Raw genomic sequence first — 988,640 nt, 5'->3', positions numbered from 1 at the left:
GCTTTTTCATTCATGTTTGTTCTGTTTTCATTCACTTTCTGCTTAAAAATTTTGTGCTTTTAAACTTATTATTTTCATTCAAATATTGTGTTCTTCTCTGGCACTTGTGAATTATTGCGATGTGGTGGTGGAGTTGGGGAAGAGAATTAAATTTCCCTACCAGGTAGAAAAGTGAAATTGGGCTGACCGACCCTCTCATACAGTTCTGATCGCTGAGAAACAAACTTTGCTGTCGTTCAAAGTTGACCTAGTATCAGAGGACTGAGGAAAAACCAAGTAAACTAAACAAAGCAGTTGAGTGTTGAACCTTCCAGAGCTGTAGAAATGAACATGCCATTGGGTTTGCCACCCTCTAGGATTGGCCGGGAGTCTCCAAGAATTGAAGATCAATCTCCCAGGACACTGCTTTGTGCAAACCTGGAGAGAAACCAGCAGAACATTTTCTTTGAACATTTATCTTTACCAGACATAATAATATTGAAAATGGGGGGAGAGGGAAGGCTGTTTGGGTGACAGTCAAGCATCATCCAATTGGGAAATGAGTCCTGCTTTCAAATTGGCACTGGAAGGCAGTGTATTACAAGGATACGAGGATGGATGTGTTGCTGAAACCTCCAGCAATACATTTAATTACAGTCAGCAAACCTATACATAAACAATACCAGAATGCTATTTCAAATTAAATTTAGGATTACTATCAATAGATTCTTCACACATGGAATGAAATTTAGGGCAACAATACATATCAGAACCCCTGGAATAATTTTATTAATTGTACGCTATGCTGAGAGGGGAGGGGAATTTTTGGTTCGATTGGTGAAGCTAGGATAGTGTGATGATACTGTGCCTTTAAGAAATGCATTTATATCATGTTTCCTGTGTGGGGTATGTTTAAAATTAAGCTCTGATTTATATGGTGCTGATTTGTTTGCAAACCAGGCAGCTCACATGCAGAGAATGAAGGTTAATTGATTTTAGTTTAGGGATGTTTGTTTTAATCTGAGTTCATGCATTTTTTTAATTTGGGATTTCAGAGTAGGGTTTTGATTTGGCTGATTGACAGAGTCATGTGCTTAAGGGAAGGGTTTAAGCTTACAGGGAAACGCAGGAACTTATTGTTGGTTTCTGAAAGATGCAAGAGGTCCCTCTCTTTCTGTGAAGGCTGCTATTTGGGACTTGCCAGGAGAAATAGGTCTGTCTCTCTCTCTCTCTCTCTCCAAAGATGTTCTGGAGGCTCAAGGACTGGCAGCCCAAATACAAGCACTTAAGCCTGTGTGTTGCTAACTGATTTTGAAGAGCAGTTTTAAATCTATGTAAGGAATATTGCTTGAACTGGAACTCCTAGGGATAGGTTATCAGTTAACAATTGGACCTTGTCATGTTTAAGTATTGTTCAAATATTAAATGTTAAGCTGATTCATTTTGTTAGTTAAACTGTATTGTTAAATAAAGTTTGTTTTGATAAAAGTTTCCTATTGTGTCAATAGAATCACACCTGGAGTGAAACACCTTATCTTCACACTAATGCCAAAACAAAAAAAACTGTTGGGGTCTAGTTAGGCTTCATAACATACTTTGCTTTTTTTTAATCCATACCCTAATAAAATTGGGATTAAAATTTATAAAATAGTGAGTATTGAGGTCCTGTTATTTCTTCTCCGGTTTTGCATTCAATTAGTTTAAATAGGGAGTACCTTGTGGAATAATGGCTCTTTCAGTGGCTAAATATTTCCTGAGTGTGGAAGAGGTCACTTAGAGTGGTTTACAAAAGGTAGTTAAAACAAAGCTTTTGGAATTGGCAAACAAACTGCAGTTGACTTGCGTGAAGGGGCGAAGAAGGCAGAGATAATTGTAATGGTAGCTCAGCATTTAAAATTGCCAGACACACAGTCAGAAGCATTGGAATTGGCTAGAATTCAGCTTGAATTAAAAGCAAAAGAGAGAGAGAGTGGCAGAAATAAGAGAGTCAAATGCAGTGGAACAAAGAGAAAAAGAATTCAAACACTTTGAACAGGAAAAAGAATTGATACATTATGAATTGCAATTAAGAGCAGCGTAAAAATAGCCCTGGCAGAACAAAAAGAAAAGGAATAGCAATTGCAGAACAAAAAGAAAAAGAGAGTTTTTGACTTGGGAAAACAAACAGCAACTTAAACTGGTGGAGGCAAAGTAAAAAAAGTTGGGAGTAGTGATGAGGACAGTGAGGAAGAACAGATCCCTCGTAGTCAAAGGCCTGGTGGGGATCTGTTTAAATATGTTCACGCACTGCAAAGGATTGATGACAAGGATGCAGAAGCCTTTTTCATTTCATTTGAAAAAATAGCTAAACGAGTAAAATGGCCACAGACTTTGTGGGTATTGTTGGTTCAAACAAAATTGGTAGGTAGAGCTAGTGAGGTATTTGCATCACTATCAGAGAATGTATCAAGGGATTATGATGAGGTGAAAAAAGCCATCTTAAATACCTATGAACTAGTGCCAGAAGCCAACAGACAGAAGTTTAGAAATCTAAGGAAGAAACCAGGTCAAACGTATATAAAATCTGAAAGGATCAAACAAAGTAACTTCGATAGGTGGATATGAGCGTTGAAAATAGACCAGATGTATAACACTCTTAGGAAAACAGTTATCTTGGAGGAGTTTAAAAATTCACTTCCCACAGTAGTGAGAAGAGCAGGGGGTTAAAATGGCGTGATTAGCAGCAAAAATGGCAGATGATTTTGAAATGGTTCATGAATCAATCTTTGGTTTTCAACATCAATTTCAGCCTGTAAGGGATAGAAACTGGGGAGAAGAGAAATCCTTGGATGGTAAAGGCAAAGGAGATCTCGTTGAAGGTTGTAAGAATGGTTTGCCTCAGGTTAAAAAGGCAACATATGTATGTGGAAGAGACATAAGAAACCTTAAACGTTGCAGTGTTGGTGGCTTAAGAAAAGCACTGGGAAGACAGATATGGTGAAACAGGATAAGCCAATAGGGTTTACTAAAGTGGTAAAGGAAACCAGGATTAAAGCTAAAGAGGTGCAAAAGAATTACAGCCTGTTCAGGGGTTGGTTGATAAGCAAGTGCCAGATCTCTTTACAGAATTTACTCGTGTGGGTACAGTTTACTCGTGTACAAGGAGGAGTAGGTAAGAGATACGGGAGCAAATCAATCTTTAATGGTTAGAGATGAGGAGATATGTAGTTCAGAAGGGGTATTGCTAAAAAAGGTGGTAGTATGTGGAATTCATGGTAAAAGGAGTAGTGCTGCATTATGTAAGGTGAGTTTGGAGAATCTGGTGAAAAATGGTTAAGTGGTGGTAGGAGTAATAGAGAAATTACCTTTTTCAGGGATACAATTTATTCTGGATAACAATATAGCTGGATCACAGGTGGGAGTGATGCCTACTGTGATCGAAAAGTCAGTGGAAAATCAAACTACTGAGGTGTTGCAGGAAGCATATCCTGGGATATTTCCTAACTGTATGGTAACAACATCACAAAGCCACAGGTTGAGATAAGAGGAGAATCAAAGAGTAAATATAAGGGGACTGAGGTTCAGTTATCAGAAACAATTTTTGACCAAATGGTTGAGAAAGAATAAGAACAGGTGGAGGCTGAAGCAGATATCTTTAGTTGAGGGAAGTTGGCAGAATTACAACAGAAGTTAAAGCAGTTATATCAGAAAGTATACACAGAAGAGGAATCTGAGTGTATACTGGAGTATTATTACATTTTAAAAATCTTACTGAGAAAGTGGAGAACTTTACATATTCAGGTGGATGAAAAGTGGACAAATGTTTATCAAGATGCATTACTGGTGGGTTATAAAATGGAGCTGTTGCGGGTAGTGTATGAGGTACCAGTGGGAGGTCATTTAGGAGTAAAGAGAACTCGAGCAAAAATACAAAAACATTTTTATTGGTCTGGACTGCATAAGGATGCAATAGAATTTTGCCAAACATGTCATACATGTAGGTAATAGGAAAACCTCAAGCTGCAATCAAACCAACACCCTTAATACCCATTGCAGCATTTGAATAACCTTTTACAAGGGTCCAAATTGATTGTGCAGGACCCCTGCCTAAAATGAAAAGTGGGAATCAGTATTCGTTGACCATGATAGATGTGTCTACTAGATTTCCGGAGGCCATTCCATGACTTAATATTACAGCTAAAAGGATTGTAGTGAGTTGCTTAATTTTTTTTAACCAGATATGGACTACCCACAGAACAATCAGATCAAAGATCAAATTTTGCATCAAAATTCTTCAGAGAAGTTATGGTTAGCTTAGGAGTAAAGCAATTTAAATCAACTGTACCATTTAAATCAACTGTGTACCATCCAGAATCACACGGAATGTTGGAACGGTGGCATTAAACTTTAAAGACCATGTTGCGGACCCATAGTCAGGAATATCCAGAAGATTGGGATACAGCAATTCCATTTGTACTTTTTCCAATTAGGAATGCATCTAATGAATCAACTAAATTCAGTTCTTTGAATTGATTTTTGGTCGCTTAAATTGATCAAGTGGAAATTGGTGAGTCAGTGTTCTGAGACTACATTGTTGGGCTATGTGTCAAACTTTAGGGAAAGATTAACTAGGGCTGGTGAGTTGACCAGACAGCATTTAATGGTGGCACAGCATGTGATGAAAAAAGCAGATACAAAATCAAAAATTTGTATCTTTGCTAGTGGGGATAAAGTATTGGTATTATTACCAATGGTAGGTCAGAGTCAGAATCCCTACAATGCAGAAGGAAGCTATTCGACCCATCAAGTCTGCACTAACCACAATCCCATCCAGTCCCTATTCCCATAACCTCACACATTTACCTCCTGACACTAGGGTCAATTAAGCAAGGCCCATCAACCTAACCCGCACATCTTTTGACTGTGAGAGGAAACCCACACAGACAAGGGGAGAATGTGCAAACTCCGTGACCTGAGGCCAGAATTGAACCCGGGTCCCTGGCGCTCTGAGGCAGCAGTGCTAACCACTATGCCACTGTGCTGCCCAGGTGAACCATTAAAAGCAAGGTTTAGTGGCTCTTATCAATTTGAAAGGAAATTGAGTAAGATGAAGTATTTGATAAGAATGTCAGATAGAAGGAAAACTGTGTCATGTGAATATGCTCAAATGGTATTTTGATAGGGAAAGAAAGCAGAAGAGGGATGTGTTAGTTGTTGCGACTCCCAGAGTGAAGAAACAAATCCAGATTATTCTGAATTTGACATTCCTTAAATTAGATGAGGAAGTAATCATATATTGGAATAAATTACAGAGTTAGCCTCCGGGGGAAAATCCAAATGACCTGAAAGAGTTATTGCAATCACGTGAAGTTATATATGGGAACAAACTGGGAAGAACTAAGTAATTGTGCATGAGGTAGATGCAGAAAATGCTGTTCCAACTGAGTAAAATCTGTACAGGCTTAATTCACTGAAGTTCGCACAGCTTCAGAAAGAGAAGCTAATGTTTGCTCAGTGTGAGATGCAGTGGCCGAAAGTCTTGATCAAACAATGAAGGGCTGGTTGACAGTTCCAAATCTCAGTTACAGTTTATTTATTAGTCACAAGTAGGCTCACATTAACACTGCAATGAAGTTACTGTGAAATTCCCCTAGTCACCACATTTCGATGCCTGTTTGGGTCAATGCATCTAACCAGCACATCTTTCAGACTGTGGAAGGAACCAGAGCACCCGGAGGAAACCCATGCAGACACGGGGAGAACATGAAGACTCCACATACAGTGACCCAAGCTGGGAATCGAACCCGGGTCCTTGGCGCTGTGAGGCAGCAGTGCTAACCACTGTGCCGCCCCTTAATGAAGACGCAAATGGAGGCAGATGAGTGCAATGTGAAACTGGTGGAGGCAGAGAAAAAAATGTAGATCAATTCGCAGTCACTTGTGATCCAAAGATGGAGATTGAGGACAGAAGTATTTTACTATTGCAGACAGAAGAAAAGGGACAGCAATGTGAAATAAGATTGTTTGATGGAACTTGTTTTTGTGACAGCATGACTGCCACAACGATCGCCAAAACCATAATTACAACAAATCCTGACACCAACGAAGCCAATCTGCTATATAAATTTGCAAAATAATATGTAGAAAATGATGATGAAGATCCAGAACAAACAAATGAATTGATAAACTACTTTGGGACAGAAAGCTGTACAATTGGAGATGTTGGAAATAATTTTGAACGAATCGTTTTGCAACAGAAGGTGGGATTGGACTGCCTGACAGAGGAACTAAGACCAGTTAACACGAAAGGGGACAGAGATAAGGTGACCCTCCTGGATGGCCTTGAATACATATGAGGTTAAGAAAGTGTTCTGAGGGACAAGTTCTCTGTGACAAATTCTGTGAGCATCTCAACTTTCTGAAAAGGATTGCTTCATTTTTACATTTTGGGACTCTGAAAACCAAAAGAACTGGTTGGACTCGGGCAATTGAATAGCAAATCTGAAGTAGTTTGTGCCAGTTTTATCCTCCAGATCCTGCCCAGCTCTCTGAGGACATTACCAGAATTGATTTACAATCATGACAACTAAATCAAGTTCAACCTTGGAATTAAAGCAAGATCGAAAACAGATGTAGGCCTCTGCAAAAAAAGAGGAAGCAGCTGAACAACAGCAGTGTGTCGAGAAAAGCCAGAAGAGAGAGACGTGATTGCAGATACTTTATCCCAAATTTGATGAAAGAAGAAGGAAAGTTCAATGTTGGAAGAGAAAGACTTAACTGGATTATACTACTGTTATGCTTGTATGCTTAGATGTAATAAAATGTATATATATAAATATATATTATAGAGTACTAATAATGTGAAATTAGGTTTTGGAAAATGACACCACTTTTTCATATTCACTCATTTGTTAAGAGGGAAAGAGTGATGATAGTGTTCCTTTAAGAAATATACTTAAATGTTTCTTGTAGCGGATATGTTTAAAAGATAGCTCTGTTTTATACAGGGTCAATTTGTCTTCAAACTAGGTAGCAATTGAGCAAACTAGGTAGCTCAATTGCTGAGAATGCAGACTAGTGGTTGATTTTAGTTTGGGGATGTTTGTTTTAATCAGAATGTGGAAAAGCCAGTGTTGGACTGGGGTGGCACAGTAAGAAGTCTCACAACACCAGGTTAAAGTCCAACCGGTTTATTTGGAATCACAAGCTTTCAGAGCACTGCTACCTCCTCAGGTGAGTCCTCACCTGAGAAAGGAGCAGCGGTCCGAAATCTTGTGATTCCAATTAAACCTGTTGGACTTTAACCTGGTGTTGTGAGACTTCTTACTGTTTTAATCGGAGTTGGTGCATTTTTGTTTCTGTTTTTTCCCCCTGGGATTTCAGAGTAGGGTTTTGATTAGGTTGACTGGCAGAGTCATGTGCTTAAAGGGAGGAACTAAACTTACAAGGAAAAGCAGGCAGTTACTGTCGGATGCTGAAAGAGGCTTCTTTTTTTAAATTTCTAATTTACTTTTCTCTGTGTGCCTTGGTAGAAAGGGTGAAATATGAGTGTTAAGCTAGTGTGTTGTTCGCAGTGCAGTATGTAGGAGGTCCTGGAGGCATCTGGCCTCCCGGACATCCACATCTGTGAGGGGTGTGTCGAGCTGCGGTTCCTGAGGGCCCGTGTGAGGGAGCTGGAACTGCAGCTCGAGGATCTTGGGCTCTTAAGGGAGAATGAGGAGGTGATAGACAAGAGCTATCATCAGGTGGTCATACCAGGGCCATGGGAGGAGGCCAAGTGGGTGACGGCCAGGAAGGGTAAAGCTCGGGTGATTGAGAGCACCCCGGTGGGTGTGCCCCTACACAACAAGTACTCCTGCCTGAGTACTGTTGGGGGGGACAGCCCATCTGGGGGAAGCAGCAGTGGCCGTGTCTCCGGGGTGGAGTCCGGCCCTGTAACTCAGAGGGCTAAGGAAAAGAGGAGGAAGGCAGTATTAATCGGGGACTCGACAGTCAGGGGGACGGACAGGCGATTTTGCAGAGGCAGGCGGGAGTCTCGCATAGTGGTCTGCCTCCCTGGGGCTGAGATCCAGGATGTCGCTGGGCGAGTCCCAGAAATCCTGAGGTGGGAGGGAGAGGAGCCGGAGGTAGCGGTACATATTGGTACCGCTGATGTGGTTAGGAAGGGGGAAGGGGTCATGAAAAGAGAGTATAGGGAATTAGGGAGACAGTTGAGAAGGGGGAAAGCAAAGGTAGTAATCTCAGGATTGCTGCCTGTGCCACGGGAAGGTGAGGACAGGAATAGAGTGAGGTGGAGGATGAATGTGTGGCTGAGAGACTGGTGCAGGGGGCAGGGATTCAGGTTCCTGGATCATTGGGACCTCGTTAGGGGCAGGTGTGACCTGTACACAAAAAATGGGTGGCACTTGAATCCCAGGGGGACCAATATCCTGGCAGGAAGGTTGGCTAAGGCTACTGGGGAGAGTTTAAACTAGATAGGTTGGGGGGAGGGGATCAAAATGAGGTGACTGAGAGTGAGGAAGGTAGCTCGCAAACAGAGAAGGGTTATAGGCAGTGCAAGAGGGCAGATGGACAGTGAATAGAGAAGGGGGGAGGTCAGACCAAAGGATTGAGATGTGTCTACTTTAATGCCAGGAGTATAGTGAATAAAGGGGATGAACTCAGAGCGTGGATCGATGCCTGGAAGTCTGATGTGATGGCCATTACGGAGACTTGGATGTCTCAGGGACAGGACTGGATACTCCAGGTGCCGGGATTCAGATGTTTCAGGAAGGACAGGGAGGGAGGCAAGAGAGGGGGTGGAGTGGCACTGCTGATCAGGGATAGTGTCACAGCTGTAGAGAAGGTGTGTGCTGTGGAGGGATTGTCCACCGAGTCTCTGTGGGTGGAAGTTCAGAGTGGGAAGGGGCCAGTCACTTTGCTGGGAGTTTTCTATAGGCTGCCCAATAGTAACAGGGAGGTGGAGGAGCAGATAGGGAAACAGATCCTGGAGAGATGCAGTAATAGCAGAGTTGTTGTGATGGGAGACTTTAATTTCCCAAACATAGATTGGAATATCCCGAGGGTAAGGGGATTGGATGGGGAAGAGTTCGTTAGGTGTGTTCAGGAGGGTTTCCTGACACAGCATGTGGACAAGCCTACAAGAGGAGAGGCTGTACTTGATCTGATACTGACCAATGAACCTGGACAGGTGTCAGATCTCTCAGTGGGAGAGCATCTTGGGGATAGCGATCATAACTCTATCTCCTTTAGGCTTGCATTGGAAAAAGAGAGGATCAGGCAAGCTAGGAAAGTGTTTATATGGAGTAAGGGGAAATATGAAGACAGACAGCAAATTAGAGGAGTAAATTGGAAGGAGGTATTCTCGGGGAAATGTACTGAAGAGAGGTGGCAGTTTTTCAAGGAATGTCTGTCTAGAGTTCTACAGGACAATGTTCCGAGCAGACAGGGAGGTGTTGGTCGGTTAAAGGAACCGTGGTGCACGAAAGCTGTGCGGGACCTAGTCGAGAAGAAAAGGAAAGCGTACCAAAAGCTGAGAGAGCTTGGCGAAGATAGGGATTTTGAAGAGTATACGGCTTGTAGGAAGGGACTAAAGAAGGAAATTAGGAGAGTCAGAAGGGGTCACGAGAAGGCCTTGGCAGGTAGGATTAAGGAGAACCCTAAGGCGTTCAATAAGTATGTGAAGAGTAAAAGGATGAGACGTGACAGAATAGGGCCTATAAAAGGTGAAGGTGGGAAAGTCTGTACGGAACCAGTAGAAATGGCAGAGGTGTTCAATGAGTATTTTGCCTCAGTTTTCACAGAGGAGAAGGACCTGGGTGGATATACTGTGGGCATGCGGTGGACTGAAAGGATTGAGTATGTGGACTTTAAGAAAGAGGTTGTGCTGGAATCTTTGAATGGCATCAAGATAGATAAGTCGCCGGGTCTGGATGGGATGTACCCCAGGTTACTGTGGGAGGCGAGGGAAGAGATTGCAGAGCCTCTGGCGATGATCTTTGTGTCGTCGATGGAGACGGGAGAAGTGCCGGAGGATTGCGGATGTGGTTCCTATTTTCAAGAAGGGGAATAGGGATAGCCCAGGTAATTACCGACCGGTGAGTCTAACCTCAGTGGATGGTAAACTGATGGAGAAGATCCTGAGGGACAGGATATATGAGCATTTAGAGAGGTTTAGTATGCTCAAGAATACTCAGCATGGCTTTGTCAAGGGCAGATCGTGCCTTACGAGCCTGGTGGAGTTCTTCGAAAATGTGACTAAACACATTGACGAAGGGAAGGCGGTAGATGTGGTTTATATGGATTTTAGAAAGGCGTTCGATAAGGTCCTCCATGCAAGGCTTCTAGAAAAAGTGAGAGGGCATGGGATCCAAGGGGCTGCTGCTCGGTGGATCCAGAACTGGCTTGCCCAAAGGAGGCAGAGAGTGGGTATAGATGGGTCTTTTTCTAAATGGAGGTCGGTCGCCAGTGGTGTGCCCCAGGGATCTGTTCTGGGACCCTTGTTGTTTGTCATTTTCATAAATGACCTGGATGAGGAAGCGGAGGGATGGGTTGGTAAGTTTGCCGACGACACGAAGGTTGGTGGGGTTGTGGATAGTCTGGAGGGATGTCAGAAGTTACAGAGGGACATAGATAGGATGCAAGACTGGGCGGACAAGTGGCAGATGGACTTCAACCCAGATAAATGCGTTGTGGTCCATTTTGGTAGGTCAAATGGGATGAAGGAGTACAATATAAAGGGAAAGATTCTTAGTACTGTAGAGGATCAGAAGGACCTTGGGGTCCGGGTCCATAGGACTCTGAAATCGGCCCCGCAGGTGGAGGAGGTGGTTAAGAAGGCGTATGGTGTGCTGGCCTTTATCAATCGAGGGATTGAGTTTAGGAGTCCGGGGATAATGATGCAGCTATATAAGACCCTCGTCAGACCCCACTTGGAGTACTGTGCTCAGTTCTGGTCGCCTCACTATAGGAAGGATGTGGAAAAGATTGAAAGGGTGCAGAGGAGATTTACAAGGATGTTGCCTGGATTGAGTGGCATGCCTTATGAGGATGGGCTGAGGGAGCTCGGTCTTTTCTCCTTGGAGAGACGAAGGTTGAGAGGAGACCTAATAGAGGTGTATAAGATGTTGAGAGGCATAGATCGGGTGGACTCTCAGAGGCTTTTTCCCAGGGTGGAAATGTCTGCTACGAGAGGACACAGGTTTAGGGTGCTGGGGGGTATGTTAGGGGTAAGTTTTTCACACACAGAGGGTGGTGGGCGAGTGGAATCGGCTGCCGTCGGTGGTGGAGGCGAACTCAATAGGGTCTTTTAAGAGACTCCTGGATGAGTACATGGAGCGTAATAGGATGGAGGGTTATAGGTAGGTCTAGAAGGTAGGGATGTGTTCGGCACAACTTGTGGGCCGAAGGGGCTGTTTGTGCTGTAGTTTTTCTATGTTCTAAGCAAGAGGTCTCTCTCTCCAGAGACTGCTGTTTGGGACCTGCTTGGAGAAATGGGTCTCTCTGTCTCTCTCTTGCTCCAGAAGTGTTTTGGAGGCTCAAGGACTGGAAAGTTGAGATGCTCACACAGCATGTAAGCCTGTATGTTGCCAACTGATTTTGAAGAGTTTAAATCTATAAAAGGAATATTGCTTGATTTGGAACTCATAGGGACAGGTTAGCAGTTAAGAATTGTACCTTGTCATGTTTCAGTATTGTTCAAATGTTAAGCTGATTCATTTTGTCAGTTAAACTGTATCGTTAAATAAAAAGTTGTTTTGATAAAAGCTTCCTAGTGTGTCAATAGAATCACACCTGGAATGAAATAGGTGTGGGTGGACAGTGGCACAGTGATTAGCACTGCTGCCTCACAGGTTCGATTCCCAGCTTGGATCACTATCTGTGCAGACTCTGCGCGTTCTCCCCGTGTTGGTGTGTGTTTCCTCCGGGTTCTCCGGTTTCCTCCCACACTCCAAAAGACGTGCTGGTTAGGTGAATTGATCATGCTAAATTCTCCCTCAGTGTCCCGGAACAGGTGCCAGAATGTGGTGATGAGGGAATTTTCACAGTAACTTCAGTGCGGTGTTAATGTTAGTCTACTTGTGACACTAATTAATAAACTTAAACCTAACTTAAACAATTTATGCTCAGACTAATGCCAAAATAGCAAAATCGTTGGGGTCTAGTTGGGCTTCATAGCATACTTTGGGGTTTCTGATATATACCCTAACAGTAGGACAAATAGTTTTCCTGGTCGCCATTGTCTCCCTTTTTGAACTGGCTGCACTACAGGTTTCAGCGTTAAATTGTTCCATGTAATAGCTGATGGCAGCTGCTGAAAGTCACAGCATGGCAGCAACAATATTTTGCTGTGATGGACAGCTCCATGGCCCCATCCTCGGCTCTTAACGGTTCAGCCCACTACATTCATTCTGATACCCAAGTCGGAGAACACCGCCCTGTGGCGCAGGTTGGTGCCACAGTACCTTCAGCCTTTGAAAGAGATGACAAGACATTTTAGCCATCTTGTTGTGACTAACGACGATTTTGCAGCATTGTAAAATAATGTAGAGTGAGCGAGCAGCAGAATGGGAATCCTTGATCGTGCAGTGATTGAGAGTAGTACCTGGAGAGTCTAAATGCTCCAATGTTGCAGTGCAATCCCGCCGAGCTGCAAAGCCAGCAGCCCGGCCCGCGCGCCGCCGCCGCCGCCACCTGCACCCACGCGCAGAAACCGTTGGCACCTGCAGGCGCGCGGGGACTTGGACAGGTTCACCTGGCTGAACCTACCTGAGCATCATGGCGAGTCCACTCAGCAAACATTGCCCAGTCTGGAGAAGGAATAGATGGCAGTGTGACATTCAGGTGCAGTAGATCAGTCATTCTGCTATGTTTCTGCCGCTGTTCCATCGATTTTCACATTGCACATTCCTGGGCCTCGACATCCACACAGTTAGTGGGGGGGGGGGGGGGGGGTGGAGTTGAACGTTCCTGTTCAAGATCCGTGTGTGGAGCCTTTCTTTGCAGTTTCTTGCAAACAGATCGCGATTTTCGAGTGGCAATCCGTTTTCCTAATTCAGAATTTCTTCAAAGTTAATTTATTAGTATCACAAGTACGCTTACATAAACACTGCAATGAAGTTACTGTGATTTAAAGTTAAATTTACAGGGCACCGATGCAAACAAACAGCAGCAAAGGGGTTTTTAAAATGTTCTTTTCGGTGAACACTTCTTCATGGTTTATAAAAATATTGGAGAAGGTTTTTTTTTAAGAAAAGACTGTTTGACAGTGAAGAATCTTCCAAGTGAGTCTGTCTGCCTTCCAATTGTTTAAAGATTATTTATTAATGTCACATGTAGGCTTACATTAATATTGCAACAAAGTTACTGTGAATTAAAGTTAAATTTATAGGGCACTGCTGCAAACATACAAGCAGCAAAGGGGCTTTTTAAAATGTTCTTGTTTTCATTTTTGGTGAACACTTCTTCCTTGTTTATAAAAGTATTCGAGAAAGTTTTTTTTAAAAGCTGTTTGACAGTGAAGAATCTTCCAGTTGAGTCTGTTTGCCTTCCAATTGTTTAAAGCTTATTTATTACAAAGAACAAAGAAAATTACAGCACAGGGACAGGCCCTTCGGCCCTCCAAGCCTGCACCAACCATGCTGCCCAACTTAACTGAAACCCCCTACCCTTTCGGGGACCATATCCCTCTATTCCAATCCTATTCATGTACTTGTCAAGACACTCCTTAAAAGTCACTACCGTATCCGCTTCCACTACCTCCCCTGGCAACAAGTTCCAGGCACCCACTACTCTCTGTGTAAAAAATCTGCCTCGTACATCTCCTTTAAATCTTGCCCCTCGCACCTTAAACCTATGCCCCCTAGTAATTGACTCTTCCACCCTGGGAAAAAGCTTCTGAATATCCACTCTGTCCATGCTGTCATAATCTTATAGACTTCTATCAGGTCTCCCCTCAACCTCCGTCGCTCCAGTGAGAACAAACCAAGTTTCTCTGACCTCTCCTCATAGCTAATGCCCACCATACCAGGTAACATCCTGGTAAATCTTTTCTGTACCCTCTCCAAAGCCTCCACATCCTTCTGATAGCGTGGCGACCAAAATTGAACACTATATTCCAAGTGCGGCCTAACTAAGGATCTATAAAGCTACAACGTGACTTGCCAATTTTTAAACTCAATATCCCGGCCAATGAAGGCAAGCATGCCATATGCCTTCCTGACTACCTTCTCCACCTGCATTGCCACTTTCAGTGACCTGCGTACCTGTACACCCAGATCCCTTTGCCTATCAATACTCTTAAGGGTTCTGCCATTACTATCACAAGTAGGCTTACATAAACACTGCAATGAAGCTACTGTGAAAATCTCCTAGTCACCACACTCCAGCCCCTGTTTGGGTACACTGAGGGAGAATTTAGCATAGCCAATGCACCTAGCCAGCATGTCTTTTGGATTGTGGGAGGAAACCGGAGCACCCGGAGGAAATCCATGCCGACACGGAGAGAACGTGCAGACTCCGCACAGACAGTGACCCAAGCCGGGAATCAAACCCAGATCCCTGGCGCTGTGAGGCACCAGTGCTAACCATTGTGCCACCGTGAAATGTTTGTTTGCCGTTTCTTTCAAACAGTTGGCATTTTCGAATGACCATCCCATTTCCTAATTTGTATGCAAAGGGTTGCCAACACTCCAGAATTGTCCTGGTGAATTAAAGTTAAATTTACAGGACACTGCTGCAAACAAACCAACAGCAAAGGGGCTTTTAAAATGTTGTTTTCATTTTTGGTGAACACTTCTTCATTGTTTATAAAAATATTGGAGAAATTTTCTTTAAAATAAAGGCTGTTTGACAGTGAAGAATCTTCCAATTGAGGCTGTTTGCCTTCCAATTAGCATGGAGAGACAATGTCCTGTGAGGGTGGACGTGGGCTGACCAATGGTGGGAGCATTGTTTGGAGGTAAAAGTTATTGATGAAGCCAAAGCAATATGTCCAGCCAGAATTGGAAACCCTGTGTATGAGGCAACCCGTGGCTCAGTTTTCTTTTGTTGTTGATGAGTTCTGACATGTTTCCAAATAAGCAATGCATCCATTGGCCCCAGCACACCTGTGATGTACATGACAAGCTACCAAATGTAGAAAAGCTGACATCTTAAAAATATTCCCAAATAAGGTATATGACTGAGGATCATTCAAGCCAAAATAGAAAACAATGAAAATACGAAGCAAGTCTGGCAGCATCTGTGGAGAGAGAAACCTTTCAGATCAAGACCTTTCATCAGAAGTGTTTCTTTATTTTCTGTGTTGATTTCAGATTTTCAGCATCTGCAGTATTCTGCTTTTGAAGTTTTTATCATTAAAATCATGTTTTGCTGATTTCCATTGGAAATTAGTTGAAGGGTCAGTCATGAGGGGACATAGATTCAGGGTGAGGGGCAGGAGATTTAAGGGGGATGTGAGGAAAATCTTTTTTACCCAGAGAGTGACGGTCTGGAATGTGCTGCCTGGGAGGGTGGTGGAGACAGGTTGCTTCACACCCTTTAAAAAGTACCTGGATGAGCAGTTGGCACATCATAACATTCAAGGCCAAATGCTAGTAGATGGGAGTTCAGGTGTTTCTAATGTGTTGGTACAGGCTCGATGGGCCAAAGGGCCTCTTCTGCACTGTATGATTCTATGAAAAGGTCCTAGATTCTGTAAGGTGGTTGATTCTTAAAATTTGGATTTAAGAAGTTCCCAATTTTTTCAGACCAAAATTTGGGTCTGAAGATACATGCACGTCACTTCTGGTCACTATGCATGTTGTTTGCACGATGTGTCCCACTAATTTAATTTTTCTCAATATGGATATTGTTGGCAGACTGGCATTTGTTGTCCATTCCTAGTTGACATAAGCTACTGCAAACATGCTAGCATCTTAGGCTTTGCAAGACCACTCAGAGGGCACTTAAGAATCAAACATATTGGTGTGGTGTTGTAATCACAAAGAGTAGACAGGGTAAGGAGAGCAGGTTTCTTCCCTAAAGGACATTGGTGAAACAAGGATCTTTTTAATGAAAAGCTAGGTCACAATGGTGCTCCTGCTCAAACAATTTCTATTATCTGACTATTGTGGTGGCAGGTAAGTGGCTAGGAGTTATGTGAAAGTGCCATGAGGAGCCACATAAAAAGTGGTAAATAATTATTGGATGTTATTTAGCTTGATTGTTTTAGTGATTGAAAGGTTGTCAGCTTGGAAATCTGCGGTGGAAAGTAGCAGCAAGAATTTGTTCCTGTGAATCCAGAAGGTCGGGAGTTGGTGGAGCAGGCTCAGAGCACGTAGAGGGGGCTCAGGCGAGGCGGAAGGGAAGAAAAGAGAGCCCATGTGCTGGGGGAGTGTGAGGGGATAGGGGGATAGAAAATTGCCGAGAGTTAACGATGGCTTGCTTGAGGAGCTAGGCAAGCACTTCTGCAGTGCTGAAAAACACTTTCTTGCTGCATCTGGCACCTCCCACCTTTGTTTGGCTGCTGGGTTTCATGTGTCTTGGGAAACACATTCCACAGCCATTAAATTTAGATGGCTCCTAAAGTCAGACACAGAGCCCCCTACACAAATTAAATCATGAACGCACCTCTTCATATCGGGTTACTTGGCCAACCCCAAACCAGACATGGTTGAACTGGAAGTAGGCATATTCATGGCAGGTTGGAGTCAGGTTTCACATTTTTACCTATTTAAACCCCCAACCTGACTCTTTTCTACCCATCGTGGAGTGGTTAATATTATACCCAATACCTATTTCAGCCTGGATTATTCTGCAAATTGGTAACTTTCTGTTTTAATACAATGGAGTCATTAAGCTCACAGTATTATCCCCAGAGAACCTTGGTCAGACAAAATATCTTAATAAGATTGAGTAGTAATTATTATGAATAACAGACTGTTGGCACTCAGTAGGAAAACGTGAATTAGTGTTTCCTTTTACTGTCCTTTTTACAGCAAAATAAAACAATGTCAGGCTTACAGGAAGTCAGTACAGATGAGATGCCAGTAACGCTTTTCAGAAATTTCTTTTAAACATACATTGTGGATTTTCTATCATTCCATAGAAAAGTGCTCTGTAGGATATGACAGGCCAATTATTTCTCTTAAAGAAGCAAGCACAGCACAAAAACAAATTGAGCATTATTTTTTAATCATTGCGTTCTGTTCAAATTGTTTTGGCTCTTTAAAAGTAGCTTTACTCTCTCTTGTTTAGTCACCCCTGTTGACTCAGCTTGGTGTGATATGGAGTTAACAATTCCATGCTGGAAAGTGATTAATCGCATCAGTGAAACATCACTGAACATGTCTGAATGGGCTTCACATTGAGTTTGTCATAATATCTTGTCTTTTTGATTGGATTATTGTCCGGAGATTGAGATGTGTGCATGTACACCATTTATAAAAATATAATGAAGTGAAACTATGGAGAGGCTACATGGTGATTGGATTTTAATGCTCTATACCACTATTTCAACCTGCTTTCCCTAGTTATGTATTTAAGCAAAACATGTGGAATATCTATGCACAAAAATTCTCAAAGCAATAGTATTAATCTACTGGGCATTAGTCTAACAGAAACCCTTACGCAAGGTGAAAAGTGTTAAGACAGCATTATATTTTCATATTTAAACTGTAAGAATTTTTCTGTCACTGATGCAAGGATTGTTGACGTAAAAGCTTTTATGCTGTGTTTCCTGCTTTGATCCAATGTATGCAAAATCTACATTCTAGATTTATTTCATCCATAAGTGGATGAAACACTTTGAAAGATTTACATTGGTAAAGCTTATTAAGGAAGCATTAACACTTCTTTTTGATTACTTTAGTAACCGACATCTTTTGCATTGTGAATTTGTGTTCACGTTTGCTTCCTGTAGCTAATACAATATTAAGAAAATAAAGTAGGTTCTTATGGATTTTCTCTATCAATCCTTTGATTTCCATATTTAACTTGGTCTACGGTTATATTGCTAATACAATGTGTATTTATATGCTTAATGCAGTAATTGTACCCAAACACTTCATAGGCATAGGAACAGATGTTGAGCAATGGGAGAAGGACTGGAAGAGACATCTGAAGATTTGTAATAGAGATAGGTTTGAGGAGATTTTTGAAGTCAGATTATTAGGCTTTAGGAAGAGAATTCCAGAGTGTGAGGTGGGATAATAGAATTGTCGAAACTTACAGCACTGAAGGAGATCATTTAGTCTGCATGCCTAGGATAGCTCTTTGAAAGAGCAGTCATACCTAATCCACATCCCGTCTTTTCATTAAGTTCCTCATCCTCTAGCACCTGTCCTACTCCCTTTTAAAATTACCTGTGGAATTGGCTTTCATGACCTTTTCAATTGGAGTTTTCCACATCTGGCAACTCTGAATTAAAAATTCTACTCATCTCCCCTCTACATTTTTTTTAAATATATGGCTTCTAGTTATTGATCCTGCTAAGAATCTTAAACTTACCTGCGAAGTTGGGAACTCCAATTCCCGATGAACCCCAGGCAGTTGGTCATGTACTGGCTACACATGTGCAGTTTGGAAATTTCACGTCATTCAGACCAGGACAGGCACTGTGATTCTGCACATAGAGAAAAATGAAGAATGGCATGAAAACCCAGGTCAGGTGACCAGGTACTGTATGGCAGAGTCAAGTAAGCATCCTAGGAAGAGGGACAAGAGAGGAAGACCGGGAGCATGGAGAGGTTCCAAGAATTGTCCCAGATAGGAAACAGAACAGGTCCCAGTTGAGTTAAGAAAAGGAGAAACAGACTCCAATTAAAGAAAGCTCCTGATAGTCAGAGGAAAAGAAGAGAAGGCAGCCGCAGGTTGGTGACTCTATGCTGCAGACTGTTGCACACCTTTGGAGCAGCAGTGCTCTGCTTGGCATGGCCAAAGATTTGAAATTGTGCTTGTAAGTTATTGGATGAGTGTACTCTGGAATCCAGGGAAACAGAATCTTGGAAGGTGAGACTGAAACTCTGCTGAGTTGGCCATTGTTAAAACAGTCCCAAGTTTGAGCAATGTTTGGAGCGAATTCCCAGGTGAGATCTTAAAGGTGAAGATTGGAAACCTTCATGAGGAAAACAAGTTTCAGCAAGATTAGTTGGCTCACAGAGTAACAGATATCTGGGTGGGTTGCTGAGAAATCCATGCAATCTGTTTGGATTGCATCTATCATTTATTATGCAGTATGGTATGTTCAAGCACAGTTTGCCTTTTAATTTGCACCTACCTCACACCTTCTCTGAATGTTAGAATATAAGATGAATATTGTCAATAGTTCGAACTTTTTGTTTGTCCAAAACCCATAGAATCTTGTGGCTTCATTCTATTAACAAGTGTCTTGAATCTCAATCTTTGATTATCTTGACTAAACATTATTGATCCCTAACAGAATCTCACCAATAACTTGGGGTCTGGCCAACGATTACAACAATCCACTTGCCAGAAGGAATTTATTCCCCTCTATTTACTATGTTAAACCTCTCATCATCATAAAATACCTCAATTGGATCCCCTCTTAGCCTCCTCTGTTCTAAAGAGAATAATGCTAACTTTTCCAATCTCTCCTCATAACTAAAGTCCCTCATTTCTAGTAACATAGTGGTAAATTTCCTCTGTACATTTGCCAATCCGTTTATATCTTTTCTGAAGTGTGGTGCCCAGTTATCCACAATATCCCAGCTGAGATGTAACGAGTGATTTATAAAGTTCTGGCATGATCTCTATTTTTATATTGTATTCTTCTATCAATAAGCACAAGCAATCTACATTTTTGTAACCATCTTATCAACTTGAACTTATTTAAGGATTTGTTTATGTAAACACTAAGGTCACTCTGCTCAAAATCATGCCATTTATAATATACTGTTTTTCTATTTTAGTCTTCCCAAAGTGCATCATTCCACATTTCTCTACATTGAACTTCATCTGCTGTACTTTTGCCCATTTCGCTATCCTGTTTATGTCACTCTGAAGGCCATAGCTATCCTCATTACTACTACTTTGCCAAGTTTTCTATCATATACAAACTTCATTATTCTGCTTCCTATGCCCAAGTCATTAAAAAAAATTGCAATGAGTAAAGGATCTAAAGATTAACCTATCGGGAACATCACTGCAAACCAGCTCCCAGTCTGAAAACACCCATCCAGCAGCAACTTTGCTTACTGACACAGAAACAATTCTGTATCTTATCACTACTTCTCCTTAAAGCTGTGAGTTTTTCTTCTTAATATAAACCTCCTGTTTGCCACTTTGTTAAACACCTTTCAACAATATAGATATCTGTTACATTACTTTAAGCAACCATCTTTGTTACCTCATCAAATAATATAATGAAGTTAGACATAATTTATCTTCAACAAATCTGTGCTGGCTCTCCATGATTAACTCATAGCTTTCCAAATCCAGTTTTAATTTGTTTCTGATAATGGTTTTCAACATCACCCCCACCACCAATGTTGGGTTGATTCTGTGGGGGGCGTTCGTGGGTAAAGATTTCCAGTAGGGAGGAGCAAGCATTTACAGCTTTCATGGAAAAATGAATGGAAGGTCCAAAGTGAAATTCCAATAACGCTGGTAAAATACTGGAAATTCACCACAGAATAAATTTGAAATTGATTTACTTGGTCAGTGATAAATCAGTAACCTCAGTCGTAAGTGAATAGAACCAATAAACCTAATCCCTAAAATAAGAATTTCATGTAATTGAATAAGAATTGTATTTCAATTTAGTTGAACAGTTGTCCATGTACAAATACATGTTTCACCAACCTTACTTCAAAAAAGAAAGAGAAGGGTTTCTTAAAGAACGATAAAAAGCTTCAGCGAATGTAGTTAGCAGAGAGGAATATGTTGCTTTTCTGTGGACTACCAGGCAGAATGCAGGCAGGAAAATGATCTCTCATCAAAAATACATATCCCGTGGCAATCTAAAGACTCTGGAAATTTGTCCTCGCGTGGTGGGGAAAAGAATTGCCAGGAGTTGGCCTTATTGCTGGTAGTTGGTTTGGAAATTTGATGGAAACTGGGAAAAGTGTCTTTTGAAGATCACAGTGTTACAGTGGAACAGGGAGAAACAAGCCAGTTGACATTGGACTGGTTTGTATAGGCAGTGTAGTATAACTAGCATGCAGTAATTTTTTGTGTTAAAAATTTAAAGGGAGCATGTTTTATGTAGTTTAGAGTACTAGTTGCCTACTAAGTAATGTTCAGTCAATGTTGCCTTTAGTTCATTTGCTACAGCAAAAATCTTAAAACTTGATGTCTTGTCATGCAATTCCTTTAGGTTAGTCACTTCGAATTAAAGTATCTTTTTAAAAATTATCAGTCTCTAAGGGGATTATAACAAACTCCAGTTAAATGTCTGCATATAAGAGACAAATGTTAGATAACATCAGTGGACAATGCAGAGCTTCACAAGCAGCAAAGATGGTATAAAAGGCTATGGTTCTGGAATTGTGTGTGATGTTTGTGGATTGTTATTAAAAATTGAGGTGAAATTGCAGCAATTTTCGTATTCTTGGCATAAGGATTATCAACTCTTGCACTAATTTGGGTCTTTCAGTTAGAGGACTGATGACTCCATTAGATGTTGCAGAGGGCTACTTATAGTATGCAATAGACTAGGGCCTTTTGGTCCACTGAACTAAGTGGATTTGCAGTCTAATGAGTCCATAATGAGTTGGGTTTTCTTTACCAGTTGCCAGATAGGCTACAGTATTGCACCACTGAATAAATATAGGCTTTATAGAAAATAATGGTGATAATGTTGCCAAAGATAATATTAAATTTGATGGTCTCTGCCATGTCATTACTGAAGATAAGGAAGTTGCAGTATTGCCATTTTTAACAGAATACTGCATTCTGATGATCATCACCTGTTTATCCATCGGTTTTAAGGTAGTATTGATTAGAACTGTGGAGAAAGAAAGTAACAGGCCAATATATCTTTGTTGGCTGCCTGAAACATTGGCCCAGCACTTTTGGTTTTGCCAGCTTCATTGTGGAAATAGGCAGTTGAAGTCTCCCACAGTTTTAGTGTAATTGAGCCTCTTCTGTAATTAGACATAGTCCACGGCCTCTCATCGGGGGTGATGTCTAGTTTCAAGTGGGGAACAAAAAGAAAGTCACCTGCTCCTTGAATTCTTTCATTGACAGGCATTTAAATACAAGAAGAAAACATGTTTTTTTTGGCTAGAATTTTACTGGTATGCCCGCCCCAATTCCAGGGGTGGGCGAGTCTCGGAGAACGGCATTTTCCGTTGGCCTCGGGCGGGATCGTATGAACCTCGGGCGTATATGCCGGTAAAATTCCGTCCTTTGTTTCAATAAGTGGATACAGTATTGTAAGTTAGTTGTATTTTTACTGCAGAGATGGGGGTGGTATGGTGGCACAATGGTTAACACTGCTGCCTCAGTGCCAGGGACCTGGATTCGATTCCCGGTTTGGGTTACTGTCTGTGTGGAGTCTGCATGTTTTCCCTGTGTCTGCATGGGTTTCCTCCGGATGCTCCGGTTTCCTCCTGCAATCTGAAAGACTTGCTGGTTAGATGCATTGGCCATGCTAAATTCTCCTTCAGTGTACCCAAACTGGTGCTGGAGTGTGGCGACAAGGGGATTTTCACAGTAACTTCATTGCAGTGTTAATGTAAGCCTACTTGTGACACTAATAAATAAAAAGAGATTGATCATAGAGCTATGGCCTGCAAAGATAAATTGATCATACATTGATCAACATTGCGTACTGTTGAGATGCATTGGAGTACTTTGCCCAGTTGAAAAAAGTGCTGTGGTGCATTCAAAATGGAAGGAAACACTGCCTGAGATCTCTGGTGTAATAATTTGGAGTAATTTAAATTCCCAGGGCCCTTTTAAATTGAAGAGATGAAGGCTTTAGGTAAAGTAAGAAAATGCTCCTTGACTGCTTTGTTTGACAGGACATCTGGAGCATAATTTTAACAAATCGCCATGCTGATAAATTGGCATAACAAGTTGAAGGGAAAAGTCTGATTCGCACCCGGCCCTGTTTTGCCAATGAGAACAGCTTCACACCCAAAAAGGATGTGAAGCTTATTAAAATAAAGTTAAAAGCACTTACTTAGTCCGGCATGGCCTCATGACTGCTTCCCCTCCTAGCTGGCGTGATGTCATGCGGGCGAAAATCACTACTGCTCTGCAATCAATTTGAATTAGGCACTTAGATACCAAGGACCTATTAAATTTAAATCTGGTGGTTTTGGCAACCTAGGAGCAATCCTCTTGTGGGGGATATTGATATGTCATCATAGGTATAAAAGGAAGGGGCAGTGGGACAAGGAGAGACAGCAACATTGCCAGGGGGATTGGAGGCCATTGAAGCCCTCAGGTAGTCGGGGCATGGCTGTGCAGTGCCCACCTGGCACCCTGGCAGAGCTTGATTGGGCACTATAAGTGTGCCGGGGCAGAACCAAAGGGGTGGGGCCTGTGGGAATTGGGCCTGAGTGGAGGTGGGCTTGAGTAGTGGTTATAACAGGGGTTATGTACAATGATGGGGGGCTTATGCAGGGGGAATCTCTGAAATGAGGGTGAACAATATGGACCAAATGGCCATCTTCTGTGCTTGTAACCGTTCTATGGTTCTAAATCTCTCTGCTTCTATATCTTGTTTTCCTCCTTTAAGACACTCTTAAAAATCTACATCTTTGACCAATTCTTTGGTCACCTGCCCTAATATAGTTTGGTGTTGTATTTTTGTCTTACAATGCCTCTGTGAAGCGCCTTAGATGTCTGTTATGTTAAAGGTGCTATGCAGACCTTGCTGTGCATAAACTGTTTGCTAGGCCGTATTCAAATTATTCCATACCTATGTTTTCAGTGGAGAAAATAAACAATTAGGTTTAAGTTTTTGCAAACATTTCAGTTTGGGGATTGCTGTGTCTGCAAAACCAGATACTATAGCATAAACATTCAGCGTTTTGAGATTTGTCATGTCAGTTGTTTGCTGGTGGCAAAATATACTCATTAGTGTGTTTGCATGCTGTGTAGTAGAAGATGAGGATTGCTTGATTGAACCTGTTCTGTTCCAGAATTCTATAGACCTCCATTTCTCAGTTCAGGATTTCTGAAACTCTAACTGTGACCGAGCTTATTTTTCTGATGCCCGTCCTTGACCAGCTGGATTTGGAACAAATTGAGCTTGGACTGTTATAAATTCAATTATGATGTGGAGATGATGTGGAGATAATAAATTCAATTATGCAGCAGCAGCAGAGAATTTTTAAAAATAATAATTTTATGGGATGTGGGCATCGCTGGCTAGACCAATATTTATTGCCCACTGCTAGTTGCCCTTGAGAAAATGGTGGTGAGCTGTCTTCTTGAACTGCTGCAGTCCCTGAGGTGTAGGTACATCTACAGTGCTAGTTGGAAGGGACTTCCAGGATTTTGACCCTGTGACAGTGAAGGAATGGTGATATATTTCCAAGTCAGGATGGCGAGTGACTTGAAAGGGAACCTCCAGGTGTTGGTGTTCCCAGATATCTACTCTTCTTGATCTTCTAGATGTTAGTGGTGATGGGCTTTGAAGGTGCTGCCGAAGGAACCTTGGTGAGTCCCGGCAGTGCATCTTCTGGATGATAGCCACAGCTGCCCCTGTTTGTTTGTGGTGATGGGATTAAATGTTTGTGGAAGGGATAGTAATCAAGCGAGCTGCTTTGTGAATGTTATTGGAGCTGTACTCATCCAGGCAAGTGGAGACTATTACATTACACTCCTGACTTGTGCTGCATCGATGGTGGACAGTCGTTTGGGAATCAGGAGGTGAGTTAGTCGCCGCAGGGTTCCTAGCCTTTACCCTGCTCAGGTAGCCACAGTATTTATATTGTTACAAAGCAGAGAACTAATACCTAACCACTCAAAGAGGAGCACCTCACCCTGTAATCTGCAAAATGTGAGTGTGAAAAATTTAGTTACTCTCTAAATTGTAACCAGGTTTTGAGTCTTCTGGAATATTCTGGGCCTTCTCTGTTGATTCTTATTTCTTCTTTCTTTTTGGTACCGTTGCTATCTATGAGGCTTTGAACTAAGAACTGTGAGGTGACAGTTGCTCTCTCCCCTTGTCCCACTGCCCCTTTCTTTTATACCTATGATGACATATCAATATCCCCCACAATAGGACTGGTCCTAGGTTGCCAAAACCATCAGATTTAAATTTAATAGGTCCTTGGTATCTAAGTGCCTAATTCAAATTGATTGACTGAATTTAAAAAAATTCAAAAGCCTGTTGCCTTGGTAACCCTGCTGCTTGGCCTTTCGATACAAAAACCCCACCTTTTAACAGAACCATGCAATGCTTTCTCTCTAGCATTTTACAATTTTACAAACACCAATCTAAATTACTCTTCCCAACTTCGCAACACCTCCCCCTTATGAAAAAAATTAACTATCATAATGAAAAGATGGCTTTTGTTTTAAGCCTTAACTTCATTATATGTTTTTTTATTCGTGGGACATGAGCGTTGCTGGTTGGCCAGCATTTATTGCCCATCCCTAAATTGCCCTTGAGGAGATGGTGGTGAGCTGTCTTCTTGAATCACTACAGCCCATGTTCTGTGGGTTGACCCACAATGTTGTTAGGAAGAGAATTCCAGGATTTTGACCCAGTGACTGCGAAATAATGGCGATATATTTCCAAGTTAGAATGGTAAGTGGCTTGGAGGGGAACTTGCAGGTTGTGGTGTTCCCATTTTTCTGCTGCCCTTGTCCTCCTAGAAGGAAGCGGTCGTGGGTTTGGATCTTTGGTGAATTGCTGCAGTACATCTTGTAGATAGTACACATTGTTTCTACTGAGTGCCGATGGTGGAGGGATTGAATGTTTGTAGATGTTGAGCCAATCAAGCGGGCTGCTTTGTCCTGGATGGTGTCAAGCTTCTTGAGTGTTGTTGGAGCTGCACCCATCCAGGCAAGTGAGAGTATTCCATCACACTCCTGACTTGTACCTTGTAGATAGTAGATAGGCTCTGGGAAGTCAGGAGGTGATTTACTCGCTACAGTATTCCTAGCCCCTGACCTGCTCTTGTAACCACTGTGTTTATGTGGTGAGTCCAGTTGAGTTTCTGGTCAGTGGTAACCCCAAGGGTGTTGACAGTGGGGGATTCAGTGATGGTTACACCATTGAATGTCAAGGGGCGGTGCTTAGAGTGTCTCTTATTGGTGGTGGTCATTGCCTGGCATTTGTGTGACGCAAATGTTATTTGCCACTTGTCAGCCCAAGCCTGGATATTGTCCAGATCTTGTTGCATTTGAACATGGACTGCTTCAGTATCTGAGGAGTTGCGAATGGTGCTGAACATTGTGCAAGCATCAGCAGACATCCCCACTTATGACCTTATGATGGGGGGAAGGTTATTGATGAAGCAGCTGAAGATTGTTGGGCTCAGGACACTACCCTGAGGGAGTCCTGCAAAGATGTCGTGGAACTAAGATGGCTGACCCTCCACAACCACAACCATCTTCCTATGTACCAGCGGAGAGTTTTCCCCCTGATACCCATTGATTCCTGTTTCGTTAGGGCTCCTTGATGCTACACTCAGTCGAATGTGGCCTTGATGTTAAGGGCTGTCACACTCACCTCACCTCTGGAATTCAGCTCTTTTGTCCATGTTTGAACCAAGGTTGTAATGAGGTCAGGAGCTCAGTGACCCTGGCTAAACCCAAACTGGGCATCACTGAGCATGTTATTGCTGAGCAGGTGCTGCTTGATAGCACTGTTGATGACCCCTTCCATCACTTTACTGATGATCGAGAGTAGACTGATTGGGCGGTAATTTGCCTGCTTTTTGTGTACAGGATATACCTGGACAATTTTCCACATTGTTGGGTAGATCCCAGTGTTGTAACACTGAGCTTGGCTAGGGGAGCAGCAAGTTCTGGAGCACAAGTCTTCTGTACTATTGCCGGGATGTTATCAGGGCCCATTGCCTTTGCAGTATCTTGTGCCTCCAATCATTTCTTGATATCACGTGGAGTGAATCGAATTGGCTGGAGACTGGCATCTGAGATGCTGGGGACCACTGGAGGAGGCCGAGATGGATCATCCACTTGGCACTCCTGGCTGAAGATTGCTGCGAATACTTCAGCCTTATCTTTTGCACTGATGTGCTGGGCTTCTCCATCATTGAGATTGGGGATATTTGTGGAGCCTCCTCCTCCAGTGAGTTGTTTAATTGTCCACCACTATTCTCGACTGGATGTGGAAGGACTGCAGAGCTTAGATCTGATCCGTTGGTTGTGGGATCGCTTAGCTCTGTCTATCACTTGCTGTTTTTGTCATTTGGCTTGCAAGTAGTCCTGTTTGGTAGCTTCACCAGGTTGACGCCTCATTTTTAGGTATGCCTGGTGCTGCTCCTGGCATGCCCTCCTGCACTCTCCATTGAACCAGGGTTGATCCCCTGGTTTGATGGTAATGGTTGAGTGGGGGATATGCCGGGCCATGAGGTTGCAGATTGTGCTGGAGTACAATTCCGCTGCTGTTGATGGACCACAGCGCCTCATGGATGCTCAGTCTTGAGTTGCTAGATCGGTTCTAAGTTTGTCCTATTTGGCACAGGTGATAGTGCCACACAACACAATGGAGGTTATTCGCAATGTGAAGGCGGGACTTCATCTCCACAAGGACTGTGCGGTGGTCACTCTTACCAATACTGTCATGGACAGGTGCATCTGCAGCTGGCAGGTTGGTAAGGATGAGGTCAAGTATTTTATTTCCTCTTGTTGGTTCCTTCACCACCTGCTGCAGACCCAGTCTAACAGTTCTATCCTTTAGGACCTGACCAGCTCGATCAGCAGTGCTGTTGCCGAACCACTCTTGGTGATGGACCTTGAAATCCCACATCCTGAGTACATTTTGTGCCCTTGCCACCCTCAGTGCTTCCTCCAAGTGTTGTTCAACATGGAGGAGTACTGATTCATCAGCCGAAGGAGAATGGTACGTGGTATCCAGTAAGAGGTTTAACCTGAAGCATGAGACTTCATGGGGTCCAGAGTCAATGTTAAGGACTCCCAGGGCAACTCCCTCCCGATATATACCACTGTGCTGCCACTCTGCTGGGTCTGTCCTGCCGGTGGGACAGGACATATCCAGGGATGGTAATGGTGGTATCTGGGGTGTTATCTGTAAGGTATGATTCCGTGAGAATGACTAGTCTGTGAAACAGCTCATCCAATTTTGGCACTAGCCCCCAGATTTTAGTAAGGAGGACTTTGCAGGGTCGACAGGGCTTTTTGTTTTGCTATCAATTCCACAATCATCTTCCTGTAACAACACAGCTCCAACACCTACATCGCTTGCGTCGATGGTGACTTTGAAGGGTTTCAAAAAGTTTGGTGTAGTTAAAACAGGTGCGGTGGTTAATATTGCTTTTAAACTCTCAAAAGCCGCCTAGCATTGTTCTGTCCACCGAAATTTCATGATTTTTTTTACCAAATCCGTCAACGATGCCAGTATACTACTAACGTTTGGTACAAATTTCCTGTTGAATTCGTTCAATCCTAAAAATCGTAGCACTTCCTTCTTTGAGGTTGGTCTTGGAAATTCCTCGATGGCCTTCGTTTTCACGTTTCTCGGTGTCATCCGTCCATATCCAATGTTGTGCCCTAAGAATGTCACTTCCGCTTTCACAAATTCTGTTTTTGCCAAGTTTATGACCAACTTTGCCTCCCGTAGTCTTTCGAAGAGCTCTGCCAAATGCTCCATGTGATCTTTCTACGAATGGGTAAAGATTACTAAGTCATCTATCGAGACAGCACAATTCGTCAATCCTGTAACAACTCTATTCATAAGCCTTTGAAAAGTGGCTGGTGTGTTTTTCATCCCAAAGGGCAATACTTTAAATTGATGTGGCCTAGTTGGGGTTACAAAAGCAGAAACCTTTTTTGCTCTCTCCGACAAAGGTACTTGCCAGTAACTGCAAAGTAAGTCCAACTTTATGATGTAAGTGGCTTGTCCTACTTTTTCCACACAATCCTCCAGCCTTGGAATTGGGTATGAGTCAGATATATTCACAGCTTTGACCTTCCGATAATCTATGCAGAATCGTTGAGTATCATCAGGTTTGGGAACCAACACGATCGGCGACTTCCACTCACTTTGACTCGCCTCTATGATGTCTTCTTGTAGCATCGCTTCCACTTCCTTCTGAACCTGTGCTGCTTTAAGAGGATTGAGCCGATAGGGTTGTTGTTTTATCGGAACAGCATTCCCTATGTCAACCTCATGTACTATGTCATTAGTCCTCCCCATTCTATTTCAACATAGGCCCTCATTGCACTGTAACAAGTCTTTCAATTCAGCTCTCTGTTCCAGGGACAGATAGCTCACTACCCTATTCCATTCCTTAAGGACTTCATTATTCAACTTATTCTGAGGCACATCAAAATCCAAATCATCTGGATTTGATTCCTCACTCTGAGTAGCAGTAACTACTTCCTGTTTCTCCAGTTACTTTCCATCATAGTACTATTTCAGCATGTCCACATGGCATAGCCTATAATTGTTTCTCCTATCTGACATCTTTACCAGATAATTCACCTGACTTAACTTCTCAGTCTGATAGAGACCACCAAAACCTTGCTTTTAAGGGATCTCCTACCACTGGTAATAGCACCAATATCTTATACCCACGGACAAACGTATGAATTTTAGATTTCTTATCTGCTTCTTGCTTCACTAGGTGATGTGTCACCTTCAAATGTTGCCTAGCTAATTCTGTTTAATCTTTCTCTCACCTCAGATACATAATCCAACTGTGAGATCTCTGACTTCGGACCTACCAACTTTTCCTTAATTAATTTTAAAGGTCCTCTTACTTTGTGTCCAAATATCAATTTATATGGAGTAAACTGAGTCGATTAATTTGGAGCATCTTATAGCAAATAATATAAATTGGATACCTTTATCCCAATCTTTGGGTAATCCTTGCAATAAGCCCTCAACATGGTCTTACGGGTCTGATGCCACCTTTCCAATGCTTCCTGGGATTCAGGATGGTATGCACTCAGTGTAAAGTGTCTGATGCCTAAACTATCCATGACCTCCTTAAGTAATTTGGCAGTAAAATTGGACCCTTGGTCTGACTGAATGTCCCTGGGCAATCTATTATGGATAAAGAAAGCAAGCAACTCCTCCACTTTTTTTGCCTTAACATTCCGTAACAGAATTGCCTCTGGAAACCTGGTAGACACATCCATTACGGTTAACAAATACTGGTTCCCACTTTTGGTTTTAGGGAGGGGACCGACACAATCAATTATAACCCATGTAATAAGTTCTTCAAATGCGGGAATTGGCCTCAAAAGCGCTGGTTTTATCACTGCCTGTGGTTTTCCTACCATCTGACACGTATGGTACAGCAAAATTCAGCCACATCTTAATGTAATCTAGGCCAATAAAAATGCTTCTGTATCTTAGCCTGAGTCTTCCTCACTCCTAGGTGACCTTGTGTGCTACTCGCACACAATTGGTAATTTGTGTGCTACTTGCAATACGTCCTGTCTGTATTCTACTGGCAACACAATCTGATGAACTTCCGCCCATTTCTCATCTGCACTGACCTGCCAAGGTCTCCATTTCCGCCTTAAGATTTTATCCTTTAGGTAATAGCATTCTGGAATACACTCTGATTCCTTTTCCGTGTAGGCTTTATGATATAAATCCTTTATCATCTCACCTTTCTATTGTAACTCCATTAATCATTCAGAACTAAACACCTCTGCCTGATCCTTTACCTGCTTAGGTTTTCCCTTTACCATCTCATCAAACATGTCAGCTAATTGGACCTCAACTCCTTCATCTTTCGCTTGTGTTCTTCCTTTCTATCAAAGAACAGTACAGCACAGGAAACAGGCCCTTTGGCCCTCCAAGCCTGTGCCGCTCATTGGTCCAACTAGATCATTCGTTTGTATCCCTCCATTCCCAGACTGCTCATGTGACTATCCAGGTAAGTCTTAAACGATGCCAGCGTGTCTGCCTCCATCACCCTACTTGGCAGTGCATTCCAGGTCCCCACCACTCTCTGTGTAAAATACATTCCTCTGGTATCTGAGTTATACCTCGCCTCTCTCACCTTGAGCCCGTGACCCCTCGTGATCGTCACCTCCGACCTGGGAAAAAGCTTCCCACTGTTCACCCTATCTATACCCTTCATAATTTTGTACACCTCTATTAGGTCTCCCCTCATTCTCCGTCTTTCCAGGGAGAACAAGCCCAGTTTACCCAATCTCTCCTCATAGCTAAGACCCTCCATACCAGGCAACATCCTGGTAAACCTTCTCTGCACTCTCTCTAAAGCCTCCACGTCCTTCTGGTAGTGCGGCGACTAGAACTGGACGCAGTACTCCAAATGTGGCCTAACCAGCGTTCTATACAGCTGCAACATCAGACTCCAGCTTTTATACTCTATACCCCGTCCTATAAAGGCAAGTATACCATATGCCTTCTTCACCACCTTCTCCACCTGTGCTGCCACCTTCAAGGATTTGTGGACTTGCACATCTAGGTCCCTCTGTGTTTCTATACTCTTGATGGCTCTGCCATTTATTGTATAACTCCCCCCCTACATTAGTTCTTCCAAAATGCATCACTTCGCATTTATCCGGATTAAATTCCATCTGCCATTTCTCCACCCAATTTTCCAGCCTATCTATATCCTGCTGTATTGTCCGACAATGTTCATCGCTATCCGCAAGTCCAGCCATCTTCGTGTCATCCGCAAACTTGCTGTTAACACCAGTTACACCTCCTTCCAAATCATTTATATATATCACAAATAGCAGAGGTCCCAGTACAGAGCCCTGCGGAACACCACTGGTCACAGACCTCCAGCCGGAAAACGACCCTGTCTCCTGTGGCCAAGCAAGTTTTCTACCCATTTAGCCACCTCCCCTTGTATCCCATGAGCCTTAACCTTCTTAACCAACCTGCCATGAGGGACTTTGTCAAAAGTTTTAACTTTTTAACTATTAACTTATTTAAACTATTTAACTGTTTTAACTTATGGCTGTGAGATCTAGTCACCACACAGTCTGGAAAAAATTTTCTTTTAACTCCTCAGTTCCCTGGTTTTCCTTTGGCTTTTCCACTACACTACGCATCATTCCCACCTGTGATCCAGCTATATCTTTTCCAAGAATAAACTGTATTCCTGGAATAGCCAAGTTTTCCATCACTCCCACTATCATTTCCCCAGTCTTGATTGGATTTTCTAGCCTTTATTTTACACAGGGGAACATTACTCCTTTCTCATTTATTTCATAGATTACCACTCTCTTGGGCAATATTTCAGAAGGAGTGCAAATATTTTCATCTCTTACTATTAAAGACAGACTAACTTCCATATCTCTCACTATTTTAACTTCTTTACCAATCCTCCTATTCCACCTAAGTAAACCTTACCACACAGGTGAAGTCTTTGAAAAGATCGGGCGCTATCTTATCATCCAGCCCGTGCCTAGACTGTGCACTCACCTTCAGCTCCTCGGCTTCTCTCGGAATTTCCATCACTGCCTTAACTAATCCCACTGGTTGAGCCTCTTTTACCACACTCTTTTTCCCAGGACCTTTCTTAAGCCACCAGCACTGTGACTTTGTGTGTCCCACCTTATTACAGTGAAAACACCTGAGGTCTTTCACTTCTTTTCCACCCTCTTGGGTTTCTTTTTTCACATATGGTAAACTGTTCCCAGTGTGATCTACTTTTTGATTTTCATTGAAGGACCTCCCTCTCTCCCAATTTCCATCCCTCATGGAATGAAATTGCTGGAAGCTAGATTTCAATTTATGCACTAATGTATATTCATCTGCCATCTCTGCAGCTCTTCTCACTGTTTGAACTTTCTGTTCCTCAACATGAGTTCTTATCACTTCTGGAAGTGAGTTTTTAAACTCCTCCAGCAGAATAATATCTCTAATAGCCTCATATGTCTTTTCTATCTTTAATGCTCTTACCCATCTATTGAAGTTGCTCTGTTTAATTCTTTCAAAGTCGATATAAGTCTGACCTGGTTCCTTTCTTGCATTTCTGAACCGTTTTCTATATGTTTCTGGTACCAATTTGTAGATACTCAAAATAGCCTTTTTTACTTCTTCATATTTTTCTGACACCTCCTTTGACAGCACTGCAAACACCTCAGTAGCCCTGCGTACCAACTTGGTCTGAATTAACATTACCCACACCTCCTCTGGCCATTTCATCTATATAACCAATTTCTCAAAGGAAATGAAAAAGGCTTCTGCATCTTTTTCATTAAATTTCATTAAATATAACCAATTTCTCAAAGGAAATGAAAAAGGCTTCTGCATCTTTTTCATTAAATTTTGGTAATGCTTGGACATATTTGTATGTATCCCTACCAGGTGGTTGGCTATGATGCTTGCTCACCATCACTTCTATCTTGTACTTTTACTTCTGTCCTTTGAAGTCTTTGTGCTTCAAGTTCCAACTTCATCTTTTCTAACTCGAACAATCTTTCCCTTTCTTTCTCTTCTCTCTCTTTTTCTAACTCCAGCCTTTTAAGTTCACTTTCTAACTCCAATTGTCTCATTTGCAATTTAATTTTTTCTAACTCCACTGCACTTGACTGTTTCTCTGATATACCTAAATTCTTGGCTAACTCAGATACAATTTCAGCTTTCCTGTTATCCCTGGTTAAACCCAATTTTAGCCTGTTTGCTAATTCTATAAGTCATCTTTTTCTGCCTTTCTAAACTTTCTTAGCAAATTTGGGAAGCATCTTCAATCCTCAGAACCTCTTCAGCAATGCTAAGAGCCATTTCCCCACTTTTGATTTAACTGACAATAAGCCACTGCAATTAAACTGATTTTCCATTTCTCACTTAAGATTTATTTAAAGACCTAGGACTGTTCAGATCCTAAACCCGAGCCTCCAATCTGTTATAAAGCAGAAGTTGATCCCCCTTCTGAGAACTATCATCTAGCCACTCAAAGAGGAGCACCTCACCCTATAATGTGTAAAAAGTGAGTGTGATGTGGTATGATCTGCTCTTCAGCAACGTTTAGTGGTTAAATCAAACTAACTCCCTGACACTCTAAAATCAACAAATAACAATTTATTTATCTAATTAGCAGTGAACAAGTTAACTAAACAATTAACAAACCGAATAAAACACAGTTCTAATAGAATGCTGTTCCAACAAATACCATTCCCACTCATTAACAAAAAAAATTAGTTACTCTCTAAATTGCAACCAGGTTTTGTGTCTTTTGGAATATTCTGGTCTTCTCTGTTGATTCTTCTTTCTTCTTTGGTACCTTTGCTATCTCGGTGAGGCTTTGAGCTAAGAGCTGTGAACTGTGGCAGGTGGCAGTTGCTCTTTCCACTTGTCCCACTGACCCCTTCCTTTTATGCCTGTGATGACACATCAATATCCCCCACAATAAGATTGATCTTAAGTTGCGAAAGCCATCAGATTTAAATTTGATAGGTTCTTGGTATCTAAGTGCCTAATTCAAATGAATTGGCTGAATTCAAAAAAATTCAAAAGCCTGATTGCCTGTTGCCTTGGTAACACTGCTGCTTGGCCTTTCAATACAAATATTTCAGTCTGGGCACTCTATGTGCTTGCACTTTTAACCTCTAAGCACAAAAAACCCCACCTTTTAACAGAACCATGCAATGCTTTCTCTCTAGAATTTTATAATTTTACAAACACCAATCTACAATTACTCTTCCCAACTTCGCAACAATATGGCGAGCCCAGTTCAGTTTCTGGATGTTGATAGTGGGGGAATTCAGCATTGGGAATGTCATTAAATGTCCAGAGCGATAATTAGATCTTCTCTAGTTGGAGATGGTCTTTACCTGGCACTTGTGTGGCATGAATTCCAGTCCAATTTGTTAGGCATAGCACTGTTGAAGTGATTAATCCAAAATCCTTCAATCTTCCATCGGGTATAATGGATGATTTTAATGTTTTGATTGACTTGTAGCATTTTACGAGTATTATTTCAGAATGTTAATTGGAAAAATACTTTGTGGTGTGAATATTAGTATCTAAAAAAGCCTGTTGCAAATAACAATTGATAATTCTGTTACATTGTACCATTTTTAACCATTTGAAGCCATAAACTAGAATTGCTCTTCAGTAGCGTGCTGAGGGAGTACTGCACTAATGTTAAATATTCTTCTCCGTTCCATTGACCTGTTAGAGCTACATAAATTTTGCCATAGCCCTCACAATAAAATCACAGCCAATTTGATGAACAATTCAAATGAAGAATTGGAACAAATGTAAAACCCAAGATGTGTTTTCAGTTTCAGCTGAGCGTCAAAATAACAAATGACTATTCTAAAGCTGTTTTTAATCTCAACGTCTGATTATATCTCACAAATGAAGAACCTGCTCCCAATAATGGTAACCTGAAATCAAATAAGATCAATTCTTAGTCCTTGGATTGGAGCCATGCAAGAAATATATACAGTACCTCATTCAATTTCCAGCTGGAAAACTTCTCTGTATTGCATATTAGATGTGTAAAAGCCATTTTGTGTTCAAAGCCATTATGTGTAAAAGCTGTCAATAGAATAATAATTTATTCCCTGAGAAAGGAAAGATGCTAACTGTTCCAAAATGATAGAATCACATGTAGGGAATTGAAGGACTTACTGAGTGATGGAAAAAGCTAATTTTGTCCAGTGTTTTACTTACTTATCCAAAATGGCATTAAGAATTGAGTTAGGATAGTCAGCTGTAATTCTGTAGATGTAACAATGTGCTGTGTATGGAATAGTGAAGTGCAATATCTCAGCCCCCCTCCAATTCTCTCTTTTTCTTCTCCTTCATTCCCATGCTTTGATAGAAAGAAAGCTGAAATGGCATGGGAGGGTGGTGAGTCAACTGCGGTCCAGACTAAACAAACTTGTGACAGCTAATTTCAGAACAATTTTAATGGAGGCATTTGTGTAGGATGACTGCCGAGTCTCTTGTTTAGGAATGGTGAATGTTATTTCAAGCATTTAAAATAGAAGTTAAATTCCAATGTACCAGTAACAATCTCAGTGACAACCATATTAACAACTTGCATTTATGTAGCATCTTTAATATTGTAGAACATTCTAAGATGCTTGACAGAAGTCTATTAAATAAAAATTGACACTGGGTCACATAAAGATACATTAAAAGTTGCAGATTAAAAGTTTGGCCAAAGAGATTTTAGGGATAGTCTTTAAGGAGGGCAGAGAGGTAGGGAGGTAACGACGAGTAGGAGGGCCTTCCAGAATTTACAGCCTTGGTAGCTGAAGATAGGCGACTAATGGTGGAATAACTTAAATCAGAAATGCTCAAGAGGCCAGAATTGAAGGAGCACACATATCAGAGTTGGGAGGGGCAAAGCCATGGGAGGATTTAAAATTAAGAATGAGAAGTTTAATACAGAGACATTGCTTAAGCAGTAGCCAGTAGCCAGTGTAGATCACGAAGCATAGGGATGATGGATGAATGGAACTTGGTGTGAGTTAGGACATGGGCAGCAGTGATTTAGATTGTAGAAACATAGAAATTAGAAGCAGGAGTTGGCCATTTAATCCTTGGAGCCTGCTCTGCCAGTCATTCTGATCTTCAAATTCAATATCCTGATCCCCCCCCCCCCCATATCTCTTGATCCCTTTAGGCCAAGAGCAAGATCTAATTTATTCTTGAAATCAATCACACAATGTTTTGGCCTCAACTACTTTCTATGAGAGTGAATTCCACACATTCACCACCCTTTGGATGAAGACATTTCTCCTTGTCTCAGTTATAAAAGGTTTACTCCTTATCCTCAAACTATGACCCCTAGTTCTAGACTCCCACCATTGGGTACATTCTTTCTGAATCTAATCTACCCTGTCTAATCCTGTTAGAACTTTGTAAGTTTTTATGACATTCCCTCTCACTCTTCTAAACTCCAGTGACTATAATCGTAATGAACTTAGTCTCTCCTCATATGCCAGACTTGGCAAATCTTCAAGGACATCCTTCTTCAGATAAGGACACCAAAACTGCACACAGTTTTCCAGATGTGGCCTCACCAATGCCCTATACAATTGCAGCAAAACCTCGCTATTCCTATACTCAAATCCTCTCGCTATGAAGGACAACATACCATTTGCCTTCTTTACTGCCTGCTGTACCTGTGTGCTTACTTTCAGCGACTAATGCACAAGGACTCCAAGGTCTTGTTGATTATCTACCTCTCTCAATTTACGCCCATTCAAGTAATAATCTGTCTTCCTATTATTGCTACCAAAGTGGATAATGTCATGATTATGTCATGTTTATGGAGATTAGAATGTGGCAGGCTGACCTGAAGTGCCTTGGAATAATCAAATGACATGGATGAGTGTTTTAGCAGTGGATGAACAGAGGCAGGGTTGGAATGGGGTGATATGAGAGAGGTGGAAATAGGCGGTCTTAGTGATGGCATGCCTAAAGTCAGAAGCTCATATTGGGGTAAAATATGACATCAAAATTGCGAACAGTCTGGTTGAGTCTAAGACAGGATAGAGTTCGGAGCTCAGGAACAGAATTTGTGGAATGTATCAAAGGCACTGGCTTTTCTCTTCCCAATGTTTATTTGGAGAAAATTTCTATTCATCTAGTACTGGATGTCAATAAGCAGTCTGACAGTGGAGTAGTTGAGAGAGATAATGTTGAGGTGGAGTTGGCTGTTGTCAGCTCACATGTGGGACTCTGTTTTTACTATCACAGTGGAGCAGCATGTAGTTGAAATGTTGGGGTTCACCAGAGGTAAAGTGCAGGAGCTGAAAAAGAAACCTTTGCAGGTTATTCTATGGCTACAACTAGATAGATAAGAATGAAACCAGATGACTGCTAGTCACGTGGACAATGGTGACGAAGTTTTGAAGGAGATGATGCCTGCCGTCAAGTGTTTAAAAACTGCAAAACGTTTGAGAAGGATGAGGAGGGTTAGATTACTTTTATCATGGTCACATAGGATGTAATTTGTGGCTTTGATAAGAGCCATTTTAGTATTACAGTAAGCAATGGCTGTCTGACAGTAAAGTAACAATTACTAGTGACATGTTTGCCCACATCTTAGCACCATAACATGGGAATTAAAGCCAGAAAGGACAATGAAATTTGCTTTGTGTGGTTACTATAGCCCTGTAGTTATGTTTAGCATATATTTCATGTTTCCAAAATGTATTTGTTACACACTGAATGCAGTTGCTCTGGAAAACTGTATTCTATGATTATACATATGTGGTGAACACTGCATTAGGTTAATTGTTTAAGTTATAGGTGTTTGCATGTGGAGATGATACTAAAAATGCTTAGTTTATGGCATTATACAGTTGGCCAATGCTTGGAAAGTGAGAAAAAATGGCTTTAAAGAAGAAATACCATTTATTCTTGATGTTCTTTAAAATCTTATCAGCAGCTCTTCAAAAACATGCAGGATTGTGTGAGTTGTATTTGGTATTTCAGAAGGCGCCACCATCTGCTCAGAGTAGGGCTAGCTGTGATAGTACCCATTTTGCTTGGAGACTTCATTGAAACCTACGCTTGTTTTTTAAAAAATCTTTCTTTATTTACTTTAACGTCTACATCAAACCTGACAGGATCACACATGTCTTTTTACAAACCTGGTTGAACATAAGTCAAGGCACCTCCCTAACACCATTGCTTCTATTAGACTTATCATATTTACTGTTTTATTCCCAAACCAAGAATTGTGAAAAGTTTTAACTGTAGGAAAATGTTGATCGCCTTACATTTAAAAGCCATTGTGAAGGTGCTGTATTGAATTGTTGCCGTTGATCATGCTAGTGTTAACATTATGATTATACCATCAACTATCTATCCTCTGCCAATTAACAATTGGAATAAATTTGAATAGCAGTCACTGCATCAGACTTGCCTTTGTAAATATATGTTAATTGATCACTCATGACTGCTATTAAGTTATTTTCATCTACATGTTTCAATCTCAGAAAGCTGCACAAAAGAAAAGTTAAGTAGGATGGACACTATATTTTGTGAAAGAACTTCTCCCTACATAGTAGAAATTAATCAATTCCATCCGACCTATTCCTGAAACATTGCTTTATCCATGCATGTACATATTCTAGGTCTTAATATTCTCAGCTATTTGGCTAAGATCAAGTGTCGGATGAAGCCTAAGATGGGGTGCAATGCCTTATCTTGTCAACTTGGAACTTGTTTGTCTCCCTTGTTTGGACCATGAATTGGATTCAGTTGGATTTTGAATGGATTTGGATTTGTCCAGTCCATCCTGAGCATTGGCTTTGTAACTTTAAAGATAGAGTAAAAAAATTTAAAAATATATACTAAAAAAAATACTTACCTGGCCTTTTGGCTAAGATCGAACATCACATCAAGCCCAATATCAGGTGCAATGTCTTCTTGTCAGATTAGATGTTGTATGTGTCTCTTGTAGGGACCATGGATTAGATTCAATTTAAATTTGGTTTTTGGAGCAAGCAAGGAGATGAATTCGAGCTTGCCCGGTCCACTCTGTGCATTGGCTTTGTAACTTTAAGAAGGGAGTAAAAATGTAAAAAAAAATATATATATATTTACATGACAGGGGTGTGAAACCATGAATGGAGTAAAATCTTTGAAGAAAATTTTCACACGTGCATATGCACACACATACACACACATTTCACTGTGGCCATCCTTCTATAGCAGTATAGCTCCAATTCTTTTACCATCTGGTACCCTTTACTCACTAAAATCCATAGGTAGACTTATTCAAAGTAGTTACATCAACCTGATCGGTTTTGTCGCAATCCTTGAGTGGCCCAGAGAGTAAAGGCATTGCCTGGTGCAGCATTAAGTCACACAGATCTCAACCTAGCCTATCAAAAGAGAAGCACAATTGATTTCCTCATTTCTGTGCTCGTGAGTAGAAGAATCAAGTTGTTTGCCATTCCTATTGGTCATTTTAAAAATTTGTTCCTGGGATGCGGGCATCATTTACAAGGCCAGTATTTATTGCCCATCCCTAATTTATTGCCCATCCCTATGGGTCTGAAATCACATGTAGACTAGACTGTCTTCCCTTAAAGGACATTTGTAAACCAGTAGGATTTTACAACAATTTGATTATGATCATTATTACTGATTTTATTCCAGATTTGTTAATTGAATTCACATTTTTGCAGCTGTCGTGGTGGGATTTGAACTCATGTCTCCAGAGCATTAGTACTGACCCCTGGATTACTAATCCAGAAACGTTACCACTGTGCTACTATCTCTATTATCCTGTGATCTTTACTAGTATTTGTATGTACCTGAGCATTAGGTGAGGACATGGTACGGTTCAGCTGTGTTTCATTCTTTTCAGATTGAAAAGTCTGCATAAACTCAATGCCTAAGCTTACCCGTGGAGAATGACTACTTGGAGACATCCCAGAAAGTACCTTGCCTCTTAGAGAGGCTGGGAAAAGTGATTGTTTCTGAATTCTGTTCATAGTCATCTAGCAAAAAGCAACCTAGATTTAGAATACTGTTAATAAAACCCAATTATATGAAATAAGGAACTTGCAATTTATATAGTGTCCTCAGGACATTCTAAAGCACTCTATAGTCTATGAAGTACTTTAGACATGCAGTTACTTGCAATTATAGGGAAATACGCAGCCAATCTGCACACACACATCAACAAACAACAAATGATAAGTGACCAAATAATCCATTTTGGTGTTGTTGGTTGTGGGATAAATGTTGACAAGATTACCAGGCGTCACTTCTTCAAATTGTGTTTAACGATCTTATGCCGATCTAAAAAGGCAGATGGTTCCTTATTTAAACAAATCATCTAAAAGACATCAAAAGAATTTGGCCTATAATTACTCGGGTTATCCTTGCTACCCCTATTAAATAACGGGACAACATTGGTTATCCTCCAATCCGCTGGAACCTCACCTGTGGCCAACGTGGAAACAAAGATTTTTGTTAGAGGCCCAGCAATTTTCTCGTTTGTCTCCCTTAGTAATCTGGGATAGATGCCACCTAGCCTTGGGGATTTGTCTACCTTAATGGTTTTTAATACACCTAACACTTCCTCCCTCGTAATGGTGACTTGCTCTGAGGGTTTACATGCCCCTCCGAGATGACCTTGGGCTATATGATCTAAAAGACATCACTCTCTTACGATGCAATACTCCCTCAGCACTGTGCTGAAGAGCAATTCTAGTTTATGTGTTCAAATCTCTAAGAGTTGGGCTTGAAAGCAGATCTTCCTGACATAGAGGCATGAGTGTTACATCTGAGCCAAGGCTAACAGGATATGGGCCAGAGACTGTAAAATGAAATGAGTGCTATTATATCTGGCAGATTTAAGAAGGCAAATAGTTTTTTCAAGCTCATGACATTAATGCATCTATTTTTTAGTCCTGTAAAATATTAATGCCATTACAAAGAACAAAAAACAGGATAGTACATGTACTATATGGTAGGTTGTTGCATATGGTTAAATCTCACAGGATCCAAGGTGATGTAGCCAAATGGATACAAAATTGGCTTGATGATAGAAGACAGAGGGTGGTTGTAGAGAGTTGTTTTTCAAACTGGAAGCCTGTGACCAGTAGTGTGCCGCAGGAATCGGTGCTGGGTCCACTGTTATTTGTCATTTATATTAATGATTTGGATGAGAATTGAGGAGGCATAGTTAGTAAGTATACAGATGGCATCAAGATTGGTGGCATAGTGGAGAGTGAAGGTGGTTATCTAGGATTGCAACGGGATCTTGATCAATTGGGCCAGTGGGCTGAAGAATGGCAGATGGAGTTTAATTTAAATAAATGCGAGGTGATAAAACCAGGGCAGGACTTATTCAGTTAATGGTAGGATATTGGGAAGAGTTATAGAACAAAGAGATCTAGGGGTACAGATTCATAGCTCCTTGAAAATGGAGTCATAGGTGGATAGAGTGATGAAGAAGGCATTTAGCATGCTTGGTTTCATTGGTCAGAACATTGAATACAGAAGTTGGGACGTCTTGTTGAAGTTGTACAAGACATTGTTAAGGCCACACTTGGAATATTGTGTATAGTTCTGGTCAGCCGATTATAGAAAAGATATTATTAAACTAGAAAGAGTGCAGAAAAGATTTACTAGAATGCTACCAGGACTTGATGGTTTGAGTTATAAGGTGAGGCTGGATAGACTGGGACTTTTTTCCCTGGAGCGTAGGAAACTTCAGGGTGATCGTATAGAGGTCGATGAAATAATGAGGGGCATAGATCAGCTAGATAACCAACATCTTTTCCCAAAGGTAGGGGAGTCTAAAACTAGAGGGCATAGGTTTAAGGTGAGAGGGTAAAGATACAAAAGGCTCCAGAGGTGCAATTGTTTCACACAGAGGGTGGTGAGTGTCTGGAACAAGTTGCCAGAGGTAGTAGTAGAGGCAGGTACAATTTTGTCTTTTAACAAGCATTTAGACAGTTACATGGGTAAGATAGGTGTAGAGGGATATGGGCTAATGTGGGCAATTGGGACTGGCTTAGTGGTTAAAAAAATGGCGGCATGGAAATGGATTTATCCTCAAACAGCCTCTCCCAAACAACAGCCTCCAAATCCTGCTTAATCTGTCTGTAGTTAGCCTTTCCCTAGTTTAGCACCCTAACTCTCGGACAACACTTGGGTCCTTTTCCATGAGTATCTGAAAACTTACAGAATTGTGGTCACTGTTCGCCACATGTTCCCCCACTGCAACTTTGATGACCTGGCCACACTCATTCCCTAGTACCAGGTCCAGTATAGCCCCCTCTCTCATCGGACCATCTGCACATTGTTCCAAAAAACCTTCCTGGACACACTTAACAGATTCCTCACCATCCGGGCCCCTAGCCCTAAGGGATTTTCAGTCAATATGAGGAAAATTAAAGTCTCCCACTACAATAACCCTACTATTTCTACATCTGTCCAAAACCTACTTACATATCCATTCTTCAACTTCCTGTGGGCTGTTGGGAGATCTGTAATATATCCCCATCATAGTGACTGCCCCCTTCCTGTTTCTGAGCTTTACCCACGGTGCTTCGCTACATGATTCTTCCAAGGTGTCCTCTCTCTGTACAGCTGTAATATGTTCCCTCACCAGTATTGCAACTCCCCTACCTCTCTTGCCTTTCCCTCTGTCTCGCCTAAAACACCTATATCCTGGAACCTTTATAAGGGGTAAGCTTAAATAGCAGCTATGATATTGTGAAACCATTTCTCATTTCCTTCTTATCTTGTGTTCAGTAAAACCAAAGGCTTTGAAACTGAAAATGCAGTAAGGAGGAAATGACCCGAAGGGATTGATTACCGGATTTGGTAAGAGTAAGTAGTATTTATTCATCTCTTAATCGACAGTCTAATGCCTGTCAAACCTGGATTTCTTTCCTTATCAACAGAAGTGCTCATTGTTGCATCACAAATTGTACAGCTGAGTGTGTCTTCCATAAAATTTGTCCTGACAAGCATTTAACTGACAGCTGCTATGCTAAAAAAATTACTGATTATTTTAGTCTTGTATATTGATTGATAGGTAGCAAATATTGACAGTCACGAAATATACAGGTTTTAAGCACATCAACTCCTGAAATATATGCTATTGGCCCTGCTGTTGGTAATTCAGGAATGACTGTTTTATTTGGAAAACAACGGTATAGTTATTTTGTATTTTTCTTTATTATTTCCTTGGTCTAAAATAGAGCTCTGCTAGTTGTGATGCAAGGTCACTACCCAACTGGCTCACTATCCTTCCTTACAGGGAAAGTCCTGTCTCCTCAATGATATGATTGAGATCAGGAAGTTGCTGTGTGGGGAAATCATGGATTTGTAGCTGCATGCAGCCTAATTCTGCATTGCACTGCCATTTCTACATTCCCTGTTTTTTTAAAGTGCCATTGGCATCATATTAGATAACTTTCTAGCTGGTTTGGCTCCTGTAATAATGAAGGACGGACAGAGTTTTGCAAAATCCAGCCACAGTGACTAAAAGGAAAAACTCAAGTCACGTTTATATCTTTTGATTTTCTTATTCAAATTATTTAAATAAATATTTTACTAATGATATATATTCCTGGTACACACAAAGATCTTCAAACTGTGTGACTGGGTTGACAATGTAACTTTAAAAATTATATTCATTCAGTTAGTGTAAAGGTTGGAATGTTGCAGTAACAAATGTTGCAGTGAACTTGAGTTTAAACCTGACTTTCATTCTGAATTAGTGACTGACAATGAGTTTTATTTGTTCTGAGATGCTTGTCAGATGAAGTTTTCCAATGGTTGGGGAAGTGGAAATCAACTAAACTTGTTATCTTGATTCACCAAGTCTATTGGTTGAAATTTATCAGTATTTATGATGAATACAGAAGTGAGCGCTCTAAGTTGTGCCATCCTCCTAGTTGAAGCTTCAAAGGAAAAATTGCAAAAATAAGTTAAAACAAATGTTGGACCACATTGAAGGTATCTTTTACTTTGATTCACTTTGATTTTACTTTGATGCATAATCTAACCTGGAGATGACTTGATGCTGACACATGGGGCAAATTGTGTGAACTTACTCCATGCTGGAATGGCATGACCATTTTCAAATTGGGATCCTGATAAACTAATTTGTGCACTGTACAGTTGCTCTTTCCCAGAATAACATGATTATCACCCAGTCTCTGGGATTCCTGACCAATTCAAGAGGACAGGTGGGATCATGTACCCAATCAAACAGCGAAGGATCTCAATTTAAAGGGATTCCAGCAGAACTCACAATGGAAGCAGTGATATCAGCATACCGTCCAATGGAAAGGAACAAAAAACGTTTAATGAACCTGTGTCATCTGGGAAGCTGATTGCCCTGCAACTCTCAGCCAACAGCCATCACTCTCTCATCTCTCTATGATTTTCTTAGACATCAGTCCTCTGACAATGACACGTTATTGTCACACATATTCCATTTCTCCAGCCTACTCCTCAAAACTCCATCAAAATGTGAAGCACTCACATTCACCTTCATCTTGCATCCTTTCATGGTAATCAGCTTCCCCAAATGTTCGCTCTCCATCCTCATGAATCAGTGAACTTTCCACACTCCAAGTTCTTTGCTTTTTCTCATTCGAGCAGGAAAGAACCCACAGCTCCAAGGAGAGCCAGTGCTTCAGCATAATCACCCTGGCATCAATGGAAAAGAAAGTTCTGGACATCAGGGTGGCACCAATAGAGCCCATTGCTGATGGAGAGATCGTGGTGGCCCAGGGACACGGTGATAGCATTAGAAATCCCACCGTTATTTGGCACTTAACTGTCATTCATGTTGAATCAATGTTACCAATACATTAAATGTCATGTTCTATACTTACCTAACTTGGAGACCTATTTCACCTACATCTGGCACTAACTCACCTTACATAGGAGCATTGGCAATGCCAATAGAAGGGATGAGGGAGGAACCTAAGGAGTCATCAGAGGAGGATGAACAATCTGAGGATGTAATATCATATGACTCCCTCCCACCATCCACTGGTGCAAGTACACACACCTCAGTGGTCCAGTTTCTTGGTTAGACTGGATGGCACATGATAAGCAAATTGCATATGAGCAGGTGCTGGAGACAGGACAGCAGTGGAGTGACACTTAAAACTTTGCTCAACTGGACACAGGCTGAGCCTCAGGAGTCAGATATTGAAAAAGATCTGTCAAATTTCCAGAGACAGCACATTCCCTTGTGCAGAAAATGGAGAGGTCCATTGGTAAGTTGATGGAGAGGATCCTGAGAGACAGGATTTATGATCATCTAGAGAAGTTTAGTATGATCAAAAGTAGTCAGCACGGCTTTGTCAGGGGCAGGTCGTGCCTTACGAGCCTGGTTGAGTTCTTTGAAAATGTGACCAAGCACATTGACGAAGGAAGAGCGGTGGATGTGGTCTATATGGACTTCAGCAAAGCGTTCGATAAGGTCCCCCATGCAAGACTTCTTGAGAAAGTGAGAGGGCATGGGATCCAAGGGGCTGTTGCCTTGTGGATCCAGAACTGGCTTGCCTGCAGAAGGCAGAGAGTGGCTGTGGAGGGGTCTTTCTCTGCATGGAGGTCAGTGACCAGTGGAGTGCCCCAGGGATCTGTTCTGGGACCCTTGCTGTTTGTCATTTTCATAAATGACCTGGATGAGGAAGTGGAGGGATGGGTTGGTAAGTTTGCTGACGACACCAAGGTAGGTGGTGTTGTGGATAGTTTGGAGGGATGTCAGAAGTTGCAGCGAGACATAGATAGAATGCAAGACTGGGCGGAGAAGTGGCAGATGGACTTCAACCCGGATAAGTGTGTAGTGATCCATTTTGGCAGATCCAATGGGATGGAGCAGCAGTATAAAATGAAGGGTACCATTCTTAGCAGTGTAGAGGATCAGAAGGACCTTGGGGTCCGGGTCCATAGGACTCTTAAATCGGCCTCGCAGGTGGAGGATGCGGTCAAGAAGGCGTATGGCGTACTGGCCTTCATTAATCGAGGGATTGAGTTTAGGAGTCGGGAGATAATGCTGCAGCTTTATAGGACCCTGGTTAGACCCCACTTGGAGTACTGCGCGCAGTTCTGGTCACCTCATTACAGGAAAGATGTTGAAGCCATTGAAAGGGTGCAGAGGAGATTTACAAGGATGTTGCCTGGATTGGGGGGCATGCCTTATGAGGATAGGTTGAGGGAGCTTGGTCTCTTCTCCCTGGAGAGACGAAGGATGAGAGGTGACCTGATAGAGGTTTACAAGATGTTGAGGGGTCTGGATAGGGTGGACTCTCAGAGGCTATTTCCAAGGGCTGAAATGGTTGCTACGAGGGGACACAGGTTTAAGGTGCTGGGGGGTAGGTACAGGGGGGATGTCAGGGGTAAGTTTTTCACTCAGAGGGTGGTGGGTGAGTGGAATCGGCTGACGTCGGTGGTGGTGGAGGCAAACTCGTTGGGGTCTTTTAAGAGACTTCTGGATGAGTACATGGGATTTAATGGGATTGAGGGCTATAGATAGGCCTAGAGGTGGGGATGTGATCGGCGCAACTTGTGGGCCGAAGGGCCTGTTTGTGCTGTGGCTTTCTATGTTCTATGTTCTATGTTCTATCTCCAGTATGAATACTGTGGTGTCTCTGGCATTTGCATTGATAACCACGTTCATTTAAACTGTGGCCAACCTTATGAAGAATTACGTGTGACCAGCCACAGAGTATGTGCTGGTGTACACCAATGACCTACAACTATGACTGGCAATTTACACAGCACATCACCTTTGTGGTTGATCACCACACTCATATGCAGCCAAGTGCACTCCTGCTTTTGGTTAGTGAGGAAATGCAGGTGGCTGGGTGGGAAATGAAGAAAGAGCTGATGGCAGTGCTGAATTCTCCTCAGCCCTCCCCAACCTGATAGAGCTAGACATATTGAGCACGAGGATGGGCGGAACGAGCCGGTTAAACCACGCAAGAGCTAAGAAATCAGGATCACGCCAGATTTCTCGGCTCTCGCAACTTTATGAGAGCTGGATTTCCGGCGAGAGACTGATCTCACCGGAAACGGGGGGAGAGGCTGAATAATTTATTTAAATATATTTAAGTTTGAATTGCCATGCTCAATTGTCCGGGCTCACTTGCTTTTGTGGCCTCGCTAGGAGAGGTTCTCTCCGGCAAGGAAAACACCTGCTCCCCACGAATGGGGAACAGTCCTGTTGGCCTTGCCGGTGGAACCGGACGCCATTGAGGTCCCCAAGGGAGACCGAGGATGAGGGGGGTACCCCTTTGGCAGTGCCAGCCTGGAACCTTGGCAGTGCCACCCTGGCACCTTAGCAGTGCCACCCTGGCACCTTGGCACTGCCAGTCTGGCACCTGGGCAATGCCCAGTGGGCACCTTGGGCAGTGCCAGGGGACAGGGGTGATGGGGTGGGGGCTATGGGGACACGGCTTATGGGGGGCTTGTGGAGTGTGGGACCTGTGGGAAGTACGAAGGGGCGGCCCAGTCAGAGCAGGAGGGCCCGCTCCAATGGGTTCAGATCGGGGGTGTGTGGAAGAGGGGCCTGCTGCACACTCTGCAACAGGCGGGGGGGGGGGGGGGGGCAAGGGCGATGCCCATGCATTGTGGGGTACAGGTCCCTGTGATTGTGGGTGGGGGGTGGTGTAGCTGGCTAAGGCTGCCTGCAGTAGCAGGGGCCTAACAGCTCTCCCTGTTTGTCAGACCCCTGCTGTTGCTATTCTGCATGGCAGTATCAGAGGTCTGCACATGTGCAGTAGCTCCCTCTACAGGCTAGCTGCTGAATTAAGCCCAACCCACTGCCTGCAGCAGTTAGAAACACCATTTTTTCAATGACTAAGTGCATACGATTGGGCATGAAAACTCACCCAAAAAACAGATCAGGAACTCTCCCATTTTCATGCCAGCTGGACTTTTAGAATCAGTTTCGTAAAATTCCGCCGCCCACTGTATCCTGATATGATGATATGATCCATTGGTTATGGGATTGCTTTGAATGTCACATGCTTTTTCCATGTTTAACTGCTGTTACGCTTGTGTTGTAGCTCCATTAGGTTGGCACCTCATTTATTGGTATGCCTGGTGCTGCCCCTGGCATGCTCTGCTGCAAGCCTAATTGAATCATGGTTGATCCCCTAGCTATATTGGGTATATTGACCCTGGCGGAATACAGTGTAGACCAGGCTTGTCCAACCGATGGACCGTTGGCCAAAAGTTTGGCTTACGAAGCCCCTTCAGTGGCCCCTGGAGCCATTGTTCAAAATATTGAGGACAGAAAAGTGACATTCAAGATTTTGCAAGGAGCTACTCCTGCAATCACAGTGTGTACCTTTCCCATGTTTGCTGCTGATAGGCTTTCGAATAAGAGACTGAGTGTATGTGCAGGAGAGAGTGAGTGCGTGTTTTCATATGTTTGCGAGAGAATGTGTGTCTTATGTGTGTGGGAGTGAGGAGTGAGTATTTTATGTGTGCGTGAGAAAGTGAATCTGTGTATGTGTGTGGGAGAGAATTTTACCATTTTGATTCTAACTGATGGGCAGACTTGAAATTGGGAATGTTTCAGGTCCCACTTTTTGACCCGTTCTCAGGTGCCCTCATATGCACTCTGCCTTCAAAAATATCAGTGATTCCGAATCGCGCTGCACAAGCCTGTGGGCGGGACTTAATGCTCCCGAAATCCTACAGCTTCGATTTGCACCACCAACTGCGCATGCACAAAAGAAATGATAGAATGTGGCTCCCCGCCACATCACTCCCGGGCCTCCCCTTAGCCCCCACAGACATTGCCCCCCACGACATTACTGACTCCCTTATCCCTCCACTTCCTCCGCCACCCAGATCGATCACGGGCCCCTCCCCCCTATCACCCCCACTGATCTCAGGCAGAGTGGCTGCGGACACCACCCCCCGCCCCCCCCCCCCCCCCCCCCCCCCCCCCCACTGATCTCAAGCAGATAGCCGTTGGGCGCTAGGTACCTACCTCCTCACTAACTAGAGCACCCAAATTGGAGTTTTAAGAAGCATGTCTGTTTTGTGCCAATTCTGGATCCGTGAACGCGGTGGTAAAGGGGGAAGTGCCGGTAAGGTTGGGCGTGCAGCCCATTAAGTCAATTTAAATGCATGCAAATGTATTTAAATGGCCATTGCGCCTGTTTCGGACGCAGTCCCGATTGTGCCCATTTTCGAGCCTTGGTAAAGGGAGAACTGGCGCGGATTGTGCTACTCGCCGCACGCCCAACTTTACCAAGTTTCTGCACCCGGAAACAGGCGCAACTTGATGGTAAAATCGGGCCGTGTGTGTGTGAGGGAGAGTGAGAGTGTGTCTGCGTGTGTGTGTACAGGTACACTTTATTATTCAATGATACATCTTACTTTACTAGACATCTGTTTTACTTTTAGGCTATAGTTAGCTTAGGCTACTGTAACGTAAGTTTATGCACAGTATCCAAAAACCAAAATTATGTGAAATCTAATGGTTGTTGGATAAAGGATACTCAACATGTAGAAGGTTGAAATTCTCTTTGCCAATGGCAACTGATGCTGGATCAATTGTAAATTTTAAACCAAAGTTATTAAGGGAAGTGCAGCAAAGATTAAGTCACGGATCAGCCATGATCTCATTGAATAGCAGAGCAGACCTGAGGACCTAAATGAAATTCGTCCTGTTCCTGTTTTCCCATGGTCAGTTATGCAATCACCAAGCTTTGTTAGCTTTAGTTAGTGTGACAGGTGGAAGGATTTATTTATTTTGAAAGATTTGACACTAGGTCAGATTCACAAGAGTTTTACCTGGGATGCGCGGTATGTAAGGGAGGTGACGGGATCTCGCTCATCAGCACCTCTTTGGCACTTAATTCAGCAAGCCTTCTCAAGCAGGCACTTTACAGGGCAGTGATGGATCTATCCTGGGATCAAGGTCTCCGTGGCTGGAAGTCCTGCCTGCCAAGACCGACCAACAATCACCCCGTTTCTTATCAAAAATCTATCTACTTCAGCCTTAAAAATATTCAAAGACTGGGTGGAATATTTGGCAAAGTGTGGTTTGGCATTCAAAGAGAGAGCCCTCCAATTGGCCAGGGAAGAAGATGACTGCACTTGCACAAAAGGTGAGGTGGGTGTCAAAAAAAACAAATGAGGACCCAGAACATCATCATCCATCACACCAAGCTAATGTGAGTCCTGTCTTTTTGTGCTCCTGCCAAGCACAAATGACATCTCCCTTCTCTTGAAGGCACAATAATGGAGGAGCACGAAGCTTCCACCAGCCAGGCTGAGGTGGAGTCCACCTCAGACTCCAGCATGGATATGTTCTTTCATGTGGAGATCAAAGAAGCACCACAGCTTTCACCCACACCCTCCACCAGCACAGAGACACATACCTCAGTGAAATTTGATATTAGAGAGGCCTCAGGGTCAAAAACTGGTGAACAGCTTGCTCTGTCTGATCCACAGCAGGCAATAACAGGGACATCCAAGGGAACCAATGCTCAGAGGACTGCTGGCAGCCAGGAAATTGCTGAGGCCCAATTTGTTTGTACTTCAGTTGATGGAGCTACCAAGGCAAAGTCTGGAACATCAGGAAAGGATGTCAGCTACACTCCTCAGATTGAAAGGCTAAATGGGGGAGTCCCAACATCCTCTGTTCGAGGAGATCGTGCCAACTCTCCGAGGCAGCGAAGCAACCAAAGTGTGGATCTTGGTGCAAAACCTCTGTCCCGCACTGGAGGGCATGAACATTATGGTGCAGGGCTTACACTCCATACTACAGGCACTTGTGGGCATCTGTGAGTGCCAACACCAGAGTACAGCAGGGACTCTTGACGTCAATCCAGCTGCCCCTCTATTTTATGGGCCCTCGAGCACCCATAAGGAGAAAGAGAAGCTGGAGCACACCCAGAAGCCATCCACCCAGGACACCCCAGGAGTGTCCAGACCATTCGACTCCCCTCTTCCTGTGACTGAATCAGCTCTAGCCCCATAGGCCAAGGAAGGTGGCGCTGTCACGCAACACCCTGAAAGCTGACTGGAGCCCTCCAGATCTTGACCATCCAGAGGATGACCGCCAAGGTCATTACAGACAACAGGGTGTGGCAGATAGCATGCTGCCTCCATTTCTGCTGTGGATCCTGGGGATACCAAGATGTAGCAGGAGGGTTAGAAAGGTTAAAAAGGTCCAGTTGCACAGTGAAGGCATAGATGTTAGGCACTTGTAGATAGCAACTACATTCTAAGTAACACCCACTTCTGTAAATGAAATAAATCTCACTTATTGCAATCTCTCTATGCATCCCTGGTCACGTAAGATTTTTTCCGATAGTGCTGCTGAGACATGTTCCACAGAAACGCTGGATGCTCACTCCAGAGCCGCCTCCATCTGCTCTCTGCAAGGCTGAAAGCACATTGGTTAGTGTCCCTCCCAGTGACAATGCATCAGTCATGTCAGTTTCTCCTTGGAAATGAGAACTTCCCCACAATGTTCAAGGCCACCATCACTGAACCCAGTCTCTGCACATGGAACCCATGACAAGTGTTCATCTGCTTCCAGTGACACTGAACCTCAAGGGCATACCCATCTAAGGAAGGGCCTGAATCAGGAGAGATGGAACTTTTCATACGACATTGCCTCGTATGATCCTGGTCACTGAGAGTAAGCGAGCTGCCTTCAACCAGAGTCAGACATTCACAGTAGCTTTTTGAAGAACAATGCTCCTACTGCAAGTCTTGCATCATCCTCCTACAACGTAGGGATTATGGGCAACCGCTCCCTCCCATGACACGAGCCTTATCAGAGAGAGCATGCGCTGCTAGCAGTCAGATGGGAGAGCAGTGCACCTCAGAATCTGATTATTGGCCATAATCATCACCATCCATGAATCGGGTGGCTATATGTGCACCCTGAGCTTTTCTGCCCCTTCTGGCCATCTCCACCGCCTGATGGCCTACTTCCTCTCCCTCCAGTGCCTCCCCTTCGTCGTCAACTTTAACATCCCTTTCATCAGAGATGGGTGCTAACTTACATAGCTCCACCACCTCCTCCAGAGGCAGTTCCTCATTCCGCAGGTTATGAAGGGGGCAGCAGATGACAACAACGTGTGACATCCTTTGTAGGCTATATTTCAGGGCTCCACCAGACTGGTCCAGACGCCAGAACTGCATTTTTACCATACCAATAGCCTGCTCCACCAAAGTGCTAGAAGCAGCATGAACCTTGTTATATTTAGCCTCAGCTGCAATTTGTGGTTTCTGCACATGCTTCATGAGCCATGTCCTCAGGAGGTACCCTTTGATCCCAAGAAACCAACCTTGTAGCTGCTGCTCACCCCAAAAAACATCAGTTAATGGGCATAATTGACTTACCTGACAGACTGAAGGAATGTTAATAGCTTAAAAACTGAATGATCTAATATGCTAAGGTTTCTTTCATTGCTGTCTTGCCACTCTATTAGAGTGGGCTTGCTCAATCATAAACAGAGCACCCTAACCACTTGAACCTCTTCTGGTTGAACCCCCATGCCTAAAAACAATGCCTGGTTCCCCTCCTCTCTCCTCCTCCGCCCTGCCACCCTCAGAATTTCCAAGTGCCTTCTCTCCCCTCTAAGGAAGCATTGGCCCATGATGAACTGCGTGCTCATCTCCGAATTCCCTACTCTTGTATTCAATTCTCCTTGCAATAAACAAGAACATTTTATTAGCTTTCTTAATTATTTGCTGGTCCTGCATACTAACGCTTTGCAATTTATGCAGTAAGACATATACAGATTGCTCTGCATCCCACAGCTCTGCAATCTCTCACCATTAGCTAATATGCTTCTTTATTATTCGTCTTGTCAAAACGGATAACTTCACATTTTCCCACATCATGCTTCATTTGCCAGATCTTTGCCCTCTCAGCTATCCTTTCCATATCCTTTTGTAATCTCTTTATGACTTCATAACTTACTTTCCTATCTATCTTTGTGTCATCAGCAAATTTAGCAAACATACCATTGGTCCCTTCATCCAAGTAATTTCTATATTGTAAAGAGTTGAGACCTCAGTACAGCACTCGTTGAGCTGAGGCCCTGTGGCACACCAGTCATCTCATTATGCAAACCAGAAAATGACCCATTTATTAAGGTAGAATGGCTCCAGGGTCTGTCTACATTTTAGCTGAGTTGATTTTGAAAATAATTTAGATTAAATTCTTTGAGTCATTTGAGAAATATAGCTGATTGTATGATTGTTTTACGTGATAATCATGTATAGTAATACATGTACCAAAGTTACTTATTGTAGCAAAATGGAACTAATTCACAGGTCATGAACCAGTAGTACCGTAATGTTGCAGAATGTTTACACCCTTTTTGTTTTAATATTTTTGGAGTATTCATATTTCATTCAACTTAATGTGTCCCTGGTTTTATAGAAAGTTTGTTGATTTAATCATGCATTGTGCTCTTAAATGTACTGTTACTTTGGGAATTTAAGATACCAATAGTCCAAGCAGACATCAGTATCATTCTAATGATAATGACCTCATGTTTTTCTAGCTGTGCCTTATTTTCAAAGTGTTAGCCGAATGTACAAAAACTTTTATAACTGTAAAGCAACTGGAAATGCTTCATTCTGACAGAAATTTGTTAAGCTTTAATTGCAGTAAAGCTATCAATTGGAAGAGGAATGATTTTCAAATTGGTGATTTCGTAATTATCTGTTCTGGACAGAATATCTATCTGCACTGGCATTGTAATATTCAAGCTGATCTATTTAACATCATACATTTTTAAAATGGTGATGTAGCCCAAGGGTATTTCATTTCTACGTAGAGTGAGATTCCAAGTCTGAAGTGTGCTGCCATTTGAAATTGGATTTTTAAAGTGGTGAAGGTCAAACTGGCATTTAATATTCTTAGTCTCAGCATGAGATGCGCTTTCAATGAAGTTAACTTGTAATCACATTGAACATGTGTATGATGTTTTTCATGATAGAATAAGGTGGGTGTTGAAAACTGAAATGACAGCAGAAAATGCTGGATATACATAACTGGTCAGTCAGCATCTAAAAGAAGAAGTAACTGACTCTTTGGGTTCAAATCTTTATGGAGCTGCATTTCCCAATTTTGCAGTATTGATGTTATAATGGGAATATTGATCTACATGCATCTCCCAGATTCTGTTCAATTTATTGTGCATTTCTCCCATCTTCTGATTACCTTTCTACATTCATTTCCTTTGAATGTTGTACTTATTTTGTTGTGGTGAAGCATGATATTGTTGAAAGTCGTATTTACTTTGTTAAAGTGAAGCATGATATCAACAGTACAATCAAGAATGATATTTTTCCCTGAAATTTACTCTTTCATTCCTCTCTCAGCTTACTGACTGATCTTATTGACTGACTACTCATCTTTTCAATATTCATCTCAGCTCTCTTTGCTCTCTTTCCTCTGAATTCACTGTCCTCCTACCCTTATCGGGCCTCACTTGGTTCTGCTAAAACTACTCACTGTTCTGGGATTATCCTGGATAGCAAAACCCTAAACTATCTGTTCCTCAAACTCTTGAATCTTGTACAAACATCCTACCCTCCCTTTCCCACACTGTTAGCAGTTGTACCTTTGCTGCCTAAGCTCCAACTCTGTAATTCCCCCCATAACCCTTTCTTCTCCTCTATTAAGACCCTTCCTAAAACCAAGTCCTTTGACCAAACTTTCACCCTTCATCATTTCTTTGTCTCAATTTCCATTATTCATTTACATCTCTGTGAAGTTCTTTGGGACATTTCTCTATTAAAGTCAAAAAACTGTAAGTATTATCTACTAATTTTAACAGTGGGAGGAAACTAAATTGAAATCAGTCAATTACATTAGCTTTAGCTACATGATAAGTAACGACTGATTGTAAATGTTGTGCTCAGTAATATTTCCAAATGATTCTCCCCAAAAGTAGTCCCTGTAATTAATAGACAGAAATGTTTAAAAATGCATAGGCCAGAATCTTACTGGCCTGCCCGCCATGGGAATCGGAGCAGGCAAGGGGCGAAGCATGGGGAGGTCCGTTGACCTTGGGCACGAATTTACGGTTTCGGGATGAGCAAGGCTATTGGGCAGGATTTTTTGAATGGCAGGGTTTTCATCCTGCATACCTGAAAGGTCAGTGGGGATGCTGGCTGCCCTGCATACATTTAATGTTTGGTGGGCATTAATTGACTAAGGAAGAGATTTTAGGTGCCATATGGGGAGGAAGTCCCGCCTTGGAGAGCTGCTGACCAATTGGAATTGTCAGCAACATTGCCAGCTCAGCAGCACCAGGTTCGAGCATTGGCCATGACTGGGATGACAGCCAATCCAAAGAAGAGGAGCTAATGGAGACCAGATTGAAGGTGATGATTGCAAGACAAAAAGCTTCAACATTCTCTTTTTTCAACAATACTTAAGAATTAAACTTTTGCAAAATCACAATCCTCTTTCCTCAGCTTGGAAAATACCTTGGGCTTAATTTTGCCAGTGATGTTGCAGTCCCGCCATCGGGGCTGAAAATGGGACACGATCCCATTTTGGTATATTGCTGAGGAAAACCTTTGCTGTTGCCATGGCTGCCAAACAATTAAGGACAAGTATTGTCTGCCCAATTAAGGGGCTAGCAGGTCAGCAATGCCACGGGTGGGGGCCTAAGTGTTAACTCAGGTGGGTTGGAGATACCAGATTCATGCAGGCCCTGGTGGTGTGTGTGTGTTTGTGTGTGTGCAGGTGGTGGTGGTGGTGCGGTCAGGGTGGGGGTAATGTTATATTGTTGGGGGTGGCTCATCTGAGGCCACGTGCAATTCTTGATGATGGTACTCTCCCACCCCTGACCATGACCTCAACTCCACCTTCCTGCCTGGCTCCCCATAAACCCTTGACTCCCTTGTCGATCAAAACATGTCCTGATTGCTCTCCTTGTAGACATCTTAGCTGCTAGCTTTTCTGCTGCTGGCAATGTGGCATTGCTGTGGGAGGATGTTGGGCCCCCTTTTAATTCCTTTTCCCATCACCTTGCCAGCCCTCCCTCCTCCCAGCCCAACTGCAAAGACTGGGAGGTCCATTTTCCTAGATGATGAGTCGTTTGTTCAACAGATGATGGATTCACGTTCAGGTAGAACAGAAGGGGCATTAGCGAACAAAATATTCTATCAGATTTGTACCAACATCAGAAAAAATTCTTCCTCGAAATAATCTGTTTTGGAATCTTCTGTCATGTACTGCAGTACATGCAGGTTCATGATAGAGTGTCATTTCACGTTAGTACGTTCCTAAATATTTTAAGCTGATGCAGCAGCAATATTACTTAAATTCCAGTTTAAAAAATGCTGAGTTTAAGTTTGTGGGAACAAAGTTCCATATGCTTTAGTGGTGTTACTGCATGGGGATTTTATTTTTGAATAATGTGTCTTTTGGGGCATTTTTAAGAAGGACACAAAAGCACATGGCAGTAACTAAAAAGCAGTAACTTATGAAAGGTTTCACACAACATTGTAAACTATGTGTGTTTCCAACACACTAATGTGTGCTTAATGTGTTTACAAGACACTAAAGGACTATTGTCCTTGAGGGAAGGTTTTTCTTTTATTTATTAGTGTCACAAGTAGGCTTACATTAACACTGCAATGCAGTTACTATGAAAATCCCCTAGTTACCACACTCTGGCATCTGTTCGGGTAAACTGAGGGAGAATAACATTTGCAGTCCCTACCTGGTCTGGCATACATGTGACTCCAGATCCATAGCAATGTGGTTGACTCTGAAATGGAGGGCAGTTAGGGATGGGCAATAAAGTTACTCATGTACCGTAAAATTAATAATAAAAAAAATTCTCACACGTGGTTCATCTAGGGAAGACCATGATTGTCAAGTGAGAGCAAGCCACAAAGTTCCACAAGAAATAGGTTTGACATTAAATGACAAATATGAATTTGCAAAGCCTATGAAGAAATTCATAGGCTGCATTGTGCAAGCTTCGAGAATTACTGCTGACCCATAGAAAACCCAAGTTGATTAGAAAGTTCCCATAGCCTAAAAAAATCACAGAATTACAAAGATTCCTAGGGATGGTTGATCAAATAGGCAAGTTTGGTGGAAATCAATGAACCTTAGAACAGTTGTTGACACAACGTCAGCAGTGGTGCTGGACCATGGACCAGCAAAAAGGATTTTGACAAAATCACCAGCAATTCTAGCTCTCTATGATCCAGTTGCCAACATTGTAGCAGTGGACACATCACCTACCGGCTGAGACACAATGCTGTTTCAAGTTCAGAAAGACGGACAAGGAAAACAGTTTTATTATGACTCAAAATCATTTGATGGACACGGAAAAGAGGTATGCAACAGTTGAGAAAGAAGCACTAGCAGCTACATGGGCTTGCAAGAAGTCCTCTGATTATTCCATGGGATTATCACTTAACATTGAAACCAACCACAAATATTTGGTTTCTCTTCTTAATCTAAGGAAATTGAAAAAAATGCCACCTAGAATTCAACATTTTAGACCGAGACTCATGAGATACAATTCAGTCACCGAGTAAGTTCAAGAGAATGATCAGACAAGATCAGATGCAGTGTCAGGAATACCAGCGAAAGGAGTTACACTTGAAGATTTAAATTTTATTGAGTAAGTGGAAGCATATACTTAGCTTATTACCAAACACTCACCAGGTACTGAGAAAAGATTGCAACAAATTCAGTAAGCACAGCAACAGGATGATGAGTACATCAAAAAGAAAGAGTATTGCCAGACAGATGGTTGGATTACATTCCTAACAGCCCAGTACTTCACCTGTACTTTGAACAGATAAACATCTACAATCATCAATGGTTTAGTTTTCAATGACAGGTGAGTTATCTTAAAATCACTTTCACAGAAAATACATCATTGTTACTTGGGAATAGCAAAGTGCCAAACAAGGGCCCAGCAATCAATCTCGTGACCAGGCATCAGTCACTCTATTGATGACTTCATCACAAGTTGCCTTACCTGCTCAGTAAATGGCCAATATAGGAGCAAGCCACTTGGCACCCTCCACTTTTCCTTTGAAACCATAGCAGCACCTGGGAATGGATCGCTGGCCAACCCGGGACCCCCTGCAGTGCTGCCCCTCCAGCCGCCACCGCCCCCCCCCCCCCCCCCCCCCCCCCCCACGGCCCGATCGTGGCTCCCACAACAATTCCCGGACCAGCCCTGAACCCCTTCGCCCCGACATCCAGCCCCCCCCCACCCCCTCCCAGCATTGGCGATCCCCTCATTCGCATTACCCAGGCAGACCTCGGCCCCGGGTCAGACCGCCCCCTCCGCCCCTGCTGGCAGACCACCCCCTCCCCTAGCCCGCCCTAATCACTGGCCTCCCTCCATCCCAGACCAATCCTAATGCAGAGTGGCGGCAGGTTTCCCCCACCCCCGATCACCCCTAGGCCCCGCCCACAATAGACCCCACCCCCTTGGCACTGCCCATGCCCGATGGGCAGTGCCAAGGTGCCTCCTGGGCATGGGCATTTTGCCCTTTGGGCAGTGCCAGGGGGCACAGGCTGGCACTGCCAGGGTGTTCATGTCCAGGTGGCACCACTCCCTTCATTCTGGCGGGGTCTCCAGCTAGTTCCCCAAACGTGGGGAGCTAGTCTGAAACCCGCCGGAATGAAGTACTCCTGGCGGGGTGGGAGGTTTAATCGGGACCGGTAAGTAAAACTACATTTAAAACATATTAAAAAAAGATTCAAATTACTTATGTTGTAGGGAAATATCCCTTTACCAGTGCAGAATAGAAGTTGAGTCGCAAATCAAGGTTCAAAGCGTGTCTTTATTGTACAATTACTGGGATCCCAGGGAGACCCCCGTAGCCAGCTCAGAAACAGTGGCTTGGCCACGTTGATCTCAATCAAATCACATCAGCTCTGGATCTTTATAGGGATCCAAATTCGAGCGGGAACATTTGATTATGCATTTTTACAATATGTATAAAGTGGTCTGTCAGTTTAAAAAGTCCCTAGGAAGTTTCGTCGATTAGCATTTGTATGGTGTGTGTTCGTGTTAATGGGATTACTTGGTCCTGCCCCGGTGTCTAAATGCGTTTCCCATTATCTTCTCTATGTGTCCTCTTATCTGAATTGATCTTATTGTTTCGTGTCTGTGTTTCCTGCTTGTGAGATTGAGTGTTAATGTCATCCTGTCCTGTTGGATGTCTGGAGTATTTTATTCTAATCTTTTATTCTTATATCTTAGTTTATCAGATTTTTATGTCTGCCTTGGCCGAATTGGTAATATTTCAGTGATAGCTTGGTTTTGATAACCCACTCTATGTCTCGTTTCATAGGGATCTTGATCGTCCTTGGCCAGTTTAAAATGCAGCTGCGCGCTGTTGCTAGGCAGATTAGGGATCTTCCGTAGTCTTTGAAATTCGCGAGTCTCTCAGCTGTGCAGGGGGGGACCCGATCGAATATCCATCCGGGGGTGCCCCTCTGCATTGTTGGCCCGTTATGAGTGGTGCCAATTAGTCCAATAAGTAAATATGTTTGATGATGCAAAATATGGTTTTCTGGAAAATTTCCTCCTTCACTTACCTGCCATCTTGCCGGTTTCCAGCATGGTCTGGCCTGCGACTGTTCTCCGGCTCTGGAAGATGCGCATGCATTCCCAACGCATGTGCAAATACCGGAACAAGGCCAGCGACGCGCATCTCCCACCCCAACCTGCCAGAAAAGTTGCGGGTTGCGATGGGAGAATCGCGGCCATGGTTTCATGTATGCGACTAGAACGCTGAGATAGCCTCGGTTAAATGGAGAAGCGGAAAGAGGAGTTCAAACAATCAAGAATTGATAAAAAGGAACAAAGATATTAACTTAACCCTTCTTAATGACAGAACCTCACCCCAAAAAAACAAGTTCTCACCATTGGAACTATTGATAAGAAGATGGCTGTGAACACAACTTCAAGCTCTACAGCAAACACTACAACCTGACATTACCTCAGATAATCGTGAGAGATTTAGGAAGCGTGAGGAGCAACAAAGAGACTGACAAGATCACCATTTGAACTTCAGGGATAGAGCATGAGACTTAAAAGTGCTATAGCCGGGGGAGAGAATATGGATACGAGATCAACAAAAAGATTTTTTTAATAGAACTCCACAACCGAGATTTTATGGAATCGAGAAGGGCTAGGAAACAATCAGACATCATTGGGAAGAAAACCAATGGAACCCTGGATATCCTATTTCATCCCAGATGGAGACAAGAAACCAGAACAAATAGAAACATAACAACCAGCCAGGTGGAAAATACTGCTATCGAATGATGAGAGTGCAACTCATCCTTAACCTCGAAATCTATTCAGAATCAGATCAGGGTGATTGGCCAAGGTGCCACAGAGACTAACCCTATGAAGTCTGACTCTTGAGAGGGAGATGTGAAAGTAGGTATATAGTTGGGATAAAGACTTGGTGGGAAAAGTGGGGAGCTGATGTAGAGTAAACGATTAACATCAAGAGCACCTGATACTGATGTAACTGCTGGTATAACTATGATGCAATGTCACATGACTAAGAGACTGCAATCTGGTGGGAAGCAGAAATAGGACTTTGAGTAGAGTACTGAGATGTACCTGTAAATAAACAAGAATTGGTTTTATAAATAACAGCCTGCAGTAGCATTCTTAGAGTAGCAGGCAAACCCCATCTAGACCCCCGAACTCAAGATGAAACAAGAGCTCATGTCAAAGTTGTTGTTCTTCCTGCCTGTAGTAACTTTGAATGAACTCATCTTCCTAACTCATCCCAGACAGCAACAGAGGTAAAAAAAACGTGAAGAAACAGGAGTTAAAGGTTTAAAGCTTTTTAATTCACTTAAACCTTTCTTTAGGAGTTTAGAAATTTCAGTCACTGAGAAAAAAGGCAAATGAAAATGATTCTGAAAATATCTTGCGGGATTTGCAGAAAATTGATTTGATTTGATTTGATTTATTATTGTCACATGTATTAACATACAGTGAAAAGTACTGTTTATTGCGCGCTAGACAGACAAAACATGCCGTTCATAAAGAAGGAAATGAGAGAGTGCAGAATGTATGTTACATGTATTGTTTTCCTGAAGGAAGAAGGTGGAAGAGAGAATGTCGGGGGTGCGTAGGATCCTTAATTATGCTGGCTGCTTTGCCAAGGCAGCGGGAAGTGTAGACAGAGTCAATGGATGGGAGGCTGGTTTGCGTGATGGATTGGGCTACATTCACAATCTTTTGTAGTTCATTGTGGCCTTGGGCAGAGCAGGAGCCATACCAAGCTATGATACAACCAGAAAGAATGCTTTCCATGGTGCATCTGTAAAAGTTGGTGAGAGTCATAGTTGACATGCCAAATTTCCTTAGTCTTCTGAGAAAGTAGAGGCGTTGGTGGGCTTTCTTAACTATAGTGTCGGCATGGGGGGACCAGGACAGGTTGTTGGTGATCTGGACACCTAAAAACTTGAAGCTCTTGACCCTTTCTACTTTGTCCCCATTGATGTAGACAGGGGCATGTTCTCCTTTACGCTTCCTGAAGTCGATGACAATCTCCTTCGTTTTGTTGACATTGAGGGAGAGATTATTGTTGCCGCACCAGTTCATCAGATTCTCTATCTCATTTCTGTACTGTGTCTCGTCATTGTTTGAGATCCAACCCAGTACGGTGGTGTTGTCAGCAAACTTCTAAAATAAAGTTGGAGGGGAATTTAGCAACACAGTCATAGGTGTATAAGGAGTATAGTAGGGGGCTGAGCACACAGCCTTGTAGGGCACCGGTGATGAGGATGATCGTGGAGGAGGTGTTGTTGCCTATCCTTACTGATTGTGGTCTGTGAGTTAGGAAGTTCAGGATCCAATCACAGAGGGATGTGCCAAGGCCCAGGCCATTGGAGATGAGTTCCATGGGAACAGTAGTGTTGAAGGCTGAGCTGTAGTCAATAAATAGGAGTCTGACATAGGTGTCCTTGTTATCTAGGTGTTCCAGCGTTGAGTGCAGGGCCAGGGAAATGGGTCTGCTGTGGACTTGTTGTGGCGGTAGGCAAACTGTAGTGGATCCAGGTCGTCCGGGAGGCTGGGATTGATTCGTGCCATGACTAACCTTTCGAAGCATTTCATAATGATAGATGTCAGAGCCACCGGCCAATAGTCATTAAGGCATGCTGCTTGGTTTTTCTTAAGTACTGGGATGATGGTCGTTGTCTTGAAGCAGATAGGGACCTCAGATTGTTGTAAAGAGAGGTTGAAGATGTCTGTGAATATCTCCGCCACCTATCCACGCAGGATCTGAGTGGGTACCCCATCCGAGCCAGTTGCTTTCCGTGGGTTGACCTTCAAGAAAGTTGCTCTGACATCTGCAGTGGTGACCCCAGATACAGGTTCAAATTGGCAACCAGATTATAGGATATGCTCTTAACTGCACAAGTGTAGTTTTATGAGGATGAAATTCAGATCTGTGGTACAGCTGGAGATGGTGCTACTGCCTCACAGTTGCTTCTGACAGGTTGAGAAGAATGCTCAAATGGGAACCCTGCATGCGCTGGAAGCAACTGATCTGGTCCTTCAATACTTCACACAGCCCTACTGGCTGATATGATGCTCATTTTCTAAATTTGGATCACCCATGTCCATTGGATGAATTCATATTTCACTTACCAATAATAAAGTTTGTCTGCAAGAGGAGCCTCATACTGGTATTATTTGAAGGTCAGGCACTTAACTTGCACGTAAGGAAATTTTGAAAACTTATGCCATTGCAAAGTCCCTGGAAGTGCTCAGTAGTGTTTTGAACTGTTACGAACTCAGAAACTCAAACCCACAATAATCACATATCCGGAACAGGTATTAAATTTCTTCGAACACGTGCCTGCCCATTCCACCATTGGTTAGCTGAGTTGGCTGGGTGGCTGGTTTGTGATGCAGAGTGACTGCAACAGCACAGATTCAAATCCTGTACTGGCTGGGGTTATTCATGAAGACCTGCATTTTCAACCTTGCCCTCTCGTCTGTGGTGTGGTAATCCTCAGATTAAATCACCACCAGTCAGCTCTCCCCCTCAAAAGGGTGAACAGCCTATGGTCATCTGGGACTATGGCAACTTTACCATTACCTATTTCACCAGTCTGTATATGTCCTCTGGAAATCTCCTAATATACTTGCTACTTTTCAAATACTCTTGAGTAGATCTGTTTAATATGAAAAATTCAAAGTTGAACCGAGGTTTATATCTCAGACCAACTAGTCAGCATAATGACGAAGTCAGCTTGTTGAATGAGAAAATACAAAGGAAGTGTGAAAATAATCATTAGTAATCAATCAACCAAATATTAATTGGAAGAGGAAGAGTCTGTTAGAACACAAAATATTCTTGGTAAAAAATATCTTCAGTAACCTTAAATGTTAGTGATTCTAAATATAAGACAAAGAAAGTGGAATTTCTAACACTTGCACTCCGGTTATTAATCTCCTGATTATTCATTGGAATACTTGTGGAACAAAGCCTTGTGCCAGTTTCTATTACCTATCCATAGAGTGTCCATTTTAGCAGAAAATATATATTTTTGCTGTTTATGTAGCAAATATAGCTTTAACACAGTATTTGTAAGGAAGTGAACTAGGAGTCTTTCTTCCCTCAGTTCCCTCCCCACCTATGCACTGAGTAGTAACGTTAATAAGGTATATTGAAAGATCATTTCTCCTGTCGCTGCCCCTACAGGACCAATAATTATTCTTGCTACTCTCCTTTTTATATACCTGTAAAAGCTCCTGCAATTTGTTTTATATTCATTGCTAGTTTCTTCTCATTCTGTTTTTTACCCTTTTTATTAATTTGCTGGTTCTAAAACCTTCTCGGTGCTGAGGTTTACTCCTATTATTTGCAATATTGTAAGCCTCTTCTGTTAATCTACTATATTCTTAACTTCCCTAGTAAGCCACAGATGGATTTTTCTTGCTGAGATTTTTAATAGTTAATATTTTAAATACTTAATAATTAATATTTCTGTGAAATATTTTGAATTGTTTCTTTAAATGTTTCCCGCTGTTTATTTACTGCCATACCTTTTAGTCTATTTACTCAATCAACCTTAACCAACTCTCCCCACATACCGATGTTATTGACTTATTTTGTATGTTTTTAAGATTTTTGTATCAGACTAAAAGATGTTATTCACGAACTTAATATGAAATTGAATTATATTGTATATAATTATATTTCCCAGAGGATCTTTTCCTCTGAGATTACTAATTAAGCCTCCTTCAGTGCACAATACTCGATGTGAAATAGTTTCATCTCTAGTTGGTTTCTCAATGTATTGTTCCAGGAGACTGTTACCAAAGCATTCTATCAGCTCATCTTCCAGACAACTTTTGCCAAATTAATTGGTCCAATCTATATGAAAATTAAAGTCCCCAAGTTTTTTTTTACATTACCTTTGTTACAAGTTTTAATTATTTCTCGCTTAATGCTTTGTCCAACAGTATAATTAATGTTTGGGGACCTACACACTACTTCCACCAACGTTTTCTGACATCTGTTATTCCTAATCTCCACTCATACTGATTCTACTTCCTCATCTTCTGAGCAAAGCTCCTTTCTTATTACTGTCCTTAAGTCATCCTTTACCATCAGGAGTACTCTTCTTCCTTTTCCATTCTGTCTCTTTTCAAAATGTTGTCTACCCTGTAATATTTATTTCCATACCTTGGCTACCTGGGCCTGATTTTCCTTCTGGGATCAGGAAACCAACATTGGGACAATTTCTGGGGACTCCCATCCCACCCCACAATTATAGTCTCTGCTTTTCACAAAAAATTGGCTAGAATTTTGTTTGAGCGGTCGATTTGTGGTGGTGGGGCGAGAACAGAGGTGGAACTGAGAGAATGCAGGTCCCTTTTAAACAGGTCATAGCAACCATTAATTACTGTTGTTTTACTGTATGAATTGAAGCAACGATGATGCAAGATGCTGACTTTGAAGTCCTTCATGAGGCAATAAAGCACAGGAACTAGGTCCCCTTTCTGGACGATGGCAGGAGAAGGCCACACTCTGAAAGCAAGCAGGCATTGATCAAGATTGCCTAAAACGTTAGCGGACTAAGTATCGTGAGGTAGGCTGGGATCAGTGCCAGAAGAGGTTTAATTACTTTATTTTCTCTGGCAAGGTAAGTCCTAACCAGACTGCCATGACAATCTTCTGGGTATTCAACTTCCGGCATGGAAGATGGTGGCATAGTGGCTTTGTTGCTGGACTACTAAACCAGAGACCTAAGGTAATAAATACTCTGGGGACCCGGGTTCGAATCCCAACATGGCAGATGGTGAAATTTTAATTCACTAAAAACCTGGAATCAAAAGTCTAATGATGACCATAAAACTATTGTCACTTGTAAAAAGCTATCTCGTTCATCAGTGTCCTTTAGGAAAGGAAATCTGTTGTCCTTACCTGGTCTGGCCCACTCCACACCGTAAGAAGTCTCACAACACCAGGTTAAAGTCCAACAGGTTTATTTGGTAGCAAAAGCCACTAGCTTTCGGAGCGCTCGCTGCTCCTTCGTCAGGTGAGTGGGATTTCAGTTCGCAAACAGGGCATATAAAGACACAAACTCAATTTACAAAATAATGGTTGGAATGTGAGTCTTTACAGGTAATCAAGTCTTAAAGGTACAGATAAAGTGAATGGAGAGAGGGTTAAGCACAGGTTAAAGAGATGTGTATTGTCTCCAGCCGGGACAATTAGTGAGATTTTGCAAGCCCAGGCAAATCGTGGGGGTTACAGACAGTGTGACATGAACCCAAGATCCCGGTTGAGGCCATCCTCATGTGTGCGGAACTTGGCTATCAGTCTTTGCTCAGCGACTCTGTGCTGTCGTGTGTCGTGAAGGCCTCATCTTCTCGACACATGACAGTGCCTCATCATCACGACACACGACGGCGCAGAGTCGCTGAGCAGAGACTGATAGCCAAGTTCTGCACACATGAGGACGGCCTCAACCGGGATCTTGGGTTTATGTCACACTATCTGTAACCCCCATGACTTGCCCGGGCTTGCAAAATCTCACTAACTGTCCCGGCTGGAGACAATACATAAGAACATAAGAAATAGGAGCAGGAGTAGGCCATCTAGCCCCTCGAGCCTGCCCCGCCATTCAATAAGATCATGGCTGATCTGAAGTGGATCAGTTCCACTTACCCGCCTGATCCCTATAACCCCTAATTCCCTTACCGATCAGGAATCCATCTATCCGTGATTTAAACATATTCAACGAGGTAGCCTCCACCACTTCAGTGGGCAGAGAATTCCAGAGATTCACCACCCTCTGAGAGAAGAAGTACCTCCTCAACTCTGTCCTAAACTGACCCCCCTTTATCTTGAGGCTGTGCCCTCTAGTTCTAGTTTCCTTTCTAAGTGGAAAGAATCTCTCCATCTCTACCCTATCCAGCCCCTTCATTATCTTATAGGTCTCTATAAGATCCCCCCTCAGCCTTCTAAATTCCAACGAATACAAACCCAATCTGCTCAGTCTCTCCTCATAGTCAACACCCCTCATCTCTGGTATCAACCTGGTGAACCTTCTCTGCACTCCCTCCAAGGCCAATATATCCTTCCGCAAATAAGGGGACCAATACTGCACACAGTATTCCAGCTGCGGCCTCACCAATGCCCTGTACAGATGCAGCAAGACATCTCTGCTTTTATATTCTATCCCCCTTGCGATATAGGCCAACATCCCATTTGCCTTCTTGATCACCTGTTGCACCTGCAGACTGGGTTTTTGCGTCTCATGCACAAGGACCCCCAGGTCCCTCTGCACAGCAGCATGTTGTAATTTCTTTCCATTTAGATAATAATCCAATTTGCTATTATTTCTTCCAAAGTGAATAACCTCGCATTTGTTAACATTATACTCCATCTGCCAGATCCTCCACTCAGCCTGTCCAAATCTCTCTGCAGACCTTCTACGCCCTCCACACGATTCACTTTTCCACTTATCTTTGTGTCGTCTGCAAACTTTGTTACCCTACACTCAGTCCCCTCCTCCAGATCGTCTATATCAGATCGTAATACACATCTCTTTAACCTGTGCTTAACGCTCTCTCCACTCACATTGTCTGTATCTTTAAGACTTGATTACCTGTAAAGACTCGTATTCCAACCATTATTTTGTAAATTGAGTTTGTGTCTTTAGATGCCCTGTTTGTGAACTGAAATCCCACTCATCTGACGAAGGAGCAGCGAGCGCTCCGAAAGCTAGTGGCTTTTGCTACCAAATAAACCTCTTGGACTTTAACCTGGTGTTGTGAGACTTCTTACTGTGTTTACCCCAGTCCAACACTGGCATCTCCACATCATGGCTACTCCACACCCACAGCAATGTGGTTGACTCTTAAATGGTCCCAGGACTGGCAATAAATTCTGGCCCAGCCAGCGAAGCCCACATCCCATGAACGAATATTAAAAAGAAAATGGGACAGATGGTGTATGCAGTTTCTTATGTCTGCAAGCTGTTGGCAATTGCAGTCGACACCAGCACAAGGGCTTCCTGTATGTATGCACTTACTTTCCTGGCTGTTGCCATGACTCATTAATTCTCCTTATACCTCTCTAATGTTCTTGGGGAAGAAAAAGACTCATAACACCTGAGAAGGTGTTCTTCACCCCCATCTCCCCCCCCCCCCCCCCAACCCACCCACCCACCCACCCAGAGACTTTTGCTCTCAAAGACTTAAGGGCCATGTTGCACAGAGCGCAGCAGATCACCACAGTGTACAAGACCCTCGTAGGAGTGTATTGCAGGGCGCCAGCTAACCCAACTAAACGTCGGGATAACATCTCCAAAAGTCTGATGGTCAGTTAGATGGTAGTCCTTAGGAGCAGATGACTTTGGTAGTAGTAGATCTGTGGCTCCATCACGTGGTCACGTAAAGGGGTGAGTAGCCATCTCTTCAAGGGTATCCCATGTCCGCTAGAATTCAACTACATAATTTTGGTGGGTGAAATGAAAAGCTGCAGCGTCCTGGACAGCCAGTGAATGTGGGAATCATGGCAGTTGCCAGAAAAGCCTGTGTATATCAGCCCTTCCTATTATGCCTTTTCAATGCCAAGAGGATGACGACCTCCTATATGGCCTGATCATGTAGTGACCACTGTCTCGGCAATCTGTGCCTATCTGATGGCACTTGTGTGCCAATGGCTGAGTACCCTTTCAGTTGTCCTAACTTTTATGAGCCCGCCTAATTTCAGGGGACAGCCATGACTGGCTCCCCACTGTGTTTCTGGCTTTCTCACCTGATCTGCCCCAGATTTGGCATGCACCGCCACCAAAATCTGAAACTGACCCTTTACAAGCAAACAATGAGCAAAACTGGCCTGCTGCTGAATTGGGCAAGTTTCCTGTGCCGGCCTTCCCCTGTCTTGATGAAACTTGCCAAAGGCAGAATGGTGACTGGAAACTGGCATGCTTATTGGCAGCATTATTTTCAGTGCTCGCTGGCCTCTGTTCTTCTGTTCTTGTTCCTGGCTGGAAATCCTGCCCCCTGTCTCCAATGATGATTATACCTAAACTATTCACCGCTTTTTATGCCTGTAGTTCACACGTCTTTTTAAGAATGCTTCTCAGATTCAAATAACGAGCTTTCAATTTTATTTTACTGTTATCCTTTGAGTGAACCTGATTCACTGATGAATTATTCTTTTGTCAGTTCCTGTCCCACTCTACTTGTTTTTATCTGAAATGCTACTAGTGTTTTGACTATTCTCTTTAGATGTATGCATCCCCTTTACCTGACCCTTCCCTACTCGATTTTAGTTTAAAACCCTATCCACAATCCTAGTTATACAATTCACCAAGACATTAATTCCAGTGCCATTTGAGTGGAGTCCTTGCCAATTTAGCAGCTTCCTCTTTCACCAGTATTGCTGTCAGTGTCCCATGATTGAAATCCCTTCTTCCCATACCACTCTGAGCATGTGTTTAATTCTCTAATCTGCTTAACTTGTCATATGTTATGCGCACAAAATGCATTGAAGACTATCATCCTTTCACAATCTATCCCTGCTTACCCTGCAAAAAAGTCATATATTTTCTTGTGTATTTCTGGTTGCATTTATGATGAGATCCAGGCACACACTTCAGCTGCCTGCTGAGCTTTTGATAGTTGCGAGTCTCAGTGGTTGACATCAGCAGCAGCACAATTACCAATAAGAATTATAACGTGAATTACCTAGAGACTGTTGCATCAGCAACCAGTAATTACACTGCAAAATCAATGTAGAACTTTTAGAAAAGAAGCACTTGGAGCAGCATAATGTCAAATATTTTAAGGTAAACCTATACCTTATAACTCATATGTCTAACAGCCTGAGAGAATCTGTTTTGTAACAATTACTATATTTACTTTACATTTGAGAATATTCATACTGTTTACTGTATCTACGATCTGATCATTGAATTCCAATTTATCAGAACACTTCCCATTCAATTTTGTAGCAAAATTATTAACATTCTAGACAAAGATTAAGAATGTTGTTTATAATCAGGAAGTATGGCACAGACTGTCTGTACAGGCACAAAACACAAAGCTGTTGTTTGTCTTTTGAGTGCAAAAATGAAAATTCATCACATTTTTTAACTAAAATGAGTGCCTGTCAGTCCTAATAGAATCATAGAAATCATAGAAACCCTACAGTGCAGAAGGAGGCCATTCGGCCCATCGAGTCTGCACCGACCACAATCCCACCCAGGCCCTACCCCCACATATTTACCCACTAATCCCTCTAACCTAGAAGGCAGGATTCTAAGGGGCAATTTTTTTTTTTAACCTGGCCAATCAACCTAACCCGCACATCTTTGGACTGTGGGAGGAAACCCACGCAGACACAAGGAGAATATGCAAACTCCACACAGATGGTGACCCAAGCCGGGAATCGAACCCAGGTCCCTGGAGCTGTGAAGCAGCAGTGCTAACCACTGTGCTACCGTGCCGCCTCTGTAGAAGGACAATAGAAGGAGTTGGTAAATTTTCAATGATGAACAATGTCTGGAGCATCGATAATATTTCAATGCCGTATCCTAACTCACAAATAGATGCTCCACAGTGACTCTGTTTTATTAATGTACAGAAGGCCTAACTGCACCAGGTATCTGTCCATTTAATGCAAAAAATCTGACTTCTGGGTTTTTATAGTTTGCTGAATGATTAAAGAGTTGTAATAACCAAATTTGATTAAAGATTGCTCATTTTTCTCTGCACTTTATGGATGACTTGATCCATGTGTTTCATTACTAGGTGACTCATTTCTGCCTTCATTGGGACTTGACTATATAATTCTAGGTGACAGTCATTTAGATATGGCCTTATCTGACCTGACAAGATAACAAGAGGAGGATAAAAGAACAACTCAAAATAAGTAACTTTTATAATATAAAATGTGTGCAACTATATGTTGATTTGATCTGCCACTATGTGCACTTATTGGGCCATTCTTAAACATTTGCACAATTGGCAATTCCCTCTGTTATTGACTAACAAAATTGTAAACCAATTTATAAAGAATAGGATGATAAATTTAGTTCACCCAGCGTGAAATGTACAGGCAGAATTTAATTCCTCCCCTTTGGGGAGTTTGGTAACAGGAGTCATTTAATCAGGCTGGAGGGTGATGAGTGGGGACCCAGTTGCCTTCCTCCCTCCACACTGATTATGTGCATGGCCAGAAGGCCAGTGAAAGGCCTTCCTGCCCTGTTGCCAATTGGGGCTCTTAAGTGGGCAATAAATGCCCACTTCAGGGATTCATCTCACCCGTGCTGATAATAACCCAGTGATGGGCAGAGGCTCGCCATGCTGGGAACATGACAAACAAATCTGTGTAGGGTTGCTTGTGGGCACAACGTTGGGAGTCCCTCATTCAGAGACACTCAGTACCTGATCAAGGAACCCAGCATGAGGAAGGGGGTGGGTGAGAGGGGGTGGTTTGAGGGCTGGAGGCCTGCTGAGAATTAACTCGCTACCCTTACCACTGACCTTGTTCCCCACAGCCTCACCCTGTGATCATCCCTCCCACCATCATTTATATGTGGCCTGGCAATTATATTAGGCTTCGGGGGTGTTGTACTAGTTGCAGCTATTCCCTCCCTGGTTGTGTTGCTGTTCAATAAAGCTGCAAGTCTCCAATTGTCCCGCAGTTCTTTGCAGGCAGGACTCCCTCCCCGGAGGTCCTTGATCCAAAGGTAGGGTCTCCACTGTCCAGTTAAGTGCCAGAGTAGCACTTAATTCAATTGGCCTTCCTTAAAAGAGGTGATGGGATATCCCACCAGCTCTCTATCTGGTGGGAAAGACCCCTGTTTCCTCCATTAAATCCAGCACAACATGTCTTCTTCTCTTCTCCTAATTCCAACAAGAATTAGGTAAATAAGGCGGGGGAGGGGGGAATCAATTTTTTTACAGAACTCATTTAACAGTTTATTTAACTAATTTAACATTTATGAGCAACACAGTGCACAGTGGTTAGCACCAGTGACCCAGGGTCAATTCCACCTTTGGGCGATTGTCTGTGTGGAGTTTGCATGTTTTCCCTGTGTCTGCGTGGGTTTCCTCCCGGTGCTTTAGTTTCCTCTTACACTCCAAAGTTGTGCAGGTTAGGTGTATTGGCCATGCTAAATAAATTGCCCATTAGGTCAAGTGGTTTAGCCATAGTAAGTGCATGGAGTTACAGGGCGGGGGGTTGTAGGGTGGGCCTGGGTAAGTTGCTCTTTCAGAGAGTCGAGCAAGATTCAGTGGGCCAATTGGCTTCCTTTGGCACTATAGGTATTCTACAGGAACAGAAGGAAGTGGAGTGAATGTGCTGCAAAATCACTTTCAACATTGAGATGCTGATTTTATGGATAGGAGGGGGATTCATTTAAACAGCCATAATTTCTCTTCTCATTACCCATATGTAAATAGAAAGGTGTTTTTGATTTTGTAAGTGGTGGCATGTTTTCCCCAACCCCTAAATTTGAATTTTAAGATGATAAAATAAAAGGGTTAGTTTATTTTACACACAAAACATGGGAATGGAATTCACAATGTCTGCTCCTTTATTGCACTCATGCAATAAAAGAGGGCTAAGGAAAAGAAAAGGTACAGGACCAGACCACAACAAAATCCAAGTTATGGTTTCACTTCAGTCCAGAATCAAAAGTCAAATGGAGGATTTCTTCTGTGGATAGGTTGGTTGACTGTCGCAGGGTGATCTGTCTTTCTAGAAGTGAGACTTGCATGAGGGGAGAAGGCACATGGAGTTGATTTAAGCTTGAAGGCACAAGCTCCAATGTTCCAGTAGTTCACAGTGTAGATGAGGGCCAAACAATTTCACCTGCTACTTGTTTGATGTTAAGATAGTAGAAAGCACATGCTATGTTCTCTTCAGGGGTCAAACAGTAGCTGATGATATATTTCAACAGTTTTTTAATTAAAGGAATTCAGACAGCTCAAGTCTTGCTTTTGCGATAGTACGATTTCGGGTCAACTAATGAGGCCCCTCTGGTTGAAGCCAATTGTTTTTGGTAGCAGCTAAAGGTCAGGCCATTAACATCACATTGGATATTAGGAGTCACAAACAGATGCCATTGTTCATAGTTGACTGGGGCAGATATATCATCTCCAGGCTGGAATTCCACCTCAGAAATGAAAGGGTTGAAGCATTTTCAACATGGTGGCATAGTGGTTAGCACTGCTGCCGCACAGTGCCAGTGACCTGGGTTTGATTCCAGCCTTGGGTGACTGTGTGGAGTTTGCATGTTCTCCGTGTGTCTGCCTGGGTTTCCTCCGGGTGCTCTGGGTTCTTCCCACTGTTGAAAGATGTGCAGTTTAGGGGGATTGGCTGTGCTAAATTGCCCCTTAGTGTCCCAAAATGTTGGCCATGCTAAATTCTCCCTCAGTGTACCTGAACAGGCACCAGAGTGTGGCGACTAGGGTATTTTCACAATAACTTCATTGCAGTGTTAATGTAAGCCTACTTGTGACACTAATAAATAAACTTTAAAACTTTAAGATGTGTAGATTAAAGGTTTAGTAGGGTTGGGGTGAGCCTGGGTAAGATGCTCTGTTGTAGAGTCAGTACAGATTTGATGGGCCGAATGGCCTCTTCCTGCATTGCAGGGATTCTATGATTTTCCTTGGAATCTCTGATGGTTTGAAAGTCCGCTGTTATGAATCATAGCTAATCATGGAAAGTATTGCCCATGTAACTTCCATCCAAAGTTTATTTATTAGTCACAAGTAAGGCTTACCAGCGCTTGTTCAGGTACACCGAGGGAGAACTTAGCATGGCCAACATGGGAGGAAACCCATGCAGACACAGGAGAACACAGACAGTGACCCAAGCCAGGAATTGAACCCAGGTCCGTGGCACTGTGAAGCAGCAGTGCTAACCACTGTGCTACTGTGCCACCCCGCCTGTCCTACTGGAAATACAACTGCATCGACCTGCTCTGGGAAACCTTTTGCAAATATAATGAACAAAGGCTTTGCACTGACTGAAGCCATGACTAGTGCATTCTCTTTGCCGATGGCTCTACTGATCAGAGTCCACTTGCCAACCAATTATTGTTGAAAGGTGATTTTGAAATACTCATATTTTATAGCAAGCAGAATAAAAAATAAATGACCAATATTGTGCTGTGCCAAGAAGACATGAAAGCAAATATACATATCTATATCATCCTGGCCACTTTGTAAAATTATTTTTAAAAAATATATATACATAATGGGCAAAGTCTGACTGACTGAAGACATGACCAACTATGACTCCCACAAAAGGAATTTCAGAAAACCACAACAAACTTGTTGGGGGCAATTCTCCCATTCCAACCCGCTAATTTTTTGGTTGGGTTGGGAGACACGCACTTGCACCGATTCGTGGGATTCACACATGCGTTCCCGATGCATATGCATCTCCCACCGCTGGAGAGCAGGCACGGCCGGGACCACGCTGGAAACCGGCAGGAAGACCAGGTAAGTACTTTAAAATCCATTTTTAATGTAATTTAAATGTGATTATCGGGCCCGGGACTGAAATCTCCGGTAGCATCTCCCACCCCGTCAGTGCAATTTCACTCCTGCTGGGTAGAGTAGCTCCCCACTTTCGTGGAATTAGCGGGAGACTCCGCTGGAGTGAAGGGGGGCAATTGGGGCTCCCCAGGGGTCAGGTGGTGAGGGGTAGTGCTCCCTGGGCATGGGCACCCTGTGACCCCTGGCACTGCCCAAGGGACAAAGTGCCCATGCCCAGGGGGGACCTTGGCACTGCCCACCGGGAAGTGCCAAGGGGTTGGGGCCCAGGGGGTAGTGCCAAGGGGTGGGGCCTAGGTGCAGGGCCTAGGGGGCAGAGCTTATGGGCGATTAGTGGGGGTGGGGAGGTCCCACTGCCACTCTGCAAGGGGATCGGTTGGTGCTGGAGGGAGGCCAGCGATGGGGCGGGCAGGCGGGGACTGCCGGGGGGGGGGCGATCTGCCTCCCATGGAGGAATCTGACGGGGTGGGGGGCTCTGCCACCTTGGGGGGGGGGGTCTTCCACCCGTGGGGGAGAGGGGGGAGTCTGCAGGGGTTGGGGATTGGGGGGGATCGTCACTGCTGGTGGGAGGGGCTGGGGATCGGGGTGCTCCGGGACATGGGGGGGGGGGGTCGGGGCTGGCCCGGGAATGATTATGTGGGCCACAATTGGGCTGTGGGGTTGTTGGGAGTCAGCACTGCGGGGATCCCAGGCTGGCCAGCAATCGAGCTGGCCAGCAAACAGGAGGTTGACTGTTCGGGGCCACTGCGCCTGCGCAGAGTTCCAGAACTATCTGACTCCAACATGAATAGGTCCTGCCCCCAAGCTTTTAATGACATTCATGATTGTGACCTCTGTGCTCAGAGTGTGGGAAATTCGAGTCTGAACTCCCATTGAAAAAACAATCGTGAATTACACCATTTTCGCGCCAATTCAACACTTCGAACTTTTTTGGGAGAATCGCCCCTGTTATTTCTAAAGAGACCCTAATATCCCCTGCGGAGATCAAATTCCAAGGAAATGCACAGAGGCCCTTCTACATTTCTCAGGCAAAGTTCTGGCCAATGGAGATGGCCAGTCTGTGAGGACAAAGGACCCTGAAACCTGTGGTAAACTTATTATTTGATGAAGCATTAACCATCTCAGGAATCCAGACCAGGAATATACATCCTTTGTCCAAACCAAGGAAAAGAAGTCGGAGTTATGTCACATGATCTTCTCTGTAATATTGCTTTGTGAAACTAAAAGGGTCTGTCTGCCATCTTCCATCAACAAGCTCTGTCCTAGTTTAAATTACCTGGCCCTCATTTACACCGTTTCTACTGGAACATCTGAACTTCTATGCCAGTGCCCACTATAAGACTAATTCATCCCTACATGTTTCTCCCTTCGTGGAAGCTAGCACTACTGGAAAAGTGGATTACCATACTTCCACCTGCTAATCTCTCTGAAGGAATACACAATTGGACTTTTGATTCTGGGCTTTGGACTCATGTCTTGATTTGTCTGTGGTCTTTGCCCTGTACCTCCTTCTTTCCCTATCCCTCTTTTATTGTATGAAAGCAAAAAGTTGGTGGGGGAGTTGCGAACCCTCTTCCCTTGCTTTGAGTGCGTGTAAAATAAATTAGCCTTCGGATTTTACCTGATTTAAAGTTTGCTGTGGCTTGCTTAATAGAGGATAAGAGCAGTCCAAAACTGAAGTTTTGGGGAAAATACAGCATCACTTATAAAGGGGGAAATCAAGTACACCTTTCTATTTCCAGACAGGTGATAAGGGGAGAATTCAGGGTTGTTTTAAATTAAAACCCCTCCTGTCCATAACAATAGTAATTGAAAGTCAGTGACAAAACAAGGGCTCTCTGGGCTAGAGATTGTAGCACTTCTGCCTCTCCCATTCATTAGTTTGTTGTTTTAAACATTTACAATACATTCTAGGCAACAAATAAAAGAATATGCAAACAGAACAGGAATCAGTAATGTAATAATGAAAGATTCAGCTGGAGAGGTTGCCCAAAGAGAATGAGCCAGAAACAAAGGAGTATTCCAAGAATAAGCAGCGATTCTAGCTATCCCTTCAGATTTGGATTGCAATTGTAAATAAAAAACTAGGAGGCATTCTGAAGGGAAACAAGTAATCAATAAAGAGAAATTAATTTTATCTAATTTTGTCCAAATGCAATTAACATTGTCCAATTTCTTTCTACCATTCAGACTGAGAAAAGTAAATGGATACCATTGCTAACCTTTTAAGTACACGAGTCACAATTTCACTAAAAGCACATCTGATCGTATACATTTTGGATATCATGTTGTAGATACACATAGATGCAGGATATTTTCCATTCTCACCATTCTGTGGTAAGCACAGTAAGAGATGAATACTGAATATAATTATGCAGCAGATCTTTTAAGGCTCCCACCTGAAATGCAGATGAAGAACCAAGAGAATAAACAGACACAAGAAAAGACATTTTCAATTCTTCCATAAGTAGAAACAAATACAAGAGATTATTTGTTCTGAATAGATATAAAAAGGAATGCTGTGGGTCATTTTCTTCTCATTGCTAATTCTCTCAGTTGACACAATTGATTAGGAAGCAATCTCCCGCCTATCTCAGATGATGGTAAATTACTGTTTAATATATAGATGAGAGACTAAACAATATATATATGTTATATTCTATACACTCAATTGTCACCTGCTGCTCAACTATTGTGCATAAACTCACATTTCCTCTGACCAGATTCCTCTTTCACTGCTAATGTACCCGATAAATATACAGTCAATTGCTTTATTTGTTGTCAGCTTCTGGACTCAGAAGCCTGAGACTGACTTTGATTGTATCTCAGCTTCAACAATTATTCTTCCATTAGTGGCCAGGCTATTAAAAGAAGTGCCTCATGGTAACAATCTGTTTCATTTCTCAGGATATCGTACAATGATGTTTTCTATTGGCCAAAATGGTACAGTGACAATTGATGCCCCAACCCAGGATATTTGGGAGTTAAATGGAACAGAATAATGTGAAATAGATTTATTTTTAAATGCAATTCAAATATTTCATGAAGGGTGCTGAAATAGGTAATGATGAACTAGAGAAAGAACTAAGTGCTTTAATAGATTTGACACTCAAAATGCCTAATCAATGAACAGAACACATAAAGTGCTGAATTGCATAAGCAAAAAGGTAGTCTACAGTTCAAAGGATGTGTTGAACTTTATAATACTTTGGCTCAATTGTTACCTTGAGTAGAACATCTAGTGTCAGTCATTAGGACATAAAGGAAGTTATGTCCTAGTGGTGGGCAAGTGGTGGGCAAGTTATTGGAAGGTGTGATAAGGGATAGGATCTACAAATATTTGGATAGACAGGGACTTATTAGGGAGAGTCAACATGGCTTTGTGCGTGGTAGGTCATGTTTGACCAATCTATTAGAGTTTTTCGAGGAGGTTACCAGGAAAGTGGATGAAGGGAAGGCGGTGGATGTTGTCTACCTGGATTTCAGCAAGGCCTTTGACAAGGTCCCTCATGGGAGGTTAGTTAGGAAGGTTCAGTCGCTAGGTATACATGGGGAGGTAGTAAATTGGATAAGACACTGGCTCAATGGAAGAAGCCAGAGAGTGGTTGTGGAGAATTGCTTCTCTGAGTGGAGGCCTGTGACTAGTGGTGTGCCGCAGGGATCGGTGTTGGGTCCATTGTTGTTTGTCATCTATATCAATGATCTGGATGATAATGTGGTAAATTGGATCAGCAGGTTTGCTGATGATACAAAGATTGGAGGTGTAGTGGACAGTGAGGAAGGTTTTCAAAGCTTGCAGAGGGATTTGGACCAACTAGAAAAATGGGCTGAAAAATGGCAAATGGAATTTAACGCAGACAAGTGTGAGATATTGCACTTTGGAAGGACGAACCAAAGAAGAACGTACAGGGTAAATGGTAGGACTCTGAAGAGTGCAGTTGAACAGAGGGATCTGGGAATACAGGTACAGAATTCCCTAAAAGTGACGTCACAGGTGGATAGGGTCGTAAAGAGTGCCTTTGGTACATTGGCCTTTATAAATCGGAGTATCGAGTATGAAAGTTGGAGTGTTATGGTAAGGTTATATAAGGCATTGGTGAGGCCGAATTTGGAATATTGTGTACAGTTTTGGTCACCTAGTTACAGGAAGGATGTAAATAAGGTTGAAAGAGTGCAGAGAAGGTTCACAAGGATGTTGCCGGGACTTGAGAAGCTGAGTTACAGAGAGAGATCGAATAGGTTGGGACTTTATTCCCTGGAGCGTAGAAGATTGAGGGGAGATTTGATAGAGGCGTATAAGATTTTGATGGGTATAGATAGAGTGAATGCAAGCAGGCTTTTTCCGCTGAGGCTGGGGGAGAAGAAAACCAGAGGGCATGGGTTAAGGGTGAAAGGAGAAAAGTTTAAAGGGAATATTAGGGAGGGCTTCTTCACGCAGAGAGTGGTGGGAGTGTGGAATGAGCTGCCGGATAAAGTGGTAAATGCGGGGTTACTTTTAACATTTAAGAAAACCTTGGACGGGTTCATGGATGAGAGGGGTGTGGAGGGATATGGTCCAAGTGCTGGTCAGTGGGACTAGGCAAAAAATGGTTCGGCACAGACAAGAAGAGCCAAAAGGCCTGTTTCTGAGCTGTAATTTTCTATGGTTCTATGGAAACATTCAAATATTGGAAACAGTACAGAGAAGAGCCACAAGAGATCTGAAAAATGGGAATTATTGAAACTTGGGTTTTCTAACCATGAAAGAAAATGTCTCAGAGGTGATCTTATACAGAATATGATAGTAAACAGCATGGCAATTTTAAAAAGACCTTACAGGGGGACACAAGTTCAAATTACTAAAAAGCAAATTTAGGTCTGATAGCAGGAAATTGTCAGGTAAGTGATTAGTTATTGGAATAGATCTCTGGACAAAGCAGTCCAAGAAGCACTTAAAAAGCAATTCAGTGCCACAGTTGGTGGGTTTGTGGCTTGGCGCTGGAGACTAGAAGCTCTTTTTGGATAAGTAAATAAAAATAGACAGAAAGGCTTTTCTCATCTTCTGATCATCTTCTCTGCTACCCAATCAAAATGCTACATTATTTTAAAGACCTCACCAGGTTGCTTCTCACTCATCTCTTTTCTTGTCTTTTCAGTCTTTTCTGATACTTTTTTGATTCTCCTCAGAAGAAATTGCACTTTCTCGAGTGCTTAGGTGCCCTATTTGTAATATGGAGACCAGAACTGTGCATATTACACTAAGGGCCCGATTTTACCATCAAGTTGCGTCCGATTTTGGGCGCAAACTTGGTAAAGTCAGATGTGAAGCGAGTAGCGCAATCCACGCCCACCTCCACACCGGCTCCCCCTTTACCAAGGCCCGAAAATGGATGCAATCGGGACCGAGTCCGAAACAGGAGTGATGGCCGTTTAAATGCATTTGAATGCATTGAAATTGAATTAATGGGCTGCATGCCCAATTTTACCAACACTTCCCTCTTTACCACCGCGTTCGTCAATCCCGAATTGGCGCAAAACAGACATGCTCCATAAAAGTCCGATTCGGGGGCTCCATCAGTGAGGGTTAGTGAGGAAGTAAGTGCATAGCGTCCGATGGCTCTCTGCTGCTCACGGGTGTCCTTTCATTGCGGCCATTTTCTACCTTGGGTCGGGGGTGGCTCTGCAAGTGTGTGGGGAGTGGGGGGTTGTTGCTCAGCAGGGTCTCCGATGTTCGATTTGCAGCATGGACCCGGATCTCAGCACTGACCTCGGGTCTTGTGGTGCTGCTGGGTCAGAAAGCCTTTGCAAATTGCATTGCTGCAGCCTCTCAACCTTTCAAGAAGCTGTGATTGTAGGGAGCATGTGGCTGGGAGAATGGAGTGGGGGGGGCTGTGATTGTGGGGAGCATGTGGCTGGGGGAATTGGGGGGTATGGACAGTGACTGTTGATGTACAAGGGGCAAGCAGCATTCCTTAACCTCTACATGTGTTCCTCTCCATCTCCCCTCCCCCACCTTCAGAGTGACGAGATGGCTTTTACAATGCAACCGATCGATCTTGCTATTTTTTTGGTTGCTGCTGGAGCTGAGGACGAAGAGCTGGAGGAAGAATTGTGGGCATAGGAGGCCCAGGTCCTACCACTTGCAGGAGTAGAGGGAGATGACCATCAGAGGCAGGAGGTGGCCGTCATTCACCGGGGGTGGGGGGTGGGTGGGGAGCGGAGTGGGGGGGGGGGGGGGGGGGGGGTGGAGGGCGCAGGAGAAGGAGGGAGCAGAGACCCTGGCAGTTTCGTGCACAAGTGTCATTTGAACAGATGTCGGACACCGTGTGCCGCCAATGTCTCCGCCTCCAAAAAGAGACAGTGCAACACCTGTGCAACCTGTTGCATGACCTGGCACCTAAAGGCAGGGGGAGACACCCACTCTCGGTGGCTGTCAAATTGACGGCCGCTCTGAATTTTTATGCTCCTTCCAGACCCCTAGCGGAAATATCTGTGGTATCTCCCAGTCAGCTGTGCACATCTGTGTCAAGCAGGTCACAGATGCCCTGTATGCCCAGGCTGGGAAGTACATCAAATTTAACCTGGACCAGGCCTATCAGGAAGCCTGGGCTACAGGGTTCGCAGCCATTGCAGGGATGCCTAACGTACAGGGGACCGTCGACTGCACCCACGTCACCCTCAGGGCCCCCCTACAGAATCCGCAAAGATTCATCAACAGAAAGGGGTTCCACTCCCTGAATGCTCAACTCGTGTGTGAGCATAATATAAACATTATGCATGTCTGCGCAAGACACCCAGGGAGTGTGCACGACAGCTTCATTGTCAGCAGCTCAGACATCCCGGAGACATTTGAGGAGGAGCCCAGGCTGCGGGGGTGGCTTGTGGGTGATATGGCTTACCCGCTTCGGACATGGCTGATGACGCCTGTGCAGAGGCCTGTGATTGAGGCGGAAACCGGCTATAATGAGGCTCATGTAGCCACCCGCGTGATAGTGGAGGGACACATTGGGCTTCTCAAAATGTGATTCCGGTGCCTGGACCGATCTGGCAGGGCCCTCCAATACAGCCCAGTGGTCTCTTCCCGCGTAGTGGTCGTATGCTGTGCCTTGCACAATCTGGCTCTACAGAGAGGTGATATATTGTAGGAGGAGGAGGACATGGAGGCTGATCAGCCGGGCGTTGCAGGGGAGGATGACAAGCAGGAGGAGGAGGAAGAGGAGGAGGAGGAGGAAGAGCATGCCAAGGAACACCACTCAGGTGCAGGAACGCTGGCAGCTCAGATGAAGCATGCGAGGCCGGCAAGGGAGGCCCTGATCACCAGGCAGTTCAGTCACTAGGGGCTTGTATCTGTGGGTTCTATCCCACCACCCACCCCACCAAAATTCCTTCTATCTCCTGCAACATTGTCACACGAGCGTGGTGGGCCTGGGTACTCTGTGTTAGCGAGTTTTTTGGCAGGCAGGAAGGTGATGACGACTCGCTAAGCACCACTATGATGATGCCCTGGTACAAACTAGTCTGACTGCTACCTGAGCTCCGCGTGCACGCTGGCACCTGGGCCCACATGTGTGTAGTGGGTCAGGGATCTGAAACCCCCATACAGGACCCTGGGGCGGGTGGGAATCGCTCGTGCGTTCTGGGGAACCAATGGCTTCCTTTTCTCAGTGACACAGCATTGAGGGGCCTCCCTAACTGACATCAACATGAAGCATCCCTCCGGCGATCATCAAAGGAAGAGGATCCCTATTCAAGACAAATCTGAGACAAATTAGTTACAGGTGGATGGTGAAAAAACATTTAATTGCAATAAAGGTGTTTAAGTAAGATGTTCTAACATAAAAACTTGTGAACAGAAAACGTTAAGGTGCTTAAATATCTTTCTAACTACTGCAGCCCTTCACTCAAGCCATCTCAGTGTTACTACAACTTCCTAACCTTACGTGGCCTACCACTATGTCTCAGTAACTCCCCAGAATGTACATCGGAGGTGGAGGGGGCCAGCTGCCTACCTTGCCCTGTTGCCTGTGATGCGCGTGGCGGGCGTCCTCTGGAGGCCCTGGACCTTGAGGGCCCTGGCCTGCTTCCAGGTGTCTGGGATGTTTCCATGACACCCTCTTCATCCCACTGCCCCTGAGATGCCCCGGTGTCAGGAATGGGGGAGTCAGAAGATGTAGCTACAGCCACAGTCTCCTGGCTGGATGGCCCTGGCATGAGCTTGAGCCCTTCCTCCTCCCTTGGGGTTCCTGTGGGCCCCTGGGTCAGTCCATGGGATGGCGTGCTCCTGCAGTGAGCTCCAGAAGCTATCGGGCACACTTCCTGGGTGTCTTGCGCAGACATTCATAATGTTTATATTATGCTCACACACTAGTTGAGCATTCAGGGAGTGGAACCACTTTCTGTTGATGAATCTTTGCGGATTCCGTAGGGGGGCCTTGAGGGTGATGTGGGTGCAGTCGACGTTCCCCTGTATGTTAGGCATCCCCGAAACCTCCTCACAGCATCACCTGGCACTGCGAGTCCTGGAGGACCACCTGCATCCTACCCCTGGTACTCGAGCCCTCTGCGATGGCCACTTGAGTCGGGGGCCACCTCTCAATGGTCGCAGCAAGTACCCTCTGAGACTGGGCCATGCACTGCAACCTGTCAGCCATGACCCCCTGCGACTGGGCCATGTTCTCAAGGGCTGCTGCCATAGCCCACTGTGTCGCAGTGCTGTACTGCTGGGTCTCCTGCAAGCTCTCGAGCTTTTCAGCCATGGGCTGCAGAACCTCAAGAATCCTGTTCAGTCCCTCAGCTGTGGCCCACTGTGACTCAACCGCGGCCCTCTGGGACCCTGCTGTGGCCTGCTGTGACTCGGCCATTGCTTGGAGCCTGCCACTCAGGGTGAGAATCCCCTGCCCCAGGCTTTCCACTGCAGATCCCACCCATGCAGTGTTGGCCTGGGAGTCACGCAAGACAGGCAATAGCTGGTCCGCCTGAAAGTTTTGGGACTCCTCTCAACAGCCTCGCAGTTGGTCCAGTGTGGCCATCAGCCCCTCCTGCATTCCCTGGCTCTGTTGCTGCATCTCCAGCAGCTGAGGGAGAAGTGATCTCAGAGGCCCAGCATGTAGCCTGGGGCCAGCTGAATCCTCACCTCCAGCAGGCCCCCGCATTCCAGAGGCCTCGGACATTCCCTCCTCCAACCAATGTACATTATCAGATGTGTCGTGCTCACCAGAGAATGACCCAGAAGCCTCACCACTAACTGGACCCACCGACGTGTCAGTATCTGGGATGGTGAGTTGTGAGATGGAAACTGATGCCAAAACGGTGCCCTCTTGGAGGTCCTTTCACCCATATTCTCCGAGCTGTCTGGACCAGGATGAAGTTTAACAACACCAGGTTAAAGTCCAACAGGTTTATTTGGTAGCAAAAGCCACACACCTTTTGCTACCAAATAAACCTGTTGGACTTTAACCTGGTGTTGTTAAACTTCTTACTGTGTTTACCCCAGTCCAACGCCGGCATCTCCACATCATGGACCAGGATGGACAGGAGCTGCAGTACATGCCTGGAGTCCAGAAGGCCCTGGGGCGTCCAGATCTGTCCCTGCAACACAGGACACAAGTTTAAGGGCAAAGGGAGGGAAAGGAATCCAGGATGCCAAACACATGATTCACATTTCTCCATTGAACATAGAATAAAGCACCAAGAAAATTACATCACTGGAACAGTGCTTTCAGCTCCCCAAGCCTGTAGTGACCCGGCTGCCCATCTGATTTTTAACCCCCCACTCATCCGGGGACCATATGCCTCTATTCCCATCCCATTCACCTTGCTGTAAAGACGCCCCTTAAAGCTCACTATTGTATCTGCATTTGCGACCTCCCCTGGCAGTGAGTTCCAGGCACCTACTATCCTCTCTGTGCAAATAAACATGCTGCATACATCTCCTTTAAACCTTGCCCCTTGCACCCCGAAACTCGTGCCCCCGAGAAGTTGCCTCAAAGTGAGTGGAGAAATGACAGGTGCTCACTTCTTGACGGCAGCCCGACCATGCTGTCGCTGACAACCCGCATCTCCCCTTCTGTTGAGAGCTCCAGCACCCGCTCCTCAAAGGGGGTGAGGACCTGGAGGTCTGGCTCACCACCCCCTGTCTTTGCCCTCTCACGGGTGTTATGGTCGGTCTTCTCCTGTGGAGACAGAAGGAGCCATGAAATAAATGGTGGCGTGACTCCTGTAGAGTATCAGGTGGTGGTCCTTAGAGGGCAAGCGCGGTGGGACTCTTGGGGGGATAGGAAAGAGCTGCTTGGGTATCAGGAGCTGGGAGCATGCAGGGTGCTGGGGATGGGAGGATCTGGGGGAGATTTGGGGGAAGATGCAAGATAGGGTTCAGCACTCTCCCTTGCTGCACGGATGAGGTCATTGACTTTTTTCAGGCACTGCTTCCTGGTTCAGGGGGCCAGTACCCTGGCACTGACTGAGGCAGCGACTGCCTCCCAGGCTGCATTTCCATCCCCTGGGTTTGCATCCTCCTGGGGGGAAGAAGGTGTCCTGTCTCGCCTTTGCTGCATCCAGTAGCATCCCCAGGTTGTCCTCAGAAAATTGAGGGGCTGGTCGTGCACACGTTTTGTGTAGGAATGCCTGACTGCCTGTCCATTCTTGAGTTTTTAATGGAGCTTCCTCTCGTTAGGGCAGATCAGCTACAGGCAGTTTGGCAGAGCATTCCAGCAAGTTCCATGCAGTTTGCTTGTTAGCACTGAGGGGAAGGCAAGTGAGCACTTGCAGATGTGCTGATGGGGAGCGGGAGTGGTGGATCAGTGCCTCAATGATTGGGAACAGGGGAGAGAGAGAGAGGTGTCACACAGCCATTGGAGTCCGGAGGAGATGGGGACCTTGTGCAGGAGGATCCGGGGTGGGGATGAGGGGGATCACTCAGTCTGACATCTGTAGGGTGGAGGGGGGAGGGTGGATCTCTCTGCCAGAGAGTGGTGGGGGGGAAGGGGGGTCCGCTGCCACTCTGCCTAAGATCAGTGGGGAGAAGAGGGGTCTGCAGCCACTCAGCCTGAGATCGGTGGGGGGAAGGGGGGTCCGCTTCCCCTCTGCCTTAGATCAGTGGGGAGGAAGAGATGTCCACTGCCACTCTGCCTGAGATCGTGAGAGGGAAGAGGGGTCTGCTGCCACTCTGCCTGAGATCAGTGGGGGGAGGTCCGCTGCCACTCTGCCTGAGATCAGTGAGGGGGAAGGGGGGTCCGCAATCACTCTGCTTGAGATCAATGGGGGGGGGGGTAGGAGGGTCCACTGCTACTCTATCTGAGATCAGTGGAGGGAAGGGGAGGGGCCCACACTCGGTCTGGGTGGTGGGGGGGATAAGGGGGTCAGTAATGTGGGGGTTGGGGCAATGTTTCTGGGGGCCAGTGGGAGGCATTATTCGGCTCAGGAGGAATATGGCAGGGGAGCGTTATTCTATCAATTTTTTTGCGCATGCGCAGTTGGAGACACCAATCGGAGCTGCAGAGTTTTGGGTGCGTTAAGCCCCGTCCACAAGCTTGTGCAGCGCGATTCGGAATCGCTGATATTTTTGCAAGCAGAGTGCGATTGGGGGCGCCTGATAACAGGTCTAAAAGTCAGATCTGAAACTCTCCCAGTTTCAAGTCTCCCAGCATTTAGAATCAAAATGGTAAAATCGGGCCCTAAAGGTGTAATATGCAGTTACTTTATAGCAAAATTACTTTATAAATTTAACATATGTTTTCTGCTTTTGAATTCTATTCTGCTAGAAATGTACCTTGGTACTTCGTTTGGACTTTTTATGGTTATATTAAAAATGCACCAACATTGACACCACTATAACCTTAAGCCTTATTAAACCTTAGATGTGTGTTTACAGAAATGTTAATTTCTATAAGCACATCCAGTAGATACTGTGATGGTTTAAACAAAATTATCTGCAAAATTCTAGATTATTCTCATTTTTATTTATGAAGATGTGACTGAACAGCTACATTTCAATGATATTATTACTGCAGTAACTATTACAAGGCACAAGATGACATTATAACATAATACAAGCATGCAAAGAAAACCAATTAATGCATAGGTGAATGATAATCTCAGAATGGTGAATTTATAATCATTTTCCAAATACTTCCCTCTGTGAAAAGAAAGCTTTTTTGTGAGCCAAAATTATGTTTACTAGCAAGCTACAGAAGCTAGTCTTAATTAGGTTTTCCCAAGGATATGCGGCTGAATGAGGAACCATTCCCATAGCTAAATTTTTATGTCTGTGGCACAATCATTGCCAGGTTCCTGGAGTTCAACCTCCAATTAGGAGCCTGTAGGACTGCCCTGTGTGCTATGCGCATCAATTAATTGAAACGTAAAGGGTTTTATACCATTTTACAAATATGCTGTTGGAAATCATTCAGAAATGATTATTTGCACATACTTGGATCAGAATGATAAAACTATTTTGTTAGAAATAAAGTTTTATATAGAAAGGGTGGAAGTTTACTCATATACATAAATGGGGATAAGGAAGGAAAGAGACCCAGCTGGCCTACACACAACAAAGCCAGGTAATCTTGGAAAATTAGTTTTTGTTTGTCAGTGTATCAGCAAATGTATGCTTTGGCAATTACATTGTTAAGTTAATTGCCTTGTTAAAGACAGGTGATGATTATAGGCCCGACTGCCAAAAGAGTATAAATGGACACAACTGGAACAGGTGGGTGGAGAAAGGAAACTAGAAGGAGTTTATATTTTTACTGCGTTGTATGCAGAATCAACGTGTTGAAGGTAAAATTCAAGCTGCTGTATCATTTGTCCATCATATGCTATTATTGAATTTAACATTGTTGGCTATCTATGGTGCCAGGTGTTTGTCACTCAGTGTTTGTCATTCAGTGCCTATGATGTAATGATCATAATATAATACTATTAATGTCTGAACTTAGATATCTAAAGTCAATGATACTTCACAACTGTATTTATATATTAACCCCACATTATGAAAATGCATAAATAAGGTTTACCAGAGACAATTGCACACAAAAAACAAAGATTCAGGGACAAATCTTAGAATAATATCAGCTGTGTCATTCAAATTAATTGTACACATTTCTGTGGAGCAGGATGATTCAGTTAAAAAGATTTAGAGAGTTACTCAGTCATTTACCCAGTGCTGCTGTCAATTCAAATAAATCTACACAATACATTATACCTTCATGATGGCTGTCTGGGTTTATTGCTTTGCTTACTGACAAACAGAACAAAAAGACAGTCGAAGAGGGAGTAACTGATTAATTATTTAATATGAAAGGAACCTGCCCTTTGTGTGCAATGAGGGTGAGGATAGGGTTGTGTTTTTATAGATTTCCAAGAAATCTTCCTGCTTTGAAACTGCAGCAGGGAAGACAGATAAAATAATGTCTGCAGTCAGAGAAATAATTATATTAAAAGTCAGTCTGGGTTGCATATGAGACTCACTATTATATCCTTTGCATTCTTGTAATGATATAAAGCTACATTTTTGTGCTGATTGCTGCCAAAGATGTTTGCCCTTCAGACACTAATGCTAGAATTTGTACCACATATTTTGAATGGTTTTATGTTGCACTTTTATGCAAAGGTTCTGAGTTTTCTTTGTAATATTGGTAGGGATGCTTTTTACACTATCTTTAATCATATCAAGCTTTCTATTCTTGCACAAATCATTTTTAAAAGAAGAACCAACAAGAGTCTATTTTTGAGATAAGGGAAGGCAAAGTTTAATTTTAATTATTTTATCACATTAAAGGTAAAATATTGAGGAGAGGGTGGCAGTGATGCTGGATGCTCTTCTCTGAGGCAGATATCATGCAGATGGTGCCAGCAACATCAGATGATATTAAAAGAGTTCTTATCGAGTAAGATGCGTAAATATGTTTACATTTATGGAGAGGAGTGCAGAACAAAATAATGTATACACTAGTTTGCGATTGAGCCCTTCATTGTGCTGTCCTATATTACTGTCTTTTGCATTAACTTTTGCAGCCCTTTCAATGCACTTAATTTTAGACTAGTCTGGTTATGTATATCCAGTAGTATACCCGTCCGTATATGTGCATTCAAAGCTGTACCAGTCTGCTCATGTGTATTAAATGTTGTGTAGTCTCCCTGTGTGTGCCCCCTCTGATATCCATCTTCCCATGTAAATTGCATGTTATACTAGTCTGCTTGTATTTACTTAATGTTAGAATGCATACTGCATTATGCCAGCTTGTGCATGCGATATTTACATCAGTCTGCCTGTGTATACTCAGTGTGATACCAATTTGCCTCCATGCATTCAATGTTGTACAAGTTTGCTTGTATGCAAATATACCAGTTTTCCCATGTGCATTTAATACTATACCATTTCTCTTTGTGAATTACACATTGCACCAGTCTCCCTCCCTGTGTGTCTGAGTAGATGCTGGGATGCATAAAATCGCATTTTGGGAAAATATTTTGATTACTTCCCTTTTTGTCAATGAACGATACAATGAGCAATTGCAGTCTGGGCCTGTGTGGTAAGCGCCGAGCAGACTGCCAAATGGTATTGCTTTGTATACTATAAACAGAAAGAAAAATAAAGGGGGATTGTTAACTAAGAAAGTTCATCAGTAACTGGAACCAGTCTTGCAAAATTAACCTCAATGACTATTTGCTTTGTGCTCAAGCGTCTTGCCTTGATATCCAACCCTTCCTGGTGAATGAAGTTGGGGTGTTTTGGCATGTTTTTGATGGATTCGTTGTGCCTGTTTTTGGGTGAGAACTTGGCAAAGTCAGGTGTGAGGCGGGTAGCGCGATCTGCGCCCGCCTCCGTGCCAGTTCCCCCTTTACCAAGGCCCGAAAATGGCTGAAATCCATTTGCATGCATTTAAATTGACTTAATGGGCTGCACACCCAACCTTACCGGCACCTCCCCCTTTACCACCGTGTTTGCCCATCCAGAATCGGCGTGAAACAGACATGCTCCACAAAAATCCAATTCAGACGCTCCAGTTAGTGAGGAGGTAAGTGCCAAGCATCTGACGGCTCCCTGCTTGAAATCGGTGGGGGGGAGGTGGGTGTCTGCTGCCACTCTGCGTGAGATCAGTGGGAGGGAAGAGGGGGGTTTGCTGCCACACTGCCTGAGATCAGTGGGGGGCGAAGGGGGATCTGCTGCCAGTTTGCCTGAGATCAGTGGGGAGGGGGGAAGGGACGCTCTGCTGCCACTCCGCCTGTGATCAATGAGGGGAAAGGGGAAGTCCGCTGCCATCTGCCTGAGCTCAGTGGGGAAAAAAGGGAGGTCCGCTGCCACTCTGCCTGAGATCAGCGAGGAGAAGGGGGCTCTGCTGCCACTCTGCCTGAGATCAATGGGGAGGAAGGGGGAGTCCTCTGCCACTCTGCCTGGGATCGCTTGCGGGGAGGGGCCTGCGATCGGTCTGAATGGTGGAGGGAGTGGGGGATAAGGGGTCAGTAATGTTGGGGGGGGGGGTGAGGCAATGTCTGTGGGGCCAGGGGGAGGCATTATTTGGCCCAGGAACGATGTAGTAGGGGAGCCGCTTTCTATCTTTTTTTCTGTGCATGCGCCGTTGGAGGCGCCGATCGGAGCTGCAGGATTTCAGGCATGTTAAGCCCCACCCACTTCTGCAGCGCGATTCGGAATCGCTGATATTTTTGCAGGCAGAGTGCGTATGGGGGGGCCTGAGAACGGTCTAAAAGTCGGATCTGAAACACTCCCAATTTCAAGTCCGCCCAGCATTTAATCAAAATGGTAAAATAGGGCCCTTTGTGTGCTGTGAGCAGGTCCTGCGATGAAGAATGTTGTGATGAAGGGGGCGCTGCTGCATTTGATAAAATGTCCATTACTATTTCTCGATTTCACTTTGAATTTCAAGTTTTATATCTGCTCTTCCAACACCCGGTCAAAGACGGTCAGGCGTCTGGAGGAGTTAAACTATTAAACTGTGAACGCATGTGTATCCGGGATTGACACAGTAAGAAGTTTAACAACACCAGGTTAAAGTCCAACAGGTTTATTTGGTAGCAAAAGCCACACAAGCGAGGGTTGTTAAACTTCTTACTGTGTTTACCCCAGTCCAACGCCGGCATCTCCACATCATGACTACCATAGACTCCGGGATTGACACAAGGGACAAATTCTGATTGGGGCATGATTTCTGTTCTTGTTCCTGGGATCTTGAATTCATCGCAAGGCAGTTACAGAGGAATCAGCAAGATAAAGGAGAACGCGTGGATCTCGATCCTTGTTTCTTATGAAATGCAAAACTGTAATCGACCACGGTTTTAAATATGTACCTTTACATGAAGTCATTGCACGAAATCCGGGTACATTTCTTTGCTTCGTTTATTAAGTAACAGACGGAAAAAAAAAGGTTTAAAACCACGGCCATTAACTAGAAAGCAGAAATATCAAGGGTTTATCGGTGTAGTCTATCGCTAAATTAATGCCAAACAAAAGGATAAATGTATTAGTTCAGGTGTAAATGATATCACCAAGGCAATAACGGCACAGAACTGAACTGTTGAGCTCACTCCGTCAGGGGCAAGTTTATTTGCATTCATTTGGTGCAAGTGTTGTCAGTTGGATTTGGATTGGGAGTTAGTGGCTGCACTAGGCAATCCTTGTTTTCTTGAGTTTTGTAAATGAATAAGACGGAAGATAGAAATGAGATAAACATTACGTTGGCCTTGAAACGGACACTTTATTCTTTCTCAAAATGTACCATAAGGCGTTAAAATGTAAACCTAAGTATCTTCTTGACATTTCGAAGCGGGACGATAGAAATATTAACCAGAAGATGCTCGGGTTTGCATAACAATATAGCATTTGCAGCGCAGGAACAGGCTGGTGCTGATATTCCACACAAATTTCCGCTCAACCTAGACCTGGTCTCTCCCGCCTATTGATCAGCTTCCTTTAATCTCATCCTTTAAAAACGTGCAAGATTAGTACGGGAATAACACTTTTAAATACACCATCTTCATGAAGAAGTAATTGCCATTGGCCGAGATTGGAAGGACTAACGGTGTGATGCTATTACTTTGGACGCAAAGAAGTAACTAGAGAAAGATCCTCTTAACCTCTTTCAGAGCGAGATTCTTGTGGACTTTTACATGCTACATTTGTTATATCTTTCTATCGGTGCAAATGTGTTTTGAAAGCAGGTTCTTCAGTATAGGTTCAAATCTTCATTTTTTTACATGTTCCTATAACTGACGTAAGTCGTGTTTCAACATGTACGTGGCATTAGTTCATAATTGCGGAAGCAGGAAGTACATAAAATTATATGCAGACACATGGATAGACATGTTAATATCCCTACCCGTCAATCCCTTGCTGGTTAACATGGACAATAGATCAGAACCTATAAACTACACCTTGGAATCATTGAACCGAATATTGCGCACAATTCCAATGGAAAAATACAAGTTAATGGCCAATTCTGGTCTCCAGACAATCTATTGTGCGTAGAATTTGTGCACGCTGGTCACTAGGGAATCATCTCAGTATACGAATGTAGTTAACGCAACCGATGTGATAGATGCAGTGGAAAGTATAGATTAATTTGAAATCGGGAAGCTGTTTTAATTGGGAACTGGAGAACGCGGAAGTTGCAAATGAGAAATAAATATTTTCCAATGAAACAGTGAAAATGTGGAGAGAAAATACTCCCAGAGGAGGTAATTGATTCATTGGCACCTTTCAAATTGAGCTTCGGTATATCTGTTGAGAAGAGGTAATTAAAATAATGTGTCTTTACTTAAGGCCTTATGATCTAAGACCAAAACTTCACATCCAATGAACTATTTCTTTTGGTGTGTCACATCCAGTCGCTTCCATCAAGGTGTCAAAAACAACAAATAAGATGAATGACCAGGCGATCATTTTTTTCTTGAGGGCGTTTCTAATTTTGAACGGAGTTCGTCTCGTATCGGCACGAAGCCAAGGACCATGAATTTGATTGAACCTCTCCCCCGTTCTGTCCCCCTCAAATAACATTTACAGCAGCAAATGAGGCCGTTCGCCTCAAAACGTCAGTCAAGTCACCAGCCCTCGAATAAAACCATTTCGTAAATAATGGGTTATCCAAAACTTCGAGTTAGGAGAACGTTAATGCATATGTGAAAAATACAACTCATTGGTGTATTAAAGTTATCTTTACTCGGATGGTATTGGATTCAAGGGTGAACTGGCAGCTGTTTTTATATACCAGAAGTTCACTTGTAACTTCACAATACTGGATGACGCTGTTGTCACAGTAAGAAGTTTAACAACACCAGGTTAAAGTCCAACAGGTTTATTTGGTAGCAAAAGCCACACAAGCTTTCGGAGCTCCAAGCCCCTTCACATAACCTGGTGTTGTTAAACTTCTTACTGTGTTTACCCCAGTCTGACGCTGTTGTCCACAGTGAAGCAGTTTAGCCTGTATTGCTATATTTGAAAATGATTTGCTTTTAACTGATCCCTTTCCGATAACAACGTCAGAGAATCCAGATCTTGAATTACAGTGGGAAAAAAATCTCAGTCGACGATGTGTGTAACTTGCCCACGATGGAAGGGCAGACGTGGCGGCGGGGATGGATATTCTGGTAGCATTGGCAGAGATGAAAAAGCGGTCAATCGCACAGTGATAAAAAAAAGACACCTTTCACACCAGTGGCAAGGGGTTTAGATCCTAAAACCGTCTACAGTTAAACCAAGAAAGTAAGAGGGCTGTCTGGATGCCGTGTGCCACTGGCAATAGATTGACGCATGCCGCACATTGGCATGAAGTGGTTTCTCCCAAAGATAATAGTGCAAGAGCCCACGCTCATATCCACCACTCATTTGTTCACCCTGGGATTAGACATTATAAAACTGTCATTTGTTATACATGGGTGGAATAAATAAAATATTTAGTTCCATTTTTTAGCCGCGTCTTATTAGCGCTAGTTGTCATGTGTGTGACCAAGAACACCTCAGTATCCAAATCGGGCTAATGCATTTCAAGTGCTTTAATAAAAAGCGGTGTGCAATTTGGTTTGGTTTTCTTTATTTTACAGCCTCAATTACATTATTAATGCCTACGAGTGCCAGTGGAGCCACAGTAAAAATAAAGGGAAACTTCTATAAGGAATATTATTTCCTATCTCTTCGGTGTGGGAAAGTGATCGTGGGTACCAATAGCATTGATGCTAATAGTGGGATTATCAGCTCTGTCACCGTAATGCAATTTGTATTAACTAAGTTTGAGATGAATTACATGTAATAACTATTAAGTACTTTGCTGCACTTTCACCAGGAAGAAGCATTCAACTGTTTAATAAGAGATTTCTGCTTCTTAGTGAGATATTTGGGCAAAGCGCCCGTGTTTAGTTAAGAAAATATGTACGATCTTATATTTCACATTCCTTTACTCATGACGATGCTTTATTTTAAAACTAGTCATGAGTTAACATGCAAGAACATAACTTCTGAAACTCATGACATCTAGCATATTTTGATATTAACGTGCAGTCATTTTGAGATTAAATAGAATCCTGGTACTCCAATTTCAAGTGCGTTGTTATTGACTATTATTTCACAATCAGTCCTCTACTTATTTAGCAACTCTTGTGTTTACACAATCACCTCGTGAGAATGGAGTTGTGGAGAAAAGTGTAAGTAGAAATATAATTGACCAGAATGTAAACTGCTGTCCGATACTGAGGTACTCGTGTGTCGCATTTCATTGGCTTACAATGTCAAAACATCCACACAATCCAGGTTAAAACCGGTTTATAAATATTTATTACATTCAATAAATGAAATGGGTTATCTACACATGAGGCAAGGAAACATAGTGACAAATATTAAATAAGTAGCACTGATAACAGCATTTTAAAATGACATCTGAGGCTGGTACTCGTTGCCGTGAGGTACTTTTGCAGCTTTTAAGGTTCGTCCTGCTGGAGTGGATATCCCTGTGTATTGATGTTACCTGGGAACGGCTGCTGGCCCGAGGATCCTCCCCATCTTCTTGAACCCCTGCTACTCATGTGACACTGCATCTGCTTGGACAAAGCAAGCGCGTTGGAAGCAGTTTCTCTCTGCTCCGGCTAGCAGAAGAGAAGCGAAACAAGGCACAGACTGTAGCATCGCACGGTCGTACCTCGAATCCTTGACTCAAGCAGCAATACAAAGAAGCTGGAGTAAGCCGTTGGCTGAACTTGTGATCAACTTTTCGGCTTTGGTGGGTAAATTCGAAGAAAGAAGCAATGATCACTTCTGCTTGGCCAAAGTGTGCGAGTCAACACAAGTGCTCGGGTGCCTGGGGCTGACTCCTTGATATATATGTTAATAGACTTACGTATATATTATATTTCCCTACTGTTTAATCTCTTTTAATGGCTACGGCTGTTATTATCAGCACAAGAAAAGATGCCTGTCATGAAAGGGTTGCTTGCGCCTCAGAACACCTTTTTGGATACAATTGCAACACGATTCGACGGAACTCGTAAGTGTTTGAACTGCATGGATGTATGTCGTGAATAATGTTTGGTGCAGAAATCGGGGTGGGAGGAAGGAATGGATGTTTCCGAACTCGATTGTAGAAGCTTAATATTTGATGGAGGATATCCTAGGATTTTTATATTAAAAGTAAAAACTTTGTTTGCCAGCCCCGCGGTTTCTATGTAGAGAGATGGAGCAGGCTCTAAAATCGCAAGCAATGTCTAGTTGTAGTAGCACGCTTTCACTCCAACTTGGTGAAATCGTAACCGGAACATAGACCTTCCCTGTAGCTAAAAGACACAGGGGGTGTCTGGCATCGTAATTACAATGTTCAGTCTATTACACCGCCTGCTACTGAAAAAGAAAATGTGTTGGGTAACTGCTTTTTGTTATGTGGTAATTGACCAGCTGTGACATGACATCGTGCAGTGCTGTAATCCGACCCGTTTACAATAAGGCAGGACTGGTACATTGGAGTCTGCAGACCTCCAGAATCTCCCAGAGCGACCGAACTCGATTCCCTCCAACAATGCATTGCTTGGCTGAAATCTGGGAGCCGTTGAAATCGCCCAGCCCATTCCCATCTTTTAGTCTTATTTAATATCTAACAGTTACAATCCCGAATATTAGATTTTCTTTTGGGACCGCTGTGCCTATAGCCTCGTGGTTTCAGCACCATGGTCAGAGACAATAGTGTGATTCCGAAACAACCAGCAAGAAAGCTGTTCTGCTCTTAACCTAACCACCGGAAAGGCAGAATTCCCGATCAATGCTTCCTGGTCCTTTCATCCACTTCAGTTCTGAGCAATGATACAGCCAGATAAGTTTAAATAGTTTAAAAAACGAATAACTACGATTTGCAGTGTAAACATTCCTTATGAAAAAACGCCATACTTGAAACATTTGTCCGATTATTTAAAATCTCTTTTGACGGTCGCTCCTTTGGATTACTCGATTTTAATGTTATAAAAACGGATACTTTAAACGTTGGTTCCCTGTGATTATAATGATCAGAATTCCAGATACGGGCTTCAGATAGTTGTGAACATGTTACATGAACCTGACTAAAAATCTCAAAAACAACATCGTTTAATGAAAGATTTGGAAATCGCTTGACCTTTGGCATGGTCCTTTCCGACATTCGGGTTTGTATTTCACTAATGAATCAGGGTACTTGCGAATGTGAAATACAATGCTTTTCTTAAGTGTACAGGAAGCCCTTGAAGGTTCTACTTTCTCAGAGGCAACTCGCATCTGCTACAATATAGTCAAATAGAGTCGAAAGTGGGGGCTCTAGGATTGTTTGTATTCCACAGTCTGCTGCAACAATTGCCGTGAATGATGGATGCTTAATGTGGGAGAAAGCTGGATATTACTGACACCACAAAGTTATTAGTGCATAACAACACCTGGCATAGCTGGCAGTAAATCGAAGGCAGTGGGAAACCAATTGGGTCCATGATCACCACCCATTTTTAGATGAGATGAGTGTCCTTAGCTTCAAAATGACATTCGGTGGTGCATGTATATATAAACACACACACACTTGATGGGTGATCATTAATGGGTCCAGCCAGTGGGCGTTCGAAGGGGATCATCCGTTCTGACTGTTTGCCCCTCTGTGGCTATGTTCATTGTTGGGTGTCCCTGGAAAGGAAGCACATGGTGTCTGCCATCACCATCAAGACCTTCCATGCCCAGTGGGCACTGCAGGGACTGTGGTGTTTTATTGATCCCTTCAATCACATTTTGTTTTGATGCTTTAAGTTGCCTTTGAGATTCCATGTACTTTGACGCAGAATCCTTTTAAGGAGCTGCATTTTATCCATCAGTTTGTTGATTTTATTTCGTTAACCAAAAGAGTCTCACTTGTGGAGTGAATTGCACCTAACTAAGGCTTTATTAGTTGTAGGTGTTAGCACACATACAAATCATGTCCACTGGAAGCATGCAGAGCAGGCAAATCACAACATTTGTTCAGTGTGCAACACTGATTTAACATTAGCAATGTCATTTGGAGTTGAACACACCAGTCAATGCCCTCTTGTAAACTTGCACAGCTGAATATGCATTCAGTGGCTAGAAGGACCTCCCTCCCCACCAGTGCTATATTAAAGAATCATTAAATTCCAGACCTCTGGCTGGAGGTCTGACCAGTGGTGTTCCGCAGGGCTCTGTACTGGGACCTCTGCTATTTGTGATATATATAAATGATTTGGAAGAAGGTATAATTGGTGTTATCAGCAAGTTTGCGGATGACACAAAGATAGCTGGACTTGCGGATAGCGATGAGCATTGTCGGGCAATATAGCAGGATATAGATAGGCTGGAAAATTGGGCGAAGAGGTGGCAGATGGAATTTAATCTGGATAAATGCGAAATGATGCATTTTGGAAGAAATAATGTAGGGAAGAGTTATACAATAAATGGCAGAGCCATCAAGAGTATAGAAGCACAGAGGGACCTAGGTGTGCAAGTCCACAAATCCTTGAAGGTGGCAACACAGGTGGAGAAAGTGGCGAAGAAGGCATATGGTATGCTTGCCTTTATAGGACGGGGTATAGAGTATAAAAGCTGGAGTCTGATGATGCAGCTGTATAGAACGCTGGTTAGGCAACATTTGGAGTACTGCGTCCAGTTCTGGTCGCCGCACTACCAGAAGGACGTGGAGGCGTTAGAGAGAGTGCAGAGAAGGTTTACCAGGATGTTGCCTGGTATGGAGGGTCTTAGCTATGAGGAGAGATTGGGTAAACTGGGGTTGTTCTCCCTGGAAAGACGGAGAATGAGGGGAGATCTAATAGAGGTGTACAAGATTATGAAGGGGATAGATAGGGTGAACGGTGGGAAGCTTTTTCCCAGATCAGAAGTGACGATCACGAGGGGTCACGGGCTCAAGGTGAGAGGGGCGAAGTATAACTCAGATATTAGAGGGATGTCCTTTACAAAGAGGGTGGTGGGGGCCTGGAATGCACTGCCAAGGAGGGTGGTGGAGGCAGACACGCTGACATCGTTTAAGACTTACCTGGATAGTCACATGTGCAGCCTGGGAATGGAGGGATACAAACGATTGGTCTAGTTGGACCAATGAGCGGCACAGGCTTGGAGGGCCGAAGGGCCTGTTTCCTGTGCTGTACTGTTCTCTGTTCTTCCTTCTTTAAATGCTTGCAGATTAGTTATTAATTGATTTCTTTGGGCTGCTGTTATGATGCTACAAGTGTTTGGCACTTTCTGTAGTTGTTTAAAGTTGCAAACGTCTACACAGTGTGGTGTTGCAGGTGCTGAAGCAGTTTTAGATAAGCTCAAGGTTCTACACAAACTAATTGGCCTTTGATATGAGAATGCATTCCACTTGGAAAGCAGCATGATTTGGAGAATGAACAGAGGCTGCAAAAGACAGATTTTCTCCTGGAAAGGGAGAAGTTGGAGAGCTCTCGGCAATCTCAGAGCAGGGCAAGGACTACAGTGCGGTAGCTGAGAAAGTGATCATACCATATTTGTTTCTTTGTTCCTTTCAGGCTTGCTCCGGAGATATTAATAACATTTGACAGTTTGCTCTTTATTGTTGTGTAAGGCAGGTTACTAAGACACACTTTTATAAGACATGATGTGGAGTTGCCGGTGTTGGACTGGGGGAGGCACAGTAAGTAGTCTCACAACACCAGGTTCAAGTCCAATAGGTTTACTTGGTAGCATGAGCATTCAGAGTGCTGCCCCTTCATCACTCACCCGATAAAGGGGCAGCGCTCCAAAAGCTCATGCTACCAAATAAACCTGTTGGACTTTAACCTTTTATAAGACAACTAACTACATTTTATTTTTCTTGCTGGAGAAAAGCAGGGAGGAATCGCACATAAGGCTTGACTAGGATTGCAGATTTTCCCACAGTGCAGAGTGCCATTCATTGCATGCATATCACTTTATAGGTGCTGTATGCCAACTCTAGCCCATACCAGAGCCAAAAGGGATTCCACTCCCTCAACATCCAGCTGGTATGTGGCAAATTATGCAGGTCAATTCCTGGTATCTTAGCAGAAGTCACAGTATCTTCATTTCGTGGAAGTCTGCTATTGCAAAGGTTGTCTGCTGGGCAACATTGACTGCCTGCTGATGACATGACTGTTCACTCCAACGAGCAACCCATGCACACACATACAGCATGCATACAATGAGAGTCATACTGCCACACACAATGTGATGGAACAGGCCATCAGCATGCTGAAACAACAGTTCCACTTCCTGGACCATTCTGGAGAAGCCCTGCAGTCCACGGAACAATGGGTGTCAAATATTTGTGCTTGTTTGCTCTATGCTCTATATTCTCATTGTCACAAGGAGACTGAACATGCCACCAGCTGTACAGCAGAAGGATGAGGAGGTGGAAGAGAGGAGGCAACCTAGACAGCCCCTGTATGGCCAGCTATCCATGAAGAACCCACCTGAGTGCAATGCCAATAACACAAACCCCAATTCCCTATTCACCAGTCGTCTCAAACTTTACCTTCCTTCTTTCACTGACCATCACAACATCCACTGGACCTTAATGCAAAAAATGCAACCACTAAAAATAAATTTCAAAGTTTCATTTGCGTAAAAAAAAAAAAGGCCACCAAATCACACTTGCGAATTCCATTAGGGCCTGTGTGTCCTGTGCCGTTGCTTGTTCTAGTGCTCCAGGCAGTGCTACCCTAATGAAGGCTGGTGGAAAGTTGCTGTCTTTCAATGGAGAGGGGACATGATCTCACAGGTCAATCTTGATCAGCTCTGGGCTTAGAAGGACTGGTTGCCGACTGCACTGCCTCTGCATGGACTAAAGCTGGCTGACAGGTGACAGCAAGCGTACTGGTAGAGTGGCAATGGTCGGTGGATAATTGCTGACTTTCAGAGGACAGCAAATTTTCACTCCACGGTGTCACTGCAAGTCCCTTGGAGTGGCCCTTCAACAATCTTAGTGAGCTATTGGAGGACAGACTGTTGGCTTGCTGTGATGCCCTGCCAGCCCCTTTGCACACTATGACAGTCATGACAACATGTGTTATGCAATCTATTTGGGTGATGTGACGGTCATGGTAAAACTGTTGGTGTGTGCAGCCTGTGAGGTGTGAGTTTTGCAGTTGTGCTAGGTGTCTGGGAGTGATATGAAGCATTTGAATATCAGGTGTGAGGCCTGATTGACAAGAGATTTTTGTTAGGTAAGTGATGGGGATGTGGCAATGTGAACAGTATCTGAGGCTAGAAAGTGGAATGTGAAGATGCCTTGACCACTTGTATGAGCATATGTTTATATGAGCTTATTCATTAGAAGCAGGAGTTGGCCATTTGGCCCTTCACGCCTGCATTTCCATTCAGTAAGATCGTGGCTGATCTGATTATGGCCTCAACTTCACATTCTAACCCTCTTCCAAATGGACCTCTGAAAGCCTAAGAGCTTGGTCTCCTCCATGTTGTTCCATTCTTTACTGCGTTTCCCAGGCCATTTGCTCTTCAACTATGACTCCCAGCATCTGCCCCAGCCACAATATACTTAAGTTTATTTATTATTGTCACAAGTAGGCTTACATTAACACTGCAATGAAGTTACTGTGAAAATCCCCTAGTCGCCACACTCCAATCAGCATATTCGGGTACACTGAGGGAAAATTGAGCATGGTCAGTGCACCTAAACAGCATGTCTTTCAGACTGTGGGAGGAGGAAACTGGAGCACCCAGAGGAAACCTACGCAGAACGTGGAGACTCCGCACAGACAGTGATCCAAGCTGGGAATTGAACCTGGGTCCCCGGTGCTGTGAGGCAGCAGTGCTAACCACTGTGGCACCATGCCTTTAAACACCCTTTAAATGTTGCTGGCTTGGTTTAAGAGCTACTGTTGCCCCTTTGCTGATGCATTGGGTCCTGGAGGCCCAACTGCATCTGCCCCATGGTGTGCGAGCCCTCAGAGAGAGCCTTCTGAATTGGGCCATGCTCTTGAGGCCTGCAGCTACGCCCTCTGTGTCTCGAGCACGCTTTTCAGCCATGCCTTGGACCCTGCCACCCATGGCAACCACTTCTTGCCCCAGGCTTTCCACTGCGGTTGCCATTCTTGCAGTGTTGGCCTAGGTGCCACGCAATGCCGGCACCATCTCCTGTAATTGAAGGCTGTGGGACTCCTCAAAACAGAGTTTCAGTTGCTGAAATGTTGCTGACAGCTCCTCCTACAATTCCCCAACTCTGCCTTTGCATCTCCAGCAGCTTCGGGAGAAGTGATCCCAGCGGCCCGGCACCTGGCTGGGACCCAGCTTATTCCTTGGCTCCAGGAGACCTCCACATGCCTGAGCTCTCAGACATACCCACCTCCAACTGATGGCCATCAACAGCGGTGTGGTGCTCACCAGAGAGTGCCCCAGAAGCCTCAACACTAATGTGTCCCACTATGATGATCGTAACTGCATTGGTGGATGGTGCATGTGATGTCTGTGTTGAATATTGGGTGCTTTCCATAGAAACCATAGAACCATAGAAAATTACAGCTCAGAAACAGGCCTTTCTGCCCTTGTCTGTGCCGAACCATTTTTTGCCTAGTCCCACTGACCTGCACTTGGACCATATCCCTCCACACCCCTCTCATCCATGAACCCGTCCAAGTTTTTCTTAAATGTTAAGCATTTACCACTTTATCCGGCAGCTCATTCCACACTCCCACCACTCTCTGCGTGAAGAAGCCCTCCCTAATATTCCCTTTAAACTTTTCTCCTTTCACCCTTAACCCATGCCCTCTGGGTTTTTTCTCCCCTCGTCTCAGTGGAAAAAGCCTGCTTGCATTCACTCTATCTATACCCATCAAAATCTTATACACCTCTATCAAATCTCCCCTCATTCTTCTATGCTCCAGGGAATAAAGTCCCAACCTATTTAATCTCTGTCTGTAACTCAGCTTCTCATGTCCCGGCAACATCCTTGTGAACCTTCTCTGCTTTCTTTCAACCTTATTTACATCCTTCCTGTAACTAGGTGACAAACTGTACACAATACTCTAAATTCGGCCTCACCAATGCCTTGTATAACCTTACCATAACACCAACTTTTATACTCGATAGTCCGATTTATAAAGGCCAATGTACCAAAGGCACTCTTTACGACCCTATCCACCTGTGACGTCACTTTTAGGGAATTCTGTACCTGTATTCCCAGATCCCTCTGTTCAACTGCACTCTTCAGAGTCCTACCATTTACCCTGTACGTTCTACTTTGGTTTGCCCTTCCAAAGTGCAATATCTCTCACTTGTCTGCGTTAAATTCCATTTGCCATTTTTCAGCCCATTTTTCTAGTTGGTCCAAATCCCTCTGCAAGCTTTGAAAACCTTCCTCACTGTCCACTACACCTCCAATCTTTGTATCATCAGCAAACCTGCTGATCCAATTTACCACATTATCATCCAGATCATTGATATAGATGACAAACAACAATGGACCCAACACTGATCCCTGCGGCACACCACTAGTCACAGGCCTCCACTCAGAGAAGCAATCCTCCACAACCACTCTCTGGCTTCTTCCATTGAGCCAGTGTCTAATCCAATTTACTACCTCCAATTTACTACCTTTCCTCAAAGGTGCCGTTGAACAGGGGGGTCCTGAGTATGGAGCCGTGTTAACACTCCTTCGATTGGGGTGACAGCTGCCAGACCTGGTTCTTCTTATAGTTAGTGGGACCTTGGATGGAATGTCAGCAGGCAGCCACAGAGCCTGTCCAGAAGACAGATGGCAGGGTAACCAGTGCAACATCAGTGAGGTTGGGAGTTGACCTTATAAGCAACACCTCGGGGGTCATTCAGTAGCCAGGGCAATGCATGCAACACAAACGCCAAGCTAGTGGTGACACCCAACATGAGGATCCCCATACTGGCACAAGCTCCCCCAAACCCCTGTACCCATGTAAGCCCTCCACTTCACTCCTCACCATGGCAGTGGCTGAGGAAACCCCCTCCCCGCCCATCCCAGAACTCCAGGGGTTGGTGCTCAGTGATACTTACTACTTGGATCCCCTTCACTACTGCTGCACCTGAATCACATTTTTATAGAGCATTAGTGATTCACGCTGTCGTGATGTCACACCGGAGTGGTGGGAAGCATTCGAGGGTGGTGGTGGTGGCGCTAGCATCTGACATCGCTAATGATATTGAAATTCATGCTAATAATCTTGGTTTGTGCCTCTAAAAGGTGGCTAGAAAGGTAACAAACCTTTCCACGCCAAGCGCAAATCAGAGTTTTTGCATCTCATGCTATTTTCCCAGCTCATCATGCAGAGCTGGTAAGATTGTGTCCCATGTCTCCAATGTCTTCTTCAGCTTCCACTTCTGTCCAGTGCAGCACTGTCACTTCAGGAACTGGAGAGATGCTGGCCAATATGATTGGCTGGCAGTTCTCTAAGGCAGGACTTGTTCCAGGTGAGGCATGGAAATTCCTCCTGAAGCCAATCAATGCTCATTGGAACGAGGCAGTCGGAATGTATTACCCACCGATTCTTTGGATGGCCTTTGGGTTTTTAGTTCAAAAAAATGGAACAAACATTTGGGATTGCATGGTGTTCAACTGGATTCCCTAATCAATAAAAGAGATTTACTTGAACATTAGAATGTAGCGCAAGAAGTGAGTTGGTTAGAAGGTCATGGGAAACCTGCAATTTAGCATTCCCCCATGTATTGCTGTGGGGAATTTCTGATCAGAGGTTTCTCAAGCAGCACCTGGAATATGTGTGAAAGCAGTAACCTGCTGAAGCCACCAAGTCCATAACTCAGTGAAGTTACCGGGGTCCCTGGCACTCGGGAAGAGAGAGAAATTGGCTCATTTTGGCTGAGAAACAGATTCTACAGATTTTAATAATGCCCTGTCCTCCACCCAGATCCATCTTTTTTGGATTAAAAATCCATTTGTGGATTTTACCTTGACAAGGCGAAGTCATTTTGAAGAAAGCCTTTCTAAGGAATATTGCTAAATTAAAATCAAATGTATATAAAAGCAAAATGCTGCTGATATTGGAACTATGAAATAATAGCAGAAAATACTGGAAATATGCAGCAAGACTGGCAGCAGCTGTGGAGAGTGAAACTATTAACATTTCAGATATCAGAATATATACTTCCTGATTGTTGTATTTTCACATTACCTTTGTTAGTGACCATATCAGAAACTCCAAGGTATACTGTGAGGTTAGCCTCGACCCTAACTTTTCCTTTTGATTTTGGCATTAGAGTGAACATAAGGTATTTCACTCCAGGTATAATTCAACTTACCCACTAGGAAGCTTTTATCAACACAAACTTTATTTAAGAATACAATTAGAATATAACAAAAAGAATCAACATACCTTTTACCAATTAAAATACTTAAACATGACAAAATATAATTCTTAATAATTGTCTATCACTATAGTTCAAATTACAAGCATTATCCCCATAGACATAAATCCCTTTTTCAGAACCAGTAGCACCAAAAACCGATATGCTCACATATATGCTAGATTTCCATCCTTTTAACACCTCTGGACAGAGGTCCAGATAGCAGTTTCCAGGGAAAGATATATCCTCAAACAGCAGAATTTCAGAGAAATAAACCTTGTCTCTGGCAGATCCTAGTCTCCAGACTTCAGAGATTCAAAGCTACTTCTAATTTCCACAGCTTCTGAAAAGCAACGGAGCTTGATTTTTCTGTGTAAGCCTAGCTGCACCCAGTCATATGACCTCACCTGTCAATCAACGTAATCAAGTCCGACTCTGCAAAACCCCAGGGGAAAATACTAAAAACAACAGGACGGTATTAGTCCAGATTAAAATAAACATTCTAGCAATTAGGCACAATTATGCTGCTGCAGTAACAATGCGATACAGACAAAGCAGCACCAGTAATAAAAAATACTGCAAAAACAGATCCTGCACAAGGAATGTGACAAATACATTTCTTAAAGGCGCAGTATCATTACACATTGCACAAGTGACTGCAAGTACAAAGAACAGTACAGCACAGGAACAGGCCCTTCGGCCCACCAAGCCAAGCCTGCGCCGATCATGTTGTCCTATCGAGACCAACCGTTTATATCCCTCTATTCCTCCCCTGTTCATGTGTCTATCCAGATGTCTTAAATGTTGTTAACATATGTGCCTCAACCACCTGACTTGGTAGTGCATTCCAGGCCCTCATCATCCTCTATGAAAAAAAACTTCCCTCGCACATCTCCGCTGAACCTTCCCCTCTTACCTTGAACTTGTGCCCCCTTGTAATTGTCATTTCTGCCCTGGGGAAAAACTTCCAACTGTTCACCCTATCTATATCCCTCATAATTTTATAAACTTCTATCAGGTCACCCCTCAGCCTCCGTCTTTCAAGGGAGAACAATACCAGTTTATTCAATCTCTCCTCATAGCTAAAATAACCTCTGAAAACAATAAACCCACAGTATTCTTAGAAAGGAAAACCTTGGTTCTAGCTCTCTAAAGTTAGTTGCTGATAGTTAGCTGACTTATGAGTTCCACAGTTCACCAACTGGCCAAGTAACCAACCATCACTACTACATCTAACTGGTTATGGAGGTGCTTGGACCCAAGGTTTATACAGCAGTTTACAGCTTATAAAGAATAAAACATATTGATCAAATGTACAGCAACAGCAGGTGTGTTAAAACATTGAACAGAATTAATTATCTTTTGCTATATTTTGCAGTTTGTCTTTTTCATTGTGCACAGCTGTGGCTCAGTGGGTAGCATTCTTGCTTTTTAGTTAAAATATCCTGTGTACAAGTTCTATAATCTGTGATTAATGTTGCAGGTGGTGCCTTTTGTTTGAGATGTTAAACTGATGTTCCATTTACCTTCTCAGGTGATGTAAACAATGGAGGTGCCTCCAATAGGAGGGCATCAGTGCTTGTCATTGTATTAGGTACAGCAATAAGAGTCTCCATAAGCTGACTTATGTTTGGGGATACATGAACATTGAGAATGATGCCGGCAAGAGATTGAAAAGTCTCAATTGTTACACAGCTTGCACATCCTGATGTGAAGCCACCTCTAATATGTTTCCAGGCCCCAACACAGCGGGTGGCTATTGCACCGCCCGACTCCTTCAAAAAAGATGCCTATTGATTGAGGTTGTTGCTATTCAGAGCCCACTTCTGAGAAAATCTCCTGGAAGTGGGAACAGGAGGGTTGGGGGAGCAGAAGGGGGGCGGAAACAGGATGGGGTGGGGAGGGGGAGAGAGGGAAGGGACAGAGGGAGGAAGAGGGTGGGGGGAGGGAGACAGAAACAGTGTGGGGAGGAGGGAAGGGAGGGAGGTGGCAACAGGGTCGATGAGGGAAGAGAGGGAGGCAGGAACAGGTTGAGGGGGGGAGGGAGGGGAAGGAGGTGGGATCAGGATGGGAGAAGGGGAGGGGGAGGTGGGAACAGGGTGGGGAGGAAAAAGGGAGGTGGGGACAGGCTAGGAGGAAGGGAGGCGGTGACAGGGTGGCAGAAGGAGTGAAGGAAGGGAGGTGGGGGCAGAGGAGGGAGGAAAGGAAGGGAGGTGGGGAGGGAATTGAATTGATCTATTATTGTCACATGAATTGGGATACAGTGAAAAATGTTTCTTGTGAGCCAAACAGACAAAACATACCGTTCATAGAATGCATAGGGAAGAAGGAAAGGATCGGGTTCAGAATATAGTGTTGCAGTTATCAATAGGGTGAAGAGAAAGATCAGCTTAATATGTGATAGGACTATTCAAAAGTATGATGACTGCATGGAAGAAACTGTTCTTGAGTCGGTTGGTACATGTTTTCAGAATTTTGTATCCTTTTCCCGACAGAAAAGGGGGAAGAGTCCAGGGTGTGATTATGCTGGCTACTTTCCCGAGGCAGCGGGAAGTATAGATGGAGTCAATGGATGGGAGGCTGGTTTGAATGATGGACTGGGCTACATTCACAACTCATTGTAGAATCTTGCAGTCTTGATCAGAGCAGGGGTCATATTAAGCTGTGATACATGCAGAAAGGATGCTTTCTATGGTGCATCTGTAAAAAGTGTTGAGAGTCAGAGTGGACATGTCGAATTTCCTTAGTCTTTTGAGAAGTAGAGGCATTGGTGGACTTTATTGACTATGGCGTCGGCGTGGAGGAACCAGAACAGATTGTTGGTGATCTGAACACCTAGTAACGTGAAGCTCTCACCCATCACCACTTAAACACCTTTGATGTAGACAAGGGCATGTCCTCCACTATGTTTCCTGAAATCGATGACTATCTCCTTTACTGACATTGAGGGAGATGGGAAAGGAAGGGAGGGTAAAACGGGATGGACAAGTGGGGAGGGAGAGGAGATGGGAACAGGGTGGAAGGTAGGGATGTGGGAACAGTACAGGCGAGTGGGGAGGAAGGGAAGGAAGGGATGCGGGCACACGGCAGGTGAGTGGGGAGGATTGGAAGGACGAGAGATGGGAACAGGCAGTGTGGGATAAAGAAGGAAAGGAGGTGGCAACCAGGCGTGGGGCTGGGGAACAGGGCAGGGGGATGGAAGGAAGGGAGGTGGGAACAGAGCAGGAGGTAGGGAGAGAAGGAAGGGAGTTGGGAACAGTGTGGGTGGGATTGTATGAGGGAGGAGTTGTCAAGGGTGAACTGGGAAAACAAGCTAAGATACAGGTCAGTCAATGAGCAGTGGCAGATATTCAAACAGCTGGTCCAAAACACTCAACAGGAGTTTGTTCCAATCAAAAAGTGGGATCACACGAGAATTGGGCAAAATCATTGTTAACGAAGGAAGTCAAAGATAATGTTAAATTGAAAAGCAGGATATACAAAGTGATAAGGAACAGTGCTAGACCAAATGAATTTTGAGGGAAAACTTGCATGTAGCATAAAACAAACAGTAAGAGTTTTTATGGATATATAATTAGGAAGCCGGCAGCTAAGGTAAGTGTGGGACCTGCACTGAATGAGGCTGGTGAATTGATAACAGCAATTAAGAAATGGTGGCTATATTAAATAAAGCTTTTGCATTAGTCTTCACTGTGGAAGACATTGCAAATATTCCTAAGATATCAGATGGATTGATTTCAAATAACAGGGTAGAACGTTGCCAGGGCATGATGAACTGCACTCTAGGGTTTTAACAGAAGTGGCTGCAGAGGTAGTGAACCCATTGGTTGAAAATTTTCATCAGTTGCTGAATTCCGCAAGGGTCCCAGAAGATTGAAAAACAGCCAATGTGACTTCCTTGTTCAAAAAAAGAGAAAGGCAGAAGGCAGGAAACTATAAACCAGTTAGTTTAATATCTATTATTGGCAAGATAATCAAAGAAGAAGTAGCTAACTGTTTAGGAAAACTGAATATAATCAAACCTAGTCAACATGGTTTTATGAAAGGTCAATCATGTTTTACAAATTTGTTTGAATTCTTTGAGGAGGGAACAGGACAACAAATAGAGGGAAACCTGTAGATGTATGTATTTAGATTTCCAAAAGGCATTTGACAAGGTGCCACATAAGAGGCTGGTGCATAAAGTAAAAGCCCATGGAATTGGAGGAAGCGTGTTAGCATGGATTGAAAGCTGGCTTCACATAGAAAACGGAGTTGGCCTGTAATTGTTCATTATTTACATTGATGAACTGGAGGAAAGAACAGAATTCAAGGTTTCCAAATTTGCCGATGATACAAAGATAGGTGGAAGAGCAAGTTGTGATAAGGATATTGTGGTTCTGCAATAAGATAGAGATAGATTGGGTGACTGGGTGAAAACCTGGCAAATAGAGTTTAATATAGGGAAGCGCGAGGTCATGCACTTTGGTAGAAGGAATCAAAAGGCAGAGTATTATCTAAATGGAGAGAGACTGCAAGTGAGTGAAGTAAAGAGGGATCTAGGTGTTCTTGTGCATGAATCACCAAAAGCTAGATGGGTGATCTAATTCAAACATATGATCCTGAGGGGGCTTAACAGGGTAGATAGTGAGATGTTTTCACGAGTGGGAGAGTCTCGAAAAAGGGGACATAACAAGATAAAGGACTGGTCATTTAAAATTGATGTATGTAAAAAAGGCTATGGAGAAATGGTACAGAAAAAAGTTGAGGCCAGCATAGATCAGCCATGAATGGTGGGGAAGGCTTGAGGGGCCTGGTTCTATTTCTATGCTTATATTTCTTCTTTCTATTTCTTGTGTTCTAGTGAAGGAGGGGAGGTGGAGACAGGGTGAGGGAGGGAGGTGAGAAAGGGCGAGGGGAGATGAAGTGGGAACAGGTTGGGAAGAGGAGGAGGGGGGAGGGAGGCAGGAACAGGTTGGGGGAAGGGGAGGTGGGAATAGGTTGGGGGGAGGGAGTGAAGGAAAGGCGGTGGGGATACGATGAGGGGAGGAAGAGGGGGGAGAGGAGGAGTGAATAGGTTGGGGAAGGGGATGGAGGGAGGTAGGAACAGGGTTGGGGGAGGGAAGGGAAGGAAAGGAGGTGGAAACAGGGCTGGTCGGAGGAAGGGAAGCAGGAACAGGGTCGGTGGGAGAGGAAGATGGGAACAGTTTGGAGGAGTGGAAGCAAGATGGGAACGGAGTGGGGTGGAGGGAGGAAGGCAGGAACAGGGTGGGGAGGGGAAGGAAGACAGAAACAGGGTGGTGAAAGCAGGAAATGGTGGGAGGGTAGAGGAAAGCAGGAACAGGAGGGGGAGTTGGAAGGCTGGAACAGCATTGGGGGAAGGGAGGGAGACAGGATCAGGGTGGGAGGGAGGGAGCAAGGCCGAAGCAGGGTGGGGATGTGGGATGGTGGGGGAGATGCAGGAACAGGATGGGAGGGGGGGGGGAAGGCGGGAATAGGATTGGGGGAAGGGAGGCGGGATCAGGATGGGGGAAGGGAGGGCGATGGGATCAGTGTGGGGGGGGGAGGGAGGGAGGCAGGATCAAGATCGGGCGCGGGGAGGGAGATGGGTACAGGGTAGGGGGAGGGGAGAGAGGCAGCATGGAGAGTATGAGGGGCCATGGGGAATGGCTGGAGACATGAGTACGATCTTTTGAACTTGACCTGCGAAAAATTCCCGAATCTGAACTATGGTTCATTACTCCTTTGAGGGACAGTGAATTAAGAGCCATAGACTGGATGGGTGAACTGCAATTGTGCAGGGTTAGAAGATGCCTATCCCCGCAATGGAGCCAGCCAGTTCTTGAATTCAGGGTGTAGCCTCGCTAGCATAGCACTTATCCCACACTGGCGAAATTGCGGGTGCTGGGAATGGGCGTGGGAATTTTGGATACACGTCCCAATTGCCATTTTTAAATGGCTCCATGAAAATCCAATCCATAATTTCAATTTTCCCAACCAGAGTCACTGCACTTTAGGCTGCATTCAAACCTTCCACCAGTCAAAGACAGTACCACACTAATGGTGGGTTAGAAGGTATCTGTGGCCTATACTTTCAAATTTGGGGTGACATTCTCCACTTAATGTTCACTATGTCTGGACATTCAAACACAAGGCATGATATTCCATTTTTATGCACTGCATTTCTACTTAATCTTTTCACTCTTAGCCTTTGAACTATTTTAACACATTTTCGCAGTTTTCCACTGACATAGAAGAACATTATGACCTCAAAATAACATTACTGTAAGATTATATACTAGACATGCTTAGAGCACATAACAATGTGGCCTTAGAATTAGTGGATGCATTAATGGTCATCTTCCAGGATTCTATAGACTTTGGAACAGTTCCTACAGATTGGAGGGTAGCTAATTAAGGGAGGGAAAGAGAAAACAGGGAATTATAGACCAGTAAGTCTGACATCAGTAGTGGGAAATGTTCTGGAGTCCATTGTCTGGGATTGTATAGCAGAGCACTTGGAAAACAGTGGCAGAGAATCAAACAGACAGAGCATGGATTTACAAAAGGGAAATCATGCTTGATAAATCTCATGGAATTCTTCAAGGATGTAACTAGTGGAGTGGATGTGGTTTATTTGGACCTTCAGAAGACTTTAGACAAAGTACCACAGAAGAGATTAGTTTGTAAAATTAAAGTATCTGGGATTGGTGCTAGTGTATTGAGATGGTTAGAAAACTGGTTGGCAGACAGGAAATAGATTAGGAATAAACGGGTCTTTTTTCAAATGGCAGGTAGTTTCGAGTGGAGTACCGCAGGGATCGGTGCTAGGATCCTAGCTATTCGCAATATATATTGATGCTTTCGATGAGGGAACTAAATGCAATATCTCTAAATTTGCAGATGACACAAAGCTGGGTGGGAGGGTGAGCTATGAGGAGGATGCAGAGATGCTTCAGTGTGATTTGGACAAGCTGAGCAGGTGAGCAAATGCATGATAGGTGTAGTATAATGTAGATAAATGTGAGTTTATCCATTTTGGTAGCAAGAACAGGGAGGCAGATTATTATCTGAATGACTATAAATTGAGGGAGGGGAATGTGCAATGAGTCCTGGGTGTCCTCGGACACCAGTTGCTGAAGGTAAGCATGTAGGTGTAGCAGGTGGCAAAGAAGGCAATTGGTACGTTGGCCTTCATAGCGAGAGGACCTGAGTACAGGAGCAGGAATGTCTTGCTGCAGTTATACAGTACCTTGGAATATCATGTGCAGTTTTGATCTCTTATCGGAGGAAGGATGTTCTTGCTATAGAGGGAGTGCAATGAAAGTTTATCAAACTGATTTCTGGAATGGTGGGACTGAAGCATGAGGAGCGATTGAGTCAGTTGGGATTATATTGGCTGGAGTTCATATGAATCACTCACTCTGAACCCAAGACCGCCCCCTTCACCTCCCCAAACTGATCTGACACAAAGGGCGATTTCATATAAAATTCTAACAGGACTAGAGGATAGATGCAGGAAAGTTGTTCTCAACAATGGGGGAATCCAAAAACAGGGGTTGTAGTCTAAGGATAAGGGGTAAAACTTTTAGGACTGAGATGAGGAGAAATTTCTCCATCCAGAGGGTGGTAGCTTGTGAAGTTCACTACCAGCAATTGAAGCCAAAGCATTGTATGTTTTCATGAAGGAGTTAGATATAGCTCTTGGGGTGAAAGGGATCAAAGGATATGGGGGAAAAGTGGGATCAGGCTGTTGAGTTGGATGATCAACCATGATCATACTGAATAGTGTGCAGGCTTGAAGGGTGGAATGGCCTACTTCTGCTCCTACTTTCTATGTAAAAACAGAAAGGAGGATAAAGACCAGAGGTTACATTTTACACACATCTTCTGTTCAGGGTCAGACCAAAAATTTACCAGATATTTCTGGGAGATCTTCCAATAACGGATTCTGAAGAATTCCCAGTCAGTGCAGGAAACTTCGGAGGGAACAATCGAGAGAATCCACACTGAAGGTACAACCCTTTGTTATGGCATTAGCTAATGTATTCTGGTATGTAAAAAGTTTAAATGTCCCAAATGGAGCTATGGAGAGATGTTAAGGCGATAGGATGGGGAAGGTGAGGGAGAGATGGTTAGGGTGGTCAGGTCAGGTCTTGAAGAATTGGGTGGGGGGGACTAGTTGGAATAGGATAATCAGATGAGTTGGGTGGTGGGGGATGGTTGGGTTGGGTGTCTGTTGGGGGAGTTGGATAGTGGGAATAGGCAGTTTGGGTTGGGGTAAGTGTGCAAGTCAGTGGGCTGCTGGGGACTACTCAGATCAGGTTGGGGAGGTGAAGGGAGGAGTCATGGGTTCAGAGGGAGTGATTGGGGGCTCGGTTGTATAATTACCCAGGTATTAGACTAGATTTGAATATGTCTAATATTCCCTGGATAACTAGGTAAGTCAGAACCAACCGTTCAAAATCTCTTCCTCTAACTCCGAGTTGGGGACTTTTTTGGAGGGTCTTTGGGAGCAGAGTAAGTCACCCATTCGAAGTTCAAACTTTCCAGGCTATTTTCACAGCACTGTTCCATTGGGAATTCTGAAGGCTGCAGGGCATAGCACAAGGGTTACAGGGTGATGGCGATGCTGTATGTCCAACTATCTGAAGACCAGAAGACCTGTGCCAAGGTGTTCATTTTCACTCAATTGTCCTCAACTCATTCAACATACACCTTTAGGATGAGTGGAAGGGATGGCTTAGAATTGTAAATTTTACCTCTTCCTTAAGTTCAGAGACCAAGAATTACAATTGATGCAATAGTGTTCTGGGACCCTTGCTGTTTGTCATTTTCATAAATGACCTGGATGAGGAAGTGGAGGGATGGGTTGGTAAGTTTGCTGACGACACCAAGGTAGGTGGTGTTGTGGATAGTTTGGAGGGATGTCAGAAGTTGCAGCGAGACATAGATAGAATGCAAGACTGGGCGGAGAAGTGGCAGATGGACTTCAACCCGGATAAGTGTGTAGTGATCCATTTTGGCAGATCCAATGGGATGAAGCAGCAGTATAATATGAAGGGTACCATTCTTAGCAGTGTAGAGGATCAGAAGGACCTTGGGGTCCGGGTCCATAGGACTCTTAAATCGGCCTCGCAGGTGGAGGATGCGGTCAAGAAGGCGTACGGTGTACTAGCCTTCATTAATCGAGGGATTGAGTTTAGGAGTCGGGAGATAATGCTGCAGCTTTATAGGACCCTGGTTAGACCCCACTTGGAGTACTGCGCGCAGTTCTGGTCACCTCATTACAGGAAAGATGTTGAAGCCATTGAAAGGGTGCAGAGGAGATTTACAAGGATGTTGCCTGGATTGGGGGGCATGCCTTATGAGGATAGGTTGAGGGAGCTTGGTCTCTTCTCCCTGGAGAGACGAAGGATGAGAGGTGACCTGATAGAGGTTTACAAGATGTTGAGAGGTGTGGATAGGGTAGACTCTCAGAGGCTATTTCCAAGGGCTGAAATGGTTGCTACGAGAGGACACAGGTTTAAGGTGCTGGGGGGTAGGTACAGAGGAGATGTCAGGGGTAAGTTTTTCACTCAGAGGGTGGTGGGTGAGTGGAATCGGCTGACGTCGGTGGTGGTGGAGGCAAACTCGTTGGGGTCTTTTAAGAGACTTCTGGATGAGTACATGGGATTTAATGGGATTGAGGGCTATAGATAGGCCTAGAGGTAGGGATATGATCAGCGCAACTTGTGGGCCGAAGGGCCTGTTTGTGCTGTGGCTTTCTATGTTCTATGTTCTATGTACTGAATCCAACACCTTTATTGAAAATTTCAAACAAAACAGTTTCAATTAAATCATACAGTTAACCCTCAGATGGTAAATCTGAGACATGTGTAGGTCATTTAGGAATGATTTTGGACCAAGATCTTACTGCTTGGTTAGTGGGACTCTATCCATCGATACGGTTCTTCTTTCTGGAGTGCTCTTGTTGGGACTTTTATAGGGGTTCACAGTTTTCTTAGGTTTACAGTTTGTAAAATAGCTCATGCTTCTGGACGCAAATAGGTTAGTTGGGTGCATAATTGACTGTTGGTTGGTTAGCATATTCCCAAGTTGTTTTCTATTGACTCAGCTGTCCCACTGATTATCTGTCTGGTTTCAATCAACCTCCCTCATTTCAAGCAGTTTGCTGCGATTAACAGTTCTATTCAATTCAGTAATATGACTGCGACTAACAAGTATTGATGTATTCAGCAAGTTTTACATCCAAACGGTTTCCACATAACAAACACGGCTCTGAACTCTTAGTCAGTCAGTTCCCCCTTTCCTTATAGGATTGAATGAATGGTCAGTGCAATTGATGTTCCTTGATTATCTGTTAGGCATCACAGTTCTACCAGGTAAGTCAGTTAGTTGCAATTTTTCTTTCTAACTCAGAAGGGCAGAATTTTTACCCAGTATGGGGAAGAGAATGGAGGCAGGCAGGTGCACAATGTTATGCTGTCGGCCAGCGTATTGGTTTGTCAGCACCATCCTGTTCTGAGCCATTTTGCTGGAGGTCAGTTTGAGTGTGGAAGAGCAACGTGCAGATAGGTGTCGGGTCGGGAGTTTGCTGAGATTTAGAGGCCAACCGGAAAGGGATCCTCATGTCATTGTGCACAGGCCAGATGCTTGGCAGCTATGGCCATTTTAAATTCAAATTTGTTAAAGTTGTTGAAAGGACATCTTAAGATTGAACTGCCCTCTCTCTCTCGCCCTTACCTGCACCAGCAGTCTACAGTTTTTTTCTATGCTGGAGGGCATCTAGATATTGATTGGTCAATCCAAGTGCAGGGGCAGAACCCCCAATTGACCCAGTAGACATAAAACACAGGAATCCTGTCCAGAGTTTCCAGTTCACAATTGGACAATATTCTTTAAATTGTAAAGTAACTTTTTATGACTATATGTGGAAATGTTTGAAAACAATGTTGAACATTCTGGTTTTAAGCACAATATATTTTAATGCAGTTGAGTTCAGTTTTCTATACTGTAATATTTTTGAACAGCTGTTTTTGAAGCAGAAGAACTTGGCCCATCGTGTATGAAGTTACATTAGTGGTTCCAAAGATAGAGGTAAATATTGGGGTGAATATCCAGAGACTTCTCCCACATCACTGTCTTATCTTGATAGAAACCTAATTTGTGCATGCAAATGACATTTCTAACGAAGATACAGTCCTGCTGCGGGTGATGTCCTAAGGAAATAAGTCGGCACAATTTATTTTGGGTTCAAAATCATTCAGCATTCTAGGTTAAGACCGTGGATCTTTGAACTTTCTTACCTGAAGAATCCTTTTTCAAATGCTCAGAAGGACATTGCAAGTAGACATTAAATAGCATATTTGCATATGCAAAGTGCCTAACACTTACTTCAGGTCTGGGTAAAGATACCTCTTGTTTGTCCATATCCAAAATGTGAGAAATCCATTTTTCACAGTTCTGATGAATCATTTACTCTGTTCCCCTCTCCAGATCTGGATGCTGTCAGACATGCTGTGCATCTCCACCATTTTCTATCTTTATTTCAGATTTCCAATATCTGTGGTGTTTTGCTCCTGTAATCTCTGAACCCTTTTCTATTTTATGCATGTGCACATGCATTCAGTGGCACCTTGGGTTTTTATGCATCCCTAAGATGGGGGTAATGTTGGCAATTATATTCTATTGAAAATTGCCCAGAATGATGGAGGCACACCATCCCCTTGAACTACAACAGTTCTAGTGTAAGACCATTCCAGAGCAGTGTTGCAGCAATGGTGAAGAAACACTGATACATGTTGATCAGTTTGGTATGTAACTTGGAGGGGAATTTGGAGGTGATGCCATCAATTTTTAGTCTTTACAATCAAGAAAATAATTATCAGGTTTCACAGGTTGAAGGGGCACATGCATGATAGATGATCCTATCCTATGTGTTGGTAATGACTATGCATTCTGCTTTTAGGCTGTGTTGCAGCTTTTTGAACATATGAATGTGTCAAGACTTCCAGTTGAGAATTATGGTTTTACTGTATGCTGGATTGTGGACATATATAGTTAGCAATGAAAATCTGCAAGGTTGTGTAAGCACTTGACAGGAGCCAGTGGTGAATGAACAACAAATTGCCTTTCTTTAGAATACTTTCTGTCATGCATCCGTGGGCCCTAACTTGGTAAATAGTACTATTTGTTATCTGAACTCAGCAGCATGGTCAAGGGTTTTTCTCCATCTACTGTATCTGTCCATATGCTGTGCACATTGTACTGAAACTGCCCACTATCTCTTGCCAGATATTTTGCAGTACTTTTCTCTCGGGTGAGTACTTCCACATACTACTTGCAGCAACTCTCCTCAAACCCATCTGGTACAGCAGCCCCTCCATTCCACTATCCATATGATTAGGAGGTGTGTTGGAGTGGGGAGGGGCTCAGATATCATACAACTCAATCAATTGCCAACAATCTCCATTTCCTCCCTTCACTTTTATTTTCACTATCATTTTTTGTCAATTACTTTATTTGTTTTATGCAGCCTTTGGAACAGTTGAAAAGTGCATTTTAAATATTTTTGTCTTATATAGGTTGGGACATTTTTTCTTGCATACATGTGGTCAGCTATTTCTTATTGTCTTTGCCTCTTTGAGATTTTACGGTCCTTTAAAGATAGCTGATGAATAATTTTGTAATTCCTCTCCTTCGGTGAGCCTGGAGCTCACCAAGCAAAATTAATTCAAGTCAATTATGAACTCAGCCTGGCCAGAACATTAACCTTGCTACACTCTAGTCACATCAGAAAATGTACACTGTTAACCGTGATAAACAGGCATATCAACTTTCTGACCTGATAGTCAAGCTGTAGCACTGCTGCAGGCAGGTGGGTGACATCCATATTATAACCACCTTTAGACAAAAGGTTGTAGAGAATGAAATAACACCCTGATTGAAAGCCATTACAATCGTACACATCACAAAGTAAAGGTTCATGTTATTAATGCATCAAATTGATTTTTAAAAATACTAAACTTTTTTTTGTTTATGGCAGCAGGCACTTCATTTAGCTGAAGTGAAGTTACTGTACTGCAGTACTGAACAGTGTAATAAGAAATTGTGAATGATCTTGGTGAATGTTGTTTTAACTCAGAGCCGGGCTATTACAAATATAAACAGTGGCAGCTGGTAACAGATCTGATTGACAGTATTGTGACACATTGAGAACCAGTAAGGTCCTGAGGTGGAGTAGCCGTCAACCAGTACAGTGGTTACTGTTTTATTTGTCTGCTGGTGTCATCTGCAAGCTTTTGATTGAAGGGTATGTGTTGCCAGCAATAAATGGGGGGGAAAACAAAGCAGTATGTCACTTCTGTATGAATAGGCAGTGTTTCTGTAATGCACTGGAAAACACTGCGGGTTAAAAGATCTTTATGCCAAAGACGATTAATCTCACTGCTCTGCTTTGCCCAGAATTCATGCATCAACCCGACATTCATTTCATCCATTCTGTTATATCGGTCCTTCAAAAGCCCCAACTCTTCTCTTTCTATTTGTGAGCATAATTATGTTCACCTCTGAAATACTTAGGGCATTTTAATGTAAAATTGTGTCACATAAAAGCAAGTTGTTCTTTGTGTGTTAGCGGTAACTTTGGATGAAATGAAAATGCTGCCGATTTATTATTTGGTGTCAATTACTTAAAGTTCTTATTTGCACCAGCAATCAACAATAGAAGATTCACACTCCAAAACATATCAAGGTGTTTACAGAAGGAACATTGGTCACCAAGTAAAAATTAGGAGAGGAGTTGGAAAAATGATCAAAGCGTGATCAAAAAGATGGGTTCTGAGAATGGGAGTCAGAAGGAAATTCCAGATTGCTGAAGTGTGAGATCTGAAAGCGCTGCTACTGATGGTTCAGAGGAGGAAGGGGGAGTGGGTAGAATGTTAGGGGCATGCAGGAAGCCAGAAGTGAAGGATGCAGTATTTCTACATTTCTCTCCTTTATCTTGTTGGGTTTGATTCTTGTAGTTGACATGATGTGTTGTAATACAAGACTGAAGATAAAGATTGACACTGGAGCAAAGTATTGCCCCCACAAATGTTACAGGAAATAGAACCAAATGCAACATCAAACCCCAGTGCCCAGGTAGACCTTGTGACTTATGCTGGATAAACAAACTGCACACAGGGCAGTTTCAAGATTCATATAGTTGACCAGAACATAAGACCACAATTAGGTCTTCAAGGCAGCATTAGATTGGGGCTCATTCAACTTGGTTGCTTTACGACACCAGGCCCCTGAAATGATAGCTTACAAAGACCTCTTTAACTGTGACACCATTGGTAAGCTACCAGTTGTATATCACATGAAACTAGATGATTGGGTACCACCAACAATTTGCACTCTGAGAAGAGTACCAATAGCCATGAAGCAGAAAGTAGTCAATGAACTACATTGGATGACAACACTAGATGTCATAACTCCCATAAACGAGGCCACAGAATGGGTTCAGCAATGATAGCCACAGTAAAGAAAGATGACACGGTCAGGATATGCATTAACCCCCCCCCCCCCCCCCCCCCCCCCCCCACCCAGTGCACTTGAACAAGCTGCTGCTCAGACTTCATCACGCTATGAAGGCAGTGGAATGATGATGGCAGACATGTCAAATGCTAAGCTGTTTGGCATCCCCAATACGAAATGCAGGTTCTGTTAGATGAACAATCTTCGAAACTAACCACATTCATGCCTGTAGGAGGCAGACATTATTTTCTTCATATGATCTATGGGATCTTCAATTGAAGTGAGGTCTTCCAGCAGTGCATGGAGCAGCACTTCGCAGGCCAAACTTGTGAGGTCATTGTTGATGACATCCAGATTTGAGATCATAAAATGCAAGAAGATGATGCACGCCTTTGCCTCGTCTCAACAGACTTAGGACCATACAACTGAAACTTAACCCTGTGAAAAGTAGATTCAGGTTCAACCAGGTTCCTTACATGGGCCATCTATTCACAGCTGATGAGATAAAGCCCGATCTAGACAAGGTGATGGCTATATGACAGATGGCCATTCCTGTGGCCAAGCACATCTTGCAGCACTTTCTTAGTATGACACATTATCTTTCCAAGTTCATTCTGTGTTATAGTGAGGTCGCTAGATCGCTTTATCAACTTCTCCACCACACAGAGATTTTCAACAGACTCAAACAAGCACTTGCAGCTCCACCAGTGCTACAATACGTTTGACTTTCAAGCACCCGTACTTACATCAGCAGATGCTGCCCGGCACGGACTTGGAGCAATCTGCATCCAGAATGGCAGACCAGCCTTTGCATTAAGGGCCCACTGACACTGAGACTCATTATGCACAAATTAAAAAGGAACTCCTTGCTTTAATCTTCACCTGTCAGAAATTTCATAACTTCATATTTGGTCATTCTGCAGCTGTTGAAATGGATTATCAGCCACTCATTTCCATCTTTAAAAAGCCTCTCCATACTTCTGCATGGCTGCAACGCATGACGCTAAAACTGCAAAATTACGATCACAACATTGACAAATTTGGTAAGGACTGATGCCATCTAAAGCCTTCTTACCCACTGGGCAGATCGTGAGGAAGACATAGACATCATGACAATAGAGGTGCTGTCCACTTGTAGAATTCCAGAGGCCGGGTGGGGGGTGCAACATGATGAGCAATGCACCAGCTGTAACAGCTTAATCTGTACCTCATTATATATGCAAATGGTTGTGCATTGTTAGCCTGTTTAACTTGTATGTTACAAGTTGGTCTGTACATAGTTTCTGATTATACACACTGTTGCATCTCATGCCACTGGTTGTTCCAACTAAACAAGGAAGATGTAGATCAAGTGGCCACATGATGACCCAGCTACAAAAGGGGTCACGTGTCAGAAGCGTTCGAGTTCTCCCTGGGAACCTGAGCAGAGTACAAGCATGAAGTAGCTGCTAATCTAGTGAATAAACTAGTTTGTTATAAGAATCATAGAATCTTACAGTGCAGGAGGAGGCCATTCGGCCCATTAAGTCTGCATCGATTACAATCCCACCCAGGCCCTATCCCCATAACCTCATGCTTTTGCCCTAGCTAGTCCCCCTGACACTAAGGGGCAATTTAGCATGGCCAATCCACCTAACCCAGACATCTTTGGACTGAGAGAGGAAATCGGAGCACCCCGAGGAAGTCCATGCAGACATGGGAAGAATGTGTAAACTCCACACAGACAGTGACCCAAACCGGCAATCGAACCCCGATCCCTGGCACTGTGAGGCAGCAGTGCTAATCACTTGAAGGACTCGCTGATATTCACAGCTGGATCTCATTGCAGTTTTATTCATTATAGGCTTACTTTATTACACTAAGGGTAAATTCGTGGCAGGATGCTGGAGCCGAGATCACTTTGGGATGATTCCTGGCAGTTGGGAGAAATCAGGGCTGGCAAGAGGAATGCGATTACTGCTGGATGGAGGGATGGGAGGGTGGGGGCAGGTCAGTGCCAACAGGAAGTTCAGATTGGAGCTTGTTGGGGTTGGGGGGGTGATCACTGATTACGGCAGTAGGAAATAACGCATTTGGAAGAAGGGAAGCTATGTGCTTCCTTGAGGGTTCAGGGCTGTGCATAGAGTGTGGTCTTTACTACTTCTCCTGGGCTCTAAAACACATTAATCTGCTGAAGCTTGCAGCTCCTGCCTCCATTTTGCTGCTAGGTTTCCTGAACCCTGGGAAACCTGTTCAGCTGCTGATGAATTTAAGTCAGGCTCCACACTGCTCTGGGGAGCTTCATTTTAATATGATAACTTGTCCCACCTTTCCAAGAGAGGATATGTGCACAGCATGCAATCCATGCCATAAAAATGGTAGCAGGTTGAGGACACATTTCCTGAATTTTAATCTGTCTCCAAACTATCCCCCACCCACCTTGGGAATTGATTTTGAGGCCTAAGGTGTTATTTTGCCCTTGAGATATGAGTTCAGCTATGTGATGAGGTAATAACTACCTTGTAATCATTCCTGGATGTCCATTATTCTTTTTGTTATTTCAAGTGGAATAATATTCCATCCACCCAGCTATAATTGTGCAGCATGTCACTATCCTAGCAGTTTGAATGTGCTCTTACAAATTGATGGCAGCTGAATGTTTCTGCCTGCTGACCAACTGTCAGCTTGTGGAATGTCCAACAGTCTCCTCAGCATATCTGTTATGCCAGCCATTTGAGTAGAAAGAAGGTGAGATAGTCAAGGAAGTTACTGTAAAGTGAATTCCTCCACAGATGAATTTACATTCAACTCACATTTACAAAATATTTGTTCTTGTGATGTGAACATCGTTGGCAAAGCCAACATTTATTGTCCAACCCTAATTGCCCTGAAGAAGGTGGTAATGAGCCACTTTTTTTGAACCGTTGTAGTCCATGTGGCATAGGTACACCCACAGTGCTATTAGAGAGGGAGGTCCAAGATGTTAACCAGTGACTGAAGGAACGGCAATATAGTTCCAAGTCAGGATGGTATGTAGTTTGAAGTGAAACTTGCAGGTAGCTGTATTCCCATGTACCTGCTTCTAAATGTTAGAGAACACAGGTTCAGAAGGAGCTGTCAAAGGAGCATTGGCGAGTTAATGGATTGTAGATGGTACACACTGCAACCATGATATGACTATGGTGGAGGGAGTGTATATTTAAGATGGTGAATTGAGCAGTGTTTCTTTTCTGGACAGTTTTGAGATTTTTGAATTTTGTTGGAGCTGCACTCATCCAGGCAAGTAAAAAGTAAAGTTTATTTATTAGTAACAAGTAGGCTTACACTGCAATGAAGTTACTGTAAAAATCCCCTAGTCGCCACATTCTGGCGTCTGTTTGGGTAGCATGTCTTTCGGACTGTGGGAGGAAACATGGAAAGTATTCCATCACATTGCTGACTTGTGCCCCAAGGATGGTGCAGCATGAGGCCTTTTTAGGAGTTGTGTTGCCAAGATGGCAGCCAGTGCTCCTGGGGGCATCTCCATGGGCCACAGAGTGCCAGATTAGGAGAACCCGCCCCCTTATCAAGGCCACAAGGAAGCTACCAAAGTTTACCAAGTAGTCTCTCCATGCAGTGGAGAGATCGCCCTCTGCTAATAAAATTCCAGTTGTAGCAGCAAAAGGCTCTTTTGGGCAGTGGGATGGCAATGGTCATTCCATCCCCTTGCCTTCCCTTGCCATTTATTGGGCTTCAAACTCCCCAGCCCATCCCTAGAGCTGTTAAAATTCAGCCTCTGATCTTATGCTGGAGGGAAGATCATCAATGAAGCAGCTGAAGATGGTTTGACTAGGATATCTCCCTTAGGAAATCTTACACCAATCTTGTGGGATGCAACCATCTTCCTTTGTGCTAGGAGTGTGTTCTCCCTAATCCCCAATAACTTCAAGTTTATTAGGGCTCCTGGTGCCGCACTTGATCAAGTGCTGTCATCCACATCTTGCCTCCAGAATTCAGCTCTTTTAGTCATATTTGGATCAAGGTTGTAAGGAGATCAGGAGCCAAGTGCCCCTGGCAGAATCTAAACTGAGCATTCGTGAGCAGGTTATTGATGAGTAAATGCCACTGCTCACACCTTCCATCACTTGTCCGATGATCAAGAGACTGATGGGACAGGAATTGGCAGGATCGGATTTGTCATGCTTCTTGTACACAGTAAGAGTTTTAACAACACCAGGTTAAAGTCCAACAGGTTTATTTGGTAGCAAATACCATTAGCTTTCGGAGCGCTGCTCCTTCGTCCGATGGAGTGGAAATGAGCTCTCAAACAGGGCACAGAGACACAAAATCAAGTTACAGAATACTGATTAGAATGCGAATCCCTACAACCAAACAGATCTTAAAGATACAGCCAATGTGGGTGGAGGGAGCATTAAGCACAGGTTAAAGAGATGTGTATTGTCTCCAGACAGGATAGCCCGCAAGTCCAGGAGGCAAGCTGTGGGGGTTACTGATAAGATCTGTAACTTGATTTTGTCTCTGTGCCCTGTTTGAGAGCACATTTCCACTCCATCTGATGAAGGAGCAGCGCTCCGAAAGCTAATGGTATTTGCTACCAGATAAACCTGTTGGACTTTAACCTGGTGTTGTTAAAACTCTTACTGTGTTCACCCCAGTCCAACACCGGCATCTCCACGTCATGCTTTTTGTAGACAGAATATATCTTTTTATTATTTTCATGGGATGTGGGCATCATTGGCAAGGGAGCGAGTTCCAGGATCTTAACCCAGCATAGATAATCATCGACTTTAGGAAGCGTAGTGGAGGGCATGGCCCTTTCTACATCAATGGGGACAAAGTAGAAATGGTTGAAAGCTTCAAGTTTTTAGGTGTCCAGATCACCAACAACCTGTCCTGGTCCCTCTATGCAGATGCTATAGTTACGAAAGCCCACCAATGCCTCTACTTTCTCAGGAGACTAAGGAAATTTGGCATGTCAGTTATAACTCTCATCAACTACAGATGCACCAGAGTAAACATTCTTTCCGGTTGTATCACAGCCTGGTATGGCTCCTGCTCTGTCCAAAACCACAAGAAACTACAAAGTGTTTCCAGTCCATCATTCAAACCAGCCTCCCATCCATTGACACGGTCTACACTTCCTGCTGCCTTGGAAAAGCAGCCAGCATACTCGAGGACCCCACACACCCCGGACATACTCTGTTCCACCTTCTTCCATCGAGAAAAAGATACACAAGTCTGAGATTACATACTAACCAACTCAAAAACAACTTTCTCCCTGCTGCCATCCAGCTTTTGAATGGACCTACCTCGCATTAAGTTGATCCTTCTCTACACTCTAGCTATGACTGTAACATACATTCTGCGCTCTCTCTTTTCCTTCTCTATATACGGTATGCTTTGTCTGTATAACGCGCAAGAAACAATACTTTTCACTGTATATTAATACATGTGACAATAATAAATCAAATCAAGTCGGCGGCATGGTGGCACAGTGGTTAGCACTGTTGCCTCTCAGCGCCAGGGACCTGGGTTCGACTCCCGGCTTGGGTCACTGTCTGTGTGGAGATTGCACATTCTCCCCGTGTCTGCGTGGGTTTCCTCCGGGTGCTCTGGTTTCCTTCCACAGTCCAATGATGTGCAGATTAGGTTGATTGGCCATGCTAAATTAACTCTAGTGTCAGCGGGATTAGCGGGGTAAATATGAGGGGTTACGGGAATAAGGCCTGGGTGGGATTGTGGCCGGTGCAGACTCGATGGGCCAAATGGTCTTCTGCACTGTAGGGATACTATGATTCTATGAAATCAAAATCAGCAATAGTGAAGGAATGGTGATCTTATTCCAAGTGAGGATGGTGTCATTTGGGGTGGAATTTGTAGGTGGTGGTGTTTCATGTATCTGCTGCCCTTGTGCTTCTTGGTGGTAGAGGTTGCAGATTTTGAAGGTGCTGCCAGATGAACGTTGGTGAGTTGCTGGAATGCATCTTGTAGATGGTATATACTGCTGCCACTGTGGCAGTAGTTAAAGGAGTGGAAGTTGAAGGTGATGGATGGGGTGCCAATCAAATGGATTGCTTTGTCCTGGATGGTGTTAAACTTCTTAGTGTTGTTGGAGCTGTACTCATCCAAGCAAGTGGAGACCATTCCATGATTTGTGCCTTTCAGATGGTGAACAGGCTTTGGGGAGTCACTTTCTGACTTTGTAGTTGAGGGAAGATCATTGATGAACCAGCTGAAGGTGGTTTGTCTTAGGACACTACCCTGAGAAATTCCTGCAGTGATGTTCTGGGACTAGGATGATTGATCTCCAACAACTACAACTATCTTCCTTTGCTCTAGGTATGATTCCATGGAGACTTTTCCCACTGGTTCTCATTGACTCTAATTTTGCTCGGGCTTCTTCATACAACACTTGGTCAAATGGTGCTTTGTTGTCAAGTGGAGTCATTCTCGCCTTGCCTCCTTGAGTTCAGCTCTTTTGTACAGATCTGGACCAAGTCTGTAATGAGATCAAGTGCTGAGTGGCTGTGGTGGAACCCAAACTGAGCATCCGCGAACAGGTTATTGCTGAGTAAGTGCTGCTTGATAGCGCTGTGGATGATCTCTCATCACTTTGCTGATGATCACGAGTACACTGATGAAGTAAGTGGTAACTGGCTGGATTACATTTGTCCTGCTTTTTGTGTACAGGACAAAATTGGGCAATTTTCCATATTGCTGGATTGTTGGCAGTGTTGTAGCTGTACTGGAACAGCTTGGCTAGGGCCGTGGCAAATTCTGGAGCACAAGTCTTCAGTACTATTGCCGGAATATTGTCAGACCTATAGTTTTTGTAATATTCAGTGCCTTCAGCTGTTTCTTGATATCACATGGAAAGAATTGAATTGGCTGAAGACTAGGTACCTGTGATACCGTGGATCTTCAGAGGAGGCCAAGATGGATCATCTGCTTGGTGCATCTGGCTGAAGACTGTTGCGAATGCTTCAGCTTTGTCATTTGCACTGATATGCTGGGCTCCCTCATCAATTTGAGGAGGGGGAATATGAGGATATTCAAGACTGGATTTGGCAAGACTGCAGAGCTTAGATCTGATTTATTGCTTGTGGAACCGCTTAGCTCTGTCTATTGCACGCTGATTTTGTTGCTTGACATGCAAGTTGTCCTGTATTGTAGGTTCACTAGGTTAGCATCTCATTTTCAGGTGTGCCTGGTGTTGCTCCTGGCATGCTCCTCTGCACTCTTCTTTGAACCAAGGTTGATTCCCAGCATGGTGATAATGGTAAAGTGGAGGTGTATTGAGCCATGAAGTTACAATTTGCGGCTGTTATTCTGCTGCTGATGGCCCACAGCACCTGGGGAATGTCCAATTTTGAGTTGCTAGATCTGTTCAAAATCTATCCCATTTAGCACAATGTTGGTGCCACACAGCCTGATGGAGGGTATCGTCAATGTGAAGACAGGAATTAATCTGCACAAGGATTGTGTAATGGCTATGCCTGCCAAAACTATCATGAACAGAATCATCTGCGATGGTCAGATTGAGGACGAGGCCTAGTAGGTTTTTTCCCTCTTGTAGGTTCCAGCATTTATGGGCAATTATCCACTTTGTCAGGTAGATGCCAGTGTTGTATCTGTATCGGAGCAGCTTGGCTTTAGGTAGAACTAGTTATGGATCACAAATCTTCAGTTCTATAGCCAGGATTTTGGCAGGGCACAGAGCCTTTGCTGTATCCATTGTGCTGAGGCATTTCATGCCATCTCCTGAAGTGAACTAAATTAGCTGAGGACTCTCATCTGTGATGGTGGATGTGGCAGAACTACCCATCCCTTCATTGTTTGAATAGTAGAGTTCTTATTAAAAACTCTCTTACAGAAAATTTTAAAGGTGGCTCACTACCACTTTGCCTGCTTTGTAGCTCAGACCAGTAACTGACAAGAGTGTGGCTTAAACCTACTTTCATCTCCCACGATGTGGCTTGAGCACTAATGTTCAGTGCAAGGAATTCCATTTGTACAGGAGGGATTAATAATGCATCATAATTGTACAGCGTAAATTATAAAATGTAATTGTTCAGATTTAAAAGGTTATTTGCTTTTGTATTATTCAGATGAAACAGTTGGACAGACAAGATAAGAGAATTTTAAAGGTTAATTATGAAAAGCCTTGCTATTGCAAACATTGCATTTTTCTTTGCTAACAGTGATGCATTCCTTAATCCCTACTGCACGCCGTGACGTTAAATGGTTCCATGCAAGAAGATGATCCATTTAACTAAACTACAATTACAGTCTCATACATCCTTTCACATAGTCATTTCTTGTTATTAGCACACATATTCCTTCACAAAATGAGCTGCATTCGTAATTGAAACAACGAAATAACTTGTCTATTGTAGTACCTTTCATGGCCTCAGGATGTTTCAAAGTGCTTTACAGCCAGTGAAGTACTTTTGACGTATAGTCACTTTTAACATAGGAAGCACAGTAGCCAATTTGCACAAAGCAAACTCCCACAAATAGCAATGTGACAATCAACAGATAATCTGTTTTAGTGATGTTGGTTGGGTAGATAAACATTGTTCTGTAAAATAATGTTATGAGACCTTCTATGTCTCAGTTTAATGTCACATCGGAGAGACAGCACTTCACAATGCTGCACCATCTGAGATTATTTTACATTATGTGGTCGAGTCTCTGAAGAGAGACTGCAACCCACAACTTTTGACTCTGGGGGGCTACCCAGTGTGACATTGTACCATAAAGATTTGCAAATCTAAAGTTTCAATTTCTATTCTGCACTGAGTTGGTGGGTGGAATTTTGATTGGTTTTTCTAAAGTGTTGGCTCGGGCAGAAAATCAGAGGGCAGCTCACCAGCTGCCTTGCCAGGTTTTCCCACTGTATTTTTAAACACTTAGGAAAAAGGGTCCCACAACTTCAGAGCCAACCTCGGCTCCATCTGGAAAATGCCCCTGGAGGGTTCTGTTTGCCAAGTTCACTTTTGTCAAGATCAGATGTAAACCCCACAGGTGTGATGTCACATCGGCAGGTCATGGAAATCCCAACATGGAGTGATGATGCAGCGGAAGACTGATAAAGCTAAAGCTAATTCCTTTCATGGTAGGAAACCCATTGGGGGTGATCTTAGCAAAATGATTCTAAGCCCAGAACGGGCGGGAAAATGGGAGTACTAGCCTTTATTGCTGCAATCAGCTCACCATTTCCCACCCCCCCCAGCTATCATGGGGGCCCGCGGCTAATTGTGAGTCCCACCCCGTCCAGAATATCACCCGCCCCGCCGCCCAGACCCAGCATTCCCCCCCCCCCCTTCCTCCCCCACTCATTCCCTGCAGAGTGGCAGCGGACCCTCCTCTCTCTCCCCCACCGATCACCTGCATGGTGGCAGCGGGCACTCCTCCCTCCCCCCCTACTGATCACGATGCAGAGTGGCAACAGGCCCCTCCTCCCTTTCCCCCACTGATTGTGATGTAGAATCGCAGCGGGCTCTCCTCCTTACCCAATCGGCCCATCGTGGCCTGGTTCCGCCTCCTTTGGGCCCTGCCAAAGAGGCTTCGCTCCCTGTAGGCCCCACCCAATGGCACTGCAGGATGAGGCTAGTACTGCCAGGATGGCACTGCCCAAGGGGCACCCCCACCCTTGCCCTCAATCTCCTGGGGGGGCCTCAATGGCCTTAGGTTCTACCGTTGCCATCACAACTGGTCCCCATTCGTGGGGATCCTTGCAGGGAAAAACCTCTCCTGATGAGACCACAAAGGCAAGTGAGCCCAGACGATTGAGTCCCAGGCTCACTAATTCTATTTAAATTTGATTTAAATAATTTATTCAGCCCCACTCCAGAAATGTGCACAAGGCTGATTGTACCAGATATCTGTGCTGGTAAGATTGCAAGAGGTGAGAAATTGGGCTGGTTTTTTGGCTCTCGTGCGATTTTCCCGGTAAGATCGCTTGCATTATGTCAATCGCAGGGGCAATCTCAATGTGAAATGCAATTGGATTCTCCACCCCTTTCGGCACCCTGCCCACTGAAAACAGGGCCAGAAAATCCCTCCTGTGATTCTAAGGCAGAACTGAAATAGGAGCACTATAAATGGCCTCATTGTCTGCAAGGCAAGATTTATCAGAATTCTTTCTGCTACTCACTATCCAGTGACGTATTGCAAAGTGTATTGCGTGCACATGTGTACGTGCCTGAGAAATCCAGTTCAATGGCTGCGAAGGAACCTAAAAGCTGTTGATCCCCAAAGAACAGTAGCTTTGTATGAGATCTTTAGGAGAGAAAAGGGAAGAAAATGAAACAACCTTGCCGACATTTCATACAGTACAATATGGAATTTGGCATTTAGATTGATAATTCAAATTATGGTTGATCATTTCAAAATAACACGTACAATTAATTAACATACAAGGGTAAAGTTTGTGAGGAACTGACAACAAGGCAAAACTCACAGGCATGCTCTATTAGCAGTATGAGGCCTTGGAATATTTACCCTATAAACTCAAAGTAGTGGTTTATGCATTGTATAACTTTAAACTGTTGAAATAGTGTATTAAATTTATTACCATATTTTAAGCCCCTTACTTTCCAGTCTGAGAGACTGGGGCCCACTGGTGTAGTTGAAAATTTTGAGGCACAAGAGCACTAATATAATGGCTGGGATTTTCCAATCACGCTTGCCCCAAGAGCCGAAATTCCCACCCGAGGTCAGTGGGCCTTTTTATGGTCCGCTGCATTTTCTGTCCCGTCTGCTACAATTCCCCTGGCAGGCGGGACGGGAAAACTCTGCCCAATGTGTTAGCAATATCATATCTAAATCTACTATTATGTTGTTTTCCTCTGTATTAATCATTTAAATCCCCAAACATCCATAAAACTATATTTTAAGTGAAATATATGAGTGCCACGAGGCATTTTATTTTGAATTGTATTTTGAAACATTAGTCTTTAGCGTAGCTAGACTTTCCATTACGCACCAGTTCAATTATTTATATCAATCCAGTTAAAAACTTACTTCTGACTGGGTGATTGTATATGGAGGGGTCACTGCTTTTCATGATTTATATTTATAACCTAGACCTGGGTATACAGGGCACAATTTCAAAATTTGGAGATGATGCAAGACTTGGAATTATTGTGAGCTGTGACTTCAATAAGATGTACATAGGCTGGTGGACTAGGTACACATAGCAGGTGAAATTTAATGTCGAAGTGTGAAGTGATACATTTTGGTCAGAAATGCAAGGAGAGGTGACATCAAAGAAAAGACAAAAGATTTTACTGGACTATAAGGAAAAGATGGAGGAGTGAGACAGTTGCTGTTGCAGAGGACTGAGACAAAGGCAATGGGTGAGATGCCCCATCTTCCACGGCGGCGTATTTTGTGGTGGTGGAGGTGACCCACTATTCATGGCAGGATCTTCTCATCCTTTTGTTGTCAACAGGGTTTCACATTGTTGACACCTGGACACCAGCAGCAGGACCCCAGAAGAACCCAACGGCAGGAATGGCTAGAAAATCTCACCCTACCTGCTGAATGATCTCTTTCTGTGCTGTAACCATTCTATGATTCTAATATAGATGCATTCAAACAAGTTGATACACACATGGAAAGATGCTGAAGGCTACCCTTATAGAGTGATCAAGAAGGGAGGAGGCGTCTGTGAAACATAAAGACCAAATTGTCGAGATGGGCCAAATGGCCTGTAAATTCCAGGTAAAGCTGCCAGCAGAGAATAAAACAGTTTAGCACATCTTACATCCTCAATCCATCACAGCTGAGAACTTAAAGTGAATTCCTCTCTCTACCCCATTTAACTGTCTCTGCCTCACAATTCTCTTTAGCCTGGCCACCCTTGCTCTCTCTCTCTTCCCCCTCCGCCCTCTCTTTCTCCCCCTCTCTTTCCCCTTCTCTCTCTCTTTCTTTCACCTTCTACTGCCCTCTCTCTTCCTCCCCCCCCCCCCCCCCCCCCACCCTTTCTTCCCCTCTGGCCCTCTCTTTTTCCCCCTGCTGCACTTTCTTCTCCCTCTGTATGTCCTCTCTCGTCCAAGCTCTCTCTCTCACACCCAGCTCTCTCTCGCTTCCCAAGTCTCTCTCTCTTTGATCTCCGATCTTTATCTCTTCCCCTCCCGCTCTCTGTCTTCCCCCACTACTGTCTCTTCCTCTGCTCCCTCTCTCTCTTCCTCTGCTCTCTCTCTCTCTCTCTCTCTCTCTTGTCCTCTGCTCTCTCTCGGCCTCCCCACTCTCTCTTCCCCCACTCTACTTCTTCCCCCACTCTACTTCTTCCCCGCTCTCCCTTCTTCCCCGCTCTCCCTTCTTCCCCGCTCTCCCTTCTTCCCCGCTCTCCCTTCTTCCCCGCTCTCCCTTCTTCCCCGCTCTCCCTTCTTCCCCGCTCTCCCTTCTTCCCCGCTCTCCCTTCTTCCCCGTTGGGGCGGCATGGTAGCACAGTGGTTAGCACTGCTGCTTCACAGCTCCAGGGACCTGGGTTCGATTCCCGGCTTGGGTCACTGTCTGTGTGGAGTTTGCACATTCTCCTCGTGTCTGCGTGGGTTTCCTCCCACAGTCCAAAGATGTGCGGGTTAGGTTGATTGGCCATGCTAAAATTGCCCTTAGTGTCCTAGGATGTGTAGATTAGAGGGATTAGTGGGTAAAATATGTAGGGATATGGGGGTAGGGCCTGGGTGGGATTGTGGTCGGTGCAGACTCGATGGGCCAAATGGCCTCTTTCTGTACTGTAGGGTTTCTATGATTTACTGTGTGTTCCCTTCCCCCAGCGCTCTCTCTCTCCTCCTCCGCTCTCTCTCTCTTCCTCCGCTCCCTCTCTCTCTTCCTCCGCTCCCTCTCTCTCTTCCTCCGCTCTCTCTCTCTCTCTTGTCCTCTGCTCTCTCTCGGCCTCCCCACTCTCTCTTCCCCCACTCTACCTCTTCCCCGCCCCTTTTCCCCTGCTCTCCCTTCTTCCCCGCTCTCCCTTCTTCCCCCGCTCTCCCTTCTTCCCCCCCGCTCTCCCTTCTTCCCCCCCGCTCTCCCTTCTTCCCCCGCGCTCTCCCTTCTTCCCCCGCCCTCTCCCTTCGTCCCCCGCCCATCTTCCCCTCGTCCCCCGCCCATCTTCCCCTCGTCCCCCGCCCATCTTCCCCTCGTCCCCCGCCCATCTTCCCCTCGTCCCCCGCCCATCTTCCCCTCGTCCCCCGCCCATCTTCCCCTCGTCCCCCGCCCATCTTCCCCTCGTCCCCCGCCCATCTTCCCCTCGTCCCCCGCCCATCTTCCCCTCGTCCCCCGCCCATCTTCCCCTCGTCCCCCGCCCATCTTCCCCTCGTCCCCCGCCCATCTTCCCCTCGTCCCCCGCCCATCTTCCCCTCGTCCCCCGCCCATCTTCCCCTCGTCCCCCGCCCATCTTCCCCTCGTCCCCCGCCCATCTTCCCCTCGTCCCCCGCCCATCTTCCCCTCGTCCCCCGCCCATCTTCCCCTCGTCCCCCGCCCATCTTCCCCTCGTCCCCCGCCCATCTTCCCCTCGTCCCCCGCCCATCTTCCCCTCGTCCCCCGCCCATCTTCCCCTCGTCCCCCGCCCATCTTCCCCTCGTCCCCCGCCCATCTTCCCCTCGTCCCCCGCCCATCTTCCCCTCGTCCCCCGCCCATCTTCCCCTCGTCCCCCGCCCATCTTCCCCTCGTCCCCCGCCCATCTTCCCCTCGTCCCCCGCCCATCTTCCCCTCGTCCCCCGCCCATCTTCCCCTCGTCCCCCGCCCATCTTCCCCTCGTCCCCCGCCCATCTTCCCCTCGTCCCCCGCCCATCTTCCCCTCGTCCCCCGCCCATCTTCCCCTCGTCCCCCGCCCATCTTCCCCTCGTCCCCCGCCCATCTTCCCCTCGTCCCCCGCCCATCTTCCCCTCGTCCCCCGCCCATCTTCCCCTCGTCCCCCGCCCATCTTCCCCTCGTCCCCCGCCCATCTTCCCCTCGTCCCCCGCCCATCTTCCCCTCGTCCCCCGCCCATCTTCCCCTCGTCCCCCGCCCATCTTCCCCTCGTCCCCCGCCCATCTTCCCCTCGTCCCCCGCCCATCTTCCCCTCGTCCCCCGCCCATCTTCCCCTCGTCCCCCGCCCATCTTCCCCTCGTCCCCCGCCCATCTTCCCCTCGTCCCCCGCCCATCTTCCCCTCGTCCCCCGCCCATCTTCCCCTCGTCCCCCGCCCATCTTCCCCTCGTCCCCCGCCCATCTTCCCCTCGTCCCCCGCCCATCTTCCCCTCGTCCCCCGCCCATCTTCCCCTCGTCCCCCGCCCATCTTCCCCTCGTCCCCCGCCCATCTTCCCCTCGTCCCCCGCCCATCTTCCCCTCGTCCCCCGCCCATCTTCCCCTCGTCCCCCGCCCATCTTCCCCTCGTCCCCCGCCCATCTTCCCCTCGTCCCCCGCCCATCTTCCCCTCGTCCCCCGCCCATCTTCCCCTCGTCCCCCGCCCATCTTCCCCTCGTCCCCCGCCCATCTTCCCCTCGTCCCCCGCCCATCTTCCCCTCGTCCCCCGCCCATCTTCCCCTCGTCCCCCGCCCATCTTCCCCTCGTCCCCCGCCCATCTTCCCCTCGTCCCCCGCCCATCTTCCCCTCGTCCCCCGCCCATCTTCCCCTCGTCCCCCGCCCATCTTCCCCTCGTCCCCCGCCCATCTTCCCCTCGTCCCCCGCCCATCTTCCCCTCGTCCCCCGCCCATCTTCCCCTCGTCCCCCGCCCATCTTCCCCTCGTCCCCCGCCCATCTTCCCCTCGTCCCCCGCCCATCTTCCCCTCGTCCCCCGCCCATCTTCCCCTCGTCCCCCGCCCATCTTCCCCTCGTCCCCCGCCCATCTTCCCCTCGTCCCCCGCCCATCTTCCCCTCGTCCCCCGCCCATCTTCCCCTCGTCCCCCGCCCATCTTCCCCTCGTCCCCCGCCCATCTTCCCCTCGTCCCCCGCCCATCTTCCCCTCGTCCCCCGCCCATCTTCCCCTCGTCCCCCGCCCATCTTCCCCTCGTCCCCCGCCCATCTTCCCCTCGGTCCCCCGCCCATCTTCCCCTCGGTCCCCCGCCCATCTTCCCCTCGGTCCCCCGCCCATCTTCCCCTCGGTCCCCCGCCCATCTTCCCCTCGGTCCCCCGCCCATCTTCCCCTCGGTCCCCCGCCCATCTTCCCCTCGGTCCCCCGCCCATCTTCCCCTCGGTCCCCCGCCCATCTTCCCCTCGGTCCCCCGCCCATCTTCCCCTCGGTCCCCCGCCCATCTTCCCCTCGGTCCCCCGCCCATCTTCCCCTCGGTCCCCCGCCCATCTTCCCCTCGGTCCCCCGCCCATCTTCCCCTCGGTCCCCCGCCCATCTTCCCCTCGGTCCCCCGCCCATCTTCCCCTCGGTCCCCCGCCCATCTTCCCCTCGGTCCCCCGCCCATCTTCCCCTCGGTCCCCCGCCCATCTTCCCCTCGGTCCCCCGCCCATCTTCCCCTCGGTCCCCCGCCCATCTTCCCCTCGGTCCCCCGCCCATCTTCCCCTCGGTCCCCCGCCCATCTTCCCCTCGGTCCCCCGCCCATCTTCCCCTCGGTCCCCCGCCCATCTTCCCCTCGGTCCCCCGCCCATCTTCCCCTCGGTCCCCCGCCCATCTTCCCCTCGGTCCCCCGCCCATCTTCCCCTCGGTCCCCCGCCCATCTTCCCCTCGGTCCCCCGCCCATCGGCCCCCGCCCATCTTCCCCCGCCCCGCCCATCTCCCCCCCCCCCCCCCCCCCCCCCCGCGCTCGCCCCTCCCCCCCCCCCCCCCCCCCCCCCCCGAGCTCGCTCGCCCCCTGCCCTGCACTCTCTTTCGCTCCTATGTTTTCTTTTGGTCCCTATGCTCTCTCTCTCATCCTCTGCTCTCTCTCTTCCGCCCCCCCACTCTCTTTCCTTCCCCCCCCCCGACTTTCTCTTTCCTTCCCCCTATTGCTCTCTCTCTCTTCTCTCTGCACTCTCTCCCCGTGCTCTTTCGCCCCTATTCTCTCTATCAGCGCCTGGGCTTTCTTTTGCCCGCCCCCCCCCCCCCCCCCATGCTCTCTTTCACCTCCTGCGCTCTTTTTTGCGCCCGGCACTCTCTTTTGCCCCACATGCTCTTCTTCGCCCCTCTACATTCTCTTTTTGCCTCGTGCTCTTTTTTCCCCCATGCTCTTTTTTTGCGCCCCACGCTCTATTTCGCCCCCCCCCATGCTCTTTTCCCCCATCCATCCCTATCAGCACTGTGGGTTTACCTACACCGAATGGACTGCAGCAGTCCAAGAAGGTAGCTCACAATCACTACATCAAGGACAATTAGTGATGGGCAATAAATGCTGGCCTAGCCAGCGACATCCATATCCCATGAATAATTTTTTTTAAATGCATGATGCCTTCGTGATAAACATTTTGCAGCCTGGAGTAAAAACGTCATTGCTGACAATTGGTCACTATTTAAGGTTTATCACCTTTATTGTTCATTTATTGAGTTTTTTAAAGGGGTAACCAAGAAGGTAGATGAGGGCAGTGCAGCTGATGTTGTCTACATGGACTTTAGCAAGGCCTTTGACAAGGTACCGCATGGTAGGTTGTTGCATAAAGTTAAATCTCACGGGATCCAGGGTGAGGTATCTAAATGGATACAAAATTGGCTTCTTGACAGAAGCTAGAGGGTGGTTGTAGAGAGTTGTTTTTCAAACTGGAGGCCTGTGACCAGCGGTGTGCCTCAGGGGTCAGTGCTGGACCCACTGTTATTTGTCATTTATATTAATGATTTGGATGAGAATATAGGGGGCATGGTTAGTAAGTTTGCAGATGACACCAAGATTGGTGGCATGGTGGACAGTGAGGAAGGTTATCTCCAATTGCAGCGGGATCTTGATCAATTGGACCAGTGGGCTGACGAATGGCAGATGGAGTTTAATTTAGACAAATGCGAGGTAATGCATTTTGGTAGATTGAACCAGGGCAGGACTTACTCAGTTAATGGTAGGGCGTTGGGGAGAATTACAGAACAAAGAGATCTAGGGGTACATGTTCATAGCTCCTTGAAAGTGGAGTCACAGGTGGACAGAGTGGTGAAGAAGGCATTCGGCATGCTTGGGTTCATCGGTCAGAACATCGAATACAGGAACTGGGACGTCTTGTTGAAGTTGTACAAGACATTGGTAAGGCCACACTTGGAATACTGTGTGCTATTCTGGTCACCCTATTATAGAAAGGATATTATTAAACTGGAAAGAGTGTAGAAAAGATTTGCTAGGATGCTACCGGGACTTGATGGATTGAGTTATAAGAAGAGGCTGAATAGACTGGGACTTTTTTCTCTGGAGCGTAGGAGGCTGAGGGGTGACCTTAGAGGTCTATAAAATAATGAGGGGCATAGACAAGGTAGATAGTCAATATCTTTTCCCAAAGGTAGGGGAGTCTAAAACTGGAGGGCATAGGTTTAAGGGGAGAGATTCGAAAGTGTCCAGAGGGGCATTTTTTTCACAGAGGGTGGTGAGTGTCTGGAACAAGCTGTCAGAGGTAGTAGTAGAGGCGGGTACAATTTTATCTTTTAAAAAGCATTTGGATAGTTACATGGGTACGATGGGACTAGAGGGATATGGGCTAATGCGGGCAATTGGGATTAGTTTACGGTTTAAAAAAAAAATAAGGGCGGCATGGACAAGTTGGGCCAAAGGGTCTGTTTCCATGCTGTAAACCTCTATGACTCTATTGCTGCATCTTTGAAGGGGACTTTTGAAACACATTGATAGACTTTTTGGGTCATTTTGTTAATACATCAACACTCTTATCAACATTTATTCTGGAAATTCTCCCCAAGGACTTCACCTAAAAAGAATTAATGGGGCTTAGTACTGTAACTTACAGGAGCTACCTGGAGCAAGCAAATGATTAGTCATTCTGCTACGAATCTCCCTTGGTCTGCAGGAGGAATGGGAGGAAGAGATAAGGTCAAAGTGAGAAGAGTGTGATGTGAACCCTTTCCTTCCCTGTGGGTACTAAACATCCTTCCTCCTCTGGACTCTTCCACCAGAGTCTCCAGTGACACATCTAAGCACTTGTGCCTACTCTCCCTTAGTTTCTGGGATGTCCTGAAACCAGTTGCTGAGGCACACCTTCATTAGAAGTGTATGCATTGAACTCAAATATATTGCTCCACAAACAGCGCATGGTTGCTAAATCTGAAGGTGTCTGACTTAGTGTCTCCAGGAAAATTCATGTTATGGTAATAAGCAATTAGGACCAAAATTACATGTTAAGACCAGTCTTTTAGCAAAGCATTTAGCATCTGTTTTCACCCTTTCATCAAAAATAATCCCCAAGTCTCAAACTAGTACTTAAACCCATGACCCTCTGAGCCAGATGTAAGAACCAAGAGGATAAAAGTTGCCATCAGTACCACATAAAAATTAACGGATCTCAAGCAACGTGATTGCTTTATTAGAATTATGGATAGGGAAATGGGAACCTGTCACTCTGAGGAACAGGAATATGTAAATTATGGCACAAGCACTGTGGGTGATTTATATTGTTGCTATAAACACAAAATAATTTGACATTAGAATATTCTGAATTAGAACTGTTCTTTGTTTACCCTACTAAAATTTTCAGAAATCTGTAAAAATAATTTTGGGACAGCTTTTGCTAATTGTAGTAAAAATGTAAATGTGAACAAGAGATTGCCAATTTTTATTGAAGTGACTTTCACCAAAGTTATTAGTGAATGTAGTAACCCTACATGGGGTGGGTAACCGCAGTGAATGTGGACCTCTGTGATTTGTGGATATAAGCAAAAATTTGAAAATAACAGCTGGAAGTGGAAATGCTGCCAGGTTAGTAAGGAATAGCCCAGGGCTTTGAAAATGTCATTATGAAAACTGAATATCTATTTCAAATGAATGTTTATTACACCTTGTACCATTTCCTTAGTCCTAAGAAGCACAATAAAAGGTTCAATGGATTGCCTTACCCAAAAGATACATCATCCTACAATTGGCATCTCTGCAAATTACATTTGCATAAATCAGATATGCAGGTATTTTTTATGTTGAAATCTGATATTGTTCTCTTGTGACATTTTTGGCTGTTGTATTGAGCATCATTCTGGGATCCTCATTACCTGTGCATTTCCTTCTGAGTTTAATTTCTCATTAATGAAAATAAGGACAGTGTTTGCTCCCTCTAATTTTCAGCTTGTCCTAAACCAACTGAGGTCCATATTTAACTGCTGTTAATCAGTTTACTTCAACATAAAGCAGGTGGTGCCATTCAAATCACAAATAGTGTGAGATTTTCTGTCTCCTATGAAGCCAAGTTTTAGAACTTTGTGGGTGGTCCATTGGACTGAGTAAGAAATTTTTAAACCTTTTAAAATCTTACTACTGACTGGACAGACATCTTTCAGCTTGCACTATAATTTAAATGGATTTCAGACTCTGGCAGGATTTTTTTTGAATGGTCTTTAACAGTTATAAAGACTTAATTTATTGAATTTATAGGGGTGATTCGCTGGGGCCTGCTGAATCAGGTGTGAGGGCCATAACGGGATTCTTGCTGGGCGTCCAACCTGTTGTCGGGTTTTCTGGCCCGCCGGCCGCGTTCAGCTTCTCACCCAAAGCAGCCGAGCACCTGATGAATATTCATGATAATTTAAATATTAGTAGGTTTGAGGCCAGATGCTCCGGCCTCCTGGTATGCTCCTCCCCCCAAAGCGGAACGTCAATGGGCACCAAACAGTACAGGTCCTGACAAGAGTGGGCCGGGTGCCTTGCACTCCGAGGCGAGCAAAGAAGTAAGTGCTGTGCCCATTTGCCAGGCTGCAGGGGTGGGAGGCTCCCCCAAGTGACCTGGGTTTTGGTTGGCTTGGGCTAAGGGAAGGGCTGATCTGGGGACTCTCCACCGGCAAGGAGGTCTCATGGCTGGACTTCCCCTTGTTGCCCTGGGAAACATAGAGATCACTCTTAGCATGTGATTTAAGGCAACTTGTTATAAATGTTTATTGCTACCTGTGTTCTATAAAACTTTTGAATTGGCCTGGTCAGTTACACATTTATGCCCCCCTGAACACCTGGAAGCCTTCAAAATAACAGCAGCATTCCATTCTACAAAAGGGATTGCCCTTGGTTGATTTTAGAAGCCCCAGGTGTGACCAGACCCCTTGGAAGTACTCTGATTGACAGAAGGGGGGGCAATTCTCCCACCCAACCGTGCTAATTTTCTAATGCAGCGGGGTGGGAGAATCTCGCGGCCGGGCATGCGCAGGATTCACGCTTGCGTTCCTGCTATGAGCGTGTCTCCCAGCGCTGGATTTCTGGCGCCATCAGATCTGCGCTGGAAACTGGTGGGAAGACCAGATAAGTGATTTTAATCTGTTTTTAATATAATTTAAATGTAATTAGCAGGCCCAGAACTGAATTATCTGGTCCTGCTAGCCTGTCACACCCGTAGGTCCCCACTTTCGGGGAACAATCGGGACGACCTATGGTCTCTATGTCTTTGTCTTTTAAAAAGCCTTTAGACAGTTACATGGATAAGATGGGTATAGAGGGATACGGGCCAAATGCGGGCAATTGGGATTAGCAAAGGGGTTTAAAAAAAGGGCGGCATGGACAAGTTGGGCCAAAGGGCCTGTTTTCATGCTGTAAACATCTATGACTCTTTGAGCTTACTGGAATGAAGGGGGAGCAATCCGGGCCCCTCCAGGGGGTTGGGTGGTGGATGGGTGCTGCCCCCTGGGCATGGGCACCCTGGTAGTGCCAACTTGTGCTTCCTGGCACTGCCCAAGGGGCAAAATGCCCATGCCCAGGGAAACCTTGGTACTTACTACACTGGGCATTCGGCAGTGGGGGAATAGGCCCCGCCCCCTGAAATTTAATGAGATGCACACTGGTGGCCTCTGCATTGCACAGAGTGTGGGAATTCTAGTGTGAACTCCCACTGAAAAAGAAACAGCGTGATTTACTCGTTTTCCCTCGAATTCAACACTTAGAATTTTTTGTGGAGATTTACGGCCAAGATGTCAGTTTCACTGGGGAGATTCCCCTTTGTAGCCTGAATGAGTTGCATTTTGAACTGCTTTGACTGACTGCTCCAGAGCAGATCAAACAGTTCATTGTTGATACAATCAGTTCATGCTCCAGTAAGCCACAAGTACTTCTTTTCACCACATCTGGTCAAACCTTTTTAAATAACTGCTGTGTTTTTTAAATATCTGACCATGCTGAGAAGCCCAAATGTTTTGTTTACATTCAATTTCACATTTCAGAACCTTTAACTACCCTTCTGATTGACAGGTCCAGGCTATTTCACAGCAGGCACTAGCTTTGTTTGTTTTTATTTCCTTTAATGGTTGTTTCAATCTAAGATGCTTCCTCTTTTCTAACCTCAGTGTTTTTATCAACAGGCTTTATATAGATCTCAGTGCCTACTCTTATCAGTAGCTGCTGGTTCTAACCATAGTTTTTTTTTAAAAACATGCAGGTTCTTTGTCCTGAAAACCTTGGATGACTTTTTTTTCCATAATGGGTCTTTGTCAAACCCTCATGCTGGAATAGCGTGCCTGCCCTGGAGGTAGCATTAAGCCAGAGAAGAGATTGACACCACTCCCCTTGCCACACTGGCTCTGACACCCTGGCAAGGACAGTGTCACAGTGACACACTGGAACTGACACAACACTGCCAGGGTGTCAGTACCAGGCGTCAGCGCCAGTGTGTAATGCCAGGAAGGCAGGGGGCATTGCCAGGGTGGCACTGCCAACGTGCAGGGCCTGAAAGGGGGTGGGGGGCTAGACTGGGGTGAAGCCTTTGGTGAACCATATGGCGGTGTCTGTCTTGTGGGGTAGAGATGGGGGTAAGGCCTCTGACTTGGGTGGGGCAGGTGATGCCTCTGACTGGCACTGCAGGCATGCGGGAGAGGGTGTGAGGGGGAGGGGTGGTGGAGGTGTGGTGACCCATACATTTAGTGGTGGAGCTGCGGTTGGCCCTCTTTAGTGATGATTTGTGGGTTCTCCCTTGGTCTGTGAGAAGTCGCCATTCCGTAGCTGATTTGGCAGGGGGGGGGGGGGCGCGGAGTTCGCTGTCACTGAAGGGTAGCCTTTAAAGGTGGTACCCAGATCTCTGTGAAACCAAACTTGCCAGGATATTTCCCATTGGGATGATTTTTCCCAACAAAAGGTGGTTAAATTCCATTTGGCAAGTGTTGAATTTGTGAAGAGCAAATTTGTACAAACAGAAACAAGTGTTGCCAGTGCCAGCAGGAAACACTCCAGTTTTCCCACTAGCGGCAGTACTTAGTTTATTTTTGGAGAATCGCGGTCAATGCCTTTCATGACCTCAGGTGGTTCCAAAATGTCCTGCCTCAAATGGAGTACTTTTGAAATGTAGTCATGGTTGAAATGTTTTTATAACCACGTGAGAGGGAAGACTGAGCCTCAGTGTAACTTCTCATCCATAGGATGGCACATCTGACAATGCAGCACTCCCTCAGTGCTGCACTGTAGTGTTAGTGCAGACTTTATGCTAAAATTTCTGGATTATGACTTGAACCCTCAACATTTCTGACTGAGAGATGAGACTGTCATCACGAAGCCACCCTGATAAGGTTGAGCCATGGAGCTGAAGTATAATAATTCTTCTTTCCTCACAATCCTTTCTGACCTCCTGCACATCCCGCTCCAATTTGTCAATTCCCCCACCCTCTCTTCAGGCCTCTGACCCCTTTCTTCCTTTTCCTGGGATTGTCAGCTCCCTGGGGCTTGTTCCCCTCTCCCAAAATCAAATCTCTCCCTCTCTACGATTACCCTGATCCAGGAGAGCTTCCAGCCCCCAGCTCTAATGTGGACCTATCTTGGACCTACCTCAGCCTCCAGCCTTCATGGACTGGCTTCCAACCCAATTAGAAACTAAGCTTGTCTGTCAGACTGACATCTGAGCAAATAACCAAATAGTGATGTCACAGTATGTAGTGGAATCTTAACCTAACTCTGTGTGCCTTTCTGACCACTTCCCAAACCCTCCTCTTCTGGCAGATCAAGTAAGTAAAATTCTATGGCACTCTGAGTGCAATCTCTATATTCATTATTCAGTGTGCTGTGTTTGTTTTAATGTTCAGCTGTCTTGAAATGTGACAAATCAGATATAACTGCCTGTCAGAACAGAAATATCGATGAAACATCCTGGTCTACTCTGCCTTTAATACCCCCAGTAAAGTCCAGCTCTTTGACCAACCTTTTGGTCATTGCTCTTGATGAACTGTGTGTGCTGAAAAAATAACAGTGCGGTAATGACACGGCCAATGCACAAATGGCTATCGGGTTCAGGAAATTAAGAAATACATTATGAATTGTAAATCTCCAGAACTTGCTGGTTAATTGATGTCACTATATTATTTGCATTGCACAAATGGCCTTAGCAATTTTTAGGAACTTGCTGCATTTGCAAATTAGGTGCCCATTGAACTTTCTGTCGTTTTTTTTTTAGCAATGTGAGACTGGTTAATGAAACCAAAAGAGAAAATGCTGGAAATTCTCAGCAGGTCTGGCAGCATCTGTAAGGCGAGATAAGAGCTGACATTTGGAGTACTAATGACTGCTAACCAACCTCCCAGGCCCAGAAAATGAGTAATTAGGGGCTTGGTTGGGCTAAATGGCCTGTTTCTACTTGCAAATTGCGTACGACTTGTATAATGCTAATTAAAGGTGGATCATATCAGAATTTTGAATGAAGGAGATGGGAACCTATGCAAGGAGTCAGAGGAGGGGGAATCAAGGACAAGAACAAAGTACAGAAAGGGGAATAAGAAAAGACAGAGAAAGCAAGGGCCAAGATAAAAATAGTGGTAATGGGGCAAGTAATGTTAAAAAGACAAGCCTAAGGCTTTGTGCCTTAATGTGCAGAGCACTCACAATAAAGTGGATGAATTATTCGCGTAAATAAATGGGTATGATATAGTTAGGATTTTGGAGAAATGACTGCAGGGTGACTAGGAATGGGAACTGAATATCTAGTGGCATTCTGTTTTTAGGAAAGACAAACAAAAAGGAAAAGACAGTGGAGTTAAATTGCTGGTTAAAGAGGAAATTAGTGCAATAGTGAGGGAAGGTATTAGCTCCAAGTATGTTGGATCTATGTGGGTACAGCTGAAAAACACCAAAGGGCAAAAAGTGTTAGTGGTGGTTGTATATAGACCTGTAAATTGTAGTGTTAATGTTGGGAATGGCAATAAACAGGAAATTAGAGACACATGCGATAAAGGAATATCTGTAATTATGGGTAACTTTAATCTACATATAGACTGAGCATAGAGTCCCTACAGTGCAGAAGGAGACTATTTGGCCCATCGAGTTTGCACTGGCTCTCTGACAGAGTATCTTACCCAGGTCCAGCCACTGCCCTATCCCCGTAACCCAATTCATTACCCCGCTACTCCCCCTAACCTACACATCTTGGAACACTAGGGGAAATTTAGCATGGTCTCTCCACCTAACCTGCTAATCTTTAGACTGAGAGGAATTTCAATCCAGAACTCTCATAAAACCTACCTCTTACAAATTTTCTAGTCACCTGTCCTCACATCTCCTTTGGCTCTGTTAATTTTTGTCTAATTACACCTCTGTGAGGCATCTTGGGCTCTTTCACATGTTTAAGGCACTATATAAATGTAAGCTGTTGTAAATATTTTAGAGTTCTTCTACACTTGTCATGATTTCAGTTTTTAAATGCATGCATCTTTAACAATATTCTATTTTTGAGAACTAGTTACAAACATGTTGTTTCATCATTCATCCTTTTCTCACAGATGCATGTGATTCACAAATGACCAAACGTTACTTATCCAATTGAAATTATGAAACATTTTAAGTATTACTTGCCCATTTCCAATAGTACGGATGAGTGCAGGCGACAGCAGAATCCATACTGGAACTAATGTTTGAGGAGAAAATCAAATTAGACATAATACCGTAGAGGAATTCCGAGAGTGTATCCAGGATGGTTTTTTCAACCAATACATTGAGGAACCAACTTGAGAAAAGGCTGCCGTAGACTGGGTATTGTCTAAGAAAGTAATAATTGGCAATCTAGTTGTGCGAGAGCCCTTGTGGATGAGTGAACAATATGATAGCATTTTCCAACAAGATGGAGAGTGACGTTGTTGATTCTGAGGTGAGGGTCCTGAATCATAATAAAGGAGGCTACGATGGTATGAGGCGCAAGTTGACTATGGTGGATTGGGAAACATTACTTCAAGGGATGACGGTGGATAGGCAATAGCAAAAATTCAAAGAGCACATGGGTGAACTGCAACAACTGTTTATTTCTCTTTGGTACAAAAGCAAAACGGAAAAGGTTGCCAACTCATGGCTTCGAAGGGAAATTAGACATAGTGTTAGATCCAAGGAAGATTGGAACAAATTGGCCAGAAAAAACAACAGACCTGATAATTGGGAGCAGTTTGGAATTCAGCAAAGGAGGACCAAGGGATTGATTTAAGAAGTGGAAAATAGAGCACAAGAGTTAGCTTGCAGGGAACATAACTGACTGTAAAACTTTCTGTAGGAGTATGAGGAGAAAAAGATTGATTTAGTCGAATGTAAGGTCTTTACAGTCAGAAAGAGGAGAATTTATAATGGGAATAAAGAAATGACTGACCAACGAAATATACATTTTGATTCTGTCTTTGCAAAGGAGGACACAAAAAACATATCGGAAATGTTGGGGAATACAGGGTTTAGTGAGAGGGTGGAACTGAAGGAAATCAGTATTACCCGCGAGAAAAATTATGTTGGGGAAATTGATGGGATTGAAGGCTGAAAAATCCCCAGGGCCAAATGATTTACATCACAAATCCTCAGGGCCAGATGATTTACATTACAGAGTACTTAAGGAAGTGGCCCTAGAAATAGATGCATTGGTAGTCTCTTTCCAAGATTCTATAGACTCTGGAACAGTTCCTACAGATTGGAGGATAGCTAATATAACCCCACTATTCAAAAAGAGAGATACAGAGAAAACAGGGAAATATAGACCTGTCAGTAGTGCTTTCATACCATATGATTTGTTTGATTTATTATTGTCACATGTATTAACATACAGTGAAAAGTATTGTTTCTTGCGTGCTATACAGACAAAACATACCGTTCATAGAGAAGGAAATGAGAGAGTGCAGAATGTAGTGTTACAGTCATAGCTAGGGTGTAGAGAAAGGTCAATTTAATGCAAGGTAAGTCCATTCAAAAGTCTAGCAGCAGCAGGGAAAAAACTGTTCTTGAGTCGGTTGGTATGTGACCTCAGACTTTTGTATCTTTTTCCCGAGGGAAGAAGGTGGAAAAGAGAATGTCCAGGGTGCGTGGGATCCTTAATTATGCTGGCTGCTTTGCTGAGGCAGCGGGAAATGTAGACAGAGTCAATGGATGGGAGGCTGGTTTGCATGATGGATTGGGCTACATTCACGACCTTTTGTAGTTCCTTGTGGTCTTGGGCTGAGCAGGAGCCATACCAAGCTGTGATACAACCAGAAAGAATGCTTCCTATGGTGCATCTGTAAAAGTTGCTGAGAGTCACAGCTGACATGCCAAATTTCCTTTGTCTTCTGAGAAAGTAGAGGCGTTGGTGGGCTTTCTTAACTATAATGTCGGCATGGGGGAACCAGGACAGGTTGTTGGTGATCTGGACACCTAAAAATTTGAAGCTCTCGACCCTTTCTACTTCGTCCCCATTGATGTAAACATCATAGCCTCCTTTATTATGATTCAGGACCCTCACCTCAGAATCAACGACATCACTCTCCATCTTGTTGAAAAATGCTATCATATTATGTTCACTCATCCACAAGGGATCTCGCACAATTAGATTGCCAATTATTCCTTTCTTAGACAATACCCATTCAAGTTGGTTCCTAATTCCAGAGTCTATTATCAAAGATTTTATAGTGAAGCACTTGCTAAACAGAGGTAAAATTGGACAGAGTCAGCATAGATTCAATAGAGGTTTACAGCATGGAAACAGCCCCTTCGGCCCAACTTGCCCATGCCGCCCTTTTTTTTTTTAAACCCCTAAGCTAATCCTAATTGCCCGCATTTGGTCCATATCCTCTATACCTGTCTTATCCATGTAACTATCTAAATGCTTTTTAAAAGACAAAATTGTACCCGCCTCTACTACTATCTCTGGTAGCTTGTTCCAGACACTCTCCACCCTCTGTGTGAAAATATTGCCTCTCTGGACACCTTTGTATCTCTCCCCCTCTCACCTTAAACCTATGCCCTCCAGTTTTAGACTCCCCTATCTTTTGGGAAAAGATATTGACTATCTACCTGATCTATGCCCCTTATTTTATAGACCTCTATAAGATCACCCCTCAGCCTCCTACGCTGCAGAGAATAAAGTCCCAGTCTATCCAGCCTCTCCTTATAACTCAAACCATCAAGTCCCGGTAGCATCCTAGTAAATCTTTTCTGCACTCTTTCTAATTTAATAATATCCTTTCTATAATAAGGTGACCAGAAGTAAAGTAAACATTGGTCCTTTAGAGGACGTGAAGGGGGATGTAATAACTGGGAAATGAGAAAATGGCTGAGGCATTGAACAGGTATTTTGTGTCTGTCTTCTCAGTGGAAGACACAAATAACATGCCAAAAATTGATGACAGGAAGGCTATGGCAGGTGAGAACCTAGAAACTATCATTATCACAAAAGAGGTAGTGTTGGGCAAGTTAATGGGGCTAAAGGTAGACAAGTTTCCTGGCCCTGATGGAATGCATCCCAGGGTACTAAAAGAGATGGCGGGAGAAATAGCAAATGCATTGGTTGCAATTTACCAAAATTCACTGGACTCTGGGGTGGTTCCCGCAGATTGGAAAACAGCAAATGTGATGCCACTGTTTAAAAAAGGAGGTAGATAAAAGGCAGGTAACTATAGGCCGGTTATGCTTGAATCTATCATCAAGGAAGAAATAGCGAGACATCTGGATATAAATTGTCCCATTGGTAATACGCAGCATGGGTTCATGAAGGGCAGGTCATGTTTGACTAATTTGGTGGAATTCTTTGAGGACGTTACATGTGCAGTGGACAATGGGGAACCTGTGGATGTGGTGTATCTGGATTTCCGGAAGGCATTTGACAAGGTGCCGCACCAAAGACTGCTACATAAGATAAAGGTGCACAGTGCTGCGGGTAATGTATTAGCATGGATAGAGGAATGGTTAACTAACAGAAAGCAAAATGGGGGTAAATGGGTGTTTTTCTGGTTGGCGATCAGTGACTAGTGGTGTGCCTCAGGGATCAGTGTTGGGACCGCAATTGTTTATGATTTACATAGATGATTTGGAGTTGGGGACCAAGTATAGTGTGTCAAAATTTGCAGATGACACAAGATGGGTGGAAGAGCAAAGTGTGCAGAGGACGCTGAAAGTCTGCAAAGGGATATAGATAGTCTAAGTGAGTGGGCGAAGGTCTGGCAGATGGAGTACAATGTTGGTAAATGTAAGGTCGTCCATTTTGGTAGGAATAACAGCAAAATGGACTATTATTTAAATGGTAATAAATTGCAGCATGCTGCTGTGCAGAGGGACCTGAGTGTCCTTGTGCAGGAATCTCAAGGAGGTGGTTTGCAGGTGCAGCAGGTAATTAAGAAAGCAAATGGAATTTTGTCCTTCATTGCTAGAGGGATGGAGTTTAAAAACAGCGAGATTATGTTGCAGCTGTGTCAGGTGCTGGTGAGGCCACACCTGGAGTGCAAAGGGACCTGGGGGTCCTTGTGCATGAGACGCAAAAGCCCAGTCTGCAGGTACAACAGGTGATCAAGAAGGCAAATGGGATGTTGGCCTATATTGCGAAGGGGATAGAATATAAAAGCAGGGATGTCTTGATGCACCTGTACAGGGCATTGGTGAGGCCGCAGCTGGAATACTGTGTGCAGTATTGGTCCCCTTATATGAGGAAGGATATATTGGCATTGGAGGGAGTGCAGAGAAGGTTCACCAGGTTGATACCGGAGATGAGGGGTTTGGATTATGAGGAGAGGCTGAGGAGATTGGGTTTGTACTCGTTGGAGTTTAGAAGGATGAGGGGGGATCTTATGGAGACTTATAAGATAATGCGGGGGCTGGATAGGGTGGAGGCGGAGAGATTCTTTCCACTTAGTAAGGAAGTTAAAACTAGAGGACACAGCCTCAAAATAAAGGGGGGTCGGTTTAAGACAGAGTTGAGGAGGAACTTCTTCTCCCAGAGGGTGGTGAATCTCTGGAATTCTCTGCCCACTGAGGTGGTGGAGGCTACCTCGCTGAATATGTTTAAAGCGCGGATGGATGGATTCCTGATCGGTAAGGGAATTAAGGGTTATGGGGATCAGGCGGGTAAGTGGTACTGATCCACGTCAGATCAGCCATGATCTTATTGAATGGCGGGGCAGGCTCGAGGGGCTAGATGGCCTACTCCTGCTCCTATTTCTTATGTTCTTATGTTCTTATGGAGTACTATGTACAGTTTTGGTCTCCTTATTTGAGAAAGGATATACTGGCACTGGAGGGGGTGCGAAGGAGATTCACTAGGTTGATTCCGGAGTTGAGAGGGTTGGCTTATGAGGAGAGACTGAGTAGACTGGGGCTATACTAATTGGAATTCAGAAGAATGAGGGAAGATCTTATAGAAACATACTATGAAGGGAATAGATAAGATAGAAGCAGGGAAGTTGTTTCCACTAGCGGGTGAAACGAGCTAGGGGGCGTAGCCTCAAAATAAGGGGAAGCAGATTTAGGACTGAGTTGAGGAGGAACTTCTTCACACAAAGGGTTGTGAATCTGTGGAATTCCCTGCCCAGTGAAGCAGTTGAGGCTACCTCATTGAATGTTTTTAAGGCAAGGATAGATAAATTTTTGAACAGTAAAGTAATTAAGGGTTATGGTGAGCGGGCAGGTAAGTGCAGCTGAGTCCACAAAAAGATCATCCATGCTCTTATTGAATGGCGGAGCAGGCTCGAGGGGCCAGATGGCCTACTCCTGCTCCTAGTTCTTATGTTCTTAGAACTGCACAGAGTATTCCAAGTGTGGCCTTGCCAATGTCTTGTAGAACTTCAACAAGACGTCCCAACTCCTGTATTCAATGTTCTGACCAATGAAACCAAGCATGCCGAATGCCTTCTTCACCACTCTGTCCATTTGTGAGTCCACTTTCAAGGAGCTATGAACATGTACCCCTAGATCTCTTTGTTCTGTAACTCTCCCCAACGCCCTACCATTAACTGAGTAAGTCCTGCCCTGGTTCAGTCTACCAAAATGCCTCACCTCGCATTTGTCTAAATTGAACTCCATCTGCCACCCATGGAAATGAGGAAGGAAAATCACGCTTGATAAACTTACTGGAATGCTTCGAGGATGTAATTAGCAGAGTTGATATGGGGAAGCCAATAGATGTGTCTTATTTGAACCTTCAGAAGGCTTTTGCCAAAGTCCCACAAGAGATTAGCATGTAAAATTAAAGCGCATGGTATTGGAGGTAGTGTATTGAGATGGATAGGGTTGGCAGTTTGGAAACAAAGGGGGCAATTTTACCATCGCGTTGCGTCCATTTGTGGGCGCGACATGATGGTAAAGTGGGTCGTAAAGCGCTGAGCATGATCGATGCTGGTTCTCGCAGTTGGCGCCATTTTATGAGCACCGGATATCCGGCGCGGTCAGCCTCTCGGCAGAAATGGGCAAGAGGCAGGTTAATATATTTAAATCTATTGAAATGAACATTTGCATCTGCTTACCGAGTCCCACGCTCAATTGTCCAGGCTCGGCCCCTCTTTATGATTTCTCCAGGAAATGTTTGCACCGACGAGGAATAGGCTTAGCCTTGCCGGTGGAACCGGAGACCATTGAGGCTCCCCGGGGAGGCCGAGGGCAAAGGGGGTGCCCCTTGGGCAGTGCCAGACTAGCAGTGGCACCCTGACACCTGGGCAATGACACCCTGGCACCCGTGCAGTGCCAGGGGTGGGGCTAATGGGGAGGGACTAATGGGGCAGGGCCAGTGGGGGCAGGGGTAATGGGGGATGGGGCTCAGTGCCACTCTGCAGGGATCAGTGGGAGGGAGGGAGAGGGGGGTCCTGTTCCTACTCTGCAGTCCACGAACAGTGGTGGGGGGAGAGAGAGGTGGGCCGCTGCCACTCTGCTGTCCACAATCGGTGGGGGAAGGGGGGAGAGAGGTGGCCCACTGCCACTCTGCGGTTCGTGATTGGTGGGCGGGGGGGCAGCGGGTCTGTGATCGGTGGGGGAGGGTGGTGTCCGTGATTGACCTGGGGGGCGGGGAGAGGGGGGTTCGACGGGGGCTGTATCTCGGGCTGCAGGGGGAGGGAGCTGCTTCAGGCAGCCTGCAGTAGCAGGGGCCTGAAAGCTCTCTCTTTTCTCTCTGCCCCTGCCACAGCTAATGCAGTGTGCAGCAAAGAGCCCTACACATGTGCACCTCCTCCCTCTGCAGTCTTTCGGGCACGCTAAGCCCCACCCACCGGTTTCTGCAGCATGAATCTGACACGCTCAAAATTTTGCAGGCAGCGTGCGTATGGGGGGGGGACTAAAGATGGGCCTAAAAGCCGGATCTGAAACACTCCCAGTTTCCAGTCTGCCCAGCACTTAGAATGAAAATGGTGAAAGGGTAGGAATAAATGGGTCATTTTCTGAATGGCAGACAGTGACTAGTATGATATAAATTTTATGTATATACATATATATAGGTTTTTTTTATCTTTCAGGAAAACGTTTTAAATTTCAGCTTCATGGTACAGGTAGTCAGTATGTTGGGAATGAATACAGCTCAGATCCTGGGACAGCAGTATAATTACTCACTTCAACCTTACAAGTGGCTATGTTAAGTAAAGTTAATGGACTTTTGTTTGCTTCAGGTAGTCTGGGATTTTGGATTAGAGTGATTGACAGGATCATGTGATGTGACTTATGTGCATTCCTGGGTTTATAGCGAAAAAGAAACAGTTTTTGCAGAAAGGAATTGGAGTTCTGGCTGGTGTTTGTTGAAAGACAAAGGTCTACAAGCAGCTCTCTCTCCACAAAATCTCTCTGAAAGCTTCAAGGCTATTTACAATCATTAATTGGTATATTTATGACTGCTAACTATATTTTAAGTGACTTTTAAGTCTGTAAGAGGAATGTTGCTTATTTGGAACTGAAACAGGGATAAGCTAAGAAGTAAAGTTGCTTTCTTTCATTATTAAGTATTGTTCAACTGTTAATAGTTAAGTTGCTTCATTTGTTCGAGACATATTTAAACTGTGTTATTAAATAAAGTTTGTCTTATAAAGGATCCCTAATTTGTCAGTGGAATCACTCTTGAAAGGAAGTATCCTTTCCTCATATTTATGCCAAAATAGAAAAATTGTTAGGGTCTAGTCGGGTGTCCTAAGATAGTTTTGGGTTCTGGTCCAGCACCCTGATACTAGTGGGGTACTGCAGGGATCGGTGCTAGGACCCCAGCTACTTACAATATATATTAATAATTTAGGTGAGGGAACTAAATGCAATATCTCCAAATTTGCAGATGAGACAAAGCTGGATAGGAGGCTGTGCTGTGAGGAGGATGCAGACATGCTTCAGTGTGATTTGGACAAGCTGAGTGAGTGGGCAAATTCATGGCAAATGCAGTATAATATGGATAAATGTGAGGTTGTCCACTTTTGTAGCAAAAACAGGAAGACATTATTATTTGAATGGTTATAAATTAACAGAGGGGAATATGCAGCGATACCTGGGTGCCCTTGTACAGCAGTCACTGAAGGTATGCATGCAGGTGCAGCAAACGGTAAAGAAGGCAAATGGTATGTTGGCTTTCATTAGTGAGAAGATTTGAGTACAGAAACAGGAATGTCTGCTGCTATTATACAGGGGCCTTGGTGAGCCACACCTGGAATATTGTGTGCAATTTTGGTCTCCTTATCTGAGGAAGGACGTTCTTGCTATAGAGGAAGTGCAGAGAAGGTTTACCAGACTGATTCCTGGAATGGCGCGACTGATGTATGAGGAGAGATTGAGACAGTTAGGATTATATTTGCTGGCATTTAGAAGAATGGGGATCTCATAGAAACCTCTAAGGTTCTAACACAACTAGACAAGGTAGATGCAGGAAGGATGTTCCTGATGATGATTCAAAACCAGAGGTCATAGTCTAAGGATATGGGGTCAACCTTTTAGGACTAAGATGAGGAGAAATGTTTTCACCCAGAGAGCGGTAAGCCTGTGGAATTTGCTACCACAGAATGCAGTTGAGGCTAAAATATTTTCACGAAGGAGTTCTTGAAGCAAAGGGGATCAAAGAATATTGCAGTGGGCAGGATCAGGCTTTTGAGTTGGATGATTAGCCATGATAATGAATGGTGGAGCAGGCTCAAAGGGCTGAATGGCTTATTCCTGCTCCTGCTTTCTATGTTTCTATTTTCATAAGACTGTACAAATAGGCTCAATGGCCCCAGGCTAAGGAGAGTAAAATGGTTGAAATTCTGACTCTTGCTCACTTTCTACTGCTAGAAACGTGTACCGATAATCTTTTATGTTCGGCCAAGATCAATTGGAAGGACTAAGTAATAAAAGCAATTCTTAAATTTGATTACGTAGCTGTTATATTACAACAATATTTGAAGATGAGACGCAGTCCCACTATCGTGCAAAAAAGCCACATTGCTTTGACTTTTCCTGATGCCAGAACTTAGTTGGAAAATCTAATTTAAGGCACATTTTTGTCTCTCAGATTTGCCATGAAGTCTTTGTAGAGAGGAAAATCCAGCAACATACTGACAGAAGGAGGCTATTTGAGCTTGTTCTGCCATTCAATGAGATCATAGCTGAGCTGTGATCTAACGACACATTTTGGCCCTTCTCTCTTAAAACGTTTGGCTAATAAAATATTATCAATCTCAGTTTTAAAATTAACAAATGGTCTGGCATCAATTGCTGTTGCAGAAGAGAATTCCAAATTTAGTGAAGAAGTATTTTCTTATGTCACTCCTGACAAGCCTGATTTTTAGACTATCTAAAAAGTTCGAGGGTAAGTCCACGTCTGGCATGTGGGAGTCTTTTAAGGAACAGTTGAGAAGGCTGCAGGATCGGCATGTGCCTGTAAAAAGGAAGGATAGGAAAGATAGGATTTGAGAGCCGTGGATAACCAGGGAAATTGAGGATCTGATCAAAAAGAAAAGAGAGGCGTACGTTAGGTCCAGGCAACTGAAAACAGATGGAGCTCTGGAGGAATACAGAGAGAGTAGGAAAGAACTCAAACGGGGAGTTAGAAGGGCAAAAAGAGGTCACGAAATGTTCTTGGCAGATAGGATTAAGGAGAATCCTAAGGCATTTTATTCATATGTTAGGAACAAAAGAGTTGTCAGGGAAAAAGTCGGACCTCTCAGGGACAAAGGAGAGGACTAATGCTTAGAACCCAAGGGAAGAGGGGAGCTCCTAAATGAATACTTTGCATTGGTATTCACAAAGGAGAGGGACTTGTTGACTGGGAGTTTCTCAGAGGGAGGTGTTGACCTGTTAGAGAGAATCTCCATTACAAGGGAGGAAGTGTTAGATTTTTTAGCTAACATTAAAACTGACAAATCCCCAGGGCCTGATGGCATCCATCCTAGACTGCTCAGGGAGACAAGAGATGTAATTGCTGGGCCTCTGACGGAAATCTTTGTCTCTTCATTGGACACAGGTGAGGTCCCTGAGGATTGGAGGATTGCGAATGTGGTACCGTTATTTAAGAAGGGTAGCAGGGATAACCCGGGTAATTATAGGTCAGTGAGCTTGACGTCCGTGGTTGGAGGTTGTTGGAGACGATTCACAGAGACAGGATATATGCGCATTTAGAACGGAACAATCTCATTAGTGACAGACAGCATGGTTTTGTAAGAGGGAGGTCGTGCCTTACAAATTTGGTGGAGTTTTTTGAGGAAGTGACAAAAACGGTTGACAAAGGAAGGGCCGTGGATGTCGTCGATATGGATTTCAGTAAGGCATTTGACAAAGTCCCACATGGCAGGTTGGTTAAGAAGGTTAAGGCTCATGGGATACAAGGAGAGGTGGCTGGATGGGTAGAAAACTGGCTTGGCCACAGGAGACAGAGGGTAGCAGTCGAAGGGTCTTTTTCCGGCTAGAGGTCTGTGACCAGTGGTGTTCCGCAGGGCTCTGTACTGGGACCTCTGCTATTTGTGATATATATAAATGATTTGGAAGAAGGTGTAACTGGTGTTATCAGCAAGTTTGCGGATGACACGAAGATGGCTAGACTTGCGGATAGCGATGAACATTGTCGGACAATACAGCAGGATATAGATGGGCTGGAAAATTGGGTGGAGAAATGGTAGATGGAATTTAATCCAGATAAATGCGTAGTGATGCATTTTGGAAGAACTAATGTAGGGGGGAGTTATACAATAAATGGCAGAGCCATCAAGAGTATAGAAACACAGGGACCTAGGTGTGCAAGTCCACAAATCCTTGAAGGTGGCAGCGCAGGTGGAGAAGGTGGTGAAGAAGGCATATGGTATGCTTGCCTTTATAGGACGGGGTATAGAGTATAAAAGCTGGAGTCTGATGTTGCAGCTGTATAGAACGCTGTTTAGGCCACATTTGGAGTACTGCGTCCAGTTCTGGTCGCCGCACTACCAGAAGGACGTGGAGGCTTTAGAGAGAATGCAGAGAAGGTTTACCAGGATGTTGCCTGGTATGGAGGGTTTTAGCTATGAGGAGAGATTGGGTAAACTGGGCTTGTTCTCTCTGGAAAGATGGAGAATGAGGGGAGACCTAATAGAGGTGTACAAAATTATGAAGGGTATAGATATGGATTTTAGTAAGGCGTTTGATAAGGTTCACCATGGTAGGCTTCTGCAGAAAATGCAGATGTATGGGATTGGGGGTGATCTAGGAAATTGGATCAGGAATTGGCTAGCGGATAGGAAACAGAGGGTGGTGGTTGATAGTAAATATTCATCATGGAGTGCGGTTACAAGTGGTGTACCTCAGGGATCTGTTTTGGGGCCACTGCTGTTTGTAATATTTATTAATGATCTGGATGAGGGTATAGTTGGGTGGATTAGCAAATTTGCTGATGACACCAAAGTCGGTGGTGTGGTAGACAGTGAGGAAGGGTGTCGTAGTTTGCAGGAAGACTTAGACAGGTTGCAAAGTTGGGCCGAGAGGTGGCGGATGGAGTTTAATGCGGAGAAGTGTGAGGTAATTCACTTTGGTAGGAATAACAGATGTGTTGAGTATAGGGCTAACGGGAGGACTTTGAATAGTGTGGAGGAGCAGAGGGATCTAGGTGTATGTGTGCATAGATCCCTGAAAGTTGGGAATCAAGTAGATAAGGTTGTTAAGAAGGCATATGGTGTCTTGGCGTTTATTGGTAGGGGGATTGAATTTAGGAGTCGTAGCGTTATGTTGCAACTGTACACAACTCTGGTGCGGCCGCACTTGGAGTACTGTGTGCAGTTCTGGTCCCCACATTACAGGAAGGATGTGGAGGCTTTGGAGAGGGTGCAGAGGAGGTTTACCAGGATGTTGCCTGGTATGGAGGGGAGATCCTATGAGGAGAGGCTGAGGGATTTGGGATTGTTTTCGCTGGAAAGGCGGCGGCTAAGAGGGGATCTTATTGAAACATATAAGATGATTAGAGGTTTAGATAGGGTGGATAGTGATAGCCTTTTTCCTCTGATGGAGAAATCCAGCACGAGGGGGCATGGCTTTAAATTGAGGGGGGGTAGTTATAGAACCGATGTCAGGGGTAGGTTCTTTACCCAGAGGGTGGTGAGGGATTGGAATGCCCTGCCAGCATCAGTAGTAAATGCGCCTAGTTTGGGGGCGTTTAAGAGATCCGTAGATAGGTTCATGGACGAAAAGAAATTGGTTTAGGTTGGAGGGTCACAGTTTTTTTTTTTAACTGGTCGGTGCAACATCGTGGGCCGAAGGGCCTGTTCTGCGCTGTAATGTTCTATGTTCTATGTTCTATAAGGTGAACAGTGGGAAGCTTTTTCCCAGGTCGGAGGTGACGATCACGAGGGGTCACGGGCTCAAGTTGAGAGGGGCGAGGTATAACTCAGATATCAGAGGAACGTTTTTTACACCGAGAGTGGTGGGGGCCTGGAATGCGCTGCCAAGTAGGGTGGTGGAGGCAGATACGCTGGCATCGTTTAAGACTTACCTGGATAGTCACATGAGCAGTCTGGGAATGGAGGGATACAAACGAATGGTCTCATTGGACCAATGAGCGGCACAGGCTTGGAGGGCCGAAGGGCCTGTTTCCTGTGCTGTACTGTTCTTTGTTCTTTGTTCATGTTTTGTAAAGCAAATAATAACATTTCTTAAAAAACAATTATTGTTCATTATACCAAAAAGTATTCCAAAAATAAAACTAGAAACTTTCAAAATCAATTTATTTTTTATTGCACTTGCACACTAGAGCTATTGCTCCATTGTATTAGACAACAGATATGTTTGTTTCTGAACATGATTTAAGGTTGACAATTAAAGTCTTTAATTTCAGATTTTATATATCCTTATGTTTACTCAACAACCCTGTGTACTTCTCATTTATTTATGTGCTGTGTAAACATATTAGATGCTTCTTATAAGTATTTTTATATGTTTAACATCTGTCAATTTCAGCTGTTTAATTTACTTTGACTATTTATTTTGCCATGGTTGCGACGAATGAAAATTAATGTAAGTCTTGTTTATGACTGGATTCTGCATGGGAGGTGATGGTGATTTTGGCAGAGGTCCTATTGAACTCTGCCAATGCATGCCCAAGGAGCGGTCTGGTTGTCTGTCAGGAGAAAATCGATTAACTCAGGTTGGTGGGGGTGGTGGTATTGTTGGGGAGTGCCTAGTGGTGTGAAGGAAATCCAGAAGTTACAGCTGCTACTGTATTTGCACCTGACTTTTGGGTTTCCAACTAATTAGGTGGAGAAGTATGATGAGAGCCTTCATGAATCAATCTGAGCTCCAGTAAGTACTTAAAAGGACACAGAAAAAATGATAGTTGATGGACTCTGGAGGTGGGAGATCAAAAGAAGGAACAATTAAAAATGGAGCCCAATGTTTTAATTCTGTGCCTTGCTTTAATGATGCTTCCTTGATGAGAGACTGAGGGCTTTAAGGGCTCTGAGGGAGATACTGTTCCCTACTGATCAGAATAAAGTAGGACAATGTGGCTAGCAATCATTCTAGAGATGGGCCGCAGGAGTGTGGTATCATGTTCCTGGATTCAGTCCTAAAAGGGTTTAATGAACTAATCAAGGTCGGAAAGGTGAGTACCATGGCATATTTAACTACATTCCGATCATCCCACGCTCTGCCTTCTGAAGCCGACAGCTCAGCAGTTCTGGCATCATCTTTGAGAGAAACAGAGTTAACGTTTCAAGTCTGCATGATGCTTCTTCAGGCCCCTTTATCCTGAGTAAGAATGTATTTGAACTGTGCCTTTTGCACCTCGGATAGCTGCCACAGGGTAGACTGACTGACTGACGTCTCTGTGATGGTAGTTGAAGATCTAAAGAATTTTATGAAAAACAAACTAAATTAGGCCTGACCAATTGATTTTTCTCAAGTTCCAGAATTTAAACTTAATGGGGATGATTCTCCCAAAACATACTTAGTGCCCACCCATTTTTTGGGTGAACTGAGTGGAATGAATTTCTGCGAATCTGTGCATCAGAGTCCGCTGAGGGTTTCACACTGGTGAGCAGGTGGGGGGTGCGGAACTTGAACCTGCCTGAGGCATCAGCATGTTGAGCAGGCCACTGTGCATGTGCCAATCTGTCAGTGGGCAGATTAGCGCATATGCACTGACCTCTCATTTCTGGCCTCACGATCGCTGACCTTACGATCACTGGCTTCCCAACACCGCCCCCCCCCAACAAATCGCCGGCTTCTGTGACACTCCTCCACCCCCGATCATCGGCTTCCATGATACCCCCTGCCTGAATTGCCGGCTTCCATGACCTCCCTCCCCCCCAATCGCCAGCCTCTGTGCACCTCCTAGCCCCATGTCCAGCCTGACCCCCGCCACCCCATGAAAAGCCCAACTACCCCCATGTGCAGCCCTGATCGCCCCCTCCCTCCAAATCCCACCAATCCCTAATGCAGCAGGTTCCCCCACCACCACCAATCAGCCCCGGTCCCTCTGGCTCACCCCCTTGGCACTCAGTGGTGGGCAATGCCAGGGTGCCCAGTGGGAAGTGCCACAGTGCCAGGCTGGCACTGCCCAAGGGCCAACCCCTGCCCCTATGCTCCCGGGTGAGCCTCAATGGCCTCTGTCCCAACCAGCAGGGTAATCATGCGTGCTCATTGTTGATGGGGACCAGCTTTAATCCCCGCTGGTGTGAACCTCTCCCGCCAGGGTAGGAGATATTAACGAGTCCGGAGGATACTGTCCTGGGCTCGCTAATGATATTGTAATGTCAATTTCAATATGGTAATCAGCCTTGCACTGATTTCCAGTGCAAGGCTGATTGCGACTCTCTCAGGCCAATTTTTTTTTACCGTAATCAGCTGAATGCCAGTTGTGAATCAATCTACTTGAACAGCACAGCGGGTTGGAAGAATCGTGCTGTTGCACCACATCGTCAACTGTTGCACCAAGGCTGGGTATGAGAAACAAATGGTTATCCCTTTGTGAATGACAAATGATGTCAATATGATGGGTGGGGTTGCCTAGTTTCCATTCTTTTAATATCTTTTGGCACTTGTCATTTCTTGTGGAAAATGGCTGTGTATTCAATGTTAGAAAATTTTGGTGGATAAGGAAATTTCAACACAAATTCCCAACCTATAAAAGCTGAAATGTAGAGGGAACACATCCCCAGCCCATTTTCTGCACACAGTCACTTCTGTTCTTCCCCAGAATTAGTGGAATGATATTAGAAAACTCCAGCCATTATTTCCAAAAAATAAATACTAATGACACTTTTGGCAAGATTCGCCAGCTCAGCTGATATTGGCAGAAGTACTATAATTGATTAATTGTTTCAGTGAATTCTCTACTTCAGATGCATGTTATCTCATGTTCCTCAGACTGCCAGATTGTAACCTTAATTCCAGTTCATCATGCAATGATAATAACAAGCAGTGATACAGGAAAAATAAATTAAAGGCTAGCATTATTCTTTAAAAAAAACATGAAATGCCGACAATACACTGGGGGTAATTTTTACTTTGGATGACATATAGATCAATGGAAAAGAAAATGAGAGATAGTTGTAACAAACGGTCGATCTGATACTGCCAGAGAAGAAGGGTTAATGTTTTAGGTGGAAATTCTTCAACTTGAAGTGGGGAAAATATACAGATGGGAACACATAAACAGTCACCTGGGAAAGAGACATTAAACAGGCACTGACTTTCAGTACAGACAGCCACCTGAGACTAAAACATAAAGGACAGACAGCTATTCAAAGTTAAACATGCAGGAATCGCATCCTACAGGAATCCAGCCAGGGCTTGAGTCACTCTTTAGGATAAGGACAATAGGGGTAGATAACGAGATTAGCTACAGGTGGGATCGGGAATACATAACTGCAGGAAAACCAATTACTGTAAATTACTATATGAATAGACTGAAACGAAAACCATTGATGCATCACTGAGGAAGGAAATATATCCATTCATAGAACAATGCAATGTTAACATGCTTATGTCTGTATCTGTCTATAACGACGATGTGTTAACAATCGATCACCTACTTGATTACAATGATGTGATAATGGCTAGATGTCCGGTCCATCTATTGTGTAAAGGGTATAAAGATGGACTACTCCTATTGTCTCATTGAGAGACGGTTTGCTGCTTGTTAGTGCCTTTTCTCCACGAAGCTTCATTAAAATAAAACTGTATTCTTGAAACCTTCATGCCTGACTCAGTGGTACATTTCCCACAACAATTGGCGTAGTTGGCAGGATCCTATTACTGGTGAGATTGATTGGCCACGATCGGAGCCGGGGTAGAGATCACTGAATCTGTGAGAGTCGGACAAGGTCAAGAATACAGTTTGCAAGGTGTTAAACCTAAGGGGTTAAACTTAAGGGGTATTTGTAGTAATTAGTATTGTTGTATATGATATAGTGATAAGTACTAACTGCTGATAGTGAGAAGTAACTGTTGCTTGTGCTGACCGACAAGAGGACAAGGTAGTGCCTGTCTCAAAACCCTGCCTTAGACAGGCTGTTAAGAGGAGGAACCTCCCACGTGAAGGCCAGGAGATTGAAGTGGGTAAAGAGACACCAAGGGCACTTAGGATTGTGAAGCACAAGTGGCAGAGGTTGGTTAACATCAAACTCTGCAGTGGCGAACAAACGCAGAGTTGCCATCTGTTTGCATGAAAGTTTGAAAAGTTGGGAACTGTACTGTCAATGTTGTGAAAAGCGGGGCGGAAAAGGAGCTTGATCAACTCTGACCTAAACCGGACTCCGGTGGAGAAGCACGTTGCCGAGGTGGTAATAGTGGAAGCCGTGAGTATAACTTGAAACCCTGTCACGGTAGTGAAACACGGTGCTAGAGTAGTAATAGTGGCCGGGGGTAGTGAAGTCCCTACGGTAGAGAGCACACTTTACGAGGGAGTAATCGTGGCCGGAGTTAGTGAAGTCTGCGAAATGGCAGATAATGAAGTTAAAAGGGGACCTGCAGGATCCCTCATTGAAATTTACATGACAGACAGGAACGAGTTAATAAAGAGAATGCAAAAGGATGGCTGGGACACTTCTCAGACCTTAGAGCAGCAGAGAAAGTGGATAGATAAGGAAAAGAGAAACAAGACAAAGAAGATGGGAGTAATGTTAATACATCAGTTAGCTGGTCTAATTGAGCAAGTAGTCGCCTCTACTAAGAAGTGGAGTGAAGATAAAGAAAGGATTAGAGAATTAGAATCCCGAGTGAGGGAACTGGAGAAGCAAAATCAGGTTTTAGAAGAAAAGCAATGGAGAGGGGAAACTGTTCCTCTACCTCCTTATGAGTCCACACAGCAGGGAGCAACCGCTCCTTCAGAGGAGTGGGAAGCGCGAGAACACAACTTAGCGCCAGTAACCCGAGGGGGAACAAATGTGCGACCAAAGGCAACTTATCAACCCTTCACCCCAGGTGAGAGACCGCAGATAATGGCTTCCCTGGGTAAATTACAACCGAGGAACACAAACACTAAATCCTGGAAAGAATTAGACACAATCAAGGTAGGACACCAATTACACCTGAGAGACATACACCAGCTTGTCAGGGCAGCCTGTCCAGCGGATAAGTGGAGGCAGGTAGCAGGTGGACCCGCCACTCCTCCAGCACGGGATTATAATGGGAGATGGTGGACACATGCAGTAGCCTTAACATCAGAGATAGATGCCCAACAGGCACCCTTCACCCAGTTTAAAGCAGAGATTCAGAGGGTATTAGGGAATGCTCCCACAACAAAACAGTTAAAAGGGGAAGGAGCTTCTGAATACGGGGAACGATTGTTCCGGGCATATCAAGAGTGCTCAGGACAAGGGAACTCGGGTCGAGGGGATTGAGCATTCATCCATGCTTTTAAGGATGGACTCTCTCACGCTCACCAGGTCATCCTAAAAATGGGAGTGATTATGCCCCAAGATTACAATGAATTGGTAGAGTGGGCTAGCGGAGTACTGGGAGAAGAGAAATCCCAGGCAAGAACAAGGCTAGAAAGAGTAGCAGCCTACAGTAATGGGAATGGAACAAAGTCTAAACTGACTTGCCACAATTGTGGCCGGCAAGGACACTTTGCGAGGGATTGCGGGACTCCACGGAACAGATTTGGGAACAGTGGGAAACATTGCAGCCACTGTAATAAATATAGACACACAGAAGCGGTGTGTTGGAATAAGCATGGGAAACCCCCGACCCGATCCATGACCACAGCAGAACCGGAGGAACCACAGGACCTCCGGGGTCAGCAAGATTGACGGTCTGCAGCCCCCATTCACAAGGGTAAGAAGGAGGGAAGGATTTGCGTGTCAGCACTAGTAGGGGGCAGGCAATGTGAGATGCTAGTGGACACAGGAACATCCATATCTGTCACTGACCTACCCTTACCCACTACAAATACAATGATTTACCTGACCGGGATAGTAGGGAACAAAACACCCGCCTACCTGAGCGAGACCACGTTAGTAGAGATAAATAATCTGTATATACCAATGAGGTTTTGTGTGCAAAAATAGCGAGGGTACAATAATGGGAAATGATCTGATGAAAGAATATGAGATTCTGATAGACTGTGGAAAGGGAGAATTAATCTGGCCAAGACAGGACAGTCGGAAAACGAGAATAGGGAAACTTAAAAGTCACCTCGAAACTATTAAGGTGGCCACAGTCACCACCAGAAATTGGGAATTAGAAACAGGAGGGTTCGGAGCCATCTGTATGGGCTAAAATGAAGTTGGATACCGGTTTGACTAAAACGGACCCAATAAAGGTACCGGGACCAGAGCATAAGCCATACCGACAATACCCAATCAAACCAGAGGCAGAGGAAGCTGTAGTGGAGATAGTTAAAGGGTTAGTGGAAAGGGTGATTCTGAGAGAAACCACAAGTACCACTTACTCCCCAACATGGCCAGTGAGCAAGCCTGACAGAAGCTATAGGCTCACGATAGATTACACCGTACTCAATAAAGTCACGTCCAAATTGCACCCCATTGTAGCAAGCCCTTCGACAATCCTGAATGGACTGTCACAGGAGCATAAAATATTCACAGTATTGGACATAGCCAACAGATTCTGGTCCTTACCATTGGATCCTGAATCCCAAGACAAATTCGCCTTTACAGTGGGAGACAAGCAGTACACTTGGACTCGTTTACCACAGGGATTCCACAACAGCCCCGCACTATTCCATCGAGCAATGAGTGACATCCTGAACAGAGTAGAACTGCCAGAGGGTAGTACAGTCCTACAATATGTATACGATATCCTGATAGCTTCAGAGTCCAAGTCAGGACATCAAGAAGCCTTATATTTAGTATTGAATGAATTAAAAGCCACAGGGTTAAAGGTGAGCCCCAAAAAGGCACAAATCGGGAAAACACAGGTCCTATACCAAGGACACCTTATATCCCAAGGACTTAAAGAAATGCCAACAGACCGAAAGAAGGCAATACAACAAATGCCACGACCCGTCACCGTAAGAGGGGTCAGAAAGGTGCGAGGACTATTCAACTATAGCCGGAGTTTCATCCCAGGGTTCGCAAAATTAGCAGAACCCATACAAAGACTAGTCAAAGGGGGAAAACCAGCTTTAGATCCCGTAAAATGGGGACCCGAGCAGGAAGAGGCTTACACTAAACTAAAAACAGAACTGATATCAGCCCCTGGACTAGGATTACTTGATTCTAATAAGGACTTCCATATCCATTGTAGTAATGAGGGAGGATTCTATTCCGCCGTGGTAACACAGGACCATGGCGACAAAGACACCCATAGGATATTATTCCACAGCAGAAGGGCCAGTAGTCACCAGACTGCCAAGGTGCATAGCCGCCTTGGATTGCGCTGCCTGGGCTGTAAAGGTTAGCGAGCCAGTAATCATGGCAGGGAATATAATCCTTCACACCAAACACACCTTGGTGGAAATGTTGAACACGGGAAAACTAAAGTCAGTCTCAAACATGAGAAGGGCTAAGTCGGAAGCTGTCCTCCTACCTCCAAGCAAGTCCGTGATAATAACAAGGGATACAGGGAATAAGCCAGTAGAAGGGATTTTGGATGGAGAGCCACACAATTGTGAAGATATAGATAGGGACGAAGAAGAGGGTAAGATAAAGGACATACCCTTAATAACAGCTGAGGAGACCCTTTTTGTGGATGGGTCACGCAAATATGTGAAAGGATCACCACGAACAGGGTGGGCAGTAGTGAATGACAAATTAGAGACCGTAAGGTCAAGAAGGATTGACGGAGGTCTATCCACGCAAGTGGCAGAACTAGTGGCACTCACACAGGCACTAGAGTTATCTGAAGATAAAACCGTGAACATCTATACAGTCGCTATGCATTCAGAGTCATACATGACTACATGACAGCATGGGGAAGAAGAGGGTTCATAACCACAGGAGGGACCCCTATTAAGTACCAACAAAGAATTGAGGCATTATTGAGAGCTAGCGAGAAACCTAGAAAAACCGCAGTAATCAAAATTAAAGCACACCAGGAAGAGCTAACCCGGACTGGTTAAATTTCAAAGGGAACCAAGCCGCAGACAGGGCGGCACAGTTAGCCTTAGGACAGGAGACAATTGGCGAGCTGCCAATAGCAGCAACAGAACAGACAGGAGACGAAATAGATATTCGGGACTTACATGAGGATACCCCAAAGGAGGAAAAGGGGAAATGGGAAGCACAAGGGAGCAGTCAAAGGGACTGATAACATTTGGAAATGGGAAGATAAGGTAATAGCACCGGAGTGCATACAAAACACCCTTTTGGAACTACACCATGGACTTTCACATGTGGGTAGAGAGGCCATGATAACTAGTATAGGAAAGGAATGGTGGTGGAAAGGAATGGGAAAAGATATAGCCTGACACTGTCACCAATGCGTGACGTGCGCGCAACACAACCCTGGTAGACCCATAAAAATTAAAATGGGACACCAGCCGAGACCAAAGGGACCCTGGGAACATCTGCAAATAGATTTTACAGGGCCACTACCACAATCCCATGGCAAAACTTATTGTCTGGTTATTATAGACCAGTTCACCAGGTGGGTAGAAGCGTTCTCTACTACAAATTGTACTGCTACCACGGTGGCTAGGATATTGGCAGAAGAGGTAATCCCTAGACGGGGTGTACCCCTACAAATCGATTCGGACCAAGGGACGCACTTCACCGGAAAGGTGGCAAAAACAGTATGCCAATTAATGGGGATAAAACAAAAATTTCATATCCCTTACCACCCACAGAGTTCTGGAATGGTGGAACGTATGAATAGAACACTGAAAAATGCATTAGCTAAAGCCATACAAACATCGGGAAAAATGTGGACAGAGGTATTGCCCACTATACTAATGAAATGAAGGGCTACCACAAACCGGATTAACCCCTTATGAGCTAATGACAGGACAGGCGATGCAATTACCCGAAAGCCGATGCAATTACCCGAAAGCATCATAACAGGTGGGACCGATGTAGGTCCACTAAAAGATAAAATCAGGAGATATGTTCTGGAACTAAGCAGCCAACTAAAAGGGATGCGCAAATTGGTAAAGGACAATCAGGAAATAAAAGACGCAGAGAGAGAGCTTGAAATGCTCCCTGACGTCCCAACAGCGGGCAGTCGAGTCCCAGTAAAAACATTACCTGACAAACCAGGGTTTGCACCAAAATGGAATGGGCCATATGAAGTTATAATTAGTGAAGACACCTGTGCCTGTATAGACATAAGAGGGAAAGGTGGCTGGGAACACTGGACACAGCTAAAATTACACAAGGGAACAAATAAGTAATTAAATTGATGAACTAACAGAACTGCTTTCCTCAACACAGGCAAAGACTGCAAGCAAGAACGACTGGCGCGCGCGGGTTGATAGATAATATAACTCGTAAAGATTATATGAATTATAGTGTTAGGTTTGATATTTGATCGTTGTGAATATGTATGTAATCGCGTATATAACTACTACTTTGCGTTGTCGGGACTGTAAATTTAACTGGATTGGAGGATAACTTGTTTTACAAAGTTCACATACACTTACACGGGAATCGAACTGTATGTTACCTGTTAGCACAATCGGTAGAAGCCCTACTTGTAGCCACCCCTGGGTGGACCCCTCGTGACTTATATACTATAGATACATCAGATACACCCTGTAAGGGACAAATTGGCAAATATAAAAGAGGTATTCAGGGGAGATGTGTGGGACTTGTAAACCCCACAGATCCTGTGTGCAGGGGGTTCCAACAGGTGGGAGTAAAAGCTTGTTCAGATACTGCAAGCTATCCACTTTGTTTTACGGGGCAGGGATGGGGATATGCCTATGCCTTGGTCCCTAAGATTGATTCCTGCGTACAGACGCAGTGTGTCCGTCAACATTGTCGGGTTAATAAGGGACAGTTTACTTGCACTTGTGATGAACAGAAATGTCTGAATATAACCGCGGGAAGACAGCTCATTTGTGGACAATGCAATGGAACTCATGTAAGCTCAGCCAAATGGATATACCCATTTGATACTTACCAGGTGGTGGGATCAAATGGGGAGTCAAGTAAACCGAACAATTGGCAATGTGAACAAACTCACAATCAAGACACTAAATGTTACCTGGGAATCTTACTTATTACATGGATTGGTCATACTCATTTCAATTGTAATTGTGAGATGAAGATCCCCGAAGACATCAGAAGAAACAAAGAAGGAGAGAAGAAGAACAAAGAATTATACATGTAAAAATTATTGGTCTAGGGATTAGTGAAACTCCTAATCCGACCAAAAGTGGGGACTGAAGTGGGGAAAAATATGCAGATGGGTACACATAAAATGGCTGCCTGGCACATAAACAGTCACCTGGGAAAGAGACATTAAACAGGCACTGACTTTCAGTACAGACAGCCACCTGAGACTAAAACATAAAGGACAGACAGCTATTCAAAGTTAAACATGCAGGAATCGCATCCTACAGGAAGCCAGCCAGGGCTTGAGGCACTCTTTAGGATAAGGACAATAGGGGTAGATAACGAGATTAGCTTCATAGAAACCCTACAGTACAGAAAGAGGCCATTCGGCCCATCGAGTCTGCACCGATCACAATCCCAACCAGGCCTTACCCCCATATCTACCCACTCATCCCTCTAACCTGCGCATCTCAAGACACCAAGGGGCAATTTTTTAGCATAGCCAATCAACCTAACCTGCACATCTTTGGACTGTGGGAAGAAACCGGAGCACCTGGAAGAAACCCACGCAGACACGAGGAGAATGTGCAAACTCCACACAGACAGTGACCCAAGCCGGGAATTGAACCCAGGTCCCTGGAGCTGTGAAGCAGCAGTGCTAACTACTGTGCTACCGTGCCGCCTACAGGTGGGATTGGGAATACATAACTGCAGGAAAACCAATTACTGTAAATTACTATATGAATAGACCGAAACTAAAACCATTGATGGTCACTGACGAAGGAAATGTATCCATTCATAGAACAATGCGATGTTAACATGCTTATGTCTGTATCTGTCTATTACGATGTGTTAACAATCGATCACCTACTTGATTACAACGATGTGATAATGGCTAGATGTCCGGTCCATCTATTATGTAAAGGTATAAAGATGGACTACTCCTATTGTCTCATTGAGAGACGGTTTGCTGCTTGTTAGTGCCTTTTCTCCACGAAGCTTCGTTAAAATAAAACTGTATTCTTGAAACCTTCAAGCCTGACTCAGTGGTACATTTTCCACAACAAACTAAACTTACAAAGGATCTTTGCCTGAAACGTGAACCTATTTTTTTCTCTACTGACAGACCTGTTATGTGTTTCCAGAACTTTGTGGCTTTTTTTAATTTCAAAATTTCCAGTAGTCCCAAGCTTTCTTTTTGTTTCCAGCATCCTTTTGAGCCATCTTTGAAATGGTCTCACTCCAAATATTCTAATCCCTGTGTAATTCAATTCTAATTGCATTTTTAAAGGGTTAATTTAATTATCTGTTAAACAGCATAATTTAAAATCTATCAATTTCAATCATTCATTTTAAAAGGGTTAATTGTATTAAGGACCAAATAGTATTTATAAAACCTGCAATAATTGCTCAGTAATTAGTAAATATTTTTAAAAAACATTATTAATATGTTAGCATTGTTATAATTTTCAAATGTGAACCTTGTACCTTTTTCCATATTAAACGTTGCATAAGGATTGAGTAGGGAAAAAGAACAAAAATATAGTTGAATGAAGCCTGATGCCTCATTACAATCTTGACACAGTAATGTACTATGTGAGCTGTGACACAACAGTTCAAGTGCTTATCATTAGTTATGAAATGCTGTTGGCTGACTTCAAACCCAAAGATCAAGCCTTGCATTAGTTTCCATAGTCCCCAACCCTTAAGGGGTTCAAAATTAAAGACAGTACAACAACAACCATCTTGTAACATTCCCTTAAGCATCATATGTACTTATGTCTACTTCAATAAATGTTTAACTGTAAAGCTATGCCTTTGAAAGCAGCATTAAGATGGAGTGCAGAAAAGCTGCAAAGACATTGTGTGAGGTGAGGTCTTGATTCTGTTTTCTCACCTCCACAGATTTGGATTTTGACAATATAGACTTTGTTTTGTTCTCAAAAACCTGTTTTACCTCTTCGGTAGAGTCACTTAATATTCCACGTCACCAAATTGATGGCCAAGCCTCACCATCATCAGGCTGATATAGGACTATTTTACAATCATTGCCAATTCTGTGGTTCCATGGCTATCTAGCTACAGTGCCAATTCATAGATGAACCTACTTGGTACCTAATTATCAGTATGTGTTTGAAAAAGTAGCCCCAGGATTTGACCCATAGCCTTATGATTGGGAGAGAGAGCCTTTATCAGGTCTGTTGCAGAGGTCACATGGCAACACATTTATAATAATAATTAAGATCAGATCACGATGCTAAATATATTTCTATTTAAGAGTTTCAGAATTCTGGAGACAGTTCCCTTACATTGGAACTGACACATAATCCTCCTAAATGGATCTACTCTACTGTATTTATTTTTGTTTTAATAAATCTTTTCTAGATACAGTATTGTACTCACTGGTAGAAGGCCACCAGAGAAGTACAACTTGAAAGCTTTGTGTCTTAACCAGTCTTTGTGTGATGATACTGTACCTTTAAGAAATGTATTTTAATCATGTTTCTCTGCAGCAAATTTCTGCAATCCTTGGCAATTTGTCGGCATCGTGTTGTCTGTAGCTGGTGTCCTTTATTGTTGCTGAGACAGTATAATTGAAATGATGATTTTAATCTGGACTAATGCACTGTTCTGTGGTTTTAATGGTCTGCTCGGATTGCAGAGTGGAGCTTGATTGGGGGTGATTGACAGGGTATGTCATGTGGCTAGGGACAGCTATGCTTCACAGAAAAATCCAGTTTTTAGTTTCATTTTCGGTAATAGCTTGAATTGGAGAGAAACAACAGTATTTATTCCCTCTCTCTGGAGTTGGAGTTTCTCTTCTCTGTGTGACTGTTTTTGGAAGCTGCATGAAATTAAGTTTACCTCTCTGAAGTTTGGCTGTGTGATGATTTCAGCCAGACTAATGAGGTTGGCTTGCTAGAGTATAAACCGGCCAGGTGTCTCTGGAGAGGGAGCATGCAGTGTCCACGGGCGCGGTTGACGCCTTCCGTGACCGCTGGGCACCGCAGAGGCTGGGGTGTATTATCGACCCTGATAATCAGCTTTTGGTTTGATGCATTAAGTTTCCTTTCGACTTTGTTTTTGGTTCGGGCTGTTCCCCCTTCCTTTTAGGGAGCTGCCCCCCTTTAATTTGTCCCTAAGTTAATTTGAGTTCGTTTACTTGATTGGTGTCGAAAGAGCTACCTGATGAGTCCTGTCCATCCTGATTGTCTGCCCCTCTACCGCGGCTATATTTGCGGCTCGGTGTCCCTGGAGAGGGAGCATGCGGTGTCCACGGGCGCAGTTGACGCCTTCCATGCCCGATGGGCACTGCAGGGGCTGGGGTGTATTATCGACCCCGATAATCACCTTTTGGTTTGACGTTTTAAGTTTCCTTTCGACTTTGTTTTTGGTTCGGGCTGTTCCCCCCTTCCTTTTGGGGAGCCGCCCCTTTTACTTTGTCCCTAAGTTAATTTGAGTTCGTTTACTTGATTGGTATCGAAAGAAATACCTGATGAGTCCTCCCTTAAAAGAGATACCTGATGAGTCCTATCTATCCCGACTGTCTGCCCCTCTACCGCGGCTACATTCGCGGCCAGGTGTCTCTGGAGAGGGAGCATGCGGTGTCCACGGGCGCGGTTGACGCCTTCCGCGACCGCTGGGCGCCGCAGGGGCTGGGGTGTATTATCGACCCCGATAATCACCTTTTGGTTTGACGTTTTAAGTTTCCTTTCGACTTTGATTTTGGTTCGGGCTGTTCCCCCCTTCCTTTTGGGGAGCCGCCCCTTTTACTTTGTCCCTAAGTTAATTTGAGTTCGTTTACTTGATTGGTGCCGAAAAAGCTACCTGATGCGTCCTAATTGATGGTTAAATCAGGGAGCCTCATGTTCCCTATTTAAAGCAGGTGTGTCAGTCTCCCAGTCTGTATTCAGCAGGGAGTAACTAGAGGGCTGGCTGTGTACAGATGTATGGTGTAAATGAAGTAACTTGGTGACAGGACTTTGGCCTCCATGGAGTTATTACAGGCTGTTTCGAGGATATCTTCTCTGCAAACAGTTGGCCTGGATTTCTGAGTATAGGCGTTACAAAGCTCAAGGTCTAGCATCTTGTGAGCATTCTTTCTTTTTGTGCTAAGTCTGAAGAAGGGTGTATGTCGGTGGGATGATGTTTTACTTGGAACAGCAGAGAAAGCCAGCTGTTAGGGGTTAGAATGTGTCATGTTGAAGTCTTTTAATTGGTAAAAGTTATGCTAATTCTTTTTGTTATATTTTAACTGTGTGCTTAAATAAACCTTGTTTGATAAAAGCTTCCTGGTGGGCCATTTGAATCATACCTGGAGTGAAGCACACCTTATGCTCACCCATACCAAAATCAAATGTAAAACATGGGGTCTAGACTAACTTTCATAAAACACTTTGGAGTATCTGGCCTGTGTATTTTTGTGAGATCTTCTTTGTATGACATTGTTCTGTATTACATCCAAAGGCTATGGGGAGAAGATAGGGGAGCCGGCGCAGAAATGACTGGATGAATGGCCTGTTTCTATGCTTTAACAATTCTGTCATTTGTCCATTTTTTGTATTGTACTTTGTCATTAGGTTGATGGCTAAAGGACACAACACAAATGCTAAAAATGCAGCTGAAAAAGAAAGTAGTGAATCTTCCTTCCCTCCAGTTTCCTATTTATTTATTATGTTCTTAATAACATTTTGGATTAGGTAATAATTAAGAAAAGTAAACTTTGACTGCAAAATTGAGCTCCATAGCACCCATAGTTTTGTTGCTACAGGTGCCAGTTTGATAACAAAATTGTATGCACGCTTTGCATGCACATCTCTAGTTCACCAGACATTGGGTGGAATCTTGTGGAGCTCTCAGGGTCTCAACCGCCGATGGAGAGTTAGTGAAAGTCATACATTGAAGACCAGCTACATACATGTTGTGCCACTCAGGCACATAACAGGGTAGCAGTGGGCCTTCCTGAAGGAAGTCTTGCCTGCTGAGTTTCTTGATGGTGGGATAAACCTTTGCAATTAAGAATTAAGTGGCCCCTCCAAGTTAAATTCTCCACCAGCGAGAACTTCAAATGTTCACATTTAAAATGACATATAATGGAAGCACATAGACATACTCCTGGACTTTGGACTGAATAGCTGGTGCTTTGTCCTTCTTGGGGGCTCCTTTAATTTCAGCCTCCTGATTGAGATCGGGTACCAGTAACCCAATGCTGTGTGGAGGAGGCAGGGTCAGTGGAGGGTTGGGGGACAGATGCAGGTACAGTGTCCAGGGAAGGAAGCCAGAGAGTCTGAAGCCATTTAGGAGGTTCTGGGGAAAGAAGCCATGTTGTCCGGGGTTTCCTTAGAAGGGTAAGCATACCACACATGCATTGGCCCTGTTGTAGGGTGGTGGATGGCGTCTCTGGGCAGTGAGCGTCATAGAGATATGAATCTAAAGCGTGGGATCATTGAGCTTAATATTTAAGTTCTAAGGGATTGAATGATGGTACTGGGAGGCAGAGGGTACAGTCACATTCAGAATGGGACATTGAATCAGGTAGGGTGGAAGTGCTGGTCTGTTTGGGGGGGTGCGGGGAGCACACGCAAAGTCAGGTTACGGCGAGCTTTGAGAACAGCAGGACTCGATGTCAGGAGGAAGAGTCAAGATAATTCTGAGTAATCATCCTCCGAGATGGGTTTGGGGATGAAGCTTTGAGTAGGCTGCCTTCTTTCCCTCATTTTCTTGCAGGCGCCTGCAATGGAGAAGAGACCGATTTAATGGATGCTGAAGCAGGCTTTATTATCTAAACAATGGCAGGAATTGTTCAGTCTCTCATGCTCCACTGCTGCCACCAACAAGAACGGAAAATTTGGAGCTTGGCCAAATCTCCGTACACAATAGCAGGACCAGAGAATCCCAGCCATGGACAAGTTTGGAGAATTCCGACCAATGTCTCACTTTGTCAGCGCATCTGACAACTGCAGCAGTAGACTCCAGGTATACTCACTGGCTGCCTAAGGGAGTCCTGTTTCCCCTTTGGTATAGGCATGGTCCCTGTCCCCTCCAGCTAGTTAGGCAGCTTCCTCTTCAAAGGTCTTGAGCACTCTGATGTCTGGAATGCCATCAGCAGTCTTGGCACACTCCCTTCTGGTTGTGTGCAATTTTGTTCTGCACACAAGGATTGAGTGCCATCCCCATGGGTGCATGAGCAGTTCGGGAGCATACATGTCTGTGATTGCTCCTGAGACTCCCCCAGTAAGTGATTAACAAACAGGATGTCCTGCAACTGAGAGCATGAAGTGGTTGCTACACTTTCAGTGGACATGTCCCATCTGCTGCTGAGTCCTGCAACCCAAACTCCTGCAAAGCACACTTGCATTGACTGATGTCATTGAGTGTCACTTTGCAGTGACTAAACAATGCCACTCACCCTAATAGAGACTATCAGATAATTCATCCCTTTTCTTGCACTGTTGGGTGCTTTTTGTGGGTCCCATGGATACTAACCTCCGCTACCATTTCCACCCAGGTGAGATGGGAGGGCCTCTGCTGCCATCCCTGGGAAACAGGACCTCCATCTTAACTGGAGCAGAATTTGCAGAGAAGCATTGCTGAACTGTAAGGTGAGAGACATTGTCTGCTCTGGGACATTCTGGACAAATAATCTAGAGCTTCTGGCTTGCAGTGAGTGAGTGGCAGTCCGGGTGCCCTTTAGATGTGTCACCAAGACCTTTGACCAAATAAGGTAATGGCGTGGATGGTGACTTCTTGCTTGCCCCTGCTGTGAGGTTCGCTGTGCTTCTTGCATATGCATATTTTAAAAAAACTGAACAACGTAAAATCATGCGTGGCCAACTGTCCCACCCCTGAGGAGAAGTCACACTCCATTTCAACATTTGTCACCCAACTTATGCTCCAGAATGGAAGATATCACTCAACCTTTAAGTTCAATGAACTTGCATCAATTTGGAGCTCCTTTCCAGTCAGGCTGCTCATGATCACCTCATCCGACTACAGTAGCAGTGAACACAACCCCATTTCTCCATTCTACAACAGTTCCAAACCTTATCCTTTTGATGCAGCCATTCATGTGTTTAGCATGTTGAGATCCTCAGAGGGGAAATGGTGGTGTAATGATAATTTCACTGATGTCACCACAACAGCTAGTGAAATTTAAATTCCATTAATAAATCTGAAATATAAAACAAACCATGAGATTATCATTGATTTTTCTCATTTTACTAATATTTTTTAGGGAAGCAAATCTGCATCCTTACCTAGTCTGTCCTACATGTGACTCCAGGCATGGTCCCTGTCCCCTCCAGCTAGTTAGGCAGCTTCCTCTTCAAAGGTCTTGAGCACTCTGATGTCTGGAATGCCATCAGCAGTCTTGGCACACTCCCTTCTGGTTGTGTGCAATTTTGTTCTGCACACAAGGATTGAGTGCCATCCCCATAGTAATGTGGTTGACTCTGAATCACTCTCCACCTAGCCAAGCAAGCATTTCAGTTCAAGGACAATTGGAGCTGGGCAACGAATGCTGGCTTTGCCAGTGACGCCTACATCTCATGGAAAAAAAGAAAAATGAGCAGGCATTAAATTAGCAGACATGAATTAATTGTGATCCTTGAGCCCATTTCATGCCTTATCCAAATTTTCCCCCTCCTTTGAAGTTGAGCAGTAGCTCTTTCTCTTTATCCTCCCACTATCTCAAGAATTATTTATAATGAGAGCAAATTAAATATAGCCTGTCATTTGATTATGATTGCAAGCTTGGAATGCTGACTGAATGGGAGCTTCTTCACTTGGAGGGCAAAAGAGTAACAAGGGAGAGAGTAGGGCCTCTTAAGGATCAACAAGGTAATCTTTGTGCTGATCCACAAGAGATGGGTGAGATCCTAAATGAATGTCCCTCATCAGTATTTACTGTTGAGAAAGGCATGGATGTTGGGTTACTTGAGGAAATAAACAGTGACGCCTTGAGAAGTGCATATGTTACAGAGAAGGAGGTGCTGGAAGTCTTAAAGCGCATCAAGGTAGATAAATGCCTGGGGCCTGATGAAGTGTATCCCAGGATGTTGTGGGAGGCTAGGGAGGAAATTACAGGTCCCCGAGCAGAGATATTTGAATCATCGACAACCACAGGTGAGGTGCCTAAAGATTAGAGGTGGCGAATGTGTATTTGTTTAAGAAGGGCTGCAGGGAAAAGCCTGGAAACTATAGCCGGTGAGCCTACAAGTTGCTTGAAGGTTTTCTGAGAGATAGGATCGACAAGCATTTAGAGAGGCAACTGATTAGGGACAGTCAGCATGGCTTTGAGAGTGGAAAATCATGTCTCTCAAATTTGATGGATTTTTTTTTTTTGAAGGGGTAACCAAGAAGGTAGATGAGGGCAGTGCAGTTGATGTTGTCTACATGGACTTTAGCAAGGCCTTTGATAAGGTACCACATGGTAGATTGTTGCATAAGGTTAAATCCCACCGGATCCAGGGTGAGGTAGTCAATTGGATACAAATTGGTTTGATGACAGAAGACGGGGTGGTTGTACAGGGTTGTTTTTTCAAACTGGAGGCCTGTGACCAGCAGTGTGCTTCAGGGATCCGTGCTGAGTCCACTGTTATTTATATTAATGATTTGGATGAGAATTTAGGAGGCATAATTAATAAGTTTGCAGGTGATACCAAGATTGCTGACATAGTGGACAGTGAAGATGGTTATCTAGGATTGCAATGGGATCTTGATCAATTGGGCCAGTGGGCTGATGAATGGCAGATGGAGTTTAATTTGGATCAATACGAGGTGATGCATTTTGGTAGATCGAACCAGGGCAGGACTTACTCAGTTAATGGTAGGGCGTTGGGGAGAGTTATAGAACAAAGAGATCTAGGGGTACAGCTTCATAGCTCTTTGAAAGTGGAGTCACAGGTGGACAGAGTGGTGAAGAAGGCATTTGGCATGCTTGGTTTCATTGGTCAGAACATTGAATACAGGAGTTGTGATGTCTTGTTGAAGTTGTACAAGGCCATACTTGGAATACTGTGTACAGTTCTGGTCACACTATGACAGAAAGGATATTATTAAACGAGAAAGAAAGCAGAACAAATTTACCAGGATGCTACTGGGGCTTGATGGTTTGAGTTATAAGGAGAGGCTGGATAGACTGGGACTTTTTTCCCTGGAGCGTATGAGACTTGGGGGTGATCTTAGAGGTCCATAAAATAATGAGGGGCATAGATAAGGGGATTAGTCAACATCTTTTCCCAAAGGTAGGGGAGTCTAAAACTAGAGGGCATAGGTTTAAGGGGAGAGGTACAAAAGGGTCCAGAGGGGCAATTTTTTCACTGGGTGGTGAGGTCTGGAACAAGCTGCCAGAGGTGGGTATAATTTTGTCTTTTAAAAAGCATTTAGACAGTTACATGGGTAAGATGGGTATAGAGGGATATGGACCAAACGCGAGCACTTGGGACTAGCTTAGTGGTTAAAATAAGGGTGACATGGACAAGTTGGGCCGAAGGGCCTATTTCCATGTTGTAAACCTCTATGACTCTATGGATACACCTTGATGTGAGTCACTGCAGGGAATGAGTTCGGTGCTGGCTGCCTCTAACATCCTCAGCTTCTAGCAGAAGTATTGCATTAGTCTGAGTTTTGAGTAATACTGAGATGTATTTCATCCCTGACTCACATAATGGGAGGAAATATCTTTTTTGCAGAGTATCCACTGAGGCATGAAAACTGGCTGCACAGCTGGCTTTTCTCACCACGTTGACACGCACAAGGGCAACCCACTTCCCCTGCCCCCCTCACCCATGGAGCTCTCCAGAGAGGCCCACTTGGTACTTCCCTGGGGCTATACTTCGCTGTGCAATCCTGGCAGCTTCCCTTCTCCTAGTTCATGTTTTAAAAAACCAGATGTAAACCTCGCCAGCATGAGGTCAAGATGGTGGGGGGGGGTTGTTCCTTATGTAGTGGGAAGATACCGTGGGGAAGTCCTTTAATAAGATGTTAATGTATTGAAATTAAGTTCCCAACCTTTCTGGGTGGAAATCTCATTACATGCCAGCGAGGGGCGGGAAACAAAATCAGGAATCGACATCTCACCGGCAAGTTTCGTGTTTTCTGGCATGCGTTTTTTTTTGCGCCCACGGTTCTATTTGCACTCATGGCGAACACCGGTGCAAAATTGCAGCCTACGGATTGGTTCATTCAAAGTAATTTTACAATAACTTGTGTGTTACACATATTTATGCACTTATTTTGTTTGAAGTGTAACATGGCAGAATTTAAAACTGTTGATGCTTGAACGTTTTTGCTGTTATTCATAGATCCTGCCTTCTGTCATAAGTATATATTGGCTGGAATTCTCTGGCCGTTCACATCCCGCTGCCCCTGCAAGGAGGATGGAGAATTTGGCACTCCCCCAAATCTCTTCACTGCAGCGTGACCAGAGAATCCTGCTGGTAAATTTTTGCTGCATCTGTCTTTAAGAGGTTTTGGCTTGGACTTTACTACACTTCATTATCAGTGGAGATCTCTGACTGTGAAATCTGTATAGCATCAGTGCCAAACCAAACAACAGGGTTTGTACAAAGAGGGAAGAAAAGTTAGGAAAGGAGAAAGGAAATAGCATAGCTCTTTCACACTAATGCACCTTTAGTCAACGGGCTTGCCTTTCATTTCACTGCTACCAAAATTCAATTAGATTTGGCTTACAACATATTATTCCTTCTGAACTCATTTAATCTTCCCTGTGTTGTGAAAGACACACAATTCTCGTAAAGAGTTATACTATATTGCTTGCTTGTCTTGAAGGCTAATTGGTCACAAAACAGAAAAGCCAAAGGCAATCTTATGAAACTGTTTCCCTCTTTTTTTACCCATGTCATTGTTACTGATGTATACCACGACCACTGGCTGTTCACCCTCCCACTCCAAAATGTCCGGTAACTGCTCCAAGACATCTTAGCACCAGGGAGGCAGTATACCATCCTAGAATCTCATTTGCAGCCACAGGAATGCTTATCTATTCCCCCTTACAGTTGAGCCTCCTAAACCATTACATTCTCACACTTTTTACTCCTTCCCTCTGCAGCAGAACCAACTCTGGTGCAACAAATTTGGCTGTTGCTACTTTCCCCTGAGAGCTCATTCCCTCAACAGTATCCAAAGTGGTATACAGGGGTATCTGGTTTTCAGGGGAATGGCCACAGGGTATTCCTGCACTGCCCACCTCATCCTATTGCTCTGCCTGGTGGTCACCCATTCTCTCCCTGCCTGGTAAATCTTAGCCTGCGGTGTGACCACCTCTCTGTGTTCTATCCATCATAAACTCCACCTCCCGGATGCTCCAGTGATTTGATTTATTATTGTCACATGTATTAGTATACAGTGAAAAGTATTGTTTCTTGCGCACTATACAAAGCATACCGTTCATGGAGAAGGAAATGAGAGAGAGTGCAGAATGTAGTGTTACAGTCATATAACTAGGGTGTAGAGAAAGATCAACTTAATGCAAGGTAGGTCCATTCAAAAGTCTGATGGCAGCAGGGAAGAAGCTGCTCTTGAGTCAGTTGGTATGTGTCCTCAGACTTTTGGGGTTTCTTTTTCCCAACAGAAGAAGGTGGAAGAGAGGATGTCCGGGGTGCGTGGGGTCCTTAATTATGCTGGCTGCTTTTCCGAGGCAGCAGGAAGTGTAGACAGAGTCAATGGATGGGAGACTGGTTTGCGTGATGGATTGGGTGACATTCACGACCTTTTGTAGTTTCTTGTGATCTTGGGCAGAGCAGGAGCCATACCAAGCTGTGATACAAGCAGAAAGGATGCTTTCTATGGTGCATCTGTAAAAGTTGGTGAGAGTCGTAGCTGATATGCCAAATTTCCTTAGTCTTCTGAGAAAGTAGAGGCGTTGGTGGGCTTTCTTAACTATAGTGTCAGCATGGACAGGTTGTTGGTGATCTGGACACCTAAAAACTTGAAGCTCTTGACCATTTCTACTTCATCCCCATTGATATAGACAGGGGCATGCTCTCCACTACACTTCCTGAAGTTGATGATCTCCTTCGTTTTGCTGACATTGAGGGAGAGATTATTGTCATCGCACCAGTTCACCAGTTTCTCTATCTCATTCCTGTATTCTGTCTCGTCACTGTTTGAGATCCGATCCACTACGGTGATGTCATCAGCAAACTTGAATATCGAGTTGGAGGGGAATTTGGTCACACACTCATAGGTGTATAAGGAGCATGGTAGGGGGCTGAGAACACAGACTTGTGGGGCACTGGTGTTGAGGATGATTGTGGAGGATGTGGTGTTGCCTATCCTTACTGATTGTGGTCTGTGGGTTAGAAGTATCCCCAGCCACTGCTCCGGCTCCAAAACCTGGGCTTCTAGGAGCTGCAGCTGGAGACATTTCTTGCACACACCCTGGCCCCAGGCACTGGAATTGTTCCCAACTTCCCACATGGAGCACAAGGAGCCTGTTGATCTCCTATCATGATGTCAGATTATATCCAATTCTCGAGGACTCTTTTCTGCTCCTCTTAACCTTACGAATAATAAATCACAAAAAAGACATCTGAAACTGTGATCAAAGCATGAAATATGTACCTGATCTTACACTTAGATGCATAAAAATTGAATCAAAAGAGTAGTCCCATCCAGTTGGATGACATTGGAGAGACATTGGTGGAAGATGAAGTGGCTCCAGACATGTCAAGAAGGATAAGGAGGGTTAGTTTACCTTTCCTGCAGTCACATCGTATGTCTTTTGTGACTTTGGTAAGAGCTGTTTCGGCATTGTGGTGGGGTGAAAACCTGATTGGAGGAATTCACATATGGAGTTCCAGGAAATATGAGCACAGATTTGGGAGGCGGAATCTAATTCAACATGTTTGAACATGTATTGGCATGACTGAGTACTCAAAGCAAGCTTCAACAATAAAACCAAACACCTTGGAAGAAAATAATGAGAAATAAAGATACATGCCCCAATTTTAATAAGAGGAATAATCAAATACTATAAAATGGATGGTCATCATATTCTATTGAAGACTTAATGTAGAAACTTTATGCTGAACCATCTATCCTTAATTCCTTTGTGAATACTTCCTCCGGGCTCTCCATGCCAGTCAATTTAACCTTTAGTGGTGCAAGAGCTTTTGGAAATGATAATACTGGACAAAATTAACAGTCACTTGGACAAAGGGTGAATTAATTATGGAAAGCCAACATAGATTTGCTAAAGGCAAATTGTGTTTCACTGGCTTAATTGATCTTTGGATAAGATGATAGAGAGGATTAATGAGGGTGATGCAGTGTACATGACTTCAAAAGGCATTTGATAAAGTGCCATATAATAGCCTGATTAGCAACGTTGAGGCCCATGGAATAACAGGAACAGTGGCATGAATACAAAATTGGCTGAATGATAACAAATACAAAATAGTGACGAATGATTGCTTTTCAGACTCGGGAGGTATACAGTGATGTTCTCCAAGGGCAATATCAGGACCACTGCTTTCCTGATTTATATTAATGATTGAGATTTAGGTGCAAAATTTGAAAATTTTTAGATAACACAAAATGCGGAAATATTGTGAACTATGAAGGCAATAGTAATTCAATATCACAGGACACAGACTGATGGAATGGGTGGCAAAGAGGGTGCAGAGCAGAGATAAAAGCAAATTTTATTGGAAACCAAAGCTTTGAGAAAGTGTCATCTGGACTCAATGTCAGCTCTTTTCTCTCCTTACAGATGCTGCCAGACCTGCTGAGATTTTCCAGCATTTTCTCTTTGGGTACAGAGCAAAGAACCTGGGGGTATATCTGAAAAAATTGAAGTTGGCAGGGCAGGTGAGAAAGTGGTTAAAACGACATATGATCCTGGACTTCATAAATCAAAGCATAGTGTACAAAAACAACGCCAGAGACCCAGGTTCAATTCTGGCCTTGGGTGATTGTGGGGAGTTTGCACATTCTCGCAGTGTCTGCGTGGGTTTCCTCCAGGTGCTCTGGTGTCAGAGCCAGTGCAGACTCGATGGGCTGAATGGCCTCTTTCTGCACTGTACCGATTCTGAGTTATGGTGAATCTCTATAAAACTCTGGATAGAATTTTCTGGCCTGCCTGCGGCATGTTTTTCGGCGGCAGAGATGGTTTGCCATTGGCTGCTGGCAGGATCTTCTGGTCCTGCTGATGTCTATGCCGATTTGCCATAGGTTCCACTGCCAGGAAACCTGCCACGGGGCTCACCTTCTGTGGGACTGGAAGACCCTGCAAGCAGTAAGAGCCAGAAAATCCCGCCCATTGATTCAATCTCAGCTGGGTTATTGGGTCCAGTTCTGGGCACAGCAATGTAGGGAGGATGTGTGAAGGCTTTAGAGTGGGTGCAGCAAATATTTACTAGAATGGTTCCAGGGAGGTGGGACTTCAGTTACATGGATAGATTGAAGAAACTGTGATCTCCTGCTTGGAGAAGTGAATATTTAGAGGAAACCTATAGAGGTGTTCAAAATCATGAAAGGTCTGGACAGGGTAAATAGGGAGAAACTGCTCCCATTAAAGAGCTGAAATCCAGAGGATACAGATTTGGGTGAATTGCAACAGGACCAAGGTGACAGGAGAAAAAACATTTTTATGCAACAAATGTTTATTACCTGGAATGCAGTACCAGAGGGTGGTGAAGGCAGATTCAATTCTAGCTTTCAAAAGCAAATTGAATATGCATCTGAACGGGAAAGAAAATGCACAGCTATGAGGAAAAGACGGAATTGTGGGAGTAACTAAATTGCTCTTTTAGACTGCTTGCACTTGAGTTGAGGCCAAATAGCCATTTTATGAATCTTTGATTCTATGTCTGATAGCTTCTGCTGAATAGATCTATCATTTTGTTTTTGCAGAGTAACCTTCCTGCAGTGACCTATTCAAGACCTGGCACAATGTGCTGGCATCATTCCACTCTGTTGTGATGCAGCTGCATTTTCATATTATGCTCTGTATTGTTTGAAGTCATGAAGAGGGCTTTTCTAACCTACTAAGTACTGTCATCACTTATGAGTCACATTGCTTCTTTTACTTAAGAATAAATTCTAGATTCCATTTTTGGACACTGCCAGCTGGTTTTCCTATTAAGAAAACATTTGCAACATTGAAACGATCCTTGAAAGGAATGGTATGTCATAGACATTGTCTGAGTAAGTCCTTATGAATAGCTGCAATATTTACATTCATCATTTTCTAGTAAGTAGCTGCTTGAACTTGTATTTTGAACCACTGTTGTAATTTTGTGAATAAAATGTAGGTTACTGTTGAACTTATCAAGAGGATGGTGGTTTAACTTGGCTCTTTGGGACCCTGGAACTGGATTTTCACAGCAGCAGTGAGCTTTCTTCCTGGACACCGACATTTATGAGGGTGGGGGGAGGGCTGGCCATGGAACGTGCCTGCATCAGTAAATAGGCCAATTACAATAGCTGAGGAACTAATTAGGAGCTCACATTCTGTACTGTTGTAATTTTCACAAAGGCAAGCAACCTTCAGCAGTTGTCTGCTTCTGACCAGCTCAACAAAGACGAGGGCAAGGTTAGTGCAAACTTACATGAGAAGATGCAGTTTGAGGAGGCTGAGCAGGGCAGAGGAATCATACCCCATCATATAAACAAAATTAATAATTTAAAATAATATGTCTGCAGCTTTCTCTGTTTCAGGTTCCAGACCTTCCAAAATTTTAACATTGTTAACTTTTGTCCTAAAAAAGTGAAGCCACAGCAATGGCTATCAAGTGAGTTAAAATATTGCCTTTTTTGACTGACTCACCTCCGTTTCATCCACAGCCTCCATTGGCAGCAAGCCCATCCCAAACTCAATTGACAAGTTGCCTCCATGAAAATTTCACAAAGTTTGAGCTTCCCATTGAATGCAAGTTAGTGACCTGGATTTGAACCCACTTCCTAATTCCTGCCTCCTGCAGAAAAATTCAATCCCTGATTTCAAAATGACAGCACTATCAAAGGGCAGGTCCAGTAAAATAGCTTGCTAATGGAACTATGTATAAAAATAAATAGTTTGCTGAGAAAAGACCTCAATGTCCTAAAAGATTAGCGGGTGAAACTTAATGTTCATGGCAGTGGGCCCATCTACTGCCTCGATAACCAGTGCAGGCATTCATTTAGTGCCAGTCAGGCATTTACCTGGTTGGCAATGGGATCTTCAGGGTGGATGTCCATGTCCGAGTGCTGTTTACCAATCAAAGGCCAGCAGATTTCTGATACTGGCATCATCACTGGGGCACTTGTCACTGCATTAGTGTAGGAAGTTCAGGCTGCAGAATCGTTGCTGTAACCTGGAGTGAAGGTAGTTAAGGCAAGATACTCCACCGAGTGAGATGAGAAGGGTGAAGATAAAGTTCAGCTTTAAGAGCAGAGCTCCTCTTCTGTGGGTGGCCCTCATCTTGAGTGGGTCTCTCCATTGAGCATGTGCTGCCTCCACCCTCCCCAACCAGGCCATAAACGTGACCCCTGGGGTTTACCTGATGGGGTGTCCACATGGTGTGGTCTCCGGCTGTTGCCAGATGAATACTAACAGCGCCGCATGAGGCCCATGTGGCCTGCACTTTTAGAGGTGTTTACTTTTAGGTGAGATGTGCACTCTTGGGTGGACGTGAAGGGTCACATGGCATTAACTTTGAAGATTGAGGAAGGGAGTTGCTCCTGGTGGTCTGTCCAACATTTTGCCTGAATCTGCTTTTGTGATTTTGATTATCTGGTCATTAGTACATCATTATTTGTAGGAACTTGCTGTACACAAATGTACTGGCTACTGCAGATCCTATGTTAACAGCGAACACACTTCAAAAGTACTTAATTGACTGTAAAGTGCTTTGGGACGTCCTGTGGTCATGAAAGGTGTGATATAAATGCATGTCTGTCTTTTAAATTTGCACAGGCTGACAAAAGTGAAATAAACAAACATCTGTGTTGAGCGTGATGACCTTCCAGACTTCCTACCTTTACACTGTTGTGGGCTAACTGTTAGAGGGAGAAACTTATCACTAAATTAGCTTTGGATTGTTTATGCAGATTGAGTCTAAATTCAAAACCAGATTGGAATACAGTGAATTTAAGTTGATGAAAAATTCTTAATTGTGGGTTCTAGTTGGTGCTGTCATTTCATCTGTGATTCCTCACACATTGAGCTTCTGCTCTGAACTGGGGCACCTGAGGGGAACACTGTGCGGAGATCAGGCACTTTGTCACAGAGGAAAACCAGGCATTAGGTGAGGTTCCCAACCTCCCAATTTTCCCTGGTATCTCTAGGAATTAACTTCGAGCTGCCAGAGCACTCCTGTGAGCACCCCAGGAGAAGAATCATAGGGGCATTCAAAACTCTGTTTTAAAATAAAATATTTGAACAATTCAGTTACACGATATAAAAATATTGAAAATAGGATTGGCAGTCCAGAATCACCCAATCTGGGTATGAAGAGTCTATTTTATTTTTTATTAGTGTAGGAAGCTATGCACCATGAGAATGGATTTATTGAGGGTACTGGAATCTCCGGAGCAGGGTTGTTGGAGTCAGGAAATCATATATCTCCAGGAATATGTACAACCAGAGTTGACAACACTTGCAGGAGGGAATGCACTCCTGGGTCAGGATTCTCCAAAGAAAAGTGTCCAACGGGCAGGAAAAGGGGAGAATTTCCCACCCATTTTTTGGGTGTACTTACCAGAACGAATCTCCAACTCCGAGCAATGCAAAGTGCCTCAGTGTGATTCACTCTGAAAAGCAGGGTTGGGGCCTATTCCACCCGCCTCCCGACGGCCAGCCCCATTTGCCCACTCACTCCCTCCCCCACTGATCCTATTGCAGAGTGGCAACAGGTCTACCTCCCACCACCGATCAGCCCCTCAATAGGCCCTGCCCCCCCTTGTATGCCCTTGACACTGCCCAGTGCCCCCTTGCCAGTGTCCAGTAGGTGATGCCAGACTGGCACCAACAATCTGGTACTGCCCAAGGGGCACCCCCCTGCCCCTTACCTCCCGGGAGAGCTCTGTGCCCACCAGTGGGGTGAGGACGCCTGTTCCCTGTTAGTGGGGAGCAGTTATAAACCCCGTGGTGGGAACCTCTCCTGGCAGGGGTGGATAGATGCTAACAGGCCCGCTAATCATATGGAAATTGCTATTTCTATATAGTAATCAGCTCCTTGCCGATTTCTGGCATGGAGCTGATTATCTTGGGGGGAAAAAAGGGTCTCGGAGACTCATGATTGGCCGGGCGCTACTTGCAAGTCCTGCTAAAGGCCCCCACACTACTCGAGCAATGCAGCAGACGGGGAGAATCCCGGCCAAGACCTAGGAGGGGAAAATTGGCCATGGTTTATTCTCCAAAGTGCTATTCAGTAACTACTTCTGGAAGTGGTCTCCGATCACTTAGCTGAGGGGAGGCAGTGGCGTAGTGACACTGTCACTGGACTAGAAATCCACAAACTCAGGGTAATGCTATCGGCATGTAGGTTCAAATCCCACCACGGCGGATGGTGTAATTTGAATTCAATAAAAATTTAAAATGTAACAATGACCATGAAATCATTGTCAAATTGTTGTAAAAATCCATTTTGTTCACTAATGTCCTTTTAAGGAAGGAAATCTGCCATCGTTACCTGGTCTGGCCTATATATGACTCCAGATCCACAGCAACTTGGTTGACTCTTAACTGTCCTCTGAAATGGCCTAGCAAGTCACTCAGTTCAAGGGCAATTAGGGATGGACAATAAATATTGGCCCAGCCAGTGATACCCACATCTCCTATATGAATGAAAAATAAATTGTGGGTGATTAACCTGCCAACATTCAATGGGTGAAATCTTCTCACACTAAGGGTCCATACAGCAGGGCCAGAAGTGTATGGCACTACTGCTTGGAGGAAGAGCAGCAGGCGATGCGTAATCAGCCAATTAGATTTGTAGAGGTGAGGTAACCCCACAGGGTCAAAAGCCTTGGTGCCACATTTAAACAGCAGTCAGACAGCATCTACTCCTTGCCATCCAGTGGCATCAGTTTGGCTCTTGTGAGAAGTTTGTAATTCCTGAATCTACAAGCATTTATACAGTGACATTTCAGGAGCTGTTCAGATGATCTTGCAGAGGCCTTATTCTGGTAGGAATCTGGATACAAGTAAGCATGATATAGGCCTGTCTAACACAGTACATCACCTTGGCATCTGGAGGTGAAGCTGGACCATCCACTCTCTTATGAACATCTTTTTTTTCCCCTTTCTTTCCTCATCTGAGGAGGCATCCACCTCCTCTACCTCCTTGTATGCAAATTTCTCACCGTTGGTTCTGCAGGGTGCAGCAGGCCACACTGATCCTGGAGACATTCTGTGGCAAGTACTAAAGTGCTCCACCTGAGTGGTCCAGGAAGTGGAACCTTATCTCCAGCAGTCCAATGATCTATTCTGTTGTTGCCTTTCTTGAGGCATCGGCAGTATTACACTTCTTCTGCTGGGTTTTGAGTTCTGAAAAGATGTTATGAGCCAGGTGTTCAGTAGATATCCCCAGTCCCCCACAAGCCTTTGTAGGGCTGTCATGTCCCTCCCCTGAGTCAGCCATGCCCCTTTCACAGCCACAATCTTAATGCATCAATGCTCCCTCTCCAAGGTTTAACAGAACTTCCCATAGAAGGAAAGCAGCTTCTACTCAGTCCAAATGCACCAGGAATACAACCTCACCTGCTGCACTCCATTGTTAACCAGTCGGGAATCTGAAGGCATGTGTACTTAATACCAAAGCTCCAAGTTAATCTGGCGAAGTTGTGCTTTAATGAGCATATGTGACTTTCTAATCTACTAAAAGAGAGTTCCTGCTGCTAACACTATCTGTCCTCAATCCACCTTCTGACTTAAAAACCAACTTTCACCTTGTTGTTGGGAAACTGACATTTTGCCTCCCGTTCACTTAAGTTCACCTTGTTTCTTGCTCCCAGAAGCTCCCCAAGGATCCCAAAGTGTGGGCTTGTACGTTTTTTAAAAAAAATGGGCATCTAGCATCTAATCCACATCCTAATAAGGGTCAATACTTTAAGGAGGAAAAGGGGAAAAAAATAAAATAAAATCAGGAGGATGAAAGAGAACTGCTTTCAAACTGAAAATGAATATCACTGTGCCATGCAAAACGGGCAGTTATGATACAAACCAGCACAGTATGATTCTGTTAAGCTTCTGTTAATTGAGTTGATCTTGATGGTTTCCCAATTTTTGTTTCAGTAGAATTACAGATGACATTTTAAAGTACAACTTGTTTATCTATCAGCACTTGCATATTATATAGGTAAACTGGAAGCATCAGATATTGATTGCCCTTTACTGTAAGCCTGAGTCAGAGCACCTCCATCCAACAATGAAGAAGGTATTTGATGAGAAATGATCTCCAAGTTACTTTAGGTCAGCAGAGTTGAATTCTAGGTTTGCTCTGGGTGATCTGCATTGCAAGCAAACATGCAGTAGCATTAATAGGTGACAGTTGTTTATGTAAGCACTGCCCAACTGTTAATTGCTGGATGTTTGTGTCTGGAATATTCTAATTAGTTTGTCACAAGTGGTACCCAGGCTATTAATAGCTTTTGCTGCTAATGTAGCTGAAAGCTCTAAGGACCACAGGAATGTTTCTGTACCAGAAGACAACATTTCTTCTGTATGAGGTTGTTGGAGTAACAATCTATGATATCACTAAATGTTGGTCATTCACCTTCCAAGACTTGGCGCTAGCTCAACTTACAAAGCCTATATGGGAAGAAAATGAGGATGGGAAAAGGAAGTATATTCATACCCCAGTACACCCATACACATGCTATATCAAATACTAAACTTTTAAAAATAAAGTTCTATCCATAGACTCCCTCAATTTTAAAATCTTCCATTATAAATTGTTTTGCATCTGTTTTATGATACCCAATGGGACAGATTCTGACTTTGTGTGGTGGTATAACAAGGATGATAGTGAGTTGACAGCCAGTTTTACATCTCTCCCAGTTCTTTTCCATTGAAGTGAACGTTTAATTAAAAAATTTTTTTTTTACTACATTCTTAAAGTTGCACAGAATGGACCGGGCAAGCTTGAATCCATCTCCTTGCTTGCTCCAAAAACCAAATTCTAATTGAATCCAACTTATTGACGCCACAAGAGAGACATACAAGATCCATACCTATCCCCATGTACAGATATTAATGGAGTACACGATCTGAGTACTCAGTGATTCACATGTATCTCACCCTACCATACTGCTGCTTATTCCAGTGCTGAATGAGAACTAGTTACTACTTTGCATAATTGAACCCAAGATGATAAGCTTAAATATAATTTGATTAAAATGCAGAGAAATAAGATTACAGCCGTAATGGTCGACTAACTGAATGGAGGCAGGGAATGCTCTGTGCATAGAAAAACAAGTCACACTATTTGTCCATTTCAATTGCTGAAATCCCCTGCATCTTTCTTTTCAACCTGATGGTAAAGAAATAACTTGTATTTATACAGAACACAACATTAGCATGTTTCAAAGTACATTGCAGCTAGTCAATGTGCACACAGCAAGCTCCCACAAACAGCAATGAGATAATGACCAGGAAATTTGTTTTAGTGATATTGGTTGGAGGACAAATATTGGCAAGGATATTGACAAATAGTGACTAGTTCTCATACAGTACTGCAATAAATAGGGCTATGGAAGGGTGAGACACACATGAATCATTGTGAATGCTGTGATCTAATACTGCATGAACAATATAGGAGTAATCCAATGACCCCCCCCCCGCCAACGCACACACACACAACAGGGTTCTATGATATATTAGCCAGTTCTCGATGCTTTCATGAAGCTCGACATTACAACTGTAAATGTTGTGGACACCAAATTTCAATTTGCATTGTCACGTGGCAATGACCCTTTATTTTTGAAAATACGCCTTTTCAACTTTCAAATGACTGGAAATTTTGCAATTTGAAATGAGACTGAACAAACTTTTTTAAAATGCAAAGTTAGTGCAAGAGGTGGACACCGGAACAGGCAGTCAGAAGCACCTAGTGACTAACATCACAGGAGAAACATAAGTTCATTGGTTGGTGGATAACTGCTGTTAGGGAGAGTTATCAAGTAGCTGAGAATTAGAGCAACACTTTTTTAAAAAGAAAGATGGGACAACGTGCATTTAAAAAAGAAGCACAAGCAATAGGGAAATAATTGGATTGTGATTTTAGCTCAGACTACATCTTAACTTTAAATATTTAATATTTTAGAACTTTAAACCTAAATTTCTTCACTTGATAAAATTAAGGGTTGTGGTTGATGTCTGACATAAACAAGAATAAGATTTTTCTCATTTATACTATTTAGTTATGTCTGGGGAACTCTGTGATTTGCACATCCTGCACTATGTGGGAAATATTAGACGCTCTTGGTGGTCTGGATGATCATGTATACAGGAGGTATCTCCAGCTGGAGCAAGCTCGGGTTTTTGGAGCTCGAGTGGCAGCTGGGAGCACTACGGTGCATCCATGAGGCTGTGTTTGTGGATAGCATGTTTCAGGATGTGATTGCCTCAGGGTTTAAGGAAGTTCGGGCAGTGAGGGAATGGGTGACCACCAGAGAGACGAAGGGTACCAAGCAGGTAGTGAGAGAATCTCCCAAGTGCATCCCCCTTTCTAATCATTTTCTGCCTTGGAAAACGGTGAAAGTGACGATTCTCTGACGAGGCCAACCAGAACCAAGGCCATGACAATGGGTGTCCAGTTGCTGAGGAAGAGGGAGGAAGTATGGAAGGCAATAGTGAGGGAAATAGACAGGTGCTTCTGAGGCTGTAGATGTGACTCCAGGATGGTGTGTTGTCTCCCGGATGCCAGGGTCAAGGATGTCACGGAACAGCTGCAGGGCATTCTGAAATGGGAGGATGAACAGCCAGACGTTGTGATCCATTTTGGGCCCAATAATCTAGGAAGAAAGAAAAATGGGTTCCTGCAAGCAGACTTCAGGGAATTAGGTAGGAAATTGAAAAGCAGGTAATAATCTCTGGATTACTGCCAGATGCTGGAAATCTGAAATAAAATGTATAGGAACAGAATGATGGAGCAGATGAATGTGTGACTGGAGAGATAGTGCAGGAGGGAAGGCTTTTGATTCCTGGGGCGTTAGAATTGTTTCCAGGGGAGGTGGACCTGAACAAGTTGGATGGGTTACATCAGAACAGGAACAGGACCAACATCCTCGTGAAGAGGCTTTCTCGTGCTGTTTGAGGCAGATTTAAACTAAATTGACGGGATGGGGTCTTGACAAGTAGTTCAAAGGAGAGAGAAGCTGAAATGGAATTAGAAATTAAAATGCCAGTAAATTAGTATTAAAGGCAGAAGGAATATAGGCTAAATAAGCAAGAAGTGAGTTTAACATGGCTAAATGGAATATGTAATATCATAGCTATGACCGAGGCTTGGCTGAAAGATGGGCAGGATTGGCAGCTCAACACTCCTGGTTATAGGGTATTCAGACAAGATAGGGGAATCGAAGAAGGAGGAGTAGTTGCAATATTGATCCAGGAATCAATTATAGCAGTGAGGAGAGTTGATATCCTGAAAGGGTCATCAAATGAGACCGTATAAAAACAGAAACTCAGCAGGTCTAGCTGCATCTGTGGAGAGAAACAGAGCGAACATTTTGGATCCAACTGAGCCTCTATAGTTTATCCAGCATTTTCTGTTTTTTTTATTTCAGTTTTCCACCATCTGCAGTATTTTGCTTTTAATCAAATGAGGCATGATGGGTAAAAGTAAAAAACACGAAAGGGCAAACACACTGTTGGGTGTGTACTGTGGGCCCCCAAATAGGGAGGAATAGAGGATCAAATATGGAATCACATTTCAGAAATGTGTGAGAATAATAAGGCAGTAATTGTAGGGGATTTTAACTACCCAAATATTAAGTAAGATAGTTTTAGTGTACAAGGGAGGGAGAGAGCAAGATTCTTAAATTGCATCCAGGAGAACCTTTTTAGCCCGTACGTAGAAAACCTAACAAGGGAGGGGGCAATTTTGGACCTAATATTTGAAAATGAGCCTGGGCAGGTGGAAGGCGTACCAGTAGGTTTTGATGATGGGGACCACAATTCAGTTAGATTTGGGATACTTGTGGAAAAGGATAAGGATGGGCAGAGAATAAAAGTTCGTAACTGGGGAGAGGCTAATTTTACTAAGATAAGATACAATAGGGCGACACGGTAGCACAGTGGTTAGCACTGCTGCTTCACAGCTCCAGGGACCCGGGTTCGATTCCTGGCTTGGGTCACTGTCTGTGTGGAGTTTGCACATTCTCCTCGTGTCTGCGTGGGTTTCCTCCGGGTGTTCCGGTTTCCTCCCACAGTCCAAAGATGTGCGGGTTAGGTTGATTGGGCCATACTAAAAATTGCCCCTTAGAGTCCTGAAATGCGTAGGGTAGAGGGATTAGGGGGTACATATGTAGGGGTATGGGGGTGGGGCCTGGGTGGGATTGTGGTCGGTGCAGACTCGATGGGCCAAATGGCCTCTTTCTGCACTGTAGGGTTTCTATGATTTTTTCCATGGCTCAAATGGACTGGAGACAGCTACCTGCAGATAAAACTTTGTCAGAGTAGGGGGAGGTCTTCAAGGATGAGATTGCGAGAGTATACGGTAAATATGTTCCCATAAAGACAAAGTGGCAATCTTACCACTTCGCCTCACTGGTCGATGGGTGGGGTAAACCAGTGAGATCACAAGGGAGCCAAAAAAAAAATCTGGTTCACACCCGATTTCTCGCCCCCTTGTGATCTTATCGGCACTGGATATCTGGCGAGATGAACCTCGCGCACGAAAAGAGCAATATTTAAATTTGATTTAAAGTGGAATTTAAATATTATAAGTGAACCCGGGATGCGGTTGTCTGGACTCAGTTGCCTTTGCAGCCTTGCTGGTGAAGGTCTTCACTGACAAGGATAACATATGGCCCCCATCAACGGGGACCTGTCGTGATGGCCTTGCCGATAGGACCTAAGACCATTGAGGCCTCCCCAGGAGGGCAGGGGCATGCCTGTTGGGCACTGCCAGCCTGGCATCCTGGCACTACCAACCTGGCATATTGGCAGTGTCCATTGGGCACCAGGCAGTGCCAAGGGGAGGGGCCTGAAGGGTGGTCCTACTGGGCGGAGCCTAAGGTAGAGGGAGAGATTGGCGTGGAGGGCAGCTATTGCACAGAACAGAGAGATCTGCACATGCGCAATGGTACCCTCTTGCAATCTGCTGGCTTTTGGGCGAGCTTCGGCCCTGCCCCTCTTCCTCCGCTGGTGGGAAACAGATCTTGCTTCATTTTTTTCTCTAATTGTGGTAAGATTTGTTTTTTTTTTAACTCACCTAAAAACAGTGTGATTCTCTCCCCTTTTCACACTCGTTTACCACTTAGAATGTTGCTGGTAAGATCGCTCCCAAAGGGTGGGACCAAGACCAGAGAACCCTGGATGTTAAGGAACATAAAGGTCATGATTAAGAAAAGAAAGCTTACGGCAGAGTGCCTAGAAGAATATAAAAGTGCAGGGGAGGTGAGGGGGGATCTTAAAAAGAAAATCAGGAAAGTTAAAATAGTGCATGAAAAAGCTTCGGTGGGTACAATAAAGGAAAGCCCAGAGAGCAAAAGAATAACTAGTAGTAGGGCCAATTAGGGGCCATATACATAACCTGTGTACAGACCTGGAAACGTGAATGCAGTCCTCAATTAATACTTTGTTTCAGCCTTCACAAAGGAAAAGGACAATACAGGTGTAGACATCAGGATGGAGGACTATGAAATATTGGGGAAATTAACCTAGATAGAGGAGATACCAGCAGGTTTAACAGCCTTAAAAATGGATAAATCGCGGGCCCAGTTGACATGTATCCCAGGCTGCTGAGGGAGGAGATATCAGCAGCATTGGCAGTAATTTTTAAATCCTCTCTGGCCACAAGTGAGATGATGTGGAGATGCCGGCGTTGGACTGGGGTGAACACAGTAAGAGTTTTAACAACACCAGGTTAAAGTCAACATAGCAAACACAAGTGAGATACCAGAGAATTGGAGAACTGCTAATATTGTCGCATATTTAAAAATAGAAGGTAGGGATAGACCAGGAAATCATAGGCCAGTTAGTCTCGCCTCAGTAGTGGGGAAGTTACTAGGAAGAATACTGAGGGACAAAATAAATCTGCACTTGGATTAATCAGGGATAGTCAGCATGGATTTGTTAAGGGAGGGTGGTTTTTGACAAATGTAATATTTTTTTGAGGAGGTAACCAGGGTAATAATGCATATGATGTGGTCTATATGGACTAGCAAGGCTTTGGTAAGGTTCTTCATAGTCATGGTCAAGAAAGTAAGGGCCCATGGGATTGAAGGCAAAGTGGCACATTGGATCCAAAATCGGCTGAGAAGCAGAAAGCAGAGGGATGTTTCTGCAACTGGAAGTCTGTTTCCAGTGGGGCTCTGCAGGACTCGGTGCTGGGACCGTTGCTATTTGTGGTGCACATTAATGATTTGGACGTAAATGTAGGGGTATGATCAAGAAGTTTGCGGATGACACAAATTGGTAGGGTGGTAAATAATGAGGAGGATATCAATAGACTGGTCAGGTGGGGAGAGCAGTGGCAAATTGAATTCAACCTGGCAAAATGTGAAGTAATGCAGAGGGGGAGGGCTAACAAGGCAAGGGATTACACTATGAATGGTAGGTCTCTGGAAAGTATTGAAGATCAGAGGAACCTTGGAGTGCATATCCACAGAACTTGAAGGTGGCAGGGCAGGTAGCTGAGGAGGTTAAGGCATATGAGATACTTACTTTTATTAGCCAAGGTATGAATACAAGAGCAGGGAGGCCATGCTGGAACTGTATAAAATGCTGGTTAGGCTACATCTGGAATATTGCATGCAGTTCTGGTCACCAAATTATAGGAAAGATGTGGTTGCACTGGAGAGAGTGCAAAGAAAATTACTAGGATGGTTCTCTGCTAGACAGTCTGAGCTGTGAGGGAAGATTGGATAGGTTGGGGCAGTTTATCTTGGAGCAGCAAAGATGGAGAAGGAACCTGATAGAGGTGCATAAGATTATGAAGGGTATAGATGGAGTGGATAGAAAGGCACATTTTCCATTAGGAAAGAGGTTAATAACTAGGGGCATAGATTTAAGGTAAGAGGTAGAAGGCTAAGAGGGGAGTTGAGGAGAACCTTTTTCACCCAGAGTCTGGAAATCACTGCCTGAAAGCGTAGTTGTGTTAGAAACTCTTGTAACATTTAAGAACTATTTAGATCATCACTTGCGTTGCCATAATCTCCAGCGCTATGGGCCCAGTGTTGGAAAATGGCATTAATGTAGTTAGATCTTCATGACCAACATAGACATGATGGGCCAAATGGGTTCTTTTTGTGCGTCTAAACGCCTATGAATCATTCCAATGTGAAAGTGAAAAAACAAGGAAGTCACCCTTGGGGGATTGTGAAAAGAGAAATATTCTCTCTAATTCAGAGACCTAAACTCGTCTATCTCATAAAGAGACATTAAAATGCAAACTACTGGGTATTGAAACAATAGCTGCCACAGATAGAGCCACTCGAAACCCTTTGGAAATGCACATTAGATGAAGTATAACAGGTCAGGCTGCAGCCACTGCAGCGAGATTGCAAGAAAGACTTCAGCAGAAGAGAGACGCTGAGAGCTCTTTCTCTTCCTCTCTTTTGGAACAAATGTATAAACTCGTTTGGAAGTCAACATCAGTAGATCTTATAATAATTGCAATATCTTCTACATCTGACCGCATCCTCAAAACCAGCTAATCCAAATCTGCTGCAACGTTAAAAAATCTACTCCTCAAGGATAAAGGAGTTCTGAATGCTTGACCTTGCATTTTTATGATTTTCCCTAAGGTTCAGATGATTAATACATTTACTCTTTCTCTAACTCAAGAAAACCTTGTTCGATTGACTCCCTATTGCCCAATGCATAAATAGTTAAATACATTCTGATTTGAAAAAGTGAAATCTTTGTGGGAAAAACAACTTAAATTCTCGTTGTGACCAACCGAGGAATAGAGGGAGCCACTTCAACTCTTCTCACCTGGTCATAACAACGTGTTAGTGTGTGGCGTTTAGTGCTTGACTTTTAAATTTGTTATGCGTTGTGGGCCAGATCAGGTGATTGTAAAGCTAAGCATGCAAGTCTGCACCCGTCCCATTATTCTGCTTAGCATTTACAGAAATTACTGAAACTATTAATCAATGTTGCAAAGAAAAAAAGATCTGAAACAATTTTACAGTTATGCAAATGAATTTGAGTGAAAAACTGAACTATAAAATCAACTTGGAAAAGTCGCACAATTTACATCTCGATTGTCAATTATTCCCAAAGAGGAAACTCTACCTCATAAACTTTGACAATAGAATTTTTGCTCCCCAGTTATTTCCATGGAAGTCTTGTTAATAAGTGAACAATAATTAGGATCATTTTTAGTTGAGTCCACAACTTTGTTTTTACACAACTTTAGTAGCAGGTTAATGAGTTCACTTTTCTTTATTTATCTAAATGGGTTATTTTAGCAGATAGTATCCACTCTTTAAACAAGAGTTAATAGCATTAAAGAACATAGTAGAAGGCCACCCTCCAAAAATGGGATCAAAATTGTGTCAGTTCAGTGTCACAATCTATTATAAGTTGCTGAATCTTCAAACACACTTTGGGAAGGAATAGGGTGATTTTAAAAAAGGCCAATTGTGCCTTCTACTTATCTGCTCTCTGTCTCCTCACCCAGCATAAGACTTAATAACATTGCCAATTTTGAAATGAGTTGAATGGGCTTTCAGATTTTTATCAGTGTAAAAAAAAAAGTAGCAACCTCAGATACATGATGTTTTGAGCTGACGCTCAAAAACATTACAGACAAATATCTTGTAAAATCCCTTCCAAAGGCCATCTCACAGTAATTTGAGTTAACACCTGCTGCAGTCTAACTCTAGCCTGGTTAAAACTGTAGCTCCATAGTGCTCAAAGTGATTCTCCAAGAACTTTTAATGGAATATTTTTGATATTAAATAAATAGGTTGTCTCTCTTGATGTCTACAATTTGCTAGCTGGAGATGGGCAAAGTTGGCAGGAGGATGGGGTGTGGAGATGAACTGGCACATGTGTTCCACGGTCACCACAATTTAGGTGATTATGTATTATAACAAGGGTAGGCTGACAACACATCAGAGCAACACTTATCAGTGCCAGATCGTAGCCACAATATAACAGTAGCAAAATTGCTAACTTGTACAGTTTAATAGGCATGAGCCAAATATGCAGGGTTCAATATAGACATCTGAAACTTGGGCCATGATTTAGTGGCTGCACTAGCCGTGGGTGCAAATCCCATAATGGCCGCTAAATCTAGTGAGGGGCCCAAAACAGGATTTGTGCCAGCGAGATTTTGGTTTGGGATCTTCCTCACCCCCCTCTCCATTGATGCGATCAGTTTCATGCCCAGGAAGGGCACGAGCCTGATTAGCGTATTTTATAATATGCCAATCTGGCAGTACCATCCTGGCACTGCCAGTGGTGAGCACTCTGGAGGGGGAGGGGGGGGGGTTCCCCTTATTTGTGTGTTGGGGACCTACATACCCTGATGCCTGTGTGGGAGGGAGGCCAATGCCTGTGAGGGGAGTGCCCCAATGCTTGTCTGGGTATTGCTCCGATGCATTGCATGTTGGGGAAGTGCACAGTTGCTCTGATGCTTTAATTAAGAAGTCTAGATGGGCCATGGATGATAGTGAACAACACCATCAATGTTACAGAGACAGAAAGGTGTATAATGTTGATGATCTCATGTTTTAGTTTTAAAAGTTTGAAGACTATATAAAAAAACAAGCAAGGAGTTCTGCAATTTTTCTGGGGCTAGAATGATCTAGAGGAACAGTGCAATTAGTCTTAGATTTATTCAACATAGCGAGACTGAATTGAGGAGGAAAAGTGCCTACTGAGGTATAGGAACAAAATCAGAGGAGCACTAAATGTTATTAAGAAAATTGGGAATTTCATGAAGGGTTACAACAGAGAGAAAAGGCACCGGGTGAGGGAAGAATTAATAATAAGCAGCTGTTTTTGTGTATTGCGTCCAGAAGCACAAGCCTAGTAATAATTGAGCTTCCTCTGAATTGAAACAGTCTTCGAGGTTTGAACAGTTTGGGGTTTTAGAGAGTTAAACTTTGAGGAAATGAAACATTTAGAGCAAGAAGTGAAAAATCTGTTTTTAGGAGGCAGCTGTTTTGTTAAATGAAATTTGAGTGATACTCAAAGCGCATACTTTGAGTAAAAGTACACTTAGCAGAAGTGCACTCCACTACTACAATAATTTGCTCCAGTTCCGGCAATTGACTTCTATCAGGAAACCTTTTAGGATGCTATGCAACCTCTAAAGCCATCTCAGCCTTCTGAATTCAAAAGAATAATGGTTTTCTATTGAATACCCTGAAGCACATTTAATGAAATGTTAAAAATGTATTCAGGCAAAATGACTTTAAATATTAGATTTCTGACCTGTCTGCAAACAATTTGTTACCTTGATTGAAAGCATTAAAACAATTTGTTGAATCATAATAGTGTTATTCACCTTTGATTTAAAGGGACTGAGGAGACTGAGAATCCACTTCCAGGTGTAATTGTGGTGTTCCTGAATGAACAAATCAGTTATATTGTGCTTTATAAATGTGGCAACAAATAACAGTTGAATATCAATAAATTGGTAGGTGGATCATTGGATCTGAAATTAAGTCCCATTCATTTTCTTAAGGGAACAACATTTGTATGTTTGACAGGATTGATCAGTCTCAACTTTTTTAGACACATAGTTAAAAAGACAATAGTGAATTCCCTTCCAGTCATCTGATAATTTCGTACTGTGAATGACAGTGGAGAAAACAAACTGGCAAAGCAGAACAAGGAGAGTGTTTATTTCCAAGGAACAAATTGACCACAGGTCTAGTTGGTGCAGTGCCTGCAATGACTAGGAGCTGTCATAATTTGTATAATCTCACAGACTGCAAGAAATAGGCTCAAGTACTCAAAGCTACCTTTTTGTTTTCATCAGTTGTGCAGTTTCTGTTCTCTCTCTCTCTCTCTCTCTTCATTTATGGAGTAATTTTAACTCCAGTGTTGGGTGAGTTGGGGTCAGATGGGAAGTCAAAATGTTAAAAATCTGAAACAGGAACCTAACCCACCTCAGATCCATCCAATTCTATATTGGAGTGAGTGGAGCAGGTGACTAATCCACTCCCAGGATGTGGGTCAGCCAATGAAACCTTTGAAAGAAAATCTGTGGTTCTATTTTTAAGCATAATCAGACAGTTTTGAGGCCTAGGGAAACCCATCAGATAAAAGGAAGCAAGCAAAACCCATTACAGCATTGCTTTTGAGGGAAGAGGAAATGGTGTGTATCCTTCAGGTCCAACAAGCTTACCTTTAAAACCAACCCACCTCTGCGAAGTTCCCCTATATTCCCAGAATCACCAACATCAGTCTGTGGTCACTGATCCCCTCCCTTGTGACTATCTCCTCTTTCCCCACCCACCACTTGTTCCTCCCTCCTATCTATTACCAAATCTCCTACCTCTGCTCTTGAACTCTGCCGATACCACCACTCTCAATCACCCACAACTCTTCAAATTATAATGTATAATTCCTCCCCTCATCACCCAATTCCCCAACCCTCCTATATTGTGACTTCTACCCTGAAGTCACCTACCTGTTTTTGGGCTGTTGCCTTTTCTGGAGTATTCCCCACCAAACTCCATCAGGACTGGCGACTCTTGCTGAACAGTTGTGAGTGCGCTAATAGTTACACTAACAACCAATTTAAGATAATCAGCTGAGCTTGTAATATGGCTCATTTATATCCTTTAGAATTGATATAGATTCACACATAGGAACCTTGTTCTCTGCGAACAAAAGAAATATGAAGCCTTGAGATTTAAAAAAATTTTTCAGGATCTTGGGGAGCCTATAGTTCCCTTGTCAGCTTCGACAAAGGGTCATCTGGACTCAAAATGTCAGTTCTTTTCTCTCCTTACAAATGCTGCCAGACCTGCTAAGATTTTCCAGCATTTTCTCTCTGTAGTTCTCTGTTGCTTTCTCTTTGGCAATGCCTCAGCCAATCAGAGTCAACTTGCCAACCAATCAGCACCATTTCCTCCTGTAGTCTGAATTGTTGTGATTGTTTGAAATTTGGCATTCTTGCATTTGCCCAAGGCGAAAAGGTTTGGAACCATCTCTCTCATCAACAATATTCAAACTAGAACCTATTTGATCAAAAACTAACAAACAATAATCCAAGCCTCCATGCATCTCTATGTAAGCCACTTCCTTATTTGATGCTATGAATTACATGCTCATTCATTTTTTTGATTAATATTCATGAATATATTTTCATCTACTATATACTCTATACTCACTGTAGTTTGGAAGATTGAGAAGTGCTCCTATTAAAATATAAGATTCTGAAGGGGCTTGACAGGATAACTATTTTTCCTCATGGTGGAATCTGGAACTAGGGTGCATAGTTTCAGAATAAGGAATCAACCATTTAAGATAGGGATGAGAAAGAATTTACTCTCTGTGGGTTGTGAACCTTTGGAATTCTCTATCACATCAGAATACAATAATCTCTGGTCGTGCATGAAACATATTACTGATAAGACAAGGTTGTCCAACTTTGTGCATTATAAGAGTATAAGAAACAAGAGGAGTTCACCATTCAGCCTTTTGAGCCTGCTGCATCATTCACTATGGTCTTGACTGATCATCTACATCAGGATTGTCCAATATTTTTGCGTGAGTTATATATTTTTTCTCACTCCTAGAGGCCAATGAGCAAATTTTGGAAAAGTGAGGTTTGGCACAATATTAAACATGACCTTCAAAAAAAATGTTGCAATATAAAAGAAATGAAACAACTTGATGTGCAAAGGAAAACAATGTCAAAACAATATATTGATAATTTTTAAAAAATGAGTAATTAATAAAAATGACCATCTGGAGACATGGTAGTGTAGTGGTATTATCATTGAATTAATAATCCAGAGACCCAGGTAATGCCCAGGGGACCTGGGCTCAAATTCCACAGTAAGAAGTTTAACAACACCAGGTTAAAGTCCAACAGGTTTATTTGGTAGCAAAAGCCACACGCTTTCGGAGCCTTAAGCTCCTTCTTTAGGTGAGTGGGAATTCTGTTCACAAACAGGGCATATAAGGACACAAACTCAATTTACAAAATAATGGTTGGAATGCGAATACTTACAGCTAATCAAGTCTTAAAGGTACAAACAATGTGTGTTTATATGCCCTGTTTGTGAACAGAATTCCCACTCACCTGAAGAAGGAGCTTAGGGCTCCGAAAGCTTGTGGCTTTTGCAACCAAATAAACCTGTTGGACTTTAACCTGGTGTTGTTAAACTTCTTACTGTGTTTACCCCAGTCAAACGCCAGCATCTCCACATCATGACTAAAATTCCACCACAGTGATGGTGTAATTAGAATTCAATAAAAATCTGAAATTAAAAGCTCTATGATCACCATCAAACCATTGTTGATTTCTTTCTGTAAAAACTCATCTGGTTCACTAACATCCTTTAGGGAAGGAAATCTGCCATCCATACCTGTTCTGCCTACATGTGACTCCAGAGCCACAGCAATGTAGTTGACTCTTAAATACCCTCTGAAAATAGCCTAGCAAGCCACTCAGTTCAAGGGCAATTAGGGACAGATAATAAATGCTGGCAATGTCCACATCCCATGAATGAATTTTTTAAAAAATGAAATTGAACGTGTGAGAGTTTGTGCTCAGCTTACTCCCAGTCTCAGTGTGCTCAGTGTATTGGTGCATGGGGGTAAGGGTGAATGAGAATCCTGAGACTGGGAGTGAGCTAGCCGCACTTACTCTCTCTCACTCCATCAATTGATTTTACCATCAATTTGCACCTGTTTTCAGGTGTGAAAATTTGGTAAAGTCAGACATGAGGTGAGTAGCGCAATCCGCTCCCGCCTCCGCGCCAGTTCCCCCTTTACCAAGGCAAGAAAATGGCTGCGATCAGGACCACGCTTGAAATGGGCATGACGGCCATTTAAATACATTTGCATGTATTTAAATTGACTTAATGGGCTGCACGCCCAACCTTACTGGCACTTCCCCTTTTACCACCTCGTTCGCCCATCCAGACATGCTCAACAAAAGTCTGATTCGGGCGCTCCAGTTACTGAGGAGGAGCTTCTGTTTGAGGTCGGTGGGGAAAGTGGGTCCGATGGCTCTCTGCTTGAGATCGGTGGGGGGGACAGAGGGGGTCCGCTGCCACTCTGCCTGATATCAGTGAGGGGCGAAGGGGAGGTCCACTGCCACTCTGCCTGAGATCGGTGAGAGGGAAGCAGGGGAAGGGCCCACGATCAGCCTGGGTGGTGGAGGGAGTTGGGGAATAAGGGAATAATGTTGTGGGGTGGGGCAATGTCTGTGGGGGCCAGGAGGGAAGCATTATCCAGCCCTGGAGCGATGTGGCAGGGGAGCCACATTCTATCTTTTTTTTTCTGCGCATGCGCGGTTGGAGGCGCCGATCGGAGCTGCAGGATTTCGGGTGCGTTAAGCCCCACCCACAGGCTTCTGCAGTGCGATTCGAGATTGCTGATATTTTTGCAGGCAGTGTGTGTATGGGGGTGCCTGAGAACGGGTCTAAAAGTTGGATCTGAAACACTCCCAGTTTCAAGTCGGCCCAGCATTTAGAATCAAAATGGTAAAATAAGGTCCATTCTCTCTCACTCTCCCACACACACTCACTCGTTTGCTTATCAGCAGCAACCACAGGAGAGAAATGACCTGTGATTGGAAGGTAACTTCTTAGATTTTTTCACTTCACTTACCTGTGTTTTGAATACTGGCTACATGAGACAGTGTTCCCTGAGTCTCCAAAAATCCATGGATCTCTCTCTTAATTATTTTGAGCATCCATAACACTCTGGCATAGAGAATTTCAAAGATCCACAAACCTTCGACAACCCAACCTGGGGAAACATGATCCCTGAATTCCTTTGCCAAGCTGTTTAAGAATTTTATGTTTCAGTGAGATTACCTATGAAGTCTTTGATATTCCAGTGAATGTAAAGAGTAATATTGAAGCAAGATATCAACGTCTGCTCATTTTGTAGTGCTGTAGTAAAGAATCACTATTTTTAATGCATTCTTACATTTATGACTATTGAACAATTTAAAAAAATCATTGAATTATTTTTGTTAGTATGGTATCATATTTCCATAAGTTGCCCCATCATCCTGTGACTGAAATTACCAATTCAGCTAAGCTGCCCCGCTTTCCTCCAGCTAGCACATTACCTTCCACATCAGGTCAGAAATCATTCAAAAAAATGCATCCTTCCTATTTTGGTTCCAATTCAACATTTCGTTAGTGGAGTTGGTCTAATTTGTTCAGTAAAAATGAAAATAATGCCTCATTGCTATTTACAAATTGGTGCAAAGCTTTTTGAAAAAAAGACACGCGCATCTCCCGGCCTGACCCGCCAGAAAAGTTGCGGGTCGCGATGGGAGAATCGTGGCCATAGTTTCAAATCAGGATGCAGACATGCATTCTAGCTATCAAAAAATATTCATTATTTTTCCCATCATGGGATCATTTCTGGTATGTCTCTGAACTTGAGAAACTGTCACAGGCAGATGATCTACTCATGAAATACAAAGAATATTCACAAAACTAGTTTGTGGCATCTGCCCAATAGGTAAAGGTAAGCATGATATTGCATCAGCATTAGCATGGCATTCTGATACTTTATGCCATAAGAGTGTACAGTTTAGATCAGTGACCATCTTTGCAATCGACTAGCAGCTAACAGTATGCCTTTATATGGCTCAAAAAATAGTAGTAAAGAATCAATGATCAATCAATGAAGTGAAATGATGACCATATAAATTATGATGAAACCTTTGTACACCAAAAATTATACTCAATGTTTCTTTTTCGAGCTGAACATAGTTAGATTCAGCACTAGACAGAGTATGTGAAGCAAAAGCTTTACCTAAAGGCATAATATGTGAAACTATTTCCCTTACTCCATAAGGTGAAGCATCACAGCAATAATAGCTTTGGATTGAAATGAACCAATACTTCAGACATGTGTAAAGCATCTTTGACATCCTATTATGCTTTCTCACATTCTGTTGTCCAGGCCCATGACTTTATCATACATAGTATATTATGGATACTGGACTGATGTCTGGCAAAAGTCACACTTTTCATTCTTGATACACAGACCATGTGCTTGAAGATGTTGCAATCTTGTTTCTAAATTATTCAAATGCTCTTGTTCACTGGACTCTATAATTCCAATATCATCCAGGTAACATTATACACCAGAGAGACCACTTAAAATCTGACTATCTTCTTTGGAATAGGGCTGGTGCAGATGTTATTCCAAAAGGCAATCTTTCATAATGAAAAAGTCCTTTATGAGTAACAATGGCAAATTATTATTTTGAAGTACACTAATGCGGTGTAATACTTTTGCATTTGTATCACTGCATTTGGGGAGGAAGATTAACTATTCTGCATTGATGTGAAGAGAATAAGGAAAGATTTCCCCCTCTGCTATCTTTTGCAAAATCATGGTGCATTCTTTATAAATGTGTTTACAACTTTGGGACATTTAATAAAGAGTAGAAATTCCCCCACCCCAATCTTTAACAAAAACTAAAGGAACCTTTGATTTTAAAAAAAATCAAACACCTACCCATGAGTGAGGTTCTAGCTATGTACAATTAATTTTTCAGTTTTCACTGAAAAGGTTTTCTACAGTAGAACTCAATCAATGAAGTTGTTCATCTGGCATTGGAACAACTTTCTAAGTGTCTGGTAATGATGTGTAACGTAAACCATTAGTAATTAACAGATCCTGGCCTCAAATCTTTACAGATACTCTATCACACACAGTGCAATCACATTGTGTTTTTCCATTATTCGAAGTAATTTCTTAGATATATAGATAGAAAGAGGATGGAGTTCTTGTGGCACAGTGGATAGCATCCCTGTCTCTGAGTCAGAAGCTCAGGGTTCAAGTGGCACTCCAGGACTTGATGGCAAAGGAATGTCATTCATAACGTGACCAAAGAGTATCAACTTGTAAATCCTTCCAACATATGCCAGGTGCAGGCAGCAAAAATATAAGAGATTCTTGCTCAGCCATGTGGTGAAAAGAAAATTGGAGCCTCTACCATCACTATCCATAGCTCTGGACTACTGCATGCATATAAAGGTGCATATTGCCACAGCAACTTGGACTCCTTGGGAATCCAATTGGCTTTGTTGACTGGACAGCTGATGGTTCAGATTGCTGTCAAGAGCACAAGGTCCGAACCCTGTTCCAGCTGGGGTGGAGTCAGGACGTATCTCCTTGTCCTACCCGTGGCAGAGACTGACATTGTGAGTCAGACCTACCTTTTAGATGGAGAACTCAAGAAGAAGCTATATAGACATAAGTTGAGCCTAATAACTAGATCAGCAATTCAGAAGACATGTAATCTAATAGGTCCACTTGTTTTTCAAAATAATAACCAAACTAAGCACTGTGCATAAGCAAAATACTGTGAATGCTAGAAATCTGAAATAATGACAGAAAATATTAGGAATATTCTGCAAGTTTGGCTGCATCTCTGAAGAAACAGAGTTAACTTTATGGGCAGAATTTTACAGCCTCGCTCGACCCGAGACCGGAAAATCCCACCCGAGGTCAACAGACCTTCCCATTGCCTGTCCCTCGCCTGCTCCAATTCCCATGGCAGGTGCAGTGGTAGAATTCTGGCATATAAGTCTGCAATCTTTCATCAGAACTCTGTAGAGTTGGAATTGTAAAAGATAAGTCATGCATAAGAAGACTAATTGATTTCCTTTTGAGGAGGTAACCAGTGGGGTAAATAAAAGAAAGTCAAAAGATGTTATTTTATGAACTTCCAGGAGACATTCGATAAAGTGTCATGAATGAGAACACAAGGAATTGGAGGCAACTTATTGACATAGGTGGAGAATTAGTTAGGAGGCAAGAGACACAGTAGAAATAATGGATATGTTGTTAAATTGGCAGGATGTGACTTATGGTGTCCCCCAGGGATCTGTAATGGGGCATCAGATCTTCACTATATTTATAAATGGAAAGATCTTAAACTGCCACAAATCCTGTTATGGTTCTCTCGCAAGAGTTTGTGGCCATAGCAGGATTTGCGCCCACGGTGAACAGACCCTGAAAATCCCCCTCTATTTTTCTAGAACAACCCTTAACCAAGCTGATTGAAGTACAGCTACAACATTGACAGCTACCCAACATTATGGAAAATTGCCCAAGTATATCTTGTGCACAAAAAATAGAAATATTCCTACCTGGTCAGTTTCCATTCTGTCAGTCTACTCTTCATCATCAGCAAATTGATGGAAGGTATTGGTGAGAGTGCTATCAAGCAGCGTTTACCAATGCTCAATTTACTGACGCTTAGTTTGGATTCCAGCAGGACCATTCGGCTCCAGACCTCCTTGAAAAACATTGCAAATATGGGCAAAAGAACTGAAATAGAGGTGAGTTGAAAGTGACTGCCCTTGACCTTGAGGCAGCATTTGTCCAAGTGTGGCATGGAGGAACCCAAACAAAACTGAAGTGAATGGGATCAGATTGAAAGGTTTCCATCAGCTATAGTAATACCTAGCACAAAGGTAAGATGGTTGCGGTTGTTGGAAGCCAATCATCTCAGCCCCAGGACGTCACTATAGGAGGTTCTCAGGGTATTGGAGTCCTAGACACAACCATCTTCAGCTGCTTCATCATTGACTTCCCTCCATCATAAAGTCAGCAATGCAGATGTTTGCTGATGATTACAGTGTTCAGTATGATTCACAATTCTCTAGATAATGAAGTAGTCTGTATCCACGTGCAGCAACATGTGGACAACATTCACAAGTGCAAGGCAGTAATTTTCTTAAATGCGACCTCCCCAGGGCATTAAATACCACTGAATTCCCACCATCAATATCCTGAGATTATCATAGACCAGAAACTCCAGCCATTTAAATACTGTGGCTACAAGAGCTGATAAGAGGCCAGGTAATCTGCAGCAAGTATCTTATTTCCTGAATCCCCCAAAGTGTATCCACTATCTACAAGGCACAAGTCAGAAATGTAATGGAATAATCTCCACTTTCTTGGATGAATGCAGTGCCAGAAGGGGTCCAGAAGCTCAACACCATCTAGGACAAAGTAGCCCCCTCAATCAGGACTCCATCCACTCGCTACCTTATAAAAACATTCACCCCTTTTACTACCATTGCACTAACGCCATGGTGTGTGTACTGTCTACAAGAGGCACTGTGGCAACTCACCAAGGCTTCTTTGACAGCACCTTCCAATCCTGTGACCGTGAGTGCCTAGAAAGACCAGGGCGGCAGATGCTTAGAAACATCACCAACTGAAATTTCCCCTCCAAGTAATTCATCATTCTGACTTGGACGTATTCATCATCGCTGAGCTTAAATCCTGGAACTTGCTAAGGTATGAATTGTAGTACCTTTTCCACACCGGGTACAACTGTTCAGGAAAGCAGCTCACTGCCATCATCTCAAGAGCAATTAGGGCAATGAATCCTGGCATTACCAATGCCACTCACATCCCATTTATGAATAAAAAATGACTCTACTTACAAATGGGTCCATTTTATCAGTATTTTCTATTTTTAGAACCACTGATGGAGTAATGTCAAAAAGGGTAGCTTGTGAATATTTAGATGATATTTTGATTGCATAAAAAACCACAATTCTGTGCTGCCTAGTACTTCATCAACCCCAAGGGATGCCATGTCTGCAGGAGTTGCAGATCTCACAATCTGTGACATTTTTGCTAATGTAATGCTTGTTAGTATTTTGTGCCTCTCTTATGGCATCCAATCTATCAACAGCATAAAATGATCCCTGGACAGGCATAAAAGAGTCCTAACATATGGCAGGGTTATTCCAAACAGAAGGCATTTTGGCATCACTTATTTGCACGATTGTATTGTATTTTTAGTTCTTTAGGAAAACGCTGTAACTCTGTTGGAAGTGGAGAATGTCCTGCCATGAAGATTTAGTTCATAATTTGTGATCCTGTCTGCAGAGTGCAAAAATAATACAGAACATTATGTCACATAGACTATGAATCCCTGGTGATACTGGTAGCTAAAAACAAGACAGCTAGAATTTAATGGAAGCAATCAACTGGAAATGGGAAGAGTTGTTTGAACTATGGCAATCTGTTCTGAAGTGTTGCCAGGGCTACCACTGGTCAATGGCTTCAGTTAACCTCTTGAGTACTAAATTTTCATTCCAGCAATCAAATCTGTTTCTGACTTATATAACCATGGTGAATTGAAGAGACACTTTTCTAAAAACGGCAGTGTTAAACTAGCAAAACATAAAAGAAAATGTTCTACACAAGACTTTTTAAGATATTACAGATATTTGTTACAAAGATCTTTGATGGAAAACATAAGAAAAGTTGAGGAGAAAAACAGTAATGACATTCTTTCAATAATCAAACCTAAATATTGTTTTATATATTGACACATTTTGATAAATAAATGCACTAGTTATAACCGATGGATGATTTTGAGGCTGTCTTCAACTGTATTGGATTCTCTTGAAATATAATTTTCGTCGGAATATCTACTAATGGGATCTCTATACTTTACTTTTCCCTCAATGTCTAGACTATTCCCCTCCTTGCTACCATCTCCATTCTTCCTAAAGCCTCTTGAATTTCGACAGCCATCTTACTGCTGCTATCATTATTAGTATACAATCAGTCTTAATTTCTCATTATCATCAATCCTTGTAGTTACTACTGAAAGATATATAAGAATACAAAGGTCTTCAAATTATCATATTCAAACATGAATGTACACTACTTAATGTGTGTGTGTGCCAATTTATTGTCTGCTATTTTGTTGTTGATGCAATTCTTTAAACAACAAAGGAATTGTATATGAACCTGTTAAGCATTTGCACATTGATATTTGGAGAGAGTATGTTCAAGATTAAAGAATGGAATAAACAGAAATCATTCACCCTATTTTTTTTTTTACAGACCATGCAGAATTTGTCCTGTCATCAATTATCTTAGTTGTTTTTCCGTCAGATCAAGCAAATTGAGTGAAAGTCCAAAATATATATCCATTTATACAACCATTCTCACTTATTCAACCTAGTTCAGAAGGAAAGAAAATATAAGAAATGCTCTAAATCTGATATGAATAAAAAAATGTAATTGGTGTACCCCAGTACACAAAAAGTAAAAAAATGTTAATATTCCCAAAACCAATAAAGGCAAAACATAAAACTAATACTTCCCAATACAGATGCTAATGGAAATGCTATTTATAGAGCACAGAATGACATGCCATAGTTAATGTTCCACTTGTGAAGTAACCTTAACCGCTTGTGGCTCATCCATTCGTGGATTACCTAGTTTGTCGTATTTGTGGTCGCAGTTCTCAACAGCGAGAACTTTGGATTTTCCTCGCCCCTTGCCGGCGTTATCATCAGTTCAGCACCATAATGGGCATGAACCTGATTTACATGGATGTGCAAGTATTTTCATATAATTAAGCACCCATCCCACTGGATCTTGACCCTTTGCCATATCTTCAAACTGGTTTACAACAGGTTCACAGAGACCTGAATCTGTCGTGGGTGTAGGCCCAGGGGCGCAAAGTATAGCCCTCGGGGGACGAGGGACATGATCAGGTAATGCCCTGGCACTGCCCCTTGGCACAGGTTGGCTTTGCCAGTTTGGCACCATGCCACCCTAGCAATGCCAACCTGTGCCAAGGGGCAGGCCCCACTGGGACTCTCATGGGGAGGGGCAGGGGGATTCATGCAAATGTGGTTGTGGGCAGGGAGCAGTCCGACAAGCAGAGGACGCTGGCGATGGTCACTTGGTGGGGAGGCGGGGGGAGAAGGAGCTGATGATTGTGGGGTTGGAGACCAGGGCAGGGGGCCGAGCGATGATCGCAAGTGGGGTGGGTGGGGATCAGTGCGAATGCTGTCTCCGATTGGAGGTGGGGAGAAGAGCCCCTAAGACCTCTGTGGCGGGGTGAGGGGAGGTTTATTGCAGTTCTGATCGGAGTGCGCTTTTTAAAGATGTTGACCCAATCGCTGAGCAGCTGGGTTTTGCTTGTGTATTTAGGCCCCACCTCCCTGTATGACAACGTGAATCACACCCCCTTGATTGTTTTTGGCAGAGTGTGGTAGAATCTGGAAAGAAAACCGATTGGTTTTTCTGGAGAGAAAAATGACGGTTTTCTCGCCAGAAACAACACTGCCATTTTTTTGTAAGATTTAGCCCATTGTCACTGTTAAATGCTGCAGCTAATTTGCAAGCTCCCATGAACAGAATTTGTTTTGTAATGCTGATTGAGGGATAAATATTGGTCAGTGATGCGCTATCAATTTGCCTAAAAAGAGGGCAAAAGACTACTTGTGTGCCAATACAACTGTAGGCTTTTCATAGAAATCATAGAAACTCTACAGTACAGAAAGAGGCCATTCGGCCCATCAAGTCTGCACCGACCACAATCCTACTCAGGCCCTACCCCCATATCCCTACATATTTTACTCGCTAATCCCTCTAATCTACACATCCCAGGCCACTAAGGGGCAATTTTAGCATGGCCAATCAACCTAACCCGCACATCTTTGGACTGTGGGAGGAAACCGGAGCACCCAGAGGAAACCCACGCAGACACGAGGAGAATGTGCAAACTCCTTTTATTCATAACAGTATCAGGAGCACATCCCAACAGATAACCGACCCGAACCGAACAAGGGGGAGGAGACAGCCACCTTTATACTAGGTGACAAGGGGAGGAGCCGAGCCGACAGGGGATGTGTCCAGGCATAACTGAAGTCCACCACAGTCAGAATATCCATCCTTCACAAAAGTGCCACAGGTCCACTTGAGATGGCAGACGGGACTTTGGTTTAAAATCTTATCTGAAAGATGATCCCTGCAACCATTCCCTCTGTGCAGCACTGGAGTGTCAACCTTGATTTATGGGCTCAAGTTCTAGAGTGTGACTTGAACCCATAACTTTCTGACTCAGATATCAGCATGCCAGCAACTGAGCCACAGTCCAGCACAGTGAGACATTAATAAAAACAATGCAGTCTTCTATCATCTGGGGACAGTTAGACAGTGATGAAGCAACAATGGAAATGAGACATCAGGACATGAGAATACTTGACTGTAGAGATAAATAGATTAGCACATTGTACCCTATGGGTGGTATTTTATCTGTGAAATGTCGTTCCCAACGGTGGAACCAGAAGTGAGAGGCACTTCCGCAGTTGTGTTGGGAGCCGACTCCCATGCGATTCTAATTAAAATTTAGTGTCGGCGGTGTGTACGGGAGATACGTGCAATCATATGGTGGAGATGGGTATTCACTAGTGAATCTCGCTGTCAACCTAGGCTGGGGCCTCAAAGTTCTGGGAGCTGTGAGTTATGCAAGATGTGAGAGTCATGAGAATGCCCTTGGAAACAAGAGCAGACCTGTGGTCACATGTTCAAAGAGTGAAGCCCTTGCGATTCACAAATACTGTTGATTGGTCACAGGGAACTCTAATGGCCACATGAGTACAGTCGATGACCCGTTGTACTTTAGTGAAACAAATTATGGGTGTCCTCATCTATGGGGTAATTGATGAATCTATTCACAGGATGGAAGAGGGCATTGGTCATCTCCTTTATGCACCTATGTAGCATCCTATGATATGCTACATATGTCACCGATGGAACCCAGGAAAGTTACGTTGAGGGTCATTGGAATAGGGTTCCCACTAAACCTAAGTGGCTGTCATTTTTGATGCACAGTTCCATATATTTCAATGACCACTTCCCAGGACAGCTCTGGCATTGCCTCTTCAACATCTCCAGATAGTTAATTCATGTCCAGAGAATGTTGTGATGTGCTTCTGCCTTTGTCCTCCAAAGCCAACCCTGGGTGCCTGCATCGTGACCAATGTCTTCTTCTGGTGATGCCTGCTCCTGGTTTTGTGTCCTCTGTTGGTGACCAATGAGAGGCCTTCTTTAGATCCTCCCCTGCTGTTCCTGATCCATCTCCCTTCCTATCTTGTATCCCTTTTCCACTCCTCCATGCCCCTGACTCCAATCTTAACTCTATTACCCTTGATCCCCCTTGCCAGTCCTGAGCCTCCATGCAAACTGCCATTCACCTTCTCCCCTTCCATGTACCGCAGAGTGCAATAAAGAAAACTGCTGACCTCAGACACAACTGCAAAAACCGACTATTGCATGACCACTTTAAATGAACATGAACCGGATGCAACGAGATTCCCAAGTGCCACTGACTTAATCTTGAAGGCAGGATTTAATAATAAAATTCACAGCTTGGAAACACATTACAAGTAGGAACATGCCATGGGATGGCGTGGGGCCCGTGTGGCATTACTACACCACTGACTTAATCTCTGCATCTTAACCTGCCATCAAGAAACTGAAATTATGCCTCCTGTTTAATTAAGTCACCCACCACATTTCCTGCCCTTTCAGGCCACATAAAATACAGCCCTTTAGCTCAGGAGTCTGATCCCAAACACTTGAGCACAAAATCCAGGCTGAAGTTCCAATGCAGTACTGAAGGAATCCTGCACTGTCAGAGTTGCTGGCTTTTGAATAATACTTTCAAATGAGCCCTGTCTGCATTCTTGTTTGGATGTAAAATATCTGATGGCACTATTCCAAGAAGAGTATCCTGTCCAATATTTGTTCCTTATCCAACATCACCAAAGCAGATTATCTGGTCGTTAGCTCATTGCTGTTTGTGAGATTTCACTGTGCCAAAATTGCTTACACATTCCCCACATTACAACTGTGGTACATTTCAAAGGTACTTCAATGGTTGCAAAGCACTTTGGAACATCCTGAGGTTGTGAAAGGCACAGTACAAACGCAGTTTCTTTTTTTTTCTAATGATCCGAAACAGGATGGATCCTCTGGGTCCATCACAGTTCCACAGAGATAATTTTATAATGAGTTCTGTTTAAAAGGGGTTTGCACCACTATTAGTCATCATTTTAGTAACATCAACATTAATCAAATGAAAATTAAGGTCACTAGCTGCCTGTAGCTATGTTGTAATCTGCAGGAAGCTGCTCAATCTATTGTTTCATTTGTCCTAATTCTTTAAATCCTCCTTCAATAAAAAAAAGTTCCACATCCAGGTCATTATAACAAGCAAAACATGCAGATATTTACATGTATTTACTATAGTAGCTGCTTGTTGTTTGTCTTTTTGGAAAATGTCGGAAAAAGGGAACAAATTTGCTGGGGATGAGTATGATATTTCCACCAATCATTCATGGGATTTAATGGGATACATCATATGTTTTCGGAAGAAAGAATGTTTGGAAGAGATAAGTGTAATTCTGAGTCTTGAATTAGCATGATGGCATTTCCTAACAAGGATGTTTTCATTGGATTAACAGGCATCATGTTGTACGTAATGGAAGAAATGTATTTTTCTATTATACTGAACTAACCGTGCTCGTTTTAAGACTAAGCAGTGTTCAGTTCTCAAGCTGTGTTACCAGAGCTGTAAATTAGCTTTTCCTGATACATCATATCAAAGAAGTGCCATTCATTGTATTTCACCCATTTCTTCACTCTTGGGCTGCTGAATCCCCGGCAGATTACAAAGGCTTCAGACTACATGATAAAGCAAGTGAACAAAGACCATGAGCTATTTTTACTCCCAAGAATAAGGGATTGCCTGGTTCAAAATCAGAAGTCAGACATGAGTGAAGAGGTTTCCGTGAAGGAGGTGCTTATGCATAAGACAAAAAAGAAAGCTCTTGAAAAGTTAAAATTTATTTATTAATAACGTTTATTTATTAGTATTTGTAAGGCTTACATTAATACTGCAATGAAGTTACTGCGAAATTCCCTTAGTCACCACAGTCCGGGTCAATACAACTAACCAGCAGATCTTTCAGAATGTGGGAGGAAAGCAGAGCACCCGGAGGAAACCCACGCAGACACAGGGAGAAAGTGCAAACTCCACGCAGACAGTGACCCAACCCGGGTCCCTGGCGCTGCGAAGCAACAGTGCTAACCACTGTGCTACCGTGCCACCCCTGAAGTAGGCTTTGGAGAAGTGGAACACAATGAGAAGTTCAAATAAGAAAGGGAGCTAGAGGAATGACGGTGAGGGAGTGGGGTGGATTGGAGTGAGATTTCGACAGAAGCATGATACCATCAGGAAAATGGGGAGACACAGTCCCACAGGTGAGGTGGCTTTATGAGGCAAAGGTGTCGTCAACTAAATTTTAGTCCTAGTTAGGTTCTTAAAATATTCCTTCAGAAGAAAGATCATGGATAGAAATGCATTTTTTTTATCCATGAGCAGAAATATTTCAGGCTGAGGTGGTTGGGGAGAATGGCTAGAGAAGTAGTGAACAGGAAGTTGACTGGAGACATTAAGGGAATCAGAAGGGTGTAGCAAAAAATAAGACAAGGAGAAAGGAGGTTGTTAGTGTGCTCACTGGAATTTGCAGTTAGCTTGGCAGAGGATGCACAGCTTGAGGAGTCTGACTATTAATCCAGGAGGGGAAAGAACCTGAAACGCAGAAACAAAAATAGCAAAAGGGAACTGAAGACAGGTGAGTGATAGTAGTCGAGAGTTGCAGTTATGCAGGAAGCGATGAAGGTGATGAAGGAATGTAAGTTGAGGAATTGGAGAAGGGGAGCAAGCAGGATCAATCCTTCTGTACACGCAGCAGAGTTATTACAGTATTGCCGAAATATTAGCTCAACTACAGTCAAGCTGCAAGAGGAAGGGACAGTACACTAAGGAGTTTGTTGTCCCAAAGTCTGGACCCACTTAGTAAAAAAATCATACCATAAAATTTTGAGATGGCTGCAGAAATAGGTCTTGGGATGCTATAGAACTCTAGGGCCTTAATATGGCAATTAGAATGCAGGATCCACATTTTGAAATTGCGACCGCGATTCTCCCATCCTGACCCGCAATCTTTCTGGCGGGTCGGGGTGGGAGATGCGTGTTCCGGGATTTGCACATATGTCGGGAACGCGTGTGCATCTCCCAGAGCCAGAGAACAATCGCAGGCCAGACCACATTGGAAAACGGAGGGAAGGCAGCTAAGTAATTTGAATCTGTTTTAATATGTTTTAAATGTATTTTGAACGTAATTATCGGGAACTTACTGGTCCCGATTGAATCTCCCACCCTGGCAGGAGTATTTCATTCTGGCAGGGTTTAGAGTAGCTCCCTACGTTTGGTGAACTAGCAGGAGACCCCACCGTGTGAAGGGAGCGCAATTGGGGCCCCCCAGGGGGTCGGGAGGTGGTGCCTGGGCACCCTGGCAATGCCAGCCTGTGCACCCTGGCACTACCCAAGGGGCAAAGTGCCCAAGCCCAGGGGGCACCTTGGCACTGCCCACCGAGCATTGGGCAGTGCCAAGGGGCAGGGCCTATTGTGGGCGGGGCCTAGGGGTGATCAGTGGGGGTGAGGGGGTCGCACTAACACTCTGCATTGGGATCGGTCTGGATGGAGGGAGGGCAGCAATTGTGGCAGGCTGGGCGGGGGTTGGTCTGCCAGGAGGGTCTGATCCCGGGCGGGGTCAGGGGGTTGGGGGGATTGCCAGTGCTGGACATCGTGACGCTCCGAGTCGAGGGGGTCAGCGTTGGCCTGGGAATTGGGAATTGTTGTAGGGGCCACAATCGAGCCGTGGGGTGGGGGGGCGGGCTAGAGGACCAGCACTACGGGGTTCCTGGGCTGGCCAGCGATTGAACTGGCCAGCAAATGGAGAGACTGACAGATCGGAGCCACTGCGCATGTGCAGAGTTCTGGAACTGTCAGACTCCCACGCGAATAGGCCCCGCCCCCCCTGAGATTCATGATTGGGACCTCTGCAGTGCACAGAGTGGGGAGATTTGGGTGAGAAATTGAACTACAAAACAGTCAGGATCTGGAACAGTTTTCCCGCCAATTCAACGCTTTTGGGAGAATCACGGCCCACATTTCATCACAAATTACGGTCAGGACAATTATCACAATCACTCTCACAGACAAGCTCATTGAGAAAGAGAAACATTTGGTACTCAATCCAAGTTCAATAAAAACAGAATATTACATTCAACAACATCTTGCCCAGCTTCTAAACCATACAGTAAAGATAATTTGCCACTGCTTAAATGAGGTTTGCAGACAGCGTCTTCTTCATTTAAGGGAAAGTCCCTGATGTGATGAAGTTTGATCTTTATATAGATACATTTCTCTGTTGCTCTGAATTTCTCGTTTATAACAGTTTTATATTCAGCAATAGTGCAACCTAGTAAAGTGAGGTGAATGTGCACCATTCGTCTGTAACTCTGTTACATTAATCATCTCTTGCAGTTACAGTTGTTTTAAGGAGTTGGGAATAAATTGAAGGGTCACCTTAAACAACCATTCACTTGATCTATTACTGACCAATGTAGGTGTAAATTGGCTGATCCGATTTACAGTGGGCTATAACTTCCAAGCTCCCCAGTGTTGGATTGTAGGGGTGACCTCCTCTCAGAACATCACAGGTAAGCGTTTGCACAGCAATTGCCCAGAAGTAGAAACTTCCTCTGGGCAATTGCCCTGCGATGGAAACCATCCAAAATGTGATTTCAATCACAAACCTTGGAGGGTTCCGACAGGGTTGCACCAATAGCTACTCAGAAAAAGTTAGAAGAATTAAAACCTCTTCTAACTTCTGGGTAACTATTGTAAAGACCCAGACTGATCCCAATGGACACCTTACACACCACTGATCCACCGTGAGGGACTCTTTCCCCCCCCCTCCCACCCCCCCAATCCTTCATGGGAGATCCACACCTCCAAAGGATTCCTTCACTCCTCCACCCCACAGGCCTGACTCTCATTCCCATGCTTCCCCGAGGCTCACTTTGCCATTCCCCACGCCCTGGTCCTTCGGCTCAACTGCCCCAATAACTTGACCAACCTGACAACCCTGACACAACCCAACTCCCACAGAAATGACCATCCACTGACCTGATTCAATCCAATCACTCTGTCCCCTCAAACCAATTGGACTTGGCCCTCTTTCCAGTCGGACCCAACTTATCCCGGCCCCACTCCTCCCTCACCACCTCATAAGTCCGACCCACTTCACCAAGGGCTCACCTCCCCACCAATCACCCCTCTCACGAGAGGCCTGACCATTTCCAACACTGTGCCACTCACCCCCCACCCCTCCCCACCCTGGACCTCCGTTCCCCCCCGTAGCCCCCCAAAATCCTATCCATTTACTTTAGATGCACTTAGCTTCTCCTTGGCCTGTCAGGGACTGTGAAACTTCAATGAGATTTTTAATTTATTATGGCAGCTCGTGTTAAAAATGCACAGGATGTGGCCTCCTTAACTTCGACAGAGCTGGACTTAGACACAGCATGGAGGACTGTCTGCTGTACCTGGATCTTGCTCAGCCTAAAGCAGAGGTTTGGGCGAGGCAAGCTTGTACAAAAATTGACGTAAGTAATTGAGCATGGAGTGCCAATCTGATGCTGATTCCAACTCTGAGGAGTTTACAGCCCATATGTTTTAATATCGCACTGTCTTTAATAGGATGGTCGGCTGAAAGTAGAAAAATCTCCTGTATTCATTGTCTACCTCTATCTGTGATCCTCCAGTAGTGTAGATACCTCTCCATGTGGTTTCCCCAAGTCGCCTACCTCCACATCACCAATGGCAAGCAGTTGCCAATAATGTTGTGAACACCGCCTGACATCATTGTTTTAGACCTACTGACTGCTGAGCCAAGCTTTGTGGGTAGGAAACTAGTACGTGCCCAGAAAATAAGCTAAACGTTTCACCAATCCAATATTTTTGTGTTGCTACTTGACAGCAGAACTGCATTGAAAAGAAATTGGACGAAGAATCAAAAGCCAACATGCCTCAATTTTGAAAGCTCCTGGGCAGTATCAATGATCAGGGGGATTGTCTACTGAAATGTCTCACCAACCTTTACTCTTGTGTTGAAGAAAATGATACATTGAAACATAGTGGTACAAATTAGACACAAATAAGTAATCAAAGATACACACATCATCAATCACAGACCCATGACATCAACCACACACATCACCAATCATTGACACGCATCAGAAATCACAGACTAAGTAAATCAATAAATCAGCGGCACACATCAACAATTATAGACACATGTCAAAAATCACAGACTTTCATCAATAAATCACGGACTCACTTGCCAATCACAGACACACCACCATTGACAGACACACCTTATCAATCACAGACATACGTCACGAATCACAGTCAGATCTCACTAATCAGACAGCCATCATAAGTCATAGAATCCCTACAGTACAGAAGGAGGCCATTCGGCTCATCGAGTCTGTACCAACCACGATCCCACACATTTACCCTGCTAAACCCCCTGATACTCGGGTCAATTTAGCATGGCCAATCAATCTAACCCACACACCACACCTGTCTATAATTGTTGATATGTGTCTCTGATTGATGATGTGTGTCGCTGATTTATTGGTAGGGTCTTGGACTAGAATCCCAAATTAAATTAGGAAGTTAGACGAGATCCCAACAATTTTTCTATTTTGGTATTAATGTGAAGATAGAATGCTTCATTCCAGGAGTGATTCCGCTGACAAATTAGGGATCTTTTCTGGTAAAACGAGTTTTATTTAACACATCAGTTTAAGTATAACTCTGACAAAATGAAGCAGTTTAACTCTTAACAGTTGAACAGTAGTTTTAAAAAAAATGAAAGGAAACAAATTTAATTTCTAACTTATCACTGTTTCAGTTTCAAATAAGCACCATTCTCTTACAAACTTAAAATTCCATTTTAAATACAGTTAACAACCATAAATACACTTCTATAAGGGGTGTGGACAGTCTTGAAATCATGAGAGATTTTGAGTTTCAGAGAAACTTGTAGACCTCCATCTTTAAACAAACTGTTTCTCTGCTACAAATCTAGCTCTTCTCATTGACCACATTATCACATGACCCTGTCAATCAACGTAATCACAATCCCCACAAGAAAACTTCACCTTTGGACAAAAATCCATCAGTTCTCTCATAAGTAAACACTACATCACTAAAATCAGTAATTATCCTGCTCTCCCAGCATCTGAACTTAATTCTTGCCAGACATACCAACTGTCTATAAAAAACTGAATTTTAAAATTTTCTTCTTAAACATATATATCTTTGGCAACTACTATCATCACTCATCACCTATCAAAGATCACCTCACCAATCATAGACACACGTCAAAAACCACACACCTTTCATCAATAAATCTGTTGTATATTTAAATGGTTGCATGATTGTTTTCAGAGATGATCACACAATTTGATGGTGATGTCATCAGGGTGGATCATGAGCTTTTGTTTCAGTTTCTACTTTATACAGGCAACAGCTCCTTCAATAATTCTGTTGTCATTTTGAAACTACAGCCGCGATTTTCCCATCGCGACCCGCAACTTTTCTGGCAGGTCGAGGTGGGAGATGCGCGTTGCTGCCCTTGAACCGGGAGTTGCGCTTGCGCCGGGAACGCATGTGCATCTCCCAGAGCCGGCGAACAGTTGCCGGTCAGACCACCGGCTGGAAACCGGCGGGAAGGCAGGTAAGTAATTTAAATCTTTTTAACATGAATTTTAAATATGTTTATCAGTTCATTATCGAGAACTTTCAGGTCCCAATTGAACCTCTCACCCCGCCAGGAGTACTTCATTCTGGTGGGGTACAGACTAGCTTCCCATGTTCGGGGAACTAGTGGGAGACCCCGCTGGAATGAAGGGGGGCAGTCAGGGCCCACCAGGGGGTCGGGCCATGGGAGGGGTGGTGCCCCCTGGGCATGGGCATCCTGGCAGTGCCAGCCTGTGCCCCCTGGCACTGCCAAAGGGGCAGAATGCCCATAACCAGGGGACACCTTGGCACTGCCCACCAGGCATTGGGCAGTGCCAAGGGGGCAGGATCTATTGTGGGCAGGGCCTCGGGGTGATCGGTGGGGGTGGGGGTCCCGCTGCCACTCTGCAGACAGGATCGGTTTGGGATGGAGGGAGGGCAGCGATTGGGATGGTCTGCCGGGGGGGGGGGGGGGGGGATGGAGCCTGCCTCCGGGGGGGGAGGGGGTCTGATCCCGGAGGAGTGGGGGGGGGGGGGGTCAGCGTGGAGCGGAGTCTGCTGGTGTGAAGGGGGTGGGGGGATTGCCACTGCTGGGGGGTTTGGGCTGTGCATCAAGGTGCTCCGAGACGGTAGGGGGCTCAGGGCTGGTCCAGGAATTGTTGGGGAGGGCGGGGGGGGGGGGGGGGGGGGGGGTTGCTGGAGGGGTAGCACTGCGGGGATCCCATGGTGGCCAGCGATTGGGCTGGCCAGCAAACAGGGAGTCTGACAGATCGGGACCACTGCGCATGCGCAGAGTTCCAGAACTGTCAAACTCTGGTGTGGGTAATCCCCGCCACCCTGGGTTTTTAATGATATTCAGGACTGGAACCTCTGCAGTGCAGAGTGCGGACATTCAGGTGAGAAGCTGAACGGAGAAAACATTTGGGATTTAGAACAGTTTTCCCGCCAATTCAGCACTTTTGGGAGAATGGCCCCCTATGTGTGCAATCTACATTTTTTTTCTTTTTGTTTAAAACCCACAACCCCTAACAGTGGAAGGACATTACAGAACCAGAGACACAAATCGCAGACACACATCACCAATCGCAAGTCCACATCATCAATCACAATTCGCATCTCCAATCACAATTCGCATCTCCAATCACAATTCGCATCTCCAATCACAATTCGCATCTCCAATCACAATTCGCATCTCCAATCACAATTCGCATCTCCAATCACAATTCGCATCTCCAATCACAATTCGCATCTCCAATCACAATTCGCATCTCCAATCACAATTCGCATCTCCAATCACAGACACAGAAGTGGAGTCACAGGTGGACAGAGTGGTGAAGAAGGTATTCGGCATGCTTGGTTTCATCGGTCAGAACATTGAATACAGGAGTTGGGATGTCTTGTTGAAGTTGTACAAGACATTGGTAAGACCCCACTTGGAATACTGTGTACAGTTCTGGTCACCCGATTATAGAAAGGATATTATTAAACTAGAAAGAGTGCAGAAAAGATTTACTAGGATGTTACCGGGACTTGATGGTTTGAGTTATAAGGAGAGGCTGGATAGACTGGGACTTTTTTCTGTGGAGCGTAGGAGGCTGAGGGGTAATCTGATAGAGGTCTATAAAATAATGAGGGGCTTGGATCAGTTAGTCAATATCTTTTCCCAAATTTAGGGGAGTCTAAAACTAGAGGGCATAGGTTTAAGGTGAGAGGGAAGAGATACAAAAGTGTCCAGAGGGGCAATTTTTTCACAGAGGGTGGTGAGTGTCTGGAACAAGCTGTCAGAGGTAGTAGTAGAGGCGGGTACAATTTTGTCTTTTAAAAAGCGTTTAGACAGTTACATGGGTAAGATGGGTATAGAGGGATATGGGCCAAATGTGGGCAATTGGGACTAGCTTAGGTGTTTAAAAAAAAAAGGCGGCATGGACAAGTTAGGCCAAAGGGTCCGTTTCCATGCTGTAAATCTCTATGAAACACATCACCAATCACAGACACACATCACCAATCGCAGACACACATCACCAATCACAGACACACATCACCAATCACAGACACACATCACCAATCACAGACACACATCACCAATCACAGACACACATCACCAATCACAGACACACATCAGCAATCATAGACAAATCTCACTATTCAGACACAGAACTATTGATCATATATCACCAATCACAGACACACATCAATCAAAGACCCAACAATCACACAGGCATATCATCAATCACTGTTGCATGTCACTAATCACAGACACACCCCAAATCACAGACACATCATCAATCACAGACACACTTAACGAGTAAACATTTATATCGTTTTTAAAAATTGACTAATGAACTTTAGTAGTAATGAGCTCTTTACTAATAATCTCTTGAATTGTAAATGTACAGTCCTAGCTGCAATCAGTTTATTTTGTCATCTGCTTCAGGTTTTTTCAGTATATTATGGGGAGTGACAATGGCAGGAATTAATTCTCGTACTGCACACTGAGAACCTTGTTGATGCAGATTGAGCATGACTTTGCAGGAGAGAAATTTGATTTAAAAAAAACTTCCTCAAGGAACAACAATTTACTGGTAAAGATAATAAAGTGGAAAGAGAAATTCCTTGACTGGTACTGGATTATAATGTGATCAACAACTTGATATCAATATCAGAAAATTAAAAGGATGCTGATTACTATTAGGTCATTTGAGGCACATGATGACTATTAAACCATAACTGATGCCAACTGAACACACTACTGAGTTAGAATACTGGGTTTCCACATTTATCATGGTGAAGATTTAAGTAATGAATTAATTATGGCACTCCAAGTTGTTAGGACTTCTGTGTTTAGCAGCTTGTGGACAAAGTGACCATGGCGAGTGAATACGTCTGCAGTAGATGGGGCAGAATTTTAAGAGAAAAATTCTAAGTGTCAAGCTAGCATGAAAATGGAGAGCCATTTTTGGGCGAGTCCAAAATCACAATCTTATGCATTTAGACAAGTAAAACATGGCTAGACCGTTTCTAGCCACTAGATGGAGTGGATGGGGCTTAAATTGGCAGCCAGCCTGCTGTCGCAGCACAGGGAGCTATTGCGCATGTGCAGACCTCTGTGCAACCAGCAGAGGGCTGATGGGTCTGAAAGAGAGACCTGTCAAGCCTCTGCTGCTGCAGCCAGCCTCGACCCAACCCCTGCTATCCCAGGGGCTCATGGCCAATCACGAGCCTCACACTGCCTGGAAATATTCCCCCAACCCCCCTCCACTGATCATCTGCTGAGTGGCAGCGGGCCCCCCTTGCCCTCAATGGACTCTGGTCCTACCGGCGAGGCCATCATGACTGGTCCCTGTTCATGGGGACCAGGTTTTTTCCTCACCAAAGGGAACTTCTCCGACGAGACCACAAAGGAAAGTGAGCCCTCCTTCCCTCCCACCGATCACGATGCAGAGTGGAAGCAAGCCCCCTCTCTCCCTCCCTACCCGATTAGCCCACTCCGTACTTGTCATGCCCCTTCAGACCCACCCCCTTCAGGTCCCTCACCTCTGCGCCCCACCCCTGAAATCCCACCCTGACACTGCCTGCTAGGCAGTGCCAAGGTGCCACACAGGCAGTGCCAAGCTGGCACTGCCAAGGGGCAACTCCTTGGCCCTCAATGGTCTGCGGTCCTACCGGCAAGGTCATCACAACTGGCCCCCATTTGTGGGGACCAGGTGTTTTCCCCACCAGAGAGAACTTCTCCCAGCAAGGCCCCAAAGGCAAGTGAGCCCAGACGATTGCATGCTGGGCTTATTAAACCCATGCAATTACTGCTTAAAATAAATTTAAATAATTTATTCAGCCTCTCACCAGAAATGAGTGGGAGGCTGAATGCGAAATGGATGGGAAGCTGCAATCAGACACGAAGCTGATTTCTCTGCTCTCGCCCCCAATGTCTCCATTTTGAATCTCTCCAGTTTATTCAACATCTCGCGTGTGAATTGGAGGCTCTACAAGGTATGTGTAGGGGAAGTGTGCATGTACAGTTTGCTCCAAACTTAAGTCACACCTTTTAGAGAGGTTGTGTCCAACAGGATGATGTGAGCCATCTATTGTGTGGTTGAAAAAAGTTAGCATGCTTTCTACTTTGCATGAGCTAGTTTGCTGCTCATTATCAGTCTTCACCACTGGCGAGCAACGATGTTGGATAGAGAGCTAACTTCATTAGGCGCTCCCTCTCAGTATGCAGTCTCCATTGGCAAGTGTTCTGTCGTGCCTCCTTGTGGCAACACATAAAAACAAAAACAGGGTACCTCTCAACACCAAGCTATAGCTCTAGAGGAACTGGGAGGCAGTTTGGCTTCCAGACATGCGGTGTGCAGGATTACTGGCATATGAATGTGCCCCTGGCACTTGTGAACCAAACTCCCAGCTATGCATGAATAGCTCCTCTACTTTTGTGGGTACTTCCTCAGCAGGTAAAAACAGAAAACTGGGGAAATACGAATATTGGTCTGAACTGGTTTTGTATAATTTAAAATGAAATATCTGGGTCAGGTGATTTGAAACTTAAGCCCTGAGAAAAATCCTGAATGGAGCTAAATAGTGAACTGTTGTCTAAGTAAGTCTTCTTTCTGTCAACTGCTACCACCAAGCCAGTGGTATTTTGTATTCCTTTGGATTCGTCCAAGGAAGTTGAGAGGTGTCCCTGTTGTTTAAGCAGCCCGGTATCACCATAAATTTTGCCGAGGCCTGCACCCTGCAGGGAACTCTCTACTTTTGCTGCAAAGCATTAACACAACATGGGAAACAGCTGTTTGATTTTTTGTCACATATATTAACATACAGTGAAAAGTATTGTTTCTTGCACGCTATACAGACAAAACATACCATTCATAGAGAAGGAAACGAGAGAGTGCAAAATGTAGTGTTACAATCATAGCGAGGATGTAGAGAAAGATCAACTTAATGTTTTGAAGTCCATTCAAAAGTCTGACAGCAGCAGGGAAGAAGCTGTTTTTGAGACGGTTGGAACGTGACCTCAGACTTTTGTATCTTTTTCCCGAAGGAAGAAGGTGGAAGAGAGAATGTCCGGGGTGAGTGGGGTCCTTAATTATGCTGGCTGCTTTGCCGAGGCAGCGGGAAGTGTAGACAGAGTCGATAGATGGAAGGCTGATTTGCGTGATGGATTGGGCTACATTCACAACCTTTTGTATTCCTTGTGGTCTTGGACAGAGCAGGAGCCATGCCAAGCTGTGATACAACCAGAAAGAATGCTTTCTATGGTGCATCTGTAAAAGTTGGTGAGAGTCGTAGCTGACATGCCAAATTTCCGTAGTCTTAGAAAGTAGAAGCATTGGTGGGCTTTCTTAACTATAGTGTTGGCATTGGGGGGGGGGGGGGATCAGGACAGGTTGTTGGTGACCTGGACACCTAAAAACTTGAAGCTCTCAACCCTTTCTGCTTCATCCCCGTTGATGTAGCCAGGGGCATGTTCTCCTTTACGCTTCCTGAAGTCGATGACAATCTCCTTTGTTTTGTTGGCATTGAGGGCGAGATTACTGTTGCTGCACCAGTTCACCAGATTCTCTATCTCATTCCTGTACTCTGTCTTGTCATTGTTTAAGATCCGACCCACTACCATGGTGTCGTCAGCAATCTTGAAAATCGAATTGGAGGGGAATTTGTCCACACAGTCATGGGCGTATAAGGAGTATAGTAGGGGGCTGAGAACACAGCCTTGTGGGGCACCGGTGTTGAGGATGATCATGGAGGAGGTGTTGTTGCCTATCCTTACTGATTGTGGTCTGTGAGTTAGGAAGTTCAGGATCCAGTCGCAGAGGGAGGTGCCGAGACCCAGGCCATGGAGTTTGGAGATGAGTTTCTTGGGAATAATAGTGTTGAAGGCTGAGCTGTAGTTAATAAGTAGGAGTCTGACATGCCTTGTTATCTAGGTGTTCCAGGGTTGAGTGCAGGGCCAGGTAAATGGTGTCTGCTGTGGACCTGTTGCAGCGATAGGTAAACTGTAGTGGATCCAGGTAGTCTGGGAGGCTGGAATTGATTCGTGCCATGACTAACCTTTCGAAGCACTTCAGAATGATGGATTTTAGAGCCACCGGTGATAGTCATTAAGGCACGCTGCTTGGTTTTTCTTAGGTACCAGGATGATGGTCGTCTTCTTGAAGCAGATAGGGACCTCAGATTGTTGTAAAGAGAGGTTGAAGATGTCTGTGAATACCCCCGCCTGCTGATCCGCGCACGATCTAAGTACACGTCCGGGTACTCCATCCGGGCCAGTCGCTTTCCTTGGGTTGACCTTCAAGAAAGCTGCTCTGACATCTGCAATGATGACCCCAGATACAGGTTCTTCCAGGGTGGAGGACATGCTTTCGCTGACCTCTTGCTCAAAACGAGTGTAGAATGCATTGAGCTCATCAGGGAGGGGTGCGTTGGAGCCGGTGATTTTATATGCCATCATCTTGTAGGCTGTTATCTCTTGCAGACCTTGCCATAGTCGGCGGGGGTCAGTGTGGCTAGCCTGGGACTCTCGATTGATGAATGATGAGCCTGATTTGATTGCTTTAGAGAATGGAAGGTGGAAGGGATAATTGTGTTCCACTAGTCAGCTACCACTACCTCATGTCAGGTTGAATATTCGCATAGCTTCCCTACTAGAGGCAAAGTTCGTCAAGAGTGGATGACTGAAAGAAAAGAACATTGCAGGTTCATTTGCTATCTTCATTGGACTTTCATATTACCTCCTTAAAACTTTCAGTGAAGTTAGGCAGACATGACCTTGCCCTAACAAATCTATGCTGTCAGTCCCTGATCAATCCGTGCCTTTCTAAAGGATGATTAATACTGTCATTGAATATTTTCCAATATTTTGCCCACCACTGAGGTTAGGTTGACTGGCTTGTGGTTACTGAATCTATCCTTTCTCCTTTTTTGATGGTCAGAGGCTTCACTATTTCCTCCTTTTCTAACAGCTTGAGATACATTTCAGCCAGTTCTGTTGATTTATCTACTTTCAAAGATACTAAACCTCTTGATATAAACTATTAATTAATATTAGTTATCCCCTTGTTCTTCATGTATTTTTAAAAACATCTTTGGGTTTTGCTTGATTTTACTTGCTGAGATTTTTCACACCCTCTCTTTTCTTTCCTAATTTCACCCCTCCACTTTCTAAATCAGAAGGTTACAGGTTTAAGGCCTTTTTTATATACATGAATGATCTTGGCTGACAATCCAGTTCAGTAATGAGATATTGCGCTCAATTTTCCTGTAGGCTTCAGGACCTGATGTCAAGGTGGAACAGGGGTCTCAATAAATATCCAGGTCTAGGATATTTATCCTAGGTGCCCTGGGTTGCTGTTGAGGCAACTGTGGAGACGCTCTGACCCAAATTTTCAATTCCTCTCTAGCCGGGGTGGGGTACCAGACAACTGGAGAACAACTAATGTGGGTCTGCTATTTAAGAATGGTTTATCTCTACAACCTGGGAACTACAGAGCAGTGAGTCTGACATCAGTGGTAGGGAAACTATTAGAGAAACTTCTGAAGGTGTGCATCTATCTCCACTTGGAGAGGCAAAAGGTAAAGCTTGATCAGGGATAGTCAGTATGGCTTCGTAAGAGAGAGGTTATGCCTAACAAATTTGTTTGAATTTTTTGAGGAGCTGACCAGGTGTGTAGATGAGGGTAGTGCAGTCGATGTACTTTATATGGCTTTCAGTAAAGCCTTTGACAAGGTCCCACATGGGATACAGCATAATTTGATAAAGTGGATTCAAAATTGGCTCATTTGTAAAAGAGAGGGTGATGACAGAAGGCTGCTTTAGTGACTGGAAGCCAATGCCCCGTGGCGCAACCACAGGGATCTATGTTGGGCCCCCTATTATTTGTCATTCATATAAATGACATTGATGACTATGTGGGGGGGTAGGATTAGTAAGTTTATGAATGACACCAAGATTGGACAGTGAGGCGGAGTGTCTTGGGCTACAAAAAGATATTGATGGAATGGTCAAATGGGCAGATAAGTGGCAGATGGAATTTAACCTGAAAAGTGTGAGGTGTTACACTTTGGAAGGAGTAATTTGCCAAGAAAGTGCTCAATGAATGGTAGGACACTCGGAAGTTCTGTGGAACAAAGGGACCTTGGCATGTTTGCCACAGATCTCTGAAGGCGGAAGGGCACGTTAGTAGGGTGGTGAAAAAGACATATGGGACACTTGCCTTTATCAATCGAGGCATAGATTACAAAAGCGGGGAAATCATATTGGAGTTGTATAGAATTTTGGTGAGGCCACAGCTAGAGCACTGTGTGCAGTTCTGGTCACCACATTATTGGAAGGATGTGACTGCACTGGAGGGGGTGCAGAGGAGATTCACCAGGATGCTGCCTGGGGTGGAACAATTAATGAAGAGAGGTTGTGTAGACTTGGGTTGTTTTCGTTAGAACAGAGAAGACTGAGGGGGTGACCTGATCAAAGTGTACAAGATTATGAGAGACATGGACAGAGTGGATAAGAGGCAATTGTTCCTCTTGGCTGAAGGGTCAGTCACAAAGGGACACTGGTTCAAGGTGAGGGGCAAGAGGTTTAGGAGGGATGTGAGGAAACACTTTTTTACCCAGAGGGTGGTGACGGTTTGGAATGCGCTGCCTGGGAGGATGGTGGAGGCGGGTTGCCTCACATCCTTTAATAGGTATCTGGATGAGCACTTGGCACATCATAACATTCAAGACTATGGGCCAAGTGCTGGTAGATGGGATTAGGTGGGAGTTCAGGTGTTTCTATTGTATCGGCGCGAACTCAATGGACTGAAGAGCCTCTTCTGCGCTGTATGATTCTATGAATCAATCTCACACTTGCAGGAATAAGACTGGTGGAGCATTATTCCTGGAGGTGGCCTCTCGCTTGGCCATGTCTGAGCTCACTGTCTTTCTCAAAGACAATGGGCAGATTTCCGAAACTGCCAGCCCAGTCAGAAAGCCAGCACTCCAGAGTACAATCAAGAGAGGTGGGCACTACTGAGACATGTCAATGACCACAAGGGTGCCTCAACATAGAGGACCACGAGAGGTAAAAACCTAAAGGTAAAATGTCAGAGAGGTCAGCTGGACCGAGGAGCAATCAGAAGCATTTGGGAGTGAGCTCAGCCTTTCTTGATGACGGCTACCGCTTTGGGGGATAGAGTCTCCCGCTCCAATAATCCCCAAACCTGCCGAAGGGAAGCCACCCTCCATGAAACTGTTAGTCTTTCCATGCCAAGTGAGGCCTGTTCTCAGCAAATTACCTGTGAGAGGCAAAGTTGCCACAATTGGAACCTTCTTGTAAATTGATTGCCCATCTCTGGTGAGTGAGCAGCTGATCTATTTCACAAGTTGCACTGGGAAAACTTTCCTGCTGGCAGAAATTAGTTATTGAGCATTCCTGACATCAATACTCACACTTTCCAGTGTCGCCCATCTCCATGTCACTGGGCCACGTAAAATTCAGCCGATTGTCAACCATATGAGATGTTGAACTGAGGCCCCATCAACCTATTGAGGTGAATGTAAAAGATCCCTGGTTTCTTTAAAGATGAGCAGGGAATTTTCCTGGCAACTTGGCCAACATTCATCCCTCAACCAATATCACCAAAGCAAATCTCCAGTCATTCATTGCATTGTTGTTTGCTGTGTGAACTTTGTCTGCTGTTTACTGATATATTAGTGACTACTTTAATACACAAGGTTAGTTCACGTGGGATTACGGGTAACTTAATAGCTTGACTAGAAGATTGGCTAACCAACAGAAAGCAGAGAGTCAGGATAAATGGGCCTTTTTCTGGTTGGCAAGATGTAACTAGTGGGGTGCCACAGGGTTCAGTCCTTGGGCTCTAATTATTTACAATCTATATTAATGACTTGAATGCAGGGATAGTAGGTACCATAGCCAAATTTATTGATGACACTAAAAAGGTAGGATAGTAAATTGCAATAACGAAATAAGAAAGTTACAAATGCATATGGATAGGTTAAGTGAATGGGACAATATGACGATAGTTTAACATGGATAAGTGTGAGTTATCCATTTTGGTAGAAAAAATACGAAGGCAAATTAATATCTAAATGGAGAGAAAGTTCGGAGTGCTTCAGTGTAGAGTGATCAGGGCGTCCTCATGCATGAATTGCAGAAAATTAATATGCAGGTACAGCAAGTAATAAGGAAGGCAAATGGAATCAGGGCATTCATTGCTAAAGGAACAGAATATAAAAGTAGTGTTGCTGCTACTGTATAAAGCATTAGTGAGACAGCACTTAGAATATTGTGTGCAGTTTTGGTCCCCTTACTTGAGGAGGAATATAGTTGCATTTGAGGCGGTTCAGAAGAGGTTCACTAGATCAGTTCCAGAGATGAGGGTTTTGTCTTACAAAGACTGGAGAATTTAGGCTTATATTCCCTAGAGTTTGGAAGAACAAGAGGAGATCTAATTGAGGTGTCCAAGATGCTAAAGGGAATTGACAGAGTAGACATTGAGAGGATGTTTCTTCTTGTGGGGCAATCTAGAACAGGAGGTCATAGTCTTAGAATAAGGGGTGGAAGATTTAAAACAGAGACGAGGAAAAATTACTTCTCTCAAAGGGTGGTAAGTCTATGGAATTCACTATCCCAGAGCATGGTGGATGCCGGAACATTGAGTAAATTTAAGGAAGAGGTGGACAGATTTTTAATTAGCAAGGGTTTGAAGGGCTATGGTGTGCAGGCAAGAAAGTAGAGTTGAGGCCAAGATGAGATCAGCCATGATCATATTTAATGACAGAGCGGGCTCGAGGGGTTAAATTGCCTACTCCTGCTCCTAGTTCTTACAATTCTTATGTTCTACGCAACCCAATTCATTAGTAAGACTTGGAAAGAAAAAGCTTCAGCTCCTTGGGGACCAACAATGAGCCATTTGGAAGCCATACAGAGGAAGAGCTGGTTTTTTTATTCTTTCATGGGACATGGACGTCGCTGACTGGCCCAGCATTTATTGTCCATTCCTAGTTGCCCTTGAACTGAATGGCTTGCTAGGCCATTTCAGAGGGTAGTTGAGAATCAATCACATTGATGTGGCTCTGGAGTCATATGTAGGCCAGACTGGGTAAGGACAGCAGATTTCCTTCCCTGAAGGACAATCGACAATGGTTTCATGGTCATCAGTAGAACCTTAATTCCAGATATTTTTTATTGAATTCAAATTCCACCATCTGCCATGGCGGGATTCGAACCCCGGTTCCCAGAACATCAGCTGAGCTTCTGGATTAATAGTCTAGCGATAATACCACCAGCCATCACCTCCACGAGTTTCAATTCTGTTTCTTCCATTCCTGAAACTGGGGGTTCAAGTATAGCCTAGACACCTATATCCATGTTTTTGTTGCCCTTTTCATTCTATTAAGGATCTCATATGAAGCTATGCAAATGTCTCTAGCTGGAAAGTCAGGGCATCAGGGGAAGTCAGGGCATCAGGGAAAATCAGCACCAGCAAAGGATAAAGCTTGATTTTTTTTCAAGTAGACAATCTAATGCACGCATCCAGAGTTCTGAGATTTACCCATCTGGAATGTCCATTCCAAATCCTAACAATTTCTCCAAGGTCAGAGAAAGTTCTTTCATTTCCCTCTTGCTGGTAAGCAATCGGCATGTCCTGTATGATGGACTACCAAGGTAATAAAATGCAGCAGCATTCCCACTAGTGTTGCTGAGGGGAGCACCAGAAGGTCCATGCATTTGTGATTCCAACATTTCTTGTACATGATAACAGGTATGCTAACAGGATACATTGTTTTCATTTTCCTAAGAACATAAGAGTGGAGAAGGATTAATAGATTGGTTCAAGTGTTTGTACTCTGACTATCACAAGCTGGAGTATTGGCTGTAACTACTGTTTACTATAGCAACCACAGTGAGCTATGTATAGGTGACCTTACTGCACCATGACAACAAACTCCAAAAAATCTTTGACCTTATACACTAACAATAGATTTCAACATGACTGAGCAGACAGCATTAATTAATACCTGCTAACACAGATGCTAATTACCATAAAGAAATCAATATAAATGACACTAACTGTACACCTTTAAAATACAGCAAAGTGGTTTCATCACTCTGCTAATCCTTTTAAAATGTAAACAGAAAATATGAAATAACTGTAAAGTAATGGGATCGGCAGTTCATTACATGTCTAGTAATATTTCTTCAGATTATTTTCCCTGCAGACTAAAAATTATTGTTACCAATATAAGGAAATGAACATTTAGCACATTCATACATCATTCCTCTGCTCTATGTGAAGGCATCAATCCAGTGGGCAAAGGAATATGCATTAAGCATCCTTCCACTTATGTCACCAGCTAATAACTTCTATCCACATGTCATTCATCTATTACTGTTCTAGTTTCTTATTATGAATTGCATTCTCTATCTAACATTTTCTGAGATGACTCTTGCCGATAATAGGAAATCGTGCCGATACCACCCACAAATTTATTGTATATTTGTAATTTTCACCCTGTGGTGCCTAACAATTATTAAACACGTTGTACAATTTTACCTAAATTGTCTTTGCTGCAAGTGAAGATAATTGTACAGTATAAATGAACTAATACAATCCAAAATTGCAGATTGTTCTAGCTAATAGTTTAATTTTATTCTATTCCTTGACTTACGTAGTTTAAACAAGTGTTTCCTTTCAGCAGTTGAGATATTCCACCATATTGACAATATCATTGGTACTTACATGGATTACGTAGACTTAAAAGCAGGAGCCCATCATTACATTGTCTAAAGATAAGCTAAACTTTCCCCTCCTTCTATCTTCTTGATTGACGCTCATTGAACTCTACTTTCTTGTAACTCTAGGCTGTAGTATGTTTTTACCCAGAATAGTTAGCAGAATTATCATTACCACTTCCACTTTGTCTAATGGAAGAGAAACAACTGTCAGAACCCTTTGGTGCTGTTTGATTTATCTTTATAACCCGACAGCAAGGTTAACAATGAGAAAGAACTCAGTACCAGCTTCCCTTGGTAATTCAATCTAAATAACTCTGCTATCACTCGGTCAGCATATTTTCTTAATATTCCATTTTTCATGATGCAGTTCAGTTACAACTTGTTCAAAATCTGATGGTTCAAGTTTTGCATCTCATTTATCTCTAACTAAATTAGAGCTGTTAAAACAATATTATTTCATTCTTCAAGCAGCTATTGTAGTTCTGTTAATTTCAACTTTCTATTTCTCCTATTTATAACCAGCTAAACAGTAAAATAACTTTGGAAAGTGCTGCTTTGATATTAGTTACTGAAGAAAGACATAATTTAACACTGGCAGAGAAGATGTTGATATGCACACAGCTGACCTTTCACTGCCTTTTCCTCCTTTTCTTTTTAAAACTGTGCTATGGATAACTGCAGTCATCTGGATCTTGTCCAAGTGACCATTCCTCATTGGTGAGTCTACATAGTGAGTGTTGGCAGTTATTCAATACTGAAAGAGTATTATAACTAAAGCACAAGCCCATGCTCATCTGGATTGATACACTTTTCAGCAGATGTTACTGGCTTTCAGGGACAAGGAACCTGATTGAAGTGCCTCCTCCTGAGCAAAGGAGCAGAGAAGAAAATTCTGGGGCAGAATTCTCCCCAAAATATTCTAAGTGTCAAATTCACATAAAAACTGGAGTAATTCATGCTAGTTTTTTCAGTGGGAGTTCAGAGAAGAATCTCTCACATTCTGTGCACTGCAGAGGCTACCAGCGTGAATATCTTAAAAACTAGGGGGCGGGGCCTTTCCCCACTGGAGAGGCTGAAATCAACGCGCTGAGCAGGCTACTGCGCATGCGCTAATCTGTCGGTGCCGAGACCGGAGCGTGCGCAGTGGCCCCACACTTATGGCCTCCCAATTGCTGGCCCCCTGACCATTCCTGGGCCAACCCTAAACCCCTCCCTCCCTCCCCGCCCGCCCCGCCCCGATCTCCACCCCCTCCCACCCTGATTTCCCCACTCCCATAGTCCTGATCCCCCCCCCGCAGTCCCAAACCCCCCCAGCCCAGCCCAATCGCTGCCCTCCCTCCCTCCCCCAATGATCCCTATGCAGAGTGGCAGCGGGACCCCCCACCCATCAGGCCCCACTGCCTTGGCACTGCCCCATGCCTGATGGGCAGTGTCAAGGTGCCCCCATTAACACTTGTCCCTTGGGCAATGCCAGGGCACAGGCTGGCACTGCCAGTGTGCTAATAACCAGGGGCACCCTCCCACTGCCCGATCTTCTTGGGGGTCCCGATTGCCCCCCTTTCACTCCAGCGGGGTTGGGTCACTAGTTCCCCATTAGTGGGGAGCTACTCCAAACCCTGCTGGAGTGAACCACTCTGGTGGTGGGGGAGATGCTAACAGGCCTGGAGACAAATCACACTTATGTAAGTGACCATTTAAATGGCCTTTGCACTGCACCGCCAGAAATCCAGTGCTGGGAGATGCTAGTAGGGCGCAAATGCGCATGCAATCCCTGCAAATCAGCCAGCTCGAGAATCTCCCGGCCTGTTGCACTAAAGATTTCGAGCAGCGGGATGGGAGAATTGCAGCCGTGATGTTCCAATTGGCACCCTCTCTGAGGCCAATTAATCAAGAAGACTGGAGATCGTGCCTGGAACCTTCCGGGGAGGGAATGGCTCAAGTACATGGCACCTAAGCAAAACTGATCAACAGCTTCAAAGATGCAATCTGAAAAGGTTGTAAACACAGGGCTGTGACATATAGTCACACCTAAAGTGTAGTAGCTGGGTGATTGTCAAAATTTACTCAGCATTCCATTATGTGCATAATGAATGCAAACTTCTTCCTTCCCTTCAGCTCTCAGTTGGTGCTGGCACTCTCCTTCACCCACCCCCTCCCTGCTCCCCTCCACATCTCATCAATTGCTCCCCAATAACAAAAGTGGAATTTAAGACAGTAAAGTCCTACTTAAATGAATACTCCAAAAGTTTAGTACACCCAATTATATTTTTGTGAATTAAAATAATCATACTTAGAACTATAGAAAGAGGCCATTTGGGCAAGATTGTACCAGCTCTCTGCAATAACAGTGCAGCCAGTTCTAACCTTGCCCTTCAATTCTATTCTTTTTAGGTGCTTATTCAATTTCCTTCAAAAGCCGCAATTAAATCCACCTTCACCATATTTTCAGGCATTCCAGATCATAACCATTTGCTGCATAAGAAGGCTTTTCTCATGTTGTCTTTGACGTTTTTGCCAATCGCCTTAAGTTGGTGTCTTTTCACCAAAGGGAACAGTTTCTCCATATCTACTCTGTCTAGACCACTCAATGAATTTGAATGCCTCTATCAAAACCTCTCTCACATTTATTTTCTCGAATGAGAATAATCTCAGCTTCTCCAATCTATCCACGTAGCTCAAGTGCCTTATCCCTGGAACAATTCTTATAAATCTTTCATACACGCACTCTAAAGCCTTAATATCCTTCCTAAATAGAATTGGACACAATACTCCAATTGAGGTCAAACTAGTGTTTTATAAATGGTTGCCATAATTTTCTTCTTTTTGTACTCTATGCCTCTCCTTATGAAGTAAGAAGTTTAACAACACCAGGTTAAAGTCCAACTCCTTATGAAGCCCAGGATTGTCTGTGGCTTTTTAGGCACTTTCTCAACTTGTCCTTCCACCTTTAACAATTTGTGCACATACACCCAGGGTGATGAGCTGTGCAGGGTGACCACCCATCCCAGATTTTCCAGAAAGCCCTGTAATTTATCCCACGTTCTGGATCAGAGCTTTCCTGAGATGCATGTTGTCTCAGATTTCTTCTTTTGCAGGAGACTTTGTTTTTGTGTATCGTTGGGCCCTGCACGTTCTGGTTAACCAACAGCTCTTGCAGTGTTATAAACAAATATTAGCCACTAATGGAACTACAACCAATCCCAAGAAGAAAATATCATATCTGGCAGAGTATGATGAGATTAGGCCTTTTGGGTGGGGAACCGAGGAATTAAAGAGCGAGGGTGGAGAGTCAAGTTCTGTAGGTTAGTGGGAGTGGCAAAGAGAGAGGGTGCTCTCTTGGTGGGGGGTGGTGTCCCCGATACGCACAACATACCCCCCTAAGGAAATACCTCCCCTTCCTTCCTGCTTTTTCACAAGAGTAGGCGAAAAAGTGGCCTGCTACTCTCCTCTCTTTTTATTGTCCTGTGTATTGTGTTGGTTCAGATGGATTGAGGCCCTTAAGTGGCCTTTAATTGACAACTTGAGGGCCTCAATAGGCCTAAGGGCAAGTAGACTAATGGGTGCCTTACCCACCCCCATCCCCTCCCATTCCCCATGTTATGGTACTGAGTCAGAGAGGAAGGCAGTTGGCTAGCCACCTGCCAGAATTTACACTGCACCCCCCCCCACTCTCAACAGAAATATGCTCAGTGAGGGGGCCGTAAAACCCAGCCCAAGTTTTCAGGTTGATTATTTATAGCACCATCCCTGTATGTAAATCAGTATAAGGCAAAAACCATATGTACATGAGCTCTACCAACATACTATCCATACATCAATATTGTCTATAAGGCTGCCGAATTTGCCAGTTAATATTTTTCATCTGGATATGGATTCTAAGATATTACATAGCCTCAGGTCCCTAGCAAAAAGCAGCAATTCACTTACTTGTGTCATGATCTAAAGACCTGCCAGGTCAGAAGGTTTGAAGGCCTGAATGCGTGTTTTACCATTTTAAATATGCTGTCTTGCTATTGTACTTGCGTAATATGGAATTATTGTTTAATTGGTAATAAACAAATTGTTATTCAGGAACTAATGAACTGAGTCTTTGAATTTATGGTTATTTCCTGATCCATTTGCTTTCATGTGCTATAACTCAGTGTTTTTCTCTCCAAATCTGTACACTTCATTTTACGTCCAGAGGCCAGAAATAATTGAGCTACATGTTTTGGTCATTATCTGTGTCGATGCAAAACTGTTCTACACCTTACAGTGGAGAGTCATTCTTAAGAGTCTAGTCAAAGTGAGATCAATAAAATCTCGAACAACACACGAGTATTTAACTTAGTCAATGTATTACATTGTCTTAATTTCAATTCTCTGGAGAGCCATCAGAGGCCATAGGCGCCAAAAGAGACATACATTAATTATAGACATACTTTACATTGGACTTTAAATCGGGTTCAAATCAAAATTTTTGTGCACTGTATTCACTGCCTGTTAAAAGATTCAGAATAGAAGACTGTTGCTACGTTTTAAATATTTTCAACAAATGTCGATTTCAGAGCCCACCACATATAGCATACAAGGCAATACATAACATCTTGGATTTTCCATTGTGCAGTTTTACCTTCAGAAGTAATCTGAGACTGAATCCCTCTCCATCAATGCAGCTCTGTGGTATTTTCCTGGTTGAACTTCATCTTAATCCTTGAGAAGATATGTCCCCACTATTTGGAACTTACCTTGGAAGGTGTGGGGCAGGGGTGCTGGAAGTTAACTCCAGCACTACTCTAGCTTTTCACTGACTACTGCAGCACATGGCAGCTAAGAAACTTGTCTGAATGTGTAATATCAGGGCACTGAAATCCCAGATTTCTGGGTAGATGTTTTATTGTACTTGTGAAGGAGTGATTTGGCACCAAAGCATCGAGATCAACCTAAAGCATGATGTAGATATGGTGAAGAAAATAGTCTTTGCAATCAGTGCATAGTCCATCTAGCCCTTCACATAGTCGCTCAGTGACCTTACAAGGGGAGACAAGATAAGAAGAGGCAAACACAATTTGAATGAACGAATGTTTGCAATTTCATCCACTTTGCCTTCATGCTAAACATTGCCTACTACGTACCTGAAATGTACCCAAGAGGTGCCATGACATATTTCATGCCTCCGTCCTGTTTAACAGAATTCTTTTTAAACTATCATATCCATGAATGAAAGATTACATATATCCAAATGCATGTTGTGTTTTGTGATAATGCCCTTGAGAAGGTTTTCTTTAATTGTTGTATATTGTGGAAGAGAATGATAAATGCCTGAACCAGAATGAATTGCTATTTCTGTCATGAATAAACATGATGACATGGCTACATATGCAGTGGGCACATGGGAATTTTAAAAATATCTTCCAGGACAGCTGGAAGAGAGGATATCTTACACATTTTTTAGTGCATTGGCAGACCTTTTTCTGCCCAAACACCCTTCTGGGGTTAAATTCATTTACTTTCCTCCTCTGAGGCGTCCTCTTCTTAGTACTAAATTATAAGACAATACTGAAGAGCTCTTGAAATATGGTTTTATTATCCCAATTATGAGTTCAGTGTAAAATTTTCATGGCAGTGTGAGGATCTTCATGTTGGTGCTCTCTTCCAGCATGAGGAAAGCTAGAGTCATCTGCCACCACTCCAAAGGACAGCCTCGATCTCAAATAAACTAATGAGAAACTATACCTACCTATCAGCAGTGAAGTGCAGTGACACAATGAATGAAGGAAAAGTAAAAGCTATCTTTACCCCAAATATTCATACACAACACAGTGTGATCATTAACCAGCTCAACATTTATCGACTGATTGGGTAATTGTTGGCACTTTGGAAAGGAACATTCAGTGACCCACTGCACCTACGGAAATCGAACCACAATAAAAATTGTACAGTCCTATCTCATCCATGTGATGAACTGGATGAATTGAAAAAATGATGAAGCAGTAACTTGTTTGGAGTGATGTACAGCTCATATACTGATAAAACAGTTCCTGATACAACCTAAATGACCCTTCGGCGTGAAAGTTAAAGACTATAGCTAGTTGTTCCACTGTGTTCAGTGTGTAGATGTGGGTTCCATTTCTGGAGCAAACATGTGGGTTCACTCGGTTATCACCTCCTGAGGGAGACAGAACCATCTCATGCATTACTCGTTGTTAAGCTTCAGATAGGAATATAATGGGAGGGTAGATGTGATGCATGGATACTTGTGGCTTGCCACAGTGTCTCCTCAGATAGCTAATGAGCCCCTACGCTTACAAAACTCCTCCTCCACCACTTCCTCATCACAAGAGAGATAAAGCAAATGCCTGGAGAACCACTGTGAATATTAGTAGCATTTCAATCCCAAACAAAGAAACACAGCAACAGCTGCAATGCTGAGATAAGCCTCAAATTGAACCTTGAAAAAGTGGCAAGACTATGGCGTTGACCTCAGCAGGTAGCCTTTAACAGTACTTCTGCTTGTTTGATTATCTGGTCATTATCATATAGCTGTATCTGGTCATTATAATATTTCTGTTTGTGGAAGTTTGCTGAGCACATATTGGTTGCTGTAGGAGGGATTTTCTGGTTGCATCCACCCCAAGACCGGAAATATCTGTGTGAGGTCAATGGACCTTTAAGTGGTCCATCAAATTTTCCTTCCCGCTCGTGACAATTCTTGCAGTGGGCGGGATCAGAAAATTTAGCCCCATGTTTCCTGCACTATGACAGTAACTACACTTCAAAAAGCATTTCATTGGTTGAAAGCACTTTGTGACATCCAGTGATCATGAAAAGCGCTATATAACTGCAAGTCTTTCTTTTTACATTGCTTTTTTCCTACAGACCTGTTTTAAAGTGGGCAATAGATGATTATGGAGGTAAATCCCAATAGGCTTCATCAAAGGAACATTTAAATCCAATTTTCATGCAATGACAGTATTATGTCAGGATTTTTGTGCATCAGAGGAAAATTGAAACTTGTTTATAGCTGTGGATTCGGCAAAAGTTCACCCATCCCATTTTCCTTCATCATCCACTCCAAATCTATCACAAAGCAGGTGACATTCAGAGGAAAATTTAGGCCAATATATTAAGTGGATATAGATTAGTGGTACAATGGGTTATTACAAAGCCCTGAACCACTGAACTCCTATTCTCCTCCACACCAATGTGAGCAGGTGCTAAGCATAGGCCAGGTGGCAAGTTAGACGGGGAGTCAATTCAGACTATTATCACATTGCTCCGACCAGATGGTTACATTGCTGCTTTGGCAGAGATCCAGCAGTAGGTTATCATTTGTGTAGAGCCACTTGAAGAGCAAAACACAAAAAGGGAAAGGGGAAAAAATATTTTTTGTACCTCCTGGCAGCATCGTTCTTTTCATGCTGGCTCCCCTTAAGTGCTCACTGGGTTAGGAAAATACTTGTCAGTCATTCTTTTATTTAATTTAGATATGAATGCTTGAATAAAGTTGGGAAATTGCCCTTTCTTTGCTAAATATTTTTGAGAGTATTTTGTAGGTTAGGTCTGTACACACCAGAAATCAGCTTTTTGTCACATCGTGCAAATACTTTCCACCCACATATTGTTTGCCTATCCTAGTAACATACTATTTAAACAAGGCACACTAGGTTGCTTGATGATGAGGGATAACAAAACCTTATTTAAATAATAGGCTGAATAAGCAAAGCATTTAGAGTTAGGCAATATGGGATGACTGATTTTTTTTATTTTTATCTTATTTCATTTCATGAAGATTTGCAGATTTGTGTACTCATGAAAAATGAACACGCTTTGCATTGCCTGTGAAATCATTATTTTTACCAATGAGGCATGTATTCAGTTTCATAAATCATACAAATGTACTTACGTTTTATTTTGGATATCCATTTCAGTCCTTCTTGAAAGCCATCCTTGCTACTAGGTGCCATTTTGTGCTGTTGGAGAAGCTTTAAATGAACAATAATCAAAGTGTAATGTTAATTCCAAAGACACGAGTGTAATAGAAAATTCTGTTTATATAGCAGCTTATCACATCTCAAAACACAATTAATTATTTTTAAAGTGCTTGACAGGTATGTATGCAAAGGTAACACAACCAACCTGCATCAGCAACATCACACAAACAACAACGATTTGAATGGCTAATTAATCTCGACACATCTCTCACAGTGAGAAGGACAATGCCGATATTCTATGGCCGGATTTCTGCAAAAAAAATCGAAGTGCCCAACGGGGAGGAAAACGGGAGAATTTCCCATCCATTTTTTGGGCATACTTACCTGAAAGAATCTCCAACACTTTGTGCATTCGAGTGTCTTAGCGAGATTCACGCCAGTAAAGGGGGGGCTCATCTCGCTCAAGAGTCCAAAATCGCTTCTTGGCCTTTTGGCTAAGATCAAGTGTGGTTATGCCGATGCTGCACTTGGTAGTGGCCATTGGGTTGCATTTAAGCTTCATATGTTTCATATGAAGCAATTTCTAAAAGCGGTATCTCGGCCTTTTGGCTGAGATGCAAATTAGATCAAGCCTTGGAGGAGGAAGACCTGCGCCTCCTCCAATCAGCTTGGCTCATGTAGATCAGGCCCAAGACAGGGTAGAGGCTTGCATGCCCTGTCTTGTCAGCCTGGATCGAAAATGTCTCAACTTGTTGAGACTATGATTCGGACTTGATTTGATTGAATTGGAAAAGTATTAAAAAAAAGAGTCCAAAATCAGCACACTGAATGGGCCACTGAACATGAGCCGATCTATTAGTGGGGAGATCAACGCATATGCCCAGTCAGTCCCCCCAATCGCCAGTTCCCGATCACTGGCCTTCCAATATTTTCTGAGGCCCCTTCTCAATTGCTGTCCTCCCCCTCCTGATCGCAGGTCTCCTCGATTTCCAGCACAGAGCTGATTACTCTATAAAAAGGACCTGGGAGACTCGGGATTGGCCGGTAGGGGGTTAGGAGAATCCCGACCTATATTTGGACTTGAGAATCAATATTGAAAGCAAGCCAGCAAAAAAGGGAAATAATTTCCCCAGCGTACTAAAAACTTCTGTGAATATTCAAAGCACAGAATCGTGGAGTGATTTGGCACAGAAGGAGATCATTTGACTCACTGTGCCAGTGCCAGTTCTTTGGAAGAACCATCTAATTATTCTCACTCCCATGCTCTTTTTCAATTGCCCTGCAAACTTTCCACTTCAAGTATCAATCCAATGCATGTTGAAAGGTTATTAATGAACCTGCTTCCATCACCGTTTCATTGTAGTGCATTGCAGATCCTAAGTGCCTACTGCTTTAAAAAAATGTTTTCTCATGTCACTGCTCATTCTTTAACCAGAGTTAAAGAACGAGCAGCGACATGAGAAAACATTTTATATCTGTATCTTCTGGTCAACAACCTTTCTGTCACAGGAAACAGGCTGATTTTACCATCACATTGCGCCCATTTTCGAGCGCAAAAACTTGGTAAAGTCGGGCATGAGATGAATAGCGCGATCGGCGCCTGCCTCAGCGCTGGTTCCCCCTTTACTAAGGCCCGAAAACGGCCGCGATCGGGACCGCGCCCGAAACGGGTACGACGGCCATTTAAATGCATTTGCATGCATTTAAATTGACTTAATGGGCTGCATGCCCAACCTGACCAGCACGCCCAACCTGACCAGCACTTCCCCTTTTACCACCGCGTTTGCCCATCCGGAATTGGCGCGAAACAGACATGCTCCAGTTAGTGAGGAGGTATGCGCCGAGCGTCCGATGGCTCTCTGCTTGAGATCGGCGGGGGGGTGGGGGGGGGGGGAGTTGGGTCCAACGGCTCTCTGCTTTAGATTGGTGGGTGTGGGGGGAAGGGAGGGTCCGCTGCCACTCTGCCTGTGATCAGTGAGGGGGAAGGGGCTCTGCCTGAGATCAATGAGGGGGAAGGGGGGTTTCCGCTGCCACTCTGCCTGAGATCAGCGAGAGAGAGGGGAGGATGGGGTCTGCTGCCTTTCTGCCTGTGATCAGTGAAAGGAAAGGGGGGTCCACTGCCACTCTGCCCAAGATCAGTGAGGGGAAAGATGCGGTCTGCTGTCACTCTGCCTGAGATCGGTGGGGAAAAGGGGAGTAGGGGTCCGGGATCAGCCTGGGTGGCGGAGGGGGTGGGGGGATAAGGGGGTCAGTAATGTTGGGGGGGGGTGGGGCAATATCTGTGGGGGCCAGGGGAAGGCATTTTCCGGCCCGGGAACGATGTGGCAGGGGAGCCGCATTCTATCATTTTTTTTCCCGCGCATGCGCAGTTGGAGGCGCCGATCAGAGCTGCAGGATTTCGGGACCGTTTAGTCCCACCCACAGGCTTCTGCAGCGCGATTCAGAATTGCTGATATTTTTCAGGCACAGTGTGTATGGGGGTGCCTGAGAACGGGTCTAAAAGTTGGATTTGAAACACTCCCAATTTCAAGTTCGCCCAGCACTTAGAATCAAAATGGTAAAATAGGGCCCAGTTTCTCCTTAATTACTCTGTGAAAACTCTTCATGGGTTTGAAAACCAATAACACCTCTTAACCTGCTCTGCTCTGAGGATAAGAACTCCAACATTTTTTTATTCATTCACAGGATGTGGGTGTCGCTGGCTGGGCCAGCATTTATTGCCCATTCCTTGGACTGACTGGCTTGTTAGGCCCTTTCAGAGGGCAGTTAAGAGTCAACCACATTGTTGTGGATCTGGAGTCACATATAGGCCAGACCGGGTAAGGACAGCAGATTTCCTTCCATAAAGAACATTAAAGTGAACCAGATGGAATTTTTATGACAATTGATAATTATTGAATTCAAATTTTACCATCTGTCATGGTGGGATTCGAACCCTGGGTCCCCAGAGCATTACACTGGGTCTCTTGCATTCTAGTCCCGTGACAATTCTACTACACTACTGTCTCCGCAACTTCTCTAATCTCTTCACATATGTAAAGATTTTCATCGCCCTCATCATCCTAGTAACTCTCCTCTGAATCCTCTCTACATTGTTGACATTTTTCATAAAATATGGTGTCCAGAATTGGACACAGAACTTCAGCTGGGGCCTAAACATTGTTTTACATAAGTCTAGCATAACTTTCTTGCTTTTAAAATCTATGCTTCTGTGTACAAGACCAAGGATCTCATGTGCCTTTTTAATTTGTTAACCAGGTTCAAACATTTGTTTACATAAACTTTCAAATCTCACTAGTTCTGCACCTTCTTTAAGATTGTACCATTTATTTTATACTGCCTCTTATTCTTTCTCCAAAAATAAATCACGCCATATTTTTCTATGTTTAATTGCATCTGCCATGTGTCTGCCCATTTTACTATTCTTTCTGCATCTGGCTGAAGTCCATTATATCTTCCTCACTGTTTACTACACTTCCAAGTTTTGTATCATCCGCAAACTTTGACATTTTGCCATATCTACCCAAACCAAGGTCATTAATATATATTAAAAAGAGCAGTGGTCCCAAAACTGCGCAGTTGGGTGGGCCGGGGGGCGAGGGCAGTTTTTGGGTCCACACATCATTTTGCTGGTGCGAAGCACCCCAAGCTTCAAAATAATGACTAAGGCCAGAATTCTCTATCGTTGTCTGCTGCTGGGATTCTCCAGTCCAACTGGCAACAGTGGCAAGGTGTATGACGTCAGAGAATTCCCGCATAAGTTTGGGAGAATTGCATGGGAATCTTTCCAAGCTCCAAAAAATTGACTAAGGGTGAGATTTCCTGGCCTACCCTAATTTCTTTTTTGGTGGCAGGAGCCAGTGCAACATTCGTTGGCAGTGGGATCCTCTGGACCCGCCACTGTCAATGGAACTTACCATTGAAGCCACCCCATGTCGCCAGGAAATCCGCAGCAAGGGTTGCGACACTGGCAGGACAAGAATCCCACTGGAATAAACGGCCAGAGAATTCTAGCCCAAGTGTGGATGAATTGCGACCTGGATCGTGCTGAGCCACTCGACGGAATTCTCACTGCTTTTCCTGCCAGAGATGACGCTGGAAACCTCCGACCTCATCTGTGGCTGGGATTCTCCAGTGCTGCTGCAATGAATGGCGTTTTGGCTAAGCGTCAAATTCTCTATTCTTGCTGGCAGTCGGGGTGGAACGAATGAGTTTGGAAAATCCCGTCTTTAGTTGACCGCATTCTCCCAAAAATAACTGTCTTGTAGTCTTCCAATCTTTCTCCTACCCATGTTATTGATTCCAACATACACCTCAACTTGTAGTTGTTTGTTTGCTCATCTGTAAAATGTTCTGATCCCATTCAGTGGTGTCCTATATATCCCCTGCAAGCTACCAAGCTGTCTCTTCAAGGGTGATTTATAAAATAGAGAAGCTTAGCTAGGGTTGTCAACCCTCCAGCAATGCCCTGAAGTTTAATCATCAAGACACTGCTGCAAGCAACCAAAGAAAAAAATCATAGGGACATTAAAAATTGTGGAAATGTCCATCTAAACTTTTGTTTATACATTACAAAAATATCAGAACGTGAGAAAAGGCCATTGATTGGCAGCAAAGAATAATCCAGTTTTGGATAATGAAGAATGTATTCACTTTGTGTATGATGTAGGAAGGCGGTATACTTCAAGCATAGGCAGACTGGCTCTTTCCGGCAGTTTATGCTGCAAATTCCACCAGTTTCATCTGGAACTGATAGCCAAGTTCCGCACACATGAGGACGGCCTCAACCAGGATATTGGGTTCATGTCACATTATCTGTAATCCCCACAGCTTGCCTGGACTTGCAGAGTCTCACTGGCTGTCCTGTCTGGAGACAATACACATCTCTTTAACCTGTCTTAATGCTCTCTCCACTCACATTGTTTGTACCTTTAAGACTTGATTAGCTGTAAGTATTCGCATTCCAACCATTATTCTGTAAATTGAGTTTGTGTCTTTATATGCCCTGTTTGTGAACAGAATTCTCACTCACCTGAAGAAGGAGCTTAAGGCTCCGAAAGCTTGTGGCTTTTGCTACCAAATAAACCCGTTGGACTTTAACCTGGTGTTGTTAAACTTCTTACTGTGTTTACCCCAGTCCAACGCCGGCATCCCCACATCAAAATGTCTGTCAATCAGTGAATTAATAACTAATAAAAGCAAGTTACTGCAGATGCTGGAATCTGAAACAAAAACAGAAAATGCTGGAAAATCTCAGCAAGTCTAACAGCATCTGTGGAGAGAGAACAGAGCCAACGTTTCGAGTCTGGATGACGTGAAGAATCATCCAGATTCGAAACGTTGGCTCTATTCTCTCTCCAAATAATGACCTTAATTGACTGCTGCCCTTTCAGTTATTTGAAAATATTCCGTGGCTTTGGGAACATGTCAGGCTACCCTCTCACTCCTTCCATCCCCATTTTACCACCCCTCCCATCTCCAAAGGGCTGATAAAATTTCAGCTTATGTCTAGGAAAGGAAAAGTGAGGCAGCTAAGTAACATTTTTACCACAAAATTGTCATGCACAAGCAACAGGCGCCTGTCACATTTCAATGCTATTTGTCCCCTTACACTGCAGTGTTTCACATATGTATAAAATAGGTTGCAGAAAGTTCCCTTAGAAAATAAGTGCTTCTTTAAGCTATTTCTTCTTTTAATTGTGTCCCTTACCTGCTTGAATCATCTAGCCCTTACTAATCCTTTGCTAATCAGTCTTATTCTGTGGTTTCCCTATACCTGTGACTTATTGCTCTTTTTCCTTAATTTATTTTGCTAACAATGTCACTCATATTGTGATTTGTCCTCTTTCGATAGTTACTCTTAATTATTCATAGATGACTTTGATATTGCAGTGATTGCTCCTGTCACTTGACTTTTTGCAATTGGTTTTGTCATCTTCCTGCAGTTTCTTCCTGTTAACCTACCACTTCTGTCCAGTATTGATTCACTGATCATTTTCATCGCGCAGATTCATTGTTAATAAGAAGCGATAGGTAGGAGCAAGAGCCTGTGTTGAGGAGCTCCAGGACAATCCTAAACCTTTAATTATAATTTAGAAAAAGCTGCAGGAAGGCAGTGCCACAGAAGTTGAGTTAGTGCCAAACTATGAAATAGAAATGAGAGCATTTGTAAAAAAATTGTGGGGTCAGAGCAATGAGAACTTGTGAAGAGTCAAGTGCAATTTTACAATCACGTGGCCCTCTGATTTGGTATTAAATAGAGCAAGATCTTGTTGCAATTTTTTAAAATTGGAAGTAAAATTGTAAGGGATGCTTGATCAAAACATGCTGCTAAACAGTGATATGTCACTTTGTTATTCTTTAAACCCAACTTAAAGAATCTTTTGTATTCACAACAGTCATGCTAGCCACTATTATTTCATTAGCAAACACGGGAATTCTTTCTAATTTTTTTTAGAACATAAGACGAGCTCATAACATTTACACTTGCTAGAAGGGACATACATTTGTTCACAGGAACCTGCTCTCTGAAAACAAAAGGCATATGTTCAAGCCTGATGCCTTTTTTGAATCACCCAGAAACATGGGGGCTGGAATTTTACTGCCTCGCACGCCCCGATTTCCCGGAATCGGGGCGGACGAGGCTCGCAGAACGGCATTCACCGTTTGTCTCGGGCGGGATACAAAGATATGTAGAGGGAGGTAGTATTGAGGAAGCAGGGGGACTGCAGAAGGACTTGGACAGGTTAGGAGAGTGGGCAAAGAAGTGGCAGATGGAATACAATGTGGGAAAGTGTGAGGTTATGCACTTTGGAAGGAGGAATGGAGGCATAGACTATTTTCTGAATGGGAAAATGCTTAGGAAATCAGAAAGACAAAAGGATTAGGAGTCATTGTTCAAGATTCTCTTAATGTTAACGTGCAGGTTCAGTTGGCAGTTAGGAACGCAAATGCAGTGTTAGCATTCATGTCGAGAGGGCTAGAATACAAGAGCAGGGATGTACTTCTGAAGCTGTATAAGGCACTGGTCAGACCCTTTTTGGAGAATTGTGAGCAGTTTTGGGCCCCATATCTAAGGAAGGATGTGCTGGCCTTGGAAAGGGTCCAGAGGAGGTTCACAAGAATGCTCCCTGGAATGAAGAGTTTGTCGTATGAGGAACGGTTGAGGACTCTGGGTCTGTACTCATTGGAGTTCAGAAGGATGAGGGGGGGGGATCTTATTGAAACTTACAGGATACTGCAACGCCTGGATAGAGTGGATGTGGAGAGGATGTTTCCACTAGTAGGAAAAACTACAAACAGAGGGCACAACCTCATGCTAAAGGGACGATCCTTTAAAACCGAGATGAGGAGGAATTTCTTCAGCCAGAGAGCGGTGATTCTGTGGAACTCTTTGCCACAAAAGGCTGTGGAGGCCAGGTCATTGAGTGTCTTTAAGACAGAGACAGATAAGTTCCTGATTAATAAGGGGATCGGTGGTTATGGGGAAAAGGCAGGAGAATGGGGATGAGAAAAATATCAGCCATGATTGAATGGCAGAGCAGACTCGATGGGTTGAGTGGCCTAATTCTGCTCCAATGTCTTATGGTCTTATGGGATCTTACGAGCCTCGGGCGGGCGAGGTTGTAAAATACCAGCAGCCAAGTGTCTGACAACAGTTCTCTGGCAACACCTCAACCAGGAAGGATTTACTTGCCAAGCAACCAGCACCCTTGTCTCCAAGCATACATTGCAATGATAATGTGAAATTTGGCATTTTTGTGTTTGTTGTGAAGAGTGCAGGATGAAAATATTTGGCTACATATTTCTTTTTTCAATAACTATTTGAATTCCTTTTGTAGTGCTGCAACAGTCCTGAATTTGGAGGAGGAAATGAAGGGTTTACTTTTCCTTCCACTGCCATCACTTTACTTATGCTATGCTCTTCACCGGATGTTCCCTCTTGATCTGATTATGAAGGATGTATCTGAGATGCAAAGTTCCTACAAATTGATGAAAGGAACAGATAAGCATAAGACATTGGAGACCATTCAACCCATCAAATCTGCTCCTGCAGTTTCTTCCTGTTAACCTACTGTTTCTGCCCAGTATTGATTCACTGATCATTTTCATCGCACATTCTTAATTGGAAATGATAGGCAGGAGCAAGAGTCTGTGTTGAGGAGCTCCAGGACAATCCTGAACCTTTAATTATAATTTGGAAATGGCTACAGGAAGGCAGTGCCACAGAAGTTGAGTTAGTGCCAAACTATGAAATGAAAATGAGACCATTTGCAAAAAATTGTGGGGTCAAAGCAATGAGAACTTGTGATGGGTCAAGTGCAGTTTTACAATCACGTGGCCCTCTGATTTGGTATTAAATTAAATAGAGCAAGATCTTGTTGCAATTTTTTAAAACTGGAAGTAAAATTGTAAGGGGTGCTTGGTCAAAACATGCTGCTAAATGAGATCATGACTGATCTGATATGACAATCCTCAACTGCATTTTCCTGCCTTATCCCCATAACCCTTGATTCCCTTACTGATTGAAAATCTGTCTGTCTCAGTTTTGAACATACTTAACTCATCCTCTACAGCTCTCTGCGGTAAAGAATTCTAGATTCATTACCCTCAGAGAAGAAATCCTTCCTCATCTCTGTCTTAAATGGGTGACCGCTTACTCTGAGATTATGTCCTCTGGTCCTAGACTCTCCCACAAAGGGAAACAACTCTCAGCATCTCCCCTGTCAAGCCCCCTGAGAATCTTGTATGTCTCAATAAGGTCACCTTCTAAACTCCTGTGAGCACAGGCCCAACCTACTCAATCTTTCCTCATGAGAAAATCCCTCCATACCCAGGATCAACCTTGTGAATCTCCTCTGGACTTCTACGGTATATCTTTCCTTAGGTACGGGACAGCACATCTAGAGGTATGCATGTAAGGCAAGGGTAAGTGCAATGAGCCGCATGCTGATTGTACACAACATTGACTGTGAAAACTGTGCGCTCTATCTGTGTCCAAAGTGTAAATATTTCTTTTGTTTTTACCATTTGAAATTGATAGTTCTATTAATATAAAAATGATTAAGCATTTTCTATAGCTCATTATGAAACTATTAAACGTGTATTAAACGTATTTAATCTTATTCATGGAGTCATGGTTAGTGAACCAGCCAGATTTCAATCATGCAGCCCACTCATGAGCTTAGGTTGTCCATCATTGTTCTAGATTCTCCCAGAAGAGGAAACATCCTTTATCTACCCATCAGGATCTCTCGGGATCTATATGTTTTAATCAAGTCACATCTTACATTTCTAAACTCCACTGGATACAAGCCTAGCCGGTCCAGCCTTTCCTCATAAGCCAGCTCTCCCATTCCAAGTATTAGTCCAGTAAACGTTCTCTGAACTGCTTCCACTGCATTTACATTGTTCCTTAAATAAGGAGACCAATACTCCAGTGCCCTGTATAACTGAAGAATAACCTCCCTACGTCTGTATTCAATCCCCTTCACAATAAATGACAACGTTCTATTAACTTACATAATTACTTACTGTACCTTCAGACTAACCTTTTGCAATTCAAGCATTTGGACACCCAGATCTCTCTGCCTCTCTGAGAGTTCCACAATCTCTCACCATTTAGACAAAAAGCTTCTTTTTTATCCTTCCTGCCAAAATGGACAATTTCACATTTTCCCACATTATACTCTATTTGCCAAATTTTTGCCCACTCACTTAATCAATTTATATCCATTTGTAGCCTCCTTGTGTTGTCTGCATGGCTCCTTAGTTGCTTTTAATGTTCTAGCAAGAATGTTTGGTATTCTTGTCTGATGTGTTCTTTAAACATTTTAAAATCTCTCAGCTTTTTCTGATTCCCGTCAGATCGGACTTTACTTAATTATCTTTGAGCAATATCAACAGCTTCTATGTTTTGAGTATTGACTTTCCTTTTAACCCATTGGGCAGGATTTTCCAGCCCTTCTTGTGGATGGGGAGAGGTGGGGGGGATCTTTTGGTTCCACTGAACAGGCGCTCTGGCGGCAGGATGGGCAAGTCATATAAAGTGACGTAGATTTTGGCGGGAATGGAAGATCCCCTCAGTGGCCAATGGCGCGCGGCTTCCGCCGCTAGAAAACACGCCACGGGGACCAGAAAATCCCCATCATTAAGTCTGCTGCTCAGTTCACAAATCAACTTATCCAGTCATGTTTTGAACTGGACTCAATGGCCTCTATGTCTGTTTCTGAATTTTGAGAATGATCTCTGACAAATGTGATCAGTTTCTGCTCTGTTAATTCAGTGTTAACCACCATTAATCCTTTAGAACCACAGAGCTCTCATTCCTTCCTATGGGGCATTTTGAGCTAGGAATTTGGTAGACCCCTTTTCTGCCTCCTTTAACTCATTTGGCTTGCTTCAGCCCTTTTAATACTCAAGTGACCTCCTTCAAGCTCTTCGACTAAGCCGAGCATCTCCCTCACTTCATCTGTTTGATTATTTCCCAGGTCCCTGTTTAATTCTGTGGCCTCTGGTTTCGCCATTTTAACCTTCATGCGTTGTATCACCTGTTGAAGGGATTATGAAACCTTTACACCTGTTTGCAACTTTATATGTTCCAGCTTCTGAAATTGTTCAGTTTGCTCAGCAGTCTCGCTGGACTGTTTTTGAATTTAGCGAGATAACATCTTTCAGCCTGCCAGGTCATTTCCTGATGTGGAGATGCCGGTGTTGGACTGGGGTAAACACAGTAAGAAGTCTCACAACACCAGGTTAAAGTCCAACAGGTTTATTTGTAGCAAACGCCACTAGCTTTCGGAACTGGCTGTTCCTTCGTCAGGTGGGTGGGAGTTCCGATCAGACTCGGTCATTTCCTGGCAGACGGTCGAACCTTTGTATGGGCAAGCTTGAGATTACACCCACCGTTCACAAACCAGTAACGAGTTCACTCTTGAAGTGAATTTTCATCAATGATACTTTGACACCTTGTCCAGTTAGACCTTTAACTATCACTTTGGAGTTTGTCCTGTTTTTGCATGGAGAAATCTTCAAATCAGCCCAATAGCAGTGCCAGCGAGCAACCAGTATCCCGGAGACAATTAATCTGCTTTCCAGGTTCTCTGAAACCACTAGGGGCCATTTCCCCATTACACACAAAATCCTGATAGGTTTCTTTGTATTGGCACAAAGGGCTAAGATTTTAGTGACCACAGATACTGCACGTAACAGATTGGAATACTGCATGTAACTTTCTTCTTGTTCTTCTTTCATCAGTGTTCTTTTTATATGGACCAGTTTGCCACAATTAAAACAGAGAGGCCAAGCAGCTCTGCTTTCTGCATTTCTTCTTTTCAAGCTTGGGGAGGGGTTTTCTTATCTTTCTCCACGCTCTTTCCCATTAGGAAATTTCCTTTCCTTCTGCCTCCCTTTTATCTTTTTCATGTTGACCCATGTTTCTATGATTCAGAGACCTATGAGTCAATTCATAATCCTCAGCCTTTTACAAACAGCTGTGCTTGGTGAAGTAACCTTTTGTTCTTCAAGATGCATTTTAATATTGCAAGGGAGACAATTTTTGAACTTCCTCTTACACCAAATTTCCAATTTCATCGTAAGTACTCCCTACCTTTACAGCACGCATCCATTGGGCACGTGCAATTTGTTTGATTCTTTCAAGTTCCAAATAGGCTTGTATGGCTTTTTAATGGAACTTGATGGTACACCTTAGGTACAAGTTCAGTAGCACTCAGGATTGCATCCTTAATCTGTTTGTAATCAGCAGTTGCTTCTGGGGCCAGTGTGGAAAAGATCTCTTGAGCTTTCCCTCTCAACTGACCCTGGTTCCTCAGTGTCCACACTCCTTGGGGTAAATGTAACTGCTCTGCTAACTTTCCGAAAGCAGTAAAGAAGGATTCTATGTTTCCCATTTTGAATTTGGGAACAAATTTGACCGATTTCAAGTCCTCCTGCATGTTTTGGGATTTTAGCTGTCATTAGGCAGAGTGAGATATTCCCCAACTGTTCAAAGCTGCCTTTGGTCATGATCTCTTTGCACTTACAGCTTCAATTCCATTCTGCAGCTGAAAATCATGTCCTTCCATTTTTCTCTCTTTGATCTTCCGGCTCCCGCTCCCCCACACCACAGGCCCCACCCCCCAAATCTGAACCATCCTGATAGCCATTCCCCCCACTCCCCCAGACTTCATCCCTGACCACCAGTTGTCAAGCACCTGGACTACAACTCATACTGCCTCAATGACTGCTCACCTCCTAGCCACTCAATTACTTTATCCGAGACTGCATCCTATTGGGTTGGTGGGCTGCACTCGAGCATCTACCCACTTGTGATGCGCTATCAATAAGGCGAAAGACTACCGATATGCCAATATAAGTGTAGGCTTTTATTCACAACAGAATCAGGAGCAGATCCCAACAATTAACCGACCTGGACTGAACAAGGGGGAGGAGACAGCCACCTTTATACTAGGTGCTGAGGGGAGGAACCAAACTGGAAGGGGATGTGTCCAGGTATGACAAACACACACAACGGTGGTCCATATAGGACAAAGGCACAACTGAGGTCCACCACAACTTGTACAATCACAACTTTGTAGCTATACTGAGCATCACCACAGACTTTTGTTTGCCCCAACTTTACTGAGTTGACAACTACTCACAGGCTTCTCCAAACCCCAACTCCCCATGGGATTCTCTGAGCTCCAGCTGCACACTGAACTTGAGCTGCCACCATCTCAGCTCCCAACTAATCCAAGCAACCACTGCTCGCCGTGAGCTTGCTCACAACTGCTCTACAATATCTCTTGAATTGATCTGTTAATATTTCCCAACAGGGTTTATCCCCTCCCACGAGGCAGGATCTGATGTATCAAGTTGATACATTCTGTACCTAAATGTTACAATCTTCAGAGGTCAACATACGGTCTTGCTGTCGTGTGGAATGACCATCGCTCCTCAGCAAAAACACAGGCAAAAATCCAAATTCATCGATTCCCTCACATACCTCCGCAATTATATAATCTAATGTAAAAACTGTTTATCACAGACACCTGATCAAACAAAGATTGGTTCTCACTTCTGATCTTAAAGCCAATGCCAAGGAAAATAATAATTATTGTGGTAACTTAAAGTAATAGGGGTAAAGCTTCTGCTTTTAGTGCAAACAATCCAGAGATAAACTGGGCTCAAAATTGTGCAGTAAATTTTTTTGCTCAAGTTTCTAATCAAATTCATTTTCATTTAAATCAGTGCAATCAGGCAGTGTTTTAGAACATTATTATTGACCTGAACCTTCCAACATTAGGAGGGTGAACGGCTCAATGGAAGCTGCTGATGCACATCAGGACCCTGAAGTCCCAAAGCACACACATTTGTGGTACTTACATGGGAACTTCCGATTGCCAAATTTACCCTGCCCAGATTGCTCTGTAGTTCCCTACGAACGTAAGGTGAGGTGGCCATAGCCACGCAGACTTGGGCTGCTTTCCCTTTACTTACTCAGGTTTTAACACTGATTTACTTAGAGCAGTTCCTAGCAGGTACATAAAGGTTGTTCAGGAGTGCAGTTCCAAGCAAATCGGCTGGAGCATCGTCACTCCAGCACCCACTGTGACCTTGAAACTACTAACCTTCTGCACCTCGACACTGCTCATCAACATCCCCCACACAGCTCACCCTCTCCTGACACTGCTCACCAACAATGTGCCCTCTATTTTTTTCCATCCATGTGTGGAAAGAATCTTCTGTACAACACTATCAAGGTGATATGTGGATGTGCGCCATCTGAGAAACAAAAAACCTATGTATATTATCTATTTCTAATTTGAATTTTAAAAGTTCAGAGGTATGGGAGGAAGAATATTAAAATAAGGGATAATTAAAAATGTACAGTTTAAGATGTTAATTTGATGAGAAATCAAATTAAAAACAAAATTATTACTTAATTTTCCAGTAACCTTTTAGAATCTTACATATATAGAAACAAAGAAACCCTAAAGTGCAGAAGGAGGCCATTCAGACCATCGAGTCTGCACAAGCCCTATCCCCATAATCCCTCATATTTACCCCACTAATCCCTCTAACCTATGCATCCTGAGACACTAAGGGGCAGTTTAGCATAGCCAATGCACCTAATCCGCACATCTTTGGACTGTGGGAGGAAACCTGGAGGAAACCCATGCAGACACGGGGAGAACGTGCAAACCCCACACAGACAGTGATCCAAGCCAGGAATCGAACCCGGGCCCCTGGAGCTGTGAGGCAGCAGTGCTCACCACTGTGCCACCGTGCTGCCCTTTGAGGCATAAAACAAAATTATTCATTTTCTTGACACAGAAAACAAAATATATTAGTATTAACGCATTAAATAAAATACTCTTCATGCTTGAAATGATCAATAACTGAAAAAATCTTAATAATTTACCTCCTGTTCACCGCTTCCTGCCTCCAGTTTGGAATCTCTCACGACTTTTTGAGACCCTCTGGTTTTAATTCCTTACACTCCAAATATAAAATGTTAAAAATCTCAAAAAAAACTCCCAGCTCGCCGCTTCCCTCCTGAATCTTCCTGCTTGCTGCTTCCCTCCTGAATCTTCCTGCTGGCTGCTTCCCTCCTGCTCACTGCTTGTCCCCCACTCGCCACCTCTCCTTTTCGCCTCCTGCTCACTTGTCTCTCTCTCCCCTCGCTGCTTCCCTCCTGAATCCTTCCACTCACCGCCTTACCAACACTCCTGCTCCACCGCTGACCAGAATATCTGGACCAATTTTAAAAAGGTTCTTCAATATATTTAAGGAGTTGTGTAGATTTATTAAAACAACTGAAAATGGATTTATCTAAACAAAATAAGTATTTGTTATTCAATTTTAAATAACTGAAGGTGAGTAAAAAAATATACAGAACCATTTACTCATTTCATTTGTGCATAGTGATGAGTTTCTTAAATCAAATATTTTATAATACTTAAAAGCTTGTAAAAGATGCCCAGTACTGCTCTTGCACCAAAAATAGCTTAATTTGAAGAGTCTTCCTGAAGGCTCACAAATTTAGAAGAACCTCACTAGAGTGATTAATTTGATCTAGGTCGGGGCCAACTTCTAGTATGGTATTAATTATATCAACGCAGAAGATTGCAGAAACTCAGTCTATGCTGAATCTAATTAGCACTTGAAATTCCTTGATCTTTCGAAGTAGTTTGGGTCAATTGCATTAAATAATCCAGTGTAAATTTGTGGTAACTACAACTTACAACCAACATATGACAGAATTGCCTGCAGGCTCCAGACTAATAGACCCACTTTGGTCTTTGTCCAGTTCCTATACATGTTTCATATATAGTTTCCCAGGCCCAGAAAGATGAGCTTGGCTTGAGGGAAAGAAAATTGAACTCGTGTCTAACTCTGCTAACTTGATCCAACAGACAACAATCAAAAACAAGGATATCTAAAAGTTTTTGGGTGGTATTTACGTTTCTGAGAAGGGTCCAGTTGTTGAAACCACAGCATTAACATAATGGATTAAAGCTGCTGTCATAGAGGTAGAGGCAAGTTGCCTCACATCCTTTAAAAAGTACCTCGTGACATTCAAGGCAATGGGCCAAATGCTGGTAAATGGGATTCGGTGGGAGGTCAGATGTTTCTCACATGTCGGCGTAGACTCAATGAGCCCGATGTCACCATCGCGTTGCGCCCATTTTCGGGCATGAAAACGTGGTAAAGTCGGGCCTGAGGCGAGTAGCGCAATCCACGCCTGCGTCCGTGCTGGTTCCCCCTTTACCAAGGCCCGAAAATGGCTGTGATCGGGACTGCACCCGAAACAGGCGCGACGGCCATTTAAATGCATTTGCATGCATTTAAATTGACTTAATGGGCTGCACGCCCAACTTTACCAGCACCTCCCCCTTTACCACCACGTTCGCCCATCTAGAATCGGCGCGAAACTGACATGCTCCATATAGTCTGATTCAGGCACTCCGTCAGTGAGGGTTAGCAAGGAGGTAAGCGCCGAGCGTCCGATGGCTCTCTGCTTGAGATCGATGGGAGGGGAAGTGCTGCTAAAGTTGGGCACTTTACCAGACCTGCCACTCTGCCTGTGATCAGTGGGGGGGAAGGGGGGTCCACTGCCACTCTGCCTGTGATTAGTGGAGGGGAAGGAGGGTCCGCTGCCACTCTGCATGAGATCAGTGGGGGTGAAAGGGGGTCCGCTGCCATTCTGCCTGTGATCAGTGGGGGGAAGGGGGGTCTGCTGCCACTCTGCCTGAGATCAGTGGGGGGGGGAAGGGAGGGGGGAAGGGCTCATGATTGGTCTGGGTGGCAGGGGTGTGGGGGGGATAAAGGGATCAGCAATGTTATGGAGGTGGGGCAATGTCTGTGGGGGCCAAGGGGAGGCATTATCAGGCCTGGGAGCGATGTGGCAGGGGTAGCATTCTATCATTTTCTTTCTGCGCGTGTGCAGTTGGAGGATCGATCGGAGCTGCAGGGTTTCGGGTGTGTTAAGTCCTGCCCACGGGCTTGTGCAGCGCGATTGAGACTCGCTGATATTTTTGCAGACAGAGTGCATATGGGGGGGCCCTGAGAACGGGCCTAAAAGTCGGATCTGAAACACTCCCAGTTTCATGTCCAGCACTTGGAATCAAAATGGTAAAATAGGGCCCAATGAGTTGAAGGGCCTCTTCTGCACTCTATGATTCATTCAACAAACCACAACAGTGAAAAAGAAGGACATTTGTAAATTCCTGGGTGGCATCTACATGAGCGAAAAGACCACTGTGGTTCCTCAGTTCACTGAATAACCTGGCACTCTCTCAGATAGAAACCATTGAATAAATTTTATGGACTAAAAGCTATAAATAAATATTGTGGGCAGCATTCATTGAGTTAAAGGACAGTTTGTTTAATACTTCTATCATTATGGTAAGACTCTGCTCTTGTCACTGAACATTTTATCTGTCCCTTTGTTACTCTATTATAAAGGCCATTGTAATTTGCATACAGCAAATCATGTTTGCATGAATGTACTGAAAATCTTCAAGGAGAAGGCCCACCACCTGAACATGGTTAGGGCTGGTAATAAATTGAACCTTGCCAGAATACCCCTACGTCTGAAGTTCGTATAAAAAGAATGAGTCAAATTACCTTGTTAATTTCAGAACCATTATTGAATTACACATTTTAAACTTGGGTTGCTGACCTGGGAGACTGCTGCTTTGTCCAGTGTAGAATTGTGTGTTGGCCAATCCATGGACTTGGCTGCTAATTAGCGGCTGCTATTTAGCAACTGCTAACCTAATTCAGCCTTCGCATCTGATAACAGATATATTATAGAGTGGAAATTGGATAAATTGTTGCTCTATTGTTGACAATTTTGTCATCATTAATAGGGGCATCTGCTTTAGTTTGGACTGATTCTTCTTTATTAAAGAACAAATGGATAAACATAAAGTTACTATAAAACTAAAGTTCATCTCAATTCCCATTTTTTCTAGGAAAAGTATTATTTTGTACATTTCAACATGAGATTTGTTGGCTCTGAGGAATTTGTTATGCGTTGGGCCAATGCCCATTATCCCAAATCATTTCATGTTGGACTTTTATGACTGTCAGAGAGAGTAGATTTTCATTCCGTAAGTCTGGGCTGGATTTGAATTATTTGCGAGTATAGACCTAAAGCATAATACTTCTCATAATTCAACTCAAGTTGTCTAATTTTTACTCAAAGGCCTCAATAATGCAGGACTTGGAAATAGTACACTTCAACATTGATGTTAATGATTGAACACCTGCTTCTCTTGATGTTTGAGACGTAGGCACATTAATTGGAAAAGCAGAGGGAGCTATACTCAGCAATTATTTTCTATATCTAACCTTGGAGAACAGCAAAGAACAAAGAAAATTACAGCACAGGAACAGACCCTTCGGCCCTCCAAGCCTGCACCGACCATGCTGCCCAACTTAACTAAAACTCCTACCCTTCCGGGGACCATATCCCTCTATTCCCATCCTATTCATGTATTTGTTGAGGCGTCCTTTAAAAGTCACTACCGTATCTGCTTCCACTATCTCCCCCGGCAACGAGTTCCAGGCCACCACCACCCTCTGTGTAAAAGGTCTGCCTCGTACATCTCCTTGTACCTTAAACCTGTGCCCCCTAGTAATCGACTCTTCCACCCTGGGAAAAAGCTTCTGACTATCCATGCCCCTCATAATCTTGTAGACTTCTATCAGGTCGCCCCTCAACCTCCGTCGTTCCAGTGAGAACAAACCAAGTTTCTCCAATCTCTCCTCATAACCAATGCCCTCCATACCAGGCAACATCCTGGTAAATCTTTTCTGTACCCACTCCAAAGCCTCCACATCCTCCTGGTAGTGTGGTGACCAGAATTGAACACTATATTCCACGTATGACCTAACTAAGGTTCTATAAAGCTGCAACATGACTTGTCAATTTTTAAACTCAATGCCCCGGCCGATGAACGCAAGTATGCTGTATGCTTTCTTGACTACCTTCTCCACCTGCATTGCCACTTTCAGTGACCTGTGTACCTGTACACCCAGATCCCTTTGCCTATCAATACTCTTAAGAGTTCTGCCATTTGCTGTATATTTCCTATCTGTATTAGACCTTCCAAAATGCATTACCTCACATTTGTCTGGATTAAACTCCATCTGCCATCTCTCTGCCCAAGTCTCCAACTGATCTATATCCTGCTGTATCCTCTGATGGTCCTCGTCGCTATCCGCAAATCCACGAACCTTTGTGTCGTCCGCAAACTTACTATTCAAACCAGTTACATTTTCCTCCAAATTATTTATATATATTACAAACAGAAATTGGTACTGACACTGGTGCCTGGATATAGAGTTTAATGGATACTATTCCAGTTCACACTGCTATACAGAGTTCAAATTAGCTCATCTCTACTGAAGCAACAGTGGAGTAGTGCCTTGGCTACAGAGACAAAAAACATAGCTACTGCTACTCCTTGTGATAATTGTCCATTAACTCCTGCTGAGATTGCGCTTGGCATGTGTGTTCAGGGCTTGACTGTAAGATCTTTTAAGATTAAATAATTAGCCCATACTCGCTGCCTAAACGTTCAAGAGTGAAGAACCATTTGAGCCAAGAAATGGCAGGGTACCGGTGCCTGGAACAGTATTGTAGCTTGAGCCCATTCCTTCAGGACAGGAGGAAGAAAATTTAATCTAACGAAAACTGAATAAAAATAATCAATTTGGCAAACAATTCAACTGATATAACAGAAGGCAATTATCATGACTTTCTAAGTTCTCATTCATAAAATAGTAATTCATACAAACAATTTCCAGATGAAGACAGAGATATAAGGATACACTTTTAATTGTAAGAGAATTGGGACAGTGTTCGGAGCTGCAGAAAAGAAAATAGTGTTAGATAAATAGCTGTCCTTAAACTTGTTTTGCATACAGTTACTGTAGGGGAATTCAGGAATATGATTGATGTGTTGATCAGTAATATATCGATTCAAACATGCTCCTGGATTTTGGGGTAAGAATAACGGTAAGGCCAGCAACATTGTTCACCATTATTAAGGAGTAAACTGGTCAGCAGCTTCTGGAATATGTATGCCTACAATTAAATGCAGAAATCAGAAAGTTGCGATCTGATTTGTTTTTCTCCTCCGCTTTCCTACATCAGTATCTCATCAAGAGACTCAGCATTCACATGTATGAAGGACATGAATTTACGGTAATCATTCACTAAATATGGTAGAACTATGGCAAGGACGTCACAGGTGGAGAAGGTGGTGAAGAAGGCATATGGCATGCTTGCCTTTATATGACGGGGCATAGAGTATAAAAGTTGGAGTCTGATGTTGCAGTTGTATAGAACGTTGGTTCGGCCGCATTTGGAATACTGCGTCCAGTTCTGGTCGCCACACTACCAGAAGGACGTGGAGGCTTTGGAGAGAGTACAGAGGAGGTTTACCAGGATGTTGCCTGGTATGGAAGGGCTTAGTTATGAGGAGAGATTGGGGAAACTGGGGTTGTTCTCCCTGGAAAGACGGAGGATGAGGGGAGACTTAATAGAGGTGTATAAAATTATGAAAGGCATAGATAGGGTGAACGGTGGGAAGCTTTTCCCCGGGTCGGTGGTGACGTTCACGAGGGGTCATAGGTTCAAGGTGAAGGGGGGGAGGTTTAACACAGATATCAGAAGGACATATTTTACACAGAGGGTGGTGGGGGCCTGGAATGCGCTGCCAGGCAAGGTGGTGGAGGCGGACACACTGGGAACGTTTAAGACTTATCTAGATAGCCATATGAACGGAGTGGGAATGGAGGGATACAAAAGAATGGTCTAGTTGGACCAGGGAGCGGCACGGGCTTGGAGGGCCGAAGGGCCTGTTCCTGTGCTGTATTGTTCTTTGTTCTTTTGTCTGCAAGGCATAAGAAAATGGCAAGGTCTGCAAAACATAACAAGCTACACGATTAAGGCATGTAAAATCATCGGTTCCAACGCACCTCTCCCTGATGAGCTCAATGCATTCTATGCCCGTTTTGAACAAGAGGTCAGCGAGAGCACGCCCTCCATTCTGGAAGCCTCAGATGAACCTGTATCTGAGGTCACCATTGCAGACGTCAGAGCAGCCTTTTTGAAGGTCAACCCACGGAAAGTGACTGGCCTGGGTGGGGTACCCGGACGAGCACTCAGATGCTGCGTGGATCAGCTGGCAGAGGTATTCACAGACTTCCTCAACCTCTCTTTACAACAATCTGAGGTCCCTATCTGCTTCAAGAGGACGACCATCATCCCAGTACCAAAGAAAAGCCAAGCCATGGTGGCTCTGACATACATCATTATGAAGTGCTTTGAAAGGTTAGTCATGGCACGAATCAATTCCAGCCTCCGGGATGCCTGGATCCATTACACTTCGCCTACCATCACAACAGGTCCACAGCAGCCGCCATCTCCCTGGCCCTGCGCTCAATCCTGGAACACTTAGATAGCAAAAGCACCTATGTCAGACTCCTATTTATTGACTACAGCTCAGCCTTCAACACCATTATTCCTATGAAACTCATCACCAAACTCCATGGCCTGGGCCTCGGCACCTCCCTCTGCGACTGGATCCTGAACTTCCTAACCCTCAGATCACAATCAGTAAGGATAGGCAATAACATCTCCTGCACGATCATCCTCAACACCGGTGCCCCACAAGGCTATGTTCTCAGCCCCCTACTATACTCCTTATACACCAATGACTGTGGCCAAACTCCTCTCCAACTCGATTTTCAAGTTTGCTGATGACACCACCGTTGTAGGTCGGATCTCAATCAATGACGAGCCAGAGTACAGGAATGAGATAGAGAATCTGGTGAACTGGTGCAATGACAATAATCTCTCCCTCAATGCCAACAAAACAAAGGGGATTGTCATCAACTTCAGGAAAATTAGTGGGAACATGCCTCTGTCTATATCAATGAGGATGAAGTAGAAATGATCGAAAGCTTCAAGTTTTCAGGTGTCCAGATCACCCACAACCTATTCTGGGCCCCCCATGCCGACACTATAGCTAAGAAAGCCCACCAACACCTCTACTTTCTCGGAGGAAATTTGGCATGTCAGCTACGACACTCACCAACTTTTGCAGATGAACCATAGAAAGCATTCTTTCTGGTTGTATCACAACTTGGTATGGATCTTGCTCTGCCCAAGACCGCATATAAAAGTCTCAGGTCACGTACCAACCGACTCAAGAACAGCTTCTTCCCTGCTGCCATCAGCCTTTTAAATGGACCTAGCTCGCATTAATTTGATCTTTCTTGACACTACATTCTGAACTCTCTCGTTTCCTTCTCTATGAACGGTATGCCTTGTCTGTGCAGCACTCAAGAAACAATACTTTTCACTGTATACTAATTCATGTGACAATAAATCAAATCAAATCAAAAAATTGGGGCATGTGAGTTCAAGTATGATGTATCTTAATTTCCTGCCAAAGAACCTCTCTGACAATGAAATTTTACTTTACAAATTTAGTGTTGCATTCCTTCAGATGCAATTATTGATGGAGGCTTCTAAAAAAACAAAGTACGTTTTTTAAAACTTTGCTTTTATCTCTCTCCTAATCCTATCTTTCTTTCAGAATTTTTATTTCTCTTTCTGTACATGAGGTCCATCTTGGTGACAAAGTCAGCTTATCTCAATCCCTCAACAAGGATCAATACTGGCACTGATACTTTTTATCAATTACACGAGCGACAAGCTGCGAACAAAGTCACACAAATTTGTATATATAGACGATTTTGCCCTGGCAACACGAGCAGCCACCTTCAACAATATTGAGTCCACTTTGAAAGGGACCTTAACATCTTGTCTGTGTAGTTCCTGAAATGGGGGCTCAAACCAAGCCCCACAAAATGACAGTCAGCGCATTTCATCTTGATAACAAGAATACTAAATGCACCCTGAATGTGACCGTCTGCAATAACCTTGCACGACATAACCCCTGACCGACTTACCTCGGACTGAAGCTGGACTGCTCGCTAACCTTCCACGATCACCTGATGAAGTAGCCACCAAGACGAAATCAAGAGACAACTTGATCCAGAAACTGGCAAACACCAGTTGGGGAGCCTAAGCACCAGTACTACGGACTTCAGTGATTGTTCTTGTGTACTCCGTAGCTGAGTACTGTGCACTGCTATGGAACAGAAGTAGCCACACTCGACTGGTTGACGTTCAACTGAACACTGCAATGAGGCATATCACTGGAGCCTTGAAGTCAACCCCTGGCTACCTGTGCTGGCACACATCATGCAACCTCAACCAACGGATCCGCCGTGATGTAGAGACCCTTCGTGAAGCTCAGTGAATTGAGGGAAATAAACACTTCCCACTTCACCATCCACCAGGTCCTCAATGATAACCCTTATTTCTGCCTGAAGTCATATTAGCCCTTTCGGATCCATGCACATAACCTCAGGCAATGCAATTTCAACCCTGAAGAACTTGGAAAAATGAATAGTCTTCATAAAATGTCACGAACCAAACCTTATGAAAGACTCGACAATGAAGGTCCCTGGTTTTGACCTCCTACGAATCTCATGGTTATTCTGTTGTGGGCTATCTTCTCACATGAAGATTAAGTGAGAGAATGTTAGATGAAAGAATAGAAGTTGTTAATTCTGTGACTGGTAATTCATCTCCTGAGTCCACAAAGCCTGTTCACCATCTATAAACCTGTAGTCAGGAGTATGATGAAATACTCTCCATTTGCCTGGATGAGTGCAGCTTCAACACACTCAAGAAGCTGGACATCATCCAGGACCAAGCTGTTTGATTCGCACCCTATCCACCACCTGCAACATCCACTCCATCCACCATCCACATACAGTGCCAACTGTGTGTACCATCCACAAGATGCATTGTAGCAACTCCCCAATGCTCTCTGATTGTACCAAAAAGCAGTGCTACTGTTCCATCTGATGATTGTGTGTTGCATCCATGTGGATTCTAACCATTAGGCTTATGACAGTGTGAGTTTGCAGTGTGTAGACATTTGACTTACCCTAGAGGAATGGATGAGATCATTCAACCCATTCCTGAACTACAGGGCTGTCCTCCTTTGGACCACACAGACATTGTGTGACCTACTCCCAGGCCATTGGTCAGATAGGCCTCTTGCTCCTATCTCTTAGAAAGAGGACTTCCCACCTTTCCTCAATAGCCTGGAGGAGAATCTTTAGGGAGGTATTACTGAATCATCGAGCTGAAGGTTGTCTATAAATAGACATTCTTTGCTGGAAACAAAGGGTCCTCGCTTGATGATTGAATGACTGCATGGGTGCCTTCTAAATATGGTACCCAGATACAACAGCAGGCCAGGGAAATTCCTGCCAACTTGCCTTGCTGTTCGATGTGATCCTCGTGACTGCATAATTAATCAGCCAAATAATGCAAGATTTAGCGTGTTCACCTGCCCTGCTGTCCAGCGGAATTCACTCCAACTTCCCGCTCCCACGAGCAGATGTAGTCCCAGAGTGTAAAATTCCACCCAGTGTATAAACTCACCGAAGTTCTTTGGACAAGTGTAAGTCTAATGAATGGTGAGTGCTATTTGTTTGTTGCTGAACACGAAGTCCCTGCCAATGTTCCATTTACCCTGTTAAAGTTTATGTTGGATTTTCAAAAGTGACGGCAACACTCAATCATCATGTTGGCTGCGTGATTTTACTGTGAATGACTGAAGTCACATTACTATAATGAACAGCGCTGACAAGTGAACTATATAGCTGGCTTGCACTGACATGTATATGTAGTTGGAAAAGCACAGACTTTAACATGAGGTCTTGGCATTTAAAGTTTTTTTTAGTTTCTATGAGTGAATTCTATTGCAGTAATATTTTCTGATTATTAACTATAATAAGAAGATAAATAATCTATCACTAATAGTAGTGAAACATGCGGACTACGGATAGATTTTGTAGATGTATAGTTGAGCCGTGAGTTTAATTTCAGGCTGATATTACATCTAATAGCTGTTCTAAGGCCTATTTATTGCTGGCAAAGTTACAACTGTGGCTTGAATATAGGCACTATGACAAACTTACACTCTAATACATTTTAAACATTGGTTGTAGACATTTGTACCTCATTGAATAAAACCACTTTTTTCTTCTCTGACCCTGGGAATTTAGAAAGCAACCTTGAAGAATTCAGGTTCTGAGAGAAAGAGACTAAGCTTGCATTGTCCAAAGCCAAGGTACTTGCGCAAAGCCAAGGTACTAGTGCCAATATAATTTGAATGTTTCAAAAAATACCTTGGTTAACTATAGAATGAGCTGAAAGTCCTTGGTTTTCATCTTTGCTCACATTTTGGTTTCCTGAGGGGTGGGTATGTGTTCCCATTTTCAGGGGGTGGGATCAGTAACAGGAGCGGGAAAATCCTGTAGGAGTCCCAAAACGTGGTTTACACTAGTGGGAGTTCTCATTCAGATTGTCTCTGTCCCCTGTACGGTATTGCTTGGGTGGATGTTCCATAGGGTGGGGAAATGTGTTCTGGAAGCGAGGGAGGGTTCCGGGGGCGGTGGGAGGGTGGAGAGAGATTGGGTGTTCCGGGTGGGGCAATCTATTTTTGATTTTTTGCATTAGGGTGCCTTAATCACCCGGTAGCTTTGACATCCATCATCATGAAGTGCTTTGGAAGGTTAGCCAAGGCACGGATCAATTCTAGACTCCCAGATTGCCTGGATCCATTACAGTTCACCTATCGCCACAACAGGTCCACAGCAGATGCCATCTCCCTAGCCCTACATTCACCGTAGAACACCTGGATAACAAAGGCACTTACATCAGACTCCGATTTATTGACTACAGCTCAGCCTTCAACACCATTATTCCTACAAAACTCATCTCCAAACTCCGTGGCTGAGGGCTTGGCTCCTCTCTCTGCGAGTGGATTCTAGACTTCCTAACATACAGACTGCAATCGGTAATGATAGTCAACAAAACCTCCTCCACGATTATTCTCAACAGCGGTGCCCTGCAAGGCTGTGTCCTCAGCCCCTTACTATACACCTTATATACCTATGACTGTGTGGCTAAATTCCCCTGCAACTTGATTTTCAAGTTTGCTGATGACACCAGTGGGTCAGATCTCAAACAATGATGAAATGGAGTACAGTAAAGAGATAGAGAACTTAGTAAACTGATGCAACGACAATAATCTTGCCCTCAATGTTAACAAAACAAAGGAGATTGTCATTGACCTCAGGAAGCATCTTCTTCAACAGAGATGAAGTGGAAATGGTTGACAACTTCAAGGTTCGTGTGTCCTGATCACCAACAATCTGTCCTGGTCCCCCCATGGCAACGCTGTAGTTAAGAAAGCCCACCAATGCCTCTACTTTCTCAGAAAACTAAGGAAATTTGGCATGTCTGCCAAGACTCTCACCAACTTTTACAGATGCACCATAGAAAGCATCCTTTCTGGATGTATCACAATGTGGTATGGCTCCTGCTCTGTCCAAGACCACAAGAAACTACAGTGAGCCATGAACGAAACCCAGTTCATCACACAAACCAGCCTCCCATCCATTGACTCTGGCTACACTTCCCGCTACCTTGGAAAAGCAGCCAACATAATCAACGACCCCACACACCCCGGGCATACTCTCTACCACCTTCCTCTGCTGGGAAAAAGATACAAAAGTCTGAGATCATGTCCCAACCGACTCAAGAACAGCTTCTTCCCTGCTGCCATCAGACTTTTGAATGGACCTACCTCATATTGAGTTGATCTTTCTCCACACCCTAGCTATGGCTGTAACACTATATTCTGCAACCTTGCCTTTACTTCTCAATGAATGGTATACTTTATCTGTATAGTGGGCAAGAAACAATACTTATCACTGTAAACTAATACATGTGACAATAATAAATCAAATCATTCTTTAAAAAACTCAGTTGATGTTGGGCGGCCTCATTCAGAGCCTTTCTTGCCAGTGTGATGTTGTGAGACTCATCACTGTTTTTTTACTAAGTCCCTACCAGTATGATGGAAGATGCCACCCTTGGGGCGGTCGGCTTCCACCTTGTTTTCCCACACTCTGCAAAAATTTAGAAATATGCTGCCCATAATGTTTTAGCTGTCAGTTGATGGAGCCATCAAATCACAATCAAGGCATCTTTTTTATATCCTTGCTAAACTGCACTCCCTGTATCTGTAGCTTAACAACTCAGCTTTTGCTATTGATGGCAAAGGAACAACACTTGCCAGTCAGCTTGCTAACAGCTGTCTATAGATTTTTCACAGGCTTGTCAGCAAAGATTTCAACTAATCCAGTATTGTGTAAAGGGCACCATACCCACAGGGGAGTTGCAATATCTACAAACAGGGGAAGCAAGACTCCCTCTTTACTCACAGAGTAGAATCTTAACTGTCAAGGGTGGGGAGTGTGGATTCAGGTGCACCCTCCTGTCAAGGTCCCTTTAAATTGAAAGCCTTTCATTATAAAGTACAGGGTGGCAGCATACCCACACTCTTTTGGATCAGGAAACTAGGCAGGCCACGTTTAACAGAAAGTCCATTGCTGGAACAAACAGTGCCCTGACCGGCTGCCCCCAATGCCACCACCCCCCGACAACCCCGCTGTGAGCAGATCAGTTTCAATGAAATTCCAAAATAAAGATTAAAGAAGAGAGATAAGAAAGAGACTTTTTTGGGGGGAACATCTCCAACATTAATTTTATTCTGAGGTATCGGGACTCCATTTGTAAAATTTATTTTCCAAGAACGGAAAGTTTGTTTAGAAGTAATAATTACTGCCACTCTACTAAAATCCTGAATTCATTGACTTTGGGAGTTACTGCTGACAAGAGGTATAACTGCAGAGTCATTGAGCTGGAGGCTGAGCTACAGATGCTGCCACATTTCAGGGAGGGAAAAAGTTACCTGGACACTTTGTACCAGGAGGTGATTACACTCTTTAGGATAGGGTCTTCCGATTTGGAAAGTGGTCGGGGCCGGATGGTGTGACTGCAACTGAGGCAAGTAAGGGCAGAGGGCAGGAGTGCAACAGTGCCAGCCTCTGCAATTGTCCAACAGGCCTGAGGTTCTTCCAGCCTGTTTGGATGAGAGTGGGGGTTGCGAGGTGGATGAGCTGACTGACCATGGCACTGTGGTACAGGAAGCCATTCAAGTGGGGGGAGCATAAAGGAATATAATGGTAGTAGGGGAGAGTATAGTGAGGAGGATTAACACAGTTCTCTGCAGCAAAGAGCAAGAGTCTAGAAGTCTGCCAGGGTTCTGAACATTGCTTAGGTCAAGAGAGGAACTTGCAGTGAGAGGGGGAAGATCCAGTTGTCGTGGTCCACGAAAGTACCAATGATATAGGCAAGACTAGGAAGGAGGTTCTGCATGGTCATTATGAGAAACCAGGTACTAAATTAAGAAGCAGTGCAAATTGGCTTAGGGCAAATATGACTGGAGAATTAATTGTGTGACTCCAAGATAGGTGTTGGAGAAGTGGGTTCATGGGTCACTGGCACCAGTATTGGGGAAAGTGGGGGCTATACCATTGGGACAGTGTACACCTGAACCCGACGGGGGCTGGTGTTCTAGTGAGCAGCATAACCAGGAACGTAGAGAGGGTTTTAAACTAAATAGTGGAAGCAAGGAATCAAATTTGGAAAGATGTGATAAACTAAAGAGTAGGGACAAGGCAAGAGAGGAAGGTAGTAGTAAGGATAATGATTAACAGAGCATGACAGGAAGGGATAGAGAGGACAAATCTAAAGGTAAAACAGCAGTCAAGGCTAGAGGCTACAAAAATAACAAAAGGTCTAAACTAAAGGCTCTGTATTTTAATATGTGTGACAATTGAAGCAAAATAAATGAACTAGAAATTAGAAATGAACTAGAATAAATCAACTAGAAATTATTAAGTATGATCTGGTAGCCATTATAGAAACGTGGCTGCAGGATGACATAAATTGGGACCTGAATTGTTAGGTATACGTGACATTTAGGAAGGCAAAGAAACTAGGAAAAATTGGAGATCTGGCCCTGTTAATTAATGATGGCACATTAGGGAGGGATAAGCTAAAAGGAGTTTAGAGGGCAGAGATGAGAATTTTTTTCTCTCATATTATCATGAAACTTTGAAACTCTCTGCCTCAGAAGGCAATGGAAGCATGGTTACTGTATATTTTTAAGGTGGGGGAGATAGATTCTTGTTAAGCAAGGGAATCAAACGTTATCAGGGATAGATGGAAGTGTGGAACTTAACACAAACAGATCAGCCATGACCTTATTGATTGACAGAGCAGGCTTGAAGGGCCGAATGGCCTATTCTACCCTTCTTTGTATGTTCGTGACAAGAAATATTTTGCATCTTACAGGAGTTCCATGGATAAACAGAATTAGGTAGGTGAGATTTTATTGACCAAAAAGCAGAGACAAAATAGAAACAAAGAAAATGTAACATTTGGAAGGATTTGAGTTTCAAAGAAGTGTGAGAATAATGAAATCTGAGCTGAAAGGGGGGTATTATAGAGTTACTGTGCAGAGCTTAGGGTTTGGATGTGTGAGGAAGATCTCCCAGGAGCAGCTCCGGGTTGGAGGAAGATGCAGTTTGAATCAGCCATGTTGTAAAACCAGAAAAGTCTTAGGCTGAAAAAAGCTATATTGTTTCTTGGATTTCTACAGCAGAGTGGAAAAGAGTTTGAGAAGTTATGTAGTATACCTTATTAAAACAACAGCAGCTTTGCCTTGGGTAACATTACTGGATTTTGATAGTTAAACATCCACATGGGAGTGTTACCTGGAAAGTGTTTACTTGAGGGTCTGACCAAGTGGAGAGTCTTTTGAGGGAATATTTTGTAGGATTAATTTTAACTGTGCAACTGTAATCTTGAATGCTTAAGTTTTCTTTTCTTCTTGTTAATATTTTGTTTTATTTTTAATGTTAAAATCCCAAAGTATCACTGGACTTATTACTGCTGAGATCAGTATGTTTCCTTCCCATTTTCAGAATACAAAAAAAGGGTATGACCCATAAGCCAAGTTTCCCTCTGGGATTTAGTTTGCTCATCATTTAACAGCTGCCATTGGTCATAATTGTGGCCAGTGAGATTGTTGATGCATCGATTTTAATTTTCCAAAATTCCCTAGATTCTGAGAAGGTTCTAATAGATTGGAAAATAGCAAATGTAGCAGTTTTATTCAAAAAAAGGAAGGAGACAATGGGAAACTTCAGGCCAGCTAACAACATCTGTGATAGGGAAAATGGTGGAAGCGAATATTAAATATGCTATGGCAGAGTACTTAGAAAAATTTAAGGCAACAGGTAGAGTGAACATGGTTTTGTGAAAGGTTAAAGATAAAATCGTCATTGTCCCAGATAACCATAGGCTGCTCTCCCCTTTGAGGGGAGGAGCTGACTGGTGGTGATTTAAGCTCACCACACCTCAGGCAAGGGCTAAGGTTGAGAAGGCGGGCCTTCATGAATAACCTCAACCAGTACTGGAAATGGACCCGCAGTGTTGGCATTGCTCCACATCACAAACCAGCTGTCTAAGCAACTGAGACATTGGCCGGGATTCTCCCAAAAAAATTTTGAAGTGTTGAATTTGCATGAAAACTGGAGTAAAGCCCACTGTTTTTTTTCAGCAGGAGTTTCAAAATGAATCTCCCACACTCTGTGCATTGCAGAGTGCACCAGCGAGAATCATGCAGAAATTCAGTGGGCTGAAATTCTATCCCCACTGGAGAGGCTGGCAGCATAGCACTGAGCAGGCCACTGCGCATGTGCCGATCTGTCAGTGCCGAGATCAGCGCATGCACTGTGGTCCCTGTCTCCCGGCTTCCCAATTGCTGGCCAGGCGATCGCTGGCAAGCACAGCAACCCCCATATCGCCAGCCCTCCAGCCCCCCCACGCTGCCCCCCACCCCCATGCCTGCCTGGACCCAGCCTCGACGCACCCCCTGCAGCCCTGATCTTCCGTCCCACCCCCCGTCCCTCCACAGGCAGTCCCAAACCCCCCACACAGTCCGGACTTCCCTCAGCAGACTACCCTCACACCCCCTCCCCCCGATGGCCAGCCCCAATTGCAGGCTTCTTTCCCTCCTCCACCAATCCCAAGTGTAGAGTGGCAGTAGGACCCCCATCAATCGCCCTGGGAGGCCCTGCCACCCATCAGGCCCTGCCCCTATTAGACCTTGCCCCCTTGGCACTGCCCTATGCTCAGTGGGCAGTGCCAAGGTGCACCCTGGGTATTGGCACTTTGCCCTTGGGCAGTGCCAGGGGACACAGGCTGGCACTGCCCAGGTGCAAATGCCCAGAGGGCATCCTCTTTCTCGGCACCCGACCTTCTGGGGGGGTCCCGATTGTCTTCCTTCACTCCAGCGGGGTCGGGCCCCAGCTTCCCGAAAGTGGGGAACTATAGTAATCCCTGCTGGAGTGAAATACTCCTGGCAGAGGGTGGGAGAGGCTAACGGGCCTGGAGACCACAGTGCTGGGCCCACTAATTTTATTTAAGTTGCATGGTAATACTTATTTGAATAATTTATACGGCTCCCCGCTGATTTCCGGTGCGGATATAACACCGCTGGCAATCCGGTGCTGGGAGACGCTATTGGGGCGGACACCCAGCGGATTGGGCGCTGCTTGAATCTCCTGGATGGGAGAATCATCCCCACCATGTTTAATCAACTTATTGGAGTTCTTTGAAGGAGTCACATCTTCTGTGGATAAAGGGGAACCAGTAGATCTATTGTACTTGGATTTCCAGAATGCATTTGATAAGGTATCTTAATCAAAGGTTATTGCTTAAAAATAACGTCATGGTGCAGTATAACATACTGACATAGGTAGAAGATTGGCCAGCTAAAAGGATGTGGAGATGCGGCGTTGGACTGGAGTAAACACAGTAAGGAGTCTAACGACACCAGGTTAAAGTCCAACAGGTTTATTTGGTAGCCCATAAGGATCTTATAAGGATCTTATAAGTGATATGCCACAGGGTTGGGCATCAATATTTTACAATTTATATGTATGACGTTGATAAAGGGATTGAAAGTATATTTGCTAAATTTGCTGATGACACAAACATAGGTAGGAAAGTAAGTTGTGAGGAGGATGTAAGGAGGCTACAAAGGGATATAAATAGGTTAAGTGAGTGGGGAAAGATCTGGCAAATGGAGTGTAATATGGGGAATTTGGAATTGTCCATTTTGGAAGAAGAATAAAAAAGAAGCATATTATGTAAATGGTGAGAGACTGCGGATCTCTGAGATGCAGATGCATTTGTGTGTCCTTGTGCATGATTCACAAAAGGCTAGCATGAATATACAGCAAGTATTCAATTTGATTTGATTTATTATTGTCACATGTATTAATATACAGTGAAAAGTATTGTTTCTTGCGCGCTATACAGACAAAACATACCGTTCATAGAGAAGGAAACGAGAAAGTGCAGAATGTAGTGTTACAGTCATAGCTAGGGAGTAGAGAAAGATCAACTTAATGCAAGGTAAGTCCATTCAAAAGTCTGACAGCAGCAGGGAAGGAAAGTTAATAGAATGTTATCATTTATTATGAGGGAAACTGAATATAAAAGTAGGAAGTTTGTGCTTCAGTTGTACAGGACACGGTGAGACCACATCTGGATTACTGTGTACAGTATTGGTCTCCTAGCTAAAGAAGGATGTAAATACATTAGAAGAAGTTCAGAGAAGGTTCACTAAACTAATACTTGGATTGGGCGGATTGTTCTATGCAGAAAAGTTGGATAAACTAGATTAGCATCTGCTGGAGTTTGGATGAGTATTAGGCAAATTGATTGAAACCTAGATCCTGAGGGGTCTTGCCAGGGTGGATGTGGAGAGGACTTTTACTCTCGTGGGAGAATCTAGAACTAGAGGTCACTGTTTAAAAATAAGGGGTTTCCATTTAAAATGGAGATGAGGAAAAATGCTTTCCTCTCAGAGGGCAGTGGGTCTTTGGAATTCTCTTCTCCAAAAGGCAGTGGAAGCAGAGTCTTTGAATATTTATAAGGCAAAAGTAGACAGATTGACAAACAAGATTATCAGGGGTAGGTGGGAGGTTACAATCAGGTCAGCCGCAATCTTATTGAATGGCAGAGCTGACTCCGGAAATGGAGTGGCCTACTCCTGCTCTTAATTCATATGTAGGTATGCTTGTAACTGGACCAGACATTTAAGTACCGTGGCTGAAAGCAAGTCAGTGGCTTGGAATTCTGCAAAGGGTAACTCACTTCTCAACTCATGAAAGTCCATTCACCCTCTACATGGCACAAGTCAGGAGTGTGATGGAATACTGTCCACTTGCCTGAATGAGTGCACCTACAACAACACTCAAGTGGCTTGACACAATCCAGGACAAAGCAGCCCAGTTGATTGACATCCCATTCACCACCTTAAAAATTGATTCCCACTTCTGGCAGTAGTTTTTGCCATCTATAGGATGCACTATAACAACTTGACAAGGATCCTTTAATATCACATTCCAAACTGTGATCTCTACAATGTAGAAGGTCGAGGGTAACAGGTGCATGGGAAAGCAAGCACATGCAACTTCTCCTGTAGATCAGACACCAACCTATATCACCATTCCTTCACTGTCACTGGATCAAAAATCCTGGAACTGCCTTCCTCATAGCACTACAGGTGTACCTACATAACATGGACTGCAGCAGTTCAGGAAGGCAGCTCACCACTACCCTCCCAAGGACAATTAGGGATGGGTGCTGACCTTGCCAGCTATATTCATATACCAAGAACAAACTTTTAAAAAGCCCAAACTTTTTCAGCTGTTTTTATTGCCGATGTAGCGGACATGCAACCTGAAGTTCATGCCACAGCAGTCATTGAGGTGTCAAGTCTATCACTGAAAACTTCACCAGCACAACCTGTAGAGAATCAGGATAATTTTTGACAGCAACTTCTGTATTTAAATGTGCATGTCCATATCTCAGAAGCTGCTGTCAGTTTTCCCCCATTGTAATGGTAAGTACTGATCATTTCAGCACAAATTCCAAGCCAATTCATTGCACCTAGTAGACTCTGGCAGGAATCTCAACAGCCCATTGAATCAAGTGTCAGGGCTAAAGCGGGATTCTCGTCAGGCTGCAAACCCGTTGCTAGTCTCGTCGCTGGTCCCAATCAGGTTCCCGCCCAGAGCGGGGGTCTTATTCATAATAATACATTGAAATGTTATTATCAGGTTTGAGGCCGGATGTTCCAGCCTGTGTGCTGCCCCCCACCACCCCCAGTAGAAAGTCCACCAAATTTGATTTGGTTCAGGTCCTGACAAACTGGACCTGAACTTGTTCTTGTTGCCCAGGAAAATGTCGTGTTCACTCTTAGGATGGTGATTTCAGACACCATTCTGGTAAAGATATTCATTATTGTCTCTGTCCTTTAAAACCTTTTAAATGACCTAGTCACATTAGAAACCATGCCCCTTGAACACCTGGAAGCCTTCAAAATCACCACAGCACTCCATTCCACAGTAGGGATTGGCCCTGGTTAATATCATAAGCATCAGGTATTAAATAATCTCTTTAAAGAGCTCTTTTAGAAAGGACCCATGAGGTTTACCAGGGTGATCCCTTTGCTTTCTCTCATAAGGCCCCGCTGTTCTGAAACCTCTTTGAAGTGCTCTGATGGACAGCAGGCTGGGGAGATCCCCTTTTAACGGGAAAGAGTTGCGCCTGCTGCTTAGTCCTTTTGCAGTGCTTTAATTAATGACAGGGATTGAGTTTTGCTGGGGGGGGTTCCCTTTTTCACTTGCAAAGTGTAGCATCTGGTGACTGGTCCCTTTGAAGTGCTTTGATTGGCAGGTTGGATCAATAACCCACCAGCCATGAGCTTCAAGGTTGAATGCATCTCAAGTGTTTTGGAAACATTGTTGTTACAAAACTGAAACCTCATGGCTAGTTGGTAATTGATCCAACCTGTTAATCAGAGGCAGAATGTTTCTAAACATTGTGGTTAGGAACAAAGGAAGTACTCCAGATTCATTCAACTGTGAAGGGAAAGAAAAACAAAGTTCCTGGCTAGCGGGTAATTGTTCAAACCTGAGAATCAAAGGCTAATTTGGCAGTCAAAGGGAATGGAGCATAAAACTGAATGAACACAAAGTTTTTCAAGATTTTTGAGCTTTCCAGGAAGGCTCAGAGAGCTGAAAAAAATACAAGTTAAAACAATGGGCCTGATTGAGCAGATTTGGTGGAATGAGGAAGTCCATGAAACTTACCGGACTGTGTCTACAACAAACTGTCTGATCTGCTCTGGAGCTGCCAATCAGAGCAGGCCAGGTGACACCTGCTGCTCATTCAAGCTACAAAAAGGAATCTTCCTACTGAAACTTGCATATCCTTACTGTCTGAGGACTTCAAAGGGACCTTCTCATACCTGAAAAGAGCAAGAGAATCCCTTCTGCTGCATGGAGTGCTGCTGTGATTTTGAAGGTTTCCAGGTGTCCATAGGGAATGGATATCAAAGTGATCAGGGCACTTCAGGTTTCACAGTACTGACAGGAATGAAGATTTTGAACTGAAATCTGCTTGAGATCACCGTACCAAGAGTGTGCGCACCTCCCCAGGGCTAGAAGGGGCACTTCAGCCACAAGACCCCATCCTGGGGAAGAGTACCGAAGTCAACCCCTTCGCCTTAAAGGTTATTTAGAGTACAGAAATGTTTACTGATCAAATGAATTATACATACATTGATTCTCAGAGTATGTGTCCTGAAATATGAAAACAAAGTGTTTCCATGATGAACCCAAGTTTACAAATATGTTTGTTCAATACTAACAGCTTGCTCTTTTCTTTCTTCACTGGAATTGTTTTAAATGCATGGTTTCTGGACATCAATGACTGGGCCAGCATTCATTGTAAGAAGTTTAACAACACCAGGTTAAAGTCCAACAGGTTTATTTGGTAGCAAAAGCCACACAAGCTTTTGAAGCTCTGAGCCCCTTCTTCAGGTGAGTGGGAATTCATTGCCCACCCCTAATTGCCCTTCAACTGAGTGGCTTGCTGGTCATTTCACAACCACATTGCTGTAGATCTGGAGTCACATGTAGTCCAGACAAGGGAAAGATGGCAGATTTCCTTCCCTAATGGACGTTAGTAAACGGACATGGTTTTGTTGTCATCATTAGACATTAAATTCCAGATTTTCTTTTTTATTGAATTCAAATATCACTATCTGACATAATGGGATTCAAACCCAGCCCCCCAGAGGATTGTTCACAGTTTCTGGATCACTAATCCAGTGTCAATACCACTACACCACCACCCCCCATTATAAGTGACTCCTGTCAAATACAATCTCTGGTAAAGTTAGTCAATTCAATAATAATTTCATACAGTGATGAGCAGGCCATTGAGATGGAATTTTCCTCTTAATTGGTATTGGGGGAAAATGTCACACTCATGTTCTGTATCCATTTTTTGTCGTTTTTGTTTGATTAAATATTAGAAAGCAATTGAAATTTATGTTGAAGTTTTTGTTATTATGCTTCCTTTGGAACTGTTGGTGGGAGACACCTCCAACAGTCCAGCAATCACTCACTGCATTGAAGTGTCAGCCTAGATTTAACACTCAGGTCTCTGGAGTGGGACTTGACCATACAAATTCCTGATTCAGGTGAGAGTTAGGGCTGACACTCAATTGTCTATCACTCATTTTTCTCACTAATGCTGTGGCCCTCAAATTCAAACTAAGGTAATCGGAAAACCTTCTTTCAAAAGCCGAGTTTCTTTATCTCCAACTTTTATTGGCATCATAATTAATTCAAACCATTGCTCAATTATAATACATTGCCAGTTGATGCCATTATTGACCTACGTTTCCACTTTGTCCTTTATGCAGCTATGCTAAGATGTGATAAGTCATGATGTGGAGATGCCGGCATTGGACTGGGGTAAACACAGTAAGAAGTTTAACAACACCAGGTTAAAGTCCAACAGGTTCTCACCTGAAGAAGGAGCTTAAGGCTCCGAAAGCTTGTGGCTTTTGCTACCAAATAAACCTGTTTGACTTTAACCTGATGTTGTTAAACTTCTTAAGATGTGATAAGACAGTAGTTGTCAGTTTCCCAGACAGCTCTTGTCTTGTCAGATCTTAGCAGCTATTGTACAGTTAACCACTTGTCTGATGCCTCTGGGGAAGACATTAGTTGTCCTCATCTGTGCTCTGAGCTCATTGTAACCCATTTGCTTGAGTTGGTAATAATGTTATCTAGTACTGCTATTTTAGACTCCATGTTGCACGTCTGTGTAATACTGGTGCAGCTTAATTAGCTATCTGTCTGGATAGTTTATCCAATGTCAGTCTTCAATGACATCTCATCAAATTTCAATATTTCCAGCAATTGATAATGAAGATTATCTTAAACACAATAAACCTTCTTTGGACTTGACTATTTGGCACTGCTGTCACCAGAGCAATGTCCACCAGCACAGATACACTCACCCCGGTGGGATATGTCAGTGGTCAAGATTCCGGGGCACTCTCTGGTGAGCACAACACATCTGGTGCTGCTCATAGGATGTAGATAAGAACTTCCAGGCGAGCTGACATTTGGAAGACTGCTGGATCCCAGGAAAAGCTGACCCCAAAGGCAAATGTTGATCCTCTGGAAAAGCTCATCCCATCACTGCTGCAGATGCAACATCAAAGCCAGGCTCTATAGGAGGAGGTGTCAACAACCTTCTAGTGCAAGGCCATCTGGAGGAGACAAGAAGCCTGATATCGCAAGAGATGGTGCCGGCAAAATGTGGCACCCAGGCCAACACTGAAAGAGCAGCCGCAGTGGAAAGCCTGGTGCAAGAGGTCCAAGTGATGTCTGAAGATGTCCAAGGCTGGCTCACTCAGCGCTGTCCGTTGCTGAGGCCCTGACAGCAGGTCCCAATATCACACGGACACCTCAAAGGCAAAATGAACATTGTTGCGCACTCCAGAGCTTGGCCCAGTAACACAGGACCATGGCTGAAAGCATCGACTGCTTGGCTCAGGTACAAGGGACCATGTCAAGCAATTTCGCCATCATTGCTGAGACTATGTCAGGACTCCAGGACTGACATTGCCAGTTGGAATGTGTGAAGTTTCACAGTGTTAATTAGGGAGAAGGGGCCACCAAATGTTAAATTTCACTATTAAAACCTGTTTCATTCTTAGCCTGAGTACAAAGAACAAAGAACAATACAGCACAGGAACAGGCCCTTCGGCCCTCCAAGCCCGCGCCGCTCCCCGGTCCAGGATTGAATCCTGAATCCAGGATCCCCGCCCAATTTTCCAGCCTATCTACATCCTAATATCCTATCCACCGAGCTGTCCCTCACAGCTACGATGCTTTGTTCATCACAACCTATTAACTCACCCCCACCCCCCCATTCCAGACCATGTGATCTCCAGGGAGAGGCGAAAACCCAGAGTGTAAACCCCAGGGCCAATATGGGGAAAAAGAAATCTGGGAAATTCCTCTCCGACCCCCTGAGGCGATCGAAACGAGTCCAGGAGATCACACTGGCCCTGATCAGAAAATGCTTCCCAACCCTATTCATTTCCACTTCTGCTTTACGAACACCATCTGAATTCCCTGCCCCCGAGACAGGTTCCCAACTATCCGCAGTCTCGCTCTGTACTGGCACCAGCAAGATGATCATAGAATGAAGCCTTGAAACAAGAAACAAGAGAACAATTAGCCCGCGCCGCTCCCTGGTCCAAACTAGACCACTCTTTTGTATCCCTCCATTCCCACTCCGTTCATATAGCTGTCTAGATAAGTCTTAAACGTTCCCAGTGTTTCCGCCTCCACCACCTTGCCCGGCAACACATTCCAGGCCCCCACGACCCTCTGTGTAAAATATGTCCTTCTGATATCTGTGTTAAACCTCCCCCCCTTCACCTTGAACCTATGACCCCTCGTGAACGTCACCACCGACCCGGGGAAAAGCTTCCCACCATTCACCCTATCTATGCCTTTCATAATTTTATACACCTCTATTAAGTCTCCCCTCATCCTCCGTCTTTCCAAGGAGAACAACCCCAGTTTCCCCAATCTCTCCTCATAACCAAGCCCCTCCATACCAGGCAACATCCTGGTAAACCTCCTCTGTACTCTCTCCAAAGCCTCCACGTCCTTCTGGTAGTGTGGCGACCAGAACTGGACGCAGTATTCCAAATGCGGCCGAACCAACGTTCTATACATCTGCAACATCAGACCCCAACTTTTATACTCTATGCCCCGTCCTATAAAGGCAAGCATGCCATATGCCTTCTTCACCACCTTCTCCACCTGTGACGTCACCTTCAAAGATCTGTGGACTTGCACACCCCGGTCCCTCTGCGTCTCTACACCCTTTATGGTTCTTCCATTTATCGTGTAGCTCCTCCCTACATTATTCCCACCAAAATGCATCACTTCGCATTTATCAGGATTGAACTCCATCTGCCATTTCTTTGCCCAAATTTCCAGCCTATCTATATCCTTCTGTAGCCTCTGACAATGTTCCTCACTATCTGCAAGTCCTGCCAGTTTTGTGTCGTCCGCAAACTTACTGATCACCCCAGTTACTCCTTCTTCCAGGTCATTTATATAAATCACAAACAGCAGAGGTCCCAATACAGAGTAGCCTTTCACTTTGTGCAATCACCTTTATCAGTGGGGGACAGTGGAATGGGGATGGGTGACTCCTTTTGTCCCCAGCTCCAACATCATCTTCCCACTGACTCTACAGATTTACACTTAAAGAGGCCATTCGAGAAGAGTTAGACATCCTGGTTGACAACTAAACCACTCAATCAACCAAATTCCCTCTCCCTTCCCTAAACCCCCAGCCCCCGGATTAACAGTGGCCCAAATGAAAGTGCCCCCATCGCACACTCAGGAATGCAAAGGAAGGTCAGTGGGACACCTTGAGATAAACAGGACTCAGATATCTCGTTATCATGAGGAGATCCACAGCTTTCTTCATAGCGAGTTATCAATACCTTCCTGCCTTGTGAGTAGACCCACTGAACCCAGGCTCATCACGCTGCGAGATGTAACAGTGACCCTTGGATAGGAGGAGGGGGAGCACACTTAGTGGGATGGGGGAAAGGGTTGAGAGGAATGGGGAAGATAGGGATGTGAGGAAGGGGGAAGATAAGGGTTAAGAGGAAGGGGAGACAAGGGTTAAGAGGAAGGGGGGAGGAAAGAGATGAGGAAGGGGGAAGATAAGGGTTGAGAGGAAGGGGGAAGATAAGGGTTAAGAGGAAGGGGGGAGACAAGGGTTGAGTGAAAGGGGGAAGGACATGACAAGAAAAGGTCTGAGGTTAAGGGGGTGGGGGTGAGCTCTTGGACATGATTCTCTCTGCAGCGAATCTCACAGCTTTGGGGGTCTCCCTGCTTCTGCATCCCAGTAGCATCCTGGTCACCACATATCCTCTGTCCTCGGGCTCGTCCTGTGCAGCTTCCTGGTCCTCATCCTCCTTCTTCTTGGAGACTGCTTATTCCTCCACCTGCTCCACCATGTCACTCCGCTGCTTTGAAAAGCATTAAGGTAGAATGTCCCAAGGACCGGATGGGATCTATCCCAGAATACTGAGGGAGGTGAGGGAGGAAATTAGTTGGGCTTTGTACAAAGTCTGTGTATCCTCTAGTCACAGTAGAGGGCCCAGAGGACTTGAGAATAACCAGTGTTGTTCCTTTGTTTAAGAAGGGCAACAGGGATAATTGGGAAATTGCAGGCCGGTGAAACTTACATCAGTGATAGGGAAATTATGAGAGAAGATTCTTGGGGACAGAATTTACTTATATTTGGAAAATTATGGACTTACTGATGATAGGCAGCATGGCTTTGTGTGGGCGAGCTTGTGTCTCACAAACTTGATTGAGTTTTTTGAGGAAATGACCAAGATGATTGATGAGGGCGAGGTGGTGGATGTTGTCTATATGGACTATCGGAAGGCCTTTGACAAGGTCCCTCATGGCAGGCTGATACAAAAGGTGAAGTCACGGTGAGTTGGTAAGGTGGATACAAAACTGGCTTGGTCGTAGAAGATGGAAAGTAGCAGTGGAAGGGTGTTTTTCTGACTGGAAATCTGTGATCAGTGGTGTTCCACAGTGATCAGTGCTGGGAACCCTGTTGTTTGTAATATATATAAATGGTTTGGAGGAGAATGTAGGTGGTCTGATTGGTAAGTTTGTGGACACGAAGATTGTGGGCACTGTGGATAGCAAGGAGGATTGCCAGAGGATACAGTAAGGGTGCAAATTTGGGCGGAGAAATGTCAGATGGAATTTAATCAGCCAAATGTGAGGTGATGCATTTTTGAAGGTCTAATGCAGGAGGGAAGTATATAGTAAATGGCAGCACCCTTAGAAGTATTAACATACAGAGGGATCTAGGTGTACAGGTCCACAGTTCCCTGAAAGGTGGTCAAGAAGGCACATGACATGCTTGCCTTCATCAGTCGGGGTATTGAGTATAAAAATTGGCAAGTCATGTTGCAGCGATATATAACTTTAGTTAGGCCACTTTAGGAACACTGCGTACTGTTCTAGTTGCCACACTACCAGAAGAATATGGAGGCTTTGGAAAGGGTACAGAAAAGGTTTAGCAGGACGTTGCCTGGTTTGGAGGGTATCAGCTATGAGGAGAGATTGGCCAAACTTGGTTTGTTTTGACTTGAATGTCAGAAGCTGAGGTGTGACCTGATAGAGGTTTACAAAATTATGAGGGGCATGAATAGAATGGATGGTAGGAGTCCTTTTGTGTTGTGGAGATGCCGGCGTTCCCTCTGCAAGACGTGCCGGATCATCGACACGGATGCCATCATCTCACGTGAGAACACCATCTACCAGGTACATGGTACCTACTCTTGCAACTCGGCCAACGTTGTCTACCTGATACGCTGCAGGAAAGGATGTCCCGAGGCATGGTACATTGGGGAAACCATGCAGACGCTACGACAATGGATGAATGAACACCGCTCGACAATCACCAGGCAAGACTGTTCTCTTCCTGTTGGGGAGCACTTCAGCGGTCACGGGCATTCGGCCTCTGATGTTCGGGTAAGCGTTCTCCAAGGCGGCCTTCACAACACACGACAGCGCAGAGTCGCTGAGCAGAAACTGATAGCCAAGTTCCGCACACATGAGGACGGCCTCAACCGGGATCTTGGGTTCATGTCTCACTCTCGGTAACCCCCACAGCTTGCCTGGACCTGCAGAATCTCACTGGCTGTCCTGTCTGGAGACAATACACATTTCTTTAACCTGTGCCTAATGCTCTCTCCACTCACATTGTCAGTATCTTTAAGGCTTGATTAGCTGTAAAGATTCGCATTCTAATCAGTATTCTATAACTTGAGTTTCATAGAAATCATAGAAACCCTACAGTGCAGAAGGAGGCCATTCGGCCCATCGAGTCTGCACCGACCACAATCCCACCCAGGCCCTACCCCCACATATTTTTACCCGCTAATCCCTCTAACCTACAGATCTCAGGACTCTAAGGGGCAATTTTTAACCTGGCCAATCAACCTAACCCGCACATCTTTGGACTGTGGGAGGAAACCGGAGCACCCGGAGGAAACCCACGCAAACACGAGGAGAATGTGCAAACTCCACACAGACAGTGACCCGAGCCGGGAATCGAACCCGGGACCCTGGAGCTGTGAAGCAGCAGTGCTAACCACTGTGCTACCGTGCCGCCCTATGATTTCTATGATTTCTATGATACCCCAGTCCAACGCCGGCATCTCCACATCATGCCTGTTTGAGAGCAGATTTCCACTCCATCTTATGAAGGAGTAGCACTCCGAAAGCTAATGGCATTTGCTACCAAATAAACCTGTTGGACTTTAACCTGGAGTTGTTAAAACTCTTACAGGAGTCCTTTTCCCAGGGTAGAAATGTCAATTACGAAGGGACATAAGTTTAAGGTAAAAGGAGGAAAGTTTAAAGGTCATTGTGAGAGGCAAGTTTTTTTTATACAAAGGGTGGTAAGTGCCTGGAATGCACTGCCAAAGGTGGTAGAAGCAAATACAAAAGCAACGTTTAAGAGGCATTTGACATACATGTATATAGGTAGGGAATAAAGAAATACGGACCGCGTAGAGGCAAAAGCTCTTTAGAAAGACATCATGTGTTGGTGCAGGTTTGGTGGGTCGAAGTTTGTTCTTTGCTGCTGCGCAATATTGAGGAGCGCACTGCAAGTAACAATGATCTTTGTGATCCTCATGGGGCTGTATTGAAGAGCCCATCCAGTGTGATCCAAAAAGCGGAACCAGATCTTTAGAAGGGCTATGTGCTGCCGCTGGTGGCAAAGTGGACCTCATTGCAAAGGTTCTCTGCCTTGATCAGGGGCTTTTGCACAGGCATCATTAGACATGACCTCAGTGGGTAACCCTTGTCCTGCACTAGCCAGCCCTTCATTCAAGAGTGATCCTGGAAGATGCCAGATACTTCTGAGTTTGCCAGGATTTAAGCGCATGCACGCTCCCAGGATAACATGCACAGACGTGCATGATGTTCATCTGGTGGTTGCACACCAGCTGTATGTTTAGGGAGTGGAACCCCCTCTGTTAATGAAGGTAACGCCATGTTGAGTTGGTGCTTTAAAGGCGACAAAGGTGCCATCAATTGTCCCCTGGACCTGGGGCATCTCGGTGATGGCACTGAATCCTGCAGCCTGGGCATCCTGGTTCACCTGGTCCAGGCTTAATAAGCCTGGGCGTTCATGACGTGGCGGATACACCTGTGCACGGAATATATCCCGCACAGGTCCCCACTCGAGCTGTGGAAAAGTTTCATGGCTAAATAGAACAGGGCAACCATGACTTTTACATCCTCTGAGAGCAGGTGTCCTCCTCCTCCTCTCGGTACCAGGTGTGCGAGAACCTGGCACAGGTGCTGCACTGTCTCCTTCTGAAGACATAGTTTTCTGTGGCACATTTTTTTTTTATTCGATCATGGGATGTGGGGGTCGCTGGCTGGGCCAGCATTTATTGCCCATCCCTAATTGCCTTTGAACTGAGTGGCTTGCTAGGCCATTTCAGAGGGCAGTTGAGAGTCAACCACATTGCTGTGGCTCTGGGGTCACATGTAGGCCAGATCAGGTAAGGACGGCAAATTTCCTTCCCTAAAGGACATTTGTGATCCAGATGGATTTTTACGATAATCGACAATGGTTTCATGGTCAAAAGTAGATTCTTAATTCAAGGTATTTTTATTTGAATTCAAATTCCACCATCTGCCATGGCGGGAGTCAAACCCGAGTCCCCAGAACATTAGCTGAGTTTCTGAATTAATAGTCTTTCTGAATTAATAGCGATATTACCATTAGGCCAGTGCCTCCCCTACATGTTGTCCAACAGCTCCTCAGTGCCAGTGCCTCCTGTCGGCCCGGGTTTACTTTCCCCCTTCTCGGCCTGATGGGCAGCTGCACCTGAACCTTTATGACAGCTCTATGATCTTCTGGCTCCGGTTCCTGTGGTGTGGGGTCATGCCTGGGCTGTTCCTGGGGCTCTACCCACCTCCTGCATGCGTTGGCGCCAGACAGCAACAATAAGGCAAGTTGGCCTTGCTTTAAACCAAAATTCATCTTCTATCTGTGAGGACATCGAAAAGAGAGAGACAGAGACAGAGAGACAGTCAGCGATGTTATCCATCTTTTTACTGTAGAATCCTCCCTCATCCCTGATTGATTGGAGGCTGAGCAACCCTGAGCATCCTCCCACCCCCATCTACAGCAATGCTTTACAGCAGCTGCTGTCCACACCAGCGAGCATGCAGGGTAAGGCTGATGCCCCATGTCCCCTCATCTTACTTCATGGCCTCATCTACTCATCATCATTCCTCCCTTCACAATACCTATGGAATGCTTCATGATCTGGTGAAAGTGGTGAGCACTCGATGGCCCAAGGCTGTCCACCTCATGGCCCTATTTGTGACTGCCTCTAGCCCTTGACTTGATGTTGTCCCTCGGGGATTGTGGTCTCCTCAAAGATGAGGGACAGTGCCAGGAGGATGAGAGATAGGACGAATGAGAGAGAGCACATCTTGGTCTCAGAAGCCAGGAAGGATGCCTGGTGAAACCTCTTGGGTGAGTTTCACTCCACCTTTCCTGGGGCAGTTTGGTTGATTGTAAGGAAGTGCCAAAAGTGCCAATCAACTGTATGACTTGGAAATTAACGTTCTATTGGTGATATTCTGTTCCTCCACTGTTTCCCCCTGACCCAAAACTTTGGCCCCTTCCAAGAACTACAGAAGACACTACAGCCCTGCACCCCTCAGGGAGTTGTCGGATGGTCCTTGGTTTGAAACACCTCAGTTCTCACAATCCCCTCACATAATAAGCATGGGGGTTCAACGTTGGGTGTTAGTGAAAATCGCTGTGTCCTTTCCCCAATGTCTCTTGAGGGATCCGTGAGGGGACGGGGTGCTTGCAGGCTCTTGTATGGCTGCGGCAGCTGAATGTGTGGACCGGGTATTTATTCTGTGCAGTCACACCTCTCCTCATGAAGACACTGCAATGAGGCCACAGATTGAAGGATTCCTTCAGAAAGAGATGTGAACCTCTGTGGTGAAAGCTGGGCTGCACTGAGTGATACAGTCGCTGGTTCAAATCCAAGTTTCATTTGAAATTTTGGCTAAGATCCAGTATGGTTCCAATCGTGTTAATGTTATCCAGTGTGATAAGGATGAAACCGGAGGGAGCAGCTGCTAGACAGGGGCAGAGAACACCATCTTTCATGGAGCATCCCCAGACTGTCTCTGTGATGAAGCTTTTTATGTGATATGGACTACCTGGCAGTACATTGTTAGTTGCTATTGGGCCACCTGACCCTGTGTGCATTAATCTTTCCAAGTCCCCTCTGGTGTGGCTCAGTCAATGAGGGGAGTTTCATGAAGTGTTCCAACTGGCTGCGCCCATGTTGGGTTTCAAATGAGAGAGGCCCTGGGTCACTGACACTTGCTGTTTATGGGGGGAGTTAAGGGAGGGCTGGCCTGAGTTCTGGTTTTTCGATGAGGCCAAAACTAGGCCAGACTAGTGGATAACTGGTACAAGTATGCAGGAGTCCACATGGCCTTGGTGCAGAGGTTTATATTGAACTTACTGTTCAGAACTGATAGAGGACACAAAGAAAACTGACATGGATGGTGTTACCTGCAACAACTCGGAAACTCTATGAAAGCGGTCTGCCAAGGCTTCCCTGTCCCGACCAAGATCATCCCCTTCCTTCCAACACAAACCCCACTTGCCCCAGTTGAGACACACAACCCTCACCCCCCACCAAGCAAAGCAAAGGAGTTTTAAAATGCTCACTTACCTCCTTGCTCCCCCTTGGATGACTTGCCGCCAGGTACCTGAGTTTGAAAATCAGCACCAAATTATGCTTGTGTGACTTCTGGCAGATAGGGCAGATGCATGGTGGGGGGTTGCTGAATGGGCCATCCAGCTCGCTAATGACATTGAAATTAGGGGTTTTGAATAATTATTGGGTTGCCACCACTTTGGGCGGGAACCAATTTGGAGAAGGCGGGATGGGTTGGGTGAATCCCGATTGCCTTGACGCCTGTCGGGAATCCCGAGTTTTGGCTCACAGCTCATTCAGTGGGGCATTGTGGGCCATCTGGCGAGACTGGAGAATTCTGTCCCTGCTTTCCAGAATCCAAAAACCAGCATAGATGGTGCTCATGCCTCGCTGACATACCATGTGGGAAATTTACTCATTAAACCACTGAAGAAACTAAGGCTGGAATCATATCACCATTCATGCCAGGGGGCTCCCATCCTGTTGCAGTGAACGGAGATTTGGCTGGCCACCAAATTCTCCAACCACACTGCAGTCGGGGTGTGGTGTGAATGACAAGTAAGGTCATACCCTAGATGAAAGGTCTGTTTGTGCTTATTGAAGTATAATTTCTCCCATCCAAACAGCGCAGCACAGCCTGTCTATACATAAAGCAATTGTCAACACCTTCAATCCTTTAATGGACAGATGAGATAAGAAGTGCTGTAAAGTGAAAAAGTAAGTACACTGATAGAGCAAAATACAACTGATCAAGTACATTTGACGATCCTTCTCTTGGTGAAATAAAGAATATGCATTTCACAGCAAAACATCTCTCATTTGCTTAAAAATAGATTATTGAGCACATGGCTAGTGACAGGTTAAATCAATTGATCCAACCTATAAAGATTACAGTTAACACACAGATTCTGAGAGCGAAAAAGAGGTTAACTTTGTGGGTCAGTCTTCACAAAAGTCCCACCTGAATTGTTAACCTCACTTTCTCTTTCAAATACTCTTCAACCTGTTGCATATTTTTAAAATTAATTTTTATGGTGTGTGGGCATCACTAACAGGGCCAGCATTTATTGTCCATCCCGAACTACCCTCCATTTTGGAGGGCATTTGAGGGTCAATCACATTGCCATAGATCTGGAGTCACATGTGGGCCAGATCAGATAAGGACTGCAGGTTTCCTTCCCTAAAGGACCATTAGTGAACCAGATGGGTTTTTACGACAATCGACAATGGTTTCATGGTATTCATTAGGCTTTTTAATTCCAATTTTTTTTTTTTTGAATTCAGATTTCATTATCTGCCATGGTGGGATTCAAACCCAGCCCCCAGAGCATTACCCTGGGTCTTTGGATTGCTAGTCCAGTGATAATTTCATTGTGCCACTGCCTCCCCTTACTTCCCGCATAATTTTACTTTTATTTCAGATTTCCAACACCTATGTTTTTCTTTTTTTCTTTTTGTCCTGTTGTAAAGCTCCCTCTGAAAGTGAAATGGGTGCACTAGATTAGTGAAGTAATGTTATTTTGAACATTTGCCATCTCAGATTCAGATAGCTGTTGACTTCCTTCCTTGCTTCTATTATGAAACATTTCCTTAGAAGTGAATAACATCTTTGTGGTGGTACTATTATGATTAATTTCAGTTGCACAATGCAGAATTTTAAATTAGGTGGGCCAATCCTCACGACAGAAGAAGAAGTGGGTGCCATCCGCTCTCTTGCTGATTCAATGCGATTACAATTATAATTTAAAGTGCCAGTGCTGTGCACGGGGAGACACTTGCAACCATCCGTCATCAGTTAGTAATGCAGCAAATACAGGTGGGCTATAAAAGAGCCTCCTGGACAAATAGGAAGGTTCTTCATCACTGCCACAACTTTCCTACCCAACTCCACTTTCATCGACAGAAGACTTATTGAGAATACAAAGGTGGCACGGGTGTTTTTCAAATTTAAATTTCACTTGTAAATATTTCACATTACATTGGCTTCATTTTATTCATGTGCGTATTATCATTATTTATTGAGATTAGCTTAATCAGAGATCGACGTGTACTGGCACGCCTCATGGTTGGCATGCATTGATGGTTACAAGCGAAGTAGGGACATTTCTTTATTGTGGAAGAAATTATGCTGTGTTTTTGAATTCACATCTTATTGAATATTCATGTTAGCATTCAAGGTCGCACTGGCAACTGTTTGGGATGTGGCTGAAGTTGCAGATTCGGCTGACCCTCCCTCCTGTGTATTGTAAAGGACAATAGCCAAGATTATTCTGAGTAGGGATAATTGATATGTTGTAGGTGTACTCAAAGTGCTGTAGGTGTTCTGCCAGCCTACACCCTGAGATGGACCAACATTTTCTTACTTTGACTAACTGTTCCTACCTACCCTGTCAGCGAAACTTACAAGCCTTGTTGTGAAGAAGACACTAAGACTTGAATGTTTTTGTGGAGAGTGTTCATCGCTCGCCATAGAGCTTGCTTCTCCACTCCAACACAATCCCCCAGTGCTGGCTGGCTCTTATTTATATGGCTCTTCTTTATATACATGCCTGAGTATAATTAACTGATCAATACCCAATGCCAGTTCACCTTATTGCCTTCAACAATGAGATATTTAACATCCATCAACAGAACCTATTAGATACTACAGATTGCCCTCTTTTCTTTAAATTAACATGCAAGCAAAAACTATTCTTAGATACAAAATGATAGGACATTTTTTGCTATATGTTATCTTATTATACAATCAATCTTTAACAGACTCCAAATTTCACCTCCCCACCTTGAAAACAAAATAAAATGATACGGTTAGTTTCTATGATCTTATAAGCCATTACAAACAAGGTGTTCCTCTTCAAAGATATCCACAATATCTTAACATAAACAATTTATTTTGTGAAACAATTGGTGACTTAGGTCAATGCATTTTATTTGAAAATTTCCTTCCTTTCCAACACGGCACGGTAGCATAGTGGTTAACATTGCTGCTTCAGAGCTCCAGGGACCTGGGTTTGATTCCTGGCTTGGGTCACTGTCTGTGTGGAGTTTGCACATTCTCCTCGTGTCTGCGTGGGTTTCCTCCAGGTGCTCCGGTTTCTTCCCACAGTCCAAAGATCTGCGGGTTAGGTTGATTGGCCATGCTAAAATTGCCCTTAGTGTCCTGAGATGCGTAGGTTAGAGGGGTTAGTGGGTAAATATGTAGGGATATGGGGTAGGGCCTGGGTAGGATTGTGGTCGGTGCAGACTCGATGGGCCAAATGGCCTCTTTCTGCACTGTAGGGTTTCTATGATGATTTTCTGTGATCTCTCTTTTATATTTGCGAGATCCGATCCTCAATCTCTTTTCAATGACATTCTTTGTTGAATGGACATTGTCCCAGAGTGAACAGTCATCTACATAGCATTCTACAGGCACATTTTTCCTCAGTTGCTCTTCATAGAGTCATAGAGGTTTACAGCATGGAAACAGGCCCTTCGGCCCAACTTGTCCATGCCACCCTTTTTTTTTAAAACCCCTAAGCTAATCCCAATTGCCCGCATTTGGCCCATATCCCTCTATATCCATCATACCCATATAACTATCTAAATGCTTTTTAAAAGACAAAATTGTACCCGCCTCTACTACTACCTCTGGCAGCTTGTTCCAGACACTCACCACCCTCTGTGTGAAAAAATTGCCCCTCTGGACACTTTTGTATCTCTCCCCTCTCACCTGAAACCTATGCCCTCTAGTTTTAGACTCCCCTACCTTTGGGAAAAGATATTGACTATCTAGTTGATCTGAGCCCCTCATTATTTTATAGACCTCTATAAGGTCACCCCTCAGCCTCCTACGCTCCAGAGAAAAAAGTCCCAGTCTATTCAGCCTCTCCTTATAACTCAATCCATCAAGTCCCGGTAGCATCCTAGTAAATCTTTTCTGCACTCTTTCTAGTTTAATAATATCCTTTCTATAATAGGGTGACCAGAATTGCACACGGTATTTCAAGTGTGGCCTCACCAATGTCTTGTACAACTTCAACAAGACATTCCAACTCCTGTATTCAATGTTCTGACCGATGAAACCAAGCATGCCGAATGCCTTCTTCACCACTCTGTCCACCTTTGACTCTACTTTCAAGGAGCTATGAACATGTATCCCTAGATCTCTTTGTTCTGTAACTCTCCCCAATGCCCTACCATTAACTGAGTAAGTCCTGCCCTGGTTCAATCTACCAAAATGCATCACCTCGCATTTGTCTAAATTAAACTCCATCTGCCATTCATCAGCCCACTGGCCCAATTGATCAAGATCCCGCTGCAATTGGAGATAACCTTCCTCACTGTCCACTATGCCACCAATCTTAGTGTCATCTGCAAACTTACGAACCATACTTCCTATATTCTCATCCAAATCATTAATATAATCATTATATAGCAGTTCCTTTAAAACATTGGCCATGCTAAATTCTCCCTCAGTGTACTCGAACAGGCGCCAGAGTGTGGCGACTAGGAGAATTTCACAGTAACTTCATTGCAGTGTTAATATAAGCTTGACCCCTCAAATCTCTCCCACATACCTACCTGGTCATACAGCTTCTTCTGCTGTCACTGCTCTTTGCCTGGAATGATGTTTGGTACGAGAAGAAATGTGAAATAAGTTACTGTGTATCAAGAACAATGCTGTTTAATTTTTTTCCAAGTTTAATATTCTATCAATCGTTTTATCATTCCATTTTAAAATTAATGAAATAACTATCAGTTGTCAGTTATCCTGTTGGAACTTGGTAGTTACATTATTCACTAATTTATCAGATTGAGTCGGAAAGCAAAGAAGCATTAATTTGCACATATTACATAGTCTATTGAGAGGAACAAAGATTCGATGCTTCCTTGGAGGGATTGAAAGAAAAATAACTGGAGGGAGCAAATAAAAAATTAAAAACATTACCATTGCACTTTTGAAATGTAACTGCGTGAACATTTAATGTTTCCACATGAAATTCTTTCTTCACTGCTTTAATAGAAGCCTAATGTGTTCACAGAATCACACAATGAGCAGTGGCTGGGTCCTTCGGTCCCGCTGCTTCCAATGGCTTTTCCCATTGTTCACATCCTCTGCTGCTGGGAAACTTGCAGTGTTGGGTCGCCATCAGCAGGACTGGAATATCCTGCCAGTGAGAACGGCCAGAACATTTCATCCCATATGTATGATTTAACAGTGAATTTCATAGAAACCCTACAGTGCAGAAGGAGGCCATTCGGCCCATCGAGTCTGCACCGACCACAATCCCACCCAGGCCCTACCCCCACATATTTTACCCGCTAATCCCTCTAACCTACACATCCCAGGACTCTAAGGGGCAATTTTTAACCTGGCCAATCAACCTAACCCGCACATCTTTGGACTGTGGGAGGAAACCGGAGCACCCGGAGGAAACCCACGCAGACACGAGGAGAATGTGCAAACTCCACACAGACAGTGACCCGAGCCAGGAATCGAACCCGGGACCCTGGAGCTGTGAAGCAGCAGTGCTAACCACTGTGCTACCGTGCCGCCCGTGTGCATTAAACTCTCTTTTTGCCCAGATTGTTCAACACTCACAAAATAATTCTGCTACTCCACTCCTCTACTTAATGACAAAGAAATTCACAGAATTTAATACAAACTAAAGGGTGGAGATCTGCCATTGTGGGACTGAAAATTGTATGAACTGTCAATTCCATTAATCTTAATGAAGAAGTTTCTGGGGGTGATTCTCTGGCCCCATACGCTCGTGCAGATCACACTGGGGCTGGAGAATCATGGGGGAAGAGCCATAAGTGCATTCATTGCCAGGAAGAACCCCATTTGGGATTTTCCCAGCCCCCGCATGCTGACATAATTTGGTCCATGCCCAGCGAGGGCATGAACCAGACGAGCATATGTAAATAATGATTCTCTGATCTTGTTCACCCCACCCCTGTTACCAGCATGAATGGAGAATTGGCCATTCAGCCAGAACTCCGTTCACTGCAGTGACACCAGAGAATCCCAGACGCGGATGAGTTTGGAGATTTCTGGTGGTTATGCCAGTTTGAAGCCAATTCTCTCTACCCTGGAACTCTCCAACCCTTAGGGGCAGCGGAAACTAGTTGTGATGGCCGTGTTGGTGGGGGCTTAGAGCCCATTGAAGACTCTGAGCGGTCGGGGAAATGGCTGGGTATTGTCTTGGCACTGCCCCCTGCCACTCTGGCAGTGCCAACCTGGCAGTACCCAAACCTGGGGGGGTGGGAGGTGAAGGAGGGCTTCAAAGGGCAGGTGACCTGAAGGCGGGGCCACAAAGGGGGGCCTTTGGTGATCCCATAGCGGGGTGTTGCTCACTTGATCGGGTTGCAGCTGAAATCAGCGAGTGAGGGGGTGGTCTTAGCTGGCGAGTGCAGGAGTTGTATGTTTGCCAATTTTTAAAGGGTTTGAGGAGCTGGTCTTGGCGTTTTTATATCTGCACTCCGAAAAAATTTCAAATGTTTTTTTCATTCATGGGACATGCCAGCATTTATTGCCCATTCCTAATTGCCTTTGAGGGGGCAAGTATGAGTCAACCGCATTGCTGTGGGTCTGGAGTCACATGTGGGCTAGAACAGGTAAGAATGATAGATTTCCTTCCTTAAAGGGAATTCGTGGACCATATGGGTTTTTACAACAATCAGCAGTGGTTTTATGGTCATCATTAGACTTTTATTTTGAGATTTTTTCAAAACTGAATTCAAATTTAATCATCTGCCTTGGTGGAATTTGAACCCAGGTTGCTAGATCTTGCTTTGGGTAGGGCTGTGAGGTATATGCCTCCAATGTGCACCCTCTGGAGAAATATAGAATCACTGACAGCAATTTCTTGATTTTTACATGTCACTGCACGTGCGAGAGCACCAAAAGTTTCTGTTAGTTTGAGTGTAATAATGATAGTGAAAACTCATAGTTCTGTCTTCATATACCTATGCAAAATCCAGGTGTTTGCCCATGACACCACAAGCAAGAGGATCAACTAGCTACACTAACGTGCCTCCACGTCGAATAAGACTTTGATGGAAAACCACTGATTCTATTTAAATTAAGTTATGACTGGGAATTTCTGATTACTGATTGGAGCAAATCTCTAAGAGGGGTACAGAGGAGAGACCCAGCAATGTGGAAAATTGTCCAGATATGTTGTGTACACAAAAAAAGGGCAAATCTAATCCAGCCAATTATCACCCCATCAGTCTACTCTCAATCATCAGTAAATTGATGGAAGGGGTCATTACTGTGCTATCAAACAGCACTTGCTTCGTAATAACCTGCTCACTGACACTCACTTTGGATTCCACCAGGGTAACTCAGCTCCTGACCTCATTACAGCCTTGGTTAAAATGTGAACAAAAGAGCTGAACTCCAGGGGTGAGGTGAGAGTGAATACCCTTGACATCAAGATAGCATTTGACTGAGTGTGGCATCAAAGAGCCCTCACAAAACTGGAATTAATGGGAATCACTGGGGAAACTCCCTGCTAGTTGGAGAGACACCTAGCACAAAAGAAGGTGGTTGTGGTTGTTGAAGGTCAATCATCTCAATTCCAAGAGATCACTGCAGAATTTCCTTGAGGTAGTGTCATAGACCCAGCCATCTTTGGCTGCTTCATCAATGACCTTCCTTCCATTATAAAGGCAGAAGTAAAGATGTTCACTAGTGACTGCGTAATGTTCAGCACCAAACGTGATTCCTCAGATACTGAAGCAATCCATGTTCTAATGCTGCAAGACCTGGACATTATCCAGGCTTGGGTTGACAAGTGGCAAGTAACATTTGTGTTACTTACTTAGCAAGTGCTAGGTAATGACCGTCTCCAACAAGAGATAATCTAACCATCGTCTTGACATTCAATGGCAATACATTCGCTGAATCACCCACTATCAACATCCTGGGGTTACTATTGACCAGAAACTGAACTGGACTAGCAATATAAAGACTGTGGAGTTTGCATGTTCTCCCCGTGTCTGTGTGGGTTTCCTCTGGGTGCTCCAGTTTCCTCCCACAGTCTAAAGATGTGCAGGTTTGCTGGATTGGTCATGCTAAATTGCCCCTTAATGTTCCAGATGTGTGGGTTATAGGTATTAGTGGGGTAAATATGTGGGGTTACAGGGATAGGGCAGGGCCTGGCTAAGATGCTCTATCAGAGAGTTGGTTCAGACTCGATGGGCCGAATCCTTCTGCGCTGTAGGGTTTTATGATTCTATGATAATTGTGAAGCCTCCTCCTCCAGTGAACTGGTTAATTGTCCACCGCCATTCACAACTGGATGTGGAAAGACTGCAGAGCTTATATCTGATTCATTGATTGCGGAATTGCTTAGCTCTATCACTTACTTCTTATGCTGTTTGAAATGCAAGTAGCTTGTTGTAGTTTCACCTCATTTTATTTATGTCTGGCACTGGTCCTGGCCTGCCGTCCTGCACTCTGCATTGAAGCAGGGTTGAACCCGTGGCTTGGTTATACTGGTAGAGTGGGGGATATGTTGGGCCATGAGATTATGCTTGAATACAATTTTGCTGATGGTGATGGCCCACAGCACCTCATGGTTTCCCAGTGTTGAGATGCTAAGTCTTTCCAAAATCTAACCCAGTTAGTACCACACAACCTGATGGAGGGTATTCCCAATGCAAGGACGTGACTTTGTCTCCACGAGAGCTATGCAGTAGTCACTCCTACCAATACTGTCATGGACAGATGCTTCTGCAGCAGACAGATTGGTGAGGATGTAAGTTCTCTCACTATCAGTTGCAGACCCAGTTTAGCCCTTTGGGACTCAGTCAGTAGTGGTGCTACCAAGTCACTCTTGGTGTTGGACATTGAAGTCCCCCACCCAGAGTATATTTTGCACACTTGCCACCCTCAGTGCTTCCTCATAAACTAAGGGTGTGGAGGTATGTGGCAATCAGCAGGAGGTTTCCTTGTCCATGTTTGACCTAATGCCATGAGACTTCATAGGATCTGGAGTTGATGTTAATGACTGCTGGAGCAACTCCTCCCAGCTGTATACCACTCTTCTGCCACCTCTGCTAGATCTGTCCTTCAGTGAGCAGATCATAGTCAGGGATGGTGATGATCATGTCTATAAGGCATGACTCTATGAGTGTGACTATGTCATGCTGTTGTTTGATGAGTCTATGCGACAGCTCTGCCAATTTTGACACTAGACTCCCATAAAGGATATTAGCTCTGACAACATGGAGTTTGTATGGGTAGAGTTGAGAAATACCAAGGGGCAAAAGCATTAGTGGGTGTCATATATAGACCCCCCAACTGCAGTGGTGATGTTGAGAATGGCATGAAACACAAAATTAGAGATGCATGTGATAAGGGAATATCAATGATCATGGGTGATTTTAATCTGCACATAGATTGGGCAAATCAAATTAGCCACAATGCCATTGAGTGTATACGGGATGGTTTTCTTGACCAATATGTGGAGGAACCAACTAGAGAGAAGGCCATCTTAGACTGGGTAATGTGCAATGAGAAAGGAATCATTGCCAATCTAGCTGTACGAGACCCCTTGGGAATGAGTGACCATAACATGATAGAATTTTTTATCAAGATGGAGGATGAAGTAGTTGATTTGGAGACTAAGGTGCTGAATCTTAATAAAGGAAACTATAAGGATATGGGGCGTGAGTTGGCCTTGATAGATTGGGGAGAGTTACTTAAAGAGATGACAGTGGATAGGCAATGGCAAACATTCAACGAACGCATGCAGGAACTGCAGCAACTGTTTATTCCTGTCTGGCACAAAAGCAAAATTTCCTTTGTAAACCAATCCATGGCTTACAAAGGAAATTAGAGAGAGTATCCGATCTAAGGAAGAAGCATACAGATTGGCCAAGAAAAATAATAGGTCTGAGGAATGGGAGCAGTTTAGTATTCAGCAAAGAAGGACCAAGGGATTGATTAAGAAGGGGAAAATACAGTATGAAAGTAAGCTGGCAGGGAACATAAAGACTGACACTAAGAGTTTCTATAGATATGTGAAGAGAAAGGGGTTGGTGAAGACAAATGTAGGCCCCCTACAGACAGAAATAGGAGAATGTATAATAAGGGACAAAGAAATGGCCAAGCAACTGAATACATACTTGAGTTCTGTTTTCACAAAAGACACAAATCAAATGCCAGAAATGTTGGCGAATGCAAGATTTAGTGAGAGGGAAGAACTGAAGGAGATTAATATTAGTAGAGAAATGGTGCTGGGAAAATTGATGGTATTGAAGGCGGATAAATCCCCAAGGCCTGATAATCTACATCCCAGAGTACTTTAGGAAATGGTTCTCAAAATAGTGGATGCATTGGTGGTCATCTTCCAGGATTCTATAGACTCTGGAACAGTCCCTGCAGATTGGAGGGTAGCTAATGTCACTCCAGTATTCAAAAAGGGAGGTAGAGAGAAAACAGAGAATTATAGACCAATTAGCTTAACATTGATAGTGGGGAAAATTCTCAAATTCATTATTAAGGACTTTATAGCAGAACATTTAGGAAGCAGTGGCAGGATCAGACAGAGTCAGCATGGATTTATGAAGGGGAAATCAGGCTTGACAAATCTGTTGGAATTCTTTGAAGATGTAACTAGTAGAGTTGACAAGGGGGAACCAGTAGATGTGGTACATTTGGACTTTCAGAAAGCGTTTGACAAAGTCCTACACAAGAGATTATCATGCAAGATTAAAGGTTTGGGGAAGTGTATTGAGCTGGATAGAAAACTGGTTGGCAGAGAGGGAACAAAGAATAGGAATTAATGGGTGCTTTTCAAATTGACAGGCAGTAACTGCTGGGGTGCCACAGGGATCAGTACTGGGACCCCAGCTATTCACAATATATATGAATGATTTGAATGAGGGAACAAAATGTAACATTTCAAAGTTTGCGATGATACCAAATTGGATGGAAGGGTGAACTGTGACGTGGATGCAGAGGTCCTTCGACATGATCTGGACAGGTTGGGTGAGGGCAAATCAATGGCAGATGCAGTATAATTTGGATAAGTGTGAGGTTATTTGGAAGCAGAAACAGGAAGGCCAATTACTACCTGAACGGCTGTAAATTGGGAGAGGGAAATATGCAGCGGGACCTGGGTGTCCTTGTGCACCAGTCACTGAAGTTAAGCATGCAGGTGCAGCAGGTGGTAAAGAAGGCAAATGGCATGTTGGCCTTCATTGCGAGAGGTTTCGAGTACAGGAGCAGGGATGTGTTGTTGCAATTATACAGGGCCTTGGTGAGGCCACATCTAGAGTATTGTGTGCAGTTTTGATCTCCTTTTCTGAGGAAGAATGTTCTTTTTCTCGAGGGAGTGCAGCGAAGGTTTACCAGGCTGATTCCAGGGATAACGGGACTGATGTATGCGGCGAAATTGACTAGGTTAGGATCGTTTTCATTGGAATTCAGTCGAATGAGGGGGAATCTCATAGAGATTTATAAAATTCTAACAGCACTAGGCAGGGTAGATGCAGGGAGGATGTTCCCGATGGAGGGCGGGGGGCGGGGGGGGGGGTGGTCCAGAACCAGGGGTCACAGTCTGAGGATTTAGGGTAGACCGTTTAGGACGGAGATGAGGAGACATTTCTTCACCAAAGAGTGGTGAGGCTGTGGAATTCATTATCACAGGAAGTGGTTGATGCCAAAACATTGAATATATTCAAAAGGTGGCTGGATATAGCACTTGGGACGAATGGGATTAAAGGCCATAGGGAAAAAGCAGGATTAGACTACCAAGTTGGATGATCAGCCATGATTGTAATAAATGGTGGAGCCAAATGGCCTCCTCCTGCTCCTACCTTCTATGTTTCTATATGTTACAAAGGAAGATTTTGGCTGAATTTGCTATTTCTGAATGGTATTAATTAGGCATTAATGAATGGCATCAATGAACCAGATGGGTTTTTTATGACAATGGTTTTATGGTCATCATTAAGCTTTTAATTCCAGATATTTATTGAATTCAATTTCCACTATCTACCATGGTGGGATTCAAACCTGGGCCCCCAGAGCATGACCCTGGGTTTCAGGTCCAGTAATGATACCACTACGCCATCAAATAACCTTAACAATTCAGGTAGTTAACCCTTTGTTAGAACTGTTCTGATGGAAGGTTGACCTGATACATTAATTCTGTTTCTTTCTCCACATATGTTTGCTGACTTGCTGTGTATTTCCAGCTTTTTCCATTCTTTGTCGGTAGTATGTAAATTCTTATATTCAGTCACCATCTGGTGCAGTGAGATAAGCGGATCTTATGTTTAACAGTAAAATGATTCTCTGTTTTCTTCACACAGATGATGCCTATTGATGGTGAAACCTAAGATGTGCATTTCCCCACTTTAGACAGAATCGCTGTATTTTTGGAATGATAGCTATCAGTATCCAATAGCTCCATGTTGGTTCAATTTAGCATAAGGAGTCGATTATTTAATGTTACTCGCTGGGCAGAATTTTCTCATTTTTTTGCAGTGGTGCAGCAGGCAGGAAAAACAGGGTGGAAGCCACTGGCCTCCAGGGTAGTGCCGGGGCATGACCCTCATGCCAATATAAATGGACAATTTAACATGGGGAGTCTATCAGGCATAAAGGCTTATAATTATTTTTAAATATATTCCAGTGGGGATCCCATATCTCTTATGACATTGGTGGGGGATGGGACAATTGTAACAAAAAATCCCACCAGCGTAAAGGTGTTGTTGGACACCGAGGAGATTGTTTGCCCCTGCCACTGATCCCACTCCTTGAAAACAGAAGCGGAAAATACCACCACTATTAATTTTTGTAGGGCTGGTAAAATGAATCAGGGTTGGAGCCATTGTAGCTGCAGCTTTATTTTTATAATGAGCTGTGTGAGCACTTTGTCAGTATTTTGCTGCAGTATATTAATGTGGAATATCTCCTCACAGCAATTAGAACTCAAACAGTTACAGTAAGGGCCTGATTTTACCATTTTCATTCCAAGTGCTGAATCTGGGCGTAATTCAGATCCGACCTGGAAATCTGCTTTCAGGCGCCCCCATACGCACTCAGCCTGAAAAAAAATTCACAAGTCCCACTCGCGCTGTGGGCGGGGCTTAGCGTGCCCAAAACGATCGGAGCTCTGAACTGCACATGCGCAATTGGAAAAAAATTTGAAAAAGCGCGCCCGTGTCAGATTGCTCCCGGGCCGCAGAAAGCAGAGAAAGGGGCCCGGGGGCGAAAGGCGGGAGCGATGGCCCCCACAGACATCACTGTCCCCCTTATCCACCCACCCCTCGCGCTACCCAGACCGATCGCGACCCTCTGCCCCCTTCCCCCCCACCGATCACCCGCAGAGTGTCAGCGGACCCCTCTGCCCCTCCAGAAGAGATCCATCTGCCCCGCCTCCCACCAGTGAGCGATCGGACCTCCCTGCCCCCCTGCCCCCCCCCCCCCCCCCCCCCCCCCCCCCACCAGAGATACATCTTACCCGCCTCCCTCCTCCCCCACCCTCTCAGAGAACGATCTGGCCTCACTCACCCCCCCCCTTCAGAGAACGATCTGGCCTTACTCCCCCGCCACCCCCCCCCCTCCCATCCCCCAGAGAATGGTCTAGCCTCACTCACCCCTCGCAGAGAATGATCTGGCCTCACTCACCTCCCCCCCGCCCCCCCAGAGGAACATCTGATCTGCCTCATCCTCCCTCCCCACCAGACAACGATCAGTCCTCCCCCCCCCACCACCAGAAAAAATGATCAGCCCTCCCCCCTGCCACCAGACAACGATCAGCCCTCCCTCCCCCCCACCAGACAACGATCGGGCCTCCCTTCCCCTCCCCTCCCCCCTCCCCACCGGAGATACATCTGACCCGCCTCCTCCTCCCTCTCCAACCAGATAACGATCTGGCCTCACTCCCCCCCCCCCCCCGCCCCACCAGAGAATGATCTTGCCCGCCTCCTATTGTATAATAGGAATCAATAGAAAAACTCCCAGTGGTTGGAGTTATACCTTGCACAAAGGAAGGTTGTTGTGATTATTGGGTTGTAATCCATGATAAGAGACAAGTAACATTCGCACCACACAAGTGCCAGACAGTGACCAATTCCAACAAGAAGGAATAACTATCGCCTCTTGACATTCAAAGATGGGCAAGTTAGGTGGATTGGCCATGCTAAATTGACCCTTAGTGTGTCCAAATGTATGTAGGTTAGATGTATTGACCATGTTAAATTGCCCCTTAGTGTCCAAATATGTGAAAGTTAGAGGGATTAGCGGGCCAAATACGTGGGGTTATGGGGATAGGACCTAGATAAGATGCTCTGCTGGAGAGTCGATGCAGACTCAATGGGCTGAATGGTCTCCTTCTGCACTGTAGAGATTCTATGATTTTATTCTATTCTATGATTACCCTCACTGAGTCACCACCATCCAATGTTTACCATTGAACTGGGACATCACCAACATACTTGTAATTTTACAAGCAAGTTTGGGTCCAAAGTATTTTGTGCATAAACATCTCTGAACATATCCATAGTTTATCCTGATGATTAGTTTATTAGGCAAAGTAGCATGGGGGATAGGGAGTCGCTTGGCACCCTTTAGTACCATAGTCCAGTACATCTGAAAGCAAATTGCTGCTTTGTAGCTTGGAATCCAAATACAGATTTGACAGGTGACTGGTCTTTCATTCCTTTGCTTGTTTTAGGACATTGCTATGTGCAAATTGACTGATCTGTTTGTCTGTTTAAGCATGACAACAATTCAAATATAGTTCTTTTTAACATCCTCCCTCCCTTCTTTCTTTAAAAAAGCTACAACAAAGTTTGTTGTAAATTGTACATTTAAACCAACAACAGTCTGTTGTGTCAAAAAAAGCACAAATGAAAGTAAAAATAATCAGAAAAATATTCCTCATTTCCTACCTTTTCACAAATGAGTTAATGCTGAGTTGTTCCTGGCCACTCTGCTAAGTGTATTCTTGTGTACATCAATACTCTTGAAATATTATACTTGAGTATTGAATTCTGTATATTTCTCCTGATGATGAAGGAATCTGTCAAAACCTGGAGAGTTATCCTGCAATGGGGTGTCATTTTCTCGCACTCTAGGTGAAAGATGCTTGAAATCTCTGTTTCCTGACTGTTTTCCTTGCTGATATCAAGGGAAAGAACACCATTCAAAAGAAATACGGTGCTACTTATTCTATTTGTGGATATGTAATGAGTATATTAGATATATTTTCTTGTAATCTGATTTTCCACAAGATCACAAAGTTCAGTGAATACTGATTTGAAAGGAATGGGCTAATAAAATAGCAGGTAGACTTCAATGTTAGTGAGTCTGAAAGGATGCAATTTCATTAAAAATAACAGTAGTAATTATACTCTGAATGGAAGTAGGCTTAGTGCTGAGGGATTTGGGGACAGTGGTTCACAGCACTTTAGGTTGGTAATGCTATAAAAAGGTAATGGAATTCTAGGTTTCATCACAAGGTATAGAATATAAAAGCCAAGAGATAAGTAATGAACCTATATAAGACTTTAATAAGACATTCCTTTGAATACAATATGCAGTGATTGGCTAAACTCGGTAGGGAGGATATTGACATAAATGAGTGGGATAAATGTAGATTGACTGATCATTGATCGTTGATACGAAGAAATTCAAATATGGAAATATTTATAGAGCCATAGATGTTTACAGCATGGAATCAGACCCTTTGGCCCAACTTGTCCATGCCACCCAGTTTTTACCATTAAGCTAGTCCCAATTGCCTGCGTTTGGCCCATATCCCTCTATACCAATCTTACCCATGTAAGTGTCTAAATGCTTTAAAAGCCAAAATTGTACCTGCCTCTATTACTACCTCTGGCAGCTTGTTCCAGACACTCACACCTCTGTGTGAAAACATTGCTCCTCCGGACTCTTTTGTATCTCTCCTGTCTCCCCTTAAACCTATGCCCTCTCGTTTTAGACTCCCCTACCATTGGGAAAAGATGTTGACTATCTATCTTATCTATGCCGCTCATTATTTTATAGACCTCTATAAGATCACCCCTAAGTCTCCAAATCTCCAGGGAAAGAAGTCCCAGTCTATCCAGCCTCTCCTTATAACTCAAACCATCAAGTCCCAGCAGCATCCTGGTAAATCTTTTCTGCACTCTTTCTAGTTTAATAATATCCTTTCTATAATAGGGTGACCAGAAGTGTACACAGTATTCCAAGTGTGGCCTTACCAGTGTCTTGTACAACTTCAATAAGACGCCCCAACTTCTGTATTCAATGTTCTGACCAATGAAACCAAACATGCCGAATGCCTTCTTCATCATCCTGTCCACCTGTGACTCCACTTTCAAGGAGTTATGAACCTGTACCCTTTGATCTCTTTGTTCTATAACTCTCCCCAACACCCTACCATTAACTGAATAAGTCCTGCCCTGGTTCAATCTACCAAAATGCATCAGCTCGCATTTATCTTAATTAAACTCCATCTGCCATTCATTAGCCCACTGGCCAAATTGATCAAGATCCTGTTGCAATCCTAGATAACCTTCTTCACTGTCCACTATGCCATCAATCTTGGTGTCATCTGCAAACTTACTAACCATGCCTCCTAAATTCCCATCCAAATCATTAATATAAATGACAAATAACAGTGGACCCAGCACCGATCCCTGAGGCACACCACTGATCACAGACCTCCAGTTTGAAAAACAACCCTCTGCAACCACCCACTGTCTTCTATCAAGCCAATTTTGTATCCAATTGGCTACCTCACTCTGGATCCTGTGAGATTTAACCTTATGCAACAACCTACCATGCAGTATCTTGTCAAAGACCTTGCTAAAGTCCATGTAGACAACGTCGACTGCACTGCCCTCATCTACCTTCTTGATTACCTCTTCAAAAATCTCAATCAAATTCGTGAGACATGATCTTCTACTCACAAAGCCATGCTGACTGTCCCATGCTTCTCTAAATGCCTGTAGATCCTGTCCCTCAGAATACCTTCTAACAACTTACCCACAACAGGCGTTAGGCTCACTAGCCTGTAGTTCCCAAACTTTTCCATGCAGCCTTTTTTAAACAAAGGCACAACATTTGCCAGCCTCCAAACTTCAGGCACCTCACCCGTGGCTGCTGATGATTCAAATATTTCTGCTAGGGGACCTGCAATTTCCTCCTTAGCGTCCCACAAAACTTTGTTTTTTTAAAGAACTGTGTAGAATGGAGAACAATGGAAGTGTTTCAAATCATGAAAGGATGAGATTTGGAAGAGACAGGCAACTTGTGTAAGGTATCTGATGGAGCTTGACCAGAACCAATGGGCATGATTAAATGTGAGAGATTTTGTGCATTGGACAGGAGAACCTTACACGGAGTTGAGACTGTTGAATACTGTGGTATTCACTTCCAAGGGTAGTGTTTGAAGCAGAAGCTAGGTCAATGTTCAAGATTATTTGGGGGCAGGGCTTTATCAAACTGCACTCCCAATGCATTTCCACCTCCCAAAATGTTTAAAGTGATTAAGGGATGTGGGAACAGGGCACGTCAATACGATCTGGACTATTTGCTGGCTGGACTAACTCAGGCTGGCTTAGGAGCCCCTTATAAATGTCGGGCATTCCCCGATTTCCAGATTCCCAACCCCATTTGCAGGTGTTGTAAACCATAGTCTGCAGAAACTTCTTCAAAGGTGAGCTAAAAGGTTCTCTTCACCCTCCCCCCATGCCAAACTATATTCCGCATCCACCTCCTAAGGCCCCATGCCAAGGTATGCCCAGCCCCCCCCCCATCCCCCCGAGCCAATCATATGTCTCTACATACCTATATATCAAGCTATAGTACTTACATGCCCATTCTCCCACTGACACTTTAAGGAACTAATGAATCCTCTTGTGAAATTAGGTTGTGCGAAAAAAAAATTTAAAATAGACATTCATTGGTAACTTTACATTTTCTTATTTTTTTACTACAGCCCAATGAGAATGTCAATCATCTAGATCCTTTAAAATAGCAATAGTAGAAATTGTAACCACTTGAAACCTCTTTATCTTGTGCAAATTAATATTGCGCAATTGACATCATCGATTAGAGAGCCAAAACTGTCAATCAAGAAATGTTTTCCCTGGGGCTCAGGTATTTCAATAGTGTAATGGATTTCTGGCTTTGAGCCTCATTGCATACTCTTGGCAGAAAGCCCAGACACCCATTAGAGTACTGAAACACCTGAGCCCAGGGAAAACATTGCTTTTTTGACAATTCTGGCTCGCTGTCCTGCTACTTTCAAGAATTTGTATACATACAATCCAAAGTCTATTTGTTCCTGTAGTCCCTTTAAAATTATACAATTTCATTTATATTGCCTTTTATTATTCTTTCTTCCAAAATGGGACCATTTCAAACATGTCTGCATTAGTCATCGGCCATGTCAATTTCACCAGTATGTTTATGTACTCCTGATGTCTGCTGCTATATTCATTGTTAGTTCTATTTCCAAGCTGTGTGTCATTTGCAAACTTTGAAATGATAGTCTTTTTACCTAAGTTCAACACCCTGTAAGCAATGTACAGCTGCTTGCATTGATTTGACCATCGCCTCCGCTTCAAGGCAACAACTAGCATATATCTTGCAGCAATCCTTTTTTGGCATAATGGTTTAGTACTATACAACCTGAAAAATCTTGTGAGCTGAACTACTAGATTATTGCTACCCAATATTGTGGTTAATTCCTACTGGAATTCTGAGAGATGGGCAGATACACTTGGAACTTCCAATCAATTTTTAAAAATATATACAACAAAAACAAAATGCTGGAAAATCTCAGGAGGTCTGATAGCATCTGTGGAGAGAGAATAGAACCAACGTTTTCAGTCAAGATGATCCTTCGTCAAAACTCTTTATATAGCTTGTCCTGAAACTATGTCTCATTTATCAGTCACCTTTGTGTTTCATTATTTGCTGATGTTTCTACTGAGAAAAGTTGTTTAGATAAGTATTCTGTAATATAAAATTTCCCAGCAATTCCATATATGACTTGTTGAGGTAATTCACATTAATGTCAATTGTCTACCTTTATATGTTTGAAAAGATTTTATTGCAGCTCTTCTATAGCCATTGGATATGTAACACCTTTGTTTTGTGTTTGGAACATTTGATGGTCATTTTCAATATTTGCATGCACCCTACGGATATTATTACATTCACTCCATAGCGTTTGTCCACTGGAGCTTACAAGGCCTTGCCACTGAAGCGTGTCTTTCTCTCTTGTTTTCTGTGCCCCAGTACCAAATACTTGATGTGCCTCATTAACGAATATTATTGTGCACTCCACAGCTGGCGTCACAAAATATTCCCATTTTAAACTATTTGAAATGTGCATTTGATATTTGATGAGTGGCCTAGTAGCTTTAATTAGGTGTGTCCTAATTGGCTCATCAGTGGTGTGTGCATTCTAGCAGCACTGATCTCTCAACAATTGTCCTGTTCAACATAGTTTACACCAATGATTTTATTACTAAAGCCTATGGGAGATAAAAACACCACAATAATACTTGAATGAACAATTCCACCTCGTGTATCAGTATTGTCAGAAGTTAAAAAGAATTGTTAGTGGAATTTTGATTACGGTAAAATTACTATGCCTTTCAATTGTTCACTTAAGACAGTGTAGGCTATTTTATTTCTCTCTGCTCCAGTTACAGGGTTCTGTCATACATTTTATTGTTGCTCTGATGTTTATTAATGTAATAGATCAAGTAATCTGACCTCTTTTACACGATTTTCATGCACAGTAGAGATCTACTAAATAATTTACATTCTTGTTTTCAAGCATCTCCAATCTATTAAATGACATTAGCACACAATAGATGCTTACATTCTACAGTTTATTTAAACACCACTGGGGCCATTGTATATCTTAACTGTGTAAACTTTAGGATATGATTATAATAGAGGGAATTCCGGCCTCGGGTAACTGTGTGGAGTTTGCACTTTTTCCCCGTGTCTGTGTGGAATTCCCCCAGGTGCTCTGGTTTCCTCCCACAGTCAAAAGATGTGCGGGTTAGGTTGATTGGCCAAGCTGAATTGACCCTAGTGTCAGGGGGGATTAGCAGGGTAAATGTGTGGGGTTATGGGAATAGGGCCTGGGTGGGATTGTGGTCGATACAGACTTGGTGGGCCGAATTACCTTCTTCGGTACAGTAGGGATTCTATGATTCAATGAAATCGTATTTATACTCTTCTGCTAGCTTCTGAACTGCATGTCAGTACTATCAGTTTCAAACAAGTGAAACCTACTTCTGTCTAATCAACACAAAGGTGAACCTATCAAATTAATTCATTAAAATGCAAATATGTTAACTCACCATTTTACTGGCAGAATGGCTAGCCTAAATTATCATAGGCTAAAGAATAATCCATTGGCTCTTTTGAGTGTTATTTTACGATTATTTCACACCACCATTTTTCACAGCAAGTTTGCATAATTCAGTACATTATGTGCAAGTTGCTATGGATTCATAATTAAAGACAACTGAACATTTGCTTCCTTGCCCAGGATGCTGGACCTATTCAGGCTTAGCCCCTTCCCTCCAGAGTCAGCAGGGAACACATACATTCTTGCTGGATCCAGCAGCCCTGAGGCCATTTTACATTCTGACAAACGCCGATTGCCAAAAGGCAGTGCATCCTTGGGACAGGGACAGGAATCCACCTGAGGCACAGCCCGCCCCAACATAAAACCATAACTAGGTCAGGTGGGCTGAAACACGGAGGGAATTCTGTTTATGCAATTTCATGCTTTTCCCCACCCCCCCCTTGCTCAGAACCCACTGGGGGGGGCGGTGGGGGGGTGGGGGGGGGAATAAAATTCTGGCACTGAATATTCACTGTTTTCAAACTAAAAAAATGTCTATTGGAACTCAGCTTTGAAACTGCAATGTGCTGAAAATTTGTTTTAAAATAAGCTGCTATCCTCTAAGAATTATGTTTGCAATGAAACATGTTAAGGAGATTTTGATTGAGCACTTTGAGGTAAATATTGAATTAATATGCAGTCAAGAGCAATTTCTGGGCACCAAATGCCTTCTTTCCCACCCTGTCTACCTGTGACGTTGCAATGTTTTCATCGAACACAAGTGGATCAATGTGGTGAAGTCCTTGTACTGTCGACTCCTGACACCATGATCTTGTGGGAAGCTAGGGAAGAGATTGCAGAGGCCCTTGCAGCGATATTTGCTTCATCTCTTTCCACTGGCAAAGTTCCGGAAGATTGGAGAGTGGCTAATGTTGTCCCGTTGTTTAAGAAGCGTAGCAAAGACAAACCAGGGAATTACAGGTGGTGAGTCTGACATCAGTGGTGGGTAAGGAATGAGCTGCCAGAGAAAGTGGTTGAGGCACATACACTAGCAACATGAAAAACATTTGGATAAGTACATGGATTGGAAAGGATTAGAGGGATAAGGGCCAAACGCGGGCAGTTGGGACTAGTATGCACGGCATGGACCGGTTGGGCCAAAAGCCCTGTTTCAATGGGGTATTGCTCTATGACTCTATGTAGGTTGTTCAGTTGCAATGACTAGTGATGAAGGACTTATAACAACAATAGTTTATTAATTAGAGCAGTTCTGACATGCTTCCACTCTGTCTGCGCTATGGGGAGAACTCAGGCGTTTCCGATGCATGACCCTTTAAGTAGCTACATTATCACGTGACCACTCAGTCTACACGCGACATGACACATGTTTTGGAACCCCATTGCCAAACTGGATCTTTCTCTCTCTCTAGCAGTCATTTTTAAAGTGAGGAGGATGCTTACCATATAGCCCATGACAAGAGTTTATGAATGGAAGTGTTTAACATGGGAAGCTGTTGTGCTGTTGCTACCACATAATTCTGCCTGGCCAGGAAACTGTCCCACTCTTACCGCCTGCCATTGGCATATCAGAAGGAATTACTGCTTGGCCCTGTCACAAATGTACTTTCCATGGCCATCCTGAAGTGGGACTTGAACCCAGGGCTTCTGGCTCAGAGGCAGGGGCACTACCACTTGTGCCACAAAACCTCCCTGCCAAATTGGATAAAAACTGAGTGCATTATTTGTCGCACCATACCTACCTAAACATGGATCACTCCTGCTGTTCTTCATTATTGCTGCTGGTCTGCACTCCCGCACCTCCCATTCGCTTCTTGCCAAAACCCACCAACCAACCTGTTTGAAGGTGACTGCTCGCTTCACAGGTAGTTCAAATTGGTGCTCTCCAATCCCAGAAATCTACTTTGAGACACTTGATTATTGATGAAATGCAGATACTACAGCTTGTCGGTTAAACGCAGATATCACCTGCCGTTGAATTTGCCAAGAGTCTCACAGTTACATGGAGCTACCTTACCATCTGCTTTGGGCATGTATCCAACTTATAGCCATTTGTTTTTGAATGACATTACACTCTGCTCTGCATGACCAAATCTGTCTGCAGGCAGGATTTTGAGCAGCATTACTTTAGATTTACATTGTAACCTGTGATGATGTTCAGTATTGATAATTTAGAACTGTTTCTGGTCTGTCCCAGTTCCACAAACACAATGGTGTCTGTGATGATTGTCCCTTTAAGGATCATTCTGCAGAGCAAGGGTCACATTACCTGAGGAACCAATCGGGGAACAAGGTGGGGGATCACTCTGGTAAGCAAAGGTTGCTGTTCCAGAACCTTCTTGGAAGCTGGTTGGAGCCAAAGGCTGGCACTGAATTTTCTGCATAGTTTTAACCTATAAATAAACATGTTGTTGTTTTTCCCTTGACTGGTGAACAAGAATTCTTACATTGGCAATGAGGGTAAAAGCAAGCCTTGAACTGTGAGGAAACAGTTTCTGCTGAAATTGAGAATAATTTCAAAAATGCTCCTATTTGGATGGATAGATCCTTTTGATGCCTCTGTGGAGGACTGGACACAATACATAGAGCGTTTGGGCTATTACTTTCAGGCTAATAAAATACAGGAGGAGGGGAAGAGAAAGGCAATTTTCCTGAATGCATTAGGGATTCATGCTTACAATTTGATTCGTGGCCCCACAATCCCAAGTGCGCCCAACTCATTCAGTGAGATCGTTGAATTGGTAAAGTCACATTTCCATCTGTTATATTGCAGAGATTTACATTTAATTCAAGGGGGAGAGCCCCAAGGGAAACTATTGCGACTAGAGTTGAAGCAACTCTCAGAGCACTGCACCTTTGGAGCTACTTTGTGTGACAAATATACTGTGGGACAAATTAGTCTGCATGGTTAATAATGAGGCTCTTCAATGGAAGTTACTAGCCAATGCAGATATAAATTTTAAGTGAGCATTGAAGATAACACTGGCAATGGAGAGCACTGAAAAGGGTGCGCAAGAGTTACAAAGAACACAAAAAGACACCATTCACCAGTTCGGGTGGGAATTGGCAGTCAGCAGTGTTGCCAAAATAGAAGATGTAGTCGTGAAGCGGGAAGCAAATTCAGCCACAAATAAAACAAGAAGGTTTAGAAGAGACAATCAGTCGGCAACTTGAGAGAAGGAACTCAGCCATTGAATTTAAAGAGTACCGAAGCAGAATGTTACCATTATGGGGGTAACCACTCCCCTGAATCCTGCAGGTATAAAGGGGCTGATTTTTTTTTTGTCACAGGAAAGGCCATTTAAGGCATTGGTGCAAAAGTAAATCAAGTCTACCCAGAAGCCAATTAAATAGAGCATCACAGTATATAATGTGGAAGAAACTAGCACCGACAATTTAGATGATCACTTCCTGTTTAATGAGAAAACGGTTAAGATAGCCCCATATTGTAATGCTCCTGGTAATGGAAAGCCTCTTAAGATGGAAGTAGACACTGAGGCATCTGTTACAGTGGCAAGTTAACGCATGTTTCAGTACTTGAGAGAAAGAGCCCAGCCATTGATTTAAATAGAGTTTGCAGCAAAGTTAACAACTTACACAGGAGAAGCCATAAAAATAATGGGCACAACAACAGTACCTGTAAGCTATAGGCAACAGTCTGCCCAGCTCCCAGTAATAATAGTGTCAAACAAAGGACAAAGCCTTCTGGGCTGCAATTGGCTTAAGGAAATCAAGTTAAATTGGACTGAGATTTTCCAAGTGAGGGAAGGAGGACTGTTCGAACTGATGAATAAATATCAGAGCATCTTCAGTAACAAGTTGATAAGATAAAGGGCCTGCAGGAGAAGATCTATGTGAATCCAGAGGCAATCCCTTCATTTCTTAGGGCAAGACCAGTACTGTATGCCTTATGGGAATGGTGGACATTGAATTAAAGAAATTGGAAGAACTAGGCATTATCTAGGCAGTTCAGTTCGTGGAATGAGCAGCACCGATAGTCCCTGTGTTGAAGCCAGACATGACCGTCCGCATTTGTGGGGACTACAACTTAACAGTTAATCAGGCTGCCAAGTTGGATAAATATCCAATCCTGGAGAATGAAGACCTGTATGCAAAGCTGGCCAGAGGTCAATCTTATTCAAAGCTGGATGTGAGTCATGCATATCAGCAACTTGAACCAGACAACACTTCCCGAGGATATATCATGATTAACACACAAAGATTTGTTCTAGTATATGCACCTGCCTTTTGGTGTGTCGTCAGCATATGGTATTTTCAGAGGTCAGTGAAAAGTCTGTTGAAAGGGCAGCCATGTGTTATTATTATGTACCTTGATGATGTTCTAATTGGATCGGCAGAAGCCAAGCACCTATTTAACTTAAAGGTGGTGCTAAAGCGATTTTTAGAGGTTTGCCTCAAGAAGGAGAAATGTAATTTTCAAGCTACCGAGGTAACCTACCTGGGGTTTCTGTGTAGATGCATAAGGATTACACCCCATGGAAGTTAAGGTCAAAGCCATTAAGGAGGCACCGGCCCCCCAAATGCACATCTGAGTTCAAACCATTTTTAGGAATGGTGAATTACAATGGGCAATTTTTTACCAAATTTGTCGATGTAATTGGTCCCCTTGCATACTTGCTGCTAAAGGAGCACCAGCATTGGTTTTGGAAGATGCCCCAGAAAGAAGTTATCAATAATAATATTTTTAAATGCTGTCGGATTGCGCTGGCTCATGTAGATCTTGCATTTGGTGGAATGCAAATAGGTTTTTAGGACAAAACGCAGGTGAAAGAGACACGTCTCCAAAACGGGCAAGAGAATTACTGATGGTTTCCAAAGTGAAAACTACCCGAAAGAGAAAAGCAAAATGTGAATAGCCAAGGCAAGAGATGCCAGTCTTCAGCAAAGTTGATTTATCCTATCAAGAGATGGCTGAGCACATTAGATAGAGCAAAGCCTATGGGCCTGACAACATGCCAGCTGTAATGCAGAAAAATTATGCTTCAGATTCAGAACTAACTCCCCCCCCACCCCCCGCCACCCCACCAACTCCCCCAGCCAAGCTGTTCAAATATAGCTTTAACATTGGCATCTATCTGACAATTTGGAGAATTGCCCAGGAACGTCTTCTCCACAAAAAGCAGTACAAATCTAATCGGTCAATTGCCGTGCCATCAGGCTATTCGCAATCATCAGCAAAATGTTGGAAGTTGCCGTCAACAAGGCAATAACCTGCTCATTGATGCTCAGTTTGGGTTCTGCCAGAACAAAAACTTGGCGCCAGACCTGAATCCAGCCCTGATCAAAACATAAACAAAATAGCTGAATTGAAGAGGTGAGGTGAAGGTGATTGCCCTTTGACATCAAGACAACATTTGACTGAATGTAGCACCAAGGAGCTCCAGTAAAAACAAAGTCAGTGGAAATCGGGTAAACTCTCCACCAGCTGAAGTCATTCTGAGCACAAAGAAAGATAGTTGTGGTTGCTGGAGACCAATCAGCGCAAGAGATCAATTCTTCATCAATTATCTTCCTTCAACCATAAGGTCAGAAGTGGGGATGTTCTCTGATCATTGCACAGAGTTCTCAAATTTTCTCCTGAGATAATGAAGCAGCCTGTATCCGCATGCAGTGATTTAAAGAGTTTGCAGCAAAGTAAAACGTGAGCAACATTCAGGCTCTGGGTGATAAGTGGCAAGTTCCTGCCAGGCAATTACCATCTCCAGCAAGGGAGAATCTAACCAGCATCTGGGGTGAGAGGAGTAGAGGATTAGTCATTGGGGACTCCATAGTTAAAGGGACAGATAGAAGATTCCCAGGAGCCAGAGTCCATGATGTCTCGGATCGTGTTTTCAAAATCCTTAAGGGGGACGGGGACCAGCCCCAAGTTGTGGTTCACATAGGCACTCAAGACACAGGCAGGAAAAGGGATGGGGATGTAAGGCAGAAATTCAGGGAGTTAGGGTGGAAGCTTAGGGCTAGAACAAACAAAGTTGTTATCTCTGGTTTGTTACCCGTGCCACGTGATAGTGAGGAGAGGAATAGGGAGAGAGAGCAGTTGAACACGTAGTTACAGGGATGGTGCAGACCTGGACAATTGGGGCGCTTTCTGGGGTAGGTGGGACCTCTACAAACAGGATGGTCTGCACCTGAACCAGAGGGGTACCAATATCCTGGGGGGGAAATTTGCTAATGCTCTTCGGGAGGGTTTAAACTAATTCAGCAGGGGGCTGGGTACCTGAATTGTAGCTCCAGTGTACAGGAGGTTGAGAGTAGTGAGGTCATGGATGAGGTTTCAGGGTCGTAGGAGTGTACTGGAAGGCAGGAAGGTGGTTTGAAGTGTGTATACTTCAACGCCAGGAGCATCCGGAATAAGGTGGGTGAGCTTGCAGCATGGGTTGGTACCTGGGATTTCGATGTTGTGGCCATCTCGGAGACATGGATAGAGCAGGGACAGGAATGGTTGTTGCAGGTTCCAGGGTTTAGATGTTTCAGTAAGTGCAGGGAAAGTGGTAAAAGAGGGGGAGGTGAGGCATTGTTAGTCAAGGACAGTATTACGGTGGCAGAAAGGACATTTGATGAGGACTCGTCTACTGAGGTAGTTTGGGCTGCGGTTAGAAACAGAAAAGGAGAGGTCACCCTGTTGGGAGTTTTTTATAGACCTCCGAAAAGTTCCAGAGATGTAGAGGAAAAGATTGCAAAGATGATTCTGGATAGGAGCGAAAGTAACAGGGTAGTTGTTATGAGGGACTTTAACTTTACAAATATTGACTGGAAAAGCTATAGTTCGAGTACTTTAGAGGGGTCAGTTTTTGTCCAATGTGTGCAGGAATGCTTCCTGACACATTATGTAGAAAGACCAACAAGAGGCGAGGCCAGATTGGATTTGGTACTGGGTAATGAACCAGGCCAGGTGTTAGATTTGGAGGTAGGTGAGCACTTTGGTGATAATGACCACAATTCGATTACGTTTACCTTAGCAATGGAAAGGGATAGTAAAGAGTTATAGCTGGGGGAAAGGAAATTATGATGCGATTAGGCGAGATTTAGGTGGCAAAGGTTGGGGAAGGAAACTGCAGGGGATGGGCACAATTGTAATGTGGAGCTTGTTCAAAGAACAGCTACTACGCGTCCTCGATAAATATGTACCTGTCAGGCAGGGAGGAAGCAGTCGTGTGAGGGAACCAGGGTTTACTAAAGAGGTTGAATCTCTTGTGAAGAGGAAGAAGGAGACTTATGTTGAGATGAGACGGGAAGGCTCAGTTAGGGCGCTTGAGAGTTACAAGTTAGCCAGGAAGGACCTAAAGAAAGAGTTAAGAAGAGCCAGGAGGGGACATGAGAAGTCTTTAGCAGGGAGGATCAAGGAAAACCCTAAAGCTTTCTATAGGTATGTCAGGAGTAAAAGAATGACTAGGGTAAGATTAGGGCCAGTTAAGGACAGTAGTGGGAAGTTGTGCGTGGAGTCTGAAGAGATAGGAGAGGCACTAAATGAATATTTTTCGTCGGTATTCACACAGGAGAGGGACAGTGTTGTCGAGGGGAGTACTGAGATGCAGGCTGTTGGACTGGACGGGATTGAGGTTCATAAGGAGGAGGTGTTAGCAATTCTGGAAAGGGTAAAAATAGATAAGTCCCCTGGGCCGGATGGGATTTATCCTAGGATTCTCTGGGAGGCTAGAGAGGAGATTGCAGAGCCTTTGGCTTTGATCTTTGTGTCGTCATTGTCTACAGGAACAGTGCCAGAAGACTGGAGGATAGCAAATGTTGTCCCCTTGTTCAAGAAGGGGAGTAGGGACAACCCTGGTAATTATAGACCAGTGAGCCTTACTTCTGTTGTGGGCAAAGTATTGGAAAGGATTATAAGAGATAGGATTTATAATCATCTAGAAAGGAATAATTTGATTAGGGATAGTCAGCACGGTTTTGTGAAGGGTAGGTCGTGCCTCACAAACCTTATTGAGTTCTTTGAGAAGGTGACCAAAGAGGTGGATGAGGGTAAAGCGGTTGATGTGGTGTATATGGATTTCAGCAAAGCGTTTGATAAGGTTCCCCATGATAAGCTATTGCAGAAAATACGGACACATGGGATTGAGGGTGATTTAGTGGTTTGGATCAGGAATTGGCTAGCTGTAAGAAAACAGAGGGTGGTGGTTGATGGGAAATATTCATCCTGGAGTTCAGTTACTAGTGGTGTACCGCAAGGATCTGTTTTGGGGCCACAGCAGTTTGTCATTTTTATAAATGACCTGGATGAGGGTGTAGAAGGATGGGTTAGTAAATTTGCGGTTGACACTAAAATCGGTGGAATTGTAGACAGTGTGGAGGGAAGTGGCAGGTTACAGAGGGACATAGATAAGCTGCAGCGCTGGGCTGAGAGATGGCAAATGGAGTTTAATGCGGAAAAGTGTGAGGTGATTCACTTTGGAAGGAGTAACAGGAATACAGAGTACTGGGCTAATGGTAAGATACTTGGTAGTGTGGATGAACAGAGGGATCTGGGTGTCCATGTGCATTGATCCCTGAAAGTTGGCACCCAGGTTGATAGGGTTGTTAAGAAGGCATACGGTGTGTTAGCTTTTATTGGTAGAGGCATTGAGTTTCGGAGCCATGAGGTCATGCTGCAACTGTACAAAACTCTGGTGCGGCCGCACTTGGAGTATTGCGTACAGTTCTGGTCGCCGCATTATAGGAAAGATGTGGAAGTGTTGGAAAGGGTGCAGAGGAGATTTACCAGGATGTTGCCTGGTATGGTGGGAAGATCGTATGAGGAAAGGCTGAGGGACTTGAGGTTGTTTTCGTTAGAGAGAAGAAGGTTAAGAGGTGACTTAATAGAGGCAGACAAGATGATCAAAGGATTAGATATATTAGATTAGGATTGGAAACGGTGGATAGTGAGAGCCTTTTTCCTCGGATGATGATGGCTAACACGAGGGGACATAGCTTTAAATTGAGGGGTGAGAGATATAGAACAGATGTTAGAGGTAGGTTCTTTACTCAGAGTAGTAAGGGCGTGGAATGCCCTGCCTGCAGCAGTAGTGGACTCGTCAACATTAAGAGCATTCAAATGGTTATTGGATAAACATATGGATGATATTGGAATAGTGTAGATTAGAGGGGCTTTAGATTGGTTTCACTGGTCGGCGCAACATCGAGGGCCAAAGGGCCTGTACTGCGCTGTTATGTTCTATGTTCTATGTTCTATCTCCCCATGACATTAAATTGAATTGCCATTGTTGAATACCTACCATCAGCATTCTGAGGATTGCCAGCAACAGAAACGTAGCTGGATCAGGCACTGATAAATACTGTGGTTACAAGAGTTGGGAATCAAAATTTGGGAATTCTGTGTTGAGTCACTCACTTGACTCCCCTAAGCCTGTCCAGCATCTGTAAGGCACAAGCCAGGAGAGTGATGGAATACTGACCACTTGTCTGGATGAGTACAGCTGCACAATATTTAAAAAGCTTGACACCATCCAGGACAAAACAGCTCACCTGATGGTCACTCTCTGCACCACTGGCTTACAACACATGGGACCAGTACCTACAAGTTCTCTTCCGAGTTACATCTTGATTTGAAATCATAATTTCTTCATTGTTGCTGGGTGAAAATCCTGGAACTCCCTAACACCACACAATACCGCATGGACTGTAGTGGTTCAAAAGGAGGTTCACCACCACTTTCCTGAGAGCAATTAGAGATGGACGATAAATACTAGCCTTGCCAGCAGTTCTCAAATCCCAGAGTGAATTATAAAAGTACATCTGGGTTTTGAAAGAGGAGAAGATGTCAAATCAGAAAAGGATCCTGCAGTTTGGGGATGAATAGCAGGACTAAGGCCTTGGATACAGACTCCTCTGTTAGCACGGGATGTCAGTAGAGGATTCCCCAAATGTCTCTTCAACTCCCAAAACACCACCATGTCTACTTTCACATGATTTCACATCTTTTCAACTAGCCTCCTTTAGAAGCCTCCAACATTTAAAAATTAGCTCCACTGAGAAAACAAATAGTGGTCATCCATATTGAAGTTTAGTTTATGAGAGCTAATTACATTGCAACCAATCATGTGTAACGCTCCTATGCTAACCAACTTTACTCGATCAAAAGTAATTTCAGACACCCTAGAGCTGGTGCTTTGTTTAATATGGGTTTCATTTAAATATTTAATATACTGTCAATCCAAACATAAAGCAAACCTATTTTTGTCTTCGCTAGATACCCCAGAGTGGTATAGAGTACGTGGCCATTAATTTGATGCATTTATTGAAATAAGTTTTTGATCGTACCCCTATTCATCTGCATCCATTTAGTGTTTGCTTAAAGGAAAATGTCATCAATGAATGTGAGAACATTGTGTACTTATCCATATACTCGGCTTTGTATGTCTTTTATTTAACAGTCCCCCTGTGGAATGCAGGACAATATTATTGGAGTGACTGAGAACAACTCTGAATTCTTAGTGTGTTGTTTCTTAACATCATAGGGTGATAGATCAATGTGTTAATGTGTAAAACTAATCTAATCTACCTGCCTCTTACCCTTTTGAGAAACCCTTTACTCCATATGGTGTCATACCATCAAAACTCTCAAACTATTGTCATCATCCATATCAGATTTTCATAGAGACATAGAAAAGATGTATGGAACATGCTATGAAGCCACAAAGGCTATGGGGGATCATCGATAGATCTCCCCGTGGGCTTCATAGAAAACGAGCTTCCTTAGAGCAAGCAGAGGCTCACCCAATGAGAAGGGTTCAGCATGGGCTTTTGAACCTGCCGCTCAAGCTTGACCAGTGTTGTAGGTCCCGAGGCATAGTCTAGCTGTAAGCTGTAGGCATGGCCCTTCTCTTTGGTACATAATAAAGAGTCTATGGTGATGGGAAATTGGCGTTAGGCTGAATTACTACACTGGCGGTGAGGAGAAAGTTTTTTTTTCTCTATCTCTCCCTCCGGAAAACTCCATAAGTCAAGAATCTTCTCCGATAAGAAAAGGCCATTTTGCCTCTTTTTGGGAAACCTGAACCCTATGGCACCACTGGGGAAGGTTGGCCCCAGTGTACAGAGTACATGCATTACTTCTTCTGTGCGAACAACAATGAAGGAGACGCATGCAGCGCCTCGACTTTCAGTGCAATAAAAAGTCTGATCTATCTGGATGCCCTGACTCAAAAACTTTCAATGAGCGAATAGACCTGGTGAAAAACTACTACAACTAGAAGCTCTCTGTAATCCTCCAGCGATATCACTTCAACATGGCTGGGAGAACTCCTTGGAACCTGTCATTGAGTTCTTGATTAGGTTGTGGAAATTGGCCGAATATTGCGAATTTGGACCGTTTCTTAATGAAACGTTGTGAGACAGATTGGTATGTGGCATGAATAACCTAAAAGAAACTGTCAGCAGAACCCAACTTGGACTTTAAAAAAGCCATTTAAATAGTCTTATCACTTGAGAATGCAGAAAAAGTGGCTGAGGAACCACAGGGTTCATCAGACAACGTTGTCTTCCAACAGGGGGAAGGGACCTCATGTAATCAGTCCTCCATGGAGAGTCTAAATCAGGTGTCAAAGGGCACCTTTCGATATAGGAACCCTAATGTCACCATCAGACAGTCAAGGAAAGGCACTGACGAGCCCGAGATTATTAAAGAACATACTCCAGAAAGGTGCCGTTGCCAGACGATGGATTATTGCAAATACTCTCAAAGGACACAGCCAAGGTGAAGTTTCAGAAACAGGTAAAATACATGTCGCCTAGTGAAAAAGATTGTACCTGAGCATACCATGCAGGTATCCCCTCTTCCAGAGACAGGGACATTACAACTGAATCATATCATCACAACAAAAGTTGCCCCAATAATGGTAGAATTACTGATGGATGGCCAATCCTTGAAAATGGAGGTGAACACGGAAGCTGCAGTCTCCGTTATCGGACAACAGACATATAAGCATCTCCAATCTGGCATCCAACTCCTGAGGTTGAAAGATACAAAGGTCCGACTAGCCACCTATATGTGGGACCTTTCCAAATAAAAGGCATCACAGTGGCCCCAGTAACTTGCAGGCAGCAATCAGCTCATCTCCCACTCATTGTTCTACGGGGGCATGGACCAAGCCTTATGGGGAGAGATTGGCCTCAGCAGATATGGCTAAACTGGTTGGAAATCTTCAGACAAGGTGTGGGGGACTGTACAAAATAAAAGGGATCAAGGCCAAGAGCTACATTGACCCCAATACTACACCTAGGTATTTCAGAACAAGCTCATCCTATACTCCATGCTGGAGAAGGTGGAAACTGAACTAGGGTGCTTTGAAAGGTTAGGTAAAATAAGGACCGAGCAACTTGCAGAGTACGCTGCGTCTGTTGTCCCTATACTTAAGCCCGACAAATCAGTTAATTTTTGTGGGGACTATAAACTAACAGTCAATCGGGCTCCAAGATCGATAAGTATCCCATGCCCTGAATCAAAGATTTGTATGTTAAGTTAACAGGAAGAAAGACATTCTCCAAGCTGGACATGAGTACGCCCATCTTCAGTTTGAATTGGACGAGCTCTCCCAGAAATATATGACGATCCACCCGCATAAAGGACTCTATCAATATACTCACTTGCCTTTTGGGTCTCGTCAGTGTGTGCCATCTTCCAAAGAGTTATGGAGACCATCGTTCAAGGGCTACCCAAGGTAGCAGTATGACATCTTGGTCATGGAGGCTTCAGAACAGGAACGCCTGGATAAAGTAGAGGAAGTCTTGCAGAGATTTTCTAGAGCGGAGGTCGCTTGAGAGGGAGAAATGCATTTTCCAAGTGGCTGAGGTGACCTATTTAGGCTATCGAATAGATGGGAAGGGGTTACATCCAGTAGACAATAAGGTAAAAGCCATCAAGGAAGCACCAACCTCAGAGAACACCATGGAGTTAAAATCCTTCCTAGGATTAGTAAATTATTACGGGAAGTTTATCACAAACTTGGCTTCCATGCTGTCCCCTTGCATGCCCTGCTATGAAAACATCAGAGATGGTCCTGGGAAGCTCCACAGACAGAGGCTTTTTCTAAAGTCAAACGTCAGCTACTGTCATCTAACTTACTGGCTCATTTTGACCCCAAGAAACACCTTATATTTAATTGTGATGCTTCCCCATATGGGGTGGAGTGGTGCTGTCACATCACTGCAAATGCAGGATGGAAAAGCCCATCGTGTATGCCTCCAGGAGCCTTTTGGACGTGGAGCGAAGGTATTCTCAGATAGAAAAAGAAGGGTTGGTGGTGGTATTTGATGAGAAAAGATTCCATCAATATGTCTGCGGTAGACATTTTTTTTATAGTTACTGACCATAAACCCTTATTGGGTCTCTTCAAAGAGGACAAGGCAATCCTCCCTATCCTCTCTGCTCAGATACACCGAAGAGCATTGTTATTAGCGACCTACCAATATCTTCTAAAACACCGTCCTGGATTGCTAATGTTGATGCACTAGTTGCCTCCCATTGCACACAAGCCTGGCTCCTTACCAGCATTGGAAGAGGTCATGATGACTCTGATTTTTTTGGAGACTTGCCAGTGTCAGCAAGGCAGATTAAGGCCTGGACCCAAAAAGATTCAACCTTACCTAAAATAAGGCACGTGGTCCTGCATGGTGGATTCTGAGGACGACCCTCCAAAGAAATTAAACCCTATCTTACTAAAAAAGACAAACTTAGTATTGATGACGGGATCATTCTTTGGGAGTCTCGAGTAATTGTTCCGCCTGTGGACAACATCCAATAATAACAGAACTATATAATGGTCACCCTGCGGTATCAAAAATTAAAATGCTGGCTAGGAGTTACATTTAGTGGCCTGGTCTTCACTCTGAAATCGCAGACTTGGTGACGCGCTGTAACCTGTGCCAGGAAAATCAAAAACTTCCTCCCTCACACCTCCCTCCACCAATGGGAGTGGCCTGACAGGCCTTGGGTGTGTGTACATGTGGACTTTGTGGAGCCCTTTATAGGTTCCATGTCTATATCGGGCGGCACGGTAGCACAGTGGTTAGCACTGCTGCTTCACAGCTCCAGGGACCTGGGTTCGATTCCCGGCTTGGGTCACTGTCTGTGTGGAGTTTGCATATTCTCCTCGTGTCTGCGTGGGTTTCCTCCGGGTGCTCTGGTTTCCTCACACAGTCCAAAGATGTGCGGGTTAGGTTGATTGGCCGTGCTAAAAATGCCCCTTAGTGTCCTGGGATGCGTAGGTTAGAGGGATTAGCGGGTAAAATATGTGGGGATAAGAGGGTAGGGCCTGGGTGGGATTGCGGTTGGTGCAGACTCGATGGGCCAAATGGCCTCTTTCTGCACTGTAGGGTTTCTATGATTTCTATGATATGTGATCCTTGCCGGTGAGGACTTTGGCCGGTGAGGAGATGGGTTCAAGTAAGCCCGGACAATAGCGTCTGGGATTGAAATTAGCTTTGCGGCCTTTCTGAGTACGAAGCCGATTTCACCAGCAAATCAGTGCTAGTAAGACCAGAAGAAGCGCAAAACCCGGTGCGACTTGGATTTTTTGCCTCTCGCCCAATCGTACCAGTTTGACTTGCAGACCGACCAGCGGGACGAGTCGTTAAGATCACAGCCTTCAGGTTTAAAGCTGCCAGGCTTATCGAACAGAGTTATCACCAATAGAACGAGATCTTGTCTTAGTTTGATACTTTTGTAGCTCTCTGGAACTGTGATCATGCCCAAAAACTAGAATAATTGAGTCATTGTAAGCTCAAAAGGGTCTGTAATAAGAGTGAGAGAAAGCTGTGAGAAATAATTGCAGTAGAATTTAACGCTCATTATGGATACCTTAACAACCATGTCAACACTGAAATGTTCATGATCTCAACTGCAACCTATAAAATCGTCCCCACGTATGACACCAGGCACTTTATTGTCAGCAATAGTATGTATATACCATATTTTGCTCTCAGAATAGATTCCTTTATTTATCAGTCTGATGCGGTTTTCTTCTTCGACAACCTAGCGTGTCTTAGTGAAGCGATATATCTTTTGAGAATGAGTTGCACCTTTTCCCCCTTGCTGGACATGGTATTGTGAATCCATGGGTAGCTCACAATTTGGGCGTATTTTTGAAAGTGCCTGGCCGTGATGGGCAAGCACTAATGAGCCTACTGAGTTCTCTTTGTCCATCGCCTTTGCACTTGAGCTGATTGGGCAAGTTGTGTCTGCAATCCTCAGCCTGAGGGTGCATCTTTGAATCTAACATGGAGAATTCGATTTGGATGGCAAAGATTATGGCTTTTTCAAAGTTCAAGCCATCATTCTCCATGTATTGAAGTTTCTTAATTCATTGAATTGAAGTTTTTTCAATTATTTGGTCATGGATTACATCACTAGTTAGTGTACCAAATTGACATGTAGAAACCAAAATGCCACATGCTGCCACATTCTGCTTGATGATTCCCTGACATCTCTGACATGTTTCATTGAATTATCACACTTTTTTTCAGGCCTAAGTATTTCTTAAGGCCATAATGTCATGTGTTAGCTGTTTGAATATTCACAGGCTCTCTGCTCCAAGGCAGTGCCTAAGTATTGGCATCTTGCAGGCTGTTGCAGCGTTTATACAGTCCATACTCATAGTGAACAAGTAGGTTTAAAACCCAGAAACTCGTCTGTCCCACAGAATGGGAGGATCCCTTGGCAATTATGGGAAGGGTGCTGGGACGGTAGCATTGAATTACTTGCCATCCTGGTCACCGAATGTTATGTTTTGTACCCCAAAACATGAAGAATCCAGGCTCCCAATTTCTGTGTACGCTGACCTTCATTCAATATGGCTGCATGCAGACTGAGCATGTGCAGCAGCTGTTCTGTTTACAATCTAGGACTCTGCACCCTCTAGATTGTGAGTAATTTCACAAACACAACACCGTCACCATTTTCTGGGTGAAAAGATTTACTCCTCAACTCCCCAATAATCTTTCCACTTATTACTTTAAATATATATGCCCCCTGGATATTGACATCAGAGATTCTAAGCTCCTCATAATTTTGCACATCTCAATTAAATCCCCCTTCAGCCTCCTCTGCTCCAAAGAACATAATCCCTATCCGATATTTCCTCACCACAAATATTCTCAACTGTTAACGAGATCTATGGGGTTAGCTCAGTTGGCTAAATGGCTAGAGTGGCTAGGTACAGAACATGCTAACAACATAGTTCAGTCTCTGTCCCGGCTATGATAGTTCACAAAGGCATGTCTTCTCGATGTGGAGTGCTGACCCTCAAGCTGTATAATCAATTGTCTCTCTCTAATGGGGAGAGATGCCTATGGTCTTTCATGCACTATGGCTAATTGCCCTGGTGTATATCCTCTCTGCTGTGATCACGTCTTTCTTGTACTGCAGTTATCAGAATTGTACATGTATTCTAGTTACAGTCTAATTAGCGTTTTATACAACTCCACCATAACTTCCCTGCTCTCATATTTTAGGCTTCAGCCAATTAATGAAGTTGTTCTTTAACCACCTTCTCTTTGAGTTCTGCTATTTTCAGGGATCTGTGGACATGCAGTCCAAGGTCCCTCAGTTCTAGATAACAATACCTCACTCAGTTGAGGGGAAAATGCCAGGATCAGATTGGTTGCCCATGTTATTGCTTGCCTCGTTTTTACTTTCCATTGATTTCCAAACAATGTACCTGATCCAATTCTTTCAATTACCTGCCGGATGGGTTAGGTTAACATGAATTCTTAAGTATCTATTTGAGTATTTATTGTTTCTTGCATCTCTTGCTCCTCACAGTCACCAGCTTCTCACTTACATTATCCTCCTGTCTTGAAGTGCCATGCACTGACTACCGTCTACAGTCCAGAAACCCCTCATCCCTTTTGATTGTGTGAAGTATCACCAGTTGTTGTTCAATTTTCCAAGACCTAGGGTGGAATTTTACATCTCCTCCCATGGGTGAGATTTTCTAGGTCTACAGAAGTCAATGGACTTTTGAACGGCTCGTTGTATTTTCTGGCCTGCCCCAGCCTCAACAGCATTGTAAAATTCCGGCCTTAGTGTATCTGGGGATCATTTTAATGGACTGAGAATTCATTATGTTTTCCACTCCAAGAACATCAAAACTGTTGCTCTACCTTCCTGCCCTGCAGTTGTTGTTTAACATAAGAGCATCTGCTTTTCTATTCCACTTGTTATCCTGCACATCTTTATAAAGTTCTCTTCCTCAACAACTGTAATGACTGTGTGTGAAGTTTGCTCTGCTCATTATGAGAGTGTCCTCATTTAGTTTTAGTATCTTGATCAATCTAGATTCAGACAATCAAGAGTATAAAGTTGTTGGGTTCTTCTGATTTATTTAAAATGCTTTGCTCACAGCTTTAACTATGTTCCTACCTCAAAAGAAAATCTGAATGGGTGAATGGAGTCTGATGATATAAGACATGAGCTGTTCAATAATCCTTCACTTTTCATAATGCTCTCAGTGTATCTAACTAACCTGATTTTTAACTGATCTGAAAATTGGCATCTGTTTGTTGGAACATTATATCATCTAGTTAGAGAAGGATTGTTTTATCTTGTTCAGATTTGACCTGGATTCTAATACATCTCTGGCACGTAGCTAATTCGTTGATTTAAAAATAAGACTTACATTTTGTTACATGTTTCACAACCACCAGAAAGCACTTTACAGCCAGTGATGTTCTTTTGAAGTGTAGTCACTGTTGTAGGAAGCATGGCAGCTAATGTGCATAATGCAAGCTCCCACAAACAGCAATGTGATAATGACTAGATAATCTGTTATTATTGTGATGCTGATTGAGTGATAAATATTAAACAGCACACCAGCTATAATTCCACTGCTCTTGTTTGAGATAGTGCCATGGGATCTTTTACATTAACCTTAGAGTACAGACAGGACTTTGGTTGGGCACCTCATCTGAAAGACATTCTGAGAGTACAGCACTCTCAGTACTGTACAGGGATGTCAGCTTCCAAGGTCTGGAGTGGGGACTTGAACCAGAATCTCCTGACTCAGAAGCAAGAACGCTCCCAACTGAACCACGACTGACATCTTATTGAAGAATGATGAAATTTATTGAAAAATAGCTCTTGTTCCTAAATGACATCAAACAAACTGGAAGAAGAAGAAACTGCACATTCCCAATCCAAAAATGGTTTCAACCCCTCCTCCTGCAGCAAAGTGTTTGCCCAGTTTACAAGACAAGTTGGTCTGGATTTGGAATAATCGCAAATAGTGACACCCATGATTTCAAGTGTCAGGTTATCACTAACGGCTCAGCTAAAAGGTAAATACCTCCAAATATATACCTGAACTATTGATCGAAGATACACTTTGCTGATGCACATCAAAGCCCTGGTAAATCAGTAGTGGGGTAAATGTTTTAGGACTGAAGTTAGTTCTTTATAAGCTTATGGGCAGATTTGTTCTTGCGAAAACCCAGATTGTTCAGGAAATGATTTCCAACCAAGAGCAACATTATAAGGACGTGAGATTTTGTTTCTGGGGTAGGTTTTTATTTATCCTGGAAATCCATAGAAATATCACATAATATGAAATATAATCTAATAACCATTTCTCATTCAAACTGATTGTCATTGAAATGTACAAAGTTCATTGTGGGAAGGGGGGCAAGGTTCAATACAGATATGCGGGGAATGTTTTTTACACAGAGTGGTAGGGGCCTGGAATGCACTACCAAGCAAGGTAGTTGAGGCAAACACGCTGGGATCATTTAAGACTTATCTAGATAGCCACATGAACAGACTGGGAATAGAGGGATACAAACGGATGGTCTAGTTAGGAACACACGATCGGTGCAGGCTTGGAGGGCCGAAGGGCCTGTTTCTGTGCTGTATTGTTCTTTATTCTTTGTTCAGTTCTGTTTACTCATTGGGCCTTCAAATCAAATCAAATCAAAAATTCCCTTGTGGTGCAATCCTGAAAGTTGCACCAGGATATTGTTCACCAGCACTCATCCTTTGTTTTGAGGGTCAAAACTTATATGGCGTGAGCAGTTTCAAATACCACTGTGATGTTTCCTGGCACCACCATCCCACATCTACCAGCAACTCTGGAACCTATCTGCTCTGGGGAAGCTCATAAAGTCATAGAGGTTTACAGCACGGAAACAGGCTCTTCGGCTCAACTTGTCCATGCCTCCTTTTTTTTAACCACCAAGCTAGTCCAATTGCCCGTGTTTGACCCATATCCCTCTACACCCATCTTATCCATATAACTGTCTAAATGCTTTTCTAAAAAAACAAAACTGTATCTGCTTCTACTACTACCTCTGGCAGCTTGTTCCAGACACTCACCACCCTCTGTGTTAGAAAATTGCCCCTCTGGACCCTTTTGTATCTCTCTCCTTTCATCTTAAACCTATGCCCTCTAGTTTTAGACTCCCATACCTTTGGGAAAAGGTGTTGACTATCTAGCTGATCTATGCCCCTCATTATTTTATCGGCCTCCATAAGATCACCCCTAAGCCACCCATGCTCCAGGGAAAAAAGTTCCAGTCTATCCAGCCGCTCCTTAAAACTCAAAACATCATGTTCTGGTAGCATCCTAGTAAATCCTTTCTGCACTCTTTCTAGTTTAATAATATCCTTTCTATAATAGGGTGACTAGAACTGTACACAATATTCCAAGTGTGGCCTTATCAATGTCTTGTGCAACTTCAACAAGACGTCCTAATTCCTGCTTTCAATGTTCTGACCAATGAAACCAAGCATGCCGAATGCCTTCTTCATCACTGTGTCCACCTGTGGTTCCACTTTCAAGGAGCTATGAACCTGCACCCCTAGATCTCTTTGTTCTATGACTCTCCCCAATGCCCTATAATTAAATGAACAAGTCCTGCCCTGGTTCGATCCACCAAAATGCGTCACTTCGCATTTATCTAAATTAAACTTCATCTGCCATTCATCAGCCCACTGGCCCAATTGATCAAGATCCTGATGCAATCCTAGATAACCTTCTTCACTGTCCACTATGCCACCAATCTTGGTATCATCTGCAAACTTACTAACCATGCCTCCTAAATTCTCATCCAGATCATTAATATAAATGACAAATAATAGTGGACCCAGCACCGATTCCTGAGGCACACCGCTGGTCACAAGTCTCCAGTTTCAAAAACAACCCCCTACCACCACCCTCTGTCTTTTGTCATCCAATTGGCTACCTCACTCTGGATCCTGTGAGATTTAACCTTGTGCAACAACCTACCATGCAGTACCTTGTCAGGCCTTGTCAAAGTCCATGTAGACAACATCAACTGCACTGCCCTCATCTACCTTCTTGGTTACCCCTTCAAAAAACTCAATCAAATTTGTGAGACATAATTTTCCACTCACAAAGCCGTGCTGACTGTCCCTAATCAGTCCTTGCCTCACTAAAGCCTGTAGATCCTGTCTCTCAGAATGTGAGGCTCACCGGCCTGTAGTCCCTGCTTTTCCCTGCAGCCGCCCTTAAAAAAAGGCACAACGTTTGCCACCCTCCAATCTTCAGGCATCTCACCTGTGGCTGTTGATGAATCAAATATCTCTGCGAGGGGAACCGCAATTTCCTCCCTAGCGTCCCACCACATCCTGGGATACACTTCATCAAGTCCCCGGGATTTATCTATCTTAATGCGCTTTAAGACTTCCAGCACCTCCTTCTCTATGTACACTCCTCAAGACATCACTATTTATTTCCCCAAGTTCCTTAATGTCCATGCCTTTCTCAACAGTAAATACCGATGAGAAATATTCATTTTGGATCTCACCCATCCCTTGTGGATCCATACATCGACGACCTTGTTGATCCTTAAGAGGCCCTACTCTCTCCCTAGCTTCTCTTTTGCCCTTTATGTATTTGTAGAAGCTCTTTGGATTCTCCTTTGCCTTATCTGCCAAAGCAATCTCGTGTCCCTTTTTGCCCTCCTGATTTCTCCCTTAACTCTACTCCTACACCCTCTATACTTTTCAAGGAATCCACTTGATCCCAGCTGCCTATGTATGTCATATGCCTCCTTCTTCTTCTTGACCAGGGCCTCAATATCCCAAGTCACCCAAGGTTCCCTACTTCTATCAGAAGAGCCTAACTCTTCACTCTAAAAGGAATATGCTTATCCTGAACCCTGGTTAACACACTTTTGAAAACCTCCCACTTACCAACCATCCCTTTACCTGCCAACAGGCTCCCCCAATCAACTTTTGAAAGTTTCTGTCTAATACCATCAAAATTGGCCTTGCCCCAATTTAGAATTTTAACTTTTGGGCCACACCTATCATTCTCCATAGCTATGTTAAAACTAATGGAATTATGGTCACTGGTCCCAAAGTGATCCCTCACTAACACTTCTGTCACCTGCCCTTCCTTATTTCCCAAGAGGATGTCAAGTTTTGTCCCCTCTCTAGTCGGGCCATCCACATGCTGAATGAGAAATTCCTCCTGAATACACTCAACAAATTTCTCTCCATTCAAGCCCCTAATACCATGGCTGTCCCAGTCAATGTTGGGAAAGTTAAAGTCCCATATCATTAACACACTATTTTTCTTGGAGCTATCTGTAATCTCCTTACATATTTGCTCCTCAATTTCCCGCTGTCTATTTGGGGGCCTATAATACAATCCTATCAAAATGATTTCCCCCTGCTTTTTCTCAGTTCTACTCATATAGGCTCCATGGGTGAATCCTCAGAAATATCCCCTCTCAGTACTGCCATGATGTTTTCCCTAATCAAAAACGCAACCCCACCTCCTCTTTTACCTCCTGTTTTATCTTTTCTATAGCATCTGTACCCTGGAACATTGAGCTGCCAGTCCTGTCCCTCCCTTAGCCATGTTTCAGTAATATCGACATATCCCAGTCCCATGTACTCATCCATGCCCTGAATTCATCTGCCTTGCCCGTCAGGCCTCTTGCATTGAAATCAATGCTGTTTAATCTGGACTGCCCTTGCTCTCTGCCCTGCTTTTGCCTGACCTGTCTAGTACTAGGATTACTGACACTGCCTTTACTATTTAATTCTCTTTAACTTCTGTGCTGTCCTCAACCTCCTTTTCTGTCTTCCTACTGCTTTGGATCCCATCCCCTTGCCAAACTAGGAAGGTGAGGGTGTTTGCCCTTTCCTGTGATCGCCCCCTCCTTACCCCACCCCCACCCATCTCCACCAAGGACTACATCCTCCTTGTTTACCTGAGCAAGGGAGCCAATTCCACGTAAATGAAAATAATAATTTGCAGCTTTCTTCAAGGATAAAGGCCACTTCCCTGGCCTGTTCCCCACTTACAGGATACACATATATCCAAATGGAATCTGGGTTGCCTCACTTCACTTAGCAGGTCAGCTTCCACTGATGTGTTGGGTCCTTTATGTGCAGGGAGCTCCTATTCATGGATCCACCATGTAGGCCCACATGGGGCAGAAGCCACAAATCTTTGCAATTTAGTATTTTTGCATTTTATTTCTGCTTTGCTCTTGCTGTTAAGCCTATGTTGACTACTATGTAGTCCTTGGTGGAGACGAGGGTGTGGGGGGGGGACGGGACGTGGTCACAGGAAAGGGCAAACACCCTCACCTTCCTAGTTTGGCAGGGGCGTGGGACCCAAAGCAGTAGGGAGACAGGAGAGAAGGTTGAGGACAGCACAGAAGTTAAAGAGAATTAAATAGTAAAGTTATTTTGTATTGAATCTTACTTTGTAGACATTGATTTAAACCTAAATGTCATTATCTACAATATAAAGTAAGCTCCACTCTGTGAAGGTCTTAGATGATTAGTTATAAGTGAGCCTAGAGATGTGTTCAGATATTGAAAGTAAAATGACAAATTGCAAAGGCTGAACCTGAGCTGTATCTTCTGGTCTGGTACTATGCAATATCAATACTGTTTACCATTCTGTTGCTGCTTACATTTCAAAGAGCTCCAAGTACAATGTCAGTAACATTTGCAATTTTGCTCCAGAGATTGTGCATCCTGTAAAAAGATTTATATAGCTCCTTTCACAGTTCATGACATCTCAAAGTGCTTTACAACCAATGAAGTACTTTTAAAGTGTGATTACTGTTGTAAAATGGAAAATATAGTCATAAATTTGTGCACAGAAAACTTTCATAACCAACAATGAAATAAGGACATGTTTTAGTGATGTTGTATGAGAGATAGCTTCCAGCTAGGACACTGGCAAGAAGTACGATCATTTATACTCAGCTGAAAGGGCAGATAGGGTTTTGGTTTAGCACCTCTGACAATGCAGCACTCCTTGCAATGGAGTGTCAGCCTATATTTTGTTCTTAAGTCCTCGAGTCCCAAATATCTAAACATAAGTTTGTTGGCAAGTGTTCTGCAAAAGCCTGACTTTTTAAATAAATGTATTTAGGAAATAGAAACTGACCACTGTGTACTCCACAAAACCAGACCTACTGTTTAATCTGTTCAAGATTCTCTCAGCCAAATGTAAAAATTCTAACAACATTTATTTTAACTATTAGTAGATGGGATAAGATTAATGACATTATGGGCAGGTTATTGCTTTTGGGTTGGGCCCATGACTTCGGGGTTGAATAGGAGTCCCAGCCTTGCACTGTGATAGCAAAAGCTACCCAAACCCAGGATTCTGCCTGAATTGACCAATTAGTGGCCAGAGGGCATTCTCGCTGCCCTATTGAGGAAAGTAGCAGGCTCTACAGCATTAAAAGAGCTATAGTCTACTTTTGGAGGTAAGGGAGAGGGCATCTCCATCTCAAGGCATCTTCTCAGCAACTTTGATAAATGTGAAGAAAAACAGCCTCAGCTCCAGGCCACCATTGTGGAGGAGCTGTGTTCAAATGGATAGAGAGGGCCTGAAAGGTATCCTGGAATGTTAACTGCTACTCTATTCCCGACACCAGCAGGGTTGCAAAAATCCAATTAACCTCTGATAATTGGTATGACAGTACTGCCACCCCAGGAATCAGCTTCGTAAACCTTTGCTGCATTCCCTCTATAGCAAGAACACCGCTCCTCAGATAAGGACACCAAAACTGCTCACAATGCTCCAGGTGTGGTCTCACCAATGCCCTATACAATTGGCGTATCTTTATTCCTATACTAATATCCTCTCGCTATGAAGACCAACACATCATTTGACTTCTTTACTGTCTGCGCTTACTTTCAGCGACTAATGCACGAGGAACCCAAGGTCTTACTGAGTATCCACCTCTCTCAATTTACATCCATTCAAATAATAATCTGCCATCCTATTATTGCTACTGAAGTGGATAACCTCACATTTATCCACATTATGCTGAAACATCTCTGCGTTCGAGTGAGTCCAAGTCCAATAAATGTGGCGTGGTTTTGTCTCTGACAGGATTCCATTCTTTGTCCTGGAAGAGAATTTCTGAAGGCCAGTCTTGAGAATAATGGGAGATGAGCTTTAAACGATCTGTATGTGACCAGTAACCATTATGTTAGACCAGCAAATGGTGATCTCATTTCAAAAAACAGAATTTAAACAAGAAAAGGGGACATGAGAAGACTTTGGCGGATAGGGTTAAAGAGAATCCTAAGGCGTTCTATAGGTATGTCAAGAACAGAAGGTTGGTTAGGGCAAGTTTAGGGCCAGTTATAGATGGCAGAGGGAAGTTATGTGTGGAACCGGAGGAGATTGGTGAAGCATTGAACCAATATTTCTCTTCGGTGTTCACGCAAGGGGACATGAATATAGCTGAGGAGGACACTGGGTTGCAAGGGAGTAGAATAGACAGTATTACAGTTGATAAGGAGGATGTGCAGGATATTCTGGAGGGTCTGAAAATAGATAAATCCCCTGGTCCGGATGGGATTTATCCAAGGATTCTCTGGGAGGCAAGAGAAGTGATTGCAGAGCCTCTGGCTCTGATCTTCAGGTCGTCGTTGGCCTCTGGTATAGTACCAGAAGATTGGAGGTTAGCGAATGTTGTCCCATTGTTTAAGAAGGGGAACAGAGACTTCCCCGGGAATTATAGACCGGTGAGTCTCACTTCTGTTGTCGGCAAGATGTTGGAAAAAATTATAAGGGATAGGATTTATAGTTATTTGGAGAGTAATGAATTGATAGGTGATAGTCAGCATGGTTTTGTGGCAGGTAGGTCGTGCCTTACTAACCTAATTGAGTTTTTTGAGAAAGTGACCAAGGAGGTGGATGGGGGCAAGGCAGTGGACGTGGTATATATGGATTTTAGTAAGGCGTTTGATAAGGTTCACCATGGTAGGCTTCTGCAGAAAATGCAGATGTATGGGATTGGGGGTGATCTAGGAAATTGGATCAGGAATTGGCTAGCGGATAGGAAACAGAGGGTGGTGGTTGATAGTAAATATTCATCATGGAGTGCGGTTACAAGTGGTGTACCTCAGGGATCTGTTTTGGGGCCACTGCTGTTTGTAATATTTATTAATGATCTGGATGAGGGTATAGTTGGGTGGATTAGCAAATTTGCTGATGACACCAAAGTCGGTGGTGTGGTAGACAGTGAGGAAGGGTGTCGTAGTTTGCAGGAAGACTTAGACAGGTTGCAAAGTTGGGCCGAGAGGTGGCGGATGGAGTTTAATGCGGAGAAGTGTGAGGTAATTCACTTTGGTAGGAATAACAGATGTGTTGAGTATAGGGCTAACGGGAGGACTTTGAATAGTGTGGAGGAGCAGAGGGATCTAGGTGTATGTGTGCATAGATCCCTGAAAGTTGGGAATCAAGTAGATAAGGTTGTTAAGAAGGCATATGGTGTCTTGGCGTTTATTGGCAGGGGGATTGAATTTAGGAGTCGTAGCGTTATGTTGCAACTGTACACAACTCTGGTGCGGCCGCACTTGGAGTACTGTGTGCAGTTCTGGTCCCCACATTACAGGAAGGATGTGGAGGCTTTGGAGAGGGTGCAGAGGAGGTTTACCAGGATGTTGCCTGGTATGGAGGGGAGATCCTATGAGGAGAGGCTGAGGGATTTGGGATTGTTTTCGCTGGAAAGGCGGCGGCTAAGAGGGGATCTTATTGAAACATATAAGATGATTAGAGGTTTAGATAGGGTGGATAGTGATAGCCTTTTTCCTCTGATGGAGAAATCCAGCACGAGGGGGCATGGCTTTAAATTGAGGGGGGGTAGTTATAGAACCGATGTCAGGGGTAGGTTCTTTACCCAGAGGGTGGTGAGGGATTGGAATGCCCTGCCAGCATCAGTAGTAAATGCGCCTAGTTTGGGGGTGTTTAAGAGATCCGTAGATAGGTTCATGGACGAAAAGAAATTGGTTTAGGTTGGAGGGTCACAGTTTTTTTTTTAACTGGTCGGTGCAACATCGTGGGCCGAAGGGCCTGTTCTGCGCTGTAATGTTCTATGTTCTATGTTCTATATGAAAAAGGGACATATTTTTAAGATTTTCTTGCTTCATCCCTTGTTGGCATGGCAATTTAGATAGCTTTTCTTCTGCACTTTTTCTTCATAAAATCATCAATTACATCATTGTAGGTAAAATTTTGTAAAGATGCACTTTCAATCGTCAATATCACCAAACTTGTCAAAAGTTCCTGAGTATTATACTTTGCAAATAATTTTTCACTCTTTTCAATACAGAGAAAGAACGTTCACTGGTTGACAGGTATTGTTAGAAATATTTTCAGAATGGTTTCCACATTTGGAAACGTTGCCTACAAACCATCATGTACAAATCTGTACAAATCAGATCTCAAAGCATGGAGCTCATCATTACTGATGAAATAAATGAATTGTTCCACTTCATCTGCAAAAAATATTTGTCTATGTCCTCCTGGTAGAATTCATTTAATTCCTTATTGCAGTAACTTTTAGCAACCTCATCCAAATTTCTGTTGAAAAGCTTGCAAAATAAATCAACAATTTTCTTCAGAGATTCACATCTACTCTGCAATTGCGCCATCATTATGTCACAAATAACATTAAGAACTCTCACAACACCAGGTTAAAGTCCAACAGGTTTATTTGGAATCATGAGCTTTCGGAGTGCTGTTCCTTCACCAGGTGACTCACACCTGATGAAGGAGCGGTGCTCCAAAAGCCCGTGATTCCAAATAAATTTCCTTTGTACCAACAAAGTTCAGTTTCGAACCAAAACAGCATTTGCATGAGTGGACCAGCTGGTGTCACAAATTCTTCTTACCTGTGTCTGCTCTGAGCATGATTGCAAAATATTCCACCGATACATGGAAAGGCGTACGGGTTTTGAACAAAGTCAAAAAAATGTACGACTGCCTCACATGATTCAGCTGCAGCATTACAGATTAAATTCAAGGAGTGACTGGATCATGGGATGAATAATGCACAGGGGCTTGCATTGTTTAGTCTTGCTTGTAGACCTGAATGTTTTCCTGCCATATTTGCGGCATTATCGAAGCTCTGTCCACGACAATTTTTGATTTCCAAACCTAAATTTGCAATGATTTCAAAAACTGTTGTTTCCAGACACTCAGAAATGTTGGATTGGACAAAACAGAGAAATCGCACTTCAACTTCACCATCGCTGGTCACATATCTCAAAATTAATGTGAATTGGTCCACATGACTCACATCTGGTATTGAATCAACTCTTATGGAATAGTATTTAGCATCTTTAACTTCATTAGTGAATTGGTTTCTGAGCTGCTCTGCCATTTTTGTGATGAAGTCATTGTAGGTTCTGTGCGTTAAAATGTTGGTCTTTCTTGAGCAACAATACCGAGAGCTTTTCAAATGCTCTTTGAGAAGCTCATCAAATTCACTGAAATATTCAAGGCAGACTAAAAAATTACCTCTTCGTCTTGACACCGATGACTCATCATCTGTTAGAGTTCTTTGAAGAGATAACAAATAGGTTAGACCAAGGAGAGCCAATGGATGTTATCTATCTTGACTTCCAAAAGGCCTTTGACAAGGTGCCTCACGGGAGACTGCTGAGTAAAATAAGGGCCCATGGTATTCGAGGCAAGGTACTAACATGGATTGACGATTGGCTGTCAGACAGAAGGCAGAGCGTTGGGATAAAAGGTTCTTTCTCAGAATGGCAACCGGTGACAAGTGGTGTCCCGCAGGGTTCAGTGTTGGGGCCACAGCTGTTCTCTTTATATATTAACGATCTAGATGACGGGACTGGGGGCATTCTGGCCAAGTTTGCCGATGATACAAAGATAGGTGGAGGGGCAGGTAGTATTGAGGAGGTGGGGAGGCTGCAGAAAGATTTAGACAGTTTAGGAGAGTGGTCCAAGAAGTGGCTGATGAAATTCAACGTGGGCAAGTGCGAGGTCTTGCACTTTGGAAAAAAGAATAGAGGCATGGACTATTTTCTAAACGGTGACAAAATTCATAATGCTAAAGTGCAAAGGGACTTGGGAGTCCTAGTCCAGGATTCTCTAAAGGTAAACTTGCAGGTTGAGTCCGTAATTAAGAAAGCAAATGTAATGTTGTCATTTATCTCAAGAGGCTTGGAATACAAAAGCAGGGATGTACTTCTGAGGCTTTATAAAGCACTGGTTAGGCCCCATTTGGAGTACTGTGAGCAATTTTGGGCCCCACACCTCAGGAAGGACATACTGGCACTGGAGCGGGTCCAGCGGAGATTCACACGGATGATCCCAGGAATGGTAGGCCTGACATACGATGAACGTCTGAGGATCGTGGGATTATATTCATTGGAGTTTAGGAGGTTGAGGGGAGATCTAATAGAAACTTACAAGATAATGAACGGCTTAGATAGGATGGACGTAGGGAAGTTGTTTCCATTAGCAGGGGAGACTAGGACGCGGGGGCACAGCCTTAGAATAAAAGGGAGTCACTTTAGAACAGAGATGAGGAGAAATTTCTTCAGCCAGAGAGTGGTAGGTCTGTGGAATTCATTGCCACAGAAGGCTGTGGAGGCCGAGACGTTGAGCGTCTTCAAGACAGAAATTGATAAATTCTTGATTTCTCGAGGAATTAAGGGCTATGGGGAGAGAGCGGGTAAATGGAGTTGAAATCAACCATGATTGAATGGTGGAGTGGACTCGAGGGGCCGAATGGCCTTACTTCCGCTCCTATGTCTTATGGTCTTATGTCTTATGGTCTTATGTCCCCTTAAAGGAAGTCCCAAAGAAGACAGCAGTTTGACTGTGGCCACAACACGTCTCAGTACTTTCTTCCAGTAAGAACACTCCTTTTCAAACAGCCAATAACGCAGAATCAATTCTTCCAGATAATTTACATCTTTGAACGAATGCACACATAGCTTTAACATGTACTTTGGAAGTTTCATGATCGGAAATATCTCTTCCAACATTTCTCCAGTTAGAGTATCTGTCAATGAATGCTTGTTTCCCTTTACTAGAGTCAGGGAATAATTTGCAACCTTAGAAGTTTCAGAAAATATCAAACAATTTTGAATTTTTTGTCATCTCATTTCTCTTTACCCTCAGAAAATGGGACTTATGAAGACTTCTAACCTAATTTTGGCCTTCAACCTCAAAATATTTTCTCAATTTTTCCATATCACTTACATTTTCTGGTTTATTTAGTATAAAATATTCTATCATTCCCAATGGAACAGATTTTGACCATAATGCAATGGCTTCAGGGTAGGTTTCTCCCTTCACTTCCGCTGCAGAAGATTCAGCTTGAGCAGTATCTTGTAGTTCCATTCCCATTTCAGAGTCCACTTCTTGTTCAATTTTTTTCAGGCGATGTGGTTTCTCCGGAAATCGGCAAACCTAAGTCATTACATAATTCACCCGTACTTTTGGTAAATGAGGATGAATGTGCGGTTTGTGCATTGCTAAAAGCTGCAAACTTTCTAAAGTAAAATGCCAAACTGTCTCTTTGACTAGCATCATCCTCTTGCCTTGCCTTCAATTTTCTGCACTTTTGACTGCCAGATTGATAGTGTCACTTCCTATTGACTGATCTTTCTTGATTTTAACAAATGAATTTTCTGAAAGAGCAGGCTTTTTTTGCCCTCCTCAGCTCTGGGGTTCAAGTTGCTGGTGCTCCTTGAAGAGTTTGTTGCTTTTCTGGCTCACTAGCTATGTATGACCTCAGCTTCATCCTCAGTCTTGGTCATAAATTGGCTTGCCTTTTTACAGTTAGGTTACCCACCTACCCTCCTCAGCTCTGGCCTGGGGGTCAAGGCTACTCCTTTCAACAACTGCCGGCATGCACCTGCCCTCCTCGCTTGCATTAGTTGCTGATAGGCTCATGAACTTATCAGCAAATCCAGGCTCAGGCTCTGGTTGATGCCCCAAAGTTCCCAGCCTGCATGGAGCCCCTCCCAGTGACAGGCTGGCCAGCAGTGTGAAATATGCGCTTAGCTGCCCAATCGTTTGGTGATTTTCTCAATACCCCCTCAAGATGAAAATCGTCTAACAGGAAACCACATTGTGGCTAATCAATCTAAGATCAGCACCATATTTGGAAAAGGAAACTGTGAGATGCCGCATTGAGGGCAGTCGTGTTGATCTGTCTTTTAATCTGTAAGAACTGTCCTCAGAAATGCATAGCAGCAGCAAAAAGGGACTGTAACTTCTATGCCCTAAGAATCAGAGACTGTAACATTACAAGGTCTCCAGGCCCATTTCTTTTTGGGTTCTTTTTGCGATTCTGAAGTCCAATTTCGGTGGATAGAGTGGAGTCGGAGTGTTTTCTTCTGGGGGGCTGTGGGACAGCTGATCATGCATGATCTTGCTCATTACTTGCATCCGGGCAGGAAATCTCCCTCCCTGCAATTACTGACTGTCCTTCATTAAGTGGAGATGCCGGCGTTGGACTGTCCTGTCTGGAGACAATACACATCTCTTTAACCTGTGCTTAATGCTCCCTCCACTCACATTGTCTGTATCTTTAAGACCTGGTTGGCTGTAGAGATTTGCATTCTAATCAGTATTCTGTAACTTGATTTTGTGTCTCTGTGCCCTGTTTGAGGGCAGATTTCCACTCCATCTGACGAAGGAGCAGCGCTCCAAAAGCTAATGGCATTTGCTACCAAATAAACCTGTTGGACTTTAACCTGGTGTTGTTAAAACTCTTACTGTGTCCTTCATTAATCCATGCCTTTCAAAATGATGATTTATACTATCTCTCAGAATATTTTTCAAATAATTCATTCATTACCTAAGTTAGGCTGACTAACCTGTGATTACTCAAGTAATTCCTTCCTCCCTTTTTAAACAACATTAGCCATCCTCCAACATGCGTAGCCAGGCGGCATTATGTTCCCATAGTAGCCTGGAATTCATTTCATTCAGGCTTGGTGATTTATTCACTTTCAAGTGAACATTTTATTATTTCCCTCTCATCACATTCATCTCATCTAGTAGCTCACACTCATAGAATCCCTAGTGTAGAAGGAGGCCATTTTTTACAGCAAAGCTGACCCAGTAGAGACAATGTTCATCTTCTGGTTTGCCTTTCCAGAAGAAGATCATCCACAATCTTGTTGTTTTTGTTGGTCTTCTCCTGCCAGTCATCTCTCGCTCAGCAGTGTCACTGTTATGGCAACAGAGCTCCCGGGCTATGATGGCAGTGTGACATTCAGATCTGTTGCTGTTGAGGTTGTCCATAAGGGTCCTGATCTTCCAGGTCCCAAACTTTATTTGGGTGGGTTTGGGGTGGAAGATGTCTGTGTATGGATTCTTTTAACATTTTAACATTGGGTAGTCATTTCACACCAATTACCACACAGTCCCAGTGGAGCAAGTTCTTGGCCCAGTGGCAGGGAAATCCAAGACGACTGGAACTAAATGCTGGTTGAAGAGCAAGGTGCGCTCTGGGGACTCCTGCACTACGTGCCTGACCCTCCTTGCCTGTATGGTGGTCACTAATTCCCTCTGTGCCTCCATACCCCTAATCTGTGGAGTGATCACACTCAGAAAAATATTATCCAAAGCTTATAGCCTTGCAGATGAACTGTAGTGATGCTATCTGCTTTCAAGCTCCAAAACCAGGAGCACAAACTCCTTTAACTGATGACACTCACTCCATATGTTCATTGTCCAGGACATGGGAAGTATCCTGGAGGCAGTCCCACATGTATCCTGAGTTCCCACATGCATCTCAAAGTTCCCAATGGCTTAGGATATGTCCCTTGCTTAAAAAGCAAAAATAAAATTACAATACACATCAGACAGTCACCTACTTGTGACAGCACTTCTTGATTTATTTTTACTGTTGCGTTCCAGCTGCTGGATTACCTGCAGGTCCTGGGAGCCTTTACCTCCTGCTGCTCCCCTCTCTCTCCCACAAGTCTGCTTCAGGGCCTGACTCTATCTCCCATCACCTTTGCTCTCCTGCAAGTCCGTTTCAGTGCCTGGCTCCATTTCGCGCTGCTCCTCTCACTCCCTTGTACATCTGCTCCAATTACTGGATCACTGATCGCATAGATGGAAGCGTTATCACTTTAGCACGATGCTGGGGGCATTTTGGACCAATAGAACTGTGGCCAGCATTGGCCAATGTATTCATAAGGAGGGAGAATTTTTGAATATGAAAACCATCAGGGCACTTTGCTCAAATTAGGATTATTAAATATAAACCAGATCATGTAAAAATTCAGGACAAACTAAATAAATTAATGATGTTTATTTGGGGAAAAATGTAACAATAGATCAAGAGTACAATTATTTCAATACATTTAATCAACTTGCTTCTCAGAAATTTCTTTAATTAACCTCAAAATTCATTGAATTCATAAATTCACTGAAGTGGAAGGAGATTGGCCTAATTGTTGCTGTCACATCCTGGTGCATACCAATAAACTACAAATGCTTGACCAGCTTCAAAGAAATGGTCGCTCAAAAACAACCCTGAATTTCAGCCTGTTGCCAAGGAGTTCACAAGATGTTTACGGATGAGGAAGGTTTTTTTTGGTTGTCCTTAGTTCATCATTCCAGCAAGACATTTCGTTCCCTTACAGAGCCTCTGCTCATGTATTAGCTAGTTGCAGGGGTTTGACCTCTGCTCTGATTTGTGAAGAGTTTCCTGGTATCAGTCCAACATGACGGGCGGAATTCTCCCAAAAAACTCTTGTTGAATTCGCAGGAAAACTGGAGTAATACACGCTGTTTTTTCAGTGGGAGTTCACACTAGAATCTCCCACACTCTGTGCAATGCAAAGGGCACCAGCGTGAGTATCATTAAAGACTAGGGGGCGGGGCCTATTCCCACCAGGAGGCTGAAACCAGCAGGCATGCGCAGTGGACCCGAACTGTCAGCCTCCTATTTGCTGGCCAGCTCAATCGCTGGCCAAACTGGGACCCCCGCAGTGCTGTCCCCCCTTCCAGGGTGCCCGTGCCCTGGGGGCACCACCCCCCACCACCCGACCTCCTGGGTATCCCGATTTTCCCCCCTTTCACTCCACTGGGGTGAAAGTGGGGACCTACTGTAAACCCCGCTGGAGTGAAATATTTCTGGTGGGGACGAGGGAGTGGGGGTGGCTAGCGTGCCCAGAAAATTCAGTCCCAGGCCCGCTTATTACATTAAAATTAGATTTAAAATATACTAAAATTACTTACCTGGTCTTCCCGTGAGATTCTCCCACCACGCTGCGCCAGAAAATTAGCCCCTGACTTTTCCAATAATATGAACCTAAGTCCCGTTGTTACGTTATCGCAATTTAACTTGAAGTATTATTCCAGATTTACTTTTTCCTTTCAACAATCTTATGTACCTTCACAAAATCACCTTAGACATGCACCTTTCCACTTTCTAAGCCCATTCTAACTGAAACAGAGGGAGCTGCCGACAATTTCTCTGCACTGCACTCCACGCTTGAACTGAATGCAATTTTAATGGTGTGATCTGAACAGAGCACTGAACAGTTTGGTTATTACCTGCTCTGATTTATATTCTATTGTTTTAAATGTAAATGAGAGTTTTGGGTCTTTTTTTGCCCAATTAGGTTTCTCTACTCATCTTCTGAAGACAAGAATAGAAGGATCAAATTACTTAATTGGGTGCTTCTGTTGCAGAACAACATTCTTGGGATGCACACAGCAGGAAATCATGGGCCTGTATTGTCTGATTTGCCAACTCTTTAAAATTAATGGTTAGAAATATCAGCAGTTGCGAGCCCACGATTTTCCGGACCAGTGCTCCCTATGTGTTCTGCTCCACACCTGTTAGGAGAATTGGCTCTCTGATTCCACAAAGATCAGGTAGAAGTTTAGGTTAGTGGATGAGGTTTCAATCAAGTGGGCTGCTTTGTCCTCAACAGTGTGGAACCTATTAACTGTTGTAGTTAAATCCATCTAGGTACGTGGGGCGTGTTCCATCATACTCTTAACTTGTGCCTTGTAAGTGATGGAAAGGCTTTATGAAGTGAAGTGTTGAGCAACACATCGCAGAATGCCCAAACTTTGGCCTGCTAAAGTTGCAAAGTCATGTATTTGGCTGTTCCAGTTCCATTTTTGGTCAGTGATTTGGTCAGTTGATGATGGGAGGATTCATCATAGTAATGCCAGTGAATACACAGGGAGATGGCTAGGCTCTCTCATTGAAAATGGCTATTGTCTAACATTTAAGTGGCAAATAACAATTACATCACACACCAACCCAAGCCTGGATGTTGTCCAGGCCAAGTTGCATGCAGGAATGATCTATTTCATTATCTGAGGAATTGTGAAGGGATCTGAGCTTTGTGAAATCATCAACAAACAGGCCCTTAGGATGGCGACAAGGTGTCTAGTGTATATATCTGTACACAAAGCAGACACTGTAAATGCGAATATATTTTGCAAACTACCATCATGTGGAACTTGTGTTCTCCTCAAATGGAACCTATTATCCCATGAGTTTATTTTCTTTAAATAAATTATTGGCATCAGCCATAGAGGATAATGAATGATGCTGGGTTTATGAAATGCATAAAGCTGCCAATATAGGGGAAATGTTGGGAGCAAATTTTAGCTGAATTATTATTGGCAGAATGATGCATGTATGATTTTACTGATGGGGTTTAATACAAGGTGTTGTTCAGTTTAGTTGTGGATCCTTAATATAAATTACCACACTAGTCAGTGACCACTTGACATAAAATGGTTTCTCGATGTGCTTTGCTTGTTGTTAAAATTGTAATATGGTGCAATCATTATCAACTCTCGCCTTTTCTATTGTTGCCAATTTAGCTAATGATTGAATTTCTTGTATTTGAATTTTTAATTTTATCTGTTAACACAGAGCATGATTCCCACAGTCCAAGATAATTTGAAACTAATTAGACAATTGTTTAGCAAAGAGACTGGCATGAAGGCTGAATGAGATTTACTGAATGGGTTAATGATGCTCTTTTCAGTAGCATATCAGTTCCATAAAATTATAGTCGTGCTTCTCCTTTAGATGTACAAAATTTCCCAAGATTCGTCTACAGTTATAATGAGCAAACGTGACTCCACTGCACATACATCACCCAAATCAGTGTACTGCAGCTTCCCAAAGGAACGCGCACTGTTCATTATATTAATGAGTTCCTCCCATAGTAAGCCAGGTTTGAAGCAAGACTGAAAGAGAATTTCAGAAGGTGTAATCAATGTCTGTTTACTAGGCAATGCTAATATTTTCAGATTAATATCTTGTAGAAATTATTTAGCATTCCTGTCACCAACTTTTTTTAACATTTGCCAAAAATTAAAAATCAGACTTTTTTGAAAATTATTTTAGCAGTTTTTATACAAGCAGAATGTAGGATCATTTACAAAATTACTTTCTAGGGGGTATTCTCTCTCACAGACTGGCTATACAAAAATTGTCAATACGATATTAATAAGAAAAATGTTGTTTGCATCCAAATTATGATGCAATTGACACTTTTCAGGGTATTTTCTCAATGAAATGCCTGTTCCCTGGTTGGTTCCAGAATATGTTTTTCTAAAAACTGTCAAAAATACACTTCATGAACTAATTCTCCATGCTCCCGTTGCCAATTTGATCTGTCTGATCTATCTGAAGGTTAAAATCTCCCGTGATTATTATAGTAACTTTATTACAAGCACCCCATTTTTCTTGATTTATACTCTGTCCTACAGTGCAGCGTAAAAAGTCCACTTCTTCCTTTTCGCTACTTCTAACCTCCACCCATTCACCATGATCCTCTGAGCCAAGATTATTTCTCGGGCCCGGGACTGATCTCATCCTTTATTCGCAGAGCTAACCCACTTCCTTTTCCTTAATTCCTGTCCTTCTGAAATGTTAAATACTCTGGAATATTCAGGTCCCATCCATGGTCACTTTGTAACTCTTTCTGTAATGGCAATCATATCACACAGTTATTTCTATTTGTACGATCAATTCAACTATCTTGAGGGCGATTCTCCCATCTGCTGCGCTAAAACATGTGCAGTGGACCGGGAGATATAAGCGGCACCTGATCCGCGGGATCTGCACTGGGTGTGCAGTCCCGAACGCATCTCCCAGCACCGGATTTCCGGTGCCACCAGCTCCACGCCAGAAATAGGCATAGAGCTGCATTATACATACAGGGGGCAATTTAAACATAATTTGAATGTTATTATTGGGCCTGCACTGAATTCTCCGGGCCCGCGAGTGTCTCCCTTCCCCCCCCCTCTCCCCACCCCGTGCCAATGGCCCCCCACCGCCGGCCTCCGGATCACTGGCCTTCCCGATCGCTGGCCTGCTGTTTATTCCTGAACCCCCTCCTGATCGCTGGCCTCCCAACATCCCACCCCCCTAATTGCTGACCTACCGGACCACCCCTTGGCCAGCCCCAATCTCCTCCCCCGATGGCCAGCCCGCCCCCCGCCCCAATCACCCGCCCTCCCCCATCGGCCCCAGTGCAGTGTGGCAGCGGATCCCCATACTCTACCATCAATTGCACCTCGTCCCCTTGGTACTGCCCAGTGGGCAATACCAGTTTGCCCCTTGGGCGGTGCTAGTGTGCCAGGCTGCCCAAGGGGCAGCCCTCTCCCTGTCCCCGACCTCCGGGGGGGGGGGGGGTGGCCTCAATAGCCTCTGTGCCCACCAGCGATGTGAGGACGCCATTTCTCGTCAGTGGGGAACAGTTGTAAACCCCGTTGCTGGGAACCTCTCATAGCAGGGGCAGGGACACTAGTGGGCCCGGAGGCTACCATCTTGGGCCTGTTAAATATATTGAAATTGATATTTACTCTGGGAAAAAAAGGACCTGGGAGAGGCACCAAATTCTCAGAGTTAAGCACTTGGCCACACTTCACTCAGGCAAAGATGCATCTTCAAACTAATTTCTTTATACGTCTGTTAAACCTTCTGTTCTTAAACTAGTGGGTATTCCAGTAATCTGAGTCAACTACTAGCTTGGGAACCCGTTCTAGTTAGCTACCGAATTAATTAACTCTGTAGCTGCCTCTCAGTAGGAAAATTTATTTTTCACGGATTGACACTGAAACTACAAATTACTACTCTACTATAGTCTGGTTAAATGCTAAATGCAAACTTGACTAGATTTTAGAAATAGATCAACCTTAAAATTCTCTCATTTACCAAATTCCCCAGAATAACGCATTTGGTCTCAATGCACTCAGACAAAGCTGTTCCTTTGTGCGACTTCTCACAACCATTTTATTGGCCTATTTGAGAAAATGTCTGCCTTTATAGCGAGAAACAGTTATTATTTAAGTTTCATGATCAGCAATGATGAAGGACTTCCAATCTGCATGGTATATGACTTGGAGGGTAACTTGGAGGTGTTGGTGTTCCTGTGCACCTGTTGAGTTTATCCTTCCAAGTTGTAGATATCACATTTTGGGACGTGCTGGCAAAGATGCTTTAATGAGTTGTTGCAGCGGATCTTGCAGATGGTACACGTTGCTGCTACTGTGCACCGGTGGTGATGGATGTGAATGTATCGAGTGTCAGTCAGATGGGCTGATTTGTCCTGGATGGCATTAAGATTCTTAAGTATTATTGGAGCTAATCATGGTCATGAGTATTTCATCATTTTCAGGAGGTGAATCTTGTAGAATAGACAGCCTCTGATTTACTCATGTATCCACAATATTCACCTGGCTGGTCCAATTAAGTTTCTGTTGAATGATGATACTCAGGCAGTAGATGATAGAAGAATTGAGAATGGCAATGGCATTAAATGTCAAGAGAAAGTGATTAGATTCCCTCACTGCTGACCACATGAGGTACGAATGCTACTTGCCACATAGCAGCCCAAACCTGAATATTATCTCGGTCTCACTGTATTTGAGTATGACCGCTGCAGTGTCTGAGAAGTTGCAAATGGAACTGAACGCTGTGCAATCATCTACAAACTTCCCCACTTCTGATCTTATGATGAAAGGAAGGTAATTGATAAAGCAACTGAAAATGGTTAGGCCTAGGGTATTACTCTGAGGAGTTCCTCCTGCAGCAACGTCATGGGAATGATATGATCGGCCTCCAACAACCACAACTATCTCCCTTTGTGTTAGGTATGACTCTACCTGGTGGAGCGCTTTCTCCCTGATTCCCATTGACTTCAGTTTAATTTGGCTCCCTGACTTTGCACTCAATCAAATGCTGCCTTGATGTCAAAGACAGTCATTCTCACCTCGCCACTGGAATTCATCTCTTTAGCCATGTTTAGACCAAGGCTATAATGAGGCTAAGAGCCAAATGGCCTTGGCAGATCCCTAACTGAACATTGGTGAGGAGACTATTGATGAGTAAGTGCATTATTGATGACACCTTCCAACACTTTATTGATGATCAAGAGTAAACTAAAAGGGCAGTAAATGGACAAGTAGAATTTGTCCTGCTTGTTGTGACAGGACAAACCTTGGCAATTTCACACTTTGTTGGGTACAACTTGGCTGAAGCGAAGGTCACTTTTGGTGGACCACATGTCTGCAGCCTTCACCACCACAGCCAGGATGTTGTTGGGGCTCATTGCCATTTGTGTTTTCGGTGTGCTCAGCCGTTACTTGATTTCACATGGACTGAATAGAATTGGCTGATAACTGGCTTCTGTGATGATGGGGACCACAGGAGTGCACAATGAGGTTACAGATTGTGGTGAAGTAAATTCTGCTGCTGATATCCCACAGTGCCTTGTAGATCTACAGTTTTGAGTTGTTATATCTGTCCTGAATTATCATTCTCAATAATTTGGCACAGTGGTCATGTCACACGCACCATGATGGAGGATATCTCCAGTGTGAAGAATGGACTTTGTCTCCCCAAAGACTGTGTGGTGGTTACTCCTACCACTGCTGTCATAGACAGTTGCAGTTGTGACCAGTAGATTGGTGAGCTTAAGGTCAAGTATGTTTTTCCCTCGTGTTGGTTCTCTCACCACCTGATGCAGGTCCAGTTTGGCACAAACTGAGGGCCTCTTAATAAGTCATACACTAAACATAATATATTCTCAGTCATTCGACAAAGTGGTGTTTGACATGGAAGAATACTGATTCATCAGCTGAGGGAGGTCAGTATGTGATAATCAAGAGGCCTTGAGACTTTATTGGATATGGAGCCAATGTTACAGATCCCCAGGGTCAGTGTCTCTTGACTGCTGCAGAACAGAACATATACAGGCCTGGTGTTGGAGGAATCTTGAACATAGGCATTTTCTTAGAACTGTACCTTACTGCCAATTTCAGATTGCTGCTTGACTAATCTTTGGGATAGCTCTCCCAATTTTGGCGCAGCTGCCCCGGTGTTTTGCAGCGTTGACAGAGTGTGTCTTTGTTATGAGAAAATCCATTGTTTATGTCAAACAATCCATCTGGTGTTAATTTCTTTACATTTTTGTAGCAGTTTCGTACAACTGAATGGCTAGGCCATTTAATCAGGCAATTAAAAATCAACAATAACTGTTTTTATGATATTCTTGACACTTAACATTGCTGTGAGTTAATTTCCTTAAACATTTTTAATTATCTTGAAAAAACAGTTAAAAACCATGTATCTTTTTCAATTCAACAGACAGCAACTTTGTTCTGGGAAATGCTCAGGTATTGAACGTCTATCCAATAGTATACTGCTCCGATGGATTCTGCGAACTGACTGGCTATGCCCGAGCTGAACTCATGCAGAAGAGCTGTGCTTGTAAATTTCTCTATGGAGTAGAAACAAACGAAGCCATGAAAATCCAGATCCAAAAAGCACTGGATGAGAAGCGTGAGTTCAAGACTGAACTGATCTTCTACAAGAAGAGTGGTGAGTAAACTAAAATAAATTCCGTTTCACTAAGCTTACTATTTTTATTTTAAACTATACTTCCATCTTCAAATTGCCTTTTGGCTCTTTTCCCTTTTCCCACTCAACTGTCACCTGTGCCAATGTCATTTCTCACTGAATAATGGCCCTAATTTTAATGGGAGATGCAGGGGAGCCTGAAATCTACCAAAGGATCAGTAAGGCCGAAGATGTGAACACTCAGACAATTTTAACATTAGGGCCTTGTTAACATAGTTAGCTCGACATCCCCATCGTCAATACAATGACCCTATTCTTGTTTCAGTGCCTTTGTGGAATGTCTAAAATCCTGTCATATCTGACCCTTCTGTATCTTATCCTGGGACAGTAAGAATGGAATATCCAACTTTTGGAATAAAATCCCAGTAGGAAGTCAGAGTTGCCATTGAATTGTACCAAGGAATTGAGTTGATTGTTCCTGTTTCATTCTTTTAAGCTGTCTGCGTTAACTCTGTTATTTTTTGTTGTTGGTTTCATATTTATCAACTGTCCAGAATTTGAATTAATATATCATCAACATACATTTCTTTGAGCTAATTTGTGTAACAGAATGACTCCTCAGAGTGCTGTGCAATGGATTGCGCAAGAAAACAGGATAAAAAGCAGAGAAGGGTTGGATAATTGGCATCACTGTTGGGTAGACATATCTTTAAAATGGTTTTGAAAGTAGAGAAAGGTATGACAAAGCAGACTTGTTAATGAAGTTACAGAAGGTGGGAACATGGTGTCTAAACGAACAGCTGCCAATGGTGAAGGGAGGTAACTGGAAACAAAGAATGAACCAATGCAGGAGCAGCAGGTCATGGAGGGAAAATGGGTGCAGAAGATGGCTTTGATTGGGCAAGGCATGAGGATGGATTTAAGCAAGTTTATTATCTGGAGCAAGGTGAGTACAGAGGTACTGAATTCACAGCTCAGAATGTTTAATTTTTAAAGTTTATTTATTAGTATCACAAATGGCTTACATTAACACTGCAATGAAGTTACTGTGAAAATCTCCCAGTTGCCATACACTGGCACCAGTTCGGGTATACTGTGGGAGAATTTAGCGTGGCCAGTACACCTAACCAGCACATCTTTTGGACTATGGGAGGAAACCAGAGCACCCGAAGGAAATCCACACTGACATGGGGAGAATGTGCAGACTCCACACAGACAGTGACCCAAACTGGAAATCGAACCCAGGTGCCTGGCACTGTGAGGCAGCAATGCTAACCACTGTGCCACCGTGCTGCCCGAATGTGGGCTACAACATTATTTATGAATTGTAGTCAAAGCAGGAAAGCTGGTAAGAAAGTGTGTAGAGAAATAAAATCTAAAGGGGATAGCAGCATTGAACTGCAAGTAGCAACACAGAGCAAGAGATAAGGATGGAGGTGGAAAGTATTTGAGAACTGGAAGAGGGTGATTTTGATACAAATTTTATTTTGGGCTGAGGAATGTGGTGAGAAAGCTGAGCTCGGATAGAGCAGCATTGCAGGGTTTTATATATTTTTTTGCCTTGGCCCGAATCGGCAGCCAGTGATTTATATAATCCCTACGGTGCAGGAGGGGGCCATTCGGCCCATTGAGTCTGCACTGACTCTCTGACAGAGGCCCTTCCCCCCACCTATCTCCATAACCCTACACATTTACCATGGTTAATCCATCTAACGTGCACATCTTTGGACTATGAAAGGAAACCAGAGCACCCCGAGGAAACACATGCAGATATGGAAAGAACGTGCAAACTCCACAGACAGTCACCCATGGCCAGAATTGAACCCTGGACCCCTGGCGCTGTGAGGCAGCAGAGCTAACCACTTGCCACCATGCCGCCCTTGTTTAGTTATGGGTAAGGCCAAAGAGGATGACTTCTGTTTTGTCAACATTAAGCTGGAGGAACTAGAAGTTATCAAATTCGTTGTCACTACAAATTACGTGATTTGGAAGATGGAACTAGATTCAAAACTGGCATTAGAGGCTATCAGAACCAGTCAGTTTGATTAGACAACGGGACTGAAGATTTTTAGAACCATTTAATTTTGTTTCATCAACTGTGATTGCTTGAAAACTTGGTGCAGAAAGGTTTAGGGTGAGCTGACAGTTTCTAAGAGTTGCAGTTATTTGACACTTGTCCTGAAAGAAGTTACATATAAATAAACAAGCAGCTAAAGAGTAATTTTTAAAAACTTATCATGCTTCTCAAAGGCTCTTTATGAGATGTCATGCCATTGTCATGTTATTTACTTTCTTCATGGCTGGCTGTAGTTGTTTATTTGAGATAAGAAGACTGTTCCCCAGTGCGGATTAATTGGAAAGTTTTACTTGAGCATTCGTGTAACTATACTTGTAGATTGTCAGGACATGGGAAGAACATAAGGAGTGGGTTGGAATGATAAGTTTGACTTTCATTCTGTAAATTATCTGCATTAGACTGTATTACACTTTTCCTTTGGCATACGTTCACATACATACATTGTTTTACCCTTTTTGGGCAATAGTGATGGAAGTATTCCCGAGCTGATTATCAGCCAACGGGAATGAACCACATTATGAATGATCCATCCATGACCAACAAATCCTGACGTTGGACTTGAACCCAGAGCTTCTAGTCCAGAGGTAGGGGTGCAACCATTGTGCCATAAGACCTCCTATTACATTGAATTGGTTGAGGGTGATTAGAGGGTGAGTTTGTCATTGAGCTCAGTTATGTCCTGTGGCTTTGAAAGTTTTTTACAAATTATGAAAGTGGTCCCTTTGTTACCATCAAATAATTGAGGAAATTGCATGCAATAACCTGAGTGGAGAGGTGACAGTGGACAGAATCCTGCTTTTCTTATCTGTTCCTGCATGTAGTAGTAAGCCATTTAGACAGAAAATGTGTGCACTTATTTTGTGCTGACTTATCAATCAGATGATTATTATTGATATGGTTACCTAGTGGTAAAGAGGCCTGGTGTGTTTTAAGGCTTGAAGTTGGGCACTGGATTGAAAGATTAATAATTTGGAGGTGGAAATATCTAGAGGAGTGGTGACTATATTAAACTACAGAGATGGCCTCAATCATTAGGTATGCTCTGATACCCCTTTGAACAGTCACTGAACAGTTTCTGGGTATCTGTCATTTTCGCAAACTCTGCCTTGTAGTCCGATTTCAAAAGCAGTTGGAACCACCTCCTCAGTAATATCCACTGTTACAAACACCCCCAGAAGAGGCTTTCCCAAAGTTTTTGTTCTGGGTGAGACCCCTCAATTTGTCGACATTCAGCTGTGTTATGATACTGTGCCTTTAAGAAAGGTATTTGCGCCATGTTTCTGATGGAAGTATTTTTTAGCAGTCCATTCTATTATCAATGCCACTTTGTCTATAACCGGCAAACCTACGTGTCGATTCTGCAGAAGCATAATCGATCTTAATAGCTGGAATGCTTGTTTAAATCTGGACTAATGCTGTTCTGTTATTTTAGTGTTTTCCCCTGGGGTTTCTCAGAGTAGGACTTGATTCGGTTGATCGACAAGTAAGGTCATGTGACTGGGCACGGCTTGGCTCACAGAGAAAAACCCAGTTCAATTGCTATTTGGGATCTGTCGAGAGCAGAAAAAGCTCTGTGTCTCTCTGGAGATTGGAGACAGGGACCTACAGGAAATAGCTCTATTTCTCTGAGATTCTGGTGTTTGAGATTATCTCTTTCTCTGGAGACTGCTGTATGGGAGCCAGAAGACAGGTGTCTTTCTGGATCTCTGTCCAGAGGTGTTAAATAGCTGGAAATCTAGCACCCATGTGAGCATATCTGTGCTTGGCGCTAACTGGTTCTGAAGAGGGATGTATGTCTATGGGGATATTGCCTAAATTGGAACTCAAGAGATAGTTAGCTGTTAAGAATTACAACTTGTTATGTTTAGGTATTTAAATTGGTAAACGTTATGATCATTCTTTTTGTTATATTCTAACTGTGTTCTTAAATGAACCTTTTTTAAAAATAAAAACTACCGAGTGGGTCAATAGAATCACACCTGGAGCTTTTTGCTCGCACTAATGCCAAAATCAAATAAAGTTGGGGTCTAGGATAACTTCATAATGTACTTTGGAGTTTCTGATCTGGTCCCTAACATCTGGATGACTCCTCCCCCTCCCCCCACCCTGCCAAATTGTTACGCCCTAGATGAGAAGGGATGAATTGATTCCTATCAAACAGTAAAAAATAGTGGGAATGGGACAAGTAATTGTAAAAAGACAAGTCTTCAGGCTTTGTGGAATTAAGCAAAAGTGAAAGAAAGTAGAAAGTAGTGAATTTTTGCTCCCCCCACCCCCCACTTCTGTTGTGCGAAAACGCGCTGCAGTGAAATTGGAAAGTGTCGGCAAGTATATTTAACCGTCGCTTGGTCGTATGGGACTTAAATATTACTGAGACGAGAGAACATGTTGCTGACGTTTTTGGTCTTACCAGGACAATTACAAGAATACCAAATTTCAAACAATCACAACAATTTATACCACAGAAGAAAAAGTGTACTGATTCATTGGAGTGTAAGAAGTGTATTTAATTATTACACAAAGTGTATTTATTTAGGGATGTTTTGTTAAGTGGAGTATATATTTCTCCAATTTTAAAAATGCGCCCAGCCTACCCCACCAACAGAAAATATTGGAAATAATTGTTCTGAAATATTTTCCTATATTGAGACACTTTTTAATTCCACCCTGAGAGAACTCTGGAGGATACTGGCCACGCTGTGAGAACTCTGGAGGATACTGGCCACCCTGAGAGAACTCTGGAGGATACTGGCCACCCTGAGAGAACTCTGGAGGATACTGGCCACGCTGAGAGAACTCTGGAGGATACTGGCCACGCTGTGAGAACTCTGGAGGATACTGGCCACGCTGAGAGAACTCTGGAGGATACTGGCCACGCTGAGAGAACTCTGGAGGATACTGGCCACGCTGAGAGAACTCTGGAGGATACTGGCCACGCTGAGAGAACTCTGGAGGATACTGGCCACGCTGAGAGAACTCTGGAGGATACTGGCCACGCTGAGAGAACTCTGGAGGATACTGGCCACGCTGAGGTTGAGGCTTAGAGAGGAATACAAAAAATACAATGTATGCATTTGTCCTTCCTTCTTTATCAGCAATCTGGAGAAACCTTCTGCTGCTGTAAAGGGGCAGGGATGAATTGCTGCATTTTATACATTAGGTGGCTCTGCAGCTCATTATGAGTCTAGGCCATCAAGGCAATCCCAGCAAGCATGGTAATTTCATAAAATGTTCAGTGTTCAATTAAGTCCACACAAGATTCCCCAGTGGAATTCAGTTATGGGCTATACATTGGGAACACAGATTCAGTCAGTTACCCTGAGGCTTGGTTCAAATAGGAGAACTACCAGTATCTGGTTGTGATATCACAGACCCTACACAATATACGACACCAGGTAATCTTCTCGTGTTAGACTTGCAGGCGAGTGTCATAAGCCCAGCAGCTTCCTTTCCACATTTCATGCCTATCACTCACATGCATTCTATTACTATCAGGTAATCCATTGCATCAAAGATCGGCAAAGGCTGATGTCGGGCAGGAAAAGCAGCTTTCAAACCGCCCAAGGCAATGGTAATGGATCTTTAAAATAAACTTCAAGTCATGGGTCCCATGACATATCGCTGGTGGGGGCAGCCTGTATTCTCCTGCCCTGCAATCAACTCAGACACTCGATGATCCGGGATGCCACTTTTAAAGGCTGCCGCAGTGCGTAGCAAGCAAACCTATTCACCCAAGTGCCCCCCCAGCACCACCTTGGCACTACCCAGGTATTTCCTGGGCATAAAATGGGCAACTCCTGCACACTGCCTGGGCATCAAAAGGGTAAACACAGTAAGGAGTCTAACAACACCAGGTTAAAGTCCAACAGGTTTATTTGGTAGCAAACGCCAGTAGCTTTCGGAGCGCTCGCTGCTCCTTCATCAGATGGAGTGGAAATCTGCTGCGAGCAGATTTCCACTCCATCTGACGAAGGAGCAGCGCTCCGAAAGCTAATGGTATTTGCTACCAAATAAACCTGTTGGACTTTAACCTGGTGTTGTTAGACTCCTTACTGTGTTTACCCCAGTCCAACGCCGACATCTCCACATCATCAAAAGGGTATACATAGGCACTGCCTGGACATCAAGTTGGACCCACCTGGGCACCATCCAGGTGTTGTTCAGGCAATGCCAGGGTAGTTTCCAGATAGGGCCAGGGTAGTGCCTGGGTAGTGCCTAGGCAGTAGCAGGGTATTGCCCAGATAATGCCATGGTAGTGCATGGGGGCTGCCAGGGTAGTGCTAGCCTAATGCCACTCTGCCATCGTTCTGCTATAGATGGATTTTTTGACACGGGGTGATTCTGGCGTTCAGGCCTGATAATGATCAGTAAAATTATTATAATGAAGTTCCTGACGTTGATCATCGGGAAATGCGACCCATTACCGACAGGGATAGGGAACAATCATTTCAACATAAAACTCGATTTTGCACTTCTCATGCTATTTTCCGTTCCCTCACCAAACCCACCCCTCATGAACAGGAGTGAAAACTCTTGGCCCCAGTTTTCTTGGATCTGATTTGCTTGTTCATTCTAAAGAATCTATATTAAGGTAGTAAGCTTAAAAATGTGATATCCTCATGAGAAATTTTTTTTATAACAAAAGCACCTTTTAAAATTATTTTCCAAAACAAATGTGAAGTGGAAATCACGGCCGTGATGCTCCCAAAAGCGCTGAATTGGTGGAAAAAACTGTTCTAGATCTAACTGTTTCTCGCTTGAATCTCCCCGCTCTGTGCTCTGCAGAGGTCCCAATCGTGAATCTTATTAAAAACCCAGGAGGGGCGGGGTCTATTCATGCCGGAGCCTGACATTTCTGGAACTCTGCGCATGAATAGTGGCTGCGATCTGTCAGTCTCCCCAAATACCCAGCTCAATCACTGGCCGGCCCGGGACCCCTGCAGTGCTGCCCCTCCAGCCCCCCGCCATTGCCCGATCGTGGCCCCCACAACAATTCCCGGGCCAGCCCTGACTCCTCCGACCCCCGTCCCAGAGTGCCCCAGTGTACAGCAGCCCCCCCCCTCTCCCCCCCCAGCAGTGGCAATCGCCCCACCCTCCTCATGCCGGCAGATCACCCCCCGCCCCCCCCAGCCCACTTCAATCGCTGCCTCCATCCCAGACCGACTGCCATGCAGAATGGCACCCCCACTGATCGCCCCTAGGTCCCATCCACAGTAGGCCCCACCCCCTTGGCACTGCCCGATGCCCAATGGGCAGTGCCAAGGTACCCCCTGGGCATGGGAACATAAGAATTAGGAGCAGGAGTAGGCCATTCGGCCCCTCGAGCCTGCTCCGCCATTCAATAAGATCATGGATGATCTTTTTGTGGACTCAGCTCCACTTACCCGCCCACTCACCATAACCCTTAATTCCTTTACTGTTCAAAAATGTATCTATCATTGCCTTAAAAGCATTCAATGAGGTAGCCTCAACTGCTTCACTGGGCAGGGAATTCCACAGATTCACAACCCTTTGTGTAAAGAAGTTCCTCCTCAACTCAGTCCTAAATCTGCTTCCCCTTATTTTGAGGCTATGCCCCCTAATTCTAGTTTCACCTGCCAGTGGAAACAACTTCCCTGCTTCTATCTTATCTATTCCCTTCATAATCTTATATGTTTCTATAAGATCTCCCCACATTCTTCTGAATTCCAATGAGTATAGTCCCTGTCTACTCAGTCTCTCCTCATAAGCCAACCCTCTCAACTCCAGAATCAACCTAGTGAATCTCCTCTGCACCCCCTCCAGTGCCAGTATATCCTTTCTCAAGTAAGGAGACCAAAACTGTACACAGTATTCCAGGTGTGGCCTCACCAGCACCTTATACAGCTGCAACATAATCTCGCTGCTTTTAAACTCCGACCCTCTCGTAATGAAGGACAAAATTCCATTTGCCTTCTTAATTACCTGCTGTACCTGCAAACCAGCTCCTTGAGATTCCTGCACAAGGACACCCAGGTCCCTCTGCACAGCAGCATGCTGCAATTTATTACCATTTAAATAATAGTCCATTTTGCTGTTATTCCTACCAAAATGGATGACCTCACATTTACCAACGTTGTACTCCATCTGCCAGACCCTCACCCACTCACTTAGACTATCTATATCCCTTTGCAGACTTTCAGCGTCCTCTGCACACTTTGCTCTTCCACCCATCTTAGTGTCATCTGCGAATTTTGACACACTACACTTGGTCCCCAACTCCAAATCATCTATGTAAATCGTAAACAATTGCGGTCCCAACACTGATCCCTGAGGCACACCACTAGTCACTGATCGCCAACCAGAAAAACACCCATTTACCCCCACTCTTTGCTTTCTGTTAGCTAACCAATCCTCTATCCATTACCCGTAACACAGTGCACCTTTATCTTATGTAGCAGTCTTTGGTGCAGCACCTTGTCAAATGCCTTCTGGAAATCCAGATACACCACATCCACAGGTTCCCCATTGTCCACTGCACATGTAATGTTCTCAAAGAATTCCACCAAATTAGTCAAACATGACCTGCCCTTCATGAACCCATGCTGCGTCTTACCAATAGGACAATTTATATCCAGATGTCTCGCTATTTCTTCCTTGATGATAGATTCAAGCATTTTCCCCTTGGGCAGTGGGCACTTTGCCCCTTGGGCAGTGCCGGGGGCACAGGGCTGGCACTGTCAGGGGGCCCATGCAAAGGAGGCACCACCCCATCTGCCGCCCGACCCCCTGGAGGGACCCCAATTGCCCCCCCCCCTTCATTCCAACGGGGTCTCCCGCTAATTCCCCTAACGTGGGGAGCTACTTTAAACCCCACCGGAATGAAGTACTCTGGCGGGGTGGGAGATTCAATCGGGATCGGTAAGTTCCTGATAATTACATTAAAAATAGATTTAAAATACATTTAAAACAGATTCAAATTACTTACCTGACTTCCCGCCAGTTTCCAGCATGGTCTGAACGATGACTGTTCTCCGGCTCTGGGTGATGCACATGCGCATGCGCAAATCCCAGAATAAGGCCGGCGAAGCGCACCTTCCAACTCAACCCGCCAGAAAAGTTGCGGGTTGGGATGGGAGAATCATGGCACATTCATCATGTGACTTGCATGGAAAGATATTATACTGAAAATGGCACGTGGAAATCTTTCTTCCCCACAAAGGTATTTGCTGAACACTTTTTCTCATTAAGCAGTGCTGCTTTGAGACGTGTTCACTTATTCCTTCAATCACTTTTTATGTGGTCATTCCACAAGCACATATTCAGTTAACTTTGGTTACCCAGAGGGACTGATCCAGAGGTTGTGTTTGTCTTTGAAAATTCTCAAATATGCAGTGAGAAGTATTCATCATTGATGGTGTCTGGTTGTGACTAGACAACCATGCTGTGACTTACTATAATACGTCGATTAATGGAAAGCATTCCTTTTTCAAGTCTTGCTTCTTTCTAAGCATAAGTATTGTCAGCTGCCTGGACTAAAGAATTACACCCCAGGCATTAAAATCCAAATGATACCATTGGATTTAAAGACATTAAAGATGGCACTTATGTTGAAATAATTTATCTGGAAGTCAAGTGGTGACCTTTTTTAAATATTTTAATAACTCAACACACTAGAGCAGAAGCAGGATCAAATGCAGTGTGATGTAACAGAGGCATTCTGTGAAATCTAAAAGATTAGCAAGAACAGTTTAGATCCTAAAATGCTTCCATAATTTTCTCTGCACAATGTGTATCTTTGCAGCACACCAGAGCTCTGACAATCAGCTGAAAGGACTACTGTTGCCACAATCGTGAAATTGCATTGCAGATGCTCCAATTTAGATTGGAGGCTCACAATGAATTGTTAACCATGACATCGAACAATCATTCCTTCCCCAGCCATATAACGAAAGGGGCTCACTGACAAATTTTGTCTGATGCCACTATTGGAAAGCACCTTGAAAAATTTTACTACATTAAAGGCACTATATAAATACAAAATGGTTTTTTTTGTACTCCTGGGTGGGATATGGGCGTCGCTGCCAAGGTGAATTTGTTGCTCATCCCAACTGACCTTGAGAATTAGCCTGATCGGATTTTTGTTGTCAGGATATATCTGTGCAATTTTCCGAATTGTCAGGTAGATGCTAGTGTTGCAACCATACTAGAACAGCTTGGTTAAGGATGTAGCTTGTCCTGGAGCACAAGTCTTCTGTACCACTGGCGGGATGTTGTCAGGGCCAATAACCTTTCCTGTTTCCGGAGTGCTCAGCCATTTCTTGATGTCATACAGAGTGAGTTCAATTGGCTCAACTCTGGCATCTGTGATGAAAGGCACCTCAGAAGGTGGCCATTATGGACCACACACTCAGCATTTCTGATTGAAGATGGTTTTGCATTGACACCTGGTGCTCCCCTATTATTGAGGATAAACTTGCTATATTAATCTTAAAATGAGAAATTACTGGAAATACTCAGCGGACATGGCAGCATCTGTGGATAAAGAAACAGAGTTAGCATTTTAAGTCAATAGCTGATTATCAGAACTGGGAAAAATAGAAATATAGATTTTACGTGGGTGAAATGGGAGAGAGTGGAAACAATAAAGAGAGGGTCTGTAATAGGATGGAAGACAGGAGAAATTAATGACAAAAGAGATTTTGGTGCAAGGCCAAAGGAAATGGGTCAAATAAAAAAACAAAAGCTGTATCTGGAAGAGATGTGAATTGCAGGATGATGAATAGCTGACAGCCAAAAAGCAGAAATAAGAGAAAAAAAAACAAGAGCAAGACTGAAACATGCAAAGAAAAGGAAATGAAATGGGGGCAAATCAGGGCATTGGAATTGTTGAATTCCGGAAGGTTGTAAAGTACCGAATTGAAATGTGAGATGGTATTCCTCCAGTCTACATTTAGCTTGACTGGAATATTGCAATAGGATGAGAATAGAGAGATCAGTTTGAGAGCAAGGTGAAGAATTAGAATGACAGTGCAAATTCCAAGTTGTGGTTTTTCAGACCTGAGGAAGAAATACAGGCAAATTTCTGGTTCCATCTGCCGTGGAAATCGCCGCAGGTGGGACGAACAATTTGACGAACCATTTAAAGGTCCAAAAACTTTGGGTAGGAATTTCCAGTCCTGGGGTGGGCGCAACCGGAAAATCAAGCCCAGAAAGTGGGGTTTCCCAGGAGTTAGTATTTTGTAAATCTATATTAGTGATCTATACTCAGATGTGTAGAGAATATTTCAAAATTTGCAGATGGCACAAAACTTGGAGGTATTATGAACTGTGATGATAGTGATAGACTTCAAACAGACATGGACAGGCAGGTGAAGTGGGCAAGCACATGGTAGATGAAGTTTAAATGCACATGGTAGATGAAGTTTAATGCAGAGAAGTGTGAAGTGATACACTCTTGTAGCAAGAACAAGGAAAGGCAATATAAAATAACAGATACTGTTGTGTATTGGAGAGGTGATACACGGGACAGACTTTGATTAAAAATGAATGGAGCTTTATTAATGGCTGCTTCTTTTCTCTCTGTTCCTGTGCTAGGTCTACTCCATCACTTCCAGTGCATACATTAATACAGCAGAGCTCCAGTGAGGGTTAGGGTTAGCAGCTGCCTTTTTATCAGAAGTAAGGCAGGAGAGTTCTCGGTTGTGGAACGGTTGGTATTCCGGTAGACTAGTCAGAATAAAAACAAATACATAACATTTCCTCTCCCCTTAAATTGAATGTCCCCAAACAAATTCAAAAAAAGTTCAACATGAATAATAGTGAATAAGTCAGTTACTATTAATAAGTCAGGAGGTTGTTGCTTTCAGAACGGTTGATGGCAAACCTTCGGTGTCTTCTTCACATTGACAGTATGTTTTGTCTGTTTAGCACGCAAAAAATAACACTTTTCACTATATACTAATACATGTGACAATGATAAATCAAATCAAAATTCTCTTGGAAAGCTGATGTATGCATTTCCATGCCCCCTTTTTACCATGTGGCCAATTTAAGAAACCAGCAGCAGACTTTCATGTGTTTAAATAAAGAAGATTATTCATTCATTCACACACATACTCGAGAAAGATATCATTAAAGAAAATATTGAATTTTTACAAATGATAAACAAAAGAAATCTCATAGTTCAAGTGTCTGACTCAATGTAGGACAACCATTGGTACAGGCCCGGTAAAGAAAGGAGTTTTTTCCATTCTTGAGTTGTAGTTGAAGAGATGAATGTTCAGCTGGGCACAGTTTTAGGCACTTCTGATTTTTGTATCAGGAGGTTGAATTTTTTTGCAGGTGGACTTGGAATTTTGGAATCAGGCTGTGAGGCTCTATTAAGTTGTATACACTCCAGGTTCGTAAGGCAAAGGTGACACAACCTTTTCCAGCAGCTGCTGTCACTTTTGGTGTTTCTGTGCGCTGCCCAATTCCTTTTGGTCCTTAGATTTAAAAAAGTTATCTCAAGCCAGTTTTGGTCACATGACCAAACCTGGTATTGTTCAACCAGGATGATTTCGAAGTATAAAACCATCAGTACATAATGGCAGATAGTTGGTTATATCTCACACTTGTAGATAATTGATCTTGTTAGCTTTCTTTTGTTACACCTTGACTTGCAGATAGGGAGTCTACCTGACTTCAGCAGTCACCTTAAAAAGTCTTGTCAGCGTCCATTTTTAAATGAAAGACAGTTCTGAGAAATTATGTACAAACTCAGTCCATGTTTGAAGTTGTGAATAGGACATACCTTCACTGGGCATCACACCACACTGTGCTTCAGTTACTTAGATGGTGAACAGCTTGACATATTAAATAAATATTAGGAGTGAAATTTATGAACAATCACAAATCAATTTAAGTGAGTCTCCAAATATAATTTGAGGAGGAATTCTTTCAATCATGTGCACACTACAGATTGAGAGGAATCTGAACTTGATGCAGCCTACAGCCCCATTTAACCACTTTTGTGTGAGTTTAGGTGCAAGCTCATTTCAAGATGTGACATCCTTCAAAATATTTTCTTTACTGCATTTTTTGAAATCATTGTTTTTATCAACTTGATTTTCCACAGGGAATAGCTACAATCATAATACTTCTCCCATTCCAGAAAATGATATCCTTGTTTGCGCTAAAAACTAGCCAGTATAAATATTGAACTCTAAGCATAAGTGATATTGAAAACCGATTTCAGAGAGCAAACTAATATCGTTTTGTTTAGCCAATGTCTAGGATTCATGATGGGAGCATGATCTCCACCTTAGTGGTGACAGATCCTGACATTGACATCAACACTTCTTAAAATGAGCAGCAAAGAATATCACAGAATCCATGCAGTGCAGAAGGAGGCCATTTGGCTCAGCACTGACTCTGCAACAGAGCATCTTATCTTGGCCCACCTCCCACACTATCCCCATAACCCCACATATTTAACCTGCTAATCCCCCTAACCTACACATTTTGGGACACTAAAGGGCACTTTAGCACAGTCAACCCACCTAATCTGCACATTTTTGGACTATGGGAGGAACCCGGAGCACCCAAAGGAAACCCACACAGACATGGGAAGAATGTGCAAACACCACGCAGACAACCACTCAAGGCTGGAATCAAGCCCGGGTCCCTGTCACTGTGAGGCAGCAGTGCTAAACACTGCCACCATGCCACCCTAAGGTTAAAAAGTCAAATGCATGGAACTCAACCCCAACCACTGCACATGCAGCTGTCTGTCTATCCCCCCGTCTCCCCCCAGCCATTAGCCAAACAAAAGAAACAACTTTATACTGTATGAGGAGAGAATACAGATCGGTTGGCAAATGGATTCTGATTGGTAGAGATGTTGCCATGGACAATGCACTAGTTGATGGTGATTGGCACTTAACTATCACTTAATTTGAAAATGTAGAAGAGGTAGCTTGACTCTGGTTTAAATTTTCACCCAGGAGATCAGCTCACCATAATCCTTAATTCCTTTACTGTTCAACAATTTATAGATTCTTGCCTTAAAAACGTTCAATGAGGTAGCCTCAACTGCTTCACTGGGCAGGGAATTCTACAGTTTCACATCCCTTTGGGTGAAGAAGTTCTTCTTCAACTCAATCCTAAATCTGCTCCCCCTTATTTTGAGGCTCTGCCCCCTTGTTCTAGTTTTACCCGCCAGTGGAAACAACCTCTCTGCTTCTATCTTACCTATTCCTTTCATAATTTTATATGCTTCTATAAGATCCCTTCCTCACTCTTCTAAATTCCAATGAGTATCGTCCCAGTCTACTCAGTCTCTCCTCATAAGCCAACCCTCTCAACTCCGGAATCAACCTAGTGAATCTCCTCTGCGCCCCCTCCAGTGTCAGTAGTTCCTTTCTCAAGTAAGGAGACCAAAACTGTACACAGTACTCCAGGTACAGCTGCAACATAACCTCCCTGTTTTTAAACTTCATCCCTCTAGCAATGAAGGACAAAATTCCATTTGCCGCCTTAATTACCTGCTGCACCTGCAAACCACTTTTTACTATTTTACAATTCATGTGCAAGGACACACCCCAGAGTCCAGTGAATTTTTGTAAATTACCACGAGTACATTTGCTATTTCTCCTGCCATCTCTGTTAGCATCCTGGGATGCAATCCATCAGGGCCAAGAGACTTGTCTACCTTAGCCCCATTAGCTTGCCCAACATTCCCTCTTTAGTGATAATGATCGTTTCTAGGTCTTCACCTGCCATAGCCTCCTTGTCATCAATTTCTGGCATATTATTTGTGTCTTCCACTGTGAAGACTGATACAAAATACCTGTATCGGCCATTTCCTCATTTCCCATTATTAAATCCCCCTTCTCATCCTCTAAAAGACCAATGTTTACATTAGCCACTCTTTTTCATTTTATATATTTATAGAAACCTTTGCTAACTGTTTTTATATTCTGAGCTAGTTTACTCTCATAATCTATTTTATTTTTCTTTATAGCTTTGTTCGTTGCTTTCTATTGACCTTTAAAGATTTCCCAATCCTCTAGTTTCCCACTAATCTTTGCCACTTTGTATACATTTTCTTTCAATTTGTTACCCTCCTTTATTTTCTTAGATATCCATGACTGATTATCTCTTTTTCTACAGTCCTTCCTTATCACTGGTATATACTTTTGCTGAGCACTGTGAAAGATCACTTTACAAGTCCTCCACTGCTCCTCAGTTGTCCCACCATAAAGCTTTTGCTCCTGTCTACCTTAGCCAATTCCTCCCTCATCTCATTGTAGTCTCCTTTGTTCAAGTACAAGACACTGGTATTTTATCTTCTCTCGCTCCATCTGTATTTTACATTTTAACTTCAACCATACTGTGATCGCTCCTTCCGAGAGGATCCCTAACTGTGAGATCATTAATTATTTCTGTCTCATTACACAGGACCCGATCTAGGATAGCTTGCTCCCTTGTAGGTTCCATTACATACTATTCGAGGAGACTATCGTGGATACATTCTATGAACTCCTCCTCAAGGCTGCCTTGACTGACCTGGTTTGACCAATCGACTTGTAGATTAAAATCCCCCATGATAATTGCCATACCATTTTTACATGCATCAGTTATTTCTTTGTTTATTGACTGTCCCACTGTGATATTATTTAGTAATCTATAGACTACGCCTATTTCTGATTTCCACCCAAATGGATTCAACCCTTTTCTCCACAGAACCTATATGTCCCTCACTACCGCCCTGATATCATCCTTAAGTATCAGAGCTACACCACCTCCCTTACCTTCCTGTCTGTCCTTCTGAAAGGTCTGACACAACTGGAAATTTAACTCCCTGTCGTAACCACCCTGCAGCCATGTCTCTGTAATGGCCACTAAATCATACTCATTCAGGATGATTTGTAGCAATCATTTAGGTAAAGTGTCCTTTTGCTAGTTTATATAACTCCATTTGAATCCTAACACCGCCATTAATAATATCTCTTGAGTTCTCCTTCCTTTTAACTTTTTTCATAATTTTCCATGTAGTTCCACCTTCCTCTGCACATGCTAACCTGATTCCTTGCTTCCCATTAACCAATATACTTCCTGTAGTTTTACCCTTTTCTTCCCCCCTACTTGCTAGTTTAAAGTCCTTGTGACGACCCTATTTATCCTTTCTGCTAGAACACTAGCCCCAGATCAGTTAAAGGGAAGACAAATCCATCCTGTTCCAATACTGATGCTAGTGCTCCATGCCCCTCTTTCCCGCATCACTACTTCAGCTACGTGTTTGCTTTCCTAATTTTCTCATCCCTATGCCAATTCACATGTGGCTCGGTTAATAATCCAGAGTTTATAACCCTTGAGAACCTGCTCTTTAATTTGGTTCCTAGTGCCTGATAATCCACAAATAGGTCCCCTTTCCTAGTCTTGCCTATGCTATTTGTCCAAACGTGGACCACAACAGCTGGATCCCACCCCCCCCCCCCCCCCACCCCCCACCCCCACACCCCCCAACTCCCACTCTAATATCATTTTCAAGCCAGTCAGAAATGTCCCTCACCCTGGCACCAGGCAGGCAACATACCATGTGGGACTCTCGATCCTGCTTACAAAGGACGCTATCAACCCCCTTAATTATAGAATCCCTTAAAACTAGCACTTGTCTTTTTTCTCCCCCCTCTTGAATGGACTCCTATACCGCGATGCAGTGGTCAGCTAGCTCATTTCTCCCGACAGCCCTTTTCCTCATCCATACAGGGAGCAAGTTCGTCATACCTGTTGGATAAGGAAGAGCTGAGACTCCTCCATTCCTGAATTCAGGATCCCTCCACCTGCCTCACTTGCAGTCACACCTTGTTATCCCTGACCACTCACTAAATTAGAGGTACTTAATCTACCAGGTGTGACCGCCTCCTGAAACAAAGGGTCCACATATCTCTCCCCTTCATGGATGTGCCGCAGTATCTGAAGCTCAGACTCCAGTTCATCAATTCTGAGCCGAAGTTCTTCGAGCAATCAGCACTTGCTGCAGAGGTGATTGCTGCACCTCGCAGTGGGATCTGCCAGCTCCCACATCATACAGCTGCAGCACTTTCCCTGCCCAGCCATCACTACTTAGTTAATTAATTTACTAATTTATTTTGCACTTTTTTTTAGAATTTAGAAAAGATTTCCAATGCGCCAATCAGGTCATAGTTTTCCTATGACATCAGTTTTTCTAGATTTTTTCAGCTACAATGTATACAACACTGCAGCTCCACCCCCCAACAGCTCCCTCAACCCAAACTGAGATTCAACCCAAACTAACTGAGATTAAACCCAAACAAACTGAGATTAAACCCAAAAGAACTGTGATTAACCCAAAAAAACTGAGATTAAACCCAAACAAACTGAGATTAAATCCAAATAAATAACTGTTGCTTTCTCATTTCTAATGATCCCGCTGTTCCTCTCCCATCATTACTGGCTCCACTGTTTCTGCCTCACCATTTACTGGTCCCACTGTTCCTCTCTCACTGTTACTGGTCCCACTGTTTTTCTCTCGCTGTTACTGGTCCCACTGTTTCTCTCTCGCTGTTACTGGTCCCGCTGTTTCTCCCTTGCTATTACTGGTCCCGCTGTTTCTCTCTCGCTGTTACTGGTCCCGCTGTTTCTCTCTCGCTGTTACTGGTCCCGCTGTTTCTCTTTCGCCATTACTGGTCCCACTGTTTCTCTCTCTCCGTCACTGGTCCCACTGTTTCTCTCTCACTGTTACTGGTCCCACTGTTTTTCTCTCGCTGTTACTGGTCCCACTGTTTCTCTCTCGCTGTTACTGGTCCCACTGTTTCTCTCTCTCCGTCACTGGTCCCACTGTTTCTCTCTCGCTGTTACTGGTCCTGCTGTTTCTCTCTCTCTGTCACTGGTCCCGCTGTTTCTCTCTCACTGTTACTGGTTCCGCTCCTGCTCTCTCGCCATTACTGGTTCCATTGTTTCTCTGTCACCATTACTGGCTGGATGCAGAAAGGCTTATCCCTCCTTCCCCTCTTGAAGGTGATTTGCACAAGCCAAATACTTGCCCACAGTAGAGGTGTGTCTATAATTGTTGCAATTGCTGTGGTCACCCTTTGGTTTATACAAGGTCACAATCATTGCATCTCCATGCGGCGGTATGATGGCACAATGGTTAGCACTACTGCCTCACAGCGCCAAGGACCCAGATTCAATTGCAGCTTTGGGTGACTGTGTGGAGTTTGCACATTCTCTCCACGTCTGCGTGAGTTTTCTCCGGGTGCCCCGGTTTCCTCCCAGAGTCCAAAGTTGAGCAGGTTAGGCGGATTGGCCAATTAAGTGTGGCCAATTAATTGCCCCTTAGTGTCCAAAGATGTATAGGTTAGAAGGATTCACCATGGTGAACGTGCGAGTTACGGGAATAGGGCAGGGGAGTGGGTCTGGGTAAGATGCTCTGTCAGAGAGTTGGCGCAAAGTTGATGGGCCAACTGGCCTCTCTGCACTGTAGGGATTCTATGATATCTTGGAGTACTGCTCCACTCTCCAGAAGCGACACAAAATTTTGTGCGGTTGCTTCAGGACTGTTGGTTTCTCTTGCTTGATGAGTTCAGCAGTATAGCATCAGTACCTAGAGTTTTGCCCATGGTAAATGAGTCAATAGCTTTGCCTAGTTCCTTTACTATTTTCAAAATCTAGTTCTCCCATGACAGGCAGACTTTCTATTCTGGCTGGAACTTCCTCGGGGACTGTGTTCTTCCTAGAGTACAACTCATGGTAATATTCCACCCATCCCTCCAACTATTTATTGCAATTGTTGATAAACTCCCCTGCTTTTGTTTTCAATTGAGCTGTTTTCTTTGTTGATGGACCTGATGCCATTTTGATCCCTTCATACATGCTCCAGAAATTCCCTATGTCGAAGGACACCTGAATATTGTGCAGAGTTGTAATTGGTAGTCATTGCTGCACCTGTCTAGCAATTTGTTGGGCTTTACTTTGTGACCCTTAGTTCATTCATAATTTTCTCACTTGAATCTCTCATAATTAGCATTCGTAACAATTTCCATCGCAATGATGTTCGCCTTGAATCAGTCAGCATTTTTCTGTTCTTGCTTCCCATATGTTGAGAGTGTGGTATCGTAGTCACAATTCTCCCAGTGCTCTCGCCAGCAGGAAAACCGGAATACTTCCTGTTGGAGTTAGCAGCAAATGTCAGGTGGGATTCACCCAACTTAAGCATTTAAATTTATGCATCGTGGAAATCTTGCTGGACAACCCGGCTTTATAGAGATCGGAATGCCGTTTTTAAAGGCCCCAGATCTCTGTGCTGACAGACAGGCCTCCCCTCTCCATCACAATGGATATGGTGACCCCTGCTGGAAAGGGGAGCACCCCAACCTACCAGGACAGAGGGGCATCCTCACCCACCCCCCAGCACTGAAAGAATGGGTCACCCCCCCCATAGCATGCAATCATGAGGGTGACCTGGATCTCCCCCCGCCCCCATCCATAAACCTCGACCTTCCCCCTCTCCCACCTCACAAGAAAAACACTCCCAGATGGGGTCCCTTCGAGCTCCCCCTCAGGACCCCCAGTGCCAATGTTGCACTGCCCCCTGGCACCCTGGCAGTGACTCCCTGATCTTGTACTCTGAAGGGGGACAAGAATGTAAGAGGTGTGCCCATGTGTCCCTCTGCCACTATCAAGCTGCCAAGGGAGGATCCCACAAGGAATCTGGTGGTTGGGTGGGCTCAGGCTCTGTGGAAGGGCTTGACCACGGGACACTCCCCGGGATAGGGATCCAGTGGTTGCACTTGTCCTGGAAAAGGTGATGTTCAGTTTCAAGTTGGTGAATTCAGACCCTTTGTCCTCAGAATCAAGCTAGTGAATCTCCTCTGAGCTGCCTGCAGTGCCACCACTTCCTTCCTCAAAATGGAGACCAAAACTGGACACAATGCTCCAGATGTGGTCTCACCAACACCCTGTACAATTGCAACAACACTTCTCTACTTTTATACTCCAGTCCTTTTGCAATAAATGCCAACATCCCATTTGCCTTTTTTATTATGTGCTACACCTGCTGACCAACTTTTTGCGATTCATGATCATAGACTCACAGATTCCTCTGCCTGATGTATTTTGAATCTGTTTTCAAAGGTAATAATTTGCCTTCCTATTTTTTCTGCCAAAATGGATAACCTCACACTTATCCACATTGAATTCCATCTGCCAAATTTTGGCCCATTCTCCTAGCTTATCTATATGCAACTGTGGAATCTTCGTATCCTCTTCACTGCCTGCTTTCCCACCTATTTTAGTATCATCTGCAAATTGTGCTATATTACACTCTGTCCCTGCTTGCAGATCATTTATACAGACTGTAAACAGTTGAGGTTTGAAGACTGACCTCTCTGGCACCCCACTAGTTACATTTCACCAGCCAGAGAAGCAATTATCCCGACGCTCTGTTTTCTATCAGCCACAGTAAGAAGTTTAACAACACCAGGTTAAAGTCCAACAGGTTTATTTGGTAGCAAAAGCCACACAAGCTTTCGAGGCTCTGAGCCCCTTCTTCAGGTGAGTGGGAATTCTGTTCACAAACAGAACTTATAAGACACAGACTCAATTTACATGAATAATGGTTGGAATGCGAATACTTACAACTAATCCAGTCTTTAAGAAACAAAACAATGGGAGTGGAGAGAGCATCAAGACAGGCTAAAAAGATGTGTATTGTCTCCAGACAAGACAGCCAGTGAAACTCTGCAGGTCCACGCAACTGTGGGAGTTACAAATAGTGTGACATAAATTCTGTTTACCCCAGTCCAACGCCGGCATCTCCACATCAGTTCTATCAGCTAGCCAATCCTCAATCAATCTAGTACTCTACCCCCAATCCCTGCAATCTCACCTTCTGGATCAGTCATTTATGTGGCACCTTTTCAAATGCCTTCTGGAAGTCTAGATATACCACATCCTTAGGCTTCCCACTATCCATCTTGCTGGTTACGTCCTGAAAGAACTCGAGCAAGTTTGTCAAGCATGGCTTTCCCTTCATAAAACCATGCTGACAATGGTGGATTGAGCTTTGTCTTTCCAAATGCTCAGTCATCTCCTCCTTAATGATTGTTTCCAGCAACTTCCCCACTACAGAGGTCAAGCTAACGGGCTTATACTTTCCTACTTTTTACCTCTCTCCCTTTTTGAATAGGGGCATCACATTAGCATGTTTCCAATCCACCGGGACCTTACCAGAATCCAGGGAATTTTGAAATATCACAATCAATGCATCCAGTATCTCTGCTGCCACCCCCTAGGGTGCAGGCCATCAGGTCCCAGAGACTTATCTGCCTTTAATCCCATTAGTTTATTCAATACCCTGTCCCTCATGATGGTTATTTCACCAAGTTGCTCTGCATTAACTACAGATTTTGGAAAATCTTCATTATTCTCTACTGTGAAGACAGAGACAAAATATTAATTTAGTGCCTCCGCCATCTCTGTGTTCCCCATTAATACCTCACCAATATTGCCTTCTAAAGGGCCAACATTTACTTTAGCTATTTTTTTCCTCTTTATATACTTGTAGACCTTTTGGTATGCGTGTTTATGTTTTCTACTAGTTTCCTTTCATAGTTCATCTTAGCTCTTTTGATTCTATTTTTAGTAGCCTTTTGCTGAACTTTAAATTTTTCCAAATCTCCAGCTTGCTATTTAAACATGTACAGTAAAGGGTACAGGTGAGCAGCAATCTCCATGCTTAGGCCTTAACTTGTCTCTGCTCAGTGTCACACTGACCACTGGGTTTTGTGCCTTCCTACAGCGCTGTGTATGCCAGACCCTTATATTACAACATCAGCCTCAATTCAGGGTCAGGAGCCGGGAAGTAGCCATCGCAGGACATCAGTCATGATCTTCCTGGAGATAGCCTATTCAGAATCTACCTCTGGGGACCCCACGTTAAGGACAATGGGTGAACCAGGGACACCCAATCAGAAGGCCACAGTGATGTTAGGTCAGCAGACCCACCAAGAGAGGTAGGCGCTGCTGAAGCAGCCAGGGGTCCAAAAGGCCACCCCAACTTGGAGGCATTCTCAACTGCTTGCATAGTAGCCAATGAATAAAGAGGCTCAAAGCTGGTGGGGGCTATTGAGCTGGAGGAGAAACCCCTCTGGAGGAGTGGTGACATATGAGGTTGCAGCCTTTGATCCTCGTGACCCTGTCATTGAGGCATGGATCCAGCAGTTTCATTGACCATCCAACCTACTGCCAGGAGGCCACCACCAATTAGCTGGTGGCTTCCCACACATTGAAATGGTGGGAAAATGCAGGCACTGTCACAAAATCATCCCTTAATGTGTTCTCAGTTGCCCTAATTGGCTGACTGCATCTGTGGGCCCTCATCTGAACGTGTCCCTGGAAGATTCCCCCAGAGGAATGTGTTGAGAAGCCTGCAATCTGCCTCTATGAGGTTGGGATAATTTAACCCCACTGTCAGTTGAAAAAGATAGTCAAATGTCTACAGGTATTCTTGCATCTCTGCATACTTTTAGGTGTCTATTGGACAGGATAATGAAGGAGAAATTTCTCTACCAGGCAATCTATCCCCACCTGTGGTCTTCTGGTCTGTTTCTACTAAAACCACAGCGGTTGATTGTTGGTTTAACTGAAGAGTTGCAAAAATGGTATTGAAGATACAAGAACAGAGGATGCTAGAAAATCTCAGGAGGTCTGGCAGCATCCGTAAGAAGAGAGAACATTTCAAGTACTTCAGAACTGAAGCGAGGGAGATGGTGTGAGAGCTGTGAGACACTGCAACAAAAACTAGCAACTTTAAGAACAAAAGACTGATGGCCTAGTGTGGAGGGGGAGGGGAGTTTACATTGAGGCAATACATGTATAGGATATTTTTTTAAAGAGGTTTAAGATGTTCACAATCTAAAGCTGCTGAACTCGACGTTGAGTCCCGCAGAGAGATTTTGTTATTTATCTCCCATTCTTTGAATCAGACAAATTTGCTTCAGATGACTTTTTAAATATTTGACTCAATAACAGATTGGGAATTAGATTTTACTTTATCATTCCTGCTTTTATCAACTGTGTTATTGCATCGCCTTTGCATAGGAAGCACTGGCAAATTGGTAATGTCACTGGACTAGTAATCCAAAAGTGCTTTGGGAATGGATTCTAATCCCACTGCAGCAGCTGGTGGAATTTTAATTTAGTTATTAACTCTTGAATATAAAGCCAGTCTCAGCAATGGTGATCATGATAACTATCATTGATGATTGTAAAAACTCATCTGGTTCACTAATGCCCTTTAGGGAAGGAAATCTACTGTGCTGACCTTGTCTGGCTTACATATGACTCCAGATCACAATAATGCAGCTGACTTTTAATTGCCCTCAGTTCAAGGGGGGTTCGGGATGGGCAATAAATGCCAATGACACCCACATCCCATGAAATACAAAATGCATATAACTGTTTGGCATTGTATTTGTTTCTTCTGCTCTTCTCAGTAGTCACTTCTGCATAGTTTTCCTTATTGTGGCCTTTACAAAATTGTGAATATTTTTGTTAGGGCTGCATATTACAAAGTGGAATCAGGCCAAGACAACTTGTGTGAATACCAAACTGAAAAAACAAGTAAAAATAACTATTAATACTTGTTTGCATTCTGTTAAGTATTTATTACTGCAATTCTTATATCGAACTCCTGTTCCTGGATTCTCCTTTTTCTATGATAGAAACATCTCTTTCATTGTTAAATAATATAGCTGTTCTGTTGCTCCCCTTGCACTGGCTCTTGGTAGGCAGAGTGCACCTGAACAGTTGTTCACATTTCCAGACTTCGATACATCTAGCTTTGGTTGGCCAGATATACACTTGGCCCAATCACACTTTCAATGGTTATCTTCTCTCTCTGTGCGCTGAGAAATGGATAGGAGCAGAAGCACAGGCTGAGATTTTCCAGTCCTATCCACGGTGGGAATCTTCAGGGCAGGGGCAGAAAATTTAATGGTTAAGGCTAAGGGCTGTTGACTTCGGGCAGCAAGTTTTGGTCCTGCAAATCCCAGCCACAGTTACGGGACTGTCCACCTACCTCTGGTCTAAGGTCTGCCATTGGAAAAAAGCAACCTTAAGGATACCAGACCAGATTTATATTGGGATGTTGCAAATGAAAGAGAGTACTTTGTGGTGTCTCTCATCTTGATGCCTATCCTCCAAACTCATGCTGACCATCCCATTGCCTTTTCTTTAGTCTAGTCTATTCCACTGAGCCAGCTATTTGAGTAAGCTCCATAAACCTCGCGGGAACATAAAGGGCGGCTAAGAACCAGTGCAAAGATTTCTACCCCCTCTTCCTCTCAGCAGAGTCTGGGAATTCATAAATCCCCAGGTGCTAAGAAGGTGGAGGGGTAGCACTGTTAATTAAAACTGGCATTGCTGCAATAGTTAGAAATAACCTTATTTCGGGAATCAGGATGTAGATTCACTTTGGGTGGAGATGAGGAACCATTGGGGAGAGAAGTCACTGGTGGTGGTCTACAGAGCCACTAGCCACAATGTAGGACAAAGCAATAACCGTGGGTGATTTTAATCTACATATAAACTAGTAAAACTCAGATTGGCAGTAGGAGCCTGGATGATGAGTACATGGAATGATTCTGAGATAGTTTCTTGGAGCAGCACCTTCTGGAACCAACCGGCAAGCAGGTTATATTAAACCTGGTATTGTGTAAAGTGACAGGATTAATCAATGGTCTCAAAGTAAAGGCATTTCTAGACAGCAGTGACCATAATATGATTAAATGTTACATCCAATATAAAAGGGAAAAGAGTGGATCCAAGGTGAGTATTTTAATCTTAAACAAGAGCAACTATGTGAGCATGAAAGCTGAGATAGCCAGAACTGACTGAGATGAGGCTAGAGGATAGATCAATGGGGAAGAAGTGACGGGCTTTTAAGGGAATATTTCAGAATAATTGGAATAAATGTATTTCTACTCTAAAGAAAAAATTCTAAGGGGTGGACCCACCATCCACGGTTAACTAAAGAAGTTAAGAAAAGCATCAAACTTAAGGAAAAAGCATATAACTGAACAAAGATGAATGGCAATTATAATATTTGGCCAGCATTTTAAGAACAACAGATAATAGGCGGAATGTTCTTGTCCCGCCCACCACGGGAATCGTAGCGGCTGGGAGCGAACCATGCATAAACCCATTGACCTCAGACGGCATTTTCCAGTCTTGGGGCAGGCGTGGCAGGAAAATCTCACCCAATAATTAAAAGGTTAATCAGGAGAAATAAATTGGACTTTAAGAGGAAGCTGGCTAGAAGTGCAAAAACCGATAGAAAGAGTTTTGACAGGTATTTAAAAAGGAAGAGGGTAAGTAAAATGAGTGTTGATCCTCGAGGGTGAGAATGGGAAGTTGATAGTAGATAATGTGGAAATGGCAGCTGAAATGAACAAATATTTTGCTTCTGTATTAACTATAAAAGGTACAAAAAATATTCCAGTAATAGCTATAAATCAGAAGCAGAAAGGAACTTTGGTGAAATTACAATTACTAGGAAAGCTGTATTGAGCAAACTGATGGAGTTACAGCTGACAAGTCTCCGAATTCTGATGGACTTCATCCTAGAGTCATAAAAGAGGTGGCTAATGAGGTAATAGATGCTTTAGTGTTAATTTTCCGAAATTCGCTAGATGCTGGAAAGGTTCCATCAGATTGGAATGTAGCAAATGTGATTCCTCTATTCAAGAAGGGAGGGAGGCAGAAAATAGGAATATATGGTCAGTGGGTTTGACATTTATTGTGGGGAAGTTATTGGAATTGATCATTAAGGAGGTTATAGTTGGACACTTAGCAAAACTCAAGGTAGTCAGGAAGAGTCAGCATGGTTTTGTGAAGGGGAAATCATGTTCAATCAATTTATTGGCATTCTTTGAAGGAGTAACATGCACTGTGGATAAAGGAAAGCCTGTAGACAAACTGGCCTTGGATTTCCAGAAGGCGTTTGATAAGGTGCCACAACAAATGTTATTGCAGGAAATAAAAGCTTATCGTGTAGGGAGTAACATATTAACCTGGATAGAAGAGACTGGGAGGTAGAAAACAGAACATATGCATAAATGGGTCCTTTTCTGATTGGCAGGATGTGACAAGTTGCTAAATTTACAAATGACACTAAGATAGATAGAAAAGTATGTTGTGAAGTGGACATAAGGAGGTTGAAGTTGGATATAGATAGGTTGAATGAGTGGAGAAAAATCTGGCAGATGGAGAATAATGTGGGGAAAATGTGAACTTGTTCACTTGGAAAGGAAAACCAAAAAGGCAGAACAATACTTCAATGGAAAATGGCTGCAGAATTCCGAAGTACAGAGGGATCTAGGTGTTCTCATGCATGAACCACCAAAGAAGATGGTATGCAGGTGTTACAGCGAGTAATTAAAAAGGCAAAATGGAATGCTTTCCTTTATACAAGAGGAATTGAACATAGAAGTAAGGATGTTATGCTCCAGTTATACAGGGCATTGGTGGGACCAAATCTTGAATACTGTGTGCAGTTTGGGCCTCCTTATTTAAGGGAGGATGTGAATGCATTGCAGAGGAGATTTACTAGATTGATACCTGGAATGAGTGGGTTTTCTTTTGAGGAAAGTTTGGACAGGTTGTGTTTGTTCCCACTGGAGTTTAGAAGAACATGGGGAGGGGTGTCAAATTCAGGTCATTGTTTAATGCAGCACTATCTAAGACAGAGCAGATCTGCCCAGGTTAATTTACAGCTTCACCACTCAGGTATTAAATCGGTAGAGGGGATCAGCCATCCATTACAGAACAAGCTCCACTTACAGTGACATCAATGAAAATGGAAATTGTGTAAGTTGGCATAGAATCATAGGCAGGAATTTTACCGGCACGCCAGCCTCAGGAATCGGGACAGACGAGGCTCACAGAACGGAATTCTCCGTTGGCCTGGGGCGGGATTTTACGAGCCTCGCCCGAGCGAGGTCATAAAATCCCGGCCCTTGAATCTCTACAGTGCGGAAGCAGGCCATTCGGCCCATTGAGTCTGCACTGACAACAATCCCACCCTGGCCCTAACCCCGCAACCCCACACACCTACCCTGCTGGTCCCACTGACACTAAGGGGCAATTTAGCCTGGCCAATCAACCTAACCCGCACATCTTTGGACTATGGGAGGAAACTGAAGCACCCGGAGGAAATCCATACAGACACGGGGAGAACATGAAAACTCCACACCAAGGCTGGAATTGAACCCGGGTCCCTTGCGCTATGAGGTAGCAGTGCTAACCACTGTGCTACTGTGCCGCACACTTTATATTTTATATTAAGTTGTACAAGGGAAGCGTGGTGGTACATGCCACCTGTTTATGCTAAGTAATGATGGCGAAAATTACCCTTCTGGAAAGTATCTCTCGGCACGAAAATAAGGCTCACACAGAGGGCCCGATTTTACCAGTTAGAGACTAAGTGCCGGGTGCGGGCGTCAAATAGATCCGAGCCCGGAGGCCGCACTCCAGCACGCCCATAAGCTTTTTTCCGGCGCCGGTCCAGTGGGCGAGGCTTAGCGCCGCCAGAACGACAGGAGCAATCTGACAGAACGCGCCCGGGCGTGAAAAAAAAAGCAGAGTGCAGAGAGCCTCTCTGCCATTCATCCTCTGGTCGGCGGGGGGCGGCTGGGGGGTGGGGGGGGGGTGTGACTTATCATCCCCTCGGGGGGTGGGAGGGGAGGGGGTGTGACTTATTAACCCCTGGGGGGGTGGGAGAGGAGGGGGTGTGGCGTCTCATTCCCTGGGGGGGGGGGGGAGGGGGAGACTTATCACCCCTGGGAGGGTGGAAGGGGAGGCGGTGTGACGTCTCATCCCCTGGGGGGGGCGGTGGAGAGGGGGTGTGGCATCTCATCCTCTGGTCGGGGGGGTTCCACTGCCTGTCTGTGGCCGATCCCTCCTGGCACCATCACTGGTACACTACCAGCCACAGATTATTCTTCCCTGCAGGTACAAGAGAGTGGGAGAGATGGCTGTGGCTGGTAGTGAACCAGTGATGGTGCCAGGAGGGATCGGCCGCAGACAGGCAGCGGAACCCCCCCCGACCAGAGGATGAGACGTCACACCCCCCCCCCCAACAACCCAGAGGATGAGACGTCACACACCCTCCCCTCCCACCCCCCACCCCCAAGAGGGCGACGTGGGCCCGTCCCCTCTCCTCATTCCACCCCCCCCCCCCACCACCAGAGTTCCAACTGGGCCCGCCCCCCTCCGCCAGCAGGTGCCAGCAGACCTGTGTGAAGCCCAGTCACTTCAGCCGTGGCTCGAAGTCAGTGTCCAGGAACGTGCTGCAGGCTGTCAAAGGACTGAAGGTGAACGGGAAGGATGGTGGAGGGAGACCACGATCGAGGTAGGTTAGGGGTGTGCTCTGCCGGGGGGGCCTGCCTCCCAGAGGGGTCCGATCCCGGGAGGGAGGGCCTGCCTCCCAGAGGGGTCCGATCCCCGGGGTGGGGGGGGCGCCTCCCAGAGGGGTCCGATCCCGGAGGGCGGGGGTTCTGTCGGGGTGGTTAGAGGGGGTGTCCGCAAAGGGTGGGCCTCGGCGATTCCCCTGCCGAATAAAAGTACAAGTTGGAATTTTATTTATCAGGTCGGCAAAGGCGCGGACGGGAATTGGGCCGAATGCTGGTAAAGGGGGAATTGATGCTAAAGTTGGGCGCACGCTTCATTAAGTCGATTTAAATGCATGCAAATGCATTTAAATCGTCGCGCCGGCCGATTGGGGCGCACACCGGAACGGCGCCCGAATCAGCTGTTGGTAAAGGCGCGATCCGCTAGGAATCGGGTGCGGATCGCGGCATAGGCCCGACGTCCAACTTTACCGCCATTTCGCACCTGTTTTCAGGCACAAAGTTTTGGTAAAATCGGGCCCAGAATGTTGGAATTTGGGTTACAGTGAGTCAATTAACCCTTTAACCCCCTTTTCCCAAACTCTGAAATGATGCAATACGCTTTTGGTTCTTCATCCTTTCAATACAAAAGGTTTCTCACTTCAGGAGAATGTGTCTTGTGACATATTCATTGCATTGTCTCTTTAAAGGTCATTGAGATTCTCTAAATGGCAGCCGAAAGACTACATGGAACACCATCTGACTGTGAAAGTCTAATAATCTTGGTCCTGTGATGGTGTCAAAGTATCTCTCATGTAGTTTTTAAGACCCTATGTCTCCAGTGATTGGAGCCAAGAGTTTTACTTCAGACAAAATTAAGTCTGAATATTTTGCAGCTGTAGGGTACTGCTATAGCCTTAGGAAAGAGTTCACATGCGATCCATTATACTCTTTGTAGTTCAGGAGTGATTTTGGTCAGTCAGTTTTTTCCATGATTTTGACAGAGTTTTCTCTGTAAAGGATCTAGTACATTATTGGTAGGGCCCAGACAATGCAAATAGCTCATGCACCAATCTTCTGTATTATTTTTGATAATGCATCAGAAATTAGACTGAAATTGTTCTTTTTAAATTATTTGATTCTAGTCCATTTAAATTACATGGGAAAACTTGCAAGTGCTCTTTTGGGTAATTTTGACATATGGACATACAAAATAGGAGCAGAAATAGATTATTCCGCCCTCGATCCTGCTCCACCATTCAATAAAATCATGACTGATCTGTTTGTGGCTTAACTTCCACATTCCCATCTACTCCTGATGATCATCAATGTCCTTATCCAACAAGAATCTATCTATCTCCACCTTAAGAATAGTCAATAACCCCATCGCTACTGTCTTCTGAGGCAGAAAGTTCCAAACGTGCTCAACCATATGAGAGATAAGTTTTCTCCTCATCTCTATCCTAAAAGGGCGACCTCTAATTTTAAAACAGTGTCCCCTAGTTCTGGACTCACCCACAAGAGGAAATATCCCTTCCATGTCCACCTTGTCAAGACCGTTCAGGATCTTATGTACTTCAATCAGATTGGTCTACAGCTCTCTAAGATGAAATTTCCTCCCAAGTGAGGGGCAGAAGTCTCAGTTGCAGCCAATTAATGCTCATTGGTGTGTAAAGTTGCTGTGGGGTCGATAGTGTCGGCAAGGATATGTTCCCGGAAGACTGTTCGGATGGTGGATATAGAACCCCCGCCACTCTAAAAATGTTGTCTGTCGTATGCAATGAACTCATTGGCTTTCATTGACTTGTACAATTCAGTCCTGACGAGTTACGAATGACTAATGTACTAATATCATGCAATTACCAGATCAGTTGCATAATTCACAGTGCAATCTCAGTAATTTTGCCATTGGAAATGGAAGAATAGGGGACAAAAATTGAAACTTCTGTGTGTGATGACTTAGATGGGCATCCTCTGGAGAGCCGAGAGCTGGAAGGCTCCGGTCTGCTTTGGCACTCCTGCTATAGTGTAGGTCCAGGCTTATTGGCCTGTTGAGCTGGATCTGATAGGTTCCCAGAAAAAAGGGATTGGGATCAGCTGAACACTCCTGAAGTCATCTGGGTGGATAGCCCCAGGGTGTGCACCAGCTCTATGGTGCCCTAGGGCCCCTGGCTGACCCAGAGGAGAAAGGGCAGCTGGAGTGAGATGAACTGGCACACCTCCATCTTTTGTAGCCTCTGATGGATGCCACCAAGGGCTACATAGAATCATAGAAACCCTACAGTGCAGAAAGAGGCCACTCGGCCCATCAAGTCTGCACCGACCACAATCCCACCCAGGCCCTACTCCCATACATTTTACCCGCTAAACCCTCTAACCTACGCATCTCAGGGGCAATTTTTTTTTATCATGGTCAATCAACCTAACCCGCACATCTTTGGACTGTGGGACGAAACCGGAGCACCCGGAGAAAACCCACGCAGACACAAGGAGAATGTGCAAAGTCCACACAGACAGTAACCCAAGCCGGGAATCGAACCCGGGTCCCTGGAGCTGCGAAGCAGCAGTGCTAACCACTGTGCTACCGTGCCGCCCTACAATGAGGGAGTGCTGCTCCTTCAGCAGTGCAAGATCAATGTTCTGGACCAAACTCTCCATGGTGACTACTATCCTGCCAGTGTTGACCTTGGTGCATTGGCATGCCAGTGCTATCACCTCAGACTGAACATGAACAGACTCCTCCATCGTCTGTTGCAATTTGAGAAGTGCAGCTGACATCCCTTCCTTATATTCCTTTGACTGTTGCCACAGCTCACACAACTGATTTAGGATCGAATACTGAAGCTCGCCATCTGACTTGGACTCAGAAAAACCATGACTACCAGCAGTTCCCTGAATGCCATCAACCTTTGATGTCTCTGCCTCCACCTGCTATGAAACAGATAAAGTGCTAAGCTCATCAGATTGTGAACCCGAGATTGCCATAGAACTAGCTACCACCGAGGTGTGTGCATTATGCTGGTGGAGAGTGTGGGTGAGCACTGCGATAGGTCTTCTAAAGTTCTGACTTCAAGGTCCTCATCTGAGGTGTCCTTGGTACCTGAGCTGAGGGCTTGGCCTGCGGGTAACCTTGGGCACTTTCCAAAGGTATCTGTGAAAGAGTAAGGAAAATTAACGCATAACAGGCGACTTGAAAAGAGAACAAAGCACTCACAGTATCAGTGTGTGTGGGATGAGCCAGTGCAGTATCCTCACTTGGTTGTGCGCCACCCACTTCCTTATTGTCACAGGCATGGTCCATGTCCTCACCAGTCTGCGCGATGGCATGCTCCTCAAAGGTAGAGAGAGCCCTAATGTCACCCACTTCACCCCTCCTCCCCCCAATTGTTAAATATTAGAAATAAGGTATAGTTTTAAGTGGGTTTAATTTAGTGTTTCTATGTAAGGTAGGGTAAACCTATAATTAGATTCATGTTAGATAAAGGTGTTTGCACATGTAGGGATTTTTGGTTTCAGGTAAAACTGTGCTTCTATTGTGCTTAGAGAGGGTTACAGTGTTAAAAGTAAACAAGCTGTAATCCTCTCTAAGTACAACACAAGAAGTAAAAGACATTTGCTTAGCAACTGGGGGAGTTTTTTGGGTAGAAAGGCTTTTGTGATTGTGTTTTAATTGAATTCATTTGCAGTTCAAGATAGGAAGACTGAGAGTGAACACCTGTTAACTCTATGAAAAGAAAAGCTTACAAGACAAGGAGGCTACAAAAAGGTGCACTTTCCTAGGAACCAGATAAAGTCCAGACAACCAGGGAATTGTGATGGAAATAATGTCTTAGGAAGACTGAAATTAAGGGGACAGATACCAAGGAGTTGAACAAAGTACTGTTCAGGGGAATTCAAGGGAAAAGCAGATAAAGTGTTCTGAGTTAAAGAGACAGCTACAGTAACCAAATTTAAAGTGGGAAAGCAAACTTGAGGAGTAAATCAAAAGTTTGGTGCCGTCTTAATATGGTCTGGGAATCAGTAGTTAAAGCAATTATGAAGAGTTTATGTAACAGTCAAGACAAAAGAATCCTGAAGTGTAAAACCTGAAAGTGAAACCATAATGTAAAGCAGCTGAGGAAAAGCATTGTTTAAAAGAAGATTTGGAAGTTTGTCTTTTTGAAAGCAGAATTTGAAATCAACTGTGTGGAAGCAGTAGTTCAGTGAAATAAGATGGCTTATGATATAAGATACATGGGATAACAACTGTGGGACTTTGTGTTACTAAGACCATTAAAGTCCAAGATATACTTTGTAACCCATAAGAACATAAGAAATAGGAGCAGGAGTAGGCCATCTAACCCCTCGAGCCTGCCCCGCCATTCAATAAGATCATGGCTGATCTGACGTGGATCAGTACCACTTACCCGCCTGATCCCCATAACCCTTAATTCCCTTACCGATCAGGAATCCATCCATCCGCGCTTTAAACATATTCAGCGAGGTAGCCTCCACCACCTCAGGGGGCAGAGAATTCCAGAGATTCACCACCCTCTGGGAGAAGAAGTTCCTCCTCAACTCTGTCTTAAACCGACCCCCCTTTATTTTGAGGCTGTGTCCTCTAGTTTTAACTTCCTTACTAAGTGGAAAGAATCTCTCCGCCTCCACCCTATCCAGCCCCCGCATTATCTTATAAGTCTCCATAAGATCCCCCCTCATCCTTCTAAACTCCAACGAGTACAAACCCAATCTCCTCAGCCTCTCCTCATAATCCAAACCCCTCATCTCCGGTATCAACCTGGTGAACCTTCTCTGCACTCCCTCCAATGCCAATATATCCTTCCTCATATAAGGGGACCAATACTGCACACAGTATTCCAGCTGCGGCCTCACCAATGCCCTGTACAGGTGCATCAAGACATCCCTGCTTTTATATTCTATCCCCTTCGCAATATAGGCCAACATCCCATTTGCCTTCTTGATCACCTGTTGTACCTGCAGACTGGGCTTTTGCGTCTCATGCACAAGGACCCCCAGGTCCCTTTGCACGGTAGCATGTTTTAATTTGTTTCCATTGAGATAGTAATCCCATTTGTTGTTATTTCCTCCAAAGTGTATAACCTCGCATTTATCAACGTTATACTCCATTTGCCATATCCTCGCCCACTCACTCAGCCTGTCCAAATCTCTCTGCAGATCTTCTCCGTCCTCCACACGATTCACTTTTCCACTTATCTTTGTGTCGTCTGCAAACTTCGTTACCCTACACTCCGTTCCCTCCTCCAGATCATCTATATAAATGGTAAATAGTTGCGGCCCGAGTACCGATCCCTGCGGCACGCCACTAGTTACCTTCCTCCAACCGGAAAAACACCCATTTATTCCGACTCTTTGCTTCCTGTCGGATAGCCAGTCCCCAATCCACTTTAACACACTACCCCCAACTCCGTGTGCCCTAATCTTCTTCAGCAGCCTTTTATGGGGCACCTTATCAAACGCCTTTTGGAAATCCAAAAAACACCACATCCACCGGTTCTCCTCCATCAACCGCCCTAGTCACATCTTCATAAAAATCCAACATGTTCGTCAAGCACGACTTTCCCCTCATGAATCCATGCTGCATCTGATTGATCGAACCATTTCTATCCAGATGCCCTGCTATCTCCTCTTTAATAATGGATTCCAGCATTTTCCCTACTACAGACGTTAAGCTGACCGGCCTATAGTTACCCGCCTTTTGTCTCCTTCCTTTTTTAAACAGCGGCGTAACATTAGCCGTTTTCCAATCAACCGGCACTACCCCAGAATGCAACGAGTTTTGATAAATAATCACTAACGCATCCACTATTACCTCTGACATTTCTTTCAATACCCTGGGATGCATTCCATCCGGACCCGGGGACTTGTCCACCTTCAGTCCCATTAGTCTACCCAGCACTGCCTCTCTGGTAACATTAATTGTATTAAGTATTTCTTAACTTTAAAATCTGTGTATATTTCTGAAGATAAGTGGGAATAGAGGTGTATTGTATCATAATCAAACTTTTCATGTTTAATAATTTTTGTTGTTGTTAAAATTATTAGCTGTCCTGAAACTTTGTTCCTCCAAGTTTTCTGCAAAATTAACATTATGGTCTTTTGAGCCAGAGTTCCATTCTGGGATCTTCCTATCCAGTTATAACATCAACTGGGATCATAACAGGAGGACATGAGCTTGATCAAGATGAGAAGGTGTGTGTGAGAGAGTGAGTGATGATGTCCTTTGACCTGGCTGTGTGTGAGATCAATGTGAATGTCTGATGGATTGGGTGTGTCCATGAGTTAAGTGTAATGAAATGATAGATTTACCCTGGCAGCATAGATGAGATCATTCATCCTTTTTCCTGCATTGGGTGACTGAACTCTTGTGAGCAGTGTTGGCGCTGACTGCCTTCACCACTGCCTCCCAAGCCAGAATGGTGAAGTTGGTGGACCTGTGGCTATCAGGAAGGTCGAGGATATTGCAGTGGTCCACAGTGTCCAGCAGGTGACCCAGCGAGGTATCACTAAGTTTGGGCACAGAGGTCTTCTGAGTTTTTGGGACCATGTCTTTGTTGGAGTAGTCCTGGTCTGCAGACATTAAGGAAGCTGTACTTTGGCGTGCTTTAAATATGGTGCCCGGGCTGAGGAAGCGGTGAGGTCATTCGGGGAGGGCGAATCAGGGTCCACCTGCCATTGATCTGCTGGGTTTCACATGGATATATATTTGATTAGCTTGGAAGCGTATAATATGGCATGAAAACCCGCCATAGCAGCCGGCAGGAAACATTTTCCATGCTGGCCTCTGCACTTAATACATGGTATGAAAATGCCACCCACAGTCAATGTTTCAGGTCTGTGACCTTTCATCAGTTCCGTAACAACTGTTGTGCTTTTAGTGTAATAGACATTGAGTATGTGGATACGTGCTGGTGTTCTCTACCTGTCTTCCAATGCTCTGATTATAAGGTAAAGTCCCCATATTCCCAGATGGCCATAGACTAGTAGTGATTTTAACCTGAGGATTACCACATCTCAGGTGAGGGGCAAGGTTGAGAATAACCTCAGCCAGTACGGAATTGAACCCATACTGTAAATATCACTCTGCATCAAGGGCCAGCCTTCCAGCCAACTGAGCTACCTGATGCCCAATGGTATAGAATTAAAATAGGACATTATGCTGCCACTGTGTTGAGTGGGTACCATTTTTTTTTCAAGTTTTTTATCAACGAATAGCAAAAGTTTAAATGGTTTGAGTTGGGAGATAGGTTCTGCAGTAATGGCAATGTCCCATAAATTGACAAAAATAATACTGCAGGTGCTTGAAATCTGAAATAAAAATAGATGTTGCTGAAAATGCACAGCTGCTCATGCAGCATCTGTGGTGAGAGGAACATGGGAGCATGACCCTTCATCAAAATCTCTTATATTGACTATTGAATGTCATTGCTGCCAAGGTTAGACTAAACTATCGCCTGCGCGAGGGAAAGATTTGAGGGACAGCCACTTTTGGAAGGTTTTTATGCATCAATAACTTTAATTTGCTGCAGTCATTAAGAATGATTAAATAGTCATTTGCATGCTATTAAGTTAAATAGTTACCTGCTGTTGGTAATGTGGTTGTGAACACTTTTTTGGAGCTCTTCTGAATTTCAGCCCTGCCTTAGATATTCTCTCAGTTTAAGTGGTGGTGGCTGCTAACGTAAACAGATTTTACATCCCTTGCATTCAGGAGCTTTCCTGTACTAAATAATATCTGAAAGTGTTATCAGAGCAGGGATAGAATAATAGTAACCCAAACTGGATGCCTTCACTCACACCCTTGTGTATGTCTCTGTAATAACTCAGGAAGCCAACTGGAAAGGAATAGTGTTTTAATTTATAAAGTAAAAGTTAAACCACAAGCCTATGGTATATATGGACACAAGTCCCATTCAGGACAATAGACAAATGGACCCGCTCAGGGGACCACTTTATAAAAGGCTCGGGATACGAGTTCCACCTGTTTAAGTAATTACCTATCACCATGGGAACTCGTATTCTACGAGTTCTACTGGGAGGTCAATCGGGGATTCTTCATGTAAGCCCTGGGGGTTATCACAGCATCCAATCTTTTAGTAAGTCAGAGTTTCCCGAACCTTTTGAGCCACGGAACCCCTAGTGACCTCCCAAATGCAATGGGAAATCCCAAACATTCTCATAATGTCGACACCTCTTTTTTTGCTGTGAAATAAGTGCGAACACAGAAATCAAACTAATCAAGTCTCTTCAAGAAATATCTATGCATATGTTAGGAATTAGGAAGACGCACTCTGTCACAAATACATTCACCAGTGACATGGCCCCTTAACATTAACCCCTGGAAGTAGCACCCACTTCAGGAATGGGTATTCTAAAAGTTTTCTTATTTAAAAAAAAATTCAAGTTTTGCTTTTGTCATTTTTGATGGGAGATGTGATGCTGGAAAGCTAATAATCATATCGGACACATGCACCTCTCTCTTCCTCGCACACATACACATTCTCACACGCTACCCCACCCCCCCCCCCTCCCCCCTCCCCTGCCCCCCCCTCCGCTCCCCCCCCTCCCCCCTCCCCCCCTCCCCCCTCCCCCCTCCCCCCTCCCCCCCTCCCCCCTCCCCCCTCCCCTCCCCTCCCCACACACACACACACACACACATATATGCATACACACACACACACACACACACACACACACATGCATACACACACATTTGCCTCTCTCTCACGCACACACACACACATTTCCCTGTCTCTCTCACACGCGCACACACACACACACATTCCCCCTACCCTCTTCTCTCACACACTCAAGCCCTCTTTCATACACACACCTAATCACACACATTCTACCCCCCTCTCACACACACTCACTCCTCTCTCACACATTCATCCTTCTCTCACACATTCATCCTTCTCTCACACATTCATCCTTCTCTCACACATTCATCCTTCTCTCACACATTCATCCTTCTCTCACACATTCATCCTTCTCTCACACATTCACTCTCACGCACACTCACTCCCTTTCGCGCACACTCACTCCCTCTTGCACACACTCACTCCCTCTCTCTCACACTCACCACTCTCTCACCCATTCACTCCCTCTCACACAGTCACCCCCTCTCACACACACTCACCCTCTCTCACACATTCACCCCTTTCTCACATACACTCACATTCCCTTTCTCAAACACACACTCACCCCCTCTCTCACACACACTCACCCCTCTCTCTCACACACTCACCCCTCTCACACATGCTCACCCCCCCTCTTACACACACACACACACACACCCTTTTTCACACTCACTCCCTCTCTTACGCACACTCATCCCTCTTTCACATTCCTGCTCTCTCTCACACACACTCACCCCCTCTTTCTCTCACTCCAAGGCCCACTCTGCCCTCCCCCCAAACCCCGGCTTGCATGGTCCAAATTCCATTCCGAAGCACTCTCTTCCCATCACTCTATTGCCGCACTCATCCAATCAGAGGTTGGCATCTCCAGAAACCAACTTCTAATTGGACAAGCAATGAGGCAGCATTTGTCAATTTTTTCAAATGTGCCTGTCTTGCCACCGACCCCCTCCCCCCGGGGGGGCTCCCATGGATCCCTTGAGTTCCATGGATCCCACTTTGGGAACGCCTGCAGTAAGTGGATTGATCTCACTTCAGTGAAATTAGGCCAAATATAAATCATTAATCAGCTCTCCTTTTCAGACAGCAAGTGAACATACAAGAGCAAGGGTTGTAACAAATATAATTTATTCTGATTAACTTTCTTGAAAGGTTGACAACATAAAATAATAATGTACTTTTTACTGATATGGAATATTAACTGTATTTCTCTCTGCAAAGATGCTGCTTGACTACTGAGTGTTTTCTAGCACTTTGTACTTATATTATCTTGTCTTGATTCATGGGCTGAATCTACCTGCCTTTAGTCATTCTTAACGGTAAATTAGACCAAGATGTATGGCGGCTGTGTTTTCCTGGCCGGAATTCTCTGACCTCGCCCGCAGCTGGGATTCTCCAGTCTCACTGTAGTGAATGGAATTTTGGTGGTGGCAGGGAATACATTCTCCAGTCCTTATATTTGCACTTCACACTCTCTCTCAGCACACCTTCTGAACTTGAGCATATGGGTGACAAAAGGCATGGAATGCATCCAGTGTTGCTTGGGTACAAATGATAAAGTTGCATTGCACATTATATTTCTATATTTGTGTAATACCTGGGCTCATGTATTTTATGCCTCCCCCTCAGTGGCTACTGGCAGTTGTGGAAACATGCAGAGAGCTGCTGAAATGGTTCCTGAGGAATATTTTGCTGTATTCCACTGGCTCTCCAATTTAACTGCACGAGACTACTTTGTTTAATCTTCATTCACAGTGGGACAAAAGGGAGAATTGCTAGGTTAATGAACAATCATTAGAACTGTTGCTTATGATGATCAAGAACAACTGTGGAGACATTACCTCATCTCAGACACTCCCAGTGAACATTCTCATCTTGGGGATTGAAATGTTTTTTCCTGTTGAGCTGTGTAATAAAACTAAAATAGATGATGTTGGAAATAGTCAACAATTCAGGCTGTTCTGATGAAGACAAATGTCTGATACATTAGTACTTTCCCTTACAATTATTGCCTAACTTGCTGAGTGTTTCCAGTAGTTTTTGGTTATGTGAAAGATTTCCAGCATCTGGAGTTTTGATGTTATTTTGAACTTTGAAACCAATTAGTTTAATGGGCTGGAGGTGTGGTACTAGGCTTGATTTGTACCTCTACTGGTCAACACCTAGATCAGGGAGATGAATCGAGAGTCAAACTCTCAACCTCCGATGAGACAGCAAACTACAGTTTTGAGGTTTCCTGGCCACTGAAGGAGGCGATATCCCCAGCACAGGATATTCAGGGAGAAGATCAGCTTCCTTGAAATGATGGTGCAACAGTGGCTCTCGATGTTCCGGCTTTCACAGCCGGTCTTCAATATTGACGTCTGTAGCCTTCTGGAATAAGGCCTTCTTTCATGGGGCCCAGGTGGGCATGCACTGTCCTAACTTTGTTGGGGGTTGTGGGTTTTAATAAAAAGAAAAGAACATGATTTGCGCAAATGGATTTCAGAGTAACAACAACAGATTTATTCTTGGAGATGTACAGAGTGCAAACTTGAAGTAAAACAACAGCTTCTGCAAACACCCTAATAATATCACCATCAAAACCTTGGGGGAAGTGATGGCCTAGCGGTATTATCACTAGACTATTACCCAGAAACTCAGCTAAAGTTCAGGGGACCTGGGTTTGAATCCCGCCATGGCAGATGGTGGAATTTGAATTCAATTTTTAAAAATCTGGAATTAAGAATCTAATGATGACCATGAAACCATTGTCGATTGTCGAAAAAACCCATCTGGTTCACTAATGTCCTTTAGGGAAGGAAATCTGCCGTCCTTAACCGGCCTGGCCTACATGTGACTCCAGAGCCACAGCAATGTGGTTGACTCTCAACTGCCCTCGGGCAACTACGGATGGGCAATAAATGCTGGCCACAAATGTCCTACGAATGAATTTTTTTTAAAAATCATGTGATCAGCTCTGAAAGCAACCTCTTCAATACATAACAGCCTTGTATGCTATGGCATTTCAAGTGTTCATCCAAATGTTTCTTAACTGGTGTGAAGGTTCCCACCCCTACCACCCTTTCAGGTAGTGAGGTCCAGATTCCCACCACCACCTGGATGAAAATGTTTTTCCTCGAATCCCCTCTAAATCTCCTGCCCTTTACCTTATATCTATTCTCCACCCCGCTACTATGTAGAAAAGTTCCTTCTTATCCACCCTATCCATGCCCCCATAATTTTGTACACCGTGATCAGGTCCCCCCCCCCTCAGCTTTCTCTGCTCTAAGGAAAACAATGCCTGTCTGACGAGCCACTCTTTGGAACTGATGTTACGAGATGGAAATAGTGATGGCACGAATATGAGCAGCCATTTATCTAGAAATCCTTCCATTGACAGGTCCTCATCATGCCTCTATGATTGAAGGGGAAACCTGGAAGTGGAATTCTCATACCATAGGGTACAGCAAACTCCACAAATAGATCAGTTTATCTCTGCTCTCTCTGCCATGCCCATGTTGCGAACGACTCTATTGTTTTTGCTTCAGTAGTAACTGCGGTTAATCATTCTATATTCAAATAGCCCTTTAGTTTTTAACTTTCCCTCTTATTGGTCTAGTGATAACCCTGAGTTTATGCCTTGGTTAAAAATCCACTATTTACTTCCTTCATACCCTTTCCAAATTTTGAAAGGGTATTTGTTCACCCTTAACTTTCTCTGTTGTCATGGAAAAAAAACTGAAATGTTGGCGAACAGGAATGCCTTGATTCAGAAGGAAATGCCACAGTTCAATAAAGCAGGAGGTGATTGGTACCCTGTAGAAGGCTGAGAAAAGAACTTAATAGTCAGAATATTCTTCAAAGGTGAAAAGGAACAGAAACAGATTTAAGGCTTATATGAAAAAACTCAAGGGACACTCTACAAGCATCTCAACAAAAGATTTGTTGTCACACAGATAAATTGGCAACAAACCGCCAAGATTGAAAACAGACACATTTCCTTTTTGCTATATAACAAGAAGATCTACAAAGGACAAGTACTCTACAGAACTAAACCCTCAGGTCCAAGTGTCTTAAATAATTCATTCCCATAGATTTAGTTATGTACTATTATCTTCCCTTTCCTACTAAATGTCAAACAATGACACACATGTAAGTTGTAGCTAAACAGGTGTAATGCATCCATACTGGAATACTGCACATGTTTCTGTTCGGATATGTCATGCATTAAACAATATACAATCTTCTTAAGCCATATGTGTTTCTGGACCACACATTGCATGCTGCCTCTGTTATATTAAGTTTATATTACAGGCCATTGTTTGATAATAACTTCTGATTCCCTTGATGCTGAAACTGTCATATTTATACTGTATGGTAGATTTGGTAAATGGAGCAATGAATTAGTTCAATGAACAGTTGAGCATAACAATCATGAAGGGGCCAGATGCAATTCCTGCTCTTGTGTTGAATTAGTTGATCGCATGGGTGACAATAGATTTGCTAAAATTAGTTTTATTAACCCTGATTCAGGGAGAAATCTGACAGATTTCCCAATCCTTATTGCTCCCCAGTGATTGTCACAAGAAGTGTACCTTGTGTTGGTGGTGATATGTTAGGACAAGATAAACCATGGCTGCTCTAACACCAGTAAATAAAAAGGCTGCTGACTCTTACTGACAGGTTTCCATAAGAAGAATGGCTAGCTGTAAAACTAATTGCCTTTGGGGTCTTGTTTGTGTTTGTATGCTGACTGCTTCTTAATGCCTCTCAATACTGATTGATGCTGTTTCCTGTTTGGTGTGATTATATCTTCACTGGCTCCCTACCTGTAATGGAATTATGAGCCCAGATCTTCCACTTTTATGACATTGGGGCACCGCTTTTGCATGAAGAGACTTGCGCCCAGTGCAAAGATACCCTGGTTGTTCTTACTGGCCTGGGGGCTATTTAAATATTTCTGGTGGACGTTTCAGCCTCTGATCAGAAGTCCACCAATAGTAGAAATTTTCGGCAGTGTCTTTTCCAGTGGTCTCCAAGTTGCTGCTAAACCTGCCTCTTTTCTCATAACCTGACACCAAAAACATCCTTTAAAATGTAAAATTGCTTTGCTACCATAGGTAGCACTGGATGCACGGAATTTACAGAACAGGGATAGACTTTTTGGTCCAACTGGTCAACTAGTATGTATGTTCCATATGATTCTCATCCTGTTCTATAACCCTGGCAGCATATCCCTTTATTCATTTCTTCCTCATGTACTTAAAGAGCTTCCCCTAAAATGCATCTGAGCTATTAATTGACACTTCATGCTGCAAATATAAGTAGTTAAAACATGCGACAAACTGACATCCGTTGCATTCAGTACTGTTATGTATCAATTGATGGAAAACATGTGGCCATTGCTTCTGCCAGTAAATCTGATGGACACAAAAATGGGCATTTCCCCAATCAACATTTTCCCTAACCCAATCAGTTGTGGTCAAAAATTGGCTGGAGGACAAAAATTGGGAGGAGGAGGACCACAGGAGAAACATAGCAGAACAGGAATAAAAGCTCCAAAGAAAACTCATGAACACTTAACTCTACCCAAGGCTTTAGTGGCTATCTGCCCTTAATGGAGCAACTATGCGTGCAAAAGCTAGGATTGTCCAGGTTGATGATTATCATTGATCGGTTTTAGGTTGGAAACTGGAGTCACGCAGGGAGCTTATCATTTATGACATCAATGATCTACACTTGCAAATATGTTTGCCACACCACTCCCTCCATTGCACTGTGCACACATGTTACTCCTGGTTTGAAATGTATTTCTCTATCCAAATAAAATCTACCACTGAAAATTGCGAGAAGTGACCTAACAGACACTGGGGGGTTAAATATGCAACTGTCAGATCTGTTCCCCCATCCAGTGGTCACATAAACACTTCAAAGTATGCACAGGTACAATGATATCTATTCCAAAAGACCATTGTTTTTCACAATCACACGGGTTTCCTAATAAAAGCATTTGAAGCAACTGTTACATTGATTCCTGTACTTAATCATATTCATTACAATTTTAATTTCACTTCAGTGACAAACAAAAGGATGCATAGGCGCACCCTTTTCTCTCCACAGTGACATTCAAATATTTATTTTAGACTTCCACTGTGAGGAAATAAATTTGCACAAGGATAAAGATCCTTTTTGGCGCATTGTATGCCTATTTGAGGAAAGAGCCTGGTGCATAAAATAATTATCAAGTAAATGATGAGCTGCAGCAACAGCTCAGTCAACACTGCTCTCAAGATAGCGAAGGTAATGACAGTTTCTATGCCACTGGTAGCTTCCAAGTTGCAACTGAGAACTTCACAGCAATAAGTCAGAATTCAGTCCATAGAGCCATAAAATTGTTGACTGCCACTCTGTTTGGCTGTGCCCATTAGTACATCAACTTTGGCACAGAGCAGTATTGTTTTTACTATTCTTTCATGGATTGTGAACATCTCTGGCAAGGCTAGCATTTTGTTGATCATCCCTAATTGCCCTGATTGCACCTGCAATTCCAAAGGCAGTAGGGCTAACACTGATTTTCATGGTTCTTGGTTTAAGACATGATTGATTGTACACGTGTTGGTAGTCGCGCACTATTCGTAATATCGTGATGCTCATAAATTGAAGGGTCTGCTCCCTTAGTGTGAAAATGGTATTCTGCCTTTGGTTCCTATACAATCATGAGCAATAATCTGAAGTATGCATAATCCATATATCTGGCACTACTCAAACAATTGCTGAACCTTTTCAAAGTGACAGCGGTTAGATGCCTCTCTGAAATTTTGGCTATTCTTTGTAACCATGATTCATGACACCTCTGCAGAACTCATGCACCTCGATTGTGCTGGGTGTTGAGGTTTATAATAGGACCATAATCCTGACTGAGAAAGCCTAAATCTGGTTCGAACAGTTTGAATCGTTCAAGTGGATGTTTCAGACAGGCCGCTGGAAAGATGACCTGAATAAAAACATTGCATCGATGGAGATATCAGCGTACAGTTCACTAATGTTTGACAGACACCAAACAAGAGGAAGACACGTTGCAACATAAATACATAGAGATTTGAGGACAATTAATTGATAGCTTCTTTAATATGAATAGTCTGAGAATTTGAACTGTGTCAAATGATAATTCAGAAAAAGTTTTCACAGAAAAGAATGGTTTGGAGAATGTGGGACATGTTGCATCAATGGACGTCTGGGACAAAGTAAATTTAAATGCTTAAAAGGGAGATACTTGGGAAATAAGGGACATAAAGAAAAGGCAGTAATTCAGATTAAAATTATAAAGCTATCAAGGGATTCAAAATGGTGGATCAATTGGCCAATTTATATTTCAGTGTTTTTCCTTGATGTGTTTATGGAACTTTGTTTTGGGTTGTCTGCAATGATCTGCAGTGATGTCCATCCTATCTGTTTGAGTCATTAAAAAAACATTGTTTTGTTTGAAATGTCTTTTCGGAATTCACCTTTTAACTGACTTAGTTTAAATTCTGTCCTTCAAAAGAAACCATCAATTGCATCCACATTCATTCATGTCACCAATCCCTAAGGGTCCTTACTCACTTAAAATCCTTACTCCCTAAATAATTACCTTTCTCTCTTCTAAACATCTTAGTTCATCTCATCAGTTACTGTTAACTCGTCAACATAAGCATGTACTGGTGTCATCTAGATTTGCAGAGCAAGTATAAATAGCATAATGTTTTCACCAGTGACAACATTCATTTCATTGTAATGTGCATGACTGTGCAGCATCATGAGTGTCATAAATGCCTTGGTCATTTTAATTATTGTTAATAAAGAACTATATTCGAACATCAAGATTTTACTTTTTTCTATTTGTTCATGGGAAGTGGGTTTCGCTGGCAAGGTAAGCATTCAATGCCCATTCCTAATTGACCTTGAGGTGAGCCACCTTGTTGGACGACTGCAGTATGAGTGGTTTAGTTATATCCACAATACTGGGAGGGAGGAAGTTCCACGGCACAGTGCAGCAATGGTGATATAGTTCCAAATTAGGAGATATGTGACTTGGAGGCTAACCTGCTGAAGGTGATAGGTCATCAGCAGCAGCAGAATTTTAAACAGCCAAAATCAGTAACAGTATGGCCCAGCACATAATTTCTTAGAATCATAAAATCAATTTTTTTTATCTGTCATAGGATGAGACATCACTAGCAAGGCCATCAATTTTTGCTTCTCTAATTGTCCTTGAGAAGATAATAGCGAGCTTCAGTAACAGCAACTTGTATTAGGTAGTGCCTTTTATGTACTTCACAGGTGAGTTATCAAACACAGTTTAACCCCAAGATGTATAAGGGGACCATAAGACAGATAACCAAAAGCTTGGTCAACAAACTAGATGCATCGTAAAGGAGGAGAGAAAGGTGGAGAAGCAGATAGGTTAAAGGGAGAATTCAGAGCTTAGGGCAGCTAAAGGCCCCTAAGGGCAGCTAAAGAGACCAATGGTAAAGTGATTAAAATGAGGGATGCACAAGAGGCTAGATTTGGAGGAGCACAGGGATCTCAGAGGGTTGTAAGGCCCAAGGTTGGACAAAATTGCAGAGATGGGGTTGGTGAGACCATGGAGTAGCATAGAAGGCCATTTAGTCCTATGCCAGCTCTTTGAAAAAGCTACCTATTTAGTCCTACTCACCTGCTCTTTTCCTATAGCCCTGAAAGTTTATTTGTTTCACGTATGTATCCAATTCCTTTTTGAAAGTTAATATTGAATCTGCTTCCATCACCTTTCCAGGCAGTGCGTTCCACACCACAACCAAAGAGTGCAGTAAGAAAAATTATCCTAATTTTCACCCTGACTTTTAGCCAATTATTTTAAATCGTTATCCTCTGGCTAACAGCCATGCAGACAGTTGAAGCAGTTTCTCGTTATGTGCTTTATCCCATATAAATTCTTATTCCTACCAAATTATGGGCACTGATTTAGTATTAGAAAAGCTTGCCAAGAGCAACACCAACCATGATTAGAAAAAGGCATCAACCATTAAGCTACTAATCTGGGCTACTTTCATACTAAATATAAAAATAATAGGTTATTGACAGAACTAAGCATTGTCCGACCGAACAGAAAAGAGAAAAGCTTTGTAGCCCTACCAGAGTGAGTTGAAAATAGTGAAAAAGTAGGCAACTAATAGGAAGTCCAAATCATGAACACCACATCCTTTGGGGCAAGTAGATGTATGATTGAAACAAGGTTAGAGCAAACAACTCCAGCAAAAAGTGTCAAATGGATGATCCTACTCTGCCTGTTATTGCAGTTGCTGAAGTCTTCACGAGATTAAGAGACAGCTGAGTGCACTGGACACAACAAAGGCTAGAGACCTTAACAGTATCCCGGTTGTAATGCTGAAGATCTGTGCACCAGAGCTAACTGCTTTTCTAGCTCGGTTGTTCCTTTGTTAGGATGCTGGAATCTGCCTTACAACGTGCAATACTTCCTTATCCAGGAAACCAGAATTAAGCTTGCATGACTAATTCCTGTCCTATCAGTCAAAAATAAAGTGATGGAAGGATTCATCAACAGTTTAATTAGGCAACACCTAGTTGAGAAACTGCTCACCAATACTCAGAATCACTCAACTTCAGACATCATAACAACCTTGATTTAGACATGGATACAGGAACTGAATGCAGGGAAAGGGTTAGAATGCTTGCCCTCGACATCAAGCCTGCATTTAATTAAGTAGAAACTAAGAAGTCCTAGCAAAAGAAAAATTATTAGGAATCAAAGGAGAATAACCTCTGGTGGCCGTGAATCATATACAAAGAAAAATGTTTTTTGTTGTAAGACATCCGCTTTCACAGCTCCAGGACATCACTGAAGGAGATCCTTGGAGAACCATCCTTCTTTGAAGGAATCATGTGCTGTGGATAAAGGGGAACCGGTAGATGTACTGTACTTAGATTTCCAGAAGGCATTTGATAAGATGCTGCATCAGAGACTATTGCGATAAATAAAAGTTCATCCTGTAGAGAGTAACGTATTGACATGGGATAGAACATTGGCTAACTAACAGACGGCAAAGTTTTGCACCCCGGAAGTGGTGGGGACGGGGCTGTAACATGTGGTGAGCCATTCAAATGTCCATTGACTTTGGCAGGATCGTAAAATCCCACCAGAGTAAAATTACACCCAGAGACTTGGACCTCAACTTTTTACAATTTATACAAATGACTTGAACGAAGGGACTGAGGATATGGTTGCAAAGTTTGCTGGTGGCACAAAGGTAGATAGGAAAGTAAATTGTGAGGCTACAAAGCAGCATAGATAGGTTGAGTGTGCAAAATCCTGGCAAATGGAGTATATTGTAGGCTAGTGTGCAATGGTCCATTTTGGTAGGAAGAATGAAAACGAAGCTCATTATCTAAATGGTGAGAAATTATACAGCTCTGAGATTCAGAGTGATCTGGGTGTTCTAGTGCATGAATCACATGTAGCAGTTTTTATAGTCTGTTTTTATACTTCTTGTTAGTTTTCTCTCATACTCCAATTTCCGCCTGTTTTTTGTTTAGTTATTCTTTGATGGTTTCTAAAATGTTCCCAAACCTCTGGCCTATCACAAATCTTTGCAGCATTATATATCATCTATTTCAACTTGAAATCATCGTTAACTTCCTTTGGTGAGCCAAGCATGGTGCATCCTGCTCAGGGGATGTGGAGTCTTTCTTTCTAAGCGGAATATACCTTTGTTTAGAATTACAACATGTCTCCTTAAGTGTTGCCATTACTTCTCTTTTTTATCTTCTCAAATGATGGTCATTTTCCCAAATTCTTAGGGCTCTGAAATAGTTCCTACAGATTGGAGGGTAACTAATGTAAGCCCACTATTCAAAAAGGGAGGTAGAGAGGAAACAGGGAACTATAGACTAGTGAGCCTAATGTCGGTAGACGGATAGTTATCCATTATTAAGGATTTCGCAGCACAGCATTTGGAAAGCAATGGTATAATCAGATACAATCAGCATGGATTTTCAAAAGGGAAATCATGCTTGGCAAATTTACCGGAATTCATTGAGGATGTAACTAGTAGAGTTGACCAGGGAGAACTGGTGGATGTGGTTTATTTAGACTTTTAGAAGGTTTTGACAATGTCTAACATAGCAGATTACTGTGTAAAGTGTGCATGGGATTGCAGAATATGTCTTGGGATGGATAGAAAGCTGGTTAGCAGACAGGAAGTAAAGGGTTGGAATGAATGGGCCTTTTTATGATTGGCAGATAGTGACTAGTGGGGTACCCCAGGGATCTGTGTGAGGACCTCAAACTTTCACATAATATATTAACAATTTAGACGAGGGAACTAAATGTATTTTCTCCAAATTTACAGATGATGCAAAGTTGGGTGGAAGGATGAGCTGTGAGGAGGATGCAGAGATGCTTTAGTGTAATTTGGACAAGCTGAATGTGTGGACATTTGCATGGCAGATGCAGTATAATGTGGATAAATGGGAGGTTATCCACTTCAGTAGCAATAATAGGAAGGCAGATTATTATTTGAATGGGTGAAAATTGAGAGAGGTGGATACTCAGCGCGACCTTGGTTTCCTCGTGCATCAATGGCTGAAAATACGCATGCAGGTAGAGCAGACAGTAATGAAGGCAAATGGAATATTGGCCTTCATAGCGAAAGGATTTGAGTATAGGAATAGGGATGTTTTACTGCAGTTCTATAGGCCGTTGGTGAGGCCACACCTGGAGTATTGTGTGCAGTTTTGATGTCCTTATCTGAGGAAGGATGTTCTTGCTATGGAGAGAGTGCAGCAAAGGTTTACCAGGCTGATTCCAGGGATGGCAGGACTGTCATATGAGGAGAGACTAAGTTGATTCGGATTATATTCACTGGAGTTTAAAAGAGTGAGAGGACACCTCATATAAACATATAAAATCCCAAAAGGATTAAACTGGGTAAATTCAGAAAGAATGTTTCTGAGGGTGGGAGAGTCCAGAACTAGGGATCATGGCTTGAGGATAAGGGGTAAACCTTTTAGGATTGAAGTGAGGAGAAATTTCTTCACCCAGAGAGTGGTGAATCTATGGACTTCACTGCCACAGAAAGTATTGAGACCAAAGTGTTGTATGATTTCAAGAAGGAATTAGAGATAGCTCTTAAGGCTAAAGGAATCAAGGGATGGGGTGTGGGGGGGGGGGGGGGGGGGGGGGGTGGAAGGGGAGGGGGTGGAAGGGGGGGGAGGTGCGATCAGGGTATTGAATTTGATGATCAGCCATGATTATAGTGAATGGCAGAGCAGACTCAAAGGACGAAATGGCCTACTCCTGCTTCTATTTTCTATGTATGTTTCTATGTATGTCTTACCTTTTAACATAATTTCCCATTCCACTCTAGCCAACTCCATCTCCATATCTTACCTCTCATCTTCATTCTGAAAATCTACATGATATGATTCCTCTTACTCAGAGGATTCTTTATTACTATGAGGTTATTAATTAAGGTTATTAATTAATCCTATCTCATTACACATTACCAGGTCTAAAAGAGCCTGGGCGAGATATTCTGGCTATTCACGGCGGCGGGATCTTCCAGTCCCACCAACAGCAAACCCCCGCCTTGGCTTTCTCAGCGGTGAGGGGTGCATTCAACAGGGAACCGCGTTGACAACAAGAAGATCCCCCCGCCAGCCAATAGCAGGCCACCTTCTACCTCTGTGAAACACGTTGCGAGCTGCTTGGTAAATCCCGCCTCCTATTTCTTGATTGGTTCTGGACTGTTTGTGTTTAGAAATTGTCACAAATACACTATACATTCAGCCAGAAAGCTACCTTTGTCAATTTGATTTGTACAATTTATGGTAAGATTAAAAACTTTTATGATAATTGCAGCACCTTTCTCATACACACTCTGTCTAACAATGTGGCTTCTGTCGGAAGACCTATAAACGCTCCATTCAATTACTTTTTTCATTTGCTGTTTCTTATCTCCACCCAAACTGATTCTACATTTTGATCCTCTGAATCAAGATCTTTCTCACTAATGTACTTACCTCATCCTTTATTAACAGAGCTACTCTATCTCCTTTTCCTTTCTACCTGTCCTTCTGAAATGTTGAATACCTTTGAATATTCGGGTCCCAGCTGTAGTCATTTTACAAACATGTCTCTGTAATGACTATCAATTTACACTCATCTATTTCTATTTGTGCTACCAATTTATCTATCTTGTTATGAATGCTGCTTTGGAACCTTTAATTCTTTTTACAATTTTTCCCTATTCTGATTTTATATTAATATGTAAGAAACTTTTATGTTTTTACCCTATGACCCTTCCTGTCACACTCTGGTTATCATTGGCTGCATCAAATGCCATGGGCGAAATTTTACGAGAATGATTCTAAGTGTGCAACTAGCTGGAAAATGGGCGAGTTGCTGATCTGTTTTTTTTGGGAGAGTTTTTACTCTCAATCTTGTGCACGTAGTGCGTGAAAAATCAGCTAGACTGTCTATAGCAGCAACATGCAGAGGGAGCTTTTGTGCATGCGCAAACCTCTGTCTCCGCATATGCGTAGTAGCAACAGCAGAGGAGAGAACCTGTCGTGGCGAAGCCGCAAAGGCAAGCGAGCCTGAACGATTGAGCGCCGGGCTCACTAATCACATGTAAAGCAGCATTAAAATATATTTAAATCATTTATTCTGAAGCTTCACTATTACACCCGTTTGAGTCTCCATAGAGCCTCAATGGCAGTCACACTCTGTACCTAGCTTAAAGGGTGTGAATACCTCCTGAAACAACATTTTCCCCTGGCTCAGATTATTACCTTTTTGGATCTGTTTTTGAATTTAGTCACCAGCTGCTCGGACTCTGTCAGCGGAACCCTTGCTGATGCATCGTAGTGTCTGAAGTTCAGACTCCAGCTCATCAACTCTGAGCTGATGTTTCTCCACTGGAGATGTGGAGAATACAGGTGCTCACCTGCCCCATTTGCTCCAGCTGCTACAACATTGGCCACGATCTGAGTTGGTTCATTGTTCATAGCTAGTGTCAAGTGTCACCATTCAAGTGTCATAGGGCTACCACAATATGGTGGGTGAGTTGAAATGAAAGACCATTTGGGTTACATTTAATGCAGACTTTCATCCATGAGAGATTTTCAAAATGTTTGCTATTATAAGTTCATATTTTTAATACTTATCTTTAAAATGTAGATGCCATTGGCAAGGCTGCATTTATGGCCCGTCCCTAGTTAGCAATGGTGTACTGTTTAAATCACTGAAGTCCCGGTGTGATTGTTCCCCTACAATGATTTTATGTAGAAAATCCAAGGATATTGAAACTGTAACAATGAAGGAAGAATGAAGGGATGATGTGTGACTTGGTGAGGACCTTGAGGTGATGTGCACTCACTGCAGCTTTACATCACGGACAGAATGTTACCTTTACTTCAGAGTGTGGCAGTGGGTGGGAAAAGTGACTCGGCTTTCTCCTCCGTGTTGCTGGGAACTTAGTGTATCAAAGTTGCAGGGGAAGGTCCCACTGCATCATGCTGGCGAGCTGCGCTCTGAATGAGTTGGTCCTGCTAGCAACTTTGTTTTTTAAAAATTGGGGTGCTATTTTTAAAGGCCTCCCCAATGCATCAAAGTTAAAATGGAGAACGCTCCATGCAACACCCCCTCCTGGCACTGCCCCAGCATTGCCTGGAAATTGCCTAGTCATGACCCTCTCCTGTCTGAGTGATGCACTCACCTGGTGGGTCTGCCAGCCAGGCCCACACCATGGGAGACTAATTGTAATTAACACCGACGTGCCCTCATTGGGGTTTATTTACCGGGGAGGGGGGAATGATCAAGCATAGAAACCTGACAATGACATACAAATTTATTAAAATGGAGTTTCCAACATTGAATGTGAGGAGTCCCAGGATATCACTAGCGGGGGGTGGGCGGTGCGGGGGACCGGGGGGGGGGGGGGGGGGGGGGGTTGTGGTGGGGGTGGAGGCGAGGATCATCTCAACGAGACTCCTCACTGACTTAAAACATGAAATTTTCCACTCCCGTGACCTAGCCCAGTAAAACAGGAGCGGAAAATTCCGGCCCACATCCTCTAGTTGTAAGTATAATACATCTGAAATGGCTCAAATTGAAATTGGTTAGATTTCTGGCATCGACACCAATGTCAACATGTGTGCAAGGTGACTCCTGGGTCCTGTAAGAATCCAGCCATTGTAGCTAATCTGAGGGACCTGTCTTTCTGACTGACTTCATCAGTATCGAAATGGATATAAGTGTCAGCCTGGCAAATGTGGCCTGGTGAGATTTTACAGATGTCACCAGCACATCTGTAGAAGATGTGTGGGTTAGATGGATTGACCATGCTAAATTGCCCCTTAGTGTCAGGGGGACTAGCTATGGTAAATGCATGTGGTTATCGGGATAGGGTCTGGGTGGGATTGTGGTCGGTGGGCTGAATGGGCCTCTTTCTGCACTGTAGGGATTCTATGATATATTCTCCCAGCAGAAACACCTAGAAATTCACATCAGCATTAATAAACCTGTAAAATAGGAATTTTAACACAAACTTAGAGCAGGTGAATACCTGTTGATCAGTCAAAATTGAGTGTGAGATGGGAATCTCATCTGTCACATATTAGTCTCTATGTGCACTCTGTTGCATTCATCCCCTGAATATTAACATGCACTTCTTGGGAATTACAAATGACAAGGAATTGACCAGAATCAGTGGGAAAGCAGAGAAGATGAGAGGCGACAGGTGGTAGTTTACTTGAGTGAATAAAGTGCTGAGGCATCGGGTGTGAAGATTCCAATGCATGCATTCTGTGGGCCATTTTACCAACTGTCGATCCAGTCTCCAGCCAACCAGAGGCAGGCAACCAATTAAGCTAATTAAAAGACCCAAGTGAGGACAATCTTCCTGGGCCACTGGCATTTTGCTGGAAGGTACAGGAGTCCACGACTTTGTGGGGCGGCTTCCAATGCATGAAGATGGCCTTTCAGCAGCTTTCCCGAGGGCACTCATATCTCCATAGTCCAGGGATTGAGCAACCCCCCCCCCCCCCATCACCCATCTCCCCCCCCCCCCCCCCCCCCCCCCCCCCCCCTCCCCCCACCATGGCTGCAAAGGCAGGCCCTGCAGCCACGCCGACATCGCTGGACCTGTTTTTCTCCAATCTCACAGCCTACCTGCCTGGCCCCATCACAGGAACACCGGTAGGAAACTGTCTCTAATTGTCCTTGTAGTTTCAGCAATGGCCACCTCTGTCGGTGGTGCTGCCAGTCTTCTGATGGGGATAGAGCCAGCCTGCGATTCCTAATTGGATATTGGGGCCAGTGACGGCTTCCTAATTGGTTGCCACCAGGAAGGTTGTTGCTGCAGGCTCACTACCAGCCCTTCGCAATGTCAGGGTTTACTGCATGCTGGGCAAATCTCAGCTTTTGTCAATGAAGTTGTTCTGTTTTTCTGATCAATGAAAATAGGATAACAAACAACAGAATTCCTATTTAAAATTCAAACCAGCAAAGCAGTCGGTCCAATTCATCTTCATAGAACTTTGTGGAAGAAGAAAGACCCTTTCACTAAGAGTAATTGTGTCAGTTTGCTGTTAGTGCCCAAGCTTCTTCAAGACAGTTAAAGAGGAATGCAATTTTATTTTGATTTCCAAGTTGAATTCTCCTGAAATAAATTTGTGAAAAACTAAATATTAATCATGTAATGAAAGCAGGTTAAATAAACTAAACATACAGCAGGTGAAATTTGGTCTTTTTCCAATAGTGCAAATGGTGTGAGAGCGAACGAGCAACTCATTTTCATCCCACCCTCTGATGTCAATGGACAAGAAAATTGGGCAGGACACAAAAAAATTGCTAATTCACCATCACCCGTTTTATGTGATCATCAACCTCACTCCCATAATATATGATATCCTGACTCTGTGTCTGTATGAGGTCAGACCTTCCACTCACATCAATTTTTTTATCTCCTTTTAAGTTTTTATAATCAGTCACTAATTGACTCCCATTATAAGTCACTTGAAGAGATTAAATTTGTCATTGTGCAGCTGTTACTTAATTTCAGCACTCCAGAATCACACTAACTCTTAGCTGTGCTTCTGGCAGACAGTTGTATTTTAGTTTGTGCTTGTCATGTCACAGGTAATAGAGGAAATAAGTCAATATTTATTTCTTCACATTTCTGCGTCTGATGACTCCTGGGTTAAAAGCTCTAGTGCTGATGAATAGTGATTTAAAATCATCAGTGGTTGCACACTTCTTACTAGGTATACAGACATCCATCCTCTATCAGTGAAGCTCATTGATCCAACATTAATATAACCAGTACTGGTGGGAATTTGGCTTTCCTTAGGACATGGATTCAGGGGCCCAGTCATTTGTGAAGACCAGATCTCAGCAGCTCCCAGATAGAACCTCCAGTTGAATTGGCCCTAGCTGCTCTAGCTCTCAGCTGGAAATTAAAGTAAGGTTCTTATTGTGTCACTTGGAAAGATGGGTCGTGTTGTGGGGAAATTTCAAGGTGGCCAATTGTGCCTTAACATAGACAATTCAAAACTCACAGTGCAAATATCTCTGTGCAAAGGCATAACAAAATTTATTTAACATAAAACATAGAACAAACAAACAAACGTACAGCCAGAGACTTCCAAAGGGTTAAACAGTTCTGGGAATAGAGCTGCAGAACCTCTCTGAAAGATCTGAAGTACATAGTCAAATACAGGTCAATTACAGTTTTTCCTAATCAATAATTCTGCCTTTCATTAGCTTAAAATCAATTTCATTTAGTAATCATACATCAGTACAAATCTCTGTCAAGTACCTCAGCCAACCACATCATACTTAATAGCATGGTGATATTCTATTCGTCCTTCAAATCTGGACGTAACCACCCTTCTTGACTGACTACATCCCTGTTGCCTGGTAATGGCAGATGCTACCATAAGGTCAAAATGGACGTTCCCAACGGCTCACTGCCAAGTTGAATAGACATGTGTTCCTGCATCCAGGGGCATATCTATCCTTGTGTCTGGGCAGTGAATGCATCTATTCATTAATGTTGCAGAATACGTACCCTCATAGGAATTCTCCCAATAAGACGACTGCTGACTCACCGGTTCCCAGACCTTTGGCTTTAAACTATTGACATTTACCACCATGCCTTTCGGTAACTTTGCTTGACTAAAGTGAACAATACATTTAAAATATCAGCATATATGTTTTAAAATCATAACTACTTGTTTTGATTCACTTACTGCATTTTCGTATGTGTAAACTGTTTGTGTTAGCTTGCCTGTTAATCATTTAACTCTTTGCTGATTCCTTGTTCTCTGAAGAACTGCATTCTGCTGATGAATTTTATTAGCTGGTTAGGAATCCCCTTCTTCAGATAGGCTCTCATATATTATTGAGAACATGGATTTTTCTTGTCATTACACTAAGAACCAAATGTCAATTCTGTCTTTCTGGCTCACCAGTGCCAGAACCAATGTATTCATGAATCACGATTTACCACTTTGAGGGGATTAAGACCTCACCCAATATATATTTTTAAATAAATAAATATTGATATCCTCCTGGCTATTTATAAAATTTTAAAAACTGGACTAAGGCCTTTTAAAATAACTGAAGCTTTATTGACCCTCGAACAAAAAGAGCATTCTGGCAGTATCAGGGGAACTTGCACTTTATTACCTCTGAAGAGATATTAATGACAGCCTCGTGAGCTGCCCAGACCCAAAATCAAAGAGAACTATACAAAAGCCATCTGCAATTCATAAGCCACCTAGAGTTTATTTGTCTGCTAAGACAAAGATCCCTACAACCTTCTTTTCAATTCTTAATGGTTGAGACATTACACAATACTGGGAACCCAGACAAGAGATACATCCCCATTGTCAAGTCAAGAGTGGAGAGGTGGGAGTCATGTGACATGGATCTAGCTTGTGGGACAAGTAATATTGTCTTGTATCTTGTGGAACTGCAGAGCTCAGCCTGCCATTTTACCACCTACCGAGCAGCAGCACAGAAAAGGGGCTGAATACCTGACCCCCCATCTGCACGATTGCTACTGTAACTTCTGGGCTATTACCTACAAAAGTGATTCATTTCATTATGCAATCTCATCATGGAAGTCAACTCTACTAGAATAGTGAATTAGTTTTCAGGCTGTTGACCTATATGAAGGAATACCTCAATGGAATTTGCTTCTTGACTCTGAACCCACATGAAATAATAATTATTATCTCTGAGATCTTTGCCCTATAAATTTTTATTTTCTCTATTCATCTTTTACGATACGAGTGTGCATGTGGCACCATGGCAACCTTTCTCCCACAGTCTGAGAGTGTACAAATCAACTGACCGTTTGAGTTCACCCTATCTCAGGTTTACTGCAGGGTTATGAACTGAAAATTGGATCACACCAAAACAAAAGAATTGGGAATAACACCACTTCTTATAAAGGCGAAGAGAATCAAAAAATCTTTCTATTTATGAATGGGTGATGAGAGGAGAAATTAGTGCTGTTTGAATTCACTCGCTTTGAGGAAGTAGAGGTTCTTGTGCTGCTCTGGCACAAACAGCTCTGCAGCAATCAGAAACATCTAACTCAACCTTTCTGATGTGTTTAATTAAGGGGCGATTTTACCATCACGTTGCGCCCGTTTTCGGGCACACATGGTGGCAAAGTCGGGCGTAAAGCACTGAGCGTGATTGGCGCCGGTTTTCGCGACCAGCGTCATTTTATGAGCACCGAATTTCCGGCGCGGTCAGCCTCTCACTGGAAATGGGCAGGAGGCAGGTTAATATATGGAAATTTATGATAATGCTATTTTACATGTGCTTAGCGAGCCCGGCACTCAATTGTCTGGACATGCCCCCCCCCCTCCCCCCTTTATGACCTCGCCAGGAAATGTTTGTGCCAGCGAGGAAGAGACATGCTCCCCATGAACGGGGAGCAGTTGACTTGGCCTCATCGGTGGAACCGGAGGCCATTGAGACCCCCCCGGGAGGCCGAGGACAAGGGGGGTGCCCTTGGCCAGTGCCACCTTGGCATCTGGGCAATGCCAGTCTGGCACCTGGGCAATGCCCCACCGGGCAGTGCCGGAGGTAGGGCTAATGGAGGAGGGGCTAATGTGGGGGAGGGGCTAATGGGGAGCAGTCCTGCTGGCACTGGAGGGATCGGTGGTGGAGAGGGAGGGAGGAAGAGGGGGCTTGTTGCAGCAATCAGTGGGAGAAGGGTGGTAAGTTCGCAATTGGTGGGGGGAGGGCAGGGGGGGGTCCACGATCGATCTGGGTGGCAGGGGGGTTCGGCAGGGGTTGTATCTAGGGCTGCGGACCACCGTGATTTCGGGGGGGTGAGGGGGGTTGCTGCTTCAGACAGCCTGCACTAGCACGGGCCTGACAGCTCTCACTTTTCTGTCAGACCCCTGCGACTGTATGAGCAGCATCAGAGGCTTGCACATGTGCACCGCCTCCCTCTACAGGCTTTCGGGTGCATTAAGCCCCACCCACAGGCTTGCTGATATTTTTGTGGGCAAAGTGAAGATGAGGGGTCCTGAAAACACGCCCAAAAGATGGATCGGAAACTCCCAGTTTCAAGTCCGCCCAGCACTTAGAAAAAAAACGGTAAAATCGTCCCCACTGTGCTGAAACTTGCAGGGTGGGATTTTTCTTCCCCATTTTTGACAGGCATATTTTCAGCCCCTCCCCCCCCCCCCCGCCGCCCTCCCCCCTTATGCACTCTGCCTGCAAAAATATCAGCAAGCCAATTGCTTGCTGCAGAAGCCTGTGGGTGGGGCTGAACGAACCCGAAAGCCTGTAGAGGGAGATGGTGCACATGTGCAGGCCTCTGATGCGCACATGAGCACTGACAGAAAAGAGAGAGCTGTCAGGCCCCTGCTAGTGCAGGCTGCCTGAAGCAGCTCCCTCCCCCTGCAATCACATGGGGGGGCAGCTGATAGGCAGGAATGGTGGCAGGGGCAGAGAATCCAGGGGGCCCCCACCACCATCCCCACTACTCTCCTTAACCGTGACATCATATGGTCAGAGTTTAAACAGGTCCGGACCAATGGGGACCTTCTGAATGCTTCCCACTGGGGGTGCACGTGTGCATACAGCCGCCAGGATGGAGGGTTCATGCCTGGGCAGTACCCTGACACTCCTCCCAGCACTGCCACCTGACAGATGTTTTGTTATGTCCTTTGTGGGCATACACTACCATTTTCTCATTCTTAAATGGATGGAACCAAGACCGCATTTTGTCCCCATTTTATATAATTTTAACATGGTTGGCTATTTTCTATCCGCAAAATTACAAAGTGGAAGACAGGCACAGTGCAATGATGGCTGGGAAACAGGTTTCGCAGTGTTCATCTAGTTTTGAAATATTTCTAAGTCACTGCAGAAATTATGGAGTAACTGCTGCTGCAAATAGTTATTGCCAGTCTTTTTGTTTCTATTTATAAATTTACCTGTGAGCAAATCAGGGCAAATTTGCAGTCACCTGTAAGCAGACAATTGTCATATTTCATTTGATTTATTGTTGTCACATGTATTAGTATACAGTGAAAAGTATTGTTTCTTATGCGCTATACATACAAAGCATATCGTTCATAGGGAAGGAAAGGAGAGAATGCAGAATGTAGTGTTACAGTCATAGCTAGGGTGTAGAGAAAGATCAACTTAATGCAAGGCAGGTCTATTCAAACGTCTGATGGCAGCAGGGAAGAAGCTGTTTTTGAGTCGGTTAGTATGTGATCTCAGACTTTTGTATCTTTTTCCCAACGGAAGAAGTTGGAAGAGAGAATGTCCAGGGTGCGTGTGGTCCTTTATTATGCTGGCTGCTTTTCCGAGACAGCGGGAAGTGTAGACAGTGTCAATGGATGGGAGGCTGGTTTGCGTCATTGGGCTACATTCACGACCTTTTGTAGTTCCTTGCGGTCTTGGGCAGAGCAGGAGCCATACCAAGCTGTGATACAACCAGAAAGAATGCTTTCTATGGTGCATCTGTACAAGTTGGTGAGATTTGTAACAGATGTGGCAAATTTCCTGTGGGTGGTCAATAAATTATACAGGACAGGCTTGTCTAACCTGCGGCCCATGGGCTGCAGAAGCCCCTGAAATGATTGTTGAATATAGTTGAATGAGCACATACACGCACACACACACTTTAACACACCCATGCACACACGCATACACGCTCATACATGCACACCCACACATACATGCACACACACCTGCACACACTCACATGCACGCACACACATACTCACTTTCACATACATGCATACACTCACCTGTACACACACGCATAAGGTGACTAAGTTAGTTTGAAGATTTCTTCAGGAGACGATGTCTCCAATCACAGCCTGTGTTTGCTGCTAATAGGGTCACTAATTATTGGAGGAGCAACAAACACTGGCAACTGTGTATTTGAAAATAGAAAAACTCTAGAGTGTGTGGAGTTTCTGCTCAATATGCTTTCCCCTGGCTCCAGTTGCTTTCCCCCGGTTACCGGTGCTCTGGCCTGGCTGCATTCCTCCGGCTCTCCCCAATATACTCTTTGTGTCACACTGGCTCTCCCCGTGATCCCCCATGTTCCCTCGGTTCTCCCCACATTGCCCCTGAACGGCTCACGTCCACCCTCATTCTCCCCACATCGCCATCTCAGTTCCACCATGTCCCATACCCCAGTTTCCCCCCTTCATCACCCGTGTTCCCCCTGCCCCAGGTGCCTCCCTTCATCCCCATGGTTCTGTGCCCTCCCCGTGGCAAGCACCCACGTTCAGGTGCCACTAGGCCTCAGGTCTCACTCGAGGTCTCTCATCTGCTTTCATCACACATACCCCTCTCTCCCAAGCAGATTTTGTGAGTGACGCTGAATAAGTGAGTGTGAGGATGGGTGAGTGTAAGCGTTGAGGGGTGGGTGAGTGTGAGAACAAGTGTGAAAGGATATGAGGGTAGGTGAGTGAGTGCGAGAGGGTGGGTGAGTGAGTGTGTGTTAAGAGTGTGTGTGAGTGTGTGTGTTAGGAATGTGTGAGAGTAAGGGTATGTGTGAATGTTGCACATGTGTGTGCATGTGTGTGAGTGAGTGTGTGTGCATGTGTGTGAGTGAGTGTGTGTGCATGTGTGAGCATATGTGTGCATATGTGTGAAAGTGCATTTGTGTGTCTGAGTTTGTGTGTGAGTATGTGTGCATGAATGTGAAAGTGAGGGTGTGTGTGTGCATATGAGTGTGTGCAGGTATGTGTGCATGTATGTGAGTGTGCATGTATGAGTGTGTATGCGTGTGTGCATGGGTGTGTGAAAATGTGCATGTGAGTGTGTGCATGTATATGCTCATGTGCATATGGTTGTGTGCATCTGTGTGTATGTGTGTGAGTGAGTGCGCATGTATGTGCGAGTGTGCATGTGTATGTGTGTGTGAAAGTGTGTGTGAGTGCGCATGTATGTGCGAGTGTGCGTGTGCGTGAATGTGTGCATGCATGGGTGTGTGAAAGTGAGTGTGTGTGTCTATATGCTCATGTGTGCGTCTGTATGGTTGTGTGCATCTGTGTGTGTGTATATGTTTGATTTGATTTATTATTGTCACATGGATTAACATAGTGAAAAGTATTGTTTCTTGCACGCTATACAGACAAAACATACCGTTCATAGAGAAGGAAATAAGAAAGTGCAGAATCTAGTGTTACAGTCATAGCTAGGGTGTAGAGAAAGATCAACTTAATGCAAGGTAAGTCCATTCAAAAGTCTGACAGCAGCAGGGAAGAAGCTGTTCTTCAGTCGGTTGGTATGCAAACTCAGACTTTTGTATCTTTTTCCCGACGGAAGAAGGTGGAAGAGTGTGTGCCTGGGTGTGTGAAAGTGTGTGCGCTGTGCGTGAAAGTGCATGTGAGAGTGCGTGGATGTGTGTGCATGTATGTGCACATGTGTGTGTATGGTTGTGCATGTACATCTGTGTGTGTATGACTGCATGAGTGTGTGAACGTATGTGCAGGAGTGTGTGTGTGCATGTGTGAATGTGCATATATGTGTGCATGTGAACATGTGCATGCGTGTTTGAGTCAGTGTGTGTCTACATGTGTAAGTGTTTTTGTGAGTGATTGTGGGTGTGTGTGTGTGTGTCTGCGTGAGTATATGAATGAGTACATGTATATGCATGAGTGAGTGCCTATGTATGTGCGTGTGTGTGGGTCAGTGTGTGCGTGATTGTATGCATGTGTGTGCATGCATGTCCATGTGAGTGCGTGAGTGCGTGTGCGTGAGTGCGTGAGAGTGAGTGCGTGAGAGTGAGTGCGTGAGAGTGAGTGCGTGAGAGTGAGTGCGTGAGAGTGAGTGCGTGAGAGTGAGTGCGTGAGAGTGAGTGCGTGAGAGTGAGTGCGTGAGAGTGAGTGCGTGAGAGTGAGTGCGTGAGAGTGAGTGCGTGAGAGTGAGTGCGTGAGAGTGAGTGCGTGATAGTGAGTGCGTGATAGTGAGTGCGTGAGAGTGAGTGCGTGAGAGTGAGTGCGTGAGGGTGAGTGCGTGAGGGTGAGTGCGTGAGGGTGAGTGCGTGAGTGTGAGTGCGTGAGTGTGAGTGCGTGAGTGTGAGTGCGTGAGTGTGTGTGCGTGAGTGTGTGTGCGTGAGTGTGTGTGCGTGAGTGTGTGTGCGTGAGTGTGTGTGTGCGTGAGTGTGTGTGCGCGTGAGTGTGTGCGTGCGTGTGTGTGCGTGAGTGCGTGCGTGAGTACGTGCGTGAGTGCGTGCGTGAGTGCGTGTGTGTGTGAGTGCGTGCGTGCGTGAGTGCGTGCGTGAGTGCGTGTGTGTGTGAGTGCGTGCGTGCGTGCGTGAGTGCGTGCGTGAGTGCGTGCGTGAGTGCGTGTGTGTGAGTGCGTGAGTGCGTATGTGTGTGCGTGAGTGCATGCGTGAGTGCGAGTGCATGCACGCATGTGTGCATGAGTGCGTGCGTGAATGCGTATGTGAGTGCATGCGAGAGTGCGGCGTGTGTAATTGCGCGTGTGAATGAGTGCATGAATGAGTGAGTGCATGCGTGTGTGTGCATATGTTCTCATTCACCCTCACCCCTACACACCAACAGGCACTCTCACAATGGGTGAAGGTGAATGCATGAGCTCCCTGAGACTGGGAGTGAGCTGCACACACACCCTCTTTCACACTTGACTGGTTGTCTTTATTACTTGTTTTTTAATGATCAATTTATTGTTGTGTTTCTTTTGCTCGGCAAGTTGTTTCATTTCGTATATCAGCTTTTTAAAAAAATTAATGTTTACTGTTGTGCCAAACCTTATCTTTCTGAAATTTGCTCATTGGCCCCTGAGCATGAGAAAAATTGAAATGTGTACTCACAACCACCCCCCCCCTCCCCCTCCCCTCCACAAGAAAAGGTTGGATGATCCTGAGATAGGACAATTTGTTTGTTTGGTCCCAGAAATTCTTTGAACTATTATCGACTGAATATAAAAATGTTTTATTTATTTTTACATGGTTTTGCGCAATATGACATAAATAGTACATGGGGTCTTTAGCAAGTAGCTGTCACAATTTACTAACCAACAATCAATGCTTCACCAAATCACCAAAAGCCCAGTTGAATTGTTATTCAGCATACTGATGACAATTGGTGGTTCAGTATGGGAGTTCAGTGTGTACATGACAACCGTCACTGCCTGTCAAAAAAATCATTCATTTGTTATAACATTTGGAGACATTTTGACATGAAGGTCATATGTAAATCTAACTTCCACAGTGATTTTGCAATGGCTTAAGGTAAGAATGTATTTAGTCATTTAATTGAATTGAAGTTGAAAATTAGCCATGATCTTATTGGATGGCGAAGCAGCCTCAGGGAATTGTATCCTACTCTTGCTCCTATTTTTTACTTTCTTATATGCCAAGGTGTAATTGTCCCTGCCTTCCAGCTGTAGACAGAAAGGTAATTTCTATCTTATAGCTTAATGTGATCACAGAAAATTCCTTCATATACTCTGTTACATAATCAGCACAAGAAAAATACTGGAAATGATCTGAGGGCTTGACTACAAGAGAAAATAGTTGGCTGCAAGGCAAACTAATAGTGTCAACAGAATTAAGGAAGACAGTGGAGGACATCTTAAAAGTACTTTATGCTGGCTGCAATCATTTTCTTCAACAGACAGGAGCTTTTGTGCAAAATGACATAATGAAGATAAATGTAATTATCACAGCTCAGCAGCCAGATACATAGAGAATGATTTGAGAAGGTTTTTTTTGTCTTGTGTGACCCCACTTTGGGGATCGCTGCAGTAAAGTTGTCTGTCGAGCTTTGTTTGCCTGGAAAATATTACTCCAGAGGGAATTCAGATTGAAGTAGCATCAATAGCAATTCGTTATTATTCAAACTTCCCCATAAACTTGTCTCTCCTGAAGAATTTGGTGGATCCCTGAAACTATTAGGAGCCATTCTTGGATTGCTTACCAGAGAGCGACAAAGCTGGTAAGTGATTAGAATTCGAAGTATATGCATCCAAAAGGGACAGGCACAATGGTAAATGGTTTATATGGATTGGCAACTTTATATATTTTTGTGTGTCTATTTCTCTCTTTATTTACAAAACCATTTTCTGAAGAAATATTTCATTAAATTCAAATGAGGTAAAAACCAGCTGGCCCAGACTGTGGAAAATCTCAGCTCACAAAGGTAAGTGCAGGTGAAGAAGGTAATTTGGCTCAGCTAACCCTTCCTTTCATCAAAATCCCAAAAATCAAATTGCGACAGGAAATTAAAGGTGATGATCAACGTTTTTGCAAATGGAACATTGTTTCCAGTGATGTTCCACAGAGCTCAGTGTTGGGGCCCTTGCTCTTTGTTGTATATATTAATGATTTGAGCTTAAATATGGGAGGCATGATTGGGAAATTTGCAGATGACACGAAAATCAGCCATGTAGTCGCTAGTAAAAGGTTAGCTGCTGTCTGTTAGCAATTGGGTGGGCAGAAAAATGACAATGGAATTCAATCCAGAAAAGTGCGAGGTAATGCATTTGGTGAGGGCAACCAAAGCATGGAAATACTCAATAATTGTGAAGATGCCAAGAGGGGTAGAGGGAGTGAGAGTACATGACCACAGGTCCCTGAAGGTGGCAGTACAGGTCTGCAGATGACCAGGAGGCCCACAAAGAACATCCTAAGAAGGAAATAGGAGCACATAACAACAAGGGGGCTAATTTCCAGAGTCTGGCCTTGAAGATCTGTCTACAAAAAAAGTTCAATGACATCATATGGGTGATCAAAATCAGTGAATGCATCTTCAAAGGACAGCTTCTCACCATAACACCAATCTCTCATGCTGCTTAATACACCAGAGACCCACTTAGTCATTAGCAATCAGGACTAATTCAGATGCTCCACCTCGCCCTCACATGCGTATCAATGCTGTAAGCCTCACACCAACCCGTTGCTGTTTCCACATTCATCCAGCCGTTCAGTTATGATAGGTATATCTCCCAAACACATTACTACACAATCGCTGGCATTGCTTCCTCTCTTGCAGGAGGAGGTGGTTCATAACCGCCTCCAATTCCCTAGATTCAGGAAAGGTCCCAGTAGATTGGAAAACTGCAAACATAACTCCATTATTCAAGACATCAGGGAAACAAAAAGCAGGAAACAATAGACCAATTAGTCTAATATCCGTCATTGGGAAAATGCTAGAATCCATTATTAAGATGATAATAGTAGGATATTTGCAAAATCAACACAGCTTTGTGAAAGGGAAATTGTGTTTGACAAATTGATTAGAGTTCTGTGAGGATGTAACTAGTAGGGGAGATAAAGGGAATTCAATAGATGTAGTATATTTGGATTTCAAAGGACATTTCATAAGGTGTTACATAAAATGTTACTGCACAAGATAACTGCTCATGTTGTTGGTGGTGATATATTAGCATGGATTGAGTTTTGTCTAACTAACAGGAAACAGCGGCCTGAATTTTCCAGCCCTTCATGCTGGTGCAATTTTCCAGTCCCGCTGATGTGAATGGAGATTTCACTGGCTTGCTAGCCCCACCACAGGAGAACCTGAGCTGGTGAGAGTGAGGGAGGTGGTGAGGCTGGGAGTAGGGCTGCAAAATTGATATAGTTGAGGCCTCAGAACTGACCCCTGTGGCACTCAACACGATGCTCCACTTCTCCAGCTTCCACCCTAAACACGTTAAAGAAGCCATCCCCTACGGACAAGCCCTCCGTAAACACAGGATCTGCTCGGATGAGGAGGATCGCAACAGACACCTCCAGATGCTGAAAGATGCCCTCATAAGAACAGGATATGGCGCTCGACTCATTGATCAACAGTTCCAACACGCCACAGCGAAAAACCGCACCGACCTCCTCAGAAGACAAACACGGGACACAGTGGACAGAGTACCCTTCGTCGTCCAGTACTTCCCCGGAGTGGAGAAGCTACAGCATCTCCTCCGGAGCCTTCAACATGTCATTGATGAAGACGAACATCTCGCCAAGGCCATCCCCACACCCCCACTTCTTGCCTTCAAACAACCGCACAACCTCAAACAGACCATTGTCTGCAGCAAACTATGATGTGGAGATGCCAGCGTTGGACTGGGGTAAACACAGTAAGAAGTTTAACAACACCAGGTTAAAGTCCAACAGGTTTATTTGGTAGCAAAAGCCACACAAGCTAGCCACACAATTCCAACCATTATTCATGTAAATTGAATCTGTGTCTTTATAAGCTCTGTTTGTGAACAGAATTCCCACTCACCTGAAGAAGGGGCTGAGAGCTCCGAAAGCTTGTGTGGCTTTTGCTACCAAATAAACCTGTTGGACTTTAACCTGGTGTTGTTAAACTTCTTACTGTGCAGCAAACTACCCAGCCTTCAGGAGAACAGTGACCACGACACCACACAACCCTGCCACAGCAACCTCTGCAAGACGTGCCGGATCATCGACACAGATGCCATCATCTCACGTGAGAACACCATCCACCAGGTACATGGTACATACTCTTGCAACTTGGCCAACGTTGTCTACCTGATACGCTGCAGGAAAGGATGTCCCGAGGCATGGTACATTGGGGAAACTATGCAGACGCTGCGACAACGGATGAATGAACACCGCTCGACAATCACCAGGCAAGACTGTTCTCTTCCTGTGGGGGAGCACTTCAGCGGTCACGGGCATTCGGCCTCTGATATTCGGGTAAGCGTTCTCCAAGGCAGCCTTCACGACACACGACGGCGCAGAGTCGCTGAGCAGAAACTGATAGCCAAGTTCCGCACACACGAGGATGGCCTCAACCGGGATATTGGGTTCATGTCACACTATTTGTAACCCCCACAGCTTGCCTGGACCTGCAGAGTTTCACCGGCTGTCTTGTCTGGAGACAATACACATCTTTTTAGCCTGTCTTGATGCTCTCTCCATTCACGTTGTTTGTATCTTAAAGACTTGATTAGTTGTAAGTATTCACATTCCAACCATTATTCATGTAAATTGAATCTGTGTCTTTATATGCCATGTATGTGAACAGAATTCCCACTCACCTGAAGAAGGGGCTTGGAGCTCGGAAAGCTTGTGTGGCTTTTGCTACCAAATAAACCTGTTGGACTTTAACTTGGTGTTGTTAAACTTCTTACTGCACTCAATTTGGCCATTTATCTCAGCTCTATACGGAATTTTGTAGCCCTACTCCCAGCCTCATCACCTCCCTCACTCTCACCAGCTCAGGTTCTCCTGTATTTGGGAGATGTACCTATCATAGCTGTACCTATCAAATTTGGCTAGTTTGCCCCTTCATGCAACTATATCAATGCCTTGCATGAAGGGGCTAACTAGCCAAATTTGTAGCCAAATTTGCTGGTGATATCACAATAGATAGGAAAACAAGTTGTGAAGAGGATTTGAGTTTTGTCTGCAAGGGGATATAGATATATTAAATAAGTAGGCAAATATTTAGAGTCATAGAGGTTTACAGCATGGAAACAGGCCCTTCGGCCCAACTTATCTATGCCGCCCTTTTTTTTTAAAACCTCTAAACTAATCCCAATTGCCCTCATTTGGCCCATATCCCTCTATACCCATCGTACCCATGTAACTATCTAAATGCTTTTTAAAAGATAAAATTGTACCCGCCTCTACTACTACCTCTGGCAGCTTGTTCCAGACACTCACCACCCTCTGTGTGGAAAAATTGCCCCTCTGGACACTTTTGTATCTCTCCCCTTTCACCTTAAACCTATGCCCTCTAGTTTTAGATTCCCCTACCTTTGGGAAAAGATATTGACTATCTACCTTGTCTATGCCCCTCATTATTTTATAGACCTCTATAAGGTCACCCCTCAGCCTCCTACGCTCCAGAGAAAAAAGTCCCAGTCTATTCAGCCTCTCCTTATAACTCAATCCATCAAGTCCCGGTAGCATCCTAGTAAATCTTTTCTGCACTCTTTCCAGTTTAATAATATCCTTTCTAGAATAGGGTGACCAGAATTGCACACAGTATATTGCACACAGTATATTGTACACAGTACACAGGCAAATATTTGGCACATGGAAAATGGCTGCTTTGGCGGGAAGAATAGAAAAGCAGAATATTATTTAAATAGAGAGTACTGTGTACAGTTTTGGTTTCCTTACTTAAGGAAGGATGTACCTGCATTGGAAGCAGTTCAGAGAAGTTTCACCCGATTGATTCCTGGGATAAAACCATTTTGTTAAGAGGAAAGATGGAGCACATTGTATCTATACTCATTGGAGTTTAAAAGAATGAGAGGTGATCCTATTGAAACATATAAGATTCTAAGGGGGCTTGATAAGGTAAATCCAGAGAACATATATCCTCTCCTTGGAGAATCTAGGACGAGGAGCACAGTTTAAAAATGAGGGCTCTCTCATTTAAGATGTAGCTGAGGAAGAATTTATTCTCTCAGAGAATCATTAATCTTTGGAATTCTCTTTGACAGAGAGCAGCAGAGGCTGCATCAATGAATATATTCAAGGCTAGGTTAGACAGATCTTTGATCTACGAGTGAGCCAAGGTTTATGGGGGACAGGCAGGTAAGTGGAGTTAAGCCCACAAACAGATCAGCCATAATCTGATTGAATGATAAAACAAGCTCAATGAGCCAAATGGCCAAACCTGCTCCTATTTCTTATGTCCTTGTGACCTATGGGCTACAAATGAGCTGGGGAAAGCGAGTTTTGTGTGCCGTGTCCCTGTCGGGCAAAGTTGCAAATGTGTTCTGCTGCAGATGACTCTGATGAGGATTTTGATCGGGGCAGGGAAATGGGCTGGGGTACAGAAGAGAACTTTCTCTATTCGTAGACTTGTTAGAGAGCCCCTTGTCAATGTCACAGAGCATGGAGGAGTCCAACTACAACTTGATACAAGGCTCCACGCAGAGTTTGAAGCCCATCCTTTCCAGTGCATAACAGGTAGCCAACTCCATGACAGCATTTGTGGACCAGCTATGAGGCAGTGTCTGGTGGCTGGTTTAACAGCTTCCATTGTAACATAACAGTAGTCCCACAATGTCGCTACAATGGAAACTTAAGTTGATGTCATAGAACAAAGAACAAAGAACAGTACAGCACAGGAAACAGGCCCTTCGGCCCTCCAAGCCTGTGCCGCTCCTTGGTCCAACTAGACCAATCGTTTGTATCCCTCCATTCCCAGGCTGCTCATGTGACTATCCAGGTAAGTCTTAAACGATGTCAGCGTGCCTGCCTCCACCACCCTACTTGGCAGCGCATTCCAGGCCCCCACCACCCTCTGTGTAAAAAACATCCCTCTAATATCTGAGTTATACTTCGCCCCTCTCACCTTGAGCCCGTGACCCCTCGTGAACGTTACTTCTGATCTGGGAAAAAGCTTCCCACTGTTCACCCTATCTATCCCCTTCATAATCTTGTACACCTCTATTAGATCTCCCCTCATTCTCCGTCTTTCCAGGGAAAACAACCCCAGTTTACCCAATCTCTCCTCATAGCTAAGACCCTCCATACCAGGCAACATCCTGGTAAACCTTCTCTGCACTCTCTCTAACGCCTCCACGTCCTTCTGGTGGTGCGGCGACCAGAACTGGACGCAGTACTCCAAATGTGGCCTAACCAGCGTTCTATACAGCTGCATCATCAGACTCCAGCTTTTATATTCCATACCCCATCCTATAAAGGCAAGCATACCATATGCCTTCTTCACCACCTTCTCCACCTGTGTTGCCACCTTCAAGGATTTGTGGACTTGCACATCTAGGTCCCTCTGTGTTTCTATACTCCTGATGACTCTGCCATTTATTGTATAACTCCTCCCTACATTATTTCTTCCAAAATGCATCACTTCGCATTTATCCGGATTAAACTCCATCTGCCACCTCTCCGCCCAATTTTCCAGCCTATCTATATCCTGCTGTATTGCCCGACAATGCTCTTCGCTATCCGCAAGTCCAGCCATCTTCATGTCATCCGCAAACTTGCTGATTACACCAGTTACACCTTCTTCCAAATCATTTATATATATCACAAATAGCAGAGGTCCCAGTATAGAGCCCTGCGGAACACCACTGGTCACAGACCTGCAGCCGGAAAAAGACCCTTCGACCACTACCCTCTGTCTCCTATGGCCAAGCCAGTTCTCCACCCATCTAGCCACTTCTCCTTGTATCCCATGAGCCTTAACCTTCTTAACCAACCTGCCATGTGGGACTTTGTCAAATGCCTTACTGAAATCCATATAGATACATATAGGAACCATGTTTACTGCCACACAAGTGCAGTTCCCTTCTGGACAACATGCAGTACATTAATCTCATGCAGGCTCAAACAGTTACCAGGATTAAAGAAGCTTGCCGGCTCTCACAGTTAGCCAGCAAATGTCCTCCAAACAATTACTAGGATTTCTGATGTATCACACTGGGAAGTAGTAAAGGCTCCATGTTATAGAAACCTGATGCCCTTCTTAGAATGGCAGTATTCATGTTATTTCACCATTTTATCCCACCATTTTAACCTGCCAACCTCCTTGCTGTTGCCCCTTGGCCAGTTAGCCCAGACTGCTGCACGCATTCTCAGGTGGTGCACTCAAAAGCTGGGCCCACAAAGCCTAAAGCTATTTGAGGTTGCCTGTTGTGTCCCTCAGTGAAAGTCAGCAGTCTTCCACACACTTGTAGACAAAGGCACCTGTAAGATAGGAAAGGCAAAGCACAAAGCTAAACAGTTCCGTTAGGTATATTTCATTAAAAGTGTTGAAAGTGACTTTTGAGTTCAGGGCTTCTGTGATGGTGACACCAGCGTACTATGGAACTAGAATTTGCGGCTGATCTCTTTTTGATTCAATATATCAACATCTAAGGAGCATTGATCACTTGTCAATGACAATCTCTGCTCTATAATTGCAACGTACAGAGTGCCTCCAAGTGCCCAGTCCTTTCCTGATCTTTCATCTCAGATGGTTTGCAGATTGTCAGTGGCTGGGGTCACTGCCAGGATTGTTGGGCCAACATAATTAATCAACAAATGCAATCAATATGATGCATAACAATGAGTTAACAATTGACAACTAATCCACATTCCTCTTTTTTAATGCTGTACTCATGGTAATTTACTGCCACTTGTAGTATTTGTTAAATACATTGGATTGGTGTTCTTTTTGACCTTGAAATCATAGAATCATAGAAATCATAGAAACCCTACAGTGCAGAAGGAGGCCATTCAGATCATCGAGTCTGCACCGACCACAATCCCACCCAGGTCCTACCCCCACATATTAACCCGCTAATCCCTCTAACCTACGCATCTCAGGATTCTAAGGGGCAATTTTTAACCTGGCCAATCAACCTAACCCGCACATCTTTGGACTGTGGGAGGAAACTGGAGCACCCGGAGGAAACCCACGCAGACATGAGGAGAATGTGCAAACTCCACACAGACAGTGACCCGAGCCGGGAATCGAACCCGGGACCCTGGAGCTGTGAAGCAGCAGTGCTAACCACTGCTCTACCGTGCCGTGAGTTGCATTGTTAGGATAATCTGCCAGCATGGTGCAGCTTTCCTCATCATGTCACTTTGCATCTTATTATTTTTCTTATGGGGGACAGGGGAATTATGGGTTAACTGCTGACCTTGTGCCTTTTGCAGTGTGGAGTCAGGATGATTGTTGCTGCTGTCACTGTCGCCTAGACACAGCCTCTTTGTTTTGTGAAGACTGGGTAGTGTTGTTCAGAAAGCCACCAGATGTTTCTATATGTATAATTAAAGTTATCTCCACCTGTACACCCACTGTTGGCTCGTGTTAATTTGATACTGTCTAGTGAATATGTGGTTCAGTGTTCTCCAGTAACAACAACAGCAACCAGTTAAAGCAAATCACGACTAACATATAGCTTTCTTTCAAGACACAATGGCAAAATCATTTTTTTTAAAACAGCAAAATATGAAAGTGAAATCTAACCACATAGCGCTAGATTGATTTAGACATTTGAGATGAAATTTTGCAGTAGTTTTCCCTTTCTTTAAAAAAAGTGAAATTTTGCAGTAGTTTATCTTATCATTAAGATTTTCAATTCATCCAACTGAAGATATCAGTGCTCAGACTACAATTTCACCCCTGCTGAAATCCATTTGTTGTTTAAAGTTGGACTTGGGTTACATAGGTACAGACTATTTAGCTGCTCGAGCCTGTTTGTCAATCAGTGAGATAATTTACAATCTTAACTCCCCAAGTCTAATAGTGCTGACTGATACAAAAGAGAAGAACTGTTTGAGCACCATGATCTCTGCTATAACTAATGTTTGCCGACTAAATCCAACTACACAACAACAGAAACCAAACTGGAAGCCATGATCAAAAAGATGCACCTTGCTCTCATATCCACATGTCTGTCCTTGGCCTGTTGCAATACTCCAGTGAAGCCCAGTGCAAGCTGGAGGAGCAGCACCTCATCTTCCATGTTAGAGGCACGTTACAGCCCTCAGGACTCAACATTGATTAAGTCGAACTGTAAAATATTGTATGTTGTTCAGTAGGTCTCATGAAGAGGTTCAGAGTCTTTTATAGGTTAACAGTAATTACTATGATTTACTAATTACTTGTAACTATATACATACATAGGTCTAAGCTAGGAGCTGTCTCACACTCCATGCTTGCCTCTATACATATCTCTGTCTAATGCAATGCTGCCCACTGACTCAGATCCTGTGTTCCTTTACATCACACTATGGACAGAACTTTTCCTGCTCCACGTTAACCCATTCTATGTCAGACCCTTGTACGACAAGTTGCTGCAGTGCATCGTGTGGATTGTACACGTTGTCCCATACTTCAGTGGTGGAGGGAGTGAATGTTAAAGTTGGTGGATGAGGTGTCAACCAGGCAGGCTGCTTTGTCCTGGATGGTATCCAGCAACTCTGGCCTACCCTGGCTACAGTTCTTTGTGTAAACCTGTTCTGTTTGAAGATGAGCATTCCTTCAATTCTCACACTGTTGCTGTCACTGAAACAGTTGCCTTTCCTCAGTGAGAGAGAGATACATTTCTGACTAGTGGCTCTGCATGTCCGCTGCTGCCTGCTGATTCTTGCATTCTGATGGCTCTCTGATCCAATTGCTGCCAAGTGGAAGCTGCAAAATCCTCCCTCAAGGGGGCCTGAGGACGCCAAGCGAGGAGATTTACAGCAAACCTGACCCCAAGCTGGTGTACAGGCCTGCAGAGATGCCAAATTCAAATCAATCATCCTAGCACATTTACTGATTTTCCTCCTGGAAGCTGTTTCTTCCCTTGTTATACTTACTAATGTGTCAGTGTGTTTTACGGCATTTATGTATTAATAAATTATAACTAAGAAAACACTGAAACTGTGGTTGTTGGTTCAGAAAGTGAATGTTTGTAATGTGTATCAATGCAAATGATTGTTTATTAAAGTGTATAAAGATTGGCTCCAGTTCTAACATTCACCAACTGGTGTTTTGGTACATAGCATGGGAGTAGAGGAAGGTTGCCTGAAGATGTAGGTTGGAAACTAAAAACAAAATTCCGACAGAAAACTAAAAAACTGAAGAAATCAAGTGTAAGTTGTGGCAGCGTGGCTCCTTTAAGTCCATGGGTCACATAGGCCCCAGGAGGGTTATCAGGAAGAAGCGTGCAAATCATCACCTATTGGGTAGTAGGACGCAAATTCTGGTAGGAGAGAACCTTCATTGTGAGCTTGGGAGTCAGTGGAACCAGACCTGTACATGTACTGAGCATGTTTGCATGTAGTTTTAACTATCCCTCAAGAAATCACCATTGCAATTCAAGGCTTCCTTGTTGTGATACCTCGTGCTACGATATAGGCGATGAGAATAAATTGGCCAACAATCACTAAGGCGTCAACATCTGGAGGGTTAAGAGTGAGTTCCCAAAAAACATGCAAGGAAAGTAAAAACTTGTTGTTCCAACCATAGGCAAGTAGCTATACCACTGTGTGAGAAGATCGATCCATTTGATCTGGAGGTTGAAAGTTGGGGCCAGTCCATCGAAAGACTTTGATACATTTCACAGCCAATGAAATCAGTTTTGCTTTGGGAGAATCCTGGCCTAGGATTCTTGAAGAACACCAAAGATAATGGTATGGAACCAGCAAGAGAAGCCACTGCAAATTAATTTTTGGTTACGATTATGTGGTAATGATGGAACCAGAAGAGAGAAGTCCCACCTCTCTGAAGAAAAGTAGAAAATTATTTTACTCATGGTTGGCCCTCAAGTACATGACCTCGTAATATGCCTTGCATTTCCAAAGCAACCCTATACAAAATCCTTTGACTAGCTAGTCGCACTAGTAAGACACCATTACAATCCCCAACCCTCCATTATTATGCAGCAATATAAAATCCATTCAGCAATTAGGGACCCAAGAGTCCATATTATTACATGTACTTCAACGGTATGAGGGACAGCTTATCTAATTTACTGTCTTGATTTAACAATGAGTGAGGATCGACACAATGTTAAGGAATATAAGAGTAGAACTTGCTTAATGTTTGGAGACGTCAATGCACTGAGAACACTAAAGGGAGTTGTAATTTCATGTAAAGTAGCTGGAGTAAACTATTGCTTAATTATTGATGTAGGCATTTTTCAGGTAGCTATGCTATTGAGCAAATCTTCAATGAAAAAGTACAAATGAAACTTGACAATAAACATGGCAAGGCAATTATTTTTATCCTCGAACAATGCATCTTCACCATCGCCAACTGGGTGGGATTCTCTCTTCTGGTTCCATCATTACCACATAATCGTAACCAAAGATTAATTTGCAGTGGCTTCTCTTGCTGGTTCCATACCATTATCTTTGGTGTTCTTCAAGAATCTAGGTCAGGATTCTCCCAAAGCAAAACGAAGTGCCCAATGGGAGTATTTCCCACATGTTTTTTCCCACCTAACCAGCCTCCGACACTCTGAGCAATGCAGAGTGCCTCGGCGTGTTTCATTCCGAAAAGCAGGGGTGGGGCCTATTCCCACCCAGAGGCCAACAGCCCCCAGAGCCCCCGCCCCCAATCCAGCCCCAATCTCATCCACCCTCCCCCCCTCGCCCCCCCACCCTGGACGGGATCCAATCTACCCCCCTCCCCCATGATCAGGGCCAGCCCCGATCACCACCTTACGCCCTCTCCCAGCAATCCCACTTTCAGAGTAGCAGCAGGTTCCCCCCACCACTGGCAGTGCCTGTTTGCTTCTTGGGCAGTGCCACGGTGCCAAGCTTCCACTGCCAAAGGGGCACCCCCCCTTGCCCCTGACCTCCTGGGAGGGCCTCAGTAGCTTCTGTCCCCACTAGCAGGGTGAGGACACCCATTCCCCATTAGTGGGGAACAGTTGTAAACCCCGCTGATGGGAAACATTCCTGGCCGGGAAGGGGGGTGTGGGGTGGAGATGCTAGCGGGCCCCCTAATCATATGAAAATGTCAATTTCAATGATATTTCCATATGATAAGCAGCTCTGCACCGATTTCCAGCTTGGAGATGATTATGCTAAAAAATAACACTTGGGAGACTGGCAACTGACTTTTTTATATTACGACAAACTTTATTTAAAACACAGTTTAATTATAACTCTAACAAATAAAGCAGCTTAACTATTAACAGTTGAACAATATTTAAAATGAAGAGGAAACAACTTTAATTTCTAACTTATCACTGTTTCAGTTCCAAATAAGCAACATTCTAGACTTAAATGTCACTTTAAATACAGCTAGCAACCATAAATAGATTTGCTATAATGAGTGTAGTTGATCTTAAAGCTTTCAGAAAGTAGCCTGTAAAATCCTTCTAACTTCAACCAGGCTTCAGCTACAAATTAAACTGCTTTCTGCAAAAGCTGTTTTTCTCTGCTACAGACCCAGGACTGCACATAAATCACAAGTTAACATTACCCTGTTAATTACTCTAATCATAAATCCCAGGGGAACCTAAATAAACAAAAGTCCATTAACTCTACTGAACATAACCACTTGCAAGGCTAAAATGAATAATTTATCTTACCCTTCCAGAGTCTGTGCTGCGTTCCCTCCAGGCAGACTGAGTGCCTGTAACATAAAGCTGAATTTTTCAACACTTAATGTGCATATCAATTGCACTACTATCATCACAGATCACACAGACTAGATGCACCCTCCAATTGTGCAAGAGGATAATCATGCAGAAATAGTGTAGAGTCAATTACTAGGGGGCACAGGTTTAAGGTGCGAGGAGCAAGGTTTAAAGGAGATGTACGAGGCAGATCTTTTACACAGAGGGTGGTGGGTGCCTGGAACTCGTTGCCCGGGGAGGTAGTGGGAGCAGATACGACAGTGACTTTTAAGGGGCGTCTTGACAAATACATGAATAGGATGGGAATAGAGGGATATGGTCCCCGGAAGGGTAGGACGTTTTAGTTAAGTCGGGTAGCATTGTCGGGGCAGACTTGGAGGGCCAAAGGGCCTGTTCCTGTGCTGTAATTTTCTTTGTTCTTTGTTGGTATGTTTTGTCCATATAGCGCGCAAGAAACAATACATTTCACTGTATCCCAATGCATGTGACAATAATAAATCAAATCACAGCTGGAAAAATAATTTTAAAAATCTTTTTAGCTCTTTTGGTCACATATTCATGTGAGTGTAAATCAATCTACATAAAAGCCACATTTCTGCAGGTTAAGACTTTAAAGAGAGAAGTGCTTCTGAAATAGGCTAAAGAGGCAATAGATGCAGAAGGAAAGCTATGAAATCTAAATGACCTGAAGAGGTTTCCATGGGGTATTTTTCAATGAGATCTGTTTTGCAAGAAATATGTTTTTTGAACTAAAAGCAGATCCTGCAATGGTTTGCTGGTACAATGAAGGAAAACATTCAATATACATTGATGAGTTCTTATGGGGTGGTACTGCAGAATCGAGAAATGTGTTATTAGGGGCAAAGGTAAAATTGTGAGTCAGGCATGTGGGGGTTTTAAATATATTGTTTTAGATAATAAAAAAAGTAGGTTTGGAATAACTTTAAGTCAGAAATTATATCTAGAGAGTGTTACGCCATCCCATCCAACCATACTAGGTCATAACAGAAAGATTATGTTATATCTAAAGACACAGATCAATTGTGAAGCCTGTTGGATCAGTTGAACTGGTTATGTATTCAAACTAGATCAGATTCTAATTTTGATTTATTGGAATTAAGCACTATGATGTAACACCCTAACATCAAGAATGTTTTAAAGACTGATATAAAACATAAGAATTAAATAACTCTTGGTAAATGTGTTTAAAGAACATGAAACTAATTACTTTTAATGCTAATTTCTCTGTGTTTCTCTATGCCACGCTCTGATACCTCCACCAATAGTTCACATACACACACATTTTTGGAGCAGCTTTTCATCTGGCTTATGTCCCAGGCTTTGCATTTCCTGGAAGACAAAATCCACACATCCATCTGGAACATTACATACAGGATATTACTTGATGAGATGATAGTCATCTCCCATTATCTCCCATTGTCTCCAGCAGAGATAGCAATTAGTTCCTGTACGCTTCAACAGTATCCTTGTCTTGAACCAGGGTGTTTAATGTTAGCGTATCACGCATCAGCAATTTAGTCAGTTACTAACATTACATGCTCAGCCATCTTTGGCTTGCATATCCATTTAAAACAAAATCATACAGGTCTTATTCAATATGCAATATTTCCAGACATAATTTAGTGTTCTTCCTTCATTATTATGACACATGAAAGGTGCCATATGAATAAAAGATTTTCATTTGTGCTGGAGGGCAAGGGTTGTTCACAGAATGTTAACTGGGAGGTTACTTTGTATAATTTAGAATTTCCTTTCCACACTTTAGAGGTTTGCACTATCATATCAGCATGGATGCTGTTTAGGCTGATGTAGATTGCATCTCCGATAAAGCCCAATGTGACTAGCAGCAGTACATGCAGTCACCTACTTCTCACAGGGCCATAGCTGCATGAGAGTGAGGGGATCCACAGCGAGGTGCAGCTCACGGCAGGCACTATCCATGAAACATGGTCTATAGGCAGATGCTTAGTTTCTTTGACATGTCAAAATACCGGTGTCTCAGGAGGCTCAGCATGTCACTGCAGATGGTATCAGGCATCTTTAGCCTTCAAGAAGAAAACCTGCTGCCTGATGAGCTTAGCTTGTTTCCATACATTACCAGTGGTTGCCAAAGTCACCAATGCCCTCCATTTTTTACCTCTTGATCTTTCCAGTTCTCTGCCTCACAGGTATGCAGGATCTCACAGTTGCCCAGCCACAAGTGCATGATATTGTGATTGATGTGTTGTTTGCCAAGGGTGACAATTATACAAATTTTACCAAATTGCTCTGGCTGGCTTCCCACAGCTGCAGGGCACCATTAGTTTAAAAAAATATGTGAATCCCATTTTAAAATTAACAGTTGATATTGCAGCAATTGCCAATTGTAGAAGAATTAATGTTGAATTGTTAATGGAGATTTTAGTCCTGGGTGGCTGGAGGATTGCAAATGTGATGCCATTGTTTAAGAAAGGGGCAAAGGATAACCCAGGAAACTACAAACCTATCAGCTTGACACAAATAGTGGGAAACCTAATGGAGGCCATAATACAAGATAAGATAATTATACACCAGACAGTCAACGTGGCTTTGTCAAGGGCAGGTCATGTCTGACAAATTGAATTAAGTTCTTTGACAAGGTTACACTGACAATGGATGAGGGTAGTTCCGTGGATATTGTATATGTGGACCTTCAGAAAGCATTCGATACAGTGCCACATTGCAGGTTGGTTAGCGAATTAGAAATGTTTGGGATTGATGGGTCCTTGGCAGCATGGATTAGAAGTTGGCTAAGAGGTAGGAAACAGAGGGTAGGTATAGATGGGCATTTTGCAGACTGGAGATGAGTTGACAGTGGTGTTCCCCAGGAATCAGTGTTAGAACACTTGCTTTTTCTGATTTATATGAATGATTTAGAGAAGGGTGTTGAGGGCAAAATCTCCAAATTTGCAGATGATGTTAAGCTCGGGAGAATAGTGAATTGTGAGGATGACACTGAGCGACTTCAGAGGGACATTAACAAGTTGGCCAAATGGGCAGACACTTGGCAGGTGAATTTCAATGCAGCAAAATGTGGGGTAATACATTTTGTCAGAAGAAACATGGGGAGACGATACAAGCTCAATGGTACAACTTTGAGGGAGTACAGGAGCAGAGGAGCCTCGGGTTCAACTGCATAATTCTCTCCCTGTGGGACAGTGTAGACATCTTAATCATTTCAACTTGCTTCCTCAGAAAAATAGATCAAGATAACTTCCTTTGAGGACCTTAAAGTCCCCCTCAAACTCTTTTAATCAGCAAAATATTTTCACTCCACCATGTGTGTATTGCTGTTCTACTGCTAGATTTATAATGAGAACTAAATTTTTCTAACATGCTATTTGTTTCTCTGTGCTCTGATAGGCCATGCAACCAATGAAGTGAAATACATTTTTGTAAAACAAAAGGTTATGGTTGTTGCAATTGTTGAGTTCTAAAATCCTCTTGGCAGTTTGTATGATTGCCTTCATCAATCTGCATTTTCAGGAGGGCTGAATATGTCAAAGGAGGAGATCTGGGTTCGATTCCCGGCTTGGGTCACTGTCTGTGTGGAGTTTGCACATTCTCCTCGTGTCTGCGTGGGTTTCCTCCAGATGCTCCGGTTTCCTCCCACAGTCCAAAGATGTGCGGGTTAGGTTGATTGGCCATGCTAAAATTGCCCCTTAGTGTCCTGAGATGCGTAGGTTAGAGGGATTAGCGGGTAAATATGTAGGGATAAGGGGGTAGGGGCGGGGTGGGATTGTGGTCGGTGCAGACTCGATGGGCCAAATGGCCTCTTTCTGCACTGTAGGGTTTCTATGATCTTACCAGAATTTGGCAGACTGTTAATTCTGGTGAGAAAACTGGCATGTTTCTCTCCTAAACATGCTGGCAAAGCCTGGCTCCGCTGCGATCAGGACATGAATAAGCCTTCCCCCACTCTTCTCTCCCCAGCCCACCACAAAGGTCTCATACTCATTCCTCCTAACCCACTGATTGGAGTCAGCACCTCTTCCTATTCCGCCCCTTCCCCCCCCCTATACTCTCGATCGGAGTCAGAGCCAGTACCCTCTCCCCTACCCTCAATCAGATATGGCACCCTTCCCCTCCCACCCCCTCCACTCCACATCCACCACCCCCCCCACCGCGCCCCACCCCCCCCCCCCCCCCTCCCCCAGATTGGGGTCGGCACGTCTCCCTGCCCCGATTGGAGTCGCAGCCGGCATCTCTTCCTGCCCTTCTCTCCCGATTGGAACTGGCACCTCTCCGCAACCCACGGTCTGTGCCGGCATCCCCTGAACATCGGACCCCTTGCATCACAGCCCACCACCCACACAGCTATTGCCGGCATACTCCGGCTCCCATGTCCACTCAGCCACCACCACAAATACATGAATCTCCCTCTCCCCCATGAGGCTCCCACTAAGGTCCATCCCTGGCACTGCCTGGGTGAACCTGATTACATCAACCAGTCAGGGCTGACGAAAAACGGAAATTGCGATCTTGCTGGCAAGATCTGTGACTTCCAGATTTAGCCGCATCTTGAGTCTCCACCGGCAATCTTGTGGACAGCAAGCACATGTTCAAGACCCCACCTAAAGGGTATTGATGAGACAGTGCACACGTGCATTTGGACTCGGTGCCCAATTGGGAGCCAAGATTTTCACTTTGTGTAAATAAAATCGGACACTGGACCATATGTACAGAGCAGATAATGTCTATAATATCTGGGGATACCTGATGCATTTTGGTAGAAGAAACATGGGGAGACAATACAGGCTCAATGGTACAACTTGGAGGGCGTACAGGAACAGAGGGGCCTCAGGGTTCAACTGCATAATTCTCTGAAGATGGCCTTAACTACCTGTGGGACAGTGGAAACATCTTAATCATTTCAACTTGCTTCCTTAGAAAAGTAGATCACCTGTTACCTGTACCCATTCCCATCTACTGGCAGGTTTTGGAGGGGCCCACAAACTGTGATATTACTATATCTTATATTTATTGTGTATGTTACACAATTATTCACCATGTTATGTCAAATTTTTAAAATTGATTTGAGTTTATATGAGGTGTTCTGGGTTTGACTTCACTTTTTCCCTCCGCTGCCCGATTCACCTTTAAAATGGTGATAGTGTAAAATGGTGCCTATCTGCTACCACTTATTTTACACCCTTACAAAATTGAAATAGTATCCCCCACCCCCACCCCCCAGGACTCATTCTAAAACTTTTGTCACTGTGGACAGGTATTAGGAGCAAATTATTTCCATTGTGAAGACAGACACCTGAGACTCGCTCAGTACCCTGGGCACATGGCATTGTATAATTCATCCAACAGTTTCCTGTGGCACTCAGAGTCATGCACACGTGTCATGCAATAAGCTTGTTAAGATCACAAGAAATAAACAATTGAGAGCTAGGCCTATAATGTGTTCCAAGTGCCTGAACAGTGCTTGAAACACTTAGCATTCACTTAAAATAAGTGCCCTGTTGGGCAGCACTTTATTTTAGCTGGCTTCTTGCTGTTGAAGATGTATTTCTGTTTTACTGATTTTCTGTAGCTATTTGGTGACAGGTAGAATCCATGCAGATGGGATTTAGTGTTCATCTCCACAAATCACTTTGCACTGATACAAGAATAACCAACAACGCTAATAACCCATTCAGGAGTGAAATCAGAATTTTTTTTGTACAAAGAGCGGTGGAAATCTGAAACATGTTCTTGCTGGTCAACGAATTGGAGACTGAGAGATTTTGAAAACCTATTAATCCAAAGGCAGAAACTGTAGGCAAATGAACTTGGGGCACAAATCAGCCAATATCTGATTAAATATTAAATTGAATGGCCTACTCCTATTCCTGTGTTTGTTAGTCATTGCTTCTGGGTTATATTTCTAGGCTAGATGAAAAGAGATTTGTGAAACTTACTGGAGCTGTACGAAAAGTTACACAGTCTCTGTTATCTATTGCCAGTTTCCACGGATTGCTCATTTTGCACTGCTTTAAGAAGCCCTGTTGTTACCTGTAACCGTACCCATCTATTTGCAGGTATTGGAGCGGCTCATAAACAGTAGTGATATTCTAAATCTTCTATTTATTGTGCACATTATACAATTACTCACCATGTTATGTCAATTTTTATTTTTTTATTGATTTGAGTTTATATGAATTTTGCTGGCAAGTCCAGCATTTGTTGGCCTATCCTAATTGCCCTTGAGAAGGTGGTTGTGAGCCACCTTCTTTAACCATCAGCTGTAGGTACACCATCAATAATGCTGTTTGGATGGGAGTTCCAGGATTATGACCCAGCAGTGCTGATGGAACAGCGATATTTTTCCGAGTCAGGATGGTACATGGTGTAGAGGACAAGATGATGTCCCTATGTGTCTGCTGCCTTTGTCCTTCTAGGTGATAGAGGTCATAGGCTTGGAATGCGCAGCCTAAAGAACCTTAGTGAGTTACTTCAGTGTATCTTGTGGATCATACGCACTGCTTCCAATTTGGTGGTGGAGGGAGTGAATGGTTACGGTGGTGGATGGGGTGCTGATCAAACAAATTGCTTTGTCCTGGATGGTGTTGAATTTATTGAGCGTTGGAGCTACACTCACCCAGACAACTGAAGTGAATTCCATAATACTCATCACTTGTACCTTGTAGAGAGTTGACAGATTTTGGGGATCTAGGAGGTGAGTTACACAAAGCAGACTTTGACCTGTTCTTGTAGCCTTATTATTTCTATAACTAATCCAATTCAGCTTCTTGTTAATGGTAACCCCCAGAACATTGATGGTTTTGTTATTTAATCTGGACAATATTTAAGAATAGTGATTTTTAACCATTTTGATCAGGGATTCAGGTTATGACAGGTTAATTGCTGACTGTAGACAGATATAGTTGTTGAAAGCTGTTAACTTTATAGACTGGTTAGACTGATGCTATGTGCCAGTTTACAGCATTAAATGTTTAAAATTATGCATTCATTAGAAGCTGACTGGGAATTGATGAACAAGTCCAAAGTCCAAAGATGTGCAGGTTAGGTTGATTGGCCATGCTAAATTGACCCTAGTGTCAGAGGGATGGAGTCGGACAGACTGAAGGTGTTCAGCAAAGTGGCCACCTAGTCTGTATTTGGTCCCTCCAATGTAGAGTAGACCTCATTAGAGGTCTAGTAGACCTCATAGAGTAGACCACCCCCCCAACCCCCCCCGCCCAACCACCCCCTCCCGCCCCCTACTTTCAGGGTAACTGCCACATTCCCTCAGGCAGTCCTTTAACAACCTGTAACTCTTCTGCCATTCATGTCTTCTGATCACGAATGGACACTTTTAGCAACTTCTCAGCCTTGTGTATCTCTTTGCTCTTAGCTCTGACACAGGGTCATCGAGACTCGAAACATTCTCTCTCCACAGGTGCTGTCAGACTTGCTGAGATTTTCCAGCATTTTCTGTTTTTGTTTCAGATCCACTCAAGAATGTGTATGAACTTTTTTTTAACTTTCTGACTATATTTATAGTGTTCTCTTTTCTTATTAACTTAGCTTCCCTATGTATGTCCAGGTTCTAATTCCTTAACCTTCTCTGGAAAAATCTCAAAATCATAGGAAATCATCCAATCTAATCACATATAAAATAAAAACATGAAACTCTGGAAATACTCAGCAGGTCTGACAGCATCTGTGGAAAGAGAAACAGAATTAATGGCTGACAATTTCCAGTCATTCCCACCGGCAGGATCTTCCAGTCCTGCCAATGCCGATCCCACCGCATGAGTACCCCAGCAATGGAGGGTGTGAACAACAGGAAAACCAGTTGACAGCGGTGGAACCAGAAGATCAGTCACAGCAAACCACACTGGGGCAGGGGGGGGCAGTGTGCATGGGAAACCCACTCAATTTCTGATGAAGGATCATAACCTGCAAAGTTACCCCTGTTTCTCTCACTGATACTCTCTGGCATACTGAATGTTCACAGTAAGAAGTTTAACAACACCAGGTTAAAGTCCAACAGGTTTATTTGGTAGCAAAAGCCACACAAGCTTTCGAGGCTCTGAGCCCCTTCTTCAGGTGAGTGTTTCCAGCGTTTGCTATTTTTATTTCAGATTTCCAGCCTCTGCAGTATTTTACTTTCATATTAGAATCTAAGGGTGGAATTCTCCTATCCTGCCTCAGACGAGTTGATGGCAGGCGGGAGTGGAGGAGAATCTAGCGGAAACCACAAATTTGGAAACCCATTGGCATAAAATCACCTTGCAATTTTCCCAATGACGGGTTAATGCTGAGCCAGTCTTTCCGCTGGCAGGTGGCAAGTGTTTTAATGAGCATTCATGCCATTTGCATTGCATTAATGCTCATTAAAACAGCGGCCCACCAGAATCCAGTTAGGCTTTCCAATCTTGCGTCACGCCAGCCGGAAATTATGACAGTCAAAAACCCAATTGATTATGAATGGTGTGCACAAGGCGGTTCTGAGTTCACAAGACACTTCGAGGTGAGCGCAACAAAGCCTACCTGCCATAGTGCTGTGCTTCTCCTGATGTACTGTGCACCACTCAGCTGGAACAAACAGACCAGTTCCTGCCCTCCATCTCCATGCCAAACTGGTCCTCATGAACAGCACTATGCTGCTGGACCCATTGGCCCTCCTGTGTCACTGAGTCAGATCAGTACTGTGGCTGCGATTGGGTTGAGGGGTTTACAAGTGTCTCCTTCTCCCTGGTGTCACACACCAGTGTCTATCTGGCCAACACTGCTTTGGCATTCATGCTGTCTCTGCAACAAAAGTCTGAAGTTGAACTGGGGGTGTGGCGCGAGGTGAAGGAGGACAATGTGGAAGAAGGGTTGTGCAAAGAGGGAGGTGGGGGAAGGGGAAACACTAAGTGGGGAATGTGGAAGGAGGGCTATGTAAGGGTGGAAGGGTGAGGGCTCACGATGGCAGGCAGAGGGAAGACAGCCATTTCACCCATTGTACACTCCTAATACACTGCTACCCATCTCCCTGACAACACACAGCGTCTGGTATCAAGTGGCATGAGGTTGACATACATGAATGTTAATCTTAAAAAGGGGACACTCTGAGTGTGAGAAAGGCTGAACCTTGGAATAAGAGGGTTGCAAAGATCCAAAGCAAAATGCTTTTATCTGCTCATTATATTGACATACCCATGGAATGGTTTTCAAGAAGTGCAATTTATTCACAGTGCTAGAACACCTGTGACCCTGAAGTGACATCAAAACTTTAAAACGTTTTTAACGCGAGGACTACACCTTGGTGCAACCACAACATCAGCAGCAGAGGCGGAGGCAACCTGCTGACTACTACGTCCTGATGTCTGTGACGACCTTGGAGGATGTCCCCTATTGGCCGGAGTTCTGGACGGTCCCGGCCTCATAAGGGTCTCCTGCTCGGGGCAGAAGCACCCGGTGGTTTGCACTGCTGGAATTGATGTGCGCACAGGCAGAGGGACTCTGAGTGGCTGCACATCCTTGGGGCGTCCTGAATGGAAGTCCCTGGGGTGTCTGGCTGACACACATCCTCCCTATGGATGCCAGAGGGCCCGGCATTACCTTTGCAGGAGATGAGGCACCTGGAGGGAGGTCAAGGTGCCTCATCCCCATGTAGCCTACATCCTGATGGTGCCCACCAGAATGTATGGTCATGGAGTGCATGGCCTCACACAAATTCGGCAGGACCTGCTGGACCAACTTCTTCATGGTGGTTGCCAACCTTCCCACGGTGACCTCGTATGTTGGAGCCACGACATTAGACAGAACACTGAGGGACTTTTCCATTGTGTGTTCTGCTTTGACAAATGACTGACAAAGCTCCGCAATATTCCGCTACCTCCCTTTGCTGTAAACTGACAGCCACTTCTAGAGGTTCATTTGGGACTGAGCCAGTGGTAGTCAGACTGGGACTGAGCCAGTGGTTGGTCTCCAGCCGCCCTCAATGTGCTAGAGACCTGGGCTGTTCCTGCCTCCGACAACTGTGGCGACATATCAGTGAGGTGTTCCCCAGGAAGTCACCCTGAGTTTAATCTTGAGCTACGCCCCACCAACGTCTGTGTCTCTGCACTGGTGGAGGGTGCAGGTGAGCACTGTGACATTTCTTCTGGGCCCCCTCATCCTCAGACATGCTTTGGGGGCTCGGAGAGCTGCTGGGTTAGTTAGCTGACGACAATCTACTAGTACCTACAAAACACAAAAGGACAGTTTTAGTGGATGAGCTGAAGCTAATTCAGAGCACATTGTACTCTGAAGTGATGGGCTGAGATCTGCACTAGGTTGATGCGAGAGACCAAGCTCCTCTTCAGGAGCAATGCCTGTCCCTGTCGGCGAGCTGTGCAGCAGCTTCTTTGAACATGCTGAGGACGATAATTTCTGCTATACCTCTCCCTGTCTGGGCTTACTCTCATTTGTTGTGCACAAGTTTAGCCTGTCTGGAGTCAAAAGGAAGAGTGGATGGAGCAGACGTTGGGTGAAATGCATGTCCCCTGTGTGTTGTGAGCCCTACTCAAAAGGGACAGAATTTGTAGTTCGAGCACAAGGATGTTGTAAAAGTCTTGTAGAGAGTGAGTGTTGATATATGTCCCTGTGACTGAATATATGAGATCCTTGAAGAGAGTAGCCATTTGGGTACATGATGCCATACTGAGAGTTTGATAGTGAAGGGAGCTGAGAGAGGACTGAGAACCACAGAATCCCTACAGTACAGAAATAAGCCATTTGGCCCATCGAGTCTGCACCAATTCTCCGAAAGAACATCTTACCCTGACCCACCCTCCCACCCTAGCCAATTAACCCCATGCATTTACCATGGCAAACCCAACTAACTTACATATCTTTGGGACACTAAGGGGCAACTTAGCATGGCTAATCCACCTAACCTGCACATTTTTGGACTGTGGAAGGAAACCAGAGCACCTGGAGGAAACCCACGCAGACACAGGGAGAATGTACAAACTCCACACAGACAATCACCCTAGGCCGGAATTGAATCAGGGTCCCTAGCATTCTGAGGCAGCAATGCTAACCACTGTACCAGAGTGCTACCTCACAGACATACCTGGCAGAGCAGGTTAGATAATTCTTCAGTTTCCTGCACTGGATGGTGCTTCGCAGGAGTTCCTCAGCATGTGTTCCTGGCACCACTGAAGCAGAAAATCTTGAGTGTGGTATAAAACAGAAATAATTTGCATAGCTATTCATTTTTTGACAACATTTCAGGGGATACACTGCACAGCTATATGTGATTCTTCTAAAGTATTCACTTCTTTAACATTTGAGCTATCTTTTTTATTAATCAGAAAATTTAAATGAAGGATCATTACAAACCATTGAATACTAGAAATAATGTGAAGCCCTCTGAGTGTATCTGTTTATCTAGTAAAATAATAGAATGTTCAAAGCTTCAGTCACGGGTATTAGCACTAATATTCCAATACCACTTTGGACAGTTTGAAAAGATTAAGACAGCATAGATTAAATGGATGAATAAGTATTGGGTTAGGTGATGCCAAGCTTGGATTTTTAGGTCATAGTCAAGAAGAAACAGAGCAGCTAGTTTCACATAATAAAACATACACTTATAACGCTATTTCAACATCAAGGATATTAATGCATTCCAAACTCTTGGTCCCCAGCCTCTGTAAACTGAAATGTGTGAGACACTTGCATTTGATTTTGGAATGAGATTTGTTTGACATTTCTTCTTTCTCTATAGATAGCACTGTAACACACAGTAAGAAGAAGTTCCATTCACAGCTGACAGCTGTCAACTGTTAATCCTAAACATATCCCCTTTAGAATCACCAGAAATGTCAAGATTTGGTACATTGGTACAAAATAAGTTTAATGACTTGAATGCACAACAATCAAAGAAAAACAGGTAGAGGAAAGGCTGACAAGATACTGAGGCAAATTTCATTCTGCTTTTGGATTTATCACAGGCACTAAGAGGCCTGGGCTGGGTGCATTTTTATCCTATTATACCTGAGTGGGATTTATCCGACTAACTCTAAAAAGTTTTCACACCATGTCGCTGGTGTGGAAATCAATACATTCCAGTATTTATGAAAATTGTCTAGATAGTTGACCTAAAAGACTGGGCCCCAAAAATTAATTGTTGCTGGTATTTGGAATGGGTAACTTGGTAAGGTAACTCTGCAGTAAAAATTCAGCTTCATTTGCATATAATTATTTGCACAATGTCAATGGGTGCTTGGTCTGTTTAGACACCAGAGGGAGCCTTTGATCATCACCAGTTTACCACTGTGTTGCTTCAGTCATATATTAGTGTTGTAGAAGAGGTCTCTCAATGTGTTGAGTGCCTTTCAAAATCAGCCTTCTCCATTTTGGTCAGTCACAAACCCAGGGACTCCCATTGGAGGTGATGTTTGATTTCTTGAGGAACGTTTGAAGAACATTACAAAGCGTTATCCCGAGGGTCTCCTACTATGACCAAGTTTCATTTAGAGCAAGAGTTGAGCCAAGTAGCCAATTCAACAATCACTGAAGGTCCATTACTCTTGAATTTAAATTGCACTTCAAGACCATTAGTGTCTGGTTTCGAAACACTGTTTCCTTGAACTTAATAAGCAGATATGCTGCAGATTATTAAACAAACCAATTACATGAGTGCAATTGTTCATAGAACCATAGAATCCCTACAGTGCAGAAGACTAGTCATTCAGCCTACCCAGTCTACAATGAGTCTCCAAAAATGCATTTTACTCAGGCCGACCCCCCTTCCTATCTCTATAACCTTGCGCATTTAGCATGGCCAATCCACTCAACCTTCACATCCTTGGACACTAAGGGACAATTTAGCATGACCAAACCCCTCCCTACTTCTAGTCACGTTCTTCTTCTTTGGCAGTCTTCTGAGATTGAGAACTCTGTTGGTTCAGTGGGTTCTGAAATGGCTGATAAGTCCAATGTACAATCTACAATCTTTTGGATCCTGCACACCTTTGGACTGTGGGAGGAAACCGGAGCACCCAGAGGAAACCCACGCAGACACAGGGAGAATGTACAAACTCCACACAGTCACCCAATGCCAGAATCAAACCCTAGCATGTGAGGCAGCAGTGTCAACCACTTTGTTATCATTATATCATATGATAATCATTAGTAATGTAAAGCAGATCCATCATCAATGTGCTAATGACCATTCACTGCATCAGGGCATGGGGTTACTGCAACGTTTCTGTGTTAATGACTTTAATGGCATACAGTGGTGTTCTTGTTCCTGTGAAGTACAGGCAGGTAGTATTCAATCTGTTCCTCCACTTCAGGTTAATAACTAAAGAACCTTATTCCTAATCAATTGGACTTGGGTGCATTTATGGAGGTTTCACAAAGTCACACTTTCCAAAGTCAAGCCCAACATTAAAACATGAATGCTAATAAAGAATAAGGATAAGAATTACTCTGACTTGGGGGGGAAATAATTTCAAAATTCTCCTCTCCTCCAATACTGGTCTGAAGATTCTCTCTACTGTTCAATATGTAATTTGAACAAGTAATTATAATACTGTGTCCTGCAAAGTGGTATCAAAATAATAGTGTTAATATTCTACAGCTTTGAATATTTCATTTTTTAATTAGATAAATAGGTGTGCTTTAGGTTATAGCTTTACTTTCAGATATAAACTAAGCTTTCATTAACTGCAACCCATTTGTTTTTGAAAATATAATCAAAGGCAACTTGCTTCATGAAAGAATTCCTGAAATCAGGCGCGATCTTACTGCCCATTCATGCCACGCTCCTGCTGCAGCAAAGGTGCAGAATTTGGCGACAAGCCAAATCTCCATTCACTGCAGCGGGATGGGAAAATCCCCTGGCGCGAACAGTCTGAAAATCCCGGCCTCTGTCTTTTAGCAAGCTGTCTCGACATTTCCAAACTATCAGCAATAGAATCTAGCTCAATAAGACAACCTGCTGTAAACTGTATTGTGACTCACTGCAACTGTTTGCTTGACCCATTTTGGCTGATGAATTGGTTGTATGTTTTCCTGATCTGGAGAGATTATGCAAACCAAAAGACAAATTTAAAGCAGTATCCTAAGTGCAATAGTTGGAAAGACTCCTACTGTGCAGACTTATTGTTCTAATTTGTAGTGTGAAAGTGGTCCTGAAATCAGATTAATACCAAGCCACTGACCAGACCAACATTATTCTGGACTCAGTGTTGGAATGGCCTGAAAGTGCTTCTGCAAATGGTGCAGCTGTTTTTCCAGCGTTTGTTGTCCATCCCTAATTGCCCTTGAGAAAGTGGTAGTTGATACACACTGCTGCCACTGTTCACCATGGTGGAGGGAGTGAAAATTTAAGGTAATGGATCAGGTACCGATCAAGTGGGCTGCTTTGTCTTGGATGGTATTGAGCTTCTTGAGTGTTGTTGGAGCTGCACTCATCCAGGCAAGTAAAAAGTATTTCATCACATTCCTGACTTGTACCTTGTAGATAGTGGTCAGGACGTAGGGGAGTCAAGAGCTGACTTACTCATTGCAATATTTCCAGCCTCCCACCTGCTATTGGGGCCACAACATTTATATAACTGATCCAGTTCAGTTTCTAATCAACGGTAACCCCCAGGAGAATTCAGTAATGGCAGTGTTGTTGAATGTTGAAAGGGGAGATTGTTAAATTCTCTCTTGTTGGAGATAGTTATTGATTGGCACTTATGTGGTGTGAATGTTACTTATCAGTCCAAGCCTGAGTGTTGTCCAAATTTATCCTCTTTCTATTCCCTAGTTACCGATAACCGTGTGTCACGAACCCGGCTGATGTTTTCTGTGAGGGTGTCGACTTGGGACACCGGTTCATGGCGGTCTATAGTTTTGTTTATAGGAATAGTGTGAAGAGCCACATGGAGACATGGAGACCCAGTGAGAACAGTAAGCAGCCCCATCATAGTGCTTATTACAAAGTATTTATTACAAAGACACATATACACGGACAGGATAATAATGATCTAAGACAGTTACGTATACAAAACTACTAAACACACCCATACAATCTATGTAGAAATTACTCTTTTAATCCAAAGTATATTTACCAGACCTGAACTCTTTTCGGACTTGTCTTTTTCTAAACAACTTCCAATTATATAGACCTATAAGTAAAGGCCAGCTTATATACTGTACACAAGTGGGTAGTTATTCTGGGGAAGGTCACTTCTTGGTTTTGACTGCCTCCACAAAACTTTCTGCACTCATGCTTCTGGTCCGCTAGCTAGAACCGGCTTACAGGTTGCTAGATGGAAACTGCCTCCCTGCTTTCACGACAAGGTTGCCAATTATACTGTCGTTTCCTTTTGATGGCACTGTGTATTGGTTGTCTGTCCCCTCAGCCCCTTTAATTCTAAAACATTAATATACATATGCCTTCTCTGGATGGTGCAACTGTCTTCCCACAGTGTATCCTATTAGCAGGATGATGTATTCTTCAGGTCTGTCTACGCTGCTACTTAAATTATTGGGATTCACACCCTATGAAATACCTTTTGAAATACTGGTGGCTTTTAACCTGCTGGCACATTCATGACACCAGATACCACCAATAAAGATGATCCACACCTCTAGAGCAAGATTAACATGGAGCTCCATAGTCAACGATGCCATTTTAAGTCATGGTACCTGAAGAGAGAGAGCTGCTGACTCCAGCCCTCTCCCTGGCAGTTGCCTCAGGCTGAACCAGGCTGTTCACAACCTTGGTGACCCAGGGATGATGTGGAGATGCCGGCGTTGGACTGGGGTAAGCACAGTAAGAAGTCTCACAACACCAGGTTAAAGTCCAACAGGTTTATTTGGTAGCACAAGCTTTCGGAGTGTCGCTCCTTCTTCAGGTGAGTGAGTCACCTGACAATAAACCATCTCTGTGATCATCTCCAGTCCCACAACCCTCCAAGACATCAGGCTTCTTGGACACCCCCAATTTAAATTGCTGCACAATTGGCGACAAGGCCTTCAAGGCCTAGGCCTTAAACACCCAAATTCCCTCCCTAAATTTCTCATGATCACAACCTTGAGGACCCAGAGATGAAATTCCAACCACATACCTGTGCTATCACCAAGACTGGCCATTCCCACCTCTATCATCGCCCTGACTCCATCTCTGCCTGACATCATCTTCTATTGATCTCCCTCTCAACCTCTCTTTCTTCCTTTAGGACAGTCCTTGAAATCTACCTCTTTGACTCAGCTTATGGTCAGTCACCTGTTGCAACATTGCATCCTGTGCCTTGGTGTCATATTTATAGCTCTCCTATGAAGTATGTGGGAAATTATGTTAAAGGTGCTATATAAATACAATTTGTAATTTATATTGTTGGAAGACTAGACATAACATCACAACTTCACATACTCTCAATTTGATGTAGATGTTCTTACCAAATAATTAGCTATCATGAATATGATAATTGTCCATAATAATAATAGTGATTTGTGACCACCTGGTGCCACACCATGGGGGAGTGCATGTACAAACTTACTTTTTAAAAATGCTAAAATCTCTCTTTCAATAATCTAAAAGTACAGTTGTGTGATTTGAAAGCTCTCTAATTGAGTGTGTAATTCATTAAATGCCATTCTTCATAACACCCCATGTCAAAACATATTCATTGTCACTTGGTTATACATGAGGACATAAAAAGCTTTTAATTTAGAAAAGATTATTGTAACATAGAACTTTAAATCTTGTTAGTGTAAATTCAGTGCATAGTCAAACTACTTCAGCAGTTCTGCGGAGTGGCCTTACAATATTTGGATGGAGGTTTGATCTCCATAAATACAATTTCTCTTCAAACACTTTCTATTGCCTTTGTGTACTTTGCCTGAAGGCAGGCCCTTGGCTCATTGTCTGCTCATGCTTCATCCTGAGCTACTTTCTTGTCAGTTTTTGTCAGTGGTGCTTTGTCATTGTCTTTCACTCTCAGCGGCAGGGCAAGGAGACAGATCCCATGTTTACATCAGCCAGAATGTGAATCAAATCTGTACTTTTGACATTAATCTCAATCACATCTTAGCTATCTAGCAAACAGAACTAATCGGCCCCCCACTTTCAAACCCACCAGACAGCCTTTCTGGGCTTGATCCAGTTTGTTCGAGTAGAAAGGAGCCAGGGTGATTGCAAACCATTTGGCACCGGGCACGGAACTGATTTTTAGGCCTGCACTCTATTTTCCGGGAGCAGCGAGATTTGTGCCAGGCCCGGCGCAGTCAGAAAATCACCCCCATCCTTTCCACATCTACCTTAACAATAACATTCAGGAGATCATAGCTCTTATGATTAGGATTTTACCATTGGCTGGTAGCTAGCCAGGTGCTGTAATAATGAACTCCCATGTTAAATGAACTGGATCCTCAGATGTATCCTTGTATATTTTTCCAATTTTCTGAAAAGTGAACTGCAAGATTAAATATTTTAATAGTCATGCAAGACTATCACACTGATTTATTTTGCAGTAAGTGAATCTATGTTATCAGTACTAATAATGTCACCTTAAAACTTAATTCAGTTCTTGTTATACCAAAAATAATAAATATGCTGCACTGGCCTTGTTCTGGGCTGTACTATTTTACTTTGGTCAATTCTTTCTTTGTACAAGGCTTGCTTGTTAAGGTGTCCATTTTCATCAGGCCTCATGATCTCAAACATCTATTTAATTTTCCCCAGTAGCTAGACGGGGCCTTGCCACTTTGACCTCTGACACTCCATGAGGGCAATTCTCCCAGCCCGCTGCACTGCTCTAGCACTGCAACTGGCCGGGATACATCAGCAGAGGCTGTTTAACGGGTTCCCCGCTGAACGCTTTGGCCTCCACATGTTTCAGGCTCCAAGATTTTTGGAGCAATCAGCTTCGCTCCGGAGTGGTTCCCTCCAGCGAGGTTTACTATTGCTCCTCACCAATGGCGAACAGGTAGCCAACCCTGCTGGAGGGAACAGAGGCCATGGAGGCCGCCCCAGGAGGTCGAAGGTAAGGGGGGGGGTGCCTCCTGGCACTGCCCAAGGAGCAAATTGGCAATGCCCAAGGGGCATCTTTGCACTGCCCAGTGGGCATCGGGGGTGGGGCCAGAGGGGGAATGGCCTATGGGGGTTGGGGGTTGGGAGTCCCACTGCCACTCTGCATAGGGATCAGTAACAAAGGGAAGAAAGGGGATGATCAGGGCTGATCATCCCAGTGGGTGAGGGGGGTCAGGGCTGCCAGATTGGGGGGGCGGGGTCAGGACTGCTGGGGTGGGGGAGGTCGGGGAGGTCGGGGCTGCTGAGGGGGGTGGTGTGAGACATCGGGGCTTGCCCGGAGAGGTCCACAATTGGTGGATGTGAGGGGGCGGGGTGGGGGGTCAGAGGGGCAGCGATACAGGGTCGTAGGGCTGGCCAGTGATCAGGCTGGCCCGCGATCGGGAGGCCGGCAGTGCGGGGCCACTGCGCCTATGCTGATTTCTGCTCTGACAGATCGGCACACACGCAGTGGCCTGGTCAGCGCTATGCTGCCGGCCTCCCCAGCAGGAATAGGCCCCGCCCCCAGATTTTCAGTGTGAATCTCACTAGGGCACTCTGCAGTGCTCAGAGTGCGGGAGATTCATTCTGAAAATCATGCTAAAAAAATCAGCGGGAGTTACTCCAGTTTTCACACAAATTCGGCACTTATATTTTTTCAGGGAGAATCAGCCCCCCAAGTACCTGAGGTAATAGCTAACGAGTTGGCAGTTAAAAACTGGCTACATCTTCCTCCCTATCCCACCCCTGCAATACTAGCGTGAGGCCTCCTACTAAATAACAGCCTTTTTTGAAAATACTTCGGACCACTTGACTGTTTGCATACATAATCTTACCACAAAATGGCAGAAGGCTCAACCTTATGACATCATCCCGTCCATCGTTTGGCGAGGCAAGGTGGTAAGTTTGCATGCAAAGCGATATTTTAGAAACATGCGTGTTTTCACATCAGTTCCCATTTTACAGGCCAGTTTTTCCAGGCATGAACAGCTTCACACCCATATTGGGCAAGATGTCAATTTGCATGCATCTATGTGCATCTCAATATAATTAACGAGTGCGGCGCGCAATTATCCCTCCTCACTTCTGTTAACCACCTCATCGGTCAGACATCACACCGGTGAGAATTACAGCTACTCTATATCAGTGAGTTTCAGGTTCAGCAGTGATGAAGGCTTGCGAGGAGGTGAGTACCACTGAGCACCAAGCTCCGGGGGGTGTGGGGGATGGGTGGGGGGCGCGGAGGATGTTCTCAGCCACGGCCATGGTTAGGGTGGGGTGGGGGGCTTACAGGGGTGCAATGGTTTGGGGGAGCTTGTGCTGGTCTGGGGTTCCAACGGCCAGGAATTGGTGCTGGTTTGGAGTTCGTGTTGCATGCATTTGCCCTGCCAATTGAACGACCCTCCGAGGGGTTGCATATGAGATGCGACCCACCAACCCTACTGAAGGCGCCACAGTTACCCTGCCATCTGTCATCCCATCCCAGGCCCCACTAACAGAAACATCCAATCAAGGGATGCAACGGGATCTTGATCAATTGGGCCAGTGGGCAGACGAATGGCAGATGGAGTTTAACTTAGATAAATGTGAGGTGAGGCATTTTGGTCAATCGAACCAGGCAGGACTTACTCAGTTAACGGTAGGGCATTGGGGAGAGTTATAGAACAAAGAGATCTAGGGGTACAGGTTCATAGCTCCTTGAAAGTGGAGTCACAGGTGGACAGAGTGGTGAAGAAGGCATTTGACATGCTTGGTTTCATTGGTCAGAACATTGAATACAGGAGTTGGGACATCTTGTCGAAGTTATACAAGACATTGGTAAGGCCACACTTGGAATACTGTGCACAGTTCTGGTCACCCTATTATAGAAAGGATATTATTAAACTAGAAAGAGTGCAGAAAAGATTTACTAAGATGCGACTGGAACTTGTTGGTTTGAGTTATAAGGTGAGGCTGGATAGACTGGGAGTTTTTTTTCTGGAGCGTAGGAGGCTGAGGGGTGATCTTATAGAGGTCTATGAAATAATGAGGGGCATAGATCAGCTAGATAGTCAATATTTTTTCCCAAAGGTAGGGGAGTCTAAAACTAGAGGGCATAGTTTAAAGTGAGAGGGAAGAGGTACAGAAGGGTCCAAAGGGGCAATTTCTTCACACAGAAGGTGGTGAGTGTCTGGAACAAGCTGCCAGAGGTAGTAGTAGTGGCGGGTACAATTTTGTCTTTTCAAAAGCATTTAGACAGTTACATGGGTAAGAAGGGTATAGAGAGATATGGGCCAAATGCGGGCAATTGGGATTAGCTTTGGGGTTAAAAAAAGGGACGGCACGGATAAGTTGGGCCATTGGGCCGGTTTCCATGCTGTAAACCTCTATGACTCTAGGGGAGCTCTGCTGGTGTTAACACAGCTTCTCATCCTGGAAGTGCTCTGCAGTACTGCCCTCGATGGGAACCCATCTCGTGATAGTCATGAGGTTTCTCCATCGTCTGTCTAAACTGCATCCATACCTTTGCTTCAAGGGTTCCCAATGTGGGCCCCCGCATGCTGTCCACGGGGACTTCTGTGGGATCTCCCAGTCCTCGATCCACTAGGGTCCATGCAAGGGTGCAGTGGTGGCCACCAACCCGTCAAGGTGGCGCATGGCACCGGGAGTGGTGTTGGGTTGCCACTGTCCACACTCATGGCCCAGAACAAAGATGGATTTTGGCATGGAACCAAGAGACCTGGGGGTCATTCTTGTGGCTGCTGAGGAGGAGGAAGACATCTGTGCACTTAAAGGCCAGCCAGGGCCAGAGGCTGCAGCAGGAGGACAGGGGGCCATTGGTTGGGGGCAGGAGGCTAGCGCCCATCAGCCTGAGGAGGAGGCCAGGGCAAAGAGGAGACGGAGACCCCGGCAATTCAGGATACGATGTCCTTTGAGGAGCTATGGCACAACATGTGCCACCACAGGCTCCGGCTCATCGAGGAGACGGTGCAGCAAATGTGTCAAGTCCTCTCGAACCTGGCACCTTCAGGGACACGGGGGACACCCGCTCCAGGTAGTGGTGAAGGTTATGGCAGCCCTTAACTTTTACACAACTGGGTCTTTCCAGGTCACCAGCGGGGACTTCTGTGGGATCTCCCAGTCCTCGATCCACTAGGGTGTCTGCAAGACGCCCTGTTCACCTGGTCAGGCTAGTACATCAATTTCAACATGGACCAGGCCCAGAAGGATGCCCAGGCTGCAGGCTTTGCCACCATCACTGGCATGCCAATCATGCAAGGGCTATCGATTGCATGCAGGTTACCCTGCAGTCCCAAAACATCAGGCTTTGTGAACAGGAAATCGTCCATCTCCCTGACGTGCAGATGGTTTGCGACCACAAGATGAATGTCATGCACGTGTGTGCACACCATCCAGGGAGCATGCATTATAGCTTCATCTTACAGAACTCTAACATCCCCGCAGTCTTCGAAGACCAGCTGGAATGACTCATGGGGGGCAAGGCTACCTGCTAAGGGCTTGGCTGATGATGTCAGTCTGGAGGTTAAAGACCAATGTAGAGACTCGTTATAATGAGGCCCATGCTGTCACCAGGTCCTTTGACAAGCAATGCATGGGGTTCTGAAAGTGCAGTTCCGCTGCTTGGCCAGCTCTGGCGGGACCCTCCTGTACTGACAGTCTCCCACATCGTGATGGTTTGCTGTGCACTCGACAACCTGCTGCAACAGTGGAGAGACTTCCTGGAGGAGGGTGACCACCAGGCACCCCCTGAGGAGGAGGGGGCCCATGAGGCTGTGGAGGAGGAGGAGACTGAGGAGGAGCTACGGGATGGAGGACATGTGGCAGCAAGGGTCTGGCAGGACAGGACGGTGAGGGAGGCCGTCATCGCCACAAGGTTCATCAACTAGGGGGCGTGTGATCCACCACTTCCTACCCCTACTCCCTGGAGCCTGCAACCACCTCCCTCACCCTTGTCAACACCCCCTGCCATGGGTCTCATTGACATCACACCAGGAAGATGGGCCTTGGTCGGCCATCTTAGTGAGTTACTGGTCCAGGCAGGAGGGTGATGATGACTTGTTATGCGAGACACTGTGATCCAGCCCCATTGCCACACAAGTCTAACTCCTACCTGTTCTATGAGCACATGGCACCTAGGCCCACGTCTGAACGAGGGTCAGGGGTTCAACTGTCCGGTTCAATGTCCCGGGGTAAGGGGGTGTGCTGGTTTTGGTGGGGGGGGGAGGTGTTCTCAATGTCCGACGGGTGCTCGGGTTGCCATGCGAGGCTGTGTGACACAGTGGGCCTATAGGGCACTACTGGGACAGCTTGGGATGAGCACTTGGAGTCCCAAACTAGTCAGGGGTCTGGCACAAGCGTTGGGAAATGGGGATCACATACTAGGTGGGCAGAAGGGCCTCTCCCACTCAGAACGATGCTCTGAGCCCATCTGGTTATGGTTGGGGTACGGTCATCCCTGTAATCGCAGACAGAGTAGTCACAGCTCTGGATGCAATAACATTTATTGGTGAAACTAACAGTGCAATAACATTAAGTGGTGATATTTAACAGTGCAATAAAACAGGTGTGTGTGATTCTAAACAGTGCTTGTTTTCTGAAGCCTAACTAGCGCAGTCCTTCACTCATGCCCTCTTGGTGATCCTACAACTTCTTAATCTTTTGTGGCCTACCACTACGTCGAGGTGTACCCCAGGATATACATTGGAGGTGGAGGCAGTCAGCTGCGTTCCGCGCACCTTGGCCTGTAATGCCTTTGGCGGGCGTCCCCTGGAGGGCCCCAATGAACTTACTTGTGTCACGGACATATCCATGCCACCCTGTTCATCCTACTGCCATGAGATGCACCGGTATGAGGAAGAGAGGATTCGTCAGGCCTAGCAAGTGTCCCAGGTGGAAGGCCCCGGAACGAGCTCCAATGCTTTCTCGGGGTGCCAATGGGTCCCTGGGTCACTCCATGGGACAGCAGAGTAACTGGACTAAGCTCCAAAAGCCCCTCTGTCACCTGGCCCTACCAGTCCTGGAGGTGCAACTTTGTTCACCCCATGATGTGTGAGCCCACAGCGATGGCCCTCTGAGTCTGGGCCAAGCTCTCAATGCCCGCACCGTGCCCTTTGAAACGGCCAAATTCTGCAGGCCCTCAGAGATGGCTTGCTGTAACTGGGCCATGCTCTCGAAGGCCGCAGCCATGTGTCTTGGCTATGGCCCGCTGTGACTCGGCCATGCCTTGGATCCTGCCACCCATGACGACCATTTCCTGACCCAGGCTTTCCACTGCAGATGCCACCCTTGCAGCATTGGCCTGGGTACCATGCAATGCCAGCAATACATCCTGCACCTGCAGTCAGCGGGACTCCTCCCAACAGCCTCACAGCTCCTGCAGTGTTGCTGATACCCCCACCTGCATTCCCCAGCTCTGTGGCTGCATCTCTAGCAGCTTAGGAAGAACTAATCGCAGCAGCCCAGCACCTGATTTGGTTCCTTTCCTTCGACAGACCTCCTACCTCCACTTGATGTACATCAATGTCTGTGCCATGAAGGGGCTTAAGGCTCTGAAAGCTTGTGTAGCTTTTGCTACCAAATAAACCTGTTGCACTTTAACATGGTGTTGTCAAACTTCTTACTGTGTCATGCGCACCAGAGAGTGACCAGAAGCCTCACTACTAACTTTTCCCCCCACAGTGATAGTGTCTGCGCTGGTGGATTGTGTGGTGGACGCCTGTGCCAATTGACTGGTGTTGGCCTCAGAAGTTTCCTCGGCGCTTTCCTCCAAGTTTCCCTCCGTGCTGTCATGGGGCGTCCTATCAGGAGCAGCAGGGGGGGTGGTGGCACCAGACCGACCAGGTGCATCGGGGTCATCTCCTGCAACAAGCTTCAATGCAAGGGAGGGACAAGTATCTGGGCAACATACCACTTATTTGTCATATGAATGAAGGTTTAGCGGATGTTCACTTCCTGGTCGCACTCTGACCTGGCTGCCTTTCACGGTCCTGTCCCCCTTCTCCTCCCCTGCCAGATCAAGGGCTCTCTGTCAAAGGGAGTGATGATCCCCAGGTTGGGGATCCCACCTCCAGTTTTTTCCTCTCCCTCCTGTTATGGGCCATCTTCTCTTGTAGGGACAGAAGGGGGGCTGAAAGCCTGATTGATGGAAGGGCACAGGTTGTCAAGGGTGTTGGGGGTAGGGGAAACTGGGCGGCGTATCTTGGGACCGTGCCTCAGCAGGCAGTGGTTGTGACGGGAGGTGCCAGAGGGGTTGGTGGCAGGCACTAGCGGGCCGGGTGCTTGAAGGCCACGGATGTCAGGCATGACAGATGGAAGTGATGGCAGGACAGGGTGGACACTAACCCTTGCTACTCCAACAAGGTCAATTAGTTTCTACAGGTACTGGCGGTCAGTCCTTGGTGCCAGTGCATGGGCACTGACTGCCGCCCCCACCACCTCCCAGGACTCGATGGCAGTGTGACCCCTGGCTCGCCGCCCGTTTGTGAATCTTGGGGGCTGTTCTTCGAGGTACCACCTTCCTGGTGTGACTGTCTGTGTGTCCAGCATTAGTTCTTATATGCAGCTGTCTGTTGTTAACGCTGTACAGCTGCTGTCACTTTGGACGAGTCAAGCACTCGAAGGGTCTAAGCTGGCGAGAATTGCATCGAGACTCTTTAATTGCACTAAGTGTCGAAAGATTGCGACTTGCAGCTTGCCGCAAACAAGATTCACAAACAAGTTTTTTCGCTTGTTCAGCAATTAGAAGGTGGCTGATCTTGTAAGTGGGCCATTAATGAAAGTGCCTTGCACCACAGCATAATCCCCCCCTCACCTTGACTCCCCCAACCTACCAAGGCTCAAGCCAGATAACCTGCCAAGCTCCCACCACACAACCCTTTCCCATATCTCTGAACCTTTGCCACCAGCTTCCAAGTTGAGGCCAGAGTGGGAACAGCTCCCACATGGCCATTAATTGGCCGTTTAATGGCATCAATTGGGGCAAGGGTAAGAAGGCTGCCCTTGTAAAATTGCAGAGGACAGGTCAAGGGCACGCGTGAGGGTGGGCATTTTACAAGTTCCTTCACCTGCAAACCTGTAACCCTCAGGGGCTGGTAAAACTCTGCCCCATGTGTTTCATCCAGAAATGCTTTCTCTGTTTTTAACATTGAAAACACAATCATCTGGTCCAAGGTGGCAAATAGACCATGGAGCTGTTTGCAAGATTGATGACTTTGAGGAAAAGAAAGCTTTGGCTCTGTTTAGTTGAAGAACAGAATTTTTAAATTTATGATGTAAAACGTTTGCAACATTGATAAGAGCTGAGTCAATATCTGAGAACTTCCACTTACCTGACGAAGGAGCAGCACTCCGAAAGCTAGTGGCTTTTGCTACCAAAAAACCTGTTGGACTTTAACCTGGTGTTGTGAGACTTCTTACTGTGTTTACTTCAGTCCAACGCCAGCATCTCCACATCATCAATATCTGTCAACATGGTTCACAAACTACAGATAGAATATTGTGATTGAGTAATCATTACTCTTGTTCTTTCCTGGATTTATGTAATATGACTATTAACCATCTTGGACACTTAGAGCAAAAATAGGATCCAACAAGTGACTGCTGATTACCTGGTAAAAATGGAGAGCGGCTGGCAAGCTGAGCAATAAATCGTCCCGTCAATACAGGTGTTAGTCCCACTGCTAATTTTAGACATCCCAAGTGGACACCTAAATTTAATGGGTTCCTTGAATATGTAAATTGAAGGCCAAACTCCTGTTCAAGGATTCCTCTGACTGATGAACAGAGTGATCTTTCTCTGGGTAGGTTTTTGCAGTGGCCTTTTGGGTCACTGAGCCAAGTTACAGATTTAAAATTTAAAGTGGAATTTTTCCAAAATAGACAGAATGGAGAGAAAGCAGGAAAAACAGTGAGACAGCTTCCAGTCCTAAATGCAGCTTTCCTCACCGTATCAAACAGCTCCTTGCTGAGAAAAATGAAGGGGCAGGACCCACAACATCACAGTTTTAAACATTTGGAGCACCCTAAGCCCTCCCCCCCCCCCCCCCCCCCCCCCATCAAGGGTAAAGGCATTAAATATATTCACATGGCGATCCTGACATTCAACATTGGTGCAATCTTGTGGAATCCGTGAGCCATGTCTATGTTGAATGTCATAGGCTGCAACTTAAAAACATCTTGAGCTGTACATTTACCAGCAATGTCAATGATGCATTCGCTAAGGTACAGAGCAACCAATATGGAGGGGGGCTGGGAAGGCGGAGGACCTCCTTGTGAACCTGTTCCTGGATCTGGCAAAACTTGCCATTAACAGGCCCAGGCAGCGGGCGGACGAGGGGGTTATCCGAGCCGACTGCCTCTCTACCGCAGCTACATTTGTGGTTGGGTGTCCCTGGAGAGGGACCATGCGATGTCCGAGGGCGCTGTTGATGCCTTTCGTGCCCGCTGGGCACCACAGTGGCTGGGGTGTATTATCGACCTCTTGAATCATATTTTAGTTTGATGTTTTAAGTTTCCTTTCTACTTTGTCTTTTGTTTTGGACGGTTCCCTTCTTTTTGAGGGCTGCCCCTTTTAATTTGTCCCTCAGTTAATTTGATTTTGTTTATTTGTTTAGTCAAAAAGATTGACATTCAACGTTGGGATTCCATTTATGTCATTGGTGGGAGACAGGGATGACCGCTACGGAACATCCAGTCAGCTTAAACCATGTTTTGAGACATCTACTTTTGCAGCAGTCGAGCACAGATTAATTTTTTGCCTTTTCAGAATTCAGGTGCCTCTGGGTGTTCCCTTTGGTTGGACTTTCTATTATGTAAAGAAATATGAAATTAAGATTGGGCATCAATTAGGATAGTAGTTTTATCTTTTAACAGATGTTCATCATGAAATTTAACCATTTGAAAAGCAAAGGTTCTGTTTTGTTGTAGTTTTGAATCTAAAAACTGAAAATGAGAATATTTGTTAAATTCCAGGGCATGGTGGGGAACGAGGGGGAGAGGGAATGAGTTGTTTAAATGCTAAAATAAAATTGTACTGGGATGTAACTTAAAAGAAATTTGAGCTGTACATTTACCAGCAATGTCAATGGTGCATTAGCTAAGGCACAGAGCAACCATAATGTACAATCAATGTCATTTCGAAGCAGTCAGCTATTAGCTATCAGTGGGGATAGATGTCCCACTGTGGTTTAACATTTTCCTCTGTAAATGTCACGTCTTGTGAAATAGCACAGAAAGCCGAGAGTCAAACATGTTCATGCTAATAACAGAGTTTGTAGTCAATAGTGGCTGAGTGAAAATAACACAGGAAATGTTTAAAAATGAAACCAGAGCAGGTTTAACTTGTCTAGAAAGTTTTCAGTTTTCTTAAATGCTATACCCTTCTCTTAATTTCTTCTTTTCTACAGCCCTTTTAAAAAGTGAGCTACATGCATGTTGTCCAGAATTTTGCCAGCACGCCCGCCCTGGAATCGGGGCGGGTGAGGCTCGCAGGACGGAATTCTTCATTGGCCTTGGGCGGGATCTTACGAGCCGGGTCGTAAAATCCCAGCCGTTGTCTCTTATTCAGTACATACAAAGAGTACCTTCAAATACAAACAAAGATGTAAGTTTAATTTTCAAAGATTTATGTGCATTTTGTACTCGTACTTCATAGAGTTGTTTCTTCAAACAACCGTGTTCAATTGGTGCATCGGTTGACCCAGAGATTGTTGAACGCTATTGCAAATCTGCATGCTGCTTTTGGTTGTCTCTCAATTTGAGAATGACATCTACTTGTCAGAGGGCGAAATCTTACCAAAAAATGGCAGAGTGTTGGTTCCGGCGAGAAAAACTGAGTGTTTGTCTCTCCGGATCTTACTACACTCTGCCACAAAAAAACAAGTAGGTGTGTTTCACGCTATCAAGTAGGGGGTAGACACGCCCCCTACTTGCCGGCAAAACCCGGCTGCACTGTGATCAGGGCACAATGTTTAAAGGGCGCCCTGATCAGAGCAAACAAAGACCTCTCCCCCAGCCCACCACAGAGGTTTCAGGGGCTCCCCACCATTGATTATGTCACCAGTGAGGGGCGGGCAAAATTAGGTGACTCCTGGGGTTTTGCCAAATCTTGAACCCCCACCGCCATACCCGTGGATGGTGAGTGTGGGCTCAAGATCGCCCCACAGTCTTAAAAACAATTTACAAACTTCACATTCCAGAGACCATAGGGCGATTTTCCCATCATGCCCCTCCGGCTGATGGGCAGGACCAGCCAGTAAGATCGTGAGAGAGCCAAAAAATCCAGTTCGCACCTGATTTCTCGCTTCTCGCGATCTTACTAGCACAAAGATATCCAGCACGATCAGCCACACGCCCATTTCTGGCATGAGGCTGAATAAATTATTTATATTCAATTTTAGTATTATTTAAAAGTAATATGCAAGTCCGGAACGTTATCGTCTGGGCTCACTTGTCTCTGTGGCCTCGACGGGAGAGGTTCTCTCCCTCAAGAAGGAGCTGGTGCCCAGCAATGGGGACCAGACATAATGGCTTCACCGGTAGAACTGGAGGCCATTGAAGCCTCCGAGGAAGTCAATAGAAGGGGGTGGTGTCCCTTGGGCAGTGTCGCCCTTGCACCCTGACACTGCCCACCAGGCATTCTGACACTGTGCCCAAGGCACTGGGTCAGTGTCAATAGGCAAGTGCCCAAGGGGGCAGGGCTTTCTGGGGGCGGGGCCAGACCAGGGGAGGCTGATCGGTGGTGGGGGGAGGGACGGAGGACTGCTACCACTCTGCAGTTGCAATTAGTGGGTGGAGGGAGGGGGGATTGTTCTGGATGGGGGCAGTTGCAGGGTTCGATCAGTCCAGGTGGGGGGGCATGGGAGTCAAACTGTCCAGATGGGGGTTCACGATAGGCTCTGGTAGTTGGAGGGGTGCCATGTTTAGGCCATGGAAGCTGGCTGAAAGAAGCAGAGGCTGAGTGACAGGTCTCTCTGCTCTCAGAGCACAGGGACCTGCGCACATGCCATTGCGTCCTCTGCTGCTCTCAGCCAGTGTTCAGGCGATTACATCCTCCTACAGGCGAAAAACGGTTTTTAACGTTTTATCATGCACTTAGTGCATAAGATAGCCGATTTGGACTCCCTTAAAAATCGGATCTGATACTCTCCCGTTTTCATGCTCGTCCTGTACTTTGAATTCTTTGTAAAATCGCCCCCTATGGGTGGAAACCTACTCCCTGGCTGGGATGATAGGATAATTTTTAGGTCACTAACCCGATACGTTTAAAAGTCCAAAGATGTGCGGGTTAGGTTGATTGGCCATGCTAAAATTGCCCCTTAGTGTCCTGAGATGCGTAGGTTAGAGGGATTAGCGGGTAAATGTGTAGGATATGGGGGTAGGCCCTGGGTGGGATTGTGGTCGATGCAGACTCGATGGGCCAGATAGCCTCTTTATGCACTGTAGGGTTTCTATGATTCTATAGAACACCAGTGAAATCGGGAAATAAGAATGCTGGTCTGAACTGTGTTTTCCTTCTGGGAGGCCCAGCCCACACTGGCATAAAATCGCAACCAGTTTGGGGCAGGCGGGATCCCCGAGGGAATCCCGTCCATGCAACTTAAGGCTCTCCCCTGCATCAGAACCCACTGCGGGGGGAGCATAATAGTCTGGACATCGTATCAGTGGTCAGCTATTCTTATAACCTGCTGAGTGCTTCCAGAGGTTTTGGGTAGCCAGCATTTGTAGATTTTTCCCCCATTGTTTTATAATTGGGTACAGCACTGATCAGAGAAAAGCAGAAAACTATCCAGGTGGCCTGACCAACATACCTCCATCTGCCAAGACTGCACTTACTCATACATTCTCCTATGCACTTACTTTATGCAGGTCTCAGCCCATCGGTTTCTGAGTGGAGGCTCTTGTCTCCTTTGCTTTCTTCAAACGTGGCAATGTCTTGCACTATATCACCTGTTTAAGCTAAAAACAGAGGAAAAAATTGTAGGAAAATACAAACTTACATTCAGAAAATGAATTTCATGTCCTCAGGGCGACCCAAACTGTTTAAAGTCAACAAGGTACTCATCTCCCTAACTTAACCACACTCTCTTCCACCAGCTAAAAAATTCATATGTTGATGAAGAAATGTGGAATCAGAAAGCATCATAGCGCCAATCACAAAACATGTTATTTTCAGAGTGTAGACTTAAGATCCTTGCATTCTTAGTTAAATGCATAAATAAATACTTTGTGTCAAACCTAACAGTGCAAAAGAATTTCCTCTTCTGTTTTTTCAGTTTACACAGTAAGAAGTTTAACAACACCAGGTTAAAGTCCAACAGGTTTATTTGGTAGCAAAAGCCACACTAGCTTTCGGAGCTGCAAGCCCGAAAGCTAGTGTGGCTTTTGCTATCAAATAAACCTGTTGGACTTTAACCTGGTGTTGTTAAACTTCTTACTGTGTTTACCCCAGTCCAACACCGGCATCTCCACATCATGACTTTTCAGTTTACAGCAGTCTTTCCTTTGGAAGAAACAGACTGATCTCTACTCCGAACATATAATGCTCTTTTATCTGAAAAACAGGCTGTTCTGCGCTCTGAAACGTAACACAAACAATCTGTTATGGGAAGAAACCTGTTTCTAATACTGAAGGTGAGAACCACCAAGACTTCACGAATTAATAATGACCTTCCCCCAAAACAAAAATCAATCAAGTAACACTTCATTATCTACTTCAATAATCAGTCAATGACTGAAACATGGTCAGCTCATTTTATCCAATAATCAATTCTGTTTAATCTTCGACAGTATCTGTTTATAGTGATTAAGTCAGCCAGAACTATTACAGAAGAAAGATAAAAATCCTAGACACTACAAATTTAAAGTAAAAGCTGAAGATGCTGGAAGTGCACTGAATCTGAAAGGGAAATAAAAATGATGCCTGAAGACTATTGCTGCTAAAATTAGCATACATGGCGCAATGCTCTAAAATTACTCTATCCTTTTAACAATGAACTTTATAAGAGAGATTAAAATCTCTTTTGAAATACAGTAGAATGCATTTATAAAACACCATCACCGGGAGGAATGTTCAGACTGTAATGTTTCTAGTGGTATGTTTTTTTCAGAACAGCTTCATTAAAGGATGCGATCTAGAGTATTAACCCAACTTTCTCTTTCAAATGCTGACTAGTGAACATCCAAACATTTTCTATTTTTGTTTCTAAACAATTATTCTGATTGTTTCCCACAGTATTCCTAGAAAATCAATTTCTGCCTATTGTTTTACTGTTTTGTGTATTTTCAGTGCACTGCCAAATGACATCAGCTTTTAAATCATTCCAAACTGTCCACCTATACTTTTAATTAACCTAAATAGTCCCTTACCACTCAACCACAATAGGGATTTTCAATGCCTGGATTTTTGATGTGGCATCAGAATAAAAAATGAACAGAGTATATCTTGGACAGTTTTGTACATCCCAAATTAATGTTGCTGTAACTGAGATTCTACCCCAACCTCATTGAGAAGTTTCATGACTAAAACCTCAAGTCATCTGCCATCAAAATAAATGTATTCACTTAGTTCTGTGAAATGCAGCAGAGCAAATCATTGATGTGAGAGTAAGAGAACAGTTGAGAAATTGTGACCAGAACGTAGTTGGGTTCAATGTAAGAATAGAAAAGGATAATGCCAAATCAAAAAGAAGGGTACTGGAGTAGCAAAAAGTACAGTTCATAAGATATGTGATTGGTTCCAAACTAACTGTTAGTAAACTGGGATAACTGTTAGGTTAGTAAACTGGGATAAACCAGCAGTGAGGAGGTGAAGAGCAGAATAAACAGAAAATGATATAAGTATTTGTACATGACAAAAATAAAAAAAGACAAGTAGCAAACAAGTCTTTAACAAATAAATATTAAAGAATAGAGAGGAATGGACTGCTCAAGGAAGAGGGGGAAAGCTAATTGTAGCGTCTGAAGATCTGTCAGGAATATGGAATAAATATTTTGTTTTTATAAATGATGGTGAAAGCGAGAATTGGAGTAAACTAGAAGAGGATGCAAATGTCTCATGGAATAGAAATAATGTAATATATCTGTTCAAGAAAGTACACCTTAGTTAGTCCAAGATTTTTTGACAAAAAGTTAGATTCCGTAAAGTCGTGTGGGGTGTTTTTCCCCAAAACAATGTAAGTGCCCAATGGGCGGGAAAACGGAAGATTTTCCCACCCATTTATTGGGTGTACTGAGTGGGATGGATTTTGCCAGGGGATTGACACCAGCAAGATGGGACGGGGCCCAATCCTGCCCAAGAGGCCGGCATCAGTGCGCTGAGCGGGCCACTGCGCATGCGCCAATCTGTCAGTGGGGTGATTGGTACATGTGTACTGCCCCCACCCCCCCACCACTGGCCTCCCAATCACTAGCCTCTGATTTCTTCCCTGAAGCCCCACCGATCGCTGGCTTCCCTGACCACCCCCTCGATCACTGGCCTCTATGACCCCCAATCGCTGACTTCCCTGCATCCCCCCCCCCCCCCCCCCCCCCCCCCCCCGGCCAATAATGATCACCAACCTCCCATGGCCAGCCCTGAACCCCCCCACACCGTGGCCAGCCTGACACCCCCACCCCCAACATGGCTAGCCCCGATCGCCCTCCTTCCACCCTCTCCCACCGATCCTAAATGCAGAGTACGCAGTGGCTCCACCCCACCACCGATCGCCCCCACCCTCTGTAGTCCCCTCCCCTTGGCACTGCTCAGTGCCTGGTGGGCAGTGCCAGGGTGCCCGGTGGGAAATGTCAAGGTGCCAGGCTGGCACTGCCCAAGGATTGCTTGGTTTAAAGTTAAAGGTAGATCATATAAATAATGATAGAGGACTAGACAAAAGAAGCAATGATAAATTTATATAAACTTTGATTAGACCATCATTTTATTATAGTGTGCTGTTTTGGAAACCCCTAGACCTCCTTCTGTGCTGTGAACATCAGAATTTCACTAGTAGCATAAGGTTCACAATTGTATTCCAGCACCCTATTTTCTTAACACTGTTCATCTCAGTCTTCTATTTCCATCCATGTGATCTTCCTGTTTTTGCCATTCCAGTCATGCCGTTTCACAATAATGATATCCCACTCTTGTCCATCTCAATCTCCAAACTCCAATCCTTTAATCCTCTAGTTTCTTCTTCTTCACTCCTCGTTCCATGCCTGCAGTCTCCCTATTTTCTTATCTGCCTCCTACTTTTTTCCATTTATTCTGTTTATCTCAATTTCTTGTTCTTTCCTGTTCTTCTATCACTGCCTCCTAATTTAATCCCTGTGATTTCTTCATTCTGTCCTTCTCAATTTTCAGTTCTTTTTATTATATCTTTTCCAGCTGTGTCCAGCGTTTCTGCTGTGAGGTCTTTCCCCAGTTCAATTTCTCTGAGTCCACTGTTTTGTCTTCTGTGCTGAGCTGTATTCACACAGCAGCTCTATCCTTCTCCATCTTACAAAAGGCACTCACAGAGATTGAATTTACTGTGGATGGGCACTGGAGTAACTTGTTTTATTTGACAACCTCACCAAACTTTGCACATCTGAGCGGCAACATAAGATTATGGTTGCAAGGTATCTTTCTAGACCTCAGCTATACAATTACTGTACTAGATATCAAGACACACGATCCACCATTCACTCAGGGAGAGGAAAGAGAAGATACGTTATGAATACATGTTATTAGTGTTTTCCTTAACTGGAAGGAGGAAGTAATTTATTAGAGTTGATCCACAAAGCTATCAAATTCAGATAAATACATTAACAATCCCCCCTCGAAATTAATTGAAAAACATCAAACAAAGCCTGCTCTACTTGTACAGAACATCAGATAAGACTGAACGATTTAGCTGTCCATTCTTAAATATTGGCACCATTGGTGCATGCAGGACTTTTATTATCCATCTAATCTGCTTTTGTTTGTATTCCATGGGGCATAAACTGTCAGTGGGAGAAATGAAAACCAGAGTAAATCCTTGGAAATATGAAACCCTGTTATTAAAGTGATTTTACAATTTCATATCTCAATTAGTTAAATTATAAATATTTATCAATTTGTTTTCATGAACTGCCAAGTTTTTTGTTTGCATCTTATCTTGGGCAAATAACATCATTTAAGAGAAATGAATACCGTTAGTGTATTGTTAGGAAAGGTAAGTAGATTCAACAACTAAGAGATTGAACTATTTTAATTGAAATGGAGGTCAGTAGGATAAGTAAATTAGAGCAGATCAGTGGCTACGATTGGATTTTTATTGGGGCCTATAGTTTCAATCATGTAGGAATTCCATGTGGGTAGCCAGTTAAAATCACGCAGGTTACTTACCCATCTGAAAGCCACTAGGGACTCACTGTTCTGGAATTTGACTCGACTCACCCAACCATCCTGCAACGATCTTCTTTGCACATAAACATTGGATTCTGACAGTATCATGGGGATTTGACTGCAATTTTAGCCAGTGGCCTGAACAGAGGAGTCACTAGAGCTCTCCCGCCAGCAAGAGGTAGGTCCAGAGCAGAAGATCAAGCCCAGACAGGTAAGTTTTTATTTCTTTTCAGTGTGAGGAACAGGAGTGCTCCATGAAAGTAGCTTAACCCTCCCTTGCAACAGATGCCCCACTTCTTGAACACAAGATCCCAACAAAACGACCACCAAAACCAATCCTGCCACCCACTTTGTATCCGGAGGTGATCTCTGGGCCACCCAATTTTCTAAATCTTTCCTTAAACCTCGTGTCTGGTCAGGTCTGAAGTTGAACAGTGGACTCAAATGGACACCCACACATTAACTCATCTATATGGTCAAAATCTAATCCATAGTTCCAACTGAGTTAAGAGGGCAACTTTAGCATAGAGAATGAGTATTATAGCACAGAAGAAAGCATTTTGGCCTATCATGCAAGTGTTGCTACTCATAGAACCATTTATTGAGTTCAATTCCCCTCCTTCTGACCTTTCTAAATTTTTCTTAGTCATAGGATCTTGCAGCACAGAAAGAGGCCATTCTGCCTGTTGTACTCCCGCCACCCCCCCCCCCCCCACCCCCCGCCCATCCTGTTGTGCGCACTATCACTATCGTAAATATGATAGATTTTGTACAGATCTAGCAACTCAAAGCTGGGCACCAATGAGATGCTGTGGGCCTTCGCAGCAAAACCAACTTCAACCGCAATCTGGAACTTCTTAACCTGCCATGCCCCCATCTACCATTGTCATCAAGCTTGGGGTTCAACCCTGGTTCAATGGAGAGTGCACGGGGGCATGCCAGGAGCTGTAACAGGCCTACATAAAAAAATGTGAAGCTAAAACGCAGATGAGCCATATTCAATAGGGACAGGTAAGTGATCCCACAACCAGCAGATCAGATCTAAGCTCTGTAGTTCTGCTGTGTACTGCCATGAATGGTTGTGGACAATTAAACATTTAATGGAGAAGGCGACTCCACAAATTCCCCATCTTCAATGACTGGGGAGCCCAAAACATCCATGTTAAAGATAAGGCTGAAGCATTTGCAACCATCTTCAGCGAGAAGTGCCAGTAAATGATATAGCTTGTTCTCCTCTGGAGGGCCCCAGCATCACAGATGTCAGTCGCCAGCCAATTCGATTCACTCCATGTGATATCAAGAAACGGCTGAAGGCACTGGATACTGCAAAGGCTATGGGACCTGACAAGGTTCCAGCAAGAGTACTGAAGACTTATGCTACAGAACTAGCCGTGTCCTTAGCCAAGTTGTTTCAGTACTGCGACAAGCACTTCCTAGCAATGACCCACTCACTGATGCTCAGTTTGGGTTCTGCCAGAGCCACTGAGTTGCTAAACTGCCAACTTTGGTCTAAGCATGGGCAAAAGAGGTGAAGTGAGAGTGATTGCCCTTGACAACAGGCAACATTTGACTGAGTATGGCATCAAGGACTCCTGGCAAAACTGGAATCAATGGTATCGGGGGAAAACTCTTCACTGGTTGGATTCATACCGAGACAAAGGAAGAATGTTGTGATTGTTGGAGGTCAATCATCTCAATTCCAGGACATTGCTGCATGAGTTCTTCAGTGCCCAAGCCCAACTCAGCTGCATTGTCACTGACCTTCCATCCATCATAAGGTCAGAAGTGGATATATGTTCAGCTCCATTCATGACTCCTTGGATACTGAACAGTCTGTGTCCATGTGCAGCTAGACCTGGAAAATGTTCAGGTTTTGGCTGGTGTGTGGCAAGTAACAGTCATGTCATACAAGTGCCAAGCAAAGAGCATCTCCAACAAGGGAGAATCTAATAATCTTCCTTTGACATCCAATTAAATTATCATCGATGAATCCCCCACCCTCAACATCTTGGGGATTACCATTGACCAGAAACTGAACTGGACCAGCAATTAGGAAAGCAAATAGCATGTTGGCCTTTATTGCAAGGGGGATTAGAATACAAGAATAAAGAAGTCTTGGTACAATTCTACCTGCCTTTGGTGAGACCACACTTGGTATAATGTATGAATTTTTTGTCTCCATATTTAAGAAAGGATATACTTGCATTGGAGATAGGACAGTGCACATTCACTATTGATCCCTCTGACGTAAGAATTGTCCTATGATGAAAGGCTGAATAAACTGGATCTATATCCTCTGGAGTTTAGAAGAATGAGAGATGTTGTCATTGAAACATTCAAGATTATGAAGGGGCTTGACAGGATAGACTGTTTCCCCTGGCTGGGAAAACTAAAACATGTGCGCACAGTCAGGGTAAGATGCCAAATATTTAGACCAGAATATTACCATCATTCACGCCGGCAGGATTTTCCCATTCTGCTGCAGTGAATGAAGATTTGGCTGGGCGCCAAACTCTCCAACCTCGCTGCAGCAGGAACGTGGCATAAACAACCAGTAAGATCACACCCTTAGGGTCTGAGATGCAGAGAAACTTTTTCACTCAAAGAGTCACGAATTTTTGAATTCTTTACCCCAGACATCATGGTCTCTCAGGGAATCAAGAAATATGGAGCATGCAAGAGCATTGAAGCTCTTGCTCAGTCATGATTATATTAAATGATCAAGCATCCTTAACAGGCTGCATTATCTTTGCTTGCTCCTCTTTCCTATGGTATTATGTGCCTGGCATCATTCATGGATGTGTGAGGGTGAAGTGGACCATCTGAATATCATCCCATTTTTACAATGGTGAATATAACATTTGACATTTTCTACATTCTCCCCTTATTCTTCCTCCCAAAAATAAAATGTATTAACAAAGGAATTGCAGTGAATTTGTGTACATGGATTTTTAATAGGTGTTAGAACAAGTGCTGAAAGGAGACTTGCTGATAACATTAAAGTACATCCTATTAGGTATATGTGGCAGCATGGATAGGAAGCTGGCTGAAGTACAAAAAACAGAGACTCATGGATACTTGGATACGTTTTGAACTGCTGGCGGCCTGACCCTGTTGGAGTGAAGGGAGGGCTATTGAGGACCCCCAGAGGGTTGGGCATGGGGTGGTGCTCTGTGGGCATTGGCATCTTGGCAATGCCAGCCTGGACCCCCAGCACTTCCCAAGGGGCAAAGTGCCAATGCCCAGGAAGTACCTTGGCACTGCCCACCAGGCATGGGCAGTGCCAAGGGGGTGGGGCCTAATGGGGGGGCAGGGCCTGATGAGGAAGGGGGCCTCCAGGAGGACAATCAGTGGGGGTGGGGAGTCCTGCTGGCACTCTGCAGTCAGGATCGGTGGGGGAGGGAGGGAGGCCAGCAATCGGGGTTGGCCATTCGAGTGGGGGGGGGGGGGTGCAACAACCTGCAAGGAGGGGGGTCGGGTCTTTGAGGGGGGGTCGGCAGATCGGGGCTGCTGGGAGGGGTGTGGTGGGGGGGGCAAGGCTGGCTCAGACATGTCCGGGAGACCAGCGGTCGGACCGTGGGGAGGGCTAGTGATGCAGGCAGGTGGAGGGGTCGGAAGGCCAGCGATGTGGGGCTCGCTGGGCTGGCCAGCAACCAGGAGGTCCACAAGGTGGGGCTACTACGCATGCATCGATCTCGGTGCTGACAGATCAGTGCATGCACAGTGGCCCACTCAGCACTATTCTTCCAGTCTCTCCAGCGGGAATAGGCCCCGCCCACTGTATTTTAACATGATTCACCCGAGTGCACTCAGCAGTGCACAGAGTGTGGAAGATTCATTTTTAAACTCCCGCTGAAAATACCAGTGTGATTTACTCCAGTTTTCACACGAATTTAATACTTAAAGTATTTTTGGGAGGATCCCACCATATGGCCGCAATTCTCCCAAAAATGTTTTAAATGTCGAATTCGCGGGAAAACTGGTGTAAATCATGCTGGTGTTTTCAGTGTGATTTCAGACTCAAATCTCCCACACTCTGTGCAATGCAGAGGTCACAATCGGGAATATCAGTAAAAGTTCAGGGGGTGGGGCCTATTCGTGCCGGAAGCTGACAGTTCCGGGCCTGTGCGCATGGGCAGTGGATCCGAACTGTCAACCTGCAGTTTGATGGCCAGCTCAATCGCTGGCCAGCCCAGGACCCTTGCGGTGCTGACCCTCCACCCACCCCCACAGCCCGACCGCGGCTCCCATGACCATTCGTGGGCCAGCCCTGACCCCCCTCCCGTCCCAGAGCGCCCCGATCTCCAGCCTCCCCCCTCCCAACAGTGACGATCCCTTCCTACCACCACCAGGCAGACCCACCCCCCCACCACGGCAGACACACCCCGGCAGACCCGCTCTCAGCTGACCACTCTCCCCCCTCAGCCACCCCGATCATTGGCCTCCCTTCAGCCCCGATCGATCCCCATGCAGAGTGGCAGCAGGACCCCCTCACCCCCATGGATTACCCCTAAGCACCGCCCCCAGCTGGCCCTGCCCCGTAGCCCTGCCCCCAGATAGCCCCACCCCCTAGACCCTGCCCTCTTGGCACTGCCTCATGCACAGTGGGCAGTGCCAAGGTCCCCCTTGAGCATGGGTACTTAGCCGCTTGGGCAGTGCCTGGGGGCACAGGCTGGCATTGCCAGGGTGCCCATGCCCAGCAGCCACCACCCTCCTGCTGTCTGTCCGCCTGGGGAATCCCGATTGCCCCCTCTTCACTCCAGCGGGGTCGTCCTGCTAGTTCATGCTGGATTCATGAGGGGAAAGTCGTGCTTGACGAACTTGTTGGATTTTTATGAAGATGTGACCAGTGCGGTTGACGGAGGGAAACCGGTGGATGCGGTGTTTTTGGATTTCCAAAAGGCATTTGATAAGGTGCCTCACAAAAGATTGCTGAAGAAGATTGGGTCACACGGAGTTGGGGGTAGGGTGTTATTGGGGATTGGCTATCTGACAGGACGCAGAGAGTCGGAATAAATGGGTGCTTTTCTGGTTGGCAGTTGGTAACTAGTGGCGTGCCGCAGGGATCGGTACTGGGGCCTCAACTATTTACCATTTATATAGACGATCTGGAGGAGGGGACTGAGTGTAGGGTAACAAAGTTTGCAGACAACACAACGATAAGTGGAAAAGTGAATCGTGTGGAGGGCGTAGAAGGTCTGCAGAGAGATTTGGACAGGCTGAGTGAGTGGGCGAGGATCTGGCAGAGGGAGTATAACGTTAACAAATGCGAGGTTATTCACTTTGGAAGAAATATTAGCAAATTGGATTATTATCTAAATGGAAAGAAATTATAACATGCTGCTGTGCAGAGGGACCTGGGGGTCCTTGTGCATGAGACGCAAAAACCCAGTCTGCAGGTACAACAGGTGATCAAGAAGGCAAATGGGATGTTGGCCTATATCGCAAGGGGGATAGAATATAAAAGCAGAGATGTCTTGCTGCATCTGTACAGGGCATTGGTGAGGCCGCAGCTGGAATACTGTGTGCAGTATTGGTCCCCTTATTTGCGGAAGGATATATTGGCCTTGGAGGGAGTGCAGAGAAGGTTCACCAGGTTGATACCAGAGATGAGGGGTGTTGATTATGAGGAGAGACTAAGCAGATTGGGTTTGTATTCGTTGGAATTTAGAAGGCTGAGGGGGGATCTTATAGAGACCTATAAGATAATGAAGGGGCTGGATAGGGTAGAGGTGGAGAGATTCTTTCCACTTAGAAAGGAAACTAGAACTAGAGGGCACAGCCTCAAAATAAAGGGGGGTCGGTTTAGGACAGAGTTGAGGAGGAACTTCTTCTCTCAGAGGGTGGTGAATCTCTGGAATTCTCTGCCCACTGAAGTGGTGGAAGCTACCTCGTTGAATATGTTTAAATCACGGATAGATGGATTCCTGATCGGTAAGGGAATTAGGGGTTATAGGGATCAGGCGGGTAAGTGGAACTGATCCACTTCAGATCAGCCATGATCTTATTGAATGGCGGGGCAGGCTCGAGGGGCTAGATGGCCTACTCCTGCTCCTATTTCTTATGTTCTTATGTTCCCTGAAAGTGGGGAGCTGGTCTGAATGCCGCCAGTTTAAAATTATACCGGGGGGGGGGGGGGGGGGGAGTGGTGGGAGATGCCAGCGGGCCCCATGAATTCAGTCCCACCCCGCTAAATACATTTAAATTAAATTTAAAATAGAAGTTGCATATGAGCCCCGCCTTCCTGCTGATTTCCGCTGCCACGTAGACGCCGCCAGAAATCCGGGCCTGGGAGGCGCAATCGCAGCGCGTACGCTCACGGGAATCCTGCGAATCGGCTGACACACGATTCTCCCGGCCCACCACACTAAAAAAGTAGCGCGGCGGGATGGGAGAAATGCCCCCTATGTGTTTGACTTTTGTACTTTGGCTTATCTTGCAAACCTGAGTTTCTATAATTTGTGAGAAATCAGTGGTAAACTTCAGAGGTGTTGTTAAAGTTAGATTATTGGTCTCATTTGTCTGAGCCAGAGAACAGAAACATGGATATCCACTGATATCCACAGTTGAAAACTGAAACCACTTTTCAATGTAATGCTTCTTACATTTCATTCTTTAAGATGTTATGTTCAAAGTATTGAATTTTGTGTGGACACATCCTATGAATCTTAATAAAATACTGCAACATCACGCTACCTCAGTTCTTCTGTGTTCAAGAAATGTGTTGAAATATTAAAATTTGCACAGATATTGTACCTAAAATGATGAAGAAAGATTCAATGATGCTGATGCAGACTCATTACTTGCCTCCAATAACCTGAGTTTTAATTTTATAACATACCACCATATTTCTGTTGCTAATGCTCCTAAAAGGAAGAACCAGGAATGCAGTTGAAGTCACTGCACAATATTAATACTCGGTACATATAAAACTTACTTTGATTCAAAAGCACTATACTGTGGATGCTGCAAATCTGGAATTGTTTGTTTGTTTGGCGTATCTTCAGACTATATTGTATTTTATTACCCTTTTTTGGGGAATTGTGGAGGAGCGCTGGAAGACTTTCCAAGCTGATTCTCAGTCCGTCAAACTGTATTGAATGCTCCTTCCATAGCCAACAAGTCATGGTGTTGGACTTGAACCCAGAGCTTCTGGTCGAGCGGTAGGGGCACTACCACTGCACCTTAAGGCCTCCTTTATAATCTGAAATAGAAACAAAAAATGCTGGAAATACTCAGCAGGTCTGACAGCATCTATGGAAAGTGAAAAAGAATTGATGAGCTGCATTTTACTCTTTCCCTCCATCTGGTTTGAAGGCAGGGCTTGTAAAATCCAATGGGTGGCTTTCCTACTGCTTACACATCTTTACCCAAACTTGCTGAAAGTTTACAGCAAGCGGGCAAGTGTCAGGCAGCCTGCTCTGGAATCCCTTAGGTGGCCGATTAATGGCCACCTAAGGACCTCAGCCCATCACCGCCGGTATCCTACCCACAGTGGAAGGAGGCACACACTATGTGGGAAGCCCAGCAGTTTACCTACGCGAGCTGGTGTCCAGTGAAAGGGAGGAACTTCCTTTGTGGGTCCTATGGACCCATCCCCCACATACACGAACATGCTCTGAAGAAGAGTCACATGGACTCAAAACGTTAACTCTGTTTCTCGGAATCAACCACATATTGCTGTGGCTCTGGAGTCGCATGTAAGTCAGACCGGGTAAGGATGGCAGATTTCCTTACCTAAAGGACATCTGTGAACTAGATGGGTTTTTACAAAACACAGTGATAGTTTTCAAGGTCACCATTACTTTCAGATTTATTTATTGAATTTAAATTCCATCGGCTGCTGTGGTAGGATTTGAACCCATGTCCCCAAAACATTAACTTGACCTTCTGGATTATTATTATTCTATTCTACACTATTCCATCTCTCCTTAAATAAATACACTATATTCACCAATTTGTTTTTATCATGTCTCTCTCAATTCCTTCAGTTTGTTTGTTTTCTCTGATTTTTCTTCATCGCCCTCTTTGTAGAGCCATGTTTCTCCTTTCCTAAGTCTTCTCTCTCACATGGTACAATACATCAGGATGTCAATATGACATTCCACGTGGACACACTCCTTTGTTTTTCGATGCAAATAAGCAGCAATACAATAAAACATTCAAAGCATAGATGTTAAAGGAAAAAATGTAACACTGCAAATCTGAAATAATAGCAGAAAATGAGAGGAATACATTATGGCTTTTGTAACCTTTCAGTTTTGATTGGATGTATAGGGAGAAGCTGTTTCTGCTGACAGAGAATACAGATTTAAGATTTTTGGGATAGGATCAAAGATGAAATGAAGATAAATGCTTTTTAGGCAGCCATTTGCTTTGATCTGGAATGCACGATTTGGAATGGTGATGGAAGAAGACTCAAGTAACTTTCATAAGTGATTTAGATAGATAGAATCAAAGAAACAGCATTGAAGCATTCACCCTTCAAACTCTGAAAAAAGTTGCGCTTACACTTACATTTCGCTTTTGGTCCATAACCCTGTCGGTTTCTCATTTCCACTCCATCTGACGAAGGAGCAGCGCTCCGAAAGCTAATGGTATTTGCTACCAAATAAACCTTTAACCTGGTGTTGTTAAAACTCTTACTGGTTTCTCATCCTCCAGTGCCTTTTAAAAATTATTTATAGCTTCAGTTTCTAGCACCTTTTTAGTTAGTGTTCGAGATTCCAATAATTCCTAGGTGAAAAAAATATCGCATCACTTCCCTCTTGATCATTCTCCAATGATTTCTAGTTATTAACTCACGTATCAGTGGGAATAGTTTTTCTTTATTATGCAGCCAAAACCTCTCAGCATCTTGAAAGCAAACCTTGGAGCACTGCGACTTTGGAGTCACTTTGAATGGTATGCTATGGGACAGATTAGTCTGTGGGGTAAATAACATGGCTACTCAATGGAAGTTACTTGCAAAGTAAATATAATTTACTTTACAATATACATTTTAAGTGAGCATTGGAGATAGCGGTGGCAATGGAAAGCACTGAAAAGTGTGCACAAATGTTACAAAGCACACAAAATAGCACCATTTTATTATTACCATTTTTAGGGTTTAAGTGCCTATGCTCACTGTCCCAGTTGGCCTATGGTCATTGTCCCAACATTCAAACTGGCTCGGGTTACGACCTCAAACCTCCTGTCATAAACCTCATCTATGTATTGGAAGTTTCATCTAATGTTTGGTTGACCTTGAAATTGAGCCACCATTGAATTCTCTATCCTTTGTTTCACGGCATTTTTGTTTGCATTTACCAAGAGAGTGGCTGGGAACAACTGTTTTCCCAGAAATGTTTTAAGAGCTGCAGCCATTTGAATCTAGGAAAGAATCTTTCCGTGGAGTTGAACCCTTGTTATCAACATGGGTAATGTAGGCACAATCCAGTAATTTAAACGCCAATACAGATTCCAGAATTTCAAGTGCAAATCTTTGTAGTTTCTTGTAACATTTATCAAAATCCTTGATATATTCTTCCATGGACTTATCCTCCGATTTCCTAAACCAATCAAAGATTGCCTAGGCTTCATATGCTTTCAATAACTCATCCTTTCTGTAAATTTTATCAAAGACTTGTAACAAAAGGTCCAATCCCTCTGGATCTTCTTGATCCAGATCATCCGCTTTCCACTCTGAAAATATCTTACTCCTGACCTTACTTTTGATAATGCTAACATCATGCCCGCGATTCTCCCATCCAGCTGCGCTAATTTCTTAGTGCAGCAGGTTGGGAAAATCCTGCAGCGGCCAATTCATGGGGTTTGCGTAAGCGTTCGCGGCCTGCTTGCGTCTCCCAGTGCCGGATTTCTGGCGGTGTCTGCTACACGCCAGAAATCGGCGGAGAGACGCAGAAATGATTTAAATAATCATTTCCAATTAATTTAAATGAGATTAGCGTGCCCTAGACTGAAGTCTCTGGGCTCGCTAGCCTCTCCCACCCCGCCAGAATGTTTCACTCCAGCGGGGATTACACTAGCTCGCCACTTCGGAGCACTAGCGGCCCAACCCGCCTGGAGTGAATGGGGGCAATCAGGGCCTCCCAAAGGGTTGTCTAGCGGGGGAGGTGCCCCCTAGGCATTGGCACTCTGGCAATGCCAGCCTGTGTCCCTTATCGGACCATGGGTGGGGGGCGGGGGCGGAGGGCTGGCATTGCGGGCGTTGTGGGGCTGACCAGTGATTGAGCTGGCCAGCAATCGGGAGGACCGCAGTGCGGGTCCACTGCGCGTGCGCCGATCTCGACCCTGATAGATCGGCACATGCACAGTGGCCCGCTCAGTGTGCTGATTTCAGCCTCTCCAGTGGGAAAAGGCCACACTCCCTGAAATTTAATGCAGTGCACAGAGTGTGGAAGATTCTTCTCTGAACTGCTGCCAACAAACAGTGCGAATTACTCTAGTTTTCACACAAATTCTACACTTAGAATTTTTGTGGGGAGAATTCCGCCCCATATCTTGCTTCTTTTTACTTCAGCCTTCCATTGCTAATGTGGTTCAGTCAGAAAAGAAATTGGTGAATAGTCAAAACTCGCAATTTTGCACCATCCTTCCACCATTCCACAGTTTAATTTGTCAGCAACAGTGGAACTTGTTTTCCTCAGAGGGCTGAGACAAAAGGCTTCATGTACAGCAGTCAGTCACCAAGTTTAAGGCTCATCCTCTGCCACCATTGTTACTCACAATAAGTAGTTGTGCTGGAAAAAAATCACTTTACACTTATCTTTAGGTTCAAGCTTTTTTTATTATAAATTTCTACTTCAGAGCTGTAGACATACAAGGAATTCAACCCCAAAGTGTTGCAGCCGGTTTTATTTATAACACAATCAAAGTTACAGGTTTTACTGGCAATTCTCTTAAGAAGATGATGACCACATTCTGCTGAGTAGTATATTGACACTGAGGAAGACAAGGTCACAGCAATAAAGGAGGTACTGACTTCCAAAAGCACATCTGTGTTCAAGTCATTTTAGGAATGGTGAATTACTATGGGAGTTTTTTTTTACCAAATCTGTCGACATTCTTGGCCCCCCATTGCATATGCTGCGAAAGAAGAACCAGCGTTGGTTTTGGAGGATGCCCCAGAAAGAAATTTTTAACAGAGCAAAGCAATTGTCAATTCTTCAAACTTGTTGGTGCATTTTGACCCATCTAAGAAATTGGTGTTAACCTGTGATGCCTCTCCATCACCATGGTGCCAAGACCATGGTGCAGTGTTGGCACATGCAATGGATGATGGATCTGAAAGGCCAATAAGGTATGACTCATAAACCCTGTCAGAAGCTGAAGAAGGCCACTCACAAATTGAAAGAAGGATTATCAATAATGTTTGGTGTCAAGAAATTCCACTAGTATTTGTACGGTAGATACTTTATCACTGTTTCTGATCACAAACCGCCGTTGCGTTTTTATAAAGAAGACAAGGCTATTCAGCCCACTGCATCGGCAAGAATTCAGCAATGAGCGTTAATCTTCTTCGTTTATAAATATCCCATCAAGCACCGGTGTGGACCACACATTTTGTCTTAGTCTCCTACCTTTACAAGAATGTTGCACCTCTCCCAGTACCACAGGAAATTGTCATGGTATTGAATTTCCTGGACACGTTGCCAGTCTTGGCGAAACAGATCAAGTACTGGACTAGTTGCGATCCACTACTGTCCAAAGTGAAGCACAGGATAACTAATGGGTTGGGCTAATGAGCCAGTTTCTGAAGAGATGAAACCATATTTTATCCAAAAAGATGAGTTCAGTTGCCAAGATGGCATCATACTTTGGGGAGCAAGAGTAGCAGGAAGAGAGTTGCTCCTAGCTGAAATACATAGTACCCACCTGGGTATATTTAAAGAGAGAATGCTTGCCAGGAGTTTTGTCTCCTGGCCTGGCATTGATGATGAAATTGAGAGCCTCGCCAATCGCAATAAAGTTCAGCCCCACTGCACCCTTGGGAGTGTCCTGGAAAGCTGTGAGAATGAGTCCATATTGATTATGTTGGTCCACTCATGGGCACAATGTTTTTACTCCTTGTTAATGAACATTCAAAGTGGATGGAAGTGTACGAGGTGAAGTCTCTGACATTGCACACCACTGTTGAGAAATTACAGCAATATTTTTCCACCCACAAAATCCTGAAGTCATAGGCCCATAACTTTCAATTACCTGTGGAAAGTCATGAGCCACCAAAAATAGAAGATCTTTTTGCCCACTTACCTGTGCTGAAAAAGTGCATTCAAACTCCCAATGGGAGCAGCAACCTTCGGCCTTCAGCGGGACAATTTCCACAGGCCCGAGTGCAGCACAAGAGGACTCTAACCAAGCCCCCTCATGACGGGGCTAGATTGGGAATGCCCATTACGGTCAAAGTTAAGGTGAGAGATCTAAAAGATCTCCTGCTATAATTAAGGTATGTTGATTTTTTTCTTTTTTTTGCTATTTCTTTTAAGCAATTAATTTGATTTATTTTGATTTGATTTATTATTGTCACATGTATTAGTATACAGTGAAAAGTATTGTTTCTTGCGCACTATGCAGACAAAGTATACCATACATCGAGAAGGAAAGGAGAGGATGCAGAATGTAGTGTTACAATAATCCTATTGTTATTGGCTCATTTAAAGTGTAATTTGTAATTTTACTTTGATGATTGAACAGGAATATTATTTGATATGTATAAATGAACATAGGTTTTGTTATTTATTTTAAATCTGTGAAACTACTATTTAAATCTGCATTATATCATTATATAACTTTACATGTGGCATGCTTATAAGTTTTTGTATGTTTTAATTTAGAATATGGAAACTGAAAGTCAGAACTTCTTGGACCATGATTTGGATACCTTATTGCATGAGGTTGAGCAGAGGAGAGTTCACATTTTGGGTCATGGAGATTTGGACATAAAAATTGTACATTTTACATGTACAGCCTCAAAAGAATTTAAGTTAAAAACCAAGCTAAAAATGTGATGTAGCTGCGGTGGGGGAACATGACTCCAGATTTTCAATCTGCATTGGATTCTGCAATACCCATCAGAGAGTTCACATCAGCTTACAGGAGACTTGCATATGTCATCTTAAGGAGTATACTTTCCTAAAGCATTTGAACTAGACACGTTGTATATTTCCCACTGTAAATGTAGAACTCATTTTACCAAGAGGCTTCTAAGGATCAACATTGCATCAGGGAGACTCTTAAAATTGGGATAAACACTGCTTAAAATGCATAGCAAAATCCAAATGGACTTTAGCTGAAACTTATTCCAGACACGCGAACATTCACCTTGTTATATATGAATGTACTTTTTTACTGGAGTTAGTATGTCATGACAAAGTTGTAATTTTTTTAATAAATCTTTCTTTCACTTTCTGTGCATTACATATATTTTAAACATATTTTTAAAACATTTTCAAAAATATTAAGGCATCCAAGAATGTCTGCTGCATCTTTTTCGCTGGATGAAGCTATGTGAATTTTAGAAGGGTTTATGTGGGTCCCTGGAGTCATTGTATTCAGAACTGGACCTCTGCCTTATCAAGTGGATGTAGAAGGAAAGGTTGTCCAAAAACATTTCGACTATTTGAGAGAGCAAGAGTTGCCCCAGCAGCCAGTACTGCAATCTGAAACTAGGTTGCCATCTGGGAATGTTGTTAATTATCCCAAGCATTGAAGTACCAGGTCATCCTGTTACAGGTATACCTGACGGCCCTGTAGAAACAGACGGAACTAAGATGCCTGTGCTTGAAGAGACACCTCTGATTGTGGTTTCCACTGGTAGCATCCCAGACAGAGGAGTTACTTCACAGCACTTGGAATCAGAAGCCGCTCAAAGGACTTAATTTATAATGGACTCTATTCATGTACTAAATATTTAATTATCTGGGACTGTGTAAATTGAGTATTGACATTTGTATAAAGAGATTTAGAGGGGGAGTGATGTGGTAACTGCACCTTTAAGGATCACTCTACAGAGTGAGGGTCACATGAACCAAGAAGTCCAAAGATGTGCGGGTTAGGTTGATTGGCCATGCTAAAATTGCCCCTTAGTGTCCTGAGATGTGTAGGTTAGAGGGATTAGCGGGTAAAATGTGTAGGGATATAGGGGTAGGGCCTGGGTGGGATTGTGGTCGGTGCAGACTCGATGGACCGAATGGCCTCTTTCTGTACTGTAGGGTTTCTATGAAACCAATTGGCGAGCAGGGTGGGGGATCATTCTGATAAGCAGGGCTGTTCCAGAACATTGCCACAGGCTGCAAGCCTCTGAATAGCCTTTACCTGCAAATAATTGTGATGAACAAGAATTATTACAACGTGTCTGTATATAGTTTTCACTGCACACATGTTACACCTCATACCACCTAAGGCCCAAACTAATTGTGGAGGATGTAGACTGAGTTGTCACGTGTCTACATGATGACGCAGTCATGTCTAACGTCATGTGGCGAGAGCATGCCAGATTTCCCTGGGACCTCAAGCAGAGCAGAAGTGTTTTATTACAGCTGTAGAGTTAGTAAAATAAACACTGTTACTGCAGTCCTTGTTACAGTGAACCACAGAAACCTGCAGTTACCCAGAAGGTGGAAGTAGTTTTAATTTTTCTAACTTTATTAACAGTTGATGGAAGATATTTGGAACTATCAGAAGTTTGCGATTTTAATCACATTTTCGATTGGTTCCTACTGCAGCGCAATTGCCAATTGGAAGTTTGCATTTCCCGGGTAATTGCTGCGTAAATCTTACCTGGAAACGTCCGTGGGGTGGGTTCCTCAGCACAACTTTGGTGTGTCGCTCCCACCAGTTACACTGCCCTAGAGTTCGGCAATTACAGCAAAAATGTTTTATTGAAAGAAGATACAGAACAATTGCGAAGTTTGATGTGTGAATTGAACTGACTAGGCACACAGGCTAGACCAGATACTAGTTTTGATATATTGGAGTTAAGTGTTACACTGAAATACCCTAAAGTAGAGAATGCTTTAAGGGCAAATAAAATATTAAAATTAAATTTGGAGAAATGCGTACATAAGTTCCCATCCTTAGGTGACTCTGAGAACATGAAACTGTTTATTTTTAGTAATGCTTCACACGCTAATCTTCCTGATGGGTTTTCTAGCACAGTTGATTTCATAATATTTCTTATGGGCTAAAATTAAAAATGTTATCCTTTAGCTTGGAAAAGTAAGAAAATAAGAAAGGGCTGTTAAAAGTATGTTAGCTGCTAAAATATGGGCTGTTTGTGGAGGCTGTGGATTCTATTTGTCAAATATTTTAAATGAGATTCTGTGGAATGGACATACTGAGGTTAGTATACCCATTGAATGTTATGTGGATAGTTGTTTATTGTGAGACAATGTGCATCCCATGAAAAATGTGAGTGAGATTGAACTTGTTGGCTTATTTTACGGATATAAATTTGAGTACAAAGAAATTGTCAGGAGTCCTGGAGGAAGGGCACCTTGCTTTGTAGACAATAATGAAGGCTTTTATTTTAATTTGATTAGGAATTGTAGTTGTACATATTGGGTCTAATTTTTATTAAGAGAGAAGATAATTTGTTAATTGTATATTAATTATGTTTAGTTGTATTCAGGTGGTGGGCATTAACTAGTAATTCACCTGAGTCCCTTATAATGGATATAGATTAAAACTGTTGTTGTGGGCTAGGGATTATATACTTGTAACATATAATTATTTAAAATAAATATAAAGTGTGTAAAGATTGGCTCCACTTCTATCCTTCACCAACTAGCGTTATGCAATAAAAACATGTGGCACTTAGGGTCACCTTGATGATAAGGCCTGGCCAAGTAGCAAGTCTGACCAAGCTTTTGGTCTCTTTATGCAGCTCAGTGTCACATTTTTTCTGATGATTTTCCTGCAAAGTTCCTTGGTGTGTTTTACTCCATGAAAGGTGCTATATAAATGTCGGCTGTTGTTTCTTATTAAGGCATCTTCCCTTTACGAATGCATTCTTTTCATGCTTATATTTAATTTTACAGACAGCTACCAGGCTGACCACTGGAGAATTCCATCTCAATAGGAGATGGAATAAGAGGTTTAACTACCAAAGTCAACCATGACCTGTATTCCAGCTAGAAAAATAAAAATCACCCATCCATCTGACCAGTGGTTGTTGGAGTGGAACACCAATCTCAGCTATAAATTCCTCCTTTGTCATTTGGGCTGATCTGGATTTGGACAATATTGTTTAGCTATCTAGGAAGAGAGGTGGCATTACTTAAAGACGCCCCTAGTCAGAAAAGCATGCAGAGGCTGAGATTATATGTATGCGTTGTCTGGTGTAATAAATAGAGTGTATAACATATGTCAAATGTTTTAAACAGAAACAGCTCATGGTCATGGATTATTGTGTACACACTAAAGAGCAATCAAAGGTCTCTTGCTCTTTCTAAATGATTCCACAATTTTGCTGCAATCAGCACACACAAGTGTAAGCTGACAAATGTCCTTCATTCACCATAGAGAGAAGAGAAATTAGGAACTTTTGGCACAGATTTTCTGATAGATATTATTTAATGTGTTACAATGATTTAGGATTATATGTCATACTTCTCTACAAATAATACGCTTGTTTCTTTCTTCATTTTCAGGTGCATCCTTTTGGTGTCTGCTAGACATTGTCCCAATTAAGAATGAAAAAGGAGAGGTCGTACTCTTCCTGGCTTCACATAAGGACATCACTGATAGCAAGAACAAGCTGTCACCAGAAAGCACAAAAGATCTAGGTAAAGAATGTTTTCTCAAGGATATACTGACATAGTTGCAAAATACTGACTGTGTAATACAATAAATACTTCACTGTCCTCGTGTACCAGGTTTATATACTTAAAGGATCTTTAGACTCTAACTCAGGTTAGTGCAGAATAATTAATTACCAGCAAGGGTTTTAATGGCTATTAATTCATTGCTATCTAAAGAATTAGGAGGTTAAATTGAATGTACAGCAATGCACACACTGTCAAAAATACAACCAGCCTCCACTCCTCTCTGAGATAGAGAATTCCAAAGATTAACAACCCTCTGAGAGATGGAATTCGTTCTCACCTACATCTTAAATTGAAAGCACCATCCCCACCCCCTTCAGGCCCCGATAGGGTGTCAGGCTGGCAGTGGCAAGTTGGCACTTGGCCCCGATCACCCCAACCCCTCAGATGATTGCTGGCCCAAATTCCCTCCCCCCACCCCCCTTTGGCTGGATGAGCGCTGGCCCTGATATCCCCCCGCCAATCTCTGATACAGAGTATCCCTCCTGCCTCTTCGTTATGGCACCACTCCATTATGGGCCCCTCTTCAGGCCCTACCCCATCCTCAGTCCTTTCCCCTTTCCATTAGACCGCACCTCTTGGCACTACCCAGTGCCTGGTGGGCAGTGCCAGGGTGCCCAATGAGCAGTGCCAGGGTTCCCCAGGATGCCAGGCTGGAAGTGCCACGCTGGCACTGCCCAAGGGGCACTGCCTGCCCTGCTCCTGACTATCCAAGGGGCTTGAATAACCTCTGGTCCTAACGGTAAGGCCATCATGTCAGGTGCCCGTGGGTGGGGACCATACATGGTCCTCACCGGTGAGGACTTCCACCGGGGAGGTTGTTGAGGCAAGTAAGCCCGGACGATTGTGTCTGAGAGTTGAGAAATCGGGCACGAATCCAGTTTTTCACCTCTCCCCTGATCCTACCAGCTTGCCACACCGATCGATCGGCATGGCAAACAGTAAGATCGCCCTCAGATTGTTTGCACATTTGGGAAACAGCAAAATTATAAGATCAAAATCAAATAGGGAATTCAGAGGAAACTTCTTCATCAGTGAGAGCTGAGAATGTGGAAGTTAATACCACAGAGTGTCGTTGAGGTGATCAATTTAGATACATTTAAGGGAAAGTTACATAATTATTTGAGGGAGGAGGGAATAGAGGGTTATGTTGAAAGAATAACATGACGAAGGATGTAAGGAGGTTTGAATAGAGCATAAATGGCAACATGGACTGGTTGGACCAATTGGCCTATTTCTGCTCTGTATATTCTAAATAAGATGTGGAGATGCCGGCGTTGGACTGGGGTAAACACAGTAAGAAGTTTAACAACACCAGGTTAAAGTCCCCCACAGTTGCCTAGACCTGCAGAGTTTCACTGGCTGTCTTGTCTGGAGACAATACACATCTTTTTAGCCTGTCTTGATGCTCTCTCCACTCACATTGTTTTGTTTCTTAAAGACTTGATTAGTTGTAAGTATTCGCATTGTTTTGTTTCTTAAAGACTTGATTAGTTGTAAGTATTCGCATTCCAACCATTATTCATGTAAATTGAGTTTGTGTCTTTATATGCTCTGTTTGTGAACAGAATTCCCACTCACCTGAAGAAGGGGCTTAGAGCTCCGAAAGCTTGTGTGGCTTTTGCTACCAAATAAACCTGTTGGACTTTAACCTGGTGTTGTTAAACTTCTTACTGTATTCTAAATAACCCCATGTTAAGAAAATTGATTTTGTATTCTTACCCCTGGTCCCATTTCTCAGGCTTTACTTGGTGCCTGTGGTAGCAATGGTCAAGATTGTGGTTTTTCCAAAAGTTTAATAAGTAACATCATTATGGCATGTATTAACTAAGAAAACAGTTGTGTTCTCTTGCATTTCAAGTAGAAAAGGACAGCTGTGAAATAATTGATGAGACTTTCATAGATATCATAGAAACCCTACAGTACAGAAAGAGGCCATTTGGCCCATCGAGTCTGCACCGACCACAATCCCACCCAGGCCCTACCCCCATATCCCTACACATTTACCCACTAATCCCTCTAACCTACACATCTCAGGGCACTAAGGGCAATCTTAGCATGGCCAATCAACCTAACCCGCACATCTTTGGACTGTGGGAGGAAACCGGCGCACCCGAAGGAAACCCACGCAGGTCAAGATATGGAAAATCTGTCAAACCTCAAGACTGTATGAATTTATAAAGTGAGAGGTTTGAGTTGGTGAAGAAGGGAAAGCAAGTAAATATTGTATTGTAATATTCCATTGAAAGGGAGGAAAGCTTTCTTTAAAGAAAGGGGCTGTTTTATTACTTGCCTGCATGCCATTGTACTTGACAGAGCAAGAATTAACATGGGACTAGAGAATAACACCGCCCACAGTATGCTGTATAGAATCACATGCGGCAGTGCAGTCCTTACCTGGTCTGGCCTACCTGAAATGGAAGACATTTTGGGATGGGCAATAAATGTTGGCCCAGCTAGCGACGTCCACATCCCGTAAAATAATAGAAAAAAATAGACTCAGATAAAATTCTAGAAGCAGCCCATCTGCATTGCAGCAGCAACAATCTGTGAATAATGAAAGATTGACAATAAACTGTCCATGTTTAAACATTGAGACACCATAACAGAACCCATATTACAACATGGTGCGTCAGTGGGACACCAACACGACAGTTGTGAGTTCACATCTTGGGGTCATCGCAACTGAGCTTGATTTTGTTTTCAGCTGATATCTGCACACGTTCACTTGTAGCAGAAATCATTGGAGGGATTCCTGCCCAGGCTTCCTGTTTCTATGGGTGGTTTAGACCAATTATAACATAAGCACTGCTGTCCCAGGTGAGATCACTAACTCAGCAGTATTGACAGGTGATCTAATATGGCTTGTGTTTTTTGTGACTCAGCCATGTATTGAATAAATTTAGTAAGAAGTTTAACAACACCAGGTTAAAGTCCAACAGGTTTATTTGGTAGCAAAAGCCACACAAGCTTTCGAGGCTCTGAGCCCCTTCTTCAGGTGAGTGGGAATTCTGTTCACAAACAGAACTTATAAAGACACGGACTCAATTTACATGAATAATGGTTGGAATGCGAATACTTACAACTAATCCAGTCTTTAAGAAGCAAAACAATGGGAGTGGAGAGAGCATCAAGACAGGCTAAAAAGATGTGTATTGTCTCCAGACAAGACAGCCAGTGAAACTCTGCAGGTCCACGCAACTGTGGGAGTTACAAATAGTGTGACATAAACCCAATATCCCGGTTGAGGCCGTCCTTGTGTGTGCGGAACTTGGCTATCAGTTTCTGCTCAGCGACTCTGCGCTGTCGTGTGTCGCGAAGGCCGCCTTGGAGAACGCTTACCCGAATATCAGAGGCCGAATGCCCGTGACCGCTGAAGTGCTCCCCAACAGGAAGAGAACAGTCTTGCCTGGTGATTGTCGAGCGGTGTTCATTCATCCGTTGTCGCAGCGTCTGCATAGTTTCCCCAATGTACCATGCCTCGGGACATCCTTTCTTGCAGCGTATCAGGTAGACAACGTTGGCCGAGTTGCAAGAGTATGTACCGTGTACCTGGTGGATGGTGTTCTCACGTGAGATGATGGCATCTGTGTCGATGATCCGGCACGTCTTGCAGAGGTTGCTGTGGCAGGGTTGTGTGGTGTCTTGGTCACTGTTCTCCTGAAGGCTGGGTAGTTTGCTGCGGACAATGGTCTGTTTGAGGTTGTGCGGTTGTTTGAAGGCAAGAAGTGGGGGTGTGGGGATGGCCTTGGCGAGATGTTCGTCTTCATCAATGACATGTTGAAGGCTCCGGAGGAGATGCCGTAGCTTCTCCGCTCCGGGGAAGTACTGGACAACGAAGGGTACTCTGTCCACTGTGTCCCGTGTTTGTCTTCTGAGGAGGTCGGTGCGGTTTTTCGCTGTGGCGCGTTGGAACTGTTGATCAATGAGTCTAGCGCCATATCCTGTTCTTATGAGGGCATCTTTCAGCGTCTGGAGGTGTCTGTTGCGATCCTCCTCATCCGAGCAGATCCTGTGTATACGGAGGGCTTGTCCGTAGGGGATGGCTTCTTTAACGTGTTTCGGGTGGAAGCTGGAGAAGTGGAGCATCGTGAGGTTATCCGTGGGCTTGCGGTACAGTGAGGTGCTGAGGTGACCGTCCTTAATGGAGATGCGCGTGTCCAAGAATGCAACCGATTCCGGAGAGTAGTCCATGGTGAGCCTGATGGTGGGATGGAACTTGTTGATGTCATCATAGAGTTGTTTCAGTGATTGTTCACCATGAGTCCAAAGGAATGAAAGTCCGCTGAAAGATGCCCTCATAAGAACAGGATATGGCGCTAGACTCATTGATCAACAGTTCCAACGCGCCACAGCGAAAAACCGCACCGACCTCCTCAGAAGACAAACACGGGACACAGTGGACAGAGTACCCTTCGTTGTCCAGTACTTCCCCGGAGCGGAGAAGCTACGGCATCTCCTCCGGAGCCTTCAACATGTCATTGATGAAGACGAACATCTCGCCAAGGCCATCCCCACACCCCCACTTCTTGCCTTCAAACAACCGCACAACCTCAAACAGACCATTGTCCGCAGCAAACTACCCAGCCTTCAGGAGAACAGTGACCAAGACACCACACAACCCTGCCACAGCAACCTCTGCAAGACGTGCCGGATCATCGACACAGATGCCATCATCTCACGTGAGAACACCATCCACCAGGTACACGGTACATACTCTTGCAACTCGGCCAACGTTGTCTACCTGATACGCTGCAAGAAAGGATGTCCCGAGGCATGGTACATTGGGGAAACTATGCAGACGCTGCGACAACGGATGAATGAACACCGCTCGACAATCACCAGGCAAGACTGTTCTCTTCCTGTTGGGGAGCACTTCAGCGGTCACGGGCATTCGGCCTCTGATATTCGGGTAAGCGTTCTCCAAGGCGGCCTTCGCGACACACGACAGCGCAGAGTCGCTGAGCAGAAACTGATAGCCAAGTTCCGCACACACAAGGACGGCCTCAACCGGGATATTGGGTTTATGTCACACTATTTGTAACTCCCACAGTTGCGTGGACCTGCAGAGTTTCACTGGCTGTCTTGTCTGGAGACAATACACATCTTTTTAGCCTGTCTTGATGCTCTCTCCACTCCCATTGTTTTGTTTCTTAAAGACTGGATTAGTTGTAAGTCTTCGCATTCCAACCATTATTCATGTAAATTGAGTCCGTGTCTTTATAAGTTCTGTTTGTGAACAGAATTCCCACTCACCTGAAGAAGGGGCTCAGAGCCTCGAAAGCTTGTGTGGCTTTTGCTACCAAATAAACCTGTTGGACTTTAACCTGGTGTTGTTAAACTTCTTACTGTGTTTACCCCCGTCCAACGCCGGCATCTCCACATCTTGAATAAATTTACCAAGACACTAGAAGACTAAGTGGAACATTTTATATGATAAATGAGTACATTTATGTTGTGAAAACCTTCAGGTGGATAAAAGAGGAGGAAAAGCAACAGTGTTTCCTGGTTAAGACTATCAAAGTATGTATGTTGGCTGCAGCACCCATAAACCCAGTAGCACATCACTATAACAACAATATTAACCTTTCAGCATGTCTTACTTACGGCTTAGCCATCAATGAAAGAAGTGCATGAAATTCAGTCTTGTTGAGAATAAAAGAAAGAATGGACAAAGAACACTCTTCATTTCAGCAACTCAGACCAGTTAAAGCTTGTCTCATTTCAGCTAACATTTGGTCTGATCATTCTGCTGAAAACCTGATACATTTCAGGTGACATACATTATGATAGAAGCAAGCTGAAGAAAATATTTTGGCTTGTTGCAAGAGGCAGTGCTCTTCAATAATGTAAATACTTGTGTTTCATTCACTGCACCCCTTTTCTACTGTCAGGCCAACTGCCTGTCAAAGAAGCGATGTATTTCTGCATGTGACAACAATATGCATCCTTGTTCTTAAACTCAGTCAGAAAGTGGAATTTTCCTTTTTGCAGACTAAGTGCGGTGGCGGGCGGCAAGGAAGTCGATGCCGTTCCTGCTGGCTGGAAGGGCAGGTTGCCATATCAGATTGTCTGTTTTTCAGCTCATTCTGTATGCGTAAATGAGCAGCACATTGTATCTCGTGGCAGGGCAGACTGAGGTTCACCTGGCTTACTGTTACCTCATCAAGTCATATTTCTGGGCTCCATATTGAAACAGCACCCACACACCCATTCACTCTGCAGCCCAGGACTTGTCATGGCAATGATCCTGAGAAAACCATTTGCTCCAAAGTTCAGTGACAAGTTCCTGGTGACACTCTTCAGTCAAGGACTGGCTAGAAGTTCTTTACCTCCGTGATGGAGCCAGTGGTCTAGTAACCAAGGCTTGAGTGGAGGTTGCCAGTGCGATCGCACACAGAACAACACAAGGCACACCATCACTGATTCTCTCGCGCACACTTTTACATCTTCATTTTTTGTCACATCCTGCATACATTGCATATTCAGGCCTTGCATAGATTCACTCAGCAGGCACACAAGGCAGGCAAGCTTATCATCTGCTTTGGCATCCATTCTACTCTCAATCTGAGCATTTGTCTTTCTGCAAGACAAGATCGCCCATAACATGGGGGAGAGATCCCAGACAGCTCAGGGCACTCACCCCTTTCAAGAGCTGGCAATAGAGCTTACGAAGGCAAGATCAGAGTCCCCCAACAAACCTGTGCGACTCTATTAAGTAGTGTTCACCCACCCGCCCAGAGGCGGATTTACAGTTAGTGGAGCCCCGCACTCACCTTCATTTCTGGGCCCTCTCCAGCTTCACCACCCTCCCCATCTATCCTCGGCCCACAGAACGCAAAGGCAGAAGCTACAAAATGGGGATGAATGTGCACTGTTCAATACTTCAAACATTTTAAAGTAAAATTACTAACTGTCTTTTTGCCCAGCTTCGTCCTCTTGCCTTACCTTAAATTTTCTGTGTTTTTGATTGCCAGATTGATGGTATTGCTTCATATGTCTAAAGAAACTGATCTTGATTTTAATGAAGTGTCTGAATGAGCAGGCATTTGCAGTCAATCCTACATTTTTATCAGCTTCAATTCAAGCTCTGTGAAAATTGGATTCATTTTTTAACTAAGAAGCTGTGATTATGGATTTCAATCAACAGTCACTCTACCCTCATCCTGCCCATCCCCCCCTCACAAACTCCCATTCCCTTTAGACCCCCAACCCATCACAAACACTCCTTACTTTTAAAATGCAATCTGGGCTTACACACTCTCCCTCCCTGCAAGTAAGCAATCCTGGCTAACTCCATCACACACTCTCCTCCCCCCACACCTTCACACTCTTCTCCCCACTTCCCATCCCCTCACAGTCTCCACCCCACCCCCATCCCTCACACTCTTCCTTTCTCACAATCTTACACTCCTCATTTATCTGGGATTTTCAAGGCAGCCTCCTGCCTCACTTGCTGCCTCCTCATGGCTAAGGCTTGATTCGGGATGTCATGCATTGTGCCTCGCTGTTGCAGGCCTGCCTTCAGACCTGGGTTGAGTTGCTTGCTCACCTTGCCTGTGCTCCCCTCAGCAGCTGACCTCACCACGTGGTGGCTTTTGGTACCTTGCACCTCGCTGATGCTGGCCTACCCTGGGTCAAGTCACAAACCTGCTCACCTTTTGCAAAAACAATAAAACCTCGCAGCATCTGCCTCTCCCTCCTCACCTAATCGCCTCTCTTCATTCCTCACGCACGCATAGCTCAAGTTAACCATTTGTACGGTTTGGACCAGTGTTTTCCTGTTCTTTCAGACTCACCAAACAGAGTCTGATTTTGCTCTGCAATGTCTGCTGATAGGCTCATGTTTGAGCCTATCAGGAAATGCAGAGTGATCAGGCTCTGGTTGGATGCCCAGTGCGTAGGCACACAGTGCATTTCATTGTAAATCTGCCTCTGCATTCTCCAAAACAATGAGTGCTCTTCAATGTAGGTGACTATCCAGCTGATCACTAATTAATACTTCTCTCTATTACGGACAAGGAAAGGAGGAGATACACTGACAGCCAGCCCATCAGCCCCAGCCCACAGAACACCTTAGACGAGGATCCTGAGGACCCACTAAATGTCAAGCTGTCGTTATGTTCACCAGCCTCCTCCTCCAATGCAGAGACAAACATCTTGGAGAAACTTACTTTAAGAGCAGGCTCGAGGTCACCATTGGGTGAACACAGCACAAATTTGGGTACTCAGCAAGCAAAGGCTGTGACCGGCAAGGTCACCGACACTCGGAGGACTGCTGGAGGCCAGGTTCCTGCTGAGTCCAAGTCCGATGACAAGCCTCTGAATTCAGCCCTGAGAGAGATGTTGAAGCTCCAAAGACAGACATGGGTACAAGCAGGCAGGGTTGTCAGAAGTCTTCAGCAGATTAGAATGGCGGGGTCCATCCTCGTTTTGTCTCATGTCATGGTGCCGACATACCAGTGTATTGAGTCACCATTGGCAGGGTGGCCTCTGCCATGGAGACCTTGGTCTAACAATTTGTGCTGGATATGCGTTTGGACCTTAGCACCATCACTATGTCCATGAGTGGGATCCATCAATGGCTATACGAGAGGGGGATGGAGCACCTCAATCTCCCTCTAGCAACTCCTTCTCCTCAAGGAGACAGGAAGGGGACCCTGGGCACCCATAGGGAAAAGGAGCATCATCCAGAAACCCCATAGCAATCCGCCCAGGACTCTCCTGGGCTATCCATCCATGACAAGTCTCCTCTGCCTGTGACACTCATCACTCCAGCTGCTCAGGCCGAGGTGGGTGCCCCTGCCCAATAGCAGGAGATCTGAAGCAGGCCAGAGCCCTGCAGGTGACACCCATCAAGGTCATCACAGACAGCAGGGCATAAGAGTCAGCAGGTTGTCTCCACCTCTGCTGCTGATGGCACAGTAAGAAAAATTAAGAAATACTGAGAGCACAATGGTGGTACAGGTCTTCACTCACTGCACATCTGTAAATATATTTTGCTTTTCTGAAAATGTCACCTAATGAATGGCTCTTCCATCTGATGCAATGCTCTGAAGTCATCCAAGTGTAACAGATGCCCCCATTCCTCATTTATCCCCTATCATGTCCTCAGGTCAATGGTGTTTCCACAATCTCAGTACAGTACAAGTCACCTTTCTGTACAAAGCAGCGACTTGAGCAAAGTTTGTTCTTTCAATATGGTAAGAAGTCTCACAACACCAGGTTAAAATCCGACAGGTTTATTTGGTAGCACAAGCTTTCAGAGCACAGCTCCTTCATCAGGTGAGTGGTGAGTTGGGTTCACAAACAGGGCATATATAGGCACAGTCTCAGTTGCAAGATAATGGTTGGAATGTGAGTCTTAACAGGTAATCAAGTCTTTACAGGTACAGACAATGCGAGTAGAGAGGGTTGAGTACAGGTTAAAGAGGTGTGAATTGTCTCAAGCCAGGACAGTTAGTGAGATTTTGCAAGCCCAGGCAAGTCGTGGGGGTTACAGGTAGTGTGACATGAACCCAAGATCCCAGGCCGTCTTCGTGTGTGGAACTTGGCTATCAGTTTCTGTTTGGCGATTCTGCGTTGTCGTGTGTCTTGAAGGCCACCTTGGAGAACGCTTACCCGAAGATCGGAGGCTGAATGCCCTCAACTGCTGAAGTGTTCCCCGACAGGAAGGGAACACTCCTGCCTGGTGATTGTCGAGCGGTGTTCATTCATCCGTTGTCGTAGCGTCTGCATGGTCTCGCCGATATACCATGCCTCGGGACATCCTTTCCTGCAGCATATCAGGTAGACAACATTGGCCGAGTCACATGAGTACGTACTGTGTACCTGGTGGAGGGTGTTCTCACGTGAGATGATGGCATCTGTGTCGATGATCCAGCACATCTTGCAGAGGTTGCTGTGGCAGGGTTTTGTGGTGTCGTGGTCGCCGTTCTCCTGAAGGCTGGGTAGTTTTCTGTGAACAATGGTCTGCTTGAGGTTGCGCGGTTGTTTGAAGGCAAGTAGTGGGGGTGTGGGGATGGCCTTGGCGAGATGTTCATTTTCATCGATGGCATGTTGAAGGCTCCGAAGAAGATGTCATAGCTTCTCCACTCCGGGGAAGCACTGGACAATGAAGGGTACTCTGTTCGCCGTGTCCCGTGTTTGTTTTCTGAGGAGGTGGGTGCGGTTTTTCGCTGTGGCGCATCGGAACTGTCGATCAATGAGTCGAGCACCATATCCTGTTCTTACGAGGGCATCTTTCAGCGTCTGGAGATGTCTGTTGCGATCCTCCTCATCCGAGCAGATCCTGTGTATACGGACGGCTTGTCCGTACGGGATGTCTTTAACGTGTTTAGGGTGGAAGCTGGAGAAGTGGAGCATCGTGAGATTATCCGTGGGCTTGCGGTACAGTGAAGTGCTGAGGTGACCATCCTTGATGGAGATGCGTGTGTCCAAGAATGCAACCGATTCTGAAGAGTAGTCCATGATGAGTCTGATGGTGGGATGGAACTTGTTGATGTCATCGTGTAGTTGTTTCAGTGATTCTTCACCGTGAGTCCAAAGGAAGAAAATGTCATCGATGTATCTAGTGTATAGCGTCAGTTGAAGGTCCTGTGCGGTGAAGAGGTCTTGTTTGAACCTGTGCATGAAGATGTTGGCATATTGAAGTGTGAATTTGGTCCCCATGGCTGTTCCGTGTGTGAATGAAGGATATACCATGCCTCGGGACATCCTTTCCTGCAGCATATCAGGTAGACAACATTGGCCGAGTCACATGAGTACGTACTGTGTACCTGGTGGAGGGTGTTCTCACGTGAGATGATGGCATCTGTGTCGATGATCCAGCACATCTTGCAGAGGTTGCTGTGGCAGGGTTTTGTGGTGTCGTGGTCGCCGTTCTCCTGAAGGCTGGGTAGTTTTCTGTGAACAATGGTCTGCTTGAGGTTGAAGAACTGGTTGTTGAAGGTGAAGACGTTGTGGTCCAGGATGAAGTGGATGAGTTGTAGAATTGCACCTGGAGATTGGCAGTTGTTGGTGTTGAGTACTGAGGCAGTTGCAGCAATGCCGTCGTCGTGGGGGATTCTAGTGTAGAGTGCTGTAGGGGATGCTGGTTTAGAGTGGCCTGTGCAAGATGAAAAGCTTCAACAACATGTGCCCTTTTTCAGCAATATTCAAGTTCTATACTACCAAACAACTGTTAAGTAATTAGTAACAAGAACAAAAAATGCTGGAAAAACTCAGTAGGTCTGGCAGAAACTGTGGAGAGAGAAAATAGAGTTAACATTTCGAGTCCATGTAATTCTTCTTCAGAGCTAAAGAGAGGTAGGAATGTGATGGATACTGTCTAAGAGGGAGCAGAGATGAAGATAGGTGGGAACTTGGAGAGATTGTTAAAAAGATGTGTTGGTTACGAGACAGAGGAAGAGTTAATGGCAGGAGAAGTTGCTAATAGTTGCATAAAGGTAAGATACCAGAATTTGTTAATGGAAGAATAAAGATCAGTGCTCAGTGAAAGCAAAACGTAAGAACAAGTGACAGACGGCCTGATGGGTGTTTGCATTGGGGGAAAAAAATGTTTTGATATAAAAAGAAGGGTCAAGGTAGAGGAGAAAGTTCACAGTCACACTGCCAGTATCAACGTTAGTACTTTACCAGTTTAAGTTGTTGTAGCAGTGCACTGATTGATGCGCTAACGCAAAAACTTCCTGCATGTGCTACCATAACACAATCAGTGGCTGTTCAAAATATCAAGTAAATGACTGTCAAAATATCATCTAAAAGGCATTTACACAAACATGTTAACAAAGGCACTGCCTGAGGAAGTCAAACCTGTTGTTTGTATATCACCTACTTGTTGAAGTAGTGAAATTGACTAACTGTCAGAAAATTGCATGCCTATTTCTCAATGTATTACATACTCCCAACACACAACTCCGCACAACTTCAAAAAAATCTCTAAATAACTTGTAAAGTGTCTGGGATTGTGTCATTCATACTTACGCTAAATGGAAAATAAAATGTTTCGGGCTCATTAATTCTGTATTTGGCTTAACGAGCCTTACCGCAAGTGAAATATAGATTAATAAAACATGTCAATAATTTGTTAGCTAACTAGGAAAACAACTGCATTAAACAGTTGTAATTAAGGGATGGGCACTGATGTACAACTTCACAGCAACTGTAATGACAATACTTTAGCCACATCTCATTCAATATTGTGGACATTGGCAGCTTAATATCATGATGACTTAGGGAATTTGTAAACAAAATCAGTTTCTGGGACAATTTTCTCGCACCATAAATCCTGCTTTAACAACAATACATCCCATACCCACAACACACACCCACACACACCCACAACACACACCCACACACACCCACAACACACACACACACACACACACTCTCTCACACACACACACACAATTGGTTGAAGATTATTTGCATCATGGACGTGTAAAGCCTGTTCAATGCAGGGGCAAATCCCATTATGGCCGCAAACTCTAGCGAGAGGGCCATAGCGAAATACTTCAGAATGAGATCTTCCCCGCTGGCAAGATAATCAGATTCACACTCAGCGAGGGCATATACCAGATTACCATCTATTTAAACATATTTAAATATGCCTAAACAGCATAACGCCGTACCTTCCAGGGACGTAGGATGCTCCCTGCCACTGGCTTGATATCACGTCAGCAGGAATCACTGCTGCTCTGCAGCAGCCGAGATGACCATGCCAGAGGCGGGGAGACCAGGGTAGCTCCTGGGTGATCAGGGGCATGGCAGGCCAATGCCCAAATTGGCACTGCCAGGTTGGTACAGCCAGGGGACAGTGCCAGATTGGCACTGTCATGAAGTGGTACCACAGGGTGGGGCCAGGAGGTCGGATGACGATGAGGTGAGGAGCTTGCCGACAAAAGTAGATGGGGGGAGTTTGCTGGCGATAATACATGGGCGGTGGGAGGGCAGGGGTCCGATGTCCATTGGGGGGAGGGGGCCTGCCTCATAATGTTGAAATAATTCTCTCATAACGTTAAAAAGGGCAGCCACCTCTCTGTGGAACCAACCTTGTTGTCTTTAAGCTCAACCCCTCAAAAATGACGTGCAAAACATGCCCTTGGCTGCTTCTCTGGGGCGAAACACACTGGGTTTCTGTCAGAACCTGACACTTTGCCATTTTTTGAGAAAGTTTTACCCATGGACTATAAAGAGAAAATTGAATTGCTTTCCTTGTTCCATTCATTATAATGATGTAACAGTTTTCACAGTGGAGGCCAATTTCCAGTCCATGGTCTTGTACTATTAAACGCCACTATTAGATTCCAGGCCAAAGCCAAAGCATTGTCAGGCAAAGAGCAGAGTGCAGCAATGTGTGCACATAAACTGTGCATCCAAAATTGATTTTGGCTGCAAACAGCTGCATGTCTTTCTAATAAGTGATCTTGGGAAGTAAATAAATCAATGTGTTGACTTCGAGTTACTGAACCTACAATCAGCCAAGAAGTGATCCAATGTAACTTTAATTACACAAAATGTATTAGTTGCAGTAACATTGACATTTTGTTTGGTATTTAACTCATTGGCCTGTGATATAAAATATGTGATGTTCGCTACTGGCGAGATTCCCTAGTCCCACCACTGTCGATGGGAATTCTCATTGATGTCACCCCATGCCAGCGGGAAACCTGTGGGTGGGGGTGCGCTGTCACCGGGACTGGAGAATCCCGCCGGCGTGAACAGCCGGAGAGCTGTACCCCATTATTAAATGAAAAAACATCAGAACATTAAAAATTGGAGCGGGTCTAGACAAAATGACCCCTCAAACCTGCTCTACAATTCAATACAATCATGACTGATGTTCTGCCTCAACTCTACCTTCCCACCTGCTCCCCATTTCCCTGATTCCCTGAAATACCCAAAATCTGTCTTATCTCAGCCTAGAATATACTCAACCATGGAGCATTCATAACTTTAATATGCCTCCTTTATTCCTACTCTCTGCTTTCTGTCCATTATTCAATCCTACTACCAGGCAAATATATTTCCCTCAATTCCATGAGCCCCTATCTTGCATAGTAAGATTTTATGTGGTACCTTATCAAATGATTTATGGAAATCAAGTATAGTACATCAGCTGATTCCCTTACATCAATGTTGCTGGAGCATTTTGTCTTGCACTCATCAGGACCATTAAGGCAAAAGCATTAATGCCAAATTTTGACCCTAGTTGGCCAAAGCATTGCTATGGAGAAACCAATGGGGAATTGTTGATCCCTAAGCTCCAAGATAATTCAAAGAAGACACAAGGCTTGAACATAATCCTTTAGTTTGCAGAGAACGGGTTCCTGTGCATGAATGTATGTCACTTCTAACAAGTGAGCCATGTTACGAGCTCAATGGATCAGCTTAAAAAGGTTATTCGTGTAGCTGTTAGCACCCTCAAGATTGTTCAACAAGTGCTGCCTTATCATGGAATGATAAGTACCTGGTGTTGTTAGATTCCTTACTGTGTTTATCATGGAATTACAGCTAAAAGCAGCTGTTTTGTTATACATTCATGCATACTTATAAATAATGAAAAGTTGGGAAAGCTCTGTTCACAGGGACCTGGTTGTCCTCCTACATGAATCACAGAAAGTTTACATGCAGGTACAGCAAGCAATGAGAAGGCAAATAGTATGTTAACTTGTGTTACAAAGGGATTAGAATATACAAGTGAATAATTTTACTGCAATTGTACAGGGCATTCATTCTGCCAAACCGGGAGGATTGCATGCAATTTTGGTTTCCTTATCTAAGGAAGGACATAACTGTGCTGGAGAGAGTACAACAATTTCGGTCAACTGCATGGTAGGCTAGGCCTAGTAGACTAGGCCTGTATAGCCTGAAGTTTGGAAGAATGAAATGCGATTTAATTGAAACATTTAAACAATCTAAAGGGATAGAATAGATGAGTAGACAATGTTTCTCTTGACTGAGGAATTTAGAACATGGAGGTCACAGTTTCAGAATAAAGGGTTGACCATTTACGACTGAGGTGAAAGGACATGTTTTCTCTTATGGGGTTCTGAATCTTAGAATTTTCTACCCAGAGAGCTGTAAGTGCTCAGCTGCAGAGAATATTCAAGACAGCTCAATATATTGTTGAATAATAAGGAAATTAAGGGATCTCAAGATATTGGGAATGTTGACCTGAGGTAGAAGATCAGCTACGATTGTATGAAAGGGCAAAAGACCTTTTAAATTCCAATTGCTTTTGTCCTTTTTTTTAATGGAGCCATTATTATGCAATTTTCTCAAGAGAAAACCATTAAAGAATTTTTTTGTGTTCAAGAAATGCTTTTCAAAACTACTGATTTCCAATTCGTTATCATGTAAACCTTCAGGAGGGTTAAGGACAAGTAATTATTTACATGCTGAAATTTATCATTTGATTAACATATCTCTTTAAGGCAGGCTAGCTGTTATCATTCAATTTTTATAGAGTAGCCCAGCCAGGATGACTGCTTGAAGCTGCAATTAAGATTGAGTTTAAAGGCAAGCCCATCCTCCTGAAAAAAAAATGGAAAACCTTTCTCTAGTTGCTTGGAAACATAACAAATTTACACAAGTTCCATTGAAATGTATAATTGTGTTACTTCAGCTGGATGAGAATTGACTTCTCAAAAGTATTTTTTGTCACACGAGTGATCGATCAGCAGCCTGAATGGGATGCTCGGGTAATGTGACATAACAGAGGAGTCATTTAAGAATTGCTGAGTGTGACGAAACGAACAGCAGTGTTTCAGATAGGAGGTCTTATGGTGAAGTGGGTAGTGTTCTTGACTTTGAGCCAGAGGTTCTGGGTTCAAGTCCCATCCCAGGACTCAAAGATGCATTCGTAAAGTTAAACAGATTTAGTATCAACCTGAATATCCTTCCAGCATGCCAATAGCTGGCAATAAGAGCAGGAGAGCCTCCTGTTCAGCCATGCTTGTTGTGGAGCGATGCCTCTCAAGCTTAAATCTCTGGTGATAGATTAGTGACCTGTGTTTAAAAAATATCTGTTCCAGGAATAACTAGTTATGGAAACAGACAAAAGTACGCCTTAGTGCACCAGTAGGTGCGGGAAGAGAATTGGAATGTTGCAGACAAAATTTATTTATTACTGTCACAATTAGGCTTACAGTAACATTGCAATGAAGTTACTGTGAAAATCTCCTAGTTGTCACACTCCGCCGCCTGTTTGGGTTCACTGAGGGGAAATTTAGCATGGCCAATGTACCTAACCAGCACATCTTTTGGACTCTGGGAGGAAGCCGGAGCACCTGGAGGAAATCCACACAGACACGGGAAGAACTCCGCACAGACAGTGACCCAAGCCAGGAATCAAACCTGGGTCCCTGGTGCTGTGAGGCAGCAGTGCTAACCACTGTGCCTCCATGCCGCCCTTCCAATAGAATTGGGTCTCTATCTGAAACAGTAATCTGTTTATTCTATTTTCAGGTGCTGACAAATGTGTTGTGTATTTCTGTGTTTTTTCTCAGAATAAACGTCCCTTTCATGTTTTAATCGCTGGCTATTTCCTTGATGTGACAACAATGAATGTAATATTACACAGTGGATTTCAGTTCTTCTTTTCAGAGCTTGGGGGATTTCAATTCCACTTTCGACCTATTAGTCACAGATGTTGAGAGATTTCTCTTTCATTGGGTCCAACTGGAGTTGTATTTGATTAAACAGAGATTCAAGTTCTCAGTACAAGTCACAAATTCCTGTACCAGTGTACATGCTACTATTGCCCCAATCAGGTTTCCTAATTGAGTTGTGTGTGTTAATTTAGTAAACAACCACAGCTTTAAGTGGGAGCCATTAAGGGAAATAGCAGCTGATATTTGATAAACTGTTCAATTATTTAAAATGTTCCGATGCATTTACTTAATGAGAATTTTAATATTTATTAACTCAAATCTGCTATGTGTGGAAATGAAATAATTTCTTGGATGCAAAGGAATGTGAAATGATTACTAATGATCAAACCATTTTCTTTGAAATTTAGTGCAACACTGCGATAGCAATGAATAATTTAAAGCAACTGAATGAGTTAAATGCAGTGCCAGTGTAACACATACTGCTTACAACAGTCATTTTAAAATTCAAAGCTCTGTTGCCTTCTTGGATGGTAATTGAAAAGAGGCTTTTCAGACTAGCTCAGCAAACACTTTAATCTTGGTCAGTGTGTTTGCAATTTTGCACTGCTGAATTTTCACTGAAAAGAAGCTGATCAGGTTTTACCAAAGGTTTGTTTAGTGACCAGCTCCTTAAAGCTTGGCGTTTCAAAGTTACGAATGCCTTTTGACTCCAAATATGGGTGTCTCTGCATATTTTTCTGATGTGGAGATGCCGGCATTGGACTGGGGTAAACACAGTAAGAGTTTTAACAACACCAGGTTAAAGTCCAACAGGTTTATTTGGTAGCAAATGCCATTAGCTTTCGGAATGCTGCTCCTTCGTCAGATGGAGTGGATATCTGCTCTCAAACAGGGCATACAGAGACACAAAATCAAGTTACAGAATACTGATTAGAATGCGAATCTCTACAGCCAACCAGGTCTTAAAGATACAGACAATGTGACTGGAGGGAGCCTTAAGCATAGGTTAAAGAGATGTGTATTGTCTCCAGACAGGACAGCCAGTGAGATTCTGCAAGTCCAGAAGGCAAGCTGTGGGGGTTACTGATAGTGTGACATGAACCCAACATCCCGGTTTAGGCCATCCTCATGTGTGCGGAGCTTGGCTATCAGTTTCTGCTCAGCAACTCTACACTGTCGTGTGTCGTGAAGGCCGTCTTGGAGAACGCTTACCTGAAGATCAGAGGCTGAATGCCCGTGACCGCTGAAGTGCTCCCCCACAGGAAGAGAATAGTCTTGCCTGGTGATTGTCGAGCGGTGTTCATTCATCCGTTGTCGTAGCGTCTGCATGGTTTCTCCAATGTACCATGCCTCGGGACATCCTTTCCTACAGCGTATCAGGTAGACAACGTTGGCCGAGTTGCAAGAGTAGGTACCGTGTACCTGGTAGATGGTGTTTTCACGTGCAATGATGGCATCCGTGTCGATGATCCAGCACGTCTTGCAGAGGTTGCTGTGGCAGGGTTGTGTGGTGTCATGGTCACTGTTCTCCTGAAGGCTGGGTAGTTTGCTGCGGACAATGGTCTGTTTGAGCTTGTGCGGTTGTTTGAAGGCAAGAAGTGGGGGTGTGGGGCTGGCCTTGGTGAGATGTTCGTCTTCATCAATGGTGTGTTGAAGGCTCCGGAGGAGATGCCGTAGCTTCTCCGCTCTGGGGAAGTACTGGACGACGAAGGGTACTTTGTCCACCGTGTCCCATGTTTGTCTTCTGAGGAGGTCGGTGCGGTTTTTCGCTGTGGCACGTCGGAACTGTCGATCGATGAGTCGAGCGCCATATCCTTTTCTTATGAGGGCATCTTTCAGCGTCTGGAGGTGTCTGTTGCGATCCTCCTCATCCGAGCAGATCCTGTGTATACGGAGGGCTTGCCCGTAGGGGATGGCTTCTTTAACCCTAAACACGTTATGATTAAAGATTGGCGATCTCATTATCAATGAATTATATATAGTTCATCTCCAGCATTATTGCGGAATAACACAGCTGTACATGTAAATGTATATGCTTGATGTTTTGTATTTATGTTCTACATAGTGAATTTATTGTTATTCTGAAGAAGAATTATATGGACTCAAAACATACCTCTGTTTCTCACTCCAAAACTCATTGCTGAGTTTTTCCAGCATTTTCTGTTTTTATTATTGTTTCTTTATTGATAAGTTTATAAGAACATAAGAAATAGGAGCAGGAGTAGGCCATCTAGCCCCTCGAGCCTGCCCCGCCATTCAATAAGATCATGGCTGATCTGAAGTGGATCAGTTCCACTTACCTGCCTGACCCCTAATTCCCTTACCGATCAGGAATCCATCTATCCGTGATTTAAACATGTTCAACTCTGTCCTAAACTGACCCCCCTTTATTTTGAGGCTGTGCCCTCTAGTTCTAGCTTCCTTTCTAAGTGGAAAGAATCTCTCCACCTCTACCCTGTCCAGCCCCTTCATTATCTTATAGGTCTCTATAAGATCCCCCCTCAGCCTTCTAAATTCCAACGAGTACAAACCCAATCTGTTCAGTCTCTCCTCATAATCAACACCCCTCATCTCTGGTATCAACCTGGTGAACCTTCTCTGCACTCCCTCCAAGGCCAATATATCCTTCCGCAAATAAGGGGACCAATACTGCACACAGTATTCCAGCTGCGGCCTCACCAATGCCCTGTACAGATGCAGCAAGACATCTCTGCTTTTATATTCTATCCTCCTTGCGATATAGGCCAACATCCCATTTGCCTTCTTGATCACCTGTTGCACCTGCAGACTGTGTTTTTGCGTCTCATGCACAAGGACCCCCAGGTCCCTTTGCACAGTAGCATGTTGTAATTTTTTTCCATTTAGATAATAATCCAATTTGCTATTATTTCCTCAAGTGAATAACCTCGCATTTGTCAACGTTATACTCCATCTGCCAGATCCTCGCCCACTCACTCAGCCTGTCCAAATCTCTCTGCAGACCTTCTACGCCCTCCACACGATTCACTTTTCCACTTATCTTTGTGTCGTCTGCAAACTTTGTTACCCTACACTCAGTCCCCTCCTCCAGATCGTCTATATAAATGGTAAATAGTTGAGGCCCCAGTACCGATCCCTGCGGCACGCCACTAGTTACCATCCGCCAACCGGAAAAGCACCCATTTATTCCGACTCTCTGCTTTCTGTCGGATAGCCAATCCCCAATCCCCAATAACACCCTACCCCCAACTCCGTGTGACCCAATCTTCTTCAGCAACCTTTTGTGAGGCAACTTATCAAACGGCTTTTGGAAATCCAAAAACACCGCATCCACCGGTTCCCCTCCGCCAACCGCACTAGTCACATCTTCATAAAAATCTAACAAGTTCGTCAAGCATGACTTTCCCCTCATGAATCCATGCTGCGTCTGCTTAATCGAACCATTCTTATCCAGGTGGCCTGCTATTTCTTCTTTAATGATGGATTCCAGCATTTTCCCAACTACAGACGTTAAGCTAACCGGCCTGTAGTTACCCGCCTTTTGTCTATTTCCTTTTTTAAACAGCGGCGTAACATTAGCCATTTTCCAATCTGCACTACCCCAGAATCCAACGAATTTTGATAAATAACCACTAACGCATCCTGCTGTATTCTCTGACAATCTTCATCACTATCCACAATTCCAGCAATCTTAGTATCATCCGCCAACTTGCTAATCAGACCAACTACATTTTCTTCCAAGTCATTTATATATATTACAAACAACAGAGGTCCCAGCACTGATCCCTGCAGAACACCACTAGTTACAGCCCTCCATTCAGATAAACATCCTTCCACCCCTAACCTCTGTCTTCTATGGCCAAGCCAGTTCTCAATCCATCTAGCTAGTTCACCCTTGGTCCCACGTGATTTAATCTTTTGCACCAGCCTGCTATGAGGGACCTTTACATGTAGACAACATCCACGGCCCTTCCCTTGTCAATCATTTTTGTCACCTCCTCAAAAAACTCAATCAAATTAGTGAGACATGACCTCCTTCATACAAAACCATGCTGTCTGTCACTAATAAGACCATTTAATTCCAAATGTGTATAGATCCTATCCCTAAGAATCTTCCCCAACAATTTCACTATCACTGACGTCAAGCTCACTGGCCTATAATTACCCGGGTTATCCTTGCTACCCCTCTTAAATAACGGGACAACATTGGCTGTCCTCTGGGACCTCACCTGTGGCCAACGAGGAAACAAAGATTTCTGTTGGAGGCCTAGCAATTTCCTCACTTGTTTTCCTCAATAATCTGGGATAGATGCCATCTGGCCCTGGGGATTTGTCTAACTTAATGCTTTTTAATACACCTAACACTTCCTCCCTCGTAATGATGACTTGATCAAAAGGGGTTTACATACCCCTTCCAGACACCATCAATCAATGTGTTCAGCAGCCTCCATGGCTGCTCCTCCTGTGGGATGCTGCTGCATTACTGGCAGTGACCACTGTTCCTGGTGGCATCCCTGGTACCGATGAGCTGCCAGTCTCTGTTGGGCCAGCACTCCTGGATGCAGGATATCAGCCATGCAGGACCCAGGAACCCCGAAGCTGACTGAGTGTGTGCTTGATTGACTTTTAATCACATTGGGATGCCTGGAAATCACTGTGGTGGGGTTGCCATCGGCTCTTCAGCAGTGGGTAGGCCCACAGCTCTGAACAGTAAATCCAGGCCAGGGAAGAAACAAAACAATCTTAATGAAGGATGTAAATCCTCCGAGCCTAGATTTAAAAGTCATGGATGCAAAAGCAAAACAATGCTGGAAATCTGGACCAAAGCAGAAAATGCTGCAAAAGTTCATTAAGTCTGGCAGCATCTGTGCCGAGAGAAAGAATTAACGTTTCAAGTCTGTGAACTTACTTCTGATGAAAGGTCACAGAAATAAAATTAAACATTGGCCAGAGTTTTATGTTCCCCCATTTTGTAGGTGGGGGGAGCGTGAAATTGAAGGGACAGGATTTCCTCCGGATTTCTGCCTACCCCAACTACAAAGCAATTATACACTGGGCGGAGCATGAAGCCTGCCTTGCCATAATTGAAGTCCTTAAGTGGTGAATTATTGACCACTAAAGGACCACTTGGGCTGGGTTGGAGGATTTAACTTGCATGGAGGAAGGCCAAAAATCAACAGAGTTAGATCGTGTGCAGGAAGGGGGGAGGAACACCTCACCTCCATCAGAAGAACCCCCCCCCGCCCCGCCCGTTTAAGGTGGAGCCTCTTGACCTCTCTTCCCCATCCCAATCTCTCACCCAGGACCTCAAATGCTCCCTTCCCACCACCCCCACAAGTTTTCCCAACCCTTCCCACCCTGGGACCCTTTGTATTTACCTGAGCCTCCAGTGCCTGGACTTAGTCTCAGGCATCATCCTGCATTTCTTCTCCTGTCCACAGCAGCGCTGTCACTGCAGCATCTGGAGAACTGCCAAGCAATCAAATTGGCCAGTAGCTCTTTAAGACAGGGTTTCCTTCTGCCTGAGGGGTATAAGTTCCACCCATAGCCGCTTAACTCTCATTTCAAGGCTCTCGGAGTTGGCGGGGATGTGTTCCTCATGGACTCTTGGAGAGCGGGAAGCAAGGCCCTGCTATCTGAAAAAGTCAATCCTTTGTGTTCACAAATGCTGACAGAACTATTGAACCTTTCTAGCATTTTCTGTCATTATTTAAAGAACATGGTCCTGATTTAGAGGCAACTATGTAGTTATTATTTGAATAAGGTTGGCTTAAATCCTAGTCATTTTTTGTAGTTAAGGAATCTTCACTGAAATTTGAGTGAATGATAATTGGAAACATTGAGAAAGGTGCATACGTTAAGGTGTTAGCTATGGTTCAGTTGGTAACTGCCTTGCCTTTATGTTCGAAGGTTCTGGGTTCAGGCCCAACTCATTTAAGCATAAAAACATAGGCTGACACTCCAGTACAGTATTGAAGGAATGCTGCATTGTCAGATTTAATGGGGGCAGTCTCACTAAAAAAATTCTAAGTGCCGAAAACGGGAGAGTTTCAAATCCTCTTAAGCCTGCCCAATCATGGCCCCACCCCTCCCCTTAAGCCCCACTCCATCATGGTCCTGTCCCTTGGCACTGCCCAGTGCCCAGTGGACAGTGCAGGGTGCCTGCTGGGCAGTGCCAGGCTGACAGTGCCAGGCAGGCAATGCCCAAGGGGCACTGCTCCCCTGCCCCTGACTATGCAGGGGGCCTGAATGCTCAATGGTCTCACCAGCGAGGCCACCACATCAGGTCCCCGTTGATGGGATCATACATGATCCTCGGCAGTGAGGACCTCCACCAGCTAGGGGGCGTTAAGGCAAGTGAGCCTGGCCAATTCTGTCCTGGGCTCACAAATTGCATTTAAATTCACATTTCAATACTTAAATCAGCTTCATGTCCTTCCCAGGCACAAGGGAAATCTAGGGCCGATAAGAGGCGTGAAATTGGGCAAACCCAGTTTTTCACCTCTCTTGCAATCTTACCGGCTCACCCTGCCCATCGACCAGCGGGACAAGCCAATAAGATCGCCCCCGATGTCTTTCAGATGAGATATTAAACTAAGGCCCTGTCAGGTGGATGTAAAAGATCCCCTAGCACTATCTTGAAGAATTCCCCATTTGCCCGGATGAGTACAGCTCCAACAACACTCAAGAAGCTCAACACCATCCTGGACAAACCTGATTCACTCTCTCCAACACCAATGCACATTGACAGCAATGTGTAGCATCTACAAGATGCATTGCAAAGTATCACCAAGGCTCCTTCGTTACTACTTTCCAGACCTGCAACCTCCGCCATCTGGAAGGACAAGGGCAGCTGATGCATGGGAACAAGTTCCCCTCCAAGCCTCATACTATACTCACTTGGAACTATAACACTGTTCCTTCACTGCCGCTGGGTCACAACCCTGGAACTGCCTCCATAAGAGCTCTATGGTGTTCCTACAACACATGGACTGCAACGATTTAAGAAGGCAACTCGCAACCAATTTCTCAAAGTCAATTAGGGACGGGCAATAAATGTTGACCTAGCCAATAATGTCCATATCCCATGAACAAATAAATAAGAAGAACTGGATATTTTTCCTGTTTTCCTGATCAATATTTATCCCTCAATCAACATCACAAACACAGATCAGCTGGCCATTATTACATTGTATTTTTGACATATTACTATGTAAAAATTCCGATGTTACAACAGTAAGTACACAATGTTTATATCAGAAGGATTTTTATCTTTGAATATACATGTATTATAGGGAATTGAAAACTTTCTGTGGACCAGTTCTCACTAAAGCAGAATAGCGTGTGGGTTCAAACCGCATATCCAATCCTGAGTGTATAAATCAAGACCAATACAGTAAAGGGGAAATACCACATCATACTTGGCTCAGTAATAATAGTTGTCACCCCTGTTTCTATGCATTTCTGTGGGTATATCTCTGTATAATTTTCAACTGATGAAAATATTTGTATCTTATTTTCCCACTTGCAGACGATGTGGAAATCTACCAAAGCACTCGGCCACCAGGATTCAACGCGAACCGAAGAAGGAGCAGAGCTGTCTTGTACCACCTGTCAGGACACTTACAGAAACAAGACAAGAGCAAGCTCAAGCTAAACAATGTATGTGTAAGAATCCAGAGATTACTTCATATACTGGTTCAGACACTTATCTGTTCTGTAAGTTAATTATTTTTAATTTTGGCCTTTAATGATTGGCATGTGATGTCAGGGAGTGACATCAATTCATGCCCTGTAGCGGTAAAACAAAAATAACAAGCACTGGCATACCCTGCGAGATTAAAAAAAGACATTTATCATTCTTCATTTGGTTTCAGCTGTTCGTATGGCCTGACATGAGCTCATATTAAACATGGGATATTTCTTTCTGGTGCTGAAGGCGAAAGATTTCAATGCTAGAGCATGTTTTCCAATTGTTGCCCTGTGCCAGCATCAAGCATCGCCACATAAGAAACAACATTAATCAAACATCAAACCTTTGCTTTGCCCTTTTAACATCATTAAACCCCAGCTTCAGAAACTTGCCTCATGCTGCACTCGTGTGTAATCCCACTCCATTTACCAACCATCCTTGTATCCTTCCTGAGTTATATTGCTGATTTATCAGTTGTATCCCAGGGTGTTTCACAGAACAAAATGAACAGTGAGCTAAAGAAGGAGCTACTGGGGGAGAGGTTGACCGGAAGGTTGGCCAAAGAGCTGTATTTTAAGGACGGGGGAAATGGAGAGACGAAGGGGTTAGAAGCATTTTAATGTTTACAGTGCATGCTCATTGGGATCTAGGTTCAGACTGCCCTAACTCAGTTAACTCTGCCCTAACTGCCCACCGTATTCAGCAAGGAGTCTGACACTTAACAGAACGAAATGTTCCTTCCTTCAGTCTGCATCTGTTTCTATCCTCAGACGTGAAATGTGCTAATCTACAGAGACCCTCTTCCACAGGTCACATAAAACAGCAGTGCCTTTGACTAAACATGCCAGAATAGCCTCAGGAGAGAAAGAACGCTAATTACTTGACACCTGTAATCAAAAGAAGTTTGGACAGGTAGGATCATTATCAAAATAGGATGAAGAGTCTAGTTTGCGATCCTTTTGATTTAAAATTATGTTTTAAGAGTATATTGTAGTCTAGGAAGGTTAGTATGACATTAATAAAGATAATACTTATTTTGGATTGGCTTTATTTATGTAACTTTTTTCAGTGTCAATTGATGATCTGAAGATCTGAAAAACAGTCAACCTGTCACCAATCCATGGGTTAAAGTTACTTTAGTGTTAATATTTCACTTACAAAAAAAGGGTGCATTCAATGAATTGTCGCGGAATTAATTAAAATTTCTAGTCATGTTCCCATTCAAACATCTTACAAAGACAAGGTGATTGGCACAGATTTGCTGGCCTTTAGTCGCTTATCATTAGCAGCAGAGAGAAAACAGTGGTATATATGAGGAGTTAGTTGTTCTTATTCATGGAAAACAACTGAATATCTGGAGCTGGAATTAGCTGCAATCAGCAACTCCATCAATAAAAAGCATACAGTCTGAGAATGCAGCATACAACTCATGTTTCACGTCAGCTCGGCAACATCTTATTTGAATATTATCTTTCAGAGATAGAGGAGATTCCTGTTGACTCGGACATACATTAGTTTGTTTTAAAGTCAAGCGCTGTGACTCAGTTGTGGAGGTAGACATCAGAGTAATTAATTAAAATATATTTTGGAAGCGGTACCAGTTTTTATTTGATTTTGCACTGAATGGTGATTCCAAGTGGGGAGCACTGGGACTGGTTGAAAATAAAATAGTTGAATCCAGATAAGGTCAAGTTTAAATCATTAACTGTATTAACTTTTATAGCATCCAAATGAGCTGTCAGTGTTCCTTTCCACTAATGCAGAAACAATTCTGTCAGGTTCATGGCTCATAAAAACATATGTAAAGGTGTATGTTATTTTTGCAGGCAGTGGTCATTGTCTAAGTGGCCATTAATCAAGTGTGATCCTGGTCTTTAAACGTCAGCAAGCTATCTGACTGTGGAAGAAGTTGCAGGTAAACCCCACACTGCCCTTATTCAGCATCCATACACATAATAGCCTGGATTCTCCAACCTCATCCAGTCCCTCTCTTGTGAATGCAGATTTGGCTGAGCTCCAAATTTTCAGTTCTTGTACCCGCCTCCCCCGCGCTCCCCCTTCCCGGCTCTAACAAAGGGTCATCCAGACTCGAAACATTAGCTCTGTTCTCTCTCCACAGATGCTATCAGACCTGCAGAGATTTTCCAGCATTTTTTGTTTCTGTTTCAGATTCCAGCATCCTCAGTATTTTGCTTTTGTCCTGGCTGAGATTGTTTAGGAACAGGATCACACCTAGGATATGCCTGATCTGTATAGCTCAATAGTGGATGTTTTGCTAGTGTTTCCTTCTTATTCAGTTGGCAATGCCCACAATCTTCCAAGCGTTGTATTTTTTCTAATAGTTCAGGGGCTGTGGGCGTAAGAGTCAACCATGTTGCTGTGGGGTTGGATTACATATAGGCCAGACCAGGTAAGGGTGGCAGATTTCCTTCCCTAAAGGGCTTTAGTGAACCAGATGGGATTTTACAACAATCAACAATGGTTTCATGGTCATCATTAGATTTTTAATTGCAGACTTTTATTGAATTCAAATTCCACCATCTGCTGTGGTGGAAGTTGAACCTGGTCCCCAGAGCATTACCCTAGTCTCTGGATTACTAGTTCAATGACAATACACCACACCATCATCTCCTCTAATGATATAGCCACTGTTATATATTGACTAATGATATGGTATAATGATGGGTTTAAACTGTGGGCTAGTGCTATGGCTCTTAAACTTTTTAAGTTGAATGACACCTTTCAATGGACATCCATTCTAAATTGTAACGTCTAATACTCATAACATGAAAATGCCGCATTCAAAAGTGTTTAAATAATGATTTTAAGAAAACAAGTATTCATTAACAGATACCAATGAGATGGGTGCTTCTCCCTGCAAAGTTTGCCTATTCGTAATGTGGGGCACGATTTTACCAGCTCACTGCACCCGGCGGACTGTGCGGCGAGCCAGGAAACTAGCGTGCGACACTAAGGACGGAAGTTTACGACCTCATCGTGCATGTTTTGCGGCAGTAAAAAGTCATGAAATCGGGTGTGATGCAACTCGCAGGAATGGCACCTGTTTTCGCGCCCATTTCCATTTTATCACGAAAAAAGATCAGCGCGCTCGGGACCCCGCCCAAAATGTGTGAAACGTCAATTTGTATATTTTTGCATTTATCACAATGCAATGAGCGAGTTTCACTCCAAACCATTCCAGTTCACCTGCCTTAACGACCTCGCTTGGTCAGGAAAACACCTCGCGTCTAAAAGTCGGTTCCGGGCACTGGAGCAGTGAGGGTGGGTGAGGAGGTAAGTTTCTGCTTTCAAGCTGCTCCGTGTTGTTCAGGGAGGGTCGTTCTGTAGCTGCCATGTTGCATTTCGGGTCGGGGGGTCTGCGAGTGTATAGGGGAGTGGGGGGGCTGTTGTTGCTCACGGGGGTTCAACTTCGGACTCCCAGCACGGACCCGGGTCTGAGCGCTGACCATGGGTCTTAGCGCTGACTTTGGATCCTAGTGCTGGCAGCAGCAAGCACTGTTACTGGTGGGAGATGGGCTGGAAACTCTTTGAAGTGGCAGTGCTACAGCCTCAGGGCTTGTCAAGCGGCACTGTCGGGGGCCACTGCTGCATGGGTTCAGGGGGTGTGCTTGTGAGTTGGGGGGGGGGGCTGTGTTGCCATTCTGGGGGACTGTGGGGGGGGACATGGGGAGTGTGCTGCTGAGGACTGTGGAGGAGATATTAGGGACTATGTGTTGCTGGGGGGCTGTGTGGGGGGATATGGGGAGTGTGTTGATGGGGAGTGTGTGCTGGGAATATGGGGAGTGTGTGCTGCTGGGAGGCTGTGGGGGGCTTAAGGGCAGTGTGTGTTGCTGGGGGGGCTGTGGGGAATATGGGAGTGTGTGTTGCTGGGCTGGGGGTGAGCAGAGTTCTTTAACCTCTCCTCCTGTCTCTCCCCTTCCCCAACACCCACTCCCCTTCTTCAGATTGATAAGATGCCTTTTGCAATGCAGTCCATCTTGCTGTTCTTTTGGTTGCTGCTGGAGCTGAGGAGGAGAAGCAGGATGATGAATTGCAGACAGAGGCGGCCTAGGTCTTACCACTTGCTAGAGTAGAGGGAGACAGCCACCGGAGGCAGGATGTGGCTGCCATTCGCCCTGAGGGGAGGCAGGAGAAGGAGGGAGTGGAGACCCAGCAGTTCCGCATGCGGGTGTCCTTTGAGCAATTGTCGGACGTTGCATGCCACCAACAACTCCAGCTCCAGAAGGAGACAGTGCCATACCTGTGCCTTTTGTTGCAGGACCTGGCACCTCGGGACACAGGGGGGCATCCACTCCCGGTGGCTGTGAAAGTAACAGCCACCTTAAACTTTTATGCCACCGGGTCCTTCCAGACTGCCAGTGGAGACCTTTGTGGCATTTCCCAATCACCCATCCTCAAGTGTGTGAAGGAGGTCACGGATGCCCTTTATGCCCGGACTGGCCACTATATTAAACTTGACCTGGACCAGGCCCAGCAGGGAGCCCGGGCTGCAGGATTTGCAGGGATGCTAAATGTGCAGTGGGCTATAGGCTGCATCCATGTCACCCTCAAGGCCCCAGCGAAGAATCCAGGATGATGCCCTGGTACAAACTAGCCTGACTCCTTCCTGAGCTCCGCATGCACGCTGGCACCTGGGCCCACATCTGGGTGATGGGTAAGGAAGCACTGAACATCCATGCAGGGCCCCAGGGTGAGTGGAGGGGGGTGATGGAGGGAATCTCTCCTGGGTTCTGAGGATGCCATGGCAGACACTGTAAATCACTGCCAATGCATGCCACCCGCTCTAGCCAGTGAATGATTTGAGGGCTTTGATTTTCACAATAACAGTGTGCTGAGCGACTTCCCTCACTGACATCAGTGTGCAGGGTCCCTGCGGCGACCGTGGGGGTAAATACATCTGTTAGAGGCTAATTAGAGACAGGTTAGTCACAAGTGAAATAACATTTATTGTTGCCAATAAAACTGCCTTCAAAATAAGTGATAATGTAAAAACATGTGAATGTGAGACTTCATTCTAACTAACTAGCGTTGCTCTTCACCCATGCCATCTTAGTGCTGCTACAACTTCTTAACTTTACATGGCCTACCAATACATCTCCCCAGGATGGCCATCAGAGGTGAAGGTGGCCAGCTGCCTATCGCGCCCCAGGCCTGTAATGCCCTTGGTGATCATCCTCTGGAGGGCCTGGAACTGAGGGCCCTGGCCGGCTTCCAGGCGTCAGGGACATTTCCATGACACCCCTTCATCCCGCTGCCTCTGAGATGCCCCAGTGTCCGGAAGGGGGGTGTCAGAAGGTGTAGCCACAGCCAAGTCTCCTGGAAGGAAGGCCCCAGCATGAGCTCGAGCCTTTCCTCCTCCCTTGGGGTTCCTGTAGGTCCTTGGGTCACTCCATGGGATGGCGGTGATTCTGCAGTGAGGTCCAGAAACTCTGGCATCATCTGGAAGACCACCTGCATCCTTGAGATGGTGGCTGAGCCCTCTGAGTCAATGGCAGCAGCAAGTGTCACCTGAGCCTGGGCCATGCTCTGCAGCCCCTCAGCCATGACCTTCTGTGAGTGGGCCACGTTCTCAAGGACTGTAGCCATAGTGCACTGTGTCTCAGCACTGTCCCGCTGGGTCTCCTGCAAGCTCTCGAGCCTCTCAGACATGAGCCGCAGAATTCGAGAAGCCTGTTGAGGCCCTCAACTATGACCTGTTGTGACTCAGCTGTGGCCTTCTGGGACTCCACCGTGACCTGCTGTGAATCGGCCATCGCTTGTACCCTGCCATTCATGGTGAGGATTTCCTACCCCAGGCTTTTGACTGCAGACGCCACCCATGCAGTGTTGGCCTGGGAATCACGCAAGACAGGCAATAGCTGGTCCGCCTGAAAGCTTTGGGATTCCTCCCAACAGCCTCGCAATCGGTCCAATGTGGCCGTCAGCTCCTCCTGCATTCCCTGGCTCTGTTGCTGCATTTCCAGCAGCTGAGGGAGAAGTGATCTCAGAGGCCCAGAATGTAGCCTGGGGCCAGCTGAGTCCTTGCCTCTGGCAGGCCCCCGCGTGCCAGAGGCCTCAGCCGTACCTTCCTCCACCCGATATCGCGCCCCAGGCCTGTGATGCCCTTTGGTGATCATCCTCTGAAGGGCTTGGAACTGAGGGCCCTGGCCGGCTTCCAGGCGTCAGGGACATTTCCATGACACCCTCTTCATCCCGCTGCCCCTGAGATGCCCCAGTATCCGGAAGGGGGGTGTCAGAAGGTGTAGCCACAGCCAAGTCTCCTGGAAGGAAGGCCCCAGCATGGGCTCGAGCCTTTCCTCCTGTCTTGGGGATCAGCAGATGTGTCATGCGCACCAGAGAGTGACTCAGGTGCCTCACCACTAACTTGACCCACCGATGTGAGAGTCTCTGAGATGGTGACCTGCGAGGTAGAAGCTGACGCAAAACTGGTGCCAGCCTCAGAGGTCCCTTCATTGGCTTCCTTCAAGGAGTCTTCCAAGCTATCAGGGGCAGGATCGGTGGGAGCAGCAGTGGGGGCCGGGATGCCAGATGGCCCAGGCACATTAGGGTCCCTTCCTGCAGCACAGCACACAAGGTTATTTGCAAGGGAGGGAGAGGAACCTGGGCTGCATGCAACTTACTTGAGATATCTCCAACAAGTGGAGGATTGGCAGGTGCTCACTTCTATGCTCCAGCCCAACCATGCAGTCACTAATGGTCCACATCCCCTTCTCACCCGCAAGTTCCAGTGCCCGCTTGTCAAAGGGGGTGGGAACCCGAATCTGAGGGCTTTGCCCGCTCCCAGCAATTATGGGCATTCTCTTTTCTTTAATTCATTCATCGGACATGGGCGTCGCTGGCTGGCCAGCATTTATTGCCCATCCCTAGTTGCCCTTGAGAGGATGCTGGTGAGCTGCCTTCTCGAATCGCTGCAGTCCATGTTCTGTGGGTTGAATTAGGGAGGGAATTCCAGGATTGTGACCCAGTGATTGCAAAGGAACGGTGATATATTTCCAAGTCAGGATGGTGAGTGGCTTGGCGGGGAACTTGCAGGTGGTGGTGTTCCCATGTATCTGCTGCCCTTGTCCTTCTAGATGGAAGAGGTCATGGGTTTGGAAGGTGCTGTCTAAGGATCTTTGGTGAATTGCTGCAGTGCATCTTGTAGATAGTACACACTGCTGCTACTGAGCGTCGGTGGTGGAGGGATTGAATGTTTGTAGATGTGGTGCCAATCAAGCCGGCTGCTTGGTCCTGGATGCTGTCAAGCTTCTTGAGTGTTGTTGGAGCTGCACCATCCAGGCAAGTGGGAGTATTCCATCACACTTCTGACTTGTGCCTTGTAGATGGTGGATAGGCTCTGGGGAGTCAGGAGGTGAGCTACTCGCCGCAGTATTCCTAGCCTCTGACTTGCTCTTGTAGCCACTGTGTTTATGTGGTGAGTCCAAATTCTTCTCCTATGGGGACAGAAGGAGTCATGTAAAATCTGATGGCACGAGCCCTGGAGGGCAACAGAGGGCAAGGGTTGTGACACCTTTGTGGGGGTGGAGTGTATGTGCTTGGGAGGTCAGGGGCTGAAAGCAAGCAGGGTGCCAGGGGTGGGGGGGATCTGGGGATGATTAGGGGGAAGATGTTAGATGAGGTAAAACACTCACCCTTGCTGCCCGGATTAAGTCATTCAGTTTTTTGCGGCACTGCTTCTCGGTTCTCCTAGCCAGTGCCCTGGCACTAACGCATGCTGCCATCACCTCCCAGGCTGCATTTCCTTACCCTGGGACGGTGTCCTGCTGGGGGGAAGAGGGTGTCCCACCTTGCCTCCACCTCCTCCAGCAACCTGGTGAACACCTCACAACCTAGCGGTGCCCATCGGACACCCCGGCAGCAGACAACAGACATCAGGCACTGCTGCCTGTGTGCCAGGGGCAGTGCCAGGGGTGGGGTTTGGGTGCAGGCAATGATGAGGGGGCAATGCCGGGGGCTATGCAGTCGGGCTTTGCAAGGTGGTTGTGCAAGGTTGGATCACGAAGCGGGTCATGATGGGGGGGGAGGGCATGTCAGAGGTCATGATGTGGGGGGTGTAGGTCAGGGATTAACCAGGGGACCCGTCAGGAGAGTCCTGATGCCACGATGCTGGTTACCCATGTTAGGGTGGGGAGGAAACGTGCCGCCGATGAAGCATAGGGGGAGTGGACTTTAATCTCCATGGGAGTTGGGAGGGGATTTCCCAGTACACCATGAGATCAGGGCACCTTGCAAAATGGTGGCCAACTGCTCTGAAGCCGGTTTCACCGACGTGTTTAAGCACCACCCCCCCCTCCCCACCCCACCCCCCCCTCCCCACCCCCTACCCCCCCCCCCCCTCCCCACCGCCCCCGTACCGGCGCCAAGCTCCCAACTCTCCAAAAAGTGACTGAGTGTCTGAAAATTGTGATGCAGAGTGCGTCTGAGAGACCGGCATGGTGTACATCATTTTGCTCATTGTTATGACACTGAAATCGTTTGGGAAAATTCCACCCGTTATGTTTGACAATGACTCTTATAAATCATTCTGCAAAAAGCCCACGTTCCTTGTTTCACATGGAGAAGTGGATAAAATTGCAGAATGTGGTCCCCCAGACATTTGTGAAAATCTCATGTATTTAAAATAGAATTTGATTTACTAATTCTGGTAAACAAATAGGCATGCAGAGCACGGAGACAGGCTGAAGGACAGTCTGAGACTAGTTTTCCAGCTTTGTGCATCGGTCTTATCCTTGAATGACTACACTGATGAAAGAGGCTGTAGGCTTGCTTAACATTTACCACATCGTTTCACGCAGGGCTTTTAATCAAAATGCTTAGTGTATTCTGCCCTGAACATGACACCTCGGCTGCGCCTGCACTTTCACATTAATGCACGGACCCTCCAGAAAACATCTATGTTCCCCAGTTTGAGACTCTCTGGGTTAGTGAGCTGAAAAGTAGAAGACACCAGCCTTTGGCTGAGTCACGAGGGTAGTTGACTGCAGAATTGCATATTCCCTGTCCAGAACTGCACTATCCTGAATTTAAGGATATAAGTCATGAGGTGCAATACCTACCTCTGAAATATTTATTACATTCAAAATCATAGAAAGAATAAACCTGACTAGGGTAGATTAATAAATCTCACAAATTGCATTATCACTCATGGCACTGAGCACACTTTTGCTCCATTTCAGTGAACTTTGCATTAATAAGTTCTGGTAAGAAGAACTAACTGCCCTGATAAGAATGTTGCTTGTATTGTTACTGGTACACATTTAGAATGCTATTAAATAAATTGCCTTTTGAATATATAACATTCTACATGTCAACAAGGCAAAATTGTTCTTTGAACACCTCAGATATTGTCATCCCTCAGCATTCCAATCTAGTCTTGTAGAGTTTATCCTGAATGTGAATGATTCATTCGAAGATGAAATGAGATAGAATAAGCTGCATTTCTTACAACTTCTTGTGATTTAAGTGACCGCAGATTATCCTTCATGATATCATTTGATATCAACAACAAGCACCAGGCAACTAGTCAGGACAGGCATTGTCACAGTGCCATGCTCTGGGATAGCTCTGAGTTTAAATGCTATGCTTCCAAAAAGAGGATACACATCGGAATAGCATAACTCATTCATTATCCCGGGTCTGTTCCACTATTCAGATCATGGCTGATCTGCAGCTAAACTCCATTTATCCATGATGCAAAAAATAAGAACTTGAAAAATTACTTTGGTTTCCAATAATGTCAAGCAGCCTAGATGTTTATAATGTTATTGGATATCCACATTTTACGCTAACAGCATGATTTTCCTTTTCATTTCTCTTTACTGATGCGTGCTTTTAAAATTAGGGAAAAGAGAACACAAAATCTAACAAGTGATCCAGACAAGAACAATCTCACAATTCCAAGTCTGTGAGCAAATATATTTGATGGATGTTATTCTACAAAGCCTGCCCATCATCATAATCCTGTGAAAACAAACTGGTCTCTTCTTGTGGTTTAGTGTAGAAAAGGTCCCCACATCAATTGCTTTTTCCTTTCACTCACCAGCTGACTTCCCTGTTTTTCAGAGGTTTTTTTTAAATCTGCTCCAACATGGTGTTGCGGAAGGGATTAAGGTTTTCCTTAAATTGAAACAAGTGTCAGCACACTTTGAGAGAAATGTCAAGGGATTACTATGTATGAGTCCAGCTGTCACTGCTCACCTCTTTGAAAGCACTTGAAAAATCTCAACAACCTTCATAGATGGCAATCTTTTTATTATTAATTTTATTACTTATGCAATTTTTTACTGCTTGTTTCGCCTTTAAAGTACAATATTCTTATAAAAAGTTTTGCAATAAGCACATAGGTTGGTTACAGAATTCAGCAGAACAACATGTATTGATAAAAATGAATTTGATGAAATACATTATTGGATTTATTGTGCAGATTCTATGGTACAGACTTTGTACCATAGAATCCCTACTGTGCGGAAGGAGGCCATTCGCCCCATTGAAGCTGCGCTGACTGTTCAAAAGTGCATCTTATCCAGCACAATGGAAATATTGGCCAGTACATGCTATGCATAACAATTTATTTGTGGGATCAGTTTTGATTCTCAGAACATAGAGCCTTTTATATTTGTTTCTTAAATATTCAACAGTGGCAAGGTTGCATTTAATGCCCATCACTAAGTGTCCTTGAACTGTTGTTGCAATTGTGTTGATGGGGCCCCCACAAAGTTTTAATTAGCAAATTCCAAGATTTTGACCCTGAGACAATGAAGAAATAACAATATATATATCCCAGTCAGAACAGTGTGTGCCTTGTAGGGGAATTTAGAGATGATAGTTTCCTATGATATGTTCTTATCCTTCTTGGTGATAGAGCTTGAGGGCTATTAGGTGCTGTTGAAAATTGTTACCAGTCCATCAATTGGATCATGTGGATTTAAGAAACTGCCTAAAAATATGTTGTTTATTTTAAATATTTGACATGTTTTCTAGAGTTCATTGCCTGAAGGCAGATGTTTGATGATTGTTTGTTGAATCACGGCTAATTGCCATGTTAGGTAAGGAGAGGAGGCAGGCCCTGAGATTGGGATAAACACAGTGCTGTTGAAGTAATCTGATCCATATGTTAGCCATCCAACCATCTGAATTAAAGCCCCCTTTAACTAGTGTTGAAAGGAATGAATTCACCATTAATCATATTAATGCTGAATCGATCTGCAGATTTCAAAATACACATGTTGCAAAGATGCCATATTTGTAGACAGAATTTGTGTGTGATTTCACCAGGAAGATGCACTTCTGTGGTTGAATTATAAATTTATACAGAAAAATGATCTGCTTTGGTGCAGATAACAAGGAAATATTCCCCATCAGTATTTTGCATTGTAAGTCAAATGAAGGAAAATGCAGCCTCAATGCAGAATTTCTTGTGCGGATATGTGAAATGTTTTTCCATTTTCTAACAAATCAACTAATTATTCTTCAGTCTCAACAAGTCTGATAGCATCTGTAAAGAGAGAATAGAGTCAAGGTTTCAACTCCAGATGACCCCTTATCCCCCTCCCCCCTTCCCCTCTTCCCCCCACCAATCTCAGGCAGAGTGGCAACGGGCCCTCCTCACTGATCTCAAGCAGAGTGGCAGCGGACCCCCCCTTCCCCCTCACTGATCACAAGCAGAGGGGCAGCGGACCCCCTCTCCCCCTTTACTGATCTCAGGCAGAGTGGCAGCGGACCCCCCCTTCCCCCTCACTGATCACAAGCAGAGTGGCAGCGGACCCCCTGTCCTTCTTTACTGATCTCAGGCAGAGTGGCAGCGGACCCCCACCCTCACTGATCTCAAGCAGAGAGCCGTTGGATGCTCAGCACTTACCTCCTCACTAACTGGAGTGCCTGAATCGGACTTTTGTGGAGCATGTCTGATTTGCACCGATTCTGGATGAGAATCAATTAAAATGCATGCAAATGCATTTAAATGGCCGTCGTGCCCGTTTCGGACCCGGTCCCGATCGCGGCCATTTTCGGGCCTTGGTAAAGGGGGAACTGGCGCAGAGGCAGGCGCAGATCGCACTGCTCGCCTCACGCCTGATTTTACCAAGTTTTCACGCCCGAAAACGGGCGCAACTTGATGGTAATATCGGGCCTGTTGGCTCTATTTTCACAGATGCTGTCAGACCTGCTGACATTTTCCAGCATTTTCTGTTTTTGTTTCAGATTCCAGCATCTGCAGTAATTTGCTTTTAATTTTTCTTCTGTAATTATGCCATCAAAAGTATTTGGCTATCAACCAAAAAATGATAGTTATGTTGATCAATGGAAAAGAAACACATTGCTTGCAAATCCTAGTGTTAACTGTCATTACCTGCGTAGCTTAAATGGCTGCAATTATTGTGAGATGCAAATTGCAACATTCTTAGAAACTTCAGCGCATACATTTTCCACTTGGCGTCTCTTTAATGTCCATGTTAACCACTTATTTAAAGAGGCCATTGGAAGCAATATCACCAATCAAACAAAACCAAGATTGTGGGCAGAATTCTATGGCCTGACGTTGGCAGGCATCGTCAGGGGCAGGACAGGACAATCTAGAAAGCCGTTAAAAGTCCCACCTGTGACAATGCCCGCCAGTGTTGGGGCCAGAAAATCCCACCCTACATGTGACCATGATATGAGTGCTATCAAAGAAACATGGTTAAGGGAGGGGCAGGACTGGCAGCGCAATATTCCAGGGTATAGAATATTCAAGTGAGACAGGGGTGGGAGGGCGGGGGAGATGTAAAAGAGGAGATTGTGTTGCAGTATTGATCAGGGAGTCAATTACTGCAGTTAGAAGGGATAACATTTTAGCAGGCTCCTCAGTTGAGGCCATATGCCTGGAGAGTGGGCAGTCACATTGCTGGGAATAACCTATGGGCACCCAAACAGTCAGGAAGAGATAGAAGAGCAGGTATGTAGATAAATCTCAGAGAAGTGTCTAAATAACAGGGTAATAATAGTAGGGGATTTCAACTTACCCATTATTAATTAGGATAGGCAAAGTCTGAAAGCCATAGAATGGATGGAATTCTTAAACTGCATCCAGGAAAGCTTTTTGAGCCAGCGCATAGAAAGTCCTACAAGAGACAGGGTGGTACTTCACCTAATTTTAGGGAATGGAGCCAGACAGGTTTTCAGTAAGGGAGCATTTCAGTGATGGTGACCATGGGCCCAATTCTCCCATCATGACCCGTAACTTTTCTGGCGGGTCCGTTGGGGGGGGAAATAGCATCGTCGGCCTTTTTCCAGGATTTGCGCATGCGCCAGGAACACATGCGCATCTCCCAGAGCCGGAGAACAGTCGGAGATCAGACCACGCTGGAAACCGGCGGGAAGACGGGAAGTCATTTGATTCTTTTTTTAATATGTTTTTCATGTGATTATCGCGAACTCGCCGGGCCCGATTGAATCTCCCACCCTGCCAGGAGTACTTCATTCAGGTGGGGTTTAGAGTAGCTCCCTACATTCGGGAGCTCCCTACAGTGGGAGACCCCGCCAGAATGAAGGCGGGCAATAGGGGTCCCCTAGGGGGTTGGGAGGTGGGGGTGGTGCCCCCTGGGCACGGGCACACTGGCAGTGCCAGCCTGTTGCACCTGGTACTGCCCAAGGGGTGAAGTGCCCGTGCCCAGAGGGCACCTTGGCACTGCCCACCGGGCAGTGCCCACTATTCTGGGCGTGGCCTAGGAGCAATCGGTGGGGAGGGGGGGGTCCCGCTGCCACTCTGCATGGCGATCGGTCTGGGCTGGAGGGAGGCCAACAATCAGGGTGGGTTGGGGGGGTGGTGGTGGTCTGCCGGGTGGAGGCCTGCCCTCAGATGGGTCAGCGGTGGGGGGGGGACTGCCGGAGTGAAGGGGGGTGAGGGGATCGCCACTGCTGGGGGGGAATGGGCTGGACATCGGGGCACTTCGAGGCGGGGGGTCAGGGTTGGCCTGGGAGTTGTCGTGGGGGCCGCTATTGGGCAGTGGAGGGGCTGGAGGGGCAGCATTGAGAGGGTCCCGGGCTGGCCAGTGATCGAGCTGGCTAGCAAATGGGGAGACTGACAGATCGGGACCACTGCGCATGCGCAGAGTTCCAGAACTGTCAAACTCCAGCGTGAATAGGCCCCGTCCCCTGGGTTTTTAATGATAATGTGGAGATGCCGGCGTTGGACTGGGGTAAACACAGTAAGAAGTTTAACAACACCAGGTTAAAGTCCAACAGGTTTATTTGGTAGCAAAAGCCACAGCTTTTGAAAGCTTGTGTGGCTTTTGCTACCAAATAAACCTGTTGGACTTTAACCTGGTGTTGTTAAACTTCTTACTGTTTTTAATGATATTCACGATTGTGACGTCTGCATTGCACAGAGTGCGGAGATTCGAGTGTGAAGCTGCATTGAAAAAGCCGTCGTGATCTAGAACAGTTTTCCCACCAATTAAGCACTTTTGGGAGAATCGCCCCCTCATAACTCGGTGATATTTAAGGTACTTATGGAAAAGGAAAAAATGGATTGGAAATAAGGGATGTGATCTTATCACCTTGCCGTCTCTGTCGCTCAGCATGGTGAGCTTGAAGATAGCATGCTAGGCAAAAAAATTCAATCTGCGCCCGGCTCGTAACGATTTGCTATCTTCCCAGACTCTTGAATGGCACCAACCGCTTTGTGCCCAGAAAGAGCGCAAAGCGTATTAGCATGAATTTGACTGGATTTCAGTATCACCAGGGAGCTTGGCACAGCTGCTTCCTCCCTCCTGGATGCTTCCCACGTCTCCAGCATGATGTCACACCGGCGCAAATCACTGCTGCTCTATTGAAGTGTGCCTCAGGCACAGCAGTAGCGGGGTGAGCGAGGAGGTGAGTGCCGCTGAGCACCAACCCGTGGGGTGCATGGGGGAGTCTCAGCCACTGCCATGGTATAGGATGGTGTGGAGGCCTTTCATGGGTGCAGGGGTTGGGTGGGGCTCAAGATTGACTGGAGGTCCTCAGTTCAGGGGTCGCCGTTGGCTTGGCACGCATGTTGCACGCATTCCTCTTGCTGGACAACCCCCGAGGGAATGCATATTACGTTGCGTCCCAACCCGACTAATGTCACTCTGATTGCCCTGCCATCTTTCTGCTGGATAGGCTCTGTGGTTTATTGCTGACATTCCATCCCGGGTGCCACTAACAGTTACAAGCACCAGGTCTGGTAGCTGTTGCCCCAATCATAGGAGCTCCTCACACTGCATGGACTCCACAAAGGCAACCAGTCGCATGAAAGCCACAAGGGTGCTTCTCCACCTTTGGCCTGAACTGCAAGCCATTCCTGGAATCCAGTGCATGAGATGTCCATGTGGGTGCACGCAGGTCAATGCCTCAAGGGTTCCCAATGAAGACCCCCTCATAGCCACCCTTATGCTCTACGTGCCCGCCGTGGTGAGGATGTGGCAAGGTTGACAGCCCATTGAGGTGGCGTATGGCACAGGAGACTCATGGGATACGGGTTGCTGTAATGGAATGAGGGACCTGTGATGGATAACTTTACGGACTATCTCTGTCTCTTCTCCACGCCTACACCCCCAGAGCAAATATAGATTTCACATTTGAGCCAATAGAACTGCAGCTTATACTTGTGGCTGCCAAGGCAGATGACCGACTGCAGCAAGGAAACCCATGCCAGACGACACAACAGAAGGATGCCAGCCAAGGCTGAGATGTGGCCGCCTCATTGGCCGAAAGTGGGGGGGGCCAGAGGACATTGGAGATGGAGACTCAGAGAGTACAGGACCCGCGTGTCCTTTAATGAACTGCTGGGCGCTGTGTGCCACGGCAGGCTCAGGCTCAGTAGGGAGGGAGTGCGGCACCTCATAGGACGTGAGGTCCCCAGCTACTTTTGGCAGTGAAGGTCACAGTGGCCCTCAACTTGATGTCCTTGATTTGGGATGCCTGTGTCGACTGGTAGGTGCTTCCCTCGGATGTTTCTTCGGAGCTTTCCTCCGAAAGGGATATTGACTGGGGTTACAGTGGGGGCAGCAGGGCGTGCTGACTCCTGAAGGCCCTGCTTCAACAAGGCCCTCTCCTGCAAAAGAAGACATATGGTTCAGTGCAAGGGAGGGACAAAAATCTCGACTGATCGCAGCTTACTTAGGTTAGGTCATATGAGCAAAGGTTTTGTGGCTCCTCACTTCTGTGACGCCCGCCGACCAGGCTGTTGGTCACAACTCTATCCTTGGCCTATTCTGACAGGTCACTGGCATGCTCCTCAAACGGAGTGAAGAGTCACAGTTCGAGGATTCCATCTCCGGTCTTCCTGCACTCCGTCCTGTTTATGGGCCATAGTTTCCTGCGGGGACAAAGTCTGATGGCTGGAAGCCCGTGGGGTGTCAGGGGTGGGGTCAGTTAGGTGACATGTCAGCACCATGCTTTGGCAGGCATGAGTTGTGATGTGGAGTGCCAAAGGGGTTGGAGGAAGGTGCTAGGAGGTCACATGCTGGAAGGCCATGGGGTGCCAGGGAGTGGATCAACGTGGACATTCCAGGCACGACAGATGGGACTGATAACAGGATGGGATGGACACACCCTTGCTGCCTGAACGTGGTCATTCATTTTATTTCTGCACTGGCCCTCAGTCCTCCATGTCGGTGTGCGGGCCGACTCCTAGGTCGTTGACCATCTTGCGGGGAGAAGGAGGCCCTCCTGTCCTCCACGGCATCCAGCAACCATCTCAGTTCTCCCTCGATGAAGCATGTGTTGCTCTATATGGTGACATCTTCCTGCCATGACTGACTGTGAGGGCATCGTTAGTGTTTAAATGCAGCTCCCCCATGTTAATGGCACATGGCTGCGGCCACTTTGGGTGAGTCACACACCTGGTGCCTCCATGGCGGCGTGATTAGAATGGAGGCTCTTTCATTGCACTAAATGTTGAAAGATTGCATGTCATTAATATTTAAATCATCTTTGTGTCCTTTCTAGGCATGAACCCAATTTCACCAGCAAAACAATGCCGGTAAGATCGGAGGAGGCAAAAAACCGGACGCAAACTTGATATTTCACCCAATCTTACCACCTTGCCTCGCCGAAAGTTGAATGAAACGAGATTATAAGATCGCAGCCTTTGAAATTTTGGGGAAAATTTTGCCCAAGGTTTCTGAATTGGGAGAAGGCGGAGTTCCAATCTTCTCGGCACCTCACCGGTGGAGTGGCCTCAAACACGCTGCAGGACCACAGAAAGCTCATTTTAATATATTAGCATGTCATTAACGAACACTCTCTCCGGATGTTGAGCCTGCACAGAATTGTTAGCTGGTGCCGGCGTGAATTTACACTGACGCCATTCACAACAGGTCTATAGAAGCCTTCATCTCCAAGCGAAACATTGGAGATGAGTGCTCAGGCAGGCAGCACCCACTGGGGCTAGAGAGGACTCAGAAGACACAGATAGGTTGAACTGGGGGCCGGAGGGGTCCCAGAATCACCATTTTGTGGAGAGGGGTCACTTGCAGGCCTTCTCTACCCTTCATGTCAGGGCACCTCTTGCTTTAAAGGGGTTGAGAAGGCTGGTATGCAGGCAGCGCTTCTCGTGCCCTCCTCCCTGGGTTCCTGTCCATATTGCAGCTGAGGTAGTGCCCTTCCTTAGTGGGGGCTGGCAAGAGGGTGAGAGGGACATGGCACTGCCATTCTCACAGTTCACAGTAATGAGATGCTGGAAGAGTGTGGTCGTTTTCCCAAGCTTGGTGGCAGGAACAGACTCGGTGGGTGAACAAAATGAAATTTATTGACAAACATTCAGAACAAAATGGTGACTTTAATGGAATAGTGCCTATATTCACCTGTGCCTACCAAGTGCCTTAATTTTCCTCATCTTCCCACTGCGTCTAGTTGTCTCCCCAGGATTCATAGCTGAGGTTGAGCCGGCCTGCTGACTTCCATGCCCTTAAGCTTGAGATGGCTTTTTGATTTGATTTGATTTGATTAATTATTGCCACATGTATTAACATACAGTGAAAAGTATTGTTTCTTGCACGCTATACAAGCAAAACATACTGTTCATAAAGAAGGAAACGAGAGAGTGCAGTGTTACAGTCATAGCTAAGGTGTAGAGAAAGATCAACTTAATGCAAGGTAAGTCCATTCAAGTCTGCCAGCAGCAGGGAAGAAGCTGTTCTTGAGTCGGTTGGTACGTGACCTCAGACTTTTGTATCTTTTTCCCAAAGGAAGAAGGTGGAAGAGAGAATGTCCAGCGTGTGTGGGGTCCTTAATTATGCCGGCTGCTTTGCCACGGCAGTGGGAAATGTAGACAGAATCAATGGATGGGAGGCTGGTTTGCGTGATGGATTGGATTACATTCACGACCTTTTGTAGTTCCTTGCGGTCTTGGGCAGAGCAGGAGCCATACCAAGCTGTGATGCAACCAGAAAGAATGCTTTCTATGTGCATCTGTAAAGGTTGCACATAGTCGTAGCTGATATGCCAAATTTCCTTAGTCTTCTGAGAAAGAAGAGGCATTGGTGGGCTTTCTTAACTTGAAGCTCTCGACTCTTTCTACTTCGTCCCCATTGATGTAGACAGAGGCATGTTCTCCTTTACGCTTCCTGAAGTCGATGACAATCTCCTTCGTTTTGTTGACATTGAGGGAGAGATTATTGTTGCCGTACCAGTTCACCAGATTCTCTATCTCATTCCTGTACTCTGTCTCGTCATTGTTTGAGATCCAACCCACTATGGCTACACATAGACTGGCGTGATGAGCTAGTAAGATCACCCCCTCTGTATTTTGCGGCGGACCCAACACTCTGCCATTTTTTGGTAAAATTTCACCATCTGCCTTCTGTTAGTTAGCCAATCCTCCATCCATGCTGAATAGTAAAATCGCCATAGTCCCAGGTGACCATAGTTTGTGACTAGGTGGTGATTTAACTTGAGGTTCCTCTTTATCTGTCCTGCTCATTACCAATTCTAATAATTGGTAATGCATGGTCAGGCATGATTTCCCCTTCATGAAGCCTTGCTGACTGCTTGATTATATTTATTTCTAAATGCTCTGCTATTACATCCTTTATAATAGACTCTAACACTATCCCATTTTGGTGTGTCATCTCACTTTAATTAAACAGATCAACTCACCTGCATTCTGACCGACAGCTCAAGAAAGAACCTTCTCTCCCTGCAGACTCCTATCCTTCACTGTCTCTTTCTCTTTCTAAATGCCAGGTTGCCTTTTCAGCAGCTGTCTTTCTTAACTTCCACTTTACAGACAGACAAAAATCAACTGGATTTTCAACAAGGTGGTGGAAGGCGCATTTACAGTTAATCAGACAAACTCATAATTCATTTATCATTTATTTTATGGGAAAAGAACTTCTATTTAGCTTACCTACCACCCATTGCCTTGGTGCTTTTTTTAAACTTGTGAGAATAGACATCACTTTTAAAGGCCTGACATCAAAGTAATTATTTTTACAAATTATTTATATAGAAAATGGTTAAAAGACTCCAGAACATGACAGGCAATTAATGCAGCCTTGACAACATCACCCACATCTCATTAATGAATAATAAAAATAATTATTCTATGATCTAGCTCAGATCTTAAATCAAACTGGCTGGTGTCAGAAATCTCTCCTGAACCCTTATAACTAAAGAGTGATGTTCCTTTACTTTTGAATGCAACTCTAATTAAAAAATAATTTCAGTTTTAATGCTTCGTATTTAGAGAGGTGTAACTCCAATTGCCCCTTCCCCATCTTCTGTTTCCATCTGGATAACCTGGGCTAGCAATAGATGACTGACTGATAGGTGATGCAAGCATATCATAACTGACTGATAGGTGATGCAAATATAATGAGGCCTCTTGACACCTGGTAGCCTGGGATGGAGGAGCGGGGGAAGGATATGAACAGTCCCTAGCAATAGCGATTGATAAATTAGAGAGATGCAATCATAGGGATATGGGAAGAGGAAGAGACCATGTAGCCCCTCAAGCCTATTTTGCCTTTGAGTGAGATCATGGCTGATCTGTGATCTATCTTCATATAGCTGTTTTTGACCAATTTGATAGAATGGGTATAGCACAGAAGGAAGCCATTGAGCCCATTATGTCCATCGTATTCTTTAGTATCTTTGGGAAACAAAAATCCTATCGATCTTAGTTTTAAAATTAACAATTGACTTAGGAGCAATTGGTTTTTGCGAAAGAGAGCTCCAAACAGCTACCACCTTGATGAATAGAGACAGTAATGAATTACATAATTGATAGTGATCATAGTAGATTGCTTCATGATGGTCTGTCAGAGAGGTGTGAGTTAACAAAGAAAAAGCTGTCTGGCTTTTAGTCTGGTTAAGTTAAATTATTTTAGTCACTAAAATGGAAATGGTATGTACATTATTTTTACGATTTCTAGTGCCCAAAAATTAAGGGTGGAATTCTCCCCAAAAAATTCTAAGTGTCGAATTTGTGTAAAAACAAGAGTAAATCCCACTGTTTTTTTTCAGCAGGATTTTCAAAATGAATCTACCACACTCTGTGCACTGCAGAGTGTACTAGTGTGAATCTCAGTAAAAATCAGCTGGAGAGTCTGGCAGCATAGCGCTGAGTGGGCCACTGCGCATGCACTGATCTGTCACAGCGGCGATCGCCGCATGCACAGTAGCCCTGCACTGCCGGCCTCCCGATCGCTGGCCAGCAAATCAACCTACCATCACTGTCCCACCGATCCCTCCATGTCCTGATTGGTGGCCTTCCAGACTTCTCAGGACCAGCCTCAACACACCCCCCCCCAACCCTCCTTGATCTCCTCCCCCCCCCCAGAGTCCCTGACACCGACATCCCCAGAGGCTGAACACCCCCCCCCCCCCCACCCCCAATGGCCAGCCCCAATCAGCCCTTCCTTCCTTCTGTGACCAATCCCAAATGCAGCGTGGCAGTGGGACCCTCCCCCCCACCCCCAGCCCCACCAATTTCCCCCTAGAAGCCCCATCCTTATTAGGCCACATCCCCTCTGACCCCATCCCCTTGCCACTGCCCAATGCCTGGTGGGCAGTGCCAAGGTGCCCCCTGGGCATTGCCACTTTTCCCCTTGGGCAATGCTGGGGGCCAGACTGGCAATGCCCAGGGGTACCCCCTTACCCTCGACCTCACTCCAGCAGGGTCGGGCCACTCGAGTGAAACACTCCTGGTGGGAGGGGGAAGAGGCTAGTGGGCCCAGAGACTTCAGTCCCGGGTCTGCTAATCTGCTATTAAAATTAGAATTTCAATATTTAAAGCAGCTCCGTTCCAACTTCTGGCGCGGAGCTGACCATGTTGGAAATCCGGCGGTCAGAGACATGCAGAGGTCGTGGCACCCAGCGGGAAGCCCACTACCCGGCCTCCGCTTATGTCTCCCGACCCACTGCAGTGCTAGAGCAGCGCAGCATGCTGGGAGAGTTGCCCCCTAAATCTGGCACAACATAAAAGCAAATTGACCTTCATGTTCTGCAGCAAACCATTCCAGACTTATTGACCCTTGATAAGCTGACATGCTGTTTGGCAGAATACTGAATAATTATATTTTGGGACCACTTGAATCAAATCCTAAGAAATTCAAATGCCACCCTTAACCAACAACAAACCCAATTTATACTGCATCCTGCTTGTTAGTTCATGAATGGGGGCCAGTTTTAAAGCAAACATCCATTTGGATCAATCAAAATCGAACACCTCAACAGGCTATACAGCACCAGGAGATGGGAAAATAATTTGATTATTAGAATGTAATGGGGAAGTTATTAACCTCTTCAATAAGAAGGGAGAGATTTTTACAATTAACTTATGAAGTTGCACTTTCTTTAAAAGGTAAAAATAAATCTTTATGTTTAAATATGTTTATTCCAATAAATATGGTATGTACACCTCGAGTCACATGATGTTCTCAACTCAAAATCTGAATAAATAAACTTAAGGGAAATCTATGATTTCTTATAATCAGCAATCCTGAAAGCTAGGAATTGATAAAGGTGCACTGAGACCAAGACTATCCAATATCACTTTAATAAATAAGAGATTTCTTTATTGTGTGTTTGTTAAATGCCACTAATTATGTCCTAATATGTTAATCTGTCAGGAACATTTTTCTTCATTATGTACACATGGCATCATCAAGGTAAAAACAATGTGTAGCTGTTCACCCTACCTATTAACTATACTAAATTGTTTGTGAGAAAGAGTATAGAAGCTAAAGAACAAGAGGGAAGAAATATTTACATAAATGTGTACTAAGTAGTCTTGGAGAGAGAATATTTGATGTACAGCCATAAAATTTGCATGTTTATTTTAGAAAAATCAATCCTCAAGAGTTACTTTTCTCTTGACAGAAAGTGCAGGTTAATGTTCCTTCCACTAAATCACAAGGGTAATTGTCAGTAGATTACCAGTGAGTATGCACATATTCTTAGGATAGGAATGCTGCGAAAAGATAGATCTTTCTTAAATAGACCAACATAAATCAGAAAGGTGCCTACCAATTTTCCTTTGGCTGTGGGAAGAATAAATGCATAGTCTCCGAGACTATAAAATAAGAGAAAAGTTGCATTCAACCTATCAGCCCCCCTTTGATCAAATAAACCATGGCACGCACTAAACTTATACATAAGCGATATTCCTTTCATCTCAGTACCATTGCGTCGTTATTACTGTGTGTATGTATGTAAGTGTAGGTGATAACCTCCATGAAGAGAAACAAAGGACATTACACAAAGGTGAAGATCATAGTATAAAAGACCATTATTTCCTAAAATTTTAATGTTTTCTATCAAATTTGCCTGGGGTTATGTGGGAATTTCAGGACCAAGCATTATCTTTTTAAGACAATCATTCTAATGGGTATGGTTCCACAGGAATAGCAAAACTATAATCGCCCTGAAGGGCTGTTCTTCATGTGTCAGTCACATTGAATGCTCGACATGTACTCTTTTTCTAACAGCATTGTAACAAGAGTAGACCATTCAGATCCTGAAGCCTATTCCAATATTCGATTAGAGCATGTCTGATTTGTACCTCAACTCAATTTATTTGCCTTAGTCCATATCTCTTGATATCCTAACCCAACAAAAATCTATTGATGTCGGCCTTGAAAATTTCAATTTAATTTTTGCTCGCAAACTTTTACGAATGGGTATTTCAGATGTCTCCTATCTTTACTGAAAAAAAGTGCTCCTGATTTCACTGCCAAATGCTGCATTCTAATTTTAAGGTTATGGCCTCCTTTTCTGGATTCCCCAATTGAGGAAATAGTTTCTGTATCTATCTTATCAAATCGATTTATCATTTTAGAGACTCTGATTAGATCATCTCTCAATCTTCTAAACTAAAGGAAATATAAACCAGGTTTATGCAAGCTGGTCTCATAACAACCTTGGTTATTATTCTGTTAATTTCTGCACTGTCATTGCTCTAAAACTTTATTGAGGGTTGGTGCCTGAACCTGAACACATTGCTGCAGGAATGGTCATACATTCTCCTGAATCACCAATTCCTGTAGTTGAGGAAATCCTCCCAGAGAGAAAGTGTGGCTTTAGATCTTCCAGAGTCAAATGAGGAGTTCCTGGTGTTGTTCTTGGGGTGCCTATAACTTTACTTTGAGATTGGGGCACCCTTTGATCTCTTTGGAACCGACTGGCTCTATGAGGTCCCATTCCACCAGAATGACAGCACAAAACATACCCCTCTGCTTTTTTTTGACAAAGTGTCAGAAGATCTGGAATGAAACCTGGCTGTGTTTTTGGGGAGAAACACATCAGTTTTCAGTCAGAACCTGATACTTCACAATTTTAAAAAAAATTCTGTCAATGCTCTTTGTTGCCAGATAAATCCAAGAAAAATGTCAAAAACAAAACCAGGAATTCTTCATGTGCCTTTTGACTTGACCTAAACATTTTACTCACACTGAGGCTCTATGGATTTCACTCTAAAGATTTAGGTATCTGAGAAATGTAATCACAATTCTGCAATTGTTTCATGATGACATGACTGCAACTGTCTTGAATGGGAATTCCAAAGTAGATGCCTTCAAAATCCAGACTGGGCCAAGCAAGGTTATATGATAGCCCCCCTACTATTCAAGATTTATCTGACAGAACATATTCAACTCAACAAAGATCATCTGCCCTCTGGTGTGAGTATTAAATACCATCACACAGAAAACTCGTTTCACCTCTGTACCAAAACTAAACTGACCACCATCATAGACAAACATGATCTGCAGTTTGCAGATGACCGCACTATGCAACAGATTTACAAGTTGCTCTCAATCTCTTCAATTCTGCAGACAAGAAACTTGGCTTGTTCTTGGATGTTGCCAAAACAAAATTAAGAACACCCCACATCTTGTCAACCAAATATTCCACCTCCCATATATATGAGCCTTGGTAGCAATCTCTTTCTCAAAATACCACCATTGACGAGAAGATCCAACACTGGATCAGTTGCACCAGCACAAACTATGGCAGTGAGTCTATGGCAATAGACGTCTACAAGTCAACAGAAGCTATAGTGTACAGAGCAATTGTCATCACCACATTTTTGTATTGCAATGAGATTTAAACTGGGTATCAATGACACACACAGCACTGGAGAAATTAAATCAACAATGCCCCTGCCATATCCTCTGGATTCTATTGGAGGACATCAAACAAATGCCAGTGACCTTCTTGAAGCCAGCTCCATCAACATTCAGGGAAAATTCATGCAAAATCAATTTCAATGGATTGGAGATAAGTCCAGCATCTCCCTTGCCAACATTCTAGAGGAGAAAGAAAATTCTTCAAAGCAACTCTGAAGCTCTCTTTGAAGTGTGGCTGCACTGACATTAATGATTCAGAGGAGCTTTGATACCAATCGTTCAAAATAGCGTCAACTTGTCCATTAAGCTACATCATGCTTTAAGAGACACTGCTGAAGCAGAACAGCAGCAGAGAAGGAAAGAAAAGGAAGCAAATCCTACTTTCTGGACCCCACGATCTCATGGGACATCCTACCCATGTGCCCAAGGATCTATAGGTCAGGATCAGTCTGTTCCGTCACATAAAGACCCCTAGCAGAAACTGACAACCTCGAATCGATGGACAGGCAATGATGATCATTTCCCTGAACATCCTGAAAAACTTTGATCAACCCATCCCTTAACTTTCCAAATTACAGGGAAAACAACCTGAGTTTGCGAATTCTCTCTTCACCTTTGGACTCATGGGGTGGAATTCTCCCAAAAAAATTCTAAGTGTTGAATTCGCGGGAAAACTGGTATAATTCACGTTGATTGTTTCAGTGGGAATTCAGACTAGAATCTCTCTCACTCTGTGCAATGCAGAGGCCTCCAGCATGAATATTATTAGATTTCAGGGGGCGGGGGCTATTCCACCCAGGAGGCTGAAACCAGTAGTCCTCTGTGTATGCGCAGTGGCCCCAAAAGATCAGCTCCTGTTTGCTGGCCAGCCCGGGACACTCGCAGTGCTGTCCCCGCAACCTCCCCACAGCGGTCGTGGCCCGCCCGACCATTCCCCCCCACTGTCTTGACCGCCCCAATCTCCAGCCAACTCCCTCCCCGGCAGTGCCAATCTCCCCACCCCCGTGGTGCAGACACCCCTGTGGTGCTGCCCCTCCACCCCCTCCCCTCCATAAGGCCCAATCGCAGCCCCCCCGACCACTCCCGGGCCCCCTGACTGCCCTGATCTCCAACCCCCCCTGAAGTGCCAACCCCCACCCCATCCCATCCACAGGCAGACCCCTCCCTGGCAGACCCCCTCCCCAGCTGACCCTACCCCGGCAGAGCACTCCCCCAGCCCACTCCGATCGCTGGCCTCCCTCGTGCCCCCATCGATCCCAACGCAGAGTGGCAACGAGACCTCATGCTCCCACTGATGGCCCCCTAGGCCCTGCCACCTAGGTTCTGCCCTCTCCCCAATAGACTCCACTCCCTTGGTACTGCCCTATGCCCGATGGGCAGTGCTTAGGTGCCCCTGTGCATTGGCACTTTGCCCCTTGGACATTGCCAGGGTACACTGGCTGGCACTGTCAATGTGCCCATGCCCAGTCGGCACCAACCCCTTCCCACCCAACACCCTGCGGGGGAGCCCCAATTGCCCCATTCACTCCAGCGGGGTTAGGCCACTAGCTACCCAAAAGTGGGGAACTACTCTAAACCTACTGGAGTGAAACACTCAGGTGGGGTGGGAGAGGCTAGCAGGCCCAGAGAATTCAGTCCCGGACCCGCGAATAGCATTTAAATGATATTTAAGTTATCATTTAAATGCTAGCCCTGCCTCCCCGCCGATTTCCGGCACGGAGCAGACTGCATTGGAAACCCAGTGCTGGGAAACACTAGCGGGGCGCGAACGCTCGTGGGGATCCCACGAATCGCCCGCCACGCGATTCTCCTGGCCTTAGTGCAGCAGGATGGGAGAATCTCACCCCCCCCCCAATTCTAAAATTATTCTGCAACCCTCCAAACCCATTATATCTTTCCTAAGTATGGTGCCCAGAACTGCTCATAGAACTCCAGACAAGTGCTAACCAAGGTTTGTATGGTTAAAGCATGATTGCTGCACCCTTGTATTCCAGTCCTCTAGATATAAAGGTCAAAATTCTATTAGCCTCTGATTATTTTCTGTACTCGTTCATGACATTCAATGCTCTGTGTACTTGAAGGCCCACGTTTATTTGGACCGCTACTATTTCTAGTTTTTAGAAAGTGCCCTATACTATCTATTTTAAGTCCAAAGTGGATGATCACCCGTTTTCCTGTTTGAAATCCATTTGCCACAGCTTCACCCATTCATTCAATCTATTAATATCTGTTAGCAGTATTGTACTTCCATCTACACTACATACAATGCCACTTATCATTATGGCATCGCTAAATTTGGTACATGACTTTCTATCATCATCATCTCAATCGATAATAAATATGGTGAATAATTGAACTCCCAACACAGATATTTGCAGAATGCTACTAGTCACATTGTCCCAATTAACATTCCTGCCCATTATCCATTCTTTTTTGCTGTTCAGACAATTTCCTCACCATGTTCAATTCCATGAGCTTCAGAGAGATTCAGGACAAGCACATCTATTGCAAATGTGTTCACTTTACTCTGGACAGTCACACTGTCCAAAACATTCTACATACTGCAGTCCAGATACACAACCTTCTCTGCCATATCTTAGACTATGGAATTTTACGGCCTCGCTCGTCCCGAAAACATAATATCCTGCCCGAGGTCAATGGACCTTCCCATTGTCCACTCCTCGCCTGCTCCAATTCTCGTGGTGGGCGGGGCGGTAAAATTTTGGCCTATGTTATTTACATTTACTTCTAAGATTGATGTAAGTTTTTTTCTTTCTCTACATAATAACTTGCACTAAAATAAAAGACAAAAGTTTTAAATACTTCAGCCTTAATTTCACAAGAATTATTTATTATAAGTATTAGAAAAAAAAATCACCTCCTTCCCTCCGTGCACTGAATCCCTATGTGCACCAAATTTCCAACTTTTGCATTATGTTGGTGCTGAACTCTGGCCTGTAATCATTCTGGGTTAGTCACTGTGGCTTTGAAACAATATTTACAGCAAAGAATTTGCTATTTCATTAAAGGAAAAAATGCTTCAAAGAAGATACCTTTATTTGTCTATAGTTAACACATGATTGGGATTACCCTTCATCTCAATTCACTTTGGGGCAGAATTATTGCATTCTGAATGTTCATTTTGTAAAACAGTTTGGAGATAGTTCCAACACAAACAGAACACTCATTTTTTTTTACTTGTTTTAAACAGAATGTCTTTGGCGAGAAACCAGCACTTCCAGAATATAAAGTTGCAGCTATTCAGAAATCCAGGTTCATTCTGCTTCATTATGGCACTTTCAAAGCCGGATGGGACTGGTTAATCCTCTTGGCAACATTTTATGTTGCGGTCACTGTTCCATACAATGTCTGCTTCAGCATCAGCAGGGAGGACCATCCTGCTGCTTCAAGAAACCCTCCAAGTGTGAGTGACATCTTTGTGGAGATCCTCTTCATGCTCGGTAAGATTTTAATCTCCTCAAATTAAAATGTAATTCAAACGAACAACCATGGATACAAGAAAAATAATGGCCCTGCTTTTCCTGAGGACTTGCGACATTGCACCATTATTATAGGTCCTCTATAGCACAGGGAAAGCACAAAAGGAAAAGGAAATTATGGAGTAAGGAAATCCATTAGTAGTAATGCTGCTCCATACTTTCCTGGGATTTATGCTCCATTGTGGCCCTCACTGAAACCAGTTAGAAGATAATTATCATAGCTCTGGTCCCATTATGTTCATTATTTTTATACTTTTAAGCCAATTTTCAAGCCACTGCCACTTGACCAGTTCACCTGAGATTAGCATGATTTCTTGCTTCAAAATTGATTTCCTTTAAGTTTGTTTGCTTTGCCGTATTTCTCACTTTTTCTCCCTTCTGAGGTTTAAAACATTTTCAGGTAAAATGTGCCCAAAACCTCTAAGCTGGTTCAGGCACTCTCTAAATATTTTAATTGCAGGAAAGCACATGCCAGCTTCAAATCGAGATGGTATATAATGGGAACGAATACTGATAATGGTGGCAAAGGGTACGGTAAAGAACAGTGCATCTTTTTGATTTGATTTATTATTGTCACATGTATTAGTATACGTGAAAAATATTGTTTCTTGCACGCTGTATAGACAAAGCATACCGTTCATAGGGAAGGAAACGAGAGCGTGCAGAATGTAGTGTTACAGTCATAGCTAGGGTGTAGAGAAAGATCAACTGAATGCAAGGTAGGTCCATTCAAAAGTCTGATGGCAGCAGGAAAGAAGCTGTTCTTGAGTCGGTTGGTACGTGACCTCAGACTTTTATATCTTTTTACTGACAGAAGAAGATGGAAGAGAGAATGTCTGGGGTTCATGGGGTCCTTAATTATGCTGGCTGCTTTGCCGAAGCAGCAGGAACTGTAGACAGAGTCAATGGATGGGAGCCAAAGGAGAAAACGCTGGAAAATCTCAGCCGGTCTGGCAGCATCTGTAAGGAGAGAAAAGAGCTGACGTTCCGAGTCCAGATGACCCTTTGTCAAAGTTAAAAGGCATAGAAAGTGGGAGATATTTATACTGCAGGGTGAGGGAATGAAAGATGAGTCATAGCCATAGAAACCAGGGGAAAAGACTGCTAATAGCTGTCCACAGAGAGAATAAAGGGTGTGAATGGCCAAATGGCAGAGAAGCTGTGAACTGTGACAGATGAAGGTGTTGGGGGAGGGGTGGAGAGGGGTGGGGGGGAGGGAGGGGTTTGCTGCATCTGTAAAAGTTGGTGAGAGTTGGTGGGGGGGAGGGGTTGGGGGGCAAGATGGGACAGAGGTAGAACGTAGAAAAGGGAAGCGGGGGAGAAAAGGTAAGGGGGGGGATGAAGTAGGGGAAAGAGTGGGGGGGGGAAGAAAAATGAAGAAAGACAATAAAGAAATAAAAGGTAGAGAACAGTTAAAAAATTAGATAAAACAGAATGAAAACATGAGGTGGGGTCGAGCAAATCATCTGTAGTTGTTGAATTCGATGTTGAGACAGGAAGGCTGTAAAGTGCCTAGCCGGAAGATGAAATGCTGTTCCTCCAGTTTGCGTTGAGCTTCACTGGAACATTGCAGCAGGCCAAGGACAGACATGTGGGCACGGGAGCAGGATCATGTATTAAAGTGGCAAGCAACCGGAAGGTCAGGGTCCTGATTGCACACAGACCGAAGGTGCTCAGCAAAGCGATCACCCAGTCTACACTTGGTCTCTCTGTTATAGAGGAGACCACATTGGGAGCAGCGAATGCAATAGAGCAAATTGAAAGAGGTGCAAAAGAAGGACCTTGGGTGGTAAGCATAGAAGAGGTAAAGAGACAGGTGTTACACCTTCTGTGATTGAATGGGAACGTCCCATGAGTAACAGGAGAGGTGTTGGGTATAGTGGAAGAGTGGACTAGGTTATCCCGGAGGGAATGGTCTCTGTGGAATGCTGACAGAGGGAGCGAAGGGAAGATGTGTTTGGTGGTGGCATCACGCTGGAGTTGGTGAAAATGGCGGAGGATTATGCTTTGCATGCGGAGGCTAGCGGGGTGAAATGTGAGAACAAGGGGGACTCTATCCTTGTTCTGGGAGAGAAGGGAGAGGGTGAGGGTTGTGGATCCCCCTCCCTCAATGGGTGGGAGGCTGGTTTGCATGATGGATTGGGCTACATTCACGACCCTTTGTAGTTTCTTGCAGTCTTGGGCAGAGCAGGAACCACACTAAGCTGTGATACAACCAGAAAGAATGCTTTCTTTGGTGCATCTGTAAAAGTTGGTGAGAGTTGTAGCTGACAAGCCAAATTTCCTTAGTCTTTAAAACAAGAGGAATGAACTGAATTGATCGAATGCATACCCTTGTTCTACGTAACCACTTTCAGTCAACGTATAACCATGTATTTTCAGAAACCAAAAGAAACCATTCCGTATCCACCTTCTCCTTGTATTTTCAGATGCTGACATCAGTAATATATAATTAGCCAAGCTAGCGATTTTGACTCACCACTCAGTCACAATAGTGATGTTTTCACGACTGAAATTGTATGATGAGAAGAACTGGTCTTGGCGGACATTTTATAAATGGAACAAAAACAGAAAATGCTGGAACATCCCAGCAGGTCTGACAGCATCTGTGGAGAGAGAAGAGAGCTAATGTTTCGAGTCTGGATGATCCTTGAGTTTTTGTTTCTGTTTTTTGTTTCAGATTCCAGCATCCGCAGGATTTTGTCTTATCTTTTTTAAAAATGGACTTGCGTTAAGTAAAATGCATTTTAGATTCAGTTGCAATTGAGTGATTAAACAGGTTGAAGTCAGAAAAAAGTACAAATGTGGTCCTCCAGCATCTCTGTGCAATACTGACTGTGTAATGATGTCTCCTCTATATGAATTAAGCTCATGTATAACATTAATTGATTACTAGCCAATAAACTAACTTTAGTGAAAGGACTTAATAGCAACACACAGCAACCAAAAGGATTAAATTCATGATGTGACCTGAAGTGTAAGACTAGTAGATGCAGAAATTGGAATTTGTTGTGCCCTTTTTATGAACAGAAAATAGATAAGATGCTGGAAGACCAAATTTGTACTTTCTTCTGACTTCAACCTATTTAATTACTTAGCTGCAACTGAATCTAAAACATCACTGTTGCACCAAACATCACTATGAGCACCAAATCCAGGAACCAGCATCCCGATCGGGATACTCTCAAAAACATTCAAAGTCTCCAACGTGCGGGAAAATGGGAGTAATTCCCACTGGTTTTTTTGCGTGATTTTCAGAATGAATCCTGACCATTCCCCATTGAGGAATAACTCCAGGTGGAGTTATATTCTGACCATTCCCCAGTGAGGAATGACTTGAAGTGGAATCACAGCCCAGTCATTCCCCAATGAGGAGTGACTCCAGGTACTGTCATAGCCCAGTCATTCTGCGTCTTGTTCCTACTCTATCACCCACAACCCCCCAGGATATGCCTTTGAACAAAGAACAAAGAAAATTACAGCACAGGAACAGGCCCTTTGGCCCTCTAAACCTGCACCGATCATGCTGCCCAATTGAACTAAAACCCCCTACCCTCCCGGTGACCATATCCCTCTATTCCTATCCTATTCATGTATTTGTCCAGACGCCCCTTAAAAGCCACTATTGTATCTGCTTCTATTACCTCCCCCGGCAGCGAGTTCCAGGCACCCACCACCCTCTGTGCAAAAAACTTGCCTCATACTCTCCTTTAAACCTTGCCCCTCGCACCTTAAACTTATGTACCCTAGTAATTGACGCTTCCATCCTGGGAAAAAGCTTCTCCAACCTCTCCTCATAGCTAATGCCCTCCGCACCAAGCAACATCCTGGTAAATCTTTTCTGTACCCTCTCCAAAACCTCCACATCCTTCTGGTAGTGTGGCAACCAGAATTGAACACTATATTCCAAGTGCAGCCTAACTAAGGTTATATAAAGCTGCAACATGGCTTGCCAATTTTTAAACTCAATGCCCCAGTCGATGAAGGCAAGCATGTCGTATGCCTTCTTAACTACCTTCTCCACCTGCATTGCCACTTTCAGTGATATGTACACCCAGATCCCTTTGCCTATCAATACTCTTAAGGATTCTGCCATTTACTGTATTTCCTAACTTTATTAGACCTTCCAAAATGCATTATCTTACATTTGTCTGGATTAAACTCCATCTGCCATCTCTCCACCCAAGTCTCAAACCGATCTATATCCTGCTGCATCCTCTGACGGTCCTCATCACTATCCGCAAATCCACCAAACTTTGTGTCATCCGCAAACTTACTAATCAAACCAGTTATATTTCCCTCCAAATCATTTATATATATTACAAACAGCAAAGGTCCCAGCACTGATCCCTGAGGAATGCCACTTGTCACAGCCCTTCATTCAGAAACGCACCCTTTCACTGCCACTCTCTGTCTTCTATGACCGATGATGTGGAGATGCCGGTGTTGGACTGGGGTATGCACAGTAAGAAGTCTCACAACACCAGGTTAAAGTCCAACAGGTTTATTTGGTAGCACAAGCCACAAGCTTTCGGAGCACTGCTCCTTCATCTGTTCTCTTCCTGTTGGGGAACACTTCAGCAGTCACGGGCATTCAGCCTCTGATCTTCGGGTAAGCATTCTCCAAGGTGGCCTTCTTGACACACGACAATGCAGAATCGCTGAGCAGAAACTGAAGCCAAGTTCCACACACATGAGGACTGCCTCAACCGGGATCTGTCACACTATCTGTAATCCCCACGACTTGTCTGGGCTTGCAAAATCTCACTAACTGCCCTGGCTGGAGACAATACACATCTCTTTAACCTGTGCTTAACCCTCTCTCCACTCACATTGTCTGTGCCTTTAAAACTTGATTACCTGTAAAAACTCGCATTCCAACCATTGTTTTGTAAACTGAGTTTGTGTCTTTATATGCCCTGTTTGTGAACAGAACTCCCACTCACCTGATGAAGGAGCAGCGCTCTGAAAGCTTGTGGCTTGTGCTACCAAATAAACCTGTTGGACTTTAACCTCATGTTGTGAGACTTCTTACTGTACCTCCACTGCAGCCAGTGAGGATACAAAGATTTCTCTCAAGGCCCCAGCAATTTCCTCCCTTGCCTCTCTCAGTATTCTTGGGTATATCCCATCAGGCCCTGGGGACTTGTCTATCTTAATGTTTCTCAAGACCCCCAATAGCTCCTCCTTTTTGATCTCAACATAACTCAAACTATCTACACACCCTTCCCAAGGCTCACCATCCACCAAGTCCTTCTCTTTAGTGAATACTGATGCAAAGTTCTCATTAATAAATACCTCACCCATTTCCTCTAGCTCCACGCATAGATTCCCTCCCCCATTCTCCTTGAGTGGGCCAATCCTTTCCCAGGCTACCCTCGTGCTCTTTATTTATGTATAAAAAGCCTTGGAATTTTCCTTAATCCTGCTGCCCAATGACTTTTCATGACCCCTTTTAGCCCTACTTACTCCTTGCTTACGTTTCTTTCTACTTTCCTTGTATTCCACACTCGCTTCGTGTGTTCCCAGCCTCCTAGCCTTGACAAATTCTTCCTTTTTCTCTTTGACTAGGCTCACAATAGCTCTCGTTATCCAAGGTTCCCGAAACTTGCCATACTTATCCTTCATCCTTAAAGGAATGGTCCTCGTAAGAGTTTTAACAACACCAGGTTAAAGTCCAACAGGTTTATTTGGTAGCAAATGCCGTTAGCTTTCGGAGCGCTGCTCCTTCGTCAGATGGAGTGGAAATCTGCTCTCAAACAGGGCACAGAGACACAAAATCAAGTTACAGAATACTGGTCCTGAATTCCTATCAACTTACACTTGAAAGCCTCCCACATGCCAGCAAGATTTGCTGGCAAGACTAGGAGGGTCGATATTAATTTCATAAAATAGGCAAACTGTTTGTGAAGGCAGGACAGGCTCCAGCCCATATAGTCCAATTGCATATCTGTAGGTGCACGTCATCACTGAAGTTGGTGATTAAAAAGCCTCCACCTACCCTTGGTGCAAATTTTAAAAATGCAAAAATCATCTTTAAACTGTGTACAGCAGCTTGACTGTTGTTGTTTCAGTCCAGCTTTTCATTCATATACCCACCCTGAAAGCTGACCCAGATGAATTTCTACACATAGAGTTTATCGCAATGAAAAGATTGAAATGATAAGGGTATGGATTTACCACCTCATTTGCCTGACGATCAGCGTGGTGAGCTGAGAGAATAGCGTGCCAAGCTAAAAATCCAATTTGCTTATTAGCATCAGATTGACTGGACTTCAATATCATGAGCAAGGTTGGCACGCATGCTTTCCCCCTCCAGGATGCTTTCCCCCTCCTGGCACGATGTTACGTCAGCAAGAATCACTACTACTCTTTAAAAGTTTGGCTCAGGCACATCAGTAGCAAAGCAAAGTGAGGAGGAAAGTACCACTGAGCACCAACCTCCGGGGTGCAACAGAGAGTTTCAACCACTGCCATGGTGTGAGATGGGGTGGGGGTTTCCATAGGTACGGTGTTTTGCGGGTGCTGGTCTGGGGGTACTCAGGTTGGGGGTCATCGCTGGCTTGGGGTTCGCGTTGTGCGCATTCCCCCTGGCCACTGACAACCCTACTAATGTAGCTCTGGTTACCCTGCCATCGTAAGAGTTTTAACAACATCAGGTTAAAGTCCAACAGGTTTATTTGGTAGCAAATGCCGTTAGCTTTCGGAGCACTGCTCCTTCGTCAGATGGAGTGGAAATCTGCTCTCAAACAGGGCACAGAGACACAAAATCAAGTTACAGAATACTGATTAGAATGCAAATCTCTACAGCCAACCAGGTCTTAAAGATACAGACCATGTGAGTGGAGGGAGCATTAAGCACAGGTTAAAGAGATGTGTATTGTCTCCAGACAGGACAGCCAGTGAGATTCTGCAAGTCCAGCAGGCAAGCTGTGGGGGTTACAGATAGTGTGACATAAACCCAAGATCCTGGTTTAGGCCGTCCTCATGTGTGCGGAACTTGGCTATCAGTTTCTGCTTAGCGACTCTGCGCTGTTGTGTGTCGTGAAGGCCGCCTTGGAGAACGCTTACCCGAAGATCAGAGGGTGAATGCCCATGACCACTGAAGTGCTCCCCCACAGGAAGAGAACAGTCTTGCCTGGTGATTGTCGAGCTGGTGATTGAGTTCCGCACACATGAGGACGGCCTAAACCGGGATGTTGGGTTTATGTCACATTATCAGTAACCCCCACAGCTTGCCTCCTGGACTTGCAGAATTTCACTGGCTGTCCTGTCTGGAGACAATACACATCTCTTTAACCTGTACTTAATGCTCCCTCCACTCACATTGTCTGTATCTTTAAGACCTGGCTGACTGTAGAGATTCGCATTCTAATCAGTATTCTGTAACTTGATTTTGTGTCGCTGTGCCCTGTTTGAGAGCAGGTTTCCACTCCATCTGACGAAGGAGCAGCGCTCCGAAAGCTAATGGCATTTGCTACCAAATAAACCTGTTGGACTTTAACCTGGTGTTGTTAAAACTCTTACTGTGTTTACCCCAGTCCAACGCCGGCATCTCCACATCATGACTACCCTGCCATCCCCAGCCATCCATCTGATGGACAGGCTCTTTGGTTTATTGCGGACATTCCATCCCAGGCCCCAAATAACCGTAACAAGTATCAGGCCTGACAGCTGTTGCCCCAAACAAGGGAAGTTGGCAGACATTAACACGGATCCTCACACTGCATGGACTCTGCAGTGTTTCCTACAATGGCCATCTATCACATGAAAGTCATGAGGGTGAGGGGCCTGGGATGATGGATATCCTTACAGACTCTCTCTCTCTATCCTCTCTCTCTCTCTCTCCTCACATCACCCCCTCCATCCAACCCAGAGTTACAGTGGATTTTGCATTTGAGTCAACAGTACTGGCATTATAGTCCTGGCTGCTGTGGTGGATGAGGGAGAAAGTCACCCATGGTAAGGCTGGCCCAGGCTGGAGACTGCAGCAGGAGGGCAGGGGCCACTGGTCGAGGTCAGGAAGCAGTTACCCATCAACTGAGGAGGGGGCCAGAGGACGGCAGAGTTAGAGACCCAGGCTCTATAGGACAAACATATCCTTTAATAAGCTTCCAAACACTGTGTGCCACTGCAGACTCCATCTCAGTAGGGAGACGGTGCCAAAACCTGTGCCAGGTCCTTACGGCCCAACAGGATGCCCAGGCTACAGGCTTCACCGCCATTGCCGGGATGCCTCATATGCAGGGGGCTATCGATGGCACGCACATTGCCCTGCAGGTCTCATGAGATCAAGGGTGTCCTTTACCAAACGGAGTACGTTCCACTCCCTTAACATCCAGATTGTGTGCGACCACTGGACGAGTATCATGCAGGTGTGTGCATGCCACCCAGGGACTGTGCATGCTAGCTACATTCTACACAGCTCAGACATCCCTGGGTCTCAGAGGTATTATTTACCTACAACACCTCCAAGGGCGCATCTGACATTGATTAAGACAGTCGCTTTTATTCTTCTTTCTTCCAAACTGTAATTAAACTCAAAACAGAAGTAAATTCAAGAAATCTTATCACTTTAATCTTTAACAGTTTTAACACTTCCCCAACCCCCTGAGGCTAAACCAAAGCGCAAAGCACTGTATCCACTGCCTGTAACAAACACTCCACAAGAACAAACAGGCTTCAACAGCTCCTGCTCTCAATTGCACTATCGTAAAATTTCAACTGGGCGAAAGTAATTTATTAAACGCGCACACAGAGAAGCAATTCACTTTGATCTGCTATACCATATTCCACCACATAAGGCTCTTGATCACACAATTACATCCTCTCTCTCTCTCTCCGTGCCATACAGAGTCAGTGCCTGCTTGTTTCTTGTAACCCTTTACTCCCCTCTTTGGTCTATCACGCTTCAGACCAACCAATTTAACCTGATTTGAGTCCCTTCTGTCTTTGCAGCGGCACTGGCGCTGGTGTCTGTTATATTCATCGGGGTAATGACAGCTACCTTAGATTTCTGGTGATTATCTACAGAGTGGGGCACTGGGTCGATTCCACCAATCCTCCTCCTCCTGTTCATCCGTATCGGTATTTTGGAACAACATTGGCAAACCAGATGCCTCCGGTTTTTTATCTTTCCTTTGTTCAGCTTGCCGTTCTAATCCATTTTCTCGGTCTCGTCTTTCCTTTGCAGCCTCTCTTGTTCTGCTCTATCTCTTTTGTCCTTCTCATACTCCTCACTTTCCCACTTCAACATAACCCAAGTCTTAGGGTTTCCCTCATTTTCACATACACTGATCCCTCTTCTATGTGCATTATTCCCCCTCTTAACTGTTTTGTTGTGGTAATTCTGCTCCAGTTAGTGGGAGCATTCCCTAATACCCTCTGAATCTCTGCTTTAAACTGGGTGAAGGGTGCCTGTTGGGCATCTATCTCTGATGTTAGGGCGACTACATGCGTCCACCGTCCCCCACTATAATCCTGTGCTGGAGGAGCGGCGGGTCCACCTGCTACCTGCCTCCACTTATCCGCCGGACAGGCTGCCCTGACCAGCTGGTGTATGTCTCTCAGGTGTAATTGGTGTCCTACCCTGATTGTGTCTAATTCTTCCTAGAATTTAGTGTTTGTGCTTCTAGGTTGTAATTTACCCAGGGAAGCCATTATCTGCTGTCTCTCACCTGGGGTGAAGGGTTTATAATTTGCCTTTGGCTGCGCATCTATTCTCTCTCGGGTTACTGGCACTAAGTTGTGTTCTAGTGCTTCCTACTCCTCTGGAGGAGCGCTTGGTCCCTGTTGTGTGGACTCATAAGGAGGTAGAGGAACAGTTTCCCCTCTCCATTGCTTTTCTTCTAACACAGGGTTTTGTTTCTCCAGTTCCCTTACTCTGGATTCTAACTCTCTAATCTTTTCTTTATCTTCACTCCACCTTTTAGTAGAGGCGACTACTTGCTCAATTAGTCCAGCTAACTGATGTATTAACAATACTTCTATCTTCTTTGTCTTGTTTCTCTTAAGTAGGCAGGGGTCTTCTTTCCATTAATTCCTTTTACATAGATCATTTTATTCGTTATGGGTAAGGGTAGGTCAGTGATAGATATGGCCGTGTCCAGCAGCATTTCACATTGTCAGCCCCCTACTAGTGCAGACACGTAGATTCTACCCTCCTTTTATCATCTGTTTAATGAGTTTGTCCCTCTTAGTCATATATTCGTTTATCAGGGATCCTGGGGGTTCCCACTGTCTTAGTGATCCCCCCATAATACAGATAAGTTTATACTCACCACCTGGAGTCTTTTATTCTCCCTTCTCGCTCTCCCCTCCGAGGTCTCTCCTATCAGAGTCCGGTGATACCTGTCAGGGGTGATCAGATTCCTCCGTACCACCGCTTATACTATTAAGCCGGCTTTTACATGAAGGCTTTTCCTTCTACTCCGGCGATCACTCAGACAGTCTCTTTCTCACTCACGTCTGAACATCACACCTCAGGCAACCTCTTTCCAGACTCAACACCCATTTCAATTTCCTGACCATCGCGTGGGGGATTTCCCCTCTTAACAATCGGTCTAAGCCTCCTTGTCCGTATGTGCTCAGTTCAGACGTCTTTCACTCTCACACTCATCACAGATGATCACCTACTGTAGTTTGACCCACCCTATTAAGTTTGGTATTCTATTCTGCTGTCCCGGTCGTGGCCATTCGACCGGACCCGTAAACAGATCCCGGGTTTCGGCACCAATTTGTTGTAGGTAAATAATACCTCTGAGACTAGTCGCGAGTCAAAGTACAGTGGTTTATTTTCACAAGCTTGTGGGAGAAGTCCAATTCCTAACATGGTCTCCAGACCTCTCGCCGAATACAGGTTAAGAGCAAATATTTATACATATATTTTCGCCCCTGGTCACATCCGCATTTTCTCACGATTATTGCTGCCTCGGCAGTTCCATCCTTCCCGTGTAACCGTGGCCATCTCAAGGCTGCGACTATCTGTCCTGTCGCCTCTATGTGGCGGACACCTGTGGTTTGTTTATCCAGCATATAAGATTATAAGTTTGCATAAACAAGTTAACTGAAGTACAGGGGCCTATATAATGATTTATATCGGTTAGGATAAAATAGTATATAATGAATATATATGAATCTATTATTATACGAGACAGAAGGCATGCATGTAAGCTCTACCGTGTTAAACAGAAGTACATAATATAAAGAACACAAAATGGATTCTCGCTTATACTAGCTGGGTTAGCCACATTCCTGAACACAATTAGCTGGGAAAATCATAAGCTTGTGTACCAGGCAGGGGCAGCTGCTTCTCTTATCTGTTTTTGGATACACGAAAACAAGTTCTACAGGCACGAAAACAAGTTCTACAATGCCTTTTACCAATCTCTAAGCATTACAAAGTTCATTGACCCATTCCCGTCTTCAGAGGAGATGAGAAGGGAATGGAGTGGAGCAAGCTGAGAGGGAGTGATAGGAGGCAGGAGTGCTGGTGAGAGATTGATTGAATTAATTATTTATTTAATTAGTCAGCTAGTGTGTGTTTTTTTTGGCCTTTACTTTTGTAGTAGTATTTTTCTTAAGTTTAAAGTGAAAACCGGAAGTGGGCTGCTAAGGAGTCTGGGAAGGGTTTTTTAAGCACGCGAAGTATAAAAGGTAGGCTGCAGTAGGCGGGCAGCGTCGGGAGCGGGCAGCGGAGTGCGTGGGAAGCAGAGTGTGAGCTATAAGGCTTTGGCTCACAGGGCTTAGGCAGAAAGGGCGAGCAGGGGTGAGTTTAATTCATTTTTGCTGTTTCTACCTGGTACTGGCAAGGTATCTAGAGGGGATGGGTGTGCAGGCAGTGCTATGTTCCTCTTGCACTATGTTTGAGGTGAGGGACGACGACAGTGTCCCTGCTGATTACATCCGTGGGAAGTGCACCCATCTGCAGCTCCTCCAAAACCGTGTTAGGGAACTGGAGCTGGAGTTGGATGAACTTAGGATCATTAGGGACGCAGAGGTGGCCATAGACAGAAGCTTTAGGAATACAGTTACTCCGAGGAATGAAAACAGATGGGTGACGGTGAGAGGGGCTGGGAGGAAGCAGTCCGTGCAGGGATCCCCTGTGGTCGTTCCCCTTAGCAACAAGTATTCCGCTTTGGATATGGTTGAGGGGGATGACATACCAGTGGTGAGCCGCAGTGAGAGGATCTCCAGCACTGTGTCCGTCTCTGTGGCTCGGGAGGGTAAGGGGCAGAGTGGGAGGGCAATAGTTATTGGGGACTCGTTAGTTAGAGGGATAGATAGGGGGTTCTGTGGCAGCAAAAGAGACTCACGGATGGTATGTTGCCTACCGGATGCCAAGGTCCGTGACGTCTCAGACCGTGTTTTCCAGATTCTGAAGGGGGAGGGGAAACAGTCACAAGTCGTGGTACACATTGGTACCAACCACATAGGTAAGAGAAGGGACGGGGATTTAAAACAGGAATTTCTGGAGCTGGGCTGGAAGCTGAGAGCCAAGACAAAACATGTGGTCATCTCTGGTACGTTGCCAGTGCCACGTGATAGCGAGTTGAGGAACAGGGAGAGAGTGCAGTTAAACATGTGGTTGCAGGGATGGTGTAGGAGGGAGGGTTTCAGATACGTGGATAATTAGAACACATTCTGGGTCAGGTGGGACCTGTACAAACAGGACGGGGTGCACCTGAACCAGAGGGGCACCAATATCCTAGGAGGGAAATTTGATACGGCTCTTCAGGGGGGTTTAAACTAATTTGTCAGGGGAGTGGGAAAAGGAGTTGTAGTCCAGAAGTCAGTAAGGGTGGTGAGGTATTGGGGAAGGTATCAGGGTCAAGAGTGGGTACCGGTAGACAGGAAGGTGGGTTGAAGTGTGTCTACTTCAATGCAAGGAGCATCCGGAACAAGGTAGATGAACTTGGGACGTGGATTGGTACTTGGACTACGATGTTGTGGCCATTACGGAGACGTGGGTAGAACAAGGACAGGAATGATTGTTGGACGTTCCGGGGTATAGATGTTTCAGTAAGTGTAGGGAAGCTGGTAAAAGAGGTGGAGGAGTAGCATTGTTAATCAAGGATAGTTTAACGGCTGCGGAAAGGCACTTCGAGGGGGATCTGCACACTGAGGTAATATGGGCTGAAGTTAGAAATAGGAAAGGAGCGGTCACGTTGTTAGGAGTTTACTATAGGCCCCCAAATAGTAATAGAGATGTGGAGGAAGAAATTGCTAAGCAGATTATGGATCACAGGGTAGTTGTCATGGGGGACTTTAACTTTCCAAATATTGATTGGAACCTTTGTAGGTCAAATAGTTCGGATGGGACAGTTTTTGTGCAGTGTGCGCAGGAGGGTTTCCTGACACAATATGTGGATAGGCCGACAAGAGGTGAGGCCACATTGGATTTGGTACTGGGAAATGAACCGGGCCAAGTGTTAGATTTGGTTGTGGGAGAGCACTTTGGAGATACTGACCACAATTCGGTGTCTTTTGTTATTGCAATGGAGAGGGATAGGGCCGTACGGCAGGGCAAGGTTTACAATGGGGGGAGAGGTAATTATGATGCAATTAGGCAAGAATTAGGGGGCATAAGTTGGGAACAGAAACTGTCAGGGAAAGGAACTAATGAAAAGTGGAACTTTTTCAACGAACAAATACTGGGTGTCCTTGATAGGTATGTCCCTGTCAGGCATGGAGGAAATGGCCGAGTGAGGGAACCATGGTTCACGAAAGAGGTGGAATGTCTTGTGAAAAGGAAGAGGGAATCTTATGTAGGGATGAGGAAACAAGGTTCAGATGGCTCGATTGAGGGTTACAAGTTAGCAAGGAATGAGCTGAAAAAGGGGCTTAGGAGAGCTAGGAGGGGACATGAGAAGTCCTTGGCGGGTCGGATCAAGGAAAACCCCAAGGCTTTTTATTCTTATGTGAGGAATAAAAGAATGACCAGGGTGAGGTTAGGGCCGGTCAAGGACAGTAGTGGGAACTTGTGCATGGAGTCAGTAGAGATAGGCGAGGTGATGAATGAATACTTTTCTTCAGTGTTCACCAAGGAGAGGGGCCATGTTTTTGAGGAAGAGAAGGTGTTACAGACTAATAGGCTGGAGGAAATAGATGTTCGGAGGGAGGATGTCCTGGCAGTTTTGAATAAACTGAAGGTCGATAAGTCCCCTGGGCCTGATGAAATGTATCCTAGGATTCTTTGGGAGGCAAGGGATGAGATTGCAGAGCCTTTGGCTTTGATCTTTGGGTCCTCGCTATCCACGGGGATAGTGCCAGAGGACTGGAGAATGGCGAATGTTGTTCCTCTGTTTAAGAAAGGGAATAGAAATGACCCTGGTAATTATAGACCAGTTAGTCTTACTTCGGTTGTTGGTAAATTGATGGAAAAGGTCCTTAGGGATGGGATTTACGACCATTTAGAAAGATGCGGATTAATCTGGGATAGTCAGCACGGATTCGTGAAGGGCAAGTCGTGCCTCACAAATTTGATTGAATTTTTTGAGGAGGTAACTAAGTGTGTTGATGAAGGTAGGGCAGTTGATGTCATATACATGGATTTTAGTAAGGCGTTTGATAAGGTCCCCCATGGTCGGCTTATGATGAAAGTGAGGAGGTGTGGGATAGAGGGAAAGTTGGCCGATTGGATAGGTAACTGGTTGTCTGATCGAAGACAGAGGGTGGTGGTGGATGGAAAATTTTCGGACTGGAGGCAGGTTGCTAGCGGAGTGCCACAGGGATCAGTGCTTGGTCCTCTGCTCTTTGTGATTTTTATTAATGACTTAGAGGAGGGGGCTGAAGGGTGGATCAGTAAATTTGCTGATGACACCAAGATTGGTGGAGTAGTGGATGAGGTGGAGGGCTGTTGTAGGCTGCAAAGAGACATAGATAGGATGCAAAGCTGGGCTGAAAAATGGCAAATGGAGTTTAACCCTGATGGAGAGGATCCTGATGGAGTTTAACCCTGATGGAGTTTAACCCTGATGGAGAGGATCCTGAGAGACAGGTTTATGATCATCTGGAGAAGTTTAGTATGATCAAAAGTAGTCAGCACGGCTTTGTCAAGGGCAGGTCGTGCCTTACGAGCCTGGTTGAGTTCTTTGAAAATGTGACCAAACACATTGACGAAGGAAGAGCGGTGGATGTGGTCTATATGGACTTCAGCAAGGCGTTCGATAAGGTCCCCCATGCAAGACTTCTTGAGAAAGTGAGAGGGCATGGGATCCAAGGGGCTGTTGCCTTGTGGATCCAGAACTGGCTTGCCTGCAGAAGGCAGAGAGTGGCTGTGGAGGGGTCTTTCTCTGCATGGAGGTCAGTGACCAGTGGAGTGCCCCAGGGATCTGTTCTGGGACCCTTGCTGTTTGTCATTTTCATAAATGACCTGGATGAGGAAGTGGAGGGATGGGTTGGTAAGTTTGCTGACGACACCAAGGTAGGTGGTGTTGTGGATAGTTTGGAGGGATGTCAGAAGTTGCAGCGAGACATAGATAGAATGCAAGACTGGGCGGAGAAGTGGCAGATGGACTTCAACCCGGATAAGTGTGTGGTGATCCATTTTGGCAGATCCAATGGGATGAAGCAGCAGTATAATATGAAGGGTACCATTCTTAGCAGTGTAGAGGATCAGAAGGACCTTGGGGTCCGGGTCCATAGGACTCTTAAATCGGCCTCGCAGGTGGAGGATGCGGTCAAGAAGGCGTACGGCGTACTGGCCTTCATTAATCGAGGGATTGAGTTTAGGAGTCGGGAGATAATGGTGCAGCTTTATAGGACCCTGGTTAGACCCCACTTGGAGTACTGCGCGCAGTTCTGGTCACCTCATTACAGGAAAGATGTTGAAGCCATTGAAAGGGTGCAGAGGAGATTTACAAGGATGTTGCCTGGATTGGGGGGCATGCCTTATGAGGATAGGTTGAGGGAGCTTGGTCTCTTCTCCCTGGAGAGACGAAGGATGAGAGGTGACCTGATAGAGGTTTACAAGATGTTGAGAGGTCTGGATAGGGTAGACTCTCAGAGGCTATTTCCAAGGGCTGAAATGGTTGCTACGAGAGGACACAGGTTTAAGGTGCTGGGGGGTAGGTACAGAGGAGATGTCAGGGGTAAGTTTTTCACTCAGAGGGTGGTGGGTGAGTGGAATCGGCTGACGTCGGTGGTGGTGGAGGCAAACTCGTTGGGGTCTTTTAAGAGACTTCTGGATGAGTACATGGGATTTAATGGGATTGAGGGCTATAGATAGGCCTAGAGGTGGGGATGTGATCGGCGCAACTTGTGGGCCGAAGGGCCTGTTTGTGCTGTGGCTTTCTATGTTCTATGTTCTAAATGTGAGGTGATTCATTTTGGTAGGACTAATTTAAATGTGGATTACAGGGTCAAAGGTAGGGTTCTGAAGACTGTGGAGGAACAGAGAGATCTTGGGGTCCAAATCCACAGATCTCTAAAGGTTGCCACTCAAGTGGATAGAGCTGTGAAGAAGGCCTATAGTGTGTTAGCTTTTATTAACAGGGGGTTGGAGTTTAAGAGCCGTGGGGTTATGCTGCAACTGTACAGGACCTTGGTGAGACCACATTTGGAATATTGTGTGCAGTTCTGGTCACCTCACTATAAGAAGGATGTGGAAGCGCTGGAAAGAGTGCAGAGGAGATTTACCAGGATGCTGCCTGGTTTGGAGGGTAGGTCTTATGAGGAAAGGTTGAGGGAGCTAGGGCTGTTCTCTCTGGAGCGGAGGAGGCTGAGGGGAGACTTAATAGAGGTTTATAAAATGATGAAGGGGATAGATAGAGTGAACGTTCAAAGACTATTTCCTCGGGTGGATGGAGCTATTACAAGGGGGCATAACTATAGGGTTCGTGGTGGGAGATATAGGAAGGATATCAGAGGTAGGTTCTTTATGCAGAGAGTGGTTGGGGTGTGGAATGGACTGCCTGCAGTGATAGTGGAGTCAGACCCTTTAGGAACATTTAAGCGGTTATTGTATAGGCACATGGAGCACACCAGGATGATAGGGAGTGGGATAGCTTGATCTTGGTTTCAGATAAGGCTCGGCACAACATCGTGGGCCGAGGGGCCTGTGCTGTACTGTTCTATGTTCTCTATGTTCTAGAACCTTGGTACTTTTTTGCAGCTCTCCACATGTTGCATAGGCCTGACCGAAAGGGAGTGTGCTTGTAGCATTGATCCAACACTTGGTTTCAGTGACAAAAGATTCATTAGGGCAGCACGGTGGCACAGCGCCAGGAACCTGGATTCAATTCCGGCCTCGGGTCACCGTCTGTGTGGAGTTTGCATGTTCTCCCCATGTCTGCGTGTGTTTCCTTCGGGTGCTCCGGTTTCTTCCTATAGTCCAAAGATGTGCGGGTTAGGTTGATTGGCCATAAATTGACGCTAGTGTCAGGGGATTAGCAGGGTAAGTATGTGGGGTTACGGGAATAGGATTGTGGTTGGTGCAGACTCGATGGGCCGAATGGCCTCCTTCTGCACTGTAGGGATTCTACATTACTTTCCACAGTACTACCTTATCATTGATGGTGGGCCACAAGGGACAATAGAGTCAAGCATTGTGTCCTGTTCTATAGTATACTATGTCAATAAAAATAATAACTGGGTTCTTTTTAATGAATGAAGTTGTCTCGTGACAAAGTTATCAGTTTTGCATTTTGCTTTTTGATCAATCCTACCCAAACATATTCCAGAATTTAGTTATTTCTCCAAACAAAGGTTTCAGCATTGTAACTGTTGTATCGTTGAGTTTCTTATTGTTCTCCAAAGTTCCAGTGCGAGTTTTAATTTCATTTTCAAAGAATAAATGGTTGTCATGATTCTTGGCAGAACTTGTTATAAGTGTGGACCATGTAGAGGGCAGCAAGAAACTAGGGAAGTGCCAAGTGAACTGTGTTTAACTGTGGGTAATTTTCAGTCTGTGAGGCCAACATTAAGAGAAAGTGTCTGCAACTTCAAAGAGGGTTGTTTTAACAGCTGTGCACAAATAAGATAAAATACTTCATTTTATTTATTTAAATTTAAATATCTTATTTCTTTTTAAATTGTTTCAATTCACTAAATTGCTGTCATCCCTGAAGGCTTAATTTATCGTGCTTTTGATTTCTGTTTCCAGGCAATTTGTCCAAAGGCTTAGAGACAAAAAAAGACATTAATTACTTTAAAAATATATCTTTCTGCTAATGTTTCAACACCTCCTGTGGAGAGAGCATAGAGCCAATGTTTCGAGTCAGGATGTTCAGTCATCCTGATTCAAAACTTGTAAAGGAACGGGACTTCAACACATTGGCAAACCTGGCAACACTGAGATTGGGGCACCACGTTTAACCCCCTACCACATTCTAGAATAGAGTACCGCAATGATTTAAAATCCTACCAGCTGATCGGGGGCATGGAGCTTAAAGTGGCCTTCAGAACATGTACAGCTAACAGGCAGGAATGCAGGAATTGATCACAGTGCTGCTTGAAATCACCATGTCGGGGTGAAATTCAGGTCTGCCAGAGCTAGAAGGGGCAGTCCAGCTATGATACCCCCATCTCAGCAGAGGGTGGCAATGTCAACCCCTTGCCCCCAACCCAAGCCCACCCAACCACCAGGACTTTTGAGGGGTCCTCCCTTTGGACCTGCCTCCTCAAACCCATCAGTGTCCAAGGCGCCAGACCAGGGGACTGTGCACTGTTGGCACTGCCAAGGTGCTTGGCCTAAAGGGAGGCTAGCTGAGTGGAGAGCCTGAGGGGGGAAGGGAGGCTGGGTGCAGGAGGGCCTGAGGGGGAAAGAGAGGCTGGGTGGGGGGATCCAAGGGAGAAGGGAAGCTGAGTGGGATGTCCGAGGGGGAGGGGCGGCTTAGTGGGTGATCTGAAGGTGGAGGGGAGCTGAGTGCTGGGGAGGGGGGGGTCAGGTCGGGTCACCCTCATGCCTGTGTGGTGTGGGGGGGGGGGGGGGGGGGGGGGTGGTTACTTGTCATTTGTGGGTGGCTGCGAAGATGCCCCTCTTTGGTGAGAGGTTGGTCATGCTCCCCTGGTCACTGGGGGATGGGAAGCACCATTTCATTTTTTGAGGGGAGGGGGCCTGTAAACAAGCACAGAAATTGGGGTCGCCATTTAAAAATGGCAGTCCAGTCTTGGAACAGCAGAGCTAGCCAGCAGTTTGCCCAATATGAATAAATTAGCATCTATCAGGTGGGAGAATCCAGGCTGGTCGACGCAGCTAACACCAGTGGGTTTCCCATTGATGTGGGCACTTATTCCCAATTCGGGAAAATTGCCGCGATTAATTCCTATTCTCCTGGAAAACCATGAAGCATACATTATAGACCAATCAATCTACTGACCTATTCAAAAGACAGTAAAGACTTGGAGGAGGGAATTTCTTCAGGATTACACAGACATAAAACTGCACTACATGAGCTACATCAGCTACTGTCGTCCCCTCCTATAACGTGGCCTTGTATGCAATTAATTTGTAATGGCTGGGCCATTGAGACCATCTTATCAATCTTACCACCACTGAGACCATCTTAATTTTTGAGCCTCTCTGAAAACTACCCTAGTAACAACCACTATCAATTAGAAGGACAAGGGAACACCGCCACCTGGAAGTTCCCCTCCAAGCCATCCAACATATTGACTTGGAAATGTATCATTGTTCTTTCACAGTCGCTGGGTCAAACTCCTGGAACTCCCTCCCTAACAGCTATGGGTGTACCCTACATCACATGGACTGCAACAGTTCAAGAAGGCAGCTCACCCTTACCTTCTCAAGGACAATTACGGAGAGGCAATAAATGCTGGCCTAGCCAATCCCAAGAATGAAACTTAAAAAGACACCATTTCACCATTAGTGCTGTCATACCTGAACAGTGATGTAAAGCCTATCTTAGTTAATTTGTGCTGTTCAAAAGAATGGAGGAGGAATTCTGCAGGTGCTGTTGCTTTATTGCTTGTTCCAGGGAGTGTTACTGAATAGCTGTCTGCACTTTTCATCCATGGGGAGAGTATATGGGACGGTGTTCAACGGATGAACACCGCTCGACAATCACCAGGCAAGACTGTTCTCTTCCTGTGGGGGAGCACTTCAGCGGTCACGGGCATTCAGCCTCTGATCTTCGGGTAAGCGTTCTCCAAGGCGGCCTTCACGACACACGACAGCGCAGAGTCGCTGAGCAGAAACTGATAGCCAAGTTCCGCACACAAGAGGACGACCTAAACCGGGATGTTGGGTTTATGTCACACTATCAGTAACCCCCACAGCTTGCCTCCTGGACTTGCTGGCTGTCCTGTCTGGAGACAATACACATCTCTTTAACCTGTGCTTAATGCTCCCTCCACTCACATTGTCTGTATCTTTAAGATCTGGTTGGTTGTAGGGATTCGCATTCTAATCAGTATTCTGTAACTTGATTTTGTGTCTCTGTACACTGTTTGAGAGCAGATTTTCACTCCATCTGACGAAGGAGCAGCGCTCCGAAAGCTAATGGTATTTGTGACCAAATAAACCTGTTGGACTTTAACCTGGTGTTGTTAAAACTCTTACAGTCATAGACACCAGCCAATCTCTGTGGTTTTGTGGACTCCTGCACTTCAAAGGATTATATTAATTATGGTCTCGTGGCCAATAAACTCAACAATGAAGATCTCTCAGGAGTCCTCCAGCTTCAGTCATTTTTCTCAATTTGTTGCTGTTACACTGACAACACTGATGACAATTGAGAATCCCACGCCGAGCAGTGGGCGGCTCCAGCAGCACCAACCAGAATAGCGGGATTCTGTGGCAGATTCAACACTTGGAACCTCATGAATTACACACAAGTATCAAGCACTCCCTCTGAGTAACCTGGCAGGCCGGCAGTTGATTCATCCCCATGCCACCAGCTGACCGTTTTGAAGGTCTCTGCACCATATTTAAATACCAGTCCAGCTCACTCATATCATTCTCTCCAGTCCAGCTGACTTCACTAGACAATGCAGGATGTCAGCAATGCTGAGGGAAAAGGCTAGCAGCCTCAAGAAGAAGTCTGTTCGTCTATTCAATTACCCTGCCATCGAGACCATCACCTGCAAGGTGTGCATGCCCCACTAGGACCTCTACCTATCACATCGGGAGTCTTCATCCATCCCCTTCCAATAAACAACGTGGTATCCCTTTGACCCCCTTGTTTGTGAGCTTGTCAGGAATGTTTTTGAGGGCGGCACGGTAGCACAGTGGTTAGCACTGCTGCTTCACAGCTCCAGGGTCCCGGGTTCGATTCCTGGCTCGGGTCACTGTCTGTGTGGAGTTTGCACATTCTCCTCGTGTCTGCGTGGGTTTCCTCCGGGTGCTCCGGTTTCTTCCCATAGTCCAAAGATGTGCGGGTTAGGTTGATTGGCTAGGTTAAAAAAATTGCCCCTTCGAGTCCTGGGATGCGTAGGTTAGAGGAATTAGCGGGTAAAATATGTGGGGGTAGGGCTTGGGTGGGATTGTGGTCAGTGCAGACTCGATGGGCCGAATGGCCTCCTTCTGCACTGTAGGGCTTCTATGATTTCTATGAATGTGTGATGCTTCCTGTCAGAAGTCCACACTCAGCACTCCTGACCTTGTCGTTCCATTGCAGCTATAGATACCTCTAACTCCTGCATAATTTTCATGGAGTCCATTTAGGTTTTTAAAGAACCATGGTGCATGGCTCCTTGGAGGAGTCACGAACCAGGAGGGGATCTTTTAAAAAGTAAGTTTGAAAAGTCCCCTTCATGCCCCCTATTTGAATTTAGAACCTCATCCAACCTCAATGTTCCCTCATGCCCCCAAGCTGTGCCCTTCCACCATCCCCTATGTCCTCTCATGTGCCCTATGCCTGGCTCTGTTCCAGCTACTATGTCCCCTGTGCCAACCTCAGGAACTTCCATGCCATTGGGCCACTGTACACTTTCTAAAATCAATGAACACCACAGTTGAATGTGTAAAAAAAAGCTTTGAAAAAATGTTAAGAAATCTGGACAGCAAGCTAATAAAAGTGCCAATCATCCAGGTACTTTGAAGTTTAAAGAAAATCACAAACCACAAACACTTGGAACCACCTGGTGTATGCCAACAAAAAAAAGTGATATTGACCATGGAGATCTGAGAGCCTGAGCCATCAATCAAACAACTTTTCTTCCAGAGGTCCAGCATTCTGCCATTCTACTAAACACAGTAAGAAGTCTCTCAACACCAAGTTAAAGTCCAACAGGTTTATTTGGTAGCAAAAGCCACTAGCTTTCGGAGCGCTGCTCCTTCGTCAGGTAAGTGGGAGTTCTGTTCACAAACAGGGCATATAAAGACACAAATATAAAGATATAAAGACACAAGTTTGTGTTGTGAGACTTCTTACTGTGTTTACCCCAGTCCAACGCCAGCATCTCCACATCATTCTACTAAACGTCAGGTGACTTTTTTTCAGAGCTTTTTTTTGACACATTCTACTTTACACTGTGGTGTTCATTCGTTGTAGAAAGTGGGTCAATGGACTTGGCAGCGGGTGCAAATGGGACATGATAGGTCTGGAGTGGGGGGGGGGGTGGTTGAGTGAAAGGCATGAGGTGGCATGGATGGGGCATTGGGAGAGTTTGGAGTGTGAGGAGTGGAAGGCCTTTGTTGTTTTTTTTAACTGGGACATGTTGAAGCAGGCCTTTTGAACAGACCATCTCAGCACCCAGCAGCTCCTGTGGCTGCCTCTACATTTCTTCCTGGATAGACTGGCTGGCTCAAGGTCTCACCAGGCCCTGACACAGAAGATCCCACCATGGCATGCATTTTCTCCTGAGGTGGGCTGATCGAGTTGGCAATTTTCCCGACTCATGCTACCCAGCTCAAGGATGAGAATCCAAGCCATGATTTCATTCCCCTGGAGTAGGTTAAATCTCAGGAATGTTCATAGGTAACTGTTTTCACTCATATTTAGTCTTAGTTGTTATGGTACCACTGGAAACATGTTAAAATATGCTTTTGTGGTTTATAACATCCTTTCAACCCTGAATGAAGTATATACATTTTATGGTTGTACAAGTTGCTGTTTTGTGAACTCAAAAAGCATGAATTGCTCATGTTTGATTTCCACATGTCAAACAGAATTTTTGCTTGTGTCCCATCTTGAAACTACTTCCAACTATCATTCTTTTAGTATCTAAGCTTCTATAGATGAATATAATACCAGTACCATCTATAATATTCACAGCCTATCTTCCCTCCACATGTATGGTTTCAGCACATTTACTGTTTAATAGTATCTGGGCCTCCACTAAAGGCCTCACTAGCTGTGGGATGTTGACAAAAACTGGGATGCTTCTTTTCTTTCTGTGCAAGTAATGAAAGTAAATCTTTACTAGTTTTCATTCATTGAGTGAAATTGTCCAGTTAACCAGGAACTATTGACCCTAATGTTTTTGGCTTTTCTTTCTCTTCTTGTGGGTAAATGATTGATAAATACCCAGACTGATTGAAAGTGAGAGCTCACTGTGTGAAGAATTGTGAATAAGGAAACCTGAGAAAGGCAATGGGTGGAATTTTCCCATACTTTTTCAGTGAGAAACCCGTGAGAATCCCACAGGCGCCAACAGTGGGAAATCTCATGGAATATTGGGTCTCTATGCCTGGCATCCTGAAGGTAATGGCGACCTGAGCCATTATTCCCTTTGGTGGTGAGGTTACCAGGTTCTCATTTTTGTACAGCTGTTGAAAGTCTCCTGCTGAATATCCAGTGAGGGGCCAAGTACCAGATGGAGCTCTAGCTTCTGATGCAGTAATGTACTAAAATGAGGCTCCTGGCCTTTCGTGGCATTTTTCTCCTTATGCCACTGGCGAGTGCACTTGAAAATCAGAAATTACGATTTCAATGGCGAGAATCACGTTTTCCAATTCTCGCCAAATTTTGAGCCCATGTCAGTGATTCCGCTGACTGCTGAAGTGGGCTCAAAATCTCTCTCAATGGTTGTGATAGAATGTTAGTGAGTAAGACTAAATTATAGTGTTAATTGTTTGTATATTGATTAGTTGATGGGATTTGCTTCACTGGCAACATTGAAGAATCTGTTCAGGCTCTTGGCCGCCCAGCTATAGCTCTCAATTTAAAATAGATTGATTTTCTCCAATCACAGCCTCTCCAAGTTGTCTAAGTAAATTATGGAGATCATATTGAGTTTCACAGCATGTTGCCGGTACTCATCTGCGAACTAAAGGTCCACGTTTCTCCAGGTTGACTTTGTGCAACCCAGAAATCTTTAGCTATGATGTGGAAATGTGCAACATCTGGAAAAGACATTATTTGCCCTGCAATTTGTGGCTTCGTCTGGCGTCCTGGCTAATATTCTTCTCTCAAGCAACATCACCGAAAACAGATTAACTGTTGTTTGCTATTTGTGGGATCTTTGGGTGCCCCAAAATGGCTGTTGTCCTAACCTACTTGACAACATTTACTGCATGTTAAATTAATGAATTCCATATTAAGTGCTCAGAGACATATGATCATATCAATGCAAGTTCTTTGTTTGAACTTTTTTGTCACACGAAGTATTTTTGAAACATAAGAAACCTACTCACACCAAAAATTCTTACAGAATGTTTTGACACTTGGAAAGTGATACACTTAAAGTTTTCACTTGACTTCCATCAGTCTTCCTACATTACTTCTTTTCAAGCCATTTCACAAAGAAAGGCAAATACCTTGTAATCAACAAATTCCCCTCCAACTCAATTTTCAAGTTTGCTGATGACAGCACCGTAGTGGATCGGATCTTAATGACGAGACAGAGTACAGGAATAAGATAGAGAATCTGGTGAACTGGTGAGGCGACAATAATCTCCCCCTCAATGTCAACAAAATGAAGGAGATTGTCATCGACTTCAGGAAGCGTTGTGGAGAACATACCCCTCTCCACATCAACAGGGATGAAGTAGAAACAGTCGAAAGCTTCAAGTTGTTAGGTGTCTACATCACCATCAACCTGTCCTGGTATCCCATGCTGACACTATAGTTAAGAAAGCCCACCAACGCCTCTACTTCCTCAGAAGACTAAGGAAATTTGGCATGTCAACTATGACTCTCACCAACTTTTACAGAGGCACCATAGAAAGCATTCTTTCTGGTATCACAGCTTAGTATGAGTCCTGCTCTGCCCAAGACCGCAAGAAACTACAAAAGGTCGTGAATGTAGCCCAATCCATCACGCAAACCAGCTCCCATCTATTGACTCTGTCTACACTTCCCGCTTCCTCAGCAAAGCAGCCATTATAATTAAGGACTCCACGCACCCGAACATTCTCTCTTCCACCTTCTTCCATCGGGAAAAAGATACAAAAGTCTGAGGTTACGTACCAACCAACTCAAGAATAGCTTCTTCCCTGCTGCCATCAGACTTTTGAACGGACCTACCTCACATTAAGTTGATCTTTCTCTGCACCCTGGCTATAACTGTAATACTACATTCTGCACTCTCTCATTTCCTTCTTTATGAACGTATGCTTTGTCTGTATAGTGCGCAAGAAACAATACCTTTCACTGTATTCTAATACAATAATAAATCAAATCAAATCTATTCAAATCAAAACAACAGAACACACAAAGCCCCTGAACCATATTGGTTCAAATTTGTTGAGCATAAAATCTTAATCACGCACATAGGAAGTCTATTTTGAAAGAGATTCCTAAATAAACAATAAGAACCTGGACATCTTGGTATTTGTTCTGCAAAAAACCTCAGCTGTAATTATGATGTCAAATAATAAATTCTTACCAAATTTTACAATGCTGAATAAAGTAGTTATCTTGTCTCAGTTTCAGTGACAGCTTACTAATTGGTACTGCTGGAATTAATAAGTTAATATTCATTCATTTCACAGTACCTGGCCATTTAAAATTTCCTTATGTGCGCAGACTCTTCTTTCAGGATGCTGTTATTTTGGTTGTCTTCAAATATTTGCTTCTATTTCGATTCCCCCCTATGTGAGATCCTTGCAATCATTCCATAGAGCAGCCTGCTCCCCCCATGTGTTGCAAATATAAGGACAGCTGTACTTCTTCTGTGTGTTTCTGTGAGATGTTTCTTTGAATCTTAAGATGTCTGCCTCCAGAGGCAGCCTCTTGGCATGGTCACATGACTACAGAATGCCTGAGGTGTCAATCAGACTGATAATCTTTCAAAAGCCAAACATCCCCTCTTTCATATTGGACTAAAGATACAAACATCCTCTTTTCCCTATCAAACAAAAAATATGTTTGCATGCACAATCCTGTGTGGCTATGAGTTATCCAAGCTTTCCTCATGCATTAACACAGTTTCTCTAGCGTCAGTTTCTCATCATTCAGTGGACTTGCTCTCACAAGGGGTCTCTCATGCCTAAGATGAATCTATCTTTAATCAAGTCATCTTTTAGCTGTCCAAATTCACATAATTCAGCTAGCTGCGTTTCTGCCATGAGATGCTGTTCGATGGTTTCATTTTCACTCTGAACCTTAGTGTTGAATACATATCATTCATTCGTAACTTTCATTCGGGGTTTAAAATGTGTATTTAAGCCTTTTAAAATTTCTGTTGTCTTTTTTCTTTCTTCATCTGTTAGATTGATGTTGGTATACACTTTGTAGCAATCCCTTCCCAGCAGCATTAACAATGTGACTACTCTTATTGGTTCATCCTTGTTAATCTTTTGCAATGTCATAGTTTTGCCATCATAAGTGGAAAAACTGTTTGCCACATATTATCATCCAACGTTGCTAGAGATGGAATTGGAAAATTCACTTGCAGCATTGGTGTGCTTTTCTTCTCTCCATTTGTTCAGCGGTTTTGTTGCAGATTTGTACATTTGTGTGTGCCTTGTTGTACACAGTGTGGCTCTCCCTGCCTTTGGCTGCATTATCTCTCTCTCTTGCCCTCCTACACTAGCCCCCTCAAGGAACACAGTGGTCAAGATGGCAGAGTAGATTGGGAGGCCACAGGAACAAGAGTCACAGCAACAGTGCCTGCCCACCCTCCAGGGTCAGCTGAAGTCCCAGACATGGCAGCGTGAGGAAGTGTGACCCTTCACAATGACTAACCACTTCTTCAGTAATATGCCCAAAGCTCCCAGTCTTGGATTGGGAGTGAGTGAGTCTGTGTGAGTGACTGAGCCTGGATGAGTCTGAATTAATCTGTGTGTGTGTGAATGACTAAATCTGGGTGAGTGGGTAAGTCTGGGTGAGTGATTGAGTGGGTGAGTGTGAGAACCCTGACTGTGGAATATGCCAGCCACACACTCAGACACTGCCCTCTTCCCAAAACCTATCCACAAAACAGGCAAGGAGAGGAAGAAAGTCCATGCTGAAAGGCAACCCGCTTCTGACCCCGCTTTTGTATGAATTCCACTGAACCCAGCACAGACTGTGCACCAACAGAGGTGAACACAAGGTCAATGCCAGTTAAACCCAACTTCTTAGTTTGGCCCGTTATCTACCCCCTTCTCTGGAGATCAAGAATTGTCTCTCTTTAGCTCAGCTTTATAAGTGAAAAGGCAAAACATGGTTTTATTGGTGAACTGTGCTTCTTGACACTTTTTAAAGGTCATTTTTAATTAAATACTTTTTTTAATGATCAATTTATTGCTTTGACATCATTTTTTTAAAAAGTTCACACTTAAAGTTATGCCAAACTTTATTTTGCCAATATTTGCCCGTTGGCCCCATGAGTGAGAAAAAAAATGGAAATCTGGCCCCCCCACATGGAAAGGTTGGACAATCCTGACCTAACTTAATTCCAATATGGTTGGCCAAATTTAATTTCAGATATGCAAGCACTCTTTTGGTCAGTTAGTAATAATTCAACTGATTATAGTTTGAAGATATATCAAGAATAGATTAGAAACTTTTGGGCTTTATGCAGAAAACCTTCTTATCAAAGGTTACTCTGTAGTCAGCACTCATTTCTCTAGGAGGTGTAGATTTTGTGCAATATGCTTGAGAAGATGAGATAAGACAGAGGCAACTCTTTACATAGCAACTTTTGACTTGATAAGATGAGGTGAGCAGTAGGAACTTTTGAATTAGGAAGATGGACTCTTTTAACACTTTAAGCTTTCTGGACCAGATTCGTTCACACCCTTACCACCCTCCTACATCATTGTGAGGCAAAGAAATATATTTCTCTCTTATGTTTGGGTGTTAAATAATCTCAAAATAAAGCACAGAGATATGGTGGGCAGGAAAGCTTATAACAGGCTGCCAGATTTTACATCCAGTTAAATTAATAAATGACGGATATCTTCATTAAAGGTACCAGATTTTCCTTGGTGTGTTTTACCTAGATGATTATTTAACACTCTGGCAAACAAAATGAAGAAACCTGCAGCAATTATTTTATTCATTTTGGAAGGCCATGGCTCCACAGAAATCTGTAGCATTTTGAAAAGAATTTTAAAGAACAGCACATTTATATCTGTGCTACTGCTTGTGAACCCAAGAATAACACCCATGCATTCCTCATCTTTTCCCTACCCCACCCCAAACCGGCCCAGGGGCTCAGCAAGTAAATGTCAAAAGAGTAGCAGAGTCATTGAAAGAGGAATGAGCTTCAATCATTGTTTTCCAGTGAGATAACTGGCCCCAGCTGGGACTAAAGTGGGTGCACTGCATTTAATGTCAGTGTTCCTTCATTTGGATGAGAGAACTCATTCAGAATTCCTATTCCTGACCACAATCCAGTGACTCCTGCTTTGAAATTGCATGAAGTGCATTTGTACTCAGCAGCAATGCCTGCCAACTTTCACTATCTGTCCTCATGCACCATGTGTTGCCTCAAAAAATGAAGGAAAGATTTGCGTCTATCGAAGCAAGTTACATAAAGCCAGCCAATGCTCAGGTAACTCTAACACAACATGAATCCGCCCATTTGGGACAAGAGGGGAAAACATGCAATGTGTACTTGCAAATAATTTCTATGGTAAAACACAAGAATGTGAAACATCAACCACATCATGTACTGCCAACCTTGTGGGAAGTCACATTATAAAAACATTCTTGCAAGGTTGTCTTGGTAGAACAATTCAGCAGTTTGGGCATTGCAGTTGGGGATTTTCTTTTAATATTTGACAACTCTGATAGAATTACAGTGATTGCAGTGTCTCATGGAAAGTAAGTTTATCCTGGCTTCAGGATTATGCATTCCTTCTGAAGAAAGCAGGCACCTGAAAGCTAGCGTTGAAACAATGCTGAGAGGGGGAGGGTGATTTTCAGCCCATGTTAGCAATCCACAGGGTTGACGACATTGCCGGAAAATCTGCAGAGACAGGTGAAGTGCAATTCACTCTGGAGAGATTGTGTTTCCCAATTTTCCATGCCCTTCACTGGTGATGTCACAAGATTCACACCCACAAAAGGTGAGAAGCTCATTTTAATGGATTTCCATACATCTCAATATAATTAGCCAAACCCCCCCCCCCACCACATGAACCCCCTCACTGAGTATTCAAACCTCTCCAATGTGACATCTCATCAGCGAGGTTTACAACAGGTTTTCAAAGATGAGATTCAATTGAAGGGATCCCCGGGCCTGGCAGTGCCAACCTGTGCAAAGGGGCAGTGCCCAAGGGCAGGTCTCATAGGAGCCCCATTGTGAGGGAGGGGGTGGTTCCCAGTTATGTGTGATGGGGGGTGGGGAGGCGAGCAGGTAATGAGAGGAAAACTTGCAGGCATGGGGGGGAGCAGCAGTGAGGAGGGGGAATGCCTGATACTTTCGCAGTAGTGGGGAGAGATCCCCAAAGATTGTGCTCTATCAGGCCAAGCCCACCATAGTGATGACGTAAACCACACCTGCTCATTTTTTTCACAGAGAGAGGCTCAAGGTCTGGAGTGAAAGCTGGGTTGAGCAGCTGGAAAGCTACCATGCTGGTTTTCAGTCAGAGCCTGACACTGAAAATATATGGTAAGGTTCCACCACCCATAGTGCTCACAATGTTCCAACCAATGAGGCAGCACACACAATGGCATGAGCGACAGGTATCTGCTTGACTCATTTGGTAGCATGCTGACCTCTGAATCATATATGTCGAATTCAAATCCTGACCAGGATTTAAATGCATAATCTATGCTTGTCTTCCAGATTAGTACAGAACTGAGGTTGCAGCATTTTGGGAGAGTCATCCTTTGCTAATCTGCATATTTCAGTAGTTAAAATTGAAAAAGATGCAGTTATATTATTCAAAATTAACCAAGAAGATGCCTGGTCAAAATGCCCCTGTCATCTCTCTCAAAAACAGATAAACTACTTTAGGAATCAGTAACTATTACTGCCTCACAATCCCGTTTTTTTGACATAATACCATACAAATATAATTTGCTAGTTGCACAGAGCAGTGATATCAAAGTTTAAAAATGTCTTTATAATCAACATGACAATAGAACTAGAATGGCACTAGGGAATAATTAAATAGGTTATTTGGGTTGTAGCCATTTTTTAAATAGGAATTCTTTCCTTTGAGACCAGATTGTTTCTCAGTGTAACCACAAGATATTAATGACATTTTTCATAGTGGAAATTACATGGACCACACCAAAAGGTCGTGAGGGCAATTCTTCCAAAAAAACTTCAAGTGCCAAATTTGCATTAAAAAATGGAGTAACACCCACTTTTCTTTAAAGCGGGATTTTCAAAATGAATCTCCCACAGTCTGAACACTACAGAGTGCACTAGCAAGATTCATGTAGAAAATCAATGGGCTATTCCCGCTGGAGAGGCTGGCAGCATAGCGCTGCGAGGGCCATTGCACGTGTGCCGATCTGTCAGAGTGAAGATTCACGCATGCATGGTGGCCCTGTGCTGCCAGCTTTTGATTGCTGGATGATCACTGGCCAGCACAGTAACCCCGCATTGCTGCCCCTCCCATCCCCCCATCCCCCCGATTGCTCCCTCTCAGACCTCTCTAGGCAAGTCCCGATGCCCCCCCCCCCCCCCAAACCATGGTCAGCCTCGAGCTCCCCCACCCACCGATCTCTCCCTTTGCCAAAGATCGCGATTGCAGAATGGCAGCAGGATCCTTCCAGCCCCCACCGATCTCCCTCCCATAGGCCTCACCTCTTCTGGTCCTGCCCCCTTGGCACTGCTCAATGCCCAGTGGGCAGTGCCAAAGTGCCCTTTGGGCATTGCCACTTTGCCCCTTGGGCAATGCCAGGGGGCCATGCTGGCACAGCCAGGCTGGCAATGCCCAGGGGACACCCCTCTTACCCCCAACATCCTGAGGGGACCACCATGGCCTCTATTCACTCCGTAAGGAGTTTAACAACACCAGGTTAAAGTCCAACAGGTTTATTTGGTAGCAAACGCCACTCGCTTTCGGAGCACTGCTCCTTCGTCAGGTGACTCACCAGCTCTTGTCAGGTGACTCACCTGACGAAGGAGCAGCGCTCTGAAAGCTAGTGGCGTTTGCTACCAAATAAACCTGTTGGACTTTAACCTGGTGTTGTTAGACTCCTTACTGTGTTTACCCCAGTCCAACGCCGGCATCTCCACATCATCTCTATTTACTCCAGCAGGATAGGCTGGCCACCAGTTCCCCATTAGTGGGGAGCTGTTGTAATTCCTTCTAGAGTGAACCATTCCTGAAAGGATGGGGGTAGACATTAGCCGGCCTGGAGACGTTAGTCCCCAGTGTAACCACAAGATATTAACCAAGCTGACCACTCCAAAAAACTTATAGCCGGAGACACATGGAGGCCATGGTACCCAGTGGGGAGCCCGCTAAATGGCCATCTCTAAGCAGCACAGCAAGCTGGGAGAATCACCCCCCTTTGTTTTGTTGCTTACAGGTCTATATTTTTGATTACTGTCTAAATGAGTACAGCTCCAACAACACTCGAGAAACTCAATACCATCCATGACAAAGTAGCCTATTTGATCAGCACATCATCCATCACCTTGAACATATGCACCTTCCACCATTGATTTACAACGGCAGCAATGTGTACCATCTACAAGATGCACTACAGCTGCTCACCAAGCCCACTTCAACAGTACCTTTCAACCATACGACCGAGAAGGACTCTTCCTGTCCAAGCCACACACTATTCCAACTTGGAACTCGCTGGGTCAAAATCCTGGAACTCACTCCCTAACAACATTATGGGTAAAGCTAAATCACATAGATTGTAGAAGATCAAGACATGAGCTTACTACCGCCTTCTCAAGGACAATTAGGGATGAGAAACAAATACTGGTGTTACCAGCGACACTCACATACAATAAACAGATTAAAAAGGTAACAGACATGTAGGATTCTTATGTTTAACCAAAAAGATTTAAGGATTAAGAAAGAAACAGAGAAACAGCAGAGAAGGAAATAGATTGATTAAAGTGGGTGAATTAGAGTCAGATCAGGTGCAAAGAGAAATAAAATTGGATAAAGTGAAAAATGACAAAAAAGAAAACTAAGATCTTTTAAAGTTTTGACTTCTCACCATAACTGGAAGAAGAGATTTAATGTTTTACAAAGCCAGGGTGAAGGAGGGGGTGCGATGCGGGGGTAATGAAGGATGTTTCAGTTTTGATAAAATATTATCAACTTGAAACAATAACTCTTTCCCTCGATGCTGCCTCACCTGCTCAGTATTTCTTGCTTTTTCTCTTTTTATTTCATATTTTCAGTATATACAATGCTTTAATGGATTGACAGGAGTTGATTAATATAATCAATCACTGTTACAAAAATAGAGAACACACGAGCACTAGCTCACTCCAGATCATTAAATACAATTAAAAGTACAGCCTCTGCATACTCTATCCTACCATCCAGGGACAGAAGTTCACTCCCTTCTGTTCCTTCACCTCTTCATGATATCTGTGTTCTAATTTTTATGAGTTCCCCTCATAGCTTGGGTTCCATCAAGAACACGTAAGTTTCCTTTTGCATGACGAGGTGTGATAAAAGAATTGTCCATTGTTTAGATTTTTAAAAAATTATTTCATGGGGTGTGGACATTGCTAGCAAGGTCAGCATTTATTGCCCATCCCTAATTTCCCTCGAGAAGGTGGTGGTGAGCTGCCTGCTTGAACTGCTGCATTATTTATGGTGTAGATGTCCACTTAGTGCTGTTAGGAAGGGAATTCTGAGATTTTGACATAGCATCAGTGAAAGATCGATGGCATAGTTGCAAATCAGGATGGCATATAGCTTGGAGGAAATTTGCATGTGGCGATGTTCCGATGTGTTGATGTGTTGCCCTTGTTCGTCGAGGTGGGAGAGGTCATGGGTTTGAAAGGTATTATCGAAGGAGCCCTGGCGAGTTTCACTGCAGTGCTTTCTGGATATAGTACATGCTGCTGCTGTTGTGTGTTGGTGGGAGAGGGAGTGAATGTTTAAGGTAGTGGATGAGATGCTGATCAGTCAGGCTGCTTTGCCCTGGATGGTGTTGAGCTTCTTGAGTGTTGTTGAAGCCTCATTCGTCCATCCAAGTGGAGGAGTAGTCCAACATACTTGTGTCTTGTAGATGGTCTACAAGCTTGGAGAGTAAGGAGGTGAGTTACTAGCCTCAGAATTCCCAACCTCTGACCTGCTCTTGTAGCCACTGAACTGGTTGGTGGATGGGATTCCAATTAGGTGGGCTGTTTTATCATGGATTGTATTGAGCTTTGTCAATGTTGTTGGAGCTGCACTCCTCTAAGCACGTGGAAAGTATTCCATCATGACTTATGCTTTGTAGATGGTGGACAGTCTTTGGAAACAGGAACAGAGTGTCTCTTCGCCTCTAACCTGCTTTTGTAGCCACAGTATTTATAAGTCTGGTCCAGTTCAGTTTATAGTCAATGGTAATTGCGAGGATGTTGGTATTGGGGAATTCAGCAATGGTAATGCCATTGAAAGGGAAATGGTTAGATTCTATCTTTTGGGGATGGTCATTGCCTGGCACTTGTATGGCGTGAAAGTTACTTGCCACTTAAAAGGCTAAGCCTGAATGTTGTCCAGGTCTTGCTACAGATGGACATAGACTGCATCAGTATCTAAGGAATCATGAATGGTGATAAACATTGTACAATCATTAATGAACATCCCCACTTCTGACCTTATGATGGAAGGAAGGTTATTGGTGAAGCAGTTGAAAGTGGTCTCGGATACTACCATGAGGAACTCCTGCAGTGTTGTCCTGGAATTGAGATAGCTGACCTCCAGCAATTACCACCTTTTTGCCAGACATGACTTCAACCAGTGGAGAGTTTCCTCCGATTCCCATTGTCTCCAGTTTTGCTAAGGCTCCTTGATGTCACACTTGGTCAAATGCTGCCTTGATGATGTCAAGGGCAGTCACTCTCACTTCACCTCCTGAGCTCAGCTCTTTTGACTATATTTGGTTCAATGCTTTAATGAGGTCAGGGGCTGAGTGGCCCTGGCAGAACCCAAACTGAGTGTCAGTGAGCAGGTTATTGCTGAATAAGTGCCGCTTGATAGCACTGTCGATGACACCTTCCATCACTTTACTGATGATTGGGAGTAAGCTGACAGAGCAGCAATTGGCCACATTGGATTTGGCCTGATTTTTGTGTACAGGACATATCTGAGCAGTTTTCCATATTGCCAGATGTATCTAGCTGGACTTGGTCAAAAGTGCAGCTAGTTTTGGAGCACAAGCCTTCAGTACTATTGCCAGAATGTTGTCAGGGCCCCATAGCCTTTGCATTACCCAGTGCCTTCAGAAGTCATACTTCAGAAGAATGTCATTGGTTGTAAAACATGTTGAGACATGTGATCATGAATGGTTCTATATAAATGAAAATCTCACTTCTCTATAGTTCATATCAAATATTTTCTGTGAATAAAATGGCCAAAGAGTCTTGGACCAGAACATTACTGTTAACCAATCATTTGTATATGCCCACTAAAGGGGAATTTCACAGTAACTTCATTGCAGTGTTAATGTAAGCCTTACTTGTGACTAATAAATAAACTTTAAAACTTAAAGTCTGTCTAATATCCTCACATGAAGAACAGATCTTTGGACAAGGTCATGGAGATACTGTGGAACTACGCACTAGCACAAGTTTTGCTTTCAGAAGCGAAGTGATTAAAGTTTGATGTCATAGAAATTTATAATGTTTTTCAGGTTTCAAAACTGTTTAAGCAGAATTCAACAGAATATACAAGTAGTTCAAGCACCTCATGTCAAGCAATTTATATCATTGATTCTTTTGTATATTTGGACATTTTTCTGTTTCATTTTACCTACTCTTACCAGAATGCATTGCAGAGAATGACATTACTATTGCACATTCAAGCTTCTAGCACCACATGAGAAGTTCTTCTCCTTACTTTAGTGAATACGTTGCTCTGAGAGGATTGGACTTTCTGCTCCATCAGTCAATGGTAGTTTGTCATTTATCTAAACTTTCTAGGCAGGCCCAAAGTAAATGTGATGCTATGTTTCAGTAAGCTGATAGGTTAAGTAGTGCCACTTCTCACTAATCTATCATGCAGTGAACCATAGTAACAATAACCCTGTCATACCACCAACTAATTTCTCTTATATAATCCAAAGGAAAGATAATTATAAACATTGGAATTTCTGCTTAATTGAACATTTGATAAATGACTATTTGAAATGGAATAGAAATTTTTTAAATGTTCATTAATTTTACTGTTATTAACTGATAAAAGACTCAAGAATCCCAAACATGACCTCTGTGTCTTTGCAAACTACCACCTATCTCCACTTTCCCTTTCCTCTCCAAAGTTCTTGAACATGTTGCTGCCTTCCAAATCCATCCCCATCTTTCCAAGGTCTCTGTTTTGAATCCTTCCAATCATGTTTCCACGTCTGTCAAAGCACTAAAACTCCCCTTATTAAAGTTATAAATAACATATTTTGTGACTGTAACCATGATAAACTATCCTTCTTATCCTCTCACCTTTCTTCCAACCTTTGACGCACTTGACCACACCCAGCTTTCCCTTGCTTACTTTTTTATCTATCGAGTCATGGCTAGAGAATTATTTCCAGTGGTTGTTCTTTCCTCTCCCGCACTATTACCTATGGCGTTCCCCATGGATCTACCTCACTACCACCTCTTCCATCCCTCCATTTCCTCTGATTTGTCACATTCCTTATCTGATAACCAGTACCGGATGAGCAGAAATATTTTCCAGCCAATATTGGAAAGTCCAAGCCATCGCAAACTCCAGTCCCCAGCTACTGACTGTTTCCCTCCATGGCTACTATCTCAATCTGAATTAGAACATTCACAATCTTGATTCTCTTGGATTCTGAGTTGAGCTGTCAACCTCATCCACTCCATCACCAAGATCTACTTTCAACTCTGTAACATTGCTCATTTCAGCTCCTGGCTCAGCTGTCCTGCTGCTGAAACCCTCATTCATGCTTTTTGTTACCTGACTATTACAGTGTTCTTGCGACCAGTCTCCCATTGTCCACACAACTCGGGCTCATCCAAAACTCTCGATGCCTTTACCCTAATTCACACGAATTTCTGTTCACTCATCACCCCAGTGATCAATGATTATAATGGCTCACAGACTGGTAACACTTCAATTTTAAAATATTCATCCTTGTTTTCAAATCTCTCCATAACCTCCCCCATCCCTATCTCTATACCATCCTCCAGTCCCACAACCTACACGATCTCTGAGCTCATCCAATTCTAACTTCTTGCACGTCCATGATTTCTATTGTTCTCTCATTAGCAGCTATGCTTTCAGTAGCCTAGGATCTAAGCTCCAGACTTCCTTCCTGAAACTTGCTACCACTCTTTTGTCCTTTAAAGATGCTGCTTTAAATCCGCCGTTTTGACCAAACATTTGATAACCTGTCTTAATAACCTGTCTCTTTATGTGTATCGGTGTCGAATTTTGTTAGTGAGTGCTTCTATGAAGTATCTTGGGATATTTTTACCTTACTAAAGGTGCTATATAATTGCAAATTGTTGCTGTAGTTGAACTGAGAATCCCTAAGGAACTAACATATCAGGAGTAATTTTCCAACTTGTGCTGCTTCACATGCTCACTCCACACCATTTTCCAACTGTTTTAGATTCAAGAAATAACATGAAGCCCATGCCAAAATTAAAAACATGCAGCAATAGTGGGCAAGGTTCATCTTCCAGTTTGAAGTTAGAAAATCACCCCTTCCGACTTCACAATTCACATTAAACTCTTGTTATAGATTGAACCATTTCAATCCCTATTCTGTGGTGTCCAAAATGACTGTATTTGTCCTACCCTCACCAATTGAGAGTTCCAATGTATCATACTACACTCCTTGGCACCTATTATATATAACTCCAGTAACTCATTCACTCCAACTGCACTTAAGAACTGGATGTCATGCAAGGTGTAGCAGTGGAGATATCAAAGGAGGCAGTGACAGGTGAGCTGGATGTCACCTGTGTACAAATGAAAGCTGATCCCATGTCTCCCAATGAAGAAACAGTGTGAAGATGAGCAGCTAAGAAGAAATTCTTGCAAGACACCAGATGGGGATGGTTCAGGGTGGAAAGACAGGCTGCTGCGAGAGAATTCAGTGAGAGACTAAACAAAAGGAAACACAATAAAATATGTTTTGCTCCAAATGCTCACACTTCTAATGTAAAATTCTCTTTAGAAGGAAATTACTAATGGATACTTATATTGGCGGTGATTGTGAGCCTGCATTCTCTGTCCCCGGGATCGGAGGTGGGGCCCAATGTTCAGTGAAACCCGGAAATCACGAATCTCACTGGCGAGATCGCGATTTCCAATTTTCACCCCCCCTCGCTAGCGACATAATCAAGTTCATGATGTGCAAGAACCTTATTTTAATGTATTTAAATAAATTTTAATGTCATTACACTCCCTCCTTGCCATATATTCACCCTTCACTAAATTTTCATACCTTACTGAAGTGACGTCATGTCAGCAAGGTTTACAACAGGTTCACTCAGCCTCTGGGGGAGAGGGACACGGCCAGGCAGTGCCCTGGCAATGCCCCCAACACTGCCCCCTGGCACAGGTTAAATCTGTGCCGGGGCAGTACCAGGGATGGGCCCTATGGGGAACCTCACGTGTGGGGATCCATTTATTTGTGGTGGTGGGTGGGGTGGATGTGGGAGAGGTGGGGATGCCGGTGATGACTGTTTTGGGGAGTAGTGGAGGAAGTGGTGCAATGCCAGCGATGACTGTTTGGAGTGCGGAGGATGTTGGTGTTGACTGTTTGTGGTGGTGGGGATGGCGTTCGGGTGGGAAGAAGGTGGAGGGGGGAACTGCTGACAATGACTGTTTGGGGGTGGAGGGAGGAAGAGAAACACGCCAGTTTTCAGTCAGATCCTGACACTGCCATTTTTTGGTAAGATTCTGCCCTATGCTGATTTAAAATAAGGTGTTGCTTTCTGAACTGCACACCAAAGAAGCAGCACTGGTGCCTCCAGAGACAAATCCTCACATATTAAGTTTTCAGCAAATTTCTGGAGACAATTCACTGCTAGGACAAAATATAAATGACTGCCTTTTGGTTGATACTTGTACTGGTTGATACTTGTCACTGCTGTTCCTGAACGCAAGAGGACTGCACTCGGTACATTAAATGGAAGCTTCTGATCACCCTAAAAGTACTTTACATGCTTCATATTGGAAAATCATGGGCAGCAACCTGGGAATTTTGAGTGCAGTGAAGACATTTGAGGTTTGCTAAGGGCAAGTACTCTTGAGTTTGCTGCTGACTGAATAAAATAAAATGATGAAACAACCAGGGCTCCATGCTGGTGCAATATCTTTGGATATATGTTGTCAATCATACGCACAGACTAAATAATTTCTCATACCGCTGACTCTGGCTAAATAAGTAGCTGATCCAAGCATTGAATTTTAATGTACCAAAAAATTTCTCATTAATTCCAAAGAGTGCATTTATTGGTCTAAAAATAATATTTAAATACAGAGCCTGATCTCCACACCCAATGTATTTATTTCCCATTTCTTTTCTCTAAAATGACTTTTGTTCTGTTCTTTTCTACGTAATGAATGCCATTACCTTTAAGTGATTATTTTGAAATTAATTCCTTTCACTGTTATTTTTATTTTCTAGATATCATGCTGAATTTTCGGACAACGTATGTCAGTAAGTCTGGACAGGTTGTCTATGATCCTCGCTCAATCTGTGTGCATTATGCAACTACCTGGTTCTTCGTGGATCTTATAGCTGCACTTCCCTTTGACCTCCTCTACGCATTCAATATCAATGTGGTGAGTCTGCCTGCTTTTGAAATATTGAAATGAAGAAAGATACAGATCACAGTATAAGCACATTAAGTCAGAACATTGCCTGATGCTCCTGAAGTGGCTATAGCTTATTTTTAAGATAAAAGCAATATACTGCAGATTCTGTAATCTGAAACAAAAACAGAAAATGCTGGAAAATCTCAACAGGTCTGACAGCATCAGTGGAGAGAGAATAGAGCCAACGTTTCAAGTCGGGATGACCCTTCATCATCATTGAAACATTGGCTCTATTCTCTCTCCACAGATGCTGTCAGACCTGTTGAGATTTTCCAGCATTTTCTGTTACTGTTATACCTTATTTCTATTTGTTTTAGGTTGCAAGGCCAATTTTTGGATTCCAGAATTAGACAGACTCTGCAATCAGCTTGAACATAATTTTATTTCTAATTCTGGCACATAAAGAAGTGGAATGTTTTAGTTCATACATTTTTAAATGATTTATTTTTTCATTTCCTTTCCCTTCCCCATGTTGATACTGCCGCCTACATGAGTAACTTCCCATATGAGAAGGTAGTACTCTGACAACACAGCTAATTACATAAGAATGTGTAGAAATGGTGGGCAGGAGTTGTAGCTCCAGTCTTTATGATGTTAACTACATGGCTGTTAGATGATTCTGCCTGAGAAAAGACTTCACCCTCTGGGGTGATCACTCATTTTCAGATCCCATGGGTGCCTCAAATCAAGTGCTCCTTTTCTGCTATACTGTCTTAAAGAGACAGACACCACATACACAACACAATCCAACTCAGTCCATGAGACTAATTATCCATTTGTTATATGTGACTTCAGCCAACGTGAGGCCTACGTGAACCAATATCTTACCAAGAAATTGAATTATCCACTAAGATGTATAAAGACCCAGTTCTCTTTTAAAACTAACTGCAATAGCAGCTAGGGGGTCTTACGATGCTGTGGGCAGCATCTCTACCTCTGGGCTAGAAGCTTTGGGTTCTAGTCCCACTCCAGGACTTGATGGCCACAGAAGGAGTATTCCTAATGTGGTCTAACAGGCTGATAATCATCCTGTAAATCCTTTCAGTGCCCCTGATAGCAGGCAGTAAGAGAAGGAAAGTTTTCTTGTCAGCCACACTGCAAAAGGCAATGGCAAACCACTGCAGTACAATGTCAAACATAATCAGGAACTGATCCACGATACTAATGCCCGCATAGGGCATAGTATCTGAAGGAGGATACACCAGCCAAAGGCCAAGGAGGTGACATGCGTGGAGTGTTTGGATGTTGTAGTTGGGTTTGGTGTGGGTAAGGTGAAAGCCAATTTGCTACTGTCCTCTTCCCTTTCGAAATCTCAAACCTGGCAGTATAGAGCAAAAGTTTCAGGGGTGGATAGAGTTGTTAATGTGAGGACAGGGTGTGAGAAGATAGTGTAAGTTGAGGCTGAAATGACTGGACCATCAAACACTCCTGCCTGACTGGGAGCATAGAGACTTTACGCAGTGTCTGTCCGGTACCAGCAAAGCCACACGTGGATGCCAGAACAGAGCCGTGATTGTGGGAACAAATGACCAGGAATTAAAACCAGCATTCTCATGTTTTCAGTGAATCAATTAAGACTTTATAGGAGGGACAGTCAAACATAGACAGATCAGAACACATTTTTAAAAATGTAAATAAGAGTAAAATGCATCCTGATGGTGGTGATTTTCAAGCCTTGCTGTGACTGGTACAGATCGTGCTAATCCCGGAAAACAGCGCGCAGGCCTAAAAATTGGTTCATGTCCCACACCAAACAGTTTGTAATCTTCCCAGCCCCTTTCTACTGGCACCATTCTGGACACGAGGCTGATAAGCATATATCCCATTAAATTGATTGATTTCAATCTCAATCACGAGTTCGGTTCAGACCATCCCTCCTCCCAGAATGTTCCCAACTCTCTGGCAGGATGTCACACAGACGTGAATCACTGCTGGTCCCTTGAAGTGTGGTTCAGGCTTCACAGTTGCGAGGGTGACCGAGGAAGTGAGTACCGCTCAACACCAACCTCCAGGGTGTAAAAGGACAGGTCAGGCGCTGCCATAGTGCAGGTTGGAGTTGGGGGCCTTTCAGGGTGCAGGGTGGGGAGGGGGGCTCGAGGTGGGTCAGGGATCCTCAGGTCAAGGGTCGCAGCTGCGTTGGGGCTTGTGTGGTGAGCATTCTCCCTGCCCGCTGAAAGACCTCTGAGGGGTTTCGTATGAGGTTGAGTTCAAATACCACTAATGTTGCACTGGTTACTCTGCCATCCATCTGCTGGACGGGCTCTGTGGTTTATTGCGGACATGCAATCCCAGATCCCACTAACAGTTACAATCACCAAGTCTGGCAGCTGCCCCCCCAATCAAGGGAGCTTGGCAGATATTAACACAGCTCCTGCATGAACTGTGGAGTGCTCCCTACAATGGGCACCCATTGCGTGAAAGTCAGGAGGGTGCTTTTTTATCATCTGTCTGAACTGCACGCCATGCCTGGAAGCTAGTTTGCACCATATGTCCAGGCAGTTGCACACAGGTTTATACTATAAGGGAATCTCAATGAGGACCTTATACTCAATGTGAACACCAGAGCGCTGATCCCAGTATGCCACATGCTGCTGTCAATGACCTGTGGTATCGGAGTCCATATCTGAGGAGGCTGACCATCGCCAGTGACCACGCAACTTTATTGGGGGTGCAGAAGGCATCATTCCGCATCATGTGAAGGGAGGCATACAGCCGTGTGGGAAGCTATTGGCAACCATGAAGGGGCATGGACAGTGCCCACGGTCTCTGAGGCAATGATGTGGTAAAGGTTGGCAGCCAATGGAGGTGGTGCATGGCATTAGGGATGGTGTAAGGATTGTCACGGTCCAGCATCATGAGGACACAGGGTGCTGGGAGACTTTGAGGTGCCTGAGATGAATAATGTTATGGACCATCTCTCCCGCTCTCCTTCCCACCCCCGAGAGGAACCATGAATGCCAGGATTGAGCCAGCAAAGTTGGCAGTAATCCTCGTTGCTGCTGTGGTGGCTAACAGATTTTGCCGCCCGTGGCAAGGCCAACTAAGGCTGGAGGTCGCACCAGAACAACAGCAGGCTGCAGGTCAAGGTCAGGACTCAGCTGCCCGGCGACCCAAGGAGGGGACCAAAAGACGACGGAGAAGGAGACCTTGACTGTCCAGTACTTGCATGTCCTATAATGAGCTGCCAGACCAGGTGCCGCTGGAGACTCTGCCTGAGCAAGGAGACGGTGCAGTATCTGTGCCATGCCTTCACCTACTGGCACCTCGAGGGGGAGGAGGACGCATGTTCCCAGTGGCCATGAAGGTCACAGAAGCCCTAAACTTGTTCACCACCGGATCATTCCAGGGCTCAAACGGGCACTTGTGCGGCACCTCTCCGTCATCAACCCACAAGTGCATCCGGGAGGTCACAGATGCCACGTATGCCTGGGTATCCCACTACATTCATTTTGATCTGGGCCAGGCCCAATAAGATGCCCGGGCTGCAGGCTTCTCTGTCATTGCCGATGTGCCACAGATGCAGAGGGCTATAGACAGCAAGCATGTCACTTTAGGAGCCCATGGCATCAGGGAGTGCCCTTCATCAATTGCAAAAGGTTCCATTCTTGAATGTCCAAATTGTGTGTGACCACCTACTCAATGTGATGCACGTGTGTGCATGCTATCCGGTGAACAGGCATGACAGCTACATGCTGGGGCACTCAAATATCCCCAGCGTCTTCAAGGACCACTCCAGGCTGCCAGGATGGCTCATGGGGGACAAGAGCTACTCACTGAGGCCATGACTGATGATACCAGTGCGGAGGCCCGAGATCGAGGTGGAAACCAGCTACAATGAGGTCCATCATTGAGCAGTGTATTGGCATGCTCAAGATGCGGTTCCACTGCCTGGACTGCTCTGGCGGTGCTCTGCAGTATAGCCCCCAGAGGGTCTCCCACATCATGGTAGTCTGCTGTGCACTCCACTACCTAGAGTGGTGACATTCTGAAGGAGGAGGAAGACCGTGTGTATTCCTCTGAGTAGGAGGCAGACCAGGAGGGAGTGGAGGACAAGCCCGAGAGGATGGGGGCTAGGTGGTGGCAAGAATTTGGCATGCCAGGTGGACCCAGGAGGTCGTCATTGCCACATGGTTCTCCAATTAGAAGGCGTGGTGTCCAGCCTAATCGAGTGAAGGTTAGGGGCACCACCATTCAGCCCAATGCTCTGGGGGAGAGGGCATGGTGTTGGAGAGGGGTATCGATGGGAGGAGGGGTATCGAGGGGAGGAGAGCAAGCTGGGACTAGGGTTGAGTGGTGAAGAGGCTGCCATTCCAGTCTGTCGGTCCATGTCGCTCTCCATGGCCCTCACGGTGTGGCATAGGTGCCGCACCGTCTCCTTGCTCAGGCAGAGTCTCTCGGGGAGCAGCAACAGTCAGGGCCATTGAAATGAACCAGGGAATTATAGACCGGTGAGTCTCTCATCAGTGGTAGGGGAACCATTATAGAAAGTTCTAAGGGAGAGAGTTAATCTCCACTTGGGAAGGCATGGGTTGTTTAGGGATAGTCAACATGGCTTTGTCAGAGGAGGTCATGCCTCACAAATTCGATAGCATCTTTCAGAAAAAGGTTCGATTCCCAGCTTGGGTCACTGTCTGTGTGAAGTTTGCACATTCTCCTCATCTGCGTGGGTTTCCTCCGGGTGCTCCGGTTTCCTCCCACAGTCCAAAGATGTGCGGATTAGGTTGATTGGCCACGCTAAAATTGCCTCTTGGTGTCCAGAGATGCGTAGGTTAGAGGTATTAGCGGGTAAATGTGTAGGGATATGGGGGTAGGGTCTGGGTGGGATGGTGGTCGGTGCAGACTCGACGGGCCAGATGGCCTCTTTCTGCACTGTAGGGTTTCTATGATTTCTATGAAAAGCGATCGAGTGTATGGAAGAGGACGCGCAGTTGAAGTAGTCAATATAGATTTCAGCAAAGTATTTGGCAAGGGAAACTGATTGAGAAGGTTGAAGCACCTGCAAGACAAGAAATATGATTCAGTGCAAGGGAGGGTCAAATATTGGAACTTACTTGAGACAGGTCATATGAAGGTTTTGTGCATCCTCACTTCTGTGGTGCACGTTGGCTTCACTGGCACTCATGACTTGCTTGGGTGCCTCCCCTGAGAGCTCCATCACGTGCTCCTCGAAGGTGGTCAAGAGTTGCAACTTGGCAATTCGCCTGCCTATCTTCTCCCACTCCTTTATGTTATGGGCCATCTTCACCTGCAGAGACGAAAGGAGTTGATTGAAAGGCTGATGGCTGGCGGGCCTGGGGTGGCGGGGGAACTGGTGGCATATGTTAGCACCGTGCCTCGGCAGGCAGGGGTTGTGATGGGGAGTGCCAGAGGGTTTTGAGGGCGTTGCTGGGGAGTTGGGTGCTGAAAGGCCACCTGGTCTCATGGAGTGGATTGATGTAGACATTCCAAGTGTGACAGATGGGACTGACGTCAGGATGAGACAGATGGACACTCAGCCAGAATGAGGTTGTTCATTTTCTTCTGGCATTGGGCGCCAGTCCTCAGCGTCAGTCCGTGACCTGACTGCCGCAACCACTGCATCCAAGGCTGCAATTGACTCCCTGCTCCTGGGTCATCTACACTCTCGGGGTACAGGACATCTTGCCTTTTCTCCACGGCATGCAGAAGCCATCCAGATCTCCCTCCTTGAAATTTGGAGCTGGTCTATGCGCCTCCGTCCTCCTGATATGACTGGCTGTTAATGCTGAGGGAGCATTTTAATGCAGCTCCCCCTTGTTAACAGTGCACAGCTGCGAGCCAGTTTGAGGGAATCACACGCCTGGGGCTCCATACTGGCGTGTTTCACGTGGGGGTTCGTTCAGTGCACTGTGTGGGACTGCACCAGAGAGACCATCGCAGATCGCTTCGGTTTTCTCACCAATATGGCACTTCATTTTTTGGGGGAAAAATTCATAACTTTAGAGTCCTGTGTTTGAATATATTTTATTTTCAATTAAGAGGCAACCTAGCTTGATCCCAATTCTCTCTTGGCTTCCTTAGGTGACAAATGTGATATTTCACCCTGGAAAGTTTGTCTGGGGTGCTGTTGTAACATAATTCTGCTTCATTCTGCTGCTTTTATCTTCCAAAATCAACTTCCCCCTTGGCCAACATGATGGGTGGGATTTTTCCCCCCCTCTGTGGCATGTTTCACGTTGGTGGGAGGTGATGCACCATTCACTAGCGGCGGGACCTTAAGATCCTATTGGCCTAAATGCCAGCAAGGTTTCAGTGACTATCATTAATTGATTGGCCAATGGACTTTAGATCAGGCTAATTATGTTTCAGATATAATTATGATATAATTTGTGTAAGAGGATTAATCCAGCTCAATCTCTTCTGCTGAACTGTTCAAATATTGTACAGAATTAATGGCCCACACAAATCAAGGCGATACCGATCCATTTCCTTACCTGGATTTACAAGGCAGGATTTTACTGGTACCAGGGAAAGGTGAGATGGGGGTAGAATAAGATACCTACAGTGCAGAAGGAGGCCATTCGGCCCATTGAGCCTGCGCCGACAACAATCCCACCCAAGCCCCATAACCCCACATATTTACCCTACTAATCCCCCTGACATCCCCGTAACACTAAGGAGCAATTTAGCATGGCCAATCAATCTAACCTGCACATTTTTGGACTGTGGGAAGAAACTGGAGCACCCGGAGGAAACCCACGCAGACACGAGGAGAATGTGCAAACTCCACACAAACAGTAACCCAAGCCGGGAATCGAACCCGGGTTCCTGGCGCTGTGAGGCAGCAGTGCTAACTACTGCGCTACTGTGTCGGGGTGTGGGTGGGGATAACTTCTAATATCGTGGGCTTTATTAATAGGTGCATAGAGTACAAAAGCAAGGAGATAATGCTGAACTTATATAGAAGACATTAGTTAGAACTCAGCTGGAACATTGCGTACAGTTCTGAGTGCCACACTATAGGAAGGATGTGAATGCACTGGAGAGAGTGCAGAAAAGATTTACAGGTATGGTTCCAGAGATGAAGAACTTCAGTTATGAGGATAGATTGGCAAGGTTGAAACTGTTCTTTTTGGAGAGAAGAAAGCTAAGAGGAGGTTTGATAGAGATGTTGAAAATCTTAAAGGGGCTGGACAGAGTAGATAAGGAGAATCTGTTCCCACTTGTAAAAGTATCAAGCGCGGACACAGATTTAAAGTGATTTGCCAAAAAAGCAAAGGTGACGTGAGAAAAAGCTTTTTCGCACTCTGGCAGGAAGTATCGTGGAGGCACGTTCCATCAAGGCATTCAAGAGGGCATTAGGTGATTATTTGAATATTAACTGTGTGTATGGGGTACGGGGAAAGACAGGGAAATGTCACTAAGTTACAATGCTCGTTTGAAGAGCTGGTGTAGAGACAAAGGACCATATGTCCTCCTTCTACACAATTCTGTGAGGGGGTGCCTTTAAAATAGCAGGGAGCCAGGCCGGGACAGTTCCCTGCTGCAGCCCTGCTGTCGGGGAAGCTTCCTCGTAGTGGGACCAGACACAGAGCAGCTGTGTATGGAATGGAGGCGGGCAACCAATTTTAAATACATTTGAATCCAGATTTGTGCTCAAATGCAATTCTAAATAAATAATTCAAGTCCCTAATAAGAGCAATTTTCCCAGGCGGCTAACATTTTGCCAACAACCAAGCCGCAGTCATTGTTCCAGCTTCATGGGCACGGCCTCCTTGCAACAGCCTAGAGACCAATGGGAGCTGGAGGCTCAAGCAAAAGCCACCCTATTGGCTCCAATGAGGCCTGCTTGCTTGGTACCTTTGAATTTTATTTTAAACTTACCTTTCTGAGGACAGCTTCATGTTGACCGCCCACAGAAATGCTTACCTCTCTCAGGGAGGTAATTAGGAGCTCCCCACCATCCCTTAATTGGACAGTGATCCTGGAGCTAAATGCAGACTCAGGTCCACCCATTTCATTCTGACATCAGGGCCCTAAGGTCTGTGGTAAAATCCTGCCTACAGACTTATTATATCAGTTTCAGGAAGTTTCAGGCTTAAATAAATAGCACAAAGGCACAGAGACCCAATGACAGGATTGCTGAAAGCAATGGGCAGAGTCTTACCAAAAAATACTAACGTATCAGAATCTGACTGAAAACTGGCGTGTTTGTCTCCAGAGAAACAGACGGTTTTTTCCTGCCAGATCTTATGCAACTTTGCCAAAAGAATAACAGTATTTTACCTAAAAATTCCGGTAAAGCACAGCTGCGTCAAGATTTGGGGCAACATTTTTAAAGTTCAAAAGGAAAAAACAAATAACCTCCCCCCATCCACCATGGAGGCCTCAGGGGCTCCCCCACACTGCAATCAAAGCCGGCATATCTCCCCCTCTGCGCCACGATCAAAGCCGTCATCTCTTCCCCCCCCACCCCGCCCAATGTGCCACTGTACTGTCCACAAAATTGTTTTTAAAGCATGGTGTTACAAAGTCATATCAGATTATTGGCAAGTAATGGAACAACATATTACCAGTGCTTCTTACAATTAAAAAAATAGTACTGCATTTTCATGTTCTTCTTTGAATGTGTTTTGAGCGGGCAATTAAGGATTTAATGCATGGTTTGTAAATTGTACTTCCCACAGCACTACTCTGAAACTTGAGTCCAGATTTGTGCTCCAATGCAATTCTAAAACAAGACTGTTCTATTCTTCTCTATTCTCAAACAATAAGGCTTTTGTCTGAATCCTTCCGTAAAACTTTGGTCGGTAAATTGAGCAAATTTCTATTATTTATAGATGATGGTTTTCTAAGATATCCTACAGTAGTTTTAGCTCATTGGTTTTCAAACTGGGATCTCTAGACCTTGAATTCACAAGGGATCTCAGATGTGTGTGAGGAGTTCATATTTCTGTCATTCTGTTTTTGTTGACTTTCTGTCATTATTTTTGTTTTTGGGCTACTTATTTAAATATAAGTAATAGCCTTATATATTTTGGAGAGCTGTCACTGTCTTGAGGGCAAAGACCCTTGAAGATGTGTGGAGACACATCTCACAAAACAATTGAAATCTTCTGCTCTGATCATTCCCTGAGTGCAATGCCATTGGGGTATAACTGCTTGCGATTTTATTATTATAGGTTTTTAGCGAGTAAACTGTGATTGTTATCAACAATTAACTAGCCTTTCATTCTCAGCAGAAAAATAAACTTTCTCTCAGGTAAAAAGACATTTTTGTGAACCTAATTATTTATTAATTCCACAGTATTTTGGGGTTCATCTGCTGAAAACCGTGCGCTTGCTGCGTCTGCTACGGCTGCTTCAGAAATTGGATCGTTATTCACAGTACAGTGCCGTGGTCCTCACATTGCTCATGTCCATGTTTGCCCTGATAGCGCACTGGATGGCCTGCATTTGGTACTACATTGGACAGAAGGAAATTGAAGCTAATGACCTTTCTACCTGGGAAATTGGTAAGTGATGCCACTTTTGTACAGGTCAGCTCAGATTGAACCTGGACAGAGACTTATCAAAGTGCATGCAGTAAGTTCTCTGGATCAACAGTAACGAAAGAGCTGGTTTCTTACCTAATAAGATATCCTCTGAGGGAGGAGGGGCTGTGTTGATTTCCATTTGTTTGTTTGATTTGTATTTTATATTTGCTGATCAGGAATTGGTTTATCTAAGAAAGGTGAAAGACAGCACTTAATTTCCACTCTATGCAAATTGCACAATTAACCGCTAACACATCATATGTCTTTGTATCACATATTTATTAGTATTACAAATATTTGCAATATTCCTTCCAATATCACTTGGCAGCACACACAAGAAGCAGTAAGTTCAAGGGCTCTGAATTTAACTGACATAAAGATATTTGCATGATGAAAATTCTATAAAATAATTGATAGATGGAAAAGGCAACTTTGATTCAAAAACTGCCTGCAAAGTTGCTGTTGTCACATTTTTAAGAGAACTGTAGATGTAAATTGTCCTGTAATAAAACTTTGAAATACTTTTCCTCTAAATTAATGTCTGTTCTGAGTGTAGCTAACGGTATTTTTTCTGCCTTGTATTAAATGTGAATGTTACTGAATCCTTTTTTAGTTCCTGTGCTTTCTTCAGAATTTCTATTGCCCCATGTCATCAAAATAATATAAACCATCTTTAAACTTGTATTTCTTCTCCACTGTTATCACAAGGTTTTAGCACTAAAATCATTGGATTTTGTGTTCAATAATTTTTTTAGTGCTCACAATTTAAGATTGAATCCCGAAAATGGCAAAAACATGCATTTGTATTATAGCCGGAATTCTCCAACCTTGCCTGCAGCTGGGATTCTCCGATCCTGCTGCAGTGAATGGAGTTTTGGCTGAGTCCCAAATTCTCCATTCTCGCTGGCAGTGGTAGCAGGGTGTACGACACTGGAGAATTCCAGCCTGCATCTTTTACAGCTTCAGGACATAAGAGGTGCTTTACTTTTGAAGTGTTTGAATGTTACAATGTTGGATGCACAATGAGGTCTCACAAACAGCAAAATTATGGTGACTAGATCATCTGTTCTTTTTAATTATGTTTTTAATGATGAGATAAATATAGACCAGGACACTGAGGATAGCTCTCCTGCTCTTCTTTGATACAGTGCAGTGAAATGTTTTACTTCCTCTTAAGAGGGAAGATGTTTAACAAGCCATCTTAGCCAAAAGATGGTATTCCAACAGTGCAACACTCTCTTAATACTGCATTGGAATGTGCTCAGGTCTCTGGAATGATGAAGCCTGAACCAACAACCTTCTGACTCTGAGGCAAGAATGCTACCAACTAAGCCATGGCTTTAGCCTGATCAATGCCAACCAGTAAAACGGTTTAAGGAAAACATGGCAATGTTTAATGACCTCTACAATGTTGAATAACTTTGGCAAAGCTTTCAGTTTGGGAAGGAGAATGTCAGTGTGATGACATCACAGCAACAGTACCAAGGGAATGTACATCCTTTTTATTTGTAAACAAATAAAACAGCTTTAAAGTTTTTTGAAAAGAAACGAGTTGTATTGAAGTGATTCTGGTGAAGGTAACAATTTGCTTGAACTGACAACAAGGGTTTGTATATGTTCCAATATTACTGTGAAATGAGTAAAATTTAGATGCAATATGAGCTGCCTTATTGAGCAAGTGGAGCAAACACCAGTTTCCCGTCACCAACACCCTTTATTGTGCACCAAAGGAAAGGACCGCTCCTGCGGCTTATAGTCAGGTAACCTTCACCTCGGCACCTAAAACTCCAGTTCGGCTAAAGTAACAAGCTTAAAAACTCCTGCTGGCTGCTCCCCATTGGGCGAGCCTCCACTCACTCCTGGAGACAGCAGTGCTGGGTTGAGTTCTTTTTAAAAGCTCTCTGTGACACCTGTATAGTCAAAATCAGTAGATAAGGTTCAAAATTTGCAGATTGAATAGAGAGTGAGAGAGAGGGAAGGAACCCACTTCAGGGTCTCAGTTATTTGTCCTGTTTTGCAGAGGAAACAGGTGCTTAAATACTCAATGGATTAGCTTGACAAATGACCTCCTCTCTCCAACTGTCTTGCGTCCAAATATGATCGTGTTTTCAGTTACTTTGATTAGATCATGGCTTGGAATTCCTCTTAGCACAGGTTCCATTGTCCAAGTGATTATGTCCAATGGTTTATTTGCACCCAGTTGAATACCAAGGTGATTGACTGGATGTTTTGTCAATGGGATAGGAGAGCAATTCAACCAAATGCCAGTTTCCCATCACCGACACTCTTTATTGTGCACCAAAGGAAAGGGCCGCTCCATCACCTTACAGTCAGGTAGTCTTCACCTCAGGACTTACAAATCCGGTCCAGGTAAAGTAACAAGCTTAAAAACCCCTGCTGACTGCTTCCCATTCGTCGAGCCTCCTGCTCACTCAATAAGGCAGCTCATACTCCAGGAAGCCTATGGGGAGATCTGTGATCTTTGTGGCTGTCATAACATCCCTCCCCTATTAGATCAGCATCTCTCCTAGCACCCCCACTGTGAGGAGGTCTTTTCCATTGCTTGGGTGGAGGTCTGTTGAAGGCGGGGCTAGATCAGGCAATGTAAACCAAATGGAGGACCTTCTCTTTCGGAGAGAGTGCCACAAAGTTACAGAAGCAGGTTCCGCCTCAGGTTCTGCTTCAGCCCAGAGGCCCACTTCTTCAGCCTCCATCACTGAGTCCGTGCCTTCACTATCCGCAGGGGCCAACACAGAGTCAGCTTCGAGCTGATGGCTGGCGCTGGCAGCAGCTATCACCATGGATGGTGGCGGGGGCTTCTCAGGCAGGGACTCGCTGGACCCTGATTCAGGGTATTCTTTAGGGTATTTGGACCATTGATTCCTACAGTACAGAAGGAGGCCATTTGGCCCATTGAGTCTACACTGACCACAATCCCACCCAGACCCTATCCCTATAACACCATGTATTTAACCTAGCCAGTCCCCCTGACACTAAGGGGCTCAATTGCCCCTTAGTGTCAGGGGTCAATCGACCTAACTCGCACATCTTTGGACTGAGGGATGAAACCGGAGCATCCGGTGGAAACCCATGCAGATGTGGGAAGAACATGCAAACTCCATGCAGTCACCCGAGGCCGAAATTGAACCGAGGTCCCTGGTGCTGTGAGGCAGCAGTGCTAACCACTGTGCCATCATGCCGCCTGAAGTACCCTGAACTTTGTTCTTGTAAGATAGTGGTCATGTTTCCTCTCTAACAATCTCAGGGACCCATCTGGACCATCCCCAAAGTTCCTTATGTGAACCAGATCATCTGTTGCAAAAGTTCTTTCTATCCTTGCAGAATCAAAGGTTCTATTTTGATTTTCCTATTGGGACTCCACCCTCCCTGCCAAATTTGGGAATAACAGGCTCAATCTGGTACAAAGCTGATCGGTCAGACTTCTTATCACACTGAAAATCAGGGCCCCATATGCTGTTAACAATATCAATTTTTGTTTTTCGTCTTCTTCAATGTTAGCATGGAAGAAGTAACGCGTGCGCTCAATGTATTGGGCCCAGTCTTCCCCATTGGTGTCATCAGGCTTGAGCTTCCCAAAAAGAGGCATAATGGCTTTTTTTACTCGAAAAGATTTTTGACATTTGGAGGTTGTCCGTAGGGAAAGATGGAGGGAAAAGATTTTCCTCATCGCCAATGTAGTAATTCAGCCAAACACCAACTTCCCATCTCCAACATCCTTTATTGCCAAAGGAAAGGGCCGATCCTGCAGTTCATAGTCAGATAGTCTTCACCTACATCTCCGGGTAAAGTTACAGGCTTAAAAGCACCACTGACTGCTTCCCATTGGGCTAGCCTCCTCCGCTCACTCAATAACCCAGCTCGCACTCCAGGAAGCTCACAGGAGATCTATTGATGATCCCGCATGGCCTTTATTGTCTTCATAATAGCACCTATTCATCTTCTTTCTAGGCCGTTCCGTTTTGGTTTTGCAGACAGCTTGTCTGTATTTCAATTGTTTCAGAATGCATTTGGCACGCAGATGCCAATCTGCAGCCGTCTTCGACTGTGATCCCAAGTCACGAGAATGTCGCTTCAGTCCTTTATTTTTAAAAATCAATTAACGGTTTCCAACCAGTAAATTCAATAATCATTTTTTATATAAAGCATGACTTCACAACAACACTAACAATAGGGAACTTTTGTCAATGCTACCCAAGGGAAAGTGGGTCAGTGCTTTTGCAATGTTGGAAAAAGCCAATCAAATAGTGAGGATTCACTGAAATAATGTCAGCTGGAGAAACCTCTGCTGTGCACCTGCTCCCAGTGTTTCACAGAATCACAGAATATTACAGTGCAGAAGAGACCCTTCAGCCCATCGAGTCTGCTCCATGCATGATATGCTCTGACCTGCCCACCTAATCCCACTCGCCAGCACTTGGCCCATAGCCTTGAATGTTATGATGTGCCAAGTACTCATCCAGGTACTTTTTAAAGGATCTGAGGCATCCCGCCTCCACCACCCTCCCAGGCAGCGCATTCCAGACCGCCACCACCCTCTGAGTAAAAAAGGTTTTCCTCAAAACCCCCCCAAACCTCCCACTCCTCACTTTTAACTTGTGTCCCCTCGTAACTGATTGTTCAACTAAGGGAAACAGCTGCTCCCTATTCACCCTGTCCATGCTCCTCATAATCTTGAACACCTCAATCAGGTCGCTCCTCAGTCTTCTCTGCTCCAAAGAAAACAACCCAAGCCTATCCAACCTCTCTTCATAACTTAAATGTTCCATCCCAGGCAGCATCCTGGTAAATCTCCTATATGCGATATTCTTTTCTATGAAATTCTTTAAAAGTGCTTAACTCTGATGGTTTATAATCAAAATCTATTATGCAGTGGTTTAAATCCCAATAATATACAAATTGTGATTAAATGTCTCAAACCTACAATTCGAATATTATAGAAATTTAAACCAATTATCATGTTTTATTGAATATTATAATAGAACCATAGAATCCCTATAGTGCAGAAGGAGGCCATTTGGCCCATTGAGTCTGCACTAACTCTCCAACAGAGCATCCTACCCAGGCCCACATCCCACCACCCTATCTCCATAACCCCACATATTTAACTGCAAATCGCCCTAGCCTACACATTTTGGGACACTTAGGGGCAATTTAGCGTGGCCAGTCTACCTAACCTGCACATCTTTGGGCTGTGCCTTGTGCTATTTCCAACCTCGGCCACAAATAAATAGGATTGAAAACTGCTTTATTTTTCTGATAATCCTAATTAAAATATCACCCGTGTTTTGAGTTTGTTTTAGATTGTTTTTGCCATTAATAAACATTAACTTACAAAATATTGGCAACACAATTTGTGGAATGTAAGTAATGATTAAATTATGGGCAGAATGTTATGGCCCCTCCCGCTTGTGGGATTTTTTGGTTCTGTTGAAGCTAATGGACCTTCGGTTGACTCACTGCATTTTCCAGCCCAATCTCACCCTTACCCCAACAATAACAGGCCCCTATGGGTGTGGTCTTCCAGCCACGCTCGCCCCAAAACTGGTAAAAATCCACCCGAGGTCAATGGACCTTAGCATGGTCTCTACCCCCCACCTCCCCCCCCCCCCCCCCCCAGCCGCCTGCTGCAATTCCCCTGGTGGGCAGGATGGGAAAATTCCCCCAATATGTCTGAAGGAGCAAAATAAGAGCAATTTTGAAATGATTTATACCACAAGAGGTAGTTTATCCTGCATTTGTGAGACAGGAATGAGTACTGCAGGTAAATTACATATGGTTTCACTGGAGCCTGGAATGTAATTCACCATGATTGAAGTGGGTGATGAATTCTCGTTTGATAACTGGTTATTGAATTTACCAGTGCTATCAGTTCCAAGCTCAATTGATACAGCTTAATCAGAGTATTGGCACAGTAAATCACAACAGCAAAAGGCTATCAACAAAATATCATGAAGAAGGTTTTTGTTTCTACTTCCTGGGTGATAAACATCACCTGGGCAGAGAGTAAAGAGAAAATTTGGGGGAGATGGGGGGATTACATGATAGTGGTAGAGTCTGGTAGGCTGTCTTTTCACTGATGGAAGGAAAATAAGGCAACTGCTGTCACCTAGCTGTCTTTTGCCCTGTCCCACCCAGGCAGGGAGATGACAATCTACTACTATATTGTTTTCTCATTAAATTCCTAACCTTACATCCAGATTACAGTTTTCTGGTATGTCAGTTTTAGTCACTAACCAGAGCCATCTGTTAGTAATTGATGCTTGGTAGAATTGGAACTTGAACAAAAAAGATTATGTTCTCAATGTCAGAGAAGTCACTGTTAAAATATTTTGGTCAGGACCTTCTGGCCATTCACATCGGCAGGATCTTCAGGTCCTGCTGATGGCACACACCCACTCTAGGTTTTATGTTGTCAAAGGGTGCATTCAATGGGAAACCTCGCTGATAATGGCAGGACCAGAAGATCCCACCACAGGCCAATGGGAAGCCACCTCCGCAACTGCAAAACACATGGCGGGTTGCATGGAAAATCCCACCCATTGTGTTTGTCCCACATCCAGTGTTGGATATGCAGAAAGTTTCTCTATTGAAGTATTAAATAAATTATTGCCTTCAGTCCCTACCATTTAACTGTATTAACTGCATATAGTGACACCACTTCTCCTGGCCAGAATTGAGATAATTAGATCATTCTTATATTAATCCCATCTGGAACCCACCTTGCTGTAAGAGAGCATGATTGGCTTTATGCATGTTATTGTTGTTGTAACTCTCCTCCTCTGACTGCACTTTGCTGTCCCCTTGCTTTTACTCGGAGATGACCTATGGTTCTATGGTTCTATGTTACTGTAGTTTTGGTCATGAATTCTGTTTGTCGTATTTCAGAAATATTGGCCGGAATTTTACTGGCCTGCCTGCTATGGGAATGGGAGCGGGCGAATGGTGGACCATGGGAAGGTCTGTTGACCCTCAGGCAGGATTTTACGATTTTGGGACGAGCGAAGCCGTAAAATCCCGCCCATTGTATTTAAATGGGCTCTGTAGACTGCAATAGTGCATTGTTCATATAAGGCTTTGTTTGCTAAGTAGGCTTTGCTTGTTGTAAAAAAGATTATTAGTTGTTAGTCTCCATTCCCCTGCCCAAACTCCATCACTTTCCCTGACAACTGTATGAAACTGAACTGGAACTTCCGCAACTTTGGTGTCACGGTTAAACCTGAACTGAACTTCTAACCCTAAATACTCTTGAATATCATGACCACCTAAATGCACCTCTAGTATTGTCCAACTCCACCCTTGCCTCAACCCATCACTGAATAAATCTTCATCCATGTCTTTGTCACTTCTAGACTCTACAATCCCATTGCTCTCAAGGTTGGCCTCCCACTTTGCTCCCTCTGTAAACTTGAGGTCATCCAAAATGTTGCTGTGCATAACCTAATTCTTGTGAAGTCCCATTCACCCATCACTTCTGTGTTTGATGACCGATATTGGCTCCCAGCCTAGCAATGTCTCAATGTAAAAATCTCCATCCTTGCCCTCCATATCTCTAATATTCTCCAGTGGTACAACCCCCGAGATCGCTATATTCCTCGATTCTGGCCTCTTGTGGATCCCTGATTTTAATCACTGCACCATTGGCAACCTTTGTCTTTCTGCAGTACCCTCAGCACTGCAATTCCCTTCTTAAATCTTTTCATCTCTACTCTCTCTCCTCTTTAAAGACGCTTCTTAAAACCAACCAATTTTACCAAGATTTTGGTTATCTGTTCCATTATTTCCAGTATGTCTTTGTGTCAAGTTTTGTTTGATACTGTCTCTGTGATATACCTTGGGGCGTTTTACTATGTTAATGATGCAGGTGATACTTTTATTTCAATGAAAACAAGCTTTATAAATCTAGAGCAGATTTTCCAGTTGAGAGGACATAAAACATCCCCTGGATGTAGCAGAGAGAAAAATCAAGCCAATGATTTCCATGTGCATGCAGGATTGTGAAATTTTACAATGCCTTTGATGGTTCCCTTGGGAGTTCAATCATTAGCACCGTCAAACTAACCTGCTTTACAAACTCAAGCATTTTTGCTGAACATTGGCTACTTGGAATATTTGCAGGGCAGCAAGTGCAATATCTGTTGCAGGGTGAAATTTCAGAATGCAATTCAGTGCAGTCATCCTAATTTTATTTTGTTCTTTCAAGACTTACCTTTTCCTTGTGGTATGATTCCATAAATGCTAGCCAATCTCTTGAACGTCCGCTAAGTACATGGCCATTCTTAAAATATGATTCTTGAGAATGAAAGTCACCTATGCACCTGTGATTGTGTCACAAATTAGTCCAGTCCATCCCTCACTCTACACATGTAGAATACTGAGATTTTTCTTTCCCAGCTCTTGGCCATTCCCAATTGTAATATCCAACAGCTATTCTAGCTATGATTAGATGGTCCAAGGATTGAACCTGGGGCCTTTGATACTTTGCATTGCTCAGCGAAGCAACACTCGTCCATAAAACCATCCTGCACCCGGTTTAATTAGATAATTTAGACTCTTTATTTTGAAAGCATTATTTCAATTTTACGGACACCATTGTAGCACTAGAAATTATAAGAGATGAAACATTATTATTAGCATTTTCTTTTAAACAAGTGAAAGGGATAAAGGAAAAGAGAACATGAATTTCCAACACTCTCGTAATTAGTTCTCTCAGTTGAATGTCAGTAAAAAGGTTAAACTTGTTGAATTATTTGATGATATTGCTATTTTAATGCAGAAGGAAGCTTGACTGATGTTTTAATGTCTGTGGGTTTACTGTTGCAGTTTTATTTTTAAATTCACTTGACTAAGTATTTACGCCTACAAGGCATGAGAATGATCAATGAAACCACACTGAATGTAACTTGATTAATCACAAAGAGTGAGAATTTCTCTGGTTAGTTTGTGTGGTAATATCATAAATGCATTTGTGAAGATTTCAAGGTAAGATCACATCCAGGCCAGATAAAAATGTGACCTAACCAAAACCCCAAGGATTTATTAAATTTGGTCCCCAGGCCTTGTCTGTATTACTGAAGACAAACTGCTGTTCCTGGCCATGACTCATAGAAATCATAGAAACCCTACAGCACAGAAAGAGGCCATTCGGCCCATCGAGTCTGCACCGACCACAATCCCACCCAGGCCCTACCCCCATATCCCTACATATTTTACCCACTAATCCCTCTGACCTACGCATCTCAGGACACTAAGGGGCAATTTTAGCATGGCCAATCAACCTAACCCGCACATCTTTGGACTCCACAGCTCATTCACCCGACATTCAGAACTAAGGGGGCACTGTTAAAATTAGAGGTCACCTTTTTCATACAGATATTAGGATAGTTGTTTTCTCTGAAGGTTGTGCAACTTGTGCCTCAGAAGATGATGGAGGTGGGGTCACTGAGTATTTTTAAGGTGGAGGTAGATGGATTCTTGCAAGGGAATCAAAGGTCATGGAAAGCAGATGGGAATGTGGAATTCGAAACACACACAGATCGACCATAATCTTATTGAATGGCGAAGCAGGTTCGCGGGGCCAGGTGGCCTACTCACTCCTATTTCATATGTTCGTATTTAGAGATCCAGGAGGACTGTCTGGATAGCATGGAATCCCATTAGTCAGAGGAGTCTGAGAAACTGAGGATATTATTTATGGTCTGGATGGTAAAATAATCTGGCTTACATATGGTTGAGGGGAACAGTGAAAGCATAGCTATAAGCTACGCTTTGTTTCTCTGCTGTTCTCCAAGTGCCGTTTGTGAAGAATGGGGAAAGGGAATAAAAGAAAAAAGCTTCAGGGTTACAACCTGTCACCACTGCTGAATATTAGCTCCCCCCCTGTGCAGAAAAGATTTGTGAGAATGGTTATAGTGATGAGGAACTTTAGTTGCAGAGATAAATTGGAGAAGTTGCAGTTGCTCTCCCTGAGGAAAAGAAAGCTGAGGGAAAACTGAGATATTCAAAATCACGAGTGGCCTGCAGAATAGATAGGGAAAAAATATTCCCATCATGAATGGATTGAGAACAGAAAGGTAGAAATTTAAGATAATTGGCAAAAGAAGCATAGGTGACATGAGGAAAATCTTTTTTACGCAGTGAGTAGTTGGAGAATGAAATTTACTGTGGAGTGTAGTGGAGGCAAGTTCAATCAAGGCATTCAGAAGGGAGACTCTAACCTGCAAAAGAAGAATGTACAAGAATGTAGCGAAACTGCAGCTGAAGCAACAGGTGTTTTGCTCATGACATCCCTGAAGACAGGAATAACATTGATCCCGCCATGGCTGAACTCTGACCTCGTCCTATTGAGAAAGACAAAGTTAATGTTGTTTCTGACATCCCTGATATTCCTATAAAATCTATTGAAAGTACCTGCACACATTGTAGACTAAGAAAGTAATCTCAAGCAAAATCTGGATATCATCCTAATCCTCACCGCTTGCCTAGATCAGCGGTTAACAAAGGAAGTGCTTTCACTCATGTTGATTCAAATGTTTTAGCTTTCATAGCTCAATTGAACTATGCAATTGCTGTAGTAAACAGTAATTGTGTGATATGTATTGTTGCTGCGACTTTGGTGTGGGTCCAGGTGCCGGACTCTGCCTTCTGCAGAGTATCTTCTTCAGGACATTCCCCATGGCTACCGGGAAATTCCGTCAGCTGGGCCTTAGCTAGCAGGGGCAATGGTCGGGGAAAGCATTGCCAGAGGAATTGATTGACCCTTGTGGGCACTTTTGGTGTAGGGAGCGTTGCCCATGGCAGGCTTGGGAGGGGGAAGGGGCAGGGGCTGCACCAGAGTCCATTGTTATGGTAAAAGAATGAAACCATTCAAGTCTGTAAGTAGCAGTACTGAGACTTTATTCAGGAACGTACTTGGGAGACTTAACCCTGCTCCTGCAAAGTGCATGCCTGATACCAAGGCTGTGTAACATATTTATATCTTTTTGTTACCATCTTTACATTATAAATCCTAATAAGGAGCATTATGCAGACTGTACCTGTAAATAAATTAACAGGTGCTTACCCATCCTGTGAAGGTCATTAATTTTGTGATTGTTACTTTCCCAAACCAGTATATTGAGAAAGGGCTCCAATGGCCTAACAAGCCACTCAGTTCAAGGAGCATTTAGGGATGGGGAACAAATGTTGCCCAGTCAACGATGCTACATCCCATGAAAGAATAAAAATAACTTCCTTTAAAGCTGTTAATGCTCATAACTATACTTGTCTACTTCAAAGCTATTAATATTTAATGTTGAATTATTTCAAATACTCCACATCACCATGAAGAGTGACTAAAACAGGCACCAGGGAGTTCAACCTAAGGCTTAAGCCAGGGCCTGATGAGAACTGGAGTGGGCATTGAACAGATAGGGATTCAAGAGGATGGTCTGAATAGCACGGATTTCCCCTGAGTCGCAAAAAGCTGAAGATATCATTTGTGGCTTGTATGAAAAGGTAATCTGGCTCACATGGTCAAGGGGAACCTGTGGAAGTATGTCACCTCTCACCTTTGTTTCTTCGCTGTGCTCCAAGCCCAGTTTGTGAAGATTGGGGTTCAGAAATAAGGGAAAACGGTTCAGGATCACAACTTTGCATTCCTGCTGACCTCAAGGCACATCAGCTCTTATTGTTTAATAAGCAAGTTCATAGCAATGCTGATTTAAGACAAAAGTTGAGCTCTCAATGTTTCTTCTGGATTTTGTAATGTCGAGCAACAGTTGTCCATTGTAAAAACAAGTCCATTTCTTTAGAATAAGCCTTAGTGTACATGTATTTATAGATTAGGGACAGAATTTTACCACTCTACCCACCACAGGAATCAGAGCGGGCGGGGGACGGATCATGGAAAGGTCCATTGACCTTCAACGGGATTTTAGTGTTTTGAGATGAGTGAGGCCATAATGACAGTGGAATAAAAGATTACTCTGCTGGAATTTTTGTATTCTGTGCACTTAAATCCTGCATTACAAGGGGCAAAATAGCAACTGAAAATCATAAAAGAAGCAAGCTAACTTACTTAAGATGCTACAAGATTTCCACAGAATAAAGGCTATTCAAATGTTTTATTTTGCTTTAATTTACTAGAATTTCTTTTCTGTCTGAGCACTGTGCCATACATTGATACAAGTAGGATATTAGACTGCATAAGTCATAAAATACCTCTCAAGGTTTTTTAAATTCCCAGGCTTCCCCGTTCAAAAATAGATGTTAAGCAAAGACACTGTTCTTTATTGTCATTGGGCATCGTTTGAAGAATCGCACAGCTGCATTGCAAAACCAAGAATAATGAATATAATTCAAAAGCACTTCATTGGTTGTAAGACGATTTGGGGTGTTTTGAGGTTATGAAAGGCACTACAAAAATATACTTTTTTTTCTTTTTTAGCAAAACCTTGCTCAGATAAATTGTTTTAGAGGCAATTAAGTATTTTTGAAATCTAGTCACAGTTTCCTCAAACAGCAACATGACAATGACCAGATAATCTGTTTCTTTAGTGATGTTGACTAAGGGATAAATATTGGCCAGGACACCTATGATGACTCCTCTGACAATGTGCTTTCTCAGTACTATACTGGAGAATTTGTTGTCCATCTCTAATTGTCCTTGAGAAGGTGGTGGTGAGCATCTTCTTGAACCGCTGCAGTCCATATGGTGTAGATACACCCACAGTGCTGTTTGGAAAGGAGTTCCAGGATTTTGATCCAGTGACAGTGAAGGAACAACGATGCAGTTGCAAGTCAGAATGGCATGTGACTTGGAGGTGAACTGCCAACTGAGCCAAGGCCGACGCACAGCATCTGCCTGAGTGCTTGTTGGTCTTCGTGCTACAAAGGATGTTAACTCTCAGTACCATGAGGATTAATGGATACATAAATTATGGGCTGATTTTTCTGATCTTTAACCTGAGGGATTCCCAGCTACAATGCTTCAACACCTGGACAAGTGTGGGTGCTTGGATATGTTGCTGCTGTCTGTCACTAGGGGCAAAGGCAGGGTAATTGACCTCAAGTAATCCGAGATACTATCACATTGCACTGCACATCCCACCTACTTAAAAGAGCCATAAATTAAGTGTATCCATTTGGCAAACAGTTAAACATTTTGCCTAAAGCTCTGTTCTGGGTCCTTTCCAAGCCAGAAACAGGAAATATCTTTATAATTTTTGCATGATGTTCATGTGAGAATATTCAAATTTATTTTCAAAATAAATTTACCATTCCCTATTGTCACAGTAATACCAATTATCTGCAAATAAAACTTCTCCAGTGTGTGCAACATTTGTGCCTAATAGCAATATATTCCATATAAGCTAATATAGAATTCATAAAATCCCGCAGGCAAGGTATCCTAAATCACATGGGCTAAGCTTATTAAAAAAAACAAGAATACTGCATTTTAATCAACGGGATGTTATTTTAATTATGAGGTAAAAGCCACTGGACAAAACATATCTTTGTTCAATCTGATGCCCTTTGAAAGCAAAAAGCAGATTTTCACCAATTAAGTACAACCTTTACAATTTGCAGAGGGTGTTTTCTGCAGAATGAGTACGAAGTTAAATCAGTCCAGAATGTACTGTTTCTTTAATTATGTTGTCTGCTGCAGGCACATAACAGCAGCTTTTGAGTCAAAGTGGAAAGCTCTGGCAGCTGTGGCAACACCCAGTTAGCTTTTCAACATCCTCTGCGTATCCTAATTACATGTTGCTTACATGTGCCATGATACACTCTACCGGTTTGGCAATATTCCTTGAATTTCCGGCAATGTCTTTCTTCATGCCCAGTGAAGGCATGTCCGACTCTCAACTTCAAATATGGACAGCGTTCAATATATACTCTAATGGAACGGATTTTAATTTAAAATTAACTCTAGCAAGACATGTGACTTCTGCAATTTCTTCGCAGACTATCTCAAGTTTCCGTTTCACGCCCGCTTCTGGGCCTGGCAAGTGTGCCCGCTCGATGGGAAAAATTTAAGGCCCACATCTCAGAATTTGAACCTTAACAATGAGAGCTGGGAAGAAACCAATTCACTCTAATTAAGCATGAAAACTCATCCATTACACCACTACGTAGCTATGGTTGCAGATTTCCAGATAATTCTGGATGGGCAATATAAGTTGATCATGTGAAAAAAACTACCTTCTGATACAAATTCCTTTATTGATCCAAGAATGAAAGAGAAACTAGTTTTCTGTCAACACAACACCAACTGCAGAAAAGGCAACAGACCCATACCTCTTTAAACCTGGAAACTGTTACATCTAAAATGTCACTCAACCTGACTTCTACTCCAAGTTCATCTGTAAAGAAACTTGATCACCTGGTAAGGATAAACAACAAGTGACTAATTTTGCAACCTGCTGAACATCAGGTTCAGGGGCAACTCTCCCAGGCCATTGTGCTGATTTAGCAAGACTCAAGCAGAAGCTAGAAATTGGCGCAGAGCTGTATGATTTATTTAATTTAGGATTTCCATATCATCAGCGGGCCCAGGACTAAAGTCTCTGGGCTCTCTAGAGTCTCCCCCCATGCCAGGAATGTTTTACTCCAGAGGGGTTTACAATAGCTCTCACTTGTGGGGATCTGGCGGCCTGACCCCACTGGAGTGAAGAGGGGGCCATCGAGACGCACCCCCCCCCCCCCCCCTCCGGGAGGTTGGGAGTAAGGGGGGATGCCCCCTAGGCATTGCCAGCTTGGCAGTGCCAGCCTAGCCCCCTGGCACTGGGGTGGGGTGGTCCCACTGCCATGCTGCACTTGGCAATGACAGAGGGAGGGAGGCCAGCAATTGAGTCTGGCCATCGGGGTGGGAGTGGTCAGCCTGCCCGGGTGGAGGGGGGGCTGAGGCGGGGTGGGGTAGATGGGGGTGGACTGCAGGAAAGGTTGCAGAGGGTTCGGGGTGGCAGGGGAAAGTCGGTGCCGCCGACTCAATTGCTGGCCTCCCTCCCTCTGTCATTGCCAAGTGCAGCATGGCAGTGGGACCCCCCCCCACCCCAGTGCCAGGGGGCTAGGCTGGCACTGCCAGTGGAGCCGGTGGAGATCGGGACTGCCGTGGGGAAGCGATCAAGGTGGGCTGGTGGAGGGAGGGGTTGCAAGGCTGGCCCAGACATATCCAGGGGGCCAGTGATCGGGCCATGGGAGGGGCGGGGGTCAGCAGGCCAGTGATGTGGGGGTCACCGGGCTGGCCAGCGATCGAGCTGGCCAGCGATGGGGAGGCCACCAGTGCGGGGCTACTGCACTGACAGATCGGTACATGCACAGTGGCCCGCTCGGTGCCATGCCGCTGGCTTCTTTGTGGGAATAGGCCCATCAGTGATTTTGCATGAGGTTCCACTGGAACGCTAGTGCACTCTGTGATGCACAGAATGTGGGAGATTCACTTTGAAAATCCTGCTGAAAAAAACAGTGGGATTTACTCCAGTTTTTAAGCGAATTCAACACTTAGAATTTTTTGGGAGAATCCCACCCCATCTCTTTGAGGGAATCCTACAATATTCCCAAATATATGACCCCTGCTGTTGAACCCATTTAAACTACCCTTCCGGACTGAACAGTCCACATTTGCGGGGCCTGCAATGACTGTTTTCCGACAATGAGCTAAACACATGAACTGTGGACTATCTTTTCGTTTACAACTTGTAAAAGTGCACTATTCTCTTAAACTGTATCTTTTCCGTGCAGGTGCATGAGTGACATCAGGTGTGATTTTACCACCTCGCTACGCTGGTGATCAGTGCAGCAAGCTGGGAAAATAGTGTGTACAGCTAAAAATCTGATTCATGCCTGGCACTGAACAGTTTCCAATTATTATGGCCCCTTCTGAGCGGTGCGAACTGCCCAAAAATGGCACGAAGCTTATTAGATTGATTGGATTTTGATATCATTAGGGCATTTGGCATGCTTCTCCCCGGCGGTGCCCACCAGACAGTCTGGCAGTGCTGACCAGACACCCCGGCAACGGACATCAGGCACCGCCAGTGTACGAGTGGAGGGGCCTGGGTAGGACAATGACAGTGGTGGGGGGCTATGCAGTGGGGCTATGCAGGGGGATCGTACAGAGGTGGGTTGCAAAGGGGGTTATGATGGGGAGGCACATGTCGGTGTCATGATGCGGAGGGGAAACATATATGAAGAGCTGGTGAGAAAATTGCCCCCCCAAAAATGGAGCAGTATTTTCAGCAACGCCAATGGGGATATATTTTCATCACTACCACCTCGCCCAATCTGGAAGACAGATTGTAAACAATGGAATGAAAACAGCGAGGATTCTATAAAGCAGAAAATCTACTCTATGGTGGCATCATACATGGACTTGCACCATACAATTTCGGTTATCACAGAAGGCATATGGTATCAGCAAAGATGCCATATACTTGTACAATCAGATTTGGGCAACGTGAGTTATATGTGTAAAGATTACGAATCCATCCTGACCTTCCTGGTTTGTATGATTCATTGTAGATGAGGACATAATTGAGAATGGCTGTGATATCACTGCAGTCAAGTATCCTGATCTGAATTTGATTTGATTTATTATTGTCACATGTATTAGTATACAGCAAAAAGTATTGTTTCTTGCACACTATACAGACAAAGCATACCTTTCATAGAGAAGGAGAGGAGAGCATGCAGAATGTAGTTTTACAGTCATAGTTAGGGTGTAGTAAAAGATCAACTTAATGTGAGGTAGGTCCATTCAAAACTTTGATGGCAGCAGCGCCATTTCAGTTCGTGCATCTTTACAAAGATCGAGGAACTGACTTGCCAGATGCAAAATGATCATGTGAGAATAGTGAGTGAAACTGATCATTGTGCCCTAGCAAATGATTCACACTCCCATTGACCTAAGCTGTTTGGGCAAGGCACAAGCAAGCTGTCGATATGAAGTCTGCAGGATTGGAGGATCTGGATAGAAAGAGCAAAAGGAAAAAAAAAACTATTACTGCTAATGAATTATTTCAGTGATGGTTTAGGAACTGCACCGTGAAATGTTTGCCTGACATTTCCATAAATTAGTTAGGATTTACACAGAATGGGAGAAGAATTATGATGAGTGTATTTGTACAACGCATTGTAATTTTGGCTGAGCGTCAAATTCTCCATTCTCACTGGTAACGGTAGAGGGGCGTGAATGGCTAGAGAATTCCGGCCATGGAATGCCAAGAGCTGTTGTGGCTCTTACAACCACTGGCAATGCTGTGCCTCTGGATGAATTGGCTGCAGGTCACCTTGCAACGTGTGACACAACTCAGTCACAGGGCCCTATGTGCTGGCAGACTTGAAACTGGGAGAGTTCAGGTCCGACTTTCAGACCCATTCTCAGGTGCCCCCATACGCACTCTGCCTGCAAAAATATCAGCTATGGCGAATCGCGCTACAGAAGCCTGTGAGCGGGCTTAACGCACCCGAAACCCTGCAGCTCCGATCAACGCCTCCAACTGCACATGCGTAGGAAAAAAAGATAGAATGTTGCTCCCCTGTCACATTCCTCCCAGGCCGGATAATGCCTCCCCAGGCCCCCACAGTCATTGCCCTATCCCTACAATATTACTGACCCCCTTATTCCCCCAACACCTCCCGCCATCCAGACCGAGTGTGGGCCCCTCCCCCCTTCCCCTCCACTGATCTCAGGCAGCGGGGCAGTGAACCCCCCCTTCCCCCTCACTGATCTCAGGCAGAGTGGCAGCGGACGCCCCTTCCCCCCACTGATCTCAGGCAGAATGGCAACGGAGGCTTGGCACCTACCTCCTCACTAACTGGACCGCCCGAATCTGACTTCTTTGGAGCATGTCTGTTTTGCGCCGATTCTGGATGGGCGGACATGGTGATAAAGGGGGAAGTGCTGGTAAGGTTGGGTGTGCAGCCCATTAAGTCAATTTAAATGCTTGCAGATGGATTTAAATGGCCATCGCGACCATTTCGGGTGTGCTCCCGATCGCGGCCATTTTCGGGCCTTGGTAAAGGGGGAACCGGCACGGAGACAGCCACGGATCGCGGTACTCGCCTCACGCCTGACTTTACCAAGTTTTCCTGCCTGGAAACAGGCGCAACGCGATGGTAAAATCGGGCCCACAGTCTCCAAAAACCCATCCTGGTCAAACACTGCTGCTTTGGCAGATACAGGCCAGTGCACCTCAGTTATGGATGCAAGGCCACAGGTGGATGGGCATAGAGTGCTTAAGGTGCAGCTGCACCTGACTTGCATGCCTCCTTTGGTCACGCTGTTCTGCATCCAAAAATGTGAAAACAAGAAGAAACAAAGCAAAAAGACAAAAGTACATTCTCCTTTCAGTCTCCAGGCGAGGACTTCATCCTTAAGAATTCCTAGCAAAGCCTTATGTCCTAGTAACCATGGACAACATTTTATGCAGGTGGAAAGATGAACAGGAACATTCTGAGGAGTTAAGAAAACATTGCTGCTGTTCAATCATTAGAACAGCAGTAACATATAAGAACTATCAAAGTGATGGGTAACAATAGCAGCAGATAAACACATGCAGTACTAAATTTACACCCTGATTTCCAATTAATTCTGCCCAGTTTTTTCCTCTTTGTTTGGCAAAACTGTTCAGAAAATATTGCTTTTGGTGACAAAACTGGAAGAACTATGTATGACCCTTGTGAGTAATGAGATCCTTTACTTTGATAACTGACAACTACTTCCTCAGTCTTTATTGCCCTTTCTATATTTCTAGCTATTTTCCTGGTCTTCTTTAACTCTTCCCCCTACCGTGCCAGACATCAGTCATCAAGCTCTATTCTTGGGTCAAATACTGAAACGATCAGCCAGGGATTGTGCGGTTTGCCAGTGATACTTTAGATTGCATTTTTCTATACTCCACCCGTTGGGGACCTTTCCCACCAGCTGTTCCCAAACTAAGATTGCAAGGATATGCTGCTTACCATTAGCCAAATGCATGGCTGGCAGGCAAGGCTGTTTGCCAGCTGCAGTCTGCTCGGAAAATTGACTCCATTATTGGTTCTCTCTGGGTATGCACTTACACATATTGCCTTTTCATGATTGTATGGCTTAGATCATGAATCACTATTGGGAGTGATGTAACATAGGCTCAAACCCCAAATTACCACTAGGAACCCACTGCCACTCTGCATTAGAGATCAGTGGGGGAACGGAGGGGAAGACCCACTGCCACTCTGCACTAGGAATCAGTGGGGAAGGGATGGAGGATCCGCTACCACTGTGCCTCGGGATCAGTGGGGGGAGGGATGGGGTACCCCTGCCACTCTACACTAGGGACCGGTGGGGGAGGGAGGGGGGCCCACTACCACGCTGCACTAGGGATTGGTGGGGGGAGGGCAGTGGATGATTGGGGCTGGCCATGGGGGGAGGTGGGTGGGGGAGGGAGGGTGATGTTGGGCCAGCGATCGCGGAGGGCGGGCAGCCGATTGCAGGGGGGGTTTGGGCGACCAGTCCCAGCAGGGGGGGGCGGGGGGAGCGGTGGTCAGTAGGCTGGGGCAAGGGCTGGGAGGGGCAATCGGTTTGACTGGCTGGGAGGAGGGGGGGCGTTGAGATAGGCTGCGGGCCACCATGGTAGCTATGGTAGGGTATTGTGTTTAAGTCATGGAGGCAGGCTGAGAGCAGCAGAGGCTGAGTGACAGATCTCTGCTGCTAGAGACCTGCACATGCGCAATGGTGCACTCTGCTGCTCTCAGCCAGTGTGAAGGCGATTTAAGCCCAGCAGCCTCCCTCTACAGGCGAGAAACTATTTTTGCACTGAGTGCATAAGATAGCAGATTTGAACTTCCCAAAAAACAGATCTGAAACTCTCCCATTTTCATACCCGTCCTTGCTTAGAATTATTTTGGTAAGATCACCCCCAGAGAGTTCCAAAGCTGTACAACCCTCTGAGAGAAAAAAAATTCTCCTCATCTCTGTCCTAAAAGGGTGACCTCTAACTTTAAAACCGTGTCCCCTAGTTCTGAACTCACCCACAAGTGGAAACCTCCTTTCCATGTTCACGTTGTGAAGGCCATTCAGGATGGAACACGGAGCATAGAACAGTACAGCTCAGGAACAAGCCCTTCAGCCCACAATGTTGTGCCGAACATGACACCAAGATGCCGCTGGAGTGAGGCGGCAAGCTGTGCCCAACATACCTTCAAATTCTCAATTTTACTCTCGTTCTATGCTTCACAAACTTCATTCTAACTCCTTTAAACTCTACATTCTGCACTCTCGTTTCCTTCTCTATAAACGGTATGCTTTGGCTGTATAGCACAAGAAACAATACTTTTCACTGTATGCTAATACATGTAACAATAATAAATCAAATCAAAAATCAAATTAAACTAATCCCTTCTGCCTGCCCTTAGTCCATATCTCTCTATTCCTTGCATATTCATGTGTGCATCTAAAAGCCCCTTAAACGTCCCTATTGCCTGCATCACCACCCTTGGCAGCATGTTCCAGATACCTACCACTTGCTGTGTAAAACACTTGCTCCTTCACATCTCCTTTGAACTTTCCTCCTCTCAAGCATACCCTACGGTATTAGACATTTCAACTCTGGGAAAAAGATTCCGACTGTCAACCCTATCTACGCCTCTCATAATTTTATAGACTTCTATCAGGTCTCCCCTCAGCCTCTGCCGCTCCAGTGAAAGCAACCCTAGTTTGTCCAGCCTCTCCTTATAGCTCATAGCTTCCACTCCAGGCAGAATCCTGGTAAACCTCTTCTGCACCCTTCCAAAGCCTCTCCACATCCTTCCTATAATGTGGCAACCAGAATTGAATACGGTATTCTAAATGTGGCCTAACCAAAGCTTTTTAAAGCTGCAGCATGACATCCTGACTCTTGTACTCAATGCCCCGATCAGTAAAGGCAAGCATGCCATATGCCTTCTTTACCACCCTATCTACTTGTGTGGCCACTTTCAGGGAGCTATGCACTTAAACCCCAAGATCCCTCTGTCCATCAGTGCTGTTCAGGGTCCTGCCATTAACCGTATACTTACTCTTAACATTTGAACTCCCAAAGTGCAGCACCTCCCACATTCCCGGATTCAACTCATCTGTCACTTCTCTGCCCATATCTGCAACTGAGCTATATCCCGCTGTATCCCTTGACAACCTTCTACACTATCCATAACTCCACCTATCTTTGTTTCGTCTGCAAGCTTACTAACCCACCCATCTACATTTATATTTATATTTATCCAAGTCATTTATATATATATATGTCGCAAACAGTAGAGGTCCCAGTACAGATCCCTGAGGAACATCAGTAATCACAGACCTCCAGCCAGAAAAACATCCTTCTACCACCACTCTCTGACTTCTATGGGCAAGCCAATTCTGAATCCAAGCGGCCAAGTCACCATTGATCCCATGCATCATAAACTTTTGGATGAACCTACCATGCGCGACCTTCTTGAAAGCTTTACTAAAATCCATATACACAACATCCACTGCTCTACCCTCATCGATCACCTTCATCGCCACCTCGAAAAAATCAGTCAAGTCAGTAAGACATGACCTGCCCCGTACAAAGCCATACTAACTTTCCCTAATAAGGCCATGCTTTTCCAAATGCGTATAAATCCTATCCCAAAGAATCCTCTCCAATAGCTTCCCAACCACTGATGTGAGACTCACCGGTCTATAATTTCCAGGTTTATCCCGTTTTCCTTTCTTGAACAGAGGAACAACATTAGCTACTCACCAGTTCTCCGGGACCTCTTCAGTAGCTAGTGAGGATACAAAGATCTTTGTCAGCAATCTCCCCTCTCTATAGCCTGGGGACTTATCTAACTTAATGCTTTTCAAGAGACCCAACACCATTTCTTTCTTTATGTCAAAATGTCCTAGCATATTAACATGCTCCACACTAATCTCACCTTCTCCTTGGTGAATACCGATGCAAAGTACTCATTTAGGATCTCGCCCACATCCTCTGCTTCCAAGCACAAGTTCCCTCCTTTATCCTTAAGTGGATCGTATATTCTTCAATCAAGTCACCTCTCACTCTTACCTCTTCATCATAGAATACCTACAGTGCAGAAGGAGGTAATTTGGTTCTTTGAGGCTGTACCGACTCTCCGAGAGAGCATCTTAACCAGGCTTCCCCCCTTGCCCTAAAACTGTAACCCCATGCATTTACCCCACTAATCTCCCTAACCTACACATCTTGGGACAAAGCTATGGGACAATTTAGTATGGCCAATCCACCTAACCTGCACATCTTTGGACTATAGGAGAAAACCGGAGCTCCCGAAGGAAACCCACACAGACACAGGGAGAATGTGCAAACTCCACACAGACAGTTACCCACGGCTGGAATCAAACCCGGGTCACTGGCACTGTGAGGCAGCAGGGCTAATCACTGTGCCACTGTGGCACCCAACTTGTAAACTCCAATGAAAACAAGCCCAGTCTGTCCAACCTTCCCTCATAAGCCAACCCACTCTTTCCACACATCAATCCAGTAAACCTCCTCTGATCCACCTCCAATGCATTTACTTCCTTCCTTAAATAAGGAGACCAAAACTACACACAATATTTGAGATATGATTTCACCAATGCCCTGTATAACAGAAGCATAATATCCTTCATTTTAATGGTCAATTCCTCTTGTAATAAAGGATAGCATTCCATTAGTCTTCTTAATTACTTGCTGTACTTACATACTAACTTTTCATAACTCATGTACTAGAACACCTAGATCCCTCTGCACCTCGGAATTCTGCAACCATTCTCCAATCAAATAATACTCTGCTTTTTTATTCTTCTTGCCAAAGTGAACAATTTCACATTTTCCACATTATCGTCCGTTTTTCAGATCTTTGTCCACTCGCTCTGCCTATCTATATCCATCTGCAATTACCTTATGGCCTTTTCACATACTTTCCTACCTTAGTGTCATCTGCAAATTTAACTACCATGCCAACGCCCCCTTCATCTAAGTCATTGATGTAAATTGTAAAAAGTTGAGGCCCCAGCACAGACTCTTGTGGGACTCCATTCACATCAGAAAAATACCCATTTAAGCATATTTGTCGACACTATAGTTAAGAAAGCCCACCAATGCCTCTACTTTCTCAGAAGACGAAGGAAATTTGACATGTCAGCTACAACTCTCACCAGCTTTTACAGGTACACCATAGAAAAGCATTCTTTCTGGTTGTATCACAGCTTGGTATGGCTCCTGCTCTGCCCAAGACCACAAGAAACTATAAAAAGTCATGAATGTAGCCCAATCCATCACGCAAACCAGCCTCCCATCCATTGACTCTGTCTAAACTTCCCGCTGCCTCGGCAAAGCACCAGCATAATTAAGGATCCCACGCACCCCAGACATACTCTCTTCCACTTCTTCCTTTGAGAAAAAGATACAAAAGTCTGAGATCACGTACCAACCGACTCAAGAACAGATTCTTCCCTGTTGCCATCAGACTTTTGAATGGACCTACCTTGCACTAAGTTGATCTTTCTCTGGACCCTAGCTATGACATTCTGCACTTTCTCCTTTCCTTTTCTATGAACGGTATGCTTTGTCTGCATAGCATGCAAGAAACAATACTTTTCATTATATATTAATACATATGACAATAATGAATCAAATCAAATCAAAATTTTTGCCATCCAGCCAATCTTCTATCCATTCTAATATGTTACAACCTACACCATGAGCTTTTATATTCTCCAATAACCTTTGATGTCGTGTCTTATCAAATGCTTTCCAGAAATCCAAGTACAGTACATCTACAGGCTCACCATTATCCATGTGTTTCATTTATTCCTTCAAAAAACAGGCAGGCCGCACATAAACTAAAGTCCCTTTCTGATGCCCATTTCCATGACTGCATGACAATCTTAAAGAAACTATGCAGTGAAAAAAGAGGCAATGCACAGTGAAGGCGGAATTAGATAGAACATTGATTTTTTTAAAAAATTTGTTCATAGGATATGTGCACCACTAGCTTGGTCAGCATTTATTGACCACACATAATTGCCCTTGAAAAAGTGGTGGTGTGCTGTCTTTTTGAACCACTGCAGTCCATGTGTTGTAGAAATACCCATAATGCTGAGGGTGTTTACAAATGTTTACTGAGCAGCTGATAATATAGAGCTGCTATTCCTTTCCATTACCCTCCATCTACCCCTGCAATGACCACATTAAACTGTGCTTGAATTTGATGAACATCCCTGCATCTGGCTGTTCCTGGGTCACACGAATATAAACTTAAGGCATTTCTTTCAGTCCCATGTCTTTATTGCAGGTACAAATGTTTCCTGAGACAAAGATCAGGAAAATGTTTATAAATCACTGTCTAGGCCTTAGCTGGATTCCTATGTCCAATTCTGGACACCACACTTCAAATTGTATGTCAAGACCTTAGAAAGGGTACGAAAATGATTTCTAGAATTTGTCACCTGGGATTTCAGTTATGTGGAGAGACTGGAAAAGGTAGGATTGTTCACCTTGGAGCAGACAATATATAGAGAAAATTTAACAGAGGTGTTCAATAATTGTAAAATGTTCTACATAAAGAGAAACATATGCATAGGGAGAAACCGTTTCTACTGTTAGAGAGTTTGGTAGTCAGAGGAATCAGGGAGTGGGAAAAGATTAGGGCCGGAATTCTCCCGTTGCGCCCACCACGGGAATTATAGCAGGTGAGGAGGGCAGACCATGCAAAGGTCCATTGACCTCAGGTGAGATTTTTCAGTTTTGAGGAAAGCGTGGCCGGAGAATCCCACCCTAGATCTTTTTCCATGATCTGAAATGCCCTCCTTGAAAGGTTGTCCGAAGCAAATTCAATACTAACTTTCAAAAGGGAATTAGATAAATATTTGAAAAAAGAAAAAAGATGTATAGTTATGGGGAAATTGGATAGCATTTTCAAAGATCCGACACCACTGCGATGAACAAAATATTCCCCTTCTGTGCTTCACAATACCAAGAAACAAACCATTTTTTAAAACCATTACTCAAAATCATCTGACTGCATCTGAACTTCTCTAAACTCATTGAAATTCTCTGAAAAGCTGACCCAGTGTTACATAGAAATCTTAGACTATTTCTGCACAGAACATTGTGTTTCAGCAGATAGATTTGATCCAGCTACAAAGAAAACAATCAGTACGGGTTATCTGACTTCTCTGCAATTTAGTTACAAAAGAAGATATCAACTCAAGGAATTCAGGGCTGACAATACCATAAGTTTGGTTGTCATCTGACACAGTATCAAAGGCTTGTTACAGTCAGGCCGATTTCTTCAAAACAAGATTCCTGCACTCCTGTAACAGTGCCAAAAGTAGATTTGCTCTCTAGATCATTCTGAAGAATGTTAAGACTTCAATTTCAAATCACGTTACTTTGATATGTGGATCAGATTCTTTTGTACTGTCGTTGGCAGGGATGTGCCAAGCCCATATTAAGCCCTGCTTTGGACTCAGACCATTGTTCAAATTAGATAATTTAACAGTATTTCAAAAGGTGCGATTTCACAATCCAGCACTTCCAACAGGGAGTATTGCTCATGGAAAGCTTTTTGCAGGAAATCATGGTCATATTGCTTATAATTTTGTAATTATTAAAATTAATGGACAGAAAATCCATTAGAGCATGCCAGTGATTTCCCCCAATTTGCTTTCTGCAAGCCCTGTACTCCAGTAAGGGTATTGTTACGTGGAATTCCCTCTCACTTGTCAGTATCTGTGTATGTTTTTTCATGAAAGAAGCGTATGTTAATTGTTACGATCGCCATGAAGACTGATAACTTTTGGGTAAAAATTATGTATTTCCCAGTGAACAACAGAAATAAACCAGAAGACAATGGCTGGGATTTTCCAATTCCCGGGTTTTCTGGTGGAGGGGTGGGTAGAGACAGATCATTATTGGCCATTGGCAGGATCTTCCAGTCCTGCCAGAGTCAATGATCATTTGTGTTGCTTGCTGGCTGTTCCTCCAAGGAATTTAGAGTGGGGGGGGGGGGGGGGGGCTGCTTTCAGCAGGACTGGAAGATCCCGCCAGTGTAAATGGCTGGAAAATCCTGACCAATATTTCATGTTTTAGGACATTTGCAGTAACAAAAAAACTAAAATTAACATAAATCAAACATTACTTAACTGGCAACTAACACTTAATCTAAAGAAAAGGTAGTTTTGCATTAACTAATTAATACAATCAAGGTATAGATTAGAACTCCTTTCACTGTGGACCACATGTCTGGCAAATAGCATTACAGGAGTGAGTACCGGGGTGGAATTTTATGAGAATTGTTCTAAGGGCCCGATTTTACCATTGCGTCGCGCCCTTTTTCGGGTGTGAAAACTTGGTAAAGTTGGGCATGAGGCCATTAACACGATCCGCGCCTGCGTTCACGCAGATGCCCACTTTACCAAGGCCCGAAAATGGCCACGATCCGAATCGCGCCCGAAACGGGTGCAACGCAATTTAAATGCATTTGCATTGGTGAGGGGGGAGGGAGGAGGAGGGAGGAAGGAGGCCCGACTGTTATCTGGTAGGAGGGGGGAGGGAGGGAGGAGGAGGGAGGAGGGAGGCCCGACTGTTATCTGGTAGGAGGGGGGAGGGAGGGAGGCCAGATCATTGTCGGGTGGGTGGGGGGAGGCCAGATCATTCTCCGGTGAGGGGAGGGAGGGAGGCCCGATCGATATCTGGTGGGAATGGGGGTGAAGGAGACCCGATCGTTGTCTGGTGGGAGGGCGGGGGGGGGGGGGGGAAGGAGGCCAGATTGTTGTCTGGTGGGGGGGGAGAAGGGTGCGAGGGAGGCCAGATTGTTGTCTGGTGAAGGTTGGGGGGGGGGCGCAGATCGTTGCCTGGGGGAGTGGGGAGGGCAGATTCATTGTCTGGTAGGCGGGAGGGTGGGGAAGGAGGCGAGATCATTGCCTGGTTGGGGGGGGGGAGGTGGAGGGAGGCCAGATCGTTGTCTGGTGAAGGGGGGGAGTGAGGCCAGATCGTTGCCTGGTGAGGGGGGGCAGAGGAAGACCAGATTACTCTCTGCTTGGTGGGGGGTGGGGGGGGTGGGAGGCCCAATCATTCTCTGGTGTGGGGGGAAGCCAGATGGATCTCTGATGTGGGGGGGAGGGGCAGGGAGGACTGCTGCCACTCTGCGGGCGATCAGTCAGGGGAAGGAGGCGATTGGTCTGGGTAGTAGAGGGGTGGGTAGATAAGGGGGACAGTTATGTTGTGGGGGTGGGGTGATATCTGTGGGGGCCAACACTCCCAGGCCGCTTTATCCACTTTTTGCGGCCCGGGAGCGATGTGACAGGAGAGCGTTTTTAATTTTTTTTTCTCACTGTGCATGCGCAGTTCAGAGCTCCAATCGGATCAGCAGCATTTCAGGTGTGATAAGCCCCGCCCACAGCGCAATTCAGACTTGCGATTTTTTTTTCAGGCTGAGTGCGTAGGGGGGCGCCTGAGAACAGATTTCCAAGTCGGATCTGAATTGTACCAAATTCAACACTTAGAATGAAAATGGCAAAATCGGGCCCTAAGTGTTCAGCCAGCGTGAAAATGGGAGAGTTGCAGATCCGTTTTTTGGGTGTGTTTTCACGCCCAACCTTGTGCACATAGCGCATGGAAAAATGGTCTAGACCATTTCTCGTTGCTGCAGGCAGTGGGCGAGGCTTAATTCACCAGCCAGCCTGAAGAGGGCTCTATTGCACATGTGCAGACCTCTGTGTCTGCACATGCGTAGTAGCAGCAACAGATGTCTGACAGACAGCTGTCAGGCCCCTGTTGTTCCAGGCAGCCTCAACAAACCGTCACCCCCATTCAGCGATTGCGGGGGTCCGCAGCCAGTCACGAGCCTCACACTGCCCTAAATGCAGCCTGACACTCCCCACTGCCCAGAACGATCGTGCTCCCCCAATGATCACGATGCAGAGCGATTCCCCACTCCCCTCTCCCTCCCCCACCGATCGCATCCTCAGAAGGGCAGCGGACCACCCCTCCCTCCTTGGCTGCCCCTTCAGGCCATGCCCCATAAGCTCTGCCCCCATAGGCCCCAACCTCATAAGGCTCAGCCCCATAGGTTATGCCCCCACCCCCACCCCCGTCAGTCATGCCCCCATGGCCACATCCCCATAGGCCCCACCCCCTGGCACTGCTCATTGGGTAGTGCCAAGGTGCCCGTTGGGTATTACTGAGCCTTATCAGGATCGGGCATGATCCTGATTTCTCGACTCACGCATGATTTTAATGGCTCGCTCCACCTATCGATGGGCGGGATGAACCGTTAAAATCCTGGCCGGGTTTCTCCCAGCTTTCCAGCAGGCTTACCTCTCTATCCCAGGGTCGTTTGTCAATCATCCGACTGAACCTGAGTATTCCAGAACTGACCTACACGGGCAATGCCTACTTGGTGACTCTACACAGCAGCAGCATTGTCTTTCTACCTCCATCTTTATGGATCTGTGTCTCCAAAAATCAGTTCCATTTCTGTGTCCAGGTATGGAAACGGTCACTTAATTTTCAGTAGGTTTTTGTTTAGGTTTCTTCTCTGTGACAATCAGAGCATGTAGGCCCGTTTGCAGGCAGAGGTTTAGCATGACCACCTCCACCACCCCCATCCCCACCCCCATCCAGAACAATTTATTTCACTTTAAGTTAAAGGAGATATTTTAAAACATAGCCATCTTGTAAAGTTCGGCCTTCACAACACTGTCACATTATATGCCTATATATCAGTAAAGGCTATTCTATAAAATAGTTATATAACATACTGTGGCCTGGAGAATCTCTTCTCTTTTTTTCCAGTTATGTAATAAAAATTGTTATTTACAAAATAGCGGTGGAGCAGTGCTTTTCAGGGGAGGTTCCTCAAGCAACACAAATTCTTATAGACAGCTGTAAACAGCACACCTAATTCCTGATCTCACTGAAAGTGAAATTCTACATAAGTATCCATTTAAGCTTAGTTTAATTGCTGTTCCGTTGTTGTGCTGTATCATAACAGTGCTGTATTCAATTATCAGCAGAAAGCAAGAGTTCCCATTAATACAACAAAAATATGGTTCATATATGAATAACCTTTATGGCTCTTCATGTAAAATGTGCAGTAGGAACACTGTCCTGGAAAATGCAGCTCTACCCATGGACACTGTAGAGTTGTCACCAACTTTTGTCTCCAGAACAAAGTATAATCAAAATTTCTTTGTGGTCATGTCTTTTAACTAAATGACAACCAGCAGCATCATTACCAATCCTGGGGAAAACTCAAGACACTGGGAGCATTTTGATTTTGGGCAACAGAGTAAAAGAGGTGACAGATGAGATCAGCTATCATTTCTACAATTCTACCTATTTTCCTTTCTATTGATACAGATAAAAAATTGGGACAGTTGAAAACTATTTAAGTTTCTGGGGATTTTGGTAGTTTTTATGATATTTGAAACAAACGTATAGTTCTTCAGTCTTTATCAATAAACTCATCCAAATCTAAATGCGATTTCTGCGCACAATACCAAATTGAATCCAATACCAAATTATTTATCCATGATATATTTGAGATACCTTTAAAGCAAATGAGAAAGATGCAATGAAAAATGCATTCTATGGGGACCGATATAGCTGTTGATGTTTGCATCCTTGGGAATGACGGATGTTCAATGATTCATATTGCAAAATGTTATCTGTTCTATTTATGATATTATACAGAGGTACTACTGAACTCTGTTGATTATCTTCTACAATGCATTAATTGACATGTTCTGCATATGGGGAGGATTACACTGAATTACTATGATGTAGCAACGTTAATCTTTCTACAAATCGTTCTGAAAATGCAGTCACAAATTGTGAAAAAAATCTTGACTGTGCCTTGGTCCCTGAACAATTGGATCGGAGAGTTGCCAGGAAAATAGACTATCATCTGCAGTACAAATGTCTAATACAAATTGTCTAACCTAATGAAATGGTCTTAATCAATCTTCACAGCTAGTTGCACTGGAACAACATGACCATTTAAATGTCTCTGAAAGTAGAGGTAAGGCGTGGTGGATATGCTTCGATTTTGCTTCCCTTACAAAGTACTTTTCAGGATTGTGTTAAATACCATGTACGTTTCATTTAAATTCAATTATACCATATAAGCAATTCATGGTAAAACCTTCCTCATGCCCAAGGGCCTCCTCTCTTCATCATGCTGGTCTCTTCCTGTGGTGTATAATTTATGATTCAACAATCCAACTATCCTTTGTATACAGCAGTATCACCCTCATCCTAAAACTTTTCCAACTCCCATTTGAACATTTGCAGAGCATTCGTGCCCAGCTGGCAACTTATTTCAAAGGTCTTCTTATTTTCCTAAATGTTTTTGGTTTCTTATGATTGAATTAATCTCTCCAAGGTTCAGCTTTTCATGATACCAGAAAATGTGACTTTTGTTACTTTATTTCATTTTGAGAAGAAGAAGCTACATTATGTATTCTAGGCTATTGCGACTTATGCATTATTGGTACTTTTATGTAGGGCTATTTGCATACTGAGAGCCAATCCAGCAATAAAACTGAGGAGACTTCACCTTTTCATTGGAGTTGTGCTTCAGTTTCTTAAATGAACATTTACATGGTTCAGTGATTCCAGAATCAAACACATCCTTCTCTCTGTCAGGAGAAGGGAAGACTCTCTTTCAACAGAGTTCACTTTTTCATGCATTATAGGAATTAAAACTTACAGAAATATAATTACATATTTCATGCTGTCATATTCATTTCACCATGCAAATTATCAAGATGATAGATTTTCTTCAGAAAACAGTCCTAGTGGTATTTTTAGCCAGCTTTAGGCCAGTATGATTGACTAATAAGAGAATATTAAGAGATTGCTAATGGCAGTGGAAAGCCCTTTGTTTCTTTTGCAGCTGTTGTATTATCAATTGAAACAATGTATTATAGGTCAGTAAATAGATTTGTGAAGACTCCTGTGTTTAGTCATCTTTCCAGCTATCTATCCTTATTACTTGCCATTCATTCTTTCCATTTTTATATCCCTCCAAATCTATCCCCCCCCACCCTGTGTTTCCTTTCTGAAAGCGTTAGCTCATTCTGGACTATAATTCATTTGGGCCTTTAGTAGCTCATCCAAAACACAGTAAATATTATTGAATCTCACAACACAGAGGAAGGCTATTCAGCTCATTCAGTTTATTGAAAAATTAATCCCATTCCCGAATTCTTTCCCCGTTGCCCAACAAATGTTTCCCCCTGAAGTATTTATCTTGCTATTGATTCTGCTTTTGAATGCTCCAAAGCATAACCGCTAACCTCTCAATCATCCACCCTCCATAAACTTAAGGTCATCTAAAACTCTGCCTGTTGTATCCTAAGTTTAAGTTTAAATTTTAAGTTTATTTATTATTGTCACATGTAGGCTTACATCAACACCGCAATGAAGTCACTATGAAAATCCCCTAGTTGCCACACTCCGGCCCAAACTTGGGTACACTGAGGGAAAATGTGGCATGGTCAATACATCTAACCAGCACATCTTTCAGACTGTGGGAGGGAACCGAAGCACCCGGAGGAAACCCACGCAGATATGGGGAAAACGTGCAGTCTCCACACAGACAGTGACACAAGCCGGAATCCTGTGAGGCAGCAGTGCTAACCACTGTGCCACCGTGCTGTCCCACTCGCACCAATTCCTGTTCATCTATTACCTGTGTTTGCTGAACTGCATTGGATCCTGGTTAAGCAATGCCTTGATTTTAAAATTCTCATCCTTATTTTCAAATTCTATCAACCTCACCCCTCCTTATTTCTGTAATCTCCTCCAGCCCTAAGCTGCACCCCCCAGCCCCACTGACCCAAGGTAATCACAACTTTCCAAATACAGCATCTTGAACATCCTGATTTTAATCGACCCATCATTGCAACTGTTCCTTCAGCTGCCAAAGCCCAAAAATCTGATATTCCCTTCGTAAACATCTCTGCCTCTCGAACTCGTGTCCTCCTTTAAAACACTCTTTAAAACCCACCTATTCAATCAAGCTTTTGGTCATCTACTCTAAAATATTTTTATGTGGTCTAGTGCCAAATTATGTTTTATAATGCTCCTGTGAAGTGTTTTGGGAAGTTAAACGTGCTTTATAAATGCAGGTTTATGTAATTGTTCTTCCACCATTCTTTCAGGTCAGGCATTTCAAATTGTAACAACTTGCTACCTAAGAAAATTCTCCTGACCTTTACCATTGCTTCGTTTGCCAATTACCTTAAATCTTTGCTCTTTAGCTACTGACAGTACTGCTGGTGGGAGCAATAATATAATACACCTGACAGGTTCATACAGAAAGCAGGTGAACAAGCTGACTCACCATCTTTGTGAAAACAAATCTCAGCTGTCTTGAACTTTATAGCCATGTTAACTTGCTTGAGAAGAATTGTGTGGTATCATTTGGATCAGCATAAGAGAGACATTTACAGTGGACGCCCCATTGCCTGAGAAGCAAACAATTATCTGCTCAATCTGAGAGTTATTGAGAGTTCATGAACTAAAAGGCTTGCTAGAACATTGCAGAGGGCAGTTAAGAGTCAACCACAATGCTGTGGATCTAGAGTCAGATGTAGGCTGGAGTTGATGACACACTAGCAACAACATGATGAATTATTGACCAGTTTGTGGCAAGGTCCTGAGACAAAGCTCAGAAGTCTGACTTTTTAGATAGTGACCTGTTGGAATGGATTTTGGAACTAGTTTTTGTGTCTAACCTAATGCACACTCTTCAAAAGGATGACTTGAGAAGAAGAAAGGGTACAGCATTGAAGCATTACTTATGATGGAAAGAAGTTTGAAGCCTTCATGATTGGGCACCAACAGATACTGGTGGTTACAACAACTGGTATGGTAACCAAGTGTCAGAATTATAGCAAGCCTTGTAAATATGGCTTGACTTATGTAATTCACAATTGTCCAACATACCAGAACCTGTGCAATGTGTATGGTATGCATGGGCATTGGACAAGACAATGTAAGAGGCTAAGCTCGGAGCATACATCTAAACGTGATGACATGTCATGCGCAAAGGAAAAGTGTGCAAGACACAATGGCAAATGCAGTCAAAGTTATGCCAACACACAGCAGGAGTCTAAGAGGGTACACAAGGTATGCAAGGAATTGAAACATGAAGAGGATTTGAACAAGCATTCCGTATTGTCAATGTGGATCAACATGTTGATGCTATTACTCAACCTGAATCATATGTGCACAAAACAGTGGTAACCATTCACTTGAGGATAAAATCATTACAGAAGCAAGTGCTAATATCTTTGAAGGCTATGTTTGTAGAGAATTGGGAATCTACAACCCACCATTAGGTTGTCTGCTTACAATGACTCACCAATCAAGTGCATTGGAACAATAACCTTGAAGTGAAGCTAAGGGAAGTAAGAATGGATACCACAACTGTTTCATATTTAATTTGATTTGATTTATTACTGTTACGTGTACTGGGATACAGTGAAAAGTAATGTTTCTTGTGCTATACAGAAAAATCATACCATTCATAGAGCACATAGGGAAGAAGGAAAGGAGAGGGTGCAGAATGCAGTGCTACAGTCATAGCTAGGGTGTAGAGAAAGATCAGCTTAATATATGGTAGGTCTATTCAGAAGTCTGATGGCAGCAGGGAAGAAGCTGTTCTTGAGTCAGTTGGTACATGATCTCAGACTTTTGTATCTTTTTCCCGATGGAAGAAGGTGGGAGAGAATATGTCCGGAATGTGTGTGATCCTTGATTATGCTAGCTGCTTTTCTGAGGCAGTGGGAAGTGTGGATGGAGTCAATGGATGGGAGGCTGGTTTGCATAATAAACTGGGCTATGTTCAGAACTCTTTTGTAGTTTATTGCAGTCTTGGTCAGTACAGGAGCCATACCAGAATGGATGCTTTCTATGGTGCATCTGTAAAATTGATAAGAGTCATAGCAGACATGCCAAATTTCCTTAGCCTCCTGAGAAAGTAGAGGCGTTGGTGGGCTTTCTTAACTATAACATCAGTGTGGAAGAACCAGGACAGGTTGTTGGTGATCTGAACACCTAGAAACTTGAACTTCTCAACCATTTCCACTTCATCACCGTTGATGTAGACAGGTGCATACCCTCCACTATGCTTGACTATCTCGTTCATTTTACTGACATTGAGAGAGAGATTATTGTCATCACACCATTTCACCAGATTCTCTTTCTCTTTTCTGTACTCCATATTGCAGACGCAGTTGACCCAACTGTGGCAGGACTTCAGTTTGCCAGAATTTAGATTGTCACAATACATTGTCACAATCACAATCATCAGGTGGTCACACCAGGGCAACGGGAGGAGGCCAAGTGGGTGATGGCCAGGAAGGGTAAGGCTAGGGTGGTTGAAAGCACCCCAGTGGATTTGCCTCTGCACAACAAGTACTCCTGCTTGAGTACTGCTGGGGGGGACAGCCCGCCTGGGGGAAGCAGCAGTGGCCGTGTCTCCGCAGTGGAGTCCAGCCCTGTAACTCAGAGGGCTAAGGAAAAGAGGAGGAAGGCGGTATTAATCGGGGACTCGATGGTGAAGGGGACAGACAGGCGTTTCTGCGGAGGTAGGCGGGATTCTCGCATGGTGGTCTGCCTCCCTGGGGCCGGGATCCAGGATGTCGCTAGTCGCGTCCCGGAAATCCTGAGGTGGGAGGGAGAGGAGCCTGAGGTAGCGGTACATATTGGTACCGCTGATGTGGGTAGGAAGGGAGAAGGGGTCATGAAAAGGGAGTACAGGGAATTAGGGAGACAGCTGAGAAAGAGGAAAGCAAAGGTAGTAATCTCAGGATTACTACCTGTGCCACGGGAAGGTGAGGGCAGGAATGGAGTGAGGTGGAAGATGAATGTGTGGCTGAGGGACTGGTGCAGGGGGCAGGGATTCAGGTTCCTGGACCATTGGGACCTCTTTAGGGGCAGGGGTGATCTGTATACAAAAAACGGGTGGAACTTGAATCACACGGGGACCAATATCCTGGCCGGTAGGTTGGCTAAGGTTACTGGGGAGAATTTAAACTAGATAGGTTGGGGGGAGGGGAGCTAGAAGAGTTGACTAGGATCAAGGAACTAATTGATGGGGTGGAGGATGCAGGGGTAAGGGGAATTACAAAATTAATGGTAGAGGAGAGGGTGCAAGTGAATGAAGGCGGTAATTTAGATAAGGGAGTAGAGGGAGAGGGTGTTCGCGACTCATCAAAGCGGGTCCAGATAAAAGCTGGAATAAGGACACTTTGCCTGAATGCACGAAGCATTCGGAACAAGGTAAATGAGTTGATGGTGCAAATCAGCACGAGTGGGTACGATCTAGTGGCCATTACAGAAACGTGGCTGAAAGGTGACCAGGACTGGGAGATGAATATCCAGGGGTATCAGGCGTTTAGGAAGAATAGACAGGAAGGAAAAGGTGGTGGGGTCGCGCTATTAATAAGAGATAATATCAGGGTAGTACTGAGGGATGACATAGGCTCTGAGGAACAAAACGTGGAATCATTATGGGTAGAGATGAGGAATAGTAGAGGGAGAAAGACACTAGTAGGTGTGGTATATAGGCCCCCAAATAATAATGTTGAGGTAGGGAGGGCTATAAACAAGCAGATAAGGGATGCGTGTAAAAACGGAACGGCAATAATCATGGGGGACTTCAACATGCACATTGACTGGCAGACTCAAGTCGGTAAGGGTGGAATGGAGGAAGAGTTCTTAGAATGCTGTCGGGATAGTTTCCTTGAACAGCATGTTACGGAACCGACGAGGGAACGAGCTATTTTGGATCTGGTATTGTGTAACGAGGTAGGTAGAATTAAGGATCTTATTGTGAAGGACCCTCTTGGGTCTAGTGACCACAATATGGTCGAATTTCTGATTCAGATGGAAGAGGAGAAAGTTTGGTCCCAAACCAGTGTCCTCTGTTTGAACAGAGCGAAATATGATAGGATGAGGGATGAATTGGCTAAGGTAGACTGGGAGAGCAGGCTGGCAGGTAGGATAGCTGAGGAACAGTGGAGGATTTTTAAGGAGATCCTTTTCAGTTCTCAGCAAAAATATATTCCAGCAAAAAACAAGGATTGTAAGAAAAGGGAGAACCAGCCGTGGATAACGAAGGAAATAAAGGAGAGTATTAAAATAAAAACAGCTGCGTACAGAGTGGCCAAAAATAGTGGAGAAACAAGTGATTGGGAAAAATTTAAGAAACAACAAAGAGAGACTAAGAAAGCGATAAAGAAAGGAAGGATAGACTATGAAGCTAGGCTAGCAATTAATATAAAAAATGATAGTAAAAGTTTTTATAAATATATAAAAAGGAATAGAGTGGCTAGAGTGAATGTTGGACCCTTGGAGGACGAGAGGGGGGAGTTAATAGTGGGAAATGAGGATATGGCTGAGTCTTTAAATAAGTTTTTTGTGTCGGTCTTCACGGTGGAGGACACAAATAATTTGCCAAATATTAACGATAGAGGGTTGGCAGCAGGAGAAATACTTAATACAATTAATGTTACCAGAGAGGCAGTGCTGGGTAGACTAATGGGACTGAAGGTGGACAAGTCCCCGGGTCCGGATGGAATGCATCCCAGGCTATTGAAAGAAATGTCAGAGGTAATAGTGGATGCGTTAGTGATTATTTATCAAAACTCGTTGCATTCTGGGGTAGTGCCGGTTGATTGGAAAACGGCTAATGTTACGCCGCTGTTTAAAAAAGGAAGGAGACAAAAGGCGGGTAACTATAGGCCGGTCAGCTTAACGTCTGTAGTAGGGAAAATGCTGGAATCCATTATTAAAGAGGAGATAGCAGGGCATCTGGATAGAAATGGTTCGATCAATCAGACGCAGCATGGATTCATGAGGGGAAAGTCGTGCTTGACGAACATGTTGGATTTTTATGAAGATGTGACTAGGGCGGTTGATGGAGGAGAACCGGTGGATGCGGTGTTTTTGGATTTCCAAAAGGCGTTTGATAAGGTGCCCCATAAAAGGCTACTGAAGAAGATTAGGGCACACGGAGTTGGGGGTAGTGTGTTAAAGTGGATTGGGGACTGGCTATCCGACAGGAAGCAAAGAGTCGGAATAAATGGGTGTTTTTCCGGTTGGAGGAAGGTAACTAGTGGCGTGCCGCAGGGATCGGTACTCGGGCCGCAACTATTTACCATTTATATAGATGATCTGGAGGAGGGGACGGAGTGTAGGGTAACGAAGTTTGCAGACGACACAAAGATAAGTGGAAAAGTGAATCGTGTGGAGGACGGAGAAGATCTGCAGAGAGATTTGGACAGGCTGAGTGAGTGGGCGAGGATATGGCAAATGGAGTATAACGTTGAGAAATGCGAGGTTATACACTTTGGAGGAAATAATAACAAATGGGATTACTATCTCAATGGAAACAAATTAAAACATGCTACCGTGCAAAGGGACCTGGGGGTCCTTGTGCATGAGACGCAAAAGCCCAGTCTGCAGGTACAACAGGTGATCAAGAAGGCAAATGGGATGTTGGCCTATATTGCGAAGGGGATAGAATATAAAAGCAGGGATGTCTTGATGCACCTGTACAGGGCATTGGTGAGGCCGCAGCTGGAATACTGTGTGCAGTATTGGTCCCCTTATATGAGGAAGGATATATTGGCATTGGAGGGAGTGCAGAGAAGGTTCACCAGGTTGATACCTGAGATGAGGGGTTTGGATTATGAGGAGAGGCTGAGGAGATTGGGTTTGTACTCGTTGGAGTTTAGAAGGATGAGGGGGGATCTTATGGAGACTTATAAGATAATGCGGGGGCTGGATAGGGTGGAGGCGGAGAGATTCTTTCCACTTAGTAAGGAAGTTAAAACTAGAGGACACAGCCTCAAAATAAAGGGGGGTCGGTTTAAGACAGAGTTGAGGAGGAACTTCTTCTCCCAGAGGGTGGTGAATCTCTGGAATTCTCTGCCCACTGAGGTGGTGGAGGCTACCTCGCTGAATATGTTTAAAGCGCGGATGGATGGATTCCTGATCGGTAAGGGAATTAAGGGTTATGGGGATCAGGCGGGTAAGTGGTACTGATCCACGTCAGATCAGCCATGATCTTATTGAATGGCGGGGCAGGCTCGAGGGGCTAGATGGCCTACTCCTGCTCCTATTTCTTATGTTCTTATGTTCTTATGAGGTCAGCACCATACCCAGGTGTACAGAATGTTGCTGCTCGGAATGCACTGAGCCAGATAGAGATTTGAAATTGCTCAACCTGCACAGGTCTGATGCAATTGGTGACTTCTTTAGAGATGCTATATGACATGTAAGGAAGGATGCAGTGAGTACTAACATACCCACTGATGTAGCTCCATCACCTGTGTGCTATTGTGGAAGGATGACTTGACACCATACAGAAAGTAACCAAACATCTACACTTTTTTGGGATATCCCAAGGGGTGATTTTTAAAGAGAAACAAGTCCGGAAACTCAAAGCTCTGTATTATCTAATGCTCTAACCCAAGTATATTAAGGCATTTAGGATCTGAATGTACTTTACATCCTGCCGAGAGACAGTTTACTGGCCAGGAATCAACAGTAATCTTGAGAAGATGGGTGAAATCTTGAGAGTGTGTCAAAGTTATCACTAGATCAACAGAAGAAATTCTGAATGAAACCCCTTCATATTCATGGGCAAAGATTGGCACACGCTTATTTCAAGTTCAAGGTAATAAATTCTTCCTTGTTCAGATTAGTTCAGGAAACTTCGAATCATCAGGCAGCTATGCAATACATCAAGTGTGGGAGTTGCAAATGCAGTCGGTGTTCTTTTCCGCTTATTTGGTATGCCAAAAGTAATTATCTGTTAACTAGCCCAGCTCATATGAAGTTATGCAATCATGTAATTCTCAAACAGAACCAAAGAGAATTCAGTGTTATAGGATGTTACCGCATCTGATATTCCTGTCGCGTCGTGGGTAAGGTCAAAGATACTGGTGAACTGTGAGGACTTGGATGCACTACAAACAGGTTGACAAAAATTCTGATTTGTCAGTAAATCAGAAAAGTTGTGAAGTGATCACAGTTCAGACCAGAGGTTAGATAGGGTCAAATAAGTAGGCCTCTTCTATATTTTCAAGATGCTTAGTTTTGTGTACTTGTAAATTAAATTTTGTCTTATTCCTGTATAATTATATAATTACCCTGAAAGACAAATTCATTGTATATCATATATATGTTTACTGATGAATGGGATGCATTGTAGTACAAGCCTTATTTTTTGGGCTTAGACCTCAGAGTGGGACTTGAACCCAGAGTCAGAGGCAAGAGGGGCATGGCTGACACACAAACGAATGCAAACTAAATAACTGTAGCCCCAGCACTGGTCATTGTGGCACTTTACCAGTTACAGGCTGACAACTTGAAAATGCCCCACTTATTCCTACTCACTACTTCCCTTCTGTTAACCAATCTTCTATCCATGCTAATATATTACCCACTACTCCATGAGCCGTTATCCTATGTAGTAACCCTTTGTGTTATTCCTCATCCTTTTGGAAATCCAGCTTTACTACATCTACTGGTTCTTTTCATTTACGTAACTAGTTACATCCTCAAAACTCTAATAGATTTGTGCAAAATCTTTTTTTCAAAGTGCTTCAAAATACAATAACAAAAACTCACCAACACTGCCGGCAGGCTACTCACAGCTTTTCTTACCCAAAATGACAATTTTCCCATCATAAAACCATGTTGATTTTGTCTGATTTTTGAAGCGAACTGTTCAGACTTGTCTTAATAAGAGATTCCAACATATCCTCGATGATTATGTCAGGCTAACGAGTCTGTCATTCCCTATATACTCTCTCACTCCTTTTTTGAATAGTGAAGTTACATTTGCTCATTTTCAACCTGCTGAAACCATTCTAGAATCTCAGGAATTTTGGAAATTTGCAATTTTATCTATGAAGCTACCTCTTTGAAATCCAAGGTCCTGATGATTTGTTGGATTTTAGTCCTGCAAGTTTCTCCAGTATTTCTCTACTGATATTAATTTCCTCTTTCTAACTCCTTTGTTACCCTCTATTTTGGGTATGTCATTGCTTTCTTCTGCTGTGATGACAAGAAACAAAATATTTATTCAAGGTCTCTGCCATCTCCTCATTGCACATGATAATTTCTCCTGTCTCTGCCTCTGTGGGATAATGTTTACTTTAGCAACTCTCCCCATTTTTATATATTTGTAAAAGCTTTTGCATTCTGTTTTAAAATTCCTGGCTAGATAACTCTCCAATTTGTTTTCCCTTTTTTCACCCTTTTGATGGCCCTTGGCCATTTTTTCATGTCAAACTTAGAATATGTTCACCTGAATGTCTAACAGTACCAAGCTCTCACAGAAGTCACACACCAATACTCACTTTACACAAATTTCTACAGACAAAATCTCGGCCGGAACTTTCTGGCCTTTCACGCTGGTGAGGGGTGTATTCACTGGGAAACCCCGTTGTCAATGGTGGCCAGAAGATCCTGCCATTAGCCAATGATGGGCCGCCTCCACCACCACAAAACATATGTGTGGAAAATCCTGTCCATTATGTTTTAATTTAACCTTCCAACCGTAAGTGTTCGCAATTTAAAATTTCATGTGACATCTTCCACAAAATGTTCAATAATTAATTCACTGAATTATCTATTTAGCTCTTTAAACGTGGGGCTTTTAAAGAGACAGATGTATTTAAAGAAACTGATTGCTTTATATATAAATTATTTTCTGGCCCCACCTGGGTAGATGCGGCAAGCCAGCCAAAAGTCCATTGACTTCAGTGGCACCAGTAAATCCCACTGGTGTGCTGGACTGGACGATCCGGCCATTAATATGTAAATTGGAGGTGACATTGGGCTGAAATTTCCCTTTTTTCTGCTAAGTGTTGTTTTGGGTGAGTAAAGCGGCAAGTAACCTGCCGGCAGTGTAGGCGTGTTGCGAGCCGTATTTTTAGGCAGTTTTGGGAAAAGAAATTTGCATAAGTTCAACATCACATCTGTGGTGGGCTGACTCTGGTTTGTCCGCCCTGCCATCAGCTGAGCAATCACAGGAGTGCTCCATTTTAAATGCCTCCCCAGCACTTGTTCCAAGTCCAGTCAAGAGGATGGCTGCTAGGATTTTCTGAAGGAGCATTCACCAGAATGCTGGATGAGGTGGAGATGTGGGACATCCTATACCTTCAAGGTATATAGCAAAGGAGGCAGTGGCAGACTAGTAATCACCAGCTTCCTGCGCAAGAGGACGGGCATCCGGTGCAAGAAGAAAATAAATTACATCCTCTGTGCAGCTCTTCTTATTTGTCACCACTTTCCCACCCATCACACATCCACTGGGAGCTCACTCACTGCCAACTCACGGGGCCCCATCATCCCCCTCCCACATGCTTCCTCATCTCCCCTACCGCTCCTTTCCTCATCACAGCTCCCATTCACCAACCATACATGCCAGGCATCTTTACCATCTGACCCAGCACGTGGCCTGCTTTTACACCATTCCCATCTGTCTCCTTTCAGGACAAGCTGGCTCACAATAAAAAAGAACAAATAAAGACGGGCAGCGGCATGCCCGAACTGAAAATCCTCTCACCTTTCCAGGAGAGAGCCCTCCATCTTGCCGGGAAGGAACAAAACTGCTCCCGTGCTGTGGCTGAGGTGGGTGTAAGGGGAAAAAGTACATTGTTTGGACCAGGGGCAATTGCACACTTCCCATGACGGGAGCAAGTGCCGGGTTGAGATAGCACTGCCAACAATCAGTGAAGAAGGGCCATCTCCCATGATGGAGCTTCCATGTCCAGCCTGGTCCTGGTCATCTGTGAAGTGGGGTGGCTATCAAAGCATCCCAGACTCTCCTCCCCATCACCTGATATCCTTGCTCTGTCTCCTCCAGGAGTTCCCTCTCAGCGCCCTCCTCAACATCCTCCTCATCAGTGGACATTTCCTCCTCTACCAAATTCTCACCCCATTGAAGTGCCAGGTTGTGGAGGGCACAGCACAAAATAACGATGCGCAATACTCTCTAGGAGTTTTACTGGAGAGCTCTACCTGTCTGGTCCAGACTCCAGGACCGCATCTTCAGGATACCAATCATCTACCCTGCCAAAGCGCAATTAGCAGCATAAGCCTCATTATATCAGGCCTCTGCTGCATTCTGTGGCCTTCACATAGACGTAATCAGCCACATCCTGAGGAGGTACCCCTTGTCCCCGAGGAGCCAATGCTGTAACCAATGAGCTCCTTCAGATACCTCTGGTATCTGAGAGCAACCGAATATGTAGCTGTCATGGGGCTCCCTTGGAAAATAGCCACACTTGCAGGATGCACTTGGTATGATTGCAGACTGTCTGGACATTCAGGGAGTAGTAGGCCATGTGGTTTATGAAGGGAACACCTTGACGCCTTTGGGAATGGAGAGCCATGTTCATGTAAGCAATGGCTCCCTGTACTTGTGGGAAGCCAGCTATCCCCAACGGTCTCACAAAATTGATGCAGTGATGCACCCTCGCAAACATGACCTCCCTGACGCACAGTCTCAGCCTTCCCCCTCCGCCCCTCACCCCCAATCACTCGTAGTCCACTGAGACCTGGCCTTTCAACCCGGCAACCTGCAGCTTCACTTCCCAAATCCCTGCAACTTGCCCCAACCGCATGGCTTCCCCCCACCCCACCCCCAACCTCGTGGCACCTCTGAATCTGTTCCCTGCATGCAGTGCAGCTCCCTTAGCTGGGTTGCAGTTCCCTTAGCTGGGTTCCAGCCCCCCACCCCTTCGGCTCTCCAGCGCCCTCTCTCTCCTCATGGGATCCCTGGTGGATAATGACAACCTGTGCACTCACCTCCGCTATCTCCCTCGGAGAGCAGGTCGACAGGTTCCCACTTTTAAAAACCGTGGTGCCAAATCGATGCAGTTGGACATTGCATTGAGGCTGGACTGCCCACTAATTAGATTATAATGTATTTAAATTAGGTTCCTGACCTTCCTGTGCAGGAACCTCGCTACCTCAATGGTGTGGGGGCGAGGACAATCACATCATGAGACTTTGCCAGCACAATTCGCATTTTTGACCTCTTGTGGGATGTTGCGCCCACCTCGCCATTTGCTGTGGGCACAAAATCTCACTGAATTCACTTGCAGGTTTAATTCTATATATTCCATTTGTAGTGGTCTGATTTCCACATTCATTAACGTCCTGAGAAGATACTGTGAATTTTATAACTGCCAGTGTGCTAATGAGAAGCTGTGAGTGTTAATTGAGCGTAAACCCACCCACTCTTGAGAACCATCAAGGGCAATGTGATGATCTATTAATGTGACATTATAATGCAATTGATTCCAGTTAGTTTAATTGAGATTCTCAACTGAAGTTGCACTACATTAAAGGATTAAAGCAAACTGTACCCGGCAGCAAGGAAAGCATCACAGTTTTTAACTCAATCTGGCAAAAACGTAAATAATATGTCAAATTAGAATTTTATGGAGGCATCACAGTACAAAAAATAGAATCAATTCTGAAGAAAGACAGCAGCTTTCCTTAAAGGTCCTGTTGTCTATTTGTCTACTTCATTAGATGAGGTTTCATTTAAAGAAACAAGAAAAGGATGATGCTTAAAGGTTTTGTCATGTTGCAAAAGCCAGTTGGGACCCGGAGGTGCATTAATAATGTACCATATAATGATGTTCTGTCACAATAACAACAAATTGCATTCATATAAATGCACCTCACATGGTAGAAAAGGAGAACATGGAACATGAAACGTGAAGGTATCAGGGGTGGGAGTTTAAGGATCGCCACCCCTGGCCCCGGCCGATTGCCAGTTGCAGAGTGCGCAGCTCTCCCCCATCCCCTCCCCTTAAGCCCCACCCTCCTCAGGTTCCACCCACAACCCTTAAATTCCACCCCCTCAGACCCCACCTCCTTAGCACTGCCCAGTGCCTGGTGCCCAGGCTGGCACTGCCCAAGGGACCCTGTCCTGCCTGCCCCCGACCTCCTGGGGTTCCTCATTGGCTTCGGTCCTACCGACAAGGCCAACATGTCAAGTCTCCGTCGATGGGGGCCATACCTTATCCACGCCGATGAGGACTTTCAGCAGTGAGGCAGTTAAGGCAAGTGAGTCTGGACAATTGCAACGAAAATCCTGGGCCGTTAAGATCACGAGAGGCAGGAAACCGGGCATGAACCCGATTTTTCGCCCCTCATGCGATCTTATCGGCTCACTCCTCCCATTGACCGGCAGGACCAGCCAGTGAGATCACTCCCACAGCGTTAGTTTCCACATGGAAACTAATAACACCCAGCTGTACCTCATCACCACCTCTCTTGACTCCACCACTTCTGCTCAACTACCAGATTGCGTGTGTGATATCTAGTATAGGACGTGCAGAATGATTTTCCAATTAAATAATTGGGGAGACTGAAGCCATTGTTTGATGCCCAGCAAATTCCGTTGCTGAGCTTCTGATTCCATCCCTTTCCCTGGCAACAGCCTGAGGTTAAGCCCGTCTGTTTGTAACCGTGCTGCCACATTTAATCTCAAGACGAACTTCCAATTTCACATTTGTATTATCATTAAGACTGCTGATTTCACATAACATCACTCAAATTCACCCCTGTCTCAGCACATGTGTTGCTGACACTGTCATCTACGCCTTTGCTATCTCTAAACTTGATTATTCTAATGCACTCCTGGTTCGTCTCCTACATTCTATCCTCTATACACTTGAAGTCATCCACAGCTTTCCTACCTACGTCTTAACTCACAGCAAGTCCCATTTTCTGAACGTCCTTTGCTTGTTGACTTATATTGAATCTCGGCCAAGCAGCAACTTAACTTTAAAATACTGATTCTTGGATTCAAATCCTTCCATGGTTTTGCCCCTCCATATCACTGTTATCTCCTCTAGCCCCAGACCCCTTCAAGAAATCTGTGCCCCTCTATTTCTGGTCTCGTGTGTATTCCTAATTCTAATTGCTCCATCATTGGGGACCATGCATTCAGTTGTCTAAGCTCCAAGTTCTGGATTTTCCTCCCAACACCTATCCACCTCTCTACCTCACGTTTCTCCTTTAAGACATGCCTTAGCACCTATCTCTGACCAGGTTTTTGGTCATCCATCCAATTGGGCAGGATTTTCCAGTCCCATCTGTCCTGAGACCAGACATTCTTCCCCAGGTCAATGGACCTTTAAATAGTCCATCAAAGTATCCCTAATGATTCCCGCAGCAGTCGAGACTGGAAAATTTATTTTCTTACATGACTTGGTGTCATTATTATTTTCCAATGCTCTTGTGGGATGGTTTGTCATGTTAAAGACACTATATAAATGTAAACTATTTTTGTTGTTGAATGTGTACTATGATAAAATCATAAACACATTTATAAAGAACAGTTTAGACAATGAAACCACCTCACTTTCAACTTAATATTGACATTGGGTCGTCATATGTCAGCTTCAGTAATGGAACTTAATGAGTGACTTCCATTAAAAACAGCTAGAGTAACGTAGTCACAGGAGGTGCATATGGGTAGGTAAAGATTGATAGCAAATCTGAGAAAGGATGAACAGCATGTGTTAAATAAATGCCTCAATTGATTATCAAAAATGACAGCACTATGTAAACTAACTGTGACATGTAAAATCTGCTGGTCTGAGGGAGAATTCTCTGCGGCTGAAGAACGTGGAGCAGCATTTTTCAGATACTGCATTGATGACCAACCTTGTTTAAAAGGGCCTCCGGCCACCATATTTTTGTTCTGGGGAGGTTTCGGTGGGATGGGGTCAGGTCCACCACCTCTGGAGGCAGTTCGGAGACAGACAGGGAGGTTGGCAAATGACAAGACAGGCTGATTAGAAGTCCTGCCTTTGGTCCAGTTCTATCAAAAGATATTCAGCCCATTAGCCCTCACCCCTCACACCCTCTCACCCCCTTACCCACCTCCATACCACTAATACCCAACCCCCCATTCCCATTTCCTATCACCCACATATCCTTCATAGCTATTCATCAAAGTGCTTGAGAAATTGAACATGGGTCACGGAGACCAGCGTGAACTCAACCAATCCCGTGTTCCCACTGGGATGCTTGAGGAAGCGTCTGTAAGGATGAGAAAACAAGGTTCAGTTGGGTCCATTGAGAGTTACAAGTTAGCAAGGAATGAGCTGAAAAAAGGGCTTTAGGAGAGCTAGGAGGGGGCATGAGAAGTCCTTGGCGGGTCGGATCAAGGAAAACCCCAAGGCTTTTTACTCTTATGTGAGGTATAAAAGAATGACCAGGGTGAGGTTAGGGCCGGTCAAGGACAGTAGTGGGAACTTGTGCATGGAGTCAGAAGAGATAGGAGAGGCGGTGAATGAATACTTTCCTTCAGTGTTCACCAAGGAGAGGGGCCATGTTTTTGAGGATGAGAGTGTGATACAGGCTGATAGGCTGGAGGAGGCAGATGTTCTGAGGGAAGATGTATTAGCAATTTTGAAAAACCTGAAGGTTGATAAGTCCCCTGGGCCAGATGAGGTATATCCTAGGATTCTTTGGGAGGCAAGAGATGAGATTGCAGAGCCTTTGGCTTTGATCTTTGGGTCCTCACTGTCCACGGGGATAGTGCCAGAGGACTGGAGAGTGGCGAATGTTGTTCCTCTGTTCAAGAAAGGAAATAGGAATGACCCTGGCAATTATAGGCCGGTTAGTCTTACTTCGGTGGTCGGTAAGTTAATGGAAAAGGTCCTGAGGAATAGGATTTACGACTATTTAGAAAGATGCAGCTTAATCCGGGATAGTCAACACGGATTCGTGAAGGGTAAGTCTTGCCTCATAAATTTGATTGAATTTTTTGAGGAGGTAACTACGTGTGTCGATGAAGGTAGAGCAGTTGATGTCGTATACATGGATTTTAGTAAGGCGTTTGATAAGGTCCCCCATGGTCAGCTCATGAAGAATGTAAGGAGGTGTGGGATAGAGGGAAATTTGGCCAATTGGATAAGTAACTGGCTATCTCATAGAAGACAGAGGGTGGTGGTGGATGGAAAATTTTCAGACTGGAGACCAGTTACCAGCGGTGTACCACAAGGATCAGTGCTGGGTACTCTGCTATTTGTGATTTTTATTAATGACTTGGAGGAGGGGGCTGAAGGGTGGATCAGTAAATTTGCGGATGACACCAAGATTGGTGGAGTAGTGGACGAGGTGGAGGGCTGTTGTAGGCTGCAAAGAGACATTGATAGGATGCAGAGCTGGGCCGAAAAATGGCAGATGGAGTTTAACCCTGATAAGTGCGAGGTGATTCATTTTGGTAGGACAAATTTGAATGTGGATTACAGGGTCAAAGGTAGTGTTCTGAGGAATGTGGAGGAACAGAGAGATCTTGGGGTTCATATCCACAGATCTCTGAAGGTTGCCACTCAAGTGGATAGAGCCGTGAAGAAGGTCTATAGTGTGTTAGCGTTTATTAACGGGGGGTTTGAGTTTAAGAGCCATGGGGTTATGCTGCAACTGTACAGGACCTTGGTGAGACCACATTTGGAATATTGTGTGCAGTCCTGGTCACCTCACTATAAGAAGGATGTGGAAGCATTGGAAAGAGTGCAAAGGAGATTTACCAGGATGCTGCCTGGTTTGGAGGGTAGGTCTTATGAGGAAAGGTTGAGGGAGTTAGGGCTTTTCTCTTTAGAGCGGAGGAGGTTGAGAGGCGACTTAATAGAGGTTTATAAGATGATGAGGTGGATAGATAGAGTGGACGTTCAGAGACTATTTCCTCGGGTGGATGTAGCTGTTACTAGGGGGCATAACTATAAAGTTCGTGGTGGAAGATGTAGGAGGGATGTACGAGGTAGGTTCTTCACTCAGAGAGTAGTTGGGGTGTGGAATGGACTGCCTGCTGTGATAGTGGAGTCGGACACTTTAGGAACTTTCAAGCGGTTATTGGATAGGCACATGGAGCACACCAGGATGATAGGGAGTGGGATAGCTTGATCTTGGTTTCGGAAAAGGTTCGGCACAACATGGTGGGCCAAAGGGCCTGTACTGTGCTGTACTGTTCTATGTTCTATGTATACAGAGCCACAATGCTGCAATCCTAATTCTCACTAACACTCTTTTCAAGTGAAGCTCCTAGCTGAATTTACCTTGTAAACACTCCAGCAATTGTGTGTTTTAGTGTCCATAATGTTTAAAAGCATCAGCTGTAGTTGGCCCCATTTTACCAAGATCCAGATATGGTCATGATGTGAGGTAGGAAAACAAGACAAAATCCTTTGGATGCTGGAAATCTGAATCAAAAATTCTGGAAACGTTCAGGGAACATCTGTGAAATGATAAGGCATCCTGAGTAATGAATGCAGTACTGAGAGTACTGTTCATATCCAAAATCTCCAGTCTGGTGTGATAGGGATTATTGTTTAAATCCTGAGTTATGCTTTGCTGCTGGTAAAAATATCTCCCAATTCCACATTAAGAGAAGTGAAAAACATAAAGGGCTAGATTTTCACCAATGAAGTGGAAGGTCGAGTTAGAATATTTCCTGACATGGCTGGTTCATCTCCTTTAAAACGGCCTGCCATGTTTTTGTTCCAGGTTGCAGGAGGTGGGAAGGATTCAGGACCGTCACCTCTGATGGCAGTTCAGAGACAACCATGGAGGTGGACAAATGCCAAGGTAGGCTGGCTCGAAAGCCTGCCTCCGTGCTCTGGAGTTTTGGCCCAGTTATATTAAAGTCTCTTAGGCCCTCTAGCCCTCACACCCTCTCACTGCCTCACCCAACTCCCCACCCTCCACCCCCCCCCCCCCCCCCCCCACCTCATACCCACTTCATGCCCTCTATGTATCCTCCATTGCCATTCACCCAGTATCTGCCAACAGCACTCATCAGGAGCTGTGGAGAAATGTTTTAAAAGTAAATTTTAACAATCCAATAGGGGTCTTACTCAAACATAATTAATACTGAAAAATACGTTCATTCATGAAACCCATTCAAAAATGTAAATTCCCACAAGTGGTTAATTTGTCGTAAAAACAAACAAACGTCTTTATCAAACATTTGAATCACATTATAGGCAGCTCATCCTTCAATTACCTCTTAAAACTGTCAATCAAAGTATCTACACTAATGCTGGCTAAGATAAGTGGTTCTGGACCTTTTGAAACTCAGTCGCCCATATAATGGGCTCAGCTACAATAACAAACCTTGAGAAATCTAAACAATAAAGTCTATTGAAATAGTAATGGTTTTTTCATAGTTTAACCCAGAAGGCCTCTCAATAAATGCATTCCAACATAGACATTTTTGTTTTGCTCTGTTATGATCTTGGTAGAGACTAGTAACTTTTAAAAATAAATTTGGACTCCCAGTTAAAACTGAAAGAATTATGCCAGAAGATTTCATGTTTTAAACAAAACATTTAATGTAACAGAATTAAACTATACTAACGTAACACTATATTTTCTAAAAATGTATACCTTAAACCCATATATCTCAATAGAGCAGTTCCCATCCTACTTTAATGCCCTTCCAAAAGTTCTTCTTTACATGATCTTAAGGGGTCCTTCAATTTTCCCGGGACCAAACAAAGGTGTGCCATTACTCTCACAAATTCACTTTGATTCTCCTCAATGTTCCCTCCGTTCTCTGAGTTCTGAGATTTATTGGGTTCCTTCTGGCTAGGCGAACTCTCCAACCTCCTTCAACACCTTATAAATGTAGTCTCTCCATAAATTTCAAAGCTTTCTTGCTTAGTGACTCCAAATTGGAATCACTCCTGGTTCCTGAAATCCATGCGACCCCCGGCAAATCCTAGCAAATTCTCTGCCATCTCCAAACTGTGCCTGGCCCAGAGTTCGACTTCTTGTTTCAGTGAAAAACCACCCAGGTAAAACCCCAAACAAAAGAAAAACCCTGCAACACATCCCCATGGCAACATGGCATGCTTGGGATATCCCAGATAGAGACGTACTAATTATCTCCCATCCTAAACCTTGGGAAACTATATGGATAATTTAAACTCCTTATTGAAACTGCTGTAAACATCCCATCTCCACCAAGAAGTTCAGAGAGGCAGTCCATTATTTAATTTCCAAAATCTGTTTACAATATAAACCGCCCTTAGGCCGCCCTTTGATTTGCAATTACTTTAGGTCTGTTTATCCGCTTCTCCCACAATGGCCAGAACTCTACCACCTCGTCTGCCGTGGAATTGGTGCAGGTGAGGGTCTGACAATGGAAATCTCCATTGACCTCGGGAGGGAATTCCCGGTCTCTCCCAAGTGAGGCCGTAAAATCCCGCCCCAGCTGTTTTCATTTATTTTACATTTAAAAATTTCAATCCCCAAACTAAATGTTAGACTCCTCAAACATATGAATCATGAAATTAGATATTCATATTAACTCTAAGTGAAAGTTTTTCAACTTTGTCATGACACTTAAACAGACCTAAGTTCACCTTCAGAATATTAATGCTGCCTTCACGAAGTTGTGGTCCCCACACTGCAGGTTAAGGCCCTTGGAACAGTGAAAATGGGTTCTGTTTCAATTCAGCACTAATTTCAAATGGCCCAGAGGTTTTGTGGTCCATGCTTGTACAATTCATATCCCTCCCCCTGCCAGCAAAAAATGGGATCTGCCATGGGAGGCTCCCGGATCCCGCCCACCATTTTTCTAGGTGGGCCAAGTGGGATGAGTCGGAACAAAATCTGGCCTGAAGTTTCATTTTGAAAATCAGTTTACATTCCAGAAATTTCCAAACAGCCTGCCCACATATAAAAATCACTGAAAGTTGGTGTAGTTTTCTAGAGCCTTGGTCAGACCCCATCTAGAATGCTGTGTTCAATTTTAGGCACTGCACCTCAGGAAATGAATATTGGCCTTGGAAAGGGTTTGGTGCAGATTCAATAGAATAATGCCAGGTCTTACAGATTTATGTCATGAGAGCAGGTTGCATGAAGTTGATTTCTTCTTCATTCAGAAGGTTAAGAAGTTTTCTAATCAAACCTTCTAAAATAATAAAGGGATTTAATAAGGTAGATACACAGAAATTATTTCCTTTCATGGAGAATATGGGGCAAGGGTTTCTAGCTTAAATTTAGAATGGTCTGTTTCAGGTGAAATCAGCAAGCACTTTTTACACAAAGGATAGTGGAGATCTGGAACTCCCTGAAAAAGGTGGATTAATTGAAATACTCAAAACCGAGATCTGTGTGCCTGAGATTTCGGTTAGGTAAGGCAGATACATTGAGTTGAGGTGGAGATCAGGTATGAGCAAATTGAATAGTGGAACAGGTGTGAGTAGCTAAATGGCTGACTGTCATTCCTAAGGATTTTAACACTGAGTAGTTATTGTGGCTGTATAGTGTTAAAAAAGGTTTTTGTACTTAAAACTGTTGAAACAGCTTATATGTCAAAGGAGAACTATAATGGCCGGCTAAGTGCTGGAAATTGAGAGTAATTGTACTTAGCCCTACATAAGTGACAGCTAATTCGTTTTTTAAAAAGTATCTGCTATCAATAATGTTTGTCAGAGGACTCTTCTATAAATTCAGACAATAAAAATGTTTATGTGGAGATACAACACAACAGATTTCAGTTGCTGCAATTCTGCTCAACTGGAAGTGTTTTTATAACAGAAATGCAGAACTAGTTGGGCAGCCCAGTCATTTCATACTTACACAAGTACCTGCTCCTGATCCTCCAAAATCTAGACTACTGGTGATTAATGTGCAGGCTTTGACATCTTAGCTGATAAATCAGTATTGCCAATACTGGCAGATGGACACTGGATGCATTCATCTGATATTCACCCATCCAGTGTTTTAGCAAGGGTATTGACACATTGAACAAGTTATAGATTAACTTCTCCATTAAATAATTTGACAGAGAAAAAAAAAGCTCAAACATTCATCCACTAATATCAGCAATAATTCTTTCTAGGCTTGTATGTAGTCTGTCGTATATATCCCAGTGGTGCCTCAAGTGCCAGTGTGTATAGATAGTAGAAGCTGGCCACTTAAATGTACATAAAATAATGTTTATGCACACTGGTTTTGAGGCATGACAGGGATATATATGACTGACTACATACAAGCCTAGAAAGATTTACTAATGATATTACTGGATGAATGCTTGAGGGTTTTATTAAATGTTATACATACCTACTTAACACATCACTCACCATTCTGAAGAATCAGAATTATATTTGGCATGTAGGTAAGAATAATATGTGATGCCTCTTTGTCATTGTTCCATATTCTTAGCTGTGGCAGGCTCAGAAGCTGTAACATAATCACTATACCAATGCTTCTGAAAGGAGCTTTTCCCCATGTATCCCTGCAATGTTAGCTAATGCAAATGCTGGCCTTAACTGCATCAAACTCTTCCTGTGCATTTACAGCAAATCACAGATCAACAGGAGACAACACAAAACTGTGACTCATTGAAGTGGTTCTCTCAAGTTTGTGCCTTCAGGCAATGCTATAAGCCAACCTTCCTCATCCTCACATGCACCCAGCTGGAATCATGCAGCGCTTCAGAAGGTATTGACAATCTAGTTCGATATTACAATGCCACATAGTCAGAGTCCTGGGAGAGTGATGCCAAGATGAACTCCTGCACAATATTCTTTTTTATTTAAATCTACTGAATTCATTCTAAATGCGCACTGAAAACAGATTAGTTGCAAATTTTCTTCTGTTTATGCCGTGGAGGGATTCTGTGTGCAGAATGGTTTGGGAGCACATGTACACCTACTCCATTTCAAAAGATAATTACATATCCAAACCAAGGGAATTATTCCTCTCATTTGCTATAACAAACTCAGGGGTCCTATCTCTTCAGTGTATTGTTTTACAAAAATTTTTGTACAGTTAGTATTTTTAATATAAAGGTAGATAGATATAAATAAGGGGATGAAAGGTTATCAGAAGTAAATAGGAATGTGGAGTTGAGGTTAAAATCTGATAAGTCATCCTTATTTAGTGGTGGAAGGGCCAAGTGGCCTAATCCCAAAAACATATTCAATCCTTAATTTGCTAGCTGAGCATAGTTAGATTCAGCACTAGTCAAAGTACACAAAGAAAAAGCTACTGGTCATTCTTCTCCCAAAGACACAATATGTGAAATGTTTGTCCCTATTCCATAAGGTGAAGCATCACAAACAAGCAGTAATGATCACTTCAGATTAAAATGAACCAATACTTCAGATTTCTGCAAAGCATCTTTGACATCCTTGTGTACTTTCTCACATTCTGTTGTCCAGTCCCATGTTTCACACATGGCAAATTATGCAATGGCTTCAATAATGTAGCAAAGTTAGGAACAAATTTGGCATAATAGTTTACTAATCCTAGAAAGGACCTCAATTGCATCACATTCATCAGATGTTGTGCTTGTAAAATAGCATCCACCTTTTTAAGGTGCTTTACGTAGGCCACTTGGCCCTTCCACCACTAAATAAGGATGACTTATCAGATTTTAACCTCAACTCCACATTCCTACGTAACAATAACATGACCAAATTCTGGACTAAAATCTCGAAAAAGTCACACTTTTCTTTCTTGATATGCAGACCATGTGCTTGAAGATGTTCCAAAGTTGCTTCTAAATTATTCAAGTACTCCTGCTCATAGGGCGTTTTTAGGAGAATATTATCCAGGTAACCAGAGAAACCAATTAAAATCTGATCGATTGATCTTTGGAATAGGTCTGGCACAGATGTTATTCCAAAAGGCAATCTTTTATAACAAAAAAGACCTTTATGAGCAACGATGGTAAGCAGTGGTTGAGATTCAGTGGTTACACTCATCTGTAAATACGCTTGTGAAAGATCAACCTTATTGAATTTATGTCCACCTGATAACCCAGTAAACAAATCTTCAATTAAAGGAAGCGGATATTGATCAGGACACAACACTGGATTTATGGTTGTTTTAAAATCACCACCAATACAAACTCAACCATCTGGTTTCATGACAGGTATGATGGGGGTAGCCCACCCATTCATTGCAACTGGCTCTAACATACCATTGTTAACAAGTCATACTGATTCTTCCTTGACCTTGAACGAATTGCATATGGAACCCTCTTTCTTTGAGTCTTTTTGGGTGACTGTTAGGCTTTATCTTGAGTTTCACTTGAACTCCCTTCATTGAGCCAAGTGTCCATTCAAATACACTCTTGTATTTATCCTGAAGGTGCTGTAGGTCTGTTTTGGCATCAGTCAGTTTGTTAACAGCACTCCTGTTAAGCTTCATCTTCTCCAACCATGATCTTCCAAATAGAGCTGGAAAATTACCATAGACCACAGGATGAGGCAACTCCGCTGTTTGTCCACTCAACTCTATATTGACCTAGATGTAACCTTTTAATGGCACGATCTCTTCCATAAATGCTCTTAAAATCACATCAGCTAGCTCTAAAGGAAGATGCTTCAGCTTTTGTTGACATGTAGTCTCAGGAGTTAAAGATACTGCAACACCAGTATCAACCTCCATCCTATTAGATTGTCCACTTAATTTCAGAATCGCCCATAATCTATGTGATTAACCCTATATGGATAAGATGTTCAGTTGGAGCTCTTCATCATATTTCTGGATATTTTCCTCTTCAGTTGTATTTATTTTCTTCCATGTTGTAAATTATTTTTATAGAATGCAACTTGTGCTCCTTCTTGAAGGTACCCAGATTCTTCTTCTGAATATTCTTCTCAGGGGAAACTAGCCTAGCCCAACAAACTTTTTGCAGTGTGACCCATTTTGCCACAATTCTTGCATTGACTATCCTTACTTCCAGCATTTACTCACTGAATGGCTCATCTTTTGGCACATCTCTGACCTGCTTGTCATTGTTTGGACTGCGAATGGGCAGTTCCCAACTTGTGGATCTTCAATCCTGCACAAAATTGTGAAGCCTTTTTAGCAGCCAGCTCCATCAATACTGCAATTTCTACGGCTGTCTTTAAAGTCAAAGCATGTTCAGTAAGCAATCTTCTTTGGATAGCCTCATTTTTTGTACCAAAAACTAGATGATCTTGAAGAGTATCTTCCAATAACTCACCAAATTCACAATGCTCTGTCAAACTTTATAAGGTTACCACAAACTGTGCCATGCTTTCCGCCTGTTAGGATGTAACGGTGACAACTTTGTATTGGATGTAATGTTACCAATGGGAACAAAATGTCAGCTGACCCAGTAAACCATGGAACCAATTACACAGTGGGGTAATAGTCAGCTGACCAGCTGATTCACTATAAATAAGAATCTGTGTAGAATTGTGGGAGCTTGGAGTGCCCAGGGCGTGGCCCCAAGTTTGGAGTAATTATGTTTTTTTATTAAACTCTTTCTTTGATTTATAAGTTGGAGTAAGTTTTGTTGTATTTTCGTTATCTGCATTTTTTGAAGAGTTCCTTCTGAAGAAACATTGGTAGCAGAGGAAAACCCATCGTAACTTGGTGTTTGGTTTTGAAAAAGTGCTACAACCATGGAGAAGGTAAAGGTAAACCGGTGGGATTGGATTGTTCCCCTGTCTTTTCAGATGCCGAACCATATCGGCAATGGAAGACAGAGGTGGAAATGTGGACCCTTGTCACCACAATACTGAAAAAAAAACAAGGTATGGCATTAGCTTTGTTACTTCCAATTAAGAGCAAGATAAGAAGCTAAGTATTTTCCGATTGGACGGCAGATGCCCTAAATAAAGAAGAAGGCTACAGCTCCTGCTATGATACTTAGATAAGTTTTACAAAAAAGATGAGTTCTTGGAGAAGGATGGCTGATGTTTGACAAGATTAGGAGGCAAGATATCCAGTCCATGGAAGAGTATATCATGGATTTTGATAGGGGCCGTAACAGGCTAATGAAATTTAATTTGGAGATTCCAGATGCAGAATTGGCCTTTAAGTTGTTGGTCCGTGCTTGTCTGTCACAAATGGATACTCCTTTAGTAATGACTGGAATACAATTAAGGAGAACAGATGACAGCATCAGTAAAAAAGCGTTTCAAGAAACAATCCTTCCCTGCCACCTTGTTCAATATAGACCGGAATGCCATAGCGCCCAGAACTGAGGAGTCAATGGTGACTCAACTGCGCGCCAGACCAAATGATACACGAGGGCCTTTAAACAGAGGCAGTTACGTTAATAACAGACCTAGTGTTGAAAACAGTTCCAACCGACTTGAAAACGGGGAAGGAAGATACACATGGGAAACTGATAAAAAAGCATTTAAATCGAAGGAATGCTAGAGGGATTGTGAATCACTGTTTCCAATGTGATTCCCCATACCACTACATTATAAACTGTCCGAAAAGAAGAAATCGGGTCTTTGAAACCACATGTGACACAGAATATGTGGAAACTGACAGTGACGAGGATAAGGACCAGGAAGGCATTGTTTTGGTGGCAGAAAAGTTGAGTCCCATAATAAGTGTCCTGATAATAGACACTTTCAGCTGTGCTGTTTTAGACAGTGGATGTACGTCCACTGTCTGCGGCCAAGATTGGCTAGATTGTTATTTAGGGTCTCTTGATCATAAAGACTGAAAGAAAGTAAAAGAACGTGATAGTTCCACCTGCTTTAGATTTGGAGATGACAACACTCTAACGTCCTCCAAAAGAGTGATAATTCTCTGTAGGATTGCAAGAATCAGTTTATTTATAAGTACAGATGTAGATTCCAGTGATATACCTTTGGCGTTAAGCAGGTCTGTGATGAAGAAAGCTCAGATGACCATCGATTTGAAACAGGATAAAGCTATCGTCTTTGGGAAAACTGTGGACCTACGTTTTACAAGATCTGGCCATTATTGTCTTCCTTTAAGTGAACTGAAATTATCAGACCAAAGGATTCATAACTCATTAGTGTCGCTAATGTACAACAGCATAATGGACATAAAGAAGAATATTCTGAAACTCCACAAGCAGTTTGGTCATCCAGCACCACAGAGACTGAGAGCACTGCTGCAGGTGTGCATAATGATCTCATAGAACAAATATCAGCCCAGTGTGAAATTTGCATAAAATATAGAAGGACACCCCTACGTCCAGTCATCAGTCTACCATTAGCACGAGATTTCAATGATGTAATGGCAATGAATCTAAAGATATGGGACAAGGACAAAGGCGTCTATCGCACTTTGTGGACATGGCCACCCGGTTTAGCATATCCACGGTGATTTACAGCGAAGATAAAAACACCATTATAGATAAAATTATGACCCACTGGATTGGAACAAGATTGGGGGCACCGTGTAAATTTTTGACGGACAATGGAGGCGAATTCACAAATGATGTGTTTCAAGGTACGTACGAGAATTTAAATATTGTAATATGCACACTGCAGCAGAGCCCATTCAGCAATAGCCTCTGTGAAAGGAATCACGCTGTTATAGATGTCATTTTGCATAAAATTTTGATGGATCAACTGGGCTGTAAATTGCAGGTTGCATTAGCATGGGCAGTGCACGCGAAAAATTCGTTACAAATGGTGGGGGCTATAAATACCGTTGGTATATGGGAGGAATCCAAAGTTGCCGTCAGTATTAACAGATGCTCCCCCGGCGCTAGAAAGGACAAGCATTAGCTCCATGGTTTCTGCACACTTAAACGCTATGCATACAGGGAGAAAGGCCTTCATTAAGGCTGAGGTTTCAGAATGGATAACAAGGGCCCTAAGACATCGCATAAGACCATCGGGGGTATACTTTGAGAAAGGGTTTAGGATCTACTATAAAAGAGAGGGCAAAAGAGAGTGGAAAGGGCTCGGGAAAGTGAGGAACAGAAGTGATAGTACAACATGGTAACTAGACAGTGCGAGCCCACTCTTCCAGAGTAATGGGATTTGGGTATGAATTTGGAGCATCTGAGCAAGATGCAGAAGGGCAGGAGGCACCTTGCACCTCACACACACATACCCTGTGCTATTATGAGAATCAGTCAACAATAGATGAGAGGGAATCTGACAGAAACCATTGATGTGGAGATGCCGTATCTTTGTAGAAACTTGATGTCTGTGTCGATATGCGCGATCTTCTTGGAGATCCTCTTCACTTGGAGCCGGCAGTTTGCGGTGTCGATGGTAGTCATGATGTGGAGATGCCGTTGAAGCATTGGTGCACCATTGAAGCAGGGGATGAAGCTGTTACTTCAAAGGTTCAGCTACCCAAAGTAGGCACAGTGGTATCATACATACCCGAAGGGTCAAGCAAGTGGAGAGAGGCCACTATAATTGGGAAAGTAGGAAAGGCCTCAGGAAAGTACAAACACTAGCTCAACATCCAAGAGCGAGGGCAAGAAGCTAAAGCTATAGATTGGGAAAATGGGGTGGACAGATGGAAACAAAAAAAGCGAGACCTAAGTCCTGAGGATGAGACAGTAAGCATTCGTGAACCCAGGAAAAAGTCACAAATCTGTGACCAAAGGTGTGTCAACAGAGAACAGCGGTCTGAGAATAGCAGCCCAGACAGAAACAGACACGGCTATAGAGGCCGGAGTTTAACGGAGAAGACTAGGAATCAAACCAATGATAGGAATAGGAGTGGAAGCCCCCATGATAAGGAAGTATTGATAGCTGCAAACAAAATGGAGCTCGCAGGAGTAAGAGAGGCCAAACAAAGGGAGCTGGACAGTTGGAAGGAGTTTGGGGTGTACACCAAGGTACCAGATGAAGGGCAGCCTGCTTTGTCCCATAGGTGGGTTTGTACAAAGAATGTTTTGGCAAGATGGAACATATAAAGCTAAAGCCAGATTAGTAGCCCGTGAATATGAGGAACATTTGGATGGGAGAGACATTAGGGTTGATTCACCCACAGCAGGGAATGTGACACTGAAAATTTTACCGCTGTTCTAGCATCTAATAATTGGATGTGTAAATCAATTGATGTCAAAGCAGCATTTCTTGAGGGTGAAACATTTCAGAGAAAAGTTTTTCTGAGGCCACCCAAGGAAGCAGGTAATACACAGGGACATTTGTGGAAATTGAACAAATGCGTATATGGGTTAAGTGATGCATCAAGGATTTGGTATTTCTCTGTACGATCTGTATTATTGAAGACTGGCTGTGTCCAGTTAAAAACAGATCCAGCAAAGTTTGACTGGAAGTCTAAAGGAAAATTAGCTGGAATGTTTGTGATGCATGTGGATGATTCCCTATGGGGTGGCACAGAAGAATTTGCAAAAAGGATAATTGAGAAGCTGAAAACAGAATTTAAAGTAGGGAGTCAAGCAGCTGGTGCTTTTCGATATCTTGGTCTACACCAAGGTACATCTGGTGTAACAATGAGTCAACAGGGATATCTGAACAGTATTGATCCCATTCCCACCACCAGAGAAAGATCAATGGGAAAAGAGGAATGGGCCAACGAAAAAAGAAACAGAGTTGTTGAGTATGATAGGAAAGCTAAATTGGCTATGCGCACACAGAAGACCAGATGGGAGCTATAATGTCCTAGAGCTCAGTAATATGTTGAAGCACGCCATAGTCAGAGAGACCTTGCAGGCAAATAAAACATTTAAAAAGTTAAACTTAAAGGAGTGTGTAATTAAATTCCCAGTACTAGGAGCATCGGAAGATATGAAATTGGTTCTGTTTAGAGATGCTTCACATCCCAATCTACCAGATGGACATTCAAGTGGTGCTGGATTTATAATATTCCTGGTAGGTAAGGAAGAAAAATGTTGCCCCTTGGCCTGGGAAGCAAAGAAAATAAGAAGGGTAGTCAAAAGTACATTGGTGGCTGAAACCCTAGCATTAGTGGAGGCATTGGATATGGGGATATATATTTGTCAGACACATTCACAGAATTATTTTTTATGAGCACATCAGGTAAGAAAGTACCAATTGAATGTTATGTGAACAATCAGTCTTTATGGGACAATGTTTACTCAATAAAAATGACAAAGAATTGATTTGGCCATCATTACGAAATGCTGGAAAACAAGGAAGTTTCCAAACTTAACTGGGTCGGTGCAAATCTACAGGCATCCGACTGTTTTACAAAAAGCAGGTACTGGAAAGTTATTAAGAATACTGGAGGATGGTTGTCCTAAATTATTTTGAAAAAAAAATTAAAATAAAACAATAAAATAAAGGGAATCTGTTAGGATGTAACCGGTGACAACTTTGTTTTGGGTGTAATGTGACCAATGGGAACAAGATGTAAGGGTCAGCTGACCCAGTAAACCATGGAACCAATTACAGAGTGATGTAATAGTCAGCTGATCAGCTGATTCACTATAAATAAGAATCTATGTAGAATTGTGAGAAGCTTGGAGTGGCCCAGGGCGAGGCCCTAAGTTTGGAGTAATGATGTTTCTTTATTAAACCTTTAATGGGGTAATGATGTTTCTTTATCAAACCTTTTCTTTGATTTATAAATTGGAGTAAGTTTTGTTGTGTTTTCGTTATCTGCATTTTTTGAAGAGTTCCTTCTGAAGAAACATCGCCTTCCACTTGATTCGCTCAGTGGAACCTGAGCTGTTCCACAATGATCAGTGGCTTTAGAGAGTAATGCTCTTTAAGGGTCTTTGTCAAGTCATCCTATGTTTTGGTTTTTAGCTTTGCTGAATGAACCAAGCTCTGGAGAAAATTGAAGCTTTTACTTCCTACTGAAAAAAGCTGGTACAAGCAACTTGTTTGCAATTTTATTCACTCCTACAAAGTACTGAAAACGCTAAGCATCAGAACTCCATGATTCATTTTCTTTTTTTGAAAGGGCCCATGAATCCTAATTGACCCACCATTTCTCTTGCCGGCATTAGCAACTTGAGACTGCATGATATATACTTTCTTTTACTGTCTTCCTAGTACTCCCCTCTATACCCTGGAGACCATTGACTTGATGTATTTTTTTTATTAAATGACCCGAGCCATACAGCAAAGTATCCCTTTTTAAATATGCCAGATACTGCCTGAAATCTCACCCTTCTCTGATCAGGAAAAAAAAACCTTTTTTAAAACCACAGAGTTTTTTTTTCGTACTTGCTCTTCCTGAATTGGCACTTCAATCTTTAATCCTGTTGTTGGTTCTCCCCAGCCTTCTGATATTCAAAGTATGAGGACTCACAATGTTTTTTCTTCTACTTAGGATCGTTTCTCAATGTTGTCAATGAACATCATCAATTTTCTTGTTACAAAGTCCAAACTATGTTATGGTTGTGGATTGTAAAGATAAAGAAAAAGACATAGTTTGCACATGTAGATTCAAACTGACACACAGCAGATTTATTCTAGGAGCTCTGGCCTGTACAGAGTACAAACTGAAAATAAAGGCAGGAGTCTCTGAAGCATCCCATAACATCATCATAAAATCATGTGACCTGCTCTTAAAGCAATCATTCAACTACTTAAAGGTTTAACGCTTTCGACGTCCTTTCGAAAATCGAGATATATTTACATTTGCTGAATTATTCATGTCTGCCCTCTCATCTCTTCAAAGAATCAAAGTGTTTGGACAAGCAAGGCTTTCCCTTTTGAAAACCATGTTGACTATTCAGTATTACCGTTCTGATTTCTGGATATTTATCTATTTGTTCCTTTAGTAGCGTTTCTGTTATTTTCTTACTACCGGTGTTAAGCCGACTGTATAGTTCTATAGTTCCTTGGACACTTTAGATCTCCTTAAATGTAGGTATAATGTGAGCCAACCACCAGTCCTTGCACGCTAGAACATGTCTCAGGAACCCCTACTATATCTGATTACTCACATCATATTGCTGCTCCCTGCTCCCCTGTTTTATTACAGACCTTGTGAGCGTTTAATTCATTTTACGAGCAGTTCCTTTCATTTTATTTTGAAGGATCTTTTTACACTCCTGTTTTATAACTCCATTTGCCTGAATAATTGGATTCAGGCAAAAATAAATAAACCTGTTGATATGCCAAACTGGGGTGGAGAGAAAGAGAAAGAATAATGAGAAGAGGTTACTTTTTCCACCAAATAGTACAGATGCAGCATTTCTTCTGAAAGAATTTCTTTGCCAGCCAGCATGATGGCAAATGGAACAGATTGAGATTAATGATTAATTGGATGGGAAGGAGATATGGCATTCTGTATTAATCATGAGGCTTCTGAGAATGTGGTATGGTTATCAGTAAAAGCTGTCGCTCTGCAGAAACAGAAACTACAGTTAAAGTCTCTGGCTTTCACCCTACAACATCTCTCCTGACAAGAGAGACACAAATCCTGAAGGCAAGAAAGTAGAGAATCATGAACTATCAACATCTTCAGTGGGAGAAAGGAACCCAGCACTGAAGTTGAAAGATCATAACCTAGAAATCATGCTGTGTGATATTACAACAAAATGTATTAGAGTCATAGAGGTTTACAGCATGGAAACAGGCCCTTCAGCCCAACATGTCCATGCCATCCTTTTTTTTTAAAACCCCTAAGCTAATACCAATTGCCCGCATTTGGCCCATATCCCTCTCTTCCGATCTTATCCATGTAACTGTCTAAATGCTTTTCAAAAGATAAAATTGTACCCGCCTCTACTACTGCCTCTGGCAGCTTGTTCCAGACACTCACCACCCTCTGTGTGAAAAAATTGCCCCTCTGGACACTTTCGTATCTCTCGCCTCTCACCTGAAACCTATGCCCTCTAGTTTTAGACTCCCCTACCTTTAGGAAAAGATATTGACTATCTAGCTGATCTGCGCCCCTCATTATTTTATAGACCTCTATAAGATCACCCCTCAGCTTCCTATGCTCCAGAGAAAAAAGTCCCAGTCTATCCAGCCTCTCCTTATAACTCAAACCATCAAGTCCCGGTAGCATTCTGGTAAATCTTTTCTGCACTCTTTCTAGTTTAATAATATCCTTTGTATAATAGGGTGACCAGAACTGCACAGAGTATTCCAAGTGTGGCCTTACCAATGTCTTGTACAACTTCAACAAGACGTCCCAACTCCTGTATTCAATGTTCTGACCGATGAAACCAAGCATGCCGAATGCCTTCTTCACCACTCTGCCCACCTGTGACTCCACTTTCAAGGAGCTATGAACATGTACCCCGAGATCGCTTTGTTCTGTAACTCTCCCCAACGCCCTACCATTAACTGAGTAAGTCCTGCCCTGGTTCAATCTGCCAAAATGCATCACCTCGCATTTGTCTAAATTAAACTTTATCTGCCATTCGTCAGCCCATTGGCCCAATTGATCAAGATCCCATTGCAATCGGAGATAACTTTCTTCACTGTCCACTATGCCACCGATCTTGGTGCCATCTGCAAACTTACTAACCATGCCTCCTATATTCTCATCCAAATCATTAATATAAATGACAAATAACAGTGGGCCCAGCACTGATCCCTGAGGCACACCGCTGGTCACAGGCCTCCAGTTTGAAAAACAGCCTTCTACAACCACCCTCTGGCTTCTGTCAAGAAGCCAATTTTGTATCCATTTAGATAACTCACCCTGGATCCCGTGAGATTTAACCTTGTGCAACAACCTTGTCAAAGGCCTTGCCAAAGTCTATGCAGACAACATCAACTGCACTGCCCTCATCTACCTTCTTGGTTACCCCTTCAAAAAAACTCCATCAAATTTGTGAGACATGATTTTCCACTCACAAAGCCATGCTGACTGTCCCTAATCAGTCCTTGCGTCTCTAATTGTTGAATGAAATAATTTATCCTCTGCTTCTGTGGAGTGTTTACCCCTTAAATTAAACAAGTAATGAGAATGGAAATAATTTTATATGAACATTAAGGGCCTGATTTTACCATTTTGAGTCTAAGTGCCGAATCCGGGCATCAAATAGATCCGCGTCTGGAATCCTCTTTCCAGCGCGCCCATACGCATTTTGCCGGCTCCGGTCCGATTCGCGCTGTGGGCGGGGCTTAGCGCTGGCGGACCAATCGGAGCTCTGAACTGCGCATGCGCAGTTTGAAAAAAATCTGACAGACCGCGCCCGGACGCAAAAGAAAAGTAGAAAGCGGAGAGAGCGGCTCTCTGACGGTCATCCTCGGGGGAGTGGGGGGGGGGGTGGAAAGTGGGGGGGGGACCCAGATCATCCTCTGGGAGGGAGGGGGCAGGGGGGTCCGCCGCCACTCTGCAGGCGATCCCTCCTCCCCACCGGAGGAACGAATCCCTCCTGCCGGAGTGGACGTGCGGCCATCCCATCCCACGAAGCCTTCAGGATTAAGCGATTCCTCGCTAAGAAGATGAAGCAGAACCGGCCGATTCCACAGTGGATCCGCATGAAAACCGGCTACAAGATCAGTACAAGTCCAAGAGGAGACACTGGAGAAGGACCAAGCTGGGCGTGTAAAGGGATACACCATCACTGGTACACTACCAGCTACAGCCATCTCTCCCGCTCTCTTGCCCCTGCAGGGAAGAGTAATCTGTGGCTGTCCCCCCAACCAGAGGATGACCTGGGTCAGAGAGCCGTTGGAGGCTCTGACCCCGCTCTTCGGAAGCTGCAGCGACAACTTCAGACTTTTATTCTGCAGGTCGCTTACAGCTCGGATGCGGAACGGGCCAGAAGACGGTAAAGTGGGATTTGGCGGTAGGGTTGGGCGTGCGGTTCATTAAGTCAATTTAAATACATGCAAATGCATTTAAATCGTCAGGCCGCCCTATTCAGGCGTGGGCCGGACTCGCGCCTGAATCGAGTGTTGGTAAAGCCGCGATCTGTCGGAATCGGGTGCAGATCGCGGTATAGGCCCGACGCCCAACTTTACCACGAAACGGGCATGAAGTTTTGGTAAAATTGGGCCCTAAGAGTCAAACAAGAAATGCATTTCCAGTCCTGATAAGAAATGACGATTGGAAAACTCAGCAAGAATCATCCTTTCCTTATTAATGGCATAAAAATTATCTACTTTGTTTATGTCAGTGAGCCAGCTGCTGTGTGAGAGCTGCACTGGGGAATCCTGTGGCCAGATGCAATGTAAAAGCAGCTAATATTTTAAGTTAAAGCAGAAAATAAAGACACATTGAGCAATAAATACTCTACAGAATTTTCGGTGAATAAAGATGTCATTATAACCCCAAAGTGGCAATGATGCCTCAGTGGGACAACTCTGAAGCAATCATTCTGGCTATGTTCCAAAATGGAGATGCAGCTAGCAATTGCATAGTAGCAGGTGCCTTCTCTCCACGTCTTTTAGTGTTTCTCTAGAATCATGACATGTTTCTCAAGGAAAATACAAAATTATGCTGATGGTGATTATTGTAAGCAGGCTCTTGGGATTGCAAAGCTTTTCAAAAACGCTCATTGGAGCGAAATAATGTTCAAGTTGAGGAAAAGAAAAACATTGGCATTTCCACAGTAGCTATTGGGCGTTACTGGAATGAAACTGAAGTATTAAGTGCCTTTGGAATTAAGACCCAAATCTCCCAATCAATGTCAAAACTCCTGTTTCTGACCTTGATCAGAAGATAAAAAAACTAACTTACCTTCTTCCAATCTTTCTGGTCAACCTTCCCATGGAGGATCCTGCAAACCTCACTCTGTGCAGGAAACCTCAGAGGGAGCAGCGAAGAGAATCTGCACAGAAGCCAGGCCCTTTTTTATGGCACTATCTGACATTTCTGATAAGATTTTAAGCACCCCAGAGCTTCTCAGTGTGTCAGTGAATGAGTGTAAGAGTGTAAGTGGGTAGAATGGGTGAGGTAAGTGGGTGAGATAAGTAGATAAGGGGGTAAGGTGGCAGCTGGGTAGAGTGGTGAGATCGGGTCAGGTTGGGTTGGCTGGAGACGGGCTGAGTTGACTGGTGAGGGCTAGTCAGCCTGGGTCAAGAGTTGTCAGGGGTGGGATCAGGATGGTGACAGGGATGTTGGGAGGGAGTCAGGTGGTGGGCCTAGTAAAGTGAGGCCAGGGGGGTGATGGAGAAACCTCGGGGTCAGGAGGAGCTGGGTGGTGGGGGCTGGCCAGGAGTTTAGGGAAAAGTTGGGTAGGGTTAGAGGCATAGTCAGGGCATGGAGGGATTAAAGATAAAGTCAGGTGGGTCAGTTGTACAGTTACCCAGGAGTTAACCAGAAAACTAAACTGTCCGGGTAAATAAGTTGGAACCGTTCGAAGCCCCCAACCCAACCATTCCACTCAGTAGTACCCTCACTTCTAACTTGCCAGTTCCTTCCCTCTCCTGATCTCTCACTATGAGCAAGGGCTCCAGAGAGTGGCATTGAGAGGGAGGAAGTGAGCAGTACAGTCAGGGAGAGGCAGCGAGTTAGGAATGTTGGGGGGTGGGGAAGGGGGGTGTATCAATGAACAGGAGGGTCAGCGAGTGGAGGATTTAAGGAGGGAAACAGGAAATTGGGAGAGATGGCGTCAAAAGGATTGGTGAAGACAGGTGTTGGGGAAGAAGGCAGCAAGTCAAGAGGGTTAGAATCATAGTCATAGGTGTTTACAGCATGGAAAGAGGCCCTTCGGTCCAACTTGTCCATGCTGCCCAGTTTCTACCATTAAACTAGTCCCAATTGCCCGCGTTTGGCCCACATCCCTCTATATCAATCTTACCCATGTAACTGTCTAAGTGCTTTTTGAAAGACAAAATTGTATCTGCCTGTACTACTACCAGCACTGACAACTTGTTCCAGACACTCATCATCCTCTTAATGAAACAATTGCCCCTCTGGATCTTTTTGTATCTCCCCTACCTTTGGGAAAAGATGTTGACTATCTAGCTTATCTATGTCCCTCATTATTTAATAGACTTCTATAATATTACCCCCAAACCTCCTGCGCTCCAGGGAAAAAAGTCACAGTCTATCCAGCCTCTCCTTATAACTCAAACCACCATGTCCCGGGAGCATTCTCGTAAATCTTTTCTGCACTCTTTCTAGTTTAATAATATCCTTTCTATAATAGGGTGACCAGAACTGTACACAGTATTCCAAGTGTGGCCTTACCAATGTCTTGTACAACTTCAATAAGACATCCCAACTCCTGTATTCAATGTTCTGGCCAATGAAACCAAACATTCCGAATGCCTTCTTCACCACTCTGTCCACCTGTGATTCCACTTTCAAGGAGCTATGAACATGTACCCCTCGATCTCTTTGTTCTTTAACTCTTCCAACACCCTACCATTAACTGAGTAAGTCCTTACCTGATTCGATCTACCAAAATGCATCACCTTGCTTTTATCTAAATTAAACTCCATCTGCCATTCATCAGCCCACTGGCTCAATTGATCAAGATACCGTTGCAATCCTAGATAACCTTCTTCACTGTCCACTATGCCACCAATCTTGGTGTCATCTGCAAACTTACTAACCATGCCTCCTAAATTCTCATCCAAATCATTAATAAAAATAACAAATAACAGTGGACCCAGCACCATTCTCTGAGGCACACCCTCTACAACCACATTCTGTCATCTGTCATCAAGCCAATTTTGTATCCAATTGACTACCTCACCCTGGATCCCATGAGATTTAACTTTATGCAACAATCTACCATGCGGTACCTTGTCAAAGGCCTTGCTAAAGTCCATGTAGGCAACACTGACTGCAATGCCCTCATCTACTTTCTTGGTTACCCCTTCAAAAAACTCAATCAAATTCGTGAGACATGATTTTCCACTCATGTTGACTGTCTCTAATCAGTCCTTGCCTCTCTAAATGCCTGTAGATCCTGTCTCTCAGAATACCTTCGAACAACTTACCCACTACAGACATTGGGCTCACTGACCTATAGTTCCTCTGCTTTTCCCTGCAGCCCTTCTTAAACAAAGGGCTACAAGGAAAGGTTGGGGAGCAGGAGGATTGTGGAGGGAGACAACAAGTCAGGAGGGTTGGCAAGCAGGAGAGTGGGGGACGAAAAAGGCGAGTCGGGAGAGGAAGCAGTTTCTTTTTTTAAAGACTGAGCATGTTCAGCAACCATGCTAATACAAAAATAGTGGCAGCACTGTTGGGGAAAATCCCTAATTTATCAACTATGCAAAAATAAGAATGTGCTTTCAGAATGTGTCAAAATGGGGGGTTGCCCGTGAACGATTTCTGAGGCATAGACTTTTACAGCACAGAAAAAGGCTATTCAGCCCACAGGTTGATGGCTATATTTATATAGAAACAGAATGTTTACAACACAGATAGAGGTTATTTGACCCATTGCATCTGTGCCAGGCACATAAGAGCTATACAACCTATTATCACTTTTCGTCTAGCCCTTTGGTTCAGCACATAAAAGTCCACATCAAAGTACTTTGTAAATATAATGAGGATTTCTGCCACCACCATCATCTCGGGCAGTGAGTTCCAGACCCCCCTCATCCTCTGGTTGGAAAGCTTTCTCTCCACTCCCTTCTAATCCTTCTGCCAGTTACTTTAAATCTATTAACCTCACTGCTAAGTGAAATAGCTCCTTCCTGTCCCCTCTCTCTGGACACTTTTATACTCCTCAATTAAATCTCAGGGTAGTGTCCTAGGCACAGTCATCTACAGCTTCAACATCAATAACCTCCTCTCCATCGTAAGGTCAGAAGTGGGAATGTTCACTAATGATTTCACAATGTTCAATTTGATATATAACTCCTCAAATAATGATATTGCGTCCTCATGCAGGAAGAGCTGGACAAAACTCAGGCTTGAACTGAGAAGAGGCAAGTAACATCCATGTCACCAGGCAATGACCATTGTCAACAAAAGAGAATCTAACCATCTCTCCTTGACATTCAATGGCATCACCATTGCTGAATCTCCAGCATTAATAACATGGGAGCTACTATTGACCAGAAATTTAACTGACTGAACCAGCCAAATAAAAATGTGGCTACAAAGTATGACAGAGGTTGGGAATTCTGCAGTGAGTAACTCATTTCCTGACTCTCCAAAACCAACCACTGTCTACAAGACACTAATAAGGAGTCTGATGGAATACTCCCCACTTGTCTGGATTAGTGCAGCTTCAACAACACTCAAGAAACTCAAAAGCATACAGAACAAAGCAATCCATTTAATTGGCATCCATTTACCAACTTAAACCTTCACTCCCTCCAAGATGGCATCAGTGTGGATCATTTACAGGATACACTGCAGCAAGTCAACAAGGTTTCCTTCGATAGCACCTTAAAACCTATGACTACTATTATCAAGAAGAACAAGAGCAGCAGAGCACTTGGGAACAACACCACCTGCAAGTTCTCCTCTATCTAGACTTTTTATCATTCATTCATGGGATGTGGACATCTCTGGCTAGGCGATCATTTATTGCCCATCCCTAATTGTCGATGAGAAGATGGTGGTGAGCTGCATTCTTGAACCATTGGCAGTCCATGTGGTGTAGGAATAACCAAAATGCTGTTTGGGAGGGAGTTCCAGGATTAGGGCCCAGTGATAGTGAAAGAATAGTGATATATTCCCAAGTCAGGATGGTGAGTAACTTGGAGGAGAACACTCTTATTCAGTTAATGGTAGCGCGTTGGGAAGAGTTACAGAACAAAGAGATCTAGGGGTACATGTTCATAGCTCCTTGAAAGTGGAGTCACAGGTGGGCAGAGTGGTGAAGAAGGCATTCGGCATGCTTGGTTTCACCGGTCAGAACATTGAATACAGGAGTTGGAATGTCTTGTTGAAGTTGTACAAGACATTGGTAAGGCCACACTTGGAATACTGTGTGCAATTCTGGTCATCCTATTATAGAAAGGATATTATTAAACGAGAAAGAGTGCAGAAAAGATTTACTAGGATGCTGCCAGGACTTGATGGATTGAGTTATGAGGAGAGGCTGGATAGACTGGGACTTTTTTCTCTGGCGCGTAGGAGGCTGAGGGGTGATCTTATAGAGCTCTATAAAATCATGAGGGGCACAGATCAGCTAGATACTCAATATCTTTTCCCAAAGGTACGGGAGTCTAAAACTAGAGGGCATAGGTTTAAGGTGAGAGGGGAGAGTTACAAAAGTGTCCAGAGGGGCAATTTCTTCACACAGAGGGTGGTGAATGTCTGGAACAAGCTGCCAGAGGTAGTAGTAGAGGCGGGTACAATTTTGTCTTTTAAAAAGCATTTAGATAGTTACATGGGTACAATGGGTATAGAGGGACATGGGCCAAATGCGGGTAATTGGGATTAGCTTAGGGGTTTTAAAAAAAAAGGGCGGCATGGACAAGTTGGGCCGAAGGGCCTGTTTCCATGCTGTAAACCTCTATGACTCTATGATGGTGTTCCCATGTACTTGCTGCCCTTGTCCTTCTATATGGCAGCGGTTTGAAAAGTGCTGCCTAAGTAGCCTTGGTGAGTTCCTGCAGTGCATCTTGTAGATAGCACACACTGCCGCCACTGTGCGTCGGTGGTGGAGGGAGTGAATATTTGTGGATGGGATGCCAATCAAGTGGGCTGTTTCATCCTGGATGGCGCCAAGCTTCTTGAGCATTGTTGGAGCTACACTCATCCAGGCAAGTAGCAAGTATTCCATCACACTCCTGACTTGCATCTTGTAGATAGTGGACGTACTTTTGGGAGTCAGGATTCCTAGGGGTCCGAAGTCAATGTTGAGGATTCCCAAGACCACTCCCTCCTAACTATATACTACTATGCTGCCACCTCTGCTGGGTCTAAGCTGCCAGTGGGACAGAACATACCCAAGGATGGTGATGGTGGTTTGGGGCACCATCTGTAAGGTTTGATTCCATGAGTATAACTATGTGAGGCTGGTGCTTGACTAGCTGTGAGACAGCTCTCCCAATTTAGGCACAATCCCCCAGATGATAGTGAAGAGGACTTTGTCTAGTTTGATGCTGGGTGGTCCATCTGGTTTCATTCCTTATTGACTTCCTAGTGATTTGATACTACTGGGAGGCCATTTCCAAGACAACCACATTGCTGTGCACATGTAGGCCAACCAGATAAGGACAACAGATTCCCTAAGGGGACCAGATGGGTTTTTACAACACTCAGCAATGATTTCATAGTCATCATTAGACTTTTAATTCTAGATTTAATTCCAGACTTGGAACATGAAATAGCATTGGGCTTTTCAACAATCAATCTCTCCTTAGACCCTGTTGTGGATTGCAATGTTTCTCCCTTATCGAGGTAAACTGATGAATAAGATATTTCGTAAATTAGAGAAGCAAGGGTTAGCCTATTTGCCAACATGCCAACTTACCTTGGCCATTTTCAGTTAAGAGCTTTTTCTGTTTTTCCCATTACTGCTTTTATACTGATGTCTCTTGACTTGTTGCTGTTTCTGGTTTGATCCTTCACCATCACTCCAATTGCTCATGACACACTGCTGCCTCCTACTTGATTCCCATGATCAGCTGGAGCTTCTTTCCTGGTACATCCTTTACTCTACATCAGCAGAACATGACATCTGACTGAAAGAGTGAGATTAAATTGGAAGTTATTTATCTCACTCAGTCACCTTTACTATTGTAGCCATGCTCAATTTAGATCTTTTCTATGATGAAATCGCCCACTTCTGATTTATCCTTTCTGAACAATGTGTTAATGATTGTTATGTCAGAAACAGAACTTGGCTCCTATTGTATTTATCTCATGTCCTTTTGAACATTGCAATCATAATGGAAGGTAAATGAATAGCTGCCATATGGTGCTGGACAAAGTAACAAAGATGAATACTCATGAGTTTTTTTCTCTTTTTGGCACTGTTCAGATCTCGGCTAACAAGTGTGCATACAGCATATTTCAGAGTCTGATTCTTGGAGATGTATTAGAGAAGTATTGGGGAAGAGATGGGAAGGACTGATATTTATCCATTACATAATGCTGCCACCTCTGCAGCCTGGCCAAATTTCCAGGTTTACATATTGAAGGAGTTTTAGCTCCCACCACCTAGCAGTTAAAATGGCCTAAGCAATTCCTGTGTATGAACTGGCTCTTTTTGCTAGGCAAGCAGCAGGGTTTTGCTTTGCCTATGCTCATGAAGTCATTTAAGCCTTTCTGCAATCTAAACCTCAGGCCTGAGTAGGAAAGTGCATTTCCCACCAGGCCAAATTTATCAGGAAGTGTACTCAGAGCCAGAAGAAGCACCAAAAGATTTTTTTAAAATGTTTTTTATGTCTCCTAAGTGGACTAGAAGCAGAGGAAGAGAGAGAAATCATGGGCCCTGGTCCCTTCTCCTGTTTCCCTACCCGCAAACCGCAAATGCACCCACAAACACTCCCTCCCACATCCATTGGTTGTCAGTATTGGGAACCATTGTCATAGTGGGGTTGAATTATTTTATATAGGTTTAGCAAAACTTCTTGGCATTTGTACTCCTGCTTCAATTTATAAATCCCATCAAAAGTATGATACATTTTACAACCTCAGCTTTGTTAGACAATTACACACAACTTGGTCATTCATATTATGCAATAAGCTCTACTTCTTTGAACCTGACCCTATGCAATATCCAGACAGCAGCATTCAAAAGACTTGAACTTCACAAGCACGGCAAACAACAATCCTATGTACAAATGAGAATATCACAGAATCGCTATAGTGCAGAAGGAGGCCATTCAGCCCATTGTGTCTGCACTGAATATCCTAAACTATGGAGCATGACTCTTGGTTTCACTTTCAAGATTAAAAATGGCAAAACCTTCCAGCAATTTAGCACCAACCAGTGTCCCTGGTGACCACTTGTGCAGAAAGGGGGGTGAGGCAGGGTGCATGGGAGACTGCTACAATATTTGGACGTTGGGTAAGTTTTTGATATCAACAGGTATTAAGATTATAACATCTAACATCAACACAACCAAGTCTATCTATTACACGTGTACATAGGTCTTGACGATACTGGCCCTCAAGGCCTGGTTCCCATACGAAAGTGGGGAAATTCGCTTACATCCTGTCTCATTATGATTCTTGATCACTCTCTTTCTCTTCTCTAGCTCGAAAATCCACTTCTCATTTTTTTAGATTCCAGCTTCCCCTTCACTTAATTTGTATTAAATTTCATTAATATTCCATAATCTATTGTAACTTGAATGTGACCTCTGAATAATTAGCTTGACGCTCCTTTCTCTCTGACACTTTTCACCTGCAGATCACCTCACTCAATATTATTCAAAATAACATCATGCATGGACTTTAAATATTCTCCAGTTCTCCATTTATCTGTATCCATTTTATGGATATTTCTCACCAGGTTTAGTTGCTACCAGGCCCTTAATTGTTCCCATCCAAATTATTTACCCTCTCACTATAATTTTCTTCATCATTTTTCTTGACAAGTACTGTTGTGTTCAATTCTGTCCCAATTGTGTTGAAATCAGTTTCCCAATGGAGTATGTGTCAGTGCCTTGATCATTTAATGGTGTTGTTTCACTCTAGTGGCCCCATAACCATTTCATGCCATGTTGCTTGTCAAGTAGTGTGCATGTCTAAGACATCCTCTTCAATGTATTAATTATTCACATTTATGCAATATCTTAATATCATGCCAACACCTTCTTGACTCTCAGTGATCTTATCTAAAGATCTTGAAGTCTTTGCTCATCTCCCACCTATAGTCCAGATGCCTCAGGAGGCAGTCAGATTATCAAATGTTGTTCTTTTAAACAAAAACAACATAGACAAAGACACAAGTATCACCAAGAGAAAGCTTGCAATTTATTAGCCCCATCTATATTTTCCTTCCGCTGGAATATACATCAGTGTCAGATTGAAATGTTCCATTGAATTGAATTGCACCCAGTGTTCCAATTTCCATTTGCTGTTTGGTTTCCAGTCTCTATCTTCTACCCTCAATTACTTAATCCTACCAGTTTGCTTCTTAACATCTTTAAAACAGAAATTAAATATTTGTGTGTGATTCTGGGCATTAACGTAATTTGAACGCTTGTTCTTTGCTTTAAATTGCATCATTTTTAATGGTAACTTGTGAACAACAAGTTCTTCACATTTCAGTATTGTCACAATTTCTAACAACAGTGTTGTTGGTTTTCAGATGTCCATTAATGTCTATCTCTTTTCTTCAAAAGAAACTTTGTTCTTCTATCCATAGAAATCACCTAAACCATGTGTATGTCTTTTTATTGTCAATTTAGAAGCCCTTTAAATGTTTGTTTTCCTTTACCATCATTATTGCTCTAATTATCCATCAAATAGATACCAACTTCATCCTACTCAACTGTCCTGTTCAACTGTCACGTATCCTGTTCTTGGCTCTCCATTCACTCCACCATAACTCATCAACAAACAAGGTTACATCGGCCCCCCTTCTTCTCACCCTGTTCACTTTTTCATCTTTCATTTACACATCACATGCATGGTCCTTTCCTTCAATGTTCATATATCCCACTTGTTTCCCTTGTCCATAAATATAGTGGTGAATGCAACCTCGGACTCCCTCATCTATTCTGTCTTTTGTAACTCCTTAGTAGATGCCCTCTCCTATTTTACCAGATTTGGAATCAGGCTGACTATTACTGCAATATTGAAAGTCTACAAATGAATTCTCAAAGGTTTTGCAGCTCCTTCAGCTGTTTGCTGACAAGAGTTATTTCTCAGCTAGTTTGAAAAGGAGTGAAGTAGAAGTTCTCAAATGGACGTCATTACGTCATCACCATTCTTTTGTTTTAATCTAACCAGCACATGATCCAGGACTCACTTTTATTCAACAATCTCTCCTTTTAAACTCTTTTCCCGGTATCCAATTCCTGAATTTTCATTTTCATTGTGCCAATTGTGTCAGGAATATATCTTTTGACCTGACAAGAAGTTTAACCCAAGATAAATCCAAAACAGGATTTGTCATTATCCTTTCAAATATCCCAAATTTTAATTAACCATATCAAATTAAAACTATCTCATTCTCACATGTGAATTTAAAATCACAATATCAGACAGAAAACATTAAAACTTGAGACATACAACCCACAAATATCATCCATACACAAGCAGAGAAGCATAGTACGTGCATTAAAACAACAATAACCAAAATTAATTCCATAAGCATTCTTGTGGTTCTGTTCTTAACCTTCCCAAGTCCTGTAATTAAAAACTAAAGATAAGATTAATTCCCCAGAAAGATGAACCTTCACAAAAGTAGCCCAAAACAATGATAAAACAACTCTACGAACATCCAGATAAACCAAGCGGAACATACTTGTTCTCACAACTCATAAATCTCAAACAAATAATTCTCAGTTTTGTGTCGTAGCTACAGCTTCTCGAAGCAACAGAGCACCACAAGCTCAAAACTCTTTGATTTAAATAAAAACCCAAATCCTCCATTCTCCTTTATTATAACTTAATCTTTTTGTTCCATTTAAGGCAATTTCCAATGCCTGATTTTCATAGAATCATGGAATCCCTACAGTGCAGAAGGAGGCCATTCAGTCCATCAAGTCTGCACCAAGTCTCCAAAAGAGCATCCTACCCAGGCCCTTACTGGGTGGGAACCAGATTACATCCGGAAATGGTGGGTGGGAAGATACCAACGAAGTTTCACACCAGCACAGAATGCGTTAAATCACTCACCACAATTGTCTAACCCTGCTCCGCTCTAACTCATTCTGTGCCGGGCACAACACGGCCAGAAAATTGCGGTCCAAGTGTCTGAATTGGGGGAAAGCCAATTTCAATATCATTGAAGTAAAGTATTGTTGCCATTGTCCCAGATGGCCATAGGCTGCTCTCCCCTTTGAGGGGGGAAACTGACTGGTGGTAATTTAACCTGAGGATCACCACCTCCCAGGCAAGGGGCAAGGTTGAGAAGGCAGGGGATCATTAGACAGGATCTGGCAAACAGAGACTTGGAGCAGCTACTTGCAGGTAAATCCACATTTAGAAAATGGAAGTCTTTTAAAAGTGAAATAGTGAGAGTTCAGGGCCAACTTGTTCCTCTAAGCGTAAAGGGAAAGGGCGGCAAGTTCAGGGAACTCTGGATGTCAAAGGATGTTGAGGGTTTGAAAAAGAAAAAAAGGAAGCCTATGGAAGGTATAAAGCTCGAAAAACAGCAAGGCCCTTCAGAGTATAGAATGTGTAGGGGGTGCTTAAAAAAAATAGAGGGATAAAGAGGGGCCACAAAATATCATTGGCAGGTAAAATGAAGAAAAACCCCAAGGTATTTTGTAAGAATATTAAAAGTAAGAGGATGAGCAGGGAAAGAGTGGGGTCCATTAGAGATCAAAGGGGCAATCTATGCATGGAGCCAGAGGATGTCAGCAAAGTCTTAAATGAATATTTTTCATCTGTATTCACTAAGAAAGCCATTATAGCTGGAGATTTCAATTGAGATGGTGAAATTCTAGAGCACGTTAAGATTAAAGGAGGAGATATTAGATGTTTTGGCATAATGATGCATAAACCCCAGCTATATATCCCAGGCTGCTTTGGGAGGCAAGGAGGAGATTGTAGGCGCCCTGCCAGAGATATTTAAATCTTTGTTGGCCGCGTGACTGGAGGATAGCTAATGTGCTACCTTTATTCAAGAAGGGAAACAGGAATAAGCCAGGCAATTACAGGCCAATTAATCTAACGTCAGTGGTAGGGAAATTATTGGAAAAATTTCTGAGGGACAAGATTAATCAACTTGGAAAGGCAGAGATTGATCAGGGATAGTCAGCACAGATTTGTTGGTGGGAGATCCTGTCTAACTAATTTAATTGAATTTTTGGAAAAGGTAATTTTTCCAAAGGGGGCTGGGGGGTTGTATGACAGTGGCACCGTGGTAATGTCACTACACCAGTGATCCAGAGACCCAGACTAATGCTCTGAGGACATGAGATCAAATCCCACCATGGCAGTTGCTGGAATTTCAATTTTTTTTTTAAATGGGTGGCACGGTAGCACAGTGGTTAGCACTGCTGCTTCACAGCTCCAGGGACCTGGGTTTGATTCCTGGCTTGGGTCACTGTCTGTGTGGAGTTTGCACATTCTCCTTGTGTCTGCGTGGGTTTCCTCCGGGTGCTCCGGTTTCCTCCCACAGTCCAAAGATGTGCGGGTTAGGTTGATTGGCCATGCTAAAATTGCCCCTTAGTGTCCTGAGATGCGTAGATTAGAGGGATTAGCGGGTAAAATATGTAGGAATATGGGGGTAGGGCCTGGGTGGGATTGTGGTCTCGATGGGCCAAATGGCCTCTTTCTGCACTGTAGGATTTCTATGGTAACGAAATATATTGATGAGGATAGGGCAGTTGATGTGGTTTACATAGACGTCAGTAAGGTCTTTGACATTGTCCCACATGGAAGGCTAGTCCAAACGGTTAGTGCCCATGGGATCTAAGGCAAGTTGGCAATTTGGATCCAAAATTGGCTTGTTAATAGGAAGCAAAGGGTGATGGTGAAGGATTGCTTTTGTGATTGGACTTCTAAGGTTGTAATCTCTGATTACTTCCGGTGCCACACATTACTGAATATAGGAATTGGAACATAGGTCAGATGAATGAGTGGCTAAAGGGATGATGTAGGAGGGAGGGCTTTAGATTTTTTGAATCATTGGGACAGTTTTTGGGGTCCAATCTTTTGTGATTGGAAGCCTGTTACCAGCGGTGTATCAAAGGGAGCAGTGCTGGAACCCTTTCTATTTGTTATATACATTAATGACTTGGATGGAGATGTAGAAGGCATAATTAGTAAGTTTGCAGACGACACGAAAATTGGTGTTATTGTTGATAGTGAGGAGGATAGTCTTAGGCTATGGACTGATATTGATCAGCTGGTAAGTGGGGCAGAACAATGGCAGATGGAATTTAATCCTGATAAATGTGAAGTGATGCATTTTGAGAGATCTAATAAGGGTTGGAGATGTATACAATGAATGGTAGATCCCTCGAGAGTATTGAGGAACAAAGGGACCTATGGTGTACAAGCCCATAGATTCCTGAAGGTGACAGCACAGGTAGACAGGGTGGTGAATAAGGCATACGGAATGCTCACCTTCATTAGCTGAGGCATAGAATATAGGAGGAGTAAGGGCTTAGTTCAATTTTATAAGACATTGGTTAGATCACAGATGGAATATTGTGTACCGTTCTGGTTGCCACACTATCAGAAGAATGTGATTGCACTGGAGAGGGTGCAGAGGAGATTCACCAGGATGTTGCCTGGGATGAAAAGTTTCAGCTTTGAGGAGAGACTGGATAGTTTGGATTTGTTTTCCCTGGAGCAGAGAAGGCTGAGGGGGGATCTGATAGAGGTATACAAAATTATGAGAGGCACAGATAGGGTGGATCATAAGAATCTTTCCCCACGGCAAAGATGTTAAGACCAGAGGGCATAGGTTTAAAGTGAGGAGTATGTGGTTTAGCGGGGATCTGAGGAAAACTGTTTTCATTGAGAGGGTGGTGGAAGTATGGAAAGTGCTGCCCGAGAGGGTGATAGAGGCAGGTACTCTTGCAATGTTTAAGAAACATCTGGAAGAGCACTTAAATTGTCAAAGCTGTGTAAGCTATGGACCAAGTGTCATAGAGTCATAGAGGTTTACAGCATAGAAACAGGCCCTTTGGCCCAACTTGTCCATGCCGCCCTTTTTTTTAAACCCCTAAGCTAGTCCCAATTGCCCGCGTGCTGTATGATTCTACGACTAATTCAGCTGCAATAATGTATCCACAAAAATGGACTTTTTCGAACAGAAAATCGTGCTTTGCATTGATTGATTAGTATTTTCTCCATTTTAAATTGAAACTAACCACACTACAAATGTCCAGCATGTAGCATATAATAGGAGAGCAAAGTACTGCAGATGCTGGAAATCTTAAATATAGAAATACTTGGCAGGCCAGGGCAGCATGATGGCACAGTGGTTAGCACTGCTGCCACACAACGCTAGGGACCCAGGTTCGATTCCCAGCTTGGATCACTGTCCGCGTGGAGTCTGCACGTTTTCCCCATGTCTGTGTGGAGTCTGCACGTTTTCCCCATGTCTGTGTGGAGTCTACACGTTCTCCCCATGTCTGTGTGGATTTCTCCGGGTGCTCCGTTTTCCAACCAGTCCAAAAGATGTGCTGGTTGGGTGCATTCGCCATGCTAAATTCTCCCTCAGTGTACCCAAACAGATGCCGGAGTGTGGCGACTAGGGGATTTTCACAGTAACTTCATTGCAGTGTTAATGTAAGCCTACTTGTGACACTAATAAATAAACTTAAACTTAGACAGTATCTATGGGGAGAGAAACAGAGTCAAACTGCTTCAGGTTCATGTTCTGCGCTAGTTCTGACGAAGGGTCACTGACATTCCTTTTTGCACTGATGCTGTAAGAAGTTTAACAACACCGGGTTAAAGTCCAACAGGTTTATTTGGTAGCAAAAGCCACAAGCTTTCGGAGCCTTAAGCTCCAAAGGAGCCTTAAGCTCCAAAGGAGCTTAAGGCTCCGAAAGTTTGAGGCTTTTGCTACCAAATAAACCTGTTGGACTTTAACCTGGTGTTGTTAAACTTCTTACTGTGTTTACCCCAGTCCAACGCCGGCATCTCCACATCATGCACTGATGCTGCCAGACATGCTGAGCATTTCCACTGCGTCCCATTTCTATTGGAGCAAAAATAATCTCTTTTGCCAACTTCCATGAAGCAGTCAGTCTTTTGTGAGGCTCTCGTTCCCCTTCAGCAAGAAATCCAGCAGCACTGGGGAGTGGTTTAGCACAACATGAAACATGAATTTCAAAAAGAAAGTTAAGGTATAAAGGAAACATAAACCACTTGCTAAGCAAAAATAAATCAATGTCAAAGCAGTAAATTGATAATTTTTAAAAAGTAATTGATGAAAATGACCATTAGAAGTGCCAAGCAACAGAACTAACTAATAAAACCCTTTTTGTTTAAAAAGCAGAGCTAGAGAGAAAGAGACAAATGGGCCCCAAGTCCAGGTCACCACAGTAGGGGAGGGAACTAGGGTCAAGCGAAGGAGTTAGGTTTAACCAACACCGATCTTGCATTCATCTCTGGCAGAGCGTACTCCAACCTGGTCTCAGTGGAATTCACATGAAACCAGGAGTCAGCATTAGGTTGCCTTTCAGCCTGTATTTTCCTCCTCTCGCAGCCCGGAGTGGTGATAGGTTTCTGCGGAGGGAGAAAGAGGAGGAGAATTTGTATTCCTGCACCGAGCAACCTGTCTGATAATATGTGTGCCTGGCCCAGCTTACTCTCTCACATTCACTCTTTCACCCTCACAGTCTCTCACTTGGACTCACATTTTCTCACTTATACCCGGCTTCAAGAAGATGGCTCACTACCACCTTCATAAGGTCAATTAGGGATGGACGGTGAATGCTGGCATAGCTAGAAAACAGTAAGAGCTTTAACAACACCAGGTTAAAGTTTTTAACCTGGTGTTGTTAAAACTCTGACTGTGTTCACCCCAGTCCAACGCTGGCATCTCCACATCATAGCTAGAAAAGCCCACATCCTCCAAACGAATAAAACAAAACAAGGGCAGGCCTTATTTGATGTACTATTTGGCTGTTAACTAAATCTGACTCATTACTACATGAAGATTTATCTAGTAGTGATCATAATATGCTCAAGTTCAATATAGTGTTAGAAGGAAACATGAAACAGTGACAGTGCTAAGATTTAGGTAAAGCTGACTTCATAAAACAGAGACTATCCACAGTAAATCAGTTAATTTGTAAAATGACTGGAAATCAGTGGGAGGTGTTCAAAATAAATTAATACGATATAGAATCAGTTTACATCCCTAAGTGACAAGAGCTTAACTTGCCAAAAAACAGTCATGAACAAGTAACAGGTAAGGAACAACGTAAAACTAGCAGAAAAATCACACGAATATGCATAGTACAAGTCTTAGCAAATGAGAAAGGTACAAAAAGCAGCATGGGGTGACAAAGCAGATAGTGAGATATTTTTAAAAAGCAACTTGAGAAGAGACTGATAAGGAATATTAACACCATCACAAAAACATTTCACAATTACATTAGGAAAAAAGAGGATGGTCAGAAGCAACATTAACCCCTTGAAAACTAGTCATGGTGATATTGTCATAGATAACAGAGGAACTGGCTGATTTGCAGAATAATTATCAGTATTTACAGTAGAGGAAGAGGTCAGCTTGTCAGATATCCCAAGGAAACTATTATTGAACCAGTAATATAGATTCATCCAAATTAATGAAAGCAAACTAACAGGAATAGAGTAATTAATGTCATTAAGAGCAGCAAATTCCAAGGATCAGATGATTTCTATTTAAGGGTTTTAAATAAAATAGATAAAAGGATTATAGATGCTGTAACTATAATCTTCCAAAGTTGTCATGATTGGGGACTGTTCCTTTAGATTGGTAAATTACGTATCTCACTCCGCATTTTCAGAAAGGTGACAAACTGAGATGGGGAATGATAGATGGCGGCACAGTGGCACAGTGGTTAGCACTGCTGCCTCACAACGCCAGCGACCCAAGTTCAATTTTGGCCTTGGGTGATTGTTTGCGTGAAGTTTGCACGTTCTCCCTGTGTCTGTGTGGAATTCCTCCGGGTGCTCTGCTATACCCATGAAGGGCGCAAGGCTGATTTAAATATTCATTAGTTAATTTCAATGTGAACGCTATCGTCCAGGCTCACTTGTCCTTACCTGCTCGCTGGTGGAGGTCTTCACTGGTGAGGATCACGTACCACCAATAGGGACCTGACATGATGGCCTCACCAGTAGGACCGGAGGCCTTTGGGGCCCCCTTGGTGGTGAGGGCAGTGTCAAGGGGCCAGGGCCTGAAGGGATGAACCCATAATGGGGCAGGGCCACGACGGGGAGTTGGGATGGGGGACCAACATAGTGCAAGGGGGTGGTGGGGGGGGTGGCTGGCGATATCTGGGGGGTAGGGGGAGTTACAGATCTCGTGCACAGTGACACTTGTACACAATGCACTGGGAAATCAGGGTGCCTGCACAATGGCGCCCCTAGAGCTCAGCAGCTGGCTTCCCAGAATGAATGGGCTTCACCCACTCCTCTGCTGATGACAATTACATTTCTCCTCCTTTTATTGCAATGCCATCTGACTGCGTCTGGAAGCTCACCCAAAAAATGGGTATGATTTTCTCCTGTTTTCATGCTCTTTCGGCACCTAGAAATCTTTTGGTAAGATTACTCCCTAGACCTTTTTTTGAGAAAATCACAGCCAATGTTTCAAGTCTTCTTTGGAATCCTAGCTGAATTGCTATTTCTGAAATTGAGATTGATAGATTTTTGTTATCCAAAGTTATTCTGTGATATCAAGAAAAAGTGGGTGTATGGAGTGCAGTAACAGAGCAGCCATGATCTCATTAAATGGCAAAATAGGTTTTAGGGACTAAATGGCTTACTCCTGTTCCAATGTTCCAGTGGGACCTTGTTTGGATCGGAGCAAACATGGGCCCCGGTGCTGAAAGGACATGTTTGGTATATCTAGTAAAAGCCATGTACTAGCCCGTTGGTCATCACTTGTGGGACCCATCTTGTGATCCAGTTCCAAGTTGGGGCCTGGGCCATTTGAAAGTGCAAAAAACAATTCATGATATTTCTTGGACGATGAAATGATAGTCCATTTAGCCACTATTTTAGAACCAGGATCAGGGACAGAGAGCAGTAACAACCTCCCCCATAGAGAAATACCTGAACTTCTGGATCAGACAGGTATAAATATAATACTTCCCAGAGTACCACAAGTATCCTCCAGCCATATTTAAAAGAGATGCGCCATATATTTTGATGGAGCCCACACCAGGGGATCACAAGTGGATTCATCTTGCACTTAGGTTGATTCTGTAAGGAGGGGCCAAAAGAGGGGCAGCACAGTGGTGCAGTGCGTCAAGGCACCAGGGACCCGTGTTCAATTCCGGCCTTGGGTGACTATCTGTGTGGAGTTTGCACACTCTCCTTACATCTGCATGAGTTTCCTCTGGGTGCTCTGGTTTCCTCCCACAATCCAAAGGTGTGTAGATAGGTGGATTGACCCTGGTAAATTGCCCCTTAGTGTCCCAAGATGTGTGGGTTACAGGAATTAGTGGGGTAAATACATGGGGTTATGGGAATAGGGCCTGGGTAGGATGCTCTGTTGAAGAGTCAGTGCAGACTCAATAGGCCGAATGGTCTCCTTCTGCACTGTCGGTATTCTATAAAAGATCTGCATGTGGTCATTGTTTTCATCCACTTTGGCCAGCGGACTGTCACCTCATGTGGCTCTCCAACGCAGATCATTTTTTTGCAGTTATAAAATGTCCGGTTTATTATTTTACGAAGTTTCAAGTTGATTTTCCAAGTATCACAGCAGGTGGCCTTATGGATTTTGTAAAATAGGCAATAAAGAAGTTGAATATCCAATTCCTTCTATGCAGATTTGTACTGATGTCACCAAGGTGTAGAAAATCTGAATGCAAGAAAGATACACAAAGACCACCAGGGATACAGACTTGTGGCAGACCATAGGTTGTCCTGGTATTCTTAAATAATTCCAACTGCATTGCTGAAGAACTCAAGATAAGCCTCCATAGCAAAACTTCAAAATGTGCCTCGTAAAACAAAAGCTATTCAGGGCAAACTATCTTTATTTCCTTCATAAATTTTTAAAGATGTTCATGTAGGGCCAAAGCAAACTTTAATAAATACACATTCCCATTATTTCTTCCAGGTTGGCTTCATGAGTTGGCAAAGCGATTGGGAACTCCATATGTATCCATTTCTTCACTAAGTGTCTCCACATCCGTGAACTCCACAATCCGGACCACCTTCATTAACACCAGCTCTGGAGAAAACAATTCCAGTTTTGAACTGTTTGGTGGTCCCTCAATCCGAAGTTCCTACATCACTTCACTCTACTTCGCACTCAGCAGCCTAACCAGTGTCGGCTTTGGGAATGTGTCGGCTAACACTGATGCTGAAAAGATCTTTTCCATTTGCACCATGTTAATAGGAGGTAGGTTTACATATTTTTCTAACATAAGCACTGCATCTTTTTCCTTCTGAGCAGAAATGCCTGCACTCATTTGGGAAAGAACGATCCCAAAACCAATTACAAACTCATTGAGCTTTGAACAGAACCTTGTTAACATGATTTTAGCAAATATCAGAAATACTTGAAAGACTCTGCACGTGGCATCATCTACAGTGAGAGAAATGCAGTTAATGGGCTATTTTCAGTTGCCAGTGGGGCAGGCATGAGTGCAGGTTCTGGATCACGCAATTTTCAAAGGGAAGAAGGGAGACAGGAACCCACAACCCTCCAGTTAAGTAGTTGCTGAGTTCAATGATGAGCTCAGTAAAAGGGGAGCCATGGATTTACTGATCAACTCTGCTACTCAATCGGTGGCACCGAGTTGCTATCGCTGGTGTTGAAAGAGTTGTATTTGGGAACAATTAGTTGTGGGACGCCTGAGGGGGACATCGGGGGGGGTGTGAGGAATGGGGGGGTTTCCACAGGCTGCTGAACCTGTGTCATTGTAGGAGCAGTCTCTGTCTCAGAGCCTTGAGGTAGGGATGGGTCTTGAGACAGAGGGGATGAGGACTCCGGTACCCATCGGGGGGTGGCCCCCTCATCAGCCTCTTCAACTGCCTCACCTCTTTCATGGTGCCCTTTCACATTGAATGTGACCCCCAGCTAGAATGCAGCTGGCATCCACTCCATGCATCTCTGCACCATCAGCAACACTGAGCAGTCCATGCTACAGAGAGTGCCACTCTTTCTGTACAAATCAGCACACTACTTCTGTTTCCACTCAGAGTGGTGCTGCATATGGTTCTCCATAAAAGTAGCCACTCTCTCAATGGAGAAGCTCTCATACACTCAATTTCTTGAGCCATGACAGAGTACATGCACTGCATGGGCTCCATGTTTGCCCATGGCTCCACAATGCCTCAACAATCTCTGATACGTTGGAACTTATCTCCCTCTGAAGAGCTGCAGAGAAGCACTCTGTTTGTGACAGCCAAGGCCCTGCACCTTTGTCCAGCGTATAATGGCTGTGTCTGTCCTCCAGGTGGGCCTGCCCACACCAGACTCTACCTCACTCTCCTCCTCCTCCTGCTCATTGGTGATGTGACCCTCGCCCAGCGTTCCCTGTTCTCGTATTGATTGTGTCCCAAAATAATCAGCGCTATTGATTGTGTGATGATATGGCGGTATTCCATGGAGTCTCCCCCACCAAGTAGGCCAGTGATGATATGCAGGGCCACTCTTCTCTGCCTCCACTGCTGGCCCACTGGAAACACAGGGTGATGCTGAGAATTCAGGCTACTCAGCAGGTACCTCAGCACAACCAACCCAATAAATGACAATGATAGAATAGCCATAGTGTACATTGAGCAAGAGTCTCCTCCATGCTCTTCACTGGCATATCATCACTGGCCTACTTGGTGGGGGAGACTCCATGGAATACCGCCATATCATCACACAATCAATAGCGCTGATTATTTTGGGACACAATCAATACAAGAACAGGGAACGCTGGGCGAGGGTCACATCACCAATGAGCAGGAGGAGGAGGAGAGTGAGGTAGAGTCTGGTGTGGGCAGGCCCACCTAGAGGACAGACACCTAAAGATCAGGCAATAAAATACCCCTGCTCTTAATGACCTCCTGTCTTTCCATCACCAGTAGCCTGTAGCAATGGCACCTTCAAAATATCTAGCATTGTCTCCAACTTTGTGGTCAGATTGTGAAGGTCCACCACACAATCACCTGTTTAAGATACCTGATACTTCTTGTGAACTTACTTTTTTGCAGTATGAGGAGAGAATAATGTATGAGTAGCCTGGCGTCCCTCAAATACAGTAAGAAGTTTAACAACACCAGGTTAAAGTCCAACAGGTTTATTTGGTAGCAAAAGCCACACAAGCTTTCGGAGCTCTTAGCCCCTTCTTTAGGTGAGTGGGAATTCTGTTCACAAACAGAGCTTATAAAGACACAGACTCAATTTACATGAATAATGGTTGGAATGCGAATACTTACAACTAATCAAGTCTTTAAGAAACGAAACAATGTGAGTGGAGAGAGCATCAAGACAGGCTAAAAAGATGTGTATTGTCTCCAGACAAGACAGCCAGTGAAACTCTGCAGGTCCACGCAACTGTGGGAGTTACAAATAGTGTGACATGAACCCAATATCCCGGTTGAGGCCGTCCTCGTGTGTGCGTTCAATTGGTTCAATTAAGGGTTCAATTCAAATGGGTTCAATTAAGTGTAAATAATTAACAGGAGCACAACAGGGGCAGTGAAAGCATTGAAAATCTTGTGAAGAGGAGAAGGCTCCCTTGGACCTGGAATGCAGCAGAGAAAGGTGGGTGGACCGAAGGGCTACAGACCACCCAGCCAGCAATGTGCCAAGAGGGAATCTCCGCACACACGAGGACGGCCTCAACCGGGATATTGGGTTCATGTCACACTATTTGTAACTCCCACAGTTGCGTGGACCTGCAGAGTTTCACTGGCTGTCTTGTCTGGAGACAATACACATCTTTTTAGCCTGTCTTGATGCTCTCTCCACTCACATTGTTTCGCTTCTTAAAGACTTGATTAGTTGTAAGTATTCGCATTCCAACCATTATTCATGTAAATTGAGTCTGTGTCTTTATAAGCTCTGTTTGTGAACAGAATTCCCACTCACCTGAAGAAGGGGCTAAGAGCTCCGATAGCTTGTGTGGCTTTTGATACCAAATAAACCTGTTGGACTTTAACCTGGTGTTGTTAAACTTCTTACTGTGTTTACCCCAGTCCAACGCCGGCATCTCCACATCATGTCCCTCAAATATGCATGACGCTAATAATATCTGTTGTGCTCCTCAGTGATGCCCCCTTTTCAAGTGTGCCACATGTATGAGGATGGCTTACTTTTCCATGATACACTTACCTGCTTGATCTGACAATGGAAGGGAGAGCCTTGAGCACTCAGTCCATTGAGCTCATGTGCATGCTGCTGCATACAAGGTTTGAGACCTGCCACCCAGATGTTGCTTGCTACTTACCTTCCAAGACCTTATCAGGTTACTGAATCTTTTCTGAAACTGGACTCACATTCGTTTGGTCACTCCTCTGCTCCTAACCTCCATTGCCAGCTGCACCCAGGTCCTTTTGGTGTCCGAGTGGATTTCTTCTGCTGGATACTGAGAACAATATCTCCTGCCTATCAACAACTGTCTTGGTTAATGCCTTTAGAACCTTTGGTGCCACCTGTGAACACCAGCCTGTGCCAACATTGGCTTTTGGAGAACACTGCTGAACCATCTCATCAGTAAATGGTAGGGCCCTCTATTATTAACTCCCATCTCGAAGCCATTCCCAATGCCGCTAATTGGACACCAAGCTCACCCCAGGGCCATTTTGCATATTACAACTGTGTCACTCCACTGATGCTGATCCAAGGTGGGGAAGGAATAATCCTGGGGTCTGCTTTTCGAACCCTGATAGACCATCTCCTTCAACATTTCAGGCTGATGACTTTTATCAGAACTGGAAGGTGTTTAAGTTCCAAGTTTTCAAGAAAGTAGAAAACCAGGGAAAAGACAAGTGGAAGACAACTGAGTTGATGGTGCAAGGCAAAAAAGGGATGATAATAAGACAAGTCACAAAAATGGGTTCAATTAAGTGTAAATAATTAACAGGAGCACAACAGGGGCAGTGAAAGCATTGAAAATCTTGTGAAGAGGAGAAGGCTCCCTTGGACCTGGAATGCAGCAGAGAAAGGTGGGTGGACCGAAGGGCTACAGACCACCCAGCCAGCAATGTGCCAAGAGGGAATCTCCACCACAAAAAACAGTTCACACCTCCTCCATTCCCAGTGAATCTGGTGCAACCATCATCCATTACCAGCACCTGCTTCTCGAGAGGGTTGGGGGATCATGGTTTAAAGTTTAAACCACTGTTAAAGCTGGAAGACTGTAAGTACCCAATTAAAAGGTGCTCAAACTTTTCTTTTAGCATTTCCCCAAATTCCTCAAGTTTTCCTGCCATCGTGATTTTATTTTTATTCATTCATGGATTTGAACATCACTGGCAAGGCAAACACTTATAGCACATCCCTAAATTCCCTCAGTCCATCTGGTGCAAGTACACCTACAGTGCTGTTGGAAAGAGAGGTCCAGGTTTTTGACTCAGTGACTCTGAAGGAAAGGAGAAGTTCTAAGTCAGGCTGGTGTGTGACTTGAAGGGGATTTTTCAGGTGGGGGTGAATCCATGTGTATGCTGCCCTGTCCTGCTCAGTGGTAGAGGTTACTGGTTTGGAAGGTGGCTGCTTTATCTTTAATGTTGACAAACCTCTTGAGTGTTATTGGAGCTGCATTAATCCAGACAAGTGGAGAATATCCATTGCACTCCTGACTTACGCATTGTAGAAGCTGGGCAGGCTTTGGGGGGACAAGAATTGTGTTATTCACACAGCAGAATTCCCAGCCTCTGACCTGCTTTTATTGGCACAGTATTTGTGTGGCTGGTCGAGGTACGTTTCTGATCAATGGTAACCACCATGGTGGAGGTTGACGGTGGAGGATTTATCAATGAGTCATAGAGGTTTACAGCATAGAAACAGGCCCTTCGACCCAACTTGTCCATGGCGCCCCTTTTTTTAAACCCATAAGCTGGTCCCAATTGCCTGCCTTTGGCCCATATCCCTCCACACTCATTTTACCCACGTAACTGTCTAAATGCTTTTTAAAAGACAAAATTGTACCCGCCTTTACTACTATTTCTGGCAGCTTGTTCCAGACACTCACCACCCTCTGTGTGAAAAACATTGCCCCTCTGGACACTTTTGTATCTCTTCCCTCTCACCTTAAATCTATGCCCTCTAGTTTTAGACTCTCCTACCTTTGGGAAAGTATATTGACTATTTACCTTGTCTATGCCCCTCATTATTTTATAGATCTCTATAAGATCACCCCTCGGCCTTCTACGCTCCAGAGAAAAAAGTCCCAGTCTATCCAGCCTCTCCTTATAACTCAATCCATCAAATCCCGGTAGCATCCTGGTAAATCTTTTCTGCACTCTTTCCAGTTTAATAATATCTTTTCTATAACAGGGTGACCAGAACTGTACACAGTATTCCAAGTGTAGCCTTATCAATGTCTTGTACAACTTCAACAAGACATCCCAACTCCTGTATTCAGTGTTCTGACCAATGAAACCAAGCATGCCGAATGCCTCCTTCACCACTCTGTCCACCTGTGACTCCACTTTCAAGGAGCTATGAACCTGTACCCCTAGATATCTTTGTTCTATAACTCTTCCCAACGTCCTACCATTAACTGAGTAAGTCCTGCCCTGGTTCAATCGACCAAAGTGCATCACCTATCATTTATCTAAATTAAACTCCACCTGCCATTCGTCAGCCCACTGGTCCAATTGATCAAGATCCCGTTGCAATCCTAGATAACCTTCTTAACTGTCTACTATGCCACCAATCTTGGTGTCATCTGCAAACTTACTAACCATGCCTCCTAAATTCTCATCCAAATCATTAATATAAATGACAAATAACAGTGGACCCAGCACTGATCCCTGAGGCACACCGCTGGTCACAGGTCTCCGGTTTGAAAAACAACCCTCTACAACCACCCTCTGTCTTCTGTCACCAAGCCAATTTTGTATCCATTTGGCTACCTCACCCTGGATCCCATGTGATTTAACCTACCATTTGGTACCTTGTCTTGCCCCGTCCTGCCAGCCTGGATCGGAAATGTCTCAACTTGTTGAGACTCTGAATTGGACTTGATTTGATTGAATTGGAAAAGTATTTTTAAAAAGGCCATGCTAAATTCCATATAGACAACATCAACTGCACTGCCCTCATCCACCTTCTTGGTTACCCCTTCAAAAAACTCAATCAAATTTGAGAGACATGATTTTCCACTCACAAAGCCATGCTGACTGTCTCTAATCAGTCCTTGCGTCTCTAAATGCCTGTAGATCCTGTCTCTCAAAATACCTTCCAGCAACGTACCCACTACAGATGTGAGGCTCGCCGGCCTGTAGTTCCCAGGCTTTTCCCTGCAGCCTTTCCTAAACAAAGGCACAACATTTGCCACCCTCCAATCTTCAGGCGCCTCACCTGTGACTATCAATGATTCAAATATCTCGCAATTTCCTCCCTAGTCTCCCCAGCATCCTAGGACACACTTCATCAGGTCCCGGGGATTTATCTACCTTGATGCACTTTATGACTTCCAGCACCACCTTCTCTGTTATATGTACACTCCTCAAGACATCACTATTTATTTCCCCAAGTTCCCTAACATCCATGCTTTTCTCAACAGTGAATACTGATGAGAAATATTCATTTAGGATCTCACCCTTCTCTTGTGGATCCGCACATAGATGACCTTGTTGATCTTTTAGAGGGCCTACTCTCTCCCTAGTTACTCTTTTGCCCTTTATGTATTTGTAGATTGAACTCCCATTGAATGACATGGGGAGATTGTTCTCTCTTGTGTGGCACAAATGTTACTTGCCACTCATCAGTCCATGCCAGAATATTGTGCAGGTCTTGTTGCAAGTGGGCACGGACTGTTTCAGTATCTGAAGAATCATGAGTGGTACTGAGCATTGTGTGATCATCAGTGAATTTACCAATTTTGAACTTATCATAGAAATCATTGAAACCCTACAGTGCAGCAGGAGGCCATTCGGCCCATCGAGTCTGCACCGACCGCAATCCCACCCAGGCCCTACCCCCCACATATTTACCCACTAATCCCTCTAACCTACGCATCTCAGGACACTAAGGGGCAATTTTTAACCTGGCCAATCAACCTAACCCGCACATCTTTGGACTGTGGGAGGAAACCGGAGCACCCGGAGGAAACCCACGCAGACACGAGGAGAATGTGCAAACTCCACACAGACAGTGACCCGAGCCGGGAATCGAACCCGGGACCCTGGAGCTGTGAAGCAGCAGTGCTAACCACTGTGCTACCGTGCCGCCCCACTTATAAAGGAAGGAAAGTCATTGAGGAGGTAGTTGAAAATTTATCCTGAGGAAGTTATGCAGCAATGTCCTGGGGCTGAGATGATTTGACCTCCACAATCACAACCATCTTCCTTTGCACGAGAAATGACCCCAACCAGTAAAGAGTTTTCCCCCTGATTCCCATTTCACTTCAATTTTGCTACAGCTCCTTGATGCCACGCTAAGTTGAATGCTGCCTTGTTGTCAAGGGCAGTCACTTTCACCTATCTCTTGAGTTCAGCTCTTTTGTACATATTTGGATCAAGGCTGTAATGAGGTCTGGAGCCAAGTGGCTCTGTTGGAAGCCAGTGGAAGATGAGAGAGATTTTGCTGAATTTCCAACATTAACAAAATGCTTTTTGATCTTATTTTCCTTCAAGCTTGCTTTGGGCAGCAGGTAAAAAAATCTAGGTAGTTATCTGAAGCAAACCAGAAAAGTTTGGAATGGTATTTCAGACCTTTAACAGAAATTCTTTGCAAACTTTGCTAAAGAAAGAGAATTGCATTCCAGTTTAGTAATGAAATGTAAGAGCCATTGTTGCCTGAGGCTGAAAAAATAAACTTATCCAAACTCACAAAGCTTAATTGTGTCGCCCTACTTTTGATCTTTCACTGGCTTAATTCAGATTGGATTCATATTTCTTGTTCAAAGGCAGACTTCTCTTCTTCAAGTGATGCCAACCTGGAATTATAGAACCTGACTCAGCTCAATGTTTAAGTGTTGGCTTTGAATATAATGGTCTTGGGTTGAGCGAAGAGTAGAATCAGCCCAGGTCAAACTGAGGACCAAGTAATTCCTTCATGCTTTGTGAATCTGTCAGTTTAAGGGTATAAATGCAAAGCATTGAAATTATGCTGCGGGGTAACAGTCTATGGATGTTCAACATGTTGATTTATAATTCTATTCTTAGAAAAGGTGTTAATTTATTTATTTTAAACATGTTTGTAAGGAGCAAAAGAACAAAAAAATTGTAGAGTAATGTAGAGAGGAATTGTCTATTTATATGCTATTATTTCACAGCATAATCTGAAAATCATATTTTCAGGGTGCAGGAGAGCTTTTATACAGTCCTCAAGGAATTTGTGTTTGAAGAGCCATATTTTGCAAAGGTGACATAATTTACAGATTAAGCCTGGGCGGCTGTGATTATATTTCACATGTCATCCAAGTTTGTAATCTGTTGATAATGATGGTTTTCACGCAACACAGAAACTATTCATGAAAATTTATATAAATTATTATATAAATTTATATAAATTTCCGGAGAGAAATTTGTTACGGCTCTTCAGGGGGGTTTAAACTAATTTGTCAGGGGAGTGGGAAAGGGAGTTGTAGTCCAGAAGTCAGTGAGGGTGGTGAGGTATTGGGGAAGGTATCAGGGTCAAGGGTGGGTACTGGTAGACAGGAAGGTGGGTTGAAGTGTGTCTACTTCAATGCAAGGAGCATCCGGAACAAGGTAGATGAACTTGGGGCGTGGATTGGTACTTGGGACTACGATGTTGTGGCCATTACGGAGACGTGGGTAGAACAAGGACAGGAATGGTTGTTGGACGTTCCGGGGTATAGATGTTTCACTAAGTGTAGGGAAGCTGGTAAAAGAGGTGGAGGAGTGGCATTGTTAATCAAGGATAGTTTAACAGCTGCGGAAAGGCACTTCGTGGGGGATCTGCACACTGAGGTAATATGGGCTGAAGTTAGAAATAGGAAAGGAGCGGTCACGTTGCTAGGAGTTTACTATAGGCCCCCAAATAGTAATAGAGATGTGGAGGAAGAAATTGCTAAGCAGATTATGGATATGTGTGGGGGTCACAGGGTAGTTGTCATGGGGGACTTTAACTTTCCAAATATTGATTGGAACCTTTGTAGGTCAAATAGTTTGGATGGGGCAGTTTTTGTGCAGTGTGTGCGGGAGGGTTTCCTGACACAATATGTGGATGGGCCGACTAGAGGTGAGGCCACATTGGATTTGGTACTGGGAAATGAACCGGGCCAAGTGTTAGATTTGGTTGTGGGAGAGCAATTTGGAGATAGTGACCACAATTCGGTGTCTTTTGTTATTGCAATGGAGAGGGATAGGGCCGTATGGCAGGGCAAGGTTTACAATTGGGGGAGGGGTAATTATGATGCGATTAGGCAAGAATTAGGGGGCATAAGTTGGGAACAGAAACTGTCAGAGAAAGGAACTAATGAAAAGTGGAACTTTTTCAAGGAACAAATACTGGATGACCTTGATAGGTATGTTCCTGTCAGGCAGGGAGGAAATGGCCGAGTGAGGGAACCATGGTTCACAAAAGAGGTGGAATGTCTTGTGAAAAGGAAGAGGGAAGCTTATGTAGGGATGAGGAAACAAGGTTCAGATGGCTCGATTGAGGGTTACAAGTTAGCAAGGAATGAGCTGAAAAAGGGGCTTAGGAGAGCTAGGAGGGGACATGAGAAGTCCTTGGCGGGTCGGATCAAGGAAAACCCCAAGGCTTTTTACTCTTATGTGAGGAATAAAAGAATGACCAGGGTGAGGTTAGGGCCGGTCAAGGACAGTAGTGGGAACTTGTGTATGGAGTCAGTAGAGATAGGCGAGGTGATGAATGAATACTTTTCTTCAGTGTTCACCAAGGAGAGGGGCCATGTTTTTGAGGAAGAGAAGGTGTTACAGGCTAATAGGCTGGAGGAAATAGATGTTCGGAGGAAGGATGTCTTGGCAGTTTTGAATAAACTGAAGGTCGATAAGTCCCCTGGGCCTGATGAAATGTATCCTAGGATTCTGTGGGAGGCAAGGGATGAGATTGCAGAGCCTTTGGCTTTGATCTTTGGGTCCTCGCTGTCCACGGGGATGGTGCCAGAGGACTGGAGAATGGCGAATGTTGTTCCTCTGTTTAAGAAAGGGAATAGAAATGACCCTGGTAATTATAGACCGGTTAGTCTTACTTCGGTGGTTGGTAAATTGATGGAAAGGGTCCTTAGGGATGGGATTTACGACCATTTAGAAAGATGCGGATTAATCCGAGATAGTCAGCACGGATTCGTGAAGGGCAAGTCGTGCCTCACAAATTTGATAGAATTTTTTGAGGAGGTAACTAAGTGTGTTGATGAAGGTAGGGCAGTTGATGTCATATACATGGATTTTAGTAAGGCGTTTGATAAGGTCCCCCATGGTCGGCTTATGATGAAAGTGAGGAGGTGTGGGATAGAGGGAAAGTTGGCCGATTGGATAGGTAACTGGCTGTCTGACCGAAGACAGAGGGTGGTGGTGGATGGAAAATTTTCGGATTGGAGGCAGGTTGCTAGCGGTGTGCCGCAGGGATCAGTGCTTGGTCCTCTGCTCTTTGTGATTTTTATTAATGACTTAGAGGAGGGGGCTGAAGGGTGGATCAGTAAATTTGCTGATGACACCAAGATTGGTGGAGTAGTGGATGAGGTGGAGGGCTGTTGTAGGCTGCAAAGAGACATAGATAGGATGCAAAGCTGGGCTGAAAAATGGCAAATGGAGTTTAACCCTGATAAATGTGAGGTGATTCATTTTGGTAGGACAAATTTAAATGTGGATTACAGGGTCAAAGGTAGGGTTCTGAAGACTGTGGAGGAACAGAGAGATCTTGGGGTCCATATCCACAGATCTCTAAAGGTTGCCAGTCAAGTGGATAGAGCTGTGAAGAAGGCCTATAGTGTGTTAGCTTTTATTAACAGGGGGTTGGAGTTTAAGAGCCGTGGGGTTATGCTGCAACTGTACAGGACCTTGGTGAGACCACATTTGGAATATTGTGTGCAGTTCTGGTCACCTCACTATAAGAAGGATGTGGAAGCGCTGGAAAGAGTGCAGAGGAGATTTACCAGGATGCTGCCTGGTTTGGAGGGTAGGTCATATGAGGAAAGGTTGAGGGAGCTAGGGCTGTTCTCTCTGGAGCGGAGGAGGCTGAGGGGAGACTTAATAGAGGTGTATAAAATGATGAAGGGGATAGATAGAGTGAACGTTCAAAGACTATTTCCTCGGGTGGATGGAGCTATTACAAGGGGGCATAACTATAGGGTTCGTGGTGGGAGATACAGGACGGATATCAGAGGTAGGTTCTTTACGCAGAGAGTGGTTGGGGTGTGGAATGGACTGCCTGCAGTGATAGTGGAGTCAGACACTTTAGAAACATTTAAGCGGTTATTGGATAGGCACATGGAGCACACCAGGATGATAGGGAGTGGGATAGCTTGATCTTGGTTTCAGATAAAGCTCGGCACAACATCGTGGGCCGAAGGGCCTGTTCTGTGCTGTACTGTTCTATGTTCTATGTTCTATTTCACCTTCTAGTTTATGTTGCTATGTTTATGTGCTGAAAATTGCAGCACCTACAATCCTGAATGCTTTGACCTCAGCGGGACTATCAGCCTAAGTCTCTGGGCTTTCCTGGGCAAGAAAGAATCACTTTTCTGAGGAGCACAGGAGTATCTATTTACTTACTGGAGCAAAAGTGCCAGAATTACAGTATCATGTGTAGAAATGTACTATTTTTACAGCAATGAAATAGTATTGGTTGGGTTTATACTCTCTTCAGTGAACTGCTGAAGTATTTAGTTATTGTTTGATTTTACTGTTACTGCAGCCATGTGATAAGAGCCCAAATCAAGTTTGTTAATTACATAGATTATTAAATACTCCAAACAATCAGAAACTCTCTTTTAGTCTATACTTGAATTATTAAATACTGTTAAATACTAAGTTTATATTAATTTAATGCACAATATGTTTTATCTACTGACTTTAAATGTATTTTCTTATGTACTAAATGAGAAGTATTACAGTAATCCCCAGAGCTAGGATCTTTTTCATTTCAATGGAGTCTGGATACTTATATAAACTTGAGTTTATTTTTATTCTATGGGCGGACTTTTCTGGCCATTCCCGCCAGCGGGATTTTCTGGTCCCACTGCAGTGAAGAGAGATTTGGCTGAGCACTAAATTCTATGTCTTCACTTGTGGCGGCGGAAGTGGGGTATGAATGGTCGGAAAATCTGAGCCTATTTCTTTTATTCAATGGAAGAAATACTGCTCCAGGCTTAGACAACAATTAATTTCATTTTTTAATTTTCATTTTTTTAATAACTTTCAGTTATGGTATAGATGCTCTACTCATGTTTTATTAGCTGTTCATGGTGGGTACCATTCTAAGTGGGTAACCATCCCAGAGAGAAGCTTATACAATTAGAGCAACTTAATGGACATTACGCCAATTTTACCACTCCCACAATTTTCTCTCCTCCTCGCTTGAAGTTATGATTCATACTGAAGTAAAATTCTTCATGTTTCAGAAACCATTAAGTATCTTGACTAAATGCTCACTCTGGGAAGGAGAACCAGAAAGTAATAGCTGAGTGAATGTTTTCATTACCTGCAAGGTTGGTCTTCTACCACAGAACATGCTCAATTGTGCACCAGGCTCACAACAGATAGATTAGAGGGGAACCATTTGCCAGTCTAAGCGGTCCTTCTGACAAATACTCTTGAGCTTCACATTAAACTCTATTTTACTAAACAGCCCCTCACCAGCAGGTCATCGGTCCTTAACAAGGAACTCCTGATCTACTAACATTAAAAGCTTGTTGATCTTTCTACATTTCGATATCAAGTAAAAAATAATCTGTAAAGACCCAATGAAGAACTCTTTCCTTACTTTTATAATGACAATTTTGAACAGTTGAAGATAAATAAATCCAGATAATGCAAGAAATAGCAAAAGAAACTTGTGAGATAGTAAAAATGAAAATAGCACAGGTGGCAAATTTGGACCTTTCCTATTTGGCTCCTTATGTGTCGATCCAATGAAGAAAATCACCTATTCTTCCTCTTCCTGTAAAATCTTGTAAAATTCCCAAATGCTTAGCTGCTCCTCGTCTAAGCTGGTGTTCCCCATGAGCTGCATCTTTTCATTGCGAGAACCAACTAGACTTGAACTAGCCCTATATAGAGCTGTTTTCATGGTCCCTTTCTGAGCTGGAGGCAATAGAACTGAAACCCTGTGTGAAAAATAATCATTGATACCTATGCATATGTCTTCTCAATTGCCATACACACTAACTTGAATTTGACACTCCTAACTGCGTGACATTGGTGCTTCCGAGGTAACATTACAAGTTCCTAAACCCTTCTTAGTTAAACAGGTCTTCAGGTGTTCTTAGTGTTTGACATATCTGGAACCAGCTGATGTTTGCCTATTTCATCCAACAGGGGCCTTGTAGCAATATGCAATAAGGTTCATTGGAAAGAGTTACATTTAAACCTTGTTATGGAAACAACATGAAGGGGTGCAAACAGTTCCAGAATTAGAAAATTATCATTGTACAAAGAACATCTAGATCATTTCTAGTTCTGTATGAAAATAGCTCTTACTGCAATAAGAAAGATCCCAAATTCACACACAACATTCTGTGCTGGTTTTAGCTAAGCTCATGTACAAACAAAGGTTACAACACTGGCTGGATGATAGGCATCTGTGTGCTGCTGAATGAAGTGAGGGTAGTAAGTGTATAGACAAGTGAAGCAAAAATTGGGTTTAGAAAATGGAGATCAAATAGAGATTGTGAATTCCTGCTACCCTGTGTAAACATTTAGCAAAGGTAGCTCCGCTCTGGCAATGCAAAATTTGTAAAACTTTCTCAAAAATAACAACTTTTTCATTAACATCACCAATTTTAAAGGGCCTTTGATTGTTGAGAAAAATTACAATCTGGCAACCTAGCACCATTATGGATTTCAGAAGAAAATAGATATCATCAAGGGACGCTATGATAAAACTTATGTTAAAGCGTAAGACGGAACAATGGAGTGATTTGAAGACCATTATGTGACATGGATGTATCACATCAACCTTATTATTTGGACCATTTTTACAATAAACCTAATGATGCACATTGACAAAGAGAACAATAGTCCTGGGGAAAAAGACAGCATTATTTTAGATCTTGCAAAAAGGGAAAGAGAAATGCAAAAAAAAAAAAACATAATCACCATAGCTCAGCTGTAAGTCAGGCTAATGTCAGAAGAAAGCAAAGATCATAGAAGTTGTAATAGAGGACACAAGCAAACATCAAACTCAGAGGAAAAACCAACCTTGGAAATGAAGTTACAACAATGGTTCAAAGTTAATGCTTTTACTACACCAGATAACATCTCAAGGAATACAAAACAAAGAATCAGACTGTGACAGTAACATTTTACCATTATTATACAGCAGCAAAACCCTGTTAGTGACAAAGTCTAGAAAGTTATTAGAAGATGCCATTAGAAGATATTCAAGATAACTGCACAGATAAAGTACTGAATATATCTAGAGAATATAAGAAGCTGCCCATTAAGCGCCTTGATCCTGGCTGCAGAGCGACACTGTCACTGTTTCACAGTGAGCAGTCCACGTGCAATGCCACTAAAATGTTTTGTTGTTCCACTAAATAAGCACCTTGGCCTTCAGTGGCATTCAAGAAGCAGACTGCTTATGGGCCAGAAGTGTACTCTACTTAACTGGTATCGACAAAATAAAGGTGTTATAGTCCCACACTTTAAACAGGCATTAGATGCTTTGTGTATATAAATTTGGGGCATAACAACCGTTTGAGGCCCCCTGTGCAAGACTGGATTGCCCTAAACATAGGTGCCAGGCCAGCTATGTTCAGGAAAGCCAGGCCTACATTTGACCTAACCAACAATTGCTAAATAGGTCATTGCATGCCAGTACCAAAAAGTAAAAGTTTAGAACTACTTACTCGAATGTGGAGATTGGAGGTGCGGGAGAGCTTCTTCTGGATCCACTTCTCTCCCATAGACCATTGCCTACATCTGGTCACCCCTTCCCATTTAGCATTCATCCCATTCAACTTCATGCCCAGTTAAATCTCCACCATTGCCATTCCTTCTTAATTAACCATTCCCTGATCACCTTCCTTTCCAATTGACCACCCTCCTGAATAGCATCCCACCAGTCCTCATCCCTTGCTTTTTAAGCGCTTAACTGAGACTGCTTCCAGTGACACCGTGGCCTGTAATTCCAAACCAGCTTGCTGGCAAGGTGCCAATGTCAATTTCCTCACCCACACCCACAAATAATAAGGTAGACTGTCACTCTGATAGTGAGAGTAGAGTTTTGACTTCACAAATACACAAAAGAAATAAATAAGTTGTTCCTAACCAATATGCTTCAGACTTGTGTCTGCATGAAGTTGGTAAAGATGTAGAAACATAGAAAATAATTAGGGGAATCTCAATGCAATATCTGTGTACCTACTGTACAAAAACAATTTTTTTTTAAATGCAACTTTGCTTTGTCTCTTCCTTTGACAGCTCTCATGCATGCTGTGGTGTTTGGAAATGTAACTGCTATAATACAGAGAATGTACTCCCGACGGTCCTTGTACCACACCAGGACAAAAGACTTGAAGGACTTCATCCGTGTTCATCGAATTCCTAAGCAACTGAAGCAGCGAATGCTCGAATGTTTCCAGACTACATGGTCTGTTAATAACGGCATTGACGCAAACGAGGTATGCAGTACAAACACCATCCCCTGGCCTCTCAAACACAGTGATCATTCCTACAGTCCAGGAATTAAAGAGCTGATTACTCTGTGGGGTATAATAACTTGCCAAGAAAGATCAGGCCACCTGTCTTTTTTTCCCCACTTTGTTGGTAGACTGATCCCTTACCTATACAGCCAAACCAGTCTATCTGAATAAGCAGCGATTTGTTTTAAGCAGTTTTAATATCTTAGTCGATTAACACGACTGTGCACTAGTATTAATAAGTCACCAATTACTAATATGCTCACAAACACAGATAAAAACAATGGGTGAGAAATGGAGTCCTAGAAACACAAGCCAAAGATGAGCGTATCCACCACTCTTTCCATATCTTAGTTACTCCTCTTCTGAAAATGCTGACTCCGTCTCACCATAGAAGTGTGCCAGTTTCTTTCAAGAGCAAGATAAAGGTATTTTGCACTCTCCTCATGGTTCTGTTATCTTCTGCTTCAAATCTTTACTGATACCTGCCTCAACAATTCCCTATGGCACAGCATTTCACACTTTAATGACCATTTAAAGCAACTACTCCCATCCTCTCTCCTCATTTTCTTGGGAGAATTTTGAATTGATAATCCTGCCCTCATCACCAACTCCAAACGCAAGAAATAGATATTCCTTCCTCGTTATGTCAACCTCCTTCATAATCTTAAAAATTCTCCAGTAAAAGCCATTTTAACTCAGTGGACATATTGTCATGTCTCAAGTCTCTCCTCAGCAATGTAATCGCCGTAGGACCTCCAGATGTTTCTTCCCCAGTAGTTGCAAATGCATTCTTGTGAAAGCATGAACTCCAAACTAGGATCCTTGGTTGGCGATCACTGGTTAGGGTAACAAGCAGAGGGTTCCCCCAGGCTCTTTCCCCTGTATATAAGAAAACTCCATTCCTGAGTATCAACCTGCTATTCAACCTTAGAATGCCAACAGCTGAGCCTAACTTAACTTACATACTTTCTTCTGGGAGTCAATAGACTGGAACTAGGTCCTAGAAACCTGGCTACCTGTAATTCTCCATCCTTCTACTTGGAACTCTTGATTCCAATGCCTCTTACAAACACAGAATGGTGTTCATAATTGGGTCCTTAATAATTTGCGTGATTCAGTGCTACAACATTTATTAAGCTTATACATTGTACAAAGAAGGCATATCCATCATTCTTACGCATTACTCAAGATCATAGCTTGAAAATATATTATTTTGGAGTTAAGATCTTCATGTTCTCTCAGGTTTAGATGCTTTAATTCAGATGACTCCTATCATAATTGATTTTGTGGATTTAGACCCAATGGTGACAGCTTGGTAATAATTCCTGTTCACCAGTTAGGTAAATAACTGTAGCATTTATTTACATATAACTATAATAGAGGCTTGCAGCCTCATGGCTGCCAGTTACTTTCCAAGAAGCTTCTGGAACAGAAACTCCAGCTCACTAGGGTGATGCCCACACCCTGCTCCCTGATTGATTCCCCAGGTCATGTGACCCTTACTCGGCAGATGGATCGTTAAAGGAACAATCACACAGTTTTCATCCACATTTTTAATTATTAAAGTTTCTGTCTCAGCTACTTTTGTACTTGCAAGTAGAGACCAGAAACCCATTGGTGGAGATAAGCTAGCAATGGTTATAGCTGTAATGGAGCAAATGTAACAGGCTAGTAGATGATGCAGGGCATTTTAATGCAGAAGAGACAAACATTTTTTTGTAAAATAGTCCTCCTTTTGAAAAAATTATTTTGAACGATGTTTGACTTGGTGTGTTACAGGTATTTGGGCTGCAGATGAAGATTGAATGTTGCATTTACAATTAAAAGGAGCAGATTAGCGTGAGACAATTCGGTGTTAAACCTCAATTTGGGTAGCAACTTTCTTACATACTAATATGTATTTCTGAACTTTCTTTTATTTTCCACACTCTGTTTTCGCAACCATCTTCAGCCATAAATGGCAAATGGATTTTGGTTTTCTCCAGAGGTCCCCACCATGAAGGAAACCAGTCTTCAACCGATTCAATTTACTCCATGTGGTCTCAAGAGATGATGTGGAGATGCCGGCGTTGGACTGGGGTAAACACAGTAAGAAGTTTAAGAACACCAGGTTAAAGTCCAACAGGTTTATTTGGTAGCAAAAGCCACACAAGCTTTCGGAGCTGCAAGCCCCTTCTTCAGGTGAGTGGGAATTCTGTTCACAAACAGAGCTTATAAAGACACAGACTCAATTTACATGAATAATGGTTGGAATGCGAATACTTACAACTAATCAAGTCTTTAAGAAACAAAACAATGTGAGTGGAGAGAGCATCAAGACAGGTTAAAAAGATGTGTATTGTCTCCAGACAAGACAGCCAGTGAAACTCTGTGGGGGTTACAGATAGTGTGACATGAACCCAATATCCCGGTTGAGGCCGTCCTCGTGTGTGCGGAACTTGGCTATCAGTTTCTGCTCAGCGACTCTGTGCCGTCGTGTGTCGTGAAGGCCGCCTTGGAGAACGCTTACCCGAATATCAGAGGCCGAATGCCCGTGACCACTGAAGTGCTCCCCAACAGGAAGAGAACGGTCTTGCCTGGTGATTGTCGAGCGGTGTTCATTCATCCGTTGTCGCAGCATCTGCATAGTTTCCCCAATGTACCATGCCTCGGGACATCCTTTCTTGCAGCGTATCAGGTAGACAACGTTGGCCGAGTTGCAAGAGTATGTACCGTGTACCTGGTGGATGGTGTTCTCACGTGAGATGATGGCATCTGTGTCGATGATCCACAGCAACCTCTGCAAGACGTGCCGGATCATCGACACAGATGCCATCATCTCACGTGAGAACACCATCCACCAGGTACACGGTACATACTCTTGCAACTCGGCCAACGTTGTCTACCTGATACGCTGCAAGAAAGGATGTCCCGAGGCATGGTACACTGGGGAAACTATGCAGATGCTGCGACAACGGATGAATGAACACCGCTCGACAATCACCAGGCAAGACTGTTCTCTTCCTGTTGGGGAGCACTTCAGTGGTCACGGGCATTCGGCCTCTGATATTCGGGTAAGCGTTCTCCAAGGCGGCCTTCGCGACACACGACGGCGCAGAGTCGCTGAGCAGAAACTGATAGCCAAGTTCCGCACACACGAGGACGGCCTCAACCGGGATATTGGGTTCATGTCACACTATCTGTAACCCCCACAGAGTTTCACTGGCTGTCTTGTATGGAGACAATACACATCTTTTTAGCCTGTCTTGATGCTCTCTCCACTCACATTGTTTTGTTTCTTAAAGTCTTGATTAGTTGTAAGTATTCGCATTCCAACCATTATTCATGTAAATTGAGTCTGTGTCTTTATATGCTCTGTTTGTGAACAGAATTCCCACTCACCTGAAGAAGGGGCTTGCAGCTCCGAAAGCTTGTGTGGCTTTTGCTACCAAATAAACCTGTTGGACTTTAACCTGGTGTTCTTAAACTTCTTACTGTCTCAAGAGATAGCAGAGTACATTGAATAAAGGTTATTGATCCTGGCAACAGCCCAACTGTAATGCTGAAGACTTTTACTCCACACCATTAGCCAAGCTGTTCCAGTGTAGCTGCAACACTGCCAAAGTGGAAAATTATACAAGTATTCCTGTCCACAAAAAACAGAACAGATCCATTCCTTTCAATTACTGCCCTATCAGTCTGTCATCAGCAAAGTGATGGAAGATGTCATTGGCAGTGCTACTGAACTACACTTACTCACCAATAACCTGCCCCAGGATGCTCAGTTTGAGTTCTGCCAGGAACAGTCAACTCTAGATCTTATTACAACCTTGGACTAAACATGAACAAAAGAGCTGCATTCTAGAGATGAGGTGAGAATGAGTGTCCTTGACATCAAGGCAGCAATTTACTGAGTAAAACACTGAAGACCCTTAAAATTGACGTCAGTGAAATCGGGGGGAAAACTCTCTATTAGCTGAAGCTATACCTTGCACAAAGGAAAATGGTTATGACTCTAGGAGGCCAATCATCTCAGCACCATGACATTAGCTGTTTCATTAATGGGTGGCCCAGTGGTTAGCACTGTTACCTCACAACTGCCTCACAGTTAACTTGGGTTCAATTCCGGCCTTGGGTGGCTTGGAGTTTGCACTTTCTCCCCGTGTCTGCATGGGTTTCCTCCAGCTGTTCCAGTTTCCTCCCACAGTCCAAAGATGTGCACATTAGCTGGATTAGCCATGCTAAATTGTCCCACTAGTGTCCCAAGATGTTTAGGTTAGGGGATTAGTGGGGTAAATATTTGTGATTACAGGGGCCTGGGTAAGATCCTCTGGGGAGAGTTGGTGCAGACTCAATGGGCTGAATGGCCTCCTTCTAGACTGTAGGGATTCTATGGTCTATGGACTCTCCTTCCATTAGGAAATTATATGTGCAATTATTCGCTAATTATTGCACTTTGTTCAATTCAACTTACAACTCCGCAGATAATGAAGCAGTCGGTGCCCACATGCATCAAGACCAGGACTACATTAATGAGTAGCCAGTAACATTTGCAGCACACAAGTACCAGGTAGTGGCCATCTCCACCAAGAGACGGTCTAACCACTTCCTCTTGATATTCAATGGCTTTACCGTCATCAAATTCCAACCATCAATATCCTAGGGGATCACTATTGACCAGAAACTTTGATGGACCAGCAACATAAACACAGCAACTATAGGAGCAAGCCAGAGGCTGGGAATTCTGCAGCAAGTGGCCTTGTGGCAAGTGGCAAGTCACCTCCTGATTCCTGAATTTATTTTCACCATCTACAATTCACAAGTCAGGAATATGATGGAATAATCTACACTAGCCTGGATGAGTGCAGTTCCACCACATCCAAGAAACTTGACACTATCTAAGATAAAGCAGCCCATTTGATTTGCACCCTATTCACCAGATTAATATTCAGTCCCTCATTACTTCCCTGAATCTACAATGTAGATCTTCAATAAGATGCGCAGCAGCTCACATAGGTTTCTTTGATAAAACCTCTCAAACTTGCGACCTCTACTGTTAGAAGGACAAAGAACACTCTCATCTTCAAATTCCCCTCCAGGTCACACTGCATGCTGACTTGGAAACATATCACCATTCCTTCATCATTGCTGCATCAAAATCCTGGAACTCCCTATCTAACACTCCTTTCTACACTGTGGGAGTATCTTCACCACAAAGGTTGCAGTGGTCCTTCTTGGGTGAGGGTGGGGTGGTGGGGGGGGGGGGGGGGGGGGGGGGGCGGGAATTAGGAATGGATAAATGCTGGCTTTGCTAAAATCCCAAATCCCATGAATGAATAAGAAAATAATAAAATCTGTATATTTTCAGTTGTAATTGTTTCTCGTCACAGCCTGGCCTTGTGTCCTGGCTGCTATCTAAATCCTTTGTCCTGTATGCTGGCACTGTACTCACAGGTTTATGTTCTGGCTTTGTGCTAAAACCTTTCTCTCTCGCTCAAGCTTGTACTAACCCTGTTTTCCATTTTTATATCTGTGATCTGGCCCTTTACTAACATGTTCTCCATGTTCCATCTCTGCTGCAGCCCTATGTTAACTCCTTTCTCAATTCTATAGTTCTTTTAACTGCATTTAAAATATGAACACAAGTGTAAATAATATATACTATTTACAGGTTTTGTAGTATTAAATTGTTCATCATGCACTTCCTTCTTATGCATTCGAGCTGCCTGGTTTCTGAATATATTATTGTGAGAATAGCCCCTTTTATTTAGACTTTGACACAATATAATACTTGCGCCACAGTGCAGGAATATAACACTTCAGTTTGTTTAGCATAATTCACGCAATGTTCTACCGCATAATTCAGTTGATATTGAAAAGTTTCGACATCTCATTGCCGTATCTAATACTTGCATTTCTGGCTTGTCTTTCCAATGCCAAAACGTATCAAGGATAAAGAAAACCATTGAAATTCTCATAAAGCCGTCAATTTGAACATGACATGGTCATGATCTCTGCCATGGATGAAATAAGATTTAACAAGTTTAGTATCATGGCAATTGAGTTTCAGAAAATGCAGATTTAACTGTCAGTAAATTGGCTCAACTAAGAAGCAAAAGATGAGTAAATTTAACGACACAGAACGATGTTTGATGAAGTGTCAGGAATCTGCATTCAGTGTCTGTTGTGAGGTGTGACAATGGTTTCAACATGAAGTCAATCCAGTTCAAGTTGACAGAAGGAGATCTCCTCTTTCTAACTGATCCTAAATGGAATGTGTTTGGAAAGACTCAACCCAGTTCCCAAAATACAAACTATTCAGTTTTGTCAATAAATATCACTAAATTGCAGATCCTATTCAGATGGTTGATGCATAAAACAGGGAAAGAAAATCACACTGGAATGATGAGAGAAAGAAATTTTCTGGCTTTCTATTCAAAATATGTCTGTTGTGATTAGTCTCAAGAAATCTCCTTGCAAAGATCTCCCTATGAATCATAGATTGGGATTTAACACAGAGCTTCACCCATCTGCTATAAAGCTGGGATCAAGCTTGCTTCCACCAGCCCTGGAAACCACAACCTTATTTTATGTTGTTCAGACAGTTAGTTACCTGAGGTCATGGCTTTCGCACTCTTGAGACAAGATGCCCTGTCCCCCTGTTCAGCAGTCCCTTATTCCCAACATTGCCACTGGAAGTGGTAGCCACTGCTGGGACTGCAGCAGGCCCCAGACCAGAAGCATCACTGGAGGCCAGGAAGAGAAGTTAGTGGGGCTCGCTAGGATCAGTCAGGCGCTGGCGATGGAAGTGAAGGTATGAGGGGCATTATTCTTAAGTTTTTATAAAAGAGATAGTCCTTGCCATTGGAGAGTCCTCATTTGGGCACAGGATTCCTGATCAAGACAAATTGGTAGGCTGCCCTAGTATACCTGGGGCAGCATGGTGGCATAGGGACACAGGTTAAATTCCATTCTTGGGTGAACTCTTCACTCACCTGAAGAAGGAGCAACGCTCCGAAAACTTGTGCTTCCAAATAAACCTGTTGGACTTTAACCTGGTGTTGTGAGACTACATATAATTCTGGCCATAACACGTCTTTATATGTTCAATAACTGGGATGGGAGATACTGCATTTGGCTGACAAGTGTCAATTCTTTGGTTTGATTGTAGCCTTGTGGAACAAGTTAATGTCTCTATAGGAAGGCAAGTTGTTCCAAATGATTAAAATACATGTTTTGTTTTAGGCAAACATCTCCTTCTCTAAAATCTGAAAGACAGTTATTGCTATAGGGAAAATATAGGGAGTTTATCTATTACAAATCTCAGAAGAAACATACACAACATCGCCTCAGTTTGTTATTCCAAATGGTGATAGTGGACCTGATCTCCAAGCCCTAAAAATGTAAAGTCGAAACCAAGTTGAATCTAAAGTCACCCAAGCAATTCCAAAATTATGTGCATAATTTTGAGGCAGCTTTCTCCACATTTATGATCCCTCAGCAGGAAAACAGGATCGAAACATTGCAAATAGTTTATTGAAACATCAAATTATTTTCAACAGAGTTGAATTTGTCATTCCTCCCAGCCTGCTTTTTGGAAAGTATCATCCAAGGGTGGATGGTATCACAAATTTAAAATATGCAGTCCGCATTTAAATAGAGGGCCGAATTTCCCCCCCCCCCCAAAAAATGAAGTGTCATAACGGCGTGAAAAACAGAGCAAAAATAATTTGTCCCACACTTAGTGCACTGAAAGAACCCCCACATGAAAGCGGTATGGAGTTCCCAGGCACGTGTCTCGCCTGAACTGGCTCACAGCTGGGCACTGTTAACAAGGGGGAGCTGCATTTAAATGCTCCCTCTGTGCTCACAGCCAGTTACACCAGAAGGATGGCAGCACGGAAAGCAGCGCCACGCTTCACAGAGGCAGGTATCAGAAGGTTTCTGGATGCAATGAAGGTGAGGCGGGCCAACCTGTACCCCCCGAGAGGATAGGCAACCCAGGAGCAGGGCGGCAAGTGTGGCCTTGGATGCAGTCGCTATGGCAGTCAGGCCATGGACTGACACTGATGATTGGTCCCCAATGCCGCAAGAAAATGAACAACCTCATTCTAGCTGCAAGGGTGAGTGAGTGTCCATCTGTCTCATCCTGGCATCAGCTCCCTCTGTCACAGATGGAATGTCCACATCAATCCACTCCCTGACACCCCACGGGCCTCCAGCACCCAACTCTCCAGCATCATTCTCAAATTTCTCTGGGCAGCCCGTCACAACCTCTGCCTGCCGAGGTTTCTTGACACCCTATGAGAAGCACGCAATGCAGCTCTCAGGGAAGGAACCTGAGAGAGCTGTGAGTGCCTAAGAGGTCTGCGCCACAGTAGTGAGGATCCACAGAACATTCATCCACCTAGTAACTTGCCCTCCCTTCCACTGGACCATGTGTCTTGTTTTGCAAGAGCAACACCTGATGAGACCAAGCCCTCAGGAATCGGTGCTCTCCCCGCTACCCCTGCCGGCACCTCGGAGGAAAACTTCGAGGAAAGCACCAACCAGGCTTCACAAGCAACACCCGCAGCATCCCCCAGCGCAAAGACACGCGCCTGGTTTGGTGGAATTAGCAGACTAGCTTCAGGGTCACTTTTTGGTGAGCATCACACAACTGCTGATGCATATCAGGTGGAGGCGGGAAAGTCATGGGGATCGGGCATGCAGAGAAGTATGCTAGATCCCAGGAAACAGCTGGCCCCAGTCAGATGTTGAGCCGTTTGAAACAGTTGTCACAAAGCTGCTGGAGAACCGCAGTGTAGCATTTGATCAAATGTTTTATCAGTTGTGACAACTGGGCCATTCAAAAAGGAGCTAGGAGAGTACAGGTCCAACATGTATCTTTTGAGGGGGAAATATAGAAGCAATAAGTTCAGGGAACCCTAGATGTCCAGGAAAATTCAGGACTGAATGAGAAAGAAGAGAAAGGCTTTTTGCATATCCAAAGAGAGCAATTAGCTGTGGCCCTAGGAGTATAGGAAGTGCAAGAGGGAATTTAAGAAAGCAATTAGAAGAGCAAAAATGGAACATGAAAAAGGACTTGGGAACAGGATTAGGGAGAAACCTAAGATATTATATAAATACATTAAGGGGAAGAGGTTAGCCAGGGAAAGAGTAGGGCCCATGAGAGACCAAGGGCGCAATCGGTGTGTGAAGCTGCAGGATATTGGAATACTTCTCTTTGAGCTTCACTCAGGAAAAGGAGAACATAGGTACTGAATTCAAGAAAAGGCTCTGTGAGGAACTAGCACAATTTGACATAGGAAATGGGGAGGTATTAGAGACTCTAATGGGCATAGAAATGGACAAATCCCCTGGCCCGAATGAATTGCTGTGAGAGGCGAGGCAGGAAATTGCCTAGACTCTGACATAAATTTTTAATTCCTCTCTGGCCATGGGGAAGTGCCAGAAGACTGGAGGATGGCTAATGTGGTTTCACTTTTCAAGAAGGGTGGTAGCGATGAGCCAGGAAATTAGAGACTGGTGAGTCTCTGAAGGAAAGAATTAATATCCATTTGGGAAGGCATGGGTTAGTTAGGGATAGTCAGCATGGCTTTGTCAGAGGGAGATCATGCCTAACTAATTTATTAGAATTTGATCAAATGTGCGGATGAGGGAAGTTCAGTTGATGTAGTTTAAATGGATTTTAGCAAAGCTTTTGACAAGGTCCTACATGGGAAACTGATTGAGAAGGTTAAAACACATGGGATCAGGGAAACTTGGCAAGATGGATCAGAAATTGACAAAGGGTAGTGGTAGAAGGCTGTTTGAATGACTGGAGGCTGGTGTCCAATGGTGGGACCCTTATTGTTTGTTATATATATAAATGATATAGATGAAAATGTTGGGGGAATGTTAAGCAAGTTTGCAGATGACACCAAGATCGGTAGGATGGTTAATAGTGAAGAAGATGGTGGTAGGTTACAGGAAGATATAAATGGGTTGGTCAGATGGGCAGAGCAGTGGCAGAGGGTATTTAACCCTGATAAATGTGAGGTGATGCACTTTGGAGAAAGAAACAAGATGAGGGAGTATTTAATGAATGGCAGGACAAATGGGGTACAAAACTCCCTGTGGGAGATGGGTCAAGGACTGAGGAGTCACAGCTTTGTGGTGCAATATTCTTCAATCATAATTATTTACAGTGCCCATTACCTATCCCTAACTACAGTGTCTTCCTTCACCTGTGCCCTCTTGGTGACCCTCCAACTTCTTAATCTTACATGGCCTGGTGCTACGTCTAGGTGACCCTCCATGGTGCACTTTGGAAGTGAAAGCAGTCAGCTATGTTTCACACCCCATGGCCTTTGATGCCCTTGCCAGGCATCCTCTGGAGGGCCAGGACATGGGGGGCCATGGCTGATTTTCAGGTTTCACGAATGCAGCCATGCCACAATGTTCAGCCTGCTGCCTGTGAGATGCACTGGTGTCAAGAAGGGTTATTCAAAAGGGCTGGAGATTGCTAGAGTCTCCTGGGTGGGAGGCTATGTGATGGCTTCCAGTGCTTCCATCTCCATTGGTGTGCTTGTGTGACCACGGGACACTCTATAGGATGGAGAGGCAACTGGAGTGAGCTTCAGAAGCCTCTACATCACCTGGCACTGCTAGCCCTGGAGGCCCAACATTGTCTGCATCATGGTGTGTGAACTCTCAGCGATAGCCCTCTGAGTCTGGGTCAAGCTCTGGAGTCCCTCTGCAATTGCCTGCTGTGTCTCGGCCATGCCTTAGACCCTGCTACCCGTGATTACCATTTCCTACCCCAGGCTTTCCACTGTGGTCACCACACTTACAGTGTTGGCCTGGTGCCATGCAATGCTGGCACCATCTCCTGTGCCTGAAGGCTGTGGGACTCCTCCAAGTGGCCTGACACCCATTCCTGCAGTCCCCAGCTCTGCTTCTGAATCTCCAGCAGCTTTGTGAGAACTGTTTCCAGCAGCTCGGCACCTGATTGGGAACAGCTGTTTCCTGGGATCCAACAGACCTATCTGCCTGCCTGATCCCACAAGGCACCAATTGCTCATGAGGGATTATGTAGACATGTGGGTTCATATATTAAGACTAGGCACACGAGACAGTTAAATAAAAGCAAATTACTGTGGAATCTGAAACCAAAAGAGAAAACACTGGAAAATCTCAGCCGGTCTGGCAGAATCTGTAAAGAGAGAAAAGAGCTGACGTTTCAAGTCCAGATGATCCTTTGTCAAAACTAAAAGGCATAGAAAGTGGGAGATATTTATACTGCAGGGGGAGGGAATGAAAGAAATGAAACACGAGACAGTCACACTTAGGAATAAAGCTTGTATAAATCAGAGCTGTATGTTTGCTCTGCTCAAGGCAAAAATAAACTAATACTGGTTCACATGACATATTTCTCATCCAGTGATGTCTTGGTGCTATCCTTTAAAGGCATATTGCAACATCTCACTTTCATTTTAGAGATACATTTCTCCCTTTAAATTTAAATATTTACAATACATGTTCATGTTTGGTTATTATTACATAGGTGCATAGATCTAATGAATCAATGAGTCTCTAAATCATGATGTGGAGATGCCGGCGTTGGACTGGGGTAAACACAGTAAGAGTTTTAACAACACCAGGTTAAAGTCCAACAGGTTTATTTGGTAGCAAATGCCATTAGCTTTCGGAGCGCTGCTCCTTCGTCAAATGGAGTGGATAATAGCCACTCCATCTGACAAAGGAGCAGCGCTCCGAAAGCTAATGGCATTTGCTACCAAATAAACCTGTTGGACTTTAATCTGGTGTTGTTAAAACTCTGACTCTCTAAATCATTGCAGCACTCCATTCTGCAGCGGAGATTTTCCTTTCTCCCTGTCAGAAGCTACAGGTGAGATCAGATCACATTAAAGACCTCTGACAGAGTGAAGATGTCAATTGGTGGGGGTGGGGGTTTCCAGTCTGCCCAGCTGTGCACTCAGCACCAATGTACGCACACAGTTTTGATTTGACGTTGTTGTGGCTTCCCAGCAATGAAATCCCTGAAACCCTTTCCATTGCACTTGAAGCCTTTGTTCTGTAAAACATTTAACATGCAGTACCTCCTAAAAGGTTCAGCTATCATATCAAGGGATTTCTATCATCCTCTAGCCACTTGTGTTTATTTTGATTTCCCTCCATGGTTGACTGCATGTAAGTACCCCATTGATCCTGAATGCAATGTACACAGTCTAATACTGATTGACAGCCTGTGGTTTCATTCCCTCATTGAAGTAGTTTGCAAAAATGCTTCAATTATTAAAAATCTTGCCAGGTAACTGGGGGGCATGGAGATTAAAGTGACCTGGCTACTTCAGAATTTGCACAGTTGATAGGCAGGAATACACATATTGATCACAGGGCTGCCTGAAATCACTATGCCAGGGATGCACTTCAGGTTTGCTCAGGCTAGAAGGGGCAATCCTGTCACAACAGCCCCCTCCCAGCAGAGAGTGACAAGGTCAACCCCTTGCGCCCAGTCCGAACCCACCCAACCCTTCCTCTGCAGCCTGGCAGCAGCAGAGGGGCAAATGGTCTCTGGACCTACCTCTTTGAGACCCCTGAAAGCCCAAGGTGCCAGGCCAGGGTGTCAGTGCCAAGGTGCCGGAGGCAGTAGACTGTTAGCACTGCCAAGGTGCTTGGCCTGAAGGGAGTTGAATAGGGGTCTTAGGGGGAAGGGGGCCTGAGTGGGGGTACGGGTGTTAGGTCAGGTCACCATCATGCCTGTATGGTGTGGGGGCAAGGGTTACTCGTTATTTGGGGGTGGGGGGGGGGGGGCGGCGGAAAGGGGGGGGGGCGGTGGGTGGGGAGGATGTCCCTCTTTGCTGAGGGGTTGGTGATGCTTCTCTGGTCAGTGTGGGGGGCACCATTTATGTTTTTGTGGGAAGGGGCCCTGCCGCTGAGGGGGGAGATTGGGTTTCCATTTAAAGATACAACAGCGGGGCTGGCCAGCGGGTTGCCCATTATTAGTAAATTAGCATCTATCAGGTGGGAGAATCCCAGCTAATAGACACTGCTAACGCCAGTGGAAAACACTCCAGATTTCCTGCTGGCTGGACATCTCGTCCCAATTCAGGAGAATCATGGCCATCAATCAGTTGGTGTGTCCAGCCAATAAACAATGCTAACTGCAACACAATGAATGGGCATAAATTAACACGTATCACAGTCCTCTGTTTTGTGGGGTTAGCTAACTTAACCCACAGAACATTTTGAAAGTATGAGTTTGAAGGTTTCTAGAGCTAATGCACTATTATGTACCCATTGAGATAATGGATAATCCTACGAGAGGGCAGAATATCTTTCCACAGCCTGCACATATTCTAGCCTGAAGATACTGCGTTACAAATTCTAAACGTTCCCCAACAAACATCCTTCACCAGCAATCTCAGAAAGAAAGCCTCATTAACTCTGCCCCTGAATCCCACACTCCACTCTGAATTTAGCTGTTCTTTTGGAACAACAGGCCTCAGTGGGATCCATTAAAATATGATGAGAAAACATATTTTTAAATTATTCTAATTTGAGCATGTTCACTGTATGAAATCAGCCGAACAGAATTTATTTCCCCAGAATTATTGGCAAACATTCAGAATAACAAGACTGCTATTAATTTGTTGAATTCCAATTCCAAGTACCAATTGGTATTCCTTGAAAGTACTGTGCTCTATAAACTTTGTTAGAATTGCAAGGGATTTAGACCTGACACCAACTGGTGTGATAAATCTCTTTTATTGTCATGCAGCACAGATTAACACATTACAGTGTTTAGGCAGTAATTTACAGTTCCAAATAGATCATATATCACCTGGTAAATACTAGACAGAGTAGCATGCATTTTAACTAGACAAACGTTAGGTTGCTGCTGGCATTGCATCCACCCACACAAACTATGTATCTTCAACTTGCCTTCTAAATCTGGAGCTGACTGTTAAAATCCCTCTTCTTTTGTGCTCCAAAGTGCTAGTCATTTGATCCAGTGGACTGGATTTTGTCAGGTGGGTCATGATCCTGATGTTTGCCTCATTTCAGATCAGGAACCTGAAGCAGGCATGCTGGGACATTGGCCGTAATCTTCCTGGAGGTGGTCAATAAAGAAGCAGTGTCCAATTAGAGGCAGTGACCAGGTTTCAGAGTTGGGGTGGCCCAATCAGACTGGTGCATGGATGGTGCCTCCAGATGGCGCTATGAGCAGCCAGCAGCAGGAGTGACAGTGGCACCATGACAGCAGCTGCCATTGCAGCAGGTACAACAATGGCACAGAGCGACATTAGTATCGTTGCAGTAGCTGCAATGCCATACCTTCTGCCTGGGACAGCATGAGCACTGCAATTTAGCACTGGCAGCTTAATAAAAGGCCTCAAATGTTTTGCATTTTAGATCTCCTACTGTGAAGCCACCTATGCTCTTTAGTGGACTCCTGACACACCAGGGAGCCCATGGGCCACCCATTGCCAAAATGGAGACCAGTTTCCCTATTAAATACTCTAACTGAGTACCCACCGTGACTGGGTGGGTAGCTGCCACTAATGGAAACATACCTCTGGAAAAAGCACTCAGAGGTGGGAACATGCAGAGCACACTTCCATTGAAATCAACCCCACACACTCACAAAACTGAGCTCAGTGACAGTGGGAAAATTCAACCCAATATAATCCAATCATTTTTGTCAACCCAACCTGAAACACAGGCTTCCAGTTTACCCAGCAAATTTACACATCTGAATAAATTATATGTACACATTTCCTGCTCCTGTCCAACATCTTGCACTGACATCCTCTTAAGTCTGGGCCAATAGTCAACCATTGTTGCATTTATTTGCTTATTTCAATGATCTTCTAAAGACAGAAGTAACTTTAAATGTAATTCACAAATTTCTGTAACTCAATAACGACAAGGACTTCCCTGAGACCACGGACTTGTTTGGACAGAGAGGTCTGTTCAAGCATGCAGTTTAACTTATATAATTTCCCAAATTATTGCATTGCCCAAGATGGAGCCCTATCCTCAGCCTGTGAAATGCGCTACCATAGAAAGAAGAGTTGAGTCCAAAACATTGTAGGGGCGATTCTCCCAGCCTGCTCGCACAGCGCAACAGGCTGGGAGACATCAGCAGAGCAGAGGCTCTTTTGCGGCTCCCCGCTGGGCGCCACGGCCTCTGCGCTTCTCCGGCTCCAAGATTTTTGGAGTAAATAGCTCCGCACCAGAAATCGTTACGGAGCTGATTTAAATCATTAAATTTGAATTCGCATTTCATTAGCAGGCCCGGGACTGAAGTCTCCAGGCCAAATAGCATCTCTGCCCGCCCCCCCCCCCCCCCCCCACACCCCAAGCAGGGTTTACTATTGCTCCCCACTAACGGGGAACAGACGACCTGACCCTGCTGTAGGAAACAGAGGCCATGGAGGCCCGCCAGGAGGTCAGGGGTAAGGGGGCATGCCCACTCGGGTGGCTGGGGGGATGGTGGACATCGGGCCTGTCCCGGAGGGGTCTGGGAGGCCAGTGATTAAGGTGTGGGGGTATTGGAAGGGCAGCAATGCTGGGTCGCGGGGCTGGCCAGCAATCGAGCTGGCCAGCAAGCGAGAGACTGGCAATGCAGGGCCACTGCACATGCGCCAATGTCCGCTATGCTGCCAGCCTCTCCAGTGGGATTAAGCCCCACCCCCAGATTTTCAGTGTGAATCTCACTAGGGCACTCTGCAGTGCTCAGAATGTGGGAGATTCATTCTGAAAATCACACTAAAAAAATCAGCGGGAGTTACTCCAGTTTTCTCGAAAATTCGGCACTTAGAATTTTTTTGGAAGAATCACCTCCTGTATGTTTTCAAGAACAAGTTAGATATAGCTCTTGGGGTGAAGGGGATCAAAGTATATGGGGGAAGGCCTACTCCTGCTCTTATTTTCTATGGGCGAAATCTTGGGCCCGTGTTCCCCGCATGCGGGGTTGCCAGTGGGAGATCAAGTTCCAGAAGTTGCCGGTGAGAGTGCGACTTCAAATTTTTCCTCCCTCTCAGCGGCGACATCATCAGGTTCATGTCCATAATGGGCATGAACCTGCTTTGCATGTATTTCAATAAGGTTAACCCACAACCCCCTCCCCCACCCCATCTCTCCCCCCAGGCTGTATCTTGGCCACTCAATGTCATATTAGGGTGGTTTACAATAGGTTCACACAGACGTGAAAATGTCATGGAGGTCTCCCAGGGGGCACAAAGGTAAGTACAGCACCCGGGGGATGAGGGGCCGATGATCGCTGGGAGGTTGGGGCCAATGATCATGGGGGGCGTCGGAGTGAATGCCCGCTCTGGTCGGGAAGGGGAGCCCCTGAGGCCTCAGTGGTGGGTATTGCGGTTTTGATCGGGGTGCCCTTTAAAGCTGGCGCCCCGATCTCCGAGCAGTCGGTTTTTGTCTGCGTGTTTAAACCTTACTCCCCTCTATGACAGCATGTATCACACCCCCTTGATTTTGTTTGGCAGAGTGTGGTAGAATCTAGAGAGAAAACCAACCGGTTTCTCTGAAGAGAAACACACCTGTTTTCTCGCCAGAAACAACACACTGCCATTTTATGGTAAGATTTTGTCCTGTGTTTCTATGTTTAATTGATGTTATATCTGTAACTGAATCAGTAAAATAAATTTTAGTAGGCTAATTCATGATAATCTTACTGCTTCCAGAAATTCTACCTATCAGAAAATATTCATTTGTAATAGAGATTACGGGGCATTGTATGGGAATTAATTAAAAAATATACAAAACTTCTTCTAAAATCAATGAGTGCAATTACTTCCCTTGTTAATTTTTTTGATTTGATTTGTTATGGTCACATGTATTAGTATGCAATGAAAAATATTGTTTCTTGCGCGCTATACAGACAAAGCATACTGTACATAGGGAAGGAATGGAGAGAGTGCAGAATGTAGTGTTACAGTCATAGCTAGGGTGTAGAGAAAGATCAATTTAATGCAAGGTAGGTCTATTCAAAAGTCTGATGGCAGCAGGGAAGAAGCTGTTCTTGACTCGGTTGGTACATGATCTCACACTTTTGTATCTTTTTCCCAATGGGGTGCGTGAGGTCCTTTATTATGCTGGCTGCTTTTCCGAGGCAGCAGAAAGTGTAGGCAGTGTCAATGGATGGGAGACTGGTTTGAGTGATGGACTGGGTTTCATTCATGGCCCTTGTTAGTTTCTTGCTGTCTTGGACAGAGCAGCAGGCGTACCAAGCTGTGATACAACCAGAAAGAATGCTTTCTATGGTGCATCTGTCGAAGTTGGTGAGAATTGTAGCGGACATGCCAAATTTCCTTAGTCTCCTGAGAAAGTAGAGGCACTTGTGGGCTTTTTTAACTATAGTGCTGACGTGGAAGGACCAGGACAAGTTGTTGGTGATCTGGACATCTAAAAACTTGAAGCTCTCGACCATTTCTATTTTGTCCCCATTGATGTAGACAAAGAACAAAGAACAATACAGCACAGGAACAGGCCCCCTGGCCCTCCAAGCCCGCGCCGCCCCCCGGTCCAGGACCGAATCCCGAATCCAGGATCCCCGCCCAACTTTCCAGCCTATCCACACACCAATATCCTATCCACAAGATGATGTTGATGTAATTTACTGTAACCAATAGAAATCACATGTAAACGCCTGCTTTATAATATTCTTTCTATATTGTGCCTAAATGCAGATATATAATGGGTATTAACTGTAGACTAATGTTAATGAAAATAATAAGGTTACACTTAACACACTCATTCTCTACTATTATCATTCCATGTTACAATGATACTTCAACCAAAAGGATGTTGGTTTTCAATCCATCTGTAATCTTTTTGATGTGCTGATGAATTGATGGGTATGAATACAGTCCCTGGGGTATATGATTGTAATTCCACAGTTGTAGATTCAGAAATAATTGAGATATCTTTCCTTAGATCTCCAGTATGATTAAATTTAATGTCACAGCTTTAGAAATACAGCAGATTGCCCAGAGCAGACTTGCTCCATATACATTTTCAAAGAAAACTTCTGGAGCTTTATCATCATTTATAAATTCACTAGAAACTGAACATACTCTTCCTTGTGTTCCTTCTGGGATTCTGACATTTAGGACCAAAAATTAGTGTATTATGAAAGTCAACTTATTTACTCATCAAGAGCAGAGGTCAGGAACTCCAAGTCCACACAGCCTTAGAGTTTCCGTGCATGCACAGACTTGGAGCAGGCTACACCTGCATAGTTCAGCAGTGTAAGTTATTTGGATTGAGGACAGGCCCAGCATATATGCGCAGAAAGGGAAAATGGCATGAAAACCCATATCATGTGACTGGAAACAGCGTGCAATTGAAGACAAGTGTCCAAGGCAGGAGATAAGGAGAAAGACAGGGAGAAGTCTCAAAAGAAGAGTCATGGACAGGGGACAGGGACAGGAAGAGGTCCCAGTTAAGTTAAAAATGACTAGAGAAAGAAATTTCAAACAGGAAAAGGGCTGCAATTAGAAGACTTTTAAGTGAAGACGGCTCAGGAGCAGCCCTGGCAATCAAAGAGGGCTTAGGAGAAGCCCTGAAGATCCAAAAAGGCAGCAGGAGGTTGGTGATTCCATGCTCTGGGCAGTTGGGGTTTAGGTACCCCTTTAGAACAGTAATGTCCTGCTCAGCACAGCCAAAGAGTTGAAGTTGTGCTTGTGAGTTGGTGCTTGAATGCAGGTCCTGGAATCTTGGAGAACAGAATCTGAGGAGACAAGATTGAAAACCTGCAAGGTTGACTATCATTGAGGCTGTCCAGATTGGAGCCACTTCTGGAGAGAATTCCAAGGTGAGATCATCAATGGTGAAAACAGGAATCCCTTTTGAAAGAGACAGAGTTTCAAAGAGATAGCTAAACTTACAATGTTTACTGACATCTGGTTGTTGACAAATCCATAGGCTATGTCTTGGTTGTATTTCCCATTTAGTGTACAGTGTAGTGTGTTTTACCAATGTTTGCCTGTTAGTTCAACCCTGAATGTTAGAGTATAAGATAGATATTGTAAGGGGACTACAAAGGGACGTAAGTATTGAGTGAGTGGAAAACATCTGACAAATATATATAAGGTGGGAAAATGTGAAATTGCCCATTTTGGCAGGAAGAACTGAAAATAAGCTTATTAGATAAAGGGTGAGGGATTGCAGGGTTCTAAGGTGCAGAGGAATCTGGGGTGTCCGAGTGCATGAATCACAAATGGCACAGCAAGTAATTAGGAAAGCTAATAGAATGTTGTTTATTGTGAGGGGAATTGATTACATAAGCAGGAAGGTTATGTTATGTAAGGGGCATTGGTGAGACCATATAGAATCCATAGAATCCCTACAGTGCAGAAGGAGGCCATTTGGCCCATCAAGTCTGCACATATGCTCTGACAGTGCATCTTACCCAGGCCCTCCCCTCTGCCCCATCTCCACAACTCTACGCATTTACCATGGCTAATTCACCTAATCTACACATCTTCGGACACTTAGGGGCAATTTAACATGCCCAATCCACCTAACCTTGGGAGGAAACTGAAGCACCTGGAGGAAACCCACAGAGACATGGGGAAAATGTGCAAACTCCACACAGGCAGTCACCCAAGGCTGGAATTGAACACATGTCCCTGGTGCTGTGAGGCAACAGTGCTAATCACTGTACCACCATGCCACTCTGTTGTTGAAGAACATCAAGTCACAAAGACTCCAGTATGATGATGATCTGTTTACCTTTAAAAATGACCCCCTCCCCAAGAGATGCCTAGCTCATCCCAAAAAGTCCAAAATGGCCTCACATGTTCGTAGACACGTTGTATTGAAACAGGCCATCCTCCAATGATGGTTTTCCATAGTTTCTGCAGAGTAGAATCTTTTGACATTTCTTCTTGTTGCTGCTGGCATTTGTGTTGTGCAAAATGTACCAGATTAACTGACGGACTTACATTCTCCTGTAAGTGCCATGTTGCACTTTCCTTGAAACTGCCAATTTTGTCAAAATATTCTCGGTATTTTGATGTTAGGTCGTGAACTGCGATAATAGGAATAGTTTCTAAGGCTGATCTGTCTTGTTGGTCTGATCCATGGATTGTTGTTAGTGTGATGTTACGACATGCTGATAGACCTGCAATCACTGGGCCTTTATTTTTCATGATGTAGAACCTCTGTGACACCCGGGAGGATTGATTATACTTGCACTCTAGGACTATGGAAATTACGCATGGAATTAATGAACCATTGTATGATGAACGTTTCACAGCAGTAGGTTTCACCATGGCTTTCTATGTCTGTAGAAATGTCTTTCAAAATTCACAGAGATAGTGTGTTGACACTTGTCCCTGTTTCAATCTTGACCAGTACCAAATAGTTATCAACTTTCTTAGGGCAGCTCATTCAAATATTGGCAAACACTTTGAACGTTGTGACAATATCTATGTTTTCTACTAGATTGATGGTGTGAAAGGTGTTCACTCACCACTCTTCATCTTATTGCATACATCATCTGTAAGTTTTTGTCGAAATGACATGAACTTTAATCAATTAATACTTTAACCTGAACCCATGTTCCAATGGGCGTGATCTTACCTACCGTTCACGCCACACTCCCACTGCAGCAAAGTCGGAAATTTGTGGCCAACCAAATCCCCATCACTGCAGCAGGATGGGAAAATCTCGCCGGCATGAATGGTGGTAAGATTCCGGCCCATATCTTTTGGGTATCCTTTAGCTCAGCTTGTCTAGTTGTTCAGTGACTCCCAAAGCCATCCATTTTGATCACAACCTTCTCTGGTCTGATTTTTATGGCAATTTTTATGTTTTTTGTCTGTCTGACTCTCCCTCACCACCAATCTGACACACACTTGTCTTTCTTGACTGAGCTAACCCGCTACTGGTTGCTTTGACATGTTATCCCATTCATGGAACTGACAAGCTGTGCGCTGCTATCTCACCACAAGGAATCCATCTGCCGACCAGCCCTTCATTTGAGCATTTGCTTGGAGCTGTATCTTCAAAGCTTTCCTTTGCAGTCAACATTCTGCTTTTTCAAAACACTCCAATGTTGCAACTTTGTTGTGGTCTGACCAAAATGTCTATGGCCTTTTCATGTCATATAACACAATCTAATGCTGTTAACCATATCGCACCTGTATTTAACCTTGCTGCTACCGGTCTTACCACTGCTGGTTACAATATTGTGTTATAATGATATAACACCTTGGACTTATTTACTGTACAAGACACACATTACTAAATGCTCATAAGGGATTGGGTAAACATGTTGTGGGTTCATTTATTAAGACTAGGTACACAAGAACTGTTATACATAGGTATAAAGCTTGAAGGCATTAGAACGTGCGCTTTGCTCAAAGCAAAAGTGAAACAAAGAGATCACATGACACATTTCCCTTTTAGTGATGTCATGTTGATATCTCTTAAAAGGCAAATTACAACAAGGCTCACCTAGAAGTCTCAACCCCAAGATGGTCTTCTAGGAGCACCATTCATACCTTGCAATGAGCAGTGCTTCAGCAGAATTTGCTTCACTAAGGAGTTAATGATGAAGTTGCATTACCTCATTCAACGTGGAGCTTCAAGACAGGGTGAGGATGGCTCGCCCACTGCAAGGGAAAGCCATCATTTCCCTCTTCTTTGTAACCGCTACATGGCAGCTTTAGCAAAGACTTACAGTTTGCCATTCATACAAGTAACCAGGAGGTGACAGAGGTGTTACATACAGAATAGGTGGGAATTTATCCTCAGCCAACTGCCAGAGATCTCATGATATTTGTCTGTATGTGCACTGCAGCACTGATACATTGGCAAGACTCTGTCTGTGCTGCAGTAGAAGTTGAGACAGTGACCAGCAGACAAACCTATCATGTGTCTATCTGGCAGTGGTGTCCTGGAGGTGCCCATACCTTCCACAGTGGAAAGCATAGGCTCTGACCTTTGCACCATGCCCTGTGTCATGTTCTCCTTGTTCTCCCTCCTCCATGTTCCACGACAGTATCTGAAGGCTGTCTGGCAGAACTGTAAATGCAGATATTTTGATGTGCATGGTTATCAGTATTGTGCTGGAGGCCATCCCAATGAGATCATCTGCAGAACAACTGCTGCAGGATTTCACCCTCTGGGGGCTTCACACATGAATTGACCTATCCCTGACATGATTACAGTCCATTCATGTTCAATGACAAAATCCTGACTTTAAACTAGCCTCTAAGATACACACAGGGTCTGAGATGGAGACAGAGAGTGTTAGGCTAAATGATTGTGCTTCTTCTCCCAGACATTGTCCTCCTCTTGCTTTTTAACTTGCTTCTGGAGAGGCTGAACAGCTGGCTGTTCCTGGCCAGTTGAAAACACAAAAGCACAAGGGGTTGGTAGAGGAAATCAGAAGTTCCATGGTCACTTCATGTGAGTTTCCATTTCATGACATCTTTCAGGATGAGGAGTTAGTGTAGAAGGTGCATAAGCCAGCACTTTCCGTCATCCAGGAGGTCCTCCATTACACCAGATGCCACTGGATCTGTGGCGCTGCTATCCATGATCTGAAGACTATTTCCTCCAGAATGATGAGACGATGCATTTTCTGCGTGCTTCTACTCATTCTTTAACTTTCTCTCCTGTGTGGGTGACCACCTCCTGCAAAAGAGAGGGAAAAATGTCATTGACTATGAATCACTGTGTTTGAGTGATGGTGACAATGGCTGAATAGTTGGACATGATGTGGAGATGCCGGCGTTGGACTGAACAGCTGTTCTGTCTGGAGACAATACACATCTCTTTAACCTGTGTTGAATGCTCCCTCCACCCACATTGTCTGTACATTTAAGACCTGGCTGGCTGTAGAGATTTGCATTCTAATCAGTATTCTGTAATTTGATTTCTGTGTCTGTGCCCTGTTTGAGAACAGATATCCACTCCATCTGACGAAGGAGCAGCGCTCCGAAAGCTTATGGTATTTGCTACCAAATAAACCTGTTGGACTTTAACCTGGTGTTGTGAGACTTCTTACTGTGAATAGTTGGAGGCAGGGTAGTCAGTGAGAGGTGTGTTTGAGGCTCATATGCTTCAAGGGTGCATGTAAGTGAGGTGAAGCACAAATATGTTAGGCGTGAGTCCTGAGTGTTAAGGTGTGGTACCGGGTCAGTCATAGGAGTGTGGTACATTTGAGCAGTGTGAAATATGGGTGGTGTGGTGGGTGTAAGATGCCAGAAAATTGGAGTGATTGAATTTCATGCCTGTGATCATTTTTGTGGTATTAATGGAAGCAAATGAATTAACCGTAACCGTAATCATGTGTACCTGCATAACTCAAGCATTCGTTAAAGGTTTAATTTGATCTCAATTTGAAGGGTTATGAAGGAGGGAAAGAGAAAGATTAAAAATGAAAAGATAGTAGGCAAAGGCTAATGGCACCAATTTAGTACTGGTAATAGCGTAAAGAATAAAAGTCAATTCATTTTCCTAAATTTAAAGTAAGGTGATGAGTAAGCATGTAGTAAGGTCAAAGGAAGGATTTATATTTGAATTGTTCCAGTATTCAAGCCCTACTCAGAGGAAATGGAAATCCATAACAGCGTGAATTATCTTTATTGTTGAAGGACATATGGAGTGAACGGTCTACCAGTTTTCACTATGAGTTGCTGCAAGTCTACAGGTTTTGATTACCTCGACCTTGGTTGGGCGTTAGCATCCTACAATCTTGTAAAGATCTTTTATTTATTTCCAAGATAGTACTGTTGAAAACTGCATTTGCAAAGATTTTCTTCATCAGAGTGAAATCACCCAAAAAATTTATAACACGCTGTGCTGTCAATGCATCCTATCTAATTTTGAAGATGGACTCTCAGGCACTTCTGATTTTTGTCGACTTATTGTAACAACAGCGTGTTTATTATTATAAAAAATGATTTTTGTAGAGGACCTACTTATTCCACAGGTTCAAAGCAGTGCACACTTCTTGGAGTTTTGTTTTTATCTTGAACTATGCTGTTATACATGTGGCTGCATTGTTTTGTATTTCCATTTCTTTGAGTCAACTGAAGTTGCAGTAGCTTTTGTGGGGAAGGAAGACAATAAAGTCAGCAATAGTGTCATGAAGCTAAGTAAGTGCAAACCAGCATAGGCAACACATTTTCAATATGAAGGGTTTCTTTTATGATTGAATGAATTACATTTCCAGCTTGTAGTAACATAAAAAAAACCTTTCAATCAGATAAGTGAAAAGCAAAATACTGTGACTGCTGGAATCTGAAACAAAAACAGGAAATGCTGGAAAATCTCAGCAGGTCTGACAGAATCTATGGAGAGAGAATAGAGCCAATGTTTTGAGTCAGTCAGGATGACCCTTCAACGGAGAGTCAACTTGACTCAAAATGTTGGCCCTATTCTCTCTCCACAGAACCTTTCAGTCACCATTGTTATTTAGATAATGAGACCCAGAGGATTTTTTTTGTTCCAGGGTTGGGATCCAAACATTGAATGAGTTTCAGGGTCCCGACCTCATATTGTCTGAATGTCTTACACCTGACGTAATTTTTGTAAAGCAAGTTAATTATAGGCCAGAGTGTGTGCTCAACATTGAATTAATAATGGAGCGTAGTCTCATGAAGTCTGGAAGTCTAATGGGAGACCCTCCAAAATAAGTCTGCGGCAGTGCCCAGCATCAAGAGTGGAAGTTGGCAATGTAGGGGGAGGAACTACATTGTTCTGAAGGCCAGATTGTGGAGGAACAACTCTTCCACTGAATGACCAGCAGCCACAACTGTGGCCCAATGGATATGGGAGTGGGAGATGGGGGCGGAAAATGGGCAGATTGCGGGGGGAAACGGGGAGGGGTGTTAGTGGATGGAGCACATACCCCCCACTTCCCTCCTGTTCTGCTGTTAGGACAAACCCATATCCGAGCACTCTCTGCATCACCACGTCTTATGCAATAATTAATATCTAGAAAACTAGAAAATAAGAAAGAGAAAAACATTTGTTGAGATGGCAGTAGAACCTTTGCATGTTGTCATAGGAGTACTGTAATGTCATGCATGTATACAATGGGCAAGCTGAAAGAATAAGGCCACATTAATTGAGTGAGACTTTTATGCATCAATGCAACATTTCTTAATAATAAAATCTAGCTCAACCACATCTTTGAGAAGAAGGTTATTTCAATAATAAAGTGCAGTATAAATAAATTAATTAACCTTTACACAATGTAATTTAGTAAATGCAATATTAATTGTAGCTGCTATATGGGAAATTGTACACCCTTTTAGTTTCTTGTTCAGTGGCACTTATGTCAACATGTTGTGTTGCAGAGTGGTATGGCACAGATTTAAGACACAGTAAGTTCTCAATCCTTAGGATTCAAAACACTGAACCCTGAAGCTATTATGCCTGAATTCAGCAAGTGGTCTGCAAATGTGTCACCTCATTTTTCACACTTAGTCAATATTTCATTGTAGACAGATTTTAATGTAAGTGTTGTAAATGCAGGAGGCACCAAAACATATGTAACTTAAATAACAGTGACTGTGTTGAATATTTCCTATAGGAATACAGGAAATTAGGTTATGAGTTGCTGAAATATTGAATGAATCCTGCTGCATTATATTTGGGCTATCATCATATTTCTCTCCCACATTCAATATTTGACCATATGTTTTGCTGCACTTTGCAAGGGAGAAAATAAACACTCTGATGGCTTATTCCATCCATCATGTTAGGTAAGCATTATTATCTGTACATAGCATGTTGTCTTCTACTTGTGCCAAAAACTTGCACAGTTGGCTGAATGTATAGATGAAGAACATAAGATGGTTGGCAATAGTTTATCAACCTGCTGAAAAACCTGACAGCGCCATACAGAACTAAACTGGTATACTTCAATTTGCAGCGCATAAAAATGTTATACAATATTGATTCACATCACCAGTTAAGTTTATATATCCTGCTTCTGTTTTCTTCAAGTTTCTATTTTCTGGTTATTTGGTAGTACAAACTTGAGTATTGCTTTGAAAAGAGACATGCTGTCAAAGCATTTTGTCTTGCACTCATCAGGACAAATTCGCAAGAATACCAAATTTTAAAGGGTATGACCAATTTAAAATTATCAAGTTGGGCTCACAGTGTGGCTTACTTATGTATGCTAGAAGCTACATATATTCACACACAGGGCATTGTCATTTGAAGACAGAAAGAACATTTCTACGCTTGCACCTTTTTCAATCAAGCAAAATCTTGGGGGACAGCTATTCCCTGGTTCATTCCCCATGGCAATGCCTTGACCAATCAGAGCCAATCTGCCTGGTTTGAATTTAAACAAAAGCTTGTCAGTTAACTGTTCCCTGGTGGTATCTCCATTGTAATGTCTCTACCAATTAGAGTCTGCTTGCTAGCCAGTCAGCACTCTTTTCTTATGCAGTATAAATTGTTGTTCCTTTTACAATTGGTATTCTTGCAAATCTGTTCTGATGAGTGCAAGATGGAAAACCTCAACAGCAATACCCATGTTTCTATTTTCCAATCCACTCCATTTTGCTCTGCTGAGGCCTTTCTACGAACTTATTTTAGCTTTGTGGGATTAGAAAGGGTATAAAAGGAAGTACAACTCATGATAATGGGTGGGATTTTACGCCCTCAATCATCCCGCCCGACATCAACGGACCTTCCCATTGTCCACCCCTTGCCCGCTCCGATTCCCGTGGCAGGCGGGGCGGTAAAACTCGGGCCAATGTCTACATGTTGGGAGGGGACAAATTTCTTGAAAAACAATGCACAATTCTTAATCAGGATCTATACTTTCATTCTGAATCAATTTTAATAATGAAATATGATGTCTCCATTCCAGCTCCTGAAGGATTTTCCTGATGAACTGCGAGCGGACATTGCAATGCATTTGAACAAAGAAATTCTTCAGCTGCCTCTGTTTGAATCAGCCAGCCGTGGGTGCCTTCGATCCCTCTCCTTAAGCATTAAGACCTCTTTCTGTGCTCCTGGGGAATACCTCATCCGTCAGGGCGATGCCCTGCAGGCCATCTACTTTGTCTGCTCAGGTTCCATGGAGGTGCTGAAGGACAATACTGTGCTGGCTATTCTAGGTGAGTGAGCAGTGTTGCCAAAATACACATTACTAACTGTTGTGGTTTAGTTGATGATCATTGTTAAATCCCATTCTAATGTGTCATCATTGGAACTAGCAAGAAAACAAAACACTGAAGGTGGAATCTCTGCTCCTGCCAGCAGTGGGAATCTTGGCAAATTTGGCACGATGGAAAAAGTCTGTATCCTGCCAGCAGGAATTTTGTTCTCCCAAATTTGATCTCATGAATGCTCATTTAAAAAAGCCAACTTGTCAGAATTATATTCCCCTTCAAAGTTAAGTGCCCTACCAACGGTTAATTAGAATGGTTGGTTTGCCAACTCTAAATAAGCGGCCCACAAATGGTGAGTTTCACTTCATCTTGAGGTGTGTAGACATTGGGCGGAATCTTACTGCAAAACAACAAAATGTCAGGGTCTGACTGAAAATCAGCACGTTTCTCTCTGGAGAAACACACCAGTTATCTTGCCAGGTCTAATGGCACTTTATTTTTAAAAAACAGGGGTCGTCCATCATGTTCTGGTGTCCAGAAAGTCCAGCTGGGGGGCTTTAAAAAAAGCATCCCAATCAGAGAAAAGATAACCTCCCTTTCACCCCACCACTGAAATCTCAGGGGCTACCCCCACATCCTCCCCCCTCCTCCACGACCAGAACTGGCATCCCCCTTCCCCCAACCCCGCCATGATCAGAGCCAACATCACTCTCCTCAAACCCCTGTCACCCTGTGACCAGAGCCGGCATCACTTCCCCCACCCTTCCCCCTGCACCTCCCCCAGACAGTCAATGCCGGCACCCCTTCATTCCTCCCGAACATCGTCAGCATTTGACCTCTTCACATCCCTGTCCCTACCTCCCCAACCAAACAGTCAATGCCAGCAACCCCCTTCCTCCTGAATATCGCCGGCAACCCTACCACTCCCACGTTCGCTCCCCCAACCACAATTGAATGAGTGCCCCCCCCTCCCCTCCCCCCGCCATGGGCTCCCACTAGGATCTGTGCCTGGCACTGCCTCTTGGCACAGGTTGGCACTTCCAGGTTGGCATCGTGCCTACTTGGTAGTGTCAACCTGCACCAGGGGCAATGCCAAGGTGTAGTACCAAGGGCCGTGCCCAGTCATGTCCCTCTCCCCCAGGGGCTATGCTCACCATTATGCCCCCGGGTGGATCCTCACGACAGGTTCACGCCAGGGTGAACCTGTTGTAAACCTTGCTGTCATGAGGTCACATTGGCAAGGTTTGAAAATACAACTGGGGCGAATATATGGTGAGGGATTTTGTTAATTATATTGAAATATATGTTAATGTATTGAAATCACACTCCTGTCCATTGTGAGCATGAACCTGATAGGTTACCGGTGAAGGGCAGTGAAAATCAGAGATCACGATCTTGCTGGTGAGATTCGCAATTTCTGAGTTTCTCCTGATATTGAGCCCCTGCTACCAATCCCATGGAAGGCGAGAGCAGGCTGAAGCTCGCCCCCATTGCTTTTGCCTATCTTTAAGAGCGATGCTGTGAGATTTCAGGTGCTTGAATCACATCCTGCAACTACAAACCTCCAACCTCCTGGGTGAATGGTCGTGACTGACAAGGGATCATGCAGTTAGTCTTTTTATGGTGTCGCTATAGAGTTTTGAGGGTAGTGGAGTGAAATGGAAGAGTGTCTGCATGAGGTTTCTTGTGCTTGAGTAGCTTGTGCTACCAAATAAACCTGTTGGACTTTAACCTGGTGTTGTGAGACTTCTTACTGTGTTTACCCCAGTCCAACGCCATCATTTCCACATTGAGCTTTCTTGCACATGGCTCTCACCACCCTGGCCAAAGAACAATGTCTTCACATGCATTAGTGTGTGAATGGGAGGAACACACATCTCTGACCATCCAGGTAGTCCTTTATCTGGAGGAGGTGGTGTGGGCAATCCAATATCCAGACAGAAGCCAGGTTTAGCACTTGCTTGGAAATACATTATCTTATTGAAAACAGAGCTCCTCCCTACTCCTCTAGAATGCTTTCCGATGCAGCCTGTAGCGGAGAAGCTCACAGATGTGAGCACCCACATCCCAGGGCATCTGAGGATGGATCTGGCATTGCCTCTCGCTCATTTCTAGATAAGAGCTTTGCCGGCGATACACCCATGGTAGGGCCAATGTTTACTGTTGCAGTGGTCCATGTTTACCAGCCTCTTGAATTTATAGAAGCCCCACTGTCTCTTACTACTCAAGCCCTTACTCCTCATGGCCCTGTGCCAACCGGTGGTGGGCCATCCATCTCCTCATTGGGATGAGAGCCATTAGCAAGAGAGGGTAATGATACTTTAAGTGATAGCGTTGAAATGGAGGGAAGTGTGTAAAGCAAATTATCTTAATGTATCATTTCAATTAGTTCACATAGCCAATGAGGTGTTGATGATGCATGCTGCATCTGGATTACTAGCCGAGTGATTTTACCACTATGTCACCTTCCCTGCTGTGCATGCAATGACACAACCTCCATTGCTTACTGGGGAGGAGAATTCCAAACACTAGCAACCCTTTGAGAGAAGAAATTCCTCCTCACCTCCATCTTAAATGGGAGATCCCTTATTTTGAACTGTACCCCCAATGATTCCTGCATGAGAGATGGCCATGACCTAGTACTTGTGTAATGTGAATGTTAGTTGAGATGCAAATGTTACTCTCAGGATTGTGAATCTTTGGCATTTTCTAGACAGCTGTAAATGTTCAGTTGTTGAGCATGTTCAAGACAGAATTTGATAGATTTTGGATACTAATGGAATCAAGGGATACAGGGATTGACCAGAAACATAGAGTTAAGGGCCAGAATTCTCCGCCTGTTCACATCGACGGAATCTACTGATCCCACCAGCAGCGTACCCCTGCCGCAGGTTGCCCGGTGACATGGGGTGCAGTCAATGGGCAATCCAGTGGGACCAGAAGTTCCTATGAATGGCACACTGCATTCCCCCACAAGAAACATGCTATAGGGGACCAAAGAATCCCCCCTTCCCGGTAAAACAACAGCCATGATTTTATTGAATGGCAGAGCAGATGCAAAAGGCTGGATGGCCCACTCCTGTTCCAGTTTCTTATATTCTTAACCATAGCAGGCAGTCAATCTGCACAAAACAAGATCACACAAACAGCAATGAAGTAAATGGTCAAACAATCTGTTTTAGTGATGTGATGATACTGTGTCTTGAAGAAATGTATTTATGTCATGTTTTTCATGAGGGGACTGTTTTATACTTCAGCTCTGATTATGGTGCCTATTGTCTACAACCGGCAGCCCACTTGCTGATATTGCGGATGAATAATTGTTCCTAATTATTGGGGTGTTCGTTTTAATCTGTGTTCATACAGTTTTGTTATTTTTAGGGTTGTTATCTGGCATTACAGAGTAGGATTTAATTAGGCTGTTTGACAAGAAGAGAGAGCCATATGAATGGGCAGAGCTAGGCTTACAGAGAGACAAGCAGGCAGTTGTTGTTTGAATTTGAAAGGAGCAGCAGCTCTCTCTCTCTCTCTCTTTGGAAGTTTAAGTTTGGGAACAGCTAGAAAATCTTTATCTGGTTTTCCACTGAGTGAAGACAGGTCTCTCCCTGGAGTTCTGTTGTTTGATTTTGAAGAGGAGTTTACATCTATGGGGAATATTGCTTAAATTAGAACTAATAGAGATAGCTAGCAGTTAAGAATTATACCTTGTCATGTTTAAGTATTTCAATTGGTAAAAGTTATGCAAAATCTTTTTGTTATAGTTAAACTATATGCTTAAAGTTTGTTTTAATAAAAGCTTCCCATGGGTCAATAGAATCACACCAGGAACGTAAGACCTTATCCTCACACTAATGTCAAAATCAAAAATATTTGGGGTCTAATCTAACTCCATAGTATACTTTGGAGTTTCCGATCTGATCCTTAATAGTGATGCTGACCAACTGAGAGGTGTAGGTCAAAGCTCCCTGTCCCTGTCCAGAAAAATGTCATGGCATCTTTTATGTTCACCTGGGAGAGAAGGTGGGGCTTCCATTTAACATCACATCCAAGCCTGCTTTTGTCAGTTGCACAGAAAAAAATCTGTCTCACTGAAGCAATAACAGCATGTAATTGAATCATACAGAACAAAACTTATAAAAATATATTCTATTCCATCTACTCAACTAATGATCTCAGCCAACCTGGCATGTGGATTACTGTGAATTAATTGGAGAGGGAAATAAGGATTGACCACAATCCAGTAGCCTGGATTACTCAGAAAGTCAAAGGTGTGTATGTTGGTTGAGGACAGGATTTGGCTCAGCTGAGGACAGTGTGCGTGTCAGTGAATGTCAGCTGGAAATATACAGAACAAGCAATGCTGAGTGACGAGAACTAGGGAACACAATTTTAAAATAAGGGGTCTCCCATTTAAGCCAGAAATATGAAGAAATGTTTTTCTCTCAGTGAGTTGTGAACTTTTGGAACTCTCTTCCCCGGAAAGAGATGAGGTCAGGTCCTTGAATACTTTTTAAGACAGAAGTAGATACATTTTTGACTAAAATGGAGGCATGGGTTCTAAGGGGTAGGTGGAATGTGGAGTTGAGGCCACAATCAGATCAATCATGATCTTTTGAGTTGCAGGGCAGGCTCAAGGGTCTGAACATAAGGTTTATGTTTGGAGCTGAATGTTGTAGCTAACATCTTCACTTAACCTAGTACAGCTGATCATGGATTTAGCAGCAGAAAGGAACACCCTGCCTGTCTCCAACTGCACTATTTAAAGGGAACATCAAACACTAGGTTAGTTGATGGTTGATATTTTTTCTGGCTATTGCTACAGTTCAGTAAGTGTTTGAAACTTCCTTATATTGTTTCAGTGATGACAACAGCAACTTGGGTTCATATGAATATTAAGTATGCATCCTGATTGATAAAGGTTACTGGTAGGTGAGTGATGGGGTGTGGTAACTAGAGTTGATGCTAATGGTGAAGTTGGTAGAATATGGCAATTTAAGAGGCTCGACTTCTGGCATTGATCTCCAGGACAATCTGCTCCCTTTGCCACCTGAGTATACCTGAAGGACCTCCTGGTCTCATGCAGATTCAGTATAACTCTCCTGCTTTTCACCTCCTCCACCAAAACAGTGTTTGAAAATCTTGGAGCCCGCTCTCTCTCCTGTTATTTCAGCCTTCACTATTTCCCAAGTGAAAGTCACGGCTGCCAGCTTATACTTCAGCCACAATGCACTTCCCTTTGAAGCAGAGCAGGCTAATTTTATGCAATGCAATATAGTTGTAAGTGGCATTAGCCATTAACAAAAAAGCCCTCTGTTGATACGCCCAGCCAATCAAAAATATGTTTCATGCTATCTGGGCATTAAAACCATTATAATGAGCAAATAGCACAAAGTTACCACGATGTCTGCACTGAAAGGAACAAGACTCGGGATAATAATGCACTACAATTCCCTCATCCATTTTCACGCTTATTAAATTTAGCTCCCTTTATGTCCTCACAAGGGTTATCTCTTCTTATGGATTCTGTTGCTCACATTGAGGTAAGACTGATTGGTCTATCTTTTCCTGGCTTATCGGTTTCTCCCTTTCTTGACTGAGATGTAACATTCACCACATTCCAGTCCTTTAGAGCGCCTTAATCTATAGATTTTTGGAAAATGATTGTTAGGGGCATTGATAACTCACCCAAAACACTAGATTAGGAATATCCTCCTCAGCTATCTCTTGTTCACCATTCTCAGTTAAAAACCGACTCAAAATGCATATCTCTGCTCACTCTCACGTTGGTCCCTGTCATCTCAACTAAGTCTGTGGCCTCTCTCAAAGTTGTATGTTCAAAGTTGTTTCTGAAAACATGGAAAAGGCTAGTAATAACGATACAGAGGTTTGGTTCTTGGTGGACTTGGAATGTGATTCCAATGACAATTATATGAGGCAAAGTGAAATGAAAATTAGGGCTCTCTCTTACCTCATAACACATCTGGGTAACTCTGTAATATTTCACTGTCAGTTTCTGTTATCGTTGTCATTTCATAAATTATAAATATTGTCTGGGTCAAAGATGACAAGTATTCAAACAAATATGTAATGAGGTTAGTGAGTGCTGGACCAGTCAATTCCTTGAAAAACATGTTGAATGATTATCAGACTGAAATGGGATGGCAAGTTACAAAGATTAATTTAAGCATATAACAGTCAGTGATACTTTATTCAGGATGTGTAAATATTGTCTGGAACAAATTTGAAGTTTTTGGTAGTTTTACTATGTTCAGCTGAAATAAACTTTCAACAAGTTCAAACAAATTAAGAGTGTGAAAGGGGAAGACAGAACGTACAAACCAGCACCGGCAAGTAAGATCACAGTAGGCAACAAAAAGGTGAATCAAATTAAAGGGTCTTTATCTGAATGCTCACAACATTTGCAACAAGGTGGATGAATTGAAAGCACTAAAAGAAATAAATGAGTATGCTATGATAGCCATTACAGAGACATAGTTGCAAAGTGACCATGCCTCAGAATTGAATATTCAAGGGTGTTTCCCATATCAGAAAGCCAGGAAGACAAAAAAAGGTGGTGGAGTACCTCTTGTTAATAAATCACAAGATGCTTGGTTCAGAGGATCAATATGTAGAATCTGTACAGGTGGAGATAAGAAATAGCAAATGTAAGAAGTCACTGGTGATAGTAATTTACAGACCCCCTGACAGCAGTTACACGTAGGACAGAGTGTAAGTAAATAAATAATGGGGCTTGTATGAAAGGTACAATGATAATCATAGGAGATTTTAATCTCCATATAAATTGGACAAATCAAATTGACATAGAATTCCTAGAGTGCATTAAGGACAGTTTCTTAAAACAATGAGTTCTGGAATCAACCAGACCTTGTAAAGTATAATGGGACAGGATTAATTCATAGTCTCACCGTTAAGGATCCTCTAGACTAGAGTGATTATAACGAGAGTTTCACATTCTGTTTAATAGTGAGAAATATGGGTCTGAAACTATGACTGAAACTTAAATAAAGGCAATTGCAATGGCATGAAGACAAATTTGACTAAAGTGGACTGGGTAAATAGGTTAAAAGGTAAGAAGCTAGAGAAACATTGGCAGATATTTATGAAAATATTTCATGACTCTCGACAAACATATATTCCATTCAGAAAATACTTCACCAGAAGGATACACCATCTGTGGCTAACTAAGGAATTTAAGGATTGAATGAAATTTAAAAAAAATATATACAAAGCAGTAAAGATCAATGGTAGCACAAAAGATTGGGAAAATTTAGAAATGAGCAAAGGATAACTAAAGAAAATAAGAGGTAGAAATTGGAGTAATTGGAGAGAAAACTAGCAAGAAATATAAAAACAGACAGTAAAAGTCCGTAAAGAGCAAAAGTGTAGCAAAATTGAACATTGGTCCCTCAGAGGGTGAGACTGAGGAATTAATAATGGGAAACAAGGAAATGGTAGAGAGTATGAATAAGTATTTTATATCTGTCCTCACAGTAGAAAATACAAAACATTCCAAGAATAGTAGAAAAGCAGGAGGCAACAGGAAGGGAAGAACTTAAAACAATCAAGAACACTAGTGAAAAGTACTAGGTAAACTAATGGGACTAAAGACTGACAGGTCCGCGAGAACTGATGGCCTGACTGCTAGGGTCTTAAAATAACTAAATGCAGCAATTTGGATGCATTGGTTATAATCTTCCAAAATTCCCTGGGTCCAGTGGATTGGAAAGCTGCAAATGTAACACCACAATTCAAAAAATATATCAAAAGAGAATGTGGGGTAAGGGGGAAGTGATTTGGAAAATTGCTAAGTTTATGAGGGGGAAGTAAAGCTATGAATGTCAGGCATGAGACGTGATAGATAGAAATTGTTGGTAGGTGAGTGATAGAGGTGTGGTTAGTTTTGCAGTTGATGAGATATGGCATTTAAAGATATATTCTCTAATCTTGTGCGAGGTTATTAAACCGTATAGCACTAAATTCAGATCCTCCGAACTTGACTCCCGACATTGCACCTGCATAGATTTGGCTTGTTTTTCCCTTGAGTTCGAGAGATTGAAAGATAATCCAATTGAGGTGTTTAAAATCATAAATGGATTTGACGAGGTATACATAGATAACTTATTTCCTTTGGTGGGGGAATCAAAAAAAGAGCATCACCTTAGAACTTGTGTCAGGTCATTCAGGAATGAAATCAGTCAGCATTTTTTACCCAAAAAGGTAATAGAAACCTAGAAGTGCCTCCAAAATGTCATAGATGTTCAGTAAATATAACTGAGATTGATAATTTTTTGTTAGATGAATGTATGAAGGGACACAGAACAAAGTGAGTAGATAGAGTTGAGGTGCAGATCAAATAGATGGTTGCATAGATGGTAGACTGTTTTTCTATGTTGTTAGAAAGCGTGTATAGATAAGACATCATCTAACTGAAAAGTAGAACTGGATTAATGGACTGAATGGCCTAGTCTTATTTTTAATTTCCTATCCTATTCCATTGTAAGAGAACATTAGGTTATCTTAACTCATAATTAGCTTATATTTAGAACTGCAAACTTTCATTACAGAATTTATTTTCAGAATGGTAACTTGATTACATTTCAGTTTAATAAATTATGTAAAAGAGCAAAGTGTTTGGGGTTGAAACTGTGGAAAGACGCTTATTAAGACTAAATTCTGTTTAATTTCCATGGAAAATGTTGTGCACAAAATGAAACAGATATAAAGCATCAAACTCCACCCTCGTAGATGTTTCATTTGGAACCCATTCTTTTTAAAAAGCCTCATGAGTGACAACAAAGTCAGGTCCGCTATTTTAACAAGAACAATTTGAATTTATGTAGCACCTCTAACATAATAAAACATCCTAAAGTGCTTCACATGAGCATTATAAAACAAAATGTAATGTAAAAACAGATGAAAATTTTAAAACCAAGGCACCGCTTAACCTCGAGCCAATGTAGGTGAGTGAGCATCGGACGATGGGTAAAAGAGATTTTGTGTGACTAAGGACACAGGCAGCAACTTTGGATGGCTGCAAGTTTCTCGAGAGCAGAACATGAGAGACTGGCCAGGGATGTGTTTGAATAGTAAAGTCTAGCAGAATTTTCCAACCTTGCTGAAGTCCGTGTATGTTTGAATGACTCACATCCACCGTGGGGGTTCCAGCCATGGCAAGGCTGGCAAATTCCAGCGATGGATGAGGATGTCAGCAGCAGATGAGAGCTGAAACAGGGGTGGAGACATGTGACAGAGATGAAAACAGGTGACAGCACAATTTTGTGGTTAGAAGTCACCATGGTATCAAATATGGCCATGATGTGGAGATGCCGGCGTTGGACTGGGGTAAGCACAGTAAGAAGTCTCACAACACCAGGTTAAAGTCCAACAGGTTTATTTGGTAGCAAATACCATAAGCTTTCGGAGCGCTGCCCCTTCGTCAGATGGAGTGGTTATCTGTTCTCAAACAGTGCAAACAGACACAGAAATCAAATTACAGAATACTGATTAGAATGCAAATCTCTACAGCCAGCCAGGTCTTAAATGTACAGACAATGTGGGTGGAGGGAGCATTCAACACAGGTTAAAGAGATGTGTATTGTCTCCAGACAGAACAGCCAGTGAAATTCTGCAATTTGACTTACCAGTCAAATCCAGTCAAACAGGATACATGGTATCAAATATGGCACCAGGGGTGTGAACAATCTGGTTAAGCTTTGCCCATAGATGAGCTGTAAGGTCAAACCCCCCACCACCCTGGTATAAACCAGGAAGGCACATTCATAATTGCTTGCATGTTTGAACTTTCCTATCATATTGAGTAGAATCTCATCTCAACTGACAAAAGTGCGTACTAGATTTCATATTAACTGTACCTGCACCATTCATACACATGTGAATCAGTTCAAAATCTTATTTATGCTTATAATGTGGGTGAAATTTTCCCAATAAACGGCAAAGGACGTGATCTTACCAGCCATTCATGCCCTGCTGTTGCTCCAAGCAAGGACAGTGAATTTGGCCCTCAGCCAAGTATTTATTTAGTGCAGTGGGACCAGAAAATCGCACCAGCATGAACGGCCATAAGATTCTGCCCAAAGTGACAGGTTCTGACTGAAAACCAACATGTTTCTCCCTAGAAACACAGCCCGAATTTCACTCCAGGAGCGGGAATTTCTCAATAAGGTTCTAAGCGTTGAATTAATGGGAGGTTTTCTTGCCGGTTTTTTCAGCGAAGTAAGTAACACAAATTTAGGGTACTCTATGCAAAACAGGAGCCATAATATGAATCTCGCCAGGCGTGGAGTAAGTGGAGCCTCATCTCACCTGTGAGGCCAGCTACTGAGCTCTAGGGTGCCATTGCGCAGGTGCCCCGATCTCCCAGTATGCTGTGTACACATTCCCCCACCCCGATCACCGCCCCAGACATCACCTCACCCCCCCCACCCCGCCCAATCACCATCCCTGCAGAGTTCCACCCTGATCATGGCCCTTGCTGTTTGCCCCCATCCCTCAATCGCTGCCCAGTCAATCGCCAACCACTGCCTAATCGCCATCCCAGCCGATTGTCCCCCAACCCTCGATGCAGAGTTCCCCGCTCCCCTCCCCCCTATGGAGCTCCCTTCCGCAGGCCACGTCCCCTTTGTCACTGGCCAGCCGGCACTGCCAGAGTGCCCAGTGGGAAAGTTATCTCTGATTGCAACACGATCTTGATCAATTGGGCCAGTGGGCTGACGAATGGCAGATGGAGTTTAATTTAGATAAATGCAAGGTGATGCATTTTGGTAGATTGAACCAGGGCAGGACTTACTCAGTTAATGGTAGGGCGTTGGGGAGAGTTACAGAACAAAGAGATCTAGGGGTACAGGTTCATAGCTCCTTGAAAGTGGAGTCACAGGTGGACAGAGTGGTGAAGAAGGCATTCAGCATGCTTGGTTTCATTGGTCAGAACATTGAATACAGGAATTGGGACGTCTTGTTGAAGTTGTACACTTGGAGTACTGTGTACAGTTCTGGTCACCCTATTATAGAAAGGATATTATTAAACTAGAAAGAGTGCAGAAAAGATTTACTAGGATGCTACTGGGACTTGATGGTTTGCGTTATAAGGAGAGGCTGGATAGACTGGGACTTTTGTCTCTGGAGCACAGAAAGCTGAGTTTACAAGGTCTATAAAATAATGAGGGGCATAGATCAGCTAAATAGTCAATATCTTTTCCCAAAGGTAGGGAAGTCTAAAACTAGAGAGCATAGGTTTAAGGGGAGAGATACAAAAGTGTTCAGAAGGGCAATTTTTTCACACAGAGGGTGGTGAGTGTCTGGAACATGCTGCCAGAGGTAGCAGTAGAGGTGGGTTCAATTTTGTCCTTTAAAAAGCATTTAGACAATTACAGGGTAAGATGGGTATAGAGGGATTATGGGCCAAATGCGGGCAATTGGGACTAGCTTAAGGGTTTAAAACAAGACGGGCGGCATGGACAAGTTGGGCCGAAGGGTCTGTTTCCATGCTGTAAACCTCTATGACTCTATAATTGCCAGGGTGTCCGGTAGGCACTGCCCAGCACTGACCCCGATCATCTAGAGGCTGCAATGACTTCTGGTCCCACCAAAGAGGCCACCACGTTTGGACCCCATCTGTGGGGACCATCTGTGATCCTCGCCGGTGAAGACCTCGACTGGGAAGGTTGTTAAGGTAATTGAGCCCGGACAATAGCACCAGGTCTCATTAATGACCTGTTGACCATGTCATTAATATTGAAATCAAGCTGATTTTGCCAGCATAATAGTGCTGATAAGATTGTGAGAGGCGAGAAACTGGGTGTGAATCTTATTGTTCAGCTCTTGCCCTATCTTACCAGCTCACCACACCAATTGACTGGCATGGCGAGCCAGTAAGCTCGCGCTGCAGATCTTCTAACATTGAGAAAAAAAGGAGGGGGAGCATGCTTAATGCCAGCTGTCTGGTGAGGGTGAGGCCTGATACAGCCAGCGAGCCTGTCTCCATAGAGATTGAGGTGCCATTTTTAAAGAGTGCCCGATCTCACAGTGGAAATAAATGCCCCCTCCCCACCCCCCCACCCCAACAATTGCCAGCTTTGGGATCAATCCCCCCCTCTCCAAGCATCATCATCATCCCTGTCTAATAGAAACCACCTCGCCCACCCCAAAATGATATTCCCCGGCACTGTCAGAGCCCCACATCCTAGCCCTGCACCCTGGCCCTGCCCCATGGCACTGACAACCTGGCTTGAACTGAGTTTGCAGTCCAAAACATGGCATCAATATTTTGGAACACTGTGCAAACAAAACAGACTCTTCTTCAATGGAAAGCCATTTTGTCTGGTGTCACGGTCATATTTTGTTTTTATTTTGAGCCATGAAACAAAGGTGCAACACTAAAATCTGCATAATAGTATTGAGGAGCAATAGATTCTATAAATACCATTGAAAAAAGGCTTACAACATAGGTCAAGTCAGTGCTTACACTTCAGCTATTTTATCATGGGATAATCAAAACAAAAATCACAGAGAAAAATCAATTTGATATTATCTTCACATTTCTCTCAGTGTATCACTTCAGCATATAAAGCTGTTGCATAATATTTTCCCTTAAAAGCAAGGGAGACAACCAGATAAAATAATTCTTTCACCAACAAATACTGAAAACATAAGGAAGCTTGCACTGTCAAATAGTGCCATTATTTTGCTTTCTGGTTGAATTCCTGACTGGCCTTTCTGAAAACGTAAGCTATATCACTTCAGATTGATCAGTTTTTTCAAGTTTATTTTTGTAGTGAGAATTCTAAGTATAATGTGGCAGTTAACTGAGGTTGTAGCAGAGTGAGTGACACAGTGTATTCACTGTAGGATCAATTGAGAGTTTAGGACTGAGTGACACATTGGTCATACCGTGGAAACAATTGTGAAGGCAGGAGAATGAGTGACACACTATTGACATTGAGATAAGTGAGATGGCAAGAGAGTGAGTGACACATTGTTCAGGCTGTGGAAACAGTCAAAAAGGCAGGAGAGTCAGTTACAATCTATTCACATAATGAGATAAACCGAGAGAACAGGAAACTGAGTGACATCTTATTCAGACTGGAATCAAGCAAGGGGGTAAGAGATTGAGTGACGAACTATTCACATTGTGAGATCAATTGAAAGAGCAAGAGACTGAGTGACATTCTATTGACATTGAGATCAATCCAGAGAGAGGATAGTGAGTGGCACACTGTTCACACTGAGATCGATCCAGAGAGAGGATAGTGAGTGACACACTGTTCACACTGAGATCGATCCAGAGGGAGGATAGTGAGTGGCACACTGTTCACACTGAGATCGATCCAGAGGGAGGATAGTGAGTGGCACACTGTTCACACTGAGATCGATCCAGAGGGAGGATAGTGAGTGACACACTGTTCACATGGATCAATCCATAGGGACGATAGTGAGTGACACACTGTTCACACTGAGATCAATCCAGAGAGAGGATAGTTAGTGACACACTGTTCACACTGAGATCAATCCAGAGGGAGGATAGTGAGTGACACACTGTTCACACTGAGATCAATCCAGAGGGACGATAGTGAGTGACACACTGTTCACACTGAGATCAATCCAGAGGGAGGATAGTGAGTGACACACTGTTCACACTGAGATCGATCCAGAGGGAGGATAGTGAGTGGCACACTGTTCACACTGAGATCGATCCAGAGGGAGGATAGTGAGTGACACACTGTTCACATGGATCAATCCATAGGGACGATAGTGAGTGACACACTGTTCACACTGAGATCAATCCAGAGAGAGGATAGTTAGTGACACACTGTTCACACTGAGATCAATCCAGAGGGAGGATAGTGAGTGACACACTGTTCACACTGAGATCAATCCAGAGGGACGATAGTGAGTGACACACTGTTCACACTGAGATCAATCCAGAGGGAGGATAGTGAGTGACACACTGTTCACACTGAGATCAATCCAGAGGGAGGATAGTGAGTGACACACTGTTCACATGGATCAATCCATAGGGACGATAGTGAGTGACACACTGTTCACACTGAGATCAATCCAGAGGGACGATAGTGAGTGACACACTGTTCACACTGAGATCAATCCAGAGGGAGGATAGTGAGTGACACACTGTTCACATGGATCAATCCATAGGGACGATAGTGAGTGACACACTGTTCACACTGAGATCAATCCAGAGGGAGGATAGTGAGTGACACACTGTTCACACTGAGATCAATCCAGAGGGACGATAGTGAGTGACACACTGTTCACACTGAGATCAATCCAGAGGGAGGATAGTGAGTGACACACTGTTCACACTGAGATCAATCCAGAGGGAGGATAGTGAGTGACACACTGTTCACATGGATCAATCCATAGGGACGATAGTGAGTGACACACTGTTCACACTGAGATCAATCCAGAGGGACGATAGTGAGTGACACACTGTTCACACTGAGATCAATCCAGAGGGAGGATAGTGAGTGACACACTGTTCACATGGATCAATCCATAGGGACGATAGTGAGTGACACACTGTTCACACTGAGATCAATCCAGAGGGAGGATAGTGAGTGACACACTGTTCACACTGAGATCAATCCATAGGGACGATAGTGAGTGACACACTGTTCACACTGAGATCAATCCAGAGAGAGGATAGTGAGTGACACACTGTTCACACTGAGATCAATCCAGAGGGAGGATAGTGAGTGTCACACTGAGATCAATCCAGAGAGAGGATAGTGAGTGACACACTGTTCACACTGAGATCAATCCAGAGGGAGGATAGTGAGTGTCACACTGAGATCAATCCAGAGAGAGGATAGTGAGTGACACACTGTTCACACTGAGATCAATCCAGAGGGACGATAGTGAGTGACACACTGTTCACACTGAGATCAATCCAGAGGGACGATAGTGAGTGACACACTGTTCACACTGAGATCAATCCAGAGGGACGATAGTGAGTGACACACTGTTCACACTGAGATCAATCCAGAGGGACGATAGTGAGTGACACACTGTTCACACTGAGATCAATCCAGAGAGAGGATAGTGAGTGACATATTGTTCACACTGAGATCGATCCAGAGGGACGATAGTGAGTGACACACTGTTCACACTGAGATCAATCCAGAGGGAGGATAGTGAGTGACACACTGTTCACACTGAGATCAATCCAGAGGGAGGATAGTGAGTGACACATTGTTCACACTGAGATCGATCCAGAGGGACGATAGTGAGTGACACACTGTTCACACTGAGATCAATCCAGAGGGAGGATAGTGAGTGACACACTGTTCACACTGAGATCAATCCAGATGGAGGATAGTGAGTGACACACTGTTCACACTGAGATCAATCCAGAGGGAGGATAGTGAGTGACACACTGTTCACACTGAGATCAATCCAGATGGAGGATAGTGAGTGTCACACTGAGATCAATCCAGAGGGAGGATAGTGAGTGACACACTGTTCACACTGAGATCAATCCAGAGGGAGGATAGTGAGTGACACACTGTTCACACTGAGATCAATCCAGATGGAGGATAGTGAGTGTCACACTGAGATCAATCCAGAGGGAGGATAGTGAGTGACACACTGTTCACACTGAGATCACTCAGGAGAGAGGATAGTTAGTGCACAGTGAGTTCACAGTGCAAGATCAAACTGGCAGAATGAGAGTGATAAATCATTTGAAATTAGCAGCAAGTGATATTTTAGTTCTCTTTGCGGTAAGGGATCAATCATGCTCATCAAAACCAAAGTTGGCATAAACAAATGAAAGAGTTTTTGTTTTCATGGTACGGCATCATTTTAAATTTTAGTTCGAGGCATCTCTTGTCATTTTGAGGTAAATGGTGTCTGGAGAACTTGAGGCCCTTAGAGCCTGAAAAAAGGAAACTGAACCTTCTGCTCAGTTTGGTTGAACAGGACATGTTGAAAGAGGAAGATAACTAAACTAGCAGCCCAGCAGCACGTTGCCCCTCTTTCCAATAGCAGCATTATTCAGTCATCATACAAGGAAATAAGAGAAGAAACATACCTGTTTTGTTAGATTGGCCACCTTCCACATCCACATTCTCACCATATTTATCATACACTACTGTCTGTAAAATGTAACTAAATTGGGGAGTTCCATTAGAATTGATTGTATTTACAGAGGAATATATGACTTGGGAGCAGTGGTAGTGTATTTGGCCCTTGAGCCTGCCCCACTATTTGGTACGATCATAGCTGATTTGATTGTAGTTTCAATTTCTCTTTCATGAGTGCCTCTCATAACCCATGACTCCCCTTTTCCAACGCAACCTTGAACTGCTTTTAACACAATCATATCCTTTCAAAAAAGCCGGCCAAAGCTGTACATGGTTCTCTCGATATGGGGTAGAGTTTTGTTGAAGATTTGGGGGCTTTGCCTGCCAGCTGGAGAGCCAGCATGAAACCCATGCTGCCTCTTTTTATGAAGGTCTACCAGACCACACGCCAATCAGCCTGAGGCAAGTCCACTGCCAGCAGGCCTTCCCCTGGAATCAAGGACCAAGGGACAAAAGTCGCACCTATTGAGAACTGTTGGCAACTCTTATGCTCAGCAGCAACACAGGCGAGGCAGTGGCTGATGCAAAAAAAACATCTACCAGAGTCCCAGGATTATGGAACAGTCCAGGCCTCAGGTAAGTAATGTGGGGGAGGAGTTTCGCTGGCAGAGGGCGTAGGGGGATCAGCAGCAAGGGAAGGAGCGTTCACAGCTCTGCATGCTGCATGGCAACAAGTTTAATACAGCGGTGGTGAGGTGAGGCTCTTAAGTGGTATTAATTGGCCTCAAGAGGTAGTAGGGCAGAGAAGGTCGACTGTGGGATTTAATGCCTGGAACTTAATTCTGGTGGAAGCAGTAAGGCGGTGGAGTTCCAGTATACCACCATCCTATCTCCAAACTTATCACCACTGTACGGAGTATTCAGGATGTGGAGATGCCGGCGTTGGACTGGGGTAAACACAGTAAGAAGTTTAACAACACCAGGTTAAAGTCCAACAGGTTTATTTGGTAGCAAAAGCCACCAAATGGCTTTTGCTACCAAATAAACCTGTTGGACTTTAACCTGGTGTTGTTAAACTTCTTACGGAGTATTCAGCCCATGGCCTCATCAAGACCCTGGCCAGCTGCAGTAAAACCTCCCTACTTACACTCCCATTCCCCTTGCAATAAACAGCAACATTCTATTTGCCTTCCTAATCATTTGCTGCACCCGAATACTAACCTTTGTGATTCATATTCTGAGACCACCAAATGCCACTGTACTACCAAGTTCTGCAATCTGTCCCTATTTAAATAATATATCGTTTTTCTGTTCTTCCTGCCAAGTGGACAAGTTCACGTTATCTCACATTAACTTCATCTGCCAATTCTTTTCCCGCTCATTTAACCTATCTATATTCATAGAAGAATCATAGAAACCCTACAGTGCAGAAAGAGGCCATTTGGCCCATCGAGTCTGCACCGACCACAATCCCACCCAGGCCCTAACCCTATTTCCCTACATATTTTACCTGCTAATCCCTCTAACCTACGCATCTCAGGACTCTAAGGGCAATTTTTAGCATGGCCAATCAACCTAACCCGCACATCTTTGGACTGTGGGAGGAAACTGGAGCACCCGGAGGAAACCCATGCAGACATGAGGAGAATGTGCAAACTCCACACAGACAGTGACCCAAGCCGGGAATCGAACCCAGGGCCCTGGAGCTGTGAAGCAGCAGTGCTGACCACTGTGCTACCGTGCTACCCAGATTCCTTTGCAGATTCTTCACAACTTACTCTTACCTATCTTTGTGTCATCAGCAAATTTAGGTACCATAAGTTTGGCTCCTTCATCCAAATCATTGATATAAATTGTAATTAGTTGAGGCCCCAGCACTGATCCCTGTGCCACTTTACTAACTACAAGGTTGCTGATGCAAAAAATGCCCATTTATCTGTGTACTCTGTACCACTTTAGCCAACTCTGCCTTCATTTGCTCTGTAACTTTGAATGAAAGACAGAAAGAATATTTATGTAGCATTTTCCTGACCTCTGTACACCCCAAAGCATCAGTGAAGTACTTTTGAAATGTCATCACTATTGTAGGAAACTTGGCAGCCAGTTTGCATCCAGTAAGGTTCACAAACAGTAAAGTGAGAATGACCAAATAAGTTAATTAATTGATGTTGGTTGAGGGATAACTATTGGCTAAGATTTGGACCCACTTCGGACACCATCCTTCGCAATCCTAAAAACATAATTATAATTCTTGAGGCATTGCTGTATATCACGAAATTTTCTTTTGCTGGAGAAGTCCTGATATGAATTCTTCTCTTCCACGTCAGACCCACAAAACAGCCTGGCTGGAAGCTGTGGCGTTATCTGCCACTGAATTGATAATTGCACTTTCAATCATCTCCTTCTAACAGTGGCTCTTCCCCACTGCTTTAATTTGATCTTGCAGTTTACAAAATATCAAGCTAATGAAGCCAGATGAACATCACACTGAGATGTTGATCGTCTCTATTGGATGCCTGATCTTTAATAAAAGAGAGAAGATGGTGGGAAAGTAGAATTATTTTTTCTGCCATTTGAAGCTTATGGCAAACCATTCCCCATTGGTGATATACATTTTGAAGTGGACTGTCATTGGGAGATCTCCAATATATTTAGCACTGGAAATTCACACAATCATTGAATAAATATTGTACAATTGGAAATATACATGCTGGTTTTTAGAAGCTGTACAAACCCATCAGTGCTTAAGTGTTAACCATATAGATCAAAACAGCTAATACATTAATAATGAAACAATTGTTATAAATAGCAAGACTATTTCTAATTCATCTAGGAATATTAGGAACAGGAGCAGACTATTCAGCCCCTCATGCCTGTTCTGAAATTCAGTTAGATCATGGCCGATCTACTTTCAGACTGTTTACATTTTTAATATGTATTATTATCAAAAACACTTTTGTATTTTGCCAACTGGGAACTAATCTAACATCCAGTGCCTGGGGCAACTGAGGAGATAAAGAATCAGCTAGCTGACTGGATGGGGATCAAACAAATGGAGGTAATCAGCTGGGAGTCATAGCATCAAAAGAGCTGGAGTGGAATCAAGTATGTAGGAACTGCAGAAATAGGAGAATACTTGTGGTTGTAGATGCGGAACAAATGCACAAACATCTGATACTTTTTGAGTAAAGGATTATTCCAAGTGCTTCTTTGCATACCGTTTTGATTCATTAATGATCTTGCTGCCAATTAATCAGGCATCCAGAGGTTTCTTCAAAGCAGATTCTTGGCTAAATCTTTAACTTGTCCATTTTGGATACTGAACAATTTGTTGAAAATTCTGGAGTGGATTCGCTTGGGAGTAGTTAGTGTGTTGACAGTACTACACACAGTCCAGGCAGTCCTCCAACAACATCTGTGGGGAATGGGTTTATTTAATCTCTAACATTGTAAAAAAAAGTCAATCACATTAGGGAATATATACCCAAACCTTTGTTTGAAGAGAGCAAATAAAATTGGAGACTTGTGATAATTAAGGTGTCTCCCATTTTCTCTAATATCTGGTGAAGCTCATGTAATTAACAGATTGGCTGATTTGTTGGATAAGCTTTACGTGTGTCTATGTAATCAATCCAAGCAAAATATAAATGGAATTGTTTATCTTAACAAGCAAATTAGAAACAAATAACTTTATAAGGTGTATAATATAATAATTGTCACCATTTCATATGATTTCACCTGTAAATGGGCATGCCAAGGATTAATGCCCATTTCTGTAAATAATTTATTTTCACAATTTATAGTTGTAAAAGGATGTACAAACAAGTACTACTAAAAACATTTAACATCCTCTTATTTTTATTTTTCTATGGTTCCACACAGAGCCACAATCAACAATTCATGCCATTCAATACATTGCCAATGCATTCACTAGATAGCAAGATAATTACAGATGAAGCAGGCTATTTAGCTCATCTGAATTCATCCATAGAGAATGACCCTTATGTCCCTTCCATTACAGCTTAAATTGATATTAAATGATTCCAAGTTTTTATTTCAAATGCTCTACTAATGGCTGCAGAAAGTATTATTTGGTCCAAGCAGGCTGCAGAAACTGTTGATGGAACCCTGACTGAAGTTGTGTGCACAGTTTTCAACATCTTTGTGGTGGTCACGTAGTATGGCAAAATGGGAACATTGATCTCTGTAATGCCTCACAGTGTGGGAAATGCAATCAGCAAATTCACATTTAGCACAAAGATCCTAATGGAAAAGGATGAGCCTCTCATCCATGTCTGTTCAAAGCACCTTGTGACTTTCTTGTCTGAGGAGTCTGGAAACAAACCAGTGCTACTTGCTTTGGCCCTGAAGGGATGCAAATGTGAACGGTATTAAATCTGTCAAACAGCTGATTTGGAGTTGCCGACTCTGGTGAAATTTACTAACTGGACAGCAGGGCTGAGACTAATGAATTAATGCTATAACAGAGTAATGTGATTTCTCTTCATTCCACATGGGCAAGGTTATCACAAGGAAAGTCAAACTTAACTCAAGCAAGAATGTTATTGAATGGAAATAGAAGAGCAACTTTACTTTCTGTGGTTTTTGATGCACAAGTCATTGAACTAGAAAACTAGTGTTTGTACTCAGTTGGGGAACATCATTGCAGCACATTTTAAGACTATGCATCCTGCCTAGGCTATGATGTGAATTAAGGCTGAAGGGCTCTGACCCGAAATGTTGGCTCTATTCTCTCCGCACACATGCTGTCAGACCTGCTGAGATTTTCCAGCATTTTCTGTTTTTGTTTCAGATTCCAGCATTCACAATAATTTGCTTTTATATTATGGTTTTCTGTAATTGGATTTTAAGGGTAAAGATGGGACACTGGTGAAGACTAACTGGATTTTGCATCCCATTCTTGAGTGTTCAGGCTGAAGAAAGGCAAATAATTAATGAAAAGAAAGAGAATCTATTGTGTTTGTGTAGATGGACTTCCTAACATCAGTCCTAACTTTGCCATTTGTAAGTTTAAACCTGTCACCCCCCCCCCCCCCAAACTCCCCCCACCACCCCTCCCTTATTCTACTCCCAACTTTGAAATCATTTTCTGAATTTAGAAACATAGAAACATAGAAAAACTACAGCACAAAACAGGCCCTTCGGCCCCACAAGTTGTGCCGAACATATCCCTACCTTTTAGGCCTACCTATAACCCTCCATCCTAATAAGTCCCATGTACTCATCCAGGAGTCTCTTAAAAGACCCTATTGAGTTTGCCTCCGCCACCACTGACGGCAGCCGATTCCACTCGCCCACCACCCTCTGTGTGAAAAACTTCCCCCTAACATCTCCCCTGTACCTACACCCCAGCACCTTAAACCTGTATCCTCTCGTAGCAGACATTTCCACCCTGGGAAAAAGCCTCTGAGAGTCCACCCGATCTATGCCTCTCAACATCTTATATACCTCTATTAGGTCTCCTCTCATCCTACGCCTCTCCAAGGAGAAAAGACCGAGCTCCCTCAGCCTATCCTCATAAGGCATGCCACTCAATCCAGGCAACATCCTTGTAAATCTCCTCTGCACCCTTTCAATCTTTTCCATATCCTTCCTGTAATGAGGCGACCAGAACTGAGCACAGTACTCCAAGTGGGGTCTGACGAGGGTCTTATATAGCTGCATCATTATCCACGGACTCCTAAACTCAGTCCCTCAATTGATAAAGGCCAGCACACCATACACCTTCTTAACCACCTCCTCCACCTGCGGGGCCGATTTTAGAGTCCTATGGACCCGGACCCCAAGGTCCTTCTGATCCTCGACAGTATTAAGAGTCTTTCCCTTTATATTGTACTCCTTCATCCCATTTGACCTGCCAAAATGGACCACTACGCATTTATCTGGGTTGAAGTCCATCTGCCACTTCTCCGCCCAGTCTTGCATCCTATCTATGTCCCTCTATAACTTCTGACATCCCGCCAGACTATCCACAACCCCACCAACCTTCGTGTCGTCGGCAAACTTACCAACCCATCCCTCCACTTCCTCATCCAGGTCATTTATGAAAATGACAAACAGCAAGGGTCCCAAAACAGATCCCTGGGGCACACCACTGGTGACCGACCTCGATTTAGGAAAAGACCCATCTATACCCACTCTCTGCCTCCTTTGGACAAGCCAGTTCTAGATCCACAGGGCAGCAGCCCCTTGGATCCCATGCCCTCTCACTTTTACTTTTACTTTTTGTGTACCACTTATAATCTTGTCTACTTATAAAAAAATGATTTGGGTTTCTCCTTTCAAAGCTGAAGAGTCCAAGCCTCTTGAGTCTCTTTGAATAACTTTGACAGCTTTGAAGCCAGGGATCAACCTTGTGATTCATCTCGCTGGCATTTGAATGTCTCCTGTATGTCTTACTGACCAGAACTGAATACAATGCAGTTTGACCCTCGCACTGCGCAATCTGAGTGTGCCTTCCTCTGATTTATCATGAACTGTGTTAATTCTGTGGTTCAACATTCTATTGGTTTTGTTCATTGTTGTTACGCAATGGTTAGACATTTTGAGTGTCAAGACTGCGAGATCTTTTTCAACTTCACCCTTAGCTATTTCAGCACAACTTACAGGTACGTGTTGCCCATTTTTCCTTCCAAAATATAGGGGGGGCATTCTCCAGGTCTGCTAGCTCCAATTGCAAATTGCAATGGCCAGAGAATCAGGAGTCGGCGCAAAAACGGGTTTTGCACTGGGCATCAAAGCCAGAGCTACCCTCCCAGGCCACGGGTTCCCGTCCCAATTGGGTGGGAAGCCTATTAATATTGTTGTCAGTAAAATAATACCTCTGAGATTGTTAGTGAGTCAAAATACAGCGGCTTTATTTTCAAAAGCTTTTGGGAGAAGCAAGTTCCTAAAAGCAGTCTGCCAAACTTCTCCCTGAATACAAATAAGTGTGGGTATTTATACATTATGGTTCCCAGCCCCAGTCACAACACAGTCCCATCACGACCCGCAGTTCCTGGCTTCAGTCAAGACCCGCAGTTCCTGGCTTCAGTCACGACCCGCAGCTCGTCCGGCGGCTTCAGTCCCCCCTTTTGGTCAGAGCCAGGTCTAAGCATGGCCCCACGACCAATTCAGAACCAAATGTTACCAGCATATGGGCCTACCTCCTCGAACCCGTCTCTAGTTTCATTTGCAATTCTCTCTAAGGTCGAGGCCATATGTATAAGTTCCTGAGCTGCTTTTGCCGTCCCATAAAGTGGGAAGGCTATCATGAAGAACCGTGCTGTCTCACTAATGGCTCGCTTAGCCCTAAGCAGGTGTATCTCAGGGTGGTCCCGTAAGTCAGTGTAATGGTGAATATAGGGCACCACATATGCTAAATAACACGATCCTCCCCAATCCCAGGGAAGCCACGGGTAGGCATTGTTTCCACAGACATAATAGGTACCATTATATGCAGTCATGCTGCTCATATAAGTAGAGGAGAGGTTGACCGGGACATCGGCAGTGGGGCAATGGATTGTAATCTGTTGCACCAAAGCCCAGGCACTATAAGACCATAAGACCATAAGACATAGGAGCGGAAGTAAGGCCATTCGGCCCATCGAGTCCACTCCACCATTCAATCATGGTTGATTTCAACTCCATTTACCCGCTCTCTCCCCATAGCCCTTAATTCCTCGAGAAATCAAGAATCTATCAATTTCTGTCTTGAAGACGCTCAACGTCTCGGCCTCCACAGCCCTCTGTGGCAATGAATTCCACAGACCCACCACTCTCTGGCTGAAGAAATTTCTCCTCATCTCTGTTCTAAAGTGACTCCCTTTTATTCTAAGGCTGTGCCCCCGCGTCCTAGTCTCCCCTGTTAATGGAAACAACTTCCCTACGTCCATCCTATCTAAGCCGTTCATTATCTTGTAAGTTTCTATCAGATCTCCCCTCAACCTCCTAAACTCCAATGAATATAATCCCACGATCCTCAGACTGGTGGGATTATACCAGTCTGGTGACATTAACCTGCTGGGTACAGTAGCTACGGCCAACAGGTATGGTTCTATTTCTTACCAAGTAGATAGATCCCCCTTGTTGGTTTTTCACAACAAAGTGGGGAGGAGAGTCTGATCTATTATAGCGAGGCTGGTAATGGTTCTTAAAGGCTGATAGAGTGCACCCTCCGCCACCTAACCCCAAAACAGCATCGCTATCGCTGACATTGAAAGTACCCTGCATAGTGGTGCCTGATGGGGTTTTAAATGTCACTTTCCTTGTCCCGTCCTGAGTTCCATTCTGATTCAAAATCCATTCTACCAGTTCCGGAATTGACAAAGGGATAGGGAATAAAGGACTTCCCCCCTTTCCTCCGTGCGTGGGAATGTGTGAGCAGACCCAGCACTTGCTCAAATTTGACTGTAATGCATACAAGTGAGACATATACATGAAAGTGTTCATGTGACGGGGTCTGATTTTAAAGGATTGGTACAATGATCGCTTGGATCGGCCAAATCTCGTGTTGATGTACTCATCCTCCCGAACCTTCTGCTGTTGCCGGGTACAGGTCCATCCCGGTCCCTCAGCTAAACACCGAAAATTCCAGTTACACCAAGTTACATTGCATGGGAGACCCCAATCACTTCGCTCCTTCAACAGAGTTGGCAACATGGTATGGTTAAGGAATCCCGAGCAGCGGTCCCTACGGGTAACCTCCCAGGGGCTTATTCCATGTGTCGGAAGGTTATAATAGACAGAGTCATCGTTACAGAGATGCTTGCGATGCTCTGTCCCCAAGTCTACATAATTCCACTTATACTTTCCCTCCGTAACTGGCAGGGCAAGGGTCGTGAGAAGCAGCAAGAGAATCATCCTATCACTTAATCATAACCCGCGCGACCGTTATACAATGGACCAAAGGCTATATCGCCCGCGCGCAACTCCCCGAGCACCCGTTCAGCTTGTTTGGAGATCAGTCATCTCATGAACCTGTGAATTGAGCACATTACATATTTTTCCAATTGGTGCCAGCGTATTCTTTCAACTGAGTCCAATGTTTCCAGATGCCCCTGCCTTGCATATCTACGCAGGCACAAGTATCGCCACTGATTATGACCTCATAGGGGCCATTCCATTTGGGGGTGTACCCAGGCTTTCCAGGTAACTTCTTCACCATAACCTTGCTGCCTGCCGGGGGTACCTCAGGCATCTGTTCCAGTTCATTTTGCTCGTCTATCGCTATTTGTTTGTCCTGGACTGTTCTCCGCATATAGAGAACAAAGAACAGTACAGCACAGGAAACAGGCCGTTCGGCCCTCCAAGCCTGTGCCGCTCATTGGTCCAACTAGACCAATCGTTTGTATCCCTCCATTCCCAGGCTGCTCATGTGACTATCCAGGTAAGTCTTAAACGATGTCAGCGTGTCAGCCTCCACCACCCTACTTGGCAGCGCATTCCAGGCCCCCACCACCCTCTGTGTAAAAAACATCCCTCTAATATCTGAGTTATACTTCGCCCCTCTCACCTTGAGCCCGTGACCCCTCGTGATCGTCACTTCTGATCTGGGAAAAAGCTTCCCACCGTTCACCCTATCTATCCCCTTCATAATCTTGTACACCTCTATTAGATCTCCCCTCATTCTCCGTCTTTCCAGGGAGAACAACCCCAGTTTACCCAATCTCTCCTCATAGCTAAGATCCTCCATACCAGGCAACATCCTGGTAAACCTTCTCTGCACTCTCTCTAACGCCTCCACGTCCTTCTGGTAGTGCGGTGACCAGAAGTGGACGCAGTACTCCAAATGTGGCCTAACCAGCGTTCTATACAGATGCATCATCAGACTCCAGCTTTTATACTCTATACCCCGTCCTATAAAGGCAAGCATACCATATGCCTTCTTTACCACCTTCTCCACCTGTGTTGCCACCTTCAAGGATTTGTGGACTTGCACACCTAGGTCCCTCTGTATTTCTATACTCTTGATGGCTCTGCCATTTATTGTATAACTCCTCCCCACATTATTTCTTCCAAAATGCATCATTTCGCATTTATTGGATTAAATTCCATCTGCCACCTCTCCGCCCAATTTTCCAACCTATCTATATCTTGCTGTATTGCCCAACAATGCTCATCGCTATCCGCAAGTCCTGCCATCTTCGTGTCATCCGCAAACTTGCTGAAAACACCAGTTACACCCTCTTCCAAATCATTTATATATATCACAAATAGCAGAGGTCCCAGTACAGAGCCCTGCGGAACACCACTGGTCACAGACCTCCAGCCGGAAAAAGACCCTTCGGCCGCTACCCTCTGTCTCCTATGGACAAGCCAGATCTCCACCCATCTAGCCACTTCTCCTTGTATCCCATGAGCCTTAACCTTTTTAACCAACCTGCCATGTGGGACAAGGTCAAATGCCTTACTGAAATCCATATAGACAACATCCACGGCCCTTCCTTCGTCAACCGTTTTTGTCACTTCCTCAAAAAACTCCACCAAATTTGTAAGGCACGACCTCCCTCTTACAAAATCATGCTGTCTGTCTAATGAGATTGTTCCGTTCTAAATGCACATACATCCTGTCTCTAAGAATCCTCTTCAACAACTTCCCTACCACGGACGTCAAGCTCATTGGCCTATAATTTCCCGGATTATCTCTGCTACCCTTTTTAAACAACGGGACCACATTCGCTATCCTCCAATCCTCAGGGACCTCACCTGTGTCCAAAGAAGCGACAAAGATTTCCATCAGAGGCCCAGCAATTTCATCTCTCATCTCCCTGAGCAGTCGAGGATAGATGCCATCAGGCCCTGGGGCTTTGTCAGTTTTAATGTTCCCTAAAAAACCTAACACTTCCTCCTTTGTAATGGAGATTTTCTCTAACGGGTCAACACCTCCCTCCGAGACACTCCCGGTTAACACGTCCCTCTCCTTCGTGAATACCGATGCAAAGCATTCATTTAGGATCTCCCCTATTCCCTTGGGTTCTAAGCATAATTCTCCTCCTTTGTCCCTGAGAGGTCCGATTTTCTCCTTGACAACTCTTTTGTTCCTAACATATGAATAGAATGCCTTAGGATTCTCCTTAATCCTGCCTGCCAAGATCATCTCGTGACCTCTTTTTGCCCTTCTAACTCCCCGTTTGAGTTCTTTCCTACTCTCTCTGTATTCCTCCAGAGCTCCATCTGTTTTCAGTTGCCTGGACTTAACGTACGCCTCCCTTTTCATTTTAATCAGATCATCAATTTCCCTGGTTATCCACGGCTCTCGAATCCTACCTTTCCTATCTTTCCTTTTTACAGGCACATGCCTATCCTGCAGCCTTATCAATAGTTCCTTAAAAGACTCCCACATGCCAGACGTGGGCGTACCTTCGAACATCCTCTCCCAATCAACGTCCACCAATTCCTGCCTAATCCGGCTATAGTTAGCCTTCCCCCAATTTAGCACCCTGCCCGTAGGACAGCACTCATCCTTGTCCATTACTATCCTAAAGTTAACAGAGTTGTGGTCACTATTTTCCACATGTTCCCCTACCGAAACTTTGACGACCTGACCGGGCCCATTTCCCAGAACTAGGTCCAGTATAGCCCCCTCTCTAGTCAGGCTATCTACAGACTGCTCCAAAGAACCTTCCAGTATGCATTTTACAAATTCCTCCTCATTTTACAAATATCTTTCAATTGGGTGCTTAATTCTAAGACATATCGTCTAATTCTGTCCCGTAATGGGCCTACATCTGTCCCTCCTGTAATGATGGGCTCGGGCAGTTGCATAGCCCTCCCGGTCATTAGCTCATATGGTGTCAACCCAGTGGTTCGATTTGTAGTGGCTCTGAGTTTCATTAATATGGCGGGTAATACCTCTGTCCATCTTTTTCCCGATGTTTGTATGGCTTTAGTTAGTGCATTATACATTTAATTACATATCCCCCTTCCATAGAAAGCTTAGTGTGAATCAAATAACACTTTGCACTGGCTTTTTGGCTGCAGCTGGACATCCATTCATTTGTATATAATCCTATCAAAAGACATCGCTTTCCCCATTAAAATCACATGCCATACAGCTCCGATCTTTATATGATGTACTCTTACATTATATCTAATTTGATCATTTGTTTGCGTGCAAGCGCCGCATTACAGTACTTCACAAAACCCTACCTACAAAGAAGTGCATTCAAATGCCTAGCACCAACATTTAGCTTGGAATAAATAGCCTTTTCTCCTATAGAATTATGTTTTTATCAATACACAATATATAGTGTATAAAATTGGCTAAGGCTTTTCAGGATTTGATTTTATTCTTGGGTCTATATGGCAGTGCTTATACTATATAATAATTGAGCGGCAGTTGTATCATGCCACCTTACACATCATAACTGTGATATCCAAACCCTTTTAATTTAAGCCGTTTCCATTTTTAAACTGAGCTCCAGATCAAAACCCCCCGTACTCTAGGAAAATAACAGGCGCCAAATCAAAATCAAAATAAGTACAATACATACTAGTTAATTGATTAGAAACATTTTGGTTTGATTCTTAACTGGCTAGGTTTTAAGCTTTGCAGTGTTTTTATATTTGGCAAACCTTGAACAATAGATGGCACATGAGATTCCAACGGCAGTACATAATTTTAACCAGTTACAGAACACTAAACTATCAGACGTTCATAAATCGCGATATTCTGCGGACCTTAATACTGTATTTCACTGACTTGATATACTTTAAACTGACTCATAGACAGTATATTTACTTCATTCTTTTGTTCCTACTTTTCCTACTTTTCCACAAAATTACTTATTTTCTTCTCCTAACTTCTCAACTAACTCTCTTATAATTTCTACTTCAAGACAAAGGAAAAAGTACATGGTTCCTTCCAAGGTTTAAATCCTTTCTTAACATTAAAACATTAAAGCAAACAACAACAAACATCCACGCAACCACTTTGTTAAACACACACAGACCCACATGGAAGTTTCCAACATTCATTCCACAGCACTTCCTCTTTCGTTCAAACTTAACATTTTGAAAGTAAAACATTCAAAGAGAACACAGAACGTTGATTAAGACGGTCGCTTTTATTCTTCTTTCTTCCAAACTTGTAATTAAACTAAAAAAAGAAGTAAATTCAAGAAATTTTATCACTTTAATCTTTAACAGTTTTAACACTTCCCCAACCCCCCGAGGCTAAACCAAAGTGCAAAGCACTGTATCCAGTGCCTGTAACAAACACTCCACAAGAACAAACAGGCTTCAACAGCTCCTGCTCTCAATCTAATACAACAACAACCACCTACATTCGACAAGCTACCAGATCACACAAACACACTGAAATACAAAAACTAAGATTTCTCCTATCCTCCTCCAGGTATGCCACTAGGCCACTCTATCAACTCATCGTAAACTTGGAACATAATCACTCACATTTTTAGGATGGTTTGGTGAGCACTAGAGAGTCCATCCTTAAAAGCCTGGATGAACGCTCGATCTCTTCGACCTGGGTTCCCTTGTCCTGAGCACTCTTGATATACCTGGAACAACTGTTCCCCGTATTCAGAAGCTCCTTCCCCTTTTAACTGTTTTGTTGTGGTAATTCTGCTCCAGTTAGTGGGAGCATTCCCTAATACCCTCTGAATCTCTGCATTAAACTGGGTGAAGGGTGCCTGTTGGGCATCTATCTCCGATATTAGGGTGACTACATGTGTCCACCATCCCCACTATAATCCTGTGCTGGAGGAGCAGCGGGTCCACCTGCTACCTGCCTCCACTTATCCGCTGGACAGGCTACCCTGACCAGCTGGTGTATGTCTCTCAGGTGTAGTTGGTGTCCTACCCTGATTGTGTCTAATTCTTCCTAGAATTTAGTGTTTGCGCTTCTAGGTTGTAATTTACCCAGGGAAGCCATTATTTGCTGTCTCTCACCTGGGGTGATGGGTTTATAATTTGCCTTTGGCTGCGCTTCTGTTCCCCACGGGTTACTGGCGCTAAGTTGTGTTCTAGTAATTCCTACTCCTCTGGAGGAGCGGTTAGACCCTGTTGTGTGGACTCATAAGGAGGTAGAGGAACAGTTTCCCCTCTCCATTGCTTTTCTTCTAACACATGGTTTTGTTTCTCCAGTTCGCTTACTCTGGATTTTAACTCTCTAATCTTTTCTTTAACTTCACTCCACGTTTTAGTAGAGGCGACTACTTGCTCAATTAGTCCAGCTAACTGATGTATTAACAATACTCCTATCTTCTTTGTCTTGTTTCTCTTTTTTTTTTCCTCCTAGGTCGCTCTTATCAGAGTCCGGTGATACCTGTCAGGGGTGATCAGATCGCTCCGTACCACCACTTACACTATTAAGCCGGCTTTTCCTTCTACTCCGGCGATCATTCAGACAGTCTCTTTCTCATTCACGTCTGAACATCACACTCCAGGCATCTCTTTTTCCAGTCTCTACACCCACTCATCACAGATGATTGTCCAATGTAGTTTGACCCACCTCATCCAAGCTCGGTATCCTATCTCAGTGTCCCGGTTGTGGCCATTCAATCCGGGGCCGTAAACAGGATCCTGTTCGTGACGCCAATTTGTTGTCGATAAAATAATACCTCTGAGATTATTAGTGAGTCAAAATACAGTGGCTTTATTTTCAAAAGCTTTTGGGAGAAGCAGGTTCCTAAAAACGGTCTGCCAAACTTCTCCCTGAATACAAATAAGTGTGGGTATTTATACATTATGGTTCCCAGCCCCAGTCACGATGCAGTCTCCAGTTCCCATCACGACCCGCAGTTCCCGGCTTCAGTCACGACCCGCAGCTCGTCCGGCGGCTTCAATATTTAAAGGGCCTCTTTAGCATCTCATTAGCGGGCTAGGAGGCCAATTCAACGACCATTTGAGATGCTCCCACCCCTCCAGCCAGAGGTCACATGGGCATGATTTGGTACAGGTCCCGAAAAGCGGGGACTTGACAGACTGAGCACCAAGGGGGAGGAAGGAGGTAAGATGCCACTTGAAAGTTATACTGGGGTGCACAGGAGTCTCGCTAAGCACTTGTGGGTAATGGGTGTACCTGCTGGTGGCTCAGAGGTGACCTCAGGGGTTCCCCTCACCCCACCACTCTGTGACACAGCAGTGGCCTGGCTGAATGTCCTCATGCTGTGGGGGAAGAGTTCAGCGGAAACACTAAAATGGACCCTCACCTCTCACACACCCATGTGCCCACACAATCCCCATGCCCCATCCATGCCACCTCATGCTCCCCACCGATCCCTATGCCCATTCACCCACTAAACAATGAACCCTATAGTGACAGTAGAATGCGTGCATAAAAGCTCTTTTAAAAGTCTTTAATTGATAATTTTCCAATTTAAAAAAAAAGTCCTTTTTACTACAGTAGCAGAGTCAGTTACCGAGAAAGTATCAATTGATGAAATTGCAAGCACTTAAAACCTATTTATCTTGTGTAAATAAACATTGTGAAATTGACAGCATAGTTCAGAGAGTCAAAGCAGTTGATCAAGTAATGTTTTTTGTGGGGTTCAGCTGCTTCAACAGGCTAATTAATGGATTTCTGGGCTCGCAACCAAGTCTCATTCTGTATGCTAAGAGTCCAGAAATTCAGTGGAGTAGTAAAACACCAAAACATCAAAAAAAAACAAATTTTTGCTCCCGAGTTAGATGTGCAGTCTTGAAATTCCCTGACTTCCCAAACCCAATTCAGGAGAAACTTCCCTGAAGGCTGGATTTTCAGTCCAGTACAGAGGGTGCTAACTGGAGTCAGATCCGCTGCCCCAGAAACAGCATGGAGGCAGCCACAGAGACTGTTGAGTGCTGAGGCAAGTTGGTTAAAAGGCTCACCTTGGTGCTCTGGGACTTTGTCTCAGTTATAATAAAAATGGCAAGACTCTTTATCAGGTTTGCTTATTTAGTAGTGTCACAAGTAGGCTTACATTAACACTGCAATTAGTCCTCACCCTTCAAATTCCCTCATCCACCATAAATTCCCAATGTCCCATCCATGCCAACTCATGCAATTTCATGCCCCCACCCACACTCATGTCCCCTCATACCCACCATGCCAATCTATTTCCTCCACCCATCCCAATGGTCCTTTACACCTTAAATGCCAACTTATGCCCTTCTACCCACCCCACAGCTCTTTATATATTCCATGCCAACTTAGTGCCAACATGCCAACTCATGACCTCCCACCCATCACCCTTTGGCCTTACATCTTCCATGCCAGCTCATCCTGAACACACCATAGGTTAACCTCAGGAGTCCTATTGAGATGAAATAATAAAATAAGATATCTACTACAGACTTCACTATATTAAGTGTGTTATACAATGTGTATTATCTCAGGAATGTGTATTATTTACAAAATGCACTGCAGCAATTCACCAAGGATCCTTTGACAGCACCTTCCAAACCCAAAACTACTTTCATCTAGGTGGACAAGGGAAGCAGATACCTGGGAACACCACCACCTACAAATTCCCCTCCAAGTCACTCACCATCCTGAGTTGGAAATACATCGCCCTTCCTTCACAGTCAGTGGGTCAAAATAATGGAATTCCCTCCCTAATGGCATTGTGGGTCAACCCACACACAAGGACTCAACGTTTCAAAAGGCAGCTCACCACCACCTTCTCAAGGGCAACTAAAAATGGGCAATAAATGCTAGCCAGCCAGTGACATCCATGTCCCATGAATGAATTTAAAAAAGAAACATTTGTCATTGATAAAAACCCATTCAATACATTTAAATCATTTTAACCACTTAATTCCTAATAAGAATAAATAGTTGTATTCATAGCTACTCAACAAAGATGGCTAATCCCTTTGTAAAGACGTGCAACTATCAACCTAACTGTGAATTACAGGTCCTGTATTGTGATCATGATAGATTATAGAAGTAGTCATGCTCCAATAAATCTATAATGATAGCCCTTGGGATTATGTCAACAAATGGCTAATGAAATTGCAGACACCATATTTTTCCAACTCAAACAAAGTAGACTGTTTTTAATTTTTCAAATGATAAAGAGCAGGAGATTTAACAGCTTGATAGTTCAACAGACCTTATCCACCTTTTATGCATATTCATGTCTACTCTTAACCATCCCAAAAGAGTACCTGTCCAGTAGAATTGGACCTTTTCCTCAAATTCACGAGTCATGTTTCAGAAACCTAGGTAGCGGAAATTGCTCCTGAGCGATGCGCCACTGCCTTCATGAACTACAGATGCGTGAAATATATCTCACCCCATTTCCCCCGCCACACCTCACCTCAGTGATGATAGTGGGTGCCAGATGGGAGCAGGACTTTTGGATTCAGGCTCCAACACCATTCTGGCTAAAACACAGAGCCCTTCTGTCTCTGTAAATTTGGGCTTTGGTGTCACATTTGACCGAAGATGAACTTGCGATGTATTTGTGCCATCACTAAGCCCACTTATTTTCACCCCCATAAACTCACATGACTTTACTCCTGTGTTAGGTTCTCCAAACTGGGCCATTCCAAAGCACACCTGGCTGGCCTCCTACATTCTACCCATTTTCACTCTTAAAATGTAACAAATAAAACAGATTAAAGTCAGACGCTTCCTCTGAAACACAGAGGTAAATCAGCACAATTTGTACTGCCCTGCGAAGATGAGTTAAAACTAAAAACCAGTCTGTGGAATCTATACTTTGTGGAAATCTCTGGCATTCTGTATGTTGGTACAACCATAATTTTCAGCCCATCCCTCTTTCTAGCTGTTCATCTACCACCATTCTAGACTTGCAAGTTCACAAATACAGACATTCAGTCCATCATAACTCATCCTACAACACAGCATCCAACTGTTTCTGAAATGATTTCAGAGTGTTCATCTCCATTACATGTATTGGCCAATCTTTGAAATAAAGAGGTTTCCAGACACCAGTTCAAAATTTGCCTCTCCAGTTTGAACTTGTGTCCTCTTGTCATTCTGTCGTGGTTTTCGGAAGAAAGAACCTCCATTTATATAGCACCTTCTAAGACCTCAGGATATCCCACAGCATTTTATAGCAAATGAAGACTTTTTTGAAGTGTAATTGCTGTTGCAATGTAATGTTTAGTTTGAGATAGTGTTCAGGAGATCTGTCTTTTCTGTACTATTTCCTATCTTTTTTTCCCCTCAGTAACAATTGCCGGCTGCCTCCTTTCAAATCTGAAAAGTCAGTTTTCCTTCATAATCAGTCTTCTGGCAGTTGAGATTAATTCTTTAGCCATTGTCTAAACTTCCTCCAATGTTCATTTCAATTTTTCATCACCTGAAGTTTCAATCAGGGAAAAGTACTCCAGTTGATAGTTCCAGAGTTTTAAAACCTATTGAAATAGGAGAGTAAAGTGCTTTGAAATAACCTTTCGGTCTGTACAGATTCCGTTATGAAATTAGATTTCAACAGGAGTGTTCTTGAAAAGTATTAAGAATTTCCAACTTGTTGGCCGTGAAACACCATGGTGCACAATTTTACAACTGAAAAAAAATTTATTAGCAAAATAAAAAATATTTTATCCAGAGGACATTAATGCTTTCTGGCAGTCATCAAACAACTGTGGGTGGAATGGAAAGGGCCAGGGCCACCATGGAGGGAGGTCAGGAAGGGCCACACCATGGAGGGAGGTCAGGGAGGGCCACACCACGGAGGTCGGAGATCAGGCAAGATCACGCCATGGAGGGAGGAGGTCAGGAAAGATGACACAATGGAGATAGGAGGTTCAGAGGGACCACACTGTGGAGAGAGGAGATCAGAAAGGGCAACACCATTGAGGGAGTATATCGGGAAGGAGGGCCAAGGGGCACGTTGCAGATACTTTGGCTGGTATACCTTATGCAGGATGTGAAGGTAAACTTAATGCAGAGGCAGTCGCTTTACCTTTCTATCTTGTGCTTCAGCCAGGCCTGAAGAAAACACCCACCATCACAATGCCGAACAGAAACAGAACAATCTTCACACGAGGTAAACAAGAAAGGAGGGACAGGACTCTGGCGTGTCCTATATGGACAATGACTGTTGCTCTTCTGGCAGTGAGCCTGGGCCTCCCCTAGTCTTACTGTACTTACCCCAGTCCAACGCCGGCATCTCCACATCATGACCTCCCCTAGACCACAGGCTGCCCCGTGTTTTTCACCTTGTGCATTCCCGAGTCTGGATGGGATGTCACTGCAGGCTAAAAGAAAAAATATTCCTTCTATCTAAAATCAATGCTTCACTAGACACACAAGCTAGTTAAGTTACACCATGAGATTGATGTTAATTGGCTGATGGATGAATGATCACACGAGGAGGATTGTTTATTGGTTCATTTATTTGTCTTGAATGGTTGTGCAGGGATAAGGCACTGGTTGTATTAATTAAAGAATACCTTCAGAGGCAAGTAATTTCTCATCTGGTTCACTGACTGATGTTAGGAGGGAAGTTAATAGGATCAGTCTGCAAAGCCAGTGGTTTCCATTACACCTCAGTGGCAACATTTAGTGAAGAGTGTGCATGCTAATTCAAGAAAGGAACTGGAACCCAATAGGGGTGATTCTTTCAGCCTGTTGTGCTGCTCTAGCAATACAACTGGCCAGGAGACATCAGCAGAGGCCATTTCGCAAACTTCGCACTGGGCGCCACAGCCTGTGCATGTCTCCCGAACCAAAATTTTCAGTGCCAACAGCCGGCACGGAGCTGATTTCAATATTATAATCACAATTAGCATATGATTAGCAGGCCCGGGACTGAAGTCTCTGGAGCGTTTCCCCTCTGCCAGAAGTGGTTCCCTCCAGCGAGGTTTACAATTGCTCCCCACTAACGGGGAACAGGTGGCCCGACACTGCTGGGGTGAAGAATGGCCATGGAGGCTCCCCAAGAGGTCAGGTAAGGGGCGTGCCCCCTAGGCAGTGCCAGCTTGGGCCCCAGCACTGCTTAAGGGGCAAATTGGCAATGTCCAAGGGGCACCTTGACACTGCCCACCAGTCATTGGGCAGTGCCAAGGGTGCAGGGCGAGGAGGAGAGCGCAATCTATTGGGGGCGAGGCCTATTTGGGAGGGGGGGGCGATCGGTGGGGGCGGGGGGCTTCCGCTGTCACTCTGCATTGGGTAGCAGATGGAGGGCTACTGGGGGCGTTGGGGCTACTGGGGGGGTTGGGGCTGCTGGGTGGGTTGGGACTGCTGGAGGGTCAGGACTCCTGGGGGGTTGGGGGGGCCAGGACTGCCGGTGGAGGGGAGTGGAAATTGAGAGATCGGGGCTGGCCTGGATTGGTCTGGGAGGCCAGTGATTTGGGGGGGGGGGGGGGGCTGTGAGGGGGTGGGGAGGTGGTCGGAGGGGCAGCAATAGGGGTTTGTGGGGCTGGCCAGCAATAGGGAGGCGGGCAGGGCGGGACCACTGTGCATGCGCCTATCTCAGCGCTGACAGATCGGCACACATGCAATGGCCTGTTCAGCGCAATGCTGCCCGCCTCTCCAGTGGGAATAGGCCCTGCCCCAAATTCTTTAGAGGGAATCTCACTAGGGCACTCTGCAGTGCTCAGTGTGGAAGATTCAATCTGAAAATCAGGTTAAAAAAAAACAGGGGTAGTTACTCCCGTTTTCACACGAATTGGGGACTTAGAATTTTTGGGGGAGAATCCCGGCCAATGTCTCATTTTTGCATTGTTTTCAGTCTCTTCCTCTGCCTGGGGTGGCACGGTGGGGTGGTTAGCACTGCTGCCTCACAGCGCCAGAGATCCGAGTACAATTCCTGGCTTGGGTCACTGTCTGAATGGAGTTTGTACGTTCTCCCCGTGTCTGCATGGGTTTCCTCTGGGTGCTCCAGTTTCCTCCCACAGTCCGTAAGACATGCTGGTTAGGTGCATTGGCCATGGTAAATTCTCCCTCAGTGTACCCGAACAGGCACCAGAATGTGGTGACTAGGGGATTTTCACAGTAACTTCATTGCAGTGTTAATGTAAGCCTACTTGTAAAACTAATAAATAAACTTTAAAATCTTTCTCAACTCGTTTAATGAAGCTATACAAGTTGTCGAGCCACCTTAAGAATTTCAATAATCAATTAAAGAAGGAAAAGAGTTTCATGTGGTCACTATAATTAGTGACAAGGTAAACGTAATGGGATGGTTTCACCTTTTCTTTATTTCTAACTTAAGTAACAAAATCCTTTCTAAAATGATAGACTGTTGTGTTCCCCAATCGTCAGTACACAGACCATTGCCTTTTTTGTTGATAACACCAAACTTGGAGGATTAGCAAATTATGAGGATGATATTAATTAACTACAACATAACAGGCTAGCAGGATGGGCAGACAAGGGGCAGATGAAATTTAATATAGATAAGTGTGTGGTGATGTATTCTGGCGGGAGTGGCAGGAAGAGGCCATACAAATTTAATGGAATATTTCTAAAGAATGTACAGGAACAGAGGGATCTGGGAGTACATGTGCATAGATCTTTGAAAGCGGCAAGACACAATCAGAAATTAGTTAGCAAAGCAGATGGAATCTTGGGCTTCATAAATATTTTGTACTCAATATCTTCACAAAGATATTGAGTACAAAATCAGGGAAGTTATATTGAACCTCTATCAAGCTCTAGTTAGGCCCCAGCTAGAGTAATTGTGTCCAGACTTTAGGAGAATGTGAGGGTCTTTGAGAAGTTGCAGATGATATTTAGCAGAATGGTTCCAAGAATGGGGGATTTTAGCTACCAAATTAGGTTGAGGAACCCTTGGCTTATTCTCTTTGGAGCAAAGGAGATTGAGGGGAGATTTGATATAGGTGTACAAGATTATGGCAGGTTTAGATAAGGTGGATAAGGAGAAATCGTTTCCAATAGTTGATGGTACAAGAACTAGGAATGCAGATTCAGATTTCAGGCAAGAGATGCAGAGGGAATTTTTATGCAGTGAGTGGTATTGACCTGCAACTCATTGCCATAAGGGTTGGAGAAGCAAAGGTGATCAACAATTTCACAAGAAAACTGGATAGACACTTGAAGGAAATAAACCTGTGGGGCATTTTAGGATAGAGCAAGTGGTTGGAAATGACTGGGTTGCTCCATGGACTCGATAAACTGAATAGTTTCCTTTTGTACCATAAATGACCCAAAAGGCAGAATTTTACCTTTGCCATATGGACAGCTGTCCCTCCCAATGCAAATTCTTGACATCTTCACATCCAACTGCAATAATACACAATTTGAGCAGAGCAGAAGAACACAAGAATTAGGGTCAGGAATAGGCCATTCAGCCTCTCAAGCCTATTCCACCATTTGATAGGTTTTTGGCTAATCTGATTCTGGCCTCAATTCCAAATTCCTTTCGACCCCACCATAATCTTCGGCTCCCTTGTCGATCAGAAATCTATCTAACTCTGCCTTGAATATATTCAATGACCAGCTCCACTGCTCTCTGGAGAAGAGAATTCCACATTATTCTCTAACTGGCCTTTAATGGAAGGTGGATAAGCTTCAGGCTTTGTGCCTGTAAAGGGATATAGATGGGTCACTCTTACCATTTCACCCTGATGGACAAGGTGAGCCGGTAAGATCATGAGAGAGCCGGGAAATCAGGTTCGTGTCCAGTTTTTTGCCTATCACGATCTTACTGGCACCAGATATCTGGCGCGATCAGCCTTGCTCCCAAGGAGTGCGCGAAGGTGATTATATTATTTTAAAATATTTAAATCAGAAATTGAATGCGATTAGCGAGCCTGGGACAGAGTCGTCCAGACTCACTGGCCTCTGTGGCCTCACAGCCATTACTGCACACACATAACCACCCCTCCTGCTGTCTCAGACACACTCCTTTGCCCATCCAAGGGTTGATAATTATTCCTTTGGATGCTCACCATACCTGGAACTAACTCTGACATCTCCTCATCCAACAGATTTGAACCCCCCCCCGCCCCACCGTCGGTTCCAGAATTTCCTCTTCCATCTTTGTCAGCACTGCCAGATTTGCCACACTCTCAATGGTCCTCATCCTCCCTTGCATATGAACAAAGAACAAAGAAAATTGCAGCACAGGAACAGGCCCTTTGGCTCTCCAAGCCTGCACCGACCATGCTGCCTGACTTAACTAAAACCCCCTACGCTTCCGGGGACCATATTCCTCTCTGTGTAAAAAATCTGCCTCGTACATCTCTTTTAAAACTTGCCCCTCGCACCTTAAATCTATGCCCCCTAGTAATTGACTCTTCCACCCTGGGAAAAAGCTTCTGACTATCTACTCTGTCCATGCCTCTCATAATCTTGTAGACTTCTATCAGGTTTCCCCTCAACCTCCGTCGCTCCAGTGAGAACAAACCAAGTTTCTCCAACCTCTCCTCATAGCTAATGCCCTCCATACCAGGCAACATCCTGGTAAATCTTTTCTGTACCCTCTCCAAAGCCTCCACATCCTTCTGGTAGTGTGGCGACCAGAATTGAACGCTATATTCCAAGTGCGGCCTCACTAAGGTTCTATAAAGCGTCAACATGACTTGTCTGTACAATCTGCAATATGGTAGGCCGTCATTTCCTGTGAAGATAATGAGATCACATATGGTTCCCCCAAGCTCCCGGGTGCTTCTTTCCTTGAGGTCGCACTCTACATCTCTTACTATGTACTTACTCTTACATCTCCCACTGTTGCGACCCAGCCCCCGAAAGCCTGACAGGCTACTAATGCTCTTTGAGTTGTCATTAGTTGTGGATGAGTGACTACTCATCCACTCTCTTGGCTAACACCACCCTGACACAACACATGCATTCTGTCCCATAAATGTGTGCCCACCTCAAGAGTTAAGATACTCACCCTTACAGCATGGAGAAGGTCACTCAGACTCTTGCAGCACTGCAGCCAGATCCTACAGATAACCCTACAGCTGCTGACCTGCTCTGGGACTTCAATCCAGGCTGGCTTGGTCAGGTAGAGATACATCTTCCCATCTGCAAGCCAAGAACATCCAGTTGCAGCAGGAGGGCAGGCAAGAAGTCATCACTAAACCATGGGACTGCTCTTGCCCATGCTCCAGGCTGGCGGTCAAATGGACTTTTCACTAGCTCTACCAATGAGGAACAGGAGATTATCAACAGTCATGGTGAGTACCTCAAGAGGACTTGGGCTGTCAATGATGGTAGTGGCCCTTCTGCCCTCCTACCAAGAACTCGTCCCTGGTCACTATCCACCACTTTTGCTGCCTTATTTCCTGACAGGGTTCCTGATTGGCTGCAGTCCTGCCATTTAGCCATTAATTGGCCACCTGTGCATAATTGCAGTGGGACCATGGGACTGGTGCGAAGTGGCACACTGCCTGCTTGCTCTCAATATGTGGAGATGTCGGCGTTGGACTGGGGTAAACACAGTAAGAAGTCTCACAACACCAGGTTAAAGTCCAACATGCCGGATCATCGACACGGATGCCATCATCTCACGTGAGAACACCATCCACCAGGTACACGGTACATACACTTGCAACTCAGCCACCGTTGTCTACCTGATACGCTGCAGGAAAGGATGTCCCGAGGCATGGTACATTGGGGAGACCATGCAGACGCTCACTACCTGTAACTCCCACGACTTGCCTGGGCTTGCAAAATCTCACTAACTGTCCTGTCTGGAGACAATACACATCTCTTTAACCTGTGCTTAACCCTCTCTCCATTCACATTGTCTGTACCTTTAAGACTTGATTACCTGTAAAGACTCGCATTCCAACCATTATTTTGTAAATTGAGTTTGTGTCTTTATATGCCCTGTTTGCGAACTGAAATCCCACTCACCTGATGAAGGAGCAGCACTCCGAAAGCTAGTGGCTTGGCTACCAAATAAACCTGTTGGACTTTAACCTGGTGTTGCGAAACTTCTTACTGTGTTGCTCCCAATATCACAACCTTGCCAAGCATAAACTTCTCCCCCTGATTCCACAATAGTGAGTAGAGGAATCTTTCGGCTCTGGTTGTTAATACACTGACCAGAGGAAAGTCTTTTCAGAAAGGCTGCTTTTCTACAAATAAAAAGGTCATTTTTTTCACTTATTTTGTGTCTTACTATGTGTAGCTGTTAGTCATTGAAGTAATTTAAGTTTCCAATGAAGGAAATCTCAGGTGAAGCTATAATCCTAGTCTCCCTCTGACTTTGGACTTGGCTAATTAAGGCAACACTAACTTCTAACCAGCCACTCTCACCTGAAGGAGGGTAACATCTCCTTTGGCTGATAATGTGAGATGGAAGAGGTTTGGAGGAGGCTCACATGTTGCATAGCCCAGTTGGGCTGGTGCCAGTTGAGAGACTAAAAAGTAAACGATAGATGAGCAAATGGTAAATAATCTGGCGGTAGTCTTGTTTTCTGAACCAGTGTATCCACATTACTATTTCCTTCAACTGATAATCCCACTGTACGTGATAAGCAGGACTATTTCATACAGGATTGAATGGTCTGCATTTTCCTCGGTTTAGCTGCTCAACTTTGAATGGTATTGGGGCAGGTAAGTGGAGGAGGTCAATACAGAACCATGACACCAGCTCCCTGCCAACTGGTGGACCTGCCACTGGAAGGGACGACAGACATTGAATCCATCCAACAAAATAAGGACATTCATGGTAAGCAGTAATGGTAGCAGCATCTTATGTCAAATGCTGCCATCATTACCGCTATATCAATACTGGATGCAGGTAATTCCGGCATGTTAGGGCCATTCTGCATTGCTGAGGGTAGAAGATAATTTCGTGTCTCAAGTCCAAATATGGAATTGTTCATGGACCGATCTATTTACCTTGTGCCCCATTCTGCCCCAAAAATGAACAGAGGGGCCACCACTGAGGAAAATCAGGGTTGCCATCTCTGAATGCAGCCATGAGTGCAAAAAACATGCACAAGATATAAACGTCGAATGTTTCAGTAAAATCCTCCAAGTTTTAATACACTTTTGGGAGGTAGTGTAAAACTTCACCCACTCAGGCATTTTAGCATGATAATTGTTTAGACAAATTAGTAAGTAATAGGTGCTTGCAGTATTGAATAGACAATGAGTTGGCTTGATTTTATTACATTTGCTAGAGCAAATGTTCCTCTCAGTAATTAAATGATATCTAAAATAACGTGCTTGCTTTTACAATTCAGTGAGTTCAATTGGATCAAAGAGTTGCCAAACATTGAGCACTTTAACTCTTGAGCACCTCACTTAGCTCATTTAAATTAGAGTTTAGTCAGAAAATTCCACACATTTTTTAGTTTGTAATCCACTGTTAAGCTACAAATTATAATTGTGACAGTGTGCAGAGATAAGATAATATATTTGTAACTGCATACCAACAGTGTGCCTTTCTGTATGTTGCCATCTTGCTATTGTAAAAATATAAGAACAGAGGAGCAGGAGTCAATCATTCGGTCCTTCAAGCCTGTTTCACTATTTAGTAAGATCATGGTTGGTCTGATTGTGGCCTTAACTCCATTTCCTGCCTATCCCCCTTAATCCTTAAGACTCCTCATAGATCAAAAGTCTTTCTGGTGAACTCAGTCTTCAATATATTTAATGACCCAGCCTCCACTGCTTTCTGGTGAAGAGAATTCCAAATACTAAACAACTCTCTGAGATTAGAAATTCCTCCTCATTTTTTATTTAAACGGGAGACCCCTTATTTTTAAACTCTGCACCGGAGCTCTAGATTTACTCCACATGAAGGGAAACATCCTCTCTACCTTGGCAAGCCCCCTTAGAATCTTATAATTTTTCAGTAAGGTCACCTCTCATTCTTCTAAACTTCTGAGTATTGGACCATCCTGCTCAGCTTTTCCACATAAGACACCTTCTTCCCAGGAGTTAGCCTAGTGGTGAATCTTCTCTGAACTGCCTCCAATGCAAGTATATGCCTTCTTAAATAAGGACACTAAAACTGCCCTAGGTGAGGTCTCACTAATATCCTGTACAGTTGTAGCAAGACTTCCCTACTTTTACACTCTATCCCCCTTGCAATAAAGGCAAGCATTCAATTAGCCTTCCTAATTTCTTGCTGTACCTGCATGCTATTCAGGTATGGGGATGCCCAGATCCCTCTGTACTGCAGCATTCTGCCAAGGGCCAGACATTGGCATGGTCCATTCAAAGCTACACCTGTAACTGAATTCTAACCAGAAACTCACAATTTTTTAATCAAAATTAGATGCTTATTGCTGAATCAAGGACAACATCACAGTGCATTGCACTGTTCAGCATTTTCATAGGAACGATATAACAATAAATAAATAATAAGGTATTCAATGACTACTAGTACAGAATTTTAGCAGATTGGATTCAGCCCCCCTCGCCCCCCTCCCCCCCCTCGCCCCCCTCGCCCCCCATCGCCCCCCTCTTCCCCCCTCGCCCCCCTCTCCCCCCTCGCCCCCCTCTCCCCCCTCTCCCTCCTCGCCCCCCTCTCCCCCCTCGCCCCCTCTCCCCCCTCGCCCCCTCTCCCCCCTCGCCCCCCTCTCCCCCCTCGCCCCCCTCTCCCCCCTCGCCCCCCTCTCCCCCCTCGCCCCCCTCGCCCCCCTCGCCCCCCTCTCCCCCCTCGCCCCCCTCGCCCCCCTCTCCCCCCTCGCCCCCCTCTCCCTCGCATGTGTCTTGCACCACTGTCTTTGCAATGTTCCACCAGTTAGCCCAGTGAGATGCAGAAAACTACTGACTTAGGGTTTCTCTTCACCTATCCAGGAAAAGGCGATTTGATTGGCTCTGACTTTTTGGCAAAGGACCAGGTGATTAAGACCAATGCAAACGTGAAGGCTCTGACCTACTGTGACCTGCAGTACATTATCCTGAAGGGTCTGAGGGAAGTACTGGAGCTCTACCCCGAATATGCACAGAAATTCATTGAGGACATTCAGCACGACTTGACCTACAACCTGCGAGAAGGGAATGATGCTGACGTAAGTTCATGCCTTCAAATTATCGAAGATGAACTATTGAATGTGTTTCCAAGTTATAAATCCAAAAATTGAGAAAGTATATCAGGTACAGACTCTTAAGCTTCCCCATGGCTTGGTAGTAAATCAAACTTGCGTGGTACACACCACAGATTGTGTAAAGACAGTTATTCCAGCTCAGGTAGATTTTGAGGTAGGTACAATTAACCTCAACACATTTGGGCGAAGGAGAAAGAACTTGCACCTCCAAGAGCTCAGGATATCCCCAAAGCACTTTGCAGCCAATTATTGTTGATGTATAACTACTTTGAAATGGAGGAAACATAGGGAAGGGAAGACATCAGCCAAGGTGAGTATTCCTCATCTAAAAAATCTTGCTGGAAGTGAGCACATGAGGCTGAATTTACTGTTGACAACAGGGGTCTCACCTGCTAGCTGGAGCACCTACAGGAATACCGCATTAGCTCCACCTGAATAAAGTGCCCACCAGACACTTAATTTGTCAGTGTCAGAGATTTAAGAATAAGGGGTCACCATTTAAGACAGAGAGGAAGGGAAAAATTCTCTCAGAGGGTTGTGAGACTTTGGAATTCTCTTCCTCAATAGGTGGTTGAGGCAAAGTCTGTGAGGCAGGGATTCGATCAGATTATTGTTAAGCAAGGCAATTAAAGGTTATCAGGGGTAAGCAGCAATGCAGAGTTGAGGTTACAATCAGATCAACCATGCTCCTATTGAGTGGCAGAGCAGGCTCAAGGCTGGGTGGCCTCCTCCTGTTCCTAATTCATCTGTTTGTGTATGTATGTTCCCCAGGATTTAGGATCTGGGGACAAAAGCCCTGCCCTTGCCTGAGAACTGCCAGCCAATCAGAGGTTGTAGCTTGCTGATGTGGAAGCACAGCAGGAGAAGTGGCTGCAGCTGGTAATACATTCAGCAGAGGCCAAGAATCAATGAAGGATCCAAGCCACAGAGGAGGGATGACAAGATGGCCATCACAGGAAAGAGGCCACTGGCTAGATGGGGTGGGAGGGATCAGAAGAAAGGGCAGGGGTTTTGGCTCTCAGGTTATGGTCCTTCCCGATGCCGGGTCCCTTGATCATGCGAGTGCCTATGAATGCCATACCCTCTCAGGAGCCCGCAAGAAAACATGACAGGGTTTGATTTTTGGGTTCCCCGCATGGCAATTCCCCCAGGTGGTGAATGAGCCCCTTAAGTGTGGATTAATTGTCCATTTAAGGGCCTCAGATAGTGTCCAGGCGGGAAGGCCATATACCAGCCAACCTTCCCTGAATTTAATCGAGTGGAGGCGCACAGACAGTGGGGTCCTCATCCTGCACTCTCCTGCCTGATTAAATGCTCCCACACTCACCAGTGGAGGTGTGAAGTGGCATTAAATTCCATCCGTGGATACTGAATGAAGCCTGGGTTAAGCTCAGCAGCAGTGTGTGCTACAGTCATATAGCCTGCCATGACTCTGTCCAAATGCTTGCAGAAGTTATGGAGTGTTGCTGCAGAATCACACCCCAATGTTATCCTGTGCTCTGGGACTCTAAAAAGTAATTTTTCCTCTCCACCTCTCTTTACATTGTACAAACCTGGTCATAACTTGACTCTTTGACCACACTTTTAATCACCAGGTCTAATTTCTCTCTTCCTGAACCAACATCCATTTCCTTATGCCCACCTGAGAAACATCTTGGGTTGGTCCTTCATGTCAAACCTAATCAAGGTGTTGTTGAGTCAGCACCTGAAAGAGAGGAGGGAAGAAGATTGGAGGGATGAAAATTGAAGATAAATATCATTTAGTGCAGACGGGGAAAGCATGAGGATTACGAAATGTGGCTAACCCCATTCATTACTGACAGCACAGCATAAAATGTATAATGGAGGTGATATTTTATAATGGTGGTGAAACCAGTCAGGACACTTATGAAGGATTTTCTTGTGATTGGTCTGGGAGATTGAAGGGAACTGAATTTAGAAACATATAATTGTGCAGTGCTAGGGCTTTTACTGTTGGGAGTGAAAAGGTATTTCTGCTTCAAATGAGATCTGACAGACCGTTTCTAATAATAACCAGCACAGCCTAAAATAACACCAGCTTGTCCTGGAGCTTTGCAACTCTCAAAGGGACTTTGGCTGTGAGGCTGGAGCTAAAAATAGCAGCATGCACTCTGCCTTCTCTCTCATCTCATCAATAACGCAGACAGGGCAGGCTTCTCTGCACACGCTCACAGAATTGTTTCAAGAGCACGGAAGGGGAAAAAAATTGATTTGCAGATTCCTGTAATTACCTCCCAAATGATATGTTTCAGCAGAAAAATGAGAAAGACAGTTTCAATAATTCAACAAAATCCTCCCTTTCTTCTGCAAACTGCCTGAAAGAGTGAAGGCTGCACATAAATTGATGACTGCTCATTTGTGCAAAGGATCTGAGCATGTGGACTTTCGTTTTAACTTTGCTTCTGGCTAGCGCTTCGGAGTTCCCAAAGGGATTGCTACTCTTGCTAAAAATAGCAGTTGGAAGACTGAATGAGTCCATGTTCATGAATTATTGAGAACGGGAGTTAAAAATATAGTTGGTAATGAGATGTCTCCATGAAGCTCCTTTTATATTACTCTCATGACACAAGATTCACTTCCACCAGGAATTTCTGAAAGAGGAAAGGGAAAACCTGTGTTTACAAAAAAAAATCATGAGGAGATGCCCATTTTTTTTGTGTTTTTGAGGTTAAAATGCACTTTTGTTAACCTCTTGAAATTTTTTTTGTATTTTTTCATTGTATACAAAAGTTGACTAACATCACAATAGAGAGTGGATTGCCATGTCTCAACTGTAAATCCAGCTGAAAGCTGCTTGGCTTTATATTTATTTAAATCTCTTGGTTAATTTTTTGTGCTCATCAGTGTAAGGCATGTCACTGCTGACCGCACTGTAACCATCCTATAGGTATAAGTATCCTATTTGGCAAATGGTCTGCACGCGATTATTCCTCACCAGAAATGCATTGCCCACCATAGTGGATTGGGCTTCTCTGTATGATCCAAGTCATGTGCCAGAAACATTTAAAATGTTCATTCTAATATTCAAATAAGTGTCCTTCCTTGTTATCGAAACTGTTTCTGAAATTGATCTTGTCGCTGCCTGGCTTGCCATGTGATAAACTCATCAAGCAAATAGCACCAACAGGTAGCAGGGACACTAAAGGAGTTCCATTTAAAGGGCTAGTATTCAACATACAAAGGGGAGCAGCAAAGAAGCCAGGAGCAGCTGGAAGAAGTTGGAAAAGGAAAGTACTGACCAGGCAGAGGCCATTCTCACAGTGGGCGCACTCTTTATATTTCAGTTTAACCAAGGATCTAAATGTAACAAAACAGGCCATCACTGAGCTACATTACCTGCTGCATCTCCAGCCACAGCTGGAGCCAGAAACCAGGGCATGGACAGCATTAGGATCCTTCCTAGCTGCGGGCGGTGATACGAGTGACATCTTTAAGATTGCTGTGCATGATTATATCAGGAGAGCCTCTGACAATCTCTACACTGGTAGGATCACATGCAATGTTTTCCCAATGAGCAGAGTTACAAGACATGAGAATATGAGGCTTTGCCTACATTGCAGTTTTCCCTGGGTGTAGGCTACCATAGACAATCCCACATTGCCTTGTATTCTCCCTGTCTTTATCCTGGCATCTTTCTCAATGGAAAGGGATTTGACTCTCTGAAAGTACTGTTTACGAACGGTGCATCATCTCAGTCTGTGCCCATTAACCAGGCAGCATTATTAGTTATTTTATCCTTTGGTGATCTTTTGTATCACCTTTATTCCAAACAAGCTGTCAGGTTACAGTCTGGCTCCTTGCAAGGGCTATCACCTCTCATCTAGTCAGGAGCAACACATCTAAGAACCCTTCAAATGAACCATCCTTCCTAACTCAAAGATAATCAACAGTTGTGCAATCCTTATCACCATATCCTTATTAGGGAACTTGGGTAAATAAATAGTGATGTCTTGAGGAGTACACATATTACAGAGAAGGAGGTGCTGGAAGTCTTAAAGCGCATCAAGGTAGATAAATTCTTGGGACCTGATGAAGTGTATCCCAGGACATTGTGGGAGGCTAGGGAGGAAATTGCGGGTCCCCTAGCTGAGATATTTGAATCATCGATTGTCACGGGTGAGGTGCCTGAAGATTGGAGAGTGGCAAATGTTGTGCCTTTGTTTGGGAAGGGCTGCAGGGAAAAGCCTAGAAAATACAGGCCAGTGAGCCTCACATCTGTGGTGGGTAAATTGTTGGAAGGTATTTTGAGAGACAGGATCTATAGGCATTTAGAGATGCAAGTACTGATTAGGGACAGTCAGCACGGCTTTGTGCGTGGAAAATCATGTCTCACAAATTTGATTGAGTTTTTTGAAGGGGTAACCAAGAAGGTAGATGAGGGCAGTGCAGTTGATGTTGTCTATATGGACTTTAGCAAGGCCTTTGACAAGGTACCGCATGGTAGGTTGTTGCAGAAGGTTAAATCTCATGGGATCCAGGGTGAGGTATCTAAATGGATACAAAATTGGCTTCTGGTTGGAGAGAATTGGTTTTCAAACTGGAGGCCTGTGACCAGCGGTGTGCCTCAGCGATCAGTGCTGGGTCCACTGTTATTTGACATTTTATATTAATGATTTGGAAGAAAATATAGGAGGCATGGTTAGTAAGTTTGCAGATGACACTAAGATTGGTGGCATAGTGGACAGTGAAGAAAGTTATCTCCAATTGCAAGGGGATCTTGATAATTGGGCCAGTGGGCTGACAAATGGTAGATGGAGTTTAGTTTAGACAAGTTGATGCATTTTGGTAGATTGAACCAGGGCAGGACTTACTCAATTAATGGTAGGGCGTTGGGGAGAGTTACAGAACAAAGAGATCTAGGGGTACATGTTCATAGCTCCTTGAAAGTGGAGTCACAGGTGGATAGAGTGGTGAAGAAGGCATTCAGCATGCTTGGTTTCATCGGTCAGAACATTGAATACAGGAGTTGGAACGTCTTGTTGAAGTTGTACAAGACATTGGTAAAGCCACACTTGGAATACTGTGTGAAATTCTGGTCACCCTATTATAGAAAGGATATTATTAAACTAGAAAGAGTGCAGAAATAATTTACTAGGATGCTACCAGTACTTAATGGATTGAGTTATAAGGAGAGGCTGGATAGACTGGGACTTTTTTCTCTGGAGCGTAGGAGGCTGAGGGGTGATCTTATAGAAGTCTATAAAATAATGAGGGACACAGATCAGCTAGATCCTCAATATCTTTTCCCAAAGGTAGGGGAGTCTAAAACTAGAGGGCATAGGTTTAAGGTGAGAGAGGAGAGATACAAAAGTGTCCAGAGGGGCAATTTTTTCACACAGAGGGTGGTGAGTGTCTGGAACAAGCTGCCAAAGATAGTAGTAGAGGCGGGTACAATTTTGTCTTTTAAAAAGCATTTAGATAGTTACATGGGTATGATGGGTATAGAGGGATAAGGGCCAAATGCGGGCAATTGGGATTAGCTTAGGGGTTTTAAAATAAAGGGCGACATGGACAAGTTGGGTCGAAGGGCCTGTTTCCATGCTATAAACCTCTATGACTCTATCTCGTTATCACCATTATCTAACTGTTTTCTATCAATCCAACCTTATGGGTCTTACTTCAATCAATAGCAAATCCAGAAAGAAATGCACCAAGAATGCTATTCTGTATGTGTACAACAGTTAACAGGAAGAATTGAAGATTGCCGGAGAGCAAACCCTTTAGTTGCCTGTCTTTTGTCTTGATTTATTTATATTTTAATGCTCTTCCAAGGTGTATTCCCAGATGATCATATTCAGATTAAAGCTCCAACACAAGTTGAAGCTGGTCTTCTCTATGCTTTGAGTCATTCCACACAAGCTCACTGACAGCCTTCCCATTGCATCTTCCAGTTCCTGTTGTGTGTCCATCAGCATTTTCAGCAAACTGAACACTCAAAGACAGCATCTGAATCCTCTTTAACAGGGCTAGCATGTGACCTCACATTCCAGTAAGATAGTAGCTGTGCCATCATATACCCATGCCCTGATTTCTAGACATTTTCACCAGTGATTTACCACATGAAGATCCTTTCTCTCGCCTAACCTATAAAGTGCACGGTAAGATTCTTAACTTTTCAACTCTGGTCAGGTCATGAAATAATCGAAGCCATGTCGTGGGAGCTAAGTTTCTGGCATTGACCTCCCCTGCAACCTCTTCCCATTAATAGTGGAGAGGATCCGAGGTGGACTTCCGCACCACCACCATCCTCCTCCCCCCACTTCCCCCTTCCCTGAGGGGGAAATAGGAATCGTGCACCCTGTCCATTGCCCATACCAGGCCTTCCAATGCCTGGGTGATCTTTCTGTAACTCTTGCAGCCATTTCTCCACTTGTGAAGTTTGCCTGGTGTCTGTGATCAGAGTGCACTTTCCCTACAAGAGATACTGGCTGCCTTTAGTTTGCTTCAATAAAACTCAAATTTCCACTGCTCCAAACATGTAAGAAGCCAATAAACAGCATGTATAATGTCTGCACACCTGTCCAGCTACCACATGTATTTCCCTTTGTCCTTGCATCCACACGAACATGTCCATGCAGCAGCCAATCCAAATTCTTGGCCATATAGTGAACTATGGATCTGTTTGCACTAAACTCTGTTTTGAGACTGCCCATTTTGCATTGCTTTACTGCTGGAGGAAAGAGGCAACGTTTGCCCATAAGTCTGTAATGAATTCAGATTTAGATCTCAATAGCGAAACTATAATGTTCTAACCCACTGCACACTTACCACTGACCCATGCTGCTGAAACAAAAAACTAGTCTCAAACTTGTTAGAAAGCCTAAGTACCAAAATAGAAGAAAACCTTTGCTGTTCATATGAATATATATATGTAATAATATATAAAAAAATGTTTTGCCCCATTTTTAATCCAATCTCCTCTTTTTGGTCTTTCCATAATGCCAAGCCTATCCTTCTGTATCACCTTTATTCCAAACAAGCTGTCAGGTTACAGTCTGGCTCCTTGCAAGGGCAATCTCCTCTCATCTAGTCAGGAGCAACACATCTAAGAACCCTTCAAGAAGCCATGAAACAAGAAGCCATGAAATGCCTGCACATTATGCTGTCTATAAGGTCACTAGGTTATTTAGGACATGTACAAGAGCTGTGTGGAGAGATCCATTCTCCAGTCTCAATTCCAACCTACAAATAAGATTATTCAAATTAAAACCTACATGATATTCAATTATTGAGAGGCAGAAATTATTAATTGTGGTGAGTAGGCTGAGGCAGGTGTTTTTTTTTTCATTTTTAACCCATTTGTGTAATAGAAAAGGGAAGAATGTCACCTTAATACAGTAGGGGTTGTTCCTCTGAAATTAAGAATGCGCCACATTTTTGGGATGCAGTACCGGAAGCTCTACTCTGTATCTAGCCATGTTATACCTGACCTAAGAATGCTTGATGTGAATACTGGCTTGCACAGTGAGTAGGGTTTCAATGAGAAGCTCACCCTAAATTGCCTTTGCTTCTTTAAAAATGTTTTTGACTTTAACCCGAGACAATAGATTGGAAGTACGAATGTGGTCATTCCTGCAAGATGGTGGGGAGTTTGAAGGAATCCAAAGATGTGCAGTTTAGGTTGATTGGCCATGCTAAAATTGCCCCTTAGTGTCCTGGGATGCGTAGGTTAGAGGGATTAGCGGGTAAATATGTAGGGATATGGGGGTAGGGCCTGGGTGGGATTGTGGTCGGTGCAGACTCGATGGGCCAAATGGCCTCTTTCTGCACTGTAGGGTTTCTGTGTTTCTGTGAATGGATGAGAGGGAGGCTCTATTGCAGAGTGCAGCAGATCACAAGCAACAGGAAGGGAGAGAACAAAACAATGGGGATAAAGAGGGTGTAAGATGAAACATTCTTGTTCTTTTCAAGCTGCTGCATTAGTTTGCACTTCAGATCTTCAAAGCTGGAAAACATCTCATCGGTGCTGTGTTGTCGGATGAATCAGCCATGTCTACACAAAAATATCTGTTTTAGGATCATAGAATATGATTTTTCACTGAAGCCTTTTTTCAGTGAGTGTTGGAACAGATGTTTGTTTGACTAGCTACCCAGGCCTAAGACTTGCACATGGGGTACACTGGCCAACCATTATAGCAACCAACCGATTCAGTTTCTGTTGAATACAGGTCTGTTGCTATAATGATTGGCCAATCTGCAATGCTCACACAGCAAGTTCAAAATCTATCCTTGGTACTAAGTAGGCAGGGAATACTGCTGCCCCAATTAATCAGCTACTTTTCAGTAGTGCACAAAATAGCAGCACATTAGAATGCCCTGCCTAGCTGTATTAAGCACTGGACTATTCAAACCAACCAACTAGTGATTTTCTCATGATGGTTAAATTTGACATTTCTTCCTTCCAGAAAGGGATGAGAAATCTGTGTTCCTTAAGTCTGACAAGTTAAAATACCATTTTAACCCTATACTTATGCTGCAGCAAATCAGAACTTTTACATTTACACAAAGACATTCCCCTATGTCTATTGCCAGCCTGTAGTGAAGGATATTCATTGTAGGTATGTTTATATCAGAAAGGCTTCCTTGTTTAGTCTGCTGAGATGCTGAACCAGTGAGATGGAAGGAAAATATTAAACTCAAGTTTGTAGACCTAGAATTTGAGTTTTGCCAGAAATCTCAAAAATTTAATGCGCCTACTTGCCACACTCAATTCCAAAAAGGTTAAGGATAGCGGAATAAGCTAGCATTAAATGTCTACTAAGTCAGAAGATTATGAGTTCAAATCTAACTTGAGGCTTGAACACAAATCTTCAATACTTTAGTACTGGGGAATTGCTGCACTGTAAAAGCTGCTGTACTTTGGATGTAAAAGATCTTGTCACACTATTTCAAGGAAGAACAGTTCTCCTTGGTGTTCCATCCAGCATCTATCCATCAACCAACATGACTAAAATTTGATCATTATTTTGCTGCTGTACTAAAATTGGCTGCTGCGCTTAGTAAACTAACTGAGTTCAGTAAAGCTAGCAGGTGGGAAACTCTTTGGGAGGTGGCATTTAGCTGTTGCAAGCTGCCAGCTGTACTGGATCCACTTGTTTGAGTTGACATCATTAACATTTCAAAAAACAGTATAAAATCAACATTAAGTGCAGCTAATTATTTGATGCAACCTCAAATAAATTTCAAATTTGTGAACCTATGCTCAAACTTGGACACCCTCAAACGGTATGTCACAAGAAATGGAAGGTTGTCTTCTCTGAGTCAGGCAGGTGTAATGGTCACCTAAACAAAAAGGCCCAATTAAGCTGGAATGAGGCAGTAAATTTACTGAGGTAATTTTAACAATGCTGTGAGTCACCGCATTCCTGCATGAAGGGTGGCTTAAAATCACCCCAAGAGTCTCTTTAGTTCTTCTTCATGAGCTTCGAAACAATGACATTCTTTTATAAATACTAACAAATGTCCTGTTGCCATGCGTATAACACAAAGAACATGTGTAAGGTCAAACAACATTAACTTTTCGTTCTCTCAGTTGAATGGTTTTGTTTTGTGTATTTTTGCAGTTGGAATATGAGCGCAATGGGGGCCTTATCCAAAAGCTGCCCTCTATCCTGGAGGATGAAGAACTTGAAGATGATGAGAACACACCCCTGGCTCCCAATGCAAATAGTACAACAGGAATAACATCACCCGTCAAAGCACTTCACTCACCTAAGATTAGCAGGTGTTCATTGCCAGCAAAACACTTGTCCAATCCAGCTGCTCCACCTGCAGGAACCCTGCAGAACAGCAGTAAGGATATTGGCAAAGGCAGACTTTTGAACAGCAATGGAAGCAAGCCATCCAAATTACAAATCCCTGCTATAAACTGTACTGTAATCCCTGACCTCAGCCCAAGGTAAGTGGCTTTTTGTGCCATTGAATTGAGACTCTTAAGATAGAATCTGTGTTCATTTTTGACTAGCGGTGAAGGTTTCAATCATTGTACAAATCACATTCAACAGGCCACAGTCAAGGTTTTGCTTTTAACGTAAGACTTAATTGTCAACCATATTGAAAAGGATGTTGGCCTATATGGGAATAGTAGATTCTTACCAAAACCAGTGTGTGCTCTGACTATTATTTATTATATATATATATATATATATAGTAATACAGTGAATGGACTGTCTTTTTCTTTTGTATAATTACAGAGGAGGGAACTGCAAATATTGGTGTATTTACTACAACTCAATGAATAAGCTGCCTTTTTATCATGTTTAGTGAATGGTCTGTTTATTGGCATATTTACATATTTTACTGATATTTACAGGATCTAGTGAATACGTTCTTTGTAACTAGGTTTAGATAGTTTACTGAGTGCTGGTATATTTGCAGACTCTTGTGAATGGTACGTCTGTTAACATATTTACCCAGGTAGAACAAATGAGCCATCCGTTGATATTTTTACAGGGTTTAATGAATGAACTATCCATAGGTAAAATTAATGCTTCTTGTGAGTGGAACCATATTCTTGTGAATGCTGCAGGAATCAGGATGTCTGTCTATATCCTCCTATTTGGAGAGTTCCGTGGGTATTTTCTGTGCCTAGCAAACTGTCACCTGGGCCTGAATATTCTGGTCACTGCAGCATTGCCGCTGCCCACACAGATTTCCCCGAGCAATGTTACTGCACATTTCTTAAACTGTCAGAAATACCATAGTGAAGTGTCACTCGGGGAAATCCAGCAAGTGTAGAGTCAGGGGAAGAACGGACACACTCCCTTTTTACAGCACTATCTGCCCTACTCTGGTAAATACATACCTGCCCAGTCTTTTAATGATACAGTGTGGGCGATATATGGATGGGTGTGCTTGAGTGCATGAATGGGTGGTGATCGGGATAGGTTAATGGATGAGTGAGTGAATGAATGGGTAGGTAGGTGGGAAAGTGGGTGAGGTGGATAGGTGGGTGAGATAGGTAGATGGGTTAATTGGTAGGTGGGTGAAAATCTAAGCGGATGATTGGGTGGATGGATGAGGTGAGTACGTGGGTGGGTGAGGTCGGTCGGTGGGGGAAATCACCTTTGATTATTTCTAAGGCAGAGGTGGATAGATTCTTGGTGAGTGAGGGGGTGATAGGTTATCAGGAGTAGTAGAGTGCAGATTTGAGGCTACTATCAGATCAGCTACGATCTTATTAAGTAGCAGAGCAGGCCCAAGGGGCTGAATGGCCTACTCCTGCTTCTTGTTCAAATGTTGGTTTCCTGAAGTCTTCAAGTGCCCGGTTGGCCAAACCTATAGAATCTTTAGACATCTTTCTATTGGACTAAGTCATGTCTGTTCAAACTATGTGCAGTGAAACCATAGAACCATAAAATTATAGCAAAGAAAGAGACCAGTCAGCCCATCGTATCAAATTTAGTGAGATTACTTCACCATGTGTGTCACTTGTGGCAGTTCAGTGGGGTCATATCTCAAAACTGTACCACTCCATTCTTCTGATCCCATAATAACCCAAGAGTTGTCTATGGTTACCATCTACCTTTGCCTATCAGATAATGGCTGGAATTCAATGCTGGTGGGAACTTCTGGTCCCGCTAATGGTGCACCCCTGCAGTGGGTTTCCTTGCAGCGTGGACTAGAATCAATGGGAAATCCCATTGATAGCGCTGGGACCAGAAGATCCCGTTGTCAGCGAGCAGTGCATCGCCTCCCTTTGCAGGAAGTGTGTGACAGGGTGGTCAGAGAATCTGCCCAATGTCTCTTAATATTCCTATTTTTCTCAAGTTTCTGGTTTTCATATGGTTTTACAAAGATCAAAGTTCTTATCATAAAATATATTCAAATTTGCAGCAACTGCAGCATCTTGCTTTTGTGGTAAAATTCATTTTGTTCTTAGGGACGTTTAAAAGATTTTCCCTTCATCTGTTCTAAGAGCATTAAAAATTCCCAGAGAGTGTGTGAGTATATCACACATATAGATATAAAAACACTGATCTCAGATATGAGTGCTATGATTGATTGTTGCAAACCTTGCCCTCCTGCACTTTGGAGGAAAAAAATAATGTCCTGTTCCTGAATTCTATCAAATAATTCAAGAGGGAACATGTCTGTTAAGAAAAAAAAGTTGGAAAAAGAAAGCACAAAAACATTTCATGTGCTTTCACTTTTATATTTCTATTAGTGATTTATACAGCTGACCCTGGAACAAGTAATCACCTTGAGAGCAAAGTGAAATTGCTGCAAGTGGAATCCATTGACTTGGGAATTTCCATTTTTTCAGTTGAAATTTAAAACTACTTTGAGCCCCTTTAATGAGAGCGGCTAATGTATTTTTTACTCTGTGGTCAAAAAGTAATAGCAAGGAATATTCACTTCTTGTGAAGTCAGTACATTTTATTCTTGCACCTTTCAATGATATTGGTCACATATTTACATTGAGACAATACTCTATTAATAATGAGAATTTGATGAATGTTGTGTATATAGATTTTCAGAAAGGATTTGATCAAATGTAACAAAAGACTAATTATAAAGATGATGCAGCAGACCCTAAAGAGAATGCAGCTACAATGGACAGAGGCGTGACTAGGCAGAGAGAGTTGGGTAAAAGGATATTTTTCAGAATGGGTCGTAATCCAAGAATGTGTCCTGGGCTCTCTTTTGAAGGCTGATTCTCTGATTGCAATGACAGAACCGTAGACCTTGATTTCCCAAATATTCAAATCAATGGTTAGAAAATTGTAGGATTTGGACTCCTGTTTTCCTGTCCTGCACTACTTGCTGGGAGTACCCAATTGTCCCCTTTTAGTTTGCATTTCCATAAATAACCTGTGCACCATAAATGAGTTCAGAAAAACAGATAATGTGACAGATCCAGGGAAATGTGGAGCACAACTTAATTGGAAAAAGTACCAGTGAAAGCGGGTGTTCCCTAGATGGTAAGATTCTCAGGGTGAATAAACAGAGCAATATGACTGAACAGAAATATTCAAAATAACTTTCATTATTTTAAGATGCAAGCCTAATTGGGGCTGATTTCCCTTTGATTATTTTCCTGAATGAAAAACATAGGAAAGGGATGCAGATGCCAAATATTTTTCCCCAATTAATATTGTGCCAGGATCTTTGGAGCTTCCTTCAATATGGAGCAAAAATCCTCAACATATGTAGAGGCAACTCATTCCCATTTAAGTTTGGTTAAAAGGAGCATTCCTAGTTCTACTTTCATTCAGAAGGGTGTCCACTGGCAGGGATGCCCATAGGTACTTGCACTTGGACCCTGCCTAGTCTTATCCTATAGCTGTATCCTGTATACCCAACCCCATTCCTTAACCCAAGGCCTGGAAATTAGGCAGACCTGTGCCAGGGTACAGTTGAGTCAGGCTACGAATCAAGTTCAAGCATAATTGAACTGGCCAGTTGCATTGTACTTGGAGTATGTGGTGCCTTTCCAGCCAAAAAGTACAAAGAGGGAAGATAAGTCATTGTACCACCTCTAGTTTAATTTGAATTTGTAGAGCAGAGCACCTTGCTTTTGTTTCACTTGCAGATTTGCAACTAAGTTAAAATAATTGCAATTAACACATTTCCACCCAAGTTTAAGTTTTAATTTGTACTTGACTAATGATCTAATCCATTTTCATTTAAGGAATTTATGTTATAAATGGTCTCTTCTGAACCTTTGCGAGCAAATGTACTATGACCCTTCTAAATACTGCTGGTAGGGAGTCCTTTATGCTTTTAAACACCAGTTTAGCTCAGAGAGAATGTAATATTTCAATGTTTTCTGATGAGAAATACCCTATGTGACTAACCAACTGATTATTAGGACTGCTAATGGATTAGCCATGGTAAGTGCAAGAGGTTGTAGGGATAGGGGTGGGCCTGGGTAGGATGCTCTTTTGGAGAGTCGGTGCAGACCTGATGAGCCAGATGGGCCTCCTTCTGCTCTGTAGAGTTTCTATGGCCCTATGGATTAGGTGAGGTAAGAGGCTGGCCAGATAAATGTGCCTGATAGAGGTCAATGATGCAATTGGGTTAAATTCAGATTGGTTTCCAAAAATGTGATCCAATCAAGATTAGATTAGGTTGTACATAATATATGAATGGATTGAAATTAGGTTAGGTAAAATAAAAATTATATGCTCGGGAGAGGGTTAGTTTGGATAGAATGCCAGTGATGTGTTTGGGTGAAGATTTCATTAAATATTATTAGTAATATGATTAGAGCATGATTTGATGATAGTCTGTTCCTCAAGTGAAAGTGGAGCTAAATTATAGCAAAACAAAGAAATGTACTATTTAAAATACACAATAGTCCTGGACATAACTTTATTAACTTTGGACATAACTTTATATTTGCTTATTAAGAGATGGCAGAGTGTGTATCTATAATTATCTAATTGGTGACTCCATAATCAGTACAATCCTCCATGTATTTTTATTTGATTATCATTGGAGAAGGTACAAGTAGCCAGAAAGAAAGTCACGAATTGCAATCCATTTTATTTATATGTTGTTTTATTTATTTGTGGACAGGTGGTTGCTTTTCCCTTGTCTTGTTGTGGATTTTTGCCAACAATCTAAACACTCTCTTGAGTAGGGACGATGTAACATAATGAAATATTAAGCAGGACCATCAGTAATTCATTTTCCACAATATCATTGTGGAAGTAGCTTACTTCCACCTAATTCTGGTTACAAAGTAACGAGTATCCATGTTCATCATTCATTGATCCCCATTCAGCTTTGATGTGGAATTTTGTTTTTAACCATCAATTCCTACCTCTTGTCAGCATGTTAAATATAATTTCATTTGTGCATAAAACTGTCATTTTACTGTCACTCCAGGTTAACTACATGTCACGGGACTAAGGAAATTTACTTCAGTGGGAGTTTTTGGACTCATTAATCCTGATCATTAGTTTGGGCTTGTCATTCTGATTGATTGCTGTAGCACCGGGGACTTGTGAAAAATTTCAGTTTGCAACCAGAAAGTAGTGATGTACAAACCTCCTAAATAGAACAATACACCTGATTGGAGAGTACTCGTTGATTTATTATCTAACCTTTTTCCCAGATTTTGTCTGAGATATTGCTTTCAAAGTGCCTAACTGTTTTCCTGACAGATTTCCTGCAACAGATTTCATAATTGACTGTGTTGACAGTTGCTGTTGAAGAGGCCATTGGGGTCAAAGGGAGCAAAAATGGATTCTTTAATGCCCCATTAACCAGCAAAAGATGATCCACTATGCCAGAGCACACAATTCCAACAGGAAGTGTGCCAGATGCCATAATTGTACACAAACTCTCAACGACCACTATAAGAATATAGTGCAGGGAGATGCATGCTGACTTGGTGTCAGCACTCCATTGTGGACTCCACAATGCAACCTAAACTTTCTCTTAACCCCGCACAGCTAAACTGGTTTTTAAAAACATGAAGGACTCCCCTACCAGCAGTATTTAGAAGGATCATAGTCACTTATAGATTGTTGCTAATTTATTTCTTCTGCCTGTTGTTGCAATTCGACTGATGTGATTTTGCACCTGCGTTCGCGGTGGGTACAAACGGCGACGATTTGATTTGGTTTATTACTGTCACATGTATTAACATACAGTGAAAAGTATTGTTTCTTGCACACAATACAGACAAAGCATACCGTTCATAGAGAAGGAAATGAGAGAGTGCAGAATGTAGTGTTACAGTCATAGCTAGGATGTAGAGAAAGATCAACTTAATGAAAGGTACGTCTATTCAAAAGTCTGACAGCAGCAGGGAAGAAGCTGTTCTTGAGTCGGTTGGTACATGACCTCAGACTTTTGTATCATTTTCCCGAAGGAAGAAGGTGGAAGAGAGAATGTCCAGGGTGCGTGGGGTCCTTAATTATGCTGGCTGCTTTGCCGAGGCAGCGGGAAGTGTAGACAGAGTCAATGGATGGGAGGCTGGTTTGCGTGATGGATGGATACATTCACGACCTTTTGTAGTTCCATGCGGTCTTGGGCAGAGCAGGAACCATACCAAGCTGTGATACAACCAGAAAGAATGCTTTCTATGGTGCATCTGTAAAAGTTGGTGAGAGTCGTACCTGACATGCCAAATTTCCTTAGTCTTCTGATGTGGGTGCAATACCTTGCGAGAATTGGAAAATGAGATTCTCGCTGGTGAGATCTCATTTTCTGATTTTCCCCACTACTCGGTGGTGATGTCAAGAGGGCAGAATCTCATTTTGAAACATTTTAATAAATTATAATTTAATTAAAGGGCTTCCCCGCCATATGTACCCCCAAATATAGAATTCCTCCCTCACTGACTTGGCATCATGTTGGCAAGGTTTACAACAGTTATTTAAAAACATGAAGCACTCGAAGAGAACCCACCAGGGGTGCAAAGGTAAGTATAGCCCCCGGGGGGGGAGAGAGACATATCTCCATCCTCCCCCCCCCCCCCCCCCCCCCCCCCGCCCCCCGGCAACACTAAGGAGCTCCACTGGGGTGGGGAGGGGTGCGGGCAGGCAGGGGGTTCCCCTTACCTGTTGAAGGAGTGGCGGGCGGTGTGTGGTTGCCCTGGTGCTTGTATGGGGTCAGTAGCCCCGGTGTGTAGGGGAGAGGTTCCCTTATCTGTGGGTGGTGGGGGGTTGGCCTGGTCCTTGCATGGGATTCCCCAGTGCTTGTGTGGAGGTTGTTTCCCTTATTTGTGGGGGTCAGGGTTGCTCCATGTTTGGGGGGTGTTCCCCTTATCCATGGGCAGGGCTGTAGTCACTCTGGTGTGTGTTGAGGGGGGGTTCCCCATTGCTTATGTCGTGGGTTGTTTCCCTTATCTATGGGTGGGGCACAATTGCCCTGGTACGTATGTGTTGGGTGGTGTTCCCCTTACCCATGAGTGGAGTTGTGTTTGTCCTGGTGTGTATGAGGAGGGAGCTCCCCTTTTCTGTGGTTGGTGGGGTGGGAGGAGGATGGCAGTATTTTGTTTAGTGCAGATCCGGGTGCACTTTAAAAAGGGCACCCCAATCTCTGTGGAGCTAACATTGCCGCCTCTATCGGGCAACACCCCACAAGTGTGACGGCATCAGAGACATCTGCAGCAATTTTTTCTCTAATTATTACCTGGCAAGAAAAGCCAGCTATGCAGCTGGGGAGCTGCATGCTCAGTTTTCTCACCAGAGCCAGTACGTCCGGAAACAAATTGGAAAATTTCAACCTACGTGATTGATGCGCGATAAATCACACGGGAGGCAGGATGTACCCGGGAAATAAAGGCTTTTATTGCCAACAATAACGGAGCTACTATATACAATATACAATCCCAGACTAAGGGGTCACCAGGCAGAGCAGTGACCTTTATACCTCTCCCAGGAGGCGGAGCCAACTGGGGTGTACCATAGGACTATATTAACAGGTAGAACAGCCCAACCCTAACCCCAACAGTAACATATCTACAGACCCATAGTACTGGCCAGACCATGGCTCAGCACTCCTGGCGGTAACCAACAATGGTTCACCACAGTGTTATGATTGCATTTCCGTACTTGGTTAAAATTTCAGTTACATACAGGGAATGGACTGGCTGGTACTGAAGTAATCCCTCAGGGGATTTGCATGAAGCGGGGGGGCTCCCTGTGTCCATAAGATGGGGATTCCGTGGGCAGCAGTCTTGTGCATGGGGGGGGGCGGGGTCCTATGTCCATGGGGAGAGAACCTTTTTCTTTTTTTAAAGGCACTCGGATCTCCTGAAGGCTGATACTGCTGGCAGGACAGGCTCATTCCGAGTTTGCCCACCAACATGACGTTGGGGGACCCACCTCCAGGATTTGTTTTGACCAAATGTGAAAAAATATAGCGGGAGAAACAGTTGTGGAGCTGGTAGGCTATACACCACTTTACGCGCCTTAGTTGACACTTGACACTTCCCACCTGCCACGGGAATTGTAGCAGGGGGGGGGGGGGGTGCGGAACACGCAAAGGTCCATTGACTTTGGGTGGGATTTTCCGGTTTTGGGGCAACACAGCCAGAAAATTGTGTCAGGGACCATGTTTTCTTTTGGAACAAATTCCCACTATTAGCTTTATGATCTGGTTGCCTCGATTACAAAGTTACTCCAGTTGTACTGGAGTTTAAGGCCCAAAGCAATGCTGGAATCAGGAAATATTTCCTGGTCACTATCGGTAATGAGATAGGAGTGGAGTAGGTGATGGAGTAAATGGAAAATCTAACTTATGTCCATATTGTCAGATTTGTTCCATTTGTGTGATATTCCAGTGACCCTTTTAGATTCATTTAAAATGGTTTTGTAAAAAGAAAAGTGCCATAGCCTTATTTAGCGTTTAAGTAAATCTTACAGTGATATTCTGTTCTGAAAGGAATTACACTAAAGTGGGCCATGGGGTAACTCCTTGGGCGATGGAGTTCTTAAAAGTGGTCACGGCATTTTAACCATTATTCTGTTTTATACTTTTACAGCTTTTCATTGAAAAGTAAATCAATTCATTGGTTTTCACTGGTAATTTTTCAAAAAGAGTTTTTACCCTCTTAGTTAGAGCAGTTTTTATGGGGAATATAAATTAAGTTGAATTGTCTGACCATTCACCAGATCACTAAGTACAAACCAGGGACCACTAAGTGCAGAGATACCTATTCAGTGCAGATTGTGCCACCATCCAGATGAATTCAGTTTTCCTGACTGTCATTTGCCACAGTTTCATTCTCGATGAGTCTAGGTTTTACATAGATTACAGCCCCTTGAATATATTACCATCCCACAAGGGCCAATGTGGGAGGAGAATTCAAACTGTCGATAGAAAGGATCGTTTCCTGGACTTCCGTTACTGGTGTTAACTTCGAGTTTCCTAACTTCCAGTCCTCCAACATGCTAAATAACATTTTTTTAAATCCACAAATGAAATCAGCAACAATGACATCAAGTGAAACCAGCTACCCGCTCTCCAAGAGTCTGATAACAAAACTGGTCTCTGTTTAAAGTGTATTTATTAATGTCATTGCAGGCTTGCATTAACACTGCAATGAAGTTACTGTGAAAATCCCCGGCACCTATTTAGATACACTGGGGGAGAATTTAGTGTGGCCAATGCACCTAACTAGCACGTCTTTTGGACTATGGGAGGAAATCAGAGCACCCGGAGGAAACTCACACAGACACGGGGAGCACGTGCAGACACCGCACAGAAAGCAACCCAAGCTGGGAATCGATCCTGGGTCCCTGGCGCTGTGAGGAAGCAGTGCTAACCATTGTGCCACCTTGCCACTCTGCCTTCATAATCTATAGATTTCCCAGCATGACCAATGGCAGATACATTACTATTCATTGCAAATTATTTAATTTGATGAGGCAGGTGAAGAGATGGCGAGTAGCAAAGTAGCACTTGAGAAAAAGACAGCAATTCTTCAATAGACTGAATTGCGAAGGCTGTGCTGCCTTGGTTATGAAATAAGGGCTGCGATTGTTCTGAATTTGGTCTAAGTGCCAAAGCCAGCAGGAAACCTGGATCCTCCCACCTGATAGATGCTAATTTATGCATAACGGACAACCCACTGGACAGCCCTGCTGTTACGAGACCAACCCGTCATTTTTAAATGACGACCCAATCTCTGTGCTTGGAGACAGGTCCCCCTTTCCATAAAACCATAAATGGTGGCCCCCACACTGACCAGGAGAGCACCACCAACACCTCATCAAAGAGGAGCATCCTTCACCCCACCACACCCACAAATAACAGGTAACCCCACCACCCTATGCAGGCATGAGGGTGAGCTGATCTGACCCCTTCCCCACTCAGCTGCCTTCCCCCTTCCCCCTCAGACACCCCCCCTTCAGGCCATGCACCCTGGCAGTGCCGACAGTCCACTGCCCGCTAGCACTGACCTAGTGCCTCTGCCCTGTGGGGGCTTGAAGAGGTAGGCCCAGTGGCCATTTGTCCCTCTGCTGTTGCTGCAAGGCCACAAAGGAAGGGTCCCTCAAGAATCCTGGGAGTAGGGTGGGCTCGGACTGGGGACACGAGGTTGATATCGCCATTCTCTGCTGAGATGGGGGTTTCGTGGCTGAACTTCTAAACCTGAAGATCACGCCTGGCATGGTGATTTCAGGCTGCCCTGTGATCAATATCTGCATTCCTGCCTGTCAGCTGTGAAAATTCTGAAGTAGCCAGATCACTTTAACCTCCATGCCCCCAGTCACTTGGCAGGATTTTAAATCATTGCAGCACTCCATTCTGCAGCAGAGGTTTTTCTTTCTCCTTGTCAGAACTGCAGGTGAGAGCAGACCCCTTTGAAGTTCTCTGACAGAAAGGCGATGTCAATTTCACCTGGGGGGGATGGGGGGAGGTGTTCCAGTCTGTCCAGCTGTGCACTCAGCCCCAATGTATGCACACAGCTTTGATTTGAAATTGCTGAGGCTTCTCAGCAAGCAGAAATCATTGAAATCCTCTCCATTGCACCTGAAGCTTTTGATTTGTTACAAGTCCAATGTTCAGTGCCTCAAAAAAAATTCAGCTGTCAATGGATTTTTATCATCCTCCAACCACCTGTGTTTATTTTGATTTCCCTTCAAGGTTGAATATCCCATTGATCGTGACCATAATGTTGACAGCCGATGGTTTCACTCCCTCTTTGAAGTGGTTTGCAAAAGAGGAAGATGACTTTGAAAATGGATGGCAGGAGAGCCATCCTCCATTCTCCCTTCAGATATGTCAATGTTGTGGTGACTTAGTATACATGGAATAGCCCAGAGTTTGTCGCATCAGCTCACATTTTTGTCGCCAACTGCAGCGAGGTCATCTGCAAGAACCGCATGCAGGAAGGCCACAAGACAAGTGACTGCAAACAGTAAGTGCTGCAACCTTTGTGTTGGCAGTAAGAAGTCTCACAACACCAGGTTAAAGTCCAACAGGTTTATTTGGTAGCAAATACCATAAGCTTTCGGAGCGCTGCTCCTTCGTCAGATGGAGTGGAAATGTGCTCTCAAACAGTGCACAGAGACACAGAAATCAAGTTACAGAATACTAATTAGAATGCGAATCCCTAGAGCCAGCCAGGTCTTAAAGGTACAGACAATGTGGGTGGAGGGAGCATTAAACACAGGTTAAAGAGATGTGTATTGTCTCCAGACAGGACAGCCAGTGAGATTCTGCAAGTCCAGGGGGCAAGCTGTGGGGGTTACTGATAATGTGACATAAATCCAACATCCCGGTTTAGGCCGTCCTCATGTGTGCGGAACTTGGCTATCAGTTTCTGCTCAGCGACTCTGCGCTGTCGTGTGTCGTGAAGGCCGCCTTGGAGAACGCTTACCTGAAGATCCAAAGCTGAATGCCCGTGACTGCTGAAGTGCTCCCCCACAGGAAGAGAACAGTCTTGCCTGGTGATTGTCGAGCGGTGTTCATTCATCCGTTGTCGTAGCGTCTGCATGGTTTCCCCAATGTACCATGCCTCGGGACATCCTTTCCTGCAGCGTATCAGGTAGACAATGTTGGCCGAGTTGCAAGAGTAGGTACCATGTACCTGGTAGATGGTGTTCTCACATGAGATGATGACATCTGTGTCGATGATCCGGCACGTCTTGCAGAGGTTGCTGTGGCAGGGTTGTATGGTGCCGTGGTCACTGTTCTCCTGAAGGCTGGGTAGTTTGCTGCGGATAATGGTCTGTTTGAGGTTGCGTGGTTGTTTGAAGGCAAGAAGTGGGGGTGTGGGGATGGCCTTGGCGAGATGTTCGTCTTCATCAATGACATGTTGAAGGCTCCGGAGGAGATGCCGTAGCTTCTCCGCTCCGGGGAAGTACTGGACGACGAAGGGTGCTCTGTCCACCGTGTCCCGTGTTTGTCTTCTGAGGAGGTCGGTGCGGTTTTTCGCTGTGGCGCGTCGGAACTGTTGATCGATGAGTCGAGCGCCATATCCTGTTCTTATGAGGGCATCTTTCAGCGTCTGGAGGTGTCTGTTGCGATCCTCCTCATCCGAGCAGATCCTGTGTATTCGGAGGGCTTGTCCATAGAGGATGGCTTCTTTAACGTGTTTAGGGTGGAAGCTAGAGAAGTGGGGGCAGGCCTGCCCAAAAGCATGAGAAAGGAACAAGCTTGGCTGCTGCAAAGGAAACCACCAATCCTCTCTCCACCAGATTCCCCTGTGAGGAAAAGAAGGAAAAAGACAAGGTTGCTTCAGCAAGCTGCAAAATAATTACACTATCTCCTGAGCCTCCCTTAACAGCACTCCGATTCAATGGAAGAAGAGCTAGTAGAGAAACAACTGGGTGAATGGCAAGTGGTCAAGAGGAAAACCACAAAGAAGGAGACCCAAAAAAGCGACTAAGTCACAACCCAAACCAGTAGCAAGAGGCAGTTCCCATCTGTAACAGATCATTGCACTGTTCCTGGTCAGATGAGGAAGGACAAGAAAGACAACAGCAGTAAAAGAAGTGGTAAAACTTTAAGGAGCTATGGGGAAGAAGACATCCAAGCCCCAAAATACTGGAAATACATAACGGCCGAGTGCACCCCAGCTCTGCCAGGCTGGGAGTAGTGAAACACCCAGTGTACCCTTGCTCCAAGAAGCCAAGAATTGCAATGCCCTCAAAGAGGAAGAAAGCAGAAAGACTGCACCAATGGAGATCAGACTTCCTGGCCTGCACAATCCCAGACAATGGACTAGTGAGTGGCACACAGTTTAATGAGTCAAAGGATTGCCTCCATTAACACATATATTGTTAAATCTACTGTGCAATGTATTTGACCTCATCAAGGTCAAAGCTGACCTGTCTGTGCAGGAATGTAAAATGCTGCACCTCACAACCTACAGGGAATGGTTACAATAGTGGCCCCATGGGTCATCCTTCGGCCTGGGTATCCTGCTGTGGGGAGGCAACTTCAGCATCTCCAAAGTTTAGGGGATGGTGGGAGGGCACCTCTTCAAAGCAGGCAAATGATACAAAATATTCTGCTCCAGTTAAAAAAGTTTAGTTATAAACTAGTTTACTTATTAGTGTCACAAGTAGGCTTACATTAACACTGCAATGAAGTTAGTGTGAAAATCCCTGCGTCACCACGCTCCGCCACCTGTTCGGGTACACTGAGGGAGAATTTAGCATAGTCCATGCACCTAACTAGCACATCTTTCAGACTGTGGGAGGAAACCGAAGCACCCGGAGGAAACCCACACAGATACGGGGAGAACGTGCAGATTCCACACACAGACCCAAGTCGGGAATCGAACCTGGGTCCCTGGCGCTGTGAGGCAGCAGTGCTAACCACTCTGCCACCGCGCTGCCCAAAGTACATGTCCCAGCTCAAAACAGCTAGTAGCTGACCGCTCTCCAGCGGCTCACTAAGGACAGGAAGGACTGGGAGGGCATAGCTATCTGAAGCTTCATGCGATACAACCAAGTATAGAGGGATTTGTTGGTCCTTCATAGGTCAGGCTGCTATGACATTACTGAGCAGAATTCAGGCTGATGATCAAAGTTCTCTCTGTGTGTACCTTTTGGAAGAAATGCGAGCATGCCTTACCTTGTTCCACGAAGTGGATTTTAGACTGGAAGATGATGTTGGAGGCATCCTGCTGTGGGAAGACAACTTCATCATCTCCAAAGTTTAGGAGATGATGGGAGGGCACCTCTTCGAAGCAGACAAATTATACACAATACTCTGCTCCAGTTAATCAAAGTACATGCCCCAGCTCAAAACAGCCAGCGGGGCAATCAGCAAAGCTGACAGCAAACTGGACACCACATCCAAACTCTTGATGGAAACGGTAAAGGATTCCAGCTGCACGATGTCTTCAGCAACTCTGCACAGTATGCTATGCATATACACATGTTTGAAGCCATTCCAGGATAGACTTCCTGTTTGTGTTTTGAGTGTTCACTGTCAGAACCAGCAACATCAAGCCACTGTCCTCCTCTGACTACTGCCTCCTACTGGGCAACTGTCACTTATAAGAAGACCAGAGGGTTGGCAGGGCGTTACGGGAGCTGGACATTAAATTGTTGACTCCAGAAAACATTGAGGGACAGAGATTATAAATGTTATAGAACTATGAAACCCATCCTCGAGACCTTGTTGAACTAGTGGGAAGCAATTAAGACAAACATCAAGAGGTTCTTCATCCTCATAGGTGTTCAGAAAGTCAGAGAGAGACATAAGGAAATGTCTCAACTCCAGAAAATCATGCAAAATCTGCTCCTGCTGCAATAGATGGAGCTAATGTCAAGGAGAAGCCGTAAGAGGTATAGACCAGCAGGTTTCACTCTTTGCTGCAGATGCCTCCAACATCTTCCAAACTAAAATCCATTCTGTGGAACAAGTTAAGGCGCACTCGCATTTCTTCCAAAAGGTAAACACACAGAGAACTTTGGTCAGCAGTCTGAATTCTGCTCAGTAATGTCATCATAGCCTGACATATGAAGGATCAACAATGACTGTATCGCATGAAGCTTTAGATATCATGCCCTCCCAGTCCTTCCTGTCCTCTATCACAGAAGTCTTAAACAACAACATGTGAGAAAATCTGGACAAACCAATAACTCTCGACAAGCTGATAAAGGCCATCAAAATGAGACTCTTTTCTGGGAGTCTTACTCATCACAGTGACAGTTTACTGAGTTGTATTTGACTCTGGGATTGGATTGGCCCAGACATGTTGGAAGTTTACAAGAGTATGTTCCTAGCTGGCAGGATATCAGAATCCAAGAGGAAAGGCATCATCATCCTGATCTACAAGTGGATGGGGGAGAAGAAGGAAATCAGAAATTGGCGGTACATCCCACTACTTAACACTACAAAGTTCTGTCCAAAGCCATCGCCAATTGAGTTAAGTTTTCCCTTGAGTTGGTGATCAGATCTGCACAGCAGGAAGATTTTTCATAACCTCTCACTACTCAAGGATACTATCACCCATGTGTGGGACAGATGGTGGGCACTTGCCTCATCAGCTTGGACCAAGAGAAAGCCTTTGAGAGAACGATGCTCAGCTACATGATGGATGTGCTCTCCAAATTGGGTTTGGGGAGGGAATGCACAATTTGATATAATTGACCTATACAAAAATCAGTTTCAATCAATGAGTGGGAATCAGGAGGTTTTCTGATCAAATCTGGAGTCAGGCAGGGTTGTCATCCCCTCTCCCTGTATTATTTGTGTGTTAGATTGAACCTTTTGCTGAATCCGTCAGGAAGAATGCAGACGTAAGAGGGCTGAAAATCCAACGCAATGGAGGCACTCATGCCCCCATACATAAATGTAATCGCCATCTTCTGCTCAGATCTGCAGTCCAATTACAACCTTATGGGAATCTGCAACCAATTCAAACTGGCCTCGAGGGACAAAATAAATCATGGCAAGAACAAGGCCATTTTCTCTCGGAACCGAGCTAACTGCAATTTTGTCCCTTCAACCTAAGATCAGACTTCTGAAGATGCTGGGGACTTGGTTTAGAAGGGCACTGAAAACTGGAAGGCGTGTACAACCATGGTCAAACAAAATTGGGCACATGGGAGCAATGTTCCCACTCCATTGCAGGTAAGAAACTAGTCATCAGGTGCAAAGTGCTCTCGGTGTTGCCCCACATGGCACAGGTCTGCCGTACACCCTGCCCAAGCATGATGGTGGGTAGCCAAGGCATCTTCCACTTTGTCTGGAGATTGAAAACAGACAAGCCGCCAGAGACATGATGTACAAATCTCTAGATAATGAGGAGGAAAATCATACCCAATGTCATCCTGGTGGCTATCTTTGTTTGCGTTGTGTTGAGTGGTGTACAGACCTTGAGTACACAGACATGTCAATGTCAATATGTGCTGAGATTTTATCTATGTCCAATGTTGCAAAGGATGGGTCTGACCATGATGCCGTGAAACATTCCACTCAGTTGGACTGAGCCATGCCACCTGCCCTTCATCTCTGACCACAAGTCCAACATGTGGGGATTCGCACGTAGGATCCCTGCCTGCAAAGGAACTAATGGATCCAGTTGTATGGTTCCCAAAAGTCATTTGGCAAAAGGCCACATAAACACAACTTTCAAACAAGCACTAAGATGTAGCTTGGCTGCTGGTGAGAAGGACTATCCCCATCAAACCCTTCCTATATGACTGGAACCTCAACCCCTCCACATGTTTCTCTCACAGCTGTGGTGGCAAACAGACCACTACCCACTTCTTTCCAGAATGTACCTTTGCAAAGTGGCTCTGGAAAGAAATGTAGTGGTTTTTGTCATAGTTCATCAGGAGTAGGACTCCAAAAGCTATTTCTAGGGTTGCACACACACACACACACTGAGAAGCATCAGTTGCTACTGCAGGATCATCAACTCGATGAAAGACACATTTTGTTCTGCTCAAAACCTGCTGGTCCTCCTGTGCAAAGAGCTGTCCACGAACGAGTGTTGCAGACCGAAGTCCAGAACTATGTGCTGAGGGGCGCACTAAATCTTGGACAGTTGTCACAGAGGCTCAAAGGGGAATGGTAACTGCCTGAGCTCCTCCTACCTCCTTACTTCGAGGGGCTAGAAACTGTGTAAAACCCTCCGGGGTGTATGTTTGACATGCAATGAATTTTGTAAATCTACTGGGGCATCCCATATGTTACATTGAAAGAAACTATTTTGCAATTTAAGTAATGTCAATTTTGAACTGTTATGATATGTACCTTTATAAATTTTGTGAATAATGTAATTTTTGGGGGGAAAAATACTCCTACTATACTGTATTGGAATGTCTTGATTATGAGCGCAACGTTCTAGAGTGGGACTTGAATCCACAAATCTTGGACTAAAAAGTGAGATTGCTACCTTGACCCAAGGGTGATACTAAGATAAGATTAGGCTATGATTTCCTTCATGGGAGAAAAGGCTGCTGATATTCATTGTCTGAATTCAGGCTTGGTCTTTTGGTCATATCACAAAGATCCCACCACCAGTGGAACTTGTACCCCAGCAGAAGTCAGAAGAGCAGTGGCAAGAACAAAGGATGGAAAAAGTGCTTCTTTTAAAATTGAAAAGCATTTTGTAGATTTTTTGTAGACGCAGCCACAAATGGAATAAAAGAATTCCAAGAACCCACCGAAGAGCTGATTATTATTCTAGTAAACGCTACCCAATTACCTGGAGTGCAGTAGATACACCGAATATCATTTATTCCAGAAATCTTACTGGCTGCAGAAAGAAAAATTAAAATTGGTGCAAACTCCAGTGAAATGTCAGATAAGCACCAGATGTAAGTCTGTTTGTGCAAGTTTCATTTTCTCAATATGTAATGGTTCTTGTCTATTTCCAACAATTTCTCTCTCCCTTCCTTTGTGATGGTTTGTGTGATTGCACTGCTTTTGGCTCACGATCTTGATAAAACTCTTAGCTGTGAAAGCAGGTCATGTTGGCCTCCCGTGTTTTCTCATTGCTTGGTATTGATTTCCTACACATCCAGGGTAGTCTACCAGATTGGTAGGAGTGCAATTTTATATTTTACTGATCTTGCTGTGATGTTGTGTGAGCTCTGTGCCCTCATTACATGCAATTTCCATTGGTAATCCTGTCAGTTCTGTTAAGTAAAATTAAGATTCTTTGTGTGATGTCGATGTAATCTAGATAAATACAGCCATTGAAAATGGCCTTCTTTCTTGTCAGATATTATTCATTTTTAATGAATTTCCTCCTTTAATCCGGTCCCCCAGCCTCCATTGTAAGCAATGCTTTTATTGGACATTAGTAAAATCATCCAGCTCTTGATTATGTTACCATGGCCCCTGCTGAAAATTGCTGCTGTCTGCATCAGGTGAAAACAGAATCAGGTTGGAATCTCAACCGATCTTGACTGAAGTAGCAGGCGGCACGGTAGCACAGTGGTTAGCACTGCTGCTTCACAGCTCCAGGGTCCCGGGTTCGATTCCCGGCTCGGGTCACTGTCTGTGTGGAGTTTGCACATTCTCCTCGTGTCTGCGTGGGTTTCCTCCGGGTGCTCCGGTTTCCTCCCACAGTCCAAAGATGTGCGGGTTAGGTTGATTGGCCAGGTTAAAAAGTTGCCCCTTAGAGTCCTGGGATGTGTAGGTTAGAGGGATTAGCGGGTAAAATATGTGGGGGTAGGGCCTGGGTGGGATTGTGGTCGGTGCAGACTCGATGGGCCGAATGGCCTCCTTCTGCACTGTAGGGTTTCTATGACTTCTAAGTGTAGGGAGAGCACAATGGGAAAGTGGCAAAACAAGGAATCAAGTCAACTAGGCTTTCTTTGTGTGCAATAAAAGCTTGACATGAAATGGAAGAGGGGACTGGCATAAAGAGGTAAAACTCATTCAGAAATTAATCATATTTAATAGGCGGTCAAGAAATATGCCAAATCCAATGCTGCATTTATCTAATAGTTATAGAAATCATGCACAACGTCTTGGTTGTTACAAAGTTTGGCAGTATTAAGATTATCAGACAGAAATCCAATCTAAGGTAACAGACATAAAATGCATTATAGATGCCCAATATTTAGAGTTTAACAAAGTTGTGACATTAGCTATAAAAATGAATAATCGTTTAATAATCCTGTATCATAACCTTTCTATAAGTAATTAGCACATTCTTCTTTAATAATCCCCATTATGCACTTTTTTTCAAATTTAAATTTCACTTGTAAATATTTCACATGACATTGGTTTCATTTTATTCATATATGCATCATTGTTATTTGTTAAGACTAGCCGAGTCAGAAAGCTAAATGTATTGGTGCACCTCATGGTTCACACACATTGATAGTTACAGAGGAGTTAGGGACATTTCCTTTATTGTGGAAAAAACAATGTTCTTTTTGTTTGTTTGCTCTTTATTGAATGTTCATGTTAGCGTCCGGTGTTGTACTTGCCACTCTGTGGGACATGCTTCCACTTATGTGAGAGTCAGCTGACTGACTCTCCCTTGTATGAATTGTAAAGGGCATTATCCAAGGTCACTCTCAGCTGGGATAATTGAAATGTTGTAGGTGAATTCAAAGCCTTGCGAGTCTTGTCAGTCAACACCCCAAATTGGATCCACACGTGAATAGCTCTGACACTGTCCTTTAATCCCCTCATTTCCCTACCTTGACTGAATGTCTCCAGCACACCCAGGGCACTGTACCCTTCCCATCTCACCACTCTACTCTGTGCCTCTGACCCCACTCCACAACCCCCATTTCCCACTACTGGCACACCCTTGCTGGTCCTGAGCCTCCATGCAAGCTGCTATTCCCTGTTCTCTTCCCTCATGCTGCAGAATTCAGCAAAGAAATTTCTTAGACATAACTGCACAAAGCTGATACCATCTTTAAGCAAACATGAACCAGGGCCACGAGATTTTCACATGCCGCTGACTTTATTATGAAGGTAGGATACAATTACAAAATGTTTCAACATAATGAAATTCATGGCCCTCAAATGCATAACAAGTGGGAAACTGCCACAGGACGGTGTAATGTCTGACTCACCACAAACAAGGTAAATTTGAGCCCACAGTCAGAAAAGTGGCATTTCAGCTGCCGCCTAATTACTGTGCCCGGCACATTAACTTCCTAATCTTGCAGTCCCCACAAGATCCATCCCCCCCCAGCCCGCCACCTCAAGAAGCTCAACACCATCCAGGACAAAACCAGCCCGAGTGATCACCACCCCACACACCAACATAAATATTCATTCCCTGCACTACTGACAAGGCTATGAGCCAAGTGCTGGCAAGTGAGATTAGGTAGACAGGTCAGGGCCTTTAATGCGTTGGTGCAGACTCAATGGGCCAAAGGGCCTCTTCTGCACTGTTGGGTTCTGTGATTCTGAGTCTGACACACATTGACAGCATTGTGTACTTTTTTAAAATTAATTTACGGGATGTGGGCATCTCTGGCTAGGCCAGAATTTATTGCTCATTCCTAATTGCCCTTGAGAAGGTGGTGGCGAGGTGTCTTCCTGAACCGCTGTAGTCCTTATGGTGTAGGTACACCCATAGTGCTGTTAGGGAGGGAGTTTCAGAATTTTGTTCCTAGCGATTGTGAAGGAATGGCAATACATTTCCAAGTAAGAAGTCTCACAACACCAGGTTAAAGTCCAACAGGTTTATTTGGTAGCAAAAGCCACTCGCTTTCGGAGCGCTGCCCCTTCATCAGGTGAGTGGGAGTTCTATTCACAAGCAGGGCTTAGAAAGACACAAACTCAATTTACAGAATAATGGTTGGAATGCGAGTCTTTACAGGTAATCAAGTCTTAAAGGTACAGACAATGTGAGTGGAGAGAGCGTTAAGCACAGGTTAAAGAGATGTGTATTGTCTCCAGACAGGACAGTTAGTGAGATTTTGCAAGCCCAGGCAAGTCGTGGGGATTACAGATCGTGTGACATGAACCCAAGATCCCGGTTGAGGCCGTCCTCATGTGTGCGGAACTTGGCTATCAGTCTCTGCTCAGTGACTCTGCGCTGTCATGTGTCGCGAAGGCCGCCTTGGAGAACGCTTACCCGAAGATCAGAGGCCAAATGCCCGTGACCGCTGAAGTGTTCCCCAACAGGATGAGAACACTCTTGCCTGGAGATTGTCGAGTGGTGTTCATTCATCCATTGTCGTAGCGTCTGCATGGTCTCCCCAATGTACCATGCCTCGGGACATGCCTCTCTTCCTGTTGTGGAACACTTCAGCGGTCACGGGCAGTCGGCCTCTGATCTTTGGGTAAGCGTTCTCCAGTCCAACGCCGGCATCTCCACATCAATACATTTCCACGTCAGGATGGTGAGTGGCTTGAAGGGGAACTTCCAGGTGTGCTGTTCCCATGTGTCTGTTGTCCTTGGCCGTGTAGGTGGTAATGATTATGGGTTTATGATGTGCTGCCTAAGGAGTCTTGATGATTTGCTGCAATATATCTTGTAGGTGGTATAGGCTGCTGCCACAGTTCATTGGTGATGGACGGAGTGAATATTTGTGGAAGGAGTGCCAGTCAACTGGGTTCCTTTGTCCTGGATGGTGTTGAGCTTCAATACTGAAAGCTGCACTCATCTAGGCAAGTGGAGAGTATTCCATCATTCTCTTGGCTTGTGCCTTGTGGACACGCTTTGGGAAGTCAGGAGATGAGTTCACCACAAGATTCCTAGCCTTTGACCTGCTTTTGTAGCCTCAGTATTTATGTGGCTAGTCCAGTTTAGTTTCTAGTCAATGTTACCCCCCAGGATGTTGTTAGTCAGGGATTCAGCGATGGTAATGCCATTAAATGTCAAGGGGCGATGGTTAGATTCCCTCTTGTTGGAGATGGTCATTGCCTGGCACTTGTGTGAATGTTACTTGTCACCCCAAGCTCCCAGTGTTGAGGCATACACACTGAGGACAATAGCACACTGATTCTGGGCTAGGGTGAGCCGAAAGGTCATGAGGCATTTGTTTATTCCACATGGAGAGTCTGTGAAATGGGCAACTAGTTTGTTTTTAATGGCAAAGCCAACTCTGTGGAGGTGGTTTTCTTCTGGTTTATCTTTCCAGAAGAAGGTGTAACCGCCAGCTTGCTCCTTGAGCTGGCCTTCCCCTGCCCGTTGGGTCTCACTTAGAGCAGCAATGTCCATGTTGAAACGACTGAACTCCTGGGCAATGATAAGGTACCGCTTTCCAGTCTATCACTGCTGGAGTTGTCCACCAGAGTCCTGACATTCTAGATCCAGACTTCATTTTAAGGGTTGAAGATGCCTGTGCACAAGTTCTTTTAAACATGAAGTGGCCATTCCACACCAACTACCACACAGGCGTGATGGAGCAAGGCCTTGGTCTGATGGCAGGGGGATCGAAGAAGACTGGAAACTGAGCTCTACTATAAGGGCCTAGGTCATACAAGCACACATACTCCTACTTTCTCCTTCCCACAGGACCTCTTTTCTGGGGATTCATAAAGTGCAGTGACGGTTTCATGAAATCATGAGGGTGGAACTGGCCTTTCACTGTTAATGGTCACATTGCTCCTCTCTCGCTATGAAAGGCCCCACTGCTCCTCTCTCATTTTTCATGGCATGTTGCTCCTCTCTCACTGTTAACGGCACCGCAGTTCCTCTCGCATCCCCTAGGTTGTGGTAACTTCCTCTGGGTTCTCTTTTCACCCACTTTTCAACACACCAAAGCTCCTACAAAATCACTGTCCAAACCCACAGCCTCTCGCCCGCCACAGGAATCGGAGCGGGCACGAGGCAGAGCATGGGAAGGTCCGTTGACCTCAGGCGGGATTTTACGGTTTCGGGATGAGCGAGGCCATAAAATCCTACCTACAGTCTCTACCACCTAGAAGGGCAAAGGCAGTAGCCTCATGGGGACACCACCACCAACAAGTTCCCCAAGAAGTGACACACTATCCTGTCCTCAAACTATACCTCCATTCCTTCACTGTCGCTGGATCAAAATCCTGGAACTCCCTAATAGCACTCTGGATGTGCGTACAGCACATGGACATTTTAGGGTGCTGGACCAGAACCCCAAATTAGATTAGGAAGCCAAACTAGACCCCAACAATTTCTCTTTTTGGCATAAATGTGTGGATTGGATATTTCTTTCCAGGAATGATTCAACTGACAAAGTAGAGATCTTTTATAATGAAACAAACTTTATTTAATAACGCAATGTAAATATAACTCTAACAAATGAATCAGTTTAACCATTAACAATTGAACAATATTTAAAAATGAAAGAAAATTACTTTCTAGTTTATGACTATTCCAGTTCCAAATAAGCCACATTCATGCATCGATCAAACCAACCTTTCAATAAATACAGTTGGCAAACCCAGGCATACTTGCTTTAACATTCAGAGAGAGATAGATGGGTGAATTTTACTGACCCACCCACCGCAGGAATTGGAGTGGGAGGGGTGCAGACCATGGAAAGGTCCCGTTGACCTCGGGTGGGTGGGATTTTCCAGTTTCGGGGTGAGTGAGGCCAGAAAATCCCACCCACAGTTCCAGAAACCTACAAAATCCTTCTAACTTCAACCAGGTTTCAGCTGCAACTAACTGCTTTCTGCAAAAGCTTTTTTTCTCTTTCTGCTACAGACCCAGCACTACGTCATCATCACATGGCCCCGTCAATCACTCTAATCAGAATTCCCAGGGGAACTTAAGTAAACAAAAGATCATTAGCTCTACTTGAAATAAACACTTGCAAGATTGAAATGAGTAATTATCCTGCTCTCGCAAAATCTGAGCTGCATTTTTTCCAAACATACCGACCACCTGTGACATAAAGCTGAATTTTTAAACTTTGCCTTTAAACATAAAAAAAAATGCACAAATATTTATACCGAATGCACTATCATCACAGACTGCAGCGGTTCAAGATAGTGAATCATCACCACCTTCTCATGGACAATTAGAAATGGGCAATAAATGCTGGCCATACCAGTGACACTCACCTTCCAGGAACGAATAAAAAAAGATTCTGCTAAATCTGCCAGAATTGAAGCCAGTGAATTTTTGGCTTATATATAACTTTTGGACCATATCAAAAATTCTTTTCAAAGAATTTTATATACTATTCTTCATTTTTTTAAACTTTAAAATTTTCCTTTCAGGCTACTGCATTAATTCATTTCATAAAATCCATGCTGAGTGTGGCGGAAAACCAAATGGATCAGGTAGGCCACAGGGTTACTCTCTGGTACGTGATAGGTTTGTTCAACTCAGCAATACAGTCAGCCCCAGGTGTCACTTTGTCAGTAAGATTGGGAAAAATCAATCAAAGCTTTTCTTATTCCTGTTTACTTTTCAATAACCCTCACTGCTGTGTGCATGCAGCTTCAGTAGGGAACAGGAATGGTCTTGTTTCTCATGAACTCCATGGGGAGATCGCCTTCTGGCACATCTTGTTTGTGAAGAATTCCCTCCTGGTGAAGATATCAGGAAACTTCAAAACATAATTCAGCAAAGGTCACTGTCTACAAGAACGCAGAGGAAAGCCGAAAGAGAGAAGAAAGCAAAATAAATTATACTTTGAAGATTTCCTGCGATTTGTCAGAGCAAATATTGAAGTCTGCTTGGTTAGCTGGCAGGTACTTTAGAAAGAAAGTTAAACTTGTTGATTGTTTGAATAGCATACCAGGCAAATGGAGTAGAGCTTGAAACTGTCTGATGGGATTGATAGGTCCTCTAACTGCAGTGTTAAATTTACAATTTAAACAGAAGAATGATGAGAAATATTGAAGAACGTTGAACTATATCCTTCTACATGTATACTGCAGTGTATTGGAAAGGAAGCCACAGATGTGATTCTCTGGCCCCCCCCTGCACAGATCGCAGTAGGGTCACACAGGACCGGAGAATCATAGTGGAGGGGCCATAGTGCATTTAGCATCAGGGAGAATCCCTTTGGGATTTTCCCAGTCTCTGCCCCCCAACGTAATCTGATTCATGGCCAGTGAGGGTGTGAACCAGATTAGTATATTTAAATAAGTTTAAATATGCAGGGTTGGTTTGGAGCCAGATTCTCCTGGCTCCTGCAATTCACCAATCTTCAGGTGCAGCGGGAATCCAACGCAAACATTACTGCTCTCCTCTTGCAGACACATTTCAGTATTCGTAACCAAAACAGACAGTGATTGATTAGTGTCTGTCCTTGGAACACATGATAAAACTCTTTAGCCTCAGTTGCCCCTGTTCTATAACTAAACTGACCACCATAAATGTACATGATCTATAGTTTGCCAATGACTAGAGTGTCTTTAATCACTCTGCACCAGACTTGCAAGCCACCCTCGATCTCTTCAATTCTGCAAAGCAGAGACTTAGCCTGTCCTTCATATTTGCTATCCTCATCTTTTATCAATCCCTTCATGGTCTGAAGCCATCACAAATTTTCTCTCCAACCCTTCCCCCTCTCCAGCTCATCAACCTCTTTCGGCCCTGCAGGTCTCTTCCACTCTAATGAATCAAATCTCCGTTTACATCCCACCTCTCTGTCCTACACTTTTGCAACAGAACCCTTTGTTGTCTGACACTGCATTGACCTATATAACAACAACAGCTTATATTTATATAGCACCTTTTATGTAATGAAATGTTCCAAGCCACTTCATCAGAGCATAATAACAAAAGTATAACACTGGGCCACATAAGGAGGTATTAGGTCAGAGGGCCAAAAGCTTAGTCAAAGAGATAGGTTTTAAGGAGTGATTTCAAGGAGGAAAGTGTGGTAGAGAGATGTAGGGAGGGGATTCCAGAGTTTAAGCCTAAGCAAAAGAAGGCATGGATACCAATGGTGAGCAATTAGAAATGGAAATGCATTGTTACCCTCGAACTTTAGTCAACTGGTGCCATGGACAAAGACACTCAAACCCTTGAATTATTGTACAACTAATCTCCTTTATTGTACTCTACCAAGCTACCACAAAATTACACCAGACATCAAACTTTGTTATTCATAAAGTATTTAACCTCTGACTTACTTTGTCTCACACAAAATAACTCCCCTCTGACTTACTTCGTTACACACAAAGTAAGTAACCTCTGACCTACTCCATTTGCACACAAGTATTCAAGAGGTATCAAAACTGCACAAAATATCCAAGCTCACGAATTGGACTTGGAGACACTACCCGTGATGAGGTGAACTGATCAGATTCCCTGGGTTTTGTTCGATGTCTCTGAGTCCCAGACTCAAGATCTTGCTTTTACAGTGGTTAATCCTGGGTTACTGCTGCGGCTGTCTCTTCTCCTTATAGAGATCCTACTGCTATTGACCATGCTTCCAGTCACATACTCCAAGGACGGGCACTAATCAATCACTGTCTTTTTGGTCACGAATACTGAGAGTCATGCCTCTGTTGGGGAGTCTCAGGAACACAACAAAGGAATCTGCGTACAATCACTGTTCAAGGCATAGTAAAAGCCACTAACCAATCAATTCTCATGTTTGTTCCATTGCTGCTCATTCTGTTCTTTGCTGCTCCCACAGTCTGATACAAAGTTAACCTTTTTAATCATCAGGCTTTGCTGATGTCTTCACTTGGCTGATGTCTTTATGTATACCCATCAGGCGACAGCAGAAAAGGCCAGAATTAGAGGAGCGCAGATATCTCAAAGGGTTCTGGGGTTAGAGGAGATTAAAGAAATAGGGAGGGGCAAGGCCATGGAGGAATTTGAAAAGCAGGATGAGTATTTTAAAATCAAAATGCTGCTTTACTAGGAGCCAACGTAAGTCAGCGAGCACAGGGTTGATAAGAGACGGAAACTAGCTGTGAATTGAGACATAGGCTGATTAATATATTTCTGTAAACAGTATTAAATACTGTCTAGATGGAAAACCTCAGTTGCCTCTGTTCTACAACTAAACTGACCACCATAGATATACATAATCTACAGTTTGCCAATGACTAGAGTGTCTTTACTCGCTCTGCACCAGATTTGCAAGCCACTCTCGACCTCTTCAAGTCTGCAAAACAAAGACTTAGCCTGTCCTTCAACATTGCCAAAATAAAACTAATATGTCAGTTTATACCGAGTCAGCTGAATACTCCATCCCCCCCTGTACTTTAATGGAGAGATTCTGGAATATGTTGAACACTTCTCATACCTTGGCAGGCACCTCTCTCACAAGGTCACCATTATGAGGAGAGCTGTAAAAACAAGACTTCTGGAGAGAGAGATTAAGACAATGAGACTTTGAGAAGGGGGAGTGGGGGGAATTTTCCCATCCTGCCCGCCACGGGAATCGTTGCGGGGGGGCGGGTCGGACCATGTAAAGATCCATTGACCTCAGGCTGGATTTTCCAGTTTTGGGGCGAGCAGGGCTGGAAAATCCCGCCCAGAGAGTCTAAAATAATCTAACATGAAGAACAGAGACTAATACAGCAATATTTTGGAAGAGAGAAGTTAAAACAATGAGACTTTGAGAGAGAGATCAAGGAGAGAGAGGCTAAAATAGCAAGACATTGGGGAAGAGAGAGGCTACAACAGCAAGACTTTAGGAGACAGGCTAAAATAATGATACAGAAAAGTTACAACTCCAAGACTTCAGGACAAGCAGGTTAAAACTGCTTTCTGCCAGGATCCAGTCTGTAGGTCCAGAGCCTGCATCGGATGAAAAATCAAGGGTGGCATCATAGAGAAGCAGGTAAGTGATTGGTTGGCCTGTATTTTCTAGTTATCTTATCTTATCTAAATTAGGGAATTTGAATAAGGGCAAGTAGAGCATTAATTGAAATAATCGGCCTTTTGGCTAAGATCAAGTGTAGTATGGTCGGCTGCACTTGGTTGAGGTCATTAGGTTACATTGAAGCTTCATATGTTTCATATGAAGCAATTTTTAAAAGCGGCATCTCGGCCTTTTGGCTAAGATGCAAATGAGCTCAAGTCTTGGAGGAGGAACCTCCCCCTCCTCCAATCAGCTTGGCTCATGTAGATCAGGCCCAGGACAGGCTGGTTTGGTGGCTCGCCCTGTCTTGTCAGCCTGGATCTGAAATGTCTCAACTTGTTGAGACTCTGAATTGGATTTGATTTGATTGAATTGGAAAAGTATTTTTTAAAAATTAATTGAAATAATAAGAACATAAGCACAAGCAAGTCTAGATGAATTAATTAAAAGTGAATTAATACATTAATTAATTAAAAGGCAGTAAATGTGGCAGGGCAGGTGATATGTTGCAGCTGCAGTATGTGGGAACTGGTGGACACCAGTGTGATCCAGGTCAAGCATATCTGCAGTAAATGTCTGAGGTTCAAGGAACTTTGGCTCAGAGATAAGTAGCTCGACCTGAGCTTTCATCACTGCAATGCATCAGGGAGGGGGAAAGTTACCTGGATACTTTGTTCCTAAAGGTAGTCACACCCTTAGGCTAGGGTTCTTCTGAATTGGTCCATGTTCGGGGACAGAAGGGTGTGACTGTGAGTGATGCAAGTATGAGATAAAGAAGGTTGAAGCAGAGAAATTTCCGCCCTTGCAATTGTCCAACAGATTTAAGGTTCTTGCAGTTTCTGTGAATGAGAGTGGGGCCTGCATGTGAATGGACAAACTGACCATAACATCTTGGTACAGGAAGCCATCCCAGTGGGGTTAGTAAATAGGAATGTAGTGGTACTAGGAGATAGTATACTCAGGGGGATAGAAAAAGTTCTTTGCAGTGAAAGTGAAAGGCTATGTCACCTGCCTGGTGCCAGGATTCAAGACATCAGCTCAGGGCTGGAGAGAAACTTGCAGTGGGAGGAGGATGATCCAGTTGTCCTGGTCCATGTAGGTATCAACGACATCGACAGGATGAAGAAAGTGGTTCTGCTGAGGGAGTATGAACAATTAAAAATAAGAATCTCCGGTAATAAACTCTGGATTATTGAAGGGGGCAGGACATTGGGCCACTCTACTTGCAGTTGCCACTGTACAAGAGAAACAAAATTCACAAAAAAACAGCCAATCTATGCAGTAATGCAGCATAATTGGAATGCCCAGTGTGACAAAAAGAGCAATCAATCCTAGACAGACAAGACTGCGGTAGTTTCAGATAATTATAGAACTCATATTTGTGACTGATTGAATATATATTCTTGTTTTATATATTGTTTCTAATTCAGCATTTTAGTGGCTCAGATTGGAATAGTTGCCTCAAATTTATAAATTAATCAGTAACCTTTCAAATTGACATTGCAGTCCAAATAAGCATTGAAACAGACTTTTAATTCAATTTAACGGATCATCTGTTTCTATTAAGACTATTTTAGGACAGATTGTTACTATTTTGTTATCTCCCCCACGAATCACACATTGCCTAGTGATAGAAATTGGAAGGTACTGAAAATGAACAGAAGCAATGTTTCATCTTCACTTTGCATCTGTCAGAACCAAGGATTTCTCTAATGGCCTAGAACTGAGAAAGGTGTTTGTGATACCTCTGTAACAGCTTGGGGCTTTGCAAAACCAGTCTTGGGTGAAATCAAACTGCTGTTTGTAGATGCCGTGTTCATTGTCACATTAATTACTGAAACTCTGTGGCACTGAGCATACTTAGATAATCAAATATTAATTGTTAATCCAGAGCAGACTGAAGCCAGTTTGTATAGTGAATGATTCACAGAATGTAGATTTGAATCTGGTTTTCAGAAATCACAGAATCCCTACAGTGCAGAAGGAGGCCATTCAGCCCATCAAGTCTGCTCTGACAGAGCTTCCACTCAGTCCCTATCCCTGTAACCCCACATATTTACCCCGCTAATCCTCCTAACCTACACATCTTGTGACACTAAAGGACAATTTAGCAAGGTGAATGCAACTAACCTGCACATCTTTGGGCTGTGGGAGGAATGGGGTGAAATAGGGGAAAAGGATTCAGAGAGGTTTTTAGTGTCAGTTGAGGGGCAAACTCAGAGAATTGGTGATTGGAGGGGATGGTGGGGTTTAAAGGGGGCAGTGGGGGAGTGGGAGAGTGAGGGACCTGCAATAATGGGTGATGGGGGGGTGTGTGGGTTGTTGGAGGGGACGCAGAAATAAAATTGGGTTCTGAGGGTAGACGGGATGAGCAGAATATGTCTATTGTGACAGGGATGGGATCCTCAGGAAGATAGGGGACGTGGGCATTCACCTGCACTGGATGGAAGGTGCTGGGGAGGGTTGGTAGGGTCATTGTGGGGAGGCCAACGGTCACACTTCAACATGGAGGAACGCATGACCCTTCAGTTTTGATGGGACCACATTATGCATGGATCATGACTGGTTGGAGGCTGCCCGCCGACCTTTTCATCTGTACAGGATCAATCTGGTCCAGCTTTGCTGTTGCTCCTCAAACTCTGCAAGGTTCTTCAGGTCTGACCAGCTTCCTGTAGTGGGGCTATGAGGTACCATCTTATCAGATTGAATAGCTCTTTTAAGCAGACTGCATGGATGATGTCCTTGCCACTGAGACCCATGTCCCCTCTACCTTTCAATAAGGTGAGAGTTGAGAGTTCACTTATCCTGGCAGTGTGGTTTCTGGTATTGAAGGGCAGTCTTCTCATGGAGGCCATGGGCACTGACCACTGTGGCAACTTACCCCTATGCAGGATTGGTCACATGGCTTGGCCTCCTCCTCCCATCCTCGGTGAACAGGACCCCCCTCCTGACCTCTACCACATTTAACAACACATCGAGGGAATCTGGGGGCCAGAGCTCCCTGGGATCAGCAGGCTGTCTCCTCCTTCCATGGTGGGTTTGCCACAAAGAAGTTGATGTTCAGGCACCTTTTAAATATGGCACCGAGATATGATGGCAGGACACGCATCATCCAGCCCACCTCTATGCGCAATATGTTGCAAAACCCCTGACTACATGACTAATAAGGCCAGCGTCACACAATATGACATGAATTCCCACCGAACTCCTCGACAGGAAACAATAGGTTCCCACCACAGCACTTAAGCTGGAATGGAAATCCTGGCCTGTAAGGAAGAACGGCATTTTGCTTTGTTCCCCAGTTTATCTCTGAATTTGAAGAATGAGGACAAATAAAGTGCTTGTGTTGTTTATATATGCTTTCAAAAAACAACATGTGATGGAGAGGGAACGGGGGAAGAAAAGAAACAGTTATTAAATGAAGCAGTTAAGGACTTCTTGAAGACAAAGGACTTTTGCAATATGTTATTTGAAAGGATAAGTTAATCATTAGTCTTTTTTGTGATTTAGTTTTCTGTGCTATAGTAGTAAAATCCACATAATGTACATAACCTTTAGCAGCTAAAGAGATGCATTAAATTGAGCTGTGTGTCTGGCTTCCATTGAATAACAATGAGACATTTGTGATCATTGGAATTGTGAATGGGGGGCCACTGAACAGAATGTAGTTCAAAAGAGTCTAACATGGCACTCTCACATACTCCTGATGTAATTTATTCCCTGCTCTATCAGGAGTATACTTGGTTCCATTGTTCTCTCTGCTTTCAAATGTAATATTATTCACTACCTGTTCACTACTATTCTGTAGGCAGCTCACACCCTGTTATTCTCTGTTATCTGTTGTTCTCTGTGTGATTTCCTTCCTGCTTCCTATGTTTTCTGTGAAACAGACTATTAGCTATTCTGCTCAGTATAGTACACTTTCTTCTACCATTCGCTGCCTGTGTTTCTATATGTAAACTAGTCCCTGTTAATAACTATTTTCTGTGTCACTCATTTGTTCCCTCCTGTTTTCTATGTAACTCCCTTCATTACCTAATTGCCCAGATCATCCATTCTCCAAATAGTCAGACACCAGCATACCTTCCCCAAAATGTCCTTCAGTCCCTGTGGAAGTCCCAACACACTGACTCCAGGAGACATGCCCAGAAGGTTTGAACTTTTGATGGACTATCCCACTGCTCCCATGTCCCACCGGAAAAGATTCTTAGAGGTTTCAAAGAGTTTCAGTGTACTTACCTGGATAATTACCCAAGTAATGTTGACAAGTAATTCTAGTGTAAGGCCAGCGTAACTATACAACTAACTCCCAATTACTCACACCGAGCACTGACTGATCCCTTGGCTTCCCTGACATGTCCAGCCCTCACACCACCACATGACTCCCCCACCTCCCCACCACTCCCCATTTACCCATACACTCATTCACTAACACACTGAAAAGCTGTTTAAATGTCCCAAAGCTGTTCAGTGTGTTAGTGAACACTTATCACAATACAGCAGCTAGTGTCATTAAAAAGGTGTATCGTTTCTCTTCTCTCTGCAATCCAGCACTAGAAGGAAGCAGTTTGATGGAAGATTGCTCCACACTTTTTAAGAAGTCAATATTGGAAGACCCAGCCAGAAATGCAGAGCTGAGTCATGGCACAGCAAGATAGAGCAGAGTGGCAATCACTGTAGCATTGCCGCTGCTCGGAAGATTCAGGCCTTTGTTTTCTGTGCAGCATACTTCATGGCCTGAATTTTCACACCTGATCAATACCTGATTTTGGAAGTCCCATTCCCCTGCAACCAGCCCCCACCATTTTCATTGGAGGGGGGAATGTGGGCATGTGGGCAGGGTGTGGCGACTTCTTGCAAGCTGTGCCCAGCATACCTTCCAACTCTATCTTTCACTCTTGTTCTTTGTTTCTAAAACTTTATTCTAACTCTTTACTATTACTGCAACACTACATTCTGCACTGTCTCCTTTCCTTCTCTATGCACCATATGCTTTGTCTGTATAGCGCACAAGATGCAATACTTTTCACTGTATACTAATACATGTGACAATAATAAATGAAATCTGTGGTTCAAAGAGGCAACCACACGTGTTAAGTGCAGCTGCCTTCAGATCCAAATTTCGCTATTGGGATGTTCAAAATACATCTTGTGCGCTTTAGACCTTTCAGGAGAATATCTAAAGTTAGCAGAGTTCTTTGGAAAGTAGGGTACCTTTTCAGAGACGTAAGGCACCCTTTTGGATATGTTCCCCAGACACCCTTGGGAGAGGGTAGGTCCCCTTTGGGACAGGTCAAGTGCCCCTTGGGTTGTTAAAAATAGACTGTTGTTAAAAGTGAATGTGCATAAAAATGGATAAACTCATTGGAACTCTCCAAATTCTTACATAGCCTTTGAAGTGGGACCATAATACAATTACTTATTGTTATAAGGATTTAAGTGGTTGAGGAACTTGACTGTAGTGATTGGGTTTTTATCAATGAGAGTGGTTTTAAATAATGAATTCAATAATAGACGCTTAGAACTTTATTTCCTCTCAGCATGAGTCCTTAGCTCTGCCCATGGTGAAACTGAGTGAGTTGGAATATAGGATGTAAATGAAAAGGGTGATGGGTGGGGACATGTGTTGGTATAAGTTTGATACTAAGATGTCATGGGGTTATAAAGAGACATGAGGATGGTAGAGGGGCATAGGTTGGCATAGCATTTATAAAGGGTCCTGGTGGGTAGGTGGAAGCGTATAGGTTGGCATAGAGGCTGCCATAGGATGACTCCCCCGATACCTGATTTCCTTCCAACCTCTGATTTCCTCCCCACCCCCAAATCCTATCCACTTACCTTAGACATTTATCTTGTTCCTGGCCTGTTAATTTCAATAGGACTTTTAGCTTTTATGGCAGCGAGTGCCATACAAAATGGGGTATGTCCTTCTTCAATTCAGCGGCACTGGACTTAGACACTTGGCCTCAGGAACTGGCTCTGCTTCCTGGATCTCACCCAGCCTGAGTCATAAGATCGGGTGGGATAGGCTTAGAAGAAAATTCATGTAAGTAGTTGGGCACAAAGTGGTAATTCCATGCTGATTGCCATTCGAAGGAAGTTAAAGCCCATTTTCTAACGGTAAGTCACAACACATTAATCTAATTTTACATAGGTCACTGATGGAAATATATTTATATTGGAATGAGCCCAGGGAGAGTGATAAAACATGGTTTCAGGACACAAGGCACATGAAATTCAAGGAACTGAGCATGTTTACAATGAAGAAAAGAAGATTGAAAAGTAGCATGATCCAGGCCTATGAAATGTTGCAAGGCTTGGATCAGATGGTGCTCACCCTGTCAGCAACATTCAGTGCAGGTATGACATGGTGAACAGATCATAGATTGTGCTACATGGCATGAGACGATCCTCAACGTTCTGGTCAGACCACAACGGAGTCACAGTGTCAGCGAGTATTGAAATTGCAGTGTGGTGACTGCACAGAAAAGCTTTGAAGACACACTGCAGAGATGGTGCTCAGGTAGATAGCAGCTCTGTCAAACAGAAAAAAAAACAAAACCAGCATATAAATCAGGCCTGAGATGGTTACGATGATAACGGGTGGTGCTTCAGAAAGGAATGTGAAAGCTACAGGGACACTCTCACCCCAGGTACTAAAGGAGAAGGAAGATCAGAGTGACATTGTCAGAATGTCTGTAAAATTCTCTAGTTCAAATTGGAGTGTAAATGATCTACTAGCTGAATTCAAAATGTTTAAACAGCATACAGAACAATGGTTTCTGGATAAAAGTGTGTCTGAACCAGACAAGTAAGCCATATAAAATTGCTTAGCAATTGGAAATGAAGGTTGAGCGCATCAGGGTAACAGCAGAAGAGCTAAATGATCTCCAAAAGGTGTGGACTACATTGGAAGACCTGGTTAATTAGGTTAAACTTCCGTATTCATCAACTATAGTTACAGAATCCATAGAGTAAAGTGCAATCTTTCAAATGCAGAGCTAGCTGACAGAATTGTTGAGTTGGTGATCACATCCACGCCCATGGAAGCATTCCAGAAGGATGTGTTAAACAAACAAAAAACGTATAGCATCAAAGAGCTACTCCAGGATCGACGCAAGTACGAAGCGATCCTCACAGATTGACAATGCTTACAGTTCCTAAGCACAACCTCAATTGTTAACAGGCTTACTAATACACACAAACCTAGCAAGATATATGGAAGGTGTGGTATTCTGCATAGAACTGCCTAGCTTTCAATCAATTCTACAAGGTATGTTGCAAGAAAGGTAATTGGTATAAGCACTGCACTAGAGCAAAGGCTGATGCAGCTACAAATAGCCATGCACTGATCCAAACAAGCTGTACATTATAGGTACTTTCAAGCACTAAGAATCTGGTATCCCATCAGAAACATATACACGAGACGATTGGCAAAACATAGTTAAGTTTATTAGTGTCACAAGTAGGCTTACATTAACACTGCAATGAAGTTACTGTGAAAATCCTCTAGTCGCCACACTCCAGTGCCTGTTTGGGTATACTGAGGGAGAATTTAGCATGGCCAATGCACCTAACCAGCAGGTCCTTTGAGCTGCGGGAGGAAACCAGAGCACCCGGAGGAAACCCACACAGACATGGGGAGAACATGTAGATTCTGCACAGACAGTGACCCAAGGCTGGATTTGAACCCAGGTCCTGGGCGCTGTGAGGCAGCAGTGCTAACCACTATGCCACCATGCCACCCACTACTGTCACATCATTAGAAGTGTTTGGCAAGATTCAAATTATCTGCCCTAAGAAAGTTGGTAACTACTCATTATTGGTCATGGTTGTCACAGGGGCAAATGTTAACATATTACCCCGTGAATTCTAAAAGTCATGTAACTACAGAGAGGGAGGATCATGGCTACTGTGAAATTTTCAGCATACAGGTCACTAATTATGAGTACAGTTTCCATAGTTTTGGAGTACAAGTACAATCAACCCCCTGAGTGTTACAGATGTTCTACATCATGGAGACTAAAGGCTTGGAAATCAAAGGTCTACCAACAGGCTGTGACTTTGCACTATTGACAATCCATAGAATTAGTCAGATTTCCCAAGGCAGATCAACCTCCAAAACTACTCCACTCACCTCGGGTCATGACTAAACATCGAAGTATCCAGAATGTTTTGACAAAATTGGCAGTTTCAAGGCAGCTATGACATTATGCTTGCATGAGAATGCAAATCTGTCAACTGATCTGGTACATCTTGCATAACACAAATGCCATCAGTAACCAGAAGAAACGGCAAAAGATTCCATACTACAGAAGCTGTGGAAAGCCATCACTGTGTAAGGTGGCCTGATTCAATTCAGCATGTCCATGAATACATGAGACCAAGTTGACCTTACCAGAATGAGCTAGGCATCTCCCGTGGATTTGTTTTTAAAGGCAGGCAGGTCATCATACCGGAATCTTTGTGATCTGATATTCTTCAACAACTTCACCACTCACACAATGCCATAGATTGGATGAGAAGAGTCAAAAGAGGCAGTCTATTGACTGCGTATGAACAATGACATTGAAGTTGTTGTAAGGCATGTCAAGAGCATATGCCAAGTTGGCATAATGAGCCACTTATTTCACATGCAATTTCTATGCATCTTTTGTCCAAATTCGCATGCAACTCTCATGTCCATGGCACTGACTTCATCATCATTGACCACTTTACCAAGTACCCTATTGATCAATAATTGCACAATATGTCCAGCACAACTGTCATACACACTCTGAAGTGTTATTTTCAGTTTATTTGGTGTACCTAGAGTTTTCATTGTGGATAACAATCCACAATTTATTGGTTAGCCATTTCAGGAAAAGTGAGCACAGTAAGTAGTCTCACAACACCAGGTTAAAGTCCAACAGGTTTATTTGGTAGCACGAGCTTTCAGAGCGCTGCTCCTTCATCAGGTGAGTACCAAATAACCCTGTTGGACTTTAATCTGGTGTTGTGAGACTACTTACTGTGCCTACCCCAGTCCAACGCTGGCAACTCCACATCAGGAAAAATGAGAGAAGTGGAACATCAATCATGTTACTTCTCATTACCGCTAGATCTAATGAACCGATGATTCAGATAATCAAATACCTCAGCCTAAAATGTAGACAGACCAAGCAAAATCTAAACAGTGTAATGTTACATCTGAGAGCAAAACCTTTAAGTACAACAATTCCGTCACTGGCCAAGCTCATGTTTGGCAGGCTAGTGTGTACCAATTTACCTACTCTCACCCATTCTACTCTCTCAGAAATGTGAGAGCAACTTTTAAAATTGCAAGAATGTAAACATAAATGATAAAAATGCAGGTACAAAATTGCCAAGTTGGGACGATCGCACCCAAGATCCCACGGAATGTATGTGGCAACCAGCTGGGGTGACAAGGATTTGTTCAGAATGAAGTCATTACAACAAAGGTGCAATGGTGAGGCATAACCGAGGGCAAATCAGATTCTTTCCAGATCCTCAACTACCATGCACTCCTATTGCATCAAGGACAATTGATGAAATCTCCAGACAAGGTTACCATTTCAGGATCTGGGTATATCAGCAGGTTACCTTTACTCTATAGAGACGCCATAGAATTTCTTCAGTGCAGAATGAAGCTATTCAGCTCATCAAGTCTGCAAGCACTTATCCAAGCACACCCCCGACCCATCCCCGTAACATGTGCATTTACCATGGTTAATCCATCCAACCCACACATCCCTGGACACTAAGGGATAAGTTAGCATAGCTAATCCACCTAACTCATAGATTCATCTGTTCCATACATATGCAACGGTAACTGAACATGAACATGTATTGTAAGTAGTTATGCTTCTTTGGAAGGTGAAGTATCTTTAAAAATAAAGGGAGATGCTGTAATATGCCTTTAAAAGATCACAGCATGACATCACTAGAAGGAAGTGTGTCATGCAATCCAGTTTAGTTTCACATTTGCTTTTAAACAGAGCACACAAGTAGTTCTACTGCTGATGCCTTCAATTTTTATACCCTTGTATATCTGTTCACATGTGCCTAGAATTAATAAGGGAACTGACTATGTGTTTATCCAATCCCTTATGCGTGATTGATGCATTTATATAATTATAAAAGCATGACAACTGCCAGCATTTAATGTTATACCAATTAATTCCTTTAAAATAGCTGCAACAAGTATATGGTTAGTAATTGATTGAAAATTAAACAAAGATCTTGATGGTTCTTGAGCTGTTGGGACCATAGTCATTTCAGAGTTGTAAATTGGAGATTGTAAAAGTTAAGTAGATATTGAAGTGTTTTACCTCTGCAGCCTGGGAGAAACCTTGCAGATTAACCAGAGAAGAATAAATGAATTGGGTAAAGTTGGATCTGGATCTGGATTGATGAAATGGCCTATCCCTGTTCTCTGTTTTTATTTGTTTGTATGTTTAAATTATGAATGCTCCAAGTCTTCAGAGTGTGATTGGGCAGTACAGGTTCTGTGATCTGGATTCGAAAATTGCACAAAAGCTGCTTCCTCTGTTGGCTACAGGTTCCTATGCATTGGATGTTTGAAAATTCTCCCATTCATTCCTTCTAAGTGTGGATCCACAACACAAAACTAGCCAAAACACAGTAATTAAAGGACAAAAGGCAGAGTGGGTGGTGAAAGTCCCAACACTGAAATGTTTAAACCCAATGTTCAAACTGAATCTGATCCCTACTATAGATGGGCTTGGTCTATCCTAACACTTGCCAACAGCAAGTGGAAAAAAAAAGTCATCCCTTTCTACCCTCTGTAAACTTGAGGTAATCCAAACCTTTGCTGCCCATATGCTAACTCACACCAAATACCTTTTGCCCATGATTCACCCTGTGCTCCCTGACCTAGCTCCTGGTTTTTAAAAAAAAACTTTGCTTTTAAAATTTGCACTCTTGTTTTCAAATCCTTCCAGAGACTGACCTTTCCCAATCTCTGCAATCTACTCTAGCCTGCAATCCTTCTGTGCTCCTCCAATTCTGGGTGCTTGAGCATCCTCAATTTTATCACTCCATCATTGGTGACTGTGCCTTCAGTAACCTTGATTCTAAGCTCTGGAATTCCTTCCCTAAACCTCTCCCATCTCTCTCGCCCACTTCTTTCTTTTAAACATGCCTTTTGACCAAGCTTTTTGTCATCTGCTCTAATGTAGTTTGGTGAACAGAAATTTGGCTGAGCGCCAAATTCTCCATCCTCACTTGCAGCGTCAGTGAGGGCATGAACAGCCAGAGAATTCCAGCCCTTCCGTGAAGTGCCTTGGAATGTTTCTTTACATTAAAGGCACTATGCAAATATAAGTTTTGATTGTTATACCGCTTACCTCAATGAACGTAAATTTCACTAAGCGCAACAATAGACTGTTGAACCAACTGTTGCCATAGCATTAAACTTAGGTCCGCGTGGTGCAATGGACTGAATCAAGTAATCTGTGGTCTTGATGAGGAGTCAAATTGGGCTCCTCCGGAAGGCCACTGCCCTCGGCTTGACATGTATGCCCAAGCCATCAGGAGGAGCGTCAATGGCAGATTCATCAGCCACACTCACAAGACAGCCCCGAGCATCACCCAAGCACAACGCAACGCCATCCGCGCTCTCAAGACCAACCGCAACATTGTCATCAAACCAGCAAAGGAGGGGCCATCGTCATACAGAACAGATTACTGCAAAGAAGTGTACCAACAACTGAACAACGAGGAACACTACAGACAGTTACCCGCAGATCCGACCAAAGAACACACCCGTCAACTCAACACTCTGATCAAGACCTTTGATCCGGACCTTCAGAGCACCGTCCATGCTCTCATCCCACGTACTCCCCGCGTTGGAGATCTCTACTGCCTCCTGAAGATACACAAGGCAAACACACCCGGTTGTCCCATCGTATCGGGCAATGGCACCCTGTGCGAGAACCTCTCCGGCAACGTCGAGGGCATCCTGAAACCCATTGTACAAAGAACCCCCAGCTTTTGTCGCGACACTACGGACTTCCTACAGAAACTGAGCACACGTGGAGCAGTTGAACCAGGAGCACTCCTTGTCACAATGGATGTCTCGGCATTCTACACCAGCATCCCCCACGACGATGGCATTGCTGCAACTGCCTCAGTACTCAACGCCGACAACTGCCAATCTCCAGATGCAATTTTACAACTCATCCGCTTCATCCTGGACCACAATTTCTTCACCTTCAACAACCAGTTCTTCATCCAGACACACGGAACAGCCATGGGGACCAAATTCACACCTCAATAGGCCAACATCTTCATGCACAGGTTCGAACAAGACCTCTTCACTGCACAGAACCTTCAACCGATGCTATACGTTAGATACATCGATGACATTTTCTTCCTTTGGACTCATGGTGAACAATCACTGAAACAACTGTATGATGACATCAACAATTTCCATCCCACCATCAGATTCACCATGGACTACTCTCTGGAATCGGTTGCATTCTTGGACACACGCATCTCCATCAAGGACGGTCACCTCAGCACTTCACTGTACCGCAAGTCCACGGATAACTTCACGATGCTCCACTTCTCCAGCTTCCACCCTAAACATGTTAAAGAAGCCATCCCCTACGGGAAAGCCCTCCGTATACACAGGATCTGCTCAGATGAGGAGGATCGCAACAAACACCTCCAGATGCTGAAAGATGCCCTCATAAGAACAGGATATGGCGCTCGACACATCGATCGACAGTTCCGATGTGCCACAGCGAAAAACCGCACCAACCTCCTCAGAAGACCAACACGGGACATGCAGACAGAGTACCCTTTGTCGTCCAGTATTTCTCCGGAGCGGAGATGCTACGACATCTTCTCCGGAGTCTTCAACATGTCATTGATGAAGACAAACATCTCGCCAAGGCTATCCCCACACCCCCACTTCTTGCCTTCAATCAACAGCACAACTTCAAACAGACCATTGTCCGCAGCAAACTACCCAGCCTTCAGGAGAACAGTGACCACGACACCACAGCAACCTCTGCAAGACGTGCTGGATCATCAACACGGATGCCATCATCTCACATGAGAACACCATCCACCAGTTACACGGTACTACTCTTGCAACTCGGCCAACGTTGTCTACCTGATGCGCTGCAGGAAAGGATGTCCCAAGGCATGATACATTGGGGAGACCATGCAGTCGCTACGACAATGGATGAATGAACACCGCTCGACAATCACCAGGCAAGAGTGTTCTCTCCCTGTTGGGGAACACTTCAGTGGTCACAGGCATTTGGCCTCTGATCTTCGGGTAAGCGTTCTCCAAGGCGGCCTTCACGACACACGACAACGCAGAGTCGCTGAGCAGAGACTGATAGCCAAGTTCTGCACACATGAGGACGGCCTCAACCAGGATCTTGGGTTCATATCACACTATCTGTAACCCCCATGACTTGCCTGGGCTTGCAAAATCTCACTAACTGTCGTGTCTGGAGACAATACACATCTCTTTAACCTGTGCTTAACCCTCTCTCCACTCACATTGTCTGTATCTTTAAGACTTGATTACCTGTAAAGACTCGCATTCCAACCATTATTTTGTAAATTGAGTTTGTGTCTTTTTATGCCCTGTTTGTGAACACAACTCCCACTCACCTGACGAAGGAGCAGCACTCCGAAAGTTGGTGGCTTGTGCCACCAAATAAACCTGTTGGACTTTAACCTGGTGTTGTGAGACTTCTTACTGTGTTTACCCCAGTCCAACGCCGGCATCTCCACATCATGTCTTGATGTCACCCAGTGATGAGTGAGACCTATAAGAGAGTTTGACAAATCTACATTTTCCATCCCCTTTACATATGTGTATCCATAAATGGTGAGAAAATACAGCAAACAGGTGTAAATTATTCCAAAGACCAAAATTATAAACATTCAGAAGAATCCTGAGTGATAAATAGTTTGGGTCAATAAAAATATGAAGGAATCAGTTCAGACTTTATCTGCATGTAACCTTTTTCTAGTTTTGAATTGTGTTTTGTGGCACAATTGCAAGTGTTCTTTTTAAATTGGGCTATATTTTCTACATCACTGAGATTGTGCTGCTACTGTTTACACAGTTAAACCAATGTTTACTTTTGTAAACTACTTACCTTCCTTTAGAGGCACTTATTACATTGTATTTTGAGATCCTGCCTCGTGGCTCTCGAGCTTGTACTGAAAAGGACAGACCACTTGTTTCTAGACGTTGACTGCTATCCTCATTGTTCAGTGGATTCAGGGACGGCACAGTGGCACAGTTGTTAGCACTGCTGTCTCACAGTGCCAGGAACCTGGGTTCAATTCCGGCCTCAGGTGACTGTGGAGTTTGCACATTCTCCCCGTGTCTGCGTCAGTTTCCTCTGGTTTCCTCCAAGTCCAAAGATGTGCGAGTTAGGTTGATTGGCCATGATAAATTGCCCCTTAGTGTCAGGGGGGCTAGCAAGATAGGGTTACAGGGATAGGGCCTGAGTGGAGGTGGAGGAGGGTGGATTGTAGTCGGTGCAGGCTTGATGGGCTGAAGGGCCTCCTTCTGCACTGTAGAGATTCTATAATGATTCTACGACTGCATAATATTTCTAGTGCAGAAATAGATCCTAAAGCAGATTGATATCAGTGTTTTATCTCTATTTGATCCACATGATCCTTAAACTGGCACAAACAACTCCCTCTGATTTGCTCTTGCACTGCAAGTGTACCCCGTGCCACCCGTGCAGATCAAGAGTGAATGTGTTGGTATTTAAGGGGGCTTTTGTGCAGCGGGCTGGGAGACTCAAGCGGAGGTTGTTTTGCATGCTTCCCGCTAGGCGCCACAGGTCTCCGCACATCTCCATCAATCAGATTTCCGGCACTGTCAGCTCCGTGCCAGAAATCGGTGCAGAGCTGAATAAATTATGTAAACGAGTATTTTAATATGTTTAACATATAATTAGGAGGCCCAGGATTGAAATCTCCGGGCCCACTAGCCTCTTTCCTACCCGCCCCCCTCTCCCCACCTCCAGCCAGGGGTATTTCACTCCAGAGTGGTTTACTATAGCTCCCCACTTGTGGCCAGACCCCGCTGGAGTGAAGGGGAGGCCGTCGAGGCCCGGAGATGGGGGTGCCCGCTGGGCATTTCCACCTTGGCAATGCCAGACTGGGTCCCTTAGCACTGCCCAAGGGGACATCTTGGCACTGCCTGATGGGCAGTGCCAAGAGGGTGGGGCCTAATGGGGGCAGTGCCTTTGGGAGGAGATCGGTGGTAGTGGGTGGGTCCCGCTGCCACTCTGCACTGGAACTAGTGACAAAAGGAGGGAGGTCAGTGGTCAGGGCTGGGCTTTGGGGTGGGGGGGTCAGACCGCTGTGGAGAGGTCAGACTGCTTGGGGGGGGTGGGTCGGGACTGCGGATGGGAGAAAGGGTCGGACTGCTGGCATGGGGGGTCAGGACTGTGGGCGGGGAGGGGGTCGGGACTGCAGGGGGTGTTAGGGCTGCCAGCTGGGGGAGGATCAGGTGATTGGGGCTGCAGGGTGGGGGAGGGGTCGAGGCTGGCCTGGACATGTTCGGGTGGCTAGTGATCGAGCCATGGGGGGGATCGTACGGACAGCAATGCGGGGATCGAAGGGTTGGCCAGCGACCAGGCTGTCCAGCGATCAGGAGGCAGGCAGTGTTGGACTACTGTACATGTGGTAATCTCGGCACCGACAGAAGAAGATGTCAAGACAACCTCAATCATCAACTATACAGTGGCCCGCTCAGCACTTTGCTGTCAGTCTCTCCAACCGACTGAATTTTCGCATAATTCACTCTGGTGCACTCAGCAGTGCACAGAGTGTGGGAGATTCATTTTGAAACTCCGCAGAAAAAACCAGCAGGATTTACTCCTAAATCTGTTAGTGCTCCATTCTGCTGGTCCCAACAGCATTTTAAAATTAGACTTACACTACAGACACATCTATAAAATAACACTTTATGTCAGAATTCAAAGGGACAGAATTATTGACGGATTGGCTGACAGTATCTTTTCTCACATACAAGTGGCCAAAGAAGATCTGCCTCTAGAAAAGCCATCCAAATAGTCAGTCTGAAATCTGCCAATAGCACCAACCCATTTCATGTGGTGAAAACAAGTCATGATACAGAACAACCAACTGTCCAGCTGGTAAAGCAACAAGAGGGCAGAAAGATTCCAGGATGGCACTACCCAACCCAACCACAGGAGAGTGGGTGGAGCCAAATGACCTCACAGACAAGAGCAATGTCCAACAACCTCAGTGCAGTGTTTTAAATGCAACCTCCTGGGACACAACGGAAAGCTATGCAAAGCTAAGGCACCCAGACAGACAGAGGATTCCAAGACAATCCATGAGATTGAGGTAACACACCAGGAGGAGACTCAAAAGTGTTTCTTGGATGTGATCAAGGATCTTGGATTGTCTTCTTGGAATGCAGACATCTCCGTAAACAGTCACCTCAGCAACTTCAAATTGGACATAGGAGCCAGTGTGAAGGTCCTCTCACATAAGGAACCATGGGTGAGAGACCTCTGGCTATGAACAAGACACACCACATAACACGCCTCGAAGAATCCAACTTTCAGTCATAGGCATGATCCTAGGACCGCAAAGGTACAGTGAGAAACAGATATTCAAAGTCACTTACTTCATCTAAAACCAATCTTTTTCTCTCTTGAGCAGCAATCTCTCTATTGTTCTTGGCCTTCTTAAAACAGCAGAAGATGTCAAGACAACCTCAATCATCAACTACAAAGAACTGAAAGTTCTTGAGAGGCCCACCCCTAAAAAGACTCTCAACTGGGACTTCAGCTCTGAATTGTCATCATTCTTTGCGGAGTGGGTTTGCCCAATTTCTTTGCAGGTGGCAGGGGATCTTCTTTGGTCAGACCAGCCAAGCCTTCAGATAATTATCATTGTACCTTGAGTGGCAGATACACAGGAAAATGACCAGCAACAGAAGAATGCATCCCAACCCCAGGCTCTAATAATTGCTGTTGCACTGCCTGTAAACAGTGTGACACAGACACTGCAACTTCTAGCCAATGTGCAAAGCTGCAAGATGATGCTGGAGCAAGGAACTAGCAACCATCAGCTTGCCAGAGTCCAGGGAAGTGAGGCATAGAGACGCATGCAAGTACACAGTGTTGCGATAAAACCCAAACTGTGTGGTGAGCCCACTGATGAGGAACATCCAAACAACAGGGAGAGACACCTTCAACTCCCACAAAGATCACGGCAGGCCATACGAAAAAAGAAAAACTGGGCTGTACCATGAATGAATGGAATAAACACTTTGGAAAGAACAGGACAGGCCTGTGGTGCCTGAGCAGAGCAGATGGGGAGTTGATAAAGAGAAGTCGAACTCCAAGGAGCAGAAAAAGCATATTAGAAGAAGACAATCTAGTGCTAGAAACACAGACTGTGACTCAAACTCTGAATCAACAAAGGTTTCCCAAATCAACAGAGCCTACCACTCCTCCAGATGTAACGAGAACAACATCTGGAAGAATTGTCAAACCTCCAGACAGTCTGTATTTAGAAAGTCAGGGATTTGAGAGAAGGGGTAGGATGATTGTAATGTAAATCCATTGGGTAAAGACTTGGAGGAAGGTGTAGGATAAGGGTATCTGGCATAGCAAGGGTTAATGTGGAACTGAGAAACAGCACCACCCACAGTGTGTTGGAAAGAGACACATGACCTGAGTCTAGAGTCAGTTATGCACGGGTCAGAGACCGGTATTGAAGCAAACATGAAATTTGCTCTTAGCTTGGGTTACACCTTATGTGTGTATATATATTATACACACACACACACAATGTTATGTGTTATTAATAAGCAGTTAACGTACAGCCATACAAGACTCAAAACCTCTTTGACACCTACAAAGCAGGTCGGCGCAACATCGAGGGCCGAAGGGCCTGTACTGTGCTGTAATGTTCTATGTTCTATATAATGATATTGATAAGTAGTTTCCTCTATTGGAATCAAAATTTGCAACTCCAGTTCGAAGCCTTCTTATTATTTGTACTGCAAAAAGACAGGCAGTGAATCAGTCTGTGCCTTGTTGCAGACAGCATAGTGTGTATCCTGAGAGAAACAAGTAACAAGTTTAGACAACAGGAGAAGGTCATTGTGTGATGCCACATCTGTGAGTGCAAGCAGAAAGAAGTGTAGTGAAGTGTCCCATCACAATTCGTGGAAAGATTTGTGAAGCTGGGGTAGGAAGAATTCTAAGCACTAGAACGAAGGTTTAGCATTGCAGACCAGTGTAGATAGTCAAAGATTGTGAAAAAACATCATACTTGGCATCCTAGTAAGGTCATTATATGTTTTTCAAAACTGCCAGCTTGCTACTATGTTTGCAATATATTTCCTGTCACTTCTCTGAAGTATTTCCCATTATTTTCCTGGGATATCCATTTGAAGGGAAAGAGGACCTCTTTCCTACTTTTTGCATAGCCTGTAAGGACCTCCATGGCAGTATCTGAAAACCTAAAAGAGCCCAGGCCATTTGCCATTCTGTCTACTACCTCAGTAATGCATGCTCCCCTTCCCGGAACTGAATCTTCTTGATAAAACCTGATAACCTGATGGCGGATCCACCAGATTTCACCCCCCCCCCCCCCCCCCCCCCCACCCACACACACAAAAAAAATGAGTTAAGCCAGGTGATTAGCACTGGGCCCTTTTCTCTTGCATTTAAATGAGACCGGACCCGGTGAATGAACTGAGTCTCCCACCAACTCCATCAGTGGCAGAGTGGAAAACTGAAGTGCACCACAAATGATAAATAATCTCCAGGGAGATCAAATATATAGCCTTCAAAATAAAGCTGGTGGTGTAATCTAGGTCCCTTACCTCTGCAAGTGAAGTTTATAAATTGTTCTTTATCAGAAGGGAAAATCAGATGTTTTGGAAATTCAAATGATGTTTTCCACAGTACAAAGGACAGCTCCGCACACAGATTAATTTGTAGACTTTGGGATTTGTTTCATTTCCTTCAGCATGCACGCCAAGTCAGAGTAGATTGAATTGTAAAATGAGTTTGGAGTGGAGAGAAAACCTTTCCATGACATGTGTGCAAAGGGACTGATTAAGCTGTAATGGAAAACAAATGGAAGGCTTGGCTTTCCTGTGAACAGCTTGAGCTTGTTACATGGCCCTTTGTTACTCATGTGGGACTTTCAGCAAGAACCTTGCGTCCAAAGCTGATTAAGCATTGCTGCTAAAAGGAGGAGCCCTTACACCAGCTAATGAACCAATTACTTTTGTTATAGTCACGATTTTTTACTGAGCTGATTTTAGTTGGTAAGCAGGAACTGTACAGGTATCCACTTAACAACTGCAGTGTACCAATAATGATCCAGCAGAGTTTCCGCTCATACGTTGTGCTGACTCCCACTATCACCCACCCCTCCCTCCCGTCATAATCAACGGGGTTTTTATTTTTACAGCCTTTTTTGTAATTTAAATTTGTTTTGCAGAGGTACACCATCATATTACAGCAAAAGGTTCAGATCTGGCCCACAGAAAATGGTTATATCAACATTAATAATTTAATCTTGTTTCCAGCTTTCTCTCTAAACTTATGCTTGATATGATGTGCCTTGACAGGATTGTAGACGGAATTGAAACTGACAACAGTGCACCAGCCAGGCAGAAATTTGAATTCAGCACAAAACAACTAAATGAAGACAGCAGCCTTTCTCAGTTAAACTCAGGTAAATGTAACTTATAGCAGTTTATTTCTATCAAAATACTTTGTGACATATGCCAAATGTTTTTCCTCAGTAACCTGCCAAGTCCTGTCTGGTTGACATCTTTATTTGCTACCACCTCTCCTTTCTCCCCCTGTGACTCATACAATTTACTTCATCTTCATTTTTGCTCTTTATGACCTTGGTGTGCTCTACAGATCCTAACCTTTCATCTTGGCTTTTAAATAATAAAACACAATCAATATCGTAGGCCAGTCGGTTTAACCTCGGTGGTAGGAAAGCTTTTAGAGATGATAATCTGAGGCAATATGAGCAGTCACTTGGTCAAGTGTGGATTAAGTCAGTATATATTTGTTCAATGCAAATTTCGTTTAACTAACTTGATTGAGCCTTTTTTGTTTGTGGGATGTAAGCATCACTGACAAGGCGAGTATCTGTTGCCCATCGCTAATTGTCCTGAGGAGATGGTGGTGAGCCACCACCTTGGACCATTGCAGTGATGTAGTGCCACCCACAATGCTGTTAGGAAGGGAGTTAGGATTTTGACCCAGCGACTGTGAGGGAACAATTATATATTTTCAAGTCTGGATGGTGTGTGGTTTTGAGGGGAAATTGCAAATGGTGGTATTTCCACACATCTACTGTCTTTGTCTTTTTAGGGGCTGTCACGGGACACTTGACATGTTGTTGCAATGCATCTTGTAGATGGGACACACTATTTCCACTGTGCACTGGAGTGAATGTTTAAGATGGTGGGTGGGCAGCTTTGACCTGGATGATGTTGATCTTCTTGAGTGTTGTTGGAGCTGAACTCATGACAGCAGGTGGAGAGTATTCCATTCCACTCTTGACTTGTGCCTTGTAGATAGTGAACAGGCTTTGGGAAGTCAGGAGGTGAGTTACTTGCCTCAGAATTCACAACCTTTGATCTGTTCTTGTAGCCATAATATTTGTATGCCTGGGCAACGGTAAGCCCAGGACGTTGATGATCTGTTATCATTGTTGTGGGTCTTGGGTTGTCTTTGGTTAGAATCAATAGAGACTGCTGGAAGCACTTTAGCTTTAACTTTTATTAAACATTTTTCTAACTATGTACAGTATAAGGCTTAGCATGAGGCTTCACATAGACCAGTTCTCAGCACACTGCCATGTGATTGTAAATCACTGATTATGTCTATATTCTTTGACTCTATTAAATATACTCTTTGCAGCATCCTACATCTCTGCCTTCATCCTGTTTCACAGGTTGTGGTGGTTTCATCAATCACCCTGACCTTGTTCTCGGCTCTCTGAGGATGTATAAGATACAAGTTTTCTATGTTCTCTCTCAAACACGATAGTGTAGTCTGTAAATCATCAGCTCATTGTTTAGATCATCTTCCCGATCATCTGGGTAACTGGTCCATTCTCTAGAGGCCATTTAAGAGTCAACCACATTTGGAGTCACATGCAGGCCAGGTAAGGACAGCAGATTTCCTTCTCCAAAGGATATTTGTGAATAGTATGGGTTTTTACAACAATTGACAATGATTTCACGGTCATCATTAAACTTATAATCTTTATTGAACTCAAATTTCACCATCTGCAGTGGTGGGATTCAAACCTGTGTCCTCCACAGCCTTACGATCCAGGGACAATATCAACATGCCAATGCCTCCCCTTGTAGATATTGTTATGATCCCAGCTGTTGCTACTATTGGACAAGGGGCGGCACAGTGGCACAGTGGTAAGCGCTGCTGCCTCACAGTGCCACAGACCCGAGTTCGATTCTGGCCTTGGGTAACTGTGTGGAATTTGCATGATCTCCCGGCATCTGCGTGGGTTTCCCCTGGGTGCTCCAGTTTCCTCCCACAGTCCAAAGATGTGCGGGTTAGGTTGATTGGCCATGCAAAATTGCCCCTTAGTGGCCAAGCTATGCAGATTGGGTGGATTGGCCATGATCAATGCACAGGGTTAGGGCGGGGGATTGGGCCTAAGTAGGGTGCTCTTTCAGAGGGTCAGTGCAGACTCAATGGGCCAAATGGCCTCTTCTGCACTATACGGATTCTAAGATTGTATGAAATCAGATCCCGGAATAAAACCTGACTTGATAGATCCTAACTTTTTTGTTAAGGAACCTTGGAGGAAGGTTAGTTAACAAATTCACAGGAGTCTGTTGAGGAACTTTTAATAAAACATGTAATAAATAAAATCTCAATATAAACACAAGAAAATTACTCAAATATTCACAATTCCTTCTCCCCAGCCCTGTCCTTACAGACACATACAAATTCAGAACAATGGAATAATTTACCATACCTAGCACATACTCTAATATTTAGGGTAAACTGCATGCGGTACTTGTGAACCAACTGGCGAAAGCAAATGACAGATGTGACCAAAAGCAGATTCTATGGATTCTCAGCTATCCATCCAGACACTTGTCACACCATGAGTCAACTGGTCTTTCTGAAAATTTGTCTTTCTCATGAGGGTTTCCAATCTCTACACTTGAAGAGTTTGCCTTGGAATTTTGTCCAAGCATCACTCACACTCAGGCAGTTTCAACAAAAATCCACCACCAGGGTTTCAATCCCACCTTCCGAGATTCCTTTCCCTGGATCTCTGAGTACACTCAAATGTTACCTTCCAAGCACGCTTTCAGATCTTTAGCCATGCTGAAGAACAGCACTGCTCCAAAATAAAATCTTTGTCCTTACAACCTGCAACACAAGTCACCAATCTTTCACTGCCCTGTCAGATCTTCAATGCTTCTCTGGAGACAACTTTGCTTCAAATCAGCCCCCCGCAGTTCTCTCTTTAATTTGGAGCCTGTTGCTCTGCTCTTTTTTTTCTCAGATTTACTTAACTGTTTCTGAACTCTGTCCTTGTTTTTTGCCTGGGAACTTCTTCAGGAACCTGTTTCTGACCCATTTCCTGGTTTGGGATCTTCTTTGTTTGGGACATTCTCCCCGTCCCCTGCCTGTGTCCTGCTTCTTGGGACAGCTTCTCTGCAATGGTGCTTCTCCCCAGGTCACCTGGCATGTAGGTCAAGATTTTCCAGCCGCACACACCCCAAAACTGGAAAATCTTGCCCAAGGTCAATGGACCTTTGCATGGTCTGTTCTCTGCCTGTTATGATTCCCATGGTGGACAGGATGAGAAAGTCCCCCGTAGTTTCTGCAGTTTGTTTTTATTTTTTCTCCTTTTCTCCTGTGCTTGTGTTTAGGACAGGCTCCCAGCTGGTCTCCACAAGTTATAGCAGATGTAGTATTTTTTCAAAAGCTAGCCTTCGTGATTTATGTTGGCAAACTCTGGGCCATTGATGATGAGGTCTGAAATGCCGAGGCTTCTGAGGTGGGATAATGAAAACACTGACTCTCAATCCATCTGGAGAATTGTCAACAACTAAGAGGAATATCTTCCCTTTGAGCTTAAAAAGATGCATTTCAAACCTTTCCTGTGGCCTGGATGAAAACGAAGTTACCATTACACCAGTGGTTCTATTTGTTCCTGGCAATGGATCACACAGACGATGCAGTTTGAAATAATTTCTTCCAATGATTTTGAGATCCCTAGCCAACAAACGGAACTTCAAGGTCTAGCACAACACTTTGTAATGCCTACATATCCCTCTCCCTTTCACTGAAGGACTGTAGGCATCACCAATTTCTCATTAGAAATCAGCAAGTCATCCACAACACTGAAATGTCTTTGTTGCTTGAAGTTTTTCTTCAAAATGAGCTTATTTAAAATGTATTCTGGCCATCTTTTTATGCAGTATTCCTGAATTTGAGCACATTCTTCATCCACTTTTTGTACCTGTCGCATTTGAGTCAGCTTCTGTGTTGTTGCCTTCATCAGCCAGGACATCGAGTGTGAAAGTTGGCAAGTTATGTTACAGCTGTATAAAACTTTTTAAGTTAAGTCACATTTGCAATGTTGTGTGCAGTTCTGGTCGCCACACTACCAGAAGGACGTGGATGCTTTGGAGAGGGTGCAAAGAAAGTTTACCAGGATGATGCCTGGTCTGGAGGGTTTTAGGTATGAGGAGAGGTTTGATAAACTCGGATTGTTTTCACTGGAAAGACTGAGGCTGACGGGGACCTGACAGAAGTCTACAAAATTATGAGAGTTCATAGATAGGGTGGATAGTCAGAGGCTCTTAACCAGGATGGAAACGTTGATTACAAGGGGGCACAGATTCAAGGTGAGAGGGGGTACGTTTAGGGGAGCCGTGCGGGGAAAGTTTTTCACTCAGAGGCTGGTGGGTGCCTAGAACTCACTGCCCATGGAGGTGGTGAAAGCAGGCATGTTAACAACGTTCAAGGTGTCTCTTGATAGACACATGAATGGGAGGCAAACAGAGGGAGAGAAACTGCGTACTGGCACAGGCTTGGTGGGCCGAAGAGCCTTATCCTGTGTTGTATTGTTCTTTGTTCTTTGGTGGAGATTGTGTGGTAGAACACCACATCTTCAACAACATTTATGTCTTTTTGTTCAATCAAGCTTGTCTCTCTTGTTGTGCTCAGGTTTATCCATCTATTTCTTACTTAACCGGTGATTCCTTCACTTGCGATTTATGAAAAATCTTCTGCCTGGTTTTCTCAAGGTTTTCACTTGATTTTGTTTGGTTTTGGTGCTCCCACTTCAGAACACTTGTTTCAGCCTTCTCAAGATCTCGAAATAAGTCTGGAAATTTTGTCCTGAATTCTTTTGGTTTGTCTTGATTTCCAAATTCATTCTACTTCATAGATGAGTTGTAAATTTGAACAAAGAAAATTACAGCACAAGAACATGCCCTTTGGCTCTTCAAGCCTGCACCGACCATGCTGCCTGACTGAACTGAAACCCATTACCCTTCCGGGGACTATATCCCTCTATTCCCATCCTATTCATGTATTTGTGAAGATGCTCCTTAAAAATCATTATCGTATCTGCTTCCTCTACCTCCCCAGCAGCGAGTTCCACCCACCACCCTCTGTGTAGAAAGATGTGCCTCATACATCTCCTTTAAACCTTGCCTCTTGCACCTTAAACTTATGCCCCCTAGTAATTGACTCTTCCGCCCTGGGAAAAAGCTTCTGACTATGCACTCTGTCCATGCCCCTCATAGCCTCGTAGATTGAGGGTCGCCCCTCAACCTCCGTCGTTCCAGTGAGAGCAAACCAAGTTTCTCCAACCTCTCCTCATAACTAGTGCTCTCAATACCAGGCAACATCCTGGTAAATCTTTTCTGTACCCCCTGCAAAGCCTCCATATCCTTCTGGTAGTGTGGCAACCAGAATTGAACACTATATTCCATGTGCGGCCTAACTAAGGATCTATAAAGCTACAACATGACTTGGCAATTTTTAAACTCAATGCTGATGAAGGCAAGCATGCCGTATGCCTTCTTGACTACCTTCTCCACCTTTGTTGCTACTTTCAGTGCAAACCTTTTAGCTTAATAATAAAGATACTTGGTTTTGGATCATGGAATCATAGAAACCCTACAGCGCAGAAAGAGGCCATTTGGCCCATCGAGTCTGCACCGACCACAATCCCACCCAGGCCCCACTTCCGTATCCCACATATTTACCCGCTAATCCCTCTAACCTACGTATCTCAGGACACTAAGGAGCAATTTTAGCATGGCTAATCAACCTAACCCGCACATCTTTGGACTGTGGGGGGAAACCGGAGCACCCGGCGGAAACCCACGCAGACACGAGGAGAATGTGCAAACTCCACACAGACAGTGACCCAAGCTGGGAATCGATCATGTACAAGATTTTTGTGATTTATCTTTCTTTATACGGAAGTGTAGCAGTCAACTGTCCCTTGACCTTTAATTGAATGCCACCTGGGCCGTGGAGTTGTATGGTTGATGACTGAAGGAATTCTCGCTATAGCCACTGCTGTGTCTGAAAGAACTGAAATTCCTGCTCCAATATCTAATATGAAGTTTGTTTTATGTCCATTGACCATAATGTCTGCTCTCCATTGGTTCCCATCTGATTCTGCAATTTCTCCCAAGAAAGGCACTTCATTGTCCTTTGCATCTTCCATTTCTTGAATGCCACGTGCTTTATTTAGTTTCTCCTTCGATTTCTGAGTTAGAAGCTTTTCTGCTGTGACGTTCAATGTCCTTTCCTCTTACAGGAATGGCACTCTGCATTTTTGATAGAAAATTCTTCATGCCGATGAATCTTTTCCTGCCACAGTGAAAACACTGAGTAATGGCAGCAACCATGCCTCTTTGCTCTTTCCCTGTTTTTGAGTAGCTTTGCTGCTACTCCTTGTCCTACAAACTGCATGAAGTTTCTCTCCATGAAATTTCCATCGCCCCAAATAAATACATAATTTTCTTTTCTCTCTTCTGCCTGCTTTGTTAAGCAATGATGGCTTTAAATCCTCCCTCGAGCGTAGAAAATCTGATAAAATCTTCTCCAAGACTCCTACAACAATGCAATCCTGAATTAATTCCTCTTCCACAGTTCTGTCCCTGATATGCATTTATTTCAATTTTTCTAGGACTCCTTAATGCCACTCAGTCAAATGCTGCCTTGATGTCAAGGGCAATCACTCTCACCTTACCTCTGAAATTTAGCTTTTTTGTCCATTTTCATGTCCATATTTGGACCAAGGGTGAAATGAGGTGTAGAGCCGAATACCCTGGCAGAACCCAAATTGAGCATTGGTGATTGCTGAGTTATTGCCACTTGATAGCATTGTCAGTGACAACTTTCATCACTTTGCTAATAGTTGAGAGTAGACTGATGGGACAGTAATTGGCCGGATTGGATGTGTCCTGCTTTCTATGGACAGGATACACCTGGGAAATTTTCCACATTATTGGGTAAGTACTACTGATGTAGCTGTACTGGAACAACATGGCTCACACCATGACTAGTTCTAAAACACTACTACATGAGTGTTGTCAGGACCCTTTAGCCTTTATTGTATACAGTATTTGCTGTATTCAGTCATTTCTTCATATCGGGTAGTGTGAATTTAATTGACTCAAGACTTTCATCTGTGACAGCAGAGGATCTCAGGAGGAAACTTTAATGGGTCATCTATTTGACAGTTTCAGCTGAAGATGGTTCTAAATGTTTCAGTCTTGTCTTTCAAACTGTTGTGCTGGATTTTGCCAGTTTTGGAAATAGGGATGTTTTGGAGCCTCCTCCTCTGACTTGTTGTTTAGTTGTCCACCACCATTTACGACTGGATCAGCAATGTATTGAGCTTTGATCTGATCCATTGGTTGTGAGCTGGCTTAGCTTTGTCTCAGCATATTGATTCCACTATGCTTCACCAGGTTAGCACCTCATTTTTAGATATGCCTTGTGCTCTCCTGCACTCCTCTTTGAATCAGGGTTGGTGACTTTGATGGTAATCATAGTGTGAGGAATATACCAGACCATGGGGAGGTTGTGGTTGTACAGATTGCAGTTGAAAACAATTCTGCTGCTGCTGATGGCCCACAGTGCCAGATATCCAACTTGATTGATTTTTTCGAAGGGATGACCAGGTGTGTCGATGAGGGAAATGCATTTGACGTAGTCTTCTTGGACTTCAGCAAGGCTTCTGATAAGGTCCCACATGGGAGACTGATAGTGAAGGAAAGAGCCCATGGGATCCAAGGAAATTTGGCAAATTGGATCCAGAATTGGCCAAGTGCAGGAAGCAGATGTGTCCAGTTGAGTCCCACAGGGATCAAAGTTGGGGCCATTGCTGTTCGTAGTTTATATAAATGATTTAGGTTTGAAATGTAGGAGGATTGATCAGTAAGTTCACGTATTATATGAAAATTGGTGGGGTGGTAGATAGTGAGAAGGATAGCCTTAGATTACAGGTGGATGTAGTGGTCAGATAGGCTGATCAATGGCAAATGGAGTTTAATTTGGATAGTGTGAGAAGATACACTTAGGCAGGACAAACAAGACATGGGAATACACAATGAACGGCAGGGCCCGAGGAAGCATTGAGGATCGGAGGGACCTTGATATGTATGTGCACTGTTCCCTAAAGATAGGAGGACAAGTGGATAAAGTAGTTAAGTAGACATATGGTATACTTGCCTTTATTAGCAAGGCATAGAGTTTTACAGCAGGGTGGTTATGCTAGAACTGTATAAAATGTTGGTTAAGCCACAGCTAGAGCATTGCGTGCAGTTCTGGAATCTGCTTTACAGGAGGGATGTGATAACATTGGAAAGGATGCAAAGGAGATTTGCCGGGATGTTGCCTGGGCTGGAGAGTTTCAGTTATAAAGGTAGATTGAATAGACTGGGTTGTTTTCCTTGGAGCAGAGGAGACGGAAGGGGGGACATGATTGAGATGTAGTAAAATTAGATAGAGTAGAAAGGAAGAAACTTTTCCCCTTGTTGGAGGGATCAATGACCAGAGATATAGATTTAGGGTGAGGGGAAGTGAGGAAAAGCTTTTTCACCCAAAAGATGGTGGGAGTCTAGAACTCATTGCCTGAAAGGGCAGTGGAGGCAGAGACCCTCATAACATTTAAGATGTGCACTTGTGATGCCCAGGCATACGAGGTTATGGGGCAGGTGCTGGAAAATGGGATTCGAATAGTTAAATGGTTTGTCTTTGACTGGCGCAGACGCAATGGGCCGAAGGGCCTTTTTCTGTGTTTGTACACCTCTATTACTCTGTTGTTGTTTCTGGTACCAAGGTCGATACAGAACTGTTTTATTCTTATTCAACTTTTCTGTAGTGGCTTGATGCAACTGAGTCGCTTGCTTATCATTTCAGCCACATTGTTGTGGCTCTCGAGTCACATGTAGGGCACATCAAGGACATGAAGGATGGGGCTCCTGAAGGGCATTGGTGAACAGAGGTTTTTACATCAGCCCAGTAGTTTCATGAGCACCATTACTGAGACTGACTATTTATTCCAGATTTATTAATGAATTGAATTTAAATTGTCCCTGGGGGGCATTTTGAACTCGTGCCTGCAGAGCATTGGTCTGGGTGTCTGAAATACTAGTCCAGTAACAGTACCAATATGATACTGTTCCTGTATTATTATGGTTATTAAAGAAAACTTTCTTCCTGCTTTCTTTGAACACTTTAGGTTATTAGTTATGAAAATGTTGACAATAGGAAACTGTTGTTTTGACAATCAAAACCATGCTGCTTGGAAAGGCAGTATGCTGGAAGGATGGATATGTTGGGTGACTAGTGGTCCCCCACGACTTAGATCAAGGCCTTTGAAGGCAGGTGTTAATATGATAGAAACCTATAGGAATGAATGTAACAGAAGTTGGCAACCTTTGCAGTGCAGCTTGCAGACCGATTGCAAAAAGAAACGATCAACATGCATTATAATGATGGGAAACTATTAGTCTGCAAAAATAAATGAACAGAGAGGCAATTTTAAGAGGTAGTTATGTTGAATTATTTATTTACTGTGGATCTCACAAAAGGCTGCCTGGGAGAAGGATGAAGCCAAGTCCCACAGGTGCCCCTCTGTTATTGGTATTCAACTGTAGGTTCATTACTTTTTAAATGGGAATGTTATTTTAGATTCTTGGAATTTGATCGCGTGTAATATTTGTACTGGGATCTTAGCTTGGTTTGATTCCAATTTCAACAACTTTATCAGTGACTATTGGCCATCACAGGTGCTGCTCTGGTTCCCATGACACAATTGACTGAATCTCTGTTTGCTTTGTTTCCAGGGGAGGCTGAAGAGACCAAGCAAAATATCACCAAACTTAATCACGAGGTGAGTCACAAGACTTCCAAACTTCTTCAAGACCTTTCACACTAAATGATGACAAACCAGTCTCTTTCTTCCCTGTATCACCACCAACCCCCCCACACCCAACTCTGCCCGCTCCCCCCCCCCTCCCCCCACCCCCCATTCCCTCACCCCCCATTCCCTCACTGGATTACAATATTATAAGAGACAGACATCTTTCTGTGATCCAAGGCTGGTTGGGGTAAGAACTATCTCTCATAAATGGAAATGAATTTTGCCCTGTACAGGAGCAATAAGCATAATGCTTAACCAAAACCAGCTACTCACCACTCAGCTTCTTCCCTTGTGCTGGTGCCACTTTATTTTATAGGTAGATTAACTTAAATGTTTCATTTAACTCTTATTATCTATGTCTCAGATTTTAATTAGCTTTAAATTTAAATGAAAAGTTTACATACATTAGGCCAATGTGTTCACTGATTCTCCAATGGTGAAATCAGGCCACAATTTGTTGAAACGATAATTAGAACCTGCCACAGGTACCTGGGCCCTAAACAGAATGGGACAATGGGTCACTTAACAGGGGCACATTTAGGACCAATTGTTTCATCCCGATAGCATAGAGAAAAATCACGTGATGTCCGGATGGAATGACGTGGTCACGTTTTATTTGATTGCTGATTTTGTAAATCCTTAAATCAGTGTTAAGGAGGGAACTGTATGTAAAGATTGTCCCCCGAACTTTGTGTGATTCCTCGCCAGTTGCTGGTTGAATTTAGGTCAAGTCGGGTAATTCAGTACAAGCTTAGTCCTCAAAACACTTTTTACTTAATTGAGCTTTTGATGTTCATGGAACAAGTCAGTAAAATGTTATTTTTGGACTATTTGTGAAGCGTTTGCATACTTTATTAATGCTGAGCCCTCCAGGTCCAAATGGCTGTGGCAATCACAGTGTTGTTAATTTAGCAAAATGGGTGGGAGGTAGAGATATGATGATAATCAGCAGTTAAATATTTTTAATGAGGGTCTCTGTGGAGCAACACAAAAGCCCAACAACTTAGGGCAGGGATGAGAGAATCTATTCATGTCATAATTTCCTGGAACTTCTGCATAGAATGACATAGAAAGCCCGAATGGAAAGAAACATAGTATATTATAGAATGCAAAGTAAAATCACTACCGTGGTGTACACACACAAGTCCCTGCCTGGGACTACAGTTCAGCAGGCACAGTCCTGGGCCTGCCTTAAAAAAGGCTCAGGTGATGAGTTCCAGCTGGGCAAGCCACAGTCTGTTAGTTTAAGTTTATTTATTAGTGTCACAAGCCGGCTTACATTAGCATTGCAATGAAGTTACTGTGAAAATCCCCCAGTTGCCACACTCCGGCGCCTGTTCAGGTACACTGAGGGAGAATTTACCATGGCCAATGCACCTAACCAGCATATCTTTCGGACTGTGGGAGGAAACCCACACAGATACGGAGAGAATGTGTAGACTCCACACAGACAGATACCCGAGGCCGGAACTGAACCTGGATCCCTGGCGCTAAGGCAGCTGTGCCACCCCTTTCCCTGTTATCAGGGGAACTCATACTCAATAAACCCCGGAGGGAAATCAATCAGTGATTCCCCATGGACCTTGTGGGGGTTATCACACTGCACTATACGAGTGAAAGTTTTCAGCAACTTCAGGGCCATTACTCAGATGTCATGATAATTTTCAATTTTTTTTTCTTAGTCGCCTACAGGACTTTAGTCTCTATTGGACTTTAAACCCAATGTAAATTAGTCTTTCATTTTACCTGCATTAACACATTTTAAAATGGATACCATTTTAATTTTAGTGAATGTATCATATTAAGCCATTTTCTTGCACTCAAAATGTTCTAATGTGAATTGTAATTACGAATAATCTGCTTCAGTAGTGGGATTCTTTTATCTTGTAGATGTCGAATCTCTCACAGCAAGTCACCCAGCTAAGTAAAGACCTGCAAGATATGATGCAACTCCTGAAACCTTTGCTGACATCCCACAAGAATGTCCCTCCCACTCCAGAGCTCACACTGAACCCCAGTCTTGCAGCCATCTACAGCAACAGCAGTGGATTCAGCAGCACAATCCAGTCACAGGCTCCCTCTACAGCTCAGACTTTGCCCACTTTGTTGAGACCTAACATTCAGCAGAGGGGTTCGTGGCCTGATAGCAACCCATATCCCCCAAGGTCATCAATATCAAATTTGAACAGCCCATCGGGACAGGTACAGACTGTTCAAGCCTCATTATCTCTGGACTCCCTTTTAATGGATTCATTCCAGCATACAGATGATGGAGGTAGTGAACCTGTCCAGGTTCTGAATCAGTCCACGACTCCGGATGCTAACCAATTAACTCATGAACAATTTCTTCATGAAGATTTATTGCACCTTGTCTCTTCACCCCGCATTGCATCAGACAATTTACAGCAGGCCAGACAACCCGATGAACATAATGCCAGACCAAACAAGGCACCGCTGGCAAAACTCTCCCTCCCAGCAGATGCTGACCGCTTACCAGATACGGTGGCTGAACTCCTAAACCCCTACAGCATAAGGTTAGCAAGGGAGCCACAAAGGCCAGAAACATGTTCCTTTGAATTGATAAGGGCATGTACTGAGGACTCGAGCAGTGATTCGATTCAATTCATTGATGATGAAGGGACAAATGTATAAAGATCTGAGACTGAAGAAGGATAAAGTTGGCCATGTCAGTGACACCAATACTTTTTTTAGAAAAGCTTGTTGTTTTGGTCCTGAATCTAAAAAAAAGAAACTTTTTTTTGCTCTGGGAGACTAAAAGGAAGTGGACGCTTGTTAGAAATGTCTGATATTTGGAGACAACTTGCAAGCTATGGAACCTCTGAACTGATGCAAGAATGTGCAACCTGATAAAATAACTTCAACAAGTGAATAGACCACACTGTCATGGGATGCCTTTCAAGGAACAAAGTTAGTGTAAAATACAGAATGGAATACAGGCATGATCTTTTAGCGATTTGTTTCTATGCATGTATTCTTTTGAATGAGCCAATGTGTATAAATACAGAATACAAATCCGCTATAAAGTGTTGGAACTGACTGATTATACATAACTGAAAAAAGGACTTATTTTTCTACCTTTGTTACATGAAAGAAAATCTTTATACAGATTAATGTTTCCTTTCTTTGCATAATGAGACAAGCATGTTTATTAACCAGGTTTAAAAGATCAAATTAATTGCATGTAATATATACATATATATATTTATGCATGATGCATATGGGTCTAAGGTGGCATAAGCAGGGAACCTTGCAACTGAATGTGTATTTATTAAAGGTGACGCACTCTGAGAAGAATTAATTTCTAGTCCATGTGATTCAAACTTTAATTTTAATGCTACAGTAACAGCAGTGATGGAAAAAAACACACAAAACATATGCCATGTGGGATATTTCAACCATGCATATTACTGGATTTGTTTAGCTGCAAATAGGCCAAGGTTAACATGTGTGACTTGCCATTTTGTTTGCAGTCTGCTACTCCAATGCTTATAAAGATAATACATTGGAGGTTGAACTAGATAACTTTACACTGAAAATATTTTCATTGCTTTGATGGATGTTGCAAGTACCGAATTAAGTTTGCATTTGTAAGCCAAAATCTCTACCCTTAATGTTTTAATAAAAGTAAAATTAAGAAGTTGAGGATGCGGGTTGGCAGCCAATTCTGCCAGCTGCAGAAGACTGTATTCCCCTGCTGAGGGAGCAACAGCTCAGGGGCCAGTGATTTTCTGTTCAATGGGCACACGTTCAAATCTCACTGTATTTGAAATTAATTAACTCCACTGATGGATCTGTCCGTCTCCTGGTTTATTCACCTGGTGTTGCAGCAGCAATCAATACGTTGCACTTATTGGAAGATGAAAATAACTCAGCTGAGAATTTTAAGAAAACATCTGTCTGATTTTCAGTTGGGCACCTCACAGCCTGCAGACTCAGCATTTGAGTTCAACAATTTCCAATCACAACCCCTGCCCTCGTGTTTCTGTTTTTTTTTGTTTCTGGACGGTAATTTTGGCAGCTGTTGGTAATGATTCTGTTTTTCCCATTTACATCTCTCCTAAATCTATTTTTTGTTTCTTTACTTATCCTATTACCCTTTAGACCTGTACCATCATCCTTTTTCTCATTTAATCTCTCTTGACGTCCACCCAATCACATGCAGACCTTCCCTTTTGCACTTTGCCCCCACTGCCAGTTTTCTCTACCTCTGTAATATTTAAAACGTGTTACATCTCTAACTTTTTCCAGTTCTAAGAAAAGGTCATCGACCTGAATCATTAACTGTGGGCTGGATTCAAACAAGTAAAAAGCAATAGATCTTGGAATAATTTATTAATACCTTGTACCCTTTGAGAGCGTTCTTTTTTTTGTGTTTTTCATTCATGGGATATGAGCATTGCAGGCAAGGCCAGCATATGTTGCCATCCCTAATTTCCTTTGAGAAGGTCATGGTGATCCAACTTTTGAAACACTGCAGTCCTTGTGGTATAGATACACCCACAGTTAGGAAGGGAGTTCCAGGAGTTAGATTGTGACAATGAAGCATCAATCATACAGTTCTAAGTCAGGATGGCGTGCAACTCAGAGGAGAATTTACAGGTGGTGATTTTCACAAAAATCTGCTACCCTAGTCCTTCTAGGTGGCAGAGGTTGTGTGTCCGGAAGGTGTTGTTGAAGGAAATAGTAAATCTTGTAAACGGTGAGCTTGTAAACTACCACTATGCACCCAGTGGAAAAAGGTTGGGATGGTAACTGAGGTGTTGATTAAACGGCCGCTTTGTCTAGATGCCGTCAAGCTCTTTGAGTGTTGTTGGAGAAAGAATGCTCTCCATTTGCCTATCACATTCCTGATCGATGCCTTGTACATGCGGCTTTGGGGAGTCAGATAAGTACTCATTACAGAATTTCCAGCCTCCAGTCTGCTCTTGTAGCTCCAGTATTTATCTGACTGGTCTAGTTAACTTTCTGGTCTATGGTAAACTCTCTGGGTGGGGGCAATTGAACAATGATAAGCATTGAATGTCAAAGAGAGATGGTTAGATTCTCTCTTGCTGGAGATAGTCATTTTCTGGCACTTGCTTGGCACAATTATTAATTGCCACTTCTCCCAACCCCGAATATTGTCCTGGTCTTGCTACATGTGGACATGGGCTACTCCAGACATGAGGGTTGTGAATTAACATTGTGCAATGTTAACCATGGACAGAAGGTTATTGTTGAAGCAACTGAAGATAGTTAGCAAAGAACATTACACCCTGAGGAACCCCTGCAATAACGTCCTGGGGCTAGGATGATTGGCCTCAAACATTCACAATCAATCTTCTTTTGCACTAGTTATGACTCCAACCAGTGAAGAACTTTCCCAGATTCCAGCTGACCTCAATTTCGCTGGCACTCTTTGCTGCCAGAGTCAGTCAATTGCAGCCTCGATGGAAACCTCAAACACTTTCACCTTGCCTCTTGTGATCAGCTGTTTTGTCCATGTTTGGACCAAGGCTGTAATGTGGTCAGGAGCGAAATGGCCGAGAACCCAAACTGTGCATCATTGAGCAAGCTATTGCTGAGTCAGTGTGACTTGATAGCACTGTCGCCACACCTTCCATCGCTTTGTTGAGATTCAACTGATGAGGCAATAATGGATGTGATTTGTCCTGCTTTTTGTGGACAGAGCCTACCTGGGCAATTTGCCATGTTGTCTGATAGATGTTATAACTTGAACAGTTTGGCTAAGGGCACAACTCAGGACGGGCAGCCTGTTTCCTCTCTAGTATTTTCTCCAGGAGATGATGACTTGTTTTGAAGTACAGTCCCACAGGGGCTAGCCAGCCTCTGCCAGCCCACACAAGTAGTCATTCATCATGCATGATACATATATCATATATTCAATCACAGGGCTTCATAATTTCATCCTTGACTCATTTAACTTTGCAATAAAAGCCATAAAAGATCCAAAGTAGACATCCTAGCTAATAATTATTTTCCTTCTCAAGAGAGACACAAGCCAATGGTAACAATCCAACTGCCGATGTTGCGGGATCAAAGATCTCAGCATAGATCAGCAACTGAATCTTGAGCCTTCTTGGTCTGCACGTTCAGTACCACCTCAAGATTGTGCATTTACTTCCCAAGTCAACAGAGCAATCCACATCTCATTGTCATATCAGCAACTTTTGCACAGCATCACAGAATAAAATTATAGAGTCTCACAACACCAAAGGAGGCTCTTCAGCCCATCATGTCTGTGCAGGATCCTTGAAAAGTTAGCCCCAGTTCCCTATCTCTTTTCTCGTAGCTATGCAAATTTTCCCCTCCTAGGATTTATCCAATTCCCTTTTGAAAGTTACGATTAAACTGTTTTTGAATGCTGTGATGCATACCTACCCAGCCACCCATCTTGCAGCTTCCATGAACTTAAGGTCATGCAAAACTGCCTGCCATCCCCCGACTCTGAGCAAGTCCCTTCCATTGTCTATCACCCCGGTGTTGACTAACATACAGTTACTGCAGGGTGTGCAATGCCTTAATTTTAAAATTATCATCGTTTTCAAATCCCTACATGACATCACCCCTCCCTATCTGTCATCTCCACCAGCCCTACAACCTCTGAGATCATTGTACATCTCCCATTCTGCCCCCCCCCCCTTCCACATCCTAAGGAGTGATTTAATGTTGACTGTGCCTTCAGCAGCCAAGACCCTAATCTGAAATTTATTTCCTAAAGCGCTCTCCTTCTCTTTCTTCCTTTAGGACATTCCTTAAAACATGTTTCTTTGATCAAACTTTTGGTCATCTGTTTTTATGAGGCTCTGTGCTAAATTTTGTTTTAAAAACTCTTAGGGACACTTTACTAGATGTAATAGACATACATTGGAGAATCAAAAATAGATTTAATAGTAACCTCAAAAGGGAATTGGATAAATCCTTGAAGGGGAACATTTTCATAGCAGTGGAGAAAGAGCTGGGGGATTGGGGCTAAGTTTTCAATAAGTCTGCTAAAATGGGTGCCATCTGTGTTGTGAGACTCGGTGCAATCTTACCAGCTGTTCATGCCACACTCCCACTGCAGTGTGGTCAGAGAATTTGGCGCCCAGCCAAATCTCCATTCACAGCAGTGGGATGGGAAAATCCCACCAGCCTGAATGGTGGTAACATTCCAGCCTCATTCTATGAAGAATTCCTGCCTCTATCACAAACTTAGCGATGGATCATCCATTGTTTATATTTTTCCACTTCTAACTCTGACCTTATTGAATGAACATTAACTGCAATTAACCCAGACTTTTATGGTTAACATTTACATTAGAGGTGTTTACCTGTTTCTTAATCAGGCTTTTTTTTCCATATGTAACAGTTTAATCTCCAACCTATAAGTTTATATTCCTAACTAAAAGTTATGCCTCTGAAATACATGAATTATTGAATCAGATATTCACAACATGTTGGACACCTCATCATCCCAGGAATATACTATCTCAGTCTGAGGCTTATTTCTGTTTTTAAGTAAATGATTTATGACGTTGGTGATTGTTGTTATGACTGGTCATTACTTTTCTTGGTGGGAACATGAGGATTATTTGTAGCTGTAATTTAAGAACTGAGTGCAATCGAACTGTACCCAACTTTCTCTTTTCTATTGGTTTTGAAATAAAGATCAGCCAAATAGCTCTTTCCCTCTTTCAGTAGTCGATTTTTTTTTCCACCCTCCCTTCCCTGCTTGAGAAAAGGTTAAAGCCCGCACACGAAGCTCATTGACATAATTCCTGATGTATGACTGATGTTGTTACTATCTGGCAGAACTATAAGACATTAGAAATGTTACGGTGAGAAATCAGCCATTCAGTCCATTGAGTCTGCACCAGATAAAAAAACTAGCTGCTCATTTGTTTTTGATTTTGATTTGATTTATTATTGTCACATATATTAACATATGGTGAAAAATATTGTTTCTTGCATGCTATACAGACAAAGCATGCCGTACATAGAGAAGGTAACGATTGAGTGCAGAATGTAGTGTTACAGTCATAGCTAGGGTGTAGAGAAAGATCAACTTAATGCGAGGTAGGTCCATTCAAATGTCTGATGGCAGCAGGGAAGAAGCTGTTCTTAAGTCGGTTGGTGCGAGGCCTCAGACTTTTGTATCTTTTTTCCGACGGAAGAAGGTGGAAGAGAGAATGTCCGGGGTGTGTGGAGGCCTTAATTATGTTGGCTGCTTTTCTGAGGCAGCGGGAAATGTAGACAGAGTCAATGGATGGGAGGCTGGTTTGTGTGATGAACTGGGTTTCATTCATGACCCTTTGTAGTTTCTTGTGGCCTTGGGCAGAGCAAGAGCCATACCAAGCTGCGATACAAACAGAAAGAATGCTTTCTATGGTGCATCTGTAAAAGTTGGTGAGAGTTGAAGCTGACATGCCAAATTTCCTTAGTCTTCTGGGAAAGTAGAGGCATTGGTGGGCTTTCTTAACTATAGTGGGGGGACTAGGACAGGTTGTCGGTGATCTGGACATCACGAAATTGAAGCTTTCGACCATTTCTACTTCATCCCCATTGATGTGGAGAGGGGTATGTTCTCCACTACGCTTCCTGAAGTTGATGACTATTTCCTTCATTTTGTTGACATTGAGAGATTATTGTCGTCACACCAGTTCACCAGATTCTATATCTCATTCCTGTATTCTGTCTCATCATTGTTTGAGATCTGGCCCATTATCACAGAATACTACAGTGCAGAAGAGGCCCTTCAGCACATCGAGTCTGCACCGACACATGAAAGGCCCTTACCTGCCCACCTAATCCCACTTGTGAGCACTTGGCCCATAGCCTTGAATGTTATGGCGTGCCGAGTACTTCAAGTTTTTAGGTGTCCAGATCACCAACAACCTGTCCTGGTCCTCCCATGCCAACACTATAGTTAAGAAAGCCCACCAACGCCTCTACTTTCTCAGAAGACTAAGGAAATTTGGCATGTCAGCTACAACTCTCACTTTTACAGATGCATCACAGAAAGCATTCTCTCTGGTTGTATTGTTTGTATCACAGCTTAGTATGGCTCCTGCTCTGCCCTAGACTGCAAGGAACTACAAAAGGTCGTGAATGTAGCCAAATCCATCACGCAAACCAGCCTCCCATCCACTGACTTTGTCTACACTTCCCGCTGCCTCGGCAAAGCAGCCAGCATAATTAAGGACCCCACACACCCCGGACATTCTCCCTTCCACCTTCTTCCATCAGGAAAAAGATACAAAACTCTGAGGTTACGTACCAACCGACTCAAGAACAGCTTCTTTCCTGCTGCTGTCAGACTTTTGAATAGACTTACTTTGCATTAAATTAATCTTTCTCTATACTCTAGCTATAACTGTAACACTACTTTCTGCACTCTCTCGTTTCCTTCTCTATGAACGGTATGCTTTGTCTGTGTAGCATGCAAGAAACAATACTTTTCACTGTATGTTAATACATGTGACAATAATAAGTCAAATCAAAAAAAAGTATTCATCTAGGTACTTTTTAAAGGATGTGAGGCACCCTGCCTCCACCACCCTCCCAGGCAGTGCATTCCAGACTGTCACCACACTGAGTAAAAATGTTTTTCCTCAAATCCCCCCTAAACCTCCCACCCCTCACTTTCAACTTGTGTCCCCTTGTAACTGACCCTTCAACTAAGGGGAACAGCTGCTCCCTATCCACCCTGTCCATGCCTTTCATAATCTTGAACACCTCAATCAGGTCACCCCTCAGTCTTCTCTGCTCCAGAGAAAACAACCCAAGCCTATCCAACCTCTCTTTATAAAACTTAAATGTTCCATCCCAGGCAGCATCCTGGTGAATCTCCTCTGCACCCCCTCCAGTGCGTTCATGTCCTTTCTATAATGTGGCGACCAGAACCGCACACAGTACCCCAGCTGTGGCCTCACCAAAGTTCTATACAACTCCATCATGACCTCTCTGCTTTTGTAATCTATACCCCAATTAATAAAGGCGAGTGTGCCATATGCCTTTTTCACCACCCTATTAACCTGCCTTTTCGCCTTCAGAGATCTATGAACGGATCGGAACTTCCTGGTGTCAGACCTTTCATAGTATACTTACTTGTCAAATTACTCCTTCCAAAATGCATCACCTCACACTTTGCCACTTCACCGCCCATTTGACCATCTTGTCCATATCTTCCTGTAGCCCAAGACATTCAACCTCACTGTTAACTATCCGGCCAACCTTTGTGTCATCGGCAAACTTACTGAACCTACCCCCCACATAGTCATTTATGTCATTTATATAAATGACAAACAATAGGGGGCCCAGCACAGATCCCGGTGGTACGCCACTGGTCACTGGCCTCCAGTCACTAAAGCAGCCATCTGTCACCACCCTCTGTCTCCAACCGCTAAGCCAATTATGAATCCATCTTGTCAGATCAACCTGTATCCCACGTACATTAGCCTTCTTAATAAGTCTCCCATGTGAGACTTTGTCAAAGGCTTTGCTGAAATCCATGTAAACTACAACAACCACACTACCCTCATCCATGCACTTGGTTACATGCCCAAAAAATTCAATCAAATTTGTTAGGCATGACCTCCCTCTGACAAAACCATGCTGACGATCCCTTATCAAACCTTGCCTCTCCAAATGGAGATAGATTCTCTTCTTCAGAACCTCCTCCAGTAGTTTCCCAACCACAGACTTGAGACTCACTGGTCTGTAGTTCTCTGGCTTGTCTCTACAACCTTTCTTAAATAGTGGGTCTACATTAGCTGTTCTCCAGTCCTCTGGTACCTCCCCGGTGGCCAGGGAGGAATTGAAAATTTAGGTCAGAGCCCCTGCAATTTCCTCCCTTGCCTCCCACAACAGCCTGGGACACAATTTATCTCGACCTGGAAATTTGTCCACTTTCAAGCCTACCAATACCTCCAATACCTTGTCACTCACTATGATAATTTTCTGTGGAGCCTCACAGTCTCTCTCCCCGAGTTCCATAACTACCTCCTCATTCTCATGGGTGAAGACATGTGAAATATTCATTTAACACCCTACTAACGTCCTCTGCCTCCACCCACAGATTTCCCTAAAGGGCCCTACTCTTTCCCTGGTTATCCTCTTCCCATTGATATACTTATAGAATATCTTGGGATTTTCCCTACTTTTACCAGCCAGAGCTTTCTCATATCCCCTCTTTGCCTTCCTGATTGATTTCTTAAGCTCCATCCTGCACTTTCTGTACTCCATTAATACCTCTGCAGACTTACTCCCCTTATACTTGTTAAAAGCCTCTCTTTTCCTCCTTATTGTATCCTGAATGTCTCTGGTCATCCATGGTTCTCTGGGTTTGTTACACCTTCCTATTACCCTCGAGGGAACATGTCGAGCCTGTACCCTCCTCATTTCATCTTTGAACACCCCCCACTGCTCCCCACAAGTAACTCACTCCAGTCTACCTTAGCCAGATCCTGCCCAGTTTTGTTAAAATATACTCTTCCCCCAATCCAAAACTTTTTTCCGCAACTTGTCAATTTCTTTGTCCATAACAAATTTGAATTGAACCATGTTGTGGTCGTTATCACCAAAATGCTCCCCCACCAATGCATCAATCACCTGTCCGGCTTCATTCCCCAGAATTAAATCCAGCACAGCTCCTTCCCTTGTTGGATCCGCTACATATTGACCTAAGAAGTTTTCCTGTATTCAGTTTAAGAACTCTACTCCATCTAAGCCCTTAACGCAATGGCTATCCCAATTAATGTTGGGAAAGTTGAAATCACCTAATATAATTACCCTCTTATTATTTTTACACCCCTCTGCGAATTACACACATATTTGCTCTTCAATTTCCCATTGACTATCTGGGGGTCTATAATAAACACCTAGCAATGTAGCTCTCCCTTTTTTATTCCTAAGCTCTACCCACAAAGTTTCATTTGATGCCCCCTCTAAGGTATCATCTCTCCTTATTGCAGTAACTGCCTCCTTAACTAAGTGTGTTGATGAAGGTAGGGCAGTTGATGTCATATACATGGATTTTAGTAAGGCGTTTGATAAGGTCCCCCATGGTCGGCTTATGATGAAAGTAAGGAGGTGTGGGATAGAGGGAAAGTTGGCCGATTGGATAGGTAACTGGCTATGTGATCGAAGACAGAGGGTGGTGGTGGATGGAAAATTTTCGGACTGGAGGCAGGTTGCTAGCGGAGTGCCACAGGGATCAGTGCTGGGTCCTCTGCTCTTTGTGATTTTTATTAATGACTTAGAGGAGGGGGCTGAAGGGTGGATCAGTACATTTGCTGATGACGCCAAGATTGGTGGAGTAGTGGATGAGGTGGAGGGTTGTTGTAGGCTGCAAAGAGACATAGATAGGATGCAAAGCTGGGCTGAAAAATGGCAAATGGAGTTTAACCCGGATAAATGTGAGGTGATTCATTTTGGTAGGACTAATTTAAATGTGGATTACAGGGTCAAAGGGAGGGTTCAGAAGACTGTGGAGGAACAGAGAGATCTTGGGGTCCATATCCACAGATCTCTAAAGGTTGCCACTCAAGTGGATAGAGCTGTGAAGAAGGCCTATAGTGTGTTAGCTTTTATTAACAGGGGGTTGGAGTTTAAGAGCCGTGGGGTTATGCTGCAACTGTACAGGACCTTGGTGAGACCACATTTGGAATATTGTGTGCAGTTCTGGTCACCTCACTATAAGAAGGATGTGGAAGCGCTGGAAAGAGTGCAGAGGAGATTTACCAGGATGCTGCCTGGTTTGGAGGGTAGGTCTTATGAGGAAAGGTTGAGGGAGCTAGGGCTGTTCTCTCTGGAGCGGAGGAGGCTGAGGGGAGACTTAATAGAGGTTTATAAAATGATGAAGGGGATAGATAGAGTGAACGTTCAAAGACCATTTCCTCGGGTGGATGGAGCTATTACAAGGGGGCATAACTAAAGGGTTCGTGATGGGAGATATAGGAAGGTTATCAGGGGTAGGTTCTTTACGCAGAGAGTGGTTGGGGTGTGGAATGGACTGCCTGCAGTGATAGTGGAGTCAGACACTTTAGGAACATTTAAGCGGTTATTGGATAGGCACATGGAGCACACCAGGATGACAGGGAGTGGGATAGATTGATCTTGGTTTCAGATAAAGCTCGGCCCAACATCATGGGCCGAAGGGCCTGTTCTGTGCTGTACTGTTAGAATCATAGAATCCCTACAGTGCAGAAGGAGGCCATTCGGCCCATCGAGTCTGCACCGACCACAATCCCACCCAGGCCCTACCCCCACATATTTGACCCGCTAATCCCTCTAACCTACACATCTCAGGGGCAATTTTTAACCTGGCCAATCAACCTAACCCGCACATCTTTGGACTGTGGGAGGAAACCGGAGCACCCGGAGGAAACCCACGCAGACACGAGGAGAATGTGCAAACTCCACACAGACAGTGACCCGAGCCAGGAATCGAACCCAGGACCCTGGAGCTGTGAAGCAGCAGTGCTAACCACTGTGCTACCGTGCCGCCCTATGTTCTATGTTCTATGTTCTATGTTTAACTAATAATGAAATGCCTCCTCCTCTTTTGTCCCCTCCTCTGTCTCACCATGGGTGAGATCCTAAATGAATATTTCGCATCAGTATTTACTGTTGAGAAAAGCATGGATGTTAGGGAACTTGGGGAATTAAATATTGATGTCTTGAGGAGTGTACATATTACAGAGAAGGAGGTGCTGGAAGTCTTAAAGCGCATCAAGATAGATAAATCCCCGGGATGAAGTGTATCCCAGGATGTTGTGGGAGGCTAGGGAGGAAATTGCGGGTCCCCTAGCCGAGATATTTGAATCATCGATAGTCACGGGTGAGGTGCCTGAAGATTGGAGAGTGGCAAATGCTGTGCCTTTGTTTAAAAAGGGCTGCAGGGAAAAGCCTGGGAACTACAGGCCAGTGAGCCTCACATCTGTGGTGGGTAAATTGTTGGAAGGTATTTTGAGAGACAGCATCTACAGGCATTTAGAAATGCAAGGACTGATTAGGGATAGTCAGCATGGCTTTGTGAGTGGAAAATCATGTCTCACAAATTTGATTGAGATTTTTGAAGGGATAACCAAGAAGGTAGATGAGGGCAGTGCAGTTGATGTTGTCTACATGGACTTTTGCAAGGCCTTTGACAAGGTACCGCATGATAGGTTGTTGCATAAAGTTAAATCTCATGGGATCCAGGGTGAGGTATCTAAATGGATACAAAATTGGCTTCTTGACAGAAGCCAGAGGGTGGTTGTAGAGAGTTGTTTTTCAAACTGGAAGCCTGTGACCAGCGGTGTGCCTCAGAGATCAGTGCTGGGCCCACTGTTATTTGTCATTTATATTAATGATTTGGATGAGAATATAGGGGGCATGGTTAGTAAGTTTGCAGATGACACCAAGATTGGCGGCATGGTGGATAGTGAGGAAGGTTATCTCCAATTGCAGTGGGATCTTGATCAATTGGGCCAGTGGACTGACGAATGGCAGATGGAGTTTAATTTAGACAATGCGAGGTAATGCATTTTGGTAGATTGAACCAGGGCAGGACTTACTCAGTTAATGGTAGGGCGTTGGGGAGAATTACAGAACAAAGATCTAGGGGTACATGTTCATAGCTCCTTGAAAGTGGAGTCACAGGTGGACAGAGTGGTGAAGAAGGCATTCGGCATGCTTAGTTTCATCGGTCAGAACTTTGAATACAGGAGTTGGAATGTCTTGTTGAAGTTGTACAAGACATTGGTAAGGCCACACTTGGAATACTGTGTGCAATTCTGGTCACCCTTTTATAGAAAGGATATTATTAAACTAGAAAGAGTGCAGAAAAGATTTACTAGGATGCTACCAGGACTTGATGGATTGAGTTATAAGGAGAGGCTGAATAGACTGGGACTTTTTTCTCTGGAGCGTAGGAGGCTGAGGGGTGACCTTATAGAGGTCTATAAAATAATGAGGGGCATAGACAAGGTAGATAGTCAATATCTTTTCCCAAAGATAGAGGAGTCTAAAACTAGGGGGCATAGGTTTAAGGTGAGAGGGGAGAGATACAAAAGTGTCCAGAGGGGCAATTTTTCCACACAGAGGACAGTGAGTGTCTGGAACAAGCTGCCAGAGGTAGTAGTAGAGGCGGGTACAATTTTATCTTTTAAGAAGCATTTAGACAGTTACATGGGTACGATGGGTATAGAGGGATATGAGCCAAATGCGGGCAATTGGGATTAACTTAGGGGTTTAACAAAAAATAAGGGTGGCATGGACAAATTGGGCCGATGGGCCTGTTTCTATGCTGTAAACCTCTATGACTCTATGACCTGAAAATTCTATATCCCGGGACATTGAGCTGCCAATCCTGCCCCTCGCTCAACCATGTCTCTGTGATGGCTCTTATGTCATAATTACACGTGTCAATCCTCACCCTTAACTCATCCATTTTACCTTTAGTACTCCTGGCATTAAAGTAGAGACCCTCCAGCCTAGTCTTACTCCCTTGAAACTTACTACCGCTGTTTTCCTTCTGACTTGATTGCTTTTCTATATTATACTGTGTCCCTTTTCTGCTAACAGTCTGGGTCCCTCCCCCTGCCAAACTAGTTTAAACTCCTCCCAACCACTACGGTGGTGTCATCAGCAAAATTGAATTCTAATTCCACTTACCAGCACCTGGCCCTTGGCCTTCAGGTTATATAACTTATCATAGAATCCCTACAGTACAGAAGAGGCCATCCAGCCCATTGCGTCTGCACTCATTCTCTGACAGAGTATCTTACCCAGGCCCTCTCCCCTACCCTAACCCTGTAACCCCACACATTTACAGTGGCTAATCCATCTAACCTACACATCTTGGGATACTAAACACAATTTAGCAAGGCCAATCCAGCTAACCTACACATCTTTAGACTCTGGGAGGAAACCAGAGCACCGGAGGAAACCCATGCAGACATGGGGAGAACGTGCAAACTCCACACCCAAGGCCAGAATTGTAGATCAGGACCTTTAAAATTAGTTGAGCATTTCAACCCCAACTACCAAATTAGGCAGTGAATTCCAGACACCCACCACCCGCTGGATGAAGCAGTTTTTACTAACATCCCTCGTAATTCTTCTATCAATCACCTTAAATCTATGCCCTCTGGTAATTGACTCCTCAACCTTGGGAAATAAGTCTTTCCTGCTTACCCTGTCTTGGTCCCTCATAATTTTGTATAATTCAATTAGGTCACCATTTAGCCTCTTCTCTAAGGAAAACAACCCTAGCCTAGCCAATCTCTCCTCATAACTGCAATTTTCAAACCCTGGCAACATTCTTGTAAATCTCCCCCTGCAATCTCTCCACAGCAACTACATGCTTCCTGTAATGTGGTGGCCAGAACTGTACACTAAATTCCAGCTATGGCCTAACCAGCATTTTATACAGTTCCATCATTACATCCCTGCTTTTGTATTTAAAACCTCACCCAATAAAGGAAAGCAATCCATATGCGTTCTTGACTACCTGTCCTGGCATCTTCAAGGACCTGTGGACATGCACTCCAAGGGTCTCTCACTTCCTCAACCCCTCTCAATACCTTCCCATTTATTGAGTATTCCCTTCCTTTGTTTGTCCTCCCCAAATGCATTACCTCACACTTTTCTAAATTGAATTCCATTTATTACCACTCAATCAAACCATTTCTATCAGGCCAGATTCTCCGACCTCACCCGCAGCTGGGTGAGTGCCAAATTCTCTGTCTCGATGGGGCAGCAACAGTGAGGGTGAAGGGCCGTCATTCTAGAGTTGACCGCTATCCTCTTCACTATCAACTACACGACCAATTTTTGTGTCATCTGCAAGTTTCCCAATAACACATCCCGCATTTATAACTATGGCGTACAGTTATACAGTCAGCTTTACTTCACTTTCAACCAGGAAAATCACTGAGACACAGAGACTGGAGGTTTTTGAGCCTGTTCCACCATTCAATTAAACCATAAATGACCTTAACACCAGTTACCCCCACCTTGGTTCTGTAATCCTCAATACCCTGATCCAACTAAAACCAAATAATCTTGGTTGTGAAATGTTCCAGTGGCCGGCTAGCAATAGCTTTTTGGAAAATAACTTTTCATATTTCCACTCCCCTTAAATTATCTTGCTCCAGAATGTATATATTTCAGCGGACACCTGCATGTAGATGCCTGAAGGTAACATTATGAACTTGTGCTGGTGACATTTTTAATGTTAGTAAAAAGCTGTATATTATATATATATATACAATGAACTCACATTTAATGTGCAGTAGCAAAAAGCTAAATCATTTGGGAAGACAATGTTTGATTATTACAGTAGCACAATGGAAGATTATTTGACCTAAGCCTATTAGACATCCTGAGGTCCATTCACCATTGAGAACTTCCACATTTATCTGTGTACATAGAATTCAATCCCTACAGTGCAGAAGGAGGCCACTCGGTGCATCAAGTCTGCACTTACCCCGGCCCACCCCCTGTAATCCCACACATCCCCCTAACCTACACATTTGTGGATACTAAGCAGCAATTTAGCATGGTCACTCCACCTGACCTACACATTTTCCGACAATGGAAGGAAATCGGAGCACCCGGAGGAAACCTCGCAGACATGGGGAAAATGTGCAAACTCCATACAGTCACCCAAGGTCGGATTTGAACCCGGGTCCCTGGGGCTATGAGGCAGCAGTGCTAACCACTGTGCCACCATGCTGTCCTTGAGTTAAACATTTTCTTTTGCAGTTTTGAAGTTCCAAGTTAAATGCTAAATGTTAATATAAATTAGAACCTGAGAAATATTTACCAGATTGATCCCACTTGTACCAAATTCCCAAGCTTAGCATTCAGTTTACAAAGCGCTCTGTTTCTCGATCACCGTATTTTACATCCACTTCAACTTCCCTCTAATCCTTCTTCCTCTGACTTTAATGCACTCTGGTTATTGACCATAAGGAAATATGTCCTTCTTAGTCATGTTATCTAGGCCCCTCATAATTTTGTACAACTCAGTACAGTCTCGTGTCAGTTTCCTCTGCTCCAAAGAAAACAACCTCAGCCTATCTTACTTGCCAGCTTCTCCATTCCAGGCAATATCCTTGCATATCTCCTCTGTACCCTCTCTAGCATGATTACATCCTTCCTGTAAATGCAGTAACCAGGACTGCAATGTAGTACTCTACCTATGGCCTAACCAATACAATTCTAGCATAAATTCTGTGCTTTTATATGTTATGTTCTATATATTTGTGCAGCACAGATATCTGATCAATTCAGCTCATATTTCACATCAACTGATACAGCAATGTAATAAATAATATTATACCAAAGGCCATAGAATATAGACTCATAGAAACATAGAATCATACAGTGCAGAAGAGGCCCTTCGACCCATCAAGTCCGCACCGACACATTAGAAACACCTGAACTCCCACCTGCCAGCACTCGGCCCATAGCCCTGAATGTTATGAGGTGCCAAGTGCTCATCCAGATACTTTTCAAAGGATGTGAGGCAACCCGCCTCCACCACCCTCCCAGGCAGCGCATCGCAGACCGGCACCACCCTCTGGGTAAAAAAGTTTTTCCTCACATCCCCTCTAAGAAACGTCAATTTTATCATTTGGCCGTCCTTGTTCAGAGACCACTTTGTGCTCTCCTAGCAGTTTCTAAATGTCAGATGTGCTTCTACTGATGCCAACTGTGAATAATGCATGAGATAGAAAAGCAGCTGCATGAATAATTATGGTGATAAACTGAAGTGTCCAGGACAATTAGTGATAGAAACTATGAGTTAAAGTTGTTATTGTCAGGCTTGCTGCCTGTTTATCTGTGTCAGTCTGTGTGGATAACGCTTTGTTTCCTTACTTACGGCTAAATGCAGTCAAATCAGTTATTCACCGATGATAATTCATTATTTAAATACTGCCCTTTATAGATCCCTGTCACCACTGAGTTCAATAAGGAGCTAGGCTGATTTCATCAATACATTTAAACCTTGCACAGTGATCCTCTTGCAAACAACATTAAAACAAATGTCATGATGTTAAAGGGATATACATTCCCTATTGTATCAGCAACACTCCAATAAGAAAACATTGACCGAATCAACAGAGTGAGGAATCCCTGTATCCAGTTATCTCCACTTTAATCCTCGGTTGTTTTTCCACAAATGGAAGTGCCTAGGCCTCAGTAACGTAGAGCTGATTGTGCTCTATGAAGTATTTGATTACCCCTGTCTCTACTGATTTCTATAACCTTCATCTGTCATTCTTGAGACACTTTTAGATTCAGAGCTTCTGCAGTTCAGCTCATGGAAGGGACAGCTGCTTTTCCTCTGCCATCATTAATTCTACCTTCCTTGACCTGGTGGCAGGAATTATAGACTTTCTTTCACTCTTCAAAGTTTAAAGTTTTTAAAGTTTATTTATCAGTGTCACAAGTAGGCTTACATTAACACTGCAATGAAGTTACTGTGAAAATTCCCTAGTCGCCACACTCCGGCTCCTGTTCGGGTACACAGAGGGTGAATTTAGCATGGCCAATGCCCCTAACCAGCACGTCTTTCGGACTGTGGGAGGAAACCGGAGCACCCGGAGGAAACCCACGCAGACATGAGGAGAACATGCAAACTCCACACAGGCAGTGAACCGAGCAAAGAATTGAACCTGGATCCCTGGCGCTGTGAGGCAGCAGTGCTAACCACTGTGCACCGAGCCGCCCTTTGTGATAAAGGAAATGGTTTCAATTATAAACACAGGGAGTGCCCCACAGACATCACTCCCCTGATTCAAACTGGAGGAGTGGCAAACATAAAAGCACCCTTTGACATCATTATCCAGGATGGTTTTGAAGGACTAGATATTATGATATTTTCCAAAATGGTGAAGGCTTATTCAGCTGTGTGTGAATGATGTACATGTCCTACTGACTTCACGCATCTTAGCAGTCCTCATTTTATGGTCATTACAAACCTGCTGTCAGGCTTTCAAAGTGTCACAAATTTCTCACATTCTTGAATTATTCAGCAAGTGTTAACACTATCCGAGTGATTATCTACCCAGAAGGTATTAATGTACAGATAATCATTGCTCCGAAGCCTTTATATGAATACAGCGCCATGATAGAGCCAAAAATTGTGTGTTATTTCTATTTCACAATATCACATTTGCTGTGATAGGTTACAGATCGTGTAGGTGCAGAGGCTTACAATTGGTTTGATGAGGGCAGTGTAACAATCAGATAATGGGCAAACACTATCTCCCAGTTTCCTAATAGCTGCAGCGTGGAAACACAAAGACACGTCCAGAGTCAAATTTCAACCACAGTAACATGGAGAATCAATTATTTGCCCAATTATTCTGACTGGAGTGGCGACAAATGTTCAGATGTTTGCTGCTGTTGGACTTTGGGGACGAGGGGAAGCGCAAATGTCCAGAGGGTAGAGATAGGCTGTCCGAACCCCTCCGATTCCTCCAAAAGTGGGTGGGATTTTCCGTGTAACCCACTGCGGGCTTTGTGGCAACAGAGATGGCCCACCCTCGGCTGGCACTGGGAATTGCTGGTTCCCACTGTTGTCAATGGGGTTTCCCGGTGAATGCACTTCTCACTGCCGGCTAAACTGCGGCAAGGGTGTGCCGTATATGGAAGTGGATGATCCCCACCGGTGTGAAAAGCCAGAAAATTCTGGCCTTTGACCCTCTCATTGGAGAATAAGAGGGTGATTTTGAGCCTATGTTCATGTCAAGTGTAAACAGTGACGCAGATACAAAACCTCACAGGAGTCGGGAAAGACGATTCTTGATGACAAGGTCTCGTTTCCAAATTTTCCCCATCCCCTCAGCGGTGACATAACGAGGTTCACGCCCAGAAAGACAAGAACCACGTTTAAATGCATTTTAATATTATTATCGGACCCCCCCGCCCAACACATGTTCCCCATCACTGAATATTGAAACCTCCCCAATGTCACGACATCCCGACGAGGTTTACAATTGCTTTCTGAAGTTGGGAAACAATTGAGGGGATCCCACTGGGGTGAGGGGGTGGGGTGGGGGGAATGCCCTGGCACTGCCACATGTTGGCACTGTCGCATTGGCACTGCCACAGTGGCACCAGGGACCTGGGTTCAATTCCAGCCATGCGTGACTGTGTGGAGTTTGCATGTTCTCCCCATGTCTACGCGGGTTTTTGATTTGATTTGATTTATTATTGTCACATGTATTGTGTTAAAGTGAAAAGTATTATTTCTTGTGCACTATATAGACAAACCATTCATAGAGAAGGAAAGGAGAGAGTGCAGAATGTAGTGTTACAGTCATAGATAAGGTGTAATACAGTTTTAGATGGATAGAACGAGAGCAAAAGATAGAATTCGAGGGTATGCTGGGCGCAGCTCACATGAAGACGCCACACTCCGGCACCATCCTGAACCTCATGGCGGGGGGGGGGGTGTGTGTGTGTGGGGGGGGGGGATGGTGGTGGTGGTGGAGGGGCTCCCTCCAGGTGCTCCAGTTTCATATCACAGTCCAAAGATGTGCAGGTTAGGTGCATTAGCTATGCTAAATTGCCCCTTAGTGTTGCAAGATGTGTAGGTTAGGGGGTTTAGCGAGATAAATGTGTGGAGTTACAGGGATAAGGCAGAGGGTGGACGGGCCTGGGTAAAATGCTCTGAGAGTCGATGCAGAATCGATGGGCAAAATGGCCTCCTTCTGCACAGTAGGGATTCTATGGTTCTGTCGGTGCCAACCTGTGCCAAGGGGCAATGCCAGGGGCAGACCTTTTAGGAAAGTCCATAGGGGCATGGGGTCCCGTTATGTGTGGTTGGAGGTGATGCGGGAGGGGAAAGGACCGAAGCCTTTGAAAAGGGGGGGCTGGGCAGTAAGCGAGGGGCATAACCTGGTAGTGAGGAGCGGGAAACACACTTAATACTGCCGCAGTTGTTGTGGACAGTGGCGGGAGGGCGGTAGAGAAGGCCCCCAATATCTGTGGGGTGGGTGGGTGGAGAGCCCCCAAAACCTTTGTAGTATTGGTGGTTGGGAGGTGGGTTTCACCTCATTGTTGATTCATAGAAATCATAGAAACCCTACAGTACAGAAAGAGGTCATTCGGCCCACCGAGTCTGCACTGACCACAATCCCACCCAGGCCTTACCCCCATATCCCTACATATTTTACCCGCTAATCCCTCTAATCTACGCATCCCAGGACACGAAGGGGCAATTTTAGCATGGCCAATCAACCTAACCCGCACATCTTTGGACTGTGGGAGGAAACCGGAGCACCCGGAGGAAACCCACGCAGACACGAGGAGAATGTGCAAACTCCACACAGACAGTGACCCAAGCCGGGAATCGAACCCAGGTCCCTGGAGCTGTGAAGCAGCATTGCTAACCACTGTGCTACCATGCCGCCCTTTAAAGATGACACCCCAATCTTTGTAGAGAGGGCCTTGTCCTCTTTATCAGGCCCCACTCTGCCAGTGTAAACCACGCCAGCCCCATCCCGGGTTTCAGTCCAAGCCTGACACCCGAGCTAATTGTGGGAAAATTCCACCCTCGGGCTATATTCCCTGAACTTGCCCAGAAATTAACAGACACTCAACAACACTCTAATGCTCCTGGAATTTAAGAAGTGTTCCTATCACTGCTGATATCAAAGGATGCATTGCCTCTGCCCCTCTCGACTTACTTCAATGACAGCTTCATCCTCCACTCAGCACAGGAAGTCTCTAAAACCTCAGCGTAAAAAGTTAAGGCCTCACTTTAAACTGCGGTCAGTAGCAATGCACTGCAACGTTGCTGCTGACCTGAAGGTCTTTAACATTTACATTCCATTAGGAAAGGCCACTAGGTCAAGAACTTCGAGAGAATCAAGATTCTCCAGATAAAGAGTGTGTACCACCATTTCCTGTCAGAATAGCAGTGAGACTAACGGAGGTCGCAGCAAGTTCAGACTCGGAGCAGATGTGTGGTTCAATGACAATATCCAAAAGTTACTGTCAGGCTTCCAGAAAAACCATTCCATTGTCTGTCCCGCCATTAACAAGCGCTGAATATCATGAAGTTACTGTATTTGTGGATACAAATTAATCTGTAGCAGATATTTAGGGTTAGTAATTAGTACCGGGAGTACTGTTTTAGTGGTGAGATAATAGTTAATGACTGGTAATTAACCTCCTTGGCACTGAAAGTTATCTCTGAAAGTCTGATTCCTCACGGTTTTAAGATGATCAAATCTCTTTTTAAAATTTTATTTTGTCTTCCTCTCTCAACCTAAAATAAGGGATCAAATTCTTTAGGGGCTGCAGGAGCAGAGGGACCATAAGAACATAAGACATAGGAGCAGAATTAGGCCACTCAGCCCATCGAGTCTGCTCCACCATTCAATCATGGCTAATATTTTTCTCATCCCCATTCTCCTGCCTTTTCCCCATAACCCCCGATCCCCTTATTAATCAAGAACCTATCTATCTTTGTCTCAAAGACACTCAATGACCTAGCCTCCACAGCCTTCTGCAGCATAGAGATCCACAGATTCACCACTCTCTGGCTGAAGAAATTCCTTCTCATCTCTGTTTTAAAGGATCGTCCTTTAAGTCTGAGGTTGTGCCCTCTGGTTCTAGTTTTTCCTACCAGTGGAAACATCCTCTCCACATCCACTCTATCCAGGCCTCGCAGTATCCTATAAGTTTCAATAAGATCCCCCCCTCATTCTTCTAAACTCCAACGAGTACAGACCCAGAGTCCTCAACCATTCTTCGTACGACAAGCTCTTCATTCCAGGGATCATTCTTGTGAACCGCCTCTGGACCCTTTCCAAGGCCAGCACATCCTTCCTTAGATACGGGGCCCAAAACTGCTCTCAATACTCCAAATGGGATCTGACCAGAGCCTTCCACAGCCTCAGAAGTACATCCCTGCTCTTGTATACTAGCCCTCTCGACATGAATGCTAACATTGCATTTGCCTTCCTAACTGCTGACTGAACCTGCACGTTAACCTTAAGAGAATCTTGAGCAAGGACTCCCAAGTCCCTTTGTGCTTCTGATTTCCAAAGCATTTCCCCATTTAGAAAATAGTCTATGCCTCCATTCCTCCTTCCAAAGTGCTTAACCTCTCAATTTTCCCACTGTATTCCATCTGCCACTTCTTTGCTCACTCTCCTAGCCTGTCCAAGTCCTTCGGCAGCCCCCCTGCTTCCTCAATACTACCTGTCCCTCCACATGTCTTTGTATCATCTGCAAACTTAGCAACAGTGCCTTCAGTTCCTTCTTCCAAATCGTTAATGTATATTGTGAAAAGTAATGGTCCCAGCACCGACCCCTGAGGCACACCACTAGTCAACGGCTGCCATTCTGAAGACGACCCCTTTATCCTCACTCTCTGCCTTCTGCCAGGTGGGTGTATATGTGCATAGTTCATTGAAGATGGCAGTTCAGGTGGAGAGAGCAGTTAATAAAGTACATATTATTCTGAGCTTTATTAATAGGAGCATAGATACAAGTGCAAGGAGGTTATACTGAACTGAGGTTATACAAAACACTAGTTAGATCTCAGCTGGAACATTGTGTACAGTTCTTGGTGCCACACTATGGAAAAGATGAGAACACATTGGAGAGAGTGCAAAAGAAGTTTAAAACATGTTTCCAGGGGTGAGATACTTCAGTTATGAGGATAGATTGGAGAGGTTGGGACTGTTCTCCTTGGAGAGAAGAAGGCTAAAAGGAGATTTGATAGAGACGTTCAAAATCCTGAAGGGGCTGGACAGAGTAGATAGGGATTTCTCCCACCTAACAAACTTGAGAGAATTTTTCAAAAATGTGATCGAGCGTGTGGGTGAGGGAAGAGCAATTGATATAGTTTGTATGGATTTTAGCAAAGCCTTTGACAAGGCTTTGGGAGACTGATTGAGAAGGTTGAAGCACAGGGAATTCAGGGAAACTTGGCAAGATGGATCTGAAATTGGCTTAGTAATAGGACACAAAGGTAGAGGGTTGAGTGAGTGACTGGAGGCCGGTATCCAGTGATGTACTACAAGGTTCAGTGCTGAGTCCCCTATTGTTTGTTATATACAGAAATGATATAGATGATAAGGTGGTGGGGGGGGAATGATAAGCAAGTTTGCAGGTTACACAAAATTGGTAGGGTGGCTAATAGTGAAGAAGAAGGTCATAGGTTACAGGAAGATATATATGGGTTGGTCAGATGGGCAGAGCGGTGTCAGATGGTATTTGGCCCTGACATGTGTGAAGTGATGCACTTTGGAAGAAGTAACAAGATAAGGGTGTATTTAATAAATAGCAGAACACTAGGAAGTTCAGGGGAATAGATGGATCTTGGGACACTTACAGATCACTGAAGGTGGCAGAGCAGGTGAATAGGGTAATTAAAAGCAATATGGGACACTTGCTTTTATCAGCCATGACATAGAGTATAAGAGCAAGGAGGTCATGTTGTAGCTGTTACATAACATTGGTTAGCCCACCGCTAGGGTACTGTTTTGGTCATCTCACTATAGGAAGGAAGTGATTGCACTAGAGGGGGTACAGAGAAGATTCACCAGGATGTTGCCTGGGGATGGAGAATTCAAGCTATGAGGAGAGACTGGATAGTTTTCTTTAGAGCACAAAAGGCTGAGGGGACATGATTAAGGTGTATAAGATTATGAGGGGTATGGACAGGGTTCAATAGTTTTAGGGTGAGGGGCAGGAGAGTCTGAGGGGATTTGTGAAACAAAAAATTCACTCAGAGGGTGGTGAGAATCTGAAATGCTCTGCCTGGGAAGGTAGTGGAGGCTGGAAACCTTACAACTTTTAAGAAGTATTTGGATGAGCACTTGAAATATAACATTCAAGGATATGGAACAAGTTCTAGAAAATCAGATTAGCGCAGCTTTAGTGGTAGTTGTCAGTGCAGACTCGATGGGCCGAAGGGTCTTTTCTGCACCATATGACTATGATTCGTAAAAAGGATCAAGAACGAGAGAGCACAGATTTAAAGTGATTTGCAAAAGATGCAAATGCGATGTGAGAAGAAATATTTTCACAGCAACAAGTGGTTTGGGTGTGGCATGCACTGCCCGGAGGTGTAGTAGAGGCAGGTTCAATCGAGGTATTCAAGAGGGCATTAGATGATTACTTGAATAGAAACAGTGTGCAGAGTTACAGGGAAAAGGAACGAGAATGGCATTAAGGCATGATGGTCTTTTGGAGAGCCGGCACAGATAAAATGGGCCAAATAGCCTCATTCTGTGCTGTAGCAATTCTTTGATTCTGTGAATTAAATCTTTCTTTATTTTTCTGTACCTGAATTGATGTTGAATTCACAGATTCTAATTTGCACATTATTCTCAGTCCAAAGATGTGCAAGTTAGATTGGTTGGCCATGTCAAATTGACCCTACTGTCAGGGGGATTGGCAGGGTAAATGTGTGGGGTTATAGGAATAGGGCCTGGGTGGGATTGTGGTCAGTACAGACTTGATGGGCCAAATGGCCTCCTTCTGTACTGTAGAGATTCTATGATTTTCAGTTTATTTCACAGTGCTCCAATCCTACTGGTTAAGGATGCAGTCAGTAAATGCTCAGTTTACTCCAGTCCTAATTTCCATCATTTTCATTTCACACTTTCAGCAACCTTATGCACAGAAATCATTTTCAGCAGAATGGTTTAGGGGCAGGTTTAGCTAATGGCAGCCCCTATTAGCTGCCCTGCTAGCTGCAGTAGATTCTGGCCAATCTCATTGAGGAAATGATAATTGTCAATATTTATATATATGTCTCGGGAAAGAAAAGTCTTGGGTGGAATTTTTCCAAAAAAACAACTAAGTCTCATAATGGCGAGAAAGCTGGAATGATCCACACCAGTCCGTCCAGTGCGATCCTGACCGCAATCATCCCACAATTAGTGCACTGAACGAACCTCCACGTGAAATCGGTATGGAGTTCCCGGGCACATGCCTCGCCTGAACTGGCTCACAGCTGTGCAGTGTTAACAAGGGGAGCTGCATTTAAATGCTCCCTCTGCACTCACAGCCAGTCACACCAGGAGGATGGCAGCAGATGCCCAACAAGGGCATCAAAGTCCACAGGGTGTGGAACACTGCAGACCGCTTCCACCTCTGATGTGCACCTGGGGGCGTCAGCTAACCGTAGCGTCAGGCCATGCATGATTAAGAAGATGTAGGGTCACCAAGGTGGCACGGGTGAAGGCAGACACTGTAGTTAGGGGTAGCCAGCTGGTCCAGGGAGGCCTGGCTGTTAAAATGGACCAAATCTTCTGCTACAACTCTGGGCAAGTGGATCAAATGTCCTGTTGGCTTCCCAAATGCACGTTAAAATTATTCCTAAAGAGCTCAGGTCTGATCCATGATCTGAACCAGCATCTCAGGATTAGGTTAGGGTTGTTCAAGCAGGCTGGGAAGAGGAGGTTGAGGCTTTTCATGCAGCCCGACAATAGACTGCGACCAGATGGACTGCAGTGGTTCAAGATGGTGGCACAGTACCACCTTCTCAAGGGCAATTAGAGATGGACAACAAACGCTGGCCATGCCACGAAAGAAGAAAAAGACAGTTTCTTGGACAGATCACCGGAGAACGGGAGTACGAGAAGCAAGAATATTTTGAAAAGTTAAGACAGACCAAATGAAGTAAGGATGGAGACACAATGACAACCAGAAAGCCCTATCAAAAAAACCAGGAATATGTAAAGACAGACTTTGCAGAGAAAGACAGCATAACAAAGAAAAAGTACAAGGTTGATTAAAACGGAGGCTGCAAATCCAGTTGTGGCTGAAACTACATCCTTTTGACATTCAGTAACTAGAGATTCAGGGTCAGAACAACTCAACTTACCAGCAGACGGATTTTACAGCACTTTAATTACATTAAAAGTCTTTTGTTGAACATTGTGCTTGTTCAGCAAAGCAAAAGGCAATCCAGTGGTCACAATGACTGATTTAATACTTTTGCTAAAGTTTGGATGAGTGTATTCAATTTTTACAATTATTATGGGCAATGGAAAATTTCTGGATTTTTCTGACTGATATAAACAAATGGCACCATATCGCAGGTGTAAATTAAAAATTAAAATTAATTAAGGGTCATAGAAGCAAGATTTTAGAAAACAAATTTCATTAGTTTGTAACATTTAACTTCGCCTAGTAAATGTCATGAGTTAAACTGTGTCTCTGAGGGGAAAATTGAACTCTTATGGAACTGTGCAATAGCCCTTACAGAATACAGCCAGGTAAGAAACTACTGTAAAAATTAGCATAACTGGTTCCGATTATACTTATTTTATTTATTAGTCACAAGAATGGCTCATATTGCAATGAAGTTACTGTGAAATTCCCCTAGTCGCCACATTCCAGCGCCTGATTGGGTCAATGCCCCTAACCAACCCGTCTTTCAGATTGTGGGAGGAAACCGGAGCACCCGGAGGAAACCCACGCAGATACGGGGCGAACGTGAAAACTCCACATAGACAGTGACCCAAGCCGGGAATCGAACCCACACGCTGTGAGGCAGCAGTGCTAACCACCTTGCCACCATCTTTGCAGTCTGATCTGAGATGATAGTTTGACATATGGACCTTTTTGGAAACTATCAAAGCTGCCAGCAGAGCCCTTACAGATAGCCTAGTGGTATTATCGCTAGACTATTAATCCAGAAACTCAGCCAATGTTCTGGGGACCCGGGTTCGAATCCCGCCAAGGCAGATGGTGGAATTCAATAAAAAATATCTGGAATTAAAAATTTACTGATAACTGTGAAACTATTGTCGATTGTTGGAAATAACCCATCTTGTTCCTTTAGGGAAGGAAATCTGCTGTCCTCACTTGGTCTGGCCAACATGTGACTCCAGAGCCTCACCAATGTGGTTGTCTCTCAACTGCCCTCTGAAGTGGCCTAGCAAGCCACTCAATTGTATCAGTGTTTTAAGAAGGCAGCTCACCACCACCTTCTCAAGGACAACTAGGGATGGACAATAAATGCTGGCCAGCCAGCGACACCCATATCCCACGAGTGAATAAAAAATAATCCTCTCTATCTATCACCCATTTATTTAAGGGTAAAGCAAGGTTGAAAGTCCGTTGACTGTAAGCAATAATCACTCAGAAATACGACATAAACCAGTCAGTTGGCATCTGGGAACGGAAAAGGCAAGTTTACTTTTCAGAAATGAAAACAGAAAAGCTGAACAAACATTTTATCAGAACAGAAGGGAAAATGAGGGGAGCAAGAAATCACTGCAAATGGAAACACAGAAAGATAATGGGTTGAACGAATTGCACGCAACCTGATTATCAGAAAGAGTTTTTCAAAAAGTGATGCCAGATTAGTTCCGTGGCTGAGAGATGAAAAAAGCCAAAAGATAAGAAATCCATCTTTGGAAGATGGGGAAATAAGGGAAATTCAAAGAAAAGTCAAGAGCTGATAGTTACAGGTCAAAATGAAAAGGCCTCAAAGTGGCAATGAGATTGTCATTCTGCCCGCAGTTTCTTACCTGAAATCCTGTCTCACCTGACCTGCTGACTCAGGCTGGGAGAGGTCCGATTAGTGCAGCGCATTTCCAGGGCCTATGGTCAAGGTACCTCTGTTGAAGGAAAGGACACATTCCCTTTTTTATGGCAGTAGCTGCTGTAAACCAGCTACGTTTAAAGGTCCTGGATGGGCCAGAGGAATGTAAGTGTATAAGGTCCATGCATAGGATTTGGTGGGTAGGAACTTGGCGGGGGGGGGGGGCGGGGGGGGGCCTCAGATCTTGGGAGTGGGATGGGGAGTTCAGTCCTTGAGTGGTGTTGGGTCTTGGAGGGTTTGTGCCCGGGGCCTCTGCGGGAGTGGGTGTTGGGCCTTAGAGGTCAGGCCTCAGGGAGGTGTCCTGGTGAGGTCACAACCATTCGAGGTTTGTGATTTTAATCACATTCTCAGATGTTTTGCAGTTCAGGGCAATGAAGCGGAAGCGGCACGGTGGCACAGTGGTTAGCACTGCTGCCCTCACAGCGTCAGGGACCCGATTCGATTCCCAGCTTGGATCGCTATCTGTGCGGAGTCTGCACATTCTCCCCTTGTCGGAGTGGCTTTCCTCCGGTTTCCTCCCACAGTCCCAAAAAGGTGCATTGCATTGGCCATGCTAAATTCACCCTCAGTGTACCCAAACAGGCGTTGGAATGTGGCGCCTAGGGGATTTTCAACAGCAACTTCATTGCAGTGTTAATGTAAGCCTACATGTGACACTAATAAATAAACTTTAAACTTAAATTACCCAGACAAAGTTTGCCCTTCCAGACAATTGCTGTGCAAGCCTTACCTGAGAATGTCTATAGAGGATTCCCCAGCAAATCTAACAGTACAGCACAGCAGGCGATCATTTGGCGTGGCTCTTTTGAAGAACAATATAGTTAGTCCTATTGCCACGCTCTTTCCCCTAATCTATGCAGTTTTTTCCCCTTCAAGTATTTATCCAGTTCCCTTTTGAAAGCTCCATAAAGCTGTATCCACCAACCTGTCAGTCAGTGAATTTCGACCTGCCCAAGTTTGAAGTTTATTTTTTAGTGTCACAAGTAGGCTTACATTAACACTGCAATGAAATTACTGTGAAAATCTCCTAGTCGCCACACCCCGCCTCCTGTTCGGGTACACTGGGGGAGAATTTAGCATGGCCAATGCACCTAAACCAGCACGTCTTTCACACTGTGGGAGGAAACCAGAGCACCCGGAGGAAATCCACCTAGGCACAGGGAGAACATGCAGACTCTGCACAGACAGTGATCCAAGCCGAGAAGCGAACCTGGGTCCCTAGCATGTGAGGCTGCAGTGCTAACTACTGTGCCACCATGCCACACCCAAAGGATCTGGCTCAGTAAGCATGACTATATACTTCACACCAGTCTAAGAAACAGCCATTCACTACAACACTCTGCCTTCTATCCCTTAGCCAATTTTGTACCCATGCTGCTGCTGCTGTCTTTTTATCCCATGGGCTTCAATTTTGCCATCAAGCCGCTGCTTCATCACATCCTTTATTGCAAAGAAAAATATAGGGAAAAACTAAGCACTAAGTTACTCAAGTTAATATCCAGATTAGAGGGCTGCAGAGTGTTCAATTTAAAACTAAATGTCTTGGAGAATTTTAACATCTAGATGTAAAGTCACATTGAGTGTGTGGAGGCACTTACTCAGGAACTGCACTGGGAGGCTTGGCCCATTTTAGAGATCGGGCCTCATTAACATTGTCAGGTTGCTATGGATGTTCAGAAACAGCATGCCATCTTTGGGCCCTCAAAAGATGGAGTGCCCTGGGCACTGCCAGGCTGGCAGGCAGGGAAGTCACAGTAGAGGTTGGAGGGGGAATTCAGGTCTGTAGAGGAGGCCACACCATGAGTTCCCTAAATAGATGAGGGGAAATAAATGCAAATTGCACTTGCAGGAAGAGTGTTGGTTGTCCTTGAAAAATGATATGGGAGGTGGCAAATGAACAGATGTTGCTCCTGCATTAGTTGCACAGTAAAATGCTAGAACAGGGAAGCTGGGAGTCTGGGTGGTGAAAGAGTGAACAAGGACTTGCAGGAGGTTGTGCCGTCTTTGGAAAGCAGGGCAGAGAGGGACAGGAAAGAGGTGCTCGGTGGCACGTCACAGATTGGGGGGAAAGGGACAAAGAAACCTTGGTGATGTTACCAGGGCAAACACAACAGAAACAGAAAAACCCGGGAGAAAGGGATGGAGGCTTTACAGGACAGGGTAAAGCATCGACCTGGTGATAGCAGAGAGTCAGTAACATGTATTCTTGAACAAACCATTAACCGAGATGGATAGTAGAAATCCACAAAGGGAAATCTGAAAAACAATATGAATGGAGGTATGAATGGAGATTAGAGACAGGGTCAGACCCAGAGCTGGTACAATAATACATGAAACACTAAATATAAGATTACAGTTCAGTTTAGTCTATATTAATTATCCAGGAAGACTGAATTTTCTTTCATATTGATCCATTGTGCAGGAAAATAGTTGGTCCCAATCTTACATATTTCCTCAGATTTAATTAAAGGCTGCAAGAAAAAGAAAAAGAATCCAAAGTCACAATAATTAAGTAGCTGAGATCTAATGATACTGGAGTCCTGGTCCAAACACAGATGCATTTGATCCAGCCAGGTTTTTCTCAGCAAGTAGCAGCCAATTTAAAGGAACCACAACAGTGACACAGCTACAACCACCTCCCCTCAAGAAATGTAATTAACTTCTTATTAAACAGCCTGTCTCACACATACCTCATTAACTGGATCTCTTACTGTGAAGTTCAAGAGAATGTTCATCTGAAATTATTAGCAACAGTTTTAGATACAAATCTGCAGCTCAAGTAACTATTAGTGAATGGAATGCGCCACACAGATTAAACCACAAATTGGGAATCTTGTGTGTACAGAAACATACAAACAATATTCACTCAATATGTCTGATTTCCAAGACAGTAAGAGTTTTAACAACACCAGGTTAAAGTCCAACAGGTTCATTTGGTAACCTGTTGGACTTTAACCTGGTGTTGTTAAAACTCTTACTGTATTTACCCCAGTCCAACGCCGGCATCTCCACATCATGATTTTCAAGATGCAGCTCTTATCTGTAGAGGAGGCTACACCACGAGCACCAAGTATAGGTGAGAGGAAATACTTCTACTTTTCATCCTGTTCTATATTTAAGATTATATTACCTTATTCTTTTCTCAATTTATTAATTAATGGGATGTGGGAATTGCTGGGTAGGCCGGCATTTATTGCCCATCCCTAATTGCCCTCAAGAAGGTGACGGTGAGCTGCCTTTTTGAACCACTGCAATCCATGTGGTGTAGATACACCCACAGTGCTATTAGGGAGGGAGTTCCAGGATTTTGATCCGGGGACAGTGAAGGAATGGTGATATGTTTCCAAGTCAGTCAAGGATGGTGAGAGGCTTGGAGGGGAACTTCCTGGAGGGGAACTTCCAGGAGGCTTCTTGAGTGTTGTCCTGGCACTTATCTAGGCAAGTGGAGACTATTCTATCATACTCCTGACTTGTGCTTGTAGATGTCGGACAGGTTTTGGAGAGTCAGGAGGTGAATTGCTGTCTGCGGAATACCCACCCTCTGATCTGCTCTTATTGAGACAATATTTATACAGCTAGTCCAGTTCAGTTTCTGATCAATGGTAACCCCCAGGATGTTGATAATGGGAGAACCAGTGATGGTAATGCCATTGAATGTCAAGGGGAGATGGTTTGATCCGTTCTTGTTGGAAATGGTCATTACCTGGTACTTGTGTGGCACAAATGTTACTTGCCACTTTCAGCCTAAGCTGCAATGTAGTCCAGGTCTTGCTGCATATGGACATAGACTGTCTCAGTATCTGAGGGGTTGGGAATTTTGCTGAACATTATGCAATCATCAGCGAACATCCCAATTTCTCACCTTATGATGGAAGGAAGCAGCTGTTGGGCCTCGAACAGTACTCTGAGGAACTCCTGCAATGATGTCTTGGGACTGAAATGTTTGACCTCCAACCACCATCTTCCTTTGTGCTAGATATTACTCCAACCAGAGAAGAGTTTTCCCCTTGATTCCCAATGACTCCAGTTTTGCTAGAGCTCTTTGATGCCACACTTGGTCAAATGCTGCCTTGATATTAAGGGCAGTCACTCTCACCTCATATCTTAAGATCAGCTCTTTTGTCCTTGTTTGGCCAGGGTTGTGATGAAGCCAGGAGCTGAGTGACCCTTGCAGAACCCAAATGCATCAGTGTGCAGATTATTTCTGAGTAAGTGCCACTTGATAGTGCTGTCATCATTCTGCTGATGATCATGAATAGGCTGATGGGCTAATAATTTGCTGGGTTGGATTTGTCCTGCTCTTTGTTGACAGACCATAAGATGTAGGAGCAGATGTAGGCCATTTGGCCTATCACGTCTGCTCTGCCATTCAATGAGATCAGGACTGATCTGATTATAATCCTCAACTCTACTTTCCCGCCTTATCCCCATAACCTTTGATCCCCAGGACATACCTGAGCAGTTTTCCACATTGCCTGCCAGATGCCAGTGTTGTACTGGAACAACTTGGCTGGGGGCAGGGTGTTCCCTAACGACTCAGTGGGTGGAGGGACAAGAAACCCCAAATTCCACCATCTGAAAAACCCTGGCCTAGTACTTTATCAGCTGTAAAGCACTTCGGAATGCCCTGTGATCAAGAAAGGTGCTGTATACATGGTTTATTTGCTAGAATGTCTATTTCCATCTCCTCAAGCCTACCTCGACCTGTGAGCTGTTGAAGTCCTCATTAATGCATTTGCCAGATCCGGAATTGATTTTTTCATTGGTCTCTGAATCAGTCTAACCACCATCCATAAACCTCAACTCATCTAAACCTCTGCTGCACATATTCTGCAAAGTCCCTCACACACATCAATTATGTCATTACTAAGCTATGCTAGCTGCTATTTCAATGTCTCCAAATTAAGATGTTCATCCTCGAATAATCATTGCTCTTCTGTAACCTCCACTGCACCCCATCATTGTTGGTCGTGGCTTCAGCCACTTAAATTCCAGGCTCTGCAATTCCATCACTAACTGACTCTCCTCATCTCTCATCTTCCTTAAAAAGCTACTCAACACCAATTTTTCTGAACATGTTTTTGGTCAATTCTCTGAACAGCTCTTTGATTCATCATCATCCATTTCTGCCCACTCACTCAACCTATCTATATCTTGCAAACTCTGTCTTCTTCACAACATATTTTCATACATATCTATGTGTCGTCTGCCAATTTAGCTACCATGCCTTCGCTCTCCTCATCAAAGTCATTGATGTAAATTGTAAACATTTGAGGGAGTGGTAGCCTCTTCGGTTCAAGTAACTTTGTGGGTTCTGAAAGACAGTCTTTGTAATGCATACGTTTCATTGAGTGCTCTTGGCACTCTGGAAGACCACCAAACATATAGACACTTCATGCATCAATGCTTGGCAGGTTAAGAGGAGCAAGTCACAGTATGTTGATGGCCTTTTTAATGTGCAGCCCTCATACATTAGAGTTCTTCTGACAACTTCTGGAATGTCATTTGGAGCCAATAGATTCTGTGCACCATGTTCTTGGGTGTGAAGTGCTGACTCTACTAGTGAGGCTTCACCCTCCAGGCTTCCTGTTTCTCTTCCTCCTCCATCGTTATAGTAACAAGCAGGGGCAGCACTGGCAAAGGAGTCTCCTAAAGAGAAGTTTTACATCTGAGTTTTAAATTGCTCTGTTCCATGTAAAGCACTTTGTTAAGGAATTAGATCAAACCACAAAATGGCTTTTGGATCACTATTCTAAATAGGAATAAAAGCAAATTAACTGCGGATGCTGGAATCTGAAACCAAAAGAGAAATGCTGGAAAATCTCAGCATGTCTGGCAGCATCTGTAAGGAGAGAACAGAGCTGACTCAAAACATCAGCTCTTTTCTCTCCTTACAGATGCTGCCAGACCTGCTGAGATTTTCCAGCATTTTCTCTTTTGATTGTAAATAGGAAATTAGCTATGCAGAGCTCTTTCCAGACAGGGTTGGTGCAGGTCTTTGTTGGGAATTCAGACCACAAAGTCAGCATGCCTGATTTCCAACACACCATTCTCTATCTTGATTTTAATGAAGCAAAAAATTGCACATTCGTTCATCTTAATGCTTGAATGCCCAAAATGGGGGAATGCAGAAGATAATTGATAAGATGTGGAAAATTAAAACTCATTGTGGCCAAACAGGCCATCTAAAATGATGATTTGTAAAGCACTCTGGGACAATTGGGCAAGAACTAAAATGACAGGCTGCAGCCTAAAAGACAGAGATAAACAGGCTGCAGCTCAGACGGGTGAATACACAGGATATGGGTCATCTCCAGGATGAAAGAGACTTTCTGGTCAAACTGGGTTGTTTACCAGACATAAGGGCGCCATAACCCCTTATTTGGGAGGGAGGTGTGAACCCTACGTGCCCCCAGCACCTGCAGACATGGCTGTTGGGGACACACACAGAGATTGGTGTGGCAGCACCCGATTGGACTTTATTGATCAGGGTGATCAACTCCTGATCGATTGATTGGCAATGGCCAAAAGGAGCACAAAGCCCAACGGGGTATAAAGGGTGCTGCACAACCAAGAATCTTTCTCTCTCTCTCTCTGACCCCACGGACAAGCTACAACACCGGTGACCATCGCCAGCGATGACCAACACGAGGAGAGCCACCACACCCAAGAAGGAAGGAAGACCAGAGCCAGAGTGCCAGACCAGACCAAAGGACCAGACTACGCAGAGGACAACCGAGACCAGCGCACAGATAAAGGTCAATATCTGCTTGGGTACTTGCCAGTCACGCAAAGTCAAGTCAAGGTCTTGTTTGGACTTGAACTCGAGTATTTTCTGTAAGATAACTTATTGTTGGTTGGGTGGGTGATTATTGATTGTGTGTCTTGAATAAATATTGGTTGTACTAACCCAGTGGTTCCCAAAGGGTGCGGCGCGCCACACTGGTGCGGCGAGAGAGGATGGCAAGTGTGGCGGGAAGATTCAAGGACAATCAAAGAAACATTTAAACATGGATTAGATATTTTTCCAAAGAGATTGTTTTATACTTTCTGGATGTCCCATGATCATATCATAAAGTAGTTGTGTTCTATGTTATGAATCAAGCACTGCTAGGAGTTGTTTTATTTTTGTTTTTGAATGTATTTCTTATCAATAAAAAATTTGGCGCGAGCAAATTTTCATTCCGAAAGTGCGGCCCAGTGAAAAAAGTTTGGGAACCACTGGTATAAGGGTTAAAACAGACTGTGCGGCAGGCACAACAATTGGCGACTCCGCCGGGACATCGACAAGAAATAACTTTGTTGCTCAGATATCGAATCCTGCAGAATCTATATTAAACAATTATTTAAAACTCAGAGCCAACAGGTGTAAACTCCTTATTAGACAAATAACTGCTTTCAGGAAATTGTTTATTGTGCATGCATTGTTACTAACAAGGAGGATAGGGTAAACTCCGTAGGTTTGCATTAGAATCCGGAGGGATTAGGACCGGAACATAGCCCAAAGCCGTACCCGCAGTCCGATCAACTCCCTACCCCTTGTCGTTGAATATAGAATGGCAGGAAACAGCACAGAGACAGAGAAGTGTCCCATATGGGAAACAAAAATCAGGGAATTTATTAAGAAAGGGTGGCCCCAATGGACAGAATCTTGCGCCAATACTGAGACGGGACCGGGATCCCTAGGGCAGAAGTATTGGGACGATCTGAGGAAAGTAGAGGGGATCACCAATACCAGAGAAATACAGCTCCACCTTACACAGCAGCACTGGGGAGAGATAGAGGGACATGTTTTAATTGCGGGCAGCCAGGACACTTCGCTCGAAATTGTAGGAGACCCCTGGCACCATATACACAGTCCCCGAGACTACCAGGACCACCGGCTCCACCAGTTAGGGCAGCTCCTAGGTACGAGATTGAACACCGCCCACCATTGATGGAAGGTCCCGGACACCCCATGCACACCGTAAGCACGAGCCCATCACTGTATCCAACTGTCCCCGCCTATGGAACCCTAGATTGATGGTGCCCGGCCTCCCCAACCTGGAACTGTAGCACCAGGTGGGATAGCGTAGGGAGACCCCTAGTTAACGGCGAGATAAAAGGCCACCTCATAGAATTCCTTTGGGATACCGGAGGCTCCCGAACTACCCTGAATGTATCAAAATTAACAGACATCCCTTGGCCAACTACGGGCACAATTACACTCAGTGGATTCACAGGACACGTGCAGGGGGGACGCATTACAAGCCCTGTACAGGTCCATCTAGGTAACATGGTGTGTGACCATCCAGTAGTGTTAGTTGTTAGGGCGGCACAGTGGCGCAGTGGTTGGGGCAGCACGGTGGCGCAGTGGTTAGCACTGCTGCTTCACAGCTCCAGGGTCCTGGGTTCGATTCCCGGCTCGGGTCACTGTCTGTGTGGAGTTTGCACATTCTCCCCGTGTCTGCGTGGGTTTCCTCCGGGTGCTCCAGTTTCCTCCCACAGTCCAAAAATGTGCGGGTTAGGTTGATTGGCCAGGTTAAAAATTGCCCCTTAGAGTCCTGGGATGCGTAGGTTAGAGGGATCAGCGGGTAAATATGTGGGGGTAGGGCCTGGGTGGGATTGTGGTCGGTGCAGACTCGATGGGCCGAATGGCCTCCTTCTGCACTGTAGGGATTCTATGATTGACCTTCCCCCAAGCGCTGTACATATCCTGGGGTCCGATTATATGAATAAATGTAATCTTTCATTCGATCCAGCTAATCGACGCATTTGGCAGATGGCTACAATTAGCAGAGCGCCATCAATCATTCCAGTCGGGACATATGCTAATAGGATTAGCACAATAGGGGAATTCTGGTTTGATCCCTTAACGATTAGCAGTGATCCAGTCATCAGGGAGGTGCTTCGAAGAAACAATGCGGCATAAACATGATTGTGGCCAGATACCTGGGGAGGTGTTAATTGAAGGGCTGGACCCGAAACCACAGAGACAATACGGTTTCCCCAGACAGGCAGAGGGGGAGGTGGCCAAAGTAATTGATAGTCTATTACAGCAGGGGGTGTTGAGGCGAGTGGCATCCACAAATAATGCACCGATATGGCCCGTGAAGAAGGTAGATGGATCATGGAGGTTAACGGTCGACTACTGGGAATTAAATAAGGTTACCTCGCTCACAGCCCCCACAGTAGCCACAAGCCCCATCACCATGATGAGACAGGGAGCCCAGGCAAAGTTTTTCACGGTACTAGATATTGGTAACGGCTTCAGGTCCATCCCTTTAAATCGGTCTTGCCAGTACAAGTTTGCCTTTACCTTCCAAGGACAGCAATACACTTGGACTTGCCTACCACAGGGTTTCCATAATTCCCCATCCATCTTTCACACACGACTAGCTACCGGGCTAGAAAAGTTTTCCCGACCCGAGTGCTTGGTCCAATATGTAGATGATTTATTGTTACAGACTAACACCAAAGAGGAGCATATAACATTGCTGGGTGAATTACTCGCACTGCTCCACTCATTAGGCTGCAAAGTCAACCTGAAAAAGCCCCAAATTTTGCAACCCAAGGTTATATACCGAGGTACAGTGATTACCCATGGGAAGAGGGAGATTGAACAGAAAAGGATAGACTCCATAGAGCACCTCCCACTGCCCCGAGATGTGAGTGCCCTCCAATCTTTCCTAGGTCTAGTAGGGTACTGTCAGAACCATATAGACAGCTTCGCCACCAAGGCAGCCCCACTTTCCGAATTGCTAAAGAAAAACACAACCTGGAAGTGGACTGCACAGCACACAGCTGCAGTAACCAATTTAAAGCGCGCCCTCGCCACAGCGCCAGCCTTACTAGTCCCTGACCCAGATCTACCATACGCCTTAGAAGTTGCAGCCACCAACCACACACTTTCAGCAGTACTATTATAAGAAAGGCATGGTAAGCCAGGCCCAGTAGCCTATGCCTCACGAGTATCGGACCCAGTCGAACAGGCCTTCTCCGGGTGTGAACAACACCTGCTCGTGGTATTTTGGGCCGTGCAGCATTTCGCCGATATCCACCGGACTGAACCCAATAACCGTCCTCACTGAACACACCCCAACCCAGCTTCTGCTGGATGGCAGCCTTAAAGACGGCTCAGTAAGCCAGGTCCGTGCTGCCCGTTGGACACTACTACTGCAGGGTAGGGACATCACTGTAAAGCGAACTAAAGTGCTCACATTCCTGGCAGATAATTTAATTTAAATTATGGGGGAGATCCGCATGAGTGTCAGGTTATAGCCACAAAGGACCCCACAGGTCCGTTTATCCCGAAACAACAGGAGACACGATCAGGGACAAAACAAACAGACACCCAACGGACAGACTCAGCCATGAGAATTTATGTAGACGGTTCATCCACCATAGAGAATGGGACCAGAATCACAGGATGTGGCATTTATGTGGAAAATCAACAGGGACAGCCATTGATAGAACTCGCCCTCAAACTACCCAGACATTCGAGTGCTCAAGCTGCCGAACTAGCAGCAGTCGCATACGTAGCGAGTCACCCAGACCTATTTCCAACATACACTCCGATAGTATGTACGTATGCAACAGCCTGACTGAGTTCCTACCGTTATGGGAAGCCAGAGGCTTCGTATCTGCGGACGGAAAGCCCCTACCGTCAGCCCCCTTATTAAAATACGTTCTGCAGGCCACCGAAGGGCGCACATATGGGATTATTAAGGTTAGAAGCCACCATAGGACCTCCCCACCTGGTAACTGTAAGGCTGATGCACTAGCCAAAGCCGGTGTTCATACGGGACAGTTTTGGCAGCCACCTGTAGGAGAGCGTGTAAACGCTGTGACCATTTGCTAAACTAATATAGATGACCTGGTCCAGGCGCAGCGCACTGACAGTTCCCTAAAACAAATTTTAGATGGAGTCTACCCAGCCCCATATGAGAAATGGAAAGACAAAATACAGATTCAGGATGGTTTGATGTTAAAGGCAGGCACATACGTAGTCCCTACCCAGGGCAGAAATCAGCTCATTAACCAGTAACATGACGGACATGGCCATCAGGGCATCGAGACAACAATCGAACGATTAAAAGAATTTATGTTGGTGGCCTGAACTGCATGATGACGTTGCCCATTATATTGACAATTGTTTAATTTGTGCCCAGAACAACCCCGATAGATATGCCAGGAAAGCGGAGCTAAGACACATACGCCCAGTAGAAGGCCCCTGGACAAATCTCCAAATTGATTATATCAGCCCACTGCCGCCACGTAGGAATGGATTTAAATACGTCCTGGTAATAATAGACACTTTCACCAAATCGGTCGAGGCATTCCCCACTAGATCCAACACAGCTAAGGCCACCGCAAAGATATTAGCCTATTGAGTGTTTACACGATGGGGGTCTTCCCCGCAGCATAGAGTCCGACCAAGGGTCACATTTCACCGGGTGGGTGATGCAGAACGTTATGGCTACGTTCGGCATCAAGCAGAAATTCCATATCGCCTACCATCCACAATCCAGTGGAATCGTAGAGCGCATGAACCGAACGCTAAAAGGGGTCATTAGAAAGACAGTGCAGCAAACGACACAACATGGGATACAGTACTTCCCTTTGCCCTCATGATGGTACGTAACACCGTTTCCAGTTCTACCGGATTCACACCCCACACATTAATGACTGGCCGACCTATGAGGGGAGCTGAATATTTATTGGGGTTTGATTTAACTGAGCCTGCTATCACAGCGCTCACCCACGTGAAAGCCGTCCAGCAGATAACCAAAAACATTAAAGCAGCCCAGTTAGCTGCGGCTGTCCGATTAGGAGTTAAAAGGAAACGGAGCAAGGCATATTTCGATAAAAGGGTACACCCGGTAGAATATACAGTTGGCCAGCAGGTGATGATTTCTCTCTACAACCCCAGTTCTTTCTTGTCCCTGAGATATGCAGGCCCACACACCATCACTGACAAAATAAGCCCCTCAGTGTATAAAGTCCTAATCGCCAACGGGAAAACTGTCTGGTTCCACGTCAATCAACTGAAAGCTTACGGGACTCAGAATAATCACTTCCACCATCTCTCATTAGAGATAGAGGAGGATGACACTAGGCGACCGGAATGGCCTCACCCAGGAAATGTATTTCCTCGGACACTTTCTCACCCACTTTCAGGTTCAGACCAGACCCTTACCCCTACCACACTACAGCCCAGAGCCTCGTCCACACCTGAAGTGCCCCTAGGGGTACTGATCAACCTAGACATCACAGGAGACTTGCGCACCCTAGAGGACTGGAGCGACTCACCAGATATCAGCCCTCGCAGCATTATGGATTCTCCCATAAACATGAGCCTTAACATCCCCAGACCCAAGTGAGGCCCTGACTAAACGACACCGGGTTATTTTGATGGGGACACCCGATGCTGCATCCCCCACATGGATAAGGGACCAGACACGTAGATTAATTAGACTGGGGCACGAGGATGAAGGACCCCTGAACCCTGATTCAAACGCAGACCCCATAGTGCAGTCCAACGAACAGACACGGGTATGGAAACCAGGTGAGGACATAATGATGGAGCCCCATGAGACAAATGATTCAGAAGATGAGTCTCTGTTGGGCAATTGGTTAACAAAAATGCTGAATGAAGGAATCTAAGGTGCTCCAGATGATGACATTCAGCCTACAGTACAGACCAATGCAAGGTACAAGAATCTCTGATGGAAGCACCAGTCTACAAGCGGTTCCATACTGCTAGTACGATTAACCAGGCTACTCATATAACCCAATGCCAACTCTTTCACCAACTTTCTCCAGTTAAAACCACATTGAGCAAATTATACATATCTTTGGGCAGCTATGCTACATTTAAAAATCTTTGAGGCAGATACACTAAATTTTAACATCCTCAGGGCAGCTATGCTAAATTTTAACGTCATTAAAGGCAGCTGTGCTAAATTTAAAAATCTTCAAGGCGACTGAGCTACATTCTCAACAGGAAATGAAATAAACAAAACTCTTAAGAGTGCAAAAGCCTGGTACAATATGCAGCCACTCTGCGTTCCAAGTGACACTGAAATTTATTTCCAGTGTTCTAATGATAGAAGGGCCATCTCTTTACCCCTAAGATTAAAGGGACACATTTTCAACTCTCGAGGCACTTGTGCTAAATTTTACATGCGGCCCGCTTTCAAACTCCAACACACTTATGGAACAGACACCTCTCCAGGTCATTACAGACCGACTCCAGTGCTGTTTGAATCCCTATAGTTAATGGTGACTGCTGCTAGAGTAAAACCGGCCGCCTTGATTTTGCTGGCCAGTTAAATAAGCTCTTTCTGACAACCCCACGACTCGTCTATTCATCGATCTGAACAAAATATTGCTCCATAGCGCTCCACAATTAGAATAAAAAATTACGACATGCAAGCGACGCTTGAGATACCCAGATCTTCCTGACCACACCACTCTCAAATAATTGTTCAACAAAAAAAAGGGGGAGAGCATGGGCACTTTAAATATATGTATATACATCAAATATTAGATGCGGAAAAACAGCAGAAATTACATTGATCTCCTCAGGACAGCAACGGACAACAACAGAGATGCAACCTACGATCTACCTCATCGGACTCCTCATTGGGATAAGCACACAGGACATTCCAAGCAAGATGAGCTTGTGGTATCCAGGTTATTTATGGTTTGCCCCACCTGACGCAGGGGAATGTGAGGATGGTGTTATAGGTGCACCCCGAGAAGAGTATAACGTTTGGGTGTAACAACCAGCGGCTGGTATACAAAAAACCAAATGGCAGTTCAACTGAATGTTATCTGAGTGTCACCATAGAAGGGGATTGGTGGGGATTTTCAAATAATGGGTGCCCTGAAATTGGATGTCTGGCCAACAGCCCAGAAAAAGGATTAGAGCTCAGGCAGCGGTGCCCCGGGACACTCAGAGAGGGGAACTTTGCATTGTATGAAATAAGAACTGGGCCGAAGTCAACCTCAGACCCATCCCACTCGATTTGTCCTGAAGCCACCCCCGGACCACAGAATGGATTGATACTAAAACACACAGGGAAAACCCTGTGTGACAACATTCACCATGAATTGGTATCTGTGGTGGTGGATATAGCTGGGACCCAACTGCCAGAGTGGTGCTCTCCCCAACTTAAGAGTTTATACCTCCACTCAACTCGCAGACTGTTAGGACGGAAGGTAGGAATGGATGAAAGACAGGAAAGATCCAGGAGGGAGTTAGCCAATGACATGGCCACAGCATACGGGGCAGGGGTAGCAACCATCAACGTCCTTGATTTAGCCGACCTGGGACCTGTTCTGACCCAACACGTTAAACAGACACTAAGTTCCATCAATAAGGACAATCAGCAAGATGCTGAATGGGAACTGACTGGGAACACAGCCAGCAGCCACATGGTAGCTGTGCGAGAAGGACACGCCAAGACAATCAATCAAACTATCAGGGAAAAATTAGAGGATGATGACCGACAACAGAACCGAATTTTATGTAGTGCATATGGACAGTGGATGATAGAACAGCTAAAGGAAAACCTAGAGCAGGTACGCAGTGGACAGGTTCCGTCTTGGATTAGTGACGAACAGATGGAACACTTATTTACGGGTAAGAAACACCCCGAGGTATCTGGCTGCCAGACGCGACAGTTGACCAAAGTCTGGTTCAATGACGACTGCAAAGGGACTCCAGGGAAAGCCTTGGGAATGATCTTAGGGCTCCCCATAATCACTGACGACCCGGTTGGACTGACGGTTTTTGAAGTGAAAAATATAGAGACTATCCATGAGGATATCTGGATAGGGCACGACGGCACTTTACCATACACAGTGGAGAAAGAAGGGAGGCTCATAGGCACTACTCTGGACAGGTGTCAGCAAACTGACGAAATAATCGCATGCCCGTATCCAGTTCACTTAAATAAGCAAGCACTGTGTGGCTTCAGTGCAAACACTAGCCTAAATTGCTCAGTAGAAGCTCGTAGCCTGGACACAGACATAACTCGGGTAGCTTACAAGGGAGCAGGGAGATACTGTCTCACCACCTCCCTGAAACAATATCAGTATGGTGCGACACATTGTAACATTACTAACACTACATTCTGTATCAAACCAGACATACCAGCCAGGGTGGGTCTCATTCAACTAATAGACATTCATAAGAGGGAGAGGGTAGATTTGAATGCCACTGACGACCTCCGACAGACTCTAGGGGAGTAAAATGAGAAATATGACACAAGCCTGAAACTCCTGCCAGAGGAATTGAACCTGATTTGGGCAAAATTGGCTACAGCCCACAGAACCTTCACCAAAGTAGTACAGCAGACCCAAGAGGTGAAAAGGAGGATTAAAGAAATTAAAGTCACCTCTTGGTGGGATGACCTTTGGAACTGGGGCTCAAACATCCAAATCCATCCATTTGTTCGCATAATGTCACACCTGGCAGTATTACTGATTTTGTTCACCTTGTTATACCTAATCATCCTCTCAGTCCAATTCAGCCGATGGAAAAAGAGGACCACCCGGAGGCAGAACGTAGGGTCCACCCTTGAACCATGGTCCCCTCTAATTCAGTAGAGCAATGTTTACAGGAAGCCTGCCATTTTGCGATTTGTACTAATGAGCCATTGGAAATTCTACTACCAAATGTGCCTCAGATCTGCGAATACTTTATTCTAATGTTTGTTTGAATGTTGGTTTATAATTAGCTTATTGTAATAATGCTGTTTGAAATATCTGATTGTCTGTATTTGTGGGTAACTGGCTTATTGTAATAATGGGGTTTAGAATATGTGGTTGTTTGTATTTGTAGAGGGCTATTGTCTGTAGCTTCTGGAATATGTTTAGGAATGTATTATTACTGTGCATGCCAATGCCTGGGCCTTACTTGACTGTTGAGTGATTGGGGAATTCCAGACAGATACTGGTCCCGAGTTTGTGATCCATCACGCTTCGCGTTCAGGATCAAAGGGGGGGACTGTGGCCAAACGGGCCATCTAAAATAGCGATGCGTAAAGCACTCTGGGACAATTGGGCAAGAACTAAAATGACAGGCTGCAGCCTGAAAGACAGATATAAACAGGCTACAACCCGGACGAGTGAATACACAGGATATGGGTCATCTCCAGGACAAGAGAGACTTTCTGGTCAAACTGGGTTGTTTACGAGACATAAGGGAGGTGTGAACCCTACGTGCCCCCAGCACCTGCAGACATGGCCTTGGGGACACACCCAGAGATTGGTGTGGCAGCACCCTATTGGACTTTATCGATCAGGGTGATCAAGCCCTGATCGATTTATTGGCAATGGCCAAAAGGAGCACAAAACCCAACGGGGTATAAAGGGTGCTGCACAACCAAGAATCTCTCTCTCTCTCTGACCTCACGGATGAGCTACAACACCAGTGACCATCGCTAGCGACGACCAGCACGAGGAGAGCCACCACACCCGAGAAGGAAGGAAGACCAGAGCCAGACCGCCAGACCAGACTACGCAGAGGACGACCGAGACCAGCGCACAGATAAAGGTCAATATCTGCTTGGGTACTTGCCAGTCACGCAAAGTTAAGTCAAGGTCTTGTATTGGACTTGAGCTCTAGTATTTTCTGTAAGATAACTTCTTGTTGGCTGGGTGGGTGATTATTGATTGTGTGTCTTAAATAAATATTGGTTGTACTAACAAGATGTCTAGTTGCACTTATTTGTCTACCGTATAAGGATTAAAACAGACTGTGCGGAGGCACAACATCATGATGTAGGAGGTAACATATTAATATGGATAGAAGATTGCTGAGTGGCCAAAAACTAGAGAACATACATAAATATGTTTTTGTTTGATTGACAGGATGGGACGATTGAATCCATTTGGGTGGAAATTAGAAATAGGGAGGAGAAAAAGTCACTGACAGGCATAGTCTATAGGCCACCAAATAATGACATCATGGTGGGGGGAGAAATAAACAAAGAAATAACTGATGCATGTAAAAATGGTACAGCAATTATCATGGGGGATTTTAATCTACATATCAATTGGTCAAACCAGGTCGGTCAAGGCAGCCTTGAGGAAGAGTTCATAGGATGTATCCGCGATAGCTTCCTTGAACAGTATGTAATGGAAGGTACGAGGGAGCAAGCTATCCTAGATCTGGTCCTGCGTAATGAGACAGAAATAATTAATGATCTTACAGTTAGGGATCCTCTCGGAAGAAGCGATCACAGTATGGTTAAATTTTAAATACAGATGGAGCGTGAGAAGGTAAAATCCAATACCAGTGTCTTGTGCTTAAACAAAGGAGACTACAATGGGATGAGGGAGGCGTTGGCTAAGGTAGACTGGGGGCAAAAACTTGATGGTAGGACAATTAAGAGTGGAGGACTTTCAAAGCGATCTTTCACAGTGCTCAGCAAAAGTATATACCAGTGATCAGGAAGGACTGTAGAAAAAGAGATAATCAGCCATGGATATCTAAGGAAATAAAGGAGGCTATCAAATTGAAAGAAAATGCATACGAAGTGGCAAAGATTAGTGGGAACCTAGAGGATTGGGAAATCTTTAAAGATCAACAGAAAGCCATGAAAAAAAGCTATAAAGAAAAGTAAGATGGATTATGAGAGTAAACTAGCCCAGAATATAAAAACAGATAGCAAAAGTTTCTACAAATACATAAAACGAAGAAGAGTGGCTAAAGTAAACATTGGTCCTTTAGAGGATGAGAAGGGGGATATATTAACTGGAAATGAGAAAATGGCTGAGACATTGAACAGGTATTTTGTGTCGGTCTTCACAGTGGAAGACACAAATAACATGCCAAAAATTGATGACAAGGCGGCAACGGCAGGTGAGGACCTAGAAACTATTATCACGAAAGAGGTAGTGTTGGGCAAGTTAATGGAGCTAAAGGTAGACACGTCTCCTGGTCCTGATGGAATGCATCCCAGGGTACTAAAAGAGATGGCGGGAGAAATAGCAAATGCACTAGTGGTAATTTACCAAAATTCGCTGGACTCTGGGGTGGTTCCCATAGATTGGAAAATAGCAAATGTAACGCCACTGTTTCAAAGAGGTAGACAAAAGGCAGGTAACTATAGGCCGGTTAGCTTAACTTCTGTAGTAAGGAAAATGCTTGAATCTATCATCAAGGAAGAAATAGCGAGACATTTGGATATAAATTGTCCCATTTGGTAAGACACAACATGGGTTCATGAAGGGAAGGTCATGTTTGACTAATTTGGTGGAATTCTTTGAGAACATTACATGTGCACATAGAACATAGAACAGTACAGCACAGAACAGGCCCTTCGGCCCACGATGTTGTGCCGAGCTTTGTGCAGTGGACAATGGGGAACCTGTGGATATGGTGTATCTGGATTTCCAGAAGGCATTTGACAAGGTGCCGCACCAAAGACTGCTACATAAGATAAAGGTGCACGGTGTTATGGGTAATGTATTAGCATGGATAGAGAATTGGTTAACTAACAGAAAGCAAAGAGTGGGGGTAAATGGGTGTTTTACTGGTTGGCGATCAGTGACTAGTGGTGTGCCTCAGGGATCAGTGTTGGGACCGCAATTGTTTACGATTTACATAGATGATTTGGAGTTGGGGACCAAGTGTAGTGTGTCAAAATTCGCAGATGACACCAAGATGAGTGGCAGAGCAAAGTGTGCAGAGGATGCTGAAAGTCTACAAAAGGATATAGATAACCTAAGTGAGTGGGCGAGGGTCTGGCAGATGGAGTACAATGTTGGTAGATGTGAGGTCATTCATTTTGGTAGGAATAACAACAAAATGGACTATTATTTAAATGGTGTAGAGGGACCTGGGTGTCACAAGGAGTTGGTTTGCAGGTGCAGCAGGTAATTAAGGAGGCAAATGGAATTTTGTCCTTTATTGCTAGAGGGATGGAGTTTAAAAACAGTGAGGTTATGTTGCAGCTGTATAAGGTGCTGGTGAGGCCACACCTGGAGTACTGTGTACAATTTTGGTCTCCTTGCTTGAGAAAGGATATACTGGCACTGGAGGGGGTGCAGAGGAGGTTCACTAGGTTGATTCCAGAGTTGAGAGGGTTGGCTTATGAGGAGAGACTGAGTAGACTGGGATTATACTCATTGGAATTCAGAAGAATGAGAGGAGATCTGATAGAAACATATAAGATTATGAAGGGAATAGATAAGATAGAAGTAGGGAAGTTGTTTCCACTGCCAGGTGAAACTAGAACTAGGGGGTGTGGCCTCAAAATAAGGAGAAGCAGATTTAGGACTGAGTTGAGGGAGGAACTTCTTCACACAAAGGGTTGTGAATCTGTGGAATTCTCTGCCCAGTGAAGCAGTTGAGGCTACCTCATTGAATGTTTGTAAGGCAAGAATAGATACATTTTTGAACAGTAAAGGAATTGAGGGTTATGGTGAGCGGGCGGGTAAGTGGAGCTGAGAAAAGATCAGCCATGATCTTATTGAATGGTGGAGCAGGCTCGAGAGGCCAGATGGCCTACTCCTGCTCCTAGTTCTTATGTCCTTATGATTAGAGTCCTGCAGATGCTGGGGTCTCAAATGTTTACAATTTACATCAATGACTTTGATGAGGGGAGCAAAGGCATGGCAGCTAAATTGGCAGACAACACATAGATGTAGAGGAAAGTATGTTGTGAAGACGAAAGTATGTTGTGAAGATGACAAAGAGTTTGCAAGATACAAAGAGACTGGGCAAAAATTTGGCAGAGTGAGTATAATTCAGGAAAGTGTGAATTGTTCTTTTTGGCAGAAAAAATAAAAAAAGAATATTACTTAAACCAAGAATGACTATGACTGCAGAATTTTGAGATGCAGAGGGGCCTAGGTGTTCTAGTGCACGAGTCACAAAATGTTAGTATTCAGGTACAGCATGTAATCAAGGAGGATGATGGAATTCTATCCTTTATGATGAGAGAAATTCTACATAAAAGTAAGGATGTTATGTTTCAGTTATTCAGGGCATTGGTGAAACCACATCTCAAATACGGTGTGCAATTTAGGTCTCCATATTTAACGAAGAATGTCAATGCATTGCAAACATTTCAGAGGAGGTTTAGTAGATTGATACCTGGAATGTATGTGTTGTCTTCTGAGGAAAGGCTGAACAGACTGGGCTTGTTTACAGTGAAATTTAGGTGAGGAGTGATTTGATTGAAGTATATAGGATCTTGAATGATCTTGACATTTTTGATGTGGAATGGATATTTCATCTTGTGGGTGAGTCCAGAACTAGGGGGTAATGGTTAAAATTAGGGGATTGCCTTATAGGACAGATGAGGAGAAATCTTTTCTTTGAGGGTTGTGTGATTTTGGAACTCTGCCTCAGAGGCAGTGAAAGTGGGATCAACTGAATATTTTTAAATTGGAGATGATTCCATTGTCTCGCAAGAATCTAAGGTTAGCAGAAGTAGATGGAAATGTGGAACTCACAACACAAACAAGTCAGCCATAATCTTTGAATGGCGGAACAGGTGAGGGGCTGAATGGCCTACTTCTACTCCTATTTCTTATGTTTGTATCGACTGCATGCAGCAGCAGAGATCCCTGGAATCACAAATGATTCACTAGTGCTATTGAAGACAGTCTGCATTTCTTGAAGGGAAGGTGCATTGTCTCTCCAAATAATAGGAATCCTCTTTAATGTGAATCTCTGCTGTGATATTTTGAGCATGCACTAAGGTTACCAAACTATGCACTGGAGACTTTGAAAGTGGTAGAATGGTGGAGAAATGTCCTGTAGTCGCAGGGAGGGTGGGGCAAAAGAGGACTCTCCACACATTGCTCAGGGGGCAATGAGAAGAAGTAGGGTTGCTGCAGAGGAGCCAGTCAGGGATTTGATGGATTGTTACTGAAAATAACTGATGGATGCACATAATCAAATACATGGTGGACAGGAAAGCTTACAAGCAGAGTCAAGGCAAATGGAAAAGTCCAGCACCAACTTAGTATAGGCTTTGCGCACAGCCTGGACTCCATCCTTCCCAACATGGAACAAATGCTGCAAACATCAGCATACCTGTACAATATGCAGCATCAACTGAGATGTTAAACAAAGGCCCTGACTGCCCACTCCAGCAGATGTAAGATTCCTTGGTATTATTTCAAAGATGAGCAGGGGTGTTATTGTGTCCCCCCTGATCAATATTTATTCCTTAATCAACACCACAAGAGATTAATCTGATCATTATCACATTGCTATTGTGGGAGGTTGCTGTGCTGGGACTGGTCTCCGTGTTTCCTATATTGTAATTATGCTTCTAATATACTGCATTAGCTACAAAGCACTCTGAAAAGTGCTATATAAAATCAATTCTTCCTTGTTTAAAATATTGGAACCCATTCACCTGAGTTCCTGGCCCCTCCAGATTGGTCCAGAAAGCATTGCTTGAGGATGCTGATAGTGTTGTACTGGCCAGACAAGGCGGCAAAAATATATCTAATCAACCTGCCTACTTCAACATTTTTAGCTTAAAAAATGACAATGCATGATTAGTTATGCTCATACCAGAAGAATTTCTAACTTCAGCGTAGATAAGAGACGCATGTCTTTCTGCTGCCACTTGCTCAAAGGTAAGGTGGTCAACAGAGACTGGCTGCTTGCTTGGAGTACTGTTTCTCTTCAGAGCTAAAACTGTGACTGAAGATAAGATTCAAAAGCCATATGATTAAAGGAGTTTCAGACAGCATGGGGGAGTTCATGTGGCAAAGCTCCCATTTCTTCTGGGTAGATTCTCATTAGCTCTTGTTTAAAAAAAAAGCACTAATGCCCCTTCCTGGAACTGCACAATTCCTCTTCGCATTTTTAAAGAAGAATTCTGCACACTGAAGATGCTGACTCTCCAAGGACAAAGGGAACCCTGACTCCTCTACTAAACATGCCAAGATCCCAGACCTGGGAAAATATACCCTTTTGTCCAACACCCAGAAGAAATGGGAGGAATGCCACATGACCTCCCCCATGCTGTCTGAAACTCCTTTAATCATATGGCTTTTGAATCTTATCTTCAGTCAGTTTTAGCTCTGAAGTGAAACAGTACTCCAAGCAAGCAGTCAGTCTCTGTTGACCATCTTACCTTCGAGCAAGTGGCAGCAGAAAGACATGTGTCTCTTATCTACGCTGAATCACTGGAACTTGTGTCTTCAAGACTACTTCTTCTTTATGTGCCTTCTCCAATCGTGGATGCCCTCACTTCCAGATCACCCTGCAACAGTCAGCCACTTATCCTCTGAAGGAAATGTCATTCGACTTTTGATTCTGGACTCGTGTAAAGCCATAATTCAATATCTTTATCACGGTCTTTGCTCTGAACACCCTTTCTTTCCCTTATCTCTCTTTTATTGCATGAGCGAAACCCCTTCCCATGTTTTGTGTGCGAGGGAAATAAACCAACCCTTTAATTTTATCTTATCTCAAGTTTGCTGTGCAAGTTATTCATTGAAGATTGGATCACCCCAAAACTGAAGAGTTGGGGAAAATATGCCATCGCTTAAGGGGGAAATCAAAAATACCAAATCATGCATTTGCACATTGCAATCTGTGCCAACTTTTGTCCCTTTTGAATTCTTTCCCCTAGCAAGGGGGAATGAAGTGGTGTCTTGACTTGAACCCACAACGTTTTTGACTCCGGCGAGTGTTACCCACAGACACATTGAAGGCTGAATCCTGTGAATGTGCTCCCCTTCTTATAGAGAAATTCAGTGACCTTCCTCCATTCAACAGTGCACCACAAATTGAGAAATATTGTCCACATATCCAGAAACAGCCTGGGAGGAGCCAAGTTCATAAAAGTTCACACCCCAGAGCCACAGGCAATGCTAACCTTGTCTGACTCCGAGGTCGCAGTTGGGAAATTTCACTTACAACCTCTTTATTGAGTCAAAATATCTAGTGCATTAGATCCTCGCTGAAGAAAGAGAATTGCTCCCTAAAGACCGTCAGCAAGTGCAGCCTCGTGCTCATAGCCCTTCTCCTCCATCTCCAAGCAGCTTGCCTTGCTCTGTGTGTCTCTCCATTCTCCAACTCATGCTCAATTCCCAGTGGGAAGACGTACCATACCACATGTCCGGAAGCAATTTATTTCAGCAAAAGCTTTTAAATTAACAAACATATCAGCATTAGCCAGACCCCACTCTGGATGCTTTTGAAACTTTAGACAAATATAAGAAAGCTCCAAAAAGGTGATATTTAAAATGGTAGCACTTGCAGTAAGTACTGATCTGCATTGCTGCCAGAAATCATTGTGTGCACTTGCATAAACTCCTTTACCCAGATGACATATAATTCAGCAAGGAATGTACCCTTGGCTTAGTCACCACAAAATGCCTAAAGAAATAGAGCTACAGAACTAATGTCTCTCCTAAAACATGCACAGCTTTTCACCAGGAGTGTTAAGCTACAAAATTTACCCAATCATCTGACCCAATAAATCGCAACACAACTCAAGGACAAATTGAACTTAACAAACAAGCGCTGTAATGTGTGAGCATGTTTCCCTCTTTCTGCTTTTTTCTGTATTTCACAACCTGAGACTGCTCTCCCACACCCCTCCTGCTCCCAATTTGTTTATCCTGCTCTCATAAAAAATATCATTCCTCTTGTGAGAGACTCGACAGCAAGCAAAATTCAAAAATGAGAAAAATCCTGTTTCACTAGGCACTCACCTCTACATTTTTTAATAAGTGGCAATCAGAAGCAGGAAGCTCAGGTGATTTCCCCTACCCTCACTCAAGGGCATGGAGATTAAATTAAGCATTTCTATTGCAGTCGCTGGCAGACAGACAAATGAGCCCAGACTGAGGACTGAACTGAGGACTTCCTTGGTTACTATGACTCAGTACAATGGGAGATGCATTTATTAACAGAGTCCTCGGGCATCCCCAGAAGCTCTTCTAATTTGTGTCACTAGACAAGTCACATTATCTGTAAGAACAGCCAGAGCATGTTAAAGGCAAATATTCTATAGATTATTTTCTCTTTAAAGACTTACAAGCAGCAGAAGGAATTCTTGATTGATGGAGGAAAGTGAATCTTTGGATTCTGTACAATAGGTTAACTGAAAATCATTTTTAATAAGAAAATATAAATTTCCTGCACAGACACCATGAATGTGAGTACATTATACTGTTATCACAATAGACCCTTGTTAATTATAGGACATAACTATAATTTCATAACCAGTGTTATATAAAAAGCCTAAGAAGCCACATTTTATTTACTTGACTTCTGTCAGCAGAGCTTAAAATGACATCAGAAAAATGTGATAGTCTCTTCGCAATATATTACACAGACAGTGCTGCTAAAATACCTGTGTATAAAAGCAGGAACCTATTCAAATCAGCTGCAGGTTATGTACAAAAACTGAACGAGATCAGTTTAAAATGCAATGTAATCAAAACAATCCATTTGGGAGGAGTGTACTTAAAATGTAGTGGTCACAACTCTTTTTTAAAAAAAGTGTTCTTCAAATTATTTTTTTAAAATCGTTTCATGTTCAAATTCTTCATGCTTAAACTATTTCAATCTTTGATTACTTTGTTTACATGTTTCCATCCATATTTTTGAACAGATCATCTGCTACAAAGAAAATGTACCTGCCAAGATAATGGTAACAGCTTCATGCAGCCAGGCACTGACGCATGCAGCAACCAAGACAACACAAATATGAACACTAGAAATTTCAATGCAAATCCTTACAAAACTTGCTTCTATTTTTATTTGTCAAGAACCAGGATGGAAGGCCCTCTTTGTGCTGCTGCGCTAAACCCCAGTAGTATACAAATACTAACACACCTTTTGCAGCAGCGTAGAAGCTTAGACAGGTGCTGAAAATTCAAATGCTAACATTGGGAGAACGTTGTAAGGGTCAAAAGCAAAAGCAACATAACACACAGGAGTTAATTGTGCGAACTGGGAAATTCCAATTAAGATGAAACGCTACAAAAATAAAAACTGCAATCTTTTCAATTGGCCTACACAGGTTTTATTTGAATATCATATTCAGATAACATGCTTTTAAGTGTAAAGTTGATCTAGAATCTGTAGTGTCATTTTTATTTTTAATTGGAGGCGAGAACATTTGAGTGGATGCCAATGCTGGCTATCTTTTGCCCTGTATTCATGGAGACAAGGGGTGACAGTGCAAGGTAAAAGTTTCACTCTACCAGCAGTAGCGTTGTTAGTACCGGCCATGGTGCACTGAACAGTGTCCAAAAGCCAGGCTTGGCATATGTGGATATACAAGTCATGTATGTAGCAACACCCATTTGTATGGGAGATGTATGATCTTTACACAGCTGCAACACCAGAAATATCATACATGCAGCTCAAGTGTCATGTGTGTCAAAGTAGCTGATCTTGTTCTAAGATATCAGGGTTCATCTGTGTTGTACCTCAGGTATGGCATGGAGCTTCCTTAAACCGATCCATCAATATCCATTAACTTCTGAACAGCTCTATGCATCATCTCCCATGCACTAAGTGCTGAGCATCCCTTGTTTGTGCAATTAGGTGTACAGGTAGCAGCAGTGAGATCAGGTCTCTGTGCGTCTGACAAGGCCACCAACACTCAATCCATTGGAGCTCAGCCCACATGTTACAATTCTGTTGCTGAGGGACAGAATTGTAGCTTGTTCAAAAAGTGCTACTAAAAAGAGTCAAAGAGGATGAGTAAGAGAATTCCTTCATTACCTGTCCCTGAGTTGGATTTACACCTGGATCTTTACGTGAAGGTCAGTGACCATTGCATCCATGTTCCCCTTCTGCAACGAATATCCTCTGGGGGTTATGGAGGGTTATAATATATAACGTAGATTTTTAATACTAACTGTGTAGGCCTAAAAACAAATGCAGTTCCAAAGTAAACACAGATAATTGTGGTTCATCAAATACATACAATATTTTACATACTCTATAGAGCTTCCAACCAAAATTATATTTTTTTCCACACTTTTGTTTAAATATTACATTCTCTTTAGGATGTTGTGTGTAAGCAAATTCTTTACACCAAGTATAGCCTTAATTCAGCAAGCAATACTCCACCCTGTAAAATCTGTAGAAAACACTTTTTTAAAAAAAATTCAAAAAGTAACCAATCACACACTAAATAGCTGCAGCAAAAGTAGTTTTTTTTCAGACTCGAGGGGGAAAAAAAAAATCAATTGTTCTTAGTCGTTGTGGAAGTAGTCACATTAAGACTGAACCTTTTTCTCCACTGCATTGTTTGTTTTCTCTTTCTTCCTGAATAACTAACATTTCTTCACGAATCACTGCACACAAAAACTGCAGTCCAAGGTGACTTGTGCAAAAAAGGGTCAGGGGCGAGCTTTCCACTGAACCTCCTGCCTGCTGTCCATTCAAAGCCTCGGATGGGACTCCACCAGGTTGGTTACTCATGACAGAAATTGCTGCAGTGCTGTTTTTGCCCTGTAACAGATTCAGAAATCATTCGTGAAATCCTGCAGTCATCTGAAATTCTATTAAACATTTATCCAAACACTAATGGCTATTTTTGCGGTCAGCAACTGCAACCCCCATTGAGGTTTTTCAGAAGAAAAACATGACAGTGCTGCACTGAAGAAACAACAATTAGTATTTAAAGGGGTAACAAATGTGGAAGTTGCAGCATAAACGTGTTACCCTTAAACACTCGGTTCAAAGAGAATTATCAATTCAGCTATATTCGAAGAGTAAAAGAATTCAAATTATCTCTGTATGTAGTAAACATCACCTGTCGTGTCTAAGGTTAATTGTTAACTATTTCAAAACCTGTAACCATGCAGAAAATTCATACAAATAAATACTTTGGCTGCAATTCAGTGGCAGTGCTAGCTGTGGATGGAAATCCCCAGCGTGATGATGCCCTGATGTTTGTGGGGGTTAGGTCGTACCTTGTGTCAGTGATGAGGAGGTGGGAGGCTGTGACAATAATGAGAAGGGGGAGCGGAGGTGGTGCCAGTAATGGGGGGAGGGGGGAAAAGAATGGTGCCCCATGATGAGAAAGGGGACAGTGCCTGTGGGTGGCAGGATGGGTTTGGTCAGGTTGCTCCAATGCAGGCGTGTGTCTCCTCTCTTATTTAAATCAGGGATTGAGGTGCCTTTTAATAACGACATCCTGATCCTAGCCTTGCTGGCTTCTTTCAGCTCCACCCCTCCAGCTGACTGACTGTTACTTGCCTCCCCTTTTAAAATGCACAGAATGTTGTTCAATACTGTGAGACAAACCTGCAAGCTTCACACTGGTTTTCTCACCTGAGCCAACAGACTGCATTTAAGATCCTACCCTTTAAAACAGAACTTATTAAAATTGAGAACTAGCTTGGAAGTGTTGCATAGAGACAGCAGCACAGTAGAAATCATGTAACAATACTGGCGCAAAGCTTGGAGATCCTATCCCGCTTATGCAAGATGACTAAGCTTTAAAAGCTGTCCAGGAAAGCTTTCTTGATTGCAGTCACAAACTGTTTACTTCGTATTGATTCCACAACTGAAGTCTCTATTGTAACATACAGAAAACTGCAACTGTTGTATTGTTTCAATACGTCACAAATTAAGAACTGACATTTCATCTCAATTTATGCCACATACTATTTCAGAACATTTATGAGATTAATAAAAGGATGAAGGGTATTTCAACCAGGGTAACATTTATGTATGTGTTCACAATGCTTACTTCTCACAAAGGTTGGGGTCCGTAGATTGAACCAATTTATGTAAAATATCTACTATTCCCAGCTCTCTGAGTTTATCTTGACGCTCATGGGAACCTAATAAATAAAGTACAAGTTAATCCTTCAAAATCATTGGTTGTTAGTCACAGACTGGCACAAATGTAGTGTTCTGTATGAAACTAATCTCTTATGATACATTTTACATCTTTCAATTAGAAACCATTTTACTTCTAGACATTTCTTTTGCATGTTTAATTGGGTACAAAGACCAATGTACAGTAAACCCTTTTAGCATTCCAAAAGCTCTTAATTCAGAATTTAGTCCTTGTAGCCCACAAAATACATCACTGACATTTGAAAGCTTTCAGAGATAAGACATCTTGATCTGCCAGTTTTGTTTCTAAGAAACTTCTAATGGCAAAGTCAAAAGCCCAATAGACAGCACTGGGGAATTTCGATGCAGATTCTGCTTTGGGAACAGTAATTGCTTACACCAAATACACAGTTGAATGTATGCCATAAAATGGACATTATACTTTAATTGTTTGCTGGGGTGTGATTTAATGGATGCTGGACACCTTCTGGTACATCTCACCGTAGGAATTATTATTCAGGTGTGAGCTGAGACAGTGTGGGCCAGCAAGTTGATAATCATGGAGACATCAGAGAGTCCAATACAATCCTCATCTGATATTTATTCAGAATTCCAGCAGAGGATTCTGGTTAATAAGGGAAAATCTCTGGCTTATTTTTCCCCATATCTCAAACCCGAGATATTATGGCCACTTATAGTTCCCCGCTTTCCTTTCCCCCGCCGCCCCACCCAACCCCCCACCCCCGCCCCACTATTTCCATTCTGTTTGAGATCAGCTAAATCAGCACAGACCAGTGTTTAAACCTGGCACCTTCCTTGTCTGTATACTCAGCCACTCACTGCTTAAGCCTGGTGAGTGATCAGGGGAATCCGACAATGTCCCTTTAAAAGAAATCAACAAATTAGGAAATCTGTTATACATTTTCACACAGAAAACTAGCAATTCTGGCCACCAGACAGTATAGTGAAATATTGGGACAAAGTTAAATATTCAAAAATGTGTGAAACAAAGACAGCTCGTAGGTTAAGTAACCAGTGAAGTTTTATAATTTTAATGTTTCAAGAAATAAAATACTCTAATAGTATCCGAATTACAAGGAAACAATTATATAAACTTGAAGGAAACTATTGATGCCCTTACCTTCCTCTTCACTCCATATGAGATTAGATATACAAAAAGTAGCAGCTAACTGAAGTTTTACATTTGAATGACCCTGCAAAATAATTATTTGCTTTAATGTACATAAAGGCTAAAATAATTCAAAATGCATTTAACGCTAGCAAGTTTCCCAGCCAGTAATGCATCTCCCTAAACGTTCCAGTTCCCCTGCTCCTGAACTAAAATAGTATAAATCCCATTTGCTGAGAAAGACTATAATCAAATACAGAAGCAGCAATTGTTGAAGAATCATGATTGTTGATTTTAATCCAAAAATGTGCAGGTTAGGTGGTTTGGCCATGCTAAATTGCCCCTTAGCATCCCAAGATGTATAGGTTAGGGGAATTAGTGGGGTAAATATGTGGGGTTACGGGACAGGGCCTGGGTAAAATGCTCTGACGGAGAGTCGGTACAGATTTGATCGGCCGAATGGCCACTTTCTGCAGTGTAGGGATTCTATGAACTCCAATTCCATTCCACGGCATAATCAGGATATCCTGGATTGGTATGTCAGTGCTTCCACTAATGGGTGGCAAACAAGTTAAACCCACCCAATGGAAACAGACAGAGACTCGAGCCATTTTCATGGCCAGGCCTTTCTGCTGCACAAACTGCGCACACATTCAAGCACCTAGTCCGTTTTAGTGGATTTTCGTGTGACTGCCTCCATCAGATGGTGCCTGTTTACTGGAAGTGCCCGAGGTTGTGCCTCAGTAGCATTCTGTCAGCTGGTTGATTGAAGCTGACCAGAAATTTGGCAGCTCTACCAGGGGAGTGCAGCCAGTCTTAAGGAAGTTAAGGTAAAGGCAATTTTCAAGGTGGAAAGTCAACAGGATTAATGGGTGAGTGGGACATGGCATAGGATCATTTTGGTCACATCACTGATGAAAGCATTTTTTTTAACCCATGAAGTAGATTCAATGAGTTCAGTTTATGTATGCGGAATCTGAAGCTGGAATACATATCCCAGATTAACAATTGAATTGTGATTTACATCAACCAGGTACCTCTAAAATGACTCAAAGGTGACTCAGTGGCTCCTGAAATGTCGGTTAAGACCATTTATTGCCAAATGCTACCCTTGCCCCTCACCTGCAGCATCTTTTAGAAATTTGGCATGAATGGATTCACTGCTACCATCTCATGAGCTAGGTGACACCATCTAGATTCTCATTAAATTCTATGGATTCTGAACTAAGAAACATTATATACCAACCAATGCTTAAATATATCTGCTCCGAACAGTCTAGTACCTATTATTACTAGCGATCTAACCAAATTCCTCGGGACTTCCAATTCCATCCCACACAAGTTCTTGGACAGTATGTCACAAAACAGTGTTTGGACATTTGTACATGCGTTCATGCAGGAGCATCAGTTAACTTCCCCCTCCTAAAGAAGAGTAGAGGTTAGAAAGGGGTATGGGGGAGGGAATGTTGTGAAATGATAAAGATTATGTTATAAATACGAGTCTTTAAGGCAGTTATGTTTTAAATCGTCTCCTTTAATATATGCTAAAACTTAATGTCCTGGAATTGTGTATATCGAACCCATGTGAATTGGTCATCATGGGACAGAGGCCCAGGTCAAATCCCACAGAAATTCAAGTGCCAGTTTTCACACCTTGACACAAAAGGCAGCAGTTGGTTTTGCTGGAGATAGACTCCACAGATAGACTCTTAGACAGAGAGACTCGGAGTTGGAAACAGCTTTTGTCATTCTTTCCATCAGTGGCCAAGAAATACATATCTCTTTTTAAAAGTTATCAGTCTTTATGGGGATCGTTACAGTTGCAATGGATATCGTTAATTTTTATTTTTCCAGGATTTTGTGGTCTATGGTGTCTGTTGCTTTAATTAGTGAATTAATATGACGGCCAATACCAAATTACCTCTTTGCAGAACTAATCAAATTTCCACAGAAGTGAACTCCACTTTTTATGACTTCAAAGTACAATCTGTGGTAAATGAGATTTTGGGGAGCTTAATGTGCCACCTTTAAAATTAATTAACAGTTTAAGCTTCGTAAGGTCGTGCCTTACAAATTTGGTGGAGTTTTTTGAGGAAGTGACAAAAACGGTTGATGAAGGAAGGACCGTGGATGTCGTCTATATGGATTTCAGTAAGGCATTTGACAAAGTCCCACATGGCAGGTTGCTTAAGAAGGTTAAGGCTCATGGGATACAAGGAGAAGTGGCTAGATGGGTGGAGAACTGGCTTGGCCATAGGAGACAGAGGGTAGTGGTCGAAGGGTCTTTTTCCGGCTGGAGGTCTGTGACCAGTGGTGTTCCGCAGGGCTCTGTACTGGGACCTCTGCTATTTGTGATATATATAAATGATTTGGAAGAAGGTGTAACTGGTGTAATCAGCAAGTTTGCGGATGACACGAAGATGGCTGGACTTGCGGATAGCGAAGAGCATTGTCGGGCAATACAGCAGGATATAGATAGGCTGGAAAATTGGGCGGAGAGGTGGCAGATGGAGTTTAATCCGGATAAATGCGAAGTGATGCATTTTGGAAGAAATAATGTAGGGAGGAGTTATACAATAAATGGCAGAGTCATCAGGAGTATAGAAACACAGAGGGACCTAGGTGTGCAAGTCCACAAATCCTTGAAGGTGGCAACACAGGTGGAGAAGGTGGTGAAGAAGGCATATGGTATGCTTGCCTTTATAGGACGGGGTATAGAGTATAAAAGCTGGAGTCTGATGATGCAGCTGTATAGAACGCTGGTTAGGCCACATTTGGAGTACTGCGTCCAGTTCTGGTCGCCGCACTACCAGAAGGACGTGGAGGCATTAGAGAGAGTGCAGAGAAGGTTTACCAGGATGTTGCCTGGTATGGAGGGTCTTAGCTATGAGGAGAGATTGGGTAGACTGGGGTTGTTCTCCTTGGAAAGACGGAGAATGAGGGGAGATCTAATAGAGGTGTACAAGATTATGAAGGGTATAGATAGGGTGAACAGTGGGAAGCTTTTTCCCAGGTCGGAGGTGACGATCACGAGGGGTCACGGGCTCAAGGTGAGAGGGGCGAAGTATAACTCAGATATCAGAGGGACGTTTTTTACACAGAGGGTGGTGGGGGCCTGGAATGTGCTGCCAAGTAGGGTGGTGGAGGCAGGCACGCTGACATCGTTTAAGACTTACCTGGATAGTCACATGAGCAGCCTGGGAATGGAGGGATACAAACGATTGGTCTAGTTGGACCAAGGAGCGGCACAGGCTTGGAGGGCCGAAGGGCCTGTTTCCTGTGCTGTACTGTTCTTTGTTCTTAACTATTTCAAATTTCAACAGGAAAGTATGTGACCTTCCTCTAAAATTTCCCTCTGGCATATTCAGATAATTGAGTGCTCAAAAAGGAATTATCTTCATCTAAAGAATGGTCCTGCAAGCTTAGCTGCAAGATGGATAAGATATAACTCTTAACAATATGGTAGAGGTGGCAATCAATTGATGAAAAATGATGTCTCTCTAGTTCTGACATATTGGAAAAGATTACCTTAAATTACAATAAAATATGTAGAAGTGGCGTTGACATGAAATATGGTTGAAGAGTGCATGATTGTTTAAAATACATAATTCTATTTGGATATTTTTATTAGCGTGTAAATTAAATCCTAGCTAGATTAAGGCATTTGCTAATGCAACTTTAAAGCCCATATATCCAGTAATAAAAGCACACAACCCAACTGCTGACTGAAGCAGATAAGATTTTCCACAAACTGCAACTCCTCTAAATCCAAACCATTGAGCAGAGCACTGCACTTTTAACATGGTTTCACTAAACACTGCGAACCAATTAGTCTCAGAATAGCAATTATGTTTGTTTACTGCTAGAACTGTTAACTATTTTCCAAAATGAAATTCAATACCACAAAAACAAAATTGATAATTTACAGAAATTTCAGAGAAACTATGTACTTACCATGTAGTATTTAATTTTTTGTAATATGTCATCATTAGTCATGATGAGGTCCTTTGCAGTTGTTCCATCTGCTATATTAGCCAGTATACATAATGTCTGGGTGGCATTTAAAAAAAGCACTAGTTAGTAAATTGGCACAGATAAAGAACATATGCAAGAACGTTCAAGTAATGGATTAATGCTAAACTAGGTAAGCTCACTAAAATAAAAATAACCTCAGATGCGGAGGGTTGGAACGCGAGGGGAGAGGGAGGGGAGGCTGGAACACACGAAGAAAGCTAGGGTAATCAGCGGGGCGGCCAACTTCCTGCCCGACTCATCACAAGATTTGAGTGGACGTTGCACCTGCGTAATTAATGATCTGAACATGGCACAATTCAGCAGGTTTACCCAGCATACTCAGCAACGGGAATCCCTCTGACTTCCTGCCCCCACCATAGAACTTAGTTCCAGTGCTGAATAATCCACTTCAAATATCTACTCGATGAATACTGCAATAATTATGGAATCATTTGGTGTACCTAAATAAAAAGTATTCAAAGTATTCAAATAGAGTATTACAAAAGAGTATCTAAACCTTATAATCTACACACAGGTAATCACATCACATTATATAATTTTTTGGGGGATGTACCAAAGCTTTAAATGGATAATTTGACACATTTCACATTCAGGTTTAACAAACTGACAGCGACATAAGCGATCTGAATTTAACAGGCCCTATTTATACTACCTGGCTGCAAATTACAGTCTCCAGACAAAGGTCAAGCTCTCAAGATTCCAAAAACTCTTTTTCACAATTGATATGCAAGAACCATTTTGCAGCAATACAAAGGCAACAGTAATAAAAATAGATTTAGGACATTTTTCCATATATATTAATTTTTTAAAAAAAGGTGAACATCCTATAGCACAATTTGAAGAACACTGGAAATTGCTCTAGTGACACACAATACATTCCTCCCTTAATGAATTACTACCAAAGAATTAACTGATTATTCACCTTCCTGGTGTTTGCAAAGGGTTTCTACTGCAGAATATCTGCTGTGTTTGTCGATGTAGCAACATAACGTCAAACTGTCGAAAGCAATGATTCAGCATAAACAGGGCTTTGTCCACGTTAGTAGGCAGAGAGTAGTGGAGTTTTGTAAGGATCAGTGCTGGGGCCTCAGCTATTTACAATCTCTATTAATGACTTAGAAAAAGAGACAAAGAGCACTGTATCAAAGTTTGCTAATGGTTCCAAGCTAGGTGGGATGGTAAGCTGTGGAGAGGACAAGACGAAAAGAGATTTAGGCTGGAACTTTTTCTGGCTGTACACGATGGTGGAATTTTCTGATCCCGCTGGTAGCAGCCACACCGCAGGTTTCCTGGCAGTGAAGGGTGGAGTCAGTGGGAAATCCCATTGAGAGCGGTACGATCAGAAGATCCTGCTGCTGGCCAACACATGCCACCTCCTTCTGCGAGAAAGACCCAACAGGGAGGCCAGAGTATCCTGCCCATAGACAAGTGATTGGGCAACAAAATACCAGATGGAGTATAATGTAGGGATGTGTGAAGCAGTTCATTTTGGTTAGAAGAATAGAAAAGCAGAACTTTTTTAAAAAGGTGTGAAACTTGTAAGTGCTGATGTTCAAAGCGACTTAGGTGTGCTTGTACAATGACTGCAGAAAGTTAGCATGCTAGTGTAGCAAGCAATTAGAAAGGTTAACGGCATTTTGGCCTTTATTGCAAGGGGAGAGGAATAAAGTAGTCTTGCTACAATTGTACAGGTTTTTAATTAGTGCACATTTGGAATAGTGTGGGCAGTTTTGGTCTCCACATTTATGAAAGGGTATACTTGCACTGGAAGCAGTTCTTTGGAGGTTCACTACATTAGTACCTGGGATGAGAGGATGTCCTATGATAAGAGGCTGAGTAAATTGCATTCATATTCACTGGAATTTAGAAGAATCAGAGGCAATCGCATTGAAACGTACAAAATGCTGAAGGAGCTTGTTAGGATAGACACAGAGACTGTTTCGGTTGGTTGGGGAGTCTAAAACAGAGTCTTCAGTCTCAGAATAAGGGACCGATCATTTAGGACTGAAATGAGGAAAAATGACCTCACTCAAAAAGTTCTGAATATTTGGAATTTTCCATCCCAGTTTGCATCATCATTGAATATATTTAAGGTAAGATAAACAGATTTTTAATCTCTGAGGGAATCAAAGGGACATGAGGGGCAGGGCAGGAAAATGAAGTTGAAGCCCAAGGTCAGCCATGATCATACTGAATGGTAGGGCAGGCTCAATGGACCATGTGGCCTACTCCTACTCCTATTTGTGTTCTTGTGTTAAAACCAATTATTCCGGGATCATCCGGGAATGTAAAGATTGCCCCAGCTTTCTTTTGTCTACTGCAAACCATTTTCTTAAATCCCATGCCCGCCTCCTCCTTTCTCACCTTTCAATGAAGTGAAGTGTTCATGAACATCTTTGGGGCAGAACAGTGGTTAGCACTGCTGCCTCATAGCAACCAGGTTCAATTCTGGTCTTGGCCACTGTCTGTATGGAGTTTGCACTTTCTCCCCGTGTCTGAGTGGGTTTCCTCCGGGTGCTCCAGTTTCCTCCCACAGTCCAAAGATGTGCGGGTTAAGTTGATTGGCCAAACTGACAATGCTAAACATGCCAACATGCTAAACTGACCTTAGTGTCAGGGGGATTAGCAAGGTAAATGTGTTACAGGTATAAGGCCTGGGTGGGATTGCGGTTGGTACAGACTCGATAGGCCAAATAGCTCCTTCTTACTGTAGGGATTCTATGATTTGTCACTAAGATTGAGAACATCTAAATCATCTGCCACCTCCTTTCTTCCCCAAGCTCATTGGGCCTAACTTCCTCTAAAGCTCCCCACAGCCCTAGCACTGAATTTGCATCTTTCCCAAGTTTCTTGCCTATCTTGCTCATGCACTCTCTGAGCTTACCTTGTCCATAACCTCCACCTCTTGCTCCCTGGACTCTACTCCCACTAAACTGCTGACAACCCAACTTCCCTTCCTGGCTCCCATGTTAGCTGATGTGATCAATGGCTGTCACCCCCCTCAGGTATCATCTCACTCTCCTTCAAATCTGCCATCGCTAGCCCCTCCTCAAAAAAAAGTCCCTTGATTCCTCTCATCCTTGCATACCGCTGCCCAATCTCCAACTTTCCTTTCCTCTGCGAAGTCCTTGAACATGTTGCCTCCCAAATTCATGTCCATCTTTCTTGGAACTCCATATTCAAGTCCCTCTAATCAGGTTTTTGCCTCTCTCATAGTACCAAGACAGCTCTCAAAGTCATAAATGACAGCCTGAGGCTGTGACAAAGTCATCTCTCCTCATCTTTCTCGATCTGTTTGCAGCCTCTCACATAATTGATCACGTCAACCTCCTCCAATGCCTCTGCACCATCATCCAGCTGGCTGGAATTACACTTACTTGGTTCCATTCTTTTCTCTCCAGTCATAGCCAGAGAACCACCTGCATTTGTTTCTCTTCCCATTCACACATTACCCATCATATGCCCCAACCATCTATCCTTGTACCCCACGTATTTCTTATTTATGTCGCCCCTAAGCAACATCATCCAAAGACACATCAGGTTCCACATGTAATCTAATGACACCCAGCTCCGCCTCATCACAACCACCACCTCGTTAAACTATCTGACGATTTGTACAACATCCAATACTAGTTAAGCAAATATTTCCTCCAACTAAATATTGGGAAGACCGAAGACATTGTCTTCAGTCTTCCCAAATATATTTAGTTGGAGGAAATTCAGACCACGCCACAAATTCTGCTCCCTGGCCACAGACTCCATTTCTTTCCCTGACAACCATGTGAGGCTGAACCAGACTGAACCCTTGTGTCATATTTAATTCTAGATGAGTTTCCGACCATACATCCACACCATCACTAAGAACGGCCTAATTCCACCTTCATAACATTACCTGACTCCATTCCTGCCTCAGCTCATCTGTTACTGAAACTCTGATTCACGTCATTCTTAGACTTGACCATTCCACCATATTCCTCCAAGTTCTACCCTCTGTAAACTTGACACCATCCAAAGCTCTGCTGTTTGTGTGCTAACCCACAACAAATCCTGTTTGTCCATCACTCCCGTGTCAGCTGACCTAAACCGGCTCCTGGTTCAGCAATGCTTTGCTTTCCCCATCTCTGTAATCTCCTCTAGCTACACAACCCTCCATGATATTCATTCTCAGCTAATTCTGGCCCCTAAGCATCCCTGGTTTTAATTGCTCCACCGTTGCTACACCATCACCTGCCAAGTCCCTAAGTTCTGAATTTCCCTCCCTAATAATACTCTTTCTCCTTTAAAACACTCCTTAGAACCAATCTCTTTGCTCAACATAGGGAAGTACCCCAACATGATAATACCTGGAGTTTGGAGTCAAATTCTGTTTGATAATGCCCCAGTTAAGCACCTTGGGATGTTTTACTGTATTAACTCTGCTATATAAATACAAGTTGTTGTTACTTCAATTTCTCCTACTCGCATTGGTCTCCCAATGCCAAGGCACATGGCCGAGATTGTTAATTCAACCCAGGATAAAATTCCTGCTATACAGCCATATCCCAAAGTGTTGTGGTACCATCTGATCAACATGGCCTGATATTGTAGTTAATCTGTAGACTATTCGGAACTCTTAATACTGTCTCACTGATTTATAACATTACTAATTCTTCTCTAAACATGCCTCAAAACATGTTCAATGGTGATAACAATTTTACCTGAACATATAACTCCATTTTGCCATAAAGAGCATAAAAGTTAGTTAATTAGCACCATCTGGTGGACTTTGAAATACAGCAAGTTCTTTTGCACCGACCTGGTATGACTGCATACTGTCAGCATCAAACTTACACAAACTATTAGTTGGGGACAACTATAAGTGATTCTACCGGTTTGCCTATCGAGTGATTATCTAGGTAAAAATCAGTACGCAAGCAACAGATCAAACAGAACAAAACACTGTCAAGATCTCCTAATGTCAGCCATGTAATATAGAGCAATGTTACTGTAAGAAAATTCCATTGTCATGAATGATTCAACAGTTTGCATCACCGAATAAATGAGCATAGGAAGAACAACAAATCCAAGCTGACTTTCTATCTTTTAAACCAATAAAAGTTAAATTTAAGACCGATATCACAGGAAGGTCAATGCTTAGTGGGTAAATGCACTGTTCAATATGGTACTGTATCATGCAGAGCAGCAACTGAGGCAGTGTGGGAATGGTAAAAATTACAGAAAAAAAAGATTGTGTTTCCCATTCAACAATTTCTGCAGGCTCACGCATGTGGGTGATCGATAAGGCCAGGATTGCGCTTCACCGTTGAATTGCCCATTAGTCCTCACTAATCAGATTCACATATGAAGACCGGCTATTTGGGTCAGGCAGCAAAGGATTGTGAAAACAAAGGAAAAAAACATTCTGCACAGCAACAGTACATTGAACCTCCAGCACAGAATCGAGATGAATATCCAAAGTTGTGTTTGGTCTGTCGGAGAAAACAATTACACCAGTCTTTTCCATTTCTTTAGCATTCTCCTGACAAGTTAGTCATGACCTTGTTTGAATGTCTCATTTGAAAGACAGCACCTCCAACATTGTGAGGCGCTTTCACTGCTGCCAGCCTAGATTAGGTGCGCAAATCTTTAGAGTGGGGCTTGAACACATGACCTTTACATTCAAAGCCAAGTCTTCTACTCCTGAGTTAAAATTCAAGCTGACTAAAAAATAAACAGTACAAGATCTTCTCTCCAGGACTGCATCTCACATCTCTGAGCTTAATACCAGGCAGTACATAATGTACATTTGTATAGTATCTTATTCTACCCACAGCTCTGCCTCAAAACAGTTGACTAGCAACAGGTCCCTTTTTTTTTATATAGAATCCAGCCTGCACTGACAACAATCCCACCCAGGCCCTATCCCTAAAATCCCACGCATTTACCCTGACATTAATGGGCAATTTAGCATGGCCAATCCACCTTACCCGCACATCATCTGATGTGATTACATCAAACAGTAAATGAGGTGAATGACGGGTTAAGCTGTTTTTGTGGTGGTGTCGGTTGAATGTTGGGGAAGCAACAGGGAGAATAAAAATACGAACAAAGTCCCAGTCAGCAAATTGGGCAGAGTTTATAAAGCAAGGAAGAATGTTCACACTGCAGGCTTAGCTTTTCATCAGAACCCTGAAGGACTGAGTCTCAAACATTAACTTTCTTCCTTTCTTTACTAATGTTGCCTGACCCACCCAACATTTCCAGGATTTTTTGTGTTTCTGTTTTCGATTTCCAGCATTTGCAGTATTTTGGGGTAACTGGGAAAACTAATTTGCTTTTATTCAAATAGTATCGTTTTATCTTTTAGCTGAATTAATCTTGTGACATTTCATCACTTAATAATGATTTTTTTTTTATGTTACAAGGAATCGAACATTTGTTACCTGCACTTTTAATCTTAAGCAAAAAAGCTGCTCGAGCGAGAAATGTGTAAATATGCAAATAGACAAGGAGACAAACTGTAGTTTCCAACACTGCACTGTATGTGTCAGTCGGAGGCTTGAATTATAACTTAAGTTATTCAAGGATTTCCAGTGGGTAGCAGGTCACAGTAAATTATTCCAAAAATATGACATCACTTCCAGTGGGTTCTATAATTCTTCCATGATCAATGGCATCCTCTACTTGCCTAGCCCAATTAGGCACATGACCAACCTCTTGAAGACTGGGACAGCAACACACACCCTATTTGTTTTCTGAGTGCGAGGCTGATTTGTTTTTTGCAAAGTAATTTATAAAGGCCGACTGTGCAGCCTGTGCAGGAACTTTCAAGTTGCTGCATGGCCCTGCAGCCTGGAGGAAACATTACCTGAATCACTTCCTCCTGTTCTGTTGTCATTACTATAGCTACATTATCCAAATTCTGGCTGTCCAAAAAATTTATGACATTAGGTTAAATCAGTGATGACCAGCCTGCTTTGCAGGTATCCAACAGTGCAAACAATGCATACTCATTCTGGGGCAGATGTCCACATGCAATATTGGTATAGGCATCATAAGAGGCACCAGGGCCTGTGCCCCAAACAGGCATCTACCAATAAGAAGCCTGATGCCTACTTTATGCAATTGGTTGCTCTGAATTCAGCTGCCAAGAACAACATTGCTTAAGCAATACTCATTAAAGGGACTACTGCGAGCCTCTGCTGAAAAAGGTAAAAATACTTGCCTAAACATATAATGAGGTGGTGAAGGATTGCATTAAAACAAAGGTTACCCCCATTGCTGATTGCTACCTTCTCCTCCTTCCTGTTCACTAACCCCCCAATTCTAGGCCAGTCTTTCAAAGCCTACCCAAGAGTCACTCAAGGGACCTGTAATTAAAACAGTCTTTGCTGAGCTAACTGGGGATACCCAGCAGGCATGTGCAGCTTGCTGCTCTGATGTCCAAACTGATTACAGGTCCCATGTACAAATAATAGGAAAATCTGAAATCCAGCATAGTCTCAGCCCCGGATGCCAGACTTTGGATCTCACCTTTCTCATAGAAGCGCTTCATAGTTATTGATTAAGTTTTTATTGTAACTTGATTCAGACTTGAATGGAAGTTATAGATTTCCATAGCAAAATGAACAAATGAACTCTCTTCAGAATATTCACTTTTGAAAACAAAATTAATTTTACACACCAGATTTCCTAATCCTGCATGATATTTTAGCTAAGTTATTCTTTAAGCAGGATATGTATTGTTCAATATTCTTAATACACAGCTAAAAAAAAAATCCACCTAACTGCTGTTGTGGTGGAATTAAAGTGATGGACACAAAATGGTTGCCTGGCACACAAAATGGTTACCTGGGAAGGGGCATTGACAGGCACTGGCTTTTAGCAGAGTTACACAAAAAGTTAAAACATGCAGGATCTGAAATGCTGCAGGAAGCTGGTCAGGGCTTGAGGCACTTTAGATAAGAGCAGACCCAGAACAATGAGTCTGATAATAAGGTCAGCCACAGATGGGGACATAAATACATAAATGTAACAAGATCAGCCACTGAATGTATAGATCGAAACCAGTCATTGATAGAGGACATAGCTGCATAAATCTATCCATTCTATGAACAATGATATGTTAACTGTCCATGTCCGTACCGGTCTGCTTGTAACGTGTGTTAACTATCGATGTCCGTATCTGTCTACTCAACTTGTAACGATGTGTTAATGGCTAATGTCTGTACTGCCTATTGTCTAAAAGGTATAAAAATGATCAACTAACATTGTGTAGTTGAGAAGGTAGCTGCCAAGTACTGCGGAGTACCAGTGCTTTCTCCTGAAGCTTAGTGTCCAAAATAAAACTATTGTTGAAACCTCCAAGTCTGACTCCGAAGTGGTAAATTTCCCGCAACACTGCCTTCTTATCTACCATTTAAATCAACCTTCGGTTACCAGTTTCCACAGCTGTTTCTCTTGTACATCTTTAAAATTTGCTTAGTTATTAAGCTGCTTTTGCCCTTCTTACTTAGCCGCTGAGACTTTGGCCTTGATATTATTTACCATATGGGAATAAACTGCATATTTCAAAGTTGCATTTAAAAAACATTTTTCTTCTGTTATTTGCTCTCTAATTCTCTCTCACACTCAATTGTCCTTGGAATTCACATAGCACAAATTTTTGTCACTCAAAGTTAATTACATCTGCATTGCTACTTTGACCTTAATTCAACATAGTAAACTTTAAAAATTATAATAAAAAAGCGAACTACACAACTGTCACTAGCACGAGTTCAAATTTATCGAATTCAGTGGTTTATTAAATACAGAATCGACAGGAGGATTGTTTACTTCTGTTAAATTAGTTATACTTTCACCCATTCCTTCTCATCACCCCCAGTCTGTCTACATCACTCTCTGATATTGAAATCCCCATACTTTCACAACTGCCCGCAGACCTCTTCCTTGCATTAAAAACTTACTCTTGGCATTCTCTAAAGCACTCTTCAGTTTATGTTATTCTTTTATTGACAACCACCTGCCTGTCTTCCAAGGGTAATACTTACATTGGAAGCCTTTATCTCGAGTTCTCAGTTTATTCCTAATGGCCCTTTCATCTGTGAAAAAGGATGGAATTTTCTCCCTTGCCATCTTTGTATCCTTATTTAAACCTTTGTCTTTCTCCACTACTTCTTGGTCAGTGAGAATAAGTTAATAACTAACATTTAACAAAATATTTTGGGTCATTTTTCCTTTCAATACCAAATTTTGCTTATTCCCCACTTCTAAGAAAATACATCTCTGTGATAACAAATTAAAGCTTCATCAAACGAACTGATCTCTCCAACATCTATCATTCTCTCAAATTATTGATGTTTTTCAGTCTAAATATCTGCATGGCTTTGAAATATAAATTCTTGTCTGTCAACCTGAGGATACTTGGAAGAACTTCTTTCCAAAGGAGAAGATAAGGATAGAATTTGACATATGGTGAGGATAACATGGGAAAAGAAGCCTTGCTACACTTGAAAGATTTAATTAAAGAATGTGCTCAGATACTTAGTTGCGTGTGCTTTGCACGTGAGGCAGGGTGCAAGTTCTTTCCTAGCTGCACTAGCAGTTTCTGCAGGAACATCTTTTGCTCAGTATCATTGTCCTGCTTTGGTACTGATCATCATTTACCCTCTGTCACCAACATAGCTCATACCTCTTCACAAAGCAAAGTTTTGCAACAAATGGTAATCTTTAAAATCCTGGTGGCGTTGTACATAAGGTGCCTCCTGATCTGTGGAAACCATGTGAAAATCTGTTTTAGGATTCCTATGGCATGCTTGAATGATGAAAATGATCATTTGATCCATGTCTCTCTGTAACTGCATTCAAGCTTGCAAGGGAGACCATGGAAGTCCATAACCGTATCTGGAGCCAACTTTGCCATCTGCATTCATCTTCAAATAGGTTGACACGAAGATTGCTTTAGAATAATGGAATAATGATTGTTCCTGGGAAATGGTCATTAAAATCCACAATTTGAACATGATCATCACTGACCCTTCACACATCGATGGAGTGGAGCGCTTTTGAGTTACTTTAAGCAAATGAACTGTGTCTCAGGATTTGAATAAATTCATGGATACCAACAAGGGTCCCCTGCATATTATTGAACATGATGAAAGCAGACAGCTCCGTCATGCTGCTACTCCGGTTGTAAGAGCTGACTCTGACAAACAAAGAATCTGTTTTGATACACAAGTACTGCACGCGGTATACATGCAATGCTCTAGAAGGAGCCACTGTTATGACGATTTAGGACAGTGCTGCCTTTGACTTTCACTGGCAATGATGTTCCTGTGTTTGAGTTTGTCTGCAACTTAATTTGCAAAAAATTGCATTTTTCTGTAACTACTTTCCCGCTGCACTGGAGCCAGTGAAAGCAGTTTCCCTCTAATGTAGCCAAATAGATGTTTATTTGGCAATTCATATTCAATTAGGGCAATGAAGGTAGTGGCCCTCTTGCAAAATCTGATCTCAACTTTTCAAATGGTCATCATCCTCCATTATCAAATCTGGTGATAAGAAGCACTGATCTCAATCTGACATGACATAGAAACTAGAAGCAAGAGGTGGTCATTTGGCCCTTCGAGCCTGCTCCACCATTTGTTTTGATCATGACTGATCATCAAATTCAATACCCTGATCCCCTCTTCCTCTCATACCCCTTTAGCCCGAAGAGCTAGATCTAATTTCTTCTTGAAATCAGACAACTTTTGCCCTCAACTACATTCTGTGGTAGTGAATTCCTCACATTCACCACCTTTGACCTTTGGATGAATTACAATTCTTTGCAGCCAAAAAACTGGCCCTCAAAATGTAGTCTTAATTAGTGTGCTCAGTTCCACCACTTGGGGGTGTGTCATAAATTTCAGAATTTTGCATGTTAGTCAGTTTGCTTTTCAGGGTTTGCAAATACTCTTGTACAGTTTGTGTAAGTGCAAGAATCAACAGGTCAACAATTTTTGTTGGCATGCTATTGGAGCACAAACTGGGTTTGTTCAGTTACAGCTCAAATTCCACTTGCACATTTATGCATGGCAAAACTTTTATCCTAACACAATCTGATAGAAGAATACAAGATTCTGAGGGGCATGGACAGAGTGGATAGTCAGAAGCTTTTTCCCAGGGTGGAAGAGTCAATTACAAGGGGGCATAGGTTTAAGGTGCGAGGGGCAATGTTTAAAGGAAATGTATGAGGCAAGTATTTTTTTACACAGAGGGTGGTGGGTCCCTGGAACTAGCTGCCGGGGGAGGTAGTGGAAGCAGATACGATAGTGACATTTAAGGGGCATCTTGACAAATACATGAATAGGATGGGAATAGAGGGATATGGTCCCTGGAAGGGTAGGGGGCTTTAGTTCAGTCGGGCAGCATGGTCGGTGCAGGCTTGGAGGGCCAGAGGGCCTGTTCCTTTGCTGTAATTTTCTTTGTTCTCTCCAATGCTATTTTTGAAGTAATCATGCCCATAATTCAGAATAGTATCTTAAATGAAAAGTTATTAAAAACGTTAGCTATTGATGTAATAATTTTTTCTAAAAAATGGTGAGTTTCTCTTTCTTCCCTTAGGTTTAACTGCATAACTGCATAGTGTCAGCACATAATTGTTATAACCTATAACCACACATTGATAAGAGCCACACCCCAGCTGTCAAATAAAATCACCAAAATGGCTGTATATTTGCTTTTAGACTAGACCCCAAGCAGGTCCAAATTGTCCCAACAAATGCGCTGTTCATTGCTCAGGAGTGACAGACTTGTCACATATTATGTTTCATCTCCACATCAAGTTGACAGACATAAATTTTATTATCCATATTTCAACAACTACTTTTAATGCTTCCTTTGACTTAGTGACTATGAAACATCCAAAATGAACTAGTCCTGACACGGAGTCTAGAGAATAAAAACTGGCTAAGAGGGGAGTCATTGATGTCAACCAGAAATTTAAATAAAAGTACAAAACAGATTTTGTAATGCAGCATTTGCTTATTTTTCTGCTGGGGCGGCAAGGTGGCAAAGTGGTTAACGCTGCTGCCTCACAGCGCCGGGGACTCGGGTTCGATTCCCAGCTTGGGTCACTGTGTGGAGTCTGCACGTTCTCCCAGTGTCTGTGTGGGTTTCCTCCCACAGTCCGAAAGGTGTGTTGGTTAGGTGCATTGGTCGTGCTAAATTCTCCCTCAGTGTACCCAACAGGTTCCAGAGTGTGGCAACGAGGGAATTTTCACAATAACTTCATTGCAGTGTTAATGTAAGCCTACTTGTGACACTAATAAATAAACTTTCAATTAGATCCAGAAATAAGCTGAGCAGAAAGATTCTTGAAAATAGATTTATTAAACATAGAACAGCACAGCACAGAACAGGCCCTTCGGCCTACGATGTTGTGCCGAGCTTTATCTGAAACCAAGATCAAGCTATCCCACTCCCTATCATCCTGGTGTGCTCCATGTGCCTATCCAATAACTGCTTAAATGTTCCTAAAGTGTCTGACTCCACTATCACTGCAGGCAGTCCATTCCACACCCCAACCACTCTCTGCATAAAGAACCTATCCCTGATATCCTTCCTATATCTCCCACCATGAACCCTATAGTTATGCCCCCTTGTAATAGCTCCATCCACCCGAGGAAATAGTCTTTGAACGTTCACTCTATCTATCCCCTTCATCATTTTATAAACCTCTATTAAGTCTCCCCTCAGCCTCCTCCGTTCCAGAGAGAACAGCCCTAGCTCCCTCAACCTTTCCTCATAAGACCTACCCTCCAAACCAGGCAGCATCCTGGTAAATCTCCTCTGCACACTTTCCAGCGCCTCCAAATCCTTCTGATAGTGAGGTGACCAGAACTGCACACAATATTCCAAATGTGGTCTCACCAAGGTCCTGTACAGTTGCAGCATAACCCCACGGCTCTTAAACTCCAACCCCGTTAATAAAAGCCAACACACTATAGGCCTTCTTCACAGCTCTATCCACTTGAGTGGCAACCTTTAGAGATCTGTGGATATGGACCCCAAGATCTCTCTGTTCCTCCAGTCTTCAGAACCCTACCTTTGACCCTGTAATCCACATTTAAATTAGTCCTACCAAAATGAATCACCTCACATTTATCAGGGTTAAACTCCATTTGCCATTTTTTAGCCCAGCTTTGCATCCTATCTATGTCTCTTTGCAGCCTACAACAACCCTCCACCTCATCCACTACTCCACCAATCTTGGCGTCATCAGCAAATTTACTGATCCACCCTTCAGCCCCCTCCTCTAAGTCATTAATAAAAATCACAAAGAGCAGAGGACCAAGCACTGATCCCTGTGGCACTCCGCTAGCAACCTGCCTCCAGTCCGAAAATTTTCCATCCACCACCACCCTCTGTCTCCGATCAGATAGCCAGTTACCTATCCAATCGGCCAACTTTCCCTCTATCCCACACCTCCTTACTTTCATCATAAGCCGACCATGGGGGACCTTATCAAACGCCTTACTAAAATCCATGTATATGACATCAACTGCCCTACCTTCATCAACACACTTAGTTACCTCCTCAAAAAATTCAATCAAATTTGTGAGGCACGACTTGCCCTTCACGAATCCGTGCTGACTATCCCGGATTAATCCGCATCTTTCTAAATGGTCGTAAATTATCAGTAAAGGCAGCATTATATGTCCTGTCATTGCATCCATAGTAACTGTGGAATCATTGACAATAAAATGGAAATACTCTATTATTTCTACAAGGGTACTACTTCTACTTGAAGAGAACTTGAAATCTGATATGTATAGGTAAGCCTGCAATGAACACAAAATCATTTAAACACCATCATAATACTTTGAGCTCTATTTAGCAGCTAGGTACACATTTTGAAAAATAATCAGGTTGCACTATCCAAATTAGATCCAATTTGTTTTGAAAAGTAAACAATAGATAAATCCAGCCAGTATTAAAAATATCTGCTCCAAACACAATTACTAGCAGGTTTACCCTCATGTCCCTTACCTCATTTAAAACATGCACAATAAATTTTAAATGCTTTCGCGGGCAGGGAAACAAAACAAAAAATTCCAATAAATCATATTTACACCGAGTCCTAAAAGGCAGCAACTTAATGCTCTTATTCCTATTCAATTTTTGCAAAAGACAGCAAGGATAAGAACATGCACACTCAAAATGCTATCAGTCACTTCAAATGAACCAGAGGAAGTGACATGTACAATGTATAGGTCTTGGACAATTTTAATTTTTCTTCTGCAAATCTATCTTGAAACATTATTGAATAACCCTGAAGATCCAGTTTGTTTTCTGCAGATTCATTTGCATTATCAATAATTTTTGTTGCAATGACTGGTCATTATATAATTTAGAAATAAAACAATCTTTTTCAATCTGCCTGCTTTAATATGGATATACAATGTGCATTTACCTAATGCCTTCAGCCCAATACAAGTCCAAAGGCATTTACAGAGGCAAAAATTGATGCAAGTGGTAGCAGAAGAATTTATGTGGATAACAATAGGAATGCTAAAGAAATAGTTTCTAAGGAAACTTTTGAAGACAGATGGAAATAAAAAGACAGTGAGTGATGCTTAGGGAAAGAGTTCCAGAGTGTGAGGTCAAGATGTTTGAAAGCCTTGCCACTGATGGCAGACAGAAGGAAAAAAGAGATAAAGGAAGAGCTGAAACTACCATTTCCTCTATTCTTAAAAGAACATGGAATCTATATTCAACCCACATATAGCAAGTACACTGCACACGTAATATGTCAAACCCCTGTAAAGTTAGCTTTAATATCCAATTCATGCTTGATATTGCATGCCAAAAGCATAAATTGCAGGTTGTTTGCATTGACAATATAAACAACACAGACATTCAAATGAAAATGTTCCAGCATGTAACGTAAATATGTCCAAGAAAAATGAAACTTACCTGCTCTTTAACTTCAATGTTATGCTCTCCTTCAAGGATGAGGGTCACAGCTTGCATTATCTGTTTTCCATGAGTGCTCATTATCTGGTCTATGTGCTAGCAATAAAACAGAGTCACATTATGTATTTTCAAAGTTAAAGCAAGCAGACCTTCTTCAACATTTAATTACTTCATATAACATCATAGAGTAAATGTGACACTGATTGATGGGTGTGCACAGCACTGATGAAATTAAAACTGCAAAAGGCAACATAACCTGCTGTAGATTTGAGGAGATAACCTTTAACCAAAATTATTCCTCGCATAAACTTGAACTTCATAATTCTGCAATAGGTATTAGAAATTTGAAAGTTAATAAGGTTAACAGTGAACTTGAGATGAAAACAAAAACAACAGACAAGCAACATGATTTGTAGGCTTCGAGAGAAATACTGAGATGCGGTTTGCCCAGTAACAAGATTAGCAAGCATCTAGAGAAATTGGGGTGTGAATTGCCATATCAGAAACATTGTGTACTAGAGATCAATGGGGTTATACAAAATTGATAACATCTAAAGGCAAGGATTTTGAGAGATGAAGCTGTATCCACACTGTGGATATCAAAGCAGCTATAAGTATAATTGCTAGCACCTTTATTGGAGAAGGAGGCTAGTTTTCCATCCAACAGCCAGGCAGGCCAAAATCATCAGCAAGGCCAGTTCCATCTATGATCAAAGCCACGGAGACCTGTTCCATCTAACCTTTAAAGCCACAGCAGATTGCCGATATTGTCTTCTAAAAGATGTAGCTTTGTACCTTCGCTGCACAGCAAAAGACATTTTCACAGTCTTGGTCATCTAAGCTGTATTGTGTGGTACTGAGCTGGATTTGAAGTGGACGTTGCTTAGAAAAGGGGTATCTTAGTAAGTTCAGGGAACATGGATATATTTTGAGAGCAAGAGGCAATTTCAGATAAAACTGTGTTTAGTTATTAATACACTTGTGCCATACTGTATATTAGTCTTGTCATGTGTTTTCCTTTTCCTTTGATAAATACTCTATTAATTATTTACACTAAACAACTGACTGGTTCCTCACTGGGTTGTACACAGTTTCTAACATTAGTCCAAACAAATATACACCACTAAGAACCAGTGTTTCAAGTTATCCTTCAGGTTTTTGAGACACTCTTGCAAGTAAATCAGTGGGGTTCTTAACACAATTGAGAGTATTTCATTATAAACAGTGCAAAAAATAAACAATGATGTAACATGAAGTAAAAGGGGAGGTAAGGTCTTTTGCTCACATTTTCTCTCACTCAATTCAATTTTTTATTTATATTAATGTAATTAATGAATTCTACAGTGACTTTTTAAAATTGATCGATCAATTACAAACAGGATTCTTTATTTTTTTATTTCTTGCAGTGAACTGAAAAGTAAGTGCTGTTGAATTGGTACAACATTGGTTGGGCCACAGTAAGAGAACTGCAGGGAATTTTGCTTATGCTAAAATGTGACATGAAAGGTTTCAGCAAACGGTGTGATTGAAATACAATATGACTGGATGAATTCTAAAACATTTTTATAATTGATCTTTTTGAAACTTGTACAATCCACTTGGCCAAAGGAAATTTGTTAGCTGAAAGAGGAGGGAGTCAACTTGTACAATGAGTACAGGCCACATATACATTTGGCATTGAAAAGATTATCTTGCATGTCATGTCTACTTATGTGCCATGATCTACTATAGAAATATACAAGGAAAGGGTACAAAAGTAGGATTAGAATAAGAAGCTCCAGTTGAAAAGTTCAGACCAGTGCAGGATTGATAGGATGTTGCCCATTTTCGGTTATGCAATTTCGATGGAGTTCTGAACCATGAGGTCTTATTAACAATATTTCTCTTAGTAGGACTTCTGAATAATGCAAATGCCATTCTACAAAGAGGTCCAGAGCTATAATTATTAAGCATCTTAATGTGCTAAAGATTGGATTTCACATGAGTACTTACCAACTACTGTTGCAATAATATTTTCTGAATAACACTGGAATCCCAATAACTGGCAGCATGAATTTGTAGGTTGTAAGCATGCCTGTCTTTATGAGGGCTTATCAATTTGAACTGGTGGTGAGTAGAGGGTTGAAAAATAAATGTTTTCTAGTCACGCCCTTCTAAGCTCAAGAAGTTTCATAACAATATTGGTGAAAGTCAAGGAAATAAATTGCATGCCTGTCTTAGGTCAGATAACATGTGACACAAACAGGCTCAAATGAGTATGGGGTAGAGAAAAGACAATGCTGAAATGAAATTAGTTTCTCATGCATTACATGGGAAATAGTTGCTTCTGAAATTCAAGAGTATCAATCCATTTTTATATATCAAGACAATAACAGATCTAATATTCTCCAGAATCAAAGAATTAAACCTCTCCTAGAAATATTAACAGATGTTTATAATTTCAGCACACTCCTACATACATTTGACTATCTGCAAATACATAAGAGATAATGCCTAGAACATTTCGGCCATTCACACCAGCAGGATCTTCCAGTCCCGCTGATGATGCATCCCCACCACAGGCTTCACGGTGGCAAGGGATGCACTGAATGGGAAACCCATTGACAGTGACAGGACCAGAAGATCCCACTGTCAGCTAATGGTGTGCCACCTCCTGCCGCTTGTTGCGGGGTAAATCCTGCCATTGTCTAGGGTCTGGTTTAACAACCATAAATGTTCCATTTAAGTGATGCGCTTCAGGGAAGCAAAGGTTTGCACTCTTTAAAACTGAAAAGCAAACCAAATGATGTTTGGGAAGTTTTATAAAATGCGACATACTTTTTAGTGGTACAAATCTTTGAGCCTGAAATTTATAAAGTTATAATTATCCTCTGATTGATTTCAGTACTTCATAATTATCTACAATCACCTGAGTTTGGCCATCTTAAAGACCAAGGCCACTTTAGCAGCTCAACATCACAATACTCAGGAGCAGAAAGAGGTTAGTTAGAATAGAAAACTGCTGAGATTCAAATTACAAATACATACAGGCCTAGTGGAAAGAAGATTCCTGAGGAGTCCCAGAGTCTTCATTAGTACATTCACATCTGAATCTGAGAGTAATCTGAAGAGTTGTTCTGTACTTAGTCCTCGCAAAATGTCTGTCTTTATCTTCTGATCAGCTTGAAAAGCCATATTCTAAAAAAAGAAAAATGATGATTTAAACACTATTTTGCCTGTCATCTCTCACTGGAACTATGATGTGCAGTACATCTTATATGGCCTGTTTCTTAAATCATTAAGACTTCCCCTTGATATATCCAAAACCTTGTGCACGAGAGATTACGCAGGTTCATGTGAGTGAATACAAGGAGGAAACAATGGGGTATGTACAATACATTCTTTGCCAGTTTCAAAAATAAAGTCCAAATTGTTATTTTTTTTAAAACAAATGTGTTTCGTGTCAATATACATCAGACAGTACATAGCACAAAAGTTATATTATATTGTGTAAAATATTGGTTTTATTTCACAACCTTTACAATATTCAGTAAGAGCATTATTAAACAGTGATTAAGTGCTGTAAAATAAATTATCCTGTAAAATGAGAGTGAATTTTTAAAATTTATTTTACAAGTTCCAGTGAAATGATTGCATGGTTGAGATCTCTATTGACATCACAAATAGATTTCAGTATTTCTTTACTTACAGTAGGAAATGGGAGCAAAATGGAAAAATCATTGGGCCTCCATATGCCACTACAAATCCAGTCAGTGCCATGTATCCTACCCCATTGTTGGTATATCACCATGAAGTCAAAAATGAATTTTAGCTGCCCAGAATCCATGGCTCCTGCTCACTTTTTGCCCTTCCATTGAGAGCTAGAGTGTGCTACTCCAAGCAAATAATCACAGTTGTCAAATTGAAACATTTACTGCCCCAACTCTCAATTATCCAACCAATTCACCATTGAATTCTTTCTACTTTTATCCCACGATTTCTATACAAAATGTCTCTAAATTGAAGTGCACAATATCTACAATATTACTCTCATCACCAACTTGATTAAGATCACAGATGAGTTTAGGTAACCATGACTTGACTTTCATGAGTCCACTTTTAATCGATCACATGCAAAACTGTCACTGAAGAGAACGGAGCCTTTTCTAAAACAGGTTGAGTTGGCTACATTACAGCAGATGGACCCCATCTCTAATGCAATGTTCAATGGCAGCAAGTGAAAAATCAAAATATTAAATTTCTCAATATTGTCTTACCATGTCTAAATAAGTGAGTACAATGAGGAAATAACACTCCAGCCGGTGCATACGGTCACAGCAGGTTATAATGACCAGTAGCACAGCATGGAGCAAGGTCACCTCATCATAGAAGAGTTGCAAGACTTATAATTATTTCCAGCTCAAAGTCTGAAAGCTAATTCTCATACACCTTATTTTGAAGGATTTTAAAAAAGAAATGACAATGTTCAGCATGGCATGAAACAGAACGTTGCAAGTGTTTTCAAACAGCTATGGAATTCTCATCAACAGGACAAGTCTCAAGAGATCCACATTCTCCATTTCATTATTGAACGCAAGCTAAATTCTGATGTTCCAATTTAAAACTGACAAGGTAATCCACACGTTGATAAATAAATCCAATCAACGTCATCCAATTCACTCACTTATGTTGTATAAAAAGCTATGCTAATCTTGTTAGACAGATTTGTCTACAAGTATACAGATTTCTGATCAGGGCACTCAAGTTTGAATCCAGTCTCAACCAACGTAGCCATTCATACTTTACTCCTGTCCCAAAAGATTTTCATATCAACTGGAATATCTGATAGAAAAAAAATGCTTGGGTTAGTGGACCCTTTATGCACCAGTCAAGCATTTATCCCAGTCAACAGGCTGCAATGCCACCTGTATTCATAGAAAGGCATGTGCACTGAATTATCTCATACACAGTATCAAATAATGAGGGTGGAGGTGAAGAAAGCAGAAAAGAGAAAAATAAAATAAGTTTGACTTTCTGGCACAGTTAATATTAAGTTATTTTGCCTGTCTCTATATACAGATTATGATTATTGTCTGCATCTGACTTATCCTTCACTCATATTTCAATCAGACTCTTTTTGGAGGAAGTCAGGAACGGAATGACCTGGAATCTTGAAGGTGACAGGACAAGTTGATAAAAGGCATACAGAATCATTTGTTTTATAGATAGAGTATAAATCAGAGTGAAAAGGTTAGACTAAATCATAGTCATAGAGGTTTACAGCATGGAAACAGGCCCTTCAGCCCAACTTGTCCATGCTGCCTTTTTTTAAACCCCTAAGCTAATCCCAATTGCCCACATTTGGCCCATATCCCTCTATACACATCTTACCCATGTAACTGTCTAAATGCTTTTTAAAAGACAAAATTGTACCTGCCTCTACTATCATCGCTGGCAGCTTGCTCCAGCCACTCATCCTCTGAAAAAATTTGCCCCTCTGGACACTTTTGTATCTCTCCCCTCTCACCTTAAATCTATGCCCTCTAGTTTTAGACTCCCCTACCTTTGGGAAAAGATATTGACTATCTAGCTGATCTATCCCCTTTATTATTTTATAGATCTCTATAAGATCATCCCTCAGCCTTCTACACTCCAGTGAAAAAAGTCCCAATCTATCCAGCCTCTCCTTATAACTCAAACCATCAAGTCCTGGGAGCATCCTAGTAAATCTTTTCTGCACTCTTTCTAGTTTAATAATATCCTTTCTATAATAGAACTGTACACAGTATTCCAAGTGTGGCCTTAACAATGTCTTGTACAACTTTAACAAGACGTCCCAACTCCTGTATTCAATGTTCTGACCGATGAAACCAAGCATGCCGAATGCCTTTGTCACCACTCTGTCCACCTGTGACTCCACTTTCAAGGAGCTATGAACATGTACCCCTAGATCTCTTTGTTCTGTAACTCTCCCCAATGCCCTACCAATAACTGAGTAAGTCCTGCCCTGGTTCAATCTACCAAAATGCATCACCTCGTATTTATCTAAATTAAACTCCATCTGCCATTCGTCAGCCCACTGGCCCAATTGATCAAATCCCACTGCAATCGGAAATGACCTTCTTCAATGCCCACGACGCCACCAATCTTGGTGTCATCTGCAAACTTACCAACCATGCCTCCTATATTCTCATCCAAATCATTAATATAAATGACAAATAACTGTGGACCCAGCACTGATCCCTGAGGCACACCGTTGGTCACAGGCCTCCAGTTTGAAAAACAATCCTCTACAACCACCCTCTGGCTTCTGTCAAGAAGCCAATTTTGTATCCATTTAGATACCTCACCCTGGATCCAGTGAGATTTAACCGTATGCAACAACCTACCATGCGGTACCTTGTCAAAGGCCTTGCTAAAGTTTATGTAGCCAACATCAACTGCACTGCCCTCATCTACCTTCTTTGTTACACCTTCAAAAAACGCAATCAAATTTGTGAGACATGATTTTCCACTCACAAAGCCATGCTGACCGTCCCCAATCAGTCCTTGCGTCTCTAAATACCTGTAGATCCTGTATCTCAAAATACCTTCCAACAACTTACCTACCACAGATGTGAGGCTCACTGGCCGGTAGTTCCCAGGCTTGTCCCTGCAGCCCTTTCTAAACTAAGACACAACTTTTGCCACCCTCAAATCTTCAGGTACCTCACCAGTGACTATCCATGATTCAAATATCTCTGCTAGAGGACCCGCAATTTCCTCCCTAGCATCCCAGTGTCCTGGGATACACTTCATCAGGTCCCGGGGATTTATCTACTTTGATGCGCTTTAAGACTTCCAGCACCTCTTTCTCTGTAATATGTACATTCCTCAAGACATGACTATTTATTTCCCCAAGTTCTCTAACATCCATGCTTTTCTCAACAGTAAATACTGATGAGAAATATTCATTTAGGATCTCACCCATCTCATGGATCTGCACATAGATGACCTTGTTGATCCTTAAGAGGCCCTACTCTCTCCCTTGTTACTCTTTTGCCCTTTATGTATTTGTAGAAGCTCTTTGGATTCTCCTTTGCCTTATCTGCCAAAACAATCTCGTGTCCCCTTTTGGCCCTCCTGATTTCTCTCTCAACTCTATTCCTATACCCCCTATACTCTTCAAAGCATTCACTTGATCCCAGCTGCCTATGCATGTCATGTGCCTCCTTCTTCTTCTTGACCAGGGCCTAAATATTCCGAGTCATCCAGGGTTCCCTACTTCAACCAGCCTTGCCCTTCACTCTAAGAGGAATGTGCTTACCTGAACCTTGGTTAACACACTTTTGAAAGCCTCCCACTTACCAGATGTCCCTTTGCCTTCCCACAGACTCCCCGAATTAACTTTTGAAAGTTCCTGTCTGATCCCATTAAAATTGGTTTTGCCCCAATTTAGAATTTTAACTTTTGGGCCACACCTATCATTCTCCTTAGTTATCTTAATACTAATAGAATTATGGTCACTGGTCCCAAAGTGATCCCTCACTAACACTTCTGTCACCTGCCCTTCCTTATTTCCCAACAGGAGGTCAAGTTTTGCCCCCTCTCTAGTCGGGCCATCCACATACTGAATGAGAAATTCCTCCTGAATACACAACGAATTTCTCTTCATCCAACCCTCTAATACTATGACTGTCCCAGTCGATGTTGGGAAAGTTAAAATCTCCTATTATTACCACCCTATTTTTCTTGGAGCTATCTGTAATCTCCTTACATATTTGCTCCTCAATTTCCCGCCGACTATTCGGGGGCCTTTAGTACAACCCTATCAAAGTGATTCCCCCCTTCTTACTTCTCAGTTCTACCCGTATAGACTCAGTGGCCAAACCCTCGACTATATCCCCTCTCAGTACTGCCGTGATATTTTCCCTAATCAAAAGTGCAACTCCCCCTCCTCTCTCAGTGCCAGTTAGGTTTAAATTGGAGTATATAGTATGTGTCCAATGCTGGGCACCACAATTTAGGAAAGATATCAAAGCTTCGAGTGCACGGAATATTTTATTTAGCAAAATTTGAGGGCCTTCCTTCAGTTATGTGGAGAGATTGGAGAAAAAGGGATTGTTCTCCTTACAGCAGATAAGGTCAAAGGGAGGTCTAATAGGTGTGTTCAATACTATGAAGGGGTTTTGATAAAGGAGAAACTGTTTCCAGCAGCCAAAGAATCAGAGATGGAAATTGCAGAAACGCTGAGTTTTCATCAATGCAGGATTGTAAAGTTTGAATTCAAATCACGGGAAAAGACGAGAACTATAATTTGTATGGGATAATCTACAATGAATGGATGAACAATAGAACTCAAAGCCAGGTTTCCTAACTTTATTTATTTTTCATTAATTCTTTCCATACATTTGGAGTACATTATGTCACCAATAATAAAGTTTGCACCAGAATCTACATACTTACCATTGAACTACAAAGTCAACCAACATTTCTATAAAAGTGCAACACCAGCCACGGTTCAGTTGGTAGCACTCTCTCCGAGGCAAAAAAAATATGGGTTCAAGTCCCACTAGATATTTGAACACAAAAACCTTGGCTGACACTCCAGCAAGAGATGGTGGCATTCTGCTAATGTCCTGGGCTAGTAATCTAGAGGTCCAGGCTGAAACTCTAGAGGCAATGGTTCCAATCACACTACAGTAGCTGGTGGAATTTAAATGTAATTAATAAATCTGGAAGTTAAAGCTAGTGTTATCATCAATTGTAAAAATCCATCTGGTTCACTGCTATTCCATTATGGAAGGAAATCTGCCATCCTTACTCAGTCTGGCCATCGACCCACAGTAATATGTTTGACTCTGAAATGGCATAGCAAATCACTCAGTTGAGGGACAATTTGGGATGTTCTGCCTTGCCAGAGATGCCCACAGCCCATGAAAGAACAAAAAGTACTGAAGGAGTGCTGCACAGTTGTAACTACTGCCCTTCAGATGAGGTAATAAACTGAGGCCCAATCTGTGCTTTCAGAAAGACGCAAAGGATCCCAAAGCACTATAATTGAAGAGCAGTAGGGGTTTAATCCTTGGCCAATATTTGTCCCTCTATATAAACATCACAAAAACAGATTATCTGGACATCATTACATTGCTGCTTGTGAAAGATTACTGTCTGCAAATGGCTGCTGTGTTTCACTAGAACAGTAACTACCCGTCAAACGTATATTGCATTAAAAGGCTTTGGGACGTCCTGAGATTGCAGCACACATACTAATCCTGAGGTACATTTTTTCCCTTCTACACATTTGAAAGCAAGAATCCACACTGCAACTGGGACAAATTTCTTTAGAGGTTTACCCTGATATAGACTGTCCAACAGAAACATAATGGCTCTTAAAGACTGAAGTGGATAAACTTGTAGAAGAAAAAGCATATCGGAAAATAAACTAGGTAAATAACTTTTTCAGAGGGTTGGCTACTGTGTTTTAATGTCTAACAATTGTGTGCAACATGATGCAAATTGGAGCTGTGTGTTAAATTAGCCTGAGGAACCATTTCTAAGTAAACAATTGAAAATGAAGATGTGAGAAAGGAATCAGTATCAAGACTTACAAACAACATTTAGCAGGAGATGTCAGGACCACAGTGATAATCCAAAGTTATATCAACTAATTAACAATTTAGGGTCCATGCTTAAAAACTTAAACAATTAGCAAAAATATGAAATGAAAATATATTTGCTGGTTTAAATGTAGTCTAATCAAATTAACTTTCTCTTGAACACATCAAATTATCCTATAGTTCAAATTATGCAATTTAAATTAAAAAGTATGTGCACTTTTTAAAGAATCAAAAGAATTTTAATTTCGGTTAACAAATAATTTGAAGTTGCATATTCCAATTAAAGGGGTTGGACTGCAGTTCCCCAACACAAAAAGCCTGATAATTAATCCAACTTTTTGGCACTTCATCGATTTAATCTATTTTGCCGGTTTGAGGATAATTATTAATTCAAACATCCAATTATTGTTTTGCCTGGAGTTCACTAATCATAATAAAGATGAAGGAGAAGCATTCTCCCAAAATTTCAATCCTAATAACTTCAGTGAATTTGGCTCCCAAGATGATTTACGGATTGAATACGTGATGTTGAACCACATACATCAGCAGCATACTTCTTGAATTAGCTAATGTAAAACAGTCGCGGAAGGATACCAAAGTTAGTTCCAGCAGTCTTGTACCAAGAAGGTGGAGAAAACAAAATCAGGCCATACGCACCATTGATCACTTATCCTCCAATGGCAACTAAGCACACATCGACATTGAGCGAGAAAAGGCAAAGGCATGGTCATGTTTACTCGAGTTGTCTGTCAACATTCATTGTCTGGGCTCACACATGCAGAATGGTCACTTGAATTAAGTACTTGAGGGCTATCAGCACACGCCATCAAAAGCACATCCTCATCGATACCCACTCTCAGATGCTCAGTTTGGGTTCTGCCAGGAGTACTCCAGTCCAGACATTAGAGCCTTATTCCAAAAATTGAGAAAAGAGCTGGATTCCAGAGGTGAGTTGAGAGTGATGTCTTTGACATCAAAGCAGCATTTGACTGAGTGTGGTACCAATTAGCCAGAGCAAAATTGAAGGCAATGAAAATCAGGGGAAAGCTCTCCACTGACCAGAGTCATAACTAGCACAAAGCAAGGAAGCCAGCAGGTCAGCTCCAAGTGCATCATTGCAGGAATTCCTGAGGGTAGGGTTCTAGACCCAACCATCTTTAGTTGCTTCATTAATGACCCTTCCTCTGTCAAAAGGTCAGAAGCAGGGATGTTCACTGTTGACAACATTGCTTTCCGTTCCATATGCAACTCAAGTAATGAAGCAGTCTGCGCCCACATGTAGCAAGATCTGGACAACATTTAGGTTTGGGCTGATAAATGGCAAGTAATGTTCACTCCACAGATGTGCCAGGGAACAAACATTTCCAATAAGAGAGAATCTGACCTCCTCACCCTGACATTCAATAGTATTACCGTAACTGAATTCCACACAATCAACACTTTGTAAGGTCACCATTGACCAGAACCTTAACTGGATGAGCCACACAAATACTGTGGCTACAAGAGCCAATCAAAGGCTGGATAGTCTTCAGTGAGTAACTCAACCCCTGACACTGCAAAGGCTGTGCATCATCTACCAAGGCATCTGACTGGATAAATGCAGCCGATACTCAAAAAGCTCAACATCATCCAGGACAAAGCACCCCACTTGACTGGCACCCCAATCCACCATCTTAAACATTCTCTCCCTCTACCAGTGGTGCACCGTGGCTGCTGTGTGTATCATATGCAAGATGCACAGCAGCATTTCAACAAGGCTTCTTCAACAGCACCTTCTGAGGATGCCAGCCGAGAAGAACAAGAGAAACTGGTGCATGGGGATGCTACCACATGCAAGCTCCATACTAAGTCACATACCATCCTGACGTGGAAATACATCAGTGTTCCGTCATTGTTGCTGGGTCAAAATCCTGAGACCCCCTACCTAACAGCACTGTGGGTCTACTTACAGCACATGGACTGCAGTGGTTCAAGCAGAAAGCTCACCACCACCCTCTCAGGGGAAATTAGGGATGGAATATAAATGCTGGCATCCCACTGATGCCCTCAAACCATGAATGCATAAAAACAAACTTCAGTGCAAATCTTTGACCAAGTGTTTATTCACCCTTGACTAATCTCTTTGGCTTGGTATCTTGTTTTCATGTATCAAGCATCCTTTGACTTTTCGACATTAAAGATGTTATATAAATGTTAATTATAAATGTTAATGCTGTTAATTCAGCCCCCCCACCACCACCCTTTAGAAAAGGGATGGGGACGAATACAGAAAAGAATAATACATTTAATGGACTGATTGGTAAGGGAGTCCATTAAGCATTTTAATTTAATCACAACTTTTTTTGGTAACATTCCTACACTTAAATGTTGAGCATGTTTTCTACCAAATCTCAAAATAATTTTTAATATTACCCATCAAAAATTCGTCACACACAGAAAAAGCTTAGAACTGACTACTCGGAGCAACTTAAATAGTCAAATAATTCTACTTATGCAGAGGCTGTGTCTGCATCCATTGGTACAGGAAATAAACTTTGCAACAAATTGGAAAAAGCAAGACCTGTGTACATCCAAATAGATCTTCAATTGAAGCCTGTGGAATGGTAAACAATTAAAAAGCTCTTGAACCATTTTCTAAAACAGCCTGAGATTGTTTGTAGGAAATAAATAATTTAAATAACACAATATGATTAGCCTTATTATGAAAGGTTCTTACCATTAAAGCCCATATCCCATTAACTCTGAGGGCTGGATTTTCACTCTGAGTCAAGTTGCACAATAACTCTACAGCTCCTGACTCCAAGATAGGCTGGAACATACAAGATTATGACTTTTTTTTTATACACTTAATTTATTAGAAAAAAGGATAATCATCTTTTCCCGAAAGTTTAGAATCTGATAAATTGATATAAAAAGCTAACCAAAATTATGCATCATCTTGACACTTAGCATTTTAACAGCCACACCACTTACAACTTTGGTTTTCCAATCATCTTTCATAGAACATAGAACATAGAACAGTACAGCACAGAACAGGCCCTTCGGCCCACGATGTTGTGCCGAGCTTTATCTGAAACCAAGATCAAGCTATCCCACTCCCTATCATCCTGGTGTGCTCCATGTGCCTATCCAATAACCGCTTAAATGTTTCTAAAGTGTCTGACTCCACTATCACTGCAGGCAGTCCATTCCACACCCCAACCACTCTCTGCGTAAAGAACCTACCTCCGATATCCGTCCTGTATCTCCCACCACGAACCCTATAGTTATGCCCCCTTGTAATAGCTCCATCCACCCGAGGAAATAGTCTTTGAACGTTCACTCTATCTATCCCCTTCATCATTTTATACACCTCTATTAAGTCTCCCCTCAGCCTCCTCCGCTCCAGAGAGAACAGCCCTAGCTCCCTCAACCTTTCCTCATATGACCTACCCTCCAAACCAGGCAGCATCCTGGTAAATCTCCTCTGCACTCTTTCCAGAGCTTCCACATCCTTCTTATAGTGAGGTGACCAGAACTGCACACAATATTCCAAATGTGGTCTCACCAAGGTCCTGTACAGTTGCAGCATAACCCCACGGCTCTTAAACTCCAACCCCCTGTTAATAAAAGCTAACACACTATAGGCCTTCTTCGAGTAAATTTGTGTTGCAATTTAGTGGCATTTAAAAAAAATGAATAGTATAAGAATATTATTTTAAATCTTATAGTGGCCTAATTAATATATGAAACAAATTAATGACAACATATTTCAGCATTCACCAGAAAACATTCGGGTGTATTTAATAATTAATACCAACAGCAGTGGCAGTTATATGCCCATTCATTTGATAAAGGCGAACCTCTTTGCTTGGGGAGAATTCAAGGAGAAGATTGCACAATGTTGATGACGCCACTACAAGGACCTCATCAGGAGCATTTTGTAATAACTGAAAAATAAAAAGACAAGAAACAGGTATGTTTGTCAACTGCTTAGTATTCTCCAACATGCTTTAGCAAGCAAAGCACTCCAGTGAAAAATGACGGTGGATGTTTTCTACATTACACTACAAAAGCACTTCATTAGCTGTGAATCACTTTCCTGCATTAAATTTCATCATATCACTTATTCACTAACCTGTCCCTTCTGAATGCTATAACTATCCTCACAATTGATAATACTTCCAAGTTTTGTGTTATCTGCAAATTTTAAAGTGGTGCCTGTACATTCAAATCTAGGTCATTAATGTACATCAAGAAAAGATATAATCCTAGTACTGACTCCTGGGGAACCCACCTGTACAACATCCTCTTGTCTGAAAAACAACCACTTACCACTACTGTTTCCTGCCACTCAGCCAACTTTGTATCTAGTTGACACTGCCCACTTTATTCCATGAGCTTCAACTTTTCTGATAAGCCTGAATGCAACATTTATCAAATGCCTCTTGGAAGGCTATGTACACGCCAGTTACATTACCTTTACCAACCTCTTCATACCCTCATCAAAAATTTCAACCAAGTTAGTTAAGCACAACTTGGCTTGGACAAATTCATTCTGAATTTCCTTATTTAATTTGCACCTGCCCAAGTGAATGTTAATTTTGTTGAAGATCACTATTTCTAAAAGCTTTCCCACCATCAAGTTTAAAGTGACTTTCCAAATTCGTGGCACCAACCCTGTATCTAAAGAGGACTGGAAGATTATGAGTGGTACCTCAGTAATTTCACCTTTAGTTCCTTCAAAATTCCTTGGATGCATTCAATCTGGTCCTGGTGACTTATCAACTTTAAGTACAGTCAGCCTTTCTAATACCACCTTTCAAATTCTAGCCCATCCAGTATCTCAACTACACCCTCTTTCACTATGACCCGAGTAGCATCATCTTCTTCGCTAAAGGAAGTTATAAAATATTCGGTTGTTGCCTCATCAAGCCTTTTGCCACCTTGTGTAGATCCCCCTTTTGTCCCTAATTTCTCCACCCTCCTCTTACTATCCTTTTATCATTTATATGCCTATAATTGTGAAAGCTTCTATTATAAATAGGCATCCTTTCTTTGTCAAATGATTTAAACTGTACAAAATATAAAATGTTATATACCAAGGCATTAAGTATTAAATAATGAATTAGAACAGAAAATTGCTCATCCAATAGCAGAACTGAAATAGAACTGGCTCCTCTTGGGATTGGACCACTTGTTTAATGATCACTATACAGCAACGATAACGGTTACGCATCACCACAAGCCATGTGGACCACAAGATTGACAACTGAACGTACAGTCACATAATACAAACGTAACCATTGTTTTCTACTCGGGCCTCTGAAGAACCCTTAGTATGAGAAGGAAAAAGATGTACAAAACTTTCCATATTAGGTAACAAGTGGCCCTCTCTCCTCGATGCTCCGGTAAAGTCTTGGTAGCCCAATGTTCATAAAGCTCAGCAAAGATCCATCTGAGTAGCTTCATTTCTTAGACAACATTCGAGAGGCAGAAACGTACGTCTGCTTGGGTGTCCATTATTAAAATGCCGAGTGTATCCAAAGTGTTGGACAGGAATTTCAATGACACCAGTATCAAATTTACATGACAGGAAGACAGTGGGTATTACTGCATCTTATTCAGTACATACCTATAGACCCAGATTTTGCATTCAGCAATGAAGGTCACCGCTAACTTCGAAAAAGGCTACACAGAAAGATTTAGCGATCTCTGTGGGAGAGTTTCCCCTTTCCCCATAGTAGTTTCAGTCCAACAATAAGTGAAATAGATGTCTTGGCATGCAGCAGCAGTGATCTTAGCAAACAAGTACGCAAGCACAGAGGCGGACTTACAATGAAACACACCCTGCCTAGGACGGGGCCCCACAAATGGGGGGGCAGGGGGTCTATGCTGCCTGTGGGGGCTCCAATCAGACCCTGATAGCTCTGTAATCAGTAGGCAACGCAAAGCAACATCAGGCTCTGAATTTTAAGTCCCCTTAGAGCAGGAAACCACTGATCCAAAGTCGCTGAGGTGACTTTGTTCCGGGCAGGTCTTTTTCCATGACGATTTTAAATAACAGTTGTGTTATTCATGTTGAAATCTAAAGCAATCGTTTAGACTGGGCTTTGAGTTAAAAAAAACTGAATTATGAATTTCCATCCCTTAAAGCCTGAGGATAGAGAAGTTGCAGCGGAAGAGCGAGTGCAGCATGTCCCACGCGGCCCCCTGCAGGCTCTCGGCATACTGTGGGTAAAGAGTCTGCCACCTGGGCTTGTAAAGGCAGAAGACCATGGGATGTTGGCTGAAGAGCTCGAAATAAGGCTAGAGGTACTGACCCCATTCTGTATCTTAGAAGTTTTTTGAAGTTTATTTATTAGCATCGCAAGTAGGCTTACATTAACGCAGCAATTACATTACTGCAACATGTATGAGATTAAATGGCATTTGGGGTTCTGTCTTGTTGGGAACATGGTTAAAAACCCCACAAGAAGTGGTTTTGTACACGCGTCATGGGCACGCACACGCCTGTGTGCGCGTGTCTGTGCGCACGTGTGCCTGCGTGTATTCTCGAAGTTGTTTTGAAAGTTGCAGATGGTACTTCCAACCCAACTCTCATCATCTAAATTACATTTGAGCAGAGTGTATATTGGCTTATTTCAGTTTGTGTTGCTGTTGGCAAAATCGCCAATGCTGTGGTGTATTGCCGGTTTTCCAACACAATTCAGATGGTATTGCTCAGATCTGGTCTATGCTGCTTTTTTTAAACTTAAATTGAAAATTGGTTGTATTCTGTTGGTGTGAAAAAAGTCAAATATAAACATATCCAGTGTCTGGAACAGGCATTCTGTTAGTCACCAGTTTACTGTTAAATTGCAGTATTTTGTGCAGTAATCTTTCAGAAATAAAGTTAGTCATTTTGTGCTATACCAAAGGAAACATCTGTTTAAAAATCAGTGCGGTTATTCAGTTCTGAATCTGAGCAACTCCCTAGATGTATTATAGTTTTGAACAATCATGCACTATAACATTGGGCAACATGACTTGATCTGAGCCATCAGAAACAGTGGGTCAGTCCAGGTCAATGCGATTATCTAAATGACAGGTGTTCTTTAGCCTTCAACATGACCCTTCCCTTGTAGTGGTCTATACAGAGGCACCAAACTAAATCCATATCAGAGTCACTGAATCGAGGCGCTCTTCAGGGAAAGAAACTGCATCACTGTACAAGTGGACCAACATTGAGATTACAACCAATTCAGGTAAGTTTCCCCATTCAGGTAAATTTGGAGTGATTGTTGTTCAGAGCTGCCCCAGTCAATGTTAAAAATTTGAGTTTCAGCTTTTTCTTCCTGCTTAATTAAGGCCGACAAAGAGATCGTGTGCTCAATAATGGACAGATTGTCAGTGACAATGAATATAATATACCCAGATCTTGATGGCACCCACTCAAAATTACAGCTTGCTCTCTTTCATTACTGCAATTCGCTTGTCTATAACTTAATAAAGTTAATAAAATCGCTTGTTAAAAACTCTATAAATTCAAATCCTTTCTGACTTCCCCACATTGTTTCTAAGGAAGGTGGGATCAAACGAGATGGGGGGGGGCACTGCCAAATAAATAGACCTGGCCTTTTCTTTTGGCTTTGGGACCTGTGCTCATTGTTAGGAGGTGGAAAGAGAAACACTGTTCAAAGCCATGACACGTAAATAGAGCGCCAACCACCTTGAAAAGTGTGTGAATGGGCAGTAAGAAACACTAATCTGTCCCACCATACACTGAGGCTGGTAAACATACATACACAGTGGTAGTCAATGCCTCCTCACTAAATTAGTTTTGGGAAGGGAGAAAACAAGATCAAACCATAAATCTTATGATTGGAAATGGTATTGCACCGTTTAATTACTGACGTGTGCAACATCCAATTTGGGAACTGCTGAAAGCTGCTTTTTTTTTTTTGGTCACATTTTGCACTTCTACATCTGGAGATGCTGCAGTAGATGAATGTGGTCGCTGTAGGTGTTTCTGCTCAGAGGGGCTCGGTTAGACATAAATTGCAGAAACCTTTGAGATGTGTTTAGATCTTCTTGCAGCCCATCTAGTCGCACTGATACGAGCGTAAAGAGTACATAGGAGGAAGGGACAGAGATTGAGAGGATTGCGTGTCTGAGGGAGAGTTTGAGTGTACATGTGTGGGAGATATTAGAGTGCGAGAGTGACTGAGTGTGTGCACAGAAGCTCAGTTGATTGTGGTGTAGTATGTACAAACACTGCATCAAGTGCTGGATTGAAATTGATTTTTAAAAAGAGCGAAACTCTGAGCCAACAATGCAGTCAGCCAGGTAATAATGTGATTAAACAGGTCGTCCTTGCTTTCAATTTCATACGCAAGCGATTAAAGCTTACTTTAAGTTCAAATTGACCTGTAATGCTAAAGTGCACCTTAGTGCAAGGGTGAATAGAAAGAGCAGCATTTTGGCTTATATATCAGACTGATTCTCAATATGATCACAGTTGATTATGTAACTGAGTTGAAAGGTCAGGAAATACTATGTTAACAGACAAGTAATAAAAAGGATGAATTTAAAACCGTCTACATACAGGCTGCACTTCGTGTGGGATCACAATGTCATTTTAAACTAGCACTTACTGTTCGAAGAACTGGCGTGTTTGGTCAATGTTGTTTCTTTTTTACAAGATTAAAAACCTTCAAGAGCATTTACTGAATTCTCCTTTAATATTCTGGCATAATTTACTCACACCGGGATGAACATTGGTAAGACCAATAACTACTCAGCATTTATAAATCAAACATCATTGGGAGGATGCACCTTGGCAACACTGGGGGCTCCAGAAATGAAGATGAGCGTGGGATCGCACAAAGTGCAAGTCTGCCTATGGGCAGTCAACCAACCAAATTGAAGTATTCGCAAACAGCAAATTAGGACGTGAAAAGCATGGAAATTCCGCCACTTTTAATTTAAATTTTCACAAAGTGAAATAAATGTTGGGTTATTATGATAAGAAACAGAAGTGCTTGGTGGAGGAAACATTTGAAAAAAAGAAATACTGTTTTTCAAAAGATATGGAATTTTTAACCACCATTGTACAGAAGTTCGGCATTTCATTAATTCAAAACTACCTTGAGGCTAGTAAGCATGTACTTTTAAAAAAAAATTATTCATGGAATGTGGGCTTCACAGGCTAGGTCAGCATTTATTGCCCATTGCTAATTGTCCTGGAGATAGTGGTGAGCTGCCTTCTTGAACCACTGCAGTCCCCGTGGTGTAGAAACACTTAGAGTACTGTTACGGAGGGACTTTCAGGATTTTGACCCAGCAACAATAAAGGAACGGCAATATATTTCCAAGTACGGGTGGTGAATGTCTTGGAGGGGAACTTCCAGGTGTTGGTGTTCCCATGTATCCGCTGCCCTTGTCCTTCTAGATGGCAGTGGTCGTGGGTTTGGAAAGTGCTGTCTAAGAAATCGTGGTGAGTTCCTGAAGGGTATCTTGTTGACGGTACATATTGTACATTGGTAGAGAGGGTGAATGTTTGTGGATTGGGTGCCAATCAAGGAGATTGGGTGACTGTGTTGCGCAACACCTACGCTGAGTCCGCAAGCATAACCCCGATCTGCCCGTCACTTGCCATATCAACTCACCACCTCACATAGGTTTCCTTGCCTGTTGCAATGTACCAGTGAAGGCCAACACAAACTGGAGGAACAACGCCTTATCTTCTGATTAGGCCCTTTATAGCCTTCTGCTCTTAACATTCGAGTTCAACAACTTCAGACCATGAACTCTCTTCTCCATCTTGACCCTCATTTAAATACGTTTTTTTGTCCCAATGAAAATTCCCCTTCCCCACAGGGCCTGGTTCTTAAATTTTTGCTTTTACAAACGCTGACCCTTATTCTGCTATTAACACATTCTGCTACCTTACATTTATGCCCCTATCAGCACCTCCTTTAGTCTTTAACACTCCCATTAACAACACTCCCTTTGTCTTGTGCACATGACATCTTTGTCAAATCTCTCCTGAGCTTCCCACCTACCCCGACCTATTTTCTCCACCTGCTCCACCATCCATACAACATAAAATCTATCGCGTTGCTCTCTCTCTCTAGCTCTGAAAAGTCAGATCAACTCAAAACAGATGCTTCCAGACCTGCATTTTCCAGCATTTTCTGTTTTTATGCTAATCAAGAACGTTGCTGTATGTTGGATGGTATCGAGTCTCTTGATTGCTGTTGGAGCTGCCCTCATCTTGGTAAGGGGAGAGTTCCTGCCTTGCGACTTGGAGATGGTGGACAGGCTTTGGGAGGCAGGATCTGAGTTACTTGCCACAGGATTCCTAGCCTTTGACCTGCTCATAGCCACAATATTTATATTGTTAGTCCAGTTCAGTTTCTGGTCAACATCCTGGTGGTCGTCGACACCATCCAACATACAGCAATGCTCTTGGTTAGCGTAAAACAGAAAATGCTGGAAAAGGTCTGGAAACATCTGTTTTGAGTCAATATGACTTTTCAGGGCTAGAGAGAGAGAGAGAGCAATATGATAGGTGTTATGTTGCCACCAGAATGTTGAAAGCAGTAATTATGTAATCCACCTTAAAATCCTGTTACGCCTCATTCAAAAGGTGCAATATTTTCAAGGATTTTTACAGCGAAACTAACAATGGCAGAGTTGAAACTTCTGTCAATTCATAGTTTACAAGGGAGATAGCAATCTGAGAGGCAATCTCTATAGTACACACTATAGAAAAACTTGGACTCACTGACAGCAACATCTGAATTTATGCATTATTCTCCACTGCCTAACTCCCAAAGTTACTGTCAGTTTCAACAACGTAACATGTGCAATGCTGACAGTTACACCATCACGCCCATTGAAAATGCAGGTATTTCATATCTTCTAATGAACAAAATAGTGATGACCCGGGATTACTGGTCCATTATCACTATGCACCATCTCCCCCTATTCTTGCAAACGATAAATGAGCTCAGATAGGATAGGGAGGGCAAACAAAAGCCTGAAGGGAGAGTAGGATGAAGCAGATAACGAACATAATAGTACAAAGGAGAATACGAAAGGTGCAGGAAAGTGAAAAAGGAAATAAGATAAGCAAAGAAACAGTCTAAGAATAGTTTGGTGGCTAATATCAAAAGGAAATCCAAAAGATCTTCTAGAGACATATTAACAGTAAACGGGTTGACAGAGGAGCAGTAAAGCTGCTTTGGGACCAAAATGGAGATCTATTGGTGGAGGCAGTAGGCATGTTTGAGGTACTAAATGAAATTTTGCTCATTTGGGAAAGAGGACTTCCAAAGCTCTGGTAAACGAGGACATTGATGGTAAACTAAATTAGATTTTAAAAAAGGCAGGGTGTCATTCAGCAGGTTAGGGCAGTCATGGCTGTGTTCATCCAGGTCAGGTGAAGGGTATGTTGGATAGGGGAGAAGGTTGCCCTACCCCAAGACATTCCCTTTTGGGGGCTTCTGGACTGCTCTCTCTCCTGAGACTTGGTTCCCCTGGGGATGCAGTGTCCTGTTGGTTACACGACGTGCGCGAGACTGGGTGTTTCAGTTCAGCGTTGATGGAGTCTCTCTTTGGCTAGCGAGCAGATTGCCTCCTCCAAGTGGTCTTATATGAAGACTTCCAGTCTGTCTGTCTGTCTTCTTCAAGGCTTAGGCTCCCCTAGGGGGAGGGGGTTGTGGGGCAGTGTCCTGTTCCTTGCAAAGTTGTACTGTTATGCTCCTGGTGTCGTTCCTGCGATAGTATATGTGGCAAAACTCATGTGGTATGTAGAAGTCTCAATTCTGACAAATCTATTGGGGGTTGGTTTAGCTCAGTGGACTGTTTGGCTGGTTTGCGATGCAGAGTGCAGCCAACAGCGTGGGTTCAATTCCGACACCGGCTGAGGTTATTCATGAAGGCCCACCTTCTCAACCTTGCCCCTCGCTCGAGATGTGGTGCCCTCAGGTTAAATCACCACCAGCCTCTGGTCAGCTGGGACAATGGTGACTTAAATGTGGAAAAACGACGTCTGGCATCTATTGGATAATCCTGATGCTCTTCTCTCTCTGGGGCTTCCTTTCTTCATTTGGGTGGATAAGGCGTTGATAAAGGCTGATTTTTATAGTTAATCCTGGAGGGTTTCCCTTACCTTGTCGGGAGGATGGTCGTATCTATTCCTGAGATACGGGTGTCTTGACGATTCCCCTTCTCTTTGTTAGTGGGAAAATGGTTTTAAGTTTTCTGGTGATGGGGAGCCTAATCGGTGCCTCTGATACAGTTGGAGAGGAGGGAGGTCTGTAACGTTGCAAGCCTAGGTGAGGTGTACAAATCCTTGGTTTACTGCTTCCTGTACATGAGAGCATACATTGGCACGCTACATTTTGTACTGATGGCAGCATTCTGAAGTTGCCCCTTTTCTGGGTTATCCTTTCATTGTTTGGAGGTCCTGGGACCCAGTATATTGTGCAGTTGTGTGTTATTCTGTGGAGGAGGGTGTGCGCCATAGGGCCATGTGTTCATGATTGCATCCTGCTATCCTGAAACCACCCCCCCTCACCCTTCTTTGTATTATTTTATCTGTACGAGAGGAGACGCTGACTACAACGATTGATAATTGGAATCATTTGTATGAATATCCGCTGGTCTTTTCTGCAGGTTTATGTGGAATAATGGTTACTCTATACTGTGATTTTGGGGATTTGGTGTGTTTTGCGGTAAATGTAAACTGGAAAACTTGTAATTTTAAAAATTCATTCATGGGACATGGGCGTCGCTAGCTAGTCAGCATTTATTGCCCATCCCGAGTTGCCCTTGGACGACGGTTGAGAGTCAACCACATAATAAAAATATTCTTAAAACAAACAATAATCTGGGTGAAAATGACAGCCCCTTGGACAAGCATGAAATAATAATGGTGAAGTATTATGGATTTTTCCAAAGATGTGCAGGTTAGGTGGATTGACTATACTAAATTGCCCCTTAGTGGCCAAAGATGTGTAGATTAGGGGGATTAGTGGGATAAATGTATGGGGTTATGGGGATAGGGTGGGGGTGGCGGTCCTGGGTAAGATGCTCTGTTGGAAAGGCGGTGCAGGTTCAATGGGCCGAATAACCTCCTTCTGCACTGTAGGGATTCTATACGAGTTACTATGGGGAAACCTAGTTTGACTAATTTGATTGAGGATTTTGAGGTAAACAAGAGTGCATAAGTGCTGTGCAGTTGATATTATGTATATGAAGTTTAAATAGGTGATTGATAACATACCAAATATTAGATTAATTAGGGTTCAGTACCTAATAGATCTCATGAGGATGCAAATTAGCTGGTGGAATGGGTGACACACGGAAAATGAAATTTAACACAGTTCAATGTGAGGTGATATATTTTTGAAGGAGGAATAAAGAGACAATACAAGCTAAATAGTACAATTTTGAAGAGATGCAAGGAGGGAGACCCCTTTGGATGCCTGTGCACAAATCTTTGAAGTTAGCAGGGCAGGTTCACAAAACAGTTGAGGCGCAAGGTATAAAAGCCAGGAAGGAAGTTATGCTAAACATACATAAAATACTAGTTCGGAGCCAGCTGAAGTAGGGTTCCCAATTCTGGACACCGCACATTAGGAAGGGCATGGGATGGGTACAGAACAGGTTTACTCAAATGGTTAAGGCATTACAGTTACATAAGTGGAGAAGCTGGGGTTGTTCTCCTTAAAGCAGTGAAGGTTAAGAGCAGATCTGATAATTTGTTGAAATTTTTGAAGGCTTTAGATTTTGTAATCGAAACAGACTGTTTTCAACAGCTTAGGATCGATAACGAGAGTATAGATTTCGGATAATTGTTTTTTTTAAAAACTAGAGGCAACGTATAGAAAACCTTTTTTTTTAAAACACAAGGAGTGATTAGAGTTTGGAACGAACAGTTTGGCCAAGAGAGACTGGATAAACACTGAAGCAAAAAAATATTGCAGTAATATGGGGAAGGAGCAGGGGAGTAAGACTAACTGGGTTGCCCTTCAAGAGAGCAGGTGCAGGATTGATGGGCTGAATGGCTTCCATTAATGCGATATTACCTCTGTATTTTCTATGATAATTAGGAAATTCAGTGATAGTTACGTAGCAACAGGAATACGCCATCAGCCCCTAGTCTTTTCCACCATTCAATCAGACCGTAGCTTATGTATGCCCTGTACTGTCAGAGATGGTGACACAGTGGTAACATCACTGGGCTAGTAATCCAGAAGTCCAGGCTAATGCTCTGGGGCAGCTGGTGGGACTTGAATTCGATTGATAAATCTGGAATATGAAACTCTTCTCAATAATGGTGACAATGGCAACTATCATTGATCGTTGCAAAAATCTGGTTCACTAATGTCCTTTAGGGGAAGAAATCTGTCATCCTTTCCCGGTCTGGCAATTAGAAATAGGCAACAAATACTGGCCTTGTCAATGATGCCCACATCCCATGAGAGAGAAAAATACTCATTTTATCTACAATTTGTTGGTCCGAAATTTTGCATTCTGAGTATGCGATTTCAGAAGTTCTAACCTGTTACACCCAAACTTGCTGCCGTTTTGTTCTTAACAGGTCTTGTTAATATAGAACAGTTGATCGAGTATGATCATTATATCTTTAGATAAGTATTCACTGCTGGATTGCAAGTTAATTCCAGTGGCATTTTTAATCAGATCCATCATTTATATGCCAGTGTTCACTCAAGCACAAACCTGTTGTCAGTTGTGCACTTGACAGATCCTTGACTGAATTCTGCAGGTGATTTACTCAGTGCACCAGTGACCTTTATTGACAGATAAATAACTTGTTTAATTTCCACGTCTACATTACACTTCTCAAGTTAGTGGCAACAAACAAATTAATTTCCTAATAGCTTGAGCTCTATTGAGACACAAAACATTTAAAGTTCATTCTGAAAGTTCAATATAATTAATGCTTCTTAAAATGCATGCCACTACCTACCTTCATTAGTGGTTTCCACACCGTATGATCCTGAAAACTTGTCCGGAGTTGCTGTACTGATCTGGACAAACTATGCAAACATCTATGAATGGAAATCAGAAAAAGATGCATATCTTTCAAAAAAACATATAGAATTAAACAAATGTGGATGGTGTGCTTGATCATCCCTTAACAATGCAATAAGTAGTGATCAAACATTCAAGACCAGTGGTTGAGCAGATTAAATAAACCCAATCCCCATCAACATCTGAAATAATAATGATTTATTATTTCAGTAGGTAATATTAGTCTATGATCTGCATCAAATAAACCTGACGATATACTCAAAACAATAACAGAGGATGAGTACTTAGAAGAACCATAATTCTATTTTCAATCTTCACAATACAGAAGGAAGATATAATGCAAGAGAGTTTAGGGAAAACTAAAGATTGGCGCAGAGAAATTAATTTAAAACAGAAAAATTATAATGGGATAAAATTATGAAATCACAAATTGCGAGACCTTGATATGTATATTAAAAGTAGGAGGCAAATAAACTGGGAATGCATTCATTAAAGGTCACTGGATTTAGGGAAAGTACAGTAGGACTGGAAGACATCAAATGTCTTTATTCCAAAAGGAAGGTGAGAAACCAAATACCTATGAATCAGTAAGATTAATGTTTGTAGTAGGAAGATTTTAAGAATAGATAGAGTAAAAGCTCTCTTCAAAATATGCTTTTGCAGAAGGTGGATCATGTCAATCAATCTTTTAGACCCCTTGTCACAGACACTGAGGTGATGCAGAGAAGAGGATTAGGTTGTATATTCATAGACTTAAAATTTTACACATCGCTAGCTAAAATTAAGGCACATGGAATTAGATGTGAAACAGGTCGAAAGGTAGAAGGTAAACAAGTAGGATAAAAAGGATAGCAATACTAATTGCTATTACACCCCACCCCAAGAATTTATGTTGGTTCTCAGCTTTTCATCACACATATTATCTGGATTTGGGAACAGATGGAAATAAATCCTTCATTACAGATGATCCTAAGATCGTAAATACAATAAAGACAGTAGAAAATGATGTACGGATATAAATGGATTGAGAATGTGTAGATGTAATTCGAGAAAGAGTGAATAGTATATTTTGGATTAAGAATAGCAGATAGTATTGCTTAAATGGGAAAGACTGGATGGGGCAGACAACATTTTAAGGGTCCAGGTATATAAACCACTAAAAGTTATGGTTCAAGTGCAAATAGCAATCAAAAGACTAATGTGACACAGGCTTTATCACAAGAGATAGATAATATAAAAGTATTACTTCAATTATACACCATGCCTGTAATATATCAATTGAATAGTTTGGCCTTAGGAATGATTTGTTTACTTAAAGAAAATCTAACAATTATTTACCAGGAAATTACCTAGGAGGTTGTTATGGTGAGAGATTTTGTAGACTTTGGATATATATCCAATAGCTGAGGAGTTTAAATGATAATCCCACTAAGGTGATTCAAATAATGACGACAATTGATGGGGAATCTAGGACAAGAGAATATATTCCTAGAATTCCAATTCAGGAAAATCATTCAGGAATGATTTCTCCTCAGATGGTCATAAAGACAAAGTCAACTGACATGCTTAAAAAAGAAACACTTGGGAAGTCCATATGAAGGGAAATGGAGGAAGGACAGGAATTGAAGAGAGTTGCGAAGGCTAACAGATATGGCAGAACTAATGGGCTGAATCGCCTGCATCTGTGCCTCATTTGTTCCCACATTTCAAAAATAGGATTGGCCATTAAAAGTTAAACTGCCCAAATAATTAGTGTCAAAATTCAAGTTGCCTGACTGCGTATTAGTAATGACAGATCAGAAGATAAGAAATATGAAGGTGCTGTTCCGTCTATCCTACCTACAAACCACTTTTGCAGTGTCCAATAGTTTCTTGAATAAACTTGATCCAATTGATCAATTGTGCAAGAACAACTTTCTGACGTCAGTATAAAACCTGTCAGACTAACTAGAAACTTTTCCTCTTTGTCCCACTATCAAAATTGAACATGAGGAATTACTATTTCTACACGATTAAAAATCTTGGCATGACCTTATGAGGTCTTCCCCAAATTGTTTCCTAAGATTCAACGTCTGAATTTTTATTTTGTCTCAAGTCCTCTATGCCTGGGATCAGCCTCCAATGTCTTAGATCAGGCTCTTAACTGAGGGTTACTCCAGTCAAGCTAACATACATCCACTTAATGAAAGACTACAACTCAAAACAACCAAGGTACACTCCACCTATATAATGTACAAAGCTGCACCTTACACAAAAACAATATCAAACTGGAATTTGCCTAACTAGTTACACTCATTAAAATGCATCTTAGAATAATTTACTAAATCAAATATTCACAGATCAACAAGGTTGTTGGATTTAATCACTAGAAAAAATGTTTCAATCATGAAAGCTAAAAGCTCCCCCCCAGACACATGAGAATTTGAAAATGTAATCACAAAACTATCAAACCAACATTTAGTTGAATTAATTATTTGATTCAGTTATTCTTTCTCAGAATTAGAATTTACTTTTTATCTGCCATGCAACTAATAATTTAAAATTGATAGTGTATTTATGTTAGAGTGCAATAGATTACCACCAAAGGGGTGGTTAAGTGCCTCAAAGAATATTTCCAAGTTATTTAATGGAAGTGCTTAAGCTTCAAGTTAATGGTTAATAATACCATAGCCAGCTAATTATATAGCAAATCTGGGCTCTCTTTCATTCTCTATTTTATTATCCATGCAAATGTTACAGGAGTATTTACTAAACTGATTAAAGATTCAGTGTCTGCTGAGTCAACACAACACTAATCACTACATTGGTTTTAGAACTATCAAATTGTATTTCAGACAGGAAAGTTCAGGAGTCCATCCATACCTGACAGCAGCTAACCGCACCTTGATACTAGACTCAGCTAAGCCAGTCACAATTCGATCCATCATATTTTCAGTCTCAATAATCTATAACAAAAAGTTAACAGCAGCATAAGTAACTAACAGGGTTTGTAATGTCACAAATTCACTTGAGGCATAATTAAATCTAGCTTTTGCACTTTATAAGACATTATTTTAGCTGGGGCTCAGTAAGAAGCAGAGAAAATTATTCAAATAGTTTTCACAAACTTTGCAATCTTAACAAATTTACTACAATATAAAGATAGAGTAGTTTAATGGTAGAAACTCCTATATATGGGCTTGAAAGAATTGATAAGCAATCAGTACTAACCCGTTAATCGCAAATTGGGGGTCAATTGGTCTATATTTTCTATTATCTGGCACCAACAATCTAAGTTTTACCCTCCACAAGAGGAATCTTAACAGAATAATAAAGTTTGCAAGCAAACAAAAAAGCATCCATGCAGCAATTGTTCCTGAAATGAACTGTGCTTGTAGGAAGCTCCCATGGCAATTGTTCATCTCCTGGATTTGGTAACTCAGCCAATCTAAAAAATGGAGATCAAACGTATCATCTTGATTGACATTGTCTGAATCTAAACGCTTCCAAACACAGTAAAGAATTAAGTTTTCATAATGTTTAAAATGAAGTCTTTAAAATGACTCGATGGGCCAAATGGCCTGTTTCTGCACTGTAGGGTTTCTTTCTTTTTCTTTCTATGTCAAAATTTGGTCACTAAGTGACAAGTTAGAAATAAATAATTCTTAGATTTGGTTATTCTGATTTCCCTGCATCACCATCTTTATTCACAGGGTGTAAACAAAACAATTATTTTAACCTACCTCATCTGTCTTATATCTGTCTCTGTGACTCAATGTCAAGTTTTGTTTGAGAATGCTCTTAGAAAGCATTTTACTTCATTAAAGACGATTTCTAAATATTGGTAGCAGTTGGAAAGGCAAACTTCAATCTCGTCTCAGTTGTTAAAATCAACCGTTACGTCAGCCCTTTCCTCGTGCAATTCTTCTTAAATGCACTGCTCAAGAGAAAATTATATTTTATAGATTTTACCTGGCAACGTGCAGCCACCCAATCGGGGATGCCATTTCCAAGGTAGGCCATCACCAGAGAGTCTGAGACACTTGCATCCAGCCTCACAACACCCTTATGGAAATCAGCTTTCAAAAGTAATTTTTCTAAAACATCTCTTTTGCTCCATCCTGTCCCTCCCCATCCCCCGACCCCAAATCAAAACATGCATCAGATGTCGACTTTTTTTTATTATTAGTTATTGGAATGCAGTCAACAGGAACATGACAGTATTTATTGCCCCCCGAGGGCCTTAAATGACTCTACACAGTGCGGGACTGGAGTCATTTTCAGAATGGACCAGGTAGAGATGAGAAGCCCCTTCCCCTGAAGGACATGAGTGATCCACTGGGCTTTTACAATAACTTGGCAGCCTTTTTTTTTCCTGATGCTAGCCCAGCAACCCAGTGAATTCAATCTATCATTATGTCATTTAACCTCATGACATTCGGGTTACTAGCCCAGTACCATAACCACAAGGCTACTGTACCCTCTTAAGGATTCCCAAAGGAAGCAAAATCCTCTTTCATCCTGATTTTTTTCTTTTTAAATTTGCACACCATTTACTACATTGCATTCTGATGTATTCATTCCATAGTTTTAATCTTAGGTCAAGCGCATTGTATAATTTTGAATCTCGAGCAGTACGTGGAATAACTATACAGCCTGTTCTTAGATGGAACAGACTGAAATTTAAACCTGATCTTCGCAGTGGACATTTTATGAAAATATTATTAATTGGTACATACAGAAGAGGTGCAATAACTGTGGCATAATCACTGAAAATACATTACTGCACTTCTATTATTCAATTAGCACAACCTTTTTCGTCCTGAAGGAAAACAGCATTTTAGCAAAGCAATATAGCATCTGTTCTCACAAATATCCCTAATGTCAATTTTATCACTGTAGTCAAACCCAAAGTCATAAACTAAGAGATTAAATTAAATTTTGTACAACAATAATAATGCAAATTCCTCTTTTCAATATATTACAATTCTGCTAGGGAAGAAGCAATTATACTTTTCTTCAAGAAATTAGTTGGCCCTGAAAAACCCTTCAAAATAATAAACAAACTTATAGAAAATCATGACGAAATAATCAGTCTCAACTCAACTAGTATTATATACTGAAAACAGATTTTCTTTAAATAAAACATCCATGTACACATGTGTACAGTTTTGAACACTCATATCCCTAAGGTTGTCTCTGGAAATGCATATCTGCATTAACTCAGAAATTCAAATTTACATTAGAAAATGAAACAAATCCCATTTCAATTTGTATTTTTAATTCTTAGTAAACTTTTCCACCTGAAGGGTTTCTTAGCTAAAGGTTACTTAAAATTGCCAACTACACAATTAGTTGATTTGTTGTGACATTCGGGAGTCTTAGAACCAGCACCACGTATCAATGCTGTTATTATGACACAGTTCCTTCCCTAGCTACTATTGCCTCACATAGCTCTGAATTGTAGTTGGAATGAATAGCTATTCGTATTAGATAATCCCAAGTGCAAAACCTTTGGTTGCTGTGAACTTTGTCTGAATATTGTAAACAGAAATATGGTAAATACATAACCGGTCTGTCAGCGACCATAAAGGGGAAAGATATGCCAATGGTTCCAATCTATATTTGAAAAGTTAAACCATCTTTTCAATTCAAATTCAATTTCACTTTATTATCTATAAAGGAAGCTCATACAGAAATTCATTTCAGGTACATTGCTCTTTTGTTAAAAATATTACATAAACGAATAACAATAAAAGAAAGAAAATCGCCAAACCACAACTTTAATTAAATACGTATTAAAATTATTCCAATGCATTAAAATTAGTCTGAGAAACCCAACCAAGTGCAAATCCTCATTCATACATCAAACTCCTGTTAAGTTCTTATCGTGAAAGACACAAGTTCAAGAACCGGTTTGTCCTGCATCTGAAGATTTATAGATATTTCCCTGAACGCATTCAACAATAATACTGAGACAAGGAGTGATGCACATTGCTCATAACACTCTTTACTTTCACCAAAATTCTTCGAGAGCAGACTTAAGGAAAATCTGTTCACCAAATACACTTCCTTTCAAATGCCTCAGACCTGCTGTGTATTTATAGTTTCCTTTTGTTTTTAATTTCAGATCTCCAGCAGGTACAAATTTCTATTTTTAATCTCAACATTAAATTGCACCCTCCAATAATCAACTTTTAATCATAACATGGAGTTCAATGAAATGAAAACAATGATAACAGAGGCTAATAGTGCTGAACCCATGCTGAAGACTGATGATAACAGCACAAAAATACTGTTGAAACCCTCTTAATTTTCTAGCCAAGCAAACTGGCAAGAAATCTCTGCTTCTTCAAGTCAACCCCTAAAAATCAGACTCGCTCTGTTTCTCTATGAAGAAACATCTAGGTTAAGAACTGAAACTGGAGGGTTGGGGTGCAGGGGATGGCGAGGGTCGGCGAAAGAGAAAGACAGTGGTAACTTGAATCTAAATACACCTGTGCCCAGAAGCAAAAGGATCTAAATATAAGCAACTTAGGTTGATGCATCTTAAGTTACTACAGACATGGACAGAATTACATTTCTTTAACTGAAAGTGCAGCTTGTGCACGTTATTTAAAATCCTCTCAAAACATTTTGCAGTAGGACAGAACCTACAGTCCCCATAGCTTATGGCTGGCACGCCGGTGTAAATAAGATTTGCCTCTTCTGCGCAATAGCTGGTATAACGCAATAGAGCTATAAGAACGTTGGATTCTCTGAAAATCTTGCCTTCCTTAGGCTGCACTTATACTATACAGACTTTTAGCAACCGTTGTAATATATCAATAGCCAGGGCCAGACAAAACTCCAGTGCTAAGTTTCCTTCAAGACATTTCACTCTGATTTGCTCCTAAATCAGGCTGTGCCCCCTATTGAATACTGTAATATGTATATGTTCAGTCATCATAATGTTACAATGGTCCACAATGAACTAGCCATTCCAATTATCCTTCACCAGCTTCTTAAATAACTATGATAGAATGGCTAGTTCACAATGACCCATCGTAAAGTAGCATCACCATGTTTAATTGCTGATTGATTAGTGGGAATATGGTAGTAATGTCTCGTTAATTTGATGGTTACAACTTTGTTATAACTTCAGTATTCATGAAAAATGAAACGGTCTCATAAGGATGCCATTCTTGCAAGAAACTGCATTTAATAAAAATAAAATGGGAATAGAGTTCCTTCGATCCAAATAACTGCCATTTGCAGAACCAGGACGGAGGCATCCTGAGAGTTAATACCACACTATACCTTTAACAAAATCCTTAATCTCCCAATAAAAATACTTGCTTTTATATTGCACTTGATCATATCCCAGAATGAATTCCCTTGAAGTGTATTTACCGCTGAATTCCCTTGAAGTGTAGTTACTACTACGTTGGCAAACATAAAAGCCATTCTGCATATAGCAAAGTACAATAAACGGCAGGTACATTAGCCGAGGTAGGCATGGCCTTTTTGAATAATGAAATCTGTGGAAGTTAAAATGCTCAGATTGAAGTTTCATAGTTTGGAAGCCATTAGAGGCCTCGTATTGGATTATGCATGGTGTCTAGCGCTGTTTGTACTCAAGTCGTGCCCAAGGTTGCTGGTACCCAGGATCTCTGACAAAGCCAATCTTTAATATCGACAGAAATAGGCATCTTGGTCTCATGCCTCACCCAAGAAGTCACCACCATCAAGCACTAGACTTGATTTGGGTGTCACCTTAGATTTTGGACTCAAATGCTAGAACAGGACTGTGAGCCATAGGTGAAATTGCTACCAAGTAACAAATCTAACAAAGTTGTAACCATCAAATTAACGAGACATTACTACCATATTCCCACTAATCAATCAGCAATTAAACATGGTGATGCTACTTTACGATGGGTCATTATGAACTAGCCATTCTATCATAGTTATTTAAGAAGCTGGTGAAGGATAATTGGAATGGCTAGTTCATTGTGGACCATTGTAACATTATGATGACTGAACATATACATATTACAGTATTCAATGATTTTTTTTTTAGTTTTGATATAGGTTTACTAAAGTTTGATTTTTAACACCATCAGCAGCATTCGAGTAAAATGAGCATATGGTTAAAAAGAATCTCATTGAAACATTTTATATATTTTTTAAAACACTATCTACTGATGAAATCAAGGCTTTTGGCCAGATGCTATTACTGACAAAGGTATGAAGGAGATGAATTATCAATGGAGCTGTTAACTAGCACACCTATTCTTCGCCTTCATACAGCTCGGCTTACAGCAACTAATTTTCCTCAGGGTTTGTAAATGAAACTAAAGATATTAAAAGGAAAACAGATACATAGTTAAGTGCAAAAACCCTACATAACTTTTAAGAAGCATTCGTAGGATTTAGCTAGGGATGACAGGCGAGGACAATTGTCTCAATTTTGGTGATTATAGGAAATAGCAGACTGCGAAATTTGGACTGCCATTCCAACAGGAAAGTCACAGCTTTCCCACAACTTGACTGATGCATTTTCAAGCAATGTTAATTTTGCACAGAGGGAACGACATTCCAACCTGCATTTTATATATGTAACACATGATAAAATTTATGGTTCATGAATGCTTCAACATTACTGGAAATAACGAACATCTTAAGTTATGAATTACTATAATCAATTTTTCAATACCCCTGATGACATGGTGCTCTATAACCAGTTTGTAATTTGTTAAAAATCTAAATGCTCAACAAGTCATGAGCTGTACTGACTTTGCTCTTATGATATTATCTTACCACAGGATTGATCTTAAAAGTCTCATTACAAAATCAAGTCTGTAGTTGATATGATGGAAATAATTTTTCTACAATTTGTAGTTTATCAATGTAATGATGGCAACCTCTAAATGGGATGAAATGCCATTTTATAATAATTTGTCAATTTATTCTAAGCTGACAGTTCAAAATGCATAGGAGGAGCTTGAAAGTTATCTAATATTTGGGTTGCTGAGGATAACCCTAGATCATTTGTCTTTTGCAAACAAAAGTACTTACTGTAAGAGAAAATCTTGAAATATGTTGCTACAGTAGAGAATTTATGATTCACACCTTCATCACAAAACTATCAGGTTATTAGAAATAAAACAAAATAACTAAATCTACAGCTGTCATTAAAAAAAATGAACAAATATTCACCCATTCATTGTCAATGGCAGAACATCTGTTATAATGCACCCAATGTGCCAAAGGTACTTATTCTTTAAATTTAAAGAATATAAATTTACAACAGAATCCCATGAGAGAAAAATAGATTTGCATTTTAAACCTTTAAAATGACAGCAGTAACCAGTAGCAATTTTTCGTTATTGGTAATCAATTCAACCATTCTGCATCTCCCACTTTATCAAATCACTAATTAAACAATGGTTAAAATCAGAATGTTTGTGGCAATACTGCTAACTTTCATAGTTAAGGCATAAATTTTTGTAGGGGCATTTGTATTTTTCTGTTGCTTTGACTTGTACTTGAACATAGGAAGCCACAGGAGAATGTGTTTTTGTAAACTAAGTTGGAAACAGTTGACATGGTAGTTACTAACTGAGCATCAACAGCCTACTTACAACTTATTCTTTAACTCCCAAGTCAGGTTTTCTGAACAAGGATATCAACATTAAAATTAAACACGTTCTTCTGAATTCTCAATCTGTTTTTGAAATAGTGAGTATTCCATTTTTGTGGGGAATCTTTTTGTATCAAAAGGTGAAGGATGTTGGTGCTGGCTGGAGAATAGAACACTTTTGCTTTACTTCTGACAGTATTTAGCATGATGTACTGGAGGTACAGCGCACGGCTTTCAACTACTGTGCTCCAACAATGCACCTTAACCACAACCTCAGAAAGACTATTGCACCATGAAATAATTTTTACACACACACCAAGATTAAGTTTAATAACGCACTGTACTATTGAGATCTCAAACAGGTAAAGCACTTTAAAATTGTTGTTGAATTGAAATTGCCTTTTGCTGAAGCAAAGAAAGAGAAGTACATTGATGAAGAACAATTATTCTGAATATCACTGCTAAGAAATGGGATGGGTTACGAGTCTTCAAGAAATCATAAAATTACCAAAAGAGGACAATTCTTCCAAATGAGATCTTTTTCCAGCAAAACAAAGGAGCTCCAAAGTTTTTTGATTGCTACAATGAATGTAATATACTACATGACAGTCCAACCTGAAACTGTTAAAAGACTCTGTGCAGCTTAGCTTGCAATTACAAAAAGAGATCCAAACAAGGGATTCCTTTGAATTTACGGCACTGCAAAAATTAAAGTTAACTATCTACTTTGAAGGAATAAAAGTAATGACTATGATAGTACAAAAGAACACATTCAGCAAAAAGAAAAACACCAAAATATTATTTCAAAACCAGAAAGTAACTTTGGAATGGGAAAAATGTCAGACCACAGCGGGATTTCGCGACCAAGCTAAAAATATTCCCTTTTACTCATACTGCAATTGATTAAAATCCAGCATTACATCACGTCTGATATTTGGCTCAGGACTCAATGAAAACACTCACTAAGCATTTTCAGCAAGGGTGGGGAAGAATCCAAAAGAACTCATGATGTAAAAGGTGACTTCATGCAGTAAGTATCTGACCGATGCCCTGGAAAAGGACATCTATTAATTTTCTAACTGCAAAAATAAATCAAAAACAAACTGATAGGTTGGCAACAACTCTGAACAGGCTCAAGATAAAGGATCCTGCGGCTCTTCTTAGTTAAAATTAATAAGATGTGGAAACAAATCATTTTGAACAGAATTAATTTATGTTGACCTTAACAACAAGCCTTATTTCAATAGCCAAAAATTCTAGGCACTGTGTGCTAGTTAATTCTTTTAATATTCCAGAATTATAATCTCAACCTGCCGTGGATTGATTTTGTATGTCAAATAATGCAATCGATAGTTATGCATGAATTAACAGCCATGTGAGAAGTCCCACGTTGATGATTCATGCATAAATATATCCGAGCCAAAGGACAGACCTCATTTTAATGCCGTGTAACTGCACAGGCCATGGGTAGGAGACAGCAGAGATTCTCAAGCATACAAGTACACACAAGTGTGTGTGTACTAGTGTGTATTTGGTCATGCATCAAAATCCCACATAGTGAAAACTCTTGCTTTCAAGGTTTTGCATGTGTTATACGCATGTACTTTTCAAGGATTATGCCCAAGACCTTTTGCTCTGGATAGTAAATATTTTGTATATTGTTAAGTGACAGACCTTCATAATATGCAGAATGTAATTCCTACTGTCTTTTTGTTGAGAAATTTCAGGCATACCCTTTTTAAATTGATATTCTTTCAGTGGCCTTACAGATAAAGCTCAATGCATGGGCAGCAAGACTGTGAACCAAAGCTATTGACGATCAGTAACGCTAGTGTTTTCTAATTGGACAGCAAAATGCAAGTACGTGAAGGCAGAATGGGTATATTTTAAATTTTAATGAAATTGTCCAGAGGGGGAGGTGGAATTGAAAAAGCAGTAACCATGAGACAACTCAACTTCCCAGTCAATAGCATAAGCAGCAGAGCACCTGTCTATCACTTATAAATGAATAATGAATGGATTAAGACGGCGTAGGATAAGTGAATCTTGAATCGATTTGGTTCCCATTTATGCAGATATAAGTCAGTGCCCATATACAAATATAATTTATTTGTCTTGTTACATTAATACAATGTGCAAAAGACAATTTTATTCACTGTCCCACTATAGCAAAAAGGACGTTAGTGTGAACTACGGAGGTCAATAACATTGTTGTTAATTAATAATAGATGCATAAGGAATAGGCGAAAAAGTGTGTCTAAAAAATATTTACATGTTGCGGAGGTAGGTATATTTAAATCCCATTTCGATGAATATCCTCAAATCATATAGGAATAAGGTCTTTATTTGTAAATCTCTCATTCATATATATTTCTTTAAAACTGCCCTAAGCTTTACGAAGTGCAGCGTTTGAACATTATTTCTGTGCAATTATTCTGAAACGTACTTACATATTAAGTAGTTGATTAAATCCACATCACAAAATGTAGAATATTCATCAACTTTTTTTGTCAGCTGATATAAAATCCATCATGGCAACAAGATTTTCCTGCAATAACATGCGAAAACTGACATGGTAAAAATTGGGCCAGTGAAAATTATTTCCCAGAACTTAACCAATAATTGATGAATATTTAGGGCAAGTCAAAGATGGGCACCACGCTTTTGGAAGGATGTCAAGTGACTTGGAGTAGGGTCTGAGATTTACTAGAACAACACCAGGAACGAGAGAATTTGCTTATGTGGAAAGAGGAGAGAAGGTGGGATTGTTTTCCTCTAAGCAGAAATGGTTGAGAAAGCGATTTAATAGAGGCGGTCAAAGTTTCTTTGATAGATATGGGGAAACAGTATTACATTTATTTTTTGGGGGATAATCAAAATGCCAAACTGAAGGACAGATCATTTCAATCAGCTAAAAAAGGTATTTAACCACGGTGGATCGAATCAAAGACCAGCAACTAACTTACAATGGGAGGCCTTCAAAGAGGGCATAGTTCAGGTGCAGACAAGACACATTCCCACAAGGGAGAAAAAAGAAGATACTTCAAAGATGAAGCCCCAGATGATTCTAGATATAGAGCTAAAAATGAAACTGGATAGAGGGTTATGATAAATGGCACATTAATAATTCAGTAGATAGGCAAGCTGAACACAAATTGTATGGCGGGGGGGGGGGAAGAGAGAGGAGAACTATAAAAGGAAATAAGAGGGCAAAATGTGCACATGAGAATAGATTAGCAGTTAACATAAAAAGAAAGCCAAATGTCTTGCATAAGCAGAGAGTTAGAGGATAGCCATATGTAGGGATCAAAATGGAGATCTTCTGGTGGAGGCAGAGGCATGGCTGACATAATAATCACTTTGCAGTTTCTCCACTGAAGAGCAGATGCTGTCAATGCCCAGCAAAAGTAGGAGAGAAATTCCATAGATAAGGATAAAAAGATTACTTTTCAAAGTTCAAAAATCACCTGGTCCCGAGGAGATGCATCCTAGGTTGCTGAGGGAAGTATGGGTAGTGATTCTGGCCACAATCTCCCAATCCTCTATGGATATGGAAGAGGTGTCAGAGGATTGTAGTTCTTGAAATGTTTCAACAAGGATGGAACAAGGGAGAGAGAAATCCAACCATTACCAAGCCAGTCAGCTGAACATCAGTGATGATACAACTTTACAACACATTAATCCAGGACAAAATTAATTGCCATTTGGAAAAATATGGGTTAATCAATGATAGCCAGCACAGGTGTTAATTGCAGAATATGTTTGACTAACACAATTGAGTTTTTTGACGAGGGTCTTGCAATAGACAAGTAATAGACTTGTTAGCAAACGTGTGTGTGATTGAAGACACAGTGATGATACAAAATTGGCTAAGGGACAGAAAACTAAGGATAGTGGTCAACAGTTGTTTTCTCAGAGTGGAGGGAAGTATGCAGTTGTGTCTCCCGGGGGTTGATGTTGGGGTCTCTGCTCCTTTAGATATATATTAATAACCTGAAATTGGGATCCGTACAGGGCAATAACTTCAAAGCTTGCAAATGGCACAAAAGCAGGTGAGGGCAAATGTCTGGAGAACACAGACTGGTGAACTGGGCAAATGTAACTCACCTCAACTTCTCACCTGTTCACCATCTACAAGACACAAGTCAAGAGTGTGATGGAATATGTCCAGAGAAGCGCAGCTCCAGCAACACTCAAGGAACTTGACACTATCCAGGACAAAGCAACCCACTTGACCCAGCCACCACCTTAAAACATTCACTCCCAGCAATATTGGCACACAGCGGCAGGAGTGTGTGCTATAGACAAGATATACACTGCAATGACTCACCAAAGCTCCTCTGACAGCATCTTTCAAACTCGCAACTTCTACCACCTACCACAAGTGAAGCAGATGCATACAAATACCACTACTTACAAGTTTCCCTCCTATCCATCCATCATCCTGACAGAACCATATCACCATTGTTCCTTCACTGTAACTGGGTCAAAAACTTAGTGTGGGAGCTCAAAGTGCATTCACACCACAAGGATTGCAACGTTCAAGAAAGTGGCTCACCATCACCTTCTTAAGGGCAATTAACAATGGGCAACAAATGCTGGCCTAGCTAGCAATGCTCACATCCCATGAACAAATATTTTTAAAAATTAACACAGAAGTGTGAAATTATTCACTTCAGCAGGATGAATGAGGTGACAATATAACTTAATAGCAAAATTTGAAAGTGGGTGTAGGAACAGCAAGATCTGGAGACCTAGAGCCAGCGCAAGTAAAGTGGGGCAAAGAGCCTTTTCCTGAGCGTTGATTCTATAACTGGAGTTAATTAAGTTAACTTAAAATACTTTTACACCAACATCACAAGAAGAACCATGGTATAACAATGATTTCACTACAACTGTGCAAAAGCCTCTAGTGCAATAGGTGCTTTCTAACCTCAAAATTGTTTAAAAGGATGTTCTTCACTTCCTCCCACCTATCTCGCAATTAACTTTAGCATCCTCAAATTCTGCCCAGAGGTGCTGAAAAACACACTTGTAGAAACTGCTCACAATGAAAGCCATTTTATATAAATAAGGCATTTCAGGAGCCCTGACCAATACTTAAATATTACTCTCTCTGTAACAAACATAACCAGCACAGAAAAAGCACAATGGAGACTCACAGAATAACACATTGGGGATCTACACGTTTAGTATTAGGTCTTTTCACCTCCAAGATCCGATTCTGATATATCTACGATTTGCTCATCCTAACTTATCATTCCTGTAGACAACTCATTTCTGTTAGAAACTGATGATTGCAAAGTTGCAATTTATGAACAAAAAAGGTCAAAATGCCATTTCCTGTATTTTGAACCCGAAACTTAAAAAACGGAAATGATTTTAACAAATCAGTGAGATACTAGGACCTCACTCTAAGTCATAGGTGACGACTGCTGGAGGGGGAAATTAATGTGAGCAGACTCTTTTCAAAGTCCACAGCATTACTTTGTTAAATTTGACAATCTTGCTCACAAAGAGTACAGGAAATACATGAGACTGATTACGCCACATTGTTGCAGGAAAAGGACACTCTTAAGGTTGGGATTTCAGTCACATTTCCAGAGCAATATGGAAGCATGCATATTTTCCAGCATTAGTGGCTCTCAGTCTTGATGGGTACACGTGCATGCACAACACGGTTCTCCCTTATTTGAGATAAGGTAAGATGCCATTCTGGGTGGCTTATCACTCACTGTGTACGGATTAAAAATTCAACTACATTTTAAATGCCATTATTCAAGTTACCTGGAAATAGTGTTTTGCTTTACTGTAGATTCAGAAAACAAGCTACCAGCAATGTCATTGCACAAAGCTTTATTTACAATTAAACTTGCACATCAGCAACACAAATGAACACATCAGCAGGCCACAAATTAAAAGTGATACAGAAACAGAAGCTGAGTACTTCCGGTTTGCAGCAGGTAGGTAGGCAAGCATTTATATAACTGGCATTACAGTACTACTGCATTATGTGAGTCAGTACTATACACTACACTTCACAGTGCTTATTTTGTTACTACTGTTACGAACTCATGCAAAGAATGTAATTTAAGGATCCGGTGCAGGTTCAACACAGGAAACACCAGTACTTGTCATTCCAACATGAACACGTCACAACTCATTTCTCTAGACAAATGAGTCTCAATCCCATTCATTCTTCAGATCTGATTATGCTCTTTCGTAAAGTCACTGTTAATTCTCTTCACCTTGTTCTCAGGTTGACGTCACTCCCTGCCTGTTGGTTGCCAGGACCGGGGGACGCCCCTCTCCCAGACTCACCTTCTTCCGGATGTCTTCATCATTTGCTCCAAGGGAGGCATACAACTTGAATGCAGCTTGGCGAAGTTCATGAGCATGTTTGAGGTCGTGGTCAAGCTGAAGAATATTAGGAAAGACAAAAAATTGAAGTACTTTTGTAGCAGTTGCAATGAATTAATAATCAATAAAGCGGATAGCAGCACACAAAATTGAATTAACTTTCAAACAATATTATTGCATTCATGCATTAAAATTACTTGTAAAATGTCAAACAATTCTTCAGCAATTATCCATTTTTAATGACTGCCTTAAGAGGACCGTCATAAATAAAAGGTTTCCAATTTAAACTTCAAAATCACAGCTACAATAAGACTAAACATTACAGGCAAAATCAGATCTTCTTTTACTGACACTGCACATAACACCAGTGCATTAATTGCAGTAAGTAAATGCCAGCTTTGTAGTGCAACACCAAAATATTATGCTCCATCTCTGCAAGGCACAAGTAATTCAAACAGCTATTTTTGCTGAAGATTTATTGAAGATTATCAGTAATAATTAAGGGGTAGATTTTTTTTTTAAGTGGAGGGCTCCATCTCCTGGAGATGGTGGGAAAAACCAATGTCTATCCTGCAGACTATATCCCACTGATGTGATGTTAACTTGAAGGCAGCAGCGGAACAATTAATTCGCTGGTCACTGTTCTGTGGCTGATCTTTGTTAGTAAGAGTAATACAAAAGCAATAGAAATATGAAATGCTAGGGGACAGTAAATTTACTACTGTGCAATTGTTTAGATTAAAATCTTGAACACAGCTGGCTTTATAATGGATCTCATCAATATTAATACTGCAATTTGCAGTAGCACAGCGGTTAGCACTGCTGCTTCACAGCTCCAGGGACCTGGGTTCGATTCCCGGCTCGGATCACTGTCTGTGTGGAGTTTGCACATTCTCCTCGTGTCTGCGTGGGTTTCCTCCGGGTGCTCCGGTTTCCTCCCACAGTCCAAAGATGTGCGGGTTAGGTTGATTGGCCATGCTTAAAAAAAAAAATTGCCCTTAGTGTCCTGAGATGCGTAGGTTCGAGGGATTAGTGGGTAAATATGTAGGGATAGGGCCTGGGTGGGATTGTGGTCGGTGCAGACTTGATGGGCCGAATGGCCTCTTTCTGTACTGTAGGGTTTCTATGATTTCTATGAATCTATTTATCCACTTCATTATACCAAACATTACCCAAAACGTTAATAAATTTACAAAAGTTTATTAAAGTTACTTTGAAAATCCCCTAGTCAAATTAAGAAACTTACCCTTTTGATATCTGTGATTGCACTGACAGAACTTGGATATTTAAAGTAGTCAGCGAGCATCGCAATAAGATGATCTGTGATGCTGGCAATCCTCTGCAACTCGACATCAGGTTCTATCAGATATGCCAAGGTTTCAGCACCTTCCACCCGTTCCTCCAGCAGCCTTTCTTTACTGCACATCCTAACGAGGCATGGGAGTGTCTAAACAGACAAAGGTTTTGCTGAGGTTAACCAGGATATTTGCAATACATACAATCGGTGAAAATTCTTGGGAAACCCAATTGAACATCTATTTAGGATTTTTCAGGGTTAGATTTTTTAGTGTGCTGCTTTGTCATCATGTGAATGAAGACCAAATAGACAGTGGATCACTCAACTGCATTTCACAAGTCACTGTCTTAAAAATAGGCCACCTTCAAACTGTATTTTACTTTCCATTAGTTGAACCCACAAAGTTGTATAACATGACCAGCTGAACATAGATATATTTTAGAGGGGAGTAAAATGACGCAACAAAGATGTCACATAGTACATGTTATTGATTTCTGTGGACAACTTGACCGCAGAATAGGCCAGATCTTGCTGAAGCACAACATCTCACACTGTGCCCAATTAACTAAACCCTCCTGCAATCTTCAGTTAGAAAAACTTTTTCAATGCAGCTTGCTGGAAATGTGAGCTTTTAACGGTGTGGCATTCGCAAAGGTGTATCCACGACTACAGTTAACAGTGGGGCCAACTGTCCATCTTGCGAATTTAACGATTATAAATAAAGGAGGATGAATCAAGAATCAAAACCAGGCAGAGAAAAATAAATTAAGGTCACAAAAGACTAAAAAAAAGGATTCAAAGGAAATGAAAAAGGAGTCCCGAATAACTGGACATTTTCAAAATCTTTAACAGTCGACTAGATGCAAAAAGGAAATTGAACAATTTAAAGTGTTTCAATTCTGTATCAGAAAGATTGATTGGAATTGTATTAACAATTATTACACTCTTGTAAAAGAGGTTTTGCACTCTAAAACTTTCTGCACAAGTTTAACAAGGGGACATGGAGTGGTAATGTCATGGACTAGTAATCCCACTATGGCAGCTGGTGGAATTTCAATTCAGTTAATCTAGAATATAAAACCAGCCTCAGTAATGATGATCACAAAACTATCATTGACTGTCAAATTTTTAAAAAAACCTGGTACACTAATGTCCTTCAAGGAAGGCAATCTGCCATCCTCATCTGGTCCTGCCTATGTGACTTCAGTCCCTCAGTAATGCAATTGGCCCTTAATTGTCCTCTGCAATGGCCAACAAGCCACCCTGTTTCAAGGACAATTAGGGATAGGCAACAAATACTGGCCTTGCCAGCTATGCCCACATCCCATTAAAAAAAAGTGAGCAAATGTGAAAACCTGCAGGTTTTTCAAAAAAATAAATGGGAGATGTTTGTGCAAAGCAAACAGTGAACTAGCATAAAACGATCAGCAAGATCCCAGAACACGCTGCTTAATTTGTACTTTAGTAGTGATGTACGTCATTTACTGTACACCATTAGTTTTCCAGCAAGGTCCAGTCCATTATCTGGCAAGACTGAAAGGCAATTTTCTTTTTCAAACACATGTATTCCCCACACATACATGATCTGTATGTTTTCTTAAATCACTTCACTAGATACTAAAAAAGGAGACTGGTGACTTGGAGCGTTTCCAACCTTCCCAAATGTGGAAGGAGGCAAAAGACAGTGGAGGAGGAGTGTGTGAACTGTGGGCTGAGGAGAAAATAGGGTCGGAAAAGGAGGGGAAAATTGGAGGAAACAAGGGAGGAGGATTCTTGAACTGAGAACAATTTGAACCACACAATGCACACGAGTGACCATCGAGGTAGAGACCAAATCACCCTTTAAAGTGGAACAAATATTTGAAAAGAAATGTAAAAAAATCTAAAGGGGATGGGTTACAGAAGCAAAAACAAACACTGGCAAAAGATGCCAAGTGGCCCCATGAAATGTAATTTCCATCATTCTATGAAAAATCTCAGAAGTGCTTCAAACAAATGCTGGTGCAGAGCAGAGTTTGGGATGATTTGCCTTTGACAAGTGTCCAAACGATTGGGGAGATCGTTTGGAGCAATCTCTCAATTTGTTTGGTCCAACCTGACAGCTTAGGCATGTGACATTCAAGTGCTGATCAGCTATGACTGAGGTCCCCAATTCAGAGCATTCACCTTTACAAAGAAGTTGAGGCCAAACCAGAGTGCAAAGAAGCAGGGATAGAAAAACAGTAACACCTGCTCAGGCATCATTGTGGTTACAATATCACATACCAAACTTACAAGGCGGTTGCCAACCAGAGTTCTCAACTCCAGTGGTTTGTGCAGAAAGATACAGGTAGACCATACTGCCCTGTATCAGACATCTGCAGAAGTCTTTCCAGACTGTGTACATGGTTCTAGAGGCCGTAAAGAACCAATGGTCTTGTTTCATACTCTATTTACAAGTGGCTAAATGCAACTTCCTTAGGCAATTGACACAAGACATATGAAAAAGGGTCCCCATTGCCTCGGGAAGTGACAAAAGCAAACACAGACATGTGAACCAGGGATAAGATATCACACATCATTGCTGAACAAAACAGAATTCACAAACACTTGATCCTCCAAGCAAAATCTCTGGGCAAACCATGTAAGAAGTCTCACAACACCAGGTTAAGCCAGAGGGTAAACCATGTAAGCCAGAGGGTCTCCAGTGATGGAATGAAGATGTACCATTAAAAGACAGATACTGATCGTTCCATAATGGTCACCACTTTCAATCCTGTCAGAGGCTCTGCATTCACATCATAATTGGAATATGGATTCCAGCAAAAGTGCAGAGACTGAAATTTATAAAAGGAAAGCAAAAAAACAACAGGAATTGCATGCTGAGACAGTGTGTTTTTCTTTATTAGGTACAGGAGAATGTTCTCCAATACATTACGCTCCAAGCCACACTGTGGCTAATTGGAAACCCAGAAATGGTCAATTGTATTTCTGATTAGAAACATAGAAAAACTACAGCACAAAACAGGCCCTTCGGCCCCACAAGTTGTGCCGAACATATCCCTACCTTTTAGGCCTACCTATAACCCTCCATCCTATTAAGTCCCATGTACTCATCCAGGAGTCTCTTAAAAGACCCTATTGAGTTTGCCTCCACCACCACTGACGGCAGCCGATTCCACTCGCCCACCACCCTCTGTGTGAAAAACTTACCCCTAACATCTCCCCTGTACCCACCCCCCAGCACCTTAAACCTGTGTCCTCTCGTAGCAGCCATTTCCACCCTGGGAAAAAGCATCTGAGAGTCCACCCGATCTATACCTCTCAACATCTTATATACCTCTATTGGGTCTCCTCTCATCCTACGTCTCTCCAAGGAGAAAAGACCGAGCTCCCTTAGCCTATCCTCATAAGGCATGCCACTCAATCCAGGCAACATCCTTGTAAATCTCCTCTGCACCCTTTCAATCTTTTCCACATCCTTCCTGTAATGAGGCGACCAGAACTGAGCACAGTACTCCAAGTGGGGTCTGACGAGGGTCTTATATAGCTGCATCATTATCCCCAGACTCCTAAACTCAATCCCTCGATTAATAAAGGCCAGCACACCATAAGCCTTCTTAACCACCTCCTCCGCCTGCAGGGCCGATTTCAGAGTCCTATGGACCCGGACCCCAAGTTCCTTCTGATCCTCTACAGTACTAAGAGTCTTTCCCTTTATATTGTACTCCTTCATCCCATTTGACCTGCCAAAATGGACCACTATTTTATCTGGGTTGAAGTCCATCTGCCACTTCTCCGCCCAGTCTTGCATCCTATCTATGTCCCTCTGTAACTTCTGACATCCCTCCAGACTATCCACAACCCCACCAACCTTCGTGTCGCCGGCAAACTTACCAACCCATCCCTCCACTTCCTCATCCAGCTCATTTATGAAAATGACAAACAGCAAGGGTCCCAGAACAGATCCCTGGGGCACACCACTGGCGACCGACCTCCATTTAGAAAAAGACCCATCTATACCCACTCTCTGCCTCCTTTGAGCAAGCCAGTTCTGGATCCACAGGGCAGCAGCCCCTTGGATCTCATGCCCTCTCACTTTTTCTAGAAGCCTTGCATGGGGGACCTTATCGAACGCCTTGCTAAAATCCATATAAACCACATCTACTGCTATCCCTTCGTCAATATGTTTAGTCACATTTTCAAAGAACTCCACCAGGCCCGTAAGGCACGATCTGCCTTTGACAAAGCCGTGCTGAGTATTCTTGAGCATACTAAACCTCTCTAAATGCTCATAAATCTTGTCCCTCAGGATCTTCTCCATCAGCTTACCAACCAGAGGTTAGACTCACCGGTTGGTAATTTCCTGGGCTATCCCTATTCCCCTTCTTGAAAATACGAACCACATCCGCAATCCTCCAATCCTCCGGCACCTCTCCCGTCTCCATCGACGACGCAAAGATCATCGCCAGGGGCTCTGCAATCTCTTCCCTCGCCTCCCACAGTAACCTGGGGTACATCCCATCCGGAACCGGCGACTTATCTATCTTGATGCCATTCAAAGATTCCAGCACAACCTCTTTGTTAAAGTCCACATACTCAATCTTTTCAGTCCACCACAAGCCCGCAGTAAATCCACCCAGGTCCTTCGCCTCTGTGAAAACCGAGGCAAAATACTCATTAAGCACCTCTGCCATTTCTACTGGTTCCGTACTGATTTTCCCACCTTCACCTTTCATAGGCCCTATTCCTTCACGTCTCATCCTTTTACTCTTCACATATTTATAGAACGCCTTAGGGTTTTCCTTAATCCTACCTGCCAAGGCCTTCTCGTGACCCCTTCTGGCTCTCCTAATTTCCTTTAGTCCCTTCCTACAAGCCGTATACTCATCTAGATCCTTATCTTCGCCAAGCTCTCTGAACCTTTTGTATGCTTTCCTTTTCTTCTCGACTAGGTCCCGCACAGCTTTCGTGCACCACGGTTCCTTTAACCTACCAACTCCTCCCTGTCTGCTCGGAACGTTGTCCTGTAGAACTCTAGACAGACATTCCTTGAAAAACTGCCACCTCTCTTCAGTACATTTCTCCGAGAATACCCCCTTCCAATTTACTCCTCTAATTTGCTGCCTTATGTCTTCATATTTCCCCTTACTCCATATAAACACTTTCCTAGCTTGCCTGATCCTCTCTTTTTCCAATGCAAGCATAAAGGAGATAGAGTTATGATCGCTATCCCCAAGATGCTCTCCTACTGAGAGATCTGACACCTGTCCAGGTTCATTAGTCAGTATCAGATCAAGTACAGCCTCTCCTCTTGTAGGCTTGTCCACATGCTGTGTCAGGAAACCCTCCTGAACACACCTAATGAACTCTTCCCCATCCAATCCCCTTACCCTCGGGATATTCCAATCTATGTTTGGGAAATTAAAGTCTCCCATCACAACAACTCTGCTATTATTGCAACTCTCCAGGATCTGTTTCCCTATCTGCTCCTCCACCTCCCTGTTACTATTGGGCGGCCTATAGAAAACTCCCAGCAAAGTGATCGACCCCTTCCCACTCCGAACTTCCACCCACAGAGACTCTGTAGACAATCCCTCCACAGCACACTCCTTCTCTACAGCTGTGACACTATCCCCGATCAGCAGTGCCACTCCACCCCCTCTCTTGCCTCCCTCCTTGTCCTTCCTGAAACATCTGAATCCCGGCACCTGGAGTATCCAGTCCTGTCCCTGAGACATCCAAGTCTCCGTAATAGCCACCACATCACACTTCCAGGCATCGATCCACGCTCTGAGCTCATCCCCTTTATTCACTATACTCCTGGCATTAAACACATCTCAATCCTTTGGTCTGCGCTCTCTCCTTCCCTGTCCATCCTCCCTCTTGCACTGTCTATAACCCTTCTCTGTTGGCGAGCTAACTTCCTCGCTCCCAGTCACCTCGTCTCGATCCCCTCCCCCCAACCCATCTAGTTTAAACTCTTCCCAGTAGCCTTAGCCAACTTTCCCGCCAGGATATTGGCCCCCCTGGGATTCAAGTGCCACCCGTTTTTTGTGTATAGGTCACACCTGCCCCTAAAGAGGTCCCAATGGTCCAGGAACCCGAATCCCTGCCCCCTGCACCAGTCCCTCAGCCACACATTCATTCTCCACCTAACTCCATTCCTGCCCTCACCTTCCCGTGGCACAGGCAGCAATCCTGAGATTACTATCTTTGCTTTCCTCCTTCTCAGCTGTCTCCCCAATTCCCTATACTCTCTTTTCATGACCGCTTCCCTCTTCCTTCTCACATCAGCGGTACCAATATGTACCGCTACCTCTGGCTCCTCTCCCGCCCCCCTCAGGATCTCTGGGACTCGACCAGCGACATCCTGGATCCCGGCCCCAGGGAGGAAGACCACCATCCAAGATTCCGCAAAAACGCCTGTCCGACCCCCTTACTGTCAAGTCCCCGATTAACACTGCCTTCCTCCTCTTTTCCTTAGCCCTCTGTGTTACAGGGCCGGACTCCACTCCGGAGCCACGGCCACTACTGCTTCCCCCAGGCGGGCTGTCCCCCCCAGCATTACTCAGGCAGGAGTACTTGTTGTGTCGGGGCACATCCACCGGGGTGCTCTCAATCACCCGAGCTTTACCCTTCCTGGCCGTCACCCACTTGGCCTCCACCCGTGGCCCTGGTGTGACCACCTGATGATAGCTCTTGTCTATCACCTCCTCATTTTCCCTTAACAGCCCAAGATCCTCGAGCTGCAGTTCCAGCTCCATAACACGGTCCCTCAGGAACCGCAGCTTGACACACCCCTCACAGATGTGGCTGTCCGGAAGGCCAGGAGCCTCCAGGACCTCCCACATCCTACACTGGGAACAACACACTGGCTTCACAGTCATATTTGATCCTTTATACCAAGGTACACAGAGAAAAGTAAATAAGAATTAAAAACTCACCCCTGCTCGCCCTGTCCGCCAAAGCCCTTAATAGCTCTCACTCTGCTTCCTACTCACTCCGCTGCCCGCTGTATACTGCAGCCTACCTTTTATACTAAGCGTGCTTAAAAAAAACCCTTCCCAGACTCCTTAGCGGCCCACTTCCGGTTTTCAGTTTAAAATTAAGAAAAGAAAAAACTATTTGAAAAATAAAGGCAAAAAAAATTTAGTAAATAAAAACGAGTAATAGTAACTCCACTGGGCATACTCATTTACATGGCATATACATGTGGGCCGGGATTCTCCCAAAAAACATCGAAGTGCTGAATTTGTGTAAAAACCGGAGTAACTCATTTGCAAAATGAATCTCTGACACTGAGCACTGCAGAGTGCCTCAGCGTGAATCACGATAGAAATGTGTCTGGGCCAACCCTAATCACTGTCCTCCCTCCCTCTGCTACTGATCTTAATTGCAGAGTGGCATCGATTGCCCCCAACAGGCTCTGCCCCATAGGCCCCACCCCCTTGGCACTGCCTGATGCCCTGTGGGCAGTGCAAAGGTGCCCCTTGGAAATTACCACTTTGCCCCTTGGGCAGTGCCAGTGAGCCAGGCTGGCAAAGCCCAGGAGGCACCGCCTCTTTCCCCTGCCCTCCTGTGGGGGGGGTTCCTCCATGACCTCCCTTCACTCCTGCAGGGTCAGCCGCCCGTTCCCCATTAGTGGGGAGCTGTTGTAAACCCCACTGGAGTGAACCACTCCTGGTGGCGGGTGGAAAGAGAGATTGGGAGAATCGCCCGTGAACTTGAAGAGTTTGTTTGCTAAAACTGAAAGATAAAAAGCAAAAACTGGTTACTGAATGTTAGTAGCTTATGAAATAAGAGTACATTTATTTGCACCCATGGGTGCATTCTGCTGAAACCCTCCTGCAACTGCAATCCCTGGTGCTTGCTTCAGACCCAAATTGTTGTTGAGCAAGACAAAGAATAACTAACTCAACTGTACAACTTCACAGTGACTATTATGCAAGTTAAGAAAAACAGCAAGAAAACATGGAAAAACAGCATTCTGGATTCTGAAACAAGATGGAACATCTTGAAGCAGCCTTACTTTAACAGAATTTTCTCAACAGGAATCAAGTGATCTCGATTCATCACTTCTTTCCCCAATGTGGATACTCTGATTTTTCGTCACGCTGAAGATGAATGTTTTTCTTGTACAATATCTCAGCTGTGGTTCTGACTACAGCTGAGATATTGAAGGGGGGGGGGGGCTGGGAGGGAGAGAGAGAGAGAGAGAGAGAGCAAACAGGTTGATTATACTGTTGAAACCTCATACCAACCTTTAAAACTATACTGTTATCATCTGTCCGGATTGCACCAGCCCTGCACATGTAAGTCAAACTGTAAAATGATAAAATTGTAATGTAAGTTACAGAAATAACTGGAATGTTCAGCATTCATTTTGTGTTTGTTAATTATATAGAGTAGACAATAAACTCAGTTGATATATTAAGAACAAAGCAAATATCCTCAAATATTATACCATAAACCACAATGTTTGGAATAGTTGTGATCTAAAGTTGTGGAAACAATTTACCTGTCTATTTAATTTAAATGGCAAGTTATGCACCTTTAACAAAATGTCACTAATGAAAGAAATGAATAGGTACCATTTTGCAGATGTCAGCTGCATTTCAATAGGCTTATCCCTCTGCATCATCTTCACAAATACTTGGGGTAATAACTCACCATCCACCAACACTAAAACAGAAAAATATGAGTCATTAGAGATGTTGCAAGCAAAATCTTTGAAAGAGGATGTTTGCATTGGTTTTGTAGTAGCTTTTACTTCACTGACAGAAACAGCAAACGTTGGATTAATCATACTTAAACAAAAATAAACAAATATCAGCTACATTAAACCCAATCAAATACTAATATGAAAATCACCCGTGGCTTTGAATCCTAAAAAGGATAGAACAGCAACATTAATGCAATCACAAGCCTAAAACACCAGAGGGTGCCTCAGATCACCAAAATAAACATTACTTCAGACAAAGAATGTTCATGTAGAGAGAAAGCACACTCTGAATTGATTTTAAATTCCTTTTGTAAAATTGGTTTATCAAAATTTGTATGAGCAAAACTACTTAAGACATCAGGTTAGTACCTGATTGAATAGCCCCATGAAAAATATTCTACGAAAATGCTAGGTACCATGGTTATTGCTCTATAAAAACACAAGTAAGGTTCAACTTACACACTGGATTCCATATAAATTTAGTTATTTGAAATGTAACAAGTCATGCTTCTGGAAATGATATAGAACAGAGAAAATAAGTAGACAAAGAAATTCAACAAAATACACTACTCACCATTCACAAGAGTCAAAGAAACTTGTGGATTTTCATAAGCCAAGACTGAAAAGCATTTTAATGCTTGCATCTGAACCTATTGAGAAACAAAATTGAATACTTCAATTATCAATATATTTACATTTAAGACAGTTTAAGATTAAGCTATAAAAAGTTTTGAAGTTCACTTTCCACAATTATGCTGGTAGGACCCAGCTCTGCCTCTGCTGCTACTTCAACCCCTCCATAATATCTCTCTTGCCAAACATCCAGTCTTAGAGAGGACAATTTCATCAAGCTTAACTTTGGGAAGCTCAGTCATCGCCAACTCAATCCCTCTAATTGGCCACTCTAGGGTTAGAGTAGGCTATTTGCGGCCTCAACATTCTATTCGATTAACCTTGCACCAAATGTCAGACCCAATACTCCCTGCATCATAAGAGTTGACTTTTTCCACATCCACTGTTACTTCAGCTCATTGCATGCTAGTGCAGCAAGCAGTTAGGAAGGCACATGATATGTTGGCCTTCATTGCAAGAGGATTTGAGTACAGGTGCAAGGGTGTCTTACTGCGGCTGTATAGGGCCTTGGTGGATCAACGTCTGGAGTATGCTGTGTAGTTTTGTTCTCCTTACTTAAGAAAGGATACACTTGCCATAGAGGGAGTGCAACAAAGGTTCACCAGACTGATTCCTGGGATGGCAGGATTGTCATATGAGCAGAGATTGGGTTAACTAAGCCTGTATTCACTGGAATGAGAGAGAGTCTCATTGAAATGTATAAAATTCTGACTGCTTCCCCTAGCTGGTTCTCTAGCATCATTCGAAACAGTTTGACATTTTCCTAGAATGCCGTTGAACAGCACAGGTTGTAGACAAAGATACATTTTTTAAAAACTTAGATCATTAAGAGATAATTCAAAAGAATGTTTGCTTTCAAAAATAAAACTGGTCTTCAAAAAATTGGACATTTCTGTTACAAATTCTTACTCTAGGGGTCTTGGTCAAACTTAAAATATCTTTACCAAATATTTCTTCTCTACATAATTTTCAAGCACTTACTTTGTATGAAGATGAAGTCAGTAGATGGGCAATGTTCTGAACTGCACCATGGGTGAACAACACAGCCTGGTGCTCCGGAGTCTAACAAAGACAAGAGACAATTTAATATTTCTGTTCCACTTCACTCGCCAAAGCGACAAGTTTAGAGGGGAAAAACAGGAAAAAAGATCATCCACATATTAAACACAACTATATGGTTAAGGCTTGAAGGGCAGATATAGCCCATTTTTAGTTTGGATTGAAAGGATAAAAATCTATCCACGCAGAAAGAGATTGACTTAAAAATTGTATACTTTCAAAAAAAAAAGGCAAAAAGGATGAGTTTTCTTCAAGTGTCATTACAACAAAGTTCCTTACATTATGTCAACAATAAACTTAAAAATAGCTGAACTATTATTTTAAAAATGAAGCTACAGCAAAGGACCAGTCAATAACAACGATTAAAAGTAACACATTTCAGCAACTTCAAGTTCTTCTTATTGACTTGATTTACTCAGAAATGCAGACAGATGGGCAAAAGAGAAGACAAAGTAAATTAGGAGATGGTGAACAAGGAGCATTAAGCTTGAATTTTTAAATGTCAGATGATTTACCATGAGAATTACTGCCAGGTCATGGTGTGCAACATTCTAATACTGTAGTTAAATTTAATCAGTAGCAGCATGCAAATAAAAAGGAGCATTCAGAGACAGCCAGTACTCATTGTTAAATTATAAAATTGGGCGTTCAACGTCCTCTAGTGAGGAACTACAACTCAGGCTCAGAAGTGCCATAAACTGAGCCAATCTGGTAGAAAACAAATACAATTAAACACAACTAAGTACAAACTGGAAGCGTATAATGTAAAATAAATCCAGTTAGTGATTAATAATTGGAAAGTATCATATTGAGCTTTTGTTTTACACTAGAATCTATGTTAATCGACCAGAAGACACCAACTCACTGTCCTTGCTTATAAATCACAATTTCCTCTCCCACAGCATCACATGATCCACCACGCTAACTCCTTCCAGAACAGAATTGGCCCAATCTTAATTCCTCTTACTATGCCTAGGAATTTCCTCTCAACCAAGCACTCTTATCAGGTTAGTTCTCCACAATTTATCTTTCCAACTCGAGGCTTAAAAGTATTCAGAAGCATTATGTTGTACTGTGGAAGTGAGAAGGAGAAAAGAAAAGGAGGAGGGATGTAATCATCCTTATTTGGCAATTCTGAATCAGATCTGTGGTACTGTGCAACTAGAGGCAGGAATGGGCTGAAGCCATTGCATTAATCAACAGACCTAACGAACAGTGCTTACTTCAAGTACCAGAGAACACCATTAACTTTCCCCCTTCTGAATGCAGGTGCAAAGGAAAACCGAACCAATGTACAACAGAAGCAGAGCTTTGATTTGCATCAAATAGGGAACATCTAAATTGTATCATTTTGCATGACTTTAGATTGACAGATAAATGTGGAGGAAAAAATATTTCCTGTTGTTTCTGAACATGCAGCTTCTTTGCTTCATGAACAGCCAGTAGATAAAATTGTCAAGATAGATTTTTCTATGAGAATAATCTGGTTCAACTAGCTTCCTTTGTTAGGTAATATTTCCAATATTTGCAAATTAATTTTGTTGCAGGATTATACAATAGTCAGCTCAACCCCTTTGGAGATGTTTGGTGAGATTTTCCACATTCCCCCCCCGCGATGCATTTTGGGGCAGTAGAAGCGGCCCACCATTGGCTGGCGGTGGGATCTTCTGGTCCCGCTGCTGTCAATAGGGTTTCACTTTCAGTGCAACCACCCCCGTCACCCACCATCCCCCCTCCCCCGGGTCACCTGCACCAAAACATCCCACCGACGAGAACATTTGGAAAACTGTTAACTCAACTGGTTAACCATTAACTTAAATTTGTTGACTGGGGAAATATTCACACTCAAGGTCATAAATGCAGCATATTGCTGCATCTATTTTTGTGCAATTATCTTGCTTGCAAATGAATCAAGTATTATTTTAAGCCTTGACCCAACACGGATAATTATTGCCTTTTGAACTGCACAAATAGGCTGCTCAACTGGTCTCTGGTGTGTAATTTCACAGTAAAATGGCAGGGCTTACTCGGTGATATGCTGTTCAATTCACAACACCAAAGGTTTGAAAGGAATTCAGTCCACTTACAGAAACCTTCTTTGTTCTGTGAACAGACGTTAAAATTGTTGGGAGAAAGTCAAAATTGTAACATGGAATATGCAGCAGAGATGGCTGAGATTTATGGGGGCCCTCAATGCACTAAAGGCAAGTGCCAAAACAGGTATTGCCCAAATGGAGTCAAAACAGATAGATAAACAGAATATGAAATTCTCAATATCTATGGTACTGTATCCATCCATACCTGACATAATATTCAACTCCCAGAAATAACTGCACCCAAAATCTCAATTCTATCCATTTCTTCTATGACTCAACCCAACTGCAAGCAACCACATTCTTACATTTAACACCTGGTTGAACTTCAAAGCACCAAATTCTAGCCAATATACTTCTGCTTATTTCAACCTCTACCATGACCGCCCCACCTCCATCTTCATCACACACAGGTTCAGCTTCTTCTGCGTTCTCTAACCTACCATGCTCCATCCTGCACATACTCAAATGCTGGCTACATCCTATCTTGCATAAATCCTTCCATGGCCTGTCCTATCCCACCTATATAATCCGACTCCTATGTGTCAACGTTTCTGACTTTTGCTTTGTATTACCCTCCCTTGCGTTATTTGAAAGTGTTTTCAAACATTTGCACCCTCAGCTCAAATCTTCTCCTTACACTGCTGAAGATCAGTGAAAACCTGAAGATTACTGAGAACCTGAAGATTACTGAGAACCTGAAGATTACTGAGAACCTGAAGATTACTGAGAACCTGAAGATTACTGAGAACCTGAATTTGTACCACTGCCCAAAATACGTCAATGAAGTAGACACAACAATTTGCTTGAAACCATAAATTGTGGCAATTATAATCCCACAGAGTCAGAAGTTCCTGTACAAGCAACTAATCGGAAGGCACATCTGCAGCAAATGCTTGAGCACCACATGATGCTTCCTTGAATTCTTCAGATGTCAAAACTGTATGGAGTTGCTGAAGGAAGAATGCCAATTCTTCCCCCCACCTGTGTAGGGTGACGACAAATTGACACACTTTTGTTCATATTGGTTTTTTTATTGGATTCCTTTTCACTGGTCACAAACCTCAGGATTAAAGCCAGACCTTTAATTAATTTTCCAAGCTGAAAGAAACATCCAAGTAGAGATGTCTAAGAAGCAGCATCCATATTTGTGTAAGCTAAACTTCTGAATGTTGTGACTGACGAAACACTGAATGCAGTTAAATAATATTAATTCTACTATTCTGGATAATAAATATGGCTGACTTCATCTCCATGGGAAGCTAGCAAAAATATAGGAGATAAATAAAGGTTTGTCCCAATTCCATTCATTGACTTTAAAGTTAAATACATTTTATTTATTACATTTTTTATAAATTTGGGTTTCTACCCAATCCCTAATCTGATACACATTCTTCTGCCTTCTAAAGTCAAGATGATCAGGCATGTGACACATTCTAATCAGTCAGAGTACAGTGCCAAGGGTTCATTGCCCAGCTGCTGGGTCAAGCTACATTTATCTTGCTATTCGTCAATCTACAGCATCTTCTGGTGAGTAGGGAATAAAAGGTCAGCTTCCAGAGTGAGCAGTGAGATTAAAGCTGAGAATAGTTAGCATCAAAATCCAAAAGTGTGACCAAGTGGGGTTCATCTATTCCACCCAAAATTAAATACCTTACATCTAGGTGAAAAATGAAATATTGTCCTACTTTTGGCAACATAAATAAATACTCCAAAATGAGTACAAAACAGGCCACGGGCTGGTACGGTGGCACAATGGTTAACACTGCTGCCTCTCAGCGCCAGGGACCCAGGTTCGATTCCCGGCTTGGGTGACTATCTGCGAGGAGGCTGCACATTCTCCCTGTGTCTGCGTGGGTTTCCTCCGGGTGTTCCAGTTTCCTCCCACAGTCCAAAGACGTGCTGGTTAGATGGATTGGCCATGCTAAACTCCTCAACATACCCGAACAGGCACCAAAGTGTGGCGACTAGGGGATTTTCACAGTAACTTCGTTGCCGTGTTAATATAAGCCTACTTGTGACACTAATAAATAAACTTAAAACATGAAGGGTAAAGTTACTTTTCCCCAATATGCCTTACTCCTGTCCTTAGATAGTTTTCCTCCACTAGTGTTTCTCCCCACCTAAACTTCTAACTAAAAAGGGCACCCATTTTGTTGAATTAGACAAACTTGTGCTGCTATTCCGTCGTCAGTTGAAATTAGTCAAATTAAGTTTCATCCCATCAGTGCAGATTGGTCCTTGGGCTGAAACAAACTTATGTAAAATCCTTTGACTCCTTCACGATTTCAGTGAAATAAAGCACAAATAAAAAGAGAAAAGATCACAGATTCCTGGAGAATAAATTCAAGCTACAAGTCACTGCACATGCTTTTCCAAGAACAAATGTTCACACTAGTTTTGTCAAATGTGTTACAGGTTCATTATATATGGTTTAACACAATAATTAAAATGATTTATGACAGACTTTTTGAGATTACAGTTAAAATGTCAGCAATGACACGAAGATTTTTCAGTTTGTGCACCTTTACAAACAAAATTCACTATTTCTATTAAAGTCTCTTACCTTGCAACAATGGGAGAAAATTTGACAGATGTACTCCTGTGTATATCGAGATCTACTGAGCAAGGACATGAGATGTGGAACCACAGTAACATCCTAGGGACAGTATCAAAACAAAAAAAGTTAAAATACTGTATATCTTTAGGAAATAACTGGGTTTCCTGAAACTTCCAACACACCAATAAATTTTGACTGTGTACGTTCCCTCACTCCCTCCATCTCAGTTTCTTATTCCTTGCTGGTTGATTGTAAAGAGCACTACATTACTTATGGCTAAAAGGCAGGCAACAATTTTGCTGCTATGTCAGCCAGCAAGAGGCAATGCAAGAGAAGCCCTCTGGAGATGTGTGTGTGGCCTTATGCCCTTTGGGTAAGCACTCCTGTTTAAATGAATGGTGCAAAGGAAAAACTAGCTAAAAACAAGAACAGAGTGGGGAAAATAAAATTTGTGTCTCGTCACAAAATAGTGTCTTTAAACAAGACATCCAGCCTTGGGTGTCTGTGTGGAGTTTGCACATTCTCCCCGTGTCTGAGTGTGTTTCCTCCAAGTGCTCCGGTTTCCTCCCACAGTCCAAAGATGTGCAGGTTAGGTTGATTGGCCATGCTAAATTGCCCCTTAGTGTCAGAGGGTAAATATGTGAGGATAGGGGGATAGGACCTGGATGGGATGGTTGTTGGTGCAAGCTTGATGGGCCAAATGGCCTCCTTCTGCACTGTAGATTCTATGATCAAAGAATTGAAATGCCCTTGTAAACAGAAACGCAATAACTACAAAATCTACTCAGGCATTTGAAATGTTGTACTTACTGTATAAAGTACCTCCACTGGTGTCACAGGGCTTGTCAATATTGTGCGAAGACATCGAAGACAAGCCTCTATAAATTTCAGGTCCGGAAGGAGGAGACCTATTTCGAGGATGGAAGAAGAAATTAATACACTCAATGATTTATCTCAACCCAACAACTCTCCAGTTAAATATTTGTTACAAGATCTAAAGATTTACGGTCTAAATTAAGTTAATTTGCATGCATGCAAATACACCATGTGCAGTGAATAGCTAGGTGAGCTGCAGGTTCAGTTAGCCATGTGAAAATATGTCATGATGATAACGGAGACCTGACTGAAAAAAAGGGTAGGACTGAGTACTAAGTATTCCAGGATATTAGGTCTTCTGGAAATTTAGGGAATAAAAGGAAGTGGAAGGGTAGCAATACTGATTAATGAGAATATCACAGACATCCTGGAGAGATGATGTCCGAGAAGGGTCAAGGACAGAATCTATTTGGTTTGAGCTGAGAAACAGTGGAAGTGCCATTACACTGCTGGGTATACTGCAGCCATCACCTAATGGGAAAGATATAGGGAAACAAATTTACAAGCATAGAAACATAGAAACCCTACAGTACAGAAAGAGGCCATTCAGCCCATCGAGTCTGCACCGACCACAATCCCACCCAGGCCCTACCCCCATATCCTTACATATTTACCCACTAATCCTGCTAACCTACGCATTTCAGGACACTAAGGGCAATTTTTAGCACCGCCAATCAACCTAACCCGCACATTTTTGGACTGTGGGAGGAAACCGGAGCACCCGGAGGAAACCCACGCAAACACGAGGAGAATGTGCAAACTCCACACAGACAGTGACCCAAGCCGGGAATCGAACCCAGGTCCCTGGAGCTGTGAAGCAGCAGTGCTAACCACTGTGCTACAGTGCATTGCAAAGAATAGAAAAGGAGAAGAGTTAATGATGTTGAGTATTTTCTAAATTGTGTTTCTGGCCCAACAAGGAAGGAGGACAGTGATCAGCAGCATATCATAAGGTTTAGGTCAGCAATGGAAAAGAACAAGGAGCAAGCCAGAGTTAGAAAGGATTAATTGGGGAACGCCTAACTTCAATGGGGAGAGAACAGATCCAGCCCAGATTAACTGGAATCAAAAAATTGGCTGGCAAAACTGTAACAGAACAATCGACTGTCTTCAAAAAGAGTTAGCTTGTGTACATCAAGGGGGAAAGGTAAGGCAAACAAATCCAAAGCAGAAAACGTGCGCATATGGCAGACATCAGAATATTACAATTGAGAATCATGCCAAATATAAAAAGAGAAAAAAGAAATAAGAGAAGCAAAGAGAGGTTATGAGCAGAGACTACTTATATAAAAGGGTAATAATATAAAAGGGTTTATACAAATAGTAAAAGGAAAGTATAGCCAATTGGGGACTTGAAAGAGGAGTTATGCATCGGGACAAAGGGCATGGCTGAAATACTAACTCAATGCTTTGCATCTGTCATCAAGAAAGATGATGTCCAAGCCATAGTAAAATAGGAGGTATCTGAAACACTGGATGGCCTACAAATTGAGGTATTCAATGGGCTGGCTGTACTTACAGTTGGTAAGTAATCAGAATCGGACATGCAGAATCAAAGTATACCGAGGGAAGCGTGTGTGGAAATTGTGCAGGCCCTGGCCATTATCATAGAACCCCTACAGTGCAGAAGGAAGCCACTTGGCCATCGAGCCTGAAATGACAACAAACCCACCCAGGCCCTATCCCCGTAACCACACGTATTTACCCTGCTAATCTCCCAACATTTTGCATGGCCAATCAACCTAACCCGCACATCTTTGGACTGTGGTAAGAAACCGGAGCACCTGAAGGAAACCCATGCAGGGGGAGAACATGCAAACTTCACAGTCACCCAGTCCAAAGACATGCAGGTTAGGTGGATTGGCCGTGCTAAATTCTCCCTTAGTGTACGCAAACAGGTGCCGGAATGTGGCAACTAGGAGATTTTCACAGTAACTTCATTGCAGTGTTAATGTAAGCCTACTTGTGACATTAATAAACTTCTTTAAAAACCCGAGGCTAGAATTGAACCCATGTCCCTGGCAGGTCCCTGGCACTGTGAGGCAGCAATGCTAACCACTGTCACCCATTCTCTCTGTGATGCAGGAACCAGATAACTGGAGAACTGCAAATGTTACACCTTTGTTCAAAAATAAGGTGCAAGAATAAGTCCAGCAACTGCAATCCACTAAGCTTACGACCGGTGGTGAGAAAGCTTTTAGAAACAATAATTCAGGACAAAATTAAAAGTCACTTGGATAAATGAGGATTAACTAAGGAAAGCCAGCCCATATTTGTTAAGGAGAAATCATGACCAACTAACTTGCGTGAAGTTTTGATGAGGTAATGGAGGAGGTTAATGAAGGTAATGAGATTGATGTGATGAACATGGACTTCCAAAAGACATTTGACAAAGGGCTATACAAGTCAGCATATTTGAAGACCATGGAATTAATAAAAGAGACAGCGGCAGCATGGATGCAAATTTGGCTGAGTAACAGGAAACAAAATAGTGGTGGACGGTTGTTTTTCGTAATTTCAGAATAGAGGGAGATTAATGGCTGGATTTTCACCTTCAAGGTAGTTGACGGGAATCAGGTAATTTCCCGGCTCAGCACACCCACTTTGGGACAAAGGGCCTGCAAAGGCAGGATTGCCATCCTGGGGTTTGGGTACAGTGATTACAGGAGTCAGATCCGCCGCCCCCAGAAAGAGTTCAGAAGCAACCACATGAGCAATCAGGTGCTGAGGTGGACTGTTCAAAAAGCCTGCCTCAGTGCTCTGAGACTTCTTCCCAATTATAAAATAAAATCACTGAAACAAGACAAAAGAAACCCTCTTGCCCTCACACCCCTCCATGTGAACTCATGCCACCTCATGCACCCCCATCTACCCCTTATGACTCCTCATATACTCCATGACAACTTTTCCATGCCATTCACCCATATAGAACCAATGAACCATATTAGTAACAACAGCATGTTAAAAAGCTTTTAAAATTTTCATAAAAATAGCTTTTACTATAGACCTATAAAAGTATAAATCATCCATACTTTTTAAACTTTTATCTTATGAAAATAAAAAATATGCAATTGGCAGAATAGATCAGAGAGAAAGAACTGTCAAGCAAGTAATGTTTTCCTTGAGGCAAGCCGTCTCAACAAAGTAATGAAGCCAACTAAATCAGCCAAGAGGCATAACGAGGCTTAGCTCTATTGTGAGAAGTCTGGACGAAGTAGATTGGGAGAAACCATTCCCATCGACAAATGTCAAGAATCAAAGAACACCAACCTAAAGCAACTGACAAGAGAAACAACAGAGACATGAGGAAAATCCTCGGACCTATCAAAAGTGACGGTGGGAAAGTCTGTATTGAACCGGTTGAAATAGCAGAGGTACTCAATGAATACTTTGCTTCAATGACACATGGATAGGATCTAGAATGCTTTTCCCAAAAGTGCGGAGACAGATTGAATTGAGGCCTTCAAAAGAGAATTGTATAATTATCTGAAGTAAGAAGAGTTGCAAGGCTGAGGAAAATGTGAAGGTGTGGGACCAGGTGAGTCGCTCTTCCAGACAGCAGGCACAACAGGCCGAATGGAATCACCTTCTCAAGGGAAATTAAGAATGGGCAACAAATCCTGGTCTTGCAAGTAACATTCACATCCCAAAAATGAATTTTTAAAAACTATGATATTCAATATCTCCTTCAATCTAGTTACATGTCAGGAATATGCACAGAAGCAGTTTTACATTAACCTCAGTAAATAGCCGTTCGTCATGTTGTTCAGCTTGGAACACATCACAAAAAAACCAGAATGATGATCACTTAAGCTTTAATGCACATACGTTCAAAAGAACATTACCTTGTAATAATGCTGGAATAATGTGACAATCTAACAAAGATTTGACATTATTTTCTGTGCCCATTGCAAGACTTCCTAATACTACTGCACATTCGGTTTTAAGTTCCACTGTCGATGTCTCTTGCTGTAGTAGGTAAAGTAATCTGCAAAACAAAAAAAGCAATTAAATGTATATTTAAACTCAAGTTGGAGTGAAAAAGAAATACACAATCATTTTATGTCCCCCAAATATACCTGAGAAATTACACAAGCAGACTGCATCAACCATATAGGACTTTTTAGTTTAAATTTGGTAGTTCAAAATTTACTAAAATTACCACTTAATTTACTGGAAAACCGTGCTTTTAATGCAAACACAAGTGAATAAGCAGGATGCTCTCCCAAAGTTCTATATTTTAGACAAGATTTTCCCCTACACAAGTTAGTTGATGGTAATGCTAGGAAAGGAAACTACATTGCACCCCAACAGCAACACATACATATGGTTACAGTAAAACAAAATCTCTATTCTACATCAATTCCTCAGTCCCTCCGAAAACACCTTGGATTACAAGATAAATTTGTACATGCCCCATCCTTCAAATTTGTTGTTGCAAAGTGAAATTACCTATTTGCCCCAAAACGTGGGCAATTTATGCTCTGGAGCAAGAAAGAACACTTATCCACACAACGACTTCTTCCTTGTCTAAGCAGGTTATCAAGCTCATGTGTCAACCTGGAGAAGCTACAACTCAGGACTATTAGCATGCAACAGACAGAGCCACGTGATGCCGCAACCAACTGGTCAGGTCCAAGCTCTGCAGTTAGAAACATAGAAAAACTACAGCACAAAACAGGCCCTTCGGCCCCACAAGTTGTGCCGAACGTATCCCTACCTTTTAGGCCTACCTATAACCCTCCATCCTATTAAGTCCCATGTACTCATCCAGGAGTCTCTTAAAAGACCCTATTGAGATTGCCTCCACCACCACTGACTGCTTCTGCCACATCTAGCCACAAACTGCTCCGTATAATGAAACAATTAATTGGAGGAGGCAGCTTCACAAATAACCCTATCTATAATCATGGAAGAGCCCAGCGCATCAGTGCAAAAAACAAGGATAAAGGATGGCAACTATCTTCAGCCAAAAGTGCCAATTCAATGATCCATCTCAGCCTCCTCCCAAGGTCCCTAGTGTCACAGATACCAGTTTTCAGCTAATCCAACTCACTCCATGTGATATCAAGAAACAGTTGAAGGCACTGGAAATTGAAATGGCTAAGGACGCTGACAACATTCCAGAATTAGTAAAGACTTGTGCTCCAGAACTAGCCATGCCCCTAATGAAGCTGGTCCAGTGAAGTTACAACACTGGCATCCACTCGGCAGGTATATCCTGTCCACAAAAAGCAGGACAAGACCAACTAAGTCAATGACTTCCCCACCAGTCTACTCTTGATCATCAAAGTTATACAAGTTATCAACAGTGCCATCAAGCAGCACTTCACCTGCTCACTGACACTCAGTTTGGGCTCCGTCAGAGCCACCGAGGTCCTGATCTCATTACAGCTTTGGTCCAAACAAGGACAAAAGAGCTGATCTCAAGAGATGAGTGACTTGACATCAAAACAGCATGCCTTAGTGAGGCATTAAGGAGGCCTAGCAAAACTGAAGTCAATGGAAATTGGGGGAGGGGAGGTGGACTCTCCACTGCTTAGTCACAAATAGCATAACGGCGCACAGTTGTGATTGTTGCAGCTCAATTATTTCAGCATTGCTGCAACAGTTCATCAGAATAGTGCCCTAGCCCAACCAAATCAGCTGCTTCATCAATGACTTTCCCTCCATTATAAAGTCAGGAATGGGGATGTTCACTGTTGATTGCACAATGTTCAGTACAATTTGTAACTTCAGGTGCTGAAACAGTCCATATCCATATGCAGCAAGATCTAGACAATATCCAGGCTTGGGCAAATAAGTGGCGGGCAATGACCATCTCCAACAAGAGAAGTTCACCATGCCCCCATGACATTCAATGGCATTATTTTCGCTGAATCCTCCATTATCAATATCCTGAGGGCTACCACTGACAAGAAGCTGAACTGATCAGCTGTATAAATGCTGTGGCTACAAAAGCAGGTCAAAGGCTTGGAATTCTGTGGTGAATTTCAACTCCCCAAAGCTGTCTACAACATACAAGGCGTAAGTCAGGAATCTGATGGAATGCTCTTCGTTTACCTGGAAGACTGCAGCTCTAACAATGCTCAAGAAGCTCGGCAAAACAGACCACTTGATTGGTACCCCATCCACCACCTTCAACATTCATTCCCTCCACCACCAAGGCTCAATAGCAGCAGTGTGTACCATCTACAAGATGCACCGCAGCAATTCACCAAGGTTCCTTCAACAGCGCCTTCCAAACCAGTGACCTTCATCACCTGGAAGGACAAGGGCAGCAGATGCATGGGAAGATCCCCTACAAGCTACACACAACCTTGACTTGGAACCATATCGCTGTTCCTTCACTGTTGCTGGGTCAAAATCCTGAACTCCCTTCCGACCAGCACTGTGGATGTACCTGTGGGTTCACCACCACCTTCTCAAGGCAATAAGGGATGGGCATAAATGCTAGCCTAGTCAGTGACACCCACATCTTGTAAAAGAATAAACAAAGTTAAATATTTGTTTATTAGTACTCGTGCATTTGGAAGGTTTCGGGGCAATTAATTTAAAATTTAAAATATTATGGGGGAACGGATAGCACAGACCAAGAGAAACTGGTCCTGCTGATTGGGGAATCAAAGAGAAGGGCACATAGCCTAAAAATAAGAGGTGAGCCTTTCAGAAGTGAAGTCAGGAGACACCCTTTATTTAGTTATTTATCTTTGTGTCTTAAAACACTTTACAACCAATGAAGTACTTTTGGAGCCAAGTCACTATTATAATATAGGAAAGATGGCAGTTAATTTGTATAGAGCAAACTCCCATTAATAGAAATGTGTTGAAGGCCAGATAATCTGTTTTTTTATGATTGATGGATAAATATTGATCCAGCCTCCAGGAATAAGTCACCTTTTCTTCTTCAAAGTTATGCCATGGGATTGTCTACCTAAGACAACAGACAAGGATTTTGTTTAACATCTCCTCTGAAAGACATAACCTCCAACAGTGCCTCACCCTCAGTATTCATCATCCTCAAGTCCTGGAGAGACACGAGGAAATTACAACCTTCTGACTCCCAGAGGCAAGAACCCTACTAACTGAGCCATGGCTGACACAGGTCGGCAGAAGTTTGTAACTCTCCCATAGATAGTTGTTACACTGGGTCAATGATCAATTTAAAATTTAAGGATAATAGATTTCTGTTATTCAAAGGTATTAAGGAGTAATGGGGCAAAGGTGGGTATATGGAGTTAGGTCCCAGATTAGTTACTGAATGGTAGAACACGCACAAGGGGCTAAAGGACCTACTCCTGGTCCCATGATCTGAACATAGAGAATGATAAAACTATCACAATACCTTGGTACTGCTCCCAGGACAATCAGGTTTGCTTTTTGTTTGTTATTTCCAATTACAGCATTCTTCATGTCACTGCACAAAAAATTAAGCAAAAACACAAAACAATTTTTTAAAATCACCAAAAGCAAAGTGGTTTGATCTTTCAATATTTAATTTGATAGTAAAATATTTTGTTTCCAAAATTTGTGCTCCTGGGGACTATCCCCACAATTTCAGTAGTGTCCATTTTGAACCAACAGTCTGGCTGTGGGTTACATATGGCCACCATCAGTCTTCCACTTGTGTATTTTTAGACCAGCTGTTGCACCTGTTTCAGGTGGCATATGTTTCTGGGATGCCCTTCTTTATTGTACTTTGTCAGGTTACTCTTGGCTTTTAAAGGGGTACTCAAGTACTATTTGTTGCGTTGATATTTTAAAATCCAAGCTCATCTTATGTTTCAGGAAAATAATGTATTTCCCTCTAGGTTGACAATGCAAGCCACACAAAATCATATTTCAGTCAAAAATCACTGGAACCATGTACTAAGCATCTTCTTTTGAAACGAGATCTGCAGCCATTGTTTACAAGACTGATTAAGATAACACTTTCATTGTTATTTATTATAATCTGGGAGATCATTTAAATGTAGTTCTCTTCAGTACTTTAAATCAAAGTATCATGCATGTTGAAAAAAACACATAATTATGGTTTTCAACCAAGGTTCTGAATATTTTGTATGTAGCTATTTCCATAAAACCAGTTGCATATAAATAACATCAAAGTATCTTTAATTGCCACAAGTGAGACCATTTGTTCATTCATTCCCAGGATTTAAATTTATGGTCAGCATTATATATAGTTATTAAATTAATTAACTCAGTTTATGTGATTGATTGGTTTATCACAAGTGGGACATAGTTTACAAATTGTAATGAAGTTTACCCAAGGATCCAGAAGAGATGGATTACATATCCTCATATTGTACTTACATAACACCTTGCAACACCTTCTGAGGGTCGGGATCAAAGAGCCGGTCAACATAATGACGACTGCTGGCTGTAACTTCCTAAAGAAAACAAAGTGCTTAGATTAATGGTTGCACTTTTCCTGGACAGGATTCCTGCTGTTAGCAACTAGACAATTATCAAGGTTAACCTCATGGTCAACAATAATCTATTACCAAATTGCCTAATTTTTTTCACAAAATAAATGCAGCACACTAAACAAGAAAAGCTATCAAGATGATGTGCATCAATTTACAAATAAAATTTCCACTCTGTTCTAGACCAATGGCTACGGTAACACTGCCACATGCACTAATCTTAAATGAAAAACACCGTACACAGATATAGGTAAATGTTCTTCTTGTGCATGCTTAACAACTCTGCAGTCCTTCTCCTTCAAGTTTGGAACTCTGGCATGAATTTATCACACACAGCACAAATGTGCACAAATTGCAGCATCTAAGTAGTGTTGGAGGTAATCTAACTTCATCAAAGTCATTCCTGTGGAGGTTGACTTGCAAACTAAGTGTCAGTTCCACTGCAAGCTTTCAAGAACATGTGGCTTTTCTTCTGCCATTTTGTGAGCCTTGTTGTACTGCTGGTAGGGCTTAGTTCTTCTTCTGGCATGCAGAGGTTATTTCAACCAGTCAAGCTGACTCTGTACAGAGGAAAGCTATCATTGATGTTTCCATGATGACTGTTCACCATGTTAAACAATATTTTAACAGATAGCAAATAGGCAAACTGATCAAAATGTATCACTACTTTGCTGAGAATGCACAAATGATTAAAGAGCAGATGCATCCAATTGAATGTAAGTACTGAGATCATGTGCCCAACAATTACTCATTTATTAAACAAAACTACAATTAGCTGCATCTGGATTCCCAATTTACAAGGTGGTGGCTAATGTACTGGACAACACTATTAGACTTTAAATCTGAAGTAGACAAAAACATTAATACTGTCAAAGTAAGGTCTCAGACATACAATATTAAATATATTCAACTTCAAATTTCAGTGGTACTTGCCATTGCAATACAGTATCTTTTTTTTAGATAGTGCTGTACTGTCTGGCACTGGTGCTCAAGATGCGAATATTTTGAATAAGCATAATATTGCATGAATAAATGCAACAAACATTAAAATAGGTTTCTTACAGAAACTGTATCAGTAGATATATAATAGCATAAGAGATGCACAATAGTATCCCACAGGCTTGTTTATTTAAAAAAAGTGTTTATTTATATGGCATCTTCAACATATTAAAGTGCTCCAAGGAATTTCACAGGGGCATTATAGAACAAAATTTGACACCAAACCACATAAGGAGATATTAAAGTTAGGTCAAAAAAGGTTTGTCATGTTTTTCAGACTGTCTTAGAAGAAAGCAAGGTAGAAAGGCAGAGTGGTGTAGGGAGGGAATTCCAGAGCTTAGGGCCTCAGCAGCTGAAGGCACCGAAACCAATGGTAGAACGATTAAAATTGAGGATCCTTAAGGCCAGAATTAGATGAGCGCAGATATCTCAGCGGTGTGGGACTGGAGCAGGTTGTAGGGCTGAAGGAGATGGCAGAGATAGGGAGCACAAGGCCACTGATTAAAAATGAGTAATGTACATGCAACATTATGATTGATTTGCTTCATTTCATTAGCACAGTCTCTAGCAGGATTTTTTAAAATATTGTGTTATATCAGTGTTGCAGAGACTAGGCTTTGTAAGCAATATAAAACATCTGAAATTTTCTAATAACACTCCAGTGAATTTGAAAAAAAGACATCACAAATATGGTGAAAGAGAGTATTTAGTGATAAATTGAGCTAGTTGGTCATGATGCACCTGTACAGGGCATTGGTGAGGCCGCAGCTGGAATACTGTGTGCAGTATTGGTCCCCTTATATGAGGAAGGATATATTGGCATTGGAGGGAGTGCAGAGAAGGTTCACCAGGTTGATACCGGAGATGAGGGGTTTGGATTATGAGGAGAGGCTGAGGAGATTGGGTTTGTACTCGTTGGAGTTTAGAAGGATGAGGGGGGATCTTATGGAGACTTATAAGATAATGCGGGGGCTGGATAGGGTGGAGGCGGAGAGATTCTTTCCACTTAGTAAGGAAGTTAAAACTAGAGGACACAGCCTCAAAATAAAGGGGGGTCGGTTTAAGACAGAGTTGAGGAGGAACTTCTTCTCCCAGAGGGTGGTGAATCTCTGGAATTCTCTGCCCACTGAGGTGGTGGAGGCTACCTCGCTGAATATGTTTAAAGCGCGGATGGATGGATTCCTGAGCGGTAAGGGAATTAAGGGTTATGGGGATCAGGCGGGTAAGTGGTACTGATCCACGTCAGATCAGCCATGATCTTATTGAATGGCGGGGCAGGCTCGAGGGGCTAGATGGCCTACTCCTGCTCCTATTTCTTATGTTCTTATGTTCTTATGAGATGCAGCAGGGTCCACCAGTCATTGATATTAGGTTTATAGTCACATAAATCCATTATTATGCAGGGAGACAACCTAAATCACATATCCAGAATTACATCTATACTCCATGAATTTCTCCTGGCCTAACTTCTTAAGTTTCTCTAACATTCATATTTCAGTCAAAGACAAACACGTTGTTCAATGCACTGCCAAAATAACACTTTCAATCGAAATTAGATGGCTATAACCACTTACCATGAGTGGCACAGTGATTAGCACTGCTGCATCACAGCGCCAGGGACCCGGGCTCAATTCCGGCCTTGGGTGACCATCTGTTTGGAGTTTGCACACTCCCCCCATTTCCTCCAGGTCCTCCAGTTTCCTCCCACACTCCAAGATATGCAGGTTAGGCGGATTGGCCATGCTTAGTGCCAGGAGGATTGCAGGGTAAGCACGTGAGGTTACGGGGATCGGGGATTGTTGTCAGTGCAGGCTCGATGGGCCGAATGGCCACCTTGGGCACTGTAGGGACTCTTTAGACTCTATCCTTCCTATTCTGTACTAATTTGACAAGAATAGTAAGCCAATGCTATAATGGTGAATCATAAAGGCATCACTTAATAAAAAAGTTTACAAGAAGCTTCGTTGTGCAAACTGGCTGAGTTGAGCTGAGAAAGCACTCCCCCACTTCAGATCAATTCAATCTAGAGCAACTGACAAAAATCTCTTCAAGGCAATAGGGTCACCATCAACAGAGATCAAAATCCACAACACAGAAATGTCCATAATGCTGCAAAACTATCACCAAGCTGACAATCTATTCAGAAGACATTAAAGCTTTCAGCTGATGTTACTAGTTCAGAACTAACTCAATAAATTAATATGTCTAGATAATGTAGTGAAAAAGGAACATGCACATAAAGCTTTGCCCTCATCTGACCACTGCCATACTTGATATGGAAAATATTAAATGAGGATTGAATAAAAATTCAGAAAAATATCACATTCTAGGCAAACAGTACAAACCACTAGAGAAAATTGTTAAAGAATTCCAGATCCTGTCCCTATGCCCATGGTTGAAATCTTTAAATGAGTTTATTTTGACAATGTTTATCCTACAATTTTAGCATGGTTACAAAATTATTTGTGCAACATAGAAGTTGTAATGTAAATCCTTATCGCAGATCGAACCCGCATACCACAGAGGAAGGATGAGATTGACAGGAGGATACAGTCTCAGACTGTTTGGTATGAAACAACATGGATTGAGAGAGATTTAAAATACCTTGAGAGCTCTTCAAAATTCTTGGGCAATTTTAAACATACCTTATTTCACTTAAATGTTTGGAAAATAGTCTGCATTCTACAAACATTTAAAGTTTAACTACAGGTGAAGAATTAACTATAGACACAAAGCCTTCACCTCAGTAGAATAATTAGAAAGGCGTGCAAGGACACCATTAGACAGTTATCCTTTAAACAGAAGTACTTCCAAGGAAGGTGGGAGAGAGCGCTAAAATTTTTTAAATGTTCACAACCACAGATGCAGCCGAAGCTGCTGGGCGTTTCTCACATGTTCTGTTTTAAATATCAGGTTTCCAGGATTTTGCTTTAGATTGAGTACTTAGTTTATTCTGCTCCACTTCCAGGAATGTCCACCTTGAAGAAGTTCTGTTCTTCACTCAGCTGTGTTTCCATTTCTTACATGGTTCACTTTGGTTATTTCTGTTTTCCTTCTTGTGGTTGATCAGGTAACCAGTAAAACTCACTTTCACAGCCACACCTCTTTCCTCGGCATATTATCTGAGGCACTACCTATGAATTCCAAATTAAGTTCTACTTTTGTGCTTCAGATCCATACATGCTAACAGATATTTCTATCATTCGTGCTCCTCAAGCCAAAGTTCTCACCCATTTCCTGCAATCAACATAATGTTCACTTTTCGGAGGTGGTACCGGTAATGTTTCTGGTGTATCCATTTATACCTCCGAACTCATCATCTGTTTCTCTATTGCTTCTTTGCAGTATCATCCCTGCTGCCATTTAATCATTCCTGCCCTCCACTCCATCACATACCTCCCCCACCCCCCCCCCAACCATTTCCTTCTATGCTTGCTTGTAAACTTAAGTCTAATAACAGTTCTGGTGAAAGGACGTCAACCTAAAACATTAACTCTGTTTCTCTCTCTATAGACATCACCAGACCTGTTGATAATTCCCAGCATCTTCAGTTTGCAGTATACAATTAGCAGGCACATTCAGATTCTATAATTTATTGCAAAACTAAAAACATTATCCACAATGGTAAGTCAGTGGAAGAAGTCCATTGCAGCTCAGCTGAGCATCACAATTAAAAGTTAAGATTAGCTTCAGTAAACAAACAAAAACACAATAAAAACTTTTGCATTCTACCTTTCACAATCTCAGAACATTGCAAAGTATTTCACAACCAATTAAGTACTTTTGGACTGCAGACACTGTTGTAATATAGAATGGCATATGAATTTGCATAGAGCAAGATTCCACAATTAGCAATGAGAACAACAGCCAAACTATTTTAGCAATGTTGGTTAAGAGCATCTGAACAAATAACAATCTAAAGCAGTGGTTCCCCGCCTTTTATATGTCATGGTACACTGGTTGGGAACCATTGATCGAATGGACACTTCCAAATGCAGATGGACAAAGCTCAAGAGCTCAAAATACAAATTCCTTGGAGGTGCAAGTATCAGGGGATAAAGCAAGAAAAAAAGATTGACAGAGTTTGGGTTTTAAAAATAGGGGCGGAGAGTAAATAAGTAATGATAAATTTATACAAAAAAGATTCAGTCACAGTTAGGATTGCTGTTATTGAGTACCCAATTTCCAAAGAACATCAAGGTCAATGCAGCATATTTCACCAGGATGACACCAAGAATGGGAAACTATAATTGAGGACATCTTTTAGTGAAGACTTGAGAATTAGAGGATTACAAAGGAGAGTTGTCCAATATAAATTGCTGGCGTGATACATCAATTGAACCACTTTGGATCTAAAAAGGATAGAACACAGTGCTTTCTGAATGGTGGAAAGCTAGAGCAGTGCCAGTCCAAAGAGATTTCCAGGTCCAAATATACATCCAGAAAGGGTGGGAACTGCATTTCAATAAATTGTAATATATGTATATCTAATTAAAGGGCTTTCCCACCATATGCTGCTCCCCTCACTGAATATTTATACCTCACCAGCATGACTGGCGCTTGTGAGGTGAGCTGTGGGGGAGGGGGGTTATCCAGGTGTGTCTGTATGTGGAGGGCCCCCTTATCCAAGAGGGGAGGGGTTGCCCTAGTGTATGTAGGAGGTTCTCTGTGGCATTGCCAGCTCTAGGAGACTCTGTCCAACCAACATGACGGCATCAGATTTTTAAAAAACTCTAATTGCCAGAATATCTGGGAAGAAAAGCCAACTGTACAGCTGGGGATTTACACCCCGGTTTTCTCGGCAGAGCCAGCACTTATTTTAGAATAATCCATCCATTAGCTCTGATTCCCTCTCCACAGATGCTCCTACACCTGCTGAGTATTTCCAGCATTTTCTGTTTTTATTTCAGATTCCCAGAATCTGTGGTGTTTTGCTTTTGAATTGACAATGCTGTTAACAAAGTTCTAAGAGATAGGAGGCAAATGCAAATATGACACTCAGTTGCAGGTCAGCCATATCCTCATTGAAAAGGTTTGAGGCTCTAAATGACTCTACTGCTGTTCCTATGTTTCTGTATGAGCAAATGCTGGTAGAAAACAACATACATACACAATAAAGGTAAATGTACTTCACACTCAGCAGCAATGTGACTGTGGCTAACATATTACACAGCACTAGGTTAAGATAAATGTTTTCACGTGGACAAATTGGAGCATGAAATACTTTGTCTCGGGGAAACAGTTGAGGCAGAGGACATTATATATTTTAATGTAATGTATAAAGGCTTGATGCAGAGTAGGTTATGGGGAAAGAACAGAGTGATACGAGTAACCTTGGATTGCTTCAATAAAAAAGGCAGACATTTTGGACTATAAACTATTGATTTAATCTCATCAACAGGTTTAGATGTCAACCTACAATGAGAAACTTGAGTATCTGAGAGATAAATATTGTATTAAGCCTCTGGGTATTCACTTTCTGGGATACCAGAAATTTTACTTTCACCAAGCAGTGGCTTTTGGGTATGGAATGTTGCAGACAGGCTGGGCATTTTTGTTTGTCTCTTCGAAATCCAATTGGTGTTCAATCACAGACATAGGATGATACAGAACAGGTGACAGCCATTTAGTCCATTCTGGCTGCGCCGGCTCTTTGAAAGAGCTTTCCACTCCAATTCTCGTGCCTTTACCTCAACAAATCTTCTGAGTGTACATCAACAAATTGTGCACTTTATAGAATCACAGAATCCCTAGTGTAGGAGGAGGCCATTCTGCCCATCGAGTCTGCACCGACTCTCCAGCAGAGCATCTTTACCCAGGCCCACCCCCTGTCCTATTCCTGTAGCCCCACGCATTTACCCTACTAATCCTCCTAACTTGCTCATCCTTGGACACTAAAGGGCAATTTAGCATGGCCAATTCACTTAATCTGCATATCTTTGGACTTACACAGTCAATCCATGAAGGCACTCAGTAAATGATATAACCTCACTATGTTTAATCTGACCTAAAAGTTTTTTTTAAAACATCTGCTACTTTTGAGCCAATGTTGAAACATAAAGAAATTTTAACCCGACTTAACACCTTCCTATAATGAACACTACACTGCCTCCTGGCTCACGCTCCAATCTATGTTTTAAAGCTATTAAAATATGCCATGTCCTGCTAGAAAACAGTAATCAAGAGCCAGGCAATATTTCAGCATATGTTTTAATATAAACACATAAGAAATAGTAATAAGGCACAAGCTGTATATATATATATTTCAAATCAATAATGTATTAAATTATCAAAATTTCAATTCTACTTCTTGAGTATTTCTCCCCTTGTGCATTAAATAGCAAACTTCATTTAATTTGCTGTTTCCATGTTGGTAAACATTTTTGCCAGTGCTAAAAACCCAGTTTACAAAAAGTAACATTAAACGCAGTGGAGTTGTAATCATTCAATCTGATTTACAAACTATAAAAGCAATGCTTAAAGTTACAAACATCCGACGATTCAAATTAATGTCAATAGTTTCTTTAGAAACTACTGCGCCTTATATTTTCAGAGAAATTAAAATTCTCAGCGCTGAGTTAAATAAAGAGCACGAATTAGACAATTCAGCTAGTCAAACACATTTCTTTCACAAACCAGCTCCATTGCCAACTACCCAACACACCAAATGATTGAAAAATCCTCCTTTCTCAAAAAGGGAAGCAATAAAAACACTAACTTGACTTCCTTAGCTTGACATCTTCACCATCCCAGTATCAAACATGTTCCTAGCCTAGTGCTTCCCAAACTTTTTCCCCAGTGTGACCAATTTTAAATATCCCAGACAGCAATTGGGCCTCAAGAGGGCAGTCAATTATGCTATGCCCACCAATAATAAAAAAGCAGGGCCTTAGAGGAGCCTCGCAATGTCAGTCTTTGTGCCACAGCAGCCATTACTACTTCGGAGCTCACAACCTCAAAATCTTGTCTCACACCCAGTTTGAGTAGCCCTGTCCTAGCCTTTGGTCAATTACACTTGCACTTAATCTTCATAGCTCAAGCCCATTCATTGATATCTTGCGAAAAGAGTTAACTTATATTGGACTGTGAGCATAGTGGAGAAGAAAAGGTTGAGAGATTTGATAAAGGTGTCCAAAATTATGAGGGGTCTAGAAAGAGTAAACAGAGTATAACTGTTCAATTTGTGGAAGGGTTGAGAACCAGGGCACACCAATTTAAGGCAACTGCAATAAGATTCAATGGTGACATGACGAAAAAACATTTTTATGCAACGAGTTGTTAGATTCTGGAATGCACAGCCCGAGTGTGGTGAAGTAGATTCAATTGTAACTTTCTAAAGGGAAATCGAAATGCACAGGAGAGAAATCTGCTGGGCCAGGGAAAAGATGGGAGAATGGGACTAGCTCTTTCAGCATGGACACGACAGGTCGTTTGGCCTTCAGTGCTAAAACAATTCTATGATTCTATAATTCGATTTTGGTGGGAGTTTGTAACATGTTTCCTCTTTCACGTTACTATATTGGAGGTGTAGCAGAAAATATTTTACATTATATCACAACAAAGACCACATTACACAATACCATATGCTGTTTTACATTCGTTATCCTGCAGCAGCTATATAAATATTGTGCCACACTTCCCATGGACCCATTTACGTTCCATATAACACATTGGTCTCATTTAGCAATTGAATTATCCCAGGAACAAATGCAATGTCATTTATTGATTTGAAGACGTTATAGTGCCAGGTCTTTTCAATCTATATTGTACACAGGTATGACCAATGCCAATTAGAAAGAAATGAATCGTCCTGATACTTCCAATCACCATGCCAATGTGGCGGAACAGTAAAATGAGGTCTGAATTCCTCTAGTAATTATTTGCTCATCCTGATCATATCTAATATCACAGCAGTATTTTGATCTAACTTCTTATTGTATTACAGCTGGGTTCGACCATAAAAAGTTGGAGCAACTCCGGGAAATAGCCAATTTACCCCTTAAGTCATATTAAGTAAAAGATGATTGGCTTTTAATTAATTTTAGCAAATTCTCACATTTGTCACACCTAGGGTATCTCTGGTGCTCTCTGATGTGACCCAAAAACAAGCTGGTACGTTCCTACCAATATATAGTACAACAATCTATGGTAATTGTATTAACTGTTTTACTGCCCCTTTTTCTTACCTTCATTGTTATACTCAGAGTTCCACTGTATTGCTGTTCTGTAGTGAGAAAATCAAGAAACTGCAGAATTAAGTGACAATGACCACCAAAAGAGAGATCCTTAAAATCTGCACTGGAAAGCAGCATGCTCCTTATTTTTAGAAATAGTGCCTCAAGAATTAAGCAAGAACCAGTAAATTACAATCACTTAAACACAGCTAATGTGAGTTTCTACGGTGTAAATATCAGGTTTTTAAGCATACTTTCTAATGAAGAATTACAACATTGAACTTCATTTCTTTTGCATTATCAAGACAACTGAAAATGTTGAAAGCTTGCTCGATCAGCAATATTTACTCTGCAAAGAAAACTCAATCATTCCAACTTAGAATTCAAAGCAGGCCCATTAATAATCAGTGTTTGGGTGGCTTAAGTTAGATTGTGTATCCTTTTGAAAGTGAATGATACATTCCACAACTGGAGAGAGCTGAGCAAACAGATTGTAATCAGGTTCCTGAACTGTAATCAGCAATTTTATGCAGAACTTTAACTAAACAATGGTTAACTGGAAGATTATTTTACAAATATTGCTATTCTTTCTTTCCTACATAAAACAATAAATGCCCTTGTGCATCAGAACTGCAATGCATAATCTCTATTCCAGGAGGAACATGTGTGAAACTCCAACAATTTTGTGAAAATACCAAATGTCTCCGAATAGTCAAAATTACATTTATACAATTTTAATCAATATTCTATTACTAAGGAAGCTCAGTAATAAAAATGCATTAACCAGTGTTTTATCTCATATTGACCCATTGACGATGAGTGATAGAAAGGAAACAGCTCATACTTTTTCTTTACTGTGAATATATTGTGGCATAAAGTAAGCTTGCATCAAAAGTAACCTAGTAGTAGGAACATTTCAAAAGCTGTACAACTAAATGTATAAATAAATTAATCCTCTCTTATCAGTGTGTCTAGTGTTTCATATGGCAGTATCCTAGCAGAAATGTGCCATTATAATATTATGCATTGAGTTTGAATATTACAGTAGGCTCAGATTAAAGAGCTAGGGATCAACATTTACAAGGTATAACTTGCTTTTCTCAAAACTGCTCTCTTCCTTTACTGAAGAAACTTATTCTTCGCAGGCATACATGTTTCAACACCACCTTCCCGAAATGCCTATTATTTAAGAGAGTGCCTTGATCACTGAATCGTTACAGCATAGGAGGTCATTCAGCCCACTGTCTGTATCTGCTCTCCAAATGACCAATTGGCCATTCAACTGCAAAGGCAATCACAGGTTAAGATTGCAGTCAACTTTCCTTTCTCTAACTTGAGGTACTGAGGCTAATTAAAGTCAATTAAATACTAGAAAGCTGCTCCAACCTTCAAATCCCTTTGCTGCATAATTTAGATAATTTATAACAATCTAGCTGGTCAAGGCCAGGCGTCAGAAAAAAAGCTAGGTCACAGTTCAAATTTCAGAAATCCTGAGCTGGGAAATGTGGGCCTACAAGATCCTGAAGCACCACAGCTGCAATCAGTGGCACAGTGGTTAGCACTGCTGCCTCACAGTCATGATGTGGAGATGCCGGCGTTGGACTGGGGTAAACACAGTAAGAAGTTTAACAACACCAGGTTAAAGTCCAACAGGTTTATTTGGTAGCAAAAGCCACACAGTACCAGGGTTCAATACCCAGCTTGGATCACCGAGTGTGTGAAGTCTGCACTCACTCAGTTCACCCTGTGACTGTGCGAGTTTCTTCCAGGTGCTCCGTTTCTTCCCACAGTCCAAAAGATGTGCTGGTTAGGTGCACTGGCCATGCTAAATTCTCCCTCAGTGTACCTGAGCAGGCACTGGAGTGTGGCGGCTAGGGGATTTTCAAAGTTACTTCATTGCAGTGTTAATGAAAGTCTATTTGTACATTAATAAATAAATCAAGTGATCCTCATCTTCACTATATAGCATGCAGTGTATTTTGTCACCAGCAAACAGCTGACAGGGGGAATCTCAAAACACTAGATTCTTATGTTATATTTATTTATTTTGCTAACACAGTAATTCCAAACTGAAATGTTTGCAAAAAGCTGGAAAAAAAATCTAATTGGTCATTTTCTCCACTGAAAACATGAAATTATTTAAATGCAGCCCAACATTATTACCAAAATGCCACCATAATATAGGCTGGTAAATCAGGTTATTAGTAAGAACTAACACTCCTCAAAGCTTGCAGAAACACAAGTATATTTAACTACAAAAAAGACTTTTATATAGCACGATTCACAACCTCAGGACAACACATGGCTCTTCATAGCTATTATTGTACTTTTGAACCATAGTTACTGTTGCAATGTAGAAACATGACAGCCAACTTGCACATAGCAAGGTTCCCAATCTAGCTGGTCAAGGACAGCATAGCACCTTTAACATAGATGTCTAAGACCCTTTACAGAGGCATTATAAAGCAAAAATACAACATTAAAGTACATAGAGGTATCAGGGCAAATGACCAAAAGCTTGGTCAAAGACGTAAATTAAGGAGTGTATTAAAGAAGGAAAACAAGATGTAGAGGAAGTGAGATTTAGAACCATAGAATGGTTACAAGCACAGAACCTGTTCGTTCAGCCCATCATGTTTGGGCCAGCTCCATAGAGTGAATTCCAGAGCTGTGGGTTTAGACAGCTGAAGGCATGGCCACCAATGGTGGAACGAATAAAATTGGAGATGCTCAAGAGGCTGAAATTAAAGAAACACATATCTTGGAGAGCAGGGGGAGCCAAGCCATTGAAGAATATAAAAACAAGAATGAGAATTTCAGAATCAAGCCATTTCTGAAGAATTCTGGGAGGTTACAAACACACAAATGAGGACATCTGCAGCAGATGAGCCGAGTGGTAATGTTATGGAAAAGGCAGTTTTAATGAAGGAAGATCATCTTGGGGTCAAACATGACTTGTTGCAAACACTCTGGTTCAGCCTCAGACAACTGTTAGGGAGGGCACTGGGAGCAGAGTTTATGGTGAGCCCAAAGGCAATGGATGGTTTCAATATTTCCAATATTTAATTGAAGGAATTTATGCTCATCCAGTTCTAGGTGTTGAATAAACAGTCTAACAATTTAGGAACAGTGAAGGGGTCAAGAGAGCTGTTGGTGAGGTAGAACTGGGTGTCGTCACCTTACATGTGGAAACTGACATGTTTTTGGATGCTGCCACCTGGAGGTAGCAAGTCGATGAGAACAAAGAACAACAGCACAGGAACAGGCCCTTCAGCCCACCAAGCCTGTGCCAATCATGTTGTCCCATCCAGTCCTACTGCCTGTATCCCTCTATTCTCCACCTGTTCGTGTGTCTATCCAGATAAGACTTAAATGTCGCTAACGCGTCTGCCTAAACCACCTCACAGTGCATTCCAGGCCCCCACCACCCTCTGTAAAAAAGACTTCCTCTGCACATCTCTAAACCATTTCCCCCTTACCTTGAACTTGTGCCCCCTTGTAATTGTCATTTCTGCCCTGGGAAAAAGCTTCCAACAGTTCACCTTATCTATGCCCCTCACAATTTTATAAACTTCTATCAGGTCGCTCCTCAGCCTCCATCTTTCCAGGGAGAACAATCCCAATTGATTCAATCTCTTCTCATAGCTAATATGCTCCATATCAGGCAGCATCCTTGTAAACCTTTTCTGTACTCCCTCCAAAGCCTCCACGTCTGTCTGGTAGTGTGGCGACCAGAATTGAACACAGTATTCCAAATGTGGCTTAACCAAAGTTTTATATGACTAGCATAACTTGCCAATTTTTATACTTGATGCCCCGGCCAATGAAGGCAAGCATGCCATATGCTTTCTTCACCACCTTTTCCACCTGTGCTACCACTTTTAAGGATCTGTGGACCTGTACTCCCAGATCTATCAATGTGTCTATGCTCCTGATGGTTCTGCCAGTTATTTTATAGCTCCCACCTGAGTTGGATCTATCAAAATGCATCACCTTGCATTTGTCCGGATTAAATTCCATCTGCCATTTCTCCGCCCAATTTTCCACTTTATCTATATCCTGCTGTATTCTCTGACGATCTTCATCACTATCCGCTCGCTACTCCAGCAATTTTAGTATCATCCGCAAACTTGGTAAGTCAGACCAGCTACGTTTTCGTCCAAGTCATTTATATATATTACAAACAAGAGATCCAGCACTGATCCCTGCAGAACACCACTAGTTACAGATCTCCATTCAGAAAAACATCCTTCCACCGCTACCCTCTGTCTTCTATGGCCAAGCCAGTTCTGAATCCATCTAGCTCGTTCACCCTTGATCCCTTGTGATTTAACCTTTGGCACCAGTCTGCCATGAAGGAACTTGTCAAATGCTTTATTAAAGTCCATGTAGACAATCACCTCCTCAAAAAACTCAATCAAATTCATGAGAAATGACCTCCCTCGTACAAAACCATGCTGTCTGTTGCTAATAAGACTATTCAGTTCCCAATGTTAATCGATCCTATCCCCAAGAATCTTCTCCAACAATTTCACTATCACTGATGTCAAGCTCACTGGCTGAGAATTACCCGGGTTATCCTTGCTGCCCTTCTTAAATAACGGAACAACATTGGCCATCCTCCAATCCTGTGGGACTTCACCTATGGCCAACAAGGAAACAAAGATTTCTGTCAGAGGCCCAACAATTTCCTCTTCTGTCTTCCTCAGTAATCTGGGATGGACGCCATCTGGCCCTGGGGATTTGTGTACTTTAATACACCTAACACTTCCTCCCTAGTATACATGACTTGATCTAGAGGATTTACATACCCCTCCGAGGCACCATCAATTGATGTGTCCCTATCCTTTGTGAATACCGATGCAAACTACTCAATAAGAATCTCACCCACTTCCTTTGGTTCTATGCATAATTTCCCTCCTAGGCCCTTAAGTGGATCAACTCTTTCTCTAGCTACCCTCTTATTTCTAACATATGTATAAAATACCTTGGGATGGAGTGGATCAAGGATAAGTTGTTGGGGGACACCAAAGGAGTAGGAAGAAAAGCCATTGATTGCAATTCTCTGGCTACAAATAAATAGATAAGAATGAACTAGGTAAGTGCAGTTCCACACAGTTCGGCACAAAGAGGCATTGCAAAAGGATGGTGCGATATACTGTGTCAAATGCCGACAGACAAGTTAACAAGGAAGGATATCTGTTTTAGGTGTTGGCTCAGGGATAAATATTAGCCAGGACACCGGGGAGAACTGCCCAGCTAATTTCCAACAGTGCCATGAAGTCTTTTACTTCCACTTTAGAGATCAGACCAAAATTGCCTTCAGAAAGACAACATCTCTGTTCTTATATAGGTTTAGTTTCAAATTTCAACTCAGCCTATGGTTTGCTAAGTTTCTACAGGTCAGTTGAACTTTTTTCCACAGGTAAAAGAAATTTGAACTTCAAAGTTGCAGAAGGAAGCTGGACACCACTTTGCTTTTCAATTATTTAGTAAATACATACCTAGAGAAAATTATGTTTGTGAAACAAAACTATGGTTTTTCAGGGATGTAAGGAATGACTTTTTTTACACAGCGAGTGTTAAGAACCTGGGACTCGTTGCCCACGAGAATGCTGAAAGCAGAGACAATAAATAATTTCAGGCGATTGGATGGCTATTTTAGGGAGATAAATTTGCAGGGCTAGTGAAATAATGCCAGGGAGTAGGTACATACTGAATTGCTTGGCATGGATTTGATGGGCAGAATGGGCTACTTCTGAACCGTAAATATCTAAACGAGTTCCGAAGAATCATTGGACTCGGAACGTTATCTGTTTCTCTCCCCACTGATGCTGCAAAACCTGCTGAGGTTTTTCCAGCACTTTCTGTTTCTACTCTCATCAGTTACTCGTTTCTGAATTAAAGGAATTGCGATTCTTTGAGAATGATCGCTGTAGAATAACAAGTGAACATAGATACGAGTAAATAGGTTTCCTCTTCCAATTAAAAAGGATGCATAAAAATAAAGATCAAAAGCGCTTAAATACATATAACCTTTCACAAAGATATTGCATATCTAATATTAAACGATGAGTGAAATGTCGGAAGGGCTGGTGGTTTGTACTTTAGAAAGAGGAAGGTTTACAGTAAATATCAGGCCCAAGCCGGGAGCTGCAGCATGCCGATATTCCCGGAGACTCGAACAGTAAAGGCGAGGAGCTGAGGCGGGGGAACACCCTGCTCTCAGCAGACATGGCGGCCCTTCGCTTTAAGCTGACAGCTATGCCTGAGGAGAGTGACTCAGTGCGGAGTGGAGGGGCTTACATACTCACCGAGAGCACGCTCATCCGCATCGGGGCCTCCAACAGACACGCCATCTTCAGCAGCAGCTAATCCGCCCCTAGAGCCCCTCCCCCCGCACCAAGCCCGGAGCCCCTCCCCCCACTCACCAGTCCGGAGCCCCTCCCCCCACACACCAGCCCGGAGCCCCTCCCCCACACACCAGCCCGGAGCCCCTCCCCCCGCACACCAGCCCGGAACCCCTCCCCCCACTCACCAGTCCGGAGCCCCTCCCCCCACACACCAGCCCGAAGCCCCTCCCCCACACACCAGCCCGGAGCCCCTCCCCCCGCACCCAGCCCAGAACCCCTCCCCCACACACCAGCCCGGAGCCCCTCCCCCCGCACCCAGCCCAGAGCCCCTCCCCCTCCTCCGCAACCAGCTAGCAGCCCCACCCCCCACACCAAGCCCGGAGCCCCTCCCCCACACACCAGCCCGGAGCCCCTCCCCCCACTCACCAACCCGGAGCCACTCCCCCCGCACCCAGCCCAGAGCCCCTCCCCCTGCACCCAGCCCAGAGCCCCTCCCCCTGCACCCGGCCCAGAGCCCCTCCCCCCACTCACCAGCCCGGAGCCCCTCCCCCCACTCACCAGCCCGGAGCCCCTCCTCCCACTCACCAGCCCAGAGCCCCTCACCAAACAAACCAGCCCGGAGCCACTCCCCCCGCACCCAGCCCAGAGCTCCTCCCCCTCCTCCGCAACCAACTAGCAGCCCCGCCCCCCGCCCGGAGCCCCACCCCCCACACCCAGCCCAGAGCCCCTCCCCCCGCACACCAGCCCGGAGCCCCTCCCCCCGCGCCCAGTCCAGAGCCCCTCCCCCCGCACCCAGCCCAGAGCCCCTCCCCCCGCACCCAGTCCAGAGCCCCTCCCCCCGCACCCAGTCCCGAGCACCTCCCCCCACACCCCAACCCGAAGCCCCTCCCCCACACTCCAGCCCGGAGCCCCTCCCCCTCACTCCAGCCCGGAGCCCCTCCCCCCCACACCCCAACCCGGAGCCCCTCCCCCCGCACCTCAACCCAGGGCCCCTCCCCTCCACACCCCAGCCTAGCCGGACCCGGCAACGCTGCAGTGCGCAGCCGCAACACTGCCACCGCACTTTCCACAGTCGCACAACACAAACACGCGAACCCTCACATCATCGACTTTACAGCGCTGCCGGCCACCCTAAGAGCGGCTGTTTATTTATTTCGTATTTTTAAAAAATAAATCGTCGCATCAAGTTAATCGAAAGTGAGGCTTTGAATTTATATTTACCTTATCCATCACCCGCAGATTCGGATAAATTCTAAGTTATTGCTCTGAGATTTTTTTAACAATTCTATTTTCTAGGTATAATATAAATAAGTTCCGCAAAGCGATTTACGGGGAGTTTTTTTTTGTTCAGTTGTTTTTCTCTGTCCGTCCTGTCCCTTTCCTCTGAAAGTGTTGAATGTTGCGGCGTGGTGACACTGAGTTTACTTGAATGGGGGCGGCGCGCGGGGGACGCACGTGCGATGATGCCGAACTCGCATTTGGACGCATGCGCATCGGTACCAAGTTGGGGATTGAGCGCATGCGCCCTGATGTCGAACTGGCGGTTGGGCGGTGTGGTTCCAGGAGCGTGGCCGCGGCGGTGAAACTGGCCGGTGGGAGGGAGGCAGAGCAGGTAGGAAGGAAGCGGCATACGGAGGCTCGGGTTATAGTGTGGGGATGTCACTTCACTTGCTGTTTGATAGCCTTGGGCCCTGGGGGAGGGGTCTTGTTGTTTAGTCCCTGGTGCCACCCTCTATCACCACCATTTTGGATTGGCGGGCTGACGGGCGGTGGTCGCGGCGCAGACTGTAAGATAATGCCCCCAGTAGCCAAATAGCCCACCTCCAGGCTCACACTTGTAATTTACTAGAGGGGGACCAGGGATTGCCTAAACACTCCTCGTAAGTCTCCTAACAGATTCTTGATGGTAACAACCCTGAAAATAAACACTTTGTAGGTGTGCATTTAAATTTGTCAGCTGTCTCACTGATTCCGATTATAAATCTGTGCTTTTGCATATTCAAGTGACTCGTATAATGTTCCCACATTATCTGCCCTGGGTGCACAAATATTGTCCCTTTGTATGTCTACACTATTTGGTCATGACAGCTGTTTTATTAAAGTTACTTTGTTGTTAGTGAATAAATAACTAATTGTTTCTAGTGTTTTCACAGAATCAAAAAGACTTTTATAATTGCTACATTTTATGTTTCTTTCTATTTGGAAAGTCAATTTCACAAAGTTATCCCACCTTGTTTACTCTTAACAGTAACCTACTCTATTGAATCAGGCCCATCGCACACAATCTTCCACCCTGTCCCTGGACTTTTTTACCATTTGCAACTGTCAGTCATTCTTTATAAATGTTTTCCAACTTTTATAAATCCAGCCTAATGATGATTCATCTAGCATGTAGCTGAGGCAGAAAAGTTACTATTACATTCTCATATTTATACTGTTAGATAAAAAGTATAAAGATAGATTATACATTGCAATTGGCTTAGATTCCTGTGAGTTAGAGAGAAGACCTAGGCCAAGGTTACCTGATCCTAATTACTGGAAGTGTGCACGTATGGGTACCAAGTTATAAAAATCAAACTCAGTTGTGAACCTCATCTTGATCAAATTGATTACATTCTTTAGTGAGGTTCATATGAATAATTGCTATTTTGGCATAATACTTACAATTCCGCAATTGTTTCTAACAATGCTGTTAGTTGTGGATAGATTAGATTTTTGCCATTAAAAAAAAATAGTTATAAAGGCAATATTGTATTTGTTTATTTTCGTGTATACTTCAATTTTTAAGAATAAGTTATCCGTCAATTAAGTTCAGGGCTGATTTAAATGATTCAACGAATTGTTTGGATTATAAGCAGCTTTTCTACAGATATTCAGGAATGAAAATTGCAGATTGCTCACCCAACCATGTTCAAATAGCAGGATTTTGGCACAAGAGCAATATTCCTACTGCACTGGAAGTTAACGTTAACAAATTTTAATTTATGTTGTTTTTTGGACACAAAGTAGTCTTTAGACATAGTTCCCATAAGGTTTGTTAGGCATAATTCTAGTTTCTCCTCTTTGGGAACATCTACATCAACAGCATTAACTATTTCAGGTTTATGAGTTATCAATCATAATTAGGCAGGTTCCCTTATTTGTTCTGATTCCTTGTTATTGTTGGTCAGTATTGTCAGCATGTGACTAGCTACATAAAATGTAGCCTGTATTTGATACTGTAACTGCCTTTCTATAGTATGACAATCCTTTAGGATTGCCCCGGGGGGGGGATGCTGAGGGGGTCAAATGGCTTCCCTCTTTTTGCCCCCTCGTTTGACCACAACAGGTTTTTTAAATCTCAAGCCTGGATCTAAAATACTTACAATTGGAGTCATAGTTTTGAACTAACTGAAATGAAACCATTCAGAGATGCAGTTTGGATATTACTGATATTGTTTGCCATGCTTGAAATATAGCTAATGGAATTAAAATTTTTAACTTTTCCTCTAAAACAAATAGAACTATAAATCATATTCCTGGTTGTTAGTATTTTTCAAAGCATTTTATTTCATTTTCATACGAAAGTGTTATTTTCTACAACGTTATAATAATCAAGGGGAGCAACTACATATCTTATTGTTTTATTATCTATAGAACCAGACATGTTTTGCGATTTTGTATTTCTGGCAAGTTATTAAGCTATCAGTGAGGATTGAATTAGTAATACTTGTTCTAATAGTTTGATTCGAAACCAGGCCTAATAGGACACTGACAGTTGTAGGTATTTCACTGTCTGAGTTTAAGCAGTCATATTTTAACTATCAACTCTATTGTCAAATAGTCTTTTAAGTTTCAATTTATAACTGCATTCTATTTTTGAGTCTCTTAATTAACTATTTATTCAACAGCCTGTAAGAAAAATCTTAAAGCTGTATTTGTATATATAGACCTGTAAGTTTAACTTCAGTAATTAATAAATATTGCCCTTTCTTTAATTTCAGAGTCTATGATAGTTTAATTGGGTCAGTACACTGAGACATGAGCGTGCTTAAATAGGGCCCAGGAAGGGAGATTGCTCCTAAAGACACCCAGCTCATTGGAACTTGTAGTGCAAGCTGTTGCACACTGTTACAATGAAGGTAGCAGTAGAAGGTTGCTGCCATGGTGAACTGGACAAAATCTATGAGAGTATTCAGTTTTTGGAGAAAAAGGACAATGTTAAGGTGGACCTCTTGTTGTGCTGTGGAGATTTTCAAGCAGTCAGGAATGAAGCTGACATGATTTGCATGGCTGTACCCATTAAATACAGACAAATGCAAACGTTTTACAAGTAAGTAGGTGTTCATGGTTGTTTTTTCGTAACACTATTTATTTGTCCTTTCTAAGCTAAACACATTGTTTATATAATAAGATTGAATCTCGTCTTTAGGCTGTTGTATTCAAATGCTTTGTTTTTGCTTGTAACATAAAACGTCTTTTTTAAATTTCCATGTAGAATTGTTATAGCTAATGAAAATGTACCTAACCAACAAATTACATAATTTTAAAAATAACTTCTGTTGTATAAAATGGACTGTTTGTGACGTTAAATGGTGTTTGTTGAATTGTTAAATGTAGGTATTACTCTGGAGAAAGAAAAGCCCCGGTTCTCACCATCTTCATAGGAGGCAATCACGAAGCCTCTAATCACTTGCAGGAGTTGCCATACGGAGGATGGGTTGCACCAAACATTTACTACCTAGGTACCAATCTACTAAAGATTTTATGCAATATATATCAATATCCTTGCAACAATTCTAGGCTTCAAACCCAATGTGTCACCTTTAATAGAATTAATTGTTTCCTGACTTTGACTAAGACATGATTATATTATACTTTCCCTGGAAAAATGGTAGCATTGATCTGTAAATCTCTGAAATTATGTCATCAACTTAAAATTGTCGATTTTTAAAATCTAATTAATTGCCCATGCTGAAAACTTTAGTTTCAAAAAATTACTTTCTTTTAGAAAATGTGTTAAATATATATTGATTTAAAAGCAGATTTACAAATTGTAAAATGTTAGTTGACAATTCCAGGTCATTGTGAGTATGATGAGATGGTTAGAAAGAATGACAACATGGTTTGCATCATCAAGGACTTGACAACAAGTTCTGCAGAGCCAATGTCATTATAGTTTCTCTTGCTTTATATTTGTAAGCTATTGTACCCCAAATGACACAGAATTAGAATGGCAACACAGCAATAATTTTAGGGAACTGGCTGATATTTATATTTCTTGTAATGAGGTATGAATATTAAAGGATGTGATGGGGTGTTGCAGATATATGGGCCCCATCTTCAAGGTGTGTTTCTCAGAAAGAATACAGATTTGTTGTTTGTTTCTAGGATATGCTGGTGTGGTGAAGTACCGTGGTGTACGTATAGGAGGACTATCTGGTATTTTTAAGCCACATGACTACAGGAAAGGTAAATTGATGTAATATAGCGAAGCACCTTTTCCCAAATAGTGAATACCAACTAAAAATTGCAATAATCCCATAATGTTTGTCTAGAACAAATATCTGGAGGGTTATCTACAGAAAATTATTTTGTGCTGAATAAAACAGATTCAAAAATGATACATGTTCTTTTCTTTCTTATACATTTGGGGGCATTACTCCAATGAATGGAATTAAGATAAAATTGATATGAAGTCCTGTATGTTGTTAGATTAATATGAGGGTGCGGCACAGTGGTTAGCACTGCTGCCTCACAGCACCAGGGACCCAGATTCAATTCCCAGCTTGAGTCATTGTGTGAAGTAAGCACGTTCTCCCTATGTCTGCATGGGTTTTCTCCGGCTTCCTCCCACAATCTGAAAGACGTGCTAATTAGGTGCATTGGCCATGCTAAATTCTCCCTCAGTGTACCCGAACAGGTGCCGGAGTGTGGTGATTGGGGGTTTTTCACTGTAACTTCAGTGCAGTGTTAATGTAAGCCTACTTGTGACTAATAAAATTTAACTTTAAAGCTTTAGACAAAGAACCAGTGATGATCACGTGGCTTCACTCCTGAAGTTTCTTTGAAATGGAAGCCCAGGACTTTTGTTATTGATTTGGTGGGCAGCATTTCTGGATTTTGTGGAGCATCATAAGGAAAATTTTCTAATATTATGAAAGATGGTCGTCTTTATTACGTTAAAAACTATTGATTTTTAAAATAATTTCCAGGCCACTTTGAATATCCACCATATAGTCAGCAGACATTGCGGAGTGCTTATCACGTCAGAAATATTGAAGTCTTCAAACTGAAGCAGGTCAGAAAACTGAATGTTGTCTGTCATTCGTATTGTTATGTATTTGAAGATTTGATCTGTGAATCCATTGCAATATTCACTTTTTCTAGTTTACTACATTAACACGTTTTAATTGTAACCCTGTAATATCCTTGAGTTGATATAGTAGTGTTTGCATTTGATAGATGTAGTTCAATTATAATATAAAACAGGAAATACTTGTAAAGGTAAGTCTACGGTTGCCTAACTAATTGCTCCAGATTGCAGGACTATTTTCTTCTGGCAAGAAATGTCTTGAATTTACCTAGGGTCTGTCTAGACTTGTATGACTGCTCCAAATCTCCCATCAGTCCTTTTGTTAAAGATCGTTACTTGGGAAGGAAAGCAGAAAGTCCCCCTCTTTTTTGCCCAGAGTAGAACAAGGCTGAACCTGTAATCCTCTCACTCAGTGTCAATTAAGGGATTGCCCAAAGTTATAGACATTCTTTGTGCTAATCAAGGCCAGAGAACAAAGTTCGTGAATAAACAGTGAATTATCTTGTAGGTATTCCCATTCTCCAGTTAATTGGTACACGTGTACACCACTTGGAGGAAGCAGTGATAGTGCCATGGACACAAAATGTACTCTGGATGGGGAACTTTGACACCCATTACCAAAAGTTGCTAGGTAGGATCCCTGCTGGCCAAGTCCTGAAGGTCACATCTATCAGATTTGGCCTGTAGCAGGAATTCTTAAAATGTATTTACAGGATGTGAGCATCACTGGCTCGGCCAGCAATAATTGCCCATCCCTAAATGCCCTCAAGATGGTGGTGAGCTGCCGCCTTAAACAGCTGCAGTCTCTTTAGTGTAGGTACATCCACAGTGCTGTTAGGGTAGGGGTTCCAGGATTTGACCCAGCAACAATGAAGAAATAATATATTTCCAAGTCAGGATGGTGAGTGACTTGGAGGGGAACTTCCAGATGGCGGTGTTCCCATGTATTTGCTGCATTTGTCCTTCTAGGTGGTAGTGTTCGTGGGTTTGGAAGTTGCTACCGAAGGAAACTTGGTGTGGTCCTGCCGTGCATCTGTTATGTGGTACACCTTATAGCCACTGTTCGTCAGTGGTGGAGGGAGTGAATGTTGTCCAGCTTCTTGAGTGTTGTTGGAGCTGCACTCATCCAGGCAAATGGAGAAGATTCCATCACATTCCTAACATGTGCCTTGTAGATTGTGGACAGTTCTTGGGAGTCAGATTACTTACTCACCACAGGATTCCTAGCCTCTGACCTGCTCTTGTAGCCACATTATTTATAAGGTTAGTCCAGTTCAGTTTTGGGTCAACTCCCAGGATGTTGACAGTGGAAGATTCAGGAATGGTAATGCCACTGAATGTCAAGGGGCGGTGGTTAAGTTCCCTGTTGTTGGAAGTGGTCATTGCCTGGAATTTGTAACTTTCCACTTGTGAGCCTAAGCCTGGAAATTGTCCAGGTCATGCTGCATTTGAACATTATTGGAATATTGCAGTCTCTGAGGGGGTTAAGAATGATACTGAACATTGTGCAAAACATCCCCACCTCCGACCTTTGATGGAAGGAAGATCTTGGTGAAGCAACTGAAAATGTTTGCACCTAGGACACTACCCTGAGGAATTCCTGCAGTGATGTCCTGACACTGAGATAACTGACCTCCAACCAACACAACCATCTTCCTTTGTACTAGGTATCACTCTAATCAATAAAATGCTGCTTTGATGTCAAGGGCAGTCATTCTCATCTCCCCTCTGGCACTCGGCTCTTTTGCCAAGGCTTTGCTGAGGTCAGGAACTGAGTGACTGTTGTGGAAACTGAGCGTCAGTGAGCAGATTCCTGCTAAGCTTGATAGCTCTTGGTAGGGAGATAAGTGCAGCTATTTGGCCATAGTGACCACCCAAAAAGGCCAACGTGATGTTGAGAACACCTCTCCGAATCCTTTGGATGGCCAGGTATCCAGACGTCAGGAGATATCCTAAACTATCCTGCTGTATAGTTCAGCTAACTTGCCCCTTCTTCCTTTTTATAGGGTGCCATAGGTGCATAGTGAGACACTGCCAGAACTGACAATTTAGCAGAACTTCCTTGATAACAGCATATCATGGTGGCCTATAATAACATTACCCCTGTCTCCATGGCCACCCCCATCCTGATTATTTCCCAGTCAGTAGGCGGTTTCCTGCTGTTCCAAGACCAAATTCGTCCCACTAATGGTGTGTCACCAATTTGTTTCAATCTGGTTGCAGTCTGGGTAGCTAGGTTCACCTGTATTCGTACTTTATGCGTCTGATTCTGATCTCGGGGGCACCTGACATATTCATGGGCAATTTCTATAGCCGGCCACACCACTCATCAATGTACAAGTCACCCCACCAGGCACCAAAGAAGTAGCCTGCTGTTTTTCCGAGCAGGTGGAAAACCCCCATAGTCAGTGAACCTGTAATTTGCAGACAGAAACTGAGAATAAGCCCCCAGAGATTATCTGTGCCGCTGGTGTGATTATGTACACTGGATGCCCCTGGTACCTCTTTAAATGCCTACTCAATGGCATAATATCAGCATTTACCTTGCTGTTTTGTAGAGGCTCTAAAGTCTGACAAGCACACACTACGTGGAAACTAGAAGTAGCAGTAGACGGCCATTCATTTTGATCATGGCTGATCATCAAATTCAATATCCTGATCCCCCTTCCCCCCTATATCCCTTTAGCCCCAAGAGCTATGTCTAATTTCTTAAAATCAGACAATGTTTTAGCCTCAACTATTTTCTGTGATAGTGAATTCCACATATTCACCACCCTCTGGATGAAGAGATTTCTCCTCCCCTCAGTCCTAAAAGGTTTACCCCGATCCTTAAATTACGACCTCTAGTTTTGGATTCCCCCACCATTGGGAACATTCTTTCTGAATCTACCCTGTTAGAATTTTATAAGTTTCTATGAGATCCCCTCTCACTCTTCTAAACTTTAGTGAATATAATCCTAACCAACTTAGTCTGTCCTCCACATGACAGACCTGCCATCCCAGGAATCAGCCTGATAAAGCTCCGCTGTACTCCCTCCATAGCAAGGATATGCTTCCTCAGATAAGGACACCAAAACTGCACACAATACTCCAGGTGTGGCCTCACCAACGCCCGATACAATTGCAGTAAAACATCCCTATTCCTATACTCAAATCCTCTCGCTATGAAGGTACCATTTGCCGCCTTTACTGCCTGCTGTACCTGTGTGCTTTCAGCGACTGATGCACAAGGACATTATATAATGTTCCGATTCCGAGCAGCATTCCACAGTGCTCACGTATACCAGGCCCTCCTTATGGGTTATATGCCCTTAAAATGGGGATTGTGTTTACTGTCCCCCAGTGATTCAAATCTGTAGCTATCCTTAAAGATCCTGTTGGGATGTACTCTCCTGTGGTACTACCGTGATGAATTTTAGAACTTTTACTGGGCCTCCATCGGGTTGAGTGACCAATTCATGTCTGTCTCAGTGAATGTAAAGAAAATTTAGTTTGTACAGGGAGACAAATAAATGTTGGGGAAATGCTCCCAAGTCTCATCCTTAATATCCAACCAGCCTCATCTATCAGATCTCTGACGAGATTATCACATGCCCGAGCTTTGACTTGGGCCTCAGTAGTCCTAATCGTACCAAATTAACTACTGAGTTTTCACTTTCAAATAATCCTCTGTTATCTCCCAGTATACTTTTTTCCATTTACTTGATTCAGGAGCATTTCTGTAAGTATAATCATCAACGATCCTCTGCAGGTGGACTTTAGCCCAGTTAAACATTCTTAAATAACCTGGAAATATTATAGGTTACCCCTAGGTAACCCCCTACAGCACATCATGCTGCAGAATTTTAGGTTTCCCAATCCTGACTAATCTATCTGGGGAAGTTCTACCGTGTTTGGATATTGGGTAGGTTTTTGATAACTCTGGTACTAAGATAACATCTAACACCAACACGACCAAGTCTATCTATTACATTTGTACATAGCTCTTGACAATAGTGGCCGTCAAGGTCAGGTTCCGTAACATTACATAAATATCTCCACAAACCCTGTATTTGAATCATGTATCCCTTTCATATCCAAATTGTCCTCTGAGTCTTTTTCAGTTCTGAGTCCCATCTCGGAGGATGCTGTACCTGCGTGGACAAATGGCTACCCTATGGGGGAGGCCCACTGGGTTCTAATACTATTCTCCGTCCTATTCTTCCACAGACCATCTACAATCAGGATCAGGGATTCGGATTGGCTTAGCTGGGTCTGCTTTAGTGAAGACCTGTGATTTTCTCTCCGCTTTTCCTCTGTTACTGAATTTAGCAGCTTATGTGATTTTTAAACTTGTCTGATCACGAACCCTTTCACTCTGTTGGTGACGCCTGTGTTACTTTAATAAAGATCGAGAGTCGACTGATGGGGCAATAATTGGCCAGGTTCGATTTGTCCTGCTCTGTATACACAACATATCTGGTCAATTTTCTACATTGCCAGGGATATGCCAGTGTTGTAATTGTACTGGAACAGCTTGGCTAGAGGTATGCCAAGGTCTAGAGCACAGGTTTTCAGTACTATTGACGGAATATTGTCAGGGGCCCATGGCCTGCTGTACCCAGGGCCTTCAGCTGTTTCTCGCTATCACGTGGAGTGAATCAAATTGGCTGAAGAATGGCATCCGTGCTGGGCTCCTCCATTATTGAGAATAGGGATATTTTGTGGCGCCTCGTCCTCCAGTGAGTTGTTAATTGTCCACGACTGGATTTGGCAGGACTGCAGAGCTTAGATCTAATCTGTTGATTGTGGAATCTCCATTGAACCAGGGTTTATCCCCTAGCTTGTTGGTAATGCTAGAGTGAGAGTTAAGCCATGAAGTTACACAATTCTGCTGCTTCTGATGGCCTCATGGATGCCCAGTTGTTCTGTCTGTTTGAAGTCTATCCCATTTGGCATGTTGGAGGTGCCACACAACATGATGGAGGGTATCCTCAAGGTGAAGACAGGACTTTGTCTCCACAAGCACTGTACGGTGGTCATTTCAACTGATACTGTCATGGACAGATGATTCTATGACAGGCAGGTTGGTGTATATGTTTTGTCCCTCTTGTTGGTTCCCTCACCAACTCCCACAGACTCAGTCTAGCAATTATGTCCTCTAGGGCTGGGTCTGTGGTGCTGTTACCAAACCACTCTTGGTGATGGATGTTGAAGTCCTCAACCCATATCGTGCCCTGGCCAAGTGGTATTCAACAAGGAGGAGTACTGATTCATCAGCTGAGGGGGTGAGGTATGTGGTAATTAGCAGGAGGTTTCCTTGGACCTGATGCCCTGAGCCATGTTGAGGACTCCTAGGGCAACTCCCTCCCAACAGTATATCACTGTGCCACTGCCATCTCTGTTGGTGGGTTGGTGGTGAGTGGAACATCATCTGTAAGACATAGTTCCGTGAGTCTGGCTAATCTGTGAGACAGCTCTTCCAGTATTGGCACTAGCCCCCAGATATTAGTTAGGAGGATTTTGCAGGGTCCGCAGAACTGCGTTTGCCATTGTCGCTTTTGGTGCTTAAGTCAATGCCAGCTGGTCTACCTGGTTTAATTCCCTTTCTATTAACTTTGTAGTGCTTTGATACATTTCAGAGACCATTTAACACATTGCTGTGGGCTGAAGTTACAAAAGTGGTATTAGTGAACCAGATGGGTTCCGTTATAGAATCCCTATAGTGCAGAAAGAGGCCATTCAGCCCATTGAGTCTGCACCGACCACAGTCCCACCCAGGCCCTTCTCCCGTAACCCCACATATTTATCTGCCTAATCCCCCAGACACCAGTGGCAATTTAGCATGGCCAATCAACCTAACTTGCACATCTTTGGACTGTGGGAGGAAGCCGGAGCACCCAGTGGAAACCCACGCAGACACGGAGAAAATGTGCATACTCCACACAGTGACCCCAGGTCCCTGGCACCGCGAGGCAGCAGTGCTAACCACCGTGCTGCCCCACTGTCAACATTAGATTTTTAATTTTTACTGAATTCACATTCCACCATATGCCGTGATGGGATTCGAATCCAGGTTTCCAGAGCATTATCCTGAGTTTCGGGATTATTAGTCCAGTGACAATACCACTATCCCGCCACTTACCCCAAGGTGGTGAGTCAAATCAATGAGGGAAATATCTACCTGTTGCAGATGCATCTGACTGTGTTGGTAGCAGTTACCATCACAGTCCTTGTGGAGACAAAGTGTTGCTGTCTGTCATGTTGTGAGGTGCAATACTGCTGTGCTAAACTAGATAGATTTAGAATCGACCTAGGAGCTTAAAGCTGTACATCCATGAAACATTGTGGGCTATTGCAGCAGAATTTTATTCAATCATAAGCTGTAATCTCACAGCCCAGTTTATCCCTCTTTACCACTTCCACCAAGGGGATCAACCCTGGTTTAATGAAGAGCGCAGGAGGGCATGGCAGGAGTAGCATTGGGCAAACCTAAGAATAAGGTGTCAACCTAATGAAGATTCAGCACAACTACTAGCACGCCAACAGCAGAAGCAGCATGCAGTAGACAGAGCTGAGCGATTACACAACTAATGGATCTAATCAAAGCTTTGCAGTCCTACCACATTCAGTGGTGAATGGTGGTGGACAGTTAAATAACTATCCAGAGAAACAGGGTCCACAAATGCCCATATTATATATGCAAATTATGCTTTCTACCAATGACACTTGGCAGTTTGTCAAATATTTATTTGATTTGGAAACGTGGAATTTCCATCTTGTGTTAGCAATAGTTTTTATTTTAGGCAAAGGTATTTTAAAACGGCTCTTCGGGATAAATGCTTGCTGCCCCCTCGCCAGGAAGGACAAGGGCAGCAGGTGCATTGAATCACCATTATTTTCGAGCTCCCCTCCAACCTACATATCATTCTGACTTGGAACTATATTGTCCCTAGGTCACAAACCAGGAATTCCTTTCCTAACAGCAAAGAGTGTACCTACACCAGATGGACTGCAGTGGTTCAAGAGCCACCTTCAAGGGAAGTTAGGGGTAGCAACAAATGCTGGTCTTGTAGTGATGATTACATCCATAAAAAATTCGAGCTCCCTATTCACAAGACATGCAAGCAATTTAACGTGTATTATAAAAGTAGTAATAAACTCTGGACCATCTTAGTAAGTTGTCTTTCTTCTGTGTCTGCATTTCACATCAGAATGCAAAGAAGAATTGAACCACCGTCCTGCTGGAAGCAGCTCAAGGCTCTATTGAACCTTAGGTTTGGACTCCGTCATTCTAAATTTGCATTGAAGAGCTTCAAAAAGAATGTGCTAATCAAACCTACTTGTTTAACTACAGTAAGAAAATTGTCTGAAACTGGCTATCTAACTCAAACGCTTTATCGTCAATTGTTTTCTTTTAAGTTCTTTTATCATATTTTCTATTTTCAGATAAAACAACACATGGACATCTTTCTGTCACATGATTGGCCACGAGGTATCTATCATTATGGTAACAAAAAACAGCTGCTTAAGCATAAGGCCTTCCTCCGCCCGGAAGTTGAAGCCAACACTTTGGGCAGTCCTGCAGCTACAGAGCTTCTGCAGCATCTCAAGCCTTCTTATTGGTTTGCAGCACATCTACATGTGAAGTTTGCAGCTTTAATGCAGCATCCGGTAAGACGAGAGAGGAAAAGTGCAGACTTTATATCTCTCTCTATCTTCATTGCATGTAACAAAATAAACTATATTTGTTGTTTGTGGTGTGAAACTGGAAAAATGACACTGCATTGGTGAAAAATGAGCACGCCTGCTAACGGCATCATTTTCAATATCGCAATAACACACTATGGAAACTAGGAAATTTAACTGAAAGAAGTTAGGCATTTTACAGCCTCTGAATTTATCACTGAGTTCAGTAATTTCGGGTCATAGCCACTGGCCTATTTTTTGTTTATTTTTGGGTGGCAGATGTTGATGATTTTACATTTCCCATTTACTCCTCTGGATACATCTTTTATTTCTTTACTTCTCCCCCCACCACCAGCCTTGCACCATCTCTTCTATCTACCATGCAATCATAGATTCCCCTTTTGTTCTTCCTTTTAACCAGCTGAAAATTTCTAGCATTTCTGATTTTACTTCCAATTTTCAGAATCCACATTATCATATAAGGAATAGAATTTTGTTGTTCTCTTAATGTGAGGAAGTGTTTTAAATTAAGGTTCATTGATCTTCAATAACAGCAGAAATTGGGTGGTTACCAGAATGGCGCAAACTGGTTTATTTTTCCTAGGCAAATGAAATTGTTCAAATACACCCTCTTTATTGAAGATAGGGAGGAAGCAGGGGTTATGAAATGTGTCACATCTACTGGAATTGGTAAATGTTTTTAAATTGAAGGTTAACTTCCAAAAGGGAATTGCATATATATTTAAAGGGAAATTACAGAGCTATGGATTAAGAGAAGGAAAGTGGGATTAATTGGTTGCTATCCCAAAGTGCTAGCACAGGTATAAAGGGCCAAATGCTCACGCAGGTTATTACTGCTGGCGGCGATCTTCACCATCCTGCCAAGCAATGAGAGGAAGTGGTATTATGTAAACGTCTATTGAAGGGAAGAAAGGGAATCATTTTCTCTGTGTTGGAGGCTATCTTAATAGGTTAAAGGATAATTCACATGATTATGAATTGTTGGGAATCATTCTTTCAAACTCCATGTTGATTAACTGAACGCCCTAAGCAGCAGTGGGGACATGACCAGTTTTGGTGTACCCAGACTAAGATAGCACAAAAAAAACACTCTTGGTTGCCATCAAATTCTGGAAAGTGAGTGATCGGACTCTACAATCAAAAATGAAATAGGAATAAAGATCATTACTGATTAAAAATTAATACCCATGTGTGAAACTATTTTTTGAGTATTACCCTACTCATTAAGATAACTCCAGTTTCTGCACTGATAATCAGGGGCGGCACGGTAGCACAGTGGTTAGCACTGGTGCTTCACAGTTCCAGGGACCTGGGTTCAATTCCTGGCTTGGGTCACTGTCTGTGTGGAGTTTGCACATTCTCCTCGTGTCTGCGTGGGTTTCCTCCGGGTGCTCCGGTTTCCTCCCACAATCTAAAGATGTGCGGGTTAGGTTGATTGGCCCTGCTAAAATTGCCCCTTAGTGTCCTGAGATGCATAGGTTAGAGGGATTAGTGAGTAAATATGTAGGGATATGGGGGTAGCACCTGGGTGTGATTGTGGTTAGTGCAGGCTCGATGGGCCCAATGGCCTCTTTCTGCATTGTAGGGTTTCTATGATTCTATGAATCAACATGGATTAACTCTCATGTCAGATGGGGAAGGGGACATCAGCTTGGTTTCCAGCCTGTATTGAAAATGAAGTAGAATTCCATTCCACTGTTTCATGAAGTTGCGTCACAGATCACTTGCAGAGCAAACTGCTTTTCAGTTCCAACACTGTCTTCACCCAACTTCCAAAAAGCAACTCCTGCTGCACTCGTAACTATTATAAATAGCATGTCTGCCATTGAGGTTGCAAAAGATGACAAAAACCCAGATTAAGAAGTTGGAGGGAAGAATACTACCTTGATCAGCTGTACTAGTATAGTCATCTATACCATGTTCAATCAAACTTGATACTGGTCCAGATCTTCTGGTCTCCGGATACACTTGCCTTCTTTTCCTAGTGTTTCAAAAAATGCTTTGAGGCATTTAAACTCTTTAGGTACCAGAAAGCTAATGCCATAAGGAGTGGTGTGGCTTTTGTATGGATCCTCTCTGCTGCTCCCTAGGTATCCTGCATTAATTCGTTCTGCAGGATCCTTCTTTGGAAGATTGCCCTGAAAAATCAGGAAGGCAGGTCCATATGTTTTTACGTGCATATATTTTTAACCTGATCAGGATCAGAAATAGGGTTCCAATCCTGAACTGAAGATTTGGGACTATGTTTCTTCACTTTTCTGAAGAGAAACTCGCAATATATAAAAATAAGTATTGCAGCGGTCCCTCCAGGACAGTGGATAATGTGCCTTGGATAACAAGATCATGTTGTTTGTGCACTTTTTGGTATTAGGACCTACATGTTTACAGTAATTGACCTCCTAGCCTTGTTTATCCATAATTTTGATTCTCCTTACATAAATGATTAATCAATGTGTACTGCGTTACCTCATTCACATACTATAATGTGCAATACTCCTCCTTTGGATAATCTCTGGCATGTATTCAATGGCTACCATGAATTGGAGACAGGTGGAAGAAAGTGGGTGTCCCTTTTCCAGTAGTACTATCATTAAAGTGGTACTCATTAAGCTGCTATAGGATTAGTAATTCTGAAGCCTAGTCTACTAAAATGGAAAACATGACTTCACATCCTACTTTGGCAATTTGAGAAAGAGTTTACTGTTTTCATGCATATGAATTTAAAGCTGATGGATTGTTACAAACAAAACCCACAAGGTTCACGAATGTCCTTCAGAGAACAAAACCTGCTGTCCTTATATGGTCTGGACTTTGTGATTCTAGGTCATACCAGTGTGGTGGATTCTTGATTTTCCTCACTTCATTGTAACAAGCCATTATTAACAATTCAAGAAAGCGGCTTACCACAATTACATCTGGGCAACAGCAGTAGACAATAATTGCCAGCTTGCCAATGCCATTATATTCAGAATTAATTTGAATTGTTTACCAAGGCTCTGATAAGTAAAGAAGATATGGTGTATTACAAGTGTACGTTGATGCAACTTAGCCCACAGCAGGCTTATTCTAAGTTTTCTTTTGTTTCTTTACAGAAGAGTAATGGTGAGCAGCTACCAAAAGCAACAAAATTTCTGGCTCTAGATAAATGTCTCCCTCGCAGAGATTTTCTACAGGTATTATACAACACTTGGCATTCTGACTAGAACCAAATCTCCCATCACAAAATTCTTTCTGCTACTTGTTGAGTGTTTTATTAAACAAGAGGCCAGAGGGGAAAAGTGCAAAAAAATAGTAGTAATAAATTAAGCTTGTAGAATAATTGAATGAAACCTATTGATTTCTACATATGTCTGGCTGCAGTTTACAATTTAGCTAAATGTAATTTGAACTTGCTTTTTTTCCCCTTGACTTTAGATTGTGGAAATAGAGCATGACCCAAATGCTTCTGATCAGCTAGAGTATGATTCTGAATGGCTGGCCATTCTAAAAGCTACAAATGATTTAATTAATGTCACCTCTAAAACATGGAACATGCCAGAAAATAACAGTCTGCATACAAAGTAAGTGTGGCCTACTTGCAGTATTAAACGTGCATATTTTACAGTAAATGTTTCAGAAACATAAATGTTTCTGGGAAATCAGGTTGTTTATGAAATCCATGTGTTTTAAAGCTGAAAATGCACCTTTCTTTTCGATACTAGAATAGAGTCCTCTAATTTTCATATTGACCAAAAGTAATGAAGTTATGTTGAAACTTCATAAAACACTGATTTGGCCTTGACTAGAATATTGTATTCAATTCTGGGCACCATACTTCAGGTGAAGGCTTGAGAGGGTGCAGAAAAGATTTAAGAGAATGGTTTCGGGGATGAGAGACATCAGTTACAAGGAAAGTTTGGAAAAGCAGCATCTGTTCTTTGAGAAGAGACAGTTAAGAGTAGATTTGATAGAAACCAAGGGCAAGAACCTTTGATGACATGAGGAATAATTTTATCCAGTAAATCATTAGGATCAGGAATGCACTGCATAAGAAGGTGGTGGAGGTGTATTCAATTGTGGTTTTCAGAAGGTAAGTAGATGAACACCAGAAAGAAAAGAAATGGTTGTGGTGAAAAGTCAGGAGAGTGAAACTAGCTGAGCTGCTCTTGCAGAAAGCTAGCATGGACACAATGGGCCAAATAGCCGCCTTGTGCTGTAACCATTCTATGATTATTTTAACCCAAACTTAATATACTTTACATGTGTTCAGCTAAGTAAATAGGTTTTGATTTAACCCTTTCAATCCTGTTTATATTAATCTGATATTTTGTGTTGCCTTTGGCAATTGTCTTGATCACTTCTGTTTTGATATAGGTGGGACTACAGCGTGTCTAGCGAAGACATTGAAGAACTGTTGGAAGAGCAAGGCCATAACCTCCATGTCCCCAGTAACTTTAGCCAGACAGTGCCTACCTATGACCCAGCACATCCGCAGAGATCAAGAGAAGCTGTCCATGTGATTAACCCCCAGACAACTGAGTTCTGTGCCACCTTTAGCCTCATTGATCTGAATGCTAAGGTGAAACAGATGGAAAATGAGGGGTTTATGGAGGGAGAGGAAGAGATTGAAATGGACAGTGCTGATAATCCTGAGGAGCCCAGTGATTATACCACAGACACTTCAGGACTTTCTTCCTCCATAAATCCAGATGAAATAACACTGGAAGATGATGACGATGATAATGGGGAGCTTAGTACACATTCCATAGAACCATCACCGGACCACCCCTTTACAGACTTGTCAGCAAATTTCTCTGATGTGAGAGATCTCCCTGATTCTATGATTGTATCTTCTGATGAGACACAGGACTCTGCAACTGAGGAACTGGACAAGTCTGGAGACAGCAGTATGACTGAGGGAGAAGGAAAAAGCACACGCACAAAGGCTGTGAAACGAATTAGCAATGAGCATGAGAATGGAAGCAGTGGAATAAAACTAATTAAGAGACGTAATCAGAGTATATATCGTACACAGAATAATGAGGATGAAGATAACGAATGATTTACATATTGAAGGGATTGAACTTCAGGAGCATCAGCTTCTGTGCACAATTAAGTTTTTAAGATTGACAAGAATGACTTTAGGTTTTCTGTTTTAACATCTGGGCTTCTCAGCAATTACATTATGAAACTTGTCTGATCGGGGTAGAAATAGTGTAGAAGTATATTAAATGTATTTTTAATGTCAAAAATAAATTCATGCATACATTTGTTCTCTAATGAGTTGGTCCAGATAGTGATGGAGTAATCAAATCATTTTATGACTGATACTATCCTTTTAAAGCAAAAGCCATACATACGCACACATGGAAAAAGCTAATATTGTTTTTGTTTGTAAATGTATTAAAATACAGCATTTTCAACAAAATAACCTTTATTCCAGTCTTCGATTACTCTCAACTGACTTTTTTCTTTAGATACGAGAAAATATGCAATATCTTTTTTGAGCAGTCCCTCGGAGTGAGGAAGACTCTTGTCATGACATGTGTAGTCTGTTATAATGAGAGGCCGTGGATTGCAGCTATCACAGTTCTGATTGACCAGAAAATTCACCTGCTGTTACTGCGTGCCATTGGTGTATCAAAGAATCTACACTACAAACATACCTTCCATGGCCATCCAGTCCAGGGGTGAGACTCCAATCTGAAGCCTTCTGGAAGTCCAGATGGTGTAAG

The 988,640-nt window shown here is 43.6% G+C and overlaps 3 protein-coding genes across 26 annotated transcripts; 2 read left to right on the top strand and 1 right to left on the bottom strand.

Moving 5' to 3' along the window:
- Window positions 1-94,933: 94,933 nt before the first annotated feature.
- kcnh3 (potassium voltage-gated channel, subfamily H (eag-related), member 3) lies at window positions 94,934-812,373 on the top strand. Its single transcript, XM_078227725.1, has 18 exons — window positions 94,934-95,009; window positions 344,632-344,865; window positions 471,512-471,655; window positions 495,812-495,942; window positions 523,778-524,027; window positions 563,090-563,247; window positions 572,546-572,753; window positions 656,220-656,504; window positions 671,837-672,036; window positions 698,921-699,170; window positions 742,896-743,110; window positions 752,731-752,915; window positions 753,003-753,065; window positions 799,877-799,939; window positions 805,194-805,228; window positions 807,635-807,643; window positions 809,645-809,691; window positions 811,612-812,373. Exons 1-18 carry the CDS (start codon window positions 94,934-94,936, stop codon window positions 812,371-812,373), a joined length of 3,315 nt encoding a protein of 1,104 aa, XP_078083851.1.
- A 51,003-nt stretch (window positions 812,374-863,376) lies between these two features.
- armc8 (armadillo repeat containing 8) lies at window positions 863,377-970,379 on the bottom strand. 22 transcript variants are annotated; one of them, XM_078228772.1, is made up of 25 exons: window positions 968,904-968,990; window positions 968,094-968,204; window positions 962,602-962,639; window positions 953,304-953,380; window positions 952,333-952,404; window positions 948,833-948,975; window positions 944,922-945,019; window positions 944,118-944,210; window positions 939,381-939,461; window positions 938,341-938,416; window positions 937,636-937,726; window positions 937,306-937,366; window positions 929,012-929,212; window positions 927,727-927,822; window positions 914,664-914,746; window positions 911,737-911,818; window positions 900,614-900,700; window positions 899,488-899,580; window positions 890,221-890,370; window positions 887,194-887,289; window positions 872,176-872,271; window positions 868,234-868,306; window positions 867,885-867,974; window positions 867,001-867,094; window positions 863,377-865,754 (listed from the first exon to the last, which is right to left on the bottom strand). In XM_078228772.1, the coding sequence occupies exons 3-25, from the start codon at window positions 962,605-962,607 to the stop codon at window positions 865,721-865,723; spliced, it is 2,073 nt and encodes a 690-aa protein (XP_078084898.1). In that variant the 5' UTR covers window positions 962,608-962,639; window positions 968,094-968,204; window positions 968,904-968,990; the 3' UTR covers window positions 863,377-865,720. The 22 variants fall into 22 exon arrangements, 19 of the variants coding, with proteins under 19 accessions (XP_078084898.1, XP_078084904.1, XP_078084899.1 ...); XM_078228778.1 differs by having other exon boundaries at window positions 867,933-867,974; XM_078228773.1 differs by lacking the exons at window positions 968,094-968,204; window positions 968,904-968,990 and adding an exon at window positions 970,164-970,379.
- Window positions 969,993-988,336, top strand: dbr1 (debranching RNA lariats 1). 3 transcript variants are annotated; one of them, XM_078228792.1, is made up of 9 exons: window positions 969,993-970,139; window positions 972,926-973,254; window positions 973,542-973,666; window positions 974,313-974,393; window positions 975,137-975,222; window positions 982,666-982,890; window positions 986,019-986,099; window positions 986,341-986,486; window positions 987,280-988,336. In XM_078228792.1, the coding sequence occupies exons 2-9, from the start codon at window positions 973,058-973,060 to the stop codon at window positions 987,965-987,967; spliced, it is 1,629 nt and encodes a 542-aa protein (XP_078084918.1). In that variant the 5' UTR covers window positions 969,993-970,139; window positions 972,926-973,057; the 3' UTR covers window positions 987,968-988,336. The 3 variants fall into 3 exon arrangements, with proteins under 3 accessions (XP_078084918.1, XP_078084916.1, XP_078084917.1); XM_078228790.1 differs by lacking the exon at window positions 969,993-970,139 and adding an exon at window positions 970,423-970,554; XM_078228791.1 differs by lacking the exon at window positions 969,993-970,139 and adding an exon at window positions 970,545-970,822.
- The last annotated feature ends 304 nt before the right edge of the window (window positions 988,337-988,640 follow it).

The sequence above is a fragment of the Mustelus asterias genome, chromosome 14 (assembly GCF_964213995.1).
Source record: "Mustelus asterias chromosome 14, sMusAst1.hap1.1, whole genome shotgun sequence".
In the NCBI taxonomy this organism is placed as follows: Eukaryota; Metazoa; Chordata; class Chondrichthyes; order Carcharhiniformes; family Triakidae; genus Mustelus; species Mustelus asterias.
The sequence above is the reverse complement of the archived record's forward strand: the minus strand, read 5'-3'. Positions and strand labels throughout refer to the sequence as shown.

What these genes read in the sequence shown, in the direction of transcription:
- kcnh3 (XM_078227725.1), top strand. Translation starts at nt 94,934, where the DNA reads ATGCCTGTCATGAAAGGGTTGCTTGCGCCTCAGAACACCTTTTTGGAT. An exon ending in GGAGATCCTCTTCATGCTCG is followed by an intron (nt 524,028 to 563,089) that starts GTAAGATTTTAA and finishes TTTATTTTCTAG; the next exon opens with ATATCATGCTGAATTTTCGG. An exon ending in TACTGTGCTGGCTATTCTAG is followed by an intron (nt 699,171 to 742,895) that starts GTGAGTGAGCAG and finishes TCACCTATCCAG; the next exon opens with GAAAAGGCGATTTGATTGGC.
- dbr1 (XM_078228792.1), top strand. Translation starts at nt 973,058, where the DNA reads ATGAAGGTAGCAGTAGAAGGTTGCTGCCATGGTGAACTGGACAAAATC. An exon ending in CAAATGCAAACGTTTTACAA is followed by an intron (nt 973,255 to 973,541) that starts GTAAGTAGGTGT and finishes TGTTAAATGTAG; the next exon opens with GTATTACTCTGGAGAAAGAA. An exon ending in AAGTCTTCAAACTGAAGCAG is followed by an intron (nt 975,223 to 982,665) that starts GTCAGAAAACTG and finishes TTCTATTTTCAG; the next exon opens with ATAAAACAACACATGGACAT.
- armc8 (XM_078228770.1), bottom strand. Translation starts at nt 968,948, where the DNA reads ATGGCGTGTCTGTTGGAGGCCCCGATGCGGATGAGCGTGCTCTCG. An exon ending in TGCGGATGAGCGTGCTCTCG is followed by an intron (nt 953,381 to 968,903) that starts GTGAGTATGTAA and finishes TGTTTTCTTTAG; the next exon opens with GAAGTTACAGCCAGCAGTCG. An exon ending in AAAAAATTAAATACTACATG is followed by an intron (nt 868,307 to 872,175) that starts GTAAGTACATAG and finishes ATTATTTTGCAG; the next exon opens with GGTCATTCAAATGTAAAACT.